The sequence below is a fragment of the Pseudorca crassidens genome, chromosome 13 (genome assembly GCF_039906515.1).
Source record: "Pseudorca crassidens isolate mPseCra1 chromosome 13, mPseCra1.hap1, whole genome shotgun sequence".
NCBI classification, from domain to species: domain Eukaryota; kingdom Metazoa; phylum Chordata; class Mammalia; order Artiodactyla; family Delphinidae; genus Pseudorca; species Pseudorca crassidens.
In genome coordinates, this window is record NC_090308.1 from 32,114,840 (window position 1) to 33,268,272 (window position 1,153,433).

The 1,153,433-nt window shown below is 36.9% G+C and overlaps 3 protein-coding genes, 2 non-coding genes and 1 pseudogene across 12 annotated transcripts; 4 read left to right on the forward strand and 2 right to left on the reverse strand.

Annotated features, from left to right (window-relative positions):
• The first annotated feature begins 26,219 nt into the window (after window positions 1-26,219).
• Window positions 26,220-73,581, forward strand: TMEM244 (transmembrane protein 244). The gene is given in 5 exon segments (XM_067702891.1): window positions 26,220-26,321; window positions 66,365-66,450; window positions 68,337-68,410; window positions 71,829-71,930; window positions 73,496-73,581. Coding segments are annotated over 5 exon segments (450 nt in total).
• Window positions 73,582-166,347: 92,766 nt separating this feature from the next.
• Window positions 166,348-366,089, forward strand: ARHGAP18 (Rho GTPase activating protein 18). 7 transcript variants are annotated; one of them, XM_067702134.1, is made up of 21 exons: window positions 166,348-166,554; window positions 239,747-239,943; window positions 243,371-243,609; window positions 247,297-247,360; window positions 251,641-251,819; window positions 261,844-262,009; window positions 264,169-264,260; window positions 268,517-268,594; window positions 272,233-272,392; window positions 274,775-274,857; window positions 279,175-279,381; window positions 280,439-280,579; window positions 291,424-291,548; window positions 295,142-295,206; window positions 296,779-299,514; window positions 307,728-307,990; window positions 308,926-309,041; window positions 353,947-354,153; window positions 354,764-355,012; window positions 360,818-363,433; window positions 365,846-366,089. In XM_067702134.1, the coding sequence occupies exons 1-15, from the start codon at window positions 166,442-166,444 to the stop codon at window positions 296,868-296,870; spliced, it is 2,001 nt and encodes a 666-aa protein (XP_067558235.1). In that variant the 5' UTR covers window positions 166,348-166,441; the 3' UTR covers window positions 296,871-299,514; window positions 307,728-307,990; window positions 308,926-309,041; window positions 353,947-354,153; window positions 354,764-355,012; window positions 360,818-363,433; window positions 365,846-366,089. The 7 variants fall into 7 exon arrangements, with proteins under 7 accessions (XP_067558235.1, XP_067558234.1, XP_067558232.1 ...); XM_067702133.1 differs by having other exon boundaries at window positions 360,818-361,491; window positions 363,287-366,089; XM_067702131.1 differs by having other exon boundaries at window positions 360,818-361,138; window positions 362,099-366,089.
• On the reverse strand, window positions 339,710-930,947 carry LAMA2 (laminin subunit alpha 2). Of its 2 annotated transcripts, XM_067702128.1 has the most exons (64): window positions 930,676-930,947; window positions 789,316-789,486; window positions 783,174-783,286; window positions 738,769-739,011; window positions 684,790-684,969; window positions 681,793-681,882; window positions 680,286-680,403; window positions 674,786-674,964; window positions 668,702-668,801; window positions 658,890-659,050; window positions 646,288-646,428; window positions 643,757-643,930; window positions 598,703-598,804; window positions 597,098-597,309; window positions 588,384-588,495; window positions 582,671-582,784; window positions 576,440-576,567; window positions 566,406-566,492; window positions 558,345-558,556; window positions 553,358-553,464; window positions 547,921-548,101; window positions 544,930-545,066; window positions 533,269-533,505; window positions 531,319-531,462; window positions 529,412-529,591; window positions 529,117-529,305; window positions 528,900-529,033; window positions 524,826-524,943; window positions 517,513-517,647; window positions 505,542-505,666; window positions 499,125-499,211; window positions 495,104-495,297; window positions 477,133-477,275; window positions 473,689-473,787; window positions 461,361-461,472; window positions 456,407-456,569; window positions 454,890-455,100; window positions 447,854-447,970; window positions 446,993-447,156; window positions 445,512-445,650; window positions 426,870-426,972; window positions 417,541-417,657; window positions 415,908-416,090; window positions 411,106-411,260; window positions 404,425-404,568; window positions 403,297-403,430; window positions 401,273-401,432; window positions 398,168-398,292; window positions 393,724-393,886; window positions 392,901-393,045; window positions 386,455-386,593; window positions 384,369-384,380; window positions 381,103-381,223; window positions 378,447-378,623; window positions 374,665-374,813; window positions 369,889-370,065; window positions 369,482-369,650; window positions 359,801-359,913; window positions 359,294-359,483; window positions 357,200-357,355; window positions 354,494-354,647; window positions 351,911-352,041; window positions 342,942-343,164; window positions 339,710-341,406 (listed from the first exon to the last, which is right to left on the reverse strand). In XM_067702128.1, the coding sequence occupies exons 1-64, from the start codon at window positions 930,797-930,799 to the stop codon at window positions 341,249-341,251; spliced, it is 9,375 nt and encodes a 3,124-aa protein (XP_067558229.1). In that variant the 5' UTR covers window positions 930,800-930,947; the 3' UTR covers window positions 339,710-341,248. The 2 variants fall into 2 exon arrangements, with proteins under 2 accessions (XP_067558229.1, XP_067558230.1); XM_067702129.1 differs by lacking the exon at window positions 384,369-384,380.
• Window positions 829,381-829,486, forward strand: LOC137205159 (U8 small nucleolar RNA). Its single transcript, XR_010934023.1, has one exon. It is a non-coding gene; the product is annotated as a U8 small nucleolar RNA (small nucleolar RNA).
• A 48,573-nt stretch (window positions 930,948-979,520) lies between the features above and the next one.
• Window positions 979,521-979,627, forward strand: LOC137205136 (U6 spliceosomal RNA). Its single transcript, XR_010934000.1, has one exon. It is a non-coding gene; the product is annotated as a U6 spliceosomal RNA (small nuclear RNA).
• Window positions 979,628-1,112,908: 133,281 nt separating this feature from the next.
• LOC137205127 (U2 spliceosomal RNA) lies at window positions 1,112,909-1,113,078 on the reverse strand (annotated as a pseudogene).
• Between the last annotated feature and the right edge of the window lie 40,355 nt (window positions 1,113,079-1,153,433).

Genomic DNA, 1,153,433 nt, shown 5'->3' on the forward strand with positions numbered 1-1,153,433 from the left:
GCTTTGGCTATTCAGGGTCTTTTGTGTTTCCATACAAATTGTGAAATATTTTGTTCTAGTTCTGTAAAAAATGCCAGTGGTAGTTTGATAGGGATTGCATTGCATCTGTAGATTGCTTTGGGTAGTATAGTCATTTTCACAATGTTGGTTCTTCCAATCCAAGAACATGGTATATCTCTCCATTTGTTTGCATCATCCAATTTCTTTCATCAGTGTCTTATAGTTTTCTGCATACAGGTCTTTTGTCTCCCTAGGTAGGTTTATTCTTAGGTATTTTATTCTTTTTGTTGCAATGGTAAATGGGAGTGTTTCCTTAATTTCACTTTCAGATTTTTTCATCGTTAGTGTATAGGAATGCAAGAGATTTCTGTGCATTAATTTTGTATCCTGCTACTTCACCAAATTCATTGATTAGCTCTAGTAGTTTTCTGGTAGAGTCTTTAGGACTCTTTATGTATAGTATCATGTCATCTGCAAACAGTGAAAGTTTTACTTCTTTTCCAATTTGGATTCCTTTTCTTTCTCTTCTCTGATTACTGTGGCTAAAACTTCCAAAAGTATGTTGAATAACAGTGGTGAGAGTGAGCAACCTTATTTTGTTCCTGATCTAGGGGAAATGGTTTCAGATTTTCACCATTGTGAATGATGTTGGCTGTGGGTTTGTCATATATGGCCTTTATTATGTTGAGGCAGATTCCCTCTATGCCTACTTTCTGGAAGGCTTTTATCATAAATGGGTGTTGAATTTTGTCAAAAGCTTCTTCTGCATCTACTGAGATGATCGTATGGTTTTTATCCTTCAATTTGTTAATATGGTGTATCACATTGATTTGCATATATTTAAGAATCCTTGCATTCCTGGGATAAACCCCACTTGATCATGGTGTATCATCCTTTTAATGTGCTGTTGGATTCTGTTTGCGAGCATTTTGTTGAGGATTTTTGCCTGCATGTTAATCAGTGATATTGACCTGTAGTTTTCTTTCTTTGTGACACCTTTGTCTGGTTTTGTTATTAGGGTGATAGTGGCCTCATAGAATGAGTGTGGGAGTGTTCCTCCCTCTGTTATATTTTGGAAGAGTTTGAGAAGGATAGGTGTTAGCTCTTCTCTAAATGTTGGATAGAATTCTTCTGTGAAGCCATCAGGTCTGGGTTTTAGTTTGTTGGCAGATTTTTAATCACAGTTTCAATTTCACTGCTTTTGATTGGTCTGTTAGTATTTTCTATTTCTTCCTGGTTCAGTCTTGGAAGGTTGTACTTTTCTAAGAATTTGTCCATTTCTTCCAGGTTGTCCACTGTATTGGCATGTAGTTGCTTTTAGTAATCTCTCATGATCCTTTGTATTTCTTCAGTGTCACTTTTTAATTCTCCTTTTCATTTCTAATTTTGTTAATTTAAGTCTTCTCCCTTATTTTCTTGATGAGTCTGGCTAATGGTTTATCAATTTTGTTTATCTTCGCAAAGAACCAGCTTTTAGTTTGATTGATCTTTGCTATTGTGTCCTTCATGTCTTTTTTATTTCTGATATGATTTTTATGATTTCTTTCTTTCTGCTAAATTTGGGGTTTTGTTCTTCTTTCTCTAATTGCTTTAGATGTATGGTTAGATTGTTTGAGATGTTTCTTGCTTCTTGAGGTAGGTTTGTATTGCTACAAACTTCCCTCTTAGAACTGCTTTTCCTGCATCCCATAGGTTTTGGGTTGTCATGTTTTCATTGTCCTTTTTTTCGAGATATTTTTTGATTTCCTCTTTGATTTCTTCAGTGATCTCTTGGTTATTAAGTAGTGTATTGTTTAGCCTCCATGTGTTTGTATTTTTTACATTTTTTCCCCTGTAATTGACATCAAGTCTCATAGGGTTGTGGTTTGAAAATATACTTGATACGATTTAAATTTTCTTAAATTTACCAAGGCTTGATTTTTCACCCAAGATATGATCTATCCTGGAGAATGTTCCATGAGCACTTGAGAAGAAAGTGTATTCTGCTGTTTTTGGATGGAATGTCCTAAAAATATCAATTAAGTCCATCTTTTTTAATATATCATTTAAAGCTTGGGTTTTCTTATTTATTTTCATTTTGGATGATCTGTCCGTTAATGAAAGTGGTGTGTTAAAGTCCCCTACTATGATTGTGTTACTGTCAATTTCCCCTTTTATGGCTGTTAGTATTTGCCTTATGTATTGAGGTGCTTCTATGTTGGGTGCATAAATATTTACAATTGTTATATCTTCTTCTTGGATTGATCCCTTGATCATTATGTAGTGTCCTTCTTTGCCTCTTGTAACAGTCTTTATTTTAAAGTCTATTTTCTCTCATATGAGAATTGCTACTCATATGAGAATTGCTACTTTCTTTTCATTTCCATTTGCGTTGAATATTTTTTTCCATCCCCACACTTCCAGTCTGTATGTGTCCCTAGGTCTGAAGTGGGCCTCTTGTAGACAGCATATATACAGGTCTTGTGTTTGTATCCATTTAGCCAGTCTGTATGTTTTGGTTGGACCACTTAATCCATTTACATTTAAGGTAATTAACTATATGTATTTTCCTATTACCATTTTCTTAACTGTTTTGGGTTTGTTTTTGTAGGTCTTTTCCTTCTCTTGTGTTTCCTGCCTAGAGAAGTTCTTTTCGTATTTGTTGTAAAGCTGGTTTGGTGGTGCTAACTTTTGCTTGTCTGTAAAGGTTTTAATTTCTCTGTCGAATCTCAATCAGATCCTTGCTGGGTAGAGTAATCTTGGTTGTAGGTTTTACCCTTTCACCACTTTAAATATGTCCTGCCACTCCCTTCTGGCTTGCAGAGTTTCTGCTGAAAGATCAGCTGTTAACCTTATGTGGATTCCCTTGTATGTAATTTGTTGCTTTTCCCTTGCTGCTTTTAATATTTTTTCTTTGTATTTAACTTTTGATAGTAGGATTAACATGTGTCTTGGCATGTTTCTCCTTGGATTTATCCTGTATGGAACTCTCTGAGCTTCCTGGACTTGATTAACTATTTCCTTTCCCATATTAGGGAAGTTTTCAACTATAACCTCTTCAAATATTTTCTCAGTCCTTTCTTTTTCTCTTCTACTTCTGGGACCCCTATAATTCGAATGTTGGTGCATTTAATTTAATGCATTTAACGGACCCTGGCCCGCCCCGGCGGGTGAGCAGACAAGCCTCTCGGGCTGGTGAGTGCTGGTCGGCACCGATCCTCTGTGCGGGAATCTCTCCGCTTTGCCCTCCGCACCCCTGTTGCTGTGCTGCGCTGTCCTCCGTGGCTCTGAAGCTTCCCCCCACAAGCCCCCATCTCCACCAGTGAAGGGGCTGCCTAGTGTGTGGAAACTTTTCCTCCTTCACAGATCCCTGCCAGTGGCGCAGGTCCCATCTGTATTCTTTTGTCTCTGTTTTTTCTTTTTTCTTTTGCCCTACCCAGGTACGTGGGGAGTTTCTTGCCTTTTGGGAGGTCTGAGATCTTCTGCCAGCATTCAGTAGGTGTTCTGTAGGAGTTGTTCCACATGTAGATATATTTCTGATGTATTTGTGGGGAGGAAGGTGATCTCCACGTCTTACTCTTCTGCCATCTTGAAGGTCTCTCAATTCGTTGTTATTAAAAAGACTTTTATTAACAGCATCTACCTTTTTTTTTTATAAATTGACATTTTTCTCGGTTTGATGCAACCAAAATAAACTACAGAAATATTTTGAAATCTGAAGACTTTCAGTGTCAACCATAACACTCAGACTTTCTTTTTGTGTGCATCAAAATAGCCTCATGGTTTTTATTGAATGACTTTACCATAAGTTCTCATAAAATATTATCTTCATCTTTTTTTTAACATGGGGATTCCACATAATGTTTCCTTTGGGGAAAAGGTGTTCTACTATTTAAAGGCTTAAAAATCATGACTACAAATTACAGAAACTGTTGAAGATTTTTGAGCAGGAAAGTTACATAATGAAAGTGGTGTTTTGGGAATATATTAATCTGGTTCTATGTCAGATGGACTGCCCAGAGACCAGTTAAAAAGATACTGTGAACAGCGTCCTGTGACGATAACCATTATAATACAATAGAAAGTTGAACTGAGACCTTTTATATCTATTGGAAATCATGAGAGGAATAAAACAAAGTGGTTGAAATATGTTTACGTACCAAATAGGCATACTGAAAGGCTTTTTCACCTTCAAGCTCTATGATTTCCTTTATTTTTACTTCAAATAAAAAATGTAAAGCAAGGAAAGAATTATACTGCAGAAAGTGTTCAGATAGATTCCTAATAAAGGGAAAAAGGACTTAGCAATTGTTACCCTACTTCATCTAAAACGCCTCCGGTTGGTTGAAGAGCACTGACTAGATATGAGAGCTTCTTTGAACTTTTTCTTTTTTTTATACAGCAGGTTCTTATTAGTCATCCACTTTATACACATCAGTGTATACATGTCAATCCCAATCGCCCAATTCATCACACGACCATCCCCACCCCCGGCCGCTTTCCCCCCTTGGTGTCCATACGTTTGTTCTCTAACATCTGTGTCTCAATTTCTGCCCTGCAAACTGGTTCATCTGTACCATTTTTCTAGGTTCCACATATATGCATTAATATACGATATTTGTTTTTCTCTAGATATGAGAGCTTCTTTGAACTTTTAACAATGAAATTCTCCCCGGCTCCATTTTTAACCTCAAAAGTATTTTTTCTTGACTTTATAAAATTATTTTCAAAGATAACAAATATTCAAATATTCGACGTAGAAAAATTATAGAAATACATAGAAGCAAGCAAAAAATAAAATTACTTGTAAATTTACAGCCTAGATAGAATGGGTTTGGAAGCCTATATGCTTTTTAGTATATAGTCTTTTCAATATTATTCTATATAAATATATATGAATAAGGAAATAAGGTTCAAGTAAAATAGGATTATACTCTACGTTCTGCTAAATGTTTCAGGGAAACAATTGGCAACCAGGATATAATTATTTGATAATTATCAATGCCCACAAATCTAACATGTGATTTTAAGCAGACTACCTTGGAATTTAAATTTAACTCAAATTATTGTCATAAGATGTGTAGGATCTCCAAAATAAAATAAAGTTCATTTGTATCTAATCATAGATTTTGAAGTTAAGTGTTTACAAACACCAATCCCTTTTTAACTTCAACACTGGCTTGGCCCCAATGTAACCAGAATTTGGTATCACAGGGTCCATCTGAGCATCTCCCCACATTGGAACGGAAATGGAGTTCCAATAGAGTATGTCTGTTTCCTCCCTCCAGATCATCACTAGTCCGTATTTCCAATTGCTGGTTTCAGCCAGGCATAGTTTTGCTGTCTCAAATCGGTGTCTTCTCCCACAATGCCCCCTCCTTGGTCACAGTCATCAAAACTTTGTTTCTCTCCATCCCAGTATTCTGCTTACCGATACTCCTACCACATGAGGCTACTGAACTCCTAGTGATTCAGTGACTGGCTCAAAGCACCTGATCAGTTACTGGCAGATCCAGGGCTTGACTCCTTGCTCCTGCATCTTTCTCCTGGCGTATGTTCAAGGGCTCTCACCACCACAACAATACCTTATATACTAAAGGGCCAACAATACAAATCCTGGAAATCCTCATTAACACAGTTCCACCTACAGCACTGATTTTGTGACATAAGACCTGACGACTGTGTGTGGCAAAGACACAAATTACATTAAAAAAAAACCAAAGCTCTTTTGAGTGATTCAAAATAGCACGTTATCTCTGTGAATTAAAACCAGACTATACTAGCCAACATCATTTTTTCAATTATCAGCTTGGCAATAATCAAAAAGTTGAACAACATTCTGCTTCCTAGACTATGGGGTGATAGGTATTTTCATACACTGCTAGTTGAAGGACAAAAGATACAACCCCCATGAAGGACATTTTGACAGTATTTTTAATAGTTACAAATGTATTTACCCTTTGACCCAGCAATCTTACTTCTGGGAATGTATCTTACTGACACATCTGCACACATCAAAATGATTTATGTCCAAGGTTATTCAATATTGCTTTGTTTGTAAAAGGAAAAGATTGGAAACAACCCAAGTTATCTATCAGCAGAGGAATGGTTAATTAAACTATGGTACATATGGTACATACACACAATGGAATATTAGGTATCTGTAAAAAACAGTGAGGAAGCAGGAGATGCACTGGTAAAGAAAGATATCCAGGAGGTATTGTTAAGTGTAAAACTCAAGGTGCAGAAGAAGGCCACATTTTATATAAGAAATGGAAGAAATAATATCAGCAGTTGATACAAGTAGTTAACCATGGGGGGGGGCATTGGGGAGTAGAGTGTGAGGTAGATGATGAGAAGGTGGTAAAAAATCTCAGTGTACACTTTGTTAAACTTTTCTTTCTTCATTTTTAAAACTCATTTGAATGTATTACCTATGAAAAATAAAAACTAAACACATTTTTGGTTTCACTGTTTTAGTTCAATGCAAGATCAGGAAGAGTCCCCTAATTTTTTTCTGGTTTAATCACTTTGAATAAGAACATTGAGGTATCTTCTTAGGTGAGCTTTCCTGGTACAAGAAAAAGGTAAAGAAAAGTATTAAATCAATGTACTGATAAATTCCCATGAAAATCATTTAGTAGTTTGCTTCTTTATGGCATTAAGAATCTAAGAAAATTCTAAGCTACTCTGACTTTTCTCACTTTTCTGTCTTTTCTGAAAAGAGTGGTAGGTCATCAAAGCTTCCCTACTCCAAATACACCTATGTTATGTCTTAAAAGAAGGCAAAACTAGTTAAACTTTGATATGGATAATCATTATTTCAGTAAATACCACAAAATAAGCAGGAAACTGTGACATGATTAAGCTGAGATGCAGAGAATTGTCAGATATATAAGAGTTTGTTTCTAAAAAGCTTGTTTATGCATCAGAGTAAAGTAGTAGCAATTTGAATAAAATAGATAGTTCAGATAAAACAGACATAATTCATTAACCTGATGGGATAATTTTCAAATTGACATTTTACATGTGACTACATTGATATGTTTTGCCTCTCACGGTAAGATTTTTCTAGTAGAATTATGAGTCCTGCTTCAAAGTAAGATTTCTTTTTTGTCCCATTTAGTTGTCATCTAATAGTTACTGGAATAGATGCTTAACTGTTATTGCTCAATTAACAAATCTCAGCACGGTATATAAGGAAACAAAATTAATTTGGGGCAGGATTTGCACTTACTTTAAAGCCTGACACAAAGGCTTCAACAATTCAGTTTAGTGAGACTGCAAAACCAACGCAGGCCCCTTAGTTTGGTACTTGGTGTGCTCGAGGGGGAAATCCCAAAACCCTGGTATAGAACTGTAAGTTTAACAGAAGGCTACCTCCACCAGTCTCCCTCCCTAGCCACCCCCCACCCCAAATCATTTGTAATGCATCAGCTCTGGAGGCAAGGGTCATGGGATTAGATGTAGTCTCTTCCTACAAGTGCAACCTTCGTTAAGACACTTCGGTTCTCTGAGCGGCAGTACCTCTTCTGCGAGGCGGACGCGGTGAGACAGAAAGAGGATTCTCTAAATGAGTACTACCAGCATAGATGTTAAGCACCTAACAAAAGACCTCCAAGAGCCCTGGAGCTACCAACCACTTTACCTAAAATTTCCAGCCCACCAGCCTCAATCAAGCCCCAGGACCCCAGGCTTGGGGGTGACAGACACCAGTGAGCCCCGGATGCAGTGCCCACACCCCCCTCCTTCCCCCAACCACGTGGCAACCACGTGCTCCCCAGCGGTCATGGCCTCCTCACGCGGGGCAGAGCCGCACCTCCCTTGCCCCCAGCAACCAGCCGAGGCACTGGGGCCGAGGCTCGGTCGAGAGCTCCTGACCCTGAGGACCGAGGACAACGCCATGCTCAATCCATCCTCTCGTCCAGAAAGGAGGCCCAAGCCTCCTCACACCCCGAACCCACAAAACCTCCTGCACCACCAACCGCGGCGCTCAGCCTCAGGCACCCGCCTGGAATCAGAAGCCTACCAACTCACAAAACCCCAGAAAATAATTGTGCCCGGGGCTCCACCATGGGCCCCGCGTAACGCCGAACCCTCAGCCGGTCGGTTCCACGTTACCTCAGGCACTGGGTCTCGGACCGCTGCCGCCCCAGGCTTCAGGCCGCCCCTCCTTCCCAACTCCCTCCGTGCTTCCGGCTCGCCCCTCCTGGGTCCCCATCCTGCAGGCGGCAGGACCCCGTCTGCTCGCTTCCCACTCCCTCAGGCCTCCAGCCTGCTTAGCTTTCCTCGCTAACCCAGGCCTCAGTGGGATCCCGCCCCCCCACCAAAGCCTGCAGGCCCTGCTCGGCCTCGCTCCAACACCCCAGCAGTTACCGAAAAGATAGTTCTGGGGCCTCAGGGGGCTCATGTCCATGTCCATCGAATCTTCCATGGGTTGGTAGCACGCACTTCGGTGGCAGAGAAAGTGGACGGAGATAAAAGACTACCGTTCGAAGGTACAGTCACGCAGGACGGAATCAGACCAGGGAAAGGACGCAGGCTCCCTGCGTACATATACAGCAACCTGGAGATCTTGCGAGAGCTCCTTAAGTCCCGTCTCCGCACCTGTGCTCCAGAGCCCCCCTCCCCGCACGGTCGCCCTCCCGCGCAAGCGCTCTTCAACCTCACTCCTTTCTACCTCGCCCCCCACCTCCTCCAGGTACTTCTTGGGCTCCCACCGAGCATGCGCACTCGTACCTCGGCCCCACCCTTCCAACGCAGCCGCCGCCTGTGCGCACGCGTGCTTCCCCCCAAAGTAAGATTTCTATAATAAAATTGAAGCAGGGAAACACAGAGACATTAGACTGGAGATAGCATTAATGTTATATTTTCAGGATTATACATTATTATTAGCCATATTATTATTTAAAAAATGAAATGGAATGACCTATATGCAAAAAGAATCTAAAAAAGAGTGGATATATGTATATGAATAACTGATTCACTTTGCTGTACAGCAGAAAGTAACACAACCTTGTAAATCAACTATACTCCAATAAAAAAATGAACACTAGCTGTGTAATTCTTCAAAGGTCACTTAACCATCTCTGAGCCTCAGTTTCCTTACTTGTTCATGGGATGATAGTAACACCTTGTTCATAGGGTGCTGTAAGGAATAAATGAGATAATGTATTTGAAGTGGTGCTCAGACCATGCCTGGCATACTGTAAGTCCTCACTGAGTGGTACCTATTATTTTGATCTTATTTGAATGTCAACAATCCTATAAGATGGAATGTATTGGTTTTTACCATTTAGTCATATGTATGTATTACTAAACATATATGTATATATATATGTATCATTTATGATATCATGACATTATTGTTCTAATAACATAGAATAATACTTATAATTTGATAATTGTAAAATCGGGTTATGAAATTTAATGAATACTATGATAAAAAATGCCTAGTAAAATAACAGCAAGAAATATATAAGCATATTAACAGTGGAAATATTAGAGTAGTAAAACTGTTATTATCCTTTTATTTTCTCTATTTCCTAAATGTTTTGTAATATTTTTATAACTTTATAATGACAATAAAGGTAAACACAATAAACTTGCTGGGGGCAGAAATAAAGAAAATAAATTGTCAGAAAAAGAAATACCTTGATTCAGGTTATAACTGAGTGTCCAACCCCACCCCACCCCAAAACAAATATCCTACATATACTACCACAGCTGCGAGTAAACCCTTTAGGTTTGGGTATATAAAATGTACTTCTAGGGCGAGAGAGTGACTGTATCAGAAAATGCAAGGGAATATATAGTAGGAAGAAAGAAAAAAATTTACTATGTGTCAGATACTGCCAGTTGCCTACCCAACCTCTTTTCTTCTCTAGTGATAGAACCCCAATTATGTCATGATGGCAATGTAGTGTTAAAAAATACCTTCCTAGATTCCTTTGCAGCAAGGGCTGCCCATGTGTCCCACTTTATACAATGAAGTATAATTACAAGTCATTTGGAGAGACTCAGTGGGCCTGCTCTCTTGGCTTTCTGCCCCTTCCTCCTTCTTCCTGCTGGCTATGCAGATATGTTGCCTGGTCACAGCAATCATTTTGCAATTGTGCTTATTAAAGTTACAAGCTAAGTATGGCAGGACAAAAAGTTTAAGTTTGGGTCCCTGTCAGCCTCATCAAGCAGTTGCACCTTCCTGGACCAGCCTTCTTGTTAGGTGAGAAAACTGAGTTCCTGAATGTGAAAGCTACCACGAGAATGTCCTGCTTTTTGCAGCCAAATAAATACTAATTGATACACATGAATTTCCAAGGATCAGAGGGAAAGACATCCTTTTGGGGGCGGGGCATAGTTGCTTTACAATTTTATGTTAGTTTCTGCTGTACAACGAAGTGAATCAAATATATGTATACATATATCCCCTCCCTCTTGGACCTCCCTCCCACACCCCCCATCCTACCCATCTAGGTCACCACAGAGCATCGATGCCCTGAGCTCCCTGTGCTATACAGCAGGTTCCCACTAGCTATCTATTTTACACGTGGTAGTGTATATATGTCAATCCTAATCTCCCAGTTCACCCTCCTCCCGTGTCCACACATCTGTTTTCTAGGTCTGCTTGTTTATTCCTGCCCTCCAAATTGGCTCATCAGTATCATTTTTCTAGATTCCTCATAAATGCGTTAACATACCATATTTGTTTTTCTCTTTCTGACTTACTTCACTCTGTATGACAGACTCTAGGTCCATCCACATCTCTGCAAATGACCCAATTTCGTTCCTTTTTATGGCTGCAAACCCTCTTGCACTGTTGGTGGGAATGTAAATCGATACAGCCACTATGGAGAACAGTATGGAGGTTCCTTTGAAAACTAAAAGTAGAACTACCATATGACCCAGCAATCCCACTTCTGGGCATATACCCAGAGAAAACCATAATTCAAAAAGACACATGCACCCCAATGTTCATTGCAGCACTATTCACAATAGCCAGGACATGGAAGCAACCTAAATGTCATCGACAGATAAATGGATAAAGGAGATGTGGTACATTATGCAATGGAAGACATCCTTTTTTGAACCATGGCTTACAAGAGGCAGAGTCAGAATTCAGATGAAACTTGAAATAGGCAACATTAGCTCTACTTTTTCACCAGGCAGCCTTTCATATGTGTGTGGGCTGTGTTTCTGCAATGTCATCCAGGACCCACTGTATTTGTGATCTTTTTTTTTAATGTAGAAAAGCCTACATTAGAAAGGCCCCTATGTGACATGCATTCTTTAACACCCTGAGTCTTGGTTTCCATGCAGCCCTGGATTGTGTGTGTGAATGTTAATCAGCCACGACTTGGGTTGCTTCAGGCAGAGGATGGTGTTCCACAGTGTAACACAGGAAGTAACACAGAATCAGTGATTTTTGCCAACAGGAAGACATACTTTCAAGGAATATTCTACCTGGAAGCTGTCTTCTTCCCCCCAAATTTATACTGGCCTATAAACACCCCCCGACTACAACAGAACAGAGATAGCTCAAAGAAAACCCCCAAAGAAAGAAGTCATTCCTGAATATAAGGAAACTGTGACCCGCCTGTTACAGAGGGACATCCTTCTGTTAGTAGAGTTAGCATTAGTGTTGGTGTGAGGCTGTTGTGAACAATTATGTGGTAAGTGAGAGTTAGAACTCACATCCAGGTGTACCTGACTCCCATGCTCCCACCACTACACACCATGGCTTCATTCTCCAACTGTTGACTAGGTTAAGGGTGAATCTCAAGCAGTTGTAGATAAGAGATGAAGAACTGTCAGCACAGCAATAGGATATGGCCATCCAACACAGACCTGAGGTCTAGAACACCCTCCCTTCAGCACAGCAGAGCAGAGAACCAAGGTGTCACACAGAGTCATATCCAGACCAGTGGATAATGAAGGACCACAACCTGCATTAGGAGAAATCTCACGTGGCAGAGCTGCCCCGTCTCCCCCTTCTTCCCATAGGTATGCATTCTCTGAGTTTGATCAAGTCATGATTGCTTAGTGAGAGAGACAAGAACGAGAATAACAAGCACAATCCTTTGCACAGAAATAAATGAACATGCACAGACAGCTCAACTGGAGAGGCATCATCTAATGTGGTAATGGGGGAGCCTCACATCATTTACCAGTCAGGGTCCTGGCAGGTAATAGATGGCACAATCACACTGAGTCATTTGCAGAGAGTTTAATAAAGGGACAATAGGCAAAGATGTGGGCAAGGTTTAGGAAAAACAGGAAGGGATGGAACAACAGCCTGAAACTTAAAGAAATCAGGAGCCTTCCACACTTCAGGTCTAAAGGGACAAGGGGAGACAGTACTCTGGACGTAAGTGTGAACTTCCTGACAGGACCTAACTCCTTTGGGGGGAAAAGGCACTTGTTTGAGACAACCTGGTAGGTAGCAACTTGAGACAACTTGGTAGCTAGAGACAGGGAATAAATACCATGATTTCCCTTTTCTCTTACTCTTGATTTCCTGCTGTTATTTCCAGCACAAAACATGGTGGAAAAAGGTGGAGTGTTATTCTTGAAGGACTAGCAGAAGATACCTGGTATATTCCAAATGGTTCTAATGAAGAGACTTCTATTGAGAACAATTACAGAGATTTCAGCAAGGTTAAGAGACATAAGACAGATGTTAGAGCAGCCAGGAACCAGCAACATTACCTCCCCTAGAGCTGAAGAAAACTTTTCCACAGTCACATAAACACACACTCCAATTTCCCTTGGCTTTATATCTCTCTCCAGCTATGGCTATCTCTTTCTGCCCCTTCCCATCAAACTTCTTAAAAACGTTTTCTTTACCCACAGTTTCCACTTCCTTTGCCACCACTCACTCCTTAATGCTTTCACCCATAAAATTGATCAATACTGTTCTTGCTAACATCTTTATGTCACAAATGCAGAGGACACCCATTAATCTCAGGGTTTGGGGTTACTACATGGCTGTGGTGATTGATCCTGACTATCAAGGACTGCTCTGCTACACCACAGATGTAACAAAGAGTATGTCTAGAATGCAGGAGATCCTCCAGGGATGCCTCTTAGTACTTCCATATCCTGTGATTAAGTCAATGGAAAACTACATCGACCCACAATACAGGCTGGGCTACTGATGGCCCAGACCCTTTAGGAATGAAGGTTTGGGTCACTCTGCCAGGCAAGGAGCCATGCCCATCTGAGGTGCTTGCTGAGGGCAAAAGGGAGAGAGAATGGGTATCAGAAGAAGGTAGTTATACCTACCAGCCATGACCATGTGACAGGTGCAGAAACAAGGACTGTAGTAGTTTTAAGTATTTCTTCCTTAATTAGGGGAGCTCTACCAGCTCCCATAATTGCATAAGACATAATCCCCATAATAAATCACTCAGAGTGGCTCTGATTCTCTGGTCAAGCCTAGAACCATATACCCTATATACTTGGGCATTTTTAAAAAATTCAGAAACAATCATTCAAAGTGTTTAGTTGACATGTATCTTTATTTATTTATTTATTTATGGCTGCGTTGGGTCTTCATTGCTGTGCACAGGCTTCTCATTGCGGTGGCTTCTCTTGTTGTGGAGCACGGGCTCCAGGCACGCGGGCTTCAGTAGTTGTGGCGTGCGGGCTCAGTAGTTGTGGCTTACAGGCTCTAGAGCGCAGGCTCAGTAGTTGTGGTGCATGGGCTTAGTTGCTCCGCGGCATGTGGGATCTTCCCAGACCAGGGATCAAACTTGTGTCCCCTGAATTGGCAGGCGGATTCTTAACCACTGCACCACCAGGGAAGTCCCGACAAGTATCTTTAGTCTCATCAGTCTAAAGCAGCAGTTCTCCAGTTCTTTTTTTCTTTGGTCTTTCATGACACTGACATTTTTGAAGAATGTGGGCCAATTGTTTTGTAAATCTTTAACTTGGTTAGGTTATTCTTTCCTCATGAGTAGATTTTGGTTAAAGTTTTTGGCAGATGTACTGGATGAAAGGTACTGTTCTCTGCTCAGTGCTCACCTCAGGACACACTTGATCTGATGTCTCATTATTGATGATGTTAAGTTTGATCGCCTCATTAAGGTGATGTCTGCCAGATTTCACCTTTGAAAAGGTATCTTTTTCCTTCGAAATTAATAAATAACCTAGTGGATGACATTATAAGATTGTATGCACAACCTGTTCCCTATAATCTTTCACCTAATGATTTTAGCATACTAATTACTATAGAGGTTGCAAAACAGTGATTTGAAATTCCATCATTCATTTTTTATTAGGTGGCATTCTTTTGTGAAAAGCTTTCCATTCTCCCCACCCTCCTTTTAATGTTTTTGCTATCAGTATGAACTCATGGATTCTTTTTTTTTTTAATGCCATCCATTATAGTCCATTATGTCATTTTTCATTTTGTGCTCAAATTATCAAAAATTTAACCAGTAGGTGTTCCTTCACGAAGCAATTGTGTTCAATAATGTTCTATAAGTTTCTTTGAGAGAGTGTATACATCTTTTAATATATTTAATTCTAAATGCTTCCATGTGTGTATTATTTAAGTGATATATTTTAATTTCACTTCGGTATGATTATTGCAGATATATAGTTATATAGCACACAATTTTGCATATATATTCATCAATCATTCTACATTCTATTATTAAGTTTAATAATTTGTACCCAGATTATTTTGACTTTCTGTTTACCCAACTATATTTTCTGAAAATGACAGTGATGTTAGTTCTTTCTAATACTTATATATTTAATTTCATTTTTGTCTACTTGTACTGGTTAAAGTCTCTAATAAAATGCTGAAAAGAAGTGCTAGCAGGAATTCTCATCGAATTTCCAATATTAAAGAGAAAGATATTAACCTTCCAAGACTAGGAATTTTTGCTGTAGGGTTTGGTAGATACCCTCTATTGGATTAGTGATTTTCACTTCTATTACTAGTTTGTCAGGACAATATATTTTTTTAAATTATAAATGGATGTTGAATTTAATTAAACATTTTTAATCTGTTGAAATGCTCATGAGCTTTTTATCCTTCAATCTGTTGTTTGTGATAAATTGCATTAATTTATTTCCTAGTGTTAAACAAGTCCAACTTTAGTGGGTTAAGCCTAACTTATTGATATCTGTTATCTTTTTAAAGATTTTGTAACTATGTTCGTGAGTGGAATTGACCTTTAATTTTCCTTTCTGGTAGTGTGCTGGTCAGGTTTTTCTATGAAGGTTATGTTAGCCTACTAAAATGATTTGGGGAATCATTTTCATACATAAAATTATGTTTAAGAAGATAAGGACTTCTTCGAATATTTGATAGAACTCACATTTGGAGTCATACAGATCTGGGGATTTTTTGGTGTGGAAAATTCTTTAGTGATTCAAATTCCCTAGAAGAACTATATGAGAACTATTTTAGTTTTCTATTTCTTCTCTAGTCAATTTTAATAAGATGCATTTTTTTCTAGGAATTTGTCTAAAATTTCAAATTTATCAGCATAAAATTGTTTATATTTTCTTATTAACTTTTTAATACATCTAGTAATATGTCCCTCTTCCTTCCTGATAGTAATAATTTAATTCCCACTCTCTTTCTGTCACACACACACACACACACACACACACACACATTCAGTAATAATAGAATTTTGACAGTTTAATTAAACTTCTTGAAGAAACAACTTTTGGCAGAGTTTGTCCTCTTTATTGTGTTTTCTATTTAATTAATTTCTGTTCTTATCTTTATTATTTTCTTCCTCTTTTGAATTTATTTTGCTGGTTTTTTTCTATCTTCTTGTAATAGATTCTTAACTCATTAAATTTCAGCCCCTATTTTTCTAATATACACATTTAATGTTATACATTTTCTTCTAAGAACTACTTTACATTCTATAAGAATTAATTAGAAGTGACCCATGGGTTTGTTTGAAGCATATTTCTTAATTTATAAGCATGGGAATATTTCAAATACTCTTTAAAAAATGATTCCTAGTTTAACTGGATGTGATTAGAAAATGTACTTTTAATTATTTGTCCTTTGAAATGCGATGAAACTTATTTATTGCTCAATATATGGTCAATTTTTGAAAATATTTCATTTGTTCTTAAAAAGACTGTATTAAACAATGGTTGAATTTTTTTTTAGGTCAATTTTACTAATCTTATTTTCCAAATCTTATATAATCATATTTGTATTTTTTATCAATTGCTGAGAGAAGTGTGTTAAAATCATGTGGTATAATTGTTGATTTCTCTTTTTATTTCATTTAATTATTGTTTTTGAATAATAGAGTTTGAAGCACTATTATTAGGTGAAGACAAATATAAAATTGTTATATCATCCTGGTAAGTGAAACCTCTTAATAAATAAGAAGTAGTGATCTTTTCTCTAGTAATGTATTTTGCTTTAAAATTTGTATTATAAATGCTTCCATGGTATTTCTTTTTGCATCCCTTCATTTTCAATCTTTTGTATACATATGAGTTATGTTTTTTACCAACATCATGCAGTTGTATTTTTTATTCTTTCTGACAATCTCTGTCCTTTAAATGGCTCATGTAGTCTACTTACATTTGAAATAACTACTGTAGATATATACCTGGTGTAAATTTAGCATCTTATTTTGTACTTTCTATTTGTCTTACATATTGTGTTTACCTTTCCTTTTCTCTGTTTTCTTGAAATTGATTGTGTGGGAATGTGTATTTAAATCACTTTGTACTCTTTTTGTAACTTGAGATTTATTCACTCTTTTCCTTTAGTGGTTACCTCAGAAATTTTAAACTGTGTACTTAAAATCAACAAAAAATTAATCACTACTTTTACCTTCCTTACAGACAATATAAGATCCTTAGAACATTTTAAACTCAGTTTACTTCATCCTGATTCACATATTTTAGTTGTCATTTTTTTTACATTTACCTTTAGAAATTCCACTATTATTATTACAGTTATACTTTCAATGCTCATGTAGATTTATTCACATATTTACCATTAATCTACATTTTTCATTCTTTTCAGTACCTAGGCCTACTTTCCTTATGCTGAAGTACATCCTTTAGAATTTTCTTTAGCAAATGTATACTGGTAGCAAGCTTGCACTGCATTTGTCTGAAAATGAACTTATTTTGCCTTTGCTCTTAAAAATCTATTTTCATTGGCCTTAAGTTGGTAGTCACTTTCTTTCAGCATATTGAAAATATCATTTCACTATTTTTCAGCTTCTGTTAATACTATTGAAAAATCAGTCTACCATTGATCTTTTGAAAATAACCTAACTGTATTGGGTTTAATGGTGTCCCTTAAATGTTCATCCAGAGCCTCAAAATGTGACCTTATTTGGAAAGACGGTTTTGCAGTTGTAATAAATTCAGGAGCTCAAGACAAAATCATCCTATATTTGGGGTGGACCCTAAATCTAGTGACTTTTGCCCTTAGAAGAAGAGGAGAGGACACACAGAGCCACAGAGAGGCAGATGCCATGTGAAGCAGGAGGCAAAGATTGGAGTGATGCAGCTCAAGCCAAGGAATGCCACAAATTGCTAGCTACCATGGGGAGCTAGGAGAAGGGCACCAAACAACTTCTTTCTTGGTGCTCCGAGAAAAAAGTCAACCCTGCCAACACCTTAATTTCAGACTTCTGGTCTCCAGAATTTTTGGAACTGTGATGGAATACATTTTTGTTGTTTTAAGCCACTCAGTTTGTGTCAATGTGTTATGGCAGCCCTAAGAAAATATGCTTTTATTTTTATGATTGCTTTAAGAATTATTTTCCTTTGTCTTCGGTATTCTGCAGCTTCACTGTGTTGTATCTAACTGTGGGCTTCTTTTGATTTATCCTGCTTGGAATTTATTGAGTTACTTCTCAGGGTTCCCATTTTTTATTTGGTTTTGGTCTGGAAGTTTCGTACTCAGTTATTGTCCTTTCAGCTTTAAAGAGATTTTAAAAGATTTTTTTTTCTAGATGTTTTGACTGTTTTTAGTGGGAAAGTTGGTGTAATTATGGAAGAGAAGTCTGCCAGAGTGATCTTTTAATAACCAAATCAGATCATATCAATATTCTGCTTAATAGTCTCTAATGGCTACTTATTATGTTTATGCTCAAACCCCAAATCCCACCCCAGACCCTGGTGATCATGGTGGGGTCAAGTTCTTCCTTCTCCTCCTGGAACATTCTCTCCCCGGCAAGCTCTGCTCCCTGCCATGTTCCTGCAATATCTGCAGTGTGGCTGCAGAGGCTGTTCCCACTGTAGGGAGTCATTTCTGTTCTCTCTGTTATTATTTTCCCAGCTAAATCTTAATCATATTTCATCTTTTAATATTAGGATTCCAGGAGAAACAAAAGCTTTTACCAAAGGAATTAAGAATAACTGGTAGAGTTAATATTCACGTCAGAAAATTTTCTCTATCTCTCACATCACGTCATGCAAATATAACTGTTTCTACCTCATTCAGTAAGTTAATTTCAATACATATTTATTGAGCACCTCTATATAACAAGTATTGTGCAGGAACTGGGGGTTCAAAGATGAATACAAAATGACGGTTTCACTTCAAGGGCTTCACAGTTTGTTGGGAAAGACAGATGATAAGCAAATAATTTTAATAACTTTTTGTTCAATAAAGGTCTGCAGAGAGAGTTATGGATGCCCAGGAGAGGGGAAATTAGCCAAGCTTGGAGTTTTAAGGAAGAATTTCTCAATACCTTTCCACTAGGTCCTTTGCAGTCAACATCCCTGGAGTCTAGAGAAGAGTTTGTTCTGACTATACTGGGTAGCAGGAAAGGTAATTTTAGAACTAAAGATGGTTTTGTCCTTTGGCAAGAACATAATCATTTATATTACTTAATTTAGCCAAGAACTTTCTTTTTACACACAATAACTAATGAGTTGTCCATCCTGTCTCAACAGAGCAACTTGTAAAATAATGATATTATTCGGTCTATTGACTGGAAAGTGGACTTTGCTAAACTTGTAAAGCAAAGTCGCCTCCATCTATCTCAGAAAAGAGTTACTCTGCTGACAATAGACCACTGATCTTCAAATTGGAGTTTGTGTGCACCTGGGAGCACCTGGAAACTTTCCAAGGCCCAGGAATAGAACTGTGATTTTTAAGGAAATCAGTTTCCAGATCTTCAACTTCCATATGTATGCTCTCCAAAAACTCTCTTCTGTGCTTTCCCATTTTCCATGTCTCCTTTTATCATCCCCTTCTCACACTTTCTGAAAGAAAAGTAAAGGACTCAACCTTTCCTGAATTGAATTTTGCTCTATTGTATTTTTCTTGGCTGAAAAACTTCACCAATAGAAAAGGAAGGGACAATTCCAAATATTGGTGAAAAGGTGAATAACTCAAATGATTGGTTAACAAATCTGTCTAAATAGGAGTTTCCTTAAAAAATTTTTTTCATCAAAATTAAATGAGACTCTAACAGAGTTCCTAATCAATAGATCATTAAAAAGTAATTTTTGATGATAGATCACTATGGATACAGTATTTGTTATGTAACTCACGAGTTCAAAGAATTGAATAACAGGGCCATAACAAATTCCCTTCCAGTTCTGTCTACTTACTTAACTGAAGTGTGTTTCTCAGTGCTTACATCTATAAAAATGAAAACTGGAAATATAAATTTACTGTTTTAATAATAAGTAATATTCATACATATATATGATCTCATTTATCTCATTAAAAGATGTATTTCTGAGAAATTTTTAATGTTTAATGCATATTTATCAAAATTTATAATAAATGTTGTTTTGATCATTTTAACACTAATAATCAGAATGATAACTCAATCCAGATGGAATTTTTAACACTTAGAGTTTCTGTTCACAAAATTTTTAAATGCAAACTGTACACATAAAGTGTTATAGACTAATAAAAGAATTCCAAGTATAAATATGCATCATAAATATATATGTTAAAGTTCTCATGAGGGAATTAGAAATATGTTTTGGAAGAGAAAAAGGAAAAAAACTAGATCTCTTACATTTAAGGAACACTTTGTTTGTATTTTTTTACATTTATATGGGTAGACAAAATTGCTTTGGTAAAAAATATTCCAATTAAAAGCAAAGCAAAAGGTCAGTGATCTCATATGAATACTATATCCTCTGCACTTTTGAAAAACTTTTTTAAAAAATTATTTTATTTATTTTTGGCTGCATTGGATCTTCGTTGCTGCACACGGACTTTCTCTAGTTGTGGCAAGCAGGGGCCACCCTTCGTTGCTGTGCGCGGGCCTATTGTGGTGGCTTCGCTTGTTGCAGAGCACAGGCTCTAGGCACGCAGGCTCAGTAGTTGTGGCTCGCGGGCTCTATAGCACAGGCTCAGCAGTTGTGGCACACGGGCTTAGTTGCTCCGCGGCATGTGGGATCTTCCCGGACCCGGACTCGAACCCATGTCCCCTGCATTGGCAGGCAGATTCTTAACCACTGAGCCACCAGGGAAGCCCTGTCTTGTACATTTGAAAGTAGCTAAGAGAGTAGATCTTAAAAGGTCTCATCACAAGAAAAAAAACTTGTTAACAATGTATGGCGATGGATGTTAACTAGACTTACTGTGGTGATCATTTTATCATACATACAAATACTGAATCATTATGTTGTACACTTGAAACCATAATGTTGTATGTCAATTATATCTCAGTTAAAAATGAAAATAAAAATAAAGTAGAAGAAATACTGAAAAAAAGAGAGGGGGGAGAAAATGTTCACTCTCTTGATAGTGTTTATGGTTTTTAGCAGGATATGCATATGGGGAAACTTGTCAAAATGGATACTTTAAGCATACACAGTTTATTATATGACAATTATATCTCCATAAAGCTGCTAAAAAGAAAACAATAAAAACTTATTGACTAAATAAATAAATAAATGTGTTTGAGAGGATAGAAATATTTTCAAAATCGGCTAAGGACGTCCATGAGCAAAATCTTTGAAGTCCCTGGAGTAAAGGATGCCTCCTGACATGTTCCTTGCTTCACCTTGAAAAAGTCAAGCTTTCCAGGTACTGAAACTAGGTGCTGTATACAGTTCTCATCTTTTTAATATCCGAAAACTCTTTCGGTTAATAAAATGAAGTGTTTCTGCTTGTCTTTATACTAAGTATCAAATTCTGGAGGAAACAGATAGGAAGGTCAAGGGAACCATTTTTTCGAGAAAGTGTAACTCAGATCCAGTTTATATTTTAGTATGTGCTTATTTCTGTGACTTAGAAATAAAAGACAATCAATACGTTCTTTAAATCTACTCTATTATTCTAGGCTGAAAACATTTAATGCTACAAATATATCTGCACTTTAAATTACTCTTAGTGATAATGCAGGTAAGACCTCACAAATATCAGTGTTTAAGGGAAATAGAAATTAAAAATGGAGTAAAGGATTATTTGGAGAAATGTCTATTTAGGTCTTCTGCTCATTTTTTGATTGGGTTGTTTGTTTTTCTGTTATTGAGTGTAATAATTCATTTTTATTGTATTTCCTGAAAGTATTAGCCCATGACTCATTAGGGGGAAAAAGCACACCAAAGAAAAAGGTCCTTAGCCACAAATTATTTGAGAATCACTGAATTAAGAGATTTTCTGAGCCTCAGTCTCCTCTCCTATGAAATACGAACCTCAATACTTTAGAAATATATTGTATGATTAAATAAAATCATAAGTAAAACCTTCTTAGACTATAGCAGTCATTCAATAAATGAAAGCTCTTTTTGTACATACATTTAGACTATTTAAATAATGATGTCTAACCACTATGATGCAAAGTACTGTCCTATATTCTTTAATTTATTAACTCATTTAATTTCCCAAGCCCTATGAGAAGGGTAATGTTATTGGCTTCATCTTATAGGTGAAGAGACTGAGGCCCAAAGTCATTGTAATAGTTGGTCTTCACTAGGTAATGCTGTGATAACAAACAACCTCAAAATTTCAGTAGCTTAAACAATACCTACTTATATCTCACTAATATTATATTCTGCCAGAATATAGCCATTTTCCTTAGCTCTTTGTATGAGTCTTCTCAGTCCAGGCTGAAGGAGTAGCCAGTTCTTACTGAGGACACATCATTTTCTTGGTAGAGGGAAAGATCAAGAGAAATGGTGGAAACCTACAACAGCTTTTAAAGCTGCTTGCTAGATATGGTATACATCATGTTTCCTCACATTCATGGTCAATCCCGAGATCAACAGTGTGAGGAATGTATTATCCTCTTACAGGAAGGGGAAATTATTATTTGGGAAGAATAATACAATCTACCACAGTTATACAACTTGTAGTTAGTTGTGCTAATATCCAAACCTGGCAGTCTAGCACCAGAGTCTGCATTCTTCAACATAACATCATATTTCTTATTTCTAAGAGGGTCAAATCAAATGGAGAAATAAAAACCCTAGGAGCACTTTTCTCCTTCTATTTTCAACATGCTATAGAAATTGATAACCATATAGAATACATGAAGCCAGACAAGAAGCCCTAGGACAAGTTCAAGGTCACTCAGGGCTATAGTGTTTTATCATCAATGTATCTTCAACCATAGAGAAGTGCCTTACTTGGAGAGCACAGATAAGGTACAGTATATGTCCATGTGCCAATTCCACAACAATGACAAATGTTAGGTTTTAAGACCAAATATCTGCTATCTTCATTGTTCAAAAAAAAAAAAGATTTCACTTAAGACGAAAGAAAGCTCAGTTTCTCACCAAGTGCATTTGTCACTCTTTGTACCATTAGGCTTATGCTTCCTTAATACATAGATGATATTGTATTAACCAGATATTTTGCACTGTCTAGTGTAATATGCATATATGATATAGTGTATTTATAATTTTCTCTTTTGTATAATTCTATGTGTAGATTGTTTGCCACCTCGTGGCAGTTGTTTTCAATTCAAACATTAATATTCACGACCAATTTTAATTAGTTTGGCAATGTGCTTTTTTTTTTAAGGAAAGATCCCAAAGTCATAAAATGCTTAAAAATGTTGACAATGACATTATTCTGCTCTAGCAAACTTAAAAAAATACCTTGCAAATTTGGTTCATATTTAATCCTTGACAATGACAGATGAGGCAGTGTATTCAGAAGTCATTTCCTGTTGCAAGAAGAATGTAGAGAATGATAAAATGAACATTTCAATTTTTAATAAATAATAATAAGATGTTCTTTGGATGTGGTGGTTTTCTGTTTTGCGTTCAACATTGCTTAGCAAAATATACACACACAGTTGCAAAATTCATTGATTTATCACATGCACATTTTGGCCTATGTAACTCTAAGGATTTAATCATTGCTCCTGGTGATCATGTTTAAACTTTTAATATTTTATTAAAAGTTTTTATGCAGTCAAAATCTCATACAATCTGGGGCATCAGGGTTAGAATAATTCTCAAAAAATTGCAAATAAAAATAAGATATTAATTCACATCAATCAGACTAGCAAAAGTTAGTATCTGGTTAGTGAAAAATGTTGTGCATTGCTGGTAGAAATGTAGATCAGTGCAGACATTCAAGCCAGCAATATGACAACACTTAAGTATATGTTTATTCTAGCTTTTGCACAGCAAAGGAAATCATAAACAAAAAGAAAAAAAAACCCTACAGACCCCGAGGAAATGTTTGTAAACAATGTGACTGACAAGGGATTTCCAAAATATACAAACAGCTCATAAACTCAATAACAAAACAACCCAATCAAAAAATGGGCAGAAGACCTAAATAGACATTTCTCCAAAACAGACATCCAGATGGCCAATAAGCACATGAAAAGATGCTCAACATCACTAATTATTAGAGAAATGCAAATCAAAACTACAGTGAAGTATTACCTCATACCAGTCAAAATGGCCATCATTGAAAAGTCTACAAACAATAAATGCCAGAGAGGATATGAAGCAAAGGGAATCCTCCTACACTGTTGGTAGACGTATAAACTGATGCAGCCACTATGGAAAACAGTATAGAGGCTCCTTAAAAAACTAAAAATAGAGTTACCATGTGATCCAGCAATCCCATTCCTGGGAATATACCCAGAGGAAACTCTAACTCAGTAAGATACATGCACCCCAATGATCATAGCAGCACTATTGACAATAACCAAGATATGGAAGCAACCTAAATGTCCATCGACAGATGAATGGATGAAGATGATGTGGCATATATATGCAACGGAATACTACTTAGCCATAAAAAGAATGAACTAATTCCATTTGCAGCAACATGGATGGACCTAAAGATTATCATACTAAGTGAAGTAAGTCAGACAGAGAAAGACAGTTAATACCGTATGATACCGTTTAAATGTGCAATCTAAAATATGATACAAATGAACTTATTCACAAAACAGGAACATACTCACAGACATAGAAAACAAATTTATGGTTACCAAAGGGGAAAGGGGGTGGAGGAGGGATAAATTAGGAGTTTGGGATTAGCAGATACAGACTACTACATATAAAATAGATAAACAACAAGGTCCTACTATATAGCACAGAGAACTGTATTTAATCTATTTAAGTAGAATAGAATAGTTGGGAAAAGAAGATGGAATTGGGAAATGGATATAAAAAGGAACAAGTGAAGGGATGAATTAATAACTCAACTAATAGGAAAGGGCCTTGCAGGGATCAGTGATGATAATGTGCCTTAAACTGAGAACCAGTGATGATGAAGATCAACTCAGTCTCTGAACATGAGGTCAAAATAATAATGATGCTTGTGTCAAATTTAAGATCAAATTTAAAAAACAAAATTTTCTCTTCGAAGCCAAGGAGATATTTCTCTCAGGTAGAAATGAATTTTATTTTAGCTGGATGATTTTTGTTTTGGGTTAACTGTAGACACCTGAAGCTATTTATATTTTAAGTTCACTGGGCAGTGAGATTTTGAATATAGTTATTAAATGAACCTTTTTTTTTTTTTTTTTTTTGCGGTACACGGGCCTCTCACTGTTGTGGCCTCTCCCGTTGCAGAGCACAGGCTCCGGACGCACAGGCTCAGCGGCCATGGCTCACGGGCCCAGCCGCTCTGCAGCATGTGGGATCTTCCCGAACTGGGGAACGAACCCATGTCCCATGCATCGGCAGGCGGACTCTCAACCACTGCACCACCAGGGAAGCCCATGAACAAAGTTTTGAGCTTAAGGGTAACAGTCTGATACAAACACTTGGTGGGGTATAGTGGGAAGAGAATAAAAGGGAACAGAGATAAAAAATAGAGATATTTAAGGAGAGAAAGAGTTTAGGTCAGCATTTCTCAAAATTTGAGAGTCCTCTCTCGAGTGGAAAACCAATGCTGGGCTCGCTCTATAGAAAAAGATGGTGTTGTCAGAACTACATTTACTCTCTGCTTTGCAGACTCGCAGGAAACAGGAGCACATCTGCAAAGATATCCTGTGTTAAACAAATAAACCTGTTGACTTCACCTAACTTAGTGCTTCTCAGACCTACTTGACTAAGTCATCTTTGTTTCTACGAAAGAAAGCCATTAACATCTGCCAAATGTGCCTTTCATGGCCACTTGGGAAAACACTAGCTTAAGCAAACTCCCTACCACTATCCCTTCATTTTAACCTGTATTTTCCATTTCACCAGTCTTTGTAATGCTTATAACTTATACCGGTTTCCTTAAAAATACACACACACAATGGTAAAAGTACATGCTTATTGAAAAATGTTAAACAATAGAGAAGTAGATTTTGTCTCAAAAATGAGATCATACCATACATCCGGAGCTGTATTTTCCTTTTTCCGTTCAGTAGTAGATCCTTCTCAGTATATTCACACCACGTATTTTGTGCTTTTTCAACAGCCACAGAATATTCCAGAGTAGAGATGTAAATGACCCGAGGGCAGGTTTTAGTACCACGACAGGGAAACGGGGCAAACCCAGCTCACACAGATAGCCCTTTAGGGTAGGGACCCGGCAAAAGCTGCACCAGGCTGAGGGACATGTGGCCCTGGACAGCGAGAGAGAGTCACGAGGCAGCTTTAAACGGGGGGGGGAGGGTAAAGCTGTGAAAAAGGCAGTGAAATGAGAAGCCATGGATATTAGGAGTAGACCAGGGAGGAAAATGATACATGTATAGAAGCAAAACAACATTAAATATAGTTTTTGAATATTTGCAATATACCAGGTACTAGGCTAGGTGCTTTACATATATATTTTTTCTTAAATCTTCAGCACTCCCCCCTCAACCACATCTTGTGAGATAGGTATTAATATCTCCATTATACCTATGAGGAAACCAAGGATTCGAAAATTCAAGCAAGTTGGTGGAGGTCGTGATGCTAGCAAATGGCAGGCAGAGGTGACTCCCGAGTCTGTCCGACTTGAGCAGGCAGGACCCCACTTATTACCGCGTAGCTAGCACACACACCAGGGGAGAGAGGCTTTGACTGCTCCTTCTTGGTGGGGAGGGGCTGGAGCCACCGCTCAGGACCACACACGAGATGCAGGTGAGGGGTGTTAATATAAAGGTGGGAAAAATGCCTGATGCCTCTTTTCCTGCGCCTAGAGGTGGTTTTCTAATCTCTTTCCTTCCAAAGCCAGCTGAAGAATGTTACAAAACCATGTGGCTTGAAACTCTTTAAACTCACATTCTTCCGGTGTCTTCTCTACACTCCCTCACCAGCTTTCTCACCCTTCCGCAAAAAATAGTCACCGGCCTGCTACCTTCAGGAGGGTACTTTCCCTTCTCCAGCTTCCCACCGCGTGGAGCTCTCTCAGCGGCACCATCGGGACGGCCCCTAAGCATCTTCATCTCGTTCACCGTGAGTTCCTGGAGAGCGGAAAGAGCGACCTACTTTCTGCACGTAGGTGCAGTGCTTCACCTTGCTCTGCTTGGCACAGTGAGTGGCACAAGGGCAGGGCTCAGAAATGATTGTTGAATGGACGGTAAGACACCTGGCCACATTCAAGGCTGGAGGGGAAACAGGTGCGTGAGATGCGCTTCCTTGGTTTCCATGGGAATGACGTGAATGGGAAAGGCAAAATGACAGGAATGGACATAATGCTAAGATGATTCTCCAGGAAAGCAGCTAGAACGTGTGCAGCTCACTTTACAAAGTGAAAGAAAAATAACTGAAGTTGTCTATTTTCAAATGTTTTACTCAATGTTAGCCATCAATAGGTCAGGTATAAAGTAAAAGTGCAACCATATACCCTTTATATATACATATACATACATGCATTTGTACACATATACACATACAAATACATATAATCTTACAAATGGAATAACTATATATAAATATCTATATGTAGGGCTTCCCTGGTGGCGCAGTGGTTGAGAGTCTGCCTGCCGGTGCAGGGGACACAGGTTCGTGCCCCGGTCCGGGAAGATCCCACATGCCGCTGAGCGGCTGGGCCCGTGAGCCATGGCCGCTGAGCCTGCGCATCCGGAGCCTGTGCTCCGCAACGGGAGAGGCCACAGCATTGAGGGGCCCGCGTACCGCAAAAACAAAAACAAAAACAAACAAACAAACAAAAAATATATATATATGTAAACATCTATATAAAATATACTCTATAGGCCTCTAAGAAGCTTAATCATCTGTGTAGAAAAATCTAGCTCTAACTAGTATATACAGTTATAGTCATTGACATATCATGGTTTTATTTTATGAAACACTTCATCATAAATTAGTCCCTTCCATCTTGAGGGAAGATTTCCCACATTGGTGACTCATGCTACTTTGGTTTTATAACCTTTTGAGTAATATGATAATAGTAATGCTTAATTTGTATGTGCCTCTACAGACCTCTGAAAATCACTTAGGCAGTGTGGAACAGCAAATAGAGGCTTTATAATTTTAATTCCAGCTATGCTATTTCTGAAGTATGTGCATTTGGGTAAGTGCTAAGCTTTCATCTCTCTCTGTGTGAAGTATCTACCTTAAAACAGCCATTTTGAGGATTAAAGCAGGTAATCAACCAAAGAACCATACCACGCTCTCAAACGTTAGGGGTATTTCTATCCTCCCGCTTTTCTTCTCAATGACAATGAAAGTGTTAGGAACTAGGCATTGACATTCAATTAAGTTAAACCACATGGATTTATATATTTTGGCCTATTTTTATTGATTAGCAAAGTGAAGCTAAGATCGGTTGCCCAATTAGATGGTCTGTGTTGAAGTCAAGACTTGAATTTGTGTTTATTGTCGAGGGTCTTCTGTGCTGTATACTCTGACATTCAGCCTGCCCTGTGAGGAGAGGCGAGGAGAGGATGAAAGCAAGGAGCATTTTGAGGCTTGACTTCTCACAACATCTTTGGGGGTAGATCAAACTGTGTAGATGACAAAAGCGAGGCACAGAGAAGTCAAGTTAACTTGCCCGAGGTTATAACAAAGTTGGAAAGCACGAGTGGATAAAACTGGAAAGCCAGTTTTTTATATTCCAGAACTCTCTGTGGCTTCCTGTTATTGTTGTGACTTGTTTGACTTCCTATGGTTTGTATGCTGTAGCGATTTGCAACAATCCAGGGAAGATAAATTGAAGGCCTATCTGTGCCAACCTCCAAATATTTCAATTCAACCAACACTTCCTGAGCCCAAACAGCAAATGTTAACTCTCATTGTTTCCTCCATTCTACTCAATGCTCTCCTTACTCTCCTTCCTGATTACTGAAAATCTACCACTGGAAATTTAAACTTTGGATTAATGGTTAGCTCCTTGTTAAAATGCAGACATTTTTTCCCACATCAGTATCTTTTTTTTTTTCCCTCCGTATCAGTAATTTGTGCCTTAAAGTGAATTAGCTTGCCAGATCCTTGCCTGCATTGTGACAATGACAAGAAAGGAGTGCCACAGGCCAGTAAAAAATGAAAGGGAAGGTTGTGGAAACATTTTACAGGTCTGCCTCAAAGGACACCCTGACTTAATTCTCTGCTCAACTAGGCCTGTGTAGTCCCATAAAACATTTCGGGAAAGGATGTGGTGTGTGTACTTGGTAGAACATTGTGCAGTTGTTAAAATCATATTTTCAAAGAAAATTTAATGAAATGATAGAACACTCCTAATTATATCATTAACTGAAAAGAATAGAAACAAAAAATTGTGTTTACCACATGCTCGTAATTTTGTAACATGTGCATGTGTGTGCACATATGTGTCTGGGCATGTGAGTGTATGTGAACGTGTGTGTGTGTGTGTGTGTGTGTGTGTGTGTGTTAGTATTTTGGCTGAGTCAGAGATGAGACAATGTGAGCTTGGCTTGCAGTGTTCAACCCACCATCACCTGGCAGAAGTCCTCTGTGAGTTCAGGGCAAACCAGTCTTCTGCCTGTCATGAAATCTTCTAGGAGCTGTTGCTGATGAAATAGAAATAAAAGAACTCGAAACTGTACAGATGGGTGAAGATTAAAGGGCTCTGAGACCATCTACCTCCTTTCCATATCCCAGAGGTAAACTCAACATTTCTTGGGGTGACTTCCAGAAATGTATCCTCATGCAAGGATGGATCCCACCCCTATCATTTTTTTTAGATATATGGAATTATACTGCTCTGCATCATTTTACTTTCTACTCCATGGACTCATGGACTTTAATTTTTCATATCAGTATTCGTTTTATTTCACAAAAATTTTTATAATGCTTTCCATGTGCCAAGCCATCACCTAAGCACTTTGCAAACATTGAATCATTTAATCCTCATAACAACCTATGAGATGGGTACTGTTCTTGCGTCCATTTCGCAGACAAGCAAAGTGAGACATATAGAGATTATGATACCTGCTATAGATAACTTCAGCTGTAAGTGGTGGGGCCAGGTTTCAAACCCAGGTACGGTTCCAGAGTCTGCACTGAGCCTCCAGAATCGATTTCTAACCACCAAGCTAAGCCTCTGTTTGGTATGCACAGTGTATATAAATCTTGGTGTATATATAGACGTCATCCTTCTTAACAACTGGGTGATGTTTCATTGCATGAACAGCCACAATCTATAAATCTAATCTCCTATTTATAAGTACTTTAGTTGTTTTCAGATTTTTATTATTATAAAAAGTGTTACCAAAAAATCATTGCATTTATCATCTATCTCTGTATAAACGTGCAACGTAGCCTCAGGATAAATCATTGGCAGTGATGTTGCAAAATCAAAACGCAAATTGTTTAAACATTTGATAAATAATGCCAAATTATTTCAGAAAAATTTGTTATCAATCTTTCTCTTATTAACAGTCTATGAGGGACTTCCCTGGTGGCGCTGTGGTTAAGAATCCGCCTGCCAATGCAGGGGACACGGGTTTGAGCCCTGGTCCAGGAAGATCCCATGTGCCGTGGAGCAACTAAGCCCGTGCGCCACAACTGCTGAGCCTGTGCTCTAGAGCTTGAGAGCCACAACTACTCAGCCCGTGTGCCACAACTACTGAAGCCCACGTGCCTAGAGCCTGTGCTCCGCAACAAAGAGAAGCCACCGCACCGCAACGAAGAGTAGTCCCCACGTGACGCAACTAGAGAAAGCCCGCGTGCAGCAACGAAGACCCAACACAGCCAAAAATAAATAAATAAATTTATTAAAAAAAAAAAAAGTCTATGAGAATGCTTATTTTCTTCACACCCAAATGCTCTGGTTGCCAGTTTATCAACAAGGAAGGGGTGGAAGCTGAGATTGGTTTCTCACTATTTGTACTTGCATTTTAAAAATTACAAGTGAGTTGGGCATATTCTGTGTGTTTATTGAACAGATAATATTTTTCTTTCTATGAACTGCCTTTTATGTATTTTATCCTTTGCCAATTTCTCCAGTAAGTTCTTTTCTTATTGAGTATCAACTGCTTTTTGTTTTTGAAGGCTATTAGCCTTTGTCTGTCATACATAGTACATATATATTTACCCAGGTTGGAGGAAATCAGTGTCAGCCAAGTAAACATTGTGGAATTAGTAGTTTGAACACTTCCAGCAACATGGCATCAAGATGGGCAGTAACACATAATGAAGAAGTCATGGTGGCCCCCAGCATGTAAAAGTGCAGAGCTGAATATGTGCAGCAAGGCATCATGCCCAACCCTCCCAGAAGTTCCCAGAGGGGCTATGTCAGAGGTTCATCTCAGAAAAAGATTGAGCTTCCAACAAATCAAGTACGTTGAAAGAGGTTTAAGTACACTGAACATAGAAGGGTTTCTAATAAATGTGAAACTTGTTCTCAGTGGTAGCACAGAGCAGTGGCAAGACACATACTTTCAAGTCAGTCTGCCTAGACTGAAACAAGAGCTTAAATATTATTAGCTCTGGGCCAGTTATATAGTCTCTCCGTGTCTCAGTTTCTTCACTCATGGCTGGTGGGCGGAGGGTAGTTCCCACCCTAGATTGTGAAGATGATGTGATAGTGTATGGGAACTGCCCAGGTCAGGGCCTGTACCTTGGGAGTACTCAGTAAAGGACGGCAGATAGCAGCAGGGGAGGCCAAGAGGTCCATCTGAGGCATATTCTTCATGGAGACAAGATATTAAGGAGAATGACACCAAAATGTTAACAGCAGGTGTCTCCGGCTACTGGGATTGTGGGAATTCCATTTTCTTTTTTTAACTTGTCTGCATTTTCATTAGTGAATAAACATATACTTTTATCATCTGCATAAAATATTACTTTTAATAATCTTTTCCCTCCCGTAGACTTTGTTTATTGACCTCAATCAACTCTGATTTCTACCATGTTCCTCAGATTTATCAATCATATCTAGCTAGCTAGCTGCCTCTCCAGCCATGACCTTTGTCTACAAATAATTTATTAAATTCTAAACCGAAAACAGGTCCAGGGGAGGAAAAAAGAGAAAACAATGAAAAATACATGTAAGTATGTCCTAAGATCCAACAGAGCTGTTATATTTTGAGAACAGTTTTGGCTCTGAGCTTCCAGGAAGACAGAGCAATAAAAGAAAAAAGAAAGATTTTATTGTCTTTAGAGGAGAAAAAAAAAAAGTTCCCTGGGGAACTTTTCCCAGTTGAAGAGGCAGTAGGAGATAAAGCAGTCACTATTTTCAGAAATGGCAGTTCATACTAGTATTTCTTGAAATGTCTCTCAGTGAAAAGCAAAGTAACAACAAAACCCAGTTAAGACAATTGTGTAAGTCAATAAAATAGCATGGCCCAAGAACATGGCTTTTGGATAGTCAGAAATGATTAGAATGAGACTCTATAGTGACATGGAGACATTACTTGTCCTTCAAAGAAACCCACATAATTAGCATATTGCAACTCCTTCACCATAATGTTTTCATCTTTCTACTCTTGAGATATTGGCTTGAACCATAAATTTCATATATGTATGAATTATCTTGAGAACAAAATTATATTTTCTATTTTTGTTTTGTTATACCACACATAATACATTCAGCAATTTATATCTCACTAACTGCTTTGATCCAGCATCATATATATATTCCTTTTCATCTTTAGCTGTCGATATATGAATTTCAAACACAGTTTATTTTTAAATTTAGTTTTGATAGAATCAATTTGACGGTTTGAATCACATAAAGCTTTATGTGAAAATGTTACAGGTAAGGTCCTTTCATTGCATGAAATTCAGAAACGCTTTACTATCAAAAATTGGGATTGAAGTGTTCCTTTAACTTATGTCTTTTAATCACTTTGCATATTTAGTAAACACTTCAAATTGATGAGGTGCTGTCCTCATCAGATGTTTGATGTTAAAATTTAGTTATTGCTCTGATTTCCCTACATTGTGTGTTTTAAATCTGAAATTTAAAATAATCCCCAAGTTTACTTAGATATGATAAGAAGGGAGTTAAAAATACACAAAATCACCCCTTTTTACTTTCAGTTTGAAGCAAATGATCATAAATTACAACTACTTCGGTAACTCACCTAAATAATGAACATTACAATATTTTGAAGAAAAATCTATTCTTCCCTAACCAAGTGGGGGCAGGGAGGATTGATTTTATTCCAGGAATGGTTTTATTGTTTTTACCCTGATATAAATCCAAGAAAAACCACAACTTCCTAAAATACCGCAAATTTGGGAGAGTGACACATTTATCTTTTTATCTCTGGTATAATTAGATAGATAATGATAGAAGATAGATAGATAGATAGAGGTGAAAGAAAGATGAAAGACAGAAAGAAAGACAGACAGAAAGAAAGAAAGAAAGAAAGAAGAAAGAAAAAATAGATTTCTTCTGTATCTATTTTATTAGTTGCCACTCTTTCATCAACTCGAATAATGGAGCCTTTTAATGCCTTATATTACGGTTTTCTTTTTTTCCAAATAGGTCTTAAACCTGCTCTCTAAAATGTAGAAAGAAAGTTACAACAATGTACTACACCTAGTAAATACTTACTAGGTTTGTTAGTGCCTTGTATTATTTTAACATATTTCCTCTTGACGTGGAAGAGTATTCCACCATCAAAATACTATAACCTGTGCAGGGCCGTATCTGAATGTATATTGACAGCTTGTTATTTAATTTGACTTTTATCACATGAGAACTGAAGTAATTTAAGATGTGGCATGAAATTTTGGATACCAATACAAATTCTTTTTACATTAATAAAATTTCTTTTTACACTAAAGCCTTGCTTCTTAGTCCAAGTGCCCTCTGAGAACAGCTGAGGGACCCCTTCAGGGTGAATCATGTTGTAATGAGGCTTCTCTGCCTTTCTGACAACTAACCTCCCTTGGAGGCTGACCCAAATGTAGTCACATAATGTTAAATTTCACTGTAGTAGACTGTGTGGTCTAAATTGTTATTAACAAAATGTCTGATATGAATCAAAGTAATTTTTTAAAACTAAGGTACAAATTTTAGGCTCTCATGAAATTTGAAGCACATTTTAAAAGCTAATTGAATAGCTGTATCATTAATACAAGCAACTTTTTCAGTGTTTTTCTGAAAGCAGCTCTGAAACAAAACTAAGATGAACTAAAGCCCTCTCTAAGTAGAAGAAGTTAGAAAATGAAGCAAATTTAATGAGACATAAACAAATCATTACTGCTAGTAAAAATACCAAGCTAGACTAAATAGCACTCAAATAGATGCAATAAAAACATTAGTCCAAATAATTCCTAAACTAGATGAATTGAAGGGTCTTATATAATAAATTTCTACCACTCTATGATGAGTATATATACTGACAGCTAACGGTTAGTGGGTGCTTGCCAGATGGCACACAAAAACCGTATCATTGAATTCTCACGTAAACTCTCAGAGGTAGATGCTATTATATTCATGTTTTACGGGTGAGGAGACTGACATACAGAGAGGTTAAGCAAATTTCCCAAAGTTATGTGGTTATTAAGTGGTATACAGCCAGGATTTGAACCTGTAATCAGGCATCGTCGTCAAATATCTTAATCACCATATAGGCTAACCTGGCTCCTATCTATACTAATTAGTGGTATTTGCTTGCTGTAAACATAACTTACTACATGACAAACTAAGTAACTGTGGACCAGAAAGGTTAAGGGAATCATCCCAAGTCTTTTTTTTTTTTTTCATCCCAAGTTTTTTGATTAGTTAGCAGCAAAGCCAAGCGTCCTGGTTTCCCTGTTCAGTGTGTTCCTCAAAACTGTGCTGCCTCCCAGTTATATGATATGTGAAGAAAACAGGAAAGTAAATTCAGAAAGATAATCTGTAAAATGACCACAGAATAATTAAACGTCACCAAAGTGAATCAATCGTTTCAATTTACATTGGCTGTCTGGGTGCTGCCCCACGCCCCCCAATCCGCACCCTGGTTTTCTATTCATCAGGACATTTTTAAAAGTCTCAAGATACTGATATGATTGAATTTCTTAGACATGTGTAATTCTGCCACAGTCCTGAGTTATGGCCATGGAGCGGACACACTTGCAGCTCACTCGTGAATGATTTTATTAGAAGTATGTTATTGTTTGGATCATAGATTAAGAAGGTAGGAGGAGCCTTCTGAGCTATTCATCTGACATCTTTTATTAATTTTAAATTAACGTAGAAATTAAAGTGAGTTGCTTTTATTAGAAAGAAAAATTGGTTTGGTAATTATCTGAATAGTCACTGGCTTGTGTTTTATTCTCAGATCATGGCTTGAGTTGTTTATATAACCTTCAGAAAGTCGATAAATCTCTCCCGGTCTAAATATAAAAATTATGAAGCTTAATTTCATCCTGCTTTCTGCCACTTAGCACTGCCCAACAGTTCTCCTGTGTGTAATGTGTTCCCCTTATCCGATGATATGGGATAAGCAGAGAAATCTGAGGAAGCATGATTGCACACAAGTTTAGCTGGGCTTTCCCCTTCCCACCCCAAATTCTAGGCCTTGGGTACTGTCCCTTTAAGACCCAGTGAGGCACAATTACAAACAATGGGGCTGAGACCTTGAAAAAGGACCCACCTTGCTACATTGCTGGTTATCAGTCACATAATCTTTCTATGATTATATGATTCTGATCTAGATTTAAATGTGCAAACCCATAGGCCTAGCAATTCCACTTTTAGTAAGTCACCATATACAAAGATTTATTCACAATCATAAAAGAATTCAAATCACAGCACCACTTAAAATAGTACAAGAGCAACAATTCCAACCAAATCTGTATATGGTAAAAGTCTAGCAATAAAGGATTTAAGTAAAATGATACTTCCATACTATGCAGTATTTTATAGTCATTTTAAATATAGTTGTTGGCACATGAAAACGGCAATAAATAGTTCACAAAATATCATCTCTATTTTTAAAAATGTTGTATTAATACTCTGAAATTTAATGAAGATTATAGTTGAGGGGTAAAATTATTGGTAGATTTTACTTCCTTCTTTGTGAATTTCCATATTCCCTTAATTTTCCTAAATGAATTTGACATATTTCCCACTCTTATCTCTAAGTACTAACTGAGTTACCACTAAATTCGGTTCATTTCTTGTCTAGATTCCCATCCTGGCCAGGTGCTACTGCCATGACATCTGTCATAGGTAATGGTGACCCATCACTCTTTCCTGGTCTCAGTTTGGCCTGTTTTGTTTGGGTTTGGTTTTGGTTGCCATTGTTTTGTCAATGTTCTCTTGGTAACGTCTACGGGAAGGCCGGATTGAAACCTTTTTCCCTTTCAGTAATTCTTGAGCATCTTACTCACCACTGTGAGTTAAGTGATTAAAAATTTATCCAAAGCAAAACTTTGGAGTAACAGAAAACAGGAGAAATCTTTCTCAATCAATATTACTAATGTTATATATGTCAGAGTACATCATGTCACAGGGATGATCAGGTCTGTGAATGAATATTTATATAAACATTGACAAAGAAAGTGGTGTGTATAATATGATGACTTTCTCCAAAGTCTCCTTCTTACATAATAAATGTGCTCCCCAAACTAAGCAAGCATAAACAACAAATGGTGACCTTGTAATTGCAAGAAGGGACAAAAAGCTTCTTACAAGACAAATGTCCATTTGTAAAGTTTCTGACTGATAAGTTTAAGTCTCACATATACTAAACATTTAATGTCTTAGAGAAGGGTATAGGAGAGCTCTCTTGGAGGAAACTGTTTATCTGAATAGCTTCAGTTTTGCATGGGTTCAGTTTCATGCAATCAGGTTTCACTTCCTGTAAGAGATTGTTATTTTTTTAACCCATGATGAAAAAACTATGTCAGTTTATATCATAGCAATTTGTTCAAGCTAGCCTAATTTAATTAACATATCAGACCTGATCACACCTGGGGTTTTTATGCAGAACTTCAGATCGCCCAGGAATGTCATTGCCATGTGCAAACATAAATGTCCTGTGTTGGCACAAAACTTTCTATGTAAATTTGTATATATTCAACAGTGCTCAAGAGCTATTATGATTGAATTTCACAAGAACACCAGGCTGGAAATGCAAATACAGAACTTGTGGACTTATTTATGGAACACCTGTCTGCAACGTGGCTGTCTCCAACAGTATTATTGAATGGTTCTTTTCATAAATTTTGAATATGCTCAATTCTGTAAGATAGTATCTATTATAAATCCAGTAGTAGTTTGGGCTCATTTATTTCCAGGTAGTTTTCAAATGCTTCAAATTTGGTAAAACTCAAAAGAACTTCACCAAATATCCCCTACTCCCATCCATCTGGAAATACTCTTACCTCGAAGGGTAACTGAACCCTTCTACAGATACTTGCTAAATCTGTAATCAAGTTATCAGGGTGTTGTTTTATCTGCACTATTTAATTTCTAAGAAGCTGCAGAACTTATTTCTCAAACTGCTGCTGCTGTTTCTCCTCCTCTCCTTCTTTCAAATTACTGGAAAGATGTTCTCCCCAGTGTTAGGCAAAGCAAAATCTGGAGAGATCTGGAAAATTTGCTTTATTCCAAACTTAGATTCCATGAGGCTTTGAATGGGCCTAAATTTGGTCAAACCTGTTCTCTCATTCCTACCGTCAGCTTGTTTCAGAGTCATCTGGACTTGATTTTCAGAGAAGAACCTGGAGATCAAAGTTCAGCTGCACAACTTATGGTCAACCTAGTGCTTTACAGGGTTGTGCATACGCATGTGGGGTGTGTGTGTGTGTGAGTGTGTACATGCTAGGATGTGTCTTTAAATCAAAAACAAACTATACATTAAAACTAGTGATTATTCAAATCAAGTTTTAAGGCTCCTATCCCACCTCCCTTACTAACTCTGGGTTTGCACTGGAAGGAACAGTGGAAAACTGTCAGGAAATGGGTCTAAATGTTCCAGAAGTTTTTTTGGAACTATTTTTTAAGGCAGCAATCTATGCAGAGTCATTCCTTTCTGTAATTTCTTGGTCAAAGCAGCAATACCTTTACTGGCCTAAGTTACTTTTGAAAAGAGGATGACAAAAATCATTTTTTCACAGCTGCTTTTGCAGCACTATGTATATAGCAGTTATTCAAGAAATTTTAGTAAAATGAATGCTTGGCTAAATGAATGAATGATCTTGTCTAAAAAGATACTTGGAATTTTTTATGATTAGTACAATTTTGTATTCTTGTATATAATTAGACATTTTCATTTTAAAAATAAAATTTTATTTAAAATTTTGAAAAATTATACAAAATATTTTTCAAATTATATTACTGATTGCTACAAGTGATTCATTTTCCTTAACTTTAGTCATGGAAAAAAATTCTTTTGGTCCCTGGGCATCCTCTAAGCATATTATCTACCCAAAATGCTAATATTTAATGATATTTGCATTAGCAAGCCTCCAAAATGGCCCACAATCATCCACATCCCCTGGTATTCACATCCTTGGGTCATCTTCTCTTGCAATGAATCCAGGCTGGCCCTGTATCACCAACAGAGTTCAGAAGTGACAGTGTATAACTCTCAAGGTTGTCTGATCTCTCTTGGATCACTCACTCTGGGGGAAGCTAGCCACATATTATGAGGACACCAAAGCAGCCCTGTGGAGAGGCCCATATGGAGAGGAACTAAAGCACCTGATCAACTTGTCACACCTGTGAGGGAGCCACCTTGGAAGTAGGTCCTCAAGCCACAGTCAAGCCTTCAGATGACTGTTGCCCCAATCTGACTCCAGTTACAAAAGAGCTCTAAGTGAGATCTAACCAACAGTGCCTTTCTTGAATTACTGACCTAGAATTTGTGAGCATAATAAATCATTATTTTATGCCATTAACTTTTGTGGTAATCTGTTATACTGTCATAGTAACTGGAACAATATTTAAATGTACACATATTCAGCAAATTTATAGATTTAATTCTCACTTTTAAGAGTATAGAAAATCGAAAGAAATTCCAAGATCAAGCACACACTTTAATCTTCCAACAATCTTCTATCGAATTTCTCTTCTTAGAAAAGTTTCTATAGGAAATGTATTCAATTCTGGACCATTTAATTCCTGGATGGGCTTTTCTAACCTTTAACTGCTTTGGTGCACTTACTTCTTATCCCTCTCTGAAGACATGCCCCTTTTTCCATCAATATCTATTGGCGCCCTTGGGTTTGATGAACTACATCTACTGAGTGAATGAATAAACGGATTAGTGGATAATGGGTGATAATATATAAACCAATGAGCAGATTTGGGTTCCTAATATGTGTCAGGTACTGTGTTAAATGTTTCACATATTATGTTCCATGTTTCCACTTCCACTACCCTTTTGTACATGTGCAGTCATTTTTGCAGTATTTCACATGCACTTCACCTTTCCAATAATCCAATGTATTCAGGGAACAAAAAGGACTCTCATGGACAAAGGGAGTTTGTTAGCATTTAGAGTCTCCCTGACATGATTTTCTTTTTAAGGATGTAATCAGCTTTTGGTTTGTGGAAAGAAAATCTGAGAACTACCCATTAACCAAGAGCTTCCACTTCCCCAAGAGACACAGGCTCCTTCTCTCAAAGAGCTTCATGCTTATGAGGAGACTGACAATGGACAACCAAAAGGAAAATTAGTACAAAGCAATGACTTCCATGCAGAGATGCAAAAGAAGAGAGATGGCTGCGTTAGAGGACGGATATCCTAAGATCTGAAAAATGTTGGCATCAGTGACAAAAAGCATGGATCTCTTTAAAGTGATATCTCGAGACAAAGATGGATATAATCAGGCATGCTGAAAGCAACAAGTTTTAGCCTCAGCGGTTTCTCAATGAAATCTAAAGAAGTCAATGGTGTATTCAACATTGAGAATACAAGAAAATTAAAGATTGTATAAAATGGATTAATGTACTGTTGAAAATTCTTTCCGAGAAAAAAAGAGGAAAAGAAAACATTACAGGCAGAAGGAGCACAGCGTTGAGGCCACAAGGTAGGAAAGAGCTTGGCATATTGGGGACAAAATGAAGACCAACAGGAAAGAGAAGAGTGCACAAGGATGGTGTAAGATGAGGTCAGAGAGGTATACTGGCCCAGTCAGGGAGGCCTTTGTGCAACAGAATAAGAAATCAGAATCTTTTTTCTAAAAACAATGAAAAGCCAATGAGGACTTTTAAGCCAATGACATATTTCTAAAATATCCTTCTGGCTGCTCTGTGGTAAGTGGGATACTCTGCGGTGGGGGGTGGGGGGGGGAATCAAAGCAGGGGTTGTAAGGAGACTCGTACAGCAGGATCGGGAGGGATGATGGTGGCTTGACCGTAGAGGCTGTAACACGGAGGAAAAGAAGTTGATCTATGCGAGGCATGCTTTGGAAGAAGATTCCGAGGAACTAGCTGATGGATTGCATGTGGGGGTCTATTGCTGCCTGCCAAACCTCAGCTGTTTTGGCACCGTCACCTTTCTGGCCTCTACAGCACTGTTTGTACAATCATTTAAAGCTTCACTGACCTTTCCCTTATTATTTTATAAAATAAAAATTGGAAAAAATGAAAAATGTTGCTATTAGTGATAAAGAGCATGCATCTTTTTAATGTGATATCTCGAGACCAAGATGGATATCATTAGGCATGCTGACAGTAACAAGTTTTACTCTCCACTGGTTTCTCAATGAAAACTAAAGCAGCCAACAGTGTATTCAACGTTGAGGAATACAAAAAAATTAAAGACTGTATGAAGTGGATTAATGTATTGTTGAAAACTGTTTCCAAAAGGTATATTTGTACTTTTTTGACCTCTCTATCATGTTTAAGTCTATTGCTCAACATTTGTACATTCTTGATAGCATTCATGTTTTCATGCTTTCAAATGTATATAGCCCTTGAGTAAATATCACATCCTAGTAAAAGACTATATATATTGATTATTACCCAAATACATTTATTCATGTATTAAAACTTCCTGAGTTTCTGCCTTGTTCTGGGCACTTTTCTATGTACTTCAGTTATAGAAATGAATAAACGAGGTCAAACACAGTCCTTGCCTTCATGGGGCTTATAATCTATAGTATATAAAAATAAGTAAACAGGCAATCACAATGGAAAGTGACGAGAGCCATGATGGGCAATGTTCAGGTTGCCGTAGGAACACAGGTAGAAGCACAAGCTAAGAAGGTGGGCCACTTGGGGTAGGAGGCAGCATTGGAAAATCCCCCTAGAGGAGGTGACCTCCAGGCTGAAACCCCAGTTCTCATCAGTAAGAACTGGTCACCTCCCTAAGAATGAGCCCAGCCATTCATTCAGCAGCCACAACTCAATGTAGCATCTTTTCTTCCCCTAACATGGCACATGTGTCTCATGTTAGACACTTCTAACATGGTAAAGAGACAACAATTGTATTTATTTTTAAAAACAGGCCCTGGAAAGAAAGTCAATTGTCAAGGCCAAAGATGGAGGTACAGATGAAGCAAACTGGTATAAGAAATTCATGGCTTTTAGCCAAGACAGAGAAATCTCTGCTATATTGAAAAGTGGTATATTGGGGTTCACAACGGCTCTGCTCTACAAGGCAACTGAGTTCCCTGTTGAGCTCTACATGGAAACACATAAAAGCAGACTGTAAAACAGATTCAGAAAGTACCAGAAACAGTAAAATGTACTTATCAAGTGAGAGAGATAAATCGCTACGTGTCTGAAAAGGTACATAGATGTTCACTTGTGGGTTTGCTTTTGTTTTGTGGGAAAATAGTATATTATGGTAGAATTTGCAAATTTTGACATTCACCGAGGGCTCAGGCTCTCCTCCTTGGAACCAAAAGGCCTTTATCCCCTTCAACTGGATATAATATTTCCTCTAAAGAAAGACTTATAGAAACCCAGCATTTGCATCTTCGGTCTCTCTTCCATCTTCTGAGTGAATCTACCTACTTTTGCATTGTTTGTCATCTCCAAGTTCCCCTTCCCTGCATATGATATGATATTACTAGAGTTAAGCCAGAGGGACTGACTTTCAAATATTTCAAATGTTATTTATACAACTAATTTAGTTTCCCTAAGTAATAATGTACACACCCAGCAGGATCTGCTCTGTAAATGACTCCCCAGTTCACGTTGGATCCCACTTAAAAGCTGCCCTTATTACTAGCTTATTAGTCAGAAAGTGAAGAGCTTACGATAGATTTTATTATGCTCACAGGAGCTTTCCTTCTGGGGAGTTAGAACCCATCTGCAAAGTAAGAAAAAGTGAGTGTACTTACCCGGGGTCAAGAGCAAATCTGGAGGAAGTGAAGGTTTCTAATGTCCTTGCTTGTTTCCACAGTGTAAGTTTAAATTTTAGGTCTGTGGATTAAATACTACAAAGATTATCATCCTTTCCAGTCTCCATATTCATAAAAGCTCTCACTATGCATTCTATTCCTCTTCTTTACCTCTCTTTACAACTGAACATTGACTATTTAGAAAATGTCTGTCTTTATATAGTAGTTACTTCCTAAGCTATTATATGAATGTAGTTATTGAATAGGATCTTATATGAGTCCTGTATGAATGGGATGTTAGGATTTGATCCTCCAGAAAAAGGCATGGGGAAAAAAATGTTACACTAAGAACTTTGATAAGGCTGAAAAATATTTAATACAATGAAAACAACAGAACTGAGATTTTTTTCAATGTATTTTCCTCGTAAATCATTTTGTTGATGACTTTAAATGCTTATAAAGCAACTTGAAGCTTATTTTGACTTGTTAAAGTGCCAAAGTTTATATAAATCTGGCTCTGTCTTACCTGATATTAGAAGTGCCAGAAGGCTCTTAACTGCGATCTCAGCCGCAGAGTATCAGTTTACCGACATGCTGTGTAAGAAAAAGCCAAAAAAACCAAATAAACAAAAAGCTAGTAATGCACACAAACAGGCATTACAGTGTGTTTTTCTTAAAATAATATTTTAGTCATTGTTGTTGTTGATCTTAAGTTCCTTAGGTGAGTGAGAAAAATGGCCAGCAAATAATGCATTCCCTCCCCAGCCTCAGCTCGTGCTCTGGCTGTATCTGTGGGCCTAGAGCATTTGTAGTCTGCAGAACCATTGCTCCTGTTTGATTGAGATTTGTGCTTAAACACCCATAGCCTGATCTCTTAAAACGCTGCTGCTTATCTGCAGAGCTTGCTAGTTGCTGTACAAGCAGTATCCCATGTCTTCGTTAAATTAGTTAGGTCATTTTCTTTTCTTTTCTTTTTTTTTTATTGTAGTGCAGTTTATAAAAATGAAAGAATTTGGCACTGTTTTGTGTCTACCAAAGCACCTCAGATTATTTCTCGAATGTTTTTGGTTGGATAAAATCTCAAATGTATCTTGCCAAGTGCCCTTTTCTCCATGACTTCCAAATCCATGCAAATTTCAGGGAAAATTTAATCCGTATGTTTCTGATTCATTCACTCTTAACTCATCATATTGTTGTTTTCAAAAAACAATTTTATGTCCAAGAAACTCTAGGGGCATTTTTTTTTATATATAATCTGTTTTTAGTCAAATTTCTCCCCAATTGGAGCATGGAAGTTGTGTATTTTCGAGTATTAAGTATTGAACTTGAACTTCCATCCACCCCCCCATTTTAACTTCAAATTATTCTTGTAAGAGGTAAGTTGCAATCAGAATATGGAGAATGTAAAATGACTGCACATTTCTGCCAGCAGCTGCCTTGCCAGAACCGAGGCTGACTCAGTCAGCCAGAGCCTGCTGAACAAAGCCAAGTTCACCCCTGAAGTCTCAGGCGAACTTCCCTCTGCTGAGTCACCCCTTAAAGAGTTGCACTTGTGGATCTGAACCTGCCATTTTGTAAAAAGTGCGAGCTTAGGCACGCCTGAACCCTTTTGGAACAATGGAGTATCACAGTTGGTAACCATTATCTCTGGAAGGGGGAAAAGGTCTTTTTATAAATCATGTACTCTGCATCTACCACAGTATTGTTTGTTTACTTTTTTTTTTTTTTTTTTTTTGCGGTACGCGGGCCTCTCACTGCTGTGGTCTCTCCCGTTGCGGAGCACAGGCTCTGGACGCGCAGGCTCAGCGGCCATGGCTCACAGGCCCAGCCGCTCCGCGGCATGTGGGATCTTCCCAGACTGGGGCACGAACCCGTGTCCCAGGTGGACTCTCAACCACTGCGCCACCAGGGAAGCCCTGTTTACTTTTTTACACACCATTTTAGGGTCATCAAATCACACTACAGAGGACTTTAGGTTTCATGCAAAAACACCAAAATGCTGAACACATTAACAAGTAAATAACAAATACATGTTTATGCATTGACTTCTAGTTGAAGCAATCTGGTTGGCATTTTCTCAAGGGAGTTATTTAAATTTTAAATGGAACAATATCTCATTTAGAGTTCTGCAAATATGCGAGGGCACAGAAGTAATTTATATGTACATGAAACTCTTCACTGAAGCACCTGGGTACTTGACAATAATTAAAATACAAAGTAGACTTATTAACTTTTCCTTTTAACTTTCTACCTTTTTGCTTCTTCGGGGAGAGTGAAAGGAAATTTCTAGCGTAGTCTGTCAAGTACCTAGAGGTCCTTTTTCCTACCACCACATAATGCCTGACGGCAGTTTGCACCTCCATCTCTTTCTGTTGCATCCTTCAGAAGCCCTGCTGTGATCTTCCCTTACACACTCATTGTCTATTTTCAGAATCAGTGTTTTTATTTCTTAAGCTATCAGTCCCTTTTCCCCAACTGCCAGAGACAACATTTATTTCACTTTAATGTCAGCAATATAATTAAGGAAACAGATGATAGAGGGTATAAAAATGATGGAAAGTGCTATAAATCAGAAATTTCCACAACATAGTTTCAACAATGACCTGGGTATGGATAATTCCCATACTTATATTGTTGGCCTCAGACCTCCACCCTTACCTCCATCATCATTAATTGTCTATGAGGACATGACTTACATAAGTGGCTCTCAAAGTGCAGTACCCAGAAACACAAACACTGGGTTCATCCCCAACCTGTGGAATCAGAAACTCTGGGAGTGGGTCCCGGCAATCTGTGTTTTATTAGCAAGACTTCCATGTGATTCTGATGCTTGCTGAAGTTTGAACTGGCCCTGAAACTTAATGTGTTGAATCCAACAGTTTGCTTCTCATTTCCTATTTTCTTAACCTCACCATTTTTATCAATAGTATCACAATCACCTTAACTTGTCGCCATCAAAATCTTGAAGTCACTTTTACTTTTTCATTTTGCCTTCTTTTCTAGTCCTCTATTATGAAGATGGCCCACTTCTGTACTCAAGGTGTTTTTAAAAATCTATTCCTTCTCACTTATTCTAGGCCCACAAAAATCAAATCCCAAGCCTTCTCCAACAAGCTAACCAACATTCTCTCTGTGGTCTTTTATTCTATCCTGCTATTAAAATAATTTTCCTCATATGATGATTTCATCTGTCACATCACTGCTCAAGAACACAGCTGTTTTATTTTGAACCAAAATACAATTCTCTTGTCTGCCTGTTGAGGCCTCCACCAATAAGCGGTCCTCCACTACCTTAGTCTCATTCCTCAGTTTCTAGCAAAGCAGAAACTGGCTTGTTCTCACTTCCCTTGTGCTTTACATTTCTCTTATCTGGAATGCTCTTCCTCTCTTTCCCACCACTCTGTGTTCTGTTCGTATTGGAAATCTAATTCGCATTCTTTGAAACAGGACTCTAATTTTATCATTCAGTATTATTTTTACTTTGTGATCATTGTATTAAATTTGCCCTAACTTGTATGTTTCTTTCCCAGGCATTGCTTCAAATTGATATGATGTATATACTCTTCAGCTCTTTTCTATAACCTCTTCATGTTTATCCACCCTGTACTGCCCATTTCAGGCCCAGAACTATGGCTAACTGGATTAAAAGTAGGTAAAGTGAGATACTAAAACTCAAGTGTCCACATTTGCAGTTATTAGTAGCCCTGGCTTAGGTTCATGGGAGGGAGCATGAAAGTTACCATCTAATAAGGGTTTAAATATTTGTAACTAATTGGCCGTGCCAACTGTCTTTGATTCTGTGCCATTACTGTTTAGATGTACTGTCCCTTATTGTGACTTTATCTTTCAAGACACAATTTATTACTCCATAAATCTGAAACAATGAAATCAGTGTGTACTTGTATGTGTAGACATATATTTTCTTTTCAACATGGACCCAAACCTAAAGGAAACTCCATTAAGACTATAAACAGAAAAAATTCACCTCAGTTTTGATGGGTATTTCCACGGCTTCCTGAAATAAAATAGAGCCTGTTTGTTCTTAATATTTTTTATGATTTAGTGATAGCCTGTAGAGTACTATATTTTAATTTCAAAAAGGCAGTGAACAACAGATGTGGTAGAAGGCGAGGAAAGGGAGAAATGGGTTAAAAGAAGCAGTCAAAACTAAAAATATACAGCACCGGGCTTCCAAAGCAAAGCCAACTATAATAAGAGGAACAGAAAGCATTAGTGCGAAACCGGTTTCATTCAACCCTGGCACAAGAGGCAAAGAATTTTACTTTTTACTTCTTACAGATAATTTGACTTTGTTAAAGCACACCTTTATCTTCACCATATCATTTAAAATTTTATTTGGAGTTCTATCATCAACACCAATCTTCAGATTCTTATGATTAAATTTGTACATCTCTGTAGTTTGTTAGCTATAGATCCAAAAATCTAAAAAGTTCTGAAAGCTAATTATTTTTCCAACTCTTACAGTGGTAGAAAATTACCTGACCTCAATTAATTTGGTGGCAAAACCTTACCTGAACTGACATAAAATTATTTACTCTTTTTATTTATCCCGCTTGAAGTGAATATTCATACATTTTGCTGCTCAAACAATGCATTTGAATACAGAGTGAAGTTCCAGTCCTCTTGGGAGTGTGATGTAATATATTATATGGATACTATTATCTGCCTAAAATTCAAATTTTTCTAAATTTGGAAACATATCTGGCCCCAGAGACTTAGGATTGCTGATTGCAGACCTGAACTAATTTTCTCTTCTGAATTTCTCCTCTGATTTTCTCAGGAAGAAGTTTTAAATTATTTACTATTATCTTGAGAATATCTCTTTAATAACTTGGGTTTTTTTAAAGGTCTCTGCTATGAAGGAAGTAGCTAAATTAGGTTTTAACAAGGAACTCTGGATACAAGTTATACAAAGGGATAAAAACACTTTAAAACAAGATCAAATGTCAAGGGGCACAATTTAGAACCCAAGAGTGTAAAGAGTTTTCCATATTTTATTTCTTAACTTCCATATGGGTGTGCTGAATGAAAAGAAATATACATATGCACATGTACATATATACACACATACATATACACATACAATAGGTACACATGCATATATTTTATCAATCTAATGGCAAACTTGAAAAACAGAATTAGAGCTATTAAATGTGTGTGTATGTGCGTCTATATAATGCCATATTCTCACAACAGATCATATCAGTAGTTCAAATAAAAGATATTGTTGCAAATGCAACCCCACACACACACACACACACACACTTTCCATACAATGTACTCTATTGGTCACTTAATTTTTCTAGTATAGTTGTAAAAAATTAGTACTTTTCAATATTTTATCCAGTGGGATGGTTATAATAAAATTAGTATTGGCTCCCAATGTATAGTGCCAACTTCCTGAGGGGATAGGTTTGGGGTGGATACTACTGAACTAAATAACTCCGATGGAGTCTGAGTTGTACACAAAACACTCTGAATGTGTTGGGAGTAGAGCAAGTGAGCACAGGGCCTTTGCTCTGCACTGGGTTATGACTCTCTGCCCTCTTTAGGGAGAAAGGCTGGCCGGCTGCTGTTACAAACAGGGCAAAGCTCTGGATTCAAACAGTGAATCAACATTTACTGAAGGTCCACCATTTGTCAAAATCTGAAGCAGATACTGGGAGCTGTTCCAAAGCTACCAGCAGGCATAAGAGCCTTTCTCTGCAAGAACTCACAATGTAAGTAGAGATTCAGGGCAGCCACATATTAATGCAATTATCTAAGACATATTAATAAGAGAGCACTGATAGTGTTATTAATATGCATTATGACAGTCAAACTTAAAACATTTCCAGAAAAAAAATATCAAGTACTGGGCTTGCTAAAGATACTCTTTTCACCTTTACCAGAGCCATACTCCTACGTATGGGGATATGTATTGCATTATGTGATCTATACAGAGGTTAAGAAGATACCGTAATGGGAAAAAAACTACAGAACACAGTTGAATTCCCATCTACAAGTGAGCGCAAATCAAAAGATGGGGGGGTGGGGCTTCCCTGGTGCCGCAGTGGTTGAGAGTCTGCCTGCCGATGCAGGGGACACGGGTTCGTGCCCCGGTCCGGGAAGATCCCACATGCTGCAGAACGGCTGGGCCCGTGAGCCATGGCCGCTGAGCCTGCGCGTCCGGAGCCTGTGCTCTGCAACGGGAGAGGCCACAACAGTGAGAGGCCCGCGTACCGAAAAAAAAAAAAAAAAAAAAGATGGGGGGATGAAACGTGGTAAATGCAGGACTGGTTATGGAGCTTTGGGGCACAGAGAGACATGGAGTTCCAGTACTGACTGCATCTTGGCAGTTCTTAAAAACATTTCACTGACTGTATAAAAGCCATTATTGGGGTTTCCCTGGTGGCGCAGTGGTTGAGAGTCCGCCTGCCGATGCAGGGGACACGGGTTCGTGCCCCGGTCCGGGAGGATCCCGCATGCCGCGGAGTGGCTGGGCCCGTGGGCCATGGCCGCTGGGCCTGCGCGTCCGGAGCCTGTGCTCCGCAATGGGAGAGGCCACAACAGTGAGAGGCCCGCGTACCGCAAAAAAAAAAAAAAAAGCCATTATTTTGGAGCATAAAAATCCTTCCGCTCCCAACAGAAAGTGAGAATTTTTATACTGCTTTGTCATGATGTGAAAGGGAGTAATGATGTCTTTCTCCATCAGTCTCTGATCTTTGCAAATGAAACAGAGAGGACAGGTCATGCTTTAACATGGATGGCAGCAGCCTCCTCTGGAGTCAACCTCAGGACTTCCTAAGTGAAAAGCCATGTCTCTAATTTAAGTATGAGACAGTAATTACTCTCACAGCCAGGGAGAATTTCAAGTCCCTACCTATTTGCAGCCCTGTCTAAAAACAATCAACTCCCCTTTCAAACTTGACCAAACTACAAATGGTATGAGAACTCAGTCACCTAATAAAGATGTTCATTTTGGCACTCAGTAGCTTATGCGTGGTTCACAGATGGCGTGTGTCTCATTTTTTGTATAATCCAATCATCCTGAACTACTGAGTCTCACAGTCTTCAGGAGTAATTGCAAAGCTCACCGTGACAACTGTCTCTTCTTCCAGATGTCGATATAAGGAGTGTGGCTTTCACCACCTCTTTGACATAGAATGTGTACATGGCTCTCCAGGTCAGAGTGGCACCCAGCAAGGTAAAGAGAAATGACTTCTTTGCATTGCCTTTGAGTTACTGCCTAGCACTGGTATGAGCAAATATGTTCTATAAATGGCCTCTCTGTCTGTAGGCAACTTGTTTCACTTTTGGCTGGGTACCATGCAGAAAACATTCTGCAGTACTGCTCGCATTGTGTGGTAATGGTGGCAATATAGAGGCACCCGTGCCCAAGGAAAGATTCAAAAACATTTAAATAGGGGCTGTTACGGAGGTACCATTTTACTCACAGGCAAACTTTCTAGTATTAACACTTGCACTTCTGCTATCATTTTCTGAAATCATGACAGTTTGTCCTCAGTCTTTTTTTGGCAGGGGGTGGCTTTTACTTTTCCAACTTCTAAAGGATACAAGATTTTAAAGGCAAAATATTGAAACATTTTAAGCTGTAGGTTTGTTAGTTTCTTTTTCCCTTGAGGCTGGTGTTAACAGTTGTGTTTTATTTCAGTATAAAAATGCCCCTTTAAAAAAAAAATCAAAGCACCTAAAACAAGGAAATATGCAAAGCCTCAAAACAGCTGTGTAAATTCACATAGGCTTTGGGCCTATAAACATTCAGCCTTAAGGGAATGACACTCTGGAAAGTCTGATTTTTACTTAAAAATTGAATTATGATTATGAATTAGTGCTACACTCATTTCAGTAAAATATCAGCGCTGTGTGTATTTCCTTAAGCTTTTTCTGCTTACTGCCATCATCATAACATAGATCATCAGTAAGAAATGTTAAGTGTGGCAACAGCTAAGAAAAATCTTCTACGTCAGTAAAAACAATATGTTAGGCAAAGTCTTTTTTAAAAACTTATTTTTAAGAGGATTTTAAACTGTTCATAATTTATGCATAGTTTTGGATTTGAACTAGCAATAATAACTTTGCTGTAGAGATAAAAATTAAGACAATATCCTTTCCCTTAAGTAGCTTACATAAAGAATGAAGACTCCATATTTAGTCTGGGCTTACACACACACACACACACACACACACTCTCTCTCTCTCTCTCTCTCTTTCCAGTGGAAATATCCAGGTAATTGCTGCAGTTCTTCACTCTTTTAGAATCCCAGAGCTTTATACGTAGAATCACAGCCTTAGAACATTAAACCAATAGTGAATACGTTCAAAATGGGAGAGTTGTTGAAAATCCAAATTCTCATGATAGATTCCTGTAAATTATGAGTTAACTTTTCTTAAGTCCTTGTTCACCGTCAATATTATCAGCACAGGAATTACTGATATGCTCATAAATTAATAGTAATAGCAAAACTGACCTTCATCTAAAGAGAATTCCAAATCTCAACAGACATTTATGGAGTGCGTGCAATGTGCCAAGCATTGGGCTAATTAAATCCCTCCTATCTCTACACTTTAAATGAGAGAAAAGCTGACTCAAGGGAAAGAGTTATGGCCAAAGGCCATTTAATTAATTTGTTGTCTGGGGAAATAGCACAGGAACTGGGAAGAAAGCCCAGGTATGAGAACTGCTAAGTTGTTGTTCAGGATACAACACACTGTTTTTCAGAACTCCAGTGGAAGACACATTTCAAAACTATATTCAGCTAATGTGAAACTATAATTCTAAAACAAATGTTGCATGTAAAAAGTCTCAGAGGCACAACACATGGCCTGCATTTCCTTATCGTTGTTGACCCCAATTGGAGAATTTCATCCCTACAGACATTTTCATAGTGAACTACCATCAGTAGGCTGGATACTGTGCTTTGATACTACAGGCAAGAGAGAAATCTCATGATTTCTCTAGGAATTGTCCAAAGAATCAAGCAGCAGGCTTTCACGTGGGGACAAGTTATTACCTGTTGAGCACATATAGTACTTAATGCTAGGAATCTTGTGTTCTGAATACAAAACCCCTATGAGATTTTACCTATATTTTAAAGTGGGCTTTCATTGTTTTTTTTTCCTTTTCTTCATTATTATTCAAAATATATTTCTTGAACACTTACCAAGGGCTAAGCAATATTTTGTGGCTGAAGGATCAAACATGAATAAATTGGTGTCTCTGTCTTTGAGAGTCTAGAGACATGGTCACCTCCATAAATAAGTATGCTACAACACGTGATCAAATCTGTAAGACATATGCATAATGCTATGAATGTAAAAGAAATAAGGAGGGGACTTCCCTGATGGCACCATGGTTAAGAACCCGCCTGCCAGTGCAGGGGCACGGGTTTGATCCCTGGTCCAGGAAGATCCCACATACCATGGAGCAACTAAGCCCATGCGCCACAGCTACTGAGCCTGCACTCTAGAGCCCGCAAGCCACAACTACTGAGCTCCTGTGCTGCAGCTACTGAAGCCTGTGCACCTAGAGCCCATGCTCCCCAACAAGAGAAGCCACAGCAATGAGAAGCCCACGCACCGCAACGAAGAGTAGCCCCTGCTCACCACAACTGGAGAAAGCCCGCGCGCAGCAACGAAGACCCAACGCAGGCAAAAATAATAAATAAATAAATTTTTAAAAATAAATAAATAAATAAGGAGGGATTGATTCTGTCCTTGAGTGAAGGGTGGAGTGTGAATATGATATATGAGCAAGATCTTGAAGAATACATAAGACATTTGCTCTGTAAAGCTGTTAGTTGGTTGGAACATTCTGCTTTGCAGAATCACATAACGTCTTCCAGTTTTCATAGAATAAATGGGGAAGGTTATTATAAAAGGACTAGGCCCAGTTTTCACAAGGGAATCCCCCTAAATCTGCAAAGATAGTATACTCTCAACTTACTTAAATTATTTCTGAGTATAGAAAAAGAAGAAAAGCCACAAGATACTTTTATGAAACAAGAATTATATTGTCATCTAAACCTTATAAAGATAGCACAAAAAATAAACTATAGATCAATCTCACTTATGAGTATGGAAATAAAAATCTAAATAACATATGAGCAAATAGAATCCAAGAATTCATCATAAAAATTAAATAGCATGACCAGGTGATATTATTCCAAAAATCTAAGAGGAAAATCATATGATCATCTTCACAGATGTTAAAGTGGCCTTTGACAAAAATTAACAACCATTCCTCATTATCAAAACATTGAATAAAATGTTGAATAGGAGCTGAACAATTTCTTCTTTAGTGTTAATATATGATTATAACTACACACACACATACACACACACACACACACACACACAAAATGCAGTCCTAAAGTCAGTATGTTACTTACTAGCGAAGACTAGAGGCATTCACATTAAGGCCAAAAACAAGTCATGGATACCCACTAACTCCACTACTATTTAAAAATATATTAGAAGTGGCTGGTGTGTGTGTGTATGGCAGGGGCGGGGAATCAGTGAACCGCTTCGGTGGACACCCGAGACCTGGGTGGGGCTGCTTCCCAGGCGGCTCGTAGGCGTGCAGCAGGAAAGGAGGAGGAAGAGAATAGGACCAACCTCTGCGCCTTTGTAGGAGCCGCGACTCCCGCCTGCTGCTCTCCCGGCTCCGTACCGACCCTCCTTCCTCCAGGGACCTGAAGGCGGCGCGTGCCTTTTACACGCGGTAAACAGAGGCTCGGAGCGTAGGTCAGCCGAGGTCACGCCCCGACCAGGGCCAAACGAATGGGGGATCCACTAAGCTTGAAGGCCCCGCCCAGGTCCCGCCCAGTTCACAGGGTGGGCGGGCTACAGTGAGCTGGAAGCTGGTGAGTGGGTGGGCTTCGGGCTGCCAGCCACTGGGAGCCTCGTTTTACTAGCCTCCGGACCCGGATGTAGAGGTTGCTGTCGTCCTAGGACTTTTCGCCTTCCGCTCTCTCTGCCCTAGAGTTTGGGGTACCGAGAGGTGAGTCATTCTTGGCCCTTGGTCCTCCTTAATCGAGACCAGGGATTGTGTGGAGCGCTTCTAATTTCTGGAACCGTACAGTAGGATGAGGTAAGGAAGGGCTTCCAGGCACAAGAACTAGCATGTGCCTATGCTTGGATGTGACACTGAACTGAGAAAGTTCTTGAAACCGCCAAGTCTAACTGTGTCTCTTGGGACCAGAGAGCAGGTGGGCGGGCATCAGCTGTGGAATGGCACCTGAGGAGCTGGGCCTTCTGAAGGTGGTGGGAGCCATAGAAGGTTTTTACTGAGGAGGGAGTTGGCCCAGCTCAGGTCTTTATAGGCTCTCTCTGGCTGCAGAGAGGAAAACAGACTGTGGGAGTCAGAGCTGATTGTTTCCCTAGTGTCCACTCAGCCATTTTTTCCTCTAACAAAATTCAGTGATGCATATTTTATTATTTTTACTTTTTTCTGGATTTAATTTGCTATATATTTTGTTAAGAATTTTTTCACCTGTATTAATTAGGACTATAGTCCTGTAATTACTATTTTTTTGTATTCATTAAAATTTTATATCAGTAAATAATAATAAATAAAAGTGTAGTAGAGGCACTAGGCAATACAATCAGACTCAAACAATAGAGCCACGAGAATTAGAATAGAAGAAGTGAAACTATCTCTATTTACAGATGATATTGCAGTATATTTGGAAAAATACAAGACTGAAAACACTAATATAATTTTTAGAAATTCAGTAAAAGTAACAGAATATTAAACTAAAAACAAATATCATAAGCCTTTTTATACACAAACAGTAGCTGATTAGGTGATGTAACAGAAGATAAAACTTCAGTTTACATTAGTAGCAAAAAGAGAATTCATTTAAGGATAACTTAATAGAAAATGTGTAAAATCTATGTGAGGAAAAATTAAAATACTTTTGAAAAATATAAAAGAATTTGCATAACTTTGGGGATTTTTCTTGTTTTTGGATAGCATGAGTAAACATTATAAAGCTATCATTTATTCCCACCTTATTAATAAATCTAGCATGATCGTAATCAGAAAAACAAAAGATTACTTTATGTAGCTATTCAAATAGATTTTTGAAGTTTATATGGAAAAATAAACATAAAAATAGCCATGAGAACCCTAAAAAATGAACAATGAGGGATGGCTTTATTAAAACATACTATAAGCTTCTGTAATTAAAACTGTGATATTGAGGCTTCCTTGGTGGTGCAGTGGTTGAGAGTCCGCCTGCCGATGCAGGGGACAGGGGTTCGTGCCCCGGTCCGGGAAGATCCCACATGCCGCGGAGCGGCTAGGCCCGTGAGCCATGGCCGCTGAACCTGCGCGTCCGGAGCCTGTGCTCCGCAACGGGAGAGGCCAAGACAGTGAGAGGCCCGCGTACCGAAAAAAAAAAAAAAAAAAAAAAACTGTGATTACTGATCCTTGAATAGATAGAAAGAGAAAGTAATGGGAAAGAATAGAAAGCTCACAGGCAGATGGAAAATCACATGGAAATATAGTAATGAAAAAGGCAGTATCTCATTGGAATGTCAGATTGTGAGGGAAAGCAAAGAAGTACAAATAAAATGATGGGGATACATAAAATGAACACTGGAGATATAAGTGCTCAAAGTGGTCAAATTTGGGACAGTTTTAGCATCAACAAAAATCATGGTATTAATGCATTTTAACATACTGAAAATATAAAAAAGAACATGTTACCAAAAATAGATGAATAATAAATACATAAGTTCAAGGGTAAGAAGGGAAATTATAGACGAGTGTGTACTAATATGTAGAGGAAAAAATAAAATGAGAAAATCACCATTTACAACACCAGTGTAAATAATTGATTCAGACAAGGTCTATCAATGGATGTGAAAAACTAATGGGTAAAAAGTTTTGAAGAAGCAGGGCATTCACATAGTCTCAAGTGCGGCCGTACAGATTACTTATCAACTGCAAAAGATTAACTGTACAATTAAAATAGGGAGATCTGGCAGACATCACCTTTACCAAGTGATCAAATAGACCACCACTAATAATGAGACAAAGTGATATTATGTATCTCCTCATGGGACACTTGGGAAATACACAATGTTACCTGTGTAGAATTCTTCCCCAGAGACTCTAATCATGAGGAAACTATCAGACAAATTCAGAATATGACACTAAAGAGCTATGGCAACCAAATGTAACATGTGAAAATTTAATTGATTCTAGGTTCTTCAGATTTTGAGGACAATTGGAGAAAGTTCAGTGTGGACTCTATATGAATCATATTTTGTATCCATGTAAAATTTCTTGTGTATGATAATAGTTTTGTGACTATATAGGAAATGTCCTTGCTCATCTGAGAGTTTGGGAAAAAAATACTTAAATTCTTTGAAAATTTTATTTTTACTTTTTACCATTGAGAAATAAATGTTTCAATTTCACTTTACCCTCTCATATTAGACCTAGTCATCTTTTTTGCAAAGGCTGTAGTTAAGTTTTGAGCCATTTAAAGGGGAAAATATGAATATTAATATAAAAAAAGATTTATTTTGAAAATATATTTTTGTGAAACACAAAATACGTTGGTATAATATAGTTTGAGATCTGTGTGCATAGATGAATGTTGTGCTACGTCCCAGTATCTATTGTTTAGCATATGAAATATCCCTATCAGGAATCTGCACTTGAAGAGGTTATCAGGCAGTTCAAAAATTACTATTAAAACCTATCCCAAAGACTTCGTTAATGAACATAAGAACAAGTTATTTTTTTCCACTGGTGAAATGAGTGTTGTCAAAATATGCAAAATTGAGCACACCTCGCTATCCTTACCTGAACAAGGTTATGGAATCTGGGAAGTTCAGTAACCTAAATACCATCAGGGAAGCACCAGGATCTAGAGCTCCATGTTCTTGTATTGTACCCCTACTTCCTGGAGGAATCTGTCAACTGATCTGGCCAGGGGAGGTATTCTGGCTTCAAGATGTCACTGTGACTGCCTCAGAGTAAACCCGACAAACCCAAGGTGTTTGTCAAAGAGACAGAGAGTGGAACTTCCCCAAGTTTTCAAAACAGGTTGCATAAATATCTTTTGTTTGTTTGCTAATAAATGCCAGTATATTTGGCACAGTTTTAAGAAGGACTTGCTATTATTGTAACATACAGAAATCTGGTTTTTTTCTTTCATTAGAAATTTATGAAATACAGAAAAGGGAGAAAGGAATACCCATGATTTCCACATCTAAAGACAAACACCATTAAGACATTCACGTTTCCTATCAGATTTATAGTTTTTAGACACTGAATTGAGGATATGGGAGAGAGGCCTAAAGCCTCCACTGACTTCCAATCACTGTAAGCTACAGATGTTGACCAAAGGAATTGATAGCAATTTGTTGTTGAATAGCAATTTAACCTAGATTTGTTTGAATCATGAATTATGGGGTTGTTTTTTTTTTGTTGTTGTTGTTTTGCTTCATGTTATTGTTTTCCAAATTTTCCACAATGACTCTTAGGTTGACAGTCAGATTTGTTTATATTTTTACCAAATACTTTGGGGACTGAATTAATGAACGTATATTATTTAAATAATCGCTAGAATTTAGAAAATCAAAGAGGCAGCTGGGGCCTCTTTAGTATTTTTGAACCTTTTGAACTTTAGAAGCTAGGAAAGAAATTGTGAAGGCCTGAATTGACTGAAAACTGCTAACCAGTACATGAAAACAAGAGAATTTACTTCATCTTCCCCTACCTGCCAGAACTACCTCAATCTTGGTAACCAACACTATCATATAGTTTTTTAAAAGTCTATATCGGACCTTGTTTTCCAGATGTTTCTCTTACTAATAGTGTAACAGCAGCAAATACATGAGAGGCCTGCTGGTTACTCTGCCTATTTCTGGGAAGTATTCTAGATACTGTCCCCATTTGTGGGGTACCTTTTACATAGGTTGCCATGCTTCGTATGACGTGAACTCTATAATTGGACATGCCTGTTTGCTTTAGAGAAGTTCATTTGACTCAAAGACAACCCCATCCACAGCCCAGCCAACTACCCACTGTCCATCAGCACCTGCTGATAACGCTCAATCCAACCAGGCTGCCATATATCAGATAGTGATTGGTTTATCTAGTCAGATTTTCTCTCTCTCTCTCCCTCCCTCCCTCCCTCCCTCCCTGACTCTCTCTCTCTCTCTCTTTTTGTATTTCCGTGAGAGGGAGTTGATTAGTTGAGAGAAGCGTTAAAAGGAAAAACACAGAGAGAAACAGAGACCAGAAGAGTTTAGTCCTAAGCATGTATTGGGTCTCCAGTGCCACTGTGTGCTTATCTTCTGAGTTGCTGTAGGTCCTGAATGGTGGCAAAGTATAGTTGAGCAGCTACTAAAAGTTTTCTCAATTGATTCTGAAAGTTTTTCAATTATAACCATTAAGAGGGCATGCTCTTTCTGTTACCTACAACTAGAGAAAGAGCGTAATGAACATATTGAAATTTGAAATATAATTTAAAATACTATCCTACAAATAATATTTATATAGCTTGCAGCATCTGCCATAGTTGTTGATATGATGAGTAGGTTGATGCTTTCTTTACTTCTTCAATGGGGATGGGGATGATATCTCCCCTACAGAATTTTAAATGCACTTAAATGACGCCTGTATAGTTAGAGTTAGAATTATCCTTCAAGATTAGGAATTCTTAATCTGGGATCCACAGTGGGCTTCTGAGGTTCTTAACAACATTGAATTTGCACACATTTTTTTTGTGTATACGTGAGCATATCTATTTTTCTGCATAGTCCATAGTTTACATTAGTTCTTCAACAAGATAATGAGTGCAAAAGGGTTAAAAACACCACCACTTAATTTTACAGATAAAATATCACTCTGAGTAATTTGCCACAATCTAGCAATCTGTAACTGCTAGAGACTAGGTTTCTTACGTTCTTTCATTAAAACTTTAAAAATACAGTAATAAAAGAAGAAATGCTTTTACCATGTAAAGACAAACACCATTCAGACTTTTTATTTCTTACCAGAAATATATATTTGGGTTCAGAATCACAGTATGTATTTTGAAAATACATATTGATATATTGCTTTCTAATAGACTTGCACTAAATTCCACTCACATCAGCAGTCTAGAACAGTGAAGATTTTATTCACCAGAACAAGTTATTCTTTTTCAAAAAAGAAAACTATTTTGGCTGACTTGGTAGGAGCTCAGTATCGTCTCATTGTTTTAGTGTGCGTTTCTTTATTATTAGTGAAGTAAAAGATTTTATTTTTTTACTTCCATTGGAAATTTGTCTCATGTCCATCTTGTCCATTTACCTCAGGAATCCAGTTTTCTTAGCTGTCCATCCAATTCCCATTAAGAAATTCTGCCGCAGGAGGAAACTACAGGAGAAAGCTAGGTTTCTGTTTATCACCTGAGCTCGTTCCTATGTCCTCAGTAGATCTTTGCATTGGGATCATCTGAGAGATTTGTTAAAATGCAAGCACCTGGGTCCTATCCACTATCTACAGAATCCGAATATATAAGGTATGGGGTATGAGGAATTTGTACTTTTCACATGCAAACACTTTGTATTTCTTAAGAACAATAAAATTTGAGGACCACTTAAAGGACAGGTAGACTGATATTAAATATGAAGAGTGTGGACCATTATGATTCTTACAGTCTATATCTTTATGAAACCTAGGTTATCTCTCTTCTGTGAGGTAGTTTTGCCCTTATAATCATAACCATAAAGTTTAATTTCTGCCTCAGAGTTAATAAACTTGGTATAAAATTGCAACTCTACCAGTGACCAGCTTTGTGAATATCCTTAATTTCTCTGAACCCCTCTTTATCTATAAGATTATAATCCTACCTCATGTGTTTATTTTGAAGGGTGAGCTAATCTATACAGTACAAGTATACTTTAAATGGTCATATAAATGTTGGATATACTTGCTTGTTCTAATTGTTTATGATAATTTTATCTGCCTCACTTCCTTTGTAATGCCAGAATGTCTGAAACAGCTTTGGGCACAATATCAGCACTTGATAATCATCTGCTGATTGATTACTATCTCGTTGTACTCAAAGATTGCTGTTATACAAGGCGGTGTTCTTTGCGGTCTGGGCTCTGACTAATAATAATGGATACTCCTTAAACAGCTCGTGTGCAGACTGAAAGTCAGCCATGCTTCTATTAACCCTAAGACCATAATGAGTCATTCAATTCATTTCCTTGAGTACCTACTATGTGCCAGGAACCATGGCAAACACTAAAAATACATTAGTGAGCATAATGGACACATCCCTTCCCTCCCAATCCCTCCTAGATGAAATGGGATATCGTAGAGCAATTAGGTATCGTATCTTTTAGCAATTCCTTGAAGAAATTCCATAAAACAGCATGTGGAAGACATCCCATCAGAGTGTTATCAAATGGACAATAAGAGAAATTTAAGAGACAAATGAAGAGAAGAGTGAAAGGTGGCTATCAGTCGGAAGGATGGAATGAGTAGGTTTTCTTTTTTGAATTATTCCCAGTCAAACCAGTATAGGATCTGGCAAGACAGTTGAGTGAGTTATGCAGTTAGAGCGCTCAGGCTCCACTGATGTCCTCAGGGAGCCACCTGCACATACTCATACTCTGCCTGGTCCCAGTCTAGTCCTTACAAAGACACTGGTCCTGGTCTGGCAGGATTCTGAAACCTCAAATGAATACAACTTTCCTCTGTTAAATCTCCAGTTACAGTCAATTGCTACCCATATTCACACTAATGAGGGCTATGTTAGGGACAAAAGAGTGTTAGAGAGCACCCAACAGAGAATAATAAGCCAGGGAAAGCTTTTTGGAGGAACCGAGGTCTCAGCTGAGACCTGACAAGATGAGTGGGAGTTAGCTTTCCAAAGAGAGGAGGAGTTAATTTTAGACAAGGGGATATCATTGGACTTCCCTAGGAACAGAAAGTATCGATACTTAAGTATGGCTAGAGTGCCAAAGAGGAGGTGAACACAAAGGAAACAGCAGTACCTAAGAGTGACCTTCGCAAAGGTACAAGACAATATTGAGAAATGAGTGTGTGTGTGTGTGTGTGTGTGTGTGTGTGTGTGTGTGTGTGAAACCGAAGAATTAGGTTTGCTGTAGCAGGAATGCAACCAAAAGGAAGATACAACGTTTAGCTAAATGCCTCCTGATTGATTGCCTTGGAGAATCCAACAGAACGACATGCCCTCCAGTCCCTGGGACTTTGCTGAGTCTGTGGAACTGCCCAGTGACTCTCTTCCCCAGGTCTCAATGGTCCAGAGTACATACTCATAAACCCCCTGAAACCGTGGTGTCCTTGACCCCAGAGGGGCACACAAGGCAAAGCGCCAGCATTTTTTTTCTTACCATAAATTATGGATAAGACTTCCTATTGGGCAGTGTTGTGAGGATTAAAGGAAACGAGGTTTGCAAAGCCGCTAGCTCGGCTCTTGGCACATATAGATATTAAACAAGGGTGACCCCCTACACCATTCCCTAGGGAATAGGGATGTTCCTCAGTTTTTTTATTAATAAAATAATATTTTTAAAGTCTGTATAGATGTTCATTGGTTAAATAAATTTATTGAGAACTTTTTACAAAATTATTATGAACAAATAAGTGTATTAATGCAAATGTAAAAATAGAATGAATTCCATTTATCCATCACCTAGCTTCACAATTATCAACCAAATTCAATCTCGTTACATCTACACCCCCACCTATTCTCCCATCTTTTACTTTGAGGCTAACTTGGAAATCATATTATTTCATCTGCAAGTATTTCTGTATATACCTCTAAAAATAAGGACCCCCCAAAAAAATCACAATACCATGATAACACCTTAAAATATTAACCAGAATTCTTTAACATCAAATAGCCAGTCAACTTCAAATAGCCAAAAGTCACATAAATATATTTTTAATAGTTTGATTCAGGATCCAAATATATATTTTAAAAGAATAGGGCTTCCCTGGTGGTGCAGTGGTTGAGAGTCCGCCTGCCGATGCAGGGGACACGGGTTCGTGCCCCGGTCCAGGAAGATTCCACATGCCGCGGAGCGGCTGGGCCCGTGAGCCATGGCTGCTGAGCCTGCGCGTTCGGAGCCTGTGCTCCGCAATGGGAGAGGCCACAACAGTGAGAGGCCCGTGTACCGCAAAAGAAAAAAAGAATAAATAAAAATTTTGGCACTAGCTATATATTGAGACTGCCACAAATTCTGGTTCTTATATATTGGATTTTCCTAAAGTGCGCTAATAATATTTGTACCAGAATGAAGTTATGTGTTCAGTCATTTGGGCAGCACTATTAAGTGCCTTTCCTTTGGTAATTCAATACCATTTTTTTCCTAACCCATCTCTGGCACTAAATAATGGTATGACTTTGGGCCATTCACTGAACCTATCCAAGTCTCAGTTTCCATAATTTTAAAAAGAAAGTGTTGAACTAGAATTGATTATTCAACATGCTTTTATTTCAAGCCTACCATGTGGAAGGCAGGACAGCCCAGGGTGAAGAGAGTTCTGATATCCAGCAAATCTGCACTGGAGCCCTGACACAGGCTACATGAGCTGGGATAAATTTAACCTCTCTTTGCCTCAGTTTCTAAATCTGTGAAATACAGATGATAGTTACCCAAATCCATAATGGTGGGGTAGGGGGAGGGGTGGATAAAATGAGAAAATATGGGTACAGTGCTTGGCACATAATAATCCCACAATAAATAGTAAGTGTAGTTAGACTCTCAAGTGTTTGGGGCAGGGTTGAGGGGTTAAGGCTGGAAGGAAAGGCAATGGTTAGAGCCACATTGTCTAATACAGTACCGACTGGCTATGCATCGCTATGGAGCACTTGAAAAGTGACTAGTTCAAGTTGAGATGTGTTGTAAGTAAAATCCACTCCGGGATTCTAAGATGTACTGTGAACAAACAAATAATAATAACTTTTAATATTTAAAATATATTGAAATTATATGTTGGATATATTGGGTTAAATAAAATGTTATTAAGATTAGTTCCATCCTTTATTTTTTACTTTTATGAAAGTGGCTAATAGAAAAATTTAAATGACATACATGTGGCTTGCATTATAAATATCTATTTATTTATGGGATATGTATGATTTATTTATAGATATCTGTTGGACAGAATGGGGCTAGATCGACTGCCCCTCTCCCTTAACCTCCACACCTTGTTGATTCTGTTTCCTCACTAGCTCGCACATTTGTCTTCTTCTCCATCTCCACCACTGGCTTAGAGTATTACAAACCCATTTACTTTATTTTATGTTTCGCATTTTTAATCGAGATATAATTGGCATACAACACTGTGTTCGTTTAAGAGGCACAACAAGTTGATTTGATATATTTATATACTGCAATATGATTACCACCGGAGCATTAGCTAACCCCTCTATCATGTCACAAAGTTATTTCTTTCAGTGCTTAATGGCCCCTCTCCAGTCTATACTGCTCCTTCTTAAATCTTTCACAGTCTCCCCTTGGCCTTCAAAGACATTGGAAGTTCCTCATCACAGCATAAAATTCCCTTCATGATCTGACCCCAACTCTTTAAACTCTCTCCCTACCCTCCCCACCACCACCTCTTTGCAGGTACTTCTCCTGCCTCAAGCAAAACCCCTCACCGTCATCCCAGCATAGTTGTGAAGAGTTAGAGAGCAGGCTTTGAATCCCAGCTCTGCAATTTACTGACAAACTTTGAAAAAGTAACTAGACCTCTCTGAGCCTCATGATTCTTCTCTCTAAAAAAAAAAATAATAATAGACTTGAACTAAATGAATAGACTTGCCTTTCAGAATTTTTATGAGGATTTCATGAGAATGCATAGATGGTGCCAGGTACCTAGCAAGCCCTCAATGAACGTTACTGCTGAACATTTTCTCCTGGAGAAGTATTCCTTGCTACCCCGCCTCCACACATACTAGTGTCTCCCTGGGGTTTCCACAGTACTCTGTACACTCCTCACCCCCAACTTTTCTCTCAGTGTTTTAGCTGTTCACCATTCTTGCCTCTAGATCAGTGGTCCTCAAAGCTTCATCTTAGAAGCAGCAGTGCTAGCATCCCCTGGGAAGTTGTTAGAAATGCAAATTCCTGGAGCCCACCCCAGAACTACCCCGACTCAGAAACTCTGGGGCTAGGGCCCAGAAATCTGTTTTAACAGGCCCTCAAGGTGAGTCTGATATTTATACATTTGAAAAACACTGCTACACTGGGTATGTATGCCTAAGACCACATCCAATTCATCTTACATTGCCACCCAGTCCAGTGACTATTTGTCAAATGAAAAAATGGATGAATGAATCCTGATGACAGGGTGAAGCCATCGAAGGATAGCCAGCAGGGGAATGTCATGGTCTGATTGCCTTTTAGAAAGTTACTTTTGTAGGCTGTGCAGAATACAGATTATAGGCAGAAGTAACCAGAGGCAATTGAATTTGCTTATAGGAAAATTATGATTTGAAAATCTAGATTTATTATTCAGGCAGAAAAAATAATTATTTACAAAAAGAGTGCCTTGTTTTTCAAAATATTCCTTTCAAAATAATTTTAAAATGCATTATTATATCATTCTATTTATATGTAGTCTTTTATACATTTGTTGGGAAAAGTAGGTATATCTATATGTTGAATTTGTCAATAAATACATTCTCCCACAAATTATGATTTCATTAAAAAAATAGTTCCAAATATCTTACACAGATTTAGTATTTGTGGGTTTTCAAAGTATGTAGCACAATCCTCTGCTTGGATTATGAAAGCAAAATTCTATAGCAAGTGAGTATATTTAAAAATTAAAATGTTATTTAAATTTCAGTATTAACATAGAAATAAGAATAGTTTCATGTTTGTTTGACCATATATTAGTATAGAGATTATGTATTATTTATCTTATTTTGCATGGAAATGCAGTAAGCAATCATCTAGAAATATTTCAACTAGAGGCTATTAAATGCCCAAATTAAAAGAAAAACACATTGATATTAATGTACAGAATAAAGAGTAAGCAAACCAAAGACGTGTGACCCTCCAGCAAATTATAAGGCTGCAAAAGCCCCAAGGTTGCTCCCTGTCATAATACCATATTCCTTCAGCAGATTCTCACCTCAATAATTGGGCAGGAATTCATCCAACTTAAATATGGGCACAGTATCTGGACTTTCAACTCAGGTAAAGCTTTCATAGTTTCTCTTGACCTCTAAATCATCTTCTCTACAAGTGAGGGCTTTTTGTTATTTCCATTTTGATTCCTCTGCCTGGAGGACACTGTTAGTTGCCCACCCCACAGCAGCCCCCTCTCTTCTTTCTTCTTTGCTAAAAGAACTAATTTTTATTGTATTAAGGCAGTAGGTGCCTATCTCTGAGAGCAAAGTTCCCATGTTCGAAGCCTATCATGGTAAACTGCTTTTCCCTTTGCCTGTGGTAGTTCAGGAAGTGAGCACGTGACGAAGTGGAGGTCACTGAGACATGGAACATCTGATGGGGGCTTCTAGGAAAGATTTTTTATCCTCTAATGAAAGACAGAGAGCTGTGGGAAGAAGGTCTCCTTTACACTCATTCTTTTACTTCTTCCCTTAAAAAGCGTTGTGTCAGCTATCATGAAACCACAAGGCTATACAGGTCTTAAAAAATAAATGGGGTGTTGTTTAAGGGTACACATTTACAGCTAATAGTAAATAAGTCCTAGAGATCTAATGTGCAGGATAGTGAATATAGAATCATATTGTATTATAATTGTCATACTTGAAAAGAGACCAGATATTAATTATTCCAGCTACACACACAGAACTGGTAATTATCTAACATGATAGAGGTGCTAATTATCACTACAATGGCAATCACATTACAGTATGTAAGTGTATCAAATCAACACGTATACACCTTAAATGTACACACGGTTAAATGTCAAATATATTTCAAGAAAAATAATAGTAAAATAAATTTTAAAAGGAAAGAATGAGGATAAGAGGAGACTAAGGATCATGAGGGAGGAAGGAATAGGGACAAGGAGTGGGAAATACTAAAGAGCAAAGGGAGGATGAGAATGATGGGCAGAGAGAGAAGGGACTTGCTGAGCAAAGGGTAGGAGGGGCTAAGAATGACGCGGGGATGGGGAGAGTGGGAGTGGGGTTCTGAAGGTCTCAGAACCCTGGAGTCTGGGTTTCTTATGGCCCTCTTAGGCCTAAGAGACAACCCATTTTTATAGTTGGAAGAAGTGAGTTCTTGGTAAAGCTGTAAATTTAGTCCATTCAGCCAGTTGGTTGCGGTGTACTCTGTGCTAACTTTCTTCTCTTCTGGCCTGTAGTGGAGGGCTCCATCTGTACCCCGGCCAATTAAAAGACTTGGTAAAGTTGGTGAATTGGTTATTCAGAGAAAATGAATAATTGTAAAGTGTTGACTAAACAAGATGACTTTTTAAAAGATTCAAAAGGAAAAAGAATAAACTGAAAAATTCCGATGTGAAATGCTAACATATTTATTATATTCACAAGACTGTATTTTAAAAGATTAATAGTGAGGTCCAGCACATTTTCAATTGCTCATTGGCTTTTAAAATGTTTATTCACATGAACTGCCTGTTTATATACTTTGTCACTTTTTTCATTGGTTTTTCTGTCTCTTTTATGTTCGTATGTGTTTATATATTGTATTGAATAGATATCAGTCCTTTGCCTGTGATATATGTTGCAGATATTTTCTCCTGTTCTGTTTCTTGGCATTTAAGCCTTAAATTCATTTGAGGTTTATTTTGGTGTCTCGTGCAAGACTGGAATCTAATGGGATTTTCTATCTAGAAGTTAAACAATTTTCACAACACTATTTGTTGAATAATTCCTCTGTTCCCCATTCATCTGCGAGGTCTCCTTCTTAAGTCTCATATGTGGTAAGATCCATTTCAGGACCATCTATTGTGTTCTAGCCAATTACTCTGTAAATTCTTGCACAGGAGTTTAACTGTTGCTGTGTAATTTTATGTTTATACTTTTCAAAATTTCTTAGCCGTTCTCATATTTTTACTATCATGGCAGCTGAGATTTGGAATCATTTGGTCAAGTAAAAATATAAGTATTGGCACTTAGGAATTTGGTTGTGGTAGATGGAGAGCAGGTGGTGTGGGTTTATGTACTGCATTAATCCTTGCTACAAATATGTACTATGCCAGCCTCTCCCATCAGCAATACTTTCATTGTGTACTTTGAAGTCCTTCCCACCCCGTGGGTCTCCAAGCAAAGCAAGCCTAGCCAACGCTATCTAGCAGTCATTCATCGTCTTTTGTTTGTCAGACTCATTACCAACAACCATGTGAAAAAGCCCAGGCTATTGGAGCTCACCCCTGTGTTCTCTTCAGGTTGTTTCGCAGAACCTTCTCATATGTGTCATCCTCTTCTACACTGTGTACTACGTGGCTCTGGGCAGGTACTGGGTGATGCTCAAGTAAGTAGCACATCGCCTTCAAGCAATTCAAAAGTTCAGATACAATATGAAAGGAGTTCATACTGAATACTCAACATGTCTTTATAGAATAAATGATGCAAAATTTTTTAATGGTATATTTTCTTAATTTTTTTTAAAGTAAAATAAGCAAATGTGTCACCTTTGAAAATGGTAAAAGTAACAATCATGAAATGGAGTGAGTAGAACCAGGCAGGATTGTTCCTCTTACCTCTGGAGGATGATCATAGAAAGAAAGTGAAGCTATTACTCCCTGGGCTGATGTTGAATCAGAGGACGTTTGAACCAGAAGGGAATTTAGAGATAATCTACATCCAATTTAAATATGTTCTGATATATATTGGAAATAGCTTTGGACTGCGAGTCAAGAGATCTGCATTCCGGCCCACGTTCTCACTAATTTCCTGGATTATCGTGACTAAGCCAGAGAGCTTCTCTTACTTCAGTTATCTTCATTTGTCAAATGGAGGTAATAATCCAAAAGAGGGTTATCATGAGGACAAAGTAATACATGTATTTCTAAAGATACTTTTATGTAAGTGTGAGGCATGTTTACAGGTAATTTTTCTTGTCTTGCTATGGTTGAATTTTATTTTACAAATTTAGCTTGCCAATATGTTGATTTCCTTGAAATACATTATGTGTAGCTTCAAAGAGTTGCCTAGAAGTCGATTGTTTATACAATTGAATTTTATTGTGTAAGCAGGGAATTGGGGCCTTTCAATTTCAATGTGCAAATTAGGGCCCGGAAATGATGATACTGACTTTCGCAATGGGAATAATGTTATGAAGCTTGCTTGCAGGCAAACCCACTGAGGAGGAGTCTGGTTTTCACCCACAGTTTCAGCTATTGCCTGGGACTGGAGATGGCGAAGACAGTAACCGGAGCAGGGAGGAGCTGAGAATATTCAGGGTTCTCTGAACATGGGATTTCAAGGGTTTGTAGTTAATGGGAATCAGAGGTGAGAAATTTGAAGTAATCGGGCCTTAAAGCTCCAGGAGGCAGCTGACTGACCAGCTGCACGCAACTACAAACTCAGGCAAGGTATGAGATATGTAGTTTACAGATTCAGATTTAATTTTCATTTTCCTCTATTCTTAAATCGTTTTATTTATTTTTTTATTGAAGTATATAAAGTTGATTCACAATGTTGCGTTAGCTTCTTGTGTACCGCAAAGTGATTCAGATGTATCTATTTTTTTCAAATACTTTTCCAATATAGGTTATTACAAGATATTGAATATAGTTCCCTGTGCTATACAGTAGTAGGTCCTTGTTGTTTATTTTGTATATAGTGTGTGTATCTGCTAATCCCAAGCTCCTAACTTATCCCTCCCCCACACTTTCCCCTCCCCCACACTTTCCCCTTTGGTAACTATAAATTTGTTTTCTATGTCTGTGTAGACTCAGATTTTAGAACAGGAAGGGATCTCAGAGATCAATTGCTTCAAGTTATAGATAAGAAACTGAAGCCCAGAGAGGTTAAGCAAACTGCCCAAGTTCATAGTTAACAGCACTGTCAGGACTAGAACCCGGGTCCTGTTGCTTCCCAGTCTATGCCCTCATCACAGTATTAGTTTTTTACCTCCCACATTTGATAGAAGGTCCCTCCAAGATTACAGCTGAGACCTCAAATACAATGAAGTCCACTTGGAGAACAAAGTAGACTTAATTGGACAAAGAAGACAATGTGGATAAAGAGGTCATTTGGCTGCCATTCAGGTCGGCCAGTTTTCAAATGTGCCACAAAGTGATTAAAGCTGATGACTTACGCTTGTGTGGGAAGACTCGACGTGCAAAACCTTGACGTGCAAAGTTATGGACTGCCTCCTCCAGAGTAAACTATGTTCATTTGTAACATCTTCAGGGTGTATGTGTTGGATGTCCTGGCACCGTCTGACTTCAAAACAAATCCCTCATGGCTCAACACAAATTATAAAGGTAATTGGTTTTAGTTTTCCATCTTTGTTAGTTAGTGAACTAAATGCCTCCAAAAATCAAAATAGTTTTTGTTTTATAAAAATTTTAAAAATATCAGGCCTTCTTCTCAGCCATCTGTGTCCTATATCTGACTCCAAACATGTGGAAACGTGCCATCAAGATGTTTTAAGTGACTATTCCTAAAAGATGGGACAAGATGAAACAAGTGGATAGTTTTACTATATGAATTTTTATTTGGTGATATTATGGGTAAATTTTTGGTGCATTAAGTATTTTTCAAAGGAAAGGAGGAAGAATGGCTTAATATACTGATGTAGAAAGATATTTGTGAGATATGAAATGGAAAATGAAGACTACAAGACAGTTTGTATAGTGTAATTATTCATTTTTGTAGAGTAGAGTAAAACACATCATGTCAGTGGTAAGAAATCTGGAGAATTATGCAACAAACTGTTATCTCCCAGCTGGAATGACAGAGGACTTTCATTTTCTGCTTTGTATATTTCTGCTTCGTTTGATTTTTTTTTCCTTCCCCAAAATAGTATAAAACTTGTTGCAAAGGAAAAATAAGAAAGAATATACTAGGAAAAAATTAACCTCTTTTAAATTTACCATTTTTGTTGAAGAAATAATTATTCTTAACATTCCGTTAAATTTCTTCCCACCTTTTTAAAAATGAATTGTGGATTCTTCAAACCGTGCAATTCTTCGGAAAAGCACTGGGCATCATTTTTTGGAACAAATATACAAATATACAAAAATTGGGCTTCCCTGGTGGCGCAGTGGTTGGGAGTCCGCCTGCCGATGCAGGGAACACGGGTTCGTGCCCCAGTCCGGGAAGATCCCACATGCCGAGGAGCAGCTGGGCCCGTGAGCCATGGCCGCTGAGCCTGCGCCTCCGGAGCCTGAGCTCCGCAACGGGAGAGACCACAACAGTGAGAGGCCCGCGTACCACAAAAACAAACAAACAAACAAAATATACAAAAATTGCCTGAAGCCAAATGTGACTTGTATAGGAAACTTGGTCAGCTAAAACTACTGAATTTAAATAAAAAGCTTCAGAACAGCCTCCTCAAATGGGTAACCTTGTTTTGTGCCAGTATTGATTCAATTTGGGATAGAGGAAGAGTATGTTAGGACAAGAAACTTTCATTCTAATGAGATACAAGAGTTCTAACATTCTATCTTAAATTTCTCTTCATGCATTTCCCTATTGAAGACTGAATTAACTTTTTTCTTTCAAGCCTATTCACAAATGATAAAGAAATAGTCACAGGAAAGAGTTAAGTATGGGTTGTGTGTGTGTTTGGGGTAGGGGGACAGATTTAAAATCCAACTGTTATTTAACTCTTGCCTTTGAGTCAGTCAATGAAAGATAGGACAATGACACAGGCTTATTGGAGAAAGCTGTGTTTTGACATAGCGGAGATTAGTGAAGATCCTCAGGATGCCTGGCGCAGTTTATGTCGTTCTTTCCTCTCTCAAAACAACTAACATTTGTACAAAGATATCAATAAACCCTTAGCCTATTAGATCTTTAGTTTTGGGCTTGAAGAGATAAGTGCCATAACTCTTCAAAGTTATTACTTTGAGAATCCAGACTTGTTTAATCTTGGAGATAAAATGTAAGAGTAATCTCAAAGCCTTGGGCATGTATTGAGGGTCAGGGCTCTTGTCTGTTTCAACAATTTTGTTACCCAGGAGATCAGGCTTAGCAAGGACACTGGAAAGTATGAGTCCAGTTAAGACATTTGACTACTAATATCTTTCTCGTGCATTACAGAGAATAGATTAAAAACTGCTTTCATCTTAAAATAAAATCCTCTCAACAATTTTTTGAGGTAGTTGAGATAGTACTCCATTTCCCAATTTATAGAGGAAGAATCAGACTAACCCAAAGGTTAAAATCCTGCTCAAGGTCATATCACTCTTAAGCTGTAAGGTGAGACTAGAACACTGGTATCCTGACTTCAAATTTTGGACTACGTCCTTTAAATCATGCTGTCTCTCATATCATAGACAAAGCATAATGCTTCTCTATCAATATATGCAAATACAGCTTGTTCAAGACTTGTTCGCTATCTCTAAGCAGCTGCAAGTTAACCAATAAAATCTGTAAATACTGGTAAAAGAGGCATCTCTATTTCCCTATAATAACATGGAAGCTCTGTGAACCACTGGTGGAAGCAGGAGTGGAAATGTGAGGGGAAGAGCTGGTGTCGATATGATACTGCCGTATAATTCCTTCCACAGCCTTGATTTTAGAGGGTGGACATACTGAAATTGTATTGCCATACGGTAGAAAAGGAGCTAGTATGAGTTCTCCATTCAACTTTTGAAACCTGTTGAGTTGAATTAAATAGAATTGAAGAGGAATAAGTGTGAGGTCTCTTAAAAGGCTGGCACCTGAGACTTGCTTACTTGCTTCATGTCTTACTCACCCACTAGGCAATTGCTGGCATGCCATTAATAAATTACTTATGCACAATAAAACATAATGTGACTGTTTTACTTTTTGCTTTGAAAAATATGGAGTTTGCCTGCCTAGACTGATCAATTCCTAAATTATATGAACATACCAATCATTTGCTGTGTTTTAAAAGGAAAGAAAAGTAATTTTTATGGAAAGTGATATCATTGTAAAGGGACCTTGGTGGGATATCGCATATATTTGTCATTTTAAAGTTTGATGGATCTCATCTTTGGAACCACCATAGTCTTAGAGATCCATATCAAAGTACATGACTCTTCACGTGTTCAAGGCTCTTAGAGATCTGTGGCACTGACCTGTAAATAACTAACTCTTTATACATGTTCAGGGACAGCACTGTGAAACAACTGGTAGATTTAGAAGGGTACCTCCATTCACATGAGTCATTTATGAGACGTTCTTTCATCCATGGTTATCCGTTATGTTTCCCAGATGACTATCTGAACATACTACTTTATTACAAAGACACAAAGGAACTCATTTCCAAGTTAGGCAATAACTGGTACCAAAGAAACGTTATTGTTCAATAAACTCTTTAACATTTTTTTCTGAAAACCCAGAGCTGAATTTTTCATTAGTTTTTAATATATCTTCAAATGAGATTTGCAATCTAGTTACAGATCGGTGTGCATTGATTACGTTGTAACTTTTACCTTCTAAAATGCTAAGTATAAAGAATATAAAACAGAAATTATGTACTGTTATTTTTCTATAAGTTCAACAATTATTCAGAGATGGAATATTTTAAAAGTTCTTATTCAAATATGAGGAGTGTTAAGAGATGGAACATTAAAAATTTCTTACGAAAATATTTTCGCAGAATAGGTTGTAGTGGTTCTGTTATTAATTGTATTCAGAATTATTAGTTGCTCTAATCCCAAATAATTCTATTCTCCTTTTGTTGCACTTCTTTTAATCTCATCAGAGGTCACCTACTTTGCGGATTGCTTTTTGTTCTGGTGGTAGAAGAATGGGTTTGGGATTATGGTATTTCAGTAACTATTCTTCATGTTGCCATCACTTCAACTGGTAAGCAAAATAAAATAAAGGAAACAAAATGTACTCAATCTGGATGTTGTACCTAAATCGATTCATAAGAGTAGAAGTTTGTTGTATGCATAGTGTCCTCTGATGGCTAAATAATAAAAACGAAAGATGAAAGTTCTTCACCTACTCCCCTCACTCCTTCTCCCCCACCAAGTTCTTCTACCATTTCCTCAGAGAGGTTTTAATTAGCTACATCTTCCAACTCAAAAGTGTACTGAAATGTAGCAGTTTACTATTCTCCTTTCTCATTCAACTCATCATCAGTTGTACAGGGTTTGCCTCTTTTAGAATACTTTCCCTCCAGATCCTTTCTTGAGCAGAAATTGGCCAAAGGCTGGGACCTGGGACCTGAGGAAACGTGTATTTACAGGCTTGCAAACTTCCCAACAACTATTTTAACAAGAATATCAGGTTCTAAGACGAAAGCGTTTTTGTTTCTACTTGCGATCTTTGAAGTCAGAATAAGATGGATTCAAATTGCAGTCCTAACTTTTTATCGGGTGTGTAGTCTAAGGCAAGGCACGGCATCCCTTCCATTAGTTACCTCCTCTGCAAACTGAGGCACCTAGTGAAGTTTCAGTGAGAGTGAGAGAGTGTCTGACACGGTGTCTAGCCTGTAAAAATTACTAACAGGTAGTTTCATCCATTCCTTCATCCATTTATTCAAAATTTACCCTTCTATTGTAACTTTTTCCCTCTTACTGAATTCCATTATTAAAAAAAATACTAGTCAAACTATAGGTGGTAATCAAGCACAAGTTATAATTCAAAGTTATTACTTATTAACTACTTAAATATCACTCATATTTTCAGTGCCTTGATCTATTGATGGGTATAATCAGTCTCCAACTTAAGAACACACGGTTTTCAAATGAATTGCCACGTCTCAACATCAATGCTATTAGAAAATGCTGGTGTATCAATCTCCTAGCATCAATTTCCTCAGATGCAAACACTTTTAGTAGCTTGGAGAACCATTTAACCCCATCTCAAATTCTCTGTTTTACTTTGGGGCTTAAGTATTCCTGGAAGACAGCCATGGGATATTTGCAAAACGGTTTGGGAGCCTACTATGGCTCAGTCTTCAAAGTCAAGATAGGCAGTAGGTTTTCTGGATCCAGAAAAGTTACAAGTTGATTGTCTAACACCTGGCACATAGAAAACGCTTAACAAATATTGCTCAATAGATCTGATATCAGAGTGAAGTCGCTGAGAGCTCCAAAGAGAGCCAGGCACTGAGGATTCAGGGCGGTGTTAGGATTATTCCTGCTGCATATTACTTCAAGTCGACTTTGTGAGCTGATCTGAGAACCTGACAATTCATGACCTCATTCCTAGGAGAGGAGTTTCAAATACCTGACTTAACAAATGACCTTTCTAGACAATGACTTAGGTACAACTTTGGAGCTACTTGATTTCACGAATATGGGTAAGATTTCTCTTTGTTATGGAGATATGATTTGACCAAACTTAAGTATTTCTTCGTGAGTAAAACAATAATATATATTTTGAAAATGAACAAGACCTTTTTTTTTTTTCTGTTGCAGTTATGTTGGAATCCCCTTTGACATCACATTGATGGGCTGCTTTAGGTGTATATATATTATATATATATATATATATATATATATGAGATCCATGTGTTATATATATATATATGATACTTATATAATATAAATATATATTTATATATAATATATTATATATATTATATATTTATTATATATATAATATAAATATATATTTATATATAAACTGGGGGCATAAAAATATTTTTATGTGGGTCAGATAATTGGGCCAGAAGACTACTCAAGGGTTTTATCATTCTAAAATTGTAGGGAATAAAACACTGGATATATATTTGCGACATATTCTTTTGGTTCTCTTTCTACATGAATAGTATTACTGTCTTTATAGTAGTACAAGAAGAAGGGAAACTATTTTATCGCATTAATTCTTTTCTGTCCACCAGTTGAACAACTGAATTCATCAATCACATATGTAGTAAGAAAATTAAACAAGTGAAAGTAGGCTTTTCTAAAGCTTTTTCTTTAGATTAAGCCAGACACTGACCACAAAATATTTTTAGATTTCCTCTTTTCAGTAAACTTGGCTGTAGGTTTTATCTAATTATTGTCATGCTTAGTAATGGAAATGCAGCACTTTACCACATTCTTTTCCTAAAGTCGAGTTATCTGTTTTTAGTACCAGTATTATTTATATTACTTACTAGCAGCCTTCACTCGAGTTTAATTCTCCACTTACCTTGCATATCCATAATTCTCCAATATTGTTTAGTGTGTACAGAAAACACTTGTGAACGTAGATGTTTTATTTTGCATAAGGCTTCCCAAGATGTTGATTTTTAATAAATCAGAAAAATGATACTAAAGAGATGCTTTATGAACCCAAGTGGAAATCATCTTTTCTCTATGAAAACAAGAACTTCTCTCTTTTGGGTTTTATTTACAATACCACAAAATTTATTGAGGCCTAGCCAACTAAGTCACATATCAAATGCAACCCTGATGACAAGGCGAGTCAACTTTGGCATAATGAAATAGCTAATAGAATTTGCTAAAATAGTTGGGTAACAATTTCAGTTTCAATAATCAAGTTTGGATTCCTCAGGCGACAGTTGCCAAATGATATCTGAGGTAGCCGCCTTTGATGTTTTTTTGAGTTAACAATTTAAAAATAAGAGAATAGTGGCTAAACATCTTGGAAATTCTATCTTGTGGTCTCACATTGGATGTGCGTCTTTGTATGAGGAAGTGGTCCTGTCAGGCCTGATTCACTAAGGGCTCTTACCTCAGGGACTTTTATCTTTCATGGGAGTTATGCAGTTACTACCATGCAAGGAGCAACAGATTTATGGAAGCCCTGTAAGGCCTGACTAATATTTTAAAACAAACAAGAATCACTGGGCCAATGAAATCAGAGCTAAAGGCATTTTTATAAAACCAAATAGCTCAGGTAGGTGGAATTCTTGTTTTCAAAATCTTTTCGATACTCAAAAATATTTTCCACATAAGTAAGCATGTTTTCCTTTTATAATTAGAGGGGGAAAATACCTTATAAAGAGTATTTTAAAATAACAACACAAACAAATGGCAGGTCTCAGGAGCTAAAAGAATTGAAAATTGTAAATTCCTTGGCCTGTGCTTTGACTCCCTGCCTTTGAATTTCTGAGTTTTAAGAGCTCCTTACTATTAATTTGAGAGAACCATGCACCTATTCCCGAAGGAAGTTTTGAATTTCAATAATTTACCAGCACAGAATATATACCTACTCTACTTTAGCTGAATCTATAAACTCCTCTATTTCAAATGCTATGTCAGTTTCAGGAACATTATTTTAGTCATGACGATTGTTCTTATTCATAATCTCACAATGAATTATTCATTATTAGTAGTTAACCAAAACTTCCCTTTCATTACTTGCAGGATTTGGCTTAATTTCAATGATAATGTGGAGACCAGATTTTAGCATACTGTTTGTTCAAAGATAATCTTATCTATCCAGATCTGGATGATTTTTAACAGAATAGCTGATTCTGTCTATGTTATTACATACATTGTATCCAGGCTCCGGACGCGCAGGCTCAGCGGCCATGGCTCACGGGCCCAGCTGCTCCGCGGCATGTGGGATCCTCCCGGACCGGGGCACGAACCCGCGTCCCCTGCATCGGCAGGCGGACTCCCAACCACTGCGCCACCAGGGAAGCCCCCAGGTAACCTTTTAAAATCTACTTTGTGTTGATCAGTTACTGGTTAGATAATTTAAGCTTCTCGTGCACATGTAAGTATGAAAATAATGGTGCTGTCTCCCTTGCTTCTGCCTCACATTTACTTATTCACACAGACATTTGTTTTCCATCCATTATTCCCATTCTTCCTGTAAATTTCCTTCAAAATGTTTGGTTATAGAAGTATCAAAATCTGTAACATTTAAATCAGCCAAGGGACCGTAAATCTCAATTACCAGTAACGATTTTTTTCGTCTTTAAAGGAAGGCAGGATAGGGTAGCTAGGAAATGGTCAGCATTATGATATTTCATTCCCCAATTAAAACACCATCGACAAGCGCAAAGAAGAGTGTCTTGTTAGTGATACAAAAAACTGAATCTTGCTCTGTGAAAAATGCAAGTATCGAACAAACCACAAATACACTGATGAAAAAGACTGCCCCATATTAGCTCACACTTGGAAGAAATTTACAGAAACATTAAAACTGCCTAAGTAAATTTGATAATTAAAAAAGATTTGGTTGATTAAGCACTTTTTAATATAATGAGAATTAAGTTACACTAGTAAATTAGAATAAGAATGTCTCCAGGGCTTCCCTGGTGGTGCAGTGGTTGAGAGTCCGCCTGCCGATGCAGGGGACACAGGTTCGTGCCCCGGTCCGGGAGGATCCCACATGCCACGGAGCGGCTGGGCCCGTGAGCCATGGCCGCTGAGGCTGCGCGTCCGGAGCCTGTGCTCCGCAACGGGAGAGGCCACAGCAGTGAGAGGCCCGCGTATCGCAAAAAAAATAAAAATAAAAAAGAATGTCTCCAGATTCAGAGGACCTTAATATCTTGTCATTCTGTAGTATAGCTTAATTAGCATGTTTATTTCTAGGATTAGGAATCCATCTGCTCAGGTAATTACTATTATATTAATCTTTCTCTTTTTTTTTTCTCCTGATCACAAGAATAATCTGTGGTTTTCTTCTTTTACTCATTAAAATGATTCTCATTATCTATTTGACAACACCACTTAACACACAAAAATTAAAAATACAATTAGGATGCATATTTTAGTTAAAAAGACTATGCATCTGACATATCAACTAAATATTCACTTTAGTTTTTATTGCTTTATACTATATATGAATTTCTCAAAGGTCAAGAGTCATGCTCATTTACTTCTTCAGTGTTCCACATAGAATCATAAGTTGGTAGAATCCTATCTTATATTTTGATGCATATTTTTCAGGCAAGACTGATACTATTTTCATATTTTAAATGCAATATTTTCTTATAACATTTTCATGAATATGCTCTAAAGTTATTATACCACGGTGATAGCTTATAATTAATTCACATATTTTAAAATAATGTTTTACTTAAAATAATTATTTCTTAAATGAATGAAACTATCTTTACTTTTGCTGACAGTGATCCCAAAATATATATGAGGACTAGATTCACATCTGCAGTCTAAAGATTAAACCCCTATCTAAAATTTTATGGGTTTTGTTCAACTGATTTACCTTAGTAGCTGAACTGATCAATTCAAAAGCTGTTTGGTATCACTGTAAAGCTGCAGAGATTATCCTATAGAAGTGAAAACACATATACTATATAATAGAGAATTTTATAACAAACATCTTAAGGTAAAATAAGGGCACTTCCTAAAGTTGTTGCTTCATAAACTTTATATACCTGAATTGCCAGGTAAATAAATCTATAACAGAAGCATCCATAGATGCTTTTTGTAAAAATTATCAGAAAAGAGAGGAAATACAGTTTGGTTCATATGAAGATAACGTATTCTTCTATAGATTTCCACTGCAGAAAAAGGTCTCATAAAAGATGTAACATTTGGGAATATTCCACATTTTTAATAGAGGGCAATACAGTTATAACTTTTCCAAGTACTATGCCTTAACTTACATTAGCTCTTTCGTTTAGATTTTCCTTTATTCTATTTAAATGTTCCTGATAGTTTAGTAAAACTATCTCTAACCAAATCTTCTTTAAAAACAGAGATAATTACCATCTGACATTCTTCTTGGTGAAGAATATTCACCCTTCCCCATGTGCTCAATACTTCAAACAGGAAGGAAATATTATTCCAATAACTCTCTTAAATGACAACTGCACAAAATATCAGTTTATTAATCTAGCCGGTATTTTCAAAGCTGGTATCATATATGCTTGATTATCACAATAATATGTTTAAACATGTTGTTAATGGCTGTATATATCTCTATAATATAAATGCATTACAACTTATTTAACCATTTCCGTTTATTGATGCTTAAGTTTTGTATAATTTTTTCTCACATTAAGTAGGTAGACATTAGATAGCTCTTCAGATTCTCAGATAAAATGGATCACTAGAAGTGAAATTATTAGGCCATATGGTATCAATATCTTTTAATTATTGAAAAATATTTCCAAATTGCTGTCTACAATGTTCGACCCAAAGTATTCACCCAACAAAAGTATGAGAGTACCCATTTTACCATACCCTCCAACACTAAGAAGTATCATTTTTACACTGTTAATATGCATCTATTAAAATGATAATTTTGTAGCACATATCAACTCCTAGGCACTAGGAATGTTCAAGTGTAACATGGGTAAAGCATCACACCTAGTAGTTGTTCTATCTCTAACTAGCTGTTGTTGGGTAGATGTTGCTGGGTAGGGCATTAAAGGGTAAGGGATTTAAGCTATTTGAAAGCAGGGATATGGTTTTGTTCAATGCTATATATCCAGCTCCTAGAACAGTGTCTGAGTTGTATCAGACATATTAGATTCACAATCAAATGAGGAGGAAAAGCAAATACATTATTTTTCTTGCTTCAAAGCAGTTGGCTACACTCCTTCCAATTACTTGCACATTGGAAGACTCCCCTGGCACACCTGGAAAGGGATTGATTGTTGTACTGATCCAACCAGAGTCTTTAGTATCATAAGGAAAAGAGGAAGCATAGATTGCCCCTGGAGAAAGAGGATACCCAGTAACAAGGTAGTAAAATGTTAAACTGCATATAATTGGACACATTGTACCTTCATCATACTCATATTGAGAGCAGACTCAGCAAAAACATTTTCAACTCCCAAAGCACTGGTGAGTAATGCATATTTTACGCAAGATTTTTAGGAGAGATAAAGGAGAGGGTTGCATTGCACTCACCACAGCACACTTATCTCCTTATCTCCTCACTAGACATCCTGGCTTTCTTCTCTAGCTGCTGCCGCCAGCCGGGTCTCTGTTCTCTTCCTCACTTTTTCTCCATACAGCCTCTAAAAATACCCTATATGTTCCCAGCGAATCAGATTCTGACCACAGCTAATATATACTAGTAATATAAACAAAATCCTTACATTGCCTGAGGGACACCCATTCTTTGTTCTCCCATTATGTCCCTTCAGGGTATCACCCTAACCTATCCCAAATGACTTTCCAAAAATATTTACCTCACAAAAGATATCTAGTCTCTTCTCAGAGCTAAATTTTGCCACTGGAATGGAAATAACTTTTTGTATGTTCTAGAGCATTTCTATCCAATAGAACCTTCTTCTGCAATGATGAATCTGTGCCGTCCTATACAGTAGCCACTAGCTATATGTGGCTATTGAGCTCTTGAAATGTGGCTACCATGATTGAGGAATTGAATTTTGTATCTGTGCTGTCCCATACAGTAGCCACTAGCTATATGTGGCTATTGAGCTCTTGAAATGTGGCTACCATGATTGAGGAATTGAATTTTAATTTAACGTTAATTAATTTAAATTTAAAACTAGCGGCTGGCTTCCCTGGTGGCGCAGTGGTTGAGAGTCTGCCTGCCGATGCAGGGGACACGGGTTCGTGCCCCGGTCCGGGAGGATCCCACATGCCGCGGAGCGGCTGGGCCCGTGAGCCATGGCCGCTGAGCCTGCGCGTCCGGAGCCTGTTCTCCGCAACGGGAGAGGCCACAACAGTGAGAGGCCCGCGTACCGCAAAAAAACAAAACAAAACAAAAAAAACCAAACTAGCGGCTGCTGTATTGGACAATAGGGGAGGATCTCCTCATTTACCAGGGAAACATGGTACCACCTGCAGATATTATAATTCAGCCCATCAGGCTGAGTTCAAGGCTGAGTTACTTAGTGCAAAAAGATCCACCCTCAAGGAAAGGAAAAAGTGCATAGAAAACCCAGAGATTGTCATCCCAGCCATGATGCATAAAGGCTGTGTGTACACTGTCTAGTAATGCACAGTGTGTTGGTGTCTTTATTTTTTTCACATAAAAAAATATAACTTCTATCTTAGACCTATGACTGAACCTGATTTATCTTCCCTTCATGAGTGTCTAGTATCAACAGATCTTAAATGTGAAAATGTGCTAGTCATGCTTTAAAAAAAAAAGAAAAGAAATTTTTAATCTTGAAACCTAGCCAAAATTTTGCTCATGGGACTCTGAGAGGGTACTCAGTAGTCGGATATGGGATTAGAATATTTAATTCAATATTCACTTATGAATATTGATACAAAAGTGGTACATATTAGCAAAAGAATCTATTCCACTTTTTATAAAATACAGCATGACCGAGTAGGCTTTATTTCAGGAATGCAAGGTTACTTCAAAAGTAGAAAAATTAATTACTATGTTACATAGTATATGGCATAATTACTATGCCATGTTAAAAACTGTAAGAAGGAAAATTGTATACATGATTATCTCCATCAATGCTGGGAAAAAATGCTCTTGAAAAAAGTCAACACCGTTTCCTGATAAAAATGCTTAAGATTATAATAACTGATACTTTCTTAACATGACAAAATATACATTCCTTAGTTCTAAAGCCAGTATCTTAATTAATGGCAAGACACTAAAGAAGAGGAACAAAGCAAAAGTTGGCCATTGTTTCCATTACCATCAACATTGTACTGGCAATGTCAACCAGGCAATTAGACAAAAGAAATCAGAGGCATAGGAACTGGAAAAGAAGAAAGAGAATTATCTCTATTTGCAGATGTTATGATCTTATACTTGGAAAACCCTAGAGAATCAATGATAAAACTCAAACAATCAAAGTATTGTAGCAGGCCTTAAAACTAACATGTAGGGCTTCCCTGGTGGCGCAGTGGTTGAGAGTCCGCCTGCCGATGCAGGGGACGCGGGTTCGTGCCCCGGTCCGGGAGGATCCCACATGCCGCGGAGCGGCTGGGCCCATGAGCCATGGCCGCTGAGCCTGCGCGTCCGGAGCCTGTGCTCCGCAACGGGAGAGGCCACAACAGTGAGAGGCCCGCGTACCGCAAAAAAAAAAAAAAAAAAAAAAAAAAAACATGTAGAAATCAATAGCAGTTAGTTACAAAGTGATAACAGAGAACACAATGGTATAAAAAAACCCATTTACATTAGCAACAAAAAAGATAAAGTACCGGGAGTGGCCAAAGACCCTGAGCTCACCTCCTCCCACAGGCACACCAAAACTGCAACTATTTACAGAGCGATTAGTGATGAGGACAGCCTGAAGACTAGCCGAAAATATCCTCTACAACTAAGCATATAAAGAAGGAACTCCAGTGAGATGGGTATGAGGAGAGAGATGCGGTACAGTGAAGACCCACGTCCCGGGTGGGTGACCCACAAATGGGAGGATAGTTACAATCGCAGAGGTTCTCCCCAAGGAACAAGGAGTCTGAGCCCCGCATCAGGTTCCTCAGCCTGGGGGTCCTGCACTGGAAAGATGAGCCCCCAGAGCGTTTGGCTTTGAAGGCAGTGGAGTTTACTTTCGGGAGAACCAGAGGGATGTAGGAAATGGAGACTCCACTTTTAAAGGGCTCGCACAAAATCTCACACACTCTAAGACCTTGGGCAGATGCAGTAATTTAAAAGGAGCCTGGGTCAGACCCACTTGCTGATCTGGGACGCCCCCCCAGAGAGGCAGGAGGCAACTGGAACTCACCCTGGGGACACAGAAAATGGTGGCAGCCATTTGGGGGAACTCGTTCTACCACAAGGACACCGATGCTGGTAAGTGTCATTTTGGAATCGTCCCTCTAGCTTATTAGTGCCAGGATCTGGCCCTGCCCACTAACCAGTTGGCAGCAGTTTGGGGATACCCCAGACCAAGTAGCTAAAGTAGCTAGCTGGACAGGGACCACCCATCAGCAGACCAGCTGCCCTGTTATCTCCTGAGCCCCCAGCCACCCCAGGACCCAGCCCCACCTACCAGTGGGCTGGCATTAGCCCTGGGACCCTGCTGTCAGCTTTTCGGACCCAGCCCTACCCACCATCAGGCTGATGCCAGCTCTGGGAACCCCAGACCCTGCAACCAGAGACCCCAGGACCAAGGTCCACTGACCAGTAGGCTGACAGTAGCCCCAGGACTCAGCTTCACCTACCACAGTGACCCACAGCTAGCCATTTTTCTATAAGTCTGATATGTCAAAATAGAGAAAAATTACTTTTAAAAAAAGAGAAAGAGAGATGGAGAATCCGAGAATTTAAGTGACTTGTCCATACAAAAGAGGCAAAGAAGGTGTCTGGGGTTCAAACTCCTGCTGTTTTCACCACACCTCCCTCTCTCCATGACAACTTTTTCACATCGTAGTAATGCACGTTTAGAAGAGGGAATGATTCCTAGAGAACTTTCTTGAACACTTCTATGAGTCCTGCTGGGATTCTAAGGCAACCAGCACAGGAGGCAGTAGAGTGGCCTGTACTAGAGACAGTCTTGGCAGCATGCCTTGGCCTCTAAGAACTTGTCTAGCTGTCCAAGATACGATGTCTAATAAGGAACAGTTGGACTGTCATTCTTCTAAGAACTCTGATCTGCTACAAGTACCTACCTCTGATCAGGAGCAATATCCACTCATGGTCATGATGGGGGCAGTGCCTTGATTGAAGAGGAGTTCCAGATAATGGTTTTGGATAGAATGACATGGCTCCTCTGCAGGTAGAGAGGAATAGCAAAGATTGACAGGTTGGCAGGCAGTCTGAGCTCAGGCTGCGCCCCAGTGCTATTTGGGAACCAGAATACAAACCAAGAACCCCAGGCTGAGGAAGGTGTCCCCCTTCTGTGCTTCCTGTGCAATTTCTCATAATTGTACTTGCTACATTGCACCGCAGGTGTCAGTGTATACGCTTGTCTTGTACACACGATTCAAGCAACTTAAAGGCAGAGTCTGTTTCATTCATTGGACAAAAATCTATTGAGACCTGCACTGTGCCAGGCACTGTTTTCGGTGCTGGGAATAATACATCAGTGAACAATTTTTAGACAAAAATCTGCATCCTTAGGAAATGTACTTTCAACATCACATATTCAGCACCTAGAACAGTACCTGGAACATAGTAGGTGCTCAGCAATAAACAAGAAGATGTTCAGTTATAATGGGAGTTGTGGTGATTAGCATCATGGGCATTTAGGGATCTGTGGATCTCATCTCAGACACCTTGGAAACTAGGCACAGGTCAGAAGACTAATTCCAGTCCCCACTCCGGAGGTGATGCAGTTCCTGGGTCTGATATATTTGTAACTGCCTCTGAATCTGGAAGCTGAGTGTCTAGAGAAAAATTTTACTACCAGTAGTTGGGCAGAGCTCCAAGAAAAAAGGAATTGAGGGACAGTATGCAATATATAATAGGATTGCTGTAGTTTGCAGAGTTGAATGTGAAGGACAGGAGGGGATTTTCAAAAACATATGGTCAGTCCTTTCCTCCTCCATTCTCCCCCGCCATGTTATTTTTTACTCTCCCTTGCAATAGCTGTTGTGTTCATTTCAGTCATACCTATGACAGGGATCTCACAATTTACTGACACAAGCATTCCATTCTGAGGAGCTGTCATCATTAACAAATTCCTCCTAAAGTCAAGCCAAACTTAATCTTCCTCTAGTTTCCTCACTGGTCCTGTTTCTGTCCTTTGAGACAACTCAAGAATTCTAATTGCTCTTTCTTATAATTTAAATATCAGAAAATCATTCTCTAATAGGTGAAGATGAGCTTAAATTTTCTCTTTATGAAAACATAAATGTATCCATCCTTTCCTCCTTTCCCTCTCTTGCAATGGAGCAAGTTTCCTTTCCCACCTCTGCAGTTCACCCTTCCACTTGTCCTCTGAATTTCATCCCTTCCCACTGGACTCAGTTCCCAGTTACTTTTCAGCCTATTCAGGTCACACTTCCACCCGCATCACACTCTTGAAACTCTTCTAGGGAAACTCAAGACCTCCTTCAGTTGTACACTCACGAGACATTTTTAGCGATGGTTTCATTTCAGCCCTCCATGGCATGGCATGGCATGTTGTGGCAGAGGCGCTGCTGACCACGTCCTCCCACTTGGCTGCCTTCCCTGTTCCTTCCCCCGCAGCTCCTCTTCAGCCTCATGGTGGGCACCTCTTCTTTTAGTCCTTGCGTAAGTATTGACTTCTTCAGGGTCCTGTCCTACACCCTCTTCCCACTCTACACTCTCTCCCTGGGGGATTTTATTCTCTCGCCTCACTTTGCTTCACACTTAATGAGTATAAGCTAATGACTCGTAAATATCTCTCTTCCAAATTACTTTCCGGGGCTCCAGATCTATTTATGCACCTATTTTTTAGACCTCTCCAAGAGAACACCCTACGAGTGCTCAAACTCAACACTTGCAGGATGGAAGCCTCCTGTGTTCCTTGTCAAGCCGGGAACCCAGGTGTCATTCTGGATTCCTCTCTCTTCTTGTCATCCCCTGCCCCACAGATCCACTCATCCCCAGCCCTGTCAAGCATGGGAGCTAAACATCTTGTCAGGCCATTCCACCACGATGGCTCTAGCTTTGATTCCTGCAATAGCCTCCAATGTTTTTTCTTCTCATTGGTCCTCCACTTTCTGTACAGAGCAATTCTTGTAAATGTGAATGGGGCTTCACCCCAGACCTACTGGGGTGTCTCTGCCTGGACAGGAGAATAAAGAGAAAATGCCTTCCTGGGAACAGCAGTACCCCTTAAGACCTTCAGCCTCATTTCCTTCCATTTTTCCATAGCATTTTGTGCTTTATCCATGGTAATTTCCCAAATGTATTCTAATGTCTCACTTCTAGGTCTTTAGAAATGATGTTCCTTCTACCAGAATGCTTCTCAACAGGCCATGCCTCTTATCTATACCCCACCCCTTCCTAGGCAGCTACGGAGGCTTCTCCTTACTCTGCTTGGTCTGAGCTTGGATGTTCCTTCAGAAAGATTTCTTTTATGCCTTCCTCATATCAGATCACTGACAGTATCCCTTCTGTGTATCCACACAGTTCCCTAGTCTTTTGCCATCAGAGCAGCTGCCACATTCCATTGGAAGTGGCTGTTTTCCTTAGCATTCTATAACCTGTGAGGGCAGGAATAAGTCTGCCTTGTTTACAGCTGTGTTCTGGAGTCTAGTACAGTAGTGACCTTAAATAGGTACTGATAATTACTACTAATTGAAAAATACATTTTTTAAAGATCCAATTTATGAACACATTCTCAAATCTCAGAGGAAAGCTTATTAAATTTTCTAAAGGAGTAGTTTTCAATTTACTTCTTGGAACACTGAGGTTTCCATGAAGATGCTTAAGGACTATGACAGTGGGAGAACAGGGGAGGTGGAGTGGCCAGCGTAACTTTTTACTGCTTTGTGTACTAAAGGATTTTTGGTTTTCTAAAGCTATACTCTCATATATTCCAATACAGGGTATATGCCCATATAGCTGAATCCTCATTTGGGATACATGGTTGATGTATTAGTTTCCTGTTACTGCTGTAACAAATTACCACAAACTCAGTGGTTTAAAACAACACAAATTCATTATCTTGGTTCTGGAGGTGAGAAGTCTGAGATGAGTCTCACTGGACATCTTTGGAGGGCCATTGTTCAGTCTATCATAGATGGACTTCCTCTAAATGGATACGCACACATGCATCTTCTGGATTGTACATTGTCAGAAAGATGAAAGTCTACATCTTTCAGAAATTATCAAAGAAAGTCATGGGCCCTGCTAAAACATAAGTCACATCTCTAGTGAATTTAACTTAAAGAATCTATTTCAAATAACTTATTTACGTACACGTTTTCAGGATCATATCCAAATGCATAACATACTACTAGAGTAGATCAGTGTAAACTTTTGGGAAGGTAATTTGGAAAAAAGTATCAAAGTAGAAAACAGATGTATACTTCAATTCAGAAATTCTACTGCTAGGACTTTTTCTTACAGACGTAATAGTAAAATCAAAAACTGCAAAAGAAGACCAGTTGTATGACTCATAGTACATTTATACAATGAGACATGACACAGTTATTATAAAGAATGAGGGTGATATATAGGTGTGCATAGAGAAAGACACTCAAGATAAGTTAAATGACAAAAGAGCAAGACAGGGTGCAAAGTCTGATCTGTCTGTGTAGTTTCAGAAAGGATTGTATATATGCTGGTTCCCAAACTAATTTGGAGGCAGAACACAAGAGAAGCCATTAATAGAGAGGGGGGATGGCAGAGGCAAGGAAAGAAGGCTCTTCAATTTATGCTTCTCCACCAACTAAATTTTCCTTTGTGGGTATGTATTACTTTATTTCATAAAAGAAGGTCAGAGGCAGTTAATACTAATAAATGATAATAACAGTGGAATCAGTAATAATGTTGCCAAGCTTGTCTATGTGCTTCACACAGTTATAAGCACCATACACAGATCCTTTTATTTAATTCTCACACCTCTATGAGATAGGAATCATTATTATACCCACGTGGCAGATGAGGAAATTCAGGCTCATGCAGATTAAGAAAATTGTTCAATGTCACACAGCTAGTAAAGGGAGAGCTCAGACTGAACTGAGGCCTATACGACGTAAACCAGTGTTCTCAACTGTTGCCCCTGTTTTCACTTTCTTGCTTATATTTTTTCATGTTAAAATAAAAATCCTATTAAGTATTATCACATATGTTTTAACACAGGTAAAAACTTTCTCAAATGTCAAAATTAAAAACTATCCTTTTCCCTAACATGTTGGACATCAAAACAGAAATCACTGTGTCACAAAGACCCCAGATTTTTGAGGCTTAATTATGTTCAAAATGTGAAAAATATTTGAAAATTTTTAACGAGCAGCATTACTCAAAATGACGACATGGATAAACAGTTATAAGAAGGACAATACAAAGAAATAAAGAGGGGGAGAAATGCAAGCAGGGAGAAGAATAGAAAAAGAATGAGAAGAAAATTTAAGAGATTGTACTAACACGGGTGATTTACAGCTTTAAGGAAATGCGTTATAAAAGTAGTCTAGGCTATCATTTTTGACAGCTGTAATTTTTTTCCATTATATGCGCTAAAGAAATACTCTATTCCCATTACAGACAGAATGAGGTTGGGGTGTTTTTCGATGAGAAGATGATGCCGCTAAGTCGTATACAGCGTGCTTTATTACAATTGCTTCCACCTCCCAGCACCACTATCACTTTTTGGAAAATAATAACGAAAATAAATAAGCAACTCATCACCACTCCAGATTTGCATATAATCAAAAATAATTTGCCCAAACCTTTTCCAGGTGAAATTTTTAACTATCTCTGCCCACTCTATTCAATGTTTCATGAAGTTTCCAGTGTGAGCCAGTGTTTAGAGATCATTTTACTTACATGTGCCCTTCCTTTCTGATTTCTTCTACCCTGGCTGAATCTCTTAGGTTAATTTGCTTGCATTGTTGCTTTCCAAATGATCCCAGTGGGGTTCTAAGGGTGGTTATCAGGTAGTTCTCCAGAATCCCTAGGTTAAATTTAGTCTACGGGTGGTTAAGTTAATGGGTTCTGATTTAACAGTTGTTGACTAGTCTCTAGTCCATGGTTAACTACTAAACAGTCTGTGGGAAGAAAACAAATGGTGACCCATATACCACATAACTCAACATTTAAACAATAAAATCTATCAAACTGTTAAATAAAATATGTTTATCCCCCATCTTGACAAAAATATCTTAACAATAAGATTTTTACAAACATGTAAAACATGGTTGTTATATACCTGAAGAGAACAAGATTTCAAGAAAATGTAATTTTATTATTATTGTACAAGTTTGGGTGCTTCATTGATTGAGCTGGTGATGTTTCAGTGAGCAATGAAATGCTCCATAATTATAAATTATTATATAATTATTCCATACAATTTATTTTTCATGTCTTTACTTCAGGAAGAAAAATGCCAATTATGTTGTTAAAATCAGGATTTTCTTACAATTTGTGTTCTATTAACAGCAATGTCAAATTGAGTCACTGCAGTTCCATGACTACATTTAATTAATTTAAATTTGGGGAAACTACCCAGCTGAAAAATACCAAAAAAAAAAAATTAATAAAATTTACAATATACATACTTAGAAATGAAACAAAAATAGTATAAAATTTAAACATTATTAAAGAAAATTTTATGAAATATTTCATTTTCATCATATAACTTATGCAATGACTTTCACCATCTCTTATAGTAATATTTTCATTAAATCTTAATTTATATATAATTGCTGAGATTTTATTTGATTTGTTCAAAGTAGATCTAATAAAAATAATTTTATTTCATTTTCAACGTTTTGGTCAGTAATTAAATTTTTATTGAGTAAAGAATTTATATGTCCTGTTTGCAAATTTTATGTCAGTTATTGTCAATAAAATCTCACTTTTATTTTGAGTTTTTAAAAATTTAAGCAAGCTGCCTCTTTGAACATTTTCCTTTTTTATTATTTTATTTTGAAAATGTATTTATTTTTAAATTTATTTTTGGCTGCATTGGGTCTTCATTGCTGCACACAGACTTACTCTAGTTGCGGTGAACAAGGACTACTCTTTGTTGCGGTGGTGTGGGCTTCTCATTGTGGTGGCTTCTCTTGTTGCGGAGCATGGGCTCTAGGCGTGCGGGCTTCAGTAGTTGTGGAGTGTTGGCTCAGTAGTTGTGGCTCACGGGCTGTAGAGTGCAGGCTCAGTAGTTGTGGCGGATGGGCTTAGTTGCTCTGCGGCATGTGGGATCTCCCAGGACCAGGGCTTGAACCGTGTCCCCTGAATTGGCAGGCAGATTTTTAACCACTGCGCCACCAGGGAAGTCCCTGAACATTTTTTATTTCTTTATGCTTTTCACCTTTTTCTCCCTAAGTTCTACTTTTGTATTTTCTATTTCTAGCATACTAGACACATAAACTCATTCTCGCTAGCCTAAAGGATTAAGAAATAAAATGTCATTATATTCAAACTAAACTCAGCTTGACCTGTTTTCATTAAAAGTGGAAATTAAAATTTTGTCTATATGTTTTCAAAAATGTTATGTTATAAAGTATTCAAAATGGCATATAAAAACTAAAATGCAATATAAAATTATAATGATTAATACAAAGTTTAGTATAAAATTATTTAAATGAGCCTGAAATTATTTATTTGGGGGAAAATTAATAAAATCACATTTAATACTTTCACAAAAACCAAACTATTTGCAATTGCAGCTTTTAGTGTTCATCTAGTCATCATTTAAAAAATTTAGATTATGCTTTACTCATGTTCTGTCTAGACTTATGTATATGTAGATATAGATATGTACACAAACAAACATAAGAGTGATATAGACTATTTAATACTGCAGAATGTTCCCTGGGTGCCACATGCAATAGCGAATGCAGAAGATGAGGAAAGCAAGAGCATGGATGCTTGATACCACTGGGAAAGGCTATTTCATTCTGCAAGAGTCTAATGCAATAATCTTATTTGAGAGGAAGGATTTCACAAATTGGTTAATTTGCCTTTTCTATTTTCTACCTGCTTCCACGTACAAAATCCTCCCCACACTCAGAAGCAGTGTCAGCGACACAACCCACAAACCTTGACAGCACTCAGTGGTAGCCAGCATTTGTCTAGAGGATATAGGAAAAGAAATGTGCAGTGTTTCTCTGAGGATGAAAAGTGTTACTTCCAAGAGCAGATGTTTAGGATTATGGGTTCTACCATGTCAGCACTGAGTGCTGCACAGATGGCAAGTGACAGAAGTGCCCATGCGCTCGTTCACAGAAATTTGTGAAGTGCCAGGCCGAGGCCTTTCTTGCCCAAGTCCTAGGGGAAGATGGCTGGGAATCCTGTGCCCATGGTCTGACCCAACCATCACTGTGTCCCTAGGGCCTTTGTCAGGGCTGCTGCCCCCAGAGATACACCAGTCATCACGTAGAAGGTGTTTAGGACCAGACGCGATGACACGAGTAGCTCTTTCATAGTGAAAAGGGCTTGACTGGGTTTACATGTGTCTCTGACACACCAGAAATCATGCTTTTTCTATTATGGTAACAGTCTGCCTGCTGTTTCCTGCTGAGAGACCTCGGACAAACTAGTAATGCTCCAGTCTTGGTTTCCTCAGCTGTAAAATGAGTTCAGTAAAACTACTTCCTAGAGTTGTTGTGAAGATTAGATTCGTTGATGAATAATAAATTGTCCATTGCCTCATAAATACCTATTTTTATTACTCCCAATATAGAATGTATCCCTCCACTCTCCACCCCACTATTCAACCAGTAAACTCCATCAATTCTCCCTGAAATACCCTCGGATAAGAAAACTAGATGGGTTGTTTTCTGAAGAAAGAAATCCTATGCCCAAAAATGTCACTCTGTTTCTCCCAACTCTGTAGGAAACAGTGACTGCCATTCTATGTCAATCCTAGACAAACTCAGCTTTCCCTCCCTGCCTGCACCCATGCTATCCCCTCACTGCTTGAGCAACTCCTTCAACTCTGCAGGGTACATCCATTTAAATTCCTGGACACAACCTGATCTAGGCCCTCAACCCCACCGAACAATCCAGTGTTATTTCACGTGCTGGCCCAGTGACTATTTCAGGTCTTGCCTGCCTCACTCAAATGTTCCACATCTCCTTATTCTCAGCAGATGACCCTGCTTATTTCACAGTGAAGATAAATTCGTAAGATAGGAACTCTCTCAACCAAGCCTATAAAGTCAATTTCACTGTATCCATCGACATGGCCACCTTCTCTCTTCCTATTTAAGGGCACTTCTCCACTGAGCTCCTGATCCCATTTCCCTCAGTCCCTCGTGGATTTCCCATGATAAATTATTAGACTTCTCTACTTCAATTTCTCCCTTTTCACTAGGTCCTTTTCATCAGTATTTAATTATACTCATGCTTCTCTTTTCTTAAAACTGAAAAAGGAAAAAGAAACTTTCCCTAGACCCGTGCCCTGGTAGCTTCTATGTGATCTCTCCTCTTCTACAAACTCTACTTCTTGAATGATTTATCTCCATTTATTGTCTCAGTTTCTCCAACTCCCACACATTTTCCAAGCCATTTCTACCAGGTTTCACTTCACTAAAACTGCTCTCACCAACTTCTTCAAGGTCAGCCAACTTTTCAAGGTGTTGATTGACCTTGGGCAGTGTTAATATTGTGGATTCCTTTCTGCTTCTGGGAACACAGTCTTCTCATGACTGTCATGGCTTTTTCTTTCCTTTTTTTTCTCTATATACCCAACAGTTTCTTCTCTGTCTCCCCTGCTGGCTTCTCCTCCGCTCACAGTTGTGAGGCATGTAAGGTACTCTTCTAGATACTTTCTCTATTTACCCCTCACACTCTGACATGGCAAACTTATCCACTTCCACTCACAAGACAGAACACTGTCGGGACAATCCAGACCATCTTAGGAAGGGAAATTATTGGCTCACATAAGTGGGGAATTCAGAGAATGAAACTTGGCTCAATCCAAGAAGGTGACTAATCATAGTAAGAATCTGTCCTGTTTTCTCTGTCCCTTAGCCCTGCTGTACACCGTGTTGTCTTCATTCTCAGCCAGGCTCTCTCCCTGAACAGCCAAGAGAGCCACAGGCAGCTCCAGACTTTCCTGGCCCAGAATTCTAGAAGGAAAAAGATGAACATTCTTCTCATATCCATTCCCACTTTTTCTAAAAGGCGTCTGGTAAACTCACCTCAGTTTACATGTTCATCCTGAACCGAGCACTGTGGCCATAGTGAGGGGGTATTTAGAGGGTCAATCGGGGTCCCATCCTTGCAGTGGCTGTAGAGCAGAGTGAGTCCCAGCCAACACACATGAATGTCCTCACAGGAACTCTGAGGGAGGGAAGGAGTTATTGGGCAAGGAAACAAAATACATATCCATGGCCTTATTTATCACTTTTTATCAATTTTTTGGTCTATAATTCCTAGCTTAATTATGGGTCTTGAGCTCTAGAACTTCATACCCAACAACCTCTCAGGCCTACCTCTTTTGGGGAAATGTATAGGCAAATTAACTGAAACAGTTCTAAAAGTGAACTCAGTATTTTCTCCCCTAAAATTTTCTCCTCCCCCTCAATCCTCTCCTTCAGCAAATGGCAGCACCATCTATCCACTTGCTCAAGCCAGATACCTAGTGTTCATCCTGGATGCCTCATGCTCTCCAGCTGGATATCCATATCTAACTTATTTTGAGATGCTGTGACTTAAATAGTTTATCTGTTGAAATCATTTCAAAGCATCTTTTCTGACCACAATGGCAGAAATCCATTAAATAGTTCATCTGTCCACTTCTTTCAATTTCCTCTACCATGATCCTGATTCAAGACCTCATCATTTTTGCATAGACTTCAAAAAAGTTTCCTAAATGATATGCCATTTTGGGCTCCTTTTTACCCCCCCTTTTTAAATTTAAAAAATGTTGAAGTTATACATGTACATAAAGTAGCAAAAGATTTCACAAAATTTGTTATGAAAAACAACACTAGTCCCCTACTCATCCTTCCTTCATTTCCCTAGAGGGAGCAAACATCAACAATTTTAGCTGATCATTTAGGTATTTACCTACTAAATAATGAGCTGTATTGCTACTTTTTGATGTTTTCAATTTTAGGCGTTTCCTATTGACTTTCCCCCGGAAACGGTGAGGACTTTCTTTCGTTCTCTCTCTCTCTCTCTCTCTCTCTCTCTCTCTATATATATATATATGCCTGTGTCATCCCCCTTTTTTCCAGTATAGCTGTATCATAATTTTGGCTTGATATGTTGGATTGACGTTCAATGTTGTACATTATTAAAACTATATAAAACTATTCACAGCTGAAGCTATTAATGATAGGGTTTTTTTTTCTTATTCCTACTTAATATAGGTCTTTCCTAAGTGGCTTCCTTCTGTTTTTCTTTTCTTTCTTTTTTTGGGGGGTTCTATATCTTTCATATTAGAGGCTCTTCTGAGATGCCTGTTAATGCCTGCTTGTCCATGCGTATTGAAAAGGGAGGGATGATTGGAAGCTCTGGCTCCGTGAGTGGGGCTTGTTATCTGTGAGATTCACTGTCAGGTGATCTGAGTGGGCCATTTAATTGTGGAGTCACTGATGTTGGTATTTTTAGGACTTTCCCCTGAGCCTGGGAATTTTCCCAAAGGAAACCATTCCGCTTTCCTGCCTTAGGAAGAAAGGCAGGCCTGGCTTTCAGCATCCTAGGAGCGGAGAATAAAGTCTCCAGGGTTCAGTATCCAGTCTGCTTACATCTTCTAATTGGCCCATTTTTTGTAGGTCAGGCCTTCTTCCAGACACCCATGCCTGGGTGTCTCCCAGTCAGAAAACTTCTCCCCAGAGAACAAGCCTGTAGTCTTTTCCTGGGTGGGTGAGAAACAGTTGCCCAGCTACGTGAAATGGAGGAGTGGATTTGACGGCTTCTTAAATAGATGTTAGACTAGTCCTTCAGTTTATTGAAGGAACAAATGCCACTTGCATTTAGAGAAAGTACAGCAAAGGGCTAGCCTGAACTGGGAGGGGTAACCCTGAGGAGAACGTAGTAAATCAAGACAAACTTATGACAGCAAAATATAAAGGTGTGCCAAAGTTCTGAGTCAGGAGAGATAAAACTGATTGAGAAACACAGGGACAAAGTTACAGGATGAATAGCAAGTTTGTCAGACGGGGAGAGAGAATGTCCTAAGACTCAATACGTGGAATGGGTTAAGTATTTGCGTTCTGCTGCAAGAAGGGTCATATATCTACTTCGGAGGAGTGTGCGATAGTTATAGATCGTGTCTACAGCCTGTTTTACATTTGGGGTTTTTAATAAATTGTAGTATTATATCATTTTTAGTTAAGATGTTACCCTATTCATATTTTTGGGGGGAAATGAGCATATTTTTATATTACAACCAAGAGGAACACATCTGGAAAGTATTTATGAAGGGAGATATGTGCTACTGGAAATAGATACTAATAATACATTTTAGTGGGAACTCATGGACATCTGTATCTGAAATGAATCATGGTGCTTCTTTTCCTATGTGTTGTATCTCCACTGCAGATTCAAACCCCAGGCAGGGAAAGGCTAGATAGTTTGGGTTTCAGTGCCCACCAAAAAAAGGTAGTTCCCCAAATAATAATAATAACAACAACAAAAATAATAGTAATAGTAATCATAATATGCACCCTAATGCTCCATACATGGATTCACACCTAAAAATGTAACATCAATAAAATGTAAATAAAAACGTAAATTTTTAAAAAAGCGCTACAACTGTGTTTTCTTTTAGATGGGAATTCTCTTAATTACTACTAGAAACTCTGAGTCACCTCAAGCCAGTGTTTCTGTGCTTTATTTGCAAGTCATATGCTAGAGAATAGTTCTCAAGGGCCTGAAGGAAATGTATTTGTGAAATTCACTCTCCTTCCCTGATGTTACACATGACATTAGATGGGAAGGACACCCTCAATGGTTTCCTAGGGCACCAGAAAACTCCCACCTGTAGGCGCAGGGAAATTCTTCACATACGACCTTGCGCCACCTCAGTTTGAGCGCAATTTGTCTTTGGACTCATAGCCATAAAATGTCGATTGCTATTTTCTTATACTATATTTCTTTAGCATGACGAGCCAATGCCTTGCTTACCATTTAGCGCACAATGCCTTAATAAATAATTATCTCATTTCACCTACTTTAGAGAAGTTTATTTAAACATCTGTTAATGAATAGAATGTGCTAATTTTGTAAGTGTTCAATTACTCAGTTATAATACTTATTTCAGCCAAACAAAAAAATCATAGAAATCAAATTACATTTTTTTTTTAAAAGGAAAAATGCCAGGTCATGATGGTGTTGAGGGCCAGTACACTATCTCCGTTCTCGACTTCAGCTGCAATTGTTGTCATCTATATCTAAGTTCTACTCTTTTAAAACTTATATCAATTTTATTAATAAAAATAATTGGGTTCTACTGAATTTTATGAGTTTTTAATGCATTTATTATACATTTCTGAGTTTTACACCCAGACACCACTGACCCCTTCTATGAAAACAGAAGAAAGCTATATAATCAGGAATAGCATTCTTTTGTCAGACGATATAAATGTATTTTTAAGATCTTGTTACATATTTCCTTTTTGATCGTTAGAAAAATAGCACCCATTTACATTACCATCAGCCATAAAAGCATTTACCCTTTTCCTTGCAGCCCTGCCAACACTGAGCTAAATCATTTTTATGTCTCTAAGAACTGATGAACAGTAAACATCCAGAACCATTAATTTGCATACTAGACCTTCAAATTTCTATGCCAGTTTTCTTGTTGGAATTAAGACCTCTTAATACAGGATTTTGCCTGAGAAGAATTCAAGTTATTTACACAATTATACAACTCTGACCATTTCTGTATTCATTGTTTTCTTTAAAAGAAACCATTTGCAAAAATTCTAGATTACTACATTGTTTATTAACCTTTTCAAAGGTTTTTAGTCTTTTCACATGAACCATTTATTGGCCACATTGTATAATTTTGTCCTGATCTGAAGCTATTAAAATACCTTCAAGATTAATATCAAAATATTTTTAGAGTTTGCATAGATGTGGACAAATTAATGTGTTTTAATATCACCTTAAAAAAGAAAAGGTTTTCTTAAAATAGGGCAGTAACTGAAAATCTTTTTGATACAGAATTATAGAAATGATAAATAGAAGACAGCAAACATCATTTTAACATACACAGCTATACCCACAAGAAAGTGAGGGAAGTCTCCAGAGGACAAAAAGGAAAGGAAGGAAATAATACAAAAAGATTGTAAGTTGATACTTCAGCTTTCTTAGAGGGGTATGTGAATCCTGATGAACCAGACGCTTGGAAATTAACTGAGCATAAATCCATGCTGATATGGCATGTAGGGAATTGAGCCTACAAAAAGATAAGAAGTTAGAAATTATATACACATATGGGAAAGGGTAGACTAAAAGTTATCTGTCCCTAACATAGGTAGGTGACAATGAAAATTTTTGGTCTCGGCCAAGGCTCTAGTTGAAAATAGTTAATAATTCCTTGTAAATTTATAATCATGGACCTGATCACACAATTTTGAGGTTTAAATTGACATCATCTCTGTAGTCTGGGAACTACATACCAATAAATTAACATAAATATGCTCCTAGACTTTTTATAATCCTAGGATAACTGAAATCAAATCACATATGATTGCCATACATAAATCCTAGGAAGATAAACTCACATTCTAAAATTATAAGACACACATGGAAAAAGTCTACCATGAAAAAGATCAGCAGAGAAAAAAGATATGACTAGACCCCACCCCCAAGAACAGGATTATCAGACACAAGAATAAAATAAACAGTTAAATGATTAAAGTAGTAGAAACTAAACAAACAAGAACATGAGAAAGATGTTACTATGAAAATTGCCAAGCAAATTTTGAAAAGAAAAAATAAATTTGTAGAAAAGAAATATATAGTCACTAGAGTTTAATAGTTATTGAATATATTAAACATAAGATTATATGAACATAGAGTGTTAGTGAATTGGTAGATTGTAATAAGAAAACTATCCTGAGGGCAACATGATAAAAAATAATGTGAAAGAGAAATGAACATACATGAAGGATAGAATGAGAAGGTTCAACATATGTGTAACTGGTACACCATGGGAAGACATTACTGAGAATAGAAGAGAGGCAAATTTTGTAAATGATATGAACATGGAACTCTTTAGAATTTAATAAAGGTAGGAGTCTAAGATTCAAAGTCAAAGCAAGTAGTCAGGAGGATAACAAACCTACATACTTACACTACTGAATCTCAGAAATAAAAAGAAGATATTAAGCAATGGGGCACAAAAAAACCCAGACTTATAAATAGCATCGATAACAGCAAGAAGACAATGGAATAATGTAGTCAAAATATTCAGAAAAAATAACTGAGACTCTAGATTTTATACCCAGATAAACTATCATTTAAATATGGTCTATGAGGATAATCAAGAGGAAATTTAGTTAGCAAATACTGCTGAATGAACTATTAAGGAAAGTACTACTTTCCTTAAGAAAGAACAGTAATTGCAAAAAGAAATAAGAGGCAAGAAGGAAAAAAACTTTTTTACATATTGGTAAACCTTAAAAAGTGGAGACTGAATACAAAAAAGAATAAGAAATATGATGACCAGTTTGTAGCTATAAAACCAAGGTGATACGAATATACTGGGCAATATTAGCATGTAAGATATGAGGTGGATTGTTGTAGTTAAATCATTCTTCAGAAGGAGGAAAGAATAAGTTTTTAAAGTATTTTTAATATTTATTTTTAATTTGCACAACAAATTCACTCTATTTGCTGTATATTATGAGTTTTGACAAACACACGGAGTCATGCAGCCAAACTACCATCAAGATGGAACAGAAGAGTTCCATTTCTCAAAAAATTCCATCATGACCCTCCTTTGTAGTCCGTTCGTCCCCATACTCCTAACCACTGGCAACCATAGATCTGTTCACCATCCCTGTAGTTTTGCCTCTTCCAGACTTCCATATAAATGGAATCACAGAGAATGTACCCTATTGTGTATGTAACATATACAATTGAGACTCATCCACATTGTTGCATACATCATTCTTCCAGTCTTTTTTATTCCTGAGTAGTAGTTTTGATAATTCCAACATCTGGTTGACTCAGGGTTAGCATCTGTTGATTATCTTTTCTGTTAAGTATTGGTCATATTTTTCTGGTATTTTTTTGTAAATTCAAATGTACCATGGGCATTTTGAATATTATGTTGTGAGAATTTGGGTCCTGTTAAAATCCTGTGGCGAATGTTGACTGATGTTAGCAATCAGGCAACATTCAAACGGAAAGTTCTATCTTGCAATCAGTTGACTGTGGTTGCATTGTCAGTTCAATTTTCAAAGCTTTGCTATGCTGTGTTGTGTCTGAACTGCACATGCACCTCTCATGGGCCATTCTTGGAATTGTGTACTGTTTTATATTATAGTTAAGTTCTCAAACTCTTTGCTGTGCTTCTTTTTCCTGTTCTGTACATGCACAGATCAGGTGTAAGCTTGGTTTGTGTCAGGTCACACATATAATTAGGGAGTCCCCTTCCCCAGCTCTCTCATTTCAGGGATTTCTCCCATATTCTCAGGTTCTTAAGGTTCCTCTCTCTCAGTTCCTTTGGCCAGAAAAGATGGCTCTACTATGCTTCTACAAGACAATCACATGTTTGTTTTATCTTTTTGTCCTTTGACCTATTATTGGAATTAGACATATTTCCTAATATTGACCTATTTTTGTATTCATCCAATGAACTCTACCTGGTCATGATATTTTATAGCATTAATACTGTTAAATTCAACACGTTAATATTTTCTTTAGGATTTTTGCATTAATATTTTCTCTCGCTCAATACACACACACAAACTGCTATGGATTGAAAATGCACCCCCAAAATTCATATGTCTAAGCACCAACTCTCAGTATCATGGTACTTGAAGATGAGGCCTTTGGAAAGTAATTAGGGTGGGACCCTCATGATGAGATTAGTGCCCTTATGACAAAAGACACCAGAGAACTTGCTCTCTCTATAATGTGAGAACACAGTGAGAAGGTGGTCATCTGCAAGCTAGGATGACAGCCCTCACCAAAACCTGACCATGCTGGCACCCTGATCTCTGCCTTCTAGCCTCCTGTTAGTTAAGCCATCCAGTCTATGGTATTTTGTTATGGCAGTATGAGCTGACTAATATACACATCCTATTGGTTCTGTTTCTCAGGAGAACCCTGACTGATGCAGATGGCTTCCTTCTTTCTCTATGCTCTGAAACAATTTAAATTACATTGAAATTCTCTGTGTTCTGAAAATTTGAAAAAAAAAAATCCAAAAAACCATTTTTTATTTGGGGTTTCTCTGATTACTTCTGGGGTTTCTTATGGGGCTGTTCATCTGTTTAGGTTTTATATCTCTTCTGGAGTCAATTATTTTTAAATTTCTGTAAAATCATCTATTTCAGGTTTTCAAATTTGTTTGCATAGTTATGGAAAATATTGTTGTATAATATCTTATGCTTTCTTTTCAATTGTGGTTATTTCTGTCATTACTTTACCCCTTCAAAATGAGTGTATCACAGTGTGATTTCTAAATAATTTCAACTTGCATCTCTGTTCCTGCTCTTCATATCTTTGGTTTACCCCAGATGACATCTTTCAAACATCAATGATGTTACTGTCCTTCCTCCAAGGCTGTTGGTATACTTTTTGCTATTGTTTAATAATTTTTGTGTTTCAAATTAAGTTTTGTACCTCTGTTCCTACTCAGCGGTATTTCTCCAGATATTTCTTTTGTTTCCTTCATTTTTTTTCCCCATTTTTTTTCATGTGTGTGTTTGTTTCTTGGCATATTAGCTACCAATTTGTTTTTTAAAGGTGAATGGTTTTCATCTTTTTAGCAGCCTATATATTAATTTAATAAAACAAGGTAATAGAACCGGTGAAGGCTGACCTTGATCCTCTAACCACTTAACATATTCAGAATAGTTAACACTATTTTATAGTCAATATTAATCAATATTATTATTATAGAATATTCAGCATATTCCTAAATAAAAAATAATTAAAATTTTTGCTTAGTATTAAATATCTCAGATTAGAGAATCTTTGTGTAGTAGAGACTGCTAACTTTCCCTCAGTATCTCTTCTTCCTCTTTTTTAATAATAAAACCCCCTATCAGTTAGAGGCTACATGTCCCATTTTAACTTGCAGTAAGTTGTGCCCACGTGACTATGTTCTAGCCAATGGGATTGAGTGGAAGTGCAACCTCATTTCCTGCAAAGGGAATTAATTACCCTCTGCTTTCTTCCTTTTTTTATGTGGGCTGGAACTGAGAGGTGCTGCTCAAGGCAAAACTAGCATAGAGTGTCTTTGTTGAGATTTAAAAAGATGACCACTCCAGGAAGATAAAGATGTCCTTGCTTTGCCATCGGATTTGATTAAAACACTCACTTTGGACAGATGATTCACAACTTCAGACAAACTCATGACCAAAGCTGCCATTTCTTCCCCTTATCCCTAAGCCAATGCTACAGCAGAGTTTGGGCTAAATTTTGCCAGTGAGCTGTCTTCTACCGTGGGGACAAGAGGACACTCTAAGGAATGCCCAAGCAACAAGAAAGCAGAAACCTGAGTCCCTGGAAGACTTTATGAAGCAGAGCCTACCTCACAGATGTAATATGGGAAAGAAATCGATTTATATCTTTTTTGAGCCACTGTATTTTGGGGTCTTATTGTTGTAGTAGCTAAGCCTATACTTTATACTTTGATTTCTCTTCTTCATGAAGTATTGATTTGATACTTGATATCGACTAAATAAATTCATCTCTTTATTCAACTCCCAAACTCATTCAGCACAGATAATACCTTCATCAAGAGATGAAATTCAGTCTTTGTCAGAATGTCACAGAAATGGATCTTGTGGACGCGTAGTGAAGCACATGCCTCCTGTTATATATCTGAGTCATTTTTATTTTGTTTTGTTTTTTCATTTTACTAAAATCTATGTGAAATGGGCATCATTCAGCTTACTAGGATAATTGCTTTTTTTTCTCAATGTATTTCTGAGTAGAATATTCTTCCTCTCAAAAGAAGGGAGGATTTTTTGCCCTAGTGATTCATGGAGGATTTCCAGTCAGTCAACCCCAAGGAAAATTCCAAGGGACTGCAAAAAGTTCATTTTTAGAAAATAGTGACTCTACAGATGTACAATGTGTCAATTGCCACTGTTGCAATTTTCCTTCTTTGTGCAAATGATGAAAATAACAGAAATAACTCCCTTCATGCCAACTAAATTTGGGCACACCTAGGGCTTGCAGACCAAGTGAGTTCTTTCAGTGCAGGATGCAATATTTATGTACATGCAGTACCACATTTTGATAAATGTTTGTTAAATACATAATATGAGCCAAACACTATGCTACACCTAAAATATAAAGATTATCCTTACCTTTGAAACACGTATCATCTGCTAGTGGAAGAGACGAATGAGTAAAGAGATAATTTTAATATAAAGTAGTTATTTTGCCAAAAGCGCTGTGCCTGTCAGTTATTAATTTATTGCCTCTCAGCTCCAAATCCATCGTTCTTTGACTGCTTGTGATACTGAAATCTTTCTTTCCAGATGGCATGATGTTAAGCTTCGTCAGTAGAGGGCGCTGGAGGGACACTGCAGGAGGTAGGGATGCCTCTTCCTGGTTCCTGTGTGCATTCCAGCATTCGTGCTCCTGCAATGCTGGGCTAACATGCAGGATGTTCAGTGCAGCTCACCTTCGGTGAGTTTCAGCCACACCCCTGTAGAAGTCTTTTCAGTGAGTTCCAAAAGTGCCCCAATAGGATTTCCAGCAGTAAGTGCAGCAGTACTCCCCCAAGGCAGTTTGCAGGTGAGTTCTGGAGTCATCTTAGCTGAGTTCACACATCTTCCCATCTCCAGGCAGCAGCATCTGGAGAGTTCTACAGTCACTCCAGCTTCACATCAGTAAGTTCAGTGGCACATCCTCACGGCTGGATTCAGCTGGGTTCTGTGGGTGCCCAGAGGGTTCAACAAAACCTCTTTTAAAAAAAAAAATTGTATTGGGGTATAATTGATATACAATGTTGTGTTAGTTTCAGGTGTACAGCAAAGTGAATCTGTTATACAAATACATATATCCACTCTTTTTTAGATTCTTTCAACAATACCTCTTGCACGTGGTTCCCTGGCAATTTTTTGGCGAGTCCAGCCAGTATCCAGCCAGCTTCCCAGCCAGTACAACAGCGGCTTCCACAGGCAGCCTCCCAGCAAATCTCATCAGCACCCCAGCAGGCAATGTCCTACCAACTAGCCTCAGCCCACTAGCATCACTGCAGAAGCCTTCCGCCTTGTAAGTCACAGCCCCCCACAGTCCATGCCTGCAAGCCTCAGCTTGCTGACTGTGGACCAGCGCTGTAAACTTCTCCACCATCCAGTGGGCAGCAACCACTTCAAAGAGGGCTGAGTCCCAGCCCTGGGGAGAGCCTCCTTCCTTGGATACTTCTTCAGCCTTGGGGTATTCTTTAGAGTTCTCTTTATTCCCTTTTGGTAGTTTTCTCTGAAAATAGTTAATAATTCTTTATATTAAGCCATCTCTTTTCAAATTGCTCTGGGGTTTCCGTCTCCTTGCCGGGCTCTGACTTATAAACACTATTATTATATCTTACCCATAAATACACTGATTGACTTTAACAATAATACATAGCAATTCTTGCCGATACTGAATAAAGCTCATCTTTGCTGGAGAAACATCTGGCAGTCCGTTTGTTTTAGGTCAACACATATCACCTGAAAATGAATGCTGAGAAAATAGTGTATCATGCAAGAGAAAATTATTTTCCCTGTCAAGAACTGAAGTACATTATAAATTTAGCTCAAAAGCTCGATAATCCACTGGCCTTGGGGATTAAGTTTGTGGAAAATGGAGTATTAAACAGCCAATGCTCAACTTTACTGCCTGACACTGGACACTGAAGTTTCCGAATAGAACTTCTGTGTGGAAACACACAGGCCCACAGGAGTGAGATGGAATTAATTCTTTTTAAAATGATTTTTAAAAAATTCTTTAAAAAATATGAATCATGGAATAGCACTTTCCATCTTCCAGAAGCAAGTTCTCATGGAATTGAGGAGGGCATTATCCCCATTACTTTTGTAAGGAGTTACTAATACTAAAGTTTGAGGTCACACATTCCAGAATTCAGCTCAGTAACACAGCAAATCACTTGGATCCTACCATGTGAAACATACAGTGGGACACAAAGACGAATCCAATTCCTGCCTTTAAGGAGTTTATCATCAGTAAGGAAGAGACTCACGTATATGACAAATAGAACTTAGGAGAAAATGCAGGATGAGGGCAGAGTGGACTGTGGGAGAGCAAAGGATACAGTTAGAGCAAGGAGTCCAGCTCAGCCAGAATGTAAAATGCATGGCAGAGTATAATGGGAGGCAAAGGTACAAACACAAATGGGTCAGGAGAAAGTTCTCAAGTGCTATGCTAAGAAATTGAGTTAATTCATGGACTTCCCTGGTGCCACAGTGGTTAAGAATCGGCCTGCCAATGCAGGAGACAGGTTCAATCCCTGGTCCGGGAAGATCCCATATGCCAGCGGAGCATCTAAGCCCGTGCACCACAACTACTGAGCCTGCACTCTAGAGCCCGTGAGCCACAACTACTGAGCCCAGGTGCCACAACTACTGAAGCCCACGTGCCTAGAGCTCGTGCTCCACAACAAGAGGAGCCACTGCAGTGAGAATCCCACATACCACAACAAAGAGTAGTCCCTGCTCGCCACAACTAGAAAGCCCACGTGCGGCAATGAAGACCCAATGCAGCCAAAAATAAAATAATAAATAAATAAATTTATTTTAAAAAAAGAAATTGAGTTAATTCTTAATCATTTTAACATTTTGATTAAGAAAGTGAAAAAAGCTTATCTCAGGAGGCTTTTGACTGCAAAGAAAACCCTATTTATTTATTTGCTGCATTGGGTCTTCGTTGCTGCACAGGGGCTTTCTCTAGCTGTGGCGAGCAGGGACTACTCTTCGTTGCGGTGCTCGGCCTTCTCATTGTGGCGGCTTCTCTTGTTGCGGAGCATGGGCTCTAGAGTGCAGGCTCAGCAGTTGTGGCACATAGGCTTAGCTGCTTCGTGGCATGTGGGATCTTCCCGGACCAGGGATTAAACCCGTGTCCCTGCATTGGCAGGTGGATTCTTAACTACTATGTCACCAGGAAAGTCCCAGGAAAACCCAATTTAGAGTGACTTTAATCAGATTTCATTAGCTCACATTCCAAAAAGTGAGGTAAGGTAGGCATCTGGATAAATGTGTCAATTCAATGATATTTACCAAAGACCCAGGTTTTCCATCTCTGCTTTTCACTTTGTACAACGTTGGCTTCTTTAAAAGGCTGATCTTCTCAAGGTGGAGTCTTTCTGCTTCCTTTTGGGCTCTGCTATCTTAACAGGGCGTGAGGGCTCCGGAGGAGTGGCTGCAATCTCCACTGGTGAAGCACTGATGAACTTTGACACTTGACGGTCAGGCTTCAAACCTAGCTCCACCTATTAGCTCTATTATCTTGAGCTCTCAAAGCCTTGGTTTCATCATCAGACATGATAATATTCTATCCATATCCATGACCAATTATTGTTTGTGCCTGTTTTCTTTTGACATCAGCAAACATATTATACACTGTAAATTCGAAGTATAAAATTGTGATAAGTGCTATTAAAAGATGCTTCTTGTGGCAATGAAATGCAGTGTTTGTAAAGAACTTAGCTGTGCCTGGCAGAGAATAAGGTGCCAAAGAAATGATAGCTATGATTTTGTCATCAAAACAGAAATTCTTGGCTTTGATGATTTGGACATCCTGGGTAACCTGTGAGAACCAGCTTTACTGCAATTAATGAATAGCAAAAATTTGTAGGAGGTGAATGAGGGCAATGGTATAAGGAGTCTCTGCTATGAGATAAAATGAGTGGGTCCAAAGGGCCCATGGCAAGGGCAGATGTGCTTCGTTTTCTGTTTCTATTTCTATTCAGGACAAAGATGCAGGGATTAAAGACCATCTGTTTGCTCCACCCTGATTATTTGTACTTATTAGTACTTATTTATACTTATCAGGTTTGTACAAAAAGGTCTGCATCTTCCTTTCCAGTTATGAAATATTTGATTTGGTTATATGAAAATTTTATTTTTCCATCTGGAATCACTTCCCCTAGGAAATGTCCCTAAATTAACTCCACCAATTTTCTAATTGGTCACCCCAATTAGGACTCCCACCTGTGCCTTAATCTAAACGGAAAACAAGTGAAAACCAGTAATTGTGCAGATGTATACAATTGTATAGCCAGTGTTGTCTGTATGCTTAAGGAATTCACAGCTGGTGGTAGGTGGGACCTAATTTAGTTAAAGACAATCCAGAAAGTGTAATGATAAAACTATGCTCTGGAGAGGCATGGGGGAGGGGAGCCAGGAAGGGCTCTGGATTCCAGCAGCACCTGAGTCTTCAAGGGAGTGTGGAGGGTAGTCAGAGGATGGAGGAAGAGAGGGAGAGGGAGAGGAAGGGAAAGAGGGAGAAAGACAGGGAGAGAGACAGATATGGGGTGGTGGGGAGGGAAAGAACTTTCCTGACCTAAGGGATTGGATCAACGGGCCAAGGTGGCACCTGGTAAGGATTCAAGAAACGCCTGACTCCTAGCTCACCCATGTTTCCTGTCCAGACTCTCACAGGCCCAGCTTTCAGCCTATAGCTCCATTTCAGCCATGAAATCCTCTTGGATTCATCCTCCACAGACTTGGGAGAATTGACTTGCTAGAAGTTTTTCAAAACGAAATAACTGTGTTATGTGCAAACCATGGAGAGTCAATGTCCCTGATTTCAACATGATCTGGATTTGGCTCACCTTGGCAAAGAGCATCTTAGGAGGGCTGCAAGAGAGCAAAAGGGGATGGGTACACACACAGCACACAAAAATGAAAATCCTATTTAAAAGCCAATTTGCTTATGCACTGGACACTTATGACAAAAAATTAGCGTCATTGGGCCCAAACTGCAAAGCTGAGGTCAAGTTAGAATTAAGGTTCCTATCAAAATTCAAGAACTTAAGCCTTCCTGTAAATGCTATTTACAGATTAACTAACAAACCCACAGTTCATTGTCACACCAGCATTTATGAGCACTTGCCGTTCACCAAGCCCAGGAAAGAGGATTTGGCTTTACAATTCACGGATAAGCAACGTTTGTGCTTTCACGGAGCTTGCCATCTGAAAGAGTTAAATTTCAAAATGTTATTATAATATAGGTTAACATTTAAATTTTGAAAATTCCACAGTTTTATAAAAGACTTGTTTTTCTTAAAGTAATTATCTCTAGGCAAATTTCACTTGTGTAGAGATCAATTAATTCATAGCACTTTGCTAGACTTTCAAATATTGGCAAATCCATACCCAGTTTTTGAGCTACAGCGATTTGCTGAGATTAAAACCCTTTTACTACCTAGACCACACACTTGACCCCAGAGTCAACTTAATTGTGTAGGGAGAGAGTTAAAGACTAAACATTACTGATAGCATTCAAACATCTCCATCAACCTATCAATCAAAAATATTTGCTAAGTGCAGTGCGATGTGTTTTTCTTTCTTTCTTTCTTTCTTTTTTTGGAAGGGGTAAGGTGGGGAGGAGGTCATCTCCCTGTTCTAGAAATTACCTCCATTAAATCTCACCCTCGGCCCACCTTTCGGTTCTCCCTTTCTCAGATCAGGAAAATAAGTTACACGTGCAAGGCCTAGTTGGAGCCTAGGCAGCCGAGCATGCTCAGTAGCTGGGGCCGCTCTGCGCTTATAACCGCGTTTGGCTCGCGCTGGGCTAGGGGGACTGTGGAGGCTCTTGCGGCAGCTGATCCTTGCTCCTGAAAGGCTGACCTCTGCCCTGTAACGTGTGGCTGTCCGAGCCTCAGCTGCGGCCGCGCAGCCGCGGGCTCCCTGGGAGTCCCGGCCGCAGCCGCTCTGCCGGCTCAGCAGCGCTGGTCTCGTGTTGCTGGTCCTCGTGCCCGCGCTTCAGCCCGATGCTTCTAGCAGCTGCTGGATGGTTGAGCACAAATGACAGGCTGCGGTTCACCGTAAAGGGAGAGTGAGAGCTGCTTCTCTTCGGAGCCAGAGAGAGGAGGTGTGTCAGGGCACCAGCTCCCTGGGAAGATTCTCGCCGCGGCTCAACATCGTCGCTTCCTTTTACACTTCTTGTCATCCAGGCGTTCCGTGCTCTTGACCTGGGAAAGATGGTTATAATAGTAACGAAGCTGGTGCACTGCTTTCATCTCAGGTAAGGAGAGCAGCTTTGAGTGCTTTTCTCTTTCCACTGCATTTAGTATTAGCTCCGAAACCCACAGCTGGGAAAGGTCTTTTAACTACTAGCCTTGTTCTCATGTTACAAGTTTGTTTTTAACGAAGTGTGGGAAAAAAGAGTTTTTGTGTGATTTAAAAAATCCTTTCGGGTTGGGGTTGAAAATAAGCATTAGTGTTCTTTCTTACCTCTGTTATTCTTGACCCTGTCCCTGACCTGTTGGTAAAATTTAAGCCTCTATTTGCAAGATGAGGTTAAGGGTACGTTTTTTTCCTTTTAAAGATGCCTGGGATATTCTAGGGAAGGGTACTTTCCATATAGGCAAACGGATATTTTAATTGGTAGTCTTTTCGGGATGATTATGATTTCAGTTACAGCCAAGAGAGGATAATTATTAATATTAAAATTGAACATCAACTTTGATAAGCATTGAACTTAAGCTGACCAGAGGAAATATTCATACTACGCACAGTCACCTGGTTATTTGTAAAAACAAAACAAGTGTTTGGGGTTTACGCTTGAGAAATAAATAGGAGCCCACAAATTTAAAGAAAAACACAAAATTAGCACCCTTCCTATTCTTTGAGTGTTGAGCAGGAGAGCGTCTACAGAATCGCCGGTTCAAAAGTAAAGAAACATTTTCAAAGTGTAGCTTTGTGGTTGCAAATTAACATTTTTGCTGGAAACTGTGGAGCCAACATCTTCAGATGGCTCTTCATATAAAGAAAAAAGAGGAGGTTTTCAAATGTAAACCCAAAACATTCAAATAAATGTATTTAACTCAGTGCTACCAAAGAAAAACTATCCAAAACGCCATGTAATAATAGCTAGTTTCAATTTATGTTAATTTAGCTGGAGGTTTTGAGAGAAGGGATCAGTTTTCCAAGTCAGTCCCAAATTAACAAGTTAATAGTAGCTCTACAAGTATTGCCTAACATTTGGCAATTATAATCAAATGGGGCAGAAGAATGTTTTCTTTATAATCTGGTGTCAGATTTCTTTATTTCCTGCTTAATCTAAAGATAAACTTATTAATAACAATTCATTTAAAACAGTATGCTATTTTTCTAAGACATCAAAGGACTTTTTCTTATCAAAACCAAAATTCCCAAATTATAAATCTTGCAGTGATAAAGAGAAAGAAAAGACAAGGAAATACTTGATATTGAGTGGTAAATGCTTAACTGAAAAATAGTTGGAATCTCTGGACAGATTATTGCTTATAAAGTCTTCTTTTTAACATAGCTTAGCGTTTGTGATGCATTCCCTTGTGGGCCCATTTAACTTTGAACAAGTAAGCAGCCTCTAGGAAGAAAGGGTGAGGATTCAGGCTTGGGCAGAGCTAAAAATTTCTATTTCTAGTTTATTCTGGAGGGACACGAACACAGCTGCATTCAGTCAACTGACTTTGTTCTACAGATGGAACCAGGTTCTTTCAAGTCTCATTATTAGCCTTTGTTCTACAGATGGAACCAGCTTCTTTCAAGTCTCATTATTAGCCTGGGAGCTGGGAGAAATCCATTCCTTCCTCCCATTTTGGTGTGAATATCCTGACTGTATGCATTCTTAGCACCCCAAGTTCTGAGCTCTCAGCTGACCTGTGACAAGACATAATCTACCTGGGAACTCTGATGGTGATAGTCTGGTTTCTGACCTTTAGCTGTTCACGCTAGCTGAGTTTGCAGATCCTCAACCCAGGGGTCCCTCGGGGGAATTAACATAAGAAGCACCATTTTTAGAAGCTCCCAAGGACCCAGGATTTTACTGAGAAAAACTGTCTCTTAAGGCCTACTGCTGTTCTTAGTTTCTTTCAATGGATGGTTTCTGGGAAGTCCCCCCCTCCCCCATTATCAGCAGTGATTATTCCTGTTCTGGTTAGACATTAAGTTTGTTCTAATGCTAAGAACCCCAGTCAGCAGCTGCCTAGAATGATGCCTTAATGATCAAAGAAGAAAACAGGGGAAAAGTCATTCCAACATTTGGATTTTGAGGAATAAGGAGACAGTTCTGTTTCTTTCTCCGCTTCTCTCCCCTCGCCTCCGATGATGACACACAATAAGGAGTAAAAGTCTCTTCCAGTGCAAAGTGAGGATGGTGCTGGGGCCGTGGCATCCTCTGTGTCTGCCACTATCCTGTCCCAGCCCCACTAGCCACCGCTGGTGTCTCTTCATATGAGATAGAAAAAAAAAAATGTGAGTTTTACAAACTGCCTTAGAGTGAGTTGGTCTGTGAAGCAAATGCTTGAAATAGAACAGATTTCATTTTCCCTTTTAACAGTTGAATAGTTCTAGAACTTCAGTCCTAATACGTATGTTGCCTTGTCTTTTCCTTTATTAAGGAAGAACATATGTCTGCCTCTATTTCTACCACTGTTTTTGAGGTAGACTCAACTAGTGTTTAGGATTAGAGCATGGCTCAGCTGTAGTTCATTCTCAAAGCCTAGATCAGTATATACCCCACTAATTTTTCAATAGAGGGACTACCTGATCAGAAATGTTTTATTTTAATAATAATATAGAACTTTTCCATCTATCCCCCATCAGATTTTTTGTAGCAGTCTAAAAAGAGCTAATCAACTATCTTGTATAGCATAAAAGGTGTTAGTCCTGGTCACTGGTTACTTTTGATTTAATAAATGAATGCCATTAATTAGCATGACTCTTAGCTTTGGTTTTAGCATCTTAAGGAGAGGAAAATTGTACCTATACAGAACTAGAAATACTCAAACAGTAACTGGAGTCTGGGCAGGAAGCCAGAAATATCAAACTTCTGGAGTTGATATATTCGTGTCCAAAATTCCAGGGATTCTGTGTCGTCTTCAAGGGCATAGTTAGTTTTCAGCCCAGCCAGCAACTTTCAGATTGTCACTTCTAGAAATTCAATTTGGGAACATAGGTACCTCCTAAGGTTTGAGGGTAATATTGTTTCTCTGTGACATATTTTCTGCAGAATTGCTTAACAGTGTGGGGGGAGGACGGGCAGGGAGGAGGTAAGGGGAGTCTCTGCTGATATCTTTTCAAAGGTGCAAGCCTAGTTGGCCTCTGAATGTCTGCATTTCTTGGAACAAATCAGTCTATTTTCCACTCCCTCCTCCTACATCTTTAAGTTGCTTATATCATTGTGTTTGAATGTCTTGCTTTTATCAATTTTTAAAAAGTTGTAAGCTGTTGCAGAGTTAACCTGATGAATCTCTTAGAAACCTTCAGTTCTAAGAGACCCAATAAAGGCGTTCAAAAGAAGAGATGTAACTAAATCCCCATTTTCTGCTTCTACTACTGTATGTCACACAAACTGGCAGTGGTGATGCCGTGGTATGCTGAGAAGGAAAATGCACAATCTTAATCACTTCCTCAAGCACATTATAAAATAAACTTGAAGGCAATGTTCAGATAAAAGCTTTCCAGCTGATAACTTTTTTCCTCCTCCCTTACGAAAGGTTTATTGATCACCTCATCATGATGAGTGATACTCAGGATACTCATGTGATACTCATGTCCCCAAAGATAGTAAATCATAATCCCACCACCCAAACTTAATCACTTTAATATTTTTGGTATTTGTCCAATAGAAAACTTACAAAATACAGGGACCTGTCCCCAGAAAAAATAAAATATTCCATAATCTTATCACTTAAATTTACAGATAATAGTTTTGGTATTCTACGAACTCTTTTTGAAGCCAATATATTATTTTTAGAAAACTAGTTTATTCTGGATATGCTGGCAAAAACATCTCTTTTGGCTTTAATCAACCGGAAAATGTCTGCTTTAAGTCTGGATGGAAAAACAAGTTCATGTGCCACAGGGTCACCTTATTAATTCATTAAATATTTTCCTGCACATCAGGGACTGGGGCTTTATGACCTGTGGTGTATGCTCTCTGAATAAACTGTCCCTTCCCATATCCCACATGTGTACCACTATATTCCTTGGGGTTAGCAAGGCTGCATTTGACGCTCCGACCTAATATGTGCATTGTATTGTTCACTATACCTGCTTTCACAAAGACTTGGGTACTAGATCTCTCTTGTGTCATTTGTGGAGTCTTTCACTAAGGGTAGCCCAGTGAATGGCTAAAACTGCTAGGTTTGCCCTGGCCTGGAGAGGACCTAGAGAAACCCTGGGGCTGGGAGGACCAAACATTTATTTTTTTCTAAGTTTTGCCCTTAGGCCTTCAAGTTCACAGAGGTACTTATCAGCAAGGGAAGAACTGGGCTTCCTCCAGGCAGTGGATACCAGAAACATGAAAGGGAGAGATTTTGCAGTGGTCTCCAGTGAATCCCTGAGAATGTTCTCACTGCACCTCTTACTCTGGTTTCAGAATACATTTTATAGTGTGTCATATCTCAGTTATTAAAACTATTAGTACTTTTTGTTTGCATTGTATTTTCAGACTTTCAGGGTGCTGTCATATAGGTTACTCTATTAAACATTTGAGAACTATACTTCTTTATCTTCTCCCAAACACCTGAAATTCAACACAGGCACAACAGACTAACGTTTATCTTTGCATTCCAAGCTTGCTTCTCCTGCTGTAATTCCTGACTTTATCTGGTCTAAAGTCTCCCAAGTGAGGAAGGGGAGAATCTCGTTTAGCTCTTTCTTCTCCTTCTGATTGGAAATAATGTCTATGCAAGTTCAGAAAAGCCTCTCAAATCTTTTCCTCCCATCCATTCTACTGGTCTCTGTTTTGGTTCAATCAACTCCTTCCATCTTTCCCTGGGTCTGTTAAGCATTCTCCTGTAATACTCCCCTCTTTGGTCCTCTGTGCTGCAGCCAGAGTGATCTAGTGGGGCTTTTTTAAAATTTAGGTGTTTGACCATGATGGTTTCCAGATTGTATGATACAGTGCTACATATCCGGATAATCTGTGAATTTCTCAGACATACAAGGTACATCTCAGTTTGCCTTCATTTTCTAAGTTTGTCGCCTTCCCTTTCTAATTGTTTTACCCCATGGTCTAGCTATGTTGATCTTTTCTTTTGTTTCTTTAATGTGTTAGTCTTGAGCCTTATACCTCTGTACCTGCTGTGTCCTGTACTGCAGTATCTTTCTCCTTTCTCTCCAAGTGTTGTATCCTATTCATTCCTGAAGATCCAGACCTAATTTATCTGTTTCTTAGCTTCTCCCGAAACATCTTAGCTTCTCCTGAAACAATCTGATTAATATTAAAGCCCTTTCTTGTTTTTCAGTAGCCACTCAATTAATGGTAGTTTATTCATTTCGTGTTAATACGCAATATATATTGTGTGCCTTCCACTTGCCAGATACTACATTAGTTCTTGAAGATACAGGAATGAAAAAAGATATGGACTTGTTCTCCATGAATATACAGTCTAATGGCAAGACACCTCCAAAGTGAGAGACTCGACAGGGTCAAAGCAGGATGCTGTTTGGGGTCATTATTACTATTGTTATTACAGAGTTTGGTCCTTCTTTAGACCAGGCTTCTTTCTTCAGCCCTGTAGGCAATTAGTCCACTTAATCCTGAAACCTTTTGCAGAGGTCAGTGAATTAAAGGGCTAGATAGTGTGACTTATTGGAATAGAACTATCATGATTGGAACAACAATATAGTATCAGATGTCTCACTGGCATTATTTTTACATTCTAAGATTGCTCAACCAATAGTCCTATCAGATCTCTTTTCTCATTACCTGCATAGGGAATACTGTTTTTGTTTGTTTGTTTTAATAGACTTTCTTTTAGAGTACTTTTAGGTTCATAGCAAAATTGAGATGATGATACAGCCATTTATTTCCCATGTACTTCCTGCCCTGGCACATACGCAGCCTCTCCCATTATCAACATCCCCCATCAGAGTGATACATTTGTTACAATCGATGAACCTACATTGATACATCATAATCACCCAGAGTCCATACTTTACAATGGAGTTCACTCTTGGTGTTCTACTTTCTATGGGTTTGGACAATGTATAATGACACATATCTTATTATGATATCATGCAGAGTATTTTCGCGGCCCTAAAAGTACTCTGCGCTCTGCTTATTCATCCCTTTCTTCCCTCCCACCAACCCCTGGCAACCACTGATGCTTTTACTGTCTCCAGAATTTTGCCTCTTCCAGAATGTCATATAGTTGGAATCATATAGTATGTAGTCTTTTCAGATTGGCTTCTTTCATTTAGTAATACGCATTTGTTTCCCATTGTCTTTTCATGACCTAACAGCTCATTCTTTTTAGTGATGAATAATATTCCATTGTCTGGCTGTACCATAGTGCATTGTTTCTTTCTAATTATTTTTATTTTTTCTGCTGTTGGACTTGAGTCTCTGGGGGCGAGGGCTTTGATGTTTGGTTCCAGGCACATGGTATGCACCTAATTAACAGTTACTGTGTGAATAAGTGACGGGCACAACACTTTCCTCTTTCTCTCCTTTTCTTCATAGTCTGTCCTGCACCTGGAAGCAGCTTTCAGAGTGGATAAGTTTGTGTTCTTGGGAGAGAGTGCATTTCATTCTGTTTTTTCTCACCTAGTCTGCTATCACTTCTTAAACCCAGCAGTCAGCAAAGTACAGCTCTTGGGCCAAATCTGGCCTGACACCCGTTTTTGTAAATAAAGTTTTAATGGAACCCAACCACACCCATTCATTTGTGTATTGTGAATGGCAGAGGAGTGGTTGAGACAGAGACCGTTTGACCTGCTGTGCAAAAAACATTTACTATCTGGCCTTTATAGCAAAAGTTCTCTGACCTCTGTGCTCACCTGGGAAGGAGCTGGTGGCTGAGATCAGGGTGGCAAAAGTGATTACTTGTAGGAACTTTTCCAAAGTATCAGCTGTTAGATCCTTATATGGAGTAATATGTTTTTGAGATTTATTTCGACTTGTGTGTTGAAGGTAGAAACTGTTAAAAAAAAGAAGTCTGGTGATAGGTTTGGTAGCTTTTAGTGATCACAAGACAGATGGTTTTGACCTAAGCAATTTTTGGATTAAACAGCTATCCTTAAACTTTAACATGAATCAGAATCACCTAGAGGGCTTGTTAAACTGCAGAGTGTTTCCCCTCCCCCAGTGAATTCCTAATTCAGTAGGTCTGGGTGATGTTCCAGAAACTGCGATGAAACAGGTGCCCAGATGTTGCTAATGCTGCTGGTCTGGGGACCATACTTGGAGAACCACTAGTTTAGAGCAATATGGTTCTGAGCCTTAGTTGCATCTCAGAACCACCTGGGGAGTTTAGAGATTTTTATCTTAAAAACAAAACATGCTTGGGCCTCACCCCAGACTTAGCAAGTCAGAATTCCCAGAGCTGGTCTGTATTTCAAAAAGAATAATTCTGAAGACTACTTAATCGTCTTTCTTTTAGCACTGTCATATGGGCTTTGCTGGTTAAGGTGTACATGAGGTGTTTTGATAATAACATAAACTTATTTGACAGTAAGTTTAAAACAGCAATTAGATATAGATGTTACATTCTTAGTTTTAAGTAAAACCATAAACTGGAATGTTGTATATGTATTACATTTTTCAGTGGACTGCAGAAAAACTATAGTCCAAAATGTACACTGAATTCAGCAAAATTATTTTTTTCTTAGTAAATTTGGAAAGTATTTGTAAATTTTGTTTTTTCACTGTGTAAAATTAATTGTAATTCTATACTTGATAATCTCCCTTTTCACTTTTCTTAAAAGTGTGTGGGGATAACCAGCAAGGACCTACTGTATAGCACAGAGAACTATACTCAATATTTTAATAACCTATAAGGAAAAAGAATCTGAAAAAGAATATATATATATATATATATATGGAACACTTTGTATATAAGACTGAGTCACTTTGCTGTACGCCTGAAACTAACACAACATTGTAAATCAACTAATACTTCAATTTTGGGTGGGGAGTCCTGAACAGCTCACATTCTGCCATTCCTTCCATGGTTTCACTGTAGCAAATCTGAATGTTCAAGCGCCTTCTAAAAATGGCTAGAAAAAGCACAAGAGAGGTCTCCTTTCCTGGCTTTTCCTCCTCTGTCTTCAGAGAGAAAATATCCCTTACCATCTAGGTAGGTATCTTTTAAACAAAATAAAGCCTTGTTGCTCTGTACATGCTTTTGTTGAGAGATTTCGATTCCCCTCTACTGCCATTTCCGCATACTCTAGAGCTGTGTTCATTTTAATTTTGTTGATTGCTATTTGTAATGTTCTGAAGCTGAGTATTATGTCAGAATACAAATAAGGCAAAACAACCATGAAATAGTAAATGTCTAAGAACCACATCTTTGGCACTTTGGCTGCTAATGTAGTAGCCTCGCCAATCAGGAGCCGCACAAAGAACTCTTAAGCCCTGTGTTTAGGAAGGGCGAGCATTTCAGTCATGCCTTTGGCCTGCACTTAAAAAAAAAAAAAATCCCTTGGCCTTAAAAGGATAGGAATAAATAGCAAGATTCGGATTTATAGATCCCCAAAAGATACAACAAAATAGCCATCAACTTCTTTTTTTTTTATTGAAGTATAGCTGATTCACAATGTTGTACCAATCTCTGCTGTACAGCAAATTGACTCAGTTATACACATGTATACATTCTTTTTTTGTATTCTTTTCCATTACGGTTTATCACAGGATACTGAAAACATTTTCCAGTGCTATACATTAGGACCTTGTTGTTTATCCACTCTCAATGTAATAGTTTGCATCTACCAACCCCAAACTCCCAGTCCATCCCTCTCCCTGCTCACCCCCTGGCAACCACAAGTCTGATCTCTATGTCTATGAGTTTGTTTCTGTTTTGTAGGTAGGTTCATTTGTGCCATATTCTAGATTCCACATATAGGTGATATCATATGGTATTTGTCTTTCTAGAAAGAGAAAGGGAAATAAAATAATAAGTCAGAAATGACTTATTTCACTTAGTATGATAATCTCTAGTTGCATCCATGTTGCTGCAAATGGCATTATTTCGTTCTTTTTTATGGCTGAGTGGTATTCCGTTGTATGGCATCTTCTTTATCCATTCATCTGTCGATGAATGGATAAATAATTTTTTTCTGTTGATGGACATTTAGGTTGTTTCCATGTTTTGGCTATTGTGAACAGTGCTGCTGTGAACATAGGGATGCATGTATCTTTTTGAATTATAGTTTTGTCTGGGTGCAGTCAGCTTCCTAAATTACATAATTCTATATTATGGAATCATGATGATTACTAACATGAAGTGTCAGAAGATGAATTTGACAAGTGGCTTAGCAAGAATCATGTTCCGAGGTATGGAAGAGCTCGTTTATTAAGGCATTTGGATTAATTCAAGTTTCAAGTCAGCTGTCTTAAGTGAAAATTTTCACACTCTTTTTTTTTTCCATTTCATGAGAAGATTAGGGTACTTAGGAGCCATTGTGAGTTATGTAGAAATGAAGAACTTTTATTCTTTCCTTTTCATGAACCCATGGATGTCACTTGCGTATGCCTCAATCAGCTCTACAAAGTGGGCTTTTATTTGTAAGGACTCATTGTTACAGCCTCTAGAAGGCAATAGTGTCCAGGAGAACCCCAAAGTAATAATGTTAATTCATTATTCTATGTTCTTTTTGTTTAAGCACAGTCATTGGAAGAGCAACGGCTAGTTACTCAACTAGAAAAATTGATTAAAATAGAGACTCTTAATGATAATAACTTAATGATAATTTTTTATTACCTCATTACTTTTTGCCTTTTTGAACTTCATTTCTCAAGTGGAATGTTCTAGATTCCTGCTTTATACATAAGCAGGGCCACTGTCATGGGCGTAGCTGAGGGCTCTCCTTGTTTTGAGAGCAAAACAAAGTACTTCTTGTTGCTTTTTGTTCTTGTTCATAGGAACGTTGTTTAGGTCAGTCGGCTCCCAAAATGAACATGCTTTGCCCACGCTTAGATGGGCCCTGTGCTTGGTTTAATGCTCTGCTGTCACCGTCTTGAAGTGCTTAATATTTTCTGAGCAAGGGGCCCCATGTTTTTATTTTGCACTGGATCCCGTAACTAACGAAGTCAGTCCTGGCAACAGGAACTGTATCTTACTCATCTTTTATTTCCCTGCAGATTTTCAGCATTGTGCTGGGTGCACAGATGAGTAAATGAATGAATGAATGAGTGCTCCCTTTGTTCTGAGAGGAAAGCAAAGTAGTTCTTGTTTCTTTTTGCGTTGCTGATAGGAATGTGGTTTAGGGAAGTCGGTTCCCAAAGTGAATCTGCTTCAGACGTTGTGAGGGGGATGTTTGAGGGGTTGGCAGAAGTGGCAGTAGTGAATAAACTTTTAAAGAATACAGATTCTCTGGCCTCACTCTTCATCTTCCTGAATCAAAATTTCCTGAGAATAAAGGTCAGGAATCTGTGCGTTTAAAAAACTCCTCAGGTCCTCTCGTACCTGGCCTGGACTGTGCTCTTCTCCCAAGGCTCTGCAAGGCCTGTAGGTCTGTGTCCAGTCGTGGATGTGGGTTTCTGGTTTGTCAAGGCTGTCAAGAAAAAGGCCTGTTTCAAGTGACATCAAGTATCAGTACAATTTAGGAGACAGTGGAGGATAAACCAGGCTAAGAATTAGCACAACACACCCAAGCTCAGGATGATACTGTGTGATAGCAGCGGGGCTACCATTTGTCCCATTGCTTATGTCCCATTGGAAGGGGCATGAGAGTCTGTGCAGTTTATGCTCACCAGCTCCCAAAGCATGAGGTGAAGGTTGGCGTTACAAACCATGCCGTAGCGTAAAGGACCAGCCTGTCACAGCCTGCTGGCCTTCTCTCAGGTTTGGCAAGATGAGATCTACTTCCAAGTAGAGGTAACCAGGTGAATGCAGTATGGAAAGGCCAAAGAAATGGTCAGTCTAGTGCCTTCATGTGCAATTTGGACGTGGGCCTGCCCAGAAGTACTGTAGCTCTGGGGAAGGGGTTGTAGGGGTGGAGCAGAGGGTGTCTAAAGGGAGCTGTGGATGTAGCCTTGTCCCTCCCCCACAGCATTAAATGATTCCCAGGTTTTTATTTAGAAGGCAAGGCTTCAGTGCAAGAGTGCATCTTGTGGATGTCATGATCAGAATGGGGCAGATGGGCTTCCCTGGTGGCGCAGTGGTTAAGAATCCGCCAGCCAATGCAGGGGACATGGGTTCGAGCCCTGGTCCGGGAAGATCCCACATGCCGCAGAGCAACTAAGCCCGTGCGCCACAACTACTGAGCCTGTGTGCCACAACTACTGAAGCCCATACACCTAGAGCCTGTGCTCCACAACTAGAGAAGCCACCGCAATGAGAAGCCTGCACGCCAAAACAAAGAGTAGCCCCCACTCACCACAATTAGAGAAAAGCCCGCGGGCAGCAACGAAGACCTAACGCAGCCAAAAATAAATAAATAAATAAATTTAGAATGCGACAGGTGATGTGCATCTCGTAATGAAAGATGAAGTTGCTTACAAGACACAAGTCTCTCAATACGTGAAGAACCTTGTAACTCCAGACGTGATGGAGATGTACAAAGCTCATGTTGCTGAATGAGAGCATCTAGTCTATGAAAAAACTCCTAAGAAAGAAGTTTCAAGAGGAGAGGTAAAAGGTGAAGTGTCTGCTTCCCAGGAGGAAAGTGGTGCCCTTTAAGAGCAAGCATCCTCAGAACTCAAGGGAGACCCTTAACAGCTCAACATCAAACCGTCCCTGTCTGCCCTTGACTATGAAGAGTTTTCAGATTAAGAGATACTTGTTAGCTGAGGCAGGAGGAGATTGGTTATAGTGGGTGGAGCGGTGGACAAGACAACAACTAACAGCAAGGGATTAGGGATAAAAATTATCCAGAAAGAGAAAGTCATTTTTCAACTACCTGCATAATTTATTTTTATTACTTAGTAAATATATTTTCCCAGCACCTATTTTGTGTCAGATACTATTCCAGGCACTAGGATACAGGAGTGAGAAGAAGGGTTAATTCTTGATGTCATGGAACCTGAATTTTGATGGGATAAGAGAGACAGTTACTAAACATGTCAGTGTTATGAGTGCTGTGAAGAGAAAGTGAATGGTGTGGGTGGAAGATTATGGACCTCACAATGGGTGGGCAGGGATGTGGGTGTGTCCTCCTCTCCCTTCCATGCCAAATGTAGTTGCTACACTAATGTGTTAACTTATCAAGAGCTCAGTTCCCTTATCTTAGGAACTAAGATGGAATTCACCTTCAGTGGGCAGGCCATTGAACAGTTTGGTTGTACAGGTTGACTTATGGGGGCTTAGACTGACTTTAGTGCTGTCTATCATGTCAGTACTATAATAACAAGTACCTTTCCAGTTGTTGGATGTGTGTTAATTGAGTGCTAAGAATGAAAAAGTGAACTAATATTACTGTCTTCCATTTTCTAATAAATATGTCTGGCTGACTTGAGGAAAATAAAATGCCAAGCAGGTGATGTTTTTGTCTGCTAATATTTAGGCTGACTTTTGGCAGATTTCTCTCTTGTTTTACATTTACTGAAATACAGAAATTGAGACTGGCCAATGAGTAAATAGTTAAAGTGATGACATTTTTAATATTAAATATTTAAATATTATAGGCTAAGAGAAGAATATGTAGAATTAATCAACAAGAGAGTTTTATAATATTGGATATTTTTGTTATAGATTTAAAGCATTGTATACTTTTATTGAGAAGTTAGACCCTGTGGGGTGATTTTTTTTCTTTACTCTAGACTTGTAGAAAATTTAAGCATCATTAAAATGACCAAATAGAATTAATATGTACATAAGAAGAGATATTTTTTATAGCTCTTGAATAGAGAATTAGATAATACCAAAGCAAACTTTCGTTTATATGTAGATGATTTATTGATAATTTTAAAAATTATAGATGATATGGATGATTTATAATTTTTAGAACACTGAATAATTAGAGAATCCAACAGAAAAATCATAAGTAGATGTATTTTAAATTTTTTAAAAAACCCTAGATTTACCAACAAGATTCATGAAGTGGAAATATTTGTTTTAAACTCTGTAGAGTTTTTCGTATCTTGGACCATCTGATCTGATCTGATCACTCTCATTTTATATCTAGGGAAAACTGAGACTTAGGTTAAACAATTTAGCATCTGGGGACTATTTCACATTGAAGTGTTTACAGGACATGGTTTCAACCATTCGTAAGTGGAGAGGCCATTTAATACAGTAGTTATAAACATTCCTGGATTGGGATTGTGGTTGTTGTTTTCTCATACATGCTATAGCTCTGTGAACTTGGGTAAGTTACTTAATTTCTCTAAGGCTTCAGTTCCTCATCTGTATAGTTGGGAAAAATGAGGCATGCCGTCCTCCATCCTTGGGATTAGGTGACAGAATGACCACAAGCACACAGCACAGTATGGGGCTTAGAGAAAGAAATCAGGGGAAATTGTTGTTATTGGTTAAACTAAAACAGAAATACTTCTGTCAAAAAGGATCTTTCCGAAAGGTGACATTTTAAAACAATATATATTAGAAACACCTAAGATATAGACGTTCTCCTAGTTCTTTCTGATTAAGGAAATCAACTGTTATATTGTAGCAATCTTTTTCTTGAAAATTTAGGTTTATTTGAATATCAGTTAGTAGATCTACAAGTGTTATTAGTTCTTAGGCCAAGTGGTTGACTTTTGCTTTAATTTACAGCTAATACTTAAATAAATAAATAAATACTTAAATAAATAAATACTTAAATAGATAAATTATATAGCATTTGCTATGTGCCAGGTACATATATCAACATATTTAATCCCCACAAAAAAACCCCAATGAGATAGGTAATTATCACGATCCCTATGTGACAGATGTTGAAACTTCACCACAGAGAAGTCAAGCGGGAAGTCTGGGGTCACTAGGCCCTGTGTGGAGAAGCTGGGGTTTGAGCCCCACCTATTGGCACTAGAGTCACTACTCTCACCCATCACACTGTGAGCACATCACAGGAGGAGGATTGCTAGTAAGGAGAAAGCAAGGGTACTCCAGTTATTGTACAAATCTGTTTGATTTGCCCAGGTGGGTTCTTATCCAACCAAGTATTGACTTCTGAGAACTCCATTCTGTGGGGATGCTCATACAATGTTAAAAGTGGCTGCCGTTAATTGACTGCTTACACGGATCATAAACTCTAATAGGGACTTTACATATTTCTTTTCTTTAAAATCCATAACAGCCCCCTGAGATAGATATGATGATACATGTGATGATGTCCATTTTACAGGTGATGAAACAGAGTCTGAGTGAAGTATGTAACTTTCTCCAAATCACAGCTATTTGTCTCACTCCAAAGCCACTGTAATACTTAAGTTTCCATGATGAATATTGTGTATACCTCAGTTCTGTGTCCCTGAAACTGTTAGTAAATGATGATGATTATGAACAGTAAATAGAGTAAATCAACAGAGTGTTATGGAGAATGTCCCCCACTATCCCAGAATAATATATAATCCCATATCTAAGGATATTCAGTAATTATCTGTGTTACCTCCAGAAAGCAACGAGTCGGCTTCATGTGAAAAATGAGGGCAGGGCTTTGGACTAGATGATCTCTTTCCAGCGTAAGCCTTTCATCTTCCCAGCCAGGATGAGAATTTAGCTAAATATTCCCTTAAGTAACACTAGACGGCGCATGAGAACAAAAGAGTTGGGAGCCATTTATAGGATGCATGTAATCCCTATTTTGAAATAGAACAGAATTTATTTTCTGAAGTGAATCATTGATGATTTCAGTCTACCGATACCTAATGTAAGGAACACCTGACCTGATATTCTGCCAATATAACACCCTACCTTGTCTACAATTTGGAGTAGAACTTTGATAAATCTAAGCAGAAAGCCAATTCTTTATTTTCAGCAGAACATTAACCAAACAGATCTCCTGGCATTATTTCTATAAAGTAATTCTGGCCCTACCATAGCAAATTAAAGGAAATTGAATATCTGAAAGAGATGATACAGTCAAGGAATATTCCTATGAGCTCTATAAAATGAATTTTTATGCTTTCTTGGACATTGCAATGTATGTTACCAGGAATGCAGGCTTGTGACATTATGCAAAAGACACAAAGAAAATAGCCAAAAAGGGTACACATTTGTTCTCTAGAGGTATTTGTTTTTAGGTCATGAAACTTCCATACTTTGGGCTCTATTAAGTCAATTTATTTGTTTTCAACTATTACTCATAATCTTTTTTTGAAAATTTCTTTTTCTGGTCATTGTGACTTCTTTGAGGAGTTACAGAGCCTAGTGAGACAGAGTAAAGCAAAAGGTAGAAAACAAAAGAAAGAAACTACAAGGGTGGAGACAAAGGATTCAGTATTCAGATGAGAAGCTCTAATGCAACCCAGGTCAATATAATTTCACATCATTTTCTGAATGTCTCTGAAAAAATAAAATATAATGGTGGATAGATGTGTTTGTTTAAGCCCAGTACTTTCAAATTAAAAAAAAAAATTGAAAGCGACACACTAGCCTATGTTAATGTTTAAAAACAGCTTTCCAGGAGAGAAGAAAATAGCATCCTTAAGGAAATGCCTCATGAGTATCTTTGCTCTTCACAACTGCATAAACCATTAAGAGCTAACCAGCTGATGTAAAGACAGGTCAGTTGTTTTGAAGCAAGCTTAAGAGTTAATTGATTGAATGCTTACTGTGTGCTTAACATTTGCTGCTGTTTATTTGTATTATCTCATTTAATTTTCCCAACTGTTCTTTGAGGGGGGATTCATTTATTATCCTCACTTTGGGGATGAAAAGACTGAGGCTTAAGGGGGTAAGGTAATAAGCCCAGGGTCTTGTGGCTACTGATGGGAGGAGCCTGGTTTGTCTGATTCTCAAGGTCCAACTTTGCGCTTCCCTGGTGGCACAGTGGTTAAGGATCCACCTGCCAATGCAGGGGACACGAGTTCGATCCCTGGTCCGGGAAGATCCCATGTGATGTGGAGCAACTAAGCCCATGCACCACAACTACTGAGCCTGCGCTCTAGAGCCTGCAAGGCACAACTACTGAGCCTGCGTGCCACAACTACTGAAGCCAGTGCGCCTAGAGCCCATGCTCCACAACAAGAGGAGTCACCGCAACCAAGAGTAGCCCCCGCTCACCGCAACTAGAGAAAGCCCGTGCGCAGCAAGGAAGACCCAACGCAGCCAAAACTAAATAAATAAAATAATAAATTTATATATATAAAAATGATAGATACAAGTATATAAAATCAGGGCATGAACATGACTTGATAAATTAAGTAGACTTAATTTCAATACTGCAATAAGAGGGACCAATTCAAATTCTCACCATTTGTTTCACACTCACACTTCAAGGGCATTTACGATCTCTCAAAACTGATCAGTTTAGTGCAAGTAAACCATGTTTCTTTTAAAAAGACTTGTGCACTTGCCCAGGCTCAAAGATATTAAAATCTAGCACATAAAGCCCATTAGTAGAGGTAGAAATATAGGCAATATACTACTACAGCAACGACCATCAATTACAGTTAAGAATTTTTCTGTAACAACCAAATGGATAATCAAATATTGTAACAACTCAAGTATTACTAAGCAAAGTGCATTTCTACAGTATTCAGTGTTGCTATTCAGTTTCTAACTTAAAACAGCCTATGGTAACTGGTAGCAAAGAAAGACCTTGCGATAGACTGCCTCTGCTTGGGAACTTATGATGTAATTATTGCATGCTGCTAATATACCATCTAAACATGTTAGTATGATCTTCCCTTGAGAAAAGTGTGGCATGAGAGCCAGACTTATGCCATATTGTGAATTAATTGAAATATTCTTTAGATATCCTCTCCATGTTCTCGTCTTTCTCAGTCATACTCCAGTGTCTTCACCACCACCCTCAGCACAGGCCCACTGTTTCCCAGAGAAGCTTAGGCACCATGGGTCACTTAAAAGCTTTTTCACCAGTGATTGTGATCCCTTGCGGGAAACATTATGCTTGAACTCAGGTTCTAATGTTACCAGCCAGATAGAGTGAACTTCCTTTTGATGTTTAGGGGCTGCTCTCTTGATTTGAACACAGTTCATTTTATTTTATTTATTTTAAATGAAAGATTTATTATTCATTTATTATATTTATTTTTGGCTGTGTTGGGTCTTCGTTGCTGCGTGCAGGCTTTCTCTAGCTGCGGCAAGTGGGGGCTACTCTTCATTGCAGTGGTGTGTGGGTCTCTCATCGCGGTGGCTTCTCTTGTTGAGGAGCACGGGCTCTAGGGCGTGCAGGCTTCAGTAGTTGTGGGTCGCGGGCTTAGTTGCTCTGCGGCATGTGGGATCTTCCCGAATCAGGGCTCGAACCCGTGTCCCCTACCTTGGCAGGCGGATTCTTAACCACTGCGCCAGCAGGGAAGCCCACACCGTTCATTTTATTCAACTCCAAAACTGTATGCAACTCTCATGTATTGGTGATTAACCTGATCTTGATTACCTTAATTTTGAGAGGATGACATGAACATAAAAAATCTCAGGAAGGAAAATATATTTTGCTTAGGCTCCCAGATCACCCATGATATGGCAGCAGAGCCATGCCCACCAACATGCTGGCCTTGTGTCTAAGGAAGTTATCCATAAATTAAAGTTTTTTAGTAACTTAGGGGGTGAATGGGTGGAAGATTATTATGAAATATGTTATTTTGGCACAAGCTCAAGGGAGGCCTCGGAGAACAGGATGTGGTTCATTGTATGCTAAATCTGCTTTGAGATTAGCTAGGTGAAATCATGCAAGTCTCTTAACCTCTGTAGTCTCAGAACCTCATCACTAAAAGGTGAGGTGTGGGGTTTGATGTGCTTAACATCTTTCTAAGCTCTAACCTTCTAGGATTTTTTTAGACTCCACACTTGAAGAGAGTAATCAAAAGTAGGGCATGCGATTTTAATCAAAGCCCAAAATTATTTCAGGACAGTGTTGTTATAATTAATATTCAGAAGTTCTTAGAGATACTTAGATGAAAGCTCAAAAGGAAAAATGATTATGGTTTAGCAAATTCAATGAGTAATTAATTGCAGATGACTAACGCTCTCCCTCCCGTTCTCCTTCCCCTTCAGGGGCACAGGAATAGGATAAGCAATAAAAGTGACTCAGATTCTTCCTGGCATGCCTGAAAGAGCCGAAGGAAATTTCTGACATGATTTAGCATGTGTAGTCTTCTATCCTTGTTAATTATTGTGAAATAGAATCTGCTTAATATCTAACAGTCCTTCTAACCTCATTTGTAATTCTGAACAGTCTAATAACATCCTTTGTCAACAGTGTCAAACAACCACAAATTTCATTTCACAGAGAAGTTGGTAGTACTCCATCTCTCCTGCTTCCTCAGTTCTTTATGGCGTCTGTATGATCTCACTTTTATGTGGAATCTAAAAAAGATGGAACTCATAGAAACAGACCAGATTTGTGGTTGCTGGAGGTGAGGGAAATGGGTGAAGGGGGTCAAAATGTACTAACTTCCCGGTATAAGATAAGTGAGCCCTAGAGATGTAACGTGCAGCATAGTGGCTATACTTAATAATACTGTATTGTATATTTTAAAGTTGCTAGGGGAGTAGATCTTAAAAGTTCTCATCTTAAGAAAAAAATTGTAACTATGTGAGGCAGTGGATGTTAACTTATCACGGTGATCATTTACTGTATATACGTGTATCAATTCATTATGTTGTATACTATAAACTAATACAATGTTGTACGTCGGTTCTATCTCAATAAAACCAGGGACAAATTAGAGCAGTTGTTTGCTCAGTCTTAGAACAATGTGATCTTCTTTTTCTAATGGGAGTGCTAGACAATGACAACAAAAATTCACACTTAATCCCAGTAAAAGTTTTAAGTAGAGCAGCATCGTCAAAAGCCGGATCAGTGGGTCCAAAATGGAAACTAGAATGAGAGGGGAGTGGACTAGAAGAGGTCTTAGCGGTTATTTGTTCATCTTTCTTTTCTTTTCACATATAAGGAAACTAAGACTAGAGAAGTTAGGCATTTGTTTATGGTCACATGACAGGTTAGTGTTAGAGCCAGAATGAGAACCTGGGATTCCTGACACCAAAGTTGATAATTCCCCTTCCACACTATATTGACTGTCTTTGCAGTAACTGAATAAAGAGAAGAAAAATGGAAAGCAGATGATCTGCAAACTCTTTAATCCTGCTGAACTAGATGATTTTCATGTTTGATCGCTGCTTTCAAAACCATAAGACTTAAAGGTCTGGTTTTGTGCATTACAGTGTGTATAGCACCTGAGTAATCTAATTATTACTTTCAGGAGAAACGATGTATGGAATTAACCATATTTTCTTCCTCGTGAGAAATAATTGTGTTTTTAGATGTAGAATACTTGATGTTGACATTAATATTAAATAGAGTAATAACTTCTAGTGATACATTTGTGTGGTATGTGTGTTTGTGTGTAAGTGAAAGTAAAACCAAATGAATTATTAAGACAGGATGAGAACAGCCATGAAGTGAGACAGGCAGGCTCAGTGTCAGGACTCTAGCATAAGCCAAAGGCAGCAGTGCTAAGATGCACTCCGATTTCTACCTGCAGGCAACTTTTAATAAAACGGGAAACAGCGTCCGTTATAGTCTGGTATGAACTATAGGACCACATAAGGAAGGTTTCTTCTTAGTCACCATGTTTTTAACTCAGAGTGGATAGATGAGTTTTTGCAGTGGACCTGGTAAATTGGTGTCAGTCTGCAATAGCGTGAGAATACTCTATTTTTATCTCTCAAATCATCCTGGGGAAATTTATAGACAAACAGCTCTAGATCCCAACCAAGGTGATGGAACCACTGCAAAGTAAACCTCACCTTATGGAATCTACCCTAAAGGTAGATTTTCATTAATTAAGCAATTAGCAAAAATGGAGGATTGGAGGATTCATGTCCCTGTCTTGGGCACATTGTACCTGCTCTCACCTGGAATCCAGGAGGTTCCAGATGTGTCTCAATCCCAGTTTTACCACATACTCTCCATATAGAAATACCCACGTGTTTGGTAACTTCTGTGAGCCTGAATTGCCCCTATGTATGAGTTAGCATTAGGTAGAGTACCTGATGCACACCATAAATGTAAACCTGTCTAATGAATAATTGAATTAGTAGAGAAGAAAATAGACTGTGTAGAGGATGGCCTTTTTTTTTAAAAAAGCAGTACTGAAGTCTAAGGAATGAGCTTTATTGGAAAAGGGAAAATGTTGGAAAAAAGTGTTCAAGAATATGTGAATGTTCACTTCTCAAGATCTCCAAAGAATTGCTGGAACATAGTAAGAAGAGCTGGATTCTTTCAGGTCCCAGATCTTGTTGAATTATTAGTTTGCGCTGTAGCAAAGTTATCATTTCTTTTTCAAGAATTTGTTCCCTATGAAATTTTCCCTTAAGCAAAGCAGACGTTCTTAAAAAATCAAGATTTCTTTAGGACTTTTCCCCCTTGTATATTTGGGACTATATCATTGGAACTTAAAGTCCCCTAACCCTTGCAATTAACACCTTCCCATCTGATGTCCCCTATCTATTGGGAAGCCAAAGGCTAATGTGTTGCCCTTACAAATAAACCATAACCTGTGACATGCATTGTTTCAATGAAGCACTGGCCCAGAGTTAAATATTGAAAATCCACCAGTAGGCAGGCTGACTAGGAGTTATAAGTAGGTCTACGGGACATAGATATATAAAAGGTGATGCTAATTTTCTATTAAAACAGTGCAGACAAAGATGGAGAAGAAAGTATGGAAATAAGGCCAAGTGTTGCCAACTGAGAGTATGAGGTTTGAAAACAGCAGATCCTTTGACTCCCTGAAGAATGAAACTTTTGGTTATAGAAATTGGGTGGCGCACGGGTGATTCACTGCAGTCACTCCCCTCTTGTGTAAAAGCAGGTCATCAAGGATCAAAAGTCATTTTCATGCAATGTCTAGTCATTGATTTTTCCCTAAAATTAGTCCCATGGTCTCTTTTCTCTCTTTTTTTAATAGTAAAAAAATCCAACATGAAAAAACTAGTTTCATTTTTCTTGTGATTATGTAAAATACTGCTCATTGTAAAATATTCAAACGTAAAGAAATGTATGAAAGCTAAAATTGTTTCAAGATAACCACCATTACTATTTGAATGACCATCCTTTCATGATTCTCTTTATATCTGATGTTACTTGTTGTGTAACTTTTTTCTCATGGACAATCTTTTTTCCCTCACCTCTCCCCCAAGCCGTAACTGCTTTTGAAACAAAATAATACAGAAACAGGAAACCCATATTTACAGCCTGCTGTGTACCTTTCCATATCTGTCTTCATGCTCATCTAATCATATAGAAACATAATGGGCATAATGTATTTTGAAGTATGTTGTTTTATAAAAAAATAAAAATCTTGTAATCCTAGAGCTTAAAACCTCTCCACACGTGAGTATAGAATGCTAGATTTTTATACATTTCTCTTTAATTTTTTATAGTTACCTCACTTGCACCCAATTCAACAGCATTTTTCTTGGCAATTTGCCTTTATAAAAGATTCCCAAGACTTTCAACTTAGTTCTCATAGAAACAATTATTTTTGAACTCATATTTTGTCAGTTTGAATAATATATAGTTAAATTACTTAATATAATAGGTCCAATTAGCCTGAATAGCTTCCTTATTCTTAGTAAACATATATCATTCAAATGGTGAGAGAAGAGCTCCATCAGCACAGACAGAAGCCTACAAGTTTCAAACCTTCTGCTTCTACCAGTGGGTTTTACATAGACCTGGGAGAACTCCTATTCTCCCAACACGTTTGGCTTTTGCTGAAGTGACAAGAGACCATACATGCTATTCTGTGTCTCCCCCCTAACCCTCACCCCTGTGGTATTATCCAGAGGTTCTTTTAAATTTGTGATTATATGAACAAGATTTGTTGAGAACGACCAAACACACTCTATTTACTATTTTCGCATACTTTAAATAATATACAGTGTTCTTTAAATAATGTATAATCTGATACCAGTAACCAATTTCTCTTCAGTTATGTTTTGATGATAAACCTTATTCAGTGGATCATGTATTATAGTTCTATTGAATCTCTTGCATGTTTCATAATTTGCTAATAAGATCTACTCTTTCCCTTGGTATACGTCACTCACTGAATCAGAGGCCTTATGATCTAGTCTGAGTCTTTGGCTACGGCACATGAGTCTCTTCTCCTACCTCCCAGAATAGCTTGAAGAATTACTGCAAAGTAACTTCATACCCATTATTTTGTGGATTATCCAGTCTAGAAATTACAATTAAAGTGGCAGGCCGGGGGTGCCAGTGTCTGGAATTGGGTCAGCTAGAAGGTAGGCTGGTTGGTGTCTAAATCTGGCCTGTCAGAAGTGAAGTTTGGGGGAATTGGGCTAAGTTGTGAGGGACAGGCAGGGACACTGTCAACTCCAAGAAATCAACAGAAGGATGAGTCAGAAATTCGAGCTTAGAATCCTGTGGAGGGACAGTCATGGACCCAGGCAAAGAAAACTGCACAGTGAGGAAGCTAGAAGATCATTTTAATGAGTCCATTTTGTCAGAATCTAAACACTCGGCCTTAGTAGTAAATCAAGTAGCCGCGAAATAACGGCATTTGGTACTTTATTCGTTTGGAGAAAATTATGCCCTCATAATGAAAGGGCATGGCAAATCATGCAGAATTGTTGAAATAGATTTTACTTTATACTCCTCTCCTTAGTCATTTAGGTACCAGCAGAATTTATCTATTTGGTCCAAATCTTTACAGGAAAAGGAAGTGAGAAACGGAAGTGAGAGGTGTGTTGATGTCCGTTAATGTCTCTGTAGCTCGACTGTTTAGTAATTGCTCAGTGGGATAAAGAGGAAGCAGCTGATGGCTGCTCAGCCCCACTCGCTCATGCTAGATGAACTGGCTTCTTCTAATTTATGATCCTGGATTATCTGTCTACAAAAAGTAAGGGAAAAAAAATAGATCCATTAACTCGGTGTAGCCTATAACAGATCGTGGGGTAAAGTTTAAAAGTACAAAAATTCCTGGCCTTAGTTTCAATAAAAATAAGGTGATAGAAAAGACTACATTTATTGTCTCCTGCCAAATCATGATAGTAAATGGATCCTTTTTTCTTTATCTTTTTCACATTTGATTAACAAAAATAATAGCTATAAGATATGAACAGAGAAAATTATAGGAGGATTTTTTTGTGTTTGTTTTACAAAGTTGTTATTAATGCTGTTTACCTGCTATGCTGTACCTGTTTCTAGGAAAGTATCTTTTCTGTTTTAGGTATTAATTTCTTCTTCTTTGATCATTTTTCATCATAGTTACATGCTGCCTTACTTACAAGGGAAACCTGGAAAATCTTAGTTAAGCCAGTTAAAAAAATGCTTTAATTTTAAGGGTGACAAAGATAAAAGTACCAGAATGTACTGGTCCATGTATTTATAAGTCATGTGAATGATGGATCAAGTTTAAATGTAATTGGTTTTTCGGCATATCTTATAAATACCAGAGCTTTTGATTGAGGATCTAGAATAAAGAAGCAGCTTGCCTATAAAGTTACGACTCCAGATTATTCTAAAACAAACCAGAAATGTTGTCCCCTTTGAAGAAAATTTATGAGGAGTAAACGCCTTAGGGATCTGTTGTTACAAGTATCTCTCATGGATAAAAATCTACTAGGAACCCCTCTACTGGGATATCTTTAGGAACAGGCTTATGAGCTACATAAAAATCTCTCTCACAGACAGTTCTTATGTGGTATGAGAATGTGTTTTATTGTAAACCAGTTAACTAACTTTATAGTCACTTGTGAGCTGTAAGCTGTCCCTTGCAATTTAAGTGGTACTAATGGGGATATAATTTGCAGCAATGCTTCTCTATTATCTGTAATTAAGGGGCTCTTTGTGTTTCAATTTCATAATAGAAACACGTGTCTTTTATAACTTTTTCACTTGTTTACTTTTTTTTACGCTCAGTTTTGTTTTCAGTTTCAGCTCAGCACATTTTAAAATTGCTCGTCTGTTCAAAGAAATTGGTTAAAAACGATTGTAGGTACTGTATTACTCTACTGTGCCTCCCCCCACCCCCCAGCAATCAGAAAAAAACAAAAAAACCTTCTAAATGTTTCTTGTATCCATTTGCTTTTTAAAAATTGTGGCAAAATATACATAATATAAAATTTATCATTTTAAACATTTTTAAGTGTACAATTCAGGGGCATTAAGTCCATTTGCTTTTTCACCTGGTAACAAATGGGGAAATCTGGAGTCATTCAGAAATACACTTTTAGTAAGAATTCTAATACCATAGATTTGTGGATAAAATAAGAAAATGGGTATCTTAATTTAACGGCTATTCCATTTCGGCTCACCTCCCTGAGACGTGCTTATATTATTTATTCATTCATTTAACCATTATTTGTTAAGAATCTCCCATCTGCCAGTCTACCTTAGTGCAAGACCAAAAGGAAAAAGTCCTACCCTCCAGAGATCTCACTTAGACCTGTGTGTAGGGAGTCACAGAAGAAGACAATCATAATATATTGAAGAAATGTCTAGAATGGAGAAGATTGGAATGTAAATGGAAGCCCTAGAGGCAGGTTTGCTCAAGCTTCCCCAGCAGAGCAGGTTTTACTCTAACGTGAAGGATGAGTAGGCACTGACCAGCTAGGGAGGCCAAAGACAGCAGGGTATTTATGCTGAGGAAGCAGCACGTGCCACGGCGTGGAGCCTGCGAGCCACCAGGGCATCTACGGGGATGGCAGTGGGCTTGCTGTGGTGGCAGACAGGTGTGTCTGTGGCAGAACATAGAGGTAGGATTAGACGGCTGATGGGGACTGTCATGAAGGGCGCTGATCAGCTGATCTGCTGGTGTTTCCAAAGAGTGGTCTTAGTTTGAGATGTTCTTAGTTGTTACTTGAGTTGGGAGTAGAAGAAGAGGGGCTTAGGTAGCCAAATCAGTTTGGGAAATGTTCGGTAAAAAACAGGTTTTTGTTTTCCATTTTAGGACTTAGAGCATTACTTTACTATGTGAATTCTGATTTTCCTAGGGTAAGAAATGGCATGGCCTGTTTCCTAAATACACAGACCATAGAACAACTGACCTCTCCCCGACCCTTCATTGGGAAATGCTGCTGTAGTCCTTGGGGACCCATTAGAACACTTCATTATTTAGACTGAATCTGTTTCCACCCTACTTCCTCTGTAAGGCTATGGATCCTTTATGTATTGACTGTTTCCAAAAACCAGTGACTAAAATCAGGGATGCTCAAGGCTAAACACCCCCATCAGACTTAGTTATATTTTTCAATGTGATTGAAATGTACTTTGTAATTGTTGGACAGATCCATATTCCCTTTATTTCTTGAAAAAAGTCATCAAAAAAAATGTGTCTCAGTTGAGTTTCTTGTTTTATTGTTCATTTTGTTTTTTAATGAAAGATGAATTGATTAGAGTGCAATATTTTCTATGTTAAAGTGATCCTAGAATTTATGCTTAGAAATTCCTTGTTAAGTTGGATACAGCTCAATAGTAGAACAAATAAGTTATTTAGCCAATATAAAAAGAAAATATTCTCTGTGGTTGGATTATGGATAATTAATTTTTTTGTGCTTATTTGGAAATTCTACATTTTCTACAGTGAACAGTTACTGCATGTGTATTAATACACATTAAGCTGTAATAAAAACTAGAAGTCAACAAGGAGTGTTTCTGCAAGGTTGCCATTCAGATTATGTCACTCGTCATATATTTTACTTTGGTCAAAAGAAGTTTGCAATCACAGTATGTTATTCATTTTACTCTTTATCACACAGTGTTTTATTTACTGCTTTATCTTCAGTACCTGATGGTAGACTTTCTTACGAAAATGCTGCAGGTTTTTTCTTTTAACTTTTTAAGGCATAGTTTATCTATGGCAAAATGTAAATGTGTTAAGTGCACAGCTTGATGAATGTATACACATGTATACATACACCTGTGTACCCATCAATCGGGATCAAGATAAAGTATATACCCATCATCCCAGAAAGTTCTCCTGTGCCGTTTTCAGATCCTGGTCCCAAATCGCCACGATTCTGACTTCTATCACCATATATTATTTTTGTCTATTATTAAACTTTATGTAAAATGGAATACATGTATGCTTTTGTGTCTGGCTTGTTTTCTGTATCTGGCTAGTATATGTTGCTTTTGAGATTCACCTGTATTGTTTCATGTATCAATAGCTAAATTTTTTTTTTTTTTTTTTTTTTTTTTTACTGTTCATCATATGGAAATACCACAGTTTGTCCATTTTTCTGTAACTGGGCATTTGGATGGTTTCCAGGTTTCGACTGATATAAATAAAATGAGGGTCTCATCTAGATTTAGATTATTCAAGAAAGAAAAAAGACAATCAAAAGGAAATATCAGAGGCAAAAATTTTTTTCATTCACTCAGCTGATTTATCAAGGAGGAATGTAGTTTTAGAGGGTAAGGTTTTTTGGATACAAAGTGAATTATATCATTTCAACGAATATTTTTTGAGAAACTATTTTCATACTGCATGAAAACTTTATACAAATTTATTGTCTAGTATAGATAAGGCTAGTATACCAAACATCCATAATGTAAAATGCATGATAAATGCAATAAAAGAAACATATTCCATTAAGGATTTAGAGAAGGAAACAGTCATATTTCTTAAGAAAATGGTTATATCATTTACTAAGATAGTGAAGTTGGGGGAAAATGGGGAATAGGGAGAAAATTATTTATTTGTTTTTATTATAAAATAGAGTGAGAAAGAGCAAGAGTGAGGCGGGGGGAGAAGAAAACATAAGAATAAGAATTGAGTAAACAGGAGTTAGTGAGCTAGAGGTGAGAACAGCATCATAGCACCTTCTGAAAGGTTGATCTCTGATTGGTCTATCTTAGTATATGGTCCAGAAACCTGAACCCTTTAATGGATGGAATTCAGTGTGTCTGTGAACATGGACAGAAAAAATTACAAATTTATTTTCACTAATGTCTCACTGAAATTGAATGATTTTTTAAAAATTTATTTATTACTTTATTTTTTTATTTTTGGCTGTGTTGGGTCTTCGTTGCTGCGCGGGGGCTTTCTCTAGTTGCGGTGAGCAGGGGCTACTTTTCGTTGTGGTGCGCGGGCTTGTCATTGCAGTGGCTTCTCTTGTTGCAGAGCACGGGCTCTAGGCACGCGGGCTTCAGTAGTTGTGGCGTACAGGCTCAGTAGTTGTGGCTTGCGGGCTCCAGAGCACAGGCTCAGTAGTTGTGGCACACGGGCTTAGTTGCTCCGCGGCATGTGGGATCTTCCCAGACCAGGGCTCGAACCCGTGTCTCCTGAATTGGCAGGCGGATTCTTAACCACTGTGCCACCAGGGAAGTCCGAATGATTCTTTTAATTAAGAATGGAAGTAATAAATTATAGTAGTGTTAGTAGAACCTGTTATTTTGTCACCAGTAGATATGGCAGGTATTTTCATATCACATAACTGTTGCAAATATCTTAAAGCTTTTTGTGCTTATCATTACTTTTAAATTACGGAGATTGTAAGAACCATCATTAGATCTTGTTATTGAATGTACTGGTAAAGAAACAATTGTTACAATATCACAATTGTTTTTAACATTTTGATAATGGTCTTTTAAAGGGATTGATTTCATTTGTTATCCTGTTGATTTTATGTATTTAAAAAGATTATTCTGAGACAGTATCCAGAGATTTCATCATACTGACAGAGGGGTTCAAGGGTACAAAGTTTGAGGACCTCTGATTCAGAGACCATTCCTTGTGGGTACTTAGAGGCCATTGTCCTTTCAGAGCCTAATTTATTCTAAATGACACTCATGGAAGACTGAAGTAAAGATCAGAATGCCAGTTCATTAATTTGCAATAAGGGATAACTACCATGTAAAATTTACAGGGTTACAAGGAGAAATGCACAAATCTACAATCATTGTGGGAGAATTTAACGTGTCTCTCTGGGTAACTAATAGAATAAGCAGAGAGAGAAAAAACAGAAAACAAACCAGAAAACCAAGTAAAAATGTAGAGACTTTGAACAGCGTGATTAGCAACCCTGCCTGAACAAGCATATATGGTGCCCAGCAACAGCAGCATACACCTTCTTCTCAGCATATGCAAGACATTTGTTAAAACTGACTATATACTGGATAAAGGAGACGTTTCAACAGATTTCAAAGGATTGAAATCCTACAGAGTAAGTTCTCTGATCACGATTCAAATAAGCTAGAAATTAACAACAAAAAAGGGTATCCTCCTACACTGTTGGTGGGAATATAAATTGATAGAGCCACTATGGAGAACAGTATGGAGGTTCCTTAAAAAACTAAAAATAGAATTACCATATGATCTAGCAATCCCACTACTGGGCATATACCCAGAGAAAACCACAATTCAAAAAGATACATGCACCCCAGTGTTCATTGCAGCACTATTTACAATAGCCAGGTCATGGAAGTAACCTAAATGCCCATCGACAGACAAATGGGTAAAGAAGTTGTGGTACATATATACAATGGAATATTACTCAGCCATAAAAAGGAACGAAATTGGGTCATTTGTAGAGACGTGGATGGATCTAGAGACTGTCATACAGAGTGAAGTAAGTCAGAAAGAGAAAAACAAATATCACATATTAACTCATGTATGTGGAACCTAGAAAACTGGTACAGATGAACCGGTTTGCAGGGCAGAAATTGAGACACAGATGTAGAGAACAAACGTATGGACACAAGGGGGGAAAGCAGCAGCAGGTGGGGGTGGTGGTGTGATGAATTGGGAGATTGGGATTGACATGTATGCACTGATGGGTATAAAATGGATGACTAATAAGAACCTGCTGTATAAAAAAATAAAATAAAATTCAAAAACTAGAAAAATCCCTATGGTTGGAAATAAATACACTTCTAATTAATTCTTGGATCTAATCTAAAATCAGGTAATACTTTGTACTGAATAATAAAAATACTGCATATTACTATTTGTGAGATGCAGTTAAACCTAAGGCCTGTTTAGAAGGCAACGTATGGCTTGGTATGCATATGTTAGAATAGAAGAAAGTCTGAATTTCAATGAGCTAAGCATCCCATGTGAGATACTGGAAAAAGACTAGCAAATTTAGCCTAAAAGCATAGAAGAAAAAAGAGGATAACAGAAATTAATGACATAAAATATAGAAATACAATAAAGAACAATCATATATCCTAAAGCAGATTCTTTAAAGGACAAATGAAATGGATAACCTCTTGGTGAGTCTAAGATTAAGAAAAGAGAAGGCACAAGTAATCAATATCAAAGAAAACATGACATAACTATAAATCTTAAAGGTATTATAAATATAAGGGGATACCATGAATAACATTATACAAATTTGAAAATTTAGTTGAAATTAACATATTCCTAGTAAATGTAACTTCACAAAAGAAATAGGATATTGTCATCATCCTATAATTATTAAATAAGTTGAATTTGCTACTAAAACCTTTACACAAAGTATACCTTTAGCCCAGATAGCTTCATTGATGAATTCTACAAAACACTTAGAAAAATTCTCGTGTAATTTTTTTCCTTAACTCTTGAGACAGTAGAAAAGGAGGGAACACTTGACATTTTTTATTAGATCAGAATTACCTTGATATCAAATGCTGAGAAGTTTATTACAAGAAATTGATATGATAATTTCTTTGCTTTTCTTTGTAGAATTGCCACCTAAGCACATGTGATAGTTTTCGACTGTGACTGTAACTAATTACAATGAGTTTAGTGGCTTAAAACAATACAGATTTATTATCTTACAGTTCTATAGGTTAGAAATCCATTACAGGTCTCACTAGCTTACAATCAATGTGTTAGTGGCTACATTGCTTTCCCGAGCTCTAGGGGAGAAACTGTCTTTTCCAGCTTCTAGAGGCTGTCAGCATTCCTTAGCTCTTGGCCCTGTTCCTGCTGCTCCAAAGCCAGTCAACAACAGCAATAGAATCGTTATCCACTGTGTCATTCTGACCTCCTCTTGTGCCTCCTTCTTCCACTGTTAAGGACCTTTGTGGCTCCAGTGGGCCTACCTAGATAATCAAGGATATTCTCCGTATTTGAAGGGCAGCTGATTAGCAAGTTTAATTCCATCTGCAGCCTTAATTTCCCTTTGCCGTGTAATGTAACATATTCCCAGATTCCAAGGATTAGGACACAGACTTTTTAGGAGGAGGACGTTCTTCTACCCACCACCGTATACATTCTTATCTGATTTATGACACTCGATACAAACGTCCTTGACAAAATTGCTAGCACACCAAGTCTGGCAACATATGAAAAGGATAATGTGTAACAATCAAGTTGGGCTTACTCTAGAGATGTAACATTGGTTTACCATTTAAAGACAGTCAATCATTATAACTTACTACATTAACAGAAAAAAGGAGAAATATTATTTGATTGTCTATATTTGATAAAACTCAACTCTATGATTTTAAAAGTTTTTTTCACCTAGCAGAGTCCAGCTGACTGACCATACCAAGTGTTGACAATAGTGTGGAACAGTGGGAACTCACCTATACTGCTGAGGGAAGGTAGAGGTAGGAGACCTTTGGTGAACTGTTTGTTTGACATTATCTAAGTTGAAGATATGCATGTCCGTGACCCAGAAAAATATACAAAACAAGAATCTATTCCTCTGTGATTTATCACAATGCAAACATTCAAGTAACCACTACCGCGGTTAATAAATAGGATACTGCCGGCCCCCAGAAACCTGAGCCCTTTCCTTCTCACTCACCACCCGCTACTTGCTAAACTTATATGATAACCAATTCATTGTTTTTTTTGGGTAGAACTGCCATCTAAGCACACATCCTTACAACCATGGTACAGTTTTACCTTTTCTTCTGAACTTTCTATGAATGTAAAGATGCAATATGTATTCTGTACTGCCTAGCTTTTTTTTTTTTGCTTATAATTTATGCTCACCAGATTCATCCACATTGTTCAAATAAGTGTAGTTTATTCATTTTCATTGATGTATAGTGTTCCATTTTATGGAGAAACATAATTTATCCACTCTACTGTAAATAGAAGTTAGGGCTGTTTTCAATTTTTACCCATACAAATAATGTCTACGGATATTCTTGTATGTCTCCTGGTTCACTTGTGAACACATTTCAATTGAGTATATTTTTCTTCTTGTGTATTATATTTGACTGGTTACAGGAACTGGAGTTTTCAGTAGACATGATCAATTCATACTCTGTAAAGTCAACTCAGAAACCATTTAACTGGCATGTTATTAGGGATCAGTGACACAGAAATAGGAAATTCTTGAAAGTCTGATTAACACAGTATCTCCTGGGCAGACCAACATGTGAAGCCATGCGAAAAGGTTCGTCAGCAAAAACAAGGGGTGCTAGAAGCATTAGGCTCGGGATGTCTCTCTGTGTGATGCGGTCTAGCCAACCTCCACCGTCAGCTGCTGAGGCTCTAGGCCCCCTGAATATCATTTGGATAGAAACTGCCATTTCCTATGCATCTGTCGGCTCCACCTGCTTTGCTCGAGCCTCTCCTCTCTCACTCCTTTGATCATTCTTTAGATATGTTAATAGGATTATAAATTTGTCCCACTGGCAGGGTCCTGCTGTCCTGAGGTTACTTTGGATCAGCAGACTTCTTGTTGCTGTCATTTTGTAAAGTCCTTTGAGATACCTTTCTGTAATCTTCACAGACTGATAGCATTGGCACATGGAGTTAAGATGTTGAAGGGATGCCCCAAAGAGATAGATATCCAGCAGTAGACAGAATGCAAGACTGGCATATTAAAATGGAGAGAAATTGAGACTAGAAATCAAGGCTGCATGTCATCTCTACAGAAGTGATGATTTAAATTTTAGAGTAGAATGGCTACAACATGGATTTTCTATCAGTGTCTTTAACTTTTTAAAATCATACTCTTAGTTTGACAGAAAAACAATTTGCCATTTAAAACTTTTATATTTGCGAATGGATTATTCTAATATTGTTACCATGAAATTTTTTGTTGGTTATGGATGTTTTAAAACATTTTTCATTAGCGCTGTCAAATTATAGTGTAAACTGTTTGAAATCACTAAAATTATTTTAGTGTTTAGGGGACTCAGAATTTTACTAGTTCTTTTGAAGGACACTGCCTTGAATATGGGGGGGGGGGAAGAACCGAAGGTACACAGAGTATAATTTTAGAATTTTATTTTATTATGAAAGCTGAATTCTGAGTCTACTTTTGGCCCTACTCCACCATTAGTAGTAGTATATCAAAACACAGCTAAAATGTAGATGTATTCAACATTGAACGAGTGAGTTTGAGATCTATGTTTTCATTCACATATTCTCTTATTCTGTAAGTCTCCGTTTTATTCTTGAGCAGTGCCATAAAAATCCATATATTATAGACGGTCTCTCAGTAATCACATTCATTCTAGTTCTGTCATCTAGAGCAACACAAAATTCATTCTCTGTTCAATAAACTTTCAAATATTTGGAGTTATGTAATTTGAGCTATAAAAAAATTCAGTGGTCATCCCAACTCTTGCTTTGCAGATGACAGAAGAGTGATGCACTGAGATGATATTTTACCTAAAATCATATTCTCAGGTGGTAGCAGCCAACCGCTGCCAGAACCCCAGCCTCTACAATAGAGGCTGGGCTGTAGTCTCTTACACTGAGGCCATTGTAGCAGACTGAATAAGGTGTTAGGCTTTAAATGTAAGGCAGACCTGCAGAATGGTTTTACCTTCCCCATTGTCAATAATCTTGGGTGAGTATTTCCAGTCTTTGGTTTCTTTGTCTGTAAAATATAATATTACTTACCTCAAATGGTGGTTGTAAAGATTAAATGAGATAATGCACATAAATTATTTAGCACAATGCCTGGTGTATAATACACATTTGGTAAATGCCATTATTTTTTTGTTTAATTGAGATATAATTGACGTATAGCATTGTGGAAGTTTAAGGTGTACAGCATAATGACTGCTATTTCTGGATGTTTTTGTCCTTCTGAGGACAAGCATCCCTATTTCCTTCCACATTTTCTCGTGTGATCTATTTTGGGAATTTCATACCATCCCAATCCTCTCTAGATGCACATTTTTCTTGAAATGTGATATTAGAGCAAATACAGTTTATTTAGCTCAGGGACAGAGCATGATGTATCTGTCTTTAAGTCTTTAAGCTACTGGCAATGATTATAAAATATTTTAGGGCTTCTCTGGTGGCGCAGTGGTTCAGAGTCCGCCTGCCGATGTAGGGGACACAGGTTCGTGCCCCGGTCCGGGAAGATCCCACATGCCGCGGAGCAGCTGGGCCCGTGAGCCATGGCTGCTGAGCCTGCATGTCCAGAGCCTGTGCTCCACAACGGGAGAGGCCACAACAGTGAGAGGCCCACGTACCACAAAAAAAAGAAAAATTTTAGAACAATGAAAATTATAACTCACTTGTAAAATTCTCTGTGGAGTCACCTACATTTCCCAGTGTATGCTTTTCCTTTCTCCACTTGCATTTTTCTTTGTCTTCTTTTCATAGTCCTAATAAAGGAAAACAAACACATCATGCTCTGGTTTAAAAAAAAAAAAAAGAAAGAAAAAGGAAAACATGGAGCCATACAAGTATTAATGTCCTGAGAAATGGAGTAAAAAGAATCAAAGAAAAAAAATTTGTCAAAATTTTTTAGGTCTATTCATGGGTGACCATTAGCCATGATTTTGTCTTTCTCATTCTGGGCAGGGTAATTTCCAGATCTATCTCATTATTCCCACTACCTTAGTGTCAATATTTTGTTTGATTAGTGGTAAATACTAGTTATATTTTCCAATTATGGCTGTTTTAGATGAATGTGAGATGTGCTTATTAAATAATAATGGTGATTCCTCCTAAAACTTCTAGGTAAAACTTCATCTGAGGATAATGATTTTGTGTGGGTGTTAATTCCATGGGATGTATGGAGTGAATTGTGACTCGTGTATCTTTCCAATTGACTCCAGAATGTAAAACTGCCCTTTGAATTTGCCCCAGAAATTGATGATCATTCTAATTTGATAAACCATGTACATCCTGTAAATGGGAGTTCACATGCTTCTTCAGAGCATAGAGGCTGAGATGTCTAGTTAGTCACTCTCCTCACCTACAGAATTGTTACTTTGTGTCAGGCCTCTCTTGGAGGCTGGGCATCCAAGACAGAAGAGGAGTTAGTTCACAGATGGACGGGTCTGGAAGTAACTCAGAGTCTCTAAGCAGCCTCACTTGGAATACGCCCGCTCTGTAGTCATCGCTGCTACAGGTTCTGTTCCCAATAACCTGACCTTGAACTTCCTTAGGTGACACGGATGAATATTCTTTATGCTTGTTGTATTCTGTATGCTTGATGTTGTATCATTGTTATTTTCAGAAGCAACATGATGGTAGTAGTTGAGAACTGGACTACTGGTTAGAGAGCAAGTTCCACTTCTGGCTACTTGACTGTGCAACATCTGATAAGTTAACTGACCTTTCTGTTCCTGCGCTTCTTTGAAATGAGGGCAATCATACTTCTCTTAGAGGCTGCACAGCCTGGTCTTTAAATATCTGAACTGTGGAGCAAAGTGCGTGGGTTTGAACACCACCAGCTTAATCACTTAAGAGATCTGTGTGGTTTTAGGCAAATTGTTTACCCTTGCATGATGGATAAAAGGGAGATTAAAGAGACCAGTTGTCTCATACCATTATATGAAGATTAAGCACTTTACATATATTAACTAACTTAGAACAGTGTCCGGTACACAGTTATCACTCAAACACTAGCCATTGTTCTTTTCAGTGGTAGTGCCTCTCAGAGACAAAAGAAGATGGTGGATGAGAAAGGGGCTTTGAGCACTGAAGCTTTTGCTTTTATATTGGTATCTGGCCAACTAGATTGTGGGCTCCTTGAGGCCAGGAGCCTGGCTGTGTCTGTGCCACACGGGCACCCAGTACACTGGTGGCCATGAAGAGATGGGTGCGCAGGTGAGAGTTTCCTAAATGGACCAAAGACAAATACCCAACCCTCCTTTTTTCAGACTTTTTTGCTGAAGGGCTGAATGTTTGAAATTTTAATGTAAAATTATTATTTTTTTCTGAACCCCTGAAATTGCTTTTATTGATGGCTGTCATGGTATTCTCATTTTCCCCTATTTTGACTAATCTCTGATGCTCTTCTTGCCAAATTTATGAAGTATTTATCTGGCTTGTCTCTGCGTAACTTGTGAACTACCAGGAAGGCTTTGTGACTCTCCTTGGTGAGTTGTAGCTCTGCTCCTAAGCCTCAATCCCGCAGTCTCTTCTGTGCAGTGTAAGATCACTCGGACATACCATGGTTGAGAAGAATAATGGAGTAAATGGAAAGAGTATGCATTGATGATGATGAACCAGGTCTGGGTGAGACCTGGTTTTGAATTCGTGGCCGCTTTTTGGTTGTGGAGTCTGAAGCCAGTTAAAATGGTGTTACTGATATTTAGGCCAGTCACATTGTTTGGGGCTGATTAAATGTAATGGTAGGCCTCCCTGGTAGCCCAGTGGTTGAGAGTCTGCCAGCCGATGCAGGGGACACGGGTTCGTGCCCCGGTCCGGGATGATCCCACATGCCGCGGAGCGGCTGGGCCCGTGAGCAATGGCCGCTGAGGCTGCGCGTCCGGAGCCTGTGCTCCGCAAAGGGAGAGGCCACAGCAGTGAGAGGCCCGCGTACCACAAAAAAAAAAAAAAAAAAAAAGTAATGGTATATATGAAGTACCTAACGCAGTACCTGGGAAAAAATAGACACATTAAATACTATTTCCCTTCTGCTTTAGAAATTAACCTGATGTCACCCAAACTTGCTTTGCTGATGATAAAGAATTCATTTGTTTCCGTTTGTCCTTCTGTGCTTCCAAGCTTCCTGTGCTGCAGAGGGAAGATTTTTGTCTTTTGGCCAGCAGGTGGCAATCACATTAAAGCTAAAAGTTCACCTCATTTTGGTAACTGGTAAGAATGTTGCCTCTTCATATTAATGCTTAATGGAAATGACATGTGGATGGAACACATTTGGCTCTGCAGTCACTCCTGGTGAAGGCATTTTTAATGCGAGGCCCCAGATCTAGAAGAATCGTTTTCTTAAGGCTGCTTTTGATTTGAGTACCAGAGTACTACGGTCATACATCTCCTCAGAGGCTTGTCAGAGGAATCATCCGGATTTATGCAATATTGTGTTGAAAATAATGAATCTGTTCACTCGATTTGGCAGTTTAAAAAGCAGAGTAAAAAGCAAAGCCATCAATTGATAAAACAGAGCGGTTGTAAAAAGTCTATTTCATTTTATTTTTAATCTAGTTTTATGTGAATTTTGGGGGGTTTGCCCACTGTGAAATTGTGTGATTTTTAAATAAAGCACACCTTTTGACTAAAAAGACATGAAAAGGTATAAGCAGGATAGAACCCTTTGTAAATCCTGTCTTTGAGTCTTTGTTTTGTTTTACCTGTAAAGTGGGGGTAAAATTGCCATCACATATTGTTGGAAGGATTAAAGTAGAGGATGTATGAAAAGCACTTAGTAGGGTGCATGGCACACAGTAAGCAAGCATAATAAATGGTACTACTGGGAATTCCCTGGCGGTCCAGTGGTTAGGACTTGGTGCTTTCACTGCAGGGGCCCAGGTTCGATCCCTGGTCGGGGAACTAAGATGCCGCAAACCTCGAAGCGTGGCCAAAAGAAAGGTACTATTTAGATGATTTATGTCATTATCACAGAAGGACTAAAGGTAGAAGGGATCCGAGGCCCCCTGTGATCTAACTAACCTTTTCTTTATACGGTGAGGAAACTGAGGCATAGAAAAGGTACCATGCACAAAGTCACAGAGATAATTAGCATTAACATCAGTTCTGGAAACCAGATCTCCTGAAGGCATTGTTTTTAACACTGATCGCTAGGTGAGTCATTAGCTCGTTCCGGCTGGACATGGATGCTGTAGAGAATGGCTGTCTAGGATTAGTTACTTCTTTTCTAGGGATTGTGGGCAGGGTAGTGGGCATGGCAGATGCTGCGATGGACTGCCTTTAGAAGAGAGGTCATGATCAAAGCACCGTCATGTGATACATGCCGCTGCTATCCTTTGAGATAAAGTCGACTCTAAACAGTAAGATAAACCCCTAATACCAGCTTCCTTTTCCAAAGCAAGTCCCTGCTGTGCCCGCTTTCTCTCAACAGGAAGACCAGACGTACTGGCCATTGTCTTTGAGGCATGTTCAGCATCCTGGGATTGTCAGGAATGGCTAAGTGTCACCACCACCACCTGTGTTCCAGGAAAAAGAGTTAGGAACACTAGTGGCTAAAGCTGCTATCCTGTGGCTCCCCTTAATGATTTGCAGTTTCCTGTAAAAGGGGCAAAACACCTGCCCCCTTATTTAGCTTGCTGCTCGCCACTCTTAGCCATCTAGTATCTCTAGAGGTCAGGGATTTGGGGACACTGTGCCTTGAATCAGTTGGTAGCTGTCACCATCGTATCTGTATAACCTGCCAATGTGGGAAGTGTGATCCGTCACACTGTCAGGGAAGTTCACGACATGATGTACCCTAGACCAATCGTGTCGGGGCTGGAGGGAGCACAGAGGTCCCCATGTGCCATGCAGCCCTTCGTTTTCTAAATCAGAAAATTCGGCAGGACTTCGCTGGGCTGTCACATCCAGAACGACTGCAGTTGTTTCTCCTTCCGTTTTTTTTCCCCACCAGTCCTTATACCTGGCAAAGATAATACTTTGGGCATCTTAATTCTAGTTGGAGATGTTCAAAACCCAACCAAAACATAAATGATGGTGCTTCAGAGCTGGCAGTAAGGGACTTAAGTACTCTGTCATGCGCTTGTACATATTCTGTAGTGGACTTGTTTCTTCCTTTTCCCTGACGCTTTTCCCATTTCAGGGCTGTCCCTCAGGTTTTTGTTAAACTGACAGAGCTTGGATTTATCACATTTCCTGAGACTATTCACATCAAAAATCACACCAAGACCACAGGGGAACAAGTAAAAGAAAATCTGAAACCCCTGGGGATGTTACAGTTATAAGTAGAAGAGAGATTTGGGTGGGTAGCATACAGTTACCTTCTCAGAGATGCTCAACTCTGAATACCAGATGGATTGCTGCCCAGGATCCCTATAGACCTGAGGAAAGGATCCTGACTCGTGTAGTGTTTCTAGGCCAGATTCATGAGGCAAGAATGCATGAAGGATGTTTCTGGCTCGGGAATAATTTGCAATAGCTAAGTTAACATCTCTAATGTCTAGGCTTTACAAAGCAAAGGTCTTCTAAAATTAGATACTTGTAATTTATAATTAGGCTTAATTATAGTTGTTGATTAGTGAAGCCAGTGGTAGTTGAGTGCTGTGGGGGAATTACAGGCTTTGTGCTCTTCTCTTGATGTGTTTTTCTTACGTATCCTGTTGCTCAGTAAGATAAAGACAGATTGAGACTGTTGACAAATTAGTCAATTCTAGTATGATAGTGATTCTGGTTTCTTTAGGAAAGGGGAGGTGGAAGAACAGAGTGAAAATGGTTATTTTTCCTTCGTATTTCAGAATGCATCGTTGACACTGCTTCACAGGTGATATAGGGTTGTATTAACAATGATTGATTCAATAGAATAGCTTATTCTCACCACAGCATTTATCTTATCAGCCAAGAAACTGTTCTAGCAGGGATCCAGGTCTACTGCATTTCTCAATTATGCTGTTCTCAGGGTTTGCACTGACCCATCCATCCTCATCTGTGGGGAAGCAGGACTCTTTTGAGGCTTTTGTGTCCTGAGCCAGACCAGTGGCTTTGACATGGGTACTTCGGCATATTCAGTCAATAAATACTAATGAGTGACTGTGTCCAGACATTATATTGAAAGTATAGAGATGGTTAGAACTTTTTGCCCTCAAGGACCATATAATCTTATAGAGTCTTCGTGTGTGTTGCGTGTGTGCGTGTGTGTGTGTGTGTGTTGGGAGTGGGGGGGAAGGGGGAGTTACCAGAAATAACTTCAGTATAACAGGATGAGAGTTAGAATAGAGGACCAAGCATATTCTATGGGAACATGTTATTGGTGAAATTATCACATGTTGAAGTGTTGTTCATACTTCAGTAATTCAGCCTTTCTTTAGAATGTCCAAGGGAGATCTAAGTTACTGCCTAGAACTTCCTTGTGAGAAATAAAGGCTTTCACTCTTTAAAATGCTTGGCAAGTATGTGTCTTAATGGTACACATTTAACTAAAATGCCTGGAAAAAACAGCCTCAAATCCCTCTTATAGTGGGACAGGGTGCAGAGAGAAAAGGAAAGTAAGCAAGTAGGGCAAATGCTTGCTACGTAGCTGACTGATCCGGGGGATTTAGTTATTGGCACCAAGTATTATCTCACGGTAAGAGTAAGTCACCTTTGGAACAATCCTTTGTTATGAACCTAGAATTCATTATAATAAGATTCCAATGACTATATTATAACTTTAACACATACAAAGGCTGAGAAATATTAGTAGCTTAACTTTTCCCTGGAAAGAATAAGACTTACTCACTACAGAGGGAATGTGTACAGCACTTGTATGATGAAATATGGGACCATGGTATTTCTCTTTCCAATGAAAATAAATGTGAGGGCGTCTTGTCTATTTAATTGTAAGACATAATAGTGTTCAGAGTACTGTAGCTCTGGTACTATGCTCAGCTGCTAGTAACTTGTGCTCCAGGTTTCCGTTAATGACACAACAATGCTCAAACTGACACAACACAAATCTGCTTGAGATTGGAACTTCTAACTGCACCATGATATTCCTTTTGACAGATGCCATGAGCAATATGCCTTAGTATAAAAAGACTGTATGATTGATTTAAAGTCAGGAGACATGGGTTCAAATGTGAACCCTTCTGGTTCTCTCTCTTATAAATTCCTTACTCTTTCTAACTAATCTTTCAGTTTCCTCATTTGTCAAACAGAGGCAAAGAAATGAGGATTAATTGAAAAGGAGTAAAATAGCACAGAGCAGCATATAATTGGCATTTAATAAATGCATTTTTTTTTCAGCTGGGGGAATCTAGGAATTTGCGCCCACTAGCTTTTTGTAAGTTGCTTATTTCATTCTTATTTAGCAATTTATTACCATCAACTACTACAGTGCCTGGCACTAGTAAGTGCATGGCAAAAGTATTTGCCGAATGAATAAACTGATGAGTATCCAATGAACATAGTCTCACAGAAAAATAAACCAATGAACTGGCAATAATTATGCCATGAGTGATCTTTTTTTTCTTTTTCATCCCCACCCCACCGGGGTTTTCCCCCCTTGGTGTCCATATGCTTGTTCTCTACATCTGTGTCTCAACTTCTGCCCTGCAAACCGGTTCATCTGTACCATTTTTCTAGGTTCCACATACATGCGTTAATATACGATATTTGTTTTTCTCTTTCTGACTTACTTCACTCTGTATGACAGTCTCTAGATCCATCCACATCTCAACAAATGACCCAATTTCGTTCCTTTTTAAGGTTGAGTAATATTCCATCGTATATATGTACCACATCTTTATCCATTCATCTGTCGATGGGCATGTAGGTTGCTTCCATGACCTGTCTATTGTAAATAATGCTGCAATGAACATTGGGGTGCATGTGTCTTTTTAAATTATGGTTTTCTCTGGGTATATGCCCAGTAGTGGGATTGCTGGGTCATATGGTAATTCTATTTTTAGTTTTTTAAGGAAACTCCATAGTGTTCTCCATAGTGGCTGTATCAATTTACATTCCCACCAACAGTGTAAGAGGGTTCCCTTTTCTCCACAACCTCTCCAGTATCTGTTGTTTGTAGATTTTCTGATGATGCCCATTCTAACTGGTGTGAGGTGATACCTCATTGGAGTTTTGATTTGCATTTTCTCTAATAATTAGTGATGCTGAGCAGCTTTTCATGTGCTTCTTGGCCATCTGTATATCTTCTTTGGAAAAATGTCTGTTTAGGTCTTCTGCCCATTTTTGGATTGGGTTGTTTGTTTCTTTAATATTGAGCTGCATGAGCTGTTTATATGTTTTGGAGATTAATCATTTGTCTGTTGATTTGTTTGCAAATATTTTCTCCAATTCTGAGGGCTGTCTTTTCATCTTGTTTATGGTTTCCTTTGCTGTGCAAAAGCTTTGAAGTTTCATTAGGTCCCATTTTTTTATTTTTGTTTTTATTTCCATTACTCTAGGAGGTGGATCCAAAAAGATCTTGCTGTGATTTATGTCAAAGAGTGTTCTTCCTATGTTTTCCTCTAAGAGTTTTATAGTGTCTGGTCTCACATTTAGGTCTTGAATCTATTTTGAGTTTATTTTTGTGTATGGTGTTAGGGAGTGTTCTAATTTCATTCTTTTACATGTAGCTGTCCAGTTTTCCCAGCATCACTTATTGAAGAGACTATCTTTTCTCCATTGTATATCTTTGCCTCCTTTGTCATAGATTAGTTGACCATAGTTGCGTGAGTTTATCTCTGGGCTTTCTATCTTGTTCCATTGATACATGTTTCTGTTTTTGTGCCAGTACCATATTGTCTTGATCACTGTAGCTTTGCAGTATAGTCTGAAGTCAGGGAGTCTGATTCCTCCAGCTCCGTTTTTCATTCTCAAGACTGCTTTGGCTATTCGGGGTCTTTTGTTTCTCCATACAAATCTTAAGATGATTTGTTCTAATTCTGTAAAAAAATGCCATTGGTAATTTGATAGGGATTGCGTTGAATCTGTAGGTTACTTTGGGTAGTATAGTCATTTTCACAATATTGATTCTTCCAACCCAAGAACATGGTATATCTCTCCATCTGTTTGTATCATCTTTAATTTCTTTCATCCGTGTCTTATAGTTTTCTGCATACAGGTCTTTTGTCTCCCTAGGTAGGTTTATTCCTAGGTATGTTATTCTTTTTGTTGCAATGGTAAATGGGAGTGTTTCCATAATGTCTCTTTCAGATTTTTCATCATTAGTTTATAGGAATGCCAGAGATTTCTGTGCATTAATTTTGTATCCTGCAACTTTACCAAATTCATTGATTACCTCTAGTAGTTTTCTGGTGGCATTCTTAGGATTCTGTATGTATAGTATCATGTCATCTGTAAACAGTGACAGTTTTACTTCTTTTCCAATTTTTATTCCTTTTATTTCTTTTTCTTCACTGATTGCGATGGCTAGGACTTCCAAAAGTATGTTGAATAATAGTGGTGAGAGTGGACATCCTTGTCTCTTTCCTGATCTTAGAGGAAATGCTTTCAGTTTTTCACCTTTGAGAAGGAAGATTGCTGTGATTTGTCATATATGGCCTTTATTATGTTGAGGTAGCTTCCCTCTATGCCCACTTTATGCAGAGTTTTTATCATAAATGGGTGTTGAATTTTGTCAAAAGCTTTTTCTGCATCTATTGAGATGATCATATGGTTTTTATTCTTCAGTTTGTTAATATGGTGTATCACATTGATTGATTTGCAAATATTGAAGAATCCTTGCATCCCTGGGATAAATCCCACTTGATCATGGTGTATGATCCTTTTAATGTGTTGTTGGATTCTGTTTGGTAGTATTTTGTTGAGGATTTTTGCATCTATATTCATCAGTGATATTGGTCTGTAATTTTCTTTTTCTGTAGTATCTTTGTCTGGTTTTGGCATCAGGGTGATGGTGGCCTTATAGAATGAGTTTGGAAGTGTTCCTTCCTCTGCAGTTTTTTGGAAGAGTTTGAGAAGGATGGGTGTTAGCTCTTCTCTAAGTGTTTGATAGAATTCACCTGTGAAGCCACCTCGTCCTGGACTTCTGTTTGTTGGAAGATTTTTAATCACAGTTTCAATTTCATTACTTGTGATTGGTCTGTTCATCTTTTCTGTTTCTTCCTGGTTAAGTCTTGGAAGGTTATACCTTTCTAAGAATTTGTCCATATCTTCCAGGTTGTCCATTTTATTGGTATACAGTTGCTTGTAGTAGTCTCTTAGGATGCTTTGTATTTTTGCATGTCTGCTGTAACTTCTCCTTTTTCATTTCTAATTTTATTGATTTGAGTCCTCTCCCTCTTTTTCTTGATGAGTCTGGCTAATGGTTTATCAATTTTGTTTATTTTCTCAAAGGACCAGCTTTTCGTTTTATTGATCTTTGCTATTGTTTTCTTTGTCTCTATTTCATTTATTTCTGCTGTGATCTTTATGATTTCTTTCCTTCTGCTAACTTTGGGTTTTGTTTGTTCTTCTTTCTCTAGTTCCTTTAGGTGTAAGGTTAGATTGTTTATTTGAGATTTTTCTTGTTTCTTGAGGTAGGCTTATATAGCTATAAACTTCCCTCTTAGAACTGCTTTTGCTGCATCCCATAGGTTTTGGATCATCGTGTTTTCATTGTCATTTGTCTCTAGGTATTTTTTGATTTCCTCTTTGATTTCTTCAGTGATCTCTTGGTTATTTAGTAACGTATTGTTTAGCGTCCATGTATTTGTGTTTTTTATGTTTTTTTCCCTGTCATTCATTTCTGATCTCGTAGTGTTGTCCTCAGAAAAGATGTTTGGTATGATTTCAATTTTCTTAAATTTACAGAGGCTTGATTTGTGACCCAAGATGTGATCTATCCTGGAGCACGTTGCGTGTGCACTTGAGAAGAAAGTGTAATCTGCTGTTTTTGGATGGAATGTCCTATAAATATCAATTAAATCTATCTGGTCTATTGTGTCATTGAAAGCTTCTGTGTCCTTATTTATTTTCATTTAGGATGATCTGTCCATTGGTGTAAGTGAGGTGTTAAAGTCCCCCACTATTATTGTGCTGCTGTCGATTTCCTCTTTTATAGCTGTTAGCAGTTTCCTTATGTATTGAGGTGCTCCTATGTTGGGTGCATAAATATTTATAATTGTTATATCTTCTTCTTGGATTGATCCCTTGATCATTATGTAGTATCCTTCCTTGTCTCTTATAACCTTCTTTATTTGAAAGTCTATTTTATCTGATATGAGTATAGCTACTCCAGCTTTCTTTTGATTTCCATTTGCATGGAAAATCTTTTTCCAACCCCTCACTTTCAGTCTGTATGTGTCCCTTGGTCTGAAGTGGGTCACTTGTAGACAGCATATATATGGGTCTTGTTTTTGTATCCATTCAGCAAGCCTGTGTCTTTTGGTTGGAGCATTTAATCCATTCATGTTTAAGGTAATTATTGATATGTATGTTCCTATGACCATTTTCTTAATTGTTTTGGGTTTGTTTTTGTAGATCCTTTTCTTCTCTTGTGATTCCCACTTAGAGAAGTTCCTGTAGCATTTGTTGTTGAGCTGGTTTGGTGGTGCTGAATTCTCTTAGCTTTTGATTTCTCCTTGGGTTTCTCCTTGGATTTATCCTGTATGGGACTCACCGCGCTTCCTGGACTTGGGTGGCTATTTCCTTTCCCATGTTAGGGAAGTTTTTGACTATAATCTCTTCATATATTTTGTCTGGTCCTTTCTCTCTCTCTTCTCTTTCTGGGACCCCTACAATGCGAATGTTGTTGCGTTTAATGTTGTCCTAGAGTTCTTTTAGGCTGTCTTCATTTCTTTTCTTTCTTTTTTCTTTATCCTGTTCCGCAGTAGTGAATTCCACCATTCTGTCTTCCAGGTCACTTATCTGTTCTTCTGCCTCAGTTATTCTGCTATTGATTCCTTCTAGTGTAGTTTTCATTTCAGTTATTGTATTGTTCATCTGTGTTTGTTTGTTCTTTAATTCTTCTAGGTCTTTGTTAAACATTTCTTGCATATTCTCGATCCTTGCCTCCATTCTTTTTCTGAGGTCCTGGATCATCTTCACTATCATTATTCTGAATTCTTTTTCTGGAAGGTTGCCTATCTCCACTTCATTTAGTTGTTTTTCTGAGGTTTTATCTTGTTCCTTCATCTGGTACATAGCCCTCTGCCTTTTCATCTTGTCTGTCTTTCTGTTAATGTGGTTTTTTCCCCACAGGCTGCAAGATTGTGCCATGAGTGATCTTTTAGGGCCAATCTAGTGACCCTCACATTAATTCAGGAAGTGAATAGTTAAGAGAGAATTTTGCAACTATCACAAGGTAGTTAGATTAAAAAAAAAATGAAATCTTGCCATTTGCAGCAACATGGATGAACCTGGAGGGTGTTATGCTAAGTGAAATAAGTCAGCCAGAGAAACACCAATACTGTATGTTATCATTTTTATGACAACATCTAAAAAACAAAACAACAAATAAAATGAAACAGAAATAGGCTCACAGATACAGAGAACAAAATAGTGGTTGCCAGAAGAGAGAGGGGGTCGAGGGAGGGGTGATAAAATAGGTGAAGGGGATTAAGAGGAACAAACTATTAGTTATAAAATAGGTGAGTCACAAGGTTGTAATGTACAGCACGGGAAATATAGCCAATATTTTATCATAACTTTGGTGTGTAATCTATCAAAATATTGAATCACTATGTTGTATACCTGAAACTAATATAATATTGTAAGTCAACTGTACTTCAATTAAAAAAAATGTAGTTAGGAATTTTCTTCTTATATTAATTAATTTAAAGTTTGCTGTATCAATTAACAGGACAGGTAATTGGCTTTGGTGTTAAGGAAGGAATGACTGTGTTTCTACCCGAAATCTGTCAGGCTACAATAAGTTCACTAGCTGGTATGAAACAGAAATCTGAAAGGAAGTAAACCATGTCCAGGACTTCCCTGGTGGTCCAGTGGTTAGCACTCAGTGCTTTCACTGCGGTGGCCTGGGTTCAGTCCCTGGTTGGGGAACTAAGTTTTGCAAGCTGCACAGTGCAGCCAAAAAAAAAAAAAAAAGTACACCATGTCCTTGCCAGATTACCCAGGGCACATCAGGTGGTTGCCAGGGCTTCCCTGGGGGTTCATGCACACTCCTAGAGAACAGGGAACCTTGTTCCAACAGGACTGACTCAGTGACAATGCTGGGGTGTGGGTCAACCAAAAGACGATCCCAAAGCCTTTCCAGGAGCCCAAAAACCAAACCAGGAACGTGATAGGTGTAGGAGGTGACATGCAAGGTCTGGAAGACTCCAGGGCAGCCTGGGGCAGGTTCCAATTAAGCCATGCCCCATTGCAAGGACTTCTGTGCCACTCTGAAAGGCCACAAGTCTTCTTTTTAAAGATGAAGAAGGATAAACAGATAACTCCGACTCTAGATTTCTTTATTTGGTTTTCATATTAAAGTTGGGAGTTTTGCATTGGAAGTCAGTCATTTGAAAGAGAGACAAGAGGTAACCACTGCAACTAACCAGCCTTTGTGTTCTGCAGAAGAGACTGAGGACTTGTCTCTGGAAGAACTGACTACTCCCTGCTTTGTGTTGCCTCCTGCCTTTGCAGTCTTCTGTCCTCATACCCAGAGCACTTACTTGATTGATATTTTTGTTGTTGTTGTTAACATTGATATTTTCTGGTAGCATGTTTGGTGACTTGATTGTTAGTTTTTGATAACATGGTCTTGAGAGTTGAGGCAGTGTGAAGCACATAGTAGTTAAATAAATATGTAATTTATTGACTGAATAATTGTATCAGTATCAAAGTTTTGTAATACTTGGCAAATCTTAAAAGAATCAAATTTGTGACCTTTTTGATGTAATTAAAAAAATATTTCTATGAAATTGGGTCATTTGTAAAGATGTGGATGGACCTAGAGACTGTCATACAGAGTGAAGTAAGCCAGAAAGAGAAAAACAAATATCGTATATTATGTGGAATCTAGAAAAATGGTACAGATGAACTGGTTTACAAGGCAGAAATAGACACACAGATGTAGAGAACAAACATATGGACACCAAGGGGGGAAAGTGGGCCGGGGGCAGGGGGTCGGTGGTGGGGGGCAGTGGGTGGATTAAAAAAGAAAAAGGAAAAATGGTTCTACTTGGTCGTTCTATTTCTGTACTTTATTCTAAGCTGTATATTTGTTTCATTTCATTCACATTTGAACATCTGTGAAATTCTGATGCAACTTACAATTGGTGGTTTTCATAATATTATTGGCAGTATTTTTCTTTACTAGTGGTTTGCAAACTAATGAATGATGAATCTAAAAGAATATATTTCTTAGATTCGCTAAACTATAAAAATAATATATAAACTCATCTTAATAATGCATGTGCTGCCATATGCTCGAGATAGAATAATGGAAAAATGGGAAGAGCATGGATTTTAGGTCACAGGAATTTTGTGAATCCTGGCTTTGCCTTTTTTAAAAATCTGAGCAAAGAGTTTGTCCTGACATTAATCTTTGAGTTGCAGTGTTCTCAGCTGTGCGATGGGAGTAATGCATTCATCTTAGGGTTCTGTGCTAAATATATATTCAATGAGCAAATTCAGCAAATTCTTCCTTTTTTCTCTCAACCTCCTCCACCAGCTTGTTTGTGCTTTAGAACATCCCTGTCAGGTAGGAACACGTAACTTCCATTTAACTGGTTCAGAGACACAGGCTTAGCAGCATGAGTGAGTTAAAAGAAGGACCTCCCTGGAGCCTTTAATTTCCCACTATCCCTCAGTGCTCCATCAGACTTCTCACAGGTGACTATCCACATAGGTGAGAGCTTAGCCACTTTTTTGATAAATTTCCTTAGACAGCCTGTGTAACAGTTTTACACAATACCTTAATAACAATATCACACACTACTTCCTTTTTGGAAAGGATTTTACCTCTTGCCCTCATCCTGTAAACAAGGATGGGCCTCTATTTAAAGAAGAGGAAAAGGAAGAGGGAAGAGGATATTATATCACCTGGCCGAGCAATTTTTGAGCCAGATGTTTTCCTCATCTCATTGTTCACAGAAAATTGGTTCAAGGTGGTATAAACCACGTATGCAAAAATTCGGATTCATAAATCAATTCACAGTATTCTTTGTTTGGATAGAGCAAACCTATGAGGATAGATTGAAATTAAAGATCAGTAATAGAACCTCAGGGCTTGGTGCAAAACCCAAAGCAAGTTATCAGGACTATACTATGATAGACCAATAGACTAATAGCCAATGGATATTAGACCTTCAGGCCTTAAAGATCCAGGGTGGAATCACTGGTAGGTGCTGTGGAAATTGCTTTTATATTTTCTCAGTTTGGTCTGAAAATATTCAATTATAAGATTTTTTTTTTAGCCTCAGCATTTCCTTTTCTATTTGGTAATCACACTTTTAATTACACTGCAAATGGATCAAAGAACAAGGAAATTGACTTAGTTCAGTAATCAAATGTTATCAAACCAAAATGAAAAGAAAGTTGTGAGTGCCTTTTGTTTGAAATTGCAGTCAGGTTTCTGAGTGAGCCTAGCCTGCTTCCAGACTCTACCAAGGGCTAGCTCTGTGACTTGGGACACAGCTCGAATACATCTTAAACCTTTAGTGCCCCTGTGTATAAGATGGCAGATTAAGAGAGAACTTTTTTTTTTTTTTTTTTTTTTTTTTGCGGTACGCGGGCCTCTCACTGTTGTGGCCTCTCCCGTTGCGGAGCACAGGCTCCAGACGCGCAGGCTCAGCGGCCATGGCTCATGCGCCCAGCCGCTCCGCGGCATGTGGAATCTTCCCGGACCGGGGCACGAACCTGTGTCCCCTGCATCGGCAGGTGGACTCTCAACCACTGCGCCACCAGGGAAGCCCAAGAGAGAACATATTTGAAAGGGCCTAACAAGTACCTGAAACTTGATAGTTGCTCAGAAAAGTCACCTTTCCCATCTTTCTTCTTCTCTTCCTTTTTAATCCCTCACTCTTGATTGAAAACTTTCATTGTCTGAAACAGTTTTGAAGGTTAACGGATCTAAGTGGACTCCCATTGTGGAAGTTGAGCATCCTTGAGAAATGGGTAAATGCTGCTACTCACCAATGAGGCAGGCACAAGAAAAACCCTTTGGGTAACCAGGGGAGAGTGGGAGAGCTGGCTAGAGACCCAAAGCTTTCCCTCACCTCCCAGCTGCCACCAGGTACTTCATAATCACATGTTGCCCGAGGCCTTCCTGCTGTGGGGACATGCCAGAGCTGTCCTCTAAACAACTTTGTTTTTAACCATTTGTATCTAACATCTAGTCTCCATTCATCTAGATTAGCACCCATAGGGTAATTTGGGACCCCTTCCTCTTCCACTCCCACTTCCACGTATCCACTGGTTCCTGATTCTACTGCTGCAGTATCTGTGCATTGCCACTGCTAGAGGTGGCATGGGTTAAAAAAGAAGATGAAGAACAGATAGGTCTGCCACTGCTGTAATACTACAGCACCCTCCTAACTGATAAGCTCTACTATAATGACCTAGTGGATCTCTCTCTCCATCTTTTTCCTCCCATCCCTGCTATTTACAGCTACCATAATGTTCTTCCTTCTAGTATAGGTGATTTCGATACTCTCTCAGTAAACTTTGATTAATCCCCACTGCCTATGGGATGTAGACTAACTAGTTACAAGGTACTGGAAGTCCCTAAACATCTGGTGGGATTTATATATTTTTATGTTTAATCTTCCTATCCTGTCTCCCTTTTCCCATTTGCATTCTTCACAGCACTTGGGCTGTGAACACACCTTGACTTTGTACAAGCAGTCATCCAGGACCTGTGCCTTCGCCTCTTTTGTTCTATCTCCTTGTAAAAAGCCATGTTTTAACCCACCCTAATTCAAGACCTAATGGGTTGTTATTACTTGATGTGTGTTTAATACTATTTTCTTTGATTGTAAAGTAATCAATGTTTAATACAGAAAGCTTGGGGGAAAATGTGCACATTAATTGTGCCCTCTTCTTTGAAACCTTAATAGATCTTGGAATTATTTACCTCCTGTGAGTTGTTCCCTTAGCATTTGGGTATGCTTTATTTTTGCATTTACTATACAGTACACGTTTGTCCATCCTAGCTAAAAATGAACTCCTGGGGGCTGGGTTGTGTCTGACTCATTTATACCTCTCTTAGGTTATCTATTTGAAGGCAGCCAGTGTCTATGCAGTATAACCCCACATGTGACTTTAGTGGTGAAACCATGGGCTGTTGGAGAATTGTATTTCTTTTAGAGGCAGGCCTGCTAGTCTTCTTCAAAGTTCCCCAGCAGGCCATTGCTGGTGTCTAGTACCTGCTCTTGGGACATTTGAGGAGTCTCTGTTGGGCTCATTTTGTGCCTCTCGTTCACATGGAGGTGGTAGAATGTCTGCTCTGGACTAAAACCTTTGAAAAAGTCTTTTTAAGTGTTTGATGGTACCTCTATCAAGTTTCTTTTTATTATCCTCTAATATATGAATGCTTATAACAGACTGCATGGCAGTCTCTCTTGAAAGAAGACAAATCCTAGAGGGCTCTAACCATTTCGCTTTGTTTTCTCTAAGTGTTTACTTGTTCACCACAGCTTTATTTTGATGATCTTTGCAAGTATTACTTTTTTTTTTTTTTTGCGGTACGCGGGCCTCTCACTGCTGTGGCCTCTCCCGTTGCGGAGCACAGGCTCCGGACGCGCAGGCTCAGCGGCCATGGCTCACGGGCCCAGCCGCTCCGCGGCATGTGGGATCTTTTCGGACTGGGGCACGAACCTGTGTCCCCTGCATCGGCAGGCGGACTCTCAACCACTGCGCCACCAGGGAAGCCCCCCAAGTATTACTTTTGAGAGGGGCAGACTTGCAGTAAGGAGAATTCTGATACATGTCTCATTTTTGTTACCAAAGTGTGACTCTGTTGCCTTGACTTGAATGCTTGATAACTTACAGTGGTAGAAATTTCAAGAACATCAGAGAGTGTGATTTAAACTCAAGTCTTAGAAGGTTATATTCAGCTTCTGGAAAAAAAAGAATTCTGTTTAAGAGGAAGAGGCAGTGTGATATAGGGTGTGTTAGAAAGAATAACCTACCTTTGTCACACTCTCTTCCTGCTTTTCTTCTGGCATGCCAATTTGTGGTAAAAGCTGTTTTTCATGAATATATGCAGTCTACAGTGTTTGTGGGCATTTGATGTATATGTAAAGTGTATTGTGACATACTTGGAAGGATGATGACTGGAGGGAATTTTATTATATTTATTGTTACTTATTAATCCATACCTGCAGGAATGTGACATATCTAATATTAAACATATAATTTCACTATCGGGAAAGAAAGAATATGTATCTTACATACTTTTTTTTTTTTTCTTCTTTCTCTTCTTACATACTTTTAAAGAAAAATACATAAATGAAATATAGTTAGCAGGAAGACAGGTTGATGACGGAAAATAATGTATTTTGTACTTTATGTAGTGGAATTCCAATTTTTTCACTATTTCAATTGTAGAGAACCTTCTGGATTTTGGGGGGTGGGCAGGTGGGATAGGAATTTTAAAGACATTATTTAGGAGTGATTCACAAGAACCAGATGTCAGTTCTTACAATCGAGACGTTTTGATTGAGCGGGGAACTGTGTCTGAGGCAGTGTCTGAACTTGAGCAGTTTATACTGTAAGAAAGTATATATTCTGGTGGCAGGATATGGCGTTTTCCTCAATTGTTAGAGCCCTGAGTCTGTAATCATCTGCCTGACAGCTTTTGCCTAACCTTTTGTTCCATAGCAGCTGCTTTTATAACAGAAGTAGTTTGTAGTAGCTATATATAACCTCTGGACAACCTCAACACTGTAATTTTGAGTCTGTTTTAAAATTTCAGAAAGCCCAAATCCCCATGATTATAGCTATGTTCTTTGAGCCTTTGTAACAAGTCAGCTAGCCAAATTATTAAATAGAATGAAGGCAAATCACTCTTTTAGATATTTTCAGAGCATGTTTCAGGTGCACAAACCATTTGGGGCTAGGATGTTATCTGAGTAGTGCTTTCTCAATTAGCATTTGGATGAAAATCATTTATAGTAATGTCTAGAGCAATGGTTCTTCATCTTTTTTGGAGGCATATTGAGAATTCTGGAGGCATATGGACTCTGGTTCCAGAAAAAAAATCAGTATACACAATTATATTACAGTTGTTTTAAGTAATTTACTTATTTCATTGGAAATTTATTCTTTCACAGCGAAATAAATTTCCAATGAAATAAGCAAATTATAACCAACAAAGAAAATTCCTTAAACCCAATGCAGTCAGTATATTATACCATAATTTTGCAGAGACAGAATGCTTTATTTCAATGATTCTAGATTGCATTAAGTGTAAAACAAATCAAGTTAATAGTTTTTTTTCTTTTTTTTGGAAATAAATGTCTTGTTACCATATAAAAAGTCTGATTTCAAGGTAATACTAATTTTAAAAATGTTAAAATCTGTTTCTTAAAATTGAGGGAATATGGTCTAAACTTTTTTTAACCAGGAACTATGACTCACTTATTTGAAAAAAAAATTAATGGTTATTTCCAAAAAGCAAAAACAAAATCGCAACTGGTCAAACAAGAAACAAAGCAAATTCTTCCCAAAATAAATTTTAATAAAAAGGCTGCTTTTCTACAAAGTAATGCACATAATTTCTTTTATGTATAATTCCTTTGATTTTATTTTGATAACAATTCCTGAAAACTCTGGTTCTCAAAGGCATGTGGTAGCAGCATAGAAAATTAGAATTCATATAACTTGCTTTGCTGGACACAGGCCTGTGTCAAGACAGGCCTATCAAGAATCCTCTGAGACCCTGAGTTGGAGTCGTGTTAGGAAGTCAAGAATCGTTAACTCTGATTCATCTGAGTAGAAGTAACTTGAAAAAGAGTTCTCCTGAGATTTTTGCTTGTAGAGAAATTGAGAAGTTGTTGTCCTTCTCTATATCAGCATTCAGTTATGGCATTCAAAAATTTGTCTAGTATTTCAATTTCTGACGCTGTGGACATGGTGGCTACTTGTCCAAAACAGCTCTGCTTGTTCTATAGCTTTAAAAATGAAAATATTTGCTCATTCCACTGACCAGAAGTAATTACTTTTAAATGAGCCAAACTCCCTGATTAAATTCCTCTATGAGATTATCCTGAGGGTTTTCCTTTTCTCTTAAAACAAAACAAAACAAAGAAAAACTTCCCCATGAAATACAGTCAAACATGTCTAGACATTGTGTGGAAAACTAGTGAAGCCCTGTGTAATCTAAAGGATGGTAATATTTTTCTGTTATTTCTTGACACCCCCCTTTGAAAAGTTAGTGGGCAATGTCCACGCTCTGGTGATGTGGACAATTTACATGGTTCTAGAAATTTTTTGCCACCATTGTGTGCACATGTAGAGAGCAGTAATCCATATTGACATATGAATCTAATTTCTTCACCCCAGAAAGCAAAACCAGGGGTGTTGCCCAACATTCTATGTGCTCCTTCTGTAAACTGATCAATAGGACATTTTTTTCCAGTAAAATTATGCTTTACCATTTTTGGAGATATTTCTAACCTTAGAAATTTCCCAAAGGGCTTACAAAATAGAAAATTCTTCTCTGATAGCATCTGTGCAGTTTTAGCTAGTATTTTGGTCAATAAAGAGAATATAACTACTCCAGGACCTACTCTAAAACTTTAAGAAATAAAATTAAAACTTAGTAATTTTAGTTAAAATAAAAACTAAAACTTCAATAGAACTATAGTGCTTTCCTTAGATATTCAGCTTCCCCAAGTCTTCCCCAATCATTAGGACTTCTTTTACTTGACAAGGAGATAAACATTCTTTGTAATCTACTTCAGGACAAAGCTTTTGTACTGGAGCAAGTCTAAGTACTGCTATACTTCTAGATATTTCAAATTGAGTCTTGTTAATAAGCAAAATACTACCTTTCCAGAGTGTACCTACCTCCAGAATACACTTCACTCTTCTTGACTTGGTGCTCCTAAATGCAAGTGTTTGCAACACGGGTCCCATTGTATTCAGCAATGAAGAGAAAACCAAAGGAAAGTTTAGGGTCATTGCTTTTACTTATCGTGGCTAATTTCCAATTGAGGCTAGTTTTGACGTGAGGTGGATTCACCATGAAGCTAAATGAAGTTAAACCTCCAGTCTTGCCCTTGCAAACCCCCTTCCAAAGCCCCGTGTCTAAGAAATTCTATAACTTTAGGGCCTATAAACTTAGATCTGTCTTTGCCTTAAAAAATTTATTTAATTAAAAGATAAAGGATGTTTATAATCATAACGGCCAGAGGACTTTCATTTCTATCAACGGAAACAGTTTTAGATATGATAGCATAATGGTGATGACCTTGTACAGTAGGATGTACACTGTGTCACAGTCCTCTAGTAATTTGACATAAAAAAGAAGTTTCGGGCTTCCCTGGTGGCGCAGTGGTTGAGAGTCTGCCTGCCGAGGCAGGGGACATGGGTTCGTGCCCCGGTCCGGGAAGATCCCACATGCCGCGGAGCGGCTGGACCCGTGAGCCATGGCCGCTGAGCCTGCACGTCCGGAGCCTGTGCTCCGCAAAGGGAGAGAGGCCACGACACTGAGAGGCCTGCGTACCGCAAAAAAAAAAAAAAAAAAAAAAAAAAGTTTCAAAGTACCGGGAAATAACTAATATGTTTGAGTCTGTTTGAATGTTCATCTCCACAGCATTGCATTTACATCAGTATTCCATTTGGTTAAACACTTCACATGTGCTGTAGATGATTTTACCTGCTTAATTATCCATGTGGAGTTTTTCATAAACAAAAGAGTCAGTTCCAGGACACCTGTGACCTTTACAGTGTTTAAGCCCTCAGGCTCAATGGTCATATAAACTCAGGTTTACATGTCCTAGTTCTGCCCCCTACTAGTGGGGTGACCTCACATTTCTCATCTCTAAAGTGGACAGAATTCTAATATTTATCTCTCAGGCTTGTTGTGACGATTAAATCAGAGACTGTGTGTACTACCTCTAGCAAAGAGCAAGCATCCGAACGTTAGGTGGTATTATTTATTGGTAGTAAACTCTTAACTGTAGGATCTTTTCCACATGTTTGCCAAGAAGCCTAAATTAGCCTCTGGCAATAGCAGTTAGAAATCATTCCAGGCATGGCTAGTATTTTCTCCCTGGAGGAATAGTTAAGAAAATAACTTTGAGAATAACGCAGAAATTTTTAGACCTGTCCAGAGAGAGGGAAAAGGCTTTTTCCTTGTTGCTCCAGAGACAGAATTAGTAATAATGAAGGCAATTTCCAAGGCAGTAAGTTTACATTCTGTGTACAGAATAATTCTCCGTCACAGCTCCTTAGTACAGAATTGACTTCCTTGCAAGCTCACAGAATTATTCCTACAAAAGCTTGATATCACATCAGGTAGGAGGTATTAGAACACGCCCTCTTTAGTTAATAATGCTGTATGAATCTAGGTTTTATCACCTATGTAAAACTTTAACTTCACAGTTGATGATTAAGTTATCCAAGCTCTTGTTATATTATTGTAAGTTGAGTTTAGCCGTGCGGATTGAAAGGTCAGTTTTCACATTGCACTGTGTCCCTATACAGGCTTCCAATGATCTTACAGTGTTTGAGTATAAACATTCGCTTTAGTTAATTCCATTTAAAGTGACAGAAACCAATTAAGAAAATATTAGATAAATATGTTCATCTGTTGCAGTTTTGGTACCCTGCAAATATAATTCCATACTACTAAGTAGGCTCCTAAATCAAAATATGAAAACTAGTTAACACATTCTGTGATACTACTAGCTCTGAGGCTAAGAATTTTTTTTTTTTTTTTTTGCGGTACGCGGGCCTCTCACTCTTGCGGCCTCTCCCGTTGCGGAGCACAGGCTCCGGACGCGCAGGCTCAGCGGCCATGGCTCACGTGCCCAGCCGCTCCGCGGCACGTGGGATCTTCCTGGACCGGGGCACGAACCCATGTCCCCTGCCTCGGCTGGCGGATTCTCAACCACTGCGCCACCAGGGAAGCCCAAGAATTTTTTTTTTTTCATTACTTTGAACATGGCTGTCAAATTATCTGAGGCTGCAGTGCTATCTCCACCCTATTTTTAACAACGGATTTGGGTATGTAAATTACAGCTTCCTTTTTCCTCCCTAGGTCATCCAGTTAGTCCCATTTGAAGGGAATGAATGAAATGAATGTTTAAACTGTCTTGATGTTGTTAATTACTTTGTGAGACATTTCATAACAGGAAAGTCTTTGGCATGCAGTGAGTGGCTTGGAATATTAACATCTTCAAGGACATTAGATTCTCAGTGTTTGTTTAAAGTGGTTGCAGAAGAGAGTAAAATAATACCTTTTTTTTTGTTTTTTTCATAAAAGGTATCTCTATGAGGAAGGGTATGAGGGACAGACTAGCAAATTCTTGGTAGGGTTTTAGGTTTGAAACAGGAGTAGCCTTTCAAGAAAGCATTTAAAAAATAAATTTATATATTTTATTTTTGGCTGCATTGGGTTTTCGTCACTGTGCGTGGGCTTTCTCTAGTTTCAGTGAGTGGGGGCTGCTCTTCGTTGCGGTGCACAGGCTTCTCATTGCAGTGGCTTCTCTTGTTGTGGAGCGCGGGCTCTAGGTGCGCGGGCTTCAGTAGTTGTGGCTTGCGGGCTCAGTAGTTGTGGCTCGCGGGCTCTAGAGCGCAGGCTCAGTAGTTGTGGCGCACAGACTTAGTTTCACCGCAGCATGTGGGATCCTTCCGGACCAGGGCTCGAACCTGTGTCCCCTGCATTGGCAGGCAGACTCTTAACCACTGTGCCACCAGGGAAGCCCCTCAAGAAAGCATTTTGGTAGTAAGGTTTGTGTCCGTGATGGTCATAAGAAAATTCTGAAAGTGGTTTTTCATCTATTGAATACTTGAGCCTATATTTGAAGCTAACTACACCAGGGTAGAAGCCTGCCAGCTGTCTCCCTGTGACAGACAACATTCTTAGACCAGTAACAACTGGGCTTATTAGGAGGAAAGGAAGAGGAGTCCAGAGGATTTCCATGTACCTGAAAGTTAAATTAGCAGGATTCAAATTTTATGTACCAAGCTATGTAAATCAATTTGTGCCACATTTTATTTTATGCCTCACAAAAATTAAAAAGCTTGGCTACTATGAACCCAAGTATTACTTTGAGCTAGTAAAATAGTTTCATTTTGATTTACACATTGTGATTTATTATTAAACAAATGGAGAGACTGTAGTCAGGCAAAGATATAACTTAATCATCATTTTGGTTAAGACTGGACAAAAGCTCCCTGTATCATAAATTGTCTCCTGAGAGCTGGCAGCGCTCATGGCTGTCAACGGGCATGTGTGACACTGACTGAGGATATAGCAAAGGAAGAAGGAAAAATAGAAAAATAAAGAAGGTAAAAAGGAAGTCCAGGGAAGTAAGGGAAAGGATGGTGTGGGATGGAGAGAAAAACAGAGAGTAAAGAGTTTTTAAAAGCTAGAGTGTATGGCCTACCAGTAATTGTAGAAGGTAGTGATTCTTGGTTTTGTTTTGTTTTTTTAAATCTCAGAGCAGCTACGTAAAAAAGAAGGGTGAATGTGGGAACATTAATCATTTTTCCACATAAAGACATTAAAAAGAAATCATACACTCCAGTCAGCTTACCTTTTGCCTCTCTTCCTGTGCTTCTCATCTTGCCTGAACTGGTAAACATCGCATCATAGGATCATACTGGTATGTCCGTGGGGATCACTTGTCTAATATTACCAATTTAACTAAAAAAAAAATTACTGTACTTTCTAAGGACACATTAAATTCATTCAGTTCTTTACCAATCAGCATTCACTGAACATCCACTATGTGGAAAGTAAGTTAGATGTGGAAGGCCCAGAAAGGAATGACAGGGGGACCAGAGGGAAGGGTGTCTGGCAGAAGAGATGGAGAGACTTGTGCGGGTAAGGGAGCAAGAATGTTCAGTACTGTACACAAAGGTTTAGAACTGGTTCTGTTAGCAGTGGGGAACCAGTGGAAGTTTCATGGGGAGACATCAGTAGGGCTGTGCTTGGGTGTGCTAATAATGTGCCATATAACTTAGAGGAGGAGGCAGGAAAATGAGTTAAAGCGTTTTAAGATTGAAGTTAAGATCGAATTACAGGGTACAGAGAGGATTTAGGTAGTGGGGACGGAAAGGAGACAATGTGTAGAGCCCAGTGGAGGTATTAGTTGATACGCAAAGGTTGACCAGCTAATTGTGGAGTGGGGAGGGAGGAAGCTGTAATAAACTATTTTTTAAGAAGACTTGTAAATGGGAGTTCACAGCAGATACCAAAGAGGATTTAAAAAAAATAATTTTTTGATACCTTAAGAGTGTGTAAGTGTGAATAAAGTATTTATTTCTCATGATCATTTTAAATAATTAAAAAAGTACAAACAGTATGTTTATGGAATGATGACGTTGAAAACTTATTTATGAGGAGGTTTAGACACAAATACTGATAGACCGTAAAAACCAACAACAAAACCCACTTCCGTTCAGGCTACTAGATATATAGAGGAGTGTAGAATTTTTTAGAGGAGAAAGGACGGAAACATCTCTTATATTTTTCATAACTTTTGCACTTGTTTCCTTATCTGCAGGACAAAGAACAGGATGGTGGTTAAAAAGAATGGAATTTAGCCTAGAATTCTGGGCAAATCTAGCTTCTGGCACAGAACAATTGTGTTATCTTAGACAAGGTACTTAATCTGCCCCTCAGCCTCACTTTCCTGCAGATGAGAATGATACCCGTGTTATAAGGTGTGTTTGTGTGCGAGAGAAACAGATGGAGGGGGGAGGGGGAGAGGAAGAAGGAGGAAGAGGGAAGGGAGGGGGAGAGAGAGAGAGAGAGAGAGAGAGAATTCAACTGAATTGAATGAGATAATACATGTAAAACACCTGTCACAGAGAGAGCCTGGCATATAGTAAGTGCTCAACAAGTAACAGTAAGTACTTTTTTTAAAATTCTCAGCAGTGCCATTTAACAGTTTTGGTAGATGGGTCTCTTTTTGGTACTGAAGGGTATTTTGTTAAAACAAAAGGTAAACTTGGCATTTGCTATGTGAAAGAAGATGGTATTCTAGGTACACATCTTTTTTATGAAGACATGTTAAACTCAACACAACATGTAGCCTTTCTCTTTTTTTTTTTTTTTTTTTAATATTTATTTATTTAGGCTGTGCCGGGTCTCCCTTGCGGAGCACGGGCTTAGTTGTGGTATGTGGGATCTTAGTTCCCTGACCAGGGATTGAACCTGGGCACCCGGCCTTGGGAGCTCGGAGTCCTAACCACTGGATCACCAGGGAAGTCCCCAGGAAGCCTTTCTTGTCACCTGTATGGCACAATTTTGCTGGGCAGGTTGATTGGGTTTTGCTATGGTTAATTTTAATGCTGACCTTGAAGGGATTAAGAAGAGCCCTTACTCCCGTTACATGAAGCGGCAGAAATTACCAGATGGAAACAGGAATTAAGAAGGGAAAAAAAGGCTCTGCAGTAATTCATTGTTTCCTAACCAAGACGGCTTGTGCTTACAACGTTGAGGGGCGGCTGCAACGTGGCTGTTTAATCAGATCAGAATAACTCGGGGGTGGGAGCAACTAGTACCCCCGCCACCCCCCACCCCTTAACTGCAACCTTTCGGACTGGGGTTGTCCCCGGGCTGCTGCCACGCTTTGAGTCACCGGTCTCCCCCTTGGAGAGTCGGCGGCCCTGCGCCGGAGAGGCCCCGCCCCTCCCTTGTGAATCGCTGGCCTTGGTGGGAGGAGCCGGCCGATGCTAATGAGCCGAGTTGCCGGGAGAGCCAGGAACTTCTTTCCCCTCCGCTGTGTCAGGATCGCAGAAATTATGCCCCTTCTCTCACCATGAGCTGGCTCTCCAGTTCCCAGGGAGTTGTGCTCACTGCCTACCACCCCAGCGGCAAGGACCAGGCCCTGGGGGGGAACCATGGCAAGGGAGGGGAGGAAGCCACCACGAGGTAAGCCCGGGCACCTGAAAGCTAGAGAACAAAACAAAGCCCTCTTACCTGCTCCGGGGAAAAAAGTGACAGGGAAGTTAGTGTGGGGAGAAAGGAACCAAAAGCCACAGGTCGCGCTAACCTCGTGCAGCAGCAGAAATCTTCGGCTGGGGTTTTCTGTACTTTGCACCTCACCTAATCCTGAAACCGCCTCTATGATGACTGGTGAAGACGGATAGGAAGGAACTGGGGCGATGGCTGTCAGGCTCCTTGCTCAGCAGGTGCATTTGCAAATGCTGAAAGATCAAATAACTATATTTGAAACACTTCCTGTGAGATGGAATTCTTGAATGGGCTCAAGGCCCAGCCACTGGAACTGCTGCTTGGGAACGGCGCCAACAAGCAGGAGGGCTGTTCGCTGTATTCTACAATCTGCTGTTGTTACAGTGTGATTCTTTCCCCCCTTCTTCTGGCTGAAAGCAAACTTCTTAGGCAGAGAGCCCAAGACACTGGCCTGGGGCAGTAGGTTTCACGTTCTTTGGCGTATGTAGATTGTTTGTTGGTGGGGGAGCTTTCAAAAAGGTTTTGTCAGGAAGTAGTACTCTGCTGCTAGAGTGACCTGTGGTTAATGCTAAATCACTTTATAGGCAGATAGGGCGAATGTTCTATAGACCACTGAGGTGCAAAGAGTACCGTGTATCTGTGTACTTTGTTCTGTTTTTCCAAGCCTCCCCCCCCTTCCTTTCCTTAATGACCTTCTCACTAGCTGAACATTTTTACCTCCTGTCTTAGATAGAAATTGTAAATATTGGCCTAGAAGCTTGCAAACAGCAAATGCTAACCTAATAGGGTAGGATACTAAATTAGTTATCAGTAAGCACATTTCCTCCTTGATGTTTAATGTGATAATAAAACCTTCTTTGTTCTTTTGTGACTTATGCTTATGCCTTAAGCTGGAATAATGCCTTCTTTCATTTGTTTTAAAATCCCCAGATGTGGAGGAGGGGAATAAAAATCAATGGAACGGCTGTAATACTCTGCGCTAGATTCCCAGGCTGACCAGAATTTTTTCTCACGTTGCAACCACCATATGTATTCCATTGACTTAATTCATTTCCAAAGATAAAAGGGAACTGCTGCCTGTGCTTTGGATGTGTTATCATTTTATTTTGTGTGAGAGGGTCATAAAGTGTTCTCATCCATTTTTCTGTAGCACGCTAACGAGATAGTAACCTTTGAGCAGTAAGCAGACTGCAACGCCAACGCCTTACTGTCTGTAACTTGGACTCCCCTTGACGGTCAAAATGGCCAGAATTATGCAGACTTAGCACATGCTCCAGAGACTTTACTCTGGGATGGCCTGAGGATCTGAGCTGAATTTTGGGTCTTGATTGTGAGAGTGAAAAGAACCTTAGGGACTTTGAGTCCTGACCTCTCATTTTTACCTTGAGGACTCAAACCTCAGGGATTAGGCTGCTGCAAGGTCTGTTGTCGTAGGGCTTTGCCTGGGGCTGCATATTGAGATATGGAGCCTTTATCCGATGTTTGTGGTTTTGCAGCCTGTTGTGGGTGGCCTATACTTGAGTGGGTTGAGAGAACAAAAGAGAGGAACAGCTCATTCTCAACCTTGGCCAGAGCAGGATCATTCTCAACCTAGGCTAGCGCAAAATCGAGAGGGTGTAGGGTGGGCAGCTGCTCATACAGTGAGCGCACTCCATGGCGTGGTAGTGCCAGACCTGTTCCCAAGTGCCTCCCCCACTGGCTGCCATACTGCTTGCCCATACTGGCCCCAAATTCCTACCACTGAATTAGAGTCCTAGGCTGGAGAAGACGGGAGCCTTGGTTTGAGGGCTGGGGGGGAAGGAGAGAAAAGGGACAGTCCTTATTGGCTTTTACCCTTAAGCATGGATCATTTATCAGATGACCTTAGTGTTTCTTTGGGAGGCACCTTCTTTAGCCTGGAGAGGTTGAGATATTGCTATTGGGGCGGGAGGGGGGTGGTGGTGGGAGGAGGGATTTGAGGGTGGGATGGGATCAGGAGCCAGCCTTTAAAGATGGTGGTGAGGGGGCGGGGCCCAGGGCTTGGCTCTGGCCCGAGGTTGTCAGCTGTACTTGAAGCATTGGCAAGCAGCCCTGAGGTGCAAGTTTGGTGGTTGATGCCTATTTTAAAAAGCTCTTCAAAAGTCAAAACCAAACCAAAACAAACTGTGAAAAGACAAAAGTTAGACTCTTGTGTTCCCATCTACCTATTCAGCAGTTGTTGAAGGGAGCACAGAAGTCTAACTTGGCTTATTGCAAGACTTTTTCTCCTAAATAATATGCACTTTGATGAACTACTTAATCAAATGTTTAGTTCAATAAGATGAACTCCTCTATATGCCATTTGAAAAGTATAAAGGATTATGTATATGATTTAGGATATTTATAGAAAGCATTTGAGTTTTAGTCCTATGTTACCAGGTCCTTTTTTAATTGTTGTTTTGGTCTTTGGGGAAGCTGCGATAGTAGGGAATTAATATTTTTGTAAGTTATCTGTTAGTCTAAAATTCCCTCCATTCCATTCCATTATCCCTCTTTATCAGGACACATTCATTGGATACCTGATTAAGGAATTCTTCCTACTCATGGTTAGACCCTCTCAAATATTTACAGAATTCTGTTTTCAATTTGTTTTGTTATATTTCTTCTTGAAAACATTAGGATTTGAAGAAATACGCTGACATTAGTTGTTCTGACTGACTTGTGCATAGTCAAATGTTTCCAGAGGAAACCACTTTTTATGAGTAGCTATATTTATAAGACTTTATTTACTTGTTAATTTTCAAGTAGGTTTCTTAATGTTTACTTTTGGAAAGCAGTTTTTCAAAGAATACTGCGTTTTGTCTATTCTTACTGTTTTCCCTTGACTTTCCCATCATTTTAAGAAAAACTATTGTTTGCTTCCTATCAGTTTTTGCTAATATTTGATAAACATTAATGTCAAATGGTATTTTTCTTATTAAACCTTTGAACTCTAGTTTCGTCTGAGATATTTTTATGTCTTCTATGAGTAAATGTATAGCATTCATCATGTAAGATCTTGTTTTGTTGACCCCGTTTGCCATTGGTGTTGGGCAAGCAGAACCGAGAGGCTTGGTTTATGTCATGATGACATAAACCCTGAAAATCTGGGCTCGGGGGCCAGCCTGCATGGGGTCACATCCCGATTGATTCTCCCACTCATTCTCAGTGTGGCCTTGGAAGGGTTATTTAAATCTCTACCTGTAAATTGAACTTCATATTAGCGCTCACTTCACTGAGAGGATTAAGTGGAATGATCTAAAGCCCATAGAACAGTGCCTGGTTTATGGCTAGCTGCTGCTTGCTCTCACGCTAGATACAGAAAAGGAAAGAACTTATCGAGCTTTGTGGCATATCACATATTCTTCCTCATTTCAGAAGCATTTTCACAAATATCATTTTGTCACATGTTAAGAAACATGGGCATGATCCTTATGCTTAACTAAAAATGGCATAACTGAAAATTAACCATTGTGTAAAAGTTCAGGCCTGGCAGAGGGCTGCCATCGTCTAATGTCTTTCTTTTACGTGAATTTACAGCATTTTAAAAAAACCTATGTACTGTATCATGAATAGAGTTCTTTCCGTCTGAATTTGTGTGTTATCTGAAATTTTATATATTTTTGGTGAAGGAAGGATGGCGAAGAATTGTTATATTGCAATTATGTCATAAGTGAACGACTGTTTCTTTTTATTTTTCTTAGCCTTATCATTGAAGGCGTGATTCCTCATTCTAATTTTGCAGGAGTTACTGACCAAATACATTTTTAACCTGTCCATATGGATAATTGTTTTCTAGATCAATCTAGTCCTCCGTGTGCTGGCATAAGAGTACTTTCTAAAAACTGATTTTTTTTTTACTGTGTCATTTAGAAGCCCTATTCATAACTTTCTCTTGAATTGTTAAAAGACACACCCAGTATTCTAACTGGGCAGGTCTTACCTTTATTTAGAGTTCTGTGATATTTGCCTTTTAACCGCCCTCATCTGTGAGGCATGTGATTTTTGTGGGCCTGTTTAAAGTTATCTTCATGGGACTTATATTAGGTGTATGCCTTTCAAGTATAAGGATTTATAAATCACAAGAACCCTACCTTCTTAAAAAAAAAAAAAAAAAAAACCTGCTGAAAACTTTCCTTGTCTTCCACGGTACTCTTACTTCTTTCATCACCTGCCTTTGTTTTTCTTTTCTAACGGGGGCTAGTGCTTATTTGAAGGTTTATGATTGCTCTTTTGGTGTTTAAGTTCTTAGTACTTGTCTTGTTTTTGAGAGTGTTGCAGCATGACGAACTCACAAAAATTGATGCTTTTAACGACGCACACGATGGCTTCTGGATTGCCTGGTAATTAGGCCTAAAGAGTTTTTAATGATTGGCCCACCAAAATGAATTATTTTTTCTCTTGTTTTAAAATTCCTCACTATCTGTACACCTGAGTATCATTTACAGGTTAGAAAAAGGACTCAGCATCCTAGAGGCCAAGGCCACACTTGTGTCAAGTGGAAGTCCCCTGTGCTCTATGGTCGTGGATCTGTGAGGTCTCACTCCCTTTGGTGGCCTTTGCTCTCCTACATCTTCTTGATTTGAATGCTGCCCAAAGGTCCTGAGAAGCCTCTCTACTTGTCACCCTTGTGGTGTCCCTGTGAGAGAGCTTGGAACAGCAGAAACTTGAGGATTCCAGGCTGTTGCTTGGGTGGTGATGGAGTAGGGGATGGGAGTGGGCGGAGTTAGCAGCATGGTCTCCAAGCTTGGTTTGGGGAGGAAGGTGTGCTAGGCTGGGTGTGATGCCAGTCCTCTCCTGAACTCTCTCCTTTAGGTGATTACTGTCCTGACCTAAACCTTTCATTTCATACAAATACTCCGAGATGAAATGGTTTGTTGTCAAAGTTTTAGTCAGTATTGATTCTTTAATGACTTTGTTTTACTTTTGATAAGAGGAGACAGAAAATAAGTTTTCTTATTTGAGGAGAGTGGGGATAAGTAAAGGTGTTGGGGGTGGATTAGGGAAGAGGAAGTAGAAGGGATGACGTCTGGATAATTCTGAAGACACATTCTTTTGACTTCTGTGTTTGTTGCTGTGAGCTGGCCAAGTTTATCCCTTTTTTTGCAGGAAGTAAACAGAAACCATGGAGATCTGTGTGGCCAGTTACTACATCTGGAGTCTTTTCTCTACTCAAGCCCACTAAGTATCTGAATTTTTGTGTTGGAAAAAATTGTGAAACGTCATCCACTTGACACATGCTCTTTCGGTAGTTGCTTTTGCAAAGAACACTTGTGTCTTTAGGGAAAATGACGTTTATTGCAGGCATCTGGGTCATAAGGAAGAGACCATATCCCCTGTCTTCTTCCCTCAGGACTGGTCACATGGCATGTTGCTCTCTTTTTGGGACTCTGTTCTTTTCTGTCCACTGGCTTTATAATCTCCTCATTTCGAGCTTGACCTTGGCTCTCAATGGATACCCCACCCTCGTCGCCCTCTATCATCTTACATCTCATAGCAAAGGGACGGACTAATTTCAAATTTTTGAAAGGGGATCAGGTTTGCCCAGTTAATTTTTTTGAACTGTCCCAGGAAGCCTATGATTTGACCATTTGGGGTCTTTTTAGAGAAGCAGATTCTGTAGGCAGGGCAATTTCCCTCCAAAGGCAATGTGGCATCTTTGCTAAGCTGTTCAGAACTTATTTGATTCCTCATCTGTGAAATGAGTGTAATAATGCTCGGCTTCACAAGGTTCACTTTAAAGATCAAATGTGTAGCTTTTGAAAGGATTCAAAAAAAATGTGAACATCAGGAATATTATTACTAAATCCTTTTCAATACAATATCTTATCTTTTCCTTGGACATTTTGCTGAACCAGAATTGTCATATCGAACTTTTGGGTTTAATTTGCACTTTCCTTTTATGCTGTGCATTAAAATGTAAGTTCCTTGAGGATGGAGATCTTGCCTTATTTTGTCTCTTTACCTGGGTTTAGCAAAGTGCTTGACCTACTCTAGGCAGGTAATAAAAGTTTGAATGAATGAGTGTGAGAGGGAGTAGGGTGCAGTGATTACACCAACTTTGTGTAATCACTTTGGAACTGGACTCTCTGGGTCAGAGTCCTGGTTCTGTCATTTAATAGCTGTGTGATCTTGGGCAAGTTATTTAATGTCATAGAGCCTCAGTTTTTTCTTTTCCTTCTGCAAACTGGGCATAGTAATACCTAACTCAAGAGTTATTATGAGGATTGAATGAGTTAGTATATGTAACGTACTTAAAAGAGTGCTTGACATAAAGCACTGTGATTGTGATGATGCAGGGCAGTCAAAGACCTGTGGGTGAATTAATTTGGAAATACTGTTAGAAAGCATTTTTGAAATTGATTTGTAAGTGGTTCGGGAAAAGGATGCTTGCTTTAATGCATATGCAATATAACTTCTTAATTTGAAAAATAATATTGTGGAATTAGTTTAAGATATTTATAAAAATATCTCAGATTATATTAATGTTAATAACTACTAAGAATACCAAAACAGTATCTTAAAAAGGGCTTAAAGGTATTGAACCCCTGTTAGGCACAGGTGACTGTTTTAAACAGCTTTGTGTAGTTTGGGTGGATATAAATTTCTAAATCGTTCGTGACTCTTAATAAGATGGAAAATCATCTTGTTTAGAGCAAGGAAAAGTTATTTTCTCATGTTCCTCAGAGACCGAATTGACTTTAGGTTATTTGAACACTTGTAGGTAAAAGTACTAGTATATCACCATACCTAAAGTTTTTGAAGACAGGATAATTTTTACGCTTTTTCTCCCTTAAAATATATTTGTGTAGTTTCTGAACAACTCTCTTTTTTTTTTTGCCCACGCCCTGCGGCTTTTGGGATCTTAGTTCCCTGACCAGGGATTGAAACTGGTTGGGAAACTGCCCCCTGCAGTGGAAGCGTGGAGTCCTAACCACTGGACAACCAGGGAAGTCCCTGAACATCTCTTGATCTTATAACCTAAAAGTGATGTTTCACGGAGCAGAGCTAAGCTGAGGGTGTGATATCCATGGTCCAGATCGCCACCCAGTTCCCCCTGAGCCCCATCCCCTTTCTCATTTAGTGCGCACATTTAAAGACTATACTGTTGGTTTTTCTCTTCATCATATTATTATACATAATACATTAACTTTAAATGCCTACTGTGCACTGGGCCTACGCTAGGAAACTCTGTCCCCTTAGCCAGTTCTTCTCAAATCCCTCTCATACCTGCCTTTCAAATTGCTATTAGCTCGGTAGCTCCTGCTTACGAATGGCTCACAGGATCAGGCTGTTTTGCTTCCACCTCTAAGAGACTGGGGACTTTTTTGGTGGGAGTGGGAGTAACTGGAGGAAAGAAAGAGATAGTGAACTGGAGGGAGGAGGGAGATGTATGCCAGTGAGTAATGCAGTAGCCATTTTCCATAGGGGGAAAAACAGCATACATGGTAATCAAATCCCAGAGAGCTGTAGATTCTCCAGTCGTGCCATTTTCTGGATTCGTGGAGTTCTTTTCACCTGCTGGAAAACTCAAAGCACCATATATTTGTGGCATTGTTGCTATGGGAGAATGTGTCCTGAGTTCCCAACAGCAGGTTTTGAAATACATTTTTCAAAACTAAATAAAATTTTCAAGTAACTTGGGGGTGACTGTTCTCTGTTGCCTCTTAGGATCTTTGTGAATTGAGACGTGACAGTGATGCTTTTTTCTGCTGCCTTTAGTTTCGTCTTACTCTGGTACGGTGTCCTTCTCAAGGTACATGAGAGCCCTGCACATGCCGATACGATATGTCTTTCCACAGGCCCTTAACGTGTGCCCGTCTTCTGTTAGGGGGTATATGCCCTTGTCTAAGTTTGTCGTTTATTTGGAAGATTTAGGAACATGGAAATTGATATATGTTCTTGTGACACTAGTTGAATCAGATTAGAACTGTAAAATGTAATTAACTTAATAAACTGGGAAATGCTTTAACATCATGCTACTGTGAAACTGAAGCTGTGTAGAAAAATATTGGAATTCACACTAACAGGAATTCTTGAAGTTTGGGTGGGTTGGCTGTAGAGATCTGGTTTATCTCTGAATGCTAACGTCTGTCAGATATCGTCTATGTTTTGGGAAAAAGAGTAAGAATTATTTATTGTTGATGAGCAGCATAAAATTGAAATCCTACCTAGAATGAGATTTGGGTAACTTAGAAAGGCATTAAAAATATGTAAATGTAGAATGTCTTAAAATTTAAATTATTTAAAAGAATCCTAACATGTATTTTAATAAACAACCATGAAGATTTTTGCTGGATGTATATGATAAGCCTCGAATAAAATAAATGTAAGAATTCCTGCCCTGAAGGAGCTTGCATTGTAATACAGATGGATTCTGAAACAGCGTTTTCAGTATCATATTTAGGAAACCATGGCATGGTTCCCGCTTTTGAGGTATAAAACTTTAAGATAATTTGTTATTGAATAATTAAGATTTGGTTTGAGTAAGAAAAGGTGAGCTGGCAACTGAAAGTTGAAAGGAACTTTGGCTATTTATAGGTGGTCTAGAAACATGTAACTCGATCAGCTTATTCTATAATTAATGTTTTGACTAGAGTTACTAAGTGTGTGTCTTTTCATTTCTCTCTGGTCCAAATAATACTGTCAAAGCCATGGCCCATCATCTTGATAGAAGTTATTTAGATCAAGGTAGAAGTAAATTTGAACGATGTCTTTATTTATTTTTAAGTAAATCATTGTTATTTTTAAAATTTATTATTAAAAATGGGGATATATATGCTTCAGTATATCCAGGCTAAAATTCTTTTGATTTATGGCATTTTTGAATCATTCTGGATTATGGTATAACTATATGATATCATCAGACTGGATATATTTAGGTAATTGTATAAGTGTATTAATCCCTTGCTCCCATTTTTTAGAGAAAGGTTTCTATACTTAAGGACCAATAGGGGCCTGGCAGGTTATATAATAAGTGAAGTGGATGATTGGAAAGTGCAGGCCTCAGAAGAATGTGGGTTTTGTTAGAAAATGTTAGCTAGAATTTTAAAAATACTGAGTAAGCCCCCCAAAATCCTGTCTGCAGGTTCGATCTGGCCCCGGTACCACCATTTGTGACCCCTATCCTGAAGGTCAAGGTGACTGTTTCAGTCGGCTGTTGCTGTGTAACATACCACTCCAAACTTAGTGACTTAAAATAACAATTTTCTCTCTTGATTCTGGAGGATCACAATCAAGTTCTTTCTTGGGGTCTGTCAGGCAAGATGGGCTGAGGCAAGGGGATCATCAGAGGCGTCTTCATGCACAGGTTTGACACCCGGGCTGGTGGGTCGTCTTTCTCCTTGTGCAGCTTCGCCACATGACTAGCTTGGGCTTCCTCATAGCATGGCAGAATCAGAGTAGTCAGACTTCCTACATTCTTGCTGGCTTATCCCAGAGTGAGCATTCTAGGAAGTCTAGGTGGAACCTGCCAGGTTTCTTGGGGCTTGGCCTCAGAAGTTACTCAATGCCACTTGGCCATATTCTGTTCGCCAATTAATCATATCCCGTCTCAAATTCAAGAGCATGGAGGAATAGGCTTCACCTCTCAGTGAGGGAATGGCTTACACAGCTTGGTAAAGAGGTCATCTTTGGCAATAAGCTACTCAGTTATTATTCCAGTCTCTCTGTATCTGGCCCTACCTGCTTTTCTGGTCTTATTGCCAACTCCTCTTAGAAACCTCTCTTCCCTGGAGCTTGGCTTTAAAATTCTCCACTAGTAAGTGTACACATCCTATGTGCGTTTATCCTTCTGCCTTGCTTTATTAGGCAAGTTTATATTGTAGAAATTTTTCTATTTACTAAGAACATAAATGCCTCAAGGGTGGGCTTGATTTTTTTTTTTTAATCCTAAGCACTAGATGGATTCAATACCCTGTATATAATAGGAATTCAACTATATTTGTGCATTGATGGATATTTTATATTTTGGAACGGTTGGGTTTTATGTTTGCAGGACAATTTAGTATAGAGCCTTTTTTTCTTTCCATCAGAAACAAAAAAAAACCTTAATTCTCAAAAACGTTTTTCACAAAAGTGCTAAATTTGAATTTAGGCACAAGTGAATTTGAATTTGGAAAGAATAGAGTCCTGAGAAATGAGATCTTCCTTGTATAGAACATGTTCCCTCTATTTGATAGCAGCAGAGTTGCCAAAGGCCCTTGTTTGTTTACATCCAATGATATTTACTCTAAGGGACTATTGGACACAGATGTAGTATTTTGGAGTACGTAATCTTTTTGAGATCACATAGTACATATGGAAAACATCCCAGAGGCTATATAAAAATTAATTGCCAGTATTTGAGTTGCTTGCTTTTTCTACTCCCAGAATGTTAGTTAAATTTAGCAGTCGTCCAATAATTCTTATCATTGCGCCTTAGCATACCTAAATAGCATCACTGTAGGGTATCCTTTCTTTCTTGTTTAGAGACATTGCTTTACTATACCAGTTACTTAAATGGATTTGTCTCTTGCCACACTTCCTTCAAAGCAAAGAGGAAAATAAGTGGCTAGGACACCCTCTGAACTCTGGGTGGAGGTGGGGGGAGTGTTTTTCCCTTAAAGGAAGGAAATTTTTTAAAATTAGTACTTGAAGATTAGAATATGTATCTATTTCTTTAAAAATACTTTGTGTCTCCAGCTTAGAGCTGCCCCTGTTTTTGTGAGAACCTGCTGCATAAATTTTAGTTATTTGTCTATAGCAATGATGGTCATGTTTTATTCATCAGATCACTTAATTCCTAAGATTTTAAGGTCATTTAAGAAACACATTTACACCAATTTTCCCGTCCCTATACTATTGATCGGAAATCATATCATCTCCATTTTGCAGGTAAAGGAAAGAGACTAATCCCTTTTGAGCTTAGTTTGAAGCTTGAAGCTTGAAAGCCAAGGCCAGGCTATGTGTCTTTAAAATGAAAGGCTTGTCCTAATAGCTTTTTACACATTTCAGGAGAGACTAATACTTTGTTAATCTGCTTAAAGCAAAATTTCTTTAATAAATAAGTGAAAGGAATAGAGCTCTGTTTCCCAAATTGTGTGTGAAATATTGTTACTAGGTGTTCTGTTGAAAAGGAGTTTCGTGGTCCAATATTTTAGTGTAAATAAAGTTTACTGCAAGACGCCTTGTAGCATATAATATTTTAGCTAGTATTTATGAATTGCTAAAAAAACCTGGTAGCAAGAAGCATATTTTAAATATTCTAAAGTTATTTGACCTAGGAGCCTCTTTTATTTTTTAATAACACTTGTTACCAATGTTCCAGGGAACACAATTTGTGAAATCCCAAAATATTGCTGTTTCTTTATAAGTGGAAAAATGTTCAAAAATTGTATACTTTGGAGTTAGGGACATATTTTGGGCTTTTTCTGTTGTGTTGGTAGTAGTGGTAGTAATAGGTTTTTAAAAATTACCCTTCTTCTGTGGCCACTATCTGTTTTATTGATACAAGCATACCTGTAAAAATCTCCCCTTGGTGAACATATTTCCACAGTAAGAATGTTTATTGCTTTTTAATACCCAAGCTTTATAGAATATACATCTTTTAATACAACATTTTTTAACTTATGTTTTTATAGAGAAAATTTATACGTATGCCTCCAAACCCAATAACGAAATTTTAAACACAAATGTGGAGGAAATAGCTCGAGTTACATTTTTAGTATAATGGGGACATCTTGAAAAACATACCCAGTGTCAATCAAGAGGATATATGCCACGTCACTGCTTGGAAATAACACTTAATCTTACTAATAGTTTGATCTTCAGTAAACAGCACTTAAGCATTTTACATTCAACATGATAGTTTGTTAATTGTGTATTGGAGTATTGCTGTGTGTTTTGTTTTGGAAAACGGGTTGAGGGTCCGGGGTAGATGTGTTATATGTTACTTTTTCTCCTTGAAAGAAGAGGACAACACCAGTGTTTTTTTCAGGGAAGGATTGCTGCCACTAAATTAGAGAGGCTATCTTAACTTATTTAACAGCCCAAGCAGGTAGGTGATATTACTCCCAGTTTACAAATGGAGAAATGGAGGTGGGGAGTGGTAGAGAACCTCACTTGAGGTCCTAGAGCTAAGTGGCAGGACTGGGATTTGAACCTGGGCAATCTGCTATCAGGGTCTTCACCACTGTGCTGTTCATAGAAATTATTTGTTTCCAACTTTTGTAAGCTGAATATGGTTTCTAGAAGTATATGCAGAGCAAGTTAAATTACAACAGAATGTTTGGTTGTCTGGTAGTTCGTGTGTGTGTTTATATATATTTATATAATAAAACTCTGCTGTCTTCATATTGAGAGAAGCTTCTGTGAATCTGGATTCTCAGCAATTCACTTAGGAGTAAAATAGGCACCTCGGGAGATAACCTTAACTACTTTCAAACCCCAAGATACCATTTACTGCAATGAAGTAGTAAATAGTTTTACTAAATTCTGCTATTTAAGTAAATAATTTTGTGTGGCCTTGAGGAATCTCCTGGCATTTTGTGGTCAGCTATTCATGCAACTGGTGCAAATGGTATCACGGAGGAAAAGAAAAACAAATATTTATTGAGTACTCTCTGTTCAAAGCCCTTTAAAATGGACTTTGTTTAATCTTCATTAGGTGAGAATTACCATCCACATCTTAAGAAAGACAAAGCTCATGTACACAGAATAACTGGTCTGAGATCATACAGCTTGTATATAGATCAGTTGTGATTTGAACCTTGGTCATTTTCATCCTACTGACTGGTATAGAATAGGGGCCATTATCGTTTTTCTCCCTTCCAAGCACATGTGTCTGAATGACAGTGGGGCCTCAGTTCAAGGGTGGGATGTGTTCTGTGGCAGGCCCTGATCTGGGTCTTTCAGAGCAGCAGTCTGGACGTGCCGTGCTGCCTTGGGGGCCGCAGGAGCCATGGGGAAGTAAAGGAGAAAGCCGCAGGCCGGGACCTCTCTTCTCTCTCCATCAGTAGGCATTTGTAAACTGGAGACTCTCTTCACATGCATTGAAAAATCTCCCGACACCAGCATGACACAGTAATAAGATGTACCTTTAAAATACTGCCACCAAGACTTCCTTGGCGGCGCAGTGGTTAAGAATCTGCCTGCCCATGCAGGGGCACGGGTTCGAGCCCTGGTCCGGGAAGATCCCACGTGCCACGGAGCAACTAAGCCCTTGTGCCGCAACTACTGAGCCTGCACTCTAGAGCCCGTGAGCCACAACTACTGAGCCCTTGTGCCTAGAGCCCATGCTCCACAACAAGAGAAGCCACCGCAATGAGAAGTAGCCCCCCACTCGCCGCAACTAGAGAAAGCCCGTGCTCAGCAAGGAAGACCCAACGCAGCCAAAAATAAATAAATAAATAAAATTAAAAATAAATAAATAAAATACTGCCACCATCACCACTGTCATTGCTATTAGGTGGTTGTATTTTTCTATAAGGACTCAATAATCAGATTTTCCTTAGTGCTAGAAAAGTAAGACAGTAAGACAGCTGTGAGGCTACATTGTCTCCAGGTCTTCCCCAACAGTCTAGGTGGTCTCAATACCCTTTCTGTCACATGAGAATTTTCCACTGAAATCCAAACGAGCCATTTTCTTTAACTGGGAAAGTGTGGAAATGTTGCAGTTGCTAATGAACAGCTCCTTTTCACTTAGTAAAGTCATCCAAACACTTCAGGGGGCTGCAAGGACATTAAAGTCTTGGCCTACCACAGACCTAAAAGTCTCAAAATGACCTATTTGGAGCGTCAAAAGCGCTTTTGATTAAATTACTGAAAATAAGGTGGTGAGGGCTGGCTGACTGGACAGTATATACTTAGAACTATCTTCTAGCCATGGATATTTTTCATAGCAAATAGATTTTCTTAGTTTATAACTACTAACCAAGTGATCAACTCAACCACAGCTCTTTCTGGAGCTTCTCCACGTTTAGGCAAAGTAATTTGAAACTTGTCCGAAAGCCAAAGGTTGGGGATTACCTTATTCTTGGTCCTAAACCTAGACCTGTTCTATAAATAGATTTTGATTTCCAGGCCAAGCTGTCCCTGCATGACATGTCCCCGTAAATGTCCCGTTGCCACAAATTGCTAATCTTAGCAAAAATAGAATTCTTTGTCCACTCAGAGCTTTCCTGGGATGCCATCTCAGTGCTGCTTTACCACACAGGAAAGCATGCACACATCACCCAAAGAAATCGATTTGTCTCCTAAGATTCTCTGCCTTCTAAAGCTGTCAGTACTTGACATTATACCCTTTCTCTGTACCCAGGCAAATGGTTTGCATGGAGCGATCTTCCAAAGCAGCCAAGTCTGCAGACCCAGTGCAGGGAGGAGAGGGAAGGGGGAAGGAAAATATGAACCCTGTGCTGCCGAGGAAACCAAGCATGATGGGATAGTCTTGAGAAAGGGGCCTCTCAGGCAGGCTTAGCTCCATGGGCAACCTGCCTCTTTGGGGGAGAAGGAAGGAAGGAAGGAAGGGAGCATGCAGTTTGAAAAGAGTAAACCATTTCACAGTGTGAAAATTTGACAGAGAAGCCCAGGCTGCCCAGCCCTTCCTTGTCTCAGGCCAGTGGGTCCAGAGGCCTCAGGCTAGGGTAGGAGGGGTGCCCTGGGCTTCAGGGTCAAGAACAGAAAACTGGGCCTAGGCCTGGAAGAGGAGGAGAGCAGTTAAGGAAGTATGCGGCGATTGCTCCTGTGGCCTTACAGAGGTGCTGGCTGGCAATAGAGCTGGCCTGCGGGAGAAGCCAAGAACCCAGAAGGCCACGTGGGCTGACCAGGAGTGAGAGCATTAGGCTGCTGGGCAGAGCAGTTACCAGGGCTCTTGGCCACAGGGAAGTGTGTATGCAGCCTCTCAACAGCCTTTTGGGCAGAAAACAGACGATGGGCAGGAGAAGATTCCCGCAGTGACATGGGCCAGGTATTCACCAGAGACTATTTACTTGTGCCTTTGTAGGGTAATTCACATCTCCTCAATTACGCTTCCTGGGGACGTGGCCAGGGAAGCATCTCTTCAGGTATACCTTTTATTTTTAATTGATAGTACTGAAATTTTAAACTATCTCATAACATTTTGTTCTGTGAAACATTAGCCAGTCACTTTTAAAGCTTGGAGAGAGTTGGTCTTTAAATTTCCACCTGGAATCCTAATCGTCCAAGCATCTTGAAGAAGTGATCGAAAGAGTGAATTTCATTAGGACAAACTAGCTTCCTGAGCAAAATGTTAAAATGCACAAAATTCATTGAAGGTTAGATAGATCTTTCCATGGAGATGGCTAAAGCAAAGATCTGCCTGACTGTGTCTCCCCGCCCTGCTCCCGTCCCTATCTGCTTGCTCTTTAAGGGGAGTTCCCCAGGCTTCTAAGGACCCCGTGCTGATAAGAGATGTGGCCAAAGTCTCTTTAAGGATGTAGTCCTTTGTCAAGGACTGGTTTAGGGAAAGTTTTAGTGTATTTGTGTTGCAGGTGACCATTTCTGGGTCATTGACTCCCTCTCCCTCACACACACTCACTACTTCTTTCCTCATCTCATTTTTATTAATGAACTAAATTAAGGATTAAATAACCTGTTAAATTGTGAGGATTTTGTGCACTGCTGTAACATGCCTTATGTTACTCATCAAAGAACAGCTTAAACTGAGCCCCATCTATAAATGACCAAGATGTAATGCAATTGTTACACTGCGTTTTCGTGTACCACTAGCATCTTTTTTCTGTCATTCAAGTAATTGGTATTGCAAAAATGATGATAGCATTGAAGTGAATTTACAATTTCAGAGATTTTAAGAAAATGTCCAAATATTGTGAAGCATATAAGATTTATCTGATCTCTCATGAATCTTCTAACTTGCGACGTATGTTTTTAAGCTCGTAGCATGCAAAGTTTTCCTTCTTTTTCAGAGGAATATTAAATGCTACAAATCTACATAATGCTGTGTTATTGATATATCTCCTGGGACTTCCCTGGGGTTCTGCGGTTAAGACTCTGAGCTTCCATTGCTGGGATGTGGGTTCGATCCCTGGTTGGGGAACTAAGATCCCAGATGGTGTGTGGCGTGGCCAAAAAAAAAAGAAAAAAGAAAAAAGATATATATCCTTTTCTCTATGCATGAACATTTTTTTAACATATAGACGTATTTATTTATTTTTGGCTGTGTTGGGTCTTCATTGCTGCTTGTGGGCTTTCTCTAGTTGCGGCGAGCGGGGGCTACTCTTTGTTGCAGTGCGTGGGCTTCTTATTGCGGTGGCTTGTCTTGTTGCGGAGCACGGGCTGTAGGCACGCGGGCTCAGTAGTTGTGGCTCGTGGGCTCTAGAGTGCAGGCTCAGTAGTTGCGGTGCACAGGCTTAGTTGCTCCGCGGCATGTGGGATCTTCCCAGGCGAGGGCTCAAACCCATGTTCCCTGCACTGGCAGGCAGATTCTTAACCAGTGTGCCACCAGGGAAGTCCCTGTGCATGAGCATTTTAAAGTGTTTATACTATTTAATATTTTATTTGCATTACGTCTTGGATAAAAAGTAAATAAGGACTATAGTAATTATTTGTTTGAAAGCAAACCTTATCTATAGATTCTAAAATTATACTTGTGAGTAATGTAAACAATCAACTGTTTCTTTACTGTCTGAATTATCATCATTTTATTATATTTAGAACATGAATTCTTTTACACTTGGAGAATTTTATATGTTGTATGTAATGACAGGTGATTTGAGCCGAGGGTAAAATCTACCACTTTTGCTCAATCCACGGCAGATATTTAAGAGTTTTCCATTTTAAGTATAACATTTACAGGAATATATCTGATAAGCATGTATTTAATTCAGCAGTGATTTGATGCATTTTATTTTATTTTATTTTATTTTATTTTATGTTATTTTTTGCTGTATGTGGGCCTCTCACTGTTGTGGCCTCTTCCGTTGCGGAGCACAAGCTCTGGATGCACAGGCTCAGCGGCCATGGCTCACGGGCCCAGCCGCTCTGCGGCATGTGGGGTCTTCCCGGACCGGGGCACGAACCCGTGTCCCCTGCATCGGCAGGCAGACTCTCAACCACTGTGCCACCAGGGAAGCCCCGATTTTATGCATTTTAATGGCATGTACCACTTTAGACGTTGCACATATATGAAGATAATATTAGTGCTTCATGAATTAGTCATTTGGTTAATTTTTACTTATAATTTCCGTATCAGTGATTTCACATACACACATACACATGAGTTTACATGGGCAGGAAATTTGTATTGATTTTGTGATTAATAAAATGTTATTAGGGACTTCCCTGGTGGTGCAGTGGTTAGGAAACCTGCCAGTGCAGGGGACACGGGTTTGAGCCCTGGTCTGGGAAGATCCCACATGCCGTGGAGCAACTAAGCCCGTGCGCCACAACTACTGAGCCTGCACTCTAGAGCCCGCAACCCACAACTACTGAGCCCGCGTGCCACAACTACTGAAGCCCACGTGCCTAGAGCCTATGTTCTGCAACAAGAGAAGCCACTGCAATGAGAAGCCCGCGCACCTTAATGAAGAGTAGCCCCCGCTCACTGCAACTAGAGAAGGCCCGTGGACAGCAACAAAGACCCAATGCAACCAAAAATAAATAAATAAAATTTCTTTAAAAATAAATAGATAAATCAAATGTTATTAATTGGACTGTTTAGCCAAAGCAGTCTGGTATGTTTGCTTATTAGCATTAGATTCATAATTTAAATTTATGAAATTATTTTAAAAACAAATTAACTGGCCCCCTTTTAAAATTAAATGGCAAGTTGACTTAAATGGTCAAAACTTCTTTGTAATTTCAGAATTCAGAATGAAAATCTGAAGGCTGGGATGACAGGAGTGAGGGCGGTAGAAAAAGAATTGTTTTTCCAGGGATGCTGTTTTCTCAGGTCCTCACGAAAAGCAAATGGAAAAATGTATGCTTTTTCCAAGTGATGAAAAAGAGGAATAGAAAGATATCTGTATGTATATATTTTGCCTTCACACTTGCACTGATTTCTGAAGTTACTCCAAAAGGACATCTTCATGCAGAATAATGTGTAAGTGGATTATCGTTCCTGTATCTTTCATGGAAGTACTCTGGTACTTTCAAATGCAAAAACAATAGCTGTCCATTTCTCCTTCCTGGGAGGAAGCTCCTATCTTCATCTGATAGGAGACCTGTTGCCTCTCACTGCCGGGTTTCTCCTTGTCTTTCATGCTAGAGATTGATAAATTTGTCCTAAGCTGCTGATGAGGCCTCAGAGGTCTGGCTGGGGAGCCATCATTAGTGATAACAGCTATTAATTCCTCTAGAAATTTAAAATTAGCCCCCTTGGTTGTGTTTGTTCAATAAATTTTAGACAAGGAAGGGTAACAGCAAGTACATTTTTGGATGTTGAAGAATTAGAATCTGCATCTTCTTGGCCTTGTGACATTGAGATCTTCAAGGAGATAGAAGGAAAATAGAAATTTTTATATTAGACAGTACTTAGATGCAGCACACTTAGAATCAGTTTCCTGAATCTCCAAAAGATGGAATCATTGTCACTGGTAGCAGCTCTATTTGTTTTCATTACCCAGTGTAGCAGCTGTCAATGATGAGACATCTTTAAAAACAAAAACAAAAATCCGTACTATGTTAACTCTTCTGTGAAGTGTGTTGAGCAGGTACTGTGTTCTGTCCTATGCTGGGTACACTGTGCTATTCAGAGAGAAAACCCTGTTGCGGAGTTTTCAAATTTCTGCTAAGGATGACGAGCCGTGTCACATGTTACAATCACTATAGGAAGTTACAGTCACTATAATAGAGGTTAAAACAAACCAACCAATAACCCTGCTATGGATGTCTGCAGAGGAAGGACATCTCACAGTCAACTAAGGACCCAAGAGAGTTTCAGGTTTCATCTTGTTGGAGTGGTTGGGTAGGATTTGGCTTTGGGGGAAGAAAGTAAATATATTGCGAGGAGAGGGAGGTTCAGATGGGTGTTAGTTCTATGAGGATTCTAGTTTGGCTAGAGGACAGGAGGTGGAAGGAAAGGCAAGAAGGGGAGGTTGAGGCCAATTTGTGGCAAGCCTTAAAGGTCAACCTTGACTGGGGAGTTGGGATTACTTTCAGTCAGTGGCTGCGTGTAACCTGCCCACTTTTCAGAATAGCCAACTGCTCCAGTATAGACCCTTGGTTCCCTTAAGCTGGGACAGATGTAACGGAATGGCATTGTGGTGAAAAGAAGGAGCTCGGGATTGTGAGACAGCGTGGTTTCATACCTTGAACCCATCACTTACTAATTATGTGACCTTGGGCAAGTTAACCTCGCTGTGTTTCAGTGGCGGTATGAGGATTAGATGAGGTAAACCACAGAAAGCGCACAGACCCATTGCAAATAACTGGGAAAAAAATAAAAGAAAAAGTTTGGTCGCTACTGTACCTCTTATGGCATCTTAGACAGTCTCCTCCCCTGTCTGTCCTATTATGAGCATAGCTCACAATAAGTCTGTCAGTGAATCCAGAGAGAGACAAAGTATGATGGGGAGATGGGGGAAATAGGTCAACACAGGTAAGATGTAGGTAAGAAGAAAGTATGGCATTTTGTATGAACTATCAGTAGTTACCTTTAGGTTCATTTCCTATAGTGAAGTCTGACTTCCTAGAACAAAGATGCTTGTCTGTCTCCTTCCCATATTCAGGGAAGAGAATGAAAGAAGTATCCTCAGGCTGGGGCGGCTTTGGTGGGCTTTGAGCCTGAGCTTGAACGTCCTGGTGAGTCCTATTGGTGCCTGAGTAGAAGATAGAGGTTATGGCTTGTCAGCCCTAGACAATCAGAAAACACTTTCTTTACTGTGGGATAAGGTCTCAGCTACAAGCTCTGTCAGTAGGTCCTCAGACCCCTAGTATTTCCAGAACTAACATTTGTAGTGTCTGTCGCTTGCAGTAACTTGGACGGTTGGAAACTGTGGTTGTTTAGAGTTTCTCTGAGATCCATGAACCTGAGTTGCAAGTCCTGAAGATATGGTGTGTAGAAACCAGGCTCTAACAAGAGCGGGGAATACCTGCCCGGCACCTGCAACCAATTGTCTTGAAGTGATGAAGCTGTGTGCTTATAAAGAATAGTTTTATAGGGAGACAGTTTAGTGAAAGTTGACATGGCGACTCCCCTGACTTCTGAAAGAAATGTGAATATGGAGAAAGCCAGAAGTCTGTATAAATATTTCTGTGGTTGCAATTCTGAGGATTTTGGAAGCGTTCAGCTCATATCCAGGTGGTTGGCTTCCTTAGTATCCCAGGGAAGAGGCTGAGCTTGGAAGACACTAGCTCCCTGTGAGGGGCCAAGGAAATTCTGCGTAAGCCTCTGGCACTTGTCAGCTTACCTGACAGGGAACCTTTGGCCTGGCATCTTATTGGTGGAGTGCCAGGCTAGAAGCTACTGTCATTGGCCAGATTTTGAGGTGGGGTGGGCCTTCCAGGGCTCCTTGATAATCACCTGTGGACTGCTCAGGGAGCCTTGTGTGAATGGCTGAGAAGAGACAAGCTCACTAGGAGATGAGCAGGCCAGGCTGCAGAGGGCAAGTGCAAAGGACAGAACCAACCACTGGTAGTGGGGTTTGGCTCTAGTGGGAGTTAGTATTTCAGTTTGTGATGGCCCTTAATACACAAATGGACAAGATTCATTATCTAGAGAGGTGACTTGAAGAAATACTCAGGAGTTGAATTCTGAGAGGCTGCACTGCTCTGCAGGAGAGCTAGTTATTATAGCTTTTTGTAAAATATATGTTTACTTAATTTTCCTTTAGCACAGACTCTTTTTTTTTTTTTAAACAGTGAGTCAACTTGTTTTTCATTTTGAAAGTTGTTGCCAGCATACTGGATTGTTGAGTCAAAGACGTTTCCTTGGTTTCCTAGGGAAAGGCTTGAGCAGGGAAGAGCATGACACAGTGGGGACGAAAACATCTCAGCCTCTCACTCTTGGGTTACTGTTACTTTTGAGGAACTCTAGTGTGGGCTCTATTAATCTTTGTATATAGGTCAGGGAGGGAATGAGAAGAAGTGGGAAGGAAAGAAAGCAACTTTGTATTTTTGAATGTGGCCTGACTGTATCAAAGGGTCACCAACAAGATTCCCACAGTTTATGGTTGCATGTAAGTATAATTCTTGGGAAGGCTGAGCTTTTTCAACGTATTTCAATAATATTTATTATGAAAAATAAATAATAGCTAACCTTCCGCGGTGCCCTGCGTTTGCCTAGTGCTGTCCTATCTACTTTACAATATCCTGTATGTGAATGTTGACTCCTGTACTTCACAGTACTGTGAGGGTCAGTATAATTTTGTCTCTGTTTTGCAATGGAAGAAGCTGCGGCACAGAGGCTCAGAAACTTGCTCGAGATGACACGCGAGGAAAGTAGTAGAGCAGAGCTGGGTTCAAAGCATCCTGGCAGTCTGGTTTCCAGAGTTTGTTCTCTTAGTGACTGCACGATGTCCAACTGTCCACAGACTGAGTTTGAGGCAGGAATGATGACTATTCTGTAGTCCCTTGCATACTGGATTTGCCCAATTTACTTTGGAAGTACCCATTCTACTTCTTTATGACCAGAAAGTGCCTTATTTAATAGTAGAAAATCTTAGTGCTGATATCCTCTGTACTTCTAAGAAGTACTTCTTACAGATCTCAGTGAAAAATGCCTCGCAGTAGTAGCTCTTGGCACTGGCAGGCGTTAGGTTGAATATTAGGCTGACATTCCTTGGCTTTCATGATGAGCTTTGGCTGAAGTGAGACCAATCTATGTGATGTATGTTAAATGTGAAAGTCACCAGATGGCAGGATGATCCAGCGTTGGGTATGTGAGTATGATGGGTGTGTGAGTGATAAGTTGGAGTTGCCCTAGTATGCTAAAACCTCCATAATGCTTCAAGTAGGTGGACACGTTTTGTGTGTGTTCCATGTGTGTCCATGAAGCTTACAAAGTAACACAGCATGGTAACATGCTCAGTTACGAAACCTCAAAAATTCGTCCAACAAAATAGCATTCTCCTTAGAGGAAACTTGGAAAGATAAATAAGACTGCAAAGAAGGAAATAAAGGTCACTTATACAACTACTCCAGAGCCAGCCACTATTGAAGTTTACTTTCCCTTTTTTTTTTTTTTCTGCACATGCATTCCTAGACATGCTCTCTTAAAGCAACAGTTGGGGTCATTAACATGTTGTTATTCTCCCAGTTAAATTTTAACCAAGGTGTAGAATGCAGGGTGTTTCGCACATGCATTTTTGCCGGAGAAACCACAGCTATGTGACTATTTATAGTGTTTCTTAGCTATCTCATGCATCACTTCCTCTGGTACTTCCTCAGTGTCACTGGAAGTCCTGCTGCTGGTCTGTCTGTTCTCCACTCGTGACATCTGAGTCATCACTGACATCCCTCTCCCCAGGCTTCCTCATGGAGCCTGTTACTGAGCTTGGCTATTTTCCTTCTCCCTGAAATTTCTCAGATCTGTACTTTATTTTTCAACTGCTGCCCCCCAGCCAGCCGTCTCAGTGCTGTCCAGTGCCTGTTTCTGGGCCTCAAGCTGCTTCTCTTTTCAATCCACACTTTAAAGTAATTTTCTCATAGCTGTTTTCTCAGCATCCTGTTCTTAGCAGAACTCCCACATGATAACACCTCTCTATTAGTTTCTGGTTGTCTCTACATCGTTTTCAGATTCTCGGTGACATCCTCCTTCACCTCATCCACTCCGTGCCAGGCAAAGACACACCTTGGTCCTTTGTTATTGCATTGTTCAAGGTAAACTGTGCTGGCCCTAGTGGAAATTGTGAAATAAGCAAAGTCTTTGCCATTTCCACCCTCTATTCTCCATTACATTTCTGACCCACAAAGGTTTTTCTTTCCTCCTACGTGTCTTTTGGTTTTTCTTCTTGTTCTATAATTCACACTTCTAGTCAGATATGAAAGGATCTGATATTGGTGGTTGATACTTGAATGAATGTGATCACGTATTCTTTTATGTGATCAAGTGTCTTTAATGAAATAAAGCTAGTGCAAGTAGATATAGTTTATTAAAAAAATGTACTTGGCTAATAAAAAGTTTGCAACTCTGTGTTGATACTCTCCACCCCAAATTAAAAACAAATTTTTTTTTCTAGTATACAAGTCTGGGAATAACTACTTTAAGCTATAGCAGTAAACAAGAAAAGAAGCGGAAGGGGGAGAGATAAAGAAATAAGACAGCCAGTAAGAGATAATAATATTAGCAAGCTATGTCCTTTGATAAAAGTGCATTATTATGAGTATGTTTTTCTTTGATAAAAATGCATGATGTGTGCTAATTAAAAAAAAAACACATTCTCTTTGTGTTTTATTGTGTCGTCCTTCATTTCTTTTTTTTTTAACATCTTTATTGGAGTATAATTGCTTTACAATGGTCCTTTCTTTCTTCTCAGCTACATGTATATATTTATTGTATGCATCTTAGAATAATAACCATAACAGCATTGAGCCTGTTGTTTTCTTTATCCCTGAATATCAACGTCTAGTTAAGGCCAGGCATTCTGTGTACAGTCAATAAATGATTGTTGATTATACGACAGTGTTTTGGGACAAAATGATCTTTCTTTGTATCTCCAGTGTTTTAGTTTATTTTTACCCAACAGAATGAAAGGATTTGACTCTGTAACACCCGTATCAGAAATCCGTGTTTCAACAACTGCCTACAAAAAATGGTACCCAGTTGTTCACGAGGAGATTTCATTTGCAACCCGTATTGGCGGCAGCTAGGGGTTGATTCCTCTTGTTCTGATACTTGGCTTTAAGACCTCGTCTTTTGCTTTGGGGACTGGGCTAAAAAGGGAGCTAGCCTGAGACCACATGAAATGTGCTTCAGCGGCTATGTCAGTTTGCTGGCTTGGCAAAGAGAAATTGTATGGGTGGCTTTATATTCCAAAGCTGGAGCTATCTCTTTGTCCCTGGCATGCCTTCATACTCATAGACACCAATATTGTCCTTTCCTTGGTTCAGCCAAAACTGGGGAAGTGGGGAGAGGGGTGGAAGGACTTTTGTTTAGAAAGTATGTTGGGGGTTGAGGCAATGTCTGCTTTCAAATCCTGGATCTTCAGTGACCCTTTCTTTGAAACATTCTATGATTCTATAATTATGGTGTGCTCTATCGGTACAATTGTTGCATTATACATTTAATAAGTTAAAATGATTTCTATAAGAGAATATAGGTTTTTCACTGTAGTGGAAGGAGATTGTATGATAAGACAGTGGAGGAGAAACAATAGATGTATTATGTAGCTGCCTGGAACATCTACTTCCTGAAGGCAAGCCAGTAAATGAGGAAGGATAGCAGATTGCCAACCCATGGGCTTGCCCACTATGCTCTTGGAAAACAAGAAGGTGAAATTCAATGTTTTATGTCCTTGGATTGTCCCACAGTGATTGCCCTGCATCAGACAACACTTGACTAATAAATATCCTGTGGGTTTTAGTTTGTTATTCATTTTACATTTGCTTTCATGTTGTTGTTTTTTAAGCTAATGCAACGATGAAATGAATTGTTTTATTTATTCTGTTTATAAAAGCAATGTTAATAGCTCAAATAAAATGAAAATATGTTTGTAATGGCATCATAGCGTATAAGGTGGTGTTTTTATTTTTGCTCCAGAGGCTAAGGATTGTATTTATGCACTAGTGCAGATCTGGAGTGAGAAGCAAGTAGGTGGAGCTTGTGTATAAGCAATTGTGGTTCATGTTACATTTTCTACATCAGGATGTTTTCATTTTTAGAGCCCACCCTTATTTATTAACAGTATTAAGAAATACTTCTGAAGGAAAAAAAATAACAAAACAAAGCAAAACAGAAAATATAAAAAGAAACAAAAAGAAATACTTATGAGTAAGAATTTTAGCTAAGGATCACTGCTTAGTGGACTGTGGAAGAGTAGAAATTCTCCATATCCAGGTCACTAGAGAATGAGACAAGTCAGGATTATGATGGTCTATCATATGGTTCTACTCAAATAGCTTGGTCAGGAAAGCAATGATGTGGCCTATCCTGTGTTATTGCAACTGCTGAAGTGCAAAAGGCAGAAAGGTTCCTCAGTGATTTGCCTGGAAATCTTCAGTTTCTCTGGACCGTTCTTCTTGTCCATACAGTTTTGGCCTTAGACTTCTCAGCGTCTTTAGTCAAGACTTACTTTTGTAATTAGGGAAAAGTGACTAAGTAGATTGTCCCCAGAGTGAATTGCCATGCCACTTTTCCCATTCTAGAGACTAGAAAGGTTCCAGCTTGAGAGTTCCACCAGACCAGGCTTTGGCTTTGCCCAGGTTCACCTCTGGTCCTGCAGACTCCTGAGGACCGGCCCTGTGTTGGGTTGCCTTACTGAACTTTTTTGGGCTCTTTCTTCCCATACTCAGTGTAGTGAAAAATCAAGCCACGTCCTGAAATGGGTAAGTGAAAGGTACAGGAGCTGTTTTGTAAGGATATTGGACGTTATGGCTGAGGAGGCAGAAGAGAGGGAAAAAAAAACTAATATTACTTTGAACTTGTATGGTGCTTTCTAATCTGATGTAATTAAATTCTCACCATACACACATACATATAGCAGAAGAGTAAACCATCTTCATTTAGGGACCTGTATAGAGGCAGGTAAACTTGTTATCTAGATGTGTTTGGAGCAGATCTGTAAATGCTCTGGTTTAGTCACTTGGCTTTTTGCTTGTTGTGCTTTTTCACTCTTAGGCTTTCTAGGTAGGTGTGGTAGTCAGATTTATGGTCTTAATTCCTGGAATCTGTGAAATTTTTTTTAAACATCTTTATTGGAGTATACTTGCTTTACAATGGTGTGTTAGTTTCTGCTTTATAACAAAGTGAATCAGTTATACATATACATATGTTCCCATATCTCTTCCCTCTTGAGTCTCCCTCCCTCCCACCCTCCCTATCCCACCACTCTAGATGGTCACAAAGCACCGAGCTGATCTCCCTGTGCTATGCGGCTGCTTCCCACTAGCTATCTATTTTACATTTGGTAGTGTATGTATGTCCATGCCACTCTCTCACTTTGTCACAGCTTGCCCTTCCCCCTCCCCATATCCTCAAGTCCATGCTCTAGTAGGTCTGTGTCTTGATTCCCGTCTTACCCCTAGGTTCTTCACGACCTTTTTTTTTTTTCCCTTAGATTCCATATATATGTGTTAGCACACGGTATTTGTTTTTCTCTTTCTGACTTACTTCACTCTGTATGACAGACTCTAGGTCCATCCACCTCACTACAAATAACTCAATTTCATTTCTTTTTATGGCTGAGTAATATTCCATTGTATATATGTGCCACATCTTCTTTATCCATTCATCTGTTGATGTTTGCTTCCATGTCCTGGCTATTGTAAATAGGGCTGCAGTGAACATTTTGGTACATGACTCTTTTTCAATTACGGGTTTCTCAGGGTATATGCCCAGTAGTGGGATTGCTGGGTCATACGGTCATGTTTTTGTAGTTTTTTAAGGAACCTCCATACTGTTCTCCACAGTGGTTGTATCAACTTACATTCACACCAACAGTGCAAGAGTGTTCCCTTTTCTCCATACCCTCTCCAGCATTTATTGTTTCTAGATTTTTTGATGATGGCCATTCTGATCGGTGTGAGATGATATCTTATTGTAGTTTTGATTTGCATTTCTCTAATGATTAATGATGTTGAGCATTCTTTCATGTGTTTGTTGGCAATCTGTGTATCTTCTTTGGAGAAATGTCTATTTATGTCTTCTGCCCATTTTTGGATTGGGTTCTTTGTTTTTTTGTTATTCAGCTGCATGAGCTGCTTGTAAAATTTGGAGATGAATCCTTTGTCAGTTGCTTCATTGGAAATATTTCTCCCATTCTGAGGGTTGTCTTTTGGTCTTGTTTATGGTTTCCTTTGCTGTGCCAAAGCTTTGAAGTTTCATTAGGTCCCATTTGTTTATTTTTGTTTTTATTTCCATTTTTCTAGGAGGTGGGTCAAAAAGGATCTTGCTGTGATTTATGTCATAGAGTGTCCTGCCTATGTTTTCCTCTAAGAGTTTGATAGTGTCTGGCCTTACATTTAGGTCTTCAATCCATTTTGAGTTTATTTTTGTGTATGGTGTTAGGGAGTGTTCTAATTTCATACTTTTACATGTACCTGTCCAGTTTTCCCAGCACCACTTATTGAAGAGGCTGTCTTTTCTCCACTGTATATTCTTGCCTCCTTTATCAAAGATAAGGTGACCATATGTGCGTGAGTTTATCTCTGGGCTTTCTATCCTGTTCCATTGATCTATATTTCTGTTTTTGTGTCAGTACCATACTGTCTTGATTACTGTAGCTTTGTAGTATAGTCTGAAGTCAGGGAGCCTGATTCCTCCAGCTCCGTTTTTCGTTCTCAAGATTGCTTTGGCTATTCGGGGTCTTTTGTGTTTCCATACAAATCGTGAAATTTTTTGTTCTAGTTCTGTGAAAAATGCCAGTGGTAGTTTGATAGGGATTGCATTGAATCTGTAGATTGCTTTGGGTAGTAGAGTCATTTTCACAATGTTGATTCTTCCAATCCAAGAACACGGTATATCTCTCCATCTATTTGTATCATCTTTAATTTCTTTCATCAGTGTCTTATAATTTTCTGCATACAGGTCTTTTGTCTCCTTAGGTAGGTTTATTCCTAGGTATTTTATTCTTTTTGTTGCAATGGTAAATGGGAGTGTTTTCTTGATTTCACTTTCAGATTTTTTATCACTAGTGTATAAGAATGCCAGAGATTTCTGTGCATTAATTTTGTATCCTGCTACTTTACCAAATTCATTGACTAGCTCTAGTAGTTTTCTGGTAGCATCTTTAGGATTCTCTATGTACAGTATCATGTCATCTGCAAACAGTGACAGCTTTACTTCTTCTTTTCCAATTGGGATTCCTTTTATTTCCTTTTCTTCTCTGATTGCTGTGGCTAAAACTTCCAAAACTATGTTGAATAAGAGTAATGAGAGTGGGCAACCTTGTCTTGCTCCTGATCTTAGTGGAACTGGTTTCAGTTTTCATTATTGAGGATGATGTTGCCTGTGGGTTTGTCATATATGGCCTTTATTATGTTGAGGAAAGTTCCCCCTATGCCTACTTTCTGCAGGGTTTTTATCATAAATGGGTGTTGAATTTTGTCGAAAGCTTTCTCTGCATCTATTGAGATGATCATATGGTTTTTCTCCTTCAGTTTCTTAATATGGTGTATCACGCTGATTGATTTGCGTATATTGAAGAATCCTTGCATTCCTGGAATAAACCCCACTTGATCATGGTGTATGATCCTTTTAATGTGCTGTTGGATTCTGTTTGGTAGTATTTTGTTGAGGAGTTTTGCATCTATGTTCATCAGTGATATTGGCCTGTAGTTTTCTTTCTTTGTGACATCTTTGTCTGGTTTTGGTATCAGGGTGATGGTGGCCTCATAGAATGAGTTTGGGAGTGTTCCTCCCTCTGCTATATTTTGGAAGACTTTGAGAAGGATGGGTGTTAGCTCTTTTCCAAGTGTTTGATAGAATTTGCCATCTGGTCTTGGGCTTTTGTTTGTTGGAAGATTTTTAACCACAGTTTCAATTTCAGTGCTTGTGATTGGTCTGTTCATATTTTCTATTTCTTCCTGGTTCAGTCTCAGCAGGTTGTGCATTTCTAAGAATTTGTCCATTTCTTCCAGGTTGTCCATTTTATTGGCATAGAGTTGCTTGTAGTAATCTCTCATGATCCTTTGTATTTCTGCAGTGTCAGTTGTTACTTCTCCTTTTTCATTTCTAATTCTATTGATTTGAGTCTTCTCCCTTTTTTTCTTGATGAGTCTGGCTAGTGGTTTATGAATTATGTTTACCTTCTCAAAGAACCAGCTTTTAGTTTTATTGATCTTTGCTATCGTTTCCTTCATTTCTTTTTCCTTTCTTTCTGATCTGATCTTTATGATTTCTTTCCTTCTCCTAACTTTGGGGTTTTTTTGTTCTTCTTTCTCTAATTGCTTTAGGTGCAAGGTTAGTTGTTTATTTGAGATGTTTCCTGTTTTTTAAGGTAGGATTGTATTGCTATAAACTTCCCTCTTAGAACTGCTTTTGCTGCATCCCATAGGTTTTGGGTCATCGTGTCTCCATTGTCATTTGTTTCTAGGTATTTTTTGATTTCCTCTTAGATTTCTTCAGTGATCACTACGTTATTAAGTAGTGTATTGTTTAGCCTCCATGTGTTTGTATTTTTTACAGATCTTTTCCTGTAATTGATACCTAGTCTCATAGCGTTGTGGTTGGGAAAGATACTTGATACGATTTAAGTTTTCTTAAATTTACCAAGGCTAGATTTGTGATCCAAGATACGATCTATCCTGGAGAATGTTCCATGAGCGCTTGAGAAAAATGTGTATTCTGTTGTTTTTGGATGGAATATCCTATAAATATCAATTAAGTCCATCTTATTTAATGTATCATTTAAAGCTTGTGTTTCCTTATTTATTTTCATTTTGGATGATCTATTGGTGAAAGTGGGGTGTTAAAGTCCCCTACTATGATTGTGTTACTATCAATTTCCCCTTTTATGGCTGTTAGTATTTGCCTTATGTATTGAGGTGCTCCTATGTTGGGTGCATAAATATTTACAGTTGTTATATCTTCTTCTTGGATTGATCCCTTGATCATTATGTAGTGTCCTTCTTTGTCTCTTGTAATAGTCTTTATTTTAAAGTCTATGTTGTCTGATATGAGAATTGCTACTCCAGCTTTCTTCTGATTTCCATTTGCATGGAATGTCTTTTTCTATCCCCTCACTTTCAGTCTGTATGTGTCCCTAGGTCTGAAGTGGGTCTCTTGTAGACAGTATATATACAGGTCTTGTTTTTGTATCCATTCAGCCAGTCTGTGTCTTTTGGTGGGAGCACTTAATCCATTTACATTTAAGGTAATTATCAATATGTATGTTCCTATTCCCATATTCTTAATTGTTTTGGGTTTGTTATTGTAGGTCTTTTCCTTCTCTTGTGTTTCTTGCCTAGAGAAGTTCCTTTAGCATTTGTTGTAAAGGTGGTTTGGTGGTGCTAAACTCTCTCAGCTTTTGCTTGTCTGTAAAGGTTCTAATTTCCCCATCAAATCTGAATGAGATTCTTGCTGGGTAGAGTAATCTTGGTTGTCGGTTTTTCTCCTTCATCACTTTATATATGTCCTGCCGCTCCCTTCTGGCTTGCAGAGTTTCTGCTGGAAGATCAGCTGTTAACCTTATGGGGATTCCCTTGTGTGTTATTTGTTGCTTTTCCCTTGCTGCTTTTAATATGTTTTCTTTGTATTTAATTTTTGATAGTTTGATTAATATGTGTCTTGGCATGTTTCTCCTTGGATTTATCCTGTATGGGACTCTCTGTGCTTCCTGGACTTGATTAACTATTTCCTTTCCCATATTAGGGAAGTTTTCAACTATAATCTCTTCACATATTTTCTCAGTCCCTTTCTCTTTCTCTTCTTCTTCTGGGACCCCTATAATTCGAATGTTGGTGCATTTAATGTTGTCCCAGAGGTCTCTGAGACTGTCCTCAGTTCTTTTCTTCCTTTTTTCTTTATTCTGCTCTGCAGTAGTTATTTCCACTATTTTATCTTCCAGGTCCCTTATCCGTTCTTCTGCCTCAGTTATTCTGCTCTTGATTCCTTCTAGAGTATTTTTAATTGATTTATTGTGTTGTTCATCATTGCTTGTTTCCTCTTTAGTTCTTCTAGGTCCTTGGTAAATGTTTCTTGCATTTTCTCTATTCTATTTCCAAGATTTTGGATCATCCTTACTATCATTATTCTGAATTCTTTTTCAGGTAGGCTGCCTATTTCCTCTTCATTTGTTAAGTCTGGTGGGTTTTTACCTTGTGCCTTCATCTGCTGTGTGTTTTTTGTCTTTTCATTTTGCTTATCTTACTGTGTTTGGGGTCTCCTTTTCTCAGGCTGCAGGTTCATAGTTCCCGTTGTTTTTGGTGTCTGTCCCCAGTGGCTAAGGTTGGTTCAGTGGGTTGTGTAGATTTCCTGGTGGAGGGACTAGTGCCTGTGTTCTTGTGGATGAGGCTGGATCTTGTCTTTCTGGTGGGCAGGTCCACGTCTGGTGGTGTGTTTTGGGGTGTCTGTGGCCTTATTATTATATTAGGCAGCCTCTCTGGTAATGGATGGGGCTGTGTTCCTGTCTTGCTAGTTGTTTGGCATAGGGTGTCCAGCACTGTAGCTTGCTGGTCATTGAATGAAGCTGGGTGTTGGAGTTGAGATGGAGATCTCTGGGAGATTTTTGCCATTTGATATTACGTGGACCTGGGAGGTCTGTTGTGGACCAGTGTCCTGAAGTTGGCTCTCCCACCTCAGAGGCACAGCCCTGAAGCCTGCCTGGAGCACCAAGAGACTGTTCTCCACACGGCTCGGAATAAAAGGGAGAAAAAATTAAAAAGAAAGAAAGAAAGAGGATAAAATAAAAATAAAGTAAGATAAAATAAAGGTTATTAAAATAAAAAATAATTATTAAGAAAAACATTTATAAAGTAAGAACAAACAAACAAACAAACAAAACCAACGGACAGAATGCTAGGACAAATGGTGAAAGGAAAGCTATACAGACAAAATCTCACACAGAAGCATACACATACACACTCACAAAAAGAGGAAAAGGGGAAAAAATAATCCATCTTGCTTCCGAAGTCCACCTCCTCAATTTGGGATGATTCGTTGTCTATTCACATATTCCACAGATGCAGAGTACTTGAGGTTGATTGTGGAGATTTAATCCGCTGCACCTGTGGCTGCTGGGAGAGATTTCCCTTTCTCTTCTTTGTTCGCACAGCTCCCGGAGTTCAGCTTTGGATTTGGCTCCGCCTCTGCGTGTAGGTCGCCTGAGGGCGTCTGTTCTTCGGTCAGACAGGATGGGGTTAAAGGAGTCGCTGACTAGGGGCCTCTGGCTCACTCAGGCCGGGGGGGGGGGGGGGGGGGGGGACGGAGGGAGGGGCACGGGGGGCGGGGCGGGCCTGCGGTGGCAGAGGCCAGCGTGACGTTGCACCAGCCTGAGACACGCCGTGCATTCTCCCGGGGGAGTTTTCCCTGGATCATGGGACCCTGGCAGTGGCGGGCTGCACAGGGTCCCCGGAAGGGACCCTGGATAGTGGATAGTGACCTGTGCTCGCACACAGGCTTCTTGGTGGCGGCAGCAGCAGCCTTGGCGTCTCATGCCCGTCTCTGGGGTCCGCGCTTTTGGCCGCGGCTTGCGCCCGTCTCTGGAGCTCTTTTAAGCAGAACTCTTAATCCCTTCTCCTCGCGCACCAGGAAGCAAAGAGGCAAGAAAAAGTCTCTTGTCTCTTTGGCAGCTCCAGACTTTTCCTGGACTCCCTCCCGGCTAGTGGCGCACTAACCCTTTCAGGCTGTGTTCACGCCGCCAACACCAGTCCTCTCCCTGGGATCTGACCTCCAAAGCCCGAGCCTCAGCTCCCAGCCCACGCCTGTCCCGGCGGTTGAGCAGACAAGCCTCTCGGGCTGGTGAGTGCTTGTCGGCACCGATCCTCTGTGCAGGAATCTCTCCGCTTTGCCCTCCGCACCCCTGTGGCTGCGCTCTCCTTCGTGGCTCCGAAGCTTCCCCCTCCGCCACACGCAGCCTCCGCCTGCGAAGGGGCTTCCTAGTGTGTGGAAACCTTTCCTCATTCACAGCTCCCTCCCACTGGTGCAGGTCCTGTCCCTCTTCTTTTGTCTCTGTTTATTCTTTTTTCGTTTGCCCTACCCAGGTACGTGGGGGAGTTTCTTGCCTTTTGGGAGGTCTGAGGTCTTCTGCCACCGTTCAGTGGGTGTTGTATAGGAGCAGTTCCATGTGTAGATGTATTTCTGATGTGTCTGTGGGGAGGAAGGTGATCTCCGCGTCCTACTCTTCCGCCATCTTCTCCTGTCTCTGAAATTTTTTCTTTTAATATTTATTTATTTGGTTGCACCAGGTCTTAGTTGTGGCACGTGGGCTCCTTAGTTGCAGCAGGCAGTCTCCTTAGTTGTGGCACGTGGGCTCCTTAGTTGTGGCATGCATGTGGGATCTAGTTCCCTGACCAGGGACTGAACCGAGGCCCCCTGCATTGGGAGTGTGGAGTCTTAACCACTGTGCCACCAAGGAAGTCCCAGGAATATGTGAATCTTAATCTGTGAATCTTATTTAGGAAAAGGGTCTTTGGAGATGCAATTAAGTGAAGGATCTTGAGATGGGAGATTATCCCAGATTATTCATTTGGGCTCCAAATGCAATCACAGTCATCCCTATGAAAGACAGAGGGAGATTTCATGCATACACACACACACACACACACACACACACACACACACGGCATGTGAAAATGGAGGCAGAGATTGGAGTCAACAAGGCCACGAGCAAAGGAATGCTTGTCCCAACAGATGCTGCAAGAGGGGAGGAATGGATCCCTTAGAGGCTCTGGTGGGAGTTCGTCTCCATTGACACCTTGACCCCAGTGATCCTGATTTTGAACTTCTAGCCTCTAGAATTATGAGAGAGTAAATTGCTATTACTTTAAGCCACCAAGTTTGTAGTAATTAGCAGCCACAAGAAACTAATACAGTAGGGAAAGGACGTATAAATGAAATGGAAAGCAACTCGGTCAGGACTATACCATCAAATTTAATTTTTAGAAAGGATCCGCTTTTATTACTTATGCAGAATATACACTTTGAATGCAAACCTGGTCTAGTTTATTTTAATCCTGCTCATCAGATTAGCTTTGCAAAAGCAATGCCCTAATTGTGTCATGCTTGCTTGTCTGTATTCCCAACATGACTATCAATTTGGGATCCTGTTTGGCTTGTTTATAATTATTTCCACATTGCTTGACACATAGTAGTTTCTTAGTAAATATTTTCCAAATGAGTACATGCTTAAGTATGAGTATCTTTCTAATTAGGGCTCCAGTCTGCTTTTCAGGCTATATTTCTCCACCTCCCTCCCTCTCTCCTTCCCTCTCTCTCTCTCTCTCTCTCTCTCTCTCTCTCTCTCTCGGTACGTGTGTGTGTGTGTTGTGTGTATTCTTACCAGGAAAAAAAAAAAGCAAGTTGGGGAGATATAAATAATGAATAATAACTACAGTTTTCCTTATGAATAATAACTGTCCAGATGACAGATGGCACTGGAATAGACTGATTGTACAATATTAATTGGAACATTTTGTTTCATCTTTAGGAGAAGGAGGCAAATTAGGACAAATCAAATGTATATTAAGGATTTATTTTTAAAATGTACTTTAAAGTATATTTTTAGTAGCAGTATAGGTAAAACCCCATGTCTCCTATGCCTGCAGCATTCTGCAGAAGCAGTGAATGTTCAGAATAATGTCAGTGAGGCACTGTTCTTTCAAAGATAGGATGGTTTTAAAACATTTAAAAATAAACATTGAAACAAAGGTTTAGAGTAAAACTGTTGTACTAAGTTGAAATTAAAAATTCACTTGGTGAATTCTGAAACATTGCCCATCATCTGAAAGTAGTTTTCTGCTTATAAATTGTTGAATTTCATACTCAGGACCACATCCTGTCTAAGATGATCAAGTGGACTAGATGATTGATTTTGTTTCCTCAAATTTTATTGCAAAATATTTAAGCACTTAGAACTGTTGTTTTTTTTTTTTTTTGCGGTACACGGGCTTCTCACCGCCATGGCCTCTCCCGTTGAGGAGCACAGGCTCCGGACACGCAGGCTCAGCAGCCATGGCTCATGGGCCCAGCTGCTCTGCGGCATGTGGGATCTTCCCGGACCGGGGCATGAACCCATATCCCCTGCATCGGCAGGTGGACTCCCAACCACTGCGCCACCAGGGAAGCCCTAGAACTGTTTTAAAATGGATTAGGATACACGTTAAGTCTTACATCCGGATTCAAAGTTTTAATTTAAAAAAGTTTAAAATTCCAAAGCTCAGGCCACACTCCAGACTAATTAAATGTCAATCCCTGGATGGCTCAGAGACGCCAGTAATTTTTTTTTTAAGCTCTCAGGTGATTCCAATGTGCAGACAAGTTTGAAAACTACTGTAAGATAATTATAGTCTAATATATGATCTACATTAAGGTTTCCACAGTATTTCCCTGGATGCCCTGTATAGCTGTTTTTGTTTCTAAACTATGATGTATTTGGTCGCAGTGTCTCTGCAAGGACAGGAATTTTTGTCTGCGCTATTCATTGTATCCCCAGTGCCTGGAAGAAAGACTGGGCAGAGTCGGTCATTGAGAAATATTTGTAGATTTCATGAGCTTAATCCATGGCTCCTGTGTCTGGCTGGGCATCCGCTGAGTGTGTTGTATATGACGGAGTGATGTCTTTAACTGTCTGGTTTTGCTTGAGCAAAAATGTGTCACACTGGATTTAGAAAAAGATTAATGGACCCATCTGGGTCCCTGGGGTTCAGTGGGGCACAGTTTGAAAAAAACCCCAGCTGCCCCTCCCTCAGGGTGAGTTCATATTCTTGTATGCACATTATCACCTTTCTTTCTTTCTTTTTATTTTTTTCCTGTACCAATGGGTTTAATTCATCTTTGTGAAAACTTGAAGCCAACATGGTAAAGAAAACATGGATGGCACTCAGTACACAAGTTTTATTTTTGACCTTTCAGCTATTGCTACCTTACATTCCCTTTTCCCTTCACACATTAAAATTACTCATAAGTTTGATGGTGGTAGTATTACTGTGTGGGAAGCTTAAATTCTGGCTGATGGTAAAAGTGGTGAAATTTGGAAGCATAGGTTTTTGCAAGGTCAAGGAAAACGTGATGATACTTGGAAGAAGCTACTTGTGAATGGATTAATAACAGACAGGAAGATCGGGGATGTGTGTCCAGGCAAAAAGCCAGTGAACTTTTTAATGTACTCCTAGTGGTAACAAAATTCTAAGAAATATTTTAACCATTGTTATTTTGTGTCTGCCATGGAGTATTCCCCAAGCATCAATGTTCAATTTTAGGACAGCTCCGGGAGTTTGACAAATAGCACACCAAAGTCTAATCTAACCAAGAGGTAGAATCTAACTGGCTTGAAAATGGTACCTTATTTCTTTTAGAGCCAGAATTCTAAGTTGTCATGCTTCATGAAAGTAAGAGTTCACCAAACTGCCTAAAACTAGCTACTCATAATCATAAGCAAGTATGATTTTTATGAACAACACCAAAAAATCAGTGAAGACTATATGTCAACAAAAGTAACTTTATTTAAACTTGACCTTTGGCACTAGGACCCTGACACTCTCTTAATTTGCAGTTTTATTTTATTTTATTTTATCTTTTGGCCATAACTCGCGGCACATGGGAATCTTAGTTCCCCGACCATGGACTGAACCCACGCCCTCTGCAGTGGAAGTGTGTAGTTTTAATCACTGGACCGCCAGGGAAGTCCCTTAATTTGCAGTTTTAGATCTGGCCTTGTGATTTACTTAATTTAGGTTCAACGATATAAAAATTCAATGGTGTTATTCTCTCTGAATATCCTGTTTTCCTTTTTTTTTTTTTTTAGGAAAAATGTATAAGCAACTCTTCATCTGTTTTCAGATAAATCACTGATTCTTAGATAATTGTCGAGAATAATACTTTTACCTTGTAATCACAGATTTTTGTGTTTAAGGGAATTCAAGTGTCAGTTGGTCTAAACTCTTTCTTTTACACATGAGGAGATGGAGGTCAGGAGAGGTAAACCCACAGCCAGCTGGTGGTGGAACCAAGAACAGAACCTAGAATCACTGATGGATGTTCAGTGGATGCTGAAGGTTTCCAGCTGATGGTGGAAAGAACAGAGCCTGGAATCCCTGATGAACTTTGTTAAGTGCCTGCTGCAAGCACTTTGTTTTCCATGCGTTTGAAAGAGTATTATCGCAACAATCTAATATTGAAGTTCTACAAAGTGTAGCATTTATACATGGATGGGTAGAATGTTTTCATTCCGTCTTCATGAAGGATGGAAAAGGAGCGTTTTTAGCGTGAGCTCTAACAGAGTTGCTAAGGGTATGGAAACTCATAAACCATGCAGTGTGCATGGCACACACACCCCTTCTTAGAGGGTCATTGGTTGGTTTTGGATAGTTTGGTGGTTTCATTTGTGAAAATTCAATGACTAATACCTTTAGCTATATTTAATGGATTACCCAGTGATGTAGGTGCTATGGTGTTGTTTGACCTGTTGCCCCCTCTGCAGTTCATGGGGGTCATTTAACCTTTATGAGTGGTCAGAAAGCAAAAGTAACAGTCCTTACCACTTTCACTTGTAAGAAGACATTGACTGCGTTTGCCACAGATTTATTACTTTCCTGTCTACTACCGGGACACTGACCAACTGCGTCAGATGTGAGGACGCTTGGCCACATCCGCTCTCCCCGTTCTCTCCCACTTTTCTCACCATTCTGTAGCTTCTTCTGGAGGATAGCCAGGAAAGAGTCAGAGTTGAGTACTTGATGTTCTAGGTCAAGTGCTTGATCCCAATGACACTAACCAGGGTTTTTTCAGTGGCTCTGCTTTACATTTTCTGCAGAAATAAGAGCTGGCATTTAAACTGATCCCTGGCTACTTATTGGTCAGTCCTTCCACGAGATACAGTTGCTCCTCCGGTTGTTGGCAGGCATGAGCAGAGTGGGGTGGAGTAGGGCGATGTGAGGTGACTCTTGGTTGAAGGTGGAGTGGGAGTTGGGCTGGAATGGAGAGCTGTTTGATTGGCAGCACAGGTAGGCAAGGGACAGAGGGAGGGGAATTGATTACATGCCTCGTCCAAGGAACAAGGGGTGGGGAAAAGCAATTGAGTCTCTGCTTCTTATTCTTTCTGAAATACTTTCTCATATCTCTTATGGCTTTGAACCAAGGCTGTTTCCTTGGTTATAGATTGATTTCTGAGAAGTAGGACAGAGGGCAGGTGACTGTGCTATAAGAGATGCTCCAGAGAGAGATGCTGGTCTTTTTAGATGTCTATGTAAATACTTGTGTGGATTTTCTAGATTATAACACCAGATATCGGAATGCCAAAGCTGCTCGAACAGCCATTCTCATGGTAGATGTGGAAAATGAATTCCAGAGGAATGTATCTGGTTAGTGTCAGACTGAACTAACCTTCCTGTTGCCACTCAGCCTCTTACTTAGAGGTTGTAAGGTAAAGACGTTAGCCACCCGAGTGAGCCGAAGGTGGATTGCCTGGCGTCCAGATGCAGCTCTCCAACCTATGGTGTCATCTTGTCAAGTTACTTACCCACTTTGTCCCTCTGTTTCTCAACTGGCAAATCAGTAGCTAAGGTTGTTGTGAGGAGTAAATGCACAAACACCCGTGCAGATGTTTAAACAAGTTCCTGGCTGATGGTGATGGCTCAGTGAGTGCGAGCTACTGGGATTGTTGTTACTGTTATTCCTTATTGGCTATTTGACTCTCTTACTAGCAATTTTGTCACCATTTTAAAAATGAAAAGTAGAAGCGACATCTTATGAAAATAAAACTTATGAATTATTTATAGATTCAGTTGGCCACACATAATATGTGATAATGAGCTGATGTTATAAACAAAAAGGATTCATAGTTTAGGTCTTAGGCAGTGCCTCTACTGAGGGCCAACAATGCGTGTGTGTGTGTGTATATATATATATACACACACACACACATATATGTATGTATGTATATATACATATATAAATACATATATTTAAGAAAAACATATTTTCTTCATTTAGGCATGTTATAGAGAAATGTCAATATTATTCTTTTGTAATTTCCTAGAACCATAAAACTTAAAAACTTAAACAGATACTTTGTTCGCATTCTCTGCTCCCTTGATTTACAAGTAAGGAAGTAGGCCAGAGACAGAAGTGCCGTATTCACAATTACATAGTTAATAATACAGGCAGGCAGTTCCTGGCCTCTCTCCTTTAAGTTGTAGACATGTGTATACAGATCTTCACGTGTATCACTTGCCTAGCTAATATCTTACACTGCTTCAATATTGGATGGTTGTAATAATGAGAATTTTACTGAACACTTTTCATGGAGATAAAAATAGTTAATTGAAATTTTTAGACAGTTTATAAAATACTTCAATAAGGTATATTTCCTTAATGATGAAAGAGGAGTTAAAAGCCTGAGGCAGAGTTGGGAACAAGCTAAAAACAGACCAGTGACTAACAGCTTTTTCAAAGAGAGGAGTGTGTGTGTGTGTGTGTGTGTGTGTGTGTGTGTGTGTGTGTGAGAATTACTCTATCGGTCTAGAGATTAAGATACTGAGCCAGTATCTTTGAAACCTTTCCCTATTTTGTCGTTCAGGTGAATGGCTTTGGGAGAATATCTGCTTCCTTTTTTCCACATTTTGATTGTGTTTAAAATAGAGTAAAAAGTAACTTCAAAGGAGAGAAGTTTTTCAAAGGATAGAAACATCAGATTTTCAAGGCTGGTGAAGTACATTCAGTACAGTAGTGTGTACCTGCAGGTGTGAAATGAGTTAGCATTCTGGATTCTGACTCTGGTCTTCTCTTCAGATACCATTAAAAAGAGTCAAAGATAACATTAAAAAGAGTCAACGGGTGGTACATTAATGTAAATGAAGCAGATAGTAAAAATAAGTGTATGAAAAGAATGTAAATAATCTAATCTGGTGATTTAAGACATTTACCACCCAAAAGTGAATTTACCACCTAAGTGATTGAGGACTGAGAAATTGCAAGACGACAGATAACATGAGCTTGAAGACTGTGAATCATTGCTGATTAATTAACAATAGTTAAGGCATGTAAGGCACACTTCAGAAGTGTAAGAAATGATTGCAAATGAAATATTGTGATTTTTAGTTACTCTGTCCTTTTATATAGTCATAAAATAAAAATGAAAACCACTTGTAAAGTAAACCTGATTTGAAACCGAAATGCTATAAAACTTAAAAATCTTCATTTGAGATGTTTATTTGGTGGCCCCGTTTAAGGCTTTTTGGCAAGGCTAGAAAGCAAACTGGAGATGGTTATTGACTGAAAAAAACCTGAAATGACCAAGGGAAATAGGAACTGGATATTTGCATTAAATTTCCATTTAGTATGAAAATATGTTGCCAATAAAATATTTCCATTTTTAAGTACTGAATGAATGACAGTATGAAGCATAGTAGAATTATCCTTCTAACATTTGTCCAAAAGCATGTTTTTCAATATTATCAAAAGCATGTTTGTAAATATTATCAAATTACTCACTGGGCAGGAAGGGAGAGACCTGAGTTGCAGCCTTGTCTGTAACCAGTTACATGACCAGAGACTCTTCCCTTGCTTCTCTGAATTTCAGTTCCTTCATCTGTAAAGTAAAATGATTTGGCTAGGTCATCTAAAGATTTCTTTCATTTCTGTAAATCTATCATTGTTAATAATTTGAGAATTCAAAGATCAATGTGGGCCAAGAGCTTGAAAGCTTTGTTGAGGATATTAACAGGGACCAGATTTTGGAGGAAAGATAAAACTTGGTTTTTCAGAAAGAAGGCAGTCCACTTGGACATGCAGCATGAACAGAGACGTGATTGGAAGGGGCATCTTCATAATTTACTGCCTGATTATTATAAAAGCAGAATAGGTGGATTGAATCAGGGATTGACTCAGCAGATTTGGAGCAGCCATTTAAAGAACTTTTTAAGCAGCTAGAAGAAACTACATTGAATAGAATTATATTGTAGCTGATGAATATGAAATAACACAGGTCTGCTTAGATATGGAATTTAACATACTTACACTTCTGTGCAGCAAGGATTAAGGACAAAGCTGACAGTGGGGCATTAAAGCAAGACTTAACAGATGTATGATGGGCAGTGCTGAGGGAGCAGTGTCGAAAGTGTTCTGGTTGCTGAGAGAATGAGGTGTGTAGACGGAGGGACTGACATAATGGGCTGGTTGGGAACTGGAAGGTCCCAAAGACAGTCAGGAGGTTGGTTATGGTCCAAGAAGGGGAACACTGGGCATGTTTCTTGTGATATGAGTTAATAAGGCTCAGACTGTGACCATGCTAATGAGACTTGATGTGCAGTGGGGAAAAGTCAGCATACACTATTTAGGAAGAATGCAAGAGGTGTGGGGTCAGAGTAACACAGATGTTTCAATTCTAAGGGTGATGACTGCAGAGGGCAGGGGTGAAAAATCTGAGCTAGGAGTGGCAGGGGCAGGGGTTTTGTGTGTGTGTGTGTGTGCATGTGTGTGTTGATTATGAGTCTCATTTCTTTTTTTTTTTGAATTTTTTCTTATTAGTCATCAGTTTTATACATATCAGTGTATACATGTCAATACCAATCTCCCAATTCATCCCCCCCCCCCCACCGCTTTCCCCCCTTGGTGTCCATACGTTTGTTCTCTACATCTGTGTCTCAACTTCTGCCCTGCAAACCGGTTCATCTGTACCATTTTTCTAGGTTCCACATAGATGTGTTAATATACGATATTTGTTTTTCTCTTTCTGACTTACTTCACTCTGACAGTCTCTAGATGCATCCACGTCTCTGCAAATGATCCAAGTTTGTTCCTGTTTATGGCTGAGTAATATTCCATTGTATATATGTACCACATCTTCTTTATCCATTCATCTGTTGATGGCATTTAGGTCGCTTCCATGTCCTGGCTATTGTAAATAGTGCTGCAATGAACATTGGGGTGCATGTGTCTTTTAGAATTATGGTTTTCTCTGGGTATATACCCAGTAGTGGGATTGCTGGGTCATATTGTAATTCTATTTTTAGTTTTCTAAGGAACCTCCATACTGTTCTCCATAGTGGCTGTATCAATTTACATTCCCACCAACAGTGCAAGAAGGTTCCCTTTTCTCCACACCCTCTCTAGCATTTGTTGTTTGTAGATTTTCTGATGATGCCCATTCTGACTGGTGTGAGGTGATACCTCATTGTAGTTTTGATTTCCATTTCTCTAATAATTAGTGATGTTGAGCAGCTTTTCATGTGCATCTTGGCCATCTGTATGTCTTCTTTGGAAAAATGTCTATTTAGGTCTTCTGCCTGTTTTTAGATTGGGTTGTTTGTTTTTTTGATATTGAGCTGCATGAGTTGTTTATATATTTTGGAGATTAACCCTTTGATGATTCATTTGCAAATATTTTCTCCAATTCTGAGGGCTGTCTTTTCGTCTTGTTTATGGTTTTCTTTGCTATGCAAAAGCTTTGATGTTTCATTAGGTCCCATTTGTTTATTTTTATTTCCATTACTCTAGGAGGTGGATCACAAAAGATCTTGCTGTGATTTATGTCAAAGAGTGTTCTTCCTGTGTTTTCCTTTAAGAGTTTTATAGTGCCCGGTCTTACATTTAGATCTGTAATCCATTTTGAGTTTATTTTTGTGTATGGTGTTAGGGAGTATAGCTGTCCAGTTTTCCCAGCACCATTTAAAGAAGAGACTGTCTTTTCTCCATTGTATATCCTTGCCTCCTTTGTCATAGATTAGTTGACTATAGGTGCGTGGATTTATCGCTGGGCTTTCTGTCCTGTTCCATTGATCTATATTTCTGTTTTTGTGCCAGTACCATACTGTCTGGATCACTGTAGCTTTGTAGTATAGTCTGAAGTCAGGGAGTCTGATTCCTTCAGCTCCGTTTTTTTCCCTCAAGACTGCTTTGGCTATTTGGGGTCTTTTGTGTCTCCATACAAATTTTAAGATTTTTTTGTTCTACTTCTGTAAAAAATGCCATTGGTAATCTGATAGGGATTGCGTTGAATCTGTAGATTGCTTTGGGTAGTATAGTCATTTTCACAATATTGATTCTTCCAACCCAAGAACATGGTGTATCTCTCCATCTGTTTGTATCATCTTTAATTTCTTTCATCTGTGTCTTATAATTTTCTGCATACAGATCTTTTGTCTCCCTAGGTAGGTTTATTCGTAGGTATTTTATTCTTTTTGTTGCAGTGGTAAATGGGAGTGTTTCCTTAGTTTCTCTTTCAGATTTTTCATCATTAGTGTATAGGAATACAAGAGATTTCTGTGCATTAATTTTGTATCCTGCAACTTTACCAAATTCATTGACTAGCTGTAGTAGTTTTCTGGTGTCATCTTTAGGATTCTGTATGTATAGTATCGTGTCATCTGCAAACAGTGACAGCTTTACTTCTTCTTTCCCAATTTGTATTCCTTTTATTTCTTTTCTTCTCTGATTGCCGTGGCTAGGACTTCTAAAGCTATGCTGAATAATAGTGGTGAGAGTGGACATCCTTGTCTCTTTCCTGATCTTAGAGGAAATGCTTTCAGTTTTTCACCATTGAGAATGATGTTTGCTGTGGGTTTCTCGTATATGGCCTTTATTATGTTGAAGTTGGTTCCCTCTATGCCTACTTTCTGGAGAGTTTTTATCATAAATGGGTGTTTAATTTTGTCAAAAGCTTTTTCTGCATCTGTTGAGATGATCATATGGTTTTTATTCTTCCATTTGTTAATATGGTGTATCACATTGATTGATTTGCATATATTGAAGAATCCTTGCATCTCTGGGATAAATCCCTCTTGATCATGGTGTATGATCCTTTTAATGTGCTGTTGGATTCTGTTTGCTAGTATTTTGTTGAGGATTTTTGCATCTATATTCATCAGTGATATTGGTCTATAATTTTCTTTTTCTGTAGTATCTTTGTCTGGTTTTGGTATCAGGGTGATGGTGGCCTCATAGAATGAGTTTGGGAGTTTCCCTTCCTCTTCAGTTTTTGGAAGAGTTTGAGAAGGATGGGTGTTAGCTCTTCTCTAAATGTTTGATAGAATTCACCTGTGAGGCCATCTGGTCCTGGACTTTTGTTTGTTGGAAGATTTTTAATCACACTTTCAATTTCATTACTTGTGATTGGTCTGTTCATCTTTTCTGTTTCTTCCTGGTTAAGTCTTGGAAGGTTATACCTTTCTAAGAATTTGTCCATTTCTTCCAGGTTGTCCATTTTATTGGCATAGTGTTGCTTGTAGTAGTCTCTTAGGATGCTTTGTATTTCTGCCTTGTATGTTGTAACTTCTCCTTTTTCATTTCTAATTTTATTGATTTGAGTCCTCTCCCTCTTTTTCTTGATGAGTCTGGCTAATGGTTTATCAATTTTGTTTATCTTCTCAAAGGACCAGCTTTTAGTTTTATTGATCGTTGCTGTTGTTTTCTTTGTTTCTATTTCATTTATTTCTGCTGTGATCTTTATGATTTCTTTCCTTCTGCTAACTTTGGGTTTTGTTTGTTCTTCTTTCTCTAGTTCCTTTAGGTGTAACATTAGATTGTTTGAGATTTTTCTTGTTTCTTGAGGTAGGCTTATATAGCTATAAACTTCTGTCTTAGAACTGTTTTTGCTGCATCCCATAGGTTTTGGATCGTCATGTTTTCACTGTCATTTGTCTCTAGGTATTTTTTGATTTCCTCTTTGATTTCTTCAGTGATCTCTTGGTTATTTAGTAACGTATTGTTTAGCCTCCATGTATTTGTGTTTTTTACGTTTTTTTCCCTGTAATTCATTTCTATTCTCATAGCATTGTGGTCAGAAAAGATGCTTGATATGATTTCCGTTTTCTTAAATTTACTGTGGCTTGATTTGTGACCCAAGATGTGATCTATCCTGGAGAATGTTCTGTGCGCACTTGAGAAGAAAGTGTAATCTGCTGCTTTTGGATGGAATGTCCTATAAATATCAATTAAATCTATCTGATCTATTGTGTCATTGAAAGCCTCTGTGTCCTTATTTATTTTCATTTAGGATGATCTGTCTATTGGTGTAGGTGAGGTGTTAAATCCCCCACTATTATTGTGTTGCTGTTGATTTCTTCTTTTATAGCTGTTAGCAGTTTCCTTATGTATTGAGGTGCTCCTATGTTGGGTGCATATATATTTATAATTGTTATATCTTCTTCTTGGATTGATCCCTTGATCATTAGGTAGTGTCCTTCCTTGTCTCTTGTCACATTCTTTATTTCAAAGTCTATTTTATCTGATATGAGAATTGCTACTCCAGCTTTCTTTTGATTTCCATCTGCATGGAATATCTTTTTCCATCCCCTCACTTTCAGTCTGTATGTGTCCCTCAGTCTGAAATGAGTCTCTTGTAGACAGCATATATATGGGTCTTGTTTTTGTATCCATTCAGCAAGCCTGTGTCTTCTGGTTGGAGCATTTAATCCATTCATGTTTTAGGTAATTATCGATATGTATGTTCCTATTACCATTTTCTTAATTGTATGGGGTTTGTTTTTGTAGATCGTTTTCTTCTCTTGTGATTCCCACTTAGAGAAGTTCCTTTAGCATTTGTTGTAGAGCTGGCTTGGTGGTGCTGAATTCTCTTAGCTTTTGCTTGTCTGTAAAGCTTTTGATTTCTCCAACGAATCTGAATGAGATCCTTGCTGGGTAGAGTAATCTTGGTTGTAGGTTCTTCCCTTTCATCACTTTAGGTATATCATTGCACTCCCTTCTAGCTTGTAGAGTTTCTGCTGAGAAATCAGCTGTTAACCTTATGGGAGTTCCCTTGTGTGTTATTTGTCATTTTTCCCTTGTTGCTTTCAATAATTTTTCTTTGTCTTTAATATTTGTCAGTTTGATTACTATGTGTCTCGGCGTGTTTCTCCTTGGGTTTATCCTGTATGGGACTCGCTGTGCTTCCTGGACTTGGGTGGCTGTTTCCTTTCCCATGTTAGGGAAGTTTTCAACTATAATCTCTTCAAATATTTTCTTGGGTCCTTTCTCTGTCTTCTCCTTCTGGGACCCCTATAATGCGAATGTTGTTGCATTTAATGTTGTCCCAGAGGTCTCTTAGGCTGTCTTCATTTCTTTTCATTCTTTTTTCTTTATTCTGTTCCGCAGCCGTGAATTCCACCATTCTGTCTTCCAGGTCATTTATCTGTTCTTCTCCCTGAGTTATTCTGCTATTGATTCCTTCTAGTGTAGTTTTCATTTCAGTTATTGTATTGTTCATCTCTGTTTGTTTGTTCTTTAATTTTTCTAGATCTTTGTTAAACATTTCTTGAATCTTCTCACTCTTTGCCTCCATTATTTTTCCAAGGTCCTGAATCATCTTCACTATAATTATTCTGAATTCTTTTTCTGGAAGATTACTTATCTCCATTTCATTTAGGTTTTTTTCTGGGGTTTTATCTTGTTCCTTCATCTGGTATATAGCCCTCTGCCTTTTCATCTTGTCTGTCCTTCTGTGAATGTGGTTTTTGTTCCACAGGCTGCACGATTGTAGTTCTTCTTGCTTCTGCTGATGAGTCTCATTTCTGAAACCAGCTTTGTCATTGTCAGTAATCTGCTGGGAGTGTAATCACTTAACCTCTCAGGGCCTCTATATTGTCAAAGGCAAAATGAGGGGGAACAGTAGAACTGTGTCAGTACTTCTCAGTGGGGGCAGTATTATCCTCTTAAGGGCGTTTTGCAAATTTGTGAGGGTGTTTTATGTTGTCTTATTGTTTGTGGGGCAGGTTCCAGTTGTGTCAGACATCATACAGTTTCAGGACAGTCCTGCCAAACGAGGAATTATGTGGTGTCCGTCATTCCTTTAGAATGACCCAGTTGGCGTTCCTGAAGGATGTCATGTAAAAAAGTCTCATCTCTGCTTATCTTAGAAGGGTGAGCGGCTTAGTAGTCCACAGCAGAGCAGAGCAGTGGGGGGAAGGCCTAAAAAAGTAGAAGTTATAACTTCACACTCATTGTTCTTAGCTGCATCTGGATGATCCTCCTTTGGATGGGAAGTAGGTGGTGTAGGAGGCTTTTCAAACAATTTAGCTACCCACCAATGTGTCCCTCTCTTCTAGAAGTTTATTTTGTTATAAAATTATGACACAGTGCCATCACCCATCATTCGTGTGAAGGTCCTCTATCAGAGTACAAGAAAAATTGACCCGTGATGCGCGACCTTCCTTTTTATTTCAATAGGTGCACTGTTTGCCACTTTGGTTTTTAATTGGAGAGTAGCTCTATCTTTCAATTGTAAGCTTGTCTAATATATTAAAGCATATTGAAAATATTAAAACTGAAGTGATTATAGACATCGGCCATATGAGAAAATATGAATGTCAAAATAATGAGACATCCTTTAAAATGTAATGTGGGATTTCTTAGGTTTACATATTTTTAAATTTTTTTTTAAAGTTGGTTTTAGACCAGAGAAAGTTTGAACTTAACATCCAATATTAATGCTCACTATGGGCATAAATGAAATTCTGAGGGCATATTTTGGAGTCAAATTGAAGGGAAATTTTAATAAAAACTGTCCTTATTTCAGCCTAGAAAAGTGCTTTATTGGAAGCATTATTGCTTAAGTAGAAAAATTACAGAAAGTTTGAAAGAGAGATGTAAAATCAAGTGAAAATCAAGTTGTTAATGTAACTTGTATTTGTGGTGCTTAATGGGGACTGAGACTAAAATTTTGGTGAGATATTGAATACATTTGGCATAACTTTAATAATATTTGTTCAGTCTAGAAAATTTACTTAATATTGGAAAGCACAAATAAAAAAGCCCAATAAATTGCCTATGAAACCAGTGCCTGAAGATAGTTACATTAACATTTTGGTGCATATTATTTTAGTCGTTTTTTTTTTTTTTATTGCTCTTTATAAACTGCCAGTTAAACATGAAGCCCAGTAGATGGGCTCCCGGGGGAGAGGAAGGATTGGACCTTCCTCTCCAGGAGCCCACAGCTTGTACTGCAGCCCGTCGTGTGATTGCTTTATTTCTCTGGACTTGAGCCACTCGCAGTGGTGGTGGTGGTGGTGCTGGTGTTGGTGGTGTTGCTATTTGTGGAATCATAGTCCTCGTTTCTTGAGTATCTACTCTTTAGTATTCGGCCCTTTATGTAAGTTATTTCCAGTCCTTATAGTAGCCCCGCAAGGTAGGTATTGTTATTTCATTTTACAGATAAGGAAAGGGATGTTCCAAAAGGTTAGGTGATTTGGCCAAGGCTCCACGTGCAGTGAGTGGCAGGGTTTAGACTCAAAGCCTTCATTTGTCCCTGCAGCGCCAGACTCTCAGGGCAGGGGTCCCATCAGAGGTGAGGACTGCTGGTGGGCCTTAGGGAAGGTAGGGAGGGTGTGAGGTTGGGTGGGGACTATGTAGATGAGGCTCTTGGGGCGGGAAAGGTGCCTGGGCTGAGGTGGGCTTGGCAAGCCAGTACTGTTCGGATGGGTTGGGTCCTTGATGACAGAAGTGGGAGATGGGCCTGAGGCCAGGTGGGGAAGACAGATGGGGCAGAGCTCAGAGGGTCTTGAGTGACAGCCTGGAGGGCCTGGGGACCTAATGAACGAGGCTACTCCTGTACTGTCTGATTTTATGGTTTACAAAGAGATTTAAAGGACAATTTGGAGGTGATGAGACCTGTTGAATTCACAGAAGGTTTTTGTATATTTATTGGTGAATATTTGGATAAACTGATGGTTGGAGACTAACAGTTAAAGGTGCTTGTACATTTACACTTGCACATGCAGTGATAACCTTCTTCAATAAAAAAGGTGGTTCTGAAATAAATGACCACTGAAAACAGTGGGTTGATACCACGTCCCGGCTTAGGAAGCACAATTCTCTGTTTCTAGTAAAAGACTATTTGAATGAGGGAGAATGAATAGAAGCAAAACCAAATAAGCTTGTCACACGATGATAATTAACAAAAGGAAGAAAGGTAGTGTGACAAGGGAACTTCAAATATCTGTGGTATTCGTAAGTTGCGGACTTGCTTGAATTCCCAAGGTGCATATGAAGTACATTGGAGAAAAGAGATGGGCACTGTTCTGAACCTCATTCGTCATATTTCGTTTTTTTTTTAAGATGTTGGGGGTAGGAGTTTATTAATTAATTTATTTATTTTTGCTGTGTTGGGTCTTCGTTTCTGTGTGAGGGCTTTCTCTAGTTGTGGCAAATGGGGGCCACTCTTCATCGCGGTGCGCGGGCCTCTCACTGTTGTGGCCTCTCCCGTTGCGGAGCACAGGCTCCGGACGCGCAGGCTCAGTAGTTGTGGCTCACGGGCCTAGTTGCTCCGCGGCATGTGGGATCCTCCCAGACCAGGGCTTGAACCCGTGTCCCCTGAATTAGCAGGCAGATTCTCAACCACTGTGCCACCAGGGAAGCCCCCTTCCTTCTTCTGGATGGAAAGGGTACCCCTGACGCTATTCCTCCTCTTGCTTTTCCATTGTTCCCATTGTTCTATTGTCTCACCACCCTCCTCTCCCTTCTTGTTTCCAGCTTGTTCACACTCGCATATTTCTGACTGCCTGCTAACCCTCCTTCTCCTGGCTGAGAGCCCAGGCAGCATTATCAGCCCCCCGGGCTTCGCCAGGAGCCTGCCGGGAACCACTGAGGTTCTTGTCAGCTTCTCTTGCCCTTCACATATGTATTGCCTTCCGCTTGCCTGATCCTGGCCAGGGGATAACAGCCTGTACTGTGCTAGATACTCTGGATCTCAGTAACTGTTTCCTGAAGGAGTTCATTACTCACTGGAAGAAGAGAACCCTTCATGGGAGGACTTCCTCTTTAGGTATCTCTGGATTCAAAAAAATATCTATATGTATATTTTTCATTTCTTTTTCTGTAGACCTGGTTGATGCCTGACTCAATATTGTAGGCTTATAATTATTTTAAATTTACAAGTGTTCTGTGCAGAAAGCATTTATTAAAGACATTTTAAGACTTTTGGCTTATGGGCCAAATAGGGTGGTAGTTCAATTCTGTCTATCCCTGAACAGCATTAAGAGATATCAGAGTTCTGGGCTTTCCTGGTGGCGCAGTGGTTAAGAATCCGCCTGCCAATGCAGGGGACATGGGTTCGAACGAGCCCTTGTCCGGGAAGATCCCACATGCTGCGGAGCAGCTAAGTCTGTGCATCACAACTACTGAGCCTGCGCTCTAGAGCCCTCCAGCCACAACTACTGTAGGCCGCGCGCCTAGAGCCGGTGCTGCACGACAAGAGAAGCCATTGCAGTGAGAAGCCCGCGCACTGCAATGAAGAGTAGCCGCTGCTCACCACGACTAGAGAAAGCCCGTGCGCAGCAACGAAGACCCAATGCAGTCAAAAATAAATAAATAAAATAAATTAAGAAAAAACAAAAAAGGAGATATCAGAGTTCTGAAAACGTCACCATGAGTTTTGAAAACATTGAGCAGTAGTGCCCACAAGATGGGGATGTTATTCCATGGCGGCAGTGGTGGGGGGAACCAGCTTTTTTTTTTTTCTTGGTAAAATTGGGGTAGTGTTGGATTCCCCACTTTTCGAAATAGGAAGATAGTGGGTTTTTTTTTTTAATCTGAAAATAAGGAGCAATAATGCTTCTATAAGATGATTGTAATTTGTAAGTGCTTCAATATTTTGTGAAATTTGTTGGCATTGGTAACTTTCCCCATTCTATATGGGAGTTTGAATCTGTTTTTCCTAACAAAGGAATATTTGTAGATGAATTAGGTATTTGACCCGCAATATAAAAACTATGTGTCATCCCAGATTTAAGAGAAAAGGTATTAAGCATTGGCAAAGAACAGGAAATAGGCTTCTAACAGGTTTGGGAGAAAAGGATGGTGTTCCCTGTCAACAAAGAATTATAACCCCATTTGTGGGTTGAGATATACACACATGAAATGATTAGTGAGCCAGGCAGTGTTATTTATAACCGTATATGCATTTGTTTTTAATCTCTACCCTGTGGATTCCACAAAGGATTTGTGTCTGTTTGTATATGAGTATGTATAGACAGTGTGTACATCAATTTGTAATGAGGTGCCTTGTAAGAGAATTAGCGGGAGAAGGGAGGAAGCAGGCATTGGAGTCAGGGGGGGAAGGCTTCCCAGAGCAGGGAGCCTTCCAGGATGGGGCTGAACTGCCTGGAGAGGGCTGGGGCCTTCTTGGTGAGGGAAGACACATGAGCAAGCTAGCAGATGCTCCAACGGATATATATACGGGTGACCCTTGACCAACACAAGTTTGAATTGTGTGGGTGAATTTTTTCAATGGTCAGTACTACCTGATCTGCAGTTGGTTGAATCCAAAGAAACAGAACCATGGTTACGGAGGAACCACAGATATGGAGGGCTGTGGCTATACACAGATTTTTCATTGCACGGAGGATCGGCAGCCCTAACCCCTGCTGTTGTTCGAGGGTCAGCTGTACAGTCGTAGTGGTGCGGTTGGACACCTGTCATTCTCTCGGCTGCCTGGCATCTGAGTTCCTGTCTGGTTTGGGAAATGCTTTGCTTTCTGAGCTTTGCTTGGAGGCAGAGCCCTCCTCTCGCTGAAAAATAGGGCAGTGCCTTGTGCTGCAGCCCTTGGTGGTGTGAGCTGCGTGGTCTGCTCTTGTACAGTGTCCCTGGGCCACTCCACGGCATGATCTGGGGCATTATTCCTGGCTGTTGGTCATTCTGGGAGCCACCTACTGGGTGACTTTTAATAAAATTCTCTTCTGCTTTGTCAGAGTTGATGTCTGTAACTTGCAGTCAGAAGCCCAGATAGTAATATGCAAACATCATTGGGCACTTCCCTTCGTGCCAAGAGAGTTTCATGTGTTTTATGGACATTCAAGTCTCACCACAACTCTGGAAGGAGGTAATGTTGGTCCCCAATTATAGCTGAAAAACTTGAGATTCAGAGAGGCTACGTAACTTGACCAAGGTCACAAGCCAAGCGGAGAGCTGGGATGTGATCCAGGCTTTTCTGACACGGAGACAGATCTTAACCTTTGTGATCTGTCTCCCACCCTCTGAGGAAAGCAGATCGTAACCGTTAACTACCTGTATGTATTTTGGAGTACTCTGTTATGAAAAGATTTTCCTCAAAGCACAGTTGAGGAAGGATTTGTCTCTTACCTGAGTATCAAAAATAGGATATGACAGGTACGGATTGTCATGGGTTAGAACATGGGATTAGAAGTGAGGTTTTCTCACCCTTGGTCTGCTTTGCTTTGAGATGTTTGGTACTGGTATCAGGGCAGAGGGCAGACAGTAGATCCTGAAGGGCACGCATGTTTGGAGGAGGGACACGGGGAGGGAAGGGGTGGAAAGGAAAGAAGCTTATCGCAAAGACTTTGTTAGGAGCTCTGCTTGTCACATCTTTAAATTTTTATAACTGCTGGGTATTCTGCCTAGAACAACCTGTACCCAGATATCTGCATGGCTAAACCTCCTCTACCCCCCCACTTATTTCAGGTCTCTGTTCAAGTGTCTTATCAGAGAGATCTTCTCCTCCCGCCTCCCTCATTCTCTTAACCCACTTAATTTATTTTCATAGCACTTCTCATCACCTGACAGATGACACATATTTTTATTTTCTCTCTCCTAACTGCTAAAATGTAAGCTCCATGAGAGCAGGGTCTTTGTTTTGCTCACTGCTGGATCTCCAGAATTTAGAAGGTACCTGGCATATAGTAGGTGCTCAGTAAATCATTTTGAGTAAATTAATGAATGTGAGGAAACTGAGGCTTTGAGAGTTTTATATAACTGGCCTAAGATCTCATGGAAAATGATGGAACTGTGTATTAAATTCTAGTTATGTGACTCCTGAAATCCCTCATGTTCCGTCGTTTGCTAATGACTTTTGCTAATCTGGGAAGATGCCTATATTTGTACATGATTGAGGAAAGAGACATTGCACAGGATTTTTTAGTTAGCAAAGAAAATCTTAGGTAGCTAGCTAACTTTCCTCTTTTACAAATGAAGAAATGACCATGATGCATTGAGAGTTGGTGACATGATCAAAGTAATTCCACTATTTACTGATGGAGAAAGACCAGAAGCAAGATACCCCATCTCCTTGTTCAGTCCTATCCCCCTACACCCGCCTGCAGCATTCACTTTCTTCTTGATAAAGTGAGCCCTATCTTGATGCAGAATTCAGATATCATTCATTGGTGATGGGTGTGAAATAGTGGGTCATGTTAATTTAATGCCATAATATTAATGCAGTAAAGCAGAGACTGCAAACCAGATGCCTACAGGGACCAGCAGACAGCATAACAGTCAAGTGGGACTGGTGGGAACTATGGCAAACTGCCTGCCCAGAGAAACATGTTACAAGAGAAAAAGGTGGTAAACCAATCTAAAAATGTTTGAAACACCCTGCTGGCCAAACAAAACATTTCTGCCAGCCAGATCTAGCCTGCAGGCTCCCAGTTTGTGACTGCTGAAGTTTTAGTGTAAGTAGCTCTTTTCTTTCCAAAGGAGTAAGTTTCAATAAGTGGGGTGATGTCGGAGAATATGTGAAGTGGTGTCACTGTGGTTAATTGTTCTTTAGCCTAGCCAGAGGATCAGTGGGTTGGGCTGTCAAAGTTCACAGAGAGAAAATAATTATCAATAAAGGAGTAGTTATGGCCCGTCTTTATTACCCTGGTGATAAAGTTGAAGAGTAATGTGTTTTCTCTGTCATAATACCATCTGTCCTAATGGAAGGTACTTGGTTATGCTATTTACTGATTGAGAATCAGGAAATCTTCTTAGTGATTTGGCAGGGCTGTGAACTAGTACCTGTATGTCACTGGGCAGATCACCCAATTTTCTACTTTTTCTAATTCAGTATTCATGTCTGAATAATTAAGGGCTGGACTTTATAAGGCCTAGGAAAGAAAGAATTCAGAAGATCTCATGCAGGACTTAAACCCAGTTCTTTATCTTTGTCTCTAAAACAAACAAAAAACAACAACGGCAACAAAAACCAGTGTTGTCAGAGAGAAAAGAGACAAGAGAGACAGGGATTGGATGGTTTGTATATATCACTTATGTCTTTAAGCACACTGATAATAGCAGGGGATTTGCTGTGGTTCCTCTCACTTGCCAGCTGTGAAGCTCAAACAGATTGAGAATGATATGACTTGGTGATCTGTAGGGTCATTTCAGCTCTAAACTGCATCATAACTTGAATTAATGTTCCTGAGGACAGGTTTCAAAGGCTTCTACCATGTAGAACATGGGTTCTGGAGCTACATGGCCTAGGTTGCAGTTTCTCTAAGCCTCAGTTTCCTCATCCTTAAAATGGGGATAATAGTGGTGACTACCTCATAGTCTTGCTGTTGTGATCATTGTTCTGGCAAATTATCAAATGCTCCTTTTATTCTTACCATGGAGCAACTGTATGGTGTAGATAGTAAAAATCAAATTTAATTCACATTTACATTTGAAATAAAGTATAAGAATTTCCCCTTTTTCCCAGCAGATATAGGGCTTTTAAATTTCTTGGTAGAAACTGAGATGTGTTGGAATTAAAAGTTGGCAAGGTTATTTGAACCTTGATATGAGGGCAGTGTGGGTATGAGCTCTCGGTATTGGATTGGTACCAATTGATTAAGGCACAGAGGTAAAGATGAATGAATCTTGTATAAGATGGGTGTAGGTCCTGATGTTAACAAAAGAGTTAACTTTTGGATGTGTGGCTGGGTAGATGTGCCTGTGACCCCTCGCACAGTGAAACGGAAAGAAGGCTTGCACGTGTGGTTTTGGTATCCATCTCAAAGGAGATCATCTGATGCAACTTTGCAGTGAAGGGATGAGTTTATTACAGGAGAAGATGTTTTAGTAGCTTTCACGTGCTAATGCGAAGGGCCTCTGCACTGGAAGAACAAGTACACCTCTCCAGATCCATGCTGGAGCGTAATTAAGGCAAGAAGATGACAATAGACAAATTGCCTCTACTTCAAAAGGAGAGTGCGGGTTTACACTGAGTATTTGTTCCAAGGAGGCAAGAAGCAGGCATCGTGCCCTGAAGGTCCTTCATATCGGGCTGCCCTGGCTACTGAAAGAGCATCCTGTCCTCATCTGCTGCACTTTCATCTTCTGCCACGTTTGTATTCATGTGCGCAGTCCGCCACGTAAAAGCACAGCTTGTTATTCCGGGCTCTGCTTCTGTGACCTGAGGTAAAGCCAGATGAGAAAAATATATATATTGTAAGGCTTTTACGTGGAATGGTAGTCACGCACCCTGGTTTTGAGTCGTTTGGCATCTAGCAAGGAGCCTTCAGAGGGTCTTCCGCCTCAGGGAGCAGCAGCCTGCACTGGGTTTGAGAGGGACTCTCTTGGTTGCGGGTCTGGGTATGCTGGTCCTGTATGTGGCAACACCAGGCAGTGACGTCCGCGTCGCCTGGGAAACAGAGGGCACAGCAGACCACGTGGTGGACTTGAAATCAGCTCTAAACAGCTGTTGGATTCTGAACAAAACTTCAGGAAACTTGTTTGCTGGGTGAGCTGGTGGGATGAGGCAGTTGCGATAGGCGGAGGGTGGGGAACAGAGCATTGCTCATCCTGTTGTCAGGGAGTGCTTGGAAGCAACAAATGAATCTCACCTTCCTACTTAGCCACAGCTGGAAACCTCCTTGGAAGAGAGTGTCTTACTCTCAAGCCCCCTCATTACACAGCTGAGGAGACCGTGGCAAGTAGAGGGGAGATGCCCTGCCTGGTGTGAGGCCAGCCTAGAATCCAGACCTTCTGCTTCTGTCCCAGGTTCTGGTTACCTCTGCCCCAGCAAGCAGTGGCCCCGAAGTTTCCAGTGAATTCTGCTTCTACTCACGTCAAATTTGTTTTTCAGCATCCCTGAATATTAAGGCACGTCAGTGCAAATTTATCTGAATCATAAATAGAAGTTCTTTATAGCTTTACTGTGGATTCACCATTGTGGATCTTTCGTTGTTTTTAAAGGTTTTGTTTCCTTATTCTCTTCTTCCTCTTCTTCTTGAAGGTTCAGTTTTTATTTAATGTACTTAGCAAGATATCCTGTTTAAAGTTCTTTGTTTTCTGAGAGTAAGCTCTCATAGTCTTTAACTCTCATCTCTGTGCTGATGACTTCTAAAATTATCCTGCCTTCAGTCAGTACCTCTTTCATGAGCTACTAATCTAGATTTTCAAATACTTTCAGCAGTTCTTTTCTAATTTGAATGTGCAAAAGGGTCACCTGGGAATCTTGGTAAAACACGCATTGGGATTCAGCAGGCCTGGGATAGGGTCTGAGATTCTGCCTTTCCCACAAGCTTGATGCCACTGCTGCTAGTCCCAGGAACACACTTTATACCCAAAGGGTCATTAATTAAGGCACAGAGGTAAAGACAGATGAATCTAGTATAAGGTGGGTGTGAGCTCTAGGTATACAGTGTCACCCAAGGGTCTCTAACATATTTCAAATTTAGCAGGTCCAAACTGAACTCATCACATTCTCTGTCCAACCTGCTCTGTGTTCTATATTCCCTCTCTCAGTTAATGATTGTCATGTATCCATCCAAGAACAAACTGTGGCATCATCTTGGTTTCTTCTGTGTCCTCCATCCTCTTTATCTGACTGGTCACCAAGGTCATTTGAGTCTACTGGAGAAAAGCTTCTTAAATTTGTCCTTTCACTTCTGTTTCTGTCAATGCCCTCTGGATTCAGATTCTTATCATCTCTCTGGAATCCCCTCACTCCAGAGCATCACAGCTCCAGGCTGTCTTACTATTTATTCTTCTTAAAAGTATGTTTCTGAAACACTAATTTGGAGTGACATTTGCTTGTTTAGAAACCTTCCCCTGTCGCATTCCAAGTGTTTCAATATGACAGGCAAGGTCCAGCACAATTTGGCTCCCTGCAATGCCTAACACCATCTCCCCCCGCCCCCAGCTGGTTGCAGTTCCCTGGAAGTCAGTATAATCCGTCTATATCAATCCACTCACAGTTCCCCAGGCTCACTGTGTATCTTTGCTCATATGGTTGCCACTGCCTTGAATGCCTTTCTCATCACGTTCTACCTAGCAGAATCCTGCTCAGCCTTCAAGCCCCAGCTCTTACCACTCTTCTATGAAGTCTTGACCACGTCTCCTCCTTAGAGCTTGTGACTTTTCTAATCTCTGCTTCCATAGCAGTTACCACTTGCAATATTGTTTTGGAGTTCATTGCACAGGTCTTCGTTGCCTCCTAAGTCCTAGACCTATCTTGTCTGAAATACATCTACATTCCATAGTTTAGCATAGTGTGGAATAAAATAGGTTTTCCCTAAATGTTTGCTGAGTCACTGAAAAAGCAAATATCCTGTAGACAGACATGAAATTTTGCATGTTGGAAGTAGGAGGGAATTACATCACTCATACATATTGGGCTCTTTGAGGAGAACCTGCCTGCTGCCTCATTCTTCTGTAGCTGCGCTGTCAGTACAGTAGCCACCAGCCATCTGTGGCGACTGAGCACTTGAAATGTGGTTGGTCCAAACTGAGCTGTGATGCAGGCATAAGTTACAGGATTTTGAAGACTTAGAATGAAAAGAAAGCAAAAGATCTCTTTAACGTTTTTTTTTTTTGTGGTACGCGGGCCTCTCACTGCTGTGGCCTCTCCCGTTGCAGAGCACAGGCTCTGGACGCGCAGGCTCAGCAGCCATGGCTCATGGGCCCAGCCGCTCTGCAGCATGTGGGATCTTCCCGGACCAGGGCATGAATCCGTGTCCCCTGCATCGGCAGGCGGACTCTCAACCACTGCGCCACCAGGGAAGCCCTCATTAACAGTTTTTATGGTGATTACATGTTGCAATGATAATATTTTGGGTATATTGGGTTAAATAAAGTATACCATTAAAATTATTTTTACCTGCCTCTTTTTTAATGTGGCCACTAGATAAATTTAAATTACCACTGTGGCTTGCCTTTTATTTCAATTAAATAGCACTGTTGTAAAATAACGATCTATTGTCACATTCAAAACAACTCAGGAAGGTTTCCTGCCACCCCCTCCCCCCGATTGTGCTTTTTATTTTTTTTAAACATCTTTATTGGAGTATAATTGCTTTACAATGGTGTGTTAGTTTCTGCTTTATAACAAAGGGAATCAGCTATACATATATCCCCATATCTCCTCCCTCTTGCGTCTCCCTCCCACCTTCCCTATCAATTGTGCTTTTTAACATTCTGTCAAGTATTTAATATTTATGGTTAAGTTTTCAATTATGAGTTACTGATTTAAAAATAAAATCATTTTTATGAAACTACTACCACTGAGTTCAGTTTTCCAAGTTGTAGTGTCTTTTGAGATGATTCTTTTGATTCTTACTGAGCTACTAAACTAAACCTCAGGAACTTTACCATATCTCACCTATGTTAATGTCACAAATCAATAAAAACTCAGAATGTTTATTTATTTATTTACCATGACCTATGGAGTAATAAGAAATGGGAAATGAGAAAGTTTATTATAAAATTTGTAATCCACGTCTTTAACCCTACTGCCTGCATAGTTTCTCAGTACTTCTGCTGGTTCAAAATCACATCCCTTACCATCATAAAAACCTCCTGCTTAATTAATTTTTCAGTGTTTAAAGCTTAAGGATTCCATAAAAGTTTTTTTTTGAGATGCCTGAAGCACTTGTTTTTCTAATTTTCTGTAGCCATAGAATCCTCTTGCAGTACATTCTTAAATGGATCTCCAAATAACGTATTTATCAAAGTGTCTATGGTTGAGGGGAGGGGTAAGTGGGGAGCCCAGACAGGCCCTTTCCATCACCTTAGTTTCTCTTTCTTTAAAAAAATGCACCTCTGGGAGTTCCCTGGTGGTCCAGTGGTTAGGGTTTGGCACTTTCACTCGGGTTCAATCCCTGGTCAGCAAACCGAGATCCCGCAAGCTGCAACGTGTGGCCAAAACCAAACAAACAAAAGGCAACTCCAAGGCAAAGCGGCTGGCTAAATTAAGACATTATACATGAAAAATCAGTGTGAACAGATGAATAGATTAAAATTATGTAATTTTTAGAATTGGAAGAGACTTGAGGTATTCTTCTTCTTGTTATAGGGTGAATTTTATGTGATGCTTACACAGTGAACAGTAGGGCTGGAGATAGGCCAACTTCTTCCATCTTCCAGTAGAATCTTCTTTTCTATGCTACCCTGCGATAATAGCCTAAGAAATACTCATTCCTGGGACATTAGTATGGCCAAACAGTGATGATAGCACCTGTGGTGGAGGGTAGGAACCTGTTGGAGATAAAGTGAGGGCATATATACCATGATTTCATGGAGCGGTAGCCCAAAGTGAGGATTAGGTGACCACTTAGGAGGTAGCCGGTAAATGTCAGTCTCTCTTCCCTCTGTACTCATTCCATAGCTTCTTGCAATTCACTGATTAGCGTTTAAAATGGCGCAATGAATTATGCAAAAGCTGTTTCTGCAGGAGGGACTGTCTTGCAGCCTAATGCAGCACAGATGGAAAGATCCTCTTTTAATCATTGTTCCCACAACACTTGGAAGCTTTTTGAGGAATAAGCACTCAGAAGTGGAAGTGAATGGGCTTCAACAGTAAGTGAATTCCTTCTGCAGAGAGGAACTGAAATGTGTTTATGATGCAGAAGGTTGCCCTGTGTTTGAATGCTCATCCTTGTCATCTGAGATTCATGCTTAGAAGCCAAACGTCTCTTGAAATACTTGGGTTCGAGATGCTTCCACTGGAGGAATTACTTCTGCCCAGGCTGGCCCAACATGTATTATTATTTTTCTTCAGAAATGGTGGCGAGTATTTAAATAGCAGTTCACTCCGTTCATGAAAATATGCAAATTACCTCTCTTTTTCTGATCTTTAGTCACTACGGAAGAGACTGAATTAGTTAGCATCCCCTTGCTTTTATTAGCATAATATTAATGCAGATCATTAGCAAAGGCTTTTTAAAAAGAAAGCAGAAGCATCCATGGGAAGCAATTCACATGTAAAGCAACAGTGTTTAAGTCCTCAGTGAGGAAGAAGAAACATTTATGATTAGGTTTCTAACTTTGGTATCTGTGCCAAGGGCCACCCACCGCAGCCCAAACAGGCACTTGCTTCTAAAATCACCTTCCCCTTGGAGATTTCACTTGCAGAGCAAGAACCAATTGGAAAAAGCCCAAAGGGAAAATTTCAGAACAAAGGTGATACACAGTTACCTGTATTATGATTCAGATGCCATTAAGAATGTGTACTATAGAGTATATTTCTAAGACACTGCTTTTTAAAATATAGGAGGAAAAAGTAAATGAATGTTATTCATTGGCCAATTCAAGATATGGTAAAGGACCGACTTAAAACTATTCCCAGCAAAGGGGTTAATATAAAGAGGACACTGGTTAATTCCTTCTTTGCTCAGAGGAAATGGGCTTAAATTAGAGGGAAGTAAAGTTGAATCAAATAACAGGAAGACATTGTTGGCTCTGGGGAGAGCTTTATAAAATTAGAATGAGGTATAGCAAGAGCCTGGAGTCTCCCTTCTTACCTCCTCTTACTGTGTTACAAACATTTTGTACACTTGCTGGCAACTGTGTCTGCCCGTGTCTAACTGGAGTGAGCACGACAGCACCTGCTGTCTGCACCAGTCATTTGCATGGAGCCCGTGCTGCCCTAGCTTGTTGTTTTCCTACGTGTTTTAGCTCTTCTCATACCATGTAAGCTCTCAGGGATCAGAGTTGAGGCCCTGTGCTGCTTTGGATACCAGCATGTATAGTACCTTGCAGTGAATGAGGAGCCAGTATTTGTTGAATGAATGTATGAATCACAACTTGGTTACCTGTTTATTATTATCAAGCAAGAACCTAAGCTCTGTGGCATCATTCCACCAAAACACTGAAGTGTTGACTTCATCCCAATTCCACTGTTTTTTCCAGTGTCCACTTCATTACTTGAAATGGAAAATATACTTCATTATGTAGGTTAATTTCATTGTTAAACTATAACCACAATGATTTTTTAAAAAATGAAATTTAAGTAGGAAATTCTGCCCAATATCATAATGAAGACTGAGGATTAAATGTAGGCATTGTTGTTCAGTGAAACTTTCTGTTCACAAAGCTATTGGATTAAGAAATTTATATTCCTGTATTAGATTGGTTGGCATATGCTTAGAGTTTCACAATATTTCTAATAAAAGCTGCATATTTTACTTTATAGAACCAGCTTCAGCAAAACTAAAGTCCTTTATGAGGTGGGAACCCTTAAGAGTTGGCCCTCAGACACCTGAGTTGAAAAAGAAAAACAAAGAGCAAGAAAAAGTTCTAAGTCTTGGATCTTTACTGTGGAGTATCTGACAACCTAGGTCTTTCCGACAGCTTACCCTGACAAGATAGTAAAGGAAGTTCATCTTTTTTTAAAAAAATTATTATTATTTTATTTTATTTTTAAAAAACATCTTTATTGGAGTATAATTGCTTTACAATGTTGTGTTAGTTTCTGCTGTATAGCAAATAAAGGAAGTTCATCTTTGATCCCATCATCCTGCCTGGCTACCATGCCCTTGGTGCCCTGCACAACTACCACCTTCTGCCTTAGGGGCACTACATCCTCTTAGTCCTTTCATCTCCTCCTTGTAGTACTTACTCAGATTCTGTTCTGGTCTCAAGAGGCTCTGTTCTCTAGTCAGTGGCCCAATGGCTAATCTCTTCTGCAGTGTTAGCTTCCTGAGACAACACCTCTTTCTTCCACCTCTTCTTTCCTGGCAAGGAAGGGCATGGGTAACACACTTGGCTGGGATGTGAGTTCCTGGGAGCCTTGGCCAGTTCAGAATGTGGGAGTCAGGAAGGCAACTCAGCAGGTGACCTTTGGGAAAGAATTAGGTATCACTCTGTCTGGATTGTTTCTTTGTTGGGACTGGGCAGAAAGGAGAATCCATGTAGAGCAGTGGGGATAGCAGTAGAGAGCAAGAGGGGTGGCAGTGGAAAACTGGAGGTGGACGTCCTTGAGCTGGACCTTGATTTAGCGTCAGCTTTTTATAGAGAGCCAACAGCTTGGGTCGTGGCTAGGGAGGGAACTCTCAGGGACACTGGCTTCTTGTGGACTTCTTAGCTTGTTTCAAATTCCCACATGGAATGGCATTTTGGAACTGGATGCCATATTGCTTTTGGCTAAGTGCTAACATTGCTGCCCCATGTAAGTAACAGGTCAGTAGTAGGCGAGCATAAGCTCGGTGATAAGCTGGAGACGGAGGAGCTTCCTAAGAGGACCAAGGTAGGAATTCAACTGGGACAGGTTCATAAACTTCCAGTTTGGAGGATTTAATCCTCCCAGAATTTGATGTCCTGTGGGTGGCATTTACCAGAGCTCAGTGTGCCTGTAATTATGCCAGATGATGTGGTAATGCTAAGGAATAGCATTAGTTATGTTTTCTTATTAATATGTTTTCTTTCCCTTCTGCATTTCCTCCCCTCATTGCCTGTATGTTCCCATAATTCCTTCCCATAAAGCCCTTGCCCATCCCTCATGGTCACCTTAGATCTCTCTGCCCTCTGAGACCTGTTCCTGTCCTCTAAACAGAGCTTGGTGGCTTTGAGTGAAAACACTCGTTTTTGTGGGATTTTTGTTTTGTTTTGTTTTTCCTTCAAAAGTTAAGGTTAAAGCCCCCACCCCCAGGCAGTACTTTACCATTGGAAATTGCCTTTAGTTTCCCATGTTTTATTTTATATTTCATGTCTCTTTTAGGCTACTTACGTTCATATCTGACTTGTGTTGGGTCAGCTCAGATTCTAAAGCATACTAAGAAAAAAGAGGTCTCAGATAATCTCATTTACGAAGGAAAATTTATCCTGTAATATTCACATCGTCTACTTTGTAACTGACTCCTGAAGACATTTAGTGGAAAATGTTACAGATGGATTGTTTCTAAGCTTGGCTAAATTATTTGAAAAGCCGGAAATTATTTCTTCACCACCCCCCTCCATCTCCTCAGTAGAGCTGACTTTTAGGACCTGGCTTATAAAAATACTTCCTGGCCTTCAGTACTTATCGGTGGAGCATTATAGCCTTTGAAGGTCACTTGGAGCTATCCATAAAATTACACTTTGCAGCCTAAGTGAAGTAGCTTTCTGTTTTCCTGCCCAGATATTTGCCACACTGTTGCTGCTGTTTTAAATTGTTCTGCTCTTACTACTCACCAGCATTACTTTGAAATGATGTAGAAGTGTGTATCCTCTCCCTTTTCATTGTGTAACATAAACACAGACATCTTTTCACTTTTAACATTTTTTTCCAGTGTTTGTCCATAGCGTTCCTTATGCTGTCTGGTGGAAGCTGGGTTTCATGCCCCTGGAGCCCCACTGAGATAGATGATTTCTCTACCTTATTGTAACAAATAATCACAAAGAACCAAAAAGAGTTTAATAATAATGCCCGCATCTTTTCCAAAGTATGTGCCCATGCATTTAGCTTCAGTTATTATCAAAAGGTTTTTTTTTTTAAATCCAACTTTGCCTTGTGTCCATGTTTTTATTGGCATAGGAAAATCGATGTTACTATGTATATAAAGTCTTACAGAAGGGCAAGAGGTTGGCCCGTAGAAATAAGTAAAACCAATATTTTATTCAACACTATTCCAATATTAAATTTAAAAAATATTAATGTTCATAGTTTTGTGTCTTATCGACATATATTTTGTTAGTACCTATATGGTGGTATTATGAATCAATAGCAACCTACTTTATGAATTGGAGGGGGATATCAGAAAACTGTAATTTGTCAATATTTAGTCAGTCAGCGCCCAGAATGAGATTCCTGGCCAACAGTTAAACATCTATCCTGGATCCTAGATCCTGAAGTATATTGTTATGTCTTGTATGTGAGAGAGTTGCACATTGATGAAAATTTATCTGTTTGTATTAATGTATTTTTAAGGCATATTGGTGAACTGTAATGCTGAGATTCTAAGCTAATAGAAGACATGATGGGGACTTTGTGAATGACGAGTTCAAGCATATTAGAGAAGATGGGGAAGACTTTTGGTCTTCATTAGTGAATCCCTTTCTTCATTTCACCTCTGAAAATGTGTTGAGAACTCGATGAATTCCTCAGAAAGAGAAAAGCACAGCCCTGAAACCAAAAAGACAAAAATTTGATTTGTCAAAAGCAAAAAAAAAGAAAAAAAGGATAAAAGGTTGATGACAATTTGGGGTGCTGATAGCTACCTTTGAAGCCTCATGACTATTGTGAAACAAGAACCAGGCATTAGACGATTGTGGTGAGAAAGCTAGACTCCATCTCGGGAAAGAACAGCCTCAATTTTGGACCAGTGAGTGAGCTGCAGACAAATCCAGGAGGACTGTGACAAACAGTCACGGGCAGAAGGAGGGATCGCAGGATGGGCTGTGGAGGTAACCTCAAATTGTTGAGCTGAGTCTATGCAAATGGTTGTTTGGGTGGAGGGTGAGCTGGAGGTGAGTGGGTAGTGACAGAGAGGAAAGGAAATTCTTTCTGAGGAAGGAATGGTGAACCACAGCAGGGCTTGAGACAATGCTAAAGCATAGGTCATGACCCAGAGGCCCATGCTGGAGAGCTGTCTGGGCCGCTGGTTCAGTGAGGAACTGGAAAATTCCACGCATGCCTAGTTTCAGTGTCATTTATAATCTATTTCAAGATAAAGCCTTGAGTAGGTTGGTTGAACAGACATCTCTGATAAGGTGCCCAACATACACCAGGCATTCAACAAATATTTTAAAATTTATTTTAGAGATTAAGTTGACAGGATGAAACCAGGGAATGTGGTGGGCTTAACAAAATGTATGCCAGTGCTTGTTTGTGACTTAATATTAGGTACAGTATGATATGAAATTGGCCCTTTCTTTTGTATGTTTTTATTCCCTCATAAGGAAGGCTGCTTTCATATTAAACACCCAAGAGTTACAGAGGCATAGAATAATTACCTATTAATTACCTTTTAGGGTTTCCTGATGACTGATTTCTTTACTGTCTACTTTTCATGTCCTTGTTTCAGTCCTTTGTAGTTTTGTGCAATTAAATGAGAAACACCTTAGAAATTAAAAGGATGTTGTTGTTTCAGAAGCAGCCATAAATCAGTAATTAATAATTGAACAGTTCCCAAGCATCTGCTATGGCAAATGGATGGCTAAACCCAGGGATACCCAGATGAAAAAACAAACAAAAACCCCCAAACAAACAAACAAACAAAAAACTCTGCAGATGCTTGCAGCAAGGAACATACAGTGGAGTGGTAGAGATACAAGCATGAGTATCACAGTGCAGGATGTGGTCAGGATCGTGGGGAGACTGAAGGAGCGTGGATATGTCTGTCTTTATTCCAACCCCCATGGAGAAAGACACCAAGATATGAAATTGAGTAATGACAGCTGGAAAACAGATCCAGCTGGAGAGCCTATGCTCCGAATGCAAAGTGGCTGCTGGTGTTGAATCTCCAGATGGCTTGAAACTAACCAGAACAAGGAAAGGAGAGCGTTCTGGAGAAGAGCTGTGTCAGGTACATCCAAGTGTCAGGTAGATACAAGTCCTGGCGATGGAGAATTGAGTGGAGTGCATATGCAAACTCAGTTCGATATGCTTTGAACCAGTCTTCCAAGGTCTTGATATTTCATGTCAAGTCCCACTGCTGATCTCTTTACCCTCGTCTTGGAAAATGACTTAGACATTCAGATCCCTGGCTACCATTTGGCTACCTGTTGTTGAGTCTTGATGCCAGTGGAGGAGGAAAAACTGCCTCCTGAGAGAGATTGGGGGAGCTCAAAACAAAGAGGATCTCACTTCTACCCAGAACCAAAGCTCGAAAATAAGAAAGACCGATGTCTGGTGGCCGGTGTTAGCCCATAACTTCCCCTTTACATACCCCACGTCTATACTTAAAAGGGAAGGGAGTTTTTCCAATTTGCTTTGGCTGCCTCATGACTCTCCCACATGCCCTTCTGTCTTGTGCCTTTTCTCCTTTCTTTCTACTAGACTTGGTGGTAGTCATTGCTGCCTATACCCCTATTCTTTTTTTTTTTTTAACATCTTTATTGGAGTATAATTGCTTTACAATGGTGTGTTAGTTCCTGCTTTATAACAAAGTGAGTCAGTTACACATATACATATGTTCCCATATCGCTTCCCTCTTGCATCTCCCTCCCTCCCACCCTCCCTATCCCACCCCTCTAGGTGGTCACAAACCACCTAGCTGATCTCCCTGTGCTATGCGGCTGCTTCCCGCTAGCTATCTACCTTACGTTTGGTAGTGTATATATGTCCATGCCTCTCTCTCGCTTTGTCACAGCTTACCCTTCCCCCTACCTATATCCTCAAGTCCATTCTCTAGTAGGTCTGTGTCTTTATTCCTGTTTTACCCCTAGGCTCTTCATGACATTTTTTTTTCTTAAATTCCATATATATGTGTTAGCATACGGTATTTGTTTTTCTCTTTCTGACTTCACTCTGTATGACAGACTCTAGGTCCATCCACCTCACTACAAATAACTCAATTTCGTTTCTTTTTATGGCTGAGTAATATTTCTCCATTGTATATATGTGCCACATCTTCTTAATCCATTCATCTGTCGATGGACACTTAGGTTGCTTTCATGTCCTGGCTATTGTAAATAGAGCTGCAATGAACATTTTGGTACATGGCTCTTTTTGAATTATGGTTTTCTCAGGGTATATGCCCAGTAGTGGGATTCCTGGGTCATATGGTAGTTCTATTTGTAGTTTTTTAAGGAACCTCCATACTGTTCTCCATAGTGGCTGTATGAATTTACATTCCCACCAACAGTGCGAGAGTGTTCCCTCCCCTATTCTTTTAGTGATGTTCACATATGAATTGGTTCTACCATAGTTTTCTGTAGAAGTGAGAAAGCCAAGTTTTCATAGCTCTCTCTCAGCAGCGTCACTAATGGGCTTCTCTTCTCAGCTTTACTTAGGCAAAGTTAAGTAAATAGAGCATCATCAGTTCATTTGCTCATTGTTTTGCTGTGTGTCAAAATTGGGCGGACGCTCTGTGAAGACTACAGCAATGTGCTAGACGTATGTTAAGTGACGTTTATTTTTAAAGAAAAAGAAAGCTGAAAGAAATAATGGGTAAGTTTTATCCTTCCCCCACATGAAAGGGGTAAAATATGCAAAGGGTAAAAGTAAGTTTACTTGAAACGTGAAAACTAACTAATATATTTTAAAAATAATAGCAATTGGGTCAGGTCGAAGATGTGAGGAATCCTTTCCCTGGGCTCCGGAGGCTGCCTGGGAGTGGGGAGAGTGTGGGATTGCTTTCCAATCAACTTCTTACTGCCTTAAGGCACTGTCAGTGTTCTTTCTTTCTGGTGTCAGAGCCACTTCTAATAATTACTGCTTTCAGCTAAACAATAGTAGGCATTCACTTCCCAGGGAAAAATGACTTGGGTCATTCATAGGCCACAGCTCTTCATAGTCATTCAAATTAAGTGTAGGCTTATGGACAGGCCATTACGAGTATTAATAGCTTCACCATCTCACGATGGCAGTGGTTACTTCTTTAATATCACTGACAAAAGAGAAAGATCTACACATCAGAAACACTTTTTTTTACCCCCAGCCTAGAGATAATGTAGCTGGAGAGACAGAGTGAATTTTTAAAACATTAAAAAAATTTTAAACATCTTCAAAACAAAGCTTTTTAAAAAATGGGTATATTTGAAGTTGTGCCCCAGCGTGGCACAAACCACTCTTTATAAAATGCATTGGAAAAGAATTCTCATGCATTTTAAAGAGGTATGATTTGACTGTTAAATGTATTTTTCTCTAGATAAGTGTAGTGGTCATTTTAAAATGTTAATTATAGACTGTGTGAACAAGATCACTCTTGGTTTTGCTGTGTGCAATATAAACTCACAAAGACTGGAGCATCAGACGTGAAAAAAGTAAATTCTGCCCTTTCTAGTCTATTTGGTATAATAGACCGAAAAAGAAATGAGGACACTAATCTTGGTTCAACCATCACTTTGCTGAGATTTTGAAGAAGACTTAACCCTGGCGCCTCATTACCTCATCTAGAAAATGATGGGATACGTTTAAATCTCTAAGGTCTAATACCATTCTAAAATTTACACTTCAATAAATATGGCTTTATCTAAAATATACTTGGTCATTATGGTTTGATAAGTAATGATCTCAATAAGAACTTTTTTTTGGCACATTAAAAACAGAACAAAAAAACAAAACAAAAATAACCTTATTCTCTTATATCTCTCAACCCAGTCACTTCTTTTCCCGTGTTGGAAGTAACAGTAGAATAAGGAGCATGAGAGTGTACGTGTAAGGATCTTGTAAGGAAAGAAAACAAATAAACAAAACCAAGTCCTAGCATCAAAGGACTTCACGAAAGCAGACTTGGGGCCACAGAAATGCCCGGGAAGGAGCAGGACCAGGAGACAGACTGAATATAAGTGTAGCAATATGATTCTTGATGGGGCAGGGTACAAAAAGTAGAGATTGCATCAGATTGTTAAATATGAGTTCAAAGAAATGTCCTAGTTCCAAATAAATGCCTTGAGATAATTGTAGGAAGAGGTACAGATCGATGACAAAGGAGCATTAAAGAAAATACATATTTTCAAATACACCGGGCAAAAGGGGAAGCTTAGACAGGATTTCTGCCCATTGTACATGGCGGATGAAAGCAAATGATGGGGGACTTCCCTGGTGGTGCAGTGCTTAAGAATCTGCCTGCCAACGCAGGAGACACAGGTTCGAGCCCTGGTCTGGGAAGATCCCACATGCTGCAGAGCAACTAAACCCGTGCGCCACAACTATTGAGCCCACATGCCACAACTACTGAAGCCTGGGCACCTAGAGCCCGTGCTCTGCAACAAGAGAAGCCACTGCAGTGGGAAGCCCGCGCACCGCAAGGAAGAGTAGCCCCCTCTCGCCGCAACTAGGGAAAGCCCGCACGCAGCAACGAAGACCCAACACAGCCAAAAATAAATAAATAAAATAAATAAATTTATAAAAAAAAAAAGCAAATGATGGAAGACATTGGCAAGGTAGGGGTTTTTAAATAATGCTTTTATTCTTTGTCATTGTAGTATGAATTAAATATGGGTATATCATTGGAATGAGTCCCAGTCTTGATGAAAGGCTGTAAAACTAAACTAAAATAAACAAAGAAGTAGGTCAAAGGTCATTAGGAAAGCATGTCTGTTTCTTTCAGTAAGGCTTTCTGGAGTGTTGCCCACAGAATTGAAAAGTGCTTTTTCAGATCCATTTGGTGTTTTTGAGAAATCCTGGAGCAGTGTTTTCAAAGTGTGGTTGTGGAACACCTGAGGCTCTTGAGACCCTTTCAGGGGTCTGGGAGATCAGAACTATTTTCATAATAACACTGAGATGTTACTGGCCTTTTTCATTCTCATTCTCTCCTGAGAATACAGTAGAGTTTCCCAGAAACTACATGACTTACAATATCTCAGAAGAGTAAATGCAGAGGCAGATGTGAGAATCCAGATGTTTTCTATTAAGCCAGACATTAAAGACAGTTTCAAAAATGTAAAACAGTGCTACTTATCTCACTATTTTTTTGTCTTGGTTTGGAAAACATAGGGCTTCCCCCCTGCCCCAAATGTTATTTAAGATATTTATTCTTCTTATTCTTAAATTAATGAGTGTTTACATTTTTTTTGGTTTTAATATCTGATAGTGTCCATATCAGTGGATATATCTATCTCAAAAACACTCTGGAAGCAAGCCGTTGAAAATTTTTAAGTGTGTAGAGGAGGTCTGAGACCAAAGGTTTAAGAATGACTGTCCCTAGAGGATAAGTAATTTCTCTGAACCTTAGAAGAGGGCAAAGGTGACCTTATTAAACTATGGGAGTGGCAGTTATCTGTAGTTAGCAGTTACACAAATGTTAGCAATGATGCTAACTTGAGTGCGGCCTTCTTGGTTACCTCTGAGACACTTTAATAGGAATTCTTATTTGATAACTCACAACAGACAAAGCAGTGAAGGCTGTTGGCATTCTTTCCATTTTATAGATAGGAAAATGTTAGAATCAGAGAAGTGATTTTCCAAGGATCATGAAAAAAAGTTGAGCTGGAACCATTTGGTACTTATGAATCCTAGTCCTATGTGTTTTCCTGTTGTTTCACTGACTGCATTGGTGCTAGGACAAATCAAGAAATTTTCTTCTAGTGGACCACAGCATGGTGCATGGCAAACTCTTAACTCCTTGTGGAGGACAGCTTGTGTCAGATCACTTTAAGATCCTCTGCGACAAAAAAAAATAACAGGTATCACTAACACCCTGATGATATCAGTACATTTGAAATTCACTGGCCAGGTGGAAAAAATACTACAGAAAAATGGGATAAAATATACCTGGGGAAAATATAAGGAAACAAAACTCCAGTTTTTATCAACACAGCACGAGGACATGTCAGCAAGATAACACACCATGAAGGCCCATGGGGAGTCTGTAAAGTTGAGTATTTGCTGGTGATGCTATAGTGCCCATGGGAAAAAAGCCCGAGTGATAATACTGTGACGTATTAGAGCAAGACTTGTACAGTGGACTAGGAAGCATCTTCTCTTAGAGGACAGTGTCTAGTTCTGTAGTTATAGTTGTAAAAGGTGAGAAATGGGGGAGTTTTGGAAGAGTGGTCATGGATGTTTAGCACATGGGATGCTGGATGGGGAGTGAGGAAAAGCGAACAGAGAACCATCATTTGCTGGTAAGTCAGGCGGAGGTAATTAGTAGTTGCCTGTGGGGCAAAGCGTGTGTTTCTCTGATTTGAGCACCATGTGTTGCCTGGGATCTTTTGGAAATACAGAATATTTCTGCTGCATACTTCATTATGTCTAGCAGATGTTGCTTTTATGTTTTTGAGCCCAATTTGCAGAATGAACATGGTGTCGTAAAACAATACTCCTAAAAACAGAAGAGAGGAAACTAGTTAACTGGTCTCTTACCAGGACAGTTTTAAGAAGGGCCAGACTTTTAGCCGTGGCCTGTCTGGAGTACAAAAGTGAGACTATTCTAAGAAGAAAAGCAGTGTCATGACATGTTTATTGATGTAAACTGTGAATAAAGAAGGTTCAGTCACATTTTTAGAGAAAATACAAACTATTCGGCAGCTGACTAAGGAGGGGACTGTCACTGGACGGTTGCCTCCTACCTACACTCCATCCCCTAATATTTAAAAAAATTGTTTTCTTGCAGCATTTGCCAGTGATCCAAAAAAAGGAAAAAAAAAATCCTCCTTTTCATGACTCAGTATCTTCAGGTTGTTACAACAAACCTGTTCAGCTTTTGAATCTTATTAAAGTCAAAATATTGAGTTGATTCATCAGCACTAAGCGATTAGATTGTCGCTTTATGCGTGTTTTGAAAGCAGGGCTTGCTATAGAAGGTATATTTACATAACAACAATGTTGCTCAATGCCCTTGCATTTTTCTGCACATGCTCTTATCTTAATGGAAAGTTACTGGAAAATTCTGGCCAGAATAAACACATTCCTTCAGGAGTGAAAGGCTTAATGTACTTTTTGTTCAACAGCACCACTTTCCTGTGAGCAGATAAACCAAATTATTTGGCATTAGTCATTATACTTCACACATTCCTCAGTTCTCATCATGATCTCCCGTGGGGCTAAGGGTTGTCGAAAATAGCAATAAAGTAGACAATCTTACATTATAATGAGAGGTAAAACAAAAGCAAGGAAGGGCGTCTATATATTTGACATGAAATAAACCAAAAATGAATCCGGCAAACACTGTAAATTAGCTTTAGCTATCCTGATAAAGCAGGATTAAGGAGTATGAACCAGAGATCAGTTGAGCTGGTGATCACAGAAATGAAAAATATAATTTACTTTTCATTTTTAAGAGAAAAGAGAGCTTTCTCGTTCACACTGTAACTTAAGAATCAGGAGTGTAAACCCTAAACTCGGGTGGTATCATGGCCACAGGGTGGGATACAAGGATGTAAACAGGAGTTGGGGCAGGGAGGGAGGAAGTGTCCTTTGAATTAAGGGATGGGGGCGGCAAACAATGGACAATGGAGGCTAGAGGAAAGAGATTCACACAAACATGTCTAGACTTCCTGCTGTTGGCCCTCATTCTAACGCCCACCCATCACCAGGCCAGGATTGCTGCTGGGGTGAGATTATAGGGATTGTTCCATCATTCATGCCACCAGCATTAATAAAGTATGTAATCAAGGCAGAGAGAACCATCTTTAAAGGGATAAAACTGGCTGATTAGCGCATTACAGTTAAGTAGTCAGTTATATTGCATTTATTTGCAACAATAGGAAATTAAGTTCTTTGACTTTTACTAAGTCAGTTAGAATTAAACTGCTGGGTAGATTCGACCAGAGTTTAGTGACCTTCTTCCTTATGCTGTATTAAATCCTACTATTTTAAATAACTATGGGAAAGGCCAGTTTAAATGTGAAAATGTTCACACACTATTAAAGAATTTTGTTTTGTTGCATTTCTTTTTATTTTCTCTATGTGCAGTAAGTAAAACCAGTCTAGCAGAGTATTACTTCCTAATGTCTTCTTGGGAGATAAAAAAGCAATTTGATATTAGAGTAACAAAACACTCATTCACCAGTTATTGTCTCCACTCAAATTGTATTTCTGAAAAATTATTGAATATAAAGGGGAAAAACCATAGCTGAAAAATTTCCTTCTTCAAGTAATAAGGCTTTTCCCTATCTCAATATAAACAATAATGAAGCAATTTAATATTTCTATTCTATATGGGGTTTTTTTTTATTATTAGGCACTTTAATTCAATGTTAGTAGTAGGTAGGATATGACTTACAAAGAAAAAAATACAGTTGAAGTCATTAAAAAGTTTATTCACTTATCCTTTTCTTCATAGATTATATTTAACCAAATGTTTACAAGGTAATTCCTAACTACTTATTCAGAATTGCCAATAAATACATTTTTTACCATGTTTTAAAATATATGTAAGTAATGGGTACATTTATAAGTGTAAATATTAAAAGTTGCTTTCTAAAATAGAGTGTAACAGCAAACTTAATATACCATCCTTCTATTGATGTTTTGGTTCCAAAAAACAAACTTAAAATTCAAATGGTGCCTCATTCATTGATTGTGGATATTTGCTATGTAAGGGGTGATTGAGTTTGATTTTTAGGTATCAATGATAAATATGAAATACTGTGTAAAATTCAATCCCAATTTAATTAACCTCTAATCAAGATTTAACCTGTTGCTTTCTAAGAACAAATTTTCAGGTTTAAAGAAGCCTTAAAATAATTTAAGTGAAATGGAAATGGAAGAATATTTATCCCATTGCTGTTTGTTCTTTGCCATGCTTTTCCATAGAGGATAAAACTGTTCATTCTACAAGCGTATTATAATCAGTAGCCTCTCAAGATAAACAGTTTCAAAATACACATTTCTTTGGTTTTGTTTAGGAGAACTTGAGTTTCCAAATTCTCCAGCTCAGTACTGTGATATTTTAGAAATTGTACTACTTCCTCATGTACTAAGATGAACCGTGTTTTCTTTTGAATTTGTAGTCGCAGATATGGCCAGTATACCATGAACCAGGAAATCACCAAAGTTATAGAAAGACCTCCATTTGATCGATCAAGTTCCCAGGATTCTTTGGATGAACTATCTATGGAAGATTATTGGACCGAGCTAGAAAATATCAAGAAATCCAGTGAGAACAGACAAGAAGATCAAGAGGTGGTGGTTGTCAAAGAGCCTGATGGTAATAATGAAATTAACAAAACTTTTTTCTCTTTTTTTCTTTTTCTCTCTCTCTCTTTTTTAATATGTATAGATGGGAAATGAATACATGGAAAGGAAGAGGAGGAAAAAAAATATTAAAGCTAGGAAAACCAGAAAAAGATAAATGGTAGCTGCCTTTCAACTTGAAAATGACTTAATTGTGGCAGATTTATAGATGCAGCTGACACATATAAGTGGCATAAGTAAATTCGCTTAGTTTTGGATGTGGCTAGAATCTTGTTGGCTAAGCTTGCTGTATCATAGACTCTTAGAGTTAGACTAGAATTTTGAAATCATCTAAGCTTTATTTAAATTCCTTCTTTGATATCCTAGCCACATGGCCATTTGGCCTCTAGTGAGTATAGATGCTGATGATATGAGTATAGATGCTGCTTTTCCGTCAGCTTGAGCTGTTTCGGTGTTCTTCATTTTATTGATTTACAATCTGCTCTACACTACCTTTTACTCACTTATTGTAGATCTGCCTTCTGGAAGATCAGAACAAGTCTGTTTTATTTTTTGCATGATAGCCTTTCAAATGGTTGAGGATAGTTGTCTTGTTACTAGCCAAGCAACTTTTTCTAGAAGGAAAGATTCACATAAATCCATCGTTGTTGGTGATTTGCAGACCTGTCCCAGTACTGGTCATCTTATCTTTCAAAGTATCATCCTCCAGATTGGCAGCAGTGCCACAGTTTAGCCAGCTAAGCTCAGGGTACAGATTCGGACAGTGGAAGATGGTATTAGCATTCTTAGCCTCCACATTTACTTCTTGTATTTGGTTCATAATTTCACTCAAGTCTCTTTCTAGCCGCATTTCCCACAGTCTCCACTACTGTATTTCATATTCTGGAAGAAGCATGTAAAACTTCACTTTTTTTTTTCCCCTTAAATTTCATGTTTTCTTTTTTTTTTTTTTTTTTTTTTTTTGCTAATCTATTAAATTAGACACTAGGTTTCTGATGCCCAACTCTGGCATCCATTATATTAGCATTCTTTCTATGCCTTGTGCCAGCTATAAGTTTGTAAGTCAGTCTTTGGTGTATAAATTGATACAAATGCCAAGAAAGTAAGAGCCACAGTTAGTACCTTGGGACCCCACTGCTAGTAGTGACCTGTTTTTCAACAGAAGACTTTTTTATATATATATAAATTTATTTATTTTTGACTGTGTTGGGTCTTTGTTGCTGTGTGTGGGCTTTCTCTGGTTGCGGGAGTGGGGACTGTTCTTCGTTGCGGTGCGTGGGCTTCTCACTGCGGTGGCTTCTCTTGTTGCGGAGCACGGGCTCTAGGTGCGCGGGCTTCAGTAGTTGTGGCTCGCGGGCTCTAGAGCGCAGGCTCAGTAGTTGTGGCGCACGGTCTTTGTTACTCCGCGGCATGTGGGATCTTCCCAGACCAGGGCTCGAACCCCGGTCCCCTGCATTGGCAGGCAGATTCTTAACCACTATGCCACCAGGGACGCTCTCAACAGAAGACTTCTTAATAATGCTAAATGACTTAGCATCAAGTTGTTTAATACTGAAATCTATCAATACATAAATAGGCTTTTCTCCTTTGCTATACCATTTGTTGAAAAAAAGCAACCGATAATACTTGAAAAAGAAAAGTTAGAGATTTTCCTTAATTTAACACTGATTTGTAAAAGAAAATTATAACCAACTCATTCTTTTATTTGGGTTTTCTTTCATTTTACTCTCATTCTTTCTCACTTTACCAATCCAGTTGAGCTTTTTGTGGTAATAGTGTCTCCCAACATTTCTGTCTCAATGTTTCAAGATGGCAGCAGCATACCAGCGGCCTGCTGAGTAAGGAGAAAACATTCTGCAGAAAGCAGCACTCGAGCCTGTTGCATAGCCATGTGTCCTTAGCTATTTCATAATTCTCCAAGGCTAAAATGGATTCATAGTGTTGTGATTATCAAGAAGAATTGGGACTGTTTCTATACACCCATGCCTTCTTTTTGACTTGAAATTGTTTGAATTTTACCTCTACTTTTTAATGGAACAAGTGACTCTATACTGTAATCTTGTTTACTTCCCTTATCATGGCAATATCAGCTTTTTTCTGGCCATTTGGTTTGATACACGTATACCGAGTTCTGCCTTAACAGCATTAATAGTCACGGCTGACTTTTTATGTCAGTAAACAGTTTTTGTTGTCTGGCAAGCAGAATGCCTGGCACTGCCTTATGTTTCTTGAAGCCAAGGTTATTAATACTTTATTTCTGCCCTCATGGAGTTTAGATAGTAGAGAGGGATAGATGGGCACACCAGTCAGGGCTCCATCATGTGATATGGACTATAATAGAGCTCTGCAAAGTTCTTCCCATGTGACATTCTCACATGTGGTTATGAGGCACCCAGGGCAGCTGTGGTTTAGTTTACAGATGAGAAAACAGAGTCAGCTTGAGGCTAAGTGACCCGGCCAAAGTGACATGGCCATCAAGGTGCAGAAATGGGGTAAGGACACAGATCTTTTGTGTCTCAAGTCCTTGATCTTTCAATTTCCTCTATAAACATGGAGCTTGGAGTGAATCTATTCTAGTTATCATTCAGTTTTTCTGTTAATCATCAACAGATCTTCCTTTTTTTTTTGGCCGCGCCGCCTGGCATATGGGATCTTAGTTCCCTGATCAGGGATTGAACCCGTGCTCCTGCAGTGGGAGCACAGAGTCTTAACCACTGGACTGCTAGGGAAGACCCGAATCGTCAATAGATCGTATACAACATTTGCTTTACTGTTTACTTCGTTTCAGTGTTTTGAATGGATTCAGTTGTTTAATTGGTTTCCTATAATAAGCTATTTTGGTCTTTTTGCTGAAAATAGTGTGCTTTAAAAAAAATTTGTGAAAAACATGACTTTGATGGGCTGACCTGGGGGGTTAAAAAAATTAATTTGAAATTGATTAGTTCCTGATGTCCAGATGCTCTTTACTTCTTTTCCACACTCCCTGTCAGCTACAGCGAGCAGAGAAAACAAGCCTTTCCATCAGTTAGGGTTGGACTCGGGTAGTGCTGAATGTAAGCCAAGAAACAGGGCTTTAATGGCCATCCCCAGCATCGACTTCCTTCTGTAACTCGATGGAAGTAAGTTATCTTTTCATGGCTTGCTCATCTCTGGAAAGGGAACAGTATTATCTTCCCCTGGTTAATCTGCAGGGAAGTTATAGAGGTTAATCACATGCGAAGTCATTTAAAACTTTTAATTGAGTGTATATGAAATGGATCTAAAATTTGATATCTTTATGCCTGGAGTTTATGGCAGTTGTCCAAGTTTCAGATGATGATTCTTAGCACTGCGGTTTGGTTGTGATATAAGAGTTTCAGTAAGGGTTTTTAAACAGCTTAAAAAAATGTAAACGTTCTCATATTTTGTGATTTAAATACCATTCTTCTCTATTGTCTTAGAGGGAGAACTGGAAGAAGAGTGGCTTAAGGAGGCCGGTTTGTCCAATCTCTTTGGAGAGGCTGCTGGAGATAACCAAGAAAGCATGGTGTTTTTATCAACACTGACCCGGACGCAGGCGGCAGCTGTTCAGAAACGAGTAGAGACTGTCTCCCAGACCTTGAGGAAAAAAAACAAACAGTACCAGGTTCCTGACGTCAGAGACATATTTGCTCAACAGAGAGGGTCAAAAGAAAGGGAGGTAGGTTTTCTTTTTTGATAAAGCAAAGGAATAATTGCTTAGAATCAATTGAACCCATCCAGTTTAATTCAGATCATTAAAAACTTAATAGGCATGTATATGCAAGGCGCTAAAGCTCCGTGCTCTCCATGATCAGGAGGGACTTGACCCCTGTCCTTCTAGAAGTTATACTGATGGGGCAGAAAATGAAACAAGTTACATTTCTCTGTGACAGTCCCTGTGTTAGGTGTCCTTGGAGCGTTAGGAATGGCCCCAACCTCCTAGGCAATGTGACGGCTAATTGTTACTTACAGAAAAGTCAGAGGTAGAGGATTCTTCCTTCTACGTTAACTCTTTTAGGAAAATTTGCTTTTTTTCTAGACTCATGTGGGGATGAATGGAAGTGGAACGTGAAGGAGCTAGTTGTAGCTGAATTATAAAACAGGAACCCTGAACATGAAATAACTTCCCCTTTGCATCTAGCACATAGCACGGTGCCTAGCACATAGAAGATTTGAGTAGATATTTGCTAAGATGATGAATTTATTAGTGGAAGCTGTTGGAGTCTGGTAGAGACTCTGGGGCTGATGGCTGTCAGGGGAGGCCTGGTACAAGTAGGAGATCTGTATGGCGTAGAACAGTGTGGCTCAGTACAGCCAGTTGGTAGGCTGCTAGTGGCTTGTCCAGGAGGACCTCAAGAGCTTGCACAAAATGTAAATTAATATCATCTGCTCCTTCAACAAGAAAGTCTTGCTACAAAGAGGAAAAAAAGGTCAGCTGAACTTAATGATGTTCTTAGGGTCAAAGTTGATCTATACTCTGGACTGTTCTCTGATGAAGTTGGAATAGCTCTGGTCTAGAAGACCCAGTTGGATGATTGGAGTGAGAACGAACAGAATGGATGTTGAACGATGATTGCAGTGATCATAATAGCAGTTATGTTTGCTGCTGCCACTACTGAACACCTACTGTGCCGACTACTTTCCATGCGGTATCCCATTTCATCCTTAGAGCTGTCCTGTGAGTGAGGTATCATCGTTTCCGTTCTACAGGCTCATAGACTTTAAGGCACTTGCTCAGTGGTCCTGTAGATAGTAAACCCAGATTTGTCAGACTCTAAATAAGTGCTTTTAACCACTGTGCATCCTGCTACGTTTGGCTTTACATATAAGATTCTGATATTAGTAGTCTCAGTAAATACATGAGATGTATTTACACTATAAATAAAGGGTAACAAAAATCTTTAAAGGATGAGGGACTAAATGGACTTATATTTAAGGTATCTTTCTGTCATATAGAGGTTTTTTGCTTTTTGTAGACATTTCATTCTTCCAAGAAATCCTTTATAGCTGCAGGTTCCTGCTCTATTTGCATGGTCAATTGTAGATCAAATCCAGTCCATTTTATAGGAGTTTTGGGGTGACTGGATTGCTCTAGGTAGGTCTCTGGCTGCTGTGAGGCAGTTACGTGCTTGCATACCACCCAGTCGTTATTTGGGACATCCACTGGGGTTGAAGGACTGGACTTGGTTTCTAGCTGTAGGAAAATGAATAGTAAGGAAATATAGTATTATGACATTTCCTTCCCAATTAAAGAGCTCTCCCTGAGGGAGTTAAGAGGAAACAAAAGGGGGGGGGGCGCAGAGAGCTGAGCCTAAGCAAACCATGTACTGTGGGATTCCTGCCAGTCTCTAAGAGGATGTTGCTACTCAATGCTTCAAGCAACATTTTCCAGCAAATTCTTGGTAATGTCTAAACCACATGGTTTGAGTTCAAGGTAACTGGTGAGTTGTATCATCTGATGGAGTCAATAAGAGAGAAATAGCACAAGTAAATTAAAATAATGTTAACTTGCTTACACTTTATGCCTTTAATCGAAACACTGCCACCCATTAGAAGTATGTCCCCCATCCCTCAAGCAGACATGGGCCAGCTATCTTTACTTGCAGTTCTTCTATTCTCAGATAAGTACAGTGGGCCCTCCATATCCCTGGGTTCTGCACCTGTGGATACGGAGGGCCGACTATACTGTGCCATTTTTTATAAGGGACTTGAGCATCCTCCAATGTTGATCCGCAAGGGCAGGGGTGGGGGGTGTCCTGGAACCAGTCTCTCACAGATACTGAGAGATGACTGTCCATATTCAGCTCTTCCGTTTCAAATGCTTCCTCTTGAAGCCCTTGCTGACACTGGGAAATATAATACAGAAATGAATACCATCTGCACTGTTATCTTCAATTGCTTAGGAAAACAATGCCAACCACATGCTCCAAAATACGTGTTCCTGTGTAAGATTAGAATTACTCACTGTGTGCCCTGTGCCGTGGAGTGCTGGCCTCCTGCAGGCTCGTGGGCGGAGGGAGGAGGATGGTATTGCCCTGCCTGAGGGGGACTGAAGTAGTGCCACGACTCTTGTACCACTTCTGTGATTGGTAGTCGCTCTCCACTGACCTGGGTACCTCTAACCTCTAAGTAGAGCACCTCTGCGTACCTGCCCCGGTGCTTTTCTAGACTCTTCTTGGACTGCAGGTGGAGAGGGGAGTTCTCCTCTGCTAACACCTGAGTTGAAGTATGTGGGGAGGGGACTACAAAGGCTATCTTCTTTTGTATAGAGAGGAAAATCCAATGGAATGAGTATTTTAAAGACAGTTCATTCAAATAGACCTCTGTGTATGATTGACCTAGACTCCCCTTCCTGATTCCTGAATTCCTCCTGAAGCCTTACTTGGAAAGGAGGAAGTACAGCCTGGACACACTTACTGGTGAGAGGAGCCAGCCATGTTTTCCTGTGTCCATAAACCCTTGGAGGGCTGCATTCTTCAGGTGTCACTTCCCCAACCCCTCGAAAAAGGAGTTCCTTTGAATATCTAAGCTCTTATCACCTGCTTGGTAATTTAGTTTTAGTTGATCTCACATTTATTACTAGCTTTTTAAAAAAATATGAAGAATTCTATTTTATTACCTACATGTCAACTTATAATTTTATTTTATAACAGCGTTATTGAGAGATAATTCACCAAGTCGCCCACTTAAAGTTTACAATCCAGAGGTTTTTTGTGTAGTCACAGACTCACAACCATCCTCACCATCCATTTTAGCACCTTTTCATCATCTCCAAAAGGAAACCCATACCCGTTAGCAGTCATTCCTCATATTCCTCTCCTTACCCACTAGGCAACCACTAATTTGCTTTCTGTCTCTATGACTTTCCTATTCGGAAGATTTCGTAGAAATGAAATCACACAGTATGTGGTCCTTGTGACTGATTCCTTTCACTTAGTATAATGTTTTCAAGGTTCATCCATGTTGTAGCATGTACCTGTACTTTGTTTCCTTTTATTGCAGAATAATATTTCATTGTGTGGGTGGCTCACATTTTGTTTATCTACTCATCTGTTAATGGATATTGTTAACTTTTTGATATGTTTTCTTTTCCCTTCAATGTATAGCGGCGTTCTTGATGGCAGGGACACTCTTGATGTTGCCCTTATTCCCCACAGGGCTTAGCAGTGTGTCTTACAAGTTGTGGGTGATCACATGTTTATTGGATGATTGCTTGTTGATTATACCTGTAGTCCTTTTTTTCTGTGATTGATATAATTCTGAGTGCATTTCTTGTACTCTGAAGGTTAGTAATAGAGTTATTTCACAGTACCGTTTCCCTGGTTGTGAGGTGGAGATGACTAAATGGCCCATGTTCTATCTTTAGCCTCCAGATGGTGCAGAATCACAATCAGTCAGAACAGACGAAAACAAATACCAAGGAAAAGATGGTAAGTTGGACCCGTTCTCTTGTATTTTCTCATTTATTAGTATAACAAACAGATAAGACCTTTTAAAACATTCATCTTCAATTCTGGTAAGCAAATTCTATTCAGATACTCATATAAAGTACCCAAATAGATGATTACATAAGACTGAGCATATAGTTGGCCTTTGATTTTTTTTAAATACTTGTCTATGTCTATCTGTTCTAACATCTCTGTACATAGTCAGTTTTCCCAAATGCTTACCATGTGCCAGGTACTATGCAGAGATATTTACCTAATTTAATAAACTCAGGAGCTCTATGTAGTAAATATTGTTCTTAACCCATTCTACAAATGAGAGAAGTGAGGTTTACAGATGTAAAGTTACTTTCCCAAGGCCACACAGCTAGTAAGGGGAGCCAGTGAATTTGGAACCTCATTTTCAGATCTGAAGTTCTTAGCTCATAAATGGATTGCTTTTCAGAAAGTTTAGAAAAACTTTTTTTAAGTTAAGATTTTTTTGGGGGGGGGGTCATTGATTACAACTCTCCTTTTCATTCCTTTTTCTGTATCTGTTATTTCAGAAATGGATTAGAAATTCAAGGCATGGATGAAAATAAATAGTAAGACTTTATTAGTACTTACCAAGAAAGAATTTAAAGCTATTTCATGGATTTACAAAAAGGAAAAATTTCTAAATTAAGGTCACAGATTTAATCCTCAGTGTGCTGTTACTTAAAAACTATAGCAGAGGTGGTTGGTGGCTGCCTGAGTCCCGCTTGGGACTTTTCTTTTGTTTATGTCCTTAAGACCTGGCACCTGGAGTGTTCATGGCATTACTTGTGTTGTGTTTGGATTGGAAGTAGTGGAGGAAGAGTATCAGGTAGACTGTGGAGGCCTGGGAAGTGTTCCCAACCTTCCTATAAAAATCAAAGGTTAGTCCAAAATTACTGTGTACGGACATTTTGGAGTCTTGGAGCATCTAGTATCTTTATCCTTCCTTTCATACTTTTCTCAGAACTTCTCTCCTGCACCCCTGCCTTAAAATATATACACACACACGTATGTGCATATATAAGTGTGTGCATGCGTGTGTATAGACACATACGTGTCTATATATTTATGTCTATAAAAGCACTTGATTTTTACTGTTCTGTGGAGATTTCTTTAGTTACATGTTTTATATCAGAATGAAATTACTGGGTGTTTCCCTAAGTCTGTGTGCCAGTAGGCACTGAAGTGGCAAGCAGGCTGGAATAGCCAGTGCAGGCGGGCTAGAGAGCTGGGTCGTTAAGAGAGACAGATGAACCTTTTGTGCCAATATCAATATGCTTTGGGCTTTGGGGAAGAGCGACTGGCAATTGCTAAATGAATACTGAGGAAAACATTGTCCTTTCTTGGTGTTTTCCTCCTTTGCCAGAGATGGTGATGTAGGCTATATAAACAGAAGTTCTGGAAGACAAGTTCATTATAGCAGTCCCTTCCAGCCTAGCTTGCAGCAGCCGAGTGGAATGTGACAAACTTGCTGCCTGATTTACATCTGCTTTTGCTGGAATGCTATGAAGTGGGCATAGAGCCTCCAGTCAGAATAATAAGAGAATGTGTATAATGCCATCCAAGTCACTGAGTATTTACTACTGCACCTGTTCTGGGCAATGCCATGCTCTTTTGCTAGCCAGTGAATTAACCAGTGTTATGCAAACATTGAAAGGTTCTGAATGAAATGCATGGAAAATATTGTCTGGAGTTCAAAAGTGGAGCTCTTTCCATTTGAAATCTGTAAGTGTGAGCTACGTAGTCTATTTTAAATGTTTTCCCTACACTTAGGCTTTTATGCATGTTCAATCAAAGTTACTTACTCTAAATGAAAAAAAAAATTTTAATGTTGCAAGCATTGTTGAATTTCAAATTAATTAATCTACTGCTAAGTATCAATCTTAACTTTTCATCAAATTATACAACTCTGTGTATATGAAAGTCCAATGTTTAATACATACATTTAGAAATACTAATAATGCCGAAATAAATTTTAAAACTTTTGTGTTATGTTTTCTTTTCCGAGTTCCAAAGAGGAGGGGAAATTATTTTTTAAAATAAAGATATGGATTATTTTGGACAATTGAAAAACTTTGAGTTTTGTAAAATATTTGTAACTCAGTGCGATTATCCACTTAAAAACCAAAGGAGAATAGATTAAATAAATTATATTATTTACACTTTTGGGCTTTAAGAGCCAAAAGGTTTATCTCAGCATTCTCTGTTAACGTTTCTCTTTGAGAGTAGATAATTGATTCATAGATACTTTTATTAATCAGTTAACTATTTCTTTTAGCAGTGCTCCTTTATCACCCCTGAAACTGTTTTTCCTGCTATCTGCCTTAACTGGAGTTACCATTTGATCCTTAAGCCTTTTCTATATTGTGTTTTTTATTTTTGCCAATTTTTGGAGGAACTTCATATGTATAAAATGTATTCTAACTTAATTATAATTCTTCTCCTCAGTTTTGAATTCAGCACAGAACATTTGTTTGTGTGTGTGGGGAGGTGGTGTTTATTGTAGCTCTGACATGGGGCTGTTAAGGAGAAAAGGGAGTCGTTTTAACATTCTTGACCATAAACACTCAGCTTTTAGAAAGGTAGCTTCTAATTTAAGAAAATTTTCCTCTTAGAATGGTTTCCTAGGAAACCAACATACATATTCACAGTAAAACATAAAGCAGTGTAAACCAGTGGGAATGTAAAACTCACATTGTGCTTTGACATTTAAGTTAATACTTTAAAAATTAATGGGAGAGAGGTCTAGTTATCCTAATTACAAAAAAGATTGTCACAGGCTGTTGGAAAAGCATAATGTGGCATAGATGGCAGCAGATAAATACAATCAAAGAGCTTTAAATTTTCTCTTATTTTTGGAATTCACATAGGTCCATTTTACTTACTTTCTTAACTGTGAGATGTCACCAGGGCCAGCTATGTAATTTGCAAGGCCCAGTGAAAACTGAAAATGTAGGGCTTCTTGTTCAAATTGCAAGACAGCAACAGTAGAACGTTAAACCCAACCTGGGGTCCCGCTGAGCACTACCTAAGTCCTACAACCACGAAGCCCGCACTGCTTACTGAATGAGAGTGAAAAAGGCTAGATTTAGATTTATCCGTATTTTCTTTTGAGTAAAACAGTTTTTCTGTGTGTTTTTGATTTAAATGACTATAGGTATAGAAAATATATAGAAGATAATACAAATACATTTTCTGAAGGCATCAGACTTTTAATAATATACGTATATATGACATATTTATTCAATTTTAAAATTAACTTTACCCTCCATCACCTTGCTGTGTTAGTATATAAGCATTTGAATGTACTATGTAAGCTTCCTGATGTAATCCAGAGCTGCCCACCATGAATTAAAGGTCTGCAATGAGAAAATAACAGTAATCCTGTCATTGATTCCAGGTTTTTATCTAGTGTGAGTTGTGTTAAAAACCAAAAACTTATCAAATAGCCAAATTTAGAAGTGTTTTCTTCCAAGCTTAAAGCCGACATTTTCAGCAAATAAGTTTTCAGGTGTTAATTTTTTTCCTGGAGGATTAACAACAAACAAACCAAGAAAATAATGTTAAATTTATTATAAACTGTTGATGTAAATACATGGAACTTATTTCATTAGATTTATAGTTGTAAGAGAGCTGTTATAATCTTTGTAATAATCTGGTGCAAAACCTGTTGCTTCTGGTACCAGATACCTCCAGACCTGACTCCCACAGTGCACATTGTTGGTGCTAACTTTTGTTTTGGAATTTTTACTATGATAGATAGGTAACATTCCAGAAAGGACATGCAGGGCATGGAAGAAATCTTTTTCAGGAATCTGTTCCACTGTAAGGAAATTAAATGGTATATCATAGTTTTAAGAGAGAGTAACGCTAACCTCCTTCTCTTTTTTTTTTGCTTTTACTCTCCGAGTATAAAATAAAGCAATGATTAAGTCTACTAAATTTTCGTGAGGTTTTTCATTCAGAGCTTGAGATCACCCGTCAATGTTTTGGAACTGGACTCAGTCTAAGAATTGTGACCTTAGAGAAAGATTCCACAATTCAACTCTGGCTTTCTAGTCACCACCTTCTCTCCTCTACACCCCCATTCACCATTGGTAGAATTCCTTGAATATACTTTTTACTATTAAAATAACCGTTAATTATTGCTTATAGTAAATAGTACTTTTCCCAGAGGTTTATATGGTTGATGTATTAGAAGTTAAAAAAAGAAGTAGCCAAAGCACTTGAATCTTTTGTCTTTTTCCCAGATCAGGCATCTAGCCTAGTTGTTGGCGGAAAGGAGCTGACTCCATTGGTGCCTGAAGAGGCACCTGTCTCTGAAACAGACATCAACCTGGAGGTATCATTTGCAGAGCAAGCTGTCAATCAGAAAGAGAGCTCCAGAGAGAAAATCCAGAGGAGCAAAGGGGACGATGCCTTGTTACCTGTACGTAATACACTATTCAGATGTCATTATCAGAGTATATTTTTCATCAGCTTTTTATTTGGAAAATTTTAGGTCCTTAGAAAAGTTGAAAGAATAGTATAGCATACACTCCCAGCCTTCCTGTAGATCCATTTAACATTGTACAACCTTTACTTTCTTTTTACATCTATCTATCTATGTATGTATAGGTTATACTATAGACATATACTCACTTTTTTTTTTTAGCCTAACAAGAGCATACAAAACAAAACACAGTTATAATGCTTAAGAAATTGAACATTAAAACAATAATTATATTTTAATATATGATCATATTAAAATGTTCCCAATTGTCACAATATTGTCCTTAATATCAATAGCTTCTCCCTTACTCCCACCTGGGATTCAAATGAGGGTCATGTGTTGCATTTAATGTCATATTTTTTTGGTTTCTTAAATCTAGATCAGATCCCTTGATTTTTCTTTAATATTTTGAAGAGTCCAAATCAAATTTCTGATTTTGTCTGTTCTTGGTGACTGAATTCACATTAAACATTTTTGGTCACACTACTGCCTAGATGATGTTTATGCCTCTCATTGCGTCATCAGAAGAGGGGCATGACATCAGATGGTCCCTTTACTGGAAATGGAATTTTGACCACTTGGTTAAGGAGACGTTCACCGGTTCTCCCCATCATAAAGATACCTTTTCCTATGTACAATTAATACTAATTTGCGATCCTTGAGACCGAGGGAATATCCTACCGCCCAGTGGCTTCACCATGCATTTGTAATCCTTGCCTGAAACAATAATTAGACTAGTGTTTGAGAAATGGTGATTTTTCTCATTCTATTATTTCTTCTATATTGATTGGCTGGCAATCTTCCATAATAGTGCTTTTCCTCCCTTTTTTTTTTTTGAATATCACTATTCAAAAACTTCCTTTTTTTATTCAGTGTTTTATAACTCATTATTGTTTTCCTTTGATGCTTAAATTTACCCAGATTTGACAAAAGGGAGCCCTTCAAGCTGGTTCCTATGCCATTTAACATGTCCTCATTCTCTTACTCCTTTGCTTTCTAGTACAAGATGTTCCAGGCTCACCTTGTACTTTTCTCCTCTCAGATTAGAAGTAATCTGTTTCTTCAAGGAGTCCTTGTTTTTTCAGTAGCAGATTGTGTTTAGAAACCAACCTCTGTGTACTGAGTGTTCTCATTGCTACCGAATGTCTTATATTTTTAAAAAATACATTTACTGGTATAGATGAACGGGTTTGCAGGGCAGAAATTGAGACACAGATGTAGAGAACAAATGTATGGACACCATGGGTGAAAGCGGCGGGGGTGGTGGTGGAGGTGGTGTGATGAACTGGGAGATTGGGATTGACATGTATACACTGATGTGTATTAAATGGATGACTAATAAGAAAAAAAATACATTTACTTATTTTGTAGGATTTCACCACACAAAAGTTAAAAAGCATAGTATAATGAACTCCCCAATACTCACCACCTAGCCTCAACATTCATTTTCCCATGACTAGTCCTGTCCTATACATACCCCCAACCAGTTCCCTACTCTCTGTTACTTTGAAACACATCTCTGAATTATATTTTGCCATCTATAAATATTTCAGTATGTGTTTCAAAAAGATAAAGAAGGTTTTTTTAAAAACACATATCCAGGGCTTCCCTGGTGGCGCAGTGGTTAGGAATCCGGCTGCAAATGCAGGGGACACGGGTTCAAGCCCTGGTCTGGGAAGATGCCACATGCCGTGGAGCAGCTAAGCCTGTGCGCCACAACTACTGAGCCTGTGCTCTAGAGCCTGCGAGCCACAACTACTGAGCCCGTGTGCCACAACTATTGAAGCCAGCATGCCTAGAGCCCATGCTCCTCAACAAGAGAAGCCACCGCAATGAGAAGCCCGTGCCCCGCAATGAAGAGTAGCCCCCGCTCGCCGCAACTAGAGAGAGCCCACGCAGCAACAAAGAAAGACCCAACGCAGCCAAAAATAAATAAAATAAATGAAAAAAAAAACCCCAAAATATATATCCATATTACTATTATTGTACCTTAAAAATTGCTAATAATTCTTAATTTCAAATATCTAATCAGTGTTCAAATTTCAAATTGAATCACAAATTTCATGATTTTTTTTTTTTTAGTTTGTTTGAATCAGGATCCAGATAAGGTTCATACATTGCAGTTGGTTGATAATGCCTTTCAAGACTCGTAATCCCTTCCTCCCTCCCTCCTTCTGTCTCTGTGTGTCTCTCTCTTTCTCTGCCTCCTTCCCTCTCTCCCTTATTTCATTACCCTCCCTCTTTTTCCTTATCCTTTCTTCCATTCCTTTCTCCCTTTCTCCCTCTCTCAAAATTTGTTTGTTGAAGAAACATGGTTATTAAGTTTCTTGTTCTGTCCCCATGTTCTTCTGCTTCTTGTAAATTGGTTGACTCTAGATTGATCAGACTCAGGCTCATTTTTTGGTCAAGACTACTTCATATGTGATCATGTATCAAGAGATTAAAAATATCTGGTTGTCTTTTGTGAAATTAGCAGCTGCTGCTGATCAATGCTTGGATCCTTTTGTTTATTGATGGTTACAAAATGATGTTCTAATTTCTTTTTTTCCTTTATTAATTTGAATACTTCTATTAAGAAAAATGTTCTCAAATGGGTTACTTCTTACTTTCATTTACCAGTCTTCAATTTTTTTTTTTTTGTTCCCTAGCATCTTTCATCAGTGACCAATTAGTGTTGTTTCATTTTAATTTTCTTGTAAAAATAGTATCTTAACTCATGGATGTAGACATATATATGACATGACCCTAGAGAAAATTTCTCATATGTTTCTGGTATATTTTCTGCTTCAGACTTAGAATTGTCTATTTCTGCAAGAAACTCTGATTCCATTTAGTAGGAATATACTTTTGTGACTATGTTCAAGACACTAGGAATGTTCCTTTCTCTGAGTTAGTCATTGCTTAAAGCCTTTTCAGAGGACAGAAGTACATCTGTGTCTTCTTTCTTCCATGCTGAGAATAGTGGTTTTCAGGATACAGCAGATAATACAATTAGAGTATCACATAATTATTTATGTGTTTTATCCTCCGTTAATGCACAGCATATCAACAATGTGATTACTAAGAAACAGTTTAAGCTTGTTTTTCTTTTCCTCAGTTGCTTGTATCCTTGGGATACATCCCAGAAGGACTGTAATAATCAAATTACTCTGCTTTAGGTCGTTTAGGATAGTGATTCTCCATATGGTTATGCCACCAACTGCATACCTGGTTGGGTTAATTAGTTTCATTTCATATTCAATGTTTAGTGATTGCTGTTTTGAAACTTAATTTTATTTTGTAAACATGTAAATTATTTAAGTGGTCCAAAAGTCAGAATTAAAAACAAGGTGTATAAGAAGTCTCACTTCTATACTTGCGCCATCACCCTCTTCTCTCCCTGCCCTTCACAGGTAAATTACCTTACAGGTAAATTTCTTTTAATTTTATGGTTTATCCTTCCATTGTTAGATAAATGGTAGCCCACTATACACACTTCATTATTTATTTACTTATATTTGACTTAGCAGTATGTCTTGGAGATCACTCCATAGTAGTAGAGAGAAATATTTCTTATTCCTTTTTATTTATGCATTGTACCCTGCTGTGAGGATGTATCGCAGTTTATTTAACCAGCCACCTGATGGTGGACATCTAGGTTGTTTCCAGGCTTTATCATATATTTTTAAGAATCTATTTCTACGCCTTTTGGGAAAAGTAAAGGAGTATGCATGCATCATGTGGCCTAAAGAGATGATCCAGGCTCCAGACCATCCTTAGCAAAAGTATCTTTTAAAAGTGATGGTCTTCTGGGCTTCCCTGGTGGCGCAGTGGTTGAGAGTCCGCCTGCCGATGCAGGCGATGCGGGTTCGTGCCCCGGTCCGGGAGGATCCCACGTGCCGCAGAGCGACTGGGCCCGTGAGCCACGGCCGCTGAGCCTGCGCGTCCGGAGCCTGTGCTCCGCGGTGGGAGAGGCCACAACAGTGAGAGGCCCGCATACAGCAAAAAAAACAACAAAAAAAAGTGATGGTCTAATATATCTCAACAGATGGAAGGGGGTTTAAGTGAAGGATGGTAGAGTCTAATTAAACAAGATGAAGACTTTGTTGACTTCTAAGTTGTTGATTCGAACAGTGGAATAAACTAGGAATTTTGTTCAGAAACTTAAAGACAAAACTTCCTCTCTCATTTTATTCTCTAACAAACTAATTTTTGCTCACCTGCTTTCTAGATTTTATTCACGTTGTGCCCCAAGCTTAAAATGACCTTCCCATTTCTACCCGTCTGTAGTTCCGTGTTTATCAAGGAAGCCTTATCCCATCCTTTGGGGTCTAGCTCAGTATCTAGCTTTACTGTTAGTGCTTTCCTGTTTGTGAACTTACATTAGATAAAATTTATAAAATCATTCTTTAAACTGTTAAGGTGCCATGCTTTTGATAATTATTGTCAATGTATCCATGTATTTATTTATTTTAATTTTTTTAAATTTAATTTTTATTTATTTATTTTTGGCTGTGTTGGGTCTTCGTTGCTGTGTGCGGACTTTCTCTAGTTGTGGCAAGCAGGGGCTACTCTTCATTGTGGTGTGTAGGCTTCTCATTGTGGTGGCTTCTCTTGTTGCGGAGCACAGGCTCTAGGCGTGCAGGCTTTAGTAGTTGTGGCGCACGGGCTTAGTTGCTCTGCGGCATGTGGGATCTTCCTGGACCAGGCCTTGAACCCATGTCCCTGCATTGGCAGGTGGATTCTTAACCACTGCACCACCAGGGAAGCCCCTCCATGTATTTATTTATGCATATATGCTTCAGTTCATCTATACAACCATTTATTTATTTGTATACCTTCTAGAAGGCATGCGCATACTGTAAGCTTTCTACAGGTCATCAGCATGATTGGTGAAGTAAATATTTATACTCGTCACTCTGAGGTGAGAGTCTAATCAGATAAAACCTCAAATTCCATTTCTACTCCATGCTCTCCTGCTTCTGTAAATAAGCAGTAGGCTTTATGTAATACATTGTTCTCTGTTGACCTCATTTTACATTCACTTCCTTTTTCTTATGGCATTGGGCAATCTTTGTTAATTCCTTATGATCTCTTACAGCAGATTCAAATTTCTCTCTTAAATTTGGAGATCAGGTTTTATAACCTTTAATGTGTGTGAAGATGAAAATTTAGCTGTTACTTATTGTTTTTTGTGTACCCATGATATCTTAGAAAGTATGCTCTGTAATTATTTTGTTCATTTATCGAATGATCTCTATGAGGTGGATATTATGATTCTTTTTCATACAAAAAAACAGGTTAGAGAGATTACATGGCATGCTAAGGCTTGGCTTCAGTGACTAAGCCTTTGAAGCTGGAGTTTTTCTGGAAGATCATGATGACATGTGCCCGCAAGGTATATGTGCATTTAATTTAGGTGTGAGTTTGTGTCCTTGTATTGGTGCTACTGACAACTTCTTCAGGATAGCTTGGGATGTTATACAAATAAGATTCTGGTTTGTTGAGTCCTTCATATACAATAGAAATTTAGTAGCACTCCTTTATCCTATCTTGGGAGACTAAAATCAGTAAGGCTTTATTTAGCAATTTTTAAGATCATAGCTTTGAAATGATAACTATGGTGAAGCCTATATTCTAGATGCATGCCTATATTTTCTTAAGTCTTTAGTGTCTTTTGGATTCTTACTGAATTATGTTTAATTCAAGTAAATTCATGTTTTATGGCAACTTTGGTTGTCTGGTAACAAAGCTCAGTGCATACTGAAGGCTAAAAACTTGCATGGGGGCTCAAGTTGGGGGTTTGTTAGAAAATGGAACATCTCTGGAGGAAGCAGAAGGACAGTGAAAGACATGTTAGTTCGGAACAGGGTGAGGAGACTGAAAACCTAAGGCAGACACACATTTGTACACAATGCAAAAGTAGGTGTGTAGGATCGTGATCCAGAATTGTCATGAGAAGTTTAAATTATGATTATTGCTCTCCATTTAAAAAAATAAATTTAAAAAACTGTGAGTTTGAAGTTTTCTAAAACTTCATTTATCTAGAAAAGTATTCATTCCCTAGGATGACAATGACTGAAACACTGTAATAAAATCCCATTTTTACACATGGAAGAATCTTAGATAAGAAATGAATTTCCTAGCAGATGATAAGAAGTCAGCTGTGGAAATTGACCGAGTAAGCGTAGATTCTCTTGCTTTCTGAATTGAAGCTAGAGTGACTTGATGAGTGAAAAAGTCTAGTCCGTCATTACTGATAAAGTGTCTAATGGGCCCCTCATACCTCAAGGCCTACAGAAGAGGGGTGCAGCCTGGGTGAGCTGCCTGATTAATTTATGGTAATGCATGGGAGCCAAGGACCTTATATGTTTTGAAAAATTTTATTTCATTCCTTTTTTAAAGCACACTTTTCAAAAGGTGAAGAGCTTTTCTTTTGCTGAAATCGCATTGCCTTCTCTTAGCCAACGAACTGAACCATCCAGTCTATTAACTAAACAAAAACGACGTGAAACTTCATAAATATTTAAAGCTGCTGCTATGAATTAAACATTGGGATAAAGAACTAACTCCTTTCATTAAGCACAATGTTAAATCAATCAATAAATAAGGCTCATGACATATTGCTAGGTAAATCCAATGTTTGAACTAATAATATTTCAGGTTTCTTTACACATTTACTTTGGGTAATGCTTTAAATAATTATATTACGTGTATTTGGTTTATTACAACAAAACCAACTGATTTTAATGAAACATTTAGGGCTTTTTTTAAATTAATAAATGGTTGGTAAATGGAATTGGTTCAGCCCTTAAGAAAACAAAACAATTAGCAGAACTCTGGGGCCAGGCGAGAAAAAAATGGGAAGAGTTTTGTGTGATTTTAAAAGTGAAGCCCAGTACAAATCCCAAAAAATTGGGGGAGCACCGAGCCAGTAACCCTGTACCTCACTGAGCTTGATTCTGTGCTTTTCTCCCTGTCTGGTGTGTGTCTTCATTCATTGAATACACTGGGACAGAACACCCGCAGTGTGTCAGGGCTGTGGTATAGCAGGGATACAGAGGTGATTAAGACATGGTTCCTGTCCTTGCGGGGTTCACAGTCCTGCATCAACACTGATCAACCTAGATTCCTCCCTGCCTGCTGTGGGGGGCAGGGAAAATGGAGCAGAGCAGAATGGCCACTGAATTTAGGATTTAGAAGGTCTGAATTTGCTTCCATATATCACTGGCTATGTGGGCATTTTTAGTCTCTTAAAGAACCTCAGTTTCCCAACCTAGAATATGCTGTAATAATTTTTATCCCGTTGGAACTTTTGCAGAATAGAATGACAAACCATTTATGAAAGATGAGTGTTATTTTTGTCTTACCTTGCAGTAATAGTTAAAAGTCCAAACTGTGATATCTGGCTGCACGTTCTCGTTCTCAACCCCTAGGCACTGTACCATTAATGCTGGAAATTTTGCTGGAAATCCACTTTGGCTGCATATTAATGATATCTACTGCTGTTCTTTTAATATTCTCATAGGGAAAATGTATTACAAAAAGTTAAGAAAGATTTATTTTCTCCTATAGTGGACTTTCTTGAGACTATAGCAGATTCCAAAGAAGGTTCTGTAGGAGGTTCTGTGGAGAACTTTAGAAGATTCTCTCTTGGAGCTGAGTTTGCTTGAAAGGAATTAGCTGCTCAACTGCCAAAAGTTGTAGGTTTTAGGAAATGCTCTAGGACAGTGACTCTCAAACATTTTGGCCCTATAACCCCTTTAGGCTCTTAAAAATTATTGAGGACCTCAAAAAGCTTTTGTCTTATCAGTCAGGAAGGATGTTGGTGTTGAGAATAACTACCACAGCTTCCAGTGCTCTGAAGAAACCTCAGACGCATGGCCTTCTGGCCAAGAATCTGTGATTTCATACTGTTGGAGCATTTGCTGTCTCCCTGGGGACTGCAGCTCTCTGTGTTTACTCTGGCTGACCCAAGAAAGAAGGCATACACAGATTTCTACGGGAGCTGTGATCCCATGGAAGATTTTGAGGAGACGAAGAAGGCTGGTACAAAGTGATTTTGGAATGTAAAGAATTTCTTTGGATTGAGTTCCATGGAAGTTGGTCACTGACCTGTGTTCCTGAGCTATGAAACGTGAATAAGTAGGCTAAGGAAAAGTTTCTCTTGATAAATAATTTAAAATACTGTGTATGTGAGGAGGGAGAGCTTTTCTTTATGTCAGTTATACCCATGGATATTTACCATGTTAGAAATTAAAATTGAAAAAATTTTAAACTATTAACCCATTTAAAATATATTAGTGTTATGGTGAACATAAATAACATTTTTATGCAAAATAGACATATATTCTAAAACAAATTATTAAGAAGTGTGCCATGGTTTTTCATTTTAGCAACTCTCTAATGTCTGGCTTGAGTTGACGTTAGTTGGATTCTCATATCTACTTCTGCGTTCAGTCTGTTGGCAATAACATGTCTTGTGAAAACTCTGGAAAACTCCACTGTGCATCATGAGAGAATGAGAGTGAAAAAGGCAAATAATGTCTTAGTATTAATTATTAAAATAGTGTTGACCTCTTAGACTCCTTGAAAAAAGTGTTGGGCACCTCTCTGGCCCCCTGGAGCACACCTTGAGAACTGCTATTTTAGGACACGTCTTTTGCAGTAGGTTTTAGACTATGAAGTGTTAATGATATGGCACAAAAATGAGCAAAGTAAAGGGAATAAAAGGGAATCAGTTGAATATCCTTGGCCATTAAATTAGGAAATCAAGGGCAAACCCAAGAGATACAACCTTCATAATAAGATTTTTATCAAACTATTAGAGAATGATCGTTGTTTTAGTAATTGGTAAATACAGTGGGGCTGTCATTTGTAGTAAATACGTTAGAGAAATTCATGTTCTTACTTTTTTTTTCTTATTTTAATATATTTAATATTAAAAGAGGCTGAATAGGTAGTAGATAATATTTGAGAAAGGCACAAAACTACGAGAACACCACTTCCTTGCCTGTGATAGTGGTATATCTAAGTCTCAGCTTATTTATTCAGTGGTGAAAGTAATAGTAGCAGCAACCACGTAAAAGTGTTTGGGAAGTGCCAGGCCTTTAAACCTCGCAACAGCCCTCTGAACTAGGTGGCCTTCCCCCTCCCCCTCCCCCTTCCTGCCCCTCTTCCGCTCTCGCCTTTCCCTCCCCTTCCTCTTTCCCCCTCCCCTTCTCCTTCCATTTCCCCCTTCCCTTCTCCCTTTCTCCTCCCCCTCCCCCAGCCCCCTCCCCCTTTCTTCCTCCCATTTTACAGAAAGGATGGTTAAAGAGTTGCCAGAAGTCAGACACAACTAGGCAGTAGCTAGATGACCGGTGGGCATCCTGGCTCTAAAGTCTTGCTTTTAGTCTCCCCTCTGCTCTCCCGCTCTCCCCAGTGCTATACAGCCCTTCTTCAGTACCTGCCTTATTTGGATTTTTATGACAGTATTACTATATATATCATATATCTGCATATATAATATTGTATATATAATGCCATGTGTTACATACATAACAATGAATGATAATGTATGTAAAGGGTACCTAGCACACACCAGTGGTTGCTCCTACTCTCTCATCTCCCACCTCCTCTCCGTCTTCCTCCTCATGGTTTGTCTTCACTTCTAATCTTTCTTGTCTCTTGAAGGTCAGTTAACTCGAGTTTTTTTTTTCTCCTTTGGTTTTTATTGTCTCTTGTTCTCTTGGCCACTGGTATTCACACTCCTGGCACATGGTCTGGTTCGTTGTCTGTCAGACTTCACATATTGACTCCCTGCAGGTTTGGGATCATCATCACGACAGGATTGTTCTTCATTCTGACCGGAGAAATTCTGCCAATTTCATTGTCACCACTCTGAGAATAACTTCTTTCTATAGTTACAATTTTGTTGTGTTCCATTAAAGAACGGGTTAGATACTGTAAATCCTTCCTATATTAATGGCATTTATTTTAGAGTTTCAGATTGCCAAAAGACAAAACAGGCACCACCAAGATTGGTGACCTGGCGCCCCAGGACATGAAGAAAGTTTGCCATTTAGCCTTAATTGAGCTGACCGCCCTCTATGATGTATTGGGTGTTGAACTGAAACAACAAAAAGCTGTGAAAATCAAAACAAAAGGTAATTTTGAAATGAAAAACAGTTGGATTTACTCCTGAAGTAGTAAGAATGAGCTTGGCTTTTTAGAAGTATTCTTCTGGGGAGTGGGAAACGCCTACAGAATAAACCAACACATGAATACATCTAAAGTTCAGACTCTAAAACATTCCCTTCAAAATTTTTGTAACTTGATAAAAATGCACTGTCTCCTTGATTATAGAAAATAAAGACACAATCAAATATTTAATTATCATAGAAGGAAATTAGAAGGAAATTCTGAATCAAGGATTCTTAACTCAAATGCTCTCTCCTTTGAAAACTGTATGTAAAAACATCTGGTACATATACTTACTTATTTCTAAAACTGGATCTTGAAAAATGACTTTAAGATGGTTAATCCTGATCAATTACTTTTGCTTATTTATTTCATGGCAAATACATAGGCAGTTAGTAGTCTGTCCCTTTGTTCATTTGCATTCTACTTTTAACTTTTCTGCAAAAAATATTCTTCCCTCTATTAAGAAAATAATGCGACTGTGGCACACAATATCACTAAATTGTGCTTCTCACAGGTATGTGTAGTTTTTTTTTCCTTTGTAAGCAGCTTGCTTTACCCATTATATAAATAGACTTTATTTTTTGTAGTATGATAGAGAACAGACACTTCCTCAGTTTCTGATTTTTCCAAGATTTTATTTGTCTGGAAATCCAGATAATTTTCTATTGACACAGCTTTTCTGTTTAGGAATCTCTGACATCTCATTTAACTTTAAAGGTATCTCTTAAAGGGAAACCAAGAATGGGGATTATTGAGTTGCTATGGTAACAATAGCAAAGACAAGTATTCACCTGATTTTAAGTTTTAGAGGCAATTTCTCTGTAGGATTGAAGTGTACCTTCCCTTCAGGTCCTCTCTCCCATGCTGGGCCCCAGAAGACCTCATTCTGTGTTCTGTTCCTTTGAGTATTTTAGCTTAAGGCTTGGGATGGTGAATTTCTGAGTCAAATAGTTCTTCTGGTTTTCCACAAGTCCATTATAGATAATGAAGACTTCAGATGCTTTTTCAGAAGCTCATCACAAAGTCTTCTCCAGATACAAAATAGAAATATAAATAGTTGTGACTCAGTGTTCAAGACTTTAAAAGTGGCTTAAAGAGGTCTTTTAATTTTATGTTTTAGAATTGCCTCCTAGCAGAGAGAGAAATATGAAGCCATTCTCATTAAAAGTATCACTATTAATATTATAGATTTTCTTTCCATCTTTTTTATATTTTATCTAAGATATTTATCTTATAAACTAGACTTTTGACATTCTTAAAGATCACATTTTTCTTAGTTCCTAAACTAAAAGTTATTTACTGGGTTACTAGCATTCTGCTGAATGTCATCTCTATTGAGTGTCACAGTTTCCAATGTCTATTTTCGCATCACAGGATAATCCCCCGTTCCATGTTCACAAATGATTTATATCTCCCCTGATAATGTGTGTTACACTTCTGAGCTAACTATTCACTTAGTGATGGACGTGGGGTAGGAGGTTCTGGGGAGAAGCTATGCTCACATCAGACTGGAGGTATATAATTTTAATTTAGAAAAATTATCAATTATTACCTGTCATTTCTTCTGGAGTTATTCCCAAATATATAAAACTACAAATTTAAATTCACAAAGACCAAGTATAAACTATATTTTCTAAAGGGAAACATTTGTAGAACAAGCCCATAATGTTGGCTGATTTCTCAAAAAGCAAATATTTATATTTTGCTGTATTGTATTCAATAGAATGTAGAATGTCAGTTAAGTATGGAAGAGATGAGTGATATTTATTTTAAGCCAGAACTTTTGATTACATTTAGTAAATTATTTGCATATTTTGCATACTCCCACAGCACTCTATTTCTCATACGTAACAGTTTATACTTTTCTGATTATTTTGGTGATGATTTGTAATCATTTGTTTAGTTGTCTTTACTTGCTAGATTGCTTTATAAGGCAGGGGCAGAATTTTCCAATTAGGTTGTGTGCACCTAATTGGTAGACAGTGTCACTCAGTCATTCACTTAGGTGCTCAATAAATAGTTGTTGGATCGAGTGACAATATCAGGAATCTGAAACCTTAACATTTTTTCATTAATATTTTATAGGTTGATGAAAGTGAAGAAATTTTATTTTTTGTTGCAGATTCTGGCCTTTTTTGTGTTCCATTGACAGTGCTGTTAGAACAAGATCAGAAGAAAGTACCAGGAACTCGAATACCCTTGATATTTCAAAAAGTAAGTAGGCCTGAATGGGTCAGCATAGAGAGAACATACTTGAGCTAATAGTGTTTTGGTTTTGTTCTTTTTGCATTCATACTATTTTAATATAGTTTTCCAGTTGTTATGCTCTTTTATTTTATACTTCGATTTTTCTATTCAGGAAACAAATTTGTTTCAAGGGCTTATAATTTTTATTTCATGGTGATGATTTCAGTGTTATTACTTGTAACTGTGATTACCTGGCATCATTTTTCTGTCTTATATTAGCTGGCTTTGTATAATTGAGATTTCAGTTCTATAATACATAGGAGTGGGAACTGCTGGTAAATTTCTAGGGAATTGAATCCTCATGAATATTCCACGCCTGTATGTATTTTCTAAGCTTTCCTATTTACAATGAGGATGTCCAATTTAATTTACTAGTGCCTACTTCGAAAGTAGACAAAGAAACCATAAAGTAGAATTAGAAAATGATTGCTAAACTATGAATTCACTTGTGTAGTCAACACTCAGTTATTCATAAGACAGTTATCTATGACAATATAGAAACTTCAGTCTAACCTCTGAGCCATCACTGTTTAGAAATACAGATTACATTTGATAAAAGACAGAGAATGCCCATGAGGAAGGTAGGTCAAATCAGTTATGGGCTACCCAAGATGCGGATTTTTGCAACAGCCCAGACATCTCACAGTTCCTGAAAGTTCTGGGGTAGCAAGAATGGCAGTGGGAACTTTCACAGTTGTTTGGCTCAACAAACTCATTCAATACTCAAGCTCAATCTACCTGGCACTAATTCTTCCATTATTCCAAGACAGTCATTTACTGTCTTACCTACTAAGCTCTGACTTCTTCAGTCCTCATATTCACCATTACATCCAAACCCGTGTCTCAGTGTTTCTCCTGATGGACCTTGTTCTACACAGCTTGTTCTACTCACCAGCTTCTGCCAGTCATTGTCTGCAGAACCTGTGTCTGTGTGGATAGTTGTCAGCGGTGTCTGTGAAAACAGAGAGATGCTAACAAACGTAGGCCATATTTTCAAATTCTTTTAATGGCAGTAAAAGGTGCGAGTTACTTATACACATGGACAAAGCAGGGATCTCAGCGGGATCCTTTCCAAGTGTATTTGGGTCCTCCAGAGAAACAGAACCAATAGGAGATTTTATCTCTATCTGTCTGTCTGTCTGTCTATCTATCTATCTATCTATCTAGAGAGATTCATCTTAAAGAATTGAGTTCTGTAGTTGTGGGACCTGGCAAGTCTGAATTATGTAAAGCAGGCCAGCAGGCTGGAAACACGGGCAAGGGTTAATGTTTCAGTGTCGAGTCCAGAACCTGCAGGCTGGAAACTCCTGTAGGGTTTCTGTGTTACAGTCTTGAGGCAGAATTGCTTCTACTTTGGGGAACCTCAGTCTGTGTTCTTACAGCCTTCAGCTGACTGGGTGAGGCCCACCCACGTTATGGAAAGTAGTTTGCTTTACTCAAAGTCTACTGATTAAATGTTAATCACATCTAAAAATACCTTCACAGCAACATCTAGACTGGTGTTTGACTGGTATTTGACAACTGGGCACTGTAGCCCAGCCGAGTTGACACATCAGATTCACTATCACATCAGCAAAGAGTAAGCTTTGGTTTTAACAGAAGTCAATGTTGCCTCCTGATCAGGCCCAGGATTGCATCCAGCCGCTTATCACTTTCTCTTGAAATTGTTTTCGTATTTATTTATTTAGTTAGTTAGTTATTTTACATTTCTGGTCACTTCAACATTCTGGAGACTCAGACTGCCCACCAGTTTGAAGTCATTAGATAAGAGCCTTAAAGGTTTTTGGTTCATATAAAAAATAAAAGGGAACATACAGAGTTGTCTATTAGATAACACTCATCTGTTTGCATTCCCTCTGAATTATAAGCAAAAAAATCAGTGATTTATCATGAAAAATATTTTTTGATTTATCAGCTGACAACTCATTTAGGTATTCTGTTAATTTTGTAGAAAGGAAAGAATTGGAAACCACTGATTGGCAAACATTCTTATTACCATTCTTTAGAGGATTACATTTTCTCCGTTATTGAGAAATATACTTCAAAAGGGCTTTAACAAAGCTTATCTAATATCTGTAAATTGTATCTGTTCCTTTTTTTCCCTACTTAGAGGCACATTGTTTAAACCATATTCTCAGAAAGGGTTGGGGAAATAGAAATATTGTTAATTTTTATCTACGGCAAAATTCTGCCAAATTAGCAAATCCTATTTTCACCATCAAACTAATCAGCCAAATCAAAGATACTTTGTATCAAAAAAGTCTGACTTCATATTCAATTCATTAGTTCATAAATTCATATAAGTGTGTATTATCTATTTGGGGAAAGCCTGTGAACATTACTGATAAATTTACACTGTATCTTATAAGATAAATTACTAACAGCAGCATGATTAAAATATATAGATCATTATAGTTATTCTCCATTTTTAAGTCTTGAAAATAAAAGGAAAGCTGTAAAGCATTATTTATATTTTAACAATGACAATATAATGTGGTAGCAAAAAATATGTTATTTTCAAAGTGAGAAATATGGGAAAACACCTGGCATTCCTTCAATGTATATATATATCTGTATCTATTGAATGCTGGTATTCAGCATTAGAGAATAATAAAAAGAATTCAAATATAAGAATGCAGAAAGTACTCTCATTCAGTTATTTAGAAATCATCAAATTTTCCTGTGTATTTAATAAAAGCAAAATTTATATACTGCTAAAAACTAATTTGGTCCAGCTACTAGCTAGCATACAATTTTATTTTTTGTTAATAGAACATTTTAAACATTTTATAAGATGAATTAAAACAAAAATTACATGTACATTGAATAAATGTTGCTTGGTATTTTTTGATAAATTTGGTTTTAACTACTTTATTAAATAATGCTCATCTAATCTAAAATAATTCATGTAAAGATTTTTGCTGTGGGTTTTTATCCAGTGTAACTTGAAAAATGTCTTAGAAGTCATTCCAATTGAATATTTTAAAATCGTGTACTGCTTTGGTCAAAGATGCTTCTTTTTTCAGTTAATAATAAATCTTTGGGAGAATTTTGAGACTACTCTTTGCTTTATTCTTACCTGACTCCCTTAAGATCAGTGCATTCTTTGGCCATAATCCAGGGGTAGGAGAGGTGGGGTCATTAAAGAAAAATTGCCCTGTCTTCCAGTGCCTACATGCTCTAAGAGCCTTGGTAAATCATTAAAGGAGGTTTCCCTGAAAAAAAAAAAAAAAATTAAAATTTTACATTATTTTAGCACTCTGGAAGATTTTATGCCTTAGAATATGCAGAGAGTATTATAGTAAGTTTGGGGCTGAGTGAAGAGTAGGTTTGTCTTTCTGAAGAAGGCAGTTGTGAAAGGAGGGGAATGGGTGGTAGGAAGGAAAACCTATATGATGCTAGGAAATGCTATATTTAAACTGAGGACAAAGAAATTATTTCTTTAAAATAGCAGAGCGCCCCCTAAAAAGCCTTTGTGTACTGCCCAGGGAATGCACATTCCAGTTGGAAGTCTGCCAAGAAAATGACCACTTCTTTTATTATCTTCCTGGCGTCCAGTGTTATGTCATTGTAATTTCTCCATTTGCCTCTTCTTGTGTGTTTCTGCTTTATTTTAAAACAAACAAACAAACAACCTTTGTTATTTTAATGGGGTTCTGGAGATAGAGAGATCTGTATGTATTCGTCAGGCATTGGCTATGATTTAGAAGCCCTATACAAGAACTGTTTTTTTAATTTAAGTTTACCACCAAAAGCTTAAAGCTTAAAAAGGAATATTTGCAAGCATTTTTTTCCTTCATGTCATAAATAATTCTTTCTTTGAACAGACTAAAAAAGGGATGTAAATATGCAAATACTAGAATTTCATAAGATTTATTTGATGGCAGAATGTGTTTCTGAAAAAGCAGAAGAAATGCATGGTCTTGGTTGCTTTGAAGCAATGAACGTGGGTCAGTGTCTGTTTGGGATAGCACAGCTGTTGTGTGAAATTATACACTTTTCTTCCAAAGGACCCAACTTTTTCTAAATTACGATTAAAGTGTTGGGATGCATTGGCTTAAAGGATGGGTAATGGTAGTGCAATAGCATTCAAAACTTGGTGAAATCCAGTTTACACGTCACTGTAATCAGTTTTCCTTTATTTATATATGAAATAGATGTTAAATTTGGGATTGTACCTGTTAAGAATGCCAAACTCAGAACGTTCTTCTGTTTATACACAGCTGATTTCTCGCATTGAAGAGGGAGGTTTGGAAACAGAAGGCCTCTTAAGGATACCTGGAGCTGCTGTTCGAATCAAGGTAATTTCTTGGTTCTAGTCATCTAAAACTTGTTTGTTTAATTATATTTTTTTAGAAGACAAAATAGACCAAAAACCTCTTAACATTCAGTTTATATTTAGTTTTTCTACAGGCTCTTCTGATTTTTGATTTTTTTTTCAAAATCACCCTATTACCTGTAATATTACTGTGATGAGTAAAGAGACAAATGATTTTAATCTCTCTACTGTGCAGACGTAAAATAGGAACGAAAGTAAACAAGCAAAAGACAAGGGTAGGGCTTCCCTGGTGGCGCAGTGGTTGAGAGTCCGCCTGCCGATGCAGGGGACACGGGTTCGTGCCCCGGTCTGGGAGGATCCTACATGCCGTGGAGCGGCTGGGCCCGTGAGCTGTGGCCGCTGAGCCTGCGCGTCCGGAGCCTGTGCTCCACAACGGGAGAGGCCACAGCAGTGAGAGGCCCGTGTACCGCAAAAAAAAAAAAAAAAAAAAAGACAAGGGTAGTTCTGTCCTTCTGATGAAAAGAGAGCATGGTGAGTCAAAATATTAAGAGCGGGCTGGTGACAGATTTAGTCAGCGTGAGTAACAGCAAAAAATGAGTTGTTGTTGTTGTTGTTTTTTAAGGGCAGGATGATACACTCCACCAGGTGAGCAGAGTAGGAGACTTGACATTAGTTCCCCTACATTATCAGTCTTAGTGAACTGGCAAAATGAGACTGTCTAAACCACTCTCCTGACTGCTGCAGTTCTTTGGCTCACTGGGTCCAAGGGTAGCCTGAGTCCGGCTTGTGAAAGAGGCAAGGGGATTCCCAGCCTTCCCAGTTGGAGTCCCCTATCTCCCTCCCCTGCTTTCTTTTCTCTCAAGATGACATTTCCTTCCCACTGTCCATGGATGCTGTGTACCTTCCTCCTTTCTCTGCTCCCCAACTCCTGTGCTAGGGAATAAAGTATCCAATGAAGGCATGGTACAAGTAGAATTACCCTACAGATGATGCATACTTTGTACGCCTCCACAGGGTTTTGCAGTGTACAGGGGCCGCATACTTGGAATTGTAGCTCTATCTGGAAAATGTATCCAGGGAAAATTTGTGGTTAGCAGTCATTAACAACCTCCTTTATCCTTATCCTCCAAATTCAGCTCCAGCTCTAAAAAGGTAACACTTATTGCTGCCCACATCCCATATTTCCTCGTCCTGAATTTGTAAATCCAAGAAAAAATAGGATGGGGGAAGAGATGTTCTCTGTTGGTTTCCTGAAGATATATTGTGTATGACATCTTTAGAGCTGGATCGGGAAGAAATGACTCTTGGTGGTTGTACACTCTCCTCGCCTGTGACTGTGGCTGTGATGCGTCCAGGACTGGATTACTGTTCGTAGGTTCCACAGTTTGCATCACCTGCTGATTTCAATAAGCTTCCTCAATTTAGGCGGACAGTTTCAGCCTACTTGCCTCTTACTACATAGTGATCTCAGTTTAATAGGATTTGAGTAACCTGATATATACCCTGCTCACAAATGTCATTCAGCTTGTGTCCCCTGGATCTGCTGTCCGGTGCACAGAGGTCCCTGAAACTGTTTTGGTGCTCTTGTAAGTTTGATACGTGGCCACTGTCTCACTTCATTTGCTGATACCTGCGGCAGTTTCACCACCAGTCCATCAGGGACATTGTGTGTGATTGGGAGACGAGTTCTGTTGAGAAGTACATTCTCTTACAGAGCAAGAGTCCCTCAGAAACCAGTAACGTGACTTCATACTACCCATCTCAGCAAGAATACCGCCTCTCAGGTCACTGTTCACGGCCCACGTTAGCAGAATGTGATGGCCAACTCACAAGAGTCATAATCACGTTTACTTTGCCATACAAGAGTGGATATAATGCGGATTTTACATTTTGACCAGTTAGCTGGCAGAGGGATGAGTTCAACTATATGTACTTTCTTAGAAGGTCAATTAAGTGGATTCATCTGGCTCAACTCTTCAACACAGCCTCTTGTCACAGACTGAATGATGCCGCAGCTGGTCTGTTATAAATAATTTAAAGATAATGTGCAAAATTTTGGGTTGTCTTTCCTCTCCCCTCCCCACCACATTTCTTGGACTCTCCTGCCTCCCTCCCCCTCTCCCCTCCACCTCTGTCCTCCTGTCCTTCCCCTTCCCTTCTCTTTCCTCTTTTCCCTCTCTTTCCTTCTCTCTCCCCATTTCCCCTGCTCCCTCTTCCTCAGGCCTTCTCTCCTTTCCTTTCTTCCTTTCCTCCCTCCCCCTGCACCTTCTTGCATCCCTTTCTCCTTCCACCTTTCTTTCTCCTACCCCCAATTTCTGGGTTCACTTTCTTTTTTTTTGCGGTACGCGGGCCTCTCACTGCTGTGGCCTCTCCCGTTGCGGAGCACAGGCTCCGGACGCGCAGGCTCAGCGGCCATGGCTCACGGGCCCAGCCGCTCCGCGGCATGTGGGATCTTCCCAGACCGGGGCACGAACCCGTGTCCCCTGCATCGGCAGGCGGACTCTCAACCACTGTGCCACCAGGGAAGCCCCTGGGTTCACCTTTTGTATTTCACCAATTACAAAAGTAATTGGGGTAGAGGATGGAATTGTGTTGGGAAGGGAAAGCGTAATAAATTTACCTTACAGGAAAAACAAAGAATGTTCCTTGGGAGAACAGTTTCAAATATTAGAAGGAAGTGACAGAAACTTGGAAGGACTTCTAACGTAATAGGATTTATGCCACAGTGAAAAAGCATATAGAAGGTAGTAATTATGAAACGAAATTGATTTATTATTAATAATTTGGCAAATTTTGTAGCGTCCCTGAGGTAAATGAACTATAGGTATTTCTAATTCTGCAAGGACTCCAGCTGCTTTTGGCAGCTGGCAGCAGCATGGCTGGGTCACTGACAGCCTGTGCATTTCAGACAGGTATACTGATGTATTTTCATGCCTCATTTGCTATAGAATTTGGTTTTCCATTTCCCAGAGGTGACTAATCAGAGGTGGCCTTCTGCTTTAGGTCCAGAGATTGATTATGTATTTTGTTACGTAACGTACTTCTAACTAATTTAAAACATAGACTTGTTTTCTTAATGATGTTTTAAAAGTTGGTGAAGGGCTTCCCTGGTGGCGCAGTGGTTGAGAGTCCGCCTGCCGATGCAGGGGACGCGGGTTCGTGCCCCGGTCCGGGAGGATCCCACATGCCGCGGAGCGGCTGGGCCCGTGAGCCATGGCCGCTGAGCTTGCGCGTCCGGAGCCTGTGCTCCACAACGGGAGAGGCCACAGCAGTGAGAGGCCCGCATACTGCAAAAAAAAAAAAAAAAAAAAAGTTGGTGAAAAATTATAGTATCTAAGTAAAGCCCCCAAATGTAAAGGCTGTTTTAACTAATATTTTAATTCAGTCTTTACTGCTTAAGGTTTGGTGCATGTCCAGGAACATGTGTAAAGTTTCAGAATTTTGGGCCTTAGGTATCATTTTCATTGGTGAAGTACACTTGGGGTGGGAGGAGGAGTATTTTTCTGAGTAATAGAGAAGTGTTGGCCTTTAGTATTTTCAAATGTCTTTTCAAAAGAGTAGAATCTCTTATAAAGTGGGAAGTATATCAGTCTCAGAAGGAAAAAAAAAACACATGCACTTACTGGTAGTTTTTTTTTCTCTCTCTCTTCTGCCTTTCAGAATCTTTGCCAAGAACTGGAAGCAAAGTTTTATGAAGGGACTTTTAATTGGGAAAGTGTTAAGCAGCATGATGCCGCCAGCCTGCTGAAGCTCTTCATCCGGGAGCTGCCCCAGCCACTGCTCAGTGTAGAATATCTCAAAGCCTTTCAGGCTGTCCAGAGTAAGTGCTATCCCTGTTTGAAGCAGTCCTTGTGCTGGTGCCATCCATATTAATTGCTTTAGTGATACTTTGCGTCGCAAAGATAAATTTGGATAGACGTATTTACTCACTGATGTCAGCGAGTACTCAAATGCCACGTGATGCTTTCCTTTTCTTTTATAAATATACATCTCTGAGTAAATAGATGACAGAATGTTCTCTTTGGGTACGGATTAATTGCATGCCCTTTAAGCAATACAATATACATATTTTCATGTTAAAACCTGGAAACTTCACACTTCTTTTTTAATAGAATGAATCCCGTAAGCTCTGTGATACATTTTTCTTTCCAAGTGTTAAAAGCAACACTTACTGGAGAAGCTGTGGATTAACAGTTATCATAAAAGCACAAGGAGATACGGCAGAGTCTGTGATTATTTCCTGAAAAATTAACTTCTGAAATTGTCATGCAGAAACATGGAACAAATCATTTGGCTGCCTCATTGGTCAGGGGGCAACAAATTTCTCATGTCTTTACATTCTGTGGCCTTAGGCAAGCTCCAAATTAATGTCTCGAGTAGTTCTCAATTCCTTTCCAGTGAACAGAGAGAGCTGATGAGGTTCTTGTACTGTCATAATTATACCTTTTAGTCAGAGAGACCATCAAAAAAGGAAAAGTGCTGTCACCACATTCTAGTGACCAAACCATACTTTAAGTTCCAAATTGGAACACTTTTGAGAGTAAAAGGGAGGCACTATTAATGATTAGGCTGAACTAAAGTGTCAACCAGAACTGTTCCAGGCTATTCTTTTATTTTTTATTGAGGTATAATTGACATACAATATTATATTAGTTTCATATGTACAATGTAATGATTCGATATTTGTATATATTGCAAAATGATCATCATAATATGTCTACTTAACATCTGTCACCATACATAATTACAGAAACATTTTTGCTTGTGATGAGAACTTTTAAGATCTACTCTTAGTAACTTTCAAATATGCAATATAGTGTTATTAACTATAGTTGCCATGCTGTACATTATTTCCCCAGGACTTATTTATTTTATAACTGGAAGTTTGTACCTTTTTTTTTTTTTTTTTGCGGTATGCGGGCCTCTCACTGCTGTGGCCTCTCCCATTGCGGAGCACAGGCTCCGGACACGCAGGCTCAGCGGCCATGGCTCATGGACCCAGCCGCTCCGTGGCATGTGGGATCTTCCCAGACCGGGGCACGAACCCGTGTCCCCTGCATCGGCAGGCGGACTCTCAACCACTGCGCCACAAGGGAAACCCGGAAGTTTGTACCTTTTGACTCCCTTCACCCATTTCCCCCGATCCCCACTACCTATGGTGATTCAGGTTGTTCCACCAATCTGTTCTCTGTATCTATGAGCTGTTTTGTTTTTGTCTTTGTTTTTGTTTTAGATTCCACATATAAGTGAGATCATAGGGTATTTGTCTTTCTCCATCTTATTTCACTTAGCATAATCCACTCAAGTTTCATCCATGTTGTTGCAGATGGCAAGATTTCATTTTTTTTAAATGGCTGAATGTTACTCCATTATGTTCCAGGCTATTCTTAAAGCATGTCGTATTGAGATGTTTCTCATGGGTTATCTCATATCATAGCATTTATTCAGAATTTTTAGGGAAATATGACTGAAATCATCTGTTTAAAATATTTTTTTTTAATGGTTAAGTTGTGCTATTTTGCATGTATATTCCTTGGATGTGGATCAAAGGACCAAATTTATACCTGAAAAACAAATGCCAGAATGATTGCAGATATCCATGAGTATTACCTAATGGGGTAAGGGCTACTGAAAATAAGAAGTATCAATGAAAATAATGTACCTCTTCAACTCTTCCATTGCTGGTTGGTCTTCTAGTTCATTCCACAAACATTTATTGAACACCTGTTGTGTTCTAGGCTCTGTTTTACATATTCCTGCTGGAATTGATGGACTCTTACCATGTACACCACGTAATTTGTTAACTCACCATTATACCAAACAAACTTCACTGTTGTGGGTCCACCCTGACACCATATCATAGAAGATCTGATCTCCTATGTCTTTACACTGGGGAATAATTATCACGTGGAAGTTAAAATTATTTCCAAAGCACTGTTTTGTGTCTGCAAACATAAGGCTGCCCGTCATACACTCATAGTTGGAAGTGAGCATTCTGAGAGAGAGAAAGCTCTATAGCAACAGCTGCTTCTCCTGATCTCCCCCAGACACGCTCCCAACAAGGCTTGCTGCTCAGGCATTGTGTCTCACATTTCACAATGATGTTTATGCCAAAAAACTTTTTTCTTACAAAATGGAAAAAGAAAGTAAAGAGAAATGTTTGGTAAAGACATGCGTTCAGATGTATTTAATCTGTCTGCAGATCTTCCAACCAAGAAGCAACAGCTACAGGCTTTGAACCTTCTTGTCATCCTCCTGCCCGATGCAAACAGAGACACACTCAAGGTCAGCTGGATTCATTTATGTTAAATATCCCTCAGAACTAAACAGAGTAATTTTTCATTATTTGTGGCAAAACAAAACGATGTTATCGTGGAGATGTTAGTAGTTGTCTATAAGGAAAAGACCTATTTTTAAGGGCAGATGGTGAAAGTCTTTAACTCTTTATTAATTTATTAACCAGGTTGGTCATGTTAATAGTATCATTAGGCGTTTTTTTGATTTTTTTTCAATTATAACATTTCTTCTACCAAAACAGGTGATTGAGGTTCATTTGTTAATAAAAACATGGGTGCCTTTTGTTTTTTTCTTCTTTCTATTTTCCTGCATTTTCCAAATTTTATCTGGTGAGCATATACTAGTAAGGTGAAAATTGAATGTTTTAAAAGAAAATTCTAAGGCTCATCAAATATAGCCCACCTAAAAAGGTTACATTTGTTTGTAGTTCCAAGCAGTAGAGTTTGAAATGTTATAATGATGATTTTGAAATGTTTGGTTAGCCAAGAGATAGGCCAACTCAAATAAATTCTAGTTATTTCTCTCATGGATTACCTTGAGTTTCTGATTTATATCATCATTTCAAAGTGATTTGGTCTGATATTCATATGATTAAATACCATTTACTGTGTATTGTCAGAGGCTTTCATAATAATCAGTGGATTGTTCCACATTGATTAATTTTCCTTAATGCAACCATTTATATAGTAGTTAGAAAAGGTTTAATTATACACTTTTATAAAAGAGAAAGAAATTTTCAAAATATGATTTAGAAAGAACATCTCCCGTATGTTTTGTTGTTGCCTTAAAAAATTTTTTTTTATACAGGTAAGGGTGAAACCCTTGCCCATTTACCCCCGATGGTTCTTTCTATGTAAAACGAAAAAAAATCATGTCAAAAAATTTCCTGTCAAGAAAACAAAACCACCCGTTGGTAAATCTTGGAAATGTCTTTCTGTACCTCATTAAGACTCCCTGAACTGAAGCTAGGTGAGCGAATTCCATGCCCGTGGAATGAATGTTAATACTCAACTTTTCTGGCTGAAGCAGTTGGTGAGGATTGCTGGAATAAAAACACTGCATTGCTGCAGGAGAACTTCCAAAGAGTTAGTTAGTCCCTTTACTAAGTCAGAAAATAATCTTTCGCTTCACTGATTAACTGAATGAATAACTGAGAAGGCAGGTTAGGTTTGGTTTGGTTTGGTTTTGGAGACAGAGGCCAACTCCAGAAAGGGTTGCATTCAAACACTGTGTGACCAGGGCTGCTGGGTATGGGTGTGTAGACTGTGGCTGAAATAAGGACCTCTGGCCCAGGATGAAGCGGGGACCGATTTTCAGTCTGTTCTCTGCTTGCCAGCCGTGCCCTTGACACAGGGCATCAACTACCTAGAAAGAGGAATTTAATCCATCTTTTTCTTTTTCACATAAAGGTGCCTGTCTGTGTGATGGCCCTGTGAATGATCAATATAAGGTAGAAATTGAAAGACATGATTTACTTAAAATATGCCTGCATTCAGATGAGTTCAAGTAATTGTGGGAGGAAACGCTTATTTCGATATGGTTACTGTTGGGCGAGGTTCTAGAACTCGTTCTTGGATTTTGCCTTTAAAGTCCCAGGCACATTCTTTTAAGACAAAATCTGTTTAAAAGTGTACTTTTTAAAATTTTAAAGTAGTTTTAATTTTAGCATATAAGGTTACTGGGAGCACAATTGTATAAATAAGGTGGAAAATACTTTCTTGGGGTAAAAAATTGGAAAATGCCAAACAAGTAATTTTACTAATTTACTTAAGCTTTAGTAGCTTAATTAGCCAGCTCTGATGAAGGTTTCAAACAAGATTTCTAATAACAGAAGCACCAAAACAAGTATGCCATATATAAGAGAATAAACCATCTAAATTTAGTTCTCTAAAAGAGAAAGGAAACTTCATCACAAGGTAATTTCAGGAAGCTTAATGTGAACTTCCTCAGTTTTCCCAGTCCTATTGCCACTTTTTCCGTTGCCATTTGGAGGGATGGGATCATGTACATGACTTGTGTAGACTATTTCTACAGCATATCTAAGGGTTTGGAGGGACCATGTTAAATCCCATGTCCTGGTTTAAGTCTAGAGCAACAGCTGTCTTTAGGCAAGTTGCTTGACCAAGATTTTTTTTTAACCTTGGGTTATCGTGCATTTTGACCAATGATCACACCTACCCTTTGACTTGGAGGAATAACAAAGACTAATGTTAAGAGATCAGTGGGGAATTCATGTTAATATAATTATTGGCATGTGTTTATCCTTTTTGTAGTTTTAAGAAGTTCATTGTATACATTTTCTTGCTTAATCCTGGCAGGCTAGGAGATTAGAATTCCCATTAAAATTCTCATTAAATTAAAACTACTTTAAAATTTTAAAAAGTACACATTTTATGAATGAGAAGACTTTAAAGAACAGGGATGCCAAAAAGGTTTATCCCAAGATCACACATAGCTAATAAGTAACTGTGCTAAGACTCAAACTGAGTTTTCAGAGAGTGGGTCCGGTGATACTTACATAACACCAGACTGGTGATAGATACATTTTTTTTTTTTTTGTCCACACCTCGTGGCACGTGGGATCTTAGTTCCCTGACCAGGGATCAAACCCGTGCCCCCTGCATTGGAAGCACAGAGTCTTAACCAGTGGACCACCAGGGAAGTCCTGGTGATAGATACTTTTAAGAAAGGACAGTGCTTATAGATCAGATGAAGAGACAGTATATCCAAAGATGAAGTTCTTTCAGCAAAGGCTAGGTTAACATTTTATTAGTTTCATATCTACATATACACACACATATTCTAATATCCTGATAGTAATATTTTGAATAACTTTATTGTATTATGTACCCCACATTTAAGTGGTTTATTACCTAATCTCTGCAATTTATGCTTGTAAAGAAAGAGATACACTGGTCCCTGAATAATTATTCTGGTCTCTGGAATAAAATTAAATATTTTTTCCAAACCTTACCAATTAATCTTTTGTCCTCATTTGAGAAGGTGTTGTTTCTATATAACCTTATGCTTGGATTACAGTTTAACTTTGTGAGCACTGGACCAGAAATTAGATACATAAATCTCATTGTTAAATAGGCTATGCCTTTAGTTTGTTTCAAACTTTGAGGGTCTATATAGTATTAAACTGGACTCAAGATCAAGTTGTTAGAGCTTATAGGAATATTTTTTCCCCTGAAATCCTGTGAGAGATGAACAAAGTTTTTTTGTTTTTGTTTTGTTTTTCCATTTTGGCATAGTTTGTTTGAACTTTTTCAGGTAGGAGTTTTAGGCTAAGTATGATAACATGCTTCTTTTAATAGTTAAGAGTTCAGAAACAAAGCCAGATAGACAGGCAATTAAATTCCTTCTCCACCATGTGCTTGCTCTGTGACCTCTGGTAAGTTACATCCATTCTCTTAGACGCTATTTTCTCATCTGTATGATGGGGATCAATTACGGCATCTATTTCCAATCAGGATTAAGTGAGGTGATCTCTATGAAGTTCTTAAAACAATGCCTCGCCTGTAGAGATCATTGAATATCTGTGCAGTTATTGTTGTTAATGTTTCGGACCAAAATTGATTCAAGAAAGAAAGCAAAAGAAGAACTTAAAGCTTTATGCCCTAGCAGAAGGAGGGTGATCTAAGCTGCCGTGGCTTTTGTGGAAGGGCGCTCAGAGGACACATAAGTGTTGTCCATGGAGGTGGGAAGTGGGGGGGCATCAAACTGAGCATAAACTAGCCTGTTCTGGTGAAAAGCTTCTTTTCGTTCATTCATTTTTTTGAAAAAAATTATCTTCTCTTTGTCTCTATTTCCCCTTCCCCCCATCCCAGTCTCCATTCTTTTTGGATTTCAAGTCAGCCAGCTATTGAGTCCCTTAAAACAAACGCAACTGAGATTGAACGAGCCTTTTTAATGGATTTTTTTTTTAATATTTAGAGATAAAAGTACAGCACTTCCTGCAGCAAGTGAATACTTGTTTGATATTTTGAACTATTTTTCAGTGCTCCATGGCTTTGATAGGCAGGCGGTCTGACGCTTCTCCATCCCTCTCCCCACTGCCCAGCTCAGATGTGTGTCCTCTTGCCTCATTCCCCAGGGCCATAGTCCACAGCGGAAACACAGCACCAGCTCCGGGCGTGTTAAGCAATGGAGCAGCTTTGAGGACAAGGCCCACTGGATGTGGCTGGCTGACTGTGGTTATGCACAACTTATTATTTTTTTTAATAAACAAAAATCCCTGCAGTGCCTTAATCTCTTATCTTCATGTCTAACACAGGTCTCAAAGCGTTATTTCTGTTTCAGGCCCTGCTTGAATTTCTCCAAAGAGTCGTGGACAATAAAGAGAAAAACAAGATGACGGTCATGAATGTAGCAATGGTCATGGCCCCGAATCTCTTCATGTATCATACATTGGGTTTGAAGTCCAGTGAACAGCGAGAATTTGTAATGGCAGCTGGGATAGCTAATATCATGCACTTATTGATTAAGTATCAAAAACTTCTGTGGACAGTAAGTATATATTTTCAAGTTCTGTTAATGAGTGATGATATCTAGATTCTGAAGTCTTTTTATTGTTATAGTCTCTATAAAAAGGTAACCAATATAGGTGATTTCAAATGCTGTTAAAAAAATTGATGTCTACTTTTAAAAGTCTCAGTTTTTAAAATGCCTACATTAAGTGTTTCAGTTTGGTAACTTCTAAAATATTTTATTTTTGCTAATGGAATTTCTGAGGATTATTTTTTCCTGGATTATTGCTAGGTACCGGTCAGCTCTTGTTTATTGGTGAGTTTTTCTTTCTCTTTTGACAGGAGAGGCTAGCTGGTTATTAGAAGGGTATAGGTTAGTTGGAGGCTCGCTTGTAGATAGGTGGCTGCTAAAGGGACTAACTGCTGAGTTCGTGGTGCCTAATGCCCATCACCTCAGGCAGTCTCCAGTCCTGGCGTAGAAGATGGTCACTATGTCCTTGAACTTCACCAAACCTCTTTTTTAAAATTAATCAATTAATTAATAGTTTGGCTGCGTTGGGTCTTCGTTGCTGTGTGCGGGCTTTCTCTAGTTGTGGCGAGCAGGGGCTACTCTTCATTGTGGTGCGCAGGCTTCTCTTGTTGCAGAGCACGGGCTCTAGGTGCACGGGCTTTAGTAGCTGCAGCACGCAGTCTCCCTAGTTGTGGCTCGTGGGCTCTAGGGTGCAGGCTCAGTAGCTGTGGTGCACGGGCTTAGCTGCTCTGTGGCATGTGATATCTTCCCGGACCAGGGCTCGAACCTGTGTTCCCTGCATTGGCAGGCGGATTTTTAACCACTGCACCAGGGAAGTCCCTAAGCTTCTTTTTGAACCTTACACAGTGGGTGGTAATTATCATCACCTGGATGCTCTGTACACATGCTCTGTACACATGGTAGGTAAGATGATGAATTTTTTTCCCATTTAATGAATGGCATAGTCTTATCAAATAGACAGAGTCTTTACTTCTCTCCAAATATAAGAAATAAAGATAATTATTTCTATAGTTTAAAATGGTACTACTTCTTTTTCCTCCCCAAACTTAATTTCATTTCTCCATAGATTCCCAAGTTTATTGTCAACCAAGTGAGGAAACAAAACACTGAAAATCATAGAAAAGATAAAAAAGCCATGAAGAAATTGCTGAAGAAAATGGCTTATGACCGGGAAAAATATGAAAAGCAAGATAAGAGTGCAAATGATGTAAGAAAAACTTGAAGATATACGTAGTTATACAGATTGCAGTACTGTTTTTAATATCTTAGATACAACAAAGAGTTTTGAATGTTTTTGTAGGATGAATTTCTATACACTTAGTAGGCTCTGGTACTATATATAAGTTAAAGGCATCAATAATGGTAGCTACGCTCCTATTAGTACTAATGATGAATACGGATAGTTGCACAGGTCTTGGTGACTCAGCATGTGAGCTGTTGTTAAGGAACAAAGGAAGATAACAAGACAGGATTGTCTCAGCACACCCCCACCCACACATAAACACACAGAGGACTCTGTGGAGATTCCAGTTGCCCACTAAATGTGTAATGTTTAGTAATTAAAACAGTCCCTTGTGTGAACCATTGACCTTTTTTCCTTCAATTTTCTCATCTGTAAAATGAGGAAAAAAACTAACCCAGATAAACAAATAGGTCAATATTGGTGTAGTGCCTGAGATCTTTCCTAGACTTCAGTAAGTCCTTAAAGTGTCTTAACTGGAACTTAAGAACTTGGAGAGAGTTATGTTGGAATGCAGAAAATTAAACTGTTTCAAAAAAGGGATATTTAACTCTTAGTATTCATAAACTTCTGTAAGAGTATAGTAAGAACTGGGTTTACAATAATGAAATATACATGAAAACACATTCAGAAGAAGTGAGTTACCAAAGCTCTAACTTAAGATCATGAAATGCAAGGGTTTCTATTGTTCTATTTATGGTGAAGACACCCCTCCACCACCATCACCACCATAGAAGTTCCTCAGTTACATGCTGACATCTTGTGGAATAATGTGGAAATGCAATTATCAGCCTTTGATTTTTCTGCTTTGGCCTACTTAGGGATCCAGTAATCACACAAAATTTTTTTTTCTCCTTTATTTATTTATAGCTCTCACTCTTACAAAATAGCATTCTCCTGGCATTAAACTGTTTTTGGTCAATTTCAAAGTATCTTTAAAAGCATAAAATTTAATAAGTGGGAATTGTACATAGTGTTTATATTTTTTGAGAAATGCTATACAGGTTAGAAAGGATTTTTGAGATATCATTCTTGTTTAACTGAGAATGTTCTATTACCTCTAAAGATTATGAATACGTGAACCTCTTTTGTAGCCCTGATTATTCACATTAACTTAGGTGACTTTATATCCTTGTCTTTTTAATTAAGACCGTTATAATGTGATACTCTGAGGAATAGTGTGTATCTAAGAAAACAAAATTTGTGCTGTACCTTTTTAATAATAAGTCCTTAGACAAAAATTAAAATGTTACTTTTTTTGAAGATGGAACGTTTAAATTATTTTGTCATTTATAGAAAAACAGCATTAACTTGGATTTCTTTAGTTGGTACTTTGGGTTAAATAGAGGAGAGCTGGTCTGAGAATTCTGTCTGGACTAGTTAGAAGCTGTATTGTCAGTTTAAGACTTGGGATTTAAGCCTGGATTTAACTCTCAGTTTCATCATGTATTAGGTGTCACTTAATCTTCGAGTTTTGGTGATCCCTTCTGAGAAATTCAGTGATTATTCTGACAAAATACTACTAAGAGCCTCCTTGGTGCTGAAGCCCCACTTCCTGTTAGGTCTTCCGAGGAGATGGGCCTGCTGCTCCCCTACAGGGAGCCAGAGAGGGATGTAGGAGGGTTGGGCTCAGAAGTGCTAGAGGTGTGTGATGGAGCCTGACCTGAGGACCCTGGGCTATCAGACAGGAAGTGGGCATCAGAGGGGCTTCACCAGAGAGTAGAGCAGAGGCATGAGAAACACATGTCAGGCGTTAAGTCTCCCTAGCAGAGGAGCTTCCTGGTAGAGTGGTCACCATCGGTGATGGTGGCCCACAGTGGAGGTCATGTACCTTGTCATTTCGGTTGAAAAAGTTTCATCAGTTGCCAGAGGTTTTTTCCAAGCTGCTATCATTTTCTTAGGGAGAAAAAATGTACCCAGGAAACAATTACAGGACAACAAAGAAAGTAGAAGATAATGTCAAATACTATGCTTATGTGGTGAGTCACCAACTAATCAGTTTTCTACATAGGCTTCCATCAGTTGCCAGAATGTTAACTCGAAAAGATTTAACATGAAAGTCTGGACTTCCATCTTGACTTGACAGTTTGGAGGTGGGAGCATCCTCATGTCCCCTTGCCGTAGGGGACCTGTTTCCTGCAGGCTAACAATTGCCTGGATCCAAGGAGCAGCTCTTCCCTTTGGGTGGAACGTGAGCTATCTATGTTTCGATAAACTATCCCCTTCCACACTGTCCCCACATTTTTCCTGTTGGTTTGTGTTTCTTGACTCTCCCCACAAATCATTTGAATGAAACTGGCATGTTTTTTATTTGTTAAACAACTCTTTGATGTGTGGAATTGACACTTAGATAGGGAAGATAATAATTTCAACCTAGGGCCTGTTGAGTGTGAGGTGTGTGTTGGATATCTAAGTGGGGAGGACTGAGGGTGTTTGGAGGGAAAATTCAGTCATCCTGGCCAGTGAGGTACATGGAGGGGCAGGGGCAGAAGGAAGGCGGGAATGGGGCTCAGCAGGGAGCCAGGCTTCTCTTCTGTATGTGGCAGGGAACTGCTGAAAGCTGTGACCCCAGCAGTTACATGATTATATTTGCATTTTAGAACAGCTGTTACGATGGCAGGTGAGGGATACATTGGAGGAGTGTGAGAGAGGAGGTTTGGTAGGAGATGCCAGCTAATTTCATTGTTGATGGGAATATATAAACTGGTAGAATCCCTCTGGAGAGCAGTTGGCATGTGGCAAAATCTTGAAAACCATGCTCCTCATTGGACTTAGAAATTCCTTCAGAGGGGATAATCAGACGAGCATGCAAATAGTTATGCTTAAGTTCATTGCCATTTTCTCTATACTGGCCAAAATTAGAAATAATCCAGAGGGAAAGAGGTGGTTAGTTAAATATATTATGGCATATCTATATAATGAAATACCATGAAAATGGACAAGTGTATATATTGGCATTGGAAGATATTTGTAATATGTTGAAAGAAGAAGTTACAAATCAGTGAACAGTTCATCGCTGTATTTGTAAGGGGTAATAATTATCGTTATTTTGAATGCTCACCAGAGGTCAGGTATGCTGCTAAACATTTTACCAACATTTTATTTAATATTCATAGTAGTTTAGTTGGAGTTTATTATTAAAATAGTCTCATTTTTTTTTTTTTTTCAGATCAGGAAAGTGAGTCTCAGCAATGTTAAGTAACTTACTTAAGGTTATCTAGATAGGAAGTGGTGGAGCTGTAATTTGAAACCAAGTCTATATGACTTTAAATCCAGGTCTCTCTACTGTTATCCTCTCTTTCCCCATAGAGCACAGAAAAACTCCATCCCCAAATCCTGGGCTTATGTATAGTAATAAAATTGAACATGTATTACTGCCATTATTAGGTATGTTTAATATATAGCTTTAAAAACAGTTCTGGGTTGAGCTAAGGCCCAGCAATGGGAATGGAAAGAAGTGTTGAATGTGAGCCAGTAAGACCCATATCAGTGAGATGGTGAAACTGATTAGATGTAAGGAATGTGCAAGAAGAAGGAATCTAGAATGACTTGCTGATTTTACTTGGGGTGATTTTATCATCAAGATAAAACATCCAACAAAAGGAACAGACTTCGATGAGATAGTCAGTTTTTGGCATTTGGGGTTGACATGCCTTTGTGAAAGTTGGCTATGTGGGCCTGAAGCTCAGAGGGTGGCCAGAGCTGGAGGTGTGCCTTTGGGACCAACATAGAGATTGTAGTTGAAGGCACAGACTGGTTCCTGTTACACAAGTGGATATATGGGGTAAGAAATCAAAAAGGCAAAAACACCAATATTTAAGTAGTGGGCCATGGAAACGGAACTGGTAGAAGAGGGCAGGAAATAATAGGAAGTAAGAGAAAGTTGAAGACTGTAGTGTCTTAGCCCCCTGGGGGAAGAATAAAGTAATGGAGCTTGATCAGTAGTACCAAATGCTACGGAGAGGTTGAGTAAGGTTAGCCTTGGATAAGAGGTCCTCTAGATTTTGCATTTGAAAGGTTAGTTGTGACTTTCTCCAAAGCATTGTCTGTGACTATTGATGGAAGAAACCATGCTTTCTAGGGATTGAAATGTGAAAGACAAGAGATTATAGATCATGAGAATTCATCAAGGCAATATTTTTTTAAAGCCCTCTGTATGCTATTAATGTTAACTATATATAATTGGGCATTCATGTTATTAAGACATGCTTGACTAGGTAAATTAATAGGTTGAATCAGGTTGTAAGGAACACAATCTACTTAACAAGACCAATGTTTATAATGACTGCAGCATATTAATTATTTGGTGCAAGTGTGAATTTCTTAAGTACTAATGAGACATCTATTAATTACAGCAAGAGGAAACACTTAGTGAAAAATAACATAATTGTAGACTATTTGAAAATAACCATTTTCTGACAGCCTTCAACTTGTAGTTGGGAATGATATCTCACACACACACACACACACACACACACACACACACACACACACGTATATACACATACGACATCAAACACCAGGAGTCATTTGGCTTGATATAGCCCTAGCTTTGCCATTAACGAGACATTAATGGCAAATCATTTTCTCTCTCGGGGTCTCAGTTTCTTCTATAAAATGAGAGTAAGACCAGATTAATGGTGTTTAACCAGAAGTATACAATAGGGGCTTCTGTGGTATTATTTTAAAAAACAAAAAGCAAAAAACCATGCCTGTGCTGCTTCCCAGACCTACTGAATCAGAATCTCCCAGAGCAGTACCTGTACGTGTGTATTGTATAAAAACTGTCAGGGTAATTTTCCCCCCATTTGCTGTATATGTGTTTGTGTGCACATATATTTAATTTTATTATGGAAGTTTTCTAACATACACAAAGATAGAATAGTATATGAACCTCCATAAACCCATCACCAGCAATCACCCATATTTTTTTAATCCTGTTTCATCTTGTCTTCCACACCTTTTTTCCTTTTAGTATTTTTAAGGAAATCACAGACCTTTCATCATTTCACCCGTAATTACCTCAGACTGCATCCCTGTCTAAAAAGGCTCTAGGGCAGCTTTGATGAGCATCTGGTTATGAATTGCTGAATCATGCAGGTTTCAAGTCCATTGTGGACTTAGATCTGGGTGAGTTTTCTTCTGTCGTTTAAGCTTACCTCTGAAAGTAAAAGGAAGCTGTACATTTATGAGAGAGCGTGAGCACAAAGTGGGGCTCTGTGAGATTCCGTGAAATAAGCCAGGCTGCTCACCACATCTGCCCTCATTGTAGAGGGAACAAAAGTTCTCTCTTCCTAAGGTGAGCTTCAGTGTTAACTCAGGATGATCTGCTGGTCACACCCTTAATTAACAGTCGAGAGCTTGAGCTTTAGAGAGCTTACAAGACTCTCTAAGAATTCCAAAATGATCTGGTAACGTTTTTAGGGTTTTGGACATGGAAAAGAAATCTGTTTCTCTCATCTTCTGCCATTCTCCAGAAGAATCCTGGAGTTGGCAGCAGTGCGGTGGAGACTCTGGGTCGTTTGTGGCCGAAGTTGTGTGTCTAGTCACAGCTCTGTTTAGAATTCCATCTCTGGTTTCACTTAACAGCTCTGACCCAGAGCATTGTCGCAGGTACAGTTTCAAGCATCTGCTTTAGGTCTGGAAACAGTGTCTGGATCTAGTTGGGGACTCATGTGGAAAATCAAATTACAATATCAAGCACAAAATCTTGTTTCTTTTTCAGACATTCTCTGATTTTTTTATAGTACTTAAATACCATATTAAAAGAGAAAAATATCACAACTTATTTCATTATCAATTAAGTGATTATTAATTTTGGAAGTTACTTCAGGCCCTTCTTTAATGTTCTCTGAATCTGTAAGTTGGATAAAAGTTTAAGCATTTGGATAACAAAAGGCCAGTTATAGTCAGAGCAGACAGTTCAAGACAACAGAAAACGACTTCTGTATCTCCACCTCCAAGTGAGGAATATGCCATTTTAGTTTAAGATACCCTGCTAAAATGTCCTTGTTAAATTTTCTAAAATGTGTGTTATATCTGGCCTTTATTTGAGAAAGTTATATGTCCAATTTGCCCTTTTGAACGTAAAAGGTTTTTTTTGTAGTATTAAAAAATGTCAGCTTTACATTTAAATTAGCTTTTAATTTAAAAGAAGAAATTAACATTTCTCCTGAGGGTCTGACATTAAATTTATGGCCTCTAGAGTGTAAAAATATGAGCAACACAGTATTTATCTACACCTTTTGAGAAAATACTAAAATCATTGTTTATTTTACCGGATAGTAAGAACTAAAATCCTATTTTTAAAAATATACTTTCGTTCAATGTGTAAAACATGTGAGGGCCGTATGAGATCATTTTCTCTATTTTAACAGTCTTTGCATGCATAAGAAATTAACTAACATTTTGTAAGTTGTAAAATCCTTTGTGACTAATTTTTAATGGCATGTTAGTCAGATACTGCTCTTCTCCAGTCCTGCTGTACATCATAAAACTTCAGCTCCCAAGCACACCAAAGAAATTTAAAAGTAAGGGACAGAGTCACAGCTGTTAAGGCAAAAAAAAAAAAAAAAAGTGAAATAGGAAGGTTACAAAGATTATACTACTCACAGACTTAGTTATTTTTACGGCTCAAGCTAAGAACAGACGGTTTGGCTTAATGATCAGGCATGTTGCGTCTATTCAAAGCCTGGCAGCTCAGTGTAATTAGCATACTAATAGCTTTAGTATTCGATACACCATGATCCTGGAGCTTAATAGTAGTCGTCATACACTATTTAAATGAGAGCTTTGACATCATTTATTGTTTATCATCTTTAGTAAATATCATTTGGCCACCCTTGTCAAGAAATCCAGGGAAAACTTTCCAGAAACAACTTCTAAACACTTCATCTTTAACCATTGCACGTTACCAGTTAAACTAATTTCTCCTCCCACAGCAAAAGGCAGGGTAGATTCAAGTTGAGTCAGGCTGTTAATCTTTTTATTGTTGTGAGAATTTAGATGGGATGTATTACCACAGAAATAAACACTCTGAGAATTGTTACTGTTTCTCACACACAAACACACACACATACACGTGCACCGAGGGGAAGGGTGTGGGAAATGTTTAATTTCATAGCCATAAGAAACCTGTACACACGCCACTCCCCATATGCTGGCAAAAGCCAAAATACAGCAATTACCTGACTTTTCACATATGCATGAGAACTCTCAAGTGCCCTCAGAAGCTGGTACCTGGGCCTCTTCCTTCTAAACTAACAATCAGAGAGACTCTGGATTCCTGTGTCAGATGTGGTGCTATTGGGTACAACCCCTGACACCACCCTGATTTCAATGTTAGGTTTTATAAGAAATTATGGCCATACTCTCCAAAGTATGATCCCTGACCTCATTTAGAAAGTATAGGCCATGGTCATATTGTTAGGGGTCTTTAGTTGTTCATGAGATGCCTTGGGGGAGAAGTGGCTGCATCCCCAAGCAGGTGCAGCTAATGTTGGTTACTCTCTGCAGGACCAAATGACTGAATTATCCCTTGTAGCATCTTTAAGTCCTTTCTTCTGTTCTCTTTCCCTCCCTGTCTTTTCCCAGTAGCAAGGGGAGTAGTAGTACCATGTGGTAGATAGAAGCAACTTAACTTGTTTCTTTCAGACAATATTCCTAAGACTATTTTCTGCTATTAAGGAAAATACTCATTGGTATAGTTTATTTTATTCTGGAGAAATTTTACTTTTATTAGCATACCATTTTTAGAGAGAAATTATATGTGTGTGTGTGTGTGTGTGTGTATATATATATATATATATATATATATATATATATATATATATATATATATATTTTTTTTTTTTTTTGGCCGTGCTGTGCAGCATGCGGGATCTAGTTCCCCAACCTGGGATTGAACCCATGCCCCTGGCATTGGGAGTGCAGAGTCTTAACCACTGGACCGCCAGGGAAGTCCCCAGTGAGAAATATTTTTGAGTGACTCATGTAATCAGTAAACATTGATAGATGCCTACAGATGTCACTCAGATATGTGTCATGTAACTAGAATACAGGTGTCATATATTAGAATCTCCATCATAAAAGAGATTCAGTGGAAAGAGGAAATTCCTCTTGATTCTATGGAGTCAGAAACCCTCCACGGAGTGTTTCATGCAGTTTGAGGTGTGTGAGCTGGGCCTTGAAAAATGGATAGGTAGCAGGGGATATTTCAGAAGGGGAGGAGAACATACGTCAAGATAGGAAAGCATGGTGTTTGTAGTGAATTTTGACTGTCCTTTTTTTATCCAAAGAATGGAATATGCCACAAGGAATAGTGGGGGAGGCAGGGAGCAGAGGAAGGTTGTTATATTCCTGAACTCTTTACAGCAACATATTATTTTTCTGGATCATTTTGCTTGTATAACTCATTTATTGTAGACCTTCTATATATAAAAACTTAATCATATCAACTTACTTCACTTTAAATGTCAGCATACGTTTGCCTGCCGTTTTTGATATTCTAGGGTTGTATAAGATGTAATTATGGAAACAGTTTTTGCTGCTATTACTTTCACCAAAGAAAGCCTCTGTGTAAGGATATTTGGCACTATGACTTGAGCAGAATTTCCTAACGTTTAAATCAGCATAAAGTAGATGTCGATCTGCAAACCCCAACCTGCTGTTTAGGACCCTCCTATAGTATAGTTATAACAATAGACTAACAGAATCCAAAATACTGGTACTTGTTTCCCTGAGTAGGCAAGGTGGATTGGATTTTATCAATACAGACTCAGTGCTTCAACTGTTGCTATTACAATTTTTGCTCCACCGTTCAAGTTGTCAGGCCCAGCTTATTGTTTTTCACCTCCTATGAGGAAACAGTTGAGGCCAGGACAGCAGGCAGAATGGCCACAGCAGGATATAAGCTAGAGATGAACCCCAAGGGAGAAGTGCATGTAGCGTAATCCCTGAGTTATAAGATACTTCACTGATTGAATAACTGCTTTGGAAAAGGGTAACAACACTACCACGTGAAATGCCCCATCCATTGTAAGAAGCAGCTCATTTTCCAAAATGCTACAGATGAAAATAAAATCTGTCTTAGAATCAAGGGAAAAGGCAAATTAGACCTGTAAACTAGAGGTGAGGTGGAGGTCAGAGACTAGGTAAGGTATCAGGCCAAACTACAAGCCCCAGAAATGGGAAGTCAGCAAACCAAGCCAGGGGTCCAGGCTGGATGGGAGAGAGAGAGCAGGAATTGAGGGGTCTGGGCACAGGTTGGGATCAGGACGTCCTTTAGGGCTTGAGCTCAGTATCCCCAGGGAGAGGAGTCATACAAGGCTGCTAGGAATGCAGTCCCTCATCTAGTCTAGCAGAATGGTGAGCGGGCAGTACCACATGCTTTGTCTTTGACTGGCTTGGAGAGAATGCACCCTTTGGGGCTTCACCGAGTGGTCAGGTGAGGGCACAGCCTGTCTCTACAGGTTGAGCGTGTGTTTGTAGCCTTCAGGGAACGAAGCCATTGTCGTTCCGGGCACGCAGGCTCAGCGGCCATGGCTCGCCGGCCCAGCCACTCTGCGGCATGTGGGATCTTCCCGGACCGGGGCACGAACCCGTGTTCCCTGCATCGGCAGGCGGACTCTCAACCACTGCGCCACCAGGGAAGCCCCTTTTGTCCCTTGATGGTCCTATGCAGTATTGCTTTTCTTTGTTATTCTTGCACTACATCTCAGATGTTACTGAGAAGCAGTCATATCTTTTGGGGGCACCTGCGTTTTTATGCAGCCTGATCTAAAAATCATCTTATTTTTGTTAAACGTTGCAAAGAATCACGTTAATTCCATCTGTGATATATTTATACTTTGTTTAAAAAAAATACAAGACCATATACATTTAAAAATGATATTATGAGCACAAAAATAATATTGTGCAGGAAAGACTTGTGTCTTATTTATTTACTAGGTAAGTAGACTTAGCACAATGCCTGGTACTCAGTAGATGTTTAGTAAATTTTGGTTGAATTAAACAGGGTGTTTGTAGTGTTTAAAGCATTATGTTTAAACATAATTTGTGCGTGCTGTTTGGTCTAAGATCTGCTCAAGAACATATGGTTATAAATAATGAATTAGTGTTTATTTTAGCAGAGCCGTTCGGACTTAATTAAGCCTAATATTTTGAATGCCATCGTTGATATTTTGATATTACAATCCTCAAAATCTTTCTCTGATAACCTTCCAAATACATAAAATGTTCTTAACGTCTGTGGGCAAAGGAGTTAGAATGGGTCATCTCAAGTTCAAAGTATGCGGTCACAGTGTATGCTCGTCAGCCACGTGAGGAGCAGACACAATACAAATGTATTAGAAAAGTATGTTTCATTTATTTTAATACTCTCAGGGACAAAAATTTTTGTGAAATTTTGTGAATGCGCAGAAATGTTTTTTAAAATGCTTACATTGCAATAGCATGCAAAGTAACTTCTTTCTGATTCAATTTCATAAATTGCTACATGAAGAAGCACCCTCTAGTAGATAACACTCAGAAATCAGCACTTAATATGGCAGTAATGGTTATTGCTGTCATTCTTTACATCTTTAAGAATAATTAAGCATTACTGCACAGGCATTATGAAGTTCTCCTATCACCATTAAGAGGATATTTGAGGTTTGATGTAATTTAGCAAATTACATTATATAGTAGTTAAGGTTTTTATGTAGTGAAGTAAAATGCATAGTAGTTAAGCACACTTACCGTATAATGCATTGTACAGAGTTACATGTTCCAGCTGCTGCCAGCTTTGTTCCAGTGTCATTATTGCTTTGCAGGCTGACGTTCCTCAGGGAGTGATTCGAGTGCAAGCTCCCCATCTTTCGAAAGTTTCCATGGCAATACAGCTAACTGAAGAACTCAGAGCCAGTGATGTACTTGCCAGGTTTCTCAGCCAAGAAAGGTAGAGGCCTGTTTCGTTTTAATTATTCCATGGTATAATTCACTTGCTCTCTCTTTCCGTCCCCTCTCTTTTTTTTTTTTTTAAACTATGGCTGGTGTGAGGGCTTATTAATGTTGTCTTCCCGGCAGAAAACAAAAGCAGACTTAACAATTAGACTGTTGGAATGAGTTGAGTTCATTGGGTGTAGTTTGTGTTCAAGTGGAGCCTGTTTCGAACAGGAGGTCTGCGCACTCCTTCACTGTGCCCGCTGTGGGCTTGGTCCATGACGCCACTCAATATTCTCTCCAGAATATGGTGATTGGAGGTTAATTACTGTGTGTAGGCTGTTAGGAAAATCACTAATTAGGATACAGTGGGATTAAAAAAAACAAAAGGTACAACTTCTTCTAGGAAATATAATGAATACAAAGAAATGCTTAAATTTTAAAACAGAAGGTATAAAGACTTGAGAGGGGACAGCCGGTCCCTGGAGCTCTGAAGTCAGTAGGACAAAGCATTCTATCCTCAGTAGGAACGACCAAGCCTTCCCCTCTGTGTGCAGCTGGTGGGGCAGGAGTAGTCCTCTGAAGGTCATTGGCATCCCTCCCATGTACACTTGCAGAGACATCTTGCGATATCTTTTCTTGAATTTTAGGGGTTCGAACAGGGTATAGGCATTTCAGTGTTCAAATTCTTATTTTTAGCTAAAATTATATTTTAATGCTTCCCCCGCTCATTTCCACTCATTGAAATAAACGAATCTAATTTTTTTTTTTCTTTTAAAGACAGGGACATCAGGGACGTTGGCCTCTTAGCTTCTGTCTACTCTGTCTCCCATAGAATTTCATCTCCTCAGTCTAACATTCAACTTTTTCTGCCAGAACTTCTCCAATTTTAATACAGAACCACATGTATTTAATACGTGTCTGCTCTGTCTACGGCTCTCTGCTAGATGTTGGAAGGGTTATAAAAAATACTTTAAACTGTCTTCCCTCAGGGTTTGTAAATTGGGAGAAGAGATGAGCCCGTGCAGTTAACAGATGGTGATGAAATAAAAGAGTGTCTTAGTGCTAATTCTGGGCTTTCAGTAAGCCAGCATAAACTTCCCTTTCAACCATGCTCTGAAGGAAGTATTATCTTACTTCTGTTATACTGATAAGAAAACCAAGACTTTGCAAGGTCATGCGTTACATAGGTGGTGGAGTAGAGCTGAGTTCTAAATCTGTGGTTTCTGTCCCCCAAGGATGTCCTTTAACCCCTCTCCATACTGGCTCGAGCGCCTAGAGGCTATCATGAATCTGGAGGCCATTGGTGCAGAGTCTGGGACTAGATGGACTTTGGGGGGATTGAAGTCCTGGGCCAGTTGGAATTTGGGGGGATTAAGTTCTGGGAGCAGTTGGAATGTCTTGGGTGTCTTTGCTCCCTAAAAGTTCTCTCCACTTCAAGGGAGTCAGTCCACAAAGGGTGTACTTGAAGATCTGGCCAGACTTCAGATATAAGCAGCTCTTCCAGGCTAGACATGGTTTAATTTACACAGCATTTACTTGCAGGACCCAAGTGCTCAATTTAATCTGTACTTGTGTTCCTCTACTTGTAGATGACACAAGGTGTGACTCTGAAGTTGTATGATATATTCCACTCTGACTTCAATATTTAGGGTAGAGTAGGATAATAGTAGGCATACTCTTATAAGAAAGCACCAGTTTTGTGACAGTTGCCATTTGCATATTTGGATTTTCTGCTTGTGGTGCTTTGCTACCCCCTTAAGTGGAATCCCTTCTTCTACCTCCCCCCTTCTTGCCGTCCTGCTTCACCCAGAGGGAAGTCTGGTAAGCATCTTGGTCCATTTGCCCTTTCCCCCCCAGTCCTCAGCCCTTTCCCTTATGCTTGGGGTTGCCGGAAGCAGATGATCTGGATCCAAATACCAGCTTTTCCTGAATCATCTTAGGCTAGTTTTTATAATCTCTCTAAGTCTCAGATTCCTCATTGTAAAAGTGGGCCTACATTATAGCCTTGTGATAATTAACTGGGAAAATGACCGTGAAGCACATAGCATTATCTGTCTGGGCCATCTAATAAGTGAAATTCTCAGTAAGTGTTTATGTGTATCTTCTTTCACCACTTTCCCCTCCTCCCATTTGCATTCCACTTGTATAGTGACAGTGGGAAACCCTACTTCCCTCCATCCTTTTCTTCCCCTTCTTCCTCTACTGAAGCCCAGAACACATGAGTGACATAAAATAAGTGCCCAGTGACTTCACCAGTCTTTGATAACGACTGTTGTCTTTTCTGTATGGATTTGTTGATTAGTATTAAGTGAAAGCTCATGTGTACCAGGAAATCCAGTTCAGGTTTCTTTAAAGTGGCATAAGAACATAGATACTCAAGAAGCAAAATCTGAGAACAATATCTGACTAGAATTTTTTTTTAGTCTGCCAAAACATTCCACTTGGTTTTCATGAAATAATGACTCTTTTTATACTCATAGTTTATTGGGTTATGTACTATATTTAAAATGAAAATATAATTATTACATTATTTAATTTCAAAAATAAGCATACGCCAGTTTGAAAACGAAGTGAATTGTCTCTTGGTCAGGATACAGCTTAGCAGGGCAGATCTTAAGCATGAGGACTCCCAGAGCCCTGAGCAGTCAGTGTGTCATGGACAGCAGAGTAGATGGAGCTGGATAACCAGATGAGCCATTAAATGGTTGGTTAGGAAAGCCTCTATGTACTCTTTTTTTCTAATGGTTTGGATAAAAGTCAGACCTGGTTTTCTCTTCTCAATTCCAGGGAGTGTGTCCTCAGGGTCTTCTGTCAGTGGTTCACAAATCTTTCTGAGCATCAGAGTCCCACTAGAGAGCATTTAAAAACCACATTCTCGGGTTCATGTAGACAAATTAAATCAGAGTTTCTAGAGCCCTGGATCTGATTTTTAGCAGGTTTCCCAGATATAGAGATTTTTGTAAACCACTGAATTTTACCCATTTTTATTGTTTGAACCTAATGCTCTGGAGAGTTGATTCTTTGAAGAGTATAAACCTGTACGTGCGTCCTACTTGTAAAGTCTTCATAATGAGTATTTGCTTCTGTTTTGAGTGTATGTACCTCCCGTATTTGGACGGTCAGCACAGGGAGGTTTATGAACCATGTCCTAGTCTTTATATTCATCTTGCAGACTATTAGAGTGGTCAGCACAGCAAACCCGTGATAAATACCTATTGAATAAATACAATGTGAAAATTAAGGTGGAAACGTTACTTCTTAGAGTTTTATGAGGACCTTTTTGGTCCCTGTGCAAAATAGATGACAATATTAATAATTTTATTGGCAGCTAAAATGTTACTTTTCTTTTTAACTTTACAAATTTAGGTACTGATTTATTATTTCACCTTCAGGTGTACAGTTCCATTTGTTTATTTTAATTTACAGGCGTGACATTTTTATTACCTATTCAGCGCATTTAACAGATGGGAAAATACAAACGTGTAGATAATTACAGTATGTCTAAGTTATGAATTTTCCATACAAGCTAGAATTCCCCAAGGACATTAAAGTGATTTACTTGCAAGCTGTCTGATGATGCAACTAATCAGTTTGTTTTATCCCTAGTAGTGGGGTTGCCCAGACTCTCAAGAATGGGGACGTTTTTTTGTATGAAATTGGAGGAAATATTGGTAAGCGCTTTTTTGTTGTTGCTATTTATTTATTATTTTATTATTTTTGGCTGCATTGGGTCTTCGTTGCTGTGCGCGGGCTTTCTCTAGTTGCGGCGAGCAGGGGCTACTCTTCCTTGCGGTGCGCCGGCTTCTCATTGCAGTGGCTTCTCTTGTTGTGGAGCATGCGCTCTAGGTGCCTGGGCTTCGGTAGTTGCAGCATGTGGGCTCAGTAGTTGCCGCACGCAGGCCCTAAAGCTCACGGGCTTCAGTAGCTGTGGTGCACGGGCTTAGTTGCTCCGCGGCGTGTGGGATCTTCCCGGACCAGGGACTGAACCTGTGTCCCCTGCACTGGCAGGTGGATTCTTAACCACTGCACCACCAGGGAAGTCCCGGTAAGCACATTTTTTAAATCTTGCATTCCATATGCTGATTTGACATTGCCAGTGGTTATCATTTATGTCTTTGGGAGAGAAAAAGAAATTAGAAGTAAAATACAGCAAGCTGTAGATAGTTGATGAATATTGTGGATTTCCTTTTAGTGGTCTCACCTTTCTGTTCTGGCTCCTTAGAGCTTCTTTGTACAAATGCCCATCTATGTGGAACCTGAGCCAAAGGCAGGTTCTCTAAAACAGGAATAACTCCTAAAATGGTTAATGCAGTTTTTCAAAACTTTTTCCTTTTTTATACACTGATGGCACATCTTAATAAAGGAAGTAATTGAGCTCATTTAAGACCAAGATGACACTTTTATTATGGTACAGTACTAGATATATTTAGCGAAAGCAGAAGTTATTTTTGCCATTGTTGATTGCCTACTAAATAATATACATATGCATACATAAACATATTGTTAGCTTATGAAATAGAAATAAGATAAATGGATTCGTTTTGACCATGTCTCATAGTTTATTTTCCCACGTGTAATTATCAATGGGTTGTCCTCATCTTCTTATTAAAATTCAACATAAACGTTTTCTCTTATTTTGACCTTTAAAAAGGTAAGAGGGAAATTGTCAACAAATAAATGAAATGGTGTTTAATTCAAAAGAATAATTGAAAATATTTTAAGATACGTTTTTAGAATTTTTTTCTAGGACTTAAAAATTTTAGTAAATATTGAAAGTTGAATGCAAGAGTGTGAAGACTCCTAAAAATTTAAATAAACCACAACTCCGCTAGAACTCTGTATTGTTACCTGTATTAATCAAGATTATTAGGAAAAAAAAGATTAAGTATTAGTATATTTGATTTTGCATTTTGCTATTAGATATTGGGAATTAAGCATGGTTTCTTACTTAGGTCAATTCAAAACTGTTGCCACTCTTAATAAAGGTGAATAAGCTTTTAAGGAACCATTTAAAAGCCCATCACAGAATTTTCAACTTCCTAAATTAATTTGAAACCTGCACATTTAGGGAACTACTCAATCGACTTTTCCAGTATTTGGCCAAGCCTTATAATATTATGGGAGACAGGAAAAAATGAGAACTATTTCGAAGCGTAAGACTTGAGTTAAACCACTAGGCTTAAAGTTAAAATTGCATCCCTATCTCCCCACTGTATTAAACTGATGCAACATCTCTTTACTAGGGGAACGCTGCCTCGATGACGACACTTACATGAAGGATTTATATCAGCTCAACCCCAATGCTGAATGGGTTATAAAGTCAAAGCCATCATAGAAGTCTTAACGCTGCAAATAACCGCAAGGACTCCCTTAGTCATATTTGCTGGGTCAAGAGTGTAAATAAAAGAAACAGTGGGACACTTTTATTATTCAAATGTACCTGACTCTTGAATAGTGACACACTCAAGCTTTAAAAAGTTATAGATTTGTGCTGCTGCCAGATTATGTTAATTATTTTTATTCATATTATTATTAGAAAACATCTCTGGAGTGAGAAGAAAGGGGCTTATTTAGCTTGGAGGCTATTTTCATACACTCTGTGGAATGTGTCCAGAAGTGACATCATTTTCTTTAAATGTGAAAATATGCTCTCTTCCCTCTCTTTTTTTCTCCTAAAATAATACATACAGTAATATATGCTTTTTCACCTTTCTCTCCTCCTGCCATCTGCCTTCCCCCAAATTGGTTTACTTTTCAACCAAAAAGGTAACAAATACCAGGTATGGCAAGTTGTAAGGGCAGTACCTGTTAAACCAGACTGAATTCAACAGTATTCCTGTCTCTACTGAACGTTAATATTTACCTCTTTGAATCATTTGTTCAAACAATAGCATCCCACTTCTTCCTGCTGTATCACATGAAGTGATTTGCATTTTTTTTCAGTTTATCTGACATATGTGCACAGAACTGTATCCACTGTCAAGAAAATAGAACTGTCAGAAACTGCCAATTATTACTGCACCATTTAAGACTTACATACTCAGAATAAATAAAAAAATCCACGTGGAATAACTGGATTATGGATAACAAGAGAGTGAAAGCCAGATCACTTCACGTATGCTGTAGTCTTCTCAATGAAACTTAAAAAGTCATAGCTGGCTTTACCTGTTGTCATATTAACAGTACAAATATGCATGATTGTATGATCCAGTAATTGTTGAGAATGTATTCTGCTGAAAGGGGAATTTTTTTTTTAACTCATAAATAAGTCAACAGTAAGAGTTATTCTTCTGGGTATGACACAGTCATATGAACAAGCTTTTGTTTGTGTCCTTATTTTAAATAATCAGAGCAAATTTATTACAATGCGGTGGAAAGGACTATTCCCAGGGATTTTAATGCACAAACCATATTGTGAAAAGAGATGAGCCTCTGTATGTAAATAAGAGGAATGAAGTGACAGAGAAATGTTCAATATTTTTTGAGTTTAGAGTGTAGTAAATAAAAGGTGATGTAAATAAATATTGCACAACTGTGTTTATGATACTTTTATTAGGACTTTAGGAAAAATTGCACATTCTCAGAAGCTCTTGATGTCACTCTAATTAGGAGGGAAAAACGCTGCTAATGAGAACAGTCGCAAATTTTAATTATAAGAGCAGCCTGTGGATATGATCACTTAAATATCTTTGTGGTGATTTGTGCCATTGCTTTTTTATTTAAAAAATTTTTATAATTAAATGCTTTTTTCTAAATTATCTTCTCTTGGAATTATTACTTTTAACCCAATCCGTTCATGAGTATAATAATGGACCATTTTTGTTTTTGTTAAAAGTCATTTCTACTTTTACTGTTCCTATTTATTGTTCCTGTGTAATTTTTAAAGTGGGAAGACACGTGGGAGATTTAAACTTGTTTCCTTTCTTTTTTTTTCCTTATGCAAATTTCTGTTCTTTAGGATTTTTCAAAACACACTGTATTCTATTTCTGATTTTGACAGTATATATTAATTTCTCAGTTAGTAAAATGTTTTATTAATATTTTCATTTAATGAAGACAATTAACAATATAAAAGCAAAATCAAGTGCTTAAAGCATTTTAGGGGTGCCCAACTTAAATAAAAGACAGGGGTGAATATGATTTAGATAAATGGCTGCGTAAAGCATGTGTCAACTAATTGTCACCACATTTACTACTCACGGCAGGGAGTGGGGAGACACAAGAGGCTTTTGATAATGAAAAAGTAGCAGATCTTGGTAAATAAACATGAAAATGCCACTTTATTTGAGTCCTTCTTAGAACTCATGACCTGCGTTCATTGACATTGAACAGTAAGTACTGCATTTAAATAACCAAGAAAAATGTCTGTCTACACTTATAAAAGAGGAGAAACTTTATAGTGTATAGTCTTAAATATAAATGCCCTTGCATTTTCCCAAATGCCTTTTCTGTAATTTTTCTTCTAGTGAATTTTAAATCTCTGGGTAGATTAGTTTTTATTCGTTTGTATGTGAGGGAAAATAAAAACAACAAATATATTTGCTTTGCCTCTCAAATATCCTAATTCTTAAGTTACTGGTGAAAAACAGAGAGCTGGTATTTATAGAAAACTGGTTGCCCTGTTAATGTTTTGGAAGTGCTTCCTCTTTTCTGGAGGGGGTTATTATGAGTCTTTACAATTGCACAATATTTGCTTACTCCTGCTATAGAATTCAGTGTAAACTCCTTGCTAGCACTCTTTGGGAAAAGCAGTTTATTTTACTGACTTTATGGGATTTTTCATTACTATCTTTTCCTACCTTTTCAGATTACACTGGTTTGTACTTTCTTCCTCACTGTCCTGATTTCTCACCTATTGATCAGTAGGTGGCACTATTGTTCAGGAATTCCTTCGCAGCTAAACTTGGAAGTTTTGAAAGAGAACCTGAGTTCAGAGTATGCGGTTAAGACTCAGTGCCAGGCATCTGCAAGACAATTAGGTAAGAACAGCATGGATCTCTCTCAGATCACTGATTGTGAAAATTGTAAATAATAATTCCAAGGTTTCTATGTTCAGTCTGTTAGTCTGCTTTTATCCTTAACTTGTTGAGTGGAGAGGGAGGGTGGGAGGAGGGTTATCTGAGTCACAATTAAACGTTTTTTTAAAATTAATTAATTAACTTTTGGCTACATTGGGTCTTCGTTGCTGCACGGGCTTTCTCTAGTTGCAGTGAGCGGAGGTTACTCTTCGTTGCACGGGCTTCTCATTGCAGTGGCTTCTCTTGTTACGGATCACCGGCTCTAGGCGCACGGGCTTCAGTAGTTGTGGAGTGTGGGCTCAGTAGTTGTGGCTTGCGGGCTCTAGAGCGCAGGCTCAGTAGTTGTGGTGCACGGGCCTAGTTGCTCTGAGGCATGTGGGATCTTCCCGGACCAGGGCTCAAACCCGTGTCCCCTGCATTGGCAGGCAGACTCTTAACCACTGCACCACAAGGGAAGTCCCACACAATTAAATGTTTTGGCAATGTCTATTTCAAGCAGAAGGATCATGATAAGAGGAAGACAGTGAACCAGGAAATTAAAAAGAGAGATGTCTAAGAGGACATAATAACCTCTGTCTTTAGTGTATATGTGCTCGTTTCTTCATTCAACAAATATTTATTGGGTACCTACATGTATGTGCCAGACAGGCTCTACCCTTGAGGTACATCAGTGAGGAAAAGAGCTCTGCTCTTACGTTCCAGTGGAGGGAGACAAATAATTAAATAAAATGAATTAATAAGTACAGTCAGCCCTCCATATCCAGAGGTTTCAAGGATCAAAAATATTTGGATGTTTTCATGAATCCTCTAGACGTTTGAGTCAGGAGAAGGCAGGGAGGCAACTACGAGAAATCTGCCTTTTATTCAGCATCTGAGGACTGCAGCTGCAGAGGGAAATTACTCAGTAAGGCAGAGGGCGTGTCCTGGCTTAGTAATAAAACAGTTTAGTAGTAAAGGCTCAGATATTCCATACATAAAGTACTCCAAGCAAGGTTAATGGGCAAGTGTAGACGCATTTAGCAGTGGACTGTGACGCAGAGCTACAGGATGAAGATTTGATCCAAATGAGAACAGATCCAGTTATTACAGGTAGGAAAACCTCAAGAAATTATCTTTTTGCAAAAGAAATAGTAAACGATTTAACAGTCTCCATATATGTTAGTGTTGCAAATGTATCATAATATGTAACATAATTGTGTAACAAAAATATCTACAATAAATCTTTCAATATTAAATGAATATGTATTTGGATAAAAAAAGAATCCAGAAGTTCCAAAACGCAAAATAAATTTGCACACTCTGGCAACTATTTACACAGCATTTTTATTGTAGTAGGCATTTTAAGTAATCTGGAGATGATTCAAAGTATGTGGGAGGATGTGCATAGGTTATATGCAAATACTGCACCATTTTATATAAGGCACTTGAGCATCCATGGGTTTTGGTATCTGCCAGGGTCCTGGAACCAATCCCCCGCCGATACAAAGGGATGACTGTAAATAAAATTACATGGTATGTTGAAAGCATGGAAATACAGTGGAGACAGAAAAAGGATGAGCAGGGAATGTGACAAATAACGGAGGGATAGGCTCATTCCAGTAGTAAACAGGGGGTCTCACTGAACATCTAAAAACTGAGCAAAAACTTGAAGGAAGTAAGGAACTTGCCACATGGATATCTGGAAGAAAGCATTCCAGACAGGGTATAACCAGAACAAGGACCCAAAGGCAGAAGTGTGCCTAGCTCACCAAAGATTAGCAAGGATGCCATCATGGCCGGAGTGGAGTGAGAGCCTGCGAAAGTAATGGATGAGGTCAGAGAGGGAACACTGGGGTGAGCGTGGGCGTGAGACCATGGAGGCCTTGTATCAGGGCGACCATAATTTATTCAAATTAAAACATTTTTGAGAGTGAAACAGGGCACTGTTGGTGAGGGCAGTAGCTGTGGAGTGATGAGAAGTGATCAGATTCTGCATATATATATATATATATATATATTTTTTTTTTTTTTTTTTTTTTTTTTTTTTTGCGGTATGCGGGCCTCTCACTGTTGTGGCCTCTCCCGTTGCGGAGCACAGGCTCCGGACGCACAGGCTCAGCAGCCATGGCTCACGGGCCCAGCCGCTCCGCGGCATGTGGGATCTTCCCGGACCGGGGCACGAACCCGTGTCCCCTGCATCGGCAGGCGGACTCTCAACAACTGCGCCACCAGGGAAGCCCTCTGCATATATTTTTGAAGGTAGAACCTGCCGGGTTTCTAGTAGGAGAGAGAAGGAGGATGCATTTTCAATTGAGAATAACCACAAGATTTTTGACGCGAGCAGTTGGAAGGATGGAGTTTCCAACTACAGAAATAGGGAAGAAAAGGGTAAATCAGGTGTTCTGAGGGAAGAGGGATTCAGGAGTTCATCATGGATGTATTGAATTTGAGGTGCCTATTGGACATTCAAGCAGCAATGTCAAGTAGGCAGTTATCTGTGCAGAAACTCAGGAGAGAGGTCTGGGCTGGAGTTACCGGCTTGTAAATGGACTTGAACCATGAGCTTGCGTGAGATCACCAAGGGAATGAGTGTGCATACAGTAGAAAAAATAACCAGGAGTGGAGCTTTGGAGCTACCCAACATTAGAGGTGAGAAAAAGAAGGAACCAAGAAAAAGATTGAAAAGAAGAGACCGTTGAGATAACCAAGAGATTGAGATGTGCCAGCAGCCAAGTGAAGAAAAGCTGTTGGGGAAAGGGGGTGATGCTGATGTCAGAGGCTACTTATGGCTCAGATGCAATAAAAGCTGGGAAGAGACTCCTGGACTTAACCTATGTGAAGGTCATTGTTGACCTTGCTGTGCAGTTTAGGTAAAGTGATAGGGATGAAAGACTGATTAAAGTGGCGTTGAGAGAGCAGCTGCAGAAGAATCAAAGCCTGTGAGTATGGACAGCTCTTACAAGGAGTCTGCTACATAGAAACAAATAAATGAGATACTAGCAAGCAGAAGAAGTAAGAGGTGGTATAGAGAGGGCCTCGAATGCTGGGCTAAATGGTTTGGGGAATTTAGGCAGTTAAATACCGTTTGAAGAGGTGACATAGATACTGGAGCCAGCCTACCTGGGTTAACGAATGTGACCTAAGTAAGATAAGCTCCTTCCTTATGCCTCATTTTCTACTTTGTATAATGAGAATAAAAGGAATGTTTACTACTTAGAAGCTTACTAGAATGAGTCAATCCATATAAAAGGGCTCAGCAGTGTATTTTTGCCTGATAGTATTCAATAAAACTTGTATTTTTATTAGTGGTATTATGATCAGTATGATCAGCTGTCAGTCTTATTTGGGGTTATTGGTTTCAATGTCGTAAAAGTTTTCCACCTGGAAATCGCTGGCGGTAACTCTTCCTCAGGGTATATAGGGCACTGTAAAGGGCAGAGAAATAATTCCAGAGCATCTTTCCTCTACTTGAAGTGAGTTCAGCTCCATTTTAAATATGATTTGTTTCATTTAAGGTAAATGAACTGGCATAAGGGACAGAGTTCTCTCCCTGCATCTGAGACCTAGATGCCCGGGAAGAAAACCGACCCTTAACTGGTTTATTTTCCATACTTGATACCTTGTTCACTCCTGCGACTGTCCTGGGCATCTTCAGTTGGTGTTCACTGCTCCTGCAGACAGAGGTCCTGCTACATTTCTTGGCTTTTCTGGGTCTGTGATTTCTCAAATTTCCTATTTAATAAATATAGCAATGAGAATTTTCCTTCCATTCCAGTTGGCCTCACATCTTAGAATCTGGCTTTGGCATCTAGCTGGTTTGTTTTGTTTTGTTTTTTCCACTTCTGGCCTAAAGTATTGCATGGGGTAACTTGGCTCTGCTAGAAAGGGTTTCATATGAAACACTAGTACCCCCTCCCTCCATGTAATCATTTCTTAAACTCCTTAAGATGTCTTTGAAAGTTTCCATGGGCTGTTTCTGCACGTAGCTGCATACTGTATAAGAGAAGCAGATTGGCTGCAAAAAAGCTTCTTCCATGATCTTTCCGACTAAAGCCAATGTGCACTGGCTTTGTCACAAGCAAGCTTTTTATCTTGAGATTTCCAGTCTTGATTTCTCAACCAAAGGAGTTCAGATAAGCTTCAGAGAAAGCAGCCCCACTCTCTTCCATCTTTACTCCTCTTTTAATGTGCACCCCTTGTTGCACCAAGGCAGCTCAGTTCTGTCTCCTGTTGCATCTCCTATAACCTTTAGAAACTTATGGCTTTCATGTCATCTCTGCCTTAAGTCACTACCCCCTCCAGCCAGGGCCAAAGTGAACAAGGAATTTCCCAGGAAGGCAAGTTCATAAGGAGACTCACAGAGAGTGGCCCAATTCCGAACAGTCAGTTACAATTTTCTCTCTTTCATCGGACAGTTGCCTTGTCACAAATTAAAAAAAAAAAAAAAAGAGTGATTTAATCATTACTTGTTCCTTTAAAATGCTCATTTCAGTGGGAGGAATCTTGGGGCATCTTAGCTTTGGTTGCTTGTATCACCCAGTTTGCATTCAGCAATTCTACCGAGAATTCTACTGAGAACAAGAAGAATTAATCAACTATTGCGAGATTGTGCGTCACTTCTGTCCAAGAATCTTGAAACGCATTCTAGGGACATGCATCATTCATCCTCATTCTTGTCTTCATGTTAAGGCGAGGGAAGCAATGCACATTCTTCATCATTAAGAAATGATTAGACATTACTAGATAATGCCTTAAAGCATACTATGAGTTCATTAGAAGATGTTATTATGATAAGGAATACTTTAAAGTTTCAGAAAGAAATGTAACTATTTGTTCCTCTTTCTTCTCCTTTCCTTTGCTTTCCAAGCATTTTAGTGCTTGCTCTTGCTGCACTGTGGTTTATATTGTGGTAATGTGAAAACCAATCACATGGTATGATGCATTTTCACAGGAGATTACGTTTAGATTTGTGGGGAGCATTGATACAGGCTGGTGATAGGGAAGGTATTCTCAGCAAATGAATCTCTGATCTGAGGGAGGCAGAAATGGATGCAACTAACTCTATATTTTATTTATAGATAAAATATACTGGGGAGCATAGAGAAAGGGCACTGTTAATTGGGTAATTGTTAATGGAGGTCATGGTATTTAAGCTGGAAGCCCAGTTAGGATACCAAGGATTAGACCAGGCCTGAAAGGATGAGATTCAGAATTAGGCCTATGGCAATGAAAATGGGTGAGAATGGGTTATATTGATGTTGCAGAGTTGGGGTCAAGAGAACTGGATGATTCCACTGGATGGGGAGGAGATAGGTTTCCTAAAGACCCCTAGGAGTATTCTAATTTCATTCTTTTACATGTAGCTGTCCAGTTTTCCCAGCACCACTTATTGAAGAGGCTGTCTTTTCTCCACAGTATATTCTTGCCTCCTTTGTCATAGATTAGATGACCATAGGTGCCCGGGTTTATCTCTGGGCTTTCTATCCTGTTCCATTGATCTATATTTCTGTTTTTGTGCCAGTACCATACTGTCCTGATTACTGTAGTTTGAGTATAGTCTGAAGTCAGGAAGCCTGATTCCTCCAGCTCCGTTTTTCTTTCTCAATATTGCTTTGGCTGTTCGGGGTCTTTTGTGTTTCCATACAAATTGTAAAATTTTTTTGTCCTAATTTGAAAAATGCCATTGGTAATTTGATAGGGATTACATTGAACCTGTAGTATAGTCATTTTCACAATATTGATTCTTCCAATCCAGGAACATGGTATATCTCTCCATCTGTTTGTGTCATCTTTGATTTCTTTCAACAGTATCTTAAAGTTTTCTGAGTACAGGTCTTTTGCCTCCTTAGGTAGGTTTATTCCTAGGTATTTTATTCTTTTGTTACAATGGTAAATGGGATACATAATACACAAATATAAACTCAAAATGGATTAAAGACCTAAATATAAGGCCGGACACTATAAAACTCTTAGAGGAAAACATAGGCAGAACACTCTTTGATGTAAATCACAGCAAGATCTTTTTTTGACCCACCTCCTAGAGTAATAAAAAATAAACAAGCGGGACCTAATGAAACTTAAAAGCTTTTACACAGCAAAGGAAACCATAAACAAGAGGAAAAAACCCTCAGAATGGGAAAAAATATTTGGAAATGAGGCAACTGACAAGGGATTAACCTCCAAAATATGCAAACAGCTCATGCAGCTCAATATCAAAAAAAACAACCCAATCAAAAAATGGGCAGAAGACCTAAATAGACATTTCTCCGAAGAAGACATACAGATGGCCAAGAGGCACATGAAATTACTAATTAGTAGAGAAAAGCAAGCCAAATCTACAATGACATATCACCTCACACCAGTCAGAATGGCCATCATCGAAAAATCTACAAACAATAAATGCTGGAGAGGGTGTGGAGAAAAGGGAACCCTCTTACACTGTTGGTGGGAATGTAAATTGATACAGCCACTATGGAGAACAGTAAGGAGGTTCCTTAAAAAACTAAAAATAGAACTACCATATGACCCAACAATCCCACTCCTGGGCATATACCCAGAGAAAACCATAATTCCAAAAGGTACATGCACCCCAGTGTTCATTGCAGCACTATTTACAACAGCCAGGACATGGAAGCAACCTAAATGTGCATCGACAGGCGAATGGATAAAGAAGATGTGGTACATATATACAATGGAATATTACTCAGCCATAAAAAGGAACGAAATTGGGTCATTTGCTGAGACGTGGATGGATCTAGAGACTGTCATACAGAGTGAAGTAAGTCAGAGAGAAACAAATATGGTATGTTAACGCATGTATGTGGAATCTAGAAAAATGGTACATACAGATGAACCTATTTGCAAAGCAGAAATAGAGACACAGATGTAGAGAACAAATGTATGGACACCAAGGTGGGAAGGGGAGGATGGGATGAATTGGGAGATTGGGATTGACATGTATACACTACTATATATAAAATAGATAACTAATGAGAACCTACTGTATAGCACAGGGAACTGTACTCAGTGCTCTGTGGTGACCTAAACAGGAAGGAAATCCAAAAAGGAGGGGATATAGATATATACATATAGCTGATTAACTTTGCTGTACAGACAAACTAACACAACATTGTAAAGCAACTATACTCCAATTAAAAAAAAAAAGAAAAAAGACACCTAGGAGGAAATGGTGGTGCTTTGCATTGAGTCCTAGAAGAAGGTAAGTACTGGTTTGGGATGAAGGGATTGGGGCAAGAGAGAGGTGTGTATTATGGGTGTAGAAGGGAGAGAAAATGAGGATATGTTGAGGTGTGTGAAGAGCCTAAACAGTTGGAAATGAAACATCTTTTAGGTAAGATGTCTTTAAAAGGTGTATATTTAGAAAATGTGTGCATCAAGGTGATAGTTCAAGCCATTGAGGTGTACAGTCCTGAGGGCGTAGGGCCAAGAGAGGGCTAAGAACAACTTTGGGGTATATCTCCTTCCACTTAAAGGATCGTAAAGGAACAGATGCTTTGGAAGGAGCAGTTCAAACCATAGTAGTAGTGTCAGAAGAGGAAGATCATTGGCATCAGGGAAGACAACAGGTCTAACAAGGAGGAAATGGTCACCTCTGTCAGATAATTGAAGATGAAGATTGATTAGAGACAAAGATTGGAGCTAAAGTTTACAAGTTCAAGGTTGACCTTCTAGAGGGCAGGTAGTTTTGAAGTGATGGGAACAGAAGCCTACTGGAGTAGGCCAAGATGTAAATAGGACTTGGAAGCTATGAGTTTAGTTGGGATTATTGAGGGGAAGGGAAAAAGGAAGACATTTTATCAAAGTTTTTTTTTCTCCTTTAATATTTTGCAGAGGAGAAACTTGATCATAAAATAGTTTTCACACATAATTTTCTAATATCTGATATTATCTGTATTTCTATACTTAGTTAATTCAAAAGCTTCTTGGTCCCTGTTATCTAAAATATTGCTCAAGTAATTGAATAACTTTTGAAGAAAACTGTACTAAAGGTGGAAAATTCCCCAAGAACTTTGCCAGTCCTTGGGAGAGATTATTTTTATTTAATTTTGATGATTTTTAAATTTAAGACTCTTTCCCAAGTTTAAAATCAAATGATGTTAAAGTAAGCATGTTTGGAAGCTCTTGTTAAAGGGGCTGATAACTCTGATATATTAAAGCTTGTTCCACATTAACAGCTCTGTCAAAAGTACCCTTGAGGACTTCCCTGGTGGCACAGTGGTTAAGAATCCGCCTGCCAATGCAGGGGACATGGGTTCGAGCTCTGGTCCGGGAAGATCCCACATGCCGTGGAGCAGCTGGGCCCGTGAGCCATGGCCGCTGAGCCTGCACGTCCGGAGCACGTGCTCTGCAACAGAAGAGGCCACAGCAGTGAGAGGCCCACATACCGCGAAAAAAAAAAAAAGAAAAAAAAAAAAAGCATGACAGCTCTACATTAATAGTAAGATATTTTAAATTGTTTTGTTTTTTCCTTGAACTTCTATTTCCATTGTACTTTCTCCTTATAAATTTATCCTAAAGTAACCTATTCAGTGGTACAGATTAATTCCATTTCTCTGCAACAAAAAAGTATATATATATTGAAGTTGACCAAACAACAAAACGATATCACAGATTTCGAGTTAATAAATACAAAATTTAAGTTTTATTGAAAATGGGGTTCTTAATGAGAAAAGGATTTTTAGTTTTTTTCTGTTTAATTATCCATGAATAGATATTACTTATTCCTAATAAATTTAGCATCTTCTGTTTTTCAAATATATATATATATATGTGCACTGAGAAACTTGTTTACATACAAATGTAAATTGGAATTAAAAAAATTAGTTATAGCAGTGACAGATTTTTAACTCCTTTAAAAGTTTATCACATGCCAAAAATCATAGCGATCTATCAGCAAAATTATTTGTAACGATCCACCAGCTAATAGGTCCTTCTTTATATTTATTGAAAACAAACAATTTGAAATAATCTGACTTGTGTATGGATTTGTTACTCAGCTGTTATGGTAATTCATTCTGTCAATTTCTGAGAAATATGGCAGAAAAATTATTACTGAATCAAAGAGTATAAGAATATTTAAAGCTCTTGTTGCACATATTGTCAAAGTGAGGATGAAGAGGCATTTGGGTAGAAGTAAACTTGTATATGTATTTGAGATGTAAAAGGGGTTTCTCAAACTTTTACACCAAATATATGTAAGTACGAGATATATCTAAGTGTAATTTTTATGGAACTGTCAGTCGTTTGGCTAGGAAACTACATATGAGATAATAATAAAGAGTAAGAAAAATTAACTTATCTAGGTAGAGAAATGCAATGACTAAGATTCCAGAGATATATGGTTAGTAAAAAAAAAAACCCCAAACCTTTCAGTCCCAGGACAACATACAGTCAGCCTAGAAGGATCCTTTGGCATCTGACCTCAGACTGTAAGAAGGACTTGCAAATTTCTGAATGGGTGCAAAGGTGGCAGATGACTTTCAAGGATGGTAAGTACAAAGCCCAGGATTTGGGAGAAACATTAAATTCAAATTTAAGACATAAAATACATTACTAAAATGTACTACTCTAGGTCTGAACCTATAGTAGAAGCTTGGTAGACCTTTTGTAGGTTGTTCCATGAAGACAAAGACCTAGTGACCTGTTGTGACCAAAAAGCATATTGAGCATTTAGGCTTATCAAAAGAGATGCTAAAAAACAACAGACTACACCCTATGGAGCTTTAGTAAACTAACCTGTATGAGAAGTCTGGATACAGTAAATGAGGTAAGTTATAGGAACAAACTCTTTAAAGTGTACCCATCATTTTGTGAAAATTAGTTATGATGATGGCAATGGTGATTTTAATGGAACCAGAGCAAGTCCAGAGTAGGACTCGCAGTGATGGCCTGTGGGATGCTGTCAGTTGGAAAAGATTATGATTCTCAAGTCTACACTGAGAAGTGAAATCGTTATAAATCATAAAGTTGTATAAATTGTGGATTTGTGAACATGAAGTGAGCATCAAACTAAGGGTTAAGTTAGATAATGCGTCCAAGAATGAGATTGTCTACACACTGAGAACAGAGTATTTTCTCATCTGGTGTCTGCAGTGTGTAATGTAGTAATTCACACATGGTAGGTGCCCAGTGAATGTTCATGATTGTTGATCTAAAACCAAGACTGCCAGTTATTTCTCCAGCAAAAATGGGTTTATTCGGGGTCAACAAAGAATTGTAATTCAGGGTTTGCAATCATGGTGAGCCCCATACAAGTTCCTAATGAAAATGGAAAGGAGAACTCTATTAAAGAGGGGAGAAGTAAGTTGGGAGGGTTACAGAGTCCATTGAGGAATTGAGGGTTGGAAGTACAGTGGCTTTTTATTGGCTGAGTTGTGACAGTTTCTCATTGGCTGAGCTCTTCCCAGCAAGAGGAAATCTTTTCTTCTTCCTGTTGGGCCCTTCTATTGTCCTTGGGTGTGAGAGCTCTCCCTTCTGGTGGCCTTACTCTATTTTAATTGAGGTTTTGTTTATTAATTTTTACGTGACTAACAAACACTTAGAGATTACACGTATGTAATATAGGAGAATTCTAAAAGGATTCAAAGAAGGCAGGCAAGTTTAGCCATGGCAGGGACATAATTAACTAAAAGATGCTGGTATCTTTGTCATGTTTCAAGTTGTTGTTGGTGAAGATGTCCATGTCATCCCATTAGGCATTTGACAGGACTCGACCTGGTGGCTGGAGGCATTGTCCTGGAGTGGCCATTTTCTATTTAATTTATTTATTGTTCTTAGATATAAGCAATGTACTCAAGTATGTAAGATACAGTCTGTTTCTTCGAGAAATAATAGTGATGTTATTAGCCTTTATTGGGTAGTTACTTTGTACCTGGCAATATATTATGTTTTATATACAGTGCAATCTAATTTTCACACCACACCTAAAAGTGATATTTTTATAGCCTATTTTACCAGTGAGGAACCTTCTCCACCAGGTCAATTAAGTGACTGTACAAGGATTCAAACTGACCACAAAGCACATATCACTCACAGTGTGCAAAACGTTTACAGCCTGATGCAGGAGATGAAACCAAATGCTCTGGGGATGAGAGAGAGGGATATACTACATTACCTGGAAGGGTAAGAAAGATTCCTCATGAGATGGCGCTGAGTTGGGTCAGTGACGAGGCAAAGCCTGTCATGCTCAGTACCTGCAGGCCCTGTAGCTCTGCAGATAAGTGATCACTCGTGACTACTTGCCTTTCTGCGACTACGTGCATGAGGCTTAGTTGATATGTCAACTGGGATTAACTCAACAATATAGCTGTGATGTTGTGATTTCTGATAAGAAATATACATTTGGTCTTCATTCCCATTTCTGGCACAGAGCTCCTAAAAACCCTTGAATTCCCTAATGATGAGAGCCGTGAAGGTGTCTTTTGTTACGTTAATGAGGTGAATTGGAAAGCAGCAAGGGAGGGTGCTGGTAGCCAAGGGAACCAATCCTAATTAGAGGTTTGGAACTTTCAGTCCCGCCCCCAGCCTCCAGGGTGGAGAGCGAGGCTAGGGATTCAGTTCAATCACCAATGGCCAGTGATTTTATCAATCATACCTATGTAATGGATCCTCCGTGAAAACCCAGAAGGAGGTGGTTTGGAGACCTTCCAGGTCGGTGAACCGGAAGGCTTTCCTGTGCCACTGTGACAGGCCCCAAATTCCATGGGGACAGAATCCCCTTTGTTCGGGACCTCACCCTATGAATCTCTTCATCTGGCTGTTGATTTGTACTCTTTAATATCCTTTGTAAGAAGCAGGTAATCTAGTCAGTAAACTGCTTTCATGGTTTCACTCTAGCAAGTTAATCAAACCCAAGGAGGGGGTCTTAGGAACCTCTAATTTATAGCCAGTTGGTCAAAAGCATAGGTAACAACCTGAACTTGCAGTTGGCATCTGAAGTAGGAGTGGGGAGCAGTGTTGTAGGACTGAGCCCTTAACTGTGGGATCTGATGCTGTCTCCAGGTAGGCAGTGTCAGAAGTAAACTGAATTGTAGGACACCCAGCTGGTGTCAGAGAATTGCACAGTGGTATTGGAAAACCTACACATTGGAACTGGAGTTAGAATAATAATAGTATTGGTGATCTTTTTAAGGCAATAATGCTATGATTTCAAAGTGACTGGCTGAGGTTGAAAGAGACTCCAGATATCACAGTACCAGGCTTCTGTGACGTATGCCAACATTCATACATGTTCCCTGGTAAGGAATGAGCACAGACCAGAGTCTGAATATCCCCAACTTGATGTCATCTTGTAACCTTAACTAAGACCCGTACCCTTTAAACTTACCATAGTAAAATATAATTTGTTTAAGACCTGTGAATCAGTGTGAATTCTGAACAGTCTCCAAACCCAATCCTTGAAGTTTGTGTTTGATTTCTTTTTCTAACCGGTAATCTCTAGAAAAAGGACATTCTACCCTGAGGAAAATCACAAGGAAACCCAGAGGAAGGATGTGGAAGAAATGGCAAACTGATTAATGTGTCTGAGTCTAGGGCACAGAAAATGAAGAGAGGGGCAAGGCAGACTGGACACACTTCCGGCATGTTTGTAATGTATGACCTGTCATGTCTAATTGGACCAAGGGTGGACACTTGAGATGGACATTCAGTTTTCCTGGGAATTTCGAATTTAGACTGAGCGTTCTCTTGTTAGTCTCCACACCCAGGTGGGATTGCATCTGGGACATTCAGAGTTTCCTTATCCCATGATGGGGACTGAGCAGAGAAAGGGAAGGTTTTCCAAAATCAGGAGAACAGTATGTAATTGGTAGGCAGTAGAGAGCCACTGAGATCTTTTTTATTTGAGAATGACCTGTAATCAGTCATCTAGTCTGCCAGAGACATCTAATACTTGTTAGTTCTGAAAATTGCTAAATTCACTGTGTGAAAGCTATTCTAAGGGCCTGCTCTAGCGTACTTTGCTGAGATGAAACCCAAGTACTTTTTTTCCACAGGAACTCAGCCTGAGTTCATGGGGCATCCAAAGGGAAGAATGACAGACACGTGACTCTCCTACTTCCCTCCCTTCTGAAAAGGCTCAGTCATTTAAACACCTCTTCATTTGCTTATCCTGGACCTGGACTTACGCCTTCGCTTTCGGAAAATTGTATTATTTCTTTGGTTTTTTCTTGACCATATGCAACTTACAAACCGTGGCTGTCCAAATCCACTGGGAAGCTCAGCAGCATGGGCCCTCTTAGGCTTGATAATATCTGAGATTGTCTTCAGAGCTTTATTGTTGACAACAGCAGTCTTGTTATTTATTTATTTATTTTTTTTGCGGTACGCAGGCCTCTCATTGTTGTGGCCTGCCCTGCTGCGGAGCACAGGCTCCGGATGCGCAGGCCCTGCGGCCATGGCTCACGGGCCCAGCCGCTCTGTGGCATGTGGGATCTTCCCGGACCGGGGCACGAACCCGTGTCCCCTGCATCGGCAGGCAGACTCTCAACCACTGCGCCACCAGGGAAGCCCTGTGTCTTGTTATTTTTAAGGGGTTCTTTTTCATACACTGACAATGCCTTCTGGAGAAGGTTGCAAACAGCTTCTTACCACCTTTCATGTAAAGAGGGTTAATATGCCTATGTTTTCTCAGAGAGGGCAGCTGCAGCCCAGAGAGCACGGCCAGTGTTCTCATTTATCCTCCTCCTCCTAGTGTGCTTTCAGATTTCTGACGATAGGGAGCCCAGCACTCTGGGAAATGAGCTTCTCCTGGCACATAGGTACTGTCATTCTCTCTCCCCTTGGCGCCTACGTACTACCTACTTCTTCCCTTACGTGCTCTTAGCCAGCTCATTGTAAACACACTTCAATCCTTGCTTGATTAAGATTACTTAGTATTGACCTAACATTCCCTGTACTGTTTCCTTGCTGGCCTCTTTCCTGCTTCCCTCACCTTTTAAGATGCTATTTGCAATTCCTTGAAAGTTATTGAACTGATAAACATATAAGGAAAAAAGGCTGTAACAATTAATAACGTTAATAATAACAATAGCAACCATTTGGGTACTTAATCTGTGCCGTGAACTGTGTTAGCACTTTGTAAACATTGTCTCATTAAATTCTGACTAAGGCTCACAAGTGAGGTATTTCTATAATTATCTCGATTTTCAGAAAGAGTAGCTGAGACTCAGAGAGTTAAGTGACTTTCCTAATGGTAAACCTAGTAAGTGACAAAGCCAGGACTTGAATCTACTTGTCCTGCCCAAGTCTATGCTTCTATACACAATACTATTATAACTCATTGCTTGGTGATACGAAATCATTTCTGAGAACCCTCAACATTGTTCATTTTCATAATAGTTAGTCTTTGGCAGCCAAAATTCCCAGTGGTGATTTTGTTTCTCCTTGTTTTACTGTTATTGAAATCTGGGATCCAAGTTCTCTCCAAGCTCATGGTCATCTCTTACTTCCTTTACCAGGAGGTATTTCCAGACATGTTTTCTTTACCTAATCAGGCAGTGCAGAGGCCAGTGATTATGTCAATGTTTTATTGGTTTTTAAATACCTTGTGTTAGATGTAATCGAAACCTTACTTCCTTTTAAGCAGATTAGTGTAATTTTGTGTTAGGACCAGATAGCTAAAATCTGATTCAGAGTTACAACGCCAGTAACCAGCACAGCATATATGCCTTTGCAATGCTTTATGTGTATTCTCATTGATTCATTGCAATAGCCAGGTGAGGTTGATAACAATTATGAGCTTCATTCTGCAGAGAGGAAGCTAAGACTCAATATAATAGCAAGCCACTATCACCTAGATTACTGCATCATTTTCCCAACTTGTCTTTTCACATATCCTCTTGCTCTCCCATTTTTTTCCCACATTATGTTTTAAAATTGTAAATCTGATCAGGCCACTTCCCTATGAAAGTCCCCTCAGTGGTCTCCAATTTTCCTTAGAATCCAGTCTGAAATCCTTAATGTGGCTTAAGAGAATTTCCACGTCTCACCCCCGACCAAGTTCTCAGCCTCGTACTCACCTCTTTGCTCAAAGCTTATCTGACCCAATACTACTGGTTTTTATTCCATCTCCAGTATGTGCCTATTTAACAGAAGTTGTATGTCTGTCTCCCAAGTTATCTGAACAAAGCTCGAACTCCTATTGGCATACTGGCAAATACAGTAGTTTCTTCTCTTCAGTTGTTGCCTACTTGTGCTGTGCTTCACATACTCCACCCACAAAACTGTTTTCCGCATGAGGTAGGCTGAGTCATGGCCTCCCAAAGATGTCTGTGTCCTAATCCTCAGGACCTGTGAATGTTAGTTTATATAGCAAAAGGGACTTTACAGATGTGAATAAGTGAAGGACCTTGAGATGGGAAGATTGTCCTGGTTTATCTGAGTTGGCCTGATGTAATCACAAGGGTCTTCATAAGAGGAGGCAGGAGATTGAAGCAAGTAGTAGATGTGACAAGAGAAGCAAGAGTTTGGAGTAATGAGAGGAAGGGGCTGTGAGCCAAGGAAAGTAGACAACCCCTAAAGGCTAAAAAAGGCAAGGAAACATTCTCCCTGAAGCCTCCAGAAAGAACACACCCTGCTGACACCTTGATTTTAGACTTCTGACCTCCAGAACTATAAGCGAATCAGTTTGTGTTGTGCCACTAAGTTTGTGGTGATTTGTTAAAGTAGCAACAGAAAACTAACACACCACATAACCCAAGTTTCAAGATTCTGCATAACTGAGAGACTGAAATTATTCACTCAGCAAACATCCATTCAGTGCCAGACACTCTAACTAGGCTAATGCCCTTGTGGTCTTTATATTCTAATAGAGGGAGACAGAAAACAAAGAATAAATATCACATTGAAGTGATAAGTGCTATGTATTTAGAGAGAAAAAAAAAGGAGAGCGCAATTTTAAATAACGTGGTCAGTGTGGTCCTCACTGAGAAAATGAGTAATGTGAAGGAGTTAGATATTTGGACTTAGGGAAGGGCATTCCCCAGGCAGATAGACAAAACAGTACAAAGACCATTAGAAGGGAATGCTCTTGGCATGTGCGTGGATGGGTAAAAAAAAAGCCAGCGTGGCTAAGGCGGAGTGAGCCAGAGTAGAGTTGTAGGATGATGAGGTCAGAGAGATAATAGTGGAGCCAGTTCATGTAATGCTTTTCCTTGAATAATATGCGTTAGTCTTGGAGGGTTTTGAACAGAGCCATAAGATGCATTGATGTAGGTTTTAAAAGAATCACTCTGTTGCTGTTTTGAAAATAAACTCAGAGCTGGGGGGTAAGGATGGGGATAACAAGAATGAAAACAAAGATCAGTGAGAAGGCTGTTGAAATAACCTAGGCAAGAGATACTGTTGGCTCAGACCAAAATGGTAGCATGGGATCAGTGAGAATTGGTCAGATTCTGGACGTATTTTGAAAGGTAGGGCCAATGAGATTTCTTGCCAGAATGGATGTGGACATGCAGCTACAAGATTTTTGGTCTAATCAAAGGGAGAATGGAATAGTCATTGACAAGGATTGGGGAAAACTATGTGTACAGCAATATTGAGAGCAAAGATCGGGAGTTCAGTTTGGGGCATGTTAATTTTGAGTCATGTTAACATCTAAGTGGAGGTGATGAGTGGCAGTTGGATATTAAAATCTGTCCATCAGGAGAGGTATGGGCTGGAGATACTTGTTTGGGATTTGACAGCATGTAGATAGCATTTTAAATGATGAAGCAAAAGAGAGTCCTAGGAGATGGAGGCAGGATAAGGGATATGCAGAGGCCTCCCCATAGGGATTGGAGTACAGGAAACAGAGTAACTGGGAAGTGTGAATTAGAAATGATTGCAACGTGTGTTGGGGAAAATCTATCTATATTACCTTAGGAAAATTAGTTGTCTGTTTTCACATAGAGGGAGCTAGTGATTGTCTATGAGAAAAAAACACAGTTTTGCATCAAATCTTTTGCTCCCTTTTCTGATGAACTCTACCGACTGCAATATAAGGAGTCCACTTAGGTATCAGTCTTTGCATTTCTTATGCTTACAGCAGTAGTATCATCTTCCAGAGCCCCGTAAATCTCCACACGTCGTATTCGAAGATGTCTGTTCGTTAAGCAGTGAAACATCAGCACAGTGACTTGAAACGAGGATAATTTTGTGGTTCCGGGAATGGAATTCCTAAGTGCACATTTTGTAGTCTCCCTCCTCATCCGACAGGTTGTTCTGCTCTGCTCTTTGGCTGGAATTGGATGATAGCACTTACCTTGTGTTTGGCACTTTATAGATTATGAAAATTTTTCATGTATACTCTCATTTATTCCTCCCAACAGTCTTAGGAAGAAGATAATACTATTCTCATTTAGAGATGAGGAAACTTAGGCTCAGAGGGGCAAAGCAATCTACCCAAGGTCATTGAGCAAATTTTGGACTTGAGTCAAACATAGAACCACCAGTTCTTCTCCTACTTCATTAAGATACATGAGAAGCTTTCAATTTATTAGCTTTTTTAAAAAAATCAGTTCAGAGTAAGAAAGAGGGCAAAGGACATTTTCTGGGCTTGTTAGAAATGGGTTCTACTAGCCATTAAAAAACGACGTGAGGTTGTATAAAATGTAATCTAAAGATAATTAAGCTATTATAAATTTCTTCTAGGAAATTACTCTTTCTTAGGTCTTGTGTGCTTCTCTCTTGCACAGATTAGTTAGCATATAGGACATAACTTTTCCTTGATTGTTCCCAAGCTGCCTTGAGATTGGTCGAAATTGGAAAGCATCATGAAAGAAGAAGAAGGAAGCCAGTGAAGAAGACTAGCTGTGTGCCCCAGTTCACTGAAATGGGGCTTGCTAATGGTCTCCATTTTGTCCAGAAGTTTCCATCACTCTTACCTCTCATGTTTGCTAAAGTCTGTACTGTGTGAATTCCTCAAAGAAAACTAAAAAGCAATATCTTAAGTATTCTTGGATACATTTTCTGAGTATTGCTGATAAGGAGAGAGAACAGTAGATAAGGAGGGAGAACAGTACCAGAAGTGAGTGATGACCATTTTTGTTATAAACAAATTGCCATGGGGGCAGGTTTCCAACTTGATTATTTGCTGCCATGGATGAGAAGTTTGGCTTCATGAGGAAGAAGTGTGGGACTAATTTAGAGTATGAAAGAAAGGGGGAGGCTTTGGGGAGCAAAAGGGACATGATAGATAAAGCTAGTCCCGATGGTTGGGAACACTGTATGTGGAAAACATTCAAGGATGACTCCAGAAGGAGGTGGGGATATGGAAATGATACATTTATTAATAAGGTACACATGTAAGTGGAGATGAAACAATGTATCCCAAATGACAGCATCTGAGTATATTTAGTTAGATGCTTGCATGTAAAAGAAATGAGATGTCAAGAGAGTTTGGTGATGGCATGACTCAGGAATAACCATTACAGAGAACAATTTGATAAAAATCGGCTGGTGGAGGGGGAACATATAGAAACTCAGAGAGAATTAAATTGAATATTGTCAACTTCCTATCCCAACTTCCACTCCCCAACTGTGTAAAGTTGTATTCAAGGTATTTATGGATTTGGAGAATATCATTGGTTTAGTGTAACCAATACGCCCAACTGAAATCAAGTAGGATATTCCTGAAATAATGAAGTGGGCATTCCATGGCACTTATAGTCGCCAAGGAGCCTACACCTATTTTACTATGTTTCCTAGGTTTATCTATGACTGAAAATAATGGAAAACTGGTATTTATTATACTTAGGTTAAGTTGAAAGATAGTGGAAGAAGATAATGGTAGCAATTAAAATTTCCATACAAATTTGTTCTATTATAAGGAACAGGAAACCAAATCTTAAGCTTTAGATCTAATATTTGGGAGAACACTGACTTAGAAATTAGCAGACAGCTTACTCCCAATGATTAGTTTGATGATATTGACCAAATCATTGAGTCTTACTTTTGTTATCAGTAACATGAGGATAATAAGCCTGCGTCAGTGAGTCAACCTGTTCAACAAACATCTCCTGGGCAAGCAGTGTCTGCCAGGCCCCGTGTTAGCCTTTGGGGATGCAAAGCGGTCTCTGCCCACAAGGACTTCAGGGTCCTCTGAATGATAGGATTGTTGTAAAGAGTAAATAGGTTTAATGAGATGCATATAACAACACTGTGCACATGGTGAGCCTCTGTGTAAATATAAGATAGTAGTATTTGTGTCAATGAGCCTTCATGAAGCATTGAATGTGATAGATCGTGTTCAGAACATAATGTTAAACCATTACACGAGATCTTTGTTTCTAATTTTTCTTCCTGTTAAGTGTTTGTGTTTCTAAGCATAACTTCCTTGAAAACAAAGACATTCTAAAAAGCAATTAGAGTTTCATGCCCACGTCATGCTCTCTCTCTTTTTCTGTTATTTTGAAAATACTCACGCTGAAGGCGAGAAAGTGCCAGGAGGAAGCGCCAGGCAAACATCACAGCTGCCACGTACACAATGGCAGAAATTCACAGGCAAAATGCAACGCTGGGTATATTTTAAAGGTAGAACAAATAGGATTTTCTGATGGATTGGATATGAAGTGTGAGGGAAATATAAGATTCAAGAATGGTTCCAAAGATTTGGGCTTGAGAATCTAGAAGGATATGTTTGCCACCATTTAAGATGGGGAAGACTTCAGGGAGAGAAGGTTGGGAATAGACAGTGGTAGAGATCATATGTTTCACTTTGGGATATGTTAGATTTGAGATGTCTACTGGCTTCCAAGGGGAGACATTAGTTAGGCAGTTAAGACAGGCACATCTGAAGTTCAGGAGAGAGGTCTGGGTTGGAGGTCTTTTTGTATTTTTTTTTTTTTTTGCGGTATGCAGGCCTCTCACTGTTGTGGCCTCTCCCGTTGCAGAGCACAGGCTCCAGACGCGCAGGCTCAGCGGCCATGGCTCACGGGTCCAGCCGCTCCACGGCATGTGGGATCTTCCCGGACCGGGGCACGAACCCGTGTCCCCTGCATCGGCAGGCGGACTCTCAACCAGTGTGCCACCGGGGAAGCCCCAGATCCTTTCACTTTAATGTCTAATCTATCTATAGGTTACTACACTAGACTAGAGTCTTAAACTGCATTTCCTTTATTTATAGTCATCATGGGAAGTCAATTTGTCACGACTCTGGTCATGCACTGGAAAATTATATAATGAACACTGATTTTCTGTGTGCCATGGTGGAGGTGGATTATAGTGTCAAAGTCAGGCCACTGATTTTGGTTGTGATACTGTCCAATGCAATTCAGAAATTCCTGATTGACCTTCACATGATGAACTAATTTTTGCTGTTTCTCAGCATGATTTTCCGGGACTTTCACTAATTTGGCAATTTGAAGGATTGATCAAGTTAGAGTTCTATTCAAGTATCTGCTACAAAATATCAACTTGTGAATTTTTTTTAAAGGTCAAGGTACAGCTTTTACCGCAGTACACTTTATATAGAAATTAAAGTGATTCTTTTTACTTACCCCTCTTAGAGGTATCTAAGATGGCCAGAGATTTGGGGAAACTCTGTGAGTGAGGGAGGTGGAGCCTTTGAAGGGCCAGCATTCAGTGGGTTTAAGCCAGCGATCACCATATGCAGAGAGCAGCCAGTGGCGGCAAGAGTGTTGTTAGGAAGATGGGCACGTGAGGCAGAAAAGTCAGGGATGAAGCAGCTCTTCTTTATGGGAAGCTCTGAGAACCTCTCTCTCTTCCTTCCCACCGAGGGGCTGTGTCAGGGATTGGTCCAACAGCAAACAGAAAACACACCAAAAAATTGAATAGAGGAAGTTTAATATAAAGAATTACCAGGGACTTTTGGGAATGAGGCATTGACTAATTCAAGCCACGAGAATGCTAACAAATAGCAAGAATAGCAGATACAGTAGCAGACGTTGCCCCTGGTGCTAAGATGGGGCACCCCAGAAGGTGCCGGGTCTCGGAAGTCTGCAGGCTGCAGGGGCCTGGGATGCCGTAAAAGAGGAGATGCCAGGCCCACCAACTCTTCACGGAAAGGTGCTAAACAGTGGCCCTCCCCTAGGAAGCTCTCGGTGGTGGGGGCTTGGTGTGCTGAGAAGCCAGCCTCAGAGATGACGGCTCAGACACACCATCCTGGACCCTCAGCTGGGACGTCTCCTGAAGGCCGTATGCTGGGGAAGCTGCCACAGATAGGGGTCACTTGCTGCTGGCTGCTAGGCATTGCTGAAAAAAAGTCACACACTCTGCAGGAGCCCAACAAGCTGAACATGGTGGACCAGGCAGAGAAACCTCGTCCTCTTCTCCTGACAGCGTTGAACACCAGGCCACCCGGCAATGGAGAGAGATTTGCAGAATTCAGCCCTGATATTGCAGAGCATGGCAGGAAAAGTGAATCTGGAGCTGAGAGGTAATAAATCGATAGCTAACACTGCACTCTAGATATCTCCCCACCACCTCTCATCCCCTAAATGAGGGTGACCCTGTGCTCTTTGCTTTCTGAGGAAATTCTATTTAAATGAAAACATTTGCTGCAAGGTGCCTCTCATAGTGCTTAAAGCCTACTATGAGATTCAAAGTCTTTTAATGAAGAAAAAGACTTAGTGCACAGCCTAACATGCCCTGAACATAAAACAATTCCAGCTCTGTGCCAGGTGTCATTACTTTGGACAAGCCCTCACAACAATACCTAGAGGTTGAGCTGAGGCTCTGGTAGAGAACAGCAAGAAAGCAATTTAGAAAAGCAATAATAAAATGGATGGTGGCAGCCAAAGGCTGTTCACAGGGAATTACCTTAAATATATTTGCCATTTTAGTTTTCTGGAGGGTTTTCTTTGTAATTACATGGAGGTCTCTAAGGACCTCTAGTTTCTTTATCAGCTCCTTCAAATTACATCTGTAGAAGACAAGGCGAATAGTTATTTAGGTCAGCATAGTTTTTGTATTTATTTTCTGCGTATATTTCTTAACAAACAACATGAAAGAAAAGGAGCTTAGTCTTAACACAGAAAAGCTGAAATCTAGTTTTTAAAATAGGATTCTAGGCAATTGAAATCAAACCAGAACCTACACTTCTTCATCTACCTGGGAAAGAGATTACTTCTTCGGCAGAATTGGTAGATTTGCTGGTTTGTTATTTTCTGAGCTAAAGGTTCCTGCTCTCTGCACCCTGTTCCAGCACACTTACATGCCCACAAAGCAGTACAGCTATCGTAGTAACTACCCTGACAAGAAACCTGCACAAGCAGACAGAGTTAAGGCACTGTGTAGTTCAGTGCCCAGAAAGGATAGCAAGGAGGCAGTCAGAGCTGGAGATCATAGTTCCACATGCACTGGGATTCTCTGGTCTACACACAGTGATTGACTTGTCCACAACCCTTGCTTTCACTACTCCTGAAGGGGATGAAGAAGATAATCCAGGATGAAGGCAGAAGAAGCAATTTCCTCTTTGTTTAGAAGGGAATTTGGCTAGCATCTTTCAAACATGAAAAAGGACCCATAAGGGAGTTGTTCAAAATAATCAGCATGTAGCAATGGACAAACGGTAGTCTTTAGCAACTAAAAGAATGGTAAATTTGATGTTATATATATTTTACCAAAAAAAAAGCAATCAAAATGTAGGCAGCTAAAAAAAAAAAGTGATTTCCAGGCAGTTAATAATAATGTCATTTTTCTGGAGTTTGTGATGTTTGTGGTCTTGTCAGCATCTTTTAATCTGTAATGACTTCTCATTCTAAATATTCACTTTATTAAGAGAAAGTATGGATTAAACACCACCCAGAAACTAAGAAACAGATTTTCCTTATATGAATAAATGAATATAAAGTGAAAATAAAATGAAGGTTTGGAATGAGGGAGGTTTTGGAGACATGAAAGGGACATCGCAAGAGTGAAGACAACCAAAAGAGAAGTCTGGTAGGTTTTACAGCCATTTTTTCTTTAAGGCAATTATATAAAGGGGAATATAACAAATTCTAGAATTTATATACACACACAGGAGACCTGTGTGTAACATCTTGAGTCACTGAATAAAAGAATCAAGTTTTTAGTACCCATTAAGCTCATCTCTAGGGAGATAATTCATTTAATAGATACTATCATCTCAGATATCCACCTGGATAACATCCTTCAAGAGCTTTTGAGAGATGAGTAATCTGATACTATATCTCTTATCATGTCTTATTTTGCTAGGAATTAGAGTGTGCTGATTTTTAAAAGCTCATTGTATATAAGACTTTTATAATAATAATTATTATTATTATCACTATTATTATTTGGCATAGAATGACAGGACTGCTTCAGAAACTAATAATCAACTGAATTACTTTTAAGATTGCCTGGTACAAACATTCCCAGGCTGGTAGTGACCAAAGCCCATTACTGTTGAACAGTTGTACAACAGACCACCATATTTATGTTTCCCTAGACTCAAGCCTGAAACAGGAAGAATTTTCTGCCTTGGGAGCCGCCTCTCTCTGATCCTTAACTTTTCCATAATTGTTTGCTTTTTCCCTAGCTACCTCTAATTTTTGTTGTTTTGCTAAAGTCCTGCTGTGCTATCATTACATGTGCCATGAAACTTGATCACTTAGCAGAGTTGGTTATAGCATACTCGGTACTAGGAGAGAAGGCATAATCGAATCAGAAATGTGTGGAATCAGCTTCCCCTACTGCATAAGCTGTTCCCCGAAAGGCAGTTAGACTCATTGGGAGCCTGTAATAATCCAGACCACCAGGGTACTACTTCATAAATTACTATTTCTTCATGGTAAGCTTTTCTCTTTGGTTGCAATTTCCGGGGCTGCTAGTGGTGACTGCTTGCAATATCCAAAAAAGAGAGAAAGTGGGGCAATGATAGGGAAATAATAGAAGCAGGATCCAGAGCTTGAAATAGCTTTAGGACAGCACTGCTGACTGTAAAGCATGGTCTACTGAGTGGAGTAATGTTAGATCTTTTATCCATCCATCCATCTGTTCACCCAGATGGCAGAATAAATAGTCTAAAAAAAACCTTGGCCATTATGGAAGGAAAGTTGTAAGATTAAATGTAAAAGGGATATATGTATATATACCCTAAATTGAGGTGTAAAAATTAATCATACAGTTACAGTACGGAGCACCCTACCTTAAGCAAATATGTGCATGTATAAATAACAGGTGATTAAAAACTCGACGTTACTCAAATAGCTGTTAAAAAGCTCTGTGATCATGTAAACAGAGTTAGAATCTCTATCTCAGTGTTTAAGAGTCATGTTTTCCTCAGGGATGTTTGATTTACATCAGGCCACTTGGTTCTGAAACCACATTTAAGAGGAGCATTGTACACTGGAATTCTCAAGCTGAAACTGGTCAGAAAGCTGTTGGAATGCGATACTGGGAGCTCTTGGTGGCTATCTTTCCAGTTTATGGAGATACTTTTCTGCAATATGAAAGACTAAAGCTGATAAATATAGAGACAGATAATGGTTAGTCAGTCTTTGAAGTACCTTCATCAGGAATCCACACTGTTACAGGTGGAGGCTTAGCATTTCCAATATTATCAAAACCTTCATCCAAGAGATTGTTATTAGTTTAAGGGCCATTGGAAACACCTTCTTGGTGAAATGTGTCACGTTCAAGATAGATGTTTGGTTAGGAACATTGTACATACAGGTTCAAGGTACAGAAGTCCAGGTATCTCAGAAGACTTCTGCAATTACTATTGTGCTTGAGTTCTACAGTGCCATTGGACCTATGTTCCTCCAGTTCATGAGGAACCCAGCCACCTAAACTGGTGATAAGTCTAGGTAGTTTTGCCATGAGAATACTGTTTCTGTACTGGAGCAAGGTTTTCATGCAAGGTGCTGTGCGTCAAAGACCTCAGCATGCAGTTAGAAAGTTCTTGCTAATAAATGTTTGTCTTCTCTTCTGTGGGAGACTGGTGAGCAGCATTTGGCTCATGACTTGCTTTCTTTGTGATACGCCATCTGTTATTGAGGTTATTTCTGTGTGGTATATGTGCTTATGTGTGGTATCAGCTGCTACCTACCTCAAGCCACAGGAAGATAACATTTACCCCCCAAATCTGCTATTTGCTGAATGATCAAATTGACCCACATCTTTCTGCAACAAGGGGATGGGGTTTTAATACCAGGAGCAGAGATGGTGTTGAGGCTGCAGGCACCCTGCGTGGCAGGGTGCCAGAACTGGGCTCTGTTCATAAAGGTAAACGGGAAACTGCCCCATGGGGATGCCTTCCTAAACCAGGGCACATAAGACTCTCACCATGATAAGCGCTCAGTCAAAAACTACAAAACACTCAAGGCACTCTACCACCCTGAGATTGTTAGCTGGCACATAAATTGGGAGCATTCCTCTCAAAGAATTATAGATAATAGAGAAACTTAGAATAAGTTAAAATATGTGTCTTTAAAATGCTTAGAGATTCAGAAGAAGTTGAATACATAAAACAAGAAGAGGGTATTTTTTTTTAATTACAGGAAGATGTGATAAACAACAAAATTAAAATTTCAGAAATAAAAAGGCATTGAAATGAAAAATCAACAGATGAGATAAATGGTAGACTAACTTCACTGAAAAGAAAATTCATGAAACACAAAATAGAAGCTGAAGGAATCAGAATACAGTGGAAAGAAATAAAGAAATGGGACAGGTAGAGACAGATTTACCAGATTTATAAGGAAATAATGATGCTTATGTCTAGGCCCTTGCCCCTTCCAATAATATGCCCCTCTTTAGCAATGTGTTCATTTTAGTATATGTTTGTATAAAGTTTGCAGAAGTGAGATTTTAAACTGCAGTTGGTTAATACTGCTATATCTTTCCATTCCAATTAGCCTCTCTCACACTTCCCTCGTATTGGGAAGCATTGGAGTAGTTATGTACATTTTTGGGAAAGTTGACTTGGGAATATTTGGCTTGTGTTTGGTGGGATACACTTGTGTAGTTTGCAGCAACTTCTCTGTGTAGCTGAGTTACTGCAGGCATTCCTAGTTCCAGGATTACTCCTGCCACCACTGTGCCAAAATACCTAGGATCATGTCACTGAAAAACAGGGCCAGAGGTGATTTCACGACAGAAAAAGGTCCTCTAGCCCCTGGCACTGGGACAGTAAGGATAATTAAGAAGAAGCAAGATTTGATATATATGGAGTCAGAAGGTGGTCTTCCAGTTTATATACGAAAGAAACGTGCTAGCAGTTTTCCCCATATTTGACAACAATCCTAGACACAGATACTACTAATGATGAGTTGTGGCACTACAAGAAAACTGCTTAAAAACAAATTATCAACAATAAGAATCAAACTAGAGAACAGCAGACCAAAATATCCTTCTATTCCTTCAACTGAAAAAGATACTACATAATCATTGTCATAAAAGGATATGCAACCAAAAATGAAAGAGAAAAAATTATTATGGAGGTATTCCAGCAGTTAATATACAAATTATATTTTTCTAGAGTTTATTATGTTTGTAGTATTTGTCTGCTTTGTTTCGATTTATAATTTGTGTGATTTATTTTTTCATTATAAATAAATATTCACTTCATGTTCAATTTTCTGTTCATACTTCGTATTCTTTTTTAAAAAAAGACTCCCAGATTGTGGAAATTGCAGGTCCCCAAAACCTGGATCTGTCCGTATAAGTATGAAAGACTGGTTGAGCTGTGGAAGATAAAATGAGAAATTCCAATTTAAGTGGGATTCAAATGGAGAGAATAGGAGAATTTGGAAGAGGCAATATTTAAAGAGATGTGTTGGAGAATTTCCTCAAATTGCAAGAAAACTTAAGGCTTGTATTAAAAGGTACATTAAGTTCTGAACAGCACGAAGAAACCAAATCTTTACCTAAGTACGTTACAGTGAAACTACAGAATATCTTCAAAACCATCAGAGAGGGGGACTTCCCTGGTGGTACAGTGGTTAAGGATCCTCCTGCCAATGCAGGGAACACTGGTTCGAGCTCTGGTCCGGGAAGATCCCACATGCTGTGGAGCAACTAAGCCCTTGCGCCACAACTACTGAATCTGCGCCCTAGAGCCCGCGAGCCACAACTACTGAAGCCCATGCTCTTAGAGCCTGTGCTCCGCAACAAGAGAAGCCACAGCAATGAGAAGCCTGTGCACCGCAACAAAGAGTAGCCCCCGCTCGCTGCAACTAGAGAAAGCCCGTGCACAGCAATGAAGACCCAACGCAGCCATAAATAAATAAATAAATAATAATAATAAAACAATCAGAGAGAACAGAAAGAAAACTTACAAAGATGTCAATCAGAATAAAAACAGACTTCCCATCAGTGATAATTGATACAGAAGGACAATGAAATTGTATCTTCAAAGTGCTAAGGGAAAATGTTAACCCAGAATTCTGTACCCCAAACTATCATTCAGTGTTAAGAGTGAAAGAAAAACATTTCCAGACATTTAAAAACTAAGATGTTTACTTTCACTGAGCTACTTAAATAATATTCCTCAGCAAGAAAAACAAAAGAATCCAGAATGAAGAGGTGAAAGCCATGAAGAAATGGTAAACAAATGTTTTTAAACTAACGTATTTATTAAAAAAACAAACCCAAAACAACAACAGAGAAACAGCAACAGCCAATTTTGATGGATTTAAAAGCAAAATGGAAGTAAAACACTATACAGAAGTAACATAAAGGTGGAAAGGATGAAGATGGAACAGTCCAAGTTCTTTTAGACTGCTTTTTTTTCTAAATTAAATTTTGAGTTGAATATATTAAGGTTAAAGAATTAACCTTACATTTTAAAAATTAAGAAAATAAATTAGAAAGTATAATTGCAAAACCGTGGGAAATAAGAGAATTATTTATTCAACATAATGCAGGAAAAAAGGAGGGAAAGATGCAAAACCAAAGTCTGTGTGTCAGGTAAGCAGAAGGTATTATTTTTATTTAGAAATGAGACAAATGAGGCTCAGAGAGTTTAAATGATTCATCTAATATCAGACACCTAAGTGGTGGAAACCAGACTCTCATCTTCTGCCTTTTAGGTAGATTATAGTTCTATCTCACTAAGCTATGTCTCTCCTTCACTTCTAAGAGGAACACACTCTGTAATATCTCTGACACATGGTTATATTTGAATACTTACAAAGTAGCCCTCAGAGCAAATGTTCCCATCAAATATTTTCTTTCCACCCAATCATCTCATCTCACACTCGTTGGTTTTGGTTGACACAGCCTTCTGAATACTTCACACGAAGCAGGAAATTTGTCCATTGTCCCTGTATCCTAACCTGCCCCAAATACAACTCTCACCTCCTGACCTTAGTAAATTACCTTACCATTGAAGCAAAACAAGGAGGAATTGAAATGATGTCAAGTAAGGCCTTTGCTTATAAACTCAATTTTATTTATGCTTTTTGGGTTTACCCAAAGAAGTTTTTGTTGGATTTTGTGGTCGTTGGAGTTTCCTAAGAATAGAGCCCTCCAGAATTCAACTGTCAGGTGTTCTTTCCAGTAGAAGCTCAGCTTGCAAAACAGTGTCAGTGGCCTTTCCCCTTTCTGCAGCCACCTGGTCTTAAAGGGCGCTCGCTGCTCACCTTTGTGTCTGTGGTGTGCGGGTGAGAGGGGAGAGGCAGCGGGAGGCTGTGCTTAGCAGTGCTGGTGCTTTGCACCTTATTCAACTTGCTCCTTTTGTCTGCTAGACTCTATTACATTATCTATATTTTTATCTTTTACTTTGAGATTTTATCTTGCTTGATTTTATTCTACTCTATTACATGTATAAAGTTTTATTACTTATTGATGGCTGGAGAGTGATTTATTTTAACTGAATTATTTAAGCTCTAGAAATCTGGAAACATTCTGCTTTCTTTGAATTCCCAAATTGCAACCTGGCTAAGAGTACCTGGGTAAGAGGGCGTATGTGATCTGATTAGTTAGTGATCTCTCAGTTACTGGAGCTGCATCTCTCTGAGAGCCAGTGCCTTTTTTGGAGTCATATAAGCTTGTTTAATGGACCAGTATGTTTTATTGAAATTGTGTGTGCACACATGTGTTCAAATAGTTTAATGATCTTTCATTCTACTCCTTTGGTGTGAGTGAGGCAAGTTTATATGCAAGCCATTGGGCTGACACAAAATAATCCCTTTACAGAAAAATAGGAAATACTTAATGTCTATAAATGCTCTCTATTTAATTCTTTGTTTCTCCTTCACTGTTCAAACCACTTCTTCCTTCACCAATCTACAGAAATAGCTTTTGTTGAGGTCATCACGTTGTCTACCAAAAGACTATCTTCTTTATCTTTCAGAAAAAACACATTCAGCACATCTCGAAACACTCTCCTCTCTTGTCTTTTCTGACATCACATTTTTTAAATGAATTTATTTATTTATTTGGCTGCGTTGGGTCTTCGTTGCTGTGCGCAGGCTTTCTCTAGTTGCCGCCAGCGGGGGCTACTCTTTGTTGTGGTGCACGGTCTCCTCATTGCGGTGGCTTCTCTTGTTGCGGAGCACGGGCTCTAGGTGCACAGGCTTCAGTAGTTGTGGCTCACGGGTTTAGTTGCTCCGTGGCACGTGGGATCTTCCCGGACCAGGGATCGAACCCGTCTTCCCTGCATTGGCAGGCAGATTCTTAACCACTGTGCCACCAGGGAAGTCCCATTTTTCTTTAATTTTTAGTTTTTATATTTTTGGCCACGCCATGTGGCTTGTGGGATCTTAGCTCCCCAACCAGGGATTGAACCCAGGCCTTCGGCAGTGAGAGCGTGGAGTCCTAAGCACTGGACCACCAGGGGGTTCCCTCTGACACCACATTTTCCTGAAATCTTTTTCTGCTCCTCATTCTACTTTGTTGACATCACCACTTCCGTGTCCAGCCTCTAAATGTGTTGGTTCTTCAAGCCTGGTCCTCAGTATCTCTGTCTCTGTTTCTCTCTCTCTCTCTCTCTCTCTGCTCTCTGCCTAGGAGATCTTACTAATCTCCATAGGTCCTTGAGTCCTTGCCTCTCAAATTCATATATCTTGCCCAGATCTTTTTTTTTAAGTGTAAGATTCACACGTCTAACTGCCAATGACTGACATATTCATGGGATGCTTCATATCTCAAATTCAACATGTTCATAAAGGAACATAGTTATTTTCCTCACCCATTATAGATACTGTTAGCCACCCATACATCTCTATCTTACATTTCCTACTGGCAGAATGCTGACTTTATTTTAACGGACAATTTTTAGAGCAATTTTAGGTTTACAGCAAGATTGGGTAGGAAGTACAGAGAATTCCCATTATGTCTTCTTCCCCTGCTCCCACCCTCCTCACCCCATACCGCCACACAATTTCCCCTGTGATGCGCATCTTGCATTAGAGTGGTACACTTGTAACAGTTGACGTAATGATATTAATAAATGATTATTAACTGAAGTACATAGGTTATATTAATGTTTATATTTGTGTTGGCTTTGACCAATGCATCATGTCATTTATTTTATTTTATTGCATTACTTACCTCTTTCTCCCCAAAGAATGAAAGAGACAAGGGAATCCATCCATATTATTCAACATAGGGTCTCCAGCACGTAGCCAATGTGTTACATGTAGGAGGCACTCAGTAGTAGGTGCTAGATGAAAGAGGAGCGATAAACTTCACTTTTTCTTATTTTTAATAGTCATGTCCATTGATCTTAATTTGGCATTCACCAAGATTAGATTTTTTAAATGAAAGGGTGACATAGTGGAAAGGCAGAGAAAGGGGGAGAATCAGAGAAAGAGAAAATGGTGGAAAGGGCATTTAATAATTTATCACACTATGAATATTACTACCTCATTTTAGAATGTTTGATCTAGAAAGCATAAATGAAGGTTGTTATCTGAGTTTTACAATTTTTATTCCATTTGGGAAAACAATCTACTTTAATTCAGTAGAGATGACTGTGGGTCCAGTGACCATATCCACTTGTATGTGTTCATAAAGTGTTTGCTGATAATGAGAAAGAGATTACTGGGTTACTCTTTACTCTTTTTTTTTTTTTTAATTTCTGTATTTATTCATTTTTGGCTGGTTGGGTCTTCTTTGCTGCGCACGGGCTTTCTCTAATTGAGGCTAGCGGGGGCTACTCTTCATTGTGGTGTGTGGCCTTCTCATTTGCAGTGGCTTCTCTTGTTGCGGAGCATGGGCTCTAGGCACGTGGGCTTCAGTAGCTGTGGCACATGGGCTCAGTAGTTGTGGCTCATGGTCTCTACAGCGCACCTCAGTAATTGTGGCGCACAGGCTTAGTTGCTCCGCGGCATGTGGGATCTTCCCGGACCAGGGCTCGAACCCGTGTCCCCTGCACTGGCAGGCAGATTCTTAACCACTGTGCCACCAGGGAAGTCCCTACTCTTCACTCTTGAGAGATGTTTTTATTTAATATCTGTCTTACTGCCATGAGGAAAAGTAGCTTCATTAATTTTTCAGAAATACATTAGATTGAGTCAATTATAGACATTCTGTTAAGTAAATTCATTTTTTTTCTTCATATTTGCACTATGTGGACTGCAATAAACACAAACCAAGCATTTTGAGTAAACCTTTAAGTTATGGAGCAATTTAGATTGATTTATTTGGCAGGTGAGGTTCTTTAAAAGCAGGGGCAGATAGGATTTTAAAAACTCATTATCATTTAATCAGTGACTAAATATTTTTTGGTTGTGGTGATAAAACTTTCATTTATTTCATTTATCATATGTTTTTTGGAAGGATTCTATGAGACACTGCATAAATCTTATAATTTCTTTGGGAATATCAAAAAAGTGGTAGTTTTAACATGCCAGTTTTTTTTTTCAGTGCCTGTTTCTGTTGTTAGATATATTATCAAAATATGATCCTTTCATTCATCAGATCACATTCTGTAGGAGTCCAGGTTTCAGATCTCCCTGTTTGGATTACCTTTCCTTCCCTGAAAATCCCTCAAGGCCAAGTTCAAGTCTGTGATATAGTGATTTACCAATATTTACATATTTGGTCTTTGTCCATTTCTGGCACAGAGCTCCTAAAACCCTTGGAATTTCCCAGTTGTGAGAGCAATAAAAATTGTCTTTTGTTATGTTAATGAGGTGACCTTTGGAAAGCACCTAGGGACGGGGGCTGGTTGCCCAGAGAAACAAACGTGATCTGAGGGTTGAAAGTTCCAGTCCCATATCCACCATCCTCGACCCCACCTCTGGGTTGGAGAGAGGAGATGAGGTTGTATCTGGCCAACAGCCAGCGATTTAATCAATCATGACTATGTGATGAAGCTTCTATCAAAACCTAAGATGATGGGGTTCAGAGAGCTTACAGGCTGATGAACTCTTGGAGATTTGGGGAGAATGGCATGATCAGAGAGCATGGAGGCTTCATACCTCTTACCCCATACCTTGCCCTATGCATCTCTTCCATCCATCTGTTCCTGAGTTTTATCCTTTTATAATAAACTGGTAATCTAGTAAGTAAAAGATTTCTCTGAGTTCTGTGAGTTGCTCTAGCAAATTAATTGAACCCAAGGAGGAGGTGGTCGGAACCTCTGAATCACAGGTGACAGCCTGGAATTGCGATTGCCATTTGAAGGGGATTGGGGTAGTTGTGCGCCGCTGAGCCTTTAACCTGTGGGATCTGACACCATCTCTAGGTAGATAGTGTTAGAACTAGTTAAATTGTAGGACACCCAGCTGGTGATATGGGGAAAAAACCCCACACATTGGACTCGGGTGCTGAGTCGAAGTTGGTGATCAGAAGTTGGATCAGAGTCAGAATTCCACCAGGGACTCAAAGGCGCTCCTAGCAGCCCCACAGAACCCCCTCTCCCCTGAACTTCTATGTACTCTAAATTTAGCACTGACTTTGTCTTTCTGCTGTGTGATAGTTGAACAGTTTTTTTTGAGTTTCTATGTAGTCAATCTCCCTATTCTCTGGGATCCCTCCTGCCTCAGCCACTGGGGAGGGTTATAAACAGGTATATTTGTCCTATCTGATTCTTCCCATGGCCACACTGATATGATCATAAGCGGTCAACACTGGATTCATGCTTAGCCAAAAATGCTTTCTGTTTAGGGAATTTCAAATTTGGATCAAGAGCATCTAGTCCTTCTCTGTGGGGTCCTTGAAAATGACTTTTGTAATCAGAAGTTGTCTATATACAGGCGGCCGTAGCAGGGTATCCCATCTGGAAAGAGGGAAGAGTGAAGCAGCGACCCAGTGGGAAGCAGAGATGGAGGCAGAATAGCTGCTGGGGAACCTGAGGGTTTTCAGTCCTTGACCGCACGTCCTTATGAGGGGTCAGGCTTCTGTTGCTTCCTTGGTTTCCATGAAAACCCCTGATATTGTGATAATACACACCCTTGTGTTGCTTTGGCTGGTTTAATGGATTTACTTACACGCTAAAGAAACTTGGATAAGATATATGCTTCTCATTTCAACAGTGCCTGTATGTTTTAGGAGTTAAAAATGTTTGTGGAAAGAAAGATCTGGAATGATAGCTTTTCTCTCCCTTCTCAATGAGAACACTCCTAGGCTCACAATAACTACTTTTCAACTTAATTCGGCAAGTTCTATTTTTTAAAAGGCAATATAAACGTAAGAAAATAATAATCTACGACTTTACTTTCAGAAAGTATTGAACCTAATATGAATATTTTCAATATAAAATCAGTGGTTCCAGGACTTCCTGGCTGGGTGACTTTGGACGTCACTTAATTATTTTAAGCCTCTGTCTTTTTCATATCTAAAACGGGGATGATGACAGCACTGCCATGAAGGGCTGCTGAGAAGACTAATTTGGAGATTGTGTTGTGCCCAGCACGTAGATGACGTGTCTGTTAGAACCGATTGTTCCAAGTGAGAGAAAACTCTGATAATTGGCTTTAACAACAGAAAACTGTCGTGCCACACGTAGTTGAAAAGACCAGAGTTACGACAACCTTCAGATGAGGTTTTACTCACTGACGATACGGTTTCTCCACTCTCCTTCATGCATTACCAGTCCCATCCTCAGATTCCATCCTGTGATCCCTCGGCAGATCTGGGCTCTCCTCTCATGTTAGCAAATTGGATGCAACAGTCCCAGCTATCACAGCCTTGTGCACACTATGCCTTAGCTCAAGAGAGAGGTTGTATATTTTCAAATGGGCCTAACAGAAAGCTCATTGATTCTCACTGGATTTCTTATCATCCCAGTCAATGTAAGCAGGAGAATGGGATGCGATTCACTGATGAATCACCCAAAACTAGCACCTATTTCTTCAGTAGGGATAGTGGGAAGGGTAGGTCCTCAAAAGTAAGAGGGATAGATTTGAGGCAGATGTCTTCTACAACTCAGCACATTCAGTAAATGTACCTTTTTTTTTTTTTCACCTTCAAAAGGATTTTAAAAAGCTACACAAAATAGACCATATTATCTTCTCCAATATTTTATTTTGTATGAGTTCTCACAATTGTGTAACTTTCATTAGTTTGTATCTCAGTGTGGTTTTTAGAAAGGCATCCTAAGAAATATTTTATTCTTAATTGAAAGGTTGATCTGAACAACTTATTATTTGGCCTTTTAAAAAATTTCGGTAGGGTTTCTACTTTCCAGAGTCTTCTAAGAAAATGGAATTTTTGCAATTTTTTTTTTAATAAATTGATTTATTTTTGGCTGTGTTGGGTCTTCGTTTCTGTGCGAGGGCTTTCTCTAGTTGTGGCAAGCGGGGGCCACTCTTCATCGCGGTGCACGAGCCTGTCTCTGTTGCGGCCTCTCTTGTTGCGGAGCACAGGCTCCAGATGCGCAGGCTCAGTAGTTGTGGCTCATGGGCCCAGTTGCTCCGCGGCATGTGGGATCCTCCCAGACCAGGGCTCGAACCCGTGTCCCCTGCATTGGCAGGCAGATTCTCAACCACTGCGCCACCAGGGAAGCCCTTTGCAATGTTTTAATTAAAAAAAAATAACTCTTCATATTAATGTGCCTAATGTCTTTGGTTCCTGTTATATTCCTGTTCAATTATTCCTTCAAGCACTTTGTTCTCCCATGACTCTTCCTTTTTGTTACCACATCTTTTCAGAGATGAGCTTCTGGATACAACTGAACCTCTTGGTATCTGGTACCAAGAGTCAGAGCAGTCACATCTGGGAAGCTATTTATTAAGCTACACTTTTAAATATTCTAATGTAGTTTAAGAATTCAGTTTAATAGTGTACATTACATTGGCTTAAACCGATATAATTTGGATTAGTACCTAATTTTTACAAATTTGTTATTCTAATCTCCCTGAAAAAAATTTCCTTATCCCCATTCTTCTCTTCCCATTTTATCCTCCTATTTTATTGTTTCTGATCGTCTCTACTTCAAATTTTTAAACTCGTAACCTACAGAAATACATTTTACATATACTTTACATTATGATCCAGCATATATACATATTCACACATACATATGTAAAACAAGTTTTACAAAACAATACTTACCGTACAATTCAACTTGATGTTGTCTATTCTGTTCTGTTCTATTCCATTCAACTTTATTATATATGTTGCTCCTTTATAATCCTGTTATTTGACCTCATGATCCACTGATGTGTCTCAACAATATAACTTGAAAATTATTGCTAAAGCAGTACTTCCTCACTGGGAGATTTTTACCCCACAGGGTTTTTATGATTGTACTCAAAGGAATTTTGTCTCATAAAGGCAAAATAGCAAATATTTCTATTCCCACTTAAAAGGGCATTATACAAAATAAAATAATTATTGAAATGTTTCCCTTAACTACACAGTTGAAAGCCCACTGGAGCACATCAAGTGACAGTACATGCCAGTAAATGAAAACCAGATAAACGTTATAATGATTCAGTTACACAGTTGTTTTACTACCCAACAGAGCAATTCTGGGTACCTTGATGTTTTGACTATTATGAAGTTAATTTTGGCAAATTTGCATCATCAGATGCATGATTTATATTCATCTGATAAAAATTTTTATATGATGCATTGTAATTGTCTCTAATATATTAGAAACCAGTTATGAGTGAAAATAAATTATTAAATTATATCATTTATTTTTTATTTACTGGGACTAAACTATTCACAGTAACAATGTGTTATTTTTGAGAAGTGCCTGTATGGAGTAGTGTAAAAATTCCTCTTTTGATTGTCATTGAGAAACAAAAAATATCAAAATTAACCAATTGATATTTTAAAACACAAAAATATAAGAATTGCAAACATCAGATCATAGTTTTGACCCATTTCTGATGCTGTAACACATTACTAAAATTTCAAAGTATTTGTGTGCATTCTGTATATTGAGACCAAACAAAAGGAATTTATCAACAAATTTGCTGTTGCTTATATACTTATTTTTTTGTTTCTTTTTTGTTCACTAGGTTGTTGTATTTTTTAGATTCCACATGTAAGTTATATCATACAGTATCTGTCTTTCCCTGTCTGACTTATTTCACTTAGCATAATACCCTCCAAGTTCATCCAAGTTGTTGGAAATGGCAAAACTTCATCCTTTTTGTGGCTGAGTAGTATTCCCCTGTATATATATATACTACATCTTTATCTACTCATCTGTTGATGGACATTTAGGTTGCTTCCATATCTTGGCTATTGTGTTGAATATAATGCTGCTATGAACATTGGGGTGTATGTATCTTTTCAAATTAGTGTTTTTGGTTTTTTTGGATATATACCCAGGAGTGGAATTGCTGGGTCATATGGTAGTTCTATTTTTAGTTTTTTGAGAAAATTCCATGCTGTTTTCCACAGTGGCTACACTAATTTACATTCCTACCAACAGTGTGCAAGGGTTTCCTTTTCTCCACATTCTTGCCAACATTTTTATTTCACAAGAAATGTAGCAATGGAATCATAGGGTTAGGGAATTAAGAAAACTCAATTATAAACGAACAAATTGTGTGACCTGGATTTTTTAAATTAAGCTGGTTCCTCCTCCCCTGCTACAGTATAGTTTTCAAAAGGTTAAATATTCATGACCCTCAGGCAAATATAATGTGAACCCATGTCAAAGATTTTATTTAATTCATTAATTAATGAGGAAACCAGTAAGATGTTAAAACTGGTCTAAAGAGCATTTGAGAAGCTACAAACACCCACATAAGCAAAGGAATATTAGGATAAGATTTTTCAGTTAGATACAAAATTGTTACCTTTGGGGTTATCTCTGCCACCAAACAAAACAAACTATTTACATCTCTACTAGACAAAAATCTGCAAGAAATCTTTGACCCTATAGAGTTGTAAAATAGCCTAGTCAAAAGAAAGTCAAGCCTGGTTCTGCACTGAAAGAACACTTAGCAATTTCTTTTGCCTATTTTCAAGTTCTGAATAATTTTTCTGACACCTGTTCTCTCAATATTTTTAATGTTGGATGTCCATAATCCTCTGTCTATACTCACTCCCTTAGTGATCTCAGTCAGTCTAGTGGTTATAAATTATATAAACATTTGGATGACTTCCATAGTTATATCTAAGTATAAATATTTAGACCTCTTTCCTCAACTCCAGACTTGTATATTCAACTGCCTATAGTACAGTGCTCTTAGATATCTAATGGACAGCTTAAATTCAACACATCTAAAACTAAACTCCTGGTTTTCCTTTCTATAAAAAGGCTATTACACCTATATCCCCTTTCCCCCAATATTGGCTACTCTATCCTTTCAGATAAGCAGAAGTTATCAGTACCTTATTTTCTCACATTCTATAGTCAATCCTTCAGGAAATACCAATCCACCTTCAAAATATATCAGAATCTACTTCTCACCACCTCCACTGCCACCACCTCATATATCATTAGGTATGTCCCTGCAGAAGGGCTGAGCTCCAGGGAGACAACTTTCCCAAATAAAGCAGAGCTTTGATTTGTTCAAGGGCAAATGAATAGTTCTCTAAACCTGAATATACAAACTGGCTCTCCAGAAAACCTATTCTCCTGAAAAGTCCAGTAAGTGGTGTTATTGAATAGAACATTATTTCTTTCATTTATAATTGCTGTCTAGCTATTCCTAATATCCCCAAGCATGTATTAACCAACTTCCTCTATTTAAGTATGTTGTGAAAATTCTTTTATATTTTTTTAAGTCTCGATTTTTTTTTTTCTATTCACTTACATAAGTGATAATAGTCACTGTTCAAAACAATTGATTTCTCTGATGTACATGTCACTCTTCAGGGAACCTGAAATGTGCTGATGCTTTAGGTATGTACTTGTGTATCTGTGCAGAAAGCCTTTGTGATAGCTTTCTGGGACTACCATAGCAAAGTACCACAGACTGGCTGGCTTAAACAACAGATACTAATTTTCTCACAATCCTAGAGGCTACAAGTCTCAGTTCAAGATGTCAGCAGGGCTGTTTTTTCCCTAGAGGCCTCTCTCCTTGGCTTATAGATGGCCCTCTTTTCTCTGTGTCTTCACATGGTCTTCTCTCTAGCCCTGTCTGTGTCCTGATCTCTCCTTATAAGGACATCAGTCATGTTGGATTGTGGCCCACCCATTTGACTTCATCTTACCTTAACTACCTCTTGAAAGAACCCATTTCGAAATACAGTCACATTCTGAGGTACTGGGGGTTAGAACTTCAACACATGAATTTTGGAGGGAGATAATTCATGCCACACTTTCACTTCAGTAATGGGCAGAGATGTCATGTTAACTTAGATAACTGGCACAAATGCAAAAGAGAGATCTGAGTCACCAGCTTGCGTGTCAAGATTCCAAAATAATGGCATTCAGGGCCCAGCCTGGGGCATCCCTTACCTTCATGCGCCCTTTGGTTTGCGGTACCTACTAATCTCAGGTCCAGCAAATGAGTACAGTATATTTGTTTGTATTTCTCTCTTGACTCAACACAGATAAAAAGATTGAAAAACAGAGATAAAAAAGTTGCATCAGTAACAAGTCATATCTTTGCAAATGGTAGTGGAAAAGAAGACTACCTTCTGTACTTACGAAGACTGAGTATTGTGTTTTGTTTTCACGTTAATTGTAGATACCAATTTTATATACAAAAATAATTCACTAAATAACTCACATAAAATCAAGGGATTTTAAAATTTGTCAAAGTAGTCTTTTTCTCTGTTGTTAAGCAGAAAACCTAGAAGAGTTCTGTAGTTGGAGACAATAGGCTAAATCAAAGAAGGAGAAAACAGTTATGATTTTTAAAACCACTGAAGCTTTAAGTGTCTGCCAGTGTTCTGGTGATTTGGGGCTGAAATCTGCTCTGTTCCTTACTTTCCTTTGTCAGCAGTGTTCACCATGGCAACTTCAATAAAACTCCCCTCACAAATGTTTTTCTTCTAGAGTGCAAAGCACCTTTTTAAAGAAGGCCGACAACCTGGTAGGAATGGGTGTTCAGAAAAAATCAAATGAAAAGTATTCTGCTTTCTTCATGATTGCTGTAGGTGGCAGGAGGTGAGGACATTATACAGGGGATAAAGTTGGGTGAAAAAAACATTTTACCTTGTTTTGAAATAAAAATTGTTTTTTTTGAGGTATAAAATTAGTTTAAAATATGTTAGAGAAACTTTTCCCTTTCATAACATTTCTTTATTTCTCATCTTAGAATTTGGACAAGCTTTGTCCATACAAATTCATGAGCCACTTTCGAATGTGGATTTTGTGTGGACAACTTTAGCCAATTACCTGATTTAGTGAAAGCTGCTCGGGTCCAGATCCATTTCTTGGGACTACTTTGGTAAACAACTAATGTGGGATTTTGAGCACACCATTAAATCTCCCTGGGTGCCTTAGAATCACATTAGAATCAAGTGGAAATGTTTCGAAAATGCCAATGCTAGGACCTTATATTTTAATTTATATATTTTAAGATTATATTTTAAGGTCTAGGTGATACTCAGATGTAAGATTTTTTCTTTTTTCTTTTTAAGTACCCAAGGCAATTTTAATGTCTAGCTAGACTTAAGAATCACTGTATTTATTGATCTCAAAGAATCCTTCCAACTACACCTTTCTAAGGCACTGATGTACAAGTTGACTCCGGCAGGGCTTGACTCTGATAGGAGTGCTGATTAAGTACCTTTGCTTTCAAATTTATGTATCTTTTGTTTCAAGATTCAGGAAAGAATGGCATTAGCTTTTAATTTAGTAGCCTAGCATCTTTATTCCTGCTTCTCTATTCATTATCCAGAATAAGCCCAAAAGTCATGTCAGTGTCCAGTGCAGAAGTAATACCTTCACTTTCAAAACACATTGGTTTTCAAAGGATTTTATTGCTTAGAGGTTGGTCAAAAGGCATTAACTAGATACAATATTACATTATTTTCTTCTGTGTGTGAAAATGGCCAAGACAAAATTAACAGCAGATTTTTCAAATGACTCCACAATTCTTTGTTGCCACAGTGGATACCTTTTCTCTTAGAACAGTGGGTCTCAATCCTGATGGCCCTTCAGAATTGCCTGGGAAGCTTTTTAAAAATCTTCATGCTTAGGCTATCAGAATCGCTGGACCAGGCACCAGTTCTTTGAAAGCTTGCCTGGTAATTACAAAATGGAGCCAGGGCCGAGAACTGCTTGCTCTAGAATGAAGTTGTGTGGACAAATTGGGTCAAGCAACTGGCCAGTGATGAAATGCTAAGAGTGTGTTAGTCATCTCCTTGATTAGAAACAGCACCTCCTTTTCCCCTGTGGATAACACTGTCAGAGATGATTATTCTTCTTTTGCTAAAATTACCACTGTGAGGAAAATCTATTCCTTTAAATGTTCAGCATTATTAGACTACAACTATTTCTACTGCAGGTGGCAAATGAAACGTTTCCTTAAGTTGATGAATAAAATCTAGGCCTGTCTTCTCACAGATCCCTTTGAAGATGATTGAAATAGTGGGTAAAAGAAGGAGAAAACACAGCAGTTTTTTTAGGACATTAATTTGTTAGGTTAAATTGCAACTCAAAAAGACCCAATGGTGTATGCCTTTTAAGTTTCAGCTTTGTTGTTTCCTCATAGGTAAAAACTGCATTTCAGCATTATTCCTCTGTGATTTTCCTCTGTAAATTGTGATAGTCACTGGAAACTTAAAGAGTCCAGAGCCTCAGTACTGTAGTATCAAATGTGTGCTAAATTGTCATTCTGGAGCTTGGTTCTGGTGTCTCCCCAAAGCCTATAAGTCATCATCAAACAAACAAATCAAGTAATTAAGATCTCTGGCCTGAATCTGATCTATACTCTCCACCTTAAGCCTAAAAAGGTATCCATTCATGTAGCTAGTTAAATCCTCCAATAATGAATCTGGATCAGGGAAATGACTTGCTAATGCTTTTCGCAAACACGGGGAAAGGGAGCTCATTTCCTCCCATCACGCATCCGAAACCCACTGTGTTTTCAGTGGCCCGAAAGAAAGCCAAAGCTGACCTACATGGAAAAAGGATGACAGAAGTATTAATAGGAGTTAGTAAAAAAAGTGTTGCCTTCACAAATTACATCTGAGCTCTTCTTGAGATGACTCCAGGGCATGTTGCAAATTCAACAATTTATGATCAGTTGCCTTTTATCCTTAAAATCACGCAAAACAAGCAATTATTTAGAATGCAGTAAATGGTTTAATATTTATGGACTTGAGAAAGAACTTGAATTAAAATTCAGTCTGGGGTCTGAATTAGCACCATCAGAATACAGAAGGAATTTAATACGCATGCACAAATTAGTTTTAATAACATACATAAGTAAAATACATTTGTTTTACTTGATACGGTTGTTTTGGAGGACGCTTCTTGGAGTTGAACTTATTTTTATTAGTTGGCTGGGCATGATACAGGTTGAACACCCCTTAGTTCCAGGGCCTTGGCGAAATTTACCTCCAATGGCTTTCCCGTGCCTTTGGTGAGCCTTAGAGATCGGATGCAACCTCGGAAACGAATGTTGGTTGTCAGGCCAAACTGGTTGAGGCCCTCTGAAAAACCAAGCAGGGAGGGCTCAGTTTTGAAATTCAGCTACTATGTTAAGAGCATGCTTCAAAGTCAGCTGTTAGCTTAAGATGCAATGGGAATGCTATTTTACGTAAAGTTAGTGATTTTTGTTCTTAGCTTTACTAACAGTTAAACTGGTAGAGAAACATCAACTTTTTTATAGTTATGTATTATGAAATATGGAGACATCTATGATTACACATTTGAAGACATCAAAGAATTTGGTTTGGAAGGGACAAGTTTACAGTTGTGAATTAAAATTATTAAATTTTATTTAATGAACCAAAGTAACTGATCAAATACTTTAAGTACTGAATTAGGACATGGACTTTTAATGGTGACTTTTTTACTTTCTTCCATTGTAAAGATAAATCCCAAATGGTTAAGTTTGTTGTGAACTCACACAAAATCTTTCTCTTCTTAAGGAGAGAGTCCCTTCTTTTAGCAGGCCTACTAGGTGCTAAGATCCCATTTCGTAGACTGTAAATGGAGAAGTATATTACCTCCTTCATAATACCTTGGGGTTTGTCCTGATTGAAGCAGGAGATATTTTCTTTTTCTTTTTGTCCCTGAAATTTTTTTTTTTTTTTTTTTTGTCTGCGCCGTGAGGCATGCAGGATTCTAGTTCTCCGAGCCACCAGGGATCGAATCCATGCCCTCTACATTGGAAGCACAGAGTCCTAACCAGTGGACTGCCAGGGAATTCCCAGAAGGAGATATTTTCCAAAACCCAGGAGCAATTTTGGAAAGAGGAACTCAGAATTGGTCCCCATGACTTCTATATCTTTTCCATCATCAACTGCTGCTTAATATACATTTTGCTTGTTTTGTTAAGGAGAGGAGCTCTCTATAAATGGGGACAAAGGTTTCTCTGGCCAAAATATTGAAAGACCATTCCAGCAGTCTGCATTACTACAGTATTTATTAAGAGGCTGTTAGCTTACTTCTTATCAAGTTGGGCACTCTTGTTTATAGGCACTTTGGGTAACTCTCTGTGGTTCACATGCTATATTTAATGTGCTGGAGAGGTATTTCTGAATGCAGATTTATTGCTTGGGTTTCTTTGTAATATAAACTCTATAATAGCCTAAGGGGGAAATTAGCTATGTTTAACCCAATGATTTCCAGAACTTGAGGAAATAAGTTCCATAACATTTAATGATTCCTCTGGTATATTAATTTTTAAAAAATGAGAAAGAACACCGATTCTGGCCCTGATTGCTGTTAAATGCCTCATATCTTTATAAGCCAAATGCATTTCCTCTAGCCTCCATCTCCCACGAATGAAATTTTGGAGGCAATCATGAAAAGTTCAGTCCCATGTGGTTTATGTAAGTAAAATGCTCATTTTACACACTAGAAATGTCAGATAATGTATTATTTATTGGAGCAGATTCTAAAGCTAGGAAGCAAGTATACTTAAGCACACATTCTTGAATGTATTTATAGAATATAAATGTGTTCAAAACCACTAACAAAACAGAGCAAAGATATTCTTGCTGGGGTAGGCAACACTCACCTGGGAACCCTCCAACAAACACGGGGTCATTTGTATCAGCGGATGTAGACGCTCGATTTGGGCTCTGGGCTTCCACCTGGTTCCCATCTACTGTCAGCTCGATTCGGTGCTTGACCTTGTTGGCCGTGACTTTATGCCACTGTCCGTCACACAAATGCCCTGGGATCCCAGCATCATAGACAGCAGTGAATCGGCCGGCGCCATTGTCCACATGAAACATAAGCTAGAAAGCAGGAAATTGAACAGCCACAGATGGTTTCATTGGAAGGGTGTCACGGTGGTTCACAGAGTAAAAATTATCTCTAGAAAAGTCATTAGCTGAAATAGTTTTAAATGAATAACTTAGGCATATTAAATTAAAAAAAAAAACTTGACAGAAATTAAAATGCAGATTTAATGACCAGGAGTCACAAATTATGCTCTTTACTTTCGGACACTGTTGGGAGCAATAGGCAAGACCTATGAGGCTGGTAATAAATAACTCTGCTTTCAGAAAATGTGAAATACAATTTGAGGCTGGGTGACAAAAAAAGGATGTAGTATACACTGGGAAAAATTCTACCACAGATCTTTTTAGAGTGTGGGAGTTCTTAGGAATCTGGTTTACAAATTCATTTGAAAGGATGATTTTTTTTTTAAGATTTTGATGTTTTAATTGTATATTTTTTCCTTCACGGAATCTATTTTATATATAGGATTGAGAGTTACATAAATTACATTTTGGGGCAAGTTTCATGTCACAGTTACTAAAGACTTTGAGCCAGAAGGCCAGTTCAATTCTTAACAATGAAGAACTTAGACTAGGAGTTCTTGTCTAAATGAGAAAAATCTGTTTTTAGTAACACAGAATGGGCCCTGAAACTTGAGATTGCAGAATTCTTTTGAAGCTGATGAAGGAAAGAAACATATTGAAACATTAAAAACAGTCAGTTTGGCAAAACATTTGACAAGGTAAAAGAAAAGAAATAGGGGTTTTAAAAAGAAGATTAAAAGTGCAAGTAAATAGGTGAAAAGTTTGTAAACTATACAGTGATGTAAATATTAGTTAAGATTTTGCTATATTCGGTGAAATTTGTAACAAGGGAATTTGGCATATAAAAAGAGCTTGGTGAGAAATCCATATGCATTGTGATGGAACTCAACACCCTGACAAGTTGCAGGGAACTGTGGTTATAATCAGGTGAAGAGCAACACTGACAAGATGCATTGAAACTGTGTGTTGAAAATCTGGCAAAACTATTATTTTTTTTTCTTTTTACATCTTTATTGGAGTATAATTGCTTTACAATGGTGTGTTAGTTTCTGCTTTATAACAAAGTGAATCAGTTATACATATACATATGTTCCCACATCTCTTCCCTCTTGCGTCTCCCTCCCTCCCACCCTCCCTATCCCACCCCTCTAGGTGGTCACAAAGCACCGAGCTGATCTCCTGTGCTATGCCGCTGCTTCCCACTAGCTATCTACCTTACGTTTGGTAGTGTATATATGTCCATGCCACTCTCTCACTCTGTCACAGCTTACCCTTCCCCCTCCCCATATCCTCAAGTCCATTCTGTAGTAGGTCTGTGTCTTTATTCCTGTCTTACCCCTAGGGTTTTAATGACTTTTTTTTTTCTTAAATTCCATATATATGTGTTAGCATACGGTATTTGTATGACAGACTCTAGGTCCATCGACCTCATTATAAATAGCTCAATTTCGTTTCTTTTTATGGCTGAGTAATATTCCATTGTATATATGTGCCACATCTTCTTTATCCATTCATCCGATGATGGACACTTAGGTTGTTTCCATCTCCTGGCTATTGTAAATAGAACTGTAATGAACATTTTGGTACATGACTCTTTTTAAATTATGGTTTTCTCAGGGTATATGCCCAGTAGTGGGATTGCTGGGTCATATGGTAGTTCTATTTGTAGTTTTTTAAGGAACCTCCATACTGTTCTCCATAGTGGCTGTACCAATTCACATTCCCACCAGCAGTACAAGAGTGTTCCCTTTTCTCCACACCCTCGCCAGCATTTATTGTTTGTAGATTTCTTGATGATGGCCATTCTGACTGGTGTGAGATGATATCTCATTGTAGTTTTGATTTGCATTTCTCTAATGATTAATGATGTTGAGCATTCTTTCATGTGTTTGTTGGCAGTCTGTATATCTTCTCCGGAGAAATGTCTATTTAGGTCTTCTGCCCATTTTTGGATTGGGTTGTTTTTTTTTTTCTTATTGAGCTGCATGAGCTGCTTGTAAATTTTGGAGATGAATCCTTTGTCAGTTGCTTCATTTGCAAATCTTTTCTCCCATTCTAAGGGTTGTCTTTTGGTCTTGTTTATGGTTTCCTTTGCTGTGCAAAAGCTTTTAAGTTTCATTAGGTCCCATGTGTTTATTTGTGTTTTTATTTCCATTTCTCTAGGAGGTGGGTCAAAAAGGATCTTGCTGTGATTTGTGTCATAGAGTGTTCCGCCTATGTTGTCCTCTAAGAGTTTGATAGTTTCTGGCCTTACATTTAGGTCTTTAATCCATTTTGAGCTTATTTTTGTGTATGGTGTTAGGGAGTGATCTAATCTCATACTTTTACATGTACCTGTCCAGTTTTCCCAGCACCACTTATTGAAGAGGCTGTCCTTTCTCCACTGTACATTCCTGCCTCCTTTATCAAAGATAAGGTGACCATATTTGTGTGGGTTTATCTCTGGGCTTTCTATGCTGTTCCATTGATCTATATTTCTGTTTTTGTGCCAGTACCATACTGTCTTGATTACTGTAGCTTTGTAGTATAGTTTGAAGTCAGGGAGCCTGATTCCTCCAGCTCCGTTTTTCGTTCTCAAGATTGCTTTGGCTATTCGGGGTCTTTTGTGTTGCCATACAAATTGTGAAATTTTTCGTTCTAGTTCTGTGAAAAATGCCATTGGTAGTTTGATAGGGATTGCAGTGAATCTGTAGATTGCTTTGGGTGGTAGAGTCATTTTCACAATGTTGATTCTTCCAATCCAAGAACATGGTATATCTCTCCATCTATTTGTATCATCTTTAATTTCTTTCATCAGTGTCTTATAATTTTCTGCATACAGGTCTTTTGTCTCCTTAGGTAGGTTTATTCCTAGATATTTTATTCTTTTCGTTGCAATGGTAAATGGGAGTGTTTTCTTGATTTCACTTTCAGATTTTTCATCATTAGTGTATAGGAATGCCAGAGATTTCTGTGCATTAATTCTGTATCCTGCTACTTTACCGGATTCATTGATTAGCTCTAGTAGTTTTCTGGTAGCATCTTTAGGATTCTCTATGTGTAGTATCATGTCATCTGCAAACAGTGACAGCTTTACTTCTTCTTTTCTGATTTGGATTCCTTTTATTTCCTTTTCTTCTCTGATTGCTGTGGCTAAAACTTCCAAAACTATGTTGAATAAGAGTGGTGAGAGTGGCCAACCTTGTTCTGCTCCTGATCTTAGTGGAAATGCTTTCAGTTTTTCACCATTGAGGACGATGTTTGCTGTGGGTTTGTCATATATGGCCTTTATTATGTTGAGGAAAGTTCCCTCTATGCCTACGTTCTGCAGGTTTTTATCATAAATGGGTGTTGAATTTTGTCAGAAGCTTTCTGTGCATCTATTGAGATGACCATATGGTTTTTCTCCTTCAATTTGTTAATATGGTGTATCACGTTGATTGATTTGTGTGTATTGAAGAATCCTTGCATTCCTGGAATAAACCCCACTTGATCATGGTGTATGATCCTTTTAATGTGTTGTTGGATTCTGTTTGCTAGTATTTTGTTGAGGAGTTTTGTATCTGTGTTCATCAGTGATATTGGCCTGTAGTTTTCTTTTTTGTGACATCCTTGTCTGGTTTTGGTATCAGGGTGATAGTGGCCTCATAGAATGAGTTTGGGAGTGTTCCTCCCTCTACTATATTTTGGATGAGTTTGAGAAGGATAGATGTTAGCTCTTCTCTAAATGTTTGATAGAATTCGCCTGTGAAGCCATCTGGTCCTGGGCTTTTGTTTGTTGTAAGATTTTTAATCACAGTTTCCATTTCAGTGCTGTGATTGGTCTGTTCATATTTTCTTTTTCTTCCTGATTCAGTCTTGGCAGGTTGTGCATTTCTAAGAATTTGTCCATTTCTTCCAGGTTGTCCATTTGATTGGCATAGAATTGCTTGTAGTAGTCTCTTAGGATGATTTGTATTTCTGCAGTGTCAGTTGTTACTTCTCCTTTTTCATTTCTAATTCTATTGATTTGAGTCTTCTCCCTTTTTTTCTTGATGAGTCTGCCTAATGGTTTATCAATTTTGTTTATCTTCTCAAAGACCAGCTTTTAGTTTTATTGATCTTTGCTATCCTTTCCTTCATTTCTTTTTCCTTTCTTTCTGAACTGATCTTTATGATTTCTTTCCTTCTGCTACCTTTGGGGTTTTTTTGTTCTTCTTTCTCTAATTGCTTTAGGTGCAAGGTTAGGTTGTTTATTTGAGATGTTTCCTGTTTCTTAAGGTAGGATTGTATTGCTATAAACTTCCCTCTTAGAACTGCTTTTGCTGCATCCCATAGGTTTTGGGTCATCGTGTCTCCATTGTCATTTGTTTCTCGGTATTTTTTGATTTCCTCTTTGATGTCTTCAGTAATCACTTCGTTATTAAGTAGTGTATTGTTTAACCTCCATGTGTTTGTATTTTTTACAGATCATTTCCTGTAATTGATAGCTAGTCTCATAGCGTTGTGGTCGGAAAAGATACTTGATACAATTTCAATTTTCTTAAATTTATCAAGGCTTGATTTGTAACCCAAGATATGATCTATCCTGGAGAATGTTCCATGAGCACTTGAGAAAAATGTGTATTCTGTTGTTTTTGGATGGAATGTCCTATAAATATCAATTAAGTCCATCTTGTTTAATGTATCATTTAAAGCTTGTGTTTCCTTATTTATTTTCATTTTGGATGATCTGTCCATTGGTGAAAGTGGAGTGTTAAAGTCCCCTACTATGAAAGTGTTACTGTCGATTTCCCCTTTTATGGCTGTTAGTATTTGCCTTATGTGTTGAGGTGCTCCTATGTTGGGTGCATAAATATTTACAATTGTTATATCTTCTTCTTGGATCGATCCCTTGATCATTATGTAGTGGCCTTCTTTGTCTCTTCTAATAGTTTTTATTTTAAAGTCTATTTTGTCTGATATGAGAATTGCTACTCCTGCTTTCTTTTGGTTTCCATTTGCATGGAATATCTTTTTCCATCCCCTCACTTTCAGTCTGTATGTGTCCCTAGGTCTGAAGTGGGTCTCTTGTAGACACCATATATATGGGTCTTTTTTTTGTATTCATTCAGCCAGTCTGTGTCTTTTGGTAGGAGCATTTAATCCATTTACATTTAAGGTAATTATTGATATGTATGTTCCTATTCCCATTTTCTTAATTGTTTAGGGTTTGTTATTATAGTTCTTTTCCTTCTCTTGTGTTTCTTGCCTAGAGAAGTTCCTTTAGCATTTGTTGTAGAGCTGGTTTGGTGGTGCTGAACTCTCTCAGCTTTTGCTTGTCTGTAAAGGTTTTAATTTCTCCACCAAATCTGAATGAGATCCTTGCTGGGTAGAGTAATCTTGGTTGTAGGTTTTCCTCCTTCATCACTTTAAATATGTCCTGCCAGTCCCTTCTGGCTTGCAGAGTTTCTGCTGGAAGATCAGCTGTTAACCTTATGAGGATTCCCTTGTGTGTTATTTGTTGTTTTTCCCTTGCTGCTTTTAATATGTTTTCTTTGTATTTAATTTTTGACAGTTTGATTAATATGTGTCTTGACGTGTTTCTCCTTGGATTTATCCTGTATGGGACTCTCTGTGCTTCCTAGACTTGATTAACTATTTCCTTTCCCATATTAGGGAAGTCTTCAACTATAATCTCTTCCAATATTTTCTCAGTCCCTTTCTTTTTGTCTTCTTCTTCTGGAACCCCTATAATTCGAATGTTGGTGCATTTAATGTTGTCCTGGAGGTCTCTGAGACTGTTCTCTGTTCTTTTTATTCTTTTTTCTTTATTCTGCTCTGCAGTAGTTATTTCCACTATTTTATCTTCCAGGTCACTTATCCGTTCTTCTGCCTCAGTTACTCTGCTATTGACCCCTTCTAGAGTATTTTTAATTTCATTTATTGTGTTGTTCATCGTTGCTTGTTTCATCTTTAGTTCTTCTAGGTCCCTGGTAAATGTTTCTTGCATTTTCTCTATTCTATTTCCAAGATTTTGGATCATCTTTACTATCATTATTCTGAATTCTTTTTCAGGTACACTGCCTATTTCCTCTTCATTTGTTAGGTCTGGTGGGTTTTTATCTTGCTCCTTCATCTGCTGTGTGTTTTTCTGTCTTCTCATTTTGCTTATCTTACTGCGTTTGGGGTCTCCTTTTCACCGGCTGCAGGTTCGTAGTTCCCATTGTTTTTGGTGTCTCTCCCCAGTGGCTAAAGTTGGTTCAGTAGGTTTTGTAGGCTTCCTGGTGGAGGGGACTAGTGCCTGTGTTCTGGTGGATGAGGCTGGATCTTGTCTTTCTGGTGGGTACGTCCACGTCTGGTGGTGTGTTTTGGGGTGTCTGTGGACTTATTATGATTTTCGGCAGCCTCTCTGCTAATGGGTGGGGCTGTGTTCCTGTCTTGCTAGTTGTTTGGCATAGGGTGTCCAGCACTGTAGCTTGCTGGTCGTTGAGTGAAGCTGGGTGTTGGTGTTGAGATGGAGATATCTGGGAGATTTTCGCCGTTTGATATTACGTGGAGCTGGGAGGTGTCTTGTGGACCAGTGTCCTGAAGTTGGCTCTCCCACCTCAGAGGCACAGCACTGACTCCTGGCTGCAGCACCAAGAGCCTTTCATCCACACGGCTCAGAATAAAAGGGAGAAAAAGTAGAAAGAAAGAAAGAGGAGAAAAGAAAATAAAATAAAGTTATTAAAATAAAAAAATAGTTATTAAGAAAAAAATTTTTTTAAAAATGTAAAAAAAAACACGGACGGATAGAACTCTAGGACAGATGGTGAAAGCAAAGCTCTACAGACAAAATCTCACACAGAAGCATATACATACACACTCACAAAAAGAGAAGAAGGGGAAAAAATAATAAATCTTGCTCTCAAAGTCCAACTCCTCAATTTGGGATGATTTGTTGTCTATTCAGGTATTCCGCAGATGCAGGGTACATCAAGTTGATTGTGGAGATTTAATCCGCTGCTCCTGAGGCTGCTGGGAGAGATTTCCCTTTCTCTTCTTTGTTCTCACAGCTCCCAAGGGCTCAGCTTTGGATTTGGCCCCGCCTCTGCGTGTAGGTCGCCTGAGCGCGTCTGTTCTTTGCTCAGACAGGACGGGGTTAAAGGAGCCGCTGATTCGGGAGCTCTGGCTCACTCAGGCCGGGGTGAGGGAGGGGTATGGATGCGGGGCGAACCTGCGGCGGCAGAGTCCAGCGTGACATTGCACCAGCCTGAGGCGCGCCGTGCGTTCTCCCGGGGAAGTTGTCCCTGGATCCCGGGACCCTGGCAGTGGCGGGCTGCACAGGCTCCCGGGAGGGGAGGTGTGGATAGTGACCTGTGCTCGCACATAGGCTTCTTGGTGGTGGCAGCAGCAGCCTTAGCGTCTCATGCCCGTCTCTGGGGTCTGCACTGTTAGCCGCGGCTCGCGCCCGTCTCTGGAGCTCCTTTAAGCAGCGCTCTTAATCCCCTCTCCTCGCCCACCAGGAAACAAGGAGGGAAGAAAAAGTCTCTTGCCTCTTCGGCAGCTCCAGACTTTTTTTTTCCTGTCAAAACTATTAAGTGTTGCTTATTCCCCCTTTTGTCTCTGTGCTCCTGGATCTTTTTGCTTTACTGCCTTTGAGGATGGTTTGAAGACTGAGAGGAAGGAGGGAAGAGGATAAGGAAAGCGTATTTTAGGTCAGTGTGTGGTTTTTCTTCTTGGGAGGCAACGGCACCCTAGGATTGGAAATGTGAACAGAGCTGAAGTATGATTCCTGTTGCAAAGGCAAATAGGAAACTTGTGAAATTGCTTGCTTTGCCTTCTTCTTTTTACCTGTGCCCTATAGTACAAAGTATATGAAAACTGGTTATCTCACTGCAGGCAGGGACAGAAAAGGCAGTTAGAATTAGATTATCCATTGTGAGCAAACCGGCACAATACTTTATATTCTACTAATATAACTTTATTATAAATTTGTTCTATTGTGCAATGGTATGTGGATGCTTTTAAATAAATTGAGCAATCAATATGTCAGCTAGACATCTTCATTTCTGAGAGGTGCCTACCCCGTTATAAGAGGCAAAGACTGATTTTAGACAATCTAAGCCCTTTTTTTCCCCACTGGAATTGATAGCTTCATAGAGCATGTATTCATAAAGAGGAGAATAATTTTACTTTTAACCACACAGTAACTAGCTTGAGATCCAAAACCACTTCGGCCATTATTAGCATAGTTGGCTTACCATAGAATTAGCACATTTAAAGTTTACACTGGTCTACAAAATAAGTGTGTTGAAAACACACAAGAATTGAGATAATCCAGAAGGATGAAAAGATCCAATCTAGCTTTTTCCCAACAAAGACAAGAACAGGGCTTCAAAATAGAGCAGACGTAGAGAATGGACTTGAGGACACGGGGAGGGGGAAGGGTAAGCTGGGACGAAGTGAGAGAGCAGCATTGACATATACACACTACCAAATGTAAAACGGATAGCTAGTGGGAAGCAGCCGCATAGCACAGGGAGATCAGCTCGGTGCTTTGTGACCACCTAGAGGGGTGGGATACGGAGGGTGGGAGGGAGGGAGACGCAAGAGGGAGGAGATATGAGGGTATATGTATACATATAGCTGATTCACTTTGTTATAAAGCAGAAACTAACACACCATTGTAGAGCAATTATACTCCAATAAAGATGTTAAAAATAAAATAGAGCTTTCTACATGTAAACGACAATATCGTGAAGAGAGCAGAAATGCTTAGACTGCTGATGCTTACCTTTTCAGCGATCATTTCAATACCCATTCCATCCATTTTCTGGCTGCTGATTCCCAGAAGAACTCCAGTGGTTCTAGTTGTGCGGAATTCAAATTCTACAAGAAGGTCCAATCCTACTTTGAACCCATCAACTGTAAAATGAAAACATTTTTAAAAAATTGTGGATTCGAGTTTAGGAACTGTTAATTCAAATTTGTACAATGCCATGGTTTTATTAGCTTTCAATTCATGTGTTAGACAACTATAAGTTCCAGACTTTCGTATGGCCTACACCTCCACCATTTATAGTTATTGCTTATTTTCTTGGCTGCCTTCCTTCCTAGAATATAAATTCTGTGAGGGCAAGGACTTTTCCTATATTGCTCACCATTTTATTTCTGTGCTCACCAAAGTATCTGACACATGGTGGAGGTCGAATATATATTTGTTGAATGAATGAATGAACACAGACTAAGATTGACTCAAAGAATCTCGCAGCCAGGTGTGATTGTCAGAAGTCTTGTTGCTGGATGAAGTCAAGCATTTCAGTGATTATTCAGTAAAATTTCACTGGGGCACTCTACATGGTACCACGATGATCTGAAAGGGCTCAAATATCCCCAGACATTTTATTTATAAAGAAAGGAATTACAAATACAATTTTGAAGGATAAGATTCTGGGACATAAATAGACTTTTCTAGTTCATCAAGTTAAGTCTTTATAATTTTCCATATTTGATTCATTGGTTTATTTAATCTTTTAGCAAGTATTTAAGACATGCTTCTTAGAAACAAAGTGATCCATTAAGATCAGGCTAGACTAGACCTGCATGAAATATTAGAGGAAAACTCATGGTAATTTTTTCCAGGTCTTCTATTTATTAAGCAAGAAATAAATGCTATGTGTAACCACAACTATCTCCAATGAAGGGAGGCAGCTGTTATGTGAAAGACTTTTTTCTTCTACTGAGAACCTTGATGAGTTTGAATGGACAAAGACGGGCTTAGGGCAGATTTTAAGAATAAAGGGTAGAAGAAGCTGGAATTTTCTGCAAAAGAAAACAATGATTTTGTTTCTGTTCCTCAAAGGAGGATAAGGAAAAGAGAGAAATAACATGAAGCCATTCAGCAGAGGATAGGGGGAATGAAGAAGCTATTAAACCCCCAGAAACTGGGTAGCTGGAAAGCTTTTAAGGACAAAGGTGTCAAAGGTTTAAATTGAAGTCGTATATTTTCCAGTAATGTAACCTCCTCTGACCACCCAAGTCTTATGTAGATTGTATGACACTGTGTGTTGAGGTGATGGCAGGAGTTATTGGAAACTGGGGAAGTGGCTAATTTTCTGGTCCAGTTTGATCTCGAACCAAAAAAGCCCAGGCAGGATGGTAAGTTAATCTGTTAACTGCAGAACTTGAAGCTGAAGCTTGCCATCAATTTGACGAAGCTAATGCCAGCTATCTGAATTTGCAGAAAACTTGAGAAAAGCTTTGGGCTTTCACAGAACATGGAATTTGGGGTTCAACATAACCTCCAACATTTCAATATTTAACATACCCTGTGTTTCTCTGTTTTCTGCTTCTGCACAGGGGAAATTTCCCATGTATCCCCTGTTGGAGGGCCCTGCTCTTCCGTCTCCAACCTTTGCATGTGTGTTCAACTCATCTTTTAAACCTACCTCAAATGTCAATTCCTCCACAAAACCTTTCCTGATTTCCCCAAATTAATGTTTCCTTAAAATATCCACAGAACCTTGCTTGTGTGTCTTCTACAGTTTCTAGTTATTTTTTACTTGTCTTCTTGTGATTTCTGAGATAAAGAATCTTATCTATTGATAGCATGTTCTTGAAGGAAGGGAATGACATCTTATTTACTTCTGTTTCCCATGTTAACTTCTACATATTATGTACTCATTAATTTTTTTTCTAACCAGCAAATGCATGTTCCTATGGTAACCATAGGACTGATTCTATCTTAGAGTATGTTAATGTCAGATTTTTTTGTTATTATGTACAAGTGATTTCATATTTTTTCTTTCCAAATTGTACATTCACTGTTAGTGATCCAGACCTGCGCTGAAAATGCTCACTGGAACGGGGGGAGATACTTAAAGAAAGTCAGGGAAAGGTGCCAGTCATCATCTCCATCAGCAAGAAATGGGCACCAGTATGTGTACATTGTGTGTGAGGGGAGAGCATGAAATGGAGCCTTGCAAGGAACTGAAGAGAGGAAGCAAGGAAAATGCTGTCTCATCTCCAGAAAGAAAGGTAGATGGGGAAAACTAGAAAGTAGATACATTACATAATATAAACATATGAACCTTCTTGTAGAATTACATTTATTTTGCTATAATTGATCTCCAGGGAAGGAGATGGAATAAACTCGCCAGATAGCCTTTTACTTTATTTCTTCTATTCGTTCTTATCAGAATCGGACGTATTAATCTTTAAGAGGCATTTTTTTTTATTACTTCTAAAAGTTTTAATTTCTGGTTTAAACAAAGGATGCTAGTTTCAGACCCCAGGGACTTTTATTTTCCCACACAAACAAGAAGTCAATATTTGGACCTAGTTAATATTCAACAGAAAGGATATGGAAGCACCTCACCTGCTTTGGCAAAACCCGTTCCGTCAAAATATGTTCCTTTCTGAGCATTTGCAAAACACGTCCCGACACGGTAGCTGGAGGTTGGCTGTTCAAGATCGGCAGGGGCTTCTGCCATCTGAAGATTCCTGATGCAGCCATCAATGCTGTAGGTCACCTAAACATTCAGGTCAGAAGAAACACATATCGGGTTTTAGCAGAAGTTTGCCTTTATGTGGAATGCAATCATTGGTAGGGGGTTCTGTGTGTATAAACATCTGCCGATTGTCCTAGGCCATCTCCAGAACTGCCTGGATCGGCACCATCAGCCCAGGCTTCAGAGCGCAGGTGCAGAGAATCCGGTGTTGTGCTTCGCAACTAAGACAGCGGTCCCCATCCCCCAGGCGGCGGACTGGCCTGTTAGGAACCGGGCCGCACAGCAGGAGGTGAGGGGCGGGCGAACGAGTGAAGCTTCATCTGTATTTACAGCTGTTCCACATCGCTCGCATTACCACCTGAGCTCCGTCTCCTGTCAGCATTATGGTGAGTTGTATAATTATTTCATCATATATTATAATGTGATAATAATAGAAATAAAGTGCACGATAAATGTAATGCGCTTGAATCATCCCCAAACCATCTCCCCTGCCCCACGGTCCGTGGAAAAATTGTCTTCCACGAAACTGGTCCCTGGTGCCAAAAAGGTTGGGGACCGCTGAACTAGGATGTATCTAGCCTGGAATACGATTGTTTAGATATTCTAAATACTGCACACTACGTCTCTAGTGGGACCACTGGTTTGACAGACTCTGGGCCCCTATGGAAATTGTAACTTTTAATTAGTCTCTTATGTTTCTATTTCATGTTTCTAGTAACAGTTTATTAACCTTACTATATATACATTTTTTTCACAATCTATGTTCAAATTCTACTTGAAAAGATAATTAGGTTTGGTTCAGTGCTTCTTCCTTATGAAAATCTAAGGAAAGCAGTGGATACTTTCCTAAGAAAATGCACATACACATGAAACTTGAAAGCTTGGGTGACACATTCAAAGTTTAGGGATTTTAGAAATAAATCAATCATACTCTGCTTCATTGTATCTCATCTGGGTTAAGGGATGCAAGTTAATCACTCTTGCGACTCTCTGTTCAGAGACTCTCACTTTGATTGGCCTGCGTAGCACAGCCAATAGCTGTGAAGGGGAAGTAATATTGAACATCCACAAGAGGCGGCAAATACTGAGAACTGTAACCATCATGGACAATTGTCTTTGATGAAGAACGATGCTGCATCGTCACGTGTTCTGATTTGAGCATAGACGTGAACCACACTCGTGTGTAGTGCATTTTCTAAAAGCACTAATCCCCTGTGCTTCTTAAAAGAGTGCTTTCCAAAGCCAACCAGGACACATGGTCTGACAAAAAATTATTTTGTGAATACTGATTGATTTACAAAATTTGTGAGGACTTTAAATTCTGACTCCAGTATTGGATAACAGTACTCTATATCAGGGATCCCCAATCCCCATGGTACTGGTCTGTGGCCTGTTAGGAACTGGGCTGCACAGCAGGAGGTGAGGGGTGGGAGAGTGAGTGAAGCTTCATCTGTATTTACAGCCGCTCCCCATTGCTTGCATTTCTGCCTGAGCTCTGCCTCCTGTCAAATCAGCGGCGGCATCAGATTCTCATAGGGGCGCGAACCCTACTGCGAACTGTGCGTGCGAGGGATCTAGGTTGCACGCTCCTTAAGAGAATCTAATGCCTGATGATCTGAGGTGGAGCTGAGGCAGTGACGCTAGCACTGGGGAGCGGCTGCAAATACAGGTTATCATTAGCAGAGAGGTCTAACTGCACAGAGACCGTAATAAATCAGCTGTTTGCAGACTCGTATCAAAGCCCTAACAGTGAGTGGCAAGTGACAATGAAGCTGCATCTTACGGAGTAGACTGGACATAAGCAACATGCTTTGGGTGTCACTGTCTCCCATCACCCCCAGATGGGACCATCTAGTTGCAGGAAAACAAGCTCAGGGCTCCCACTGATTCTGCATTATGGTGAGTTGTATAATTATTTCATTATATATTACAAGGTAATAATAATAGAAATAAAGAGCACAGTAAATGTAATGTGCTTGAATCATCCCCAAAACAACCCTGTGCCACTCCACCTCCCCGCCCCGGGTCTGTGGAAAAACTGTCTTCCACAAAACTGGTCCCTGGTGCCAAAAAGGTTGGGGATCACTGCTCTAGATACTGCATCTCTCAATATTTGCTAAATGGCTAGTCCCGAAACAATACCATCAATATCATCATTATCATCTTCCTTGTTGTCTTAGTGCTTTCTGTATACTTGGTATTTTTCCAAGCACTTTAAGTATATTACCTCATTTAATCTTTCCATCAACCTTGCTTGTTTGGTTATTATTATTAAACTATTTTACAAAAGAGGGAACTTTTCAAAGAAAAATTAAGTAAGTTGCTCAGGGTCGCACAGCTACTTAACAGTTAAGCACATATTCAAACCAAGGGAGTCTGGCTCCAGGGTCCACACTCTGTTTTGTAATATTGCCTCTCATAGTCAGATCCGTCTAGAAAATTTTTTACTTCTCAGAAAAGATGATTTCCTATTCATCTATAATTGGTCATGGGCCAATGTGACCTAATAATTTAAAATACATTCATGACTCAGGCAGCTGTTTAGGCCACAAAGAAACAAATTAGACACTCACTGGACCAATTCTTCGGGTAGTGTAGTTAATGGGTAGCCCGCCAATATACAGCATTCCCACAACATCCAGAATATCAGCTTTCTTGGGACTGATGGTTCTGTTGGAGGCACCGTCTACGTAAATAATTCCTTCTTGCTTAATTCGAACAATCTTAATCTACCAAAAGAAGAGGAGTCATTAACACCAATCATAGATAAATTTCAAATATGCAGAGTATAAAGCATAAGAACTTTTAGGATATTCCTTAGGAAAAAGTGAAACAACTTACTGAGGGCCTAATATGTGCTAAACCCATAATATAAGTGAAATTAAATCTGTTTACAGAATGTCTCAAAGTCTGTCTTTTCCATGAGTACCATCTCCAAAAGAGGAGAGAATCTTCCTGGGTGAGTTTTAGATTGAAGACTCTTCTGTAGTAGCCAAGGGAGCATCTGTATCAAGAGGTATGCTTGTTGTAAGGAAACTTGCAGATTGAGAGCCCTGTCATGAATTAAGTGGGCTGCAAAATTCATGTCCAAATTCAAAAGTTCATTGGTTTGATTGAGCAAAGCCTGGTCTTCCCAGCACAAATTCAGATATGCTACATCCCTCTGCTTAAGAGGCACTTCTTGTGCAGAACTGCAGGAATGCAGTGCCATCCGGGCTGCACTGCCATTTCTGCAGCAGCTGATTAGTACAAAGTCAGGGAGGAAGATGGAAGGCTGACTGGGCTGAAATGACAGCAGCGGATTGAATTATTTTCTGGGGCAGAGTGAAATAAAAAGTGTGGAGACTAGCTTGAGCATAAAATCCTTGAGTCTGAATTTAGGAAAAGGAGCCTGTAACCCTGTGAAATGCTGGAGTACGATAATGTTTTAAAAACGAATCTACATCAGGATTAGAGTAATTTAAGACCTTATTTTACACTGATCTATTCTGGTTTTGGAAATAACTTTCTAAAAACCTGCAAGGATAAAATCCGTCCTTAATTTGGCTACTTAGCGTAATCCCAGCCTCATTGTAGCCCAACAATATGTCTTTTTCTCAAGTGTCATATTTATTACGCTATTAGCCAGAGATGAGAATAAACGTTAATGAGAGCTCCTGCATAAAGTATTTGCTAGTCATAAGCTCCCTAGAAAATTTCTTATTTCTAGATAACAAATTAGTTGACTTTGCGTTTATATTGTATTTTTTCAGGTTCCTTGGCTTTCTATATGATACGACAAGTCCAAATATGTTAATATATAAAATCCAATATCTAATAATATCTTACTCTAAAAATTAAACATTTAATTTGTCCACCGAGGGAAGCTTTACTTGATAGGCTACCACAGGTGCAGAGACAAATTCCGAGTTTTCGTTTGAATCAGGCAGTATATTATCTACTTGCAGTCATGCCAAAGAGGACAGTAAGCTGGCAGGTGAGCCTTCTGTGCCCATAATAGTACCAGCTTCTGGGTGTAAGGCCAACATTTAAAAAGTTGTTCCAAATGACTGTTAGTGGAAATGATACCCCAGAGGCCTTTAAACGGGAGGTAGCAGATTCTCAGACTCTTGGTGTGCTCAGACCACTGTGGGGTGGGGGTGGGGGGAAGGCACAACCATAGGGCCCATTTTAGGTTGCCAGCTTTTAAGCTGGTCAAATATTATTTCATAAAGAGAGGTTATTTTAGCACTTTAAAAATAGGAAAATATAATCTTAGAAGAAATATTATTCCTTTCAATTGAATACATAGAGCTTTATGATTAACGCACTCCATTGTCCCATAATAATAATAATACTTACTTAGAGTACTGGAAATGTCTTCAATTGCCTGGCCCTAGTTTGTGGACAGATGTTTGGGAACCACAGATGTACAGCAATGATGGAATCTTATAGCACCATGATGAGGCATGTAAGTGGTCGACTGTAAACCTACCCAGGTTTGATCGCGTCTTCCTAGGTTGGGCAGTTGTATATGGCACTTACTGTATTTTTGGCCTCGGCCACGTTCCAGTACCGCCAGAGTCAGTGTCTGCACTGGCAAGATAATACTGGCACCAGGGGAATGCCGATGGCTGCCACCCAGTAACCCCCTCGTAGGGCACTGCCAACATCCTGGGGACTATTACCTTGTGCCAATGGCCATCATTGATTTTGGTGGGGATCATGGTGTTGGTGTCACCACTTCCCAAGTCATAACTGAAGTAGGGCAATCCATTTCTCAGCTGAACTGTAGCAAAATCAGCATGATTGATCCGGGCCATGTAAAAGAGCAAGCCTGATTCAGCTTCGGTTCGCACTTCAAATTCAATGGTGAGACTGTGAAATAAAAGTATGGGAAGTAAAACAGAAGAATAAGAACGTTCTTATTCTAGGATACAGTGGCATCTGATCGTGGTGCTTTTTCGTAAAGGATAGCAAAACCTTTTCCAAGGTGAGGACTATCTAGGTCTGCTGAGTTCAACTGGCTTCTCAGGCTCAGACAAATATTCATATAATTCTATTCTTTACAGTATTCAGTGAACTAAAAAAGCTCACCTCATTTATTAATAAATATAGTTAATTAAACTTGAATAAACAAATACTGAGTACTTCCATTTATCGGTTCTTGTCTAATATCTCAGAATAAATCATACCGGTTTTTAACTTTGGTGTCATCAAACGCGATTGCAATGTGACTGTTTCTCGAAAGCCCAAACTGTTTGCTCCCTATCAGGAGAGCTGGTTCCGATTCTGCAGCACAAGGAGCCTGTAAAATACCAAGGAGAGAAGGAACAGAGATTTTGGACTCCATTCTTTAAAAATGTAATGCTGCTGTCTAATGGTTTCTTATATTTTAGTTTAATGTTCTTACAAAATCTCGTTTAAGTTCCTTAGAAATGAAAGCTGCCTTTTATTCATCGCTGTACTCTACTACATAGCAGGTACTTACTATTTATACTGTACCTTTGCATTGCCAAAGGAATGGTGCTCAAAAATGTTCATTGATTAATGCATGTTTTCATTATCCTTTAAGGAACTCTATTATTTATATTTCTGAGCAAACTGGAATTTCCTTCTCACTTTTACTTCATTTATGAAGAGTTATATCGTTAGAAGATTGAACAGGGAAAATGACAAGCTTGCCACTGGGTTACAAGAGTAGAAAAATGTGTCCTTCTTGTCCTCCCCATTTCTCTCTCCCACCGGCTTACTTTTTCTTGAAAATTATCGGTGCTAGAAGGTTTCCATGAATTTAGACTTTCAAGCTGGTGTATCTCAACTTGCAAGTCAGCCCATTCAGGCTTAGCCCGTTGCTAGGCAACCCAGCACACTTTTTAATGTAACCTGCCATACACCATTTCAACTGCCACTGTTCAAAGATCAACTTCCTAGGGTGCTTACAAGGTAGAGCTCGCTGCAGGGCTAGCTTCAGAGGCAGGCTTCCTGTGTAGTCACTGAGCTTAATGCTCTGCTGTCACCATTTTGAAATTCTTAATAATTTTTGAACAAGGTACCCTGCATTTTCACTTGGCCCTGGGCCCTGCCAATTACATAGCCAGACCTGACTGGGTAGACCTTACTTGGCTACTGTAACCCTCAGCTCAATAGTTAATCAAGGCTCCTCAAATTACCAAAACCACAATTCCTTTCCTTGGTCTCTATTTTCACAGAAATAGCTCCGAGTACAAGCTGCTTAAGAAGTCTTTTACAACACAAAGTACGTGAGAAAATAAATAACCTGCCTGCTCTCAACAACACATCTGTTTTTAAAGATCTGCACTTAATAGCTGTGGATGGGCCACTGCCCCAGTGCGCCGCTGACTCAGCAGAGGTTCCCAAACAGCCCAAGGCAGGCTTTCGATGCGGCATGCTCTCCCCAGGGGGTACCTTGGAGATGACTCGTCAGCGCACAGGAAATTTTTACTTGATGAGGAAAAGCCTTGCCCTCTTTTCTCTGGAGCTTAGTCAAATGGAGCACTCTGCCACAGCAGGTAAAAAGCTTTAAGTGTTTTGAAATGCTGTAAAATTGGGCTTTATGGAAGTATTTCCCTTCTTGCTTCCCAGGAGATGGTCAGTTACAAAGAGCAGACTGTGGCTGAAATTCACACAGATATGCAAAAACCCAGCGGGTAGAACAGGAACATGCTACTTATTCATACAGCTGAATGGACCTCTCTTGGAATCAACATGTGGCACCTTTCTTATTACCCTGACTGCAAAAAGAGCCCAAATGGAAAGGCCTTGGTAGCTTAATGTCTCAGCCTTCAATGATGCCATTAATAGAACTGGGAACATTTATCAACCTCTCACAATATTTCCTGTAGAGAGGACCGTCACAACACACGTAAGTAGCCTGCAGAAATCTCGAAGAGAATCCAACCTGCTGGGAGTCCATCAGGGGCAGAATTTAGCTACAATATCTCTAAAACCCTCAGCTCTGAAAAACTGAGGGATTGAAAAGGTCACTGGATGTGGAGGAATTAGGGAACTATAATGCATAGCCTAAAAGGAAACCACCAGCAGGTTATTTCTGTGTTCTTGTTAACATTGTCTAGTGGCTACATATATATGTTAATATAAAACAACTTTTCTCACGTAATTTTTTAAATTATGAAAGTGGCTATTGTAAAGAGTAGGTCTTTTATGGGTAGCAGCTATTTGTCGTGGAGACCTTTTGTCTTTACATGTTTGGGGCGTTGTGGCCTGAACACCATGCTAACCTTGCTTGCTGGTAGACTGGACACGTGATTTCCAACACTGGTCTTGAGCTGAGCGGCTCTGCCACACATTATCAGATTTTCTAGATGAAAAAGGCCCTGCTTACATTGTTTTAGAAAAACCTTTGACTTCCTAAGGGTCCTGTTTAGAAGCGTTACATGGTACATACACCCACTTGAAATTCAGGAAGAGCAGTGTTACCCGGAGAGGCTTCTGCTTCACTTTTACAACAGGTGGATCCTGAGAAGCAGGTGGAAAACAGTGGCTAATAAAACCGTGTTCTCAGATTGGCCAGTTTTATAGAAGAGGTGCATCACTCTATTAGGTAAATGCAAAGTATAAAGCCGTTATGTAAGTTCATTGTTCTTTAAGGACATCCGAGTTGACATTTACTGTCATCAATTTGCAGTGGGATGGATATTATGGAAACAGTTTAAATAAACTGTCTATCACCTTCCTTTATAAAACTGGCAGTTGAAAGAGGGCAGAGAGGTTCCAGTGTAAGAGGATTTTCTGTGTATCTACTTTAGGATTTAAATGGGAAGACAATTCTCCAACAGTCTCTGATCTGGTAATGTTTTTGGTGCAAGCCTAGATGTCTCCTCTCACTTGGTTAAGGGGAGGCGGGATGGATTGTGTCTGCTTTGCATCACTTTCCCTTGGGTGGATCTGAAACAAGGCCCGATATTCCCAGCAGGTTTGCCTGTTTGTTGTGCCTCTTCTTCCTTGTCCCTCACACCCCGCAGAGGGTGGAGCTCCTCACCTGGCCACTCAAGCAGCTCTTTTCCTTCTAATAGCATTTTTTTTTTTTTTTTTTGTGGTACACGGGCCTCTTACTGTTGTGGCCTCTCCCGTTGTGGAGCACAGGCTCCGGATGCGCAGGCCCAGTGGCCACAGCTCACAGGCCCAGCCGCTCCGGACCGGGGCACGAACCCATGTCCCCTGCATCGGCAGGCGGACTCTCAACCACTGCGCCACCAGGGAAGTCCCTAATAGCATTTTAAAGAGTGACCATGTGAGATGGAATAGAAAATGCCCCAAGGTTTGCACGACAATAAAATGATCTTGTCATTAAGGACATTTTCAACCCTGCTTCCCATAGAAATCTAAGCTAAGAGGAAGGATCTTCTAATGAGGTAATTTTAAGGAACCTTTAAAGAATGGCTGTTGAAAGATGAGTCGTCCTTCTCCAAGCCAGTGTGAGCTCGAGGGGAGGCATTGTCTTTATGGATGTGATACATGACCTGTGCTATTTTGGAAACACTTATCTCTGAAATGTGTTAAAATAATAATACAAATAGCAGTGGCTCATCAATCTCAGCATGTTACAATCCTGCCACCTTGTGGGGACTCTTTAAAGTACATATGGGGGAAAATAGAGGGCAGGATGTGCTTGCTCCTTATTTGTCTCTGCTTGGCAGGTGACAAGATGTGGGCAGACAAGACTTGGGTGGGGAGTCTAAATGTGGCCCTGCACCTGTTGCTGAGAACAGGGACACAGCTGGAGAGGATTCTGAAGGAAGCCATGCTGCCCATAGCCATGCTTACGCAAGTGGGCAGAGCCGCAGGTTAGTAATGGAGCTTAACATTTTCACCCTCATATTGTTAACTGATTTCAGATCAGAATAAAGCATGGTCATTTCCAACTGCTGATTGTTGGCTGACGTTTGGAAATGAGTTACTGGATTCAGGATGGCATATGATTGGTGGATAAGCATTCCTTGACTCTAGATTGGTGCAGAGTAGAGATTTCAGTTGCATTGATCAAAACTGGCATCTCTGTCCTTGAAAGCACCAAATGATAAATGATATAAAAATTGCATCATTGGAGTATAATCTGCAAAAATACTGGTTCACTATGCTGTACACCTGAAAATAATGTAATATTGTAACTCAACTATACTTCGATACAAAATTAATTTAAAATAGCATCATTTTCTTCTTTCATGAGTCAAAAATCCTCTAACAAATGTGGGCTAACATGACATCTGTGAAGTTGGGTGCTTCTTTGTGATGCTCTTTCAGCATGAATACTAAGCGGAAGATACTTTTTACGGCACTGACTTTAATATTTCTGAAATACAAAATCCCTATTCAAGCTGTTTACTGAGAAACTGAGTTTAACTCCCTGCACATAAGCTTTTTTGCTAAGTAGTGGGCATTTGCTAACTCCCTGCACATAAGCTTTTTTGCTAAGTAGTGGGCATTTGCGGCACTATTTACACACTAATGCCTGAACAGTAATTCTTTGCAGTATGGAAAATGTATGTTTCCCCTTTAAATACATATCAGTATCCAATTGATTTATCCTTTGGCCGGGACTGTACTTAGCTTTTAAAATCACAGCATTCAATCTGCTGGAGGAAGAGCTTTCTTTTGCTCTATTCTTTCCTTCTCTGCTCCCTTCTTTCCCCCAACTCCCCAAGAGCCCCGAACAGCACAGGGACTCTTCCTGGCTGCTCTTCTTAGTTATTCACGTTTTAAAATTTAAAGTTCAAAGTTCAACTTTCCAATAAACTTCAAGTAAAAAAAAAACAAAAAACATGCAGCCAGCTTACTGTGTACAAATCCACACAGGCCACGCTGGTTGTAAAGACTTGGTATAAACGCCGTATATACCTGCTGAGAACCTGTCACATTTTGACAATCTTCTGTAATACTAGAAGTCCACACGCTTAATCCCTCCCGTCCTCCACGAGAAATAGCCACAAATAAAACAAACATGTAGAAATGTTTTATGCAGCTCTAAATGGGCTGAAGAATAAAAAGTATAAAGAGAAGACAGGGTATCACACTATCAAATGAGATAATACGCATAAAATATGCTCTCTGATCTGTGATGTTCTGGCATGTATTAATAATAGGATTGACATAATCCATTTCACAGGGCAGGGCTTTCTCAAGATACTCTTAAATTGCCCTGGAGGAGAGTGAATGTCGTCCTGTTGCTGTAAGCTGCTGGTGGGGAGGGGTACGATGGCATAAAGAAGAAAACTAAAGGAACTGAGAATAGGAGAGGGTTTCTGTCCACTGTGCTAGAACAAATAAAAACATATAGATAGGTAGTTCCCACTTCTGGAATTAGTGTGTAAGTCTTAATTCTTAAAATTCTGAATTCTGATCTTAAAAAAAGAAAAGAAAATGGTGAGAATTGAAAATGATAGGAGACTTGAGAGATAATGACCATATCGTGTTGGAGTTTGTTTAAAAAGGAATGCTCACCCTCCTTTTCCTAGCGCTTGATCTCACCCTAACAGTGTGAAAGGTTAAACTAACTAGTTCCCTTAGAAGAAGAATGATGGAGTGTTACTGTGAGCCGGGCATGGTGCTGGGTGCTTTGCACACAGTGTATATAATTTAGTCCATGGTAATCCTCAGGGTAGATAATTATCCTCATTTTTCAGTGAGTTTACTTACATTTAGAGAGGACAGTAAGTTATTCAGTGAGCCCCCCTGAGTTCACTGAGTAAAGGTAGGTGGGTTATACCAAGACAGGCAGGCAGACCCGCATCGTGGATAACTTGGATTAAAGAAGACCCAGTTTATTTCCTCAGTGACTCTCAACGCAAAGGAGCTGAGAGGGGATCACGTACCATGTCCCTCTTCCCCAGTGAAGAAATCAGCTATATAACTGGATGTTGTGGAGGAATCAAGGTTGAAAGACCACTGCTTTTGTCTTTTTAAACATTTATGAAAGCAAAACACATTTAAGAATGTTTTTTGAAATGATGAAAATCATCTCTGGACCATATACCTCTGCTGTTAGCATCTGATGCATTTCTTGGAAAGGCTTTTCTTATGCATTTTTCTAGCTATTGATATAGACATGCTTATGCAGTATACAGAGTTTTATATCCTGTTTTCCCTACTTAACATAATGTCATAAGTATGTCATCCTCATTTTGTTTCAATTGAAAGATTTTAAGAGTATGGTGGCATATTAAAATTTGCATTTCATGGACCTGTTTTCACACTTCTAGGTACCACTACCCATTTTGTTTGGATGGAGTTTAACGGTGTCCCCTGCCATGCTTCTAATTTTCAGTCTTGGAAGCCAGCAGGTTGTGTTTGCAGCCCATATTGGCATTTATCCTGACTGACCTCTACACATATTTGCTTACTGTGGTATTTATGTTAATGTCTACTTTCTCAAATATGTCTCTCAGTTTCTCTTTCTTTCTCTTTCTCTGGTAGGCTCTTAATAAATATTTTTCATAAAATAAATGTCATAAATGTCTTATTCATCTTTGCATTTAGTAGCCTTTTAATAAATATTTGTCATGAAATAAATTGTCAAACCTTTAAGTAGCCTTTAAAAAGCCGACACTTCTCTCCACACACACGAAAAATAAAGAATGAAGATAAGGGAAAGAAATCAGATTAAAAGAGGAGATCTGTATGGTTTCATGATCTGAAACCCTGAAAATACAGTACAGCCCAATAGAGATGAAAAATTCTAAAATATGTAATTTTGACCACATAGTCAGTCATACATAATTATAACGTGCAAGATCTGATGTTCTATGAGTCTTTCTGTACCAATGCACGGGACCACTACTCAACCTCTCTCTTGCTTTTGTCTTATCTACTAAGTGGAATGCTCTTTTTTGGAGAAGTTAAAACATACACTGCTGAGAGAAAATGGAAACTGGAATGAGAACAGAAGGTTATAAGAAAACGTAAATGAGTTAAAATCTCCAGTCCAGATGGGAAAGTACCTTTGTTTTCAGAAAAAGGGAAAAAATGTGATCTCTAGAAACCACAGAAGGATATGCTTGAGACCTCCTATAAAAGAAAGTTTGTGTTTTAGAAATATAACGAAGAAAAGAAAGGTGATCACTGAGGACCAGCAGTGTTATTCACCAATAAACCAGACCAATTCAATGTGGACTGGCTGAGGGACCTGATTCAAGAGAAGTTCAGGTGATACAAGGGCCCTCAAGGTTTTGGTTGACCGAACATGGTACCTAATGATGAACTAATGGCATGATCCATCCGTGTAAAACATTAAAACATTCCCAGGTATATTAGTAGAATATGGTGACTGACAGACCAGTGAAAGGAGCAACTCTGCTGTTCTCTGAACTGGGCACTCCACTTTGAGTAGTATGGTCTATTCTAGGTGCCATATTTTGAAAGAGATATTTCAAATGTAAGAATGTTATCAGTGTGAATATGGGAATTAGAAATTAATTAAGGAGAATGCTTGAGATAATGGAATATTCAGCGTGGGAAAGGAGAACACTTAGCTGTTTTCAAATGCTTGAAGGGGTGTTTGTTAGAGAAGATATAATGTGTTTGGCTACAGAAACACAGTCATTACGTAGAGGTGATAGGGATGCAGTTTTACTTCATTATAACCAATGGCTTTCTAACGACTACAGCCTGCCTCATCATAACACTGGAAAATCCTCGTCAATGGAATGTTCAAGCAAAGGCTGTAAGTCCACATCAAGTATCATATAAAAAGATTCATGTATTAAGATGGAGATTGGACCAGCTGGTCTCTAGGGCTTCTGCTAATTACAATTTATAATTCTAAGTCAGTTGTTCAGAATTTAGGATCCACTTTCCTATAGAATCCAAATGGACATTTGGATCCAAGGTCCAAAACGTTTATTTTAACCATGGTGTTTTTAAATGCTTCAGTTGAAAACACTTTCCTGAGTCCAGGGAACAGACACGAGGGATAACAGTCTAGAGAACAGGACGTGAGGCAGAAGGGAGGGAGGATCATTAGCCTTCCCTTTGCTGGGGGAAATCGAGCATAAGGCCACGTTATGAAAGAGCTAAGGAAACATTCTACAGTCCACGTGGCAGATCTCAGTGAGGTCTTAGGAGAAAATCAACTCCTTGAACTAATCCCCATATGACTGACAGCCTTTCACTTGCTAGCTGTGCTGTGTGATTGTAGGTATTTTCTTCTGTGAACTGGGGCTAATAATACGTCCAATGATATAAATAAACATAAATAAAACAATAGCTTGTGAGAATCAAATGAAATAATGGACATACAGTGCCCGGCAGAATACTGGACACATACTATATAGTTACTTAGTAAATGCAGGGATTCCTCACAGTATCTATGTGTGTGTGCTTCCTTCACTTTTCAAAGAAGTTCCACGTGCATTACCTCATTTGATTCTTACAATAATCCCATCGGCAGGCAAGGTAGGTGTAATACCCACATTTTACAGAGGAAGAAATGATGCTTGGAATAAATGGCCGGTTTTCCTAAAAGATGATTATTTGGCTTCACAAAGTGTTGCAGTGATAAGGAACCAGATTGTATAATCAGACCCACTGGATCAAAATTCCTATCCTGTCACTTACTGGCCGTGTCTGGGTGTATTACTTAGGCTAGCTAATTCTTATTAACTCAACTAAAAATGGGATGATCGTATATAGGTATATATTTTACACAGCTGTTGGGAAAATTACAATAATATTGGATAGAAATTGTTAAAAAGCAGTCATTATGATCATTACTGTATAGTAATTATGCCATTTACTAAATGCTTAGTATATGCTAGGGGTTTAACAAGCATTTTTTAAAATCCTCATAATGACTCTGATATATGTGTTGTTAGTATATTCATTGTACAGATGAGGAAACTGGGGAATAGATTAGCCAAGTAGCTTTCCCACATTCATACAGATGGTAGGTTAGAGTGCTGGGATTTGAACCCAGGCAGGCTGACTCTGGAACCCACGCTCTAATCAAGGATATACTACCTCCAGTGCTATGAAATATTCTGTGTGTGTCTCTCTGTCACACAAACACATATACGTGTAATCATATAAGATACGCACATTTGCATAATGTTTAGAAACAATTTTAATTATGTATTACTGGTTTTAAAAAATAGAATACCAAATTGTATGCATGATATGCGATCTACTATGCAAAATGCAAATAAAAGGGGCTGAAAATCAATATGGTTGCCTCTGTGTGGTGCTATGGTAGGTGGGTTTTATTCTTGATTCTGTAGACATTTCTGTGCTAACTTTTCAACTGAAAACATGTGCCATTTTATAAACAGGAAAATTAAAGGAGAATAGATATATAAAAGAAAGTAATCCAAGGAAGATGTAAGGAGAAAAGGTTTTCATAGACAGGTGACTGTAAGGCCAGCAGGTCCGGGGAAGGGCCCAGGGAGCCAGACGGAACCCCGCCAAAGTGGCTGATGCAACCGACACCTGACATTGCCACACCACTCGGCCCCGGTCTTCCCGCTCCCCGAGGGGCGGAACCAACGGCTCTGAGCCTGATGTAACCGACACCTGACATTGCCACAACACCCGAGAGATTACCAAAAAAGGGCTGCTTCATACAGCAAGCGCCTCCCCTGCGTCCACCCCTATAAATTTTGTTCGCGCCCGCATTCGGGCGTGACTTCTCTGGCCCCTTTCTCTCGGACCAGTGAACCTCGCCCAGGAGCATTCCCAAATAAAGCTTGTTTAAGCTCTCCTCCGTTTCTTGGTGCCGTTCCTTACAGTGACCCTTCCTCTAATTCTAGCAGTAGAGTATACTAGATATCCTGAATAACCTTCATTCTGAAAATGACTAAAAACACAGCGTTAAAATGAGAAAGCAACGGGATACAAACACTTACATATGCCAGAACTGGGGTGGGTGCAGGTACGGCTGGGGTGGGAACTGGCTCTGGCTGGATAACTGTTTCAGCTGGAACTGCTCCATCTTCATCCTCAGGTGGTTTCTGATGGGCACAGCGACCGATGTCTGCATTTTTGAAGGATACAGGCTGTGCAAAGTCCATAGGGCTATGGGAATATAATTAAAATTCAATACTTTCTCCTATTTTTCATTGTCCTGCTTCCTTACCATGACATCAAATTTCCCCTTTCCCATTTTAAAGGTCATCAGTGCAATTAAAAAAAAAAAAATCTAACCTGAAGATCTTCACTGTTTCCTTCCCCCTATGGTTTTAGATAGTGTAGATGCAACAGTGATGCTCATACCAAAAAAAAAAAAAAATTAGTAACAAGGAGATTCACTTACACAGAGTTTATAACGAGGTTCCATATGCAGCCTTCAAAAGGAGGAATATTTCTGAGCGGGGAAGGTTGAAATTCAGGTGGAGCACCCCCGACGAAAAGCTTTTTAACTTCTATCGCCTGTTCTACTGTCAGATTTTGCACATGCCTTCTGTCTTCATCCACTTGAACAGTAAAGATGCTGATAAAACATTGAAAATAAACAAGTATAAAACACACAACGTCCAACACAACCAGAAATCCAACTCTTTCCTGCCACCCCGCACCCCTCCTTCCTGAAGCTTCTAAGGCAGCCAAGTTTGACGATTAGGGATTCGACACTAAGCACACAGTACTGTTTCTCAGGATCTCATCCCTCTGCCTCCCTTGTAAACTCTCCTTGAGAGTTTCTGGAAACAAGGCAATGGTGCAGCTGCAACACTAGCCTCTGGTGGTGGTTGACAACAGCGGCCTTACACGTGAGCCTGTGGAGCAGAGGCTTCTGTAAGGGGTAGTAATGTCTAAACGCAGGAGGTTCAGTCGGTTTAGCACAGCATGGGGTCACGTTTTGTTTCGCTCTTTCTTTCTTGCTTTGTGCTAGCTCTTATCTCCTTGCTAGGGAACAAACTGTACTCCCAGAGCTTAGATTGCAGGAATCAACAGCACACACTTACAGGATGTTTTATAAAGAACATAGCTGCTGGCTTTTGAATAGAAGAGGCAGGCCAGAGTACCATGCTAACTGTTCTCGGCAATGATTTTCCTTAGTGGCTGTTTCATTGATTTCCCTAATTTGCTTATGAGAGAGAACTCACACATTACTAATTGAACACCTCATGCTACTTATTCACTCTGTGGATCCTGGGGCACAGAATCAGGAGACAAAGAATTCTGCTGATGAAAATGACCAAAGGCATTTTCTCTTTTGTTCTAGAAGCAGGTTTTAAACTTTAGTCCCAGTAGTCAGCATGGGGCTCTTAGTCATAAGTGTTAGTCAATAGCCCGAGGATCATGAATGGATTGCTGAAAACTTATTTCACATCTGGGGAGAAAACCCTAAGTACTTAGGTGGAAAACTCAGTTCTAAAATGCCATTTTACTTGATTTTAGAAAGAAGAAAAACCACATGTCAAATTAGAAACAATAAACTAGGGCACAGATGCTCTGAAATGGCACTGAACAACTGGCCCACTTTGGGACAATTCAAATGTAAGAGAATAAGACAAAATAGATATTGTTGTGGCTCAAAATGTCATTATTCAGGAGGTGTAGAGGGAGCAGGTTGGGTTTAGTTTCAAAGGCAAAATAGGGGAAATGATACATTGATGTTTTGCCAGACTCTGGGCCAAGGACCATAGCAATGGTCCTTTCTTCCTGGATCATAGGGTGGAGATGTAGAATGAGCCTGAGCTTTCAGAAGGAAGAGACTGGAAGTAAGCACTAGTATGGAAGCTTACTAGCTGTGTGACCTTGGGCCAGTTACTTAATCTTGCTCAGTCTCATTTCATTCATTTATAAAATGAGGATAAGAACACCTATTTCGAACCATGGAAAGCATTAACTAAGGCATTGCGCTGAGTCTGTATTACTTAATAAGGGCATTGCTAGAAGACTATAGCTGAATCCAGTTTGTATTTTACATCCTAGGAGCATCAAATCTAGGTCATTTATTTAGTTCTTTGTAAATAGGGATATTACCTACATGTCCTCTCTGATTCTGGTGCATTTCCTTTTTAAAAAGTATTTATTCAAAAACTTTACTGTGGACCTACTATGTGCAAAAAGCATTATAAGAATCATTACATTACTATTAGTATTGTGATAGGTCAGCTGAATTTCCTTAAAATTTCAATAGTTGATTCTTGAAGTTTTATAATTAAATATTTTATTACTTAAATTCTATTTATTTGTATGGAATATTGATCTAAGATTTTTTTCAAACCACCACCAAATGAACTGCGTACATGGTAAAAGATATTAAGAGAAGTGCCCTGATATTTGCAGTTTACATGAGAAACAAAATCTGAAATTTTTTAAGTTGATGGTAAGAAAGAAATATTTGGGTTGCACTGTCCAAACCATGATCCCTTTCTGGAAACCTCAAGTTACTCCTGAAATATTCGCTACAACTGTGTGGTCTTTAGCCTAATTCTGTACCTGTGTGTAGAATGCTTTCACGTAGGAGAATACCTACTTGCCTAAACGTCTACTCCAGGCTCTTAGGGTTTACTGTTTTCGTCCAGTTAGAACTACTGGCCACTGAGGTGGACTCCAGGTGGAAGATCAGAGGGCCAAGCAGTTATAAAAGGCAGAGGTCACTGGAGTACTAGGAAATTAGATACCAAAGTGAAGGGAGTGGAATTTTTGCAGAGGAAGGGGTAGAAAAGGAGAGAGAATGTGGGAGCACGGGTAAAGAGAGGCAGAGGGAGAGAAAAGGGCAAGAGTAATATTGAAAAGTTTGCCTCTCTATTATGAGGTGGTATTAATGGTATTAAAATTGCCATCTTATCCAGAGTTTTAAGAAAAGAAATAACAGTTGACATTTATGGTCTAAATAGTGTTGGAAGAAAGCAAATATTTCCAAGTTAACAGGAGTATCATAATCAACATGAAGTAATACAAATCTCTGAGGTCACAAAAAGGGTAAGAATAAATAGCGGGTGAGCACAGATGGGGGTGTTAAAGTCAAGTATATCTGGGTTTAAGTCCTGCCTCTGTTATTTACTACCTATGTGATTTTTGGCAAATTAGTTAATATATCCTCATCTGTGATGATATTAATACAGATCTCACATACATTTAGAATGACTAAAGGACATAATCTTTGTTTAGTATTTGACACACAGCATGCCATAGAATTGATGTGAAGCATTAAAATATGTTTCTGGGAGATGTTCTTAGGGTCATTAGTGATCTCTAGTTAATCAGCTAATTGAAGTGCTCGCCTAAAGGATAGGTGATGATTGTTTTTTGACCTCAGAGTGCTGAATGAGACATTATGGTGCAAATGAGTTCTTGCTTTGCCACAGACTGCAGTGACAACCCACTAATATGTCCAATACATTATCCTTTAATTAACAGTGAATAGTAAAACTGTTTGTTTATATGGCCAATTAACTGAATGACCAGTTTTCAGGGGATGCACTATACACTGAGCTTAATCAAATAAAGGTTGGATTGATGGCCAACAGCTGTGAAGCTGGCATAATAAAATACCCTTCTTGAAGAGACACACCTGTTAAAAGGACACCTTAGCATAACATCATAATGCACTTGAGAATGTCAGAATTCTTTCTCTACAAAATAACATATTTGGGTGATTTTTTTTGTCAACTATATTTGTCAGATCTGCATTTGCTTCTTGAAGTTATTTAAAATTTAAAGACTTTAGAAAGTCTTTCCTACAATGAGAAGGACTAACATTTGGCAAAGGACCTGAAATCTAGTCTAGAAGACATGTAAAATCAGTATTCTAGAGCATTCCCTAAGATCCAAATGAGAAAATTCAGTTTGCATTTCTCTTCAGAGACCATGACTGCAATATGTGCCTATAAGATTAGTAAAAGTTCTTAGTTAGTCCAAATACTGATCCCTCATTTGTCTTAATCATGGTTTCTAAACATCTCAGTTAGAAGATATCTGCAAGAAGGCTTAGTATCAATTCATCCCACAACCTAATGCTCTATATAATAGAAAAACATGAACCAAGGAGAGCTTCATCACTTACGTAGAAGAAAAGGCATTCTTATTACTTATTTAAACTGTTATCCACATAAGAGGATGATTAGAAAATGGAGGTCTTTAAGTACAGAATAACATCTGCTTACTTGAACTTTTGCTACACATTCATACTGTTGTTGTGTTTAAAAGTATTCTCTGTGTTTTGAGGTTTAATCAGATTTGCTTTCCAGTTCTCTTCTATTTCTTCAGTCTAATAAAATGGATTGTGGGTCTGGAGGTCTGAAGTCTCTGGGTTTCTGTTTTCTTTTTCTCTAATTGTTCTAAGTTCATTACCTCTCTGAGTTGTCATACAACATTTTTATGGAAAAAAAACCAAATGACTTCCCCAATAAAGTAAGTATGAAGTACTGTAGCATTCTGAAGAAATGAGAAATCAGCTTATAACACTAATAAGCAATTCCCTGACTCAGGGCTGGGAAGCAGGTGCTCTGGTGGATCAGCAGAAAGGCAGCCACCGTGCACGGATGGCAGGACAGCAGCCTTCTTCCTTCCCTCTCTCAACTCTGTTCCCTCACGGAGCCATCCCGCAGGGACCCAGCACACCTTGGCGGCGGGTGCGGGGGTAAGGGCCGGGGACGAGGCATGCGCAGAACCGTGCTCCGTGGGTCCTGCAGCCGCAGGCCGCGCTCTGTATCTGTGACAGATTTTTAAGCAGCCGCCATAACTGCTTTGGAACCTGAATGAAACAGCAGCTGTCAAAGGCTGGCGGCTCCAGCGGAGCTGTTCTGTGCGTTTCACCACGCGCATGCCCTACTTGAGGAGAGAGTATTTGAGAGGTGAGGAGGGAGTTTTCTCATCTACGCTTCAGAAGATGCATTTGGTTTTCCCAAAGGTGGAGAGGAGAACCACCCAGCATAAAAACGTTACGAACAAAACTCCTAAGGGTCAAGGGAAATGAGGTTCCCGAAGTATGAAATATAAAGAAGATGAAATTAAACTACTTGATAGTTTTGCAATGCATCGTATGTCCATACACACAAAGGTCCAGTAAAGGACTAAGGCGAGCAAAGGAGTTCGCGTTAGTTATGACAGTACAGTCAGTCGTTAGGACTATTGTTACCCTCTAGTTCTCTCTACATGAACAGAATGTTCTCTCCCGTCGTGAAACAGACTCGGCTCTGGTTTGACGGCAATTTTCCTCATTGTTCGTGCCCCTGTGGAGAGATGCACTTCCAGACGACCCTTGTTCAGGAATATCGCATAATAGGCCTGCAATAGCAAATGGTCATTGAAGATTAAAGAAGAGTCTCATCTATGACTTAGCTTAGTTCCCTGACAGAACTGCGTATTCATCCGCTCTGAGATCTTACCTGAGAAGTTAAGACTCAGTATTTTCTTAAAAAGAGTATTTAAAGCAGCTGGAAATAGCTTTTTAATCATTTACCATTTTTGCTTGTTAGATGATGTGGCAAGTGGAGATAGTAACATAGCAGTCTCTGCAAAGCAGATCTGCAATGCTGAAAGGAACAGTTGTGCTGGCACTGGGCTTCTAACTCACAAATCCCATCAGGAAATAAAGAGTGTCAATAAAATCCCTCTCCCTTGTATTCACAAACAGACAGCTAGCTTCTGGGAATGAGGTCTGACTCCCAACCTCACGGCATTCTGAGTGTTTAGATTTCAATTCGTTCTCAGGGCTGGTGGAATAGATTGCTATCCACATGTAACTTGTCTCCCACATTTAGAAAGAAGGAAGACAATTTTTCATCCACAAACAGGACTGCTTTCTTTTTGCCACTGTTACTATAGAAACAGTATGGTTTTGAGATCAGTTTATGAACCCCAGGGAGCTTGAATGCAGTCCTTGTCCCCAAAGCTGACGCCACGCTTGCTCCCTTTCTTGTGGAGCAGGGGGGTGGCACCTGATACACGGTGATCACTTGGTCCTCTGCGAGTCACCTGAGGTAGTGGAGATGGTTTCATTCAAACATCATAACGTCTCCAATAACTTACAAAATCGTCTGTGCCGCGTCGTGTCCACCACAAAATGGCCAGAGGATCTGGATTAGTGCTTGCCATTCATCAAAAGGGGCAGCTGCCATCTACTCAATTACAATTTTTTTAGCTGACTGAGTTCTCAAACCCCTTTAGCAGAACATAATCACAAATGACCCTATGGGTATCAAAACTGGTAGCTTTGAAAACTAAAGTACGTCATTTAACCAGTATTGATTCTACGACAGACATGAACTGCTTAACATTGTTTCCTCTTTCAGATAGCATTGACAATGAGATTTTGAAAACTAGATACTCATTATCATTAAAATGTTGAAACATTAACATGTTATTTCTAATTTACTGTGTACTATAGTGCTTAATATTTTCTCATTTTAATTGTTTGAATGGGAACATGTTTTATTTTAAGAACTATCCTGAAAGCTGATGACTCAAGTCCATTTATTTAGTTCTGATGAGGAGAAATCTGGAAACGATGGCTGGTGCTCAATTATTTGACTGTGACCTAGGAAACACATATCCTTTAGTGAAACCTATTTCAGAATGTTTGATCTGGCCCTCTTATTATAACTAGCTTATCATTTGTAGCAGTGAGAAAATAATTTAATTTTTATGATTAAAACATAAAGGCTTTAAGAGAAGTTATATTTTATATTTATTCAGTGCTTATGCATAGTAAAAAATGAGATAAAATACCACTTTTTCTCCCTCTACTCTTCAAAAAATATTTTTTGTTTTTTTTTTCTTCCCAAAGAAATCCTTTTCTTCCCTAAGGTCAAAGGTTATCCTTTTATATTTTCTTCTAAACTTTTAAAACTTTTTTCCTTTCCTATGTAAGGCTTTAATTCATTGGGAGTTTATTTTTCTGTCTGGCATGAAGTAGAAATTAGTTCATTTTTTTCTGTATGGATAACCAATTGCCCCAGAATCATTCACTGAAAGGGCCACTTTTTCCCTAATGATGTGCAATGCCACCTATTGCCAAATGTTGTTTCCATCTATACTTGGCTCTCTATTCTGTTCCACTGACACAGAGTTATCCATGAATTAACACCATACTCCCATGGTTCAAAACTCTAGCTTCTAATGTGCTGATATCTGCTAGGACAGTCCACCAACTTATTCTTCTATTTCAGGAGTTTCTTGGGCTTTCGATCTTTGATATAAATTTTAGAATTAGCTTGTCCTGATTTACAAAAAGATAAGGGTATTTTCATTGAAGGTGAATCTACATATCACTTTGTGGAGAACTGATATATTTTTAACACTGAGTCTTTCCATTAACATGTTGACTTTAATAAGTAGTCTGATGTAATTTTTCAATAAGTTTTGTAATTTTTTCCATATAGGCCTTACATTTGTTTTGTTAGATTTATTCTTAAATTATATACTTGTTCTTGTACTATATTTACTTGTTCTTTTGTTATTGTATTGGCTAAGACTGATACAGTGATAATATTCATCTTTTCTTGGGCTTGATTTCATAGAAAATGTTTATAATGTTTTCCTATCAAGAAGCCCCATCCTGTTCTTAGTTTATCAAGTCTTTTTTTGTTGTTGTTTTTAATCAGGAATGGTTGTTAAGTTTTACCAAAAGTTTTCTCTGCATTTATCAAAATGATTATATGATTTTAGATTTTCTAATATCAAGCCACATTTGTATTCCTGAGATATTGCAAATTACTCATGGTAATGCATCTTTGGATTTTATTTGCCAATACAGCTGACCTTTGAACAACACGGGGCGCTGACCCTCCGCACAGTCAAAAATCTGAGTATAAATTATAGTCAGCCCTCCTCATACGCAGTTCCTCTGTATCAGATGTTCTGCATCCTCAGTTTCAACCAACCTCGGATCGTGTGGTACTGTTATATTTACTATTGAATAAAACCCGTGCATATCTGGACCTGTGCACTTCAAACTTGTGTTGTTCAAGGGTCAACCATATTTTGTTTAGTGTTTATTTTTTTTGTGGGGGAAGAAAATGGTATTATTACGTGACTACCCATTACTAAATTTTAAATGCTAAAAGTGATTTTAAAAAACGTATAATTACAAACAACACAACCTGATTTACAAGAATGCATGCATATTTAAGGCTATATTTGTAAAGCACTCTGTGCTTTGGCCATGGCATACTGGTAATTCCCAAGAATGCTTTCACTGAGAAAAATGAGATTAAATGGAAAAATGTATATCTTTAAAAATGTGACTGAAAGTATTGGAGGAATATCCATGCAGTAAAGAGTTATGGTGCCTAGATCAGGACAACTAAGAGACAGCTTTTAACAGAATCAAATGGCTAGGGGGTATGAAAACTAAAGCTCACAGCCCTACAAAACAGACACTGTGTAGGCTTTATTTTAATGTCACTAGTGTCCATGCCTGTGTTGGTTGTGTTCTCTTCACCTTCTCCTGCCCAGGTCCATTCTCTGCCTTCTCTCTGTCCAGAGAGGGTGCAGCAGGTTAGGCTCCAGCAGACTGCATCACATTAGCTAGTGAAAATGGGAAGCTGATCCTAAAAAAATTAAAATTAAAATTTAAATTTAAGGGACTCCATCTGGTTATCTACAGATCTGGTAGGAAATTGGATTTAGAGAGAAGATTAACACAATGTGAATGTATTTTAAGCTTTCTCTCTTTATATATGCAAAACCCATATGAAATATGGATGTAAATACAGGTGTGTCTGCACCTAGAACTGACCAACAGGAAAATCCTAGTGGAGATAATTGTCCTAAGAAGATGATAGTGGAAATAAATGATGCAAATCAAAAAATATAAAAACAATTTATAAACTGTAAATGCTTCACCTGAGTCTCTATAAAATAATCATTTTATATACGCATTAGGGAAAATGCATTATTAGCTAGGTGTGAGGGTACCTGTCCAGTTTGCCTTCGTTTTCTCCTAGGTGGCGCTGGTGTCCCTCCACTTCCCAAGAGAATAATACCAGACTCATTCTTGGTGCTGAAGGACAGGTTGATTTCTGTTCCTACATCAATAGGCACAGGGGACAGCTCTACAAAACCAGGCTTCGGGAAGCTAACTGTGTAAACGTTCTTTGGGTAAAAGGAAAGAAGGGAAGAAAGCATTAGAAATGAACATTTAAATTAATTTCTCCATCTCACTCATCCTCCTCAATGCACTCAACGTTACTATGAAATACAGTGTCATTTTAGAACACATAAAAACCCACAGTTACATGGAGAGCTTAAGAGCAACCAAAGAAATATTATTTCTAGCTGTAACTGAATTTTCTGAGAGTCTGAGTTAAAATAAAAATTTGGGCCTCTGCTTTTATTCTAGAACTTTTGATTTGAAATATAAAAGGTTATCACTGACAGGTAACATTTTCTTTTGGTTTAAATCTGTCTTGCTAAGTCTCCCTTGAAAACTCTCTAACTGATCCCTGGAATAACACCTACCAACTAACTGCTTATGTTTTATAGCTGAGTCTGACCATGGTCTCTGTCTGCATTCTTCCTCAGTGAAGAGCCCAAGGTAAAGATGTTTGCTGCTCTCAAGCATATAAAGACACTCTAGCGGAATTTTAAAAAAATCAGATACAATCTATATCTTAAAAATAAATAAACCAAATATTTCTTAGTCTGGTTTTCTTCTCAAAATGAAAGTAGTATCATTGTCCTTGCTGATAATAAAATTAAAACAGTAACATTTTAAACGGTAACAAAGTGCAAAAGGGAGAAAGTAAAAATCACCCCCATTCCAAAGCTGTGTAGAAGCATATAGCTTTTTCTAATCCATTCATTCACGCATGCATGCATGCATGTTTTCATTCACTCACTTTATCTTTTATACCTGCCCTCTTCCTCTCTCCTCCTGTCTATATTTAAACTGAATCATGACAGGCACGTTCATTTGTAACTTCTCTTTCTCACTTCACATGTGGAGGATATCTCTCTGTCAGTAAACACAGATCTCATCATCACTTATAATGGCAGGAGGTCATTCCATTGTATGAATGTGCTAGGACTTATTTAAGCACGGCCATGGAGTTGGGCATTTAGAGTGCTTAAAACATTCATTTAAAAAGTCCTGGATTTGGCTGGAGTGAAAACAAGGGATCCTTTAATGCAGGTTATTTCCCTCCACAGTGTTTCAGGCCCAGTTAAATGTGTTGTAAAAATGTATAATCTGTTTTTGATTCCAATTTTCAAATCATAGAATTTTGGATACTTCAGATAAAACTACTGTGCAGACTTTTCAATATTTATCAAATATTGAACTTTCTGCATCGTATTTTAGTTGCAAACAATTCCCAGTTATTGAAAAGTGCCTTTACAGAATCATCATTTCCACACATACAGGCTATCCATTTTCTGGACAGTTTTCCATCCTCATGCATATATCTTTTGCATGTGGATGAGAGTTAGGCTTTGGAAGATTAAAACTCTGAGTAAAAAGAGGCTAGTATGGATTCTTAGAGATTTGATTCTGTATGTACTTCCTTTTTCCTCATTCCCAAGCTTCTCAGGGTGGATGTCTATGGCTAATTCCAACTTGGAGACTGTAACTAGGCACAGTGAAGACCCTGAAAGTTCTGTTTCAGTCTTTAACCTCATGGCTCAGTGGTGATTTACTTTTTCTTTTTCCCCAAATCCCTTCATCTCCTATCACAATGCTTTAACATAATCTTAATTGGAGGAAGCAGCTAAAATGAATAGTTGTGTCACATCAGGGTAATTAAAAATTTGTACGTATGATATATTTAACATTTTCTTTTTAAAACAAACTCATCACTTTTAGAATTCCCATAAAACTTTTACTAATATTTGCTGATGACGGTTGGATCTTGTTTACAGATATAATAAGAGCAGCGCTGTGACCTGTGTTCCTCTCTCCTGTGGATCAACCTCTACTGAAGAGTCAGTGCAAAATAGTCACGTGGTATCGGGAAGCTTCTGGGCTGCTTTGGCAATAAAGAAAAGATACTGAAGATCCCTGATAACAGGGTACTTTGCAGTCCCGTCAAAGCCAAGTCTTTGTAGATGGTTCCCACTATGTGCCATTTTCAAAGAAAAGGAGGTTTGACTTCTAAGCTGTGAACAAGATTCTATGCACTAATGATCATGGTGTAAACTATTACTTGCTATTTGTGTAAACTCCTAACACATTTCAGAAAAATAATTTAAGGCTACTAATAAAACTATATAAAATACATGAAGATAAACTAAATCTAATGTAGATGACAAAAATGAGGAAAAGAGATAAGTAGTGTGGGAAAGGAAGAAGGAACCAGAAAAGGGATTAATATTAAAAATACATGCTATGAAGTGCTGTACGTGTGGGAAACTTGTTCACAATTTGGGGTCTCTATAATACTGTTCTCCTAAGTTCAGTTGATCATGAAAACTTATAGAAGTACTTCCATCTTGCTTTATCATTTATGCATAGCTAAGACTAGGGTCAGTAGGAATTGAAAATATATTAACAAGGACTGGTCCCTGTAATAGACCCAACCTAAGTAAGTGAAATCCGATATGAATGTATTTAGGAAGATATTAAGAAGAGACCAACCTCCAGTGAACATCCTTTGGTAACACCAACATAATCAGGGCTGCTAAGTATATTATATGGAGTTCTTGAAATTTCAATATCTCTGAGGCAGCCAGAATATTTCTTCAAATTTACTTCCGGCCTGTTGAAAAGTTAAATGGAAAACAAAAGCAATATCATTAGGGCAATGGCGGTATAGTGTGTGTGCCTAGTGGATGAAAGCCACATGGAGCAAAGTGCTGCACAGGCAGGCACGTCTCTCAGACTGTGCACACGCACACACATGCACCCAGCAAACTATGCTTCCCAAATTGCTGCACAGGCAGGCACGTCTCTCAGACTGTGCACATGCGCACACACGCACCCAGCAAATTATGCTTCCCAAATTGCTGCACAGGCAGGCACATCTCTCAGACTGTGCACACGTGCACACACGCACCCAGCAAACTATGCTTCCCGAATTGCTGCACAGGCAGGCACGTCTCTCAGACTGTGCACACGCACACACATGCACCCAGCAAACTATGCTTCCATTAGCTACTGGTTGGATAAGTGGATATGAGCACCATCCTGCACAAGGAGTCTTTATGTAGTTCTTCTTCCTCTCCTTTTAAAAAATAATCTCACCTATTGCATTTAAATACAAGGTACAGGAATTAACTGACTTCTTATGAAGTGCTTCATATGCATAATGAAATGTGTTTCTTTTTTTCCAACAAAGGGCAGAACTTGTATGGGACAGCATAATCAAAACTACATACTGACACAGTTAAATAAAATCTTGCTCAAAATTAAAAAAATATCTGGAAACATTGATTTTGAAAAGATAATATTTTCATTGAGACTTTTTTTGGGGGGGTGGTTAGCTGAAGAATAAGATAATGTCATATTTCTCTTTAAAGATTTTAAGTCAAATAAAACCTGAGAAACATTCTTTTGGATTACATAGTCTAAAAAAAAGATACTTTAAGATTCAGTTTACAGATTGACCCTAAAGTCCTTATTCTGTATTGCAGCAGTAACAAAATAAAGCAACCAGAGTCACGAAACATACATTTAATTTTTCCAATAAGGTTGAAAATGGCTTCAGTACCCAAATGACACTTGAATTTTTACTTTTTGCTCACTACTTCTTAAAAAGGGATAAACTTGCTAGCACGTAGTAAGTGCTCAATAAACATAAGCTAGCAGGATATTAATGGTGATGACACCTCTTTCATCTATAGCAGCACTATCCAGTAGAACTTTCTGTGATGATGGAAATATTCTTTTCTGCACTGTCCAAATCAGTAATTAGTAGCCATATATGGCTGCTGGCACTTGAAAAGTAGCTTGTGCCAATGAGAAACTGAATTTTTATTGTTATTTATTTATTTGGCGGCACCGTGCGGCATGAAGGGTCTTAGTTCCCCGACCCGGGATCAAACCCGTGCTCCCTGCATTGGGAGTATGGAGTCTTAACCACTGGACCACCAGGGAAGTTCCATTTTTAAAAAAATTTTCTTTAACTTAAATTTAAATAGCCACTGTGGCTAGTGGTTACCATATTGAATAATGCAGGTCAACAACAATAGAAAAAGTAACACTTTTTTTTATGTTAATAAGCAACTCTAAAAACTGTCCAATCAACACCAAGATATTATATTTATTTGGATAATGGTTAATTCTCTCCTCACTGTCCCATGATGGCAGGATTCCTTTTTTTTGTCTTAATAAAAAACACATGACATGAGGACAAACAGGTAGGAAAGCAAATCAGACCCTGGGAGTGTGTATCAGGTGATTTATGTCATGCTGGGTATTTGTTCTATTTGTTTCTCTCTCTCTGGGACTGTTTTATTTTCTTTGATCATTTCCACTTGTTCCCAAGGTCTTCCCCTTCTGTTCAATTAGCTGGTTATTACAAAAAACATGCCAACTGGAGAGTGAGAATCTTGCTTATATTCTTCTTGTATAAAGTAAAGGAAATGGGTGGACTTCATTCTCAGTGTTCATTTGCTTCCATGTTTGCTTAGAGGAAGACTGATTTATCACAAGTTTCTCAGAGGTCTTATCAATCACTCCTACACAAAATAAATCACTCCTACAAGTTAGACACTTCATTGTTTCAGGGAAATACAAAGAATCATTTCAAAACACAATCATTTAGCAAGCTCGACATTATGAAAATCACAGGGTATAAGTAATCACATATGGTGATCAGATTCCTAATGAAAACCACAGGCCACTGTTTCCTCTGTTTGCCTCAGAGACAAAATTACAAAGCTACACAATGTCATTCCAGAGTTTTATTAGCATATATTTTCACTGAAAGCCAACCTCTGCTTTTCAGCCATCTCAGCAAACAGCACTTGATTGGTCTTATAACTGTATCGTGATTAAACAACTTGGATTGTTTTTTTCACACTTTCATTTCTATATAGTCTGGTTTCTGGTATTAAAAGTCTAGCCTTTGCTTTAAAAATTTCTTAGATCAGCTCAGCTTCATTATGTCCTTTTGGGAAATTTGGCACCATTAGGTTTTGAAATACCAAAACACTCAGCTGTAGCTCTAGCCAGAGTTTGATCAGCCACTTACAGAGGGCCTGCTGCTTACAACGTCCATGCTAAAACCTCCTGCCTACAAATAGGAACTGAAATGCTCCTGAGAAGCTAGGATGACTGTCCGCAAGCTTCCTCGTCATTAATGCAAACACTTGTTTTACATATAGTATTTCCAGAGAAATACTGACTCCGTAGCTAAATTCTAAATAAACATGGCAAGAAAGAAGCAGCTTTGTCAAGAGGTGCAAGGGCCATGTTAACGCTTGCATATTTGCAGGCTTGCAAAAAGCAACCAGGCAGTAGTACGCATTTGGGAGCACAGGTTGATTGTTCAGCAGACAGTACGGCACCTGGGAGACCAGAGTCTGAGGTTCAACCCAAGAGACCAGTTTGTTCCCCGGAGCTAGATTTCGCCCATAAACCTGTCCAGCTGCCCTTAGCGTGTGCTGCTGCATGTGTGCACCTGGCGGCGCTGTGCGTGGGTGGTTGAACAAATAAGCAGAGCAACTTTGTCATCACGGCTGGTGAACAAGTCAAATTGCAGTGATGGTGGGGAAGCAGCAGCATTTTTATAAGCAAAGGGCAGCATGAGAACTATCTCAGAATGCACTACTTGTTCGTGAAACGTACTGTGAATAAAGCTGCATAGGTGTCACTCTGCTTCTGCATCACTGCTTTATCTAAGAAGCCACATTTACCCAACCCATGCACTTGAAGAAGGCATGCATAAATTTAAATTTTACCTTGCTTTCATACTAGGTCAAAGGGAAGAGAAAAAAAATGATTTACTTATAATTGCATTTTCATTTAGTAAAACAATAAACTTAATCATAAATCTTTTAAAAAAGAAAGCATTTCATAGAGATCTACAAAGGAAAGGAATATAAAACACGAACAGAAAAGAAAACAGACATATACCCTTGACTACAGTGAAAACAGAGTCCAACGGTGACCATCTCCCACACTATTCTCTTGGAAAATTTTAATTTTGGAATTGAATTTAAAGCACTCATATTTATCATTCTTACAAATGGGAAAATGCCCAAGTGCTGCTATGCTGTAGTGTTCATGAGTAGCCTGTAAGGAGAGCTTATTGCCTCTTTGAACTTAATTTGAACTTAATATACATAAAAATAATTCATGTTCATCACATCTTTTGTACTTTATCATATTAAGATCCTGTTTGTAGGCAAAATTACAGCTAACTATGAATGCATGGCTCCTTGACTAGTCACAAATATATGTCTAAAGGCTGTTTTGAACTAATGTGCCCTGCCATAGAAATATTATAATTATGAAATGCTGTACTGTGAGAGTAAAAATACCTTGGCAGTAAAGACTCATCAGGTATGTAGTCTGCAAACTAATACATAAACCCATCTCAATGAAGTTAACATATACACTTTTGTAGATAATTCCTAAAAATCACTTTATGGTAATTAAAGCTACATTATCACAAGGATAAATGAAGCCACCTTTGGATAGCCTTATTCTGGGTACATTTAGTTCACTCCTAGAGAATTTAGTTAGTGATCTTGCAAAGTAAATCTTAGCCTTGAACAATTTGCTGGATCCCTAGTATTTAAATAGTACCTGAAACATAGTATTGATGCTCATCAAACACCTGTTGAATGGATAAATGGACTTTGGAGTAATAACTATGCCACTATTCAAATACATTTAATCTGCAGTGATTTCTCTGACCAGACACTTTAAATCTATATTCCTAATACAAATGCAATATCATGTAGATGAATGCAGAGCCAGGTTATCTGCACCATTAAAGCTTATCAACTTATACCCTGATAGACTGGTAACTGGACAGGTGCCTGGTTTACGAGTTTAGATACAGAGAGGAGCAAACCTCTGTCTGAATACTCACTATCATAAAATGAGACTGAATTTCCACTGCTCATTTGAGAAATATGAAAATAATTGACCACCGTACTTTTCAGTTATTCTGAGACACTTCCTATCGTAATGTGTCTTTTTAGAGTAGAAACACCTAGACAGGACTTTTGCAACCATCAAAAGGTAACAAACTAAACAAAACAAAAATTAAAAACATGGTGGTCTGTATTTATAGTAAACTCTTACGGGTTAGCCACATCAATTCATCCCATTCTAATTAGATTTAATTAACATTTATTGAGCACCAAATACTCTATAACTTGTATTTATTATAGGTTGTTTTATAACAAGAAGGAAACTAATTAAATACCACATGAAATATTTTCTGACACTTTTTAGTTACTTCTATTAATTTTTTGAACTAGTTAAACTACGAGCTAAATATATCTCCCTATCTGCTCTCTAAAAAACATACGTGAAATTTTAAAAAATGTTGACATGGGCACGAGAATAACTAATACCACTTTAGCATCAGGCATATGGAAAAGTTCCAAAATTATTATCATTGCTTGTGCTTAGCCATAAAATAGGTTATACTCACAGTGTCCTGGAACACTGACTAATTTTCAGAACACTAAGCAATGTCAGTGCACCGTTATCTCCAGTGAATGTGCAAGGAGAAAGGCAATTACATTCAACTCCAGTTTCTACCTTTAATAACTTTTATAATTCTTTTCATCCAGTGACTGTAAGGGAAACAGTAATTCCCATACATCTCTTCAACAAAGATATCAAATTAATCTTTAGTTTTTAAATCCTGGTGGTGTTATTGTAACATGCAACATGAATTTTTAGATTAGGCCTTTCTGCAACTAAAGGTTATGACATTCCTGTTGTAATTAAACTTCAGAACTCTAGTGAGCATAGTGGCCATTTAATTAAAACTTAATCCTTAGCTCTAAATATACACCAAATTACCTCAAATTTCTCAGTGTTGGCAGACCACCAAAATATATTTTGTCATCTGCTTTCAAGTCAAGACCGAAGTTGTTTCCAGGAGATGAAGTTGCTATGTTCTCCTCCTGGTTAGTATCTATATCTACAATTGATATGTTGGCTGCAAAGGAAAGAGGAAGTTTCACTTTTTATTTGCACAATACCAACCACATCTATATCATCACTGTTCCTTCAAGATAAATTTACTTTAATTCTCAAATTAACATTGACTTTCTCAAGCACATATACTATATGCAGCTATTTAATAATTGCAGAAACGACAATAACATCAATAAATACGTTGTTAAACGATCCACAAAGAAAGCACGAAAATAACAGCCTGAACACCAGTGAAGGTAAACTAATCAAGTTAAAAGAAAGAAGTGTAGATGGACAGCAGAGAAACAGTTGACATAGTTTTCCATAATATAGATAGGTAGTTAGAAAATAGGGTAATATAATTAACTAATGCTAAGATAAATATCTAATTAGAAATTAGATTATTCATTAGAAATATACAGAATTTGTGGTTCCTTCTGTAAATTTCAGTATCCACAGAAGTACTGGGGTTTAAGTTCATCCACAGAGTGATGTTGACAAGATGGCTGTGCATGGAAGTGAAGAGATGGGAATGTTTGTTTTGCAAGATAATGGGATCCACGTCCATCGTAAATTACATTTTAGTTGGGGGATGCTGCGTGTTTTGAGAGAGGTACCGTCTTCATGCCTTACTGCTTTTCTCTCAGGTGTCTAAAGGTTCTTCCAGTAGGATAAGGATAAGAATTCAGAAACAGAAAGGAAAAAGGAAAAAAGAGAGGCTCTTCTCTGTTTAAACTGCTTTGTTCAGAGAGCAGATGGGAACACTTTATCTCATTGATTTTACCCTCTTCATTCTTAAGAGTCAAGCTAGGCTCCTTCTGAATTATGTGCTTTCTCACCATAACATTTGCCTAGGCCCAGCCTTTAGCTGCTAAATATATTTTGGATCCTTGATGCATACTGAGGCATTCGTTCATTAACATGACAAATTTGGCCTCTAAATCTTTGCCTGATATAAGATCTGGATTAGCAAGGGTCTAAAGATGGCCACTTGAACCAATGGATTATAAGGGCATTTCTAAATGTTTATTCTTTGGAACACTAGTTTCTTGGATGTTCCTGGGTCAAATAAATATGACAATCACTGGGTTAAGCAAAATTAAACATATGTCTTAATTTTATAGCTGCCCATATCTTTCAACATGCTAATATGTAATGGGACGCTCCAAAAGAGGGACACAGAGCACCAAGTATTTCCCAAGTTTGTTTGACCCTGGAACATTATTATTTTCTCTCAACTCATCATCTTTTAGAAGAGCGTTCTTTGAAAAATAAAAGAACTATCAAACCTGAAAATTCCATTGTAATCTGTAGTCCTTCCATTTCAAAAGAAGTATTTTCAATGAAACCAAACATAATTGCCTTATAAAAAACGTCCAAAATAAAATACCTAAACCTATTAACACCTCAAATCCTCAAAGCAGAATTTTGTAAAAATAAACAAACAAAAAATACCTCAAAAATAAGTTCCCAATTAAAAAAATATTCAGCAAGTTAAGATTTAAAAAATTAATTACTTTCTAGCACATATTAATTTCATACACACATATCTTTTTGACCAGACTGGTGGCTGAAATAAAAAATTTTTCATACATATTCTTTCCTATCCAGATCAGCAAAGAAGTTTTCATATAGGGCTGTTGACTGGAACATGAAAATAGCCTTTTTTTCTACAGACCTGGTATGTATTTTAATGGTGTCTGTGAAAATGAGATTCTCTCTCTATCACAGGCAAGCCAGAGACTGGAGGTAGCTTTCCTTCTTATCCCTGAGTGAATATATGCATTTTTAGAAATCATTCTAAGAAAAACTGATTAAAAAGCAGAAACACAATTGAACTGAAACTCACTGGCCCAAGTGTTAGCTTTGATAGAGAGACAGAGGATGGCATATTTTTACTGATTTAAAGGAAGCACTCTACCCTATCCTTTATGAGTGATAGCAATGAAGTGGGTTCTGCTATGGAATGCTAATACTTGCTTTTATTTCTTGCCCTATTTCTTTCCCTTATAGAATAGCCATTAACATAAAATTTTAGAGTTGATGAGTTCAGACATCATTTATGGGTAAGCAGGGAAATAAGGGTTTTATTAAATACTAGACACAGAGTAGGGGCTTAACAAGTATTTTATAATCAATGCTATAAAGGAGTTGTTATAAAGGAATTGTTTTTACTTTGGTAATTCTTTTCTTCTCTCTCTTAGTCCACTGAAAATCTAAATGATCAATCTTGCATCCATATCAATGCACTTGAGGGGATAGGAAGCACTTCTATTAGTGACTGTGGTTCCACTAACTGTCTCTCAGGGAAGGTGGGGAATCCCTCCTGAAGGAGTGGATTTGAATTTCAAGGGACAGTGGCTTTTACAAACTAGCTGAGAATAAAGCAACTAATCTGGTATCTGAAAAGGAGCAATGGCCTTACTTGAGTTCCTGTCCCACTATTCCATGGATTCTGATCTTGCTAAAATCCAGTGCCCTCCCTACAACCAAACCCAATGGGGTCCTTTGATCCTTATCTTAATCCATATCTATGCAGTATGTGAGGTTAAAATTTCCATCCTTCTAGAATTTTCTTCTTTGACTTCCATAATGCCAACTTCTCCAAGCTTCTCTTGCCTTTCCAACATCATTCTCAGTCTCCTTCCCCAGGACCTATTTCTCTGAACACTTCTGAAACGCTGATGTTCCCTAATGTGCTTTCATTTGGCCACTTGTCAGGTTTCAGCTCTCGGGGTAGCTCAAGTTTATATTTACTTACCATATGTTGACAACTCAGAAATATATATGCCTGGACCTGATTTTTGCCTAAAAATCCACATTCAACAGGTGAGTCACTATATACATCCCCAGTTGATATTCCAAATTAAAATGGTTCTCTTTTTCCTCCCAGATCTGTATTATTTATTTTATTTGGTGGCACTAAGACTCCCACCCAACCTCCTAAATTAGAGTCATCCTTTCTCCTCACCATTCCACATCTTACCAATCAACAGCCCTACTAATTTCATCTCCTAAATAACTCTAATAGCTGTCCTTCTTAAAATTTTTTAAATTTATTTTTTCTAATCTTCAATTTTTATTTTATTTTTGGCCACGCTGCACGGCTTGAAAGATCTCAGTTCCCCGACCAGGGATCGAACCCAGCCACGACAGTGAAAGCCTGGAATCCTAACCACTAGGTCACCAGGGAACTCCCTCTGTCCTTTTTTTAAAAAAACACTTTTATCGAAGTAAAATTGACATAGTATAATTTGCCCATATTTAAAAATGTACAATTTGACAAGTTTTGAGATCTCTATACATCCATGAAATGATCACAGTCAAGAAATGAACATATCCATCACCCCAAAAGTTTCCTTTTGTCATCCTTCCTTCCAGTCCCTCCCTACAAAACCCAGTCAACAAATATCCTCTATCGGTTTCCTGTGACCATATGTTAGTTTATGTTTTCTATATAATTTCACATAAATGTACTTTTTTGTCTGCCTTCTTTTACTCAGAAAACTTATTTTGTTATTAATCCATTTTGTGTGCAAATTAATAGTTCATTTTTTTTTAACCACTAAATACTATTCCATTGTGTGCATGTACAACAATTTGTATATCCATTCATCTGCTGATGGATGTTTATTTTTTGTTGTTTTGAGTATCACAAATAAAGGTGCTATGAACCTTCTGGTACAAGTCTCTGTATGGATATATGCTTTCACATATCTTAGGTGAATACTTAGGAGTGGGTTGGTTGTTTCATGTGACAGGTCTATATTAAACTTTTGAAGAAACTGCCAACCTGTTTTCCAGTGTGGCTCTACCAATTTACATCCTCGTCAGCAGTGTATAAGAATTCCACTTACTTGACATCCTTGCCAGCCCTGGGTATGTTCAGTCTTTTTAATTTTAGACATTCTAGTAACCGTATAGTGGTATCACATGTGGATTCATTTTGCATTTCCTTACTGTCAAGTCCCACTGCAACTCTTATTTCAAGCCATCATTCATCTGTCTGAACTACTATTGTACCTAATTGGTCACCCTGCTTCCAGTTTAACCTGAAAATTTCCATTTCTTATTTCTCCTTTCTCTGATTATTTCCTTATAGCTCCCTTTGTGGGCTCTTCCTTTACTATACTGCTTCAATATTACTGTTTGCTCAAGGGCTTTGGATCACCTTATTCTAGATATGACTGTTTTGTTTTTCTCATCTCTATTAAGGTACAATGATTTAAAACATGAGGATGCTTTGTAGCTATCCATCTCTGCCCCAGAACTCTGCTAATCCTCAGATACACGTAACTAATTGCCTGTCAATTACACAGCTTCTCTAGGTTGCTAAGGATACTAAGAGTACCTTTAATACAGCACATCCAAAATAGAACTCAGCATCTTTTCTAAAAAACTATGCTGCATTTTTCCTGTATCCAATAGCTTGGTAAATGGCACTGACATATTCTTTGTTATTTTAAGGAAAAAAAAAAGGAATCATTTTTGATCTCCTTTTTTAAAAAATCTTACTCTCTGCACTGAGTATATCATAAAGCTCCTCAATTTTAAAATGCTTAATATCTTTCAACTCCATTCTTTCCTATCCATTCTCATGGTTCCCTTCTCCTTGCTCCTCCCCTCGTTTTCCTGCAGACTGCAGGAGCATCTGAAATTGTCACCATCTACCCTCCAGTCTGCTGCTAAAGAAACTTTACTAAAACACAAATCTGATGGTGTCACATTCTTGATTAAAACTCTTAGTAGTTCCCTATCGATTTCAGGAAGAGTTAAACTCATTAGTTTAGCTCATATGGCCCTTTATAAACTGACTCTGTATTCTCTCCAGCTTCATCTGATAATTTTCTGCCAACATTCATCCTGTTAGCCTATGGATTGACTTGTAGTTCCTAAAGCATTTCCCAAAGTGTGTTCAGCCAATGCTACTATGGCATGGAAAGATTCTGGTGATCAAAGAAGTCTGGGAAGTGTTGGATCAAACAAAGTTAAACATTCTTCTTAACTACTGTGCCGAGCCTCTAACACGCAAATGTAACTTACTCGGGAACAATGTATACAGACAACAGTATTCCAATTTATTTTATGAGTGCAAAACCAGTTTTTGTCCAAACTGAGGAGTTTCTCCAGGGTTTCCTGTTCCAAGGAAAAGCAGTTGGAACAAGATGTATAATGATGTATTATGCTCACTGAGCCCTTGAGGCTTTCATACAATGTTCACCTCTCTGAATTGTCCAAAGGTGCTTTTCACCCAGAGTACTCCTCAGCCCCTGCTCATGCCTCAGGGTGCTTCCTTGGGGGCTGACCTCTGGGTTTGACTTTGACGTTTCTCTCTTCTGAGATTCCTAGCCTGCTCTGCAGATCTCTACATGGCAATTAGATTTCTACTCTCTAACCGTTGACTCACTTGTCCATCTCCCCCATTAGACTGCAAGTTCCATAAAGACAAGGACTTACAGACTTCACTTAGTTCTTGCAGAGTATTTACTTGGTTCTTGGCAGATATATGTTAAGTGCAGGAATGAAAGACGGTGCAAAGTTATACCTAAATTTTCATGAAATGTCACACTGGCATGTTCAAAATGAATGAAGTCTAATTATATAAACAGAAGAATCTAAGTTTCATTTGCAGATATTGGTAATGCCATAGTACATAGAATTAGCAGAATTATACTAAGATAAAAATAGCAGTCCGCAAAGACCTAATAGGCTCGGATTTCTGTCTTGGTTGTGAGATCTTAGGTATATATGTCTGGGACCACATATAAGTTGGAGTCTACACTTTCCTTTCTGTAAACCAGAACAAAATACCTGCTTCAAGAGCAAATGAAATAATGTTTGTGAAAGTGTTTTGAAAATGTCCTGGAATCATAAAAATGTTACATTATTATTAATTATTAACTTGCACACACACAAATTTTTGGCATTTTCAAAAAATAAAGAACTGGTAGCTGTGCTCTATCCCCGCTACAAATTCTACCTGGGGGCCACTCTAAAGGAAACATCTTGGCAAAATGGGAAGAAAAGGAAAGCACACAAGATTTTCAAATCTACTACAGGATATAATTTTACAAGCTGTAAGACAGTTTTATGCTTTCAAATTAAGCTCTCAGTTTCAAAAGAAAATGACAGAGAACCATTTGGCTCTTCAATCAGTCATGTCTAACCCAAACCACCTATAAGCTAAGCCAAAGAAATGACTGTATCAATTTTTCACAGAATTTGTGAGTACCTAAGATAACAGACAGGGTCTTCCTCGTGATTAGGTACGTGGGAGCTTTGGATAGCATGATTAAGGCTCTGAGTGCATTATTACTATAGAAACTCACCTTGTTTTTGAGTTCTTGACAAGGTGAATGATTTCCATTTCCCATCATTATGGTTTTGATTGCTGACAATGGAAGCCATTCCTGAACCCAGATCATAGCTGACTTTTATGTGCCCATCAGTGAGCTCTACACTCATGAAATCTTTCTATTAATAGAGTAAAAACACACCAGTGATTAGATACACAGAGAAATATATGAGTATTCATTTTCTTTGTGGAGTTTATAATAGGGCTTTATGGCTAAATTACTGACTGTGTTGATCTGTAATTGAAATCCATTTTTGGATACAGAATTGGTGTTACTATTTTGTGAATGTTTGTGGGTGTGATATTATGGTGCAAATGGTCACAACGAAATTACTAGGATGTGTCCTTTTATGACAGGAGTAAAATTGGGTTCCTTTGAAAACATATTAAGCAAACTAAAGAGTACATTTCCTGAAAGAATTTACTAAGAAATATTGACCTGGAAAAAATAATGAGGCTCTTTAGAACAACCTTTTGACTTAGGTCTCTAGAAGAAGACTAAGGAATAGTTTTTCTGCTGCATGTTTCCATACCGGAGGAATCTTTACTGGGTGCTTCTCTTAAAGGATTATAAGGGAGTTATACTGAAAATAAATAAAAATTAAATTGTATCTGTAATTAAAGTTACTGATGGAAATACATAAACACTATGCACCACTCTTGGGTATTACATAGCCATCCCAGACTCCTTTGAACAATAACTGATAATTCAACAAAAGTGATAACTGCATTGGAACCTTACAGAAAAGAAGCAAGCATATTTTCAGTCATGAAAGATCAGCTGTGCAAATCTTTACCAGGTCTCGTGTGGCAAGGTACATCAGGAGAGCATTTGAAGAAAATGTCCTGAACTTGAACATGACAGTAGAGATGTTGGGGTACCAACGAATGGGGCGGCTGACTAATGCATAGCCTTCTCCATCAAACTGAATAGTCCCCTCACTATCTTCTACCTGCGGACTGAAGAGAGACATTTCACGTGAATCAGACGACGTCTACTTGGTCCATCAGTATTCAATATATCACACTGTCTTCTGAGACTGGACTGTAGGCTGTTGTAGGGCAGGAACCATCCCAGATACATCTTCCATCCTTCCCCTTCTCTCCAGCTCTACTGCCACCATCAGACCAAGTAACCACCATCTCTCACCTGACTTTATTAGGTGTTCAATAACTAGGTCACTGATGTTTTAACTACTTTTGCTGAAGTGCTTGGTGGCTAGTTATGTTAGTGTTTAAGTGTATTTTAGTGGTGTGAACTAGTGGGATTTTGGAATGGGCTGAGAATGCATTATTACATTTCCCAAATACATAACATAATAGGGAGTAGGGGTTGGCTGAAGAGTGAAGGTGGTTGAAAGGTACTAACTTAAAGTTGTAAGAAAAAAAAAGCCGTACCAGGATATAGGCTTCTATTCTCTGAACTCTTGCTATGCAGTAGGATTTTCTGGGACAGATTAGATTCAGATAATGAAGGGTTCCTCTAACTACGTGTGTTTGTTGATCTGTCTTCTTCACCAGGATGTAAGCTCTATGAAACCAAGTAGAGATTATGGGCCAGGCTCCATGCCAGGCACAAACTCAGAATCTAGTGTGGTACTTGGCTAATAGCAGAATCTGGTAGATATTTGTGGAATGAAAGGGATATTAGTAAAGCAAATTGCCTCACAGAGAATATATGTTCAATCAATATTGGTTGAATAATTAATGAATATCTAAAATAAGTCTTGTAAATATAACATTTAAAAAGATTTTTTTCAAATGAAAACTTATCATCTATCTATCTTATCTAATTGATGTTAAAAGAGTAAGTTTTGATTGTGGAGATATTTTTAAACTTTAAATATCTGCGTATTAGCTTATATTTGAATCTGTGAAATTGGAGTGTTGTATTAACTTGAGAAGAGAGGAGATATGAGAAATATTATAGTAATCTCATAAAATAACAAGAGGTTAGAATAGTATTTGCATGCAATCTTGGCTAATGAGAAAAATAATAGGGTATAAACATTAATGGCCTTGAGGAGGAGGAACTGTTACTCATTTTAGACAAGTTGGCTTTCTCTCTGTTTCTGGAAAAGGAGAAATAAAACTCTGAAGACAAAAGGAAGGGAAGAGTCTTAACTATGCGTTTCACAGTCAGGTTTTTGTAAATTTAAGATACATCTAAATAGGTATAAGATCAGATGATGCCATATATTTTTTTTTCTAATGTACCCTTAAAAGATGCTTTTTCAATATTCATGAAACATGTTCACTGAGAGGTTGAGGGACTAAATCAGCCTATTAACAATATAATTTATGTGAATAAATCAGCTGAATAATTTTGGCCTTCCTTCATCATTATAACAAATCCATCAAAATCTAGAGCACCACATTTGAGATAAGAAAATGTAATGTAGCATCTACTAAGGAGAAGTTCCATGAGGTTCTCAAATCCTAGGATTTTGCATGATATACTGCCATGCTACCAGTGACAATAGGGTGCGAGAGTCACCACTGACACTTTCCCGAGTGCTTTGGCCCAGTGCAGTGTTACTCACAAATTGAAGAGAAAAAAATACAAAACTTCGTATATAATGTCAGGAGAGGCACTGGAATAAAAAAATATATATCACATTTTATTTTCCTTGTACGGAAACCCTGGGATATTTGTATCCTGGTGTTCTCATGCCCTTAATCTATTAATTTCCTCAACACACAATCGAAAAATTAGCAGAGTAGATGGCAGGTACCCTGGAGTCTGACGTGGAATTTCAGAAGTCACTTTAACACCTCAGGTTTCAGTGTCTCCACTCTGAGACGAAAGGGTTAGATCTACTCCAACTCTATTAGAGCTTCTACTCAAGCAGCAGGCAAATCTTCGAGCAAGAGTTTTGAACAAGAATAGCAAAACATACAGATGAAAATCAGCCTACTTCATTTAATTCATTAGCTAAAACCGGTAAATCTGGCTTCAAATTGTTGACTTGGAGGTGGGGGAAAAATGAATCTTTCCAGGTATAGACTCAATATTTCAACATCTAACATTATGCTAGAGTTTTCCTATTCATTTTCAATACATTTACCAGGAAGAGTGACAATTCTTTTCTAATTAATAAATGCTAAGCTTCTTAACTTGCCTTTTGTTTCTCTTTTGAACCTGGATTTCTGGTCAAGTTAGGAAAGATTAATTATGCTATTTGGAACAGCCATGCTCTTCCATGTAAAGCTTGTTAACCATAGAACTAGATGAATATTGAAGTTTAGTATATTAATATTTCATCATTGTTTCAGTGTTCAGCTAAATACATTTTACTAGTAGCAGTTTTTTCCCTATTTTTTAAGAAAAATAAGATACACTTTTTTTACAGCCCTGACAGATATTCCTTTCTAAAACATTACAAAAATTATATCCTTTCTACTGACTACTGAATAAGTGCAAATTTCTAAAACTCACATTCCAAGATTTTCTACAAAATGTTCCTAGTCTGTGTCTTGTAGCCTTGTCTATTTCATCTCCCCCATTTTACCATTTCTGCTCTTAAAGTGCAACCATTAATTTTATGTTAAAATGTGTTATATGTTCTCCTGAAAAGAAAACAAACACCAGGAGTTCTAAAACATTTTTCCTAAAATTACCAAGGCTTATGGAAAAATAGGGCTAGGGCAAGCCACTCAAAATTTATGTGACTTTGTAATCAGAGCACTCACAAAAGCAGTAACATTCTTGATCAAAATAGTAGTATAATTCAAAAACGTATATTAGGAATTTTTAAAATAAGGAATTATTTCAGTAAATGTAGAACTTTAGCCTATTATAATTATATTAATTCATATAATACTTTATATAATGAAGGCCCAAGATCTTTGCAGAATTGATAATTAGTGATGCTACAGTCTTAACACATAATATACACTGCTGAAAGGACATTTAAATACTTTAGACGTTTGTTTGATAATAAGCTTTGGAAAATCCTACTTAGAAATTTACCAAAGAAATGTTTACGGAAAAGTTGGTGTTGATTTGTGAGTAGTAGAATATTAATGTAGAGCTCATTGTCCTTGTATTGAAAGAATTTTACATACAACATTCTATATTAGATTTTATTGAAGATTATTAACAAAACCACTTTAAACTATGAATGGATCAGGCTTTCAAACTGTCCTCAATGCCATACTGAAAAGTCCATGATGACAAAAAAAAAGTAGAAAGATGAAAGTTAAAACTTTTGGAGAGGGAATATTTTTGGGCTACTTTCTTCTATAAAACTCTAGAGATGTTGAGAAGAAAATGTGAAGTATACTCTGCTACATTAATGGAGAATTTAGGTCCTAACAATGTACATGTTCCCTTTATACTGGAAATAAAAAATATAAACTCCTTAGCACCTAATGATGTTAGAGTTACTATGTATATATATTAAGCTTCCAGGTATTTAATTTAAATTTTATAGCTTTAACTAAGTATAATTAAAATTGTTGTAGGCTCAGATGATCAGTGGGCTTTAAGTTTTTTATGCAGAGAAATCCTCTATTTCTTCTTAATTGTTTTACATCCTCTATTCAGGTTTATATAAGAATATTTATATATCCTTTATATGCTTTTTAAATATCTTTGAATTCCAACATTCTAACCTCTATCTTATAATTGGTGATGTTTATTATGAAACTTTCTCCTGGTTTATCTTGACCTCTGCTTCTTAAGCAGAATCTTCAAGTCCCATGGGTTTCCACTTGAAAAGCACATACATGATGCTGTGTGTCATTTGAAAAATCCTGTGGGAGATAAAACCTGCAGTATCGTTCTGTATTTTGTTGTAAACACAAGCAGAGTGAATCCAGGCTCTGAGAGGCCTGAAGCTTAATCAGTTTAGGGAGACCTTTCCTTAAGTAAAAATAAATGATGACTACAGAATAGCCACAGACACGCAACACCTCCTGAACATGAAGGTAAGCTGGAGTGGAAGGAGATAGTAGTCTTAACTGATCGAGGCTAAAATGTCTTACCTTTGCAACTTTTACAAAAACACATGACCATGTCAAAGTACTAGGATACTTCCCAAATCCTTGGAAAGTGCCTGCACAAGTGAGGGAGGGGACTTAAAGTTTCTTAGCTTCCTGGTAAATCCACCTCTGAACACAATCACTTCAAACTTGTTGTATATCATCGACATGATAATAGAACACTGCACAATAAAATTAAAGCTTTTGTGATACACAGGCCTGATAGACCTTGGAAGAGTCCTCCTCTCCACTAACCTGACGGTACATCCTTTGCAGTCACCTTCTATCTCTCGGAAATTCCACAACCCTATAGGTTTGCTGTCAAAGTATGCTTCTCCCATACAGCCAGTGAATGTAATCACACGTACAGCATCAGCCTTCTGAAGACAGAAACATATTTGTTAGAATTTAGAATTTCACAGAAAAATTAAAGAGTACCCATGAGAGTTATTAGATGAGCAGCAGAATCTGGAGTAGTTATTACCTACTCTTTGTGAAAGTCTTGGTTGTGTACGTATCCATCTTTTAACCATATAATATCCTCATGGATCCTGGTTATTCTGTGCTTTACCAGTTTATCACCATTAGTAAGTGAACACTCCAAGCTTCCGACCTTAGGTGAACTGCTTATTCTGAGATTCTATTTTTTTTATTGGTCTGTAACATGAGATTATTAGGAGAAATAACTAAGAGAATTTATTTATGGTACCACATTCAGTGCCTGGCACAGAGAAGGTGTTTCATAAAAGTAAGTGTTCCTATCCACTAAGGAGATTTACGAGAAAGGGTACATACTGACTACATAAAGGGGAAAAAAGCTTGCATATTGATTACCCTATGATACTGCTGTCCCCAATTTTTCATTTCCTTTTACACCCAAGTAGGTTTCTACGGCAGGAGAATGAAGGGACAGAGTAAATTTATAAGAGAAGGGTCCCTGTTCTTGTTGTTTGCAGGCATACACAGCACAGAGCCCGACATCGAATAGGGGCACAATAAATATTTGTTGAATGACAACTCTGGTGTCATTCTCACAGGGAAAGGTCTTTTATAAATTTTTATTTTATATTGGAGCATAGTTGATTAACAATGTTGTGTTAGTTTCAGGTGTACGGCAAAGTGATTCAGTTATACATATACATTTATCCCTTTTCAAATTTTTTCCCATTTAGGTTATTACAAAATATTGAGCAGCATTCCCTGTGTTACATAGTAGGTCCTTGTTGGTTATCTATTTTAAATATAGCAGTGTGTACATGTCAGTTCTGGGTATTTAGCAGTCAAGAAGGAGGGGAATGATCCGATCCACTCTAGAGAACCTTGCTGTAATTTGAACAACTATTCCTTTTAGCGTCAATATATTACAATTCTACAACTTTAGAAGCACTTTGCCAAGGCGAATCCACATTTATCTGAATAAGCTGGAAGGAAAAAGTGAATTGATATGTTTGGATTTTAGAAAAAATAGAAGATAGTCACTGAGTAGTTAAACATTTATAGTTATAATTTTAGGTTAAACTCATCAACACATACATCTTCCTACCGTTATGATCAAGTGGGGCACTGCCATGGAGAAGGAATGTTGTCAGACACTGACAAATACAAGTCAGGAACAGTCCTTGGAATTCTCTGTCATCTGTGGAAGCTTCTCTTAATTTTCCAGAGGTTGATTATCCTACCTGCGAATTGTATTTGCTTTTTGCTTTTCCTTCTTGCATCATAAAAACTATACTTGGGATACTTTCCTGCTCCTTTGAATTTTCACTAGCATGTTGATTTAATTACTTGTTTTCAGTTTTTTGGTTCATATTCTGGTATGGCAGAAGCCTTGAAACTCTTGGCCAAAATGATGAAGATTTTCTGTAGATTTCATTTGCTTGTGTTTTTTTTCCCCCTCAGACTGGCATAAATAAGTTTCTTTATGTCTAGTGACATCTGAATAATAAGAAGAATTATTTAAGGTGCAATTTAAGGTGTGACTACCGTATCTTAGGCATGTAATCTCGCTATTCATTGAGGTAGTAAAGGGTGGTGATTAAGAGTAGAGATTCTTGTGCCTGGTAACGAGTGTTCAAGTCCCAGTTCCACCACTGATGGCTGTGTGATCTTCGGTGAATCATTTAACTTCTCTCTTACTTAGAGTCCTTAACTATAAAATGAGGAGGATATTATCTACATTTTTGGGTTGTTATGAAAACTGTTAATTCATGTAAATTACTTAGAACATTACTTAGCAAATAGTAAGGGTTATATAAATGTTATAGAAGTTTATTATTGTATCCTACAATATGCAATCAAGGTAGATACTTTTATCTCCCTTTCTAGTTAAGGAAACTGAAGCCCAAGAGGTTAAGTGACTTGCCTAAGGTCATATTTTCGTAAGTGATAGAGCAGGGAATTCAACCTGGATTTAATTTCAAAATTCATGTTTTTTTTGTATTACTCGGTGCTATCCCTATATTTATCTTTCTGAGGAGGAAAGAAAGTTGGCAGTATGACTATATATTACGATGTACCATATATATTTATATGCAGCTCTGAGAAATGAGGATGATTTTAGTGTGTAGCTGTGGAATCCATTCCAATACTTTAGAGTCACATCTCATACACAAAGCAAATAAAACAACCTCACTCTATATGAAGGTTGAGTTCTCATAAATTTGGGGTCACCCTGGCTTTTCACATTTTCTGACTAATCTCATCCCAGGATGATTCTGCCAGACCCAGGATTACACATTGTACTTGGCTGTGCTCTTACATCTCACCCACAGGTCGTTTTCCAACACCTAACTCCACTTAATCAACACGAGCTTCTTTAAAATGCAGGCACTTTGCAATCTGAAATGCATAAGGACCTGTCACAAAGCAATTATGAATATTAAGTGCATTACTCGGTAAGAATGAGAAGAGCAACTTGAAAACTTTAAAAATCGGATCATGATCTGAAGGCTTATGGCTCCTGTGATATTTCCCAAGGTATTCATAAATCTTTTAATTAGATGTGAGTTTGAACTTTATAGCACTTTATATCAATAAATCATAAATTGATTCAGAAAATGAGGTATCTTTAGAAAACACTTTGCTCTTGAGGCAACTAAAATATCAAAAAATTGATGCCACAGATGAGGGCAAAACAACTGTTTAAGTAAATACACATAGGTTTAAAAAGACTGTGCTTCCAGATTGCATATTCAAGGAAGAAAATTCTTACTCAAAATATATTCATGTTTTCATAAAAACAAATTAAGTAAAAAGTGGTCAAGTTTTTGCAGTGCTTTATCATGTCTTTGCCCAAAGTCATCATGCCAGGAATTGTCTGCAGAGATTAAATAAACAGAATGGGGAAGAACAACACATTACCTTCAATTTCCCAGTCAAGCCACCAACAAACAGCATTGCGTTTGCGTCCACATCTAGAATAGTGTACCCTGGAGGTGACGCTGAATGGTATGTACTGGGCATAATGCTGGCTTTGGGTCCATCCAGAGCTCTCACGGAAATTGTTCCATTTCTCCCAGTTCTTCCAGGGTACATGTTGAAATGAAATGAAAGAAAATACAGAAAATGAAGTAGGTATCACATTTCTGGTCACTTCAGATTTAAAAGATATAAAATGTAGAGATTTGTTTTGGAATATTTAAGAGATAGCTGGGTGTTTAGCTTCAAACATTCCAGATTCATTAAGCTGAAAATCAAAACCCAGAATCTGCTCTCTGCTATACGTTTACCATCAGATTCAACCAGGACCACTGAGCAATCTACCCTGATTCTGAATGTGTCCAGTGATAGATAGGAAATGACACAGCAACAATTAGCTGATGGAATTGCTGTTGGTTAAATGGAAAGTCTTTTTCCTCTTGCTTTACAAAACAATATGCTATTTACCTACATGGACTATTTAAACAAGTTTATATTACTTCATTCAGTCTAATTTAATTCAGCAAGTGAACCCCAAATAAGCCACGCTTCTGCATTATAAACTGCATAATTTCTCCTAAAATCCCTGATTATCTTGGATCCAAATTTGCTGAAGTAGTCTTCCTGGAATCATGCATCATTTATTGTTTGGCACACCATCTTAATGTGTACACTATAAAATCCAGGCTACAGAGTTGTGTATACAAATTGTACAGAAGAACTTCACATTTAGATTCAATTAATAGACTTTTGGAAGCTATTATTATTGTATTTCATTTTCTTTTTTTAAATGATTGGTTCCCATGAGTTATTAAACATGAAAATCTGATCTTTTTCCGGAGACAAGCAGTCATAACAAAACTTTGTCATATTTCTCTCCCTACTGTCTCATTTTGGTAATCTTTTTATCTTTGAGGGTGCAGTATTAACTGAAATATGTAGAAACAATAGAATGAATTTATAAATAAGGTTCTTCTTTAAAAGAATACATCTTTTTAATAGAAGAACTGTACTTTGCAAATATAAGTATTCTTAAGCCCAATAAAGTACTTAATCCCTCCCCCACCATCACACATGTAAGCATTTTATCTGTTGCTCTCTCCTCTCTCTCCCTCACACACACACACACACACACACACACACACACTTTTATTTAAGATCTTAAAAAGGAATTGAAGATATTTCTTTTCATTAAGTTTTTTTTAAACTTTTAATTGTGAAAAAATTAAACATGTACACCCATAGAATGAAACTCTATGTATCTATCACCTAGATTCAACAATCACCAGATCGTCAAGTCTTCTTTACCCATCTTTGATCAACTTCCCTTGGCCTTTAACAAAACCTCTTGACTGTTACCTGCTTTGTGTTTAGTAGGTAGTTGGGAATTAGAAAAAGAAGAGGAGAAAATGAAGAGGAAGTATTGAGGACAAGAATGGATTCTACAAGTAATCTGTACACGGTTAGAAGTTAATTAAATTAAAGCATCAAGGATAGAATTAATCAATTTCCTATTCCTTCCCACAAGTAGTGTGGACCTGACATATTTTATATTCATGCCAGCAGTTAGATACTGCACCCACCTGTAGCCAAGACTGCTGTGTAGACTAGAAGAGGCACTTTGCACCAAAGACAGATACCAATGGCACCTCTTAGGCTCTGGATTGTACTGAATAAGGGCAACAGAAAACAACTTAACCTCAAAGTTTCTACAGGACAACCAGATGAGGAGGCCAAAAAGGACCGGTCATTCTGTTCAATACCTTGAAGATCTGTCAATTCCTAACATGTTCTACAAAGGTACCATTCACACACACTTACACATGTATATAATATATAACGTTCGTATATATGTGTGTGCGTACCTACATAGCTACCTTCTTGAAACAGAGATAAAATTTTTCTTATAAACTAGGAAACTACTTCAAAATTCTGTCAATGATCTTAATCTCTATTGAGTTAGTTACCTTGATGCCTCAATACGGTACCAATATGAGTCATCAATAGTCAAATCTGGATACTCGACACGTCCAACCCCGGATCCAACATCCCAGAGGAAGCTTACTTTGCCTTTACGCATCTCTATAGCCAGAAAGTCAATCTAGTGCAGAGAAACACAAAAACAATAGATATCAGATGTAAGGCACCCTGAAAGAGGAAGCCAGCCGAGTCTTTTCAACAGGTACCATTTTCAGATATATGAAATAATTAGAAGCCTCACAATAAAGATTCCCAAATAATATGATCTATTATTTCTACGATTAAATAATACTTTATTATTGTATCTTTACAATACATGTTCATAGTGCTGAGGCAAATGTGTTAATTCAACCAATTCTAATTAGGTCTAACATTGAGACAAATGTCTTTTCTTGCACTGATACTTGTGGTAGAGATAAACACAAATATTTGGGTTCAGAATTCATTGTTTTCACCATGGGCACTGACGTTTTTGAGGGGCCAGGTATGCTTTTTCACCCAAGGTGATCCAAAATTTCTCACCTGATTTCCAAGTATTGATTTATGTGATAAGTGGTCTGTTGAAAAGTCTTGTTCATTTTGGAAGGTCTCCATGTGTATAAAGTCAAATGGGTCAAATGAAAGGAATTAGAAGTTTGAGGTGAGCTCTTTTAGATACAATTTCTGTTATTTCAGTTTGAGTCATTAATTCAACATGAATCAGAAGAGTTTTCATTGGTAAGAAATAGTACACAATTTTCAGTTTCATTTCACATGAAAGTTCATTGTAATTTCTTAGTTAGAGAAAAATGTTTAAAAAGCCTCATTCCTATTACTCTTTCTTCTTAAATAGCTGGATCTGAAAATATACTTCAAAAATAAATGCTGGTATACTCACAAATGAAAGCAGATATGCCTAAACACTGTAAAAAGTTTTCATTTCATTTGCCTTCTAACTTCATTTGACACTTCAGAACTTGGTGAGGTAAGATTCTGAGGTTTTCGAATCTGAAAGGCTACCTTATTCAATTTTGGGACCATTATATTAGACTCTATACATGTCCCACACTACCAGGATTAACCTCTGACTATACACATACACAGTAGGCCAAAGAAAGGCTGAATGTTAGACTTACAAATTTGGCACTTCCAAGATAAAAAAGGAGGTTGTCCGCGACAGCCGTCTTTACGTTGACAATGATATTATTGTAGCTTCCTTTCTTGATTTCTGGCTTGTATGTTCGAATGCAGTCACCTCCCGAAGACACAGATACTTTGATCTTTAAGAAAAACGAGGTACAAAGAACCAAGACTAAATCTCTCAGAAAGTTTGAAGTAGCTCCCAATCACAAAGCCATCATCTTCTCTTCTTTGAAGTTATTTTTCCATCAGCAAATGGTATCATTAAATGCCCATATGCAGACCCCATTATACTCATTAATGAGGGCACAGAAGAGCACCTTTCCACCAGTATTTTGACAATGAGCTGTTCACAGTCTCACGGCTTGTTAGCACGCCACTACTTTTTGAAGCATGCAACTAACAAATTCTTGCCTTCATAACTTACTCCTTTATGAATAGGGGAACATTCTCAAGAGGTGATTTTATATGAAGCTAATGGTATAGATCTTCATTCAGGTTGTTTAATGAAATTTTACAATTCAAATTTCAGTGATTTTGGTATCACTTAAAGTAGGAAACCATTTTTCTTTTAGGTTTTGAGAGGAGGTTACCTACCCTGCCATGTTCTTACAGTTGAAAGAGGCCAACTAGATTTTGTTCCAGATGTTCTAACAATAAGAAGAATTATCATTCTACTCAGAACATACATTTCAGAATAAATTATACCTTTTTATTAAGTCACCAGGAAAAGGAACAGAAACAATTTCCAGTGACTATCATTACTAATGTATTTAACAGCTCCTTTTTCTTTTGACTAGTACTTTAAAAATTACTATAAATTGCTAAGATAGAAATTCCTATGTGACTAGAGCTGACACTGTTTGTACCAATTTGTACTTACACTTAGGGAGCCTTTCTTCAATCACAAATAACACTAGGTGATTATTCCATTTAATTTTCTTTGGTTCATGTATACTATCAAAAAGGTACTTTCAGGACAGCAATATTGTTGTTTGGACTCAGAGAGATTCTGTTACTTTGTTAGTGATAGTGTTCAAAGTAGGAGGCGGAGACACATACAAAACTTCTGTCACTGATTCAAATTCCTGGCTTCAGGCTTCAGGAAGCCTCTTGGCCCTCACTAGGGGTGAATTTCCATTTTCTCATCACTTATAGCACCTTGCACACTTTGGAGAAAGCCAACGGCTATTATTGTTACCTCCATAAAAGGGCTGTGCAAACTCCAAACAAGATAGCCTAGGACACCAAACCCGTCTCCATCTTATGGTGAGACAAGGAGGTGTCTTGAAGAGTCTAATAAGAGAGTAGGTGTTAGGCAGCGCCAGCACCCCTCTCCAAGGGTGGTACAGACTACACAGAGGACGTGCTGGATTCAGAATTGGTTGGATTCAAAAGAGAAAGCTAAGGAGAGATTTTTGGTTCTGACAAATATGTAAATTCATCTATGTTTGAGAACTCTCGGGGATATAGCAGATCTGTTGAATCTCCTGCGGATCCTGTGTAAGTCATATACTTGTACTGTTTCCTCGCCTAATCTGCTATCCAAATTGCATTTCCAAGCAAAGAAAACAGTGTGCTGGAAAGAAACAGGGGCTCACCCTAACGGAGTTCTGTGTGGGGCTGGGGCTGGAATAATCTAGGACGACTGCTGCTTAGACTGCTCTCCCTGTCCTTTCCTTCCCTCTAAGGGTGGGACCCAGACTGCCAACTGAGGAGCACAGCACTGGTCACCAGAGTGTTTGCTCTCTGCCCTGGAGAGTTAGTCTTCCTGCTTGTGTGCTTTTCAGTTAAGAAGGTAGCTCTTTGTTCCACAAAGGTAAGATAGGATTTCCCTTCTACATAAAATGCTAAGAGTAGATGAATCAAAATGACTTGCAAGAGAACACAGATCAAGTCCAGAAGGCTTGACAACAGATTTGTATCAAGGAATTTTTTCCCCTTTTCTTAATGAATTTTATTAGAAGGAATAATCTCAAAATAGAACTGATAATGGTTAAAATGTCACACTGTACAATTTATTAGAGATTTTAAAAAAGATCAAACTGACTTAATAAAATTTATTTATTTATTTTTAACAGGAAAAAAAAAAAAATGACTTGCAGAGAAACAGAACCGGGAAAGGTATAACTCATTTTTGTTATTTGTGATTAAACTAGCCATCATATGTTATTTTGGTTATTTCTTTTGTTATTACAAATAACTCATATGTGTTATAAAGAACACAATGTAGTAATACTCCTCGGTTACTGTTTAGAGAAGAAGTGACTGAATATGGGTGGAATGCATGACTGATCAGGATGTTTCTGCCCTTGCTTGGGTATACCTGGTAAAAATGGTAGGGGATTCCATGACTGGAGTGTTGAAAGCGGGGTTCTCAAAGCGTTGTAGACAGAGCACCAGTACTGAAGCCTAATTCAACTGATGAGACTCCACTGGAGGACTGAAAGTCTGAGTAGCCATTTTAGAACTAAGGGTGTTTAACATCTCTAGGAGTTAAAATTACTCTGCCTTATGGCATACTTTACATATCAAAAATATATGGATCTCTGAACAACATGGCATTGTTATACCCAATATGCCAGGAATTAATCTTGTAAAGTAACCTATTGCTCAACTCTTACACATTTTTATAAAAACCCTCTGGATTTTCTGTTCTCTGGCTTACAGTTTTGAATATATCCTCAGTATCTGAGATATTCAGGCAGCCCAAACTATCTGTAACCAGTCAATAGCTACTAATCTCTCTGTTTAAATACCTTGTGTTTTGTTTTCCAATTATATTGTTTTATATACCTTAAGACAAGTAAATCAAAGGACAATATTTATAAATTTCTCTAGAAGAAACCTCTGACATACAATCCTCTCATAAGAGGGGAGAGATTTCTGAAATACAAACATCCTCTTAAGATATTTGTTGCTATCAATTATTGTTATTTCTTTTTTGTGTGTGAATTTTTGAATTTTAATAAGCAGGCTCTTATTAGTTATCCATTATATACATATTAGTGTATATATGTCAATCCCAATCTCCCAATTCATCACACCACCACCCCCGCCACTAATTATTGTTATTTCTAATGTGAACTGTTAGTAAGACTTCTAAACAAAAATCACTAAGAAGTAGGTCTCTCTGAGGCATTTCTCATACAACATTATTTACCAATTCGTCATCATGAACTCAGACATTATTGAGGATCTCATTATTATATCTATTGAATTTTCACTGCAGTTTTTCATCCAGTTAACTAGGTCATTCATTTAAAAAGAGTATCAGCCACTCAATTTCAGAGTCAACAACAAGGGGAAATCTACTTTAAAATAAATGTCTTTAATTTCTTGGTCATATTGAATATGTGTTAGGGCCACGTCCAGACACTCATGCCAGATTACAAATATATTTCTAAAATCGGGCAAATGTAATCTTCAATTAGTACAAAACCCATTTGAAAAAAACGTTGGCTGCTTACAAATTTATAACATCTTACAAAAAACAAAGAACTTTGTTGTAACTTCCATTTCTAAAGGTAGTTACAAATTTCCTTAAAAGGCACAGACAATGATTGTTTTTTCAAGCATGACTTTTATACCTTTCTTTCATTTTGTATTTTGAGACAGGTTTTATATATTTACATGCCAGAATTTTATCCTTCTTTCCAGGGGGGTAGGGGTGGGAAGAGGAAGCATTTATAACTGATGAATATATAGGCATATATTTAGATTTCTTTACAATGAAGAAATAATGAAAATGTACAGATTTCCCTGCTTGGTAACTAAGTCAGAAAATGTGGCTAAGTGTGGAATTCACAAGAGAACAGTTACTATGACTGCTTCTTCAAACTTAACATGGCAAAATACAGGAGGGATACATCAATCTCTTTCTTTCTCTTACCACTGCCACTGCTACAGTTGGGTCTCTTATTAAATTTGCTTCCTTCTTTCTAGTTTCTCTCATCTATCCCACAAACTACTTCTGGATTCATATTCAAAAATCACCGTTCTGATTATATTGCATTTCATGTTCAAGAACTTTCAGCTTCTCCTCACCAATGAGGTTTATCTCAGGTACAATTGTGGCTAAAAGAAACTGTTTAACTTACCATTCAACTTACCTGAGAAAACCTGGCCTCCGTTGAATTTTCTAGTTTAATGTTCACTCTAACAATAGTCTTGGCGAATTAGACTGTTCTGTCATGAAATGACCCTGAAACCTCCTTTTCTCACTGCCTTGGCTGAAGTCATTCCCTCTCCTCAGAATGTTCTCCTTCTTCACCTTCTCATCCCATGACCAGCACTATCCCATTTCAGAGCCTGGCTCATCCTTCCCTTCAGGAAATCTTCCCGCCCTGACTAGAGGTGATCTTTCCTTTCAGAAGCTTAATAGCACTTCCCAGCGCTCATGGAATGTAGCACAATATTCTGCCTTATCTTAGAGTTATTTGTGTACATATCTTATTTCTTCTATGGCGTTGTAAACTATTCAAGTGGAAGAACATGCCTCACAGCATGTGACCTTGTGCATAGGAGATGCTTTTTCTGCACTGGTTAAATCTTTAAAAATCCAAACCTTGGAGTAACATCTGATTTCTTTTCACCTTGTGCTTCACATATACAATGCTCACCTGTCATCCTTACTGCCTGCAAGGTTCTCATATTGTAGTTCAATGTATGTCTTCTCAACCCTATCTGCTTCTTTTACTCTGAGTTTATGTACTTCATCTTCACTAATCTTTCTGTCATTTTCTAGGTTTCTCTTCAATTAGTCATGAATTCCTTTTCAAGGTTCAACCTGAACTTATTGTCTTGACCTGGTTTAAAGATATCAGGTATGTATAAGGAGGGAGAAGAATATACTGTCACTTGGGCATCATATTCTTGGCCACTTACTAAAAAAATAAGTTTATGGATTAAGAAAGGTTATTTCTGGTCATTTTGGCTTCACAGTTGCTTAAAAATAGAACTTTTTAGAACTACCATATGATCCAGCAATTCCACTCCTGGGTATATATCCGAAGAAAATGAAAACATTAATTTGAAAAGATACATGCACCCCAGTGTTCAGAGCAGCATTATTTACAATAGCCAAGATTTGGAAGCAACCTACGTGTAAAGAAGATGTGGTATATATATTCAATGGATTATTACTCAGCCATAAAAACAAATGAAATTCTGCCATTTGCAACAATGTGAATGGACCTAGAGAATATTATACTTACTGAAATCAGACAGAAAAAGACATATACTCCATGTTATCACTTATATGTGGAATCTAAAAACTAAAACAAATGAATGTATATAACAGAAACAGACTCACAGATATAAAAAACAAACTAATGGTTACCAGTGGGGAGAAGAAAGGGGAAGGGGCAAGATAGGGGTATGGGATTAAGAGATATAAACTACTATGCATAAAATAAATAAGCTACAAGCATATATTATACAGCCCAGGGAAATATAGCCATTATTTGTAATAACTTTAAATGGAGTATAGTCTATAAAAATATTGAATCACAATGTTGTACACCTGAAACTAATATAATACTGCCAATCAACTATATGTCAATAAAAATAAATACAGTTGATTTACAATGTTTATTAGCTTCTGATGTACAGCAAAGTGATTCAGTTATATATGTGTGTATATATATACACATATATATATTCTTTTTCAGATCCTTTTCCATAATAGGTTATTACAAGATATTGAATATAGTTCCCTGTGCTATATAGTAGGATCCTGTTGTTTATCTATAATACATAAAATCATGCATATCTGTTAATCCCAAGCTCCTAATTTATCTCCCCTTTCCCTTTTGGTAACCATTAAGTTTGTTTTCTATGCTTGTGAGTCTGTTTCTGTTTTGTAAATAAGTTCATTTGTATCAAAAAATGGAGTTTTTGAGATGGAAGGCTTGGGTATCTAAAAAGATTTCAGTTTAAGCCTGATAACATGAAAACTGTTATTTTTTTTCATTCTATTTCTACAAAGATCATAAGATGACTTCACAAGGTTAAAGTTTCATATTGGCATTTACAGTTCTGTCCTGGTTCATTAAGATGCTACCTTCTAGAAAGTTTTACCTCTATCCTTATAGTCTTCTAACTGGGTTAATAAAGAGAAAAATTTTGAGACAAGTGAAGTATTTCCTATTCTTCCTCCAAAAAATTGTAGAAATTGTAAGCAAAATAATTTTTGGTTGCTTGTACTCAGACAAAAGAATATATAGAAAATAATAGTTCCTCTATGCTATTATTCCTTATAACCTTGTCCGTTCATTCCTTCTAACCTTGTCCGTTCATTCCTTCTACAGCCTCACTGGTTGGCCTGTTTTGCTTTCATTAAGAGCAAGGCTCTCTCATCCATGCCTTTTTAGTATACAAAAACCAGGCTTTCATTCTTACAGTTTGTATTAACTCTATTCAAACAATAATAAAATGTATCAGAACTTTCATTTCTAAAATAGTAAGTAGTGATTACTCTTCTCAAGGAATGTCTTTTGAAATTTATGGGAAAAATATCTAATCTTCCATTCCCCACCTCACCTGCAAATAGCTTCAAATTAAAGGAAAAGAACCAGAGATCATTCAACAGGATACACTGAAGGAAGGTATTCCTTCTGGGAATAACACCAAAAATTACAATCATTTACTGATAACTGAAAGCAGAAAGAGCTTACAGAATTGGCCTGCTTCCGGGCTTGGTTTATCAGTTCTTTTATCTCAGAGATGTTTTTCTTCAGGTTATCCTCAAGTTCCTTGATGGGTTTGAGTTTATCTATCAGTCGATCAGCTTCTTGTTCTAGATTTTTTACAGTGGCATCTGCATCTGCAACTGCATAGAACAAGATTAGCGCATACCATGCACTCACACGCATACACACACACAGACACAGACACGCATGCACATGCATGCACACAGACACACATACACAGAAATGAAAATAGCAGTATGCTTAAGTAAATAATGGAAAAGATTTCATCTCATCCACACGACAAAAGCAAGCCCATGACAGTTGAAGCAGTTTGTGATGGCAAATGGAAATATTTTAGTTGGGACTCAAGCAGACCAGAGGAGGAGATGTTAGAAAAAGAAGGCCAACACTTTGGTTTCGTGATTGAGGTGAAAATTTGCATTGAAGATTGAGAATATGATGAACTAATTCAATGCTTAATTTCTAGCTTCAGCCCCAAAGCTAACCTTTATAGCATAGAACTTTAGTCATAGAATCAAGGAATTGGAGAAGCATCTGTAAAATGTCACCTAGTCTGTCCAAGCCAGAACTGTATTTAAATCAGGGTTCTCACACAAAATTGGTTTTCCTTCTTTTTCTCACTGTCTTTCTTTGTACATCTTAACGAGAAAAGCTATAAAAATGTCTTCTGAAAAACATCTCAATGTTGAACAATCCTTTGACTGAAGGCCTATATTATATTTTAATTAAATCTTTCATGCTGCAGTTCATTTTCATTTTGAAGAACAGTTGATTCTCCTGCTCTTTACATTAGGTTGAACCACATTAAACTGTCACTTTTGTAGTTAAAATTTAAAGAAGGTTGAATATTGACAATTTTAAAAGGGGTTTAACCCTAAAATAATTGAAGGTTATCACTGATCCTTAGACTTCCAGTTTGTGCTTTTCATAGGAGGGCAAATGACACATGGAAAATCAATTATTCTGTCCCTAGGATGCTGGCAGTCTTATCCAAACCATGTCATTAATTATCTGATCAAGTGTGTATTGTTCTGTTTTCTGTCACTGCGACCCTGATGAAAAAGAGAAACTGCTTAAGGTCCAAGGCTTTTGGCTCTGATGAACTATGAACGATCTGGGAATTAATCCTTAGGAATGAATCAGATGTGCTAGAAAGGAAGGAAGTTATTTTAAAACTCGGTTTTGAAGTAAGTATTTTGAACTCATGCTCATAAATATGAGTTATATAGTTAGTGATGTTTAAAAAGAACTTGGTCTATTATTTTATTTTATTTTATTTTTATAAATTTATTTATTTTATTTATTTATTTTTGGCTGCATTGGGTCTTCATTGCTGGGCGCAGACTTTCTCTAGTTGTAGCAAGCAGGAGCTACTCTTCGTTGCAGTGTGCGAGCTTCTTATTGCAGTAGATTCTCTTGCTGCAGAGCATGGGCTCTACATGTGTGGGCTTCAGTAGTTGTGGTGCAGGGGTCTAGTTGCTCCGCAGCATGTGGGATCCTCCAGGACCAGGGCTCGAACCTGTGTCCCCTGCATTGGCAGGCAGATTCTTAACTACTGCGCCACCAGGGAAGGCCCATGGTCTATTATTAACTTCAACTAATAGAGTTGCTAGATCAAGAACTGACTCTTCTGAAATGCAGGTTATTGAGGTCAAAGCTCTTGTTACATAACTGTATAGGTATTCAACATAAAGACAGTTACCCCTCCGTTTTTACACTTTAAATAAACCATTTATCCATTTTCTCCCTTCCTTTAATATTCCCCAATATTACTCTGATATTCTAAAAGTTATTCTAGAAGTGAGAAAAAGTGATTTAGATTTAGATTCATGAGAATGAAAAAAGGGCTATGCAGGGACTACTTAGACAAGTAATGGATCCTTTTCGTCTAAAGCTCCCAGAAGCTTTTATCAAATGTTTCAAAATGGAACCTGGAGGTCCCCCCATTCCCTACTTTTTTTCCCCCTCTATCTTCTGTAGCAGTCGAAGTCATATGGAAATTATCTTCTTGAGGTTTTAAAAATAAATAACCTGTGATATTGAGTCTGATGCTCTCTTGTGCAGTAGTTTTTGAAAACTTCTCACTTTCTTCCATAATTATTTGTGTGGATTTTAAAATCATTGCTGAAGACAGATTTTAATAACAATGTTTTACTAGAGAATTATCTATCTCTTTTAGGCTTTACAATTTATTAGCCTAGAGTTTTGCTAAGTCTTCTCTTACCTGCTAAATTTCTTCCCTTATCTTGTTATATCTCCTTCAGAACTTTGCCTATTTGTGCTTTATTTTTCTTTATTAAGCCTGTCAGGCATCTAAAATTTTTTATCTTTATATTCCTAAAGATATACCACTTGAATTTATCACATCTATTATTTTCTGTCTTCTAATTCATTAACTCTTTTTTATCTTCTTTCTTTTAGTTAATTTTATTTTGTCTGACTTAGAGTTGATTGCCTAAATTGTTTATTTCAATGCTTTTTAGTAATGTCATTGCATTCATTTTCCACTGAGGACCGCCTTCATCGTATTTCTGAGGTTTTGATATGCTGGATTTTATTATTACTATTTTCTATTTTTCAGTTCTATTTTAGACTTGGAATTTAAACTATGAAATTGTTTAAGACAGAATATTTTTATATTACAGTGATTGCTCACTTGTTAAGATCTGATTTTATTAATTCTGTTTTATGCATCTCCAAATATAATGCTCTTGAAGTTGAGAATAATTACTTGTAAGGGGAGGAGTGAGCTTCAGGGGGGGACAGCAACAACAGCAATGTAGATTTTAATCTATTTTAATCCTGCTAGAAGGAAGTCATTTGGACTTCAGTGGCTGCATATATGTTATCAGAAGCATCATAATTTAGCTGAATCTGTGGGAGAATTCAATTTTCTACTTTTATATGGATAACAGATATTTCACTAACTTTTCAAACGCACAATTAAAATATTTATGTCAAATATATTCACATACTAACTTTTTGTAAGGAAAGATTCCTTTATTAATCCAGCATTAATACTGTGACACTGGAAAGAATAGCTATCTGATGTGTAAAGCAATACTAAAACATTGGAAACATGCAAAGCTGAAGCTTTTTGCAATAGGCAACCAAGCATAAAAATTACTAAAAGGTATGCAAGTAAACATATACATACTGATTTCTTCAGGTAATTTCATATGGAAGTAAAACAGAAAAATAGAAAATTCATGAGAAAATATTTTTAATAGGTATTATAAAGTAGTGATTATCAAAAAATAGAACTTTTCACAACAGGTGCTAATTACAAATTCACCCCATTTTAAGTCAAACTAGCGTTATCAAGTAAAAGTCCACAAAAACATGGCATGTAGCAGCCATTGTTCATATTAAAGGGAGCTTTATTATAACGTTCTAATAAGATAGAAACAGACCCAGTTTAATTAGTGTTTATAGATATTAACTATTTCTTTTGATAGATGATAGAATCATAAAAGTGAGATAAATATTATAAAAAGGCCACTCTCAGCTGAGAATAAATCTGAAAATGAATGAAATGATACCTTAACTTACAGAATAAAAGAGAGAGTGACATTTACTTTAAAACTTATTTTCATTCATTTCTTGGGGGGAAATATTGTGATTTGGCATGACTCTGAACCAGTTATTCAGATGGTATCTTTGAACTACAGGGGTAAGCTAACTCTGGGCTTACACAAGAAATAAATTTAAAACTATATATCTCTTCTTTTTTTTCCCTGAAGAAGTGAGGAGTGAAATCCTTCTCCCTAGCTCTGAAGTGCATGTCAGCTGTGTTTGTACTCTTCCTTGCTCAGGAAGGAGTCATGCTAGTTGTATCTATTATTTCATAGCATCATTAGCCTTTGATCTGAGGCAAAGGTGCTGAAAAATCAGGCTCCACTCCCCCGTCGAACAGCATCTGGATTATACAGTGTATAACGCCAATAACTGTGGTTTTGTTATTACACTCTACAAATGTTTTAATTCCCAATAAATATATTGGTGCTATATAAAGCGAGCTAATCTCTTGAGACTGACAAGTACAAAGAATCAAGCATCTCCTTTGGTGAAATCACATACTAAGATAACATTTTATCACTTGAAAGAATAAAAAATATTAGAAATCATAACGTTTATTGAGTATAATTAATAAATTATATTTAGTTCTCCCACATTTTCTTGTAAATCCTTGTTAACTCAATATAGTTTAATGCAATATACAAAAGATGTAAAGAAATATTCTTCTTGATAAACTAGATAAAAATTTTAATTTCCTGATAATGTTAACTAACCAGAATCTAAGTAATAAAATAATAATATTTTCCAATTTGAATGCATTTCAAATTGATCCCATTTAATATCCTGTTCTAACAGGATTGCTAATAAGACTGCTCCTTGACCTCTAGGTTCTATGGAATTTCACCAACTCCGAGGATATAATTTCCCAAGTATAACTACTTTCAATTACACTAAAGGATTTTAAAATATTTGGCATCGCTATACCAAATATCATGTAGATTTGAGAATTCCTAATTTCCTCTCAATTGGACGAAATCTGAATAAGATAAGCTCTAGTGCAGAGCTGGGAGTCTTGGATTCTGTGTCTGGAGCTGCACGCACTCAATTCCTGAGCCCAGTCTATGAAGGGAGGAGGGCAGACTACACCACTATGAGGGTCCCTTCCTGCTCTAACAGTTATGAGTCTAGGATACTTTCATAGTGTGAAGAAATAAATGACATAATCAAAGTGAAAAAGCACATCTTACTGTTCTTTGAAGGATCTTTTACCACGGCATTTGTTTTGGCTACGCTGTCTGCCAGTTGATTGTAATTTTTCTTCAGGCCATCAAGATTCTGGTGGAGATCTTTAATCTGTGCCAGTACATCTTTAGCTGTGTCGTTGGCTTGTCTTGCTTTGTCCTTAACAGCTTGCAGTTTAGCGGCTGTGTCTGTCAGCAGAAGATGGTATGAGAAACAAAGGGTCTGGAATTATTGGCTTAATCCATGCTTGTCAAAGAGAGGCTGTGGCTGGCTGACCTCAGGGACACAGGCACAGAGGGAAAGGCTAAACTTTGTCTCATTCAGTCATAGCAAATGAAGTACATTTTTAGCTAAATTGAATTTTCTCAGGGACCTTTGCTATGAATACCTGATTAGCTCTTAAAATAGCAACATGATTGTTCTAAATGTTCATTGTGTAAGGGTATATTGTGATTTGCTGCTGAACATATTAAAGAGAGAAGTTTATCCACATGAATCAAACAGCTTCATCAAAAGTAGGTTTAATCTGCATTTCTGAGGTGGGATGGGGAGGGAATGAATGTGTTTCAATTTTAGTATAAAGAGACTTTTTCAGATATATTAGACCTTGTGTTTGTGTATTTTTATTTGTTTTCAGCATTGGAAATTTTCTATGTACATCTTTACTACTGAAGAGGTGACATGAAAATCGGGAAAGTTACTTAGAATTTTTAATGTTAAAAAAGTAAAAATCATTAAGGTTTTAATATTTCCTGTTTTCTGTAGATGTATGTGTTTCTTTCACCATAATTTGTATAAAAAACATATATATGTGCCTAATAGTATGTTGTAGATTAGTGGTTAAGACCACAGCCTCTGAAGTTAAACTGCGAGGTTCAAATCATATATGCCTCTTTTAACAATGGCCCTTAGTATCCCTAAGTTTGTCCCCTATAAACTGGAGATAACAATGCTATTTACCTTGTAGGATTAGTATGAGGATTACATACACTTAACATAAGCATATTGAATAAGCACTCAAAAAATGTTAGCAACCCTTGTTATTGTTATATCATGCTACTAAAATATAAAAATAGTATCCCTAAAAGAATAGTGCTTTCAGGAACTAATACGAAACATTAACTCCAAGTACGTGTAATAGGTAGAAAGATATTACAGACATGGTTCAATTCTTAATGTCAATGTTTTTGAAAGCTAAAACATTTAAGTAACAGAACTTTGCCAATAAAGATATGCTGAAAGGCAGTTGGCTCTACGTATTACTGTAGGTACTGTAATAAGCTGCAATTGTGTACATCAACATTGTAGAGAATAGTGTTTGTATGATTTTATTTTTCCCACCAATATAAGATTTCCTGGGTCAAAACATGGAAGGACAATACAATAATAAGATGTCTATATTTTCCTTTTTGTAATTTATTCCAACGAATGTCAGCTAGGGTAACAAATGATAAATATCACAGTGTAAAGTACGATTTAGTTTCTCATTCTCACAAAGAAGAATTCATAAGTAAGAAAACTGTTATTGAATAGCCTGACAATGGTACAAATGTAGTGTTAGGGAAAAAAGGCATAAGTTAGAACATCCTTTAAGAGTTCATATCCACTGGCACGGTTTGCAGTGTCCTGAATGCTTACCATTTGGAATGGCTGATAACTTTTCCAAAGTGTCATTCAGAGCTCTCAGGAGATCCCTGTTTCTGACATTGGCATTGTCTAATCTGGTTGTCAAGCCATTCAGATGTTCATCATTTTCTGTGAACAGAAAACAAAAAAGGATGAAATAATTTTAATCATCTCTGAACTGATACATGGATATAAAATTTCAGGTTATTTTAATAAAAATTTAGTTAAAAGCAAGAAATTGATTTACTTTATTGGCATCTGTCCAAAAATATATTTCAGACCAGAATATAAAATATGTGTTTAAATGACCATTTGACACTTCAACAGGTTCAACAATTACATTTTCTTCTTGGTATCTGATCTTTATTTGACTTAATTTGATGGTTTTCTATGGAGAAAAAACTTTGACAGATTTGGTCTTTTATTGCATTTATAATGATGCCCTCTTGACATCACTTCCATTATGTCATTATTTTAAAAATTTTATTACCAAAATGAATCACTGAATTAGCTTTTAAAAATCTCAAATAGATATGATTGTTAAGCAGAATCTCCCAACTTTACTAAACATCACTTATTAACATTTATTTGAAAAAAACAAAAATCAAAAGAATGAATAAATAGCTTCTAGCACATTTCCAATTTTTTATAGAGAAAATAATATTTTATAAACTACTTCAAGCAGGCTTTATATAGGTCTTTTCTTGCTACTTTAGCATGCTTACTTTAAAATTAAAATATATTATTTACTATTACTAATGTAATATTACTACTGTAAATTTTCCAGCTTCTCTCCACTAATTTTTAACATGTCTGAATTTTAAGTTAGTTTGTATATAATGTATTTTATAGCAGATAAAAACTAGGAATGGAACAAGTAAGGCAGTTAATGATGGTGTGAGCGACAGTGTACTAAAATCTTTCATTTTATACCTGTTTGTGCTGGTTAAGTCGTTTTCTCTGTGCAAATATTTTTGCTTTTTTATCTAAAACAGTAAAATAAATAAGCAACTTGGACTGGGGAGGACCGTTATTTGCCAACACCGAGACTGTTGTTTTCGTCATTTTCCTGGTACCCAGAGTGGGCAGACCAGGAGAGACTACATCTCACAGAACAGAGCCAGAACAGTGTTGATTTGATTGTGTGTCCACCCTTGTAGAGGTAGTGCATCTGGCTTCTTGCAGGAACCAAACAAGCCACTGGCAGCTTAGGGAACAATGCTTGCCTTTATTGGCCTTCATCTGGGAAGAATAGCAAAGGGAAGGGAATATAGATGGAGGATTCTTAACTGTCAGTGTACTGGGTGTGAAAAAGAGTACTGAACGTATTAATTAATGATCCACTCCATTTCATATCAGGGTTTTATAGGCGGACAAATTACACCACTGTTATACTACAGTAATATAAGTACATAATATTGTTTGAGGCATCTGCTTTTAGGTTCCAAGCCAAAGGCCTAACATCACTGAAGAACAAAGCATAAAGTATTCCAGCAAAACGTGGCTCTAAAATATCAATATGTCCATTTCAGTCACTAAGATATTATTATTTTCAATTCTAGTCCTTCAAAATATACTTTCCAAGTAATTAGATTTTCTCCTCTGTCAATCACAATTCACTTTTCTTTTAATACTTCTGTTACTTTCACTGCACTAAAGTAAAATCTTTGACTAGGTTATGGAAAGAATACTTTCTGAAATAAAGACAGTATGATTATGACTGTGATAGCTATATGAATCCCCTAAGAATAGCTAAAGGCCGCTCTTTTGATATTAATTTAGAAGTCTTCATCAATTAAGGAAATAGAACGGTACAAATTTCATTTCTTAGTTTCTTGATTGTATTTGACTTTTTAAATAATGAAACATTTAAAATGTTCTGGCAAGCAAGATATACATGTACAGTTGCAAAAATCATTAATTTAAAGGGTATCACTTGGTTTACACTATTTTATGAATTCTGAATGCAAATACTGGCAGAATAATCAGGCCAATTATTCAGAAGAACGACTGATCTGAAGAACATTGTTACTGCCGTCCCTCAAGTTTCAAAGCAGTGATTTTGTTCCTCTTTTTCTGTACTAGAAAGTCAAGATGTGAATATTCTGAGCCTGTTCTGATTTCTTTGTTTCAGCTATTTGACTCTATTTTCTTGTTAATTTATCCTTTCTTACACTCTGGTCATTTTTTTCTGAAGTACTTTTTGGAATTTCTCAAACCAAGTCTAAACACTTTATAGCTTTGTCAGTCTAATTCTTTAGATGAATAGAAGTTGTACGCAGAAAAGAATTACAGATTTTAAAATGGAAAACTTACAAAATGTTAGCCATGAAAACCTAGAAAATAAGCACTCCAAGGCTGGCTTTAAATGCAAAGATATATGAGGCAGAGGTATCTATAATCAAAATGTAAGGAAGAACGCATGTGGTCCAGTTAGAATGGTAACATGGCCAAAGAAACAGAATTATTGGTAGTTAAAAAAATATCCAACCCAATTCTTTACTTGTAATTTTTGGAGAACAAGAAAAGGATCCAAATTATAATCATAGTGCATTTTCTGCTCCTTATCTCTTCAGTATTCATACCCATCAGCTGTAGCCAAGTCATTTATCTTCTCTCTAGATATCACACCTAACTAACCTCAAAGGTTACACACATGCTCCAGCTTTGGCTCTCCCTTTCTCATCCTCTCCTCCCACATCAGAAGACAAGTGTCCAGGAATGGGTTCGTCAGAGACAGAGCTCATAAAGTGAGGGGAAGAAGCAGAACAGCCAGGGTAGACTGTGAACATGCCTGACAATATCATTCCTCTTTGTTGCATAACCATTGACATTGAACCAGGTAGACATATTCAGAATGAAAATCACTAGACAGAGTTATATGTTACTTCCATTAATAATATGCATTTACTTATGTTGACCTCATTCCTTGTACTGTGCTAAATATATTAGAGTTTAGTTTACTTGGAACTGCTAACACTGAACTATGCTATGTAATATCTCAAAATAAAGCTATTACAAGTAAATCAGTTATACAGCAGAAACTAACACAACATTGTAAATCAACTATATTTCAATAAAAATTTAAAAATAAATTTAAAAAGCTATTACAAGTATTTCTTTGATCATTAATAATGCATTCTTTTACAAATTCTAGCCATTAGAGAAAGTAGTGTGGTGCAATGAAATTATTACAGGACTTGGAGCTGGAAGCTGCGTGTTCAAATGTCATTTCTATCCATTTTTACATGTGTAAAATGAAGATAACAACTTCCTTCATATGACTGATATGAGAAATAAATTGAAGGATGTATGAGAAAGTACTGGATTTATCACGGGCAGTTACTAAATAGTAACAAATAATTCATGTTGGTTTGATAATTTACATTGGTCTGATAATTGCCCTGGTCTGTTTGCCAGTTTTCAATAATATTATTTACGATTTGCTTTCTTCTTTGTTTAAACCGCATCATCCAGAAACTAAAGCTGTTAATTTTTCTATTATACGTTTTTAATATATGTATATAGCTCTCATTTTCAACTAAATATAAGAATGATTTTTATAGATTTTAATGGGAATGTTCTATTTTGACTGTTCACACCCATCTAGTTAAGTTCCTCAAATGCAATTTTTTATTTTTTATTAATATGAACAAAGCACAAATAAATACCTTGAGAGAATCCCTCATTCACAAGGGTGAAGTTTGTAGAAATGTTTTTAATTTTGAAGGGATCTAGTTAAATGGAATCTACTGCAAAATTACCATATAGATAACATTTTGCAAGAACAATTTTCATTACTGTGACATTTGTCTTATGAGCTACTTCTTGTACTCAATATCACTTCTGACTTTGCTCCTTTAGCAAAAAAATGGAGAAATATCCTCTCTTTAAGATTTCTTTGTAAAAAAATTTTACAAGGCTACAAACCTGTTTCATCTTTTGTTCTAGAGGCTCCTTCTGAATTAGAGAACAGGTTAATCTCTGCAGTGCTTCTATCTGCAGTTCCGAAGCAGAAAGTTTGGAATAGGTAAGGGATCTGTATGAAGTCAGGTGGAAACCTTGATTTTGACCTTTCTGGTAATGAGAGATTCCTGCTACTCTCTTCCATTCACTCATTCTATATCAAATATTTGTTAGGGCCATGAGTTTTAACGTGTCACCTCTGCACCATGGCGAAAGCCCAGTTTTTGTCCAGCAGTGGTTAAAAGCATCAGCTTTGAAGCCTGACTAACTTGTTAAATTTTTGGCTCCACTATATTTATGAAGTTTATTCAATCTGTTAGTATTTCTTCGACTTAAGTGATTTTGCTTTAAATATCAAAGGGGGCCAACCGTACTAAATTATATAATATGTGATTGCTCTGTACAATTTATTAATTTTATTACATTATGTTTTTTTGGTTTTGTTTTGTTTTGTTTGCGGTACGCGGGCCTCTCACTGTTGTGGCCTCTCCCGTTGCGGAGCACAGGCTCCGGACGCGCAGGCTCAGCGGCCATGGCTCACGGGCCCAGCCGCTCCGCGGCATGTGGGATCTTCCCGGACTGGGGCACGAACCCGTGTCCCCTGCATCGGCAGGCGGACTCTCAACCACTGCGTCACCAGGGAAGCCCCTGCATTATGTTTTTACCTTTGGATATTTTAAGAACATAAGAGGTACAATTTCTCTCAAGTTATTTTACTATAATTTTTCATCCACTTATATAGTCCTTTGTCTTCTTAATATTGAGATTTCTAAGAACCTGCCCCTAGGTCAACCCCATGACTGAGTACAGGATCCCAACACCTGTGCAGAAGGAAGAGCAGCTGTGTAAGGAAGAAAGCTGGGTGAAATTCAGAGCCCTATTCCTGTCCCTAGCATTCTGTTAATTGATTTGATGAGGTTGCTACACCCAGTCTTTCCACTTTTGGGTACACCTAGCCTTCTTTCATGACATTATTCCTATGCTTCCCTTTCCCCAGTTGCTGTCACAAGTTTGCAAAGTGTCCTATCTCTGATTGCCTCTTTTGTCCAGACATGCACCAGTGACTGTGTATGGGAACTTCTAAGATCACTTAATGGAGCCTGCGTTTATAGGAAGGCATATTACCGATAAACTTTGTCCTGATCTAAAAGTTCCAAGTCAGCTCTTGTTCAGCATGGGCACCGTGCTTTCTAGGTCCTCAACAGCTGTTAGCTGCAACTAACTGCACAGGCTCTTCCTCCCCACTACAGGGTTGTAGTAGAAGCCCAAGGAGAGGAGGAAGGGGAATTTGCCTGGTGGCGAGATCTCCAAAGACTTAAGATATCAGGATAGAGGGAGTCATCTCTTCAGCCAGTGGAATGAGAAATCAAAAGGACCAGATATCGAAAACTCCATGTGGTTCCTTTAGGGCAAGCTCTAAAGCCTGACTGTGGGCTTGCAGGCTCGTTTTGTTTTGGCCAGCAAGATATTCTAAAAGAAATGGACTTTAAACAACTTTAAGTAAGACAAGTACTCTCTCTGGTTCTAATAGTTCCTGCCCTTCTATGTTTGGCCACTATTTTGCCCCTTTTCCTTTTAACTCCTAAACCAAGCCCAACTTGGTTTTAATTTCTCAATTTCCTCTATTCACAAGGCTAAGGAGGAATAAAAACTCTGTATGAGGGATCAGCAATATCTACAGGAAAAGACTGCTTTGTTCTTCAGACTACAGTAGGCTAGGGGATCCAGGCTTGGTTTTGTCCATTTAGTCCAAAATTATTTTTTGTCAGTGGAATGGATTTTGTTTCTTTTTCATATGCCTACCTATGGGAAGGCTGATTCTGGCAAATGGTAGTATGCAAATTCAAAAGGAGTATATATATGTATATTTTTGGCTGCGCCACACGGCTTCTGGGATATAGTTCCCCGACCAGGGATTGAACCCGCACCCTCGGTGCTGAAAGCATGAAGCCCTAACCACTGGATCCCAGGGAATTCCCAAAAAGAGTATATTTTTAATAATATAAAAATGCTTTATTTACTTTTTTGGGGGGGCAAGGAATAGCGACTTTATTTGGAAAGCCAGCAGACTGCAAAGACTAGTGTCCCACAATGTTTAACTCCTGAGTCATACTTTGGCTTAACATCACTGCAATATTCCTGTTTATTCTCTTTTTTCTAATCTGAGATAACAGGTTAGTTAGATTCTTAACAGGTTAGTTTAAGAACCTGTTAGTTTAAGAACCTGTTAGATTCTTAACAGGTTAGTAATTGCAAGTGTTATTATATTCATGATCGCAAAACCATTCTGATACACTTGTCTGGACTTAATGACTCAGTGTCTGGAGGATCAGAGTACAGAAGAAAAGTATGGATTAATTTGATTAAAGTAAATGTTTGGAATAATTCTGGCACTGCTCTGTAGTTTGGACAGCATCACATGTCATACAATTCACTGACTCCATATTCTTGGGCTTGGAAATAGATCTTTTTATTCCATATGCGTGTCGTCCATTTTATAGAAATGTTATCCATTTGTTCATAAGTAATTAAATAATTTCACTTATTTTGGGCAAAGATGAAAAGTAGGGATAAATTAAGAAGTAAAATAAAGTTTAAAAGTTACTCTATATAAGGTATATAATTATAGAATCTTAGTATTTTCAGACTTCTAATGTACCATCCTCAGCTTCATTCCTTGCCTTGTACACATTCCATGAGAACCTCAACTAGCCCTTTTATTGACAAAAATCTTTTGTCAATCTATAAAGTAGTATTAATTCACCCAGTGGCATTAATTTATCTTCTAACTCTTTCAATCATCAATTTGTACCAAGCCCCATATCCATCAACAAAACAATTTTTATCTCCATGGACGTTCAATCAATTCAATGTAGAATGGCTTCAAGTCTCAAATGCACAGAAGGGCGAATTTACTTTTAACAAATGTACATTCAAAAATTAAAAAGCAAAACAAATTGCTCCTGGAAAGTTCAGGTTCCCTCAAGGCACGGACAGCACAAAAATGGCAGGGAGAAGCTCTAAGTCATTCATGACTAAAGCTCATGAGCTAACTGGATTGTACTGAATCGAACAAGGAACAACTTAGAAATATGGAGTGTGTACTGGCCTCACCACTTTTATTCCTTCTAAGTCCAGGCACCATAGAGAGAGAAATGACTAAATCTCTATTTTTAATAGCTGCTGTAAAGTATTTTGCTCTGTAGGGCCTATTTCAGCAGTTCCTGGTGGTAATATATGGCATTTCCCTGATTAACAGCCATTTTATAACTTGTGTAATTGGCCACAAATCAGGGGAATGTCATAATGTAGCAAGAAAACATTCCTGTCTCCGTCAGAGCCTTGGCTTGGATTTCTGGAGGAATTATTACTTGAGTAGTTTGTGGGTTTTCATTACTTTAAATAATGTACTACCTGAAGTACAAAAAAAGACATTTAAACTAATGAACATTTCTGTCACCTAACCCCTTCTACCATGCCTGTCCTTAGATTTCTTTCTCCCTTGGAAAAAATTTCTTAAAAATCGGATTCTTTTTTCATTTTTATAACACCAGTATTTGTGGGGAAAGAGAGGCAAGGGCAGGGCTGGAAGTAGGGTGAGGTGACTCAGGCACTCCCCCCAGGTGTGAAATTCAAAGGGGCACCAAAAAATTCAGTGATCAAGGTAAAAATGTTTTAATGCAGTATTTTTTAAAAAATCAAAAAAGATCAATGATGAGCAAATATTAACATTTAAAATAAAAACAGGACCTGGGCTTCCCTGGTGGCACAGTGGTTGAGGGTCCGCCTGCCAATGCAGGGGACATGGGTTCGTGCCCCGGTCCGGGAAGATCCCACATGCGGCGGAGAGGCTGGGCCCGTGAGCCATGGCCGCTGAGCCTGTGTGTCCGGAGCCTGTGCTCCGCAGCGGGAGAGGCCACAACAGTGAGAGGCCCGCGTACCGCAAAAAAAACAAAAACAAAAACAGGACCTAACTCTGCACTTGCATGGCTCAACCTCTCTCACCTCACCCTGATCCCAGCTCCGGCCAAGGACACTGGAGATGAAGGAGTGATGGCAAAGTAATGAGATCAACTCAACTTGCCCAAAAGAAAAATAGGGTTGACTCTATAGTTACTGTTCAGGTTGTAATAAGTGCAATCTCCTGCATAGGATTTTATATATATATAAGGGGTTGTATTTCACCTGTGATACGTAATCCAAAGCATTTACTATCAGAGTGCCATCTATAATGGAGAAAGAACGTGTAATTCCATACCAGCCTCTATTGGAGACTCTTCGTTTAAAGCATGACAAGTATAAATGATGATAAAAGCTCTTTTCTTTCTAAGATTAGTAAAGACCAACACCATTCTTTTATTTAAAAATATGCTTATTTCCTGATTTGAGACAGTCATTGTGATACTATACACTAGAAATACAAAGTTAAGAAGAAGACCCTGTGACTGTCCTCAAGAAGATGGAAGCCAAGTCCATGGCTGCAGTGATTTGATAAGTCTATGAGAAAGGGACGCACAGAGAAGAGGCATGTAATTCAGATGGGGTGCTAGGTTTCCCAGAGAAGATGACATTTGAGCTAAATCTTGAAGGTCTGGTAGAAGGCAGTTGGATGAAAAAGAAAGAAGGATGGTGAGAAGTTCCAAAGAGAAGAATGAACACTGTGGAATGTGGAGGCTTGAAATGGTAGCATGTTTTCAGAGGACATGAATGTTTCAGTAAGGTTGCAGAGCTGGATGCAAGACAGAAAAGGGTGAGTGAGACTGAAGATAGAAACAGGAGGCAATTAAATGAGAACAGGAGATATTCGAATGAAATAAAAATATAATAGCTTACCTAGAGTGTGGCTGTATTGAATAATACATTTTTAATGCAAAACCCATAATATATCAGGGTAGCTATATTATGCACTTTGATCCTTGAATTAGGAATAAAATACCTAAAAGTGTATTTAAAAGGTGAAAACTTTTCGAGACGTGCCCCACTAAATCGAAAGTTTCCCAAGGATATTTATATTACATCTGCCTGATTGATTCCTTTGTGACTATGATTTCTAAAGTCGAAAAAAAAAAAAGGTGGGGTTTGGTGCTCTTTAAAATTTATCATACATTAAAAGTTCCTATACTCTATATACAGATGAAATGATGCTATAGAAATTAGGTTTAAAAATTATGAAGTATTGCCCAGTGCAAAATGAGGTGTGAAGGCAAAATACTGTAAAACTGATGAGAGAGTTTACTTGCACTAAATCTAGATAGTAAAAACAATCATAAAAATTATGCTGCAACAATTACACTTTTCCAATAATGTGATAAAATATCCTACCAATTACAACTACAATTAAACTTAAAATAATAATAAAAAGTGGTCACACTAACCTTTTACATCATTTGCTAACTTCTTGGCTTCATTAAGAAACCCGAAGCTTTTCTGAAGAGAGCCTTTGGCACCTTCCTGTAATGAACCCTGAGGACCTGTTGCCTGTGGACAGAAAAAGAAGTGTCACATATCTAAAACAAAAGAATTATGGAGTAGAGATATCTAGCAGGCAATTGGTACACAGAGTTTACCTTCAGGAAAGCATTCCGGGCTACATATGCAGAATAATAAATTATCAGCACAGATTTGTGATTAAAGTCAGGAGACTGTTTATTGGGAGATGAGAAGAAAGCCTAGAATAGAACCCTTAGGAATCCCAACATTTAAAGGTAGGTACAGAAAGCTGGGCTGGCAAGGTGATTGAGATTCCAGAAAGGACAAAGAGAACCTAGGAAAGCATGATATTATGGAAATCAAGAGATACAGAAGTAGCTCAGAGTATGATGACTTGCTATGTTGCAAGGTCAAAACTGGTCAGTACTATCAAGTGCTGTCGAATGCTCAAGCAAATTAAGAACTAAGCACATCCTTGACTTTATCCCTAAGCACATTTCATTCAAGTTGTGGGGTAAGTCGGGAAGCATTTTCTGTCCCCTAGGTGTTGAAATGAGGAAGAACACTGCTTCTGTTTTGAAATGCATCTCAGAGTACTAGGGCAAAACAAAATCTTCTAAATGAAAATCTCTGAGCCACAGTCATCTCCTAGCAAAGATGGATTTGTTGAACCTTGGACTATAAGAGGTGACACAAAGATAATAGAGTGATATGGGAAAACGATCATTTAAATTGAACGTTTAGCTATCCATTTTAATAGTGTTTGCTCTTCAAGAATCATTACATAGTACGTTAATACCAAAAGATAAATCAAATAGGATCTTACCTGTAAATTTTAAATTGGAAGAGTATTTCAGGGTGCAAGACGAGCTAGAGAATGCTAAATAACTTACTGTTGAAGTTATAGATCTGAACTCAGGTTAGCCCAGACATAATATTCTTCAAATACATCTCCAGTGCCTTAATAACATTTTTTATCAGTCATATGATTTAAACATTAAACTAGGAGAGATTACAGAACTTGCTACTGTAGTGGCAAAATTTATTTTAAGGTGTTATTCCAACAGTTTTAAATAATCTATTGTTCATAGAACAGATTGATTATATAATACTATGACATCTACAAAGGGACATATAGGAAACATCTACATAAACAAAAAGAGACATTGTGCATTTATTTCTAGCACATGCAAAAAGAGCTGTGTGACAACCCTGACAAATTATTCTATGGGAAATGGACACTCTCTTCAACTGAGAACACATAAATTCTTAGTCCTGCAGTTTCCTGTGAGAAATTAGGTACATTGACACCACATAAGTGTAATTTATTTTGAAAAAAAAGGAAGAGTGTCAACATAAATGGCACAAATCCAATGTACCTTACTCAAAAAAAATAAGCCTCCATTACCCACTCAGGTTCTATATTTGTTCCAAATTTATATGCCGTTCTTACTCCCTTGGTTATAGGTTTCCTGAATCAAAACAGATTAGAGAAAGGAAATTACAAAGAAAGAAGGATGAAGATTCTCTAAATAGGCACATGAAAACAGCTGAAGTGACAGCTGACAATCTATCTGACAATGAGGAAAGAGAAAACCAACAACTAGAGAGAAGAGTTTTTAAATCTCAGAAATCCAAATCGATAAGGATGAAATAGGTTTCAGTAGATGCCAATATTATTGTAGTAAAATAACTAATGTTGATAATGATGATCCTGAACCATCAGGATAACACAGGTCATTCACAGTACAAGATGAAACCAGACAAAGCAAGCTTTCCCCATAGCCTTAACGTGTGAATTTCTCTCCACAAGAACATAATCTGGTGAGTGTCTAACAACCAACATCTTAGAGCTAATCTTGGATATGCAAAGTGAGGCATGGGAGTAAAGGAGGGAGAGAGAGTTGACTTGCTGTCCATGAGAAAATTAAAGAAATGAGGTAAGAGAGTAGAGAAGGGCCAGACAACATGTAAAGAGGCTAAAGTCTGAGCCGTGGAAATTGTGGAGGGATTAGGAACAGCGATGGGCAATATTTATTTTTTTCTACTTTCTTACACTCTTCAGCAGTTTTATTGAGGTATAAAAAAACTTCACATATTTAAAATTTACAATTTGATAAGTTTTGACATTTATTCACCCATGAAACTGCCAATCAAGGTAGAGAACATACCCATCATTTCTTTTCAATCCCTCCCTTCCACCCCTCCTTGTCTTCCCCCATCTCCACACACTGACCTGCTTTCCATCACTATTAGTTTGCATTTTATAGAATTTTATACAAATAGAATCATCCGGTATGTACTCTTATTTTGTCTGGCTTCTTTCATTCAGTGTAATTATTTTGATGTTTATCCATGTTGTGTGTGTATCAACATGTGATCCCTTTTTTATTTACGTGGATATGCCCCAACCTATTTATTCATTCATCTCTTGATGGACATTTGGATTATTTCCAGCTTTGGCTATTCTAAATAGAGTTGCTATGAACATTTGTGTACACATCTTTGTATGAACATATGCTGATTTCTCTTGGAGTGGAAACCTCTAAGTGGAGTGGCTAGACTATCTGGCAGATGTATGTTTACATTTTTTAGAAACTATCAACATGTTTTCTAAATTATTTGTACTATTTTAAATTCTCACCAGCAGTGTATGACAGTTGCGTTTGCCTACATCCTTGTCACTACTTGATATAGTCAGTCTTTTAAAATTTTAGACATTCTAATAGGTGTGTACATCATTTGGTTTTAATTTGCATTTTCCTCATGACTAATAATGTTGAGCATCTTTTCCTGTGCTTATTTATTTATTCTTTGGCTAAGCATTCAAATTTTTTGTCCAAGTTTTAACTGGGTTTTTTGTTCTTATTGAGTTTTGAAAGATATTTATGCATAATATGACAAATCCTTCGTCATATATGTAATTTGCAAATATATTCTTCTAGTTTGTACCTTATCTTAATAAATGGTTGGATTTGATTTGTTTTAACATTGTCCATAATTTTTGCATCTATGTTCATGAGGGATATTGGTCTATAATTTTCTCATTTTTTTGGTAATGTCTTTGTCTGGTTTGTATCATAGTAATACTGGCTTCTTAGAATGAGATAGGACATATTTTCTCCTCTTCAATTCTCTGAAGAATTTATTATTTCTTTCTTAAATATTTGGTAGAATTGAATGACCAGTGAAGTCATTTGGAACTGAATTGTGTGTGTGTGTGTGTGCGCGCGCGCGCGCACGTGCACACATGTGCATATATGTGAGGGTTTTTAAACACAAATTTAATTCCTTAATGAGTATAGGGCTATTCAAGTTATTTATTTATGGATGAGTTTCAGTAGTTTGCGATTTTCAAAGAATTTGCCCATTTCATTCAAAATGTCTAATTTTTGGCATAAAGTTGTTCGTAATTTTCTCTTATTATCCTTTACTGTATGCAGAAGTTGCTGTGATTTCACCTCTTTTATTCCTGATATTGGATATCGGTGGCCTTTCTCAAGTTTTCTGATGAGTCTGACTAGATGATTATCAGTTCAATGATCTTCCATTGGACCTTTGCACCATCATCCAGCAACACGACTGAATCCTGACTGAAGTCCATATGCTGATAAACTTCCCTGCTGCCAATTTCTTATCTTGCATTTATGAGTGTTGCCTACCTTTTGCTTCCAGACCTCTTGTCTTTCCTGTTTTTCAGGAGGCCAGTGATTTCTTCCTGGATTCTCAGTCAACTACTCCTTGCTCAGATGTAAGGAGGTGGGTGGTATACATGGGGGTGTAGGAGATATTGTAGCAACAAGGTAAGGAATGACAAGGAGACAGGGAATTTTGATGTGTGGATGGGAGAGCAAGTATTTCGGTTGCAAAGGACTGTAGATTTTATGAAGGGCAGTGTTAAGAAGTAAGGCTGTTAGGTAGTTTGGAGTCGGTTTCTGGAAAGTTTGAACGTTAGACTAAGGAAACTGGACAATAAGCAACATGGAGCCGTTAAAAGTTTCTGAGTAGGAATGTATGCTCAGAGCAATAGTCCAGAAGAGGAATTGGGCAGCTGTGTGGGACAAAAAGGAGATATCAGTTGACTATTGTAATAGTATGAGCCAGAGAAAATAGAGTTGTAACCTTAGGCAAGGGCATTGGAAATGAGGTTTGGGTTCAAGAGATGTGGAGGAATAAGACACGTTTCAATGTTTCAAGAAGCACTTCAAAATATTAAAGTAAAGAGCTGATGGAGTACAATTGTCAGCTATAAGCAGTGTACTAACAATCCAGGTTTAAAAGACAAGTCTTTCATATGATAACAGAATGGAAAACACTAATACGTTATGGATGAACAGAACTGTTTCAATTCATTGGAATTTGGAGAGTTCATTTTCCAACATTGCTTAGTAAGTCACTGAAGCACATCAGCAATATCAGGACAGGTGATGAAGCAGCATTTTCCAAGCTAATCATACTTCATGCATATTTATAAGCATCACATCTGAGTTTCTGGGCTGTGTCTACAGCATATGTGAAATATAAATGAGGTTCTTAGACTTGCAAGATATTTTGTTACTTGCTTTTTAGAGACTGTATTTTTATAAATAATAAGTTCTTCTCTGTGTATATATACATATATGTATTTATAAATTATCTAAAACCTTTTATTATATCACACAAAATAGGATCTATTATTACATGTAGGTTGCTATATGTTTTATTAGCTAATAATCATTTATAGAAAATGTGAGATAATTTAAAACATCAGAGAAGGAAAGATACAGGAAAAAGTAAAATGATAAAGTCTACAAAGATTTAACAGAGGCTTGGCACTTAATTGGCTTTTAACACATGTTAGTTTTCTTCTTCCTACTATTTGTTAAGTATTCATAGTGACTTGTTTAGGCACCATGTCATTGACTAATAGATGAATGAATTGACTGATTTACCCAATAAAAGTTTTTAGCTCTCTCAAGCACCAGAGTAAGCTCTGATTATTCAAAGATCGAAAGACTCTGCCTTCTCTAATGGAACTGGAGTGGAGAGACAAACCAAAAAATCCTTATAAAGAAAATGATGATTGCCATAATGGAGTATGGAAATATCTAAGTGTTTTGTTGTCAGAGGAGGCTCTCTTAGGGGGAGGAGATGTGCAGGTGAGACCTAAAGTTAAGTTTATCAGGATGGTATACCCATACCCCACTGATGTATTATTTAAATAAGCAAATTTAAAAGTTATTGTTTATATTTCTTTCTATATTACATTTTTATTATTTTTCTAAATGTTCCTCTACTAACTTCTTTATTAGAGATAAATTTTCTGAATTCATTGAAAAAGTTGGTGCTAAGGAGAGATGCATAATTGTTTTTGTTTATTTTTATTTTCTAAAGAAAGTACTAGCTGAAAATTCATCAGCGTGGTTTACAGCCTATTCCATTACTTCCTCTTTATGAAATAATTTATTTTAGAAGACAAGCCTTGCACATTTCCAATGGGGATAATGTGTCAAGATAATATGTGACTTAGATGATTTTAAATTCAATATCTTTTTAATAAAGAAAACTGTTCAAAATGTGCAGAGGTATATGTAAGGGCTGATAATTAGCTGCAGTGGGTTTATGTAAAATATTTATCAGAAGAAATTTATATTTGGGCATGTTAGGCTGTTGTTAAAAATCGGGGAAAAATTTCTTACTATAATAAAATAAATTCTTAGAAGAAATGGTGGAATGTAGCCCTATATACATTTTAAAAGACATAACTTTTGAGAACACTGAAAAATGTGCAAGTGATGTTACTAGATATATTAAGCTACAAAACAGTTATGTAAAAATTACCCATTTGTACAAAAGCTATTTGCACAGGAAAAAGTATGGACAGATAAACAACATTATAAAAGTCGTTGTCTGCGGTTGGTGAGATTACACACATTTTAGATTTTCTCCCTCTTGCTTGTCTGTATTTCCTATTTTGTTTTATAATGGACATGAACTGCTTTTGTAATAATTGAAAAGAGCATACACAATTTTTAAAAAAGAAAATCATTGTGTATTGATTTTAAAGGTGTTTTAATATAACCCATATTTTAAAAATCTACAGGATACTAAAATGAAATTATGAATCAAAAATGAGTTCAGAAAGAACCCAAAGAATGACTTTGGTCAGAAATCTGGTGAAAGAAAGGTTGTAGATCCTAGTATTGCATAATATCCTAAAATGGGACAGGGGTTAGATGAGTCTCTGGAGGACTGGAAGCAACTGAGCACACAAAGGAGACCAAGGGATGAAATAGAAAATCTCCAAAACTACTCATGAGAATTTAGAATTCATGACTGCGAATTTGCAGCTTGAGAACACCAAGAAAGACAATTGAGAGAGGATTTTAAAGTATATAACTAATTGAGAACAGGTTTTCACCAGTCACAGCATGAGAGCCATTGCTCCATCACCCTTGGGTGCCACTGGCTTGCTGCTGACAACCTGTTGAGGGTAGGATGGGTGGGTACCACAAGGAGTCTTGATTTTGAGTACAGACAATGGATAAAGGTCTATTGAGTTAGAAAACCTCCTCAGAGGGCTTATTGCTTTCTTTCCATTTAATGTCCAGAATCAAACTCAACATGGCAATTTCAAATCTTGATTATTCATATATTTATTATTGTATTTATTCCTACTGGTGGAAATCTCAAATACCAGGTCTGAGAGCATTGCTGCCTTGAATAAAATTAGTTTAAATTTATATTGCATTATAGCATCACCCCAAAGAGTTTCTGTGTTGCTGACTGATGTAACAAACTCTTTGATTTCATTTTTAATACTTTATGCCCTCAATTTTTAAATACGCCAAATTCTGGGTAATCAAATAGAAGTTTGTTATTCTGCTTCCAATAGATTTTCTTAAAGTTATTGATGCAAATGAGTGTATCATGTACAAAGAAAATCACTAAAGTCAGCTGGCTTGATGAATACCGTTTTCACACACAGATTCAATATTTTTCTACGTAACTTAGATCCTCACTGACTTTTTCATATTTGTTCTTGTGTGAATCAGTTCTTATATAAGTTGCTGAATTGCTGATGGAGAAAAAATGTTCACCAGTTTTACTGACAGATTCAATTGTCATACCTATTATGGATTATACTATTTCTCCATTAACACTACACTGGTACAAACTTTAAATCCCAATGATTATAGATATTAATAAGAAGTCAAAATTACTGTTTGAATGACTCCTAAGTAATCACTGGCAGAATAAAATACAAGATATATGAGAGTTAAAGTTTAAAACTTGACTGACACTATATTATATTGGGCCTTTTGAATGCAATGTGTATTCTGCCAATATTTGCACACTTCTTTATGTAGGAAATAAAAACTCAAAATGACCTTGCAAGTATTCTTTATGTATTCTGATTCATCCAATTACACAAAGCAAATATTAAATAAGACAGACTGAAAAGACGATATGACCACATTTCTAAATAGATACTCATTAGAAATACCTTAATGTTTACTCCTATTGTAAGATTTACAGTGTTTAACTATGTGATGTATTGACCAATAGCAGTGATATCAAAAGACTCTGGCTACAGATTAGGAACCAAGATGGCAGAGTAGAAGGACGTGCTCTCACTCCCTCTTGCGAAAACACCAGAATCACAACTAGCTGCTGGACAGTCATCGACAGGAAGACACTGGAACTCACCAAAAAAGACACCCCAATCCAAAGACAAAAGAGAAGCCACAATGAGGTGGTAGGAGAGGCACAATCACAGTAAAATCAAGTCCCATAACTGCTGGGTGGGTGACTCACAGACTGGAGAACATTTATACCACAGAAGTGCACCCACTAGAGTGAAGGTTCTGAGCCCCACGTCAGGTTCCCAACCTGGGGGTCCGGCAATGGGGGAAGGAATTCCTAGAGAACCAGACTTTGAAGGCTACTGGGATTTGATTCCAGGACTTTGACAGGACTGGGGGAAACAGAGACTCCACTCTTGGAGGGCATACACAAAGTAGTGTGCACACTGGGACCCAGGGGAAGGAGCAGTGACACCAGGGGAGACTGAACCAGACCTACCTGGTAGTATTGGAGGGTCTCCTGCAGAGGCAGGCAGTGGCTGTGTCTCACCGTGGGGAAAAGGACACTGGCAGCAGAAGTTCTGGGAAGTACTCCTTGGTGTAAGCCCTCCCAGAGTCCACCATTAGCCCCACCAAAGAGTCCAGGTAGGCTCCAGTGTTGGATTGCCTCAGGCCAAGGAACCAACGGGGAGGGAACCCAGCCCCACCCATCAGCAGTCAAGGGGACTAAACTTTTACTGAGCTCTGCTCACCAAAGCAACAGTCAGCTCTACCCACCACTAGTCTCTTCCATCAGGAAATCTGCATAAGCCTCTTAGATAGCCTCATCCACCAGAGGACAGACAGCAGAAGCAAGAAGAACGACAATCCTGCAGCCTGTGGAACAAAAACCACATTCACAGAGAGATGGATAAGATGAAAAGGCAGAGGGCTATGTACCAGATGAAGGAACAAGATAAAACCCCAGAAAAACAACTAACTGAAGTGGAGATAGGCAACCTTCCAGAAAAAGAATTCAGAATAATGATAGTGAAGATGATCCAGGACCTCGAAAAAGAATAGAGGCAAAGATCAAGAAGATGCAAGAAATGTTTAACAAAGACCTAGAAGAATTAAAGAACAAACAAACAGAAATGAACAATACAATGACGGAAATGAAAAATACACTAGAGGGAATCAATAGCAGAATAACTGAGGCAGAAGAACGGATAAGTGATGTGGAAGAGAGAATGGTGAAATTCACTGCGGCAGAACAGAATAAAGAAAAAAGAATGAAAAAATGAAGACAGCATAAGAGACCTCTGGGACAACATTAAATGCAACATAATTCGCATTATAGGGGTCCCAGAAGGGGAAGAGAGAGAGAAAGGACCCAAGAAAATATTTGAAGAGATTATAGTCGAAAACTTCCCTAACATGGGAAAGGAAATAGCCACCTAAGTCCAGGAAGCTCAGAGAGTCCCATACAGGATAAACCCAAGGAGAAACACACCGAGACACATAGTAATCAAACTGGCAAGAATTAAAAACAAACAAAAATTATTGAACGCAGCAACGGAAAAACGACAAATAACATACAAGGGAACTCCCATAGGGTTAACAGCTGATTTCTCAGCAGAAACTCTACAAACCAGAAGGGAGTGGCATGATATACTTAAAGTGATGAAAGGGAAGAACCTACAACCAAGATTACCCCGCAAGGATCTCATTCAGATTCGATGGAGAGATCAAAAGCTTTACAAAGAAGCAAAGGCTAAGAGAATTCAGCACCACCAAAACAGCTCTACAACAAATGCTAAAGGAACTTCTCTAAGTGGGAAACACAAGAGATGAAAAGGACCTACAAAAACAAACCCAAAACAATTAAGAATATGGTCATAGGAAGATACATATTGATAATTACCTTAAACGTGAATGGATTAAATGCTCCCACCAAAAGACAGGCTTGCTGAATGGATACAAAAACAAGACCCATATATATGCTGTCTACAAGAGACCCACTTCAGACCTAGGGACACATACAGACAGAAAGGGAGAGGATGGAAAAAGATACTCCATTTAAATGGAAATCAAAAGACAGCTGGAGTAGCAAAATCATACCAGATAAAAACGACTTTAAAATAAAGGAGGTTACAAGAGACAAGGAAGGACACTACATAATGATCAAGGTATCAATCCAAGAAGAAGATATAACGGTTATAAATATATATGCACCCAACATAGGAGCACTGCAGTACATAAGGCAACTGCTAACAGCTATAAAAGAGGTAACTGACAGTAACACAATAATAGTGGGGGACTTTAACACCTCACTTACACCAATAGACAGAACATCCAAAATGAAAATAAACAAGGAAACAGAAGCTTTAAATGACACAATAGACCAGACAGATTTAATTGATATTTATAGGACATTCCATCCAAAAGCAGCAGATTACACTTTCTTCTCAAGTGCGCACAGAACATTCTCCAGGATAGATCACATCTTGGGTCACAAATCAAGCCAGTAAATTTAAGAAAACTGAAATCATATCAAGCATCTTTTCTGACCACAATGCTATGAGATTAGAAATGAATTACAGGGAAAAAAAAAAACGTAAAAAACACAAACACATGAAGGCTAAACAGTGCATTACTAAATAACCAAGAGATTGCTGAAATAATCAAAGAGGAAATCAAAAATACCTAGAGACAAATGACAATGAAAACACGACGATCCAAAACCTATGGGATGCAGCAAAAGCAGTTCTAAGAGGGAAGTTTACAGCTATACAAGCCTACCTCAAGAAACAAGAAAAATCTCAAATAAACAATCTAACGTTACACCTAAAAGAACTACAGAAAGAAGAACAAACAAAACCCAAAGTTCACAGAAGGAAAGAAATCATAAAGATCAGAGCAGAAATAAATGAAATAGAAACAAAGAAAACAATAGCACAGAGCAGTAAAACTAAAAGCTGGTCCTTTGAGAAGATAAACAAAACTGATAAACCATTAGCCAGACTCATCAAGAAAAAGAGGGAGAGGACTCAAATCAACAGAATTAGAAATGAAGAAGGAGAAGTTACAACAGACACCGCAGAAATACAAAGCATCCTAGGAGACTACTACAATCAACTCTATGGCAATAAAATGGACAACCTGGAAGAAATGCACACATTTTTAGAAAGGTATAACCTTCCAAGACTGAAGCAGGAAGAAATAGAAAATATGAACCGACCAATCACAAGTAATGAAATTGAAACTGTGATTAAATATCTTCCAACAAACAAAAGTCCAGGACCAGATGGCTTCACAGGTGAATTGTATCAAACATTTAGAGAAGAGCTAACACCCATCCTTCTCAAACTCTTCCAGAAAACTGCAGAGGAAGGAACACTCTCAGCTCATTCTATGAGGCCACCATCACCCTGATACCAAAACCAGACAAAGATACTACAAAAACAGAAAATTACAGACCAATATCACTGATGAATATAGATGCAAAAATCCTCAACAAAGTACTAGCAAACAGAATCCAACAACACATTAAAAGGATCATACACCATGATCAGGTGGGATTTATCCCAGGGATGCAAGGATTCTTCAGTATACGTAGATCAATCAATGTGGTGGACCATATTGACAAACTGAAAAATAGAAACCGTATGATCATCTCAATAGATGCAAAAAAAGCTTTTCACAAAATTCAACACCCATTTATGATAAAATCTCTCCAGAAAGTGGGCATAGAGGGAACCTACCTCAACATAATAAAGGCCATATACGACAAACCCACAGCAAACATCATTCTCAATGGTGAAAAACTGAAAGCATTTCCTCTAAGATCAGGAACAAGACAAGGATGTCCACTCTCACCACTATTATTCAACATAGCTTTGGAAGTCCTAGCCATGGCAATCAGAGAAGAAAAATAAATAAAAGGAATACAGATTGGAAAAGAGGAAGTAAAGCTGTCACTGTTTGCAGATGACACGATACTATACATACAGAATCCTAAAGATGACACCAGAAAACTATTAGAGCTAGTCAATGAATTTGGTAAAGCTGCAGGATACAAAATTAATGCACAGAAATCTCTTGCATTCCTATACAATGATGAAAAATCTGAAAGAGAAACTAAGGAAACACTCCCATTTACTACTGCAACAAAAAGAATAAAATACCTAGGAATAAACCTACCTAGGGAGACAAAAGACCTGTATGCAGAAAACTATAAGACACTGATGAAAGAAATTAAAGATGATACAAGCAGATGGGGAGATATACCATGTTCTTGGATTGGAAGAATCAATATTGTGGAAATGACTATACTACCCAAAGCAATCTACAGATTCAGCAATCTACAGATTCAATGCAATCCCTATCAAATTACCAATGGCATTTTTTACAGAACTAGAACAAAAAAATCTTAAAATTTGTATGGAGACACAAAAGACCCCAAAGAGCCAAAGCAGTCTTGAGGGAAAAAAGCAGAGCTGGAGGAATCTGACTCCCTGACTTCAGACTATACTACAAAGCTACAGTAATCAAGACAATATGGTACTGGCACAAAAACAGAAATACAGATCAATGGAACAGGACAGAAAGCCCAGTGATAAATCCATGCACCTATGGTCAACTAATCTATGACAAAGGAGGCAAGGAAATACAATGGAGAAAAGACAGTCTATTCAATAAATGGTGCTGGGAAAACTGGACAGCTACACTCCCTAACACCACACACAAAAATAAACTCAAAATGGTTTAGAGAGCTAAATGTAAGACCAGGCACTATAAAACTCTTAGAGTAAAACATAGGAAGAACACTCTTTGACATAAATCACGGCAAGATCTTTTTTGATCCACCTCCTAGAGTAATGGAAATAAAAACAAAAATTAAAAAATGGGACCTAATGAAACTTAAAAGCTGTTGCACAGCAAAGAAAACCATAAACAAGACGAAAAGACAGCCCTCAGAATCTTCTGCTATCTTCTTTCCACAGCCTGATTAGGAAATTCTGGCACACCACTTGAACCTAATTCTAATCAATAAAAAAATCCTACAAGGCATCTACATTCAAATAAATATTCATAGATGATCTCAAACTAAGTAGGGAAAGAAAGTAATTTTATTTTTTCTTTGAAATTTTCTTCTCTATTCAACTTTCCTATCTCTCTTGGCAGTGTATATATCTTGTTCATTCTGAAAATCTGGAGCATCCTAGCCTTTCTAGATTCCTAGTATCAATGTTTGGAGATGGCAGGGGGCAATTTACATTTAGTGATCAGCTACTATATACCAAGTATTACCTATATGAAAATCATGGAATATTACTTGTGAAACAGTGCAAATGAAATTCTCACGGAGTTATTCATGCTTCTGTCCCCTCGAGGTCTATTTTCAGCTTAAAATTTAATACTGGAGACATTATTTTCTGGTAAAAGGAAGTAGGAAGAGGAAAACACCACAGTCACTAAGCTGTGAAATGGTGGCAGCAGGCCATGGGAGCAGAATGCCCAGAGTAGAAAGCAGGCAGAGATGCAACATCTTTCAAAGCCCCGGATGCTGTGGCTGTGCAGTTGGCATCTGACTCAAAGACTTTTCTCCCTAATTATTTTAAGATTTTGTTTTCTTTTTCTCTTTAGTTTCTGTAGTTTAACAATGATCTTTCCAGGTGTGGACTTATTTTATTTATTGTGATAGGCTTCCTTAACTTGAGAAATCATATCATATCCTTCACCAGCACTTGAAAATTTTCAGTATCTCTTTTACTATTACTATTCCCCGTTCTCACCCTTTTCAACTTCTGGAACTCCTAATAGATTTGCATTTCATTTTTACAATCTATATTCCTTGTTTCTTACACTCCTTTTATGTTTTACCATACTTGTTGCATTCTAGGCAACGTATTCAACTCTTTCTATTAACTCATTCTCTTTTCCTATATATTTTATTTTTAGAAATTTTATTTGCTTCTGTTACAAATTTCCGTAATCTTCTGTATTTTTTCTTTTTATCACTCTTTTCTATTCTTTTTTAACATTTCAATACTTTTAAACACGTTTATTGTATATTCTCTTTCAGATTTTTGAATAACTTCAGGATCATGTTACATACTTTGCCTGCCTACCCTCTTTCCTACTTGATTATTTATAGTGTATCTAAACAGACCACTTTCCTGTGTCCTTCTAGATGCTCTAGAGGTTGCAAGAACCAGGATCAGTTCCCTCCTCTCCCCATTAAATTTTTAGCTTGGAAAGTCTTGTACCATATGGACTTCAACCCATATATAAATATATACAGTATAAATTTGGACTTCAATCCACAGGCTTATGGTTTTAGCAACTTATGAGAGACATTTTTCACAACTGGAGGCATGAAAAGTAACAAGGCTCCTTGGCATGTTCTGGGCTAGAAGGAGTGTTTGTTGATGAGAACAATTGTTTCCAAGTCTCACAGTTTTGCATACTTTCGATTAGTCAAAAAAGACTCCTTCTTTTGTAGGTTTAGGATGATATCTGTGATGTCTTCTCTCCCTGCCTGGGCTTTAAAATCCCAGTCCCTAGACATATGATCTATATTTATGTTCCAAATTCATTGAGTCACCAAGCTGCCAGCTCTAGAATGTGCTATGCTGTTTTACTCTCGTTTTTATTTTTAGATTTTCTTCTGTTTCCTCTTTTTTTTTTTTTTTTTTGCGGTACGCGGGCCTCTCACTGTTGTGGCCTCTCCCGTTGCGGAGCAGAGGCTCCGAACGCGCAGGCTCAGAGGCCATGGTTCACGGGTCCAGCCGCTCTGCGGCATGTGGGATCTTCCCGGACCGGGGCACAAACCCGTGTCCCCTGCATTGGCAGGCGGACTCTCAACCACTGCGCCACCAGGGAAGCCCCTTGTTTCCTCTTTATAAAATAAAGTATGAGTTAAATTTTGGGGAGTTAGAATTTACCTAGCATTTCTGTGAATTTCTCACATTAGGATGGATCTGAATTAACTCAGACTGCCATGTTATCAGAGCTCCCTGACTTTTCTTTCTAGTACCCTTATTTTCTATCAGGGTTTTTCTCCCCACTGATCTGTCACATAAGAGTGAATTTACAAAAATCCAATTTATTCTGTAGACTCGACCCTAAAGCAAGAAAAAACTCCTTCAAGTTTCAAGTTTTCTGAAGAAAAAACTTCGAGTTTCTATGGATTTTTACTCCCCTCATACTAAGGAATCAACAGTGGGAAGTCACTTACACAGTTCACGTATTTTTAGGATCAGGTGTCTAAGGCTTTAAACTTACTTAATTTTAGGTATATTTTCCTCCTGTCTAATATTTTTTTCAGAATTTCCCCCCTCTCTTTAGTTCATCTAAAGCCTACATATCACTTACACAGCACTGTTCTTTACTATCTCTCACTATTATTGTTTCTATGAGAAAACGCATTACTTACAAATTGCGCTCACTTTCTTCTGTATTTTATATTATTTTTTCCTAGATGTGCCTGAGAAAGATCATGCCGAAGATATTTAGACTTATGGCTCCCAGGAGTGATGGGTAACTGTAGCAAGTGACAGAACTTGAATTTGGAGAATAAAGAGGAAGACCAGATTGTGTACTGGTGTTGAGAGCAAGTATAAATTCTTCTCAATTTCTAGTGCTGATTCTTAGTGAAGATCAGACTAAACACTGAGACTGAGACTAATTGAGAAAGAGGATTCTGGATTAGAGGGTATTAAGGAATTTTGTTGGTGTGTGTTGGGATGGGGAGAGAGAGAGAGAGAGAGGGAGAGTTTCAGACAATAACAATGATTGCAGTGTAAAGAAGAGGGTATAGAAGAAAAAAGAAATCTTCAGGTGCTGTGGGAAGTGAAAAAGTGATTCTTTTTTTTTTTTAATGGAAGATACATAGGGAAGGTGAGGACTGCCTACATTTTCTACACTGAAGTATATATCACAGAGCACATTCTATTCACCTTGACAAAGGGAGAGAGGGAGAAAAGAAAGAAATGAAGGAAGGAGGAGAACATTTCAGAATAGATGGAGATTGTGTGATTATTGTTGTGTGATGATTCTTCAGGATCTTAAAGAACCAGATCTAAGGAATTCATTCTACATTAGACTTCCTTTTTGTTCCTTCCTTTTGTTTGCCGTTTGGATATACCAGATTCAAGTGCAGAGCATCTAAGAACTTCCCAGTGAAAAGGGCAGAGGGTCTCATCTCCCAGTGCTACTGACACCGTGCCTATTGCCTCTGGTGGTCATCCCAAGGATCCAGCAGCACATGAAATCTACTTTTCATCTACTTCTAAAATCTGATCTGCTTGATAACATAGGTTTTAAGTTCACCTATGATCTGGAAACATTTTTTAAAGGTTTAATTCTCTGTTATTTTAGAGTCTGAGGACTTTTTACAGCATCAAAGCAATAAAGATTAGAAAAAAATTACTGGATCTTCATATTCTATTTTCTAAACGGTGACATATTTCCTTTTTCTTTCTCCTTGTGCCCACCAATGAGAGGCACAAAATGAGATGTTATCTTGGAGATCATGTGTAGGGAAAACAATCTTTTGTACCAATAATATAATAATAGTATTTATCTGCCTAGCACTAATAGAAATATAGTGTTTTTTTCATAATGTCTGTTCCTAAAATAATATTTCATTTTGATATTTAAATAAATTATATATACAAGGGGCTGTTACTCTTCACATAGGAACTATACTACAACCTTGAATTGTTTATAACCTCCACCTGCTTATTATTTAATTAAAATAAAGGATCAACTTTTTTCTCATTCATATTTTCCTTTCAATTCCATTGTTGATTATGTGTGCACTACAAATAGGTAGACTTAAGCAGATTTTTAAAAGTGAAGTGGCTTTACAAATGCTGTCAGTTATGCTTTGAGACTATTCCATATTCATTTGTTTCTTTTCCTATGGTATTTTCAATGCTTTTTTTCTTCTCACATTATCTTACGTCCATCTTCTTCACAGTAGTAATTGATTGCTTTATTGCTTGTCTAATATGTCTTTTTTCTCCTTGTATAAATTCCTGCTTTGTTTCTTTGTCCTTTGTTTCTAATTCATTGAAAACATTCTTCCTGCTTTGCAGGACTAGCCTCAAATGACTCTTTCATACACAAATAATAAACTTAATCTTACTCTTCTGTGTTTATCTATAGCTCTAGCAATAATACCAGCTCTAACATTTATGGAATGCTAGTACTATCTAGGTAATTGTTCAATTTAAGGGCAAATATATTTCTTTTTCCAGTATAATAGAACTATATTATAATGAATTATTAAAATTAAAACTTTATTTATTCTGTTCTTGAAACACGGTCCAACAAACTTTCTGGCCAAATCAGTCTTCTGTTTGTTTGTTGTTAGCCACTTAATAAATCAGTGATTCTCTTTAGCTTTTACTTTGTAATTTTTCAGACACTTAATTATTTTTACATGGCTTATAGAGAAGGAATAACAATAACAAGGGGACATGCTGTAATGCAGTAAAACTTGTCCTAATTAAAACAAAAAACAACAACAAAAAACTTGTCCTAGCTCTATGTTTGAGTTTGGCTAGCCTATCATGTATAAGTATCAGTGTTGAGGAAAAGTGAATATTTCATGTTGGCATGAATATGAGAGTCTCCTGAGTATAAAGTGATAGTATTAAATTTGGGTGAAAATAAACAGGTCTTTAACATAAAATGTTAGAAGTTCATAAAAATGAAGCAATGACAATAGTGAGGATTTTATTGGTACAAAATGTTGTAAATAGGTATGAAAAATGTCAATTAGAATGACATTCATTCATTTACTCACGAGTGTCTACTCTCTGTCAGGTACTGTGCTAAATGCTGAAAATGGTGATCCAATAAAACATGGGTCAGATGAAAATGGTGAACTTGAAGACTAGGATCTTTAAATAGATTTGAAAAATGGTTCCTTTTGAAAGGATAATCGAACATAGGGAAGTTTCTGTAATAATTGTGCCATGATTTTGAATAAGAAGTAAACAGAACATATGGTGTTGGTAGAGCTCATTCCAGAGAAACCAAAACAGTACTAACTGCTGATGGAATATGACACATCATTCACCATGACCATAAAATAAACCTGCTAAGAGTGTGGCAAATACCTCCAATACCCCTGAAATCCATGAGAGCATTGTGCTCAATACCAAAGCAAAGAAAATAGGGATCTGTTTCTTCAACACCCACTATTTATGCATATTTCATTCACAGGCAAGTGTCCAATCAAATTCTTTTTCTCCTGAAATTCTGATGTATTTGGGGGATTCTGTGTGAAGCCAAAGGAGTAAGTGATGGTTCTGAACATTTTAACTCACCACGTGCTTCCTATGAAATGAAATTTGACCTGAAATAGTATTACCAAGGTTTATCACATAACTTGGTTACCAATGTTGCTCTACATGTAAAGGAAAAAGATTTGTTACTATTGAAGATACTCAGATAATGTGCTATACTTAGAACCCGAAAACTCTAAAATATTAATTGCAAATTTATTTTGAACAATGACAGCAGCCAAAAGTAGCTTTGAAGGTAAACATTTCAACTGATAAAAACAGTATAATAGTTTAGAAATATATGATCTGGCGTGTTTGTAAAATGTGCACCTTATAATCAAACTTTACATAGAATCAATCTGTATGTGACTATAAGCACTGGTGTTAATTTCCAAGGCACTTTCTTACTGAAGACATATGGAATAATAGTGATAAATTTCCCTGTTCAGAGTCTTATGTTTGACTGTTTTTCCTTTGCGAGTTGGTGGCACAAACTACTTGGCATCTGCGATAATTTCAAGACCCTTATTAACAGTGGAAATTAGTAGGTGACTGAGAAAAGAGTTTTGCTATGACTGAGAATTTATTTAGGACAAAATTTAAAAGGGGCCTTTGAAAATAATACAAAACAAATATTCTAATTTACTAGCATTTTCCAGAGCTTTGAGAAATTTAGTTTAGGTACTTATTCAAACAGATTGACCTCCATTCTCAGTACATAATGCTATTTGTTTCTTACCAGTTCTGTGGCTTCATGTGCAAGATCTTTGGCTTCTTTGGCAATTTTCTCAGCTTTATCAATATAGTCCTTAATATTGCTGTAAGCTTTGAAGGCTGCAGTGGCATTGAAGGAGATGTTTTTGGCCTCATCAAGGATTCTGTTGGGATTGCCCCCAAAAAGAACATCAGAGCAGTTGGTACTCAAATGAAGAACATCTTACTTATAACAAATATGGCTTCCAAATGATCATGGTCAGTATAATTATGTTAATTCCAAACCATAGTGAGGTATCTACTAATTGTATTATATTGTAGTTTTCAGTTTAAACTCATATTCCTAAATAATTAAGCAGTGAAATGCTGCCAACATATTTTTAAGTACCCATAGCATCCTCCAGAAGTTTCTGCAACCATGAGCACCACGCAAGTATGAGCAATGAGACGATTCTTTATGTTATTTGTGAAGCACGCACAGGTTTCAGAGCACTTGTTCTATATGATTGGAATGAAGTTCACAAAATCTCTTTAGAGTAGGTGCACTTCTCAGATGAGGCCAAATGAGTCTCGGTTAAATTGCTTGTCTCAGGTCACATGACCAACATGTCACTAATTAGCTAATTAAGGACTTGGAGCCTGCCTCTGTTGACTTCTAGCTTACTGCTCCATTTACCACCCTTCATGATAAATTAGCAAAATGTTAAAAAATGTTGTAAAATTGTTATAAAATGAATTGTATGTAAATTTTTTCCCAGGGTCTTCAAACATTAATATTTTCCTTTGTATCAAGAGTATTAAGTATTGAAACTGAACCTTACACATGGAGTATATTAAATACAGATTCATTTAGGAACATTATTCTTGGGGCTAATACACCTATTTTGTTATGAAAACCCTGAAATTGTAGAGGAAGCACACCAGTTATACCTAGAAGGCTGTTTACGAGTCAAACACACCTCACCAGTTGCCCCTCCCTCACTGACCCGTATAAGAATCCCAGTTATAATGAGCTGTTATTTCACAGGGCAGTATGTAGTGCCTTCATGGAATTTGAAAGAAAAAACAAGACTTAAAGGCTACGTATGGAGCCACATTTTCAAAAGCCACCCTTTTAACAATAAATAGTTTGATTTCATTAAAAATATAAAACTGAAATTTGAAGCAGAATGTGTGTTTATACATTATTATTTAAAATGCTAATAAGGAAACTGCTGTGCTCTCCAATAAAGAACAGAAAATATTTTTTCTAAGTGTAGCCTAAGGCAATGTTCACTCCCCACCATGCCATATTTGAATCTACTTTTAACTCAGACTTTTGATGCTGCTCCAGTAGAGCTTTGCCCAGACCCTTCTAATTAGGCTTTTCCACAGAAAGGCCATGTAGCTCGTATGTGCATAATTACAGAAATCAAGCTTTGAAAGCAACTCTCTACCATTTCTGCTAGTCAAAACTTCTGGACAAGTGTCAAGATACATAGATATTTCCAACAACAAATGACATACCTATCAAGGACAGCAGATGAATCATTTAACTGAGCCGCATGGCTCTCAGCCTGGGACACCTTCTCAGCAAGCTTCCTGTCCTTTATTTCTTGGGAGAGGTCATCTATTTTACCTTTCAGATCCTCAGACAGGGGTGGCAATTTAGTTTGAATGTCTTCAACATACTGATATGTAGAGAAAAGAAGGTATTTTAAGTAAGTGAATCCAAGCCTCCTCTCACTTATTAATTTCTCTTGGAGATCTAATTATACACACTTAGGTTTTTATGAAACTTCAAATTTACTAACCTAGCAAAAAAAGAATAGAAAATAAAAGCTATTATTTAATGATAGAGATTAGGAAATATATGAAGGCAATTTATACCAAGAAGAACCTGACAATCTTTTTTAAAAAATGCTACTTTGTAGCATAAATGATAGTCATTGGGATCTTTTACACTATTTGCATTTCTATTACCATTCATCACCACATATCAGTATCTACTGCGTTAGACAGTATGTTAAAAGTCTGTTTGTAGCTTTACATTTCTCTTTTAACTAATATTCTGTGAATATTGAAGCAGATTGTAAGTGCTATCCTAGGAACAAGAAATGCCCTTCATCACTGTGAAAAAAATACAGGTTGCTGTGAGTGTGTGAGTACCCTCACCAGACATTCATGTCTACTGAGCGAATAATGTGAAGTCCTAATTGTTACCAACGGGTGAGCACGGTCACAATAGAATAAGGCAAAAACAACTTTATACCCACAAGAAACTAACAGTATTTGCTTATACTACTGAGATGTCTCATTGATTCCCATTTATGAGAGCTTGTATCATTATCAACTTTCTTTTAACTTTGGGTTTCACCAAATACTCACGTCTATGACTGAGTTGATTTCATCTGCAAGACGGTTGGCTTCATCAAGTATGTCAGTGCCTTCTTTTAAAGTGTCCTCAGTTTGTCGTTTGCCACTTTCAATAGCCTCCTTCTTTTTCTGTAGGACAGTATAAACAAAACATCAAAATGCCCTTTGGGGAAAACCCTATCCAGCCCTGTATTCCTGGCTTTCCTAAGCTGTCTGAACAAGGCTTTGCAAACAAGATATGTCATGTTGACTGTGAGACTACATGAGAGTGCTATAGACTACCCAGCCAGCCCTCCAAGAGTTACTTTATTTAAATGCCTGTACAGGTACTTTCTTCCTCCTATTGTGAGAAAGTCATGCAAGAGAAGAAAAGTTGTGTGATGGTAGCTGAGGAATTAAAAAATATTTTTAAAGTGAGATGCACATCCATTTTAACTGAAATGTAAGTACTGAATATGCATTGCTGAGCATGTGGTAGTACACTGAATTACATTGGAATGAGACATTAAATTCCAGAATCTATGTCCAAATGAATGTTTTGTGAGCATAAGTGTAAGCAGATTTATTCTATGGGAGTTCTGTAAAAATTGGAAGAAGTGGGATTTTATTTCTTTTTATTTGTTATTTTTAAAATAATTAATTAATTTTATTTTTGGCTACGTTGGATTTTCGTTGTTGTGTGCAGGCTTTCTTTAGTTGTGGCGAGTGGGGTCTACTCTTCGTTGTGGTGCACGGGCTTCTCTTGTTGCAGAGCATGGGCTCTGGGCGGGCAGGCTTCAGTAGTTGTGGTGCATGAGCTTAGTTGCTCTGCGGCATGTGGGAGCTTCCCGGACCAGAGCTTGAACCCGTGTCCCCTGACTTGGCAGGCGGATTCTTAACCACTGTGCCACCAGGGAAGCCCAGAAGGGGGATTTCAAAGGAAACTTAGGGAAAGTACTTTCCAAAAAAAAAGAGAAACTCTCACATGGAAGAATAAACTTAATGGACTGTTCCATAAAAAAGAGAGCAGACTCTAATTTTTCTTTGAAACTGATAGCTTGTCTCAAACCACATGAAACTCATTCCTAGTCTGGAAGAGTAAAATCAATGAGAAAGATATAGTGTTATTTCTCCGTTTGGAACATAATTTTGCCTTTTTTTCTTTCTATTTCTGACTCATTCTTTCAATTACCTTTTTACCTGTGGATTTAACTGCATCAATTATAATTTTAAGCCTTTGCCACTTACGCTTTTTATATAAATAATAATGCTAGTTTATATATTCATTTAGATTTCAGTATGTGCCAGGTAATTCATAAGCTTTTCTCATTTAATTCTAAACTAACACATGTCCTGTGTTTATCACCTTTTAAATGAATAGAAAATTAAACAAGTTAAGTGATTTACCCAAGGTCACACAGTTACTACAGTGTAGTTAAGATTTGAATCCCAGTCTACCTAATGATAGCGCTTCGGTCTTGAGGTGTGAAAGCACTGACTTTCCAATTGTGGAAATCACACTTCTTATTTGCACTGGATAGTGCTAATTTCACACCCTACTTTCCCTACCTCTTCACCAACCACTTCAATCTGCTGCCAGTACACACATCTTATTCCTGCCTCTGAGCCTTTACAGTTGCAGTTGCCTTCACCATGTGCCCTTCCCCAGTTCCTTGCCTTGTTTCCTCCTCCATTTAGCTTCATGTAAAATGCTTATTCTCTCAATACTCAAAATATGGCCCATTGACCAGCAGCATTGGCATCACTGGGAAGCTTCTTAGAAATGCACAATCTCAATGCCTTTTTGGGAACTACCAACTCAGAATCTGCATTTAACAAGAAGCCTAAGAGATTGATACACACAATAAAATTTGAGAGAAATTGGTTTAGAACACAGCCTGGCACACAGTGAACACTACAGAATTGTTAACTATTATAATTACCTTATCTTCTTTTCCCTAGAACTCATTTATCTGAATTGTATTTTATAGGGTGGCCATCGATTATAGAAACATAGATAATACGATTTTACTTTTTGTATAGATGGAACCATCTTGATTGCTTCTTCTAAGAGTTGCTAAAAGCACAGGCTATTTAATGATAAGCAGACACCAGTTCATCACAAGATGCATGCATAGGGAGGAGAGAAAATGTACAGCCCACTGAGCTGGACCTCGTGGACGAAGGATACCATTTAATTCATCAGGCAATACACTGAGAACAAGTCACTTATTATGCATATTAGCCCATGCTCCAGACTTTATGGCCATATTATATTCTTATTTATTGGTTTAGTGACTATCTTTCTCACTATAATATAAATTCCATAAAACAGTCTTTGTATCACTTTATCTTCAGTACCTAGAAGAGTTTCCTCAATAAATAGTTCTGTTTGCACTGGTGACTCTTGGTTCATTCAAAACTATCTATTTTAGCCCTTAGCTTTTTTTTTTTTTTTTTTTTTTTGTGGTACGCGGGCCTCTCACTGTTGTGGCCTCTCCCGTTGCGGAGCACAGGCTCCGGACGCGCAGGCTCAGCGGCCATGGCTCATGCGCCCAGCCGCTCCGCGGCATGTGGAATCTTCGCGGACCGGGGCACGAACCCGTGTCCCCTGCATCGGCAGGCGGACTCTCAACCACTGCGCCACCAGGGAAGCCCTAGCCCTTAGCTTTTGTATGAACTGATTTAAAATTGACCCTGGACAGACATTCAAGAAACTTTCTTTAGCATGGCTTGTTTGCATTTATGAATCAAGCTAACAAAATGCTGTATCAATAGGAGGGAGAATATTTCCACCTATATGTGAGGTGAAGAGCTACATTCATTTTGGTTTCAATTAAGCAGTGAGTTAGAATCTTTATAAAAGCTCTATTTGAGTCACTTTAAGGAATCCATTGTTATGCAAAGATCAAAATGTGCTTTTTTTTTTTAAATCACACTGAAGCAGAAATGATGTAGGGATTAAAGAGATTTTCAGTGGTGGCTAGTTTCAGATTAGACACTAATGAAATCTAGGTTTGAACCAAGGAAAGATGAAGATTTGGAGCTCCTAAATATTGATAAAAGCATCGATATAACATTTATCTGTGTTTGCTTTATAGTACTTTCTTCATTGAGAAAGAACACTTCTGTTCTGTCTTGTGCCAGGTACTACTCTGCCCTGGAGATACAGTGGGCCAGAAGACATGTTTCTCATGGCTTTCTGGAGGGAAAAAAATTGAATGAATATATTAATGTATACTTTTAATGATGAGTGCTATAAAAATAAATAAAGACAGGGAATGGATAGAGAAGGATGTAGGATATAAAATACTTAAAGATAGGAAGCTTTGAGGAGCAAACGGGGGGCTCATGTTTAGAGAGAATATTCTCCAAGTGTATACCACAAGCATAATTGTTAAGTGATTCTGATTAGACACCAAAGTTGTTGTATTTCTACTTTTAACTTCTAATTAGATCTTAATACATTCCAGACCTTTGTAAGTTTAATACCTGTTTTTTTTGCTGAGGGGTGTTGCTGGGGGGTGGATTAAGAACTTACAAAAGTTATCTTCCTGTCTGTCTCTATCTAGCAACTCATTCTTCCCTTTCTTCCAGCTCCTTCCTGTTCAAGGTCATAATGGTAAACTTGGGGACAGACTGCTCAAAACACATTACTTTGCTTGATTGAATTGCTCATCTTCTCTTTGCCCCTCAGCCCACAGTTTCCTCTGCCTTTTCTCCATTGCTGGAAATGGCATTCTAACCCTGTCCCGTTCTAGAAAGTAGCATTCAAAGCCTTCTGTGATCTGGCTCCAAAGCCCCATTTTCAGAGCCATCTTCTGCTACAGACTTACGTAGCTTATGAACAAGTATCACTGCTCTATTCGACATTTCCTAAGATCATACTTGCAGAGCTCTGTGTTTCTGCTTATGCTGCTCCATCATTTCTATCAACTTCTATGATGCCATCATTTTGGTGTTTGATTCTCCCAGCCCATATTAATCACAGTGTTACGTATAATGAAAGGTTAAAATCCCTGAATTTTCAGGCAATCATAAGTTCTCTGAGGCCAGAAATCATTCCTAGTCAGCCTCTAACACCCTGGTTACCAATAGCATCTTGATAATGGTAGGTGTCTAACAGACATCTGCCTATTTTTCCTGCCTGCTTTCCTAGCCTTATATCACACTATTTTCCAATACAAAACCAATCCTCCAGTTTACATGAACCACTCAGAAAGTCCCCCAAATATAATTTTAATTCATGACTCCAATATTTCAATTGCTTCTGACAGATTTCAGGATAAAACCAAATTCCTCAGCTTCGTTCTCAGAATGCAGTTCTCTTATAACTCAAGGTCTGGACCCTCTCTGTCTTCGTTGGCTTTCTATCCCCTCACTAGTTCACAGGCAGTCTTTATTCCAATCCTATCAAATCACTGACATTTCTCCAAAATGTCTATATGTTTGCATGTTTTTTTTCTTATTTCTGGAATGTTCTTCCTCTTCTACTCTGACTCACTAGAGCTCACCCTTCAGGACTTAGCATACGTGTCAAGTCCTCTATGAAGCCCTTCCTAAATCCAGGGGTGATTTCGATGCCCTTCCTTTGCATATACCTCCAGGATAACTCCTGGAGTGTACAGACTAGTTTACTTGTGTGAGCCTCCCGCTAAATACAGGTCACCTGACATCATCAGAGGTGGTGTTTTATTTTTTATATCAGTGTCTTTAAAGCTTAAGGCTGCATCTGAACCATGGGTAGGATTTTAAGAACACAGGTTGCTCCCAGTTTCCGAGTTGATAGGTTTGGGGGGAACCTGAGAATCTGCATTATTAACAAGTGTCTAGGGGATGCTAACGCTGCTGTTCCAAGGACCACGCCATGGGGACCAGTGTTCGATATACTCGGTTTTGGTTTAGTACATTTCCTGAACTTAGGAGGGGTTTGATAAATGTTTTTAATAATAAACATTACATGCTTACTTCCTTAAATTAAAAAAAATGAGTTGGGTCTTAATTATATCACCTTTTTGTGGGCACAGGCTCAATGAAGTCATTTATTGAAAGCACAACTAATTAATCAAATGGATACAACATATCAGTTCTTTTAAATCTATATGTACATCAGATTAACCCAGGGGATGTTTTAGAATATGGACCCTGGACCACACCTCAGACCAGCTACCTCAGATTCTGGGTGGGAGCCCAGGGGATGCATCTGTTTAGCAAACTCTAAACAGGCGATGCTTTATTGGCCAGTCTAGCATCAACCTTGGCAATCAACCTTAATCAGCCTTGGCAAGCAACCTTAAATAAGCTCTGCCTTATTCATATTAATTTAGTCAGTTTATCTATTTATTCTAGTAAGTTTTAAACAAGCCTTTAGTTAAGCATCACGTGTAAAATGAAAATACAAGAAGGACAACTTACACTTCAATACTGACTACATAAGCTCCAGGCTTCTCTAGGGGTACCCAAGAATGATGGCTCTTGGTTTTAAACATCACTAAAATGAAGGAATAGCTAAAAGCACCATTTACTGTGCCACTACAACTCTTCTTGAAATACTTCCCAGATGCTTATTATAATTTCCACACAGGTTATTTTAATTTCTTAAACTGTTGCCATAAAATGGAGTGGTGCACCTCCGGGTAAGTTACACCACTGGTGTATCACCGAGCAAGATGAATCATGCGGAAGCCTGTGATATAAAGGCAGCCTAGCATCCTGCCTAACAAGACAGTGCTTCTTCTTTAATATTGCCAGCATGTCAGTAGATTCCAAATTGGTTAAGATTAGATACATCAGTGAGTCTCCTCAATCCTCTATCAAAATGACAAGGCTAAGTCCCAGGAGAGGGATCCAGAAAACAATTCTTTTAAAAAATTAATTCATCCTTTTGCTTCTTAATCCAAAGGAAAATGGAAAGAAACGAATGGATAAAAAAAATCCAGATTCTTTTTATTCAACTGTCATTCCATGAACAGTTTTGAGAGCATAATATATGCCAGAGAGTGTTCAGTTATAGCTGCAGGTAAAATTTTATGTTAGAAGAGATAAAGGTCTGCCACTGTTTTCAGATCTGTTGGGGTCAAATACTTTGAAAAGAACAAAGGTAAGTTTGCTTCTGGTGAGGAAGTTTAGTTTTTTTTAAATGCTAAATACAGGTTTGTGCCATCATATGAGCTGAATTCACTGTAGGGAGAAGTGATCAGTTTGCCATGTTAAATATTAAGAAAGAAATGAGAGAGAAAGGGAGAGAAAGGAAGGAGAGAAGGAAAGAAGGGAAGTAGGAAGGAAGGGAGAAAGGAAGGAATGGATGGAAGGCTCTGTTTTAGTTCTAGCTTCATTAACACTCTAAAAAAGGCAGAAGCTGCCTATCATTTCTTGAGGAGAGAACTCTCTCTTGTCTGAGGAAAAGGAGACAAAAATAACTCAGACTTGATCTGCTCATGTTAGTCCGTTGTAAAATATCATTTTCATAGAACATGTTGCAAAGAAGAAGAGAACCAAAATTTTCCCAGGCTCTGGTCTCTCAGTGAGCTGTTTCCTCTGTGCCCCAATTCCATTAGAAAATCCTCGGCACTTCTGTGATTTATGGCAGCCGGATGTCTAAACCCTGGTTTGTGGATCAGGTTGGGTGGACTGTACAATCATATGGTATTAGTATTTGAAGAAACTCTAGATATGCCCTAGTGTAATGCACTCATTGTATAGTTGAGAGACTGATGCTTTGAGACTTTAACTTACTCACACTAGTACTTCTAGTTAGTGGCACAGTTGTCGTTAAGACCAAGGACCCCTGACTCCCAGTAAAGATCTCATTCCACTGTACCATTCTGCCCTTAAAAATCTTAAATAGTTTAAGTTATCTAAATTGTATTTGATTATATGGGCAATGATCATTCATTAAAAAACAAAAAGAAGGCTCATTCCCCGTTCTGCTTCTTAGAAGTCTCCTTTCAGAGCTGTCACACTTGATTTCATGCGTGTGCATCAACTTGCATCAACTTGACTTACTCCGCCATGGTCAAACTCCCACCCCGTGCTCCCAGATTCAGATGAAAGAGCCTCTAAGACTCACCTCCAAAGCAGTCATGTTTTTCTGGTTTTCTGCAGATAAGCGATTAGCTTCTTTGATTTTATCTGTGGCTTCTCTCAACAGGTCCCAAGCATCATCAACCTTGCTTTTGTAGTCTGCCAGTTTCTCCCGGAGATCCTTCTCCATTTCTTCATTTTTCCCTCGGGATTCTCCAAACAGCTTCTTCACTTTCTTCAGAAGGGCTTCTGCAGCTCTATAAACACCCCAGCCCAATAAGAGACAATAAGCCCTTGCCACTGCCTCAGGGTTTATTGGTATTAAACAGTGTTACAAAGAAATGCTAACATTAAAAGTATGGAAAAATTAAAAACAATATTTAAGGCAGATTGACTGTGTGCTAAACCAAGTTGAAAACTGATAGCTGAAAAGTGGCAAGAGCATTTATAATTAAAACTAAAGAAGAAAAAACTCCACACATTTAAAATTGATTAGTAATATAACATTTTCACTTGGAAGGGATCTCATGTTATTCTCATAATCTGGCTGATGAAATCAGTTTTATGATTACTTCACACACCAAAAATAAAATCTACCTGATTAACCATGAGATATTTTCACTGTTACTTTGAATATAAGATATGAATATTGATATGTTTGGTTAGAAACTGAATATAGCGCCATGCTGTTGACATGCTAGTATGATATAATTTTGACCTACTTTTCTTTTCCTTTGAACTGAGTGTTCTGGGAGTTTCCTGGATTCAACTTAATGGTTTTCCTAAAGTGATAATATCTGAGCCCTTTAAGGAAGGCTAAATATTTGAAGAACAGTAGTTCTCAAACTAAAAGGCATCATAATTCCCTGAAGAAGTTGCCAAAACAGATTGCTGGGCCCCATCCCCAAAGTTTCTGATTCAGTAGGTCTAGGGTGGGGTTTGATAATTTGTATTTCTAACAAGTTCTTAGGTGTTGCTAATGTTGCTGATTTCGTATATACTATTTGATTATTAATAACGCCATCACTTTGAAGTTAGCTGACTATGAATGTAAAAATGTATTTTTTTATTGAGTGTACGGTCACAGGAATTCATTGGCATTGTAAAATCACTATCATTAGTCACAACCTCAAATTCCCAAACTTTATTTCATAGTATTAGGCATGTATTATTTGACAAGTCTTCTAGTCAGTATTTCCTAAGATGACAAAATGTATAGGATGGCCTGTTAAATTCATAACTTTATTTATCCAAAGATATTTTTATTAAAACAAAGGTAATTAATAGTTCTAAAGGCCCTAATAATGGAAATTAATAAAGCAAGACCATTAGCCTAATTGCAGAAGGGACAGCACCAAAAAAAGATCATTTACTTGATTATATATAGGTATAAACATGCCTTTGATCCATTTTAGAGCAAGACAAATGATAACTAAGTAGATGAAAAATAAATAAAGAACAAAGTATCTCCTACTGATATGTGATGGAAAATTTAGAAATCTCTAAACAACAATTTGGAAAGCTCAGTTTATCAAATGAAAAAGTAATAGAGCTTCTACTCACACCAACTCATCTTCAGCAACTTCCTTTTGTGTGTCTAGATTTTTCCTCCTCAGTTCTGTCATCATCTTATCAACTTCATTCTGAAGCTCTTGCAAATTTCTCTCAAAGGCCTTGTCTTGAATTCCTAGAGTTTCATTTAGTTTTACAGCTTTTTCACTTACAGCTGCAGGGGGTAAAACAAATTTTGCAAATTAGTAAACTAAATGCCACATGCAAAAATGGCACCCAGCATCTGCTCTTCCCCACCATCTCTAAGAGAAATGTTGTTTGTCATGGGTGTTCCTGCTGGGAAACAGAGAGGCAGTTGCTATAACAATCCATAACAAACAAGGAAATGTGACATATTTCTTCATATTACATTGCTTTTAGGGGACACAGTAATTAAAACACAGTGTTTCTACCCCAAAAGGAAGAAATAAAGTAAACAAATAGCTCAAACCTTCTTCAGGTAAAAGGTAAAAAATGAGACATGTAGCATAACACTTGGAAGCTGAAAATGCAAGGTCTGCATTGCTGATAAGACACAATCATATTCAATTTTAAAACCCTGAGTATAGAAACACTATCAGTGATGAGATCTCTCAAAACGAACCTGCCCTTGTACTTCCACGCAGTTCTGTGTTGATCTGTGTAAAGGAATGAGGAAAGGAGCCCCTATCTACGGACAGGCATTATGCATTAGGGCTCACAGATACCCTCCAGCAATAACAGCCGTCCTAAGAGTCTGTGTTTATTATGCACTAAACAGGTTTTCAAACTGTGCTCTTTGGAATCTTAGGATTCTCCAGGCGCTTCAGGTATTCTACAAATGATATCTCTTCTGCCAAGAATCTGTTTTATAGGTTGGTGCTCTGGGCAAGTTTTCATTTGAAAAAAGAATTCTATGTCAAATAATAGTTTGAAAAATTGGTGAACTGAAACAGGTACACAGTTCTTAGTTTTAGACCAACTTTTCCTGAAGCGTGTTCTATGGAGCATTAATTTAGCAAGATGAAGAGAGGTGTTTTTCTGAACTCTTTTATCTTCTGAACACTATTTCTATTATATAATATTACCTATGAAAATCCCCAGAAAAAAGGCTATGGGTTGGCCAAGAGACATTTTCTACCATTCAAAGCTGTATCCTAAGACCTCTTTAAGACCTAAAGAATTTTCAAAACTCATTTCTATACTTGGAGAAACTTTTCTGATTAACACTGGTGGGAGCTGTTCCAAGGGTCATATGAACAGAGCTCCTGAAAAAAGTGCACATAGTTAGGCAAAGTAGACCAGCCATGGGGATGTGACATGGTGGGTTAGTACAGCGGTTCTGAAATGTGGTCCCCAAATTAGCAACCTCAGATCACCTGGGAACTTGTTAGAAATGTATATTCTCAGGTCCCATCACAGATCTATTGAGTCAAAAAGTCTGGGGTGTGGACCAGCAATTTGTGTTTTTAACAAGCCCTCCAGGATCTTCCGATGCACCTAGAGTTTGAGAATCTTGGGTTAGTAGAAGAAATTGAGTTTCAATCTCTAATTCTACCCTTTCCAAAATGCATCTTTCTAATTCTTTTTTAATGATAAATGTCTTTGGTTAGAAAATTGCTGCAGTCAACCTGTTATTTCTGATAACCATAGTTTAATCTGCAGAACAATCTAAATCAGGTCTTTTAAAGAACAAATATGGCCATTCTTAGCCCTGTGGTAGAAATTATTGCTCAGGTGCTATTCTTAGAAGTAGGTGAGGGTGCCTACTTTCTGGCTGACTACTTCATAGTCATCCCTTGACATATGCCAAAGAACCTTCCTAAGATTCCACCACTATGATTAGTAAGATATCACCTAGGCCATGTCATTCTTGTTAAGGAAACATGGTAACCATGGACTATTGATTGGAAAGCTCCTTGGTCCAGCAGACTATGGGGAAGCCATGCTAGAATGTTGATGATGAAATGTAAGAAGGTTTCTATGCTTTAGATTTCAAGAAAGGTAGTAGTAGATTTGGCTCTACTGATGATACAGCCCCATCCTTTGGTCTGAGTGCATGCCTATCTGTACAGTTGATTTTAACCAATTGTAGCATGTAAGTAACCAATGACATCATTTGTCTTCACATTTTTTTTTTTAAATGAAAGGGATAAGCCCCACTTTCTAACCTGACAAAGCTGTATGTTTTTTCATTATTAAATGAATACATAAATGAACTTTGCTTAAAGACATTTTTGGAAATTTGATGGAATTTAGGTCCTGGGCCTAGGTGGTACTGAGGAAGGAAGGAATGTGAGATGCAGCCTCACTATTTCTTTTGTGGTCTAATCTCACAGCTAAATTTCTACAGAGAAGAATTTGGTGGAAAAAGAATGATGGAGTGAGAAAAGGAAAAGATGGATTGCATCATTTCTTTTAAATGAAAGCAATATGTAAGCAACCAGAAGAAATTATTAGGGTACACAAAAACTGCTTTAGCAAAATGATGCTATATTAAGAAAGCAGCATTATTTTAATAGAAGAGGTCTGATTGCTCCTTTGCTTCTATACATGGAATTTGGAACTTCTCTGAGTACTTTTAAACTAAAGATAAATGTGTTATGTAGTCTACTATTCCAAGATATACACTATCACTTCAGTATGTTTTCAACAGTATTAAAAATACTTGCAACATAAACACATCTTTTAAATTTAATTATCTTTTCTTTCTAACTTATTACAAAGGGAATTTAAAGTCGTTTAAAAATATCTTTAAAACAAGATAAAATAAATATAAAAGGAAATGGAGCAAAGATAAAAAAAATTAATGTAAATCAGGCAAAGAGTTACTAGACAGAAATGCATATGCTGGAACGCCCAGGGCAGTGGATCCTACATCTAGTGTTAAGCAGCTCAGTAGCCAATGCATCAGGATAAAAAGGAGTATTTTAAGAGGTATACAGGATCTATAACATACAAACTAAATAAATAAATTCCTCAGGAGAAGCAGAGCTGTTTTTAATGCTGAACCTGAGAAAAATATCCTATAATGGGTAAATTTATCATGAATGACTAATACTATTGAGACCTGAAGAACAGGAAAGAAGGGTGTCCAGCATTTCTTAAGTCTTATTATACATCAGAACATATGCTAATGGTTTATACAGACATCCAAGCCTTGTTATATATATGTAAATGCTTTATGATTTAACTCTGGCATATTCAAATTTGAATTTTCATGAAATTTTAATAGTTAGATTAATTCTGTCAAAGTTCTTTTACAAAGAGCTGTGGTTACCATTTTTGTTATCATTTACGTTAGTACCTGGTGGAAGAAGAGAGTAGTATTCATTTTGTCCTCGGGTATAGGATCACAGCTGTCCACATGGTACTTCACATGAATTAGAAAAAGGTGCCCCATTTGGACAGACACAGCCAGACCACCTGACTGATGCACAATGTAGGAAATGGGAGACACCTTTGATGACATAACCCCTTTCTTTGATAGACAGATTGTGGATGGTGAGCCAAGCCTGGGTTAAATATCATCTCCACTCTGCCCCCTGCTGGTGCCTTTGTGGCACGCACAAAGATGTAGATACAGTAGGCAGTGCTGGTACTGGAGTCTATCAGAAACGTGTATTAGGATTTATTCTTATGTAGCAACGTTTGATTGAAATGATCAAGATTAGTTCCTAGGATAGGCTGCTGGGTGTTAGTGTTTGAGACTGAGTTGGAAGGAAAAGGAAAGTCCCTGGAGTACTGACTAATGTCTTCAGGGATCCAGGTAGAGTGAATCTGTTCTAGCTGCAATGGGATTTTTTTGGTGGGAGGAAGGGAGGGTGGACACTTTCAAATAACATTACTGGAAAATAAAAACAGGGAAAGGACAACAACTTCATCTAGCAGAGGAGAAACCACAACGAGTTAACTGAGATTTTTTTGGTAGGAGTAACTTCTGTTTCGGATCCTGACACGTCTTGCCTGAGATTATGCCTCAGATTGAAACTCTGTTGTTTCTTGCTGTGGGGAATCTTTGGAATTTTCTGCCTCTTCTTGGCCAGTGATTCCTAAGACTGACCTGTCAGGATATGCCTTGAAGGTTCTCACGTCCTGATTTATTTGGCTATATTAGAAAGCAAAGTATCTAAAATGTATATACATTTTAGAAAGCAAAGTATCTAAAATGTATAGAGCAATAAAAATGTTTTATTTTTAAAGCAAAAAGAAAACACTTTTTCCTATTTTCTCAACATGCATGCATGTTTATCATATATTAGTAGATATTTAAGAACTAATGTTTTGTTGTTTTGTTTTTTGAGGGTTTTTTTTTTCTTTCTTTTTTCTTTTCTTTTCTTATCTGTTTTCTTTGGGTTTCTTAATCTGGGCTTTTGCCTAAAAATGGCTTCCACTTTGATTCTCAAATCAGATTGGTAGATGCCAAGAACTAACCCCTTGAGAATTGTGGACTAAATGCAGTAGAGCTTCTGGTAAGGTAGCACATCCAAATCCCAAGCAACAGATGTTCATTAAAAACTGGTACCAAGTATTTAAAAGCCATTTTGAGAAATTAAAGTGCTGCTTTAAGGCACTGAGCAGAACAATAAAATTAACTTTTTTTAAAAAATCAAGGACCTTTTAAATAGTTCTGAATACAAAAACAGCACCATAGCAGAGGATAAGTTGCCCATTAACTAATTTAATCATATTTGATCACAATAGCCATTCCTCAAGGATCAGAACATTCATAAAGGAATGCATTCAATTTACTGCTATTTTGTACTCATAATTCCTAATTCACTGACTTCTGTCACAAATTTAACACTGTAGGCTGTAGATTCTCAGTTGATAATGCCCTTGAATATCTTGATCAAAAAACTTTTTAAAAATCCAACCCTCAAATTTAGAAATGTCATCTCTTACTAGAGAAATTCCAGTCCTGTGCAATCCTTTTTTTCTTTTCCTGTTAGGAGAAATAATGATTAAATTGTGAGTTTTCTAATACCTTCTGCGTGCTGGGCCAGGTCCTTAATGAATTCTCCTAAGGAGTTTGCTCTCGTGTTGGTCCTCTCTGCATCCTGTCCAGTTTGCTCGCCATCTGCTGTCACTTTGGTAGCCTAATGAACCAAATTCGGGAAAAGCATAATTAATAGAGATGATGAAGCTACAGCTAGATAAGCTCTCACCGGCTGCATTTTCTTTCAAATATTACTTTGAGCCAAAGGAAATTGATGAATTATTGATCAGATGTACTGGAAATGACGCCCGTGCTCAAATATACAATTAAACTTTATTACTTCTTCCATTAAATGGAAATCAGAGAGCTGTATTTGGTCTTTTTAAAACCCTCATTGTACGCAATGGCACAGTAGAAGCCATAAAGCAGAATTATTTTTGAAATATTTTGAAGGTACTATTGCCAAAAGTCTTTAATGGATTCTTCAGCCTGCACATGTTGCAGTTTTGTCCATATTTTATTTACTGAAAAAGTGTGGAGTGTAGCAATGATCTCTCGAAAGAGGCACAGACAACCTGTCTCAATCAGCTTGATCCTATAGATTCGGTTTAGATCAATAACATTAATTAAAGAAACAAAGAAAGGGAATGCTTAGCTACTAAGTAGTAAATGCTTGTTTTATAACACTGTAAAGATCTAGTAAAATGTTAAAGAAGAATAAATGTTAACTTTCCCCATATGATATCACCAAAAAAGATTCCAGTAATCACAGGACCATATATTACTATCAACAAAATAGAACAGAACTCTACAACAGCCCCACCTCCCAAAGAATGTCCTCATATTGTTTCACCCTTATTCACATTGAAAATATCACTTGACACAATGGAATCCATTTAATGTGTTCATAGTTAAGATATACCATATGTAATCAAATGGCATGTGTAACATTACAAGTTTCAGATACTACAAGGCTTAGAGCACCTTGTAATAGGTTTATACTTCGTTTTTTAATGTATATGCATATGCTAATAAATATGACTTCCTTTTCTAAAAAATAGGGATAATCTAACTACAGAAAATGAATCAAAGAATCACAAACTGCCTCAATACAATTTAAATAAAGGTTCAAGCTGGCAGAGTATTAATACTCCACAATCTTGTACCAGAGTGCTTGCATTTTAGACATGCCCAGAGAGTCTAAGTTGTTTTATACGTAAACGGATTTTAAATAGAACTTAAGATAGAACTAACTGTCTGGCCAGCACAGAACATGGTAGGAGGTGCTGCAGGAATTATAGTGCATTTTATGATTTCCCAGGGGGCAATAAGAGGTTTACTCCAAGAAAGTTTTCAAGGTTTTAAATAAAAGGTAGAATATAAAGTCCAACCATTATCATCTAATTTCTCAACCTTCAACTATTACCACCACAAATAAAAGAATGAAAGGAAAAGAATCCAATGGAAGTTTAAAAAATTCCTCTTTATAGTTTCAGTATATATACAAAATGATTTGGCATGTGTTAATCAATATATTAGAATGCTCTGGATTAACTCTTCCACAACATTAATATTGGAATGATTTTCACTTTTAAATTCGCGGTCCAGTTGGGTCAAGAAACTCTACACATACACACCACACAAATGTATGCTCACATAATTTTTTAAATGTTGCTTTTGAATTACTAAGGTCAGCTGCTTAAGATGTTGGTCATCTAAACTGCTTTAGATGTTTGTCTAGTCTGGATTTTACTGTGTTCTATAATATCTCTACTAATTTCACATATCACAGAATACTATAAGGGATTTGATCTACATTATTATCATCTTGCAATATCTTAAGAATTAATATACCACCAGCACTAGTATCACTTACTATACAGAAAATATACATTATAATTTGAACTCAAATTTATTTTTTGCTTCATCAGTATCTTATTTACATTACTAAAAGGTAATAATTCCCATAAATCTCATACCATCGAGCTTTCCAACTCTTGTATGCTCAAAGCATCTAATTTCTTGAAAATAAATGTATACTGATACACTCTCCTTTTAAAATTCTGGATGATCAAGATAATATTCATTGCCTTGACTTCTATTTATCAAGTTAATTTATAGAAAAATGTGTAAGAGTCATTGTTAACACGCTCAGTACCAATAACATGAGTACTCCAATATTAAGATGTGAAGAATTCTACATGACCCATGGTAAGAAATAAGTCAAAAATGTTATAATTAAGACCCTATGCAATCAGCTTCCCTGGCTTCCTTTTATATGTAATATGCCAATCTCTTCCCTTCTTAGGGTCTTCTCATATTCTGTTGTCTTTGCCTGGAATGAGCTTCTGCTCAACACTTTAGTGGCTGGATCCTTGTCATCCATCAGCTTTCAGTTTAATAAGTATCTCTTCTTGGTGTGGCCATCCCCAGGGCACCTATCTAGGTTTCTCAGCTTCCTGCAGAAGAATATTTCCTTCATAGCTCCATGCATTTTAGAATTACTATTTACGTGTTGGCATACCTATGTAATGGCTACCTGACTAAAAAGTAAAAGAGGACTAAAACTAAAACTAAAAGTTTTGTCCTCTAAGAGGACAAAAACTTGGTCTGTTTGCTCATCACTTTATATCCAGCTTCTAGTATGATATCTCACTTACAGCAAATATTGAATGAATGTTGTTAAATATATGACTAAACAATTTCCTAACTAATCTTGTCAACATTATTGCCATTCTTATTGCCTACTTATTGCCTACCTTTCCAGAAAAAGCTTTGTTCACACTACTGCTCCCTAACTCCTCTCCAATTATCCAAAATAAATCCAGCCCCCAAGATGATTCGCTTCCAACTTCACCTTCTCTGTGAAGGCATTCCCAATGATTTTGACCCATACACTCCTTTCTTAGATTTTCAAAAACCACTATCATTACCACTATTCGTGACTGTTGTGGGTAATTATTTTTTTAGGTGTTTCGTCATATCTATTGAATCGCAATCCTTGGGGGCTAGGGTTATATCTTATCTCTTTTTTATTCCTCCGAGTGCCAGGAACAGTGCCTGGCAAACTGTAGGGGGTCAAGGATGTTTGGTGATTGACTGATGTAGTAATAATCAAACAAACTATTCCTTTGAAGTTCTAAAGCCTGGTGGAGAAAGAAAAATCTCTTTCCATATGCCTTTCTGATACCATTCAAACTGGCCATATGCCTGGTTTTGCTTACCAGTGAATGTGGATGGCTGGGCATTTTTTCTGGACATTTTTCACAGCCTTATAGGAAGCTGCTGCTGAAGGGCTACAGCTGAGTGCTTAGGAGGAGAGCCAGGCCTGAGTGCCTCTGGTCCCAACCACACTCCATTTTAGTTAGTGGCCTTCTGGTAATTCAAAACTAGCCTGCGATTGCACACCAAATACCACGCTGGTGGGGGTGAGTGGAGGTAGGGGCCGGGGGTGGGCAGAAATCTTTATGGCCAGCACAGTACTTACTAAGGAAGAAGATAGCCTTCCTTCTGCACAAAAAGAGCTTCCTCTCTTGGCTGCACTCCAGGAGAGGAGGAGATGTGAGATTCCTGGACCAAAAGGCATTGACGTATGATATTAGCCCTCTAAGAGGCGGGTTACACAGTCAGGCTCAGCTGTACCCCAGATTGATATGCGTGTTCAGAGGGCTGACAATACTCTTGTGTTTCGTTTACTCTTCCTGCCTTTAGAGATACATAGAGGGCATGATCTCTATTTTCACACTGGTGAGGATGAAGGTATAAAGAGGTTAAGTGACTTATCTGAACTCACACATATAGGAAATAGGGGACAAGACACAAATTTTCTGTCTCACAGCCTTGTATGCTGTCTGTATTAAACATTAACTTATGTTTGGCTAACATTCAGGAGGACTGGGAAGATACTTGAAAAAGTTAAGCATTCTGGGTGGGAGGAGGGACACGGCTCCAGCTTTTATGTATTTTAAGTGCATAAGCTTTAGGGTTTAGTAAACATATTTAAAAATCCATATCAGAATATCATATAGATACATTAAAAAAAAAATCATGTCCCTGGTGGCCCAGTGGTTAAGACTCTGCCTTCCAGTGCAGGGGGTGCAGGGTTGATCCCTGGTCAGGGAACTAGGATCCCACATGCTGTGCGACGTGGTTAAAAAAAAAAAAAAAATCCTGTCTCATTACACAGTAATGAAGTTGAAGAGTCACCTTGTCAAAACCACCCAGGAGAGACTCCATAAAGGAAGGCAATTACAAATACACTATCACCTATGGGGAGTGGTGATAGATTGTAAAAAGTGAAATTTACAAAAATCAGTTTCAACCAGGACAGGCTATTGATAATGTTACAGATGAAGGCTACATAGTACATGATAGGAGCTGTCTGCCTGATTCAGTTTGGCTCTCCTTGTATTTTATTAACTTGCCATCCCCATCCCTTAGTCAGCTTCCTTCTAACTCACTATTATCTTGTCCTTTGAGTATCTGACAAATGTTTTCTCATTTATCCTAATATGTTGTACAATCTTCCTTTCATTCTCTATCTTAGATTTTCTTATTTTTACTTTCTCTTAACCTCTGTTCTACATATTTCCAGTGTTCCTTTGTAAATGATAGCTCACACACTGCTTTGCATGTATCTCTCTTACCTTTGATTATCTTTTTTTACATTCAAGTTCACTCAACTAGGTATTTTTTCCTTTTATTTTTCTTTTATTTTCTTTGTGGGTTTTTTTTTTTTTTTGAGTATTTATATCTAGGCAGCACGCATTACCATTAGGCACACATTCATTTACTTCTGAACAATGTAGCTATTACTTTCTTACTTTAGCTCAAGCAGTTCTCACTGTGCCTCTTGAAATCTGCACATAATTTTCTTGGTTGGATATTACTAGTGTCTTTCATTTTCCGCCTTCTTTATGTTAAAACTAGAACCTAATGGAGCAAATCTAACTACTGAGTAGACAACATTGCTTAGATGTCATCCACCTTTGCATTTGCAGAGGTTTTCTGCTGAATTTAAGTTTGAGATCTAATCATTTACATGATATTCTTTAGGGTCAACTTCAAACACTACCAGTTCTGTATATCCAAGGGTCAGTGAAGTACTAGGACAAGCTACTAGGACAGACAGAGCACAAAGATAGAGACAATCAACTGACCCTGGGGAATGATAATAAGTCAGTTCTATGTGAAATTTCTCCTTAAATATTTCAGGCGTCAGTTTTGAAAGTTCCAAATAAACAAATGTGATTTGTTATACATTATCTCTCTCTCTTTTAAAAAAAAATATTTTATTTACTTATTTTTTATACAGCAACTTCTTATTATCTATTCTATACATATTAGTGTATACATGTCAATCCCAATCCCCCAATTCATCCCACCACCACCACCACCACCTCCCTTGGTGTCCATACGTTTGTTCTCTACATCTGTGTGTCTATTTCTACCTTGCAAAACAGTTCATCTGTACCATTTTTCTAGATTCCACATATATGCATTAATATATATTTGTTTTTCTCTTTCTGACTTACTTCACTCTGTATGACAGTCTCTAGGTCTATCCACGTCTCTACAAATTCTCTCTCTTTTACAATATAACAGCAGAAATGAAAAACATTGTTGGCAACTTAAACCTTTTAAAACTATAAATAAGGCATTGTAAATATATATATGTGTGTGTGTATGTGTTTATATATATATATATAGTAGGCACTTAAATCATTTAAAAACTAGTTTCATCATTTTGGAAATGCCTCATCTTCATTTAAATTTGATTTTCAATATACAGTAAGAGACAAGGTAGATAAAGCTAAATTTTGATATTTTATATAGTTCAGTCTATTACATTGCATTTACCCCTTATGAAATATAAACAGTTAAGAGATGTTTATCAAAGAAAGCAAAATATTCAACTCAATATAATTATATGCCTGATTTTAGTGCATTTTAGAGAAATTCAAAATTAATGCTTATTGTAGGTTTCTATACCTTTCATTTATTTTTATGCTATTTTTAAAATTATTCACAATTAGTTAATTAATTAATTAAACAAATATTGACTGAACACCTCCTATATACATGATACTGGTGATACTGTGGTAAGGGGGAAAAAACCCCACACTTCCTGCTCTTTTGGAGTTTATAGTCTGGTGGGATAGAGAGGTATTTGTTTAATGATCATGAAAATAAATTATAACCACAAACTGAAGAAAAAGCACAGTGGTATAACACAATTATAAGAGGAATCACATCACACCTGGAATATCACAGAAGACTTGTGGTAGACTTCGAGGAGCTGAGCTTCAGAAAGTGAATTGGAATTAACAGAAGTTAACAAGATGTAGGAGGAAGTGATTTACTTCAAGGCTAAAGACAACATGTCCGGAAAGGCTCTGCGGGACAAAGTAATTGAAGGACACCATGGCTGGAGTACAGATGGCCAGGGTCAAAGTGGTGTGAGATGTGGCCAAAGTGAGACTTTGGCCTTTATCTGAAGGGCAATGAGAAGCCAGGGGGACGAGTTTAAGCACTAGGGTGCCATGTTCAAATTTGGGGTAGCAAAAGTGCATTCTGGCTATACCTTGGAGAACAATCGAAGGAAAATAAGAATAAAAGCTGGACAAGCTAGAAAGCTAATCCCAAACTAAGGGCTGGATGAGAGTAGGGTAGTAAAGATGAGATCTATACACAGAAGTGGAACTCACTGTATTTGGTAATGGGTTAAAACTTATTTTTTAAGGAGGATGAGAAGGAAGAAAGTGGCATCAAAGAAGATTTCTAGGTTTCTGGCTTACATGTTCAATGCATCAGGGTCCAGATAACCAGAGCATGAGTTGGGGAAGAGATGAGGCTGGGGAATTAAGACCATGAGGAAAAAGCATCACATGTCAATGAACAAAATGGAGAATTTGAAGGAGGAGAGTGATGTGATCAGATCTGTGATTTAGAAAGTTCACTCTGCCGTAGGAATAATAATTGTTTGGAGTTAGATAAAGTTTAGGAAGAGAGGTAATAGAAGACCTCTGAATTGGGTTGGGGTAGAATGAAGAGCAACCATTCAGTTCTATTTTGGGAGACTGGTAAATATTGGAGGATAAATCATTGAGGTGTTCTAAACAGAAGAAAGTATGGGTTTTAAGAGGAAGACGGTGAGTTTAATTTGAGATGTCCAGTTGATAGTTAGGTACATAGGACTGAAACAGGAGAATGAAGTCTGTCTTGAGAATATGGACTTATTAATCATAAACATATATGTGGCGATCAAAGCCAAAAGAGAGGGTTTACAAAGTGAGAAGAGGTGTGGACTGAGGACTGGACCCCAAGAAAATCGACTTTTGAGGGATGGGCAGAGGAAGAGCTTGAAAATGAAAGGTCTGAGAATTAAGATAAAAGCAGAGAGGAGAGTATGTTAAGAAGGAAGATAGGGTCAAAAGTGCCAATTGCTGTAGGAAGTTCAAGTAAAATCAAGTTTCCACTGGATTTAGTGACCAGCTTGTCATTGATTACCTAGTTGAAATAGTTTTAGTAGCAGGCTGGGAGTGGAAATCTAGACTACAGTGGAGTGAGAAGTGAAAGCAGACCAAGTCTTTGAAAAAATTTGGCTGTGAAATGGAAGAGGGAGGTAAGGACAGTAGCTACAGAGGTATATGGAGTTGTCATCAAAAACATCTCAATATTCCACACTAATCATACTGTCTGACAGTATGAACATGTAACATATGATTGTCGTATTCAAAAAACATATTCCAAGGGGGAAATGGAATGACAATAAATTAAAATACATTGAAAAGGATACATAATTATGCAACATTTTGCATATGTAATATTTGACATTAAATTATATAAAATAAATGTTTAAAATGTTAATCTGGGGGAGGAATATTATTCTCTTTACCAAGGGCTATCAGAGAACTAAATTGCTTCATGAAAAAGATAAGCACAAAATATACAAGCACTTGCAGGACAGAAGGCAGCTCACACCAGCTATGCAGGATCAGACTCGCCAGATGTTTTAACAAACATAAAGAATGTACTAGTCGGGCTTCCCTGGTGGCACAGTGGTTGAGAGTCCGCCTGCTGATGCAGGGGACACGGGTTCGTGCCCCAGTCGTGGAAGATCCCACATGCCGCGGAGCAGCTGGGCCCGTAAGCCATGGCCACTGAGCCTGTGCGTCCGGAGCCTCTGCTCCGCAACGGAAGAGGCCAAAACAGTGAGAGGCCCGCGTACCACAAAAAAAAAAAAATAATAATAAATAAAGAATGTGCTAGTCATAAAATGACTCGCCAGCTAACAAAGTAGAGAAAAGGATTCTCAAAAAGATTGGCTGTAGCAGTGAAAGCACTTTCCAGAGGAAAGGGAACTGGAAGAACCGGGTACCTCTAGGCTCACCATAGTTTTCAATCTTAGCCGACATCAGAATCATCTGGAAGCTCTTGAAACTCCCAATGCTCATACTGTGCCTCAGACCAAATACATCACAACCTTTGTGGGTGAGACTGGGCACCACGTAACTCTAATGTGCACTCCTAGTTTAGGCACTATCTCCTCTAACGTAGCCATGGATAATAGGAAGTCATGGCCCCTGCACTTATACTCTGGGCCCAACTGCTGAATCATTCATGGCTGTGAGATAAAGGTACTGGGGGTCTCAGCCAATATTAGTGGATATTTATGTCATATAGTCCTCTAGCTATGATTACATGTGTATCAATACACCCTTTGATTATCACGCTGATTGACCACAGGCAAAGAAAGAATTGATCATTTTGAATATTGAAGGTCTCCATGACAATCCTGTTTCTGGTGGGGACAAGGTTAATAAATAAGCAAGGATTTCTATTTCCTCCCCATCCTCACTTTATCAAGGAGATACTTACTTTTAGAAGTCTTATTTCTAGGCTTTCTATGTTACAAAATCTGAAGAATGGTCAGATAAAAATGGTATTGAAGTGTGGAAAGGCGGAAAAAGAGTAATGTTCCAGTGGAGAAATCTGGCAAATGCTACCTCAGTCAGGTGATCAAGATCAACATCAACAGTAATAAGACATATTGATTGCACGGGTTCTTAATATGACGTGATAAAATGATACCTTATCTCTGCGGTCTTCCCTACAAAAACCTATATGTCTATTCTGATCATGAGAAAAACATGAGGCAAACCCCAACTGAGGGACATCCTACAAAATACATGAACTTGTCAAAACTATCAAAATCATCAAGAACAAGGAAAGTCTAAGAAACTGGCACATTCTAGAAGCCATAGCCTAAGAAGACACGATGACTTAATGTAATATCCTGGATAGGATCCTGAAACAATACAAGGACATTAAGTAAAACTGAAGAAAAAGCAGAGTCTTTAGTTAATAATAATAATCAATATTAGTGCATTTGTTGCGATAGATAGATCATACCAAGATATTAGTAGGGAAAGTGGGTACGGAGTATATGGGAAATCTCTGTACTATCTTTGCAACAACTTTTCTGTAAATCTAAAGCTATTTTAAAATAAAAAAGTTTATTAAAAAATAGTATTGGAGGGCTTCCCTGGTGGCGCAGTGGTTGAGAGTTCGCCTGCCGATGCAGGGGACACGGGTTTGTGCCCTGGTCTGGGAAGATCCCACATGCCGCGGAGAGGCTGGGCCCGTGAGCCATGGCTGCTGAGCCTGCGCGTCCGGAGCCTGTGCTCCACAACGGGAGAGGCCACAACAGTGAGAGGCCCGCGTACCGCAAAAAAAAAAAAAAATCTCAACATAGTATGTCACTAGGGAATTGTAAATTAAAACTAGAATGAGATATTACTACATACCTACTAGAATGGCCAAAATTCAGAACACTGACAACACCAAATGCTGGTGGGGATTTGGAGCAATAGGAACTCTTACTCATTGCTGCTGGGAATGCAAAATGGTACAGCCACTTTGGAAGACAGTTTGGAGATTTCTTACAAAACTAAACACACTCTTCCCATATGATCCAGCAATTGCACTCTTTGGTTTTCACACAAATGAATTGAAAACTTATATACTTGGATGTTTACAGCAGCTTTATTCATATTGCCAAAGCTTAAAAGCAACGAAGGTGTCCTTCAGTAGGTGAATGGATAAATAAACTTGGTACATCCAGAAAATGGAATACTACTCAGCACTAAAAAGAAATGAGCTATCAAGCCATCAAAAGACATTGAGGAAACATAAATGTATACTACTAAGTGAAAAAAGCCAATCTGAAAAGGTTACATACTGTATGACTCCAGCTATATGATATACAGAGACAGTAAAAAGATCAGTGGTTGCCAGGGGTTAAGGAAAGGGAGAGGTGAATAGGCAGACCATGGAGGACTTTTAGGGCAGTGAAACCACTCGAAATGATACTATAAAGCTGGAGACATGTCATTAAACATTTGTCAAAATCTATAGAATATACAATACCAAGAGTGAACCCAAAAGTAAACTATAGGCTTTGAGTGATGATGATTCGTCAGTGTAGATTCATCTATTGGAACAAACGTATCACTCTGGTGGAGGATGTTGATAATGCGGGAGGCTGTGCTTGTCTTGGGGCAGGGGGCATATGGGAAATTTCAGTATTTTCCAATCAATTTGGCTTTAAACTTCTCAAAAATACAAAGTCCATTTAAAAAAATTCAGTATGTGAGAGTCTGCTGGAAAGATGAAAGGATGCCGGTTAAGAAGTTATAAGGTAATAATAATAACAATATTAAAAGCTCAGATCATTTGGCTGTAATCAGCTCAGTGAGAGCAACAACAGTGTCAGTTTTGCTTATACCTCTTTCCCAGTGTCTGTCATTCTGTTATAGTGTCTAGAATATATTTGACCTTTAGTAAGGATTAATTAAATGAATGAATGAATGAAAGGCCTCTGTTCCATGGAATTTTCCCTAGTTACCCTTAACATTAAATTAATATTAAATTAATCCATTTGTGTGTATTTCTCAAGTACATTCCTTTATTTTATTTCATGCTGTGTTACATATTTACTTGCACTTGTCCCATATTACCCTCCACATACCTAAATACTTATACACACACACACACACACACACACACACATACACACACACACACACACTCGAGATTGCAACCTTCTTGAAGACAGACTGAGCCTCATTTTTATCTTTCATCTGCCAACACTTAGCACTTGGGCTTTGTATGTGGTGAACATTCATATGTGCTGTTGAATTGAGATTACTTTGGCATGATCTGTTTAAAAATTCTTATTTAGTATTCACATAACCAATACAAAATTGTTAATTATTGAATTGATATGAGATAATTTGAACTCATTAATCAGATTAATATCTAACTACATTTGGCAAGAAACTCTGTTCTGTATTTGTACATTCCACATTGCTGGTAGGAGATTCTGAAAATGTGTTTAGTACGCTATTTGTAACATTAGGGCCATTGTTTAGCATCACGTGCTCAGAATCCCATTTGATTTCCCTGTGGAAATTCTCCTAAGCCAGCAGCAGCTTAGGTGGAAATAGTACTGGGTCAGTGGGAATCTGGAATCTGGGTCCTACTTAGGTCCTTGAATTTGGTGAAGTACGCGGCCATTGCTAATTCATTTCACTATCATGGCCTGAGGGATTTCTTCTTTAAAAAATGGACTAGATAATCTGTAAGAACCTTCTAGCTCCAATATTTTTTGTCATTTAAAGTTCTTTGATAATCAAACTGGATCCCTAAATTCCAGGCCAGTTTTCCAGTTCATGCATTTTTCTGGCCACAAGATGGCAGACTTTATGCTGTTTTCTTCATTCTGTATCAGGGAAAAGAACCTTAACCCTCTTGCAGTTTTGAAAATTAAAAACTCCCAATATCTTAAAAAGTCTGATAAACGCAACATGGACTTTACATTATGACTCTAAAAAGTGTCTTGAATGCTTTGGATTTTCATGATAAAGGACATTTCCTCTTTTGTGGGGGGATAATGATTTAGGCTGTATTTCTATACAAACACAAAAATCTTATGATGAGACCAAAGAGACTACAAGTATTTTCATTTGTTTTTCTTTTTCCTTACATATCAGAGCCAGGGCTTTGGGAATCCAGAATCAATAAAAACTTTACCATGGAAGCTACTGGATAGAGTACTCAAAATATACTGTCATTCTGATATTTTTAGCCATTGTCCTTGACACTTCCCAAGTATGTATCCCAATCTTTTCTTGTGCTACTGGGTTCTCAGATTTTATCTGTGGCAGAAGTAGCAAGTCAAAAATACATCTATTTCATGCACCAAATTGGGATTTAGGAAGAACAAGATTTGCATTTCAGAAATTTGAAGTAATTTTCCTTAATTATACATAATCTATCTGCTTTAAGAAGAAGCATGATTTTGCCAACTTACCCTGGTCAGAAGTTCATTCATTTCTGTCACCAGTGTGTTCAGATTGCCTTCTGCCAACTGAATGAGCCTCTCTGGGGCCCGCTGAGGTGAGAGCAAATGCTGAAAAAGATTTCATTCCATATGTTTTAGAGTAAATGGTCTTGCAGCGATCATGGGTTGAACATTTAACAGAACACATTTTTTCTTTATATACAAAGAACTTAGCCTTCTCACCTTCAGAGAAGAGAGAAAGAAACTATTTCAGCTGGACACTTACAAAGCACCGTGCAGAATAATCTGGCAAATACTACAAACTGCTGCAATTTATTGAGACATTACTATGTTCCAGGTCTTTTTGTTTTGTTTTGTTTTTCATTGAGCTCTTACAACAGTTCTATGAGATAAATGCTATTTCATTTTGTATATAGAAAACTGTGGCTTAAAGAGACTTAAAAATTTATACAAGATTGCACAGCCAGTAATGGGTAGAGTCAAGATGAACCTTGTCTGAGTCTTTAAGGCTCCCATTCTAATCAACAGAGATACAGTTTACAGGTTTATTACCTCTTTCTTTGAGGACAGGAGCCCTGACAGAAGGACCTGGCCAGACACTAACGAACTGCATGGCATCAATGTTGTAGGAGCTGCCCTGGCACTCACAGATGGGCCATTTTCCTCTCCTATTAAACATAATCAATCTCACCAAACACTAACAGTAGACAGCATCACTCTGTGAGAGTTATGAATGAAACAAAAGATGAGACCACTCCATAATCTTATCTAAATGCAGACGAAATCATGGTCTCTGTGCAGACCACAAAAGTACCTCAAATCCCATTTTCTGGCTAATATGAGTGACCACTGCCTCCTTATTAACTGTAGCTTTAGCCTCCCTTTTCTTCCCTCCTTCTAGATAAGATTCATTAGAATACTTAATTATGGAATTATTCCCACTGCCTAATAGTACCCAGTCCAACACAAACTCCTGCTTCCTTGAATCTGCCCCCAAATTCCCTAGCACAAACCCCCAATACTCTAAGTGATTCCTAATGCCCTGTTATTGAGACAGCCCCAATTCCCCACACTGTGTAGTGCCCCTTGTTGCAACAAGTTAGTAAACCCAACTTCGTTCTATCACATGTGTGTTTCTGGTCATCTCTGGCTGGAACCCAGGGAGCACTGACACAGTTAAAGGAACTGAACAAAGAGGGCACATGACTTGCTTAAGGATTTAGAATATCAAAGTGGGGTTCCAAATATCCAGATATTAAACAAGTTATGGAAGAAGAACACAAACAGAATCAAGAAAGACTGGAATTTAAGGAAAATCAAGGTCATTCTGACCAATACCCAGCCATAAGGAAATAGGTGACTGAACCCCAGGCTTGGTTGATGTCCACAGATTGGAACCTCTTTCAGAGGGCCCTTCAGTACTTCATCCACTGCTTAAGTTATTACTTTAAAATTATTTTACGTCCTACTGAAGTATTTGCTTCTCTAGTTTAATTTTCTTTCTTTGTATTCCTTCCATACATGATAACTGGTCAGCATTTTCTTTATTAGAACTCTTTGCACTCCTGAATGCTGGGCCTACAAAGTGAACTCGGATTCCTCTGCCTGGCTTTCATGATTGTCCTTCATATCACCCAGCCCCACTGAGGTCTCCAGCCTTATCTTTCACTAGCAGGCCTGACTTCTAATGTCTGCTGGACAGGCCTCGCTCATCCACACCTCTGCCTCTGCGCACGTGGCTCTCCTAGATTCAGTGGCAAGAGTATGTAAGGATGGGCTGGGGGTCAAGGAGACCTTGCTGCTGGTGGACTGAGCCCTTCTCTCTCTGAGCTGTGTGAAGGTAGTTTCATTCTCCCAGGCCCTAAAGTTAAACTACCTCCTTCCACGTCCCAGCTCTGTACCTAGTAGCCATGTGACCTTGTCTCTGTGCCTCAGTGTCCCTACCCGGCTACCTGAGACAAACATAGCTACTACAGTCCTCCTTTCCTACTTCTTGGAGTTTCTGTAAAATCTATGCATGATAATTCACAGAAGACTTTAGTCAATCGTCTAGCACAGAGATACTCATCAATAAATGCTATTCTTGCTATCATTATGATTGGTTTCTTCTTCTGGTAAATAAGGATAACAATACTTACTTTGAAGGCTGTGGTCTAAATTAAAGAATATATTCCCTAGAAGAATGTCCGCCAGTGCCTAGTGAATAAATCTTAGGTTTCTTCCTCCAGTCTTCACCAATAATTCTCTGCCTATTGAAATTGTTTCTATCCTTCAAGTTCTAACACAAATTACACTTTCATTAATGATGTATTCCCTGGTTACTCTGGATCTTATCTATTTCTCCAGTCTTTGAACTCTATTGTATGTCAAATGTCTATAAAGCACGTAGTAATTTTGTATTTGTGCTAATTGTTTAACTATTTTTAAACCACATAGACTCTACGCTTCCTAAGGGTAGTGACTGCATTATAGGGGTCATGAAACCCCTGGGGAACCAAGTGCACTATTGGGGCTTTCCAGAGTTTCTTCATAAATATCCAGTAATTGACTGATAGTGTATAAGGAGTCACTTTTCATCTTTTTTTTTATTCAGGTGAAACAACTTCAATTTCCTTAACATTTCCTCTTTATCCCATTAACTACTGAAAGCTTTAAGGATGTCTTAGAATAGTGTTTCTCTTACAACAAAATTACTTCTTGTTGAAGTACTTTCAAAAGTCTCCTCATTCTCTAGTACAAAATTTTCACCTTGTGCTTTCATTTTGACAGTAAACTTAAATGTTAATGTAAGCATTTCTGGAACCCAGGCTGGGCACCTGAGAGACGCACTTGATCTTAGCACCTACATTTGCATGCCTGCTTGATCATATGGCAGATTGAGCACATAAATCACTTGTCAAGTGATGCTAAATGTCATCTCAGGACCCCTCACAAAGGGTTCTCTAGTTCAAATTGTGGAAAGGTAGGAGAACCGAGTTACCACATGTCACATGCTGATGAAAGAACCTATGTGGAAGTAGTCAGTGTGATATTCTTGTTGCAAGTAGCAATTTGCTTTCAGCAAAAATCATCTGTTATTTTATATTAATGTTTTTAATTTGAATTTTATTGGTTCTTTAGGCTTTTGTAAAGATTAATTTGTTTTGATTTTATAGAGCTATTAAGTATAAGGAGTTCATATCTGATTTTATGTTTGCACATATTTAAGGAACATAATAAAATTGATTTAGGCCAAACACTGGGGGTACATGAGCCTCTTTTTCCATAAGAGCAATCAGTAAATTATAGTTCTCAAGTTTGAAAAACACTGGTTTAGAAAGTCTTTGAATTTCCCTAATGGCTGCCTGCCTTGATTTGGGACAAAGGGAAGAGCATTTACCAATTACGGCAATTACCCCTTTGGAAGCTTCTGTCATTTTTACCCTGGCTCTTGCTGTTACTGCTCCAACCTACCTTGAGTTCCTGAGTCATATTTTCAAGACCATACAGAATTTTATAAGGAGCAGGCAGTGGGCCAGTGAGGTTGATGCTTGTGGCCATCTGTTCCAGGCGAGCCAAGTCACCGAGAAGAAGGCCGGTGCATTCATCTCCACAAACTGTGAAAGGGAAACAGCAAAGAATATTGACTTCTGCTAAGCATCCCAGGCAGATGTGCAAAGAGTTCAGCTATGAAATGTTTTATGGCCTAAGTATTATCCTGTGAAAGATGATGTTTCTCATCTCAGATAATTAATGCTTTCGAATGGATGACGGTTGATAAAAGATGAAAAGAACAACAAAAGAGCAGACATTCCTGTTGCCCAGAACCTGAAATAGGGATGATGATATAAACTGAGAAACCAAAGAGGACGAACAAATGGATTTTGAGGGTAAATGAGTGTACTGCCTAAGTACTAAAGGAGAGGTAAAACATGGACTATAACATTATAAATGCCCCAGAGAGTCGCACATGAACAATCTAGAGGAAATCTGTAATTGGCAATAAAATATGCTTTGGAATCTAAAAATGTATACATTGCCCCATTAGATTGCAATGTGGAGTGTCTATAGCAATTAGGTCTCTACGTGCTTCAGGTATTACATATTCAAAAACTGTATGACTCTTTAGCTTGACATCTATTGAGAAGAGTATTTTTAAAAGTCAAAAGAACTCTTCTTTTTACAATTTTTTTGTCATGATGAAATGTATTTATTTATTACTTACTCGTTCACTTACTTATGCATTTGCCAACTCTACCTCTTTAAATATTCAGCACATTATCACTCATGATTAGATGCAGTCCCACAAATTCTTACTTTGATGACTAACCTAATCCTGTTTTGTGGATAAATAATTGCCAAAAGCCAGGAAAACTTTATTCTTGAAGTAGCCAAGAGTGCTAGTGTTCTACCTACATTTTTTCAATGATTAGAAAGGGGGACTATTCAAATTTAGTGGTGGTGGAAGGGGGTTGGACGGTAGTAGGGTGGTGGAGAGAAACAATGGTTTCTTCACCATTATCACTTGAATCTCATAAATAGTAAAATTTCTAAAATTAAAAGACATTGATTCTTTTGGAGGCTTTATAAAATATACCTATTCAGTTTGGATTTTTAGTTCAAATTTTTTTTTTCACTCTTTGCATCAGAGTAATGAGATGTAGCTCTCCATGCCAAGAAGCACGTGCTACCACATTTATGATATGCGTTCGTGCATACAGTTACAATTTCTAGCTTACGTTCTGCAGATAGAGGTATAAAAACTATACACGTGTTAGAAGAGAGGAAAATATATAACATGAAAAATACTGAGACCTGGAGCAGCTTTGGATCATGCCCCAAACTGGCAAGAATTCAATTAGTTCTCTAAACAGGACTCCCCTGAGCTGCCTAATGGAGAGAAAACCATTAACTGAAGCTTGTAAACACAGAGAAGTAGTACAGAGAGTGATTCTGTGATGGGACAGCAGTTAGAGGTGAGTTACAATATCCCTTCACAGGGATTACTGTAACTCACAGAGGTGAGTCACTGTGTAACTCACAGAGGTGAGTTACAATATCCCTTCAGCAGGGCTTTTAATAAATCAGCTCCTTGCAGGTGACACCCGTAAGTGTTGAGTGTCACCTGCAGGGGCGCTGTAAGCTCCTGATGCCTTGCAAGCTGAGCGAACAAAGAGGCTTTGGGAGCTGGAGGTGGAATCTGAAACTAGAGCTGGATCTCTTCCTCTTCTAGCCAGAACAAAAGAGAATTTGCTCTGCATGGAAACTAAGTAAAAGGAAAAGAATGCTGTGGCTTCAAACCCTCAGTTCAATGCAAGTGCTTGAGAAGCTTCAACAGACCTCTTGACATGAAGTAATTGTAGAAAACACAACCTGGAACACAATTAGGTACCAAATTGACTATGTCTAAACACCAAGACCCTGTCTGATTCTCACACTTGAGTGGGTTTCAGAATCATCTGAGGGCTTTCTTAAATCACAGGAGGCTGGGCCATACCCCTAGCAGTTCTGATTCAAGAGGTGATCGAATCACCTGGTTTCTGATTCTCTGACTGATCACGTGCTTTTCCAACAAACTCCCAGGTGAACACTAATACTCTGGTCTGAGCACCACACTTTGAATAACTACTAGATCAACAGCAATGGCATGACCTGGAAGCTTGTTAGAAATACATAATCTTGGGCTCTATCCTAGATCTAGTGAAACAGAATCTGTGTTTTAGAAAGATTCCCATGTGACCTATGCATGTTAATGTTTGAAAAGCACTACTGTAGGTCAGTGGTTCTCCATCTTGGCTGCATACAAATCATGGCGATTTACAAAATACAGGTATCTAGGTGTTTCCCCTACCCACCTCCAGAGAATCTGATTTGATGGGTCTGTGGTGAGGCCCAGGCAACAGTATATTTAAGAGATTCCAGATGATCCTATCATATAGCCAGAGTTTAGAACCATTGGGCCAGATAACAAACTTTAGGGATGCTCTATCCTAAAGGGAGCAAGGATTTGGAAGAGGTCATTTTACTTGCTGTCTCCTCTGCCAAGAACACTTCTTTCTTCATCTTCACCCATGTGACTCCTGGAGATCTAGGTCAAGTGCTCAAGTGTTACTTCCTCGGAGGAGAAGGCCCTGATGACTATGAAATTACTGTCCCCACCAACCACTACTGTATTCCCTTTGTCTTTTTATCTTAACACTCATGCACGTATAGGCTATCTTTTCATTTTATGTGTTTATATATTGTTTCTCTCTCCTCAGAGAGGGACCTTAATCAACTTTGGTCACAGTGCCTAAGAAAGTGTCTTGCACATAGTAAATAATCAATAAATATTTGCTTACTACTATCTTTGTGAAAGGAGAGCAAAAAATATTTTGGAGAAGATCGGGGAGTTACAAGGAGAGGACTGAGAGAAGAATAGAGAGAGGGAGAGAAAGAGACAGAGAAATAGAGATAAAAATATTGGCCAAATAGGAAATGTCTGAATGTGAGAACACTATACATGATATGAAATGAAGAATCACACAGATATGTGAAGAACAGAATAGTATAAAAACTATAGTTTTTATAGTTATAAAACTATAAAACATAGTATAAAAATGGCCAGAGAGGGAAAACTGTCTTGTGATTGGAGAGGCAGAAACTGACTCATGTCAAGGAGATGATTGCTATGATACCTGCATGAGGTAATATTGACACAGGAATTGGAATGGTATTGGAATGGAGGAATGGAGGGGAAGAAAAGATATACAAAACGTTAATAAAAGAAATGACACAGTTGGGTTACTGGCCAGATAAAGATGATGCTCATTTCTGGGGAGGATGAAGGGTTAAAAGTGTTTACCATTTCTTTGCCGCTCCTCCCGTTAAGAGGTGGAGTCTATTCCCCCGCACATCCCCCTTTGAATCGGGGTTGGCTTTATGACAAACTCTGACCATCAGAATGCTTCAGAGGGACACTGAGCCTTAGCTTCAAGGAGTTTCGCAGTTTCTGCTTCCACACTTCTGGAATCCTGCTGCCTTGTGAAAAATCCCAGGCTAGCCTTCTTGAGGAAGAGAGGCAACATGAGCAACAGAGAGGCAGATCCAACATTCTAACTGAGGTCCTACCATGTGAATAAGGCCATCTAGGAACCCACACCACCGCATGATAACAAAAGAAGTATCCAAGGGGACCCTGTTCAAATTGCCAACCTACAGAATAGTGAGGATATATATAGTTGCTGTATATTCTCAACAACTATTAAATTTTGGAGTAGTAGCAATAGATAACTGATAAACTTTGTCAATTTTCGCATGTGTGATTTAGAATGTGAATTCAGCTTAGAGACTTCAAGTTGCAATTCATAGGTTAAAAAGTATTAACAACAGTTCTTAATTTTATTAAAAGTTAAGAAGAATGTGAAGGTCCCTTTCCCACTGAATCCAAGTTCATCACTACTTTAAAAGTTCCATTCAAAGCACTGTGCTCTTTTTTCACTTTCAAGATCTTGAAAGATACTTGATAATATGACATCTCACTATACTTTTTAGGGTAGTGTACGCTTCAGAAATACTTTGCTAGCTCTTTCTCTAATTTATCTATAATTCATAACCTACCTATTTCTAAGAGGAATTGAGTCAGCTCATTGATAATGGTATGGCTAGAGGCTCCTTACTGATGGTTCCAGAAATTTTCAGGGAAATGTTTTCTCAGTACTCTCAGTTTTCACTTCAGACAAGCAGAAATCAGGGACTGGAATGCAGAACTAGATCTGATTTACTGTAATACACTACAGAGTAAATTGGTGAGCTAAACTGATGCCAAGAGGCATGATGGATACGGATTTTTCTGTCATTTATTCTACCTCCTGCCCATCTGTTTTGGTTCCTCATCTTCAGTTGTTGAAATGAAAATGTACTTAATTGCTCTTTCAAGGACTCATAATTCCATTTTATGTCTCTGTGTCCAAAGGTCTATTATTATCCCATGTCTTATGGTCTCCGTATCTGCTTTTGGGGGAACAAAGTACAAGCACATTTCCATAGATGAAAGGTAAGTTTTATAGTATGCTCCAAGTAATACACTAACATCTGTCCAAATGGGTCAGAAAGACTTATGAATTCGACAGCCATGGGATTTTTTTCAAAGCTTCTGTACAAGTCTAGTTCATGCAGTTATAAGATAAACACATGGGGAAGTGTGCCCTTTACATAATGGTTTGCTATTTTATCCTGACACAAAATATTTAACTTACACCACAAGCTACTTTTATTTGTCCTCAAAAAGTCTGAAATGTCTGGCAACAAACACTGGAAATGGGATGCAAATTAAAACCACGTTTAATTCACTATGATAGGGAAGATCTGAAGAGTGTATAGAGACAAGGAATATTCACATTATGTAAACAATTGTTCTTTGATAAGGGTGCAGTAACTGCTCAGTGTAAATTGACACCTATCTTATAATCAAGACCCCCAAGGAACCTCTCCAAACCATTCTCCTATTCAGCAATAGAGATAAGGTTATAAAATGAGATTCTGCCTGAAATGCATGGGAGCAAAAGCAAATATTTCAAGACTATGATTATATTTTACATGACTAAATGTTTTTGAGGCTTTGCTTATAAAAGTGTCAGGATAAATTTGTGTCTAATACTAGCAAATGCAATACTACGTTCAGGTCGTTACAGCTGGGCACATGTAAGGGGCAAATCATGCAGCTTATATTACAGATCTTTCCGTTAGCAATTAGTACAAAATACTGCATTTCTACCAGAGTCCCCCATGCATAATAACTACTGGCTTACCGTCACAAAAAATTCACACACTGTATCCAAACCAAAGAAGCCAAAGCTGAAATGAGTGCACTGCATGTTTTTAAGAAGGCCAAACCTATTAACCAATTTTAGGTAAAGATACATAAATTGTCTGGCTCTAATCAAAAAGGGATCAAATGAGTAAATATACATTTCTAACAAAAGATAAAATTTGTGTGTTAATGTGTGTGTTTTAATTTAATTCTTCTACATTAAGGCCATTGATAATTCCTTGGGTATGGACTGTATATTTCTCTTTCCTCTTTCTTCTTCAAGAAGAAAGTTTTAGATTAGCATTTATTTAGGGCTTATTAAAATGGATTCAGTTATTCCATATTATTTATAGATAAATATCTTCTAAAATAAAAATGTGGTTTCAGACCCATTAAAAAGGCTTTTTTTTTTTTTTTTGCCTGTTAGTTCTTTGAATAGAGGGAAAGACTTTCTGTAGGTTTAGGATGAGGCTGATGAATTTATTCATGTACCAAGCAGTTGTGATATATATACATATATAAACATTAAATAAAATTATGTATATAAATATATATTAAAAATAAGTTCGATATGGTTCAAGTATGGTATAGCTCTTCAAAAAACAAATGGAAGCTTTGAAAGTATTATAAGTAATAATTGGACAGTAGCTTTTATCTATACAATATTCACTACATTGAAGACAATATGTTGTGTCTTGCCTTCATTATCTCATCTAATGTTTACAGCAATTCTATGAGATAAGTACTATTAATATCCTAATTTTAAAGATGAGAAAAAGAGTTACAATCATAGTGTTTATGAATCTATAAATAATGTATTTGAAGAACTTTAAGAGAAAACAAAAATGTAAGGTCACCGTAAAAGGGGTTTTCAGCGACTTGAAAAGCTAAGAATTATTAAAAAAAAAAAAAACAGAATTTAGCCTAACCTAAGTATCTCATCAAAAACTGCTTCACTCAATGACCAGCAAGCTACAGTTCTGGACACCCTATGCCAAACAACTAGTAAGACAGGAACACAACCCCACCCATTAGCAGAGAGGCTGCCGAAAATCGTAATAAGGCCACAGACACCCCCCAAAACACCACAAGACGTGGACCCACAGGAAGACAAGATCCAGCCTCATCCACAAGAACACAGGCACTAGTGCCCTCCACCAGGAAGCCTACACAACCCACTGAACCAACCTTACCCACTGGGGGAAGACACCAAAAACAACGGGAACAAAGAACCTGCAGCCTGCAAAAAGGAGACCCCAAACACAGTAAGATAAGCAAAATGAAGAGACAGAAAAACACACAGCAGAAGAAGGAGCAAGATAAAAACCCACCAGACCTAACAAATGAAGAGGAAATAGGCAGTCTACCTGAAAAAGAATTCAGAATAAGGACAGTAAAGATGATCCAAAATCTTGCAAATAGAATAGAGAAAATGCAAGAAACATTTACCAAGGACCTAGAAGAACTAAAGAAGAAACAAGCAATGATGAACAACACAATAAATGAAATTAAAAATACTCTAAAAGGGATCAATAGCAGAATAACTGAGGCAGAAGAACGGATAAGTGACCTGGAAGATAAAATAGTGGAAATAACTACTGCAGAGCAGAATAAAGAAAAAAGGAAGAAAAGAACTGAGGACAGCCTCAGGGACCTCTGGGACAACATTAAACGCACCAACATTCGAATTATAGGGGTCCCAGAAGAAGAAGAGAAAAAGAAAGGGACTGAGAAAATATTTGAAGAGATTATAGTTGAAAACATCCCTAATATGGGAAAGGAAACAGTTAATCAAGTACAGGAAGCACAGAGAGTCCCACAGGATAAATCCAAGGAGAAACACGTCAAGACACATATTAATCAAACTATCAAAAATTAAGTACAAAGAAAACATTAAAAGCAGCAAGGGAAAAACAACAAATAACACACAAGGGAATCCCCATAAAGTTAACAGCTGATCTTTCAGCAGAAACTCTGCAAGCCAGAAGGGACTGGCAGGACATATTTAAAGTGATGAAGGAGGAAAACCTACAACCAAGATTACTCTACCCAGCAAGGATCTCATTCAGATTTGATGGAGAAATTAAAACCTTTACAGACAAGCAAAAGCTGAGAGAGTTCAGCACCACCAAACCAGCTTTACAACAAATGCTAAAGGAACTTCTCTAGGCAAGAAACACAAGAGAAGGAAAAGACCTACAATAACAAACCCAAAACAATTAAGAAAATGGGAATAGGAACATACATATCAATAATTACCTTAAATGTAAATGGATTAAATGCTCACACCAAAAGACACAGACTGGCTGAATGGATACAAAAACAAGACCCATATATATGCTGTCTACAAGAGACCCACTTCAGACCTAGGGACACATAGCAGACTGAAAGTGAGGGAATGGAAAAAGATATTCCATGCAAATGGAAACCAAAAGAAAGCTGGAGTAGCAATTCTCATATCAGACAACATAGACTTTAAAATAAAGACTATTAGAAGAGACAAAGAAGGACAATACATAATGATCAAGGGATCGATCCAAGAAGAAGATATAACAATTGTAAATATTTATGTACCCAACATAGGAGCACCTCTATACATAAGGCAAATACTAACAGCCATAAAAGGGGAAATCGACAGCAACACATTCATAGTAGGGGACTTTAACACCCCACTTTCACCAATGGACAGCTCATCCAAAATGAAAATAAATAAGGAAACACAAGCTTTAAATGATACATTAAACAAGACAGACTTAATTGATAATTATAGGACATTCCATCCAAACACAACAGAATACACATTTTTTTCAAGTGCTCAAAGAACATTCTCCAGGATAGATCATATCTTGGGTCACAAATCAAGCCTTGGTAAATTTAAGAAAATTGAAATTGTATCAAGTATCTTTTCCAACCACAATGCTATGAGACTAGATATAAATTACAGGAAAAAAAATGTAAAAGATATTAATACATGGAGGGTAAACAATACACTACTGAATAACTATGAGATCACTGAAGAAATCAAAGAGGAAATCAAAAAATACCTAGGAACAAATGACAATGGAGACACGACGACCCAAAACCTATGGGATGCAGCAAAAGCAGTTCTAAGAGGGAAGTTTATAGCAATACAATCCTACCTTAAGCAACAGGAAATATCTCGAATAAACCACCTAACCGTGCACCTAAAGCAATTAGAGAAAGAAGAACAAAAAAACCCCAAAATTAGCAGAAGGAAAGAAATCATAAAGATCAGATCAGAAATAAATGAAAAAGAAATGAAGGAAATGATAGCAAAGATTAATAAAACTAAAAGCTGGTTCTTTGAGAAGATAAACAAAATTGATAGCCCATTAGTCAGACTCATCAAGAAAAAAAGGGAGAAGACTCAAATCAATAGAATTAGAAATGAAAAAGGAGAAGTAAAAACTGACACTGCAGAAATACAACCGATCATGAGAGATTACTACAAGCAACTCTATCTCAATAAAATGGACAACCTGGAAGAAATGGACAAATTCTCAGAAATGCACAACCTGCCAAGACTGAATCAGGAAGAAATAGAAAATATGAACAAACCAATCACAAGCACTGAAACTGAAACTGCGATTAAAAATCTTCCAACAAACAAAACCCCAAGACCAGACGGCTTCACAGGCGAATTCTGTCAAACATTTAGAGAAGAGCTAACACCTATCCTTCTCAAACTCTTCCAAAATATAGCAGAGGGAGAAACACTCCCAAACTCATTCTACGAGGCCACCATCACCCTGATACCAAAACCAGACAAGGATGTCACAAAAAAGAAAACTACAGGCCAATATCACTGATGAACACAGATACAAAACTCCTCAACAAAATACTAGCAAACAGAATCCAACAACACATTAAAAGGATCATACACCATGATCAAGTGGGGTTTATTTCAGGAATGCAAGGATTCTTCCATATAAGCAAATCAATCAATGTGATACACCATATTAACAAACTGAAGGAGAAAAACCATATGATCATCTCAACAGATGCAGAGAAAGCTTTCGACAAAATTCAACACCCATTTATGATAAAAACCCTGCAGAAAGTAGGCATAGAGGGAACTTTCCTCAACATAATAAAAGCCATATATGACAAACCCACAGCCAACATCATCCTCAATAATGAAAAACTGAAAGCATTTCCACTAAGATCAGGAGCAAGACAAGATTGGCCACTCTCACCACTCTTATTCAACATAGTTTTGGAAGTTTTAGCCACAGCAATCAGAGAAGAAAAGGAAATAAAAGGAATCTGAATCAGAAAAGAAGAAGTAAAGCTGTCACTGTTCGCAGATGCTACCAGAAAACTACTAGAGCTAGTTAATGAACTTGGTAAAGTAGCAGGATACATAATTAACGCACAGAAATCTCTGGCATTCCTACACACTAATGATGAAAAATCTGAAAGTGAAATTAAGAAAACACTCCCATTTGCCACTGCAACAAAAAGAATAAAATATCTAGGAATAAACCTACCTAAGGACACAAAAGACCTGAATGCAGAAAATTATAAGACACTGATGAAAGAAATTAAAGATGATACAAATAGATGGAGAGATATACCATGTTCTTGGATTGGAAGAATAAACACTGTGAAAATGACTCTAATACCCAAAGCAACCTACAGATTCAATGCAATCCCTATCAAACTATCACTGGCATTTTTCACAGAACTAGAACGAAAAATTTCACAATTTGTATGGAAACACAAAAGACCCCGAATAGCCAAAGCAATCTTGAGAACGAAAAACGGAGCTGGAGGAATCAGGCTCCCTGACTTTAGACTACACTACAAAGCTACAGTAATCAGGACAGTATGGTCCTGGCACAAAAACAGAAAGATAGATCAATGGAACAGGATAGAAAGCCCAGAGATAAATCCATGCACATATGGTCACCTTATCTTTGATAAAGGAGGCAGGAATGTACAGTGGAGAAAGGAGAGCCTCTTCAATAAGTGGTGCTGGGAGAACTGGACAGGTACATGTAAGAGTATGAGATTAGAACACTCCCTAACCCCACACACAAAAATAAACTCAAAATGGATTAAAGACCTAAATGTAAGGCCAGAAATTATCAAACTCTTAGAGGAAAACATAGGCAGAACACTCTATGACATATATCACAGCAAGATCCTTTCTGACCCACCTCCTAGAGAAATGGAAATAAAAACAAAAATAAACAAATGGGACCTAATGAAACTTCAAAGCTTTTGCACAGCAAAGGAAACCATAAACACGACCAAAGACAGATTGGAGAAAACAGTTGCAAATGAAGCAACTGACAAAGGATTATCTCCAAAACATAGAAGCAAATTATGCAGCTCAATAACAAAATACAAACAACCCAATCCAAAAATGGGCAGAAGACCTAAATAGACATTTCTCCAAAGAAGATATACAGATTGCCAACAAACACATGAAAGAATGCTCAACATCATTAATCATTAGAGAAATGCAAATCAAAACTACAATGAGATATCATCTCACACCAGTCAGAATGGCCATCATCAAGAAATCTACAAACAATAAATGCTGGAGAGGGTGTGGAGAAAAGGGAACACTCTTGCACTGCTGGTGGGAATGTGAATTGGTACAGCCACTATGGAGAACAGTATGGAGGTTCCTTAAAAAACTACAAATAGAACTACCATATGACCCAGCAATCCCACTACTGGGCATATACCCTGAGAAAACCATAATTCAAAAAGAGTCATGTACCAAAATGTTCATTGCAGCTCTATTTACAATAGTCAGGAGATGGAAGCAACCTAAGTGTCCATCATCGGATGAATGGATAAAGAAGATGTGGCACATATATACAATGGAATATTACTCAGTCATAAAAAGAAACGAAATTGAGTTATTTGTAGTGAGGTGGATGGACCTAGAGCCTGTCATACAGAGTGAAGTAAGTCAGAAAGAGAAAGACAAATACCGTATGCTAACACATATATATGGAATCTAAGAACAAAAATGTCATGAAGAACGTAGGCGTAAGACAGGAATAAAGACACAGACCTACTAGAGAATGGACTTGAGGACATGGGGAGGGGGAAGGGTAAGCTGGGACAAAGTGAGAGAGTGGCATGGACATATATACACTACGAAGTGTAAAGTGGATAGCTAGTGGGAAGCAGCCACATAGCACAGGGAGAACAGCTAGGTGCTCTGTGACCGCCTGGAGGGGTGGGATAAGGAGGGTGGGAGGGAGGGAGACGCAAGAGGGAAGAAATATGGGAACATATGTATATGTATACCTGATTTACTTTGTTATAAAGCAACAAGTAACACACCATTGTAAAGCAATTATACTCCAATAAAGATGTAATAAAAAAATTATGAATTTAGTCTTAATCATATGTATGAGTAAAAATTTTACTGTTATACTTTGCCTCTTATTTTTCTAGTCAGTTCTTAACTTCAATTTGGAAAGGAAATATACTTGTCTAAATAGATTTGGCTCAATAAAATTACGCTCATGTTCAGAATTTCGAATTTAAAGAATAAAAGTGTTAAAATATTAAAATTAAATGAGCATTAAAATAATCTTCCTTATTACTGGTGAAACTGAGGGTAATCACAAGTTAGTCATTAAACTATTACTTTCTGAATCAGTAATAAACTGTAACCTGCCTAAATTAAAAACAAAAACTGAGGAGCTACATAAAGCATCATGCTTTTGAAAAAACTGATCAAATAATAACCATGGTGATAAGAACAGCTAAAATTTATTGAACATGTATTATGCTTAGACACCACCTAATGTACATAGGACTTTATTTCCACTTTACAGATAATAAAATGAGGTTTAGAAAAGTTAGCTAATCGAATGTCACACAACTTTTATGTGGCCAGCCAGAATTCAAAGCGTCTATACCCCTTCACTATAGCATGCTTCCTTGCATTAGGAGATGGTCTGGTTCAAGGACACCACCGAAAAGAAGATGATTAGACTACCTCATTTATAAGACTTCCAACTTTAAGGTGATGTGATCTATTTTTCTTCAAGGTTAATAAACTCCCTGGATTCTGCAGAGTGCAAATTGCAATCAAGTAGAGTTTACTCTCAAAATAAAGCCTGACTGAAAAGAAAAGAAATAGTGATCAGCCTCTTCTACACACAGTTCAACAGCACAAGTCCTTAATCTATTAATGGAATGGCTTTCTCAATGTGATATACAAACCACTGAGACTGATGGCCAATAAGAAAATTACCTGGAATCAGAGTGATAGTTGCTGTTCTACAGCATTGCTAGCCTTGACCAAGGCCGAGAAAGTTGCCAACAAGAAACTCAAAGCACCTTTCACTAACAAAATAGATGTGAAAAAGGTGTGAGGAGGGTGAACAGAAGTTACTTTTATAGCTATCCTGATGCCTGGATTTGAACAACATACCCCAGTTTAGAGTTCTAGAAAACTATAATAGCCATACTGGGCTTTGAATAGGAACTAGTACCTGGGGATTAAATGGGGACAGAGAGAGGATGGTGTTTAAAGGTTAGGATGGGGCTTCCCTGGTGGCGCAGTGGTTGAGAGTCTGCCTGCCGATGCAGGGGACACGGGTTCGTGCCCCGGTCCGGGAAGATCCCACATGCCGCGGAGCGGCTGGGCCCGTGAGCCATGGCCGCTGAGCCTGCGCATCCGGAGCCTGTGCTCCGCAATGGGAGAGGCCACAACAGTGAGAGGCCCGCGTACCGCAAAAACAAAACAACCAAAAAAAAGAGGTTAGGATGGAGTGTGATCACATGTCCAACAGAGCCTCACTCATCAAATAGCAAATGGAGGTCAACTGATGTTTTTTATCATCTTTTATTATAGAAAGTCCCATTTTCTTTACAGTAATCAACCACATTCCACTATTTTGTTCCTGCTCTCATATATAGGGGACAATAACTGCCATTAGTAATTATTTTTGATTATAAGAGTACTGCAGGGTTCTAGTGATAATACATAAGGGCCTCTGCATTACTGTGATAGATCCTTGTTGGCAACTGGCTATTGAAAACAATAATCTATATAAAACAGATAACTAACAAGGACCTACTGTATAGCACAGGGAACTATACTCAATATTTTGTAATAACCTATAAGGGAAAAAAATCTGAAAAAAAATATACATATATAAAATGGAATCACTGTGCTGTATACCTGAAACTAACAAGACTCTGTAAATCAACTAGGGTTCAATAAAATTAAAAAAAATAAAAATAAAAACAACAATCTAGACTGTGTCTCTGCAGGTCAGTATGAAGTCAGGGTAAAACTTCAAACCTTGGGTTTTATCAAGTGTCTAGAAAGTGCACATTTTACAGAGTTAGTGCACTACCACATTTAGTTAGGCTTACCTTAGGTTACAGGTAAAAAAACCACAGTTTATGATTGCTTTTGCAACATTAGCAAGAAAAGCATCTTCTAAAATGTTATATTTTAGATAAATTGTGACTATAAATAATAAAGCTGATATATACCTAATATTTCATATGCTTTGAATAAAAATAGAAAGCATCAATATGATATTTATAAAATGATATTTCAGGCTCTCTTTACAGAATGACATCCTGCCAACAGCTACTAATTTTAAATTCTGTTCTTTAGGAGAATAATATATTTTACTACGCCACTCATAATCTATTTTAAACATTGTACAAATTGTTCAGTGTTAACTACTAGTCTGTAGAAAATAGGACATGAAAAAATCCAAGTTTTGTGCTTCCCAATACAAAACTTTACTATTAAATAAATAATGCTTTTCTTGCCGAGTCTCAGATTTCAGAAAGGCAGGTGGTTGTTCTCACTTTATAAAATGACTTGTAAATTATGAATGAGGGTTGAAAGAAGAAGTTGGATTTGTATTAACCTAACTTAGTAAGAAGTCCTGATTTGGGAAATCCAATAAAATAGCTACTCAGAACTCATCAACATCTGTAAAGAAAGAATGCATTGCAGAGCTCTCTCCAATTATCCCCACAAGAAAAAAATGAAAAGGCTTTGGAGGAAATCTGAGCACCCAGTTAGTGTGTCTTCTCATCTGCACAGAGGACAGGACTCCACTTGACCATCTCTGATGAATAAGACTCTATCATAACTACCATAACGTTTTTTTGGTTTTTTTGGCCGCACCATGTGGCTCATGGGATCTCAGTTCCCCAACCAGGGATCGAACCTGGGCCACAGCAGTGAAAGCTCTGAATCCTAACCACTAGACCACCAGGGAACTCCTGATAACTACCATAATGTTTTAAAACTTAGAGGAAAGAGTCTTAATGGTTAGCAGAGGGGAAAAAAAATGTATGTACCTACTGACATTATACACATTAAAATTTTTTCATTTTTTAAGCCCATTTTATCTTTCTTCTTCATAGAGGTAAGATGGGCTCTAAGCCCAGAAGAAGTAAATGAATTAAGAACTGAAATAATTAATGTTGAATATATTGGGAAAACCATGTTTTCTTTTTGTGCCTTGCATTAACAGTCAGCATAGGGGTTAAGAAAGTAAGATTTTCAAGACAGATCTAGGTTCAAATCACAACTCTGTTGAAAAGTCAGGGTGAACCTTGGAAAGGTGACTTAAATCACCTAAATTCAGTTTTATTTATTTATTTATTTAAAATGTAAAAATTTTTGTTGGGGTATAGTTGATTTCAGTTTTTTTTGTTTGTTTTTTTTAAAATCACACTGTGGACATAATAATGTATGAGGACGTGGCAAGAATGAAAAGAACAGCATATAAAGCACTTAACATCATTTCTGACAAACGGAAGGCTCTCAACACGGGTGAACCTTTAAAGAATTACTACTGTGATGAATCCTGTGTGGCGGAAGGGGCTGTAGGGGATGCCTGGAATTGAAAGCAGATACGTTGGTCAGGTGTGCCCAGGCACTGAGTTGGTTTGGCGGGGTTGAGAACGTTGGTGGTTTGAATTTGGCTAACTATGAGAGACTCTTGTATCTAAATATTTCCTACTAAAGGCACAGACTATTCGTGTAAATTCTTCATGATAGTAATGGAATGCCCATGTATAAAAAGCCTGTGTCCTGCAAGAAACTCACTATTTTGGATCCAATAAAACCCTAGCTTGCTCTCTGGCAATTGTCCGTGGCAGCTATTAGTTTCTTTTAGAAATGTAGGTGGTCAAGAAAAGTTCTTTCATGCTTTCTGCATTTTCTCTGTGTCCTCTACAGCACAATTTAAAATTATTTGTTAAATAAATTAAGAGCATAAACTAACTATACAGGGAGACTCCTTCCACCAATATGCAGCTCACCTGAGATACTGCAATGATCATGCCAATGTCATTTATCCTACATTTTTGGGGGGGTATACATATCCATGATGTAGGCCAAATTAAACTGTGTTTTCTAGAGAATGAACCAAAGAGAGAAGAATTAACTGTACAATACATGCTCCAGGCTCCAAAGAAGCTTTTCTCAGAAGACATTTCTCTGACTATATAAATATTCTCTTGCCAGAACCAGGCTACTTTCATCCACTCCCACTCACGGGCATTATAAAATTCTACTATAGGCACACGTGACAAAACAGGCCCTGCAGATCAAATGTGCTGGGTCAATCCATTCTTTGGTTTCTTGCTCTAAGTTAGCTTAAGGATATAGAAAGATAGAAGGAAAAGAAGAAGTAAAACTGTCACTGTTTGCAGATGACATGATGCTATATATAGAAAACCCTAAAGGCACTGCCCCAAAACTATTTGAACTCATCATTGAATTCAGTAAAGTGGTAGGACACAAAATTAATATACAGAAATCTATCGTATTTTTATATACTAACAACAAACTATTAGAAAGAGAAATTAAGAAAACAATCCCACTTACAATTGCGTCAAAAAGAATAAAATACCTAGGTATAAATCTAACTAAGGAGGTAAAAGATCTTTACTTGTAAAACTGTAAGACACTGGTTAAAGAAATTGAAGACAACACAAACAAATGGAAGGATATACCGTGCTTATGGATTGGAAGAGTATTGTTTAAATGACCATACTACCTAAAGCAATCTACAGATTTGATCCAATCTCTATCAGAATACAATGGCATTTTCCACAGAACTAGAACAAATGATTCTAAAATTTGTATGGAAAAACAAAATACATGAAAGAGCCAAAACAATCTTGAGAAAGAAGAGCAGAGCTGGAGGAATCAGGCTCCCTGACTTCAGACCCTACTGCAAAGCTACAGTTATCAAAACGGTATGGTACTGGCACAAAAATACACATATAGATTAATGGAACAAGGTAGAAAGCAAAGAAACCAACAAACTCATAGAAAAAGAGATCAGATTTTTCTGATCTCACCTCTAGAAAATTAATTACTTTAAAGTTCAAGGTCCGTTAGATTAGCATTTAGGTTAGGAATATCTATATATTACTTAGTTAAATATTTCCATATTAATAATTTAGTTACAATAATATTAAAACTAGTTGGAGTACATTGGAAGTCCATTTCAATTATCATTAAAATATGCCATTTTACTTGAGAAGAGTGAATATGTATACACCAATAACTGAATACGATAACGTAAATGTATATTACATATTACACTTCATCTCTCCCCTCCCATCAACCTTGACACTTACTTTTATTTTAAATGCAATACACTTTCATCAAAGATTGTTGAAATACATAGAAAAAAAGTTTAAAAAGTTATATTCCCAAACATACCCAGTCTTTACCTTTTGGCATATCTAAAAAGCCAGCCTTAGCTTTTGAGGTAACTCATCAAACTAGAGCACAAACAAAAATTCTAGTTAAAATGTTAAGCTTCAGACACACATAAGGTATTAAAACCAGAAATACTGGCCTGTGTAAATACATTAAAATAAATAAATATTGAAATAAAAGACACTTAAATAATTTCCATTTCTATTTGTTAGAAAGAATTAAGACCACTAATGTAAATTCCCTCAAGGAAAAGAATACCATAATATAACTGTCCTCTCTAAATTTATAAATAACTGTTTTAGATTAGAATTTATATAAGATCCAAGAATTCTATTTAACTACTGATATTCGATGTATGTTCAGTATGGCATTACTGAATCCAGAAGCAGTTATTAAAACAAAACAAAACATATGAGTAAAAACACCTGAGTTCATTGTCACTGCTTCCAGGTTCTGTAGGGCAAGAGAAAGTTACGAAGCAGGATGCCCATGGATTTCTGTAAAAACTCGGAAAAGAAAAGTCAGTTGTAATTCAAGCCTTACAGTGTCTGTCCAGCTGATTACAAATTCAGGAGGACTCTAAAAATATTTAATAAACCCAGACCTTTAATCTGTCACAAAGGCAATGTCAACTTTAGGTAAAACTGCAAACTCTGAGATGGGCAAAATAAAATAAAATCTGCCTCCGGGAGTTTTGCTGTAGGTCTTCAATGAACTGACTAAAGCATGCTGAGGATTTTCTCAGCTGTTCTCGGCTCAGGAGGTGGAGACAAAAACAGCAGGCAAACAGAAGAAGGTGGATAGATAGTGTCAGAGAAAATGAAGAGTAACACTAGCTATTGCAGAATAAGAAAAAAAAAAGTCAGTCTTTCCCATTGGAAATGAGATAGAAATGGAACCAAGGCCCCCAGAACTAATAGCTAAGTTAGTATACGTACAAACACACTCCATGCCCTCGCGCGCATGCCAGTGTTTGCAGCCGTCACACTTCTGCCCCGTGGCTCCGGGTCGGCACGTGCAGATCCCTGTGACAGGGTCACAGGGGACAGGCAGTGAGCCATGGGGGTCACACTCACATTCTTGGCAGGAGCCTCCGGGGCTGCTTGGGCTGCCGGTATAGCCAGGGGCACACCTGAATTTAAACAGTGACAAAGCAAAGGAGATTAATAGTAAGTCATGTCTCGAAATTGTTGTTGTGTGTGTGTGTATTGTTTGAATGAAACAAAATTGATACCAGAAGTCAATAGATCAGGGGTTAGCAAACTTTTCCTGTAAAGAACCAGACTGTAAATATTTTAGGCTTTGCAGGTCAAGAGGCAAAATCAAACTCATGCAGTGAAAGAAATTTTCAAACACTGTTGGTTGATGGAATTCAAAACATAATAATAGAATATAAATTGTTTTATAATAATAATCTACTAATGGAAAACCAAACTAATAATGAGAAGAATGGGATTCTTGTTGAGGTATCAAATTTACTTAACTAGGGCTCAAATTTACTTAACTAGGGCTCAAATTTATTGCTCTCTGTCATCAAAGTTTGCCCATAACCGCCATTCCCAGCTTGAGTGCCATACAGGATTAGTCAATGGGCCAAATTTTGTGGTCCATACTCTGCCCACTACTGCTCTAGATAATAAACTTTTTTTTGAAGGTTTCATTTTTAAATTAGAAATGAATAAAATTTTCTATTTACTCCTGGGCTTTCCTAGAAGCATGCATTTTAGAGATCAAAATGACCAAGGAATTCAACCCATTAATTTTACCAATGAGCAAAAAGAAGCAAGTGGCGATAAACTACTACATTTTCTATTTAATTCGACTGGTCTTTTCTTTCTACCACATCTTCCTCAAGATGGATTTTTCATTGTGTATCTCTGGAAGTGGGGTAATGTTATGCCAATAAAATATGTAACACCGACTTGAGAAATTAGAAAGGAAATCCAACTGGATGAAGCCAAATTGCCATCCACTCTCTTCTACCCGTCTGTGCAACCATTCATCTACGTATATACCACTGTCGGTTATGTTACTGGAAGTCTGATAACTTCACAAGATGCTGGCAAAACCATACGCTCTGGTTTACCCAGAATGGTCCCAGTTTGCCTGTTGTCCTGGCTTAAGTATTAAAAACATATTCTGTCTTTCCCTAGAGTATCCTGGATTGGAAAATAAATTATACACATAGCCTAAATATAATCAACGGTAAGAATTTTTGTTCAAGAGGAAAATATGGGAGGAAGCTGAGAGACAGTAGAAAATTGAAGGCAAAAGTTGTAAACACTAGCCAGATAATCCTGGACCATCTTTAGTGGCCTGGGATTGTAGAAACTTGCAGGCTTGTGAAAGTTAGTTCATCCCATGCTGGTTAGAAAAAGCAAAGCAAGAAGAAAATGATCTGTAACGTTAGGTTTTTATAGATTTATGGTTTTAATATTTTATTTCCAATGTACTATTACAAATGCTCAATAAAAGTATCATTTAAATAAGCTCACTTAAATGGTTTCTTAACATTTTCAGGTCAAAGAATTCAATTCTAAGCAGGTTCAGAATGATTAAATGTTCAAAGAGTTTTAGTTACAAGAGTAACAAAGACAAAGCATGGGTAGGGGTTTCTACAATACAGTGACACTCAAGACATTTAAGCAGTTTTAGACCTGAGCTGATGAGTTTGGGCAGGTCATAAGGTGATTTAAATGATTTAAGAAGCTCTCAGAAGTGAAACAAATTTATTTGGAAGGTTACAATAAAAATTTAAGCAAGACCTTTGGATTAATTTAGCTGAATAAAAGCAATTTTTCAGGGAAATATGACCTGATCATTTATGTGTTAGAGATGATGAATGTGGAGCTGTAACAACATTTGAGAACTGCAAAAACAATTCAAGCCATTCCCATTTGATAGTGTATGACCCTGCTCATCTCTATGCTATATAAACTGTCACCTCTTATTGATTAAACATTTATGGATGTTAAAAAAGTAATTTTTCTATAATCACTCTGCCTTATGACAATAACTGTCATTTCAGTGTACCCTTCCAGTCTTTTCTATATACATGCTTTTATAGATAGTGGAAACTCCAATTTACAAATGTAGCTATAGTATCAAACATTTTTTCATAAATTATGGCAGATAATCCCCTTGGCATCCAGGGATGTTTTAGTCATCATCCTACTGGTGTTTACAAGGGCATGAAATGAATATTAGCCTAAGCATGAACACTAAAGCACGCTGGCTGACATTAAAATATACATATTCAAATGATGTATATATCTCCACAACAAATGGAAATGTTTTTGGATTTTGTACTGCTTTTAGTTATCTAATTGTTACAAATCTCTGTTGGCATGGAAATTGTGAATGTACTGTTTTATATATATATATATATATATATATATATATATATATATATATATATGCAAGTAGTGGATATTGTGTTTAAAGTTACCACATACAGAATTATTTAGAAATATATTTTGCAAACTTATAGAAACAGAATTGGAATTTATAAAACGTGTTTAATTATTTAGTTACCTATTTATTTCCATTATTAACACAACCATTGCTGGTTATATTAAAAGACGATTCTTAAATTGATGATGATAATATTGGTTTATATTTGCAAAGAGACTCGTAATTTAAGGAAGTGCTCCTAGAAGAATCCAGCAAAGGAGTGGGTGAAGCAGGAAATGGAAAAGAAAGAATCCAGGCAATGGTGTGATTCCAGGTGAGGTCCCAGTCTTAGCCTAAGTCCATGGAAATCTCTGGAGCATAAATAGCATCTCAAGATTTGTTCAGCTTTCGGGCAAAGGAGCTGGACCTTTGTACTCCCACATTAGCGAGTCATTAGATCTGGGCCACTGGAGGAAGGCGTGGGGGGTAAATTCTCAGGCTTTTTTGCCTCTCCTATGGGAGAGGAGACCTCTATGTAGGTACTCAGGCAGGGTATCCTCCATTTACCTGATCTTCATAATGTCAGTGGAAAGTAGGTACAGTATCAGCTATTCTGGTGTTATAAAAGAGAAAAATGAGACCCAGCAGTTTGTGGAGCTCAGCTATGTCCAAGGGTCTTTATAGAACTTTATACTGTTATCAATTACACTAAAATTATCATGTGTGTTTAATGTTAATAGTTAATATCAGTTGCTCTCCATTACCTTAGAAAGAATAAAAACCTACTAAAAATAGTGGTGATAAGCTTGAGTATCCAAGATACTGATCTTATAGAAAATATGCATCCAGAAAAATATAAATTACAACCTTCCTAGACAGTCAGTCTGGAATTCTGTTTCTTAACTTACCATTTGTATTACATGTTAGCATTCAATTTAATAACTACATACATGCATTATCAGAATTTGTAAAAAATATGGTGAGAGGAGGCATTTAAATACTATTGTTTGCGTGTTGAAAAGGAGAACCAAATAACACTTTAATGTTTCGTGGTTTTAATTAAGAATTCCTGATACCATTTATATTCTGAATTACGTGTATACTTGCTGATGTAGTGCCAGAGTGCTCAGAACAGTGATGTGCATGCAGTTAGTGCTAGCCAACAACTTCCAGTGAATTAAAATGAGAATTATGTGTGGCCAACTTTTTATTACTGTTAACTACAGATAAGCTTTTGGAAATTATTTATTTGTTCTTGTAAAATGCTCCCTCCCTCTGTCTCTCTCTCCCTCTCTAATCTATGTTGGAGTATATACATATATATATGCTAAAATATAAATTAGATAATTGTGAAATAATTTGGAATCTTAGAAAAAGTCTAAACAGATGGAAGTAAACAACTTTCTTTGGATAAAGTCTAAAGATATAAAAATACTTTTGAAAGCATATAAGCTACTAGAGAATATGAAAATAATGACATAAAAATAATGACTACTTTTCTACTATGATCTTTTATTATATGATCTCTATGCATCATTGCTCTAAATGTATCATGACTGTTCCTACCGTTCGCAGTACTGGCCTTCGTATTCTCGAGGGCAAGCTGTGCAGCGGTAATCATCCAGGCCTTCCGCGACACAAGAAGGGCTGAAACTGAATCAGAAAAGAAAGATTGCAAAAAATCTTTTGACTTATTTATTTTATACATTTAAGCAATTCTATCTATTAACTAGATGATTGGAACTATTTTTTGATGGTTAGAAATGGCATATTTATAATTATAAGTTTCTATTCAAGGGTAGGCTATCACAACTAAGTACTACTAATAATAGTCAGCAAATAAAGATGGTTGTTTTTTGATGAATTAACAATGCATCTCACCGACCATGTTAAAACTTTGAAATTTTAATAATTATGTGACAACCAGGAAAATATTAAACACCCAGAGAAAGTGTACTATTTTTCATGAATCAGAAGAAAAACATGATGAGAATTCCTGCATATTTGTCAGATAGTAGAATAAGTATTATTGAATATCTTTCAGGTTAAAAAAATGGGGACATAAAAGCTATATAATTTTTTTTCTAAAAAGCCCAAATTGCCACTGGCATTTCAATGCATGACGTGTGAATAGATGTTTCACTTAAAATAAAAGAGTGCCTTTTCTAATTTATATACAGATTTCAAGCTACATTTTACTTTAAACACAAAATAATGTGATCTGGTGTGAGGCAAGAAGAATGGAAATCTTTCTGCATGAAAATGAATAAGCTTTTCTGACAATTTTATAATCTCTTCTAGTAAGTAGGTCTCATATAACATGCCCTGTTTTCACTACAACACTGACAGACCACGGCCAGTCAGCCCTTCTCCAGGATTCTTGATCACCTTACACCGCAAAAGAAATACTAGACAAGACTTGAAAACTAAACTATGCTAAAACGTAGTTTTGTATTGTTACAAACCTCTCTCAAATACAAGTAGTGCTTCATTCCCACTGGACAAAATGCATGGTACACTGGAAATTTAGGAAGAAAAGACACATATATTCGTTGCAAAATGGTAATGCTGCAAACACCATTTTCCTTTTTGTTCCTTTTTGTCTGCAAAAGCAGTTGATGCTGAAAAAGCAATAAAGTATATAGACCAGAGCTGCAACTCCTATTGGTCAGGTGCCATTAGGACACTATTTCAATTTTCTGTCTAATGCATTAAATCAATAGTACATGAATGAGTAATAAACTCTAACCTTTGCAAAATATGTGAACAAATTGATCAACTACTCACAACATCATTATTCAACAAATTATTTTTTTTGCCTTCACAAAAATAGACCCACAAATACATAATTGACACATTCTTGCAAGCTTCTAGCTCTTTTAACTCAGCTTGATGCTGAGTTCATCTGCGCGCGCACACACACGTGCACACACAAACTCATATACATATATAGGCACTTGGAAACAGATTTTTAGACATTCAAGGGAAATTCTACAGAGCCAACATAATTAAATTATATTCCTTTATAGTAACATATCTGTCTCAATTACTATGCAGGAATGTTATAATTCTCCTTGGATAGTAGATATAAATTTTTTTGAATTATGACATTATGGTGGACTAAACTTTTTCCTTACATCATATATAAGGACTTATGAAAGAGGAAGTAAGAATTACACCTTACTTGAGGTTAGAGTTTATTCTTTATGCTCCCAAATCCCTCATCTCCTCTCAATTTTCATACTGTCTGCAGGACCACTCAGAAATCCGACTGTTTTTCCTCTTGTAGGCCATCTTTTACATTCCGTTAGATTTGTTAATTCCAAGGTTGCTTCAACAGAATTTCTGAGATTTAGAGTCTGCTGCTCTGTGTCATCCCCTGTGGAGTCTACTGCAATGAATTAGCTTCTGGGATCCCACCCCCTTATCCCAGTTCACTGATTGCTCCTTTTCAGTCTCCTTTGCTGGATCTACATCATGTCCTTGACCTCTTAATATGCTTCACAGTTCAGCCTTTAGGTTTCTCCTATCCTGTCCTGTCCTTTCTCCCCTAAATGATCTCATTCAGTATTAAAAGGCTCTAAATACTGCATCTATCCTAACAGATCTAAAACTGAGCTCCTGTCCTCCAAAAAATACCGCTAACCATTCTATCATTTTCCCTGTCTCTGTCAATGGCCATACTTTGCTTACTTTGCTTCCATTTGCTCTGCCATAAACCACAGAGTCACCTTTGTCTCCTTTCTCTCACATTCCACAGGTATTCTATCTGCAAATGCTGCTGGTGTCACCATAATTAATTCATTGCATCATCCTGTTCTAAGCCACCTCTTGCCATTGGCAGATTTTTAGGCTTCAGGACGTTTAGTTACTCACTGGAGCTTCCCTGACTCCAACTCCTGTCACCCTTCCCCTGTCCCCATTCGCTCTGCTCCAGCTGCCCTGGATCCTTGCTGCCTACTAAGCGTGGCCTGTCTCCAGGCCAGTGCACTTATTTTTTCCTCTGGCTGGTCTGCTCTTCCTCCAGGTAGTCAGGTGACTCTCTCCATTACTTCATTCAAGGCTCTGAACAAGCCTCACCTGTTTGTTTGTGAAGATCTTCATCAAGCACCCTAACTAAAAGGGTACCCCATTCACTCCAGATTCACTGAGGCTGCTCTATTCTTTCCTGGTAGCACTTTCACTATCTGATATTACATTATATATCTATTTGTGTTTTTTCAGCTTTATTAAAGTATAACTGGCAAAAAAAATTGTAATATATTTAAAGTGTACACGTGATGATTTGATACACGTGTATGGTGTGAAAGCATTCCCACCATCTAGATAATTAACATATCTATCACTTCATATATGTACCTTCCTTTGTGTGAGAATTCACAAGTTCTACTCTCCTAGTAAGTATCCATTACACAATAACGTATTATCAACTGTGGTCACTATGTTATGTATTAGATCCTTAGACCTTATTCATTTTATAACTGAAAGTTTGCACCCTTTTACCACCCTCTCCCAATTTCTCCCGTTCCCTGCTCCCTGGCAACTACCGTTGTACACTGTTTCCAAGAGTTTGTTCGTTTTTAGATTACACCCATATGTGAAACCATGCAGCTTTTTCTTTGTCTGGCAAAAACTGCTGAACACATTTGGAGAAGAAAAGCTCCGAGAAACTCAAACTTGGCCTCATTGTAGAAGGGAGGAGAGGGCATTGAGCCTGGAAAGAGGGGTCAGATTGCAGAGAGTTTCTAATACTCTGCTAAAATATCTGAGCTTTCCTTGGTAGGCAGTGGAAAACCCTTGAGGGTATGCGAGCAATGCTGTACTGTCACAATGGTTAAAAGTTTACTGTATTTGTTTTGGTAAGAGATATTGGAGACTTGAGCTAATATGTGGGTGAGTTAGTAATCACTTACTCACCATCCTCCATCTATGAAGAGGGATATCTCAGCCTCCTCCATCTATGTTTCAGAATCTTTTTTTCTTATCTCAGGGAGAAGTGCTTCTCTTCTCATCATACATAGGTCTTTACTTTGTTAATGAATGTTCCAAACTTTATGTGATGACCTTAGGGGGTCATGAAATCACTTTAGTGGGTTTTGGCTAAAGTTTCTTCTAATAATACAAGAAAATAAAATTGAATAGAAGTTACAGTATATATTATATATGTATAGCTAGCTAGCTAGTTAGTTAGCTAGCTAGTTAGTTAGCTAGCTAGCTAGCTAGCTAGATATCCACACACACATTTTTTGTGTTCTAGCTTATGATTAAAAAAAGGTTTTCTTACAGTGGTTGCAATCAATAAAGTTTGAAAGCCACTGAACTAGCCACTTTGATTTCATACTTGATTCTTACAGTGTCCTTTGTATAAAAATATACTTAAATTACGTAACTCATATAAAACAAAAGTGAAACAAATATGAAAACACTTTTTTGTTGATCCTGCTAATCAATCGAGGTAGTACTATTTCTTTCCCTTCTTCACATTTCTTAGAGCTGTGCACTCACACCCACGTGACCTAATGTCTGCTTCCACTATTGATTGCCAAAATCCATCAGGGACCTGCACAGTTAATTGCCACTGTATGTACTTAGTCTCCCTTGGGAGAGCAGCATCCAATGCTCATTCTCTGCTGCTCTTTTCTCTCACTGTGTCAGTGGCAGTGTGGCCTTGGTTCCATTGCCTCCCTCACAGCTCTTGTCCTGGGTCTTCTTTCTCTTCTGACTTCTCTAATGTACATAGTCTTGTCTTTCCTTCTTTCCATGTGCTCCCCTTGGGTAACATGACCCCGGGGAATCTTATCTATAATTCATTTATTAACATATCACTTCCTTCATCTGCCCTCCCAATTTTCAGGTTTTGATTTCTTGTGGCTATTTGCATATTTCCATTCAGATAGACCTTTCATATCAATTTAACTTATTTGAAACATAAATTGTCTTTCTTCTATAGCAGCTCTCTCCTGGTTTCTATTTCAGTTAATGACCCCACCATTTTGGGGGGTCAACCTGGCTACAAATCCCTGGCTTCAAATCCTGCTTTGCCTAAACCTGTCGTATCTAATTAGCTATCAACCCTGTAGAGCTGCATTCAACAATTTTCTCACATCCATCTCCTTGTCTCTATTCTTGTTGCTATTACCTACTTTCAGGTTCTAATTATCTTTTGCCTAAGCTAGTGCAATAGCTTTTTAATCAGTCTCTTTGCTTTTCTTATTTTCCTGTTTCAATTCATTACACTCAATTCCATCATAATAGTCTTCCTAAAGTGTGGCTCTCATCACATTAATCTTTTTTTTTTTAATAAAAATGTGTAATGTTTCCTCATTACATAGAAAATTAAATAGCAATTTCTTAGACTGGTATTCATGGATTTCTACACTATGGCCTCCATTCTCTCATTCATTTTCTTCTGTAATTATGAAATTCTATTTGAACCCATGCTCCAAACTCTTAACAGTTCTTAAACATGATTTGAGTTTTCTGCTGCTAAGCTTTTGCTCCTTACATTTTCTACTATCTCCACCAGTAAAAACCCTTCAATCCACTGTAAATTTAATAATTTAAATACATTTTAAATTTATTATAAATACTCCTACTTCTTTAAATATGTTCTTTAAGTTTCCACAGTCAACTGTGGTACTTTGTGCCTTTGAATTCTCTTTATATCTCAGTTGACCTCTCTGAAGACACCCATTTTACTGTGAGCCTCTCCAAGAGGTGTTATGCTTCTTTTCTATATCTCCTGGAGCTTTTGCTATAGTCCGCCCAACAGGAAATTATAAAGTAATTATTGAATCTTTCTAATCCAGATCATTTATATTTTAATAAACAATAAACAGCATTCTCTTGTTCAAAATCTGGTCATCAGAGGTAGATTAGGGAAAGGAAAATGATATTTTTCATACACCTACCACTTGGTGCTTGGATGAACAAGAAGATCATGTATTTTATCCTCATCAATACACCACTTACCTAAAAATTTACATTTGAGACCCTATGCAAAACTTGTGACTCTGTTCAACCAAAAAGAGGTAATTACAGAGGAAAGGGAGACAATTACGTGAAAATGTTTGCAGAATGTAAACAAAGCCAGAGATGGAAAAAGAAACTTAGTGAGTATAGGTGGAAACAGTTCATCATCTGAGTTGCTTTGTGCTTCTTATACACTCAAGATAAGGTGTCCAGGATTCTAATTCTGAACAAAGTGCCCTACATTCTTTTCAAAAGCAAATTCTTAAGAGAAATAAATGCCCTACAATGTAGAGATTGATGTCTATAAATCACTTAGCAGAAAGTATAGATAGCCTTAGCAAAAAGGTAAGTGAAAACACCTAGGGGTTTTCATCAATACATAAACAGTGCAGAATGTTCTGACAGCACTAAAATAAAATATGCCAGCGTTTGTTTCCCCTTATGGCTGTGTTTCCATGGTACCAAGCTCAGACTATCTTAACAGAAAGGGGGTTGTGATTCTGGGAGATATTGACTTACTCTGGAGTATAACAATAAGTCACCCTGCTTTAACAACATTATTTTTCAATTATTTCCTTGATTATTATTTACCAATCATGAATTAATAAACACATAAAATGAATGGAAACAGCTACAAAATTTATACAATATGCATCAAACAATCCTTCATAGCTGAATTTATGGCAGAACTATATGCAAACACTAGACCTTTCTAAAAATTTATAAAATTATGCACATTTGTACATATATTATTTATTTCATAAATATAAGTTAATGTTGGTATTTACATTTTAATTAATAAGCATTATTTACTTGGGACAGAGTTTTAAAAGAAAAATGAACCATAGAGTATTATGTGCTCACTTTTGTCATGTTTTTATATTGTTTAAAAACTCTATCTTAAATTGAGACTTTTGTCTACATGAAAAGAATAGCCAAATCATAGAAAGCCCATGTGCTACACAGATGGTGTTACTGATTGGGAAACATGGTAATATTTCACAATCTTACTTGCTGCTGGAAGAAATCAGAGGGCAAGCACATTGCTGACAGTCATCTGGCAATCCCTTGACAATGCCATAATATCCAAGAACACATCGTTCACAGAAGTCACCAGCAGTGTGATGTTGACAATTCTGTAAAGGAAGAGGGATGTTTGTTTTTAAATTAATGAAAGAATGTAATTTATCATACAGCTCCCCACCTACGCGTTTGTGTGCTCCTGTGAACACACATGCGCATGTGCACACACATATCATTGAGAGAGAACTCAGCTCTTAAACATATTGATACATACTTTTAAAGAAGCTCTTTGATTTGAGAAACGAATACTGGGCTGTTGTAGCTATACTGACAAGAGTTTCTGTTCTCTTTTCCCTACATCAATCTCTGCATTAGTTTTTCTCTTACTCTAATCTGGGGAATAGACTCACAAATTTCTAAAATTTATTGTAGCATCTGGCTATTTACATTTCTTCTCTACAAGGTGTTTAAAAAAAAGTGCTAAAAATCCTGGGGCCTTGGTGCATACCCATCAGCGGGCTTTTTGAAACCAAACCAAGGTGGAAAACATAAATATTTTAAGAGGCAGGAATAGCAAAAAAAAAAAAAAAAGTCAGCCTAGTTACCACATTAAGAATGTTATTCACCTAATTCTTGCCAAATGTTGATCATTCTTTATAGATAGGAGGACCCAACCTAAAACCAGGGATCTCAAGTCAATATTTTCTTTTTATGTTTGCATAGTAAGAGGCACTTGGGTAATATGCTTTAAGACACTTCCACAAGAAAATGAGAACAGTTTCAGAATATTGTGTAAACAGTTTTGAAATTAAAATTCTCACAAAGTGGAACTTTATTTAACAATATATTTAGCAATTATTCACGCAATAAGGACTTAGGAAGAGCTACAAGCCAGGTACTGAGAAAGGCACCAGGAGGAATCAAATGAGGGAAAAGGTAAAATAACATTCTAACCTATAAGAATTTATTTCCACTTTTAGAAAAATTTTTAAAAATGGCAAATAAGAAACATGGCAAATAAGAAATGTGGAATTTACTGGAAATGGGACAGTTGACTTTAGGAGTTGAGAAAAAGGAAGAAATAGAAGGAATTTAGAGTTGGATTTTAGCTTGATTTTATAAAACCGCATTTGGAATGGTCAGAAGGGTAATTTCTTATAAATAGTATTTTTTAAAAGGTTAAGAAGCAAAAATGTCAGTAACAAAATACATGTATATATATGCTAGTGAACCCATCTCCTGATCAGCTCAGCTGGAACCACATGGCCACCTGTGGGCTCTACAGTAAATTTTCCATATGCTGTGCTCTTTGCTTTATTCAATTAATCTAGAAGAACATATTTATTTCTCATGTGTCATCTAATGGCCAGTGTTTGGTATGGTATGTGTGGTCATTCACCACAAACAATAACTGAAGTCTTTTCCTCTGACTTTTTTTATGTTTATGTTACTCTCTGGGGAGAAACCATGCCATTATCACAATGAATTTTAGAATACCGTGGGTTTTTTTTTTCATTATTTGTTGTTATATTTGAAAACACATTGTGTTACTTACAGATAGATTTTATAATTCACTCTTAAATGGATCCAGTTTTCTATATGATAGGATGCAAATCTCAAATCTTCTAATTCCCCACCTCACTCTCAGCAGATGTTAGCCCTCTATTTTCAGGGAAAAGGCAGCCCTCATTGGGTGTTCCCTTAGCTTCCTGCCAAACAGCACACCATCTTGTCTGCATTACTTTCCATCCCTTCGACATTTAGTTCTGTCCACAAGAAGTGGTGTGTTGTTCTCTGTCTAAAGCTTCTCTCTTCCTAAACTCTGGTTTAGGAAGAAGGCCCTCCTGTCTCCTATTTCCTCCAGCACCTGCATTTTCTCCTTCTTTGATGGCTTATTTCCATTGACAGTTGAGGCTGGTCAAGCTTTTCTTATCTTAAAAAAATCTCTGGGGTTTCTGGACAACTTCCATCCTATGTTTGATAGGCTTCCTAAAAGCATTGTTTACATTGCTGGTCTCTACTTCCTCATCTCCCTTTCACCTATTCATTCTTTAAACAGGCTCTCTCTCTCTCTCTCTCTCTATATATATATATATATATGTGTATATATATTTATATATGTATATATATATTCTTTTCCATTATTGGTTATTATAAGATATTGAGTATGGTTCCCTGTGCTATATAGTAGGTCCTTGTTGTTTATCAATTTTATATATAGTAGTGTGTACATGTTAATTCCAGACTCCTAACTTATCTATTCCCTTCCCCCAAACAGGCTCCTGATTTCACTATTGAAGGATAAGTCCAGACTCATGCATAAGATCTTTGTTGCTAAATCAAAATTTACTGACAATAATCAGTCCTCATGATATATGAATTATCTGCAGCAGCTGATATTTCTGGCCACTCTTTATTTGAAATTTTCTCTTCCTATGGGTTCTTTAATAGTACAGTATGTATGTAGATTGTTTTCCTACCTCTATGGCTACTCTTTCTAACCCTCCTTCATGGATTCTTCTTCCCTTTTCTGTTGAGTAAGATTGGGGTCCTTGATGCTAATTTTGGCTCTTATCTCTTTTCTTTCCTACATTTTCTACCTTGGTGATTTTAACCGTTACTAGAACTTCAGCTATCTTCTATGTACCCCAAACTCTAAATTTTATATATATTCTGCCTAGATATCTATCTCTAATGAGTTCCAGACTTACGTTTCTAATTGCTTCTTAGCTAGGTCTTATTGCATAATGCAAAAGCATTTGAATTTGAGATGTCAAAAATCAAGCTCATCTCTTTTAAAACCTGCTAATACTCCTGCATTTCCCATTTCATTTGAGGTCACTATCATCTCTCTGGCATGGCAAGGAAGACCTTTATAATCTGGCTTCTGTTTACCCCTCCAGCCTTCCGTCTAGCCACTGCAAACTTTGCACTCTACGCTAAACCCATATGCAGCCATCCAAAATTCTCAAATTATGCAGTGTTCTCTCTTACCTCTAGGACTTTTCATATGCAAATCCCTTGTTCTGGAATGCTTTTCCTCCTCTTGCCTGGCTAACACCTATTCATTCAGCTCTCATTTTCACTGTTGCTTTCTCTAATAAACATTCCCTGATGCCCCAAGTCTGGGCTAAATGCTCCATCTAGCTCAACACAGTGACTGAAATATGTTGACATTCAATGACCATTTTGAATGACTGCATAAATGAATGCATGTTCTAGGTATTACAGAGGAAACTGGTCAGGCTTCTTAAGATGAAAAAGGCCAAGCTTCAAGTCTGATGACTTTGCAGAAAGGTGGTTAGCAGGGAAAGAGGATTTGTCGTATTTGGATGTTGATTTAAGTACCATAATCCTCTCTTATTCAATCATCCAAAGGAACCACTGTATTTTAGCAATAAAATAGCCATTCCATATTTAACAGTAGCATGGTGAGCGATAATGGTTCCAAGATAAAATAATTATCTATGAATTGCAGTCTCAAATCATTCAGCAAGGTGCCAAATGATGAATAAGTGTCAACTGGGGAGTGTTTTAAGAACACACTTTATAGTTACAGAAATGAACATGTGCCCCGAAATACATGGAATCTAGAACAATAATTGTCAGCTTTTGCCTTTGGAAAAAAGCTAACTGCATGAGTTATTTTATGTAACCTCCTATAACATTGATAACTGAATCAAAACAATAATGCTAATCATTACTAAAAATACAGAGGTTGAAAAACATGGTTTGCCTCTTTTATATCTACAACTGTATAATTTCTTCACAGAGAAAGCAAATATTTTAACTTTCTTTGGACAGTCAATCTTTCACAGGGTTGCTGACATACTAAACTTGGTTAACGGAATCAAATGTCCCTGTTAGGTCCACAAACACAGCACATAAATCATGATGCTATTTTTGAAACTTTTTGACATCGACCTTTCGTATGACTTTCCTGTCTGCTCTGAAATAGTGGACATAATATTTCTCTTGTATAGATATTAATCTTTAGGAACAATTTTTATATTTTAGATGCCTAATGAGAAGTTTAATTATCTCAAGATTAATATGTGCTACTATCTTTTCAATAGTAGATTAGAATATATGGCATTTGTTTCTGTTTTTTGTACATGGGAAAACTGGTGGTATATACTTTTCCACTAGATCAAATGAATATCATATTTATATTTGGAATCTTAAAACTAAGATGAGAAGTTACTTAACCTTCTTTCCTTATAGGGATGCCTCTACACATTCCTTGACATATTATTAAATGCATGGATTCTTATAAGGCAGCCCTTTTCATCTTGTATAACTACAAGCTATAAAGTTTTTCCTTATGCTGAATGAAAACTTGTTTCACTCTAATTTTTAGTCAGTGATCCAAATTCAGCCTTCTGAAGCTATGCAGATTAAGTCTAATTCCCATTTCCTGGGGAAACTCCTCAAATATCTAAAGAACACTATTATTTCCTAAATCTTTTTTCAATCTAAATATCTTTTTTTTCCCCAAGCTAAACAGCTAACAACCCTGGTTACTCAGAATTTCTCTTAAAATAGAGATTATAAAATTTGCAAATATATTTAATGTACTTCCTTCCTTGATCTTGATCTTGTACAAATGAATCTGTAGTCAAGTAAGAACTCCTATTTCACAGAAATTGCTACTATGTGTCATTTCCTTTGTTCTTTCACTTAAACACTAGAATATAAACTCCTAGAGGGCAATGTTCACACATTCCTCATCATTATTCTCCCAGCACCCACCACAGTGCCTGAACTTTGGAAATACTTATTAACAAATGCCTCAAGGATGGATAAACAAGTGAGCCTACCTAAGTTCAAAACCTATTCTATTAATTTCATCTTGTTAATTGTAGCTCATAGTTCCACCTGCTAGGCTCTTTTTGATTCTTGACCACCATTCAACACAGTAGGTATAACTTCTAGCTTTACATCATCTGAATATTTGATAGATCTCATCCAAATCACTGATACAGATTTTGAACATGACAGGGTCAAGCACAAATCCTATGCCTCATTATTGGAGACATCTCTAGAGCTTATTCGAGGTCAGGCTGTTCAGTAACTTCTAACTTCTGTTAACTGATTACCACTTGACCCATATTTTCAACCATGTTTGTGAGGATATAATGAAACATTCTATCAAATGCCTATTTAAACAAACCAGAGTTTGAACCATAGATCTAACCCTTATAGGCTTATGACTTAAGCAAATTATACAATTTCTCTCAGCATCAGTTCATCAACTGTATTAGAAGGAATAATCCTGTCTGTCTCATAAATTTACTGTAAGAATAAATGAGAAAAGATCTATCTACAGTGGCAAGCCCTGGTTCTGGTACATATATAAGGTTGGACCCATGGTAGTTGTTACCATTTTTACTAAATTTGACATATGATTTATCACACTGTCTGATGAATTTGAAATTACACTGAGATTCAGGGATCTAGAGTCTCAGATATTATATACATAGTAACTCTAGCAATTAGTTTGATATGTTTTGTTTTGAGGGAACCTATTCTGATTCCTAATAAGCACTGTTTATGTTTCACTGGAGATCGAAATCAATCTGTTTCTCATATTCTACAATACTTTCCTTTATAAAACCTGGAGTGGGGCTTCCCTGGTAGTACAGTGATTGAGAGTCCGCCTGCCAATGCAGGGGACATGGGTTCGCGCCCCAGGTCCGGGAAGATCCCACATGCCACGGAGCGGCTAGGCCCGTGAGCCATGGCTGCTGAGCCTGTGCGTCCGGAGCCTGCGCTCCGCAACTGGAGAGGCCACAACAGTGGGAGGCCCGCGTACCGCAAAAAAAAAAAAAAAACACAAAAAACAAAAACTTGGAATGACATTTCACTGCTTTCCATCCTGTGACAAATTTCATATTTTCATGATTTTGCAAATATTTTTCATATATGGCTCTTAATCACACTGCAGATTCCATCAGTATTCTAGGGTATAATTCACCTGGACCTTCAAATCAAACTCATTTAATCAGCTAAAAGTGTGATTACTCTCTCTCACAATCTCCAGGTACCATTTTGCAGTGGATTTGAAACCCGAGTCTAATGCTTTTTAGCCAAGGCACTGTAAGTTAAATTTTTTTAGGATTAATTTTCAGAGTTATAATGAAATGCTAATAATTCCTATCTTGGTAAGAGGTCAGATAGATTAAATAAGATAAGGTTTATAAAACACCTCATATACAGTAGATTATAGCTATGAGATTATTTACTGAGGATATAGCTAATTGATTAACCACAGATACTGACAATGTTACAGACAACAGGGCAGATCAATGATAGAGATTTATTTTATCCTTTTCATTTTAAAATAAGAATTGTGATAGAGTGAAAATAATATTTCCACAAACTATTTGGTCTTGAGAAGTTATTTGCACTAGCTGGGACTTCAATTTTCTCACGTAAAATATAGGAGAAATAATATTGACTATAGAGCTATAGTGATAATTAAATGAGAATATATATGTTTATAAATAAATATAGGCATAGATGTGTGTGTTACATAAACTCTGAAAACTCTATCTATCTATCTATCTATGTGATTGTGTATGTGTGTGTATGTGTGTACTGATTAGTATTAATTCACCTACCTCTTCTCCCCCTTCTGGCTTGGGGTTCAATATCATGTAGGTTTTACTCCTCCATTTTGAAGAAAATTTTCCTTAAGGGGTAATGGTCACTGAGCTATTGGTAATCACATGCCTACGTGTAGGATTTATTAGCACCTACAAAGAAGCAACAGCTCTCTTGTAAGTGTCATGAGGAATTATGAAGAGAATAGTTACAAAATGATGTGGGTTTTATTTAACAGTTGAAATGCCTAGCCTGTGAAGTTTTCTGTAGTTTCGTTTCTTCTCTACCCCTTATTTTTGAAGAAAGGAATAAAGAAAAAAGAAGAAAAAGTGAGAAAATCTAGCATAGCGCTGGATATAACGGTGGTTTTTACATTAATTTTTGATTATTTATCATCTGATTGGTTCTTAGACTATAAATAGTGGCTAACATGTATGGTAATGATCATCTTTATCATCACCAATCATCATAGCTATCACTTCCACTATAGAGCTTATCACAAGCTAATTAATGTTCTAAGCCTTTTATCTAGTATTTCACTGAATCCATAGAAAAACTCTGAGTAGGTATTATTCTTATCTTCATTTTATAAATGAGGAAATTAAGACACCACTGAGGCTAAATAAATTGACTAGGCCCACACAGCCCAAAAGGGATGAAGCCAGGATTTGAATCAAGGCAGTCTGATCAGAGTCATGCTTATAACCACTATACCAACATAGAGGGCATTGCACTGTGTAGTGGATATAATATTAAACTGGGAAACACAGTACAAATAGTAAAGAAATCAGTATGCTTCAGTTGCCTCAGTTATAGCATCGGAGTAATAATAGCTATTTTCTATTTGCCTCATGGGGCTGTTTCAAAGATAAACAAAGTTGTCCAAATTCAGAAGTTATAAGTTCCCTGAAGGAAAATATAAAAATTCAGAGCACGGCAATTTATACTAGCTGTGCATGTGTGATGCACCTATGTATTTATTTTTTACTTCACCTAGGGATATCTCAGAAAATAGACCTCTAATAAGGATCCTTAAGGCACAAAAATAGATATAATAGCCTATTGGTCAAAACAGGACAATATAATGACAGCAAATTTTTATCCTAAATAAAAATGAAAGTAAACTGTATATTTTGTGAATGCTTCTAAATTATTCATATGGAGTGACATTACTATTAAAAATTCCAGCGACGATTGCATAAGAAAGAAAAATGCATTTAATTTCCACTTAAGAATGCATAAGTTAACCACATTCCTGAAATTATCTATTGAATTTTACAAGCCAGTAGATTGGTGAAAAAAATGCCACACTTAAACCAAATCATGATTATTTCAAGAATTTAAGGATGGGTAAGACCTTCACCTCCACTCCAGTCCTCACAAATAAGCATATGATAAATTTCCATACTCTGCCTTGATTGAAAGAAGGTATCTTTAAGAAGTCAGGAATAAAAAGACGTTTTCTTAACATGATAAAAAATATTTACCTTAAACTAATCACCAGCAACATAGTTCGCGGTGAAAGACCTGAGGCTTTCGTATTAAAATCAGCAATAAGATAGGAAGCTGACTACCCTCCTATTTAACATTTTTTGGGAGACTTAATCAATGCAAAAAATGAAATTATTATACTAGATATAGCTCTGGCAAGGAAGACACAATTATAGCTATTGCAAATATTATTGTTGTAAATATAAAAATAACTGTAAGAATCAAGCAAGAAACTTCTAGAAGTAGAAAAAAAGTGGCTGGTATCAAACACATGTAAAAAATATATTTTGTCAATATTTACCAGTAATGACCAGTTAATAAATACACTGAAACAAAAAAATGTAATGCTCACCATTAAAAAGAAAATGTAAGATAAATGGCAATAATTTTAACATTAACAAATGCATAGCCCATACGGATAATATTAAAAACTGTGAGACATAAAATGTTTGAATAGAGAAGAGTATCATTCCTGGGTTTAGGGAGGATAGCTGAATAGTGTAAAGATAGCAATTCTTTAAAAACAGCTTTAATGCATTTTCAATAAAAATTCCAGTAATATTTTTTGGGGAAGAGATTAAAATAGTGAATCAAAATGTCATTTGGAAGAATATATAAGTACATCAAGTTAAGAAAATTAGGAAAAGGAGAGTAGTAAAGGGTCTTGCTTTACCAGAATTTATAGTGTACTATAAAATGAAGGTAATCAGAACATTATAATAGGAAATAAAAGGTAAGCAGAAAAGAATAGATGATTCTTTAAATATATCTTAAAATGAACAAAACAAATGTGTATATATTCAGATACCATGATGTGTCAAGGAGAAAAGGAAATATTAAAAGATAAATGTTTCTTTAAAGTAACATATTGAAGGAAAATTATCTCCCCACATTATAATAAATTCTGGAAAGACTAAAGAGTTGGATCTAAAATTTCATCATAGAAATAATGGTAAATATTGTGAGATCTCAGTAGATATTGAAAGTCATTGCCTGGGTGAGATCACCATGAGAATGAGTGTAGTCAGACAAGCAAATTGCTCCAAGGATTGGATCCTAGGAATACCAGTATATTGATTTCAGGTAATGAGGAGAAAACAGCAAAGAGGACTGAGAAGGAGCAGCCATCTAGCTTGAAAAACCCTAGACTGTCATGTCCAGAAAAGCAAACTGAACCAAAGCTTCGAGAGGAATGGCTGCTTCAGAGGAGCAAATGCTGCTGATGAATCAAGTACAGTGAAGAGCGGAACACCAGTAGTTGGTATGCATATCGTGGTGGAGGAAAAGCCTGATTTTAGTAGTTCAAGGGAGAATGGGAGGAGAGAAATTGTAGACAAGAGTATAAACTCTTCTCTGTGTGAAAGGAGAGGAATGAAGTGGTAAAAATCAAGAGGGGAAGTGGAGTCAAGAGAGATTTATTTATTTGTTTGTTTATTTATGTTTTTTAAGATAGAAGAAGTACCAAAAAGTGATTCAGAAGGGAGGGGAGAATAGGCATGGCCAGAGTGATGTCCTTGAGTGGGAGGGATGGCTGGGATCTAGAGCATAGGTGGCAGAGTTGGTCTTTTCTACAAACAAGAACAGTTCATCCAAATTGGTGGAAAAACCAGAGTCATTGCACACAGACGCAGAAAGGTAGGTGCATGTGTTAGTGGGAGCTTGGGTTAGTTCTCTTCTGATTGTTTTTAATTTCTCAGTGAAATAAGAAGAAACAAGGCCATCAACTGAAAGTAAGGATGGAAATGGGTCTGGGAAAGCGTTTGGGATTTGAAGAGGGATGAGAAGGTAGGAAATTATCACGCAGGAATGTGAGAGAGCCACTGGACTGGAGAAACGTGGCATGATGGAAGAGCAGAATAAAGGTTCCCTTTGAAGTGAGTGATAGTGAACATACGGTGAGACTAGTCAGCATAGTCGACTATTTTCCAGAGCCACTTTCAGATTAGAAGGCATAGGTATTGGAGGAGTAGGATTTAACCGGAGTTGGAATTCACTGAGTAAACGTAAGTAAAGGAGTGGTAATAAGAGAAATGAACATTACAAAGCAGTGATATTAAAGAAGGGTCATGGGACTTCCCTGGTGGTGCAGTGCTTAAGAATCCGTCTGCCAATGCAGGGGACACGGGTTCGATCCCTGGTCCAGGAAGATCCCACATGCCGCAGAGCAACTAAGCCCATGCGCCATAACTACTGAGCCTGTGCTCTAGAGCCCACAAGCTGCAACTACTGAACCTGTGTTCTGCATCTACTGAAGCCCGCGCACCTAGAGCCCGTGCTCCGCAACGAGAGAAGCCACCGCAACGAGAAGCCTGCACTTGCCGCAACTAGAGAAAGTCTGTGCACAGCAACGAAGATCCAACGCAGCCAGAAAAAAAGAAGGGTCATGAATATTAAGCTGGTTAAGAAAGTGAGGGCATGAGAAACATAAGGAATGATAAAAATGTGAGTGTCGATGATGAGACAAAATGTTGACACTGAAGTACGAAGAAGAAGTGAACTGGAAAGAAAAGAAACGGTGGTCAAAGAGAGGATAGTTGACATTGAGGCTATAGAGGCACTCAGTTCCTGGTAATGACAAGTTCTCAGACAGGCTCATGGAGTGAGGACAAGACATGGGAAGAGTCCATTTTATGGGCATCAAAATCACCAGGAATTATGATAGGAGTGGTGCCACAGTGAACGGCAATGATACAAAGGAAAAATCTTCAAGGAATGAGGTGGGTGACCTGAGGCTTAGTAAATGGCTTCAACAAGCAGGTGTAGTGGGCAAATGGATGGAGACCTGAGATTCAAAGCTAGGTGTTGTTACAGAAGAGAAAACAAGGATGACCTGAAAGTGGCAGCGAGGAGCAGGGCCACAGCCCCGCCCTCAGTCTCAGGGAAATGAAGAGTGTGAGAAAAAACAGCGGCTTCCACTTGAGACCGCTGCCAGGGGAGTAGTGTGTTGGGAAACCAGGTTCCAGTTTGAGCAAATAAAGAGGACCTCAAAAGAAGAGGGAGATTACGTAGGGGATTTTGCTGATGTCTGGTCATGAGTTCCACAAAGCTCCATGAAAGAGCTTCAGGAGACAAGGAGAGGTGGGAAATGAGTTCAGCAGAGGAAACACCCGGAGTTGCCTGGGGACTAGAGTCTGGGGACCCTAAGTGGTGACACAGGAAACCTGAATTTCTCCACAGTCCTGATTGTTCCAGGGGTGACAGAGTAGGGTGTTAGCAGGAATGTAATAACAACAACAAAAAAATAAGAGCAGTAAACTGTTTTAAAGAAATGGTTAAATTATGGGATATCAAATCAAAGATAGTAAAGATTTTAGAGACTATTTAACAACCTAATATGCTCACGATATGTACATTTTTTAAAATGCAGAACATAAAACTACACCTATGGTGTCATATAAATCTTCTTTATAAACACATACATAAAATTGGTGGGAAACACATAAAATATTAAAGGTTTATGTTCAATTTTGGGTGACTTTTATTTTTTTCCTTAACACTTTTCTATGATTTCCAAATGTCTTACGAAGAGCTTATTTTTATTTAAAATCAGAAAAAAACCCTCATGTGATTTTTAAATAAATCGTTGTGTTGTCTGGTATTTGTCTACGATGCTGTTGATAATAATATACTATTTCTTGACATGAGCAGTGGTTTTTCCAGTTGTAACTTTTTAATTACTTTAAAAATTGCATAATATGGTAAATGTATTTTTTTCCCACGTTTTGTTTCACACACACACACACACACACACACACACACGTTAAGTCCCCTGCAGGTTAGCTGACCTCTGCACTCAGTATATGAATATGTGTAAAGAGAAATGAGCACATGGGCTTTGTTCAAGAAAGGCTCAGATGAATACCTGGCATATGGAGGTTTCAGGGTCACACAGGCTGCTGTGTCCATGACATTGACATGGAACACAGGTGCCCAGGGCTGGTCCAGGGGTACGGCCACCTGGCTCAGAACGCAGTCGATAAAATCCTGGCATGCATGCCTGAAAGAAAACGAAGGCAATTAGGACAGCCAACTTGGAAATCTTTCTTTAGTAACACTTGGGTTCTTCAGTAGTTAAAAAGAAGGATTTCTTTCCCCTCATCAGCAGTAAAGGCAACACCACTTAGAAACAATGAATGTCACTTTTGATTCCTAATGTGTATTCTGCCTGGTCCATAGAGTATACAAGCAGTGTCTGTGTCATCAGACTTTAGCAAAGGAAAGCTGTCATTTGCAAATACCACTCAGCCTGGACAAACTTCAAATAGTCTTCTTTTTCTTGAAACAAAAGTTTGTTTTTAAATAAAACTGTCATATGGACTAAAGAGAGAATTCCAGTGTCCTTGACAACCTAAAATCTGCTTCCACTGTGCTTGATGGGTAACTAGGAAATGTCCAATGAGACTCAGAAAAACATTAAATAAATAAAAAAGTGTCACGGTCATGTTATTTATATCGGTATAATTAGAAGACTATAAAAGTAAGAAATTCAAAATAATAAAAGCTCTACATGTCTTGGGAATATTAGGCCACCAATAAAATGTATCTTTCCTTGATCAAGTTTTTTCATTTTGCAATAAAAATCTGAGAGCAAACAGGAAACCGCTAGCAAAGCTGACATATGCAAAATCAAGACTTCCATCTTCATTTGGGTTTATTATGTAAATGTATCAAGAAACATCTCTGGCTCTTTGAAAGAAAGCCCAGAGCTCTGAAGAGGGAATGAGAACAGTCTTGTGTTTTGGGCTCAGATCTCTCAGTGTGCAAAGCTGCTGCATTTATTAGCCATTGTTTGATTTATGAGTAAGAGATAGGAGTTAGTTTTCCAGATTCCACTGCAGATTATAAAGGGATATTAGCTATGTAAAAATTTTTTCACAGGATATTTTGCTCCCATTGATGAGAAAAGTGATTGCTGAATAAGCAGGGGAAAAAAGTGAATTAAGAACTTCTTACTGCCTTTGCATCCTTTTGGTTCTGGACTAGGTCATCCAGAGTGGAGTACGTAAAGGCTCCTTAGAAGAAAAACGATCAACAGTCAGCACTCTCCTTGTTTGTTTTGATTTGGATAATGTGAGAGCACTTCAGTTAAGCATTTAAGAGTCTCTCTGCTTTTATCTCAGCCTATAAGAAATTCTAATGAGATTTAATAATATCCTGGATTTGAGCAAGCTGATAAAACTGGGAATAGTATTCAAAATATTTTGAGTCCTATTTGTCTTATAGTGGACCTAAGATATTTTAATAAGTTTATTCATATTCTTGAAAATAAAGGTTCATTTTTGCCATTGTTACCAAATAAGGCCTGGAAATTATGGCTGAGGAATTCATTTAAGCATAACTGAAGAAACAATCCAAGGTGTGTTTAAAAATTTTACCTAGTATGGGTTGTTCCAGTCCTGGTGTGTGCTGACTGTAGAATAAAACTGGATTTTCTTTATATAGATTTTATCGCTGGATACCTATATAATTATTGTTATTTTACTGGTATATTTGCTTGAGGTGTGTGTGTGTATGTGTGTGTGTGTGTGTATGTATGTATGTGTGTGTGTGTGTCTTTAAAAATCACACAAATTGAGAGTTCCTAGCTCTACTTTTTATATCAAACAAAAGTTTAAAAAAAGTCTTAGAAGAAGAATAACATTAAGAAATGGTACTTTTCATTGAGGAATCATAAGAAATTCAATGTTATGGACTGAAATCTGAAGGTGAGCACCGCAGGTAAAGTTTACACCCAGTTTCTCTTATTACTATGGCTCTTCTCTGGAAAGAGTAGGACAAAGTAGAAAAGCACTCCAGTGCGGGTAAAAGTCTGGGCTCCAAGTCAAGCTCTGTGTGGAAGCTTTTAGGCCTGTCTATGTGATTCTCAACCCTGGCTGCACATAGAATCGTCTGAGGAGCTTTAAATACGGATACCTGGCTCTGCCCCCAGAGAGTCTATATAATTGGTGGAGACTAGGGCCAGGGTGTGTTGTAAAACTCCCAGGAGGGTCTAATAAGCAGCCAGGATTGAGAGTCACTGGCACACTCCTCATTCCCTGCTGGGAATGTGTGTCTTTGAAGGGCGTACAGACTCTGGTACTATAACATCAATGAATAAGGAAGCCTTGATTTTACTAGTTAGTTTTTCCTGAGGGATACACGCAAGTCGTTTGGTGTCGTTGAGATGTGGTTTCCTCATCCCACAAATGAGCAGATGTATTAACTCAGTTGATTTCTGAAGTTTCTACAGTTCTAACACTCTAGATAAATTTTGTGTCCTTATAAACTTCTGAGTTAGAAAAAAAAAAAGAAAGACTATTCTGCAGCACAAGAATTAGAAACTTCAAACATACTGTAAAGGAATGAGACATATTTATTTCTCTTTAATCTCCTCCTTTCATGGACCCTGTATTTATTTTTTCCATTTTTCAAATATTTGAGGCTATTTTTCAAAATCAGATGTTTTTCTTGTCAGTCAACTGGGGCAAAATTCATGAGAATGATTATATTTGAGTTGGGCAAAAAAGAGGAAAGATAATAGCTACTTTTTAAAGTCCCATCTAAAATTCTTTCTGGAACAAAATAAAGAATTACAGAAAAGCAAGTACATAAACACTGTCCTAATCTTATCCATTTTTTTTTTCCTAACTCAAACTTTTCCAAAGTTCTCTTCTTGCCTTGTGCTGAAATTATTCAGAGCTCAATTTTCTTCTGCTCTCCTTCCATCTTTAATTTGTTTTCATAATATGGTACCCCATCATAATGTTAGAATCAAATTGCACAAAAATGTGGGAGGGAGGAAAGAAGGGAATGGGAGACAAAGAGAGTAAAGAGGCAACACACTCCAGGTGCCGGGTTACATAACACAGAGTTTAACCATTAAAAAAATAATAGATACTTGTGCTGTTGTCAGTAAAAACACTGTCTTGTATCTTTACATGGGTTTTGCAATCAGACAATCCTAGGTTTAATTCCTGTTTCACCACTTACTACATATGACTTACGCACGTTTTAAATACTGTGGGCTGAAGCTTCCTCACGTGGAATGTAAGGATGTTGTATAACTTACTAGTTGAGTATTAATGTAGCTAGGTTTTTTGAAACAGACTTAGGTAGGTTCAGATTGCTGTTTTCCAACTGTGTGATAAAGGGCAGGTTTCCTAACCTGCCTGAGCTTCCATTTCCTCACCCATAAAATGGGAATTATAATGTGCTTAATGACGTTGGTGTAAGTGTATTAGGGAATGCACTTGACATCGTGCAGGATACAGTAAGCACTCAATAAATGGTCAGTTTTGTGTGTTTTTTTAATAGGGTTGTGAGGATTAAATGAGATGATGTGTGTGTAGTGCTTGAAATACAATAAATCAATATGGGTGCCTCTATTCCAGATAATTTTTTAGATATAGTCATCGAGAATACACTGAAAACAAAGGCAACAGTGATTGTTCTACACTGCACTGGGAAACAAAATTACAATGTACGCCACTTACCCATACCATGTTCTTTAATATTTTAATGTATATGAAAAGAGTCTTTGGGTCTTCCATGTGCAACTGAAGTGGTAAAGAGCATCCCTAGAAATGTGCATGTGTAAGAAAAAATGTCTAGTCTCGCTATTTTGTCTTTTGAGTTTTATGAGTTGATAATAGGTACTGTTTGAGGATTTAAAAAATTATTGTTGATAGCCAATTGACAGCTTGTGAGTGGTGATCCAGTACACACTAGCCATTCAACTGTGAGCCAGAAGCCCTAATAAAACATGATGGAGAGGGGAAACAAGATGAAATGAGCAAAATATCATTAGGAGATCACCTGTGAATTTCTGACTTCCATGATCTTATTGCAGAGAACCACATATTCAGCATTGAATAGTTTCCATTTCTACCTACAACCTAACCTGAGTTTAGGTCAGTTTAGGCAACAATGTTAACCGAGACAACAGTGAGGAGTAGCTTAGGTAAAGTATGGTAAACTCAACGGCTCCCACACCAACATATGTGGTGAGGAAATTGTGTTATTTGACTTCTAAAGACTACTAGTCTCTACTTCAAATCATAAATTATAATAAGTAAGCATTTCTAGAACTGAAATTTTTAATGAACAGGGCTACAGTGTTATAACCCTACAGGTAATAGGCAAGGCTAAGTGTCTTCACAACTGGCTATATTTACAATGGTAACCAACACTTAATTTTGTTTCTTTGCAACCACATTTCTGGATAAAAACATGAAATGAGTAGCTTGTAAATGCAAATGTCTCTAGAATACCTTACATTTGGTGAAAATATTGTAAAGGTATTGCTTTGCGTATTCATGACCCAAAGCATATGTTACTAGAATGGGATGTATTATTTCAAAACTGTCCTTAGTTCTTGCTTTGATGATTAGATTTTATGCCTGAGTAATTACACTTTAGATTCAAGATGAATTATAAATAAGATGTATAATGGATTAGAGGCAATGGGTTGTGGAGAAAACCTCAGGTAGCTTATTATAAGAGATAGGTCTTTATCCCCTAATCTCTCCTCTAAGATATTACTGTAATTATTGTCTGTTAACAGGAGCTTAAGTGAAATTCACAGGACATAGGTGAAGCCACCAATGCAGATAATAGTTTGTATGTGTTTCTAGTTTTTCTTGATTTTCTTCATATATCATTGGCTTTATTTGTATTTGTATTGGCTAATTTATATTTTCATATAATGATGGAAAATTACTAAAATCAATGGGAAAGTATGTTTTAGAATATACTATTTAAAAAGCCTGGTGGTCATAATAAGATGAATTTTAACATTTCAAATCTGGAATGGAAGGTAGATTGTGTTAAAATAATCTGATACTCTGCTAATATTTTGGTTCATAAATGAAGAGTACTCTTTAAATAAATGCAGAAAAATATAGCTGTAGTAACTTTCTCTTCAAGATATCTAAGGTCAATTTTGACTACTTAATATCTTGTATAACAAAATAACATTGCAGAATTAGAGAATGTTAGAACTTCAAAACCCAACCTGTAATTTTATAGATTGGATAACTATATAATAACTAAGGCCTACAGCAATTAAGGTATTGACCAAGGTTACACAGTGAGACAGCAGTACAGCCAAACACTCCCTGGGATAAATAAAATTCCACCTCTTGTCTAGAAAAATCTCCAATTCTATCTTTTATCTTTTTCATGCTCATTGGAAAGGTAGCATATTTTGTATGTGCCTCTGTCACTGCCTCATTTTTCACATCTACAATGTGTGTGCATATATATATTTCACACATATTGGGTTGTGTATATAGGTACAATATACATACTTACTGGTATATGTACAAATGTATACATGTGTATGAACGAGTTATGATTTAATAATGAGATGGAATATTTGGTCATTTATTAGATCAAAATATACACATTCAAATAAATATTGCTGTTCAGAGCAGTCACAAAACTATAAAATTATTCCAAGGATATTTCACAGATATTTGCAGTTATTCTTAGGAAATTTGTTTTCTGACCTGTGTGGAATTCATACAATGGCAACTAAGTTGAATGACATTTCAATTTGCAAAGGAGCTTTTATATGTATGATTTCATTTAAATTAATCCTCATGATGATTCTATGGGTATGAAAACCCCAAAGTTCAGCAACTAAGAGCAAATGTCCTGTTCAAGTGGAGAAGCTAGGGAGGATTCACCGAGACCAAACTCCTTTTTTCTTTTCATTGTGCCATGCCACCTCTCAAGAGATTTATATTCATTGTTTTTTAGTGTACTTCACCTGCCTTGTGAGCCACACTTAATAAAACTTCTCAAATCCTATTTACAAAAGATATACAAAATTACAGTCCTCCCTCATTATCGGCCAGGAGATTAGTTCCATGAGTCTCTGTCAATGCTTAAGCCCCCGAGTCGGCGATCTCATATCCGCTGGTATGGCATTAGTGGATTCAACCAACCATGGATGGAATTTTTGATCTGCAGTTGGTTGGATCTGTGGACTGGAAACCCGTGGAGGGTCCATTGTATATTTACTGAAAAAAATTCATATATAAGTGGACCCAGGCAGTTCAAACTCATGTTGCTCAAGGGTCAACTGTATTTATAAATAAATCAATAGTTAGATCTATAACTACTTATTCCATTAATAATATTATTAACCATATTGACTTTGGTTATTATTATTATGACTACTACCAGGCACTGTGATAAGCGCTTAAGTTCTAGTTCATTTAGCCTTCATGTGATTCTTGGGCTGTGGGTACGGGAGATATTAAAAATATCTAACTAGTATGTAGTAGCCACCAACCAATCTGACTAAGGGGAAAGAATCCATGCTGTAGGGCTGGAGCAGGTCCTGGAGGCCCCTCCCAGGCCAGCCTTTATTTGTTGCACTGTGGAGAGGACTATAGGGTCTGCAGGAGAAGGGGTGAGTGTGGTGGCAGTTACTCAGGGGCTTGGAGATTTACCAGCTGAAGCTTAAGCAGGTTTACAAGCTGCACAAGGTCTCAGTCTTAGTATATGATGAAGTAGAGATTCAAATCCAGGTGACTTTTTCAGCAATTCCTCCTCTCCCTAGACCATACTCTTCCTATTAAGATTTAATATTTGTAAAATTTAAATTGGTTCCACAAAATAAAGATCTAGAAAATTTACCGATTCTGAAGATAGTCAAAGGAATATACTGGAAAGTAAAAAATGCAGTTTTAAAAATATAATGACTGAGTGACAGTGGCACTATTGGAACAATTTATGTCCTTCTGAGAAGCCTATGTTAAAGGGAACAGTCTGATATTTACTGCCTAAGTTTTGTCATGTTCTATATAAAAACAATCTTTCAAATCCCAATACAATCTTGTCTCATAATCACTGCAGTTTAAATGTCTCTGTTCAGAAAAGATGCCAAGAAAACAGATCAGATACAATAAAGGGGCCTTAAGAAAACATTCTTATTTCCTGACTGTTTCATATTTTTACAAATCTTTTAATTTTTATTAGATATTCCCCTTGAGTTGTGATTCCTACTTCTAGGGAGCAATAACATCATCCTCTTCTTACTGCGTCTCATATTGTGAGTGGAAGATCAGATAAAATAGGTTGAGGGTATGCCTGAAAGTAAAACTGACTGTGGTAAAGGTGGTCCTGGGAGTATTTCCATTTGGCTGGTTGAGTGGGGCTTGAGAAGGTTAGTTGGAGCCAGCTTACCTCACAGGACAAGCCAGAATAGCCCGGGGGACAATCACATCTTTCTATCAAGTGAGCTGGAGGAGTCATTGCTGTGATGCGTCCTGGTTCAGCTACCTCCATTGAGATTTCAGAAATCCTGGAACAGCGAGCAAATTCTTAGATGGGGGTACCAGTAAATTAAGCTTACCCAGCAAACACTCAATCCTGAAAGAAGGGTCTTCTCAAGGTTTTGTCAACAACCACAAACTTGTTCTATTGTTTTGAAGCTGCTAAATTCTAGGGGCTCCGTGTGCCACATTTTATTTCAGCATCTTCGCTTCCTCAAAGGGTGAGATTACACATTAGCAAAATATTCACATAAATCATAAAGCGTTTAGGAAATTAGATGTCTGATGTCCTATTGAGAAGTTATTATAAAGAGTTTTCCTCCCACTTTTAAAAATGTGAGTGGCTTCAGGTAGACATGGCCAATTAGTTAGACATTTTCATTCTTTCAAACAGACAATCCAAGGTCATTCCCTGTTGGAAAATCTCCAGTTGTTACTAGTGAAATTGCTTTTAATTTGCAACCAGTCCCAATTTCTTGCTCTTGAATCTCTGAACGTCCTTTCAAGAACATTAGAAAACCATCTAGGAAACGACTGAGCATAAGCTAGTAATATTGATAACTTTCTGAGGATAAAGAACCTCTCAAATTAGTCTTTTGTTAACTTTATTGAATAAATCCTTCAAGTAACTTAACCCACCCTTCCTATTGGCGGAAAGGTCCTCATAATTGAAAAAAATTATTCACAATAAAAATGTTGATACCCTTTGTAATAATTTGAAATTATACATTAAAAAATATACACAGTCCATAAACTCACACTATTTCATGACTAACTGGTAACATGAAATGTTCTGCAAATAAACTTTTTTTTTTTTTGGCAAATAAACTTTTAAACGAGACAATGAATAGTTTTGCTTCAATAAAACACACCTCTAAGAGCTTAAGGAGCTTGAATTATAAACTTTATAACAAGCATAGGTAGGTTTTATTGACACTGAATTATGAAGGCGCATTCTGACTTGGCTCCCATTGTAATCTACAATCTGAAGACCAGCCAGCCTTTATGAAACACATGTTCAGTTAAAATTCAGATTTCATGCTCCCCTCATTATAGGACGCACAGCAGTTGTGATCTGTAAATAAACCACTCCCCTCCTACAAGAAAGACTCTGGGTTCTCTGACGGAGCAGGAAGGTAACTCGGTGTTTGTTGCAAAGTCATCTCTGCTAGTATCTCATGGTATTTTATAACCTGAGGAGTTTCTAGCATCACCTTCCCTTCTCTGGCACGTGCATGCACACAACAGACTAGTGAGTATTTAAAAACCAAGTGAAACCTGAATGGTGTTAGCAACAGACATTTCTGCAACACATCATTATTTTTCCTCAGGGAATCAGAGAGGAACTGTTTTGCTTGAATCAGGGATTTGGCCAAACTCAGGCATCTATTTAAATGAATACTGAAAAACAAAGTCGTTAAGTTCTTCAAATAAATGTAAGACAGGACAAAAGCAAAGAAAAAAGAAAATTTCAGCATTGTAATATGTACAAAGTCAGAACCTCAAACCACATGTATAACAAACTCTCTGCTTCTGAGACTATTTAAATTTGTAACTGAATAAAGATGCAGCGTTATGTGTTAACTGCTTTGAGAGGAAGACTCAAACATATCTCTGACCTTTGTCAAAATTCCACTGTCTTACAAAATCAAGTGCTGATACACTGCTTTATTTCTTTTTATCGTTACTAGATGTTCACTCTAGTTTTTATTGAGCCTAGAAAAAGTGAAGTATTTACTTACTCTAGTGTTTAAAAAAAGGAACTCCTAAGCCAAAGGATATTATTTAGTGAGCTATATGAAATAAAGTGATAAGAGAAAGAGACTTACGGGGAAAAAAAGCAACCTTACAGCAAAGGAAGGTGGAATCGGTGTGAGAGAGGCAAAGAAAGCGTAATGAAAAATGCATGACAACACTGTTTCTACCAGATCCACTAACAAAATGTTCTGCGTATGACCAAACTTTTTTACTGAAGCATAGAACAATTTCAAAATAACATATTTTCACACTCACAAAGTCACCTGCTGTCTTCTAGGACATGCAAACCTGCTTTGGCTTCTGTCATCTAATTTACATTTGAAATTCTAAAATAATTAACAATATAACTGACAAGATATTTTGGTATATGTTTTTTTAAATTATTTCATAATTGGGATTTGGGATTGACATGTACACACTGCTATTATTTAAAATAGATAACCAACAAGGACCTACTGTAAAAAACAAAACAAAGAATCTCCTGTTAGAAATGAGAAATATGAAAAAAAAATCAAAACAATATAGACTTAAAAGTAAACTTTGGTCCTTGATTTGGTCCCTACTTTTGGTACAATCAGAAGAGCAATATGGATCTTCTGCAACAAAGAAAGGATTTTCTGCTACATGTTTAACAGTGTAAACATTTGAAATATGGTATTTTTTTAAGGTATTTTATTTTCTTTATTTTTTAATTTTATTTTTTTAAACATCTTTATTGGAGTATAATTGCTTTACAGTGGTGCTTTTCTGCTTTATAACAAAGTGAATCAGCTATACGTATACCTATATCCCCATGTCTCCTCCCTCTTGTGTCTCCCTCCCACCCTCCCTATCCCACCCCTCTAGATGGTCACAGAGCACCGAGCTGATCTCCCTGTGCTATGCGGCTGCTTCCCACTAGCTAGCTATTTTACATAGTAGTATATATAAGTCCATGGTAGTATATGTTAAGTCCATGCTGGGACGAAGTGAAACATGGTATTTTGATATTCATTGGTTTGTCAATGAGAGGGTTCATAATTTTGTTTTCTTTTGTTGTCCTGCACTGATCTACTATTTTGTTATATAAGATTATTTCTAAACATCTATTGATTTCATATTCTTATAGACACAACAGAGAAGCTAATATGCCAGAGAAGTTGAGACTATGTGTATGACTCAACTCAACTTTCTGCCTCCATGGCATACATTTAGCTACATCTGTGCAGTTCCGCATTTTATCTCATTAGATAAGTTTTCCCTTATACTTGAGGCACATGACCTCAAGTATACTCATGTATACTCATGATGTTGAAGAATCCTGGCTTCTTCATTGTTTATTTTCTCTTTATTCTATCATTTTAAAATTTATATCTTGCTACTAATTCCTCCCCTTCCCCAGCTCCATGGTATATAAACATGCTTACTTCTCTCTCTGATTAAACAATCCTCCCTTGACTTTTGACACGACCTCATTCCTCCCTTTTTATGATTTTGTTCATGGAGAACAATAGTCTACATTCATAATATTAGGTTCATTGCATCCCATTCATTCCTCAAAACCTTGAGACTATTTCTGCCCCAGAACTTCACTAAAACTGGTATTATGAATGTCACCAGTGTGATCCTAGGTGCCAGTTTCAAACAGCCTCCTTTTAATTGTCCTCTTTGGGTCATACGAAAAAGCCATACCTACTCCCTTATAGTATTCTCATCCTTTGGCTTTCATGACATTCATTCTTGTTCTTGTTCCGTGTACTTTCCTATTCAATGTGATTCCCAGTCTTTTCACATCATGAGGCACAGGGAAAATGGCAATATAGTATGGCACACTGGGGTGAACAGATGAGAATGCATATGGTTGGGAGAGACAGGACCAACTTGGCCCTGCCTGGTTCCCCTGACGGTTGAAGGAGGATACCTTCTCAGCAATCTTGCAACCTATTTATAGCACAGCAGTGAATTCTCTCTACCCTGTAGGACATCTTCTCCTGAACTTCTGCCTGACATCTAAAATTCACCATGTCAGAGATCAATTCAATTTTTCCCCTTAATCTTGCTTCTGATTCTGTTTCCCTTTTGGGGGGAATGGCAGTAATTTCCACCAGATGACCTGGACACCATCCTTGACTAGTCTTCTATCATCACACTCCCAAACCAAACTTTTAAATCTTTCTTGTCTGATGTCTTACTGATCTCTCTTATAGACTCTAGAATAAGAAATTAACTTATATTCATTATAGTTTACCTGCTTTGTCTCATGATATTTCCATAGGTAGCCTTGATAAGAATATAATGGATATCATATAGTACATCCAAGAAGTCTTCACGGGTCACAGTTCTACTGATTCGAGGATCATCACCATAATATTTCCATTTTTTCTGTTAACAAGAAAAGAAACCACTTTGCCGAAACCGAGTGCAAATCCGTTGGCATCCTGGCACCCAACAAGTAACCACCTTACCTCTGTCATTTCAATTTCATGTCTTGTCAACTGGCCAATTAGAGGAGCAGCCATATGCCTGATGATAATTCTCACATGACTAGGAGTCCCACCTCGAATGATAACTTGTGGGTTATATGTAGAGAAACCTGTCTCTTCCCGAGCCTCAAAATAGATTGTGTACTTGAGTTTGCCCCCATAGGCCATCAACTGATAAAACAGAATGAGGAATGATGAGTTAGATAAATCTCCAAATAGCATTATTCTAAAAACATTTTATTTTGTTCTCATGTGACTTCAAAGTTCTTGTCCTTACCTTCTTTCCTTCAAATTGTTCTGGAAGTTTCCAATAAAAAGGTTCCAAATGGAGATCTTGTCTCACCAGATCCATGTGTGCAACAATCTCTGGATGTTGAAAAATGATGCCTCTGGTAGTTGTGTGCTGCAGCGCCTCATCCACCAGGGGCAGAATGGTCTGCTCAGGCTTCAGAGTCACCTGCATGGGATCAAAACACAGCAGGGGCTGAGTTTAAGTCTTTAGAGGCCTCCTTTAAACTTAACCTCCAAAATTTACAAGCAGCTCATGCAACTCAGTATCAGAAAAACAAACAACCCAATCCAAAAATGGGCAGAAGACCTAAAGGGACATTTCTGCAAAGAAGACACACAGCTTGCCAACAAACACATGAAAGAATGCTCAACATCACTAATCATTAGAGAAATGCAAATCAAAACTACAATGAGATACTACCTCACACCAGTCAGAATGGCCATCATCAAAAAATCTACAAACAATAAATGCTCGAGAGGGTGTGGAGAAAAGGGAACCCTCTTGCACTGTTGCTGGGAATGTAAATTGATACAGCCACTATGGAGAACAGTATGGAGGTTCCTTAAAAAACTAAAAATAGAATTACCGTATGACCCATCAATCCCACTACTGGGCATATACCCTGAAAAAACCATAATTCAAAAAGAGTCATGTACCACAATGTTCATTGCAGCACTATTTACAATAGCCAGGACATGGAAGCAACCTAGGTGTCCATCGACAGATGAATGGATAAAGAAGATGTGGCACATATATACAATGGAATATTACTCAGCCATAAAAAGAAACGAAATTGAGTTATTTGTAGTGACGTGGATGGACCAAGAGTCTGTCACACAGAGTGAAGTAAGTCAGAAAGAGAAAAACAAGTACCATATGCTAACACATATATATGGAATCTAAAAAAAAAAAAGTGGTTCTGAAGAACCTAGGGGCAGGACAGGAATAAAGACGCAGACGTAGAGAATGGACTTGAGGACACAGGGAAGCTGGGACGAAGTGAGAGCGTGGCATGGACTTATATATACTACCAAATGTAAAATAGACAGTGGGAAGCAGCCGCATAGCACAGGGAGATACGCTTGGTGCTCTGTGACCACCTAGAGGGGTGGGATAGGGAGGGTGGGAGGGAGATACAAGAGGGAGGAGATATGGGGATATATGTATATGTATAGCTGATTTACTTTGTTATAAAGCAGAAACTAACACACCATTGTAAAGCAATTATACTCTAATAAAGATGTTAAAAAAAAAAGAGTGATAGACTGCATGTCTCTCTGCAGCCCCATCCCCTTCTGATGAAGTGTTCTCATGAGAAACAGAACTCGTGCACAATGAACAGGTAGGAGAGGGCATAAACCCTTCTGACTTGTTTGCATAGTGAAATCCACAACATCTGTGAAAACTGGTCTTTTACACTAACAATAAGTAGAGTTTAAAAGTAGGAAGACTTAAAGGAAAATTAAGGCAAAAATGAACTTTTTTCCACCCTAAAGAGTGATGATTCTCTAAGCCTGGTTGGACTAAATGCGCAAGTTCTGGTTTTCATTACTGCATGAACACACATCTATCTTCCCGCTCTGGTGCCCTTGCTCTTCAGAGGGCAGCTTCTTCCCATCCCCAAACATAACATTTCCCTTATAATGTTTTCCTTTTTCACTCGGCATCTATTTCCTCGTCCGCAATAAATGAACTCTTTTAAAGGCAGGATAAAAACGATATTTACTCCAACTGTCTAATGGCGCACAGCCCCTCTACCCGTTCTAAACGTGCGCAGGGGAAAAGGTTACTTAAATGTTTTGCCATTTCCTCCTACCCCTCAGTGCCTGGCTAAAAGACGCCAGCAGGAACTAACATTATACCATTACATGGCTCAGCAGTTCCTTACTCACCCACGTATGGATCAGTCCTTTTGCTTCAGAACACTGAGTAGTGGCGCCGAAGCAATAGCAGCTGCTGCAGCCAAGTGGGTTCTTGGCCTCAAGTCCGAATTTGCCAAGCCGGCACCTGTCACAGCGGACGCCTTCCACATTCACCTGAAGAAAGATGAGAGATCCCCAGAGTCCATACGGTGACATGGTGAGAGCAATAAACTCAAGAATGAATAACAGGAGCACATTTTAAAGACAATGAAACAAAAAATAAAAGAATGCTGAATAGTAGACTCACGTCCCAAATAGCATATGCAGTTAATCTCTTTGTTAGCATGGCATGGGTCTAAAAAAATGCTTTATTTATAAATGCATGCATTACTAAGGATATTGTATATTGTTTTTTAAATTTAGGCAGCACATTTCCCATTATTCCACTGTGAGGAATATGAAAGAGTCATAAGAATTTTGAAAGCAAAATAAAAACATTGATTCCTAGACAGTGGTGTGATGCAAAGCTGTAAAAAACAGGCAATATGTTAAAATATAGATTTATATAATTATTATTGAATACTGTATATACACACATATAGCATGTATTAAGTATAATGTATAATCATAATTATAATATGTAATAATGCAGCATCATACTTTGTGCTTTGTCTAGGACTTTTAATGGCAGAATCTTCCATTTTCTTAAATTCTCAAGACTCTTAACAACCACTCCCTAGATTTCATCTTTCTGTTTCCTCTGACTCTCTTTGCATAGACTTTTTCTTGTAAAGATACTTCTGATACAGTCTTTACTGCATTTATCCTGGGACTGATTTTCCAGAAAAATAAGGGAGAAAAAAATCCTTCTTAACCTTTTTTTTAAAAAAATTTATTTTATTTTTATTTATTTTTGGCTGCTTTGGGTTTTTGTTGCTGCACGTGAGCTTTCTCTAGTTGCAGCGAGTGGGGGCTACTCTTCGTTGCAGTGCGCGGGCTTCTCATTGTGGTGGCTTCTCTTGTTGCAGAGCATGGGCTCTAGGCTTGTGGGCTTCAGTAGTTGTGGCTCATGGGCTCTAGAGCACAGGCTTAGCAGTTGTGGCACACGGGCTTAGTTGCTCCGCGGCATGTGGGATCTTCCCAGACCAGGGCTCAAACCCATGTCCCCTGTATTGGCAGGCGGATTCTTAACCACTGCACCACCAGGGAAGCCCTTCTTACCCTTTTTAATTGGCTGTTTTCCTATGTCATTTAACAATATTAATGAGGACTGAAATTTGCATATAGTCACTGTTTGTAATGTCACTGCTTATACGTGATGAAGTTTTACTGAACTTTCACAGCAGTAAATCTATTTTTCAGTGTACAGTGATTGCGGATTAATTTGAGGAGAAAATTTTTTTTAAATCAACCTTATCATTTAGCTGTGATTTTCTCTGATGATGCTTAAGAGAACTTTTTTTTCTCTCCCCCGTTATTCTTGTTGAAGCAAAGTGAATATGTAAAGGCAAACTGAACTTTACTGTCGAAAATATATCGTTTATATGAGCTAGAAAAATATGTTGGGTTTTGGTTGAAAATCAGTTCTTAAAAATCAGTGCTAGGGCTTCCCTGGTGGCGCAGTGGTTGAGAGTCCGCCTGCCGATGCAGGGGACACGGGTTCGTGCCCCGGTCCGGGAAGATTCCACATGCCGCGGAGCGGCTGGGCCCGTGAGCCATGGCCGCTGAGCCTGCGTGTCCGGAGCCTGTGCTCCACAACGGGAGAGGCCACAACAGTGAGAGGCCCGCGTACCGCAAAAAAAAAAAAAAAAATCAGTGCTTATCTGTATGCTAGAATAAAACTGTGTCTGGCAATGAATTTTCATTTGTCTGTCTGTTTGGCCTAATGATGCAGGAATAAATAACTGAATGAAGTTAAAGCTGAGCAATGGAAATAGAACTGAGTAAGGTTTTTCCTTCCTGAATTTCAGCAGCACTTACCTTACAAGTACACTGCCCAGTCTTATCAGTACAGGAGCATTTTTTAGTCTCTAAATCACAGGTTGAGTCATCAGTCCCTGGCAGGAAGCAGTCACAGGGATTGCAGTGAGGGTAGCTCCAGTGGCCTCGATTGCACTCTGTACATTTTGCACCAGAGAATTTGGGACGACAGTTGCATTGCCCCGTGTTTATATTGCATTGGAAATCCAAGGATCCCACCGAGCTGCAGTTACAAGGCTATGGAGGAGATAAAAACAGCAATGATTAACATCATTTCATGGGCAATATCTTTAAATTTTAATTCTAATGTTTCTATGCTTCCATTAAGCACATATTAATCATGTGTCTGTTATATGCTTTGTACTGTTCTAGTTCAGTCGCTTGGGAAACATCAGTGAACATAATGTTAAAATTGCTTCCTGCATTTACTAAAATATATGAGTGTCCAGAAACCATAAAGCTATTGAATAAGAAAGAAACTGTGTTTTCTCTGTCTTTGTGGTGAGCAGGAGTTAGGTATAGGTTTTCTTCAAATACTTCTTACTTCAAAGATTGAAATTTAGACAAAGCCATTTTACCTTATCATTTCATTTTTATAGCATTTATTGTATAGAGACATACCTTACAATCTAATGTACATAAATATAAGTAAATACATAAATATAACACAGTGGAATAAGCATGATGTAATAGGGAAAATGTAAAATGCTATGAGAATGTATAAAAAGCACCAAACCAGATGTGGGGAAGCCAGGGAGAATTTAGAGGAGAAGTGATATCTAGGATGTTGTGTTTTAGAATTAGGTTTGCAGAAAAGCCCAGTCTGAGGTGCTTTGCTGGTAACCTTTTTTTTTCTTCCTAGATATGCATAGGATTTTCTCTTTATATATGTAATTTGAAATTTTGCTAGAATTGTTTTTTTAATGCTCATTCCAAACCTTTTATTTTAAACACTAAAAAAAAAAAAAAGGTAGGGGCTTCCCTGGTGGCACAGTGGTTGAGAGTCTGCCTGCTGATGCAGGGGACATGGGTTCCTGTCCCGGTCCAGGAGGATCCCACATGCCGCGGAGCGGCTAGGCCTGTGAGCCATGGCCGTTGAGCCTGTGCATCCGGAGCCTGTGCTCCGCAGTGGGAGAGGCCACAACAGTGAGAGGCCCGCGTACCGCAAAAAAAAAAAAAAAAAAAGTTTAAGCAATTAAAAAGTGATGAGACCATTAAAAAATTCCTATTGCTAGGGTGATGAGAGGCCCTTGGAAAATTTTAACCTATACAAACAAATAAGACTGGATTAAACCCATTCCAGAGTATTGAAGCTATTAAGATTATTAGGCTGTGAAATATGCTGCCAAGGAAGTGCCAGATCCACCACCTCCTGAGACACTTAAAACTCAACTAACAAAACAGTACAAAATGTATTTCTGGGAAAAGGAAACTAGCACAGAAGGGGATCAAGCTACTAATTAAAGATATCTTTTTGTTTTCCTTCTGATATTCATGTTTAAGCAGCTACTTTTTTTTTTTTTTTAAGAGGGAGGAGATATGGGGGTTATATGTATACATATAGCTGATTCACTTTTTTATATAGCAGAAACTAATATACCATTGTAAAGCAATTATATTCCAAAGAAGATGTTAAAAAATATTAAAAACATAAAAAAGTTAAAAAATAAAATAAAATGATGCCAAGTTTTGCTATAATTTTTAAAAGCTTGAGTCTTTTTAAAAATTAATTTACTGGAACATGGTGAGTTCTTTCAGTTTGAGAATAAAATTGCTCTTTAATTCAGTGCTATTTCTTCAAATTTGTTTTTGATTTTTACTTCTGTTCTAATTTATCAATATTCTTCTTCAGGATCACTTATAATTCTTAAAGTACAACATTTTTGTGTGTCTGCCAAATCAATAATATACTACTGTTTTCTGTAGTCGTTTCCCTATTTGCCTCTCAAATTTGTTCTCCATTTTGTCCTTTCCATTCTACACCATGAAAATTCTGTTGTATGTATATACCACCAATACTTATTTTAATTACACTGCTGCATTTTTAGCTTCTTTTCAATAATTTCTTTATCTCACCTCATCAGCAATCTTCAATTGCTGCTCATCCACATGTCTCTTCGTCTCCTATTGCTTAAGGCTCTCTGTTTCTGATTTACAGCTCATAGTTCCTTGCATTTTAATTAAAATTCAAGTGGATTTCTAAATGTTATTTAAGGTCTTGGAATACATCATTTTCACAGATCAGCTGTGCCAGTGATTACTCTGCTGCCTCTGAGCTCTAAACTCACTCCTCCTTGCCCTGCTTTGTGATATTGCAGTTAGACCCTGTGGACACCTCTCCCTGGCCAGGTAGCAGAACATTAGGCTTATTCATTAGAAGGCCATAGTGATGGAAAGACATTTCTGTTCTGGGTTCTGGGTCTTCATTACTATTGCCATCATTATTATTTAATTATTTAGCATGGGAGCCCAGAGGCCCAGAAAGAATTCTAGCTATGCCATCAGGCCACTCTCTCCCCTAGGCTGCTTAGGTCTGCACACAAGCTCTGTCCACAACAGGCTGCTTCTATGTAGCTCCAGCATACCCATAACCTCCAGCAATGATGGGTAGCCTCTATAGACCAACACTTGCCCACAAACTCTGGCAAGTTTTGTGTATTATTATTATTGTTTGTGTTTTACCACCAGCAGGCTATGCATTCCTGTAGTAGCCACATTCTTTTCAACTATGTCTGAACCTAAGCCTTGTTGGGAGTGGGGGGCAGGGGGATGCCTTCCCCTAGCCCTTGGTTCCTTTATTGTCCACCACCCCTCAGCCTGGAAGTAGTAGCTACTCTTTTGTACCTACTACTTCAGGACATTTTATATCCCTCTTTTATCCTTTTTACCGGTTAACAATTCTTTATATTCTACTTTCACTGTTTCAACAACTAGTGTGGTTTCTGTCCCCCAAGTGAGTACCACTTGTCTCTGTGTCTGCGTTTGCCACCATACAGGCTTTGTACTTAGTCTATGACCTCTTTTTGGTGACTTTCTATTAATTATCCTTCTCAGATCTACAGCTCTGTGGCATACTCAAATGCATAACAACTTGCCAAATTTCCAGATCCAAGTCTGGCTGGATCTCACTTTGCATTTCTCACACTTTCATTGCTCAGCTTAATTCTTATACCCACTACTACTAGGGCTATTCCTGCTTCTGCTCCTGCCAGCAGTTTACTTATGGGACAACACTTTCCAGGCTGTGATGTACAATCACCAGCTTTCCATCTATTATCTCTTCCCTGTCGAAATGTTTGGTGAAATATTTTCCCAGATTCTGATATTAAAATATCACCTGGCCTTATTTTTGGTGTCTTTCTGGTTCAGTATTTTTCTGTCTTCACTGCTATCCAGTAAAAAGGTCTGCAGTAGGGGATGCTCCTAAAAGGTATTTTAAACTCAAAGATCTAAAATGTGATTATGTATTATACTACAAACATGGCTATAGTTTCCAAAGCATAGAACAAACAACCACCATCCCCCCAAGTAACTCGTTCTTATAGAACATCAGATGTAGAATGAGAATTCAAAATAAGGATGACTGAGCTTCCCTGGTGGCGCAGTGGTTGGGAGTCCGCCTGCCGATGCAGGGGACACGAGTTCGTGCCCCGCTCCGGGAAGATCCCACATGCCGCGGAGCGGCTGGGCCCGTGAGTCATGGCCGCTGAGCCTGCGCGTCCGGAGCCTGTGCTCCGCAATGGGAGAGGCCACAACAGTGAGAGACCCGCGTACCGCAAAAAAAAAACAAAAACAAAATAAGGATGACTGACTTATTCCTTTAAATAACTTTTCCTTGACTCATTTAAACAAAACTGACCATAATCAGAAAGAGAAAATTATATGCTATGGAAACTATAATCATGCAATAACTTTAAAAATTGTTTTATGAGATAGAGATACTTAACTAAAATAGATGTCTTAGACTTTATTAACTAAAATAACTGTCTTTAGACTTTAACTAAAATATGAAATGTCTGCTACAAATTTATTATTATAAAACGAAAGCATTAATACTTAAAGACTAGTCAACAGTACAGATAGACATTGGGACCTTTCCAAATCAGGGAGTTTATTCAGGAAGTTATAGTAGAGAATAAAAGAGACCATTAACCATATGTTTAGACAGTACTATAGCCAACATGAAATGTAAATCATAATTAGATGTAATGTTTGTTTAGCAATAGAAGATTTATGCACTATTCCCCTGCTAGTGAAAGATGGCAGGCTTTGTATTCTAGTTCAATAAAAGCTCAGATGATGTGTGTGCTCACACCTCAGCACAGAGAAATTATCCATGACACAAAGAAATGAAAGCTATAAATCTCAAATCACTGTTCATTTAGATTATAATCATCCAAGATTTTTAAATAGTAGGATACCTGCTTATAAATATTTGTGAGGGCTGTATGAATTTTTTTGTAATTATTCATAATTATGAAGTGTCTAGCTATTCAGAAATTTAGATTTTTAACAGTTGTTCAAAGTAATCAAAATATTTCGATCGACTTCAGTCAACATAATGTTTATTCAATGATCAGTAAATATAATGGAATCAAACATACAAATGCTTAAAAATAACTTGGTCTACATTCTATCCTGATTTACATCCTGAACATTAAGCATCAGCTTCAATTTCAGGGGTTTCATTAGAGTTTGGCCACATCATAGGATTTTGTAGATAACATGGAACCCTCTTAAGTTTATGTACAACTTATTCATGAGTCAAGCGATGGGGCAGATGCTTGGATTTGAGGTTGAAAATGCAAAATGTCAGTCATAGAAACTTAAAATGTTGTTCATACTCATCAAAAATCTTTGGAACTCTTGAAAAATTTTTGTTTTGTTTCCAAAAATGTAGATCTATGGACCTTCAAACTTAATATTGCTATTGGCAATAGAAAAATGAGCATCCTGTCCAGTTTTGAATTTAATCACATGTCTAACTGAAGTCATGTATCTGCACTTCCTTGAACAGTCACCAATACTCTTGTTTTCCTCTAGATCAGTGTATCTAGACGAATGTATTCAGATATTTTATCATATATGTAAGAATGGTTACAGAGTCTACACGTGTGCTGACTCAGTAGAAAATAATAGTTTACATCTCTATAGGGTACTACCATGGAGTCAAACAGGCCACACTTGGTCATTATGTTCCAGTATTTCTCAGTCCAATGTGATCAACTGGAATGGCTCTCACTAACATCAAAAATGCCCTTATTTATTGCTCTTAAATTTAATGGACACAGTTCAGCCCTAATCTTACTTGACCTTCGTGTTGCACTAGGCACTAAAGAATATTCCTTCTTTTTAAACAGTCTTAGTTTTTAGAGCACTTACTGGTTTATCTCCTCTCTTTTAATCTGTTAAACTATAAAACTAAGAACAAAATACATACAGAAATAAAAACCAAGAAATAACTGTTTTCAAACATTGGATAACAGGAAGCGAAGGACTGTGATTTTTGAGAGAAGGAAAACAAATGAGTTAGAACATAAAGGCAGTCTAGTCTGCAACCCAAAGACGGGAAACCCAAATAAAGCCCAAAACTATAGCTGAATTGAGAAACAGCGTAGAGTTTGGAGAAGCCGAGGCAATTAGAATTTATGGAAGACAAGTAGAATATGTGTCCCAAAAGAAGGAAGTTAGAGAGAAAATTCCAGAGATATGCAGAAGGGTTCCCTTGAGTCGTTGGCTAAGTACTGATCTGTGCATGCATGGAATGAAATTCTACATGGTTGGAGAAAAAATAATTGGAAAGCCTGAGGCTGAAAAATTCCTAGGGTCCACAGAAAGCTTGGAATAATTCATATTCCCAATAGCCAGAGTGAACAGATAGTAATGCACTGGGTAGTGTTCTCAATGTATTTAGCACCTTAGTAGTAGGGCTAAGTGATTCCTAGATTAAAGGCTGCTCTGGACCTTCCCTAATAAAATTTAAAAGCAAGCATCAAAAGGATTCAAGTGATCGGTGAGTAACTAACCTGATAGCCAGGATAAAGTTCAACTCTCTTTAAAGGAATACAACAAAATCTAATGTGCAACAATGAAAAAATGTACAACATCTGGCATCCAAATAAAAATCACCAGTCACGCAAAGAAGCAAGAAAATATAGTTCATAACCAGGAAAAAAAATCAACCAGTAAGCATGATCTTGAAATAAAACAAATGATGGAATTAGCAAAAAACTACCTTACAAAAACCAATATTTATAAATATTATAAATAAATATTCTCAAGGATAAATGAAAAATGTGAATATAAGGAGGAGAGAAATGAAAGATATAAAAAGATACAAAAGGAAATTTAAAGATGAAAGATACATATTTGAAATGAAAAAAGACTAGCAACTGGATTAACAACAGATTAGATACTACAGAAGAAAAAAAAAATCAGTGAATTTGAACACCTAACAATAGATACTAACAAAAATGAAGAATATAGAAAAAAGAAGAATGAAAGAATAAACAGTTCAGTGAGTTGTGGGAAAATATCATGTGGTCCAACACATACATAATGAGTTCCAGAAGGAGACAATGGGGATGAAAAACAAACAAACAAAATTTTAAAGATACAATGGCTGGAAAATTTCCAACTTTGATGAAATCTGCAATCCCACAGATTCAAGTCCAACTAACCCCCTGAGAAATGAATATAAGGTGACTACAAAAAGACAACATAATCAAATTGCTGAAAAACAGGATTTAGGATTATATACTCAGAAACAATAACTTTGAAAAATGAAGGAAAAGTAGAGACTTCTTGGTAACAAAAATGGAAAGAATCATTGTCAGCAGACCTGAAATACTAGAAATAATAATAATAATAGAAATTTGGATGTATCCAAAGGAATAAAGAGCACTAGAATTGATATTTACATAGAAAAGCAGAAAATAAGTTTTTTCTCCTTTTGAAAAAATAATTGATTATTTAAATCAAAATCATAAGATTATATTGTGGGATATATAATATACAGAAGTAAAATATATGACAACAATAGCATAAAGATAAGAAAGAAAATTAGAGGTTTACCCTTGCAAGTTTCTTATGTTAAATGTAAAGTGTTAAAACATTATTTTAAGGTACATTATGAAAAGTTAAAGATGTATATCCCTAGACAAAGACAAAAATATAAAATAAATAAGTAGAGCTAAGAAGTCAAAGTGAATATAAAACGTAATTATAAAAAATTACTCAGTCCAAAGTGAGGTAGAAAAAGAAGAAAAATGAAGGTAAGAGCAGATAGGGCAAATATAAAGCAAATAGCAAAATGTAGACTTAATCCATTCAGACTGATAATTGCATTAAGTGGAAATGATTTAAATACTTGAATTAAGAGGCAGAAGCATTAAGATAAACATTAAACTATTTTTAAAAAGAGATGGAATAAATGATAATGTTTAAAAATGTATACGACCACAAAAACACCAATCAGAAGAAAGACAGAATAGCTATATGAATATGATAAAAAGTACACTTCAGAACAAGGAACATTATCATGGATAAACAGGGATGCTTCATAATGATAAAGGCATCAACTTTTCAAAAAGATAGATTCATCTTAAATGAGCATACACCTAATATCACTGCTACAAAATACATGAATCAAAACCCGAGAGAACTGAAAGAAGAAATAGATCACAGGTATAGCTCAACATCCTCAGGTATTGAGAAAACATGCAGACATAAAAATCATTAAAGATAATTGACTTTTATAGAAGATTTTATCCAACGGTGCCAGAACATAACACACCTTGTTTTCAAGGACACACGTTAATCAAAATGGATACGATTCTGAGACAAAAAACAAATCTCTATATATTCAAAAGGACTAAAAAATACAAATTACGTTTTCAGACCAATACAGAACTAGATGACAATAATAGAAAGAGATCTTGAAAACTCCCAAATATTTGCAAATTAAAGAACATACTTTTAAATAATCATTGGATTAAAAATAAAATAAGTAAGAATATTTTAAACAATGAAAATTGAGACACAACATATCAAAATGTATGGGATACAATTAAAGTAGTGCCTGGAAGGAAATTTATAATATGAATTGCTTATATTAGTAAAGAAGAAAGATCTCAAGTCAATAATCTAAGTTTTCACCTTAAGAAACATGAAACGCAAGGGCAAATTAACTTCAAAGTAAGAAAAAAAAAAGGGATGTTAAAATAAACCTTTGAAAACATTCCTCCATTCAGTTCATTTAATATGTTATCAAATTTATTGTTTTAAGTTGTTCAGATTATTCCCATATTATTCTTTTAATGTCTATAGGATCTATAGTTATGTCCCCTTCTTTATTCATCATTTTATTTGTTTCTTCTCTCTTTTTTTCTTGATCAATCTTCTTAGAGTATTGTCAACTTTATTAAACTTTCCAAAGAATCAGTTTTGGGCTTCACTGACTTTTTTCTAGAGTATTTTTATTTTCTATTTCATTGATTATGTAAACGCTTCAGAAATTATGTGATGGGAATACTTCCCAATCTATTCCATGAGGCTAGCAGTACCCCGATACCAAAACTGGAAAACAACACTACGAAAAATATAAACCAATATTCCTTATGAATGTAGATCCAAAAACCATTTACAAAATGCTAGCAAACATAATCTAAAATAATTCTAAAAGAATAATTCCCCATGATCAAGCAGGGTTTATCTGAGGATTACAAAGTTGGATCAACATTTGAAAATCAATCAATATGATTCACCATATTAAGAGCTTAAAAAGAAAAATCATATGATCATCTCAATAGCTGCAGAAATTCATTTGACAAAATTGAACACACATTCCTGATAAAAGTTCTTAGCAACCTAGGAACATGAGAGACATCCTAAAACTGATAAAGAGCATCTGTAAGTAAAATATAGCTAACATCATTCTTAATTATGTTTTAATTATAAAAGACTGAATGCTTTCTACTTAACAGAAGGAATGAGGCAAAGATGTTTGCTCCAACTTCTTCTAGTCAACAATTTACTGCAGTAGGTCAAGAAAATGAAATAAAACTTATATGGATTGGAGAGGAAGAAGTAAAACTCAATTTGCAGATGACACTATTGTCTAGATAAAAAATCCTAATGAATCTACCAAAAAGCAAGTAAAACTAATAAGCTTAGGAAGATTGCAGTATAGAAGGTTAATGTATAAAAATAATTGTATTTTTCTGTTCTAGTAACAAACAATTGGAAACTGAAATGGAACAAATAATAGCATTTGCATCAAAAATATGAAATACAACAGTAAATTTAATAATGCACATGCAAGTCTTGCACACCAAAACCTATAAAACATTGTTGAGGAAAATGATAAAGACTTAACTAAATGGAAAGTTATGCCATGTTCATGCACTGGAAGATCTGATGTTCTTAACACGTCAATTTTTCCCAAATTGACCTGTAGATTTAACATAATCCCAATGAAATCTTAGCAGCCTTTTAAGAAAGAAATTGGGAAGCTGAGTTGTCAATTTATATGGAAATGCAAAGGATTCAATGTAACCAAATGGTATGGGAAATGATGAACAAGGTTGGAGAGCTTATACCACCTAATTTCATTCCTTGCTAGAAAGCTACAGTGATCAAGACAGTGTGCTGTCAGCATAAGGATAAACATAAATCAATGAAACAGAATAGAGTCCAGAAATGTGTGAACGCATATATGGTCAGTTTATTTTGACAAAGGAATCAAAGTAATTCAATGGGGAAAATAAGATAGCCTTTTCAACAATTGGTGTTGGAAAAATTGGACATCCAGAAAAAAAGTGAATTTTGACCTTTACTTTACACCGTACATAAAAATTAATATTGAAAATTGAACATGGACCCAAATTTAAGACATAAAACTGTAAAAATTCTTGAAGAAAACACAGGAGAGATACTTTAGACCTTTAAGAAATATAAATTGACTTCCTAGATGGACCATAAAAAGCATGAACCATGAAAGAAAAAGATAATAAACTAATTTTTATAAAAATTAAAGATACTTAGAGGAATTGAAAAGCAAGTCATATACTAGGAGAAAACAGTTGCAGAACTAGATGTATTAAAGGGCTAGTATCCTGAATATAAAAAGAACTCTTTCAACTTATTACTAAGTAAACAAACAACCCCAAATAAAAATAGGCAAAAGATTTAAATAGGCATCCAGAAGATATATAACTGACAAAAAACCAAAATTATTCCTAATATCATTGGACAAAAAAGAAAAGAATGCAAATATATGAATACACACCCAATTGAATGCTTAAAGTAAAAAAAAAGACTTAGAATCTTCAGTACAGGCAGGGATGTGGAGCATTCTTGTGAAGAGGAATGAAAATGTGTCTACACACTTGCTTTTGACATTTATACACTAATGGTCACAGCAAAATTATTCATAATAGGACCAAACTGGAAATGACCCAAGTCATGGCATATCATACAATGAAAAACTATCAAACAAGAAAAAAGAACTACTGATAAGATATAACAGATGGATGAATTACAAAAGCATTATACTAAGTAGAGGAAGCCAAACTAAAAATAATCCCCCAAAACAAACAAAAAACCCTCCAAAAAACAACATGGAATATGACTATATTTATGTGAGTTTGTAGAAATGGCAAAAGTACAGTGATAGAATGAAAAGAGTAGTTTCCTGGTGCTGATTGGGGGCGGGGGGCAGGGGAAGTAGACTGCAATGGAGCACAAGGGTTGGTTATACAACTGTAATCATCGATCAAAACTCATCACTTTAAACAGGTGAATTGTATTTTATTTAATTAAAGTCTCACAAAAAGCTGACAAAAAACCCCAAACTCATCACTTTTCCTTTTTGAACTTGCATCTCCTCCTATAATCCCTCTAGCAGTAAATGATACGATCACCTGTTGCAAAGCAATACCTGGCAGGCATCCCTATGCCTTCTCTTTCTTACCCCCTAAATACATGAGTTCAGCAGGCCAAATCAGTCTAGGAGTTCTATAACTTAGCTTGCCGCCTAAATGTTAGTGGATAATTGGCTGGGGCCAAAACCTCTGTCAACTCTCACCAACGTTTCTGCAAAGGCCTTACAAGCAACCTTCTACCCTGAGGCTGTATAGATTTCTCTAAATCTGAGTCTGGTCATATCACTTTCTACGGTCCACTCATGAAAAAAAAAAAATGGGTAGTTTTCTAAGCTAAAGGTTGTTTATATGACTCTTCAGAATCCTCTCACCTACTTCCTGAAAACTGACACCTAGGTATAAGTTGGGAGAAATTCTTATGGATTTTTGGCAAATTCTTTTAATTCATTCTTAATTTCCTTGTACTTTGCAGATATATTCATTGTGTGTAGGTATGAAGTTATAGATGTTTCCGGTTTTATTTTCGAATTTTTGGTTCTTTTTCCTCCTTTTTTTTTGGTAAGTATCATGGATGAAGCTACATAAATGTATATTTACTTTATCATCTTTCCCACAAGTAAAATGTAAGATACTGATCAATACCTGCAAGCATGCTATAGTGATAGTTCTGTATTGTTTTGTAATATAATATTGACTTTTGAAATGCCCGACTACTGAGGTCTACCAAAATAGAAATCCTTAAAAGACATTATGAGATGAAATAAAGCAATTCACTCACCTTACAACCAGTGGTAATGCTGTGGCCCCAGGTGTTAGGTACACATTTAGAACATTTCTCTCCAATGGTATTGGGTGGGCAAATGCATCGACCAGTCTTTGGGTCACAATTATTACCCAGATGGGAACAGTCGCAAGCTTCACAGGTGAAAGGATAAAAAAGAAAAAAAATAATTTGATATAAAGTGTTTGTGTTCGTTTTTTTTGCGATTTGTGTCATCTTATTTGGTTAAAGATCCTTGAAAATGACTCACCTCATTCATCTTTTATATTATAGTACAGTGTATTTCAGAGGCGTTGTTCAATAAATATATACTGAATTTCATTTAATAATTTTAAAGGGTAAAACATTTTTGCTTTTCGATTAAGGAGAAAAAGAACCGATGTATCAGATTCCCTGTTAACTGTATTCCCTTATATCTGGATACTATCAAGGTTACAATTCTGTTTCTATATTTATTTTAAGTTCATAACTAATGTTTCTGTGCTGTATAGATTAATATTTCCTTCCTGTTGATGACTCAGATTTGCAATAAAAACAATAAGCTTAATAAGCTTCCTAAATTCAGTATATCGTACATTTAATTAAAATGACATCAGGATATTTCAGTTGTGCAAATATTTTTTAAATAGTTGAACTACAGAAATATATTTACATATAAAAATATTTTTTGAGTTTCATTTACCACCTGCATTATTTCTTTTCAATGGATTTTTCATTTTCCTAGCTATGACACTATATATGAAGAGTGCAAACATCCCTATCTATTGCACTTTCTCAAAGAATGCAAAAATAAGATCTGACGGAAAAAAAAAAGATTTGAGAAGATCTTCAAAGCCATTCAAGACAAGGAGTGCACGTCACTTATTAGCTATAGTTGACTCAGTTGCTGAGTATACCTTAGTGCAGCATTTCAAATCAAAAAAGTGAAAGAGAAAAATACCATCAAATACTCAGATTCAAATAGAAGACTAATGTTACGAGAAATCTTTAATTAGTTATATGATGATTAAATCTTTTTAAAAATACATTTAGTTTATTTGATTAAGTTCACTTTTCAAGGGATCACAATGATCATTGCTCACAGCAATGATATGAAATGTCATGTGAAAAATGTGCAGCACAATGCTTGACATAAATGTTAGCGGTTGTTTTTATTATTGTTGTTGTTGCTAATTTTAAGCCAAAGGATTTATTTTATATATACCCTTTATTAAGAAGAAAAATATTTTCACATTATGTTTAAACTTATGCGCTAAAGAATGTCTTGGGACAGTTACAATCTACTTGCAAGTAGAAATTCTCTAAGTAGTTCTTCAATGGAAGCACAACACTGAATAGGAAGACTTGAGTAATTAGCTAGTTTTCCCTACCAAAACAGAATGTTCATCACAATTGATAATACTAATAAACAAAAATGATGATGATGATGAACACTTACATAACACTTTTAGTGCCAGGCATTTCTCTGAATCTTTTATAGCCATTAACTCAACTAATTCTTACAAAACCCCAGTGAGGTAGATACTATTATTTTCCTGACTTAATAGATGAATTTTGCAGAGGGACAGTGAGGCCAGGTCACTCAGTCAAGGTCATATAACTAGTTGCTGGTGCAGTCACTAAACAAATCCAAGCTCTTTGGTGAGAGTCATGCTCTCAACCATAACGCTATCCTGCCTGTCCTGTGCTATATTTTTTTCTGTCCTGCTTCTCCAGGTTCGAATGCTACTAAGTTTGCATTTCTAAAATGTTATCACTGTTTCATAATTTAAAATAATTTTTTTAGTATTTATAATTTCTGGTAGTGGATATATTTGAATGTGTAGTCCTTTTTCATCAATTCAGATTCAGTGAAAATGCTAGTGAGAGTTGTGTTTATAAAGAACAGAGTATATTTTAAAATGCAGCTCTATAAATTTTTTAGTATATACAGATATTGCCTTAGAGATCATACATAGATTCTTAGAGGATCTGTAATTATAATATTCAGAATAACTTATAATGGCTGAATTTATGATAAAACCTGTATACATCAGAAGTGGTTGAGAATATCTGAAAGGTATTGGCTTTTAAAAGAACTTTAAATATTATTCCTGCCACTTCTCACATAAATTTGCTACAGTAGTCAATAACAGAATCTTAAAATCTTGCCATGTATTTATTATGGTGCTGTGAGTGTAAGAGTACCATCAATGTTGCATCAGTGAGTTTAGTAAACAAGGGTAATATTCAACCTAGTGACTGTTGGAATAGGGGTCAATTCCAACTTAGTGGCATAAAATTAAGGCAAATGTTCAATCTTTACTTTCATCTGTAGTGTGCTAATTCCTATTTTCTTCATTCAGGATCTGTAGGAAGGCTGTGGCCGGACATAGGAGAACACTGCTTGAGGGAGCCATGGTTAAAAAACCTGGCTTGCAATTTCTCAGGAACTGACAAATATCTAGAGCCAATCTATTTCTCTCTCAGAACATCACAGTTTTCAAGGCACCTGGAAGTAGATGAAAACATTTTTTTTTTTTTTTGTACCAGAGAAAGATATTAACTTCCCTGATCCTTGTTCCAATTTTGCAATAGGAAGAGTAAAAGTTGAACTGTATTAGCCTGCGAGTAATGTTTAAACTAAGGTAACTTTGGCACCAGAAAAACTGAACATCTGACTTTCAAGCTGCAGTAGCCTTTGAGCGACTGGCTGAATAGAGGTCACAGAAAGGAAGGGAGAGCAGAACTGGGACCTGCTGATGGATTTTTATTGCAAGCACAGTTATTTATAGGGCAGTGTTTCAAACTGCAATTTATTTCATCTAATTTATTTTAAAAAAAAATATATATGTTAGGTTAAATATTATTTGCATTATATATCAATACTTGCTTGTTGTCAAAGTGTATTTCCCTTAACTTCTGGGAACCTTGTAGAACCAACTGTTACAAATGCTTAAACACCAAAAGCAGATAATGAATGCATGGAGCTTAGTCTCATTTACAGACCTGTGCATCCTCCTTCTTGAAAGTTGAAATAGCCGTGGGCACAGCGATCACATTTCTTTCCTGTTACTCCGGGCTGGCACCAACATTGACCACTCTCTTCGCAGTCAAATGATTTAGACCCAAAGGAATTGCAGTTGCAGGGAATACACCCCCTTGCTGATTGGAGGCCAAAGGTTTCAGGCTGGCATAGAAGAGGAAAGAGAAAAATTACATTTAAATCAATTAATTCACAATGGCACAGATGCACGGTAAGATCAGGTGGGAAAAGAGGAGCCTGGGGTTATCCAGGCTCTTCAGTGATGTTATGACAACTGGGCTGTCATTTAATCTAACGGACCTTTTCTATAATGTCCAAAAGAAAAGTTCAATTACTTTGAAATTCTATCAAGATTATTGGAAGAATTAGGGCACTATTATTGTCTGTTATATTTTCACCGGCGTTTCCCTACACCTCTCAAGATTCTAATGGAAATGTGGAAATAAGCGAGGGTGGCATTTCTATTTAATTAAAAATTTTTCTTGTTTCATTCCTAATAATCTGAATTGATTATTTTCAGATCTTATTAAGTCCTTTTACTTGGTAAATATGTTTTCAATATTATTGGCCAGCAGTCTAAAGTTAAAATAAATCTTTTTTTCCCTCTTATATTTGATGTAATTTTTGTCGTATATCCATAAATACTTCTAATCATCACTACAGGGCTCACATTATAAATATAACTCTTAGGTTATGCCTATACTGACAAAATAAGTGGTTTGACTGATATCTCGTTTGTTGGGTTTCATTCTAACGATCAAAACTGATTTGTGAGATCACATATCAAAGCACCAGATTAGGTTGAAAAAGGGAAACTTTCATCCTCTGATGAGTGATTCATATGCATATCTCTTATCTATTTATAACAAATAACCTTCCATGGTCAAGCATTACTAGCTTTGGCTGACTTTCTGGAAATACATGTTATCAGACCTAGAGTGACTATGTTAGAAAATGCTGATGGATTAAAAATCACTCCTACCAGCAAAATGAAAAGCACATATCCTACTTAAAGTATGTCAGGGCTGTCTTTTAAACAGAAGTTTGTCATATTAGTATGATATTTTTATCTGGAAACTTAGTCTCAGTAATTACTTCTTTGTAAAACTAATTCCTATTTTGGAAAATTAGACTTAATAATTACTTCTTGGAAAAAATAAATCTTGCTATTTAATGTGAGCCACCCAAAGAGAAATGAAGAAGACTCATTAGGTATTTTTGCCATTACTGTTAACAATATTAAAAATAAGTCCTAGAAAACAAAATCACACTGAAAATTAGTTTCTTAAAATGACTGTTGCTAAGAATAGTTTTGTTTTTTAAATCTAAAATGGGTTACGTTTGATAATCATTTTAATCTTTATATTTCCTGCTGACTTTATTTTTATTTCTAGTTCTATTTCAGCTTTCACTATATAATTAAAGACGGAAGTGTGCATCACTTCTAACAAATGACCTAACACTTGATTTTGAAGTTAAATTAAGTTATAAGAAAAAATGAAAACATATAGTATTTTTATTCATAAAAAGCAATTCAATGTATCCTTCTAATATGTAATCAGAAATTAAGAAAATGGTTAAAGTACAAGCATGCCCATTACAATATTATTTATCATAGTGAGTAACTGTAGAGGCACTTAAATGTTCAATATTAGAGAAAAAGTTGAATAAATTAAATTGTGATACATTCATGTCATGAAATATATGCAATCATTAAAATCCTGTTTTGAAGCAGTTTTAATGATATGAATATATGTAGAATATAGCGTTAAGTAAAATTTTAAAAAGCAGAATACAAAATTATGTACACACTATAATTCTAATTACATATCCGTAAAGATACACATACCATTCAGACACACACTGATAGAAACATATATACATAGAAATAAAAGACTAGATTATATATTAAAAGTTTAAAAAAAGTTGTACTTCGCATTTGTCCTTATTTCCTAAATTTTCTTGACTTAGAATGTGAATTGTAGAGATAGTACTTTACATTCATCTTTATTTCCTAAGTTTGCTTTACTTAGCGTATCTATCTTTAATGCATAAATCAATAAAATATTAAATAAACTTTCAAATTATTAGTTATTTTAAAAATTCCAAAGTTGATTATATGAAGAAATATATGAGAAGTAATGTCCCTATCATACTTTTCTAATATTTAACTAATGTAATTTTGAAGCCTAGGTTATACCAAAACAAATACTACAAAATTTCAGTAATAAAATTTTAATAAATTGGTGATCAAAAATTTATTTCACAGACCAGGGAAAACCCTGTAGTAAACAACTTTAAGGAACAAATATTCTTAGTCAGTAATTGAGATTAATGAGGTAAAACATATATGGAAGAAAGTGCCTGCCTAGTCTCAGTGGAGAGTTTGATGAGCACCCATAAATTATTCTCATTTGGGGTAATAATAAAAACTATCACTTACGTATTGTACTTGCTATGTACCAAGCACTGTTCTAAAGCCCTTTAAAAATATGAATTCATTCAAACTCTCAAGGCAATCCTGGAAGATAGTTACTAGCAATAACTTTTTACAGAGTGGTGAAACTGAGGCATAGAAAGGTCAAGTAATTTGGTTACCAGCTAACCAATTGCGGAGTCAGCCAAATCAACTAGACTGGCTTCAGAGTCTGTGCTCTTAACTCTCACATATACTGCCTCAAAGGAAAAATGGTCTCAGGACAAAACACCACTCCATCATACATCAGTGCTGTAGCATATGTAGGAAAAGGGCATGTATCAGGGTTAAAATTCCGTTAAATTTATATTTTGGAGACATACTGATCATTTATTGTCCTTTTCTTTCACTTTAAATGTATGCATTTATTTCTGAAAAACATAATCTCTTTTAAAGCTTTCTTCATTTAATAACAATAGTAATAATAACAGTAATAATACCTAACATTTACTGAGAACTCTTCAGATGTGTGTCTTATGCACTCTTCTCATGACACCTGGAAACAGCCATGGAGGTGCCTGGATAGATCTCCCTGCAAGAGAGCCTGCAGTGGGAGTGTCGCTGATTGACAAGCCCCAGCTTCCACTCTTGGATCTAGTGGAGGAGCTCACAGCAAGTCACGCTTCTCCAAGTCAATGACTGGTACACTGAAGTACTAGAATCTTCCTGCCCAATCCAAGATTCCTCCAATGGGCAAATTTTGCTGGGGCACTCCCTACTGGCCAGGCTAAGAATTTGAGATTTGGGCAGAATGCACCCAATGAGACTTTCCTACTCAATATTTCCTTCCCTCTCTCCTTTCACATGGTCAGACCCGCATTTCAGTAGAAGGCTCCCTGCATACTGCTCCCTCCTCCATCATCCTTCACTGGAGTTTTCCCCCAGTAAATCTCTTGGCATTTGCTTCTTGGAGGATCTGAGCCAACACAAACCCTATGAAGTAGGTCCTACTATAGATGAAAAAGCTGAATTACAGAAAGATTTAAGAAACTCTTTTACAGTTTACAGGCAGTGTCGGATTGGGATTTGATCTGAGGCAGTCTGATATCAAAAGTAGTTTTTTTTAAATGTCAATAAAGAGCCAAGAAATAAAACCATAAATTTGTTCTGCTTCCTCCCCGCCTTCCTCCTACTCCATCTCCCTTTTCTATACCCTACCCTTAGTTCTCCTGAGCTCTGATTCTACACTGGCAAGTCCTGTCTCCTGGTACTTTGCAACTTGGCCTTGGACCTATTCTTCCCTCCTTCCTCCTCTCTTCCTTTCTCCCCTCTCCCTTCCTAACTTCCTTCCTCCCAACATTTGTTTTGTTTTGCCCTGTGAGAAGGGGGACCAAACTTTTGTAGTAGAAGACATGCTAACTTACTTTGTGTATGTTGTACATTTATAGTGTGTGAAAGTGCGTTTCTTGTGTTTGTTGTATACGTGAACAAAATTGTAATGTGGAAATGTAACAAAATCATTAATTATGATGAAAGGTCAGCCCAATGTCAGATCAATGGGCTAGATTTTCTTGGCTAGATCCCACTTTCTTTGCTAGATTTCCCTTCATTTATTCATTTGTGTGTTCCCTTCATTTGCTCCAAATGATGCCCGAGGTTCCTTCCCCTTCTAAGATTATAGGTTCCTACTAATAAATTTTTCTTTGTTTTCTACATATCCATGATCAATTGAAACTTTTATGAACATATGAACCTGAATAGGCTTTAAAAAAGATATTGATAAAAAAAGATATTGATAGCTATTTTTAAAAGGCAAGACTTCAATCAGGAATTGTCTAGTTTTCGCATTTGCAATTTGCACACTTAGCAACCTTTATTTGGTAAAATGGCACCAGAGCAGGTCAGCAGCAGCACATGGAACACAACATGCTGAGGCACGAGCCATGCAGCGCCTCTGAGATTACCGGAGCTGGGGGTCGATAGGCTCCCCGAGGACATCCACTGGAGCTGCTGACACCCCACCTCTGGGGAGACCCAAGCACTGGCTGCGCTCTCTGTGGCTGCTCCTTCTGTCGGTGCACCTGCCTGCTGAGGGTGCAATGTTTCCCTACGAAGCCTGATTTACAGACACATCTTCCTGTGATATCACACTGTGGTGTCACAGAGCCAATGGGATTGCAGCCACAGGACACACAGAATCGCGTCTCTGGGTCCCACCACATAGTGGGCTTTAAAGGCCAACAGAAAAATAAAACAAAAACAACAAAAAAAGAGCACATAATATTATTCAAGAGATAGAAGCAAATGATATTTCCAAACTTCCTACAGACGGCCGGTTTGGCACCTGAGAAATGCTTGGTTCTGCTTAACAGTGTTTATCACCAAAATATTACATATATATGTGAAGGAGACAGTGCAAATCCATGTCCTCTTATGGAGGAATCTCAGGTGCTCACCATACTGAAGGCAGGGCAATACGTGCAGGAACAGAGAGCAACATATTTTGATTTTTGTTTCATTTTAGCAAAATGGTATCTAAAAAAAATATTTTGATTTACTTCTCTACTGAAAACTTTTGTTGAGTAGAGTGCTCACTGGAACTTTTAACTGATGGAACTAGTACAAAGTGTTTGATAAGAGCAAAGGGTGTGACACTTTTTTTTTTCTGCCAAAAACATAAAAGCAAAAGAAAGAATACATGACTCGCCATAGACTGGGATTAAATTTGTATGCTGTTTCAGAAGCATCTGAATTACAGTAAATATTACACAAATTTACTACCAAGGAAATATAGGTTGAGGGTCAAATGCTAGTGTATGGTAAATTTTGTTCTATTTTGAAAAAAAATTTCAATGATCACAGTAATTTTATATGTACAATGAGGTATTCCTGAACTTGTCTTTCAATATGCTCAGGAGTACATGAGTGAAAGCCAATTAGAAGTTTGAAGGAAGAAGTAATCATGGTCAGCTCCTACTTCTTACCTTACATTCATCACACTGCCGCCCCTGCACGTTACGTTTGCATTCACACTGTCCCGTCTGAGCATGGCAAACCTCAGAGAAGGAGCCGTTGGCATTACAGAGGCAAGCTGCAAAGAGAAGAGAGATCTGTGATTGGGAAAAATGTTCTAATAGTCTTCATGGGTTTGTTAAATAGTAATATCCCCCAGGTGGTAACACTGGCCACAAAGTTTTAGAACAGAATGTTTTCTGATTGCTAGGGATTCTGTTAAGCATTATATTATTTGATGTTTACACCCACTTTATAAGCTGTAGAGATATTTATGTAAAGCAACAGCACAGTTCCTGGCACATTCATATGCTGTGAAAATACTAATATCACCATTAGTGTTCAAATTCTGAGAATGAAGACACTGAATTTCCACGTAGCCATAACTCAAACAAGGCCACATGATTAGTAGGTGATATAGTTGACTTCGGGTAAAAGGTTCTTTCCACCCGTCCTCCAGCTGTTTTGCTTCTTCATAGATACACTGAGGTAGCACCTAAAATATAATCTCAATATAAGTAATGCATACTGACTCTAGAGCTGAAATAATTTTGAGAAATTATCAAAATGAATAGCACCCATGGCATAATATTAATTCTAAAATTAATGCAGCAAAATTAATTAATTTTTTCCAATTTAATGATTATTTACAATATGCCAGTTTTTGTGTTAAGCTCAAAAAATGAGCTTGGGGGAAATATATACATACCTTTAAGATTAGAAAAGTATGTAAGAACGTAGAACCAAGTAGACATTTTTCTAAAGAGGATATCAAAGTGGCCAACAAGCACATGAAAAGATGCTCAACATCACTACTCATCAGGGTAATGCAAATCAAAACCACAATGAGATATCACCTCACACCTGTGAAAATGGCTGCCATCAAGAAGACAAGAGACAACAAGTGGTGGTGGGAATGTGATGAAAAGGGAACGCTTATACACTGTTGGTGGGAGTGTAAACTGGTCCAACCACTATGGAAAACAATATGGATTTTCCTCAAAATGTTAAAAACAGATCCACCATACAATCCAGCAATCCCATTTCTGGATATATACCCAAAATAAATGAAAACAGTGTTTTGAAGAGATATATGCACTCCCATGTTTACTGCAGCATTATTCACAATAGCCAAGATATGGAAACATCCTAACTGCCCATCAGTGGGTGAATGGATAAAAAGATGTGATGTACATACACAATGGAATATTACTCAGCCATGAGGAAAGAGGGTATCCTGCCATTTGGATGGACCTTGAGCATACTATGCTAAGTGAGATAAGTCAGATATAGAAAGACCAGTACTGGGCTTCCCTGGTGGCGCAGTGGTTGAGAATCTGCCTGCTAATGCAGGGGACACAGGTTTGAGCCCTGGTCTGGGAAGATCCCACATGCCGCGGAGCAACTAGGCCCGTGAGGCACAACTACTGAGCCTGTGCATCTGGAGCCTGTGCTCCACACAAGAGAGTCCACGACAGCGAGAGGCCCGCGCACCGCGACGAAGAGTGGCCCCCGCTTGCCGCAACTAGAGAAAGCCCTCGCACAGCAACGAAGACCCAATGCAGCCAAAAATAAAAATAAATTAAAAAAAAAGGAAAGACAAGTACTGTATGATATCACTTATATGTGGAATCTAAATAAGTCAAACTCATAAAAAAAAACAGTAAAATGATCGTTGCCATAGGATGGAGAATGGGGGGATAAAATTATTGCTGTTTAGGGTAAAAAATTGCAACAAGTAGTTAATAAGCTATAGTGATCTAATGCACAGTATAATGAATATAGACAATATTGTACTACAAATTATGTAACAGGATAAATATTGCTACAATGGCAACCATGTTACAATATCTAAATTTATTAAAGTAACACATTGTACACCTTAAATTTACACAATGTTATATGTCAAACATATTCAATAAAATGTATATAAGATAAAAACAACTTTTTCAAGTGTATTAGGAGTACAGCATTATAATTTTTAAACTGAGGAAGATATATACTATCCTCAGTTTATATACTATAAACCTTATTACTATATAGTATATATTATATACTATCTCCAAAGATAGAAAATGTATTTGGTTTAAGTAACCTTTTGTCATTTTTATGTTACAAAGTTGTCTGATGTTATTCTGAAACATATAATAAATCAGCCTAAAAATTAAGAAGCTTTTTCACAAATAGAACAGTAATTAATGGTTCACTCTGTACTCCACAAGTGTATTTTTAATGGTACATATAATTGCATTGATACAAGAGTAAAAATGTGAGGGGGAGATGACATGGGAATTTAGACTATTCGTAGATGGTTTTTGTAAATTTTGTACAATATTTCATGTCTCTGAATACTTTGATTTGAGCACAACTTATAAATACATTATAAATAGCTACTCCATCACCCTGCACTATTTTTCTGTTCCTGGGGCTGGAAGCACTACTTAGTTTTACTGCTTTCCTAAAAACTGCTTGATTTTTCTTCCAATAGTTTGGTCTTCAGTGTCTGCTAACTTGATACTTGTTGGGTGGCCATTTAAAAACTTGTCCCAGCCAGTTATCTTACTCAGGTAATAGCCTACGGATAGTCTATAGCTGGTGTGTGAGAAGAGGTTGAAGAAAATATTTTCTTTAAATATCCATTTCATTTGGCTACTAGAATTGTTATATATACTTTTAATTTCTTTATATATTTCATATATATATATGATACGTCGATTTTAAAAATCTCAAATAATTTATAAATTAAAAGCCACTTTTTCTTAGAGTGGGGAATACAAGATTAAATTTACTAAAAAGTCATCTTAAAAATAACAAAAGCTGGGCTTCCCTGGTGGTGCAGTGGTTGAGAGTCCGCCTGCCAATGCAGGGGACACGGGTTCGTGCCCCGGTCCGGGAAGATCCCACGTGCCGCGGAGCGGCTGGGCCCGTGAACCATGGCCGCTGAGCCTGCGCGTCCGGAGCCTGTGCTCCGCAATGGGAGAGGCCACAAGAGTGAGAGGCCCGCATAATGCAAAAACAAAACAAAACAAAACAAAAAACAAAAGCAATATAGAATTTTTAAGTGGCATTTTTAAATGAAATGCATGACATAGAAATATGTATATAAATTTAAAAAGCAAAATATATTTCTTAGTAGTGGTGTACTTTTCATGAACAGATCCAGAGGCAACTAAAATAATAGTTTATTATGAATTTGCTTTTTGTAAAGGTTTACTAACTATGCATAGAAGAGCTATTATATCTATGAAAAGTTAAAAATAGAAAATAAATGTGTTTTGGTATTTTTATATGCTAAAGAGCATTAAAAACATAATTGTGTCTATACTTCATGGCAAGTGATATAAAAATTGGTGATGGTTCAAAAATGTTTTTATACCATATTCTTCTATGTGTTAAGACTTCATGCCACAGATCCTGAATTTACCACAATAAAAAGAGTGGAACTGTCTCTTCAACTTTATGGAGGGGGTTATTGGAAGATAGAAAATGAGGTCATTCAGCGAGTAACACAGCCTCAGAATTAGTGAGCATCTCTACCAAAGGAGCTACCATGTGTGAGTAGCCCATGCCCCAGGCAGCTCACTAGATACTCTCACATGCTAGATCCTTTAATCCTCATTGAAAATTAGGACCCTTTATGTAAATGAGGAAACTGAATCTCAGTGAGGTCAAACGTCTTGCCCAGCATCACACAGGTAGAAAGTGTAGACCCTAGATGATGAGTTTGAACTGGAGAATTTCTTAAGTTCCTTATGGTTTTACACAGATGCCATAAACCCACAGTGTTTAAAGGCGCTTCTGAGCCTGTTGGAAATTTTGCTTTAAAAACAATTGACAATTTACACGTGATATTAATAGCTGCAGACTGTCCCAGAGAGTGGTTTGTTTTTGATTCAATAAATTGTCATTTTTAAATGACAAAAAGCTGGCACTTATCTTCCAAACCTGTGAGGAGAAAGACACGTTTCTTATTGAAATGGGGGACGGGACTAGCAGGTCTTTGGTGTTTACAGCAGAGATACTAACAGGCACAACATTTCCAGCGGTTTCTGTATTGTTGCAGGTCCTGGGACCCAACTGAATGATTGGAAGAGTCCCTTCTTAGATAACGAAGTCTGCAGAAGTGAATATTAAACTGGTATCATAACCTGCTCTGCCTAAAGATTATCACAGCAGGTGAAGTTGATGATGGCAGTGTCCAGCAGTAACGTGGACTAACAAGGATGCTCGTTCCATTTAATTCTCCACAATGAAATCTCTCTTGCATGATATATTACCACTAATATAAATCATTTGTAAATTCTATGCAACACCAAAAAATACAGCTGAAGAGATCAAGATGAGGGTAGGAATGTACTGACTAATATGGATGAAGTCCTACAATAGCTAATTTGTGGAAGTAAAACACAGAAATAGCACTCTGTGAGTAGTCCTAAGGTTAATACCTCAACAGTTACAAATGCCAGTGTGTAAGAATATTGGCAGAATTTTACACCTGCTGTGAAATGCTAGAATGTAAAGTTTACATATGAAAGCATAACAGATTAATACCTACTGACAGGTACTAATGAAATAATACGGACTGATAAATTTATTTCAAGAAAATGGCTAGAAATGTAATAAACAATAAGGATAAATAGGGGCTACCTAATTTTCAAATTCTTCTTTCCTGTCACAGACAGAAACTTATTTAAAAATCTTCATCCCATGTGGAAACAGAGATATGTGTATCATTTGAAAAATGATACTTCAACAATGCAGCAGTTTTGAAAGGATTTAATCTATTAGCACAAAGAAATGTATTAGAATATTCAGACTCTGTGTATAGGCTGTGTATCTATCTATCTTACATGTATTACACATCATTTGCTACCCTCCAATCCCCACTCAAGAACTCATCAGTTACTTTGAGGTGCAATGCATCAATTCTGTCAGGGGCATCAATAGTTCAGGACTTACGCTGACAGTTCTTTGCATCAACTGCGTCTCCAAAATATCCATCAGCACAAAGCTCACAGTACCGGCCTGTTGTACCTGGCTTACATATCAGACAGGAGCCAGACAAGCTGTCACAGCTGCCAGGGATGGAGAAGTCAAGGTTGTCATTGCACTGGCATGGCTGACACGATCCTCCAGGTAGAGAAGGTTGTCCAAAATAGCCTTCTGCACACCTAAGGTGAAAAGTTGCATCAGTGAGTATTTGGGAGGAACTCATGAAACCCTTTGGGGGCAATGTTTATATATTTTTTCATTCTATCCCTCTCCCAGGATATGCTTTCCCTTTAAGCGCTGCTTTTCTCAAATGCAAGGTGATTAAAAGAATGTTTTTCTGTTACTGCAGTGTAGATACAAGATGAAATCGTGCCAGCCCCACTAGTAATTAGATTTCAGCCAGAAAAAAAAAAAAAACTTGTCACTGGCACTGAAGACGAGACCAAAGCATAATAAGAAACCTGCCACTGGCACTGCGGCAGGATCCAGGTCCACGCTGGAAAGCCTTTGCAGGACAACACATATGTACGCAGCTGGTTGTTTCCTGTACACATATGTAAGGTTTACACGTTTCTGTTGCTGCAGCAAGAGCTTGTTGTGGGGAAGCAGCCTCACAAGGCAACTCAGTAGTGAGAATTCAGAGTTTATTAAATAGAAAATCGAAAGAGCCTCATCATTTGTGTGAGGGCCGTACGTCTGCCTTACTAATAGGCTTTTATACATTTGCACATCCATATGGAGGCAGGTTTCCACTGAAGAGTCTTTACTGAGTAGCAGGCCTGCTGCATATTATGGTAACATGACATAAGGCGAGGCTTAATGGTGCCCAGAACTCTTATTAGCAAACTCCAGTTCTTTTTTTTTTTTTTTAAAGAACTAAACACTATTGTACATATTATTGGAAAAACAAAAGTTCATTTATTTGTGAGGCATGGGAGAGATTTTTTTCAATTATAGTATCAAATTTCCCTTTAACCACACCGTTATGTTTTACAATGCTACTTAATGTTACAGATGCACAGATACACCTTTATAGGAAGTACTTATTTATATTCTACTCTGTTTTCTCTTTCAGTTACATTTGCTTATGCTTCATATTAAGCTCCACTTGCCAAAGGAGAAATGAAACAGTACATCTGAAGTCTTATGGTCAGGCTAGCTCTGTTTTCTGTGCCATCTTAGCAAAATAGAAAGTCCTTTACGGCAAGGGTCAAAATTGAAGGGGAATATATCTCAAAAGTACATTATGTTTATGCTCATCTACTTACAGATACGTAGAGAAAAATGCTCTCTACTCTAGAAAGAGAAATGGTTTAAATACAGTACATCATATAAGGATACTTTAATAATATCATGATTGTGGGGCAAAGTCATTAATTTGGTAAGATACATTGATTAGTCTAAGTTTTCTAGAACATTTATAGGTACCACAATAATCTTGTAGAATTAACCTTTTATCATAATTTTTAATGAGATTACTAGTTTTAATTTTAACAAAATCTTTTATAAATTGTGAAAGTCATTGTATAAATATTGCTTGGAAGAATACTGCCACCCACAAATATTAATTATTAATTCTCTGTTGTAAAAATGAACTAATATTTTAGTGCATAAAATTCCTCCACAATCCCTTCAGGAGTGGTAGTCAATAATGATAAGAAGAAAATCCTTTTGAATTTTAATCCGATTCTTCTTGCCTTACTTGATATTCAGAGCTCATGATCACACCCACATATATTCACATCTCATTTTGTTTACCATTAAGAGAGTGACTTTGCTCCACCAGAATAACAATATACAATGATTATTATCACAGATAACAAACCCCCATTATTTTCAGTTCACTTTCCTCAAAATGACTTACTGCCCTCAGAAGAGATGGCGCTATATAACAAGATCTTGTAATTTTTTTTTTTTAACGTAGATAGCAATTAAGTCCCAAATTCTCCCACAACAATAATTTAATAAAACAACTCAATCCATGAGAAAATAATTACAATTAAATAGAATAACTGAAGAGGCATCTGTCTTTTACTTTTTGTTGTAGGACACGTAAGGAGACTTACTAAATATACATGATACATCATTCATACGGCACTTCACTGAAAGTAAGCATTCAGATTTTATTAGGGGTGTGCAGGTGTGTGTGTGTTTCTATACATAGAACAGTATTCTTAGAGACTTACAGAAATGTTTCAATAGAAATTTTTTTAATTAGTTTATTATTTATATATTTTTAACTTGTTTTATTTTTGGCTGCATCGGGTCTTAGTTGCGGCACATGGGATCTTCACTGAGGCGTGTGGGCTCTTCGTTGTGGTGCGCGGGTTTCTCTCTAGTTGTGGCGTGCAGGTTTTCTCTTCTCTAGTTGTGGCACACAGCCTCCAGAGCACGTGGGTTCTGTAGTTTGTGGCACATGGGCTCTAGCTGAGGCACGCAAGCTCAGTAGTTGTGGCACGTGGGCTTAGTTGCCCTGGGGCATGTGGGATCTTGGTTCCCTGACCAGGGAGCGAATCCCCATCGTCTGCATTGTAAGGCAGATTCTTTACCGCTGGACCACCAGGGAAGTCCCATCAATAGAAATTAAAAGGTAATTCTAGGGTCAGTGAATACAATACCGCTAATCATATAACTTGTATTAATAATATCGTTTTATAGTCTGATCAAGTTGGATTCATCTAATTAACATTAGTGTAAATCACAGTCCTTTAGACCTTTCCAGCTTCTCAGACTTTCACTCTACCAGAACAAATGGTTAGTTGAAATCTAAAGTCCTCTCATTTTCATATGAAAGGCAAAAGGAAGACATTTGTAAACAGAGAGTTAATTGGATTTTTTTTGGCTAGAGATGGACCTTAACATGACAAAGTCCCTGTTCCTTTGCACATTTGCTAACTTTTTTTCAAATCGAATTGCAATATTTTAGAAAGAGATTCTTTAAATGTAGACAACACATGCAGTTACGTAAGATGACTTAGGAACAATATTAAAGGAAGGTATATATATATATATATATATATATATATGTCTATCTATCTATCTAAGTGAGAGTAAGACTGAGAGGGAGGGAGGGAGGGAGAGAGAGAGAGAGAGGAAATGGCAGTGGAGAGAAACAATAATGAAAAGAAGAAAGGAAATTGGTGAGACTTTTCTCTATTTCATTCTGCTCCATCATTTTTCAACTTTTGGCTAAAATCTTTGGTCTACGTTCTTCCTATCTATAGACTGAAAACAATGCTTCAGTCTCTCTAAGCAAGTTAGAAAAGCTCTTGCTTTTTTTCCCCTCCCACTCTTCCTTAAACATCTACTGAGCACTTGCACATGATACTAATATAAATAAGGAACAGCCTTTATACTACAATCCATGGAGAAGAAAGATATAGAGTTAAACCTTGAACAACATGGGTTTGAACTGCGTCAGTCCACTTCTACACAGATTTTTGTCAATAAGTACTATAGTACTACGTGGTCCGAGGTTGGTTTAATGTGCGGATACCACACTGTGGATACAGAGGGCCAACTGTTTTCAACCACACAGGGGTCGGTGCCCCTAACTCCCATGTTTTTCTAGGGTCATCTATAGTTAAAAATGTAGCAGTGAACTACTAGAGATATGCAAATACTGTTAAAGAAGTATAGAAAAGGGCAACCAACTCGAGCTAGGATTCATCAAGGACCCTTTCAGGATGACAGAGCTGAATTTTAAGAGCGTAGCAGAGTTGGTCTCAGGCAGAGGTGGGGGAAGGGCTGCAGTCTTCCAGGCAGAGGAAGCAGTATTGACAAAGGCACAGGGGAGGGTGGCTGGAGTTTAAATGGGAATGGTTGTGGAACTGCACTGTATTCTTACTACCTCCCACTTGACTGAATCAGCTGAAGACTGAGGAATTGTGCCTGCTTATATGGTGCCTTTCGGCAAATTAAAAAAAAAGATTCTCTCTGGGCAGATGCAGAAAAATGAACAGAAGACTAGACGTGGCTGGGCACCCAAGCACAGCACAGCTAGTGTATTGGCAAGAAGAGGGCACTAGTGTATTGGCAAGAAGTGGGCACACTGGATTCGAGCCCCCAGTCTCCCCCTTGGCTGAGCACTTTTGTGCAGTGTACGCACTGCACAACCACAGATGAGCAGCCTTTTGAAACCTCACTTCCAGTCACAATTTTCCTAATGGCACTACTGAGTAAGCATAACTGTCTCTCATCTCTAATTTCTGTAACCCCATGCTCTGCATACAGGACCCAGGGATCAAGGAGACTCAGCCACGAGTAGAAATTCTCACCATCATAGTGATCAGATGACAATTAGACTTGGTTCAGAGTCAAGACGTTTCTGAAGCAGAGAATATCGAAATTGGATTTTGGAATTGAAATAAAAAAAAAACAAAAAGGGGCTTCTCTGACACTGAATATAAATCACGTGGATAAAACTGTAGGTAAATTTTCCAAATACAAAGCAATTGAATCCAAATACCTTCTGCATTCTCTGTGGCAATTGAGAAATTAAAGTTACCTTTGACTTCTCTCTCCTTACTTAGGGAGGACATAAAAAACTGCCCAGCTCAGGAGGGGACAGGGTTTAAGGGGTCCACATAGCTCATTAAGTTTCTTGTGGCCCTATGGATCTCATTGGATGAACTTGTCACAGTCTCTTAAAGTATCTGTCTCCATGAAGTGTGATATGTTGCTGAGGCTACAAACTTATTCAGAAAGTAGCTTAGTACCCAGTAGAGCAGATGTCATCACCATTTAGCTCACTTTTTTTTCTCCATGTTCTTTTTAATTTCACTTGATGCTCTGTCACTCATCCCTTTTTGCCCTTCAAAATATTGTCTCCTTGTTTTTCTATATTTTTCTCTTCTTGTCCAGATAATATCCTAGAATCTTAGCAAAGTGCCATGATGAATACCCAGTTCCCTCAACCCTGGTTCTCTTCTTTTCATTTTGTTTAAAACAGTCCCTAGTCAGAGGAAAGCAGTACTGTCTCAAGGCATGAGCACTTTGGCCCCAAGCAAAAGTTTCTGAAAACTGTAACCAGTGTCCTATGTGTGACAGACTATCAGTCCATATTTTGTCATATCTTGTTTTGCCGTCCTCTTGTTCACAATTTTTCTCCATTCCCTCAATTTAAGCAGCAAGACCATCTGTGCTGCTTGACTGAGTCAAGGGATCTGACAGGAAGGAAAGCAGAAACATAGGAATCTTTTGGACTTTGCCTTTAAAGGTCACCGTTTCTATGAATGTGGCATCTCCTCCTGCAATTCATCCCCAAACAGGAAATGGGATGGAGTTAGAAAGGCAGATGGAGGAGAAATGATGAGAGTAGGCATGTTGGTGGATCCCAGTTTGGAAAGAAGACAGCAGTATGTGTCCTGTGTGCCCACGAGTGGTAGGACAGTAGTGGGGAGAGTTATTAGACCTGAGGGCAACGGTAATCAGGAGGACAGGAAACAGGAAGAGGTCAGCAGAAATGCATTTGGATGAATTACTCAGAACAGGTTGGCTCTACTATATGTGCACTACCCAAAAAAGTCACTCACACGCGCGCGCACACACACACACACACACACACACACTCTCATTCCGGCATTCAAGGCTGTTGGTACTATAAGTAAGCTTGTTAGAACTTTGGTTCTAACCAAAGCTAGAGGTGGAAAGTGGGGAGAAGAGAAAAAAATTTAAAAACTGGAACATAATTGACATATAACACTGGGTAAGTTTAAAGTGTACTTGACTGACATTATGTGTCCAAGCCCTCACAGCTCCTACATATAAAGAATTTGATCTCAAAGTAGAAATTAAACTGAGATAAAAATATAAAGTTATAATTCCCGTCTATCTGAGTCTGAGATGCATTCTTGCTATATAATAAAAGTAGGGAATTTATGATCACGTAAGATTAGAAAATGATGAGTTAAACAAGTTGAAGAGATTTTTTTCACTCCAGGACTGGTCAGAACCTTTCACATGCTAATAGATGCTTCCCAAATGTAAGTGATCATAGAACTCTATTCCAAGAACATCTATAACTTGGAAAACACAGCTTCAGTTTTTCAATGCTTATTTTGTGTAGATGATATGCAGAACTGATTACACCAATCACTCACAGAATAGTTTTGATTACAGGATTTTCAGTCCAACCCATATCTCCTTCCTTCCCTGACCCTTATTCTCCCTCACACCCCGGTCTACTTCAGCCTGCACATCCCCAAAAATGCTTCTCCTAATATTTTGGATCCATCTAATGGACTCCTTAGCTCCTACAAACACAAAGAAATGATAGACTCTAAATATTCCTATAAAACCCTAATCTGTATTCTGGCTAGAAAAATATAATATCACATCTTCCATATAATAATGGATTAAAGTTATTTTTGACTGAAAAACTTGAATGAGAGGTAAGATATGCATTTGAGGCATGTTTCTCTCTTCTTTTTGATCATATTAATAAAGGTTTTAGACAGGAAATCATCCTTTTTGTCAGGTATTCCTTTCCTAGGTGAATTTTATTATTCAGACCAGAATGTTTTCCAGAATATGTTCGAATATTCTCACCCACATTAAAAATGTGAGCTGCTTGAGGGCAAGGATGGTAGGATACATCTGTTTATAGCCTATGTCTAGCCCCATGCACAGCACATGGTAGTTGCCAAACAAATGTTTCTTAAATAAAATGTAGGATTTTAAATTGTAGATGGTTCAGAAACCATTGTCTAACGTATACAGAAAATACATATCATGGAGCAAAGCGGTATAAATACATCAGAAACTAAGTCCCCCTAGATAAATGGATTTAATGGCCTTGTATGACAGAGCAGCTGTCATTTTCCAGTTGCTAAAAAAAAAGGTTGCCTGTAGTGAGCCAGAGGGATTAGGCATTTGATGTAAATCTGTCTTGGCAATGATATGTTCTCCTATTACAGTAAGTAATATGCATGTGTCCTTTTTTTAAAAAAAACACAGTCAATGACTTCTAGTTTCTCAACTGCAAATAAACCCTCCTTATTTCAGTTCTGTTCCTCCATTACTAATTTACAGATGCTGCCATACTCACAAACAGTACTTGCTGCCGCTAGGAGCTGTCACGGGCACTGTGTCCACAGACTGCTAGCTGCTGGCTAAATTCTCTCTGGGTGATTGGCTCTTCCTTCATTAACTTTATACAGCCTTGTTGAAATAGGGTTGATGGCTGTCGAGGGGACAGGAAAGGATAGGCAGAAATAGCCCTCTGTGGCGTTAGCCTTGGTGATGCTGGGTGAAAGCAGGTTACTTTCTCTGCCTCTCCCCCTACCTTGACCCCCACCCACCTTCTAGTGATGGAAACAAAAGGGACTATTTTCAGTGCTACACCCAGAAGATGCTGTTGTGTTTGTCAATGACATTATGGGAGAATTTTGTACCATTTTCAGTGAGACTGAAATACAGAAGAACCTTTTCCTCCAAAAGATTTTAGGAGGAAAAATAATCACACAAATTACATAAAATAACATCCCTGGCTCCACTGCAGAACAAACTAGTAAAATCAACGGGAATTAAAATACTGGCTTAGAAGTAATTAGAGGAGAATATAGATCATGATAATAAATTACATTTTGTTTCGATTTTCAAATATATTTAAGGTAAATTACGGACCACTTGCTGAACTATGAACTACACACATTTAAGCTACATTTTAAGGACAAAAAGCTAATTATGAAAAATAAATGTTGCCAACGTAGACAGTAAGATAAATCTTAAAGTGTATGACTTTCCACTTGAACAATACTTTCTAGAAAGACTGCAGGTTAATGCTTAACCTTTAAGATTAAAACATTAATCAAACACTCTCTGAGTGAATGGAGATTTATAGAGCAATTTCTAGAGAATAAATAAACTATAAAAATATACCGCATTTGTTTGACAAGTGTGGTGAGAAACTTTATTTCACCTGAGCGTGGCGGCTTTTCTGGGATAGTGAGAAGGATGATAATGCCTGTGGTTTTTATAACTCCCAAGGTGGAAATCACATTGGAAGACAGTGTAGTACGTGCTTACCTCTCACAGTGTGGTCCTGTGTACCCCACAGGGCATTCATCACAGATCAAGCCAAGACTTCGGTCCAAATGGCACGTCGGGCTAAAGCTATGTTGATGTCATTGGGAAACAACGGCGACAAGGAAGAAGCATATACACAAAGTCATTAGCAGCATATTTTCATTTCTCTTCTTCCAATGTTGCTATGACAAAAGGGTACAGGCTAGTCATTCTCGTCTCACAGACGGAGAGTAGGATCTGGCCAATCCAGGATAAAATGACATTGCTATTTCTGCAGACGTGAACACAGTCCAACGGAAAACAGTATGCCTGTGACATGCTATTAACTGATTTTTGACTGTTCTGGGTCCCTGATCATCAGTAACAAGTGGGACTGTATAGCTGCTCTTGAGGGATTCCCTGGGCCTGGAAAAATACAGTCTCACATACTTTCTCTCTAGCCAAATACTGATGAATTTGAAGCAACCCAGAGAAATCTGTTAGAGATTTTGGAAAACTCAGTATGTGGTAGTGGAAGCTGTGGTAGTGGTGGTGGTGGTGATGGGGTTCCTCTGTCCAGTACTTCTGTCATGGGCGTGGATGTGTGTGTGTGTGCAGGCTGCTGCCCACGTGTACTCAGGGTTACACTGTTTACACAGACAGAACCCTCAGAAAAGCTTTCAGATGAGATCAAGCATGCATATTCCACCTAAATTTATAATAAAACGAAACAAACCAAAACAACCTTGCCATTTCATATCTTCTGGCATGTTCCAAAGTTTACCTCTCTCTTTGTACATATTTCCATCCTGGGTGTCTGAAGTCACGGAGTTGAACACCAAGTCAGGAGCTAGCAGAGTAATTACGTGCTAGCTTTAGCCTTCAACAACCTGTTCGACTCTGGCCATACTTCTTTGCCTTGTGAGAGACAGCCTTCGCGCATGGACCGTTACCTCAGAAGTGACACATGGGCTCTCTGCAGAGCCATCAACTGTTTGAATTCTGTGACCTCTGCTCCTCTGCTGTTTCAAAGGAAATGCCCCCAACTACTCTTTCTCTCACTATGTTTTCCCTAAATAGATTTATTTTCTATTATATATGACAGGACAATTCAGTAGAGGTTTGCTTGATGGCTAAATGAATTAAAGAGAGAACTACAAATTACACACTGAGCTCATTTTGCTCCTGACACTTGTATGACTTTGGAATACTTTCTTAACTTTTGTGCAGATCCGATCGTGCGTACTATTTTTTTAAATAATCTCCCTTTGGCTTAACTCATAGTAGTCCTGTAAATAGTTAATATTTCTTTTATTTATTTATTTTTAACTGAAGTATAGTTGATTTACAAGATTGTGTTAGTTTTGGGTGCACAGCAAGTGATTCAGTTTTATATATATATATATATATATATATTTTTAATTATTTTCCATGATAGGTTATTACAAGATATTGAATAGAGTTTCCTGTGTTATTTAGTAAATCCTTGTTGCTTACCTATTTTATGTATAGTAGTTTGTATCTATTAATCCCGTATTCCTAGTTTATCCCTCTCCCACTCCCTTTCCCCTTCGGTAACCGTAGTTTGTTTTCTATGTCTGTGAGTCTGTTTCTGTTCTGTATATCAGCGATCCCCACCCTTTTTGGCACCAGGGACCAATTTCGTGGAAGACAATTTTTCTATGGACCGGTGGCGGAGGGAATAGTTCAGGTGGTAATGCGAGCAATGGGGAGCGGCAGATGAAGCTTCCCTCGCTGCTCACCTCCTGCTGTGTGGCCTGGTCCCTAACAGGCCGTGGACCACTACCGGTACATGGTCCAGATGCTGGGGACCTCTACTGTATACAGATTCATTTGTATTATTTTTTGGCTTCCACATATAAGTGATAGCATATATTATTTGTCTGACTTACTTCACTTAGTATGATATTCTCTAGGTCCATTCATCTTCCTGCAAATGACATTATCTTATTCTTTTTGTGACTGAGTAATATTCTGTTTATATATATACCACATTTTTTTAAACAGTCTTCTATTGATGGGCACTTGGGTTGTTTCTATGTCTTGGCTATTGTAAACAGTGCTGCTATGAACATTGGGGTGCACATATCTTTTCCAATTAAGAGTTTTCATCTTTTCTGGATATATGCCCAAGAGTGGGATTGCTGGATCACATGGTAGCTCTATTTTTAGTGTTGTAAGGAACCTCCATACTGTTTTCCATAGTGGATGCACTAATTTAGATTCCCACCAACAGTGTACCCTCTCCAGCATTTATTATTTGTACACTTTTTGATGACAGTCATTCTGACCAGTGTGAGGTGATACCTCATTGTGGTTTTGATTTACATTACTCTAATAGTTAGCGATGTTGAGCCTCTTTTCATGTGCCTATTGACCATCTGTATGTCTTCTTTGGAGAAACGTCTATTTAGGTCTTCTGCCCATTTTTTGTTTGGGTTGTTTGTTTTTAAAGATTTAATAATTTTTATTTTTTGATAGTAGCAAGCTATTAGAACCAAGTAGTTCTATCATTTAAAAAATTTCAACTCAGTGGAACATTTAAATGAGTCTGGTGAGGTAAGTGGGGAAAAGTCTGGTCTGGCGTATCTTGAGTTCACAAATCTTACTCAGATAAAAGATTTCACGTTAAGGGGTTCTGGTGGCTGCCACGAGCAGCAGAAGCAAGTTACACCCAGTCTATGGTCTGTGAGAGGGGACCCATCTTTCAGAGAGCAGCCTGTGGTTTGCCACCCATGACCCAAAGGGAGCTCACCAAGGGTGATTTTCTTGGCGGGAGTATGACTGCAGTGAGGAGAAGAGGCACACGTAAAAATGGAAAGAAACAATTGTTTTTTCCTCCTCATGCCGTGATTTGCTATTGTTTTCAGACATAAAACGGAGGACTGGATTTTGACAAACCTCTGGAATGCACGTATGTTTTCTTTTAAAACTGGCATTCTTTAACTACCTCATCATCTACAGAGAAAGTGACCCTTAACTAGAAGCCCTAGGTTTCCCACCCATGTGGGACTACAATGATTGAAAGAAAACCATACCAATTGTTTACTGATCCTAAATTAGTTTACCATAAGTCATGTCAAAGGTTCTCGATAAGGCTTCTGACACTTTAAAACTATTTATAAAATAGATTTCAAATTCTTGAATATACTCATGCCTCAGTTAAGGCTGACAGAAGTAAAATAAAACACACTCACTGTCAGAAATCAATGCTTTTTCAGAAAAAAATTAAGCAATAACAATATATCAGATTTGACTAGCTCTTTACATTTTTAGAGTGCTTTTATGCATAATTCTATCACATTTTCACAAAATCCTATGAGCTGGTGGGGGCGGGCATAATTTTTCTTGCTCAAAGTCATATGCTAATTTCCAGGAGAATTTATCACGGGATCCAAAACTTTTGATTTCTAACTTGATGCTCTCTTTTCCCTATAACCATCCAGTATTCAGAATTAAGTGAATTTAAACTTCTAGTAATGTAACTATTTGACATGATGAGTCTAAATAAAAGCTCCTCATAAAATATATTTGTATTTGTGCTTCAATACTCCTTAAACAACGTAAACTGAGGGTTCACTCCCTTACTGCTGTAACTGCAGTTATAAGTATGGAGAAGATGGTAGTCAAATACAAACATAAAATTAGAATGAGAAATAAACATGTACAACAAAAAATGTCTATAGAATTCGGATTGGCAAATGCAGCAACTTGACACTGATTTTGGCAAATACAGGAAGCTATCTGTTCTGTGATAGAAAGAGGGAACTGTAAGATCTTTGTTGACTTCAAGTGATTCCAAGATTATGTCATCTAACTCTAGTTGGCTCGCTCTACACCAGCAGAGGCAATATTCGGCTTCCTGGATTATCCACTCCATGCCACAGAAGACACAAGAGATCAAGAATAGCAGGCTTTTTCCACAAACAGGGGGAGGAAGAGAAGCTATTGCTGGAATAAACAGTAAGGAACTACACATAGAAACAGTCTTTTTAAATGGCTGAATGTAAATTTTTATATTTATAAGTAAGTGTATATATGTACATACAAATGAATATGTATGTGAGCATATGTGTATGTATTTAGGTATGTGAATGTATAAATACAGATAAAATTAGCTTTGTTCCAGAATGCATTTAATCTTACCTATCAAAATATGTACATTAAGATAAAATGATGCAATACGATTAAAGAGAAAAGAACTAAAAAATAAGATAAAATCAGGGGTATATTTAGAGTGCAGAATGTGTATTGTAAAAAATGCGTATATATGTGTATATGTATATATTGTACAATATGTTCATTGGATAGTGGCAGATCATATGGATAGTGGCAGATCATATGGCTTTGAACTTTCTCACAGCCAATGCAAGAGGGAACTGAATTGCCTCCTGGTTTCTGTGATGTGACAGGAAATAATGAAGTTTTTCATCACTGGCATAAATTTTCCATCATTAGGGGTTAGACAATCGGGACATGTTCTACGTTTGCATATAAAATAGGAGAGCAGGACTCCTTTTAGCTAATTGTTACCTGGAACACTTGGGTAGGGGAAGACAGACCAGCAGGGATAAGATGCTGCAAAGTGTCGGTGAGTGAGGAAGCTGGGGCTAAGATGGTGTGACTGTCCATGAATAACTGCTAAAGGAGTAGAGGACTGAGAGAAAGAGGAGAAAAATGAAGGGCAAACTCATCTTACTTCATGACTGTGGTTTGGATCACATATATTTTTGAAATTTCTCCATAAGTTTTTTCTTCTTTCAGTTCAGTGATATCTGTTCTCTTTATTCTCAGGAGACCCATTTAGCAAACATATTTCTTTAATTACCTTTAAATAATGTGAAATCTGATGTAATGTCCATAATTGGATTTTGTAATTAGAATTGGGTTATTTTCTGTGTTTCTCTAAACATGAGTTTCTCATTTAGCAAAACAGGAGTATGATCTGAGTAAAGCCTTCATGCTGATAAATTACGAAAGCAAATACTTAGCACAGTGCCACAATAAATTAAGTAATTAAACCTGCAGTTTTTCACCCATCTAGCTCCTTTGAGCTAGATTTGAGTTAGCATAGCTGTTGCCAAACACTAGAGTCATTTTTTACAATGGACATTCATAGTTTGTCTAACATTAAGTCCTATTAAATTTTTTTTTTTTTTTTTTTTTGCTTCTCTTCAATGTCTCTGTAATTGTTTCTATTTCTATAGTGCCATTGGAAGAAGCACAGAGAGGTGAATCAGAATATACGGGTTCTAATATTGGTTCTGCCACAAGCAAGCTGTATGATCACGATCCAGGAACTTAATTTCTCTGGAGTTTAGTCTTCCCTCTGGTATATGGGACTAGTAAGATACACGATAATCACCTGTGTGTACATAAAACTATATGTGGGAAAGTGCTCTAAAATACCTAGCACACTCTAAAATTTCTAAAGTTGTTGAAATGAACAGGTCCTTAAATTTAAATTTTGTCTTAGAATATTTATATTTCTCTGTTATAAGTACTAATTTTAACAACAATTCAATGTGGCCCCTTGAGTGAGTCCAAAAGTCAGCTCTAGAAGTGGTCCATCCTTTCACAAATTTTAAGTTTAGCATTTCTGATGTGCACAAAGAAGTAGTATTCACAATGATATTAGTAGACAGAACTTATTCTCTGTTCTCTGTTATTCTCTGTTCAGCTTTGTGCCAAGATTATCTCCAATTTTTTTATATAACTGATGAAAATCTACAATGATTTCAATAATATTATTTATTCAAACACATCCTAAGTGTTCAAGGGCAGACAATCATGTGTTTCTTTCATATCATATTTAATCTATAAGCTGTGTGATGCCAGAAATTAATTAATATAAACATTTGAAATATTTACATTTTTATTTGCATTATTACATAATGTAATGATAACTACATTATTATTCTCTAGAGATAAATTTCACTACCTAGTTACAATCTATAGCTAGAATATATACATCACCAATGTGAGATGGCTAAGCAAACAGTGGACACTGCAAATAGTTGATGAAGTGATATATATATATATATTTTTTTATATATATAATTTAAATATTATATGCTTGTCTGTATTCATACATCATAATAATTATACTGACCTATCTCTATCTCCCTACACATTTGATTTATTTTGCAATATTATCTAAGAAATTTGGAGCCAAAATGCTTATGACCTATAAGATTTATGACTGGGGATTAAATAGATAAATCACCAAGGCAAAACTATCACTAAGCCTTACAATTTTAGATGAAGGTTGCAGCAACCTTTAGTTGAATTTTTTTTTTCTGAATAACTTATGAACATTCAAATCCCATCTTCTGAATAATATGTAACTAGTCAAGTTATTCCTCATAGTTTCTAACTCAGATTATAAGTGTAATGACTTTTTAAAAACTTTTTTAAAAGGGGAGTTTCTCTAAGTCATTAAGTATCCCCATTATTTAGTGAATAAAAAAATTCAGGTTATTAGATTAAAATGAATTTTTCTCATCACTATTGTGCAGCTTAACTATGTTAATTTTCAAAGTGTGTTAAATTTAAAAGACCTAATACCTCTGAAAACAAATTTTTAAACAAAGTGGATCATCACTGTTCCCTCTTTCTACTTATAAAAATGCCACTTTTTTATTGAAGTATAGTTGATTTACAATATCGTTAGTTTCAGGTGTACAGCACAGTGATTCGGGTTTTTTACAGATTATATTCCATTATAGGTTATTACAAGATACTGGGTATAATTCCTGGTAAAAATGTCACATTTAAAGCTGGCATTTAAAATTGTTTTTTGCCCTCTATTGCCAATTCTAAAGTTAAAATTATTACTTAATAATTTAATAATTATTTAATGTAAATGAAAGCACCTGAAATTAAGAATCTTTAAATATTTGGTGTAACTTACATTGTTATTATTGAATTGTCTTTATTTTAAAGAATCAAGATCTGCATAATATACCGAACTGTAATACAATACTAAAGAACATTTTATCACTGGACACTGGGACCTCAATCCTTTTTAGCACTGACGGATGGTATTGTAACGCTTGCTGACTTTCTCCTTTCAGGAACACAATTAGAATCCATTTTAAAGTAGAGGCACAGTAAACAGAGAAGAATGGGTCATGAATGCTTATAATTACCCAAGCAAAGTTCTCTCCCTTATGGCTCTTCTGCATTTAGAGTAATTGGTAATTAGTTGGTCTAATTTGAAGATAAATTCATAAGGTCTACATATTCACTAAATTACATAATTCTGCAAATATATTAGGCTAGGATTCCCATGGTACTATGAATGGTCAGCTGTGCTGAATTGACAGCTGTGCTAATGCCATTGACATTTTGGCTGAGAAGGAGTGCAATGTAGATGAGTGGCTAGATGCTATCCCTTTGTTTTCCTCACCTCAGTGAAAGTTTTGTATACGTTGGATGGTTCTGGAGAATTCCATTCAGCTACGTGAGTGAGTAGGTTCTCCATTGCTTGATCTGACCCTTCACAAGTACACCAGAGAGCAAGGTTTGTGTCACGTTATGACCAACATATTCATTATTTTCCAGATTTCCTTTTGCCTTCTTCCTCTTCTCTGACATCCCTGGTTACCAAAGGATCTTCAGTTTTGTAACCACCAAGGCTCATGCCCTAAATTCTGAAAATGTTCCGATCACTAATATATAGTTACCCCATTTCCCATTTAAGTCTCTTAATGCTATCACTTAAAATGCAGTGTGATTTTTAAAGAAGCCCTCAATGTAAAACTGTAGAGGAATGGAAAGCACATTGGACTTTAAACTTAAAATTCCAACTCTGATACTTTAATATTTTATGACTGAGCAAAATAAGGCTCACCATGTTCAATCACTGTTTTAGGTGCTTTGTGTATTTTAATTTACGTAATTCTCACAAGAACCCTATGAGAGGGTCCTATTATCACAACTAATGACAAGAGAATTGAGGCACAGAGAGTTTAAGTAACTTTCCCAGAGTCACACAGTTAGAAAGTATGAAACTCAGCATTTAAATCAAGGAATTCTCTGAGAATTGGCACTATAATGCTCTTTTCCCACTCGGAAACTCTTTTCTTAATCTATAAAATAAGACCCACTTATTGAATAGTTTTTGAAGGTAAAATAATGCCAAATATAGTGCTTGAGCCTATGCCTAGAATGTAGTAGGCTGCTTTCATTAAATCTTAGTTCTTTCTCTTCTTTTCCAGTGACTAAGATGGAAAATTCTGAAGAAGGAAGGTTGTCAGGAAAGAGGACAAGGATTTCATGTGAGATGAAGTATAGGAAGCATAGTTCCTATGAGGACTTTTAAATTTAATGACAGAATTATTCTCAAAGTCTTTAGCTTGTAGTATTTATGGACTCTAGTAACAAAAGACCATTTCCATTAGGAATATCTTGGGTAAGACCTCAGAGTATGACGAACTTGATAACAGCTTCACATTAAAAAACTGTAACTGACAGATTTCATTAAAAATCATTAAAAACTTTTGCTCTGCAAGCATTAATACAGCATTTAGAAACAGGTGGAAAGTACATAAAATAATATGAATTTTATTAAGCACTAAGCTTGCTTTTAAGAAAAATTTTTATAATTTCTTTGATTTAAAACTATAGTTTATAATTTTTACTAGTAAAAAGTGTTGATTATTGTTCAACATAATATGCCCCATTAAAATAAAAAACATTTTTGGTTTCAGGGTCTTGCTTACATATTTGCTTAAGGGATGGCTGCTCTAAGGGGAAAGTGAATTAGAGCGGCTGAAATACAGTGTTCCCCTAAAAGGTAAAAGGAAGAGCAGACAAAATATATACTTTTAAAAGTGTGGTACAGAAGGAGAAAAACAAGTATCGTATAATATCGCTTATATGTGGAATCTAGAAAAATGGTACAGATGAATTTATTTGCAGAGGTGAAACAGAGTCACAGATGTAGAGAACAAACTTATGGTTACCAAGGGGGGAAGGGAGGGTGATGAATTGGGAGACTGGGTTTGACATATATACACTACTATGTATAAAATAGATAACTAATGAGAACCTGCTGTATAGCACAGGGAACTCTACTCAGAGTTCTGTGGTGACCTAAATGGGAAGAAAGTCTAAAAAAGAATAGACATATGTATATGTATGACTGATTCACTTTGTTGTACAGTAGGAAACTAATACAGCATTGTAAAGCAACTATAGTCCAATAAAAACTGATAAAGCAAAACAAAAACAAACAAAAATCAAAGTCTGTTACAAAAGGTTATTATTTTAGGTGAACAAACAGAAAATTTTAAAAAAAGACAGAAAGAAACCTGGATGACTAGAAAAATTGTATGAAGTTTGCATTAAACTTTTTCAAGATGTAGTTTATGTAAAATAAGATGCAAATTATTACCCATATTTCAATATTTATATAATTTATCATATAATACAATTATAATTATTTCAATAAGATAAACATATATATATATATATATATATATATACATAATATGATAATATGATAAACCGTGCGCTAAGGGACAGAACTGATGCTTAAAGGTCAACTAACTGATTTCTTATTTTACCTTTTTGAGGGGTTTATGACTTGCCTAAGAGTTACAAATATTGTGTGACTGGGACCCAAACGAGCAGCATTTATATTAGTAGTCTTTTTAGTACAGTATGAAGATGTGTGTGTGTGTGTGTGTGTATGTGTGCGTGCAAGTGCTTGCCTGTGGGCACATGTCTATGTTTGTATAATATATGTCTTCTGTTCTTTGGAGTTGGTTTAGAAAATCTATTTGAGTTCTGTCTCTTAGATATTAAATCCCCCAAACTAGAGCTAAAATACTAAAAAATCTGCGGAATAAATAGCCATAACTTTAAATGTTTTATATTTAGAAAAACTCACAGTATCTTCTTGAGAAATTCATGCATAAATCTATTACTTTTTTATGTGTGACAAGAGAAAGGGTAAATTCTATATCAAAAATGCACTTGCAGAACTGGATTCCCAGCTCATGAGAGAGGTTAAGTTTGTTACTCACTTATTGGATGGGATATTGAGTGGACAGGCACAGGGCTGACAGTCATCAGAGGTTCCTTTAGTAGGATCACCATAGAAACCAGGAAGACATTTATTGCAATATAGGCCACCAGTGTGATCCTTACAGTTCTGAGGAAGAAATGCACATCAGAGTTTATTATTTCAGTCTCAAGCATCAACATGTTACCAAAAATAGATCTACAGAATCATTAGTCTATTCCCCGCCAGAAAGAATAATTTTCCACATTAAATGGTCAATTTTACAGCTGGGAGAGAGCACTGAAAGTTAATTTAATATCTAGCTTATAAACTACACACTAGTTTCAGCATATGCATATTTACAAAAAGATGATTGAAATTCATTATAAATATTTTTCATTATGCAAATAGTATTTTCTTTTTTTCTTTGTTGTTTTTTTTAAGGAAATACAAGTGATCGTGAGTGTGTGTGTGTGTGTGTATAGTTATAGAGTCTTAATAATATATGTTTAATGGAAATTGTACCTGATTTAGGTAAAAATCAATTGTTCAGCTTAAACTGCTGATTTAATGAGAACTATGGCTAATCCTACAAAACCTCTGACACTTTGGCCTTTTACATCAGAGATTAATTTGGACCTCAGTAGGCTCTGATGATGTGGACAATGCACTAATGTATTACAGCTGCGAGGGCCTTGCTTAACTCATAATTTAAAAATGAGAATATTGAAAAATTAAAAATGTATACCAATAAATAATAAAACCACAAGGCACATAAAAATTTCCCTCACACATTGTTTTTTACTTTTTATTTTTTTTTATTATTTTTATCATCTTTATTAGAGTATAATTGCTTTACAATGGTGTGTCAGTTTCTGCTTTATAACAAAGTGAATCAGTTACACATATACATATGTCCCCATATCTCTTCCCTCTTGCATCACCCTCCCTCCCACCCTCCTTATCCCACCCCTCTAGGTGGTCACAAAGCACCGAGCTGATCTCCCTGTGCTATGCGGCTGCTTCCCACTAGCTATCTATTTTACATTTGGTAGTGTATATACGTCCATGCCACTCTCTCACTTTTTCCCAGCTTACCCTTCCCCCTCCCCATATCCTCAAGTCCATTCTCTAGTAGGTCTGTGTCTTTATTCCTGTCTTGCCCCTAGGTTCTTCTGAGCATTTTCTTTTTTTTTTTTAGATTTCATATATATGTGTTAGCATATGGTATTTGTTTTTCTCTTTCTGACTTACTTCACTCTGTATGACAGTCTCTACGTCCATCCACCTCACTACAAATAACTCAGTTTCATTCCTTTTTATGGCTGAGAAATATTCCATTGTACATATATGCCACATCTTCTTTATCCATTCATCTGTTGATGGATACTTAGGTTGCTTCCATGTCCTGGCTATTGTAAACAGTGCTGCAATGAACGTTGTGGTACATGGCTCTTTTTGAATTATGGTTTTCTCAGGGTATATGCCCAGTAGTGGGATTGCTGGGTCATATGGTAGTTGTATTTGTAGTTTTTTAAGGAACCTCCGTACTGTTCTCCATAGTGGCTGTATCAATTTACATTCCCAGCAACAGTGCAAGAGGGTTCCCTTTTCTCCACACCCTCTCCAGCATTTATTGTTTGTAGATTTTTTGATGATGGCCATTCTGACCAGTGTGAGATGATATCTCATTGTAGTTTTGATTTGCATTTCTCTAATGATTAATGATGTTGAGCATTCTTTCATGTGTTTGTTGGCAATCTGTATATCTTCTTTGGAGAAATGTCTCTTTAGGTCTTCTGCCCATTTTTGGATTGGGTTGTTTGTTTTTTTTGATATTGAGCTCCATGAGTTGCTTGTATGTTTTGGAGATGAATCTTTTGTCAGTTGCTTCATTTGCAAATATTTTCTCCCATTCTGAGGGTTGTCTTTTCGTCTTGTTTATGGTTTCCTTTGCTGTACAAAAGCTTTGAAGTTTCATCAGGTCCCATTTGTTTATTTGTGTTTTTATTTCCATTTCTCTAGGAGATGGGTCAAAAAGGATCTTGCTGTGATTTGTCATAGAGTGTTCTGCCTATGTTTTCCTCTAAGAGTTTTATAGTGTCTGGTCTTACACTTAGGTCTTTAATCCATTTTGAGTTTATTTTTGTGTATGGTGTTAGGGAGTGTTCTAATTTCATTCTTTTACATGTAGCTGTCCAGTTTCCCCAGCACCACTTATTGAAGAGGCTGTCTTTTCTCCACTGTATATTCTTGCCGCCTTTATCAAAGATAAGGTGACCATATGTGCGTGGGTTTATCTCTGGGCTTTCTATCCTGTTCCATTGATCTATATTTCTGTTTTTGTGCCAGTACCATACTGTCTTGATTACTGTAGCTTTGTAGTGTAGTCTGAAGTCAGGAAGCCAGATTCCTCCAGCTCCTTTTTTCTTTCTCAAGATTGCTTTGGCTATTCGGGGTCTTTTGTGTTTCCATACAAATTGTGAAATTTTTTGTTCTAGTTCTGTGAAAAATGCCAGTGGTAGTTTGATAGGGATTGCATTGAATCTGTAGATTGCTTTGGGTAGTAGAGTCATTTTCACAATGTTGATTCTTCCAATCCAAGAACATGGTATATCTCTCCATCTATTTGTATCATCTTTAATTTCTTTCATCAGTGTCTTATAATTTTCTGCATACACACACTTTTTTAAAAAATTGAAATGGTATTTTTCTGTTAATTAGTATTTTTTGAAACCATGTTCTTTTCAAAAATAAAAAATCAAAATAAAGTAATTTATATCTTGATTTCTTCATATTAATTAAAGTATATTCATAAACCCACTTTGTGTTCACAAAATTGATCAAGACTGGTAAAGGTGAGCAATCAGATAATCAACAAGTGAAACTGTCTATAAAGCACTGATAAGTTTTAATGATGTTTTGGCATCATGTAAACATAACTTCTTCAGTCTCCAATGATACAATAAAATGTATCTAATGCCTATTACCTATCATACGATATGGATTTATTATGACTGAAATACATTTTTAATTTTACAAGCATATAAAATGCTATTTTTTTCTCATTTCCAAAGAATTCATCAGAGCTTGGAGTGCAAAACCTTTAATTTTATCATCAGTAACTAAATAGGTAGAGGAAATGGCTAATAGCCAAAATATAAATTCACTTTAAGCACAAAGTAAAAATTTGTTAATCTGATTGACCAATGGGATAGCCAGTTTGATTCAATGAAAATTCTGAATTATTATTTCTTTTAGTATATTTTTAAGAAGCTCAATTTTAATTACACTTAGTAAATGGATTTAAGAAAAAGACACCCATAAATAAACACTTCTGAACATAGCTTGTTAAATTCCTTGGGGAGAGGGACAGATTCTTTATTGTAGACAATGTTAAATGAAAATCCAGTAATCCACTTGCTTACAATCTGTAAATGTGGGAGTTAAGCTCACAATACATGAAGTTTTCAAGCTCTGAAATCTCATGACAGTTTCATGACAGTGAGTAGGTAATTCTTTAGTATCTGGTGATACTTGAAAATAGGTTTTTCTTTAAGGTATCTAAAATTCTCAAATTTATTTTGCAACCCTCTATGAAAGTAGCAAAGGTGTTAACTTTATTATCCACATTTGTCTAAATAACAGCACATTGGGATGGAAGGTGCAAAACATGGATCAATTTGATGAAAGGCTTTCCTCTTTGATTTCATCTTCATATTAGTTCCTTGCAGTCTTCAAGTTTAAAGTTGCCTCTTACTAAAAAAAGTATGTTTTTTGCAATATTCTTTGCATATTGTCAGATTGACACAATCAAAATTATATCTTCAAAGACTTAGGGACTTTAAAAAATAAGATTATAAAACTGATTATGTTTTAACCATGTTGAAAATGGTATTTCTAAAACTCAACTGAAAATCTTGCACAACCCCGAGACTATGCTTTTCTTTACTGATTTGAAAGAAAAATAACATGTAGGAGTTTCTTACATTTCCTGATGTCATATTTCAGTTAATGTAAATAAAATTAATCTTAAAACTCAAGTGTTTCTGCAGTTGAAACCATAAAACAATATTAGACAACAATACTATGGAAAACCCAAACTGAAAAAGACGAAAGGTTCGCTCTGATGGGCTGGTTATTTTTACAGGTGTCCTGCTACAAAACTACTTTCCAAATGTCTATTCACATTGCTTATCAAAAGAACAATGACAAGGAACAAGTATGCAATCTTCCCATGTGGCTTGAGTGTTTCCTAGATCACTTCAAAAGTACTTTGAGTCAAAATGACCTTTTAATATATAATAAGTCTGCCCTATAACGGAGGTCTGGATTTTGATCTAATATCAAAAAATATTTCAGTTAATTTCTAATTAGATTTCAAAGCCAAACTAAAAAGCAGTTTATCTGTAAGTTTTGTAAATTTTCTGTCTAGTGCTTGGGGGGGGAAGCATAAATAATAAAAAAAGGAAGCTAAAATGCGGGTCAACTGAACAGTAAGAATGCCTTTGATGTGCAACATTTAAATATTTTTCTCTTTGTGGATCACATTAGAATGAATACACTCAAAATGGAACATCAGCATTTAGTTATTAATACCATTTCAGATAAAGAGAATTTGAAAGTCTCCAGAAATATCTTACATCATCACCTATTTACCAGCTACAGAGGAAACCTCAGAAAACACCCCAGATTCTCTCTCTATCATCAAGATCTCTGTTGTTTCCCTAAGATTCATTGTGTTATTTGAAGTAGCCTATCTCCCTGTCCATGAAACAAAGTCAGTAAACTAGGCTTCATTAGTAGAAGGTCTCACATAATCATTGATCCCCTCCCTTCTTCCTCCCAAAATTATGCTGGATGAAACTATTTTATTCTAAAACAATGGGCTTTCATTCTTAGAAATATTACATAACCAAATGAATTAACAGCATGATTTTAGACTTAATGAATGCAACATGAAATATTACTATTGGGAACATTAAAAGTCTGGTATCATGAAATATTTATTTTTGTCTTTCTAGGTTTCAGTAAAGCAAATCTATATCTGGTTTGGGCTGAATATTTCCTATTGCATGTTAGTAAAGTGTTTAAAGGTAATTCAGTATTTTTTCCAAGGTACATTTTAAAAGACTTATTGTATAATTAAAATGAAAATCACTTAGTCTTTCTATTCATAACAATGCCATTTGAAAAATCTACTGATCCACAAATTAAGGCTATCACGCTTTATACTGCAACGCAATTAAACAAAATCTTCTATACAGAAAACAGAAAGAGCATCAATAAACCTAAATGCCAAATCACATTGAAACAAAAGCCCTGAATTTTCATTTTGGATTTTTCCCAGAAGCTTTTAAGTAGAAGAAAAAGGGTGGGGGGAAGAATGAGCAAGAGAAAGAGAGAACATTAAGAAATACAGATAACAGAGTCTGCCTTAAATTCTACAGGGAAATGAGAGTATGATATCTTCCTAAACTGCCACCATTTCAAATTGTGTTTCTGCAAGACTAATGAAATGAGAAGTGTTGTTTCAAGCTTCATGCCATGTCAGACAATATAAAACTAACATGCCCTTGAGTTAATCAGAATTGTCTATTCAGTGTAATTCTCTAATCCAAAAGCTTCTTAGCAGGATGGAAAGTACTTTGCCTTTTGCAGAGCTTTTTTTCTGGTTGAAGTATAGACTTAATTGTAAAAGGAGTAAGGAGCTCTGGTGAATATGTATTGCATATATTTATGATTTTTTAATCTATATATGTTGCTTTGTATTTAGTTAAATGCTGACATTTGACAATAAAAAAATGTAGTATTCCCTCATTTTCAAAGTGACAAAAACTGAATTATGCCTGTTACAGAGGTTACATTTTATACTTTTCATATTATGGGGATATAAATTATTTCCTGTTACAGAAATACAGTCTATTTTTTGGTAGATTTATGGAAAGGATTGAAACCATATATATTTGTGGTAGAAAGGTATCCCAGTCATTAGTTATGCTTTATTATGATGTATCCGATCTTAATTCAATTCTTAGACTAATATGAATAAACACTTTCTAATGCTTGTTAGTCAGGGAGACCACGTATGAAAGAACGTTCCCAGCTTCCAACTCAGTTCAATATAAAGAGTGCCATCAAATCACTTCCTGACTCAAGTATTTAAAGCCCCAAAGGTAGTAACTGAATTGCAGGGCCTATTGAGCTGACTTCAGCCCTGTCAATCAGCATCTCCAAAGGAGAAAGCACTTACCAGGCATTCTCCAGTGATATCATCACAGGATTCCGCGTGACCAAAGCACTGACAGGGTTCACAGATGCCACCAAAAATAGTGCCGTTAACTCGTCTGTGCCTAGGCCAACAAGACTGAAAGGAAGATAAGGCTTCAAGTTAGTCTCAGGGATTTTTTAAAAGTTTGCTTTTTGTCTTTATTGGATAAAGGAAAATATTTAGGTAGCAAACCCAGCAAATGTGCTTGTCAAAGCACTGCCATTATGGAAATATTGCTACAGAGCTATTCCTCCTGACATGGGAGCTTCATACTAACCTTAGTGTTATTGGCAGGTATGAGATTAGAAGAAGCATTAGCTTGATGTCTCTTCTGAAACAGCAAAATAAAGCAGAGATATAAAGAACTGAAACATGACAGTCGCAAAGTAAAAAGCACAAAGAAAATGGAAGAAAAAGTACTGAAAAAAAGCAGCCGACAGAAATGGACTCTTCAGAACCTTAGCCTAAGAGAGCACCTAATGTCATTCCAAGGAATATAGATTCTCTGGAGTGACCTCTCTTTCCCACGTACAAACTGCCCATAACTCTGTCACTTTCAGAAAATCTTTGCAGTCATTTGGAAGAAAGGTAGCATCCGCTCTTAACATTTGATCACACACACATATATAATTTATACCTCTCATTCTCAACTTCCTCCATCCTATTATGCTTTCTCAAATTTACACAAAATAGTTTATGATTTATTTACCATATATTTATTCCCTTGATATTTTATTTTATGGCATTATTCTACTAGAACTCTACTTATATCTATCATTTCCTTTCTAAGTGTGAGACACTTTACCGTCCAAAAATAGAATTCTGATTAGAAAAAGGGTATTTGGGCCATACAGTATCTGTGTGTCTGTGCTGGCTTTCAGTTCACGTCATGTTTAAGTTTCTCTTCCGTGCGGGTCACTATAAATTGGACGGGATGCAAAATAAGGGGACAAACTTCACTGCCCTCTAGGAGGTTATGATCTCCATCAAGTTAAAATTGCATTTTGTGGGTTATTTACCATATTTCTGGATGGTTAACTATGACATAATGTATCATGAAAAGGCCTTTTTTTCCCCAGTTGAAAGTGGAAACAAGAGAGAAACCACTGAAGTAATAAATAATATAGAATTGTGTTGTGTATTGTTGGAAATGTTCCTTCTGCCTCAGGATATGAGGACTCTTAAATGTGAACATCGATAGCAAACACATTAAAAAAAAAGGATGAGCTGATACTTCATATTTGAAAGGAAAACAAAACAACTTTCCTCTTAATTTGCGCAGTACAGAAAAGGTGTCAATTTTCTAACCTCTTCTAATAATTTCTCCTCATTAAAACTGTTGTCACCCTAGACTCATTATAGAAGAGATTTTGTAATGTAATATATATTTCTAAAAACTGGTGAAGCTACATATCCAGAAGGGGGTAGAAATTAAGGGTGATGATAACAAGGAGAGAACTGATTTACTCTTTTCAGGACAAATATTCATGGAATTGTCATTAATAAGTTATATATATATATATATATATCTGCAAATGTACTACTCCATTTGTACATGTACTCCATCTTCTTTCTTCAAATTTCCCAACTCTTTACACCTCTCTCTTAGCCAGTAATTTCATCTCATTAGTCACAGAGAAAATTAAAGCCATTGGAAGCCAAATTTCCACTACCAAGTCCACAAGCATAAGTGTATATTTCCATTTGTCATATTCCCCTCTGGAACAGGCATGCAGGATTCTTCATGCTCTCAAAGGAATATCACTGCACTTGCAATCTGTATTCCATTATCTATTGTCTTCCCAGTATTTCCTCTCTGTGCTGCATCAGTAATAGCTTTCCTTTCTGTTGGATCATTACTATCGGCTTGAAAATATGATCTAGTGTCTCCATCAAAAATCAGCTAATAGAAAAAAAAGACAAAATTACTTCCTTAATATCCTATAACTTTCAGTTACCTCCCTGTTTTTCTTTTCAGTAAGACTGCGCTAAAAAGAATGGATATATATATATATATGTATGTATAACTGATTCACTTTGCTGTACACCTGAAACTTTCACAACACTGTAAATCAACTATACTCCGATAGAAGTTTAAAACAAGAAAAAAACTAAAAAAAAAAAATGTTTTTTCTTCCTCACTTCCCTTTTATGCTTCATTCCATCCTAATCAGTCCTGTGCTATCACCACTTGATTAAAACTGCCCTGGTCCATGCCACCAAATTCCAGGGAGCCAAACCTAATACACAATTCTACAATCAACACCTTATTGTTCTCTCATCAAGATATGGTTTAGTTGATTCCTATCTCCCTCAAAAGTCCTCTTCTAGAAACTTCCATGATATTACAGTCCCAAAGTTTCCACCCCATTTCTTTGCTGTCTCCTCTGCTTCAACCTACTTCTCATTGTCAGGAGCTCCTGGGGGCTTAGTCACTTTTCTTTTTCTTTCCACAGTTTCTCCCAGGTCATTTTATTTAGTCCCCTAGTTGATGATTCCTTCTAAATACATATCTATAGACCAGACAGATATTCTGAGTTCAGGACCTACATTGGACATGGACAATACACTTCACAGCTCTTTCAAACCTAATATTTCCAAAATGGATCATTGATTTCATCCTCCCCATCACAGCTGTTCCTCTCCCAGTTTTCCTCAGCTCAGTAAATGGCACCACATCCAATTGCTCAAGCTCATCATCTGACTCATTCTTAAAACCTTCAGTTTTTTCAACTCTCCCATGGCATGTCTATCAGTAAGTCCTATTGGTTCTACTACCAAAATATATTTAGAATAAACACATGTCTTTCTACATCCTCTGTCATTATACTAACAAACCACTATCATCACTGCATTCTACCACAGTAGCATATTAACCATTTTCCTTCCTACCATTCCTGCCATGTACAATAGGTTCTACACACTGTAGTTATAATGACTTTTTCAAAAAAATATAAAACTCAGATCATGGCATCACCCAGCTTAAAGCCTTCTTTCCATTGCATTTAGAATAAAACCACAAGTTCTTATCATGCATGCAAAGCTCTGAATGGCCAGCCTCCTTCAATCATACCTTGTGCCACTTTCTTACTTGCTTACTATAAGCTTCAGCCATACCTGCCCCAACTCAGCTCCTTGCCGACTCCAAACTCTGTTCCATTTCCTCCTCAGCTCCTTTACCTAAGCTGACCCTAAACTCAGTTTAGATGCTACCGCCTCAGAAAACCTTCCTGACAACCTCTCATAAAGCAGTCCCTCCCATCTAATCTTCCTATACCCATTCTCAGTACCTCTATCAAGGCACCCTGTTTATTTTCTTCATTGAATTTATCATATTTATCTAAACTTTCTTTGTGGCATCATATAGAAGAGGGAACTGAGATTTGAATCAAAACAACTTTTTTTAGTACCCAACTTTGCTTTCACTTCCTCACCTGTTCCACTTGTCAAGTGAAATGAATTACGATGATACTAGGAAAGTATGAAAATATTTGAAAGATGAACTGTGGGGGGATTTATAAGAAGTAGAAATGAGGAAAAAAAAGATTCTGAATCAACATTGTGGACCCAAACAAAACAGAAGAGAACGATTTTATAAGGGAGTTATAGAATGTGTTTTTGGTAAGCTAGAATTAAGACATTGTCTTTGGAGTTTACTCAGCTTTTAAAGGATCCAGGGATATTAGTGATAACGAAACTAGAGTGCCTGGCGTTAGGAACTCAGTAAAAAAGCAAATGAATTTACGAAAGGAAAGGAATAGATAATAGTGAGTTTAAGGATAGGAAGTTTCAAAGAAAAGAAGGAATTATTAGAGAGTAGAAAAAACTAAGAAGCCAGAGAGAAACTCCAGAGTTCATTGTCTTCTGATTCAACTAAATTCTTTTATGGATTCCAAAGTAACTTGATTTATCAATTATCATGTGAGAGGCACAGGAAGGTTTTCTTATCCCTGCTCTGCTTCTTTGTTCTGACTCTCCCACACTCGCTTGCTTCTCTCTCTTCCTACCTAATTGTTACCATTATTTAGCATCCAATTTGAGGTTTTTCCACCCTAGGATACTTTCTGTGACGTCTCTCTCCACTGGAATTGCTCATCTCTTTGAAAGATTATTGCACTTAAGTTCTGTACCACTTACTGGTGCCTTAATTATATAGTGCTGTGATCCAATTTTTCATAGGTATTTGTTCTGTCTCCCTAGACAGACTGTTAGCTCTTTAAGAACAGGGATTGTGGTGTAATCTTCTTGATAATCCCCTCAGCATCTAGGGCAGAATTTACCAAAGATTCTTAATAAATACTTTTGAAGAAAGAAAAGAAACAAAATGCATAACCAATTAAATAATTCTAATATTCAGACAATTTTAGATTCAATGGGCATTTTAAATTTGTATAAAAGATGATGAGGAGCACTGAGAGTAACCAATGCGGGAATAAGTGCTAAACCAAGAATAGAATCAAGGTATTTATTATTTCAGTTGAAATAAGAACATAAAGGTTCAAAGAGAGCTTTCTGGTTTGAAATAAAAACTGCTAGGCTCTTAATAAAAAAATACTTTTCATCAAGTACAGTATTTATTTTACATGTAAAATCAAATTTGGGTTGACAGAGCTAATTCATTTCCATGATTATTTTTCTCTTCTCTATTTGAATTTTGGAAAAGTGACAGTGAATTACATTTAGTTTTATTTCCAGATAGGTGAATCTGAGCCCAGTTAAAGAAAACACATTTGTCACCAATATGACTCTAAGCCCTGAGTATCCTCTCGTAGCATGCATTATTTTAAAGTACAAGAGAAACGACAAAGCAAGGCCTAGGGTATTTCTGTAAATGGCATAATGGGATAGTGTGCTGAAGTGGAACATCTTGGTACAGTCAGATGATTCCTTAAAGGCACCATTTTTAAAGAATTTAAGTTCCCATTTATCTGCAAGCCATGCCCTCTATAAGGGAAATGGTGTTTATATTTTTTTGACCAGATTTCAAGTAAAATCAATTTTCAAACTACCTAAAGAAAATGCATAAAAGTAAATAAAAATTATTACCTTAGAATGACACACTGTGATATTAAGCAAGGAACATTAATCTTATTATAAATCTAGAATATTGAGACAGCAATAAATATCTCAAACTTTAGGTGCTAGACAAATCAAAGACCTGTAGAAAATTTTCTAGATCAAGGTATTTCTTCCATATATTATGTTCTGGACATTTTAAAGACTGAGCCCTTCAGATGATTGTGATTTGGTTGTATTCTTAGGAATAAAGTAGATTAAAAAATGGATTAAAAAATGTAGAAAGGGTGAAAAAGAAAAGAAATAGTGCTAAATTCCTCGTAAGTACTCAGGTGGAAATGAAAGAGAAATATATTGAAATATTATTCCACCATCATTTATCCTATTTCATCAACAGATTAAATCAAAAACAAACACTTAAAGAAACATCAGATTTTTAGCTATATGTCATAATGCAAAATATCTCTACAAGAAACCTGATTTCAAGATGGCATTACATGAGTAACACTATTTGAAAGTCATGACTTTTTCGCAGACGTTGGAGTTTCTTCTTTAACTAATAATACACTACCATTTGTGCAATCCTTGATGAAAAAACTAAGCTTATTTTAGAATAGTTTATGGAAAATAATGCTGAAGGAACTTAGAATGCACTGAAGCTATATTCTTGCAAACTTACTTCACAGGAGGAGCCAGTATACCCTGATGGACATTGACAAACTTCCACAGCTGCTGCAATGCTTCTGCCAGTAGGATAGGGGACAGCAGATTCAAGGCCAACAGAGCTCAGCCTGGAGTAGAAGGAAAAAGAAATGGTAAATAAGCAACAGACTCCTAGGTGTTACATCCCTTGAGGAATAGTACAGAAACAATGATGTAAATATAAGCAAATTTTTATGTTGAAAAAGAAGGCAAATGAATATCCATAACTTGATGCTCTGGTCATTCATCATATTAGGCAAAGTCAGCCCAGTTAAAAGTGCTCACAACCAGTACCACAATCAAATGTTGAAAAGACAGGACTATTCTTGCTCATTTCTTGGTTTTTGGCTATGTGTTTTGATTCCACTACCCCCCCCCCTTTTTTTTTGAGATACAGAGTTTAAAATCATAGTTGAAGGGGCTTCCCTGGTGGTGCAGTGGTTAAGAATCCGCCTGCCAATGCAGGGGACATGGGTTCGATTCCTGGTCTGGGAAGATCCTACATGCTGTGGAGCAACTAAGGCCATGTGCCACAACTACTGAGCCTGTGCTCTAGAGCCCACGAGCCACAACTACTGAATCCGTGCACCCTAGAGCCTGCCACGCTGCAACCACAGAGCCCATGTGCTGCAACTACTGAAGCCCGCGCACCTAGAGCCTGTGCTCCCCAACAAGAGAAGCCACCACAATGAGGAGCCTGCGCACTGCAACGAAGAGTAGCCCCCGCTCGCCACAACTAGAGAAAGCCCGTGCACAGCAACGAAGACTCAACGCAGCCAAAAAAAAAAAACATAGTTGAAGGAATTTTTAAAACAGAAAACACTCATATGACTGACTTATTTTTAATATTTAAACTAGATAAGCAGAAGGACATAATATTAATATTCAGTCCAACATTTTAAATTTAAAGAAAAATGGAAGCAAAAAAAAAGAAAAAGAAAGAAAAGAAAGATGGAAATTATTTTGGTTGCTTTTTCTCAGAGATAGATCTTCATGTTGGTAGGTAAAAGTGAAACTTTTTCAAATGCTCAGTTGAATTAGTTAGAACTATTTTCCTAAATTGTTTTGGGCCTAAATTAAATTCACTGTTTTCTGTACTTACGGGCTTCACTTTATTGGCACTTCTGTACAATCTGGTGATTTTAGCACAGAGATTTGGTATCATTCATTATTCCTAGGAAAAGCTGGTTTGGTCAAACTGAAAAATGCTGTTACATAAATAGTATATATGTATAGTGTGTGTATGTATTTCTTTCCAAATATGCAACCAATATACATTCACAATTTAAATAAATGTTATTAGTGTCTTATTGGCTTTTTCCCATTAAAAAAAACAAAATGTAAAACCTTCATTGTTAAGAACACAAACTCAGAAGTCAGACAGATCAAGATTCATATCCTGTCTCTGACATCTACCAGTCCTGTAGCCTAGGAAAAATTACTTAACATCTCTTGGCCTCAATATCATCATCTATGTAATGGAGATAAAACAAGAGTCCATACACGATGAGCTTGATTAAAGGATTAAATGAAATAATGAATGTAAAGCTCTTGATATAGTACATAGCTCATATACGTGGTTATAAAATGCTAGGCATTTTATTAACATATATTGACTGCTGCAACAGGATCAAAATGACTACATGAGTAGTACAAGAAATACTATTTCTATCCCCAAAACTAGATTTTTGTCATTTTAATGTATTAAAATAAATTTTAAATAAACTCTAAGAGCACAAAATTAAATGACTGCTATTGATTCATAATGATAATTATTGTTTTTTAAAATGACTGATAGATCTCCATAACACATAATATGCCATTATTTAACCATAAAAAAGATGTAACTGATTCTTGCTAGGGTATGCATTTTTAGTTGCTTTCTTAAGAGTGGTGGTAGATTTTTATTGTTTGGCGATTCACAATTACCAAAGAGCTTGCCAGTTTGAGAATCTATGTTGTAATCAAGCCAGAGAACAAAGTTAATCAGCTCATTAAATGTATCTTCAGAAGTGACAACCTTTAACCAAGTCGTAAGCTTTTCAGCAACAAGTTTCTAAAATCTTTATTGTTTTTACTCCAATTTTCTTAATCCTACAAGCATTAAAAATCACTGTTTTACAGTGTTCAGGTTACACAGAGATTGAAAAAAATTTTCAAACGGTAATTTTTTCCACCAAATAAACTTGTATATGAAGTGTCACTGGCAATATTTTTTTAATTGAGGTGACATTCACATAACATAAACTAACCACTTTCAAGTGTCATTTAATATATTCACAGTGTTGTACAACCAACATCTCTATCTAGTTCCAAACATTTTCATTAGCCCCCTCCCCCTTCCACAATAAAACCCGGTATCTATCAAGCAGTCACACTCTAGTCCACTGTTCCCCCAACCTCTGGCAACTGAGAATCTGCTTCTGTTTCCAAGGATTTACCTCTTCTGGGTATTTCATACAAATGGACATATATAATACATGACCTTTTGTGTCTGGCTTCTCTCTGTTAGCATAATGTTTTCAAGGTTCATCCACGTTATAACACATATCAGTATTTCATTCATTTTTATGGATGAGTAATATTCTATTGCATGAATATACCACATTTTCTTATTCCATTCATCTGTTCATGGATGGTTGGCTATTTCTACTTTTAGGCTATTGTAAGTATATTGCTATAAACATTTGTATACAACTATTTTTGAGTGCCTGCTTTTAATTCTTTGGGGTATATAACGAGGAGTGAAATTCCTAGATCTGGCAATTTTTAACACAACATAAGGTTTGGAAGAGTTACTAAAATAAGGATACTTGTTTATGCTAACATGAGTTTATGAGTACTCCTTAAGAACAGAGACCCTGTTGTGTCGTCTCTACCTAGCCTGATCACGTCAATACATGCTCAACACATTTTTGTTGGATGGATGAATCTCTGGATGGATAGAAGGATAGACAGGTAGTGGGTAGATGAATAGATAGGTGGATAAATGGATGGATACAAGACCAAATACATACATAAATGAATAAATAAATGGATAGATGAATGGAATGTAGTTATATTACAAACAATGTGTAACATACTCCATAACAAATGATACACTGAAGCCAGGATCCACATTTCAGATGAATAAAATCAGATAAGTAGAAGAAAACTTACTTGTTTTATCTAACAAAGAAAATAAATTGAAAACTGCTAGCATTAGGACTTGAGGCCAGAGGCCAGAACTCATCTGAATTTATTGTGACATCTAATTGTCTGAAATTAATGGACTGTCGCATGACAAACTTGTATTTCTGATCACTTTAATTTCAGAATTAGATGATTTCATGATTACTATACTAGTTGATTATCATACAAAAGACTTTCACAACTTACTAAACAGCAGCCTGGTCAATTGTTTATAGATATAATCCCAGGATTTTCAATATAAAATTAATGAGCAAAACATAAAGAAAGATTACTGGAATGTTTTAAATTAGAAAAATGAGTAATTGACTGCTTTAAGAAACAATTTAAAATAGAACAAAACAAAAACAAAAATATTTTCAACGAACTGCCAACCTTCATTTGTCTTTTAAAACAACAGATGTTCCTCTCCTTAATCTATGTAACCATTTTGAGCTATGAGAAATTTCAACACTCAAACATCTTTCCCAGCAATATTGCACATTAGTATTCACTGAGCAGTCCCAATGTTCATTAGGTTCTGCTATTTGTTAAATGGGATTTTAATGTGTTTAACAGTTTTTAGTGTTACTCATGAAGAAGGCCACAGTTTCTTCTTTTTTTCCCTTCAATACGGTCATTTTATTTTCTTGATACAGGCTGCATTTATTTAAATCCATAATGCTGATAGTAATAAAGTACTAAAGTTTGGAGATGCATGAACTGTCGAAGATTTGTCAACTAAATCAACTGAATCAAATGTTTTATCTGGCTAGTTCTCTTTATTCTCTTTATTATTATGAGTGATGGATGAAGAGAAAAGACATAATTATATAAGCTAGTATTGAAAATATTGGAATCATATAAGAAACACTGTCCTGGAACTGTCTTAAAGATTGTTCTTAATGTTTTTGTTTTCCTATATTTTCCACCAGAGTTAGCTATGTCATGCTTCACACACAAAAAAGAAAAAAACCCAAAGTATTCTTTAAACAACAGGACATTCGATCTTAAAACTCTTTTATATTCTTAATTCACCTTTTTTGTATAGAAGATATCTATTTAATTCTACTTAAACAAATGTTACTTCAGGTTCGTCACCATAAAGATTTTATCGCTGTTCAGGTGCTTTGTTCTATTTCATTTTTGACAAAACATAAGATGATGACTTAGAACTTCCTTTAGCCTCTGTCCTGTGGAAGTTCCATAAAGTACTACTCAATTAGTGAAGGCTGATCATTTTTATTTCATTCCTAAAAAGGCAACAGAATCATTCACTGGTTCATTCAATGTCTGAGTGGGCCATCTGGGAACGAGCTAGACATTTTCTCCAAACATTTTCAATCCCATACCAAGTAAGGAAAATAACTGACAGAATCTGCTATTGTTGCAGCCATTCATCAAAAATATATTAAATGCTAATATAAGAATTCATCTCTTCCTCCCTAGTTCCACCAGGATGCTCTATGCACACTTCCATTGCACTCTTTATTATACTACCATAAACGCTACTACATGTCTGCCTTTCATACTCGACTATGCCTTCTTTGGATTCAATGATCCTTTATCCATCTTTGTATCCTCTTTCCTTAGCCTAGAACTATCACATAATAATTACGGTGTACTGAGTGTCTTCTGTGCACTATCATGGGAACTTGAGACATAGCTCCTTTAAATATCAATGAAACTAATGTGGTAATCATGTTTTTGTCCACATTTACAAAGCCAGAACCTGAAGCTCGGAGAAGTAAAGTGCCTTGTCACTATAATACCATTAGCAAATGGTGCAGCACAGACTCAAACCCAAACCCAATGGCTAGCCTGTTACTCGACATTGCCTCCCAACATATACTAGATAGCAGGTCAGATGTCTTGGATACATCATTTTCTCACCTTAGCATTCAATCTTGAAAGCTAGGTATTCTTTTTGCGGAAGACAGAGCTGCAACTCAAATGCACAGGGAAGGCACTCAGTAAATGCTGGCAGACTGAATGAATCCAATGTTACAGAATACATTTGGGAGGTAGTCAAAGATAATGGGGAGAAAACACATGTGGGCATAAACCCTGGCTGAACCTCTTCCCAAGAGCAAGTTACATAAATCTTTTTAAGAGCCTGAGAGCCCTCGTCATAATAATTTCTTCAAAATGCGATTATCTGTATCATTAATTTCAAAAGGTAGAAGTATACTATCAACACTATTTCCACAAGCCTCAAAACACTCCTCTCTTTATAAGGATTTTTCTAGATTATTTATTATGTAAATTCTGTGTAATATTTTTGATACCCATGCCAAAAAATTTACTATTAAGTCACGTGAAAACATCTTGCCTTGGAGAAATTTCGTATTTCTTTTCAAGCAATAAAGACACATGGGTTGCATCACAATAAAGTCATGATGGGCTCAGTTATGCTGTGGTAACAGACAACTCCAAATTCTCAGTGGCTTAACAGAAAACAAAAGTTTACTCATGTGAAATCCTCCACAGGTCTGGGTAACTATTCTGGGTAGCTGACCTATGTGTGCTGTCAATATTTCAGGCTGTTTTGATCTTCTGGTAGCTAAGTAAGCTCCACAGAGTCTCAAACTGGCAATTCAATGCTTTTCCAGGGCTTGGGGGGAGGAGGAGAGGAATAATACATCATTTCAGCTCAGATTTCATTGGCCAAACCAAGTCCTATGACTACATCTACCCTCAAAGGAAATGCAATATTCCAAAAGGAGGAGATTAAAAATTTGATGAACTGTACTAATGTCTACTATAGGGCATAAGAAAAAATATCAAGCTAAATATCAAGGATGCTACTAAAAACAAGGTTTGGTGAATTTAAAGGAGAAAGATACACAGGTTAAGTTGATTTCTCTTACATTCTTAAAGGAAGAATGAAAAATTTTCCATTTTTATCTTCATCTTATCAATGAGGGCAATGAGAAGGAAATCAATTAATTTCATCGTATGGGCCTCTCAGCATTGTCGAAAAGAATGACAGCAAAAATGGTCTCAGTTTTAGAAATATCAGTCCATGCTTTATTCTAGATGTCTCCAAGTCTTAACGGTACTTGGAAAAAATGGTATTCCCTGGAATGATGCAGGTCAGATAGAAAGGCTTCAGATTTGTGTGCTGATTTGCCATTAGCAAAATGCTTTTGCAGTCCTCTAATTTCATTCTCATAGTGACTTTCTGACGTTGGCAAGCAATTGTCCTCATCCTTATTTTACAGATGAGGTGACTGAATCCAAAGAGGTCAAAATGACACTTACGTTTACAACTGTTAAATAGCTAAGTTGAAAACAGAAGTCAAAATCCTGACCTGCAGCCCACTTCTCCCTCTACTATTCAATTCCAGTTCCTCCATAACAGGAGGAACGTAAGCCCATTTGCTGAGAGAACTACCCTGGAAATAAATCTTCCTTAAGTAATTCTAAACATGAATTTCTGTTGAGATAGCTTCAATTTACTTGTGCTTGCACACAAGCTGTATACCAAGTTGGAAGCCTACTGTGCAAGACAAGTTGAAATCAATTCAAATGATGTTTTACAAATATGACTCAATCTACTAGTAGATAAGAGATAAATAAAATATAACAAGCGTACTGACTCGGGATTCATGCTGACTTTCGGCTCACCTGAAGTGGGTAGGAGTTTCAAATAAGATATGGCTTTCACTTCTTGAACCACAGTGCCTTACAAAATGTAGGCCGCAGAAAGCATCACCTACTTGGATTAGTTCCTGTGTCAGATCCCATAGACACACTCTGTGAACACGTTGTTCGTGTATGGGGAAACCTCAGCAGGCCCAAATGAAACTAGTGATTTTCAGATGGGTAGACACTAAAATTATCTGACATGAATCAGGGGGATTCATGTCTTTGGATTAACTAGTCTGAGAAACAATGCTGGCAAAAATAAATAAGTCCCCCAGCCACTTTTTGTCAATTTGCTTGTCATTTATTTTGAAATCCAGAGGACTCACCTCATTGTACTTGTTAAACATCGTGGCAATCTCTATTTACTAAATGTGAAAAAACATAATTAATTCCTAAGTGCTGCTTCTCATCTTCATGGCATTTTAACCCAGCTTCTAGCAGAATTGACTCCACAGAAGAGGTACATTGTTTGGCAGTGGTTCTGTTTATGAATCTGCGATACTCTCCTTTGGGAGATGGTAATGATGATTACGCTTAGTTAAAGTACTACAAATGAAAGACAAACTAGGCCATGCAAGCAAATGAAGGAGGTAGGGGAGCATCAGTAATAAAAAAAACCCTTTTGCAGATAAATCAGTATTGGAGACATTGCTTTGATTATGGTTATGCCAAGTTGTCGGTTTGGGGTCACATTTGGTCATCGAATTAACCTGATTTAGGACAAAATTGCCACGAGAGCTTGTGTTATTTACTATTAGAGTAGAAAAGGAGAAAGGAAAAGAGCTCATTTAGACACAAAGTCAAAATTTTGTCAGAAAAATACATCTTTTTTTTTTTTTTTTTTGCGGTACGCAGGCCTCTCAGTGTTGTGGCCTTTCCCGTTGCAGATCACAGACTCCGGACGTGCACGCTCAACGGCCATGGCTCACGGGCCCAGCCGCCCCACGGCATGTGGGATCTTCCCGGACCGGGGCACAAACCCGTGTCCCCTGCATCGGCAGGCGGACTCTCAACCACTGCGCCACCAGGGAAGCCCCATCATTGTTTTAAAAATGAAAAGCACAGCAGCCTACAGTCAGCCCCTTATGGATGTTTGGTTCAAGTCAGGGAGCTCCCTCTTTAAGGAAAAAAAATGGAGAACAGAAAGGAATAATCCTTTGAAAGCGTTCTAGGTAAAGAGCACTTTACATAATTATCACATATAATTTTCACAATGACCCTGAAAGGTAGGCACTGTTTTCTCCACTTCACATTTGAAGAAATCAAGTTTCCACAAGGACCAACCACTTGCCAAAGGTCACACATACAATAAGCAATAGAGCTAATTTAATTCCTAGTCAGGTTACCTCCAAAGCTCATACCTTCCTTTATATCATGCAGCCATTACAGTATTACAGTATTTTTTTTTAAAAAAACCTTGTAGTTACTTAAATGAAGGTGCTTATATTTCTCATCATAAACTATATACTATTAAGTCAGAGACGACTGAATTAATTAATGGAAGAAAATATTTTACAAACCACTTTCTGAATACGGGTATCCTGGAATTGTATCACTTTAGTTTTCCACTATCTGAGTCATCATAAAGGAGACTCTTTTCCAGTATAGCATTTCTCAGTATGGGAATCATTCTTATTGCATGCTCTGGCAGAATTGAAAAAGAATCATCAATACTAAAAAATGACTAAGACAAATTCATCTTGGGTATGTAAAATTTTAAAGCTTAATAGAAACACTTTTCAGAAAACCAGTGCTCCGTTCTTATCTACTATTTGAAGACAGCAAACCTTAGGGATTTTCAGTCACTCAGCACATGCGTGTTTGCCCCAAGGTAAATGTGTGAACGCTGGGAGATGCAGTTCTTGAGTTTACCTGAAGATGGCATCCATCCCAAGGCTGTATGTGATTTGTATAAGGACTCTCTTTAAATTCGCAAGCACGGTCATAAACTCTTTCCTACTGACTGGGAAATTTGTGCCATGTATGGTAAATAAATCTTCTTTAAGTGACAACACATTAATATGTTCTTCAGATGGTTGCAGATACACCTCATCTTGGGCTGTGCTGATTCTCAAGTCATTTCCCTAAAGAGAAAAAGAAAGTATAAAAGGGTAAAACTGTGAAGAAAGGGATTCTCTTCTCTGTGGATTATCCTCTGTAGGCTTTTAATTTCAGGTTAGCTTCCCCTGTCAGTCAGCATATTTCTAGTATGTACAAAAGGCAGAGAAAACAATTCAAATATTAGCCTTAACCAGATGCATCACAAAGTATAAGCTTCCTGGTTACGCATGACTTTGCTTCCCCCATTAACTAAAATAATAAATACCTGGCAACTCATAGATATATGTGATTACAAATGTCTCAGTTTTACAGAAGTGTACAAAAATTGCATATTTCAAATATACTATTTTATGGTGAGTGGGGGTTGTATAGGAAAATAGGGAAGAAAACTTAGAACAGTGTATGAAGCTATTGTTTTAAAGGACTCTTCTATCTGGGGGAAAAACAAACAAACAAGAAAAAAACCTGCAGTTTAATGTTCACAATAGGATAATGATCATTACCATTTGGGTTAACATTTTATCTTAGTTCATTCGTATTAATAATATGTAACTTCTCAACATTTTACATTTAGAGAATCCCTTTTATCTCAAAGGAATTCCATGACATACTTCTAGTTTCATACACATACATATGTAATGATATATATATCACCCAGATCACTTCATCTAATACTGGGAACATTCATTTTGGGGAAAGAATTTTTTTAATTGATTCTCATGCATGAAAGTTTCAAGACAAAAAACAACAGAGCCTCGTGCTAAATCAACATAGATCCGTTTGGACTCATAAATATGCATGAAATGTGTGATTCTGTGTGAGCTGAGGGGAGGAGGGCATGTGTTATGTGAAAGGAAGAGTATGAGAAAGGATGGAAGACAGCCTTTGTGATAACTTTAGCCTTCTAGCATTTGGGAACTGCCTACGGCCCTCCAAATCCCGAAAGCAGTTTCTCCTATATTTTTCTTACCTAAATTAGGAGTTTTGAATTCGATTTAACTGCACCTAAATAAATGTTTCCTTTTCCATTTACTTCTACCTAATATAAACAAAGAAATAAACAATAAAATCTACTTGGAAGCAAGGAGAGATGGAAAAAGTACAACTATGTAAATCTGCCATTTGCCCAAATACTCTCAGTATCCTTATATTCTTGGGAAAATGGTCATTAAGTTTTAAATTTAAATTCCAAATCTGCTGTAAAACTCCCATTTACCATTGGAACCCAATGCCTATGCTCAGTCTTTTAGTTATGTCTCAGAGTGAAACATAAGACTGGCATAAAAAAATTCCCAAAATATGATATTTTTTTCTAGTAGTATGTAAATTAATGTTAAACTAGCCAAGTAAGGAGTAACCTCAAATAACGTAAGAGTGTAAAGCAGTTAAATATAAATGACACTTTCCATACTCTACCTCTAAGATGATCATGAGCTGGAGTACGTGTTCTGTATCTTCCTCCTCTTCTTCAAGGTCGTATGATACAGTAAATGTCAATTGTCCTCCAACTGCTGTGAGCTACAAGAGAGGAGATGCGTAATCATTACAGGACTGGAGGTGGGTCATTAAATCATGTTTTAGTTATTATTTTAAAATTATTGTATTGCTCTAGAGGGCAGGATTTGGAAGAAGCAGAAATCATGAGCGTGCAGAGTGAGAATGATAGACACTTCTTTAGGAGTAACCTTTATACGAACCTTACCCATCAACAGCAAGCCTGACACAAATATAAATTCATGTGTTATTTTCCCTGGTATTGCAGGCTTGCTGAAATAGGTTAAGTTCCAGGGAACCAAACACAGCCCCTCCTGTCATTCTCCTAGTGCGTAGCTTGAGCTTTAAAATTCCCAAACAGAGAAGGATCTTTGTTAAAATTGGGAGATTTCTACCCATCCCTGAGGGTCACTCACTTTCTGTGGGTCTGAATGATTTCAGCAAAGACATCACTCCATTTCACAGGCACTTTACCTAGACTATAAGCTAAGCTGGGACATGTTGTTGGTCAAAGAAAAAGAAGTGTAGCAGCAAATTTTATATCATGATAAAATTCAATCAAAACTCCCAAAGAAGATACACTTTCCCCTGTGCAATCAACTATGCTTAGTTTGAATGAATGCTGTTATCCCTTTTCGTTAAACAAACTTCTTTCCTTCCCACATGCATGCCGAGCCCCATACAATGTATGCTTGAGGTTTACATCCTCTGACATTGACAGTAACCTTGCAGAAAGGATAAAAAAATAGGAAAGCAAGATCATTTACAGGATAGGAATCAACACTGGAGCTTGAGTGACAGACTCGATGCAAATGCTACAGTGCTTTTTAAAAAATTCCACCCCAGCATTGTAAATAGACACTCATAAAACAAAGCTGATGATTTGTATTCTGCAGTTTCCTCCATGCTGACAAACAGACCGAGCTTCGCAGCCCTAGGCTCTTTGTGGCCTCTCACAGCAGACCCTGACCACAAAGCAATTCCCGATCATGCTCTGGATTGAAGAGGAGGAACCCGGATTCCTCTCAGAGTTGTTCCGTAGGGAATGGAACATAGCTCGCCATGGCTGATTAAACAGGGTTTTAAAATTGCAGCTCCTAATGTCTTCTAAGAGCTCATTACAGGGAGCTCTATAAGGAACTAAAATTCAGAAAACTTTTATTCCCCTGCTCCACTGAGAAATAGCCCTATTCTAATGTCTTTTCATATATAAAATAATAAATATCTCTCTGGACTATAGCCCTTGGCATTATTGTGAGTAATGAGGGGTGAATCTATGTAAAAGGTTTTTGGTTCTATTAAGATAAGCTTCCAAAATTTCACATAGCATGCTTGTTCAAAATCAGCCAGACATTTTCTCAATGACAGGAGTCTAGAAAGGCAGCAGAAAGAATGTTTCATATATTTCAAAGAGGACTTAAGTATTCAGAATTTCATAAATTAATAAAAATATTTAGTAGGAGGTAGGGATTGAGTTTGGGAAGAACATTGGGACATCGATCTATAATGTCACAAACTTTTGAGCTTCCAAATGTGTTTTGATTATTTAAAATTTGGATTACATGTTATTATTCTTCTGGAATATGTTTCTCTAAAAAAAAAAAAGACCAATGTAAATTAATTCTGAATTTCTTAAATCAATTTGAGAAACTTAGAATTAAAGGTAATTCCCACTTTGCCAATAAAAAGAGCCAAAGTGTGTGTAATTTGAGTATCCCAGATGTTAAGACTTAAGATGAAATACAAAAATGTTTGATCTGTTACAATATTTGATTTGTCAATGTATTTTCCATACCTGCTTATAATCAGTCATATAGTATATGAGATAATATATATGGGAGAGTAATGAGGGTGGAAACGGGGAAAAAAGAACAAATAACTACATAGAAAAAGAGAGGGGCCTTTTGCGGGTCAATGATAATATAAAACATGAACTAAGGAACAGAATTAATTCAACCTATTTTCCTGAGGGCTTATAGTAATAGTAGTAATAATAATAATGAAAAACTGGTTTCACATTTCATAAAAACTTTTTTCCAAACTCTTCCACGCATATTTGATACCCATGCTTTGGCAACATTAGAACCAGTTTTTGAATCATCTAACAATTTTCATGAGTGAATCTATTTTGCTTCCACCTAAGTTGTGAAAAACAGGAAATTTTAAATAGATGCATGATACTGTTACCAGGTGTTTTTTCCCCAAACCACAAGTGTTCATTTCTATAATATTAAAATCATTGTCTACTTCATTCATCCTAAGGTGTGTATTTATGATCACCTCTATATAACTACTTAGTCAAGTACTTAGGTAATTTTTTAAAAGACTGTTTAAGATATCATCCTTCAATTTAGAGATTGTACCTCCTAGGAATAATTACTTATTCTCTGTTAAACTCCTTTGCCTCTATTTTTCCTTCAACTCCATAAAGTAACCTCTTCATATGCAATAAGACCAAGCACTTCCTGGTGGTGTTTCCAGCTAATATGTCTTCCCCAAAGAGTACATACCATTGTAAGGTCTTTGTAATGATTCAATTATAAGATAACACCTTCTTTTCTGAGGAATACTGTTTTTTGGGGGAAAAAGTTTTGCAAATACTCAGAATATAAGTTGTCCTTTCATATATGGCTTGGATGAGGAGTTCTGTCTCTTCTCCATCAATGTACTGCTCCATATTCCAAATGCCATTTTTACTTGGCTCCCCCACAAGCTTGCTTCTCCACTCTCCTATAATTCCTTCAGTATCCCAATCTTCACTCTCTCCATCAAATCAAATGTGCACAGGGCTGCAAGTCATCAATTAACTTTGTTGTCTCCTCTAGCTGTTATCTCTGGTTATTTGTTAGTTTTGCTGTCAAACTCTAAGATATGTGGTATTACACTCGTTTTCTTTATTTCCACCCATCCACCCTTTTTTTATTTTATCAAGCTGCAGCCTGCTTTCCACCCTTAGTACTTCACTAAAAGTGCTTCTTGAAAGGTCATTTATCAGCTTTATCTAGCAACCACTAATGGGCTTTTGTCCAGTTCTATGTGTCATGTGATAATTCTTAAGATTCTTGACTCCTTGGTCTTCTACTACATTAGACTTTTCTGATACTTCTTCCCCTGGAGTACGACAGAGGTCATAACTCTGTCTCTCTGATAGATACATTTTTCTTTTATTCTATACTCAGTGTATGGATGTCTCCAAGACTCTTACTCTCTTTTGGTTATCCTTTCTTATTGACTTTCCATTCCTCTCTCATGGATTGAACTATGTTCATACCTGGTTTCTCAATCTGTATCTTCTATCCTGTCCCATGTCCCTGTATTAATTTGCTCCTGGTCTCATAACAAAGGACCAGTGACTGGGTAAACAACAGAAATCTGAGATCAAGATGTCAGCAGGGTTGGTTTTTCTTAGGCCTCTCACCTTGGCTTGTATTATAGATGGTCATCTTTTTCCTGTGTTCTTCCATGGTCTTCCTTCTGTGTTTGTCTCTGTCCTAACTTCCTCTTCTTATAAGGACAACAGTCATAGTGTATTAGGGACCACACTAAGAACCCCATTTTAACTTAATTAATTAATTGGAATAAAAGATCCTTTCTCCAAATACAGTCATATTTTGAGGTTCTGGGAGTTAGGACTTCAACATACAATTTTGGGGAACAATTCAGCCTGTAACAGTTCTGTACTGAATGATTGTTCAGTAATGTATCACACACTCAACATACCCAAAGTTAATCTTATTATCTGGGTCTTCCCAGGAAACAACTATTTTCTTAACTTTCATGAAGCATGGGTCAAGCCAATTGCTTTGTTTCTCTACTGTAATTTGGAAACCATAGGTACAACATAATATTGTTTTCACTTTATTTTCTGTATCAGATTAGTGCCTCAATCCTATTTCTTGAAATGCTTCTTGTCTAACTTTCTGTTCCCATTGCTACATCCCACTCACTAGGTCCTCATCAAGCATTTGAATTCAATTCCCTGACTCCAGTCTTCTTTTTTGGGGAAAGTGTTATCAACAATTACTTCTGTTATTGCACTTGCCTAATGAAGAACCTCTAGTGGACCTGCGATCTATGGTATCATTCAAGTTTCTATGCAGTTTCAATACTCTGTAGGATCTATCTAGCCCCCTGTTCACAAAATCTGTGCAGAGCTGTCCCAGGCACTTCAGTAAACTCACAAAGGCACTGTGGGATGTTGTAAATGTTTGAAGGAAATACAGCAATACTATATAATGGTTGGACACCACACAAACAACTAGCTCTATGTAGTCCACAATTTTAACAGATAGTTCTATATTTCTCTAGAGGATGTTCTCAAAATTTTGAGCTATGTTTTTGTTTACTTGAATTTTTAGCCATGTCATATCTTTGTTAAGCAAAGTTTTCAGTGGATGCTGTGATAAACAAAAACAAAAACAAGCATTGTACAAAAATCAATGTGAAACAGAAAATAAAGGCAGCAATGTCTGATCTGATTCTCGGTTTTGAGAACTTGAATATTACTCAGCAAGAAAGATCCCATTAGTAAGTAATTGTGGTAATTTATGAAGAAAAGAAATTATTATATTGTCTAAATTTATGTGCATTATTTTTTAATGACTGCTAAGTTGTTAAATTACAAATATTTATTAAGTTGTTTAGCCCTAACTACTGCAGCATATTTCAGTTGGTCTAGAAGGCATTGTGAGAAAAATATGGAGACACTAAGAATACCACAAATTGAAAAAGTTTCCGAACTCCCAATCTAGCCTCTGTATCTATCCATTCTGCTACTTATGTGTGCTTCAAGTAATTTTCCTGCTGCAATTCTCATTCCTACAGCTCTCTGACCATTCAAATGCTGCTTTTCTTTCTTTGTCTGGTTGATGTCCTGCTGGACAGAAGACTGAGGGAAAAAAGTTCTTTCAGTGATATTCTTAAAGTCTACTGAGAAGTCAGTGGCAACCACAACTAGTAAAAGAACTAAAGGACAGAAGAACAGGTAGAGCTCTGTATAAACCAACTCATCCAATAACATTAAAGAATTCTAACCATACATCACATGACATTGGTAAGCTATGTGTACTGTGCATAACTTTAACTTTCCACAATCTTGGACTTTGTAGACTCTATTAATTTTATATTTGAGGTTTTCATATTAGTCCTTTTTGGGGACAACACTGATTTCTCTAATTTTACAGAGCACTGCATGTACAGCCAATAGAACATTTCATTTTCTCCTGCTATTTAGGAACTAAACTGGCATCGTTCTATTGGCTAGAGAAATATGCTTTTCCACAGGTAGAAATAAGTGCAATTCCAGTTTGCTTTAGGGCCTTTCTTATATTTACTGGATGGATTAGACTATATGTACCAGAGATGAAAATTATATTCCTTTTCAATACAAAGAGAAAGTGAATTTAATGAAAATATTTCATTCCATAAGAGTTCCCAAAGACCTAGCCTTTTATCTTTCCCCTTATCTATTAGGCAAAATTCCCTTTGGGGAGATTCAGATATCAAATTGCGAAGGCGCTGCAAGACAAAGGAGCAGCACCCATCCATCCATTCCTGGGGATGGTTCAGTGCTAAGCCCTTCACTCTCCTGATCCTCAAATTCACCCCATTAAGAAAAGAGCAATGCAAGTAGCTGTTTCCCTTGAATACCTGTTTTAATTCTACCTTCAGGGGAAAGGAACAGCTTGATTGCAAGTAACATTATAGTTACTATGCAATATATAACCTAATGTCACACTTAATAATGCAGTGTGCATGCAGCACATTGCATTAAAGATCTAATGAGGCAGGAAAGTTTTTCCTCATGAGTGGAAAAGGCTAAAGTTAATTCATAAAGCTAAGCTTTACAAAAGCATTTAGTATTAGGTTTTGTGTGTTCTAGCCTCTCTTTTTCTCCTCCCAATTTAAGAAGTATGGATTGGATTGAGGGATGAAGGGTGGATGATCTATGGAGGACAATATATCTGCAAGGAAATTTTTCTCAGAAAAATAAGCCTGGAATATTTGGTCCTCTGATGTCAGAACATCATCACTCTTACTCCACAAAATGGGGTGTGAAACCTAATATTTGCTTTTCTTACCACAGCAAATATTTCAGAAGGGATATACTAAAATCAAATGAGGAAAAGGCTTTGTAATATTGAGCAGGAAAAGTGAAACAGAGCTGTCAATTTCAATTTCGTATCACAAAGAGGGCAGGCGATTCATCTTTCTAGATTCCAAAGCCCCAGAGTATTAAACTCTGAAAAGGTATCCTCCCATTTAAGTGTTTATTAATGCGTCTATTCATGAAGCTCTCTTTCAAAACAGAAAATGTATTCCACTACAGGTTTTGTTATACTCTTCTGTACATTTATAACATTGAGATAAGTGCATGTTTCTCTCCTTTCAAAACTTGATCATTAGAATAGAACCGATGCAAGGGGATGTTGAATTAGAGAACAGGCAGAATTTATATGGGAGATCTTAAAGTTACATCATCTTTGACGCACAGAAAATGGACTAGGAGTTGTGGGTGTCACATGGGGACAATACGTTCTAGAGATGTTGCTTTGGAAGGCAAGAGTCTACTTTATGCAGTCCAGGAGATACAAAGAAAAAAACTCGAGGAATTTTACTTTCTGCCTGCCTTACTCCCTTTCTTTTCTTCCTCTCTGCTTGCTTTTTCTGCCTTCTTTCCTTCCTTTTACACATCTCCCTCAAACCCTACCCCCACTCCCACCATCTCCTTCTCTCCTCTTTCTTCTGATTTTTTTTTTTCCTTTTAGACTTGGCCACTTCCAACCCGATAAGATAATTTTGCATCCCTCTGTACTTTGTATCATCTAAAGTTCATATGTATCCAAAGCAGTGATTAAAATTGTGACTGCGTCAGGGCCAAGGACAGAGTTTTGTGGCAGCCCACCAGGGATACTCCCTCAGTGTAACACTCGCTACCTGATCATTCAGTGTCCTTGCAGCCCAGTCCTCCAACTGCTTACGGAACTACTCACGCATATTTATTCTTCCCAACTTTCACCATGTTCTTCCAAATTCTCACAACCTACCTCCTAGCTAGTATTCATATACAATGTTTCTTATTCATAATGCCAAGAGATATTCATTACAGCATTTTGGTTGGCAGAGGGAAAACAAAGCAATTGTGAGAGATACATCTAGAGGAATTACGAAGTCAATATGAGATTCCCATATGAATTTTTGTTAGATTAGTTGTTTATTCACTTGAGTAATGCCAACCTATCTCCAGCATAAGCTTTCTGTCTCCTGCGTAACAAAGTGAGGCCCAATTATACTTTCCCTATACTCAGTTATGATTCAAAGCAAACGGAATTATAAAGGTTTGATCAGGTAAGAATGTATCTGGTTGCAACTGAAAACCAGACAATTAGTGGTTCTCATATAACAAGAAGTTCAAAGGTAGACAGATCAAATTTTTTTAAATTACAATGAATGGGTTAATCTTTTTCTATTTCATGTATTTTCTACAAATGCCTAGATCCTTCTGGGGGCACTTAAAAATATAAACATCTCATGAACAGATTTGCTAAACTTTACATAGAAGACGAAGCACTTAGAAGTACAACATCCCATACATAAATTAGTATTTAGTGTTTTCTCTAAGTTCTCTGACTTAGAGAACTACTTGCTACCTTGTGACATGCACTGATCAAATATTGAGTTGAAATAGTACAGTCTCAACAGATGTGAGTAAATGGTAGCAGCCAAATTCTCCAAACTGTTTTTTGTTATCAAGCCCAGACTCAAAAATAGGATTTTTGCAACAGCTGTTTGTCTTCTGTTTACTTTTTATGTTTGGATGGAAGCTTCCATTAGTACTCTTTCTTTGGGTTGGATTAATTTATGAGTAAATATTCAGTACAAAAAATACATGTAGCATATTATTAAACATTGATCTAATCAAATAAACCATAAATTACGGTTTTATATATACATATGTTTTGTATTGACTAGGGCTTAATTTTTTTAAGTTCTCTGCCAAGAAAACAGAAAACTATATCCTCATGATATACAACATTGATCTGATTAAAATAACAGGACCCATTTTAATCCAAGTTCCAGTAAGTTAAATAGAAACAGACTTACTATTTTCACATAAATGACGAATGAAAACAAAATATACAATCCTTGTGGAAAATTTATGAAAACACTGTAAAAAAGAGTTAGCAGCATTGCTGTTTTCTATGTGAATGAGAATTTTAGTTAACCTTTCTCTTACTGCTTAAGTATTTTGTCTTTAAGTATATTCATTACTTTGGATAGTATATGGCTATTGTATAGCCTTTTCCCCTCACATTGCAAAAGTAGCAACAAGAGTGTAATAAACAGAGCTTTCCTCTTGCCCACAGTCAATTCTAACAGTTTATATCTTTAGCAACACTAAATATGGTTGGAACTGCTGCATGTTTAAATAAGTTCAATTAATTTTAGGTTACATTATTTAAATAGAGGTTATTTTGAAATAGCAGTCAACTTATCTCCCTCAAAAGCAGAAGCCAGAACACATCTTGGAATACTATTCCGATTTGATGCTAAATTGATCTACCACTATTCTCTTTGCTTTCTTTCCTCATTTGTGAGCTCTGCTGGTGATTCTTTATTAACAGCAGTAGAAGCTGATTATGAATTTTAGAAGAAAACATTCCCAAATGTGCAATGGAAACTAGAGGAGAATCAACAGGCTAATAAAATACATTTAAGTATCTTCTTCCAGAATGAACAGATAAAGGGCTGTGTTAGTTATCTGATGTCTATTAATATAGGGGTCAGATATAAATCACACCAAAGATCAAACCCATTCCTGGAGATCTTCCAGACCTAATTTCAGATCCTGGTTCTGCCTCTAAATTGCTGTATGGCCCTTGGGAAAGTTATTTATGCCTTCAGAGTCTCAGTTGATTTTCACTAAAATGAGCTGAATTACACCTACCTCAGAATTTTGTTCTGAGTATGAAATGAGAAAATACAAGGTAAATTCCTCACCCGGCACCTAGCATATAGTATATAAGTAAAAAATATTGTAAGTTATACTGTTTTAATATATTTTCAAAATTAAATATATACACACTTCACACAAAAAATCTAATCATAATAATATTTATTTCACAATTCTAAATGAACTTTAAAGTCTTAGGTTTTCTGGAAGAGTCACAGTGATGGCAGGATTCAGATCTTATCCATGTTTTAATGTTTCCCTCTGGTACTCTGCATAAGTATCTCACAGATAGTAGATGGTACATAAATATTTGCTGAATTTTAATCAAATTCAACACCATATATCATTTCAATATATGATATTGAATAGATGGAGAAGGCATTAAAAAAACTTGGAAAATTTGTACGACTCCATGAGATAACTTGCAGTTGTTATTAAAGTAGGTCTTTATTGGTCTCTCTATTATTATCTTTATCAGTCCTAAAAACAAACCAAACTAGACATATCTATTTGAGCTTTTTGGTGATTTGAGCTTACCACAGGAACTTACTGTACTGCTGACTGGCAAACTATAAATGCATTTGTTTTAAAATAAGAAGGCTTCAGCACTGGGAAGTTTGATCTGAAGTTGAAGGGAAAAAAATCAATATTTAAGTCATTTAGACATTTACACACATGAAGCAACTATACGCCATTACTTTTCACCAGCTTCTATATGCTAGAATAATAGTGCAATTTCCAGCACTCCCTAATACATATTTTATAAGTCATATGCACATTTTCAATACGTTCTGATACATTGGCAAATAATGTACTCTCTGTATTAAGAAGAGACCTAGCACACAGATTAAAGGAAGCCATAATCCAACTGCAATCACAGCTAGTAAGAGCACATTCTTGATATCACCGTTTAAGAGAGTAGTTGACAAATCAGAGTTCATTCAAAGAGGAATGACCAGGATGTTGATGGCTCTAAAAGCTGAGCAAAAGGTTTAGAAAGGTAATAGGAATCTTTAATCTTAAAAAAGAAAAAACTTAGGGAAAACATGATTGTTTTCTCGAATGTCTGAGGCTCTAGCTTGTACAATAGGAAAAAAACGTGCTCTGTTTGTAGCACAGAAATTGAGCCTACATAAGGAAGTGGGGAGAAGGAGTATTGTTTGGTCATGTGGAAAAATTAACTTCTAATATCTAGAACTGTTGAAAATTGAATGAACTACCTTGTACGGTATCCATATCCCTGAAGATGAATAGAGCTTCATCTGTCTAGGATGATGGAGGAGGAATGCCTATATCAGCTGAAAGGTTGGACTAGATCTGAAATCACTGGGCAACTTGAAATTCCACCATGCTAAGTTTTACAGCTACTGTATTATAGTTGGTGACTAAATATCAGGGTAAGCCTCTGCAATTTCTATTGTAGAGCCCCAGGATAGTATTAGTTTTATATACATCTGCTTTCTGCTCTGTGATTTTAGAGATAAAAAATTTATAGGAAAGAGCAACACATTTTATTAAGAGAAAACTACTTGTATACACAAAGACAGAATGGCATAGTGGGAAAAAGAACATGTTCTGGAGCTAGACTTCTGGGGAAGAAACAGTCAGCTCTGTCTGCCACTTATTAATTGCTTATGACTAGAGTAAATTACTTAATCTCTCTTTGTCTCAAATCTTCATCCGAAACATGGATATGATACAACAGTAAATGCTTTATAGGGTTGTTGTGAGAATTCAATTGAATAATCTAGAATAGTGCTTGACACTTTACAAGTGTTGAATAAAGGTTAGCTGCTATCATTGTTCTTGTTGCTATTATGTAAAACAATCTGCAAAAGTTTGTAACCATCCAGAGCAAGATTCTCTGATTACCACATCATTGCAACAAACCAGTATGATTTGGGTATTTTTAAGTTTGAAAACAAACATTTGTCACATTTTTAAGCAATATATGCATAACATAAAATTACGGTAGGTCTCAAATTAAGGGATCCAATTACTGAGCCTTATATAATCAAGCAAACATTTATATAAAACTTTAGAATTTCAATAGCACTTTTGGCATCATTTTATTTACTCTTGAAAAATCTCGTATTATTAGTATTATATCATATCATATACAGGGGGAAATTAAGGTTCCAAAAGGTTAAATTGTTCAAGGTCACACTTTTACTTTAGTGATATCGAGATGCAGCCTTGATTTACCTTTTTAAATTCAAGACTCTGTATCTCTCCCTCCTTCTCTCTCCCTCTCTCTCTCTCTCTCTCTCTCTCTCTCTCTCTCTCCCCCTCTCTCTCTCTCTCTCTCACACACACACACACACACACACACACTCAGTGTGCATGGTATCTATAATGCAAAGATCCTGTGCTCCATAATAGGACTGACTCACTTTCCGTTACATTTACTGTGTGACTTTGGACAAACTAATTTAATTCTATAGTATACTTAGTGTTATGTCTAAAAGAAAATGAAAATACCTACCTTGAAGGGTCTTTGTAAAATAATTCATGAGAGAAACTATGTAAAACCTATTCTTCATGTTCTACACGAGGCATATTGAATTTATTCAAACATAGTCTCATTTTCTCTTATAATTATTCTGGGAACTGAGCAAGCTTAAAATAAGTTTGTTAATTTGAGTCTAAGTGTTCATGTAGAAAATAAAATACTGCTGTTTCTTAAACATGAAAATATATTACCTTCATTAATAATGAGAAGAAAAAGTAAAACTTCTCTAAAATACCATTGCTCACTCATTGAATTGGTAAAGATCCAAAAGTTTGATAACATACTCTATTGGTGAAGGGCTTAGGGAAACAAGCACTTTCATGCATTGGTGGTGTATGTATAAAATCTATGGGATCGGGGCTTCGCTGGTGGCGCAGTGGTTGAGAGTCCGCCTGCCGATGCAGGGGACATGGGTTTGTGCCCCGGTCTGGGAAGATCCCACATGCCGCAGATCGGCTGGGCCCGTGAGCCATGGCCGCTGGGCCTGCGCGTCCGGAGCCTGTGCTCCGCAGCGGGAGAGGCCACAACAGTGAGAGGCCTGCGTACCGCAAAAAAAAAAAAAAAAAAATCTACGGGATCGATTTGGTAATATCTAAAGTACAAATGCATATACACTTTCATATGGCAATTTTACTTCTGGAAATTTATCCAACAGTTATACTTGCACATGTAAGATATAGCTAAGCATGTGATTATTCATTGCAACAATGTTTGTACTAGAAAAGCATTGAAAATAGACCCATGTCCATCAATAGTGATCATTATTGGACATATTAATAATGATAATGGCGATGGCAAATATTCTGCAATGTGGCTGTACATATATTAACTCATTTAACCCTCAAAATAATATTCATACAGCCTTATGAGATAGGCATATCGTTATCATTGTTACATTTATTTTAAAGATGAGAAAACTGAAGCATTGAGTGATTATATAACTTGCTCAAGGTTATAAAGTTGGTAGGTGGTGAAACCAGGACTTGAACCTCATGACCTAGCACTAGAGTCAAAGTTTAACCTCTTTTATGACTGCTGAATGAATTTGGGTGCATCTATTCAACAAAATAAAATTAACCGGAAGTTATATATATAAGTATATATATATATTTCTATACATGGAGGAGAAAAATATCCCTTAATATGGAATTATTTTCATCACATTAAATAAAAACTATAATGTGCTTTTATAATATGTATGTCATACTACCATTTACATAAAATGAGAACAATTACATCTATGCATATATTATATATATATATATATATATACACATAAAAAGTAATGTAGAAATAGGGAAAATAAGAGTCAACCCCAAAATACATGGCAGTTACTATTTTGATATTATTTATTCTTAATTTATCAGATGAAATAACTAATAGAATCAGCATCACTAGCTGGGATATCTGAGTAAGGTCAAATATTTGTGATTTAAGCACCTGCAACATGGCCCTGGTAACCAGGGAGAAAGTGCATTTTTATAAAGAATGCTTTGCACATATATTTAGAGGGGTTTCTGGAATAGTGATACTGAAGAAATACAAAGAAAAGGGAGTCAGGAGACTTGAGTGTTAGCTAGCCCTACTCAAACCAGATGTGTAATTTAAAAAGTATTTGTTTCTGAAGAACAAAACCAAAACCAGACTCTGAATATGGAAGTGAAAGAGCTGACATGATGTCTCAGTTCATGATTATTTCACAGAAGTATGACTTCTGTCATACTTATATGACATATTTATCTGAAAAGAGCTTTAAAATCATCATCTCCACTGTGCAAATTTCAATGATTTTCCTGCTATTTTACTGTATTATTTTGAGATTTCTAAGAAGTAATATTAGTATATTTTGGAGACTACATATATGTACATTTTTATTATTTGACACCTTTAGTTCTAAAATTCTCTGACTAAATGACAATAGAAATCTGATACATCAGACTTCTTGCTTCAATAGTGAAACTCTAATATGCAGAAATGATTGCACGCAAGTAAATATATTACACAGTATTTTAGATATGCCTTGCCCTCTTTTCTTTTCTTTTTTTTTTTTTCCCGTTGCAGAGCACAGGCTCCGGACGCGCAGGCTCAGCGGCCATGGCTCATGGGCCCAGCCGCTCCACGGCACGTGGGATCCTCCCGGACCAGGGCACAAACCCGTGTCCCCTGCATCGGCAGACGGACTCTCAACCACTGCGCCACCACGGAAGCCCTCTTTTCATTTTAAGTAGATAAATCATTACACTAAAATATCCTTACCTGAATCTACAAATTTCATCACTTGTATATTAAAAGTACGTCAGACTTTGGACTCCTTAACTCAAAACAAAAACAAAAACCAAAAACCCAGAAGTCAGGGAAAAACAATAGCCAAAATTTTAAGATAAAGCTTAGTATTTCTTGTAAGATATAGGAGAAAACTTGTGATTTTTCTACTAAGTCCCCCAATTCCCAAAAACTGTAGGTACGCTTTTATAACAAAGGGAGTATAAATAGTGTTCCTTACTATTTTCTAAGAAAACAGAGTTTCTGCCATACAAAGGCAGACAGACCCTTAGGACACTCCATTCTGCTAAGAGTTCAAAAGGCACGTAAAAGCAGCCCCATCAATCACAACATGAAACACACACTTTCTCACACTCTCACAGGGGTGCAAATATTTATGCAGCTTTGGACACTTATTTTCTTCATGCACTTTCACATCAGCATAGCAATTGTATACTTTTTTGCGGGGGGGAACACTTATGCAGTCTTTGAACCTTACCATATTGCACTGAATTTCGTAGTACATACTTTATTTTATATACTATTTCTAAAGCTTTCAACATCTCTGTTATTTCTCTTTCTTCTCAGTCATAACTGAACAACCCTCCCACACAGACCAGCTGTTTCTCCATTTAAAAGAAGGCAAGTGATTTAACATCATAAATACCAAATTGCATCTCAAGGTCAGAGTCAAAAGCTTTTATGTCTCATTAATTTTTAGTCTCCTCATCAGTTTTTCTCGTTGAGCTACCATTTATATTTTGGTACATGGAAAAGCATGGGACTTGTATTATCAGTTAAAACAGAAGGTTAGCTCCAGCTACTAATGACTAATATAAAACATTTCCAATTAAATGTGTAGTACCTCATATACTTTGTAAATGGCAACAGCAAAACTTCATCAGCTTTCTGGTCCATTTAATAGCAACTTCCCTTCCCACTGAGGGAGAAGAAGGAAAACACGTCTTTGAATTAATCCATCCCCTAAGTGCTGAGACATAAAAATATGGACCTTTATCTCTCTCCTAAATCAAATCAGTTAGGCCACTCATATAATTCTTGGAAGTGATAGATTTAATTTTAAAATATTAGATATTTCTTAGAAATTCACTAAAAGTAGGTAATAAAGAAAACCTATATGCATCACTGTCTGATTTTAGCACTCATTTATTCAATGTTAAATAAGCAGAAGTGTGATAACATGAAGAACCTCCCATCGTTTTAGAGTCTACAGCAGTATTTCTGAAAGTAATCATGTATGAAGAAGTTGATGGCAAATCAACTGACTTCATTTATTTCCCCACCTATAAAAGGACTTTTTATGCCTTTTAGCCTCCAAACACTTGTTTTATCATAAGGAAAACATCGGACCAAAGAAGATATGTGATCTGCCCAAAGCCAAAGTGTAAATAATGGCAGAGATTCTGGGACCTGGTTTCAGTTCTGCGTCTCTACATGTGTTCATAGATACTATTTGCTTAGGACAACATGTTTTCTGTTCTATTTTGTTATAATTGTTTTAAAATACTGTCACAAATTCTTTGACACCCATCCCAGTGAGAGTCAATGGGGGTATCTGTCCTCTCTCTTGAATCTGAATGGGTTTGTGATGGCTTTGACCAATGGAATATCGTGTGCAATTTGAGGTAAGGTCATAAATCATCATTATGTTTTGCCTTATTTTCTGGGTACATATTCTATTGGAACTCTGCGCTGCCATGAAGGTTCCTACTACCCTAAGGCCACCATGCTTTGAGGAAGCCCAAACTACATATATTGGTCATGTGTGGGATGCCTGGTCTGTCTCAGGTGAGTTCAGCCTTTGAGCTATTGCATTCCAGGCAATAGCCATGTATGTGAAAAAGCTTCCAATGGTTCATTTCACTCACAACCATTCAAGTCTGCCCGCCTGAACCCCAAGATATTACTGAGCAAAGGGTAGCCGTCCCTGCAATACTCTGTTCAAATTCCTTACCTGCAAAATTTGTGAACATATTAAAATAGCTGTTTTACACTACTAATTTTGAGGTGGTTTGTCACTCAGCAATAGATAACTGGAAAACTCTTAGATCTTAGTTTTCTCCCATATGGGTTAAGCACACTGGCTAGTTTGATACGTTTAGCTATTGCCAGTCAAAAGGTATACTGTTCTATAGCTTAGCTTTTCTTAAATGACCTTTCTTTAGAGCTATAATTCTGCCATCCTTTTGCATATTATTTTTATGAGCATAGAACAGCACTTTTTTTTGGTTAAATTTCTTTTTTAAATTTCATTCACTAAACATGTATTGAATATATAATCTATATTTTAAAAATTAATAGATTTCAAACATATAGAGATGAACAGAATAAAATAATTGTTCTCCAGAGAGTGTGGGGAGAGAGAGAGCTGCTGTTTGATTTTTTTGTCCTTATTTTCCTCTTTCTCCTCTTTATTTTATAATGAAAGCATTTAGGACTTTAGATTTACCCTGAATACTGCTTTTGCATCATCTGAGTTTTTGCTTTATCATACACTGTTTTCTAGATTATATATAATTGTAATTTAAATTTCTTTTTGCAGGATAGTTATTTTACAGCATGTTTCAAGATTTTAATTCATTTATTACTTTTAATTTATATTTGACCACACCATGATCAGAGACTGAAAACTAAACATTTTCTGGTTTTAGAATTTCTGTGTGTGTGTACACGAGTATGCCTGTGTAGTCTGTCATGAGACTGATTTTTAAAATATTCCATCAGTATAGGCCCTATTTATGAATATAAAATTAACAAAGTGCTATTATTTATTTTTTAATCTTCAGTAAGATTTATCAATGTTTACATCCTCTCTCCTTACCTTTCAAAGATTGAGTCATGTATTAAAGTCTATCACTGCTACAACTGTTTGCTTGCATATCAATAAAATAGTGTCAAGGAATATGCAGTGAGTATTCTTCAAACATAAGAAGAAATTCATGATATACTGGCATAGTTTTTATTCTAACAAAGAAAGCCTGGGGTAAACTAATGATATGTATAGTTTCATATCTATAAGACAACATTTGGAGCATTTCTAACTAGCAAGTAATTCTAAGAAAATATACTAACCATATAATTTATTTAAAATTGTAAATTAAGAATCAAATAATTAAACATAAACAATAAATTTCACAATTTCTAAAACTGTTATCAAATCTGACAATATACTTTGGATGCACGAAGAAGTTCAAAAATGAGAGGAAAAAGAACATCCAGGCAAAGTATTTTTTATGCAAGGTAATTTGCATAATAAATTTATAACAAATTAGTGCCATAATAGACATTTTTAGTGTTACATTATATTTAGCTAATGAGAACTGAAATGTTAATGTGTATCATAATCATCAGGCAAGCACATTCATCATTTTATTAACTTTTTCTGTCTTATTTTATACATCTGACATTCAAGAAAATTTGATCATTTTTCTGGACCAAATAAAATTGTTATAATTTTAGTTATTATCAGGTAATTCAATAAGCATATTTTTACATATGGCTTGGTATTAAGCTTGGCCTTATGCAAAAGTATGTATAAATCTAAGGATATAGCAAAAAGAACCATGTATTTCTATTTTGGTTCAATTTACAAAATGTGAATCTTTTTTAATGTCAAGTTAGAAAGACAGAAAAGCCTGGTAGCTGTGTCAATGGATGAAAAAGGTGGGGTGAAGCAAAGTTTGCTCTTTTGGAGGAGTACTGATTATGCACAGCATGTGAGGGGAGAAAGCAACAGCACCAGGGGTCTCTGAGTCATCTTGTTAAAGCTCATTGGTTCCTCACCATGGCTTGATAAGAGTGAAACAAAACAAACCCAAAGTGTGGATACTCTAGGAGCATAATAATTAAGAAGAACCCTTTTTTTTTTGTCCACAAACTCTATACACTGAAATAAATAATGTCTGTTTTCTTCCAGTTCAATTGGTTCTAAGCTTCCCAGTCCCTGTAATTTTCTTGCTTGTCAATCATGCCAATGTGAGCATTCAATTCTGAGTATAAAACATGCTCAGATGAGTCAATACGCTCATGTAAAGGCTGGAATTACGAAATTATCTTTTTAATATTTCAGAAATGTGTTTGAAATTTTACTTCCAGCTTTTAAATCATACATTTTGTCTAAAATAAACTAGAATAAGATAAGATTAACTTAATGTACTGCATTTCGTTCACTCAAGCACACAGGCCACAATTTGTAGTAGGTTAATGAGATGAACTCACTTGAGTCCATTGACAAATTTCTCTTTTTTTCATAGTTTCATAAAGACCCAGAGTCAGTGATCAGTTTTATGCCTCCTAGTATTTGCCTAGGTTGTTTAACACTTGAATACTTAAACACACATTCCATGTAACTGATTTTCTAAATTGCATGAAAGTATATACACAATTAATAATGAGCATATTAACTGATTTATTCACATCAATATGGCTTAATTTTAATAATGCAGTTTTGATTTTTCAACTGTTCATAAGTGTACCCTCCCAAGTAAACATTATTTTGCTTCAATAAAATTTACTCATTTAATTTAAACTAAATTCATGTTAATGGATTTCTTATCACAAAAATAGCTCCAACTTCCCTGGTGGTGCAGGAGTTAAGAATCAGCCTGCCGATGCAGGGGACATGGGTTCAAGCCCTGGTCCAGGAAGATCCCACATGCCGCGGTGCAACTAAGCCCATGTGCCACAACTACTGAGCCTGCGCTCTAGAGCCCACAAGCCACAACTACTGAGCCCGCGTGCCGCAACTACTGAGCCCACGTACCGCAACTACTGAAGCCCACGTACCGCAACTACTGAAGCTCGCACGCCTTGAGCCCGTGCTCCACAACAAGAGAAGTCACCTCATTGAGAAGCCCATGCACTGCAATGAAGACTAGCCCCCGCTTGCCGCAACTAGAGAAAGCCCATGCGCAGCAACAAAGACCCAATGCGGCCATAAATAAATTAATTAATTTAAAAAAAATAGCTCCAGTACAACATGTGTATGGAGCAGAAATACCATTATTACATTCTTTCTTCAATTTAGCTCCCATTTTTGTTATACTTTGAACATCCTGACTCTGTGATATAAGTGAAAAACACGAAAGTCAGCAATAGGTGAGCTCTGAGGAGCTTCTACATAATAACAAACAGCTGGATTGGTAGAATTATTATGATAAATGATTCACTTTTGGGGTTTTAACCTAAATATGTGGCATTATACGTCATTTATAATGGCTGAATATGTGGACATTAATTACTTCAGGTTTTTCTAGTGATAAATATAGTCTGTTTTACATGATGCCCATATTCCCAGACCTCACAAACGTATGGGCAGAAATAAGGTCTCACTGACATTGGTGTCCAATAAAGATAGTCTTAGACCCCTTTCATTTCCAAAGGAAATCTGTTTTAGTCTCTCATCAAGACACCTCTTCATTAGGTGGCTGCTGGTGCCCATAGCAGGAACCCAGATTCATGCAAAGCTGCTCTTAACTCTCAGGATATCAAATCTGCTCTTGGTTAGATGTGGGGAAAATGGGCTTTTCCTCTGCTGTGTTTCACAGTTTGTCTCACAAAATTTTCACAAAAATATCTTACTCGTTTTTAGTCCTCCACCTTTTTCTCTATTGTAATGAGGATTCAAATACCAGTTTCTCACGGCCCTTCAAGAAGGTGAGAGGAGAAAAAGGGACAAAAACTATGACATCTTCCCTACTGATTTTTTTCACCCCATTATTTCCTCCTGGTCTTTTGCACAAAATAACTCTCACCTCCTTCTGACCAAAGATACAAGCATCCATATATATTATATTAGTTTCCAATTGCTGTCAGAACAAACTTAGCAGCTGGAAGCAACACAAAATTATTATGTCACAGTTCTGTAGGTGAGAATTCCAAAACGGGTCTCACTGGGCTAAAACGGCTAAATCACGGTGTCAGCAGGACTGCATTCATTTCTGGATTTCTGTTCTAGGGCAGAATCCATGTGCTTGCTCATCAGAGTATTGGCAGAATTCAGTTCTGTGGTTATAGAACTAAGGTTCCCATTTCCTTACTGGCTGTCAGCCAATGCCCATTCTCAGCTTCTAGAGGTCATCCACATTCCTTGGCTCATGGGCCCGTCCATCTTCAAAGACAGCAATAATGGACAGAATCTCTTTCATGCTTAGAATCTCTCCTTCCTCTTCCTCCATTGTCACATCACTCTGACCTTCTCTTCTGCCTTCTGCTTCTAACTTTAAGGCCTCATGTGATTAGATTGAGCCCACCTAGATAATCCAGGATAATCTCCCCATCTCAAGGTCCTTAAACTTAAGCAGAACTTTTTGTCATGTAAAGAAAATTTTATAGGTTCTGGGGATTAGGACGTGGACATATTTGGAGGGGTCATTATTCAACCTACCACATATATCAGTCAATATAAAGAAATTCTTGAGGGGTCACTAGTCACCAGCTCTGTAAACAGATCCAGAATTCCAATTTGGAATCAAGAGCTGTGATATTGAAATCGTAAAAATAAAACGTGGGGGAGGGGAAATATGGAGAAAGAAAAAGGGACTTGCAATTATAGATTTTGCTCTAAGATACAGAATGGCTGCACAATTTCCATGGAGCAATAGGAGTTAACAGATTAAATCATAACACCCAGAAAAGGAAGGCTTACATTGAGAATTCTGACAGGTTTCTAACAACAGGACTGCAGCCCTAGCAGACACAGCTATAATAAGACCATATACTTTCCCTATGTATCTAATGACATTTTGCTGAGTTTCAAGCAGGAAGAAGCTGAGATCTCCTTAGAATATAAATCACGTCAAAAGTAAGAGTTAAACTCCAAAATAAATTAAGTAAAACTTAAAGTGACTTTTCTAAGCCTAGCACATAGACACAAATTAGGACCATATTGTACATAAACTGTGTGATGACAATATTCTGACAAACATGAAAATGTCTTCTTTAAATAGACAGCTATATTTTTCAGGATATTGAGCTAAAAAGAAAGAACATTTGTATAATGCAGCTTCAATCAAGGGCGCCTTAGTGACCACTATTATTTCTATATCATTTTTCTGCAATGTGTTTGGAAGTCTATATATATTGTGTTGATATAGCGATGGTGACTACATTGAGGCAGAAGACATGTATTCATTTACAAGTAAATGTCACTAATATCTAATGACATGCCACTCCAGAAGCTGAACATTTTCTTTAAGCAGCTGAATCATTTTATGCTTAAGATGCTCTAAACAATATTTTGGAGGGCATATGTTCCATTGGCTTCTTTTTGTTTAAAAAAATTTAAGCTCTCCATTTTAATCATCAGTGTAAAAAGAAAGAGGAAGGAAGTGCATGGGCAGTTTGAGGAACTAAAGGACAAAGAATAAAGTGTGTTTATGCCTAGAAAAACGGGTGTACTCTACAGTGCTGCCTTAGCAGCCTGAAACTATTCCGTGTCAACACATACGAATGAAAAGTGAACAACCATACATAATATTGCAAAACATTCCTCCGTTCCCCAAGTAATAAGCACATTTTTAAACTGTTTGCTATATAATAAGAATAATGATAATAGATACTTCAGAGCACTGTGAAGGTCAAATCAGATAATGTAGGTAAAACACTTGGCACTGTGTCATGTACACATGTGAACACAAAGTATTTCAGATATACACAAAATTCCTCAAAACATTTCAGTTATTGCTATTACTAATATAATTATGAAATATAACAACTGCTTAAATAATTGGTAAACATTCTTGTGTGCATAGCAAAGTGTTATTTCAAGACATTAACCTATATTTTCCTTGTTGCCATATTTTGTACTGGATATAACAAATAGATGATTGGCTTGTTTTTTGTCTTTGCATAAGTATTTTAATATTATATAAACTAGCTTTGTTTTGGGGGGCATGTAGAAAAAGGCCCATTTCAAAAAAGAAGAAAAGGCACTGAGGTTAAAAAACTGTTCATGATTACTTACTGTTCCCTTAATTTTGGTGAAGTGCTACTGATATTTAGTGTCTGGGGGATCAAGGATACTAAATATTTTATAATGCCTTGCATAGTCCCATAAAACAAAGACTTATTTTACCTAAAATACCAATAGCATTTTAAATTCTTTTTTTTTAATTATTTATTTTTTGCTGTGTTGGGTCTTCGTTGCTGAGCGCGGGCTTTCTCTAGTTGCGGCGAGCGGGGGGCTACTCTTCGTTGCAGTGTGCATGCTTCTCACTGCGGTGGCTTCTCTTGTTGCAGAGCACAGGCTCTTAGGCGCACGGGCTCAGTAATTGTGGCTCTCAGGCTCTAGAGTACGGGCTCAGTAGTTGTGGCACACAGGCTTAGTTGTTTCGCGGCATGTGGGATCTTCCCAGACCAGGGCTCGAACCCATGTCCCCTGCATTGGCAGCCAGATTCTTAACCACTATGCCACCAGGGAAGCCCCTAATAGCATTTTGAAGGAGGGGAAAATGAGAAAATGTTATGATCTGAGACTTTACCATCACCATCTTGAACTCTGTGGTCAAAAATTTTAATCTCTCCCTTCCATAAATCTCAATTCCCTTGCCCTTCTCTAGTTTCATTGTACTCCCTTGGCTAAACACACCCTAGTTAAATCCAACTCTCTACCTTCTTTGTATCTGCAACTGTTGAGCTGGATGTATTTGAAGAAACACATAACACCTCGTTGACTGACCTCACATCAAATTCATGATCACTAAACTTATGTGACTCCTTAGTACTTCCTGGTCCATTTTTCCTCCTATGTTCTTGCTTGTTATTTCATATTTTCTCCTTTCTTCTTCAAATTCCAAAATCCTCCTCCCATATCCTCATGCTCAACCATTTTCTATTTTTCTAAGAACATAAAAGCCAACAGAAGAAAACTGCAACCCTTCCCACCACTTCAATTCATGTCCAAGCATATGTCTGTATTTTTTTCCTAGAAAGAGAGGTCTATCATTGCTGTCTCCAAATCCTTTCTCCTCATTCTCTCATAAATCAACTCCAGTCAAACTTTTATACCCATCACTCTACTGAAAGTGCACTTTCCAAGGTCACCAGTAACACCCATTGCTAAATTCAATGGTCAATCCTCATTCTGTACCTTATTTGATCCATCAGTAGTATTTGACAGAGTTGTACACTCTTGATTAACTCAACTGGCTTTCAATACCCTCCTCTCCTGATTTTCCTTCTATCTTTCTGGCTATTCCTTCTTAGTCTCCTTTCTGGTTTCTCCTCACTTTCTTAATGTCTAAGCATCGGAGTGTCCCAGGACTCAATCCTCAGATTTCTTCTCTTACCTCTCTTTTCTCCTGTTTGTGGTTATCATATCTAGTTTCCTAGCTTAACCGACATCTGTATTAAAGATTAAAACATTTTTTAGAAATTTAGTCTAGATGCCCTCCCTTCACTACACAGACAGACAGACAGACAGACGCACACACACACTGAACTTCAGACCTGTATGACAATTATCATCTTAACATCTCTCCTTGGATACCTAAAAGGCATTTCTTACTTAATAGAACCAGCTAGGCTGAGCTCCTGATCTTCCTCCCAAAATATGCTCTTCCCTGTCTTCCTCACTGAAGTAAACGGTAACTCTATTCTTTCAGGTGTTCAGATTGATAACTTTGAAGTCATCCTCAACTCTCCTCTTTCTCTAAAATGTTCCACAACCAAACTCTCAACACATCTTTTTGGCTTTACCTTCAAAATAATCTATAATCAAATCACTTTTCATTACCTCCACTGCTACCACTCTGGTCCAAGCCATCATATCTACTGATCCGATGATTACAAAGCCTCTGGTCTCCCTATTTCTGTCCTGTCCTCTTCATTCTATTCTCAATGTAACAATCATATTGACCCTATTAAAATAGTTCAGATAATTACACTTTTGTGCTCAAAGGCTTCCTATTTCATTGTGAGAAAAATCCAAAGACATTATAATGACCTAAAGGTCTACAACATTACCCCATCCCCTTCTACATTCCCTCTCACTCACCACATAATGATTTTTTTTAACATTCCAGGCATATTCATGTTTTAGGGCATTTGCAATTGCCTTACTCTTGCCTTAAGACCCTCTTGCCCAAGATAACCACATAGTTTGCTCCTATATCATTTTGATTTCTTTGAATAAATATTCTATCTAAAATTATAGCATCATCAACCTACCATCACTCTTCCTATCCTCTTCCTTGATCTATTTCTCTCCTTAGCATTTTAAAAATTAATTTATTTTATTTTTATTTCTTTTTGGTTGCACTGGGTCTTCATTGCTGTGCGCGGGCTTTCTCTAGTTGCGGTGAGCAGGGGCTACTCTTCGTTGCAGTACACGGGCTTCTCATGGCGGTGGCTTCTCTTATTGCAGAGCACAGGATCTAGGTGCATGGGCTCCAGTAGTTGTGGTGTGTGGGCTCAGTATTTGTGGTTCATGGGCTTCATCGCTCCACGGCATGTGGGATCTTCCTGGACCAGGGCTCGAACCCATGTCCCCTGCATTAGCAGGCAGATTCTTAACCACTGTGCCACCAGGGAAGCCCTCTCCTTAGCATTTATAACCACCTAACATACTGTATTTTATGTACTTAATCAATTTTCTCTTTTCTAACTAGAAATGAGCTCCAGGAGGGCAGGGTTTTTTCTGTTGTCTTCACTGCTCAGAGACTAGAAGTTTCCTGATAAATGAATATACACATCGGTCATCAAATGGTAATTTGCAATGATAATTCTCTTAAGTGTCTGTCTTGAGTACTTAGATCCAAGTAACAGTATAATTAAGAGGAATAGAAGAATCCTAGATAACCATCAGGAGAATGGGGGCCACAGTTGGAAAGACATTAATTGTGCATGAAAGACAGACTTCATCTATTCCACAGATTTTTCTTAGGGCTGGATTTACTGCATTACTCAATTACCTAGAGCAGGGGTCGCCAGAACTGGTTTTACAATTTTAGCAACAAAAATGCTTTTTAGGGTATATATACACATATATATGAGAATACATATATACATGCATGTGTATTGGGTTGGCCAAAAAGTTCTTTCGGGTCTTCCATAACATTTTACGAAAATCCCAAACAAACTTTTTTGGCCAACGCAATACATACATGTATCTGTACACTCTCTTTTTATATGTCATGAACCCTATGGCAAAGAAAATTTGATATTTCTAATATTTGAAAAAAAACAAACAAACTATGAATTCTGGTGAATTTTGATGATGCAAGCCAGGAGCTTTTGGCATTGGGATTGTGCTGGTTGGCATACAAGTGACAATTATCTCCTCTGTGCATTTCTAAGAAGTAAAGAGAGAAAGACACTTCTTGACTTTACTAGGTTTACCACTTCTTGACTTTACTAGGTTTACACAGAGTCTTCTGGAACACAAAGTACTGTTTACTGGCCCAAATTTATTTTTCTCAAGGGATTTTTAGAAACATTTTTTGAAATGTGACAATATCTCTTTGCATCTGAGCTTCAGAACTAACTCTTCAAGTTATATATAGAGGCTGAACTGCCCCAAGCCCATAAATATGAAGCTGTCTTCGTCTGTGAATGACAGTCTAGAATAGTTTACATCCTGGAGTCTTCAGAAATTCTGACATTTGTTTAAACTTGTCTTCATTTTTTTCTCTATGAAAAGGCTATAAACCAGATCTCGTTAACAATCTTATTTCAAAGTAGGAAACATCTCTCATGTTTTAATATGAACAGATTATTTTAAAAGAGGAAAGGTTTGAATTTATTCACAACTTGGTAAGAGATGATCTCCATGGAAAATGCGATGGAAACGTTTACAGGAGAAAGATTGTTGAGGTAAAGTAAGGTATAGTTCTCCATATTACTATGGTAGTCTTACTGAAGGTAGTCTGTTAACATTCTTTTCTCTAGTTTAAAGGGAAGGCTGAATTCAACTCCAAGTAGAGTAGACAATGGCCAAAAAGATTTCTAAGACTGACCAAATGATTTGATATTCACGTGCATTCACATAATTACAAACCTAATAGATATAAACTGATTACAGAAACCAGATGTTGGGACTTGTATATGAAAGGAAGTAACTAAGATTCTAAAAATATGTATTTTTTTATTCAAAACACACTCTTTGTATTTCTCTACATTTTAAGAACATAATTATACAGCTTATTTTCCTGCTCCAAAATCTAATTTCAAAACAAAGGCCTTAACCCATGTTTAGGTACAATTTGTATTTCCAATAAGTACAATCTATACAAAGTATTCTCAATAACTTTAAAGTATTTTATAATTTTGAGACAAAAATCATGCATCATAAATGGAATATTAATAATGGCACTTTATATTAATGTTCTTTTATTATTTATTAGGTTAATACTCAGTGTATTAATAAAATGAAATAATAATTTCCATTAAGAGTGAAAATGGATCTCTTATATCCCTCCATGATTCAATACTAACTAGCATTTGTCACGATAATACCTGTAGCTGTAATGTAGATTATTATATAATCCGAAGAAAATGTCTTTTGCATTTCAACTATTAATTAATACCTACTTGTAACACAGCATTATTCATTACACATTCCAGAGAAGCAAAAGTCTATTTATTGCAAAACTACCTTAAGGCTATTCAGATAACCATGTGTCTCCATCCTCATGTCAAGGAACATCATTTTAATTATAGGGATTACTTAATATTTATATAATGTGCCAGAATATGCTCAAGGCAGCCCTAATATATGAAAGGCATGTATTGCCCTAAAGGGTATTCTCCTATCCTCAAACTGACAGGAAAACAAAGAAGAACAGTTTTCAAAAATTATAAACAATGAAGTTTCTATCTCTACAATGGTGTTTATTCCATAGAATGTAGCTGCAGTTTACTGTAGTTGTACAACTAGAGACTCCATTCGCTAGCTGATTTGTAGTTATTCATCACTAGTAAAACAGGATTTGCTTACTGATTCATGATTTCCGTCATATATTGAGCTCATTTTTGCTCTGCACGGTAGGGCATCGACAACCATTGTTGTCCTTGTTCATCCTGAATCAGTAGACAGCAATTTGTTTATGGTCACTGATTCTGTTTCTTCTCTAGATACTTTTTAAAAACCAAAGAGAAAAATAAGTGATAAGCCTCTTCCTCCAGATTAAGTTAGTCAACTGGAATCTATCATATAATTTTGCATATTAAATCAAATTATTTTTATGGGAATATCAAGGGAAACCAAAGGGATAAATAATAATCCAGTTCCTATTACACACCAGATGTTTTATGTATTATTAAATGAAATCACCATGACAATTCTATGAGGTAGCATTTACAATCTCCATTTTATAACTAAAGTGACGAAGGATATGAAGTGAAAGAATTTTTCTAAAATCTCACAGCTAGTAAATGTTAGGTTTAAAAAACAAAATCAGGTCTGTTTGACTCCATCATTTTTGCTATTATACTACACAACCTTGAGAAATGTATATGGGCTGGGTACCCTAGCGTTCTCCAGAAATGCATTATTGTGGCAAGGAGTGGCAAAACGGTATTTCTAGTTACTTCTTACTGAGGACAAAAAAAGACTTATGGATATGGGGGAGTGGTCTAAATCAGAAGCTTTGATATTGGGTTACATTTGCAGCTAGCATACTGTACATAAGCCTTTATGAATCTATTGGGAATAAAAACCTCTAATTTGGATAATCCCTTGGGGTTCTATTCAGTCTTTTACCTCCTGGAAGATAACACAGGAGACAATCTAGATGATCTTAGGTTTGGTAATGAGATTTAAATACAATACTATAGTTATGAAAGAAAAATAAATAAGTGGGACTTTATTAAAATTAAAAATGATCTGCTCTGCAAAAGACACTGTCAAGAGAATGAGAAGCAAGTCACAGTTTGGGAGAACATATTTTCAAAAGACATATCTGATAGAGAACTTATTACAAAACATACAAAGAACGTTTAAATCTCCGCAATAAAAATGTCAACAATCCAGTTTAAAAAATGGGCAAAAATACGAACAGACTACTCACCAAAGATTTTATACAGATAGCAAGAAAGCATATGAAATGATGTTCAGCATCATACATCATTAGAGAATCAAGAATTAAAACAATGAGAGACCACCACACACCAATTAGAACGCCTAATACCTATAATCTGACACACCAAATACCGGCAACAATGTGGAACAACACGAACCCTCTTTCATTGTTGGTGGGAATGCAAAACAATATAGCTAAATTGGAAAGACACTGGCAGTTACATATAAAACTAAACATTCTCTTCCAATAACCTAAAGGGACTGAAAACTTAAGCCCACAAAAAATTCTGTATCCACAGTAAAACCTACCTGTGGATGACTGCGGCAGCTTTATTCATTTTTGCCAAAACGTGGAAGCAACCAAGATGTCCTTTAGTAAGTGAATAGATAAGTAAGTTGTAGTGTAGCCCCCAAATGGAGTATTTCTCAGCGCTGAAAAGCAATGAACTATCAATTCACCAAAAGAAATGAAGAAACCTTAAATGTATCTTATTAATTGAAAGGAACCCACCAGGAAAGGCTACATACTTATGACTCCAACTACATGACAGTCTGAAAGACAAAACTATGGAGACAGTAAAGAAGAAAATGGCCTATCGCATCTTTGCCGCTTCTTCTAAAAAATATAGATTATGAAAGTAACACGCATATTGTCAAACAGGTGCTGCCAAAGCAGTGTCATGTCTATTCAGGGGATGCAGAGACATAGAAAGACAGCCAGACCCAGGACATCATAATAAACATTAAAAATGCTTTAAAATGCGTACACCTCTCTCCACGAGAATATTTTGGAAATCAGCAGACTAAACAGCACTAAGTCAAACATTTAAATTAAAAGCCACAGCTGACCAAATATTATTGTATCTGTTTATTATCTTGAAAGACAGCTGCTTCCTACGTGAAAGCAAATTAAACTTAGTTAACAAACTTCTTTAATTTGATGGCGTAAACTCAAAACTGATGTTTCAAAACAAATGTCACAATTTTAACTTACCTTGACCATTATGTAAATAACCTGCCCTTTTTCATGTGTTGCATAGGAAAATGGAAAGAGATCTGCACAGAAGTCAGGGGGTCATAACTCTAACGTCAGCCTGGTCTCTGGAGAAGCTGTGTATCTTTGTTCAAGTGACTTCATCTCTCACAGCCTCAGCTTCCATTCCATGTACTCTCAACGTGCAAAACAGATAAATACACCTGGTCTAAGAAGGAAAGGGGCTCCCTGTCTGCTCCATGCCTCCTGTCCCAGCACAGGAAGACCACACAGAACACAGTGTGAAAACCATTTAATAGAATATGGCTCAAATGATTTCCAGTTCTGAAATTCTTTGTTTCTGCGTAAATATTCAAAACAGTGTAACTCCCTCCTGATTCACAGAGAACAAGACTTTTACTCAAACAATGCTACTCAGGCTCATACAATTTGAGGGCTGGAAAAGAATTTGGCAGACTATTCAGGTCATCTGCCTGGCTCTGAATGGATGTGGCCTTAAATGATCCCAGAATTATTTTTTACAATATTTAGAAAATCCAGACAGCCACTTCTGAAGAAATCCCAACCAAGTTCTTTTCCTACAGCTTCAAAACTTTTTTATTTAGGAGAATTCTACCTATATTTCCTCTTGTTCATCTTCTATGGAAACAGAAATAATAACTATTCACATAGAGCATCTATTTATTCACTCTACAGGGGATTATTAAGCTCCTAAACAACAGTAAGCAATCTCCTAAGTCCTAGAAGTACAAAGGTGAACAGAAACCAGTTGCATCCAGGAACTCACAGTTTAGGGAGGAATATTTCTGTATGCTGGGTGGTGGGAAGTCTCAGGGAAAGAGCACAAAGGAAGACCTAACTCAGCCTGTCCTGGGAGATGGGTCAGAAAATTTTCCTATAGAAATCAATGCTTGAACTGCATTCTGAAGGATGAATACAAGTTAGTCACTCAGGAAAATGGTACAAGAGAATCTCAGACAAAAGGAAAATGTGAGATAGGAAAGTATGAGAGAGCATGGAATACATATGGGCATTTGAATGGCTGGACCACAGAGTTCCTTCCTGAGTACAAGACCAGAATTGTCTCAGAGACCTCAATGTATCGTTAAGACAGTGTGGTGGACTGAGGCAATCAAATTTGAGTTTTATAAAGATCTCCCTCCATCAGGTATGTGAATAAAGTATTAGAATGGGAAGGCTGGAGGTAGAAAGTTAGATGGCTTTTTCTGTAATTTAGGTAAGAAATGATGTGGGCTCAACACTGACTATTCAGTGTCTTAAATCATTTTAGTTGCTCTGCTCTGAAACCTCCCACATTTTCTATGGCTGGGTGTAGGTATCATCAAGGCATCTGGACATGGACAATAGCTCAGCTGAGAAACACTTGTTTTTTCAATTGGTATCAAGTAGCCTCTTTACCATACTTTGTAGAGTTGTTATTTCATTGTTAGTAGTCAGCTGATTGTATTATTCTGTTTGGTGTTAGAATCATAAAATTTTAAACCTGCAAGAGACTTTCTAAATCATTTGGTCTGTTTGTTTTCATACCATGTTTCTCCAAAACCTAGTTTTCTTTTGGGGAAACCACAGATGAGGCTATGGAATAAAACGCAGACAGAGCTCCTGGCCTTGTCACCCAGTACAACCAGGATCGGCCCTGCCAGCCATTATAACCAGCACCGTTCCTGTCTCCCCTGGTAAGCAGCACCAGCCCTGTCACCCACTTGAATGATTTTTCTTGATTTTGTGTGTTTTAATTAAGATTTTGTTTGCAACACAGGATCTGTTGCTAAAGTTATAACCTCTCCCTAACTTCACCAATAAAAAATTCAAACACAAGGAAGTTAAGGGTCTTGCTTGTGTTTATACTTAGCTAGTGAGCAACAGAGCTCAAGTAGCAAAACTGTTAACACATTCAGGAAGAGTTGGAACCTCTTCTAGAACCTGAAACTGTCCCTAATCCCCAAGTCATATTCGATCTTGCCAAGCTTCCTCATTCCGGGTATCCATGGCAGGGCATTTTAGACTTCCTGTTAAAAAAGAACACAGCTTATTTCTAAGAGTCATTTTCTCCCCATGTGAGTATGTATGTTTGTGCGTATTGTGTGTGTGTGTTTCTATTTGTAATGACATGGATATATAGATTTGGATTTACACATTTTGTTGTAGCTAAGAAAATATTATAATAGGGTTCCATTGCACAGGCTAAACTATTACTATTGGGTAAAAAAAGCCAACCTCTGAATTCAGAGTAAAGCATGCGGCAGGATTTTTTTTTTTTTTTTTTTAAGCTTTGGGAAGTTTCACTCTCTGGAATCATCTACAGATACTTAATTCATCAGCAGTAATTTTTTAAAGTAATCATAAAAGAGTGGCTCTCAAAATTTTATGCGTAAAGAATCACTTGGGGAGGTTGTTTAAAAATGTAGATTTCCACACATTTCCCCCAGATCTCCTGACTGAGTGAATCTAAGATAGGGGTCAGTAATGTCCACTTTCAATAAAGACGCCCAGTGACTCTGATGTGGGCCTGAGCACCACACTTGAGAGACTGACGTAGCTCTAACTAGATTTTTAAAAAGGGGTTGATGTAAATGGTTTTGCTGAACCCCTTAACCTGGCTTGTCTCTTTTAAGTAAAATTATCTTACCACACGAGTCAGGGACATGGAACCAAACCCCATCCCTGCTAAGTCTTCCAGGATCAAGTGGTCATAGGGATCATTCTCAGCATAGTTTATATTTTCTTTAGCCTAAATATCTTTCACCAGGCACAAAGTTCATGTGTTTGGCACAATAGAAAGTTATTTCTTGTTCCAAACACTTACTCTATCCTTCATCCTCCAAATATCTGCTAGACAGTGAGATCCATTAAACTGCTGTGTTGTTTCCTGTGTAAAAGTTTCTCATCAAGAGCAGAATTAAGATTAGATATTAACATAATCAAATTTTATCTCTACATGTGTTTTGAAAGAAAAGCAAAAAGTATTCTGACTTTTATAAAAAACCATCACATCTTAATTTAAAATTATTTGATATAAGACAATGCCCCTATTCATTTTTTTCCCCTGTGATGATAAGTAAAAATAAGCTTAAGGCAGTAAATGGCCTCGGAGACCTTCAATGGCCTGCCAAGCTTTGTGCTTGTGGGTTATTTCCAGTTCCATTTCATTATAAAGGACTTATTTCAAGGACACTGGGGCTGATAATCATGTCAAGCCCAGCCTCAGAAGAAAACTGGAAAAAAGGGTATTTACTCAAAGACCAAACCACCTCTTGATAGATTTGGACTAGAAGAGAGAGGTCCCAATAGATAGTTACTTTCTAAATCAAAACATCCTAAAAAATGAAATATATATAAGCAGATTCTTCTTTTCCTTTTCTGCTCTATTTCTCCCTTCCTTCCTTCCGTCCTTCCTTCTTTCCTTCCTTCCTTCCCTTCCCTCCTTCCTTCCTTCCTGCCTCTTTTCCTTTCTCCCTCCCTTCCTTTCCTCTCCTGTCCTTTCCTTTCCTTCCTTTCTTTATGGGTAGTTTTTCTAAAAGTTCAATGAATAATGTCTGACCTCAAAATAGGCCCACTAATACTGAGTGCTTATTATTTATCAAGCAATGTCTTAAGTGCTGTATATGTATTAAATCCTCAAAATAATTCTGCTGAAATGGGTATTAGTATTATCTCCACTTTACACATGAGGAAGCAGTGGCACAAAAAAACTAAATAACTATATTATATGATCCCACAGCTATTGTCTGTAAGAACTAAAGTCAACATAATTCCCTATTCCTATGTTAAGGCCGGGAGCAAGCATAATTTCTAACCCCTATTGCTGAAATACTTATGATAAGAGCTCTAGGACTTGCTTCAGTGTGGTGGAGGGAGGGAGGTGTAGGGGAATAGGTGTGATTATAGTTGAAATAAGATCGTCCATGAGTAGATAATTGTTGAAGCTGATGGTAGGTTCACTATAATAGTCTCACTACCTTGTATATGCTTGAAACATTTTATTATAAAAAGATAAAAATATATGGAAAACTAACTAACTAAATAATTCTGCAAACAAGCTCCAAGAAAACCTGGTTCCTGGACGGTGATCTGTCTCAACCAGCTTACTTATATACTAATAGCATGCTCTTCAACACTTCAAGACTCTTGTGACAAATCCAAAGCTATGGTATCATAAATTCTGCCCACTTGCCTGCAATACGAGATGCACCCTGAAGTCACCCAACCTGTCCCCTACTGGGATACTGCCCACGAGTATCCTCCTCTGATCTTTCCTTTCCTTTTGAGACGCTACTAAGACTGTCAAGGTGGCTGTTGTTTTCCCTTACTTCAGTAACTTCATAAACTTAGTTTTGCTTGGTGAATAAGTTTTTTCAGGATATATTTGGGAGGTTGGCAACTGACCGCTGTCTAGTAATTATTAGGAATTAGAAGGCTGTATTTTGTTATAGACATAATAACCTGTTCTCCTCTAATTCTTCTCAAACCAGAGATATCACTACAGCAGAATAAGGAAATTGATATCAACCTTCAGTAACTACTTAAAGAATTTTTGACATTTCCTTAAAATAGAAATCCAAAAACTAAAGAATTTATGCTTGTGTGATTCTTAAAGAAAGAGCTTTACAAAAGTTCTCTACAAATAATGTCTCTGACTAGTTTCCCTAACTCACACCAAATATAAATTGTGAGATTTAAATTGTGAGGATTAAAATAATTAATTTTTAAAAAAACAGTTGTTTGTATATTACAAGCTTCATTAATGTAAAAAAAATATTGTTATTCTGAAATTTTACTCAATCAGGAGACCAAGACTGGGCAATTAAAACACCAAAAACAACAAACAAAAACTAAGACAAAAAACAAAACCGGAAAAAAACCTAGTTATCTTAGAATGATGTAGCTTTCCTGATAAAGGAAACGTCACATGGTAAATATTTCAGGTGTGAACACACAAGGCACAAGGAGGTCCGGTTTCTTTGGAAATAGCTGTAAATATATTCATCTGAGTAAAACAATCATCTGTGTCTAGTCATGCATGCTCTCTGCTCCCGTGGCTGTCACTGTTGTCGATCTGAACTTGAGAGGTAATGGCCTCATGATTCAAGGAAACTGCTGAAGTGTGTACTCAGGCTTCAGCCGAAGAGATGGGTTCATTTATCATCATAATAAGCTATTACCATCGAGAGGTCACAACTCATTGAAGAGACAGTCAGTCTAATTGGATCAATTCCGTCAGCTTTCGACGTGCCTCAAGGAGATAAGCACTCTTTCACAGGTAATTTTCAATCACCCAGCAAACTACCTGTTCAATAATTCATCACATTTCAGATTGGGATCTTATCACATAGCTCCTTTTTCCATGTGGCAAATGTTGAATTTTAACTACTTGGAATCTCCGACCTAGGTAATAGAGGGAGAGCTTCAGAAAAAGTAAGGTGAGAGAGTGAGTGTCTGCTTTACTCGGCTACTACTGTTGGAAGTGACGAGAAGACCTCAGTAATATAAATGTAAGCTTTATGCTTCCCCAACATGCCCTGCTGACAACAACAGAATTTCCTGAAACCACCTGGTAAGATAAGAGTGCTATTGGAATCCTTGTGATTAATTAAGCATGACAACCATTTTTAGCTTATAGAATTGAGGCACTTAAGTGATCACATCAAAGCAATAACCTTTACAACAAAGTCTAGAATAGAAAATTAATAGGTTATAATAGATCAAAATAAAAACAGACTGTTACTTAAAATATCTTATTTTACAACTTTGACAATATTACAATCTTGAGTGGGGCAGTAGATAGTCTCTGAGGCAAACTCACCTCAAATCAAATGCTGGCTGTGACTTTAAATAGCTAAGTTACCTTATAATTACAAGCATATTATTTTTCTCCACTATTTTTTACACAAATGGTGGTCATATATACACTATTCTACTTCTAGGTTTAATTACTTAACCATATACCTTGGATCATTCCATATTCGTAGACAAAGAACTTCTTTTCTTATTTACAGTTTTATAGTGTTTGACTGTGTGTATGTACCAAAATTCACTTAATCAGTCTCTTGGTGACAGACATTTTTGTGTTTATCACAAACGTTTATAAATGAATAACTTCGCATTTCACACGTTTATATATACCAGTAGGAAAAACTTCCCAGAGGGGAAATATATAAGCACATGTGCATTTGTAACTTTGGTAAAGATTTCTAAATTAGTTTTCTTGGATTGCATCAATATGTATCTCCACTACCAATATTATAAGATCTTTGTCGTTTGAAAATCTTACTAATACTGTGCTATCCATTTTGCCATTTTGTTGTCTTTTCCAAGATAAATGACAATTTCTCAGTGTAGTTGTATTATGAGTCAGGTTGTACATTGTTTCATATACCTAAGAGCCATCTGTATTCCTTTTCTATGAACTGTTCATTCATATCTGTTGCCCATTTCTTTATTGAACTGTTGGTCTTTCTTATCAATTTCTATAACTTCTTTAGATATTAGATTAGCCTTTTGTTTGCTATAAATTAAAACAAAATGAAAATATCAAATTTTAAAAATAATTGATATTTTACTTGATTTGTTTGCTAAGGCTGCCACAACAAAACCATAAACTAAGTGTCTTAATAAACAGAAATTCATTGTCTCACAGTTCTAAAGGATACAAGTCCAAAATCAAGGTGTTGGCAGTGTTGGTTCCTTCTGAAGGCTGTGAGAAAAGGATCTGTTTTAGGCCTCTCTCCTTGGCTTGTAGATGGCTGTCTTCATGTTCACATGGCATTCTCCTTGTATGAATATCTGTCTCCAAATGTTCCCTTTTTATAAGGATATCAGTCATATCGAGTTTGGGTCTACCTTAATGACCTCATTTTAACTTGGTACATTATAGCTGCAGGGTATTGATGCTGTTTATAATGCCTATAAAATTAACTTCCCTAATCAGTTATTGATGGACAGAAATCTTAAATCCCTTTAAATACTTCAGTAAAGCAGGAATAGTTAGATACTTATCACATCATTTACTTGGAAAGACATGAAGCGATGCTTGTTTGCTTTATTTTGGTACCTTCAAGATAAAGTGCAAAACACTCTGCAGGTTTCTCAAAAATCTAGATAACTGATTTAATTTTTTCACATTTCCGTAAAGCTGCTGTTTAAGTCACATAATCTACTTACTTGCTAAAATTAACTCTCTGTAATTGTCCATTTTTATTTTTAATGCTACCTTATCTTTACCACCACCAGATGCTATATCAGATAGCAATAATAAGCAAGGGACAAAGTGTTTTAACAAGTGTCTTATATTGATACAAAGATTACCTCTGTATAAATTTATACCTCTGTATAAATTCCAATCCTTGACATTTACTGAACAGCTTCTGCATGCTAAGGGCATTTTTGAGGGCTTTGTACTATTCTGAGGAGGTGCTGGAACTCTCAATTTGCAGATATTGAAAGTAAGTCTCAACTAAATAATGGGATGTGTCCAAGATTACAAAACTAATAAGGAAGAGATGCAGCATTTGAATCAGATCTGTGAAAGGCATAAGGATCAAAACACTGAAAATAACTTACCAGAGCCTCCCCATGCATAAATAATAGCTTTCAATCAAGAGCAAGATGGTGGGAAAGGATGGGACACAGATATGTATAGAAAATGAAAATGAAGAAAGAAAATAAGTACTCCTTTGGTAGTCCACAATCAAGATGTCAGCAGGATTGGTCTCCTCTGAGGGCTAGTGAGAGAAGGAGCTGCTCCAGGCCTCTCTCCTTTGCTTACAGATGGCCATCTTCCTTCTATACATATCTGTATTCCATCCTTCCCCACCATCTTGCTCTTCTCCCACTACCACCAATTAAACAGCATACACTGGGTTACATACAAAAACCCAGTAGATAAAACACTCTGGCCATGATAGGTTCAGAAAGGGCATAATACTGCCCTCCTAAACTACAACAGCAATAGTTGGTGGGTCTGATCTACTGCAAGTGGCAGAGGCCAGCACACTGGAGGTTTGTCCCACAAGGACTTGGGCTAGTACATCAGAACCAGCAATCCACTGGTTCCCTATAGCTCTTCACCGAGTTGCACATGAAACATGGGTGTAAAAGTGTTATTGAAAAGGATATAGTAAAAATGTAAAGTTTTTCATTAAGATTTGATTGAAACTTTCAAATTGATGGTGGTTTTGCTTTCTTTACTTTTGAGATAAGGAATGGGGGTTTCATGGTCTTCCATTTTATAATTCCAAATAAAAAATTATACAGAGTACCCAAATTTCTATTTTCACCTTGTGTGTTTTGTCGTTCATTTGATAATCATTGTGTTAAGCCCCAAGGCTAAAGAGGTGACCAGCCTGAGGTCCCATGGTAGGTGGCAATCCGTGGAGAAAGCATTATTATTTATCTTTTGTGTTACTCTTAGTTTCTTTTTGTAGGGACGAATTTCATCTGCTATCATATTCCTTTTACTGGAAGAACTGTCTACATTTCTTCTAGTGATACGTTGGTGAAAAAGTATCTCAGCCTTTATTTCTCTGGAATACTCTTTGTTTTGCCTTCCTTTTTCAAAGGTATTTTGGCCTGGTAAAAATTCTAGATTAATAACTTTTGTTTGTTTGCTGTTGTTTCTTTCCCCCCAGTATTTAAAAATATTTCTGTACTGTATTCTGGCTCTTGTGATGTCTAAGAATCTTCTATCTTATCTATGTTCTTCTGTACATGTTGTGTCTTTCTTTCTCTGGCTGCTTTTAAGATCTTCTCTTTATCTCGACCACTGTTTGTTTTTCTAATAATTTGATTCTGATGTACTTTGACATTATTTCCTTATCATTTTGGGTCTGTTTCTGTTGACTGATTTTTCTCCTGGTTATGGCTCATATGCCCCTGCTTGTTTACATGCTTGGTCATTTTTTATTTGATGCCAGACATGATAGATTTTACATTGTTGGGTGATGAATTTTGTTGTAATTAATTAAGTAGTATTGGATTTTGTTCTGGTATGCAGTTTTGGAATAAACTGGTTTCTTTTAAGGTCAGCTTTTAAGATTTGTTAAGGTGGGTTAGAGCAGCCTGTAGTCTGGGTCTAATTTAGCCCTATTACTAGGACAGTATTAAGTATTTTACTGAAGTCGTCTCTATTATGACACTGTTCCCCTTTAGGTGGTGGGAAAATGAGCTAGGAATTGTTTCTCATTACTTTTTGGTAGTTCTTCCATCAACATTAGATAGGTAGTTTTCTGCCATCCAAGTCAGTATTCAGCCAGGTTGAAAGTTCCCTTTACATCTTTACAGATATCTGGATTGATTCTCTCTTCTCTCTTCTCTTCTCTTCTCTCTCTCGCGCTCGCTCACTCTCTCTCTCTCTCTCTCTCTCTCATTTTCTCTCCACCTTCCTCTTCCCTAATATTCTGTCCCACAAGTTCTAGCTTCCTGGGCTTCCCTGAACTCCAATCTCCCTCTTTCAAACAACGTTGTTTGGGTTTTCCCTCAGTGCATTTCACCTTGGAAACTACACCCAGGAAACAATCTTGGCAGCTGTTAAGCCTGAACTCATCTATTTCTTTTTTCTCAGGGATCACAGTCCTACACCATCTGCTGTCCAGTGTCTAAAAACTCTTGTTTGACACTTTTTCTCAAGTTTTCTTGTTGTTTAAGAAACGTTTATTCAATCATGGTCAGAAGCAAAAATCCAAGGTATTGTCTTTGAAAAGCTTTTTTAGTATGATTTTTGAAATTGTAGTCTTTGATTCAATTAGAGTTTATTTTTATGAATAATATGAGGTAGAGATGGTTATTTTTTTTCCTCTTTAGATAACCAATGGTACCAGTAGCATTTATTATATGGTCTACCTTATTCTCATTGATCTGCAATATCTGTTTTGTTAAAAATCAAGTATCCATATATGCATGGGATATTTCTGGGCTATTTTTTTCAGCTCCATTGAGCATTTTTAACCCATTTTCTCACCAACAGCACTTTGTCTCACTCATTATTTCTTTTTTAAAATGAGTCCTAAGTCTTTATATCAGGGAAGTTTTGATTAATACTCCATTTCCGGCTTTCTTTAGGATTTCCTTTAATTATTTTTGGCCCTTTGGTTTTCTGTATAGATTCTATCCTTGGTACTTTTATTACTTATCGCTATTATAAAGCACTTCTTTTTTTGTTAAGTTTTTTTCTTTTTAATTGCAGTATCGTTGCTTTACAATATTGTGTTAGTTTCTACTGCACAGCAAAGTGAATCAGCTGTTCGTGTACATATATCCCCTCTTTTCTGGATTTCCTTCCCATGTAGGTCACCACAGAGCACTGAGTAGAGTTCCTTGTCCTATACGGTAGGTTCTCATTAGTTATCTATTTTATACATAGTATCAGTAACGTATATATGTCAATCCCAATCTCCCAATTCATCCCAACACCCCGCCCCTTCCCCCTTGGTGTCCATACGTTTGTTCTTGATGTCTGTGTCTCTATTTCTGCTTTGTAAACAAGATGGTCTATATAGAGGACTTATTTTTAAAGTGTTGTTTTAACTGATTTTTGCTGATGTAAAGAAACACAATCGACTTCTATATATTAACTTTGTATACAGTTTCTTTCTTGATTCACCTATTAATAATTTATCTTCTGAGTTCACAAAGCAGATAATCATATCATCTACAAATGACAGTTTTATTTCTTCCCTTTCGATCTCTGTATCTTTTATTTTTTATCTTACTGCACTGTCCAAGTATTCTAGTACAATGTTAAATAAAAGTGGTCAGAGTGAAAATTGTTTGCAATCTTAAAGAATTCTTTCAACATACATGCTATTCATTTTTGTGGACATAATCTTCATCAGATGAAGAAGTGCCTTTCCAATCCTAGTCTGCAAAATTTTTAAAACATCATGAATCGTTATTTAATTTTAACTATTTCTTTTTCTACCTCTATCGAAATATTTTTTCCCTCTCCTTTAATCAGTCAATATTGTCAATTACTTACACTGACTTTTTGATATTAAACCAACATTGAATTCCTATGATAAAAGTAACCTGGCCAATTTAGTTTTACCATTTTTATACATTATGGATTCTGATTGTTCATGCTTTGGTTAGGATGTTTGCATCTATTTTCATGAATGAGTTTGAACAGGGATTCCCTTTTTCATACCTCCCTGATGTCCAGCATATTAAGCCACATAAAACTGCTTGAGGAGTAGTCCTCACTGTTCTGTTCTCTGGAAACCTTCTAAGATTGAAAAAAAAAATTTAAGGTTTGAAATGTGACTGAACAAACTAAACAGAAGTAAACAAAATACTTATTTTATTTATGGGAAGAACTTTTTGGCTACTGATTCAATTGCTTTAATATTCATATCACTTTTCACATTTTTCAGCTTGAGTCAGTTTTATTAATTTTCATTATTCTAGAAATTTGACTTTGAGTCCTCATAGGTAGGCTACTTTTGCATAGTAGACATTACCAGAACTATGGGCAATAAATGAGTTCTTGAATTCTTTTGTTTGCTTTTTAATAATATCTTTCCTCATTTGCCCCTAACAATTCATTTGGTTTATTCTTGACAACAGATCTTCTTCTAGTACTACTCCATTACCAAATCATTTTTTATATGATCTCATTTATGGAATAAAAATTCAATCACAGTTGATTTATCGTATTTACTTTTATGGCCCTACCATTCACCACATACATAATACTTTCTTAATTAATCCATTAAATCTAAGACTTAAATTGAAGGACATCCAGGATGAGGGAGAGAGTTCGATCTTTACTTCTGAATAATTTTGAGGAATGTGGAACAAAGAAGTCAGAAATACAAATTATGCTGCTAAAAGGAGAGTGGATCATGCTTATTAGTAAGTTTTTAGTTTTTTTTTAACCAAGATTGAAATCATCTTTCAATTCTAACTTAAATCCCAACTCAAGAGTCATTTCTGAGCAATCTAATGAAAACTATTCTGTTGTTGTTAAAAATGTAGCATTGATCACAAAATATTTGTGACGTTCCTTTTATGTAACAAGGCCTACCCTGTCCTGTAAATCTCAAACATCAATCTCCTTCAAATCCACAGCTTTAATTAGGGATCTTAGGGGTAGAACTGAAAGTCAAGCAAACACAGCAAAGAAATACCAGAGATTACTTTTAGAACCAGATACTATTCTGTCCACAGACTCATAATGTGCATCTTAAGCTAAACTATAGGTATTCTTGGCAACTACATGAAACAATTTAAAAGTTTCTCTAAGCTAGAAACAGAAAAAGATAGTATAACGTTGTAGAAAATAAGCATTGTTTTGTAAAGACCACATCACACAAGATTAATTTAATAACACTCAGAGAGAGATTTTCAAACCTTAATCGTAATGCGGGAACAGTAGATAGGCCAAGCCAGATTCTCAGGGAACTTTACGGATGGGAAGAGAATTGCTTTTGGAAGCTGCACTATCTATTTCAGACCACTAGGGTAACCTTAAGTAAATGACCTTTCAATGTTCCAATAGCACTTAGTTTACTAAAGCAGTAAATTATTCCAACTCTGAAATACCCAAACTGTTTCTCAATAGCTGTAGCCTGTAGCAAATCAGCAGGACTCTTTGTCCTCTAGCTCTTTCCATTCCTGCCTAGTTTCATGCTTAAACAACTGCCCTAAAACTAAGCATTAACATGTGCCAAGTATTTTGAAAATAAGCTGCTGCCTAGTAGAGCCCTGTGGGTGCCTGACTTAATTCTCTTTGAATATCTAGAATGGAGGAGGGCAGGGAATTAACACTCGATTGTGACAATTGTGCTAAATACTCACTCACATATGAGAAAACAAACATTTTCAAGATTGCTGTTGAGGAACCAACTCATAGTTGAGATTGTAATCCAGCAAGACCCTCTGGGGCCTTCTCGGGACAGACCCCTTCCCCCATGTCCTCTGCTGGCCTCTTGTTTGTAGAAAAGCTGTAGGCTCCCAGGCCTCCCCTGAGTCACAAACCCTGGCTCAAGAATTAATGACTGAAAGGATGTGAACACGTAGTGACAAAAATAGCAGTTGGGCCAGGAGAATTGGTAAGAATTTAAACAATAAATCAGCCGTATGACAGTCACAGAATCTTTAGTTCCTCCCTGAAGCACCTAGAGAACTGTATCTGATGCACATTTCCTGAGTTGTTTTACAGATGCTAAAACCCCCACCAAATGGAAGAAGTTAACTACTTAATGACCATAAGCATGTAGCCCCCAGACCTAGTGAACCTGAAGATTGATAATGTTAAGTCCTGTGACACTAGCCTGTTATCTTGCCATCAACCAATCAGAGAACTGTGCGCAGGCTGATCACACACCAGGCAGCTCCCCTCCATCACTTTGCCTTTAAAATCACTTCGAGGATTTTGGGTCTTTTGAGCGTGAGCCACCCCATTCTCCTTGCTTGGCCCTGCAATAAACCTTCCTCAGCTCCAAACTCTGATGTTTTAGTTTGTTCGGCTTCACTGTGTGTTGGGCACAAAAACTTGCAATTGACAACAAGATCATGGAAATTTTTTAAATGGGTAGTATAAAAATGTGCTACCTTTTTCTAGGCCTCATCCACTATCCACATACATAACTATATTCACTTATGTACTCCTCATTAGTCCATAGAGGAACTGTAGTCAATAAAAATGTTTCTTAAGATGAAAAGTATTCCTTTGCTAAATTGGCTAGTGCTCTTGAGTTTAATTATGATCAGGCAGGTTTCTATGTTAGCAAAGTGTATCCCAAGTGAGAATAGCTTTATTATTTGGGGCTAGGTTACCAAAAAAAAGGAAGACTGGCATGTGGCACCTTCATTATAACAATATGTACAACACATCCCCCTTCCGTTATAAGTGGACTTATAACCAAGTAACTTGGAAAATGTTTGAAAATTGGTTATATAAATATTTAGGAAAAGCTAATAGCATCTCATAAATATATACATTTTTTGACTTAGGAATTAACAATAAAAAGGCAGAGGAGGGATTATGTACCCACAGCCCCCTGGTCATGGATGTAAACAAAATTCTGTATTTAAGCAGATGTACTAGTTTCTTGATATACTACTTCTGTCAGATTCTGGCAATGGCTCTGATTCCTACAGCAATTACTGGTAAAGAACTTAGCCTCAACTATTTAGAAAAATGGCTTTACTGGATTTACAAACAAGGCCTTACAATTTTCCATTTCCTTAGCAAGATATTAAATCAACCAAGCTAAGCATGTCATCATGACTGTAATTTATGTGATATGACATGACAGTTAAGATGTACTGTGGTAATTTGTGAGAGTTGGCAGTATTATTGTAGTATCAAAAATTTATATGGTTCAGTTATTAAGGCGAATTGTTTCATTCATACTGAGCTATCTGACTGTAAACCACAGAGGGATTTCACATTACATTAAAAAATGTCTTCCATATTCAAACAATTTGCACACCCTGTTATGATTATTTTGTTCACTGAATGGAAACTGAAGCACAGACAAGCACAGCTTTTTGATGTGAAAATGATCTGTGGGGGACATGAAGTACTTCGTTGTGGGTGGATGTAAGACGCAGTTCAGCCAGGATAAGGGAAGTTATCTTTGGGAACCAACAACTACGAACAGGATGTCCAAATCCTTTGCTCTGATGCTATTTAATATCGCTTTTGCTTGCTTTCCTTCTGTCAGTTTGATTTTCAGCCAACAGAAAGAAAAAGCATATGACCAAAGAAGAAATGATGGAAAATATGGTAAAGAATATTCTATTTAAAAACTATCTGTAAGTAAATTTCTCCATTGTAAGAAAAGTAAGACCTCTGAAACTCATCCAATGGCTCTTCTCTAAACTCCTCAGAGCAGTTAGAAAAAAGACAGTTTATGTATGTATTTATTTTTTTGGCAATTTTAAGCTATAAACATTCAAGTCGTATGTGCTATTTTATTCCTGTCAGGGATTCAGGAAGTTCCTAAATAGAATAGGATAGAATGACTTCTTGTTGGAAAGGGCTTTGAAGTAAAAGTTTAATTGGATTTTATTACAGATAGAAAATTTTATGCAATATACACTGTCTCTTTAAAAATACATATTCAATGAAAATGTGTTTTATTCATTTACACATTTTTCATAATGGTATTCAGAAGCTTGTAAAAATAAGAAACAGGCCACGAATTAAAATGTTTTCAGTCAGCTAAAACCACTAGTTCCCATTCATATGAACTAGTAACGTTTTCTATCTCAATACTCACACGCCACTATTAATATATTTTAATTTATTTAATCAATGAAGATTTCTTCAAAAGTAATGCTATATTCTTATAGGTGAAAACTAGGCTTAAATAGCATCAACTTGCTAACGAATTTTTCTCGGACTGTCACAATTTCTGGTGTGATTAGCTGACTTAACTATTAGCTGAAAAGGTATTAAGTTCTACAGACCAAGCAAATATCCCCCCTTAGAATTACTATACCAAATTTTGTTTCCAACAAACTGTTAAGCAAAATAAAATAAAATAAAATGATAAAAGCCAAGGAACCTATCTAGATAAAGTTAATCCACAACAGGCTGGGGTGGGGGGGGGAAGCACCTGCATTTCTGAGATTGCCACATTTGTTTATCTGTGTGTGTTTTTATGTGTGTGAGTGGGCTTGGAAACAAACATGTGCTTTCAGTCTGGCACTTCTCTTAGGGTAGTTCTCTTCCTGAGCTCCAGGAAATATGGTGTTTATATAAGCTTCATGGCAAGCATTAAATTAGTTGTGTAATAAATTTCATTTCCAGTTAACATTCAGACGTGGTAGAAAAAGTAGCTCTCTTGAATATCAGTTTTGAAATGAAATAGAAACGGATGAGAAAAACTTCAGTAAGTATTGCACCATAGACAACTCTAGAAAAACAGCTATTTCAGGTAAACATAACACCGTCTCTTCCAATATCTATAATTTGTTTTGCAAAAAAATATCCTAGAGGCTTCATTAATTTATTTGTAGATTCAAAATGTGGACACAGAACAGCAACTATGTAGAGTTGCGAAGTAGGCATGCTGTGGCCCACGGGGCAGGGCGGAAATGTCCAACTTAATCTGATTCAGCTGTTTCCAGCAATTCAATACAGTATACATTTGATTTTATCTGTCTTTAAAGAAAGATTAAATAAAACCCATTATTCTTATTGATCAGTTAAAGCAAAGTAGCAAGAAGCAAGCACTATCTGGACTTACTTTGTTTCCCAGATACAGAGCTGGCGCGCTCCAGTAGTAGCTCTGGGGCAGGGCTTGTCGGGCCTTCACGCTGCTGATGCTGATCTGCTGAGGTGGATCTAAGTCATCCTGCTGCGGAGTCACTCGAATGTGGCCAGAGATGTCAGTCAGATACCAGCCACTCATGTCTTGTATCTTAAAGAAAACACACAACCATCGTTACTTAGGAAAAAAAACCCCACCCACTTCTTTTCTCTTTCATATTCCTGTAGTGTTCATTTTATGAAAATTAAAAACGCAGGAACTATGAAAGTTTAGAAAAAATGAGAGTTGTGAATATCATTAAACTTGTCAGATGTACTCAACTTTAGGCACCAATTATTTTTTTGCTTGATGTTTCTAAGAGTTTGGATGGTATGATATAGTAACCTGCTTTTATTGATCCAACGTGCTTTTTTAAAATTATGATTACAAATGCTTCTTTCTTAAAAATAGAAACTCATTCAAAATTACACATAATGTTATATAAATTATCAAATAGTTGAACTTTGATTGTCATGTTTTTCACTCCACTAGTAATTTCCTGTTTCGTATAGAAAAAATTATTTCAAAAGGTGTTATGCATGTGTTTGTAAAGCAGAGGAAGAAAAAAGATATGAAAGGTAGCTTTTCATTTAATATTTCCTTCCTTTTCATATATTTAAATTTAAACTTTGAGGCTCAAGTGCATTTGAATCTACCAGCTCACAATACTGTACCTATTCCTTCCCATGAGGTTGGAAGCGTTGTAGGAACTCCTAGCCTAGATCCTTGGCCCAGAGAAGGGAGGAGCCTTTAAGGGGGAATTAGGGAATACATGATGATTTGCTTTTCCATGTTTATACTCCAGCCATGGATGGGCACACAGCTACAATTCAAAACCATCCAACCTCGTCAGGACAAAACACTGGATAGTGGGGTTTGTGGCTACCAGGTGCCCACTAGATGTGTGTGAGCTGCTTGGTGCTGTAGGTGATGGGGAGCAAAATAGTAATGGTGATAATATGTGGATGAAATATTTTTTTAAATTTCTTCATGTAGAGGTCATTTGATTCTGCATCTCCCAAAGCTGTGGAATTGCTGGGACTGCCCTGGTCAAAGAAAGAGAGATTAAGTAAAAGCTTATGGGATAGCCACACTACAAGATACACATTACTTCCTTCTCTTCCCTTTCCAACATCATCATCAGACATTCTAAGACAGCCCAGTGAGATTCAGAGAAAGTTGTTTCCAGAAGACCTACTGAAATGCAAATATCAATGGACCTAGTTTCTGAAGAACAAGTCTGAGTTCTACCTCTGTTCCTCTGCTAAACATAAAACTTTAGTACATTAATGCAACAGTCTAGAGGGTGAGGTGCGACTCTACAAACAAAAGAAAGAAGTTAAACTAGATGTTCATATGTCGTTGGTTCTACATAATTTGCTCCAAAAGCTATGCATTTGATAAAGTATGTATAAATTCAAATTTAGGTAAGAGAGTACAATCAGAAACTACTCATAATATTTCAGACTTTAAAAGCAATACAGGCAGAGAATATTTTCATAGTTGTGTTAAGGATTAGGTAGCTGACTGAAGTTGAAAGGCAAGAGTAGTGTTTGGAAGACAGTTTTATTAAAATAGTGATCTTTGTAAAAACCAACCCTAATCATAACAGTCTCCTGCTAAAATCCTCCAATGACTCTCCAAGGATAAGAACTCAACTTCTCAGTAAACTCAGCCCTATATGGTATAGTTTCTCATTCACTCTGCAGGTTTCTCTTTCTTTCCCCAGCCTGTTTTCTGTTACTCTGTACTTCTAAGTGCTGCCACATAGGCTATTTGAAATTCCCAAAGGTCCTCTTTTATAAGGAGACAAATCGCTGTCTGTGGAGGGTTGAAAAGGCAATGGGAGTATGGTGAGAAGTGAAGGTGGGAAGGGAAACATGTTTATGTTTATGGTAGAGGAAGAATATCCCAGTAACTACTAAACAGGTAATAATTGAACTTTTTCAAATCAATAAGAATGAACGTATTGTTCAAATTCAGTGTCTCGTTTTAACGAAGAAAGGGCCCTGGCAACATCAAATCACGACTAAAGGCTGGTGGGTAATATGTACCATGTATATAGTTATTAAAGGAGTTTTTATTAATGGGTATCCCAAAAATACTGGTGAGTGAAATACATAATCCTTCATAGCACAATCTGATGTTTTCTCTGTGGAATCATCTGCCCTTGAGGCTAAAGCAACATTAATTCCATTATTGCTTCACATAATAATCATGGACACCGGAAAGGCTAGTGTTGACTTATTCTAAGAGGTTCCAGTCTACACATCGGTACAAATAAAATCCTAAAGGCTTTGGTCAAAGAGGCACAACTAGCATTTGAAAGAAAATTCTATCACTTCTTCATGATAAGTTTAAGTAGAAGCTCACTACAAGAAAAAAATTAATTTCTTATAGAAGGAAAACAACAACAATAGCAAGAAGCCCCGTGGAGCAGCACATAGGATTCAAAGGCTGTTGCTTACATTGCCATAGGTCCAGTAGGAGCTCTGACATCTGTCTGAAACCCCTGAACAGAAACACTCATCACAACCTCTATGATTATCCTCTTGCAAATTGAAGAAGCCGAATTTGCAGCGACTACAGTCTCCTCCTTCGACATTTTCCTATAAATAGAGAGGTGGGTTAGCAACAGAGGTGCCCTTCAAAATGGAGCACTGTCTCTATTTCTGTTTATGAAAAATATAAGCTTTCTATTCTTCATTTTACCTCTTAGCCTTAAAGTATAATGATATTTTAAAAAATCTTCTCAAAAGCTTCTTATTAAGTTATATGCTGTCCTAACCACACTGATGGGAAATAATTTGGATTCTAATCTACTGCAGTAAGTTACAATTTGATCTTCATCTCTGTCAAGGGTATGGAGTAAATGTCACGATAAATACAGCAATAAGTTAGACATTTGGTTTACTATTTACCGTTCTATGCTGTTGAAGTACTTCCTCTTAGGAACACATGATATATGATAAAAATAAAAGACATTAAGCTAATACATGGATGTAGAATAGAACACTGAAATTATACAGATGGTAAAATACTTTTCACTCCACATATGAAAAATACATATATTTGAAGCAAGCATAAGAATCTGACAGGTAGAGAAACTGGGACAGATAGTTATACTATTTCCCTGATGAGATCCAGTAGGAAGGGAGGAAAATTTTCCCTGGTTAATTTTCAGTGTTTCCTTTAACCCGCTGGTATAGCCAGTTAATCATATAGTAACATTATAGGAAAAAATAGTTCTCATTCAGTGACTGCTCTCCAAATTGGTTTCATTAATCCTAGGCCCAATACACTGAAAAATTATTTGTTTATAGGTGGGATTCAAGCCAGGGAAAGCTGACTATATGATGAAAAGCTGGGAAGGGTGTAATCTCTCAACTTAAAGAATGGTTAATCTTGACTAATGTCTTCTCAATGAAAGTTCCCTGCTTTCCAGGAAACAGATTCTCAATATTCCCCACACACGAAATTGCTCCACATTTTCCCTCTTCCTTGAATTCCCTTATTACTTCAATTCTGAAGCTTTCCTTTTCCTTAGAGAACTAACTTCTCTCTCAAATGTGTTCCCACTGCCCTTTACACATTGCTCTATTCTAACCACAAAAATGTACTGCTGTATCTTCTAAGATTATTCTCTCCAACTACATACCATAATCTGTTCAGATAGAACCCTGTCTTACTTACCTCTATAGTACAAGAAAATGGCAGTGTTCCTGGTACAACACTGAGCACTAGCTTAATAAAACTTTATTAAGTTTAAATAAGTCTCTTGGTGGTCATATTTTTCACCTAGTAGATGTTTCATAAAAACACTTTTGAATAAAGCAAGATTGGTCAGAAGATGGGATAATAAAATCTGAGAACATGGGGGAAAGACAGAAGAGGGAAGAACAATAGAGAAAAAAATAGACAAATTTATAAAAAATAAACAAAAAAGTTCTCCTTGTATCCAAGAGAATAATTTATTTGAAAGTAACTTTTGGGCTCAATTTCTATGAATTATTTACCACCTCAATCATTTCTACATTGCCGGGAGCCTAAACAAAGAGGCATCTCTAGGCCCGTTTCATGTGTCAAACTTTAGCCTCCCAATATGTACACAGATTTAATGACTGCAATGATATTTTTGCTAGTTTTTGTTTCTAAGGTAAATTTCAGATTTTTTGAGATGGTAGATGTCAACAAAACTAATCAAACTAATTTCAGACCTAAGGTGACAAATAAATCCCCCAAACCCTGAAGTTGAGAGCATCTTCAGAAGAGTACACAGGCAGGAAAGATGAAACATATCCATAATCATAATTTAGTTTATCCTGTTGAAGACACAGTACAGCTGTTCTGTACACTGTGTTCTTACGTGGTTGGTCTAATCTACTTTCATTTACTCTAATTTGAAAGCTTGGAATACCACTTTTCTGAGATTCAGACTGAGTTCAACAATTAGAAAGTTTTAGACATCAGTTACATTTTCTGTAACAACATTTTCGCCTGGCAATATGACCTTGAAAAGTAATGATTAAATAATAGCAATATTCAATTTAATTTAATAAACCGAAGCATCACATTAGGGTAGACATTCTAGGGACTATAAAGATGGGTGAGTCAAGGTCTCTGTTTTTACAAGCCAGCATCTAGAGTTGGGTAAAAAGATACATTTACAATCAACCTTAATGCAAGGTGGAATATGAAAAGGTCATCTCAGGGCTTCCCTGGTGGCGCAGTAGTTGAGAGTCCACCTGCTGATGCAGGGGACACGGGTTCGTGCCCTGGTCCGGGAAGATCCCACATGCCGCGGAGTGGCTGGGCCCGTGAGCCATGGCCGCTGAGCCTGCGCGTCCGGAGCCTGTGCTCCGCAACGGGAGAGGCCACAACAGTGAGAGGCCCGCATACCGCACACACACAAAAAAAAGATCATCTCAGAAATAAATTAAATTATGGCAAAACAGAGGAGGAGGGGCTAGTTTCTGCTATGAAGGCTTGAGGAGGATTTATGAAGGAGTGGAATTTGACTTAAACTTTGGAGCATGGTTTAAAAATTCGACCTGTTGGAGGGGACAGAATAGAGGCCTATGTTAGTAAAGTATTAGGAATAAGAAATAATTCAAAGCTTAGTTTGACTTCTGGGGTTACTGGAGACTGAGTAAATAAGGCCAGTTATATGAGGACTCCATATCTACTTAATTGACCCCCAATAAAAACCCTGGACACCAAGACTTGGGTGAGTTCTCCTGGTTAGTAATACCTCATATGTGTTGTTACATACTGTCGCTGGGAGAATCATGTATGTATGATTTTACTGGGAGAGGATAACTGGAAGTTTGTGCTTGGCCTCTTCTTGATTCTTCCCTTTGCACCTTTTGTCTTTGCTGATTTTAATCTGTATCCTTTTCACTTTAATAAACCACAAGTATAACAGCTTTTCAGAGTTCTGAATCCTTCTAGTGAATCATTGAAAAGGAGTGTTGTCTTGGGTCCCCCAACACACCACCGTAAAGATAATAGGATGTCTACACCTATAAAAACAGGTTAGCCAACTGGTAGTTTTACTTTGTTTATTGTGACAAATCTTTGAGGCAAAATATTTTAGATCCTGCTACAGGTCCTCAAGCTAATCCTATACTCAATTCACTTCAACCCTCTTCACAAGCAATTATCAACTCATAAATTTGCAAAGACCTTATCTAATATTGTATAGCATCCCAGCTGGAAGCCACTGCTTTAAGTTTCTAGACTTCTACTTTTCCAGTCCTGAGTCTATACCATACTTTTTCTTTATTTCATACTTTCTCTAGCTCCTAGTCAGATTGAGCTAGACTCATTCAGTTGAGAAGTTCTTGGTTCTGACTTTTCTCTAGCTCTACTACAGTTGAATATTAAGCCAACACTAAATAGTAAATATGGTGGATATAGTACCTATATGTGTGTCCTTATGGACTGGTTAAAGAGCCTCTTGAAGCTGGTAGGAAAATGAAGAATCAGGGAGAACATCTTTTTAGCTCCCTAGCACTCTGCTCTCTGGACATGTATAGAATTAATTAGTTATATCAAGTTCTACTTCCTTTTTAGTTTTCTAATCTCCCTTGAGAGAGTATATATCTAAGTAATTTCTTATTGAAGGATTGTGTCTCCAGAGTTTTCTTTAAAAAGATACTAGTTTTAAAATAGTGATTACTAGAGGACATTACAGTTTGATATTTAATAAATTTTAGATTTTTAGAGTGGCACAATTCAAACACAGAAGCATGGTGTTCCAGGACTTTTATTGAACCTTCATAGAGACAGAGGTTCCCCACTTTCTAGTAGTTTGCTAATACATGTGATCTTGGAAGCTTGGGTCTCAATTCTTTTTATGGGTTCCCAGGTGCATAATTGCTTTTTCAAAACTTCTTTATGACTCATCAACAACTGTCATCCATGAAGCAACCCCTCATTGTATTCCTAATTTATTTTCAGCTTGATGGGTAAGTTTTATGGGTAAGTTCGTTAAGCATTTTAATTTCCTTTGCTATCAATATCAACTTATTAATAAATGCTCTGTATATCACTTCTCACTGTTTCTTTATTCTCTGTAATTATTCATTCATCAAATCATAGCTGAGCTACTACATATAAGGCATTATATGAAATGCCAGAGGGAATATAAAAAATGCCCTCAAGACAATTATAGCAAAAGAAGTAAGAATGTGGACAAATAAGTATAAGGCACAAGGGAGTTACTGCCCTAAGAGGAGTACTGAGTACGTGCTCTGGATCTGACACCAGATTTATGACCAAAGTTCTCCAACCCCCTGAAGGAAGAATAACACAGAGAAGCCACAAGGCTGAAAGAAAAAGATGTATCCCAAGGTTTGTATGATAGGAGTAAAATAGGCTACTGCAGCACTGTTCTCTTTAATTAGAATGTTCACAGATGTAAGAATGTCTATTGTAGATCTTTTAAATCAATCAATCAATCCAAACAGTAAAACCATCGTTTTTGTTCTTTTCTTGCCACTTATATTACTAAGATCTTCAAAGGCAAATACCTTATAATGTGTCACCATCCAACTCAGTCGCTAAAGCACAGATGTGAAAACAATTGATCCTGAATACCTAATAATGATGGTGAGAGTCTGTGACTTCTAGCCCAAATACTATTTTAGTCATTATGAGACTTCTCTTTCCTTTAGCTATTATTCTATCACTTCTTTGTACGGATCAACTTTAAAAAGAATTGTTAACATGTAATTTAATACAAATTTTAAAAGTTGTTTTAACTGTTTATCTAAACAAAATGGGGTCTAATCTATTCTCTCTCTCAGCATTTCAAATGGATAGCTCTTGTCAATCCAGTATATTTATTTTAATATTTTATTTATTTAGAGTTCAATAGTGATTCTAATTTACAAATTTAATGGTTATTTTTATACCTAAACCTATGAAGTAGGTAATTTCCAGAATGCTCCAGACTTCCACTCTAGAGATTAACATTCCCTTATATGACCATATTTTCCTAAAAACAAATATTCTAGTTTTTTCATTTCTAAACCATTACTCTAGTTGGTTATATTAACAAAAATTAAACAGAAACTAATGAGAGTTAATTATTTTTTCATTGTCAAATATTAATCCACATAATAAATATTTTTATTCTCTTATGTATCGTGATAATAAAAAGTGTCACTTCAGACCAGTGGTTCTCAACCTAGTTTTTATTATCTTATCCCTAAGGAGCCTCTTTAGTCATTTTTTTCATAATCATCTCCACCATGAAATTTTAATTCTACAGATACACTGCATGTGCTGATGTACTGTGTGAATATGTTTGCCTTATACATAAAATGGATATGATATTTTTGCCAAGAACAAATTTTCATCCCCTTAGAGAGAAATATGTGCTTTATATACATATTTCTGCTGAACATATTTAGCTGAATATCTAATTAGATATTTTGTGGCCTACCCTATAAAAAATATATGTAATAACTGTCCTTTTTGTCTTTAGTACTTTTTTTTTCCTAAAAACAAAGTTGAATTAGAAAAATCTGACTAGGTTCTTTTTTCTTGAAGTGACATATTGTTTGGTTGACATCAGTTTTATTTTTGCTATAGTTTCCTTAGCAGTTTCTCTCTTGAGAAATATAGTCACAATAGTTCCCCTGTATTCTTTCTTATGAAGCCACCTTCTTATAAATTAGGAAAAACTTCAACAGTACATGTTTATCTGTGATTGTTAGCCAACTGGGAATTCTATTGACAAAGTTACCAGGAATATCTCCACTGATATTTAAGTTATTTTTGGTGATAGTGCTTCAGAAATTTTGCAGTCATGCTTGTTTATTGGGGTGTTTGTAGTCAATTACAGATTTTCCTGTTATGGCCTTCATTCTAATGTATCCTAGTATTAAAAGAAGTTAACAAAAGAAGGATAATTAGATAATTAGCATTATTTCTTGAGTGTTTACTCTTTAAATATACTGTTCCAAGGCTAAATAATAAATACTTGGTGGGTTAGAAAGAGAGAGAGAAGAAAATAAATGAAAATTTAGTTCTCACTTTTTACAACCTTAACTTTTAATATTAGAAAAAACAATATTTTTGAACTGTAACTGTTGCAAGAGACAAATTCTGGTATATACGTTTAATGCTAAAAATTTTACATCTGCAATTTAGATTTTGGATCAAATATATAAATGGAATGCCTCTTGTAAAAATGCCCTGGGTTCTAGCCGAACAAGTTAAAGAGGTAATCATTCCTGTACATAAACGGAAAAGAGGAGGGAAACTCAAACCAATAAAAATATTAGCACACACCATAAAAGTCCCATTGGGGAAAATAACGGAAACATCTCTACTTGTAAAAACAATATAAATAATCAAAAAATTAATCCAGCAGGTATTTATGATTATACTTTATATTTGCACAGGGCTTCAATGTTATAATTACACCTACTGAGAGCTGGGCAAGAAAGATTTAGTATCATTTTATGGATTAAGAAATATGAATCAGACAGTTTAAGCAACTGTCAAATCTTCACACTTCTTTTAGTTTTCTCCTTTCCTTCTTTTTTATGTATGAGCCACTGTGTTATCTTCTTATTTTTTAATGACGAAGAAAATATACAGAATTGATGTCATCACAGAGGTGCAAAAGACATTAAATGGATTGCAAATTGTGAAAAGATCATAAAGGAAAAGAAAAAGGTGACAAGTGACTATGGCAGAAGAACGATTTATACCGGGGGATAAAGGATAGCTTTGCTGAGAAGTGGAACTAAGCCTTGAAAAATGCCTAGGTAAGCAAAGGGAAAAGGTCAGAGTGAGGGTTTCCCAGCAGTCTGAATGGAATCTGTAAAATTCCAGAGTTAGAGAGAGGTTGATGACTCAAGAAATTAAGCAAGGCTGGAAGACAGTGGCTGAAGCTCAAGAATATTCTGGCGAGGTAAACCAAGGTCAGATCACATCACTTTGTGTGTCAGTAAGAACTTAATGTAAAGTGCAATAATAAACCCAAAGCAAAACAAGATGAAAATACAGATTTTGATTTCTAGTCTTTTACTTCACTGTTTATCTTTCCATTATGACTTTGATAAAAATAAAAGCACATGTTCCTACCTAGATCAATGTCTATTTATATTATTTATCAGAGCCTGCAATCCAACTGACTTTGGATACATAATATGATGCCAAACTTCAAAAGAGCCAATTTTTAGCATGTAGTACTTAAAATGAACAAACACCAAGAGTCAGAACAGTATTTACATTTACTTGATTTGTCATATATCTGAGATTGTCTTATCTCTTGTAATTTACCAGAAGAGAGAGGAATTTTCAAAATTTTAATAATGCATAACAATTAGTAAATATTTTTGTGTTGCATTGTTTTCATATTTTGAAATATAATTAGGATGGGCTGCTCAGTAATATCATTATCTAAAGAAGGATATAACAGAAAATCTTATGTGTAGAGGTAATAGTATTTGACAGTGTATTAAGTGAGAAATTTTGTTCACCTCTTTTTAAATCAGGAAATCCTTTTTTTCCTTCAATTAGAGAAAGTTTAAATCTGGAATTATTTTAAAGCATTAGAAAAGTACATATAATATGATAATTATCCACTACCCACAACCTAGAGGCAAAAAATATGAATGTTTTCCCAAGTGTGCTTCAGTTATATTTTTAAAGAAATAAAACTTAAGCGCATTTGAATCTCACTTCTCTCACTGCGCTTCTATCCTATTCCTTTCCCTCTTTCTCTAGAGTTAACTATTATTCTGAAATTAGTACACATAATATCAGTGTATTTAAATTTTTAAAATTTATATTTGTGTGCTCACAGAATGTTTTATGTTTTACAACTTTACATAAATGATAATATAATGGCATTTTTTTCCTTCACTTCACCTGAAATTTATCAGTGTTTTTACACATAAGACCTATTTCACTCACTCGAGTTGTTTCTTGTACCAGATTACATGAATATATTATAATTTATTTTTTCTTCTTTATGGATATTTAGATTTTTCCTAATTTTCATTATAACAAGTAGGTCTATGTTGAACATCTTGTACATGCTTTTATATGTCTCTTTATACATGTTATATAAGATTCTTTTGGGGTAAACATCTAGATATTGAGTTGCTGGCTGACAGGTTTTTAATATCTTTAATGATACTAGATAATGCCATATTGGCCTCCTAAGTAGTGGTACTAATTCATCCTAATAACAGCATTTCCATTTCTCCAGATTTTCACCAGCACTTGATATTAGCAGCTATCTCCCCATTTTAAATATTACTTTATGGTCTTCAATAATCTTTTAAAAAATACCTGTACTTGAGACATTTATTTCTAAGCACCACATAGTTTTGTTACTATTCTAAATATTTTTATTACATTTCCTAATTGGTTATCACTAGTGTATAGAAATGCTACTGCTTTTTATAAACTGATTCTTGTATTCTGCAATCCAGTGAAACTCTTCTGGGTTCAAAATTCTTTGACTAAAGTACATATATTCTGAGAATTTTTTTCAGTGAAGTTGGACTATTAGTGGGAAACACAATAATCTGATATTTGTCTCTAGTTTTAATATTTTTCTCTTTGTCTTGACTAGTGGGCAGGGTTTCTACTATAAGACCTGCTGGTGGTCTTTTTTTTTTTTTTATCTTCTTCAAAGGATGTATAATTTTAATTCTACATAATTCTTTACTCCTTCATTATTTCTTGAATATTGTTTCTCCCCAATTTCATCTAATCTCTTCTTTGGCCAGTCCTGCTAAATTTTATGTTGTTTTTTTATCATTCTATCAGCCATGCCACTTAGCATCTCACACTTTTATTTCTTTATCTCCCTATGACAATTTACAAGTAATTTCCTCCATTCTGTATTTCTGATTCTCTATCCAGCAGTTTCTAATCTCTTGTTCAACCCATTTACTGAATTTTAAATTTCAATGACTACATATATTTTTATTTCTAGAAGTAAACTACAGTAATGTTTTTCCACACCTGCGTATTCTTTTAATATAGTGCCCTATTTTGTGTTGTTTTTTCCTATTTTTTCTTTCTTTGTTCTTTTATTTTCTAGTCATATTTTTATGATTGTACATTTTCTACATATTTTATTCTATTATTTATATTATAAAAGTATGATTACATATTTTGTTTATATAATTTTTTTAGACTATCCTATTTTTTTAGTGTACAAATATTCTGAATTTTACGGCTTCTGATTCCCTTTTGTAGTTATTTTCCTTTTGTGCAGTATACTGCTTTCCAGTGAGCTCACTGTCAGTTAAGGCTATACTTTCTTTCCTGTGGAAATACCATTTGCTTGACTTGTTGAAGAATTCTAGCACAGAAAGGGAGAATAAAACTGACCCCATTCCCATGTGGCACACAGGTTTGAGGGTTTGACAATGCACTATTTTTACCCACCTAGAGCCCGAAAGGAAAGAGAATGTTTTCTATGCCACTCCTAGCTTGCAGGTGCAATTTTCTCGTGCCTGTTTGTTTCACTGCCAGGGGACATTTCTAGAGTCTAAGCTTAAGTGAATTCAGTTCCAATTTCCCTCAGTGAGTCCAAATCCTAGTGTCAAGTCTCAGAAAAGCCATTAAAACTCTAAACTTTAACCCCCATCTTAGGACTATGACCAGTCTCCCACCCCCACCCCACCCCCCAATGACCTTAATTGCACAGTTTTGCTTGAGTTTGTGCTTAACTCAGACCTCCCTCTTTGGTTTAACATCTAGGAAATTCCCTTTCTTTCCTGAATCTACGTGATTGCAAATTTATTTGCTCTGTTTTATCCAGAATACTTGTATTTGAAATGGCAGAAATGGGAAAAGCGGTGTCAACTTTTCTCAGTACTGCATTTTAATAGAATGTTAGTCATTTAAAATTTATAATAGAAATAAATTTAGGCCCAAGACTTTATGACAAAGTACTTTCTTAAAATGTTTACAAACTTCAGTAGATAATTTTTCTAAAAAAATTATGGAAAACTGTTATATATTATAGTGAAAAAGAATAAATGTGCAAATGTTTACTGGTTAATAGACATTTTGGAGATGAACGCTTTTACAGATATCACTTTACCTGAATTTAAGTCTCTAGTATCTTAGCTTCTCAATAATGTTTTACCTGTTAAATAGCATTTGATATATGTTGTTTTGAATAATCAACTGACAATCCTATGTCAAATCATGTTTTTGTTAAACATGCATATAATTCATGACTTTTAAAATTATGTAGATATCTACTGAGACTTGCTTTCTGCAAGTTTTTATCCCAAAAAACATTTAGTTTATAAGAACTTATAGTAATCTATTTAAAATATCACATAGTTGAAGGGTAACTCTTTTCATGATGCTAGTTACTTAATTTTTCATTCTCTTTTATGATTTCTTAATTGCTTATTGTTGTGTTTTAATTGTCTATGTAGAGCTTCAAGTGACTTTGTAGAAGGCATTTTTCTTATTAGGATTATAATCACTCTTAGTGCAATATTGAGGCAGGCAGAGAGCAGGTGGTGGCTCGAGGAACTATCCCTCGGATCTCTGCTAATGGCGACAACTCTCCTGTTCTAGCCTTTCTCTATATAGTTTTCAAGGAAAATGAATGGGGTCTGCCTCCTTTATGTGTTTCTCTTTCCTCGCAAAACTACTGGGCATCTCCCTTCTATATATAGTATGTGTGTAACAATATTCCCTTTCTCTTTTTTTCTTATAATTTTTTTTAAATTCATTTTTGGCTGCTTTGAGTCTTCATTGCTGCGCGCAGGCTTTCTCTAGCTGCAGCGAGCGGGGGCTACTCTTCGTTGCGGTGTGCAGGCTTCTCATTGTGGTGGCTTCTCTTGTTGCGGAGCATGGGCTCTAGGCACATGGGCTTCATTAGTTGTGGCACGTGGGCTCAGTAATTGTGGCTAGTGGGTTCTAGAGTGCAGGCTCAGTAGTTGTGGTGCACAGGCTTAGTTGCACCACGGCATGTGGGATCTTCCCGGACCAGGGCTCGAACACGTGTCCCCTGCATTGGCAGGCAGATTCTTAACCACTGCACCACCAGGGAAGCCCCCTTTCTTTTTCGTCCAGTTTGATTTCCCATATTCTAGAGACTTAGGAGGTTTCTCTTCCATTTTAAGCACAGCTGTGTCTGTACTTTATTTGAGCAAGTGATAAAGGTTAGAGATTTCTGTGGAGTTTTGGAAAAGGAATAAATCACACACAAGAAATATATTTGGTAAATATTAGAGAAGATGCATTAAGAGCCTCTAGGATCACCCCAAAAGACATACAGGATGAAGATAGGTGGTGTCCTTTAAAAAGTGATCACCCACAGACCACTCCAGTCTTGATCTACAAGTGTAAGTCTCCATTTCTGATAATATTAGAATAAAAGGTACTAAATCTAGTTAATTTACTATATTTCAGTACATGGCAACTCTTTACCATGGACTGTACACTTTCTGCCTGTTTATATGGACAGGAGTTTTATTGTTTCAGTGGTCCAAGATAGGTACCTAAATTATCCTTGATAAAACATATACTTATTATATAACTATTATAGTATTTAGCTTCCTATTTCAGACATTCCTATCTCAATAAATGAACACTCAACATCAATACTAATATTTACTTCTTATTTTATGGTCTAACGTTTGTATACATATGCACACTCATATAACAACTATCAGCATATAATTTATAGCTGCCTAGAGAAGACTAATGAATTAATAAAGGAAAGATTCTTAATAAGATTCCACCTATGTTTGAGAACAAAGAAAAAAAGAAGTAACATTTATTTTTACATCAGTATGGAATGCTAACTTTTTCAATGAAGTGGTTATTTTCTCAGCTAATATAGCTAACACTGTCTGATCTGAACGTTTTGGAACTGATTACTATAGCTAAAGGAAATCAGTTTTATCAGTTTAGACTTGGGCTTGCCTCTATGTTTCCCCTATGTGTATAAGCTGCAGGTGTAATATATCCCTTGGTGTTACCACGATTATCTGAGTGTATACAACAAATAAAGTTGCAATTTCTGAAAGTACTCTTGGGAGGAAATATTGAGCATTTAATCAATTCCACTAGGGTTTCTCACATTATTTGGTAATTACACAGAGGATTTTGAACATGGTATTTTCAGACCTATCTGGGTTCAAATTCAGAAGATTATTTAAAAATCTAGAATAAAACCCTTGACAGAATTATTTTCAGAATTAGATACAAAGCTAAAGTGGTTTTGAGTGTACAGTAGATTTAAAGGATTGCTAGTTTTACTGTTGTGTATTTTAAAATTAACAGACTAGATAGGTAGTGGGGGAAACCTGTTTTTGTTATAAAATAACACATTCTCAAGGTGACTTATCTTCTGTATTTGTAGGTTTTTAGACAAATGGCATGTGTCTTGCTGCAGTGAACCTGGTTCTAAAGACACTTAACAGGAATGCCACCAATAGAATAGAGAATGGAGATTTACAGACGTTCCAATTGCTTAATGCCTGCAGATATATGACAGAAACCAAAAAAAATGACCTTTGCTCTAAACAATGGGACATTACTAGAATAAACAACATACCTTGCAGTTACAGGGTCCAAAACAAGGGTCCTCATTTGTGCTCCCTGCACCACTGCAATTACAGGGTTTGCAGTCTGGGTAGCCAGTGTAGCCCCTGGCACACCGATCACAGCTCACCCCTCTGAAGCCAGGTTTGCAATGACAGGACCCAGGTGCCAGACCTAATGGTAGATGAGACACATATCAATATTTTCTAACTGACTCATAACCCCCCTCAGACTATCACAAGATGGGAAAGTGCCTTGGGCATAAAAATATACTACTTGAAAAAAAAACCTAACAACAATCATCTAAGTACAACATCACTAAGTACAACAAAGAAAAAGACTAAGGGTGTTCAACCTAAATGTCCATCGACAAATGAATGGATAAAGAAGATGTGGTACATATATAAAATGGAATATTACTCAGCCATAAAAAGAATGAAATAATGTCATTTGCAACAACATGGGTACAATTAGAGATTATCATACTAAGTGAAGTCAGAAAGAGAAAGACAAATACCATATGATATCACTTATATGTGGAATCTAAAATATGTCATAAATGAACTTATCTACCAAACAGAAACAGACTCACAGACTTAGAGAACAGATTTGTGGTTGCCAAGCGACAGAGGGTTGGGGGAAGGATGGACTGGGAGTTTGGGATTAGCAGATGCAAACTATTTATATAGAGAATGGATAAACAACAAGGTCCTACTGTATAGCACAGGGAACTATATTTAATATCCTGTGATAAACCATAATATAAAGGAACATGAAAAGGAATGTATATATATATATCTATAACTGAATCACTTGGCTGTGATTTACACAACATTGTAAATCAACTATACTTCAATAAAGTAAATTTTTAAAAGAGACTGAGGGTGTTCATGGGAATACATATTTGGGGGATAAAAAGGAATAGAGGAGGGAAATAATAGCCATTTAAGTTTGCTTATTTTAAATAGAGAAATGCAAGAGAATTTTTATTCTTGTCTTTGATTAGAAAAATAGAAAAAAAACACATGAAAGAATACAAGTTATTGACCTTCAAAATCTGGAAAAATATAAGAGCAAATCAGTAATATATAGTCCACTCAAAAAACAAAAGAAGGGAGAAAAAAGCAAGGAAACATTATGCTGAGAAAACATAAAACAATGACAGAAAGAGTGCCAAACATACATACTAACAATACATAAGTTAGTCTTACTCTTTTGATTAAAAATATGTGCATGTAATGTTCACAAGAAATAGACAAAATGACAAGAAATATTAAAAATAAAAGAAGGTAAATATACATTAGGAAAGCATATAGAAAATTAAAAACAGTTGTAGTAATATTAATGATGGCCAAAGTAGAATTCAATTAAAATAAATTCAATAGAACAAGCTCTCTGTTTACATTACTAAAGGTACAATAAAAACATAATTTAAGTTATTATATTTATGCTCCAAATAAGCACTAATTAGAAGTACAAAAAAATACAGACAATGAAAGATACTGGAAATCAAAGGAAAATTGCCCCAAAATCAATGGCTGAGAATGACATTAACCTACCAACTTTAAATATTTACACATGAATTAGTAAAAAGCAAAACACAAAAATTTGAATAATCTAATAATGTTGAATTATATATTAAATGGCATATAAATATTTATTGTAGCTTATCTTTAATCCACAAAAATGTTCAATTTCTCAAAGCAGAAATTATTTAAGGCTTATTTTCTTAACATAAATTGCTACTTCTATATTTGTAACAAATGCTACATTAAATTAGGATTAAATTAATTATGAATATCAAACATGAAGATAGAATTTTATGCAAAACTCAGACACTCTAAAAATTAATAAATATTTCTTCCTAATAACTCTTAGGTTAAAAAGAAAATCAAGACTTTAATTGCAGATCAAATAGTTTCTTAAATAGAATATAAAAGCAGTAAGAAAGGAACTTAGCAATGTTCATTGGATGTTGAAAAACTGAAGCCAAACTTTTAGGTTTAAATATTCCATTATTTTAAAAAATGTAAATAAATTAAAACTTACCTCATGTAATTATCAAAAAATTTTAAAAAACAAAATGAACACCTGGGAAAGAAGGTAAATTTGAGACATAAACAAAAAGAAAAGGAAGCAAAAAAAGGAAACTTAGACAAAGCTGATTAAGGATATCAAAAGAGGACAAATGATGAAAGAATTCCCACAAAAATATTTCAGTACCAGTTAGTTTTTACAGTGTTTTCAAAGTTTGAAACTCTTATGGAGCATATAAAAAACAGAGAGGTATGTAATTCAGTTTATTAAGCTAGTGAATACATGATATAAAAATCTAACAAAGATAATCCAAAATAAACATAACGACTAATATTTAAATAGCATTTATTTTATGCTAGGCATTACAATTTGCTTACACACTACATATATGCTAATTAACATTCAAAATAACAATATGAGGTAGACCCTATTATCTTCCCCGCTTTACAGATGAGGAAACTAAGACACAGAGAAACTTAGTGATTTGCCAAGGTAGCACAGCTGGCAGGTGTCAGAGCCAGGAACAAGTTAACATATGAATCCAGATAAGAAAATCCTAAATAAAATAAACACCAAGCTGAACCCTAAAGTACTGTAAATTAAAAGGACCTTCCATGATGACCTAGTAGAATTTATTTTGGTAATATAAATACCTCATTTTATTTCACTGTTTTATTGTGCTCTGCAGATATTTTGTTTTTTACACATGGATGGTTTGCCCCTGCATTGAGCACATTTACTGGCACCATTTTTCCCACAGCATCTGCTTACTTTGTGTCTCTGTGCCACATTTGGATAATCCTCCCAATACTTCAAACTTTTTCATTATTATTATATTTGTTATGGTGAGCTGCGATCAGAGCTTTGATGTTACTATTATAATTGTTTTGGGGCACCACTAACTACACACACATAAAACAGCAAACTTAATCTATAAATGTTGAGTGTGTTCTGACTGCTCACAGACTGGCCATTTCCCATCTCTCTCCCTCTCCTCAGGCCTCCCTGTTCCCTCAAACACAATATTTAAATTAGGCCAATTAATAACGCTACAGTGGCCTCTAAGTGCTCAAGTGAAAGGAAGAGTTGCATGTCTCTCACTTTAAATCAAAAGCTAGAAATAATTAAGCTTAGTGAGAAAGGCATGTCAAAAGTCGAAATAAGGTCTAAAGCTAGTCCTCTTTCACCAGTTAGCCAAGTTGTGAATGCAAAGGAAAAGTTCTTGAAGGAAACTAGAAGTGCTACTCCAGTGAACACACAAATGTTAAGAAAGTGAAACAGCCTTATTGCTGATACGGAGAAAGTTCTATTGGTCTGGATAGAAGATCAAACCAGCCACAACCTTCCCTTAAGCCAAAGCCTAATCCAAAGCTAGGCCCTAACTCTCTTCAATTCTATAAAGGCTGAGAGAGGTGAGGAAGCTACAGAAAAGTTTGAAGCTAGGAGAAGTTGGTTCATGAGGCTTAAGGAAAGCAGCCGTCTCCATAACATAAATGTGTCAGGTGAGGCAGCAACTGCTGATGAAGCAGCTGCATCAAGTTATCCAGAAGATCTAACTAAGATAATTCGCAGAGGTGAGGACACTAAACAACAGATTTTCAGTGTAGATGAAACAGGCAACTATTGGAAGAAGAAGCCGTCTAGGACTTTTATAGCTAGAGAGGAGAAGTCAACACCTGGCTTCAAATCTTCAAAGGACAGGCTGACTCTCTTGTTAGGGGCTAACGCAGCTGGTGACTTTAAGATGAAGTCAATGCTCATTTACCATTCCAAAAATCCCAGGGCCCTTAAGACTTATACTAAATCTACTCTACTTGGATGATAGCACAACTGTTTAAGATGGTTTATTGAATATTTTAAGCCCACTGTTGAGGACTATTGCTCAAAAAAAAAGAGACTCATTTCAAAATATTACTGATCATCTTGACAACGAACCTGGTCACCCAAGAGCTCTGATGGAGATGTACAATGAAATTCATGTTGTTTCCCTGCCTGCTAACACAACATCTTTTCTGTAGCCCATGGATCAAGAAGTAATTTTGACTTTCAAGTCTTATCATTAAAAATATGTATTTCCTAAGGTTACAGCTGCCATAGACAGTGATTCTGCTGATGGATCTGGGCAAAGTCAATTGAAAACCTACTGGAAAGGATTCACCATTCTAGATGCCATTAAGAACATTTGAGATTCATGGGAAGAGGCCAAAATATCAACATTAACAGGAGTTGGAAAGGAGTTGATTCCAACCCTCATGGATAACTTTGAAGGGTTCAACACTTCAGTGTAGAAAGTCACTGCAGATGTGGTGGAAATAGCAAGAGAAATAGAATTAGAAGTGGAGCCTGAAGATGGAACTGGATTGCCACAACCTCATGTTATATTTTAATGAATGAAGAGTTGCCTCTTCTGGATGGGCAAAGAAAGTGATTCCTTGAGATGGATTCTACTCCTGGTGAAGATGCTGTGAAGACTATTGAACTGACAACAAAGAATTTAAAATATTACATAAACTTAGTTGATAAAGCAGCCACAGGGTTTAAGAAGATTGACTCCAAATTTGAAAGAAGTTCTACTGTGCGTAAAATACTATCAAATAGCATTACATGCTACAGAGAAATTGTTCATGAAAGGAAGAATCAATCCACGTGGCAAACTTCACTGGTGTCTTATATTAAGAAATTACCGCAGCCATCCCAGCCTTCAGCAGCCACCACCCTGATCTGTCAGCCACCATTGACATCAAGGTAAGACCCTCCACCAGCAAAAAATTGCAACTCACTACAGGCGCAGATGATGGTTAGCATTTTTTAGCAAGGAAGTATTTTTTTAATTAAGGTATTGTGTTTTTAGACATAATGCTATTACACACTTAAGAGACTATAGTATAGTGTAAACATAACTTATATGCACTGGGTAACCAAAAATTAGTGTGACTTTATTACAGTGGTCTGGAACTGAACTTGCAATATCTCTGAGATATGCCTGTATCGTTTAACATTAATACATTTATTTTTTTAAATCATATGTATAAGTCAAATGGAAAAGAAATCCGTTCAATAAAGGTTGCAGATGCATTCCCCCAAATTAATATTTGTTTCTGATGTTAAAATCTCCAGACCTTGATACCAAATGTAGAAATACTGTAAGTAATAAACAATGTCTATTAATGTTTGTTTCTGGAAATATTATGAAGTAAATGTCCATAAAGACTTCCTTGTTCAGAACACTTGACTATGCAGGATGAAATTAAAGATAGACAGTTAGCAGAGAGAGATATATATAAAATGGTTGTGCTGTTATGAAATAGAGAAACCCCTTGGAGATCAGAAACTAAAAAAATTACTTTCTAGAGTGGTAAGCCAGTCCTTAAACCAGTGTCTTTCCTGAAGTTGACTAATTCTGATTAACTAGTCTAGAGCATGGTTTTATGGAACAAAAGACAATTTCTAGGTACTACTCAAGATAGGAGGACATATCAGAGAACTTTACATACAAACTCAAGAATCCTGAAAGGGTAAACTAGAAAATACACAGGTATGTGCGCACGCACACACACACACACACACACACTCACACACACACACACAATCATGAAACACACAAGAAAACAAGGCCCTGATAAAGACTTAGCAGAAAAATCAAACTGCAGAATCAAATAGATAGCAGAGAATACTGGTAACAGATACAAATTAAAAAATAAACATAGAGCTGTCCTGTCTTATCTGTGGTTTCACTTTCTATGGTTTCAGTTAACCTATGGTCAAACACGGTCGAAAAATATTAAATGGAAAATTCCAGAAACAGACAATTCATTAGTTTAACATCAAGTGCCATTCTGAGTACAGTGATGAAATCTTGCACCATCCCACTCTATCCTGCCCAGGATGTGAATCATCCCTTTTGGCAGCATATCTCATCCCACTGGCACTTAGTAGCCATATTGGTTTTCAGATTGACTGTCAAGGTTTTTCAGTGCTTGCGTTCAAGTAACCCTTATTTTACTTAATAATGGCCCCAAAATATGAGTAGTGATACTGGCAATTCAGATATGCCAAAGAGAAGCCATGAAATGCTTCCTTTAAGTGAAAAGGTGAAATTTTTCAACTTAAGAAAGACACACTGTATGCTGAGGTTGTTAAGGTCTACCATAAGAACAAATCTTATATCTATGAAATTGTGAAGAAGGAAAAAGAAATTTGTGATAGTTTTGCTATTGCACCTCAAATTGTAAAAGTTTTGACCACAGGGCATGATAAGTGTTTGGTTAAGATGAAAAAGGCATGGAATTTGTACAAAAAGATATTTTGAGAGAGAAAGACCACATTCACATAACTTTATTATAGTATATTGCTATAACTTTTATTTTATTATTAGTTGTTGTTACTTTTGCTGTGTCTAATTTATAAATTAAACTTTATCATAGGTATGTCTGTATAGGAAAAAAACATCGTATATGCAGGGTTTGGTACCATCTGCAGTTTCAGGCATCCACTGGGAATCTTGAAACATACCCCCAGGGATAAGGGGGGACTGTATTTAAATGTTTAAAGAAACAAAAATAATATTAAATATAGGTGAATTAAAAGAGACTATCAGAAAAACAAAATGCAGTTAGAAACTTTTCTTATAAAATATACCAAAATAAATTCCAGATGGATTAAAGAATTAAGTATCATAAAAAGAAATCAAGTGGTCAAGATGAAAGTGGTCAAAGGCACAAACTTCCAGTTATAAGATAAATAAGTACAAGGGATGTAATGTACAACCTGATTAATATAATGAACTCTGCTGTATGTTATACATGAAAGTTGTTAACAGAGTAGATCCTAAGAGTTCTCATCACAAGAAAATTTTTTTTCCTTTTTCTTTTATTTTGTATCTATACGAGATGATGAACGTTCACTAAACTTATTGTGGTAATCATTTCATGAAGTATGAAAGTCAAATCATTAAACTGAACACCTTGAACAGTGTTGTATGTCAATTATATTTCAATAAAACTGGAAGAATAAAAGGAAATAAAAACTAAATAAATAAATAATTTGTGTAAACTTGGAGTAGATAAGAATTTTAGGATTATAAAGGCATGTAAGAAATCCAATAGAAAAATATTGCTATGAATAATAATTTTAGCATGTCATTATTATAGCTAAAGTGGGTTTTCTAAATTTTCATAGGTTATTATATAAAAATTTTAAAATTATATACATTAAAAATTCTTATCTATAATAATGAGACACAAAGAAAATCTAGAAATTGTTCATAACAAATACGACATACTATTAGAGCTCTTACAAATCTATGGAGGGAAAAAAACAACCTTACACCAAAAAGAAAATTAAGGAAACAGAAAATTCACACACAAAATATTTGTTTTTCTCTAGCAATCAGGTTAATGCCAATGAGACAGTGAACATCATTTCTCATGATCTGGTTATTCATTCTGACTAAGAAATCCAAATCACTAGACTACATCTGAGACTGTTTCCTAAAGAGATCATCAGACTAAACAGGAAGAGAAAAATGTATCATGGTTATATGTCTAATTATTCAACTCAAGCCCATACTGAATAAAATGGATCTAATTATAATATTACAAATATTGATTATTGCTTTCAATTTAAAATTAGAAAAATTAATTATTGGCCTGGAACCAAATATCTCTACACAATTTTTGAAAAGGTGAAGATGCAATTGACAGATATTGTCAAGTAGGTTGAAGATCAGGGGAGCATGTAAGGACGGTCTTTTTCTCAGTTTGTGTAGTATGACCTCAAGAGATAAAGTCCAACTTTAATAAATCAAAAACTAGGAATTTAAGCTTTTTATTTAACATGCTAAAAATACCATAGAAGAAAAAAATTATAAAAAGATATGAATGGTAGGAAGAAGGTGATATGAATGAAATGTTTGTGTTCCAAGATGGACAGTCAATAGGCAATATTTAATGGTGATGAAAAATACTAAGAATATTATTCAGATATTGTTTGAAAGATAAGTTCTTCCAAAAGAACTTAAGAGGAGGAAAGGATCAATGTGATTAAATTTGGAAATGAGACTAGGGGTGCATAAGTTGAAGAGGACACTTTGCTGTTTATTTTATTACCTTCCCTACTGTTAAAATTTTATGTGACCATGTGTTGTTTTTATAATAATTGAAAAATCACTATTTTGTACAACTGTAACTTATATAATATTGTACATCAACTATACCATAATTTGGAAAAAAGAATTTAGAGCACAGAGGAAAAAAATTATTGAAAAATATTTATATCCAGAGATCTTCATTAAAGCATTGGTTAAAATATACAAAATTTAGAAACAATCTTAATATCTATTCAAAGTTGAGTACTGTATTCAGGAGCTAAAACCAGATTTCAGAGAAATGAACGGATATGGGGAAAATTCATCATGTAAAGTTAACATACAAATGTTAATAAGAGTACTATGCTGAATTACCACTGCATTGAATACTCATTTTTCTACTTTTTTTTTTTGTAGTCACTTTTTTCAACAACAAAATACCTACCATTTTAAACTCAGGGGATAAAATTAAATTACATTGCTCAAAATAATGTGATTCAGTTGCTACCATAAAAAGATAAGGGACCATAAAATGAAAAGTGACATCAATAATTCACCATTTGAGTTTTTAAATAATCATTTTTTAATCTTTTAAGATTTAAGACTTTAAGGCTTAAACAGATAATCAAATAGTTTTGTAAAGAAAGCAGGTAAGCTAAACTGTGCCAAAGAAATATTGCCAGTCTTTCAAATAGAAGGTCTTTCGGGGAAAAAGCCTATAGCATAGCCATGATTTATTTTAGTCTTTCCACAGAAGAGAAGAATCCAGTCTTAGAAATATAAAGAAACAGTTCCAGATATATTCTATGAATTTTCTACTTTGGCAAGCAACTTTCCTGGAAGTAGTTCTTAAACATTTTACATCAAAGAGTTAATTTGGCATTTGATTACTTAATGTTTGGAGTTCATCGTGAATTTCAATCCTCAAAGAAGGTTTTGTCTTAAATTAATGTCAGCCTCTTTCCCTTCATTATCTCATTCCTACTGCCTTTTACAGTCCTTTATGTAGACTTCTCACTTTCTGTATTATTAACTACATCTCAGTCTGTGATCTCATCTATTCGCTCTTCCCATTGTAGCACACACATCCCTCAAAGAACACTGTCATTTCACCCTAGAAATCATACATGCTACAAAGCAATATAATAAATAGCAAGATGTCAAAAAATTACATACACCACAGATTTATAATAGACTAGAAGATATATATATAGATATGTAAATATGTATATATGTGTGTGTATATATATATATATATACACACACACGTATACTAATGCAAAACAAATGATTCAACTTTTCTTGCTTTTAAAGTATAATTAAACAAACATAATTATTGAGATGAATTAAAAACTGCTTCCTGTAGGGGACATTGATAGCTGTAAGAATAAATTTATACTGAGTCCATGTGCTCTGCGGCCCACGTGCCGCAACTACTGACCCTGGATGTTTCAACTACTGAAGCCCGCACACCTAGAGCCTGTGCTCCACAACAAGAGAAGCCACCGCAATGAGAAGCCTGCGCACCGCAGCAAAGAATAGCCCCACTCACCGCAACTAGAGAAAAAAGCCCGCGCGCAGCAACAAAGACCCAACGCAGCCAAAAAAAAAAAAGAATAAATTTATTCCATCTTCTGAAAATAATCACACTTGGCTTTAGTTGTCCTTTCATCAGAACAACGGCCTTCTACTATAGCTCTCACCTCGTTGAGCACGTTTTTCATCCTTGACACAGACTTCACTTAAGGAACCAACTGGGTCACAATGGCATGGCTGGCATGGTCTTGGATAATTTGGAGATATCTAAGAAAAATATTAAAATTCTGTTTTAAAAACAGTAAATTTTTCCATTCAGCAAGACTTTAAAGAACATTTTAATAAATAATAATAAATTATATTTAGAAAATGATAATATAAGAAATTTTCTTTATTATATGTTTGCATTTTCTAAAATCCATTTCATCTAAGTGGATACACAGAAATAAAGAGGATAGCATAATAAACTACTAAATATTTGTTACCTAGATTCAACAATTATCAAGATTTTGCTATATGATTCATCACATTTTATTCTTTGCTGAAGTTTTTAAAGAAAATCCCCAATAAAGAGTCTTTTAATCCCTACACATTTCAGTATGCATCTTTCTTTTATAATCACAGTATCATTATCATTACAAACAAAAAGAACAATGTTTGCTTATATAGAGAACATTAGAATATTAGAGAAATATACATTCCATAATAAAATCTTCCTTACTGTTTTATTACAACATAGTTCAAAATTAGTAATTTTTCCCCAAATTAATTTTTCAAAAACTTTTTACATTGATCATGATATAGCTAATTAAATAGAAATGTATATTTGGTGCTTGAAAAAGATGTTAAATATTTACGTTAAAAATTTGACTTTCTCAGGAGGCAGCATAATCTGGGGGGAAACAATGTAGGCTCTGTAATTAGGAAGGCTTGAGCTCATATCCCACTGTGTCCACTTACTGGCTATGTGGCCTCCTGCAATTTACTTACTTCCTGATAATATGAGGATAATAGTAGAAACTTTAGTGATGTTATTAAATTAAAATTAAGAGGAATAAAGCATCTCATAAGATTCCTCACATACATTAAATACACAGTACAACTAGTAGTTTTTAATGTTAGAATATTTTAATTAAACACACCTAGACTGTGCTAATGTACCAAATATACAATATTTATTTTCAAGATGCAATAGGATAAGAACAAAAAAAAAATAAACAATTCTTTGCCTAGGAAATACTAAAAAACTCTGAATACATATATAAAATTGTGTATATAAGTATATATATATGTTTCTCCAATAAAATACAGTTTTATATATGTATATATCTAGGTTTAATTGATAAATGAAAACCTGTTTGCTAATATAAGTCAAAGTTTCACAAGTAGAGAAATATTTACATGTCTGATAGAATTCAATCAACTATATCCACAGATCAGTTTCAAAATCATCATTTGTTTAAGACCCCTTCATTCACTTCCTATTATGAGGTAAGGACTGTGCAAAGCACAGATAAGGCCTGATTTCTGCCTTAAAGAAGCTTACAGGAATAGCAGACTTGAAAGATATTGATTAAATAGAATGTGCAAAGTGATAAAACAGACACACAAGCAGCGCGTTCTGGGGCAAAAGAAGAGAGAGTAATAACACAATGAAGTCAAGCAATGTTTCACAGAAAAAGTGACATTTAGACTGGAGCTTGAAGTATGAGTAGCAATTTGAGAGTGGAATTGGGAGGAGGGCTTTCTAACCAAGAGAAAACCAAGACATGAAGAAAAACAAAACAAAACTCTCTGTGGGCATATAGCACTACATTTCTTTAGGATAGATTCTTAGCTCTTATAAATATGATTTATGATTCCAATGATGAGCTTGAGTAAACCAAAGCCTCTTAATTTGTTATCCTTCTTTGTGGTAATTGGGAAAATCTGCCTGAATCAGACTGCTGATCAGGAACAAGTCCTAACATAAGAGATTTTATAAATTAATCTACTTTATACTTGATTTTTAATTTTATTAAAATAATCAGATTACTAATCAATCCTCAAAGTAAGCACTGCTATATGTGTGTGTGTGTGTGTGTATTTTAACACTTAAATATATGTATTTAGGAGATAAATCTAAAATTAGATTTTAAGGCAATAATTTTAAGAATATCATAGAGATATGTTATTTAGCTATAAAATTTGCAATGCACAAAACTTTTCTATCTATATCTTCATAAAAGCACACTGAATTTCTACCCAAATATTAAGAACCTGAAAGATTTGAATTTTTAATACAATATAGCATACGTATATTTATGTGTTAAAATATCAAAATCTAGGCTCAGATTCACTTAATAACTTGTAATAACTTGATGAAGCTTCCAGTTTTAATGATGGCACAGTGTCTTGTATAGGTCTAGCACATGGTCAAATGACAATTATGAATTCTGGACAAAATATAAAAATCAAACATTTGAGGACTTGGGAGAATAATCAAAAGCAGGCAGAAATTAGAAGGATTTGAGATTTGAAAGAAGAAAATACAGTAGATGAGATCCATGTTCATATAAGGGTAACAACAAAATTTGCATATCAATACCCCTCAATTCTTAACTGATCCTTTAATTGTACATTAAATCAGGGGACTCCAAGGAGCTCAGTGGATAGCAACAGCTGGAAAGCTAAATGATCTGAGTAAAATTTTCCAGTCTACACACCATAAAGTGAACAGAAACAAGACTTTATCAATCAAGTTGGAAAGGTTAGATAAACACCTGAGCTTTTTATTAATCTGTCCTAACAAGGTATAAAAGCAAGCCTCCTCAGTTTAATAGTGATTAGTCAGTAAGTTGATCACCTATTAAAACAAAATTCACAAATCTTTGGAAGAAGACAACAAAATCTTGTCTCTACACTGTATCATCCTCAATGTCCTGTGTAAATTATAAATTACTAGACACGAGGAGAAAAATGAAGGTGTGGTCCTTATTCAAGAAACAGCAAGTCAATAAAAACAGACCCTGAGGTGTCCCAAGTATTGAAATTAGCAGACAAGGACTTGTACAGGTCTGTATATATGCCCAAGAATATAAAGGAAATAATGTTCATAAGGAGTAAACACATGGATTATTTCAGCAGAGAAATGGAAATTACAAAAAACACAGTAAGTCTGTAAAGCTGAAAATAAAATATCTCAATGAAAAAATTAACTGGATATGCTTAGCAGCAGGTAAGTGATCGCAGGGAGAAAGGTAGTATACCTAATTACAGATAAATAGAATTTATCCAATCTGAAGAACAAAACAAATTTTATTTACCACAGACTCAATAACCTATAGGACACAGTCCAGCAACCTGACCTGTATGCAGTTGGAGTCACAAAAGGGGAAGAGAGAGCATGGTTCAAAAAAATTTTTAAAGAAATAATGGCTTAAAATTTCCAAAATGTGGTATAAAATCTCAATTTATAATTACAAGAAGCTCAGTAGCCAAGAAGGTAAGCACAAAGAAAGCCACATTTAGATACACATGGTCCAATTCTGAAATTGGAAAATCTTTTCTGTAACTAAAACTGTAGGCTTTGTAAGGCACATAAGGTTTGTTTCTTCTCTTCCTCCTCCTTCTCTCCTCCACCTCTTCCACCTAGTTCTTGTTCATCTTGTTCTTCTTCTTTTCCTTAATTTTTTTGTTGTTCTTTTCATTTTCGTTCCATCTCCTTTCCCTTCCTCTCCTTTTTCTACTCCCCTCCTTCTCCTCTGCCTCTTTCTTTTTTTTCTTTTAACAAACTTTTACAAATGTAAAAAAAAATTATTTGTTCACAGGCCATATAGATATAGGCCATGGGCCAAATTTGATCTAGAGGTCATAGTTTGCCAATACATGTTTTGGCTGCTAAAAGGCAAATAAAAAGAGGATATCTTGAAATCAGTCAGAGAGTTAAAGACACATTATATATAGAAGAAAAAAATGCAAATGATGGCTGCCTTCTCATTAGAATAAGTGAAATCCAGAAAATACTGTATCTTTATTTTTTTAATAAATTTATTTATTTTATTTATTTTATTTTTGTCTGTGTTGGGTCTCCATTGCTGCGTGCAGGCTTTTCTCTAGTCGTGGTGAGCAGGCTTCTCATTGTGGTGGCTTCTCTTGTTGTGGAGCATGAGCTCTAGGCACGTGGGCTTCAGTAGTGTGGCACGCAGTCTCAGTAGTTGTGGCTCACGGGATTAGCAGCTCCGAGGCCTGTGGGATCTTCCCGGCCCAGGGCTCAAACCCATGTCCCCTGCATTGGCAGGCAGATTCTTAACCACTGCGCCACCAGGGAAATCCAAGAAAATACCGTATCTTTAAAGTACTGAAAGAAAAACAAACATCTCTCTCCATGTAATGAAAATATACTTCAGTAATAAGGGTAGAATAAAGACATTTTCCGATGAAATAAACCTGAGAGAAATTGTCACCATCAATTCTTGCCCTATTTTTAAAAAAAAGCTAAAGGAAGTTCTTCAGGCAGAAGGAAATTATACAAAATTAACAAAAGACATGCAAGATCTCTACACTGAAAACACTGATATGAATAATTAAAGAAGACAGAAATAAGTGAAGAGATATACTATATTCATTGACTGGAAGACTCAATATTGTTAAAGTGTTAGTTCTCTCCATATTTGCATTTAGATTCTATACAACAATCCCAACTAATATTTCTGTCATTGAGAAGTTGATTCTAAAATTTGCATGGAAATGTAAAGAAACTACTATAGCCAAAACAATCTTCAAAAGGAAGAATAAAGTTAGTGCACATATGTTTCTGAATTCTAGTTTTATTAAAGCTAAAGTTATCGGGCTTCCCTGGTGGTGCAGGGGTTGGGAGTCCGCCTGCCGATGCAGGGGACACGGGTTCATGCCCCGGTCTAAGAGGGTCCTGCATGCTGCGGAGCGGCTGGGCCCGTGAGCCATGGCCGCTGAGCCTGCGCGTCCGGAGCCTGTGCTCCGCAACGGGAGAGGCCACAACAGTGAGAGGCCCGCGTACCGCAAAAAAAAAAAAAAAAAAGCTAAAGTCATCAAGATAGTGTGCCATTAGCAGAAAGATGGACAAATATATCCATGGAACAGAACTGGGGCTCCAGATGTTGACCCAAAAGATCAACTGGTTTTCAAAAAATGCCTCAAAACAATTCAAAAGAGAAAAAGAAAGTATTTTTCCAAAAATGGTGCTGGAACAACAGATGAACCACATAGATCTCAATCATTATTTCATACCCTACACAAAGATTAACTTGAGATGGGCCATAGCCCTGAAAGTTAAAATTATACATTTCTAGAATAAAAAAGAACAATTTCTTGACTTGAAGAAATACTTCACAAGAGAAGATATAGGAATAGCCAATAAACACTTAAAATAAGAATTTAATCCATGGGATCTGCTGTAAATTCATAATAGAAGATCTGCTGTAGCACCAAGCATTGATGGGAATGACTTAGTGATTGCCTAGTACCCACTTGCCATACCTACTACACCCACATCTACTAGAATGGCTAATTCAAAAAGATAGTCAAGACCAAATAACAGATAATGTGGAAGAACTAGAATTTACATACACTTTTGGTGAACATGTAAAACAGTATTACTAACTTGACAAAATGTTGTCAGTATCTTATAAAGTCAAACATATATCTATCCTGTGAAGCAAGTACTCTACTCCTAGATATTTACACAAGGTTAATAACACATGACCACAAAAAGACTCACATAAAACTGTTTTATAGGAGCTAACCAAAAACTGGAAATGACCCAAATATCCACCAACAGGAGAATGGATTAAAAATTAAGATATGTTCACGCAAAGGACTACTCCTTAGCAATTTTTTTAAAAGAAATAACTACTGATGTGTACAACATGAATAAATCTTAACATGTTAAATTGAGTGAAAGGAAGACCAACAATTTTATGTACTTTATGATTTCTTTTTTAGGAAATTCACTAAGAGGCAAAACTAATTTATGCTCTAAAAATCAGAACAGAGTTTGCCTGGGGGTGGTGATTGACTGGAATGAGGCACAATGGGACTTTCTGGAGAGATGGAAATATTTTATATCACATCCTGAAAGATTTATACAGTTTCTACTATGAAATATCTCTAGTCACCTTTGAGAATGTGAAGTCCAATTATTTAGAGAAGCTATCAAAATTATTTTTCCCTATAATACATCTCTGTCTGAAAAAGCCAAAATAACACTTAATGAAAGAAAAAGCATACTTTACCCCTTTGGGTCTGAAGAAACCATCAATGCATGTCTCACAATTTATGCCAGCAGTGTTTCCAGTACAATTAATGCACACACCCCCTCCAATGTACTTTCCATGTATATTTAAACTCAGATTTCTTCTGGCAACATTTTCATCATAATAGCATTCTTCAGCTTTCCCATGACAATTGCAGGCTACATTAGGGAAAAATAAATTTATAGACATTAATTTGAGATATACTTAAAAATAATATTTTGTTACATAAGAGATTTTTATACCATATGGAAAATTATATTACATTATATATGTATATATATATAATCAATACAAAGGTCTCTAGAAAGTACTTAGATTTATTAGACATATTAATAAATTTGCATGTTTTAATGGAACTTGAAATAGTTAAAACATAAATTAAGCTGAAGCATATGAAATTGCCAATATTTGACTGATTTTATCTTACAAAACTGATATTTCATATAATTCACCCTACAATTTCCTATCACGACAAACAAATTACTGAACTATGGTACTGAATGATTAACATCCATGTAATCTGTAATGAATAATTATTATATGTGAACCTCTGTGTTAGATACTACGGGTAAAAAGGATGCTTAGTATATACACTTGACCCTTGAATAATGCAGGAGTTAAGGGTACCAATCCTCTGCACAATGGAAAATTAGAGCATAACTTTGCAGTCAGCCCTCCCTGTCCTTGGTTTCTCATCCCCCAATTCAACCAACCACGGATTGTGTAGTACTGTAGCACTGTTGTCTGCATTTAGTGAAAGAAATCCGCCTATAAGTGGACCCTTGCAGTTCAAATCCATGTTGTTCAAGAGTCAAATGTTATTCCTTTCTTTTACTACTAATCATAACTAAAACCTAGGGATTTTTTATATGCCACATTCTGTTCTAAATGTTTTATATTTATTACCACTGATTTTAATTCTCCAATAGTTTTGTGACTTACAGACTCTATTAACCTCTTTTCATATATTAGGAATCTCAAGCAAAGAGAAGTGAAATAACTAGTAAAAGTTCACCAAGTCAGTATTGTAAGCCAAACTCTGAAGTCGGGCTCCAGAGTCTGCAGGGCTAACCACTACCACAATCCCTTCAAGTTATAAGAAAAATTTGTACGATAAGTGCCAAGGTATCAGGACAAGATGAGCGCTGGTTTGCTCAGTGGTGAGATCACGCTATTTTGTGCCAGTCTTGGATTTGGGTGTCCTCTTCACTCCTTAGTAGTCCTGTGAGGTAGGGAACTTCATTTCACTAAGGCTCAGTTTCCATATAAAACATGAATTGGTCAGTAGTAATTACTAGGTAGGGATATTTAAAATGCACGTAAAATCATTAGCATAATGCATTATAAATAAGTTCCCAAATGATTTTCCCTGTTCCACTTCCCCTCATCTTCATCCTCTATGTTTTCGTAACCCCCTTCTCTTCTTCTCCTTTTCTTTTTCATATCACATTACAGGCGTTCAGAGGAATGATAAATTACTTCCCCAGGAAGAATTGGGTAAGGCTTTGAAAAATGGGTAGAATTTATTTTAGGATGGCAACTAGGCAAAAAATATACTATGCAATGTCTTTCCTCATATGTTGAGTTTCTTAGGTGTCCTTGCATTGATTTCCACATCTATACGTGTGTGCGTATGTGTGCATGTGTATGCACGTGCACGGGCCTGTGTGCGGCACACAGCTCTTTAATTCCACAAAAGGGGACATTTATATACTGTTCTGAACTGTCTTTTTACTAACAGTAAATAGCATGGCTCCTTCTCTATTGGTATTATGTTTTCCTTAAGGCTACACTGGGTACTTCTTGATTAATTAGATGCCTAATAGTGGGCAGTTACATTGTTTCCAGATTTCTCCTTTACAACACTGAGTACCTACCAGGAGGGCAATGGAGGTCGGGGTTAGGAGTGGGGGTCTGGTGTTAGACGGCTCCCCATTTGCCAGCTGAGTGACTTTGAGGAGACAGTTCAAGTCTTAGCGTCATTTTGGTACTTAACTCTTAGGTTGTGGTGAGAATGCAGATCATCTAGCAGAACGCCTGAGACAGTAAATACTCAGCCCTGTAAATGTCAGTAGCAGTGGTATTAGCAATTGGGTACTAAAGACAAGGATCATAAAACGTCCTGTACAGCTATCCAAGTCCATCTACAGATTAAATTCCTGCAAGTGCAATTTCTAGTCAAGGGGCATGGGAAATTTTAATTTTAATTAACTTGAAAAAATTCCCTCTGCAAATGCTATGTCAGATTACTCTCCCTCCGATAGATAGGATAAAACTGTTTCCCCACAGCCTCATCAAAACTGTGTATTACCAACATTTTCCATTCGGTGAGCATTCAAACATATGTTGAGTGAATGAATGAACACTTTGGTAAGTTTTAAAAAAAGTACTATTATTGTTTTAATGGATATTTCCTTAATTATAAATAAGTGTGATCATTTCTTTATATGGTTATATCATATTTTTTTCCTGAGCAATGTCTGTTTTGATCCTTGCTCATTTTTAACAGGTTGTTTTGAATTTTTTTCTTATTGCTATGGAAGATCTCTTCATATAGTAAGGATATTATCTCCTTTTCTTGTTTGTTGCAAATATCTTCTTCACCTTGTTGGCTTTTGATTTAAGATATAGTACTCTTGCTATATTAGTGGAGAGTTTTCAAAATGTATTCTAGGGGACATGTAGTCACAAATAGAAATCACTAGGCATCATAAGCAGTTTTATATCTTTAGGACAATGCACAAGAATTCTCAAAAATCTTGTAAAACTATATTGCAAGAAATAGTCAAGATTTCTGCTATAAGTACAACTAGAGGGAAATACAGAGGAATACAAATTTATTCTCACATTATTTAGAACTAGTATTGCTGACTGTACTTATAACCATGAGCTAATGCAGGTAAAGACTGATGCCTGAGGAGCAGTCCTTTTCACACTCCATGTATGAGGGCCCTTTCCTACAGCCTTGGCTGCTGTTTAAAGGTCCTGGGCCTGCACAGCTTTCATCTATAGCCTTAGAGGACATGGATAATACCTACTCACAAAGAGCCATTTTTCACTCTGTCATCAGCAGTTTGTTATTTCATAGAATGTCCAAGACACATGATAGAAACTGTCTGTTAGTACAGGCTTAGCAATGGAATACATATCCTTTGCACTGTAGAGATATAACCTGCCTCAAATAAGCTAGACTGATAAAAGTCGAAATTAAATTCAAATGAATTAGAAGGCAGTTATTCATTTTATAGAGGGATTTGTCACGTTGCAGGATTTTTCTAAATATTAAGAGGTGAATGGAACACAATTCAACTTGGAAAATAAAATTTTCATATAAGCTTTTACAAATGTGTACATTGCCAAAAGCACAATATTTATACAAGGTTTTATGGTTAAGACCCCTATCTTTAATTTGTGGATTTCAAAAAAAGAAATTATTTTCTCAGTTTGGAAATACAACCTCCCATCTCTTCCACAAAGAAAGATAAAATTGTTTTATAATAACACTATTTTATAAAAATGTATATAGCAGCAAGTGGAAATTTCCTTCTGTGTTGCTTTGTCCATCCCTGTTGCTAATAAGTCTGATCCATCCTTTCTGTTTCCTTGTTTAAACACATACACACAAGTGGAGAGTGGTAAAGGATTCTGCAGAGCCACTTAACGTTACATCATGATAACTTTGTGATAGAATGTTAGAGACAACAGGAAGAATCCCTACCCTCAAATGCTCAAAAGTTCCACGTGTGACTGTTGATATTCTACAAGCAGAAGAGGAATTAATTAAATTTAAGGAAGTTTGAGAAGAGATATTCATGGTGTCATTTAACTTAAATTCAGTCTTAGGAATGAATGTCTGCTCTTGTCGGGACAAGCTGTGGAGATCCTGAGGGATTGTCAGGAATGGGGTTGGGGGCAGATGATAAAAAACAAGGGCTGGGCATCTGCTACCCACCCCCCTTACAACACTGGGTAGTGGTGGCCCATTCCCTCAGATACATCTCAGTAACAATGAGTGATTTCTAAACCGAAATATCTTCACAAGCACTCAGACACAACTCAAAAGGCAAAAGAGATATGTGCAGAAAATGAAGGGACTCAAGACATTGATAGGATAGGCAGAATCTTAAACTGAAAAGAAAATGTATTTTATGTTTGGGGAATATTTTATGATTAAAGTCTGCTACAATTCAATAATTTTAAGGACGTATCTTGTCTGACACATGATACCTGATAAATATTTTTATTCAATAAATACATAAGGTTGGTATTGGTTTAAAATGGCTACCAAGCCTGTTTTGGTGACCACATACACCTACTGAACTGAAAAAATGTGATTAGGACTGATTCACTAAAATATTAATATTTGAATTCAATACAATTGGGCTTTCTGGCTAGTTCGGATTTATAGTTCAGCAGAAGCCTTTGTTTTTCGGTCTCGTCTTGGCCTGAACAGATCTCCAGAAACAGAAGTTTCTCTAGCTTCCCTGTCACTGTGTTGGGACAGTTGGCCATATTAGGCTACAAAGTCATCTGCTACCTTTCTTGGGTACTTCCCTTCAGGGAAAACTTCAAAAGTGATAATATTAAAGTATAAATGAGTATTTGTTGGCAAATGTTTGCATAGCCAGTTCTTTTATGGTTTTTCATTACCGGCTTTTTCTTGGTTGTCACTGTCCAATAATTACTATAGCGTAGTTTATGCTAATGATTGTCACTGATACCATTTCTAATAGTAGCATTTTATACCGTTATTAATGTGAAACCACACAGTTAAAATATTAATGCCTATTATTAAAATAAATATTCTTTCTCCACAAATTTGACTTCTTGCCTTCTCTCTGTTACGTTTTACTCTCCTATTCTTCCCAGCTACTGCCCCCAAACACTACCCTTTAATAAGTATAACTAATGAATCAGAGTCCTTTCTTTCCCAGATAACAAACTGACTCTAACCTGTAGGGTCTGATCTCTTCCCTCTGGTTTTTCTCCATTTATTAGATGATGGGTACTCAAAAGCTATTTACTATTTACCTGAGCTATTTAGGGGAGGAACTACAAAGGGAACAGGCAGAAGGATCTGGAGCTATACTGGTTTCAGAACCATTTTATAAACATACGTGTTTAGAAGGTTAATCTCTATACCCTGTAGGTTTTATTGAATGTTTATTTACATTTGTATATATATATTATGCTGTAAGCTTCAGATTCACCCCTGATGACAGTAAGTGTATACTATGCTTTTATCTATTTCTCATTATTCTCACACAGTGGTAAATTCGTGGGTGTTTTGTAAATATTTGTCAAATTAAAAAAAAAAACTTGAAAACTCTAAAACAGGAGGGTAAAAGAGCGTACCGGCTACTGTCTTGGATAAATTATATGAACTGGAAATATGCGCTCACCTGAAATCAGCACATGTTTATATCACCTGTGATAGGGAAGGAAGGATTACCCATGGTGCTGGCTTGTCAGAACATACCTTCACATTCAGTTTTGGTCAGAAAAGTGCCTGCTCTCCATGGTTTCTGATGAAATCCAGGACAGCACTGATCACAGCTATCACCACACGTGTTATGCTCACATTCACAGCGGGATTTCTAGTCAAAAAATGGGGAAAAAGCATACTTTCAGCATTCTTTGGAACCATAAATGAGAGGCTTCCCCTGAAAGGCAGAATGAAGAGAAAAGGAAACATCAAGACTATGTACCAAAATCTAAAACTCCCGTCAGTCTGGGAAGGAAGAGGTGCCAGCCTTGGGAGTGGGTATATTTGATCAACACCAGCTTAGGGAGGGAGATCCAGGCTGGCTCTGGAATCACTGGGCTCAGACATAGAAGAGAGAAGAGGACCAGCTGGAAGTAGTCTAGAAGACTAGAATCCCTTCTCTGATTCCTGAGATCCACAGGTCTTCTGGGTGGGATGTATCCATTTTAAGGATTCCCTCAAAGTACAATTAACATTTGGTGTAGGAAGAGGGGAAAGAGTCGATTCCTAGGCATGGAGGGGCATGAATAGAATAGAAATCTAATACCCCAAGCCTGAATCTCCTGTCTGTGTGTGTTTTGAGTACAGTCTTATTTCATCACATGGAACTGGCCCTCCAAAGCTGCCACCTGATCTCTCAAAGCTTGGGAAATACTGCTCATCAATACCCGTGATAGACAGTGCCCACACTCTGAAGAAAGCAGGACCACAACCTTGCCCAGAAAAATATGCCAGGGGTTTGAATCTTCCCGAGGAGGTAATACTATGATGCATTAGTCAGAAAACTAATACTATTTGAGAAATACCATTTGCATTACAGTTTTAGTAGGAAAAGAAATCTTTACATATGTAGCTACATTCACTGATCTTACTATTGAATACATTTCTTCCATACACTATAAAGTGGGTGATTTTCTATTTCACCAGTTTATTTATGACTGAGAAAAACAGATGCTCATTCATCTTCTTTTTTAGGTTATGTTCATTTAGTCCATTGTCATTAATGAAAAATTCAACCCAAAACCATTCCAGCATTTTCTGACCTGGTGGTTTCAAGCTCTCTTGAATACTCTCTTCCTTCCTGCCCCTGTCCTACCTCAGCCTCCGGTTCCATGGTCATTTAGATTTATTTCCATGTACATTTTTCATTTGTTTGCATTAATTTTTTTGATGAAAATTCTTAAAAGAAAGGGTCAGGTTGATTGATGACAGGAGTTCTTTAAAGCTAAATCATACAGCTGGCTGTCATAGCTAGAAAGGTTTCAAAATATATAGACCAGTTTGGAGCCTTTTTGGAAGAAAACTAATTTGTTTTCTGATACTGCGATGGCTGCCTTCAAAGTCTATCATCCTACCTGCCAGCTCTATTTCACCCTGGCACGGCTTTCTGTTAAGTGGGGGTCTGATACCCATTCACAGCGTCCCTGTCAGCAAAGCTTCTCATGAAGCATTTTACAGTTCAAAGCTTCATTTTACCAAAGCATCCTATAAATATACATACATTTGTCACTGGATCAAGTGGACAAGCCCTGGCATGACCATAGCAGATGCACATCCCTCCAACCGAAATATCCTTGACCGAGTAGTAATACTGCAAAAAAGCAATCCAGAGAGAAATCCTATTAAGACTACTGCAAGGTGAAAGCAACAAAAGGGAACATTCAGTTAAAAACTTGGCTTTCTGCTTGTATCCTTAGTTTGAAGCACTAGAGAACAACAGAAGGTTCACAAAAGTATCCAGTAACTCCTCACATTGAAATCATAGCCCAGGGACAGAATGCCTCTAATTTATGTTAGGTGGGCATCTTAGAAATTTCTTTCTTACAGACAGTACAAAGGACTGCACAGTACAAATACTCCATGCTGGAGTATTTATTATTGAGAGCAAATTGTTATGGGGCGGGGGAGCAAGGGCACTAATTCTTCATAAAAGTTGAAAGAAAGAAAACCTTTTTTATTATCATTATAGGAACATCAGTGTTCGTGAATCATACGCAGACTGTTTTACTCGATGGATTTGAAAAGAATCAACAAATTTAGGGAAATAGCGCTCATAACAACACATTTCTTAACCATATCAAGAAGAAAATGAAAATTAATTATAAGATTGATTTAACATAATGTGAGAAGTAAACTAGATGTGCAGAATACTTTTTTTCATTATTATGTTAAAATATCCATGCAATTACTTTCCTATCTGAGTTAACAGGACTGTTTCTAATTATTTTCATCTACTCAGTTATTTTTAAAAGATCATTTGTAATTACAGAGCAGGACTATGTAAAAATTTTACTTAATTTGTATGTAGCGTTTTATAGTTGTGAGAGTACTGCATATTACCTTATGGAATCCAAATAACCAACTTATGGTAGACAGTTCTATTATTCCAATTATTTACACTAAAAAAAACCCCCACACATTTAGTGAGAATAAGTAGGTGGACACAAAGTTCCCTGAATACAAATTCCCTTTTCCAATTTACTTCTTTTCTTTACTTCGTTTTAAAATTCTTTTTGTTTGTTTTTGCTATTTATGTATAGTATCTTTTATAATATTTTTGTTACTTTATCTTACTTGATATACTTAGACCTCACATTGTTGTAACTTGCAAGGGAGTTTAGGTGTAGCTTAGACATAAAAAAGTCTGCTTTTCACTAACTTCATCACCTTATAATACAGATACAAACAGGGATAGTTGCTCAGAAAGCTGAGACAGTAGTTTTGTAGGTGTTTTTAAAATTGGGGAATTTGCTTTAAATATAAATGTGCAATGCTTCATTTCTGTGTCATGAAGAGGAGCTAAAATTCAATATCCTATTTTTATATATTTAAATTTATATGTAGTGTTTACAGAACTTGAGTACTTTCAAAAAACATATTTATATGTTGAATTTTACTGCACTATTTTAAAGGCTCATGTACAATGAAGTTATAAATAATAGATGTGCACCCTAACCCCTCTCTGCTTTCTGCAAAAGATGATAAAAAGAACACATTTATTTCCATTGATTTTTTTCTTTGATAGATATACTATCAGGAAAGATTAAATTTCACTTCAAAATTATTCAGTCTTCCTTGGTGTGTATTTTTAAGTCATGCCAAAATTATAATTAAAAATCTTTTTTTTAACAAGTGAAGAATCTAAACATTGGTGAAAAATAATGATTACTGTTGCATAAAACAATTTACAATATACTGAAATATAAGACAAGGTAAAATTATTTCAGGTTTGGAAATAAGGGCACTAACACATCCAACACGTGTTGCATGGGGACAATAAAACTTTAAAAGTTATTTTGCCATGATGGAGAGGTTAGGTGTGAGTAAGTTAAGTAATGAGAAGAGAAAATATGCGAGGGGTACTCAGGAACTGTGAAAAGTACCACCCTTCGGTATTCAGCCAGCCGGTTCAGCAATTTGGTAATTCGTGGCAACCGTCTAACCTTAGTAGGGTCATTCTAGAGCGATGCTTTTTCTCACAATCTCAGTTTCTCCCTACAATCCTCTTTTCTCCTCCGCTGTTAGCATATATTTGTTCTATGGATTTACTGCTGAATTGACTCTCTTGGTAATAGTGTCTTGGCTGTGTAGCAGCATATAAAGGAGATGAGTAAACCAGTGAATACGGTGAGGCGTGGATAGGAGAAAGAACAGTTATCACTCATAGCAACTTGGGTTGATCGTCTATGTCATAATCTCTCAAATTCCTGTTTAACACTGGAAAACAACACTTGGTAGCTCCTACTTTCAATGATCTGTTGAAAGGATGCTATGACCATTTTTTCCTGATATTCAATTCATAAAGGAAAATAAAATAGTATATATGATCACTTTTTTCCTATAGCAGCGCTCTTTTGAACTAGCAGTGCCTTGTGATTCATTAATGAAGCATAAAACTAAATTATTTAATTAGACAAAATGGTCCACAGAACGGTGACATCCATATCACCTGGGAATTTATTAGAATTGCAGTTTCTCAGTTCTGCCCTAGACCTACTGAATCCGAATCTGCATTTCCACATCACCAGCTGATCTATGCACATTAAAGGTTATCAAGATGTCATGTGATGTGTGTGTGTGTGTGTGTGTACTGAGTCATGATATAAAATGTATTTCTTAGTGTGCGTTGCAACCAAAAATGTTTCAAAGCCCATTCTCTTCCTGTAGTAACCACCCCCCCAAAGCCAATTATAATAGTAGTATGGATTACCCAAAGTGTCGAAAAACTAACTTAGGCCTCAAAATTAAGATAATGATCTAGGCATTACGATCTCCATTGTACCAAAGAGGAAATTAAAGTTTAGAAACGTTAAAAAGTTTGATAAATGTTACACATCTAATAAGTGGCAGAGCTTAGATTTAAACAAAGGAAGGTCTGTGGAATTTCAAAGTCTTTCACTCCTTCACTGAAAGATATCTTTTAAAACTATTTAACAGACAATTAAAACGATGGGTGCAATATCATTCACAAGTTCCAGTATGATTCATTGTAACTTACTCTTCGTGTGACAATGGGGTCAATTTCTCTTGGGTCTTTGTGAGCAAACATCATCAAATCGGCATTCAAGGTGCGGATCCTCTGAAATCTCAGGCGAATATAGCGGGCGGAGGTAAATTCTAGCAGTTCAGGAGACAGATCATCAGCACTTGGTCTCCCATTGATCAAAGAGATGTGAATCTACGCAAGGTGGGAAATCATTTGACAATTAAAGTTACCAAAAATTAAATATCTGGTTTTAATTTTTCTTAGAAAAATAAAGTTAAGCTCCCTTTCTCCCAGTTAGTCAGGCAGATACAGGTTCATATTTACTTACTGGAATGCAGTGAAGTAATTGAGAAATTTTATGAATGCTTTAGTACATATACATGCAATTTATTTGCTTATATTTCAGGTGTGTTGTATATACTGCAATTACCCATATTTCTCTGTTCCAAGGCAGTGCATCTACTTGACTTTCCTAGGATTTCTATAAATTCTTGTCAGTCATTCTTTTTCTGAGAATTATTGTACCCTAACATTATTTAAGACTGTAGTATATAGTGGGAAACCAGAAAACTTGGTATAATAAAGTTACAAAATATCAGACAAAAGCAAGAAACCATCAGGAGCTTAATTTTTTTTTATTCTGAACTTGAAAGTATCCAATTATATAGCCTTAAAATATGGAGAGCAAAAATGGACACATTATAAGAAAAACTACACAAATCTCCAAGCACAGTGAGAAATTTCAATAAGCTGGTTTTTGTTGTTGTTGTTGTTTGTTTTTTAGTAATTGATAGATCAAGAAGGCAAAAAATTTACCAAGGATATAACACATTCTATGAAAAATGTACTCTATGAAAATATATTAAAACCTGGACAGGATGGTAATTTTTTCAGGAAAATAATTTAGTACAATTGACACCAGAAGAAATCAAATCTAACCATGCCATTTTCCATGTAAAAAGTGGAGAAAAGGTCAAGGAATTACCCTCCAAAGCTAATTTGGAGGCATGGGGCCCACATATTCTAACAGGGATTTCATGAGAGCAGAGAATTCTAATGGGGAATAAACGATTTGATAAAATAAGAAGTACTTCTATCACAGATAAAGGAATTATTTTTCTAATGCCTAAAGAACTCCTATAAATCAACAAGAAAAAATACCAACAACACAAAAACAGACAGAAGATGTAAGAGGACTATTCAAAGAAAGGGAAATATAAATGGCTATTAAACTTTTGATAAGATAGTGAGCCTCACTCATAACAGAACCGTTAATTAAAACCACTCTAAAAACCTTTTCCAGTTTTTCAGGTTGTCAGAATCCTAAAATATTGATAATACTCCCGGATGGCAAGACTAAAGAGGTACAGCAATCCTCACATACTTACAGGTGTGAGTGTAAAGTGGCACAGGCCCTTATGAAGGTGAATTTAGCAATAACTGTCAAAATTACAAATGCACAGAATATTTTACTTAGAAATTCCACTTCTGGGGAATCACCCTATATATATATATCTATATATATATATCACTAATTAACATGAAATTAATGAAATGTACAACTATATTGAATTCCCACCACATTTTTTGGTAATAGCAGAAGACTGGAAACAATCTAACATCCATCAATGTGAGACTGGTTAAATAAATTATACATCTATACAGTGAATTATATGTACCTTACAAAAGAATAAGGAAACTCTCAATATAATGACAGGAAGAACTACTTTCACTTTTTTGTACTTTGTAAATGCATTATTACCTATGCAATAAATCAAATGAGATTAAAATTGTTAAAGAAACTGAAATTGAGTGGTAAGTTTTGGACTGAACACACACACACACACACACACACACACACACACACCCCATGTGTACGCACACACAGGAGGCTAAAAAGCAAAGGAAACCATAAGATGAAAAGACAACCCTCAGAATGGGAGAAAATATTTGCAAATGAATCAATGGACAAAGGATGAATCTCCAAAATATACAAACAGCTTATGCAGCTCAATATTAAAAAATGGGTGGAAGACCTAAATAGACATTTCTCCAAAGAAGATATACAGATTGCCAACAAACACATGAAAGGATGCTCAACATCACTAATCATTAGAGAAATGCAAATCAAAACTACAGTGAGGTATCACCTCATACCAGTCGGAATGGCCATCATCAAAAATTCTACAAACAATAAATGCTGGAGAGGGTGTGGAGAAAAGGGAACACTCTTGCACTGTTGGTGGGAATGTAAATTGATACAGCCATTATGGAGAACAGTATGGAGGTTCCTTAAAAAACCACAAATACAACTACCATAAGACCCAGCAATCCCGCTACTGAGCATATATCCTGAGAAAACCATAATTCAAAAATAGTCATGTACTACAATGTTCATTGCAGCTCTATTTGCAGTAGCCAGGACATGGAGGCAACCTAAGTGTCCATCGACAGATAAATGGATAAAGAAGATGTGGCACATCTTTGGATGGAATATTACTCAGCCATAAAAAGAAACGAAATTGAGTTATTTGTAGTGAGGTGGATGGACCTAGAGTCTGTCATACAGAGTGAAGTAAGTCAGAAAGAGAAAAACAAATACAGTATGGAACACATATATATGGAATCTGAAAAACAAAAGGTTCTGAAAATCCTAGGGGTAGGACAGGAATAAAGATGCAGACGTAAAGAATGGACTTGAGGACATGGGGAGGCAGAAGGGTAAGCTGGGTCGAAGTGAGAGAGTGGCATGGACATATATACACAACCAAATGCAAAACAGATAGCTAGTGGGAAGCAGCCACATAGCACAGGGAGATCAGCTTGGTGCTTTGTGACCACCTCGAGGGGTGGGACAGGAAGGGTGGGAGGGGATATGGGGGATATATGTATAGCTGATGCACTTTGTTATAAAGCAGAAACTAACACACCATTGTAAAGCAATTATCTTCCAATAAAGATGTTAAAAATAAAATAAGAAAAAGAAGAAAGGAGTCCTGTGCTGGGCTGGGAGCTATTAAGGAACACAACAGTCTGTAAGTGCACTGGGAACTGTGACTTGAGGTCACCCACTGGAATTTTCATCCACTTTTGCAAGACAATATATCATTTGTGTTAATTACACTTTTTGACGGCAGAGGCAATACGTGTCTCCATTCCTAACATTCTGCATTTAGATAATCCCTGAGAGAATTTTACAAACTGACTGCCAATAAACTACTGAGTCACTAGAGGAATAAATACAGCAAACTCTGAGATGAGAAACTAATTCTGATGCCACAAAGAATAGACTCAAAATGCTTCCTGATAAAAATATGAAATGTCCCAGCTAATTGAACCTACCTTGGATACTTAGTAAAGAATAAATTCACTTAAATCAACTTTTGAGGATGATAAAATACAAGGTCTTCTGAAATAATAAATCTCCAAATATTGACTATCCTCCCCATCTGATGTAGAAAATTTTAAGAGTAAGACAGATCTTGTATATTCCACAGTTCCGGCATCTAACAGGTTAGCCAGAAATGTGTTTAAAATCAAGTTGTCTCTATTACTTAAGAAGGTATCCATTAAATGGTAAAGAATGAAAAATAGATGTATGAAGCAATTAAAATGAATTCCCCTTACAGATTAATTTTGGCATCCAAAAATTCACCAGTGCCCTTGAATTCATGCTAAATTTCTGTCTTATCAAGCTCTTACTTGACTGCTCCTAAAAATGCTATTTGAAGGGAGAAAATCAGACCATGTCTAGAATTAAGTTTTCCAAAAATTATTAAGGTTTATTTAGCGTTAATGCTATGGTGAACTGTATTTGTGCTGTACATGGAATCAGTAAGTGCCTCATTTAAACATACAGGAACTTTAAAACATGGTGAACATGTTCTCATTTACGTTAATAAACCATATGATCGCTAAAGAAAGGCTTCAGCAAAAGAATACTTCTCCTCACAGCTTTTGTATTTTCATCAGGCTACTCCGCCAAGAGATCTTGTGAGCATAGTTAGTCCCAAGCTGTTTCTGAGACAGAAAACCAGACAGCTGTTTGGCCATGTTTTGTGCAGCTTATTTCCATCATTTTTTTTTTCCTTTTTAAAAAAACTCTCCTTCAAAATAAATCATAATATTGGATAAGATATTTCCACTGGAACCTCGCTGTGTAATTCCAACTCCACTGGATAGTTTAGCATACTTCCTGATTTCCTGTGGGGTAACAACTGGAGGGTGTCTATCTTCAAAAAGATGAAAAGTATCATTCCTCAAGACCACCACTGTCTTGCTGAGAGGCTGTGGGAAGTCTGTGGCAGTCTAGTGTCTTCTGAAATGACTTCCATTACAGACATGTTAGTGGATACATGTTCATGCTGTCAAAGGAATTTATTCCAACTGAAAATATCAGCCTGATTAACCACCAGTTTTTTAGATTTAAAATTACACTCTTCTTTGAAATTAACTTTCACAGATAAAGAGAAAAAAAAAAACTCATGAGAGATCATCTCTTTTTACCACTAAACGACTAAATCAATATTACACTCTACTCATCCAAATAAATTATTTTTATTAGTGTAAGGGTACTATATAAATCATGTTTCCCTTGCAGATGGATAAGATTTGAGGGCCTCTATGGCATTTTTACTTTGATAATTAGAATATAATTTAAAGACGTTTTATGCAGCAAATAATCAAAATTCTAGTATGGATAATGGCCCCTTATTATTATGTTTTTCTATTTATATTACTACCTCTGCTTTAGATTACTGGAAAAGCTATATTCCTAACAGCCTCCCCAATGATAGAAGTTTACTGAGTGGATGGATGGGAAAATGAAGGCTACTTAAGGATCATTAATAAGGATAAGAAACTTTGAAATGAGTAGTGGAAGTGGATGGAGTTGACAACTTGACGAACATTTTAAAATCCCCTTTATCAATCTCTAAGTGTGTCAGTGAAATGGGTATAACAATTTGAAAGTAAGGTGACACCAGAGGATAGAACAATAAGTTTCAGGTGTATAGGATGAGATCAGCTATCTACAGGTGTGGTCGAAGAACACGTATGTAAATGAGCGGCTGAGACTTGTGGAACCTCTTAAATCTAATCATGATTAATGTGATACTTATTCAGAGAGGGAGAATAAGATCACAACGATAACTTTAAAAAATGAACCTAATCACTTGTATTTTACCCAGCATGGGAAAAAAAAAAAAGAAAGCATACGTTTGGAGAAAGGGGGTGATCTGTGTGAAGCTTAGGAAAAGGTGACAGCGCAACCATTTGCCACTGTGTTTCTAGCACAGCACAAACAAAGGCTCTGACTCTGGCTCTGGGTGGTCAACAGGAGCCTCTAAATGATCAATTTTCAGTCTCCACCATACTTGATCTATTAACGGCATTTGAAACAATTGATTATCCATTGATTTCCAGGATACCACACTGTCTTTGTTTGCCTCCAGCTACCCATTCCCAATCTCCCTCTCTACTTACTACTTTCTCTCCTCCCTAACTTTCTAATATTGGAGTACCATGGTGCCCAGTCCTTGGCCTTGTCTTCTGTTCTATCCACACTCACTTAGCGATCCCACCAAAAGCTCACAGATTTAAATACCATCTATACCGATGCCTCCCACACTTATATCTCCAGGCTTGATCTCTCCTAAGGTCCAGATACAGAATCCAACTGCCTTCTTGATCCATTTATGCGACTGTCTAATAGGTACCTCAAACTTATATCTCAAACTGAGTTCCCTTTCTTCACCCCCAGTGTTCCCAATCTCATTAAATAATATTATCCTTTCTATTACCCAGGACGAACAACTTGGAGTCATGCTTGCCTGCTCTTGTTTTCCTTCTTCCTACATCCAACTTTTCTGCAAATCTTGTTGGCTTTACCTTCAAAATATATCCAGCATCCAAACACTTCTCACCACCTCTACTAAAACCATCTTGGTCCAAGAGCTTTCATCATCTTGCACCTGTGCACTGCAATAAGGATCTGAACAGGTCTTCCTGCTACAACTCTCACCTCCTTAGGGTCTATCTGCAACATAGCAGCTGTTTTTTAAGTTTTTAGTAAATGTTTCCATCAATTTATTCTCTGTATTCCTTATTAACAAAAATCATAACTTTAATATTAATAATTTAAAATATTATGGACCAAAGAAAGCCAACTCTCAATCATGCTGCAAGTTGGTCGGTGTTTTCTTTATTTCTGTTCGCCAGATGATCTTCAATAATTTCTGCCAAGAGACTCCTCTTCAATAGGTTACATGCAAGAGGTAAAAGCTGGCCATCAACCTTATGAAAATAGTGTAAACCATAGCAAAAGAGGTCCATTCCCATCTCAAACCCCATACCATAATCACATTCACCATTAGAAAACTATACAAAAGTCATTATTTCCTGAAGGTGAGTAAAAGCTTTTATTCCCTCCTCGTAATTTGGTGCCTCAAAAACTGGCTTGCAAATTTTATCAAGGACAACATGTTTCAGGGAGCTCTCTAAATATTCCTTGAAAAATATAACTCTGGTCATGTCATGCTTTTCCTTAAGACCTCACAATGCTTCTCTATTGCACTACCAATAAAAGCCAATATTTTTACAATGAATTATGAGATCCTATACTATCTGCAATGTCACCGTCCCACTCCTACCCCTTAATACTGCCAAAGGAGAAAGTAATGACTTTTTGGAACTCTTTTCCTACTTTCTCCCTCATCCACGCTGCTCCAGCCAGGCTGCCATCTTTGTTTGGGCATGTGAGATAGGATCTTACCTCAGGGCTTTTAAACTTGGGATCCCTTGCCTGGAATGTTATTCTCCCAGATATTACAATGCTTACTTTCTCATTTCTTTCAAACCTTGCTTAGATGAGGCCTTCTCAGTGAGTCCTTCCATGACTATCTAATTACAGTGCGAACTTCATCCTGGCACTCACAATTTCCTCTATTTGCTTCAGTTTTCTCCACAGTACTTTCCTTCTAACATACCGTGAATATGATTTATTTGCTTTGTTGACTATTCCTCTCCACTCTCTAGAACATAAGTCCCAAGGGTTCATGGATTTTTTATCTTTTTTGTTAACTGACATAATCCCCAGAAAACAGGATAATAGCTAAAAATAACTGAGTGCTAAGTAAAAATTTTTGAATAAAGAAACATATAAATTCTAAATATTTAGCATATTCAACTAGCTTCCTACCTGTAAAGCAATTTCATAGAATAATTAATCAGATTTTTCTGTTATTATATGAGTAAATCTTTGAGTATGGTATTTCCACAGAATGAAATTCAAGTCAGTAATCCTTCATATCACTTTCTACCCAAGCATTTTGGGTTAAGTTGAATTACAGAAAATTAGGCATTAACAGCTTTGATCCACAATTTCCTTATATCTAGGTCTCCTACATTTGTTAATATTAGTTAAACATTAGTTAACTTTAAGTTTCATTTTGACAGGCTATTTTCAGCTGATAAGGACATAGAAATGTCATAAGACATTGTGTTTCAACTTAAGAACTATTCAACTTAATTTCAACCAGAGCAAAGTGGACCTTACCCATTGGTTAGTTCCTTCAATCATGTTCTGACTATTTCATAATCCAACCAATAAACTGGATGTGCTATTAGTCACACAAGAGTCCATGAAAACATAATAGAGTATATTTAAATTATAGAGTATATTCCTTAAACACCATGGGCATGCAATAACTATCGATAAAGTTAATTAACAGTTACAGAGTACCTTGCTTCTACAAGAAAAGTTTTTACTAAATGTATTATCATCTTTATGGACTGTCATTAGTTTTATTATATGTAGCTGAATAATTATTGAAAAATAACCTTTCTTAACTTATCAGAAAAGTTTCACTGCAGCTTTTAAAACCTTTCCAAATCAATGCAATATTTTTAAAGTCTTAAAAATATGAAAATACATGAATATATGAAAATTAATTCATGGGTAATAAAAATACACTAGATAAATAATAAAACTTACCCAATATGTCATTTATAATACAAGTTAATAAAATATTTAAACATTTCAGACTAGAGATTTCCCTATCAAGAAACTTTAGGTTCTTAATGAGAAAATGGGGTATTATAAAATGAATCTTTTTCTAGTCCATTATTTCCAGTTATATCAGGCACAGTTTATTGAAGTCCTCTTTTCCTTTTCCTTACATATGGTTATTTCCTCCAACTAATGACTGTTGTTTTATGATTATTTTTATTAATTCAAATACTGTTCATTTGGGGCTTCCCTGGTGGCACAGTGGTTGAGATTCCGCCTGCTAATGCAGGGGACACGGGTTCGTGCCCCGGTCCGGGAAGATCCCACATGCCGCAGAGCGCCTGGGCCCATGAGCCATGGCCACTGAGCCTGCGCATCCGGAGCCTGTGCTCCGCAATGGGTGAGGCCACAGCAGTGAGAGGCCCGCATACCACAAAAAAAAAAAAAAAAAAAAAATACTGTTCATTTGTACATCCAGAAAATGAAATACTCTGAGGGCTTAAAACACATGCTTACAAAGCTTTATCTCTAGACCACCTCTCCATGCTTCAATATTTCTCATTCATTCATTTAGTCATTCAGTCTCTCATTCATTCAAAAATATTTATTGGATGCTTACTACATTCCAGGTCACTGAATCATTTTCACTTTCCCTTCTGTGTCATGATCTATCTCATCTTTGGGCCTTTGGTCAAACGTGTTTCATGTCTCCCTACTGCTCCCATTAGCACAGATATACTTTATACCTTTCAGGTCTCAGCTAAGATGTCAATTGCTTCCTTCCATGAACACTTCCATGTCCTGTCTAGGAGCTCTTCCTATGAATTCTCTGAGCTCCACTGTGATCACTGCCTATTTACTTGCTTGTATCTGCTACTAGACTGTAAGCTCAATGAGAGTAGGAACTTTGTCTTATTTACAGTATAGTCTTAGTGATTAATATAGTGAGTAGCATATAGTAGATTCAATAATTATTTGTTGAATGAGTAAATCATTAACAGTGCCCAAATATTATAGACTGTGATAGAATTTCCAATGAATTAACTCTTTCTTCAAACATTCACAGTTTTTGAATTGTGTATGTCATTTAAATTTTGACTTTGTACATATTTCACCTATATTTTTAATTGCATTTATTGGATGTACATCAAGAATTTTAGCATAAATTTTATTTGACATAATTCAATAAATCTCACTAGAGGTGTAATAATTCAAGTACCTATAAAACATTACAGGCAGATTCCTGTAGCCCCAACATTTGGATAAATCATCCAAAAATTATTTAAGTCACTAATAGAGCCATTTTTGAATATAAAAATAATGCAATATACTTGTATATCCTTAGGTGCCTCAGTATTCCTACTTAACAGAACTGGAAAGATTTTCTTTTCATGCAGAGTGTAGTGTACTGAATTATCTTGGAAGGTCCTTAATAAACATCACACTATCATCAGAAGTTTATAAGCCCAACCAAAACAACTACTATACTTCCATGGTTGATGACTACTGTGCTGCTGGAAAAGTAATATTTTAACATATAAAATGTCAAAGACTGTGAATGACATTAACTTCCTTAACTAATATATTCCAAGAATATAAGGAAATGTCAGCTTAATGAACTATTTAATAAATATGACTGTATCACTGACACCTGTACCCTGAGCTTAGTCTTAACAGGTCTTTCCGACTCCCATATATATCTCCTTTCTGACACCTACTTGGCTCCAACTGCCCCTAAAACTTAGATTGCTTTCCTCCTGTTCTTTAGAATTACAATTCTTGAATTTGTTATTCCTGGATGAAAACTTTTCCTTCCATGAAATATTTACACAGATTCATCACTGCCAAAGCAATGGTCATTAATAAACTACAGTAGAATAAGAAAATCAGTTTTCTTCAATGAGTATCTGTCATCTTATGTTTTTATTTTTCTCCTCTCTTAGTGAAACTAGTTAAAATATTGTGTTCCAAAGGTTGTGTAGCTTCTCTCTTGGTCAAAGAAGAGAACCTCTCTCTCTCTCTCTCTCTCTGTCTCTAACTCTCTGTATCAGAGTTATTCAGAGTTATTTAATTTTTTGTACGAATACCAGATTTCATGTGGCAGTGCTTTTTAAATCCTATGGAATTAACATACAGAAAGGATAAGTGGTTTGGAAAGATTAAAAATAGAAGTAAAGTCTTAGCTGCTTTAGGAGTTCCAATTTTCTCAAAGTTTCAAAATTGGTATGGTCCTTCTTTCAAAAAGCTTCTGGTGGTGTTCTTGCTTTGTACAAGCCAAAGCAATCCAGCAAAGCATTTAATTCTAAGCCCTTTGCTCTTAGATTAGTTTCATCTGAAACATGTCCAGATGAGTGACATGTAATCCATCATAATTGAATAGAAGAGCCCACTGGTCATAATGTATGAAAGAAACAATGATAATTAAGTTCCTGAAAGTTTCAAAAAAAGGAAATAATTATTAAATGTAAATATCTTTTTTCCCTCAAAAAGGACCCTGACACATGACCTCATTTTACATCTCTCTAAAACTTTATAATTATTTTCAAATAATAATTTTTAGAAGTACTCCAAGTTGTGAATTTTTCATTTATCATTTGTGTTTTTCTTCCTCCCATTAAAGTATACAATATTTGCGTGGATAAAAGAAGAGTTGTCAAAATAGGTTTTCTCAATCTCTTTTGGGAGCATCTCATTTAAATTTTATCAAATGCAGGTGTCATTACTAAATCTTTGTGCTGTCCAGCTGAGACTATATAGGGATATAGATATCATCTGAAATTCACAGCAAGAAAAGAATCTAAGAGGAGTTGCTCCAGAGCAGACCATGAGGGGAAAATCACCAGAAGAAAAATTCTTTCAGCTCTCCTCCAACATTTGCATTGCTCCAAATTTCGTTCTGGGTGTGTCTCAACCAAAGATAGATTAAGAGAATAAATCATTAGTTACCTATTCCAACCTCATAGCTATTTCAGAAATTTCTCTGCAATATACAGGCGCTTACTCATAAAAACAATAGTGATTATGATTCTGTACTTACTGGATACCAGGCACTCTTGCATATAATCTGTGTGTACTAACTAAAATAGTATTAACTCACTTAATGCTTACAACAACCTCATGAAATTGGTGCAATTATTATCTCCTTTTTTAAGAAGAGAAAACAGACATTGAAATTTTAACAAGGATGGCTAAGTTCATATAGCCAAGACGTGTTCTGATTCTAGTCTGACTTCTTTGGCTGAGTTCCTCAGCTTACCATTTCACTACCTCAAAGAATAGGGGTTTAGTAAGCATCTGTTGAATGAATAATAGCTGGTCATCTAGGCTCTATTTGAAGACTTCTAGCAACATTAAGCTCACCACTGGTGAGACAATCTTCTCCATACACGCTCTCCATTATTTATTTGCCTTACTTCCATTCCAAATCTGTCTGTGACTGACACCAGTATTTTAACTTCAATTTCTCTCTATTATCCTGCTCTTGCTCCTCTGGAATTATCTAGCTTGTTCAATTTCCCCACCTCTTGGCTTTTCTTCTTGAATCTGTGTCAGGTTTATCCCACTAGTTTTATCTGTTCTAGACTTCCTTGGGTAAACTGTTTACCATGCCCCAGGTCACCACTCAGGACCCACCCCCAGGTCAGATGGTGTTCAGGCCTCCTGCAAAGGGGCAAGAATGAAGTACATTAAAGCACAGAGGATCACTAAGGCAAGGGATAGCCGCAGACCTCATCAACATCTCCTGGGATTGATCCATATCAGTAGAGAACTTCCTGGTAAATGGAAGCAAAGCTCTACATTAATCAAAATCAGAACCAGAACCTGTCCAAAAATCGAAGGCTAAAGCACCAATCGTTCTGAAAAGAACCAACCCCTAAGGTCTTACTAACATCATAATAAATGAAATTAGTTATGACAGGTTTAGTACTTAAGCATTTTAGTAAGCGAAAACCACACGCTGGTATGCAAAAAAATTAATTTAAACTTTATGGCAAATTCTACTTAGTAGGAAGTACTAAAATCTCAAGTTATAGAGAGAAGGGGAAAATAATGTGCTAATACCAAAAATAAAGATCTGTGAAACTAACATGTTCTTCCTTGTTGTAGAGAGCTGTTAGAGACAGTTCCGAATAGAAAAAAAGCAACTGAGGGTACAATGACCTACATTAGTAGGACAGAACAATCAGTACACTTGAAAGACATTTAATAACAACACAAAGGAAAACTTAAGCAACATTTTCCTGTTTTGTTTTCAGTCCCTGTGTGGGAACACTTGTTTAAAATTAAAACAAAATCTTGGAGCAAGAGGTCTAAATACAGTGCCAGATCCTGTGTCATTCGATTGGAACAAAACCTAGATGTGTACTTGAAAAAGAAATGCAGTCTCTCGTTCTCATTTTGACTCAAGAGTTCCTCAGACAGAAGGGTGTGTGTGTCGTGTGTGTGTGTGTGTGTGTGTGTGTGTGTGTGTGTGTGTGTGTTGCAAGTATTTAAATGAAAGCTGTAAAAACATTAATTTGATTTTTCTCATTTATATAGAATAGCGTTTGGGGATGGTCATTGGCAATCTCAGCTAATTTAAGATTCAGAAAGGTTCAACTTCAAACAACATGTCAGAGATTTTAAATGATCGAGACATACTAATACATACTTAGAGAGGGGTCTGAACATAGCACAAGGTCCTCAAGATTGAGCATGCCCTCTAGGCTTGGTGTATTTCTGATATCCCTGACCTATGTGTGTGCAAGCTGACTGCCGCGTCCCCCACCCTCTGATATGTGTCCCCGGACTGCCCTCTTGCACCAATACAAGGACAGGTTCATTCTTTGAATGTTCCCTTCTTTTGCCACCTTTCTCTCTCTTCGTGTTTTGCTTTCACATTATTAATTTTTTGGTGTCTTCTTCATATCTTTTCTTATTCTCCACTCACCTCTTATGGTTTTTATTCTTGCCCTGCTTCATTTTATTTCATCTTTAGAGTGAAACTGTCCATCCACAGTTGATCAAGTTTCTATGCTTTCAAGTGAAAACGTGTTCAATTACTTTAAATATGGCCTCTGGCCTAGCTTTGTAAGAAGAAACTGCAGGATTTACCTCTTTAATCCTAAGATTTTTCACTGCACAGAGTAAAAACAATTAATAAAATAAGTTGGTGTTTTTGTGGAACAAAATTTTATACTTAGATAACTGAGGACTTTTTATTTCAGTGGGCTTGTAAATCTGAGTACCGATGAGTCTGTATGTGAGACTACAAAAATGTTTATCCATATATGCTTTTCTAATTTGGGCTAATACCGTTTCTGGTGCTTTGTACGATAGTATGTGTGGATGTGTGTTGTGTGTTCAGATAGCTAATGACAGCTGAAGACCATATATGTTGAAGCAGACTGCCTGGGATCAAAGTCTGGCTCTGCCACTTACTACCTGTGTGAATTTAGGCAATTGACTTAATATCACTGTGCCTCAGTTTCCTCTGTAAAAGGCAAGTAATAATAATAATACCTACTTATTATGCTGCTGCTAGATTAAAAAAGATAATTCATGCAACCTGAATAGAAAATGCCTGGCACACAGGAAAAACTATTAAGTGTTAATGGTTGTTACTCTTGAAAGAGTAAGAAAACTAACACAAACCGTTGTATGTCTCTTTGCTAAGCAGAATATGCTGTCCTCTTTACCTACCAGCAACCTGGACAGCCTCAGGACAATGGAAGTAGTAGTGATAAAGTTCCCACCCACAATGGAGAGGTGAATCTGGAAATACTAAGAATGTTGAACTTCAACAGGAGATTATGTGTCAGGAAGAAACAGCAGGACCTCTTCCTGCGTTTTGCCTCCTTGCTTATATCCAATTTCACACAAGAATTAAGAGAAAGAATGATCAGAGGACTTTCTAGCTCAAACCCCCTCCAGCTCCATGCTGGGACTATTGTTTTGGGGATGGCTTATATTCCCATCCCCTGACATGACAACCTTTGGGCCTGAGGACAGAGTAGGTGACCACGTGCCAACACAAGGACTGCAGGAAGAGGAGGCTGTAGAATTACCAACATCTGGGCAGTAGTTTGTGAGAAGAGAAAGACGAAAAGGAAAAGGATCTGTCGCAGGAAGGGACTCCATAAATGTGCAGTCATACTTAAAATTTCGTTGGAGTCACCAGGTTTGCAACACAGCACTGTGATGTGCACAGATGACTAGATACCATTTGAAAATATCAAGGTTTTAAGGAAGTTTTTCATTTAAGAGGTTAGGTGTTAATTTTACATGCTTTATTGAACAACAAGAACAAATATGATCCATGTCAACAGTAGCCTACGTTCAGGTTCTTACCATTATTCTGTACAGAATTGGACCATAATCATTTATTTACTAGGTTTATAAGATGTTGGCTCCTTGCACCCCTGACATCTGTACAGCACCAACAGATCTCTAGTCCCTTCAAAGAAACAGAATGCACCAAGGGACCTCTCCTTCCACACAAACAGAAGATGAAGTTTTCTGTAGATTGACCGAGTACACAGTGTTCTTGTTCCTTTGCTGGACTCACACTAATAACTGACCACAGGAAGCTGCAGGGCCATGCCCTCAAAGAAGCTCAAATACAGCTCGTGTTGTGGTTAGCTGGTGGGGGTGGGGGGGTGCTGAAATTCAGGGTCTCATTTTCTGCAGGAACCCATGCAGAATAGTGAATATTCAGAAACATTCAAACTTGAGAAAAATGAATAAACGGCTGATTCGAGGTCACTGATCATTATCCTGTTATTTGTTTAAAGTGGATTTTGTTTTGAAACACTCCCTTTTCTCTCTCCTCTGACAAACATGGCGTGAATGAAAGGTAAAGGGAATAAAAAATTTAATCAATCATCTAGAGGCCAGGGCTGAATTGCTTTCTGTTACACATTTGCTGCCAAATTCACAGAATCAGGTTTGTTTTCAATTATTTGTAACATGCTTTCCTAGAAGAATTTATAATAGGCTGTTTAGGGACTGCCCCCCTTTCTATTAATGATAAAAAATACAGCTGTTCCTCCTTAACAAAAAAGAAAAGGAGTTAAATTAGAAAATTGTTATGAATGTCACTGTTGGGCTTAAGAATTTTTGTTTGTTTCTCCAATGAGAAATGGCAACCAGACTGTTTCATTTCTTTTTGCCTCTTACTATGTTTATTTTCAAAATAAAAAGCTACCATTAATCTTTTTTGAGATAGTTTATACTAATAATACCTATAAAATATTAAAAATAAGCATATGTCATGATTATCTATTGATATGTTGCTTCTGTAGTTCTAACAGCTGTGAACTTCATTCCTTGAAATAAAAGTACACTGTAAGTCCAGTGAATATTCACTGACCAGAATGCAATGCTTCCAGTCTCTCCATTTCCAAAATTACCTTTTCTCTCTCATCACACACTTCCCTGTATCTTTTCTCTAGGCCTCCTGTATCCTAACACTATCAGCATCCCTGCCATCTTCTGTCTGATCAAGTGCTTATTAAAGACATAGACTCATTAATAGGAGATGTCATTCCTTATTAGTTGCCTAGGTATGGCAGTCTTTTGAGAGACACAAGTAAGAATCTCTACTTATAGGCATCCAGTTGGGCTGATTACCTATGTGGAAAGATGACATACAGACTTTTCTTATCCCAGTCATCTCACTCCATTGCCCAGGCCCAGGGACCACAACGGCCATGCTCCAAAGCCCACCTTTATTCACAATGCACTAGAGCTGGTTTTGAAGAAATATGGGGCCTATGACTGCATTAGTATGGACTGGGGTTTATTTGTAGATTTTTCTGAAAATCTGATCAATATTCATTCCCTTCTCTCCTGATAATCCACCTTCTTTTCTGTTTCTCTTTCTTCTCTATCATAATTAAGCCCTTTCACTGGTTTATCTCATGACCTTTCCATCCTCCAGTAATTTACTTTAGGAGAAATAGTCCTGCCTCTTAACTGCTGCATCTATACCCCAGCTTCTTTAAAGTCCCTTTACTGGGTCTCAAAATTATGTCATATTCTAAATAAAATTGAACTAATTTTCTATTTTAATTTACCACCTTGTTTTTACCTGAATCTCTTACAATTATAAATCCCTATTTTCCTACCAGTAGTATATTTAAGAAATGATGGCACTGACAAAGAGAAAGGAAAACATTCTCTTATAAATATCATTACCAATTTACACAATGTCTACAGAAGTGCACATATACCACCAGCAATACCATTTCTTTTTCAAATAAAAATATAATATGTATGTAGGTCAACAAATTCGTGAATAATTTTAAAATAAGTATTCCAGAGTTCATACATTCAAATGAATGCTGCTCTTTCAAAATACCTATTTTGGAGTACTCTGTTTACAACAATAGTGCCTTCTCCTTAATCATTTTAATAGTCCTTGTGTTTTTCTTTATTTCTGAAATTTTTCTTTAAGTGGTAGGAGGAAGACTATTTCAAAAACAAAGGTTATTGGGGAAAGAAAAATAAGTCACAAAAATTAAAGGGCAGGATAGAAATTAAAGAATTAAAATTTGAAATAGAGAAAGGTACAGCTAGTAAAGCCTATGCACATTTTTCCTCCACCACCCAGAATTACAGGGCTTCTTACAGCTCTGGCATTCCTAAAGACTTAACAACGAAGGCTGTTGGGAAATATTAAACGTTTAAGAAAGAAACTGGCAACCAAAGATAGTTTACTGGAGAAATCTTTTCACTCGTCAAATCAAATACTTGTAGCCCACTGAAGACAAATAATCATTCATGATGGAAAGGATTTTACTATGTCAATGACACTTATAAAAAAAAAAAAACCTTAGAGTTAAAAGAAGAAAACCTGACAAAAATATACACTATGCTTGAACCTTAAATGTAATTTATAATTCTGCCTGCTGCTGTTTTCAGTCATTAATATCATTAAAACACAACAAGTTAAATTAATTTCAACACATTATCATTTTAGTATAAATTCTTTTATAAAATAATATACCTTATCTTTATACATCATTGGATGGATTATGTTAATAGTGTTTTTCTCTTTAACTCTGAGAAGAAAACGAAAATTATGGGTCATCTAAAATGTCCTTCCAGCTTGTAGAATGAGTTGTGTTTGTATTTCAATGAACATCTGTTTGACAAATTGTAATGCTAATTATGATTTATCATTTCCATGACACCAATATCAAGGTAGTAATAAACACTGATGACTAAAAATATTTTTCCATTTCACCCAGATGTTTGGCATCACCAAACTTAGTTTTACAAAAAAAAAATAAATTTCTTGAATTCTGGCACATTATGGTGGAGGGGAACTAATATGAATGACGTGGCGGGTGCTTTTTTTTTCCTCAATATGTAAAATTTGACTGGCAAGGCTTGTAAGATACAGAAATGAAAATTGTACTTAAAAATAAATGTCTTGGGGCTTCCCTGGTGGCGTAGTGGTTAAGAATCCGCCTGCCATTGCAGGGGACACGGGTTCGAGACCTGGTCTGGGAAGATCTCACATGCAGCGGAGCAACTAAGCCTGTGCGCCACAATTAATGAACCTGAGCTCTAGAGCCCGCGAGCCACAACTGATGAGCCCATGCGCCACAACTACTGAAGCCCACACGCCTAGAGCCCGCGCCCCACAACAAGAGAAGCCACCGCAATGAGAAGCCTGCGCACCTCAATGAAGAATAGCCCCGGCTCGCCGCGACTAGAGAAAGCCCGTGCACAGCAATGAAGACCCAACACAGCCAAAAATAAATTTAAATAAATAAATGTCTTTCAAAGTTTTACCAATGCAGCCAAAAGCCAGAATGAAAAAATAATTAAGTAATTTATATCATAAATTTTTTTCAAAGCAAGTCTCTAAATTCAGAGTTTATCCTTTAGATCTTATTTCAAGAATGTACCATTGTGAGACATCTTTGAATATATGGCATATAAGATCTGATATGACAATTTGGAATGTGGAGCTTGAAGGACATAAAACAGTATACACTAGTTTGTTTGCTTTTGTTTAATGTATAGCAACGCTTGGGCTTTTCCACACCTTTCCTGGAAAACCCTAATCAAGTTCTCCTTTGTGAGCCTGGAGCCCCTTCCCCGATACTGTTTTTTTAATAACAAATAACATTTTAGTTTTAATAGTAATCAAATGGAATTAGCAAATAGTCCATTGTTTATTATATAAATCACACCAAGGTCTGAGTGCACGTTTCCCAAAAGATTATTTTTACATCCTGCAACAAAGAGAATATGTAATGCTTGCAGTATTCCTGTGAGAAAACTCTCTGTCCAAAACTGTTGGTTTGCTCTTTGATTTTGCTGGTTCTACCTCATCTCTCTGACCTCTAAAGGTGGAAATGCCTCGGCTCAGTTCTAGAGCTGTTTCTCTTCTTGGTCTTCATGTACTTCCTGGGTGATCTTGTGCAGTCTTACAGCTTTAAATCTTCAAATTCAGACATTTCGGCAGTATTTCTCATCTGAACTCTAGAATACTATTGAATATATACTGTCTATTCAACCTTGCCATAATGTCTAATAGACATTTCAAGTTTAACATACTCAAAACTGAACGCCTGTTCCTCCTCAGCAAAACTTGCTATACCCACGGTCCTCCCTAACTCGCTTAACTGCAGCTCAGCCCTTCCAGTCGTGCATGCCAAAAACTGTAGACTCATCCTTTGCTCATCTCATTCTCTCACACCTAATGGAAAATCCATCAGCAAATCCACCTTGGCATATCCACTTGGTCAGGAAATCCTATTGGCACTACTTTAAAAATGTATCTTCTATTCAGACAATTTTCACCATCTTCGCTGCTGCCAGCATGCTCTAAGCCACTATCATTTATCCCCTGGAGTATTGCAAAAGTCTCTTGACTGCTCTCCTGCTTCTACCCTCCCCCTCATGTGTTAACCAACCCAACACAGCCGGGGAGAAGGGGAGAAGGACAGGAATGGGGAGGGAATGGGGAATGACTGTTGATGTGTATTAGGTTTCTTTTTGAGAATGTTCTACAATTAGATTCTGATGATGGTTGCACAACTCTGTGAAGATACTAAACACAACTGATGTGTACACTTTAAATTTTTGAATTTTGTGGTATGTGAATTATATCTTAATAAAGCTGTTAGTATAAACTGTGAAGGATATGAGATTTTCGATTTTTACCTTATTTGCAGGGTAACAAGTTAGACTGACAGTTTCCTGGATGCTGGTGGAACATATGAGACTCCAACAACAGGAAAAAGGGTCTTTATCACTCCGAGTACAGGAGGCAGCATGAGCATCAGCATATTTGATGCCAGTCCCTGAGCCTCACTTTGCCACACAAAGAGATACAATGAGGACCAGCTGATACTGGCGCTCCAGTGGGCTGTGTTACAGATGGAGAACTCTGAGGGTAATGAACCCAAATCTTTTACTCTGGGGGGAGATACCATCCATATCTTTCAAGGCTATAAGCAAACCTGTCCTTGGATTCACAGGGAGATACTATCCAAGGCTGTTCAGTCTATAAATAGCCTTGAAAAGATAGCCTGGAACAAAAATGATCAATGCTGCTGGTTTCAAAATTTATAACCAATTTATCAAGTTGTGCCATCTGAATTTAGGCATAAGCTTTTTTTTTTTTTCTTTTTGCGGTCTGCGTGCCTCTCACTGTTGTGGCCTCTCACACTGCGGAGCACAGGCTCCGGATGCGCAGACTCAGCGGCCATGGCTCACGGACCCAGCTGCTCCATGGAATGTGGGATCTTCCCGGACCGGGGCACAGACCCGTGTCCCCTGCATCGGCAGGCGGGCTCTGCGCCACCAGGGAAGCCCTAGACATAAGCTTTTAAATCTCAACTATTAACCAAAATATAACTATTATTTCAAGAAAACACCACATGAATTGGAAGGTTTTAAGTTGCAGTAATTTAAAAACGGGCATTTATATGCTGATTTCATCATTTAAGTTTCTCTCTTTTAATTCTCAGGGTTAGGAAGGAATTACCATGTTCCTCATTTTTGCAGATGAGGAAACAGGCTCAGAGAGGTTAAAGAACTTACCCAAGAGCAAACAGGTTGATAGTGACAGAGCTGGGACAGTCTGACAGTAAATGTGTGTGGTGGGGCTGTGTGGGTAAGCTGGAGCAGGTAACCCAAGCTGAACACACCTGCCACAGACAAATCCTCTGCACAACTCCTGTCCTGCAAATCCAGAGATCGTTCAACACCCACAAAAACAGAAGTTACAAATGTTCACATAAGCACCACTTGGGAAAAATCAAGTTGTAAACCTCATATATAATTTTGCTTTCCAATGTTCTGTCTAGTGCTACTGGGCCTCCCAAAGATTTCCAAGGGCATGAAGCAAAGAACAGCATGAAGGCATTCTGAGTCCCATTTTCTTGAATTTTCACTTTGGACCACAAGTATTAATAAGGATGTGTTTGCAATAATGAGCACATTTTCCCACTGAAGCACCAGGGAATGAAATCCCGTTGCCTAGGGGAAACACAGAAGTCTGTATTGGTATGACCTCAGGAAAGAACATCTGACAAATAGGGAAGCAATTCTGATATAAGATTTTTTTCAAAACCACATTATAAATGTTGATTGTATAAATGTGATTAGGAGAAAAAAAACATTTCCTTCAATATTCTGTTAATCATATATAAATTATCAGTTGATATGATGAAAGTATTGCATAGAGTTAAGCTTAAATTTTCATAGGACATTTAGCTGCGTATTCAAGTAGAGATTAACTGGTTTAGGAAACTTGTAAGTTTTGTTTATGTGTTGAGGAGAGACCAAAACAACGTTTAGTAATCTTTTTTCACACAATGTTGCGCTAACCATAATTTTGCAATAAACCCAGGAATCAGTAATAATCACAAATTTGATTTTTTTCATGCTGGTCTAAGAAGTGAAGCAGCAAATAAGATATCTTTCCTTTATCTCAACTGAAGCGATTACCTCAGAAGGATTTGAGATTCTAGGTAACTTGTAAATCTTTAATGGCTCAAGGCCTCAGAAAATTGACCCTGGTTAATTTTAATTATAATTTCAAAATATATTATTTACAGTTTGCTACTGCCTTCTAATTTCTTTGATCCACAGCCTTTTCCATAGTTTTCAGAGGTTCCAGATATAATTTTCTTAAAATTGATTTATAATGGTTTTTAGAAGATTTAATCTAGAGCTTCACTAAGAAGATGATTTTATTTTTCTAAAGCATACAATGTCCGGATTTGAGGATATTTGTTAGCACTTCCTTCCAGAGCTTTCAGTTTTTACTCCAGGTGTCATGAGGCTCTGTCAGGTCTCATGTGTAAAGTTCAGGGAGATCTTTGGAATAGCAGACACACCATTGAAAACACATAGAAGATACTGCTAGATAGAGCTAGGATGGAAAGTTGTTACTCTACAGGAATGACTCAGGCTAAATTAAAATATCCAAAGTAAGTAAAAATATATGGAAAACAACAGTATTAAGGAGGTTTGTAATAAAAAACTGAAAGTATATTTGCAGAAGACTCTGAGGTCTTCAAAAAGATAGCAAATATTTTTATTAAATTGGCAAATCTCCCAATTTAACAGCCTAGTAGACAAATTTCCCAAAACGGAACAAGCACTGTGAAGAGGTTGAGTCATTTGTTTTCATAAGTGCTCTGTAAGTAATTATTTCTGAAATCCCAGGCCCACCATTGGTGAGGGACAATGGGGAAGGTTTTCATCTTGCACTCAGCAGGGGCCTCTAGACTAATATGTATACACACCCACGATTACCACAGCACAGTTTGTGCAATTTCACTTCAGATATTGTTAATCATTTCAGCATTCAAAAAGTCTCCTTGAAAAGTCCAGCTAAAGGAGCATACTGATTCACATGGCTGAAAAATACCCTTGCAATTCAGAAGTTATTTTTCATTAAAGGCAATAAGGCAGCAGCATGAGAAGATGTTAGGTGCATTTGGATTCTTCTAGAGTGCTCACTTCTACATTTCCCTGTATATTTTGCCTTTATTCTAAGTCACAGCAAATGCAATAGCCAAAGACTGTGGAGACACTTGAGAATACTCATTTCCTTGAAGAAGATTTCTCAACCAATTGGAAAAGACACGCTGAAAGCCTTAGAAAGATCACTTGATGGAGGATAAATAAGCCTTTAAATAAAATAGCACTAGAGACAAAAGTAAAGTCATCTGTGGAGAAAGGTCTGACTTTGAAGGTCATATAAATATCTAAAATCCAGATGTTATCTTTTCTTATCTTTTAGTAAACATTGTAAAACTGTTTCACTTTTCCTGATTTTTCAATCTGAAATCCCATAATTGATTTTATTCACAAAATAATTATACGTTTTTACTCAGTATGATTCTCATAAAATCTTTTCAGTTCAAAATTTTATTAGTCTAATCATATCAGTTTTTATGTGTGATGATGTTTCATGGCACAAAGTTTATTGTTTTAGATCATTTGAGTTTTTTTCTCCTTTTTTGGGTAATAAACTTTTAAAACTTTAAAAATGGTAATCCATTTATGGATTTTCACTAATTGGGTTCAGAAATCCCAAAACATTTAAAACTCAATTTTGAGCTTCACATTATTGTGTCAATGGTGACTCTCTTAAGAAAGAAGGAGAAAGGGAGACAATGGAATTTTGGATATTTAAATAATTTCTTTTGATTTTTTTGAATGTACAAAAATTTGTATCTGAGAGACTCAGGCTCAGACATGCTGAAATCTGCTCTGACAACTTTAAAAAGGCTCTTGACATATTTGACTTTCCTGTGGACCTAGAAGTTTCTGGTTATAAACAGAACTTCTTTATGACATTAATATACGAGTACTGGAAATTATATTTTAAAGTTTCTTAAGTTGGTCATATCACAGATATAATTAGAGCTAATATAAGTGATAATAATACTATTAATAATAATAATTAGCTAATATAACTTCTATATCCCCTAGAAATATCTTTTTATTGGTTATTCACTCAATTCTGTGCCAGTGCATATCAAAATAAAATGTGTATATCCTCTGACTAGTGATTCATATTACTAGATTTATTTACAGAAATATTCGTGGATGAATATAAACATCTTTGTACAAGATGTCCATTACAGCATTGTTTATAATCATTAAAAGTTGGAAATGAAGAACCATCAGTGAGAATATGATTAAATAGATTGTAGGGTACCTACTTTCAAATGAAGTACTGCATCACAATTAAAATAATCAAACAATGTAAATCTACCAGTACTGAAATAGAAAAAAAATGTCTACAACATCATAAGTGAAAAAGCAAATCACAAATACCATGCAGAGGATAATTCCACTTGTGAAAAAAGCAAGAACACATAATATATTTTACACGTTTTCATATATGCATTAAAAATAATGTCTAGGAAGGATACACACCAAACCATTAATAGTTGTTAGCAGTGGAAAGAAGAGTTGGGGAAGCGAGGACTCTTTCCTTCATCTTGGCCTATTGATCACAGTGTAATTCTCCTAATATAATTACATTATATAATTTTGTACTGTTTATTTTTAAATTGACATTTAAAAAGCATTAAAACAAAACTTTATGTATGTTATAAAACTTTTTGACCCCTTAAGGAATCTTTAGGCTGGATCCCTCAGTCTTACGCATCACCCTAAGGAGCACATCAAGTACCACTACTAGTCCTGGCTTCACTTCTTCCATGCTTGCGGGAAGTAGTGCAAAACAATAACATGCTTTTCACAGTTTTGGGAAGTCTCTCATCGGCTTTTGACTGTTACAGAGAGATTCTGACTCTATATACTTTTGGCATATGTTCCAGTCTATTGAAGTCTCCTCAAAGACAGAATCAGAGTAGTTAAGAACAAATTTACAACAGAAGAAATTGCAACTTTAAATGCCATGAAACTGGCCTATAGATAAGCTGCTTGTCTTTTTTCTTTTTTTAACATGTTTACTGGAGTATAATTGCTTTACAATGGAGTGTTAGTTTCTGCTTTATAATAAAGTGAATCAGTTATACATATACATATGTTCCGATATCTCTTCCCTCTTGCGTCTCCCTCCCCCCACCCTCCCTATCCCACCCCTCTAGGTGGTCACAAAGCACCCAACTGATCTCCCTGTGCTATGTGGCTGCTGCCCACTAGCTATCTATTTTACATTTGGTAGTGTATATATGTCCATGCCACTCTCTTACTTCATCTCAGCCTACCCTTCCCCCTCCCCATATCCTCAAGTCCATGCTCTAGTCAGTCTGTGTCTTTATTCCCATCTTACCCCAGGTCCTTCATGACCTTTTTTTTTTCTTAGATTCCATATATGTTAGCATAGGGTATTTGTTTTTCTCTTTCTGACTTACTTAACTCCGTATGTCAGACTCTAGATCCATCCACCTCACTACAAATAACTCAATTTCGTTTCTTTTTATGGCTGAGTAATATTCCACTGTATATATGTGCCACATCTTCTTTATCCATTCATCTGTTGATGGACACTTAGGTTGCTTCCATGTCCTGGCTACTGCAAATAGAGCTGCAATGAACATTGTAGTACATGACTCTTTTTGAATTATGGTTTTCTCAGGGTATATGCCCAGTAGTGGGATTGCTGGGTTGTATGGCAGTTCTATTTTTAGTTTCTTAAGGAACCTCCATACTGTTCTCCATAATGGCTGTATCAATTTACATTCCCACCAACAGTGCAAGAGGGTTCCCTTTTCTCCACACCCTCTCCAGCATTTATTGTTTCTAGATTTTTTGATGATGGCCATTCTGACTAGTGTGAGATGATATCTCATTGTAGTTTTGCTTTGCATTTCTCTAATGATTAATGATGTTGAGCATTCTTTCATGTGTTTGTTGGCCACCTGTATATCTTCTTTGGAGAAATGTCTATTTAGGTCTTCTGCCCATTTTTGGATTGGGCTGTTTGATTTTTTGTTATTGAGCTGCATGAGGTGCTTGTAAATTTTGGAGATTAACCCTTTGTCAGTTGCTTCATTTGCAAATATTTTCTCCCATTCTGAGGGTTGTCTTTTGGTCTTGTTCATGGTTTCCTTTGCTGTGCAAAAGCTTTTAAGTTTCATTAGATCCCATTTGTTTATTTTTGTTTTTATATCCATTTCTCTAGGAGGTGGGTCAAAAAGGATCTTGCTGTGATTTATGTCATAGAGCATTCTGCCTATGTTTACTACTTAATAACGAAGTGATCACTGAAGAAATCAAAGAGGAAATCAAAAAATACCGAGAAACAAATGACAATGGGGACACAACGACCCAAAACCTATGGGATACAGCAAAAGCAGTTCTAAGAGGGAAGTTTATAGCAATACAATCCTACCTTAAAAAACAGGAAACATCTCAAATAAACAACTAACCTTGCACCTAAAGCAATTAGAGAAAGAAGAACAAAAAAAAAAACCAAAGTTAGCAGAAGGAAAGAAATCATAAAGCTCAGATCAGAAATAAATAAAAAAGAAATGAAGGAAATGATTGCAAAGATCAATAAAACTAAAAGCTGGTTCTTTGAGAAGATAAACAAAATTGATAAACCGTTAGCCAGACTCATCAAGAAAAAAAGGGAGAAGACTCAAATCAATAGAATTAGAAATGAAAAAGGAGAAGTAACAACTGACACTGCAGAAATACAAAGGATCATCAGAGATTACTACAAGCAACTCTATGTCAATAAAATGGACAACCTGGAAGAAATGGACAAATTCTTATAAAAGCACAACATGCCGAGACTGAACCAGGAAGAAACAGAAAATATGAACAGACCAATCACAAGCACTGAAATTGAAACTGTGATTAAAAATCTTCCAACAAACAAAAGCTCAGGACCAGATGGCTTCACAGGCAAATTCTGTCAAACATTTAGAGAAGAGCTAACACCTATCCTTCTCAAACTCTTCCAAAATATAGCAGAGGGGGCTTCCCTGGTGGCACAGTGGTTGAGAGTCTGCCTGCCGATGCAGGGGACACGGGTTCGTGCCCCGGTCCGGGAAGATCCCACATGCCGCGGAGCGGCTGGGCCTGTGAGCCATGGCCACTGAGCCTGTGCGTCCGGAGCCTGTGCTCCACAACGGGAGAGGCCACAACAGTGAGAGGCCACGTACTGCAAAAAAACAAAACAAAAACAAAATATAGCAGAGGGAGGAACACTCCCAAACTCCTTCTACAAAGCCACCATCACCCTGATACCAAAATCAGACAAAGATGTCACAAAGAAAGAAAACTACAGGCCAATATCACTGATGAACATAGAAGTAAAAATCCTCAACAAAATACTAGCAAACAGAATCCAACAGCACATTAAAAGGATCATACACCATGATCAAGTGGGGTTTATCCCAGGAATGCAAGGATTCTTCAATATATGCAAATCAATCAACGTGATACACCATGTTAACAAACTGAAGGAGAAAAACCATATGATCATCTCAAAAGATGCAGAGAAAGCTTTCGACAAAATGCTTGGCTTTTTAATTGAACTAAAATAACTTGGTACAGCTGAACATTACTTGGATGCATGCCTCTCACCTATGGCAAGTACGTTTGAATGTTGTACACTTGTAGATTGCTTTAGAATCCACAGAGGTATGCATATACAGTATTTTATTTGGTATCATAACAAAGCTGGAAAGTAGAGGGAGCAGGAATCTTTATCCAATTTACGGATAAGAAAATTGTGCTTCTAAGAAGGCACATCAAAGGCCCCAGGAAAAGTAAAGACTAGGAGATTACAGAGACCATGAGTGGTAGAACTGGTAATTAAACTCTTTATTTTTGGTTTCCACTTCAAATCCATTGGAGTGCCCATTAGACCACAACCATTTCCATAAGATGAGCACTCTTTCTGAACCTGAGGCCATGCAGCAGGTTTATCCATTCATTTGGCTATTTCAGGGTACATTTCTTACTTTTTTCATCTCAGCCTGCTGATAACAATGCAATTCTCTTCATAATCAGATACTGGACAGGGAGTCACAATGATGTTCTTTCATGACTAAGGCAAGAAAATTTTAGTTATTACTCCCATTATCACTCACTGATCGTGTCAATATTCCTTCTATATTACATGAAAGAATCTAAAATATCCCTTCTGTCCAGTCCACATGCTAACATAACTTCATAAGTAGGTTGACGTTAAGTTCATGACTGTGGTTTAAGCACACAGGCTGTAATATCACCCTGGGTTCAAATCCTGGCTCTGCCCTTTATTAGCTGTATAACCTTGGACAAGGTGATACTGTCCATCAATTTCCTCATTCGTAAAGTGGTAGCAATGACAATATCGACGGCATTGGCATGAGGTTACTGTGGAAGCTTGAGGAGTTAAAGGATGCAAAGCACTTAGAATGGTATCTGGCATGTGTCAAGTAATAAATAAATGTTAGCTACTCTCACTCAAAATGTTATGTTCGGTAAAATATATTGGTTCTAACCACAGGCCACCTGACAATGCACTTCTGTGTGGCACTGAGCTGGCTCTCCATTGGGCTAGGAGTACATTCTTTATGTTAACCACCCAGAAGACTAGGCAGCAACAAAGAACATTGATGCCTAAGTCTCTGTCAAATAATTAAACTCTGTAGATATGCCTGTGCATTTGACATTTGAGACTGACATCAAGATGGATACAGCACCCAACCATCCCTTGCGATCCTTCCTGGGTTAAGTTAGACTGTCAGAAAGTTATGAAATTGATCATATTAACTTAATTCTTCAGGGAAATTTCATTTCTTAAATTGCTTTTAACATCTTTATTCGAGTAAAATTGCTTTACAATGTTTTGTTAGTTTTTGCTGTAAAACAAAGTGAATCTGCTATATGCATACATATATCGCCATGTCCCCTCCCTCCCTCCCATGCTCCCTACCCCACCCCTCTAGGTGGTCACAAAGCACCAAGCTGATTTCCCTGTGCTATGCAGCTGCTTCCTACTAGCTATCTATTTAACACTTGGTAGTGTATATACGTCAGTGTTACTCTCCCACTTCATCCCAGCTTATACTTCCCACTCCCCGTGTCCACAACTCCATTCTCTATGTCTGCGTCTTTCTTTATTCCTGTCCTGCCCCTACGTTCCTCAGAACCTCTTTTTTTAAAAATTCCATATATAGGTGTTAGTATACGGTATTTGCTTTTGTCTTTCTGACTTAAGTCACTCTATGACAAACACTAGGTCCATCCACCTCACTACAAATAATTCAATTTTGTTTCTTTTTATGGCTAAGTAATATTCCATTGTGTATATGTGCCAATCTTCTTTATCCATTCATCTGTCGATGGACACTTAGGTTGCTTCCAGGTCCTGGCTAATGTAAATAGTGCTGCAATGAACATTGTGCTACATGACTCTTTTTGAATTATGGTTTTCTAAGCGTATATGCCCAGAACTGGGATTGCTGGGTCATATGGTAGTTCTATTTTTAGTTTTTAAAAGAACCTCCATACTGTTCTCCATAGTGGCTGTATCAAATTACATTCCCACCAACAGTGCAAGAGGGATCCCTTTTCTCCACACCCTCTCCAGCATTTATTGTTTGTAGATTTTTTGATGATGGCCATTCTGACTGGTGTGAGGTGATACCTCATTGTAGTTTTGATTTGCCTTTCTCTAATGATTAGTGATGTTGAGCATTCTTTCATGTGTTTGTTGGCAATCAGTATATCTTCTTTAGAGAAATGTCTGTTTAGGTCTTCTGCCCATTTTTGGATTGGGCTGTTTGTGTTTTTGATGTTAAGCTTCATGAGCTGCTTGTATATTGTGGAGATTAATCCTTTGTCAGATGCTTCGTTTGGAAATATTTTCTCCCATTCTGAGGGTTGTCTTTTGGTCTTGTTTATGGTTTCCTTTGCTGTGCAAAAGCTTTTAAAGTTTCATTAGGTCCCATTTGTTTACTCTGGCTTTTATTTCCATTTCTCTAGGAGGTGAGTCAAAAAGGATCTTGCTGTGATTTATGTCATAGAGTTCTGCCTAGGTTTTCCTCTAAGAGTTTTATAGTGTCTGACCTTACATTTAGGTCTTTAATCCATTTTGAGTTTATTTTTGTGTATGGTGTTAGGAAGTGTTCTAATTTCATTCTTTTACATGTAGCTGTCCAGTTTACCCAGCACCACTTATTGAAGAGGCTGTCTTTTCTCCATTGTGTATTCTTGCCTCCCTTATCAAAAATGAGGTGATAAAGTGGGTTTATCTCTGGGCTCTCTATCCTGTTCCATTGAGCTATATTTCTGTTTTTGCTCCAGTACCATACTGTCTTGATTACTGTAGCTCTGTAGTATAGTCTGAAGTCAGAGAGCCTGATTCCTCCAGCTCCGTTTTTCTTTCACAAGATTGTTTTGGCTATTCAGGGCCTTTTGTGTTTCCATGCAAATTGTGAAATTTTTTGTTCTAGCTCTGTGAAAAATGCCACAGGTAGTTTGAAAGGGATTGCATTGAATCTGTAGATTGTTTTGGGTAGTACAGTCATTTTCACAATGTTGATTCTTCCAATCCAAGAACATGGTATACCTCTCCATCTGTTTCTATCATCTTTAATTTCTTTCATCAGTGTCTTATAGTTTTCTGCATACAGGTCTTTTGTCTCCTTAGGTAGGTTTATTCCTAGGTATTTTATTCTTTTTGTTGAAATGGTAAATGGGATTATTTCCTGAATTTCTCTTTCAGATTTTCATCATTATTGTATAGGAATGCAAGAGATTTCTGTGCATGAATTTTGTATCCTGCTACTTTACCAAATTCATTGATTAACTCATGTAGTTTTCATTGATTAACTCAAGCAGTTTTCCTAACATCTTTAGGATTTTCCATGTATAGTATCATGTCATCTGCAAACAGTGACAGCTTTACTTCTTCTTTTCCTATTTGGATTCCTTTATTTTCATTTTCTTCTCTGTTTGCTGTGGCTAAAACTTACAAAACTATGTGGAATAATAGTGGTGAGAATGGACAACCTTGTCTTGTTCCTGATCTTAGTGGAAATGGTTTCAGATTTTCAGCATTGAGAATGATGTTGGCTGTGGGTATGTCATATGTGGCCTTTATTATGTTGAAGTAAATTCCCTCTATGCCTACTTTCTAGAGTGTTTTTATCATAAATGGGTGTTGAATTTTGTCAAAAGCTTTTTCTGCATCTATTAAGATGATCATATGGTTTTTCTCCTTCAGTTTGTTAATACGGTGTATCACATTGATTGGTTTGCATATGTTGAAGAATCCTTGCATTCCTGGGATAAACGCCACTTGCTTATGGTGTATGATCCTTTTAATGTGCTGTTGGATTCTGTTTGCTAGTATTTTGTTGAGGATTTTTACATCTACGTTCATCAGTGATATAGGCCTGTAGTTTCCTTTTCTTGTGACAACTTTGTCTGGTTTTGGTATGAGGGTGATGGTAGCCTTGTAGAAGGAGTTTGGGAGTGTTCCTCCCTCTGCTATATTTGGGAAGAGTTTGAGAAGGATAGGTGTTAGCTCTTCTCTAAATGTTTGATAGAATTCACCCGTGAAGCTATCCAGTACTGGGCTTTAGTTTGTTGGAAGAACTTTAATCACAGTTTCAATTTCAGTGCTTGTGACTGGTCTGTTCATATTTTCTATTTCTTCCTGTTTCAGTCTCGGAAGGTTGTGCTTTTATAAGAATTTGTCCACTTCTTCCAGGTTGTCCATTTTATTGGCATATAGTTGCCTGTAGTAATCTCTCATGATCCTTTGTATTTCTGCAGTATTAATTATTACTTCTCCTTTTTGATTTCAAAGTCTGTTGATTCGAGTCTTTTCCCTTTCTTTCTTGATGAGTCTGACTTATGGGTTATCAATTTTGTTTATCTTCTCAAAGAATCAGCTTTTAGTTTTATTGATCTTTGCTATTATTTCCTTCATTTCTTTTTCATTTATTTCTGATCTGATCTTTATGATTTCTTTCCTTCTGCTAACTTTGGGGTTTTTTTTCTTCTTTCTCTAATTGCTTTAGGTGTAAGGTTAGGTTGTTTATTTGAGATGTTCCTTGTTTCTTGAGGTAGGATTGTATTGCTACAAACTTCCCTGTTAGAACTGCTTTTGCTGCATCCCATAGATTTTGGGCCATTGTGTTTTCATTGCCATTTGTTTCTCGGTATATTTTGATTTCCTCTTTGATTTCTTCAGTGATCTCAGTAGTGTAATGTTTACCCTCAGTGTGTTCATATTTTTTACATTTTTTCCCTGTAATTTATATCTAGTCTCATAGCATTGTGGTTGGAAAAGATATTTGATACAATTTCCATTTTCTTAAATTTACCAAGGCTTGATTTGTGACCCAAGATATGATCTATCCTGGAGAATGTTCAATGAGCACTTGAGAAGAACGTGTACTCTGTTGTTGTTGGATGGAATGTCCTATAAATATCAATTACATCCATCTTGTTTATTGTGTCATTTAAAGCTTGTGTTTCGGGGGCTTCCCTGGTGGCGCAGTGGTTGAGAGTCCTCCTGCAAATGCAGGGGACATGGGTTCGAGCCCTCGTCCGGGAAGATTCCACATGCCGTGGAGCAATTAAGCCCGTGTGCCACAACTACTGAGCCTGCGCTCTAGAGCCTGCGAACCACAACTACTGAGGCCCGCACATCTACAGCCCGTGCTCTGCAACAAGAGAAGCCACCATAATGAGACACCTGCGCACCGCAATGAAGAGTAGTTCCCGCTCGTCACACCTAGAAATAGCCCATGAGCAGCAACAAAAAAGACCCAACACAGCCAAAAATTAAATAAATAAAAAAATTAAATTAAAGGAAAAAAAAAGCTTGTGTTTGCTTATTTATTTTCATTTTGGATGATCTGTCCATTGGAGAATGTGGGGTGTTAAAGTTCCCTACTATGATTGTGTTACTGTCAATTTCCCCTTTTATGGCTATTAGCATTTACCTTACGTATTGAGGTGTTCCTATGTTGGGTGCTTAAATATTTATAATTGTTATATGTTCTTCTTGAACTGATCTCTTGATTGTTACGTAGTGTCCTTCTTTGTGTCTTGCAATAATCTTTATTTTAAAGTCTATTTTGTTTGATATGAGAATTGCTATTCCAGATTTCTTTCGATTTCCATTTGCATGGAATTTCTTTTTCCATCCCCTTACTTTCAATCTATATGTGTCCCTAGGTCTGAAGTGGGTCTCTTGTAGACAACATATGTACAGGTCTTGTTTTTGTATCCATTCAACCAGTCTATGTCTTTTGGTTGGAGCATTTACATTTAAGGTAATTATCAATATGTGTGTTCCTATTACCATTTTCTGAATTGTTTTGAGTTTGTTATTGTAGGTGTTTTCCTTCTCTTGTGTTTCCTGGCTAGAGAACTTCCTTTAGCATTTGCTATAAGGCTGGTTTGGTGGTGCTGAATTCTCTTAACTTTTTCTTGTCTATAAAGGTTTTAATTTCTCCATCGAATCTAAATGATATCCTTGCCAGGTAATCTTGGTTGTATGTTTTCCCCTTTCATCACTTTAAATATGCCATACCACTCTCTTCTGGCTTGCAGAGCTTCTGCTGAAAGATCAGTTGTTAATCTTATGAGGATTCCCTTGAATGTTATTTGTTGCATTTCCCTTGCTGCTTTGAATATTTTTTCTTTGTATTTAATTTTTGATAGTTTAATATGTGTCTTAGCGTATTTCTCCTTGGATTTATCCTGTATAGACTCTCTGCATTTCCTGGACTTGATTGACCATATCCTTTCCCATGTTAAGGGAGTTTTCAACTGTAATCTCTTCAAATATTTCCTCGGACACTTTCTTTTTCTCTTCTTCCTCTGGGACCCCTGTAATTCGAATGTTGGTCTGTTTAATATTGTCCCTGAAGTCTGTGAGACTGTCCTCACTTCTCTGCATTCTTTTTTCTTTATTCTGTTCTGTAGTAGTTATTTCCACTATTTTATCTTCCAGGTCACTTATCCATTCTTCTGCCTCAGTTATTCTGCTACTGATTCCTTCTGAAGAATTTTTAATTTCATTTATTGTGTTGTTCCTCATTGTTTGCTCTTTAGTTCTTCTAGGTCTTTGTTAAACGTTTCTTGTATTTTCTCCATTGTATTTCCAAGATTTTGGATGATCTTTACTAGCATTACTCTGAATTCTTTTTCAGGTAGACTGCTTATTTCCTCTTCATTAGTTTGGTCTGATGGGTTTTTATCTTGCTCCTTCATCTGCTGCATATTTCTCTGTCTTCTCATTTTGTTTAACTTACTGTTTTGGGGTCTCCTTTTTGTAGGCTGCAGTTTCATAGCTCCTGTTGTTTTTAGTGTCTGCCCCCAGTGGCTAAGGTTGGTTCAGTGGCTTGTGTTGGCTTCCCGGTGGAGGGGACTGGTACCTGTGTTCTGGTGGGTGGGACTGTATCTTGCCTTTCTGGTGGGCAGGCCTGCGTCCGGTGGTGTATTTTGGGGTGTCTGTGAACTTAGTATGATTTTAGGCAGCCTCTCTGCTAATGGGTGGGGTTGTGTTCCTGTCTTGCTAGTTGTTTGGTATGGGGCATCCAGCACTGGAGCTTGCTGGCCATTGGGTGGAGCTGGGTCTTAGCATTGAGACAGAGATCTCTGCGAGAGCTCTTTCCAGTTGATGCTACGTGGAGCCGGGAGGTCTCTGGTGGTCCAATGTCCTGGACTCAGCCTTCCCACCTTGGAGGCTCAAGCTTGACACCCAGCTGGAGCACCAAGACCCTGTCAGCCACACAGTTGTCTCTGCACTGCTCCCCTGCTGAAAGCGTCACAATATGGGGACCAACTCAGCCTCCAAGTTCCCTTCCTCAGGATGGGGATCTTCCAGGAGCTCCATCATCTCAGCAGCACAGCCCTCACACCTGACTCCTCTCATGCCTGTGCACTCACCCCTCCACATATCACTATTGAGTGAAAATTTTAAGTCTGTATCCTTAATGTGGAAGAAATACACAAATAATAGTACTAGTTATTCTTGCACATATTACACTTCCTGCTATCTGAAGTCTTTACGTAAGGATTGCATTAAAATGTTCTCTGAGAATTCATTGCCAAGAAAATGTTTGTCTTGAAAATTTGGAAGCTGTCCTTTGTTAGGCAAGGAAACTGTATAATTTAACATTTTCTCTCTTTTGTTGCCCTAATTATCTGAAAATTCTGAATTAATTGTTCAACTGCAATAACTAACTCATTCCAGATGAACAATAAATGTGCACTTTAATATTTTTCTGGTTCAGTTAAATTTTCTTTTGTCAGTTTAACGTTGTGTTTTGTTATGTATACTACCTTGACACTTTTCTTGGAAGTAAGTGGAGGTACAAAAAGGAACGTCTTTAAAAACGATGGTAATATATTCATTTATTTTATCATCTGTTCATTCATTTGCTCATCTAGTATTATCTAGTATTATTGAGCACCAACCCCGCCAAGTATCTAGGAAAGTATGAAAAATTAGTCTGTAAACCTGTAGCATAAAAGCTTGAGGAAGGAAATATTTAAGAAAATTATTGGGTTTTCAGATCATTGTGTGAAACCCATGTTATTAAAATCATTTCTCTGAACCTCTGTTAACTCATGCTCCTTTGAAAACTGCCTTCTAATCTGTGAATGTAAAATGAAGCTGCTAATTTTTTAACAAAGAGATCAAAAAATCTTACAACTAAATGAATGAAAAACACTTTACATTAATTGCCTTGGTTCTACACATATCTCAACAGCACTCAAGAGATTTTTTGAACTCTTCAGAGCTGTGTTCAGAACCTTCAGTAGATTTCTTTGACTAACTTATTACAAAATTTTATCTTTGAAGGTGAATAATGGGCGGGTGGGAATGATGAAATGTCATTTAGAGTCAAGAGTGGTTAATGAAGTCATCAATATAAAAATAATACACTCCAAGAAGATTTCCAAAACATTTTGAAAAACATTTCACTCACGATTATGAACGTGAAACTATTTTTACCTCTTACCATAATAGTTTGAACTTAAAAGATTTTATTTTGGTATGTGAATTCCAAAGCACTGCTTAAAAATTTAAGTTACTTTGGAAGCACACATCATAGCCTGTGCTACAGAAGCTCAGAAAGGAAGTGTTCTCTGGTTTCCTCAATAATGCCTTTATCTAGCTTGATTCTGTCCTTTTCTTTCCACTCAAAAGAGCAACTTGAAAAGATTTAGTCACAGTTCTCAAAAACCTGTACAAATTGCCAAACTGCTGATTATATACATAAAAGCCTTAGGAGGTCAGAAAAAGAAGAAATTCTAACTTGCATTCTGTATACACACAAATAAATGGTAATAACAGCTCCCATTTATTGAGTCCCCAGCTTGGGCCAGATAATCTATATAAATTGTCTCATTTAATACAACCAGTATTAGAAGACATGTATTTATACTTCTCCATTTTGAGATAAGGAAACTGAACTTCAAAGAGTTGCCCAAGGATACATAGCTCTTGGCTGTGAGACCAAGATTCCAAACCAGGCCTGATTTCAAATCCCATGTGCTCAAGGACACCACCTGTTACCATTCAAAACTCTTCCTTCTATACAGAGCGCAACCATTTCTCCCATGGGAAAAGCTGGTAGGAGAGACAGTCAACTGTCAGGACTTTGTATTAAACATGCTTTGTGTTTCCTCAGGAATTTCAGAGGCTGTTACACTCACTTAACCATGTCTTTCTGGAATGAATAAACAGCAGCTGGGAAAATACATTTCTTACAGAAGTATTCTATATGCATCAGACAAGTTAAAAAAAAAAAAAAAAAGACCCTCAATTCCAGATGTTAACATAAAATTATCCAGATGCTACAAAATGATCATCCAGAACACCAGAGGCAAAAGAAAACCGAAGTGGAAATTAATTTCAAAAGAGAAATCAAAGTGGAGACACCAATTTGGTTTTGTGCTAAGTTACAGGAGACTGGTTATTTCTCTGTTTTTTAGAAATTACTCTCTTAAATGATGGAATAGGGTTGCAAATTAAGTTTACTGACTTGAGTAATTAATGCACAGTCTTCAAGATAACATTCTGGGGCCTCTGTAGCATTTTGCTTATGTGTTACTTTTGGATTGAAAAAGTATAGTTCTCTCTTAGGTACCCCCAAGAGATACGATACACAAAATAAAAATTGTCATACAAATATATTTTACCTATTAATATTCCTATGTGAATGTTTAAATTTGAATCAAGAATAATTGATTATCTTTTTATTCTTGATTTTCCTGGGAGTTTGATGTTGCTCTAGCACATAAAAGAATGACACACGCAAATACTAAAAAATTCTAAGGTGTTACTTTCCTGCCACACTTTTGAAAGTTATGTGGTTCACTGGTCAAGACAGTCAAACTAGATAAGTCAAGTCCCACTTTCTACTCCCAGGCAAGAATGATCCGATTCGGCTGTTGGTACAGAAGACCTTACACATATGTCTACATGATGTAAACCGTGGAGTGGGAAAATGCAAAAAGGGATAAATCATATTCCTCTCTCTCATGGAATTCAATAACTTTTAGCAATGCTCAGAAAACAGCAGTATCTTTCAACTACTTAATGATCTATGACAGTGGGAAAAGATTTTATGTTAAATGATCAGATATAAAATACAGAGATACTTTTTAAAAGCAAATACAGAAAACATTTTTTACCTCATCTTCATTCTTGTTATCTGACTTAAAAACAAACAGATGAGCCAATGATATTTGTATTCCTATCTCTAGAAACATCCTTTTGTAGTTTTCCTTTAGGGAATTGTATACGAGGTAACCATATCACTGAGAATTAAGAAGAATTTTGTTGAGTTTTGAGTCTTTGGTTGTTCTTTTACCTTCCAGTCTTCTAATAGGATGACTTGTTTACTTCTGTTTCTGCAGCTGTGAGTTCTGGACAGAGTTGTAGTGACGTTGTTTTTCAAAATAACCCCAAATCCTCATTCCAGACCAGAATATCAAAGTATTCTTTGGTTGGCATATATTTTACTGATTGCTCTTGACTTAATTATTTTATATCTTTTCAACCTTGATTTGCATTTATCTTATGCTTTACAAGTCCCCTCTTTTTAATGGATAAATATCCTATTTGTCATTATTTGATCTGCTTCCAACTTTAGAGTCTAAAGTTCCTGGAGATACTGTTTCTTTTATTATTTTAAAACAAATCTTTGTATATTCTAAGCTGATATCAGCTTCTCTCCATATTCTGCCTTTGTTTCCTCTTTTGATAAAAATCTCATTTGGCTGAAAAGTCACCTGTGCTATTTTCAGAAATGAAAGTTAGGCACCAGCTGTGCTGTTTTTCCAGTGATAGAGATAAAATGCCCCAAACCATCTCTCCTCTCAGTACCAATGTGGAGCCTTAACCAGGGCAAGGCTGAGGGTGACAGATATCCTGGACTCCCCTCCCTGGGGAGCCTTGAAGACACTAGAGAGACTTGGCAAACTTCAGCAGAGTGGCTCTGAGGGTAAGAAGATGGGTATAAACACGTTACATGCCCTGGATACCATTTCCCCTCATTTTGCTACTGCCCTAATGATTTGGTTTCCTGAGAACACCATTTGCAATCCTCAGTCCAAGTTTCAATACTCTATATGGTCACAGAGAGTTGTGACCATATAAAGAGGTGTGTTTTTGTTTGTTTGTTTGCCTACATTTAACATCATCTGTGTTAGTATTCAGTAAACATCAGAGGCCTAATGGAATTAACTAGAAGAGACTATGTCACAGCACCCAGACAACACAATGTAAGATGGAAGTGCTGACAAAATGTGTTACAGTGGTCCCTCATATCTGCAGGGCATTGGTTCCAGGACCAACCCCATCCCCGATACCAAAATCAGCAGATGCTCAACTCCCTTCTATAAAATGGCACAGCCCAGTCAGAACCCATGGATATGGAGTGCCAACTATAGTACTTTGCTTTGGGCTTTTTTCCCTACAGTTGTATTAGTTCTATCTTTCTATCAGTTCTCTGATGCTTTCAGCTAGCCATTGTCTCAAGAAACATGTAGACACGTTCCTTAGTGTGGAGCCCTGCTAACGATGAGTACATCCATATTCTACCAACTGGACTGCTTCATCTGTGACGGTAAGTTAGAGGTTAAACATTACTCTATGCTTGTTTCAGGAAATTATTAAAAAGTTACCTCCCGATGGAAAGGCTGATCAGAACACTGAGAAACAATGAAGGACTAAAACATTGCAACTCTAGTAAAAGGTCCCTCACGCTAAAGGGTGAACCCCACATTACATGAGCCTTACTGGAAAAGAATTACAAAACAGGATACATTTTATAAACTAAAGCAAAAAAGTCAAATGCTTTCATTCCTTAGGCTGATAGCATCCTTATTTTTTTGTAATTTAGCAAGCACTTAGCCATAATTATTGTACAGGGAAGAATTCTGCGCCCCTAAAATCCGTTTCTGTGATATGTTTCGGCAAGGCGGGTGTTTGGTTTTTTTCTGGGTGTGGGCTTCAAATCGAATTTTTTCATTCTGAAACTGTTTTACAGCTCAATATAGGCAGCCTTTCTATTGAATTTATTCAGATATGCAGTAGCTGAAATAATCACAGTGCGTCAAAGCAACTGCTATGAGCACAGCCTGTCTCCCATTATCCCCTCCCACATTTTCTACGTGGCACTATTCAGTTCCCTAGACAGGTCACTGCTATTCATTCTCTCTCTCTCTCTCTCTGTCTCTCTCTCTCTCTGTCTCTCTCTCTCTCTCTCTGTAACCAAGACTTTTCTGTGCTACGTATGCCTTTACCACCCTGTCCAAGCCTCCAAGGTGTTTTCCCTGATTTACTGAATCTCTTATCTTACCCTCACCCAAAATATAATGTCCTTTATCCCCTGCACCTAAGAGAGTGTTTGCAACATAGATGGTGATCAGTATTTGTTAATGGAAAAAAATAGCTAAATGTTGAGGACTACTCACTGGCTATATAAACCCATAACATTTATTCATAATATCAAATCATTTGGTGGTTGAACTGAAACTGTATCCTGGCCATATTTTTTTGTCCTATCTTTTTTGGTAATGGATTGGCTTTGTAGTGAATAATGTGTGAACTTCTCTACTGCAGCTAATTCAACACCAAATTTTATCTTGTTATAAGATTAATGGATGCAACATAACAAATTATAAAAAGGAAGAACAAAATGTTTTTTCATTTGCTGATAAAAAGAACAAGTGTAGAGATAAGAAAGCAAAACGGAAACATTGCTATGATTTTTTTCCCTTTAAAAACAAAGTGTTTCTTTTCCCTTTAACATAATCTTCAAGAATTTTCACCAATAATCTTACAATAAGGTAATTCATACTGAAGAGTGGATAACTACTATAAGATGGATGCCAGTTTTTTACATATTTGAAATGCCTCTAAGAAGGTGGCAGCTGTCACTCCTGATAAAACTAACATCTATTTACATGATTATGCTGCACATTTATTGGCACTGGAATGTGTGTGTGTAAAAACACAGATATGCTTTACATTCTATGAACCAAAACTACTCAGCTCCCAAACTTATTCCCAGTAACCAATACACCTTCAACTCCCACGTGGTTCTCCATGGTACCCGATGTAATGCCTGATTATTCACATGAAAATGCTATTTGCTATTCTCCCATCGACCAAAAATTAAGAAACAAATGCAATACAACTCATTTTAGCTTAATATTTACCATATAACTAACAGTAAAAAAAAAAAAAAAACTTCACTATTATAAATTATTATACTTGTAAATTATCGTTTCAGTGAAGGGACTTGATTTCCTTTTAATGCTTTTGCTAAAATAATGTGTACAAGTGAGGTTATGCTGAGGACAATTTAAATTTCTGCAAATGTTTCTATTCATGCTTTGGCGTATATTAGTTAAAACCATATGAAACTGCATATTTATTGTCTAAAAATAGTCAAATATTGGCAATTTCACATGGCTCAACCTAAGAGTAAACTTGGTTTTAGAAGGCACTTATCTGCCGAGTAAGAAAATAAATAATTCTTATAACTTAATGAAGCTGAAGAACAAATTTACCCAAGGGCAATATAATTTTCTTCTAACTTGTAATCTTGCCAGGTTGCCATTCTCCTTTGCAAAATGAGTATCATGGGATTTTTGCTACCTATGATTAGAATTTAAATTGTATGTCTCATATGATTCCCAGGTAGCAGAATTCAGCAGTTACTCATTTAGGTATTTTCAATGAAAATATTTGGCTGCAGTCAGTCTGCCACAGTGCAAACTAGTACACATCCTCAGGCTAGAATGCTTTGCAGTAGATTATTCTCCAGTTTTTATTTCATAGCAGGAGACCTGGTAAAGCAGCTCCTGGTATCTTTTTAAGTTTGCCTGTAAAGTATAATTATAACTATTCCACTCCTGAGTTACTTGTCTCAAGGACTTTTGATGATAGCTCTAGTATTGAAATAGTTTCCCCAAGGATCAGAAGCTTATTTTAATAGTTTTAAGATCCTTTGTTGTATTTTCAAGTATACTTCTGCAATAAAGATAACAGTATATTATCTTTCCTCTGTGAGACTGATTAACTGACACACCCTCAGGTCCTCAGGTTTTTCCCAGGAGAGATGGTGGATGGCATTTAAATACCACACAGTGTCACACAGCCCTTGTGACCAATGGTAAACGCACATTTAGACGATGGCTGATTGGACCTAAGGGTTCAGTTTATGAAGTAGAAATATTATGAGATTTGCCATCAGAAGATTTGAACTGGACCTGAACCAGAGATTAATGTTGAGAATTTACCGTTATGTGACCACAAACAAGTTATTTAACCTCCATCAGTAAAATGAGAATGATAAATATTTTGGCTTCAAGTGTCTCCAAGGCTTTGATAAAGATCAGACGGAAGAGTGTATGACAAGTGATTTGTAATCAGTGAAGCACTATATCCAAAATGGTCATTGCCAACATTATTGATAACAATAACAACAGTACCCACAAATCCTCTTCCTACCCATGGGATTTACATTTTAACTGAAGACTTAGTCCCTACTTTGGTAACATGAAAAAAAAAATGCTGACACCATTAAGTATAGTATGACCTGCCATTCTCTCATGGAATGTTTGCTCAGGACTTCAGACTTGATTTTAAAAGCCACAAGGTGAGTTTCAATGGTCTCAAATGCTTCGTATAATGTCCAGTGCATTTAATAGTTCTTTTTTTCCTCTTTCTGTACACAACAAATACAATTCTGTTTCATAGTTTTCTAATTTCAACACACTTTAAAGTTGGGTCTCAAAATACTGACAACACTTTCAGAGAATTTTAACATAAGTTTTTCTATTACAAGTTGCAATGAGTACAACAAATGGAACTTGGTTTACCCAGCTTTCTTGAAATTCCTCTACAAGGTGCTCACATAACTTAAAGCTTGTGCACTTGTCTCTACAATATTTATATGGAAGAATAGCATTATTGGATGTATAAGCTAAAGACTGCATATATAATATTAAATCTTATTTTATCCTTTGCAAATCTCCTTATATAATAGTGAGGCTAGCACTGACCAGTCATCTCACATTTAGAGGGGAGCTTAAGCCAATGTTACCTACTAAACCAGAGTATTTACTATCCTATTATATAGGTTACAAGGAGGCATTACCATAAATGACTTAATTTGATCTTTATTATATTTATGTGAATTGGCTGGGGCATGAATTGGGTTGTTACTCATCTGTTCAAGCCCCATGGTTAATCAGTGACACAGCTATACGTGACAGCCATATCTAGCAAACACCCTAAAAGAGAGTAAGCTGTGCCTTTGTGCCCTCTACCACAACCCCAACAAAGCAACAAACAACATACAACAGAATCCCCATAAGGTTAACAGCTGATCTTTCAGCAGAAATTCTGCAAGCAAGAAGAGTGGCAGGACATTTTTAAAGAGATGAAAGGGAAAAACCTACAACCAAGATTACTCTACCCAGCAAGGATCTCATTCACATTTGACAGAGAAATTAAAACCTTTACAGATACGCAGAAGTTAAGAGATTTCAACACCACCAAACCAGCTTTAAAACAAATGCTAAAAGAACTTCTCTAGGCAGGAAACACAAGAGAAGGAAAAAACCTACAATAACAAACCCAAAACAATTCAGAAAACGGTAATAGGAACACACATATCGATAATTACCTTAAATGTAAATGGATTAAATGCTCCAACCAAAAGACACAGGCTGGCTGAATGGATAAAAAAACAAGACGCATACATATGTTGTCTACAAGAGACCCACTTCAGACCTCGGGACACATACAGATTGAAAGTGAGTGTATGGAAAAAGAAATTCCATGCAAATGGAAATCAAAAGAAAGCTGCAGTAGCAATTCTTATATCAGACAAAATAGACTTTAAAATAAAGACTATTATAAGACATAAAGAAGGACACTACATAATGATCAAGGGATCAATCCAAGAATATATAACAATTGTAAATATTTATGCACCCAACATAAGAGCACGTCAACACATAAGGCAAATGCTAATAGCCATGAAAGGGGAAATCGACAGTAACACAATAATAGTATGGGACTTTAACACCCCACTTTCACCAATGGACAGATCAACCAAAACAAAAATAAATAAGGAAGCACAAGCTTTAAATGACACATGAAACAAGATGGATGTAACTGATATTTATAGGACATTCCATCCAAAAACAACAGAATACACTTTCCTCTCAAGTACTCATGGAACATTCCCTAGGATAGACAATATCTTGGGTCACAAATCAAGCCTTCGTATTTAAGAAAATTGAAATCGTATCAAGTATCTTTTCTGACCACAACGCTATGAGAGATTAGATATCGATTACAGGAAAAAAAACTGTAAAAACTATGAACACATGGAGGCTAAACATTGCACTACTGAATAACCAAGAGATCACAGAAGAAATCAAAAACTACTTAAAAACAAAACACAATGAAAACACGATGGCCCAAAACCTATGGGAGGCAGCAAAAGCAGTTCTAAGAGGGAAGTTTACAGCAATACAATCCTACCTCAAGAAACAAGGAACATCTCAAATAAACAACCTAACCTTACACCTAAAGCAATTAGAGAAAGAAGGAAAAAAAATACCCAGTTAGCAGAAGGAAAGAAATCATAAAGATCAGATCAGAAATAAATGAAAAAGAAATGAAGGAAATAATAGCAAAGATCAATAAAACTAAAAGCTGGTTCTTTGAGAAGATAAACAAAATTGATAGCCCATTAGTCAGACTCATCAAGAAAAAAAGGGAAAAAACTGAAATCAACAGACTTTGAAAGGAAAAAGGAGAAGTAATAATTAATACTGCAGAAATACAAAGGATCATGAGAGATTACTGCAAGCAACTATGTGCCAATAAAATGGACAACCTGGAAGAAATGGACAAATTCTTAGAAATGCACAACCTTCTGTGACTGAACCAGGAAGAAATAGAAAATATAAACAGACCAATCACAAGCACTGAAAGTGAACCTGTGATTAAAAATCTTTCAAGAAACAAAAGCCCAGGACCACTTGGTTTCACAGGCGAATTCTATTAAACATTTAGAGAAGAGCTAACACCTGTCCTTCTCAAACTCTTCCAAAATATAGCAGAGGGAGGAACACTCCCAAACTCATTCTACGAGGCCACCATCACCCTGATACCAAAACCAGGCAAAGATGTCACAAAGAAAGAAAGCTACAGGCCAATATCACTGATGAACATAGATGCAAAACCCTCAACAAAATACTAGCAAACAGACTCCAATAGCACATTAAAAGGATCATACACCATAATGAAGTGGCGTTTATCCCAGGAATGCAAGGATTCTTCAACATATGCAAATCAATCAATGTGATACACCATATAAACAAACTGAAGGAGAAAAGCCATATGATCATCTCAATAGATGCAGAAAAAGCTTTTGACAAAATTCAACACCCATTTATGATAAAAACCCTCCAGAAAGTAGGCATAGAGGGAACTTGCCTCAACATAATAAAGGCCATATATGACATGCCCACAGCCAACATCGTTCTCAATGGTTAAAAACTGAAACCATTTCCTTTAAGATCAGGCACAAGACAAGGTTGTCCACTCTCACCACTATTATTCAACATAGTTTTGTAAGTTTTAGCCACAGTAATCAGAGAAGAAAAAGAAATAAAAGAAATCCAGATCAGAAAAGAAGAAGTAAAGCTGTCACTGTTTGCTGATGACATGATATTATACATAGAGAATCCTAAAGATGCTACCAGAAAACTACTTGAGATAATCAATGAATTTGGTAAAGCAGCAGGATACAAAATTCATGCACAGAAATCTCTTGCATTCTTATACACTAACGATGAAAAATCTGAAAGAGAAATTAAGGAAACACTCCCATTTACCATTGCAACACAAAGAATAAAAGTCCTAGGAAAAAACCTACTTAAGGAGACAAAAGACCTGTATGCAGAAAACTATAAGACACGGATGAAAGAAATTAAAGATGATAGAAACAGATGGAGAGATATACCATGTTCTTGGATTGGAAGAATCAACATTGTGAAAATGATTATACTGCCCAAAGCAATCTACAGATTCAATGCAATCCCTATCAAACTACCAATGGCATTTTTTACAGAACTGGAACAAAAATTTTACAATTCGTACAGAAAAACAAAAGACTCCTTATAGCCAAAGCAATCTTGAGAAATGGAGCTGGAGTAATCAGGCTCCCTGACTTCCGACTATTCTACAAAGCTACAGTAAGCAAGACAGTATAGTATTGGCATAAAAACAGAAATATAGATCAATGGAACAGATAGAAAGCCCAGAGATAAACCTAGGCACATATTGTAACCTTACCTTTGATATGGGAGGCAAGAATATACAATGGAGAAAAGACAGCCTCTTCAATAAGTGGTGCTGGGAAAACTGGATAGCTACATGTAGAAGAATGAAATTAGAACACTCCCTAACACAATACACAAAAATAAACTCAAAATGGATTAAAGACCTAAATGTAAGACCAGGCACTATAAAACTTGTAGAGGAAAACCGAGGCAGAACACTCTGTGACATAAATCACAGCACGATCCTTTTTGACCCACATCCTAGAGAAATGGAAATAAAAACAAAAATAAACAAATGGGACCTAATGGAACCTAAAAGCTTTTGCACAGCAAAGGAAACTATAAACAAGACGAAAAGACAACCCTCAGAATGGGAGAAAATATTTGCAAATGGAGCAACTGTCAAAGGATTAATCTCCAAAACATACAAGCAGCTCATGCAGATCAACATCAAAAAAACAAACAACCCAATCCAGAAATGGGCGGTAGACCTAAATAGACATTTCTCCAAAGAAATGGAGAAACTGCCAACAGATTGCCAACAAACACATGAAAGGATGCTCAACATCACTATTCATTAGAGAAATGCAAATCAAAACTACAACGAGGTATCACCTCACACCAATCAGAATGGCCATCATCAAAAAATCTACAAACAATAAATGCTGGAGAGGGTGTGGAGAAAAGGGACCCTCTTGCACTGCTGGTGGGAATGTAAATTGATACAGCCACTATGCAGAACAGTATGGAGGTTCTTTAAAAAACTAAAAATAGAACGACCATATGACCCAGCAATTCCACCACTGGGCATATACCCTGAGACAATCATGATTCAAAAAGAGTCATGTACTACAATGTTCATTGCAGCTCTATTTACAATAGCCAGGACATGGAAGCAACCTAAGTGTCCATCGACAGATGAATGGATAAAGAAGATATGGCACATATATTCAATGGAATATTACTCAGCCATAAAATGAAAAGAAATTGAGTTATTTGTAGTGAGGTGGATGGATCTAGAGTCTGTCATTCAGAGTGAAGTAAGTCAGAAAGAGAAAAACAAATACTGTATGCTAACACATACATATGGAATCTAAAAAAGAAAAAAAGGGTTCTGATGAACCCAGGGGCAGGACAGGAATAAAGGCGCAGATATAGAGAATGGACTTGAGGACACGGGGTGGGGCAAGGGTAAGCTGGGATGAAGTAAGAGAGTAGCACTGACATGTATACACTGCCAAATTTAAAATAGCTAATGGGAAGCGGTTGCATGGCACAGGGAGATCAGCTCGGTGCTCTGTGACCACCTAGAGGGGTGGGATAGAGAGGGTGGGAGGGAGACGCAAGAGGGAAGAGATATGGGGATATATGTATATGTATAGCTGATTCACTTTGTTATAAAGCAGAAACTAACACAACATTGTAAAACTATTATACTCCAATAAAGATGTTAAAAAATGTGATCCAAATAAGGAAAAAAGTGAATTATGGATTTTATGTGTGTGTAATTCCAATACATTTCAAGTGATCTGTATATTCCAACTGGAGTTGAAATAAGCTGGGGGTTTTTTTGGAGGAAGCCACATAAACCTCATTGTATTGAGGCACTTTCACCTTGTTGCTCCAGGTACTAACTGGCTCCATGTTGGTTAATGCAAGAACTATTTTTAGAGGAAGGAAATCTGAAACCCCCATAAATTATTTCCCTAAATCTCTATTCAAAACCAATACAAATTAGTGATACCCTGATGCTTCTCCTTAAGGGAGCAACTCCAAGGGTAATTGAGAAAGGCTCGTTCCTCATTTCCATCCCTGCCTTTCCACACAAACTCACACATGCAATCATGCCATACCGTGAACAATATCACATCAAAGAAGGTTCTCAGAAACAGTTTTTTTTACACAGTGTTGGGTTTGTTTCTTCATTTTCCAGTATTTGCAATTCTAAGGATCATCATAATGTCAGGTGATATAAAGAGGGAGAAAAAATTCTGTCTGTATATGTGAAATTCTGTCACATAGGAAATGAAAATAATATCAAAGCTCCACACACAGTTTAAAGGAAAAAAAGGTGTCTTCAAGAATTAATGATGGCTGCTCCAGGGAATTTATACAAGCCTGCCATGTTTCAAAAGCAGAATCAAAGTGAATCTAAGTTCCAACTGAGTTGCAGTCCTGAAGAGCTAGGAAGTGTTGTAGTAAAAAAAAGAGGAAATCATATGTGAATAACTTAAAGGTCTCTGTATGAGGAAACTGAAGCAAAAATTAATATGGTAACTATGAATATTATTTAGCAGTCTAGTGACAATCCAAAGAAATTTAAAGCAATAATCCCAGTCACAGAAAGGGGAGAGTCTCATATAACAGAAACACATTTACTACAATTTTAATTCTAGGAACCCTAAAGCAGTGCCATCCATACAGCCCCATTCTTGTCAATATCAATGTGATTCTCCTCTCCCAGCCGCTCCTTTAACCATCTATAACTTAGTGACAGCTCAAAGTTTATTTACTAAACTCAAACTCACCCACAGATTCGGTCCACCAAAGCCAATCATGTTTTCTGTCAGAAAAGTAAGCCTCTTTCTTCAGTTAGAAGGAGTTAGAATGTCTGATACGCTTTCCCTAAATAACTAATGATCTGTTCTTCTCCAGGGTTTGGGAAAGCTGGAAATATCTGAACAATGAGCCAAAAGGAGGGGTATCAAAATCACCAGGAGTACTTGTTTAACATATACATAGAGCTTCCTGAGCCTTTCCCAAACCTACTGAATTAAAAACCCTGGTCCCAGAAATAGCTATCTTTCAAATGTTCCCAGTGATTGCCAAGTAGAGCCAAGTTTGGGAGGAGCCATGGCTGCAATCATAGTTCACAGTGGTGCCTCCAAGTGGTGGTTCTTGTTAGCAGTTCTAAATAGCATCCAGGGGCAAGTGCTTTCAGCAGAGGCAGCACTCGGGCTGATAGCAGCTCTGGTTGGAATTGGCTCCCTGTGGCACTGCTGGAGAAGTACATCTTTGCAGCTGTATCCACCAAAGTTTTTGTCTTTGGCTGCCCTCAAAGTAATGGAGGCCCCCTGCGGTCTGTTACTACATACTACACAACTATTCTGGAGCGTAGGATCATTCTCTCAAGGCAAGGCAAGCAGGGTTCCTGCTGAGCCCTCTCTTGGCACTGCTGATGCAAAATCACCTTTCTAAAATGAAACTCTTGGAAAGTTTTGCTCCAAGTCTCCTTCTGTTTACACCCTGGATAACAACATGCTAGGCCATACTATTATGACCATTGCCTCCATTGCCCTCTATTATTTTTCCTCTGCCAGTCCTGAGACTTGATTATCTCATAGCTCAGTAAATTTCTCTTCTCCCTTTGGGTGCAAGCCCAGGATGCTAGCCTGCAGGACTACTCTCCTTCTTGGATGCAGTTGAACCCAGTCATCTAGGGGACTGGGTATGTGCCATTCTGGTGAATCCACATGACTAACATTTGTTGATCTCTTGCAGGCAATGTGAGGTGGAGGACAGAGAATGGACCAGGCTAGAGGGTGGAGGCCAAAAAGTGGCGGTGGCTGTAGCAACAAATAAAACTGAAGAAATAAGCAGAGATGATGCTGTTAAGACTCAAGAGGTCAGAAGGAAAGGCTAAATGGTCTCCAGTGATAATATGGACAGAGGAGAGCGCTGAAGTTTGGATACAGATGTCAAAGTCAAGGCTATGATATCCTTGAATTCCTAAGGTATTCACCTAAGGTATCTTTCAGCTCTAAAATGATGTACTTTTCACCTGAAATATGATATCTTGGAATGTTCCAAAAGTTATGGCACATGTCTCTAAAACTCTACAGACAAGTAATAATGTAATAAACCTTAGACTCAATAGATTTGATGTTAGTCACAGAAGACTATTTTCTATTAATGTTCTATACCTATAACATAAGCATTATTACTTAGTGTGTTATAATTGAGACATGTTTATTTCATAATGCCTTGCTGCACAGGTGAGTCTTAAAAATACTCTGCTCTTATTTTTCTTATTCTCTGACTTAAATTTATATTTAAAGGGTATTATGAAGATCTGGAAGCAAATGATCATTCAATGCTTAGTCAAAAATATACATTTCAAATCATGGTGAATATTTAGATATTGCTGTCTAAAATAAAATCCTATCTAGAAGACAGTAAAACTTATAAACCAATAAGGAGGACATAGGAGATGTGCATATAAAAATAAACATGAGTGATGCAATAAGAAAGTTGTTTCACCTCTGTGGTATTCTTCCCCCAAACCCAGTAGCCCAGTCTAATCATGATTCAAAATGACTAACATGTTACAAAAAACTTGACCAGTACTCTTAAAAGTGATTAAGGCCAAGGAAAACAAGAGACGATTAAGAAATTGTCATGGATTAGAAGAGACTAAGGGGACACAATGATGCAATAAACGCAGTGTAGTATCCCAACTTGGATCCCAGAAGAGAAAAAAAAAAAAGACATTAATGATAACATGAATTAAATCTGAATAAATCTGTGGTTTAGGTAATAAAGTATCAATATTAATTTCTTATTTTGACAAAAGAATGGTAATTATGTAAGATATTATCCTTAGTGGGAGCTGGGTAAAAGGGACATGCAAATTCTCTGTCCTCTTCTTACATTTATGTAAATATAAAATGATTCCAGAATAAAAAGGCTTTAAACAGTGCATATGAGACTATGCTTCTGTTTATAGTAAATTATATAATTAGTGCTAACACTGTCAATGATAACAACTAGACCAACTGGACAAAATATATAAAAACATTTATGTAAAGCCATATGACAGCTATCAGGAAGATAAAAAATCAACTTCTCAATATCAAGGAGAAGACTGATGTCTATAGAGATAATTAGTGTATTGTGACAGCTTTTGTCCTGTGGACATTTCCCTGTTCAGAAGACATGGCTCAGAGACTGAGCAGTGCTTTGACAGTCTTACTGTACTAGGAGGACAAAAGTTGGATTCCGGAACTTGTATGGGTGAGACTTAGGTAAATTCCACACACTTTAGTTTGGACTTCAAAGACAGGAAGCCTAGAATGGGGATAAACTAGAATTAAATCAGCTGTCATGGGAGTTCAGCACAGCTTTGAGGCATCTAAGTATCCCAGAAATTGGATTAAGATGATCCATATTGCCATTGCCTGGCAGAAGCATCAGAAAATCCTCATAAGGTAAAGATAATTTCTTAGGCCTAAATTATTTCTACACACAGTTTTTCAAATACAACTTCTGATATGCAAAAATAATCAAGAATGTGAGGATACGATACAGCATAGGAAAGAATCGGCAAATGAAACAGAAATAAAATATATTCACAAAGGCCAGATATTAGAATTATAAAATGAGAACTCAAATAATTGTTACTTTATGCTCAAGGAGATAAAAATAGAATATTGAAAATTTGAATATAATTTTATTATTAAAAATTCAATAGGTATATAAAAATTTGATATAAAACTAGATACCAAACTATTTTAAATGAACCAAAGATAAATTCTAGAACTGAAAAATATAATAAATGAAATTAAGAATCTTATGATTGGTAATCATAAGATTACCAATCTTTCAATAGTAGTTTTTACATAGCTGAAGAGAGACATCGTGAACTCAAAGTAAGCAAGAAGAAAATATCTAGAATGAAGGACAGAAAGCCAAAAGGATGACTATAAATAAAAGAGAGTGTAAGATGCATAGTGTATACTGTGAGAAGTTCTAAATTATTCTAAATCATATTTATAGAAGAGAGATAATGGGGAAGAAGCAATATTTGGAGAGTTAGTGGCTGAATTAGTTCTTGAACTGATGAAAGACATCACTCTGCAGATATACCAACCAAATAAATCCCAATCTAGAAAATAGAAAGCTGTCATCTACAGCAACACTGCCCAATAGAAGTTTAGGCAATGATAGAAATGATCTATTCTGTGCAATCCAGTGTGGTAGCTGCTAGTCACATGTGGCTATTGAGCACTTGAAGTGTGGCTGTGCAACTGAGAAACTGAATTTTAATTTCATTTGAATTAATTGAAATATAAATTTAATAACCACATATGTCTAATAAAGATTGTAATGGGCAGTGCAGATCTGGAGCATCATAGTAAAACTAGTGAAAAACAAAGATAAAAATCTTTAAAGAAATAAAAGACTTTACAAAGGACAATTATTAAATAGTTACCTTTTCCACATAAACAATGGAAACCAGAAGACAATAAAATATGCCAAAAAACAATAAGAAACCTACAATTCTATACCCAATAAAAATATCCTTCAACAATGGAGGTGAAGTCTTGTTATATGTCTAGTTTAAGTCATAGGGCATTTTAGAGATGAATTTGCATATTGCCTTTGAAACTTTTGAGATACTAAGAAGCTTTTGTTTCTGTTTCCCTGTACTCTGAGAATTCATCTTCTCAATGTGGCTCCTTTGGCTCACCCAGATGGACGTTACCACTTTCTGTACACACTTCTGCTGTGGCATTTATACTATCATTTTGCATTTACTGGTTTACATATTTGGTTTTTACTTGAATGTCACTTCTCTGGGAAGTTCTGAACATACGCACCTAGTAATTAGATTTCAGATGGTACTCAAAAGTGAATCATTTTAAAACTGAAATTTAATAAGATTTATTTCATAGTCACTTGTCTGGGAAATATTGGAGACAAGCATCCAAAAATTATTCCCACATGTTATATTGTAGTTGATATCCAAAACTATTACTTTAGAACTGAAAGATGCCTTAGGACAATTTATATATAAAACTAATTCATGTATTAAAGAAATTCAAACTCAGAGATTAAGTGACCTGCCCAACATCCCACAAAAACAAGAGCCAGAAGCAGAGCCCAGTCTTCCAGTCCCATGTACATTCTTCTATATCATGATATCTCAGGATTAAGAATCTTTCTACTTTAATGGATCCAGCATATCTATCTCTGTATCTCTTCTAAACCATTATTTGAGTTTAGCTATTACCAACTTTTTTAAAAAAATCGACTTCCAGTCTTCAGTCTGAAAGAAACACTAACCTAGGAGTCAGGGGACCTGGATTCTTATCTCAGCTTTGTCACCAGTGGATCTGGGAGTCTTGGGAGATTATCATCTACCTTTGCTGGACCTGTTCATTCCAAAAAGTAATACGTTTCACAGCATAATATATAAAATGAAGCAGATATTCTAGGAGAGGTCTGAATTTAATTCATATTCTTAAATATTATCATTCTACATCAAATATTTTGAATTTACTTTCTGTTCCTCACCTCATCCACTTTGCAATGAGAGAAAAATAGACTTAAAAAAGCATGTCACAGAGAAAGTTGAATAAGTTGTTCTTAAAAGTCACCATCAATGATTAGTTTTTAGTGAATGTCTAATACAGCATAGCCAGTTAAACACAAACAAATAGAATGTGTGTTTGTTCCATGTTGGCAAGTTGACACGGTCTAAAGGATGGAGAACCACCATCATTGTAGGGAGAGCATGCTTCAGGGATATACATGTAACTTGTATGTTACACATCTATCTGGGTACATTTTACATTGTTCAACAAATTTCTGAATTAGACCATTTTTTTAAAGGTAAAGAATAGCTTTATAAATATTAGATAATTATTGGTTCTGGGTAAACACTGGATCCAGGAGAAAAATAATACAAATTCAACTCAAATACAGTCTCTCTGCACTCCTCCGTACTCCCATATCCTCAGGTCAATCTGGCCAGGACTTTGGATGCCTCTGGGCACAAAGCAGGTTGAACAGCTGTTTGACTCACTGCTTTTGACTCCTTGTCATTTGGCAGATTGGAATCTCTGCTGAGAGCACCATTTGGATTTCTTTTCGCCCAAAACTGATATTTTTGAACATGAAATTGAAATATAGTGAGGCACTGGTATACATTCAAAGAATAATAGTGCCAAAAGAGAGTGTGATAGATTTATGTCAAAAATCTAACTTGCCCCCAGAAGTGTTTAAAGAGATAACCCTAGATTGGTGGAGGTGGGCATGATAGTGTATGAATATGGATTTTCTGAAACTGTGAATATAAAAAATGATACCAGCTTTAGGTGTGTGAACTGGTGAGAAGAGAATATCAGACATGAATATAAATAGAGATGTATACAAACAGGTAGGAAAAAAAGAGCTAGGCCGTATATACTGAAGGGAGACTGATTAGGGAAATATAACTAGAGAATCCAAAAAAAGTCACTAAGTCTAGGTTTGGGTATTTGAGAGAAGGCTACTAATACTACGACTACGACTACCAACAAAAACAACAATCTCAAATAGTTGTTATTATTATTATAACAAGAGCAACAAAAATAGTTAATGCTTACAAAGCAATAGTGTATATGTCTGTCAGCACTGTTCTAACGTTTTAAACATAATAATTCATTTAATCTTCTTGATAATCATAAGAAATAAGAACTATTGTTATTGTTTCCAATTTATGGGAGATGAAACTAAGGCACAGAGAATTTAAGTCACTGATTCAAGATCACACAGCTGGTAGAGGTGAAGTCATGGTTTGACCCTGTGGCTGAAAAGCAATGAATGAATCTAAAATCTTACCCATACAAAAAAAAATGCTACGGAGAAATTGAACGCTTTTGAATTAAGCATATAATAAGCAAAGCCTGAGCAAAGGAAAGGAACCCCACTGCAGCACTATGTGGTGACAGCAGAAAAACATACAAAAACTGACAAAATTTCCTTCTCTTTAGGTCCTTCAGGTGAATTATATTTCTTCCCAAATTTACCTCTTTTGTCCCCACCTTCAGACCAGAGTCTGAAGATCTAGGCCTTCTTTTAAGGTCTCAATCCTCCTCCAATTATTAGCAAACCACAGTGTTAGAAAAGTCTCTTTATATTTAAAATTAAAGTCTCTTTATATTTAAAATTAATCACTGACTTTCCAACTTAAGCCCATTTCCTCTTCTCTGATCTTTATTGGAAATGGGAGATAACACACTAGAGGAAGGCAGTTAAAATTCTAATCACTTTCAGTTTTTCCCTTTTATTTAATAAGTTATTTAAAATGTACTTCTGCTAAATCCTATTTTAAAATCTCCCTGACATTATGACTGATATATTCTAGTTTTTATGACAGGCCTATTTTGGCACCTTAAATGTACTGAGGGTGAGTTTTCTCATCTTACCTCTCCGTTTTCTAAGGGGTGTATCTTGGAATAAAATGAAGTGCAGATGACCTCATCGTCTTTGGCGTATGATGGTGGTCCAGTGCGGGGATGAATATTGTAGAGTGTTAGGCACTCTGTGTCCGTCACAGCATGATACTGCCAGGGCTTATAATCAACATCATCAAGTGAGCGTTCCAAAATCCAGTTTCCAGGCCGAGGGGAATTAGCTGCTTTCACAATCACATACGCAATCTGGAACACCTGGGGAAGAGTGACAACAACAACATGTAACTCTGAATTCCAAAGTGTTCTCACTATTACATATCAAATATAAGGCCTACCTAAGGCTACAATAGATTTTATTCAGATATTATTCCATAACCCTATGATATTCTCTAAAAATATTTTTACTGTTACATATTCATATTTCATACCTTATGGCTAAGATGAGATGTTCCATTTTGTGGATTTTAGTTCTCTAATAACTCATTAACATCATTTCACGTAATTTTTGAAGTTCTATTATAATCACAATCAGTTAAAACATTTATTACATACCAATTTACTCACCTTACTCTGTTGGAAATTATAATATATGAGTTAGAAATTCCATGTGTGGATAGTGCTTGATAGATTAGAAAACAGTTACTTATGTCACCTAATCCTCAGACAAGTACCATCCGTTACTGTGGTATAGCAAAAACAACACAGTGATTCAGAGGCACAATCTTGTATTCAAATTGTGGTCCCAGCATTTCTGTGACCTCGGGCAGATTATTTTACTTTGTCAACTCCTAGCTCCCTTATCTGCAAATTAGGGTCAATAATAAGTACATTAAGTACACTACTGAGAGACAATTTAGATTAAATGAGATAATGTATGCAAAATACCTAGCAAAAGGCTTGGCTATAAATACTCAATAAATGTCATTTCCTTTACATCCCCAAATAGAAAATAACGGGGAGGAAATTCTAGTACATGCAGACAACTGTTGGAAACTGGAACATATTCAATGAAGGGTTTCTGTACCTTCTGTATAAGAGGTAAACATGTGTTAAAGAAAAGGAAAATAAAGGCATCAAGTGACCGTAAATCAACAGAGTGACAATTGAGGGAAATATGGCAATCCTCTACGTTCAAATCTACATAATATTTGAAGAGGTAAAAAATAAATATTCTGGATATTTTGCGATGGTCCATATGTGTCTTTACCAATTCAATCCAAAAGAACAATGCACAAACATTACCGAATGACATTTATTTGCAATGTCCTGGGTAGAAAGGTAGATACAAACTAGTTTAAGTTATTGTCCCACCATCTATGAATTGATAATATATTGTAATAATGAGATATATAATGAGTACACTAATAATAAAGCAGTGGTATATCTTCTTTTTAGTAAATTCAGTGAGGTACAAGGAGCTTGTCAACCCTAAGCTCTGGGTGATTGGGGTCATTGAAAGGACACAACTGGAGGACAAATCTGCTAAAATGTGATTAAGGGTCTGCTTAGAAGGGAGCTTGAAAGGAATGTTCTGAAAATAAACCTTACTTGCTACATAGTTTTGACATGAGACTTTCAGGAATACATCTACACTGTCTATGGTACACTTTAAGGGACTTAATTTAAAAATATGAAAGGTTGATATGTAAGACGTAAGACAGGAGACCTTCAAGATGGCAGAGGAGTAAGACGTGGAGATCACCTTCCTCCCCACAAATACATCAGAAATACGTCTACATGTGGAACAACTCCTACAGAACACCTACTGAACGCTGGCAGAAGACCTCAGACTTCCCAAAAGGCAAGAAACTCCCCACGTACCTGGGTAGGGCAAAAGAGAAAAGAAAAAAAAGAGACAAAAGAATAGAGATGGGACCTGAACCTCAGGGAGGGAGCTGTGAAGGAGGAAAAGTTTCCACACACTAGGAAACCCCTTCACTGGCAGAGACGGTGGGTGGCGGGGCGGGGTGGGTTGCTTCGGAGCCACAATGGAGAGCGCAGCTACAGGGGTGCAGAGGGCAAAGCGGAGAGATTCCCGCACAGAGGATCAGTGGCGACCAGCACTCACCAGCCTGAGAGGCTCGTCTGCTCACCCGCCAGGATGGATGGGGGCTGGGAGCTGAGGCTTGGGCTTCGGAGATCAGATCCCAGGAGAGGACTGGGGTTGGCTGCGTGAACACAGCCTGAAGGGGGCTAGTGCGCCACAGCTAGCTGGGACAGGAAGAAGTCTGGAACTGCCTAAGAGACCATTGTTTCGGGGTGCACGAGGAGACTGGATTGAGAGTACCGCCAAAACGAGCTCGAGACGGGCGCGAGCCACGGCTATCAGCACAGACACCAGAGCTGGGAATGAAATGCTAAGGCTGCTGCTGCAGCCACCAAGAAGCCTGTGTGCAAGTACAAGTCACTATCCACAACTCCCCTCCTGGGAGCCTGTGCAGCCCGCCACTGCCAGGGTCCTGGGATCCAGGGACAACTTCCCCGGGAGAACACACGGCATGCCTCACGCTGTTGCAACGTCATGCCGACATCTGCTACCGCAGGCTCGCCCCGCACTCTGCACCCTTCCCTCCCCCCAGCCTGAGTGAGCTAGAGCCCCCGAATCAGCTGCTCTTTTAACCCCCTCCTGTCTGGGCAGAAACAGATGCCCTCAGGTGACCTACATGCAGAGGTGGGGCCAAATCCAAAGCTGAACCCCAGGAGCTGTGCAAACAAAGAAGAGAAAGGGAAATTTCTCCCAGCAGCCTCAGGAGCAGCTGATTAAATCTCCACAATCAACTTGATGTACCCTGCAACTGTGGAATACCTGAACAGACAACGAATCATCCCAAAATTGAGGCAGTTGCCTTTGAGAGCAACTGTAGACTTGGGGCTTGCTATATGCGACAGACTGGTTTCTGGTTTTATGTTTATCTTAGTTTAGTATTTAGAGTTTATTATCACTGGTAGATTTGTTTACTGATTTGGTTGCTCTCTTCCTTTTGTTTTTTAATGTATAGATATATATATTTATATATATTTTCCTTTTTCTCTTTTTGTGAATGTGTATGTGTATGCTTCTTTGTGTGACTTTGTCTGTATAATTTGCTTTTACCATTTGTCCTAGGGTTCTGCCTGTCCTTTTTTTTGTTTTGTTTTGTTTTGTTTTGTATAGTTTTTAGCACTTGTTATCATTGGGGGATTTGCTTTTTGGTTTGGTTGCTCTCTTCTTTCTTTTTTTTTTAATTACATTTTAATTTTTAATAATTAAAAAAAATCCTTTTAATTCTTTTTCTTTTATTTTCTCCCTTCCTTCCTTCCTTCCTTCCTCCCTCCTTCCCTCCATCTCTCTCTCTCTCTCTCTCTTTCTTTCTTTCTTTCTTTCTTCTCCCTTTTCTTCTGTGCCATGTGGCTGACAGGGTCCTGGTGCTCCAGCCAGGTGTCTCTGAGGTGGGAGAGCTGAGGTCAGGACATGAGTCCACCTGAGACCTCCCAGCTCCATGTAATATCAAATGGCAAAAGCGCTCCCAGACATCTGCATCTCAACACTAAGACCCAGCTCTGGGCTTCCCTGGTGGTGCAGTGGTTAAGAATCCACCTGCCAATGCAGGGGACACGGGTTCGAGATCTGGTCCGGGAAGATCCCCCATGCTGAGGAGCAACTAAGCCGATGTGCCACAACTAATGAGCCTGCGCTCTAGAGCCCGCAAGCCACAACTACTGAGCCTGCGTGCCAAAACTACTGGAGCCCGTGTGCCTAGAGTCCATGCTCTGCAACAAGAGAAGCCACCACAATGAGAAGACCATGCACTACAATGAAGAGTAGCCCCCGCTCTCCACAACTAGAGAAAGCCCGAACGTAGCAATGAAGACCCAATGTAGCCAAAAATAAATAAAATAAAAATAAATTTTTAAAAAAAAGACCCAGCTCCACTCAATGACCCATAAGTGACAGTGCTGGACACCCTATGCCAAACAACTAGAAAGGCAGGAACACAACCCCACCCATTGGCAGAGAGGCTGCTAAAATCATAATAAGATCACAAACACCCCAAAACAAAACACCGGGCGCAGTCCTGCCCACCAGAAAGACAAGACACAGCCTCATCCACAAGAACAAAGGCACTAGTCCCCTCTACTAGGAAGCCTACAAACCCACTGAACCAACCTTAGCCACTGAGGGCAGACACCAAAAACAATGGGAACTACAGACCTGCATCCTGCAAAAAGGAGACATCAAACATAGTAAGTTAAGCAAAATGAGAAGACAGAGAAACAAACAGAAGAAGGAGCAAGGTAAAAACCCACCAGACCAAACCAATGAAAAGGAAATAGGCAGTCTACCTGAAAAAGAATTCAGAATAATGATAGTAAACATGATCCAAAATATTGGAAATAGAATGGAGAAAATACAAGAAACGTTTAACAAGGATCTAGAAGAACTAAAGAGCAAACAAACAATGATGAACAACATAATAAATGAAATTAAAAATGCTCTAGAAGGAATCAATAGCAGAATAACTGAGGCAGAAGAACAGATAAGTGACCTGGAAGACAAAATAGTGGAAATAACTACTGCAGAGCAGAATAAAGCAAAAAGAATGAAAAGAATTGGGGACAGTGGTAGAGACCTCTGGGACAACACTAAACCCACCAACATTCGAATTATAGGGGTCCCAGAGAAGAAGAGAAAAAGAAAGGGACTGAGAAAATATCTGAAGAGACTGTAGTTGAAAACATCCCTAATATGGAAAAGGAAATAGTCAATCAAGTCCAGGAAGCACAGAGACCCCATACAGGATAAATCCAAGGAGAAACACGCCAATACACATAGTAATCAACCTATTAAAAATTAAATACAAAGAAAAAATATTAAAAGCAGCAAGGCAAAAGCAACAAATAACATACAACGGAATCCCCATAAGGTTAACAGCTGATCATTCAACAGAAACTCTGCAAGCCAGAAGGGAGTGGCAGGACATATTTAAAGCAATGAAAGGGAAAAGCCTACAACCAAGATTACTCTACCCAGCAAGGATCTCATTCAGATTCGACGGAGAAATTAAAACCTTTAAAGACAAGAAAAAGCTAAGAGAATTCAGTACCACCAAACCAGCTTTATAACCAATGCTAAAGGAACTACTCTAGGCAGGAAAGCACAAGAAAAGAAAAAGACCTACACAAACAAACTTAAAATAATAGAATTCAACACTCAAATCAATAGAATTAAAAATAAAAAAGAAGTAACAACTGACACTGCAGAAATACAAAGGATCATGAGAAATTACTACAAGCAACTATATGCCAATAAAATGGACAACCTGGAACAAATGGACAAATTCTTAGAAAAGCACAACCTTCCAAAACTGAACCAGGAAGAAATAGAAAATATCAACAGACCAATCACAAACACTGAAATTGACATTGTGATTAAAAATCTTCCCAGAAACAAAAGCCCAGGACCAGATGGCTTCACAGGTGAATTCTATCAAACATTTAGAGAAGAGCTAACACCTATCTATCTGAAACACTTCCAAAATATAGCAGAGGGAGAAACACTCCCAAACTCATTCTATGAGGCCACCATCACCCTTATACCAAAACCAGGCAAAGATGTCACAAAGAAAGAAAACTACACCCCAATATCACTGATGATCATAGATGCAAAAATCCTCAACAAAATACTAGCAAACAGAATCCAACAGCACAATAAAAGAATCAAGCCCCACGATCAAGTAGCGTTTATCCCAGGAATGCAAGGATTCTTCAATATATGCAAATCAATCAATGTGATACATCATATTAATAACTTGAAGGAGAAAAACCGTATGATCATCTCAATAGATGCAGAAAAAGCTTTTGACAAAATTCAACACCCATTTATGATAAAAAAACCTGCAGAAAGTAGGCATAGAGGGAACTTACCTCAAAAAAATAAAGGCCACATATGACAAACCCACAGCCAACATCGTTCTAAATGGTGAAAAACTGAAACCATTTCCTCAAAGATAGGCACAAAACAAGGTTGTCCACTCTCACCACTATTATTCACCATAGTTTTGGAAATTTTAGCCACAGCACTCAGAGAAGAAAAAGAAATAAAAGGAATCCAAATCAGAAAAGAAGAAGTAAAGCTGTCACTGTTTGCAGATGACATGATACTACACATAGAGAATCCTAAAGATGCTACAAGAAAACTACTTGAGCTAATCAATGAATTTGGTAAAGTAGCAGGATACAAAATTAATGCACAGAAATCTCTTGTATTCCTATACACTAATGACAAAAAATCTGAAAGAGATGTTAAGGAAACACTCCATTTTACCATTGAAACACAAAGAATAAAATACGTAGGAATAAACCTACGTAAGGAGATAAAAGACCTGTATGCAGAAAACTATAAGACACTGATGAAAGTAATTAAAGATGATAGAAAGAGATGGAGACATATACCATGTTCTTTGATTGGAAGAATCAACATGACTATACTACCCAAAGCAGTGTACAGATTCAATGCAATCCTTATCAAACTACCAATGGCATTTTTCACAGAACCAGAACAAAAAATTTCACAATTTGTATGGAAACACAAAAGCCCCTAATAGCCAAAGAAATCTTGAGAGAAGAAATAGAGCTGGAGGAATCAGGTTCCCGGACTTCAGACTATACTACAAAGCTACAGTAATCAAGTCAGTATGGTACTGGCACAAAAACAGAAATATAGATAAATGGAACAGGATAGAAATCTCAGAGATAAACCCACGCACATATGGTCACCTTACTTTTGATGAAGGAGGCAAGAAGATACAATGGAGAAAAGACAGCCTCTTCAATAAGTGGTGCTGGGAAAACTGGACAGCTACACGTAGAAGAATGAAATTAGAACACTTCCTAACACCATACACAAAAGCAAACTCAAAATGGATTAAAGACCTAAATGTAAGGCCAGACACTATAAAAGTCTTAGAGGAAAACATAGGCAGAACATTCTATGACATAAATCACAGCAAGATCTTTTTTGACCCACCTCCTAGAGAAATGGAAATAAACAAAAATAAACAAATGGGACCTAATGAAATTTAAAAGCTTCTGCACAGCAAAGGACACCATAAACAAGACAAAAAGACAACCCTCAGAATGGGAGAAAATATTTGCAAATGAAGCAACTGACAAAGGATTAATCTCCAAAATTTATAAGCAGCTCATGCAGCTCAATATCAAAAAAACAAACAACCCAATCCAAAAATGGGCAGAAGACCTAAATAGACATTTCTCCAAAAAAGATATACAGACTGCCAACAAACACATGAAAGAATGCTCAACATCACTAATCATTAGAGAAATGCAAATCAAAACTACAAGGAGGTATCACCTCACACCAGTCAGCATGGCCATCATCAAAAAATCTAGAAACAATAAATGCTGGAAAGGGTGTGGAGAAAAGGGAACCCTCTTGCACTGTTGGTGGGAATGTAAAGTGATACAGCCACTATGGAGAACAGTATGGAGGTTCCTTAAAAAACTAAAAATAGAACTACCATATGACCCAGTAATCCCACTACTGGGGATATATCCTGAGAAAACCATAATTCAAAAAGAGTCATGTACCACAATGTTCATTGGAGCTCTATTTACAATAGCCAGGACATGGAAGCAACCTAAGTGTCCATCGACAGATGAATGGATAAAGATGTGGCACATATATACAATGGAATATTACTCAGCCATAAAAAAAATGAAATTGAGTTATTTGTAGTCAGGTGGATGGACCTGGAAACTGTCATACAGAGTGAAGTAAGTCAGAAAGAGAATAATAAATACCATATGGAATCTAAAAGAAAAAATAGTTATGAAAAACCTAGTGGCAGAACAGAAATAAAACTGCAGACGTAGAGAATGGACTTGAGAACACAGGGAGGGGGAAGGGTAAGCTGGGATGAAGTGAGAGAGTGGCATGGACATATAAATACTACCAAATGTAAAATAGATAGCTAGTGGGAAGTAGCCACCTAGCACATGGAGATCAGGTCACTGCTTTGTGACCACCTAGAGGGGTGAGAGAGGGGGAGTGGGAGGGAGATACAAGAGGGAGGAGATATGGAGATATATGTATATGTATAGCTGATCACTTTGTTATAAACCAGAAACTAACACACCATTGTAAGGCAATTATATTCCAATAAAGATGTTTAAAAAAAACATAAGACAGGTGGCTCTGATGCTGGTCTTTTGAGATCTTTAGTAGGATGTGAGCATTTCTATCTGTGTGCACTACGGGGAGAATCACGAGCCATCATATGACTGAAAGTACGGATGGTATTTGCATCTTAGGCACAGTTGTGGAAATACTGGTAATTAAAATACTGAAATACTTCTGTAGTTGGTAAATCACTGCTGCCCAAGCCTTCCAAATGCCTCCTCTCTCCTGAGATCATCTGGTTAACCTAGGGATAGCAAGGAATAGCCAAGACATCGTCTCTGATTAGTCTGGGCTTTGACCAATTCTAGTTTATTGACTAACACTCCAGGTGGGAAATATTATGAATTTATATTTCCAAACATATATAGATAAGTGTAATTGCAGATATACACACATATATGCCTATGTGTCTATAATTATTGGAATACACTTAGACATTTTGGGGAAGGGTAGATATGGACATCTTAAAGCTGTGACCAATGGGGTTTGGCAATCAAGAGTCAAAGAGATAAGAAGAGCTTTTAAATTTCATCTAATAACCTGCTATATTAATTGCATTAATATAAATGTCTTGGTTTTTAATAGAATTATTTTTAAAATAAAGAAGTATTTTTAAAAGTATTGAAGAAAGGACAAGAGTAGGAGTAAAATGGAATATACTCTAGCAATCATAATCTAAAGTATTTGCTACTTCTGCATTTTTTAGGTGTTATTCATAAGGAATTATTTCTCTTAGACACTCTGTATTCAGTAACTCGTACACATGGAACCTCTTTAAAAAGGAATTCACTGAAGGTCAAACCTATTGATTAATCTGATAGAACAGAGAGATATTTGATCCTATTAAAAATCTGAAATACCCTGTTCTTAATTTCTGGTAATCTTAAATTATTCGTGACAGTCTATAAAATGATAAAGAATATGAATAAATAAATTGTGAGCTCCTAAAGGGCAGAGATGCTACAATCCTTATTATACCTTATTATAATTCTTTTGAAATAGTGTGCATTCAATATTTATTAGTTTTAACTGAATAACCAAAATCATTGCAACATGCTTCCATGTTACTTCTACTAGCTTAACACTTTCTTTTCTGTTTGTTAGAGCCTGAATTTCAGTCAACCAGCATATTTTGTCACTTGTAGGAACTAAGACATACATTGCTTGTAATGTTCGTCCTATTACCTCTCTATGAGTTGAAAAAATTTCTTAAACTCTTTTACCCTCTGTTTCCCAGGGTTTCTTTTCCAAAGTCAAAACCATGGAAAGATAACGAATATAAAATACTGCGTGGTCTTTGGAAAAAAACAATCTATATAAATATTGTAAATTAGCAAATTTCTATCCAGAAAAAAGAATGCACAGGTATTTTCTTAGTGGAAAACAAAAAGAGAAATATCAAAGCATAATTAGAGATCACAAGTACAAATAAGAAAAATAAAGATACACTGATGTATGGATAAAGTACTTTGTTTAGAAACAACTCAGCAAGCAAATATAGGAAAAGGCCAAATTGTCTTGGAGCTACAACATGGATTTATGACTTAGGAGTTTCTGTGCTGGCTCTGGAATAATAGATGAAATCCATGAAAAGAAGTTATACTAGAAACCACACAGACTCTTTCTATAATTCAACATAACAGCCTACATTAAGTGACATGGAAAAGCAGTCATTGCCTTTGAGAATATGTCACCCCATTTCAAAACAATATCCTTCTTTCATTTATCTTCTATGGATTCTTTCACATTTCATGCAAAATTAATTAAATTAGTTAGCATGTAGTATTTTGAATAAACTTTTAAAATGTGGTAGACAGCATTATTGGAAAACACAATGAATAGAAGTATTCTTTGAAGGCGTCAGGCAAAGACTGTGAAAATTCTAATAGTGATTTTCTAAGTATGCCAAAATTTTAATGACTTGAATAGAATAATTCTCTAACGTACTCATGCTACTTTTATTAACTCTGTCTTGTGTTTTCAGTAAAAAGGCTCTTCAAAATCAGTAGTTATAAAACCTTATTTCCAGATAGAAAAAAACTCAATCTGTATGGGGTGCAACAAGGAAAGCAAATACCTCATTATAAGTACAAAAATGCTATGATGGCTAGGCTTTTATAAACCGTAGATATCAATACACAATACCCAAATTTTTGGAGGGCACGTTTTACAAACTTGGTAACTAAAAAAAAATCCCAAATAATTTTTGAAATACCAAATGTTTGACATTTTACTGTAACAAAGAGAACTTTCTATTTCATATTCCATTTGTGCATCACCTAATAAGATATCATGTAATTATAATCATATGTCACTGATGTAGCATTAAATTAGATGTTCCTAGAGTATTAAGAACCTGATCTCACTTAGGGTGGAAATGAAGAATACAGTCTTTCTGAAGAATCCTTGTCCCAAAGTAACAAGTAACATGCAATGACCATCATACGCACTGATGCTTTCTCATCTTTTTCACATTATAGGAGGAGACCTCACAGCCTGAAGTGAACAGCCTAGGAACTTTGGCCACTGTCCTAGGACAGGATATACATTAGCTCACCTGTAACCCATGTGGGTAAGTCTGACCTCCAGAACCAATTTCTAGCACATGCATTGCTGGGTCTGAATTTTTGAAAAATATTCTCTGCTATGACTCTCAGGAACCTACTTTATCCCAGTTCTTTTGTCCTCAGAAGAATCATGGATCTAGGAAAATGCTACCAAAGAGTATTGTGTTTTGGAGATTTTAGTGAGACTTTTGAGTGTCACTGGCACACAGTTAAGAGAGCCAGGCCAAAGTAGGACTCCTTAATGATGTAACAAGGACAGAGGACCTCCGTTTCCTATAGGCTGATCCCCCATGAAAGCCATAAAACTGTTAATGAAGGCCACTCTCTGTGGAAGATGGTACTTCAACTTTCTCATAGAGAAAGTTTGTCAAGAGAAAAACACATGGCCATCTAACTTCTGCCCACTGATATGCTCTGCCTCCCTCCCCCCGTTGCTATCTGTCTGTGAACCTCCTATAGCAAATAGTTGTCCACATAACAAAATTGCTTAGTTGTGAAAGAGGCTTTGCAATATGCTACTACCTGCTCTTGCCAATGTTATGGATTTAAACATTTCCACAAGCTGTGATGTCATCTCTAATATGTTTTGAACACTCCTGTGTATTCTTAGTTCTAGTATACGTTTGTCAAATACTCTTATTTATTCATATAGGTATGTTGGCTTTCAGAAAGCAATGAGAGTTATACAATATCACCTGAAAGGATCCTTGGAATCATGAGTTTCAAGCTTAGTACCCACTAGAATAATCGGGGAAGCCTTACAGAAATGTGTGCATGTCTCTGTGTTTGAGTTGATAGATGGAGTTCATGTGTTACCTAATCTTTCACCTGAGATCTAAAAAGAGGATAAATAAATAAATAAGAAACCAATAACAACAAAGATAAGAGCATGAGGAGGGTTCAGTATTTTTCTGGAAGGTCAATGAGAGTCAGCTGAGGAGGGAGAGCAGAGATCATGGCCTAAAGTACTCAGTACTTGCCCTGGGTCAAGTCCAGCAGAAACTCACAAAGGCAAGTCTGACCAGAAGCAGGGATGAGAAGCGGGGTTGAATGTAGGAAATTCATCGAAATTCTGAGTTTAATAGAGGCTTCACTCAAAGATGCGCCCACCCAACCACATGTAACCAAATTCTTACTCCCCAGCAAAAATTTCTGAGCAATCACAGAAAACAAGTGGCTCATTATAATCTTAAAACTTATCTGAATAGATTATTATACAGATTTTGAAAATATTATTACTGGACTTATTGGATCAAGTTCCAACAACAGAAGCTTTTAAATGATGCTTTAAACTTAAAAAAATTAACCTATAAATAACTCTAATCATTACTTTTTGAGTCAGTTTTATGTCCCTTGTAAATTTACACTTACTTCAATAAACCTAGAATAACGTGGTGGCGGGTCCAGAAGGATAGCTCCTTGCCTGCCTGTGCTTTCAGACAAATTCATTTACAATGATTTCAAAGATGGAAATGATTTGAGATTGTCACTCAGTTATAATGTGCAGCCCATTTATTCTCCTCCCCCCAAGTGTACACTACAACTGCTAAGTGTGAATTTAGTGAGTTGCAGGTAAGCAAATGTGCCATTTCACCTCAGGGTAAGTGGCTCCCGAGTCTCCAGAGGAACAGAAACACTCTGCCCTCAATTAAAACAGAATTTTTATACTCACATTAAACTCATGTAAAGTTTATACATTTGAAAATGAATTAATCTACCACTCCAGAATTTCTAAGAAATAATAATCTACCTGGATGACTAATAATCCTTTGAAGATAAAACGTTCAATTATTTGTTGAAAGTTTTTTTTAAGGGTTTTTATCAATGTCTAACTACTCATGGGCAAGTATTTGAAGGACTGCTCCACCTCACTATGCAAGGAAGAAAATCTCAACTTCTAGTTCTGAAAAGTAACAAGAGTTACTTTTTCTGCTCTCTCTAAGTTAATACATAAATTTAAAGCAATTTAATTTCTTATTAAAATGTTAGGTTTATTTTCCCCCTAAAGCTGCACAAGTTGATTATAAAGTTGATTTGGAAAAATTAATGAGAAAGAATAGCCAAGAGAACCTGAAATGAAAGAACAACAGATGCAGGGATGTATTATTAAATGAAAAATAATCAACGTCGAGAATATTCAGCTATACTGGATGCTGCTGTTTACTAAGAGGGCCTTTTTTGAAATGATGGATCTGGGGTGGGACTAATGGTCATCATGGCCACTAACGTCCCCAAAAGAGAGAACACAGCACCATCTATAAACACAGCACCACCTATGATTAATCGTGCCAGAAAAGTGAACCCAAATCAGAGTGGATCTCTACATTTTTAACTATCAGTTTACAGGAAATGAGGTATCCAAGGAGCATGAAAACAGCACCACAGGAATACAATTAGCAAAATCCAGAATGTGAGAACCTTTACTAGACAAACCATATCGCTTCTTCCAAAAATAAATTGCAAGAAAATAAAAAATAATGAGGTTATAGATTAAGAAAGCTTAAGAGATATCAAATAAATGCAGTATGTAACTTCAGCTGTTCAAAAAATTCAATCAGCTGTTTAAAAAATTTGGAGGTAAATGTGATGAATTTTGATACTGACTGAATATTTGCTAGTATTAAACAAGTAGTAGTAATAGTATTAATTTTTAGGTGTGACAATGCTTTTGTTTACAAAAGAGCTGTATCCTTCAGAGATACATACTGAATTACAGAGGAAGTAATATGCATGGAATTTGCCTCCAAATAATTTGGTGGGTGGGGTGGGGTATGATAAATGTAGAATTGAAACAAGAAGGGACACAAGTTAATTCTTACAGGTGGGTGTTGGTTACATGTGGGTCTAGGGTATTCTTCTCCATACTTCTGTGTATGTTGGGAAATTTTCACAATGAGAATTTTTAGAAAGATTACTAATACATCTCATTTTGATAAACAAATGATTCTCTTTTACATAATGATTTTTTTTTTTTTTCTTTTTTGCGGTACGCGGGCCTCTCACCGCTGTGGCCTCTCCCGTTGCAGAGCACAGGCTCCGGACGCGCAGGCTCAGCGGCCACGGCTCACGGGACCAGCCGCTCCGCGGCATGTGGGATCCTCCCGGACCGGGGCACGAACCCGTGTCCCCTGCATCTGCAGGCGGACTCTCAACCACTGCGCCACCAGGGAAGCCCTACATAATGATTTTAACACTATTGGTAATTCAGTGCTTGCTCTTAAAAAGCAAATATTTAATGCATTTTCTTTATTATCTTGATACATGGTTAACTCTGCTTCATGCTGCGAAGACATTGCATTCTGAGCTCAAGAAATATATCTTAATTCTTTCAAATTAATTATCAACTCTAAAGGGCACTGCTTGTCCAAAATTTTAGTCCCATCTTAAGAAAACTAGGAACACGAATAAATGGAATCCAAAATGCAATGAGTAAGGTCCTCCCTCAGCTTATTAATGCATTTAGTACTCTATGCTTCATTAAATTGCTATCATTTTTAACAATGTTAGCTGCAGGTAAAATTCAGACAAGCATTTTCCTTTTCTTTAGCACTGCCCTTGACATCTGTTCTCTCCTCACATATTTCTCTCTTATCTGAAACAATCTATGGTTTCAAAACATTGACCTGCCTCCTGTGAATGAGCCATTGGCACAGCATGGCTTTCACACCAGCTACTGTTAAAAGAGCAGGTAGGCTGAGTCCCCCACAGAACATGACAGTCCTTTCAATGAAGCCATCACAGAGGACAATATTGGTGTGAATCACAGACAATCAGAAATGTGACGGTTTAAAGCTTGCGTTCTAAAAATTATCCACCCTGGAGAAATACCCAGGATTGCCTTTGTTTTTGTGCTTCTATAGTGATCAGGGTAAGAAGAACCTATACCTTCTCAAATTTATGACATTGCAGACATGAATGAATCACTCTAGTTCAAAGCATTTGGGGAATAATAGCAAAGATTTGTAGTGATGAGAAGAGTTAGAAATATAATGTTAACAGTGGAGAATAACAAATCAAAGACAGATGAAACTTTCTGATCTTGGTTCATGAATTCTTTCAACAGATCAGAGCCACTTAACACTTATTCAATTTTAGCCATTACAAATGAAATAGCATCAGCTATTTTCATGCTTATATATTGCCCCACTTCCTTGTCCGTCTCTAGGGACTTTCTTAAGAGTAGTTTGTATCCTCTTTTGTTTATTACCTTAATACCTCCTCTCTACTTAACCCTCTGCAGTGCATGCAACACTCACCACCCTACCTGAATCACTTTCAGAAGAGTTACAGCAACCCATTTGGAAAATTCATGGTTTTTTCCTCCATCCTCATCTTCTTTGAGATCTCCGCAGCTTTTGACTATACTGTTCCCCCCCGCCCCCATCTGAAACTCTCTTTATCTTTGGAAAAATGATATTTATTTATAATTCAGGGATTTTTTTTAAAAAAGAGAAACATGTTTTCCTAATATGGCTTTTTACTTAAAATGGAAGGTAAACAACAGGAGAGAAGGGAGTGAAGACAAAAGGAATATTCAGAAGAGAGCACTGTGTGGGGTACGCCTGCTGTGGGTCTTTTTAATTCGAATTTCTTTAACAAAGGTGTGCCCCAATGTTCTATGTCCTAATAATCTTTTCTTGGGGAAAGCAGCATTTTATTTAGTGCTTAGTTTTTGCCAGGCACTTCAGCATGAGAAGTTTGTTTCTGTTAACAAGAACCCTATGAGATAGGTAGGTAGGAACTGATGCGAAATTGAAATGAGAGAGTTACCCTAATTTGTGTGGTAGAAAGAATAATAGCTCCTCAAAAATGTCTATATCTTAATCCTTGGAACCTTTGAATACATTCTCTTATATGTCAGAAGGGATTTTGCAGATATGATTTAGTTAAAGACCTTGAGATGGAATGATAATTCTGGATTGTATGAAGGGGTCCAATATAATCACAAGGATCCTTAAAAATAGAAGAGGGAAGCAAAAGAGGAGGCCAGAGAGATGGAACATGAGAAAGCTTCAACCCATTTCTGGCTTTGAAGATGGAAGAAAAGGCCACAAGCCAAGGAACACAGGTAATCTCCAGAAGTTGGAAAAATCAAGGAAATGAATTCCCCTCAAGAAACTTCAGAAGGGAATGCAACCTTGCCCACACCTGGATTTAGGCCAGTGAGGCTCACGTCAGACTTCTAACCTATTAAAATGTAAGATAATAAATTTGTGTTGCTTTAAGCCACTAAATCTGTGGTAATCTGTTACGATAGCAATGGAAAACTAGTACACTAGGTAACTTGTTCCACTTCACATGACTAGTAAATTATGGAGCAAGTCTATAGATCCAGTTTTGTTTAATTTTGCTTTCTGCATAATACCTTCCATGTCTATGACTATTTCAACTAACTCCTTTATACAGATATGTCCCATATCTCAATTTCTAACCTAACCACATTCTCACGTCCCATTTTATATTTCAAGCTAACAACTGAACATCTCTATGAAAATTTAATTTTGCTTTGTAAAAAATTAATTTTGCCCTCGTTTTACCACCAAAACTGATACAAGTTACTAGCAGTAGAAACTGTAGAATACTCTATAGATGTTTTTTAATGTCTTACACATAATTATCAATTATTTTTTAAAATTCAATGGAATAGGTGATCAAAAATGGAATGCCACCTCTGAAACAATTTAAGGAACCTCAGAAGTAATTTCTATAAGCACCTAAAGTGTGAACCTACCTAGCCACCATTCAACATTAATAAATACAGGTGACACATCCCTCATCATTTCTAATTTCCTTGGGAATTTCTACCAAGGTAACAATCTTAAATACGTCTAAATCACATATTCTTCCTCTGAAATGAAAATCTGCAAAAAAGAGAATTCTGACAAGGTTTGTCAAGCTGGCCTTTACCCCAAATTTTAAAGAGGTGACTTCACTTGCCAGTGAAGTGTGAAGAGTGTAAATGAAATGAAAAATGAGAAAACTGCAGAGCCTGATATCATTCTGGCTAAGATTTTAAAATAAGGATAGGAGATGGCACTCATATAACTGTATAGACATTTTCTAAAGACTGAGTGCCAACAGTTATGACAAATATGCCTGAAAGGTGACCATTTCAAGAGGACATAGGATAAAGTTCTTACAAAACCACCCTACAAGTTCTTTGTTCTTTGTATTCTGCCTAGATTTCTCCTGATTTTTTTATGAGTTCAAAACACACCAAATCATCATAGAACTTTGGTGATGTCAAGTCAAAAATGATTTATGAAGTGCTGAGCTGGATTTCTGAAGCTCCAAAGGAATCCATGGCACACAGATAACACTTAAGGAATTTTACTGTCTCCTTTATGCTGCCTTCACAAAATTGTGTTTTACTCTGTCAGCAAGTTTGACTGCTCGTGGATTTTCCAAACCTCTCCATGCAGGACTAATTAATTGGTTGCACCAAAGCAAAAGTTTTTTTTTAAACCCTCACCCTTAGAGGAAAATCAAGGCTAATCAAATTAGGACTCAGCACAGCAAAGGGGGAGAAAAGCTTAAAAATTGACTTAGAAAACAATTTTCTGACACTGAAATTCACCCAGTTAAGCAGGTTATGAACATCATGAAAAGTCATGGTTATAGTTGTCCTGAAAAAGAGCAAATAAATGTTTTTGGACATTTTCTGTAGTACTACATGTCCTGCTGTGAACATTCTATCAGCCCTGAACATAATTAATTTATGTAAAAGCCTTCACTAGAAAAACCCTACACACATTTCCATTTAAATTATTACAAAATGTCATTGTACTCTGATTCTGAAATTGCTCTCCAAGAGAACATTTGATCACAATGTCTAGAAACAAATTGTAAAGAACAATATATCTTTGGGAAACATAAGTAGTACTTCATCAATATGGGATCAAGCTCTAACTCATTTACAATACCCAAGGCATAAAACAGAATCCATAGGGCTTCTTGAACAGTTTAATTGACTACCATTACTCAACATCAAATAATAAAGCCGCAAAATCATCAAGAGTAAAATCCGACACTATAAACTGAATCTGTCTAAACAGCAGAGAATGGATGACAGCAGAACATCCACACAACTCTACCATAAGCATATATGGAGGGATAGTTGTGAACAGAAACACTATAAACAACACTTTAATGAAGTGCTTCATTACTAAGCCAAGATTCTGTTAAACCTAAACATACGGTGGATTGTTGCAAAATAACTGCAGCTACTAGTAAAGCGCTATGAAAGGTATGAAGGATGAAAGCTTAACTTTTTCTTATTCCAGGCTTCATGTCTGCAGTGGGCATAAATATGGTATTACAAATAGTGACCATGAAAAGCAAGTAGTAAATAAAGTCACTTATTGAAAGTAGACTTTACCACATTTTGTGTGAAGGAGACCTTTTTTCCACTGCTTGCCTGTTCAGTAAAATACATTACCAAGTATCATCACAGACAGAAGTGAAGAATAGCCGTGTGACTATTAACATTTTTTAGTCTAATCCTTTTTGTGTCTATGTCACTTTAAAATTATAGTACAAACCAAAAGAAGGTCATGATTTGAATTGTAGATGTTCTTGACATGAACAACATTTTAGACATACATCAAGTGCTTAAAGAACACAACATACTGGAATAACTTCAGATTCATTTTTCCAGACTAAACATAAATGAAATTATTTAAATATGAACAGAATAAATTTAAATGTCTATATTCTCGGTAATCTATTTAGGGAGGTTTAAAAGAATATATTCTAATGGGAATTGGAACAACTCCTTGATTAAGAAGGATGGGAAAGACAGTTATACCTGCAGTCAAATTCGCTTGAGCTAGTGTTACTCTCACCCTTTTGTTCCAAGATTCCTATTATGGATTCTAGAATTCTGTACTCCTGTACATATTTTAAAGGCTCACATAGTAATATATTAATTAGTTCATTTATTCTCCAAATATTATTGAACAACAGATTATTTATTGTGCCAGTCCTTAACATAAGTGTTGAAATATAGCAGTGAGGATAATAAAATTGCTCTTTCATGGAGATTATATTCTAGAAAAACAGACAATACACCAGTAGTCTGCTGGAGCCAGCTTGCACTGACTTTCAAAAGCCAGTTTTGGCAAGGATGTGGAGAAAAGAGAATACTTGTACTCTGTTGGTGGAAATGTAAATTGGCACAGCCATTAAGAAAAACAACATGGAGGTTCCTCAAAAAATTAAAAATAGATCTAGCTTATGATCTAGCAATTCCACTTCTGGGTGTACACCCAAAGGAACTGAAAATAGGATATCGAAGAGATATATACTCTCCCATGTTTATTGCAGAATTATTCACAATAGTCAAGACACAGAAATAACCTAAGTGCCCATCAATGGATAAATGCATAAAAAAGAGGTGATGTATATATATGTGTATATATATATATATATATATATATATAAAAATACATACAATGGAATATTATTTCACCATGAGAAAGAAGGACGTCCTGCCATTTGCAACAACATGGATGACCTTGAGCACATATATTATGCTAAGTTAGAAAAATCATACGGAGAAAGACAAGTACTATATGATATCACTTATATGTAGAATTAAAAAAGCCAAACTGGTTACAACAGAGAGTAAAATGGTGGTTACTAGGGGATGGGGAGGAAGGGAATAGGACAGATGTGGTTTCAGGGTACAAAATTGCAACGAGTGGCAAATATGACCTAGAGATCTAATGCACAGTACAGTGAACACAGATAATATAGTATTATAATCATAAAACTTGCAAAGAGACTAGAACTAATTATTCCAACCATTAAAAATAAATGATAGCTATTAATATGATATAGATATTAATTATTGCTATAATGGCAATCATATTACATTATATAAATGTATCAAATTAACATGTACATATCAAATTTATACAATGTTGTATATCAAATATATTTCAATTTTTTAAAAAGCCAATTGTGTTTATCTCTTCCCAATTCCTTGTTCAGTGACATCATGTTGGTAGCTTGAAATCAGTCCTGATAACGAATATTTACACCACGGAAATTGGCTAACACTATAAATCAGGACTTTTCTTTCACCCCCAGAGAATCAACTGTTAAACATCTGTCAGGACTCCACTGCAACAGACAAGACAAATGAATAAATAATGCAATTTTAGGTAGGGGTTTCTATAATAGATGGTAATCAGGGAAGAATTTTTATTTGAGCAGAGACTTCAGTGACATGACAGAGGAAGCCACGTCAAGATCTGGGGAAAGAACATTTAAGTCAAAGGAAATAGCAAATGTAAAGGGCCTGTTGTAGGAATGAACTTGGTTCATCTCAAGAAGGCCAATGTGGCTAGAATAAAACAGCAGCTACAGATTGTTGTCAGCTATGATTTTGGAGAAGCGCACAAGGGCCTGGTCTTGCAGGTTCTACAGGATGTGGCAAGAAGTGTGGATTTTGGCTTCTGTATGTTAGGAAATCATTGTAGAATTTTAAGCAATGAGGTGATAGATCCAACATATTTTTTAAAGAGTACTGTGGCTGCTGTTTGGTGAGTAGGTTATGAATAGGGGATGGGAAATCAGAGAGACTAGACAGGGAGCTATGCTAGTAATCTAGATGAGAGATGGTGGCTTAGATTAGGGTTGTAATGGAGCAGATAAGAAGTTGCCAAATTCAGGATACATTTTGTAGGTCGAGTTTTCAGAACTTGGATAAGGGGTATGAAGGGAAAAGAATAATCAAATATAATTCCCAAGGTTTTTGTTTGTGTTTATCTATTTGCCTGGAAAACTGAATTAAGAGTAGTACTATTACTGAGAAGGTACATGTTTGGATAAAGTAAATCATCAAGACCTCTCTTTTGAACTACAAAATATGTGATGCTTCATTAGACATTCAAGTGGAGTTGCTGGTTGAGAGACAGAGGCAGGGTAGTGTTAAATGGGCTATTGCCACTTGGGAAAGTTTCATAACCTTTCAGTGCCTCATCTTTTTCCATCTGGACAATGGGAATAATAGTACATTTCCATCATAAAGTTGTGAGGATTATAAAACATAATACAAATAAAGTGCTACAGCACTGTCCAGCCCATATTATACACTCATTAAGTATTAGTTAGCAATGCTTTCATCCATTTCCTAGCTGATACATAGGCTCTAAATTGTTATACTTTTTAGATAACCTTGAAAGGCAAAGAAACTTGCATATAGAGTTGGCAAAAAAAATCTAGATCTATTTTAAAACTTTTAACTGAGACAGAGACACAGAGCCAAAGAGAAATTAGATTAGTCAATAAATATCTTCAAAGTGGAAGCCAAGTCTACCTTAGCCTTTACTCCTATCTATCCTTATAATTCACATGCCAATAGGCATTTGGGTTTTGGTTGTTTCTGTTTTGTTTTGTCTTGCTTTGGTTTTACTATCGTAATGAACAGAAAATGAAGAAAAGGGGTTGTAAATAATGCAATGGCAAAATACATTTTCAAATTTATTTTATTATTGAGATTTATTACTTGTTTTGAAAGGTCATATTATTTGCTCCAATGATATTGCAGGTAGCATAAAGTTTATGGTTTTCCTAAGATCTGGCTAGGTGTTCTGTCTCACTTACATCACCCTTGCATTCCAGGGAGTCCACAACTTCTAGGAGGTCTGGAAGCAGGAACATAGTCTATGAGACCATGTATTTGCAATTTAATTTTTAAATAGCTAAATTTCAAAGACTACATAATTATATGAGGAAGATGTTCATAATATAATATCCATTTGACAAAACACAGTTGAAAAGAAGATAAAACTTTATGTACAGTATGCTACCAATTTAAAATTCATATGTATTTGTGTGTGCACATATGCATTGGTGTGTGTGTGTAGAAGTAAAAGGAAATAAAACCAAATGTTATTGCTATTAACTAATTTTTATAATTCAATAGAGCAGAATATATATCAAAAAGTTAGTTCATGAGGAAAAAAAATCTGTAAATATAGCTATGCTTCCTATGAAACCTAGGTAAAAAAAATCCCAAGATGTATAAGGGAGAAACAATCAATAGGAAAGTACCCATGGAAAAAAGAAAATGTTTCAAGAATAAAAGTTTAAAGTACTAATTTTAAACCATACTGGATTGAGAGATTGGGACTGACATATACACACTACTGTATATAAAATATATAACTAAAAAGAACCTACTGTATAGCACAGGGAATTCACTCAATACTCTGTAATGGCCTATCTGGAAAAGAATCTAAAAAAAGAGTAGATATATGTCTATGTATAACTGATTCACTTTGCTGTACACCTGAAACTAACACAACATTGTAAATCAACTATACTCCAATAAAAATAAAAAATATATATACTGGAAATAGTAAAATGAAATGATTTTAAAGATATAAAGGAAAAGATGTTTGATGAAGTGTACTTTTATATGAGCATGTAGTTCACAAATTAATTAGGAATTCAAAGTTTTAATGAAAATCAAAAGAATTAAAGATAGTCAATACAGTCAGTATTCAGATAGGGAATAAAAATTATTCCTAGGAAATTGACAATATAGCCTACATTAGAAAGGACTGTATATGAGTCCTATTTTTTACAATTTACAGTATCATCTACTTCAAGTTTGTTCCCAAAACAGAATCCCCACATTACATAATCAATAGATACAAGTGTTTCTTGTTGAAACTGAACTCTTTTGGAAACTTGAAAGTAGGCATCTACTAGAGAAGTCACATTATATCCTAACTTTATTGGGTGTTTAAAAGACTTAGATTACTGAAAAAATGTGTTAAGACTAAGAGACTGGATTAGCAATTTATGTTATTCTGGAGCAAGGAATAATTTATATAATCATATTATAAAGGAGTGATATAATATAATTAGAAAGTAATGTCATAGCAACACAAAGAAGAAAGTTCAGAGACAAGAAGATTCAGCAAAGCTATCCATTTATTCAACAGCTATTTATTGGGCACCTATTATGTCAGTCACCAGAATCCACTGATGCTAGAAAAGTAATGAAAATCTGTAAAGGAATTACCAAGAACTCTTACATATTTCTACATCTAAATAGTATCATATGCAATTACAGCTTTTAATTCATACAGTATAAATTTTATTTCAAGTATAAAATATTATTTTGTCAAAGGTATCATCATGTTTTTAGAACTATTTTGATTGAGATATATGACTTTAAAAAACCCCAGCTATTTGACATACAGACTCAGCAAGTTTATAATAAATCATTGTTTCCTATCAAGTTGTTTTAGCACCTTAACCTTCATTTTCTACATTTGACAATGATATTAAAAAGCATGTAATTTTTTGTGTTTAAAAAAATTCTACTTATTTTCTATATGTTCAGAAATGCTTCTTTTGTAAAATTTAGAGTATGGAACTCTATTTAATGTCTATAAGTACTAAGAATTTTAAAAGCTATGTTGATATGTAAATACTCAGGCAGGCTTTCATTGTGATTACTGGAGAGAAGTTTAAAAGCCCTTCCTTAGGAAAATCAATGAATAACACTAAAAATGAAGAAATAAGGATTTAAACTTCTGGAAATCATTTTAACCAAATTGGATTAATGATAGTTTTTCTCAAATCTTCTAGCACAGTGTTTAGTTTATTGCAATTGTAACTGCCCGAAGAATTTTCTTATAGAGGCCCACAAATTCTGCATGATTCCTTAAAAGAAACGTACTTAAACTGAGCAATGAATAGCATTTATTAATGCAATAACTGTCTTCAAAACATTTTGAAAAGACCAAGGACACAGAATATGCACTTAAATAGCCAACTGCATATTTCAAGTTATATCTATACATACATTACATGTTAGAGGTTAGTAGTATTCCTGGTAAATCTTAAATTTGAGGTAGAGTTTTAAAATTTAATACTCTTTCATATTCATCTATTCTCGTTTTTAGTGAGATTATCACAATTATTGGCATGTACACAAGCCATTATACATGCAAATGTATATGGTATACAGAGAAGTCCTATGCTCTTAATTACTCTAAGATTCAAGTAAGGAATTATACATTGCCTGAATGTCTATTGGGAGTAGAGAGGGCAGGCTGTGAAATCAGAGAGAACTGGGTTTGGACTCTGGCTCTATTGCTTGCCAGTTGTGAAATTTTGATCAAGTTGCTAAACCTCTCATCTTCCTAATAGAGTTGAAAAAAACTCCATAAGATGATTCATGTAAAACATTTTGCCCCGTGTCTGGGAAAAAACAGGTTTACAAAAAGTGCCAGTTAAAACTCCCTAGAGATAAAAGTACCTCTGCTGTATTTCTCAACACAAGTACTCTACATATTATATTTATATTATCAAATTATTTATACTGTAAAAAACATAATTTACACAAATAAATTATGATAAGCAAAATGGTTGATTTCCACTTTGATGACTCAAAGTTATCACAGGCCTCTTTTTGATGACACATTTCCGCAAGTTGAGCAAAACTGCCCAGGCTTTAACTTCCTTTCATACAATTCTTTTATCTGCCATGTTTCAAGATTCTCACATTTTACATGGGCACTCTTTACTGCTATTCTTTCCAACAGCATATGGTCTAAAAGTTTTTATATATCCCTCTGAATGATTTATCCCAAGTTATCTCAAGAAAGATTAAAAACTGTGAAAGAAAATCTGAACCACTACCACTTCACACCCATTAGGATGGCAACTATCAAAAAAAAAATGCAGAAAATAACAAGGGTGGGCAAGGGTATGCAAACTGGGAAACTTCATGCACTGTTGGTGGGAATGTAAAATGGTGTAGCTGCTACAAAAAATTATGATAGCTCCCCAGAAAGTTAAAAATAGAATTAGCATATGATCTAGCAATTCCACTTCTGGGTATATACCCAAAAAAGAAACAAAAGCAGGAATTCAGAAAGATTTTTGTACATCTATGTTTTATAAGCATTATTAGTAATAGCCAAAAGATGGAAGCAACCAAAGCCATACTTCCAGAATCATTAATTAGTTAAAGAAATTATTCTCAGCACTGATGGATGGAAAAGCTTATCATTTGAAATGAATTAATTGAGGGAGGTGGCAGTAAGGATAATAATGAAGCAAACATGGAAACTGTATTTAAATATTATTACTGAGAAGATGACATATTCCAGCCCACTACTGCAAGATTTTATCACAGAAATAGTAAATACTATGATGGCAGACTGTTAAATTAAGTATTTACTCTGCATTTGCACGAGTATTCATCTGTGCTTCCCAACCTGGCTTGTTAAATTAATATAATCATAATGACCCAATGCAGAGAGGCAACTGCTCATTAGGGTCTGGGCTGCTTTCCTTGGTTATACTATATTATGATGCTGATTTTTCTTTTAGTTGAGTTCATTGTTTCAGCTAATTTGAGATTAATCTACCATGACCTTCAACAGCAAACCTGGCTGAATACCACATTAAAATATTTGTAAAAACAAACAGAACTGAGTATTTTGACAGGAAACATATTACTTTTAATATGTAGACCCAACCTGGCTAATAAGTAAAGGATGCTAAAATCTATTTTTTTTCTGTACTTTTTTATTAGCTATCACCTTAATTTGAAAATTATACAATCAACATGTGCATGTTTAAATAAATAAACTGAACACTGATAGGTGTTGCTGTGGTGAAAGCTTCCAAATTAAATCTTGGTGTTCGGAGCCATTCACGCTGTATTAAAGTTTCTCTAATAAATAAATATTGTCACTCACTGAAATTTAATATGGTGCTTTTTTTCTATATTCTGATATTTCCACTACCTGAGTGGTTTAACTCGTCCCTCTTAGCAGCTACATTACCACAGTTTATCGTTCCCTCTTTTTTGATATATTTTATCTTGGCTTCTCTGATTTTACCTTTCTCTCCTTACTGCACTCACCACTAAATTTGAAGTGCCTAGGATTCAATTTCAGGACCTCCTTTTAACTCTATACTTTCTTTCTAGGTGATCTTAAACAGGGCCTTTGTATTAAATACAGTGTTCAAAAATCCAATCATATCTTTTATGTTTCCACTTGGATGGTTACTGTGTTTTTCAAACATAACATGTTAAAACAGAGGCCTTATTTACCACCTAGTATCCCCATCCTGGTCTTTCTTGAGTCTATAACTGTCTCAGTAAAATAAATTTCTTCAGGCCAAAATCCTAGGAGTCAACATCTTTGCCTCACTCTCTTTCTCCATTCCACCAACAGATCTAGTCACATCATCCTCCACAGTAAATCCCAACCTACCACTTCTGTCCATCTGTGCTCCTACCACCACAGTCCAAGTCAACATCATCTCTTGGCTAGAGTATTTCAATGGTTTCCTAACTGCCACCTAGTTTTTAACTCTTGTTTCACTACAATTATTCTCCATTTAGCAGGCACAATAAAATTTCTAACAAAATAAATGAAATCACATTATTCCTTTCTTAAATCCCACCGTAGGTCTCTCATTACACTCAGAATTAAATCTAGCTCCTTATGGTGATTGACAACTCCCTCCTACTCTAAGTAGACCTGGATATGTCCCAGACATCATCTCATAAAACCTTTGCTCTTCAACACTATGCTCTAGCCACATTGACCTTCTTTTAATTCCTCAGCCTACCAAGTTTATTCCTGCCTGGTATAAAATTTACTTAGCATTTTTCATGATTGGCACTTTCTGTTATTCAATTCTCAACCCAAATATCACTTTCTTAAAAATACATAGAGACTTCCCTTGTGGTCCAGTGGTTAAGAATCCGCCTTCCAATGCACGGGATGCGGGTTCAACCCCTGGTCAGGGAACTAAGATCCCACATGCTGTAGGGCAACTAAGCCCATGCACCACAACTAGGGAGGAGCCCAAGCACCACAGTGAAAGATTCCGCATGCCACAACTAAGACCCAACACAGCCAAAAATAAATAAATAAATATTTTTTAAAAACATAGATAAACCATACAAATAAAGTAGCACCTTTTATTACTCTCTATCATATTATCCTGTTTTGCTTTTTCCATGACATTTTCACTATTTTACATTACTTATTTGATTTTCCATGTCCCTTCTCTCTCTGTAGCAACCCTCTCTATCCCTGCAATTACAATGTAAAATCTTGGAAAACAAGGACTTCTGTCTCCTTCATGGCCAGACTTTCAGGCTTAGAACAGTGCCCATCAAGTAGTAGTTACTCAATAAATATTTTTCAAGTGTATTATTGTTAAATGATTTTCTTTATGTATTATTCAGGGCATATACCATAAGGGGCATGGTGCTTCCTACTGAGGATCACATCCCTACTTTGATTAGTATTGCTTTGGATGACAATTTCATGCATCTCAGATTTTTCAGGATGATCTCAGTTTTAAATATGCTTTCTTGCTTTTTTCATAACCCATCAAAATATTCCAATATTTAGTATATTTTAATATTGAAGCAATAATTGAAACTGTTCCTTAAATTCACCAAAAGAACCCCCAAATTCTTATCAGATAATATTCTCATTTTTTAACTATAAACAAAACAAATACACATTTTCTTTCAAGTAGAAGAACTATAAAAGATGAATAAAATACTAAAAACAGCTGTTTGAAGGCATCAGAGAGCAAGCAAAGCAGCCAGACTTGATTAAAGAGATACAAATAAAGATGAGCTGGCCATTTTCCTCTCAGGGTATTCTTACAGGAAGCTACATCCTAGAGCTTTCATCACTCTCTCAGGATGAGATAATGAACACTGAAGTTCATGGCTATGAAGTCAGCTAGGATGTGAAGGGCCATAAGCCACAGAGAAATGAATCCTACGTTCTTCTCAGCTTTTGACTTCGAGAGATTTGCCAAATTAAGTGGTGAAGGAGCCAGAAGATAAACACCGTGCAAAAATTAACTCATAAGAAGTGAAAAGCTAAGCAGGTCTTTCGTAAGTCTCACAGAGCTGAGAAGACAAAATTGAAAGTTCAGAGTCTGCCAAGAAAGAAAGAAAAGGCTTTCAATTATGAACCCTGAAGGTCTACCCCTAGAAATAAGGGCAAACCAGAAATAGCCATCAGAATCCCTGATCAAGCCACAAAAATCTAAATAGCTGATTTAATCAAGGCAATCTGGTCCTACTCTAACTCTTGCCAGAATGAAAATAAATTCATTTAAGAGAATTTTTACAAATTTTCAGATACAATGTATATTATTTAATTAAAAAAAAACAAAAACAAAACTACCAAGCCTTCCATGAATCAGTAAACCAAGAAGGGGGAAAAAGAAAATAGAAAAAGACTCACAGGTGTTTCAAATGTTAGTTATCAGGCATATAATTAAAAGAAACTGTGATTAATGTGTTCCAGATGACTAAATAAAGAAGTAGTCTGGAATCTATTTTTTAAAAGAATCAAATGGAAATTCTAGAACTGAAAAATAGAATTATTGAAATTAAGAGTTGAGTAAATGTGTTTAATAGAAGATTAGATCCAACAAAAGAAAGCATTAATATACTGAAAAATAGGTCACCTGAAAATGTATAGACTAAAGAAGCCTTGAGAGAGAGAGAGAGAAAAGAAGAAAATAAGGAAAAGCATAAAATATGTAACTGGAATCCCACAAATAGAAGAGAGAATGTAGATAGGAACATTTGAGGAAATACTGGCTGGGAATTTTCCAAAACCAGTGAAATACATCAATCCATAGAATACAGAAGCTTTTGAATCCCAACCAGTATTTATACAAATAAAAATCACTCCTAGACACAGGTGTCTCTGAACACCAAAGACAAAGAAATAAAATCTTCAAAGGCAAAAAAGACACCTTACTTTCAAAGGAGAAGCAATGTCTTTCACTGACCTCACATAAATTATGAAAGCCAGGCAATAATGATATAAAATTGTTAAAGTGTTGGAAAAACTTCCAAATTAGAATTTTATTCCTAATGAATAAAAATAAAGGAAGAATAAACACTTTCAGGAAAAAATTGAGAGAATTTTTCACCAGCAAACTGTCATTGAAAAATAAGTCAGAAGGGAAATGACCTTATATGGAAGTAACTAATAAAAGAATAAACAAAAAGCAACAGAAAAAGTAAAACATGTGTTTAAAATTAAACGAATATGGCCTCTTTATGATGGTAATAGTTACTTCTTATGGAGCTTAATATATACATAGAATTAAACACATCAGAACTATGGGTGAAAAGCTGACTGGGACAGGGGAGAGCTGGGGGTGGGTGGAGAGTGTAGAGTTAAAATGTTATAAGGTCTTTTGCCTTGTCTGGGAAGTGATGAAAGTACCAATTTATAGCAAGTTCTGAAATCAAAAATACATGCTATAATATTTATGCTGTAATACTATAATTAATACAAGTAATAAAAGACTGCCCAGAACACATGTTAATGAAAGGAGAAATAGAATAATTAAATGGGGGAAAATCTTTAATATCCAAAAGAACTAAAGTCAGAGGAAAAAATATAAAATAAGACAAATAGAAAACAAATGGGAATATGTCACTTTGAACCCAAATATTAATAATGATATTAAACGCAAATAATTAAATATCCAATTTAAAGACAAAGATCAGCAGACTGGTTAAATAAACAATTCAACTACATACTGCTCAAAACAGGTACTCCTTAAATATAAAGACCCCAAAATAAACAGAAAAAGCAATATTATGTAAACACTAACAAAAAGGAAGCTCGTGAAGCTACAAAAGTAAATCTTAAAGATAGAATTACTGCTAGCAATGGTACTATTAAAAAGAAGGGTTAATACAGCTCAAATCCTAAATTTGTATGCCCTAATAAAATAGCTTCAATATATATAAACAAAAACTTACTCACTGATATATTCATAAAACTGCAGCCAATGACTACAGAATCCACATTCTTCCTAAGTGCACAAATGTCAGTGACCAAATGTTAAATGAAAATGAGTTTCAAAAATTTGAATTTCAAAGAATTGAAAATATAATGATCACAGTGAAGTTAAGTAAGAAAAAATAACAACAGCAAAGAGATGAGAAAAACACTCAATAGTTCAGGAATGAAGTACTTCACTTCCAAATAATCCATATATTATGGGAAATTATAATGGAAATTAGAAAATACTTTTAAATAAATGATAATGCAAAATTTCAAATTTATAATATGCACCCAAAGCCATGTATAGAGACAAATATGTACCCTTAAATAAATACATTTGGAGAAAAGAAAGGCTGAAATATTAATAATTTAAGTATCCATTCAAGAAGATAGAAAAAAAAAAGTAAACTAAAATTTAAAAAATTAGAAAGGAAGAAACAAGACACATAAACACAGAATTCAATGCAATGCAGTAATCTAAAAAGAGAGAAAAACAACCAAGCCAAATACTGACTATTCAAAAAGTAATAAAATTATTAAAAAACCTGTTAAAGCTTTAAAAACAGGTTGCACAAACAGTATTTGGAATGAAAAAAAAAAAGAGGCATCACCACAGATCACTTATATATTAAAAAGTTAATACTGGTATATCATTAACAACTTCATGCCAGTATATTTGAAAATGGAGAGGAAATGGATGAATTTTTTGAAAAGTCTGACTCAACTAACCAGACAAAATAAGAAATAAAAACTCTGAAGAGTCCCACATTTATTATAGATATTGATCTATAATTAAAACTCTATCCACAGAGAAAATGCCTGAGGCCAAAGGCTTTCAGCATTGAAAAGAAGTTAGTTAGAATACTGATTATCTTTACAGGGAGAGGGACAGAATGGCTCCAAGAGGGTCCTAGGTTAGTTTCTGGGTTGCTGGTTATCTTGATCTGGGTATTGGTTACTTAGGTAGGTTCAATTTATGAAAATTCATCAAGCTTTTCACTTATGATTTGTCAACTTTTTCATACACATGCTTCCCTTCAATAAAAATGTTAGAAATACACATATACATGGAAAATAAATGCTTCCTTCTAAAATAAAAACATTATCACTCTAGTTAAAACATCAAAATTCAGCTCTATGCTGTCTATAAGAAACATATTTCAAATGGAAAGTGGCAGAAAAGTTGAAATTAATAAAAAGAAAAAAATAAACATGCAAATGATAACAAAATAAAGGGGATGTAAATGAAATAATACCAGGAGGAAAAAGTTTTTAAGAACATACTAGTAATGAATACGTTTACTTCTTAATGATTAAAAATTCAAGTAATCAGGAGGATATAAGAACAACAACAAAATAGTACAGAAGGTGTTAAAAAAAGTTTCATCGCCCAAATGACCCTTTTGGGGCTTTCTCTATATAAATATTAATTTTCATAAAAACTGAATATATATTGAATCAATACTTTATTTAAGTTATAGGCCAAGTGAAACTTATAGGTAACCTTCAAATATGTCAGTAATTAAGCTGTTTTAGAACTATTAAACCAGCTTTAGTTTTGCTTCTTTTTCGGAGATTTTTTTGACGTGGACCATTTTTTTACTCTTTATTTGTTTTTTTAACATCTTTATTGGACTATAACTGCTTTACAATGTTGTGTTAGTTTCTGCTGTAAAACAGAAAGTTATTAAACAAAGTGAATCAGCTATACATATACATATACAGCCATATCCCTTTCCTCTTATGTCTCCCTCCAACACTCCCTTTCCCACCCCTCTGGGTGGTCACAAACATGGAGCTAATCTCCCTGTGCTGTGCGATGCTTCCCATTAGCTATCCATTTTACATTTGGTAGTGTATATATGTCAATGCCACTCTCTCACTCTGTCAGAGCTTATCCTTCCCCCTCCCCATATCTTCAAGTCCAATCTCTATGTCTGTGTCTTTATTCCTGTCCTACCCCTACATTCTTCAAAAATATTTTTTTTTTAGATTCCATATATATGTGTTAGCATACAGTATTTATTTTACTCTTTCTGACTTACTTCACTCTGTATGACAGACTCTAGGTCCATCCACCTGACTACAAATAACTCAATGTCGTTTCTTTTTATGGCTGAGTAATATTCCATTGTATATATGTGCCACATCTTCTTTATCCATTCATCTGTCGATGGACACTTAGGTTGCCTCCATGTCCTGGCTATTGTAAATAGTGCTGCAATGAACATTGTGGTACATGACTCTCTTTGAATTATGGTTTTCTCAGGGTATCTGCCCAGTAGTGGGATTGCTGGGTCATATGGTAGTTCTATTTTTAGCTTTTTAAGGAACCTCCATACTGTTCTCCATAGTGGCTGTATCAATTTACATTTCCACCAACAGTGCAAGAGGGATCCCCTTTTTCCACACCCTCTTCAGTGTTTATTGTTTGTAGATTTTTTGATGATGGCCATTCTGACTGGTGTGAGGTGACACCTCATTGTAGTTTTGACTTGCATTTCTCTGCTGATTAGTGATGTTGAGCATTCTTTCATGTCTTTGTTGGCAATCTGTATATATTTTTAGGAGAAATGTCTATTTAGGTTTTCTGCCCATTTTTGGATTGGGTTGTTGGCTTTTTTGCTGTTGAGCTGCATGAGCTGCTTGTATATTTTGGAGATTAATCCTTTGTCAGTTGCTTTGTTTGCAAACATTCTCTCCCATTCTGAGGGTTGTCTTTCATCTTGTTTATGGTTTCCTTTGCTGTGCAAAAGCTTTGAAGTTTCATTAGGTCCCATTTGTTTATTTTTGTTTTTATTTCCATTTCTCCAGGAGCTGGGTCAAAAAGGATCTTGCTCTGATTTATGTCATAGAGTGTTCTGCCTGTGTTTTCCTCTAAGAGTTTTAGAGTTTCAGGCTTTACATTAAGGTCTTTAATCCATTTTGAGTTTACTCTTGTGTATGGGTTAGGAAGTGTTCTAATTTCATTCTTTTACATGTAGCTGTCCTCTTTTCCTAGCACCACTTATTGAAGAGGATGTCTTTTCTCCATTGTATACTCTTGCCTCCCTTATCAAAGATAAGGTGACCATATGTGTGGGTTTATCTCTGGGCTTTCTATCCTGATACACAGATCTACATTTCTGCTTTTGTGCCAGTACCATAGTCTTGATTACTGTAGCTTTGTAGCATAGTCTGAAGTCAGGCAGCCTGATTCCCCCAGCTCTGCCTTTCTTTCTCAAGATTGCTTTGGCTACTCAGGGTCTTTTGTGTTTCCATACAAATTGTGAAATCTTTTGTTCTAGTTCTGTGACAAATGCCATTGGCAGTTTGACAGGGATTGCACTGAATGTGTAGATTGTTTTGGGTAGTATAGTCAATTTCACAATGTTGATTCTTCCAGTCCAAGAACATGGTATATCTCTCCATCTCTTTCTATCATCTTTAATTTCTTTCATCAGTGTCTTATAGTTTTCTGCATATAGGTCTTTTGTCTCCTTAGGTAGGTTTATTCCTAGGTATTTTATTCTTTTTATTGCAGTGGTAAATGGGAGTGTTTCCTTAATTTCTCTTTCAGATTTTTCATCATTTAATGTATAGGACTGCAAGAGATTTCTGTGCATTGATTTTGCATCCTGCTACTTTACTAAATTCACTGATTAGCTCTAGTAATTTTCTGGTAGCATCTTTAGGATTCTCTATGTATAGTATCATGTCATCTGCAAACAATGACAACTTTACTTCTTCTTTTCCAATTTGGATTCCTTTTATTTCCTTTTCTTCTCTGATTGCTGTGGCTAAAACTTCCAAAACTATGTTGAATAATAGTGGTGAGAGTGGGCAACCTTGTCTTGTTCCTGATCTTAGTGGAAATGGTTTCAGTTTTTCACCATTGAGGACAATGTTGGCTGTGGGTTTGTCATATATGGCCTTTATTATGTTGGCTGTGGGTTTGCCATATATGGCCTTTATTATGTTGAGGAAAGTTCCCTCTATGCCTACTTTCTGGAGGGTTTTTATCATAAATTGGTGTTGAATTTTGTCAAAAGCTTTTTCTGCATCTATTGAGATGATCATATGATTTTTCTCCTTCAATTTGTTAATACAGTGTATCACATTGATTGATTTGTGTATATTAAAGAATCCTTGCATTCCTGGGATAAGCCCCACTTGATCATGGTGTATGATCCTTTGAATGTGCTATTGGAGTCTGTTTGCTAGTATTTTGTTGAGGATTTTTGCATCTATGTTCGTCTGTGATATTGGGCTGTAGTTTTCTTTCTTTGTGACATCTTTGCCTGGTTTTGGTATCAGGATGATGGTGGCCTCGTAGAATGACTTTGGGAGTGTTCCTCCATCTGCTATATTGTGGAAGAGTTTGAGAAGGATAGGTGTTAGCTCTTCTCTAAATGTTTGACAGACTTCGCCTGTGAAGCCACCTGGTCCTGGGTTTTTGTTTGTTGGAAGATTTTTAATCACAGTTTCAATTTCAGTGCTTGTGATTGGTCCGTTTATATTTTCTCTTTCTTCCTGGTTCAGTCACAGAAGGTTGTGCTTTTCTAAGAATTTGTCCAACTCTTCCAGGTTGTCCATTTCATTGGCACATAGTTGCTTGTAGTAATCTCTCATGATCCTTTGTATTTCTGCAGTGTCAGTTGTTACCACTCCTTTTTCATTTCGAAGTCTGTTGGTTTGAGTCTTCCTTTTTTTCTTCATGAGTCTGGCTAATGGTTTATCAATTTTGTTTATCTTCTCAAAGAACCAGCTTTTAGTTTTATTGATCTTTGTTAAAGTTTCCTTCATTTCTTTTTCATTTATTTCTGATCTGATCTTTATGATTTCTTTCCTAATGCTAAATTTGGGGTTTTTCTGTTCTTCTCTAATTGCTTTAGGTGCAAGGTTAGGTTGTTTATTTGAGACATCTGTTGTTTCTTGAGGTAGGATTGTAATGCTATAAACTTCCCTGTTAGAACTGCTTTTGCTGCATCCCATAGGTTTGGGTTGTCATGTTTTCACTGTCATTTGTTTCTAGGTATTTTTTGATTTCCTCTTTGATTTCGTCTGTGATCTCTTGGTTATTTATGAGCGTATTTTTTATCCTCCATGTGTTTGTAGTTTTTACAGTTTTTTTCCAGTAATTGATATCTAGTCTCATAGCATTGTGGTCAGAAATGATATGATTTCAATTTTCTTAAATTTACCAAGGCTTGATTTGTGACCCAAGATATCATCTATCCTGGAGAATGTTCCATGAGCACTTGAGAAGAAAGTGTATTCTGTTGTTTTTGGATGGAATGTCCTATAAATATCAATTACGTCCATCTTGTCTAATGTGTCATTTAAAGCTTGTGTTTCCTGATTTATTTTCATTTTGGATGATCTGTCCATTGGTGAAAGTGAGGTGTTAAAGTCCCCTACTCTTATTGTGTTACTGTCAATTTCCCATTTTATGGCTCTTAGAATTTACCTTATGTATTGAGGTGCTCCTATGTTGGGTGCATAAATATTTACAATTGTTATTATCTTCTTCCTGGATTGATCCCTTGATCATTCTGTAGTGTCCTTTTTTGTCTCTTGTAATAGTCTTTATTTTAAAGTCTATTTTGTCTGATATGAGAATTGCTACTCCAGCTTTCTTTGGATTTCCATTTGCATGGAATATGTTTTTCCAACCCCTCACTTTCAGTCTGTATGCGTCCCTAGGTTTGAAGTTGGTCCCTTGTAGACAGCATATATATGGGTCTTCTTTTTGTATCCATTCATCCAGTCTATGTCTTTTGGTTGGAGCATTTAGTCCAATACATTTAAGGTAATTATTGATATGTATGTTCCTATTACCATTTTCTGAATTGTTTGGGTTTGTTATTGTAGGTCTTTTCCTTCTCTTGTGTTTCCTGCCTAGAGAAGTTCCTTTACCATCTGTTGTAAAGCTGGTTTGGTGGTGCTGAATTCTCTTAGCTTCTGCTTGTCTGTAAAGGTTCTAATTTCTGCATCGAACGTGAATGAGATCCTGCTGGGTAATCTTGGCGGTAGGTTTTTCCCTTTCATCACCTTAAATATGTCCTGTCACTCCCTTTTGGCTTGCAGAGTTTCTGCTGAAAGAACAGCTGTTAACCTTATGAGGATTCCCTTGTATGCTATTTGTTGCTTTTCCCTTGCTGCTTTTAATATTTTTTCTTTGTATTTAATTTCTGATAGGTTGATTACTATGTGTCTTGGTGTGTTTCTCCTTGGATTTATCCTGTATGGACTCTCTGGACTCTCTGCGCTTCCTGGACTTGATTGACTATTTCCTTTCCCATATTAGGGAAGTTTTCAAATATAATCTCTTCAAATATTTTCTCAGTCCCTTTCTTTTTCTCTTCTTCTTCTGGGACCCCTATAATTCTAATGTTGGTGCGTTTAATGTTGTCCCAGAGGTCTCTGAGAATGTCCTCAATTCTTTTCATTCTTTTTTCTTTATTCTGCTCTGCGGTAGTTATTTCCACTGTTTTATCTTCCAAGTCACTTATCCATTCTTCTGCCTCAGTTATTCTGCTATTAATTCCTTATAGAGAATTTTTAATTTCATTTATTGTGTTGTTCATCATGATTCCTTATAGCGAGTTTTTAATTTCATTTATTGTATTGTTCATCATTGTTTGTTTTCTCTTTAGTTCTTCTAGGTCCTTGTTAAACTTTTCTTGCATTTTCTCCGTGCTGTTTCCAAGATTTTGGATCATCTTTACTATCATTACTCTGAATTCTTTTTCAGGTAGACTGCCTATTTCCTCTTCATTTGTTTGGTCTGGTGGGTTTTTACTTTGGTCCTTCATCTGCTGCGTATTTCTCTGTCTTCTCATTTTGCTTAATTTACTGTGTTTGACAAATCCTTTTCTCAGGCTGCAGGTTCGTAGTTCCCATTGTTTTTGGTGTCTGCCCCCAGTGGCTAAGGTTGGTTCACTGGGTTGTGTAGGCTTCCTGGTGGATGGGACTCGTGCCTGTATTCTGGTGGATGAGGCTGGATCTTGTCTTTCTGAGGGGCAGGACCAAGTCCGGTGGTATGTTTTGGGGTGTCTGTGAACTTAGTATGATTTTAGGCACCCTCTCTGCTAATGGGTGGGGTTGTGCTCCTGTCTTGCTAGTAGTTTGACATGGGGTGTCTAGCACTGGAGCTTGCTCATCGTTGAGTGATGCTGGGTCTTAGTGTTGAGCCAGGGATCTCTGGGAGAGGTCTCACTGATTGATATTATGTGGGGCCAGGAGGTCTCTGGTGGTCCAATGTCCTGAAGTTGGCTCTCCCACCTCAGAGGCTCAGGCCTGACACCCAGTCAGAGCACCAAGAACCTTGCTCTCGGGAGGCCACGAGCCACGCAGCTCTTTATTGATTTTGTTACAATACTACTTCTGTTTTATGTTTTAGTTTTTGGCTGCAAGGCATACGGGATCTTAGCTCCCTGACCTGGGATTGAACCCACACCCTCTGCATTGGAAGGCGAAGTCTTTACCACTGGACTGCCAGGGAAGTCCCCTTGTTTTGCTTTTTCAAGTCACTCTCATTACTACTCTAGCCCATTTGTTCTCTGCTCAGCATTATTATCAGTGTAGAAGGCCAGGACCTATTACTTACTGAGTATTAACTACTGTGTAGCAGTGTGCTTGGCTATTTGCCCATATTACATCACTTTACCCTATAACAGTCTTCTTAAGAAAGAAGTGGTGCTATTGATTCCATTTTCCATATGACCATATTGAGGAGTATAAAAGTAGGACAATTTACCTAAGGTAAATGAGCTAATAAGTGATAGGTCACGAAATGGAAGTGGGCAAAATTATATCTCCTCCTTTCTCCTTAGCCTCTTGCTCATCCTTCTTGCCATTTTAGTATTTTTAAGACTCAGGGTCATACTGAAAACATGTATCATCTACAAATTAAAACACACATGCTATCACATAACTTAAATATACAGTCAACTTCTAGGAAAAAACTCTAATTTATATGTGCATATGATATATAACTATATATAAGTATAATTATATATATAAGCATATATAAATATAATAAGTAAAAACTTAGACTTCAAGAATAAAATGGGACAATACACAATATTCCACCAACATGAGGAAATACAGTTGTGTTTCATGTGTGAAAGTCATCAGACAGCTGTGAAAAATTGCCCACATTCAGTCTCTTTTAGTCAGTCCTCTTCAGACTTTGCATAACAGAATCAGTATGATTTAAAATTTTTAACAGATCTTTTCCCACAGATATTTAACAGATCTTTTAATTATGTATTATTATTTCTATTTTTAAAAAATTCATGAATTTATTCCCTGGTTTCAAGAATCATTTTCCAGGGTAGTCATCTTGACACCATTTGAAATAGGATCTGCATCTCCAAAACATTTACGTTTTCATGATATTGCTAGAATTTAGTTTATTAGCTATTTATATCAAAATACATAATATCTTTTGTCTAGAATCTTGTTTAAACAGCATTCTGGTGGCACTTTCCCCCTTTTTTACTTCTACTTTTTTCAACTGGGAAATTTTAAAATATCAATTAAAAAATTACAGTCCTAGACTTCTCTGTTACAAATGAAGAGTTAAATTGATTAAAATCTGCTTTTCCCAAATAAAGCTATAAATGTGGTAAAGTCACACAGAGAGTGACAAATATGACCGAAGTTTAGAACATGTTTAGTAAAAGGATTAGTGAGAAAATTTACTTCATGCTATTTAGCCGGAGACTTAAAGGAGAAATCATAAATTTGAAAATGCATAGCATATTTTATCATAAGAAATACAGTAAGAATATTTCTTCCTTTGTTTCATTTTCAGCTTTAATATGATTCTTACACTATGAATTGGTGTTTTGATTGTTTATTCATTCAATCATTTATTCATTTAATATAAATCTATAGAGTACCTCTTATATGCTGTGTATTATTCCAAGTGCTTAGAATGCGGCAATTCAAAAAAACAACAAACAACTATCTCCACTCTCATGAAAATTGCATTTTAAATGGGGAGATAAACAACATTCAATATAAATACAGATGGTCTTGGACTTACTATGCTTCACTTCAGATTTTGAATTTGTATCTTTTCCAGGCTAGCAATATGTGGTATGATGCTCTCTTGTGATGCTGGGCAGTGGCCGTGAGCAGCAAGACGCAGTCAGCCACGGGATCAGGAAGGTAAGCGACTGATACACTTTCAACCACTTTGTACCCACACACCCATTCTGTTTTTCATTTTTAGTACAGCATTCAATAAATTATTGGTGAAATATTTAACAATTTATTATAAAGTATGCCTGTGTTAGGTGGTTTTGCCCAATTGTAGGCTAATGTAAGTGTTCTGAGCATGTTTAAGGTAGGCTAGGCTGAGCTATGATGTTTGGTGTATTAAATGCATTTTTAACTTACAATATTTTCAATTTGCAATCAGTTTATTGGGATGTGATTCCATCATAAGTCGAGGAAGAGCTGTAGTAAAATACATGTAGTAAGTTAGACAGCCATGTACTTTATGGAGAAAAATAAAGCAGGGAAATGGGTTAGGAAATAGGGAGGGATTTGTAATTTTCAATAGGATTATCAAGGAGGTCCTTGCTATGAACATGACACTTGAATAAAAATCCAAAGGAAATGAAACAGACTGTATGGAAATTAGGGAAAATAATTCCAACACAAGGAACCGCAAGTGCAAAGGACTTCAAGACTCAGTGAAGTAGCCAGTGGGGCAACTGAAGAGGGGAGATTGAGGCCAGGGATGAAAGGGGGTGAGGTAAATTCTTGTGGGTAATTGTGCTTTTTCCACTGAGTGCCATTAGAGGGTTTTAGTGGAAGGAGTGATCTGATCCAATTTGGTACTAAAATCGATGTGAGTGCAGTGTTGAAAGTAGACTGAAGGGGAGAAAATTACAACTAATGCTCTGCACAATACAGACAGTAAAGCTGGTAGTCACCTTTATTAATGATTAAAAGATCAGCACAAATTCATTTAGTGAGAGAGGTTACACTTTCTAATTAACCACAGATCCTACTTGTGACATTGAATCAATGATCTTAAAAAAAAACTAAAGCAGGTAAAGAATTATATTATATTATATTTAATTATATTCTGCTATACTAAACAAGACGTATCATGTAGGACATTTTGAACGTGTAGATTATAATCTCCACTGTAGTTAGTTTTATATTCATCAATTTAGCAGTGATGCAAATAATACCAAGAAAAAATTCAGTGATTTGAAGAGCAACCATGAACCATTCTTTCATCAAATCTGCTGAGTTCCTGCTAGATGCTGAGTGCCATGGTGGGTAGAAACAGTCTGAGAACTCTGCCTTCAAGAATGCTCAATCCAGAAGGACAACAGGGGAATACATCTAATCACCATGCCATGGGCTAAATCCTTCATAGAGCTCTGTCTCCAGGAGACAGATCAAATAGACTGTATTGAACAGAATCATATTCAACCAGAGCTATGTAAATCTTGTTTCGCTTTTTAATATATCATGTGTATCTTCCTTATTTAGATAATGGGTTATTAAATGTAGGAATGTCATTTATACTTCTTTCTACCTGTTGAATATTTAATAATTAATTGTATCTATCTCACTTTTTTCATGCTTTATTATTATATGAGGGATTAATTATTAACAGTTCAAGGAAAAATGGTTTTATGCTATTCACACACATTCCAAAAGTATAACAATATCTGTATAGAAATATTAATTCATCCTCCTCCAAAACACAACTCTCACTTTAAACTGTTAACCTATCTCACTAGATATGTCTCTATAAGGTCAATGAATAAAACATTTAGGTCAAGAACATGTGGAACTTGATCTCTGTAGCTGTAAGACAATTTTTCTTGATAAATGCATTTTTAGTTTTGGGGGATAAACCAGGAAGAGAAGGGAATTATGTATTGAGATAAAGGAGATTCCTACACATGAGCATAACTAATTCCATGGCATACCTGGATTATCCAGGAGTGAATATGACATGACTCAATGTACGTTTTTTAAAGGTCTATTAAAAAGCTGCCCCTCTGTATTTTAACCCACTTGCCAATCAACTTTCTTCCTAAACAAATCAAAGGGAAAGCCTAAGAAAATGGCCAGATTTTTTTTTTTTTTTTTTTTTCAGTACGCGGGCCTCTCACTGTTGTGGCCTCTCCCGTTGCGGAGCACAGGCTCCGGACGCGCAGGCTCAGCGGCCACGGCTCATGGGCCTAGCCGCTCTGCGGCATGTGGGATCTTCCCGGACCGGGGCACGAACCCGTGTCCCCTGCATCGGCAGGCGGACTCTCAACCACTGCGCCACCAGGGAAGCCCTAAAAATGACCAGATTTTTAAAAGTAATAAAATGAGATCATATATTATAATATATATTGTCATGAAAATCCGGTTGGAAAGGGACTAAAATGGAATATTTTGGACATCCTATTAACCTTCAATTTCCTATTATTGTCTTTTAAATTTATGTATATTTTTATTTACCACTATACTGGGGTTTTGCCTACACATCATTGGAACAGCTAAGCTTCTCTTTGAGATTATGCTGATAGTAGGTCTTTATGATAACTGTAATTGTCAGATGTAATTTAGTTGTATTGCTATTATCGTTATTTCAATTTCTTGCCATGATATTATAATATTTATTTTACTAATCTAGAACTTGGGGCACAGCATGATTAAATTATTTGCTCAAGATATGCTGTGAGTAAATAGTAGTATTGGGAAAAGTTAATAATCCCTTAGTAATAAAAATCTAAAAACCATCTATAAAATAAGTACCTACTTTCTTCTCAGTAAGTTATATTTTTCTAGGGCTCATCTTGAATGATAAAACGTAAAAGAAATTTCCCAGTGTAATCTGTAATGATTCAATCAAGGAAATCCAATGGTGAACTTTATTTAAAATAGTAGCTTATTAAAAGTATTCCACAGAGGAGCCAAGTATATATCAACAACAAAAAACCGGCACTTGTTGAAATTCATGCATCTCAAAATAAAAAGGAGAACTAATAAATGGTCAAACCTCTTGCTGAATGAATGACAAACAAACATTTAGTGATATTTACCTATTCATTATGAAACTACTGCCCTTGCCTCCCAGCTGAATAATAGCTCATATTATGATGAAAAACCTATTAATCCTTCATGCTGTAGGTGAAAAAGACTGAAGTTATGCTGTTTTAGAGATATGCTAAAGTGTAGTAGAAAATGAGAGATCTAGTCCTTGTTTTATGACAAAACAGACTTTGGCTATATTCTCCTGTGTAAGCCAGGAGATGATAACCCAGTATTCCTTAAACCCAAACAATGTATGGACCCCTTGAAATTATATACCAAAAATTCTCCCTAAATTAGGTCTTCCAATCCCAGTTTAGGAAATACTGGCATAGTTTGGCGTCTGGATTCATACAACTCCGGATGAAATCCCAGCCCTGTCCATAAAAGACTTTAGTAAGAAGCCCAAGTCACTTAATTTTTCTAAGTCTTAGGGTTCTTCAACTATTAAAGAGGGGTAATAATACTAGCTGCCTTATCAGCTAATTGTAAGAAGTAAATGATATAATAAGGATGTCCACATTTTCTCTGTTGCCAATGCATTGTAACATGACTTCCTGCAGATTTGCCCCTTAATTGAATAGGTTTAAGAACCTGTTCCACAGTTTGTTCCTCCAAAGCCTGAGGCTAAATAAGAGGTCTAATTCCCCTTTCTGTCTGTGGAATTCCCTTATAAAATCTGATTACAAAATCTGCTTAGCTTTTTACATTATTAAATCATTGACTAAATTAAAATCTTGAGACAAGTAGAAATAAGGATTTATTTTATTTTATAGGCTGTGTTCTGCTTCTCTTAAACACATGATGAGTTGATTTACAGGAGGTAAGAGAGGGCTGAAGTGAATAAGGGCATGGGTGGGTGCCATTCTGGGATATGAGGCCATACGAGGACACATCTGTGCCACTTCCATGAGGTGTACTCCAGACTCTGGAGACCGGTAAACTGATCTTATAAACAGATTCCTGCCACTTGTTATGAAGACTGAACTATAAAAGATGTCTTGAATATTCACACCTCTGAAGGCCATTAAACTAAAAGGGAAGAGGGTTGAGCTCAAAGGATAGTATAAGTGACTTGTGCAAATTATATTAACAATTGAGTCTCCTGCTCCATGTGTGATTTAAAAGAATAGGCAGAAAGTAAACCAGAGCAATGAACCATCACTATTTACTGATTCCCTATCCCAGGAGATGACCCAAGGTAATAGACAGCAGACTCACTCCTGATTGGAAAGTTGGATTGCAACTTTCAACGACCACATGATGGGGGACAACTGCTGTGACTGGCAAAGGACCAAGTTGTCTTTATCCAGAGAGGGATAAAGTCCATTTCGAGGCTAGGATTTTCAGGAAATTCATGCATAAGACTTCATTGAACTAAAGCATAATTGATCAACGTAGTAGTTTGCCTGCTTTCCCTGATTGTGCTCTGAGATTTCCTGAGAAATACTGTTAACTCAAGGCTGACATTCAGCTGCTGGTATGGGTAGAAATAAATACATACCAGTTGGCAGTTTAGCTGCAGCACTGAGTCCCTGCTGCTACCCTGTTGCTCAAGTCCTGAGGAGTCCCAAGTGGGTGGAAAGAGTACCTGCTGTGAGACCCACTAACTGGCCCTTTGCAATTCCTGAATATGTGCACCCTGGCCAAAATGGGCCTCAAACCTGAAGTGGGTAGTTCGTATCCTATTGATGATAAACAGCATCCATTAGGGAAATGCCTGGTGCCTATCTAGCCTCCTGAGAAGGTGACAAACCCCCACTGGCTAGTGCTTTCCTCCACTGTGATCACATGTGGAAACACAAGCTCTGCAGTTACGGTATCTGTCATTAACTATTTTAGCCATATCCTCTCCACTAACCCCAAGCCCCTTTGCTGCTCTGCCTCTACTGGGTCAGGGAGGAATGCCTAAGTACCTTTCCTATGCTATCCCAGAGAGTGAGAGAGGAACAGGTTGAGTTAAAAAAGTCATCTAAGTTCAACATTTCCAGTCTCAGCCTTCAGTCAATCAAATAAACTTTTGTATTTGGAATAACAGTAAAATATGGGAACATTTTTCCAGACTCCATCCTATTTGCAAGCCTAAATAATTCTTGATGAATACTTTCCACCTGACCTGAATACTGTAAACAGAAAGAAGAAAAAAATTAAGGTAGAAGGCACTATACCTACGTACCACAAACTCTAACAACTTCTAACATCAATTTTATACAACTACAAGGCTTGTTACCTCATTACTGGCCCAACTTTAAGAATCAACCGTCACATCTTGCTCAACTCCCAGTAATGAGAGGCAATGTACTCAAGAGTCCTGTTATCCAAGAACCTTTTCATACACCCACCATGGGCAGAGTGGCAGCACTCTACTATTTTAAAAGTTTTAAAATGGCACTATTATATTTTCTTTATGTAAGATTTCATTGATCAACATTTTTATCATTAACTCTCATTGGCCAGAACAGAGTCAGCTCCTAATTCAGTTCTAAACCTCTCACGCGAATTCATTTTATTGGGCTGGCCCAAAAGTGAGTTTGGGTTTTTCTGTAAGATGTTATGGAAAAAACCGAATGAACTTCTGGGCCAACCCAAATAGTTGTGCTTTAGAAATAAATGCCAAATATTTTTAAATAGCAATTTACTAAATGAATAAGCCCCTTTGTTCACTGTATCAAGAAAACAATGGAGGGTAATAAGAAAGAGTATCCTTTCACCCAAGAACTGCTAACTACACAAATAGCAAATCCAAGATCCAATTTCAAAGTGGAAAAGTAAAAAAAGGCATAATACCTGCTGTAAATCCAGAGTAATTGTCACATAATGGTATTCGATTCCATTCTTAATACTGGGACTCTGCCACCAAGTGTTCTTTCCATCAATAGCATTTGTAATCGGGTGTCTCACTATTGAGTCAGCAGCAGCATGTGAAAGAAGAAAAGATCATATGAAGAATTTATAGCTGTTTTTTTAAAGTAAAAAGTAAAACTAAGTTAAAACCATCATCATGTGAAGGTCAAACATTAAAGTAACATAAAGAGAGAACAATTCATATCTTTTAACAGAATTTGGTTACTGTCGACTTTTTCACAGCGCTCCGCAAGGTAGTGTGAAATGGTTAAAGACTATAAGAGAAGAAACTGTGCAGCACTCTGGCCATCAACGGAAACGGGCAACTCTAAAGATAACTATAGAAACTAAGTGTGAAGAAATGAATTTGAAGTCTAATTGGTGTGTCAGTCATTCAAAGAAGCAAAAACTCTACTGTTTGAGGCAGCTCTAGTATGACATCAACTTTTTGAACAGAAACATAAAATCCTGAATTGTGGTTGAAAGGTACTTGAAGATTTGCCCTTCTGACACATACATTATTACCAGGACTTGGGCAATTCAATATGTATCTGGTTTTAATAGAAAATGCTGTCAAATCCATCCTATGAGGCTTTTTGCAGTCAGTCCTCAATCTGCCAACTTTCTATTTAAACCACTATTTAAAAATATAATGAAAGATACTCCAAATCTCCCATCCAGCGATGCCTGTCCCCATAATCACTAACTCAGTGGAGGGGTATGGACAATAAAAGCAAGCAAAGAGAGCTTGGCACATGAAACTCCACCCTACTAACTAAACATGGATCTCCCCTTGTCTTTACTCCAGATACATGAGAACAGGACGTATTGTGAAAATTAAAAAGGAGACTGGCAATAAAAAACAGGAGGTGTGGACGATCGTTGCCACCTCCCCCCACAGTTCCTTCTTACAATCCTCAAAACTCACACATTCTTCATCTCCTCCCACTTAGTTCCATGCATCTCACAACAGCAACCATTACCTCTGGAGTGCCAAAGCTCTTGTTCCTTTTTGGATGCAGTCATTGGTTCTTATCTGCCATCTGTGCTTCTCATTTCCCAAGTAAGGAGGAACAGAACTTGTTCCTCCTCTGATCCGGCCCAGCTCAGGCACAGGTGAGGAAGGCAGGAGGGCAGTTTGCTGGGGATGTTCCTATTTCTATTCCTAGGGCTGCAGTAAGAGTTCTTAACTTCCTAACATCTCACTTGGACGTCAGCCTATTTGCCCACAGAAATGTAAATAGAGTGGAGGTTAGCTCCCCTGCTACTCTGATTAATTATGCTTTGGAGTGTCAGTCGTGAGAACTTTTATAACACTAATTCCTTGGGAAGATGTTTCAAATGAATGGCCTAAGAATACCCCTTTATTAGAACATAATCTTTTTTTGCAAACTGAAGGAATATTTCAAATAATAAACAAGCCATATCACTATGAGGAACAATCATGGACTACTTGCAATCTGTGGACGTAATGTAATCTAGCCAGGTGTTTTAATGATAATGGTGATGAAAGAGCATAAGATTTGAATCATGAAGTGCTGGACTAGGAGCAGCTGGACAGCCTATCTGCACCCACCATTCAGCACTTAACTGACCACGGGCAAGTCACTTAAACTCTGTGTCATTCTTGAAGTGAGGATAACATAACTCCACTCATAGCACAGGTACCCAGAATCTTAACTCTCAGAAAAAAGTAAAAAAAAAAAAATTAAATGTATGTGAAAGAGATTTGTGGACTTGATACAGGAGTTCTAGCTCTTTATTTCTCAAAGTAATAGCGTTCAGTAGTAGCGTTCAGCCTACTCTTGCTATCATTTAAAATATCACTTATTTCATAAAATGGAGGATATTTAAAAACAACAAAAGTTTTAAAACAACATAATATTAAAATGAAGGATAATTCTTTGAAAGGTATTCATTTTATCTTCATAAAAAATTTGGAATTTTGTTTTCATTTTCTCATTTTGCCATGGACCAGTAATTGGATGGGAACTCTCAACTCACAGGGTTACCAGAAGAACATTAAAACCATTAATATTCTAGCCATTATTATGCATATACATAGAATTAATTATACATCTGTTCAAAATATGCAGGGTTCTGAATCTTTACTGGGGACAAATTACATTTAATAAAATTTTTGAAGATAAAAACCAAGCAAAAAGAAGTCCTCAGTGCAATAGGAGTCTGATAGTAAAGTAAAATCATCTTCAAAAAATTTACAAAAACTGAATATTCATTAAATTTGCTTTTTTCAGATTGTGAACATTTTTATTACATATTAATTTTATTAACATAGTCTGCTATAACCTGTTTAACTGAAAATATAAAGGCTTATATCTTTGATTTACTTATGGTAACATGAGTATATAAGACAGGACAAAAATAATCTATTTTTATTGGTAAATTACTTAATTCAGCTGAACATCTGGATGGGCTTTGTTTTGTACTAAGTCTTATCACATTAGCAGTCCACTGAGATGAGGCACCTTATCTCATTAATGAAAAGTGAAATTGCTGACTAAATTTAATAATTAGCACTAGTTAACTTGTTCTGCTGAAGCTAGGGAAAGTGTTAGGCCTTTATAACATCAACAAATACAAGAAGCATAACTAAATATCAAATAAATGTCCTTGGTGGTATCAGTGGGTGCTGAAATTGGCACATTGGGAATCAGAACCATAAATGAAATATTACTGGCACTGCTTCTGAAGAAAAATAAATATCACAGCAAACATTCCTTAAACATCCTCCTGAATCTTCTTCACAGATTGTGGGTTTAAAATGTGAGAGAAAAACACACACACAACCACATTTCCAAATCATACTTGTGGCTCATAAGGTAGTTGTGAGAGAAGCTATCTAATTGGAAATTTTGATATCTGTCACCTCAGGTCAAATTGATATGAGAATTAGTCATGAAAAGGAAGACTGGGAGATGAATCAACAATTAACCATAATCCCCATTATGAAACTTGAATAATAATTAATTTGAAAATACTGATTAATTGTTGGCATACTTCCCTTATTTAAAAAGAGATAGAAACTTATAACATCCTCAACAGGGATAGTGACTCAAGTCAATCCAAAGGCTATGTGCATCTGAAAATTGGCGAGGGAATCACTGATGAAGTAAATCTTTCAAACTGCTATTTTAATTGGAAAGCACAATCTATTAACAGTCAGGAGGTGCAAATTTCCTTTTCTTTGTATAGTACTTAAGTACCAACCTTCCAGATTAATTCTAGCTGTTCAGTAAATCTGTGGAATTTTATCATCTGTTGCTTCAACTTTTACTAAAATATATCCATGTGGATTATTGCTAGATTTTTTATTCTTGTGGGGTATTATTCTTTCTAAATTTCTGGTTCCAAAACAGGATTTTGAAATGTAATGAAGCTGGTAATTTGAAATTAAATTAATCAAAGTAAATGTAGGCTGTGATAAGTTTTAAAAACTTACCACAACTAAATAAAATGGGAAATACAAAACATACCTCATATATGTCTTGCTTTACTAAAACAGTTTATTCACTTTTTTGTCCCAAAGTGAAAATATGGGGTGGGATTGCCTAAATACAGATGTCTCCCACTGAAAGACGCTGAATATTGAACTCTGAAGAAGGGAGTGACAGTCACTCGTAGACTTAATTTGGTGAATACATCTCACTGATTTTGCTACCAAGAGTGTCCACTCAATTATTTTCTACCTGAATCACTGCACCTTCCTTCCATCCTGTCTATTTACACATTTCCAGCTTTTTCTCCTTTCCTGGAATGCTTTTCCTTCTTATCTCAGGTAATGCAGGTTTTTAGAGCCCTTCTTGGAACTTTCTCTTGCTACTTCAGTTCCCACTGATGTTTTCCTTCTTAGAAATTCTACATCATTGATAACATGTACCCTAAGGTATAGCCCTGAGTTTACTGCTTAGAATATCTGTTTAATTGTCTTCTATATACAATTTTATGCATATGTATATATAGATAACCATACATATATACACATACATATACGTGTATATACGCACACACGCACACAAACACGCATATATACGATTTTCGTACTTTCTCTAACTCTCCTTCTCTGCCCAGCCCATCCTAAACACACATATACACACTCCCAACCACCCCCATCATTCCCTCCCAGCCACTCCATGCCTCCAGGCTTTCTCACATTCTCTGTGAAATCATCAAGGCCACCAATTCTTGCAACAATGTCAATTTCTCCCTATCAGGCTTCATCTTCTTCTCTAACGAACCTAAAGCTCATAGTCCATCAATTCATTTATTTTTTAATTCATTTTATTTTCATTTATTTACCTCAATTTTCTTGCTTTTGATGTTTCCCCAGGGCTCTGACCTAGGTCTTTTGCCCTAAACGTTTTGTACAAGAACAGCAAACAGATAGGATGTGTTCCAATATTCCCGACTCCTACACCCATAACAATCTACACCATAGAAAACAACCAGAGTCACTTAACAGGCAAGGAAGGTTTCTGATGCTTGCCATCTTTGGTTTCTCAACTTTTTGTTTAACATTCTGTGATATACAAGACCAGCAATTGTATTCATAAAAGTCCCAGTTCTCCAAACATATTAACGCTTTCAGTATCTCTAAATTGTATAATAGAGAAGGGACTATGCATTCTTCCCTTTAACCAGCTCCAAGAAAGAATGCACAGTGCCTCCCGACTTCCTTTTGGGATTAAAAAATATAAACTGTGAGAGAAAGCTTTCTTCGTTTTATGAGCATTATAACTTTTTTTAAAAAGAGAAGAAAAACTAAGTAAATTTTAAAATAGTATAATTGTGAAACTTTATTATAAAGCACCTCATTGACATTATTCACTTTATTAATCTCCCCAATATTTGATGATTTCCCAATGTATCAATATATCTATAAATCAACCCCCATCTCTAGAATTATCTCACACCATTCTCCCCTTCTCCATATAAACTCTTTACTCATTAAACCTAATTACTTATAGTTCTCTGAATAGATCATGCTATTTCATGCCTTCAAGATTTATGTATTTTTTATATATATATATAATACTTTTCCCCTTTTCATCTTACTAACCCTTATTTTCTCAGTACATGGTCACTTTCTCCCAGGAATCTCTAGATGTTCCCTTAGCACTCAATTTAGTTTTGTTTCCCCTATTCCCCCCTCCAAGTCCTTTAAGTCAAGGACTATGTATGATTCAACACTCTGCTCCAGTAGAATGCATTTCTAGTAGCTGGTGTTCAAATGCTTGCTGAATAAACGCATGAATGAGTCTGAGATATCAGTGTGGTTCCTAGAGGCCACCCAAGAGGGCTTTGTATGACTCCTCTCCTTGAAACGCTCTTCTTGTGGTGTTTAAGAACCATATAGTCTGATTCCAGCCCTGTACCAGACTCATCCCTACCCTCTGCCCTCTGACATCTTCAGTTGCAGCCATTCCTAACTACCTGTTAGTTCCCTGAGCAAGTACTGTTTTCTGCCTTACTCTGAAACCTCTTCCTGGCATTCCTTCTCTTCCCTCTGTCTCCCCTTTGCCTGCTCAGCTCATATTTGGCCTTGGGCCTCAGTTTAGATGTCACTTCTGGCAAGCCTTCATCTACACCAGGACTAAATTTGTAACCCTCCCCTTTCTCCCTAAAGCCCCTATGCTCATTCTTTCCTTGGTACCTACCACATTACACAGCAATAATCTGCTTTCTGCCACTTCTTCAACTGAGCCAGAGTCCACATCTTATTCCTGTTGGATCCCCAGCAAAGTACCTGGCATGTAAGTGACCACTGAATGACTAAAACATGAATTAATAACCACATCTTCAGATAATCTTCTGCAAGTGATAAACTTAAGGACTGCCACAAGTCTTCAGCTAGAAAACTCTCTTCAAGCACCACACCCACTACACATAAGGAATTCCACTAACGGTTGTTAAGTGACAGAGAGGGGCTGTAAGGTTCACAGTGGAAGTAAAGTTCTAGAAATTTGGGGGACCACAAACCCTTTGACTTTAATGCACTTTGACCTCAACATCCTCAATTACAGCTCCTACCCAGTGCCACACAAATTCATCCTAAAATACGTACGGTGTGGATTGCTGCTGTTTTGATGGCAGATCCGACACTGAGGGTTCCTCACGGGCTGCCCAGGGACGTGCTCTACCAATTTGCAATACATTTCAGGTCCTTTTTCTCCACATGTTGCATTTGTGGTGATGAGAGCACTGGAAGCAAGATTCAGGACAGCAGGGAATAAACCTAAAAAAGATGAACAAATGAAGGTGTGTGGGATGATTTTGCTGCATTTTAAAATGAAATTCAGATAGGATGTTTTCCAGAGCATTAAATTAAATGAAAAGGGAATAATCAGTTATAATTAAATATCTGACTTAAGTAAGTACACTACATAAGTAGCATGTGCTATCAAGCAAAACTTTTTTTTCTTTCTGGGTCTTAAATATGAATTCTAAAACTATCTTCTTAATTTTTAACCTCTAATACATAATTAGAAAATCCTGTCTCTAAAACATACTTTTAAAAAAGTCTTCTGTTATCTTCATGTTATTGACACAAGTCTTACTGAAACCTCCATTCTGCATTTCAGCCATTTTGTGAAATTTGTCAGGTTACAAATGTTAAAATAATTCAATCATCCCCAGAACATTACCTCTCTACCTTTAGACATTGTATTCTCTAGGTTGCTAAATGATTTATTATTAAATAAATAAGGTTTCTCTTCTGTCATTCATCATTATTTTGCATTTAGCTATACAATTATTATTTCATAAAATACATGTTGAGCCAACCCAATGCAAAAATGGGCAGAAGACCTAAACAGACATTTCTCCAAAGAAGATATACAGATTGCCAACAAACATATGAAAGAATGCTCAACATCATTAATCATTAGAGAAATGCAAATCAAAACTACAATGAGATGCCATCTCACACCGGTCAGAATGGCCATCATCAAAAAATCTACAAACAATAAATGCTGGAGAGGGTGTGGAGAAAAGGGAACACTCTTGCACTGCTGGTGGGAATGTAAATTGATACAGCCACTATGGAGAACAGTATGGAGGTTCCTTAAAAATAGAACTACCATATGATCCAGCAATCCCACTACTGGGCATGTACCCTGAGAAAACCATAATTCAAAAAGAGTCATGTACCACAATGTTCACTGCAGCTCTATTTACAATAGCCAGGACATGGAAGCAACCTAAGTGTCCATCGACAGATGAATGGATAAAGAAGGTGTGGCACATATATACAATGGATATTACTCAGCCATAAAAAGAAACGAAATTGAGTTATTTGTAGTGAGGTGGATGGACCTAGAGTCTGTCATACAGAGTGAAGTAAGTCAGAAAGAGAAAAACAAATACTGTATGCTAACACATATATATGGAATCTAAGAAAAAAAAAGGGTCACGAAGAACCTAGGGGCAAGACAGGAATAAAGACGCAGACCTACTAGAGAATGGACTTGAGGATATGGGGAGGGGGAAGGGTAAGCTGGGACAAAGTGAGAGAGTGGCATGAACACATATACACTACCAAATGTAAAATACATAGCTAGTGGGAAGCAGCCACATAGCACAGGGAGATCAGTTGGGTGCTTTGTGACCACCTAGAGGGGTGGGATAGGGAGGGTGGGAGGGAGGGAGATGCAAGAGGGAAGTGATATGGGGATATATGTATATGTATAACTGATTCATCTTGTTACAAAGCAGAAACTAACACACCATTGTAAAGCAATTATACTCCAATAAAGATGATAAAAAAAAACAAAAACATGTTGAGCACATACTATGCCAGATACCATAAAAGGTTTGGGGGTTTGGGAATGAAAATACTATTAAGATGGGCTTATTGTGGGAAGTGATCCTGATCTGAATCTTGGAGGAGAAATAGAAATGTTTTTGATATAGAAGATGAAGAAGAAAAAAAACAAACATACCAGGCAGAGGGAATATTATATGAGTGTGGACTTTATTCTGAAAGCTTATATGGATGCTAAGTGACTGACAAGAGGACTGAATTTGTAACTGTTCTAACCTGTTAGATTATGTGATCATATATAGATGCAGATATGGATGTAGATATAGATATAGTATAGCTACCTACAGATTATACACAGAGTATGCACAATGGTTCACATGTATATCAACCCAAACCATTACCTGTTTGTCACTGTAATTTTAGTGGGATTTTCTTCTAGGTCTTTAAAATTATAATTTATAGTATTAAAAAAGTAGGTAGTAGGAAGGAAGAAATATGCTGAGAATCCTGTTCTTAAGAGGTCAAAACACCTTGCTGGCCAGCAGGATGAAGTTAGATAGTTAAGCCCCTTCTAGCTTCTTCAAACAAAAGCCACTTTACTTACACAAAAGCCTTGTCAGGCAGGAGCCAATATCTCTAAAACTGCCCCAGGACATTGTCAGTTTTACTCTGTGATCTTTGTCTCCCTCACCTCTGCCTAGTCTTGACCTTGACCCTGACTTTGGGTTCTGTTTTGTAGGTATGGGTGAGACTCCCCATGCCCTGCTTTGGTACAGCCCTGTGAGACCTAATAGGAGCTGGGTAGGCCTGGACTTTCTCAGATCTGAGGAATCATGGGAGGGAGCCGAGATGGGAAGATGGCTGGTGAAAATTATTTTCCTCTATGTCGTATGTTCCAAAATATAGAATTGGATTACATCCCAAATTACCCACAGCATTAAATGAATAAAATGTGAGCAAAATGACATGGTTATAAAAGAATTATGAGTATAGAAGTAACATTAAGAAGCTATTTCATATTCATTAATATGATTTAATCACCAGTAACCCCATTATGTAGATTTTATTAGTCCCGTTTTACAAGTGAAGAAAATGCAGCTCAGAGAAGACAAACAATATGCACAAAGTTATGAATTACCAAGATCAATAACTAAGATCTGAACTCAGCTCTTTAACTCAGAAGGCTAATTCTCATCAGGGCAGGAAGAAAAACCTGGTCCTTGGCAGAGCTTATCAATTTACATACTTAATAAAAGAAATAACTTACCCAGTCACCACCCCTTTGTTGTTTCATAGAGTTTTCCAATCATAAACTAAAGATGTTAATATAATTTACATTTATTTTCTTCCAGTTCTTTCCATTGATTTGTTTCTGTTACATTTATTGATCATGTGCTCAAAATTAACCTTTTCATAATTTAATTGCCTTGCTTTGTGATCAGGGAACAGGTGCCTTTTGAAATTTTATTAGCAATTTTGTTGTTTATTTTAAAAAATCAGTAAAGTGTATTGGTCAGGGAAGTTCCCCAAGTAGTTTCTAACGACCAATTTGAAGAGTCATTCAATATCTGAGCTTCTACTGAATTTTCAGCAGGTTGTATTATAGATTGCAGCCCATTTTCATTATAAGTTAAATCTATTAGACTGTACCTATTTATTCCCATTCAAAAGCAGCAGAGCAATATTTATTGCTATATTCAATATGGGTTACTTGGTTAAGATTATATAAACATTGCAAGTGTAAATGAACTACAAATAGATGGTGAACCTTTATAGAGTATTGACTTACAACCTCTTAATTAAATTCTTAATTTGAGGTCATGTAATGTTAATGACATAAAAGCCAGTCATCGTTACCAATATAATTATGTCTGACATTTTTTTTTCTGAATAGTATCTAGACTAAGTAAATTTAGTTGGATTTGTGGCTTAAAGAACAAAGTCTAAACAAAAACCAAATAATATTTATTCTCCCTATACTATATATTTTATTGGAGATTAGGATATGTATACTATATAGAGAATAATATAATAAATTCTTTTCTATAATATATACATTTAGTAAATAGTCTAGAAAAATTTACATCATGGGAAAAATAGAAATTTTGCTACAATATGGCAAACATTTAAAAATTCACCAAATTGTCACTGTTTTATTTGAATGTTTTTAGACTATATCTGCTTACTCACATACTGTGCTCTATTCATACAATTTTGCATGATTTTGATGATTGCCTTAAAACTCCACATTTTGGTTTTAAATGGCAGAAGCATCTATAAAACCTGCATATGGAGGTTCTACTTTCAGTAATTGTGAAGTAGCTCCTATTAAATTAAATCACTCACAGATAACAGCTATGAATTCTAAATAAAATACATTTTTAAAAATCTCAAATACTTGAAGACATTGAAGAACAACTCAAAACAGTTAAACCAGGAGGATGTGTATTCTTAGAAGGAAGATAATGGATGTGTCTCAGACTGCCCATTCAAGGTGGCTAAAACTCAAGTAGAAACCCACAATTTCACTGTCTTTTTTTTTTTTTTTTTTAACTTTACTGTCTTGAAGAATCAGAAAACAGAACCAAGAATGATCACAGCTGCTGTAAAGTGAGGAAGAAATACTGGAAAAAAGAAAGCCACAGACAGGGAACCTCAAAATATGTGTATAAACTCTTCCCTAATCTCTCATTAATAACAGATATGCATATGCCCTAGGCAGACTCTAAGTACCCCCGATTGGACTAAAAGAACAAAACAGTGATCATAGTTGCTGCATTCCATAGGAAAGACAAGAGTGTTTCAGTCCAGATAAGTTAACCAGTATAACACAAAACTATAAGATCGATAACTATTCTTCAGAACATATCAGAATCCTAAGTTTTCTACCATGGATTGTTCACAACATCCAGAATGCAATTTTACAAAAAAATATTAGATAGACTTACAAGGAAACAATAAAATGCCACCAGTACTTAGAAGAAAAGCAGTGAATGGAGACAAACACTGATATCAACCAGATGTTGGAATTAGTACACAAAAAATTTTAAGCAGCTTTCATAACTATGATGAAAGACACACACACAAAAATGCTTATATTAAAAAATAGAGCATAGAAACTACAAAAAATATGAAATATACATTCTGGAACTGAAAAACGCAATATCTAGAATAAAAAATATTACATGAGATCAGTAAAAAAATTGGAGGACTTCCCTGGTGGTGCAGTGGTTAAGAATCCACCTGCCAATGCAAGGAACACGGGTCCGTCCCCTGGTCTGGGAAGATTCCACATGCCGTGGAGCAGCTAAGCCCGTGCGCCACAACTACTGAGCCTGCACTCTAGAGCCTGCGAGCCACAACTACTGAGCCCGCAAGCCACAACTACTGAGGCTGCGTGCCACAACTACTGAAGCCGACGTACCTAGAGCCCATGCTCTGCAACAAGAGAAGCCAGCACAATGAGAAGCCCACGCACCACAACGAAGAGTAGCCCCCCACTCGCCGTAACTAGAGAAATCCCGCGTGCAGCAACGAAGACCCAATGCAGCCAAAAAGAAAAAAAAAAAAGAAATAATATATATAAGTATATATCTGTGTGTATAACCATACATACACATATACGCACATACACATATATGTACATATATGTATATATAATTCATGTCACTCTTTGGCTTTTACAAATTATCAATACCAGTAACAATAGAATTTTAATTTGACATTTGTCAAATCAAATGTGTAAAAACTGGTTAGATACTACAAAGGGAAACTGTTTTCAATCCTGTTCAGAATCAGAAGAATGGAGAGAAAGAAAACCCTGAATTAGCAAAACAGCTGAATGTCTTTCCAAGACACCTGCTGGCCAGCAAACAGCAGGTGAATTTATTTTCCTGTACAGCTTTCCAGCTCTTCCAGCTTTTATTTTATAAAAATGAAGAACTTTGACACAGCATCATATTTAATACATGTTTGTCTTTTGAATAACTACAAGTGAGTCACAGAGAAATGCATTTTACATATCAGTAAGTGATCTGCTGTGTGGCACAATTCAGACTCGTTCCTTAGGATTTAGGCAATGTTTCTCTAGGTGAAGAGCCAGAGGGTTGTTATCCAGTAGGAAAAACAAGACTATTTCGAATTTGAGCTTTACAAATGAGGAAAATAACTCCCAGAACCTAAAAGGCACAGCTGATTTTCAAACACAATTACTGTAATCCCAAATAAATTAGAATTAATTTTATCATTAAAGATCCACCCTGCCTCACTCCTCTTCCTGCTCTAAATGAAAATCCTTCTCACCTCCTACATCATTCCTGAGTTCTGTGTCATCTAGTTCTCCTTTTCCCTTCTATATGCACACCCACAGGCCAACTTCCATCGTAGTTTTACAAGTCCTATAATTTATTACCAAATGTTCCTTTTTAAGAAAGCACTCCTTCAACCTGCTTATTGTAATTGAAGCTTTGATTTCCTCTGAAAATGACACTTCATAGATTTCCCCAGTGGATCCCTAGAAGCACTGGGAAAGGAAAAATAGCCTCCTTCTGGCTTCTAAATGCTACTTACAAATCAGTTCCTCTCGTTGGCACTCATATCTTAAAAATTCCAAGTCACCCAACCTTTCTAAGTGCTCACCTCCGTTGACTGACTTCATGAAGACCATCTACAAAAATACTGGTAACTGATTCACAGTAATCTTCATCCCCCAAATCTCTGTCATTCTTACTAAATAGGTGAACATAAACCAGCATTAATAAAATGTTACTCCACAGAAACCAGAAAATGTTAAAAAAAAAAAGGTACTTTAAGGACAAATATGTCTTACTTCTAATCTTAATTCTAAGATCTCTGCTTCCAATTAATTGTTTTGTCTGCAGCTTAATGTTATCTATCTATCCATCTATCTATCTATCCTTTCAGGTAAACATATCCTATCTGATCTTACATCTAATGCAACAGCACCCATACTAGTCTTCCTTCATGACCCCACTTCCATTCATCTTCCAAACTGCTGGAGAAATTACCTTCCTAAAAATTAAGTCTGATCATATCACCTTGTTGTTTAAAACCTCTGTGACTTATCTGTTGCCTATAACATAGCAGCCAAATTTCTTGGTAATCTGAACATTTATAATCAGGCCCCTATCTACCTCTCTAAACTCATCTGTTTCCATCCTCTTTCATGCCTTCCTACACATCCAGAGTACTAACATCTTACTGTTTACAAATATATCAGGTGCTTTGAAAATTCTTTGTCATGACATTATCTTGTCCATAGACCATTTTCCTTTTTTTGCTTACATGGTCATCTACTCATCTTTCATGACCCAGCTCAAATATCCACACCTCTGTAAAAATGTTTCCTCAACTTTGCAACACAGAATTGGTTATTACCTTCTTGGTGTCTACATAGTACTTAGTTTATATTTTATTATAACCCTTATCACACTGAAACTTTAATATATTTTACAGTGGATCTCCAGTCTATAACATTATTGAGTACGGGGATAATACTAGCTAGCCTATAATAGCACTCAAATTTAAATTTATTGAATGAGAATAAATTCATGCACTTTGTTATACAGCAGAAACTAACACACCATTGCAAAGCAATTCTACTCCAATAAAGATGTTAAAAAAAATTTTTTTTAATTATGTTTCATGATGAAAGTTTCCTTCTAGCTTATTTTATTTGTTTGTTTCCATCGTGCTCTTTATCTTAATTATATTTAACTGTGTGACGTTTGGTGAACCACCATTTTAAAAGGACAGTGATATAACTCATATCTTGAAAGAAAATCTTCCTAATGTAGTTTGGCAAAAAGAATTCCTAAATATATTTCTTGTTTTCATCAGTTAAAATATTAAACTAAATGAATATTGTCGAGTAGCTGTCTTCACTACCTGTGCCTAGCATACTATAATATTTTTCATTAACATTCAGAGATATTGATAGACATGTTAAATATCAATATATGTATTTTAATTTCTCAAATAATGTTTGTTGTTAACATCTACAGTCCAACTCACAAAGACCATCGTTAACATAATTGATAACAGACAGTACTTGGAGACTTGCTATGGGAAAGTCATCCAGTCAATGAATTCTCTCCAATATATTCAATTTTTAAATAACTTTTAAAAATCATCACATATTTTTTACAGTAATACAATACACATTTCTCCCCCCGCCTCCTTCTGTCATCCTAGTCTTGATACACAATATTTCTCTTGCTCGCTTATGCCAAGCATCTCTCCCCTCTCAAACGAATAAGAGGAAACTGTTTGAATGTTTCTGACTTTCCATTTCAGTCTCTAGGTCTGTGGAGCACTTTTAAAAATTCTCATGCAGGCAAACAGAGCTGTTTGCAAGTAATTCAGCATTTGAAAGACAAAAGAGAACATGCCAATTTAAAATGTTCTAAGACATGTCAAGGAAGAAAAGGAGATACTTGTCTGAAATCCTGAGCTATGTGGGTGTGTAGGAACACACTGGTATAAAAGAAAAATGGGACAAAACAACATGTTGCCGAAGAGAATGATTTCCAGCTGTGCACTGCAGGAAGTAAGTTAATGCTCCTAATCCATAATGCAGATGAAGAGTTTTACAGAACTAGAAAATCAGTCCAATGTGAACTACTAGCCATCCAGACACAACCATGTTTGTAAGCTGGAAAAAAATAATGCTGAATCCAGTTGTTCAGAAGAAAAACAAAAGGAGGGCATGTATTCTCATCCTAACAGGCCTTTCCAATATGTCTTGTACTGTTGCTCAGTTCTCCTCTTTTCAGCTTCCAAAATAAAAGGATATTTTTGGAGGCTTAAGGGTTGGTTTGGTCTCCTTTCTTCTTTTCTAATCAGAAAAAGTAGTACAATTTCTACTTAGTACATGTTAAAAATTGTTTAGTTTATTCTAAACAAAGATGAAAATTTAAGTATTTTTATTATTATCAGACACAAAATAAACCAGATGCAAACACACATATTCCAAAGGGTCTTAAGCAAGTTTTGCTTATGGAATATCAACTCTATGTACAGATATTCTGACTAAAATAAGGATTACAAGGGCCATAATAAACTCAAATGCCATCTTAGCCACTTGACCCAACCAGGCGCTATAGGATTTTATTAAATTTCTGACAAAGCATATTATTAATCTTATTAAGACAGGATTACATCATGGATTTTCAATAACCTAAAATGATACATATATAAGAAAATAACTGTCATTATGACATGGATTTCTGGTAAGAACACTAACAGATACACCAGGAAGGACATGACAATACATCTCTATGACAGTGACTCAAAATAAGGCATTTGTACTCAAAGTTCCTCAAACTCCTCAAAATATATATATTTTAAACCAACTCTCTAACTACCGTATGCTCATTAAATTGAACTGGACCACACTATATCTGATCAATAAAGACTTCTTGAGATGGATAAATAAATAAATTCAGCAAAATATCATCTCTAGGGCTAGATTGAATAGATTCTTTTTCAAACTTCAAATTTATATCCCCAAAATACAGATCCCCACTACTCCCACTTCCATTATTTGTTGAGGACCTGGTGGACATTGCCCTGGTCACAAAACTTCCATTCCTTTCAATTTGCGTGGATATCTCACCCACTATCCATTTAAAATTAGTATCTACAAACTGCTTTGTTTTTATTTTTTTAATGTTCCACTTGTAGAACAATCGTGAATCATCCTAGAAGTTTTCAAAATCATATGATAAAAAATAATTATTATAGCTGGGGCACTTACTTAGAATATTCTAACATAAGGGTACCCAAAATATTCATTGAGTGGGTGGCAGTTAGGGAGAAATAGACTGTTTCCCAGCTTCCTCCTATCTCACTTCATCCATATCAGCAGAGCATATGTTCAGTATCTGCTCTCTTCTCTCCTGCCTGGCTTCCAAAACCAAGCCTATAAACTAGATGTCTCTTTGGCAGGTCTGTCTGCAAACTCAAAATGAGAAGTAAAAAAGGCAAAGGAGAGGAAATGTGAAACAATTTTAAGTCACTGAAAACGAAATTTAGAGCCTTAAATTGGCAATTACCCCACAACAGAGGTGTATAGAAAACAAAATAAAAACTTTGTGTCTGTGTCTGCTGTTGACAATCCAAAGTACAAAAATATAAGAAAGCTCTAAATTAATTGCTCTGCAAAGAGCATGAGCTTATATTTACGGCCCTCAAACAAAACTATCAGAAGGGACTCAAGTAAGCTTTGGTGCATATAATGGCAGCAGGAAAGACGCTGTTCCCCATGGGTCCTGCTCTTTAAGGACTGCTAGACAATTTCTTATTTCTAATGATGAAACAGATATTTTTTAAAACAAAACCAAAAACGCTATTCTACATTGTGCTTCCTCTGGCTTAAAAGATCTAGACAAAAGGAAAAAGAAAAGTCACATTCATTTACTATGATCTTTTTCATTTGTTTTTATCAGTAAGTATTAGACTTCCTCAGGGCTTGATCCTAGATCCTTTACTTATTTCATTCGCATCCCCAAATAATCTCCAAATAATCCGCAATAATTTCATCTACTTCTAAACCATTTACATACCATCTGCATAGTCAATGTGGAGTTATATCTCCAGGCCAGATATTTTTTCTGAAGCTCCTGGTTTAATTATCCAAATACCATACTACCTCCACTTAGATGTCTCACCAGCACCTCAAACTTAATCTACACAAAGCAGAGCTTGTGATTTCCAGTGCTCAGGCACCACCACCGTCCCCACACAACCGCCCTGAATTAGCTACTCCTGAGTTATTTCTAGCTCAACACATTTTATTTTACCCACCCAGTGTCTCATACAGAAAGCTAGGAGTCATTGTGGATGCATTCCATCACCAAAAACTATTCTAAGTCCAAAATTAATTTCAGATCCATACGCTTCTCCCCAGCGCCAAGGCCGAGTCACAGGCATTTTTAGCATCTGGATTTTTGCAATAGCTTCTTAAATGGACTTCTGACTACCCTTTGCCTTTCTTCAATCCATTTTTAACAAAATGGATTTTCTTAAGATGCAAATCTGATCAAGTCACTCTTAACATCTTTCAAGGGAGTATAAGTACACCTAGGTTAAAATTTAAAATTATTATCCTATTTTATATAATATTCTCTCATCACATTCAAAGAATACTACCTTTAGTTAGTTTCTAGAACAAGGCTCTGTTTTTTCCTTCCTCAGGATTTTGCCTAGAGATCCCTGCCTCTTAACTTTCCTCCACTCTTTATACCTTCCTATCTTTCACAAATCTTTTCTCCTTATACCTTAATTCCTCTGAGATCTTTCCTAACCCTTTCTAAACAATCCCCCATTTTAATCCCTAAATATGCCATACTTTGCCCATGTGTAATTTTATTTAATGATTACTTACCCAAGGTCTATCTCCCATACTGGAACAGAAACTCCATGAAGGAAGAAACCATGTTTATTTTATTTACTTTGTTCCACTGTATTCTCAGGGCCTAGCGAGGGCTGGACACACAAAGGTGCTCAAAAAGATTCTCTAAGGAGAAATTAACCTTAGAACTTAGGGTATAATTGTATGCCTAGTCTGAAGAAGTGGAAAACTTCCTTTTGTCAAAATATAAAAGAATAAAACATGAAAAAAGCAAAACAAAACCAACACACACAAAAAAAACCCACTGATACATCTCTTTTATTGTTTTAGTGACTTGACAACACAGACAACGTTAGTCTCCAGGGCCAAAACCATTATTTCCTTAAAGTTTATTGTGTTAATTGTCTTCTTAAACCCAAGTCCCTAAGCTCTGGGTAGTTTCTTATCTTCTATCTTAGAAAATAAAACTGTCTTTTGTGTTTTATGTGAGCAACTTTGAATTCTCTCTGGGATTAGATTGGTTTGGTTGATAAATCAGAAGTTAGATTTATTGATTGATGTATTTCCCCACACCCTGGTCTATGTCCATCCTCATCCCAAAGCCCCTCTACAAAAAAAAAATTTTGGAAGATATAAATATATAAATGTATGGTTCTAATAAATACAATGTTAAAGTTATGCTCGTCACTGGAACTTTATATTGTATTATCCCTTTCAAATTGTACCAGGTCTTAGCCTGATCCATAGGCTGAAGAATTAGAATGAGAGTTGTATGAAAAAATACTTCACAGCTGACTCAAGCATCTAATTCTAGTTTATGCTTTAAAAGCAAATTCTATGCAGCTTTAGTATATCTATGGAAATACTTGTTTTATGGACAAATTTTTTTCAAAGTGAGATTTGACAGTGTTTATAGCAAAACACTTTGTTCTCCAGCAGCTGTTTGAACACACATATAAATATGCAAGAAAACTCACAAATATTCTGTTTGCTCTTGTAAATACTTGAAGCAAAAAATCAGCATTTTACAGTCATTTAGCATAGTGTTGCTAATAATACTTTTCATTTACCAAGCACATATAAACTCTCATATATAATGAGGTTTTTGTCACTTTTGCTTTTGCATTTTTACCAACATTCTTTGACCACTAAACTCTAAGTTCCTTGAGGGCAGAGACCATAATTCATGAATCTTTTTTATTCTCAGAGACAACTAGAGTCACTGACATCAAATAGATGCTCAGTTAATATTCATAATATTAATGAATATCAAAAGTGAATGAGATTCGGTGAATTGATTTCATCACATCAGTTCTAACTTCTTTTTAAAAATTCTGGAGTAAGTATATTTGTTCTAGTTTGAACTAAAACAAACAAAAAACAAAACCAAGAACCATGAACTTTCCTTTGTCTCACGGTACGTACTGTTAACATTTGTTTGAGTAATGCAATTCATTGATCATAATAAAAGAGTAGCACTGAATTTTACAAAGATTTTCATTTATCGCTTGACTCTCACAACAAAACTATAATATAGATGGTATAGGCATTATTCACTCGATTAAATAGATGAAATAACAGAACATCAATAACGATAGACCATTTCCTAAATATAGAACTTGTGTTTTTCAAATCCAATCCCAGTTTTTCTTCGACTGCATGTAACAAATTCATTGAATTCCTCCAACTCTCCACTCAGCTAGGCAGCGAATTAATACAAGAATGAAAAACACAGGCAAACCTTCCACCTTCACAGAGCTTCAAACTAGTGCCAGAGAATTATATAATAGAATTTTTGCATAAATTGTATTAGAAACGATAAATGAAGGACTGGAATTAGGGGGTGACAGCAGGCAGCAAGGAGAGAATTTCAAAGATACTCAAAGTAAGTCTGGCCAGAGGTCAAGCCCAGAGGGTGTCCTAAGGTAAATATGGCTATAAGCCCAAAGACACCAGATTTAACTAATCTTCACCTTAAATACCTAGGCAAGGACTTGAAACCTAAGTTTGGAGATGCAGAAATTATAGCTATGGATCTCTGAGAAGGGGTCTGATTCTGAGTCAGCTGCTTTCAAAGGGAAAACCTCTGTATTCTAACCTAAAGGCAGAGGTAGCCTTTGCAGTGGGTAAAGGCAAGAAGGCTCTACAATTAGTTGCCCTAGAGATCTGAGGAAAAAGCAACCATGTCATTCCTAAAAAATCCACTTACGATTTTCGAAATTTGAAAATTTCTGAAAAACTACTGTCAAAATGTGACCCCAAATAGTTTAGTATTGCAGGCTAAAAACATTTTCAAAAACGTCCTTTGGTCTTGTGGGGGCTTTTTCCTAGTTTTTCTCATGATTATTTGGAAGCATGTCTTTTTTCTCCAATTATTAGTAGACATTAAGATAATAACTCATCACCACCAACTTTATGTTCTTTAATAACTTCAGTCACTTTAAATGTTCTAATTTTCTGTAGAGCTCCTACCAAATAAATACAACTGCAAGTATTTCAAAGATCTTCAAAAAGGGTTTTGTTTTTTTTTAAACATCTTTATTGGAGTATAATTGCTTTACAATGGTGTGTTAGTTTCTGCTTTATAACAAAGTGAATCAGTTATACATATACATATGTCCCCATATCTCTTCCCTCTTGCATCACCCTCCCTCCCACCCTCCTTATCCCACCCCTCCAGGTGGTCACAAAGCATCGAGCTGCTCTCCCTGTGCTATGTGGCTGCTTCCCACTAGCTATCTATTTTACGTTTAGGTAGTGTATATACGTCCATGCCACTCTCTCACTTTGTCCCAGCTTACCCTTCCCCCACCCCGTATCCTCAAGTCCATTCTCTAGTAGGTCTGTGTCTTTATTCCCATCTTTTCCCTGGTTCTTCACGACCATTTTTTTTTTTTTTTTTTAGATTCCATATATATATGTTAGCATACGGTATTTGTTTTTCTCTTTCTGACTTACTTCACTCTGTATGACAGGCTCTAGGTCCATCCACCTCACTACAAATAACTCAATTTCGTTTCTTTTTATGGCTGAGTAATATTCCATTGTATATATGTGCCACATCTTCTTTATCCATTCATCTGTTGTTGGACACTTAGGTTGCTTCCATGTCCTGGCTATTGTAAATAGGGCTGCAGTGAACATTTTGGTACATGACTCCTTTTGCATTATGGTTTTCTCAGGGTATATGCCCAGTAGTGGGATTGCTGGGTCATATGGTAGTTCTATTTTTGGTTTCTTAAGGAACCTCCATACTGTTCTCCACAGTGGCTGTATCAATTTACATTCCCACCAACAGTGCAAGAGGGTTCCCTTTTCTCCACACCCTCTCCAGCATTTACTGTTTGTAGATTTTTTGATGATGGCCATTCTGACCAGTGTGAGATGATATCTCACTGTAGTTTTGATTTGCATTTCTCTAATGATTAACGATGTTCAGCATTCTTTCATGTGTTTGTTGGCCATCTGTATATCTTCTTTGGAGAAATGTCTATTTAGGTCTTCTGCCCAGTTTTGGATTGGATTGTCTTTTTGATATTGAGCTGCATGAGCTGCTTATAAATTTTGGAGATTAATCCTTTGTCAGTTGCTTCATTTGCAAATATTTTCTCCCATTCTGAGCGTTGTCTTTTCATCTTGTTTATGGTTTCCTTTGCTGTGCAAAAGCTTTTAAGTTTCATTAGGTCCCATTTGTTTATTTTTGCTTTTATTTCCATTTCTCTAGGAGGTGGGTCAAAAAGATCTTGCTGTGATTTATGTCATAGAGTGTTCTGCCTATATTTTCCTCTAAGAGTTTGATAATGTCTGGCCTTACATTTAGGTCTTTAATCCATTTTGAGTTTATTTTTGTGTGTGGTGTTAGGGAGTGCTCTAATTTCATTCTTTTACATGTAGCTGTCCAAAAAGCGTTTTATCATCACTAGAATCAATGAGTGTAGGACACAGAGAAGAGACGAATAGGACTCTATAACTTGCGGTGGTTACTAGTTATCCGCATTGAAACTTATTCAGTTCTCAATCTTGCTTGGCAGTCAAGTTGACAGAGGGACGTTAATGGAGTATAGGATATATACTATTGGCCGTGAAAGAGAACATTCCAATCAGCATACAGGATGTTGATGCCTCTTTGGCGTATCATTCTTACTATAAGTATGATATCCAAAATGAGACATTCTTGCTTGAAAGATATTACAGAAGTTGTCTGTGTAACTGTTCTCTAATTAAATATTCCTAATCAGTCTCCTTTTTCAAGAGTATCACTCTACTAAAATTCCACCCACTTCTAAATTTTTATATGCCACCACACATGATACACTCTTATTTATACTCTCTAGTATTTTAATTGCATGGTAGTTAGAGCTTTTCATTGCTGATGTATAATGAGCTCTCAGATCACTATGGTATCACAAGCTATTTTTTTCTCCACACTTGCACACAGTGTAATTTCTTCGTCATCTTGTTTTAGTGTCATGAGATTTTTGCTTACAAAGTAAATTGCTCTTCAGTTTTATATAAGAAACTTATGATTTCTGTCTGCCCACTTCTCTAACTTCTCTCCTTGTATCTTTAATAATATTTAATCTATTTTTGCACTACTGGTTAATTTAATAATATACTACATCATCTAAAATCATATCTAGATAATATGCCCTGAATCACTTTGGAAGTGAGATGTGTGTGTGTGTGTGTGTGTGTGTGTGTGTGTGTGTGTGTGTGTGTGTGTGTGTATTTGGTGGATTCAGTCATGTCAAGACAGCCAAGGGTTGGTTATTTTTTTCTTGTTGATACTGAATCTCACAACTGCTACCAGGTTGGCTTATGGCTAGAAGTTACTGGTCAGAGTAAAATATTCCAAAAGGTAATTATTTTATTCAAAATGTTAAAATAATAACAGTAAAGCATTGATAATACAAAAAGATTAAACTTAGACACACATAGAAGATTAAACTTAAGGCTCCAAAATTTATTCAAAACTCAAGAAGGTCAACTTATTGAACAAAATGTTTTCAGTATATAGATTTATTCACTCACAAAACTGTAAACATTAACTGGTCCCAAGCATGTTGAAACAAGAGATTTAAACAACACTTTCAGAACGCTACATATTTGCTTGGCTACAACAAACATGCCCAGTAAAATGTTATTCTTTAGAGATATATATTTTGTCTACCTTGTCAGTAATGAAGCAGGCTTGTAAATCATGCTCATGAAACTGACAGATGGATTTGGGGACCTAAGATTTCTAGGCATTCATAATAATATTTTTATATTGTCTCCATTCTTCTAAACTAAATTGAAGACTTGTTTAACAATATATTGGGTTGGCCAAAAAGTTCGTTTGGTTTTCCATGGGCTCTTACGGAAAACCTGAACGAATTTTTTGGCCACCCCAATATCTGCTTAATGTAATGCTGGACCCAAGAAAATATTCAAAAAATATTTGATAAATAAATCATTTAATGCATGAATTCAACATAAAAGGCTGGTTTACAATATGAATTAAACTTACACTGCAGAGAACAATACAAATAATTTACAATTTAAATTTGACTGTGTGTCTGTATTTGCATTGTTTTAAAGTGATCTAAGACAAATTCTTCTTTCATCTTTGAATCATCAAATCTTATACTTATTTTTCAAAATATACTCAATATTTACATTATCCTCCAACAGTACTGATGCAGCCTAAATCCCATTTTTGTTAAAAGCAGAGATTATAATAATGTGTTAGATTCCTGTGCATTATTGTTAAAATAAGCTCCAAAGAAGTCCACTTTCTTCAAGTTCTTGCATCACTCCAGATCCTATAATAACTGTCACTGGACTCTAACTATAATTGTTTCATCTAGATATTTCAAGTATTCCATAATCTCACTCTAATCCACCTTTCCTACCTAAATTCCCCTAAAATTATCTTCTATTATTCTCAATTAAAATTCCATGCTCAAGTAATTTCCTTATCTTATTCTGAAAACACTATCTCATTACCCACCTCACCTAGGTTGTGTTAATTTCCCTACCTGAATTATTCTCCATGGGTCTAAATATAATATTTCCCTCAAAATCTTGATTAAAAAAAATTATCCATCCTTTCCCAATCTTTTGCATTAAAAAATCAATGAATCTTTATTAAACAATTTTTCGTTTTAAACAAATTGTTCTTTATTTTATTCTTTTAATGCAAATGTACTTATGAGATGAGAAAAAAAAATGTTACATACTTGTTTAAATCACCAGAATGCCTAGCATACGAGGAAGTGCATAGTCAGTGCTCAGAAGTTCTTATCAAACTTTCTTTCATTCGCTTACAGTATATAAACATACTTATCACACACACACACATATGTGTGTGCGTGCATGTATCTCCGTGTATTAAAACCTATAAGTTTCTGGGTGAAAATTTCTACAAATAAACAGGTTATTACGTATGGATTCTAACTTGTTCGTTCATTCATTCATTCATTCAGCAAATATTTATGGAGGCCTTGCTGTATACAAGACAAGGTCAGCCTTTGGCTAAGTCACTGTCAAGTTATTCATTTCTGTAACTCCCTCTGTGTCTAGCTAGAGCTTTACACACAATTAAATGAAACTCAATCAATAAGAAGATACGGTCTCTGTTCTAAAGGAGCTTATTTATTTTTCAGAGCTATTTAGAAGACATTCACCTTAATATACAGGTTATTACTAAGCAGAAAATATTGCTTTTATTTTTAATATTGAGTGCTAGTTTTATGTTCTCTTATAGTCAAAACTACCTGGAATTTTCCACTTTGAAAAATGTTCAATTTTAGCTATGGCTGAATAGAGAAAGTAAGGCCTGAGCAGATGGCTGTCAAAACACCAATGACTACATACCATGGCTGAGAACTTGCACACAAAAATATGCAACTTGGTACACTGTAGACTTCTTTCATGTAAATACCAAGGGACAGCTGGCTTGAAAACTCTGCAAAATCAATTTGATGCTATTCTATATTTGGTCCGTCTTCCACGAATATTAAATTATATCAGCATCTGCTAGAATCCCTGACAGGAAAGGCTGTGTCCCCAGAACCATTTCAAGCCCTAGTGTTTCACTTTCCAACATCAGAAAATAGCTGGAAGCTGAAATCTGTCTTATGTGAAGTGTATTGCTTACATGAATGGAGTTACTTGGGAAATAGAATTCTTATGTTTGAAAGAATTACTGCATCCCTACTCTAGTGTTTCATTTTCAAGCTCCAGTGTTTCACTTTCAAGCCCTAGTGTTTCACTTTCCAACATCAGAAAACAGCTGGAAGCTGAAACCTGTCTTATATGAAGTGTATTGCTTACATGAATGGAGTTACTTGGAAAATAGAATTCTTATGTCTGAAAGAATTACTGCATCCCTACTCTCAAAGCACATGTATACTAATGGCTTCTAAACAGCTTTATTCTTGGAGTTTCTTTCTAAATTTGTCACCACTACCTTCATCTTTGCTGTTAGATTCAATTTTAGTGCACATTTATGCGACTGTCTTAATGCAAAATATTTTGCCACTGGGCTACTTGCAACTTGATAATATATTTGTTTTAAAACAGTGTATTATCAAGTTGCAAGTAGCCCAGTGGAAAGTTATATAACTTAACAGAGAAATCAATATTCTACAAATTCAGTTCCTACAGTACGAATGTATTTAATTATCATAGATACTTTTTATATCTAGTCAAAGTACCTATTTCCTTCTGCATGATAGAAAGATAATTGTTACCGTGATTTTAATTGCACACAACCTTTCATTCTACTGCATATTATATTAAATAAAAATCACAAATACATCTAAGGTAAAACAGCCGAGAGAGAGAGAGTAAGTAAAGAGCATTTTACTGATGAGATAAAATAATATTCTAACTAAAACATAAGTTCTAGTTGATGGCTAAGTTTGACACACACTAATAAATATATAGACAGCTGGTAAACTTTGACACGTGTGAGCGTTTGTGCAGGTATGTGCACAGCAAGTACATCTATGACTGAATTTGTACTCCCCTTTAAGCGTAGCAAAATTAGAAAATGATTCTGAGATGAAAAAGAGCAAGGACTTTGTTCCACTAAAAAGAAATCACTGTAAATTTTCTTATGGCTCCATAATGTAGTCAGAACATTTCAAATGTAATTTCTTCAAATGAGCAAAAGCTGCCACAGGTTTATTGTACCCTTCATCCCCTCTGACCACAGAGCTCACATCACTGCTGTTCAGCAGCTATGAAATTTCCCATTTCCCATTTAAAATGCATGAATTTGCACATCATACTGAAAGAAGTAAAAATGGTTTCCTTGATTTAAATTTTTTCAATTTAATTTTAATTCTGATATGGTTCATCTTTTTCTCCATGGATCCTTCTTCTTAGGTATGATTTCTCCTTGACCTACTAACAAAGTTACTGATGAAAAGAGTAATCGTGGCTATATTCAAGCAAAATGTGATATTTCTACCTTTATAAAAGAGCAATAACTGTTGTCAGATCACTATTTTAAAAAAATCTTTAACAAAACAAAATTCATGATTTAAGCTTTAATTTTTTTTAAATGGTAGCATTGTCTGAATATGTATTCTTTTCTTTTACATGTTAAAACAATGTATTTGAATATTTGCACTTTTCTTAGAAATTTACTTGCTACAGATAACAAGCTACCCAGAGAGAGGGGAGGCAAAAAAGACTTTTTTTTCATAATTGGAAGTAAAAGGTCTAATTTATGCAAAAATAGCAGAAATATACATTTCATTTAATTTTTCACATTTTGTAATACCTCAGTTCTCTTTTTTCCCAATGACTCAAACTAAATTACACTCCTCAATAAATTCACTCAGATGTGGACATTTACTATGTGTAATTTTTGTCATTGCAAAATTATTTTCTATGCACTGTGAACCCCAAAACTATGTAGCACTAAATTAATTTTTAAATTTTCAAAAGTTAAAAGAAATTATTTCTTGTGGCACTTGACCTTTTATTTTGACTGACCTTAAGTACACTTCTGCCTAATCAAGAACTGGAAAGATATTTGGACATACCATTAACATCATAACATAACGTGAATTGGGTTAGACAGATCTACAACTATACAATATTTGGGTTGAATCTATTCCTTGGGCATATTATCATAGAAATTAGAAAATAAGGTTATCATACTTCCTAAATTTTTTCACATAATTTGACTTATTTATCTCATGTACTCTCTATATAATAAATACTTAAGTAGACTCAGCATTGAATTGTATTTAAGTTCTACATTAAATGTATGAATAACCCTGCTTTTAATACAGTCAACTTTCACAAATGCAAGGAAGAAATAGAAAACTTCTCCCAGACTGTTGCTGAAACAGCTGCTGAATGATGCTTCCAATTTCAGTGACTAGCTCTTATCCATGCCCCACTACTCACTCAGTCATTATCAACTGGCTTTGGAGCAGTTAGACTGTATTTATTCACATATCTATTTACCAAAAAAACAGTTATTAAGTACTTATAACAAGTACTATGATATGGAATGAATGACAAATACAAAAATAATATTAATATAGAATTGGTACATATGTTCATTGCAGCACTATTTACTACAGCCAGGACATGGAAGCAACCTAAGTGTCCATCAACAGATGAATGGATAAAGAAGATGTGGCACATATATACAATGGAATATTACTCAGCCATAAAAAGAAATGAAATTGAGTTATTTGTAGTGAGATGGGTGGACCTAGAGTCTGTCATACAGAGTGAAGTAAGTCAGGAATAAGCAGGACAGGAATAAAGATGCAGACGTAGAGAATGGACTTGAGGACACAGGGAGGGGGAAAGGTAAGCTGGGACGAAGTGACAGAGTGGAATGGACATATGTACACTACCAAATGTAAAATAAATAGTCAGTGCGAAGCAGCCACATAGCACAGGTAGATCAGCTCGGTGCTTTGTGACCACCTAGAGGGGTGAGATAGTGAGGGTGGGAGGGAGATGCAAGAGGGAGGGGATATGGGGATATATGTATACGTATAGCTGATTCACTTTGTTATACAGCAACAACTAACACAACAATGTAAAGCAATTATACTCTAATAAAGATGTTAAAAAATATATAGAATTGGTACCTAATGAGCTAACAAAGAGCATGACTTATAAGTGAATAAGTAAAATCAAATATATAATAAAAATTGATGTGATATGATAAATGTTAAAAGAGAGGAAGATGAGAGGAGTGGACTGAATGGAGTTGGCAAGACTAGATACAAGACAGCAAATTGGAGTGCTATTCTAGCAATGCAGGTGGGATATAACCCTGTCTGAAGGGTACTGACAATAGGGTACTGAGAAAAAAGCAACAACTGAAGAGATATTAAGAAAGCAAAATCAGTGAGACTGGTAATTCCTTAAATGCAGGGGTAGGAAAGAAGGAGGGCTCCCAGGTGATCCCCAAGTTTCTTTGCTGGCACCCCGCAATGGTATACAGAAAGCACAACAGATCCGGTTGATGGTCTAGACCTGAAAGTCTCCGATATACACTTGGAATGGATGCCAAGGAAATGTGTGCAGATACACAGAGAAACTCTGTGGAACTGAAAAAATGTAGAACATCTGTATATAAGCATTATGCAGAGGAACCTACAGAGTGTCATCTCAGAAGCCAATGGAAGAGGGTTCTCAAAGAAAGAGGGAGTGCTCAGACATGTTAAATGCCACAAAGAATTCAGGGAAGATAAAAAAATAAATCTTCACTGGATTCAGAAATCAGGGGCTTATTGATGAATTTAATGAGAACTGCTTTATAGAGAGATGGAAACAATGCAGACTGTCACCAGTCGAAGAGTGGATGGATATGAGACAGCAGGTATAGACATGGACGCAGGGGGTAGCGTATAAAATTTTTTTGTTTCACATTTTAAAAGGGGAATAAAAGCAAACAAAATGCTGAAGGGAAAGAAATAATAGGGTGGTATATTAAAAGTATAACTGAGAGTGAAGAAAAAATGGATGTAGTGGGATCTGATTATGGGGAATATTCAAATTCAAGGAGTCGATCAATGTTGGCATGTAGATGCAAACAGAGTTCCCAAATATCTAAACTGGAAGCACTAAACAATTTTAAAACTCACATTACTTTTAAGTATGATAGTATTTTGAAGTTAGTGATTCTGTTTGTTTTGTTGAATTATTATTATTATTTCAAAAAAGTCCTCTTTGAATAGAAAGCTGGCTAGATGCTTTCTAGTTATCAACACTGTTGCTTCTTATTACTGAAAGGAAAAGTCTACAGTTGTGAGTTACCCTAGGAAAAGCTTTTGAAGTATGATGATTTCATGTGGGCACTCCTCATGTATCTATCTATTGATTTTGTCTACGTTTATCAAAATCTAAGAACATGCTGACATTATATGTCAAAGTACTATTTTTGCTAATTGTTTTGGCTAAAAGCGATTAAAGTACAATTTCTTAAGCCCCAAGAAAATTTTGCCACTGAGAATGCATTTATAACATGCATAGCACTGAACACTTAATTTGAGAGTAAGTGAGGGTTTCATGTTGTGATTAATACACAATGAGAGCTTGTCAATGGGCAGAATTTCTTCTGAGTTTCAAGAATAAGCAAAAATGTAGAATAAGCAAAAATGTGCAGCATTATAACATTCCATTTAGGTAAAGCAAAACTGAATCTCAGTCTTAAAAACCTCAAAAATGTATGATATTATCTTAAAGACTCCTGAAAGATTTCTTTTTTCTTTTCTTTTCTTGTCATTGCAAAGTTATATTTATATACTGAAAATCAACAAGCCAAGAAGCAAATATCCAGAACAAACCATCCAGTCAACAAAACAACAACAAAGCAGCAACAAAACTACTTAGGTTCTACCACCCAGTCATTTCTTGCAGGAGAGATTTTTACTAGCATGGTTGATTTTTTGCTGCTGTTTTCTTTCTAATACTGTTTAAAGCACTGGGGAACTCTCCAATGGATGAAGTATCCTAGAACCTTGAAGTTCATAAAGCTGCCTGGCAGGCCTTATGGCCTATTTTTGGTCCATGGCCTACTTAAAATCACATTCTAGAGGAGTCTTTTTCTTTTGGAAACAAAGGTAAGTAGCATCCCAAATTAGTCCTCATCTTTCTGTAAAACCTGTAGTCCCTAAAGAAATGACGTATATTTAAGTGGAGGAGCACAGCAAGCTTTTCTGGCTTTCTTCCCTTTGGCTATTTATGAGTCTCTTGTTTCCTTATCCACAAGTTCTTATCAGGGCAGGACACACTTCCAATTACAAAAAAGTCACCTACAGTTTCCTCCTGGGATAATAACACCTGTTCTTTCCTGAGCTATTCAAAGGGATGCTCAGGGCATTCTTTCTCCTACCTTTTCTCTCCAAAACTGCTGCTAATTCTTGTGGCTACAGAACTAAATACACTATATACATGTGTGAGTCTGTGTATGTGTGTGTGTAGCAAATGGAAGAAAAACAGCGAAGTAACAGGGAGAGTTATTTAGCAGCTGAACATTTTTATTTCCAGAATTATGTGCATTTTCTGTATAATTTTAAGAAATAAGCTGTGTTACACAGAACATATACTAATTCTCCCAGTTTATAAGTTATTTGAAATCGAGGAAAACGTAATTTCAGCATCTGAATAATTTGCCTTTCTAACATTATTTTAACTTTTATATAAAGAAAAGCCAACATAAAAGAGCCGTCAATTCACAGATGAAATATTTTGGAATAAATAAGTGATACAATGTGCTAAACAACTCAATATTTCGCTCGATGCATGAGATACTATAATTTAGCAACCAGGGCTCCACATAATTAAGTGGACTATAATTCAAAAGCTGGGATTTTCTCAAACACTAAGATTTCAGCCTACTATACATTGAAATGTGAATCCAAAAAGGAAAAACTTCAAACAGTTACTGGGGAATTAAAGTTACGAAGTTTTCTTCAACGAATCAGTTATGTGAAATAAAAGTTATTCATAAGGTACCACAGTGTTCATTGCAGCTCTATTTACAATAGCCAGGACATGGAAGCAAGTGTCCATCAACAGATGAATGGATAAAGAAGATGTGGCACATATATACGATGGAATATTACTCAGCCATAAAAAGAAACGAAACTGAGTTACTTGTAGTGAGGTGGATGGACCTAGAGTCTGTCATACAGAGTGAAGTAAGTCAGAAAAACAAATACCATATGCTAACACATATACATAGAATCTAAAAAAAAAATCGTTCTGAAGAACCTAGGGGCAGGACAGGAATAAAGACACAGACGAAGAGAATGGACTTGAGGACATGGGGAGAGGGAAAGGTAAGCTGGGATGAAGTGAGAGAGTGGCATGGACTTGTATATACTACCAAATGTAAAACAGATAGCTAGTGGGAAGCAGCCGCATAGCACAGATAGATCAGCTCGGTGCTTTGTGACCACCTAGAGGGGTGGGATAGGGAGAGTGGGAGGGAGACGCAAGATGGAGGACATACGGGGATATATGTATATGTATAGCTGAATCACTTGGTTATAAAGTAGAAACTAACACACCATTGTAAAGCAATTATACTCCAATAAAGATGGTAAAAAAAAAAATCTTACTGGGGAACTAACCTGCCTACTGAAGAGTTAATTACCCAGGGTGGGCGGGGAAGTTATTCATAAGATGTGATTCTCATAAGAGGTATAATTTGACAAAAGTAATGGAAACTTTTCTCTATAGGTGAACACTTCTACTTGTGGCCAAGAACAGCTGTGGCCCCAAATACTCGTAGGTACTTCTCCCCCAGGAAAAAGAATGAAGGTTACCTCTCTAGAGAAATATGATCCCAGAGGAAAAACAACATATTCTTGCATTTGATGCTGCCTCCGCGGAAGAGCTAGCTCCCTGCCTAATCACACCCTGGGCCCTCAGTCCTCTCAATCAGCTCCTCAAGCAGATCATCTTAAGACCTCACAGCACAATATTAACAGGGAATAAAGACAGGCAGTTTTTTTAGTAAAGAGTACCTCATAGAAAAGAAGAACCAAGATTAAACAGTAAAAAAAAAAACTGGAAGACAGAAGATTATACAAAGGACTGATAATACCATTTTTGAAAGAAAGAAATTTCTAATTAATATTCCTGGAGAGATATGAGAAGAGAAAAAGAATACAGTAACATGAAAAAGTAATATTACAATTATTTATCTATAATAAAGTTTCAGTACAACTTTTGGAGATAGAGTTAAAGACACTGACTATAAAAGAGAAACAAAAGGAAAACATTAAAAATAGGAGAGGAAAGATGAAAAAGGCCAAATTCGAAGAAAAGGAGCTTCAAAAAATAAAATAGAGAAACTAGATAGAAGAATTTCTACTAAAAAAAAGAGAAATTCCCCAAACTTGAAAAAAATTTTATATAATACAATGACTTAAATTTTATTAAAAGGACTCAAAAAGTTTAGTGTCCATGCAACATTTCTTAAGAAACTATTTGAGGATGTACTCCAGTAAAATGAGAAAGTAAACCAAAAAACAGGAAGGTGTGAATTCCTAGACAAGGTGGATTCAATGTAGGGAAACGTTACAGTAAACCTAGGGAACAATGAATCCAAGTTCAGGCAAAACACAGAGGACTTTGGGCAAAGAGATCTAAAGAAAAGTGGGACTGTTAGAAAAAACTAATGTACTGAAACATTTTTGAGAGGGGAAACGATATAATAGCAAATAGTATAAGAAGTACAAGAAGAATTAGAAATCCAGGAAACATAAACAAATAAAAAATAACTCTCAAGACAGGCAAGGAAGATGGTGTGCAAGAAAGCTAAGTTGTGATTTATAAAAACAAAATGTCAATTGATAGTATATAAAATTGACAAATTGAGAAATATGAATAGAAGTCTATCAAAAAATATGAGATGAAATTGCCAGAAGTTGTTAACTTTAGACACCTAAGAGTAAAATAACTGGAGAGGGATGGATAAATGTGTTTTGTTTTCTCTCAAGCTTGTTAATATTACTTAACTTTTTTTTGTGTATATATATATATATATATATATATTTTTTTTTTTTTTTTTTTTTTTTTTTTTTTTGCGGGCCTCTCACTGTTGTGGCCTCTCCCGTTGCAGAGCACAGGCTCCGGACGCACAGGCTCAGCGGCCATGGCTCACGGGCCCAGCCGCTCCGCAGCATGTGGGATCTTCCCAGACTGGGGCACGAACCCGTGTCCCCTGCATCGGCAGGCGGACTCTCAACCACTGCGCCATCAGGGAAGCCCTGTACTTATATTTTTTATTTTAAAAAACTCAAAATTTTATAATAATAAATCTCATCAATCTTTTCTTTTGAATTGTATATCATTTTTAACATATCCCATCAATTCTTCCTTTTAAGACCCTAGTCATCGTTTCTGATTTTTCTCATGTATGCAAGTTTGCCTTCAGATTAATTTCCTGACATGTTCAACCCTCTTAGAGTTACTGCATATGCCTCTTAAAGCAACATAAAAGATCATCATGTCCTTTCTTTTCATAGATCCTTTTCTAAAATACTTAATTTTTGTTTCTTAAAAGAAAATCTTTTATTCAGCGTGACGCTATTATTTCACTACCAATTCTAACTTGAAATAGCAAAAACACTTTACAACATCCAACACAGTCATTCACTCTTGTTCCAAGGCAACTAGATTTGAAAAAGAAATATTCTCATTCTATTTTTTTCCATGCAAAGTAGACTGGAAAATCCCTTTAAATTTTTCAGATCATGTAATGGAAAAAGATGTCATCAGTAACAGAACTGCTGGTTTCAGGATATTGGTATTTCTGTGCATATATTTAGATCTACAAGATCTAAGGTAGGATAACTGCATTTAGTTTTATCCTCCCTTGGTGCTAACTTCTTTAAAGAATCTTTAAGTATACTGGATGATAGCCATCAAATGATGGCATTCTTCTTTAAAAATGGTCAATTTTCTCTTCAATAGTATAAGTGAAATAATGATTTTAGGAAAATCACTTCACCAATTTTAAGGCAGAAAAAAATTGCTTGTTTAAATTAACTCTCTCTGGAAATATAGGTATCATATGTATTATCGGCCATAGAAGTAAGTGCCCAGCACATGACATATGCCTGGGAAACAGCAGCTTAGTATCACTTTTATCATCCTCTTAGATAATGCATCCCAAGAGATTATGAAAAGTAGTTTTTTTAAGTAATACATTATATATCTGAATAATGAAGTTTTGCTAGACTTTATATTACCAAGTTCAGCTGCCAGATGCCAGGCATGTTTACACAGATCTTCTACCTTTCATAGTGCACTTTTTGAGTAGTCGATAACTAATCCAGAGATTCGCATATGTACTCACTTGCTGAAATCAAGAGTACTCTTATGTACAAAATTTTCTAACTGGGATGCCACGATAGGAACATTTATTATATAAAAACCATAGTGCCTCCCATAGAGTAGGAGCAAAATAAAATGTTTCAACTTAAAATTGAAGTGAATTATTGAACTTGATGAAAATCAAGATGAATTCAACAGACTCTGAGTTACAAAAACTTTAACATTAAATCATGTTAAGTTTGCTCAGAGTTAAAATACTTGAATACTGTTAAGAAAGAAAAACAGTTTTCACTTTAATTTTTTAAGTGGCTAAATGAAATGTAACTAAACTTAGTTCTGTTTTGTGACCCATTAGGGGCCTAAATGGAGTTGCTGAATTGCTTATTTAGCATATTTTAACATATATATGCATACGACTTGTACATAATTGAATTATCTCTAGCGAAAAGGAAATGAAGTATTTTTTATATCCTGAAATTTTTTTCTTTTTTAAAGCATTTTTAAAATTGGTACATGCTACATACCAACATATTATATATTATAAATGCCATGTATTATATATATACATGTATCAATATAAAAATGTACCAATATAAAAATGTACACATGTATTATCTTTTCATAATTTAAATGTAAAATCTTTGTGTCCTATACTAATATTATCAATGTACTATCATAAGTAAAAACCTATATAACAATTATCCAAGTCAAGACAGTATTTCCCATGAATCTACCCTCTCAATCCCTGTATCCACCCTCCTTAAAAATAACTACTCTCCTAAGTTCTAACACGATAGTTCAGTTGTATCTATTCTTGAATGTTGTATAAATACAGTCATGCAGTAGATAGCCTTTTATGTCTAATTTCTTTTGCTCAACATTATGTTTGAGGATTTACCCATGCTGTCAGGTATAGGTTCATTTTTACTGCTTTATAGTATCTCTTACATGACTATGCCAAAAAATATTTATCCATGCTTATATTTATGTCATAGGTTAGTTCCAGCTTTAGGATATTATTAATAGTGCTGTTACAAGCATTTTTGGATGTGTGTTTGGTGCACACATTTCTCATGAATACATGCCTACTAATTGAACTGCAGCTTCACAGAGTATGCATTTATTAACTTCAGTAAATAATGCCAAGGAGTTTTCCAAAATGGTTTATACGACATACCTGCATACCTGTTTTTATGTCTAATCTGGATCTTAGAGAATTTTTTGGCTCTGTTTGGTATTCAGATAATGGTTCTTGGTCTACTATGCATAGTAATTTAAAATTTTATTTGGTTTTATTGTTACCCATCATCACAGAGGATACCTTAAACTGTTCTTCAGCTAGACAGAAGTTTTTGTGGCATTCAGCATTTAAGCCACAAGGGGCAAAAGAAAAATCTTTCTGTCAAATACTGTATTCTATGCAGATGACAGGACCTGGTTCTTCTAAACAAACTGAAAGAAAATCTCCTGCTGATTGAAGCACAGACAAGAGTGGTGGTTTTTCTCAGTTGGATGCAAGCTTATATATTGTACCTCACAGTTCTTATTGTCTTCAATCCAAATTTCCACTACAGTCAAAAGCTAGAATACAAAATACAAATGGCAATTTTAAAATGCACACGATTGCAAAAATAAGCAAACCCAAGATGCATAAACAACTTGCAAGATAAAAAGCTGTATTTTTGTGCATCATTTCCATTTTCTTGTGCAGACTACATAAAAGAGATCTTTTGATTAGGAACAATGAGGAATACTATATTTATTTAAAGAAATACCTTCCTTTGACAGTCATAAGAAAACTTTAAAGACTTGAACAAGTATAAAATTCTGGAGTGTTAGGGCATTAAATTTCTTAATAAAGTTAGAATTGACAAGAATAAGGTCAATAAAAATAATTAGCAAAGATGGTGCATTTAATATTATATACTTAAAATGTTTACTGCTTTTTACGGTGAAATATTTGTGAATATTATTACACTAAGAAAAATATTTTTAAAAAATACCTCTATAATCCATAATACAGATAAACTGTAGGGAGAAGCAAAAGTGGTTGAGATGCTGCATATGTCCTTTTCCTAAGGGGTTCACAAGTGAGGCCCCCTTTTCTGGCTCTCATTTGTCACCAGTGCTTCTTAAATTAAACACATGACTTTGATGATCTCACAGCAAAGACAATCAGCCTAAATTTATACATGTGTTTTTAAGGGAAGTGGGGAAACCCTGGAGATTTGATATGATTAATTAAGATAACTTCTCCTTAATATCCGTTCTTGATTTGTATCTCCAAATAAGATTACAGCAGTTTTTAAACTCTAAATTGGTATCGTTTAGTTAGTATGTTTACATTTTTTTTTTTTTTTTTTTTGCGATACGCGGGCCTCTCACTATTGTGGCCTCTCCCGTTGCGGAGCACAGACTCCGGACGCACAGGCTCAGCAGCCATGGCTCACGGGCCCAGCCGCTCCGCGGCATGTGGGATCTTCCCGGACCGGGACACGAACCCGTGTCCCCTGCATCGGCAGGCGGACTCTCAACCACTGCGCCACCAGGGAAGCCCTGTTTACATTTTTAATGATAAATGATCTATATTGAGTTCAATTTCAGACAAGAGTGTTCTCAGCTATTTTGAAAAGTGTTAATTAGTTACCTTGGAGTAAATTTTATTTAATTTCTTATTTGAAGAGATTCCTTAGTTCTATTTCAAAGCATTAAGGCTTGATAATTCTCCCTGACAGAATATAATACCTGATATATTCATGCTTGGTTAGAGTCTAATGACAATATTGAATACTTATTAGTTCACAATCCTAATATCCTTACTTGTTCATATTTATGTTCTGCTCTGCTAGCTGGATTTTATATTCCTTATTTTAAAGATGGTAGGTTAAATAATTCCACCGTAGTCAAACATCTAGAAAGTGTGCACAGGATGAATGGTATTTTTCTTCTGTTTTGTACTCAGAAAACACAACTTTAGAGAATCTTTATAAAACTAATGAGCCATCTGAAGGCAGGTTTTATATGGATTCTTCTGATGCAGCTTAAATCCAGATGATGGAATGATGAAAAACTTAAAGTTGGAATGACTAAATGCAGTATCTTGTACTCGAGAAGCTGAAACTCAATAAATACTTGTTCATGAATGTTGACTGTAAGATGTAGTACCTAAAACCAGACCTGCCCACTGAAGTGGTAAAAGTGCAGAGGGGACACACCCAGCTCCAGGTTTTGCTAGGTAGCCCAGACCAATGTTAAAAAGTACACAGGATCCAAATGTAAGATGATCAGAAAAGGCATAGCTGAGGTACCCATATCTTCTTGCTCTTCAAGCGTACTAGACTCCATCCTCCTCTGCCTTATTTTCCAATGTTGGTCTTGTCTCATACCCCTTCAAGAAATTAGAAGCAATGACACAGAAACCTTCTCATGTTCACATCACTGTTGCTATAGAGGAAACGACACTCTTATCAAAGACCAAGCTCTCCACATGTGGTCTATAAAGTCTGTATTACAACCTCTCCCACTTTCTCAAGGACCTTGCTCTATTTTGATGTCTAAAAGATGTCTCAAATTAAACTCTTTATTCCCCAGCCTTTCCTCCCTAAAAATCTTGCTCTCCTCCTAATCTATTCCAGCACTTTCAATGACTTCATCATCCACGTAATTGCTCAAGACCAAAATCTAGGATCTATCCTTGATTTTCCTTTCCTAACTACCTTAATTAAACTTTCTCCTTTTTCCCATATCACCTACATCCAATTCAGCAGAAAGTAGCATTTATTCCGCCTGCCAAAAAATCCCATACACATCTTCTTTTTTCTCATTTCCATGAAATCCACCCTATACAAGCTGCCCTCACACCTGGTTTCCTACAGCCTCTTAGTTCATCTCCCTAGTTCAGCTCTTGCATCCCAATAATAAATTCTCCATATGGTAGCCACATAAATCTTTCTAAAATATGTCAGAAGTAATACACATCTCTACTTACAATCTATTTAGAGTAAAATGCAAATGCTTCTCCTGGCTTACAAAGCCCTACATGTTCTGGCCCTGTCTACCTCTCTGACATTCCTTTCTAGAATAGGAACATTCTATTTCTCTGACCCATACCTTCTATGCTCCAGTCACACCAGCATTCTTTTGGTTCCTATAATGTGCAACTCTGGATTATTTTACTAGGTCTTCCCTGAGCACCTTAATAACTATTTGGTTATTTGTTATCATATTAGCCTATTTATTCAAAAAAAATTAATAAATATCAATATACAAAAAAGTTGAAAGACTAATGATATCTGGCTATACTTGTTTTATTTTTAAAAGTGAGTTTCATATCATAGTCTGATAGCCATAGATAAGACTTCAAGAAGAGATGGGAATTTGTAATATGATTATGTTGAATGAGAAGGGGACATTATAGCACCTTCCTATTTAAGGTCAACATTTTATATCTTATCACATATAGATGGCACATCTGTCACTGACTCTAAATAAAGCCTTTAAGATGTATATACCATAGACAAAAACATAATCAGTTTTTGGGCCAAGCGCAGCAGGTTTGAAAATGATTTTCTTTTCATTGTGCTTTAATTCATTTAATAAACTAAAATACATAACTAACATTGTCAATGGAACATTTATTTATTCTTTATGAACCATCACCTTGATGAACCAGAAAAACAGTACAGTATTATTCTTGCCCTTCAGTGAGCATTATTTTCATAGTACCTTTCCACTAGGACAAAACCCCATTATCTTTAATGAAACTGCAATAATTTTGAGAGACATGTAAAAATGATAACTGGCTATTTCCAGTGAATAGCCAAGAAGAAGGAAGTATTCCAAAAGTGAACAAAGTCTTCTTAATATCCAAAATAAGTGTATATTTTATCCATAGGAGAATGGATAAATCCTTTTTTCATAAATAATTATAACAACTTTAATAATTTTAATTCCAAATTACAGCCGTTTTAAGGAAACAAATTAAGGGTGGTAACAGTACTGGAATCTGGGGTTATTTGCAGATAGAGATAAACAGTTCTAAATAAATTTACAGTGTATAATGTTATCACTGTATTTAAATCAGAACTATAATTATAGTAATAGTGAATGAGTTACAAAAATCAGTAAATTTATCATCTACATTCTGTGTTTAAGAATGCAAACAAGTGCAAAATGTAGGTAAAGAAATTTTAAATGTCCCTGCCAGAAATAATAAAAACATATATCCTAAGGGTCGTGGATGGCTGCGTTTTGAACTACAACATTACCTTTGCTTTGCAGAAAGACAAGGTACAGTATGGAACTGTGTGAAATGACCAAAATTAATCCTGAAAGTCTACAGTTGGGCCCTGGGTTGGAGGAAGCAAAGGGAGAATATAAGCCATGGTCCAGGAACCTAGCGCTGCATTTGCCCTCTTTCAATAAATTTTCTGTATTCAACAACATTAAACCTACTCATTTTTACAATTTTTGTATGCTACCAGATAAAATTTATGAAAAAAATAGGATCATAAAAGAGCCTTAGTGCATTTAGAATTCTATCTACTCATTATCTCCCTCCCTTTACCACTTAAAATGAATTACCAGGCACAGGTAAAAAAAAGTACCAAAAATAGTTTTGAAAAGGAACCAGATTTGCTGAAAAACTTTCCTCCTGACCCTGAAAGTCCTGAAGTAAACAGCGCTAGGAAAACCGTGTGTTCTCAGAACAGATTTCAAGAGAAATCTCTGAAGATCTTTTCTTTGCTCAGTCTTGATGCCGGGCACACTACTGCCACCTTTCATGCTCGGAAACACTCAGAGATAGATGAACCACCAGGCACAGAATAAGAGCAACTCCTCTCCATTAGGTAGAGCCTGACCTAATTACATAAATGCTCAAAAAGATATAAAAGACAAGTCACAGTAATTTCATAAATGTGCAAAGACATGGAGGTGGGTTCAAGGCTTCCAAATAGAATAATCAGCAGATCTCTTTTCTCCACACAAGGAGCTGGTGTAGCATTTCTTAACCCTGTTACCGAAAGAGCAGGGACCTGATTTTATAAAAGACTGTGACTGTCAGGTTTGCCACCAAAATGATGTATGTGTTTAAGTTACTTCTCAGAAAGTGGTCTGCATGTCTTGCCTTAGTAGCTGAAGGCTCTATTAGTGAAGGATGAAAAGAAAGAGAAGGGGTAAGAAGAATAGTGAGTGGGTTTACAAAGTAAAATGAGCAAGGTGGGCTAGTCTCCACATAAATAAATGAGATTACGTATAAGTCTGCTTTTCTCACTAATAAAATTTGAATATGAAAAAACGAACACTTGAATTTTTGGTATATGGATGTACACGTATGCACAGATAAAGGCATAGATATAGGAAACAAATATATAAAATAAAAAGTCATATTACATTTGCTTTAGCTGTAGACCATTCACCTCTCTGACAGAACTCCTAAAACATCTTCTGAAATTTTTGAGACTTTACCTTAGGGAAAACACATATTTAGACAATCAGGAATGATGGACTGCATAAAGTATGCATTGTCATGAAAACTAATAAAGTAAACAACTACATTTCTCTCCTTCCTCTTCACCCGTGAATGTTTCTCTCTATTTTGCCTTAATGTGAAATGTCATAATATACTAGGAAGGGAGAAGTCAATTCCACATTATGACCTTAGAGTCACTTTTCCTTATTCAGAATAGGAGAAAGATATGTTGAATTTAAATAGATCATGAAAGTTTTTAAATCCCTTCTCTCTTGAGGAGAGAATTTTCTAGATTAGTGAAAACTGATTTCCTCAAATCCACTATGTCTGTGAGCACCTGCCATATGAAATTCTAATTATCAGAGCTGTATCCTCCATTTCACCTGAACCAAAGGGAAAAAAATTAAAGGAATATTGTAGCTTTCCCATCTTTTCAGGCATGTTTGGTAGGGATACCTTCAATGTTGCTGTATTTCTGGGAGAAAATTGTCCTGGCTTCAGTATGTGTATGGTCAGTAGCCAGATTTAGAAAGTATAACTTGGTCCCAAGATATATACAGGTTCATTTGGGTTCACCACTTAGAATTAACATCTTTGATTATAAAAAGACTTTTAAACCCTTTAAACCAATTCAGTAACCAGTTTAAATCTGATTTATTACTGTTGCCACATTGTTCCTGACAAAGAAACCTGCAATAATCCCCAACAGCTGCCGGCCAACAGGTGCTGCCGAATAACACTGAAACACTGAGCCATAAGCTAGAATCAATTTTGTCTCCTTCACTGTTACAATCAAGCAAGCAGAACGACTGGAGCATTTTTAATCTTACCTTTAATATCCTTCAAAAACAGAGGTGGGAAACAGGACCCCACCGCATAATCAAGAAAGCACACTCCCTGTCATGATAATTGTTCTCCAGAGTCATGCATTTTATGAGTTACATATAAAACTTATAGGGAAGGTCATCTTCTGAAATCAGAACACAGCTGGAAGGCGGTAAGAATCACATTGTATACATAAAAAACTCAGTGCCTGAGATATCACATTCAAGGGTTTAAATTTTAAGAAGTGCTCATTTGCAATCTGTGAACATTTATCAAGGCAATTTAAACTATTTTTGTCCTCTGGCCCTGAATCTACATTCATATCTTTTCCTTCTAACTGCTTCTTTTTGAAAATGGACATTTGAGAAGCCACAAAAGGTCAAATATTTAATTAATAACTCTATGCTTTTCAAAAAACTTATTTCTTCATTTTTCTGAAGACTCACTCTAATGTCTGTCTCCAGCCTGGATTTTTGGATTAAGCACGTTGTGATTTTTTTAAAAATAACTATCCCAATTAGAAGTTGTTGTGGAATATTTGGCAAAATTTTGAGGTTTTTGGAAAACTAGTCACAACACAGTTTTTAAAGAATCTGAGCCGCAACCTTGACTCTAGTATTGAGTTTTTGTCATTCTTGGCAAGACACTGTGACTCAATTTTACTATCTATGACACATAAATAACACCAGCATGCTTTATCTTCTGCAGTTGTGGTACCCTTGAAAATCTGTGTGAACGGAAGTTGGGAAAATAAAATTACAAGCTCTGAATATATTCGTGGAAAAAAATCAATAAGAAACCGTAAGATGAATCCTTCTGACAAGTGAAGAATCCTTTTATACCTTATTTTGAGAAATAAATTCCAGTTTTAGTATTTTAAAAAATTTCAGCCATAACTCCAAAGTCTTTGGAAGCAAAAAGAGAGAGAATTCCTAATAGTTGAGAGATTGTGGTCTGGGTGGGAAGATAATTAACTTATTTCTACATTGGCTCAAGCATTTTATAGGCAATTTTTATACCAAATGAGTCTTTATTTTACTAAAGAGTTAACTTCTATACTCTCCAAAGACACCCAGTGGAGACGATTGTTTCCTCATCACCACCAGGTGAGATTTCAATGGCATGTCTTTCTTAATTAACTGTAGTTGGTAAAGATACTGGTATGTTTAATATGAATGAAGATATTCTCTTGTAGGAAACTGTTTCATAGTAGAAGTGCTACAATTAGCCATTTCTATCTAGGTCTTTGGGTTAGGCATACCCCCCCAAAAAAAAAAAAATCACAGACCACACTGCAGTAAGCACTCTACATCCTGGGTACAATATGTATTTATGGTCCCTACAATGTTTTCCAGAAGATTAAGTTGATTCTGTGTGAATCATTTGGAAAATTCCTACAAGTGATTCTATCCAAAAAGTCATCTTTCCCCGCCAAAGGTCCTGGCAATATACAGATCTTGACTCTATCGCTATTTAGGGAATACTTTAAGAGGTAGAAAAAATGAAAAGATAAGCTATCTTTGAATGCATATTTTTCTCAGCATTCCTTTACATGTGGAGATAGAATTTTTTTGAATCTAGATTGAACAAACAGCAAGACTTTAGTAAAACAACTGCTTTGTTAGGAGACTCTATATAGTACTAATTAAACCTACATCTTTGGATTCTTGTAGACCTGGGACCAAATACGAGCAAAACTTTTAGTTCTCATTGGTATAATAGGACTAACTATATTTCCACTCTCCCAGTGTTATGATGAAATAGGATGATGGATGTAAATTCTTATGTGGCTTTGTAGTTAATTTTCAGTACTGGAAGAAAATGAGCATCTCTTACCTTCACTAACTTTGAATTCTTTTTTTAAAGTCTGGCAGCCTTATATTACCTTATATCCCAAAGGTGTAATCTTAAGATCAAAAAGATGGACAGCAACGCTTGCATCAGTGAATGCATGCAGGGTTTCTGCAAGCTTTGGCACAAAGATTAATGCCAGCCTCTGAGACAGCATCAGTATCCCATCGTGCAGGTAATGACACCATGTGCAAGAACAAAATAAGCATGTTGTCACTGTCTTCCATTATTTCAGTCCTGAACTATCATGTGTTGTGTACCTTAGTTCTTTTCTTTCAACCTGTACAGCTACTAAAATGGTGAGGGAAATTTCATAGAATGTATTTCATTAGGTTTAAAACTGCCCATAAAATCTGACAATTTGTGTCAGTGTCGCTGCTAGGAAGCCAATAAAGCCAGCACACCACGGCAGGTTGCGTGAAATGCCAGCAGCATCTCCATCACCTGATGAGTCAACTGTACCCCAAAGACAAACTAATCAACACAGACCATTTCACTGACAGTACACTTGTGTTCCCGTATTTCAGAAAGGCAATTTGGGTATACTTGATGTGTAGCAGCTCTTAGGAAAAAATGGCAGCCTAAAATGGAGAAAGCTGGCTGTTAATATTTCTGATGTATTCCTCCATCAGAAAAGCACTGGCCAAAGCGATTCCGTTCACTAAATCTCCCTTAGTGCATAGAATGTTAGACTAGCTATTCGTGTGTGATTTACATACACGTGGCAACACTTTGGGAATCCTGTTTGAGCCCACATATCTTAATCAAATAGCATGGATCAGACATTTCATTTGGAAAAAAGGATGTATTTTAAATAGATTCCAATGCTACAGAGAAATTATTTTTTGAAAGCAATTTAATACGGTCCCATGAATAGCATCTAGGATCCCCAATTCACTTAACATTTAAGAACCTACTATGTACCAGCAGACAATCTGTTTGCCAAACACCATGTGGTGCTCAGGGGACACACAGATCACAGACATAGCCCCTGTTTTCCAGGAGTTCACTCCATTGTGGAGGAAACTGCAGCGGTGGCGCCAGGAGTTGCTTAGCATCCCTCATACTTCGCCTTTCCTTGGTAATATCTCTGAGCTTCCCTAAAACCATCTCGAATCAGTACAATCTAAGTAAAACACTGTGCTGCCACTGCATCTTAGAGACAAGTCTCCTTGGCCCCCTTCCAAGATTGCTTCCCCTGAGCTCTCCACAGAGCTACCTAAGCCCATGATGGGAAACAGCCACAAACCTTCAGTGGCAATATCATGTGATAAATAACATAAATACAAAGACCTCTGTAGTCCAGAATGGTGACTGTTAAAAGATTAGGACATCAGGGGATAATTTCAGGAAATTCTTAAAAGGTGAGGACATGTTGCCCATGCAAATAATAGGAAGTTTAGGAGAAGGGAGGCAGAAGGGGCAACCTTTGAGAAAGTGTATGCAAGTTCACTGTGCAATAACCACAAAGCACTCAGCATGGCAAGAGCGCAGCGTGTCAATGCAAGGCGTGTCAAAGATTAAGTTGGGCTGATGAACAGGGACCAGATTATAAAGGAGATGCCTGCCTTACTAAAAGTTCCCATATAAACTTTAAATTGGAGACCATGGCATCCTTAGGAGAATATTAAGCAACAGAAATGTGAGAATGGGAGAAGGAAGAAAGGGTGGCAGATGGCTGACTAACTTAAGAAGCTGTTCAGAAATCAAAGGAAGAAATATTTAGATTTTGAATGAAGGTAATGGCTGTAGGACTGGAAAGAAGCAGAAGGCTTTTAGAAAGATGTCAGAGGCAATACCCACAGCACTTGGTGGCTGAGTGGATGGCAACTGTAAAAGCGGGCTCCATGGTATGGCTTGTGATGTGGATAATGGGTGAATGGGGCTCTTCATCAAGATCAGGAATATAGAGGAAGAAATGAGAGGTCACAATGACTAGTGCAGCCTCTATGATCGAAACAAGTATGTTTAAGGCAGCCTAAAACAAAGTAAGATTATCACCCATTTCTTCCTAAAAGAAATCTGTTAACACAAGTAGTAAAAAGACACTAAACTCTTAGCAAAAAGCACTTTAAAATTTCACATTAAAATTCTACAAAAGTGTTATGCAGAGAACAATACAATTTCCTATATATGATCACAACCACAAATGACATGTCTCTGGGTTTCAATAATCGAAGATCACATTTTAAACACTTTACAAGTTGGTTCTTACCTAGCCTGTGTTATCTGCTGCCAATATTATATATTTAATTATAGACTGATTAAATACTGATCGTTAGGCATTTATGATAAATACCTAACATTAGGCTTTGCCATCCGAGACACTGATGGGCACTTTTCAATCTTAGGTTCTTTTTTTTTTACCAAAACATAAGAATAATTATATCACACTTACATATCTTTTCTTTAAAAATACAATAAATCTAAAACAGATAGTTCTGAAGAAAAAGCATAAGAATAGGAAACACTTGAAAACAGGATCTCCCCTAACAAAAACTAGAAATATGGAGCTAATACGTAGATAAATAAATATAAAAAGGGACAGAAACACAAAAATTATACATACATATACAATTATATATAATATAGATATAGTCTTTCCCTTGAGTTGAGGCATCTTTGGATCAATCTACAGAGCTACAGAATAACTGGAAAACTTTTCTAGAATGAAACTATTGTAATTATTCCTTCAACAACAATTTATTAGTCTCTGTGTATTTAGCATAGGAACTGGAATTAATTTAAATTGTACAATTACTATTAAATTATTGGAAATATTTTAAAGTAATGAGAAGTCAACAAGTTATCAATTACTCAAAAATTTAGTAAAATACCAGTATTAAAATGCTAAATAGCCAGGACATGGAAGCAATCTAAGTGTCCATCAACAGATGAATGGATAAAGAAGATGTGGCACATATATACAATGGAATATTACTCAGCCATAAAAAGAAACGAAATTGAGTTATTTGTAGTGAGGGAGATGGACCTAGAGTCTGTCATACAGAGTGAAGTAAGTCAGAAAGAGAAAAACAAATACCATATGCTAACACATATATATGGAACCTAAGGAGAAAAAAAAAAAAAGTTATGAAGAACCTAGGGGCAAGATGGGAATAAAGACACAGACCTACTAGATAATGGACTTGAGGATATGGGGAGGGGGAAGGGTAAGATGGGACAAAGTGAGAGAGTGGCATGGACATATATACACTACCAAACGTAAAATAGATAGCTAGTGGGAAGCAGTCGCATAGCACAGGGAGATCAGCTCGGTGGTTTGTGACCACCTAGAGGCGTGAGATAGGGAGGGTGGCAGGGAGGGAGACGCAAGAGGGAAGAGATATGGGAACATATGTATATGTATAACTGATTCACTTTGTTATAAAGCAGAAACTAACACACCATTGTAAAGCAATTATACTCCAATAAAGATGTTAAAAAAAAGACTTGGTGCAGCCAAATAAATAAATATTAAAAATAAATAAATTAATTAATTAATTAAATAAAGTGCTAAAAAAAATCATCAGGTAGGATAATCCTCACCTGTTCCTCCTTTTGGAGGGCAGGTACAGAGTGAAATAAGTCAGAAAGAGAAGAACAAATGTACAATATCGCTTATATGTGAAATCTAGAATAATGGTACAGATAAACTTATTTGCGAAGCAGAAACAGAGTCACAGATGTAGAGAACAAACTTACGGTTACCAAGGCGGGGAAGGGGGCGATGGGATGAATTGGGAGATTGAGACTGACATACATACACTACTATGTATAAAATAGATAACTAATGAGAACCTACTGTATAGCACAGGGAACTCTACTCAATGCTCTGTAGTGACCTAAATGGAAAGGAAATCTAAAAAATAGTGGATATATGTATACTTATGACTGATTCACTTTGCTGTACAGCAAGAAACTAACACAACATTGTAAAGGCAATAAAAATTAATTAAAAAAAATTAAAAGTAAAATGCTAAAAAAGCAGGTTTTCCTTATATTATCTTATTATATAAAGCACAATAGGGCTTCCCTGGTGGTACAGTGGTTAAGAATCCGCTTGCCAATGCAGGGGACACGGGTTCAAACCCTGGTCTGGGAAGATCCCACATGCCATGGAGCAACTAAGCCCACGCACCACAACTACTGAGCTTGCACTCTAGAGCCTGTGAGCCGCAACTACTTAGCCCATGGGCTGCAACGACTGAAACCTGCGCATCTAGAGCCCATGCTCTGCAACAAGAAAAGCCACTGCAATGAGAAGCCCGAGCACCGCAACGAAAGAATGGCCCCTGCTCGCCACAACTAGAGAAACCCTGGCGCGGCAACAAAGACCCAACACAGCCAAAAATAAATTAATTAATTAAAAAAAAAAATCAGGCCTGACAGGAAAATGCTGCTGTTATGGCCATTTAAAAAAAAAAAAAAAAAAAAAAACGACAATAGATAACGTTAGTAAATCATTTTTTTTTTTTTATTTCAAGGCCGAGATATTTGAGTGGGCTAAGAATGGAGCAATCATTATCCCCTCCTCCTAGAAGAAAAATGTGAGGTGTGTTATCTATAAAAATTAATGAAGAAGGAAGAAAACAAAGAAAGAAGGAAGGGGGGATGGAGAGAAAAATGAGGGAGAACTTAAACTCACTGCCTTACACAAACCTAACCTCAGCAGCTAACATAAACACTGAGAATAAACTCTGGGAAAGAAACCTTTGCATTTTTACACAAAAAGGACAGTAAATCATAACTTATAGAAGTTTTTATCCAAAATAACACACATTAAAGTAGAATTTTCTTTCCAGTATATTTTTTCTTTCCAAAATAAATTTCTGACAACTCAGCAGATATTTTATAGAAGTTTTGAATGTTACTGAGGAATCTGATAATTCCTTAAGATTTCACTTGAAAATCTGGATCACATAAATTGAAACCAGGGTGAAACTGTGTCAACAAGCACTAACTATAAATATGTCCTGAAATGAGTTTAGTGGGAAATGTGTTAAATTCCATATAACAGATTATGAAGCGTCAAAAAGATATTGTGTTTATAATTTGACAATAATTAGAACGTGTCAAAATATGAGCATATACTGTAATAGAATATAAGAAAAAGAATTAGAAATAAAGTCAGAAAATAAGAAAAGTACATTGTTCTTAGTTTGCAAATTAAAATCAAAGTAAGAAAAACAAGAAACTCAGTTTACAATTTAGTCAATTAATTTCAGTCAAACTGTATTTACTAAGAGGACAATATGTTAGGCTCCGATGATTCAACAGTCCACAAAACAAACATGATCCCTGCTCTCACAGAAATACATCCTTGCTAAATTGTTCAGAAATACATATGGGTGTAAAGCAATGAGTATTGAGACATGACTGTATTTGACTGAAAATAACCACCATCATCCTACCTCTGATTTGGAGACCTATTTTTCTAAAATGTTTCAAGACGTAGCAGTAGTTTACATGTCCACCTTGCTCCTCTTTGCTGCTACTACCAAATCAATTTTCTCTTTCCCTCCAGAAATCTCAGCTTATTTGAAGCTTCTATCATCAAGCTATACCACCTACTACATCCCCCACTGCTTTCATAAAACCACCTTCCAGGCATTTTAAAGACATGGTTTCTGATTCATCTTCCTTCCCACCTCTCCTTGTGTAACAGCAAAATCTACACATGTGACTCACCCAGTGTTCAGGTCCTTGACTTCCTCATCAACCTCTTTTATGCCTCTCCATCTCCAGTACCCACCCTCAGGGCTCCTCCCTAGACCTGGAATTCACCACACCACCTCATCCTTTCAGCTCACTTACTCTTGTACCCCATTACAACAAGTCATGGTCCTTTCTCTTACCCATCCTCTCTTTCCTGCCATCATTCCCTCCTCCCAGGCTTAATGATTCCATGATCCATCCTTAAAACCACTGCATTACAAACCTCCTCAACTCCATTTCTCTTTTAAGAAAGCTGCTTCATTCTTTTACTTAAAAATCACTGGAAAATTTGAACATCTTATCACAGGTATGAACTCTTGAATAGTCAGCTTGTACCTACAGTTCCAACCTTGACTCCCTTACTTTACCCTAGTCACACTGGCCATATCTTGAACCCACCAAACCCTTTCTTACTATTATGCCTATCCACTTTTTCACCATTCTGCCTTGTGAGCTTATCTCCCCAACTCTTGACTTGCCAGCCTCTCTCTCATCCTTCTCTCAGCTGCAATGTCACCTCGACATACAGTCTTCTCTGGCCATTTCATCTAAAATAACTTGACACAATGACTTTCTATTACATTGTCTTGTTTATTTCCTTCTTAGAACTAACTGTATATATAGTTATATTGTTTAATTACTTACTGGCTATCTCCTGCATTAGACTTATAAGCTCCATAAGGACAAATGCCCTTATCTGTTTTTTCGCTTTTATATTACATATTAGCAAATATTAAATTCATACACAAATTAATAGAATGAATAAAAGGGAAGTAATAGGAGAGTAAGGTTTGACTATATACATGTCAAAAATCTAAAAATAGTAAAAAAAAAAAAAAAACAAAAAGAAAGGGGGGGTGGAACTGGATGAAGGCCATCAAAAGGTGCTAAAAGTTCCAGTTATAAGATACATAAGTACTAGGAATGTAAAAATCATGATAAATATAAACACTGCTGTATGTTAAACACAAAAGTTGTTTAGAGAATAAATCCTAATAGTTCTCATCACACTCAAAAATTTTTTTCTATTTATTTAATTTTGTACTTATATGAGATGATGGATGTTCACTAAATTTATTGTTATAATCATTTCATGATGTATGTGAGTCAAATTATGCTGTATACCTTAAAATTATACAGTGCTATATATCAATTAAATCTCAATATAAAGGAAGAAAAATAAATGAACAAATAAAAATTGATTTAGAAAGGAAAAAATAAAGAAAAACAGTAAAAAAAAGAGTTCAATATTTATTTAGCCATCTATACAAAAAAAAATCAGTGTATACCAAGTCTACTAATTATACTCTTATTTTGGTCAATATAACTAAGAGAAATTAAGGCATATAAATGTATTTTAATGTAAAAACTGGTAATAACATAAAAATTCACTAATCAAAAAAAAGAAAAAACAGTCAAGTGGGTTGTTTGATAGCATATAATAAGGAAAATGATACCTGAATTCAATTTTTGAAAATTAAAATTAAAGTAGCATGAAAAATATAGGTAGAACCCAGAAATTCATCTGTAAGAGAATCAGATTTAAACTATGAAATAACAAAGATACGCTAAATCATAATATTTACAATAAATTCTGAAATTCACAAATATTAAGTAATTGAATATGTCATTGATGAGTCACAAATCTAACGAATCATGGGATTTCTCTACCAAATATCAGGTTCTTATCAACCCTCTTAACTTCATCCTACAGAAATCTTCTTTAACTATCCAGGTAAATACAGTATTATGCTAAGTATAATAGAATTATGTCAAATACATATATTATCTGACATAATATCTATGAGAACTTTCACTCAGAAAATAATTTGTATTGACTATATATAATTCAATGTGATAAACTTTTACATGTTCTTTATTTTCTCTGCCCATAAAACTATACCCATGAGGATACTTTTTAACTATCTCTAAACTTCTATGGGGTAGAAGATTATAATAAATATGTGATCAGGATTTGTATAATAAGTGTTATTTTTAAAAGTAATCTTGGTAAAATATACAGTGGAACTTACACCCAATTTAATCTTCAGTTTCAAAGATAAAACTACATAGGTTCGATCAAATGGTAACAATACAAATAAATAAACAAAAAGCTCTCAGCTCAATATTGATTCAAACTACCATAAGAAACTCAAAGTGTATCAGACTCTAAATAGATCAGATTCCATCCCTTTAGTATTCCTTTAGCATAGGTATTATAAACTCTGGCCTACTGTCCTGGAATGGTTCCATAACCTTGGTGTGATACACTAAAAACACCTTCATTCACAAATTTGGACCATTCAGCTAGTTGGAAATTGAGTAAACTAATAAGATAACGGATACCCCAAATCCTGGGAGTCTTCCTTGAAATAAAAATCCTTGGTATTCCTTGCTTTTCTCACCTGTCCTTCTCACAGTTACAGGTGTGTAATCATACGACAGAGATTCCTAATCTATCCTTTTGATTTAGTCCATCAATTTTCAGCAGTTTCAGATGTCACAATCCATTATGCACCATTCCTTAAAGCTCTTCTGTCATAAATATCTAATTCTCTGGTTCTTAGCATTGACATAGCATTAACTCTTAAAATTTGATTCACAAAACCACTCCAGTTCTCAAGTATAATACTCCCACTTGAAATTAGGCTACCAGTTTATTAAACACCACAGAGTATTGCTCAAAAAGCCCAAGCTGATTAGTCTTTAATTAAAATAGCCACAGTTTGGACCTTTAATATCTCACTGGATTTAAACTTTCTATTAATTTTTCTCTGAGTCTATTAATCATAGTAATTAAATGAGAGGAACATGTGGAACAAAGACACTACTTTCCTTCATAGATTTCTTGTTTAAAAAACACTGCCTCCCCCCACCCCCACACGAACACACACACACACATTGTAAAGTTTATGTTTTTTAAAAAACTATTATTTCTGCATCAAAAAAGCTACATATTTTCTTTCATGTAGCCAGAATAGTCAACCATAACAATGTGTATATTAGGGCTATGTTAATTTTCAAAAAAAGGGGGGAGCAAGGATGCAGGTAAGAGTGTCTTTCATGTATATGCTGAAAAGCTCACACAAAAGAGAAGAGAAATGTACAACTAGCCTGTAATGATGTGTGTAATATATTCTCAATATAATATGTATAAAATCTAACATATATAAATTTGAGTGTAAATTTCCCATCCCCTTTTGAGTTGCCTAGCAACACGAAGGCACCCAGAACCACTGTCAAGACAATGTTACTGAAATTTGTGAGAAGTAACTGTTCACTCATTGTTAAGTCAGGCTCCATCTACATTATATCTAAACTCTTGGTGGATCATTTTCCAGTTTCTGCTGCTAGTAATGTTTTCATACGAAAAAGAGAGTACTTTTCTTCTCTTCAGCTTTCCAGTCAGGATGTTTTTGGCACGATCGATACATGTGCATAAAAATGTGGCTGTTGTCATTTAAAATAAATAATCCATGGCACTCACTGCTGAGGTTCAGTGATTTCATCTGCAGAAAGATTTTGCAGTGTATCTCCGGGATGGTTCTCATTGACAGGTAGAGAAATTAAGTAGTACCAGCGATGTATTTGGCATATGAAACCCAAAATACTTTTATTAAAAAAAAAAACATTCTGCTATCTTAAATGAAATTTCCATTCTACTTTTGGATAGCCTTGTACATAACTGAGAATTGGACCTTACTTTGACACTGTCCCAAATTTATAGTTTTCTCTTCACAGCAGTAGATTCAATGAGGTGATACACATGAAGTATCTAAAACAAAACTGTCAACAAACAGTGAAGACAAAAAGGACAAAAGCCATGTGGAAACACTGAAATGTTATTGCACAAAATATTGGTTTCTTCTTACCCTAACCTAGCTAGTCAGGAATTACACTCTTCCTACTCTTCACTGAACATAAATGTAATTGGATACTGTAGAATATAGACGTGTTATTTAAATTTAAATGTGAAAGCATGATGTGTGTGTGTGTGTGTGTGTGTGTGTGTAGTTCTCCTTAAGTGACAATTCCTGGGTCTCATATCCAGATACCCTAAACTGCAAAAAAAAAAAAAAAAAGATTTTTATCAAAGATGATAATTATTTGAATGCCTTATATTTGCAAACTATTTCTAATTTGCAACATTTCTCATTTAATGGAGGGCTACATACCAACTCCTGAAATAATCTGATCACAGAACAAGAAATGTCTCTAACTTCAGTAAAACCATAACATTCTTGAGGGATATATCTTGGGATCACAAATCTCATAATACATAAAAAATTTAAATGACTAGAAGTTGAACTTCTTTTTAGGTACCACTTCCTGCTATGAAACAAAGTTTTTATAACTTTTTAAAAGTTAATATAAGGTGTTAATTAACTGACAACCACACTGCAATGTTGGTACTGTGTAGTCAGCTGGACTCACTTACTGGCTGCCAATAACTGAAGTCAGAGCAAAAATTACTGTCCTTAAAAATTTCAAAGTGTATTACACACCTTGGAGATTTCTCACAAATATCTGAAACTGAAAGATTTGTAACTGTATAGGGTAAATCTATAAATGCCAAGGCTCTATCACTGCATTAAAATTTTTAAACAGTTGATTATGTCAATTATTCTATACTATATGCTATAATATAAAAAGGGTTAAATAATTCACAATAAACATGCTCTGGCCATAGAATACAGTGGCAAATTCATGCTGTGATTTAAAATAATGTGGACATAAAAGAAAATTACTAGACCATGAATGCATTTCTCAAGTTAATATTCAAATGAGCCTAATTCCAGGGTTTTGCTTTCACTGGAAATTAAACAGATGTACAGATGTCAAGAGTACACAGGAAATACTTTTGAAAATTAAAACTTAAATGGTCAGTTTGCTCAAATATTTCACCAATGAATTAGGTATGTAATTCCAATATCATTTTATTTTATCTTAAAATAGGTTTCATAGCCAACCGTAAGTTTCTCCTGAAGGGTTTCTTAAAGAAGTCAGCAACTGTCACAGACTTTTGTATTCTAACAAAACAGGAAGAGTTTTTTTAAATCGTGCTTTTTGCTTCACTATTTAATATGAGAAGCAGATTGCTTTACCTTCTTCAATTTATTGTGAAGAATTCTAAAATGAATTTTTATGTTATTATACCAACATTACTGTATTTTACTTTGAAAAATTTGTAAAGCAAATATGAAGATGTTTTTGCTTCCATAATAGATTGTAGTATTTTCATCCATTTACATTTTGGGGAGCACTAGTTTTACCAAAATATAGCAATAGAGTGTTTCATATCTCAGGACAGCAGAGGAAAAAGGGCTATGTCAATTGATACAAATTTCTATTTGTAAACCAGTCATCATTATTAGGGGAGAAAAAAAAGTAGAAGGAAGCAAACCTAGGAGAATAAAGTAAGCTTCCTAGCAGGATTCTGCTCTCAGGAAAAAAAATAAACAAAAATCACAAGGTGATTTTTCCCTTTGTACGGGACAGATTGTGCAATACCCCAAATCCCAAGAATTCATTCTTTTTGAACCAAAATTCAACCTAAATGATCATCTCTATGTTTATACTTGTTTAAACTGATTGAATCACAATCTTCTACCCAACATTAAAGAAATAACATTGAAATTGTCCCCTTTATAATGATTAAAAAGCATTTTTAATACCTACATTCTTAGATCTGTAGACTAGTTCTTTCAACCTTTAAATACAGGAACCCATGCTGATTAAAATATCCTCTTTATGCATATATAGAAATATACGATATTGTGTGATTTATGTACTGACAAGTCCTCCCAGCTCAATTAAAAACTAATTTTAGCTCATTTGTTTTAGGTAACAAACAACACACAATGAAAGTATTTCAGATTAAAGCTTTCAACAATGAACTCTCTGATTAAGGCAAGATAAATAAGAGTCAAAGTGGCCTGCTTGAAAACAAAACAAAAATACAAACTAGTCTTTTACCATGTACTTGGCTTAAGGCAAACCAATAAATATTTAATAAGCTCACCACAAAGAAGTCCACTTCTTCCCAGACACAAAACTCTATTGGGTGTTATTACCTCTAGCTGTGGACCCAGAGCTTCCATTAGCAGGATCTATTATAATAGGAAGTTGAAGCACAGAACAACTTATTAGGAGCTCGGGCAGCCAGCCAGGCTCTAAATGCATGTTCATATTTGAAGATATATGTTTTCTTTGTTAGATACACATTTCTGAGATGTTTCACTTGCATCTCATTTGTTGTTGTTTTATTCCTATGAGTTACAATAAAATAGTCCCTAATTAAACCATCAATAATCAATAATTAGAATAATTACACCCTTCAGGGAACCAACAGGAAATACAAAAGAGAATAATATTTTTTCTGAAAAGGACAGGCCGAGGAAGAGCTGAAAAATAAAAAACGCTAACTACATATTGTGTGCTGCGGAAGCCTGATAAACACTTCTCTGAAACAAAGCTATATGAGATATCCTGGCTTGTGCTAGAGCTTTGAGTTTAGTAATATTTCAGCAGTGGCCATAATAAATAGAAAGCATTTAAAAATAATAAACATTTATAACTACTCTTAGTTCTATTCAGCAAAATTATCTAGAAAACTGGCTTTTATAAATATCAATGAAGTTTGATGTGAAGTGAAAAATAGTAAGTTACATTTTATAAGCTCTTATTATGTGCCAGGTCCTTGTATGTATTATCTGTAATTCTTAGGACAGCTCTGTGAGGCATAGATTTAATAGGCAGAGTACCTGAGGCATGAGAGGAAAATGTCTTGCTTTCTAGTAGCCAGCTAGCAAAGGTACAACAAGAATTTTGACACAAATTCAAAGGTCTATTCTTACTTAGCCCATGCAGGCTATTTGAATGCTATTTTGTAAACTGATGCTTTATCAACTGAGCATATATGAGCACCATGCATGATTTCACTCACTCAAAAGAAATTAAGTTCACATGATTCTTCTCTGCATTACTCCATCTTCATAATTTATATTTAATTTTTACAGTTTTTAAATTTTAGAACAAATGTTTCACATGTATATGCTTTACTACAATTCAGTTGTTAAAATTTTGAAGGATGGAGCCCTATTTCAGTAATTTAAAATATATGTATAAAGTATCAACAAACTTGTTAACTAAATATTATAAAATTCAAGAAGCCAGGCTCACATAGTCATAATATCTTCTAGATAATCATCATTTTTAAGCAACCTACATCCACACATCACCACCACTGCCATTCTTTATAAAATGTTTTTGTGAAGACAATCCTTTCACTTCTAGAAACTCAATATTACTTTATAGAACAATTTTGTCCTGTTTTTCATTTAATTGACTAGGAAAGGATAATTTCATTTTTATTCCATATCCTATTAATTTGAAGTGAATCTAATAGACTTGATAAATGAACAACTTTAGCATGAAGAAATTTCTGAGTTTTCTAAATCAAATGCTTCAGTTTTAATTTATTTGGCTCAACTCAGATGAAACTTAATCTCCATCAACATAGAAAATAAATGTGGAGAACCAAATTTCTCTTAGTCCTATGATTTCAAAGACTTAAAGAAAAAAAAATATTTCTAATTTATTCTAAATTCTGAGCACTTATGAGAATACCAATCACTATTTAATTGTCCAGGCAATGCTTACGCAGTATTGGGCTCCGTGCCCCCTGATCCCTTCTCATGCCCATGGTAGCATATGTAATGTACATTATTATAGTGCCTTAGTCTTAGGCTGGCCTAGCAGGTTTTGTTTAATACCTAAAACTTCTTTAGTAAAACATTTGTCCATACCTAATGTGTTTATTTTTTATCAAAAAATGCATTTGATGGAGAAAATAAAATGTTACTTGCCCAGGATCACATTTTCATAGCCTGTGCATTGGTTTGGCACTAGCAAGCCTATTTCATTAACAAGTGGACACTTTATTTTTTTTTCCACTAAATTTGCATTGTCATGCCCCCTTTTAAAACTCCTTCACTTGTCCCAACATGGTGCACTCTCTAAATAGACTAACATTTCAAGTACTGATTATCAGATCAAATGTTGAGCAGTACTTGCACAAATAAAAATTATAAAGTAAATAAGCAAAATAAAACCAAGCTATGACTAAACAACAAGGTCCTACTGTATAACACAGGGAACTATACTCAATATCCTGTGATAAACCATAATGGAAAAGAAAATGAAAAAGAATATATATATGTATAACTGAATAACTTTGCTGTACAGCAGAAATTAACATAATATTGTAAATCAACTATACTTGAATAAAATGAATTAAAAAAAACCCAACAAACTATGACTTTGGTTGACAAATGAGTTACACTGGTTCCTGATTTTCCTTTAAAAAAACAAATATAGTGACATAATTTGAAAAAGGCATTTCCAGTTCAAGTTGGTGACATTTTTCTCTGAAAAAAGAGGGCGAATTAATATGAATGTAAATATTTAGGTGAGTATTCAACTTAAGTGAGTACTCTGGTTAAGCTAACTTTATTTCCATCACAGTAGCAAGAGACCAATTAAGGGTCATTCATTTATTCAAAAAACATTAAGTGATCAGTTTGTGCCAAGCACTAATCTAAACCCTGGGAATACACAGATTGTTAAAATGTGAGGAATCAGTGACCAGCATAGAGAGCAGCGTGCTCTTTTTCTTCTCTACAACTTCAGACTGAGCTCCACTAGAGACCTAAACTCTAAGGCGATGTTTATCACAGTTGCAGGCTGAATTAACCCCCAGGTACTATGAAGAAGTTAGCAGACCACCCACCAGGAGGGTGATGTTTTCAATGGTCTTTCTTTAATTTAGGAGAGAAGATTCTTCCACTAAACTCTTTGAACAACTATAACATTAAGCCACTTCACAAATTGCCTACAGGGTTACAGCCTCTTTTTACTCCTAAGTAGGGTAACTTCTAAGAATGAATGTTGGTGCTACTAGCAGTTGTATCAGGATATGAAGTGTAAACCGGCATGGTCCTGGGCAAACAAGAATATACAGTCATACTATCTATAAGGCACTGAACTGGTTTTGATTTCTTGAACTGAACTTTTTCTTCCCTCAAACCCAAACATCCAAATACATACACACACACACACACACACACACACACACACACACGCTCATGCACGTACACTTGCAGACTGTCGATTTCAAAAGTTGATTCAACCATAGTAGCTACATGAACTTGTGCAGTCACTAAGCCTTTCTTACCCAGTTTACTTACCTGTCAAATGGGGTTAATCTCTATATTTACAGAGTTTTGTGATAATTATAATTATATAATTTTTAATTCAGGAAAAGTGTTTGGCATGTAAGTTTTAAATGTAATACATATTTATTATTATTTTAATTATTGTTCCACATCGACTTTGGCCTTTGGAAGGGGCACTAGAGATTATCATAACATCTAGGATAGTGGTGATCCTAAAATCATTGGTCAGTAATAGATATCCCCTTTTCTGTTCTCATCAAAACACTGTTAGAAATTTCCAAATAGTTTAAAAAACTCAATTGCTTTACATTTGAAAATTGCATGCTGAGTAACTAATATGATAAGGTATTCTATCATATATTTCATAATATCACCTCATTCAATTGTCAAGTACAAACTGGAACTTGCCATCTACCTCTAAAAGGATTAAACTATGAGCCGCTGCAGCTGCTGACCTTCAACACCCCCTGAAAGGAGTTCAGGGTGGAGATCAGGAGTGAGGCCCTCTGTGATCTGGGAAAAACTGGCAGAACAGGTCTTCAGATAGTTAGATATATTCAGGATAAGATTTTATAAGCCAAATTCTTGCATCTCCTTGAACCTAGAAAGGCACTAAAATCCTTCATGGTGACGTCTGCTCCTCGTGACTATCAGTAATCTTCACAAGGGTAGCAGCAACCTTCTGCAAAAATGTGTGCTTGATTGCATGCACTCCCCTTTCACAAAAATCACATATATACTGACCTTCCCACCTGCCTCTTAGGAGCTGTTTCTCAGAGCTATCTGAAATGCTATCCCCCGGGCTATAGTCCTCATTTTGCCCCAAATAAAACTTAACTCACAACTCTCAAGTTGTGCATTTTTCTTTCAGTTGACACAGCCTTCACCACAGACCTATGGAACAAATGAAAAAAGTTAACTAACCCGTCTAAAGTCAAAAACGTAGTCATTGACAGGCCAGGAATTGAACCTGGATCTTTTAACTTCAAGTCCAGGACTGTTCCCTTCAAATTGAGTTTTCCCTTTTTCCTCTTCCCTAACCATCAGACATACCCTCAGAAGCTTTGGAACATAAAATTTAGACACATGATTTGTTAGATAATCTGCAGGAAAAATACACTATCATATACTGGTCTTGAGATTGGAAAATGGTCATACCCACACAGAGAGGAATTTGACAATATCTAATTAATTTATATTCACGTTCACCCTTTGACTGAGTAATCACACTTTTAGGAATCTATTTAAATACATAGTGAAAAACATATAAAAGAGACATACACAAAACAATTGCCTGCAATCTACTTGTAGTAGCAAAAGACTGGAAAAACTACCCTTAAGTGGATTCTTTGTAAAAACTATTTTGAGACATTCCCCTCAAAATGTAAAGGTAACCCAAAACTAAAGAAAACGGTGACACATAAGGGAGAGAATAAACAGGATGGATAGACAGAGTCTAGTTTTCCCTGAACATACCTTTATTTCATAGATTTGACTTTGGAACTATGAAAAAGTTCTACATTTTTATGAAAAAAACCAAAACTTTAAAAATTGTAATGCCCGGACTTCCCTGGTGGCACAGTGGTTAAGAATCCACCTGCCAATGCAGGGGACACAGATTCAATCCTTAGTCCAGGAAGATCCCACATGCCATGGAGCAACTAAGCCCGTATGCCACAAGTACTGAGCCTGAGTCCTAGAGCCTGTGCACCGCAACTACTGAGCCCACCTGCCGCAGCTACCAAAGCTCGCACGCCTAGAGCCCGTGCTCCACAACAAGAGAAGCCACCGCAGGGAGAAGCCCGCATGCCACAACAAAGAGTAGCCCCTGCTCACCACAACTAGAGAAAGCCCACGTGTAGCGCCGAAGACCCAACACAGCCAAAAAAAAAAAAAAAAAAAAAAAAAAAAAAAAAAAAAATGTAATGCCTTAAAGCAAAAAATCACATAAAACAAATGAAGCTGTGATTAGAATTGGTAGCTTAACCACATAAACATTTTTTCAGGTGAATATTTTTTTAAGAAAGGTAATTTGACTGCACATGTCTAGTGGGATGTTTCAGAAGTACAAACTAATGACTACGAATTTTTTAAAAATAATTTCAGTAACTATGTTGTATATGATAATATTGGTATTATTCTAAAAGTACATATACAGACAGAGAGATAGCATGACAGAGCAAATAAATTATTAGGAATAAAAGCTTTCAGTAAATGAGAAAATAGATACAATATAAAATATAAAAAATTAAACATAGCCCCATTATCCTAAATGGACATACCAGCATGAACTCATGATGTATTTTCACTATCAAAAAATACATATTTCTCACATGAGCCGCTGCAAGACCTAAAAACTACCGACATATTAACAGTGAATTGCCCTACAGGCCTAGATGTGGCCTACAAATATCATTTCCCACTACAAGGACCAGAGTTCCTCTGTGAAATGACTGTTTCTAAGAGTAAGACACAAGCAAGACAATCCTGCAACATCTTCATATGCCAGACAGCACAGAAAATAGCAAAGAAAATTGAGCTGTAAAGACTATAAAAAAGCCAAGCTGAAAACACTCCCACCAGACAAAGGTGGGGCAATTTAAGCATTGATAGGGATAACTACAATGAATTGAAGGACATCAAATATGTTCAAAATCCATGAATTCAGAAAGATACGTGGAATCTACAAAAAAGGTACAAATGAACTTATCTACAAAATGGAAATAGAGTTACAGATGTAGAAAACAAACACGGTTACCAGGGCGTAAGGGGCAGGGAGGGATAAACTGGAAGATTGGGATTGACGTACACCCAAAATATCAAGTATTTAATCTGTTTTCCTGTGTGAACTCTAGCTGGGGTTAAAAAAAATAGTCAATGATGGAAAGCTTTTCTTTATATAAGTATTCCAGCAAATATATTAAAAAGGAATGTTAGATTATCACTGACTATTTGATGATAAAACATAATTATTGTTTACTTTTTAGTGTATAATGATATTGGGATTATGTTTTTAAAAATAATCTTTGTCTTTTAGAGATGCATTCTTACATATTTGCAGATTACAGATTATATGATGATATCCAGGATTTCCTTCAAAAGAATCCAGTGAGGAAAGAGGATAGTCAGTAGGGTTTCAGATTTAAAAAAAAGACTAGAAGGGTAAGCTGGGATGAAGTGAGAGAGTGGCATGGACATATATACACTACCAAATGTAAAATAGATAGCTAGTGGGAAGCAGCCCCATAGCACAGGGAGATCAGCTCGGTGCTCTGTGACCACCTGGAGGGGTAGGATAGGGAGGGTGGGAGGGAGACGCAAGAGGGAGTATACATATACATATATCCCCATATGGGGATATATGTATATGTATATGGGGATATATGTATATGTATAGCTGATTCACTTTGTTATACAGCAGAAACTAGCACACCATTGTAAAGCAATTATACTCCTATAAAGATGTTTAAAAAAAAGACTAGGTGATGAGTAGTGCTATTGAAGTGACTAATGTGTACTTGAGAAGTTTTTTATACTATATTCTCTATTCTTTATGTTTGAAATTTTCCATAATAAAACATTTTTTAAATATTGGAGGATTAATGTCAGATTCTCCAGTGGGCTCCAAACCGAAGTTTTACTTTGTTTTTGTGTGCCATTTTGTTGACACTTTTAGATCTTGAGTCAAACTTTCCTATTAAAGTCAATCCCCTCCCCACAATCATCCAATGTTTTTGTCTTTATTTTTGCCTCACTTTCCAATAAAATGTCTACTCCTGTCCCAACATCAAAAGAGCAGAATTTTGCCATAAGCACTGAATAGTTTAAAATTGCATAGTGGTTTGAAGTGTTCAGGCTGGTAACAGCACTGTAAACCTTGACTAATCCGTATTATAAAATAGCACCCTTCAAAAAAGCCCAGGAAGCTATCAGTTTCTCCTCAATCGGCACAAGCAACCATCTGACCCACTTTCCTTCAGACAGACCCATTCCACATTCAGGACCATGAACATCATGAACATAAATCTAAAAAGAATGAGGCAGGCGATGAACAAGAGTTTTTTAAAAGCTGTACTTACAAGACACTATATTATGATTTATATCAAATGAATAAAAAGTGATACAGTCTTTGCATAATAAAAATCATGTATTTCAGACCTACTAATTAATTTGTAGAAGATCTACACAGAAGAGCAAGAAAATGATAGTTTCTAATAAACTTTGAAATATTCATGAGTCTATTTTCCATCCTGATTCAATGCAGTCAAGTGATTCCCAAGGTGTATATAGGAAACTTATGTTGTTTTGTAATACAAACACAGCCCCCTGAAAACCACCCCCCTAAGTACTCCACCCCCGAAAACTAAGGAATCAAATAAAATTTAACTAAACCATGTCTGTCACCATCTAAACTGACTATCAAGATTAAATTACAGAGAAATTCAGATGGAAACCCCAGTAAGATTCGTGAGAAACGTCTCTCTTTCCCATCGCAAAAACTTCATTAAATTTTTCATCTCTAGAAAGAAACTTTGTTTCTTCCACAGAAAAATGGTTTTTACTCTGAGAAATTTGTAATTTGATCCTGCAGAATTTGTAGGCACAGCATTTTTCCTTTAGAGGTGTCCAGAAAGTTGAAACAGCCATGTTTTGAACAGAGAAAATGAGAAGTTTAGAGAAAAGGAGAGTAGCAGAGGGAGTTCACATCCAGATACTTGTTTCTAATGATCTTCACGTTTAAATACATGTGAATGGGTCCTTAATGAGAGAAGTAAGTTTTCAAACATCTGCCAGGAATGAGGAGGCATTAGTCAAATCGGTTATACATAGTGACTACAGCACAGCAAGAATGTGAGCAGCTGATGAACAGAAAAAGATCATGTCCGACTAAACATGAGAATTTGCTAGTAGTTCTGAATTGTCCCAGCATCACAGCAGAAAACAAAATAAAACAAAACAGAATGATGTAGCGGTTAACCATATCGGGGCACGGGGAAATGAGAAGGACTGAAAGATAGGAAAGGAAAAGGTGGAATTGGCAAGAATAACTACACTGCAAATTTCAGGTAGTCGTGCATGTATCTATTATACTTATTCACTGTACACTTTTTTGTTTGTTTTTTTGTTTTGCGGTACGCCGGCCTCTCACTGTTGTGGCCTCTCCCGTTGCGGAGCACAGGCTCCAGACGCGCAGGCCCAGCGGCCATGACTCACGGGCCAAGCCGCTCTGCGGCATTTGGGATCTTCCCGGACTGGGGAACGAACCCGTGTCCCCTGCATCGGCAGGCAGACTCTCAACCACTGCGCCACCAGGGAAACCCTACTGTACAATTTTTTATGTATCAGCACTGGATATAAAATGATGAACATAGGACAATATTCAATAGGGTTTGATTTCCTTAATTTTCAGTTTAATGAAGGAAAAATAACTATCAGTGGTACATATTAAGTAAATGTCACAACTAATATCTGTATTATGTGCACAAAATACTTACCTGTGTACTTGACCCAAATCCCTGAAATTCAACTTCCTAAATAAATGGCAAGTGCAGTCATTTCTCTCCACTCCCTCTGCTCATTTCAGACCATTACCATTTCTTGTCTGGTCCACTGCAATATTTTTCTAAGCCCTTTTCTTGCTTCCCTACTGCCTTGACCTCCAAAGCATCCTTCAAAGCTCATTTTTTAAAAACCAGCTCTGAAGCTGTTGCTCTTCTAGTTAGAGTCCATCAATAAATTTCCATAAACAGATGATAAAATCCAAGCTTCTCAGCAGTGTGTTCTTCCATCTCCCTCACTGTCCTCTCCTTCTATCATTCTTTCACAGTACAATGTTTACTGACCACACTGCCTGCCTATGCATAATAGAATACTCCCACTTCCTCAAGCCTGTGAACATTCACTTTTTCATTCTCTGGGGGGGGGAAAAACATGAATTTACAGGAAATTCAGAGTCAGCAGCATCTGACGGACCAATGGGAAAAAGCTCAATCCATTATTAATCAAAAAGGTAAATGAAGACCACAATGATATATCATTTTCACTCATAAAATTGACAGAAATTAAAATGTATTTAACATTCTACATCTTGACATATTCACTCAGTGTTTTTGAGACCTATATATATGGGCATAATATTAAAATAAAATTGCAAGTAGTATCTTACGGAATGTACAAAACCATTTTAAAAATTGTAAAAATATAAATGTCAATATTGACTATGTATATATAATACATATGTAAAAGTATTTTTAGTGGAAAGGAAAATGGCCACAAACCCATGATGGTGCTTTCCTATAAGAGAGGCAGAAGAGGAGTAGGATTTAGGGTAGAGATAGAGGTGAGTTGTATTTTGTTTTATTTCTTTGGTGAGAAAAAGAAAACACGACATGTCAAAAGTTGTTATTTCTAAGAGACAGGACTGTGGGTATTTCTTTTTTCTGTGTTTTTTAATTTTCTCAGTATAAAAAATAAATAGACAAAGAAAACACAATTAATATCCTCAAAGAGCAAAGCAGTGAAGAAGGCAAGCAAGGAAAACCACAATTCTGATAATGTGTGACATACTGTTAGAGGGCTAGACTGTGCTGTGAGAGCAGAGAGCGTGGGCTGCCTAACTGACCAGGAATTACAGGATGGCTTCCAGAAGGAGTCACTGCCAATTAAGAGATGAGTAGAAGTTGAGGAACTGGGAATTGGGGATTGTGTTTTTGTGTTGAAGGCAGTAAGAATAGCATTTACAATGGAAAGGCAGCAAGAGAGAATAGGATATTCTGGAGGAAGTGGAAGTCATTTTTAATGCCTTGGGTTCAGATGGTGTACAGACAGGTAATAAGAATTGAGGCCAGAAAGGCAGGCAAGAGTGAGATCCTGAAAAGAAGTATTTCCAACTCTCAGGACTTTGAACTCTATCCTGATGGATGGGAAACCACCAAAGACTTTTAATCAGGGGAATGATAACACCAGGTGTAGATTACAGACAGATCACTGCAGGGAGACTGAACATGACCTGCACTGGCAGAGAAACAATAGGGCAGAGGGAGGGGAATCAAGAAGTATTTCGGGACTAAAAACTACAGGACACACTTAATTACATGTGACTTTGAGGAGCAGAAAGAATAAGATGAAGCCAGGCTCTGGCTTAGCCACCTGGATGAATGGGATGTCCTTCATCAAACAGGAGAATATGGGAAAGAGTATGTAGCTTGGTTTGGGGAAACTGGAAGGATAAGAACTAAGACTTTCTAAATACTACCTTTTGTCCAATCCTACATTTGTTCAGTGATTGGTATCCCAAATTTATTTTCATGTTATTAGTACTGGTCCAAAGAAATCTTAAGATATACATATTAAAATCAAATCTACTTTTGTTGTTATTGAAGTTCTCAAGAAGCAAGAAAAAAATAAAATATCTACCCTAACTTTCTAAAACAGACACATAGTTCACTAAGTATTTGTGGAGGGAATATTAGAATAACAATCATGATATTTCAGCTGGTAGAAATATTTTTATACAAAAGTTTCACTATCTCTCTGGCACCATGGAAAAATAAGCTTATTTATTTATAGATGTGAAATTCTTTTAACAGATATGTAGACAGCTTGATAAACACAAGTTTCCTAAACTTAACCTAATATGACCCATTATTCCATGAGAAATGTCCCTCAAAAAAAAAAAAGAGAATGGACTTTTTTGGTTAAAAAGAAAAATACCAAAGAGAACCTCTTTAATCAATATGAAAATCTAGAACCTGGCATGTTATTCACATATGTGAAGTGTCATTTCATGTGGGCTATAGTGCGGGAAGTCCGGGGATCTACAGGACAACCAACAAAATATTTTAAAAGGTACAACAAATGTTACTGTGTATGACACCAATCTAGAAAAGAGAAATAACCATTTTTCCCTTACAATGTTCTAATATATGATATGAGAAATGACTGTTGACATCAATTCATAAAATGTTTCTCCTAATAGCAGACAGACCTTTCATTGTTTTGTACCATAACAGCAGTGACAGCCTACATTTATTGGGACCAGACATGACACTAAAGATCCAATCCATTTCCTATTTGATACTCTTCCTATCATTTTATCATATCAGTTACATTGATAGCTTTTGCAAGCCATGACCAAGCTACTCTATCCCCCGTGGTGTCAACACGAGTTTACTTTCTAGGGGGTTCCATATCCCCACGGTTCCAAAGGGGATCCTCTACATATCGACATATAAATATTTAGACTTTTAAACTACCTCTGTGGAGATTATCTGTGGTAGAAAAAGTGGTGCCCTCCAAACATCCCACCTGCTCTTCCATGTCACTCAGATACCTTGCATTAGGTGAGGCCGTGTGATGGGGTTCTGGCCAGTGACCTACAGGTATAAGTGGTGCTTGTCATCCTGGCCAAGAAAGGAGGAGATGCATGGGATTCTCCAGGTGTCCCTACATCAGTCAAGGTGCCCCGCAATTGTCCATACAGTGGAGCACCCATTAGTTCCAGTCCTAATGTGGCTATTTGAGCAGAGCTCCTCTTTCTACCTCCCTAGTAATCCAAGTTGGATAAGTAATGTGAGAAAGAAAAAACCTTGCTGTATTAAGCCACCAGAACTGAGGGGTTGCTTATTATAGCAGAATAACCTTGATTAGCATGAACCAATAGAGTAAACCCCCCAAGGTCAAATGCGCCACAATCTCAACTGTCTCCTGCTATTGTGGGGAAAAGGTGGACATTTAAAAAGATTATCCTCAGTTCCTTCTAAACAGTATCTGTTTTAAAGAGAAACTTTAGGGCTATAATTTTCAATAGTGATTTTACATCTACTTCGATGCTAATATTACATAGAACTCACATTTCTGAAGACTCTGATGACAAGAAAGAGCACATTATCTTGCATGATCTATTATCAAAGGGCTAGACTAGACAGAAGTCTTCATCCACTTAAATATTTTTTGAGCCCCTCATCGTGCCAGGCACTGTTTTAAGACACTGAATGGAGGAAACTGAACAAAATCCATCACAGTCCCTGCTCTTATGTTGCTCCCTACCAAGTTGAAGAGATAAGCATTAATAAAGCAATTATACAAGCAAATATAAAACTGTGTGTGATAGTCTTGAGTGCTGTTTGCCAAATACTCCAGCTTTCCACTTTCTGGGCATACAGATGGTAAGGCTGTATACCCTGGCCCACTATGGGTGAGTGGGGGCCATTTAACTAGTTCTGGCCAATGCATTGTGAGAAAAAGTAATATGAGTCACTTCTGGGCTAAATATTTAATTGTTCCACAGCTCTCTCTCTCCTTCCATCATGGCCACCAGCAACACTGAGATGATGACTGCTCCATTAGTGATTAAGATTAGTAGAGCCCTGTGCTGACTACAATGAACATATATTGTGAGTGACAAAAAAGTTGGTTGCTTACAGCCACTGAGATTTTGGGGTTGTTTGTCTTTGCAGCATAACCTAACCCAGGCTGAGTAATAAATTTCTTCTAAATTGTGCCTAGTGTTATAATTCCAAAATATTTTAAATATGCTATGTAATTTTGACAAGGATTTTATGAACTGGTCACTTGAGCATAAAAAAGTTTTATGAAATTACTCTAAGAAGTTAGTACCATAATTATAAGGGGAAGTCAAACCCACGTTTTTAAAGTCTTTTTAGCTTTTTCAGATTTCATCTGAACACTTTTATGACAGTACATCATTCTCTACAGCATGAGCACTAAACTCAATACTTCTCAGGTAGAGTCTGTTGTCTATGGAGACCACAGGTGCTGTATATCAGACAAGCTGGAGCACAGCCTTGTAATACAGTTTGTTCTAGCAAGAGGCAAGTTAATGCATGCTTTGAACAAGTTCACCTCCCAAGCGATTTTTGCTTTTCATGAAACCTTTTTAACATTTTCTTAGCACTCATTCCCTCTAGTAATCCAGTTTCTGGCATTTCATTTTGTCTTTTATGCTCTTTCTCTTGGCAGATGAACCAGGCTGTTGCTTTCTTCTCGTGACATGAGTTCAAAGGAAAATCAGAGAAGTCCAATTTTTTTTTTCAATGTATAAAGTACATTGATGCTCACTGACTATACACTGTTAACGTCCCCCAAATATCCCTGTGCCACTTCCAGTGAAATTTGAAAATAAGGCAGGAACTTTAGGATTTACCTAATTAGGGAGTATGCAAGATACTGCCCTTGATTTTTTTTTGTAAATAAAGTTTTATTGAAACACAGCCACACCCACTCATGCATGTGTTGTCTATGGCTGCTTCTTCCATACAACAGCGGAGCTGAATAGCTGCCACCATATGTTTATTATCTGGCCCTACACAAAGTAAGTTTGTCCACCCCTAACCTAAATGGTCAATATTACTTAATTAGGATAATGTACCAAATATTTAACGTAACCTTTAAAGCCTTTCTCTCTAAACACCTTCCCCAACCTGCTGCCCCAATTTGCCTGACTAGCTCCTACTCATACTCCAAGAGTCACTTTCTCAGAGAAGTGGCTCATGAGTGCTGCCTGACCTGAAAACCACGTTCTTTGGTGACACACCTTCGAGAACACCATTCCTTATCTTACCTCATGTTCTGTTAGCTTGATTATTTGAGTCTGTTCTCCCATAGGCTGCAAAGGTCTTTAAAGAAACGAGAGGTCTGGTTTTTGTTCAGCGTCTTTGCTTAAGACACAGAGTAGGTGTTCAGAAAAATAACTGCTGAAAAAATACTTGGATTCTTGGGATACACAGACTTAATATTTGAAGTTTCAACTATCCACATACGGTTGCAATAATTTATTACAAATATTCATTGGTAGTTCCCCTCAGGTCCTGCTTTGAATCTCAAAATTGTTTGGTTAAAGTGTGAGTTCATTAGCTAGTCAGTGAAGCTGCTGGCACCCAGGATACTTATTTTATTGCAGGCTTGCTACTCCACATTCATCTTCTCTCATAGAGTAAATCAGGAAATAATTTTTTTAATGGTTTCTTTTTATAAAAGAAGTTCTCCTTAAAAGAAAGTCAACTGACAGTGCTGAAGGTTCTTTTTTGTTTGTTTGGTTTTGTTTATTTATTTTTGGCTGTGTTGGGTCTTCTTTGCTGTGCACAGGCCTTCTCTAGTTGCAGCGAGCGGGGGCTACTCTTCGTTGCAGTGTACAGCCTTCTCACTGTGGTGGCTTCTCTTGTTGCGGAGCACGGGCTCTAGGCATGTGGGCTTCAGTAGTCATGGTACGCAGGCTCAGCAGTAGTGGCTCGTGGGCTCTAGAGCGCAGGCTCAGTAGTTGTGGCGCACAGGCTTAGTTGCTCCACAGCATGTGGGATGTTCCCAGACCAGGGCTCGAACCCGTGTCCCCTGCATTGGCAGGCAGATTCTTAACCACTGTGCCACCAGGGAAGTCCCATGCTGAAGGTTCTTAACTAGAATATATACATTTGGGATTCATGTAAAAGTAAAACATTGATTTTGCAGTATTTCCAATCTGGAGAGGGAATGAATCAAACATATTCTCTGAGGCAAACAAGATAAATTTTTCAAGGTCTTGAAATTGTTTCCATACGATTTCCTCTGCTATAAAACTATTTATCAAAATAGTGGTAAAACTAGATAGAGGTTGAAAATAAATTAACTTTGTGAAGTGAGGACATATTCAGAAAATACTCGTCTCAACAGAAACCTAAATCAGGTGAAATGTAAAGTATATATAATCATTCCTCTGAAGCAAAAGAGGCTGAAAGCAGCATTTATCAAAGTAAAATTTAGTTTGCATAGTTTAAGAATCATTCTCTTTCAAAAAAAGAATTAAGATGAGAGGCTGAAAGGTGATCACATAGCCTTGTGAAGTTCTTCCTAACCAAAGGTGATCATAGAGAAAAAGGTTATAGACCAGGAAAGGCATTCATGACAGATATCACCAGAATAAAATGCATCTGTGAACATATATGAAGAGGAGAAATAACCAAATATGTCTTCTCTTGGTAGCACATAGTGTTTTGCTATATTATACTGGGAACCCCAATTGGGAATTATAAGAATAACTTATGTCCATATATTGGCATTGGGTCACAAGGCTACTGTATGGATCAGTTTTATAAGTGCTATATTTGAAGTATATCTTGCAACACAACCATGAAACTTAACATCTCAGAATTTCTTTGTATTCATATGTACTAAAATGACATTTACAGATTTGAAGGTCCCAAGACACATTCCTCATGAATGCTAACAGCATTCACATCATACACTGTTCATTAGTGAGATACCACTGTACAATAGTCTGAAATATGGAAAAAATAATTTCTTTTGTTATGATGCTTCCCTCAAAGAGAAAAATCAAAATGTAGAGTACACCCTCAAGCAAAGCAGCTTCCTCTCCCACGGTGATGTCTTTCACAGTGTTCCTATCACTCCTTTTCACCCTACCAACTTGTCCTAGACAGCATCTCCCATTCCCCTGGGTTCCAACGACTATTTATACGCTGAAATTTCCCAAATCATTATCACCAGCTAGAAATCTCCCGTGAGCTTTGACTCTGTTTAACTGACGCTTAGATACTTGCCTGTGAGTATCTATCAGGCACGGGAAATGAAAAGGAAAAAAAAATCCAAGTGGAAAGCTCTTGTTTCCTTTTGAAATCTTTGTGTGTTTCTGTTAACCAACTTAGACATCTGAGGGTCATGCCTAACCCCTTCCTCTTCACACTCTACATCTAATCAGTTACCAAGCCTTTTTGAGTCAGACCACTAAGAAAAAAATTCTGCCAGTCCATTCATGCCTGTCCTACTCCACTGCCACCACTGTAGTTCAGGTCATTATCACCAATCCTTTCAATTACCTCAGTAATGTCCTAATGAATTGTCCTGTCCTGACCCCTCTGATTCATTTTCCTCCTAGCTGCCATCAAAGGGATTTCCTGAAACTCTTTATCAAGGCTCATAAAGTGGTTAATGATCCGGTCCTTTTGTATCACTCAACCTTCCCTCCCTCCATTCCCTCTGATCCTCACTTCCTCCTTCTTCTCCATCTTTGTCCCCACACTTAAATTCCGAGCATTCCAAATTTCTCTCTGTTCCTGGAAAAGTAAGTGCTAAATGAATTGCCTGAAACATTCTGCCCCGTCCTCCCATTCCCAACCTCACTGCAAATTCTTTTTAGGTGAACTTCTCCTGTTCATCCTTAAAAATCTTGGGTTAGTTGTTACTTCCTCTGGGAAATCTTCCCTAACTCTTCTGAAGACCTATTTTTCTTTTTTCTGTCATATGTTCCTACAGAATCTTGTTTAATTTACTGTTGTACTTTGCTCACCATATACTATTTACTTTAGTAATTGTTTCTCAATAGATTGTGTCACAAAGCAGAATTCCTATTCAATTAATTTTGATATTCAAAGTTAATAAAATATATTTAGCCCATAAGAGTGACTTGATAAATATATACTGTGTGAATGGATAGATAGATAGATGGATGGATGGATGAATAAATGAATCAGTGAATCCACAGGCTCATTTCCACTAGCTTTTTCTAATTGATTTACTCTGCAAATATTTCTCTGAAAATCAATGACAGTCTAGGACAACACTTCTCAAACTTTTTGAAGGCATTAATACTACTGGCAGAAGAGTCTGAATTAGTACCCCAGAAAATGTATTAATTTGGGGGAGTTATCTGAAAACTGCATACAAACGTTCAGTTATACACCATAATATGTTTGAACATATCCTAATACAAAACAGTGTTTTTCTTACCCCATACCTCAACAAAATCTTTAGGTAAAATTTATATTCCACAAGATGCTAGTACCATGTTCATGCTGTAGTTTTGGTTATCTGCTGGCATGCTGTTACATACCCCAATAGATGTGAGTATTTGAGTTTAAGATCCTATCTACCTCCAGGATTGATTTTTCCACAAGTCATGAAGGCATGTCTTCTAGTGAAGATTGGATGTAGCAAATAATAGCAAATATTCTGTGATATCAAGTAACAATTTCTATAGAATGCCAGGATACTTTTTGTCCCATTGTGACCTCTTTGACAGTCTAGTCTATGCTTGATAAAGCAACTAGAGGGTCAACTGGTTAACTGGGCATAAATGGAGTACCCTGAATTACAGGAAAGGCCAGAGGACATACCGTGCACAGCATGCTGGTATCTGACTACTTACCTTGATTGAACTAGCCACTGTGTGATATATTCAGGCCTTTTCAATGCTGCACTAGGTCAGTATTAATATGCAAACTTAAAAAACATTTGAGGAGGGAAATGCATCTACTTGAAATGTAAGTCTGCATTCGTGCTAGAAGGCAGTGCCCAGAACTGTTTATGGAAAGGGGCACCAGCTATAAGATCCCACGGCACTGCCCCCACAAAGCAAGAACTCCATCCACTCCCATGGTGGTTGACCATTTGTAGTAAGTCCCTTAGTTATTTGTTCGTGGGACAGGTAAAGAAATAGGGTTAACCCTATACTTAAAGGGTCCTTTGTCTCAGTGACTCTTTCATCTCTTCTTGCAATTTGAAGCTGTGTTCAAAAAGGGAGTTTCTGTTCTTCCTCCACCCACCCCTCCATTTTCCCTCCTTCAACTTCAAATTCCCATGAAGCAAGCCAGCAAACTCGTATCATTAATATTGTCTAGAGATGATTAAACCAAATATTGAGTCATTTAGCTAGAGAAGTATATAGTGAGAAGGAGGATTTTAAAATCATGCCATAAATACTGTTATGGCTTCAATATTTTAAATCATCAGTAGAGCTTCTAAGGGTGTTCTGAAGGAAAGAAAAAGGCAGAAAATACTATATTTTAAATTAAGCTTCTATTTTTAAATAATTTCCTTGTATTTTTTCTGTTTTTTTTTTTTTTTGGTGGTACGCGGGCCTCTCACTGTTGTGGCATCTCCCGCCGCAGAGCACAGGCTCCGGACGTGCAGGCTCAGTGGCCATGGCTCACGGGTCCAGCTGCTCCGCTGGGATCTTCCCGGACCGGGGCATGAACCCGTGTCCCCTGCATCGGCAGGCGGACTCTCAACCACTGCGCCACCAGGGAAGCCCCCCTTTTTATTCTTGATTCAAGAATTAGAAAGTGATGCTGGCAGAAGAAAAATTATAAAAATGTCAAACTCTATTATTATCAGTGTCCTTCTCTGTATGGCTATGCCTTTGAGCCAAAGCCAGAGGTAGGAGTACTGCACAGTAAAGAAATCATGAATCTTGCTCTCAAATGAGCTTTAATGTCCTAGGCTCATTAGCAACCGAGCCAAGCTATTAAGAGGTCTGTAACATCTTACAAGGACTTTGATTTAGGATTGCCCCACATAAAAATGACTTCACCTATAAGGGCAGCAATTGTTGAATTACCAGTCTTATTTTTCCACTGCAATATAGTAACTTACTGGTAACTACTTTTAAATTAATAAGCAAGTTGATTACACTGTAGTCCATTATTTTCCTATGTATTCTCAACTCTTACACTCAGTTGAAATTTTATATCTCAACAACAAAAGGATATTAATACTAAACTGAAATACCGATATTATAACTAAAACAATGCCAATACTTTTCATAGAATATTGGAAAGCCATTACAAGAGACATAGAGATCATTTGGAATCAGAGCTATTCTCGAGGTATTACTAAAATAATCTCATTATTAATATATTTTCCTTTGCAATGAATTTCATGGATGCTCTAACATATCAATAAACCATCCTTTTCAATATCATTTTTTTTTCTAATTCAGCATAAAGATTTACTTTTCAATGATGAGGTCAGGGAGGTACCCTATGACACAAAATTTAAGATGGCAGATGCCCAAGGCATCTCATTTCCTCATCCTGATCATAGTTTTTGTCAATAATCCCCCAGAAAGAATCAACAATGGCCCCAAATACCCTGTATTGAAAGAGTAAAGTTTTACTCACTTAGTAAAGCAATAAATGCCATTTGCTGAACATTTACTATGCACCAGGCACTCTGTTGAATGCTTCACATGGATTACTGCTTTAATACAACAAGCTTGAGGCAGACATGATTAGCACATACTGCAGATGGAATCTGAGGTTCAGCATGGTTCAGTAACTCACACAAAACCATTTATACAGCAAGGGACAAAGCCAGAGTCTAAGTCCATATCTGTCTCACTCGATTGAAATCAAGTGCTCTTAATCAATAAACCTTCCTATCTGTAAGGAAGGGAATGACATGGATCTTTTACTAAGTGCACTTTTTTAAAACTGTTATTTCTTCAAAATCCATAAAGGAGCAATAGCTGAAGTTTAATACAGTATTACCAATTAGAAGTCTTGACAAATCTGCATTAATGGATACTGCCCAGTAGGCTGGTCTCATTTCCCACACCTAACACGCTATGCTCCCAACATTAATTTCCCCAGCATAGGACATTCTGCTGATGCCCAGAACCCTTCACCAGGCCTGAGCACCCCTCTCTCAGCTGCACCCAGGGCTGGCTGTTAATGGCTTGCAGCTGCGCCATTCCAGAGACCTGCCCTATGTGGACGAGAGCCACCTGGCCTGCGACACCCAGCAAGTTACATCACTTGCATCAGCCCGACCCCTGGCCTGAAGCCAGTGGCTGACTGATATGGGGTGTAAAACTCTGACACCTCATTCCGTAATGAGGAAACCCTTTCTGTGATGAACTTCTCTCTCTAGACCACACCGTGGGTCAGGCTGAGGCTCCGCTTCTCCTGAAATAACGTCTGTCCAGTTTCTCCCCCATCCCTTTACTGCCTCCCTCCCTCTCATGGATTTCCTCTGAGAGCACTCCCTCAGTAGTTACTCACACTACAGTTCCTGCCTCAGGCTCTGTTCTAGATACTCTGCTTGGAAGACCTGCCACTCTTCTCTCTCTAACCTTTCTCTTATTTAATCCCAACACATCCTCCAAGTCCCAGCACAAGTACACCTCTCCTAGAATGCTCTCTTTGTGTACTCACCTGGCAGTGATTCTCATCCTCCTCTATATTCTCAGATACCTATTTGCCTAAGTTCTCTGTGTTAGAGTTTAATTATAATTTCTTTTTTCTGTGAACACTCATTTCTTTTCTAATCCATAATATAATTATGCAGTTGAAGCTTGAACACCACAGTTAGGGGTGCCAAAAATCCATGAGGATCATGCAGTACTATACAGTTGACCCTTGAACACAGGGGTTTGAACTGTGAGGGTCCACTTATAGGAGGAATTTTTTCAGCAGTAAATACTAGAGTACTACAAAGTCCATGGTTGGTTGAAACCGAGGATGCGGTGGACCCTCAGATAAGGGGGGCGAACTATAAGTTGTATGTGGATTTTCAACTATTTGGAGGTCTATGCCCCTAACCCGCACAATCCATTGTTCAAGGATCAACTACAGTATGTGCTTATTGAAAACAACGCACGTGTAAGTGGACCCGCATAGCTCAAACCCATGTCATTCAAGAATCAACAGTACGCTTTCTTGAGGGCAGGTAGCCTACTTCATTTATACCTACAACAACACTAAGCACATAAAAAATATATTAATAACTGCCTGCTAAAAGAACGTGTTGAATTTTCAGTTATCAACAGAGGTATCATGTTAAATTATAAATATAGGTAACAAAATGCTTTAAAATGCTTTCTCCATATAAGAATTTTTTCCTTTAGTTTTCACTGTGCCTTTCCAGTGCCAGGTGAAGGAGAGCAAAGGAGATGGGCTCTTGCGACTGCAAAAGCCCAGGGCACCCAAACCCTCCTGAGTCAACTGAAAGACTGGTCAGAGCAAGAAGAGAGGAAACCATTGCCAGGAAATGAGAGGAGTAGTTTGGGCTCCTATTCTTACCTTCCCACACAGTCACTAGTAAAACCAGCCCTTCAGCAAATGAATCCTGCTTCAAGGGACATGCAAAAGAAAGCTAGCACCTCTCACCAGAGACAAGTTTAGCTACCAAGGTTCACAGCTGTAGGCTACAGTCATTCTAAATTACAACTTAATTCATTGCACCAAAAGACAGCTCACTAGTATAGAATAAACAATGGGGAATGGTCAGCTTAGTGATGATAACTCTATCACTAACCATCAAACACATTTTAAAAACAAGTATCCTAACAAGTTAAGAGAAATAAATTATCAGAATAAGAACACAATTTCTAACAACTGAATTTTCTATCATGAAATGAAAGTTTATTTACTGATGTTCAGGAATAAATTTTAGAGAAAAGCTGTTTGAGAAAATTTTTAATAGACTGTTTTTTTTAATTAAAGTGTGTTTATGTCTGTTGAACCTTTGAACCTTATCCAACTTCAGTTGTAAGCCCCAAATAAGCATCTTCTTATCCGTACCCATCGGGGATTGGTAAAATCAAAAGCAGCTGCAAAAACTCACGCAGACTCTTAACACAGTACGTCATGTAATATAGAAGAGAACTATTTAAAGTGACGGTATATTTGAAGGCTCGTCACACTCTAATTTCCACCTTTATTTCTTGAATTCAAACTCTATAATATTCTATCCATACAGAAATTTTTAAAAATAACTTGTAGCATAATAAAAGTCACCATAAGTTTGCATTCTTTCAAGAACTGATTATTAAACAAAACAAAACAAAAAGACTTATGACGAGGGGAGGAGTCAAGATGGCCAGTGGGAAGACACAGAGTTAGCGTCTCCGCACAACTAGGGCTCCTGTCGGTCGCTGGTGGGGAACCCTGACGCCCAAGGAGACAGGAAGAACCCCCAAGTGAACCAGTAGGACGTGGGGGGAATGAGGGGGGGAGGAGAAGTGGAGGTCGGACAAGACCAGTGCCCCTGAGGGGTGGCTGAGAGGGGGTTAGGGGTTCCCACGCCTGGAGGAACCTTCGGGGGCTCAGATCAGGAGGGAGCAGGCCCAGCATTTCCCCTGCCTAATCGGCCAGGGAAGTCTGCCTGGCTCTTGGGCCAGGTCCTACACCCTCAGAGGCCCCCTCCGGGCTGGGTTAGTCCCAGGGGTATAGAAGGGAGACCAGGAGAGAACAGGAGAGGCAGGTGGGAGGGGCCCCCCAGGACGAGAGGAGGAGCAGAGGGCATTTGCTCCGCCCACCAGGGCCCGGGGAGCCTGCTAAGCTCCCAGGCCATTCTCCCGCTCTCCAAAGCCCACTCCAGGCTCCGTGGGCCCTGAGGGCATGGAAGGGAGGTCAGGGAGATCGGGAGAGGCACACAGAAGGAGCAGGAGAGGGGCAGAGGGCACTTACCCCTTCCATTCAAGCCCAGGAAGCCTGCTAGGCTCCCAGGTGGGGTCCCCCGCCCTCTGAGACCAGAGGTGGGAGGCACCCCTGGGCCCCTTCTATTCTGGTGAGCCTAAGCCCCACCCCCACACACACCCCAGCCCTTTCCATCCCTGTGGGTACTAAGCATAGGCCCTGCACACCACCCAAACCTCACCCCTGCTTAGGCCCTACCCTCCACAGCCAAGGCCTTTTCCACCTTTTTTTCTTTATTCTCCTCCTCTTTTTTACTATTGTGGTTCTGTTTTACCTTCCAGTTGTTGTTTCCTCTATATTTTTTTAAATATATTTCTTAACATAGCTGTTAGCTTTCTGGCCTAATTTTTTTTATTTATTATTTATTTATTTATTTATTTATTTTTGCGGTACACAGACCTCTCACTGTTGTGGCCTCTCCCATTGCGGAGCACAGGCTCCAGACGCGCAGGCTCAGCGGCCATGGCTCACGGGCCTAGCCGCTCCGCGGCATGTGGGATCCTCCCGGACTGGGGCACGAACCCGTGTCCCCTGCATTGGCAGGTGGACTCTCAACCACTGCGCCACCAGGGAAGCCCTAGTCTAATGTTACTTTTTACTATGTCATTGTCCTTTTATTCCCCCCACCCCACACACCTTGCTGGATCTTGGTTCACAAGCCGGGGATCGGACCAAAGCTCCTACAGTGGGAGCTCCAAGTCTGAACCACTGAACTAACAGAGAACCTCAGACCCCAGGGAATAGTCATCTGAGTGAGGTCTCCCAGAGGTCTGCCACTCAGCACCAAGACCCAGCTCTACACAACAGCCTACAAACTGCAGTGTCGGAAGCCTCAGGCCAAACAACCAGTTAAGGCAGTAACACAATTCCACTCATAAAAAAAAGGAAAAAAAAATGAGATGTCAAAAAAATATGTCACAATGAAGGAGCAAGGTTAAAAGCTACAAGACCAAATAAATGAAGAGGAAATAGGTAATCTACCTGAAAAAAAATTCAGAGTAATGATAGTAAAGATGATCCAGAATGTCAGAAATAGAATGGAGGCACAGACTGAGAAAATGCAAGGAATGTTTAACAAAGATCTAGAAGAACTAAAGAACAAACAGAGATGAACAACACAATAAGTGAAATGAAAAATACACTAGAAGGAATCAATAACAGAATAACTGAGACAGAAGAACAAATAAATGAGCTGGAAGACAAAATGGTGGAAATACCTGCCAAACAGCAGAACAAAGAAGAAAGAATGAAAAGAATTGAAGACTATCTCAGAGACCTCTGGGACAACACTAAATGAATCAACATTCACATTATAGGAGTCCCAGAAGAAGAAGAGAAAAAGGAAGGGTCTGAAAAATATCTGAAGAGATTATAATGGAAAATTCCTTAATATGGGAAAGGAAATAGTCACCTAAGTCCAGAAAGCACAGAGAGTCCCATACAGAATAAACCCTAGGAGAAACACAACAAGACACATATTAATCAAACTAACAAAAATTAAATTCAAAGAAAAAATATTAAAAGCAGCAAGGGAAAAACAAAAAATAACATAAAAAGGAATCCGCATAAGATTATCAGCTGATTTTTTAGCAGAAACTCTGCAGGCCACAAGGGACTTGCATGATATATTTAAAGAGAAAAACTTACAACCAAGATTACTCTACATGGCAAGGATCTCATTCAGATTCTACGGAGAAATCAAAAGCTTTTCAGACAAGCAAAAGCTAAGAGAATTCAGCACCACCAACCCAGCTTTACAACCAATGCTAAAGAAACTTCTCTAGGTGGGAAACACAAAAAAGAAAAAGACCCACAAAAACAAACCCAGAACAATTAAGAAAATGGTAATAGGAACTACATATCGATAATAATCTTGAATGTAAATGGATTAAATGCCGCAACCAAAAGACACAGAATGGTTTAATGGATACAAAAACAAGACCCATATATATGCTGTCTACAAGAGACCCACTTCAGACCTAGGGACACATGCAGACTGAAAGTGAAGGGATGGAAAAAGATATTCCATGCAAATGGAAATCAAAAGAAAGCTGGAGTAGCAATACTCGTATCAGATAAAATAGACTTTAAAATAAAGACTGTTACAGGAGATAAGGAAGGACACTACATAATGATCAAGGGATCAATCCAAGAAGAAGATACAACAATTACAAACGTTTATGCACACAACATAGGAGCACCTCAATACCTAAGGCAAACACTGACAACCATGAAAGGGGAAATCGACAGTAACACAATAAGTAGGGGACTTTAACACCTCACTTACACCAATGGACAGATCATCCAAAATGAAAGTAAATAAGGAAACACAAGTTTTAAATGACACAACAGACCAGATAGGTTTAATTTATATTTATAGAACATTCCACCCAAAAGTGGCAGAATACACTTCCTTTTCAAGTGCACATGGAACATTCCCCAGGACACATCACATCTTGGGTCACATCAAGCCTCAGAAAATTTAAGAAAATTGAAATACTATCAAGCATCTTTTCTGACCACACTGCTATGAAACTGGAAATCAATTACAGGAAAAAAAATGTAAAAACCACAAACACGGGCTTCCCTGGTGGCGCAGTGGTTGAGAGTCCGCCTGCCAATGCAGGGGACACGGGTTCGTGCCCCGGTCCGGGAAGATCCCACATGCCGCGGAGCGGCTGGGCCCGTGAGCCATGGCCGCTGAGCCTGCGCGTCCGGAGCCTGTGCTCTGCAACGGGAGAGGCCACAACAGTGAGAGGCCCGCGTACAGCAAAAAAAAAAAAAAAAAAAAAAACCACAAACACATGGAGGCTAAACAGTGTGCTACTAAATAACCAAGAAATCACTGAAGAAATCAAAGAGGAAATTTAAAAAATACACAGAAACAAATGACAATGAAAACACAATGACCTAAAACCTATGGGATGTAGCAAAAGCAGTTCTAAGAGGGAACTTTATATCAATTCAATCTACCTCAAGAAACAAGAAAAATCTCAAATAAACAATCTAACCCTACACCTATCAAAGAAAACCCAAAGTCAGTAGAAGAAAAGAGCTCATAAAGATCAGAGCAGAAATAAATGGAACAGAAATGAAAAAAACAATAGCAAAGATCAATGAAACTAAAAGCTGGTTCTTTGAGAAGATAAATAAAATTGAAAAACCATTAGCCAGACTCATCAAGAAAAAAAGGGAGAGGATGCAAATCAATAAAATTAGAAATTAAAAAGGAGAAATCACAACCAACACTGCAGAAATACAAAGGATTATAAGAGACTACTACAAACAACTATATACCAATAAAATGGACAACGTGGAAAAAATGGACAAATTCTTGGAAAGGTACAGTTTTCCAAAACTGAAACAGGAAGAATTAGAAAATATAAACAGACCTATCACAAGTAATGAAATTGAAACTAATTACAAATCTTCCAACAAACAAAGTCCAGGACCAGGTGGCTTCACAGGTGAGTTCTAGCAAGCATTTAGAGAAGAGCTAACACCAATCCTTCTCAAATTCTTCCAAAAAACTGCAGAGGGAGCAACACTCCCAAATTCATTCTATGAAGCCACCATCACCCTGATACCACAACCAGAAAATGATATCACAAAAAAAGAAAATTACAGGCCAATACCACTGATGAACATAGACACAAAAATCCTGAACAAACCACTAGCAAACAGAATCCAACAACACATTAAAAGGATCATACACCATGAGCAAGTGGGATTTATCCCAGGGATGCAAGTTTCTTCAATATATGCAAATCAATCAGTGTGATACACCATATCAACAAATTAGGGAATAAAAACCATATGATCATCTCAATAGATGCAGAAAAAGATTTTGACAAAATTAAACTCCCATTTATGATAAAAACTCTCCAGAAAATGGGCAGAGAGGGAAACGACCTCAACATAATAAAGGCCATATATGACAAACCCACAGCAAACTTCATACACAATGGTGAAAAACTGAAAGCATTTCCTCTAAGATCAGGAACAAGACAAGGATGTCTACTCTCACCACTATTATTCAACGTAGTCTTGGAAGTCCTAGCCACAGCAATCAGAGAAGAAAAAGAAATAAAAGGAATACATATTAGAAAAATAGAAGTAAAACTGTCACTGTTTGCAGATGACATGATACTATACATAAAGAATCCTAAAAATGCCACCAGAAAACTACTAGAGCTAATCACTGAATTTGGTACAGTTGCAGGATACAAAATTAATGCACAGAAATCTCTTGCATTCCTATACACTAATGATGAAAAATCTGAAAGAGAAATTAAGGAAACACTCCCATTTACCACTGCAACAAAAAGAATAAAATACCTAGGAATAAATGTATCTAGGGAGACAAAAGACCTGTATGCAGAAAACTATAAGACACTGATGAAAGAAATTAAAGATGATATCAACAGATGGAGAGATATACCATATTCTTGGACGGGAAGAATCAATATTGTGAAAATGACTATACTACCCAAAGCAATCTACAGATTCAATGCAATCCCTATCAAATTACCAATGGCATTGTTTAACGAACTAGAACAAATAATCTTAAAATTTTTATGGAGACACAAAAGACCCCAAATAGCAAAAGCAGTCTTGAGGAAAAAAAACAGAGCTGGAAGAATCAGACTCCCTGACTTCAAACTATACTTCAAAACTAAACTAATGAAGAGAATATGGTACTGGCACAAAAACAGAAACACAGACCAATGGAACAAGATAGAAAGCCCAGAGATAAACCCACGCACCTATGGTCAACTAATCTATGACAAAGGAGGCAAAGACAGACAATGGAGAAAAGACAGTCTCTTCAATAACTGGTCCTGGGGAAACTGGACAGGTACATGTAAAAGAACGTAATTAGAACACTCCTTAACACTATACACAAAAATAAACTCAAAATGCATTAGAGACCTAAATGTAAGACTGGACACTGTAAAACTCTTAGAGGAAAACATAGGAAGAACACTCTTTGACATAAATCACAGCAAGATCTTTTTTGATCCACCTCCTAGAGTACTGGAAATAAAAACAAAAATGAACAAATGGGAACTAATGAAACTTGAAAGCTTTTGCACAGCAAAGGAAACCATAAACAAGACGAAAAGACAACCCTCACAATGGGAGAAAATATTTGCAAATGAATCAATGGACAAAGAATTAATCTCTAAAATATATAAACAGCTCATGCAGCTCAATATTAAAAAAAAACCAACAACCCAATCCAAAAATAGGCAGAAGAGCTAAATAGACGTTTCTCCAAAGAAGACATACATATGGCCAAGAAGCAAATGAAAAGCTGCTCAACATCACTAATAATTAGAGAAACACAAATCAAAATTACAATGAAGTATCACCTCACACCAGTTAGAATGGGCATCATCAGAAAATCTACAAGCAACAAATGCTGGAGAGGGTGTGGAGAAAAGGGAACCCTCTTGCACTGTTGGTAGGAATGTAAATTGATACAGCCACTATGGAGAACAGTATGGAGGTTCTTTAAAACACTGAAAATATGGCTTACCTGGTGGCACAGTGGTTGAGAATCTGCTCGCTAATGCAGGGGAAACGGGTTCGAGCCCTGGTCTGGGAGGATCCCACGTGCCGCGGAGCAACTAGGCCCATGAGTCACAACTACTGAGCCTGCGCGTCTGGAACCTGTGCTCCGCAACGAGAGGCCGCGATAGTGAGAGGCCCGCACACCACGAAGAAGAGTGGCCCCCACTTGCCACAACTAGAGGGAGCCCTCACACAGAAACGAAGACCCAACACAGCAAAAATAAATAAATAAATTAATAAACTCCTACCTCCAACATCTTAAACAAACAAAAAAAAAAACACTAAAAATAGAATTACCATATGATCCAGCAATCCCACTACTGGGCATATACCCAGAGAAAACCATAATTCAAAAAGACACATGCACCCCACTGTTCACTGCAGCACTCTTTACAATAGCCAGGTCATGGAAGCAACATAAATGCCCATCGAAAGACAAATGGATAAAGAAGATGTGGTACATATATACAATGGAATATTACTCAGCCATAAAATGGAACAAAATTGGGTCATTTGTTGAGACGTGGATGGATCTAGAGACTGTCATACAGAGTGAAGTAAGTCAGAAAGAGAAAAACAAATATTGTATATTAACGCATGTATGTGGAGCATAGAAAAATGGTACAGATGAAGCGGTTTACAGGGCAGGAGTTGAGACACAGATGTAGAGAACAGACGTATGGACCAAAAAAAAAAAGAAAATCCTAAAGATGCCACCAGAAAACTACTAGAACTAATCAATGAATTTGGTAAGGTTGCAGAGTACAAAACTAATGCACAGAAATCTCTTGCATTCCTGTACACTAACAACAAAAAATCAGAAAGACAAATTAAGGAAACAATCCCATTTACCCTTGCAACAAAAAGAATAAAATACCTAAGAATTAATCTACCTAAGGAGGCGAAAGACTTGTACTCAGAAGACTATAAAACACTGATGAAAGAAATCAAAGATGACATAAACAGATGGAGAAATATACCATGTTCTTGGAGTGGAGGAATCAATGTTTTGAAAATGACTATACTACCCAAAGCAATCTACAGATTCAGTGCAATCCCTATCAAGCTGCCAATGGCATTCTTCACAGAATTAGAACAAAAAACTTTACAATTCGTATGGAAACACAAAAGACCCCGAATAGCTAAAGCAACCTTGAGAAAGAAAAACGGAGCCAGAGGAATCAGGCTCCCCTACTTCAAACTATATTATAAAGCTACAGTAATCAAGACAGTATGGTACTGACACAAAAACAGAATATAGATCAATGGTACAAGTTAGAAAGCTTAGAGATAAACCCACACACCTATGGTCACCTCATCTATGACAAAGGATGCAAGCATATACAATGGAGAAAAGACAGCCTCTTCAATAAGTGGTGCTGGGAAAACTGGACAGCTACATGTAAAAGAATGAAATTAGAACACTATCAAATACCCTATACGAACATACACTCAAAATGGTTTAAAGACCTAAATGTAAGACCAGATACTATAAAACTCTTAGAGGAAAACATAGGAAAAACACTCTTTGACATAAACCACAGCAAGATCTTTTTTGACCCACCTCTTAGAGCAATGGAAATAAAAATAAAAATAAATAAATCGGATCTAATTAAACTTGAAAGCTTTTGCACAGCAAAGGAAACCATAAACAAGATGAAATGACAACCCTCAGAATGGGAGAAAATATATGCAAATGAAACAACAGACAAAGGATTAATCTCCAAAATAAATAAACAGCTCATGAAGCTCAATATCAAAAAAAGAAATAATTCAATTAAAAAATGGGCAGAAGACCTAAATAGACATTTCACCAAAAAAGACATACAGATGGCCAAGAGGCACATGAAAATATGCTCAACATCACTAATTAGTAGAGAAATGCAAATCAAAACTACAATGAGATATCACCTCACAGCAGTCAGAATGGCCATTATCAAAACATCTAGAAACAATAAATGCTGGAAAGGCTGTAGTGAAAAAGGAACCCTCCTGCACTGTTGGTGGGAATGGAAATTGATACAGCCACTATGGAGAACAGTATGGAGGTTCCTTAAAAAACTAAAAAAAGACCTACCATATGACCCAGCAATCCGACTTGAGCATATTCCCTGAGAAAATCATAATTCAAAAAGAGTCATGTACCAAAATGTTCATTGCAGCACTATTTACAATAGCCAGGACATGGAAGCAACCTAAATGTCCATCGACAGATGAATGGATAAAGAAGATATGGCATATATACACAATGGAGTATCAGCCATGAAAAGAAACAAAACTGATTTATGTGTAATGAGGTGGATGGACCTAGAGTCTCTCATACAGAGTGATTAAGTCAGAAAGAGAAAAACAAATACCGTATGCTAACACATATATATGGAATCTAAAAAAAAAAAAAAAGTACTGATGAACCTAGTGGCAGGACAGGAATAAAGACGTAGACATAGAGAATGGACTCGAGGACACGGGAGGGGCAGGGGTAAGCTGGAGTGAAGTGAGAGTAGCATCGACATATATACACTCCTGAATATAAAATAGATAGGTAGTGGGAAGCAGCAGCATAGCACAGGGAGATCAGCTCGATGCTTTGTGATGACCTAAAGACATGGGATAGGGAGGGTGGGAGGGAGGCTCAAGCAGGAGGTGATATGGGGATATATGTATGCATATGACTGATTCACTTTGTTGTACAACAGAAACTAACACAGCACTGTGAAGCAATTATACTCCAACGAAGATCTATTAAAAAAGCAAAGAAGCCTTGTGACTAAAATATGATGTGGGGCTAGAAGATTATTTCAATTTTCATAAGAATTAAACTTGGTAATTTGCAATCATAATATAGTGATTTGCAGCTTATAACTTATACATTTTAAGGAAAATGATATCATACTTTCCCCCTAAAAGCCAAATTCTTTATTTCACTCGAGTTATTTAATCCTGAAAAAAAATTATTTCCACTTACTTTCAACCCAGATTCTAGTTGTTTATTATTCCTTTCTGAACCTCAAAATAACTGCAACACCAGCTGTAATTGTATTTGGTGTTGATCTTCACACGGCCTTAGACCTGAGCCTACCTCTGGGAACACCAATGTCATATCTTCCACTTATAGAGCACTTTTGATTTTCCTTGTCTATACAAATACTAACGTTGTTGCTATGGTTTCTGTATGCAGAATATTAATTTGCTTTAAAAATAAAAATATAGGGCTTCCCTGGTGGCGCAGTGGTTGAGAGTCCGCCTGGCGATGCAGGGGACATGGGTTCGTGCCCCGGTATGGGAAGATCCCACATGCCGTGGAGCGGCTGGGCCCGTGAGCCATGGCCGCTGAGCCTGCGCGTCCGGAGCCTGTGCTCCGCAACGGGAGAGGCCACAACAGTGAGAGGCCCGTGTACCGCAAAAAAAAATCTATCTATATCTATCTATCTATCTATCTATATATATATATATAAACCCAAGTATTTAAAACTACACAGGAAATTGTAATATAAAAATAAAATATATTCTCAAATAACTGGGAATTCACGTGAACTGCCTTTAGAAATGGGAATGTCAGTGATAATTTAAGATTTCAAAACTCCTGTTAAATTGTACAAATGTGATTATTTTAAAGTGCTATTGCATCCTGTGGAGACCAAAGGAAAAGTTTGTTTTTTTTAAAAAAGGTTTCACTTTGTCATCTTCCCTATAGGTGCATTAACCCTATTCAACTGGCCAAGATGTGAGCCAGAACTAATAGTTGTAATTGGTCCCAAATTTCACCTGCTCAGTTGTCTTGACCTGTAACAAATGAGAGCAATGGAGGAAGAAGCCCTAGTGGTCTCCTTCAGAGCTTGGGAATTATAGAAACTGAACTTGGCAAACTCTCCTCTGTAGTCTTTGACCAGAAGTATCACCTGCTTCCAACTCTTGTCTCCCTACAATCTGTTTTCCAGAGAGCAGGCAGAGTATCATCGTATTAAACAAGCACAGTTTCAAAACCTTCTATTCGTTTCCCATGCACTTATAATAAGGCTCAAACAAAGCCCTACAGTTAAAAAAACCCTACAGGATCGATCTGGCCCCTGCATGTCTTCTGAGTTTACCCCATACCACCCTTGCCCTGACTCACAGTACTGTAGCTTTTATGGCTTTGTTTCTGTTCTTTAAACATAAGAAGTTCATCCCACATGAGACATTCATTCACGTCTCAGGATCTGTGAGTCTCTCTGTCCATCTAGAGCCACCTGCACCTTAGATCTCTCATAGCTGGAAAGGCCTTCAGTTGAGCTTCAGCTAACACATTGCCTCTTTTAGCAGAGCCTTTCCTGACCTCCCAGTCAAATTGACTCCCACCCCATGAACTAGCACAACACCCTAACAATGATGGACCTGTGGCTTGGAATCTTAATGGTCTTTAGACACTGAGTAACTTAGAAACAACCTGAGATGCAAAGTTCAGACTCAAATCTGCTTTCCTCAGTAGAGAATGGGGTCTTCTTCCTAGAAGTCTATGCAAACCTTGTGCTCTTGATTGGCAGGGATTCCCCTACACTCTTGAGCAGGAGGGATAGTTTTTTAAATGTCTGGCAAATATATTCATCAGGCATTCCTCAGTATAGATTCTGGTGGTCTCCTCAGTACAATAGCAGACAGGAGTCACATGTATCGTGAAGAGTGGTGAGAAGTGTGTCTCCAAGCCTGACATATAGCAAGTGGGTGTACAAGCAGAGCACATGAGGTCAATCTAACAGTGCCCACACAGATATTTTGCTCAATGAATATTTAATTAAAAAATTGATATTGACTGTTCTTTGTGTTGTTCTTTGGTACCTTTTAAAAAATATTTCTTTGTTTTCTTTTCCTTCTAAAATTTATTTTGTTAATATTTCTATTTTTATTAATGTTTGATTTAGTATGTTTTGGGGAATGGTAGAGCGCTTCAATCTATGTGTTCATTAGCAGTCAATCAGACAAACCCCACTGGGCACAGGTGGTAATGAAAGCTTCCCTGATGCTGCTTTCTGTCTCAGTGCAAAGAGCATAGCCCTGAAAGCATTATAGCAGCAAGAATGAATCGAGGCTGTTGACTCCTGGACACATCCCTGTTCCGTATTCCCAATGATATTATGTAAGTTTCTTTAACAATCTGCATAAAGTTTGTGAGCACATTTTCCCACCTACACTTGAGTTAGTCATTAAAATTTAGACCTTCATTAGTTGGGTAATGAGGAAGAATTTTGACCTTGAAATGTGTTTTATGCAATACTTCTACAGTGAAATTTAATTAATCAATTCTAGGTTCAAAACAAAAGGACAGTTTTCCTGTGTACAGTACTTTCATTATCCCAAGTACCTTATTTGCTGAGCTGATCTTTGCTCTTCTTAAAGAGCACAGAATTAACTATTTAATAAAGAAAAGCTCATTTCTCAGCACACTGACCTACTTTTTCCTTAATTTATCTCATTTTAAAATGTGAATGAATAATTTTTATTAATATTTAGCATTGAGACAACAATTGAACCATTAATCAAAATAATAAGGATTTTTCGATCTATTCAGTTAAATGTGGCCTTTAAACACAATGCCTTTCTTAAAAGAGCTGGCACATTCTCTGAGGCCTTGTCCAAGAAAATCCCTTGAGTTCAAATTAGTTTTCCTTGTATTTTCAGTCTTTGTTCTCATGTATTGTTTTAGTTTATTTATTTGAGTTGAAAGGCCTATGTGTTAACCAGGAACAACAGAAGAGACCTCCAGAAGTTGTCCACAGAAGGTAAAAATTACAGAGGAGACTTGTATTTCCTAAAAAGAATTTAACTCAGATAGTCAGTTGCTCTTAAACAAGGGTCTAACTTATAAACTTGTACAACTGAGCCTTGAATAACTCAGGGGTTAGGAGCACAGGGGCGCTGACCCTAACCCCCACCCCCACCCCTATTCAGTCAAAAATCTGCCTACTGCTATCTCTGCCTCAAAAACAAAAGAACTGATAAATGACTCCTTAGGGCAGGAAGCTGAAACAATTTGAATAGAATCAGGACTCAAACCCTAGTTTGAGTCCACATATTGTGATCTCTACTTGAACACAAACTTTTCCCCAAACTTAAAGGCCCTTAAAACAAAAATACAAGTACCATAGTTATTGAAAACAAAATCCACATATAAGTGGATGCATGCAGTTCAAGCCCGTGTTGTTCAAGGGTCAACTGTCCTAATAGAGAACATAACAACAGTTACATTTTAAAATCTATGAACAATTTCTGACCATTGTTTAGCAAAAAAGGAAATCAAAACATTTGCATTTCAGATACCAGGTTGAACCCGATGTGAAGTCCTACAAATTGAAAAGTTCTTTATAAAAAATCTAGTTCTGATCTATTACTATTTAAATATCAAACAAAGGTATTCAAACAAATGTTCTATTCCTGATAAGTTTATCTGTGGATTTCAATCTTTCTTATTGACAATACTATCCTAAGAAGTGTTTTAGGCTAGACTGTTCTAAGAATTTTTTAAAAAGCTGTTTTATATATCTAATCTTCCAAAGAGCAAGCTATATTTCAACAGAAATGAAGAACATGGGAATAGAAGTATAGGCCATTGTTTATTATTTTAATGTAATGTCGATACGCTTAAAAAAGGGAACACTAAGGCTTCCCTGGTGGCGCAGTGGTTGAGAGTCCGCCTGCCGATGCAGGCGACACGAGTTCGTGCCCCGGTCCGGGAAGATCCCACATGCCGCGGAGCGGCTGGGCCCGTGAGCCATGGCGGCTGAGCCTGCGCGTCTGGAGCCCGTGCTCCGCAACTGGAGAGGCCACAACAGTGAGAGGCCCGCGTATCGCAAAAAAGAAAAAAAAAAAAAGGGAACACTAGAATAATAGATGACTTTAAATGGATTCAAATATTGCTATACCGAGGGGGAAAAATATCAGCAGCCATTTTAAAGATTTTTTTTTTTTTTTTTTTTTTGCTGTACGCGGGCCTCTCACTGTTGTGGCCTCTCCCGTTGCGGAGCACGGGCTCCAGACGCGCAGGCTCAGCCGCCATGGCTCACGGGCCCAGCCGCTCCGCGGCATGTGGGATCTTCCCATACCGGGGCACGAACCCGTGTCCCCTGCATCGGCAGGCGGACTCTCAACCACTGCGCCACCAGGGAAGCCCTAAAGATTCATTTTTAAACATTATAAAACAAATGTAACTCAGGAGATACTTTAAAACTGTTTAAAAACAATTTTTAAATACCATAATAATGCTATTGCTATTATTTGTTTGTTTGCAAACACCCACACTCAGAAACCTATACACTTTAAATTGCTTCTCATTTCCTTTAGAGAGCTTGGTCCCTCTGAGCTGAAAGAAGAATAAATGAATGATTCAAATAAACAAGAAACAAGATAGGAGTAAAATAAAAATTGACAAATCCCAATTTTCTTTCACAGTGTTATCTGTTATAGTTTGGCTGATGACCACATTATTAAATTTGATTCATATCTTGAGGCCAATTTTCCTCTAAATATAATATAACAGAGTTTGTGTTTTCCGACGTACAAACTAATATATTTAAAGAGTTCTATCTAACCTGCGCAAGAGAAAAATAAAATGATACTGGCACAGCCATCACTACACCCAAATGTCAAACAGCAAAATATTTCACTCAGAACAGAGATCACTGCCTTGCTTTATTTAGTTTTCTAATATACGGTCAGCTCAGTACTAATAAAAAAAATATAAACTCTTCCTCCCAATTGATATTTACAAAAATACATATATATTTGGAGTAAGATTAATAAATCCTTGAAAGTGTATTTTTTTTCATGATTTAAAGGACCTTAACAACATACTAGTCACTGCAGTTGCTTGTGCTATTGCTGAACTTCATTTTATGATGCTCTCACATAAATTGTTCATGAGGGGACTCCTCTTATAGACTCTTGAAACAAGAATGTATCCTGTACATTTATGTTACAGGTTTATTATGATAGATTGTTCTTGCCACAGAACTGGAAACTACCAAGCCAGTTTATAAAATCTCTTAATAAAAACAGTGCTCACACTAAAGTAAACATTTACCGAGCAACCCCCGCTTACCCAACATATATTCAATTTCCCAAATAAAGAAATGTCCTGCTACGTGAGACATGTGTGTGTAATAAGAGCAAACATTTTTGATTTTTACTTTTCTTATTAAACTTAAATGAAGATGACTTTGATGAAGTACATGTTTTTTGAATTTCAGGTGATACACCTGTGAAACACTAAAGGTTGTATTTTTTTCAACATAATTGAAAGAGACATATGATTTAGCTCACCAAGTGTTTGAATGCCAACGTTCATCTACTCAGATTCAAACCTGTTCTTTAATATTTGCTTCAGCGTACTGAAATTTGAAAGTAGAGATTCTAAACATTGTAGAAATTCTGCCCATGATGAAGCAAATTGGAGTCAAACACAATGACAGCAGAGTACTCTGCAGTCCCCTGTCCTATAAAATTATGCCAACATTCACTATGGGAGAGGTGAACTGTATTTGACAACATATTCCCAGACACTATGTAACGAACCTTCAAACTTCAGTTAGAACCTATCAGAAAGAAAAACAAACACAATTTCACTAAGATGCTGCCTTCATAAGAAAAACAAGTCAGTTGGAAAATATAGCAAGTTCAACATCATTGGCTGCTCATCAGGCATTCCTTTCTGACGTCAGGTATTGCACAAATGCAGATTCTTTTAGTAACAAGAGAGATCACTCCCATTTTAAAAATACAGGGCATTCAACTCACTTGATACCCTTTCAATCAACAACAATTCTATAATCCAGTCTTTAATAATGGTTCTTTCCCACTACTTACACCAAGTATTTTTTTAAGTGCATTGAATAGCACTGTTTATGAAAGGTGATCAGCATATTCAAAGCTCAAAAGGAAAAACACAACCTTCTGGGATACCATGTGTGGAACATATAAAACATCTACATGTTGGTTTAAATTAACCTAGATGAAGAATGTTGAAGGTTTCCCCCCAGATAGATTACATTCTTCAGGGATTTGGATTCAGACTATTCAGGTGATACATTTCCCAGTGCTTCACACAGGTAACATTTCAATAAATGTTTTGTCAGTTAAAATGAAATGGTTTGTCTGTTTTTAACCTCTTTCCTCACCAGTGTTTATTAGTAGTTTGCAGAATTTTGGCCGTGGGAAAAGCATTCATGAAAGGACCAAAGTGATGAGTCTAGTTAGCTTATAAACTGGGATAAAAATTCTGCATTTGCTAATGCATTAAGGGATGAATAGAGTGTTTGGTCATTCTGAGGTTTCGCTGAGGTTCTTTTGATGAAAGTTTTCCTTTGATGTAACATTTTAATTTAAGATATTATGGCAGTAAACAAAGCACTTGGTAGAAAATACTCAGTGAATTTTGCGTAACACGGGGTCTAAAGATAGCCATATGTGAAAGATCTCAGTCATACAAGACAATATTTTAATTACATTTCGATAATTGGAAGTGATAACTGCCTACTAGGTAAGAAATAAGACTGTGTAAAAAATAGTCCATATCAGGCTTCCCTGGTGGCGCAGTGGTTGAGAGTCTGCCTGCCAATGCAGGGGACACGGGTTCATGCCCCGGTCCGGGAAGATCCCACACGCCACGAAGCGGCTGGGCCCATGAGCCATGGCTGCTGAGCCTGTACATCCGGAGCCTGTGCTCCGCAACGGGAGAGGCCACAACAGTGAGAGGCCCGCGTATCGCAAAAAAAAAAATAAAAAAGTCCATATCACCCTTGCATTTTCTGCATACCTTTTTACGGTAATCATATGGTCATATGCTATTATTTATTTGTATGTTTGTCAATGATGTGCACCAACATTTTTACCCCTAGAATGTGAGCCAGTTGAAAGCAAGAGTCATTTATGTTAATATCAAAAAGAAAAGAAAGGCAAAATCACAGAACGCAAGGGAGAATAGAAAGAAGGGGGCTTTACCAATCATCTAGTCCTACAGTTATCTGTGGTCACACATCAGGGACTAAATGCATCAGTTAGTGAAAGAACTATACCTGAAAAAGGCCATCTATTTCTCAGGCCAATATTCTTCCCCCAACAGAACCATGTGTTTTGTTTTTTTTTTCCCCAAGAAAAAGTAATAACAATAATAAGACAACAAAGCTACTAAAATAATTAGCATAATCTCTCATCATTAGTTTGTCTTATTCAGTAGGAGGAAAAATATGGGTATTTGTTTGTTGCCCTTTCATTAATAAGGGATGTAGATCACAACTTTCTCTTTGCCATTCCAGAAGATTCTGTTGTTAAATTTAAAAAACAGAGCCATTGAACTTGAAATAACTTTTAATTGATTGTATCTCTGCCATCAGCTAAATAAATATATATAAATTTTTTTAAGTTAAATCTGGACATAGTCTGGATTTATAGACATCTTCAGTAACCAGAGGTCCACATCACACAGATGATAAAGTCTTGGACTAAATCACTCAGGGTGCTTTTCTTTACAAACATGGGCTAAAGAGAAAATTTCCTCCATTGTTTAATAATTAAAAACTACTTCCTAACTTCTAACAAAACTTTTAATGTAGTTATACTAAATTTTCAATGTCCTTGTCACTATGGCAATGAAGAATAACTCATTAGCATCCTCCTCACCATAGTCATGTGATTGAAAAATCTAAGACACCATTCACTTCTGTGCATTAATGAAATACACATAGAATTAGCAAACAGTTTAACACTATTTGTATGTAATTTGATTGAAAACTTAGGGCTCAGAATCATAGGCTCTCAAAAGTAATGGGATAGAAAAAGCATATTCTGTTTGTGCTTCCCATTAAAATACCCATACCTGGGAGTTTGGTTAAAGATGGCCACAAACACACACACTTTAAATACTACTTCACCTACAAAACCTTCTAAAGTAAGGGTAAAGTAATAAAAAGATATACAGTCACTAGGTAACTAGACAGAAGATGACAGCTGAAGAGAAATTCACAGAGGATGGAAAGTTAGTGGATTGAGTAAGTGGTCCTAACTCAGAGCAGAGAAGGCTGGGGCGAGGATGTGTCTGGAAGGGTAGGGGATGGGAAGGAATAGCAAGAAGGATAGTTTGATCCCCAGAAAGTCTCTGAAATGTGAGGCATCAAATAATTCATAAGGCAAGAGTAAAAACTGAGGTTACAAAATCTGTCTTTAAAAACTAGTTAGGTCACCAAGTACCCTCACCAACCCCGTAAAGTCTAGCTACCATCCCACTGCTGACCTGGCAGCATACAGGGGATTTATTCCCCAGAGAAATTAAATCAGAAAGTCTCCATTCTCCACATAGTGGAGGATGTGGGTGAAGGTAGGTTTCTAAGGAAACCACTGGAAAGTGTTATCCACAGGAAGGTGAGAGTAAAGAGTTCCAGGATGATTGTTTCGGGAAAAAAAAATTCAACTAATAGATTTTGAAGTGTTATTCAGTATACTGAGAGGAGGTTTACAATTCCATCAAAGAGGATACTTCAGAATTAAGGATGTGTCTATAGCAAACTAAGAATATAAAAAGAAAACAAAGCAATTACTAATGATAGGACAAATATACAAGAAAGAAAACATAGGCATAGTGCATCACAGAACTCAGCTGTGAGTAATATTCAAATAGTTTTAATTATGTTAACACTAAATATTTATTTTAAAATATAAGTATATATCAGAGAATATAGGAGAAGTATGTGTACAGGTTGGAAGAGAGAGTTCAATCTTTGTCTTCCACAGTATGAAAGGAAAACATAATATCTAAAAATTTAAAAATCAAGATATTTAAAATTTTGGAGTTAAATGCTAGAAGAAACAGCTAAGATAGATCAGTCATGCCTCTCAGAGTGAAGAAGGGATAGACAAATTGCAATTTTTTGTTATCATTTTCAATATTACTTTTTTGCTTTAGCTGGTTTTACTTAGATATGATTAAACTGAATGAAAATACATATAACCTCTTTTAAAATTCATCCAGGGATTTCCCTGGTGGCACAGTGGTTAACAATCTGCCTGCCAATGCAGGGGACATGGGTTCAAGCCCTGGTCAGGGAAGATCCCACATGCCAGGGAGCAACTAAGCCTGTGCGCCACAACTACTGAGCCTGTGCTCTAGAGCCGGCGAGCCACAACTACTAAGCCCACGTGCCACAACTACTGAAGCCTGTGTGCCTAGAGCCTGTGCTCCACAACAAGAGAAGCCACCACAATGAGAAGCCCACGCACCGTAACAAAGAGCAGCCCCCGCTCGCCGCAACTAGAGAAAGCCCATGCACAGCAATGAAGACCCAACACAGCCAGTAATTAATTAATTAATTAATTAAAAATAATAAAATTCATCCAACCTGCTTGGGCAAGAGGCAGGTCATGACTGGAGCACATCTATATTATTTGTTATTTCCAGATTACAAAATCTACTGTAAAGATGATGATGAGGGTGAATGTGAAGAATAAACATAAATACCATAATAATTAGCTCAAGTCATTCATGATCACAAATTATAACTTATGACCGGTTCCCTTGAGGAGAGGAGGATAGATGTGATGGTAGTACACAGTGGGCTTCCACTGCGCTTGTAATACTTTATTTCTCATTTCTCAACAATGTAATAAACACACGGTACTCAAGAGTCTGCTATATCATTTTTCTGTCTTCAAAAGTTAATGTATAAAAAGATTAAAATGTATTAAACATAAAAACAGTAACTTTAAGAATTTTGCTTTAAGTCCTGAGACTTTAATAGTATCATCTGTAAGTCACAGAAAAATGTGTGCTACAGATCAAGAAGACCAACTACTGAAAAATTAAAACCAAAATATATAAATAACTGTAATTATTAGAAAACACTGCCTTGACAATAAGCATAGATTTTTTTTCATAACAATTAGGTATTTTTAAAGTTTGGAATAATTTGAATTCCTTACATAAAAATACAAGAAAATAACCTACCCAAAATGAAAATGCCAAAAGCATGATCTGTCTGAAGCTTATTGACAATTGTGTAACAATGAGAAAAACCAATAGTAAATTTTGGAAGGGGATCTGTTGATAAACTGTTTTAAGTATTACAAAGATCTTTTAAAAATTCACCTGGTAATTTTATAAAAATCACTTGATAATCTTGGAATAAAAGTAACATTCAGATAATAAAAAAATGTAGATGACAGATTGAAAGCCATGAAGAAAGAAATGCATATATAACATGGTAGGTACAGGTGATCACAAATATGTAAAATGTATACTTGCAAATAGAAATATTATAACATATGCTAAATACTAGCAGACATTATTTTTGATTGGTGAGATTACTTGTTTCTGCTCTTATGAAATTTCCAAATTTTAATATAAATATGCAATATTTTATAATCAGGAAAATGAATGCATGGCAATGTTTTTAAAAAGCAATAAATAGATTAGAAATAGGAAACAGAGAACAGATAAAAAGAACCAACTGAAGATGAGCTAAATTATCACCTGTATGGGTTAGGAGGATTTTCAAGTGAAACCTCAAATTTGCAGATGACACAGGTTTTCTTGATAGCCAAATACACAGAAATACATTTCAGGAAAAACTGTAAATAAAATAGGCAGAAAACTGGCGTGAAATAGTACACCCTAGGAAAAAATACAAACTCTACTTAAATGAAAACTGAGCTCTGTGCTCTCAGGGACCTCATCCACACTGTGTCAAGTGCTCCTCAAAGATAACAGATCTAAGCCACTGAGACAGTCAGTAAGATCAATAAAACACCAGGCATCCTTGAGAAGGATATTACAAACAAACGGAAAAGTATTATTCTACATTTGTTATCCAAAAAAGCACCCCTCACACAGCTATAAGTAACCACAACTTTGAGAGGACATTGACGTAATGGAAGGTCCAGAAAAAGACAAAACCAATCACTGCAATCCAGGGGCTGCTATAGAACAGATTTTAGAAGATTATATACATTTGAGATCTGCAGAATGACGTAAATACAAAAGACACAGACAGTATATCAAACCCCAACTGAGTACAGGAATACTTCATTTTTTTCGCTTTGTAGATAGTGTGCTTTTTTTTTCCAAATTGAAGGTTTATAGCAACCCTGCTTCAAGCAAGTCTACTGGCACCACTTTTCCAACAGCATTTGCTCACCTGTTGTTTTGTGTCATATTTTGATAATTCTCATAACAGTTCAAACTTTTTCATTATTACTTTATGTGTCATGGTGATCTGTGATCAGGGATATTTGATGCTACTAGTGCAAAAAACAACTCAATTAAGGCCCAGGTGATGGTTAAGATTTTTTAGTAATAAAGCATATTATTTTTTAATTTTTTTTGTCAGAATTATACTTCACTTTAATTAAACACATAATTTTCTTTTCTTGTTAGTCATCTATTTTATACATATTAGTGTATACATGTCAATCCCAATCTCTCAGTTCATCCCACCACCACCCCCACACCCTGCCGCTTTCCCTGCTTGGTGTCCATACATTTTGTTCTCAACATCTGTGTCTCTATTTTTGCCTGCAAACTGGTTCATCTGTACCATTTTTCTAGGTTCCACAAATACGTGTTAATATATGATAATTGTTTTTTTCTTTCTGACTTACTTTCATTCTGTATGACAGTCTGTAGATCCATCCACACCTCTACAAAAAACCCAATTTTGTTCCTTTTCATGGCTGAGTAATATTCCATTGTATAAATGTGCCACATCGTCTTTATCCATTCATCTGTTGATGGACATTTAGGTTGCTTCCACGTCCTGGCTATTGTAAATAGTGCTGCAATGAACACTGGTGTGCATGTGTCTTTTTGAATTATGGTTTTCTCTGGGTATATGCCCAGTAGTGGGATTGCTGGGTCATATGGTAATTCTATTTTTAGTTTTTTAAGGAACCTCCATACTGTTCTCCATAGTGGCTGTCTCAATTTACATTCCCACCAACAGTGCAACAGGGTTCCCTTTTCTCCACACTCTCCAGCATTTGTTGTTTGTAGATTTTCTGATGATGCCCATTCTAACTGGTGTGAGGTAATACCTCATTGTGGTTCTGATTTGCATTTCTCTAATAATTAGTGATGCTGAGCAGCTTTTCATGTGCCTCTTGGCCATCTGTATGTCTTCTTTGGAGAAATGTCTATTTAGGTCTTCTGCCCATTTTTGGATTGTTTGTTTTTTTAATATTGAGCTGCATAAGCTGTTTATATATTTTGGAGATTAATCCTTTGTTGATGTTTGCAAATATTTTCTCCCATTCTGAGGGCTGTCATTTCATCTTGTTTATGGCTTCCTTTGCTGTGCAAAAGCTTTGAAGTTTCATTAGGTCCCATTTGTTTATTTTTGTTTTTATTTCCAGTACTCTAGGAGGTGGATCAAAAAAGATCTTGCTGTGATTTATGTCAAAGAGTGTTCTTCCTATGTTTTCCTCTAAGAGTTTTATAGTGTCCAGTCTTACATCTAGGTCTCTAATCCACTTTGAGTTTATTTTTGTGTATGGTATTAGGGAGTGTTCTACTTTCATTCTTTTACATGTAGCTGTCCAGTTTTCCCAGCACCACTTAATGAAGAGACTGTCTTTTCTCCATTGTATATCCTTGCCTCCTTTGACATACAGTAGTTAACCATAGGTGTGTGGGTGTATCTCTGGGCTTTCAATCCTGTTCCATTGATCTATATTTCTGTTTTTGAGCCAGGACCATATTGTCTTGATTACTGTAGCTTTGTAGTATAGTCTGAAGCCAGAGAGTCTGATTCCTCCAGGTCCATTTTTTTCCCTCAAGACTTCTTTGGCTATTCAGGGTCTTTTGTGTCTCTGTACACATTTTAAGATTTTTTGTTCTAGTTCTATAAAAAATGCCACTGGTTGGGCTTCCCTGGTGGCACAGTGGTTGAGAGTCCGCCTGCTGATGCAGGGGACACGGGTTCGTGCCCCAGTCCAGGAAGATCCCACATGCTGCAGAGTGGCTGCCCCCGTGATCCATGGCCGCTGAGCCTGTGCATCCGGAGCCTGTGTTCCACAACGGGAGAGGCCACAACAGTGAGAGGCTCGCGTACCGCAAAAAAAAAAAAAAAAAAAAAAAAATGCCACTGGTAATTTGATAGGGATTGCATTGAATCTGTAGATTGCTTTGGAAAGTATAGTCATTTTCACAATATTGATTCTTCCAATCCAAAAACATTGTATATTTCTCCTTCTGTTTGTGTCATCTTTGATTTCTTTCATCAGTGTCTTATAGTTTTCTGAGTACAAGTCTTTCGCCTCCTTAGGTAGGCTTATTCATAGGTATTTTATTCTTTTTGTTGCAGTGGTGAAGGGGATTGTTTACTTAATTTCTCTTTCTGATCTTTTGTTGTTAGTGTATAGGAATGCAAGAGATTTCTGTGCATTTTGTATCCTGCAACTGTACCAAATTCACTGATTAGCTCTAGTAGTTTTTTGCTGGTATCATTATGATTCTCTACGTATAGTATCATGTCATCTGCAAACAGTGACAGTTTTACTTCTTTTCTTACAATTTGTATTCTTTTTATTTCTTTTTCTTCTCTGATTGCTGTGGTTAGGACCTCCAAAACCATGTTGAATAAGAGTGGCGAGAGTGGACATCCTTGTCTTGTTCCTGATCTTAGAGGAAATGCTTTCAGTTTTTCACCATTGAGAATGAGGTTTGCCGTGGGTTTGTGATATATGGCCTTTATTATGTTGAGGTAGGTTCCCTCTAATGCCCACTTTCTGGAGAGTGTTTATCATAAATGGGTGTTGAATTTTGTTAAAAGGTTTTTCTGTACCTATTGAGATGATCATATGGTTTTTATTCTTCAATTTGTTAATATGGTGTATCACATTGTTTGATTTGTGTATACTGAAGAATCCTTGTATCCCTGGGATAAATCTCACTTGATCATGAGGCATGATCCTTTTAATGTGTTGTTGGATTCTGTTTGCTAGTGTTTTGTTGAGGATTTTTGCATCTATATTCATCAGTGATCTTGGTATGTAAGTTTCTTTTTTTGTAGTATCTTTGTCTGGTTTTGGTATCATGGTGATGGTGGCCTCATAGAATGAGTTTGGGAGTGTTCCTTCCTCTGCAATTTCTTGGAAGAGTTTGAGAAGGATGGGTGTTAGCTCTTCTCTAAATGCTTGATCGAATTCATCTGTGAAGTCATCTGGTCCTGGACTTTTGTTTGTTGGAATATTTTTAATCACGGTTTCAATTTCATTACTTGTGAATGGTCTGTTCATATTTTCTATTTCTTCCTGGTTGAGTCTTAGAAGGTTATACCTTTCTAAGTATTTGTCCATTTCTTCCAGGTTGTCCATTTTATTGGCATAGAGTTGCTGTATTAGTAAAGCATTTTAAATTAAAGTATGTACATTGATTTTTTTAGACATAATGCTATTGCACACTACAAGTGTGCAATGGACTACAGTACAGTGTAAATGTAACTTTTAAATGCACTGAGAAACAAAATTTGTGTGACTTGCTTTATTGTGATATTTGCTTTATTGCAGTGGTCTGGAACTGAACCCACAATATGTCCAAGGTATATTTGAAATAACCACTTAAATTGTGTGGCAGGTAAATTTCAGACAGAAAGGAATTCCAGGCACAAATCTACAGGATTTAATGGTTTATAAATTGACACTGACTAAAAATAAAAATAGCCTCAAATGGTTGCCAATGGGGGTAGTGGGGCACAAAAATGGATAAAGGGGATCAAAAAGTACAAGCTTTTATTTATAAAATAAATAAGTCCTGGGGATGTAATGTACAAGTACAGTGACTATAGTTAACAATATTGTATTGAATATTTGAAAGTTGCTAAGAGACTAGATCTAAAGTTTTTAGCACAAGAAAAAAATTTTTATAACTATGTATGGTGACTGATGTTAACTAGACTTATTGTGGTGATCATTTCACAATATATACAAGTATCAAATTGTTACATCATAGACCTGGAACTAATATAATGTTATTAGCCAATTATACCTCAATAAAAAAATATTATGACCTTATATCAAAAAAAAAAAATAGCCTCGAGAATAGTACTAGAGTCCAAATACCTTTATATCCAACCAGCAATTAGGCTGGTGCCTGCCACATAAAAAACACTTATAATAAATACTCAATAACTTGAATGAATGTTCGGGAAAACATTCCTAATTTGATGAGATAGGCACCATGAAGGCAAATCATTTCTTTTCCTGGAAAGTCTTTTGGTTTCACAATCAAAAACAGAAGAGCGGCCTCCATCAAAAGGTTACCATCTTCTGAATGAAAGTATAACTATTAATTTATGGAAGAACTGCACTGCTTTGCTTTTTCCATGCAGTATGTCTTATAGAGCATTTTAGTTTGAATTTCTCTTCATTCTACATACAGTCACACATAAAATCCGGCCACACCATCATTCGATTTCAGTGTTCCTTAAATTTTAAAAAAGTTCCATCATTGTGGCCTCCTGAAACAGTATTACTTGAGAAGTGAATTTCTATGACGTGACAAATAAAATGGAAGCAGTAGATGATAATATTAGCATATGCTGTGATAGCTTTACAGAGAACAGTAAAAATCTATTGTAAAAAGCAATAATTGCAAGGTGAAAAAGATTACTCAATGCACATACTTTTCAATCCTATGCTATATAAAATATCATGTAACTTTAATTTGTATTTATTATATATTATTTTCTCTTTATTTTCTTTCACTAAATAAACTTCATCTATCCATCCTATTTGAGTAACATCGATCAGTACACATAAGGTATATAAAAATTTCCAGCACTGTGTTTCACCTTCACTCTCAGCTTCACAGTAAGTATCAAAAATTTACTAGCAATCTATGGAGAGAATAACTATGGAAAGCCTCATTATCTCAGTGCTTCTCAAGCTTTTTTTCAAAATTTTCCTCAAGGTAGAGAAGAATAAATTGGATATACCCTGGGGTCTGGTGGTATAGCCACAACTCTGAAAAATTTTTTGGAGTCAGACTGGATCTTTCAAAAATTCAAATAAATTTTGGTCTACTCATATATATTTTCTTTAAATAAAAATAATGTTTAAAGTTGCTCTTGAATAAAATCGATGGCCCAAAAAGACATGCCACGTTCATGCTGTGGCGTTATGAACTCCACGGCATAGAACTATGCCATGGATATCTTTAGTAGCTACTGCTCTCCACGCTGCAAATGGTGTGAATTTTTTTCTCTAAAAATGGTAGTGAAATTTATAATAAGAATTCTTAACTCATATGAACTCATGTATTTTGTTCAGATGAGCTTTTATTTTTTTCCTTTCTGCCCCCAATTTTTTTTTATTGAATTTTTTACACACTGGAGTTTTTTTAGATATACTAATCAACCACACTACCTACTCTCATCTGAGAAATAGAGGCATTTTAAATGTTTTTGAAATGATTAATTAATGGCTCTACTTAACGTTAAAACTTTGTATGGGTAGCTTGATTTTTGCTCCTCAGATTAGACAAAACTTGCAAAGAGAGATACAGTGATACAATAGGTAGATGACAGATTTATTTAAAAAAAAAAAACAAATTTAGAAATCCAAACAGGATCCAAATGCTCATAGAGTGGCAAAAGTAATATAAGGATGAAACTATTAAATGTGGGTTTTGTTCTATTCATTTTATTCTATTTTAAAAGTATTCCCAGTTTTGAGTACCTCCACATCTTCTGACCTTTTGTTTTCAAGTTTTGATAAAGCTAGGACTTATCTCTAACTCACCCGCTGTGGTCATAACTCACAGACTAGTGGCTGACAACCCAGATCATACTACCTTTTTACATATGCCCAAATCCTGGATCTGGTGCTTAATAGCTGTGTGGCCTCACTAAAGCTTACTTAACCTCTACCTCTATGACTTCATCTGTAAAACAGGAATAACAATAGTTCCTATCTCATAGCAGTTAGTGAGAAAATAAATTATCTGTAAACACAAGATTTATCACTGCTTTAAATAGAACAATTTCGTTGACTGTCGGATTGAACTTTCTAGCTTTCTAAAGACAGTAGTTTTTATTTGTGTGGAAAAAATATTGTATGAAGTTTTCAATAATATTTTTTGTATACTGCTTTTATAATACAGCCTTGGAAGAAATAAAGAAAACAAAATCAAAATACACTCAGACAATTTTATCAACTTGGAATTTTTTAGCTCTAGTGAGGTATAATTGACAAATAAAATGGCATATATTTAAAATGTACAACTCTATGTTTTGATAATACATATATACTGTAAAACTGGGAAGACCCAGTGGGCTCTCTATGTGTTACTACCTACAACTGCACGTGAATCTACAATTGTCTAAGTAAAATTTTCAATTAAAAAAATCAAAAGAAATATATTCTCAGACATTCTCACTACATTCCTGCACTGTCACCAGGAAGGGAACTGAAATACATATTAGAAACATAATGTTTAGAAACATAATGCTGTTTGGGCATTGGTATTCTATAAGGTCTTCCATGAAATAATCACATCTTACTGAAGTATAAACACATCTAAATTAAGCTCCTCCTCTGATCCTATAATATGAATGATTAAATAACTATTACCTGAAGATTTTTCCATCCAAAGCTCACACTTAGTGACAAAGTGACACTTAGTGGTTGAAAGTGGATGCCTTGAAGTTAGCACAACTTGAGTTAGAATATGGACGTCACCAGTGAAGAGATCTATAACCTCGTGCAAGGTCCTCACCATGAACTTTCTCTGAACCCCATGCCCACTGGCCACCCCACCACTACATTTCTCCAGCAATCTGTGCTTAGCTCTAACAGCACTCAGGATCCTGTTTCCAACTCCCTGTTCTCTTTCTTCTGATCTCCCCAAGATTATGCTTCATTTATTGTTTCACTAAATAATTTTATTATTTATTACTTCCCTGTGAAGAGTGATTCTTACTCTTAGTACTTTCCTTGCTTACATCTGTTTCTTATAGGTTTATCTAGCTCATAAATCATAATCTTCTTCTGACACACTGAAGAATGCTTATTAATACTGCTGAAATTTAAATTCATGTGGAGAGTACTTAGAAAGATAAAGAAAATTTAGTTGGAACATGCATAGACATCTTACACAATCTACTGTTTGATGGTAGAAAACTTCTGTGCTTTAAACCAAAGGATTGTTTAAAAAGCTCTTAAATTTTTCCCCTTATAAGATTTTGTAATTTTTTCATTCAAATGTGTCATATCTGGCTATGTACTTGAGAACAACAGAGCTTTGCTGTGGTACAGATTTATCCCATATGACAGGTCAGCACTGAGAGTAAAAATTACATCAAGGAATTGGTAATGTAAAATGCCAACAAACCCCCCTTTCATAAAACAACTGTATGTGTTTAAGAAATATTAAATAAAATCAAATATGATGACTGTTAGCAATCTTTTGCTGATGCAGATATTCCTTTAAAAGAGCTATAAAAACCAGAATCTTCTTTCACTCAGACACAAAGAATTTCCAGAGCTTGCAATTTCCTCCTGAAATAATATAATACAAAAAACACATCCTAATTTAAATATTCACGTCTTCACTTTATTTAATGGTATGGTACTTTTACTATAGATATTATATTTTAATGTTCCATGATGGTTCTTCCTGTTTTAGAAAGCTAAGAGCCACCTTCAAGAGTAACAGATCATCATTATGAAGTTCATATTTCTTTCTTTGAAAAATGTGTTCTGCTCCTAAAAATGACAACACACTGGCACTCAAAATAAAATCTTTAACATGCATACTACATTTTTTAAAACTAGCAAATAATCCACTGGTCTAGGAGACAAACTTCAGGATTCAAGTCTACTTCAAACAATCTTGATCAAACATTCCCGTAGAACTAAAGCATAAGAGATGAAACATGAAATTTAGCAAAACAATAACAAAAAATCTGCAGGATATAATTTGGTCCCTGAACATTTTGAAGATCAAGAAAATTCAGCTGGGATTCAACATTTAAAGGATACTATCAATAAAATATACCTAGAATAATGCAAATGTACTTTGCAGGTTTTTCATTTTGACTAGAAACATCTGAGAAATGAAATTCTTTTAAAATTGTCCTCAGAAAAGGTGGGGTGGCGGGGAGCAAGTTTATCTCCTTTAAACGGCACATCCCAAGTCATCCTTTTATCAGTTTGGAAGAAAGGAAAAAAGAAACATTCAACAAAATTATCATAGAACCTCAATAAGCTAGTATCATACTTTTTCTCTCTTCTCCTTGCGCCTCTCATACATACCACAATGCGTACACACATACTGACACACACACATCCATCTGCACACACATTCACATGCACAAGCATACATACTACAGACACAGGTTTGTTGTGGAGTATTTTTTTTAACAAGGGGCATATTTGGAGGTTGGAAAATGGATCATACAGGCTGTCAAGTATGTCAGAATCCAGGAGGCATTAAATATTAAAGGATATTCTAATAGTTTATAAAAACTATGTTTTTCTTCCTTAAAGATTAGATCTACTAGTGAAATCCACTCTGTGTAAAAGCTAGTTTCTTTGTGAGAAGAAAATATTACAGGGCCTTCTTATTGCTTTTATACGAAAACTAGAATAATAGGTTTTCACACAAAATTAAAGAAACAAACCAGGAAGCAGTCTCAATTGAAAGGTACTTTAAGCAGAGACAGGGTGATCTTTCGGAAGGAGCATGGATTCCGATCCCAGCTGATATTGACTAGTTCTGGAATACGTATGAGGCATTTTCACCTATCTGATACTCAGGGAAATGTGACCTAAGCCGGCCAGCTATCTTGGTCCCTATGAACACATGGTTGGACACATGAACCATGCAAGCTAATCAGAGCCTGGAAGTAGGAAGACTTTCTCCTTCTGAGATTTAAAGTGCTGAGGACCACCTAACCCTGTAACTTAGGCATCTTGTAGAGAGAGCCCAAATGAAATTAAAGACAACAAAAAGGAAAACTGAAAGGAGAGAGGGGAGAGCCCCAATGAAGCAACTGCAAGCCCTCATCAACAGGTGGTTAAGTCAGGTCTCCTTTGCACTCTCTGGACAAAATACCAAGAGTTGTCATTAGAGGCTAAATTTTTATTTCCATCACCTGCAACTGAAGACTAACCAAAGAGAAACTACCTATCTTATATAATTCTAGCAATGAATAATCTAGGACAGTACGTAGAAGGTATCTGACAATGCTAAATATTATTATTACTATTAATATAAAAGGGTAATTCTTTTTTCTTTTACAAAGGATGTGCTCTGATTTTGCATTATAAAACTCAACATCTATAAACATCTCCCTAACACAGGATAGATACCTAATCAAATATTGATGAGCAAATGAATAAACAAAGTTGATGGGTTTCAATTTGGAAAAGCTATCTATGGTATAATGTTTTATTTTCCAGCTAGATAGCTAACAATTTAACAAGCCATAGAAGGTGAAGAGCATTAAATTAATATTTCATGTTCATGAAGTGGGGGAAAATATAAATTATCATTCTATTTTCCTTTTTTCCATGGTTAAACAGTAAATCTCTCAACCTTCTTAAGTAGTTTAATTTTTGTATCCAATGAGACATATTTATCAAATGTTAACAGAATTATTAGTAGGAAAATCTCAACTTTCAGCAGTTTACAACTCGAGAATTAAAAAGGCAATGTCAAAACTGGATGATAACTTGTAGATAAAGCAAAAAAAAAAAGAAGTATAATTATTCAAACTTTTCCATTCTGTTATCATTGAATCCTCTTTTAAATCAATAATTATAGAATAAATAAATAGAAGTTATATGTATTGTAAAGAAAATATTCAGTGTTTGAGTACAGGATTGTTGATTTGTAGTATTATCTTTTCAATCTTGATTTCTACTGCTGCATAATAAATTACCAAAAACCTCATGACTTAAAACAACATGCATTCACTATCACACAATTCCTGTGGGACAGGCGTTGGCATTGCTTAGATTGGTCCCCTGCTTAGGGTCTCACAAAGCTGCAATCCAGCTGTGGTTTCTTGCTGGTTATCAACCAGGGGCTGCTCTCAGCTCCTAGAGGCCCCCAAAGATCCCTGCCATGTGACCCTCTTACAACCGGGCTATTTGCTTCTTCAAGGCCAGCACAGGAATCTCTCTGAATTCTAGGTGTTCTTTTAAAAGCTCATATGATCAGGTCAGGTCCTCTTAGGATAATCCCCCTTTTGATTAACTCAAAGTAATCTAGTTAGAGATCTGAAGTATATCTCAAATTGCCCCTTGTACTTTGTCATAAAATGGAACTTAATTATGAAATTGATATCTCATCATCTTCACAGGTCCCTCTCACACTCAAGAGGAAGTGATTATACAGGACATGCAATCCCAGGGTTGGGAACCTTGGTGCCCACCACACCAAAGAACCTAATTGTCCCTAAATATGATTGTATATACACAAAGCCCTCAGACATGCAGACCAGTAACTTAAAAAAACACAATTTAAAATTACCAACTCCAGAGGCTTCCGGGAAGATGGCGGAAGAGTAAGACACAGAGATCACCTTCCACCCCACAGATACACAAGAAATACATCTGCACGTGGAACAACTCCGACAGAACACCTACTGAATGCTGGCATAAGACCTCAGACCTCCCAAAAGGCAAGAAACCCCCCGCGTACCTGGGTAGGGCAAAAGAAAAAATAAACAAAGACAAAAGAATACGGACGGGACCTGCACCAGTGGGAGGGAGCTGTGAAGGAAGAAAGGTTTCCACACACTAGGAAGCCCCTTTGCGGGCGGAGACTGCGGGTGGCGGAGGGGGGAGCTTCGGGGCCGAGCCGCGGAGGAGAGCACAGCAACAGGGGTGCGGGGGACAAAGCGGAGAGATTCCTGCACAGAGGTTAAGGGCCGACCGGCACTCACCAGCCCGAGAGGCTTGTCTGCTCACCCGCTGGGGTGGGCGGGGCTGGGAGTTGAGGCTTCGATTTCGGTCTGATCGCAGGGCGAGGACTGGGGTTGGTGGCGTGAACACAGACAGCAGGGGGTTACTGCGCCAAGGCTAGCCGGGAGGGAGTCCGGGGAAAAGTCTGGACCTGCCGAAGAGGCAAGAGATTTTTCTTACCTCTTTGTTTCCTGGTGCGCGAGGAGAGGGGATTAACAGCGCTGCTTAAAGGAGCTCCAGAGACGGGCGCGAGCCGCGGCTAAAAGCGCAGATCCCAGAGACGGGCAGGAGATGCTAAGGCTGCTGCTGCTGCCACCAAGAAGCCTGTGTGCGAGCACAGGTCACTATCCACACCCCGCTTCCGGGGAGCCTGTGCAACACGTCACTGCCAGGGTCCCGGGATCCAGGGTCAACTCCTCCAGGAGAACGCACGGCGCGACTCAGGCTGGTGCAACGTCACGCCAGCCTCTGCCGCTGCAGGCTCGCCCCACACTCCGTGCCCCTCCCTCCCCCCGGCTTGAGTGAGCCAGAGCCCCCGAATCAGCGGCTCCTTTAACCCCATCCTGTCTGAGCGAAGAACAGACGCCCTCCAGCAACCTACACGCAGAGGCGGGGCCAAATCCAAAGCTGAGCCCCTGGGAGCTGTGAGAACAAAGAAGAGAAAGGGAAATCCCTCCCAGTAGCCTCAGAAGCAGCGGATTAAAGCTCCACAATCAACTTGCTGTACCCCGCATCTGTGGAATACATGAATAGACAACAAATCATCCCAAATTAAGGAAGTGGACTTGAGAGCAAGATTTATTATTCTTTCCCCTTTTCCTCTTTTTCTGACTGTGTATGTGTATGCTTCTGTGTGAGATTTTGTCCGTATAGCTTTGCTTCCACCATTTGTCCTAGGGTTCTATCAGTCCTTTTTTGTTTTTTTAAATTTTTTCTCTTAATAATTATTTTTTATTTTAATAACTTTATATTTTATCTTACTTTTATTTTACTTTATCTCCTTTCTTTTTTTCCTTCCTTCCCTCCTTCCTTCCTTCCTCCCTCCTTTTCTTTCTTTCTCTCTTTATACTTCTACTAATTCTTTCTTTCTACTTTTTCTCCCTTTTATTCTGAGCCGTGTGGACGAAAGGCTCTTGGTGCAGCAGCCAGGAGTCAGGGCTGTGCCTCTGAGGTGGGAGGGCCAACTTCAGGACACTGGTCCACAAGAGACCTCCCAGCTCCACATAATATCAAACAGCAAAAGTCTCCCAGAGATCTCCATCTCAACACCAGCACCCAGCTTCACTCACAACCAGCAAGCTACAGTGCTGGACATCCTATGCCAAACAACTAGCAAAACAGGAACACAACCCCACCCATTAGCAGAGAGGCTGCCTAAAATCATAATAAGTCCACAGACACCCCAAAACACACCACCAGACGTGGACCTGCCCACCAGAAAGACAAGATCCAGCCTCATCCACGAGAACACAGGCATTAGTCCCCTCCACCAGGAAGCCTACACAACCCACTGAACCAACCTTAGCCACTGGGGACAGACACCAAAAACAAAGGGAACTACGAACCTGCACCCTGCACAAAGGAGACCTCAAACACAGTAAGATAAGCAAAATGGGAAGACAGAAAAACACATTGCAGTTGAAGGAGCAAGATAAAAACCCACCAGACCTAACAAATAAAGAGTAAATAGGCAGTGTACCTGAAAAAGAATTCAGAATAATGATAGTAAAGATGATCCAAAATCATGGAAATAGAATAGACAAAATGCAAGAAACATTTAACAAGGACCTAGAAGAACTAAAGGTGAAACAAACAACGATGAACAACACAGTAAATGAAATTAAAAATACTCTACATGGGATCAATAGCAGAATAACTGAGTCAGAAGAACGGATAAGTGACCTGGGAGATAAAATAGTGGAAATAACTACTGCAGAGGAGAATAAAGAAAAAAGAATGAAAAGAATTGAGGACAGTCTCAGAGACATCTGGGACAACATCAAACGCACCAACATTCGAATTATAGGGGTTCTAGAAGAAGAGGAGAAAAAGAAAGGGACTGAGAAAATATTTGAAGAGATTATACTTGAAAACTTCCCTAATACGGGAAACGAAATAGTTAATCAAGTCCAGGAAGCACAGAGAGTCCCATACAGGAAAAATCCAAGGAGAAATATGCCAAGACATATATTAATCAAACTCTCAAAAATTAAATACAAAGAAAACATTAAAAGCAGCAAGGGAAAAACAACAAATAACACACAAGGGAATCCCCATAAGGTTAACAGCTGATCTTTCAGCAGAAACTCTGCAAGCCAGAAGGGACTGGCAGGACATACTTAAAGTGATGAAGGAGAAAAACCTGCAACCAAGATTATTCTACCCAGCAAGGATCTCATTCAGATTTGATGGAGAAATTAAAACCTTTACAGACAAGCAAAAGCTTAGAGAGTTCAGCACCACCAAACCAGCTTTACAACAAATCGTAAAGGAACTTCTCTGGGCAGGAAACACAACACAAGAAAAAGACCTACAGTAACAAACCCAAAACCATTAAGAAAATGGGAATAGGAACATACATATTGATAACTACCTTAAATGTAAATGGACTAAATGCTCCCACCAAAAGACACAGATTGGCTGAACGGATACAAAAACAAGACCCATATATTTGCTGTCTACAAGAGACCCACTTCAGACCTTGAGACACATACAGACTGAAAGTAAGAGGATGGAAAAAGATATTTCATGCAAATGAAAACCAAAAGAAAGCTCGAGTAGCAATTCTCATATCAGACAAAATAAACTCTAAAATAAAGACTACTGGAAGAGACAAAGGAGGACACTACATAATGATCAAGGGATCGATCCAAGAAGAAGATATAACAATTGTAAATATTTATGCACCCAAAATAGGAGAACCACAATACATAAGGCAAATACTAACAGCCGTAAAAGGGGAAATCAACAGTAACACATTCATATTAGGGAACTTTAACACCCCACTTTCACCAATGGACAGATCATCCAAAATGAAAATAAATAAGAAGACTCAAGCTTTAAATGATACATTAAACAAGATGGACTTAATTGATATTTATAGGACATTACATCCAAAAACAACAGACTACACATTTTTCTCAAGTGCTCATGGAACATTCTCCAGGATAGATCATATCTTGGGTCACAAATCAAGCCTTGGTAAATTTAAGAAAACTGAAATTGTATCAAGTATTTTTTCCGACCACAATGCTATGAGACTAGATATTACAGGAAAAGATCTGTCAAAAATACAAACACATGGAGGCTAAACAATATACTACTTAATAACGAAGTGATCACTGAAGAAATCAAGGAGGAAATTAAAAAATACCTAGAAACAAATGACAATGGAGACACGACGACCCAAAATCTATGGAATGCAACAAAAGCAGTTCTAAGAGGGAAGTTTATAGCAATACAATCCTACCTCAAGAAACAGGAAACATCTCGAATAAACAACCTAACCTTGCACCTAAAGCAATTAGAGAAAGAAGAACAAAAAAACCCCAAAGTTAGCAGAAGGAAAGAAATCATAAAAATCAGATCAGAAATAAATGAAAAAGAAATGAAGGAAACGATAGCAAAGATCAATAAAACTAAAAGCTGGTTCTTTGAGAAGATAAACAAAGTTGATAAACCATTAGCCACACTCATCAAGAAAAAAAGGGAGAAGACTCAAATCAATAGAATTATAAATGAAAAAGGAGAAGTAACAACTGACACTGCAGAAATACAAAGGATCATCAGAGATTACTACAAGCAACTCTATGCTAATAAAATGGACAACCTGAAAGAAATGGACAAATTATTAGAAATGCACAATATTTCTATTAGAAATAGAAAATATGAACAGACAAATCACAAGCACTGAAATTGAAACTGTGATTAAAAATCTTCCAACAAACAAAAGCCCAGGACCAGATGGCTTCACAGGCGAATTCTATCAAAAATTTAGAGAAGAGCTAACACCAATCCTTCTCAAACTCTTCCAAAATATAGCAGAGGGAGGAACACTCCCAAACTCATTCTATGAGGCCACTATCACCCTGATACCAAAACCAGACAAGGATGTCACAAAGAAAGAAACTACTGGCCAATATCACTGATGAACATAGATGCAAAAATCCTCAACAAAATACTACCAAACAGAATCCAACAGCACATTAAATGGATCATACACCATGATCAAGTGGGGTTTATGCCAGGAATGCAAGAATTCTTCAATATATGCAAATCAATCAACGTGATACACCATATTAACAAACTGAAGGAGAAAAACCATAGGATCATTCAATAGATGCAGAGAAAGCTTTCGACAAAATTCAACACACATTTATGATAAAAACCATGCAGAAAGTGGGCATAGAGGGAACTTTCCTCAAGATAATAAAGGCCATATATGACAAGCCCACAGCCAACATTATCCTCAATGGTGAAAAACTGAAATCAGTTCCACTAAGATCAGGAACAAGACAAGTTTGCCCACTGTCACCACTCTTATTCAACATAGTTTTGGAAGTTTTAGCCACAGCAATCAAAGAAGAAAAAGAAATAAAAGGTAGCCAAATTGGAAAAGAAGTTGTAAAGCTGTCACTGTTTGCAGATGACATGATACTATACATAGAGAATCCTAAAGATGCTACCAGAAAACTACTAGAGCTAATCAATGAATTTGGTAAAGTAGCAGGATACAAAATTAATGCACAGAAATCTGTGGCATTCCTATACACTAACGATGAAAAATCTGAAAGTGAAATCAAGAAAACACTCCCATTTACTACTGCAACATAAAAAATAAAATATCTAGGAATAAACCTACCTAAGGAGACAAAAGACCTGTATGCAGAAAATTATAAGACACTGACAAAAGAAATTAAAGATGATACAAATAGATGGAGAGACATACCATGTTCTTGGATTGGAAGAATCAACATTGTGAAAATGAGTATACTACCCAAAGCAATCTACAGATTCAATGCAATCCCTATCAAACTACCATTGGCATTTTTCACAGAACCAGAACAAAAACTTTCACAATGTGTATGGAAACACAAAAGACCCCGAAGAGCCAAAGCAATCTTGAGAATGAAAAACGGAGCTGGAGGAATCAGGCTCCCTGACTTCAGACTATACTACAAAGCTACAGTAATCAAGACAGTATGGTACTGGCACAAAAACAGAAAGATCAATGGAACAGGATAGAAAGCCCAGAGATAAACCCACGCACATATGGTCACCTTATCTTTGATGAAGGAGGCAGGAATGTACAGTGGAGAAAGGACAGCCTCTTCAGTAAGTGGTGCTGGGAAAGCTCGACAGGTACATGTAAAAGTATAAGATGAGATCACTCCCTAACACCATACACAAAAGTAAGCTCAAAATGGATTAAAGACCTAAATGTAAGGCCAGAAACTATCAAACTCTTAGAGGAAAACAAAGGCAGAACACTCTATGACATAAATCACAGTAAGATCTTTTTTGACCCACCTCTTAGAGAAATGGAAATAAAAACAAAAATAAGCAAATGGGACCTAATGAAACTTCAAAGCTTTTGCACAGCAAAGGAAACCATAAACAAGACCAAAAGACAGCCCTCAGAATGGGAGAAAATATTTTCAAATGAAGCAACTGACAAAGGATTAATCTCCAAAATTTATAAGCAGCTCATGCAGCTCAATAACAAAAAACCGAACAACCCAATCCAAAAATGGGCAGAAGACATAAATAGACATTTCTCCAAAGAAGATATACAGACTGCCAACAAACACATGAAAGAATGCTCAACATCATTAATCATCAGAGAAATGCAAATCAAAACTACAATGAGATATCATCTCACACCAGTCAGAATGGCCATCATCAAAAAATCTACAAACAATAAATGCTGGAGAGGGTGTGGAGAAAAGGGAACCCTCTTGCACTGCTGGTGGGAATGTAAATTGATACAGCCACTGTGGAGAACAGTATGGAGGTTCCTTAAAAAACTACAAATAGAACTACCATATGACCCAGCAATACCACTACTGGGCATATACCCTAAGAAAACCATAATTCAAAAAGAGTCATGTACCAAAATGTTCATTGCAGCTCTATTTACAATAGCCTGGAGTTGGAAACAACCTTAGTGTCCATCATCGGATGAATGGATAAAGAAGATGTGGCACATATAACAATGGAATATTACTCAGCCATAAAAAGAAACGAAATTGAGCTATTTGTAATGAGTTGGATAGACCTAGAGTCTGTCATACGGAGTGAAGTAAGTCAGAAAGAGAAAGACAAATACCATATGCTAACACATATATATGGAATTTAAGAAAACTGGATTTTCTTAAATTTAAGAACACTGGATTTTAAAGGACTCAGTCTAGGAGTAACACATGCCACTTCTGTTCACATTGCATATGGCTATGCCTAACTTCAGGGGATGGGCAAGTACAATACTGCTATGAATCCAGGAGAAGAATGGGAAATATCCACAAACAGCACCAGTGACTACCTCAAGACACGACTGCCATAGTTCAGATAAAAGGTAATAAGGATGTAAGCAATGGGAATTGAAAGAAGTAGAAGAGTAAAAGAAATACTCTAGAAATAGAATCAAGACCTTGCTGACTGATATAATATAGGAGGAAAAAAAGGGATCTAGTATGACTCTAAGAAAGGGATCTAGTATGACTCTAGTATGACTCTAAGGTGTCCTTAGCAGAAATTAGAAAATAAGGAGAAAAGAGTTGATTTGAGGGGTGAAGAGTGGTATAGAGGTGGTATAGAGGATGGGGAACTTCAAAGAGAGAATGCTTACTTGTTAAGTTTAGACTACGTTAAGTTATAAGTCCTTAATAAATATCCTTATTTATACTTTGTAAATAATGATATCCAAAGGAGAGTTGAAAATTAGGAGCTGGAGTTCACAGAAAAGTTCAAATGTGGAAATAAGGATTTTAGACTCATTGACATAGAAGTAATGTGTAATGTTTAAACCTATGGGCTTAGATGAGACTACAAATTTTGCATCATTAGATTGACCTTACCACATTCTTGAGCCAATAGAGAGAATGTTGATCTTATTTTACTGGCTTCATATTCCTGAAGAAAATAAACTACCAATGATAAAAATAATGCAGACAGGAATTTGCAGTTGTTCTGGAGGAAGATACACTACTATTTTAAGTATTAAAATTGGTGATAGTGATGAATTTCAAATCTGTCAGGAGTCTTTTGTTAACACAATCTTACAACTTTTATATCTCATTCCTAGAAGGTCACCATGTAAATGAAAGTGAAGACTGCTAATCTCTACTGGGATAATTAATAAGCACATACTTAAAGATAATCCCCCTCATGGTGTTTTAACACTTATGCAATTTTTAAAAAGAGAGCTTTCCTTTCCCTTTGCCTTAGCGTGCACAGACATCAACATTTAGTAGAGAGCTAATAAGGTAAACCCTTTATAAAGAATTTCAAGCAAATTTCCTGAACAAAGCTTTGAGCTCACAGAAACATTTTACTTGTCTATGCAGGTAAATATGAAGTGATCCATTACTCAGTCAACACACATTCAATTACTCTCATAGTGAAGTCAAATATATAAAATGAAACACTCTAGGGAGGATTTTTCAAATTGATTTTACGATCTGTGAGTGGATATTTAAATCAAGTTAGTAGGTTAAACCTAGTATTAAAATAAAGAATATCGAGTTAAAATATTGGAGTGCACTGAATTTAATAAGTCTAAGTATTGCTTGAAGACACTTTATGACATTTTCACTGTGTGTGTGTGTGTGTGTGTGTGTGTGTGTGTGTGTGTGTTAGACAGAGAGAAGTGGTCATAATTTAAATGTATTTTTTTTTTTACCAAGAAAAAGAGTCTGAAGACCACTGCTCTACAGGAGTAGGGAGACAGGAGGGAGACTGGTGTGTTAACCAGGACATGCTTTAGCTACTTTATTAATTACAGGAAAATACCAGCTATGGATCCCACTTCAATAGCCATAGAACATTCTCAGTCCCTTAAAATCCACCAGGTCTTTGTGTTCTGCTGATTTCAACTTCACCGTTTTCTGCTTGGTTGATGATTTATACCCAAAACTATACCTTAGAGAATGAATGTATTCAAATTGGATGTCAACCTTAATCAGATTCAGCATATACATACTTATTCTCCATTTCATCTTTGTTAGCAGAGCTTAAGTGTACTGGGATTTGTTTCACAATCTTACCGGTAATACTGTAACATTATATCTGTTGAATACTAAAACACCTTATCAACCCTGCACTTGACTACTATACTGAATATTTCTAATTGCCAAAGTGGTCTTTATCTACTTCAAAAGGAGTGAGGGGCTCAGAAGAAAGGCCAAATTTCCTGAACTTATCTCAGAAAAGGATCACCAATTTTTAAAATGAGCATAAATATTCAAAATATCATCTATATTTTATTAATCAAGACACAGTATTAGTATTAAATAAGGATTAGATATGGAGTATCTCACTGTTATTTGGAAATTTCCTTATGTTGAAAAAAGAAACAAGATTTAAGCTGTCTTGGTTTTTTAAGCATTTAGGTTTTGAAACTTTTCTTCCCAATCCTTCATCTTGGGTTCACCCTAAATACTCAGAACAAATAATATTATTGAAGTATAAAATACCTGAGTAACCTCTGAGAATTATAAATTCGGGGTATGATGTGTTCTCAACCTTGAAATTGTGAATTGCTCATATCTAAAGATTAGAGACCTGAAGGAAAACTAATATTTGTACTCTAACCCCTACTATCACCACCACCAAAAAGGTTTTTTAAATAAATTCAGAACAGACTCAAGGCTAAGGCTATTTGAAGAGTTGTAAAAGATGTGATTTCACCTTTGAAGCTCAACATTCCACTCATACCCCTAGATGGATGGATGGATAGATAGATTCTATCTAGGTAGATAGAGACACATAATCTTCAGTAGATAAGGGAATTTGGGAGAAGCAATATGGAAATGGTAGAAGTTGAAGGTAGAAATCCCAGGTCTGGTGGACCACGAAAAAGTCCATCAGAATGGGTCATTAGTGAAGGACTGATGGAGAGTCTCAGTCTAATGAAATTAAGACCACAGAGAACATAGCAGAGAAGGGAATAAGAGGTCACCTCAGTTTGGGCCCAGAAATTCTCTTCCGCCATCTCTCGTAATAGGACTTAAACATTGTTGGACATGCAGAACAAGATTTGCAGTAAGATAATATTTATGTGAAAAACAAAACTAATCAAAGAATAAACCATATATTGCTACATGAGAATATGTGTTTATGTAAAGGCATAAGAAAAACCTCACAACTGAAGAATAAAGACAGTGGTTTTCTCTGGGTAGAGCACTAGGAATGTGTGAATTTTTTAAATTGTGGTAAAATACACATAATATAAAATTTGCAGTTTTAACCATTTTGAAGTGTAGAGTTCAGTAGTTTTAAGTCCATCCATATTGTTGTACAACCATCACCACCATCCATCTCCAAAACCCTTATCATCTTGAAAAACTAAAACTCTGTACCATTAAACAATAACTTCTCCCTGCCCCCTGGCCCTGGCAACCACAATTCTATTTTCTATCTCTATGAATTTGATAACTTTAGGTACCTCATATAAGTGGAATCACACAGTATGTGTCTTTTATGATTGGCTTACTTCATTTAGCATAATGTCCTCAAGGCCCATCTATATCACAGCATGTGTCATAATGTCCTTTCTTTTTAAGGCTAAATAATATTCCATTGTTTGTATATGCCACATTTTGTTGATCCTCTCATCTGTACTTGGACACTTGGGTTGCATCTACATTTTATCGATTATGAATAATGCTACTATAAATATAGGTATACAAATATCTCTTTGAGATTCTGCTTTTAATTCTTTTGGATAAATACTCATAAAGTGGGATTGCTGGGTCATATGGTAATTCTATTTTTAATTTTTTGAGAAACTGCCATGCTGTTTTCCATACTGGCTGCACCATTTTATATTCCCATCAACAGTGTTTAAGGGTCCTAATTTCTCCACATCCTCACCAACACTAATTTTGTTTTGTTTTGTTTTTTTAAGGTAGCCATTCTAATGTGTGTGAGGTTACATTTGAACTTTTTACAAGCAAAATATATTCTTATATTACTTTTGCAAACACATATCTTAATGTTGCTAGAGACTTAAGTATGTATATTCTGTAAAAGGCTTTTCAACGTTATTTCCATACCTAAAACAGATGTAATCCTGTAAACAGTAATTGCAACCAGCTTGATACGAAAGGGTAGTTTGGCTTGTGGTGGAGTCAGATAAAGCATCTACATACTGGGTAATAACTCTTCGGTATGAGCTGCACCTACAAATCTAGGGGGAAGTTAGGGGGCACCCTAGACACCTGTGCACTGAACTCTTACAAATATCTAACAGAGGAGTGTAAATTTTTTATGAGTCTAAGGAGAGTGTTGGGTAAAGCTTTAGTTTGTTATGAGAGGAAATTCTTTCCTGAATTCTGATAACTGATTATTCAATTGACAGAAAAATAATGCAAGTAAAATATCAGGATGCTTCTTTTACTCTAAAATCTTTAGTGGATGCCTCCCCTCCCCCTCCCCCTTCCCCCTTCTCCTCATCTCCTTTTTCTTCTTTATTTTTCCCTCTCATCTCCTCCTCTTCCTTCTCCTCCATCTCAGGCTCCTGCTTCTTCTCCATCATAAACATTTCAAACATATTAGAACTGAACATTAATGAATGATTAAATAAGGAATGATTTTGGACAGAGAAGAACTTCATCAATGTTGTCAGTAGTCCTGGCATAGACAAATATAACACTGTGGAAATGGAAGGACGTGTAATAGCTGTATATATGTAAAAAGAAGCCTTTAAAAGACTATTACTAGGATAAAAGGAAACCAAAACTAGGGAGTAGCTGGAATCTTTGAGAAGATAGTGTGATATTCATAGATGTTGAAGACTATTTTCTTTTGCCATTATGATTAAGCAGAGATAGTTTTTCTCACCAAACATTCCTTGTGACCCCTATACTTTTTAGCTCCCTTGCAGTGAGGAAGGGAATATGACTATTTCTTGATAATTACATGTAGACCAGAAAAATGTGTATGACTTCCTAGATGAAGCACTGAAGAACTGGAGGGCCAGTTCTGCCCTCCTCTCACCCTCTGAGACTTTTGCTGAGTTGGAGAAATCACAAGAGGAGGAGCAGAGGGACTCTGAGTCACCGGATGGACCCCTTGCACACTGCATGATTGAGAACTAGACCTCTGTCATGCTCAGCTATTAAGATTTTGAGGTTTATTTGTTCCTACAGCATGGCCTAGCACTGATCAGACTACTACAGTAGATGAATCATTGTGAAATTTTGTTATTAAAAGAATTAGCAGTGGGATTGAGAGCCATAAGAAAGCACAGCACATAAATTAAATCCTAAATAAGTATTCCTCTGATCATTCTACCATTTCTAGCTCCATGTTTTCCATGTCAAATATATTGGATATACTTTTTTTTCTTTTTAAAATAGCTATATTTGTTTCCTAGTACTGTCATAATAAATTACCACAAACTGGGTGGCTTAAAACAATAGAAATTTTGTCTCTTGTGGTTTTGGAGGCTAGAAATCTGAAATCAAGGTGGAAGAATCTATTCCATGCCTCTTTCCTAGCTACTGGTGGTGGCCAGAAATCCTTGGCATTGCTTGGCTTGTACATGCATCACTCCAATCTCTACCTCCATCATCACATGGCCTTAGCCCTTTATCTCAGTGTCTCTCATCCTCTTCCTATAAAAATACCAATCATACTGGGTTAGGGCCCACCCTAACACAGTATGATCTCATCTCAACTTACTGCATCTGCAAAGCCCCTATTTCCAAATAAAGTCACATTCATAGGTACCAGGGATTAAAACTTCAACATATCTTTTTGAAGGATACAATTCAACCCACAATAATAGCTTGCAAACAATAGCTTTCAACAATAGCTTACAAACAGCTTCCCACTTTCATTTTCTGGAAGTGAATGCTATAAATTGGACTTAAACAGCCCTTACTTTTAGTCACCATTTCAGAAATTATTTTGTTTTTGTTTACCATAACTGTTACCAACTTTTAAAAGGAGAGATTATCATAGTACAATACTTCCTCAAATTCAAACATAATTACTTTCTGCACTTACTGAAAATTATGTTACTATATATGATGCTCTAATAAGTTTGCGCACTGCAGGCAAAATATAATGGGTTTCAGACTTTTTAAGTGCCCCTACTAAGACAAGCGGAGCAGCAGGGCAAAGACAGGATCAGATGATCAGAAGTGGAACGTACGTGTCCATGCAAAGTGTCAGTTCAAAGCCTCTCAGTTTTTTTTCCATTTGTTCTTTTCTTGATACTCAAGACTTAGTCCCTTTTCTGGTCTCCCTTTCTCTTCTTCTCCTCGTTATAGTGTATAGTCTCTCAACATCTCTCTCATAACATAAAAAGTCAGGAGCAGGTGTCAAAGTGCAAAGTCACCCTAAAATTGTTTTGTCTCATATATTCATTCAGCACATATAAGTATATTTTTAGTAACATCTATGAACAATAAGCGCTTATTAAGCCCGGGTGGGATACAATACTGAATAAACTGAGAGCTCTGTCTTGCCAGAACTAACACTCTGAAAGAAGCACAGAAATCAGATAGAAACCTGGTTAAATGGGAAGAGGTTTTGACTGGGGTGTATAGAGCAAATATGAGTACAGGAAACCTGGGAATTTAAGCTGGTCTAGAGATCAGGAGGTGCTTCTAGCGGTAAGTACATAAATGCAATCATGACAAATTGGCACAAATTAGGCTAACAGAGGGGTATTGCAGGCAGCGACATCATCATGGGCCTGCACTCAGAACTGAGAGATGGCATGACATGTTCTATAAATTCAAAGGACTTCAGGATGGCTACAGCTCAAATTGTAATCTAAAAAGTGGTGAGAGATGAGGCTGGAGAGAAATGCACAGGCCAGTTCATAAGGTGCCTTATAAATAAGGTGATCATATAATTCATCATCCAAACCAGGCCACGTGTGAGACTAAAAGGGGCACATTTAATAATTGAGCTGGGGCAGCAGGATAAACCAGGGCTGTCAGAGACTTAACAGGGATGTATGGTTACATGACTTACAAGTTACATTAACGGAGCTTGGATTTTATACTAAGGTCAGTCAGATGTCATTACAGAATTTTATACAGAGAAGTGGCTCAATACCATTAAATTTTATAAACGTTACTCTACAAATGGGAGAGGGTGAAATGAGAAGCAGGAAGATCCATTAAAGACCGCTGTGATACTTCTACTTGTGAGATGACAGTGGCCTGAATAATTGTAATGATTATGAGTCTGTAAGGAAATTGATGAAGTAATATTAGGTTGAACCACATGAAATTGCTGCCACTCACCATTTTTAATGTACAAAAGTGGCAGTTTCATAAGGTTCAACTAATAGATTTGCAGGAAATAGGCTAGATTGGACTTCATTGGTGAGTGTGCACTAGACAAAGTAACAATTTGAAACATTAATGTGTTCTGGTTTTTCTCCCATGTGACCAATACTGGCTGAATCTTAGACTATAAGGGCATCCTTTTCCTGGGAGGAGTCCGAGACTGGCAGCAAGAGGAGGAAAAGAACAATAAATAAAGATCTCAAATTTGTGGTTTCTGAACCGAAAAGGTCAGAATTCAAGTGAGAGTTAGTGGAATAGTTGAAAGCAAATGAAATTTGCTCTCCACTGAACAAGTTCCTCCGCAACCCTCCACAACCATCCCCTGGCCTAGATCAGCCCCTGGACCACCGAGGACAAAAGAATTGGCAGAGATGAGAAGAGAAAAGTTAAACATATGGGTGTACCCCACCGAATTTAGGAATTAACAGGACAGACCCTAATGTCATATGACCTGGTTCTGCCACTTAAAAGTTATTTAACCTTATGCCCCAAATTTCTCATCTACAAAATGAGAACAATACTATCTACATCATTATATTGTTTTGAGAATTAAATGAGTTAATATATTTCCAGCACTTACAATAGTACATGGCAAATTTTAATCACTATACGACTGTTACATGATTATAGTAGTAATAGCAGTAATATGAGTACTATTATCAGGATTGACTGACACCAACTGTACATTAATGTTTCAAACATAGAACACTCAAAATTGCTACCTCTAGATATTGGGAGAACAGCTGATGGTGTATGGCTCCTGCATAAACAGGCACAAGCAGGGAATCAATCTGGACAATCCCCATGAGTGCTCCATGGTTCTCAAGGGGGAGGGAGGAGAAAACCCCAACACTCTTGTGGGCCCATCAGTGAGGCAACTGAGGGGAGTCAGTTCATTTGCTAGAGATCACCAGAGTACAGTGCAAAGTGACCAGCTTAGGAGAAAACCGTGGGCCAGATGGGATGTATGGTTGAAGTGAATACTGAAGTTACTATGGGAAAACTGAATGTGTATGAGGAGGGATTCCTGAACGCCACTAGTTGAAGTAATCACAATATACCCTCTATACTGATACATTTAATCAGGATCCAAAATGCACTCCTCCCTGTCCTGACACTATGATGCTACATATGCTCCCTTCACCCCCCACCCAGATCTTAACCAGGACAAAGATCAGGAGGCTGACGCTTGCAATGAGATAGTTTTAAATTGAAAAGTGACCCCAAAAGTACCGGATTGAATTCACATTACCTGAAAACACCTAGATTAAACTGCTTACCCTGAAAGCTCAGTTACTAATCAAGTTCTATACTAGAAATATTAAATTTACATTTTTTTGCACAATATTAAATTTACATTTTTTTGCTAAGATTATTCCTGTTATAAGAGAATGTTGGGTATAATGGAGGGGAAGAAGAAAGTGAAGATTAGGAAGACAAAATGTTTCCGGTTGGACAAGAGTTGGGTGATAGTGCTTTTCTAGTGTTCAGTGTAGGAGAGCTGGAAGAGGAATGGAAGACGATAAATGTGCAAATTCTAACTTCCAACATTCTTCTATTTCTTTTTTTAACTCCCACCTCTCTTTAGATAATTCAGCATTATGTAGATTTTTATGATAAAAACATTAAATTTTCAAACACAACCATTACCGGAATGCAAATATACATACATTCATTCCAGCAAGTTTACTTAGATCCCTAAGTGTATGTTTCCAATATTTCTAGAATCAAGTACAGAATTCCTACTTCACTAAACTGAATTATAAGTTCAGAAAATTTACAGTAATGATACCAGTTTTTTGGTAAACATCATCAAGCTGGGGGAATCACTTTTGCTCCCAACCTTTCATTCACAAGAAAATAACAAAACTAACCTTTCTGTCACACTAGGTTGACTCAACCACTTTATAAAAACGAGGTTAAATGAAAGGGAACAAAGAGGACAAATAAGAGATATTAAGATGAAAGGAAGACAGATAGAAGGATATAGAATAAAATAAAGAGAAAATAGATGTAAGAAAATGAAATAACATTCACCATTGTACACATTCAGTAAAGGGGTTGTGGTGGAATTAAAATTCCATGGGGAAGAACTAGTGCTGACGTCAGGCTCTTCTCATTTCTTCTCATTTTCCTCACCTCAAGAACTAAATACAAAAATATATAAATCCTGAAGCAAGCAAAAGGAGCCTCTTTCTCCACTGAAGTTAATAGGCCTTACACAAAGCAAGTAAAATTTAATATAGCTTTTGTGGCATAGAAAAGGAGGAAGGTGAAAGCAAAATAAAAGATAAAATGAATTTTTGAACTGAGAACACAATAAACTCTTAAATAGCTAAGAAAAATTAGGTAAATTATACTTCTTTCTATATAATTATAGTTCTTCAGTGCTTTTGATTCATTTCTAGTTTGGAAAGATGGATTTTTTCTCTTTTTTGCTTATAGTTTCTAATTGTAATGAGTGAGTAATAAGCATATATTACTTTTATTATCAGGTTTGTTTTTTTTTAAGAGGGAGCTTCAATTTCATATTCCACCGTGGAAGGGGGAAGAAAAGAAGAGGCAATGAGATACCAAGGAATAGAGGAAATGGAAAGAAATCCAACACAGGAATGAAAGAAAGAACAAGAATTCGGTGGGCTGAGTTAGAGAAGGGGGAATAGTAAACATAAATGTAAAGATAATGGGGTGGGGGAGGGGCGGTCAACACTCCTCACCTATCTTAAATCTAATGCTTAAAAGGTTCTACTTCCCAAATCTCCACCGCTTCAGATCCACTCTTATCATCTGCACAATAACTTACCCAAATCATTCCTATTAAAACAGAGAAAAGAGCCAGCTTGAGGACCAATGGGTTTACAATTTTATTGGAATACTTGACCCATCAGATGGAAAGGAAGTTGGGCGGGAAGACTTTGGATCACCTCTAGCCATAAGTCATGGGCTGGTCTTACAGCCACTGTTGACAGGACACAACAGCTTCTCAGAGTTGTGTGATGTCCCCACATCACACAATTACATCCACACTATTCGAGAAACCCCATCTTATAAGGAATGGATCTTGGAGTTGTACGCAATCAGATTTTAACTTAAAAAGCAGTCGTTGAATAAAGACAAAGAAATCACAAGGGAAGGAAGAATTAAAATGCCAGTTATTTTACTGAAGCATGATCACAGTGGTGAGACTTTTCAGATTATATTGCTCAACTGCCATGCCCAATTATAACAGCATTGCATACACCATTTCACAAGCAGTCACATAACTAGTGAGTTATTCGTATATCAGAAACTCAGTGATTCAAATACTATTTCAGTTGCTAACCTCAGTACCTACACTTAGTGTTCTCTCTGATCATTGTATTTATTCTGGAGTGCCTACCAACTCACTGAATAGAATACAAATTAACAGAATTGAAGTCTTTCAAAAATTTGCCAAGCACTTTGAAAGTTTTGGCCTCCATTCCCATATCTCCATTAGGCAAACACACTCTTTGGTTACCTGGCTATTATTCTGCCCAGCTAGGACCATGAAATCACTACTAAAATTTGCCATAAGAAGCAGGACTATCATCACCCAGGGAGATGGATGGTGACAACCAGCAGCAAAAAATGGCACAGCAATTTGATAATAAATAAGAGCAGCAAAAGGCAGATAATCAGGTATTAGGTACATATGCAATTAAATGTTTCAATTTCAACAAAATTATATTTAGACACTTGAAAACAACAGTGACTTATTAATTATATTATACATCTTATTGTAGAAGTAAAGAACAGGGAAGTTATCTCTCATCACATATACTTGATGGACTATGGCCCAATGACTGAGTTTACAATATTTACCCACAAGGAACAATTATAGTTTTCACTACAGATAAAGATTGGGCTTTTATATTGCGGCCTCAGAGGTGCATTTTTTAAACTACAAATAACTGGCAGACTATTCACTTGCATAAACATCACTCCAACTTGTGATACAACTCTCGTCAGAAAATGTATTTCACACTGTTTAAGTAATACTCCCATCGAGTGGAGTTATGTAAGACACTGCCAAGTTTACCTGCAGAGCAACATACTTCAATAGTTCTCACACAGCGTGAAGGCATTTATCATTGTTTAAATATAGAAGAAAAGGTTCCGATGTTTTTGACACTGTAACTGGCTTGTGGTAAACTGCAGTTAAGCAGTGTTCAGTGGGCTGTACTTATCCTACACAACTGGAAGAGACCTCTCATGCTGTTCCACAAAGTGCTAAGGGAATCAGAAAAGCTCCGGGTAAAATGCCTTCCTTAGCTCTTACCCTGTGCTCCCATAACTCTTCAAAGTCAACCACAGAGTAATCCGAAAAACAGATTAGCAATTAAAAGGGGGAAATATTTATGTGAGTATGTATGTATGTGTGGTCTTTAAGAAAATAAGTACGTTTTTTCCATTATCCTTTCTGTCTTGTTCATGTGAGTGTCCAAGTGGAACGTTTACAAAATGTTTTGACACAGGCAAATATATGCTGATCTTCAGCCCTTGGACAAATATTGAATACATAGCAATGGCACTCCTGCTAAGTTCCACGTAAAGCAAAGTACTTCAAATTAGACCAACTATCTCCCATCTTGACCTTATCTCTATCACCTAATAGGGTCTAGAAACAAACTGCTCCAAGTAGAACTATTCACAAATCGATCTAGCCATTTGTTTTAAGTGTTCTTACTATTACTCAAAATCAGTAATGTATTTGGGGGGAAATGTTTTTATTGTTGTTAGTAAAATAGAAAAAAATTCAAAAGTACCATATATTATGAATATTCTATTGAATTTAGAAATTTGTAAAATACTAAACAATATGAATATCCTACCAAGTTTAAGAACACATTTTTGATATTATAAATTAAAACATATTTAGGTTCAATAGTAATGAATTCAAGAATGACTAACCCATGTTCAATTATCAGTCTGTTTTAAAGAATATGCTATCTTCACCTTAAGGTTCAAGTAAAAGAATTATCTTAAGACTCTTATAAGTGGAAGTGTCCATGAAAGCTGACTTAGTTATCTAACTAGGTGGTACATCTTTAAAACTAAAACAAATAAAGTAAAATAAAAATAAAGCAAATTCTTCCTTTGAAGTGAGCATAACTATTTCAAAATTAGACATGCTTGAGACCAGACTGGGATATACAGGGCCCAGAAGCTATGGTGAATTGAAGCAAATATTACATACATATGCTATGGAGGATGACACAGCTAAATTACAAAGGTCAGCTCTTATCATCAGTAGTATTTCTCTGTCACTCACTTCACATCTGTTTGCTAATTTCAACATTCACATTTCTAATAAACACGCATATAGTTTCTAAAGTGCATAATCAAATGCACCTAAAGACTATTTAAGCAGCATTTATCTCCCTATTTACACCAGGAAGGCAATGAACACAAACCACTGGTTTGAAGAATCTAATACAACATGCCCAAAACATGTGGCTTTTGGGAGCTGTGACAATTAAACAATGGAAACAAACCTTGAGCTATATAGAGCTATTTTCTAAATAAAAGTAAAATCTCCATTTTTCTGTAACTATTAAGGTTGGAAATTATTTGGGCCAACAACCTTAAGAAAAGAAAGGATGAGGAAGTTAGTTTTCCTCTATTCTTCTAATTTTGTTTCTCTTCCATTTCTCCACAATCCCTTTTTTATTTTTCTAATTTTGGTCTAGGTTTGCCATATATCTGTACCCACAGCAGAAAAGCAGAGCCACATTTAACGGAACCTACGCTTACTCTCAGAGGATACCTAAAACTTCGGCTGTGATATTAAAAACATATATAGTCTATCTAACAGATAAATTTTCCCTTTTCCTGTGCACAAACCTCAATTATAAACTCATTTAATTTAGATTAACCATGTGCTGAGGTAATTCCACTACATAAAAATATGTTTATGCCTGATATCTTTTGACTATATTTTATTGTTAGTAAGCATGTCTAATCTTCTCTGAGAGCTTAACTCTGATTGCTTTATTACTGCAGCTTTAAAATGTACTGTAGACAATGACCACAAATCAGATTCTGGAGGTAGAAGTATGTTGCAATAAGACACAAGTACACAATTTTTAAAGGAATTTTCTATTAAAACACCTCTAGTTAATAAGTTAAAAACCAAATTATTAAAGTCACCTAAACAACTGGGATAAAGAAATAGCTTAAGTTCCTCTGGATGTCTATCCAGTGCGAAAAGAAGCCTGAGTAGAATAAAACTGTCCTTTTTTTTTCATAAGAATGTGTCATTTAAAGAAGAAGTACACCAGTCAAATAAACCATTGTAATAATTGGTTAAATCAATGATGGCATGTCTTTTTCTCTGGCTAGAGTAATCAAATTTGAAAAGTTACTAAAAATGTGAAATTTGAAAGTCTGCAGCCACTTAAAAATGCTAACATCGTGATGACCTTTCTCACACCTTCCAGATTTCATCAAAGCCAATGGCTGGTGGCATCATTTCATCTCAATAATATACAAGGAGACCTCACCTTTAATTTTCATAATCTCTCTGAGTGGGGACATTTTCAAAATTTAATTTTGAGCTTTCCTTTCTCTCACTGAAAATGAACCTCTTTCCTTAGAAAATAATAAACCTAAACTTCATCCTTTGTTCTCCCAGTTCATCAACTCTGTTTAACTTACCTGCCTCTCTGATCAGCCATACCTCACAACCCACCCTTCACTTTCCTGAACTGTTCTTTTCCTGATCTGCCTATTAAAATTCTTCTCTTCTGTTAGGTTCAGCCAAATTCCATCTTCCCTGTGAAACTGTCTCTACTCCTATGAGACGGAAATCTTTCTGCTTCACTAAGAATTTTACTTTAGTTTTTATTGGAGTATAGTTGCTTCACAATGTTGTTTTAGTTTCTGCTGCACAACTAAGTGAATCAGCTATACGTATACATATATCCCCTCCCTCTTGGACTTCCCTCCCACCCCCCGACCCCATCCCACCCATCTAGGTCATCACAGAGCACCGAGCTGAGCTCCCTGTGCTGTACAGCAGGTTCCCACTAGCTAGCTAATTCACACATGGTAGTGTATATATGCCAATCCTAATCTCCCAATTTGTCCCCCCTCCCCTTCACACCATGTCCACATTTCCATTCTCTATGTCTTCATCCCTACTCCTGCCCTGCAAATAGGTTCATCTGTACCATTTTTCTAGATTCCACACATATGTGTTAATATACAATATTTGTTTTTCTCTTTCTGACTTACTTCACTCTGTATGAGAGACTCTAGGTCCAGTGACATCTCTACAAATGTCCCAATTTCATTCCTTTTAATGGCTGAGTAATAGTCCATTGTATATATGTACCACATCTTCTTTATCCATTCATCTGTCAATGGACATTTAGGTTGTTTCCATGCCCTGGCTATTGTAAATAATGCTGCAATGAATATTGGGGTACATGTGTATTTTTGAATTATGGTTTTCTCAGGATATATGCCCAGTAGTGGGATTGCTGGGTCATATGGTAGTTCTATTTGTAGTTTTTTAATGAACATCTATACCATTCTCCATAGTGACGGTATCAATTTACATTCCCACCAACACTTCAATGGTGTTTCCTTTTCACCACATCCTCTCCAGCATTTATCGTTCGTAGATTTTTTTATGATGGCCATTCTGACTGGTGTGAGGTGATACCTCATTGTAGTTTTGATTTGCATTTCTCTAATAATTAGTGATGTTGAGCATCTTTTCATGTGCTTCTTGGCCATCTATATGTCTTTGGAGAAATGTCTATTTAGGGCTTCTGCCCATTTTTGGATTGGGTTGTTTATTTTCTTGATATTGAGCTACATGAGCTGTTTGTATATTTTGGAGATTAACGCCTTGTCCGTTGCTTCGTTAGCAAATATTTTCTCCCATTCTGAGGGTTGTCTTTTCATCTTGTTTATGGTTTCCGTTGCTATGCAAAAGTGTATAAGTTTCATCAGGTCCCATATTTTTATTTTTGTTTTATTTTCTTTACTCTAGGAGGTGGGTCAAAAAAGATCTTGCTGTGATTTATGTCCAAGAGTGTTTTTCCTACGTTTGCCCCTAAGAGTTTTATAGTGTCTGGCCTTACATTTAGGTCTTTAATTCACTCTGAGTTTATTTTTGTGTATAGGTTCCCTATTTCCTCTTCATTTATTTGGTCTTGTAAGTTTTTACCTTGTTCCTTCATCTGTAATATATTTTTTTGTCATCTTATTTTTTTCTGTGGGTGGGGCTGTTTTGCTGTCTTACTGGTTGTTTGGCCCGAGGCATCCAGTACTGGAGTTTGCAGGCAGTTGGGTAGAGCTGGCTCTTGGTGCCAAGATAAGGACCTCCGGGAGACCTCACACCAATGAATATTACCTGGGGTCTGAACCCCTCCCCTCCCCCAGCTGCCCCTCAGGGGTGCCGGTCCCATCCCAACTCCACTTTTCTTCCCCTTCTTCTTCCCTCCACATCCTACCCGGTCATTCGGGGATTCCTCCCGTCCCTTTAGGTGTCCGAGGACGCCTACCAGTGCGCTGTAGTTGCCTAATTGTGAGAAGATGCAAACTCTGTGTCTTCCTACTCTGCCATCTTGACTCTTCCACCCCACTACGAATTTTAAAACATTTTAAATAATTTCATTAAATCCCTTTCCACATACATACTGCCTGTATTAATTTCACTGCATACATACATTTACGTTTTTCTCTACTTATACAATTCTGCAGGAAAAAATTATGTCTTTCCCATCTTTGTATGTACAGTATAGAAAACTTTATTTTACTCATAGTACATGTTCAACACACTCTTGTTTAATGAATAAATTGGAGTTTTTTCTTTTCCCATTAATATTATTATTGCTTTACCCATGATCATAGTACATGTAAAACAGTTAAATAAGATGACCAATAACCTACTTTAAAAGTTGAACAAAGCCTATTTATTCTGCTTTGTATACCTATGTAGAATTTTAAGAAATCTTAAATTTACCAGAGAGCCTCTTGAAAAATAAAATCTTCCTTTTTTTTAATTTTCTAAAAAAAGAGAGAGAAATAGAAAGAAAGGAGAGAAAAATGGTCAATTGTCATATCATTCTTTATCCCAAAATTTAGCTTACCAAACATTTACAGTGCTTGAAGTAAGTAAACATCACTAGATTAAGGTCATGTCTTTGTCTTGGAAAAGTAAAGCAGTACAATCATTTTGAAAAACAATTTTCCCATTTCTTATAAAATTAAATGTGTATTTACCATGCAACCCAGGAATTCTACTCCTAGATAAATATGAGAAGTGAAAACATATGTCCATAGAAAGTCTTGTACATGACTCATATACAGCAAATTTATTCACAACAGCTAAAAACTGAAAACTATCTAAAAATCATCAACAGGTGTTAAATTTAAAATTGAGATATATTCATACATTTTTAATTCCTAGCAATTAAAAAGAACAAAATATTGATGAACACAAAAATATGGATGACTTTTACAGAAAAGTTGTTAAAAAAAATAGAGGTTGTGGGCTTCCCCGGTGGCGCGGTGTTTAAGAATCCACCTTCTGGGCTTCCCTGGTGGCACAGTGGTTGAGAGTCCGCCTGCCGATGCAGGGGACACGGGTTTGTGCACCGGTCCGGGAAGATCCCACATGCCACAGAAAGGCTGGGCCCGTGAGCCATGGCCGCTGAGCCTGCGCGTCTGGAACCTTTGCTCCGCTACGGGAGAGGCCACAACAGTGAGAGGCCCGCGTACCGCAAAAAAAAAAAAAAAAAAAAAGAATCCACCTTCCATTGCAGGGGACATGGGTTCAAGCCCTGGTCTGGGAAGATCCCACATGCCGCGGAGAAACTAAACCCGTGTGCCACAACTACTGAGCCTACGTGCCTAGAGCCCATGCTCCGCAAACAAGAGAAGCCACCGCAATGAGAAGCCCACACACCTCAATGAAGAGTAGCCCTCGCTCACCTCAACTAGAGAAAGCCCACTCACAGCAACGAAGACCCAACGCAGCCAAATAAATTAATTTAATTTAATTTAATTTAAAAAAATAGAGGTTGTGCCTTTATGTCATACTGTAAATATTTTACAGTCATATGAGCCTCACCTTCTCAGCCTGATTCTCTAGAATGTTAACCATAAAACCAGTCCTCAGGGATCTCAAAAATAGTAGAGACAAAGTGAATAAAATGCCTGCCACATAATTGGTACTATCCCTTGGGTAGAACAGGAAAATAGTGAAAGCTTGTGAAAGTTAAATGGAAATAGGTTTAAACTCAACATACATATTTCCCAAAGAAACCTCATTACACACATCTATATAAATGTGTTTAAAATAGATAATTATCAAAATACATATCAGAAAACAACAGTGTTTTAACTGCAAGATGTCATTTAGGCTACGGTTCTAAATAATGGTTACCATGAAGGTTAGTTTTGGAAATAGAGTTGCTTTATCTGGTTCAATAGTTGTACTACAGGAAACCATGCACAGTATAGAAAGATATTGGAAGTTATATGGTTTCTAGAACTTTATAGCACCGTTTAGATGAGTACTTGTCAACCAGTTTCCAATTAAAATTATAAAGTATTTTATTATTTCATTTAGCTCATTAATTGCTTCATCAATTAAAATTTGCAAATAAGCAAAACATACACATCTCAGGAAAGAGATATTATTCTGTTAACTCCCACACATACACAAGAAGGCTAATCTTAAACAGCTGTCTCGTTCTTTAACTAAATTAACAATGCTTATTAGACTCTGGCTTCCAGATGCAGAACAACATTTCACATTAATATGCCTAGTTTCTGACCTAGAAATAATGCTAAGGAACTCAGCAGGAAATCTGGCCTCCAGATACTCTTATCTTGGGAGATAGAAACAAAGGAACACGATTCTCTGAATTACTCTATTGTGGAATTTTAAATGCTCATTAAAACATCATCAAGGGCATCTCTATTTCAAATATGTTACCTAAGTTCAAACACGATGCCCCCAAACCAAGCTGGAAACTAAGACTGTGGGTGGCATAATGATGAAATATAAAGCTGTGTTTTGAGGTGGTTACTAACTGTCCCCACAGAAAGAATAGAAAGAGTAGAAAGAAGAGGAGGTGTGGTAAGGTTTAAGCACAGACATAGCAGGTCATTTTGACCTGGATGAATTTCAAATGTCCCTCCCATCAAACTAGACTGAGTAGAAGTATCCTCAGCCTTGGTATTCCCTGGGTCTCGGACCCTTGAGGAAATGGTTCTAGAATTAATGGCTTTAAGACTATTCTAGGGCAATTTCCCTTTTGTATCTGGCACTCTAAGTGTCCCTCTGAGCCAAAAAAAGGGACTACCTGCAGATGGAAGCCTATGTCTGAGATTTTCTAGGGTAAAAGATGAGGAGGTCTCAACACCAGCCCTTTTAAAACCAAAGTCCATTGTCTTTGTCACCTCCTTCAGCCCAGCCCCCTCCTTCTCCGGCCTCCACAGAAATAGCTCTGCCATCTAATCCAGAAACATGTATCCAGACAAAAGATCCTATTCTCACCAAGCTTTTTCCCCTGAGCTTGAGACAAAAGAAATATTCTAATTTTACTCTTTAAAAGAGAAAGGCATTCTCAGCACTACATAAAATACTTAATTTTCTACAAGAGTTTTCATAATAAAGTATAGAATAAAAGAAAGTTACAAGAGAAAGCCACAATTACAGCTTAAGTTCCACAAAGGCTTTATAAAGACCTACTGTTAGAGAAAACTCATGCAAATATATTTAGAATCCATAAATTTTATCTCATTTTTATACAATAGTTGCAACTAACATGAAGAAATATTTTTGAATGATTTCAGAAAGGAAAAAAAAGCCACCATTAAATCAAGCAATGGAGTTTAACAGAATTCCTCTATACAACAACTATGTAAATCAACAGTAGTTTCTTTGAAACAGAATTGAAAGCACACATAATGCATTTTAATGCAGAGTGTACAAAGACACTAAGATCTGTAATTCTACTAAATGTCAACGATACTGTAACCCACTTATTGTGGAGTCAGATATAATGAAATTCCATTTATAGTGAAGTAGAATGGAAGTTTAAAATTACATCAATGGAATGTAATGCATAAAATATAATTCCAGTAATGGGGAATGTCTTATTAGAAAGAAATCTTAGTGAAATGATGATTTCACTATAAGCCTCCAATATCTCTCAAAGGTGATATTCAAAATAATGTTAGATTTTAACATCAATATTTCACTCAGTGAATAATTATAAAAAATTCAGTTTATAATTCCCCAGTATATGAAACCATATACAAGTCTACCAAGAAAGACAGAAAATACATGTGTATTAATATAAAACAATATAGTATACATATTCTAAGTTGTGTCTGGTCATATTTATGAACAGAATGTAAAAAATGAATTAAACACTTCAATTAAGTTATGGAAGGAATAAGAATTATCTTAAACACAAAGATAAAATGAATGGATGTTTCTCTCTGGAGAACATGAGAAACCATCATTTTTGACTGAATTTAAAAAACCTGTTATAGAGTATCTACAGAGTCAGTTTTCAAAAATCTTAACCCTACCATCCCTAAATATTGTTATAATGCTGCAATTTTCATATTAGCTTCCTCCTTTTAAAAATTGCTACTTTCCATACTAGAAAGAAGAATTTATATAGAACTGAAATGCACGTCTGGGATTTAGAAAATCTGGGATTCTATATCTCCATTCTTATTTTTATCAGGCTAAGTCGTTCATTTTAAGTACTGACCCCAATGTTACTCCAACTGTAGGAGTACACTGATATATACAACAATACTCAAAAGCTTTGTGTGGAGGCACAGAAATGGTGGTGAAACAATAAAACAGCCTAGACACCAGATGCTACACAAATGTAAAGCATATGATAGCAGTATGGTGGAAAATGAGGCTGTAATTAAGGCTATCAGAAAGGATTTGATTTTATCTCTCCATGGAAATCATGATAACTATGTTATGCAGTTACTTAAATTTAGAAATGTAGTTTATAGGATCTGCTCTATCTTAAAGTTATAGTAGTTAATCGCTGTACAGAAATTTTTAAAGTGTTTAATATAATTCCCAGTTGTAGCAGAACACCTAACTTGAAAGAAATTTGCTAGTATGCTAATAATTCTATAGTTGACTGCAGAAATTTTTTATTATTTGATTTATATTATCTTTTCAGTCACTTTACTGTTTCTTCATCTATGAATAATACACACCAAGAGAATAATAATTAGAGTGGCAAGCCACTTTTCTATTCCCTTTAAGTAATCTCAGCTGAAAATACTGCCCTTGCCTGGTGAGTTCACGTAGAATTCAATCACTAGTGCTTCAATTGGTATTATATAAAATGAAGAAAACATCTAATTTCAATAGAAATTCCTACCCCTCCCACACTCTCAGCTCATAAACACATAAATGAAGCAAGACAACTAAGAAAAACTTCACATACATAATATGATGAATATTTTTACACTATACGTAATGATATGTGGGACTAACGTTACAGAAGTGATCAGACACAGGTGGATTCATACCTGAGGACTTGGAGGAAACGAGCTTTTAACTCCGTTTTAAAGGTGCAAGAGAATGTAGGGTGTTCAAAAGCAGGGTGTGTGAGGAAAAAGAAAGGTGTCTTGATGGTTCAAAGAGCTTAGTAAAGGCAGAGAGGGTGAGAATTACCTTTTTGCAAAAAATGGGTGAAAACAGATTAATTTGGAAAAAGTAAAAAAAGGAATCCTTTCCAAGCTTGGAAAGTGGAAGAGTTAGGAAGGAAAGAGGTGGGGAGCTTTAAATATTAATGTCTATGATATATCTAAAATGATAGCTGGTAAACATTTTAATTCTTTGTATTATAATTCTCATCCAAAAAGACCTCACATATAGAAAAGTTCTGACCAAGCAAAGAAATATGCATTCCTCATCCACAGCTTAAAAATTGCTCAGCTCTCACTGGAATATCCTTAGGGGAAAAAATATGCATCAAGAGCAAAATAAAGTACTCTAAAATATTTTATTTATCACCTAAGTGGCATTGATAGCAATACCTTGTATCTGTGCACACTGTGTTTCAGTATTTTTTGAAATGTATATCTTATAAAAATATTCATTTCGACTATGAAAGCATTAGGAAAAATAATACATGTACAACAATTTTTAAAGGCAACTCTTTTAGTCTGTCCCAAAAGAGTAGCTTCTTCATTTTAGAAGTTTGATTGTGTTCCTACTATATACCAGACAAGAGACAGAGCAGTAAATAACAAGACAAAAAGCCCTATTATTATGAAACTTAACATATTAATTTCTAACCATCACATAGCTGAAGATCTTGGAAGAGGAACTAGTTAATTATATGCCCTTCTAGCTTTCTGAAATAGCAATAGCTCTCGAAGTTTGTATAAGATTGGATTGGTTGTTCAACTTATTACACAGCTGAAAATCATAAAACAAGACAGATTAATTATATACATGAACCAATTTTGACCTAATCTATGGAATTACGTTCAGAGAGCCTGAATGCAGTCATTTGCTAATTCAAAAAAAAAAAGGTGGGGGACTTCCCTGGTGGCGCAGTGGTTAAGAATACACTTGCCAATGCAAGGGACACGGTCTGGGAAGACTCCACATGCCCCGGAGCAACTAAGCCCGAGCGCCACAACTACTGAGCCTGTGCTCTAGAGCCCATAAGCTAGAACTACTGAGCCCACATGCCACAACTGCTGAAGCCCAGGTGCCCAGAGGCCGTGCTCCACAACAAAGAGAAGCCACTGCAATGAGAAGCCCCACACCGCGATGAAGAGTAGCCCAGGGCTTCCCTGGTGGCACAGTGGTTGAGAGTCCGCCTGCCAATGCAGGGGACATGGGGAGTAGCCCCTGCTCACCGCAACTAGAGAAAGCCTGTGTGCAGCAACGAAGACCCAACGCAGCCAAAAATAAACAAATTAATTAATTATTTTTTTTTAAAAGTAGGGATCTCCTAGAATATGGAAAATGGTCTGAGAGGGCAATGTTCTGTCCAAAGGATCTAAAGTTAAAATTTCAGATCCTAGATGGATAGGAACTTTAGGTTAGTGTTGCTTTCTTAGCACGTCTTAGGTAGCACATATTAGGAAGCCTGTGGATAAAATCAGTTCTTGAAAGTTGAGTGAAAAATATTTTATACCAGCTTGAGGAACATAATAAAGAGAAATAAAAAGCATTTTGAAGAATCTTTAAACATATCATTGTCTGTATACGAAGTGTATCTATAGCTATTTGCAAAACCAATAAAGATAGGATATGCATTTTAAATATTTCCTTACCACACCAATTCACTTTTTCTGTGTTACTGGGAGATACGTCACAAAAAATGAAAAAAAGAAATAGAAGGAAGATGCGCCACGGTTTTCAATACACAAGAACTAAGTGTATTAAGAGCTACTAAGGGAAAAAAAATCAAAGAAAGGGAGTGAAGAAAAACGTTATAAACCAATAATGCCTTTGACCAAACCTATCATTTATTATAATACAGAGTAGTAGTATTAATAATACTATTTGTATGGAACATTTTATTTAACTCTTATAACAACCCCATGAGATAGATTTGAACATTATGTTCTCATTTTTAAGATGGAAATTGAGTTTCAGAATAGTTAAATGACTGAACTGTTGTTTAAGGGCACAGCTTTAGGAAGAGCTGGAAACAAAACCCGTATCCTGGAGCTCCAATTACAAATCCAGTGATTTTTCCAATTTACCACAGTGAAAAATTAAATAGTTGTACATTACATGTTAGGCATGATTGAAACTTTTTGAATAAGGCCTATAAGAAGTGTTTTGTCTGAATTAATTTTCAAAATCTGATATTCCCAAGTTTAAAAAGCAGGTTTCCCTAGAGATCTGTTGGGGTTACATGATTTCCTGAGGTAGTTTTTGGGTTTTTTTTAGTAATTTACCATTAGACTTAACACATAGGTAGACACAGTAAAAGTTCTCCCTATTCAGGTTGATATTAAATATTGTGTTCCAAGACTATTTTTCACCTTAGTCAATAGAGAGAGTCCAAATAAAGAGGGTCTATCTTGAGAGCTTTTCTACAATCCAATTAGACTTTGCATTGAAGACCATCCTGAAATTAATTTCCATTGTGTGTCAAACATGCTGAATTGCCATCTCTACCCAAGCAGATGTTAATGAAGACAAGCTTCACAGGCTGAAAATAATAACTAATCTTTACGAAGCACTTATTATGTGCCATACATTTTTCTAGCACATTACATATATTAAAAGTCTTTAAAAAGTAGTTTATCAATCCCTAATAAATTCATGTCCAGAATTGAGAAATGCCTTTAAAAAGTTTATTATATCATATTTGAAATACAAAAAGCCAAAAAGTACTGCTAAAATTTCCATTCTGTTGCCTGTTTAAATCACTTCTCACATTCAGCTACTAACATAACTATTAGCTAATTATAGGACCTTGTGTTTCTTCCTATCTCTATTACTGACTTGTTGTGTGACCTTGATAGAATTCTTCAGTCACCCTGCAGTGACATAGTTTACCATCTATAATCTCTTAGGGTCTACTCAACGAAGCTTTTAGAATATTTTGCTCTTCTTAAGCTAAAGGGGTGTCATCTGCACTGCAAATATCATTTTGAGCTTTGTGATCAAATAAGAAGAAACTAGCTAATATTTACTGATTAACTGCCAAGTATTTTCACAAATATTATCTAGCTTAATTCTATTTTACTAATAGGAAATTTAAACTGTCGACTCAGGTTTTTGGTCTCAGTAAGAAAATACTTTCCATCTCCCAAGTTTATACTTCTTCTGCTATTCAAAGTTATCTTCAAAGCAGAGGAATGTATATGGAAATTGAAGACATAAAGAAATATATGTTATAAAGAACAGACTTGTGGTTGCCAAGGGGGAGAGGAGTGGGGGAGAGATGGAGTGGGAGTTAGAAGATGCAAACTAGCATATATAGAATGGATGAATAACAAGGTTCTATTGTGTAGCACAGGGAGCTATATTCAATAGCTGGTGATAAACCATAATGGAAAAGAATATAAAAAGAATGGGGCTTCCCTGGTGGCGCAGTGGTTGAGAATCTGCCTGCCAATGAAGGGAGCACGGGTTCGAGCCCTGGTCTGGGAGGATCCCACATGCCGCGGAGCAACTAGGCCCGTGAGCCACAACTACTGAGCCTGCGCGTCTGGAGCCTGTGCTCCGCAACAGGAGAGGCCACGATAGTGAGAGGCCCGTGCACCGCGATGAAGAGTGGCCCCCACTCGCCACAACTAGAGAAAGCCCTCGCACAGAAACAAAGACCCAACACAGCAAAAATAAATAAATAAATTAATAAACTCCTACCCCAACATCTTCTTATTAAAAAAAATGAATGCATAACTGAAGCACTTTGCTGTACAGCAGAAATTAACACAATGTTGTAAATCAACTATACTTTAAAAAAAAGTATATGTTAATAAGAATATTTTTGTAAGCCAAGCTATGAAGTTCAGAATAGCGAAATACTACAACACAAATTCCAATTAAAATTGAATTCATACATTTGTGTTTTCAAGTATATGAGCAAATACCTTCATAATCAACCTCAGCTGAGTTTGGTATACCACAGTTTTGGAGAAAAAAAGTGCTGATTTAAGCCAGAAGACACCATGACAATTTTTAGACTTAATTCATTTTTCTTGAAGCATTTTGAAAATTCACATTGATTGAGTCCCTAATAGATGCTCTATGTTTTATATACTCCTCACAACAAACGAATGAGATGAAGCAGCTACCTGAAATGACAATTGCACGACTTTGTGTTCTCCTTCATATTTTCAGCCTTATTCAGTAATTGAAAAAGGCATAGCAGGCAATAAGCCAGAAAACTGGGGTAGCTATACAGGCTTGTGGAAAAATATATCTGATGTGGCAAGCTCGACTAACCTTATTTCCTCTTTAGAATAGGACCTTATATGTTACAAGCAACTTAAAAAGAATTACCCTTAGAGTTGTTTTTTTTTTTTTTTTTTTTGTGGTACGCCGGCCTCTCACTGTTGTGGCCTCTCCCAGTGCAGAGCACAGGCTCCGGACACGCAGGCTCAGCGGCCATGGCCCACGGGCCCAGCCGCTCCGTGGCATGTGGGATCCTCCCAGACCGGGGCACGAACCCGTGTCCCCTGCATCGGCAGGCGGACTCTCAACCACTGCGCCACCAGGGAAGCCCTACCCTTAGAGTTTTAACAGTACAGCTACCAGACTGAAAAATATAATGATCCCATTTACAGTTTATTCTGTGGTCCACAATCATTTATCAAGGCAACTAGACTTTTCTGCAAATTCAGAATTCTAGAAATTTTTAGATTCCCTTATTCTATACTTCTGTTTATAAAACTGAAAATCTAATGACTAAAAAAACAAATCACATTGGAATATACTAAATATATTAAGTACTGTGAGAGTGTTAAAGTATAAATGGTACATACATACACATCCTCTCAAAATCTAGGAGGTTTGCAAAATTTTCTCTTAACTGAGAGGTTCAACTTCAAATAGAACTCTTTAAATCTTTTTATGAAGATGCCAGTGTTCTACACTTTTTCAGAAGGAATTTTGAGATTCACTCTGCTCTGATTCTTAGGTGTATCTATTTGATTCTTGCTCTTTTCATTCACAGACATACACAGTGACTATGTTTTAAAGAATCTTTTGTATAATAAATATCATTATGTTTCTAGCCTGCTGAAGTAATTTCTGTAAGGTAACTCCAGAAAAGCCAATAATCAGTTAATACTTTCTCACAGTCTAGTGCCCAATAATCCAAATCCTAAGAATTTAAAGACTAAAATTTGATGAATACTTTTAAATTTATGCATAGTTTTGAGTAATGTGTGTGTGTATCTCTGCATAGTTTTAAGTAGTGTGTACGTGTGTTTAAATGAAAATGAGTTTTGAAGACTACACATTTTATTTTTCTTGTTCTTACATAATACCTAGTGAATCTCCAGTTTCAGATTAGACTACTAACATAACTTAGAAATGAAAATACGATTTTTGAGGTGTTTTATAAAAGATAAGAAAGGATCTAAAACTCCAAAAGAGATGACAACTTAGGATCCACAAAAGCAGCAGCAGGAACATATTCTAATTTCTAATTCTAAAACTAACATTGGAACTTGTGTTTGTCCTTGACAAACTTCTCCTTCTATAAAATGAGGATAATTATATTAACCTACTAAAAATTTCTGCTATGTAAATGAATGTGTTAACTCTCACAACGCACTAGATACTATTCAACCAATCTAAAGCATCTGGCACTCAAGATGCAGTTAAACAAAGAGCCTCGGGAAATGGCACAGCCCAGTGGTCAGATGAGAGGACCGTACAAGGCGAGACATAGTTAACATTGCACAAGGTGCCTTTCCCAAGTGCCAGGCACGAAATAGTTGCTCAGGTGTTCATCATTCAGAATTTGCACAGATGAACTTGCTATTTGTATTAGATTAGTCCTGTTACAGAAAGCGGGTGTTATGAGTAATAAACCACTAATAGACTACCCTCTATGATCTTTTTCTAAATGTCATGTGCCAAATAGGATAAAGCTCCCATATTAAAATTCACATTCAAGATGACTGGAAAAACACTATTTTTTATTCATATTATACATCTTTGGCAGGCAACCCCCTAGCTTTAACTCACTATGTAAGTTTAGATTATGTCTCAAAACTATCTTTAGATAGTAATTATCAGTGGCTTTTAATAAGAAGAAAGATTTAAGCAAAGTTTTGCCTTTCATATTTTCTAAAAAGTTAAATTTGTTAGAATCATCTCTTCGAAAACCATATTGTATTCACAATCAGGGTACTATAGGAGAAAAGAAGGAAGGGAGAGAAGAAAGGAATGAGGGAGGAAAGGACGGAGAGAAGGAGAGAGATTAGAGAGAGAGAAAGAGGAAGGAGGGAGGAGGGAAGGGAGGAAGGGAGGGAGAGAAGCTATACAATTTTTTTCACTTAAGTTTGTTCTAAATGACAGAACTTAGGCCAAAATTGTGTTACTTTATTCCAAAGGTTACTACAAGACTTACAGAGACCCTTAAAGAAGTTACAAAAATCGAAACAGAGCGTAGAGTAAGTTTCTGATTGTAAAAATAGGTAACATTTCAAAGTCCATTTCATAAAAGAAGTCATCAGATCAATACATCATTGTGTCATTTTTAACAATAGTATCTAAACTTTAGCTCTGATACTGAAATGAATAATAAAAAAGAGAACTCCAAGGTACACACATATCCACGTGGGATTGTGGATAATTTTTGTTTTAACGTTTTTAGTTAAAAAACACTCTAAGAAACCTATGAAATCTTTCTAAGAACACTGGGACAAAATAAAAGGATATGTAGAAATTCCTTGCGCTTGAGTAGTTTTGAGGTATTGATATTCTTTTAATCATGGAATGGAAGTGAGATGCCAACAGCAAAAAAAAGAAAAAGAAAAAGAAATTTTACAAAGACATATCTGAGCTTCCCAATGGTAAGATTGTTGAGGTGGAATACTCTGAAATGGAGTCACTTAAATATGCTCTATGAATAAAAGGTTTGGGGCAGGAGATGAATTTAAAATAATCCTACATTTGTACTACTGGTCTAGTCCAACGGATTAGAGTCTGCTTGAGATGAAAAATATTAATTATTATTTCATTCGTTCATTTAATTCTACTCAAAACTCTTCAATACCACCCATCTGACTTAGATTAAAAGGCAAAATCTTTACAATGATCTAGCCTCCCATTACTTCTGTCCCTTCTAATTGTGCCTTAGACCTTTATAAGCCTGTTCCCTGTGCCCAGAGTACCCTTCAAGCTGATATCTGTATGAATCACTCCCACATCAGTTTCAAGTGTTTGCTCAAGTGTGACCTTCTCAATGAGGTCAACCTTTATCACTATTTAAAAATAGCAACCATCCTTCACTCCTAGAACTCCTGATTCCTCTTACCCTGCTGTATTTGTCCAGAATCCATCACCCTCTACATTCTACACAATATAGGTATTCATTATAATACTTATTCATTATATATTCATATTTCTGTCTCGTCAACTAGAATATAAACTCCATAAGAGCAGGGATACGTGTGTGGAGTTTTTTTGTTTTGTTTTTGGCTCTCTTTTACTCACTGAACATATTCATTCATTAACCAATGAATGAATACACATAGGCCCAACCCCACCAATTTCCTGCTCAAATTCTGACCTTGGAACTCAGTCTTACCAATGGGTACAGCCCAGAATCTGTCTTCTTTCTGTCTGCCTGGCATACACTGAGCCTGGCATGAGTCTTGAGAACCGTGTGCCAATCTGATGCCATCTTTCTCTAACCTCTACCTTGTTTTCTCATTCACTGCAACTAGGCTTCTGCCTTAGGTCCCGCTTAGCTACACATTTCAGAGTTGTGACTCTACACAATCCTAAACCCCAATCTTCTAGATTAGAAACTAAACAATTTGGCCATTGACAACATTTTCTTCCTGATCTTTTCCACTGGGTCTCCAGGTGCTAAATAAGGACCTACTGCAAAATAGACAGATGACCTGGAGTTACCTTTGTTTTTTTTTTAATTATCCCCTTGGAAACTCTTCCAGACATGTTCTACCCACATGACAGAATCCTACTGGATAGCTAATGCTGACTGGACTCAAGTGTGCATTTGATACATCCTTTGGACTCTACAACTTAGACAGCTAGCTGCCCCACAAATCTTGTTATGCATAGGCTAGGTTGAAGTTAGTTTTCCCTATTCTGAACCCCACTAGACCTCTATTCCTCCTCTTCCATTGTTGCCCACAACTGTAGTTCCATAATTCTAAAACAGATTATGAAAGAAGATATGAGACCTCATATAAAGTTTAAGTGAATTTCTTTTTATATTTCACTGCTAAATATATTTGGATTAAAAGAAAGAACAATGATTCAGTCTCAGAGGTCCACATTGAAAAGCCTAGCACATTAGTCACTGTCAATGAATAAGCAGTATTTATTAAATGTATGAATAGAAAAATAGTGGCAATGATCTGCTTTAGATAAATGGGAATGGAGAAAATACTGGGATGTGAAATCTACCAAAAAGTAAACTATTACAATATAATTGTAAGGTGTCAAAATTCCAAATACTACTTCAGAAATTCTTCTTATTTAAATAAATCCATCCCACAAAAAAACAAATTCATGTTTTTCTTACAGAAGTCATATCTGGGTAGAACTCTTGGGATATCTATTTGAGCTGTTAAATAATTATATCTGAAGAAGGTGAAGAGTGCAGTTATTACAGTGAGGTGACAGTTATCCCATCTCTCAGGAGCTACGGTAACTGAAGTGTACTAAGAAAGAATCGGCAGAGCAGGCACAGTTCTTTCATCATCCCTAGCAACTCTTGATACAGATTCAGTTCATCACTCTGCATGAAATCTTAGAAGAAAAATATTTTAGGAATAAGATATATCAGCAATTGGCATACATTGATATATCAGATTTTTGAAATATAATATATAATGTATGTCATTTTAAAAAATTCTAACACATCCATAATATAATAGTCGATGTTGAATATGTTCTTATTCTTAGCCATACATTTATCTATTATTAATAATTTTTACCAAACTAGTAGGCCAGTAGGTAGTGAACAAGCCAACAAGTTACATGTGTAGCAAAAGAAAATATCAAAAAAAAAAAATGAATTCCAGCTTTACTGCCACAATAAATCCCCTGAAAAGTTCTCTGGTAATTTATAAAGTGTTCTCACATTTTATAGCACGGGATGTTTTAGAACTGTGCAATTTATGGTGATGTGGAAGTTCCATATTAAATTTTTAAGTATTCTTGCCAAACATGAGTGAGGATCGTCTCAAACATGTTTTTATTTTAAATCCCAGAAGACATTTAAAAACACATTTATATTCACTTAATACTTTCTTGACATTTTTTAAGAATTCAGAAGTTCAAATACAAGTATGCATTCTGAAAACAAAAGAATGTAATACTAGAATCTTGGACTTGAAAAAGGACTGGAGACTTGATGAGTCTTAACTTCCTCTCTGTAGAGGCATTCAGTCCTAAATCATCTCTGACAACCTGAACATCTGATCACTGCATGGACATTTCCAGAAGCTGGGTGCTCCAGCACAACCCAGATATTTCTGAAGAGCTCAGAATAGGGAAGGGAGAGGAGAGGGAAGAGGTTTCCTCCCATTTTATTTAACTCAAACATTCCTCTTTGTCACACTGTTCTATGGATCCAAGTTCAGGCTTTAGAAAGAATATTTTAGTCTCTCTTCCAAATAACAACCCTTCTAAAAATTCGAAGATATATCTTACGATTTCCTAAGTCTTTCTTTCTCCAAATTAACAGTCTTTACTTGGAATAATTCTCCTCTGAAAATCTTTTCAGACTTCTAACCATTCTACTCTCCCTTCTCTGAATTTACATCCATTTGTCAGTGAAGCACCCAAATGTATATTAAACAAACAAACCTACCCGCTTCTGAGTTTTTTATAAAAGTGAGTTAATTTTTCTGTCACCATATCATACTATATGTTCATATTGAACTTGCTGCAATTCAGACTGCCTTTCTCATCCTGTCTTTGTACTCATTCCTGTACACATAAAGGAGAAAACAAATTTCCAGAAGACAGCAAAATGAAATTAACATCTGGATACAAATAATAAAACCAACTCCATGTAGGTTCTATTCATGGACCAGGCTATAGAGACATTTATAGATTCCTGAATCTGATATTCACCAGCTTAGCTACCTGAATCAATTTTGGACCACCTGCAGTTGTCATATGCTTGGATTTTATTTTCCATCAAGCCATTACCAAGACAAATGAACATAAGGAAACCTCTGTCACAGCCCTAAAAACTTCTTTCTGAATTGACCGTGATCCACCATGCAACAGTCTTTGGAAACTGTTTTCAATCACTGGCAATTTACCTACTATTACATTTCCATTTCCACATATTATTTACACAGATGTGAGGAAAAGATTTTTTCTGCTGCCTTGCTGAAATACAGAACTATTTTGACTACATCGTTTTCCTATTTTGTCAATCTTCAATTTAGTTAAGGAATTTCCTTGGAATATCTTTCTTGCTGAGTCAATGCTATTCATACTACAATACAGTATGTTCTAGAAACTACACAAGATTTCAAATATTTTTTTTTAATTCTGATTAAGTTTCTAACTTAGTTACAACATCTGAAAAAGTCTGCTTCGTGTCAACATTCTTAGTAAACTGGCACCATACTATAAGGGAAAACAGAACTCATTCTAAACAATTAATTTTTGGTCAGGAAGGTCAGTGCTAGTGTAACTGAAAAGAGAAAATTGATGACAGCCAAGAAAACACCTCTTCAATCAAACTCATATTCAATGATCTTCACTGAGAGCTTGCTTTAACAGAACGGCATTGAAAAGGAAACACGGCCTCAAAAATTAAATGGAAAGAAACTTTGGTACTATAAAAAGGGAACTTTACCATAAAGTTCCTTGTAAAGTTCCCTTTAGCATAAGGTAATACTAGAAGCGCTCTTAGTTGTTAAAAATTAAGTTATTATCATTTGCATGAACTTAAGAGACAGCTACTCCAAGCCCCAGGTTTTAAATTTGTCCAACAATAATAAATAATGGCTGGAGCTGAAATAATCTCACGTATATAAGGCATTTTAAAATTATAAAGCACTATACAAATTTAAGGCATTATGAAATATATTTTATGTAGACTTTTAATATTAACAGGTTTTAACCATTTATCCAGTCTCTAAACATATTGCAAATAATCTATAAAATACACAATAATTGATGTTAGAATGCAGAATATAGCAGTGTATAGTAGACTCTGTGCTATAGTTATTTTGCATAGAATTCCTTATTGTGTGTAATGTTCAAGTTATCTCTCAACAGAATGGCAGTATAAATTCTCCCTTCTGAATTCACTTCATCTTGTGCCTGGACCACAGAAGTCAGAGTTAATTTTACCTCAAATAAACCTGGGGAGGGGGGATGGGAAGGGAGAGAGAAATAAGAGAAAAGGGGAATGGGGAACACTCTATGGAAAACTGTCAGGAACCCACTTGATCCCTACTCGGCATGCTTTGAGCTTCTGCCCACTCCAAGTGAACAGAGGATTGGTGATCTTGGTCTCTTCACTCCCAGCTGCCTAACAGTATTAAAGTATTATGTATTGTTAAAACATATCACATAATTAAGTAAAGTTAATATTTAAAAGTAGTATTTTTAAAAACCAGCTGCCAAAGATATTCTCAAACTCACTCTCATAAATTCTATTAATTAAGCCACATTGACCCCATTTTACTTCTCAAAGAAGGAAAAGCAAAAATAGAAGAAAAAAGTTTATAGTGAACTTAAGGTCATTTTCATTCTAGGAATTTTAATCAAGAGGTTATTATTATAGCAAGGAGCTTAGAGTGCTTTTTCTACTCCTTTTAAAATAAAATAGTAATGTTAGACATGCCAGACTACAAGCAGAAAACCTATCAGAACTGTTAGACGTAGCTTTATCCCAGTTAACTAAAAGGGGGATAAGTATATTTCAAAATTTTGGCAGATTCAGCCTCATCAAAACTGTCAAAAGCACTAATCTCCAGATTTTGTACTCTTGGGGTAAATATTTTGATATTTGAAACCAAACCTTAAATATTTCTTAATTTTTTAAATTTGATACATGTTTTCTAACTTACAGAAAAGATTTCTGAAATTTTGTATTATAAATTATTTTTTAAACGCTGCACATATGCTTCTTTTAAAATTCATGATCATAAAGTAACCCTTCAAAGCCTCCCAAGAGTTCCAGAAATGATATGCATATAAACATTAAGGCGCTCTGAGGAGTATAATTTGAGTTACATTAAGTGCAGCTGTTTTCCGAAGTCCCGTGAAGGGTGTATCTGGTCACGGTGGTCTTAATTAAAATACAAATGACATAGAGGTCTCATCTGTATTTAAGCAAGCGGAGACATTTCACTATAATAAAATAGGATACCTAAAATAGGATGTGGGTAAAGAAAAGGTGAGGCTGGAAGCAACACTGCCATGAAAGAAAAAATCCACATACTTAACGCCTTTACAAACCCCGTTCAAAGAGTTGGAAACAAAGTCCTTAAAAAAAAAGATGTAACAGCTGCCCTCGCTTAAGTTCCAAGACGTACCACAGATTGGGAAAGCTCTCTATGTAGGGATGGAATCTAATTGGGAGAAACTTTTAAAAAACATTTAATTGGTTAAAAGTTTGCCTCTTGGAGAGATTTCGGAAATCAATTTGCAACATGTATAGTGATAGCAAGTCCTCTTAGAAACGAATGAAAGATGAAAAGCGTTTCGTGTTCTTTTGGGGGAGGTAGGCAGTTCCCCCTACACCGTGAACTCAGGGAGTTGAAAGTGAACTTGCAACAAACTTAGCCTTTCTTGCCCCAAAGCGCACTCCTCAAGGGCAAAAAGCAAGAAAGCGGTTCCTCGCCTGCAACTATGAGAAGAAGGGACCCGTGAGGGGCCGCGGGCCCTGGCAAAGGGTGTCAGCTGGAGCCCGTGCCTCGACTGTACCTCTTTGCTGATGCGCCGGTGGCTGCCGCCGCTGCTGCTGCTGCTGCTGCGGACGCTGCGCCTGGCCGCCCCCGAGGCCTCCGCTGAGCAGCAGGACCAAGAAGACCCCGGCGGCTCCAGGCATTGCGGCGGCCCCGAGCAGATCCACTTCTTAGGAGCCGGAGTCGCTGCCGCCCGCTCCCCTGGTCAGAGCTTGTGAGCCGAATGAGCCGCAGCTGCTGGGTAAGGGAAGGAGACAGCCCCCGCCGGCCTCGACTCGTCCGGCGCCGGAGCGTGGGGGTAGAAAAAGGACACTCCCCCTCCCGCCCCCTTCCCGGGCCCTCGCCCCACGGACGTCCCGGCCCAGGCCCTTAAAGGGTCCTCCGTGAAAAAGGCCTTTCCTACGGCGGTCCTTCCCTCTGAGAAGGGATTGGCTTGATCTGTTAGCTGAACTTCCTTTAAGTTAAAGAAAGTAATTGATATGAGAGCAGTTTGTGATCTTTAAAATGCCTCCACATGGAAGGCATTACTTGTGGGAAATCTGCACAGCTAGGGTCTATACCGAAGCTCAGTAGATGCACCTCCTGAGAAAGGCCTGGCACAGCTGTGTGCGAGCACTGTGGATCCAGGTGATCCACGTTGGTGGTAAGACTATCCAAAGGCCCCGTTGACTGCGAAGTTACCAGGAGGCAGAAGGTGGTCCCAGGGATGCTGCAATTAGGCCAGGAGACTTACTGCTTGGTAGACTGCTGGCAAGGCAGCAAAGGGAGGACAAAATAAAACAAGCCCCCTTCATCCACTGCAATGTTTATGACCAATATAAAGGTAAAAATTAAGGTTTTCCGTTCAGTCAGGAAACATTTATTTAAAGAGGATAAAAGGTCTTTTCATTTGTTTCCCTTCAGACTCAAAATTTCATGTTTCCAGTCCCCATTCCTTCCCTTTAACTCAACAGAATTTCTGCAAGTTTTTCTAACACCCCATGTTCAGATGACAGTTCCTTACTAGTTTTTTGTTTCTTTGTGTGTTTGTTTTTTTATGGTCTGTGGTTCTCATAAGGTTTGGAACAGCTCCTTACTGGGGTTTTATGAGAGTTGCAGGATGTCTTTTGGTGTACTCAGCGACTAGGGGTACTACTGGCATCAGTATACAGTGAGGTCAGAGAGCTAGTTGTCCCACAATGGGTAGAACAGTCCCACACCATAAATTGTCCCCCATGCAGGTCTGAAAGGGCTGCTGCACATTCATGTAGGTAAAAACCCTTGCATTATATTTGAAGCCCAATGTAAGTCTGTTTTGCACTCAAGCAAAATTTTTTACACAGCTTTTATTTTCCTGGATGCATCTATTATGTAAATTGAGGAAAGAATATGTCTGTGTTTTTTAACCTTATCAAGATTTGTTTAACCATTTCAGAAAATCAAATAACTGATAACAGTTCTGCTCATGGTATTGACTACAGGACAATAACAATACCCCACCTGTCACATTGACGGTGACTCTGGGAATAGGTTCACACTACTGTTTCATTTTGCCTGCTAAGGTAGTTTTACCCAAGCATTTACACATTGAAATACATATTGTTTTATATAGGTAACTTTTTTCCCCTTTATTTTATACTTGATTTTACATTGATTTTTTTAAATATTATATTGAAGTTAGGTGATATTATCTATGGATTTCCTTTCACTAAAATAAAGGAGGTATTGTTCCTAATAGGATTGATTGAGACCCATTGGCCAAATGGTACTGAAGTGAATGAATATCCCTCAATGTTACCCATCTTTCCGAGTTTTATTAATATTAGTACTAAGAAACTTTAAAATCAATTTTTCTTTATTGTAGAAGCAAAATGGAAAACGGCCCACACCTTGAGAATAAGACTGTGATCTCTGCTGTCAACTTTACTTGTTTGATTCAACACAGGGAAAAAAATACAAAATTATTTAACCAAAATTAAGATACAAAAACAGTACTGTTAGAGCTATAATTTTTTTCAAATAAACCTAATTGCGATACAATTTACACAAAATAAATGCATCCATTTGATATGTTTAAAAATGTAAACAACCGTTTGACAACTACTCAATTAATATAGCCTATTTCTATAATTCCCCCAAAGTTTTCTTTTCTGCCCTTTTGCAATAATTTCCCCAACCAGCATCCCTAGAAACAGGCAACCACTGATCTGATTTCTGTCACTATAGATTATTTTAGCTCTTCACAAATTTTATGTAAGTGGGATAATAAAATAATAATCTTTTGTGTCTGTTTTTTTCACTCAGTACAGTGTTCTGCAGGTATAGCCGTGTTGTTACTTTATGTCAGTAGTGTGTTCCTTTTCATTGCTGAATAGTATTCTATTGTATGGATATATCAAAATTTGTTTATACATTTACCTGTTGAAGTGCATTTGGACTGTTCCAGTTTTGAGCTATTAAATATAAAGCTGCTATGAATATTTGAATACAGTGTTTGTGTGGACATATGCTTATATTCCTCAATTCCTGAGAGTGATATTATCGGGAGTTTTGGTAGGTATATAATTGAAATTATGAAACTGTTTTACAGTATGACTGTATCATTTTAAATTCCTCCAGTAGTATATGAGAGTTCCAGATTATCTGCATTTTTGCCAACACCAATAATTAAAATTATTTAATTTTAGTGACTAGTATCTCACTGGCCTTGTCATGTGCATTTCTCTGGTAATGCTGAAAATGTTTTCAGGGCTTACTGGGCATTCCTATGACTTTATTTTGTGAAATGTCTATTCAGATCTTTTGTTCATTTTTCTAATTGTTTAATTTGCCATACTATTATTAAGTGATAAGATTTAAATATAAATTCAAGAGGAAAGTCCTTTGTCAAATATACTTAATGTAGTGCATATTGTTCTCAGTATGTGGCTTGACTTTTCAATTTCTCGACTACTGTTGAAGGAGGTCATCGGGAGGACGTGACAGCCAGTTGGGCCGGGCAATTGGAGGCTCCTCTCCCCCTTCCCTCTCCTTGGAAAGTGCATTAATGCTGCCTGCCTTCCCTCCACTAGAAGCTGCCTCTAGGACACACCCTTGAAACAGTAATGTGTTGTTGAGATCATCTGGACGGTAGATGTGACTGAAGCCAGCTAAGGCCTCCATATAAACGTTGCGGGCTGGTATGGAGATCTATGCATCTTGCAGCTGCACAAGACAAGCCTCCCTTGCTTGTTAAATCTGCTTGTTAAACCTGCCACCTACAAATCCTCAGTGGTTTGCCTCTTCCATCTCCTCTTGCCCTCCATGCACTGGGGCCAGTTTGTGAGGCTACAACTGCTTTAGCAGAAGTAGTTAATTGTAAATTCCATTTATTAAGCCTTTTCATTTATGCTTAATAGTTTTTGTGTCCCATTTCAGAAATCTTTGCTTTCTCTATTTTTCCCTAGAAATTTTATAGTCTTGGGTTTATGATTTATTAGTGTTTGCTATGAAGTAAATGCCTTAGGTAAGGGCTTTTTTTTTTTTAATGCAGATATCCATTCATTTTAGTACTGTTTGTTGAGAGAATTATTATTTTCCCATCTGATTACCTTGGCCCTTTTTTTAGAAGTCAATTGATCAAATGTGGGTCTAATTTTAGACTCTCTTTTCATATATCCAAATATATATATATGATAGTTTATGCCAATATCATAGTCTTTATTAGTGTAGCTTTATAGAAACCTCGAAGTTAAGTAATGTAAATCCTACAATTTTGTTTTACAAACAAAACTCTTTTGTCTATTCTAGGTCCTTTGCATTTCCATACAATTATTAAAGTCAGCTTGTCAATTTCCATCCCCAAAAAATAGTGTCGTAGGGAGTTTGATGGCAGTTGGGTGGAATCTATAGCTAAATTTGGAAGGAAATTGACATTTTAGTAATACTGTGCCTTCCAATCCATGAATATAGCATGTTTCCATTTATTCACATCTTCAGTATTATAAGCAGTGCTTTTTAGTTTTCAATTTATGTCTTCAACATACTTCCTAAAATTCACCTCTAAATATTCATGTTTTTGGATGCTATCATAAGCAGTATTTTTAAATTTAATTTCATACTAATGATAATACAAGTGATTTTGGTTATATACATTGGATCCAGCAAAATTGTTAAAATAACTTCAAGAAGCTTATACGTAGATGCCTTAGAATACCCCATGTACAGGATCTCCAAAATAAAAGCAATTTTCCTTCTTCCTTTTCAATCTGTAGGTCTTTTATATGTTTTCCTTGCCATATTGCCCTGGATGTGACCTCCAGTAAAAAGTTGAATAACGTGTTGAGAGTGTGTTTTTTGCCTTATTTCTGATCAGAGGGGAAAGCAGTCATTCATTCACCATTATGGTGATGGTTATTGGTTTTCAGTAGGTGCTTGTTATGAAATTGAAGGAAATTCCACTCTTCTACTGAAAGTTTTTGTGACAAAACAGTATTAAATTTGGGCAATGGTTTTCTGCATCTATTTAAATACACATATTTTTCTCTATTTGGTGAATTACAGTAACTGATTTTCAATGTTAATCAAACTCACAGTCCTGGCATAAACCCCAATTTGTCATGAGAGATTATCCCTATTATATATATGTTGCTGGTTTCGATTTACTTGTATTTGATTAAGTATTTTTATGTCTGTGTTCATGAGGGTTATTAGTCTATAGTAATTTTTCTTGTAATATTTATATCTGGTTTTGGTATCAGAGTAATGCTGGCCTTATGTAATTAGTTGGAATATCGTCCTTCCTGAAAGAGTTTGTATAGAATTTATACAATTTCTTCCCTAAGTGTTTTATAGAACATACTAGTGAAACCATCTGAGTCCACACTTCTTTTTTTTTTTTGTTACAAATTCTATGTTTTATGTAGGTATAGAATGATTCAAATTTTCTGTTTTATCTTGAATCAGTTTTGATAATTTGTATCTTTTAAGTAATGTATCTATTTGGCTAAGTTGTCAAATTTATTGGCATAAATTATCTTAATATTTCTTTATTATCTTTTTAATGTCTATGGCATCTTTAGTAAATGACACCTTTTTCCCGATATTGGTAATTTGCGCCTCTATTTTTTTTAAAATAAATTTATTTATTTATTTATTTTTGGCTGCATTGAGTCTTCACTGCTGCACGTGGGCTTTCTCTAGTTGTGGCAAGTGGGAGCTGCTCTTTGTTGCGGTGCGTGGGCTTATTTTGGTGGCTTCTCTTGTTGCGGAGCATGGGTTCTAGGCGGGTGGGCTTTAGTAATTGTGGCATGTGGGCTCAGTAGTTATGGCTTGCAGGCTCTAGAGTGTAGGCTCAGTAGTTGTGACGCATGGGCTTAGTTGCTCCGCGGCATGTGGGATCTTTCCAGACCAGTGCTCAAGCCTGTGTCCCCTGCATCAGCAGGCGGATTCTTAACCACTGAGCCACCAGGGAAGTTCCTCCTCTATTTTTTTTATATCAGCCTTTTTTCATAGAGGCTTGTCAATTTTACTCATTCTTTCAAAGAATCAACTTTTGGTTTCAGTGATTTTTTTTTATTGCTTGTCAATTTTCTGTTTCATTCGTTTTCCCTTGTATCTTTAAATTTTCCTTCCTTCTATTTATTTTAGGTTTACTTCACTCTTCTTTTGAGCTTCTTATGGTGGAAACTTAGATCACTAATTATAGACCTTTCTTCTTATATAACTTATATCACTATTATAACTTTATATTAATATTTATTAAAAGACTCTTAAAGCCCTGAATTTTTCTCTAAGTAGAGCCTTAGCTACAAATAACAAATTTGGAATTTAAAATTTTTTTAATTCAATTCAAAATATTTTTTTAAATTTCTTTTGTGATTTCTTCTTTGACATGTGTGTTATTTCGAAGTGTGTTGTTGCTATGGTCTCAATGTTTGTATCTCCCCAAGATTTATATGTTGAAATTCTAATGCCTAATATGATGGTATTAGGAGGTGAGGCCCTTGGAATGTGATCAGGTCATGAGGATTGAGCCTCATGAATAGGATTGGTACCCTTATGAAATAGACTTGAGAGCTCCCTTGCCCCCCTTTCACCATGTGAGGACACAACAAAAAGACCTGGAAGCAGGTCCTCACCAGACACCAAATGTGCTGACACCTTGATCTTGTACTTCTCAGTCTCCAAAACTGTGAGAAATAAATGTCTGTTCTTTATAAGCTACCCAGTCTATGATATTTTGTTATAGCAGCTGAAATGGATTAAGACAGTTGTTAATATCCAATTTTTGGAGGTCTTTCTAGATATTTTATTGTCATTAATTTCTAGTTTCAGTCTGTTATTGTCAGAGATTATATTTAAATACTTTTAAATATATTGAGACTTGTTCTTAATTCTAGCACATTGTCTATCTTAATGAATGTTCCATATTCAATTGAAAACAATGGCATTCTGCTGTTCTGGGGTGGAAAGTTCTATAACGGTTAATTAGGTCAAACTGGTTGATAGTGGGTTTTTTTATACTTATTCATTTGCTTTTTGGTCTATCAATTACTAAGAGATAAATATTGAAATCTCCCACTGTAATTATTGATATTTCTATTTTACCTTTCCAGTCTTACATTATCTATTGCTTCATAACAAATTATGCCCACATTTGGAAGCTTAACATAATAAACATTTATTATCCCAAAGTTACTATGGATCAGGAATTCAGAACCATTTATTTGGTGGTTTTCTTCACTTGGGTGAAGAGAGGAAGGAGGAATCTACAATGCTATTTATGACCTAGTCGCAGAAATCACATACCATCTCTTTTGTCAAATTTTATTCATTAGAAGCAGGATAAGTATAGATCACACTCAAGGAATGGGGAATTAGCCTACACCTTTTGAAGAAAGAGTATCAAAAAATTTGTGGGTATGTTTTAAAACAACCACAATCCTGTAAGATTTTGCTTTCTGTAATAAGAAGCTCAGTGTATACACACTAGTATTGTTATGCCTTCCTCAAAATTTAATCTGTTATCACTATGAAATCTCTCTTTATCTCTATTAATATTTTTCATCCAAAATCCATTTTCTTATTATTCATATATCTACTCCATATTTCTGTTTTCTTTTTTTTCTACTCCATATTTCTGATAATTAATGTTTGCTTGGCATATTTTTTCCATCCTTTACTTTTCAATCTGAATCTTCATATATACAGAGTGTCTCTTACAGCCAATATATAATTGAATCTTGTTTTTTCATCTAGACTGATAACTACTGCCTTCTTATTGGAGTGTTTAGACCTACACTGTCTAATGCAGTAACCACTAACCACATATGGCTGTTTAAATTTAAACTTAAATAAATTAAAATAAAATAAATTAAAAATTCCGATCTTCACTCACCCTAGCCATAGTTCAAATGTTCACAAGCCACATGTGGACAATATAGGCTATATGTGGACAAGGAACATTTCTTTTACAACTGAAAGTTCTATCATGCAGTTCTTGTTTAGACACTTTACACTTAATATAATTATTGATATGATTGGGTTAAATATACCAGTTTTTATGTTTTCTATTTCCTCTATCTATTCTTTATTCTTTTTCTCTTTTTCTGCTTTCTTTTTGAATATTTTTAGTATTCTATTTATATCTGCACTATTGTACTATTGTGTATATATGTGATATATACACATATATGTCTAGTACATATATACATTGATATAATAACACTATTATACATCATAATATACATTATTATAAATAATGGTCTACATATATGTACATATATTGTGTGTATATATAAATGGCATGCAATATACAACTTTTAGATGTTTCATTACATTCTAGATTGCATAATTTCTGATGACAAGTCTGTAATTATTCTTCTGTTTCTCTTTATTCAGGCTGATTTTAAGATTATTATATAATCCTTGGTTTGGTAAATTTTTTTATTATGTACCTTGATATGGATTTCTTTGATGTTTATACTGCTTAGGGATCATTGAGCTTCTTGGAACTGTGAGCTTAGAGTTTTCATAAAATTTAGGAAAATTTAAGTAATTTCTTCTATAATCTCTTATGTCCTTTCCCACCCCCACCCCTGTCTGCCTCTGCTTCTGAGATCAGTTCTCATTCTGTTCATTTTTTTTTAATTCTTTTTTCTCTTTCTGCTTCAGTTTGGTTACTTTCTATTGCTGTATCTATGTGTCTTTGTTTAGGCTGCTATAACAAATTATCATAGACTTGGTGGCTTATAAACAACAGAAATTTATTTCTCAGAGTTCTGGAGGCTAGGAAGTCCAAGATCAAGAGGCTGGCAGATTCAGTGTATGGTGACAGTTTATTTCCTGGTTCATAGACCACATGGCAGATGGGTAAGGGAGCTCTCTGGGGTCTCTCTTATAAGAGCACTAATCTCACTCATGAGGTCTCTACCCTCATGACCTAATCACCTCCCAAAGGCACCACCTCCAAATACCATCGCATTAGAGATTAGGTTTTATCACATGATTTTTGAAAGGACATAAACATTCAGTCTATAGCACTGTTACCTTTTCTTCTTCAGCATCTAATCTGCTTTCAAGCCCATTTACAGTACATTTTTTCTGTTTTATATTGCATTTTTTTAAGTAAACAAATTGTTAGTTTTAATTTTATGCTTCCCTTTTCTATTCTTCTTGTGTTCAAATTTAACTTTTAACTTTTTGAAAATATTTACAGTGGATGTTTTGAAGTTCTTATCTGCTTATTCAAACATCTCTGTTATTTCTGATTCTGTTTCTATCAACGTATTTTTTAACGTATTTTTTTTTTAACCATGGATCATATATTTCTGCTTCTTTGTGTGTCTAGTAATTATTGACTGACTGTTAAAGTGATGAAGTATTATAAATTCTATGTTGTTGAGTATCTGGACTTTGATTTCTTCCTTTGAAGAATAATGTTTTTTTGTTTTGTGGATTAAACGCTTCTTGGCCTTTTGGCTAAGATTAAGTGTTTTGTGGATCAGCATGATCCTTTCAGTGTTAGTTTTTAAGATTTTTTTTAGGGTATAAATACGGTAGCCTTCACTTTAGGTCTAGTTTAGCTCTCCTATTAATGCATCACTCCTCTAAGGTCAGTACAGGATTATAGAATTGTTAAGTAATATCTCTTCATTGTGGCTGGCTGGAAATGACATGTCTTCCAGTCTTGTATGTTCAACTACAACTCCCCTGTAATTCTTTGCATAGTTTCATAGAGTTTCAACTTTTGCTGGAGAAACTTGACATTCAGTCAAAAATACAAGGGGACCCGCAAATAGATTCATGGAGCTTTATCCCTCAAACTCACTCTTCTCCAGTACTCTGCTTTGCGAATTTAAGTTGCCTCCCCAAACTCTGATCTCTAGCTCTGCAATTCAGTGGGACTGCTATAGTTCATAAACTGTCTCCAGCAGAAAGTTGGTTCAATCACTGGCACTATCTAGTGTGTTTCTTTTTTCTCAAGACACAGATTTGCACTGCCTATTATCTAGTGTCTTAAAAGAGCATGTTTATATTTTCCCCAGTTGTTCACATTTTTCCCTAGTTGTTTATATATAGAAAATTCAGTACCTATTAGTCCCTCATGGCTAGGAGTAAATGTCTCGAAGTTACACTCTTTAAATAATTTTTTTTAAAAAAGACTAGATACAAATAATGATAATTCATCCTAATGATTTAAGAAATGTAATGAGCAGAACAATTTTGATGATCATAGCCTGAGACTATTTTATTACTCTTCATATTAATAATATGACCTTTGAAATGGCTCACAGTGTTTAAATTTTTTTTCAAATTATACTTAACAGCTCCTCACAACCTGTACTTTAAGAAAACATGAGAAGATCAAGAACAGGAAAAATAATTGTGGTTAACCTAATTAACATTTCTTACAAATCTGTAAAATTATGTCAGACTATTTGTTGAATTTATCCATATTAAATAATGGGGAAGTCATAGCACTACTTATTAATAAGCTGAACACTTATTTACCAAAATATATTCTCTAAGTAACTAATCACAAAATATCAGATTGGCAATAAATGTGGGAACATTTTACCCTACAAAGTAGTATTGAAGGTCAGGAAATTAAAGAGTTGATTTACAAAGTAGGAATTTTTTTTCAAAAAGAGTGTTTTATCTATATACAGTTGACCCTTGGATAATACAAGTTTGAACTGTGTGGGTCCGATTATGCATGGATTCTTTTTTTAATAGTAAATATGTACTACATGATCCACGGCTGGTTGAATCTGAGGATGCAGAACTGCAGATACAGAGGAACCATATATGTAAAGGAACCATGAATATGGAGGTTCAATTATAGGTTATACATGGATTTTCGACTGAATAGAGAGTTGACACCCCTAACCCCCACATTGTTCAAGGGCCAACTGTAATTTAAAAGACTAACTTAAAAAGAAAAATGTATAAGTAAAAACAGCATAGATCTGAAAGGAACAAAGTATAATTCAAGATAAAATTGTTAAAATACTCTGCAAACAAAAAAACATAGAAATACTATTTTATATTTTACTTCAAAGGAATTGATTAAATCATACCATTAAATTGTATGGAAATAAATTTAGTAGTAAAAAAATCCCCTATATATTATAGGACAAATATGATATAGAAAACTATTAAAAATGAATTATATGGCCAATACACAATTTTAATGTCAAATATGTATGATTTTTAAATTATTTTTATTTAAAGAGGATGAGATATTAAAATGTAAATTTTTAGTGATTGCCACACAGAAACATATAATCTGCAGAAGAGATAATGGCATAAGACAAATCAACCCCACAGGCTAATCACAAAATACAATTATTTTATGTGTAATTTCTATAGCTCTATCTAGAAAAAGATAGTGTTTAACTGTTAAGATTCTAAAATATAGAAAAAAGCTAACAATTGAAATTTTAAAATAGAAAAATAAAGGAAATGTATGGAAAAGAGAAAAAATAAAACTTAATCTATGAAAAAAATTAAGTCAAAAACATCTGTGAAGAAAGGATAAGGGTGGGATAGGGAGGGTGGGAGGGAGACGCAAGAGGGAGGAGATATGGGGATATATGTATATATATAGCTGATTCACTTTGTCATACAGCAGAAACTAACACACCATTGCAAAGCAATTATACTCCAATAAAGATGTTAAAAAAAAGGATAAAATCTATACAAATTCATGAGCTTTTTTAAATTCCAAAACTATAGAGAATCATGTTTTTTAAATGCATAATTTAAGACCAAATATGAATTTTAAGATTTTGACCTAGTACTACTGTACATTCAATTCTACTTAAAACCTCATTTAAAGTACATTAAAAGTACTTCTAATTTTAGTTTTTTGAGAAACCGCCATACTGTTTTTCACAGTGGCTGGACCAATCTACATTCCCACCAACAGTGTACAAGGGTTCCCTTTTCTCCACATCCTCGCCAACATTTGTAATTTGTGGTCTTTTTGTTGATAGCCATTCTGACAAGAGTGAAGTCACATCTCATTGTGGTTTTCATTTGCATCTCCCTGATGATTAGTGATGTTGAGCATCTTTTCATGTGCCTGTTTGTCTTCTGTATTTCCTCTTTGGAAAAAATGTCAGTTCTTCTGTTTATTCTTTTAATCAGGTTTGTTTTTTTTTGTGTTTTTTTGATGTTGAGTTGTATGAGCTGTTTATATATGTTGGATATTAATCCCTTATTGGTCATGGCATTTGCAAATATTTTCTCCCATTCAGTAGGTTGTCTTTTTGTTTTGTTGATGGTTTCCTTTGCTGTGCAAAAGCTTTTAAGTTTAATGAAGTCCCGTTTGTTTATTTTTGTTTTTATTTCTGTTATTCTAGGAGATGGATTCAAAAATATATTGCTGTGATTTATATCAAAGAGTGTTCTGCCTATGTTTTCCTCTGGGAGTTTTATGGTATCCAGTCTTACATTTAGGTCTTTAATCCATTTTGAGTTTATTTTTGTATACGGTGCTCTAATGTTCTAATTTCATTCTTTTACATGTAGTTATCCAGTTTTCCCAGCACCACTTGTTGAAGAGACTGTCATTTCTCCATTGTATATTCTTGCCTCCTTTATTGTAGATTAATTGACCATAAGTGCATGGGTTTATTTCTGGGCTTTCTATCCTGTTCCATTGATCTAATTCTATTTTCATGCCAGCATCATACTGTTTTGATTATTGTTGCATTGTAGTATAGTCTGAAGTCAGAGAGCATGATTCCTCCAGCTATGTTCTTCTTTCTCAAGATTGTTTTGGCTATTCGGGGCCTTATTTCCATATAAATTTTAAATTACTTTTTTCTAGTTCTGTGAAAAATGCCATTGGTATTTTCACAGGGATTGCATTGAATCTGCATATTGCCTTGGGTCGTATGGTCATTTTAATAATACTTATTCTTCCAATCCAAGAACATGGTATATCTTTCCATCTGTTTGTGTTGTCTTCAATTTCTTTCATCAGTGTCTTATACTTTTCAGAGTACAAGTCTTTTGCCTCCTTAGGTAGGTTTATTCCTGGGTTTTTATTCTTTTTGATGAAACGATAAATGGGATTGTTTCCTTCATTTCTCTACCATATGACCCAGTAATCCCACCACTGGGTATATATCCCCAAAAAAACAAAAACACTAATTCAAAAAGATACATACACCCCAATGTTCATAGCATCATTATTTACAATTGCCAAGATATGGAAGCAACCTAAGTGTCCATCAAGAGAAGAATGGATAAAGAAGATGCAGTGTGTGTATATATATATATATATATATATAAAATACTACTCAGCCATAAAAAAGAAAAAAAATTGCCATTTGCAGCAACATGGATGGACTTGGAGGGCATTATGCTAAGTGAAATATGTCGTACAGAGAAAGACAAATACTGTATAATATCACTTACACGTGGAATCTAAAAAATACAATAAACTAGTGAATATAACAAAAAATGAAGCATACTCACAGATAAAGAGAACAAAATCGTGGTTCCCAGTTTGGGGTGGGGAGAAGGGCAAGTGGGAGGCACAAACTACTGGATATAAAATAGGCTACAAGCAGCTGCACAGCACAGGGAGATCAGCTCCATGCTTTGTGACCACCTAGAGGGATGGGATAGGGAGGGTGGGAAGGAGACGCAAGAGGGAGGAGATATGGGAATATATATATAGATATAGCTGATTCACTTTGTTATACAGCAGAAACTAACACAACATTGTAAAGCAATTATACTCGAACAGAGATGTTAAAAAAAAAAAATAGGCTACAAGGACGTATTGTAAAACACAAAGGATAATAGCCAACATTTTCTAATAACTGTAAATGGAAAGTAACCTTTAAAAATTGTATAAAAATTTTTAAAAATTTTAAAAGATATACCAAACTCCAAAAAAAATACTGCTGTTTTCCTATTAAAAAAATAGACTAGAAGTAATTTTACCACTTTTTATAGGCTGTGGAAATTGATGTCTATCTTGTACTTATGAAGATAAAGAAAGTTTTTAAACTGGGAAGTAACATGATCAGATCTCTGTTTTTGATAAACAATTCTATCAGTGTGGAGGGTTGATTAGAAGAGATGAGTAAGGAAAGTGGAATCAAATGACGACCCTAATAGAAAGCAATGTGTTCTTCATTCATTCATTCTTGTAACAAATCTTTATAAAGTGCCTCCTATGAGCTAGAAACTAGACATTGTGCCTACTACAGAAAACAAGATAGACAAGGCCCTACTATCATAGCACTTACATTCCAATGAAGAAACAAATAATTAGTAAAAAGTTTTAAATGTCATTACAATTTGTTATAACACTATGAAGGAAATAAACAGGGTGATATAACTGTAATTGTAAAGTGAAGACTCTTTAAAGAGGGTGTCAGGAGAGCCTCTCTGAGGATGTGACACTTAAGCTGAGACTTGACAGAGCACAGGACTCTGATGAATGCAGGGTCAGTAGGGAGAAGAGAAAATATTTTGGAGATGTTTGAGCAAGTGCATTAACAAGACGTGCTAACCAACCGGATATGGGGATTTAAGGATCATTCTAAAGTTTCAGGTTGGAGCAACTGGCTGTCTGGCAGTGTTAATACTGAGATAGGAAATACAGGAAGACTGCCAGGTGTGAGTTAGAAATGTTGAGGTAACTACCATTGGAGATATCCAGTTGGTTATTTTTAGTTCTTCTATCACATTTCACAGTCATCCCATGAACAGACCACACATTCAAGGGAATAGATTTCTCTATGAAGTCGAGGAGTGGGTGTGAAGGGAATAATTAGAAGACATAGCTAGTCTAGAAACAAATGTAAGGGTACAAGATAATTTAGAATAAACATTTGCACTAAATGTTCTACTAGAAAACAAACTCTGAAGGAAACATATTTCTGCTAATGTTTTATTGGGAAGTACAATCCCAGGGAAGCATGAACACTGGGAAAATGGAGTAGAGCAGGGGATGAGATAGAACAAAATAAGGCAGAGTGTTATGGACCAGGACACAGCTTTATGCAAACTGATGGCTGGGTCATGCGAGACATTGTCAGGGAGATCACACAAAGCCACTCTGCCTTTAAAAAGAGGAAGAAGAAAGAATTTATCCACTCACTCCCATCCCCCTTCAGTCAAAGTTCATCTTTCAGGAATTAGCCCCTCAGACTTCCAAGCAGCACATGTGTGGTGCTTAGTGAAACGGAGAGCTGCTGCCCATGTCTTGAAAACCAGTGGCAACATGGAACATAGAAACAGGAAGCAAGACGGGTTATACCCAGACTTTAAAGGGGGAACAGGAGAGGCAGGCACAGGGGCAGCGCCAGTCTAAAGCAAAAGCAGCTGCCGTAGCAGCAATCTGGCTCCAGGCCTGTGGGACACAGCAAGCCGCTACTCTTAAGTAGAAAGCAAGGCAAAGTGCCCAAGTCAGGGGTTGAGTATAGACTGAAGCCAATGCACAGTGGAAGACGGTGAGGGACAGAGGAAGGGGTAGACAAAGTGGTAAGCGACAGGTAGGTGGTGATGGGGCCAGATCATTTTAGCCTTTTTAAGGACATTGGTTTCACTCTGAGTGAAAAGGGCAGCTATTGCTCTATTGCTTTTTAAAAAGATGTCTCTGGTTGTTTTGTTGAAAGTAGCCTGTCATGAGCAGGTGTATGCATAAGACGATGACTTAGCTGGCTACTGCAGAAATCCAGAACTTGTGAAGGTGGCTTGAACCAGAGGAGTAGCTGGGGTGGAGAGAAGTGACAGATTTTGGACATATTTTAAAGGTACAGCCCACAGGATTTCCTTGCTTCACACTTTTCACAACATCAAATTTCCAGTGGATTAAGAAGCTAGCTTTTAAAACTGTTAAAAATAAAATCATAAAAGCATTAGAAGGAAATACAGTCAAAGGGAAGACAACATTCTAAAATTCAAAATTTATAAATAGTATCAACATTAAAATAAATAAAATGAACAGATAAACAACAGACAAGTAGAAAATATGTGTAATGTATAAGAGATTAGAGTTTAGTACCTAGAATATATAAAATACCTTTATAAGTTCAACAAGAAAAAGGCAAATTGAAAAGTGGGCAAAGAATATATGGAGGATTTTCACAGAAAGTAAAACGTGAATAGCAATACACAAACAAAAAAGCACTCATCCTTGTTAGTAGGAAAACACAGCTTAAAACAGTTGTCAACCATTAGGTTGGCAAAAATAAGTCAAAACTTTCAAAGGTCGGACAAAACATGATAATGGGGTGCTCATATACTGTCCAGGGAAGTGAAATAAATTGATCACAAAATTTAAAGGTCAATTTTACCTAGTGCTGGTGAAAATAATAGGAAAGTAGACTTCCTCATACTCTGTGGTCAGAAATTCTTATTATGCTTTTGAGGAACAATTTGACAGAATCCACACATTTGAAACATACATTGCCTTTGACCCAATTATTCCTCTTGCAGAAACATATATTTCATAAACACAGTCTGTTTTTACCTCAGCCCATGTTTCTCTAATTTGAATTACTCATACTTGATTCATAAGTAAGGGAGTAGATGCAAAAAACACAGATGCTATGTAGATTTATACATTATATTTTCCAGGCAAAGGAATCAGAGAAAGCAAAAGTAAAAATACAACCTTAAGCAGAAAAGGAAAAAGCCCAGAGCTGGGCTGATGATACAGTAGAATCAGGACTCCATTTGGCTTTTTTTTTTTTTTTTTTGCGGTACGCGGGCCTCTCACTGTTGTGGCCTCTCCCGTTGCGGAGCACAGGCCCCGGACACGCAGGCTCAGCAGCCATGGCCCATGGGCCCAGCCGCTCCGCGGCATGTGGGATCTTCCCGGACCGGGGCACGAACCCGTGTCCCCTGCATCGGCAGGCGGACTCCCAACCACTGCGCCACCAGGGAAGCCCCATTTGGCTTTATTTTTAAAAATTAAACATCAGTGCCTGAGCCCAGGCCTCTCCCATGATTGCTCACCCTCAGCCTTATGTCGCTTTCATCTTTAAGGGCAATTTGTATTGCCACCTTCATGGCATCCACCCAGTTTATGGCTACACTTAATCTGTACACCTTCAGCATCACCAGCCCTACTCTTATCAGCATTTTAAGTTAGTAATTTTGTACATTTTTAGTATCCACTGTGACAGCCCCTCCGGCACACAAAGCTCTCTTGCCCTGACTGTCCACATGATCTTCCTAAGTATCAATTTGGTTTTGTGGTGCTCTAGTTTCAAATGTGCATAGGTATTGAGTAGTCTGCCACAACTCTATTTCATGTTCTGGTATTTTAATTGCACTATTTTGAAGAACATGAGGTTTTTAGGAGCTCATACATAGCTGTAGGAAGAAAGCCTATACTTGCACAAGTGAGCAACTAAATATGGGTATACGGATGATCACTGCAGGAGTGACTGCAATGGTACATAATTGGAAACCTAAAGTCTATTCATTGAGAACTGGTTAGATAAATTACGATGTCTTTTCTATAGAATTCCATGCATTTATCAAAACAAGGCATGGAAATTTTACCAAGATATATTGTTTAAAAAGTCTCTAAGCAATATGTATTTTTACATTAAAATCAGGAATAGAAAAGTATCTACTTGTACCAAATTGTTCTCAGGGTTACATATAAGGATGCAAGTGTTATTAATGGAGAATTTTCAAGTTTTAGTAAATATGTTTCTGTATGATTTAAAGCTTTTTAAAACAATATGCATATATTCACAGAATATCTTTGTAGTGATCGTAAATAACCTACTTTAAATTCAAACACTAAAAATCTGTAAGAAAATGTTCAGCTCTTAGGAGAGACGAGGATAGAAATGAAAACAGATTAAAAAAGACAAATAACCTTTATTAGTAAATTTCATATGTTTATTTTCTCAAAAATTATAAATAAAATGAAAATATAAACACAAACATGAAAAATACACACAAAAGATATAACTGATATAAGTCAATATCTTCATTAACTTAGGAGCACATCAAAAAATATGTGTTTTTCTGAAAATATAGATGCCCTTCTCCACCCCCAGAAATTCCAATTCAATCTGGCAAAGAGGAAGGAAAGCTGGATAAAATAACATGGTATTGTAAAGTTGTTAATCCGTAGATGTAAGTAAAGTGTAGGAGTGGTTAAAAGAGGGATAGATGGTCAGGGTTTGAAGAACAGCAATTTTTTTCCTTGCCTGAATTCAGAATCAATTAAAAGTTAAACGAAGAAGTCAGGCAGAGGAGTAATGGAAAATCAGTATAACATGATAGTACTGTTGGAGAATGTAGCTTAAATGTGTGGCCACAGGTCCTTAAGCCCCAACCCCAAAGTTAGTCAGATACTTATCCACCTACTGACAGTCAACTTTGGGGACCTACAAACACTCCCATGGAGCCCACCCAGATAAAACTGTGATATGGGGCTGAGAACCTGAGCAGGCAGGTAAACACCAAAAGCAGAAAGCCTAGGCTTCACATACCCAATTCCCACTCCATAGTTATCAACCAGATAGTTCTGTCCTCCTCCCATGGAGAAGATAGAGTGAGGAGACTGAGAGGCAGGAATGTCAATCCACATCCCTCACGGAGAACAAGAAGGCAAGTGAAAGGAAGGCCCATCCCTTCTTACAGAGACTAGAAGAGAAAGTAGAGATTTAAATGTGTCATTAGGGGACGTCTACCACAGAAGAGATGAAAAGTTTCTAAGAATAATTCTCATGGCTATTAATGTAAATTATAAAGCATACTATAAAACAGTTTCTACTATTTTAGAGGAAATTTGCTCCTTTCAAGGTTTTTTATGTAACTTATGCTGCAGATAAACTTAAAACCCTTATATGAAACATAAAATGCATCATTAACCTTGACTTAGAATTTTAAAAATATAGAATGATCCCTGAATCAGCATTCTTCTGAGGAGAAAAAATAGCGTTGAAATTTATATTTTAATGTCAAATAATGTTCTTTAGGATTAAATGTCCCACCAGCCTATTTTGCCTCACATTGTATCACAGTTTGAGAGCAAAATATTTCCATGATCTATATGAAGGCAAAAATTATAAAAAAGGAATATATAAAGAATGACAAAGTACTTGTAGGTTTATTATAACTACTGTAGTATTACAGAAAATTTCCACTGAAAGAACACTTACATCAAAAGAGGTATTCAGAAAGAAAATGATTTGACAGACTCTTAATTTTCAGTTAGTGAGCAAAATGCCCTTACAAAATTCAAACACCCTGTTCTTGTCGGGACACATAGTCTCAGAACACTCTTAACCAGAGTAATTTGGGAATGGCTAGAGGTGATACTCAGGAAAAGGTCAATTTTAACTTTCTTCTTTTTTTTTTTTTTAAACGTCTTTATTGGAGTATAATTGCTTTACAATGTTGTGTTAGTTTTAACTTTCTTACTTCTTATTTGATCTTTTCTACTTCTTCCCACACTAGAGAAATAACCAACTTACAAATAAAAGTCTTCTCTCCTTACATGTTTTTGATGCAAACCTACAGGGCTTTGTCAAGACCTCTTTTAGCTGTATTTGTGACAAGTGCTGCAAAAGATACTGACCCTACCCATGGGGGGATTACACCTCCCCACTGTGTTGAACTCAGGCTTGCTGTGTAACTTGCTTTAGCCAGTGAAATGGGAAATGTGATATTTGTCATTCTGTGCTTCACTATGCTTCTCCCCCACTCTCTCATGAGGACTAGCAATGCTCCAAATAAGCCAGGACCATTGCCTGGGTTTTAAAGTGACATGTAGTGTAAGTGAGATATAAACATTTGCTGTTATAAGACCCTGACAGTTGGGAATTGCTGTTGACTGCATTAGAGCATACCTATCCCTAGGTACTAAGAGTCATCCAAGAGAATGGAGAAAAAAAGCCTTCAGTACACTTTCCTATTCTGGATTAAAAATAAATAAAAATCACTCATTTTTAAATTCATCTTTCAGTCCTTGAATTGACTGATTAAAACAGAAAAACGATCACTTGGTCTAGTAACCTATAGACTTAATCCCTTACCATCTTTATTTCTGTAAAAGCTGGTAACTTCTTACTAAATATACAAGTTTATTTTAGTCCTGCCTTTTACAAAAATTGTCATCTGATAACTGATCTGGAATGAAAATAAAAGAATTAAATTAAATTAAAAGAAAACAAAATAATACCAACTTTTTCCCGTTAGGAGAAAAATGCATTATTCTCTAATTTCTGAATCAAACAAACTTCTATTTATTTTTACTGTGAATAAGCATAGTTTAAATTAATAAGAGAAAAAATAATGATGGCGCTTTTAGAAAATTATGTAATTTCAAATGAAAAACAGTAATCTTAACACTTTCTTGGGCAAAGAAGATTATGCTACAAAAGAGAGCTTGATACTTTCAATAAAAAAAATTATTGAAGAGAGTCTCTACCACCTTTACTTGAATAGTACCTCTGTTGCAAGAGAAAAGAATTGATTCATAAGGAGAATAGTTGCTTCCTACTAATTTTAATCTTTTTACAGCTTTGCCTCTCATGGGATAAACATGAGGACTATGTGGCTTTATAATCAAATCTGAATCTAACCATTCCCTTGCCAGCAGCCGATGAGGTGCAAACACAAATTAAACTAGATTGAGGATTACATTGCTTAGCTGTTTGAAATTTTATATTACTTGCAAAGCACACAAAGAGTAGCAGATGGGCAGTACTGAGCAAAACTTTCTTTCTGGATATTGCCCATCTGTTTTCCTTCTTTGCATTTCTACTTCAAACTATTCTAGGTGTCCTAATTTTCCTGTCTTTCTTTCTCTCTTTTTTCATGGTTTCATAAATTAGTTACTTGAATTTTCAGTGGTCAAACGAGTAACATAGAGTTGATGATTTCAACATAAGCAATAATAGTAATTACTAATTTATATGTGTTCTTACTAGATTCCAGTCAGTCTGCTAAAGATTTTAAATGTCTTAACATTTTGCCATAACCACTAAGTAGATACACCTATTATCTCCATTTTACAGATGAGGAAATTGAAGAATAAGAAGTTCAAGACAATTTTCCGGTTCACAGTGCTAGGAAATGGTAGAATAGGGACTTAATGCTGTTTTAAAATATCAAGCCTTGCAAGAAATTAAAAAAAAATTTTTGCTCTAAAGTTAAATGTACTATTATTAACATTTAAATTTTGTATTTATAATCAAACTTAAAATACATTTTATTTAATTTCTCTCAAATTCTTCAAAGAATATAAACAAAATATTTCAAACAATTATTTCAAATAATTGGTAGGATGTTATAAGTGGTGAGATTTTAAGTACCAAGCCATTGAATTTCAGATTTGGAATGGACACAAAACATCATCTTATCCAGTGCTTCTCAAAAGTCTTTGTGCAATGGAATCCTTTCTTTAAATAAAATATGAGATGAAAATTGAACACAGAGAACAAGTGAAGTTAATCTAATATACAGAACCAGATCAAAGTACCTGAATACAATTGGGAGTGGGGAAGAAGGAGTTGCCATGGGAAGGAAGAGGGAAGAGACTTGGAGCCCTGCCACCTCAACAGTTCTCTGTCCTTGTCCCTCTTTTCCCCTTGCACTGGTCCCCAGCACTCCACTTTGGACCTCTAGTGCATCATGTATTCCTGAATAAAACTAACAAAACTCTCTAATGATGATAACTGCCTAATGAGTAGATAATGTTTATTTTACAGGTCTCAGTTTAACTAGAACTCAACTAACAAAAAAATCTCAAAATGTAACCACTTACCTTTATCCACTGCCTCCATCCTCAGAAGCCAATCTGTGACACCAAAGGAATCTCCAGAAAAGCCTTCAAGTTTTTCAAGGGATCTGTGTATTTAGAAATGGAAAAAAGGACCTGTAGAAAGCAGAACAGCTTTGGTGAACCAACCTTGGGAGCAAATATATAGGCAGAGCAGCCTACCAACATGGTGTTTCAACCACCCGAAATGAATGCCTTCTCACTTTTTGCATGCAAATACAGTGCTATAAATATTACTGTAAATTAATTTTTTAAAAGTAGATAATTTTGGAACAAGGATCCCTTTAGATCATGTAGTAAGGTTGGGTCAGCGCTACACTTCAATAACTAGGTTAGCAACTCAAGTTTAGTCAAGGAAGTAAAAGTACAAAAGGATCAATAAGCAAGATGGGAAAATCTGTTTTGGTTTGGTTTGGTTTGGTTTTTAAGACCTAAAGACAGGAAAAGGCTTTTCTTTCTTCTACTGCATTTCATGGCTGTTTTTTCACAGGGCCTAAAATCTACATCTTACTATCATAATGTATCTATAGTCTAATGGCTCTAAGTTGGCCTTTGTGGGCTGGCCTAGTAACTAACATGATTAAGAATACAATATGTTTTTGGAGGAGCTTCAAGATGGCGGAAGAGTAAGACGTGGTGATCACCCTCCTCCCCACAAATACATCAGAAATACATCTACATGTGGAACAAGCCCTACAGAACACCTACTGAACACTGGCAGAAGACCTCAGACCTCCCAAAAGGCAAGAAATTCCCCACGTACCTGGGGAGGGCAAAAGAAAAAAGAATAAACAGAGACAAAAGAATAGGGATGGGATGGACCTGCACCAGTGGGAGGGAGCTGTGAAGGAGGAAAGGTTTCCACACACTAGGAAGCCCCTTCGCGGGCAGAGACTGCGGGTGGCGGAGGGGGAAGCTTCGGAGCCGCGGAGAACAGCACAGCAACAGGGGTGCGGAGGGCAAAGCGGTGAGATTCCTGCACAGAGGATCGCTGCCGACCGGCACTCACCAGCCCGAGAGGCTTGTCTGCTCACTCGCCTGGGCGGGCAGGGGGCTGGGGAGCTGAGGCTCGGGTTTTGGAGGTCGGATCCCAGGGAGAGGACTGGGGTTGGCGGCGTGAACACAGCCTGAAGGGGGCTAGTGCGCCACAGCTGGCCGGGAGCGAGACCGAGAAAAAGTCTGGACCTGCCAAAGAGGCAAGAGACTTTTTCTTGCCTCTTTGTTTCCTGGTGCGCGAGGAGAGGGGATTAAGAGCGCCACTTAAAGGAGCTCCAGAGACGAGCATTAGCCGCAGCTACCAGCGCGGACCCCAGAGACGGGAATGAAATGGAAAGGCTGCTGCTGCCGCCACCAAGAAACCTGTGTGCGAGCACAGGTCACTATCCACACCGCCCCTCCTGGGAGCCTGTGCAGCCCGCCACTGCCAGGGTCCCAGGATCCAGGGACAACTTCCCCGGGAGAACACAGGCGCGCCTCAGGCGGGTGCAACGTCACGCCAGCTTCTGCCGCTGCAGGCTCGCCCCGCATCTGTACCCCTCCCTCCCCCTGGCCTGAGTGAGCTAGAGTCCCCGAATCAGCGGCTGCTTTAACCCCATCCTGTCTGAGCGAAGAACAGATGCCCTCAGGCGACCTACATGCAGAGGCGGGTCCAAATCCACAGCTGAACCCCGGGAGCTGTGCGAACAAAGAAGAGAAAGGGAAAACTCTCCCAGCAGCCTCAGGAGCAGTGGATTAATATCCACAATCAAGTTGATGTACCCTGCATCTGTGGAATACCTGAACAGACAATGAATCATCCCAAATTGAGGAGGTAGACTTTGGGAGCAACAATATATATATATATTTTCCCCTTTTTCTCTTTTTGTGAGTGTGTATGTGTATGCTTCTGTGTGTAATTTAGTCTGTATAGCTTTGCTTTTACCATTTGACCTATGGTGCTATCTCTCCCTTTTTTTTCTGTTTTGTTTTGTTTTTTAATATATTTTCAAATAACTAATTTTTATTTTAATAACTATATTATTTTATTTTATTTTTATATTCTTCTTTCTTTCTTTCCTTTTTTTCTCCCTTTTATTCTGAGCTGTGTGGAGGAAAGTCTTTTGGAGCTCCAGGCAGGCGTCAGGGCTGTGCCACTGAGGTGGGAGAGCCAAGTTCAGGACGCTGGTCCACAAGAGACCTCCCGGCTCGACATAATATCAAATGGCGAAAATCTCCCAGAGATCTCCATCTCAATGCCAAAACCCAGCTCCACTCAACAGCGAGCAAGCTACAGTGCAGGACGCCCCATGCCAAACAACTAGCAAGTCAGGAACACAACCCCATCCATTAGGAGAGAGGCTGCCTAAAATCATAATAAGGCCAAAGACACCCCAAACCACCACCAGACGTGGACCTGCCCACAAGAAAGACAAGATCCAGCGTCATCCATCAGAACACAGGCACCAGACCCCTCCACCAGGAAGCCAACACAACCCACTGAACCAACCTTAGCCACTGGGGACAGACACCAAAAACATTGGGAACTAAGAACCTGCAGCCTGCAAAAAGAGACCCCAAACACAGTAAGTTAAGCAAAATGAGAAGACAGAGAAACACACCGCAGATGAAGGAGCAAGGCAAAAACCCACCAGACCTAACAAATGAAGAGGAAAGAGGCAGTCTGTCTGAAAAAGAATTCAGAATAATGATAGTAAAGATGATACAAAATCTTGGAAACAGAATGGAGAAAATACAAGAAACGATTAAAAAGGACCTAGAAGAACTAAACAGCAAACAAACAGTGATGAACAACACAATAAATGAAATTAAAAATTCTGTAGAAGGGATGAATAGGAGAATAACTGAGGCAAAAGAACGGATAAGTGACCTGGAAGCTAAAATAGTGGAAATAACTACTTCAGAGCAGAATAAAGAGAAAAGAATGAAAAGAATTGAGGACAGTCTCAGGGACCTCTGGGACAACATTAAACACATCAACAGTCAAATTATAGGGGTCCCAGAAGAAGAAGAGAAAAAAGAAAGGGACTGAGAAAATATTTGAAGAGATTATAGCTGAAAACTTCCCTAATATGGGAAAGGAAATAATTAATCAAGTCCAGGAAGCACAGAGAGTCCCATACAGGATAAATCCAAAGAGAAACACGCCAAGACACATATTAATCAAACTATCAAAAATTAAATACAAAGAACAAATATTAAAAGCTGCAAGGGAAAAACAATGATTAACGTATAAGGGAATCCCCATAAGGTTAACAGCTGATCTTTCAGCAGAAACTCTGCAAGCCAGAAGGGACTGGCAGGACATATTTAAATTGATGAAGGAGAAAAACCTACAACCAAGATTACTCTAACCAGAAAGGATCTCATTCAGATTTAACGGAGAAATTAAAAGCCTTACAGACAAGCAAAAGCTAAGAGAATTCAGCACCATCAAACCAGCTTTACAACAAATGCTAAAGGAACTTTTCTAGGCAGGAAACACAAGAGAAGGAAAGGACCTACAATAATAAACCCAAAACAATTAAGAAAATGGGAATAGGAACATACATATTGATAATTACCTTAAATGTAAATGGATTAAATGCTCCAACCAAAAGACAAAGACTGGCTGAATGCATACAAAAACAAGACCCGTATATATGCTGTCTACAAGAGACCCACTTCAGACCTAGGGACACATACAGACTGAAAGTGAGGGGATGGAAAAAGATATTCCATGCAAATGGAAATCAAAAGAAAGCGGGAGTAGCAATTCTCATATCAGACAAAATAGATTTTAAAACAAAGACTATTATAAGAGACAAAGAAGGACACTATATAATGATCAACAGATCAATCCAAGAAGAAGATATAGCAATTGTAAATATTTATGCACCCAACATAGGAGCACCTCAATACACAAAGCAAATGCTAACAGCCATAAAAGTGGAAATGACAGTAACACAATCATAGTAGGGGACTTTGACACCCCACTTTCACCAATGGACAGATCATCCAAAATGAAAATAAATAAGGAAATACAGCTTTAAATGATACATTAAACAAGACAGACTTAATTGATATTTATTGGACATTCCATCCAAAAACAACAGAGTACACTTTCTTCTCAGGTGCTCATGGAACATTCTCCAGGATAGATCATATCTTGGGTCACAAATCAAGCCTTGGTAAATTTAAGAAAATTGAGATCGTATCAAGTATCTTTTCCGACCACAACGCTATAAGAGTAGATATCAATTACAGGAAAAAATATGTAAGAAATACAAACACATGGAGGCTAAAAAACACACTACTTAATAACCAAGAGATCACTGAAGAAATCAAAGAGGAAATAAAAAAATACCTAGAAACAAGAGACAGTGAAAACACAATGACCCAAAACCTATGGGATGCAGTAAAAGCAGTACTAAGAGGGAAGTTTAGAGCTATACGAGCCTACCTTAAGAAACATCTCAAATAAACAACCTAAACTTATACCTAAAGCAATTAGAGAAAGGAGAACAAAAAAACCCCAAAGTTAGCAGAAGGAAAGAAATCATAAAAATCAGATCAGAAATGAATAAAAAAGAAATGAAGGAAACGATAGCAAAGATCAATAAAACTAAAAGCTGGTAATTTGAGAAGATAAACAAAATTGATAAACCATTAGCTAGACTTGTTAAGAAAAAAAGGGAGAAGACTCAAATCAATAGAATTAGAAATGAAAAAGGAGAAGCAACAACTGACACTGCAAAAATACAAAGATCATGAGAGATTACTCCAAGCAACTATATGCCAATAAAATGGACAATCTGGAAGAAATGGAAAAATTCTTAGAAATGCACAACCTTCCAAAACTGAACCAGGAAGAAATAGAAAATATGAACAGACCAATCACAAGCACTGAAATTGAAACTGTGATTAAAAATCTTCACACAAACAAAAGCCCAGGACCAGATGCCTTCACAGGCGAATTCTATCAAACATTTAGAGAAGAGCTAACACCTTTCCCTCTCAAACTCTTCCAAAATATAGCAGAGGGAGGAACACTCCCAAATTCATTCCACGAGGCCAACATCATTCTGATACCAAAACCAGACAATGATGTCATAAAGAAAGAAAACTACAGACCAATATCACTGATGAACATAGATGCAAAAGTCCTCAACAAAATACAGGCAAGCAGAATCCAACAGCACATTAAACGGATCATACACCATGACCAAGTGGGGTTTATCCCAGGAATGCAAGGATTCTTCAATATACGCAAATCAATCAATGTGATACACCATATTAACAAATTGAAGGAGAAAAACCATATGATCATCTCAATCGATGCAGAGAAAGCTTTCAACAAAATTCAACACCCATTTATGATAAAAACCCTCCAGAAAGTAGGCATAGAGGGAAATTTCCTCAACATAATAAAGGCCATATATGACAAACCCACAGCCAATATCCTCCTCAATGGTGAAAAACTGAAACCATTTCCCCTAAGATCAGGAACAAGACAAGGTTGCCCACTCTCACCAGTATTATTCAAAATAGTTTTGGAAGTTTTAGCCACAGCAATCAGAGAAGAAAAAGAAATAAAAGGAATCTTAATTGGAAAAGAAGAAATAAAGCTGTCACTGTTTGCAGATGACATGATACTATATATAGAGATTCCTAAAGATGCTACTAGAAAACTACTCGAGCTAATCAATGAATTTGGTAAAGTAGCAGGATACAAAATTAATGCACAGAAATCTCTTGCATTCCTATACACTAAAGATGAAAAATCTGAAAGTGAAATTAAGAAAACACTCCCATTTACCATTGCAACAAAAAGAATAAAATATCTAGGAAAAAACCTACCTAAGGAGACAGAATACCTGTATGCAGAAAATTATAAGACACTGATGAAAGAAATTAAAAACGATACAAATAGATGGAGAGATATACCATGTTCTTGGATTGGAAGAATCAACATTGTGAAAATGACTATACTATCCAAAGCAATCTACAGATTCATTGCAATCCCTATCAAACTACCACTGACGCTTTTCAGAGAACTAGAACAAAAAATTTCACAATTTGTATGGAAACACAAAAGACGCTGAATAGCCAAAACAATCTTGAGAAAGAAAAACGGAGCTGGAGGAATCAGCCTCCGTGACTTCAGACTATATACAAAGCTACAGTAATCAAGACAGTATGGTACTGGCACAAAAATAGAAATATAGATCAATGGAACAGGATTGAAAGCCCAGAGATAAACCCACGCACATATGGTCACCTTATCTTTGATAAAGGAGGCAAGAATATACAGTGGAGAAAGGAGAGCCTCTTCAATAAGTGGTGCTGGGAAAATTGGACAGCTCCATGTAAAGGAATGAAATTAGAACACTCCATAACACCATACACAAAAATAAACTCAAAATGGATTAAAAACCTAAATGTAAGGCCAGACACCATCAAACTCTTAGAGGAAAACATAGGCAGAACACTCTATGACGTAAGTCACAGCAAGATCCTTTTTGACCCACCTCCTACAGCAATGGAAATAAAAACACAAATAAACAAATGGGACCTAACGAAACTTCAAAGCTTTTGCACAGCAAAGGAAACCATAAACAAGACAAAAAGACAACCCTCAGAATGGGAGAAAATATTTGAAAACCAAGCAGCTGACAAAGGATTAATCTCCAAAATATACAAGCAACTCATGTAGCTCAATATCAAAAAAACAAACAACCCAGTCCAAAAATGGGCAGAACACCAAAGTAGACATTTCTCCAGAGAAGATATACAAATTGCCAACAAACACATGAAAGAATGCTCAACATCATTAATCATTAGAGAAATGCAAATCAAAACTACAATGAGATATCATCTCACACTGGTCAGAATGGCCATCATCAAAAAATCTACAAACAATAAATGCTGGAGAGGGTGTGGAGAAAAGGTAACCCTCTTGCACTGTTGGTGGGAATGTAAATTATACAGCCACTGTGGAGAACAGTATGGAGCTTCCTTAAAAAACTGAAAATAGAACTACTATATGACCCAGCAATCCCACTACTGGGCATATACCCTGAGAAAACCATAATCCAAAAAAAGTCATGTACCAAAATGTTCACTGCAGCTCTATTTATAATAGCCAGGACGTGGAAGCAACCTAAGTGTCCATCGACAGATGAATGGATAAAGAAGATGTGGCACATATATACAATGGAATATTACTCAGCCATAAAAAGGAATGAAACTGAGTTATTTGTAGTGAGGTGGATGGACATAGAGACTGTCATACAGAGTGAAGCAAGTCAGAAAGAGCAAAAGAAATACCCTATGTTAACACATATATATGGAATCCAAAAAAAGAAGAAAAAAAAAAGGTCCGAAGAACCTACTGGCAAGATGGGAATAAAGACACAGACCTACTAGAGAATGGACTTGAGGATACGGGGAGGGGGAAGGGTAAGCTGGGACAAAGTGAGAGACTGGCATGGACATATATACACTACCAAACGTAAAATAGATACCAGTGGGAAGCAGCCGCATAGCACAGGAAAGATCGGCTCGGTGCTTTGTGACCACCTAGAGGGGTGGGATAGGGAGGGTGGGAGGGAGGGAAACGCAAGAGGGAAGAGATATGGAGATATATGTATATGTATAACTGGTTCACTTTGTTATAAAGCAGAAACTAACACACCATTGTAAAGCAATTATACTCCAACAAAGATGTTAAAAAAAAAAAGAAGCCTGCACACTGCAGCGAAGAGTAGCCCCCACTTTCCTCAACTAGAGAAAGCCAGCAAGCAGCAGCAGAGACCCAACACAGCCAAAATTGAATAAATAAATAAATAAATAAATAAATAAATAAATAAATAAATAAAATCTATTTAAAAGAAGAATACAATATATTTTTATTTAGGAATAATCCAAAGCCCATGTAACCAACTATACAGGAATTGTTAGAAATAAATCTCTTTCTATACTGGGGTTGTCTTTGTGCACACACACATACACATGGTGACTGTGATTAATCAAGCTCTCAAATCTAAAGAACAATTAAGGACACTGATCTGATTCTTGGCATATATATTTGCAATCTTGTCCCTCATCTATGTTCATTCTCTCACACATGCTCTATCACAATGTAGCTTGAGGGGACCTGGAACATCTAGACATTCCACAGAACAGGATAATGTTTTCCTATATATCAATGACAGCGTCCTAAAGGGGCCACATAAGCAATAAGAGGCAACTAAATCAGAAGCCCTGATTACACAAATGAGCTCCCAAAGGGGAGAAATAAACTACTAAAATTCAGGGGTCTCTGTGTTAGTGAAATCTGGGGGACATGCCAGTAGATCCTTTTGAAAGGACAGGACAAAACATTGTATCTTACATCTCCCAGCATTAAAAAGGAAGCATGGTGCCTTGGTGGGCTTCCTGGGGTCCTTTCAAGTCTTTGATGACGGTTTGATGATGATTAATTCCCCCCAGGGAGAGGGTGTTGCTTTCAAGTTATTACCTTGCTAGGAAGGGAAAGCTCCAGGGCATTTAATTTGGCCCTCCCTACTACAGTAACCTATATTTCATGGTTCAGATGGGTAAATAGGAGGTGTTGCTAGTTATTAAATACATGTATTCTAATAATACACTCAAGATCTGGTAAAATAAATATGGCATGTTGTGGCAGAGTTTATTGTTTGATAACTTAACATCCATGCCCCACTCCATCCTTGCTAATGTCCTCATTTTAATTCAGGAGAGCAATGAGCCCAGCCCAACTGAATGTATCATTACAAACCTTCCTTGTTTTTCCTATACTTTCTTATTGTCAGGGTGAATACATACTACACAATCCTAGAAATGATCTCTTAGCAGAGTCAAGTTGATGTTATTTCTTGGAAAATTATTTGCTTTATAAAAGGGGAAATAGGCAGAAGATTAGCCTTTTTTCCTTACGTTGACCTTGTCTTGAACATGAATGTAGAGGTAGGAACTGCAAGGGTTGTCCTTTGACATGAGGGAATGGCAAAGGGAAACAGAGCCATAACCTCTGACACCACAGAACTATTCAACTCATTGACATCTGCTACCTCCACACCTCTTGGGATAAGTGTAACATGAATGCTTCCTTATTTAAATCAAACTAGTTGGGCTATTATATTATTTGCAGGCATACACAATCCTAATGAATACAGATCGATTTATCTGAGCCTAATGGGAGGTATGCATAGGTCAGAATTCTATTTATCAATAACTTCCTTAAATCTTAACTCTTCCCAGTGGCTCGTCAGCATACTTAGTCCCCTAAAACCAGTGTTCATTCAGGCTGTGGTCCAATCATTCCTGATTCATGTGGGAATTTCTCTTTCCACAGAGCACAAATATCCTGGTTAATGGTATTCTGTGTATTGAGCTGTTACTAAGAGGTCCTCCTTCCACAGACCTAACCTCCCTTAATCCAGGGACTGAGAACCTGTAAATAGACTCAGATCTTATGAGTTCAAGTTGGGCCTCTGTTCTTCAGACCGAGTTTTTGGTACCTATAAATCAAGTAGGGCCTTAAAGAATTGTCCATCTCTTTCAGTGCTAGAAATTCCATAGTCAATTAGCCACTTCAAAACAACAACAAAAGCACAACCACAACACCTGTGTGTATGCCCAACACAGTTTCTAAGATAGTCCTACTAGCTTTTATGGTAACCAGCCCCATTTTGCCTCGGAAAATGAAATATTCCTACAGGCTTCTGTAGATTTACATGGGTGGAGGACGTGACAGACTAGGGAGGAAGTGAGTGCTTCATATACCCTAATTCCACTCCAAAATGTCCAACATCTTCAATACTGAGACTGTTTTTTCTGCGCTATCATACTGGAGGAATTTCTGGCACCTAACATAATGTAGAGTCTGTCACTACTGAGTCTAATGCAAAATAGAAGTTAAAAATTCAGATTACTTCCAACAGCTCAAGCAGCACGTTGGCAGAATTGCCAGTGTGGCCAACCCAAATCAATAAGTCCAGGCTGATTCAAAACTTTGTTCTCTTCTCTTAAACAGGGGGTCAGCAGACTTTTTCTGGAAAGGTCTAGATAGTAAAGAATTTTGGCTTTTCAGGTGGGACAGTCTCTATCACGACAATTAAACTCTGCTATTGTAATGATCAAGCAGCCATAAACAATATGTAATTGAAAAAGCAAAGTTGTGTTCCAATAAAATTTTCTTTATAAACACAGTTAGTTGAGCAGATTTTGTCTACAGGTCACTTCTAATCTAGACCCTCAGAAAACAGTCCCACATATGTTCATTAAATTTTTACTACACAAATTTGCAAGTTCTTACAACTCTTTATATGTTTGTGTGTGTGTGTGTGTGTGTGTGTGTGTGTGCATGCATGTATGCACAAAGCTTTGTAAGATCTGAGTTTGTAATTGTGCCCCAAAGCATGCTGGGATCTAACTTTTCTGATTGATTTAAAGATGAGGGAACTATTGGGATAGGGACATGAGTAGAACTGGCTTCCTGCTGGCAATTCCTTCATTCATCTCTTAGGTGAGACAAGCAAGAGAGGGGCAACCACATCAAAACAGAGGAGTGGTAGCTTTCTGCAGGCAAAGGAGGCTCAGAAAGCATTGGAGGCCCAAGCTTCTCTGAATTTTCCAAACATCTCAATTCCAATGTTCACGGGCACATTTTTTTTTTCAAACAGTGCTCTAACTTTCATCCAAGAAAGTCAGTGGAACAACGAATTCACCCAGTGTAATTCAGCAATGCATAGACTTAAACTTTTGTTTAGTTTTCAATATATTAGCTCTGTGCAACAAAAGATTATAGGGTTTCTTTTTTCTTTTAATACAGACATAAAGATTCTCTTATTTACAGACTGTGCCTTAAGCCAAGAATTTTGAAAATGAGCAAGCCATTCACTTTTTTTAAGATGTCCATGCATTTAGGAAAAAAAATCTCTCATACTCATTGAATTGCCCTTCATACTTCACTGTAATAGCCACTGTTGCCTCACAGCCTTGCTTTGAATTGTTATTTTATAGTAGATAACCCCAAGGGATAATTTAATTAGTGGTTCAGGTACCACATGCCATTGGCCACTAGAGTTCTACCCTTTAATATTTGCTAGAATTTTTCTGCCTTTAGGCCAGTTAACAAATCTCAGACGTTTCAACGTGCATGTGTTCATGTGCTCTTTTCCCACCCCACCCCCTATTTTCCCTTAAGCTTGTTGACTGCAAACATTTCTGGTCCTAATTTTATATGAGGGATCTTCACTGAAAGCAGCAAACACTGACACTGGCTGATTCAAGATAAAAGAATGTTTTGAAAGAAATGCCAAGGGGGCTGGAGAACAGACTCAGAGGCCACACAACCAGAGCAGCAGCCAAATCATACCCCAGAAACTGGCCACTTCCTGTGCCGCTATTGTCACTGCTGAACCTTCAAAGCCACAAGAAACACCACTGACAATTCTGGAAGCCACTGTCAGGCAGGACCCCTGCTACTGCCCTGGAAGGTGGCTGTTGCTGCTACAGTTGTCTTGGTCTTCTACAGAATAGATTCACTTCTGTGTATATTTCTTTGCATCATTATCTCATAATTTAAAATGTGGGCTACATGCATCTGGTTTCTAAGCCTAAGTACAAAGGAGGCTAGACATGCAAGCATCATAAATACTTGCCATTTGAACTTCTATATAAGACAGTTGACTCTCCCTCTTCCCAAGGGGTTTTAGATGGGGAATTCCCTGTGTATAGGAAGATGGTCTGTATGATAGACAAACAAGAAGAAAGGCAAATATTCAATATAAATTGTTAACATTTACCAAGTTCTTATCATTGCCAGGCACTCTTATGAGCTTTCTATCTGTTAATTTATTTAGTTCTTACATTACTCCATTTTCCCCATTTTTGGAGAGGAAACTAAAATACAGTGAGTTTAAATAGCTTATCTGAAGTCACAGCTAATAAGTACCAGGAAAAAATTCTATTTCAGGTCTGTCAGATGCTAAATCCACCCTCTTAGCTGTTATGGACATTGTTTATAATTGCATAATAAACTTCTCACAAGGTCCAAAAGTATATTGTAATTTTGACATATAACATTGCTTTTTTTTGGAGAAAACTGATAAGGTGCTAAAGAAAACTCATATGAAAGAAGAAGAATATAAGATTGTGATTGAATTTAAAGCCTGACGCATTCGATTAAGATGGTTGCCATAGGCATAAAATTTCTTAGGATTGTGAAATTGGGTCAGAAGTCTCTAGCTGCAAAATTAGACTTTAGAATATATTGTAAACCTCTGAGAAGACCTCAGCAGACATTTTTTTCTGCTTTAGTACAAGTAGTAAATATTCTGCTTTCTGGATAACATCAGCAGAGACAATAAAGAAAGTGATATTGCCAGAGGTACTTTTCCCTTTACTGGACAACAAAATAGCAAAATAATAGATTCTGACACTGATAGAAGCTATATGTTATAGCGGAATACTTACTTTCACAACAATTTTTTAACTTAATTTTGTCTTTGTTTATGAGTGTTTTTATATTTTAGATTGATGGTTTTGTTTATATGCATTTTGAGGTAGCTTGGTCAAAAAATTAGAATAAAAAGACTGACATAAGGTTATAGATTTGTATTACTTGTCAGATATAATGGTCTCAGTCCTGCTCAATATAGGACATGAAACATAATAGGTTTAATTGTTTATTGATTGAAGAATGCCAGTACTTTGACTCATCACTAATTATCTATCTACACTAGTCTTATCAGGTTTTCCAAGTCTCTTTTCCACTTCATTCAAGCTTAAACTTTTCTTGCCCCTTTATCTCCAGTTAATTTCCTCTTGTAGTTTATTAAAACAAGAAAGAGCATCTAACATGAACTCTCAACATTCTTCTCCATTTCAATTTTTTCCCTTTTTCTTCTTCTTCTTGTTCTTCTTCTTCCCCCTCCCCCCAATTTATAGAACAGGAAAGTGAGGCACAGAGTGGATAAGCAACTTATCCAAGGTCAGACTACCAAGGCATAGATAGAATTTAAACTCAGGTGGTCTGACAGCTGGGTCAAGAATCTTTGCCACTTCACATGTTAACTCCAACTTTTCTGGGAATGGTTTGAAAGATAAATTATAAATGGAAACCCCAAAGCAACAGAACTCTATAAGAGGTAATACCAAATGACCAGACAACAGATGATAAAATTCTATGATTACAAAAAAAGGAATTGGGATGAATAGTTGAGACCCACTTTTGCAGTAAAAAGCATAGAAGCTTGATGAACAACTAAATGAAAGATAAGAGGTAGAGGGTAGAGTTAAGGACAATTCCAAACTTTCTTACATGGATATCCATGTTAGTGGTGTTACTGAGATAGTGAATTTGAAAGAATACGTTTGCATCCATAAACAATAACGAGTTCTTTTAATATTAATTAATCCATGCATCCTACTAACAGGAGCAAGCAGAATCCTAGTTTTCAGAAATGAAAAGGTGAGAGGTAGATTGGTGGTCATTGTGATGATGTTGAGCTTCAATCTACCGAAAGAGCAATCCTTACTCTTTCTTCCCTTATGGTTAAACCGGATCTAGAGCAAAGTTAATGGAGGTACTGACTGTGAGAAAAGAAAAATTGCAGAGCCTGAAGAACCAGTCCAACCCTGACATCAGTTTAATACTCTAAAATAATACCATTAAAGATGTATGTGTCCTTTAGCAATTCCACAGAAAACAAGATCCATTTTACTTCATGTCTGTTGTTCCAGACAAGGTTCTTGGTTCAATATCTGGAACTAACATTTCTATTATAAGCAGAACAAAGAATATATTGAAAGGCCATTGTATAGCCTTTCATATATTTGAAATTTATGCTACCAAAAAATTTCTACTTAAAATCATCAAAAAACATCAGAACGAGGGCAATAGTAGTCATTTATGCCAACCTATCAAAGACATTCCATGTCTTTCTCATAAGTGAACACTTCTGAAATCTATTGACCTCAAGCAATCTGAAGAATTACTTTCTAAAGTTTTCCAAATGTAATGCTATCCTCCCACGTTATAAAAAAAAGAACCCTGAGTATTCCTTTATTCATTTAATTCTTCACATTTCAGGCAATCAAACTAATCTCTAAACTTAAAGTAAGAAATTGACTATCATTTACACAACTGACGTTAGAAGTAACTGCCATGGAAACAACGTAGGAGGGACACAACTCTTGAAATAGACAGTGTAAATAAAATATACCATTCTTTGCCTTAAGATTCATTAATCATCTTTGTTTTGTTCATTTGATTGTTTGTTTAGTTTTTTAAGATCAGAGTTAAGAAATAGGCTATTGTCTGCATCCCTTACTAGTACGAAATAATCTTACCAGCAGTACTTCAAATATCACTGGATTATGATTCCATCTGTCTATGAAAAATACTCAACATCCCCACCCAGTTGCCCACCTCTTGTTGTTTGTCTCATACATGCTCACAAATAATTTTCAGGTCTTAGTCCAACATTTCCCTGAAGTTTGCTGTCTACCACGGCTCTCTGAGTGGGCCCCCTCACGCTGCTTCTGCTGTCTGTGACCTTCATGAAAGTATTATTTCAGGATAAGGGTAGCTTCTCTTGTTGCTTATAAAGCTACAGAACCACTAGAGAACAAAATGATACTGCATTTACTTCACTCTTCACTGTGTCTGCTTCATGCTGTGTTGCTCTGAAAAATGAACAAGTGGAATGTGCCTCTCTAGATACATTTTAAACCAAAGCACTGAACTGCTTTGCCGGAGCCACCCTTGGTTTGTGGGGTATTTCATAAGAAGAGTCCACAGGTCTATCTCTGCACGGCTTCACACTACCACCCAACCAGGCACAAACCACCTATAAGTCATTTCTCCTTCATGTAAATAAATTAATGAATGGCCTGACTTGGCAATAATTCATTTAACATATAGTACACAGTATCTTGACTATTGGATTGTTGGCTGAGCCTGCTTTTCTGGAGGATTTTAAGAAATGTTAGAACCATACCTTTCTGGAAAATGTTAAGTATGCTTTAGCCTGAAGATAGTATAGTATTGAGGTGTCCTTCCTAGCACTCTTTTCAATGCTAAATGATGTTTCCTATATCCCTAATCCTTCTAATTCTTTCCTCCAAGACAGTCATATACAAATCCATGTTTATTTGTTCTGTATAGTTGTTACATGTGGTTTAAAATGTATTTTTAAAAAACTGAAGAATTTTGGCTCTAAAACTTTAAAAGATCTGGAGCAAATCCTTATATCTTATTCATTTGAACTGTAAACAGAATTGCTTTTTTCAGTCCCTACAGAACTTAAAGTATCTGTCAACTTTTAACACAAACCAGCCTTAACTTGTACTGCAATATTCGCCTAGTGTTCTCAAGTTTGTTCCAACTGGAGCTTTGCCTCAGCTCACCTGAAGTGATTTGCTAAAACCAAATAGACAGAAAAAAGAATGTTAACTCTTTTTTCCCTCTTCGGACACAGTTGTCAGTCCTGGAAGTCAATTTGAAAAAAAGCGGTGTGGTTATTGCCAGCATCAGAGAAATGGGAGATAGAAAACCATCTACAACTTTGATGTAGCATTTTTAAATCGTTCATTATTTAATCAGATCTATAAAGGCAGTATTTCTCATGCTTCCAGATGAAAAACTGTCTGAACTGTGCATGATGGAACCACATGACAAGTGTCTTCCAGATGCCATTGAGAGCAAGTTACTGGGAGGTATATTTTCTTTTTTTTTTTTTTTTTAAATTAATTAATTTATTTGTTTTTTTGGCTGTGTTGGGTCTTCGTTTCTGTGCAAGGGCTTTCTCCAGTTGTGGCAAGCGGGGGCCCCCCTTCATCGCGGTGCGCGGGCCTCTCACCATCGCGGCCTCTCCCGTTGCGAAGCACAGGCTCCAGACGCGCAGGCTCAGTAACTGTGGCTCACGGGCCCAGTCGCTCCGCGGCATGTGGGATCCTCCCAGACCAGGGCCCGAACCCGCGTCCCCTGCATCGGCAGGCAGACTCTCAACCACCGCGCCACCAGGGAAGCCCCTGGGAGGTATATTTTCAAAACAAGTGTTCAGTTCCCATATCTGACAATGCTCTTGGTTGGGACACATTACTCAATACTCACAGGCACAGTCATTTAAGACACCTGGATCTCCAGATCCATAAACTTCAACAAAATCTACATAGAAAAGTAAATAAGATTTCTGGGAATAGAGGTTCTATTTAAGAAAAAAAAAGTTAAGGGATTACTGTAATAACTGTAGATATGTTCTTCACATGTGCTTTTATTTATTTCTACAAGTAATGTAAGATGTATAGTTATATTTAGAAAATCCCCAAGATTAGTTTTTATGATTTTTGTCATTCTTTTTGATGACTTTGATCAAAGTGCCTGCAGTGGATCTGCCGGTCACCTAGTCAGCATCTATTGGCTCCTTTATCTTTCCTAAAGGCTTTTTTAATTTCAGTTTGGGTATCTACCATTTCACTATGCAGCCCATATGTTCTGGGGAAAGTTAAATTTGATAGAGTAGCATCTGATTGACCTAAGCCAATCAGCACATTTCCATTCTCTTGCATAGAGATTGGTTCAGACATATGTGACCTTAGCCAATCCAAGCAGAAACTTAATTTTTTTGTTGTTTCTGGGTTTTTTTGGGGTTTTTTGGCTGTGCCATGCAGCATGCGGCATCTTCGTTCTCCAACCAGGGACCGAACTCGTGCCCCCTGCATTGGAAGCAAGGAGTCTTAACCACAGAACCACAAGAGAAGTCCCAGAAACCAAATTTTAAAAAGTAAATTTTAGGACTCTGGCTTAGAACCCTAAGAAAGAAACACTCCTATTTCTGGAGGATGTGTGTTTATAAAGACTGGAACTGCTGGAGCTATTTTGTTAATATGAGGAAACTTCTAAGGTGAACTTGACAATGGAAGGAAGAAGGAAAAAATAGGGGTCTTTAAAGATATCTTTAAGTTGCTGAATCAAAATGAATTCAGCATGCTTCCAGATTTATATATTTATGAAAGCCAATACATCCTCTTTAATATTTAAACCACATTCACTGGGATTTTTTTTTTAGTTACATGAAACATTAAAAAAATACAAAACTACAGTATCATATAGTGTGGTATAGTATAGTATAGACAAGACAAGATATATTAGCTATGGAAATGAATTGCTGATCTCTAGAAATTTCTTTTCCTGGAGGTTCTACTTTTAAAATATGGCATTAGGCATAAACGGCTTTAATCCTCTGTCATTGTTATGTGATAAAAGATAAAATAAGTATCAGTTACTTTAATTACTTATCTTATATTTTTAAAATATTTCTGCAAATGGAAATAGTAATAATTTCTTTTAAACTTACATTAGAGTTGTTGAAAGCCCACATGATTTTTGCTTTACCTTGGAGATTACATATACCACCTGCTTCACTAGTGATGGAAAGAGCAGATGGAGATGTTAATATGTTAAAATATTTTAGAATTTGACTAGAGGCAAATCCTAACATTTAGGAATTTTTTTCTCCAAAATCTCACCCAAATTTTTAACTTATTGTGTGTTTTGATAAAGAGATGAACTTCTTAATATTAAAACCTTATTTCTCAAAAGTCAATAATAAATTACTTTAAAAAATCAATAATTACAAAAGATAAATATCAAATATTTAAAATATTTAATTTACTGTTATTCTTAGGAATGTCATACATTAAATTATGTAACTATGTCATATTTTAAAGTATGAGAATGTATATTGTATCATGATTGACAATATTAAATTACATAAATATCAAGAGGTTTGATACTTATAAACGCTTAAATCTTTTAATAGATATTTTAAATGTTTATAATTCGAGCTGTTTGTACTAACAACAATAATAATTTAAATTTTTAAATTGCTGCTTAATCAGGAATACATTCTCATATATTCCTCATAATAATTCCTGAAGGTTATTATTCCTTATTTACAAATTAAGAAGCTAAGGTTTATAGAAGTTCAATAACCTGGTCAAGGTAAACAGCTGGCAAACAGAGAGCCAAGGCTGAAATCCACGGAATCCAACTTCAAGCCTATGGGATTACTCACTGAATGATTCTTCCCAGGATATTAGAACTTTTTCAATTTAAAGTTTAGCAATATAAAAAATTTTTAATTACTACAAATATATAAGAGACAGATGATAGGCAACTAAAGAATAGATTTAAATCTAGAAATTTTAAAAGGTAATTATTTTCAGTAGTGATGTATATTTTGTGCAAATGATACACCAAGGAAATAATGAGTTACAAAGTTTGTATGTTCACGTAGATTAAACCTACAAATATTTGTCTGAGGGGATGAAGTTTTAGAAACTACTTAAAAGATGAATTTTCTTGTTAGTCATAATATACTGCATTTTAGAAAGCCAAGAATCTATGCAGAGATGGGTGTAAAGTGATCAGATAGTGGATTTCTTATTTACAAGTGTTCCAATTATTTTGATAAATGATGTGAAAATATTTTAAAAACTATTTGTAGTTTTTGTTGTTTTGTGTTCATAAGTACTTGGTGACTTCCTATCATTCTACCAGGACTCATCTACCTTATCACTTAATACATTTCATGCTCACACAGTGTCCTAAAAATACTATCCAATTATGTTGAATCCAAGTAACATCCAGCTACCTTAGCAGTTTCTGAAATTATACAACTCTTTCCAAAGACAGAAAGATTTTGTCACTCCAGGAATACTGCCAAGATTTTACCTTCAAAGGCTTCTCAAAGAAATAGATTCCAGTAGGGTATATTCACTGCACAGATTGAAAAAAATATCTTACATCAGCTATGGAATTACCATGACTCTGAGTACAAGCTTAGGAAAAACTTAGGCCACCATTAAATAAATTGGTCAATTGATCAAAATTGATTTTTGATAAAATGTAAGTTTGTGACACCCGGTGATCTTTCTCTCTGCCTGAGCCTCCACTTTTGGTAAATGACCGAGCTCATGATTGTTTACTGTTCTTTATAGCTCTGTGATTTTTTGCATACGTTACTTAGTCTTCTCCATAATTTGATTTCAAATGCAAAATATAAACTTTATTTCATAACAATAGTGCTGACATACAAATATTCTTGTTTGTAGATAATGTTAGAATGGCTGTTCTAACTATAATCTCGGGCCCTCTGCAGCCTCTATGCTGGTGATTTGCTATTTCCCCTGGACCTCTCCTCTCCCCATCTATTCTCTTTCTCTGCTAGTCCCAGTAGACCACATCACTCAAGTTCCCTCATTGTTTGACTTCCTGTAGGATTTGGACAAAGGAAAGCACCATCAAAATAGAGAGCAGGAGAGAAACTAAGATGTTTTATTCTAACCACTTCTTTACTTCCTTACTTTGGGCCATGTTTCTGTCACCTCCCACTGTGTGTCACTTCCTTCATGATTTCTCTACTTGCTGGGCTCCATCCAGTACCAGGAATTCCTTATTTGGACCCTTCAGACCTAGGGATGGTAATGGCTAGGCTCTGAGAATCTCAATATACCTTGTCTGTTTCTTCAACCTTGCCCACACCTGGCTAAGTAGTTCTTTTTAGAAGAACCTTCTATTTAGTCATTTGGGGTAAAATTGTTTCCGGATAAGACCATTTGGTCTCCAAAACAGTTCTCTCCAGTATTCCTATGGATAGCTTGATTTCCTTCTGCTATTGCACTTTCACTTTTCAGTTGCCTCCTAGACCACAAGCTCCACTGAAGTACAGATTTGTCTTTCTTACTCAGTCCTGTATTTTAAGCTCTCAGAAAGTACCTTGAACACAAAGTCCAGTAAATGTTTGTTGAAGAATGGATGGAAGTTGCTGCTAAAGATCAAGAAAGAACCTCCTTGCTGCTGTGATTAAAATTGTCCTCATTTTACCACTTGCATCAAGAAAATCTAAATTATATTTCGTCCAAATTGGAATTAGTTTATGTTTGAGTTATACAGTAGTTCAACTTCATTATAGATTAAATAGACTCTTTGAATTTTTCTAGGAAACTGATCTTCTGCCAAAATATTGTTTCTTAAAGATTATGCATCATAATTTGCAAATAGACAAATTTACAAATAAACATGTAAAAATAACCTTCAAAATTGAAGACAAAATAAGCTTTCTTTATTCCTTTTGCTCCCACTATAGTCCTGGAAATGAAGCCTCTTATAGAGGCTGATAGAGGGGCTGATTGTGGGGAAAAGAAAAGATGATGTTTTAGATACAAACTCAGGGAGAACAATTTTAAAGTTGTATCTTCAAAGGTATGTTTTCTTGTAACAACTGTGAGCGTCTTCAATGGGATGAAATGTGTCCACCTAAAATTCATATTTTGAATTCCCAATCCCCAGTACCCCAGAATGTAACCATATTAGGGGACAGGCCTTCAAAAAAGTGTTTTTGTTGAAACGAGGCTTAGAGGGTGGTACCCTAATCCAATATGACTAGTGTCTTTATAAGAACCAGGAATGATCAGGTACTGAGAAAAGGCCATGTGAGGATGCAGTGTGAAGAAGGCCATCTGCAGGGCAAGAAGAGAGGACTCACAAGAAACCAACCTTTCTAACACCTTGATCTTGGACTTCCAGCCTCCAGAACTGTGAGAAATAATTTTTGTTGTTTAAGTTGTGATATTTTTTATGGCAGCCCTAGTGAACTTAGTATCTCAATCTACTATGTATAAGATCTTCAAGGCTACCTTGCTTTTCAGATTTACTGAGGTGGCTTTAAGTTTGATCTATCACATTTTATTTTAGGTCAAATTGTCTTAAGCTGTTAAAGAAAATACTAATTCATTCCCTACAGAAAAAACATTGAGTGATGTAACCATAATGTGGAAACATGAAATTGCAAGTAGAAACTAAACACTGACAATTATTTTGCAATATGAAGTGAACATGGATACCTCAGAATAATTCCCTCCAGTAAAGAAAATGTAACTTCTCTACCTTTTTATTCCCAGATTTTACCACATAGTACTCAAATTTTTATAGAATGGTTGAATTGATAACTGAATAAATTCATATCATATTTCATAGTAGAGGTTCTTAAAGTGTGGTCCCTGGGCCATCAGTTTCAATGCCACCCAAGAACATCTTAGGAACAATCCTGAATCCAACTCTAGACTTATTGAATCAGAAGCTCTGGGGTCCTGCAATCTGAGTTTTAAAGGCCTTCAAGAGATTCTGATACAGGTTAACATTTCAGAACCACTGCTGTCACCACATAAATCCAAGTGTCTCAACAATAAATGAATGACTTTGAAAATGTGTGTGGGGAGAAAGCATTCCTTATCTTATAAACAAATTGAATTATTTCCTCCAGATATTATTTTAATAACAATTGATGTTTATTAAAATGGAAAATGTTTTGTTAATTATTTGGATTCCAAATCTTGTAATATTGCAAATAACTCATTAGTATAATATTAAATATTGACAATATAGTAATAAATTATAACTTCTTAAAAATCTAAATTGTAAGTAACATTTAAAATATTTATGATGGTCTTTCAAAAACTACACAACGTAATATGTCATACTTATACAGTGTACCATTAGAGCATTTGTCAAACATTAGCAGTACTCCTAGTTCATCCAGTATTACTCACCTAACAATTACATGGTAGGAAAGACTTAAACGAAACATGAATCCCTAATGTTTTCATGTCACCTGTAATTTGATGAATGATTCTCAACAAATTAAGAACTTTTATAAATCTTCAAATAAAATAGTAAAAAGGAATTATCTCTAACAAAGGTATTATCTTTTGCTGCTCTTTATTTTCTTCATCTCCAAATGAAGGAATGATTTTTAACTGACTTAGATTTGTCAAAAGAAATACATTAGAACCCACTTCAAAACAAACACTTCTAAGAATCTTTCACATATGTAAACAGCCTTCCTGTAATCAAGTTTCACTACTATTTTCTCAGCATGGGAATGTTTTCATTTCATAGTACAGTGTTCAAAGGGAGCAGAAAAAAGAAAACCAAAAGAATTATCTTTGTTACTCACAGAATTTAGAACCAGTGAAAAATCCACTACCTAATCTGCTTGTAGTCATAATAAATTACATTAAATAGTAAATACTGTATTTACCTCAATGATAAAATGTTTTAAACTTGCTCGCTCTTTAATTATAGCTTTTGCACTCATTTGTGTTAAAAAAGGCTACTGTATTTTTGTAACACAGAGTGAGAATTGAGAATTCTCATGTGGCTTTTTAAGGTCACTATGTCATCACTGAATAATTACTAGCCCCAGGTTTGACCCTTAGTTGGCCAGCCAGTTTTGTGGACAAGAAGACTGTGATTAATTGGAGTCTAGTGGAGTATCTAATAACTACAGTAAAATTTTAAAGTAATCATGAAGGAAAATAATATTTCAAGGTTTCTATAACAACTGTAATATAATATGGACATAAAAATGTCTATTTATGACAAATAGAAATAAAAATCTATATAGTAGTGCTAAATACTTCTGTGGTTTGCTGCCCATATTCAACATGAAAGAAATGCTAAATTTCTGTTAAACATTAGGGAATATAAAGATGTCTTTTTCCTAACCCATGTCATAGAATCCCTGAATTCTATAGATCTGAGACCCTCAGGTTAAGAACTCTGGTGTGGAGGAGTATTATAGAATGCCATGAAATTATCATCAGTCAAAGGCAAAGTATGGGAAATTCCACGGGACATAACATCCAGTTACTTCAACAAATATTGTGTGTGTGTGCGTATATATATATGAGTTTTAAAAAGACAAATATAACAGATTTTTTTTAACTTAAGGGACATTCAACCAAATGCAATGTTAAGATTGTAATTCAGATAAACCAATTATAAAACACATTTGGAAAATGTCAGGTAAAAATGAACATGGACTGGGTATTCAACTGAGTTTATTTTGCTAAGTATAACAATTGTATTATGATTAGGTTTAAAAATTCTTATTTCATATAGATATATACTGAAGTTATTGTGAATAAAAATTAATATGTTACCTTGACTTTGTTTTAAAATACACAAAGAAAAAAGAGAGAAGGTATTGATGAAATAAGAGTAGTAGAATATCAGTAGGGATTTTTTTTGAATTTTATTTATTTTTTTATAGAGCAGGTTCTTATTAGTCATCCATTTTATACACATCAGTGTATACATGTCAATCCCAATCTCCCAATTCATCCCACCACCACCCCCACCTGCCGCTGCTTTCCCCCCTTGGTGTCCATACGTTTGTTCTCTACATCTGTGTCTCAATTTCTGCCCTGCAAACCGGTTCATCTGTAGCATTTTTCTAGGTTCCACATGTATGCGTAAATATATGATATTTGTTTTTTTCTTTCTGACTTACTTCACTCTGTATGACAATCTCTAGATCCATCCACGTCTCTACACATGACCCAATTTCGTTCCTTTTTATGGCTGAGTAATATTGCATTGTATATATGTACCACATCTTCTTTATCCATTCGTCTGTCGATGGGCATTTAGGTTGCTTCCATGTCCTGGCTATTGTAAATAGTGCTGCAATGAACACTGGGGTTCATGTGTCTTTCTGAATTATGGTTTTCTCTGGGTATATGCCCAGTAGTGGGATTGCTGGGTCATATGGTAATTCTATTTTTAGTTTTTTGAGGAAGTTCCATACTGTTCTCCATAGTGGCTGTATCAATTTACATTTCCACCAACAGTGCAAGAGGGTTCCCTTTTCTCCACACCCTCTCCAGCATTTGTTGTTTGTAGATTTTCTGATGATGCCCATTCTAACTGGTGTGAGGTGATACCTCATTGTAATTTTGATTTGCATTTCTCTAATAATTAGTGATGTTGAGCAGCTTTTCATGTGCTTCTTGGCCATCTGTATGTCTTCTTTGGAGAAATGTCTATTTAGGTCTTCTTCTGCCCATTTTTGGATTGGGTTGTTTGTTTTTTTTAATATTGAGCTGCATGAGCTGTTTATATATTTTGGAGATTAATTCTTTGTCCATTGATTCGTTTGCAAATATTTTCTCCCATTCTGAGGGTTGTCTTTTTGTCTTGTTTATGGTTTCCTTTGCTGTGCAAAAGCTTTTAAGTGTCATTAGGTCCCATTTGCTTATTTTTGTTTTTATTTCCATTACTCTAGGAGATGGATCAAAAAAGATCTTGCTGTGATTTATGTCAAAGAGTGTTCTTCCTATGATTTCCTCTAAGAGTTTTATAGTGCCCAGTCTTACATTTAGGTCTCTAATGCATTTTGAGTTTATTTTTGTGTATGGTATTAGGGAGTGTTCTAATTTCATTCTGTTACATGTAGCTGTCCAGTTTTCCCAGCACTACTTAATGAAGAGACTGTCCCTTTTCCATTATATATCCTTGCCTCCTTTGTCGTAGATTAGTTGACCACAGGTGTGTGGGTTTCTCTCTGGGCTTTCAATCTTGTTCCATTGATCTATATTTCTGTTTTTGTGCCAGTACCATATTGTCTCTTTTTTTTTTTTTTTTTTTTTTTGCGGTACACAGGCCTCTCACCGTTGTGGCCTCTCCCGTTGCGGAGCACAGGCTCGGACGCACAGGCTCAGCAGCCATGGCTCACGGGCCCAGCCGCTCCATGGCATGTGGGATCCTCCCAGACCAGGGCACGAACCCGTGTCCCCTGCATTGGCAGGCGGACTCTCAACCACTGCGCCACCAGGGAAACCCCCATATTGTCTTGATTACTGTAGCTTTGTAGTATAGTCTGAAGTCAGAGAGTCTGATTCCTCCAGCTCCGTTTTTGTCCCTCAAGACTGCTTTGGCTATTCAGGGTCTTTTTTGTCTCCATACGAATTTTAAGATTTTTTGTTCTCATTCTATAAAAAATGCCACTGGTAATTTGATAGGGATTGCATTAAATCCCTAGTTTTTAAAGCTGGATCCATGGGGTTCTATTACACCATCCATTATAATTTTGTTGATTTTAGAATTTCCTTAATAAATAGATACTAAATGATGAAAAATTGCCAGAAGCCCTTAAGATGAAAGAAATTTAACCTAACTTGATAGGAAATGGAGCTCCTAGAGGGGTTACATCCAACACATCCTTCCACACCTCCCATCCACTGGACCCAACTTTTTATTGCAGCTGTTGTTGCAGCTACCAGCTGTGCAGAGGTTGACACCTGCATCTTACTTCAGCTCATCCTCATCTCTCTCACTTTCTAGTAAGAGGATGATTCTCTATCCCACAGTTGAATTTTCAGTAGGAGTCTATTCAGCCATTCTGATACACAGGCAAATCTGTTAATGTAAGGGAGTTAACACCCCAAGGGCATCCCTTGACCAGTGAGAGACTGGGGATGATGAAAATTACTCCACTTTTCCATTTCTCCAGGAGACAATTCTGCAGCCTCCCCACTGGTCTTTAGTGGAACTTAGTCCCAGTAGCTCTCAGTGGTCATCCTAACTACCTTTGGATTATCTGTTTCACTCTGTCAACTGCCCCATCCTTGTTCCCTAGAATAATTTAGTAAAATTAGCTGTCTGGACATAAGTTCTTGTCTCAAGCTCTGCTTCATAGGGAACTTAAGGAGTAAAAGGGTAATTAGATTATAAACTATGGTGAATTTTTTAAGCATTAAATAAAGCAGTTAAAATATTATGTCAGTTAAGTGCCCTGGGAAGTCATCTCTGAAATAAAAGGCTTTGTTGAGCTATAATGCCTATAAAAGATAAAAGCTGGAGGAAGCAGAATCTTGCAGAGAAAGACTTGAGGTCATGATAGTGAAAAATCTGACACTTATGAAAGGAAAAGGAAGCTATAAGAAAGATTGGACAAGGAGATATTCTAACAGTGATGTAGGTTTAACAAAATCTCAGCCAACCAATTGGGAGCTCTGAAGTAAAGACTGTCTCATAGTAGAGTTCTGTATGTATTGAACAGATATGCCAGGACCAGCACCTGTAGTGGGCTCAGTCATGACTATGGGCTGGCTGGGGACAGCATGTATTGTCTCAAAGGCTAAGACAGAGACTGCAATTCTTCCAGCTGTAGATTATGAGATCACTGTATTAACTACAGTTGAACAAAATGTATTGATACTTTCTTGGAGGAAGATTCAAACAGCCCACCTCCATGGCTGCCAAAGGTACATTAAAAAAAATAATAATTCATATATTTGATTACCTCTCTTTTTTCTAACCTTAGTGAAAAGGACTATATGAAGCTGAAATTAAAATGCAGTAATCATTGAGAAATATAATTATACATTGTTAGTCACTTGTGCTGAAATCAGTAAAGAAAATTTCACCAACTCTGTGATCTTGCAAAGCAGTCTGTGGCTGTGTTCAGAGATGAGTGAGAAAAAGAAGTTTGAATTAATATTCTAAAGGTAGACATGAGGGATGTGCACTCAGAGTCCTGCAGGAGCTTCTCAATGGTAGTGGAAACAGTCACCACAGTAAAAGATTACAAGGGCTCCCAGAGAATGGGAAATTGAAAACATAAGTACATGAACGATATCAGCACCAATGTATTTCTCACAAACTGTGATCCTCCTTTCAAAAAGTCTCTTTTCTGGCCACTTTGAATCCATAAACAGGAAGTCGGCTATTAACAAGGCAATGTGATTATACATTAAAAAGAAGGACCAATCCATAACTATTGAAGAGTTAAGTATTAACAGTTACAAAGCATGTGTAAGTGCACCACAAAAAAGTCTAGACATAAACCTCACATCATCCCATTTGCCATTGCAAAAAACCAACAATCAAAACCAGTACTACATGTCTATCATATTGAATCTTTTTCCTTTTAGAGTTCTGCCTCACCTTATCATATTTAATCAACTTTAAATAACACTTAGGAAGCATATAACTGGTCACTTTTTTTTTTTTTTTTTTTTTTGGCGCGGGCCTCTCACTGTCGTGGCCTCTCTTGTTGCGGAGCACAGGCTCCAGATGCGCACGCTCAGTAGTTGTGGCTCAGCTCACGGGCCCAGTTGCTCCACGGCATGTGGGATCCTCCCAGACCAGGGCTCGAACCCGTGTCCCCCGCATTGGCAGGCAGATTCTCAACCACTGCGCCACCAGGGAAGCCCTATAACTGGTCACTCTTAAATTGATCTCACCAAGTATTTCCAAACAGTCTTTCTAGTATTAATTTCTAACACTATTCAATTTCAAGATAAGAATCAGTTGAAAGGTATTGAGGGAGCATAGCTGAGGCATTAGACCTGAAGTGCTGTAGCAATGCCCATGGGAAAGGCTTCATTTGCTCACAACTCTCCATGGCTTTCGAGAGACTGCTTTTTGTCTTTGAGAAAGCTTATAACTGGAGAAGAGGACCCTTAGGCAATTTCTCATGGGGATAACAATCACAGATATTCTTAGAGAAAAAATGACTGTCTCTCCTTCCCTGTCACAACTCGGGGAGAAAACTTTTGTTATGGTCAGTAGAAGTAAAAGCACAGCTCTGTCTGAAGAACAAAGGCAGAAAATATATCATCTTGCCTTTCCTAATATTATCAGTTACTCATTAGAAAACTACTACCATAATTCAGTTTATCAAATTTCCAATTAATTGTGTACATGATTCTCATTTGCTACTTAGGATAACTTAGAAAATTATTATTCAGAAAGTTCTGTAGTGCTCGCTTCGGCAGCACATATACTAAAATTGGAACGATACAGAGAATATTAGCATGGCCCCTGCGCAAGGATGACACACAAATTCGTGAAGCGTTCCATATTTTTATGAACGGATAAAGAAGATGTGGCACATATATACAATGGAATATTACTCAGCCATAAAAAGAAATTAAATTGAGTTATTTGTAGTGAGGTGGGTAGACCTAGAGTCTGTCATACAGAGTGAAGTAAGTCAGAAAGAGAAAGACAAATATCATATGCTAACACATATATATGGAATCTAAGAAAAAAAAATGTCATGAAGAACCTAGGGGTAAGATGTGAATAAAGACACAGACCTACTAGAGAATGGACTTGAGGATATGGGGAGGGGTAAGGGTAAGATGGGACAAAGTGAGAGAGTGGCATGGACATATATACACTACCAAACATAAAATAGATAGCTAGTGGGAAGCAGCCAAATAGCACAGGGAGATCAGCTGGGTGGTTTGTGACCACCTAGAGGTGTGAGATAGGGAGGGTAGGAGGGAGGGAGACGCAAGAGGCAAGAGATATGGGAACATATGTATATGTATAACTGATTCACTTTGTTATAAAGCAGAAACTAACACACCATTGTAAAGCAATTATACTCCAATAAAGATATTTTTAAAAAAGCTCTGTAATAAGGATATTGAGAGGGATAACAATTTTATATCAGCAGTCCAATTTACTATACTGATTTTTTGTGCAATATTAATATCGTTCATAAATGTCCTAATGTTCTTGATTTTTTTTATCTTTATAGAGCATAAAAAGAAAAGCTCAGCCAAGCACTATTCCATTTTTTATTTATATAACAGCAAAATCTGTACGTATCTAATAACTGGTTGACTAACCCAGAGACACTGGAGATAGGTCTATAATTAGTTGTTACATTTATATATAACAGAGCAAAATACAAGCAGCTATTTATGGTTACTGCTTCACCGATTCTGAGAATAAATTTGTAAAGTCATGTGTGCATGGTGTAACCGTTCCGTTTTTGTTATGTTCAATAATATACACAGAACATTCCAGTGATTAGGGTATTGCCATATCACATTACCCCGTGATGAGCAACATCTCTTATTCAGTGATGAATTCAACAAATTCTTTCCATGTTTACCTCATGTCATTTTATAATTATAAATATCTCATAGATGCAGAGCCAAGCAAATCATTGATGGCAGAAGGAAAATAGTAGAACGACAAAAGGCAGGTCATAAAGATGTCTGACAAGGAAGAGAAGTGGAAGAGGCACTTGCCAACACTGAATAATCTGCTAACCACTCCCTGTTAGGAAAGATCCAAGTGTTGTATTGTCCAGAGGTTCAAGAATCCTTCCTCCACCCACACAAAACCTTTCTTTAAGTCAGTAAGCACAAGCACTTAATGAACATCTGCCATGTTCTTACCTTGGAATTTGCACTACGTGGGATTCAAATACACATCAAGTCCTGACAGGTGAGGAGTTTACAATCTATTTGTGATGCTGTAGCTAACACACAAAATCATTAAGGCCTAATGAGTGGGACTTACCTAAAGGAAATAGTAGACTGAATCCAAACAAACTCAGTAGGGCTGAGGGTACCTTCATGGAGTAGGTAGGGCCTGTGATGAGGCTTAAGGGTTGGCCATGATTTTGTGAAACTAAATGAAAAACAATTTCAAGCACTGGAAATAAACACATAGGGTTAAGTTGATGTTACGTATCCTGATAGAAATAATCCTCTGATTTCTAATGGAGTTGATTAACATGGTTATTGGAGAGAATGTGGGTAAGCATTTTAGGGTACAGGGAAAACAGAAATAAAAATTGTCTATACAAAAGAAAAGAAAAAGATCAAACACTAAATGAGAGGTTCAATGATACAGAGCAGTGAGAGACAAATAAATACTTGTGATGACTGAAGTATTCAGTGATATAGGGTAGAGGAGACAAAGGCAACTAATATTTATGCACGACTTCTATGCCCAAGAAATGTGATAAGTGTCTTATTAAACTGTAACCAAATTAGGTATCAATGGCTTTATTGCAGTGTCCTCCAGGTATCCCTGATGGTATCCCTAATATTCCACAGTCAACCAGGACCAATTTATAACTTTGGACATGACTCCTCCTAAAGACTGGGTGAAAATGGAAGAGAATTCTTGAACAGTAAGTAACTTATACTATGATATAGAGTAGCCCAAGCCCTAGGAGCTATTTACCCTGGCCTGCCTCCCCATGTCCATAGGCATCTCAGACCTCAACCCCAAAAACTCTCCTGGCACCTCCAAGCCTCAGAAATGTCTCTGATTGAGGTACCCATTCATACCTGTCTAAACCATATTTTTTAAAGTGTTGAAACTCATTTCCTTCAAGAAGAAAATTTCTTTTTCTTCCAAAGTCTCCATTTTTCTGGATCTTCCATTTTTCTCCATCTTCGTTTTGCTTCCATTATCTCAGCAAACACCCATATCAAATCCTCTACATTTCTGATCCATCTAATGCAATGACTGCTGCCTGCCTCTCCAGGCTCTTCAGACTTCAGAGACTTCATTTCTTCCTACAAGGTTGACAGCCACTACTGGCTGTTGACCAATCAGCCTGCTTCTGTGCCATTGGGCATACTGGTATGTTGTTTGCCTGCCTTTTCTAAAGAATCATTACCTCCATTGTGAAATCTAGCCTAACTCCCCAAGGCAGATTTAATTTTTTATTCTTTTAAAAATTTCTGAGTACTCTTCTAGGCCAATCACTATTCTAGGAACTGGAAATTTAATGTTGAACAAAACAGGTAAGGTCTCTGCTCTTACAAATTGAGCATCCAATTCTGAGAATTGGAGACATTAGAGCTTTTTCATCAATATTTCATGTATATACCAAGCATACCTCTCCAAAGTACATGGTAATGTACTTTCTTGTTTCCTTGTCTCTTTCTCATTATATTATAAGAAGCTTAATAGCAAGTACTGGGACTGTCACCTGAGGGTCTCTGGTGCCTAGCAAAGCACCCGGAAAATAGTTCTGCTATTCAGCACTCAAGGGAGCATTGTCATCAGTCAATGTCAGTGGAATCACGGAATCACGTTTAATAAACTGAACTTTTCACATATCAAAAGGCTTTTTAACATTATTATTATTATTATTATTATTATTATGTATGATAGCAGCTTTTCAGAAAACAGCTCTTGCTATTTTCCAAATTTGGAAAGTATCCCCTAAGCCCAATACCAAAGAGTTTATTATTTTTCTTCTAAGGATACATTCCCTCTAAAAATACTTCAAGAATTGTATAAATATCATAAACCTTTTGCTAAATGATTTCTTGTTTAATAAACATCAATAAATGTTTATTTATTGATTAGTTTCAATTTTGCCCTCCTTCTCAAGTGTTTTTCTTCATAAATACATTGAGTTGTTATTGTTTTTGTTTGGAGGGGGGCTGTTGGTGGTGGGTTTTTGCTTTTGTCATTGTTTTGCTTACTATTTAATACATCTGTCTTCCATCTCTGGAAACTGGGAACTGACTGAGAGAAAACAAAGAACATCAGTAATCCTAAAACATGTTCATTCTTTATCTTTTTTATTTTTCACTCTAAGTCAACAGTTTCTGTTTAGCTCTCCTCTAAGGTTTAGATCTTTAGGCTTCGCAAACTTCTGTTTCTTAGTTTATATACTCTAACTTTTGAAAGAAAAAAACGACTTTTACTTATCTAATTGTATCTCCACGAATTTTCTATAACTTAAGCTGTCACTTTCAGCTGCTGAGTCAAAAATATTCTACAGGGAAGATAGCAGCTTCTGCTCATCACCTTTTCTCTATCACAGATGGAGGCCAAATGTGCAAAATATACAGAAAGATTTTAGGACATTATTTTTCTGAGGCAACATGACTGATGTCACTTTGTATTCTTTCTCATCAACTTACTATCTTTTTTTTTTTTTTTTTTTTTTTGTGGTACCCAGGCCTCTCACTGTTGTGGTCTCTCCCATTGCGGACCACAGGCTCCGGACGCGCAGGCTCAGCGGCCATGGCTCACGGGCTTAGCCGTTCCGCGGCATGTGGGATCTTCCCGGACCGGGGCACGAACCAGTGTCCCCTGCATCGGCAGGCGGACACTTAACAACTGTGCCAACAGGGAAGCCCGAACTTACTATCTTTATATTGCAATATGTTTACTATTTTTTTATATTCCAGTATATGGTTATGATATAATTCCTTAACTAAAAATCAGCACTTCCTAACACCCCTTTTACTTTCTAAAGTCTCAGTAATGAGTCTTTATCTCCTTCTCAAATATCATCCTCTCATTGTTTAGACATCTCACTGTACCTTCTAGCTTCCCAGAGTTGCTCCTACTGTATTTAATCTAAACTACCAAACATTTAATATTAGAGCCATCTTGTACCAGTCAAAATGCAGCTGTCCTGGGTCAAATTCTCCAAATATTAGACTAGTTAACTACTTGAACTAATAATTTGCATTCAAGATTCCATTTGTAATTTTTACTGGTAAAACTTCAGCAAATTAAACTGACTTGTCACTATCATATGGTTGTCTCCATTGCACACTAGTTTCAAATTTTATTTTTACTTTGAAGCAACTTCATTTATTTACCTTGAATACCAGTACAGTATTTCTTTATATGACATAAATATAATTTCTTGTCCTCTCCTTTACCCAGCCAAGTATTGCTGTGCTTTTTTTTCCCTTCATGTAACCTGAAGGCACACTCAGAAGCTTTCCTAAATTTTTATTTTAAAATATTTCAGGGATGCCAATCCTCTCAACAACCATATTAAGGAATTATAGGGAAAGCAGTTGTGTTGCCACTTTAAATAGGGAGATGCTGGACTGCAAATAAAAGTGTGTACTTTTTACACAAGTCAGTTGTTGGTCTGGGAAAGGAGCCCAGGAAACTTGCCTCTTATGTTAGCATATCAGTAAATAGACTAATTTTTATTTTCACTTAAGATAAAATCATAAGACTGGAAGGGACTGGTTTCAGTTATAGCCTAGGCAGAATTCTATCAATGCTCTGCCAGAAGAAAGGTTAATTTCCCAAATATTTATAGAATTCTTTGTAATATGCTTCCATAATTTTTTTTTCTGAAATGATAAAGTCAGAGAACTGTAACTCTGTGTCTCAAATTAGAAGCCAGACTAACCAAGAGAAATGGCATGTAATTATTCTTGAAGAAAACAATAGCATCATTGTGATATTCATAAATGCTTTTTTTGAGCATGCTCTCTAAGTCCAAAGCTATCTTGGTCTTAAGCTGTCATTTATTTATTAATTTGTTTTTAAATATTAATTAATTAATTCATATTTTAAAATATTATATGCCTATCCCACCCCTCAAAAACATAAACCACAGTTCCTTCCTCACACAGCTTACAATCTTTTAAAGATTATTTATAGTGTGCTAACTCTTACAGTTGAAAATGTACAAAGCGCAGTAAAAGCACATGGTCAGGGCAACTCCATAAGATTTCAGGGCTCAATGACATTTTCTAAAGGAAGCAGCATCTTAAAATGAGGCTTGAAGGGTGAAAAAAAGGGACAACACAATCAAATCGGAGGTAGGGTAGTTAAAGAATATTGTAAGTAGAGCACGTACAAAGCCACAGATGAAAGACAGCATAGCATATTAGATGATCTGTAAGAAGTTTAACATGGGTAGAGTGCAAGAGTGGGAAATGACAGAGATGGGGGTGGTGAAATACCCAGGGCTAGTGTGGAAAATAAAATAGAGCAAGAGTTGACAAACTTTTTGTAAAGGGCCGGTTGGCAAATATTTTAGGATTTGCATGCAGTCTCTTGTCTCAACTACTCAAATCTGCTATTGCAGAGCTAAAGCAACCTTAGACAATATATAAATGAATGTAATCCAATCGCTATATAGATCAATTTGTGGAGATCAAAATATAGAATATAGATCAAAATATTTAACAATATTTAGTTTTTTGATCCATGAACACAGTATATCTCTTCATTTATTTAGCTGTATCATTTTACTGAGCAACGTTTTGTAGTTTTCATTGTATAGGTCTTCCCCTCTTTTTTTTCAGATTTATTATTTTTTTGTATTTTAGATGCCATTGTAAGTAGCATTATTTTATTTAATTTTCCTATAGTTTGTTGGTAGGATATAGAAATATATTTTTATATATTTATCTTGTATCCTGCAACATGTCTATATTCACTTATTAATTATAATAGCTTTTTTGTGATATAATAGCTTTTATAATAGCTTTTTTTTGATTCCAAGGAATAGTCTACAAATCATGTTCTATACAAATGAAGTGACTTTCTTTCGAATCTGGATTCCTTTTATTTCTTTTGCTTACCATATTGTACTGGCTGAAACCTACAATATAAGGTTGATTAGAAGTGGTAAGATTGAGGGCTTCCCTGGTTGCTCAGTGGTTGGGAGTTCCCCTGCCAATGCAGGGGACGCGGGTTCGTGCCCCGGTCCAGGAGGATCCCACGTGCCGTGGAGCAGCTGGGCCCGTGAGCCATAGCCGCTGAGCCTGCGCATCCGGAGCCTGTGCTCCGCGACGGGAGAGGCCACAGCAGTGAGAGGCCCGCATACCGAAAAAAAAAAAAAAAATTAGTGGTAGGATTGAATATCTTTGCCTTTTCCTCATCTTAGGAAGATAGCATTAATCTTTCACCATAAATTTTCGCCTACAAGATTTGCTGTAGGTTTTTCTTGGAAAGCGTTTATTCTGTTAAAGGAGGTTTCCTTCTGTGATGGTTAATTTTATGTAACAACTTTGCTAGGCTATGGCACCCAGTTATGTCATCAAACACCAGTCTAGATTTGCTATGAAGATATTTCTTAGATGTGATTAACATTTAAATCAGTAGACACTGAGTAAAGCAGATCACTTGCCATAACGTGTGTGAGTCTCATCCAGTCAACTGAAAGTCTTAAGATAAAAGACTGAGATCCCTCAAAAAGGAAGGAATTCTGCCTCCAGATTGCCTTCGTACTCAAGGTTGCAACATCAACTCCTCCCTGGGCTTATAGCCTGAGGGTCTGCCTGGCAGGTTCTAAACTTGCCAGCCCCCACAATTACATGAGCTAATTCCTTAAAATAAATACTTTCTTTAACCTCTCCCTTTCCCTCTTCCTTCCTTCTCTCCCTCCTTCAACCTCTCTCCCTTATCAACCCTCCCCCTTTTTCCAGGTAGATAGATAGGTAGGTAGACAGATAGATAGATAATAAATAGAAAGATAAAAGTATAGATATCTTATTGGCTCTGTTTCTCTGGAGAATACTAATATACCTCTATTCCTAGTTTGCTGAATGTTTTTAAAAGGAATAGAAGTTGGACTTTTATCAGTTTTTTCTGTATGTGTTGAGATGATCACATAATTTTTCTCCTTCAATTTTTTCATTTTTGAATCATATCTTTAATTTTCAAATGTTAAATCAAACTTGTATTAACCACGTGAACCTTGGTCATAATACTTTATCATTTATATATATTGTACCTGATTGGCTAAAATTTCTTTAATAATTTTTGCATCTATGTTTATATGGGATATTAATCTATTTATTTCCTTGTAGTGCATCTGTTTGGTTTTGATGTCAGAATAAAGCTGGCGTCAAAGAAAGTATTACTTCCTTTTCAATTTTCTATCTATTTATATATTTTCTAGAAGAGTTTGACAGTGCTAAATAAACTCATTAGATCTAGTAGGCTTTGTTCTGTTTTCTTTTGTAAAATGCATAAAGTTTATTAAGTATACATGTCATCCTTAAATAAAGTTTTACATCTTCTTTTCTAATTTTCCTTCTTGCTTTATTTTACTGGCTAGAAGTTTAATTTCAATGGTGAATAAAAGTGGTGCGACTGATGCATCTATCATTCCCCATAAGGAGACTTTCTAGTCTTTCACCGTTATATGTACTGTTAATTGTAGTGTTTTCACAGATGTCCTCAATGAGGTTGGAAAGTTTCCTTGTTTTCTTGTTTTGGGAAAACTTTTTTAAAAATCATGAATCAGTGTTGAATTTTGTCAAATGACATTTTTGCATCTATTGAGGTGATCATATTTTTTTCCTATGTTTATGTTCTCATTTTGTTCTGTTGAAATTACATTGATTGACTTCAAATATTAAACCAACCTTGCATTCAGGGAATCAAGTGAGCTTGGTCAAGACTTATTATCTTTGTTATATATTGTCACATATGATTTGCTCATTGCTAGGGCTACCAAAAAGATGTACATGACTAAGTGGTTTGAAAAGAAATTTATTGTCTCACAGTTTTGGAAGCTAGAACTTAGCAACATTTAAATGGTAAACTCTTTTTTTTCCAAGCAATGATCAGTGACTGAAACCTCTTCTAATTTCTTTAACCTCCCAACTTCTGCTTTCCTTTTGGCTCTTTGGAGTCTTGTTTATCATATACACATTTTAGGAATAATCTAAACAGTTGAAGGAAATGTGTATACAGAATTTGGGGGTGGGCATCCTTTCCTTCTTTGCTTCCTCACTTCTGAGGTCTTCCCTAAATTTCCATCTGTTCATGTCTTTTTCAACCTCTGTCTCTTCAGTCCGGTAAGACTGCAAATTTTTATTTGAATTCTATTATTCTGTATGTCTCAGGAAACTGGGGAGTGGCCAGCCGCTCCGCAGCATGTGGGATCTTCCTGGACTGGGGCATGAACCCGTGTCCCCTGCGAGGCCAGGTGGACTCTCAACCACTGTGCCACCAGGGAAGCCCCACGTTGTAGTTTTGATTGGCATTTCTCTAATGGTTAGTGATGTTGAGCATCCTTTCATGTGTTTTTTGGCAATCAGTATACCTTCTTAGGAAAAATGTCTATTTAGGTCTTCTGCCCATTTTTGGATTGGGTTGTTGGTTTTCTTGATATTCAACTGCATGAGTTGCTTGTAAATTCTGGAGATTAATTCTTTGTCAGTTGTTTCATTTGGATTTTCTCCCATTCTGAGGGTTGCCTTTTCGTCTTGTTTATGGTTTCCTTTGCTCTGCAAAAGCTCTTAAGTTTCATTAGGTCCCACTTGTTTATTTTTGTTTTTATTTCCATTTCTCTAGAGGTGGGTCAAAAAGGATCTTGCTGTGATTTATGTCATAGAGTATCCTGCCTATGTTTCCTCTAAGAGATTTATAGTGTCTGGCCTTACCTTTAGGTCTTTAATCAATTTTGAGTTTGTTTTTGTGGATGGTGTTAGCGAGTGTTCTAATTTCATTCCTTTACATGGAGCTGTCCAGTTTTCCCAGCACCACTTATTGAAGAGGATGTCTTTTCTCCATACTGTATACTCTTGCCTCCTTTATCAAAGATAAGGTGACCATATGTGCGTGGGTTTACCTCTGGGCTTTCTATCCTGATCCATTGATCTATATTTCTGTTTTTGTGCCAGTACAATACTGTCTTGATTACTATAGCTTTGTAGTATAGTCTGAAGTCAGGGAGCCTGATTCCTCCACCTCCATTTTTCTTTCTCAAGATTGCTTTGGCTATTCGGGGTCTTTTGTGTTTCCATACAAATTGTGAAATTTTTTGTTCTCGTTCTGTGAAAAATGCCATTGGTAGTTTGATACTGATTGCATTGATTCTGTAGATTGCTTTGGGTAGTAGAGTCATTTTCACAATGTTGATTCTTCCAATCCAAGAACATGGTATATTTCACCATCTGTTTGTATCATTTAAATTTCTTTCATCAGTGTCTTATAGTTTTTTGGATACAGGTCTTTTTTCTCCTTAGGTAGGTTTATTCCTAGGTATTTTTTTTCTTTTTGTTGTAGTTGTGAATGGGCGTGTTTCCTTAACTTTTCTTTCATATTTTTCATCATTAGTTTATAGGAACGCAGAAGCTTTCTGTGCATTGATTTTGTACCCTGCTACTTTACCAAATTAATTGATTAGCTCTAGTAGTTTTCTGGTACCATCTTTACGATTTTCTATGTACAGTATCATGTCATCTGCAAACAGTGACAATTTTAGTTCTTCTTTTCTGATTTGGATTCCTTTTATTTCTTTGTCTTCTCTGACTGCCATGGCTAAACCTTCCAAAACTATGCTGAATAACAGTGGTGAGATTGGGCAACCTTGTCGTGTTCCTGATCTTAGTGGAAATGGTTTCAGCTTTTCACCACTTAGAACAATATTGGCTGTGGTTTTGTCATATATGGCCTTTATTATGTTGAAGTAGGTTTCCTCTATGCCTACTTTCAGGAGAGTTTTTTTACCATAAATGGGTGTTTAATTTTGTCAAAAGCTTTCTCTGCATCTATTGAGATGATCATATGGCTTTTCTCCTTCAGTTTGTTTATATGGTGTATCACATTGATTGATTTGCATATGTTGAAGAATCCTTGCATTCCTGGGTGTATGATCCTTTTAATGTGCTGTTGGATTCTGTTTGCTAGTATTTTGTTGAGGATTTTTGCATCTATGTTCATCAGTGATATCAGCCTATAGTTTTCTTTTTTGTGACATCTTTGTCTGGTTTTGGATCAGGGTGATGGTGGCCTCATAGAATGGGTATGGGAGTGTTCCTCCCTCCGCTATATTTTGGAAGAGTTTGTGAAGGATAGGTGTTAGCTCTTCTCTAAATGTTTGATAGAATTCACCCGTGAAGCCATCTGGTCCTGGGCTTTTGTTTGTTGACCAATCTTTAATCACAGGTTCAATTTCAGTGCTTCTGATTGGTGTGTTTATATTTTCTATTTCTTCCTGATTCAGTCTCAGAAGGTTGTGCTTTTCTAAGAATTTGTCCATTATTTCCAGGTTGTCCTTTCTTTTCTTTTGTGGTACGCGGGCCTCTCAGTGTTGTGGCCTCTCCCGTTGCAGATCACAGGCTCTGGACGCACAGACTCAGCGGCCATGGCTCATGGGCCCAGCCGCTCCACAGTATGTGGGATCTTCCCGGACCGGGGCACACACCCGCGTCCCCGGCATCAGCAGGTGGACTCTCAACTGCTGCGCCACCAGGGAAGCCCCAGGTTGTCCATTTTATTGGCATATAGTTGCTTGTAGTAATCTCTCATGATCCTTTGTATTTCTGCACTGTCACAGTTGTTACTTCTCCTTTTTCATTTCTAATTCTGTTGATTTGAGTCTTCTCCCTTTTTTTCTTGATGAGCCTGTCTAATGGTTTATCAATTTTATCTTCCTAAAGAAACAGGTTTTAATTTTATTGATCTTTGTTAATGTTTCTTCATTTATTTTTCATTTATTTCTGGTCTGATCTTTATGATTTCATTCTTCCTACTATTCTGGGTTTTGTTGTTCTTCTTTCTCTAATTGTTTTAGGTGTAAGGTTAGGCTGTCTATTTGAAATTTTTCTTGTTTCTTGAGGTAGGATTGTATTGCTACAACATAATAACTTCCCTCTTAGAACTGCTTTTGCTGCATTCCATAGGTTTTGGGCCATCGTGTTTTCATTGTCAGTTGTTCCTAGGTATTTTTTGATTTCTTCTTTGATTTCTTCAATGATCTTTTGGTTATTGAGTAGTGTATTGTTTAGCCCCCATGTGTTTGTATTTATTACAGCGTTTTTCCTGTAATTGATATCTAGTCTCATAACATTGTGGTCAGAAAAGATACTTGATACAATTTAATTTTCTTAAATTTACCAAGGCTTGATTTGTGACCCAAGATATGATCTATCCTGGAGAATGTTCCATGAGCACTTGAGAAGAAACTGTATTCTGTTGCTTTGGGATAGAATGTCCTATAAATATCAATTAAGTCCATCTTGTTTAATGTATCATTTAAAGCTTGTGTTTCCTTATTTATTTTCAGTTTGGTTGATCTGTCCGTTGGTGAAAGTGGGGTGTTAATGTCCCCTACCATTATTTTGTTACTGTCGATTTCCCCTTTTATGGCTGTTAGTATTTGCCTTATATATTGAGGTGCTCCTATGTTTGGTGCATAAATATTTACCATTGTTACAACTTCTTGGATTGACCCCTTGATCATTATGTAGTGTCCTTCTTTGTCTCTTCTAATAGTCTTTATTTTAAAGTCTATATTGTCTGATATGAGAATTGCTACTCCAGCTTTCTTCTGATTTCCATTTGCATGGAATATCTTTTTCCACCCCCTGCCTTTCAACCTGTATGTGTCCCTAGGTCTAAAGTGGGTTTCCTGTAGACTGCATATATTCAGGTCTTGTTTTTGTATCCATTCAGCCAGTCTATGTCTTTTGGTTGGAGCAGTTAATCCATTTACATTTAAGGTAATTATCAATATGTATGTTCCTATTACCATTTTCTTAATTGTTTGGGGTTTGTTTTTGTAGGTCTTTTCCTTCTCTTGTGTTTCCTGCCCAGAGAAGTTCCTTTATGATTTGTTGTAAAGCTGGTTTGGTGGTGCTGAACTCTCTCAGCTTTTGCTTGTCTGTAAAGGTTTTGATTCCTCCATCGAACGTGAATGAGATCCTTGTTGGGTAGAGTTGTATTGGTTGTAGGTTTTTCCCTTTCATCACTTTAAATATGTCCTGCCACTCTGTTCTGGCTTGCAGAGTTTCTGCTGAAAGATCAGCTATTAACCTTATGGGAATTCCCTTGAATGTTATTTGTTGTTTTTCCCTTGCTGCTTTTAATATTTTTTCTTTGTATTTAATTTTTGATAGTTTGATTAATATGTGTCTTGGCATGTTTCACCTTGAACTTATTCTGTATGGCACTCTCTGTGCTTACTGTAATTGATTGACTATTTCCTTTCCCATGTTTGGGAAGTCTTCAACTATAATCTCTTCAAATATTTTCTCAGTCCTTTTCTTTTTCTCTTCTTTTTCTGGGACCCCTATAATTCAAATGTTGGTGCATTTAATGTTGTCCCAGAGGTCTCTGAGACTGTGCTCAATTCTTTTCATTCTTTTCTCTTTATTCTGCTCTGCAGTAGTTATTTCCACTATTTTATCTTCCAGGTCACTTATCTGTTCTTCTGCCTCAGTTATTCTGCTATTGATTCCTTCTAGAGAATTTTTAATTTCATTTATTGTGTCCATCATTATTTGTTGCTCTTTAGTTCTTCTAGATCCCTGTTAAAAGTTTCTTGTATTTTCTCCATTCTATTTCTAAGGTTTTGGATCATCTTTACCATCATTGCTCTGAATTCTTTTTCAGGTAGACTGCCTATTTCCTCTTCATTTGTTTGGTCTGGTGGGTTTTCACCTTGCTCCTTCATATTTCTCTGTCTTCTCATTTTGCTTAACTTACTGTTTTTGTGGTCTCCTTTTTGCAGGCTTCAAGTTCGTAGTCCCCGTAGTTTTTGGAGTCTGACCCCAGTGGGTAAGGTTGGTTCAGTGGCTTGTGTAGGCTTCCTGATGGAGGGGACTGGTGCCTGTGTTCTGGTGGATGAGGCTGGATCTTGTCTTTTTGGTGGGCAGGACCACATCTGGTCCTGTGTTTAGGGATGTCTGTGAACTTACTATGGTTTTAGGCAGCCTCTCTGCTAATGGTTGGGGTTGTGTTCCTGTCTTGCTAGTTGTTTGGCATGGGGTGTCCAGCACTGGAGCTTGCTGGTCGTTGAGTGGAGCTGGGTCTTAGCATTGAGTCAGAGACCTCTGGGAGAGCTCTCACTGATTGATGTTATGTGGGGCCAGGAGGTCTCTGGTGGTCCAGTCCTGAAATTGGCTCTCCCACCTCGGAGGCTCAGACCTGACACCCGGCCAGATCACCAAGACCCTGTCAGCCACATGGCAACTGAGGAACTCCCAGGCAGACGGGAATGTTAGAGAGGCTTCTGAGCCTGATCCGCCATCAGCCACCGAGCTTCTTCTGCCACCACAGCCTCCCTCTACCCTGTAGATGTATTTTTGATGTATTTGTGGGGAGGAAGGTGATCTCTACATCTTACTCCTCTACCATCTTGAAGGTCCCCCCTACTATTTATTATAATAATAAATTTAATACATTTATTATTTATTTTAATAATTAAAATTTGATTTTATGAAGTTTTTAATTTTATAATATAATAAGCAAAAAGCATTTCTAAAAGTAACATTCAATACTATTAGTGAGGCGCAAATATATATTCCTTATTTTTCAACATAATTCCATAATTTTAAATTTTTTAACATAATACTTTAAAATAACATCATATAAGCATAACTTAAAATATTATATGCAAGAAACTCCTTGGTCTGTCCATGTTTTTATTACCATTAGCATCTCCTGTTTCTTTTCCCTGTTTTGTGCAGACAACATGGTAACGTACTTATATTAGCCAAAATTTGATGTAATCAAGAGAGGTACAAAAAATCATTCTGTGTATAGAATCATAAAAGACTAGAAATCAGCCCTAAAAGAAGGTGAAGGTAAAATGAGCTGCTTTTGAGCTAAATTCTATTCCCCCAAAAGAGAGACTTAACTAGTGACTACTGCACCTCTTTTCCTTCCCTCAATTTTTATTGGTACTTTCAACTATTAAGTAGACTTATCTCAGACCCACAATACATAGGACATAGTTGACCACAAACTTAAGAAAAACGACTAAAGAAATTTTTCCTTTTAATATGTAGGACAATTAAATCCGTAATGATTAATTACACACTATTAATGTTTCACCTCTTTTTTTTTAATGGGTGGGAACACAAAATTACAGAATGCTGTTTTGACTTGCATAATACTGAAAATGATGTTCAGCATTGTATTCCCATAAAAACTTTTCAAGAGACTAATATGTTGCCACATTGTGTTGAGTATAGGAGATGTGAAAATGAGCTAGATGTAACCCTTACAAAATATATGGTCATTCAATAACTCATCCTGCTTCTCCAAATCTCTCATGCCTATACCTGCCTCTCTGTTCTCATTGCTTAGTCTCTAATATACATTTTATAACAACACCTCTAAAATATAGCTACTTCCTGTGAGGCAGAGTATTATGGTGGAAAAAACATGATCTTTGAAGGCAGAGAGACTTTTAGATTCAAATCTTAACATTAACACTCATGAAATGTATGTTTTTGAAGAAGTTACTTCAACTCTCTTGGCTTAATTTCATCATTTGTAATATATGGGCATTAACACCTATATCAAAGTGTTTTTGCAGGGAGTAAATGAGATAACAGTTGTGCAAGTCTCCTCAGAAATTATCAAGTCTAAATAAGTCTTTATTTCCTATCTTCTACTGGCATTGAGAAAATGGATGTAAATATATTTTATAAACCGTAAATTAATCTAGTAATTTTAATTTTGTTTTGAATCCATCAATCATATTGCAGATAGACTATTCTCCTTAAATTTGCTCTAACCCACAATATGCCTCAAAAACCTTGATCAGCTTTCCATTTTCTTCCTCAGGTAGTCTAGCTCCACCACTCGACTTTCAAGGTCACCAAAAGTTGTTCACATCATCCCTATCCAATCATTTCCCGATTACTTCTTGAGGTCTACTGTAATTTCTAAATCTACTCTGTACAATTTGAACAGGCATGCACATTCTCTCCCTTCTAGTCCTTGGACCTCACTTCTAGGACTTCTAGTCTTTGTTAGGATGGTTTAGCAAATTAATACATGTCATTTTCGAATCTTTGTTAATGTTCCCATAAAACCAGATGGAACACTCAGGGTAGCAAAATCAAACACTGTGGAAAATAGGTGACGATACACACCTCAAGAACAATACCCAAATAGTTTTGTTGGGTGACTCTGCAGGAGGAAGTAGAGGAAAGGCACAGGGATTTTTTAGAGCCATAAGAGCTAGAGAACCCTCAAATTATCAAGCTCTGAAAAGCTTGGGAAGGAAATATGGGAACATTAACTGATTTGGAAAAGGACTTGACAGCTTCCAATTTGTGGGTACAATACAGGAAAACATGGTAAGATCACATGGTGGTGGAGTAGTCTGAACCCTCAAAACTCTATTTAAAAAACAAACAAAACAATCAAAACTCCTTCCAAAATCTGCTGGAGAGTAGAATGAGAAATAGGGGAGGGGCAAAGAAAGAAAAAGTCATCTAACATTGGAGAGGGGAAAAAAGACATAAGATCTCGGAGAGTATGAAGACATATTTTCTCCAACACTTCATTAAACTAACAGAAGAGAGAGGTCTAGAACCATGAAGCTAGGAAATACAATTGTACCCACTTTTCTCTCCTAAGAATACAAGAAAATTAATCTGAAGCATTAGCAATGAAAAGGATTGCAGCCAAATCACAGATAAAATTATTGTAGCAAAACTGAAATTAAGGAGAAAGTTTATGTCCCTACAGACAATGAAAGTGCACTAGAATAATATTCCCACAAAACAGTTACCTAATCATTAAATATTAGCCCAAAGAATTTAAGAAATTTTTACAAACTATGAATTAATAGCTTAACTAAAGAATTATACAAATTCATAAATGTGATGACTAGACAAAAGTATGATTTGAAAGACTGCTGAAAAAAACTTAGAAAGAATTCTAAATAAAAGAAAAAAATCACTTCAGAAATGAAGACTAAACTAGAAGGGATACACATATACATGCACATGCACACACACACACACACACACACACACACACACACACACACATGCACACCAGCATGATTAATGGCTTAAGAGAAAGAAAAGATGGAAAGGGCTTAATGTTTGAAAAGCAAAACAAAATAGAGATAGGGCTTCCCTGGTGGCGCAGGGGTTGAGGGTCCACCTGCCAGTGTGGGGGACGTGGGTTCGTGCCCTGGTCCGGGAGGATCCCACGTGCCGCAGAGTGGCTGGGCCTGTGAGCCATGGCCGCTGAGCCTGCGTGTCCGGAGCCTGTGCTCCGCAACGAGAGAGGCTGCAGCAGTGAGAGGCCCGCATACTGCAAAAAAAAAAAAAAAAAAAAAAATAGAGATAAAAGGGGATTCAAAAGAAAATGATAAACATCACTGGAAGTTAGGCAAGATCCAACATATGAAAACCATGACCATAAAACAGAACAAATACTAAAAACACAATTCAAAAACACTTTCTTGAAAAAAGAAAGGCTGAAAGTACATATTGTAAGGCACATTATATATGTGGACAAATGATCCAGAAGAGGATACACTGTCACATTTAGTAAAAAAAAAATGAATTTTTAAGAAAAAGGAAAAGGGGGCAGGGGGGTAGTTTGAGCAGTTAGGCAAAAACATCAAGATATCTAAAAGGAAAAGAAAGTTAAATTGTTGTTAGACTTTTTGACAGCAGTACTTTATGCCAGAAGACAACTGAAGAAACAGATTTGAGAAACACAATAAAAGAAAATGTAAGCCAATAATTTTTATATTCAGGCAAATTGCCATACATACATACAAGCATACTACATATACAAGCTGAAAAGCGTCCAACTCTTAGGAATATCAGGAGCCCAGAGAATATTACTTCCATGAGCATTCTGAAGGAATCTATTAAAGAAAAAGTTTCAGGCAAGTTAAATAAATTGGGAGTCATCAGCAAGATGTCTAGAAGAAGCTTTAAGGATATATTTATCTGCAGAACTAAAAGTAAATGATGGTTATAAAGAAAATAGTATAGTCACAAAAAACTACATTCTCTAAAAGTATAGATACACTACAATTATTTTACACTGAGTATGGGGAGCAAGAACTGATACTAAATGAGGTAGTCCAACAGATGGCACCCCAAAGTCATTTAAACCTAATTTTAAGTTTCTACATATAAATTCCTGTCTATAGGTAATACTGCAGATAGAGAAACAAGTTAAATGATACCACAGGAAGAAAGGTATCAAACCCAGAATTCCTCAGGACACCTGATGCAGGTTCTTCAACAAGTCAATGGCATGAAAAACTAAAGGAGGATCATTCAACATTAGAAATAACCTAAAAAACATAATAACCAAGCACAGTGAGAGTTCCTTGTTTGGATCCTAATTCAAACCAACTGCAAAAAGATATTTTTTAGATATTTCGGGACATTTGAATATGAACTGGATATTAGATCATAATAAAAATTATAATTATGTAAGATGTGATAATGGCACTGTGGTTATGTAAGAAAATGCCTCCCCTTTTTGGAGTTGCATATTGATGTATTTAGAGGTTGAAACGACATGAATTCTGCAATTTGCTTTGAAATACTTTAGTATAAATAATTGGAGGATAGATGGAGCAAGTTTGTCAAAATGTTGATGATTGGGTGATGACAGTATTTCATAATAAAAGTTTAAAAAAAGAAAAGAAAAATGGCACCCAAAAGATTCCCAAGTCAAATCCCTGGAACCTGTAAATGTTACCTTATTTAGAAAAAGAATCTTTGCAGATGTAATTAAGGACCTTGAGATGAGATCATTCTGGATTATCTGAGTGTACCTTAAATCTAATGAAATGAACCTTATGAGACAGACAGAGGAGAACAGACAGAAGAGCAAGGAAGTAATGTGGCCATGGATGCAGACATTGGTGTGGTGCAGCAAAGGACTGCCAAGGAATGCCAACTGCCACCAGAAGCTGGAAAAGGCAAGGAATGCGATTTTCCCTAAAAGTCTCTGGAGGGGATTTGGCCCTGCTGAGAGTTTGAGTTTGGACTTCTGGCCTCCAGAACTGTGAGAGAATAAATTTTTATTGTTCGAAACCACTAAGTTTGTGGTAATTTGTTATGGTAGCCCTATGAAACAAACACACTAAATTCATTAATAGTCATAGTATGGTGGGGGAAACTCAGCAAGGCCTAGAGTCCACTCTGTGTCCCATTGTCTCTGCATGGCCCAGCAAACATTTGTTTTTCCATCTCCATGTGAATTGCCTTCTCCCCTCTGTAGTCCCAAACAACTACCCCCAATATCTTTTGTCTTCAGCTGAGAATAATATTTAAGGTGAGAATTTTGGCCTTTGTGGTGAGTTACTCAGTTTTCCTAGGTCTCTCCTATGTATACGTGTTATTAAACTTTTGTTTGATTTTCTCCTGTTAATCTGTATTATGCCAATTTAATTCTTAGATCAGCCAGAAGAACCTAGAAGGGTAGAAGAATATTTCTTCGTCCCTAACATAGGAAACACATTCACCTCTTAAGGTTCTGAAGCAACACATTTCTCACTGAGGAATACTGATCTGGTTCATATACTGGATACCATGAGATACTGCTGTCTTTGACTGGAGCAGATAGGGTATATGAAATGGGTTCAGGCATGCTGTAAGGAGCCTGCTGCTTAGGATATACAAGTTAGACCATCCTATATTGAAGTGGAAGTCTCAGTGGTAGCTAAAGATAGTGAGGGATTTATGGAAAGCCCCAGTAGGTGAATCACAAGGCAGGCAGCTGGGGTGATGGAGCAAAGTCATGCTATCTACAGTGGAGAATTATACACTTTTTGAAAAACAGTTCCTGGTGGGCTACTGGGCCCTGGTAAAGATGAAACACTTGACAGTAGAACACCAAGTGGTCACACATAAGGAACTGCCTATCATGAGTTGTGTTCTGTTAGGTCCACTAAGTCATGAAGTCAGGTAGACACACCAGCCATCATAATAAGATGGAAGTGGTACATCTGGGATCAAGCTCAAACAAACCTAAAGCACATTAATAAGACACTAAAGCAGGCATCCCATAATCCTGTATCACCCACCATGCTTGCACCAGTGCCATTCCCTCAACCTACACTGATGGTCATATGAAAGGAGGAAGGTCCAATACAAACAAATGAAGAAATAGGAAAAAGGCTGAGTTTGGTTTATAAATGGTTGTGATTGCTTTGTCTTTGTATTTATAGATGACATGATGCAATACGGGAATTTCCTTGAAAGTAATCAGGAGTGGATAGCATAGAGTAATAAATATTGGTCATAGGATGATAATTGTTAAAATTGTATGATGAATACATGGAAATTTATTATATCATTTTCTCTCATTTTTTACGTTTGGCGTTTTCCGTAATAAACATTTTTGTAGTAAATTAAAGGTGATTATAGACAAGAAAATAAGGAAGTCCTTGGTAAATTCCATAATATTAAATCTTCAATATGAAATATAATTTCTTGGAATGATATTCCATATTTTTCCATCACCAAGCCAATTAGCCTACCAAGAAATTTACAGTGATGAATAGCAGTAGATTGGAATGTTGTGGTATTTAAAGGACTATTTTGTATGTAAGGGGTCGTTTTGTGCCTATTGCATTGGCAAGATGCTGAATGCTGAACTGAACTGTAAAAAGAATAATGTCTTTATCTTCAAAATCAAGAGCCCACAATATATTTATTGTCCTGTTACTACAAAATGTTCAGTTTGCAATCCAGTTTCTTTTGCATTTTAGTAGAGCAAATCTCTTAATTACACAGTCACATAAGTAGAATCATAGCATTTTAAAAGTCAGAGAAAATTGAAAGATCATTTACTCTAACTCTTGTATTTTACAGGATCTTTTAAAGTTCCCAAAGTACAATATTATTGACTGAGCTGAGACTAAAACCCAGAACTTCTGCCTCCCGACCCAGTGTTTCTTCCACTACCCACCCTAAAAACATGATAAGATAATGTCCCTTTCAAAAAAATCCACTCTGACTGCAACTGATGCAAACTTTCCAGTGAATATTGAAGAAAGGTTTCAATTTCAAAGGTTTCAATTTCAAAGGTTTCAATCAATTAACCTTAATTCGCCAAGATCTATCACAGTACCTGACATACAAGAGGCAGTTAATGAATGTCCACTGGAGAATAAAGGATGTGGCAGATCTACATGTCAACAACTGCAAAACTTCATCTGAAAACAAAATAATTGTCACTTTTTGTCAATGAGATGACAGAGGTGATGTGATATGTTTCTGATATATAGACATAAATAGGTTTGAAGCATTATTGTTGGTGTGGGTTTTTTCTTTGTTTGTTTGTTCTGTGAAGTGAAACAAAACTCACTTCCAACAGTGCAACTTGGTATAAGCAGTATGTAAAGTGTTTCTTGATTTATGTAAGGCTCATAAAAACCCAATATATAATTTTACTTAATCTAAGTAATGAAGAAAAATTAATATAATGTAACAATGTATTAAAGTTTTATACTTCATAATTAGAATATATGCTAAAATCTCATCACTATTTCTCCCAAATAATTTAAAATTCTTTTTAGAGTGGAAAACTATTTTTTAAGTGTCAAAGAAATTAAAAAAAAACCTGACTAAATTCACTTCCATGCCTGAAACAATCTATGGAACAATTTTTAAAACTTAATAATTATTATAAATAAATTCTTATCTGTTGTCTTTTATTTGTAAGGGAAATTCATTTTTTGCTCCTATGCACATAATCTCTAATAATGTAGAAAAGTTCTTTGAGTATGAACATCTCCATGTGAATCCAATAGAAACATTTTACTGCTCTAGACAAATGAGTTACAGCAAATTAAATAGCTGATTCTTGTGTTTATGAGTGCTTCTTAGTGCACCCTTGTGGTCAAGTCATACCTTACAAATGCAACCTTAAAAATTTCAGAGCATAAAGCGAGATGGAAAAGAAGCAACTGTGAGTCATCTGTTTGCTACTTTCAGAAAGCACCAGCCGTTGTCCTACGTGGCTGTGGAGAAAAAAGGTTTAATGTGACTTTTGTTTTTAGAAAAGGAGATACAAGATAAATAATTTGAATAAAAAGGCGAGGACAAAAAGATTATCTCAAATTAAGTTTGTAAGAAGGCTATTGAAAATGATGTTGAATAATATCAACACTGAACAAATATCAGTAGATTCATTTGCTGCAATTTGCTTGTTCAAACTTCTGTGTTCTGTCATATGAGAAAATGGTATTTGGACAGTGCTTTCCAGTTTCTTTCAATTTGTCAAATCTACTCAAAACTCTTCTTTACTTTTTTTTTTTTTTTTTTTAGTGGAACACAAATCCTTGTCCTGGACAGAAATGGATGTTTTCTTCACATCAACTGATAAACCAAGTGAGATAAAACATAGTATTTACCTTTTTTAAACAATTAAGCAAAAGAGCATTGTGCATACCTTTGAAAATAAGACAACAAAGAAAAATATTTGCAGGTTGGACAGCAAATTTGAGATTTCTGACAAAATTAACTTTCAAAAAAAGTATTAATATTACATTTCTAAACATGTGTATTTCACAAGAAATAGAATTTGTCTGGGATACATAAGTTTATATAATAGCAAAACACAGTCTAAAACATTTCTCTTTTTCCTGATAACTTTTAAGAAACTTGTGGTTAACTCAGATAATTTTATATTAAAGAGAATCTCATGCAAAAGTAAACAGACATATATACAGAATATTTATATCAGTAGTGTTTGTAATAACAAAAATTTGTAAACAAGCAAAAGTACACTGACAGGCAAATGGATGACTAAATTATTGTATATTCACGAAATGCAATAATGTCAAATAATGAATGAATAAATGTTACATATAATAACACTAAGGAATGTAAGCAATCTAAATTTAAGAGGGGGAAGGTCAGTTGTTTGATAGGGAAGAGAAGGAGTGAGGGAGTGCAGACCATGTCTTGGCTCTATAACCTTGGTCTCCATGACTGAGGTAACTAGTCTCTGGGAGTGGAACTGACTACCTTGATGGAGAATTATCAACACAGAGAGAGATAGACAAGATGAAAAGGTAGAGGGCTATGTACCAGATGAAGGAACAAGATAAAACCCCAGAAAAAACACTAAATGAAGTGGAGATAGGCAACCTTCCAGAAAAAGAATTCAGAATAATGACAGTGAAGATGATCCAGGACCTCGGAAAAAGAATGGAGGAAAAGACCAAGAAGATGCAAGAAAGGTTTAATAAAGACCTAGAAGAATTAAAGAACAAACAAACAGAGATGAACAATACAATAACTGAAATGAAAACTACACTAGAAGGAATCAACAGCAAAATAACTGAGTCAGAAGAACAGATAAGTGACCTGGAAGACAGAAGGGTGGAATTCACTGCTGCGGAACAGAATAAAGAAAAAAGAATGAAAAGAAATGAAGACACCCTAAGAGACCCCTGGGAGAACACTAAACGTAACAAAATTCGCATTATAGGGGTCCCAGAAGGAGAAGAGAGAGAGAAAGGAACAGAGAAAATATTTGAAGAGCTTATAGTCGAAAACTTCCCTAACATGGGAAAGGAAATAGTCACCCAAGTCCAGGAAGCTCAGAGAGTCCCATACAGGATAAACCCAAAGGAGACACACGCTGAGACACATAGTAATCAAACTGGCAAAATTTAAAGACAAAGAAAAATTATTGAAAGCAGTAAGGGAAAAACAACAAATAACATACAAGGGAACTCCCATAACGTTCACAGCTGATTTCTCAGGAGAAACTCTACAAGCCAGAAGGGAGTGGCATGACATACTTAAACTGATGAAAGGGAAGAAGCTACAGCCAAGGTTACTCTACCTGGCAAGGATCTCATTCAGCTTCGATGGAGAAATCAAAAGCTTTACAGACAAGTAAAAGCTAAAAGAATTCAGCACCACCAAACCAGCTCTACAGCAAATGCTACAGGAACTTCTCTAAGTGGGAAACACAACAGAAGAAAAGGACCGACAAAAACAAACCCAAAACAATTAAGAAAATGGCCATAGGAACATACATATCGATAATAACCTTAAACATGAATGGATTACACGCTCCAACCAAAAGACACAGGATAGCAGAATGGATAAAAAAACAAGACCCATATATATGCTGTCTACAAGAGACCCATTTCAGACCTAGGGACACATACAGACTGAAAGTGAGGGGATGGAAAAAGACATTCTATGCAAATGGTAATCAAAATAAAGCTGTAGTAGCAACACTCATATCAGATAAAATAGACTTTAAAATAAAGAATGTGACAAGAGACAAGGAAGGACACTACATAATGATCAAGGGATCCATCCAAGAAGAAGATATAAAAATTATAAATATATATGCACCCAACATAGGAGCACCTCAATATATAAGGCAACTGCTAACAGCTCTAAAACAGGAAATAGTAACACAATAATAGTGGGGGACTTTAACCCCTCACTTACACCAATGGACAGATCATCCAAAATGAAAATAAACAAGGAAGCAGAAGCTTTAAATGACACAGTAGACCATATAGATTTAATTGATATTTATAGGACATTCCATCCAAAAACAGCAGATTACACTTTCTTCTCAAGTGTGCACAGAACATTCTCCAGAATAGATCACATCTTGTCACAAACCAAGACTCAATAAATTTAAGAAAATTGAAATCATATCAACCATCTTTTCTGACCACAAAGCTATGAGATTAGAAATGAATTACAGGGAAAAGAAATGTAAAAAACACAAACACATGGAGGCTAAACAATACATTACTAAATAACCAAGAGATCACTGAAGAAATCAAAGAGGAAATCAAAAAATACCTAGAGACAAATGACAATGAAAACACGATGATCCAAAACCTATGGGATGCAGCAAAAGCAGTTCAAAGAGGGAAGTTTATAGCTATAAAAGCCTACCTCAAGAAACAAGAAAAATCTCAAATAAACAATCTAAACTTACACCTAAAGGAACTAGAGAAAGAAAAACAAACAAAACCCGAAGTTAGCAGAAGGAAAGAAATCATAAAGATCAGAGCAGAAATAAATGAAATAGAAACAAAGAAAACAATAGCAAAGATCAATAAAACTAAAAGCTGGTTCTTTGAGAAGATAAATAAAATTGATAAACCATTAGCCAGACTCAAAAAGAAAATGAGAGAGAGGACTCAACTCAATAAAATTAGAAATGAAAAAGGAGAACTTACAACAGACACCACAGAAATACAAAGCATCTTAATAGAATACCACAAGCAACTCTATGCCAATAAAATGGACCACCTGGAAAAACTGAACTAATTTTTAGAGAGGAGAACCAGGAAGAAATAGAAAATATGAACAGACCAATCACAAGTAATGAAATTGAAACTGTGATTAAAATTTTGGGGGGCTTCCCTGGTGGCGCAGTGGTTGAGAGTCTGCCTGCCGATGCAGGGGACACAGGTTCGTGCCCCGGTCCGGGAAGATCCCACATGCCGTGGAGCAGCTAGGCCCGTGAGCCATAGGTGCTGAGCCTGCGCGTCTGGAGCCTGTGCTCCGCAATGGGAGAAGCCACAGCAATGAGAGGCCTGCGTACCGCAAAAAAAAAAAAAAAAAAAAATCTTCGAACAAACAAAAGTCCAGGACCAGGTGGCTTCACAGGTGAATTCTATCAAACAGTTAGAGAACAGCTAAAACCCATCCTTCTCAAACTCTTCCAAAAATATTGCAGAGGAAGGAACACTCCCAAACTCATTCTATGAGGCCACCATCTCCCTGATACCAAAACCAGACGAAGATACTACAAAAAAAGAAAATTACAGACCAATATCACTGATGAATATAGATGCAAAAATCCTCAACAAAATACTAGCAAACAGAATCCAACAACACATTAAAAGGATCATACACCATGATCAAGTGGGATTTATCCCAGGGATGCAAGGATTCTTCAATATATGCAAATCAATCAATGTGATACACCATATTAACAAATTGAAGAATAAAAACCATATGATCATCTCAATAGATGCAGAAAAACCTTTTGACAAAATTCAACACCCACTTATGATAAAAACTGTCCAGAAAGTGGGCATAAGGGAACCTACCTCAACATAATAAAGGACATATACGACAAACCCACAGCAAACCTCATTCTCAATGATGAAAAACTGAGAGCATTTCCTCTAAGATCAGGAACAAGACAAGGATGTCCACTCTCACCACTTTTATTAAACATAGGTTTGGAAGTCCTAGCCATGGCAATAAGAGAAGAAAAAGAAGTAAAAGGAATACAAATTGGAAAAAAAGAAGTAAAACTGTCACTGTTTGCAGATGACATGATACTATACATTGAGAATCCTAAAGATGCCACCAGATAACTACTAGAGCTAATCAATGAATTTGGTAAAGGTGCAGGATACAAAATTATTGCACAGAAATCTCTTGCATTCCTATACACTAATGATGAAAAATCTGAAAGAGAAATTAAGGAAACACTCCCTTTTACCATTGCAACAAAAAGAATAAAATACCTAGGAATAAACCTACCTAGAGAGACAAAAGACCTGTATGCAGAAAACTATAAGACACTGATGAAAGAAATTAAAGATGATACCAACAGATGGAGAGATATACCATGTTCTTGGATGGGAAGAATCAATATTGTGAAATTGACTATACTACCCAAAGCAATCTACAGATTCAATGCAATCCCTATCAAATTACCAAAGGAATTTTTTCCAGAACTAGAACAAAAACTCTTAAAATTTGTATGGAGACAGAAAAGACCCCAAATAGCTAAAGCAGTCTTGAGGGAAAAAAACGGAGCTGGAGTAATCAGACTCTCTGACTTCAGACTATACTACAAAGCTACAGTAATCAAGACTGTACGGTACTGGCACAAAAACAGAAACATAGATCAATGGAAAAGATTGAAAGCCCAGAGATAAACCCACACACCTATGGTCAACTAATCTATGAGAAAGGAGGCAAGGATATACAATGGAGAAAAGACAGTCTCTTCATTAAGTGGTGCTGGGAAAACTGGACAGCAAAATGTAAAAGAATGAAATTAGAACACTCCCTAACACCATACATAAAAATAAACTCAAAATGGATTAGAGACCTAAATGTAAGACTGGACACTGTAAAACTCTTAGAGGAAAACATAGGAAGAACACTCTTTGACATAAATCACAGCAAGATCTTTTTTGATCCACCTCCTAGAGTAATGGAAATAAAATCAAAAATAAACAAATGGGACATAATGACACTTAAAAGTTTTTGCACAGCAAAGGAGACCATAAACAAGATGAATAGACAACCCTCACAATGGAGAAAATATTTGCAAACAAATGAATAGACAAAGCATTAATCTCCAAAATATATAAACAGCTCATGCAGCTCTATATTAAAAAAAAACAAACAACCCAATCCAAAAATGGGCAGAAGACCTAAGTAGACATTTCTCCAAAGAAGACATACAGATGGCCAAGAAGCACATGAAAAGCTGCTCAACATCGCTAATTATTAGAGAAATGCAAATCAAAACTACAATGAGAGGGGCTTCCCTGGTGGCACAGTGGTTGAGAGTCTGCCTGCTGATGCAGAGGACACGGGTTCATGCCCCGGTCCGGGAAGATCCCACATGCCGCGGAGCAGCTGGGCCCATGAGCCATGGCTGCTGAGCCTGTGTGTCTGAAGCCTGTGCTCCACAACAGGAGAGGCCACAACAGTGAGAAGCCCGCATACCGCAAAAAAAAAAAACACACAAAACTACAATGAGGTATCACTTGACACCAGTTGGAATGGGCATCATCAGAAAATCTACAAACAACAAATGCTGGAGACAGTGTGGAGAAAAGGGAACCCTCTTGCACTGTTGATGGAAATGTAAATTGATACAGCCACTATGGAGAACAGTATGGAGGTTTCTTAAAAAACTAAAAGTAGAATTACCATATGATGCAGCAATCCCACTACTGGGCATATACCCAGAGAAAACCATAATTCAAAAAGACACATGCACCCCAATGTTCATTGCGCACTCTTTACAATAGCCAGGTCATGGAAGCAACCTAAATGCCCATCGACAGACGAATAGATAAAGAAGATGTGGTACGTATATATAATGGAGTATTACTCAGCCATAAAAAAGAACAAAATTGGGTCATTTGTTGAGACGTGGATGGATCTAGAGACTGTCATACAGAGTGAAGTAAGTCAGAAAGAGAAAAACAAATACCGTATATTAATGCATGTATGTGGAACCTAGAAAAATGGTACAGATGAACTGGTTTTCAGGGCAGAATTTGAGACACAGATGTAGAGAACAAACGTATGGACACCAAGGGGGGAAAGCCGTGAGGGGGTAGGGGTGGTGGTGTGATGAATTGGGTGATTGGGATTGACATGTATACACTGATGTGTATAAAATTGATGACTAATCAGAACCTGCTGTATAAAAAAATAAATAAAATAAAATTAAAAAGAAAAATAAATAAATTTAAGTGGGAAAAATAAGTCCAAAACTTAAAATATTGCATAACATTTTTATAAAGTTAAAAAATTAAAACAAAACAATCTACTTGTTAACTACGTCTTAGCAATGACTAAGACATATTTTTAAGAGCAACATAATATCCATATATGATCCAAGATAATAGTGACAGAAAGTGGTGAGACTCAGGTTGGGGTAGAAATAGTAAAAACCAGGTCATCAGATGTTTCATTTTCTAAATTGGGTGTTACGTTAATTGGTACCGGTTATACTACTGCTTACAAACTAAACTAATATATAAAAACAAACTAATAAGATATGCAAGAGCCACTGATGAGTGTGTGTGGTAAAATAAAGATAAATATTAGTCAAATCCTGTTCCCCTGCGATACAAACTTAGAAACACTAAGATACAAAGGAAGATAAATGTTAATTAATGTATGTTTCTACAAAGTACAAAAAACATAATAGATATGTAGCATAGTTAGGCATTATAGATGTTGTAAAATTTTGTAGTTCATCCTGAAATCAATGATCTATTCACATAATTTTACATGACGGCAGAGAGCACGTCTTTTGTTGATCCTTATGTGTCCCACATAAGGATCAACAAAGGATCAACAAAGCACAGTGCTTTGCACAGAGCTCTGCTTAATAAATACTTTATGACAAATGGATATATGATTCAAATATTAACCCAGTCTATATTCAAGAAGGCCCCTAAAATAAAAAGCAGGAGAAAATAATTATTTTCCAAAAAACATTATACACATACTTTAAAGTCATTTATATAAAAAATACTCTGAAACACGTTCCAAAGTATATGACAATAATTAATAACATCATCTTTTTATGATAATATTCTCTTGAGGATATTTATCTAAAGTGTAGAAATAAAATTTTGCACTTTATTTTCAACCTTTATTATTTAAAAATTTTTAAATGCCATATTTTCTTTCTAGTTAAATAATTTCTACTTGGTGGTTTATAATGAGACTAGGAATTCTGCCCACCAGCAGTCAAGACAAATAGTCTTTGCCTCATTAGAGAATCTAGTGTGTTATGAGAAAAAGCCAAGGCAAGAAGAACCTGGAACATGAGATAGGCCATGAATATGGCAAAGGATTTTAAGAAGATGCCAGCTGGCTTGGGGAAGAAGTAGAAGAGCCTTTCCTGGAATAAAATTGAATGATCATGCCAACCTAGAATTGGGTGAAATTTGGCACTAAACAGAGAGCCCTGGAGAAAGGCCAAGATGACTTAGTAGGAAAGACGAGAAAAGGGAGCAGGTGGGTAAACTCCATTGCAAACTCAAGTGTTGAAAACAGCCACGCTCATAACTCTTCAGTAGAAATGGAAAGATCTCGAGAATATAAATATTAGTAACTTAATTTTACTTAGAATTCATTTAATTTTAAAAATAAAATGTCCCAGACGTAATTAGTCTATTTTCAACATATCCTTCCCACACCAACCCCCAATAACAACATGCTAAAGGAAATATTTCTTATTTGCCTGTTATGTGCTAAGTATTTAAGTTAAACCCAGAGAAAATATACTTCAAATGAAGAAGTGAAGGGTGAACAGAGTATACCTAGGAGAAGGGGATAAGGACGTGTGAAGATGTAAAGATGCATGACTATCTCACACATTTGAAGAACCCCAGGTTAAGTGAGGCTAGAGTACAGGGTATAAAAGGAAGAAATGGAAGATACTGGATTGAAATGATTATGGCCAGATTTAGACAGAAGCCCTCAAAATCATATTAAGCTTTAATTAGATTTTATTTTTCATGCTAAATGCTGTGAGAAGTCATGAAGTGTTTTAGCAGAGTTCTTGATCAACTATGTATTTTAGAAGGATTACTCTGGTTGCAGCAAAAGGAATTTATTAGAAGAGAGTGCAAATGAAGGAAGGGAGAGATATAGGAAACGTTAAAGATGTCCAGGTAAAATAGAATGGTGGAACTTACACATCTGGCTAAGAAGGAGTAGCAGGGACTGAATTTACCTTCCTACTTGAAACAACTGAAAAACGAAAAGAAAATATATGAAACATTTTCAATATATCACATGAAGGGCAGTGATTCCTGAGATATGACACTCAAAGTGGTGACTTCTACTACTGTCCCAGCTTACTGCCTTAAAACAATTTTCAGGTGTCTTTGCAGGGAGGGGTCACGAGGAGACTAACAGATTCCCTGGGTAGAGAAAACAGAGCTGAAAACCCAGAAAGACCAAGGTGACAAGAGTCAAAGGAAAGGGTATCAGTGAGAATACAGCTCCACAGAGATTGAACCCCAGAGAACTACTAGGTTCCCCTCTAGTATACAGACAAGTACTCACTGGTGCATTAATGTGAGGAGATCACCCAAGGCCAAGGAAAAAAAAACACCTTAAATAAATAAAGGGAGCAGTATCTGGTGCTCACCAAAAACCAGAAATAGTGCCTGTTCCCACAAGCATGACTGGAAAAACCTCGTAGTTCAAGGTGCATTGTGTAGAGTACTCAGAAGGGTCTCACTCAGTAATGGAGTAAAATTAGACTTAAATGGTGCACTTGTCCTGAAAATCAAATTTTAAAAACAGGACCAGAATGAATCAAATTATTTCCAAGTATTAATAACTGCACTGAGAATAAAGATCAAGACTATTTCTAGAAATAAAAAAGTACATAGCACCAAAGAAGTAAAATCTATATTTCTGCCATTCAATTAAAAAAAATCAGCAAGCACCCAAAGAAGAGGAAATTATGTTAGGACAAAAACCAATCAACTGTAACTGACCCAGAATGGCAATGGATGTTAGGATGAGCAGACAGAACATGAAAACATGTTCATCGTTATAACTGTTTTTTATATATTCCAAAGCTAGAAAAATTGAGCATGTTAAGTAGAGACATATAAAAAGATACATAGAGATCACATATCATGATCAATTGGAATTTATCCCAGAGATGCAAGGATGGTTCAATATCTGCAAATCAATCAATGTTATACACCATAGTCACACACTGAAGAATAAAAATTGTATAATCATCTCAATAGATGCAGAAAAAGCTTTTGACCAATTTCAACATCCATTTATGATAAAAACTCTCAACAAAGTGGGTGTAGAGGTAATATACTTCAATATAATAAAGGCCATATCTGAGAAGCCCATAGCTGACATCAGACTCAACAGTGAAAAGCTGAAAGCATTTCCTCTAAGATCAGGAACAAGACAAGGCTGCCCACGCATACCATTTTTTTAAACATAGTATTGGAAGTCCTAGCCAGAGCAATGAGACTAGAAAAAGGAATAAAAGGAATCAAAACTGGAAAGAAAGAAGTAAAATGGTCAGTTTGCAGATGGAATGATACTACACACAGAAAATAATTAAGAGCTCATCAATGAATTCAGTAAAATTGCAGGATACAAAATTAATATGCAGAAATCTGTTGCATTTCTATATACTAACAATGAACTATCAGAAAAAGAAATTAAGGAAACACCCCATTTACCATCACATCAAAAAGAATAAAATACCTATGAATAAACCTACCTAAGGAAATAAAAGAGCTATACTCAGAAAAATATAAGACATGGATGAAAGAAGTTAAAGGTAACACAGGTGGAAAGATATACCATGTTCATGTACTGGAAGAATTAATATTGTTAAAATAATCATAAAACCCAAGGCAATCTACATATGCAATGCAATCCTTATCAAAATACCATGGGCATTTTTCACAGAACTAGAAAAAATAATTCTAAAATCTTTATGGAAACACAAAAGACCCTGAATAGCCAAAACAACTTTGAGAAAGAAAAACAAAGCTGGAGGTATCACGTTCCCTGAATTCAAACTATACTACAAGGCTACAGTAATCAAAATAGTATGATACTGGCACAAAAACAGACACATAGATCAATGGAACAGAAGAGAGCCCAGAAATGAACCCACACTTATATTGGCAATTAATCTATGACTAAGGAGACAAGAATATACAATGCAAAAAAAGACAGCCTTTCAATAAATAGCGTGGAGAAAATGGAACAGCCATGTACATAAGAATCAAACTGGACTACTCTCTCACACCATGCACAAAAATAAATTCAAAATGATTAAAGACACATGTGAGACCTGAAACCATAAAACTTCTAGAAGAAAACAGGCAGTACTCTCTTTGACACTGGTCTTAGTAATTTTTTTTGGATATGTCTCTTTAGGCAAGAGAAGCAAAAGCAAAAATAAACAAACAGGGGGGCTTCCCTGGTGGCCCAGTGGTTGGGAGTCCGCCTGCCAATGCAGGGGACGCGGGTTCGTGCCCCTGTCCGGGAGGATCTCGCGTGCCGCGGGGCGGCTGGGCCCATGGGCCATGGCCGCTGGGCCTGCGCGCCCGGAACCTGTGTTCCGCGGCGGAAGGGCCGTGGCGGTGAGAGGCCTGCGTACCGCAGAAAAAATAAATGAATTAATTTTAAAAAATAAACAAACAGGACTACATCAAACCAAAAAGGTTTTGCATTGTGAAGGAAACTATCACCAAAACAAATATACCACCTACTGAATGGGAGAAAATACTTGTAAGTACTATATCTGATAAGAAGTTAATATCCAAAATATACAAAGAACTCATACAATTCAACATTTAAAAAAAGCTAACAAACTGATTTAAAAATAGGCAGAGGATCTGAATAGAAATTTTTCCAAAGAAGACATACAGATGGCCAACAGGCACATGAAAGGATGCTCAGAATCACTAATCGTCAGGGAAATGCAAATCAAAACCCCAATGAGCTATCACCTCACACCTGTCAGAATGGCACTTATCCAAAGCCCACAAATAACAAGTGTTAGCCAGAATGTGGAGAAGAGAGAGCCCTCCTGCACTGTTGGTGGGCATGTTAAGTTGGCGCAGCCACTACGCAAAACAGTATGGAGATTACTCAAAAAGTTAAAGACCGAACTACCATATGATGCAGCAATTACAATCCTGGGTATTTATCCAAAGTAAACACAAACACTAATTAGAAAGATATATGTACCCCTATGTTCACTGCAGCATTATTTACAATAACCAAGATATGGAAGCAACCCAAGTACCCATCAATAGATGAATGAATAAAGAAGATGTGGTTGGGCTTCCCTAGTGGCACAGTGGTTGAGAGTCCGCCTGCCGATGCAGGGGACACGGGTTCGTGCCCCGGTCCGGGAAGATCCCACATGCCGCGGAGTGGCTGGGCCCGTGAGCCATGGACGCTGAGCCTGCGCGTCCGGAGCCTGTGCTCCGCAACGGGAGAGGGCACAACAGTGAGAGGCCTGCGTACTTCAAAAAAAAAAAAAAAAAAGAATATGTGGTTATATACATACATGTGTTTATGTGCGTGTGCGTGTGTGTATACACACACACGCACACACACACAAAATGGAATATTACTCAGCCATAGAAAAGAAGGAAATCTTGTCATTTGCAACAAAATGGATGACCTAGAGGGCATTAGGCTAAGAAAAATACGTTAGACAGAGAAAGACAAATACTGTATGATTTCACATATATGTGGAATCTTAAAAAAAAAAAGTGAACAAACCCCATAAAACAAAAACAGAGTTATAGATAGAGAACAGAGGTTACCAGAGGGGGTTTGGGGGAAGGAAAGAAATAGGACACAGAGATTAAGAGGTGCAAACTTGCAGTCGCAAAATAAGTGGGTCATGGGATGAAACGTACAGTGTGGGGAACATAGTTAACAACTAAGTAATATCTTTGGTCAAATATCATAGCTAGACTTATTGTGGTGATCATTTTGAAATCTATGGAAAAAAAAATCACTATGTTGTTCAAAAGGATCTAACAAAGAATTGTAGGTAAACTATACTTCAAACATACAAACTCATAGAAAAAAAAAAAGATCAGATTTGTGGCTACCAGGGACTGGGGATGGGGTAAGGGGATTGAATGAAGGCAGTCAAAAGGTACTACAAACTTCCAGTTATAACATGAATAAGTAATAAAATGTAATGTACAACATGATAATTAACATTGCTGTGTGTTATATATGAAAGCTGTTAAGATGATAAATCCTGAGTCCTTATCACACAAAAAATTGTTTTCTGTCTTTAATTTTTTATCTATATGAGATGTTGGATGTTCACTGAACTTTTTGTGATAGTCATTTTCACGACATACGTAAGTAAAATCATTATGCTGCACACTTTTAACTTACTTACACAGTGTTGTATGTTCACTATATCTCAATATAACTGGAAGAAATTAATTAATTAATTTAAAAGTAGAGACATAAATAAATAAATATATATATATATATATTTTACAGTGTGTGAAAATTAGGTAGTGTGATTCCTCTAGCTTTATTCTTCTTTTCAGAACTGCTTGGGCTATTCTAGTTCCTTTGCCTTTCCATACCTATTCTAAGATATATTTGTCTAAGTCTACAAAAAAGATCTTTTTGACAATTTGATAAGAATAGTGATTAATCTATAGATCAGTTTGAGGAGAACTGACATCTTTATTATGTTGAACTTTCTAATCCATGAACATTGCTTCCCTCTCCATTTATTTAGATCTTCTATATTTCTTTTACCATGGTTCTGTAGTTTTTAGCATGCAGACACATTAATGGATTTTCAAGTGCTGAAGTAGCCTTGCATAGCTGGAATAAAATCCACTTGGTTATTATACATAGCATTTTTAATACACTGCTAGATTCAATTTGCTAATATTTTGTTGCTGATTTTAGTGTCTATGGTCATGAAGAAGTAGTTTGTTTTTTTGTACAATCTTCAACTGGTTTTCGTAGTAGGGTCATGCTAGCCTCAAAAAATAGGGAAGTGTTTCCTCCTCTCTTGTCTTCTGGAAGAAATTATGTAAAACTGATCTTAACTATTCTTTAAGTACTTGGTAGAATTCTCCGGTGAAACCATCTGGGAATGTGTTTTCCAGAAGCTTTAGAGATTAATTTTAAAGATTAAATTAAATTAATTAAATTAAAGATTTAAATTAATTAAATTAAAGATTTTAATGTGTTTTCCAGAAGCTTTAGAGATTAAAGATTAAATTTAAAATTAAAGATTAAATTAAAGATCAATTTCTCTAATATTCACAGAAGTATTCAGATTATCTATTTCATCTTGAGTGAGTTTTGGTGGTTTGCAGTATTTGAGGAATTGGTCTAGTTAATTGTAATTTGCCAATATCTATATCCTGTTTTGGATAACGTACTTTGTAATATGTCACCACTGACAGAAGCTGGAGGATGCATACTGTCTGTACTATTTTCGCAACTCCTAGTGAAATAAATTAAAAGTTGAATAAAGAGAAGTACATGTATTTTTAATAGTAATTGTTAAGTTTTTTATATTGTACAAATTAATGCAACTATTTACTACTATGAGAGTATGAATAAGTAAGAATCTACCATGTGATTCTTACTTTGTTATTTATTTCTTTGATTGCAACCACTTCTGGTTTGAAAAGGCAAAAAAATAAAAATAACAAAATAACACTCAGCCTTCTCAATCCTTTAATTTAGTAGGAAAAAAACTCTCAATAGTGCTGTCTGTACTCACTTCTTGTAGGCAGTATACCATACAATCGTGATAGGTAAGCTCTTTCAGACTGGAAGAAATCTTCTAGGATATGCTGATATTATTTCAGTTGATAGGGAATTATTTTAATTATAACAAGTATTCCCAAGACTCAACAGACTGTGAATTTTTTTTAAATTGAGAGATATTTAATTATGAGTCATAAACCTCTCTCCTACTTGCCTAAGCAAGAAATAAGCTCCCCTCAACTTGTTCTCCAGGTTTTTTATCTTTTTCTGGAAGTGCTCAAAGAATGTCTCGATTATGCTTAAAACACAGCCTGTCGGCTGCAGTCATCATGTCACATTTATACTCATCTTCAGCTCTCCTTTCAGGTTTAACATAAGTTCACACCCCCCAATTGCAGAAGCCCTTGGAAAAGAGTGGCTGCTTCTAGTAATGAAAACTCCAATGCCCCATGTTGTTGGGCTCTAAAGGACTAGAAGGATGTGTATTCAATGCAGATGTGGGAAGAATAACCTTTTACTAACTTTGGGCTATACTTTGACTGTGAAAATAAACCCTGCTCTGCAGGGCCCCTGGGTGTACAACATCGACACAAAGAGTTCTGTCAAATTTGATCACAATCTCTTGCCTGAATACCACAAAGTTCTTTCAAAGGATGAAGGAAATTAAATCTTTTTACAACCCCTGTGGTTGAGTTTAATTCCCTTTTAAAGGGCTCAAAAGTTGAAGAATCAGTTTCTCTATCCTCTTGCTCTCAAAAAATCTATACTCTAAAATTCTTCCCTCTTTTTCTAATTAGGAAACAAAGATACTTCACACATGTGGATACTGATATTTGTAGCAGGTAGAGCTAGAGAAAAGTGTCAGCAGCATCTTTGCACTATCGTAGCTAGTCAAAACTTTCCTGTTACTAAAGGATATGTGGGAAGAAAGGAAAATGTGAACAGCAACAAACCAGACTTCATAGACACTGAAATACAGTGGTAGCTCTAGCAGAAAATCAGACAAACCTGGCTCTTATTGTTTTATCAGAAGTAAGTGTTTTGAGCCTAGGACTTAACCATTATGGTGAGTTATCAACATTCTGGCTCTCCATCCAGTATTCATGAGATTAAAGACTCCCTCTCAGTATGTTCAATATTCAAATGCCATAAGAGAAAGTCTGGAATTGTTCATTTAATCACCTATTATCGCTGTTTGGAAGAACTCATCAGGCAACTGATCATCCATCCTTGGGTCAGAAACTTACCTCTGATGCAATCAGCTACAGAAAAACCTATTAGCACTCTTCAGTGTGCCAAGTTCCAAGAACATAATAGATTCTTCTGAAATTGAGATCTTGGTAGTAGATGGTCATGTTCAATGTCTGAAGTATCTTAAATAAACAGAATAAAACTGTTAAGACCATCCATTGCTAGCATAAGCTTTGGAGTCAGAGAGACCAAAGTTCTACTATATGGGTGCCTCTTATCTACAAATGTATGTCTGATACATTTTGTCATGTGAGTATTTGTTGATTAAATGAAACAATTTAATCTATGTTTCTGTTTGCTTATCTTTAAAATAAAAATAAATATTAGTAGTACAGCTGTTAGACTGTTTGTGTCCCCCCTAAAATTCATATGTTGAAATTCTAATCCCTAATGTGATGATGGTAAGAGGTAGACCTTTGAGGAGTAATTAGTTCATGAGAGTTGGACCCTTTTGGGTGCGATTAGTGCCCTTATAAAAAAAAGAAATTGAATCTTGCTTCCTCACCCTCTGCCCTGCACCATGTGAAGGTACAAGAAGAAGACAGCCATCTATAAGCCAGTAAGTGGGCCCTCACCGACACAGGATCTGCAAGCACCGTGATCTTGGACCTCCTAGCATTCATAACTGTGAAAAATAAATGTTTTTGTTTAAGCCACTCAGTCTGTGATATTCTGTTAGAGCAACCCAAACTGACTAACACAATAGCTCACATATGACCAGCATTTGTGAACTAGTCAGTGAATGATAAGTGAGTTATTAATAACAAGCTACTAGTAGGTGCTACATTTTTTAAAAAAAAGGATACCAAAGTTAAATCATAATCAAAATCTTTTGGGAGCACTTACATCAAATACTATTCTAAGCACTTGACATATATTAACTCATTCAATCTTCACAAGAAATTTATGAGGCAGTTATTATTATTACCCCCACCTTATAGATGATGAAACTGAGGAACAAAGAGATCAAATAATTGGCCAAAGGTCACCCAACTGGCAAATGGCAGAGTCGGAATGTGCTCTTGAGTTGCCTGACTACAGACTTTGAGCTCCTAACCAATGCACTAAACCACTTTTCAAATAAACTTGGGAATTATTATGCCAAGCAGATTTCTTCAATAGGACATATGAGAGAAACTATTATGTTTAAATTCACTGAATCTACAAGATAAGACATGGTTTATGCTTATTATACTGCATATTATACCATAAAATTATTTGTGTTTTCATGAATCATCCCACAGGATATTCTGTAGTCTTGCTTTAGGACATGCTGCTCAAGGTATAAAACTTCATTCCATAAAAATCAGTCTCATTTTTCCTTTAGAGTCAATTCCCATTTATTAAATTCCTAAAATCTGAAAGTGGAGAAATTTTATGCGTACCGCAAAAAAAAAAAAAAAAAAAAATGGTGGTAACATTCGTGACAATTTTTTTCAGTTCTTAAGATTGCTCGGTTGTCCAGAGAGTAGGCATAGAGGGAACTTTCCTCAACATAATAAGGCCCATATATGACAAACCCACAGCCAACATCGTCCTCAATGGTGAAAAACTGAAACCATTTCCACTAAGCTCAGGAACAAGACAAGGTTGGCCACTCTCACCACTATTATTCAACATAGTTTTGGAAGCTTTAGCCACAGCAATCAGAGAAGAAAAAGAAATAAAAGGAATCCAAGTTGGAAAATAAGAAGTAAAACTGTCACTGTTTGCAGATGACATGCCACTATACATAGAAAATCCTAAAGATGCTACCAGAAAACTACTCGAGCTAATCAATGAATTTGGTAAAGTAGCAGGATACAATATCAATGCACAGAAATCTCTTGCATTCCTATACACTAATGATGAAAAATCTGAAAGAGAAATTAAGGAAACACTCCCATTTACCACTGCAACAAAAAGAAAAAAATACCTAGGAATAAACCTACCTAAGGAGAAAAAAACCTGTATGCAGAAAACTATAAGACACTGATGAAAGAAATTAAAGATGATACAAACAGATGGCGCGATATACCATGTTCTTGGACTGGAATAATCAACATTGTGAAAATGACTCTACTACCCAAAGAAATCTACAGATTCAATGCAATCCCTATCAAACTACCAATGGCATTTTTCACAGAACTAGAACAAAAAATTTCACAATTTCTATGGAAAAACAAAATACCCCAAATAGCCAAAGAAATATTGAGAAAGAAAAATGGAGCTGGAGGAATCAGGCTCCCTGACTTCAGACTATACTACAAAGCTACAGTAATCAAGGCAGTATGGTACTGGCACAAAAACAGAAATATACATCAATGGAACAAGATAGAAAGCCCAGAGATAAACCCATGCACATATGGTCACCTTATCTTTGATAAAGGAGGCAAGAATATACAGTGGAGAAAAGATAGCCTCTTCAATAAGTGGTGCTGGGAAAACTGGACAGCTACATGTAACAGAATAAAATTAGAACACTCCCTAACACCATACACGAAAATAAACTCAAAATGGATTAAAGACCTAAATGTAAGGCCAGACACTATTAAACTCTTAGAGGAAAACAGGCAGAACACTCTATGATATAAATCACAGCAAGATCCTTTTTGACCCGTCTCCTAGAGAAATGGAAATAAAAACAAAAATAAACAAATGGGACCTAATGAAGCTCAAAAGCTTTTGCACAGCAGAGGACAATGTAAACAATATGTAAAGACAACACTCAGAAAAGGAGAAAATATTTGCAAACGAAGTAGCTGACAAAGGATTACCCTCCAAAATAAACAAGGAGCTCGTACACCTCAATATCAAAGAAACAAACAACCCAATCCAAAAATGGGCAGAAGACCTAAATAGACATTTCTCCAAAGAAGATATACAGATTGCCAACAAACACATGAAAGGATGCTCAATGTCACTAATCATTAGAGAAATGCAAAGCAAAACTACAATGAGGTTATCACCTCACACCAATCAGAATGGGCATCATCAAAAAAATCTACAAACAATAAATGCTGAAGAGGGTGTGGAGAAAAGGGAACCCTCTTGCACTGTTGGTGGGAATGTAAAGTGATACAGCCACTATGGAGAACAGTATGGAGGTTCCTTAAAAAACTAAAAATAGAACTACCATATGACCCAGCAATACCACTACTGGGCATATACCCTGAGAAAACCATAATTCAAAAAGAGTCATGTGGGCTTCCCTGGTGGCACAGTGGTTGAGAGTCCGCCTGCCGATGCAGGGGACACAGGATCGTGCCCCGGTCTGGGAAGATCCCACATGCCATGGAGCGGCTAGGTCTGTGAGCCATGGCCGCTGACCCTGTGCGTCCGGAGCCTGTGCTCCGCAATGGGAGAGGCCACAACAGTGACAGGCCCGCGTACCGCCAAAAAAAAAAAAAGAGTCATGTACCACAATGTTCATTGCAGCTCTATTTACAATAGCCAGGACATGGCAGCAACCTAAGTGTCCATCGACAGATGAATGGATAAAGAAGATGTGGCACATATATACAATGGAATATTAGTCAACCATAAAAAGAAATGAAATTGAGTTATTTGTAGTGAGGGTGATGGACCTAGAGACTGCCATACAGAGGGAAGAAAGTCAGAAAGAGAAAAACAAATACCATATGCTAAAACATATATATAGAATCTAAAAAAAAAAAAAATGGTTCTGAAGAACCTAGAGGCAGGATAGGAATAAAAATGCAGACATAGAGAATGGACTTGAAGACACAGGGTAGTGGAAGGGTAAGCTGGGGCGAAGTGAAAGAGTGGCATGGACATATATACACTACCAAATGTAAAATAGATAGCTAGTGGGAAGCAGCCACATAGTACAGGGAGATCAGCTCAGCGCTTTGTGTTCACCTAGAGGGGTGGGATAGGGAGGGTGGGTGGGAGATGCAAGAGGGAGGAGATATGGGGATGTATGTATATGTATAGCTGATTCACTCTGTTATACAGCAGAAACTAACACAGCATTATAAAGCAATTATACTCCAATAAAGACATTAAAAAATAGTTAATTAAAAAAAAAAAGACCTGGATGGCATCTCAAAAAAAAAAAAAAAAAAGATTGCTAGGTTATTTGCTTGGTATAAAATATGCAAATATAATAAAGCAGTATTTTTAAAACTGGAAAATACTGATATTAGGCTAACATAATTCATAATATTAGCATGGTTATCATTAATGTTATAAAATTTATAGATCATATATCTATTCATTACGAGAATAACTATATTACTTTTAACATTTGTATAAAAATTAATTTGATCTTTATGAACATGTGAATTCACTGAAGTTAGAGAAAGTCTTATATCACTTTATTCTCTCAATAAATATCCATGTGTTATAGTGTAGATGCTAACTAAGCTCAATAAATGTTTGTAGACTGAATAAGTCAATGAATGCTCAAAGTGAAATCCTTCTAGAGTCAAATGAACAATTTTTCTTCTTTCACATACGTCTCCTGCATTTACGTAAGGTTTTTAATATTTATGTTCCTTTCTGCAAACTTAATTTCAACTGTAGCTTTCATATATGAATTTCTCATATCTCTGCATAATATTATAATCAGTTTTCAAAAGTTCATACTTTTATTGGAATTTTATTTTATTTACTTAGTTCAATTCAATATCTTTCATAAGTTAACCTTAAAAAATATACTTCTGTTGTTATAAGACTGAATCAAATCAAGTTCTCAATTCCTTAGGTAGACTGTTCATCTTAAACCCTTACATTACATTTAACATTTATAAGTTTAAAATTATTAACATTACTTTGAATTTGTACAAGTTTCTTACTAATAGCTCAGACATACCAGTTCATCCATTCATCTACAACATAGCATAGAGAAAATAAAACTGTTTAAACAAGGAATAGCTTCTTCAGACTAATCTTTCCTTGTTCTTCATCAAATCTAAACACTACTAAACAACTAAGTTCAGAAAAATACATAATTTACCAAAATAAGGTTTAATTATATTTTTAATAAAAGAAGAAAAATTCTGTGGATAAATGACATATTAAAAACAAATATACAATCTCTTATATTCCTATTTTCATCATAGCATATCATACTTAATCAATTACAAGAAATGAAAGATCATTAGAAGGTATTGCACTACAAGATTCTAAAATATATTTTCAACTTCCTACTATTAAACTATTAGATACTTTCTTAAGTATAAACAAACACACGAATAGCAGGAGAACAGCAAGTCCAGAAAGAGATATAAGTATAAGTAAGAATTAACTTTATGATAAAGTTGATATTTCAAATCAATGAATAAAGATTTAAACAGTGCTTTGAGAACTCATTTACTAATTAGAAATTAAATTATTTGGTCTTCCGGGAAGATGACGGAAGAGTAAGACACGGAGATCACCTTCCTCCCCACAGATACACCAGAAATACATCTACACATGGAACAACTCCTACAGAACACCGACTGAATGCTGGCAGAAGACCTCAGGCCTCCCAAAAGGCAAGAAACCCCCCATGTACCTGGGTAGGGCAAAAGAAAAAAAGAAAAAAAAGACAAAAGAATAGGGACGGTACCTGCACCAGTGGGAGGGAGCTGTGAAGGAGGAAAGGTTTCCACACACTAGGAAGCCCCTTCGTGGGCGGAGACTGCGGGTGGCAGAGGGGGAAAGCATCGGAGACGCGGAGGAGAGCGCAGCCACAGGGGTGCGGAGGGCAAAGCAGACAGATTCCCGCACACAGGATCAGGGCCGACCGGCACTCACCAGCCCGAGAGGCTTGTCTGCTCACCCACCAGGGTGGGCGGGGCTGAGAGTTGAGACTTGGGCTTCGGTGGGAGCAGCGGGAGAGGACCGGGGTTGGTGGCGTGAACACAGCCTGCAGGGGGTTACTGCGCCACGGCTAGCCAGGAGGGAGTCTGGGGAAAAGTCTGGACCTGCCGATGAGGCAAGAGACTTTTTCTTACCTCTTTGTTTCCTGGTGCCCAAGGAGAGGGGATTAAGAGTGCTGCTTAAAGGAGCTTCAGAGACGGGCGCGAGCCGCGGCTAAAAGCGCGGACCCCAGAGACAGGCATGAGACGCGAAGGCTGCTGCTGCCGCCACCAAGAAGTCTGTGTGCGAGCACAGCTCACTCTCCACACCCTGCTTCCGGGGAGCCTGTGCAGCCCGCCACTGCCAGGGTCCCGGGATCCAGGGTCAACTCCTCCGGAAGAACGCATGGCGCGCCTCAGGCTGGTGCAACGTCACGCTGGCCTCTGCTGCCGCAGGCTCGCCCCACACTCCGTGCCCCTCCCTCCCCCCGGCCTGAGTGAGCCAAAGCCCCCGAATCAGCGGCTCCATTAACCCCGTCCTGTCTGAGCGAAGAAGAGACGCCCTCCGGTGACCTACACGCAGCGGCAGGGCCAAATCCAAAGCTGAGCCCCTGGGAGCTGTGAGAACAAAGAAGAGAAAGGGAAATCTCTCCCAGCAGCCTCAGAAGCAGCGGATTAAAGCTCCACAATCAACTTGATGTACCCTGCATCTGTGGAATATATGAATAGACAACCAATCATCCCAAATAAGGGGGTAGAATTTGAGAGCAAGATTTATTATGTTTTCCGCTTTTCCTCCTTTTGTGAGTGTGTATGTGTATGCTTCTGTGTGAGATTTTGTCTGTATAGCTTTAATTCCACCATTTGTCCTAGGGTTCTATCTGTCCTTTTTTTTTTAAATTTTTTTTCTTAATAATTTTTTAATAACTTTATTTTACTTTATCTTCTTTCTTTCTTTTTTTCTTTCCTTCCTTCCCTCCTTTAGACAACGAATCATCCCAAATTGAGGACGTGGACTTTGAGAGCAAGATTTATGATTTTTTCCCCTTTTCCTCTTTTTGTGAGTGTGTAAGTGTATGCTTCTGTGTGAGATTTTGTCTCTATAGCTTTGCTTCCACCATTTGTCCTAGGGTTCTATCACTCTGTTTTATTTTTTATTTATTTTTTCTTTTTTTTCTCGTAATAATTTTTTTATTTTAATAACTTTATTATATTTTATCTTACTTTATTTTATTGTACTTTATCTCCATTCTTTTTTCCTTCCTTCCCTCCTTCCTTCCTTCCTCCCTCCCTCCCTCCTTTCTTCCTTTCTTTCTTTCTTTCTTTCTTTCTTTCCTCTCTCTTTCTACTTCTACTACTTCTTTCTTTCTACTTTTTCTCCCTTTTATTCTGAGCTGTGTGGATGAAAGGCTCTTGGTGCAGCAGCCAGGAGTCAGTGCTGTGCCTCTGAGGAGGGAGAGCCAACTTCAGGACACTGGTCCACAAAAGACCTCCCACGTCCACATAATATCAAATGGTGAAAATCTCCCAGAGATCTCCATCTCAACACCAGCACCCAGCTTCACTCAACGACCAGCAAGCTACAGTGCTGGACATCCTATGCCAAACAACTAGCAAAACAGGAACACAACCCCACCCATTAGCAGAAAGGCTGCCTAAAATCATAATAAGTCCACAGACACCCCAAAAAACACCACAAGACGTGGACCTGCCCACCAGAAAGACAAGATCCAGCCTCATCCACCAGAACACAGGCACTAGTCCCCTCCACCAGGAAGCCTACACAACCCACTGAACCAACCTTAACCACTGGGGACAGACACCAAAAACAACGGGAACTACGAACCTGCACCCTGCAAAAAGGAGACTCCAAACACAGTAAGATAAGCAAAATGGGAAGACAGAAAAACACATCACAGATGAAGGAGCTAGATAAAAACCCACCAGGCCTAACAAATGAAGAGGAAATAGGCAGTGTACCTGAAAAAGAATTCAGAATAATGATAGTAAAGATGATCCAAAATCTTGGAAACAGAATAGACAAATGCAAGAAATATTTAACAAGGACCTAGAAGAACTAAAGGTGAAACAAACAACGATGAACAACACAATAAATGAAATTAAAAGTACTCTAGATGGGATCAATAGCAGAATAACTGAGGCAGAAGAACGGATAAGTGACCTGGAAGATAAAATAGTGGAAAAAACTACTGCAGAGGAGAATAAAGAAAAAAGAATGAAAAGAACTGAGGACAGTCTCAGAGACCTCTGGGACAACATCAAACACACCAACATTCAAATTATAGGGGTTCCAGAAGAAGAAGAGAAAAAGAAAGGGACTGAGAAAATATTTGAAGAGATTATAGTTGAAAACTTCCCTAATATGGGAAAGGAAATAGTTAATCAAGTCCAGGAAGCATAGAGAGTCCCATACAGGATAAATCCAAGGAGAAATACTCCAAGACGCATATTAATCAAACTCTCAAAAATTAAATACAAAGAAAACATATTGAAAGCATCAAGGGAAAAACAACAAATAACACACAAGGGAATCCCCATAAGGTTAACAGCTGATCTTTCAGCAGAAACTCTGCAAGCCAGAAGGGACTGGCAGGACATATTTAAATCGATGAAGGAGAAAAACCTGCAACCAAGATTACTCTACCCAGCAAGGATCTCATTCAGATTTGATGGAGAAATTAAAACCTTTACAGACAAGCAAAAGCTGAGAGAGTTCAGCACCACCAAACCAGCTTTACAACAAATCGTAAAGGAACTTCTCTGGGCAGGAAACACAAGAGAAGGAAAAGACGTACAATAACGAACCCAGAACAATTAAGAAAATGGGAATAGGAACATACATATCGATAATTACCTTAAATGTAAATAGACTAAATGCTCCCACCAAAAGACACAGATTGGCTGAATGGATACAAAAACAAGACCCATATACTTGCAGTCTACAAGAGACCCACTTCAGACCTAGAGACACATACAGACTGAAAGTGCGGGGATGGAAAAAGATATTTCATGCAAATGGAAACCAAAAGAAAGCTGGAGTAGCAATTCTCATATCAGACAAAATAGACTTTAAAATAAAGACTATTAGAAGAGACAAAGAAGGACACTACTTAAGATCAAGGGATCGATCAAGAAGAAGATATAACAATTGTAAATATTTATGCACCCAACATAAGAGCACCTCAATACATAAGGCAAGTACTAACAGCCATAAAAGGGGAAATCAACAGTAACACATTCATAGTAGGGGACTTTAACACCCCACTTTCACCAATGGACAGATCATCCAAAATGAAAATAAATAAGCTTTAAATGATACATTAAACAAGATGGACTTAATTGATATTTATAGGACATTACATCCAAAAACAACAGAATACACATTTTTCACAAGTGCTCATGGAACATTTTCCAGGATAGATCATTTCTTGGGTCACAAATCAAGTCTTGGTAAATTTAAGAAAATTGAAATTGTATCAAGTATCTTTTCCGACCACAACACTATGAGACTAGATATCAATTACAGGAAAAGATCTGTAAAAAATACAAACACATGGAGGCTAAACAATACACTACTTAATAATGAAGTGATCACTGAAGAAATCAAAGAGGATATCAAAAAGTACCTAGAAACAAATGACAATGGAGACACGATGACCCAAAATCTATGGGATGCAGCAAAAGCAGTTCTAAGAGGAAAGTTTATAGCAATACAATCCTACCTTAAGCAACAGGAAACATCTCGAATAAACAACCTAAACTTGCACCTAAAGCAATTAGAGAAAGAAGAACAAAAAAACACCAAAGCTAGCAGAAGGAAAGAAATAATAAAACTCAGATCAGAAATAAATGAAAAAGAAATGAAGGAAACAATAGCAAAGATCAATAAAACTAAAAGCTGGTTCTTTGAGAAGATAAACAAAATGATAAACCATTTAGCCAGACTCATCAAGAAAAAAAGGGAGAAGACTCAAATCAATAGAAGTAGAAATGAAAAAGGAGAAGTAACAACTGACACTGCAGAAATGACACTGCAGAAATACAAAAGATCATGAGAGATTACTACAACCAACTCTATGCCAATAAAATGGACAACCTGGATGAAATGGACAAATTCTTAGAAATGCACAACCTGCCAAGACTGAGTCAGGAAGAAATAGAACAGAATATAAACAGACCAATCACAAGCACTGAAATTGAAACTGTGATTAAAAATCTTCCAACAAACAAAAGTCCAGGACCATATGCCTTCACAGGCAAATTCTATCAAGTATTTAGGGAGGAGCTAACACCTATCCTTCTCAAACTCTTCCAAAATATAGCAGAGGGAGGAACACTCCCAAACTCATTCTATGAGGCCACCATCTCCCTGATACCAAAACCAGACGAAGATACTACAAAAAAAGAAAACTACAGGCCAATGTCACTGATGAACACAGATGCAAAAATCCTCAACAAAATACTAGCAAACACAATCCAACAGCATATTAAACGGATCATACACCATGATCAATTGGGGTTTATCCCACGAATGCAAGGATTCTTCAATATATGCAAATCAATCAACGTGACACACCATATTAAAAAACTGAATGAGAAAAACCATATGATCATCTCAATAGATGCACAGAAAGCTCTCGACAAAATTCAACACCCATTTATGATAAAAACCCAGCAGAAAGTATGCATAGAGGGAACTTTCCTCAACATAATAAGGGCCATATATGAAAAACCCACAGCCAACATCGTCCTCAATGGTGAAAAACTGAAAGCATTTCCACCAAAATCAAGAACAAGACAAGGTTGCCCACTCTCACCACTCTTATTCGACATAGTTTTGGAAGTTTTAGACACAGCAATCAGAGAAGAAAAGGAAATAAAAGGAATCTAAATCAGAAAAGAAGAAGTAAAGCTGTCACTGTTTGCAGATGACATGATACTATACATAGAGAATCCTAAAGATGCTACCAGAAAACTACTAGAGCTAATCAATGTATTTTGTAAAGTTGCAGGATACAAAATTAATGCACAGAAATGTCTGGCATTGACGAAATATCTGAAAGTGAAATCAAGAAAACACTCCCATTTACCACTGCAACAAAAAGAATAAAATTTCTAGGAATAAACCTACCTAAGGAGAGAAAAGACCTGTATGCAGAAAATTATAAGACACTGATGAAAGAAATTAAAGATGATACAAATACATGGAGAGATATATCATGTTCTTGGATTGGAAGAATCAACATTGTGAAAATGACTCTACTACCCAAAGCAATCTATAGATTCAATGCAATCCCTATCAAAGTACCACTGGCATTTTTCACAGAAGTAGAACAAAAAATTTCACAATTTGTATGGAAACACAAAAGACCCTGAATAGCCAAAGCAATCTTGAGAATGAAAAACGGAGCTGGAGGAATCAGGCTCCCTGACTTCAGACTATACTACAAAGCTACAGTAATCAAGACAGTATGGTACTGGCACAAAAACAGAAAGATAGATCAATGGAACAGGATAGAAAGCCCAGAGATAAACCCACACACATATGGTCACCTTATCTTTGATAAAGGAGGCAGGAATGTATAGTGGAGAAAGGACAGCCTCTTCAATAAGTGGTGCTGGGAAAACTGGACAGGTACATGTAAAAGTATGAGATTATATCACTCCCTAACACCATACACAAAAATAAGCTCAAAATGGATTAAAGACCTAAATGTAAGGCCAGAAAGTATCAAACTCTTAGAGGAAAACAAAGGCAGAACACTCTATGACATAAATCACAGCAAGATCCTTTTTGACCCACCTCCTAGAGAAATGGAAATAAAAACAAAAATAAACAAATGCGACCTAATGAAACTTCAAAGCTTTGGCACAGCAAAGGAAACCATAAACAAGACCAAAAGACAACCCTCAGAATGGGATAAAATATTTGCAAATGAAGCAACTGACAAACAATTAATCTCCAAAATTTATAAGCAGCTCATGCAGCTCAATAACAAAAAAACAAACAACCCAATCCAAAAATGGGCAGAAGACCAAAATAGACATTTCTCCAAAGAACATATACAGACTGCCAACAAACACATGAAAGAATGCTCAACATCATTAATCATCAGAGAAATGCAAATCAAAACTACAATGAGATATCATCTCACAGCAGTCAGAATGGCCATCATCAAAAAATCTACAAACAATAAATGCTGGAGAGGGTGTGGAGAAAAGGGAACCCTCTTGCACTGCTGGTGGGAATGTAAATTGATACAACCACTGTGGAGAACAGTATGGAGGTTCCTTAAAAAACTACAAATAAAACTACCATATGACCCAGCAATCCCACTACTGGGCATATACCCTGAGAAAACCATAATTCAAAAAGAGTCATGTACCAAAATGTTCATTGCAGCTCTATTTACAATAGCCCGGAGATGGAACAACCTAAGTGTCCATCATCGGATGAATGGATAAAGAAGATGTGGCACATATATACAATGGAATATTACTCAGCCATAAGAAGAAACGAAATTGAGCTATTTTTAATGAGGTGGATAGACCTAGAGTCTGTCATACAGAGTGAAGCAAGTCAGAAAGAGAAAGACAAATACCGTATGCTAACACATATATATGGAATTTAAGGGGAAAAAATGTCATGAAGAACCTAGTGGTAAGACAGGAATAAAGACGCAGACCTACTTGAGAATGGACTTGAGGATATGGGGAGGGGGAAGGGTAAGCTGTGAGAAAGCGAGAGAGAGGCATAGACATATATACGCTACCAAACGTAAAATAGATAGCTAGTGGGAAGCAGCCGCATAGCACAGGGAGATCAGCTCGGTTCTTTGTGACCGCCTGGAGGGGTGGGATAGGGAGGGAGGGAGGGAGATGCAAGAGGGAAGAGATATGGGAACATATGTATATGTATAACTGATTCTCTTTGCTGTAAAGCAGAAAATAACACACCATTGTAAAGCAATTATACTCCAATAAAGATGTAAAAAATATATATATATTTTTAAAAAAACAACATAGCTTGAAAGTCAAAAAGAAAAAGAAAGGATACCTAGTCAAATATAAGCAAAAGAATGTTGCTGTTGCTATATTAATATGAGGCTATTCTTTAAGAAACAAAGCGCTGTCAGGGAGCAAGAGGGTCACTACTAAAGGACAAAAGGTTCATTTTATCAGAAGTACTGTTCTGTTCTAAACTTAAACGCTTATTAACAAAGCCTCATAATGCAAACATTCACCATCTAAGATTTTTAACTTTCTTACTAAATTAATAGATCAAGCTGACACAAATTTATAGAAACTATTTTAGCAATACAATTTATCAGCTTGATTTCTCTACCTCCCAAGTTAGAGAATGCATATTTATCAAGTTTATATTAATAAATAAAGCATCACATTTTAAAGAAAAAAAAAGAAATTAAATTATTTTCTTTTCCATTACATACAATGATTTTTAGGAGTTCTGCTTCTGACCAAGGTAGAGTACCAAAAGCCAACTAGCTCTTTCACCATTCATAATGAAAAATCTGCACAAAAATATATGAAACAACTAAGAGACAGGAAACAAATCAGTGAGACTTACATTGCCCTGGATTTCTGTCTGGAAGCACAGTCCAGATCTAAGTTCATGGGGAAGATTCCAAAGAAAACACAGTGATTTCATTGAATTAAAGAGTGAAAAGCTGGATTGAGGGAAGTTTAGGTAGCTGGAAATTACAGAACAGTATTCTACAGTGAGGGAGCTATACAGAAAAGGAAGTCCAGAAAGATGCACAGTGTTGCCCTTAATTCTTTGGCTGACTATGCAACTACTTTATATATTAAAGACTTCAAAACATTGTAGGACAAAGTTTTGAAATATCTAAAGAAATGGTGAGGTAGACCATGTTCATGAAGTCGTAGACTTCTAATTGTTGAGATAATTCTACATAAATGAAATATAGCTTTAATATTTACAATTCCAACAAAACAAGCAGGCTTTTTGTGATAATTAATAAGTTGATTCTAAAATTATATAGAAATACAAAAGACCAAGAATAGTTTTTAAAAAGAACAAAGTTGAAGAGCATGCACTATTTGACATCAAGACAGTATAAAGCTGAAGAAATCAAGACAATTTATCTTTGGTATAAAGATCAAGCTATGGATCAAAGGAACAAAATAGACCTACACATGTATGGTTAATTGATTTTTGACAAAGGCAATTTAGTGGGAAAAAAATGTAGTCTTTTCAATAAATGGTGCTGGAAAAACTAGATATAAATATGAAAAAACATAAACCTTGACCCTTATCTTACAGTACACAAAAAATTTATCTCAAAGTGGATTATACACATAACCATAAGACTTAAAAATATAGCACATCTATTAAAAAACATAGGACAAAATGTTTGTGATTCTGGAGTAGGCAAAGATAGGGGGAAATAGCATCATCCATTTTAGAAAAATTGGCAAGCTGGATTTCATTAAAATTCAAAACATCTGCTCTTTAAATGACAGTGTTAAGAAAATAGAAAAAGCAATCCACAGACTGAGAAAAAAATGTCCTCTATATGTATATTTGGAAACTGACTTTTATCATCAACATATAAAGAACTTTTACAACTAAATATTTAAAAGACAAAGCACTTCCCCACCAAAATAGACAAAAGACCTAATTAAGTACCTCACAAAAGAAGACATACTAATGACAAACAACTACATGAAAAACAGTTCAATGTGATTAGTGATCAGTTAAATGAAAATTATAACCACAATAACTTACCATTATGCTGTAGACTGAATATTTTTGTCCCTCAAAATTCTTATGTTGAAACCTAATTCTGAATGAGATGGTATTTGGAAATGGGGCCTTTGGGAATTGATTGGTTCATGAGATAAAGTCTTCATAAATGGGATTAGTGCCCTTATAAAAGAGACCCCAGAGAGCGCTCATTCTCTTTCTGTCATGTGCAACAAGAACAGTCATCTATGAGCTAGGAAACAGGCCCTAACACTAGCACGTTTATCTTGGACTTCGTATCCTCTAGAGCTATGAGAAGTATTGATACATGTTTGTTGGTTCCCCAGTCTATAGTATTTTTGTTTTGGCAGCTTGAACTAAGACACACTATGCACCCGTTAATATGGCTAAAATAAAGAAGATTAACAATACAAAGTATTTGTAAAAATGGGGAGCCCCTGGAACCCTGATACATTACTGGTAAGAATGTAAAATGATTTAATCACTTCGAAAAACTTTTTGGCAGCTTTTTTATAAAGGTGTACACATTCCATGCAACTTATTAATTCCGTTCATAGTTATTTACCAGTTGAAATGGAAACATCATATGTTCACGTAAAGACTTGTATATGAAGATTCTTAGCAACTTCATTCAAAATAGCTAAAAACTGGAGCCACACAAAAAGTCCACCAGTAGACAAACGTATAAATAAATTTTGGTATATCCATATAACGGAATACAACTCAACAAAACAAAAATAATGAACTACTGATAGATACTAGAAAATATTTAGCTAGACAATTTTATACTAACAAAGGATTCAGACACAAAGAGTACATTGTGTATGATTTCATGCAGGACAAATCTTATTTATAGTGACAGAAAGCATCAGTAGTTGCCTGTGGCCAGGGTTGAAGAAAATTTGTGTTTAAAAAGGAGGGACTGATAAGAAAAAAAAAAAAAATCCAAAACTTAGAAATAGGCAAATGTATGACTGCATGTCCTTTCAATGTCATGTTAGATCCTTTTGCAGCAGGTTTGCCTAACAAGTATTAGCTAACTCCTAGGGGCATGTACATTTGATTGTGGTATTTTGCAACTCTGTAAAGGTAGGTGTTGGTGAGTATAAAACTGACAGTGATGTGGATGATCCTGTTTCTATAGCAAGGCAGATTAATTTTGTCCTGTAGATATGCAAAATATTTCTATGCCATAGAAACCCTTATATATCCTGTAGGGTATCGAAATTTTTTGTATGTAATTTATAAATCTTAGTCTAGCATTCTTTCTTTCCATGGCTATACATAATTCTATCTACCCTATAATTTTTTTTAATCAGCTTTACCATTTTATTGATTCCATCAATAATGAGTTAAATATATCTTTGATATGTTATCATTTTTTAAAAATAGCCTTCTCCAAAGATTCCTGTGAGTTAAAATATTCAGATTACCACTTCACTCCTGCTGCCCATTACTGTAAATGTACCTACCTTGTCTCTGATCCTATTTAAGCACTGACACTTAGGTTACGTCATTCTGAATCCCATCACCCTTAATAAAGCCAGAGAATATATCTCACTGGCAGCATCTCCTGTGGTCATCACTAGCCTACAGATTACAGTCATCACTAGGCTTTTTAAGGACACTGGTGGTCAATGCCCTAGTTAAGTGAGGATCTTTTAGGTCTCTTTGGAATATATAAAGATTAGGGAATGCACAGGTCATACACGATAAACATTTCAACACTCATATTTCCTTAGACTTTTGGATTCCTTCCTTTACATTATTCTAGGGAAGTTCCAGATATCAACCTCTTTCAATCTAAGTATCAGTCAACAACAAAACAAATTATTAAAGCTCTTTCCAGCTGTTCAAGTTAATATATAAAATCTAACATAGCTAGCAAATTTACACATTTAAAAAACTGATACAACTAATGTTACATTCTGTTCTCCTTGGTCTAATACTCTTAAAAGGCACTCCCACATCTAATCCTCAGGCATCTGCAACATACATTAGAAATTTTCTGCAATTTTTTTGGTAAATGAGTTATTTCCTCCCTGCTCAGACTTTGTACCTGGCACTCTGAAGCATGCTGATAAATAACCATAGTTATGAGTCCAGTAGCAACAAGGGTACTTGAAGGGTGTGGTAGGCAGGGTAATGGCCCACCAGTGCTTTCTACATTATAATCCCCAGAACCTGTGCGTATGATACCCTACATGACAAAAGATGTTTCAAGTGTGATTAAGTTAAGGATATTGAGATGATTATCCTGAATTATTCCAGTGAGTCCAATGTAATCACAAGGTTCCTTAAAAGTAGAAGAGGGAGAGGGAAGGGGAGGTCAGCATGATGGGATTTGAGAAGGACTCAACCCCCATTGCTAGTTTTGAAGATGGAAGAAGGGGATCACGAATTGCAGGTAGCTGGAAAAGGCAAAGGAATGGATTCTCTCCTAGAGCCTTCAGAAGAGAATGCAATAAATTATCCTGGATTTTATGAATTATAACTGTAAATATCAAAAAGCATATATCAAGAAAAAAATAAGTCCATTATACAAATTTGAAGAATTAATTTTATATATTGTCTAAAAAATTTCTACTAAGTATCTTTTTCTAATCTTGCTTTTGTCTATTTTTCTGTCTGTACAAGAGTATACTAAGTGGTCCTAGAGTTCTCCTTTCTACTCCCAGGAGCAAAAAACAACAAATCTTTTCCTGCTAATTATAAAGGAGAATTAGTATAACGGATTCACTTTGTTATAAAGCAGAAACTAACACACCATTGTAAAGCAATTATACCCCAATAAAGATGTGTAAAAAAAAAGGAAAAAATAAATAAATAAAAAAGAAATTTAAAAATTCTCAAAAAAAAAAAAAAGGAGAATTAAATCAATTTAATTTTTAGCATTTAAACATTTAGTACTGATTTAAAATCCAACCATGGCAGGGAAACTTCTCTATTTCTTTTATACTAGCAAACAAATGGTGAAGTCAGGGACTCTCTGGTAAGACTGACATTTCTTTAAGCTAGTGGATTTTTTAGGCCACTCGCAGTCCCTAAAGCCACTTAAGTAGTCATTGTTTCTGCCTGTCAAGCAAGATAGTTGTTAGCCTCTGTGAATATTTCCCTAATAGCTTCACCAATCATTTTTATCCCTGCTGCCAACCTGAACTTTCATTAGCAAGTGTGAAAAATGCTCACAAAGTAACATAAAGAGGTCCTGGAACAATTCAGTCTTTCTGAGTTTTTACTTATATCCTGTGAGAATTGTTATACTCCTAGGAAAGACTTTGGAAATCAGTACATATCTAATATTATTTTTCCCTCTCAGTAAAATAGTAATGTCTATTTTTCCAGGTTTTCAGTCAAAAATCATGGAGTCATCTTAGTTTTTCTTCTTCTCACATTCCATATCCAAACATCAGCAAAGCCTGTTGGTTCTACCTTTGAAATGGAGTGAGAATCTCACCCCTCTACAGATCCCACATTAGCCCAAGCATCACCATTTCTTGTCTGTTTTATGCTAATAGCCTCCCAATGTATCTGCCTGCTTCTACATTTGTTCCACTATAGTCTATTTATACACCACACACATAGCATTTTTTTTAAAACACAAGCCAGATTATGCCCTTCCTCAATTCAAAACCCTCCAGTATATGCCCATTTTATAGAGAAAAAATTCCAAAGTCCTTATTAAGGCCCACAAAGCCCTGTGTGTCCTGGCTCCTGGCAACACCTCAGACCTCATTTCTCACTCTCCTGTCCCAGTGCTCCAGCTGCATCACTTCTTTGTAATTCCACAAACATACAAAGCAAGCTTCTTCCTTGGTCTGAATTGTTCTTTCCTGAGATATTGTCCTGTCTCACTCTTTCACTTAATCTATGTCTGTACTGAAATGTTACTACATCAGGGAGGTATTTTCTGACTAACTAAAATAGCAACCCTGTGAATTTCTCTGTCCCTTTATTTTTCATATTAGTTTGCATCACAAAACACACATACATATATATACATTTAAATGTATGTAGACATGGCATATATGTGTATGCACACGTATGTAGAGATACATATATGTGTGGTGTATATACACAAAATCTTTACCAACCAGACTGTACAACTGTAAATTCCAAGCAGATTATAAATTCCATGAGAGCAAAGACTTTGTTTTATTGATTGCTTTGTGCCCACGACCTAGGATAAGGTCTAACACATAGTAGGCACTTAATGAATTTTTTTAAATAAATGACTAGGGCTTCCCTGGTGGTGCAGTGGTTGAGAGTCCGCCTGCCGATGCAGGGGATACGGGTTCGTGCCCCAGTCCGGGAAGATCCCACATGCCGCGGAGCGGCTGGGCCCGTGAGCCATGGATGCTGAGCCTGTGCATCCGGAGCCTGTTGCTCCACAACGGGAGAGGCCACAGCAGTGAGAGGCCTGCGTACCACAAATAAATAAATAAATAAATAAATAAATAAATAAATAAATAAATGACTAAATCTCTACTAAAAGAATATAATCCAGATAAGAGTTTATACACACACATATTTAAGAGAAAAAGAAAGTCCAAGATGCAACAGAAAATAAGAGTATCTTTCAAAGCTCAGACATTAAATTGAAGGACATGAATGAATTTATATAGTGGGTATGTGAATAAAAGATGATGAAATATTTTGATCTGAGTAGTTTGTTTCTGAATTTATGCTCTTGAAGATTCACCCAAGAAGCAGGTAACTTGAGCAGGGGCTGACAGATCCCAGGTACGTAACTATGCCTCTTTTCATCCACTTGTCCTTAGTGCCAGAAAAGGAATATGCACCACTACTGTCTGCTGTCCCCTAAAATTATTCTCCTAGTTATAGTACTGTCTGAACTTATGAAATTAGTGAAACCACAGTATGGAAATGCAAACCATATTGGCTGGATGAGTTAATCAAAATTAGTCATTAGGGCAAGAGCTCTGACATTTTTCATCCTTGATTAAAGATTCTAACAATATGTTTCAAAACCTAAAATAATAAAAGACAAAATATGTTCAAAGACTGGTAAAATTGTCTTGATATCTTTGAGTTTGTCAGGAAGCATCAAACTAAGACTAACTCAGGCAATTCATATTTGAGTATCTCTCTTCCAGAGACCCTCTGCTTTACAATATTTAAGGGAAATCAGTTTAAAACAAAAAAAGGAGGTCAAAGAATCCATGTACATTAAATCCATTTGCGAATTAAACTGATAAATCATTACTGACACTAAGATAAGTTTAAGAGGGTTATAGTAAAACACGAGGCATTAAAAACAGCATTGCATTTGGAAATGGGAGACATGGGTTCTAATTCTAACTCTTCACCTAATTTTCCAGACCTAATTTTCTGGACCTAATTTTTTGTTCAGTGTTGAACAAAACTGACTCTCAGTTGCCTTGTTAAAAATATGTACTAGATACAAGCTTTTAAAGGAATGGAAAAGGATACAAGAATTATTCGGAGGATTTTATCAAAGTATCCATGCCCTTCTGTAGCCTCCCACTCCCTCGCCAAGAGGCTAAACTTACACCCTTTTGGGAACCACTCCAGTTGTTACCTATAGGAGTTGGTTGTTTCCATCAAGTGTGTTGAGTAGGGAGAAAAATGGTTGAGGACCACAGGGAAATAGCTCTTTTCAGCTCTAAAATCTCATTTGTTATACAGAAATAAACTACAAATAAGTCTTTAGAATGTACAAAATCATCAAGAAGATATTTATCTTAGAGGGATAATTATAAGGGTTCCTTTAAAAATTGTCCAAAGTTGGTAGCTATCTTCCTTGTTTATACACTCCAATTACAAGTATTCCCCTATATTCAATGTAACCATTGTTTCTGCTATAATTTAAAATCTCTATTATTCCAAAAAAATAAATGTGTACTTAAAATACTAATAAAATTCCTCTTATTTTACTTGAAACTATTTCATAATTCCTTTTTCCATCTCCTCTCCTAATAATAATATTCTCTGGAAGAATCAACCTTAAATCTAAATTTATAAATTAAAAAGTTCCCATTAGTTCCAAATGTAAAAATTCTTATAGTTAGATGAATACTTTAGGTAGCAGTTTACTTTTTTTAATTCCAATTATATTCTATTTTATTTCCTGATTTACTGCTTAATTTAATAATGGGAAAGTTGTGATATTCAGTAAGTATATGTAATCTGGAGAGAAAAAAACACTGGTGAGGAATTTTGTGGGTTTAATAACTATTTTTTTTATGATTTACCACCAAATTTTTAGAAACCAAGACTATAAGTGATCATTTGAATTTTTTTTTAATTCCAAGAACATTCTTTAAAATATTTTTAAGTAGCAACACCAAAAAAAGATTTTCAATTATAGTTAAGACCACCAATTACAGTTAAATAATCACGAAGTCTAGGTGCTGATGATCCCAACAAGCTGGAAGTGCTTCTTCTAACACAGGTGTAATCAGCAGCCACATTACTGGGCTGCTTTGAAAACCACAAACTTCTTTGTTGCTTCTTGGAAATATCTTTGTCTCTGGTTTGAAATTCCCAGTAATAGAATCACTTATATTGGATTATGACACTGACATCAAAAGACCACTATTACCTTGTGCATATGTTATATGAGTTGAAAATTGGGGAATTAACCCGTTATTATTCACTTACAATGCAGCTCAGTTTTGTCAATTTGCTAATTGTCATCTTGAAAAACAGGAAGAACAATGCTGAGGAAATTATCCTCATGAGAGAAGTAGAATTCAGAGAGAAGGTCTTGGGTATAGGATACAGTGCAATGAAGCTAAACTTGGAAAGTGTTCAACAGTGGGGCTCTGGGCATTCATCCTAGTTGTAATGTGAATAGGGTTGCCAGATAAAATACAAAACATCTTGGTAAATTTGAGCAAATATTGCAATTTGGGACATACTTATATTTAAAAATAATTCCTTGTTTATCTAAAATTCAAATGTAACTGGATGCTTTTTATTATTATTATTATCATTATCATTTTTGTTGTTTAGTAAGTCTGGCAACCATGGTATGAAAGCAATACAACTTTGGGTAAGTGGTTTGAGAAAACAACCATTGTCCATTGTCCTCTTGCCTTTGGATTTATTCTTGTTTGCAACTACAACTAAAGGGGAAAAAAATCTTCAAAATTTACCTTGCCCACAGAAACGCTGCTTTTTCTCATCGAAATTCATCCACATTATTACACTCATTATACATCAACTCCTCCATTGAGTGTATAGCTTGTGTAATGTATTGCACCGAACATGCACTATGATATAAAGAACGTAAAAAAATTCCTTTCTTTGCTGAACTTACACTCTTGTAGCACAGCAAGAACAAGCGTGCAAACTAGCAATGATATAACAATAGCACAGAGCATGTTATAAATATATAAAAAGAGAACTGAAAAGTACTGGCAGGTTTCAGAGGAAGAAAAAAAGTATTTCCAGATTGAGCAAAAGGTTAAAAGCTACATGAAGGCCTAAGAAGTGACTTATGTTTCCTGAGAATATGACATACTAGATATTGTTCAACCACAGAACACCTAGAAATGCGGGATAAAATATAGAAAACAAGCTTTTATAAGCATAATTTATCTCATTTGAGAGTGAGGAAATTTCCAATGGTGGTTAAAAGAGTAAGAGAAGAAAGAAAAGAAAAGAGAAAGCACTGACAACCTGCATAGTATGCTAAAACCTCAGGATGATTCTTCAGGAAATATTTATTGATTTTAATAAACTAAAGGCTTGGATTTTAAGGCACAGATGGAAGTAGGAGACAAGATCTTGGACATAACTATACACTGGACTCATGCAGGTAAAAAGGTTTACTAGGAAAAAAATTGGTCTGACAGCAAACACAGACAATAGGGATAATTCTGTATCTTTAAGAACAGAAAGAACAATATAATACAGTAGAAAGAATTTCTGCTTCTAAGTAGGATGTATAGAAATGCAAAAAATACAGACTTTTCATGGTAGCCACAAGAAAAACGACAAATAACAAACCTATACATAATAGTCTATGGGAATATCAAAGGCTGATGGATTCATGGAAGCCTTGAGAAGCTAAACCCCAGCAAGAAATGAAGCATGCACAGAAAAGTAGTGGGCCAAGATAGCTTCCATGCCTGGGGTGCATGCCTTTTCTGGGTACAAGTGGGCAGTAAGTGGGCTTGTCATAGAAAGACTTGGCAGAAATGAGGAGAAACCAGCTTAGCTTTTTAAAAGTGTACACTGGCAAAGAGGATTAAAATCTGGAAGATCCCCAGATATCAAAGTACCTGACAATTTCTCCCAAAACTCCCTGAATTTTGGTGAACACTGGCAGTGGAAGAAGAGTATGAAACAGAATTCATGCAGTGTTATGCCTTCTGGGGTGCAAAGTTTCCAGAGCCCTGCTGAAAATGAATCCTCAGAGTCATACCTGAAAAGGGCATTAAAAGAAAAGAAAATCACAGAACAGTATCTATCATGAATATAGATGCAAAGATCCTTGAAATATAAGCAAACCTAATCCAGGAATATATAAAAAGATAATATATCTTGACTAAATGGAGTTTAACACAGAAATTCAAAGTTGGTTTAATATCAGAACATCTGTCAATGTAATCCACCATATTAACATAAGTCATATAATCATTTCAGTAGGTGCAGAAAAAAACATTTGACAAAACTTAGCACCCATTCATGATAGAAATCCATAGCAACTAGGAATAGATGCAATAAATCTATAACTACTTAAGTAGAACATCAAATGCTTTCACTTGATATATGAAACAAGACAAAGATGCCCACTCTTGACACTTTTACCCCAAATTTTACTGCAGTCTTCAGAGATACAATAAGGCAAGAAAAAGACATTTTTTAAAATAATAACAACATGAAAGCAAAAGGTAAAACTGTGTTTATTCACAGACTGCATCATTATATATAGACTTAATCTATAAAATGAATGACTAGAATGAATAAATGAGTTCAGCAAGGTCATAGAATACAAAGTCAATATCTGTTAAAAATCAGTTTTGTCTCTATTAGCAAGAAACAATTGTGAAAGGAATATTTTTTTAAAAGAGCGTTTATGTAAGCGTTAAAGAATACAAAATACTTGGAAAGAAATTTAAAGTAAGAGATACCTGTCCTATATACTGAAAATTACAAAAGTCATCCGAGAGAAATTAAGAAAAACAAACAGGGATATTCTATGTTCACGGAGGAGACTGGTTTCATGAGAGGCTGCTACAAGGGCTTTCTCATTCATCTCTCCAGTGCTGGTGAGGAATGAGATTGTTTCCCTCTCCCTGCTCCTTCCCTCACTTCCTTCAGTACCCTTGCAGGCTATAAAACCGCTTAGCTACAGTATAGATATAAAAAATATCTAAGACATAGTTTTTGCCCCCAAGTAATTTATAATATTCACAAAAGACCAAAATTTCCTTGATTTTAGCAATGAACTGTACATATTAATTTTTCCAGTGTTGGCCCTAAAGGCAAAATAAATACCTCACAGGCAGGTCTTCCTCTACTTTGTCTATTAAAAAAATTCCATTGAATTGAACCTAGAGATTATCGTACTAAGTGAAGTAAGTCAGAACTAAAAAGACAAATGCCATATGATACCACTTATATGTGGAATCTAAAATATGACACAAATGAACTTATTTATGAAACAGAAACAAACTCACAGTCATAGAAAACAAATTTATGCTTACCAAAGGGGAAAGGGGGTGGGGGAGGGATAAATTAGGAGTCTGGGATTAGCAGATACAAACTATTATATATAAAATAAACAACAAGGTCCTACTGTATAGCACAAGAAATTATGTTCAACATCCTGTAATAAGCCATAATGGAAAAGAATATAAAAAAGAATATATATATATATATATATATATAATAAACTGAATCACTTTGCTGTACACCAGAAATTAACACAACATTGTAAATCAACTATACTTGAATAAAAAATAAAATAAATAAAAAATTTTAAAACTCTAGTGTGAAATCAAAAAAAAAAAAAATCCTGTATTAAACAAGAGAAAAATCAACAGGTCGATTATACTCTTAATGATGATTATAAAGTTGAAATCAATTCATTTGCTATCAAGTTAAAAAAAATGTAACTACCTTACTCAATAATAAATCAAGCAAAATGAACTACAATAAAAATTTACTATGTATTTGATCAGATCTAATTAGCATTTAATATGTTGTTTAAAACTTTTTAATGGTGTCTTTATTGTGTCATACTGGAAGGTGCCTTTTGAACAGGAACTCAACTAGAATGAATGAACTCAATGCATTATAGACACAATATTTCAGCACTAATTTAATAAGGATACTGGAAATGGATAACCAGTAAGAGGTTTTCATTAAATCTAAATGGGTTCTGCAGACTAATAGGAGGCATAAGCTCAGTATGTAAGATGGAGCAGTTTCTAAACAGCCATCTCATTTGATTCTGAGATGCAAATAAATATATCCATGGATGAATGTAATTGTTTTAAATGTTGCTATTTGTAAATTAAAACCTAAAAAGTAGTGCTTCCAGGGACTTCCCTGGTGCAGTGGTTAAGGATCCGCCTGCCAATACAGGGGACACGGGTTTGAGACCTGGTCCAGGAAGATCCCACATGCCACGGTGCAACTAAGCCCTTGTGCCGCAACTACTGAGCCTGTGCTCTAGAGCCCGTGAACCACAACTGCTGAACCCTCATGCCACAACTACTGAAGCCCGCACGCCTAGAGCCTGTGCTCTGAAACAAGAGAAGCCACTGCAAGGAGAAGCCCGCACACCGCAACAAAGAGTAGTCCCTGCTCACCACAACCAGAGAAAGCCAGTGTGCAGCAACGAAGACCCAACGCAGCCAAAAATAAATTAGTTAAAAAGTAGTGCTTCCACATTAAATGCTTAGTATAAATAATCAAGAGTAGATATTTAATTTAGATTTAGTATTATAGGACTTTTTTTGTGTTATGTTGTTATTGCATCTCACAAAATATGTTCTCCAATTAATTGGGCTTGATACTGCAGTGTGTATCTAATATATGCAAATAGCCTGTGAGTTTGAATTTATTCTGTCAAAATATTCATCTCTCTTCTCTGGAAGTATGGGCTTAGGTCACAAATGAGAAGACCATAATTATCGTTTGTTTCTTCCACTATTAAAGTATGAGTGATTTTGAGAAATTAAGCATTTCAGCACAATATCTTTAATTATACACATTTTTATTTGTGTTATACTCTCCCATGTTTAAGAGGAGCTAGTTTTGAAAGGCTAATCTAAATCTTGAAAGTTTGTATAACTTCAGGACTCTATTGCTATTGCAGGTAGAATTAAATGAGGACTTATACAAGATTCACATATAAAACACTCTCATCAAGACGTTTTTATTTTTAGTGTCTTTAAATTCACTGTGAATAGGTTAAAATTCACAAATATTACTCTCAAGTAAAATGTATTTTTTAACATATGTATCATATAATAGAGTGCGTGCATGATTGCTTTCAGCTTTTACTTATCATTTTAGTGATACATGCTCCTAGATAAGTGATTTAACCGAAAGGTTTTACATAATGGCACAGAATATATGGCATTTCCATTCCCACACAATGGATACCTCATCAACTCTATTTAAATTTGAATGTGGGTATAAAGTTATAGTGATGAGAGGCTTCTGTGACAGGACTGGTTAACTGTACAAAAAAATTCTGATCCCTCTTCACTAATATAAGAGTTCCTGTGGGAAGCCTACCCATCTGAAGTCTAACTGCCACCTTTAGGCAGTGACACCGATGTAATGTGAATCAAAGTGATGTCACCTCAGGCTGAGAAAACAGCCCTGCTTTATTTACACTCTCTTTTCTTATTTACCAACTAAACGCAGAGGACTTCGAGGTCCTAAAGGATGGTGGAAACACAAGATGAAAGGAGCCTGAGGTCCTGAATCACTTAATACAAGGCAAATTATCAACCAAGAGCAACTATATTAGATATTACTTGAGCAAAATATAATCTTCAGTCATATAAACCAAAATTTTGTTTTGTTTGTGCTGTTTGTTAATTTTATAGCACCTGGTTTTATTTTAATTAATATAGATATTAGTAATTTGAAGTGGGATATTTCCTTTAAGAAATATTTTGCAGGGCTTCCCTGGTGGTGCAGTGGTTGAGAGTCCGCCTGCCGATGCAGGGGACACGGGTTTGTGCCCCGGTCCGGGAAGATCCCACATGCCGCGGAGCGGCTAGGCCTGTGAGCCATGGCCGCTGGACCTGCACATCCAGAGCCTGTGTTCACAATGGGAGAGGCCACAACAGTGAGAGGCCCGCGTACCGCAAAAAAAGTAGTATTTTGCAGTGTAGCACTGGCTTAGTGATTAGGCAGTAGACAGTGAGGAAATTGATATTAGAAATGGAAAAGATGGATAACTATATTATCCAATAGCGAAATATTTGGTAAAACTATAAACATCAATACGTTGAAAGTTACCCAGCTTGTAGCTCTAGGGAAAGAGGTTAGAAAAAGTAAGAATGTTAATAGCATAGATTGGTTATTATCCCCTCCATATTTTGTATTTTCATGGATTTTAAATCTTCACATATTTTAAGCACCATAAATCATTACTATTATTGTTGTTTTTATGGACTCTCTAGGTTTGGATTTACCCACATATTTATCTGACCTCCTGAATTTCCATATTTCTATCTGAAATTATTTTACTTCTGCCTGAAGAATTCCCTAAGTATTTCTGTTCATTCAGATCTGCTGGTGATGACTTCTCACTTTGTTTGTCTGAAAATGTCATTATTTTGTCTACATTTTTGGAGGATTATTTTGTTTGACATAAAATTAATTCAGGCATGTCTTTTCTTTAATATTTTTAAGATAGCATTCTACTGATTTCTGGCTTCCATCATTTTCACTGAGTAATTAACTGTCAGTCTATGAAGATGAAGTGTCTTTTTCATTTTTGCTGCTTTTGAAATTTTCTATTTGTCTGGTTCTCAAAGTTTTGCTATGGTATACCTGGGTATGATTTCTTTGTATGTATTCTGCTAAAAGTTTTCCAGCACAGTTTTTCTTCTAGTCATTCTATGGCATCTTTCATCAATGTTAGTAATTCTTAGTCATTATTTATTCAAATATTGCCTCTGCCACATTTTCTCTCTCCTTCTAGAACTCTAGATCATATCCATATTTCCATAAGTCTCTGATGTTCTTTCTCTTTCAAGGATTCAAATTGGATATTTTCCATTGAATCCAGTCTTCTGTTGTTTCTAATCTTTTATAGAGTTCTTAATTTTAGTCCTAAAATGTCAAAGTTTTTTCAATTTCTAATTCTATAGTAACATTCTCTAACTTTTCATCTTTTCACACATTTTCCTCTTTTTTTTGAACATATTAATTATAGTTATGTTAATGTTCCTATCTGCTGACTCTCGTTACTAGATTCCCTGTGATTCTCCTTCTATTGTCTATTTTATCTCTTAATTCTGATCCCATGATTCTATCTCATAACGTGCCCAGTGTTAATGAAATAGCACAAATTTTGTGTAAAAAATTGTAACTCCAGATAATATTGACTTCCTCTAAGGAGTTTTCTTTATGCTTGTTTGTTTGTTTTGTTGTTTTGTTTTTTTAATTCTCTCTGCCTAGAAAATACAGTTATATGGAGTAGCTATCATCTTAATCTAATCAGGGACTAAGCTAAGTAGAGTCTGATTACAGTTTTGTTAAGACTCCTCTGATTTTTACTCACTCCTAAGGTGAGCCTCTCATTGTTTTCATCTGAGATTCAAATGTGTTTACTAGTGCCTCTTTCTCTGGTGGATCTTGAACACTATTCTTGTATAAGAGAGGTAACAGTAGGCCAGGTCATGCAGGGACTTACATGCCATTGTATGAACTTTGGCATTTACACTAATTAAAATGGGGAACCAATGGAGCTTTTCAGTAAAGAAGTGACATGAAAATTAATTGTGTTTTAATGCATCACTCAGTTACTGTAATGGGAATAAATTGTAAAGAAACCAGACAACAGGTAGGAAGACTATTTAGAAGTCTAATGAAATTGTCTACCTGTGGTGGTTCAAACAGTACTAGTTAGATGCTATATATACTTTGAATTTACTGCTTCCCTGGTGGTGCAGTGGCTAAGAATTTGCCTGCCAATGCAGGGGACATGGGTTCAAGCCCTGGTACGGGAAGATCCCACATGCCAGGGAGCAACAAAGCCTGTGCGCCACAACTACTGAACCTGTGCTCTAGAGCCCACGAGCCACAACTACTGAAGCCCAGGTGCCTAGAGCCTGTGCTCCCCAACAAAGAGAAGCCACTGCAATGAGAAGCCTGTGCACCGCAATGAAGAGTAACCCACTCGCTGCAACTAGAGAAAGCCCGCATGCAGCAATGAAGACCCAACGCAGCCAAAAATAAAATAAATTTAATAAATAAATTTTAAAATATTTTTTAAAAAAAAAGGATGAAGTCAAATTTGGGGGCCAGAACAACTGAAAAGATTTAATGATATCAATCAAGATGCAGATGACTTTTATGGAGTTTGAAAAGAATGAGGTGGTGAAGAGGAGGCCAGATTGGGAATTCAGTTTGGGATTCATTAATTTTAAGCAGGTAGATATACAATCTGATATTCAATGGAATGATCTGGCTGGAAAGAGAAATTTGTGAGTGGTATTTAACCACTGAAATTGATATAAATAAAACATGAAGAATCCCTAAATGCATGGAATTCAATTGAAAATTGAGAATATTTTTATGAGATTTTTTTTCCATTTCTGTCATCATTTTAAGGCCATGTTGTCCATAAACAGCTGAGATAACTGCCTAAATTCCAATAAAAAGAATGTGGTTTTGCCAGAAGACATGAGCTTATCAGCACTCAAATGGGAGAAAATTTGAAACTTTCAACACATATTTTTCAACTGTCAGTAAGGCCCAGGCTAAATTTGATGTGAAAGATGTTCAGAACATTCAAATTTCTATCTAGGAAGATGACTGGATTTTACCACCATAGTACAGTCACTCTCTATTCTGTATTCATTTTAATCACTTCCATCAGTCTTTTTCTTTACATATCAGTTCTTACAACCTAAAAATTTTCAATATGTCTTTATGTCAGTAGAAGACAATAAACTGGTAATGACATAATTTTAAATTGTTTGGAAAGAAAATAAGCTGTTGTAATAGAGATTAGGGTAAAAGACTGAAAATGAAAATACTAGACACCTTCTTATAATTGGGAGTCAAAGATCTAGAGAACAGCTATATATGAAGTTGAATGATTTTGACAACATTGTTAAATAGGCTGGTGATACTTGATTTGTTTTCAATTTCTGACCAGAACTGGCATTTAGAGAAAAGGTAGAAAATGTAAGATACATCTGCAAACATTTCAGAAAGTCAGGCTCCTCATTTCAAATAAGTTGGCGATAAAAGAAAAGAAATAAAGTTATTATTAGTTTAAGAAGGCCAATTTAAAAAGACAAAATATATGTGTGATATATGTATACGTATATCATTTTTCTTAACTATGGTGCCTATTTTGAAAATAAATTTTAAAATGAAAATTTAGAATGAATTACAGTATTTCTATAATTAGTAGACATGTTTATGTTCAGGATACTGAGAAATGATACATACAACATAGGCAAGTTCATCTTAAAAACTAATCCATGTACAATCTGTGAAATATATTTGCAATCACCTATCACTCCCACTAAAAAAATGATGGTTTTGTGTGTGAGTGTCAAACAGACTTTCAAAATTTTTTCATGGTAAAGAAAAGTAATAAAATATTTCTAGAAATGTTACAAAGCAATAATAGAATCTGTCCAATTCATATTTCCATCCCACGAAAAGAAACAGAATACTTTTTTAAAAAACACAATAATATAAGTTTAAAGCTCTGCCTTCAAAACATATCCAGAATCCTACCGTGCAAAATCTAGAGTCTGGATCACCATAATTTCTCATCTGTTTTAACAGCCTCCCAACTATTCTTTCTACTTTGTCCTTTCCTCAGCACAGCAACCAGAGTGATCCTTGAGATAATGTGACTCTACTGCTCTCACTTCTCTTTCTAATATTCACTTCACTCAGTCACTCCTGCCTCTTGGCCCCCTTGCTATCCTCCATCACCCCAGGCATACTTCTCTTCAGGGACTCTACTAGTTTCCTCTCTCCACCATACAACTTACTCCCTTCCTCTTTCAGGTTTTTGCCCAAATATCACCTTCTCGATGGGGCTTACCCTGACTCCACCATGCCCCTAATACTCCCATCTGCCTACCCTCCTCTGCTTCCTTTTCCATTGTGCATTCTTCTTCCCTACTAGAGAGTGAGCTCTGAGAGGGCAGTAATCTTAGCTGTTTGATTCACTGATATATTCCAAATGCTTAGAATCATTCCTGCCACTTAGTGTTTACAGTAAACACTTCATTAATGAATGAAAAAAAGTTCAGCTTCAACTTGAAGAAATTATCAAAAATATTTTCTGAAAAAGAAGAAAATTTAAAACTGTCCAATATTATCCAAAAAAAGAAAAAAAAACCAATCAAGAGACATCACATAGCACGTTATAGCTATTGCTTTTGGATTCCAAGCTCGTTTCACCACTTAATTCCCATACATACAAGTGATTCTGCTTTGCCTAAAATTGCTGAATGAGAAATCACAATAGCAGCAAAAAGAAAACTACAATTAAGTTGGGTTCATTTTGGTAAAGAAATAGGAAGGAGGCAAAGTTGAAAAAAATAGTGTTTTGTTTACTGACATAGTGGGAGTGTTCTAATGGACACATTATCACATTGTACATGTTTAGTGTTTGTGTTTACATAAAAAGAATCATAGTCCTCTGTTTCTTTTCTAAATTTCCTTATGACATTGCTAAAGTACTAATATGACATAATATGGTATTAAAGTACTGAATAGATTTAATAAATAAGTCATTGAAAAGAAAAAGAAAAAGAAAAAGTTTTCGAACGTTAGTTTGTGGTACTGACAAAAATAGCTATAAGTAAGCATATTTCTTATTAAAATATTAGTTTTTAGATAAAATAATAACAATACTGACATATCAAAATAGGATAAAAACAGCAGCATTTATATTTTCTGAAAGAAAACATTTTCAGCGTGCCAATCAGAAAAAATATATATATACCTAATTGTATTCTTATGCCCCCAAATCATAATATAATAACAAATTTATATGAATATTCAGTCTACTTGACTGACTCAACAGAGTAAGCTATTCTCTCCATTTCTACTATAAGGATACTGACTAATGTCCATTGATTCCTGAATGCTGCCAACTATTATCCAAGTGCCCTTACACTTCTGCTCAAAGAACTCATGCTAAAGAAAATCTTCAGCCAGAATGCATACCTTGCTCAAAGTAAAAAAAAGAACTTGTGGTGGATGGCTGAAAAGACTGGTCACATATTTAGCCATATCACATATCTTTTTCAACCTCAGAGAATTAACACTAGAGAAGAATCCTCTGAATGCATTGAATGTGGGAAGGTCCATAGTAATAGCTTCTAACTTAAACATCAAGGACCTCAGGCAGAGGAAGGACCACACACTTGTTGTGAACCTGGGGAAGTGTTCAGGTAGAGAACATCCCTGATTTGTCATAGAGAGGCTATAGTTATTTACTAATAAATATTTATTTATTTTCTAATCTACCTTTCCATGCTGGCAGGGATTCTCATCTGTTTTACTTACTCTCATATCACCAGGACAAAGCTCAGAGCCTGGTATACTAAAGTACTGAAGGAGTTCAGAATATATCACTTTAGCCTATTTATTATTTTGAGCTGAAGGCACTTGAGAAACAGCAGATGCAAGAAGGGGTTTCTGACCTACCACTTTCTACCTAAAAGCAAGTCGTAAAATTTCCCATGAGAAAGATGTGTTTCCTGTACCATAGCGAGAAGAACATTCTTACCACCAGAGACTAGGAATCAACAACAAAATGGATCTATACAAACAAATCTGCTAAAATAACCTTTTTGTTCCATTAGTATCCCCCGTATATTTCCTAATAACTGTACCACTGTCCTACTTGCCCCTAGCCCAAGACCGTTTGTCTTGTCACATCCTTACAATTTATTATTCTTTATTTAAAGATATATAAGTTTTAAGACCTAATGGCTTGTTTGAATCTTAATTTTTCTTTTAAAAACTCTCATGTACATGTAAAAATATTAAATAAAACTTGTATGGTCTTTTCCTGTTAATCTATGTCTGTTTAATTCTTAGGCCCAGCTACAGAACCTAAGAGGACAGAAAGAAGTTTTTCTCTCCTGAATAGTCAGTGAATACTTTTTTAAGTGGATATGCTTCCACTAGTAGAATTGTATGCTTACCAAGATTCAGTTAAATTTCCTAACTGTTTATGCCAGTTGAACTTGTTACTACAATTATGTAATTAAATTAAATTTTATGCAAATTGATGAAATGTGATTGACGATGGGTGTGCTATGTAAACTAAGTTAAATGCTGTGAAAGATTTCATAATTGTGAGTCACTAACACGTATTCTCTGTTGTATGAAGTACAGACAAAACTGTTAAAAGTTGACAGGAGACAAATCTAGAAGGAATTTGCTCTCAATATTTTTTTTTTCAAGGGCATGGGCTCTCATTCTAATTTTAAGGAAACCAAAATCAAAAATTACAGAGTGTATTATAGATATGTTTATATAAAAAGGAAAAAGTAGAACTTCTCTCAGCCATTCCATCAAAGTAAAGATTTTGGATTTCCATCAGCAGATTGGCAAATATACAAACTGACTTTTTAAAATTAAAGTGGAATGTTGAAATATGTATCTATATTTGTTTCTGATATTCAACTTAAAACTACTTCAGTTAGCTTTCTACCACTACTCCTGAATTGAGTAGGAGGGATATTGTTACATAATGTATAGAACCTGTAACCTAATACAGACTTTGGAAAGTTTTTTTGTAATTATTTCATGTTGTTGATGAAAGTAACCAAGGTTTGACCATCATAATGAAAGAGCATAAAAATATTGTAGTTTTACTTCATGCTTTATCTGAGGCAAACTATTAATATTCCTCTTCCTTTGGAAACATTATCTTTGATGAAAACATTGTTTATGTAAATAACTGTTCCAGACAACCCAAATTTCCAAGGAAACATGCTTCAAATTTTTCAACAGAATATGCAAAAAGAGACCTCTGAGTGAGAGACAATGCCTGAAACAATAAGCCAATTTAAAGATAAAAAGAAACAACTGGCAAAGTGACTCCAGTGGCTTTGTTCAAAAGCCATGAAAATCATTCTCTTCTGCTCTACAGATTTTAGTACCCAGTATCAATATTTGTCAATGGGGGAGAGATTAAAAATAAATTGGGTTTAAATGTTCTTGAATTTGCATGGTGGTGCCTTTGCCCCTGAATGATATCCATTCAGCTAGCTGATTGTTGAGATTAAATTGCCTTGTAGAGCAGTTTGTGACAGTTTTTAGCCTTCTTTCTACAGCTGAAATCAATGTGACTTCCCTGATGAAAAATGGAAACAACAGAGACTATAAAAGATATAGAGGAAACTAGAAAGCTCCTGCTACTTGTAACACTGTAAGTTGGTTGTGTATCCAGAATACATTTACAAAGATTTACCATTTGACCAATTAAATAATTATCTTATCACTATACAAAAAGAGGAGGATGAGAGAAAGAGAAGTAGTAGTGCTACAAAACACAACTACCTCTGACTCCTATAAACCAAGCTCTCAACCATACTATCTACTACTCTGCTCTTTTAAATTCATAAGTCTAACAAATAGGTCTAATTTTCTATCCCCTAAACACACCATGCAATCACTCCTTTGCTGGTACAAAATGAACCAACTCACAGAATCTATTTTGGAAGAGAAAGTTAAAGCCTTTGCCTATGCCTGCTCCAAACTGCAAAATTGGTTTTAAAGACTACCTTGTGAATCTAGCTTTTTTTTTCTTTAGCTTATAATATTTTGAAAGAGGAATAACAGAAAAAAAAAAAATCTAAAGAAGAATCATGTCAAAGAAAACCAGAGCTGGAGAGCAAAGAGTAAAAACATTTTATTCAAGACTATTGCAATACAGGGAAAGAGACCTCAGTAAAGAACTGGTCTCAATTCCAAATCCAACAAGTAGAAACTGGAATTTATAGTCAAGGAGCTGAGGGTGGCGGGTAGAGCGGCAGTGAGTGGAAAATTACTAAGAGGAAACATGAAGATTACCTAAGGGAGGATTCTAGCTAAACTGACATAACAGGATTCTTGATGAAGGTAGGCCAGGATGATCAGATAACACCTGGGCAATGGCGAGAACTGAAGAACCTGATCAGAAACCAAAGGTGATCAGATACCCAGAGTAGGGGATTCTGGCTAAACCAACTTAACAGGGTTCTTGCTAAAAGTGGGCAATGCAAAGAAGAACACAGAAGTCCAAAAATCAAGGCCTCACTAGACAGTATTCAAAGGAGTCTGACTAGGGACTTCCCTAGCAGTCCAGTCGTTAAGACTTTGCCTTCCAATGCAGGGGGTGCGGGTTCGATCCCTGGTTGGGACCTAAGCTCCCACATGCCTCGCAGCAAAAACCCAAAACATAAAACAGAAGAAATATTGTAACAAATTCAATAAAGGCTTTAAAAATGGTCCACATCAAAAAAAATCTTTAAAAACAAAAACAAAAGAGTCTGACTTAAGTTTGGTTAAAGAGAGACTCTTTGTCAGGCCCTAGGAGTAGGCAAGGGAGAATTTTTTTTATAAACGACACTGGTAGAACTTTGCACCTTTTGCAAAAATAAGGTAACTTCTCTTATGGAGTAGTGAAATAGTCAGCACATAGAAAAAGCAGGCATGAATGTAAAGAGCAAACTAAAATATTCAGAAAAGAGAGCCAAAATGCTGTACCAATATCTACTGTGACACCAAGTAGGAATGGATAAACACTAGTTAGAGTATGTGGACAAGATGGTTGGTATCTGAGTTTGAAATCCCCCTGAAGCAAACCCAGAGAAAAGGGCTAGAATAAGTAATATGCTTGGGAAATGATCCAGGTAAATATCTATAAAAGAGTGGAGAGAAAAGAAAGGAAAGTAAGCCAACAAAATATGTAATACAAGTTACCACTATGGGCAACTGGAACTAAACCCACTAAGTAACTATGGTAGACGGTGTAGAACATGCTTTGGAGTTATCCTAAATGACGGGCAGGAACCTGTGATGGTTACACACCAAGTCATATCCAATTTTCTGTGGACTGTTTCCAAAGGCATTAACATTCTAGTACTTTTCGTTTGTACTGCATTTAGGTTAAGCAAGATACTACAGCCATAAAGTGCCCTCAACAACTCTTAGGAGAGTAGAAAAGCTTATAATTCAATAGCCAGATACTAAACAAATTTAAAAGGAGCTTACAAAACCTGTAGCTAACTTTCAAAAATTATCACAATATCAAGAAAACAAAACAAAACATGGGTCAGGGCAAGAAAGCATGATGAAAGGGTGAACATTAAGCTGAATAAACATATACACAGGTCAAAATAGTACAAAGGGTACACCCTTTGATAAGCTCCCTTGATTCATAGTAATGACAAATAAAAACAGAAAAACTAAAATGACATAGCCATACTGAAATTCACAGCAAATATCTCCATTGACCAGAAACGGAATATAAATGCAAAACAGTGTGAGAGCTTGATGTTTCAGGACAAGGAAATAGACAAAAAGACAAACAACCTTGTGACAGGAGGCTGAACCAAATTGATCACTGGCTTTGTGAATAGATCTGGTATTCCCAGTATCACCACTGGGCAAGGAAATATTGATTGTCATTACTTGACTTGTTTCTGAAATAGACAATCAAGGACCAGCTAGAAGCAAATTCAACATCCTGGGTGGGGAAGTGTGACAGAGTGGGAGAGAAAGAGAGAGAGAGGAAGTAAAGGAGGGAGGGGAAGAGAAAGGGAGAGAAAGAAAGAGGGACAGTAAAAATAATACACACAAAGAAATATAATGTTAAGAGACAGCCAAGAAAGTCAATAATTAGAAAATAAATTCATTTTAACTAACTTAAGTTTATTGTTAAAAATTGGGGCAAGGATTTAAAACTAAATAAGTTGAAGACTTTCAAGGGAAAAGGGAGACAAGGTTCTCTTTAAAATTTCAAATTTTCGAATTCTTAAATAAATTAAGAATATAGAAAATATTTAAATATACTAAAAATGAAAAATAATGTTAAATTAAAATACAATATATGTAATTAACATAGAAATGGAAACAAATATACAGAACAGCTAGGAAGGTGAGCATAAGGAAGGGTCTCATCCAGAATACAGTTCAGAGAAGGAAAATAAATATGACAAAGCAGTGAAGAAACATGGAGGATGGATTGAAAAGCTAAAATGCTGGTCCCATAGGGAGACTGATGAATATGCAACATTTGAACACATAACTACTTGAGAATTCTCCAGAACTAAAGAAAAGCATGAGCCCTCAGATCAAAAGTACACTCTGATTTGTTGGTAACTTCTATACATAGACACAGTGCACTAATACATACTATAGGGCATCAGGGATAAAGTGACACTCCTGAAAACTACCAGAGAAAAAAGACAAATTACTTACAAATGACAGAACAGATACTTCTCATCTGCAACAAAGCATTTCAAAATTCTATAGAATAATTATATACAAGGACAGATAGATGGGAAAAAAAGAAAACTGCCAAGATAGAATTTATACTTAACAAACTATTATTCAAGAGTGAGAACAAAATAAAGATGTTTCAGACATAAAAATATCTAAGATCATTTCCCCACTAGCCATTCTCTTAAAAAAAATTGAACCATGTATTTTATGGAAAGAAAAGTGAAGAAGGAGGTAAGGTAGGGAAATGATGAGCACTGAAATTTATAAAAATACTCTAGTAAATTCAACTAACTACCCTTCAAAAATAAAAATTTTGTCTTTTAAAGTAGGAAATTAAAATTCTTAGTTAAATAAAAAGGTGAGGCAGTTTCAGACATTGTTCAATGAGCAAATCGTGCTAAGATCTTTATTGTTGTGTGTTTGAGAAACAGAAGTTCTAAAAAATTATAGATTTGAATTAAAAATTGTAGTTATTTATGTTAATTTAGGATTAAACAAAACAATAATATTTAACTGCCAAATCCATACAGAAAATAATTTAAACAAATATATATATATTCTACTTTTAAGCATCATGCCTCAAACAAAACCACACAGAAAGTTTGAAAATAAAGAGGTTAAAAAGATACAGTGTGCAAACAGAAACAGATACAAAGGTGTTGAAGCAATATTGATAGTAATATAAGGGAAAACAGAATTTTAAGCAAAAAAAATTAATAGGAATAAAGGTTGCTATACAGTCACAAAATTAATAATCATCTTCTGAGAAGAAAAAATAACCATAAAATTGTATGCACTTAACAATACAGGCCTGAAATGTAAAATGTAAAAGTCTGCCTGAATTATAAGTAGAAATTTAAAAATCCACAAACATGATGACAATTTCTGACAAACCTCTATCAGAAATAGATAGAATAAGGATAAAACACATAAGACAAACTATAAAAGATTTTGATAGAGCTATTTAGGATATTTATTAAACATATGGGAGCAGGCACCCAATTAATTTTTCTCAAATTAATTCTTCTCTTCCCCCTTTAAAATAGAATTACCACTTTTTTCTGAGCATACATGAACTAATTGTTTTTGCTATAAAACTCAATAATCAGTAGAAAAACTGAATAAACCAATTATAATTAACGAATTTGATTTTGTAAATATATATATGTGTATATGTATATATATACATTCACACATATTTATTTACTTAATTTTCACTCAAAGAGGTAATTTCCATAAAAAATTCAAGGAACAGATCTCAATCATATGTAAAATGTTCCCAAGATAGAATACTTTCCAACTAATTTTATGAGCCTAGTGTAGTCTTGATGCTAAGACTGGACCAGGACAGTTAGGAAAAAGGAAAATAGACATCAATATCTTTTATAAGCATATTTGCAAAAATTGTAATATTAGCAAGTCACAGTCAGCAGTACCTTACACACATATGCATACGTACACACGCATACACACACACACACACACACAAACATCTAGTTTGGTTTTACCATAAGGATAATTGAATGTTAATGTAAGATACCATTTTCTCATATCAAAAGAGTAAATCCATAGGTAAACCTCAATAGATAAATACATTTGAGCAAATTCAGCTTTCATGTTTATTTTTAATTATAAAAATAGAAATAGAAGAGAATTACTATATCCTGGAAAAAGACATTTTTAAAAATTTGTAGGAAATATCCTTGACATTGAAGTCAGAAGAACAAGCAGACCTGATATCACTATCCTACTGAAAATCATACTGATGGCTTCAGCCAATTCAAAAAGACAAGAAAATTAGAGAGTTACAAGAATATGAATTGAGAAGATAAAAGTGGACATATTTTCATAAAACATGGTTGTTTAATTAGAAAATCAAAGACAATCTAGACTCATAATGTTAGAAACAATGAGGCATTGAAAAAATTATTATCAGTAATCTTCCATTATAAAATAATAGAAAATGAGATTCAATTTGCAATGTCAACAAAAAGTAATTTATAGTTTCTTTGCAATTCTAAACAAAATCCTGACAGAATTTCATGGAACTTGATTTTATATTCCTAAAATTCATATGGAAAACAATGATTCTACCAATAAAAAATAAAATTTTGAAGAAGAAAAGTGGAGATGCTGCCCTACCATTATAAAAACTATAATAATTATGGCAATTATTACCTCAATTATAAACAAATAGAGAATAGACAGCCTAGAGATAGATCTCCACACATATGGAAAAGATATGCAACAGAGGTAATGCAAATCAGTGGGGAATGATAAAAAAATCCAATACTGAGTTTGTCCAAGTGGTTGTCTGTCAGGATACTTTGAGAGCATCCTTCTCTGTTTATCAGATCAAACTTGTTAATGTGCTGTATTTTTACTATTTATTTTGTCTCCTTGAAATATGAATTCCTGTTTTAAAATCTATTCAGATAGTATATTTGTTCATTTATCATTTAAATGTTTTCATTTTATAGCAAATTTAGTACCTTTTTCATATTTAATAATGCATTTTGCTTAAAAGTCTAAGTTGTCTGATAATAATATAGTTTTGTTTGATTTAGTTTTTTTGGAAGGGTTGTCTTTTTCAATTTTTTTTAATTTTGTGTCTTTATAATATTAAACATGTCATATAAGCAGCAGATATTCTGATTTTTACTCTAGTTTTGATAATTTTTGTGTTAACTAGAAATTCAGTTCAGTCATTTATATTTATTGTGATTATGGCTATGTTTAGATTTACTTGTATCACCTTCTTACGTGTTTTTATTATTGTCCTGTATATTTTTTCTGTTTCTTTTTTGCTTTTATAAATTTCTAGCTTTCTTTTGGACTAGAATCTTGTTTTCCTCATTACAGTCTCCTATTAGTTTGGAAATTATATGCTTAGAGTGTAACCCATTTATATTTGTTGTAATTACTGCTGTGTTTGAATTGATTTATACCAACTTTTTATGTGCTTCCTATTGTTCTGAATTCTATTTTCCTCTTTTTTACTTTTACTAATTTCTTGTATTCTTTGAGATTGGTTTCCTTCATGCCATTTTTCCTTCTACCTGTTAGAAATTATTCTGTCAGTATACACTTTTTTAGTCACCCTTACAATTTTAAGAGGCATAGCTAACAAAGTCTAACGTGTTGAATCTTATTGTGAAGTCTATTGTTTCATCTGACTCTCTCCTGTGGTCTATTATTTGTGTGTGTGTGTGTGTGTGTGTGAGAGAGAGAGAGAGAGAGAGATAGAGAGAGAGAGAGAGAGAGAGAGAGAATGAGATTTTTTTAAATTTTGCACTCATTTTTGTGAACTTGATGTGAGGAAATTCTTTGAGGACTTTTCTGAAGTTGTATTTCTCCAGAGGAATACAATTGTGTTTGTGTTTGGAAATTGCCTAGAGGCACTAACAATCCTAGACAATTTTAAACTATATTCTCCATTTAAATGTTCTAGATCAACACAGTGTGAATTTGGATCTCAAATCTGCTTGAGGGTTGGTTTTTGGATATGAATTCTCATATTAGGTTTTTTTCCTTCTTCCCAGAACAAAAGTTGAGACAGGAAAATGCCCTTGCTGCCCACTTCAGCATTGTGGTTCTTTTCTCTGTATCTTTATAAAGAGTCTCAGCTTTATGCAAATGACTCCTATAAGACTCTGCATCCTGCATAAGTTCTAGGCTTTATAGCCTATTCCTGCATCATGTGCCCTTCCAAAGAAAAGCTTCAGATCTTTCAGAGTGAAAGCAAGTTTCAGCTCTTCCTTATCTCCAGAGGTTACTGCTTCCATTTTGTTTGTCCTTTTTCAATTCCTTTCCTTTGTGCCACCTAAGCATTATATTTCAAGATATTTACATATTTTTAAAGCATTGTAATTATTTTGTTTGGGAGGGTCGTTTAAAGTATCTCACCCACTATATTTTTGGAAATAGTAGCAAACCAGTATTATACAATTGAGATCAATTAGTTCTTTTTTACTTTCTTAAGTTCCCAGTAAAAGCTCACATTACATTTTATACATCAAACTCTGAAATAAATTAGACAAAGTGAAATTTCTAGAGATAATTATATTAGTTCCAGTTAGCAGCCTAAATGTGCATTAAAAAAATTACTAAGCAAGTTTCAATACATGGCTTCAGAATAGGGACTAACCCTGCTTGAATAGTTCAGTAAGCTTGAAGTTCACAAGCCAGGACCAGATTTCCCTGTTCTTGATGTTTAAAAGTTGCTAGATAAGATATTCCTGTTTGCCATCCTTAGTTTCAAATAATAGGAGCTGGAGGCAATCTAGTCTTTGGAAATTTATATTCCATCCATTTTGACAAACTTAAAATTTTGTACACATTCTGAGGTGTGTAGTAAAGCCTGGCTTTCTAATCTGAATTTTCTTGAAATAGAGTGGGTAGTCTAAACAGGGAGAAAACTGTGAACGTTGTTTTCTTTCTTCTGCTTTTGACCATATTTATTATTCCTATGGAAATTGGAGCAATTTTCTAAGTCTATTTAATCTTTCCTGTCTCTGAACCTTCATAGCAATTTGCTAGAACTTCTGTTCTTATCCTTACAGTCTGCCTTGAGGTTGAGCTGCTTGTGGGCTTATCTTAGGCCCAGGATGAATGTTAAATTTCTAGACTATAGGGGTCTCTGAATTTTTTTCATACTGCTGGAAACCTTCACAGAATTGCATGTTGTAGATGTTCAACAAATGATGGGTGAATGACAAAAAAAAAAGAAATAATAAATACATAAATAAAATAAAGGTTGCCAGATAAGAAATCATGAGAGGAAACAAATTTAAGTTGAGCTTGCTATTTTTTGACACTTTCAACAATATTTATTTTTTATATTCTGGCCTCATAAACATAATAATAGCAAAAGACCATTTGATAATTATTTCTTGTTAATAATTTATATAATGAAAATTTGTTCATTCTAATTACCATGACAAATTATTCAAAATTAGTCATTTATTTCATTGAAGTTAGGTGTTTCTATCTATGGTTTAATAGATTACTTGTTTCACATTTTAATAAATCCATTTAACTTTGCACATTTGTACTATTGTAATGTCTGGCCTGCCCAATCAATAGTTTTCATTGATGAAGAAGAGTCACAAAAAATAAATGTAAAAAAATCATCCTTCAGGGCTTCCCTGGTGGTGCAGTGGTTGAGAGTCCGCCTGCCGATGCAGGGGACACGGGTTCGTGCCCCAGTCCGGGAAGATCCCACATGCCACGGAACGGCTGGGCCCGTGAGCCATGGCCGCTGAGCCTGCGCGTCTGGAGCCTGTGCTCCGCAACGGGAGAGGCCACAACAGTGAGAGGCCCGCGTACCGCAAAAAAAAAGAAAAATCATCCTTCAAGCTAAGATTGTGAATCTCAATTCACTTATCCAAAAAACAAAAAGAAAAGAACCAAATGTCTTATGAAGATCCTTTTCATATTCCATTAATTTCTGTGAAGCAAGATATTATAAAGGAATTAATAGGAATCTCACCATGGCATTTATTTAGAAATATTGCAATACTGAATTAATGAAAAATTATTAACAGTTAAAACTCAGACTTCCTCTGAATTTCCTGTGTATCAGTGTGGGTATGAACAACTTACATTGTGAATATGAAATAGTTATCTGTGTCTTTTGTATTTGCTGATCTCTTCCTTAATTCATCTGTTCACCAGTGTTGTTCACTGTGTGAATCTGAGTAGAATGTAGAGCCATTCAGAATTGCTTTCTACTTTGTTTACTCAGTTGATAAGTTTGAGCAAAGTTTGATATGTCAAGAAACAAGCTTATAAAAGAAAAAAAACAACAGACCTTAGAATATTTTGCCAAGACAACGGCACTATCCTTCGACTACTGATTAAAATGAAGTCAAATGAAGAGCCAAATAGAATTCAGTAGCATTGTATCCATACACATTTTGGTAACACATTCGATCTGATTGTTCAAGGTTTAAGAATTTTTCTCAGGGGACTTCCCTGGTGGCAGAGTGGTTAAGAATCTGCCTGCCAGTGCAGGGGACACAGGTTCAAGCCCTGGTCCGGGAAGATCCCACATGCCTCGGAGCAACAAAGCCCGTGCGCCGCAACTACTGAGCCTGCGCTCCACAACCACTGAAGCCCGTGTGCCTAGAGCTCGTGCTCCACAAGAGAAGCCACCGAAATGAGAAGCCCGTGCACCTCAACGAAGAGTAGCTCCTGCTCACCGCAATTAGAGAAAGCCCGCACGCAGCACTGAAGACCCAAAACAGCCAAAAATAAATAAATAAAATAAAATATATTTGTAAAAAAAAAAAAAGAATTTTTCTCAGAAAGATGGGAAATGATAATGGTTGAATAGTGGACATGTTATTCACTGGTATCTAACCAACCACTTGGAGGTATGCTAAGTATATAACTCTCTGCAACTCTCTGCATACATGACCAGTGCTCAAACCTGAAATCAAAGGAAGAGACAATAATATAGTACACATGATATTAGAATATCATGTAGAATATAGAATATCACATCTATTATATTATTGTTTCTTGCTGCTGATGAAAATGATAGGTACTAATTAGAGTATTTACTATGAGCCAGGTCTTTACCATGAATCAGTTTCATTTAGTTCTCCAAAAGCCAATGGAATAGTGACATTAACTCTATTTTATAGAGGAGGATATTTCCCAACCTATACCATATCAGTCTCCTTAGTTAAAAAAAAATCAGTTTTTAAAAATCATATGATTGATATAATTGTTCTTTGTGATTAAATTATGAGGACAATCTCTTTTTTTTTTTTTTTCTTTTTTTTGCGGTACGCGGGCCTCCCACTGCTGTGGCCTCTCCCTTTGCGGGGCACAGGCTCCGGATGCGCAGGCTCAGCGGCCATGGCTCACGGGCCCAGCCGCTCCGCGGAATGTGGGATCTTCCCAGACCGGGGCACGAACCCGCGTCCCCTGCATCGGCAAGCAGACTCTCAACCACTTCGCCACCAGGGAAGCCCGACAATCTCTTTTTAAATAATGTAAATCGGATCATTTTATTCATTTTTCCTAACCTCTTGGCCCCTTCATCTAGAGCAAAAAAAAAGAGGAAGAGAAAGAAAGTCACCCAATCAAAGTGTCATCCACTTAATCCAATACCAATCATTCTAAGAGGACAATCTTAAAGACACATAATATTCGGCTATCTAAAACCACTGACTCTTAAATTAAGCCAATAAAAAATTATTATGAGAACAGTGGCACAAAAGAAAGAATTTGAATTGTACCTACAATTCAAGAGGAAATACTTTTCTAAATTAAATATTTTCTAATTATAAAAGTAATATTTTTAATTGGAAATGTACAAAAGTATAAAAAGGAAAAAATAATCATTAAAAAAATCCCACCTATCCAGGATAAACAACTGATAACATTATGGTACATATATCCTTTCAATCACATAAATATATACATGCTTTTTAGGTTTCTTGTAAAATTGGTTATGTGTTGTTTTGCAATCTGATTTTTTCACTTAATAAAAATATTATAACGTTTTCCTCTGACAGTAAGTATTCTTCAAGATGATTCTGAGATTATTTCTACTATTTGTAATAAACATTCTTGAACATAAATCTGTGGGGATGCCAAGTACTTTTCCTTAGGGTGAATTACTAGAAGTAGAATTTTTAGCTCAACAGATACACATTTTGGCCTTTGATATCTGGATCTTTTTCACTGGTTCCCTCAAAGTAAATACAAACGTGGCTATTGCAGTGTGATAACACAAATTAGGAGGAAGTTTGGTGTTTTTCCGCTTTACCCTCCAAATTATTCCTCCTATAACTGCTGGGCTAGAGGAGTAGAGGGAGGTATCACAGTTCTGTAGTCCCCCTGGTGGTTGCCCTCTAATCATGCAGTCTTCCTGCTCTTTTCCATAGCCGGGGCTCAGCGGCCCTGCTTTCTTCTGGACTTCAGAATACTGGTGCTTTTTTTTGCTTGTCAGCCAACAAGAAAGCTCTCCCCTTTTCAAAACCTTGCTCTTTCACAGGAAATTGGGCCCTGGGTGACACAGTTCTTTCCTTTCATATCCCTGGCCTTTTTCACAGGTAACAAAAACAGGATTGGGGATGGACAGATTTCTGGTTAGTGGATGGTCGAGCATGCCCCATGCATGGACCCTAGGCACAGACTTCCAGCTGAGCATCTACTTCCCAGTTCCCTGCAAGCAGGAAAGTTTGGATGACCAAAGAATGATGACCTCTAGGGGGCAGTATTGCCTAAAACCACAAGCTAGCTTGACAACTGTAGCTGACCCAGACTAAGTACTGCCCTCTGGAAAAAATGGTGCTGCTAGAACGTCTGTGTATTACAGTGGCCATTTCTCCACACGTTTGCCAACACCATTATTTTTCCTTTTTCTTTCTTTTAAACTAATTTGAAAGGCAACAACAGTATCTTATGTTGTTTTAATTTGGATTTCTTTGATTACTAGTAAGGGTGCCCATTTTTTAAATTCTGATTTTTACAAACAAAATGTACCTTTTAGAAAACACACAGCACTTAAAAATACACAAAGAAAGTACAGTCTGTCATAATTTCACCTCCAGAGGAAACCATTTTTATGTATATGCTACCAGAATGTCTCCTATGAAAACATACTTATATACACAGATAAATATCTTTTATGCCCAAACTCACAGACCTAAGCTTACCTCACTATTTTTACTAGCTACTGAAGATTTTACACAATGAATACCATAACTTATTCAGCTACTCCTATACTGATGAACTTTTAGCTTGTTTCTAATTTTTCACATGACTAACAGTGCTACAGTGAATATTTTACATAAACCTCAGTGCACTTGTGCAAGCTCTAAGATAAATTTCTAGAAGTGTAATTATTGGGGCAAAGAGTTTGCACACTAAGTTTGATAGAATGAAATTACGAGAGGTCAGAGATTTTTGTCTATCATGTTCACTGCGTTAACTCCAGTGTCTAAAACGGTAATTGGCACATTTATAAGCACTTAATGAATATTTGAGTGAATGCTTGAAAATATTTTGCCCAATTCTCCAAAAATTTTCACCAATTTACCCAACTGTTTATTAAAAGACCTTCTTGTTACACAGTTCTCATATTAGAGCCTGTTGAACCTCTCCTGAAGCCTTGAGTGCCACAAACAGGATGAGAATCACCGGAGTCACAAAACGTGCACACAGCCTGAGAGCAGAAAGACCTTGGTAGATTCAATGCACAACAATGTGAATGTACTTAGTGCAACTGAATTTTACACTTAAAATGATAAACTGGTAAATTTTTGTTACATATATTTTACCACAATAACCAAAAAAGTAGATTCTGCCATTTACTGAATAGGTGACACTGGGCAAGGATCTTAACCATGTGGACTGTTAGTTCTTTTTCAGCATGTTGGCATAAGTCAGAACTGGTTAACAGGGCATTAAAATTGAACTGTTTTATCCCAGTTTTCTGCTAAAGCCCTGAGACCACATATCAAAGTCAGGTGCAAGACAACCAATGAGATTTGCAGAAAATGGTGAGAGGAACTGATTTTGTGGGTCTTCAACTCCCACCCATACTGAGTGTATAAAAGGGCTGGAGAATTTTGGAGAGTTGGTGTGTTAAGCTTCTCCCCTAGGAAAAGGAATTAGGGGTTCATTTGTCTTAATGTCAAAACCAAAGAGAAGGCCTTTGAAGAAACCATTTAGAGAGAGTGATGTATGTCTAAATATGAAGGTGAGACAGGAACTCTCCCTCGAGGAAACAACTGCTGTGAGACTTTCAGCAATGTGAGGTGAAAGGAGAGGAGTCTGTGAGGAACTCGCAAAAGTGCCTTAAGAGAAATGGGTAGTTTGAAACAACATCAATTCCCAGGGAGCTTAACGCCAGCTCATGAAAACATCAGTCAAGAAAGAACTTTCCTGCTCATTTCTTCTTTTCTCTCCACCAGCTAGCTGAAAGACCACAGGAGGGAGGAAGAAGGATTTACTCAGAGAAAACAGGAAACAGAAAGTCTAAAGGCAGACAGAAGACAATATAAAGTTGGGCAGGTGAATGCTGTCTATGCTTCATCAGTCTTAGAGTTTCTAAACTCAAAAAATACTGAGGGTGAGTGAAAATGCTGTGGCAAACATGGGAAGCTGGCAGATTTCATGACCTGACTGATGGAAGAGCAAACAGCACGTGGGGATGCAGTGAAAGAGATGCCTTAGTGGGCTTCTAGATTGCAAGAGGATGCTTGCTCAGCCCCCAAATCAAGTTTTAGTCAACTCTGAAAATGAAGTGAGGAAAATTTAATTTCCTATACCAAACTCAATTTTGCAAAAGATTATTTGAACCTTACAAGTACAATATACAGACTGCCATCTAGAAATTGACACAGAACAGCTACCTTGGCCCAGCAATGGGACAAGCCTCATCACTTCCCTTCCCTTTCTGGAAGTTCAATTGGGCTTGCTCTCTCTCTCCCTTTCTCCTAATCACCTATATCACCTTCTGTATCTGCCTAGCAAAGCATTCTTGTACAACCCAGCCCCAATTTCTATCTTTTTGGTGTTGAACAATATGATGATAATCTCATATTGAAAAATATGGCAAAGAGTCCTTTAAAAATTGAGAGTTCATTTCTTCACAACCATTTTTTTTAGTTTCTCATATGTCTGACAATGTGATACATATTGGGCATGCTACAAAGAAAAAGACATTGTCTCAGCTTCAGTGAATTTGTAGATTAGGTGCAGAAAGAAGAAACTGAAGACACAATTATCAGGTAATGAGAAAATTATAGTAAAATATATATACAAATTGCTATATGAGCACAGAGAAAGGAGAAATTTGTTCTTCCTCTGGACTTACGAAAACCTACATGCAGGAAAAAAATAGCTAAAGAACCAATTAAATGTAATTGAATCCCCATTTAACCATTCCCTTTCTTCCAGTTCAGCACACTGGAACATCACTGTGAACAAGCAGCAGGAATGCATCACCTGGCTATTGCCATGGAAACTGCTGGCCCTGCCTAACCACTTGAATGAGACTCTTCCCTCCAAGCTGACATGGCTACCTTTGTATGGAAAATTTAGGGTTTTGTGTGATCCTCACTGTCCCTAAATAGCTGCCCTACTAATCCCACTACTGGCCAAAATGCCACTATTAGAATCACTCCTCTGAAATTGCATCACTATCTTCAGATGGCTACAGATAATCATACATTTGTTGCCTAATGTTTAAATGTCTCTTTGGGTGTTTCTACATGTGTGCTGTGTAACTGGTATACAATTTTGTGGTCAGCTGGCAAACTTAGCAGAGCCTAGAGCTTAGCAGCATGCTTTCTGCAGTCAGGCAGCCTCAGTTCAGACCCTACCTCTGGCACTCTGCATAAACCATTGTGCTTCAGTTTCTTCATCTACAAAATGAAGATGTTATGAAGACTTAATGCCTAGCACATAATAAGCATTTTTTAACTAAAAGTATTGTCTTTATTATCTGGAAACCCATTTAAAACAAGGAAAAAGGAAGAAGAGGACAAAAGTAAGAGTTTCTAAAGGAAAGAAAAAAAAAACTTAAGACTGTTAAACAAAATTCTTGGAAGAAGAGCACTCTTTGCCATTCTGAGTGATCTCTTTTAGTGCCACTTTATGTTTGAAATATTCCAGAGAGAAACATGCTTCCTAATAAAACTGTAAAACCTATCCTCAAAGTTGAACTGTGGAATAAATCTTGAGGTAATGATTGCTAGTCTGCAACTTCTTTGCATTATTATAAATAGAAATATTCTTTCAAGCAGACACACACACACACACACACACACACACACACACACACACACACACACACACACCAGAGAGTGAACATTATATAGTTCAGCATATCCTTTATCTACAATTTTATTCTAAGATAATTTTCATAAACCCATAGCTATGATATGCATAATCATTAATTACCTAACTCCTCCCATTTCATTTTATGAAGATATTTGTACTATTTTATTAAGCAACATCATTATCTTATCTATAAGTAAATTATTAAGTGAAAACCTCATTTTAAAATTTAATGGTTTTAAGTAATGCCCTATATATTATACCCTAAAATGCTTACTGTCTTAAGAGCCCTGCTTCAAAGCAACTAAGCAGATTTTTATTCTCAAAATAGTTTTTGCCCAAAAAAGCTCAACAACATTCCCTCATTCATAAAACTCTGTTACAAATTTGGTCTTTACAACAGGGCAAGGACAAGCAGCAAAATTACTAGCACTTAGTGCCAAAAGTCTTTTGCTTTTCTTTACAAAGTTGCTTACTTCCTTCTGAGATTAATGGACTGTCAGTGGGTTCTCAGCAATGACTAAAATTTTAATATAAGGAAGGGTGACCCCTAGTGTTGGCCTTTAGAAACCAAATTCAAGTAAAACCACAAAGCTCCAAAAATGTGGGGAAAAATTCAGTAGCATGCGTTATGCGACAAGTCAAAAGACCTAATTTACTTGCCTTAATTGTCTATTGACACATAAATCATTATTATTTAAGATATTACTAAAATGTTTAAAGAAAATCTTTCAAACAACACAGTTCCTCCTACATAAACTCCCTTTCACCCACTGAAAATGTACAAATTGAAAAAGAATAAAATAAGAGGAAAAGGCACAAGATTTGCTTGAATGAGAAAAGAGAAAACTAGCTAAGGAAAAAATAATGCCCAAACATTAACTCCACATTGCACTGTAGATGACAAATTATATAAGCCACAGCATTAGATTTGTGTGAAGTATTTAGTAAGAAAGTCTTGAGAGAATCATTTACTTCCTTACTAGTTTTTGCATAGAAAGGTTCACCTTCAACAAACACAAAGTCACCCGTTCTGCAGAAAAAGGAAAATAATTCAGCTTAAACACCTGTCACTTGTGACAAAATGAAATGAGAGGTCAAAAGTGACTTACTGCGTCCTTTGAACTCATTGTCACTCAACAAGAGAGACTTTGGCAAAAAGAAGACATGCTGGGACAGAGAAACCCTACATGTGAAGGGGAGTTCTTCCTGGAGAAAAAAAAAAATGTAGTATGTAGGAAAGTCCTGCAGTTCTTTCCTATTAAGTTTTATTGCCATTATTTACTAAGGTTCTTGACTGGAGCTGACTTCACACCAGCACAGAGCTAAGCAAAAATTAGACATTTAATGCTCTCCTTTTGAATTTCAGGTGCCAAAGTGACATAAGAGTTGCCTAGGCAAAGTTTGTGCTGAGGACAGCACTGCTACTTCCTTTTACTCATATGAACTCAACAAGGAACAGTACAGACTGATGGGGAAAATAAGGAATAAGAAGGAAATTGAATGTAGTGATGAAATTCTTGATTTAATATGGGAGGTAGAACTTAAAAGGATAGCAGAACTTCTGCTATTAACAATGACTGCTGACACATCACCCATTACTCATACAACACATTGGTTCTTGGGATATGGATTCATTTTCTTGCTTTGTTCTAATGTGTCCATGAAAAGAGAACCTTTTTCTTGGTGAGTGCTTCACAACTGGGACCTTAACCTTTCCAAATGCCAGTTCTATCAGCAAACAATTTCTATTGGTCATTTAAAATCTAAACCTTCCTTAAGTCCCTAAATTTTGTTCAAAGTGGATTTTTCTTTTTATTTTTCTCTTATACCCTCTGATTTTACTCTGTAGGTCCCCTTCACCTTTATCAAGAAAGAAGTACCTTTATGTTTCACATAAATGGTTCCTAATAAACATCTTTTATCTAACTTGTAACTGTAAATTATTTAGATCACACATGCTAAATTAAAATAATACTTTGAAAGAATTGTATTAACAAAAAACACAATTTTACTCTCTAAGATGATTTAGTACTAAAAGATTTATTTTATTCCTTTTATGTGTCTGATTTCAAACATTTGGGAGAAAGTAAAATACCCTTTTTTAATCTGCATTTTCCATATTTTGTAAAAAGAATTTATGCAAACAGGTGGCCTCAAGTTTCTGTTGTCATTATACACCCACAACCAAGGACTTTCAACTACAAGAAATATGTCTCATAAAAAAATTTCATTTACTTAGCAAGAAGGTACCCCTTAATAGGTGCACACATAATTTCATTTTGTATGACTGATTTACCTGCCTACTGATGCTCGTTCTAGCAGAGCCTTAGCACTCTCTGGGAACATTCGTTGCTTGTAAAAGCTGCAGCAATTCCTTCCAGTGACTAATTTCATAAGACACTGAAATGGTTTTTCTGAAGTTCAGCTTTCAAAAATGCTGAAATCCTAGAAAAGAGCTTATGCACATTTTGCTTTCTTTTATATATAACTCCCACCAGGAGCATAGAAAGCTCCTAAGAAAGGTTGGGAAGACAATCTTTCCTTGTCAAATAATAGTACAAAATAATGCCCTATTCAAACACACATATACACACACACACACTCCTAAACCCAAATGCACATGAAAGTTAAGTAGTAAATACAGTGCTTTGGCAAGGTGCTATTCAAGGAAGCATGAGAGTGATGATATTAACAAGAACACATCTTCTTGGAGATGGAGAATCAACTTTATTCAAGATTTGGTGGAATAAATGATTTATTCTATTTCATATTTGAAGCCACAATTTCATATTAAAGTAAGCATATTACGAAGTGGAATTCAGCCAGACTTGAATTATAGAGATAAAACATGGGCCTTCAAAGAAATTCAGTATTTGCTGGGTGCTTTAAGCTATTTTCCCAAGTCCTTTGGGTTTATAGAGATTTTATTTTTCTATTTGGAATATTTCTATGGAAAGGCTTGTGGTCAAGTTCTCTGTTCAAATTTAGACTCTCCTGGGAGGGGTAACAAATAAAGCTGTTAAAGGGAAAGTGTATGTATCATATCCATGTGAAAATCAAGGGCAGCTGCCTATACAGAAAAAAATCGGTGATAGATGGATAAATAGATAGATAGACAGATAGATAGATAGATAGATGATAGATAGGAGAGCAATTTGACAGAGGGTGAGGTCCATATTTAAGGGCTAGGTAGGGAAGCAGGGATGGCTATGAGGAAAACTTGGGGAAGAATGACCATACAATGCTTATGGGTGGGATCAGGTTGGAGACAGGGCAACAAAAAGAAAGATAGAAATGTGGGAACATCCCAAGGATAAACAGCTGACATCACAGTTTTGTGAGTCTACCTTTCTTTTACCATCTATATCCTTGAAACAAGGAGACTTTTGATACTAAAACTCAGACTTATATCCTCTCTTTGCTTCTATACAATGAAAACATTTAAGCTATAATTTAGATATATGTGTAGTATGTCATAAAACTAGGAAGACAATATGGGATTTTTTTGGTCTACCAAAAGTTCCCATACCATTTGGATTAGGTGCAGAGAATAGGCTAAATTACCAAATATTATTAAATGAGATCAATGTAAGGTCTTGTGCTTAGATCTAAACTTTTGATTGCAAAAGCGAGAGTGTGATTTAGATGAAGGGACTGAATCTGGTTTCTAACACAGATCTGCCCAAAATTATTAAATGGAGAAGAGCCTATATGGAAAGAATTTTTCTGAGCCTAACTTTGTCCCAAAAGTCTATGTCTCTGACTGTAATTCCAAGCTAAGCAACATGTTTATCCAATATCTCTGCCAACCTTATGACTTTTCCTAAGACTCGATTTTTATTTTAATCATAAAAAATTGTGTTCTTGTTGTTTAAAAAAAACCCAGTGTTATAGAACTGTATGCAGTAAGTAGTAAAGTGTCTCCAGTGCCTCATGAGTTAACATTTGGATGTGCATCTTTTGAGCATTTTCCTCTATATATTCAAATATATCTAAATGTATAAATATGGATTCTAAGCAAAACGAAATTAAACATAGTTTTTCAACTTGCTTTCTTCCCTTACTAATATCCCCATCAATCAATCAATATCCACCTCATTGCTAGGTCAAAGAATATGCACATTCCTCATCTAGATATGTAATGCCATATTAGCCCCCCAAAATATTGTAGCAAATAACACTCCCACCAAGCATAACTGAATATGTCCATTTCTTTGCAAACATTGATTAATTTAATTCAAATGAAATTTAGAATCATGACTATTAAAATTTTTATTTGAATTACACTCAATTTATAGATTAATTTAGGAAAAAGTGATATCATTCCATGCTGAGTTTTCCTATCTAAGAACATCCTATATGTTGGTATTTCTCAGGTCACCAATTCTGAATATAAGTAAGTGGTATGGTTTTTTTCTTAGTCCTGTTATAATGATAGTTTCTCTAATGTTTAAGCAAGGTTATACTCCTAGAGTAAACTTTTAACTTTTAAATCATATTTTCTAAGTGAGATTTAACGTGTCTCTGTGTGCGTCTGTGTGTGTGTGTGTGTGTGTGTGTGTGTGTGTGTATAAATGAGTCCTTTATGTGACAGGTTTTGTTAGCAGTATAATGCTACTATAAATATAGGAATTTTCATCTTGTCCTGTTTTGGGAAGCAGTTTTAAACAACCTAAAAATCTTACACAAGTTAGAAGAATTTGTTCATAAAATCATCTAATCCTATTACCTGTCTTAAGTACCATTTTTTTCTGTAATTGTTGCTCTGTTCAGGTTTCCTACTTTATGTGATTAGAATTTCCCAATTTACATTTTCTTAGAGATAAATTCAATTAATCCAGTTTTTCACAGTTATTTTGTCAAATACTTGTTTTAAATATTCTCATATTCCTTCCCATATGTTTAATTAGAGCCCATTTCTTCATGATACCAACAATAACTAATATTTCATATTCTTAATGTATGCCAAGCACTGTATAAACGTAATTCTTACAACAACTCTTGAGATAGGTACCATATTTTTTACAGATGAAGAAATTGAGGAGTAAATCAGTGTTACTTATCCAACATCATACAGAGAGCCTCTGTAGGGCCTCTGTGGCCTCTCAAGGGTTCAAACTCAAACCCTATGTTCTTAACATGTACACCATAAAAATCTGGCAATTGTTAGGTTCTTTAGGTTGCAAATTGAACTTATTTTTGTGAAAGGAAGAAGTTCTCACCAGATCCCTGCAGCACAAGTTTCAGGAGTTGGTCTTCTCTTTAAAACAGAGGTCATAAAACATTTTGCTTATGTATCTTCATAAGAATTGTTTTATTGAGATATAATAGACATATAACATTTTACGTTTCGGGTGTACAGTATATTGATTTGATACTTGTAAGGAATTTTTAAGTTGAAAATTAAAATATTGTATTGTAAATTTAATTAGCTGCAAAAAGATAATTTTCTGTATGTTATAAATATATGACTTTAAAAATGAAACTCCTCTATCATTTTAAAATGTATCCAGTGGACTCTAAATACCATAATGATTTGACACCCACCACAATCCTTTTTTTTAAACAATCCATTTCTAAAAAGCTTTAAAAAGTCAAAAATTTCCATCATTCCTTGTTTCCTTTTTTATGTTTCACTTGACCCCATAAAACTTATACCAAGGTGATACATATTTTTATGTTTGAGCATCTTTTATTTATTAACCTTTAAAATTTTTCTTCAAGAAAACTATGCATATAAATTTAGTGTTTAATTTCCTTTGATTATAAGTTTCCAAGTGTTAAATTATTTTTTTTTTCTTTTGGATTGAATTATTATTACTAGTTGCTCTCTGTTGAGTTAAACAAGTTCACAAATTTTAACAATTACCAACCATAAAATGTAAACTTCAATTAAAAATGTATTTCTTAGTGAAATGGAAGGGACTAAAGATTTTCTGTCTTTCCATTTATTTTTTATTATTAATTCATATATTTATTGGTGAATGTTAATATTGCTTGAATGAGATAGGGCTCAAAATTCAGATTATCTGTATTTTCATTTTCATAGATTTAAGTGCTGAGAAAGTTTGTTCATATAAATTAATAACTGGTCCTAGAAGGAGTTTTGATATAGTAATGCTTTGGATTCCTTTAACTCATCATCATTTACATGACAAAAATTACATGACAAAAATTACTTTTGATATAGTAATGCTTTGGATTCTTTTAACTCATCATCATTTACATGACAAAAATTACATCATTTACATGACAAAAATTACAAAAATTTAAAAGATATATCTTTTAAAATTATTATTAATGATTAATCAATGGAAATTCTATTAAGTTCTCCTGAAATTTTATTTAATTCTATGACAAGAAATCTCCTGACTTGCAAGAGGATTTGTTACCCAGTCATTAGGCCTTCACTTCTTCAATACCGACATCAATATTTCCAAATGTTCTTTCTTTGGCACCCTGGTGTTTTTTACATACTGGTGCAATTAACCATTGTAATATTCAAGAAGCCTGAGTGAGATGTATGTCTTTTTTTGTAAAGGAGAAAAGGGATATTGTGAAAATTAAAATGAGAAAAGCATAACTAGAGTGTGAATGGACGATAAGGTTGTGGAAATTGATTCCTTTAATCTATCCATGAGTCCCAGTAACTTTTGGAGAGTCTGCACGTATGTGCAGAAGCACAGTGAACCCCAGATGAAGTCTACTTCTCTAGGCTCTAACCATTCTGGATCTTGGTTTCTTACAATTTTAAATGTCAAAATTTCAGGGGGCAAATCATAATTGGTCCAGCTTGGGTGAGTTCCCCAGCTTACTCAGTGAATGATGGCTACTGGGAGAGGATCACATACTACAGACAGGGCCACTAAGAATCGATCACTGTGCTATACAGTAGGTCCTTGTAGATTTCTACTCAATATTATGTAGTAACCTATATGGGAAAAGAATCTGAAAAAGAATGGATATATGTATATGTATAACCAAATCACTTTGCTTTATACCTGAAACAACACAACATTGCAAATCAACTATAATTTAATATAAAATAAAAATTAAATTAAAAAAATGAATCAATCACTATTTATTGGAGGCCAATCCTAGAAAAGGTGAAGTTGTGAGCTGTACCACCCTCACAAAAGTTACCTGCAACAGGTCTTAATGTGTTTTCTCTCTTTTTTTCTCATTCTTCAACTTGCCAATTTTCTCCTTTTCATTTGTTTTCTCAAAGAACCAGTAAGAACTTAGTCTTATTTTATTTATTTTATTTTATTAATATTCAATTCCTGCTTATAGCTTTCTTCAGCCTTTCCACCTATTTTACCTTACTTTCTTAATTACACTTTTTTTTAGCTAAATGTTTAGTTTATTTACTTTCAACAATTTAAGTAGATCATTTTACTGTTATAAATTTCTCCCCAGTATCACTCTACCTATATCCTTTAAGTTTTAATATGTAGTAATGTCATTAATTTCTAAGTAATCTATAATTTCAGTTGATTTGCAATGTCAAGACACAATATCTTATTCTGTACTTGCCTATTGTCAAATTTCAATGGAGTATCTATAATGGTCATGTTTTAAATATTTTATATTTAAAATATAAGTAGTTCATGGCATGCTCTTCTCAAAATCCTACAAAAGATGTTCATCAAGTTTCAAATAAATTCCAGACTCCTTACCATGGCTTAGGTCACTTCCTTGATTTGGCCCTATACCACACCATCCTCACCTGCTATGATTTCATCCTCACCCTCCCAATCTGTCTACTCTGGCCAGTTTGCTTTTCCTGGAGTACAACAAGCTTGTTTCCACATAAAGGACCTTGTAATTGCTGTTTACTTTCCCTGGAATTTTCTTTCCCCAAATTTTCACTGGATACGCTCAGTCACTTCACTAAGGCTTCTGCTCGAATGAGACCTCCTTAGGGACAGCTTCACCACTCCCTTCATTATTTGTATTAAAAGTGGGGAGAGGGGAAGGGATGAGGATAGAATATATATATTATATTTGTTTATATATAGAACATCTCTGGGAGGAGTTAAATGGGGAGCTGCTAAGGGACAGAGACTGTATATGTCCCATGGTACCTTCTGAATCTTATACTAAGCGAGTAAATCATCTATTTTAAAAGACTATGTACATGACATTAAGAAAGGGGAAAGATTAACAAGAATAAGAGGAAAAAATTGATAGGGGAATAAAAAACATTTGTTGGGTCATGGAGTTTCCGTAGATTTATGTAAAGTGATGGGAGAGAAGAAGGCATTCCAGGAGATTTAAACAGCATGTATGAAAGCATAGAAGGCAAGAGAAAAATAAGGAACATGCTACTGAATATTTTATGCAAATTTGTATCTTCAGGGCCTAGTTTACTAGAGACAAAAAATATACCTGTCTTGGTAGGGCAGTGGAAGCTTGTTAAGGAATAATGGAAAATATTATTGCCTAGGAAGAGTAGGAACAGATGGAGATTTTAAAATTCAACGGAGAAGCTTCGTTGTGCTAGGAAAAAGCAAGCCATTGAAGGTTCTTGAACAAGGATATCGTATGGTCAAATGAGTGTCTAAGGAGGATTATTCTAAATCATTGTAATGAAAGGATTAATAGAGCTAAAACCTGGGGGCAAGGTGTCCAAGTAGACTACACTTATAGTTATTCTCAAAGGATACTGGGACCTGATTAGGAAAGTGGATTTGGCTTATAGAAGAAAGTAATAAAGATAAGACATTTTTGTTTTAATCAACAGGATTTGGAAAGTGTCTGTATATGAGAAATGGAGAAGTGATATCAAAGTAAATTCAAAGCACAAATAACCACAGGCTTTTTATATAAAAGTCACTCTGTTATTCATGTTTGTTCATGTAATGAACAAAATGCAAAGATGTACAAAATCTGACTCCTCTGTTCAAGCACTTGATTTTAGTCATTATTTACATTTTACCACAAATCTTATAGTTTATAAACATCTCATAGAAAAATTTCTCATCATATCCCACAAATACTCACTTGAATTATAATCCATCCCATTGTATAGCAGAGATAATAAAAGTACTATGGGTTTAGGTGCTATGACCAGGTCACAGCACTGTTAAACCAAGGGGCACAAAACTGGGAACTGAATATTCAAACTCCAGGTTCTGCATATTTTCACAATATTATGCTTTAGGAGGTGATCTTTTGAGTATTTACTATGTTCCAGCTATGTGCATTATTTTCTCATTTAATCTTTTTAAGCACCCCACAAACTAGGCATTATTAGTATTGTTTACCGCTATGGAAAAATGAAGCTTCAGAAAAGTTAAGTGGCTTGCAACAAGTCATCCGGCTTATAAGTGATGGCACGAGGATCAGAATACAGGCCTGTCTAACCCAAGAACCTGAGCTCTGAAAACCACAGTATTCAGCGGTATCAGGATGGGAATAAAAAAGTGCCACAGGAACAAAGAGTTGTGAAAAGGTTCCTAAGAACCCTGGGATCAGGTGAAATAGCATTTTAGTGGGCTTTTGAAGAATGAGTTGACAGGTGATGAAGAGGACCACTGTGATATTGTGATATAATAAGAAATATATATTTGGTCTTCATCCCCAATTCCTGGCACAGAGCTCCATAAATCCTTGAAACTTCCTGAGTGATAGGGATGAGTATGGTCTTTTATTATTCACAGTAAGTCCCTTTCAACTGTATCTGAGTTTATGTTGAGAAGGTGATTCTTGATAGGTCCTTAGATAGCTTCAGGATTGGCGATGGTTGCCAGAGGATCAACCATGTGATTAGAGGGTTGGAACTTTCAGCCCCACTCCCTAACCTCCCTCTGAGGAGGAATGAGGGGGCTGGAGGTTGAGTTAATAATCACAGTGGCCAGTGACTTAATCAATTACTCCTACATAATGGAACCTTCATAAAAACCTTAAACGAAAGTGTTTGGAGAGATTACAGGTTGGTGAATGCATCCTTGCACTGGGAGGGTGGTGTACTCCATGGGGACAGAAGCTCCTTTCCTTCCAGACCTTAATCCATGTGCCTCTTCATCTGGCTGTTCATTTGTATCTTTTACAACATCCTTTAATAAATTGGTATTAGCAAGTGAAATGTTTCCCTGAGTACTGTGGGTCATTGTAACAACGTAAAGAGGTGGTCATGGGGACCTCTGATTTATAGCCAAATTGGACAAAAGTGTGGATAACCTGGGGGCCCTCTACATGTGATTGGTATCTGAAATGGAGGCAGTATTGCGGGACTTAGTCCTTAACCTGTGGCTCCCAGTAGTTGGTGTCAGAAATGAATTAAATTGTAGGCAAGCCAGCTGGTGTCCACAGAGAACTGGAAAATTTCTTAGTGTGAAAAACCCACACACTTGATATCAGAAGTGCTGTGGGTAGAAACAGATCATTGTAGCCACCACCAGATGATAATCCAGGCTAATCGGGTTAGAAGTCTCTATTGGTTAAAATCAAACTTAAGTGAAGATTTTGAACTAAATGACTTGGCTAGTAGTTGTATTATTAACGCCCATAGGAAAGTTAGAAGACACTGGATGGGACAGAAAAAAAAGATTATAAATTTAATCCTGAATGTGTTACTGCACTATATTGAATGCCTAAGTACAATGTATGTCCAGTTGACTTTTGGAAAGTGGCCAGATAGTTGGAAACTGAAAAATATGAATTCAGGAGTCTATAAAATGAGTACAATAATATCAACCTCACGGGTTCATATTGAAGATTAAATATAACCATACAAACAAAAAACTCTTTAAAAATGGGAAGCCATTTTTTTAAAAATAATTTTTCACACAAAAGGGAGAGTTGCAGTTCTGGGGGAGATGGGATCTCTGAGGTGTATTATTTAATAGAGAGCACAACAGAGGAGTGAAAAGAAATATTTGAAAAAGATTGAGCATTTAAGACATAGGAAGAGGAGAATTTGAGAACTGCAGAGCAATTTAATGTGCTTTCCCAGAAGTCAAAGAAACACAATTTTAAGGAGTGAAATGCATTAAAGAATTAAGTAGATTGAGGACTTCCCTGGTGGCGCAGTGGTTAATAATCTGCCTGCCAATGCAGGAGACATGGGTTCAAGCCCTGGTCCGGGAAGATCCCACATGCCGTGGAACAACTAAACCTGTGTGCCACAACTACTGAAGCCACGTGCGTAGAGCCCATGCTCTGCAACAAGAGAAGCCACCACAATGAGAAGCCCGCGCACGGCAACGAAGAGTAGCCCCCATTCACCACAACTAGAGAAAGCCCGTGCGCTGCAACGAAGACTCAACACAGCCAAAAATTAATTAATTAATTTTTAAAAAAGAATTAAGTAGATTGAGAGTGAATACTAAAGTTGACAATGAGTGGATCTTGAGAGGGTAATCCCAGTAGAATGAGAGAGAAGAAAAAACAATTACATGAATTTAAGATCATATGAATAGACCTGAAAGGGACATTGAAGATGTTTAGCAATAGAGGAAAAGAAGGAAAGAGGACTGTAGCCAGAGGGGGATATGGGAACAACTGTGAATGTTAAGAAGGAGATTCTAGTCTGGAAAAGAATATCTGTGAGAATAATACTGCTTATGAAACAGGAAGAACTGGGTCAAGGACAAAGAGACAGTTTGGGTTTATACTATAAACATCTCTTTCTTAAAAATTGAAGGGAATCACAAACTGACAAGCCAAGAAGGAGGGAAAAGTGCCCTGAATCTTTCCAAATAAATAGGAAGAATAAAGAATAATCATTTGATGAGGACTAAGGATGGAACTTGAGGAAGAAGGGAATATGGAATTGGAAAGATCAGGGGAAAGATGAAAAAAACCTCACAGCAGCTACTCTTTTGAATATTTTGTTAGAGAACCATTGAGATAATTTTTTTAAAAGAGAAGGCATGAGCTCAGTTAAAATTGGCATGAAATTGTGGTGAGCAAGAGCTGAACAATTCCTTGGGGTTTTTTTGTTTGTTTGTTTTTGTTTTTTTTCCTATACAGTTGTGAAGCCAGGGATAAGAATCAGATTACACAGGCAAAGCAAAACCCTGGTAAATCAGAAAATCAAGAGTGCTTCAGCCCATTTTTTTTTTCCTGCAAACAATGCATTGAAGTCAGATTTCTACATTTCAGCTTCATTATGAGATAAACAAACCAGTTTGGGGATCATTCTTGGACCAAGTCCTACTCCTTAATATTGCTGCAGTGGGAAAATTTTTCCAAAATTTGTAAACAATGATATTATACATGAAAATTTTTAAATCTCATTCATTAGTTATTAATTGCCTGTGTTAAAGAAGTTGATTTTTAACAGAAGACTGTGTTTAATAAGTAGTTGAAGAAATTAGTTATGATGTTTTCATATTTGCAGTTCCATAGCTGGAACATTGAGAAAAATATCATAGGAAGATCTACTTGTGGCTATATTTCAAGTTAAAATAAGTCAATATGGACATTTCTAGTAAGCAAGAAATTTTAAGGAAAGTCTATACCACAGGGATTCTGAACTGTTTACTGCAGTTTGTTTCCAAAACTATGTAGAATTTGTATAAAATGTTAGGCAAAAGAGAAAGATAATACATTCAAATTTATATTTTAAATTTTCTTAGAAGAAAAACGTCAACACATACACACACACGCCTTGAACTTGCAAAACTAAATGTAAGGACACTGGCATTCTAAAATTCTCCTCAAAGTGGAAACATTTCTTGTTCAAGGCAGAAAAAAAATTTGGTGGGAAAAAGGAGAGAAAAGAAACAAAGGAATGAGAAAGGAAAGGAGAAAAGAATAAAAGAGAAAGGAAAATTAATGAAGGGAAAACCAAATACAAAAAATTACAGTCTAAAAAAATGTATAACATTTGTCAAATACACATTAAGTCCAATGTTGGTCATAACATTTCTCTCATCTTTATTTTTTCTCCATTTTAGTTTGTTCCTAAGTGGTTCACTAACATTCTCACATCTTCCTGCACTATACCTATTTTCTCAGGAGAGTCAGAGGGGAAAAATGCTTAGAGTATAACAAATTACTCTACAGATACAGGCTTTTGGGAATTTAGTACATATACTAGTAAAAACCAGTGAGCTTATACAGCACAAATATTAAGTACGAAGTTCTTTAAACAAAACATAGTTCTAAAGTTTGAAGCTTTGTAAAACATAAGCTCAAAACATTATCTTACTTCAATTCTTATACTTATTTCACATACAACAAATAGAAACATATTTCCTAAAGCACAAAGAAGGAGGGAAGGAGGAACAGAGGAAGGAAGAAGAAATAACAGGCCATAGCATTGGATTTTTAAAAGTTACAGAATATAATGGAAGACTTATGTACAAAATATTAACTATGAGTCCAATATTTCTTTTTAATCTCAGCAAAATCAAATATTTTAATTTAACAGCTTCCAGATAGCTAGCTTATTAGCAAACGATACAAAAGTAAAAAGCTTCAGGCATACCCCCAAGGCTTCTCAACGGTACTTTCCTTCCAGATGGCTGTTAACTCTGACTCAGATGTAGTTTTCAATCCAAATAAATGAATCACCTCTTACCATTTTCAGCTTTTTAAGAAACAATAATAAATTAATCTGGCACCCAGAAATGACAATGAAGCTTCTTTTTATTATAACAAGCTTACTTGTTGATTATGACGTCTGATTGCCTTTAAGCGGTTGATATATGTTTTTAATGATATCATCATTAAATTTTAAACAGGAAATTTTCTTTATTGTTTTATTTTACATCTTTTTATGCATATGTTTTGGGGGATTGATTGTTGGTAATTTAACAGCTTTAAACTTGTGGTTAAGCAGCCATGATTTACTAAGACGACAAAATATAGGCACTCACTTGCAAAAACTAGTGCTAATTCTTGCCCTTAAGGTTTTATTTCTCTTATTGTTTCTTTCCCTCTTACTTTCTTTTTCTTCTATATGGACAATTTCCATCTTTCCTGGCTGAAGACATGCTCTTCTCCGCACTCACATTATTGAACTGTTCTTAACTTATTATCCTGTCACAGGGCTTGGTTGTTAAATGGCAAAATTCCAATGACATACCTATGAGCTAAAATAAAGGCTAGGCATAAGAATGAGAAGCTCAGAAGATGACGTTGCTGACACCTGGTATAAGGAGCTGTTACTCAAATGAGATAGCAGTGTTATCACTGTGTCCAGGTCTTGGATCATGATTTACACTCAGCATCTTCTTGTTAGTAGTAACTTGCTGATATTTAGAATTGCATCTGTTTGAGAGAATTGCATGAACTTTAAAACAATTATTTATATATATTTATAAATTTATATATATGTAAACTTATTTTATCTTAAAGTTATACCATACATTCATACGCTGCTTTACTTCAAAGATCACTTAAAATAAGCATTATATTTTAAGTGCTGACTCCCTGTACATGTCCAAACTTTCAAATTTATAATTAAGCTTAGTCTGTTTGGTTTTCTAGTCCATTCATTTTTGTTTTATGGTGAAGACTTATTGTCTGACCAAAATATATAAGGAACCCTAAAAAAAAATTCATATTGCCCAATGAGTTTGCAAACTGGTATGATAATTTTCAGTTATATTCCCATAATTTCTTTTTCTCATGAAAGGGAAGTCATGTATGTGTTGAGCTGCACATTCTTTCTGTCCAGTGTATGTAAGGAGATGTTCATACTACATCCCCAACCCAAAGAAAGAGACCTAAAGGAAGGGTCATTAATAACTTCTTTCAAATGCCAGGGAACCTGGACCTCATTCTGAACACTCAGCTGTCTTCTCCATTTCCTTCAGTTACATATGCAGAAATACTTAATACTTTGACATTTTACTGGCAGCTGATTTCCTCTCCAAGCTTTGATTGTTCTTAAATGTTCTTCCATGTAAAGTAGGCTTGTACCTCTGCCCCATTGTGCTTGGAAAATGGGCCAGACCAGCAACATTAAAGGACCAATCATGATTTTTACTCTTTCCCTCACTTGTTCAACTGAAGGTAAGGGAGTGGGGAGTGGAGGTGACTGTTTTTGTTGAAATATGAAAACATTTATGTTCCTTTGGGTTTAATTTATAGCCCAAAAGTAATAACATGTATGAGGAAAGGATTATGAAAAAATTTGAAAGAAGGAAAGATGGTTGCTCAAATGCTAAACTCTTAAACACTTCAAAGATAACTTAAATGCATTATAATGAAAATATTGGTGAATAAAATTTACTTTTTTCTTCATATCATATCTTCCTAAAAAGAGGGCTCTTTCTGAAATCCCACAACAAATAATTTACTTCTCTAAACTTAACTTCCAATCAATACATCCTATTATTTTATAAGCTATGCCCTTGGTAATTTATTAAAATCCACACAGTTTGGTAGGCTTCAGAATAATTAAAAGAAAAATTGAATCAAATTAATGTCCCTATATCAGACTGGCCAAAATTTATATTTAATTGATTTAATGTTTTGTTAATAATTGAATTTATTATAGACACACACACATACATTTAAGATTTTCATCTTAGTAAACCACACAAAATTGATAAAATAATATATAAACAACTCATGACAGTAATAAAAGACAAATTACAATTGTTAAAATGGACCAAGGATCTGAATAGATATTTTTCCCAGAAGATAAACAAATGGCCAATAAGCACCTGAAAAGATGTTCAAAATCATCAGGGAAATGCAAATCAAAATCACAATGAGATATTGCTTTATTCTCACTAGGATGGTTATAATAAAAAAGGCAGATAACAACAGGTGCTGGCAAGGATGTAGAGAAATCAGAACCTCATACACCACTGGTAGGAATGTAAAATGGCACAACCTCTTTAGAAAACAGCCCAGCAATTCCTCAAATGACTATTCATAGAGTTACCATATGATCCAACAATTCCACTGCTAAGCATATACCCAAGAGAAGTGAAATATCCACTTAAAAACTTGTACAGGAATGTTCATAGCAGCATTATTTATGATAGCCAAAGGATAGAAACCACCCCAATGTCCTTCAATCAATGAACGGATAAATAAAATGAGGTATACCATATAATAGGGTATTATTTGGCATTAAAATGCTATGACATACTGATACATGCTACAACATGGATGAGCCTTGAAAACATTATGCTAAGTGAAAGATACCAGTCATAAAAAAACCACATATTGCATGATTCCAGTTATATGAAATGTCCAGAAAAGGCAAATCTATATAAAGACAGAAGTTAAATTAGCTGTTGCCTAGGGTTAGGGTGGTAGGAGGATGGTTGGGAGGAAATGGGGAGTGATTCTAAATGGGTATGGGATTTCTTTTGGGGATCATGAAAATGTTCTAAAATTAACTTTGCTAATGGTTGCATAACTCTGAATAGATTAAAAACCACTGAATTGTATACTTTAAGTGGGTGAACTGTGAGGTATGTAAAATATATATCAATAAGACTTGTAACAAAAAACTTCCTAGAACAATAGCTGTTGAGAATAACACATCACTTAATATTCACGGAAAGGGACCTGGCTTGTTAAATCACACTAACTAAATAACAGAGTCATCTAGCACTCTTATTATTACCAGTTTGGTGAACAATCCCTCTCCTTCCAATAAGAAAACCAAAAGATGATGTTTAGAACAACTAAAAGTTAGTCTTGAAGTTGTTTTCTTGCTCTGCTTAATAAATAAGAATTTTTTAACAAAAACTTTAACTAGGCATCCAATGGACAATTTAGGCTTTAACTTAGAGATTATTTGTAGTAGTAGAAATCTGTAAATGATAGTAACATTTCTGCCCTGCATTTGTAAGTGTGACTTCAAACCAGCTTATCCATCTCTGATAAAGTACTTTGGGACATGGAACAAGACCAGAAACAGACATTTATTTAATAAACATATACTGAAAAAATATAAAATTTTATAATTAATTGTTATAAAACTCCTCTAGCCTACTTCCCAGAATTCATGCCTGCATGAAGACACTTTATGATTAGTTTATTACTATTAAGATTAGTTCTTTATTTTAAATATTCAATATATCTTTCACTTTTCTTATTACATAGAGTGATGCTGTTTGGATTTCCTTCATTCAGCAAAAACACAGTTTTACAACTTATGATGCAGTAAAGCAAACTTAATAAGCAAAAACACAAAGGACTTACCTTCTCTGTTCTTAAGAGATACTAAATAAAGAGACCAATGTCACCATTTATTTCATACTGTTTACAATTTACTACAATAGGAAGCAATTCATAAAGGACTCTATTAAATACATATCAATGTTTTATATTAAATATATTACATTTATATTTAAGTGATTAAAGTAATTTGAAAGAAAAAGTTGAAATTTTCACTCTGAGTAGTGTCAACTCTTATTGAATTATATTAAAATCACCCATCAACATTAGCTTGGACATATCTGCCCTTTAGTAACGAACAATTTATCTACCAGTAATATTTTATGCAAACCAGACTTTGAAACATTCTGAGACGTATTTGGCAAAAAAAAAAATCGAATTTCTTATTATTGTGATATAAGCAACTAAAACCAATTTGAAGTCATATTTTTGAGACGTGAACTAGCAGAGATCTGTAGAGTTAAGTATAATGTGACAATTGAAAGAATATTAAAACTAAATTTTTGTAAAAAGTTACAAGCATCTATAGAAGTTTTAGCACACATTAACAAGGAACTATAGTTTTCAGATGTCTGTGAATTTATTTAAATAACAACCTTTTTCCTTAAGAAATAATATAGCCTTTTTATTTTTATGCATTATGTACAATAAAAGAAAGAACAAATGTGCAGTGATATGGTTGAAAGGTTATTATTACTCCAACGACAGAAACAAAAGTATATTATCACTTGGATGATGTCAATGAAAGGGTATCATTACTTTTTCTGAGGAGAATATTCTGGTAAGTAAACACACAAATACAGTATTTATTACATTTTATTCCACATGTCTCCAAGGAAATCAAAAAGAAATGCAATTAGTTTGTGATGTTGGGGGAAAAATCTTTGGTTTCATTTGTTCAACAAAAATCTCTGAATCAATTATACTTTTATCAACTTTCCCTTCATATCCTAGCATTTTATTTCACCATCCACTCTATATTTCTCACACATATCTATCTCAAAGTTACCTTGCTAGGGAGAGTGAAAACAAAAATCCAAATTCTAAAAGCAAGTGTTTAAACTTTCAATGTTAAATCTATCCACAGTTATGTATATTAAACAGAATCGTGTCTATTGTATCTTAAGCCTCTGAAAATAAGCATATTTATGCTAAGAAATGTCATTGCGATATACAAATAAATAAATTTTTCCAAAATTTAGATTATTTTAAACTAAAATTAAGCTAATTTGTTAGTTAAATGACTACTTATTAGCTCCTTAAAAATCAGTGTTCATTGTTCTTTGCATTTGTCCAAGTAAACTGTCAGGTGTAGAAACTTTTAAATACCACTAATGATGCTATAGGTACAACAGATCACACTTAAAGGAAAATACTTCAAAAGCAGAACTATTTTTGCATAAAAAAGGTAGCAGCTGAATCATAACATATTTTAACACTAATGTTTCTCTCACCAAACTTTTCTCTCCACATCTACATAGTACCAACCAAAAAAAAAAAAAAATAGGAAACTACAAGCTCCAAAGCACATTGCGTGTCTTACCTCTATTGTCAGTCAGGTATCTGGGATAAAATATGTAGTCTCTACATAGACAAAGCTTTCACCATGAAAGTCAAGGAAGATACAGCTGGGCATGCTGGCTAAATGACATTTTCCTGTTGCCTATTGTAGTTGTCATTAACTAGAGAAAGTGTCTAGGTAACTAACGGTCAGGAAGAATATATACCTCACCTTGCAGTCTTATGTAGACAGCTTGATTAACCCATCAATGGGTGGACCAATTCAGAATGATCACCTTTATACTTCTTTAGTCCCCTTCCAGAAATTTCTTCTTTTGAGTTTTTTTTCCCCTACATCACTGATAATTTACCTGTTCTTTTTCTTTTCTTCTCCTCAGAAATCTGTCATGGATATTTTTATTTTCTTATCTTTAATTCCCATTCATTTTCAATTATCTAGGACAAAAGTCATGGTTATTACCCCTCTCTGTTTTAGGGTAAGTCTATTCTCAGCTTTTTTCACAATCCATGAAAATGGACCATAATTCACTGTAATCATGGCAAGAATGAATTCCCAGTTTCCCACATAATTCTAATCCTAATTCTAACACGGCATCTAAGCAGTGGGAAACGGTTGACATATGTGACTTATACCTAGACAAACCTGCTAGGAGGAATCATGCATTTAAAAGGGTGTGTGCCACAGTGGCATATAATTAGTATAATAATATCAGGACACCAAGTTTTTGTAATCATCTCCTTTATATGTACACACTTTAATTATTTTATTGATAGCAAAGACAGTATTTTCTTGTTGATAGTATTAACTCATGTGTTTTGAGCTTCAGATGGCAGAATGGGGACCAGTAGGTAGTAAAAGATTTTCACTATACATGAAAAAGACTTTTGCAGTAATTAAAACTTCCAACATTTCAGCACACATATCCTAATAAGGGCATGGTTCTAAAAAGGTACAACACCACTACTAAAACTAAGAAATATTAATAAAAATTTCATAATATCTTCTAATTCAGTTGTCATTCAAATTCCCCCAATTATGCTCAAAATATATTTTAACAGTTTTTTGAACTCTAATATCCAAATAGTCACATATTTCAATAAAGATTGTTATGTCTCTGAAATCACTTTTAATCTAAAGAATCCTTCTATTCTTTAGATAGTATTTCTTCTTTTCTCCCGACTTTTTAAATTTTTTTCTCTTGACTTTGACTTTTTAAAAAGTCCAGACAAGTTTGCTTTGAGAATGTCCCAAATTATCAATTTGTCTGATTGATTCATAATGATGCTATTTAACTTGCTTCTTTAATTCCAATACTTCTTGCAAAATGCAAATTAGATAGATGCTTTATTCAGAATAAACATTCTTGGCAAAATCACTTTATTGTCAATGATTTATATATGTTATATTACATAGAAGAGAAGACACAAACTGTCAGATCATCCTACTATTAGCAAATACTAAGACTGTCTACTTGGTTGGGGTAGTGACTGACAGATCTTTTCGTACTAAAGGTACATTTTCCCCTTTGCAATTAGCAAGCAATCTATGGAGTGATGACTTATCACTGTGAGACTATCGTGTTACCCAACAATCCACTAGTCAAAAATTTTAGCCTCCATTGACATTCCTGCCTGAATCAGATACAACATTGATGCTGCAACAGTGATTTTTTTAAATGTATCTTTTTTCCTATAATTTATTAGTCTCTCTCTTTCTTTTCTTTTTTGGGATATCTCTGTTGACTGATGAATTTTTGTTTGTTTATTCAAATTTTTGTGATCACTTACCATCATTGTTATTTTTTTTCTATGTTCAAATTTTCCCAAATTAGACCAGTCAGAGACCCTTCAATGTGATCTCTGAGTCCTTTTGACATGACCCCATTAGTCTCTGACCACTTCCTTTATTTCTAGCACCACAAGATGATCTGGCTTGATTGTATTTTCCTGGCCACAAGCTGTAATCTCAGCCATTTCTCCAAAGAGGCTTGGTTCCTTTAGAAGTTAATGGTATTCAGAAACCAAGATCTGTGCCCTAGGTGTCTGCCGGTGGGATGTCACTACTTTCATGACAGTACCTTATTATTAACGAAGAAAGACAAAAACAAAGAAACTTAGTAACTACCTTTAAAAATAGAAAATAATTTAAAAATATATAAAAAAAGATAACACAAGTATTTCAAAAAACTACATGAGTCTGGAGATGAAGACGACTTTCCTAACCAATACTAGGAAAAAATTCTTACAGCAAAGAATACCAAAAGCAAAACCAATAATCAAACAATATGACTGGGGGAAATATTTGCAATCCAAATAGCAAAAGCTAACATCTATAATATAATATCCAAATAGACACATTCTGAAAAGAAAAATGCAAATGACCAATGGAAAAAAATGTATGAAAGTTTAAATGGGAGTTAATAGATGAACAAATCCAATCAACTACCAAACATGTGAAAAATGCCGAAATTTGCTAGTCATCATAGAAATGCACATGCCCAGTCACATTTTACCTTCCTCACTGGCAAGCATGTTTAAATGGACATCTCTCTGATTTGTGTGGATATGGGAGAAAAGAAGCTCAGACATTTGGGAGAAAAGTGAGTTATCGCATCCATTTCAGAAAGCAATCCAGCAACATCTATCAAAGTAAAAAGTCAATACAGCCTTTGAGCCAAAAATCTTACTCCTATGCGTCAAGCTATAGAAACAAATGCACCAATACTTAGAACATATAGGTATGGATATGAGTGTGTCTGTTGTTTCACTGGTTGTTGCGAAGGGAAAAAATAAACCTAGAAACAAACTGAACACTCCCCAACGGGGAAATAAACACCATGGAATAGTATGCAGTCGTTAAAAATAATTAATTAGAGCCACTGGAAGAATTTCCATGAAGTAATGCTGAGTGAGAAAATCAAGATGCTAAAAGGTATGTGGAGTTAGAATTTATTTTAATAAAACCAAAAGACCAAATAAAATCTCTAACATATGTACACGTGTATGGATACATATGGTTATATATCCAAGGCTTTAAAAGACACCATAAAGAAAATGAAAAGACAAGACACAGGCTGAGAGAAAATATATGCAAGTTATATCTGATAAACGTCTTGTGTCCTCGCTTCTGAAGAATGTGAGTCTATGCACTGTGACATCCACAGAGAAATGCTGGCTAGCTGAAAAATGTCACCTGAAGTTAACATTTTGCAGGATGTGATTAAAATTATCAGCCACGTTAAAGTACGTGCCCTTAACTCACGTCTGTTCGCGCAGCTCTGTGAGGAGCTGGACGCAGAGCACACACGTCTTCTCTTATACACAGAAGTGAGATGGCTTCCTAAAGGTAGATCACTGGGCAGAGTTTTTGAGTTATGAGAGCCGCTCCACAGCTTTCTTTTAGAAAAACAGTCACCACCGGCAGCACAGTTCAGTGTCACAAAACTTGCTTCCTTGTGTGACATACTCAACCCGCTCAACGAACTCAATCTGTCGCTTCAGGGGAGAATGACAACTGTGTTCAAGTCGGCAGATAAAATGGCTGCATTCAAAGCTAAACTGGAATTACGGGGACGACGAGTGAACATTGGGATTTTTGACATGTTTCAAACATTAGCAGAGATTTTGCAAGGGACTGAGCCAGGGCCTTCTTTCTCCCAGCTGGTGCATGATCACCTATCTCAGCTTTCAAAAGAGTTGAGCATTACTTCCCAAACACGAAAGACCCCTGAACTAGGGAGGAATGGATCGCAACCCATTTGTGAATAAGCCAGGTGAATCGACTGTCCGGGCTAGAAGAGAATCAATTGCTTGAGATCGCAAATGATGGTGGCCTTGTGAAGCAGGGTTTTCTGCAGTGACAGCAACCAAAACGAGATTACAGAGTAGACTGGACATAAGCAACACACTTCACGTGTCACTATCTCCCACCGCCCCCAGATGGGACCAGCTAGTTGCAGGAAAACAAGCCCAGGGCTCCCATTGATTCTGCATTATGGTGAGTTGTATAGTTATTTCATTATATCTTACAATAATAATAGAAATAAAGTGCACAATAAATGTAATGCGCTTGAATCATCCCAAAACCATCCCCCCCACCCCGCCCCAGTCCGTGGAAAAACTGTCTTCCACGAAACTGGTCCCTAGTGCCAAAAATGTTGTGGACCACTGACATAGAGAATATCAAAATGGTTCTGTGAAACAACGGAAATTTGAGGTGTGTCACACTTAAAAATAAACAAAACAATAAATAAGCTAACAGATAAATTCTTCAGTAGATCTTCACAGGTCATAATATGAAATTTAAACTTTTCTGGACTCTTTCCTTTGCAGAACTCTTTTTTGCGGAGCACAGGCTCCAGACACGCAGGCTCAGCGGCCATGGCTCACGGGCCCAGCCGCTCCGCAGCACGTGGGATCTTCCCCGACCGGGGCACGAACCCGCATCCCATGCATCAGCAGGCGGACTCTCAACTACTGTGCCACCAGGGAAGCCCCAGAACTCTTTTTATAAGCAGCTACCATATGAGCATTACCCAAGTCATGTTTTCCATACATAAAAATGAGGTCCTAGATGGGTAATATGAGGAAAGCTTAGAAAGGACTTTTTATAAACATGTAGACAGGTTCATAAAGAGGGACAGTGTAAATTCAAAAGGCTTGCAACAGCTGAGGAGTACTGCCAGCCTTAGGTCTAAAGGGGTTAGGAGAAGGAGAAGTTATAGGAACTCAGAGAGGGTAGCTTTATAAGAAAGGCCATCGAAAAGGAGTTGTGGCCTTCAGCTGAGGGAGCAGCTAATCTGTGGTGACCTGGTTACTTGGAAGAGGAATAAATATCCTAAATACTCTCTCCTCCCACTATTACCTTCTGAAAGTACAAGTGTCCCAATTAGGCTAAACACAACCAAAAACAAACACGGGGGCACTCGAGCATGAAATCCATAAACATCAGCATCCTGGGAACAATGTGAAGAAGAGTAGAGAGTAAATCTGGAAGGGTCAACAATGGATGCTACCCAACACATCACAGGTTGCTAACAGCTACACAAAAGGAAAGAAAAGGTTATGTTGGCAAAATAACTGTTGGCTAACATAAAGCCAAATCCTAAGGCATGAGGAAGGATATAGTGTGTACTCTTTTCAAAACTTCATTTTTAATTGAACTAATTTAAAAGACACTTAGTAGAATCGGTGTTTCACAGAAATCAAATGCAAGGATTCACTACCCATACAATGGCTGGTTTACCTGACTCTCTCCAGCTACGTTGTAACCTTGAGAGCAGAAACTGTTTCTCATCTCTCTGTCCCCATTGCCTGAGATATATTTACTGAATGAATAAGTAAGTGAGTGAAAAGAATGAATCAACTCTATAGTCTAACCTAATACTCAAGGCTCACCTAATAACATTTTCTTTTTAAATTTTTTTAATTCAAGTATAGTTGATGTACAATATTATGTTAGTTTCAGGTGTACAACATAGTGATTTGACAGTCAAATACATTATGAAATGATCACCACAATAAGTCTAGTAACCATTTGTCACCATACAAAATTATTAGAGTATTAATAACATTTTCAGTATTACCTACCTCTATTTCTCTACTCCTGTCAAACTAATTCCAAGCAACCTATACTTTCTCCATTTGGTAACTTTGATAGCCCTGTGTTCTCTTCAAGAACGGAATTTCTCTATTGACATTAAGGTCTGATTATTCTTTGTTGTGCGGAGCTGTCCTGTACATTGTAGGATGTTTAGCAGCATCCCACTAGATGTCAGTAGCACTTCCCAAGTTGTGACGACCAAAAATCAAAAATGTCTCCAGACATTGCTAAATGTCCCCCTGGGATGGGAGGAGGAGGTAGGAAAGGGGAGGATTGTCCCCCATTGAGAACCACTGTTCTACAATACCACTCCTCCCTTTTTTTCCTAGTAAAGCCACCTCTAAGATGCTACCTTTACAGAAATTTTGTATTTCTTGAAACTGTATCTCCCTTTTCTCAGCCATTGTAATAATGACTTTTAACCTTCTACAGAGAACCTATCTCTTTCCACCTTGAACTGAATTGCTTGAATTCTTCTATTAGATGCATTTGCCATGAAAATGAGAACATTTCTATATTTCTCAATGTAATTGGTGATTTATCTTTTGTATGTTTTAGTATATGCTCAATAAACGTTTTTTAAATAAATTAATAATTTTGCTTTTTCCATATGCAGAATTGCCATAATATAGTCATGGGTGCTCTTTGCATTAAGTAAAGGGCTTTAGAGAAAGGTGAGTCTTTGAGGCTCTGGTATGACAAATTTCTTTTTACAATAAGGAGGTGGGAGCGATCTTGCTCACTCCCTGGGATATAAAAGAGGCTTATGACCGTGAGAAAAACAAAATTCAGAAAAACAAGCTATCCATGATTTCACAGCCTAAACATCAAAATTCAAAGCAGGATTTCACATCCTCTTTATAATAGTTTTTTTTTTAAGATTCCTAATTAACATAGGGATCCAAATTAAATATTTGAAGAGAAATTGAAGAGATCAAATGCATGGTTGTCGTTGGTTGACATTTACCATAACAATTTACCTTTAATAATGAGGTCTACAAAGTTGTTTTCATCTTCAAAATGCTCTAAGACATTAGTTATTGCAAGACTCCTGTGCAATAAATAATTATTATTATCTCTCTCTTTATTGATGGGAAAATGAAACAAAATTGTTTAAGAACTTTCTCCAGCTTACTTAGGTCAGCTACAGTGTTAAATATCTAATTCCTTTCAGTACACCTTTTTTTTTCACTCTAAAACCTGATTTAAGAATGATTTTTACAAAATATATTTTATGAAGTTTGTTAACAGAAACCTCAAATAATTTTTTTTTTTTTGCGGTACACGGGCCTCTCACTGTTGCGGCCTCTCCCGTCATGGAGCACAGGCTCTGGACGCACAGGCTCCGCGGCCATGGCTCACAGGCCCAGCCGCTCCACGGCATGTGGGATCTTCCCAGACTGGGGCACGAACCCGTGTCCCCTGCATTGACAGGCGGACCCTCAACCACTGCGCCACCAAAGCCCTCAAATAATTTTTAATATCAGAGATATAAATAACAAACTCTCCTCTTCCACTAAATATTAAATCAAACTTCAGTCTTCAGTATTCCAGTTTAAACTATAAAATTTTACAAAGGGATAAGTGATTTCTAGAAATTACTTTTCCATTCCTTCAGCATCATTAGTAGTAAGTGGATGAACATTTTCTTCAAGAAAATATGTAATCTTTTAAAAATTCTAGCTCAAAGAGAAATAAAGTTCAAAACATAGTCTGATGATATTCCAGGATTTACAAACCTAGAACTTCCCTTGGGAAATAAATGACACGAAATATACTATGTTGTCATATTTTATAATGTTTTTGGAAATAAAATGTTGGAAAAGTTTTGCATATTTCTGTCAATTTTGTGTTTGTGAATTTGCAGTTTCAGATGCATTATAGGATATGTTCACAGATTTAGGAAAACAAATTTCTTGTCCTATTAATTCCATAGAATATGGATGTGTCTTTGTATTTGCACCACTTACTTATAATATATATATTCAAAATGATGTCTACATCCACCCAGTCAACATAAATGGATCTTTTCCTTGAGACTGTTAAACATATCTGTGCCTCTTTTCCAAAGTGGTCACTTAAGTAGCAGCTTCTCACTAAACACTCAGTTTCTACAATCATACCTTGTCTTCTGTTGAGCATATTAACTTGTACGTAATAGGTCAATCTACAATTTCACTTCTTAAGAAAATACAAACTAATTCACCAGTTTTAAAATTGTATCCATTAGCTGCTTAATAGTTTAGGATTGAAATGCCAGAAGCATTTAAGAAAGGAAGGAAGCCAAGACAGTGGATGATGACAGGATACATGTCAGTGCTTAACATTTCAAATAAAGGTTGTCCACTCAGTGTAAAGGAAGGTGAGGAGAGGAAGGGATGTGATGGAGAAGTACTAGGAGTTTCCATAGTAGCAGAGAGGAGAGGTTTTAGAAGAACCATGGTCAGCGCTATTATTTCTTCACCTGTGGAATGACTTGACTGCTAACTCTCATGGAAGTCTTGACTCTTGGCAGGAGAGAGACATGGCTAACCCCCCACAGAACAGCCACTTCAGAGTGCTGCCCTGAAACAGCCTTTTTCTTACTATGTATACATTTTTAGGCATCCACATGCTTGCCACCACTATGACATTAATCAGAATGTGTGGGTGAGTGAAATCAAAAGTAGAATGAGAAAATACCCGAGAGGAAACAGAAAGCAGCCAATGCTAACATTTCCCCTAAATTCACACGGAATATTCCAGTGTAAAACTATGGTCAGAAATATTTCATTTGCTCCTTTGTTTTCTTGCAGAAGTTATCTGAGTCTCCAGCGATTGAATAAAAATTTGGCAAAAAGTGACTTAAGAGGTATATTAAAGTTAAACCTTAGATTAGGATATTGTTGTCTTTATTAAAGTACAAACATTTGGAAAGATGGAGGTAAAAAGGGAGGGATGGAAAGGTGGATGAACATAAGAAAAAGGGACAGAGAAAATCTTCTTTGACTACCTATCTACCTACTCTATAAGATGCACCTGTTAACCATTTTATATACATCATGTTTAATTCTCACAGTATGCCTGTAACACGGATTTATATACTAATTTTTATAAGTAAAAAAATGCTCGGGCTTCCCTGGTGGCGCAGTGGTTGAGAGTCCGCCTGCCAATGCAGGGGACATGGGTTCGTGCCCCGGTCCGGGAAGATCCCACATGCCGCGGAGCGGCTGGGCCCGTGAGCCATGGCCGCTGAGCCTGCGCGTCCGGAGCCTGTGCTCCACAATGGGAGAGGCCACAACAGTGAGAGGCCCGCGTACCGCAAAAAAAAAAAAAAAAATGCTCAAAGCTATTAGGTAATCTGCCCAAGATTACTCAATTAATATGAGTAGTAATAGTAATTTTAAACCAGATCTAATTCTGAAGAACAACCTTTTTGTACTTCACAATTCTAATACCTTTTTACTAATTTATACTTAAGTGAACACTTAAAAGTCTAAAATCTTAGTGAGAGCATTGGAGCCAAAAAAAAGTGGCAAAGAGAAAACAGTGGGACAGGGAGAGAAGACCATTCAAGAAAATAGGGCAAGAAAAAAGTTCTAGAAGAAAGTTGTGCCCTCTCCAAAAAACTTTAAGAATAAAGGAAACCATATAGACCAGGAGACTACAAAAGAAGCTTGCAAACACTATATCTATGAAATGCAGCTTTGTGAAAAGCAATGACATTAAAATTAAACAAAACCAATTTATGATCAATTCATCAGTAAATCATAATTAATCAAAATTCTTAGGGAGTACAACAGTCCAATATGTGATATTTATTTATTAATTGGTTATAAAACTATATAATATGATCCTTTCATAAGACTAATAAAAATGTGCTGAGAAAGACAGAGAGAGAGAGAGAAAAGAAAGAGAGACCTTCATAGCACTGACTTATTTCTGGACAGCTCTGCCAAAAATTAATGCAATGCCATTAATCTTAACATGTATTTATCACCATCAGACAGTTTTCAATTCATTCAATGCCCCTCATTTTTCAGCTACAATGACAGTGCCAATTAAAATTAATTTTTCACATATTTCAGGTACCTTTAATGGTTTACTAAATTCCAGGAACTACATACTGCATCTACTATCTTTCTTCTATTCTCAGAGTTTGTAATTCGACATGAAGCTATCAATCTTAACATAATTTATCCTTTATAAGACCATGTTATTGTTAATTGATCCCAGTGCCCTCTAAATTTTCCAAGATGCTATATATATAACAGCTTATAGGAAAAACAGGTTTACCAAAATTAATTAAAATTTTTTTATGATCACATACATTTTCTATTTCACCTTCCACAGTATCTATATATTTCATATAGATATGAAGATCTAAAAATAGAGTACTTTCTGTTTTCTCGAATGGTTATTTTCTAAAAATATTGGTTCCTTAAACATCCAGAAAGTCAAAGAGGTTACTTATTTTACAGAAAGGAAAATAACAGAAAGCTCTAGATTATTTTTTCTTGATAAAATAGATTATAATTTTGAGTGGTTTGAGAATGGCAGAAAGTCAGAGGTTACATCTTTTATTGATTTTTTTTTTTTTTTTGGTGATTTTACTATCATGAAACTCTGATGTCCATCTGGAAAGAATCAGAAGTATAAAGTATCAAATCTAGGTTCAGTGTGCCATGGAGTTATTTACGTTAAATGTTGGTATACCTTGATATACTATTTAGGATTTAGGATTTGGACCAGCTGCATGAGACAGAAAACAAAAATTACTAGTGGCCTGAACAAAACAGTAGTATACTTTTCTCCCATGTAAAATAATTTTGGGGGAAGGCAGTCAGAGTTTTCAGAGACCCAGACTTTTTCTCTCTTTCTACTCCACAATCCTAGTACATGCTTCGCATTCTAAAGGTCAATCATGGTTCAAAAAAGAGGAAAGGAAGACAAAGAGCATACTTCCTCTTTTTAAAGAAGGCTTTGCATAAATCCCACACAATATTTCCACTTATATCAATGGAAATAAGTTAGTCACATGATCACACCCAACAGCAAGACAGGAAATAGTCTTTTAGCTGGGCAAAAAATCAGAATTTTCTCACAAAAGAAGAAATGGACATTAGGGGGCAATTAAAAATCCATGACATGAGAGTGTTCCCTCCTTGTCCCTCATTTTTAAAAGCATTCTTCAAATACTTTTTAAATCATCTGTTATATTCGTTCTTTGGGTAATGGCTTTCATTATCCAATATCCAACTTATCAACCCAATGTAATTGTCATTATCTTTAAAGCTATATTTATTATTCAGTCCTGTCTCCTAACTTCCTAATTTCAAAATGCCTATTGTCATCTCTACTTGGATTTTCTACAGTGTGACAGACATACTGCTATGTACTCACCAAACCATTCTATTTTTTTTGGCAGAGAGGGGGATGGTGCACACAAGAAGACTACATTTACCAACCTCCCTTACTCTAAACTGAAACCATATGACTAGATTCAGGCCAGTGGAACACTGGAAGAAGTGATATATTCTTTTTTTTTTTTTTTTTTAAGAAGTGATATATTCTTAAAAGGCCCCATTTGATAGTTCACTCTTTCTGCTATATCTGAGGCAGGGGTGATGGACTCCAAGATGGTAGAGCAAAAGAACTGAAGGAGTCTATAGGTGTGAGTCACTGCTTAGAGATGGGCAATCCAGGAAAAACCATTACACAAACCCCTATCAGACTTCCTATTAAAATTATGAGATTTGCAAGGTTATTTGTTCCATAAAGCATTAATTACACTGATGAACACAAACAGGTATCAATAATTTAAAGGTTCACTATATGTTCTAGTGACTCAAATATAGTTCATACCAGATTAGTTTTGTTAGGTGGACAAACCATGTTTAGAATTACAGGTTTTCTTGATATCAACAAGATAGACTGAAATCCAATATTAATCAAATTATGAAGGTTAGAGGAATTATATATAATAACATAAAGGGGAAACACAACAATCAATGAGGGCAAATTCTGGGGACTCTTCAAGTAAGTCTAATGGTTTTGATTAGCATTCCTTCAGTGCTGTGTATATCTACTATCTCTACTCCTTGTGATCAGAGCTGTTGTCTAATTTCTGTTTCCACACAAATACACAGTATCTTACTTTGTATGGAATGAGTGTTCAATGGTAATGATGATAATGTTGATGAAGATGACAGTGATAATGATAGTATTAATAGAGTTGAAGTAAAACTATACATTGGTGTCATTTTATCAAGATTGGTAAATATATAATAAATACTTTCAAATAATGAGTTTGGAGGTGGAATAGTTTAAAGCTATTCCCCCTTTATTTAATTTTTCTCTTTTTCCCTTTTAATTTTTGGTTGCCTCACCTCTTGTATATTTACCAAGTTTTATCATATGATCACTTTCTCAAAATTTTTCACTTTTGAGCTTTCTTCTAAATGTGTACTTGTGTAAATGAAGCAGTACATTTAAAGCCTAATTGGCATCCTCACCTTTCATTAAAAACAAAAGTCAATACTTGCCACCTCACTTTTTTCCCTGCTGACATGTGACTAATTATTCTTCCAATGTCTCCACACCTGAAAGAAGTCACAAGAAGGATTCTCTACCCAAATAAGGAAGAATTTGAGTAAATAAGCAACACTGCTCCATCTACAGTTTTTGAACACTTAAACATGAATTGCAATATATATAAGTGTTTTTAGATGAAAAGTACAAGGACAGAGTCTTTTTCATGCTGTGTAAGCTGTGCAGAAATAATGGTGATATTTATTCTAGTTGTTTGAGCAGAGGGTACATTGAAGTCAAATGGAAGATGTATGACGAGAGGAATGAAGAGAAACTTTTACAAATATAATAGGACCCCTATTAAAGGAGCTTTAGAAAAACTTCAGTAAAAACTTGTACTGTTAACTATGACAAGAAAGACAAAAGAGAAGAAAGGGGAAAAGGGGTATTCAAAAGAGAAAGAAAAGCATGGACAAAAGTTTGTTTTTTGCTTTTTTAAGTACTGCAGAAAAGAGACAGAAAAAAATTATGAGATATAAAAAGAGCACAAAATAATACAGGTTTATCCTATTCTACTTTATTCCAATTTTCCCTGAAAAGAAAAATGGTCATGAAAACAGAAAAGAGACAGGGTTATCGCAGGTAGGAAACCATTAGGAAACAAGCATGTGGAGTACAAGGACAGTATCAACTATGGAAGAAGACTGTTGCAAGTACAAAGGAGAAAATAACCTGACTCATTTGGTAACAGACCACTCTCCCCAACGCCCCCCCCCCAAAAAAAGATTTTAAAAATCCTTCATGTTTAAATAGAAATACAGTCAGATACTAAGGAATTAAAAAGGCCTCCAAGTGTCTTCTTTGTGAGTGTCTGCCTTTGTGCTCACTTTCATGTCCTCATCCCCAGTCCCCAGCCTGAGCTCCCACCTTATACAGAGTATCTGGCACAGAGTGAACTGTCATTAAATGTCTGAGGAAATGTTCATGAATTCAAAGTGTTCTTCTATAGAGGGGTACAAAAAGCCTTCCTTATGCCCAATGAGGTTTTATATGTTGGAAACTGCACTGAACTGATGTTACACTTATGTACTTGGTTTTCATACCCTCGATGAAAACCCTTCTCTATCTTGGAAGGTATCTTTAAACTGTCCAAGACTGCAAACTGGTAAAGGACACAAATGGAGCAGTAGAGAAGAAAGAGGATAAACAGAAAACAAATTAATTCAGCCAAACCTTCCTTAGTGATTAATGGACTGACAGATGTCAATGCCAAATCACCCTTGTATCTACAGACTCTAAGTGTTACTTCTCAGTATTACTCTACTTCTTGGATTAATACTTACTCTAAGTATTACTAAAGAACCACATTAGATGTTCATAATACAATGACTTTTGACCGGATGAGAGTGATGCGTAGGCATGGAATAAATATCAGAGTTGGCAATTCTATCAAAAGAACCTACCAATTCCAAATGATATGTTTCTTAAAGACCTAGAATATCAGAGCACTTGCTGATCAGACATGAAGGAAGATAACAGGGAGCTCTAGACATTTTTTTTCTTCCTGAAACAGATTATAATTTTGAGTGGCTTGAGAAATGACAAAAAGTAATGAGCTACCTCTTCTGTTGATTTGTTATGCTTTTGTTGTCAGGTACCTCTGATGACTACCTGGACAAAATCAGAAATATGCAATATCCAGTCGGGTTTCAGTGTGCCATGGAGTTAGGTTAAAGGAAATGCAAGATCTACAGAATTTAATCTTTACATTTAGAAGAACAATGCGTGGATAACATAAACTAGGAAAATATGAGGAAAGCCATTAAGGAGTGGATAATAATATAGAATAGTCTATTTAAAAAAGGAAGAAGGAGCAAAATCTAAGTCAACAATGACCCCAGACATAGGCCTTAGGGGTTTTTCAGCCTATTTGGCTGACAGAGAAGTCATAATTACATACTGGAATTGATTTTATGTAACAATCTTCTTCTGCAGAGGATGTTCCTGGATTTAGTACTTTTAACTATTATCTTGTAACACTGTACAAGTTAAATCTGTATAATGCTTTTTATTTTTCCAGGTTCTTTCATTCATGTTAATTTGCTCTGTGAGATAAGATAAATATAACTTCTCCTGGTTTTGAAGATGAAGAAAACAAAGCATCAAAAGGTCACAGGGCTAAATCAAAGTATGGAACACACCTCACAATTCCCAGCTCATTGAGAAAATGGAAAAGTTAAATTCTTTGCCCTATATTTACCCCAACCCCCATCCAGCTGTACATTTCAACCACACACTTAACCTAGTTTGTAATTAAATATTAGTGAGATGTTTTAATTAACATCTTACCTTCCAAGAATAAGCTCCATAAGTGTTTTGTTTTTCTTCATCATAACTCTCGCACAAAGCATGGTCCCTGGCACACGAGAGATGGTCAATAGATACTTGTTGCATGAATGGATGCATGATTTTTTTTTCATCAAATGGTACATAATCTTTGTCCCTTCATCTAATTGTACTTCAACTATATCACTTGCAGCTTTTTGTTACACTTGGTTATCTCTGCATGCATACATCTATTTCCTTCTGATAGAGTGTAGATTCTTAATTATCTATGACCATCAAGACCTAATACAGGTCTCTGTCCTGATGTGGTAACCAATAAATGGTTGAGAAAAATTAATTTTTCTCCATGCAGTCTAGGAAGTTTACTAGAATGATTTTTTAAATGCTATGATCACTGATTAGAGACAAGCCACCTACACAGTAAGCCCTTGATGAATTTTAGGACATACAACATTTTCCAAGTGAGTGAATAATTCTCTCTTGGTCTAGAGCCATGACACATATTACATGAGTCGTGACTGCTGCCTGTCAATCCATGTGAGATCACCTTCTTCCTTCAAAAGACACCCTTCTGGGCTTCCCTGGTGGCGCAGTGGTTGAGAGTCCGCCTGCTGATGCAGGGGACACGGGTTCATGTCCCGGTCCGGGATGATCCCACATGCCGCGGAGCGCCTGGGCCCGTGAGCCATGGCCACTGAGCCTGCGCGTCCGGAGCCTGTGCTCCGCAACGGGAGAGGCCACAACAGCGAGAGGCCCGCATACAACAACAACAACAAAAAAAAGACACCCTTCTTAAGCCAGTATCAGAGAGCAGGTAAAAACTGAACATTCAGACTGGCCATTTGAATTCTGACATTTGTTACTAACATGTTAATACTGCCAGTAATTGCCCTCGGTTGGGGACTGAATTCCCTAAAACAGGTGGCGATTTTTTCTTGTTTTTACATGGGCATCAAGCCCTTACCCTTGAATGCGAGAAATGCCAGTGGTAAAAAATTCTGACCTAACATTCTATACAAGTAGAAGTTGCACTTCGTGAAACTAGAAAACTGAACATTTTTAAAAGATTTCGTCCACACCTCACACCTCAAAGGGAGAAGTGACATCTTTAGTTCTTGCTTCTCAATCAGGAATAAAGATCTCCCAATGTAAAAAGGGAAAACAGCAGTAATTCAAAGCCATTTTAAAGTCCAGTAATATAAGACATAGAACTGAAGTCTGTGAAGAAAACCACTACTTTGAAAGGATAAAACTATCCACTCAACCTTCAGATACACTAATTAAAATATCTTCCTAAAGAAAAAATGCTAAGTCAGATACTTTACAAAATAACAGCCTACTTTCACTGAAATTCAATTTCATATAAGCAAGAGGTTCTTAAATGTCATTCAGATCCCTACACAAATGGTATCCACAATGACACAGAGACAGTTTATTGATCATATGATTCAAATCTCTGAATTTCCTTATTCCCAATCTTTATTTAAGGGTTAAATTTTGTCTCACTTATAGGGACTTATAGGGACAGCTAAAGGCCATCCACTTGCTTAAGTTCCCTACCGAGCTGCATTTAATTTTATACCTGAAAAGTAGCTGTCTGCCCGATCCATCACTAGTTCTTAATCACTTGCTTTTGGTCTTTCTGTTTTTACTCTTAGTAATGATAAAAATAAGAAAAGTGCCTTAATTGTAAACTATTAAAGCCTTAGTTTAAAACCTGCCTGTGGATTTTTTTGTAAATCATTTTAATTTTGTTCTTTATTTCTCAACTTATATATCACCTCCAGCCTTGCTCTAATGATGCTTAAGATTTGGTTTTACTATAGACATAAAAATTATAATTTATAAATATGTCTAACATGAAAAAAAAAAAACCCCTCCAATCTGCTTTAGCTCCTAGAGAACACGTCAGCTTGAACAAAAGGCTCCAGTTGAGTCTTTAGGAATACAAGAGTGGGTATCTTAGTTAGCTCAGGCCACTAACGAAAGACCATAAGTTAAGTGGCTTATAAACAAAAAAATTTTATTTCTTACAGTTTTGGAGACTAGAAGTCCAAGATGAGCATGCCAGCATGACTGAGTTCTGATGAGAGCCCTCTCCTGGGTTGCACACTGTCAACTTCTTGTATCGTCACATAGTGGAGAGCAGAGAGGGAAAGCAAGCTCTTTTGTGACCCTTGTAAGGGAAATAATCCCACTCATGACAGCTCATCTAATCCTAAATACATCCCAAAGTCCCCACCTCCTAATACATCATTTTGGAGGGTAGGGTTTCAACACACGAATTTTGGGGGGACAAAACATTCAGTCATAATATGAAATAATTGCTATATCATGTAGAATGCTGAAGGGGAGTAGAATATACTACTTCAACATATGTCACTTGGCATAAGGACTATTTTGAGCCAAGGGCAATAGAGAAGCAGCAGATACAGGAAGAACTTTCTGCACTCCCCCATTTTTCCTAAAAGGAGAGCATAAGTTTCCATTTGTAAATGTGTTCCCCTCTCCAGGAAGAGGAAAACAACTCTTATCTGCATAACAAACCACACTCAATAACCCTTATCTACTATATATTTCTTAGTCATCTTCCCATAATTTACTGCCCCTAGTAGCCCAAACCCCCTCTTCCTTTGTCTAATCATTTCTCTGCAATTTAGGACCCTTTGTTAAAATGGTATACATGCCCCAAATCTAACTCTCTGTGTTTTCACTTTTTATCTGTGTGGTCTGCATACACATAAAAATATTTATATCAATAAAGAAACATATGCCTTTCTCCCATTGATCTGTCTTTTGTCAATTTAATTTGCAGTCTCCCAAACTTTGATACTAAAAGGGAAGAGGAAAAGTTTTCCCATCCCAGCAATGCTTTTGGCTGCAAGAAAGAAAAAAGCCATTAAAACAAAATTGGCTTCAGTAAAGACATTTGTTAGGTCATATAGGAGTTCATAGGTATGGCAGGGTAGGACTGGTTAGTTGGTTAATTTGTCAGTCCATTATACCATGAGGAACTCAGGTTCTTTCCATCTCTCCCATTCTGCCATCATCAGAATGTAGACATATGTCCTTGGGCTTGTCTTTTCCTGATAGCAAGATGGCTACAGTAGCTTCAAACATTACATCCTCACACAACAATATTCAAAAGCCAGAATGAAGAGAGGACATATTCTCCTTCTTCACATCCCTAAATAAGAATGGCTAAGGGTTTCCCTGGTGGCGCAGTGGTTTAGAGTCCGCCTGCCGATGCAGGGGACGCGGGTTCCTTCCCCGGTCCGGGAAGATCCCACATGCCGCGGAGCGCCTGGGCCCGTGAGCCATGGCCGCTGAGCCTGCGTGTCCGGAGCCTGTGCTCCGGAACGGGAGAGGCCACAACAGTGAGAGGCCCGCGTACCGCAAAAAATAAATAAATAAATAAATAATGGCTAAAAGTGTCCCAGAAGCTGTCCAAATGATTTCCCTTTACATCTCACTTGCCAAAATTCTGTCACATGCCCATGCCAGAATGAATCACTTGGCAGGGATATGGAATTACCATAATTGGCTTGGACTAATCAAGCTTCACCCCTGGAGTTGGGGAGGAAGCCAAATTCTCCTGATGCTCAACATCCCTGGGCAGAGCATGAATAAAATCAGTGAATGTTTGCATGTAGTCCCCCAACCAACACTATCTGTCATGGTTTCTAATGCTATCTCTTTGTTCTGCTCATGCATTTCTTCTCTTTTACTTTTGCTATATACTTAAAATACTGACTTACTTGTTTTATTTTCCACCACCCCAAGTTTGTAGCACGAGCTTAAAGAGTTCCCACTAGACCACTTTGTGGCATGTCTTATAAATAGGCTAACATTCAGTTCACAAAAGAAGCACTTACAAGCTCATTAAGAAATGCAATTGTCCATTAACCTTCCTGATCTTTGATGATCACCAACATAATTCACTCAGGATACCTGGGGGGTAGGAAGTAGCCACAACATCACTCAGCAGATTCTATTACTTTAGTTCTTCAGACTCAAAAGATCGTGATGTTTGTGGTAACTTATAAATTCCTCAAGAGCAAGACTGTCATCTCCCACAGTGATATGTTATGGGCAGTTAATAAAGATTTATTGGATTAATTAATAAATTAGAATTATTCGTTTTGTGACTCTCTTCTACAGTCTGACTAGATGAAGATTGCCTTTTGGAAGCTCATTAAACCTCCTCTATCTATTTATGGTCTGACTCTCCTTCACCCCAGAGAATCTAGATTCATCTTGCAAAAATGACCACTTGCTGTACATTAGACCAGGGGTCCCCAAGCCCTGGTACCGGCCCACAGCCCATTAGGAACTGGGCCACACAGCAGAAGGTGAGTAGCAGGGGAGCGAGGGAAGCTTCATCTGCCGCTCCCCATCGCTCGCGTTACCACCTGAACCATCCCCCCACCCCCGACCCCTGTCCAGGGAAAAACTGTCTTCCACGAAACTGGTCCCTGGTGCCAAAAAGGTTGGGGACCTCTGCATTAGACTACACCATCCTACTTCACAACACTCCATAGGTTTGTGTTATTGCTTGACACAAATGTACGTTTGGGGATTATAATGACAGCATTATTTCTTCTCACATTACAGAGTTCAAAAGAGTCCACTTCAGAATGCTCTAACACGTGCTAGTGGGCAAGGCCTTTCATCAGTCGGCCTTTGTCACAGTCCAGGGTCATGTCATGCCTTTTGACAGCTCCACCAATATTCTACCATTCAGTTTTCAATTTCCTCAGCGTTCTCTACTTTACACCTCTTCAGTGCATTTGCCTGTAGAGTTTCCTATGCCTGAAATGCCCTTTCCTACTTGGTCTACCTTTGAGACTTATCTTGAGATTCATTCTTTGGGCATAGCTTGCCAGATAACCTCAAGCAGAATTAGACATACTTTTTCTAAGCTCCTTTAGCTATGTTTTATTATAGCTTTGTTTTGGTTTGTTTTAACTTTTAACATGCTTGTTTCCCTATTTAGATGGTGAATTTCTTGAAGACAAATTCTGTCTTTTATTCTTTTTTATAAAATTTCCATTGCCTTTTACAGTACCTTGAACATAGAAAGTACTTATTAAATATTTGCTAAATTAAAAATTTGAATTTCACATAAATCTAAAACAACCAAAGAAAATTTCTAATATCATTATAGGACTGGGGTCCTGTGTGACTTTTAGAAACTTATTACCAATCCTTTCTCAGTGCTTAGTAAGACTATAACTAGTCAGCCTCACAGACAGAAATACTCTTGAGGGAAATGTATTTCTCAGACTTAAATCGCACTATTACAAACATGAATGAAAACTGCCATATGTTGAAGACTTTTTGTTTTATAACATGTTTAATACCCAGGCAATTCAATGCCTCTCTCCAGCTATCCAAAGCACTTCAGATTTTTTTCCAATTCTTTTTCCTTATCTTTCTTTTTTCTTTTCTTTTTACTTTTCTGTCAGGTCACTGTAGAACTTTCAGACTGATAAAGTATAAGATGATTCTGAAATGTTTAATTTAAATACTCTTCAGTTACTTTATTCTTTAGTTCAAATGGAATATTAATGACAAGTAATATCATCTCTTCCAGACTCCAAGGAGCAAATTTCTTGCCTACTATTTTGGCACAAAAAACTAGAAATACCTCCACAGCTTTGTAACATTTTACCCTTTTCACAACTAGCACTTTGTGGTGCCATAATTGTCCCGTTCACTTAGGACTTCTGTATCATCCCCTAGAACTTAGGGAGCAGTAACGTTGCTTTGTTCACTAATGTATTTCAAATGCCTGGAACAGTGCCTGGTTCACAGCATAGGCCCTCAGTCATTTTTGTGGGGGTGAATGAATGTACTCATAGCTCCTATATCCATGCACATATAGTTAAAAAGAGCTTTCAGGGTTTTTTCTTATTTTCTCTCATCCTAATTTCTTCTTTTTCTTCCTCATATTAAATCTTATATGAACTTATATATGCTATGCAAAGAAAAAAAATCTTACACCAACTTCATCTCTTTTCACTTCCCAGTCTTTTATACACCACAATCAATTTTAACTTTCAAAAGCATTTAAAGACCCCATTCCACCAATAATATCTTAATTGGAATCCAAAGACTTCTATAATTTGGCCCAACTTAATTCAGCTCTAATTCAATTTGGCTGCTTACTCATCATTTCTGAACCAATTTACTTTATATTTTCCTTTCTTATCATTTGTACTCTTGATCTCTCATAGAATGCTCTCCCTTTATCTGTATGTGTCTCCACCCATAGGCATCTTATGCAACTTTTAGGTGCTATGTTTATCTTACTTCCTCCAAGAAACCATCACTGATTATTGCAAAAGATCCCCAACAATGAAAGCAGTTATGGTTTTAAAGTTTGAGGAGAAACTAATGGAATATACAAATCCTTTCTTCAGAGAAATATGAATATACACATCTTCCCAATATTCTCCTAAGGAGTCAAAAATGCCTTTGGTATCCTGTGCCGCTCACAAGTTAGCTTGTATCTTCATGGTGTCAACATTTTTCTCTCCAACTAAATTATAAATCCTTGTAGAGTATGGACCATGTCATGAATGTGTATACATTCTTATATAAGTGCCACAGTGTCTTAATTAGAGCTAAAAAAATTTTTTAACTTAAAAATCTGTAGTTTATTGAAGTCCATCTTATAAACAATTGTAATAGAATTAATGACAACTGAGCTTGCATAAATTTTCTACTCATACTACCTACTGCATAATTACTTACGCATGTGCTCATAACTACACTTTAAAAAAGACTCCAAAATCATTTAATACCATTCCAATTTGAGAAATTCCAAAAATCTAAATATACTTTTTATAACACTTTGTTTATATAGGAAGAAAAAAAAGCAACTTTCTGGAGAATTTTGTGCCTTTGTTGCCCCATAGCTTCACTTTTCCCTATACTTTCTGCTCCAAAATCAATCATCATATATATATTTCATAATATATAACATATATATATATATTATGAAAACAAATGGATACCTCCCTTAAGTCAAAACTGTAGTCAAATGCTTAAGTGCCAAAGTGCAAGAATGTGATGGTGGCCAGAGAAGAGAATCAGAGAGAGAGAAAGTATCTCCACGAAGGAGAAAAATAATTTCACATCTTTAAAAATTTCATAGTAACATGCAGGAAAATATATTTTTAAATCCCTAAATGGAGTTATTTTATGTTATGAAATACTCCGCTCTAGAAGAAACTAAAATCCCTTCTCTATTATAACTTGTTTCTGCAATCTTACCTCTGCTATTAAAAATATGAAATACTGTAGCTTTTTAATATACAGCATTCAATTTGTAGAGAATTGTCACAATCAAAGATAAAGCCAATTTCAAAGGAATAGGTAACCATATTAGAATTCTTCTGCAAGAATGTACTTGTTTCACTCAGATTCTCCAGAGGAAATAACACATTTCGAATATACAAAGTACCATTCATCATTTTGTTAAAAGTATAAATAATCCATTAGGGGGAAATGTGGGGGAAAAATAACCCAAGAGCACTATGTGACTCTGGAATGCAAAATTAGTTTAGACAAATTATTAGAAAACATACTGTAAAAAATAATCCTTTGCTCTTCACAGACTGAACAAAGTGACCTAGAGAGAAATTCACATTTTTTTTCATCCAATAAAACTCCCCCTATAGAATAACTGAGAATATGAATCAACCTTTCAACAGGACAATTAATCATTCCTTAATCTGCATCATTCTCCAGCTTCTGCAAAATATCTTCACATTTTTAGGACTCTCCAAATGGATATATCACAGATTCAAAGATGGAATGAGACTTCCAAATGTCAGAAAGTCCCAGGTTCTACCCCCCAAAAAAATATGCAAATCACAAAAACCAGCTATTTATTAATGGGCTATACAGGTATAACAAACAGCCTCTCTGAACCAGCTCTAAAATCCTTTCAGCTTCTGTGTTTGACCTGTTTGTTCAGTCTGCAGATTCATGTAGACTCTGTGGTATGATATTTTTATCAGAAACCCCAAGGTTTCTAGCCCTGAAGATAATTAAGTCCCATGGAAAGAGAAGTTTGATCCAAATTTTGCTAATTCAGGAGTGAATTTGGGAGTCTCAAAACAGCTCTTGTCCCTTCAAGTAAGATTTTGAAATCTCAGATTCTTCTAATACTTATATGACTGAGCTTATGATACATCCAGGCTAACTTGGCATGTCTGGGCAAGATCTGGACTGTCCTTGTAAAACTAGAGGAATAAAAGTCTAGATCCACTCTTCCCTCTGCATACCACAGGCCACACTCCTAGTTCAAACCCTAATTACCTCATATTTGCCTTTTTTTTTTCCTGTAATGGTATATTATTTACAATTTCTGTTATGAGCTATTCATGCATACAGCCTTTATTTGATTTTTAAATATTTTATTTTAATTTCATAAAATAACTTTAATAAAATATATTTTAACAACCATTTACTTTGGCCAGTCATGATTCTAACACTTTACAAGTATTATTTCAATTAATCCTCATTACAATTCTATGAGGCGTGTACTATTAATTTTCTCATTTTAAAGATAAAAATGCCACAAAGAGGTTAAATAATTTGCCCAAAGCCACATAATTTGTAAGTAATGAAGCTGAGATTTGAATCCAGGCAGTCTGACTCCAAAGTACATGCTCTTAATCACTAGGTTCTCTGAAATATCCTCCTTAGATAACCATTTTGATTCTAGAATTGCCATATTTCTTCCTCAAGAAAAAAAGAAAAGGAAAAAAAAAACAGCTAGCCAACCAATTTAAATTAATACTCTTGACAAGGGCCCACTCGTTTTGGCCAACTCCACCATGGTCCAGCTAATGCTCACCAATGAAGACAAAGCGATTTGCTTTGTCTTATAATGAACTTGTCTTCCTTGACAGCACAAGCCACTACTTGTACCTTCTTCCTCCTTACAGTCCATGCTTTTTCTGCACCATGCACCTTCCCTCATAAGGTTCTACTAAAAGGCCACGTGGAACTGCAATTTGTTTGTAATTTCCTTACCAGAATCATTGTCTAATAGAACTTCCCCCTGCTAGCTGGAACATGACCTCTTGCCTGCTAGATCTACAGTGCCTACAACATTCTTTCTACATAACTGGACTTTTGGACTTGGTCCTAAATAGCCAATTTTGCCCTGAAACGGTCATTGCTCACTCATGATATCATCCCTCCAAAAAGTATGGCTCTTTCCTTCTTCAAATATTGCTCAACACTAATCTTAACAGTACTTTTAATCTAAGAAATATATGCATTTGTTTGTATGGCAACATATTTGTCATTACATTAACACATTTTACACCCAGTGAGCTCTCAATATACATTTGTGGAAGGAAAAGGAGTTAGGAGGAAGAAGTAATGGAGGTGGGGGGGAGGCAGAGGGCAAGAGATGGAGAATGACATGAAAAGAGTTGCTCATTTAAGGTATTGTTTAAAAGCATAATTTTAAAGCAAATTTCTTGTTCCCTTAAATTTTTAATCTAGACTTTGACTTCCAAAAGACAATTATAACAATTAACTCTTTAATTATATCTATGGCCTAACAGACCAAAAAATGCAAACAAGGATAATACATGTACCACCAACCCCACCCATAAAACTTTATCTAATAACCTTGAATTCCATTTTTAAAGCCCAATCTTTTAAGTAATGATTTATTTTTTTATCATTTCTAAAACTATTACTCCAGGGGGAAAATGAGACCCAAAAAGATAAATGTTAGCAATTAAAGTAGAATCTTCTATCTTATGCTAGATGGTGCATTTATAAAGCCACATAGAAAATATGAATCATATTTATGACAACTGTTAAAAGAATCATTAGTACTAGTCTTGCATTAAGTAAGGAAATAAATTGCTTTGCTCAAAATTTATTCCAACTATTTTTTTACATATTTGCTAAAGCGAACAACACTTTAATTGCTAGAAGGGCAGCTAAGGACGCTAAACTCCTTGAAGCAAACAATTAATATGCATCACTACTATAAAACATCTAAGTGTTAGTATAATTAGACTAGATAAAATGTAGAGGCTTATTTCATTATTTTGATTGACCTGACTTGTCAAATCAAGTCACTGCCATCAAATAATACTTGATATGGACAAACAAACCCAGGCATGTGAATCCCATTTCATAACCCATTACAGTAGGGATTTTGAGCAGCATAAATAAGAGAGCAGATTTTTTTTTAAAAGACATCTTATATAGCAATAACAATAATAATTTTCACAAGAGTTGATACTTTTCAAAACCCATGACATATTAGCTTTTCATCTTTCAGCTATACAAGAATTAAACTTTTGATATATTCCTTATTCACATACTTCTTCTTTTCTCTTTAGCCAGATACCTATTAGATATTTATCTAATAATTTACATTATATCTGCTTTTGAAGAAGAGTCAAGTAAAGGAGACAAAACACAAACCAGTTCCTTATGCTCTTGGATTACTGCAAAATATTGATAAAGGAGACTTATATTTACTGTTTTAAAAAAAAAAAACAGTTTTGAGGGCCACAGTGGAGTTAATTCGTCAGCCTGATGGACCTCTCAAGTAACATGTATCACTATCATTTCTATATAATTGGCTCTGCTGCATCTGTTCCTGTTTGGAACTGCCTCCACATTGTCACTTTTTAATTTTTTTACAAAAATCCATCCATTCATGTCAGTCCTGTGCTTTAAAATACTGGTTAGTTCTCCATGCCTACAGAATAATTCTTTATCATGGCAATAATACTCAATAATTTGACCTTAAATGAGTTCTAAGCCCCTTATCTTACTTCTCCACCATCTTGTTCCTTTACCCAACTCGATAGGCCTCAATCACTCTGGCTTCTCTTAATTCACTATACTCTTTCATACCATTTTTTCTGTTGGAATGATCTTCACTGCCTCGCAAACTCTTATGCATCTCTCAAGGCCCAGTATAAATGTTATTTCCTCTGTGAAATCATTACCTACTACTCAAGGAAGAGGGGGTTGCTTTCTCCTCTGTTTTCCAAACGGACATTTATTCATAATTATTATATCATGCATTAAATTATTTGTTTACATGAGAGATATTGTAGTATATTGACAACAGTTTGCCATCTAGAGTCAGCCTAATATTAGGTGATGGGTATCTAATAATGGGTTTTTATATTAGATGATGTAGGTAAGTACTCAGTCCTTTATGTGTTTTGCTAAATGAACAAGTGATTAAAAACTTTCACTTTCCTCTATATGAGTTGATAACTGAAGGATATCCTTCAAATACATAAAATAATTTACTTTTAAATGAAATGAAAGAAAAAAAGAAAGCACAAGGGTAATTATATGTCTTGGTTTATTTACATGTTCAATGTTTATCTCTATAAAGTAGAGATTCCATATCCTATATACAGACAGTAATGTCATAGAATTTAAAAGTATAACGTCATCCCTAATGACTTTTAAAAAGTTTATTTTTAAGTGCTAATAATGAGTCTTTCATTGGTGATCTCAAGTCTCTTTTTAAACATATTTTTGTTCAGATTTTACATTTTTAATTTTGAATGCCGTCTTTTTCGAAATCTATGGTTTGGCATAAAAGGCACGATAAGTTATAAAACTAATAAAATACGTTCTTAGCTGGAGGAATAGTTGTTATTTCAAGGAGAAACCCCACAGGTGAAACTTTAAAAGGAGTTTAAAAAGAGGGACAAAACAGAGGATATGAAACCAACCTGTACATCCCCTATCACTAGCAATGAATAAATAACTAAACCTAAAATAAGACCAAGGTGAGAAAATCTAAAACAAGCCATGTCCCTGAAATAAGTGGACTTAAGGGTTACATGCAGAAAGTATTACTAATTTAAATATTCAATATTTTTGGTTTCGCAGATCCAGATGTAATATAATCTTCACGCAGATTCTTTGAATGTGTCTTTCATGAACAGTTTGGGAAGTTTCTACACAGAGAATTGGGGGGTAGGGGGGAGGCAAATCTAACTTGCATATACAGGATAAATACAAACTTTTCCCATAAATTATATTTGGATAGGGGCACATTATTAAAGCAACATCACTTGAAACAAATATCAGAAAGCAGGTTTTGTGTTTTGCAATAATTTTACACTGACTGAAAAGCTACAAAGTTTGGATCATAATCACTGAGACCCGGAGTGGAGCAGATGGATCATTATCTAAGCACACAGGCTAGACCAGCAGAGCTCAAGCATCTTTCTGCCCATGGAGCTTTATGGGCCTTGTTAAGTAGGTAAATTTTCTGTATTATTCACGATAAAATGTCCTCACAAACAGCATTATAAACAAGGACAAAACAGATGTGCACTTATATGTGTATATTCTCTATATACAACATTTCAAATTTATGCCTTGCAAATCATTTAGAGAAAAACTATAGTATAATTCCAGATGGCTGCTTAATTTTATCATGAAATTTATTTCAAAATCTTCAGACATTTACCACTGATAAACTATAGTGGCAAAGATATATGTGATTGATTAAAATCGATGTTTATAGCAGGTGGTCAAATTACACAAATCTGCTTTGCTGTGAAGCTGTATTAAAAACACTGCTCATAAAACTAATCTGCCATTTTAAGGAAACAGTTCTAGCCAATCCAGTAGCTGTTGCTTTCTTAAAAAATTTGACCATGCCCTACCAATATGCTAATACCCATCTGGGACATAATCCATTAAAATAATCCAAAGATGCCAAATGAAATGATGACCAGACTCTTTCATTTGATGACCCAAAATAAGCTGAAAACATTTCTAAAGCTTTATTTTTCTCAACTATTTTATGTTAAGTTTTATATTATGTTGGAAACTTGTGAGCAAAATTTCATGCTGACCACAGAAACATCTAAATTCTCTTATACTAGGATTTGTTATATACTTAAGTAAGACTGGTGAATGTTTCCCAATATGCCACCTGCCCACTCTAGTTTATAGAACCCAACACTATTTACAAAGATGTCATCTAGGGGGTAAATAAATTATGCAGATGATAACAAGCAGAAAATAAATGACTCCCATTCACCATCTCATGTTTGGTAACAGTGTTGATGGGAACAATGTAGTGACAGGACTGGACATCAAGATATGTCATCTACAGCTGGCTAGTAATATGCTGACATCAGCTGTGCCACAAGCACAACCAAGTGGATCATTTTGTTAGAATTCATTACTAAAAATAAAATTAAAGTAAAACAAATCAAAAGAAACTAAATAAAATAAATTGGTTTATATTTTAAAAGTCATAGATCTGACTTCAAGGAAATACTTATGAAATCTGGATTCCTATCAGAAACTCTGATTGTTGGGGGTAGAAAAAATGGGTGACCGGTTTTTGAATTTTTTTTTTTTAGTTTAAATAAATTGAATTTTTAAAAAAGAAAAAACCCAGAAACTCTAATGAAGTAATTTTTTTAAGTTTTCACAATTTCATCTCATGGAATTTTTAAAAATCTAGTTAATAAGTGTGTGTGCATAGCACTTATATATATAGCTATATATATTATTTTGGTATATATATTTACATATATATATATTTTTTAATTTAAAAAAATTTTTTTTTACATATATATTTTTTAGATGGCATTTTGGTTTTATCACTCTAGCAACAGTTGATATTGTCACAACACTTGTCGGTATAATTTGAAGTCTTTAATGTTACAGGAAAAAAAAGTGCTATTAGGCTTGGGAAAGACGGATTGGTTATAGTCCATAGGATATGTAACCACCAAATTTATATCCAAGTACAAGATGTTTTGAAGTTTCTTTATAATTTATTTGGCTAACTCCTTCCATTGCCTGTGGGCAACTTCACATAAATTTAAATATGTACAATGTTGAGTAGGATTCTCTCTTTAAAGCTGAAAAGTTTCAATCCTCATCCATCTAAGAACTTGCAACTTTGCTCTGTCCATCAAAGGAACTCTAGCATTTCTGGTCACAGAGTGGGAAACAATTTATACTCATGATATTTCCTTGGTTCCTACAGGGTGAAGGCTCAAATCCTCTACTAGGTATTCAAGACTCTTTTTCATTCATTCATTCACCATTTATATTGAGTACAATTGCATCTGTTACAATGGAAGACTATCTACAATATACCCAATTTTATGACTCCTACTTTATTTTACACCTGGTTCATAAACACACACACACACCCACACACACATACACATAGCACTCAACTGGACTGACCTGTCTACTCCTCCCTCAAATACACACTATTCCTTCCCATTATTGCTGTTTTCCACACACCATTTTAGGCAAGGATGACACTAACCCAAAACACACAGACTCAGAATCCCTGTCTTCAAGAAGACTGCAAGCTTCTAAGGGTAGAGACTTTCTTTGTTAAACTCTTAAAATCACTCTCTCAACAGTTCTCATTATTTCTCAATAATTACTGATTGGAAGAAGAAATACCTATAATATATAAGATTATAAGAAGCTAATTTAATACGTTGCATGGGTGCCTTTAAATGAGCTCTACATAATAAACCATGGCACTACTACATAAAAATATTTTGAGGGTTTTATGCAGCATAATATCCCTTTTATTAAACTGATAATAAGAGATACTACACTTGATCTTAGCCAAAAGACAGAGAAGCAATGTAATATCTCCTTTAAATCCAACTGAAATAACTGCTCTGAAAATTGCAAAACTCATAGATTCTCACTGTTAGTGTTCATGGATTATTGTTTATTGAAAAGAGTAAAATATTCTTCAAGGCACATTTTTAAAATTCTAAATTTGCTTGATGCTATGAGTAATTATATAATCCAGCATCTCTAGTTTTAAGCCAAATCATTTCTCTATGCTTCTAAAAGTCAAATCTGTCCGATATCCCAGCATGATGAGTAACATCTATTAGTTTGGAGAGGATACACCTGCATGTGTAGTAGGTTCTGTTAAACATTCAGTATTCTCTTTGACAAATGACCAAGAGATTAGTTTATCTAGACACAGAATACCACACTCTGGAACCCAGCAGTACATTGGAATGACCATTATTCTTCCAAAGCAAGTTAACCCATCTGTCCAGAGCATACACTGGCCAGTGCTCCTGAACTATCTCTTACCCTCTTTACTTGTGTCCAATTTCTGGGCCTCAGAAGGCAAATAGAAAATTCCAACAGAGATCTGTACTACTTAAAGTCAAAATCAGGAGAGATTAAGCAGGGTTTAAGAATGAAGCAAGAGACTTTAAATGAAACTCTTTAAGACATATTTCTTTTCCTTTGTTCTCTTATTAAAAGAGTAATCCATGGAAGTTATGGAGTAAGGCGAGAGAGAAAAGGACAAGGCTGCCTCCACGTTAGCCCTTTCTCCCATGGCTACTGCAGGTGGTTACTTGACCCAGACTCCCCCATGGCAACCTTACATAATGCTGTATAACTCTTATGACAAAGTCTCTTAAATCATCCAACTGCAAGATTGAAAATTTAATATAAAAAATATCCTAGAGGGACAGTGGAGTAGGTATGGGTGGGTTCCTGTGTGGGTTGGAGGAAAAATAGGTACTGTTGTAAAAAATATCCATGCAGTATTAGGCTTAAGTCCATCCATGGAACATCCCTCACATTTCAGTAGGCCATTCTGCCATTCCAAATCTCTGACAACAACTAATCTACAGTCAGCAATGTGTAAGAAATCAGATGGCAGTTACGTTTGGTGAGGAAGGAGGTACACAGTAACTGAGCAGAGAAGTTTGGGGTGCCAGGCATGTTGTGTTTCTCGATTTGGGTGTTTGTTACACCAGCATGTTCACTTTGTGGGAGTTCATCAAGCTTTTCACTTATGATTTGTGCAATTTACATGATATATATTTTTAAATTTTCTAAAAATGATAAAATTAAATCTGCTACCAAGTTAAAAATCTAACACTTTCCCTACTGTCAAATGACTTCGAGCCTTCTCAATTTCACATTTTATTTGCCAGTACAGAAATGGCCTTCATGCTAAGTCCTGAGAAGAAAAAATGATTCAACAACTTGAAAATTAATAAAGAAAATATGATACTTTCTGTCCTAGTATTACAAATGATGTATATTATCTAATATAATTAATGTCTACAGCTATGAATCTATTTATTTTTCTTTAAACCACCAGAATAGTACTATAATATCCCAGTATCTCATAAAAAATTCCCCTCCAGGGACAGAACTCAACTTTGGATATCATCATGACTTTTCACTGGGGGCTGTTTCTTTCTCTTATTCACTTCTTTGAAGTTTAGCAAGAACCAGTGTTTAGCATCCATGATCCTCTGCAACACTAGCCATGCTACATGGAAAGAAGAAGGCAATAAGGCAACAATTTCTACACTAGTATTCCAGCCTAGAAAGTAAAAGTGTCATTTTGTTCCTTTCCCTTTGCAGCATCCTGGGCTCTACTAAAGTGTATTGTTAGTGATCTCTCTTTCAAATACCAGTTTTTCACAGCTATTCACTACAGAAGAAATTCTAGTTTAAGATAAGTCCACCTTGTTCCCTAACAAGGGAAGGAAGTATTAATTATTATGCTATCAGCATAAGAGAGATGACCCATGGCAGCTATTTGTATAGCATGCCTGGTTGGCTGGCCGCTCATGCCTGCCTTCACTGCCCTCTTTTAAGGGTAAAGCAAGACAGAAAGGAAGTGGATTCTGGATAGAATACTCAGCATTTGAAATACAGAAGCACCCAAGCTCCTCTATGGGTATGGAAGTAAAACATATTTTATTACCTAGGACTGTTTCAGTTATGAGTAACAGAAAAAGGCAAGTCGTGGTGGCTTGTGGGAAACAAAGGGGGTAGGATAATCTATAGGCTTAAGAAACTGAACATTCAAAAGGCTCTAGATCCAGTGCCTCGAACTATATTGATAAGGACTTGGTCTCTCTTCTTCTCTCAGGTCTGCTTTTCTCTGCGTGGGCTTCTTTCAGTCAAGCTTACCCAGGGAGTAACAAAATAGCTGCTAGCAGCTCCAGGCTACATTTTCTGCTTTCAGCAACCACAGTGGAAAGACCTCCTCCTTTTCAATAGTTCAACCCTAGGATTGTTCTGCAAGGTGTGATTCCTACCCTCCCCTGAAAACCATGCTCTGTAGGCACAGGAATTGAATAAAGTCATTGTCTAGGCCTGGATCATAGCCATGTAAGGGTCTGGGTGGGTGCTCATCTCTTTCAAAATATAAACCGTAAAACTGGGAGCAGGGTGAAAAAAAAAATTTAAGAGAGAAAGGTAATGGGTTCTAGTGAGCAAAAGTAGATATTCAGTAGTAGGTATATTCAGATGAGTATTTTAAAATAAAATGTCAACTTCCTAAGGACAGTGGAAAAAAACACTATGTCAATTTACAAATAAAGTAATCAAAGCTTTGTTCAGTGTCTTGTGTCAGTCTGAATTAATGTTCCTAGTTCCCATTGTCTCTGACAAAGACACTAGTCTGCCTCTCCAAGAAGTCTCCTCTGAAGACAGAGTCCCATCTTTCCCTCTTATTAAACTATCTACTTAAGCCCTTTCACATTCAGCCTGTATCTTTCATCCAACTTTAATTCTACTACCATTTAAAATATCCTCCATCATTATCTCTTCTGAACTTTCTCTAAAGCCAAAGGAGTGCTATATAGAATACAAAAGACAAGACATGATCTGTATACAAGTTTACACTTTAGATAAAATTAAGGAAGGAAGTATATATATAATTTCAAAAGAATAAACTCATTCCTCCCAGGGGTCTATTAGTTAAGATACTAGAATGACATGATAATAAGATGGGCTGTTGACATCCTGTGCTAGTACTATATTAAGAAGAGACTTGGAAAAAGGAAAATCTTTGAAAATGTATCTAAAAACAGCCTGCCAATTAGATGCTTTCCACAGAGCTTACAAAGGAAAGATTGTGGCCTCTTCTTCACAGATTTTTAAGAACAAAGAGAGATGTTTTAGGTTAGTTTGAATGGTATTGGGCCTGGAGTCAGGAAAATAGACTATATATAAGGCTTCCCAAGCTATAAATTCAGGGACGGTCAAACCACTCAAAGGATAATCTACAAATCAATTGTTATATGAGACATTCAGGAACAGGCTAAGTAAAAAACTTAAAGACAAATTGCAGGGTAAAATCCTGGACTGCTAGAAGATGGAGTCTTTTACCCAATTTTACCTGTTGTTCTCGCTATTTTACTAGTTGTTATATGGTAGATTCTCTCTGAGAAAAAAAATAACGTTCAGTATCAAGTATTGTGAAAATAAAATGCCCCATAAAATCTGTATGATGGTATCCTTATTTCTTTAGGGATCTGAACATTCTAAACTTTCAGGCTTTAGTGTGGTTTTCTAAATAAATGGTTTTCTAACCCTTTAAGACTGCTTCATGAAGATCTAGGTTTCATTTTTCCTCTTGAAGGTTACAATTTTTATATTAATCTTTCTGCCAAATTTCTGTTGATTTCCACTTTTACTTATCAATATAAATAATATATATATAATATATATAAATATATATATAATGTATATAATATATATTATATAAATTTATAATATATATAATATTATATAAATTATATAAATAATATAAACAAAAATCAATATAAAATATTCTGTAAGTAAGCTTCTTGCTTTAGAATCTTGAACTCTTCAAACAAAATATGGTAAAAACAAAAATAACAGAACAGTATTGCCAGTAATTAACTAGTGAAAGATAAATAGAAAATTCTTATTTGTATAAATGATACATATGAAAGAATGCACAAAGCTAAGTCATAACAAGCAGTTTATCATTCCTCCAAAGCGACACCTTTTTTTATTCCCTTCTTCTGATAAGAAAGAAGCTTTAGGGGAGACACTGTGTTCAACTAGACGAATGTTGTTTGAATGTTGTTTAAATGTTTTTCATGCAATACAGGTCTTTTATGTAAAAGTTTTTTGGAAATGTGCTAAAAGTTTTCTTACAAGAAATTTAACTTAGCTCTGTTTCTAAAAATACTGTCTGAAAGTGGAATCCAATCTCAAAATTCAAGAGAATTACTTGTTACTGCTTTGATACAGGTGGGAAACAAAAACAACCTCAATTTCAGTTTTAGCTCAGATTATAATATAAAGGAATCTCACTACATTCTTTTAATTTGAGATCATTTCCACAACATATCGGCTTAAAAAATTCCTGCCTTTGCCACCAATCTCTTTAGCTTGTTTGTTTCTTCTGTCCTATTAACAGCTATTAATGGAGATAGACATTTAATCAACATTGGGAACTTCAATCAAAATCTTTAAAATAATTGAAAGAAATTAAAGCGTATGTGCTTTTTACTTGATTATTTCAATCCATTTTATTTGTGGCTAGTCTTTTCTGTTACATTTACTTTTTCATTTCAATCAGCTTCAATATAAGTATGGATATTGAGTTACTTATATTACTTTAAAAAATATAAAATCTACCCAGGCACTTTACTAGTTTCTTTATTAGTAGAAAAGCCATTCAATAATTCTGTGAGCTAATATTTATTGTCTCCATTTTACAGATGACATAATGGAGACTAATAAAGTAATTATTTGGTCCAATCTATATCCAAGTCTCTATAGTTTCAAAGTATTGCTACTTTGTTTGAGGTTCTAAAGCAAAACAATAAAAAATTTGAATGCTTTTAAAATGTGAGAGGCATTACTAATCACATTAAGTTAAAATAACTGTTAAAATTTTACTTGTCTCAAAAACTGCATCCCCTTTTAGGTGTCATCTCAACTTGCTGTGTTTTTTCCTTAACACTCCTCCCCACTTTTCTCATCTCTTGGTACCTTTCTTTTCATAATGATTTATACTTTGCTTCACCTTCTGTAATGCTATATTTTCAAAAACTCATCTTTATCCATTCTAATCTTTCCTTTCTTCTTGAACATCTTTCATCCCCAAATGCCAAATTTCTTCCCATTATAATTTATATATATTATCACTTGGTTAGACTTGACCCTATTTGTCACATTTTTTAAGAAGCCACAGATAATATTCACATATTCATGTGGCAGTGCTCTGTCACCAAGATAAAAGTTATAGTTCACAACTTCTTTAAGTCTGGTGTTTGCGGTTTATGTTGGTGCAGTACTGTGTACGCATAACCAAAAATCAATAGGAAGTTAATGGAAAGCAAATATCATAGGGAGAATCAGGCACTATACTTAATGTACTCATACAGCAAGAGAGAAAACATTTCAAGCAAATGGATAAAAACAAGTTTGGAAAGTTGAAGAAAAATGGATCATTTGTTGCTTGGTTTTTTTTTTTTTTTGTGGTACGCGGGCCTCTCACTGTTGTGGCCTCTCCCGTTGCGGAGCACAGGCTCAGGACTCGCAGGCTCAGCGGCCATGGCTCACAGACCCAACTGCTCCGCGGCATGTGGGATCCTCCTGGACCGGGGCACGAACCCGTGTCCCCTGCATCAGCAGGCGGACTGTCAACCACTGCGCCACCAGGGAAGCCCAGATCACTTGTTTTATATGATGCTTACCTTTAGGGAATCTATAATTTGGCCTTAGGTTCAGTATGCTTTCACTCTCTCATCCTATAAAAAATGCCTGTTTGGAACACCTTGAGGGAAACACCCAGATTAAGATGGTTCACCAGGGTGTGCTAGGAGGTTCATGTATCTTCTTATTCTCAGAATTCTAAGAAATGAACTCTCAAAGGCTTGAGTAGCTCTCAAAAGATAGATGTAATGAATAGCTAAAATAGAAAAAGCCAAGTTCTAAGTTGCTCCAGCCACTGACACCTCTATCCAGGGAGGTAGAATAACTCCAGCCTCCTGAATATTCCTATTGACCAAAATGCTGCCCTTTAGAAAATTAAGAATTGGGTTCTAATAGAAAAGGCAATTTTAAATTATAATATTAATTATTCATAAGCATTTCCTGAGCACTTCATTTACGCTCCATATGTACCCACCTTGGTGTTACATGTCTCAATTATTCATTCACTGATTTATAAAAGAGGAGGTTGCATAGCACAGTGGTTAAGACTATAGGCTTTGGAGTCAGACAGAGTTTGATTCAAAACTGACTTCAGCCTTCTGCTGTAAAAGTCTAATGCATAAAATTGTGTGAGAACAACAACAAAAAGAATATAGAGTATTTAACCAACTATTTTGTGCACAGTATGTGGACAATAATGTAATCTAGTGTTATTATTTCTATCTGACAGTCATATTAAGTTTCCTGTTATCACTGTAACAAACTACCACAAATTTAGTGACTTAAAGCCAAGCTGATTTATTATCTTAGAGTTCTGGAGGTCAGAAATTCGAAATGGGTCTCAGTAGCCTAAAATCAAGGTGTCAGCAGGACTGCATCACACCTGAGGCTCTAGTGGAGAGTCTGTTTTCTTGCCTTTGTCAGCTTCTAGAGGCTGCCTACATTCCTTGGCCCATAGTCCTCTTTCCTTTTCATAGCCAGTAATAGTCTGGCTAGTTTCTCACATCAAATCCCTCTGACTCTAATCCTTTTGCTTTACTCTTCCACATTTAAGGGCCTTTGTGGTTACTTTGTACCCACCCCGAAAATACAGGATAATTTCCGTATTCTAAAGTCAGTTGGTTAGTAGCCTTAATTCTAACACCCCCTTGCCATGAAATTATGTCTATTTAATTTATTCACAGACTTGAAGATTAGCAGATGGATATCATTGGGGCGTGGCCATTCTTCTGCTTACCACATACTGAGTAGTTAAATAATATTATTTAATTTACTAACTATAACATTTTAAACAGTTAGGCATAATAGGAAAAGATTGATATTTACAAGATCCCTTTTCAAAAGAACCCAGTGATATTAGATAACAACAAAGTCAGCAAACTGTATATGTATTGTTCATTAAACTAAACATATTTTATTATTATTTTTACAAATAAAAAAATTTCTGTGAACAATAATCAAATCCAATTGTAAACTACAGAAATGTAGAAATATGTGATGGTAGATGAATTTTCACTAGAAAATTCAATTTTTTATAATTTTAAGAAGCAATAATATAGGTTACTTGTGAACAAAATTTTTAATTAACCTTTAAGATTAAACCTTTGTGCTAGAAATGAAGGGGAGATACAAAAGTCATAAAAAAACTATGCCTCTTGGAATTTTCTATCTGATCTCTAACAGAAGCCATTCATTTCCCAAGCCAGTAAGTAGCATGTGAATCAGTTTATATTTAAGTACATTAAGTCTTGCAGAACTACTTCCAGAGTGAGATAAACGTGGACTAGAGTCTTCAGGGACAAGGCAGGATTTTTGAGCAGCTACCTACAATTCTGACTCATTGTTTTCTCTTAAAGCTGGTAAATATTATGGACTCACTTCTCTTGTCCAATCTTGACTCTGAAATACAATTCTAAGTTTTCACTGACCCCCTGAAGCCTATGCACAAACTCCAAATGTGTCTACAGCCTTGGTGAAAAAGGTCTGTTCTGTTAGAGAATTAGATATGATTAGACTGATGAGGAAAAGAATAAGTTTCTAAGGACAAGGAAGCATCCAAAAATGCCCAAGCACCTCCTATGCAATCTGGCACATAATTCATGCTTAAAATCTGTAAGTTCTCCTACATTCTTTCTCCTCCCAGTGACTGAAAGTCTGGAGAAAAGTCTGAGCAATATGAGTTGGATAGCAGAAAGAAAACAAGTCTTACTGAAACAGTGTAAGGAAATATATATAACCAGCTAAGTTTACTTGATAGTTAAAGCCTTTCTACTTAGAATGGTAGATTTCTTAGGCAGGATAATTCTTTGCATTCACTGCATCCCACTGACAAAACTAGACAATGTGTATTATTCTCTGCATTTTAAGTCGCAAGACTAACACTTATTTCAAGAAGAAAATTAATGTCAAAGGCATAAAAAAAGAACTCGGAAATTTAAACCCATACACTTTTACATTTTTGCACTTTTTTATTACAAGTAATTATAAACTGATTTTTTTTTTATTCCACAGGCCTATTGGAACAAGTCTGCCACTTTAACATCTGACTTAGAAAATATATACAAAAACACTTTATTTCAGTTCCTCAAAGAATCATTCCATGTTATTCAGACTTGGTCAAGTTCCTTCTCTTAGTGGTTCTCCTGAATAGTACTCATTACAGTTAACAATGAAGTAAATAAATGTGTAACTAATCATTTAATATCTTCCTCTTCCCTCCCCACAAGAATATGTGTTCCATAAGGAAAGGGCAGTATCTGCCTTGGTTTCTGCTATATGTTCAGTGCCTTATGCTTCTATAGCTGCCCAATGAAAAAATTAAATGAATAACTAAACTGCTTATCCTTGAGATTCACCCTAGATTAATTCTGCATGGATTACCTCATTTTCCTAAATGTTACTTCCAGCCTTTTCCTATCACCCTTCCAACCTGCTTCAGTCCCATCTCCAGCTCTAGAGTACCTGGTACTTAAACTTCCCACACAGAATTTTTTTAAACCTGGCTCAAGTCTAACCTTCTTAGAAATTATAGAATCTGATATAAATCTGCATTACCAGCCTCTGACTTGACCTTATCATCTTTCTTCTGCCAACTGACTTCATCTGCTTCCCAGGAGATGATATACAGTTTATATAGTTTAGGGTAGATGTTGGATAACATATCTGATGGTTTATACCAAAATTTTACTAAAATAAGTTAAATACTTTATTAGTTGGAACTCCTGCCTTATAAGCATTATAAACTAATTTAGCTAGATTAAGCAAGAGAAAGAAAGAATTTATTAAAAGGTAATAGGTACATTTCATTAATGCCTAAGGACAGGAATGTAGGTTGGCTTTTGAGAAATGCTGGAACTAGAAAAATGGAACACATCAAAAACCTGGAAACTTTCTCCTCCCCTCTGCTTCTTGCTGAGTACTAACTTCACCTATTCATCTCTCTCTGAAGGTTACAGAGATACAGTGAACAAAGATGCCCATCCTACAGCATCCTAACATTGCATCTTACCCATTCAAGTGGCTCCCCGAATTTTCAATTTAAATTTTAGAGCCCAGATTTAAAATCCCATGAACATCCATCTTGATTCAGATGATGGGTAAACAAATTGGTGATGGGTAAACAAATTGTAGTATATTCACACAATAAATATTGTGAAACGGAATGAACTATTGAAACATGCTGCAACATTAATGGATCTCAGAAAAATTACACAGTGATGTATATAAATGTCAAATCACTATGTTTTACACCTGAAACTAATGTAATATTTTATGTCAACTGTATTTCAATTAAAAATATATATATTAGACAGTTAAATGAAGCCGGACATGAAAGACTCTATGCTGCTTGATTCCACTTATATGAAATTCTAGAATAGGCAAAACTAATCTATAACAAGTCAGTGTTTGTTTGGGAGGGAGGTAAGTGGGAGTTTTGACTGCAAAGAGGCACAAGGGTAGTTTTTGGATAAAGGAAATGTTCTATATTTGTGGTTTTGTGGAGGTTACAGTGTACACATTTGCCAAAATTCATCAAATTATCCAGAAATGAATGCTTTTGTGTATATAAACTAATGCCTTCAATTGTTTACTTCTTCTTAAAAGAGATGGCAGAGCTACACCATGGAAAATGGATAACAGTTTTCCTGTTGCTCGGAATTTTGAAAGAAAAAAATTAAAGGATTGATAACAAGAAGATTTGAGTAAGAAGTGGTAAACTTCTGGGAATGAGTAAGAGTTTGAAATTATTTGTGCCCAAGTAAGTGCTCACAAACAGGCATCAACTGCAAAGAATTTCCTCAATAATAAAGTGGAGAAAATAACACTTTCTGTGGATATTAGCTACACTCTTTCCCCAGCCACTCCAGCTTGACCAATGAATGGGCTCGTGAACAAAGTACTCAAAGCATCAGTGACAGAGGCTATGCATGGGTTAAAAAACATGGTCTTCCCTTCAACAAGAACAACTCTGACTGTTATTATTGCTAAATATCTGACATGCCATCAGCTGAGCCAGATGCTAATCCCCTTTTGTGGCACCGTACCCAAGGGGATTAGCTAGCCAGGATGATCACCCCATCATAGAGGAGGAAGCAACATGTCATGAGAATAAACACGATAGATATGCATATGCCTTCCCTGTCTGCACTGTTTTGTAAGCACCACTACCCATAAGCTAATGAAATTCCTGATTTTCTATTGTGATAGCCACAAAACTTTGCTTCTGGCCAAAGAACACATTTACCGGAAAAAAAAAAAAATGAGGAAAATGTTCACACCCATGGAATTTATCAGTTTCGTTATGTGTCACATCACTTCAAATCTCCTTGCTTGATAGAAAAAGTGGAATACCCTATTAAAGACAAGTAATAATACCTTGTTCAGCTAGGTGCTATCCTACAATATTTTGTGTATGTTTGGAACCAGCAACCAATATTATATTTTTCTCATAGCCAGAAGATATTGACTAAGGAACCAAGAATTGGGAATAGGAGTGTTTCCTCTCCCTGTTATTCTTAGCATCCAATCACAAAAGCTTTTGTTCCCATTCCCCACCTTTTGGCTTTACAGGTTTAGAGGACTTAATTCCTGAAGAATAAATGTTTCCACTAGTAGACCTAAACATGATTCCACCGAACTTGAAGTTTAAACCTTGAACTCTTCATGCCCCTAAGCCAATAGGCAAAGAAGGGTTTGCTGTACTAACTGGAGTGATTGATCCTGATTATCAAGGAGAAATATAGTTACTGCTACATAATTAAGGCAGAGAGGATTCAAGGGATTCTCTGGGTTGCCTCTTAGTACACATATGTCCCATGAAAGATAGGTTAATAAAGTAGTGGAGCAAGCCAAAAAAGAAGGGCCAGTAATAACTCCAGCCATTCAAAAATGAAGTTTTGTATCACCCAATCAGGTAAAGAACCATAACCAGCTAAGGTGCTAACTGAAGGCAAATGGAATGGGTAGTGAGAAAAGCAAATTATAAACACTGACTATGGCCTCTTATTTACTTGTGAAAATAAGGCAAGTAGGAGCTAAGCCTATTTCCTTTTCTGACTTATGATATACATATTTGCATATATCAATCAGTTTGTTTTCTAACCTTCCTCTTCTTATATCTAATATAAAGTGTATTAGTAGAGATTAATCTTATAATTCAGTCTGTAAGTTATAAGCTATCAAAGGAGAATTGGAATTAAGTTAGAAAAGGAATGGACATCACCTAGGGATAGATAGTGACTCATGGAATTATGTGTCAACCTTTTTGGAGAAAAGGTGAGCTATATGTGGCCAGATGTATATATGGCTATATAAAGCAGAGTTATATCATATTATATAGAAGCATGAAGTTGAATGGTTGTTGTTTTTGAAGTTAAAATATGAGTAGAAAGGCATATATAGACTTTGAGTTGACAAACTGTGAACTATGCCAGACTGTTCAACTTGGCATCACTCCTGTTCCCACCTGCTTTGGACTGAATGTTTGTGTGCACCTAATATTTGTATGTTGAAGCCCTAATCCACAATGTGATGGTATTTGGAGATGGGGCCTTTGGGAAGTAATCAGGGTTAGGTTAGGTCATGGGTGGGGCCCTCATGAAGGGACTGAAGCCCTTATAAAAAGAGTAAGAGGGCTTCCCTGGTGGCGCAGTGGTTAAGAACCTGCCTGCTAATGCAGGGGACACGGGTTCGAGCCCTGGTCCAGGAAGATCCCACATGCCACAGAGCAATTAAGCCCATGCACCACAACTACTGAGCCTGTGCTCTAGAGCCTGTGTGCCACAACTACTGAGCCCGCGTGCCTAGAGCCTGTGCTCTGCAACAAGAGCAGCCACTGCAATGAGAAGCCCATGCACCACAACCAAGAGTAGCCCCCGCTTGCTGCAACTAGAGAAAGCCCACGCTCAGCAACGAAGACCCAATGCAGCCAAAAATAAATAAATAAAATAAAGAACTTAAAAAAAAAAAGAGTAAGAGACATGAGATCTCTCTCATTGCCATGCGAGGATAGAGTGTTAAGATGGCAATCTGCAAACCAGGAAGAGCTCCCTCACTAGACACTGGATCTGCTGGCACCTTAATCTAGGACTTCCTAGCCTCCAACACTGTGAGAAATAAATAGTTGCTGTTTAATTCACCAAGTCTAAGGTATTTTTGTTATAGCAGCCCCAACTGACTAAGACAGCATTTTATCTTTTGGTCTGCTTAAAGGAGAAGAACTTGAAACTACATTTCCCAGACCCCCTTTAGATGGTTCCAAGTTAGTCTGCAAAGGGCAAACAAGCAATAACATGCAGAAAGTAGCAAAGAAAAGAAGCATTATTTTCTGGCAGCAGTTAAAGAAATATGCATAGGTAGACATGAGGTTCTGAGATGAGGGCTTCCAAATCATCCACTTTGGGTGCCTGAGGCAACATGAACATTAGTAGCCACTTCTTGGAGATTCTTAAGAGTCATAGCTTCCAGAGGAACTCTTGAAAATCCACTCTAGGTCTGCTGGCCTCTGGGTCTTGACTTCCCTACCCTCAATCACCAGCCATAACTATGGTTACATCTGTAATTCTTGTGTCCAACCCCCTCCTGTTGAATAGTCAGAGAGGCTCCTGCTTTTTAAACGGAAACCTTCCAATACAGGAAAATATCACAAGTTTGAAATGGCCAAAAAGTAACTGAGAAATAAAAAGAAAAAAAGAAACAAATTACAACCAAAAACCACCCTTGATATCAGTTCTGATGAAACCATAGATCAGGGGATTTTGCTATATAATAGTCTACCTCAAGGGCTACTTGTATGGGAAATAGAAGAGCTATTGTTATCTTCATTTATTGTAAGAAATTATTCAAAAACTTTTTTCTGGTTATGCATTTTTTTGATAGGAAAAGTAGTTCACTACATGACTGTGAACTCAAAGCTTTAGTCGAAGGAATGAACCATCTTTTTGGTTCTTACTCTCAAGGCAGGATAATCCTTCACAGGCATATCTCTCAGCCAGATTTCAGTTAATCTCAGCAAATTTATTACAGGTGAGCTCGTATTACTGTATATAATCTACCACATTTAATGTTATAACAATAGAATTGAAGTATTTTGTAAATTATGCAACATTTTAGATCACTGAAAATATGCCATTTAATATCAGAGGGCATCAAATGATGAATGAATTAGTGCTCAAGGAAAACAAATTCCAGTTTCCTGCTCCAAGAAACATTTCATGCCAGTGACTAAAACTGGGGGGTTTGTTTCCAAATTAATCATAAAACTAATGCTGATTAGGAAGAGATCTTTATGCATGCAGCAGTTAAGTTAATCTGAACAAAGTCTCACTTCTAAGTATTAAAAGTTCAAAATGAAAGCTCTCTCTGTTTGTGATTTTACGTTTAGCTTAAAAAAGATTACTCATTTAACAGAAAATACTTGTGGTTGTCAAAAGAAACGTTATGGTCTATTAATGGTGCTGGTAAGAGCATTTAAATATTTCATTGTTACAGAAAACTCATCATTCAAATCACTGAATATTCACTTTTCATGTGTTAAGAACAAGGCTAAGTTAAAGAGGTTATTCATTAAATATCTATTTATCCTATAAGAACTAAATGAAAATTTTCCAACTAAAAATAATCGTGGCCTCTTGCTACATTTTTAGCACGCTAGCAAATGACATATTGACGTATGAAGAGCTAAACAGCTACAGTGAACCCAATGCGCTTTTGGCAAGAAGTCAAACAATGTTCTATGAAGCAACACTACTGTCTACTATACAATGTGACACCTAAATCTATCAGTAACATCATATTCAGCTTCCAGATAAGTTTCACTGTTGACATGTTCCTCTTAGCATCAAGTGACAAGGGAAAAGTGTCCATTAAAAAGTTCTGAACTTCAGGCACTCCAGAGGCATGACAACCAAATCTACGTTCAACTAAGCATTTTGGTCAACTGATAAAAATGTAACAAGTGACAACCAATTGTGGAAGAAGTTGATTCTAAGGCAGTTGCACAGAGGGCAGAATACCTGAAATGGTTCCAGAACATGTTACAATCCAATCTGAAACAATGCATGAACAGGACAAGAGCCAGAAAGTGATAACAGCAGAGCAGCTACAGCTGTCAGAGATGGAGCAGAAGAGAAAATATAAGTTTGAGAAAGACTGAATAAAGCTACAATCTGCAAATGACCTCCAAAGAAGCAGCATTTTCTAATGGGCAGAAATCGGTAAAGACAAGAGCTGATTATTTTTAGGCAATATTGTTTAGTCCTCTGACAATGTAATGTTATTTATGAGAAAAAAATGATAATAATTGTCATTTGTTGATACCTACTAGATGCCAGGCATTGTATCAGGACTTCTATTTCTTTATCTTACTTAATCCTGGTGATAACACTTCAAGATAGTCATTATGTGAATTTTATAAATGAGGAAAGTAAGGTTCAGAAGCTAAGCAACTTGCCCCAAATCACACAGCTAGCAAGTAAAAGTGCCGCAGAGGATAGATTAGGAGGATGTAGAAACTGGCCCAAATGATTCAGAAACTGGAGGTTGATTTTCTGGAAAAAGTGCTAAAAAATATACTCCTGCATTAAACAAAAAAATTTCTGCAGACTGTAAATACTGTATTGTTATCATGTTTTTTCCTCAAGTTTGAAAGTAAGAATGGAGTCCTCTTCAATTTATTGAGACTGATGATTCAGTCACATGCTACCTCTTCATATAATTACCTTAGGTAGCTCTCTTTAGCTGTCTTCAGCTATTTTTTAAAATTTCCTTTCTTACTTTGTTGAGTCAACCTAGCAGAAAGTTCAGAATATCTACGATGTGTTTCCCTAGTAATTTAAGAGAAAAATCAGGTGAATAAAAGCATCTGTATACTCAGGTGATGTACTAGCAAACCAACAGCTTTTTCTAATTAGCTGTGCAAACTTCAGCAACTCAATAGCTTTGTTTGTGCCTCATTTTCCTCCACTATAAAGTAGGGGAGTTGGACTGGATGACATCTAACAAATTTATCAGCTCTAAATTCTGCAGTTTTGTACACCAAGCTATTAACTGTGGCTGACTCCAAGGAGTGGACATCCATAGGAATGTCTGCCTTTATTACAGCTCTTGTTTTTTTCTTTTCTAATAATATGTAGTACTTTTGTAAACAAACATTACTATAGATTTTTCAATCCATTATTTTGTGATAACTGGCATAACAGAATTCTATTATCTTTGGTGCATACCACAGCAAATATCCACTAAGTGTCTTTTAGAAGTAATCCTCTGCATACACATTTTAAATATCTAGCAGAGTACCCTCCCTTCCTCCTTCTACACTCAGAGGGGATTGATTTCATTGGTCCTTTCAGTAACTAAATACCCCATTCTTTTCAATTTCTTCTTTTCTTTCCCAACTTTATTTTACATACTCTAACAAGTAACTTGACTGGGCCCCTCACACTATCTGACCAAACTCAGTGTGACTTGAACTCTGAAAAGAAAACTTTTGCATTTCCCTTTTGATCGTTTTAAGGGTATGTCAGTCTCTGAATATCACTCTCTTGTTCTAGCAAGAATAAGTCTGGTCGCCACTGCCAGGTCGTTATCAAATTTCTCTTGCTTTTGTGATAAGCGTTTGGGATTTCAACTAACTGAGGGAAGGCTCCCTGAGACTGGGGCTACAGCTGGATTCCCTGAATTATCTGTCCCACATCTCTGTGCATCAATGGAGCTAAAGCCTGACAGCTAGATTATAATGTTGCCTTTGTGTAACATGAAAAACTTTTCTTTTGTCTGTCAGATGTAAATTTACTAGGTCTGGCATCCACAAGGTCATTTTGAGGAAAGAATGCTTTGGAGTGGATCTAGTTTGAGTTTTGAAGCAGCAGTTGTTTTTGCCCTTTTTTTTTTTTTTTAAACCTGGTGATTTAAACCATTTCTTTAAAAAGAACTGTTCTTAAGGTCCAGAAAAATGACTCAGACAATTTTCCTTCTATTGGTTTCTTTATTGATAAACTATAGCATACATCCTATTTACTCAGCCACGCAATTTTGAAGGATAATCCAGGACTTGGATTAGAAAAAAGAAAAAAAACAGAGTATCTGGCACCCATTCTCATCCAGTGCTGTAACTAACACAACTTCATTCCATCTAGGTGGTTAGATTTAATATCTCAACTAAGAGGGAGATTGGGGCACTCAAAAAGAGACCTTTTCCCTCTTATTCTCCCCTCATTTCACTTTCCAGTTCTATTACAATAGCAAATGTTATTGTTGCCACTGTACTGCTAGATACCTCCCACATTGCCTACCTGCTTTTCTAATTTTGCCTTTCACCACATTAAAAGCACATTTAGAATCACATTTCTCCCCAACAAATTGCAATGAAGATGTTCTCCAAGGCAGGAGTTATTTTAGTTACTGTATTCATTTCTTGGGTTGCAGTAAGAAATTACTACAGGACTTCCCTGGTGGCACAGTGGTTAAGAATCCACCTGCCAATGCAGAGGATACTGTTTCAAGCCCTGGTCCAGGAAGATCCCACATGCCGCGGAGCAGCTAAGCCCTTGCACCACAACTACTGAGCCCACGTGCCACAACTACTGAAGCCCGCGTGCCTAGAGCCCGTGCTGTGTAACAAGAGAAGCCACCACAACGAGAAGCCCATGCACTGCAACAAAGAGGAGCCCCTGCTTGCCACAACTAGAGAAAGCCCGCATGCAGCAAAGAAGACCCAATGCAGCCAAAAATAAATAAATAAATTTATATTTAAAAAAAGAAATTGCTACAAATTTAGTGGACTAAAACAATAGGAATTTATTCCCTCTCATTCTGAAGGCCAGAAGTCGAAACTCAAAATGTCAGCAGAACTTTATTCCCTCCAAGGCTCTAGGGGAGTATCCTTCCTTGCCTCTTCCACCTTCTGGTGGCTCCAAGCACTTTCTTGGCTTGTGTACACATCACTCCAATCTTTGCCTCTACAGTTACATGCGCGTCTATGTGGAGTTCCCCTCTGCCTCTAACTTATAAGGACACTTGTGATGGTATTTAGTGCCCAGGGAACAGGCCACAGTAATCTCCTCATTACAATATCCTTAATTTAGTCACATATGCAAAGACCTTTTTTTGCGGTACTCAGGCCTCTCACTGTTGTCTGGATCATTAGAGAAGCAGAAGGTGCCCAAAGAAGACTTCAGGACCACCTGGCGTAGCAGCAACCATCAGACAAATTTACAGGCAAAGACGGCAGCATGAGTTAATGTGATAATAATCACATCATCTTAGGTAACACAAGCAATCAGATTTGTTTTCTTCTGTGCCATTCTCCTTCCCACCTTTCACTTTAATCCAATAAAAATGCCCAAGAAAAACCTTACAAAAGATCATGCCAAGGTTATGAGTTACTAAGAGGCAGGACTGGAACAGCCAAGAGATATTTGGGACCCAAAACCGATGGAGCTGAAGGTCCTAAAACGGTGTCCGAAGTGGAGTTGGAAGTATACAAACACCAAAGAGCAAAGATGAACTAAACAGCTGATTACAAGTGCAGCAATAAGGTGACCTTGAAATTATAACAACTTAGGCTTCCTTAAGTAACTCCTAAACATTTCCTGCTCTGGCCAGATGGGGACGTGATCATTCTAGAACCCAGCAGTAGAAGGCCAGTGAGCCAAGATTAAAATATAATAAACAAACTATTATAACAGAGTAAAAAGCATGCAGTCACCAAAAAAGAACTAGTCCCCACATGGATTGGCATAATGCTTCCAACTGTAGGTCATTAGTGTGCTGATGATGAAGATCTTTTTGACCAGAGTGTCTTCTCTCTTTCTAAGTCCTTTTGTGTCTACTTGCTTTTCCTCTCTGTAATTTTAATTTAAAATAAAATATTTAAACATCAGCTATCTATCTATCTATCTACCTATCTATCTATCTATCTATCTATCTGATACTGGGCTAAGGAGATAGAGAATACAAAGCTGAAAAAGAAACTCTGTGCCTTTAAGGAGCTTACAAAATAGGGTGGCAAATGAACAGATTAAGCAAATAAGTGTAACTATATGAAGAGTGAAGTATTTTATGCAGTCAGAGGAAGGAGAGATTATTTTCAGTTTAAAAGATTCGGAAAAGGCTTCACAAAGAAGTGACATTTGAGAAAGAAACTGAAAATGATTAAGATTTTTGTCAAGTAGAGCTGAGGGAAGAGTAATTTGCTAGCAAATATGCAGTCACTGAATATTTTTGAACGAGAGTGGCAGGCATTGGAAGTCAGGAAGATGTCACTCTCTGTAGCCAAGTTTTGACAAGGAGGAGCTAAGGTACTGCCTCAATATCTTCAGTGCAATTTTATTCATTCTGAAGGGAGATTTTGATACTCTTTCTAGCACTGTTTAATTTGTCCCAGCAACTCCCACAAATTTAAAACTGGTAATAAATTTTATGGAATAATTAGCCATTCCTATGACAATTCATTCACAAGATCATAGAAATCTAAACAATGACCTGTTCCTAACTGATAACCTTTGGTTATCATTTGGTTGATAACCTTTCTAGAGAAGTATGTCTCTTTTCTAAAGCACATTTGTATATTTCTTAAAAAATTATCTACTCACATCAAGCAAGACAGACATAAATATCAAGACTTGAAATTTGCCATCACAGAGTGTAATATCATATTTTCTTGAGTCATGCCCTGAAAACCTTGTGTGTGTTCAGGTATATGTGATCCACGTGCTTATATGGATACATGCAGTGATTTTCAAAGGCGTGTTAAGTTGTATGTACGGTGCTAAATTATTGAAATATTTAGGTAAAAATTCTAATTCACTTCCAACTGAAACATTTTTAAACCAATAAGAATTATAAAGGAAACTGCCGCTTCCAGGTATAACTCCAAGGGGGATTTCTAGAAAGTGCCTTTCTGTCTCTGTAGAGACAGAAGCTCTTCTGACCCTCACAAACTGGATTAGAGGACATCAGAGCTCTATGGATGTTCTGAAGGCCAAGGGCTCCAATCAACTCTGCTAAATTCATTGATAGAAATCTCTTCATCATTCTTGTCTTTGCCCCTTGTGTGAACAACAGATCATGGAAGTAAGAACACATCTACATATTCACTAAGGAGACCCTGACTTAGGAGGTGTTATACTTTCTGGAACTTTCCTTTTTAATTGTAGAGCAGTTCTATTTATTGAAAAATGTTTGCATTGATCTGGAATGAAATAATTAATCAATTTAACTTCTCTGAAATTCTTGGTTTTTTTTACATCTTTATTGGAGTATAACTGCTTTACAAGGTTGTGTTAGTTTCTGCTGTATAACAAAGTGACTCAGCTATATGTATACATATATCCGCATATCCCCTCCCTCTTGAGCCTCCCTCCTACCCTCCTTATCCCACCCCTCTAGGCGGTCCCAAAGCACGGAGTTGATCTCCCTGTGCTATGCAGCTGCTTCCCACTAGCTATATATTTTACATTTGGTAGTTTATATATGTCAATGTTATTCTCTCACTTCGTCCCAGCTTACCCTTCCCCCTCCCCGTGTCCTCAAGTCCATTCTCTACATCCTGACTCCTGTAAATAGTGCTGCAATGAACATTGTGGTACATGTCTCTTTTTGAATTACGGTTTTCTCAGGGTATATGCCCAGCAGTGAGATTGCTGGGTCATATGGTAGATCCATTTTTAGTTTTTTAGGGAACCTCCATACTGTTCTCCATGGTGGCTGTATCAATTTACATTCCCACCAACAGGGCAAGAGGGTTCCCTTTTCTCCACACCCTCTCCAGCATTTATTGTTTATAGATTTTTTTGATGATGGCCATTCTGACTGACCAGTGTGAGATGATACTTCACTGTGGTTTTGATTTGCATTTCTCTAATGATTAGTGATGTTGAGCATCCTCTCATGTGTTTGTTGGCAATCTGTATATGTTCTTTGGAGAAATGTCTATTTAGGTCTTCCGTCCATTTTTGGATTGGGTTGTTTTTTTGATATTGAGCTGCATGAGCTGCTTGTATATTTTGGACATTAATCCTTTGTCAGTTGCTTCGTTTGCAAATATTTTCTCCCATTCTGAGGGTTGTCTTTTCATTTTGCTTATGGTTTCCTTTGCTGTGCAAAAGCTTTTAAGTTTCATTAGGTCCCATTTGTTTATTTTTGTTTTTATTTCCATTTCTCTAGGAGGTGGGTCAAAAAGGATCTTGCTGTGATTTATGTCATAGAGAGTTCCGCCTATGTTTTCCTCTAAGAGTTTTAGAGTGTTTGGCCTTACATTTAGGTCTTTAATCCATTTTGAGTTTATTTTTGTGTGTGGTGTTAGGGAGTGTTCTAATTTCATTCTTTTACATGTAGCTATCCAGTTCTCCCAGCACCACTTATTGAAGAGGCTGTCTTTTCTCCATTGTATATTCTAACCTCCTTTGTCAAAGATAAGGTGACCATATGTGCATGGGTTTATCTCTGGGCTTTCTACCCTGTTCCATTGATCTATCTTTCTGTTTTTGTGCCAGTACCATACTGTCCTGATTACTGTAGTTTTGTGGTATAGTCTGGACTCAGGGGGCCTGATTCCTCCAGCTCCATTTTTCTTTCTCAAGATTGCTTTGGCTATTTAGGGTTTTTTGTGTTTCCATACAAATTGTGAAATTTTTGTTCTAATTCTGTGAAAAATGCCATTGGTTGTTTGACAGGGATTGCACTGAATCTGTAGATTGCTTTGGGTACTATAGTCATTTTCACAATGTTGATTCTTCCAATCCAAGAACATGGTATATCTCTCCATCTGTTTGTAACGTCTTTGCTTTCTCTCATCAGTGTCTTACAGTTTTCTGCATACAGGTCTTTTGTCTCCTTAGGTAGGTTTATTCCTAGGTATTTTATTCTTTTTGTTGCAATGATAAATGTCCAAAATTCTTAACCACCTACATTGCAGGTCCTGCATATCTAGGAAACATAGTTCACATAATCTTGTTTCAGGAAGTGGGTAGCCTCTTGGAAATATCCCAGCCTTTCTTAGGCCCAAAATGTTATTCCTGCTGCCATTTTTCACCAGTTCTCTCTCATAATATTTCATGTTTGACATCCAGTTCAGTACTTTCTCAGCTCTCCTGTAGTGCCCAAGGCTATTTTGAGCTTTTGTGATCACTCTACTTTGAAATAGAAGTTTACCTGTGGTTTACAGCAATATTGTTAAGTAATGGAATTAAGTATTTCTCTCCTTTCTCCTGTCTTCACTGTCACCAAGTTCAAACTTCATGTACAATGTTTTTCATATTTTTTAAGGGTTAAACTGGAAAACCTGAATCAGTTGGAAAGCAATCCAGCTCTGGGCATACATTTTCCTTGATGCTTTTAGTTTACTTATTAACCTGGGGAAGCCCCTCTTCCTGAGAGGTTCTATGGAGTTAAGAAAAAACAAAATTAATTCTTAAAAACAAAATACTGTCTTAATTTCTTCCAATACTGATGTTAAGTTTTATACTATATATATAATGACCTCTTAGAATGGCTATTATCAAAAAGACGAGATAAATACTGGTGACAATGTGGAGAAAAGGAAACCCTTGTACCCTGTTGGTGGGAATGTAAATTGGTGTAGCTGCTATGGAAAACAGTATAGAGGTGCCTCAAAAAATTAAAAATAGAACTACCATATGATCCAGAAATTCCACTTCCGAGTTCATTGCAGCATTATTTACAATAGCCAAGACATGGAAACAACCTAAGTGTCTATGGATGGATGAATGGATAAAGAAAATGTGGTATTTACAGTTGACCCTTAAACAACATAGGTTTCAACTGTGCAGGTCCACTTATATGCGGATTTTTTTCAATAAATACATACTACAGTACTAAATGATCCACAGTTGGTTGAATTCAAAGATGTAGCACCAGGGACAGAGAGTACTGCCTGGAGAGTAAGCGTCCTTAACCTCTAGCTTGTTCAAGGGTCAACTTTATATACAATGGATATTATTCAGTCAAAAATAGAAAGAAATCCTGACATTGGCAACAACATAGATGGAACTTAAGGGCATTATGCTAAGTGAAATAAGTCAGAGAAAGACAAATATTGTATGATCTCACTTACATGTGGGTTCATGTAAGTGAGAAAAAAAGAAACTCATAGAAACAGAGAATAGATTGGTGGCTGCCAGGGTTGAGGAGGGTGGGGGAAATGAAGGTGAAGGTGAAGGTGGTCAAAGGGTAAAAACTTCCAGTTATAAGTGAATAAGTTCTGGGGATCTAACATACAGCATGGTGACTATAGTTAATAATACCATATTGTATACTTGAAAGTTACTCAGAGAGTATATTAAAAGTTCTCACCGGGCTTCCCTGGTGGAGCAGTGGTTGAGAGTCTGCCTGCCGATGTAGGGGACGCGGGTTCGTGCCCCGGTCCGGGAGGATCCCGCGTGCCGCGGAGCGGCTGGGCCCGTGAGCCGTGGACGCTGAGTCTGTGCGTCCGGAGCCAGTTGCTCCACGGCGGGAGAGGCCACGGTGGTGAGAGGGCCGCGTACCGCAAAAAAAAAAAAAAAAGTTCTCACCACCAAAATAAAATAAAAGGGTAACTATGTGAGGTGATGGATGTGGTAACTAACATTATTGTGGAAATCATTTCACAATATATATGTATATCCAATTATCATGCTGTATACCTTAAACTTACACATTATATATCAATTATATATCAATAAAGCTGGAAAAAATTTCACGTTACAATAGCTACATTATGAATTTAGAACCATTAATGCTAGTCTAGAAAATGACATTCAGAATTACTATTTAAATTAATAAAAGAAATACAAATAATATCATGAAAAGAAAGAAATAGAATCTGAGAGGACAATTTTGTCATTTTGATTATATGAATTTACTAAAATCAACAATTCTCTGAATTAATAAGGGTGTTGAAGGAGCAAATGTAACTCCTCCCCTTTTTTTTTTTTTTAAAACCAAATGAGCAAAGGGTCTTGTAACATTTAGAAAAAGAAGTAAAGGAAATACTTTCATGGTATCAGAGTGGGTTTTGATTGATTTGATTTGGCTTCATCCTTCCAAGGTATATCCTTTTGCTTAACAAAAATCCTTAAAATATCATCTGAATTTTCACAAATGAGGCAATACCCACCCCTGACTTTTTAACTTTTAAATTGAGTGAACACTCGTAGGTCCCCATCTTACTTGACCTCTCAGTCACTTTTGACATGGTGACTGCTTCTTCTACCTTGAAATTATTTCCTCCATCATCTTCCAAGATTCTGCTATGTCTTGGATTTATTCTTACTTCTACGGTACTCTTCCTCAGCTTTCCTTAAGTTTCATCTTCCTCCTTTTCCCTGTAAATACTGGTTTTTCCCAAAGTTTCTTCATTTGTACTTTTCTGATTCCTATTAACCCTTTGTCCTGAAACATCTTAGCCAATCCTGTGATTTCATCTGTTCAGCAATGAGTTTCAAATCTATATTTGTCTCTCAGATCTCTCTCCTGAGCTCCAACCCATATATCTATATGTCTATTATACATCACTCATTTCTAAAGCAATAGATCCACAACTGAACTCACCATTTTTCCTACCTCTTTTTCATACCCACTCCTTCAAAACTCTCTGATGTGGATCATTAACTATTAGGCCGAGCCAGAAACTGAGCAATCAACTTTAACCATTCTATAATTTCCATCCCCTATTTAATTTTTCATACTGTCCTATTGATCTAACCTCCTTAGTATCTCTTAAACCAACCTCATTCTCTCAGCTCCTACCACTGCTGCTTTGGCTCAGGCACTCTTCACTTCTTACTTGGAATACCCAATAGCCTCCTAACAAATCTCTCAAGTTTATTCTGAAACTTCTCTATCCACATTTCATACTGATCCTAAAGCTGTTATTCTTAACTGAGTGACTAGAAGAAAATCACATAATCCCATCTAAATGTTAGGGAAGGAGTAGGGTGAAAGAAGAGAGTCTTCTTTAATTAAACAAATCATATTATTAATAAAGTAATTTGGAAAATCTTATTGGAGAGTAATAATTTTTATTTTGAACTTTAAAATCTTTTAAATGAGGCCATATTATTTCTATGTATATTGAAAAAGAGCATGTATTTTAAAAGGAAAGAAAGGAAAAAAATATACTGAATAAGATTCTTCAGTGGGTCCACGTTATCCTTAGAACAAAGAACCATTTGTTTAGCATGCTTTATAAGGTTCTCAGTGATCTGGCTCCTATTTATCTCCCCTCAGCTTCTCATCAATGATTACTAAACATAAATACTATACAGAGCTACAAGTGATAAAGAGCTATTTGATGCCTTAATATCTTTGCACATGCTATTTTCTCTATTTGAAATACCCAGCCTACAGGCGTGCACACAGACACACACACACACTTTTCCTTCTGGCTGATATCTTCTTCTCCTTCAAGAAACCCATCAAGTATAACTGCCTTTAGAAAATCTTCTTTGACAACAAAATAAATTATTTCTAGTACAAAAAAAATATCTCTAACTCTCTGCTCTCATCTTTAAATATTGTGTGAATTCCTCTATTATATTACTCATCACACTGGAATGAAATGCTTGCTTTCCTTATCTATATTCCCTACTAGACAGTGAGCTTCTTGAGAAAAAAGATCATGTTTTTCATCCCTATATCCCCAGTATCTAACCTACTATTTATTAGATGTTTTCTGCAACCACTGAGACTTTTTTAATGTTTTAGTAAATAAGAGGTAGTAAACAAACACCTTAATACAGATTTGTTTTGAATATTTCATATGTGAAATTCTTTAGCTTAAAATGTAATACCTCCATAATATTCAGAGAATAATCATCAAATGACTAACTCCAGTCTACAGATTATATAACAGGGAAACTGAAGTCTGAAGTACTCAATGAAAGTCACTAAAGACAAAATAAGACATAAAATTCCACATTTTTTTAATTCTGTAAAAGTAAAATTAGTTAAATTTTAGTTAGTTAAATTAGGTTAAATTAGGCTTAATTTAGGTTAAATTAGTTAGTTAAATTAGGCTTAGTTCATTTGGTGATTTTCTCTTTAATTGGCTTTAAAACTCAAATTTATAAGCTTATTAACAAAAGAAGACAAATTACTTCCAGTAGACAGAATGTAAAGAAATTTGGTGAATGCAAACTAGCCTGAATAAATTATATTGCAAATCGTTTTGGGAAAAAAATAGCCCATTTAAGGCAAATAAACTTGTTATTATTAGCTAAAGTGGTCCTTTAACGTCTTTATTATGTGTATTAATTATTATACAACCAACTAGTTAGGTCGGCTTAGATTTGTTCCTATTGAACATACAATTAAGAGTTACCATGAAATTTGAGCATACAAATAATGATGTATTCATGACCACCCTGAAAATATGCTTAAAACATTTGACTGCCTGCCAAAGTTGTTTATCATCTCATGCTAAAGAATTGCACAGGGAGCTGAAGAAATGAAAACAGCTTTTGTTTACAGCTCACCTGGCCTGTTACACAATTACCGTATACACAGTGTGTAATCAGAATCCAGGGTAAGATAACAGCTTTGCTGCTACCAACACAATCAGAGAAAAGAGTCACCTCCAGGTCTCACAATGCTCCCTGGCCATGGCCAACACTTGGGCATTCAGGCCACTGGTACCCAACAGGCTATAAATCAGGGCACAGAGCACAGAACCTTTAGTGTTTTATTCAAGGTCAACTCTGCTGACTTTCTGTGGTATCCCTGGACCTACTTCCTTCATTGTCTAACCCTCTAATTATCTACTAGGTTCATTCATTCTTCCACTCATTCATTTATTCTTTCACAAAAAATGTATTAAGTTCTCACCTTGTAGAGGCTCTGTGTATCATACACAGTACATGGAGGATTCAAGATGAGAAAAAACGAGCAAGGTTCCTGCCTTTATGGATTTTATAGTTTATCTGAGGAAACAGGCATTATTCACTTAAATAAATATAATTCTTACCAAGTGTCATAAGGGAAAAATATATAGGATAATGAAGATATCTTATGAGGAAGTGAGAAAAGGATCTCCTTTAACTCCTCTTAGTCTTACTCCCTCGCTCAGAAATTGTCTAGTAACTGTCCATTGACCAAAGCCTTATTTTTCAAACATCTTCATGATTCCATACGTGAAACATGAAGATGTTTGAGAAATATTTTCAAGTGACAGGGGTATTCCTCAGATGTACCTAAATGTTTTTAAAATATTTTAAGTGTATGCCTTTAAATTCCATATATATTTTCAGCTTGTGTAATTTCTTGGAGTAATAATTATCATAAGCTTATTGTCCATTTTGTAAATGTAAAAAAGAGATCTTTTGGTCAGTGAATGGACTTATAGGAGGTTTTGGGCCTATTCTAAATGTTGAAGCTTTGATGGAGTTGTCCAGAAGTTATGGTGAATAAGAAAATTTAGCTAAGACTCTTTTCCATTAGAGATAGACAGGAGAGAAAAAGAAGAATAGTTTCAAAAATCTCATGGTTATCTTGAAGGATAATAATAAAGTTATCTTGTGGGAGACAATTACTGTGCACTAAAAATGGCCCAGCACTCACACTACCAAGGTAAGATTCAGTCATACCAGGATGATATTTAAAGCATCAGAAACTGTAAACCAATGTCCACTGTTTAAAAACTTGAGCCTGACTGGTTTTGCATATGGAGCAAATTCTGTAAAAAATATTAATTTGACAACTGTCAGTTCCACATATTCAGAGTTAGTGTTACACGAACTGTCAACCACAGTCTGGTTGAAGAGGGGGTGGATATACTCTGGGGAACCTATCTTATCAGTCTGCCTCACATCATTTTTTTTAAATAAGGGAGCTGACAAAGTCAAGGGCAAAGTAAGGAGAGCTACAGTTTACAAATCTCTCAGATTAGGGTTTTACTGCTTAAGTACAGATGCATCCTTGGCTTTAAGATTCCCCCTTTAAAAAAAAAAAAAAAAAAAAAGATTCCCCCTTTCACTAGCACAAATTCCTCCTTTCCTAGCACCAGGGAATGATTTTGCCACTGAGGACAAAGATCAATAACATGTCCTAATTCAGGACACAATGAATTTTCCTGGGAGACCAAAGATATGATGTTACTTTCAGGTAACAGGGATTTTCCCAATTTTTTCAAGATTTCCGACTTGAGCATTCCACCTCATGGGAGAGTAGAAAAGGCAAAGAACAACAAAGCAGCCCTTAGCCAAAAAGGTCAGGTGTCCCCTCTCAGAGCCACAAGTTCTTGGAGTTCTTGCCATGCCTGCCTCTGCCCAACCTGTATGACCTACTTGACTTTGTGCCAGTCCAAGTGTTTCAGATCAAACCACCTGCTTAGTCCCTCCCCAGGACCTTGATCTAGGCTGCTGACTGCAGCTTCTCAGCCCCGGCAACAGGCTAGGCCAGCTCGTTAGCCAGAACTAGGGTGCTGCTGGTAGTCCAGTGCTCCCTCCTGACTCCTGTGGCTTCTCACCCACCTGAAGCTGTCAAAGCCATGGGCACAAGCTAGGTTTAGCTTTGAAAACAATAAATACATACACAGTCACTGCTTTTTGCAGAGTCTTGCCCTGGGCATTCATACTTTATTCTCGCTTGGATCAGCTCAAAACTTCTCTTGAAAAGACTCCCAGTTTGTATTTCGTATCTGTTCTTTCTGACAAGGTTATTTTTTTTCTGCGTCTTACCATACTGCTTCATTTTTATTTACTTATATTTGCCAACTCCTGGTAAAGGTTTTCTACCTCAACTCCATGGAATCGCTATTTAAATATCCTAAAATTATTAAACTACCCATATCCATCCTGTCTAGCACAGTGGTACTGCAATAGCATCATTTGTTTTCCAAAGAGTTTTGAGACTGTTACCTTGATCACATGTCAGTTTATATTAATTGCGGTTTCAAGATGACAATGATAAAAATGCAGTATATTTAGCAGATATAGCTTACTAAACCACATTCAAAATTGGAAAGTACTATACTATCCAGTGTAAGTACTTCCCTGCATGAGTGGCTATTTGCAAAGCTGATTTACAGTGTAGCAAATAAGAAAATGGGATGATATACAGCAGTAGAGATGCTGCAAGAATTGCCGTGCAGGCACTGTTCGCAAGTACTACCTACCATAAATTCTCACAAGATAAAGTGTATACCAGAGGATGCAATGAACCATTTTCTTTATACTTTTTCCATTCTGCCAGAACTCTAAAATTAAAATAGGAAAAGTGAAAAAGAGCCTCTACTTTGAAATCAGAGTGGACAGTGCTAAAGAAGAGATGTGACTGGTTCCAACTCTGGATGGACTTATGTGACCTTGGGCAAGACTGAATCTCAAAATTCTCAGTTGCTTTCTTTTTTATTTTTATTTTTTTAAGGAACAAATATCTTCTCTATCAATGTGAGGATACTATAATATAAAATTGTTATGTGTCACTAAAAAATGGTATATACATGTGTATGTAATAAAACTATATAATTTGACATGTGACATATAAAAAATACATATGAAATAATGTCATAAAAGAAATACAGTGGTTGCATATACCTGGTTACTATATATGCTCAGGGCAAGTTTGCCACTACTCCAGTTCCTGATATTATGAGCTCCCCAATAACATGAGAATTCTAATTACAGGTACGTAAGGGAACTTATTATCTTTCCTATTTACTTTAAAGAAGCGAGATAATTTTTGAATTAGTTTTAACTAGCAATATTGAAAGGGATACAAAAGACAATAACTTGAAAATCGGTCTGAAACCAGCAAAAACATACAAAACAACAGAAATGCATAGCAATCAGATATCATAGAGTCAACTGTCCTTCAGATGTCCCTGATATATCTTTGAAATGATCTTGATAAAAGAAACAACCATAGGATTTTTTCCCAATCCAAAGTGATAAATTTATGGTATATAAAAGCTATTAATACTAAAGATGTTGATGAACTTTGATGCTCATTTATATTTTAAACTTTTTATAATAAAGATATAAATAATTCCACATATTGGGTAGAATTTTATTTTATTTTTTAAGTTCCCAAGCAATAACAACAAGAAATCATCATTCTTATAGTAACATTCCAAACAAATCTGAGAGCTTTTCAGGATATTTTGCAACTAAAAAGAGAGAGTAGATAAATGAAACTAAAAATTACTTCAGGCTTTCTTCAAAAATCAGTGAAGCTTGGCACATAAAAAGTATATTTTAGAAGTAACTTATTTGGGAAAGTCCTACAAATATTAAATGCCTAATATATACCAGTCAAAATGTTAGACGTGGGGGATATATTAGTTTAAAAGATAGCCAGGTTCCTACCTTCATGGAGCTTACACCAGTAGGAAATACACAAATTAAACAGATAATTACCAGGGTTGAATAAATAATTATAAGGGTGCAAAGTGCTACGGACTGAGTGGTTGAAATACATATATGATCACTACACAGAAAATAAAGTTTTAATTGGATGAAGAAAGAGTTAATAATAAGGACTATGAGTCGCTTGAGATTCTTGATTCATGAGATGAGAATTACACCATTAGGAGAAAATAAAGATCAGCATCAGTGAGTAAGTAAGACTGGCCAGTTGGATGCAGAGACCTTTTCAACTTAGATAGCATTTGAGTCTCTTCTCAGCAAGACTTGTAAGAGTTTCAGAAGCACAGTGAAAAAGTCTGTTGTATCCCTAGATTTATGTTACTATGAACTCCTGAAATTTAGTGATTACAAGACAGAGTAGACATTTCCTGGACACTGAAACTTACATGTAGAGTCAGTTGTCTTTATCATACTTATCTGAAATTCATAAACTTGATGCAATTGCACCCATTAAAGCAGAAAAATAAGATTATTTTTTCCTAAAAACTGTTAACCCACAGTTTTTTATATTCTAACTAACATGTAAGGAATGAAATAAAAATTCATATAAATTTGTAAGATATAAGACAAAACTTAAAGACAACTACCTTCCCAGACACTCCCCAAATACATGCCTATGCACATAACTTCCACAGGGACATAATTTTACTCTCCTCTGACTTTATTGAAACTGTAATCAAAAATTTTTTGGGCAGAACTTTTCCGTGTATATCCTAGCTTTGCAACTAAGTGGCTTTTTGACCTTTAACAAATTACTTAAACTTTTTGAGTCTTGGTACCTTCATCTGTAGGAATAGAATTAATACCTCCTTGACAGATTTGCGAGATTCCAACTGTGAAATGCTAACTCTTACCTAAAAGAGAGAAGGTACTCAATAAAGTTTCCCAGTTTCTTTCTTTCCCAGCTTCTATCCTTCTCACTTTGCTAAAACTAAGCAAGAGAAAGGAAAACAAAAGGAGAGAGAAGAGGAAACTTGCTTCTCCTTCCAACAGAGCTGGAATCAGAATAAAAGATGACTTCTAGGCACAAAGAGAAATTAGTGAAAACAAATTTGCATTTTAGCCATCAAGTAGTGACTGAGTGGAGAACCTCTGCCCCTATTTCAGTGACAAATACAAAATAGGTGCTTAATAATTATTAAATTAATTGAAGATAATGAAAAGAATGACTAAACTGAATGCCTGAACTGAAGGAATAAATAAATGAACAGAAAAGGAAAATAAGGAAATAAGGAAAAGAAATAAGGAAAAGAGAAAAGAAGGAAAGAAAATGTAAAATGCAGTCAGTTCTTTAACTCAACATATTAATTCCTAAAAATGACTGTCTTTTGCAAAACCATGCAATTAAAAGGCTTATGGGAATAATGGGGCTGGGAGTACAATGCTCAAAGACTTTGTCAGTGACACATTAATAAAAAGATCGGAACCTAATAAAAATGAGGGACAGTTTTTCCCTCTTCTGTATGCCCCCAGAAAAAACTATTTAAATGCTTTTATTTTCTCTCTTATCCATTATAAACTCTGAGGTTTTGCTCAAATAATGTACTTTTGGTTGTGAGTAATAGTCAGTCCTCATATATCCTTTCAGTTTCAAGATTCCATAATTAACACTACCTTAACAGTCCAAATCAGTAGGATATTATTATCCACATAGACTTAGCTATATGGTTCCATATCCTCCTCTCCTCTCCTCTATTTCAGTGTCTCTCTTCTATTTTACTTGTGATTTGAATATATTGTTATCTCAATTATTTTCTTCTAATGCAGAATATACTCCATGGTTTGCATAATCATAAATATCTTTCCTACACTCTGAAATATGGGTATCTTTCATGAGCGCATTACGATTCTTGGCTTGAAGTCTTTCTCCCTTCAAGATGTTATTCCACTCTCTTCTATATTACCTTTTATAGATGAGAAGTCCATTGACAGATTCTCTTTCCTTTGTAAGAATTTTTTTTCCTTTTTTGGATAAAGGCTTATAAGGATCTTTTAAAAAACATTTTACCATGAAATCCTTAGGTGCATGTATTTTCTCATCAATTTTACTTGAACATCATTAAGTTCTCTTGGTTCTCTCTTCAACTCTAGGAAGTTTTCTACTGTTGGTTTAATCATTTATCTGGTTTTTTTTCTCGTTCTGGAACTCCATTTCTTCACATATTAGTTACCTTCCAAATGTCCTATGATTTCCATAAATCTTTTTTTAAAATGTACACACTGAGATATTTATTTCCTTTGATCTTTCAAGCCACTAATTTTCAGGTCACCGTATTCATTAACGTATACTTTAGGCATAACAGATAAACTCCGTTGCTTAACACAATTGCAGTGGATTTCTTGATCGCATAAAGTGTAAGCGGTAAAAGTTGGGGTGGGGGGGTCTGCTCTGCTCAATCAAGCTTGTTTGACAGAAACTTGTTGTCTTCAGCATAGGATTTCCCAGGTTACCTCAGACATCTCCATCCAGCCAATAAACAGGGAGAGAGTGGAGGCTCACCATTAGAAGTTTGTCAGTTCTGGAGCTGGTGCACATCACTTCTACTCACATTCCATTAGCAAGAGCTCTATGGTACGGGCATTCGTTAGTGCAAAAGGGGCTGGGGAATGTAATCTACCCACACGCCCAGGACAAAGAAGGGTCAGGTTTTGTGGAACATATAGCAGTCTCTGTCACCTTACCGAAGACTGTCAATCCTTCAGTTCTTCTGGTAAATTCTTCAGTTAGAAAATCATATTTTTTTCTCTTTTGAGGGGAAGGAGTGGATTTTATTTTTGTTTGTTTATTTTAGCTTCAAAAGACTTCTTGAGAAGTACTTGAATCTCCTTGAGAGCTCTAGATTGCAGTTCAAATTATTATCTACCTCATCCAGAAGTTCAATTCTGTTTGGCATGTGTTTTGTTTGTTCTAACCCATCTTCCTCTGTAGTTGCTGGGCTCGTTTAGATGTTTTTGGTTCTGTTTCATTTTTCCTGCTCAGTGGCACTCAAGTCTGGTTGTATAGTACCAAAGTGATGAAAGTTACACATATATTGGAGGCCTCTTTGGTGACCCACCAGCAGTGTAGAAATTCTTGCTAAAGCAGCTGTCATTCTCTCCCAGACTTAGGTACATGGAAAACATCTGAGAATGGTGCAATTCTCTTCTCCTTTATTAAAAACAAAATGTTATTTCTCCTTTGGAAACCAATGAAAACCATGCCCACAAACATGGTGATCTTCCACTGGGTTTCCATGAACCTCTAAGGGCCAAGTTCTCTACAGATTCTGGTGATTAACAGCACAAGGCTCCTTTAGTGGTCCTGGGCATTTGCCCCACCAGAGTGGGAAAAATGAACGCTTTCTTTCTACCTAGTCATTCTATGAGTCCTAGCAACCATTTGACTCAGGAAAGACAGTTTGGATGGCGTAGGTACGTAGTGGAAAGGAAGAACACCAAATGTAGGTTACCATCTTCCTAGAATCTCATGTTTTTAATATTGTTTTTAATCTTTGCACATTAATTTAAGGAAACATTTTTTCCCAACAGCAAAGATTCAGTGTTAATCTTTTAAACTCTATCTGCTTGTTCCTGTGTTATTTAATGAAGAAATATATGAACAAAATGCAAAAAACAAAGATTCTACGATATTTTTAAAGAAATATAGTTGCATCCACACGAAGTATATATAGTAATATAAACTCAATTACTGATGAATCAAGATCTTATTATATATACCTTGGGAAATAGCTACGATTTCATTGTAATTAGCATTGACTCTATAAACAGAACTATGCCTTTTTTTTCTTTCTTTAAATACTGTATGTAGGTTAACCAAATCGTCTAAACTTTCATTTTTACCATCAACATTTTAAAATAGACAAACAAAACAGAGGCTTTCCTCATGGCGCAGAGGTTAAGAATCCCCCTGCCAATGCAGGGGACACGGGGTCAAGCCCTGGCCGGGGAAGATCCCACATGCCGCAAAGCAACAAAGCCCGTGTGCCACAATTACTGAGCCTGTGCTCTAGAGCCTGTGAGCCACAACTACTGAGCCCATGTGCCACAGCTACTGAAGCCTGTACACCTAGAGCCCATGCTCTGCAACAAGAGAAGCCACTACAACGAGAAGCCGGTGGACTGCAACAAAGAGTAGCCCCCACTTACCGCAACTAAAGAAAGCCCGTGGCAGCAATGAAGACCCAATGCAGCCCAAAATAAATAAATAAATAAATATAAATAAATTTATAACTAAAACAAACTTCAGAATAAAATATTTATCATAAATTTTAAGCAATTGTCAATTAAAAATAATACGATTTTATTCTGAAGACAAAATATAAAATAAGGTTCTATATAACAGTAATATTCATGTGTCAGTGTATTAGTTTTTTTTGTACAGCAGGTTCTTATTATTTATCTATTATATACATATTAGTGAATATATGTCAATCCAAATCTCCCAATTTATCCCACCACCACCAACCCTACGTTCCCCTCTTGGTGTCCACACATTTGTTCTCTACATCTGTATCTCTATTTCTGCCTTGCAAACTGGTTCATCTGTAACATTTTTCTAGATTCCACATATATGCATTAATATACGATATTTGTTTTTCTCTTTCTGACGTACTTCACTCTGTATGACAGTCTCTAAGTCCATCCACATCTCTACAAATGACCCAATTTTGTTCCTTTTCATGGCTGAGTAATATTGCATTGTATATATGTTCCACATCTTCTTTATCCATTCACCTGTCAATGGGCATTTAGGCTGCTTCCATGACCTGGCTATTGTAAATAGTGCTGCAATGAACGTTGGGGTGCATGTGTCTTTTTGAATTATGGTTTTCTCTGGGTATATGCCCAGTAGTGGGATTGCTGGGTCATATGGTAATTCTCTTTTTGTTTCTTTAAGGAACTTCCATACTGTTCTCCATAGTGGCTGCATTGATTTATATTGCCACCAACAGTACAAAAGGGTTTCCTTTTCTCCACACCCTCTCCAGCATTTGTTGTTTATAGATTTTCTGACGATGCCCATTCTAGCTGGTGTGAGGTGATACCTCATTGTAGTTTTGATTTGCATTTCTCTAATAATTAGTGATGTTGAGCAGCTTTTCATGTGCCTCCTGGCCATCTGTACGTCTTCTTTGGAGAGATGTCTATTTAGGTCTTCTGCCCATTTTTTGATTGGGTTGTTTGTTTTATTAATACTGACCTGCATGAGCTCTTTATATATTTCGGAGATTAATCCTTTATCAGTTGATTCATTTGCAAGTATTTTCTGCAATTCTGAGGGTTGTTTTCTCGTCTTGTATATAGTTTCCTTTACTGTGCAAAAGCTTTTAAGTTTCATTAGGTCCCATTTGTTTATTTTTTTTTATTCCCATTACTCTAGGAGGTGGGTCAAAAAGGATCTTGCTGTGATTTATGTCAAAGAGTGTTCTTATTGTGTTTTCCTCTGAGAGTTTTATAGTGTCCGGTCTTACATTTAAGTCTTTAATCCATTTTGAGTTTATTTTTGTGTATGGTGTTAGGGAGTGTTCTAATTTCGCTCTTTTACATGTAGCTGTACAGTTTTCCCAGCACCACTTATTGAAGAGACTGTCTTTTCTCCATTATATAGCCTTGCCTCCTTTGTCATAGATTAGTTGACCATAGATATGTGGGTATATCTCTGGGCTTTCTATCCTGTTCCACTGATCTATATTTCTGTTTTTGTGCCACTACCACATTGTCTTGATTACTGTAGATTTGTAGTATAATCTGAAGTCAGGGAGTCTGATTCCTCCAACTCCATTTTTTTCCCTCAAAACTGCTTTGGCTATTCGGGGTCTTTGTGTCTCTATACAAATTTTAAGATTTTTTGTTCTAGTTCTGTAAAAAATGCCACTGGTAATTTGATAGGGATTGCATTGAATCTGTAGATTGCTTTGTGTAGTATAGTCATTTTCACAATATTGATCCTTCCAATCCTAGAACATGGTATATCTCTCCATCTGTTTGTGTCACCTTTGATTTCTTTCATCAGTGTCTTATAGTTTTCTGAGTACAGGTCTTTTACCTCCTTAAGTAGGTTTACTTCTAGGTATTTTATTCTTTTTGTTGCAGTGATGAATGGGATTGTTTCCTGAATTCTCTTCCTGATCTTTCATTGTTAGTGTATAGGAATGCAAGAGATTTCTGTGCAATCATTCTGTACCCTGCAACTATACCAAATTCATTTATTAGCTCTAGCAGTTTGCTGGTGGCATCTTTAGGATTCTCTATGTACAGTATCATGTCATCCCCAAACAGTGACAGTTTTACTTCTTCTTTTCCAGTTGTACTCCTTTCACTTCTTTTTCTTCTCTGATTGCCGTGGCTAGGACTTCCAAAACTATGTTGAATAAGAGTGGCAAGAGTGGACATCCTTGTCTTGTTCCTGATCTTAGAGGAAATGCTTTCAGTTTCCTTTCCCATGTTAGGGAAGTTTCCGAATATAATCTCTTCAAACATTTTCTTGGGTCCTTTCTCTCTCTCTTCTCCTTCTGGGACCCTTATAATGCAAATGTTGCGTTTAATGTTGTCCCAGAGGTCTCTTAGGCTGTCTTCATTTCTTTTCATTGTTTTCTTTATTCTGCTCCATGGCAGTGAATTCCACCATTCTGTCTTACAGGTCACTTATCTGTTCTTCTGCCTCAGTTATTCTGCTATTGATTCTTTCTAGTGTATTTTTCATTTCAGTTATTGCATTGTTCATCTCTGTTTGTTTGTTCTTTAATTCTTCTAGGTGTTTGTTCTTTAATTCTTCTAGGTCTTTGTTAAACATTTCTTGAATCTTCTCAATCTTTTGCCTCCATTCTTTTTCTGAGGTCCTGTATAATCTTCACTATCATTATTCTGAATTCTTTTTCTGGAAGGTTGCCTATCTCCACTTCATTTAGTTCTTTTTCTGGGGTTTTATCTTGTTCCTTCATCTGGTACATAGTCCTCTGCCTTTTCACTTTGTCTACCTTTCTATGAATGTGGTTTTCGTTCCACAGGCTGCAGAATTGTAGTTCTTGCTTCTGCTGTCTGCCCTTTGGTGGATGAGACTGTCTAAGAGGCTTGTGCAAGTTTCCTGATGGGAGGGACTGGTGGTGGATAGAGCAGGGTGTTGCTCTGGTAGGTAGAGCTCAGTAAAACTTTAATCTGCTTGTCTATTGATGGCTGGGGCTGGGTTCCCTCCCTGTTGGTTGTTTGGCCTGAGGCAACCCAGCACTGGAGCCTACCCAACTCTTTGGTAGGGCTAATGGTGGACTCTGGGAGGGCTCATTCCAAGGATGACCTCCAAGAACTTCTGCTGCCAATGTCCTTGTCCCTGTGGTGAGCCACATCCACCCCCAGCCTCTGCAGGAGACCCTCCAACACTAGCAGGTAGGTCTGGTTCAGTCTCCAGTGGGATTACTGCTCCTTCCTCTGGGTCCAGATGTGCACACTACTTTGTGTGTGCCCTCCAAGAGTGGAGCCTCTCTCTCCCCCAGTCCTGTCGAAGTCATGCAATCAAGTCCTGCTAGCCTTCAAAGTCTGATTCTCTAGGAATTCCTCCTCCCCTTGCCATCCCCCAAGTTGGGAAGCCTGACGTGGGGCTCAGAACCTTCACTCCAGTGGGTGGACTTCTATGGTATCAGTGTTCACCAGTTCGTGAGTCACCCACCCAGCGGTTATGGGATTTGATTTGTGATTGCACCCTTCCTACTGTCTCACTGCAGCTTCTCCTTTGTCTTTGGATGTGGGGTATCTTTTTTGGTGAGTTCCAGTGTCTTCTGATCGATGATTGCTCATCAGTTAGCTGTGATTCCAGTGTTCTCACAAGAGGGAGTCTCTTGTTCTCCAGGATGGAATTTCTTCTGGACTCTGCTGTGTACCTTCCACTCTCTCCTCTTCAGAAATAGGACAGCCAGTAGTCCTTCCTCCAAGGAAATGGCAAGCTATGTCATGACTATGCAACAAAGTCGTTTTTACTCCATTGGAATCACTGTTTAAAATTTCACGTTGAGTTTTTACATTTCCTTAACATTCATGAAGGGGCTTGGGTGGTAGACAGAGTCCAATCTTTAGTCTGTATTGGATTTTTGTAACCAGTACTTCCTAGATCTATTTGTACTAATTATTCTCTAGAATAATCCTGGATAACAAAGGCATTTTCTGTTCTTTATGATTTTAACAATCACTCATTATAATTAAAATGGCTTGAAAATATCTTATTTGTCCTGGAATGATGAAAAAACTTAAAAACAACTAAAAGAGCTATTATTTTGACTTGAACAACAATTACCCTTTCGCTCCCATCACAACTCTTTCTTACTCCCAATACAGGGTTTGGTAATTTGGAAAAAAGAAGAGACAGGTAATGAAAAGAATTATGTGAAACTATCTCTTTTAAGCAATTCAAAACTTCACTTTTAGAGGCCAAGTGACTACTGTATTTATTATTCAATAAACTTGTAATTTCTAACAATGACGCAAAATTTTATAACAATCAGGCCATTTGCTTTTCCCAGGAAGCTTGCCATAATAGAATTACCTTTCAAACTGCATACTGTTATTATTCAATGGTATTAAAACACTCCTACTGTGAGCATTAATTTGCACAAACTACCATTACACTTGCTACTCATGAAAATACAAATAATAAATTACACATTTCAAAACTACATTTGAATTTGAAAATATGTCCAATATCACTTGTTATCCCAAATAGAAGGAACTAGCTGTGGTAACTGGGTAAAAATATGATGGCTTACATCTGATGTTTTCCAATAAGAGAATTTCATGTGCAAGAAAAAAATGTAGTTGGTTATAGTTATGAGGACTGTTTTTTGTGAGCCATCCTCCTCATTTCTCCTTTGATAGAAAGCCAATACAGTAAACTGTGGCTCTCCCATAAAATTTAAGGTATATGTTTGTAACACCTAATTTGTACCCGATACTGGGAATATTGATAGAGACTAAGTCTGCAGGACGGGCACAGTCTAGTGGAACAATAGACATATTCATCAATTACTACACTTTAAGTTATAAGGGGGCTAAAAGATGCAGTGAGAGCTATATTAATTAAGATTAAATTAGTGGCTATAATGGATAAATTCCAAAATTTCAATGATTTAACACCATGGAAGTTTGTTTATTTCTCACTCCTACAATGGTCCCATGCAGGAGTTACTAGTTGGGCAGTTCTCCTCCAAGCAATGACTCAGGCACCTGGTCTCTCTTTTTCCGACAGTTCTACCAGCCTCAATACACAGCTCCTGAGATATCCTTGAGGGGTTCTTAAACCAGCCATCTGGAAGTGGAGGATGTCATTTGGGAGGAATTTAGAGTGGAGACTAAGAGCTCCACTAAACAGATTGTTTCCTCTCATATTCTATGGCCATGTCAAACAAGTGAGGCTCTGCAATGTTTCCTTGTGTGCCAGAAAGAAAAACAAATGTATTTGTTATTCTCCAGCAAGGTCTGCATAGAAGTAGGGAAATAAAGGGAAATTTCACAGGGATGTTAATTTTGCTACTAATTTTTCAGAGACATATCCACTTTTCAGGTAAACAATGCATTGCTAAGAACAGTTGAGGCAGAGGTAACAGCTTGTAAAGGCAAAGAAACATGGAATCATCTGGAGTATTGGTGGAAGAGTAGGCTGTACAGTGTGGGTGGGGTGTAGGATGCAAGGGTAGCAAGACATAAAACTAGAAAACCAGAGACCAGATTATTTAGTTCATCTCCACAAAACTTATTGCATATTATATTTTATATGCTTTTAGGAGTTGAAATGAGAAAGAACATACAGAAAAACCCTCATCAACAAAAAGCTGCTTCCAGTTCAGTGGAGATCACAAGAAGAGAAACCTGATTAAGAAAAAAGATAGACTCATGACATATTTAAGGGAAGAATCAATAGGACTTTGTGTCTGATGGATGGGAGGCGGCAGGAAAGATAAGAGGAATAGGCAGGGATGAAAAGAGAAGTATAAAATGACTTCCAGGCTTCTTATTTGGGAGACTGGATAACTAGGAGGGGGAAGGCAGCAATAGAAATATATTTGAGAATGGGTAGGGTCAATTAATGAAATTTATTTTAAACTTTTTGAGCTCTAGGATATGGGACATCCATCTCAAGACTAGCAAGTCTTAAAATTCACATTTTGTGTGATTACGATTTTGCTCAATCATGGTGAAATGCATCATGGTGGAGTAGGGGGGAGCACATCATGGAGAGTGGCCAGTGAGCTACACTTGGAGATCTGCCTGAAAGACCCAGAGGAGAACCACACCTGCGTTACTATCAAAAAAATCCCACCCGGATTGCAAATTGGTGCAGCTGCTAGGAAAAACAGTATGGAGGGTCCTCACAAAACTAAAAATAGAGTTGCCATATGATCCAGCAATCTCACTCCTGGGCACATATCCAGACAAAACTATAATTCAAAAAGATACATGCACGCCTACGTTCATAGTAGCACTATTTACAATAGCCAAGACTTGGAAGCAACTTAAATGTCCATCGACAGATGAACGGATAAAGAAGATGTGTCATATATATACAATGGAATATTACTCGGGCATAGAAAGAATAAAATAATGCCACTTGTAGCAACATGGATGGACCTAGAGATTATCATACTAAGTGAAGTAAGTCAAAAAGAGAAAGACAAACACCA

Bases quoted from the DNA above. Each gene is read 5' to 3' on its own strand.
- ARHGAP18 (XM_067702130.1), top strand. From the start codon at position 166,442: ATGAGCTGGCTCTCCAGTTCCCAGGGAGTTGTGCTCACTGCCTACCAC. The intron at 166,555-239,746 runs GTAAGCCCGGGC...TTGAATTTGTAG, and splicing joins GGGGAGGAAGCCACCACGAG to TCGCAGATATGGCCAGTATA. The intron at 268,595-272,232 runs GTAATTTCTTGG...TCTGCCTTTCAG, and splicing joins GAGCTGCTGTTCGAATCAAG to AATCTTTGCCAAGAACTGGA.
- LAMA2 (XM_067702128.1), bottom strand. From the start codon at position 930,799: ATGCCTGGAGCCGCCGGGGTCTTCTTGGTCCTGCTGCTCAGCGGAGGC. The intron at 553,465-558,344 runs GTAAGTCCTGAA...TTCTCTTTGCAG, and splicing joins TGATGCAAAGAACTGTCAGC to CTTGCCTCTGTAATGCCAAC. The intron at 393,046-393,723 runs GTAAAGATTTGC...CTCTATTAATAG, and splicing joins ACCTTGCCACACGAGACCTG to AAAGATTTCATGAGTGTAGA.